The following is a 1,109,524-nucleotide window of genomic DNA, read 5'->3' as shown; positions in this document are numbered from 1 at the left end:
AGCACCGTACCTTCGTCTTTAGCCTCTCTTCTCGTCTACATCTTAGCAAAAAGCTTTTCCACTCTGTCTGGCAAGGAGAAACTGTGCCAGCACAGAAAACATCTCCCATCGTGTTCTAGAAGCTGCACGGAGATCTGCCGAGTGTTTTGCAAGAAGAGAAAGAAAGTTGTCCAAAACAGCTTGCAATCGAATGTTCATGTGAATAGAAAAGGCAGGAGAGTGGTCAGGTACTGTTTTCTCTCAGTTGGCAAGCTGCGCACACAATCGCAGTGTTGTACAGCTTGTTTCATCACCTTTGCGAAGCTGCCGCTCTCTCCGGCTCCCGGAGACGAAGAAGCTGCTTCTTCGCGCAAAGACGATTCTGCCGCTCACAGTGCTCTGCGGTGTGCGCCTTCTGCCGAAAGAGGTCCGGGAGCGGTGCTTAGCTCTGCAGAGCACCGTACCTTCGTCTTTAGCCTCTCTTCTCGTCTACATCTTAGCAAAAAGCTTTTCCACTCTGTCTGGCAAGGAGAAACTGTGCCAGCACAGAAAACATCTCCCATCGTGTTCTAGAGGCTGCACGGAGGTCTGCCGAGTGTTTTGCAAGAAGAGAAAGAAAGTTGTCCAAAACAGCTTGCAATCGACTGTTCATGTGAATAGAAAAGGCAGGAGTGTGGACAGGTACTGTTTTCTCTCAGTTGGCAAACTGCGCACACAATCGCAGTGTTGTACAGCTTGTTTCATCACCTTTGCGAATTTGCCGCTCTCTCCGGCTCCCGGAGACGAAGAAGCTGCTTCTTCGCGCAAAGACGATTCTGCCGCACACAGTGCTCTGCGGTGTGCGCCTTCTGCCGAAAGAGGTCCGGGAGCGGTGCTTAGCTCTGCAGAGCACGGTACCTTCGTCTTTAGCCTCTCTTCTCGTCTACATCTTAGCAAAAAGTTTTTCCACTCTGTCTGGCAAGGAGAAACTGTGCCAGCACAGAAAACATCTCCCATCGTGTTCTAGAGGCTGCACGGAGGTCTGCCCAGTGTTTTGCAAGAAGAGAAAGAAAGTTGCCCAAAACAGCTTGCAATCGAATGTTCATGTGAATAGAAAAGTCAGGAGAGTGGTCAGGTACTGTTTTCTCTCAGTTGGCAAGCTGCGCACACAATCGCAGTGTTGTACAGCTTGTTTCATCACCTTTGCGAAGCTGCCGCTCTCTCCGGCTCCCGGAGACGAAGAAGCTGCTTCTTCGCGCAAAGACGATTCTGCCGCTCACAGTGCTCTGCGGTGTGCGCCTTCTGCCGAAAGAGGCCCGGGAGCGGTGCTTAGCTCTGCAGAGCACCGTACCTTCGTCTTTAGCCTCTCTTCTCGTCTACATCTTAGCAAAAAGCTTTTCCACTCTGTCTGGCAAGGAGAAACTGTGCCAGCACAGAAAACATCTCCCATCGTGTTCTAGAGGCTGCACGGAGGTCTGCCCAGTGTTTTGCAAGAAGAGAAAGAAAGTTGTCCAAAACAGCTTGCAATCGAATGTTCATGTGAATAGAAAAGTCAGGAGAGTGGTCAGGTACTGTTTTCTCTCACTTGGCAAACTGCGCACACAATCGCAGTGTTGTACAGCTTGTTTCATCACCTTTGCGAAGCTGCCGCTCTCTCCGGCTCCCGGAGACGAAGAAGCTGCTTCTTCGCGCAAAGACGATTCTGCCGCTCACAGTGCTCTGCGGTGTGCGCCTTCTGCCGAAAGAGGCCCGGGAGCGGTGCTTAGCTCTGCAGAGCACCGTACCTTCGTCTTTAGCCTCCCTTCTCGTCTACATCTTAGCAAAAAGCTTTTCCACTCTGTCTGGCAAGGAGAAACTGTGCCAGCACAGAAAACATCTCCCATCGTGTTCTAGAAGCTGCACGGAGGTCTGCCGAGTGTTTTGCAAGAAGAGAAAGAAAGTTGTCCAAAACAGCTTGCAATCGAATGTTCATGTGAATAGAAAAGGCAGGAGAGTGGTCAGGTACTGTTTTCTCTCAGTTGGCAAGCTGCGCACACAATCGCAGTGTTGTACAGCTTGTTTCATCACCTTTGCGAAGCTGCCGCTCTCTCCGGCTCCCGGAGACGAAGAAGCTGCTTCTTCGCGCAAAGACGATTCTGCCGCTCACAGTGCTCTGCGGTGTGCGCCTTCTGCCGAAAGACGCCCGGGAGCGGTGCTTAGCTCTGCAGAGCACCGTACCTTCGTCTTTAGCCTCTCTTCTCGTCTACATCTTAGCAAAAAGCTTTTCCACTCTGTCTGGCAAGGAGAAACTGTGCCAGCACAGAAAACATCTCCCATCGTGTTCTAGAGGCTGCACGGAGGTCTGCCGAGTGTTTTGCAAGAAGAGAAAGAAAGTTGTCCAAAACAGCTTGCAATCGAATGTTCATGTGAATAGAAAAGGCAGGAGAGTGGTCAGGTACTGTTTTCTCTCAGTTGGCAAACTGCGCACACAATCGCAGTGTTGTACAGCTTGTTTCATCACCTTTGCGAATTTGCCGCTCTCTCCGGCTCCCGGAGACGAAGAAGCTGCTTATTCGCGCAAAGACGATTCTGCCGCACACAGTGCTCTGCGGTGTGCGCCTTCTGCCGAAAGAGGTCCGGGAGCGGTGCTTAGCTCTGCAGAGCACGGTACCTTCGTCTTTAGCCTCTCTTCTCGTCTACATCTTAGCAAAAAGTTTTTCCACTCTGTCTGGCAAGGACAAACTGTGCCAGCACAGAAAACATCTCCCATCGTGTTCTAGAGGCTGCACGGAGGTCTGCCGAGTGTTTTGCAAGAAGAGAAAGAAAGTTGCCCAAAACAGCTTGCAATCGAATGTTCATGTGAATAGAAAAGTCAGGAGAGTGGTCAGGTACTGTTTTCTCTCAGTTGGCAAACTGCGCACACAATCGCAGTGTTGTACAGCTTGTTTCATCACCTTTGCGAAGCTGCCGCTCTCTCCGGCTCCCGGAGACGAAGAAGCTGCTTCTTCGCGCAAAGACGATTCTGCCGCTCACAGTGCTCTGCGGTGTGCGCCTTCTGCCGAAAGAGGCCCGGGAGCGGTGCTTAGCTCTGCAGAGCACCGTACCTTCGTCTTTAGCCTCCCTTCTCGTCTACATCTTAGCAAAAAGCTTTTCCACTCTGTCTGGCAAGGAGAAACTGTGCCAGCACAGAAAACATCTCCCATCGTGTTCTAGAAGCTGCACGGAGGTCTGCCGAGTGTTTTGCAAGAAGAGAAAGAAAGTTGTCCAAAACAGCTTGCAATCGAATGTTCATGTGAATAGAAAAGGCAGGAGAGTGGTCAGGTACTGTTTTCTCTCAGTTGGCAAGCTGCGCACACAATCGCAGTGTTGTACAGCTTGTTTCATCACCTTTGCGAAGCTGCCGCTCTCTCCGGCTCCCGGAGACGAAGAAGCTGCTTCTTCGCGCAAAGACGATTCTGCCGCTCACAGTGCTCTGCGGTGTGCGCCTTCTGCCGAAAGACGCCCGGGAGCGGTGCTTAGCTCTGCAGAGCACCGTACCTTCGTCTTTAGCCTCTCTTCTCGTCTACATCTTAGCAAAAAGCTTTTCCACTCTGTCTGGCAAGGAGAAACTGTGCCAGCACAGAAAACATCTCCCATCGTGTTCTAGAGGCTGCACGGAGGTCTGCCGAGTGTTTTGCAAGAAGAGAAAGAAAGTTGTCCAAAACAGCTTGCAATCGAATGTTCATGTGAATAGAAAAGGCAGGAGAGTGGTCAGGTACTGTTTTCTCTCAGTTGGCAAACTGCGCACACAATCGCAGTGTTGTACAGCTTGTTTCATCACCTTTGCGAATTTGCCGCTCTCTCCGGCTCCCGGAGACGAAGAAGCTGCTTATTCGCGCAAAGACGATTCTGCCGCACACAGTGCTCTGCGGTGTGCGCCTTCTGCCGAAAGAGGTCCGGGAGCGGTGCTTAGCTCTGCAGAGCACGGTACCTTCGTCTTTAGCCTCTCTTCTCGTCTACATCTTAGCAAAAAGTTTTTCCACTCTGTCTGGCAAGGACAAACTGTGCCAGCACAGAAAACATCTCCCATCGTGTTCTAGAGGCTGCACGGAGGTCTGCCGAGTGTTTTGCAAGAAGAGAAAGAAAGTTGCCCAAAACAGCTTGCAATCGAATGTTCATGTGAATAGAAAAGTCAGGAGAGTGGTCAGGTACTGTTTTCTCTCAGTTGGCAAACTGCGCACACAATCGCAGTGTTGTACAGCTTGTTTCATCACCTTTGCGAAGCTGCCGCTCTCTCCGGCTCCCGGAGACGAAGAAGCTGCTTCTTCGTGCAAAGACGATTCTGCCGCTCACAGTGCTCTGCGGTGTGCGCCTTCTGCCGAAAGAGGCCCGGGAGCGGTGCTTAGCTCTGCAGAGCACCGTACCTTCGTCTTTAGCCTCTCTTCTCGTCTACATCTTAGCAAAAAGCTTTTCCACTCTGTCTGGCAAGGAGAAACTGTGCCAGCACAGAAAACATCTCCCATCGTGTTCTAGAGGCTGCACGGAGGTCTGCCCAGTGTTTTGCAAGAAGAGAAAGAAAGTTGTCCAAAACAGCTTGCAATCGAATGTTCATGTGAATAGAAAAGTCAGGAGAGTGGTCAGGTACTGTTTTCTCTCACTTGGCAAACTGCGCACACAATCGCAGTGTTGTACAGCTTGTTTCATCACCTTTGCGAAGTTGCCGCTCTCTCCGGCTCCCGGAGACGAAGAAGCTGCTTCTTCGTGCAAAGACGATTCTGCCGCTCACAGTGCTCTGCGGTGTGCGCCTTCTGCCGAAAGAGGCCCGGGAGCGGTGCTTAGCTCTGCAGAGCACCGTACCTTCGTCTTTAGCCTCTCTTCTCGTCTACATCTTAGCAAAAAGCTTTTCCACTCTGTCTGGCAAGGAGAAACTGTGCCAGCACAGAAAACATCTCCCATCGTGTTCTAGAGGCTGCACGGAGGTCTGCCGAGTGTTTTGCAAGAAGAGAAAGAAAGTTGTCCAAAACAGCTTGCAATCGAATGTTCATGTGAATAGAAAAGGCAGGAGAGTGGTCAGGTACTGTTTTCTCTCAGTTGGCAAGCTGCGCACACAATCGCAGTGTTGTACAGCTTGTTTCATCACCTTTGCGAAGCTGCCGGTCTCTCCGGCTCCCGGAGACGAAGAAGCTGCTTCTTCGCGCAAAGACGATTCTGCCGCTCACAGTGCTCTGCGGTGTGCGCCTTCTGCCGAAAGACGCCCGGGAGCGGTGCTTAGCTCTGCAGAGCACCGTACCTTCGTCTTTAGCCTCTCTTCTCGTCTACATCTTAGCAAAAAGCTTTTCCACTCTGTCTGGCAAGGAGAAACTGTGCCAGCACAAAAAACATCTCCCATCGTGTTCTAGAGGCTGCACGGAGGTCTGCCGAGTGTTTTGCAAGAAGAGAAAGAAAGTTGTCCAAAACAGCTTCCAATCGAATGTTCATGTGAATAGAAAAGGCAGGAGAGTGGTCAGGTACTGTTTTTTCTCAGTTGGCAAGCTGCGCACACAATCGCAGTGTTGTAAAGCTTGTTTCATCACCTTTCCGAAGTTGCCGCTCGCTCCGGCTCCCGGAGACGAAGAAGCTGCTTCTTCGCGCAAAGACGATTCTGCCGCTCACAGTGCTCTGCGGTGTGTGTCTTCTGCCGAAAGAGGCCCGGGAGCTGTGCTTAGCTCTGCAGAGCACCGTACCTTCGTCTTTAGCCTCTCTTCTCGTCTACATCTTAGCAAAAAGCTTTTCCACTCTGTCTGGCAAGGACAAACTGTGCCAGCACAGAAAACATCTCCCATCGTGTTCTAGAGGCTGCACGGAGGTCTGCCGAGTGTTTTGCAAGAAGAGAAAGAAAGTTGTTCAAAACAGCTTGCAATCGAATGTTCATGTGAATAGAAAAGGCAGGAGAGTGGTCAGGTACTGTTTTCTCTCAGTTGGCAAGCTGCGCACACAGTCGCAGTGTTGTACAGCTTGTTTCATCACCTTTGCGAAGCTGCCGCTCTCTCCGGCTCCCGGAGACGAAGAAGCTGCTTCTTCGTGCAAAGACGATTCTGCCGCTCACAGTGCTCTGCGGTGTGCGCCTTCTGTTGAAAGAGGTCCGGGAGCGGTGCTTAGCTCTGCAGAGCACCGTACCTTCGTCTATAGCCTCTCTTCTCATCTACATCTTAGCAAAAAGCTTTTCCACTCTGTCTGGCAAGGAGAAACTGTGCCAGCACAGAAAACATCTCCCATCGTGTTCTAGAGGCTGCACAGAGGTCTGCCGAGTGTTTTGAAAGAAGAGAAAGAAAGTTGTCCAAAAGAGCTTGCAATCGAATGTTCATGTGAATAGAAAAGGCAGGAGAGTGGTCAGGTACTGTTTTCTCTCAGTTGGCAAACTGCGCACACAATCGCAGTGTTGTACAGCTTGTTTCATCACCTTTGCGAAGCTGCCGCTCTCTCCGGCTCCCGGAGACGAAGAAGCTGCTTCTTCGCTCAAAGACGATTCTGCCGCTCACAGTGCTCTGCGGTGTGCGCCTTCTGCCGAAAGAGGCCCGGGAGCGGTGCTTAGCTCTGCAGAGCACCGTACCTTCGTCTTTAGCCTCTCTTCTCGTCTACATCTTAGCAAAAAGCTTTTCCACTCTGTCTGGCAAGGAGAAACTGTGCCAGCACAGAAAACATCTCCCATCGTGTTCTAGAGGCTGCACGGAGGTCTGCCGAGTGTTTTGCAAGAAGAGAAAAAAGTTGTCCAAAACAGCTTGCAATCGAATGTTCATGTGAATAGAAAAGGCAGGAGAGTGGTCAGGTACTGTTTTCTCTCAGTTGGCAAGCTGCGCACACAATGGCAGTGTTGTACAGCTTGTTTCATCACCTTTGCCAAGCTGCCGCTCTCTCCGGCTCCCGGAGACGAAGAAGCTGCTTCTTCGCGCAAAGACGATTCTGCCGCTCACAGTGCTCTGCGGTGTGCGCCTTCTGCCGAAAGAGGCCCGGGAGCGGTGCTTAGCTCTGCAGAGGACCGTACCTTCGTCTTTAGCCTCTCTTCTCGTCTACATCTTAGCAAAAAGCTTTTCCACTCTGTCTGGCAAGGAGAAACTGTGCCAGCACAGAAAACATCTCCCATCGTGTTCTAGAAGCTGCACGGAGATCTGCCGAGAGTTTTGCAAGAAGAGAAAGAAAGTTGTCCAAAACAGCTTGCAATCGAATGTTCATGTGAATAGAAAAGGCAGGAGAGTGGTCAGGTACTGTTTTCTCTCAGTTGGCAAGCTGCGCACACAATCGCAGTGTTGTACAGCTTGTTTCATCACCTTTGCGAAGCTGCCGCTCTCTCCGGCTCCCGGAGACGAAGAAGCTGCTTCTTCGCGCAAAGACGATTCTGCCGCTCACAGTGCTCTGCGGTGTGCGCCTTCTGCCGAAAGAGGTCCGGGAGCGGTGCTTAGCTCTGCAGAGCACCGTACCTTCGTCTTTAGCCTCTCTTCTCGTCTACATCTTAGCAAAAAGCTTTTCCACTCTGTCTGGCAAGGAGAAACTGTGCCAGCACAGAAAACATCTCCCATCGTCTTCTAGAGGCTGCACGGAGGTCTGCCGAGTGTTTTGCAAGAAGAGAAAGAAAGTTGTCCAAAACAGCTTGCAATCGACTGTTCATGTGAATAGAAAAGGCAGGAGTGTGGGCAGGTACTGTTTTCTCTCAGTTGGCAAACTGCGCACACAATCGCAGTGTTGTACAGCTTGTTTCATCACCTTTGCGAATTTGCTGCTCTCTCCGGCTCCCGGAGACGAAGAAGCTGCTTATTCGCGCAAAGACGATTCTGCCGCACACAGTGCTCTGCGGTGTGCGCCTTTTGCCGAAAGAGGCCCGGGAGCGGTGCTTAGCTCTGCAGAGCACGGTACCTTCGTCTTTAGCCTCTCTTCTCGTCTACATCTTAGGAAAAAGCTTTTCCACTCTGTCTGGAAAGGAGAAACTGTGCCAGCACAGAAAACATCTCCCATCGTGTTCTAGAGGCTGCACGGAGTTCTGCCCAGTGTTTTGCAAGAAGAGAAAGAAAGTTGTCCAAAACAGCTTGCAATCGAATGTTCATGTGAATAGAAAAGTCAGGAGAGTGGTCAGGTACTGTTTTCTCTCAGTTGGCAAGCTGCGCACACAATCGCAGTGTTGTACAGGTTGTTTCATCACCTTTGCGAAGCTGCCGCTCTCTCCGGCTCCCGGAGACGAAGAAGCTGCTTCTTCGTGCAAAGACGATTCTGCCGCTCACAGTGCTCTGCGGTGTGCGCCTTCTGCCGAAAGAGGCCCGGGAGCGGTGCTTAGCTCTGCAGAGCACCGTACCTTCGTCTTTAGCCTCTCTTCTCGTCTACATCTTAGCAAAAAGCTTTTCCACTCTGTCTGGCAAGGAGAAACTGTGCCAGCACAGAAAACATCTCCCATCGTGTTCTAGAGGCTGCACGGAGGTCTGCCCAGTGTTTTGCAAGAAGAGAAAGAAAGTTGTCCAAAACAGCTTGCAATCGAATGTTCATGTGAATAGAAAAGGCAGGAGAGTGGTCAGGTACTGTTTTCTCTCAGTTGGCAAACTGCGCACACAATCGCAGTGTTGTACAGCTTGTTTCATCACCTTTGCGAAGTTGCCGCTCTCTCCGCCTCCCGGAGACGAAGAAGCTGCTTCTTCGCGCAAAGACGATTCTGCCGCTCACAGTGCTCTGCGGTGTGCGCCTTCTGCCGAAAGAGGCCCGGGAGCGGTGCTTAGCTCTGCAGAGCACCGTACCTTCGTCTTTAGCCTCTCTTCTCGTCTACATCTTAGCAAAAAGCTTTTCCACTCTGTCTGGCAAGGAGAAACTGTGCCAGCACAGAAAACATCTCCCATCGTGTTCTAGAGGCTGCACGGAGCTCTGCCGAGTGTTTTGCAAGAAGAGAAAGAAAGTTGTCCAAAACAGCTTCCAATCGAATGTTCATATGAATAGAAAAGGCAGGAGAGTGGTCAGGTACTGTTTTCTCTCAGTTGGCAAGCTGCGCACACAATCGCAGTGTTGTACAGCTTGTTTCATCACCTTTGCGAAGTTGCCGCTCTCTCCGGCTCCCGGAGACGAAGAAGCTGCTTCTTCGCGCAAAGACGATTCTGCCGCTCACAGTGCTCTGCGGTGTGCGCCTTCTGCCGAAAGACGCCCGGGAGCGGTGCTTAGCTCTGCAGAGCACCGTACCTTCGTCTTTAGCCTCTCTTCTCGTCTACATCTTAGCAAAAAGCTTTTCCACTCTGTCTGGCAAGGAGAAACTGTGCCAGCACAAAAAACATCTCCCATCGTGTTCTAGAGGCTGCACGGATGTCTGCCGAGTGTTTTGCAAGAAGAGAAAGAAAGTTGTCCAAAACAGCTTCCAATCGAATGTTCATGTGAATAGAAAAGGCAGGAGAGTGGTCAGGTACTGTTTTTTCTCAGTTGGCAAGCTGCGCACACAATCGCAGTGTTGTAAAGCTTGTTTCATCACCTTTCCGAAGTTGCCGCTCGCTCCGGCTCCCGGAGACGAAGAAGCTGCTTCTTCGCGCAAAGACGATTCTGCCGCTCACAGTGCTCTGCGGTGTGTGTCTGCTGCCGAAAGAGGCCCGGGAGCTGTGCTTAGCTCTGCAGAGCACCGTACCTTCGTCTTTAGCCTCTCTTCTCGTCTACATCTTAGGAAAAAGCTTTTCCACTCTGTTTGGCAAGGAGAAACTGTGCCAGCACAGAAAACATCTCCCATCGTGTTCTAGAGGCTGCACGGAAGTCTGCCGAGTGTTTTGCAAGAAGAGAAAGAAAGTTGTCCAAAACAGCTTGCAATCGAATGTTCATGTGAATAGAAAAGGCAGGAGAGTGGTCAGGTACTGTTTTCTCTCAGTTGGCAAGCTGCGCACACAGTCGCAGTGTTGTACAGCTTGTTTCATCACCTTTGCGAAGCTGCCGCTCTCTCCGGCTCCCGGAGACGAAGAAGCTGCTTCTTCGTGCAAAGACGATTCTGCCGCTCACAGTGCTCTGCGGTGTGCGCCTTCTGCCGAAAGAGGTCCGGGAGCGGTGCTTAGCTCTGCAGAGCACCGTACCTTCGTCTTTAGCCTCTCTTCTCGTCTACATCTTAGCAAAAAGCTTTTCCACTCTGTCTGGCAAGGAGAAACTGTGCCAGCACAGAAAACATCTCCCATCGTGTTCTAGAGGCTGCACGGAGGTCTGCCGAGTGTTTTGCAAGAAGAGAAAGAAAGTTGTCCAAAACAGCTTGCAATCGAATGTTCATGTGAATAGAAAAGGCAGGAGAGTGGTCAGGTACTGTTTTCTCTCAGTTGGCAAGCTGCGCACACAATCGCAGTGTTGTACAGCTTGTTTCATCACCTTTGCGAAGCTGCCGCTCTCTCCGGCTCCCGGAGACGAAGAAGCTGCTTCTTCGCGCAAAGACGATTCTGCCGCTCACAGTGCTCTGCAGTGTGCGTCTTCTGCCGAAAGAGGCCCGGGAGCGGTGCTTATCTCTGCAGAGCACCGTACCTTCGTCTTTAGCCTCTCTTCTCGTCTACATCTTAGCAAAAAGCTTTTCCACTCTGTCTGGCAAGGAGAAACTGTGCCAGCACAAAAAACATCTCCCATCGTGTTCTAGAGGCTGCACGGAGGTCTGCCGAGTGTTTTGCAAGAAGAGAAAGAAAGTTGTCCAAAACAGCTTGCAATCGAATGTTCATGTGAATAGAAAAGGCAGGAGAGTGGTCAGGTACTGTTTTCTCTCAGTTGGCAAGCTGCGCACACAATCGCAGTGTTGTACAGCTTGTTTCATCACCTTTGCGAAGTTGCCGCTCTCTCCGGCTCCCGGAGACGAAGAAGCTGCTTCTTCGCGCAAAGACGATTCTGCCGCTCACAGTGCTCTGCGGTGTGCGCCTTCTGCCGAAAGAGGCCGGGGAGCGGTGCTTAGCTCTGCAGAGCACCGTACCTTCGTCTTTAGCCTCTCTTCTCGTCTACATCTTAGCAAAAAGCTTTTCCACTCTGTCTGGCAAGGAGAAACTGTGCCAGCACAAAAACCATCTCCCATCGTGTTCTAGAGGCTGCACGGAGGTCTGCCGAGTGTTTTGCAAGAAGAGAAAGAAAGTTGTCCAAAACAGCTTGAATCGAATGTTCATGTGAATAGAAAAGGCAGGAGAGTGGTCAGGTACTGTTTTCTCACAGTTGTCATGCTGCGCACACAATCGCAGTGTTGTACAGCTTGTTTCATCACCTTTGCGAAGTTGCCGCTCTCTCCGGCTCCCGGAGACGAAGAAGCTGCTTCTTCGCGCATAGACGATTCTGCCGCTCACAGTGCTCTGCGGTGTGCGCCTTCTGCCGAAAGAGGCCCGGGAGCGGTGCTTAGCTCTGCAGAGCATCGTACCTTCGTCTTTAGCCTCTCTTCTCGTCTACATCTTAGCAAAAAGCTTTTCCACTCTGTCTGGCAAGGAGAAAGTGTGCCAGCACAGAAAACATCTCCCATCGTGTTCTAGAGGCTGCACGCAGGTCTGCCGAGTGTTTTGCAAGAAGAGAAAGAAAGTTGTCCAAAACAGCTTGCAATCGAATGTTCATGTGAATAGAAAAGGCAGGAGAGTGGTCCGGTACTGTTTTCTCTCACTTGGCAAGCTGCGCACACAATCGCAGTGTTGTACAGCTTGTTTCATCACCTTTGCGAAGCTGCCGCTCTCTCCGACTCCCGGAGACGAAGAAGCTGCTTCTTCGCGCAAAGACGATTCTGCCGCTCACAGTGCTCTGCGGTGTGCGCCTTCTGCCGAAAGAGGTCCGGGAGCGGTGCTTAGCTCTGCAGAGCACCGTACCTTCGTCTTTAGCCTCTCTTCTCGTCTACATCTTAGCAAAAAGCTTTTCCACTCTGTCTGGCAAGGAGAAACTGTGCCAGCACAAAAAACATCTCCCATCGTGTTCTAGAGGCTGCACGGAGGTCTGCCGAGTGTTTTGCAAGAAGAGAAAGAAAGTTGTCCAAAACAGCTTGCAATCGAATGTTCATGTGAATAGAAAAGGCAGGAGAGTGGTCAGGTACTGTTTTCTCTCAGTTGGCAAGCTGCGCACACAATCGCAGTGTTGTACAGCTTGTTTCATCACCTTTGCGAAGTTGCCGCTCTCTCCGGCTCCCGGAGACGAAGACGTGGCGTTTTCGCGCAAAGACGATTCTGCCGCTCACAGTGCTCTGCGGTGTGCGCCTTCTGCCGAAAGAGGCCCGGGAGCGGTGCTTAGCTCTGCAGAGCACCGTACCTTCGTCTTTAGCCTCTCTTCTCGTCTACATCTTATCAAAAAGCTTTTCTACTCTGTCTGGCAAGGAGAAACTGTGCCAGCACAAAAAACCTCTGCCATCGTGTTCTAGAGGCTGCACGGAGGTCTGCCCAGTGTTTTGCAAGAAGAGAAAGAAAGTTGTCCAAAACAGCTTGCAATCGAATGTTCATGTGAATAGAAAAGGCAGGAGAGTGGTCAGGTACTGTTTTCTCTCAGTTGGCAAGCTGCGCACACAATGGCAGTGTTGTACAGCTTGTTTCATCACCTTTGCGAAGCTGCCGCTCTCTCCGGCTCCCGGAGACGAAGAAGCTGCTTCTTCGTGCAAAGACGATTCTGCCGCTCACAGTGCTCTGCGGTGTGCGCCTTCTGCCGAAAGAGGTCCGGGAGCGGTGCTTAGCTCTGCAGAGCACCGTACCTTCGTCTTTAGCCTCTCTTCTCGTCTACATCTTAGCAAAAAGCTTTTCCACTCTGTCTGGCAAGGAGAAACTGTGCCAGCACAGAAAACATCTCCCATCGTGTTCTAGAGGCTGCACGGAGGTCTGCCGAGTGTTTTGCAAGAAGAGAAAGAAAGTTGTCCAAAACAGCTTGCAATCGAATGTTCATGTGAATAGAAAAGGCAGGAGAGTGGTCAGGTACTGTTTTCTCTCAGTTGGCAAACTGCGCACACAATCGCAGTGTTGTACAGCTTGTTTCATCACCTTTGCGAAGCTGCCGCTCTCTCCGGCTCCCGGAGACGAAGAAGCTGCTTCTTCGCGCAAAGACGATTCTGCCGCTCACAGTGCTCTGCGGTGTGCGCCTTCTGCCGAAAGAGGCCCGGGAGCGGTGCTTAGCTCTGCAGAGCACCGTACCTTCGTCTTTAGCCTCTCTTCTCGTCTACATCTTAGCAAAAAGCTTTTCCACTCTGTCTGGCAAGGAGAAACTGTGCCAGCACAGAAAACATCTCCCATCGTGTTCTAGAGGCTGCACGGAGGTCTGCCGAGTGTTTTGCAAGAAGAGAAAGAAAGTTGTTCAAAACAGCTTGCAATCGAATGTTCATGTGAATAGAAAAGGCAGGAGAGTGGTCAGGTACTGTTTTCTCTCAGTTGGCAAGCTGCGCACACAGTCGCAGTGTTGTACAGCTTGTTTCATCACCTTTGCGAAGCTGCCGCTCTCTCCGGCTCCCGGAGACGAAGAAGCTGCTTCTTCGTGCAAAGACGATTCTGCCGCTCACAGTGCTCTGCGGTGTGCGCCTTCTGTTGAAAGAGGTCCGGGAGCGGTGCTTAGCTCTGCAGAGCACCGTACCTTCGTCTATAGCCTCTCTTCTCATCTACATCTTAGCAAAAAGCTTTTCCACTCTGTCTGGCAAGGAGAAACTGTGCCAGCACAGAAAACATCTCCCATCGTGTTCTAGAGGCTGCACGGAGGTCTGCCGAGTGTTTTGCAAGAAGAGAAAGAAAGTTGTCCAAAACAGCTTGCAATCGAATGTTCATGTGAATAGAAAAGTCAGGAGAGTGGTCAGGTACTGTTTTCTCTCAGTTGGCAAACTGCGCACACAATCGCAGTGTTGTACAGCTTGTTTCATCACCTTTGCGAAGCTGCCGCTCTCTCCGGCTCCCGGAGACGAAGAAGCTGCTTCTTCGCGCAAAGACGATTCTGCCGCTCACAGTGCTCTGCGGTGTGCGCCTTCTGCTGAAAGAGGCCCGGGAGCGGTGCTTAGCTCTGCAGAGCACCGTACCTTCGTCTTTAGCCTCTCTTCTCGTCTACATCTTAGCAAAAAGCTTTTCCACTCTGTCTGGCAAGGAGAAACTGTGCCAGCACAGAAAACATCTCCCATCGTGTTCTAGAGGCTGCACGGAGGTCTGCCGAGTGTTTTGCAAGAAGAGAAAAAAGTTGTCCAAAACAGCTTGCAATCGAATGTTCATGTGAATAGAAAAGGCAGGAGAGTGGTCAGGTACTGTTTTCTCTCAGTTGGCAAGCTGCGCACACAATGGCAGTGTTGTACAGCTTGTTTCATCACCTTTGCCAAGCTGCCGCTCTCTCCGGCTCCCGGAGACGAAGAAGCTGCTTCTTCGCGCAAAGACGATTCTGCCGCTCACAGTGCTCTGCGGTGTGCGCCTTCTGCCGAAAGAGGCCCGGGAGCGGTGCTTAGCTCTGCAGAGGACCGTACCTTCGTCTTTAGCCTCTCTTCTCGTCTACATCTTAGCAAAAAGCTTTTCCACTCTGTCTGGCAAGGAGAAACTGTGCCAGCACAGAAAACATCTCCCATCGTGTTCTAGAAGCTGCACGGAGATCTGCCGAGTGTTTTGCAAGAAGAGAAAGAAAGTTGTCCAAAACAGCTTGCAATCGAATGTTCATGTGAATAGAAAAGGCAGGAGAGTGGTCAGGTACTGTTTTCTCTCAGTTGGCAAGCTGCGCACACAATCGCAGTGTTGTACAGCTTGTTTCATCACCTTTGCGAAGCTGCCGCTCTCTCCGGCTCCCGGAGACGAAGAAGCTGCTTCTTCGCGCAAAGACGATTCTGCCGCTCACAGTGCTCTGCGGTGTGCGCCTTCTGCCGAAAGAGGTCCGGGAGCGGTGCTTAGCTCTGCAGAGCACCGTACCTTCGTCTTTAGCCTCTCTTCTCGTCTACATCTTAGCAAAAAGCTTTTCCACTCTGTCTGGCAAGGAGAAACTGTGCCAGCACAGAAAACATCTCCCATCGTCTTCTAGAGGCTGCACGGAGGTCTGCCGAGTGTTTTGCAAGAAGAGAAAGAAAGTTGTCCAAAACAGCTTGCAATCGACTGTTCATGTGAATAGAAAAGGCAGGAGTGTGGGCAGGTACTGTTTTCTCTCAGTTGGCAAACTGCGCACACAATCGCAGTGTTGTACAGCTTGTTTCATCACCTTTGCGAATTTGCTGCTCTCTCCGGCTCCCGGAGACGAAGAAGCTGCTTATTCGCGCAAAGACGATTCTGCCGCACACAGTGCTCTGCGGTGTGCGCCTTTTGCCGAAAGAGGCCCGGGAGCGGTGCTTAGCTCTGCAGAGCACGGTACCTTCGTCTTTAGCCTCTCTTCTCGTCTACATCTTAGGAAAAAGCTTTTCCACTCTGTCTGGAAAGGAGAAACTGTGCCAGCACAGAAAACATCTCCCATCGTGTTCTAGAGGCTGAACGGAGTTCTGCCCAGTGTTTTGCAAGAAGAGAAAGAAAGTTGTCCAAAACAGCTTGCAATCGAATGTTCATGTGAATAGAAAAGTCAGGAGAGTGGTCAGGTACTGTTTTCTCTCAGTTGGCAAGCTGCGCACACAATCGCAGTGTTGTACAGGTTGTTTCATCACCTTTGCGAAGCTGCCGCTCTCTCCGGCTCCCGGAGACGAAGAAGCTGCTTCTTCGTGCAAAGACGATTCTGCCGCTCACAGTGCTCTGCGGTGTGCGCCTTCTGCCGAAAGAGGCCCGGGAGCGGTGCTTAGCTCTGCAGAGCACCGTACCTTCGTCTTTAGCCTCTCTTCTCGTCTACATCTTAGCAAAAAGCTTTTCCACTCTGTCTGGCAAGGAGAAACTGTGCCAGCACAGAAAACATCTCCCATCGTGTTCTAGAGGCTGCACGGAGGTCTGCCCAGTGTTTTGCAAGAAGAGAAAGAAAGTTGTCCAAAACAGCTTGCAATCGAATGTTCATGTGAATAGAAAAGGCAGGAGAGTGGTCAGGTACTGTTTTCTCTCAGTTGGCAAACTGCGCACACAATCGCAGTGTTGTACAGCTTGTTTCATCACCTTTGCGAAGTTGCCGCTCTCTCCGCCTCCCGGAGACGAAGAAGCTGCTTCTTCGCGCAAAGACGATTCTGCCGCTCACAGTGCTCTGCGGTGTGCGCCTTCTGCCGAAAGAGGCCCGGGAGCGGTGCTTAGCTCTGCAGAGCACCGTACCTTCGTCTTTAGCCTCTCTTCTCGTCTACATCTTAGCAAAAAGCTTTTCCACTCTGTCTGGCAAGGAGAAACTGTGCCAGCACAGAAAACATCTCCCATCGTGTTCTAGAGGCTGCACGGAGCTCTGCCGAGTGTTTTGCAAGAAGAGAAAGAAAGTTGTCAAAAACAGCTTCCAATCAAATGTTCATATGAATAGAAAAGGCAGGAGAGTGGTCAGGTACTGTTTTCTCTCAGTTGGCAAGCTGCGCACACAATCGCAGTGTTGTACAGCTTGTTTCATCACCTTTGCGAAGTTGCCGCTCTCTCCGGCTCCCGGAGACGAAGAAGCTGCTTCTTCGCGCAAAGACGATTCTGCCGCTCACAGTGCTCTGCGGTGTGCGCCTTCTGCCGAAAGACGCCCGGGAGCGGTGCTTAGCTCTGCAGAGCACCGTACCTTCGTCTTTAGCCTCTCTTCTCGTCTACATCTTAGCAAAAAGCTTTTCCACTCTGTCTGGCAAGGAGAAACTGTGCCAGCACAAAAAACATCTCCCATCGTGTTCTAGAGGCTGCACGGAGGTCTGCCGAGTGTTTTGCAAGAAGAGAAAGAAAGTTGTCCAAAACAGCTTCCAATCGAATGTTCATGTGAATAGAAAAGGCAGGAGAGTGGTCAGGTACTGTTTTTTCTCAGTTGGCAAGCTGCGCACACAATCGCAGTGTTGTAAAGCTTGTTTCATCACCTTTCCGAAGTTGCCGCTCGCTCCGGCTCCCGGAGACGAAGAAGCTGCTTCTTCGCGCAAAGACGATTCTGCCGCTCACAGTGCTCTGCGGTGTGTGTCTGCTGCCGAAAGAGGCCCGGGAGCGGTGCTTAGCTCTGCAGAGCACCGTACCTTCGTCTTTAGCCTCTCTTCTCGTCTACATCTTAGGAAAAAGCTTTTCCACTCTGTCTGGCAAGGAGAAACTGTGCCAGCACAGAAAACATCTCCCATCGTGTTCTAGAGGCTGCACGGAAGTCTGCCGAGTGTTTTGCAAGAAGAGAAAGAAAGTTGTCCAAAACAGCTTGCAATCGAATGTTCATGTGAATAGAAAAGGCAGGAGAGTGGTCAGGTACTGTTTTCTCTCAGTTGGCAAGCTGCGCACACAGTCGCAGTGTTGTACAGCTTGTTTCATCACCTTTGCGAAGCTGCCGCTCTCTCCGGCTCCCGGAGACGAAGAAGCTGCTTCTTCGTGCAAAGACGATTCTGCCGCTCACAGTGCTCTGCGGTGTGCGCCTTCTGCCGAAAGAGGTCCGGGAGCGGTGCTTAGCTCTGCAGAGCACCGTACCTTCGTCTTTAGCCTCTCTTCTCGTCTACATCTTAGCAAAAAGCTTTTCCACTCTGTCTGGCAAGGAGAAACTGTGCCAGCACAGAAAACATCTCCCATCGTGTTCTAGAGGCTGCACGGAGGTCTGCCGAGTGTTTTGCAAGAAGAGAAAGAAAGTTGTCCAAAACAGCTTGCAATCGAATGTTCATGTGAATAGAAAAGGCAGGAGAGTGGTCAGGTACTGTTTTCTCTCAGTTGGCAAGCTGCGCACACAATCGCAGTGTTGTACAGCTTGTTTCATCACCTTTGCGAAGCTGCCGCTCTCTCCGGCTCCCGGAGACGAAGAAGCTGCTTCTTCGCGCAAAGACGATTCTGCCGCTCACAGTGCTCTGCAGTGTGCGTCTTCTGCCGAAAGAGGCCCGGGAGCGGTGCTTATCTCTGCAGAGCACCGTACCTTCGTCTTTAGCCTCTCTTCTCGTCTACATCTTAGCAAAAAGCTTTTCCACTCTGTCTGGCAAGGAGAAACTGTGCCAGCACAAAAAACATCTCCCATCGTGTTCTAGAGGCTGCACGGAGGTCTGCCGAGTGTTTTGCAAGAAGAGAAAGAAAGTTGTCCAAAACAGCTTGCTATCGAATGTTCATGTGAATAGAAAAGGCAGGAGAGTGGTCAGGTACTGTTTTCTCTCAGTTGGCAAGCTGCGCACACAATCGCAGTGTTGTACAGCTTGTTTCATCACCTTTGCGAAGTTGCCGCTCTCTCCGGCTCCCGGAGACGAAGAAGCTGCTTCTTCGCGCAAAGACGATTCTGCCGCTCACAGTGCTCTGCGGTGTGCGCCTTCTGCCGAAAGAGGCCGGGGAGCGGTGCTTAGCTCTGCAGAGCACCGTACCTTCGTCTTTAGCCTCTCTTCTCGTCTACATCTTAGCAAAAAGCTTTTCCACTCTGTCTGGCAAGGAGAAACTGTGCCAGCACAAAAACCATCTCCCATCGTGTTCTAGAGGCTGCACGGAGGTCTGCCGAGTGTTTTGCAAGAAGAGAAAGAAAGTTGTCCAAAACAGCTTGAATCGAATGTTCATGTGAATAGAAAAGGCAGGAGAGTGGTCAGGTACTGTTTTCTCACAGTTGTCATGCTGCGCACACAATCGCAGTGTTGTACAGCTTGTTTCATCACCTTTGCGAAGTTGCCGCTCTCTCCGGCTCCCGGAGACGAAGAAGCTGCTTCTTCGCGCATAGACGATTCTGCCGCTCACAGTGCTCTGCGGTGTGCGCCTTCTGCCGAAAGAGGCCCGGGAGCGGTGCTTAGCTCTGCAGAGCATCGTACCTTCGTCTTTAGCCTCTCTTCTCGTCTACATCTTAGCAAAAAGCTTTTCCACTCTGTCTGGCAAGGAGAAAGTGTGCCAGCACAGAAAACATCTCCCATCGTGTTCTAGAGGCTGCACGCAGGTCTGCCGAGTGTTTTGCAAGAAGAGAAAGAAAGTTGTCCAAAACAGCTTGCAATCGAATGTTCATGTGAATAGAAAAGGCAGGAGAGTGGTCCGGTACTGTTTTCTCTCACTTGGCAAGCTGCGCACACAATCGCAGTGTTGTACAGCTTGTTTCATCACCTTTGCGAAGCTGCCGCTCTCTCCGACTCCCGGAGACGAAGAAGCTGCTTCTTCGCGCAAAGACGATTCTGCCGCTCACAGTGCTCTGCGGTGTGCGCCTTCTGCCGAAAGAGGTCCGGGAGCGGTGCTTAGCTCTGCAGAGCACCGTACCTTCGTCTTTAGCCTCTCTTCTCGTCTACATCTTAGCAAAAAGCTTTTCCACTCTGTCTGGCAAGGAGAAACTGTGCCAGCACAGAAAACATCTCCCATCGTGTTCTAGAGGCTGCACGGAGGTGTGCCGAGTGTTTTGCAAGAAGAGAAAGAAAGTTGTCCAAAACAGCTTGCAATCGAATGTTCATGTGAATAGAAAAGGCAGGAGAGTGGTCAGGTACTGTTTTCTCTCAGTTGGCAAGCTGCGCACACAATCGCAGTGTTGTACAGCTTGTTTCATCACCTTTGCGAAGTTGCCGCTCTCTCCGGCTCCCGGAGACGAAGACGTGGCGTTTTCGCGCAAAGACGATTCTGCCGCTCACAGTGGTCTGCGGTGTGCGCCTTCTGCCGAAAGAGGCCCGGGAGCGGTGCTTAGCTCTGCAGAGCACCGTACCTTCGTCTTTAGCCTCTCTTCTCGTCTACATCTTATCAAAAAGCTTTTCTACTCTGTCTGGCAAGGAGAAACTGTGCCAGCACAAAAAACCTCTGCCATCGTGTTCTAGAGGCTGCACGGAGGTCTGCCCAGTGTTTTGCAAGAAGAGAAAGAAAGTTGTCCAAAACAGCTTGCAATCGAATGTTCATGTGAATAGAAAAGGCAGGAGAGTGGTCAGGTACTGTTTTCTCTCAGTTGGCAAGCTGCGCACACAATCGCAGTGTTGTACAGCTTGTTTCATCACCTTTGCGAAGCTGCCGCTCTCTCCGGCTCCCGGAGACGAAGAAGCTGCTTCTTCGTGCAAAGACGATTCTGCCGCTCACAGTGCTCTGCGGTGTGCGCCTTCTGCCGAAAGAGGTCCGGGAGCGGTGCTTAGCTCTGCAGAGCACCGTACCTTCGTCTTTAGCCTCTCTTCTCGTCTACATCTTAGCAAAAAGCTTTTCCACTCTGTCTGGCAAGGAGAAACTGTGCCAGCACAGAAAACATCTCCCATCGTGTTCTAGAGGCTGCACGGAGGTCTGCCGAGTGTTTTGCAAGAAGAGAAAGAAAGTTGTCCAAAACAGCTTGCAATCGAATGTTCATGTGAATAGAAAAGGCAGGAGAGTGGTCAGGTACTGTTTTCTCTCAGTTGGCAAACTGCGCACACAATCGCAGTGTTGTACAGCTTGTTTCATCACCTTTGCGAAGCTGCCGCTCTCTCCGGCTCCCGGAGACGAAGAAGCTGCTTCTTCGCGCAAAGACGATTCTGCCGCTCACAGTGCTCTGCGGTGTGCGCCTTCTGCCGAAAGAGGCCCGGGAGCGGTGCTTAGCTCTGCAGAGCACCGTACCTTCGTCTTTAGCCTCTCTTCTCGTCTACATCTTAGCAAAAAGCTTTTCCACTCTGTCTGGCAAGGAGAAACTGTGCCAGCACAGAAAACATCTCCCATCGTGTTCTAGAGGCTGCACGGAGGTCTGCCGAGTGTTTTGCAAGAAGAGAAAGAAAGTTGTCCAAAACAGCTTGCAATCGAATGTTCATGTGAATAGAAAAGGCAGGAGAGTGGTCAGGTACTGTTTTCTCTCAGTTGGCAAGCTGCGCACACAATGGCAGTGTTGTACAGCTTGTTTCATCACCTTTGCGAAGCTGCCGCTCTCTCCGGCTCCCGGAGACGAAGAAGCTGCTTCTTCGCGCAAAGACGATTCTGCCGCTCACAGTGCTCTGCGGTGTGCGCCTTCTGCCGAAAGAGGTCCGGGAGCGGTGCTTAGCTCTGCAGAGCACCGTACCTTCGTCTTTAGCCTCTCTTCTCGTCTACATCTTAGCAAAAAGCTTTTCCACTCTGTCTGGCAAGGAGAAACTGTGCCAGCACAAAAAACATCTCCCATCGTGTTCTAGAGGCTGCACGGAGGTCTGCCGAGTGTTTTGCAAGAAGAGAAAGAAAGTTGTCCAAAACAGCTTCCAATCGAATGTTCATGTGAATAGAAAAGGCAGGAGAGTGGTCAGGTACTGTTTTCTCTCAGTTGGCAAGCTGCGCACACAATCGCAGTGTTGTACAGCTTGTTTCATCACCTTTGCGAAGCTACCGCTCTCTCCGGCTCCGGGAGACGAAGAAGCTGCTTCTTCGCGCAAAGACGATTCTGCCGCTCACAGTGCTCTGCAGTGTGCGTCTTCTGCCGAAAGAGGCCCGGGAGCGGTGCTTATCTCTGCAGAGCACCGTACCTTCGTCTTTAGCCTCTCTTCTCGTCTACATCTTAGCAAAAAGCTTTTCCACTCTGTCTGGCAAGGAGAAACTGTGCCAGCACAAAAAACATCTCCCATCGTGTTCTAGAGGCTGCACGGAGGTCTGCCGAGTGTTTTGCAAGAAGAGAAAGAAAGTTGTCCAAAACAGCTTGCAATCGAATGTTCATGTGAATAGAAAAGGCAGGAGAGTGGTCAGGTACTGTTTTCTCTCACTTGGCAAGCTGCGCACACAATCGCAGTGTTGTACAGCTTGTTTCATCACCTTTGCGAAGTTGCCGCTCTCTCCGGCTCCCGGAGACGAAGAAGCTGCTTCTTCGCGCAAAGACGATTCTGCCGCTCACAGTGCTCTGCGGTGTGCGCCTTCTGCCGAAAGAGGCCGGGGAGCGGTGCTTAGCTCTGCAGAGCACCGTACCTTCGTCTTTAGCCTCTCTTCTCGTCTACATCTTAGCAAAAAGCTTTTCCACTCTGTCTGGCAAGGAGAAACTGTGCCAACACAAAAACCATCTCCCATCGTGTTCTAGAGGCTGCACGGAGGTCTGCCGAGTGTTTTGCAAGAAGAGAAAGAAAGTTGTCCAAAACAGCTTGCAATCGAATGTTCATGTGAATAGAAAAGGCAGGAGAGTGGTCAGGTACTGTTTTCTCACAGTTGTCATGCTGCGCACACAATCGCAGTGTTGTACAGCTTGTTTCATCACCTTTGCCAAGTTGCCGCTCTCTCCGGCTCCCGGAGACGAAGAAGCTGCTTCTTCGCGCATAGACGATTCTGCCGCTCACAGTGCTCTGCGGTGTGCGCCTTCTGCCGAAAGAGGCCCGGGAGCGGTGCTTAGCTCTGCAGAGCATCGTACCTTCGTCTTTAGCCTCTCTTCTCGTCTACATCTTAGCAAAAAGCTTTTCCACTCTGTCTGGCAAGGAGAAAGTGTGCCAGCACAGAAAACATCTCCCATCGTGTTCTAGAGGCTGCACGCAGGTCTGCCGAGTGTTTTGCAAGAAGAGAAAGAACGTTGTCCAAAACAGCTTGCAATCGAATGTTCATGTGAATAGAAAAGGCAGGAGAGTGGTCCGGTACTGTTTTCTCTCACTTGGCAAGCTGCGCACACAATCGCAGTGTTGTACAGCTTGTTTCATCACCTTTGCGAAGCTGCCGCTCTCTCCGACTCCCGGAGACGAAGAAGCTGCTTCTTCGCGCAAAGACGATTCTGCCGCTCACAGTGCCATGCGGTGTGCGCCTTCTGCCAAAAGAGGCCCGGGAGCGGTGCTTAGCTCTGCAGAGCACCGTACCTTCGTCTTTAGCCTCTCTTCTCGTCTACATCTTAGCAAAAAGCTTTTCCACTCTGTCTGGCAAGGAGAAACTGTGCCAGCACAAAAAACATCTCCCATCGTGTTCTAGAGGCTGCACGGAGGTCTGCCGAGTGTTTTGCAAGAAGAGAAAGAAAGTTGTCCAAAACAGCTTCCAATCGAATGTTCATGTGAATAGAAAAGGCAGGAGAGTGGTCAGGTACTGTTTTCTCTCAGTTGGCAAGCTGCGCACACAATCGCAGTGTTGTACAGCTTGTTTCATCACCTTTGCGAAGTTGCCGCTCTCTCCGGCTCCCGGAGACGAAGACGTGGCGTTTTCGCGCAAAGACGATTCTGCCGCTCACAGTGCTCTGCGGTGTGCGCCTTCTGCCGAAAGAGGCCCGGGAGCGGTGCTTAGCTCTGCAGAGCACCGTACCTTCGTCTTTAGCCTCTCTTCTCGTCTACATCTTATCAAAAATCTTTTCTACTCTGTCTGGCAAGGAGAAACTGCGCCAGCACAAAAAACCATTCCCATCGTGTTCTAGAGGCTGCACGGAGGTCTGCCCAGTGTTTTGCAAGAAGAGAAAGAAAGTTGTCCAAAACAGCTTGCAATCGAATGTTCATGTGAATAGAAAAGGCAGGAGAGTGGTCAGGTACTGTTTTCTCTCAGTTGGCAAGCTGCGCACACAATCGCAGTGTTGTACAGCTTGTTTCATCACCTTTGCGAAGCTGCCGCTCTCTCCGGCTCCCGGAGACGAAGAAGCTGCTTCTTCGCGCAAAGACGATTCTGCCGCTCACAGTGCTCTGCGGTGTGCGTCTTCTGCCGAAAGAGGCCCGGGAGCGGTGCTTAGCTCTGCAGAGCACCGTACCTTCGTCTTTAGCCTCTCTTCTCGTCTACATCTTAGCAAAAAGCTTTTCCACTCTGTCTGGCAAGGAGAAACTGTGCCAGCACAAAAAACATCTCCCATCGTGTTCTAGAGGCTGCACGGAGGTCTGCCGAGTATTTTGCAAGAAGAGAAAGAAAGTTGTCCAAAACAGCTTGCAATCGAATGTTCATGAGAATAGAAAAGGCAGGAGAGTGGTCAGGTACTGTTTTCTCTCAGTTGGCAAGCTGCGCACACAATGGCAGTGTTGTACAGCTTGTTTCATCACCTTTGCGAAGTTGCCGCTCTCTCCGGCTCCCGGAGACGAAGAAGCTGCTTCTTCGCGCAAAGACGATTCTGCCGCTCACAGTGCTCTGCGGTGTGCGCCTTCTGCCGAAAGAGGCCCGGGAGCGGTGCTTATCTCTGCAGAGGACCGTACCTTCGTCTTTAGCCTCTCTTCTCGTCTACATCTTAGCAAAAAGCTTTTCCACTCTGTCTGGCAAGGAGAAACTGTGCCAGCACAGAAAACATCTCCCATCGTGTTCTAGAGGCTGCACGGAGGTCTGCCGAGTGTTTTGCAAGAAGAGAAAGAAAGTTGTCCAAAACAGCTTGCAATCGAATGTTCATGTGAATAGAAAAGGCAGGAGAGTGGTCAGGTACTGTTTTCTCTCAGTTGGCAAGCTGCGCACACAATCGCAGTGTTGTACAGCTTGTTTCATCACCTTTGCGAAGCTGCCGCTCTCTCCGGCTCCCGGAGACGAAGAAGCTGCTTCTTCGCGCAAAGACGATTCTGCCGCTCACAGTGCTCTGCAGTGTGCGCCTTCTGCCGAAAGAGGCCCGGAGCTGTGCTTAGCTCTGCAGAGCACCGTACCTTCGTCTTTAGCCTCTCTTCTCGTCTACATCTTAGCAAAAAGCTTTTCCACTCTGTCTGGCAAGGAGAAACTGTGCCAGCACAGAAAACATCTCCCATCGTGTTCTAGAAGCTGCACGGAGGTCTGCCGAGTGTTTTGCAAGAAGAGAAAGAAAGTTGTCCAAAACAGCTTGCAATCGAATGTTCATGTGAATAGAAAAGGCAGGAGAGTGGTCAGGTACTGTTTTCTCTCAGTTGGCAAGCTGCGCACACAATCGCAGTGTTGTACAGCTTGTTTCATCACCTTTGCGAAGCTGCCGCTCTCTCCGGCTCCCGGAGACGAAGAAGCTGCTTCTTCGCGCAAAGACGATTCTGCCGCTCACAGTGCTCTGCGGTGTGCGTCTTCTGCCGAAAGAGGTCCGGGAGCGGTGCTTAGCTCTGCAGAGCACCGTACCTTCGTCTTTAGCCTCTCTTCTCGTCTACATCTTAGCAAAAAGCTTTTCCACTCTGTCTGGCAAGGAGAAACTGTGCCAGCACAGAAAACATCTCCCATCGTCTTCTAGAGGCTGCACGGAGGTCTGCCGAGTGTTTTGCAAGAAGAGAAAGAAAGTTGTCCAAAACAGCTTGCAATCGACTGTTCATGTGAATAGAAAAGGCAGGAGTGTGGGCAGGTACTGTTTTCTCTCAGTTGGCAAACTGCGCACACAATCGCAGTGTTGTACAGCTTGTTTCATCACCTTTGCGAATTTGCTGCTCTCTCCGGCTCCCGGAGACGAAGAAGCTGCTTATTCGCGCAAAGACGATTCTGCCGCACACAGTGCTCTGCGGTGTGCGCCTTTTGCCGAAAGAGGCCCGGGAGCGGTGCTTAGCTCTGCAGAGCACGGTACCTTCGTCTTTAGCCTCTCTTCTCGTCTACATCTTAGGAAAAAGCTTTTCCACTCTGTCTGGCAAGGAGAAACTGTGCCAGCACAGAAAACATCTCCCATCGTGTTCTAGAGGCTGCACGGAGTTCTGCCGAGTGTTTTGCAAGAAGAGAAAGAAAGTTGTCCAAAACAGCTTGCAATCGAATGTTCATGTGAATAGAAAAGTCAGGAGAGTGGTCAGGTACTGTTTTCTCTCAGTTGGCAAGCTGCGCACACAATCGCAGTGTTGTACAGCTTGTTTCATCACCTTTGCGAAGCTGCCGCTCTCTCCGGCTCCCGGAGACGAAGAAGCTGCTTCTTCGTGCAAAGACGATTCTGCCGCTCACAGTGCTCTGCGGTGTGCGCCTTCTGCCGAAAGAGGCCCGGGAGCGGTGCTTAGCTCTGCAGAGCACCGTACCTTCGTCTTTAGCCTCTCTTCTCGTCTACATCTTAGCAAAAAGCTTTTCCACTCTGTCTGGCAAGGAGAAACTGTGCCAGCACAGAAAACATCTCCCATCGTGTTCTAGAGGCTGCACGGAGGTCTGCCCAGTGTTTTGCAAGAAGAGAAAGAAAGTTGTCCAAAACAGCTTGCAATCGAATGTTCATGTGAATAGAAAAGGCAGGAGAGTGGTCAGGTACTGTTTTCTCTCAGTTGGCAAACTGCGCACACAATCGCAGTGTTGTACAGCTTGTTTCATCACCTTTGCGAAGTTGCCGCTCTCTCCGCCTCCCGGAGACGAAGAAGCTGCTTCTTCGCGCAAAGACGATTCTGCCGCTCACAGTGCTCTGCGGTGTGCGCCTTCTGCCGAAAGAGGCCCGGGAGCGGTGCTTAGCTCTGCAGAGCACCGTACCTTCGTCTTTAGCCTCTCTTCTCGTCTACATCTTAGCAAAAAGCTTTTCCACTCTGTCTGGCAAGGAGAAACTGTGCCAGCACAGAAAACATCTCCCATCGTGTTCTAGAGGCTGCACGGAGGTCTGCCGAGTGTTTTGCAAGAAGAGAAAGAAAGTTGTCCAAAACAGCTTCCAATCGAATGTTCATATGAATAGAAAAGGCAGGAGAGTGGTCAGGTACTGTTTTCTCTCAGTTGGCAAGCTGCGCACACAATCGCAGTGTTGTACAGCTTGTTTCATCACCTTTGCGAAGTTGCCGCTCTCTCCGGCTCCCGGAGACGAAGAAGCTGCTTCTTCGCGCAAAGACGATTCTGCCGCTCACAGTGCTCTGCGGTGTGCGCCTTCTGCCGAAAGACGCCCGGGAGCGGTGCTTAGCTCTGCAGAGCACCGTACCTTCGTCTTTAGCCTCTCTTCTCGTCTACATCTTAGCAAAAAGCTTTTCCACTCTGTCTGGCAAGGAGAAACTGTGCCAGCACAAAAAACATCTCCCATCGTGTTGTAGAGGCTGCACGGAGGTCTGCCGAGTGTTTTGCAAGAAGAGAAAGAAAGTTGTCCAAAACAGCTTCCAATCGAATGTTCATGTGAATAGAAAAGGCAGGAGAGTGGTCAGGTACTGTTTTTTCTCAGTTGGCAAGCTGCGCACACAATCGCAGTGTTGTAAAGCTTGTTTCATCACCTTTCCGAAGTTGCCGCTCGCTCCGGCTCCCGGAGACGAAGAAGCTGCTTCTTCGCGCAAAGACGATTCTGCCGCTCACAGTGCTCTGCGGTGTGTGTCTGCTGCCGAAAGAGGCCCGGGAGCTGTGCTTAGCTCTGCAGAGCACCGTACCTTCGTCTTTAGCCTCTCTTCTCGTCTACATCTTAGGAAAAAGCTTTTCCACTCTGTCTGGCAAGGAGAAACTGTGCCAGCACAGAAAACATCTCCCATCGTGTTCTAGAGGCTGCACGGAAGTCTGCCGAGTGTTTTGCAAGAAGAGAAAGAAAGTTGTCCAAAACAGCTTGCAATCGAATGTTCATGTGAATAGAAAAGGCAGGAGAGTGGTCAGGTACTGTTTTCTCTCAGTTGGCAAGCTGCGCACACAGTCGCAGTGTTGTACAGCTTGTTTCATCACCTTTGCGAAGCTGCCGCTCTCTCCGGCTCCCGGAGACGAAGAAGCTGCTTCTTCGTGCAAAGACGATTCTGCCGCTCACAGTGCTCTGCGGTGTGCGCCTTCTGCCGAAAGAGGTCCGGGAGCGGTGCTTAGCTCTGCAGAGCACCGTACCTTCGTCTTTAGCCTCTCTTCTGGTCTACATCTTAGCAAAAAGCTTTTCCACTCTGTCTGGCAAGGAGAAACTGTGCCAGCACAGAAAACATCTCCCATCGTGTTCTAGAGGCTGCACGGAGGTCTGCCGAGTGTTTTGCAAGAAGAGAAAGAAAGTTGTCCAAAACAGCTTCCAATCGAATGTTCATGTGAATAGAAAAGGCAGGAGAGTGGGCAGGTACTGTTTTCTCTCAGTTGGCAAACTGCGCACACAATCGCAGTGTTGTACAGCTTGTTTCATCACCTTTGCGAAGCTGCCGCTCTCTCCGGCTCCCGGAGACGAAGAAGCTGCTTCTTCGCGCAAAGACGATTCTGCCGCTCACAGTGCTCTGCGGTGTGCGCCTTCTGCCGAAAGAGGCCCGGGAGCGGTGCTTAGCTCTGCAGAGCACCGTACCTTCGTCTTTAGCCTCTCTTCTCGTCTACATCTTAGCAAAAAGCTTTTCCACTCTGTCTGGCAAGGAGAAACTGTGCCAGCACAGAAAACATCTCCCATCGTGTTCTAGAGGCTGCACGGAGGTCTGCCGAGTGTTTTGCAAGAAGAGAAAGAAAGTTGTCCAAAACAGCTTGCAATCGAATGTTCATGTGAATAGAAAAGGCAGGAGAGTGGTCAGGTACTGTTTTCTCTCAGTTGGCAAGCTGCGCACACAATCGCAGTGTTGTACAGCTTGTTTCATCACCTTTGCGAAGCTGCCGCTCTCTCCGGCTCCCGGAGACGAAGAAGCTGCTTCTTCGCGCAAAGACGATTCTGCCGCTCACAGTGCTCTGCAGTGTGCGTCTTCTGCCGAAAGAGGCCCGGGAGCGGTGCTTATCTCTGCAGAGCACCGTACCTTCGTCTTTAGCCTCTCTTCTCGTCTACATCTTAGCAAAAAGCTTTTCCACTCTGTCTGGCAAGGAGAAACTGTGCCAGCACAAAAAACCTCTGCCATCGTGTTCTAGAGGCTGCACGGAGGTCTGCCCAGTGTTTTGCAAGAAGAGAAAGAAAGTTGTCCAAAACAGCTTGCAATCGAATGTTCATGTGAATAGAAAAGGCAGGAGAGTGGTCAGGTACTGTTTTCTCTCAGTTGGCAAGCTGCGCACACAATCGCAGTGTTGTACAGCTTGTTTCATCACCTTTGCGAAGCTGCCGCTCTCTCCGGCTCCCGGAGACGAAGAAGCTGCTTCTTCGTGCAAAGACGATTCTGCCGCTCACAGTGCTCTGCGGTGTGCGCCTTCTGCCGAAAGAGGTCCGGGAGCGGTGCTTAGCTCTGCAGAGCACCGTACCTTCGTCTTTAGCCTCTCTTCTCGTCTACATCTTAGCAAAAAGCTTTTCCACTCTGTCTGGCAAGGAGAAACTGTGCCAGCACAGAAAACATCTCCCATCGTGTTCTAGAGGCTGCACGGAGGTCTGCCGAGTGTTTTGCAAGAAGAGAAAGAAAGTTGTCCAAAACAGCTTGCAATCGAATGTTCATGTGAATAGAAAAGGCAGGAGAGTGGTCAGGTACTGTTTTCTCTCAGTTGGCAAACTGCGCACACAATCGCAGTGTTGTACAGCTTGTTTCATCACCTTTGCGAAGCTGCCGCTCTCTCCGGCTCCCGGAGACGAAGAAGCTGCTTCTTCGCGCAAAGACGATTCTGCCGCTCACAGTGCTCTGCGGTGTGCGCCTTCTGCCGAAAGAGGCCCGGGAGTGGTGCTTAGCTCTGCAGAGCACCGTACCTTCGTCTTTAGCCTCTCTTCTCGTCTACATCTTAGCAAAAAGCTTTTCCACTCTGTCTGGCAAGGAGAAACTGTGCCAGCACAGAAAACATCTCCCATCGTGTTCTAGAGGCTGCACGGAGGTCTGCCGAGTGTTTTGCAAGAAGAGAAAGAAAGTTGTCCAAAACAGCTTGCAATCGAATGTTCATGTGAATAGAAAAGGCAGGAGAGTGGTCAGGTACTGTTTTCTCTCAGTTGGCAAGCTGCGCACACAATGGCAGTGTTGTACAGCTTGTTTCATCACCTTTGCGAAGCTGCCGCTCTCTCCGGCTCCCGGAGACGAAGAAGCTGCTTCTTCGCGCAAAGACGATTCTGCCGCTCACAGTGCTCTGCGGTGTGCGCCTTCTGCCGAAAGAGGTCCGGGAGCGGTGCTTAGCTCTGCAGAGCACCGTACCTTCGTCTTTAGCCTCTCTTCTCGTCTACATCTTAGCAAAAAGCTTTTCCACTCTGTCTGGCAAGGAGAAACTGTGCCAGCACAAAAAACATCTCCCATCGTGTTCTAGAGGCTGCACGCAGGTCTGCCGAGTGTTTTGCAAGAAGAGAAAGAAAGTTGTCCAAAACAGCTTCCAATCGAATGTTCATGTGAATAGAAAAGGCAGGAGAGTGGTCAGGTACTGTTTTCTCTCAGTTGGCAAGCTGCGCACACAATCGCAGTGTTGTACAGCTTGTTTCATCACCTTTGCGAAGCTACCGCTCTCTCCGGCTCCGGGAGACGAAGAAGCTGCTTCTTCGCGCAAAGACGATTCTGCCGCTCACAGTGCTCTGCAGTGTGCGTCTTCTGCCGAAAGAGGCCCGGGAGCGGTGCTTATCTCTGCAGAGCACCGTACCTTCGTCTTTAGCCTCTCTTCTCGTCTACATCTTAGCAAAAAGCTTTTCCACTCTGTCTGGCAAGGAGAAACTGTGCCAGCACAAAAAACATCTCCCATCGTGTTCTAGAGGCTGCACGGAGGTCTGCCGAGTGTTTTGCAAGAAGAGAAAGAAAGTTGTCCAAAACAGCTTGCAATCGAATGTTCATGTGAATAGAAAAGGCAGGAGAGTGGTCAGGTACTGTTTTCTCTCAGTTGGCAAGCTGCGCACACAATCGCAGTGTTGTACAGCTTGTTTCATCACCTTTGCGAAGTTGCCGCTCTCTCCGGCTCCCGGAGACGAAGAAGCTGCTTCTTCGCGCAAAGACGATTCTGCCGCTCACAGTGCTCTGCGGTGTGCGCCTTCTGCCGAAAGAGGCCGGGGAGCGGTGCTTAGCTCTGCAGAGCACCGTACCTTCGTCTTTAGCCTCTCTTCTCGTCTACATCTTAGCAAAAAGCTTTTCCACTCTGTCTGGCAAGGAGAAACTGTGCCAACACAAAAACCATCTCCCATCGTGTTCTAGAGGCTGCACGGAGGTCTGCCGAGTGTTTTGCAAGAAGAGAAAGAAAGTTGTCCAAAACAGCTTGCAATCGAATGTTCATGTGAATAGAAAAGGCAGGAGAGTGGTCAGGTACTGTTTTCTCACAGTTGTCATGCTGCGCACACAATCGCAGTGTTGTACAGCTTGTTTCATCACCTTTGCCAAGTTGCCGCTCTCTCCGGCTCCCGGAGACGAAGAAGCTGCTTCTTCGCGCAAAGACGATTCTGCCGCTCACAGTGCTCTGCGGTGTGCGCCTTCTGCCGAAAGAGGCCGGGGAGCGGTGCTTAGCTCTGCAGAGCACCGTACCTTCGTCTTTAGCCTCTCTTCTCGTCTACATCTTAGCAAAAAGCTTTTCCACTCTGTCTGGCAAGGAGAAACTGTGCCAACACAAAAACCATCTCCCATCGTGTTCTAGAGGCTGCACGGAGGTCTGCCGAGTGTTTTGCAAGAAGAGAAAGAAAGTTGTCCAAAACAGCTTGCAATCGAATGTTCATGTGAATAGAAAAGGCAGGAGAGTGGTCAGGTACTGTTTTCTCACAGTTGTCATGCTGCGCACACAATCGCAGTGTTGTACAGCTTGTTTCATCACCTTTGCCAAGTTGCCGCTCTCTCCGGCTCCCGGAGACGAAGAAGCTGCTTCTTCGCGCATAGACGATTCTGCCGCTCACAGTGCTCTGCGGTGTGCGCCTTCTGCCGAAAGAGGCCCGGGAGCGGTGCTTAGCTCTGCAGAGCATCGTACCTTCGTCTTTAGCCTCTCTTCTCGTCTACATCTTAGCAAAAAGCTTTTCCACTCTGTCTGGCAAGGAGAAAGTGTGCCAGCACAGAAAACATCTCCCATCGTGTTCTAGAGGCTGCACGCAGGTCTGCCGAGTGTTTTGCAAGAAGAGAAAGAACGTTGTCCAAAACAGCTTGCAATCGAATGTTCATGTGAATAGAAAAGGCAGGAGAGTGGTCCGGTACTGTTTTCTCTCACTTGGCAAGCTGCGCACACAATCGCAGTGTTGTACAGCTTGTTTCATCACCTTTGCGAAGCTGCCGCTCTCTCCGACTCCCGGAGACGAAGAAGCTGCTTCTTCGCGCAAAGACGATTCTGCCGCTCACAGTGCTCTGCGGTGTGCGCCTTCTGCCGAAAGAGGCCCGGGAGCGGTGCTTAGCTCTGCAGAGCACCGTACCTTCGTCTTTAGCCTCTCTTCTCGTCTACATCTTAGCAAAAAGCTTTTCCACTCTGTCTGGCAAGGAGAAACTGTGCCAGCACAAAAAACATCTCCCATCGTGTTCTAGAGGCTGCACGGAGGTCTGCCGAGTGTTTTGCAAGAAGAGAAAGAAAGTTGTCCAAAACAGCTTGCAATCGAATGTTCATGTGAATAGAAAAGGCAGGAGAGTGGTCAGGTACTGTTTTCTCTCAGTTGGCAAGCTGCGCACACAATCGCAGTGTTGTACAGCTTGTTTCATCACCTTTGCGAAGTTGCCGCTCTCTCCGGCTCCCGGAGACGAAGACGTGGCGTTTTCGCGCAAAGACGATTCTGCTGCTCACAGTGCTCTGCGGTGTGCGCCTTCTGCCGAAAGAGGCCCGGGAGCGGTGCTTAGCTCTGCAGAGCACCGTACCTTCGTCTTTAGCCTCTCTTCTCGTCTACATCTTATCAAAAAGCTTTTCTACTCTGTCTGGCAAGGAGAAACTGCGCCAGCACAAAAAACCATTCCCATCGTGTTCTAGAGGCTGCACGGAGGTCTGCCCAGTGTTTTGCAAGAAGAGAAAGAAAGTTGTCCAAAACAGCTTCCAATCGAATGTTCATGTGAATAGAAAAGGCAGGAGAGTGGTCAGGTACTGTTTTCTCTCAGTTGGCAAGCTGCGCACACAATCGCAGTGTTGTACAGCTTGTTTCATCACCTTTGCGAAGCTGCCGCTCTCTCCGGCTCCCGGAGACGAAGAAGCTGCTTCTTCGCGCAAAGACGATTCTGCCGCTCATAGTGCTCTGCGGTGTGCGCCTTCTGCCGAAAGAGGTCCGGGAGCGGTGCTTAGCTCTGCAGAGCACCGTACCTTCGTCTTTAGCCTCTCTTCTCGTCTACATCTTAGCAAAAAGCTTTTCCACTCTGTCTGGCAAGGAGAAACTGTGCCAGCACAGAAAACATCTCCCATCGTGTCCTAGAAGCTGCACGGAGATCTGCCGAGTGTTTTGCAAGAAGAGAAAGAAAGTTGTCCAAAACAGCTTGCAATCGAATGTTCATGTGAATAGAAAAGGCAGGAGAGTGGTCAGGTACTGTTTTCTCTCAGTTGGCAAGCTGCGCACACAATCGCAGTGTTGTACAGCTTGTTTCATCACCTTTGCGAAGCTGCCGCTCTCTCCGGCTCCAGGAGACGAAGAAGCTGCTTCTTCGCGCAAAGACGATTCTGCCGCTCACAGTGCTCTGCGGTGTGCGCCTTCTGCCGAAAGAGGTCCGGGAGCGGTGCTTAGCTCTGCAGAGCACCGTACCTTCGTCTTTAGCCTCTCTTCTCGTCTACATCTTAGCAAAAAGCTTTTCCACTCTGTCTGGCAAGGAGAAACTGTGCCAGCACAGAAAACATCTCCCATCGTGTTCTAGAGGCTGCACGGAGGTCTGCCGAGTGTTTTGCAAGAAGAGAAAGAAAGTTGTCCAAAACAGCTTGCAATCGAATTTCCATGTGAATAGAAAAGGCAGGAGAGTGGTCAGGTACTGTTTTCTCTCAGTTGGCAAGCTGCGCACACAATCGCAGTGTTGTACAGCTTGTTTCATCACCTTTGCGAAGCTGCCGCTCTCTCCGGCTCCCGGAGACGAAGAAGCTGCTTCTTCGCGCAAAGACGATTCTGCCGCTCACAGTGCTCTGCGGTGTGCGCCTTCTGCCGAAAGAGGCCTGGGAACGGTGCTTAGCTCTGCAGAGCACCGTACCTTCGTCTTTAGCCTCTGTTCTCGTCTACATCTTAGCAAAAAGCTTTTCCACTCTGTCTGGCAAGGAGAAACTGTGCCAGCACAAAAAACATCTCCCATCGTGTTCTAGAAGCTGCACGGAGGTCTGCCGAGTGTTTTGCAAGAAGAGAAAGAAAGTTGTCCAAAACAGCTTGCAATCGAATGTTCATGTGAATAGAAAAGGCAGGAGAGTGGTCAGGTACTGTTTTCTCTCACTTGGCAAGCTGCGCACACAATCGCAGTGTTGTACAGCTTGTTTCATCACCTTTGCGAAGCTGCCGCTCTCTCCGGCTCCCGGAGACGAAGAAGCTGCTTCTTCGCGCAAAGACGATTCTGCCGCTCACAGTGCTCTGCGGTGTGCGCCTTCTGCCGAAAGAGGCCCGGGAGCGGTGCTTAGCTCTGCAGAGCACCGTACCTTCGTCTTTAGCCTCTCTTCTCGTCTACATCTTAGCAAAAAGCTTTTCCACTCTGTCTGGCAAGGAGAAACTGTGCCAGCACAAAAAACATATCCCATCGTGTTCTAGAGGCTGCACGGAGGTCTGCCGAGTGTTTTGCAAGAAGAGAAAGAAAGTTGTCCAAAACAGCTTGCAATTGAATGTTCATGTGAACAGAAAAGGCAGGAGAGTGGTCAGGTACTGTTTTCTCTCAGTTGGCAAGCTGCGCACACAATCGCAGTGTTGTACAGCTTGTTTCATCACCTTTGCGAAGCTGCCGCTCTCTCCGTCTCCGGGAGACGAAGAAGCTGCTTCTTTGCGCAAAGACGATTCTGCTGCTCACAGTGCTCTGCGGTGTGCGCCTTCTGCCGAAAGAGGTCCGGGAGCTGTGCTTAGCTCTGCAGAGCACCGTACCTTCGTCTTTAGCCTCTCTTCTCGTCTACATCTTAGCAAAAAGCTTTTCCACTCTGTCTGGCAAGGAGAAACTGTGACAGCACAGAAAACATCTCCCATCGTGTTCTAGAGGCTGCACAGAGGTCTGCCGAGTGTTTTGCAAGAAGAGAAAGAAAGTTGTCCAAATCAGCTTGCAATCGAATGTTCATGTGAATAGAAAACGGAGGAGAGTGGTCAGGTACTGTTTTCTCTCAGTTGGCAAGCTGCGCACACAATCGCAGTGTTGTACAGCTTGTTTCATCACCTTTGCGAAGCTGCCGCTCTCTCCGGCTCCCGGAGACGAAGAAGCTGCTTCTTCGCGCAAAGACGATTCTGCCGCTCACAGTGCTCTGCGGTGTGCGCCTTCTGCCGAAAGAGGTCCGGGAGCGGTGCTTAGCTCTGCAGAGCACCGTACCTTCGTCTTTAGCCTCTCTTCTCGTCTACATCTTAGCAAAAAGCTTTTCCACTCTGTCTGGCAAGGAGAAAGTGTGCCAGCACAGAAAACATCTCCCATCGTGTTCTAGAGGCTGCACGGAGGTCTGCCGAGTGTTTTGCAAGAAGAGAAAGAAAGTTGTCCAAAACAGCTTGCAATCGAATGTTCATGTGAATAGAAAAGGCAGGAGAGTGGTCAGGTACTGTTTTCTCTCAGTTGGCAAGCTGCGCACACAATCGCAGTGTTGTACAGCTTGTTTCATCACCTTTGCGAAGGTGCCGCTCTCTCCGGCTCCCGGAGACAAAGAAGCTGCTTCTTCGCGCAAAGACGATTCTGCCGCTCACAGTGCTCTGCGGTGTGCGCCTTCTGCCGAAAGAGGCCCGGGAGCGGTGCTTAGCTCTGCAGAGCACCGTAGCTTCGTCTTTAGCCTCTCTTCTCGTCTACATCTTAGCAAAAAGCTTTTCCACTCTGTCTGGCAAGGAGAAACTGTGCCAGCAGAGAAAACATCTCCCATCGTGTTCTAGAGGCTGCACGGAGGTCTGCCGAGTGTTTTGCAAGAAGAGAAAGAAAGTTGTCCAAAACAGCTTGCAATCGAATGTTCATGTGAATAGAAAAGGCAGGAGAGTGGTCAGGTACTGTTTTCTCACAGTTGTCATGCTGCGCACACAATCGCAGTGTTGTACAGCTTGTTTCATCACCTTTGCGAAGCTGCCGCTCTCTCCGGCTCCCGGAGACGAAGAAGCTGCTTCTTCGCGCAAAGACGATTCTGCCGCTCACAGTGCTCTGCGGTGTGCGCCTTCTGCCGAAAGAGGCCCGGGAGCGGTGCTTAGCTCTGCAGAGCACCGTACCTTCGTCTTTAGCCTCTCTTCTGGTCTACATCTTAGCAAAAAGCTTTTCCACTCTGTCTGGCAAGGAGAAACTGTGCCAGCACAAAAAACATCTCCCATCGTGTTCTAGAGGCTGCACGGAGGTCTGCCGAGTGTTTTGCAAGAAGAGAAAGAAAGTTGTCCAAAACAGCTTGCAATCGAATGTTCATGTGAATAGAAAAGGCAGGAGAGTGGTCAGGTACTGTTTTCTCTCAGTTGGCAAGCTGCGCACACAATCGCAGTGTTGTACAGCTTGTTTCATCACCTTTCCGAAGTTTCCGCTCTCTCCGGCTCCCGGAGACGAAGAAGCTGCTTCTTCACGCAAAGACGATTCTGCCGCTCACAGTGCTCTGCATTGTGCGTCTTCTGCCGAAGAGGTCCGGGAGCGGTGCTTAGCTCTGCAGAGCACCGTACCTTCGTCTTTAGCCTCTCTTCTCGTCTACATCTTAGCAAAAAGCTTTTCCACTCTGTCTGGCAAGGAGAAACTGTGCCAGCACAGAAAACATCTCCCATCGTGTTCTAGAAGCTGCACAGGGGTCTGATGAGTGTTTTGCATGGAGAGGAAGAAAGTTGTCCAAAACAGCTTCCAATCGAATGTTCATGTGAATAGAAAAGGCAGGAGAGTGGTCAGGTACTGTTTTCTCTCAGTTGGCAAGCTGCGCACACAATCGCAGTGTTGTACAACTTGTTTCATCACCTTTGCGAAGTTGCCGCTCTCTCCGGCTCCCGGAGACGAAGAAGCTGCGTCTTCGCGCAAAGACGATTATGCCGCTCACAGTGCCCTGCGGTGTGCGCCTTCTGCCGAAAGACGCCCGGGAGCGGTGCTTAGCTCTGCAGAGCACGGTACCTTCGTCTTTAGCCTCTCTTCTCGTCTACATCTTAGCAAAAAGCTTTTCCACTCTGTCTGGCAAGGAGAAACTGTGCCAGCACAGAAAACATCTCCCATCGTGTTCTAGAGGCTGCACGGAGGTCTGCCGAGTGTTTTGCAAGAAGAGAAAGAAAGTTGTCCAAAAAAGCTTGCAATCGAATGTTCATGTGAATAGAAAAGGCAGGAGAGTGGTCAGGTACTGTTTTCTCTCACTTGGCAAGCTGCGCACACAATCGCAGTGTTGTACAGCTTGTTTCATCACCTTTGCGAAGTTGCCGCTCTCTCCGGCTCCCGGAGACGAAGAAGCTGCTTCTTCGCGCAAAGACGATTCTGCCGCTCACAGTGCTCTGCGGTGTGCGCCTTCTGCAGAAAGACGCCCGGGAGCGGTGCTTAGCTCTGCAGAGCACCGTACCTTCGTCTTTAGCCTCTCTTCTCGTCTACATCTTAGCAAAAAGCTTTTCCACTCTGTCTGGCAAGGAGAAACTGTGCCAGCACAGAAAACATCTCCCATCGTGTTCTAGAGGCTGCACGGAGGTCTGCCGAGTGTTTTGCAAGAAGAGAAAGAAAGTTGTCCAAAACAGCTTGCAATCGAATGTTCATGTGAATAGAAAAGGCAGGAGAGTGGTCAGGTACTGTTTTCTCTCAGTTGGCAAGCTGCGCACACAATCGCAGTGTTGTACAGCTTGTTTCATCACCTTTGCGAAGGTGCCGCTCTTTCCGGCTCCCGGAGACGAAGAAGCTGCTTCTTCGCGCAAAGACGATTCTGCCGCTCACAGTGCCATGCGGTGTGCGCCTTCTGCCAAAAGAGGCCCGGGAGCGGTGCTTAGCTCTGCAGAGCACCGTACCTTCGTCTTTAGCCTCTCTTCTCGTCTACATCTTAGCAAAAAGCTTTTCCACTCTGTCTGGCAAGGAGAAACTGTGCCAGCACAGAAAACATCTCCCATCGTGTTCTAGAGGCTGCACGGAGGTCTGCCGAGTGTTTTGCAAGAAGAGAAAGAAAGTTGTCCAAAACAGCTTGCAATCGAATGTTCATGTGAATAGAAAAGGCAGGAGAGTGGTCAGGTACTGTTTTCTCTCACTTGGCAAGCTGCGCACACAATGGCAGTGTTGTACAGCTTGTTTCATCACCTTTGCGAAGTTGCCGCTCTCTCCGGCTCCCGGAGACGAAGAAGCTGCTTCTTCGCGCAAAGACGATTCTGCCGCTCACAGTGCTCTGCAATGTGCGTCTTCTGCCAAAAGAGGCCCGGGAGCTGTGCTTAGCTCTGCAGAGCACCGTACCTTCGTCTTTAGCCTCTCTTCTCGTCTACATCTTATCAAAAAGCTTTTCCACTCTGTCTGGCAAGGAGAAACTGTGCCAGCACAGAAAACATCTCCCATCGTGTTCTAGAGGCTGCACGGAGATCTGCCGAGTGTTTTGCAAGAAGAGAAAGAAAGTTGTCCAAAACAGCCTGCAATCGAATGTTCATGTGAATAGAAAAGGCAGGAGAGTGGTCAGGTAGTGTTTTCTCTCAGTTGGCAAGCTGCGCACACAATCGCAGTGTTGTACAGCTTGTTTCATCACCTTTGCGAAGCTGCCGCTCTCTCCGGCTCCCGGAGACGAAGAAGCTGCTTCTTCGCGCAAAGACGATTCTGCCGCTCACAGTGCTCTGCGGTGTGCGCCTTCTGCCGAAAGAGGTCCGGGAGCGGTGCTTAGCTCTGCAGAGCACCGTACCTTCGTCTTTAGCCTCTCTTCTCGTCTACATCTTAGCAAAAAGCTTTTCCACTCTGTCTGGCAAGGAGAAACTGTGCCAGCGCAAAAAACATCTCCCATCGTGTTCTAGAGGCTGCACGGAGGTCTGCCGAGTGTTTTGCAAGAAGAGAAAGAAAGTTGTCCAAAACAGCTTGCAATCGAATGTTCATGTGATTAGAAAAGGCAGGAGAGTGGTCAGGTACTGTTTTCTCTCAGTTGGCAAGCTGCGCACACAATCGCAGTGTTGTACAGCTTGTTTCATCACCTTTGCGAAGTTGCCGCTCTCTCCGGCTCCCGGAGACGAAGAAGCTGCTTCTTCGCGCAAAGACGATTCTGCCGCTCACAGTGCTCTGCGGTGTGCGCCTTCTGCCGAAAGAGGCCCGGGAGCGGTGCTTAGCTCTGCAGAGCACCGTATCTTCGTCTTTAGCCTCTCTTCTCGTCTACATCTTAGCAAAAAGCTTTTCCACTCGGTCTGGCAAGGAGAAACTGTGCCAGCACAGAAAACATCTCCCATCGTGTTCTAGAGGCTGCACGGAGGTCTGCCAAGTGTTTTGCAAGAAGAGAAATAAAGTTGTCCAAAACAGCTTGCAATCGAATGTTCATGTGAATAGAAAAGGCAGGAGAGTGGTCAGGTACTGTTTTCTCTCAGTTGGCAAGCTGCGCACACAATCGCAGTGTTGTACAGCTTGTTTCATCACCTTTGCGAAGCTGCCGCTCTCTCCGGCTCCCGGAGACGAAGAAGCTGCTTCTTCGCGCAAAGACGATTCTGCCGCTCACAGTGCTCTGCGGTGTGCGCCTTCTGCCGAAAGAGGTCCGGGAGCGGTGCTTAGCTCTGCAGAGCACCGTACCTTCGTCTTTAGCCTCTCTTCTCGTCTACATCTTAGCAAAAAGCTTTTCCACTCTGTCTGGCAAGGAGAAACTGTGCCAGCACAAAAAACATCTCCCATCGTGTTCTAGAGGCTGCACGGAGGTCTGCCGAGTGTTTTGCAAGAAGAGAAAGAAAGTTGTCCAAAACAGCTTGCAATCGAATGTTCATGTGATTAGAAAAGGCAGGAGAGTGGTCAGGTACTGTTTTCTCTCAGTTGGCAAGCTGCGCACACAATCGCAGTGTTGTACAGCTTGTTTCATCACCTTTGCGAAGCTGCCGCTCTCTCCGGCTCCCGGAGACGAAGAAGCTGCTTCTTCGCGCAAAGACGATTCTGCCGCTCACAGTGCTCTGCGGTGTGCGCCTTCTGCCGAAAGAGGTCCGGGAGCGGTGCTTAGCTCTGCAGAGCACCGTACCTTCGTCTTTAGCCTCTCTTCTCGTCTACATCTTAGCAAAAAGCTTTTCCACTCTGTCTGGCAAGGAGAAACTGTGCCAGCACAAAAAACATCTCCCATCGTGTTCTAGAGGCTGCACGGAGGTCTGCCGAGTGTTTTGCAAGAAGAGAAAGAAAGTTGTCCAAAACAGCTTGCAATCGAATGTTCATGTGATTAGAAAAGGCAGGAGAGTGGTCAGGTACTGTTTTCTCTCAGTTGGCAAGCTGCGCACACAATCGCAGTGTTGTACAGCTTGTTTCATCACCTTTGCGAAGTTGCCGCTCTCTCCGGCTCCCGGAGACGAAGAAGCTGCTTCTTCGCGCAAAGACGATTCTGCCGCTCACAGTGCTCTGCGGTGTGCGCCTTCTGCCGAAAGAGGCCCGGGAGCGGTGCTTAGCTCTGCAGAGCACCGTACCTTCGTCTTTAGCCTCTCTTCTCGTCTACATCTTAGCAAAAAGCTTTTCCACTCTGTCTGGCAAGGAGAAACTGTGCCAGCACAGAAAACATCTCCCATCGTGTTCTAGAGGCTGCACGGAGGTCTGCCAAGTGTTTTGCAAGAAGAGAAAGAAAGTTGTCCAAAACAGCTTGCAATCGAATGTTCATGTGAATAGAAAAGGCAGGAGAGTGGTCAGGTACTGTTTTCTCTCAGTTGGCAAGCTGCGCACACAATCGCAGTGTTGTACAGCTTGTTTCATCACCTTTGCGAAGCTGCCGCTCTCTCCGGCTCCCGGAGACGAAGAAGCTGCTTCTTCGCGCAAAGACGATTCTGCCGCTCACAGTGCTCTGCGGTGTGCGCCTTCTGCCGAAAGAGGCCCGGGAGCGGTGCTTAGCTCTGCAGAGCACCGTACCTTCGTCTTTAGCCTCTCTTCTCTTCTATGAAGCCCTAAAGCAGATTGCCTTCCAGAAGTAATGGGTTAAAACATAGAATAAGGAGCATGTAAAGAAGGGCCTGGCACTAGAACACACGGAGAAAGCACAGCACCAGCAAAACAGAGCAATTAATTAGATAAAAGGTAGAGCATCATGACAGGGGAAGAGATAAGTATAGGAGAAACTAATAAGCTGAGCAGGTTTAGAGCCAGCATTGTCAAAACGACCCTATGGGTTTTGCCAAGCCACGGGATCCAAGCCAAATACACCGGGAATTGACCAAATTAGGAAAAGAGTTCAAAAGTTTAAAGAGGAAGACTCATCAGAAAGACCCCGTCTATGATGAAGGCAACAGGAACGACCACCTGAAAATTCCCCAAAAGAGATGTCTCCACCTACGCTCCGCCCACGCTCCGCCTACACCACGCCCCATATGAATATGCATGATTATGTACCTGATCTGATGTAATCCTATACCCAAAATTGTATATAAGACTTGCTTTGCTATGAGAACTTAGAAATCCATTTTGTGATTTCTCCGACGCGTCGCTAATAAAAATACCTCCTGCTTAATTGACTTAAGCTGAGTCTGATTAGGCAGTCACCCTGCCTGTTTGGGGCAATATTTGGCATCATTTTCTGGCGACCACGAAGGGACGTATGGCACCAGACAGGAGATCCAAGCCTTAAGGGTCCTCCCCCGGGCCTGGGTCTGGGGTCGGGGTCTTCTGGGCGCCTCTGACGGCTTTTCGTCGGGAGAAGCTCCTTCCCTGGACCGGTGCTCTCGGATGGACGCTGGCTGCATCTCCTGCTCAATTAAGAGGTATTTGAATTGCCTATTGGCTTTAAGAGGTATTTGAATTGTTTGTTGGTTTTGGGATAAAGCGCTTTGTTTGGAAAACGAGGGTCAGACGTGACCGCTCGCAGGGTAAGCCGGAGGGACGCCTCGGTAAAAATCCCTGATTTTACGGGTTAAAGTCCCGTAAATACGGGTTAAAGTCCCGTAAATAGAGTACAAAAGGAAACGACTAGGTTATGGTAGAGAAGAGTTGAACTTGGTATCCTTGGTTTGTTTTGCTGTATGGGAGATTGCCTATTGTTCTTTGAGAGCGGGAGAAAGATGTGTTAATTGGTGGTTTTATGTGTTTGTCTTATGTGTCCGCTGTAAAATTTTATAGGGGATGCTTTTATTACTTTCTATGTAAACAGATTGGAAATGTATGTGCATGAACTTGGCAAACTGGTATCTCACGGTCTGCAGGCGACCTCTCGTGGCCCTACCTGGTAAACGGTCCGTTCTGATATAGACCATAAGGCAGGAACTGTTTCATAAAGATGTGTGGGTGAGAGTGAATGAGACGCAGCATCGCTGCGAAGCGAGAGGGAGTCCCGCTCCGCATTTCCTGTTCTTCGCGAGAAGCCAGGTCGGAAACGGACAAAGCGATTGGAAATTGTGTGTATGAAGAGTTAAAATCAATTGACATACAGTATTTGCGAAAAGAGACTGTTCCGGTTAAACAGAAAACGCAGACACAGGGAATAGCCATGGGAAGCCAACAGAGTAAAGATATAAATATGAAAACCCCTTTAGGATGTATCTTAAAACACTGGAAGGACCTGGGAGGGATTCCAGGGGGAAACATAAGTAAAAAAACACTTCTTAAGTATTGCACACAATGGTGGCCTCTGTACCGTCTTGATGACGGAGAAAAGTGGCCACCAGAGGGGACAACTAACTATAATACCATTTTACAACTTATGCTCTTCCTCCGACGGCTCAATAAATGGGATGAGGTAATATACGCAGACATGTTTTTCACCCTAAGGAATAAACCTGAGTGGCAAAAGGGATGTGGAATTAATGTAGCCCCTCAGGACCCCCTAGTATTGGCTTTGGAAAGAGATAAGAAAGGTCCGAAGTCAAAGGACCGTTGCTGTGATGCATGCAGTATTGGACAGCAGTGTCTCAAGTTAACAAGGAGGGATAGTGGAAAGGAGAGCGAAATAAGCTTGTGGGAATACCATCCATTCGCTCCAGGGCGGGAAGGACCCCTTCCCGGACCAAAAGAGGAACAAGGGGATCCTAGCCCATTAAAGGAATTGGAGCAGTGGTGGAAATCTAAGTCTGGATGCAGTCCTCAGAAACCAGACAACGGCTGGGAGGAGGGTAGCCCATCAAAATCGGGGATTAGCGAGGGAAAGGGCAGCCCTCAGGAACTAGGTAGCCCACAGGGGTCGGGGAGCTATGTTGACAGCCCACCCAGACTGGAGCTCGAAAGGGAAGAAGGCAGTCCATTGGGAGAAGAGAGCCGGGGGGAGACACGCAGCCCGCCCAAGCTTAGTCCATACGGGGATAGTAACACATCCAGAAATGGGGGTGACTGTAGAATGGAAACTAACACACCAAGGACTGGTGTTTGCAGAATGGAAACCAGCACACCAAAGGCTGGGGACAAGAGCGACTCATGGGGGGGCGACGTCCCTGAATTAAAATATAAGGGGAGTGGTAATGTGACATGCGAAAAGGAGACAGAGAACAACTCGCAGAGATTGAGTATAATAATACAGATAAAGGATAAAAGAGATGGGAAAGCAGCAGAGGATGAGAGGGGTAGTACCCCGGGGCAGGATAAGGGTCGACAGATATTAGGGGGACGACAGACCCAGGACGGGAGTCGGACGGACTGTGTAATAGAGATAGGAGGTGAAAATGAGGAACTGGACATAGAGGCACAGGAAGAGAACCCCGGGGCAAGGATCAGTCACTCGCATTATACCAGATCTGTGGCACGGGGGGAAACAAAGCAAAGAGAGGAGGGGAACCATACGATAGCTCCTCTCCGACAAATTATGCCAATGGTAGGGGAAAAGACTAGAGTAAAGGTGCCGTTCTCGACAAGTGATTTGAACAATTGGAGGGATGAAGCAAAAAATTTTAGGAGAAATCCGGAGGGAGTAGCAAAGAGATTTGAATTAATGGCGAAGAATTTAGATATTGATTGGGAGGATATAGAAGTGATGCTGTCGGAGCTGACAGATACAGAAAGGGGGCTTGTGTTGGAAACAGGGAGACAACATGCTCAAGTGTTACCGGGGAGAATAGAAGATAATTTTCCCAGCAGTAAACCAGAATGGGACCCAGGTAACGCGGATCATTATCAACGGTTGGTGCAGTATAGGAAACTGATAGCGATGGGCTTGCGTAATGCAATCCCTAAGGCTATCAACTGGTCAGTGCTATATAACATCAGGCAGGGAAAGGATGAGACCCCATCGGAGTTCTTGGACAGACTCAGGGCGGCAATGAGACAATACACACCCCTAGACCCGGCAACAGAAGAAGGGAAACAGCACCTGCTAGGGTTAATGATGGGACAGAGTAACCCAGACATCAGGAAGAAGTTACAAAAGCTTGAGCACCCAGCAAACAAAAACCTAGAGACACTGCTAAATGAGGCATGGAAGGTATATAATAATAGAGAAGCAGAAGAGAAGAAAAAGGAAGACAGGAGGATAGCCCGAGTGGTGGCTGTAGCAGTGGCAGCTCAAAAGACAGGTTACCCGGAACCTGGAACTCGAGGAAGGGGTAGAGGCAACCCAATGGGAAGGGGAGGGAGACTCCAGCCCCACCCCACTAGGGTAGGGCCAAATCAATGTGCGCACTGCCTACAGATGGGGCACTGGAGGCGAGAATGTCCCCAACTGAGGGAAAGATTTATGGCCACTACCACCACCACACATCAGGATAGTGAATGACGGGGACCGGTGGGCCGTACCCTAGCAGACCCACTGGTTAAAATGGAGCTAGGGGAAGGTAAAAAGGAATTGCGATTTTTAATTGATACGGGAGCAACTTTTTCGGTTTTAAATCAGGAATTGGTACCTAAAAGTGATGAATTTGTACAAGTTGTGGGAGCAACAGGCCAACCAGAAAAGGCTTACTTTTTGAAACCCATTAAATACAAAATTGGGAAACAAATGGGAATACATCAGTTCCTGTATTTACCAAATTCGCCAAAGCCCTTATTGGGAAGAGACCTATTGGAAAACCTGGGAGCCATAATAAAGTTCAACAAGGACAAATTGGAATTTCAAGTAAACGATGAACAACTGATTACAGCCCTAAGCCTAACAATCAGTTGTGTGGAACCCAAACCTGAGAACCACAATTTCGAGCAAATCCTGAGCAAGACTTATCCATTGGTATGGGCTACAGATATACCTGGAAAATCAAAACGAGCGACACCGATTGTTGTCGAACTTAAGGTCGGGGCAAGACCGGTGGTAAGAAAACAATACCCTCTGAGGATAGAAGACAGAAAGGGAATTGAGCCCATAATCAAAAGGTTTTTAGAACTAGGGTTATTGGTAGAATGTGAATCGGACTTTAATACACCGATCTTGCCAGTAAAGAAACCTAATGGAACGTATAGGCTCGTTCAGGATCTGAGGGCAGTAAACGAAATAACCAAGACATTACACCCGGTGGTTGCTAATCCATATACGCTTTTAACTAGGCTAAAGGATAGCCTGACCTGGTTCACCGTATTAGATTTGAAAGACGCATTCTTCTGCCTTCCCTTAGCCCCCGAGAGTCAAAGGATTTTTGCCTTTGAGTGGGAATCAGTAGATAGGGGGAGAAAGACCCAACTTACCTGGACACGGTTGCCCCAAGGCTGGTCTAACTCGCCCACGATCTTTGGGAATCAGTTAGCCAAAGAATTAGAACAATGGGAAGGGCCGCCGGGAGATGGCGCTCTCCTGCAGTACGTAGACGACCTCCTAATAGCGACAGTGACGGAGGAAGAATGCATTGAATGGACTATTTCCTTGTTGAATTTCCTGGGTTTAAGTGGATATCGAGTCTCTCAACAGAAAGCACAACTGGTGCAAAAGGAAGTGGTGTACTTGGGATACGAAATCTCCAGAGGACAGCGATCCCTGGGAGCAGCCAGGAAAGAGGCCATCTGCCAGATGCCCAAACCAGAGACGGTGAGAGACCTGCGCGCCTTTCTGGGGATGACAGGTTGGTGTCGGCTATGGATCTACCAGTATGGGATACTCGCTAAACCATTGTATGATTTGCTAAAAGAAACCAAGAATGTCCTAGTTTGGACTCCCGAGGCGGAAGGAGCCTTTAAGAGGCTGAAGCAGGAGCTGATGAGAGCACCAGCCTTAGGTCTCCCAGATGTGTCAAAACCATTCTGGCTATTTTCCCATGAGCGGCAAGGGATGGCCCTAGGAGTACTGGCACAGCAGTTGGGACCACACAAGAGAGCTGTGGCCTACTTCTCCAAGCGATTGGATGAAGTAAGTAAAGGATGGCCAGGCTGTCTGAGGGCAGTGGCCGCAGTAATAATTAACATAGAAGAGGCCAGGAAGTTTACGCTGGGCCAAAAGGTGACTGTGTTAGTATCCCACACTGTGTCAGCTGTGCTGGAACAGAAAGGCAACCATTGGTTGTCGCCTTCCAGATTTTTAAAGTACCAGGCCATCCTGGCTGAATCAGATGATGTAACCATTCAGGTAACTAATATTGTGAACCCAGCTTCATTCTTAGAAGGAAGAGCTCCAGCAGAACCCATCGAACATGACTGCCTGGAAACAATTGAAGCCGTCTAACTCCAGTCGCCCAGATCTCAAGGAAGAGCCGTTCGAAGGCGCGGACAACTGGTTTTCGGATGGCAGCAGCTTCGTGAGGCAAGGAGTAAGAATGGCTGGCTATGCAGTCACCACTACAGAGAGGGTAATTGAGTCAAACCCCCTGCCTGCAGGGACTTCATCTCAAAAAGCAGAGCTGATAGCCCTGACCCGAGCCCTGGAATTAGCAGAGAACATGCAAATTAATATATGGACAGACTCTAAATATGCCTTTTCTGTCGTACATGCTCATGGAGCCATCTGGAAAGAAAGAGGACTGTTGACTACACAAGGAAAAACAGTCAAACATGCAGGAGAGGTTCTGCGACTGCTGGAGGCGGTCCAACTCCCAACACAAGTGGCCATAATGCATTGCAAGGGGCATTTGAAAGGCAATACTATTCCAGAAATAGGGAACAGGAAGGCAGATACAGAAGCTAAATTGGTGGCCATAAGAAATAAGGAAGCGGAAATAGCGGCCCTAATACCAGGGGAGCTGGATATCAATATCCAGCCAGATTACCAAGAATCAGATCATAAGTGGATTCAAAGGAATAAGGGCAAAATACTAGAAAATGGTTGGGGTCGATTAGAAACAGGACAGTTAGTGATACCAGGAAACGTGATGTGGCAGTTTGTGAAGGCAGAACATGAGAAGGCCCATTGGGGCCTAGATTCGCTTTACCAATATTTGCAGACCAGAATAGCAGGACCAAAATTATTTACTACTATAAAACACGTTACGTCCCAGTGTGAACGGTGTCTGAAGAACAACCCAAACACAGGAACCAAAGTACACCTAGGAGCTATAAACCGAGGTAAATTCCCAGGTGAGATATGGCAAATTGATTTTTCTGAACTCCCAAGAAAAGGGGGGTTTCGGTACCTGTTGGTATTAACTGACACATTTTCTGGGTGGCCTGAAGCATTCCCCTGTAGGACAAATAAGGAAAGAGAGGTAACTAGAGTACTATTGAATGAAATTATTCCACGGTTTGGGGTACCGAAGAGCATTTCTTCAGATAGAGGTACACATTTCTGTGCAAAAGTAGTGAAAGCAATAAGCAAAGCATTACAAATCAATTGGCAATTGCACACGCCCTACCGTCCACAGGCCAGTGGGCAAGTGGAAAAGATGAATCATCTTATCAAACAGCAAATTGCTAAAATATGCCAAGAGACTAATTTGCAGTGGTATCAAGCTTTGCCTATTGCTCTGCTGAGATTGAGAGTCAAGCCAAGATCGAAGGAAAAGTTAAGTCCTTTTGAAATTCTATATGGTAGACCTTATGCTATGCAAGCTGTAAATGGGGATGTCATAGACCAGATTGGTAATCAATACATTTACGATTATGTAATTGCGGTGGGGAAACAGTTTGATAAGAATGCTGCTGTGATGATAGAGCACCAACCTAAGCAACCGGATTACAAATTGCATCCGTTTAACCCCGGGGATTGGGTGTATGTTAAGAATCTTTCAGGAAAACCCCTACAAGAAAAGTGGGAGGGACCTTTCCAAGTGCTGCTGACTACCTTCACCGCGGTTCGGATCAAGGAACGACCTACGTGGATCCACTATTCACGGGTCAAGAGAGCTCCGGAAAACCAACAAGAGGAGATTAAACCTGCCCTAGATGTACAGACTTCTGAGTCAGCTGTCTCCGCAGGATCACGTGAGAATCCAACATAAACTAACATTGACTTTGCCAAAACCTTTATCTCTCATAGCAGAATTTAATGCCGAAGCTAGAGCTGCATTGCGTAGCACGCCAATACAGTGGATAGGGTGGGTCGAAACGTACAGTCAACAAGGACCTGACCCACAGGGCCCTATTCACGATCGGCCGTGTTTTGGATGTGGGGAAAGAAATTGTGTGGGACTAATTGGATTTCTTTGTGGAGGTTGCGATAGAAAATTTTGGAACGTACAAAGTTGTTTACTGGACCTCCAATGTTATGAGTGTAGCTGCAAAGAAGCAAGGGAAAATGACGACTATTTGGCCTTAGAAAAATTCGCCAACAGACCCATTTTAGAGGCTAAGGAATTGTTTGAAGCTCCCGAACAAATTGTATTAGGGTGGTGCCATTGGAAAGTACACCGCTGGTTACAATATTGTTTGAAACTTAGTCGTTCTAAGGTTTTATCGACCCGTTGCTATTCTTCTGTCCCACGACATCCACTAACAAGTGACCAAATTGGACCCTTTAAAAAACAAAGGGATTTAGACACTGAACTAGAAAAGGCTATTTTACGAGTAGAACAAATTCACATCAAGCAACGAGAACGCCAAAAGAAACAAAATTGACAGCCAGACATTATGACCCCGACTCCACCCCAAACCTTTACAACTCTGATCATTGGACTCTCGATAAGTATAGCTCTTCCCCAAGACTCTTCCCCAATAGACCCATGGTCTCATGCACATCAGTGTATCCACCCGGAATTAGGAATAAGCGGACCCTACTTCGAGGTTTATGCCTTACGTAACAACCAGCCATATGCAAGTAAAGTATGGCATCAGCCCTCCATGATAGCATACAAGGGAGACCAAATCCAAATTGGGTGTCGAGAGCTTGACCCAACAGGAGAAAGAGGAGGAAAAACAAGGCGGCTGGTATTAACAATTCAACCCTCGATGCCAGCCTCTAAACAAAACCTAATTACCTTTAGTCTAGTGAAAATGGGCAAACCCATTGCCTGGACTCAACAAAAGGGCCCAATTTCATGTCAGTGGAGCGACTTCAGGGAAGATCCACCTGGATCACAACCCCGAAACTCGGTGATTTATAGAGCATCTAGTGGTCCTGAGGGAGGAGAAGCACTGTGTGAGATGGTATTTAGATTGGATCAGTCAATGACGTTCACATGTGAAAGGGAGTTAAAAACACTGGGACAGGGTTTTAGCTCCCTCGGGCGTGTTTTCGGGCGTGCTGCCGAATATAGGATACAATTACCAGAAGATGTGATCCCATTGTATCCAGATCTAGACTTGCCTCAAGAAACCACCCTACCAGTGGAGTGTAAAGCAGTACACAACCTAACCTTTATAGGGCCTCAGGTGATAAGAAAATCTAACGAACTAAAATTATTGTTGGACCCCACTTATTCCCTGAAAAACGTGCAAATGAACATTCACACCGATATTACTTATTTGCAAAAGGATTGTCGACCATTTATACAGCAAAGCCTTAAGGGATGGAATGCATGGCTAGCGACAAGGTCTCATCACAGAAAAACAAAAAGAGATCTAAGTGGGTGGATTGGCACCGGATTTGGCATAGTAAACACAATAGATCAAGAGGTATTAGTAAACAAATTAAGTACCGTCACATCGAGCTTAGGAAAGCTTAAGGTGCCTCTCAGTACATCCATGCTTACATTAGCTGAAACACAATCGCTAGTGGTGAAATTACTAGCCATGGTAGCAAACCATACTGCAGAAGATTTTGTAAAGCTCACTGACTACACAGGGGAACTCAGCAGAGACGTTGCACTCGCTATCCAATGCTCTCAGACGCAACAATGGGTACAATCAGTAGCGGCAGGAATAATGAGAGAAGGAACGTCAGGTATATTACCTCAAGAAATAAGGGAAACAATATTAAAGGACAATCACACTACACAATTTGAGAGGGACCATCAGGCTTGGTGGCAACTAGTGAACTTCACCTATGAGCCTCAACAAGAACACATTGAAGCCTATGTCCTCACCATTAGTGCGGCAGAGGAAAGAGCTATCTTTCCCATCCTCACTCTAGGGACAATACACCAAAAAGTCGTTGTTAGGCCAATAAACCATAACGTCTGGGCCAGTTATGATTACACCAAAAATAGGTGGCAATCGGTTAGCACGGAAGCATGTATCCCTAGAGGACAATTAGGCTATGTTTGCGAAAATGCTGTGGTAGAAGCCGAAGATTTATGCTTAGATGCTGAAAATAGTGTATGTACCTTAGAAATGCTTCCGCATGATAAAACACAATCACAAGTTTACTATATAGGAAATGGGTGTGCTTGCGTAAGGACAGTTTGTGACAACATCACTATAGATAATTGCCTAGAAGAGACTAACAATACTAACTTTTGTGTATGCAACTTTACCAAGATCATAGGTTGTGATTTTCATTACACTGTCCCAATAACTACCCAACAGCTAATTAACACAAATTTCGACCTATATCAAGAGATACCGAAATTACAAATAGGGATGGACGTCAAAATCCTCAAAGCAATGTTTGCACACCCTGAAGTAAAGAAATTGGTGCAAAAAGTGAATCAAACAACTAAACGAATGGTATGGCAGATAGAACACAATTCAGAAAAGATAAAGAATGTCCTGACCGAAGTAGAACAAGTAGGCCAGCATCACTGGTGGGACATCCTTACAGGATACTCCCCAACAGCTACACAGGTCTTCCATTACCTGGTGCACCCAATGCTAGTAGTAATTGTAGCTTTGTTATTACTAACTCTTACAAACATCTGCTGGTGGTGGAAATTAAGGGGCATAATGAAGAGGACCCAAATGATTTGGGCAATGGTACGAGCCTATCAGCGTCCTGTGGGACCAGAACTTGACGAAAGAATTCGTAAGTTACTAAAAAAAGGGGGGAAATGAAGCCCTAAAGCAGATAGCCTTCCAGAAGTAATGGGTTAAAACATAGAATAAGAAGCATGTAAAGAAGGGCCTGGCACTAGAACACACGGAGAAAGCACAGCACCAGGAAAACAGAGCAATAAATTAGATAAAAGGTAGAGCATCATGACAGGGGAAGAGATAAGTATAGGAGAAACTAATAAGCTGAGCAGGTTTAGAGCCAGCAATGTCAAAACGACCCTATGGGTTTTGCCAAGCCACGGGATCCAAGCCAAATACACCGGGAATTGACCAAATTAGGAAAAGAGTTCAAAAGTTTAAAGAGGAAGACTCATCAGAAAGACCCCGTCTATGATGAAGGCAACAGGAACGACCACCTGAAAATTCCCCAAAAGAGATGTCTCCACCTACGCTCCGCCCACGCTCCGCCTACACCACGCCCCATATGAATATGCATGATTATGTACCTGATCTGATGTAATCCTATACCCAAAATTGTATATAAGACTTGCTTTGCTATGAGAACTTAGAAATCCATTTTGTGATTTCTCCGACGCGTCGCTAATAAAAATACCTCCTGCTTAATTGACTTAAGCTGAGTCTGATTAGGCAGTCACCCTGCCTGTTTGGGGCAAAATTTGGCATCATCTACATCTTAGCAAAAAGCTTTTCCACTCTGTCTGGCAAGGAGAAACTGTGCCAGCACATAAAACATCTCCCATCGTGTTCTAGAGGCTGCACGGAGGTCTGCCGAGTGTTTTGCAAGAAGAGAAAGAAAGTTGTCCAAAACAGCTTGCAATCGAATGTTCATGTAAATAGAAAAGGCAGGAGAGTGGTCAGGTACTGTTTTCTCTCAGATGGCAAACTGCGCACACAATCGCAGTGTTGTAGAGATTGTTTCATCACCTTTGCGAAGTTGCCGCTCTCTCCGGCTCCCGGAGACGAAGAAGCTGCTTCTTCGCGCAAAGACGATTCTGCCGCTCACAGTGCTCTGCGGTGTGCGCCTTCTGCCGAAAGAGGTCCGGGAGCGGTGCTTAGCTCTGCAGAGCACCGTACCTTCGTCTTTAGCCTCTCTTCTCGTCTACATCTTAGCAAAAAGCTTTTCCACTCTGTCTGGCAAGGAGAAACTGTGCCAGCACAAAAAACATCTCCCATCGTGTTCTAGAGGCTGCACGCAGGTCTGCCGAGTGTTTTGCAAGAAGAGAAAGAAAGTTGTCCAAAACAGCTTGCAATCGAATGTTCATGTGAATAGAAAAGGCAGGAGAGTGGTCAGGTACTGTTTTCTCTCAGTTGGCAACCTGCGCACACAATCGCAGTGTTGTACAGCTTGTTTCATCACCTTTGCGAAGTTGCCGCTCTCTCCGGCTCCCGGAGACGAAGAAGCTGCTTCTTCGCGCAAAGACGATTCTGCCGCTCACAGTGCTCTGCAGTGTGTGTCTTCTGCCGAAAGAGGCCCGGGAGCTGTGCTTAGCTCTGCAGAGCACCGTACCTTCGTCTTTAGCCTCTCTTCTCGTCTACATCTTAGCAAAAAGCTTTTCCACTCTGTCTGGCAAGGAGAAACTGTGCCAGCACAAAAAACATCTCCCATCGTGTTCTAGAGGCTGCACGGAGGTCTGCCGAGTGTTTTGCAAGAAGAGAAAGAAAGTTGTCCAAAACAGCTTGCAATCGAATGTTCATGTGAATAGAAAAGGCAGGAGAGTGTTCAGGTACTGTTTTCTCTCAGTTGGCAAGCTGCGCACACAATCACAGTGTTGTACAGCTTGTTTCATCACCTTTGCGAAGCTGCCGCTCTCTCCGGCTCCCGGAGACGAAGAAGCTGCTTCTTCGCGCAAAGACGATTCTGCCGCTCACAGTGCTCTGCGGTGTGCGCCTTCTGCCGAAAGAGGCCCGGGAGCGGTGCTTAGCTCTGCAGAGCACCGTACCTTCGTCTTTAGCCTGTCTTCTCGTCTACATCTTAGCAAAAAGCTTTTCCACTCTGTCTGGCAAGGAGAAACTGTGGCAGCACATAAAACATCTCCCATCGTGTTCTAGAGGCTGCACGCAGGTCTGCCGAGTGTTTTGCAAGAAGAGAAAGAAAGTTGTCCAAAACAGCTTGCAATCGAATGTTCATGTGATTAGAAAAGGCAGGAGAGTGGTCAGGTACTGTTTTCTCTCAGTTGGCAAACTGCGCACACAATCGCAGTGTTGTAGAGATTGTTTCATCACCTTTGCAAAGTTGCCGCTCTCTCCGGCTCCCGGAGACGAAGAAGCTGCTTCTTCGCGCAAAGACGATTCTGCCGCTCACAGTGCTCTGCGGTGTGCGCCTTCTGCCGAAAGAGGTCCGGGAGCGGTGCTTAGCTCTGCAGAGCACCGTACCTTCGTCTTTAGCCTCTCTTCTCGTCTACATCTTAGCAAAAAGCTTTTCCACTCTGTCTGGCAAGGAGAAACTGTGCCAGCACAAAAAACATCTCCCATCGGGTTCTAGAAGCTGCACGGAGATCTGCCGAGTGTTTTGCAAGAAGAGAAAGAAAGTTGTCCAAAACAGCTTGCAATCGAATGTTCATGTGAATAGAAAAGGCAGGAGAGTGGTCAGGTACTGTTTTCCCTCAGGTGTTATGCTGCGCACACAATTGCAGTGTTGTACAGCTTGTTTCATCACCTTTGCGAAGTTGCCGCTCTCTCCGGCTCCCGGAGACGAACAAGCTGCTTCTTCGCGCAAAGACGATTCTGCCGCTCACAGTGCTCTGCGGTGTGCGTCTTCTGCCGAAAGAGGCCCGGGAGCGGTGCTTAGCTCTGCAGAGCACCGTACCTTCGTCTTTAGCCTCTCTTCTCGTCTACATTTTAGCAAAAATCTTTTCCACTCTGTCTGGCAAGGAGAAACTGTGCCAGCACAAAAAACATCTCCCATCGTGTTCTAGAGGCTGCACGGAGGTCTGCCGAGTGTTTTGCAAGAAGAGAAAGAAAGTTGTCCAAAACAGCTTGCAATCGAATGTTCATGTGAATAGAAAAGGCAGGAGAGTGGTCAGGTACTGTTTTCTCTCAGTTGGCAAGCTGCGCACACAATCGCAATGTTGTACAGCTTGTTTCATCACCTTTGCGAAGCTGCCGCTCTCTCCGTCTCCGGGAGACGAAGAAGCTGCTTCTTCGCGCATAGACGATTCTGCCGCTCACAGTGCTCTGCGGTGTGCGCCTTCTGCCGAACGAGGCCCGGGAGCGGTGCTTAGCTCTGCAGAGCACCGTACCTTCGTCTTTAGCCTCTCTTCTCGTCTACATCTTAGCAAAAAGCTTTTCCACTCTGTCTGGCAAGGAGAAACTGTGCCAGCACAAAAAACATCTCCCATCGTGTTCTAGAGGCTGCACGGAGGTCTGCCGAGTGTTTTGCAAGAAGAGAAAGAAAGTTGTCCAAAACAGCTTGCAATCGAATGTTCATGTGAATAGAAAAGGCAGGAGAGTGTTCAGGTACTGTTTTCTCTCAGTTCGCAAGCTGCGCACACAATCGCAGTGTTGTACAGCTTGTTTCATCACCTTTGCGAAGCTGCCGCTCTCTCCGGCTCCCGGAGACGAAGAAGCTGCTTCTTCGCGCAAAGACGATTCTGCCGCTCACAGTGCTCTGCGGTGTGCGCCTTCTGCCGAAAGAGGCCCGGGAGCGGTGCTTAGCTCTGCAGAGCACCGTACCTTCGTCTTTAGCCTCTCTTCTCGTCTACATGTTAGCAAAAAGCTTTTCCACTCTGTCTGGCAAGGAGAAACTGTGCCAGCACAAAAAACATCTCCCATCGTGTTCTAGAGGCTGCACGGAGGTCTGCCGAGTGTTTTGCAAGAAGAGAAAGAAAGTTGTCCAAAACAGCTTGCAATCGAATGTTCATGTGAATAGAAAAGGCAGGAGAGTGGTCAGGTACTGTTTTCTCTCACTTGGCAAGCTGCGCACACAATCGCAGTGTTGTACAGCTTGTTTCATCACCTTTGCGAAGCTGCCGCTCTCTCCGGCTCCCGGAGACGAAGAAGCTGCTTCTTCGCGCAAAGACGATTCTGCCGCTCACTCTGCTCTTCGGTGTGCGCCTTCTGCCGAAAGAGGCCCGGGAGCGGTGCTTAGCTCTGCAGAGCACCGTACCTTCGTCTTTAGCCTCTCTTCTCGTCTACATCTTAGCAAAAAGCTTTTCCACTCTGTCTGGCAAGGAGAAACTGTGCCAGCACAGAAAACATCTCCCATCGTGTTCTAGAGGCTGCACGGAGGTCTGCCGAGTGTTTTGCAAGAAGAGAAAGAAAGTTGTCCAAAACACCTTGCAATCGAATGTTCATGTGAATAGAAAAGGCAGGAGAGTGGTCAGGTACTGTTTTCTCTCAGTTGGCAACCTGCGCACACAATCGCAGTGTTGTACAGCTTGTTTCATCACCTTTGCGAAGTTGCCGCTCTCTCCGGCTCCCGGAGACGAAGAAGCTGCTTCTTCGCGCAAAGACGATTCTGCCGCTCACAGTGCTCTGCGGTGTGCGCCTTCTGCCGAAAGAGGCCCGGGAGCGGTGCTTAGCTCTGCAGAGCACCGTACCTTCGTCTTTAGCCTCTCTTCTCGTCTACATCTTAGCAAAAAGCTTTTCCACTCTGTCTGGCAAGGAGAAACTGTGCCAGCACAGAAAACATCTCCCATCGTGTTCTAGAGGCTGCACGGAGGTCTGCCGAGTGTTTTGCAAGAAGAGAAAGAAAGTTGTCCAAAACAGCTTGCAATCGAATGTTCATGTGAATAGAAAAGGCAGGAGAGTGGTCAGGTACTGTTTTCTCTCACTTGGCAAGCTGCGCACACAATCGCAGTGTTGTACAGCTTGTTTCATCACCTTTGCGAAGCTGCCGCTCTCTCCGGCTCCCGGAGACGAAGAAGCTGCTTCTTCGCGCAAAGACGATTCTGCCGCTCACAGTGCTCTGCGGTGTGCGCCTTCTGCCGAAAGAGGCCCGGGAGCGGTGCTTAGCTCTGCAGAGCACCGTACCTTCGTCTTTAGCCTCTCTTCTCGTCTACATCTTAGCAAAAAGCTTTTCCACTCTGTCTGGCAAGGAGAAACTGTGCCAGCACAGAAAACATCTCCCATCGTGTTCTAGAGGCTGCACGGAGGTCTGCCCAGTGTTTTGCAAGAAGAGAAAGAAAGTTGTCCAAAACAGCTTGCAATCGAATGTTCATGTGAATAGAAAAGGCAGGAGAGTGGTCAGGTACTGTTTTCTCTCAGTTGTCAAGCTGTGCACACAATCGCAATGTTGTACAGCTTGTTTCATCACCTTTGCGAAGCTGCCGCTCTCTCCGGCTCCCGGAGACGAAGAAGCTGCTTCTTCGCGCAAAGACGATTCTGCCGCTCACAGTGCTCTGCGGTGTGCGCCTTCTGCCGAAAGAGGCCCGGGAGCGGTGCTTAGCTCTGCAGAGCACCGTACCTTCGTCTTTAGCCTCTCTTCTGGTCTACATCTTAGCAAAAAGCTTTTCCACTCTGTCTGGCAAGGAGAAACTGTGCCAGCACAAAAAACATCTCCCATCGTGTTCTAGAAGCTGCACGGAGGTCTGCCGAGTGTTTTGCAAGAAGAGAAAGAAAGTTGTCCAAAACAGCTTGCAATCGAATGTTCATGTGATTAGAAAATGCAGGAGAGTGGTCAGGTACTGTTTTCTCTCAGTTGTCATGCTGCGCACACAATGGCAGTGTTGTACAGCTTGTTTCATCACCTTTGCGAAGCTGCCGCTCTCTCCGGCTCCCGGAGACGAAGAAGCTGCTTCTTCGCGCAAAGACGATTCTGCCGCTCACAGTGCTCTGCGGTGTGCGCCTTCTGCCGAAAGAGGCCCGGGAGCGGTGCTTAGCTCTGCAGAGCACCGTACCTTCGTCTTTAGCCTCTCTTCTGGTCTACATCTTAGCAAAAAGCTTTTCCACTCTGTCTGGCAAGGAGAAACTGTGCCAGCACAAAAAACATCTCCCATCGTGTTCTAGAAGCTGCACGGAGGTCTGCCGAGTGTTTTGCAAGAAGAGAAAGAAAGTTGTCCAAAACAGCTTGCAATCGAATGTTCATGTGATTAGAAAATGCAGGAGAGTGGTCAGGTACTGTTTTCTCTCAGTTGTCATGCTGCGCACACAATGGCAGTGTTGTACAGCTTGTTTCATCACCTTTGCGAAGCTGCCGCTCTCTCCGGCTCCCGGAGACGAAGAAGCTGCTTCTTCGCGCAAAGACGATTCTGCCGCTCACAGTGCTCTGCGGTGTGCGCCTTCTGCCGAAAGAGGCCCGGGAGCGGTGCTTAGCTCTGCAGAGCACCGTACCTTCGTCTTTAGCCTCTCTTCTCGTCTACATCTCTAGCAAAAAGCTTTTCCACTCTGTCTGGCAAGGAGAAACTGTGCCAGCACAAAAAACATCTCCCATCGTGTTCTAGAAGCTGCAAGGAGGTTTGTAAAGTGTTTTGCAAGAAGAGAAAGAAAGTGGTCCAAAACAGCTTGCAATCGAATGTTCATGTAATTAGAAAATGCAGGAGAGTGGTCAGGTACTGTTTTCTCAGAGTTGTCATGCTGCGCACCCAATCGCAGTGTTGTACAGCTTGTTTCATCACCTTTGCCAAGTTGCCGCTCTCTCCGGCTCCCGGAGACGAAGAAGCTGCTTCTTCGCGCAAAGACGATTCTGCCGCTCACAGTGCTCTGCGGTGTGCGCCTTCTGCCGAAAGAGGCCCGGGAGCGGTGCTTAGCTCTGCAGAGCACCGTACCTTCGTCTTTAGCCTCTCTTCTCGTCTACATCTTAGCAAAAAGCTTTTCCACTCTGTCTGGCAATGAGAAACTGTGCCAGCACAGAAAACATCTCCCATCTTGTTCTAGAGGCTACACGGAGGTCTGCCGAGTGTTTTGCAAGAAGAGAAAGAAAGTTGTCCAAAACAGCTTGCAATCGAATGTTCATGTGAATAGAAAAGGCAGGAGAGTGGTCAGGTACTGTTTTCTCTCAGTTGGCAAGCTGCGCACACAATCGCAGTGTTGTACAGCTTGTTTCATCACCTTTGCGAAGCTGCCGCTCTCTCCGGCTCCCGGAGACGAAGAAGCTGCTTCTTCGCGCAAAGACGATTCTGCCGCTCACAGTGCTCTGCAGTGTGCGTCTTCTGCCGAAAGAGGCCCGGGAGCTGTACTTAGCTCTGCAGAGCACCGTACCTTCGTCTTTAGCCTCTCTTCTCGTCTACATGTTAGCAAAAAGCTTTTCCAATCTGTCTGGCAAGGAGAAACTGTGCCAGCACAGAAAACATCTGCCATCGTGTTCTAGAGGCTGCACAGAGGTCTGGCGAGTGTTTTGCAAGAAGAGAAAGAAAGTTGTCCAAAACAGCTTGCAATCGAATGTTCATGTGAATAGAAAAGGCAGGAGAGTGGTCAGGTTCTGTTTTCTCTCAGTTGGCAAGCTGCGCACACAATCGCAGTGTTGTACAGCTTGTTTCATCACCTTTGCGAAGTTGCCGCTCTTTCCGGCTCCCGGAGACGAAGAAGCTGCTTCTTCGCGCAAAGACGATTCTGCCGCTCACAGTGCCCTGCGGTGTGCGCCTTCTTCCAAAAGAGGTCCGGGAGCGGTGCTTAGCTCTGCAGAGCACCGTACCTTCGTCTTTAGCCTCTCTTCTCGTCTACATCTTAGCAAAAAGCTTTTCCACTCTGTCTGGCAAGGAGAAACTGTGCCAGCACAGGAAACATCTCCCATGGTGTTCTAGAAGCTGCACGGAGGTCTGCCGAGTGTTTTGCAAGAAGAGAAAGAAAGTTGTCCAAAACAGCTTGCAATCGAATGTTCATGTGAATAGAAAAGGCAGGAGAGTGGTCAGGTACTGTTTTCTCTCAGTTGGCAAGCTGCGCACACAATCGCAGTGTTGTACAGCTTGTTTCATCACCTTTGCGAAGTTGCCGCTCTCTCCGGCTCCCGGAGACGAAGAAGCTGCTTCTTCGCGCAAAGACGATTCTGCCGCTCACAGTGCTCTGCGGTGTGCGCCTTCTGCCGAAAGACGCCCGGGAGCGGTGCTTAGCTCTGCAGAGCACCGTACCTTCGTCTTTAGCCTCTCTTCTCATCTGCATCTTTGTAAAAAGCTTTTCCACTCTGTCTGGCAAGGAGAAACTTTGCCAGCACAGAAAACATCTCCCATCGTGTTCTAGAGGCTGCACGGAAGTCTGCCGAGTGTTTTGCAAGAAGAGAAAGAAAGTTGTCCAAAACAGCTTGCAATCGAATGTTCATGTGAATAGAAAAGGCAGGAGAGTGGTCAGGTACTGTTTTCTCTCAGTTGGCAAGCTGCGCACACAATCGCAGTGTTGTACAGCTTGTTTCATCACCTTTGCGAAGTTGTCGCTCTCTCCGGCTCCCGGAGACGAAGAAGCTGCTTCTTCGCGCAAAGACGATTCTGCCGTTCACAGTGCTCTGCAGTGTGTGTCTTCTGCCGAAAGAGGCCCGGGAGCTGTGTTTAGCTCTGCAGAGCACCGTACCTTCGTCTTTAGCCTCTCTTCTCGTCTACATCTTAGCAAAAAGCTTTTCCACTCTGTCTGGCAAGGAGAAACTGTGCCAGCACAGAAAATATCTCCCATCGTGTTCTAGAGGCTGCACGGAGGTCTGCCGAGTGTTTTGCAAGAAGAGAAAGAAAGTTGTCCAAAACAGCTTGCAATCGAATGTTCATGTGAATAGAAAAGGCAGGAGAGTGTTCAGGTACTGTTTTCTCTCAGTTGGCAAGCTGGGCACACAATCGCAGTGTTGTACAGCTTGTTTCATCACCTTTGCGTAGTTGCCGCTCTCTCCGGCTCCCGGAGACGAAGAAGCTGCTTCTTCGCGGAAAGAGGATTCTGCCGCTCACAGTGCTCTGCGGTGTGCGCCTTCTGCCGAAAGAGGTCCGGGAGCGGTTCTTAGCTCTGCGGAGCACCGTACCTTCGTCTTTAGCCTCTCTTCTCGTCTACATCTTAGCAAAAAGCTTTTCCACTCTGTCTGGCAAGGAGAAACTGTGCCAGCACAGAAAACATCTCCCGTCGTGTTCTAGAAGTTGCACGGAGGTCTGCCGAGTGTTTTGCAAGAAGAGAAAGAAAGTTTTCCAAAACAGCTTGCAATCGAATGTTCATGTGAGTAGAAAATGCAGGAGAGTGGTCAGGTACTGTTTTCTCTCAGTTGGCAAGCTGCGCACACAATCGCAGTGTTGTACAGCTTGTTTCATCACCTTTGCGAAGTTGCCGCTCTCTCCGGCTCCCGGAGACGAAGAAGCTGCTTCTTCGCGCAAAGACGATTCTGCCGCTCACAGTGCTCTGCAGTGTGCGCCTTCAGCCGAAAGAGGCCCGGGAGGTGTGCTTAGCTCTGCAGAGCACCGTACCTTCGTCTTTAGCCTCTCTTCTCATCTACATATTTGCAAAAAGCTTTTCCACTCTGTCTGGCAAGGAGAAACTGTGCCAGCACAGAAAACATCTCCCATCGTGTTCTAGAGGCTGCACGGAGGTCTGCCGAGTGTTTTGCAAGAAGAGAAAGAAAGTTGTCCAAAACAGCTTGCAATCGAATGTTCATGTGAATAGAAAAGGCAGGAGAGTGGTCAGGTACTGTTTTCTCTCAGTTGGTAAGCTGCGCACACAATCGCAGTGTTGTACAGCTTGTTTCATCACCTTTGCGAAGTTGCCGCTCTCTCCGGCTCCCGGAGACGAAGAAGCTGCTTCTTCGCGCAAAGACGATTCTGCCGCTCACAGTGCTCTGCGGTGTGTGCCTTCTGCCGAAAGAGGTCCGGGAGCGGTGCTTAGCTCTGCAGAGCACCGTACCTTCGTCTTTAGCCTCTCTTCTCGTCTACATCTCTAGCAAAAAGCTTTTCCACTCTGTCTGGCAAGGAGAAACTGTGCCAGCACAAAAAACATCTCCCATCGTGTTCTAGAAGCTGCAAGGAGGTTTGTCAAGTGTTTTGCAAGAAGAGAAAGAAAGTGGTCCAAAAGAGCTTGCAATCGAATGTTCATGTAATTAGAAAATGCAGGAGAGTGGTCAGGTACTGTTTTCTCAGAGTTGTCATGCTGCGCACACAATCGCAGTGTTGTACAGCTTGTTTCATCACCTTTGCCAAGTTGCCGCTCTCTCCGGCTCCCGGAGACGAAGAAGCTGCTTCTTCGCGCAAAGACGATTCTGCCGCTCACTCTGCTCTGCGGTGTGCGCCTTCTGCCGAAAGAGGCCCGGGAGCGGTGCTTAGCTCTGCAGAGCACCGTACCTTCGTCTTTAGCCTCTCTTCTCGTCTACATCTTAGCAAAAAGCTTTTCCACTCTGTCTGGCAATGAGAAACTGTGCCAGCACAGAAAACATCTCCCATCTTGTTCTAGAGGCTGCACGGAGGTCTGCCGAGTGTTTTGCAAGAAGAGAAAGAAAGTTGTCCAAAACAGCTTGCAATCGAATGTTCATGTGAATAGAAAAGGCAGGAGAGTGGTCAGGTACTGTTTTCTCTCAGTTGGCAAGCTGCGCACACAATCGCAGTGTTGTACAGCTTGTTTCATCACCTTTGCGAAGCTGCCGCTCTCTCCGGCTCCCGGAGACGAAGAAGCTGCTTCTTCGCGCAAAGACGATTCTGCCGCTCACAGTGCTCTGCAGTGTGCGTCTTCTGCCGAAAGAGGCCCGGGAGCTGTGCTTAGCTCTGCAGAGCACCGTACCTTCGTCTTTAGCCTCTCTTCTCGTCTACATGTTAGCAAAAAGCTTTTCCACTCTGTCTGGCAAGGAGAAACTGTGCCAGCACAGAAAACATCTGCCATCGTGTTCTAGAGGCTGCACGGAGGTCTGGCGAGTGTTTTGCAAGAAGAGAAAGAAAGTTGTCCAAAACACCTTGCAATCGAATGTTCATGTGAATAGAAAAGGCAGGAGAGTGGTCAGGTTCTGTTTTCTCTCAGTTGGCAAGCTGCGCACACAATCGCAGTGTTGTACAGCTTGTTTCATCACCTTTGCGAAGTTGCCGCTCTTTCCGGCTCCCGGAGACGAAGAAGCTGCTTCTTCGCGCAAAGACGATTCTGCCGCTCACAGTGCCCTGCGGTGTGCGCCTTCTGCCAAAAGAGGTCCGGGAGCGGTGCTTAGCTCTGCAGAGCACCGTACCTTCGTCTTTAGCCTCTCTTCTCGTCTACATGTTAGCAAAAAGCTTTTCCACTCTGTCTGGCAAGGAGAAACTGTGCCAGCACAGAAAACATCTCCCATCGTGTTCTAGAGGCTGCACGGAGGTCTGCCGAGTGTTTTGCAAGAAGAGAAAGAAAGTTGTCCAAAACAGCTTGCAATCGAATGTTCATGTGAATAGAAAAGGCAGGAGAGTGGTCAGGTACTGTTTTCTCTCAGTTGGCAAGCTGCGCACACAATCGCAGTGTTGTACAGCTTGTTTCATCACCTTTGCGAAGTTGCCGCTCTTTCCGGCTCCCGGAGATGAAGAAGCTGCTTCTTCGCGCAAAGACGATTCTGCCGCTCACAGTGCCCTGCAAGGTGCGCCTTCTGCCAAAAGAGGTCTGGGAGCGGTGCTTAGCTCTGCAGAGCACCGTACCTTCGTCTTTAGCCTCTCTTCTCGTCTACATCTTAGCAAAAAGCTTTTCCACTCTGTCTGGCAAGGAGAAACTGTGCCAGCACAAAAAACATCTCCCATCGTGTTCTAGAGGCTGCACGGAGGTCTGCCGAGTGTTTTGCAAGAAGAGAAAGAAAGTTGTCCAAAACAGCTTGCAATCGAATGTTCATGTGAATAGAAAAGGCAGGAGAGTGTTCAGGTACTGTTTTCTCTCAGTTCGCAAGCTGCGCACACAATCGCAGTGTTGTACAGCTTGTTTCATCACCTTTGCGAAGCTGCCGCTCTCTCCGGCTCCCGGAGACGAAGAAGCTGCTTCTTCGCGCAAAGACGATTCTGCCGCTCACAGTGCTCTGCGGTGTGCGCCTTCTGCCGAAAGAGGCCCGGGAGCGGTGCTTAGCTCTGCAGAGCACCGTACCTTCGTCTTTAGCCTCTCTTCTCGTCTACATCTTAGCAAAAAGCTTTTCCACTCTGTCTGGCAAGGAGAAACTGTGCCAGCACAAAAAACATCTCCCATCGTGTTCTAGAGGCTGCACGGAGGTCTGCCGAGTGTTTTGCAAGAAGAGAAAGAAAGTTGTCCAAAACAGCTTGCAATCGAATGTTCATGTGAATAGAAAAGGCAGGAGAGTGGTCAGGTACTGTTTTCTCTCACTTGGCAAGCTGCGCACACAATCGCAGTGTTGTACAGCTTGTTTCATCACCTTTGCGAAGCTGCCGCTCTCTCCGGCTCCCGGAGACGAAGAAGCTGCTTCTTCGCGCAAAGACGATTCTGCCGCTCACAGTGCTCTGCGGTGTGCGCCTTCTGCCGAAAGAGGTCCGGGAGCGGTGCTTAGCTCTGCAGAGCACCGTACCTTCGTCTTTAGCCTCTCTTCTCGTCTACATCTTAGCAAAAAGCTTTTCCACTCTGTCTGGCAAGGAGAAACTGTGCCAGCACAGAAAACATCTCCCATCGTGTTCTAGAGGCTGCACGGAGGTCTGCCGAGTGTTTTGCAAGAAGAGAAAGAAAGTTGTCCAAAACACCTTGCAATCGAATGTTCATGTGAATAGAAAAGGCAGGAGAGTGGTCAGGTACTGTTTTCTCTCAGTTGGCAACCTGCGCACACAATCGCAGTGTTGTACAGCTTGTTCCATCACCTTTGCGAAGTTGCCGCTCTCTCCGGCTCCCGGAGACGAAGAAGCTGCTTCTTCGCGCAAAGACGATTCTGCCGCTCACAGTGCTCTGCGGTGTGCGCCTTCTGCCGAAAGAGGCCCGGGAGCGGTGCTTAGCTCTGCAGAGCACCGTACCTTCGTCTTTAGCCTCTCTTCTCGTCTACATCTTAGCAAAAAGCTTTTCCACTCTGTCTGGCAAGGAGAAACTGTGCCAGCACAGAAAACATCTCCCATCGTGTTCTAGAGGCTGCACGGAGGTCTGCCGAGTGTTTTGCAAGAAGAGAAAGAAAGTTGTCCAAAACAGCTTGCAATCGAATGTTCATGTGAATAGAAAAGGCAGGAGAGTGGTCAGGTACTGTTTTCTCTCACTTGGCAAGCTGCGCACACAATCGCAGTGTTGTACAGCTTGTTTCATCACCTTTGCGAAGCTGCCGCTCTCTCCGGCTCCCGGAGACGAAGAAGCTGCTTCTTCGCGCAAAGACGATTCTGCCGCTCACAGTGCTCTGCGGTGTGCGCCTTCTGCCGAAAGAGGCCCGGGAGCGGTGCTTAGCTCTGCAGAGCACCGTACCTTCGTCTTTAGCCTCTCTTCTCGTCTACATCTTAGCAAAAAGCTTTTCCACTCTGTCTGGCAAGGAGAAACTGTGCCAGCACAGAAAACATCTCCCATCGTGTTCTAGAGGCTGCACGGAGGTCTGCCGAGTGTTTTGCAAGAAGAGAAAGAAAGTTGTCCAAAACAGCTTGCAATCGAATGTTCATGTGAATAGAAAAGGCAGGAGAGTGGTCAGGTACTGTTTTCTCTCAGTTGTCAAGCTGTGCACACAATGGCAATGTTGTACAGCTTGTTTCATCACCTTTGCGAAGCTGCCGCTCTCTCCGGCTCCCGGAGACGAAGAAGCTGCTTCTTCGCGCAAAGACGATTCTGCCGCTCACAGTGCTCTGCGGTGTGCGCCTTCTGCCGAAAGAGGCCCGGGAGCGGTGCTTAGCTCTGCAGAGCACCGTACCTTCGTCTTTAGCCTCTCTTCTGGTCTACATCTTAGCAAAAAGCTTTTCCAATCTGTCTGGCAAGGAGAAACTGTGCCAGCACAAAAAACATCTCCCATCGTGTTCTAGAAGCTGCACGGAGGTCTGCCGAGTGTTTTGCAAGAAGAGAAAGAAAGTTGTCCAAAACAGCTTGCAATCGAATGTTCATGTGATTAGAAAATGCAGGAGAGTGGTCAGGTACTGTTTTCTCTCAGTTGTCATGCTGCGCACACAATCGCAGTGTTGTACAGCTTGTTTCATCACCTTTGCGAAGCTGCCGCTCTCTCCGGCTCCCGGAGACGAAGAAGCTGCTTCTTCGCGCAAAGACGATTCTGCCGCTCACAGTGCTCTGCGGTGTGCGCCTTCTGCCGAAAGAGGCCCGGGAGCGGTGCTTAGCTCTGCAGAGCACCGTACCTTCGTCTTTAGCCTCTCTTCTCGTCTACATCTCTAGCAAAAAGCTTTTCCACTCTGTCTGGCAAGGAGAAACTGTGCCAGCACAAAAAACATCTCCCATCGTGTTCTAGAAGCTGCAAGGAGGTTTGTCAAGTGTTTTGCAAGAAGAGAAAGAAAGTGGTCCAAAACAGCTTGCAATCGAATGTTCATGTAATTAGAAAATGCAGGAGAGTGGTCAGGTACTGTTTTCTCAGAGTTGTCATGCTGCGCAAACAATCGCAGTGTTGTACAGCTTGTTTCATCACCTTTGCCAAGTTGCCGCTCTCTCCGGCTCCCGGAGACGAAGAAGCTGCTTCTTCGCGCAAAGACGATTCTGCCGCTCACAGTGCTCTGCGGTGTGCGCCTTCTGCCGAAAGAGGCCCGGGAGCGGTGCTTAGCTCTGCAGAGCACCGTACCTTCGTCTTTAGCCTCTCTTCTCGTCTACATCTTAGCAAAAAGCTTTTCCACTCTGTCTGGCAATGAGAAACTGTGCCAGCACAGAAAACATCTCCCATCTTGTTCTAGAGGCTACACGGAGGTCTGCCGAGTGTTTTGCAAGAAGAGAAAGAAAGTTGTCCAAAACAGCTTGCAATCGAATGTTCATGTGAATAGAAAAGGCAGGAGAGTGGTCAGGTACTGTTTTCTCTCAGTTGGCAAGCTGCGCACACAATCGCAGTGTTGTACAGCTTGTTTCATCACCTTTGCGAAGCTGCCGCTCTCTCCGGCTCCCGGAGACGAAGAAGCTGCTTCTTCGCGCAAAGACGATTCTGCCGCTCACAGTGCTCTGCAGTGTGCGTCTTCTGCCGAAAGAGGCCCGGGAGCTGTACTTAGCTCTGCAGAGCACCGTACCTTCGTCTTTAGCCTCTCTTCTCGTCTACATGTTAGCAAAAAGCTTTTCCACTCTGTCTGGCAAGGAGAAACTGTGCCAGCACAGAAAACATCTGCCATCGTGTTCTAGAGGCTGCACAGAGGTCTGGCGAGTGTTTTGCAAGAAGAGAAAGAAAGTTGTCCAAAACAGCTTGCAATCGAATGTTCATGTGAATAGAAAAGGCAGGAGAGTGGTCAGGTTCTGTTTTCTCTCAGTTGGCAAGCTGCGCACACAATCGCAGTGTTGTACAGCTTGTTTCATCACCTTTGCGAAGTTGCCGCTCTTTCCGGCTCCCGGAGACGAAGAAGCTGCTTCTTCGCGCAAAGACGATTCTGCCGCTCACAGTGCCCTGCGGTGTGCGCCTTCTGCCAAAAGAGGTCCGGGAGCGGTGCTTAGCTCTGCAGAGCACCGTACCTTCGTCTTTAGCCTCTCTTCTCGTCTACATGTTAGAAAAAAGCTTTTCCACTCTGTCTGGCAAGGAGAAACTGTGCCAGCACAGAAAACATCTCCCATCGTGTTCTAGAGGCTGCACGGAGGTCTGCCGAGTGTTTTGCAAGAAGAGAAAGAAAGTTGTCCAAAACACCTTGCAATCGAATGTTCATGTGAATAGAAAAGGCAGGAGAGTGGTCAGGTACTGTTTTCTCTCAGTTGGCAAGCTGCGCACACAATCGCAGTGTTGTACAGCTTGTTTCATCACCTTTGCGAAGTTGCCGCTCTTTCCGGCTCCCGGAGATGAAGAAGCTGCTTCTTCGCGCAAAGACGATTCTGCCGCTCACAGTGCTCTGCGGTGTGCGCCTTCTGCCAAAAGAGGTCTGGGAGCGGTGCTAAGCTCTGCAGAGCACCGTACCTTCGTCTTTAGCCTCTCTTCTCGTCTACATCTTAGCAAAAAGCTTTTCCACTCTGTCTGGCAAGGAGAAACTGTGCCAGCACAGGAAACATCTCCCATGGTGTTCTAGAAGCTGCACGGAGGTCTGCCGAGTGTTTTGCAAGAAGAGAAAGAAAGTTGTCCAAAACAGCTTGCAATCGAATGTTCATGTGAATAGAAAAGGCAGGAGAGTGGTCAGGTACTGTTTTCTCTCAGTTGGCAAGCTGCGCACACAATCGCAGTGTTGTACAGCTTGTTTCATCACCTTTGCGAAGTTGCCGCTCTCTCCGGCTCCCGGAGACGAAGAAGCTGCTTCTTCGCGCAAAGACGATTCTGCCGCTCACAGTGCTCTGCGGTGTGCGCCTTCTGCCGAAAGACGCCCGGGAGCGGTGCTTAGCTCTGCAGAGCACCGTACCTTCGTGTTTAGCCTCTCTTCTCATCTACATCTTTGTAAAAAGCTTTTCCACTCTGTCTGGCAAGGAGAAACTTTGCCAGCACAGAAAACATCTCCCATCGTGTTCTAGAGGCTGCACGGAAGTCTGCCGAGTGTTTTGCAAGAAGAGAAAGAAAGTTGTCCAAAACAGCTTGCAATCGAATGTTCATGTGAATAGAAAAGGCAGGAGAGTGGTCAGGTACTGTTTTCTCTCAGTTGGCAAGCTGCGCACACAATCGCAGTGTTGTACAGCTTGTTTCATCACCTTTGCGAAGTTGTCGCTCTCTCCGGCTCCCGGAGACGAAGAAGCTGCTTCTTCGCGCAAAGACGATTCTGCCGTTCACAGTGCTCTGCAGTGTGTGTCTTCTGCCGAAAGAGGCCCGGGAGCTGTGTTTAGCTCTGCAGAGCACCGTACCTTCGTCTTTAGCCTCTCTTCTCGTCTACATCTTAGCAAAAAGCTTTTCCACTCTGTCTGGCAAGGAGAAACTGTGCCAGCACAAAAAATATCTCCCATCGTGTTCTAGAGGCTGCACGGAGGTCTGCCGAGTGTTTTGCAAGAAGAGAAAGAAAGTTGTCCAAAACAGCTTGCAATCGAATGTTCATGTGAATAGAAAAGGCAGGAGAGTGTTCAGGTACTGTTTTCTCTCAGTTGGCAAGCTGGGCACACAATCGCAGTGTTGTACAGCTTGTTTCATCACCTTTGCGTAGTTGCCGCTCTCTCCGGCTCCCGGAGACGAAGAAGCTGCTTCTTCGCGCAAAGAGGATTCTGCCGCTCACAGTGCTCTGCGGTGTGCGCCTTCTGCCGAATGAGGTCCGGGAGCGGTTCTTAGCTCTGCGGAGCACCGTACCTTCGTCTTTAGCCTCTCTTCTCGTCTACATCTTAGCAAAAAGCTTTTCCACTCTGTCTGGCAAGGAGAAACTGTGCCAGCACAGAAAACATCTCCCGTCGTGTTCTAGAAGTTGCACGGAGGTCTGCCGAGTGTTTTGCAAGAAGAGAAAGAAAGTTTTCCAAAACAGCTTGCAATCGAATGTTCATGTGAGTAGAAAATGCAGGAGAGTGGTCAGGTACTGTTTTCTCTCAGTTGGCAAGCTGCGCACACAATCGCAGTGTTGTACAGCTTGTTTCATCACCTTTGCGAAGTTGCCGCTCTCTCCGGCTCCCGGAGACGAAGAAGCTGCTTCTTCGCGCAAAGACGATTCTGCCGCTCACAGTGCTCTGCAGTGTGCGCCTTCAGCCGAAAGAGGCCCGGGAGGTGTGCTTAGCTCTGCAGAGCACCGTACCTTCGTCTTTAGCCTCTCTTCTCATCTACATATTTGCAAAAAGCTTTTCCACTCTGTCTGGCAAGGAGAAACTGTGCCAGCACAGAAAACATCTCCCATCGTGTTCTAGAGGCTGCACGGAGGTCTGCCGAGTGTTTTGCAAGAAGAGAAAGAAAGTTGTCCAAAACAGCTTGCAATCGAATGTTCATGTGAATAGAAAAGGCAGGAGAGTGGTCAGGTACTGTTTTCTCTCAGTTGGTAAGCTGCGCACACAATCGCAGTGTTGTACAGCTTGTTTCATCACCTTTGCGAAGTTGCCGCTCTCTCCGGCTCCCGGAGACGAAGAAGCTGCTTCTTCGCGCAAAGACGATTCTGCCGCTCACAGTGCTCTGCGGTGTGTGCCTTCTGCCGAAAGAGGTCCGGGAGCGGTGCTTAGCTCTGCAGAGCACCGTACCTTCGTCTTTAGCCTCTCTTCTCGTCTACATCTCTAGCAAAAAGCTTTTCCACTCTGTCTGGCAAGGAGAAATTGTGCCAGCACAAAAAACATCTCCCATCGTGTTCTAGAAGCTGCAAGGAGGTTTGTCAAGTGTTTTGCAAGAAGAGAAAGAAAGTGGTCCAAAAGAGCTTGCAATCGAATGTTCATGTAATTAGAAAATGCAGGAGAGTGGTCAGGTACTGTTTTCTCAGAGTTGTCATGCTGCGCACACAATCGCAGTGTTGTACAGCTTGTTTCATCACCTTTGCCAAGTTGCCGCTCTCTCCGGCTCCCGGAGACGAAGAAGCTGCTTCTTCGCGCAAAGACGATTCTGCCGCTCACTCTGCTCTTCGGTGTGCGCCTTCTGCCGAAAGAGGCCCGGGAGCGGTGCTTAGCTCTGCAGAGCACCGTACCTTCGTCTTTAGCCTCTCTTCTCGTCTACATCTTAGCAAAAAGCTTTTCCACTCTGTCTGGCAATGAGAAACTGTGCCAGCACAGAAAACATCTCCCATCTTTTTCTAGAGGCTGCACGGAGGTCTGCCGAGTGTTTTGCAAGAAGAGAAAGAAAGTTGTCCAAAACAGCTTGCAATCGAATGTTCATGTGAATAGAAAAGGCAGGAGAGTGGTCAGGTACAGTTTTCTCTCAGTTGGCAAGCTGCGCACACAATCGCAGTGTTGTACAGCTTGTTTCATCACCTTTGCGAAGTTGCCGCTCTCTCCGGCTCCCGGAGACGAAGAAGCTGCTTCTTCGCGCAAAGACGATTCTGCCGCTCACAGTGCTCTGCAGTGTGCGTCTTCTGCCGAAAAAGGCCCGGGAGCTGTGCTTAGCTCTGCAGAGCACCGTACCTTCGTCTTTAGCCTCTCTTCTCGTCTACATGTTAGCAAAAAGCTTTTCCACTCTGTCTGGCAAGGAGAAACTGTGCCAGCACAGAAAACATCTCCCGTCGTGTTCTAGAAGTTGCACGGAGGTCTGCCGCGTGTTTTGCAAGAAGAGAAAGAAAGTTGTCCAAAACAGCTTGCAATCGAATGTTCATGTGAATAGAAAAGGCAGGAGAGTGGTCAGGTTCTGTTTTCTCTCAGTTGGCAAGCTGCGCACACAATCGCAGTGTTGTACAGCTTGTTTCATCACCTTTGCGAAGTTGCCGCTCTTTCCGGCTCCCGGAGACGAAGAAGCTGCTTCTTCGCGCAAAGACGATTCTGCCGCTCACAGTGCCCTGCGGTGTGCGCCTTCTGCCAAAAGAGGTCCGGGAGCGGTGCTTAGCTCTGCAGAGCACCGTACCTTCGTCTTTAGCCTCTCTTCTCGTCTACATGTTAGCAAAAAGCTTTTCCACTCTGTCTGGCAAGGAGAAACTGTGCCAGCACAGAAAACATCTCCCATCGTGTTCTAGAGGCTGCACGGAGGTCTGCCGAGTGTTTTGCAAGAAGAGAAAGAAAGTTGTCCAAAACAGCTTGCAATCGAATGTTCATGTGAATAGAAAAGGCAGGAGAGTGGTCAGGTACTGTTTTCTCTCAGTTGGCAAGCTGCGCACACAATCGCAGTGTTGTACAGCTTGTTTCATCACCTTTGCGAAGTTGCCGCTCTTTCCGGCTCCCGGAGATGAAGAAGCTGCTTCTTCGCGCAAAGACGATTCTGCCGCTCACAGTGCCCTGCAAGGTGCGCCTTCTGCCAAAAGAGGTCTGGGAGCGGTGCTTAGCTCTGCAGAGCACCGTACCTTCGTCTTTAGCCTCTCTTCTCGTCTACATCTTAGCAAAAAGCTTTTCCACTCTGTCTGGCAAGGAGAAACTGTGCCAGCACAGGAAACATCTCCCATGGTGTTCTAGAAGCTGCACGGAGGTCTGCCGAGTGTTTTGCAAGAACAGAAAGAAAGTTGTCCAAAACAGCTTGCAATCGAATGTTCATGTGAATAGAAAAGGCAGGAGAGTGGTCAGGTACTGTTTTCTCTCAGTTGGCAACCTGTACACACAATCGCAGTGTTGTACAGCTTGTTTCATCACCTTTGCGAAGTTGCCGCTCTCTCCGGCTCCCGGAGACGAAGAAGCTGCTTCTTCGCGCAAAGACGATTCTGCCGCTCACAGTGCTCTGCGGTGTGCGTCTTCTGCCGAAAGAGGCCCGGGAGCTGTGCTTAGCTCTGCAGAGCACCGTACCTTCGTCTTTAGCCTCTCTTCTCGTCTACATCTTAGCAAAAAGCTTTTCCACTCTGTCTTGCAAGGAGAAACTGTGCCAGCACAAAAAACATCTCCCATCGTGTTCTAGAGGCTGCACGGAGGTCTGCCGAGTGTTTTGCAAGAAGAGAAAGAAAGTTGTCCAAAACAGCTTGCAATCGAATGTTCATGTGAATAGAAAATGCAGGAGAGTGGTCAGGTACTGTTTTCTCTCAGTTGGCAAGCTGCGCACACAATCGCAGTGTTGTACAGCTTGTTTCATCACCTTTGCGAAGTTGCCGCTCTCTCCGGCTCCCGGAGACGAAGAAGCTGCTTCTTCGCGCAAAGACGATTCTGCCGCTCACAGTGCTCTGCGGTGTGCGCCTTCTGCCGAAAGAGGTCCGGGAGCGGTTCTTAGCTCTGCAGAGCACCGTACCTTCGTCTTTAGCCTCTCTTCTCGTCTACATCTTAGCAAAAAGCTTTTCCACTCTGTCGTGCAAGGAGAAACTGTGCCAGCACAGAAAACATCTCCCGTCGTGTTCTAGAAGTTGCACGGAGGTCTGCCGCGTGTTTTGCAAGAAGAGAAAGAAAGTTGTCCAAAACAGCTTGCAATCGAATGTTCATGTGAATAGAAAAGGCAGGAGAGTGGTCAGGTACTGTTTTCTCTCACTTGGCAAGCTGCGCACACAATCGCAGTGTTGTACAGCTTGTTTCATCACCTTTGCCAAGTTGCCGCTCTCTCCGGCTCCCGGAGACGAAGAAGCTGCTTCTTCGCGCAAAGACGATTCTGCCGCTCACAGTGCTCTGCGGTGTGCGCCTTCTGCCGAAAGAGGTCCGGGGGCGGTGCTTAGCTCTGCAGAGAACCGTACCTTCATCTTTAGCCTCTCTTCTCGTCTACATCTTAGCAAAAAGCTTTTCCACTCTGTCTGGCAAGGAGAAACTGTGCCACCACAAAAAACATCTCCCATCGTGTTCTAGAGGCTGCACGGAGGTCTGCCGAGTGTTTTGCAAGAAGAGAAAGAAAGTTGTCCAAAACAGCTTGCAATCGAATGTTCATGTGAATAGAAAAGGCAGGAGAGTGGTCAGGTACTGTTTTCTCTCAGTTGGCAAGCTGCGCACACAATCGCAGTGTTGTACAGCTTGTTTCATCACCTTTGCGAAGCTGCCGCTCTCTCCGGCTCCCGGAGACGAAGAAGCTGCTTCTTCGCGCAAAGACGATTCTGCCGCTCACAGTGCTCTGCAGTGTGTGCCTTCTGCCGAAAGAGGTCCGGGAGCGGTGCTTAGCTCTGCAGAGCACCGTACCTTCGTCTTTAGCCTCTCTTCTCGTCTACATCTTCGCCAAAAGCTTTTCCACTCTGTCTGGCAAGGAGAAACTGTGCCAGCACAAAAAACATCTCCCATCGTCTTCCAGAAGCTGCACGGAGGTCTGCCGAGTGTTTTGCAAGAAGAGAAAGAAAGTTGTCCAAAACAGCTTGCAATCGAATGTTCATGTGAATAGAAAAGGCAGGAGAGTGGTCAGGTACTGTTTTCTCTCAGTTGGCAAGCTGCGCACACAATCGCAGTGTTGTACAGCTTGTTTCATCACCTTTGCCAAGTTGCCGCTCTCTCCGGCTCCCGGAGACGAAGAAGCTGCTTCTTCGCGCAAAGACGATTCTGCCGCTCACAGTGCTCTGCGGTGTGCGCCTTCTCCCGAAAGAGGCCCGGGAGCGGTGCTAAGCTCGGCAGAGCACCGTACCTTCGTCTTTAGCCTCTCTTCTCGTCTACATCTTAGCAAAAAGCTTTTCCACTCTGTCTGGCAAGGAGAAACTGTGCCAGCACAAAAAACATCTCCCATCGTGTTCTAGAAGCTGCACGGAGGTCTGCCGAGTGTTTTGCAAGAAGAGAAAGAAAGTTGTCCAAAACAGCTTGCAATTGAATGTTTATGTGATTAGAAAATGCAGGAGAGTGGTCAGGTACTGTTTTCTCTCAGTTGTCATGCTGCGCACACAATCGCAGTGTTGTACAGCTTGTTTCATCACCTTTGCGAAGTTTCCGCTCTCTCCGGCTCCCGGAGACGAAGAAGCTGCTTCTTCGCGCAAAGACGATTCTGCCGCTCACAGTGCTCTGCGGTGGGCGCCTTCTGCCGAAAGAGGCCCGGGAGCGGTGCTTAGCTCTGCAGAGCACCGTACCTTCGTCTTTAGCCTCTCTTCTCGTCTACATCTTAGCAAAAAGCTTTTCCACTCTGTCTGGCAAGGAGAAACTGTGCCAGCACAGAAAACATCTCCCATCGTGTTCTAGAAGCTGCACGGATGTCTGCCGAGTGTTTTGCAAGAAGAGAAAGAAAGTTGTCCATAACAGCTTGCAATCGAATGTTCATGTGAATAGAAAAGGCAGGAGAGTGGTCAGGTACTGTTTTCTCTCAGTTGGCAAGCTGCGCACAGAATCGCAGTGTTGTACATCTTGTTTCATCACCTTTGCGAAGCTGCCGCTCTCTCCGGCTCCCGGAGACGAAGAAGCTGCTTCTTCGCGCAAAGACGATTCTGCCGCTCACAGTGCTCTGCGGTGTGCGCCTTCTGCCGAAAGAGGCGCGGGATCGATGCTTAGCTCTGCAGAGCACCGTACCTTCGTCTTTAGCCTCTCTTCTCGTCTACATCTTAGCAAAAAGCTTTTCCACTCTGTCTGGCAAGGAGAAACTGTGCCAGCACAGAAAACATCTCCCATCGTGTTCTAGAGGCTGCACGGAGGTCTGCCGAGTGTTTTGCAAGAAGAGAAAGAAAGTTGTCCAAAACAGCTTGCAATCGAATGTTCATGTGAATAGAAAAGGCAGGAGAGTGGTCAGGTACTGTTTTCTCTCAGTTGGCAAGCTGCGCACACAATCGCAGTGTTGTACAGCTTGTTTCATCACCTTTGCGAAGCTGCCGCTCTCTCCGGCTCCCGGAGACGAAGAAGCTGCTTCTTCGCGCAAAGACGATTCTGCCGCTCACAGTGCTCTGCGGTGTGGCCCTTCTGCCGAAAGAGGCCCGGGAGCGGTGCTTAGCTCTGCAGAGCACCGTACCTTCGTCTTTACCCTCTCTTCTCGTCTACATCTTAGCAAAAAGCTTTTCCACTCTGTCTGGCAAGGAGAAACTGTGCCAGCACAAAAAACATCTCCCATTGTGTTCTAGAGGCTGCAAGGAGGTCTGCCGAGTGTTTTGCAAGAAGAGAAAGAAAGTTGTCCAAAACAGCTTGCAATCGAATGTTCATGTGAATAGAAAAGGCAGGAGAGTGGTCAGGTACTGTTTTTTCTCAGTTGGCAAGCTGCGCACACAATCGCAGTGTTGTACAGCTTGTTTCATCACCTTTGCGAAGTTGCCGCTCTCCGACCCCCGGAGACGAAGAAGCTGCTTCTTCGGGCAAAGACGATTCTGCCGCTCACAGTGCTCTGCAGTGTGCGTCTTCTGCCGAAAGAGGCCCGGGAGCGGTGCTTAGCTCTGCAGAGCACCGTACCTTCGTCTTTAGCCTCTCTTCTCATCTACATCTTAGCAAAAAGCTTTTCCACTCTGTCTGGCAAGGAGAAACTGTGCCAGCACAAAAAACATCTCCCATCGTGTTCTAGAGGCTGCACGCAGGTCTGCCGAGTGTTTTGCAAGAAGAGAAAGAAAGTTGTCCAAAACAGCTTGCAATTGAATGTTCATGTGATTAGAAAACGCAGGAGAGTGGTCAGGTACTGTTTTCTGTCAGTTGTCATGCTGCGCACACAATCGCAGTGTTGTACAGCTTGTTTCATCACCTTTGCGAAGTTGCCGCTCTCTCCGGCTCCCGGAGACGAAGAAGCTGCTTCTTCGCGCAAAGACGATTCTGCTGCCCACAGTGCTCTGCGGTGTGCGCCTTCTGCCGAAAGAGGCCCGGGAGCGGTGCTTAGCTCTGCAGAGCACCGCACCTTCGTCTCCAGCCTCTCTTCTCGTCTACATCTTAGCAAAAAGCTTTTCCACTCTGTCTGGCAAGGAGAAACTCTGCCAGCACAGAAAACATCTCCCATCGTCTTCTAGAGGCTGCACGGAGGTCTGCCGAGTGTTTTGCAAGAAGAGAAAGAAAGTTGTCCAAAACAGCTTGCAATCGAATGTTCATGTGATTACAAAAGGCAGGAGAGTGGTCAGGTACTGTTTTCTCTCAGTTGGCAAGCTGCGCACACAATCGCAGTGTTGTACAGCTTGTTTCATCACCTTTGCGAAGTTGCCGCTCTCTCCGGCTCCCGGAGAAGAAGAAGCTGCTTCTTCGCGCAAAGACGATTCTGCCGCTCACAGTGCTCTGCAGTGTGCGTCTTCTGCCGAAAGAGGCCCGGGAGCTGTGCTTAGCTCTGCAGAGCACCGTACCTTCGTCTTTAGCCTCTCTTCTCGTCTACATCTTAGCAAAAAGCTTTTCCACTCTGTCTGGCAAGGAGAAACTGTGCCAGAACAAAAAACACCTCCCATCGTGTTCTAGAAGCTGCACGGAGGTCTGCCGAGTGTTTTGCAAGAAGAGAAAGAAAGTTGTCCAATACAGCTTGCAATTGAATGTTCATGTGATTACAAAAGGCAGGAGAGTGGTCAGGTACTGTTTTCTCTCAGTTGTCATGCTGTGCACACAATCGCAGTGTTGTACAGCTTGTTTCATCACCTTTGCGAAGTTGCCGCTCTCTCCGGCTCCCGGAGACGAAGAAGCTGCTTCTTCGCGCAAAGACGATTCTGCCGCTCACAGTGCTCTGCAGTGTGTGTCTTCTGCCGAAAGAGGCCCGGGAGCTGTGCTTAGCTCTGCAGAGCACCGTACCTTCGTCTTTAGCCTCTCTTCTCGTCTACATCTTAGCAAAAATCTTTTCCACTCTGTCTGGCAAGGAGAAACTGTGCCAGCACAGAAAACATCTCCCATCGTGTTCTAGAGGCTGCACGGAGGTCTGCCGAGTGTTTTGCAAGAAGAGAAAGAAAGTTGTCCAAAACAGCTTGCAATCGAATGTTCATGTGATTAGAAAAGGCAGGAGAGTGGTCAGGTACTGTTTTCTCTCAGTTGGCAAGCTGCGCACACAATCGCAGTGTTGTACAGCTTGTTTCATCACCTTTGCGAAGTTGCCGCTCTCTCCGGCTCCCGGAGACGAAGAAGCTGCTTCTTCGCGCAAAGGCGATTCTGCGGCTCACAGTGCTCTGCGGTGTGCGCCTTCTGCCGAAAGAGGTCCGGGAGCGGTGCTTAGCTCTGCAGAGCACGGTACCTTCGTCTTTAGCCTCTCTTCTCGTCTACATCTTAGCAAAAAGCTTTTCCACTCTGTCTGGCAAGGAGAAACTGTGCCAGCACAGAAAACATCTCCCATCGTGTTCTAGAAGCTGCACGGAGGTCTGCCGAGTGTTTTGCAAGAAGAGAAAGAAAGTTGTCCAAAACAGCTTGCAATCGAATATTCATGTGAATAGAAAAGGCAGGAGAGTGGTCAGGTACTGTTTTCTCTCAGTTGGCAAGCTGCGCACACAATCGCAGTGTTGTACAGCTTGTTTCATCACCTTTGCGAAGTTGCCGCTCTCTCCGGCTCCCGGAGACGAAGAAGCTGCTTCTTCGCGCAAAGACGATTCTGCCGCTCACAGTGCTCTGCGGTGTGCGCATGCTGCCGAAGGACGCCCGGGAGCGGTGCTTAGCTCTGCAGAGCACCGTACCTTCGTCTTTAGCCTCTCTTCTCGTCTACATCTTAGCAAAAAGCTTTTCCACTCTGTCTGGCAAGGAGAAACTGTGCCAGCACAAAAAACATCTCCCATCGTGTTCTAGAGGCTGCACGCAGGTCTGCCGAGTGTTTTGCAAGAATAGAAAGAAAGTGGTCCAAAACAGCTTGCAATCAAATGTTCAAGTGAATAGAAAAGGCAGGAGAGTGGTCAGGTACTGTTTTCTCTCAGTTGGCAAGCTGCGCACACAATCGCAGTGTCGTACAGCTTGTTTCATACCCTTTGCGAAGCTGCCGCTGTCTGCGGCTCCCGGAGACGAAGAAGCTGCTTCTTCGCGCAAAGACGATTCTGCCGCTCACAGTGCTCTGCGGTGTGCGCCTTCTGCCGAAGGACGCCCGGGAGCGGTGCTTAGCTCTGCAGAGCACCGTACCTTCGTCTTTAGCCTCTCTTCTGGTCTACATCTTAGCAAAAAGCTTTTCCACTCTGTCGTGCAAGGAGAAACTGTGCCAGCACAAAAAACATCTCCCATCGTGTTCTAGCGGCTGCACGGAGGTCTGCCTAGTGTTTTGCAAGAAGAGAAATAAAGTTGTCCAAAACAGCTTGCAATCGAATGTTCAAGTGATTAGAAAAGGCAGGAGAGTGGTCAGGTACTGTTTTCTCTCAGTTGGCAAGCTGCGCACACAATCGCAGTGTTGTACAGCTTGTTTCATCACCTTTGCGAAGTTGCCGCTCTCTCCGGCTCCCGGAGACGAAGAAGCTGCTTCTTCGCGCAAAGGTGATTCTGCCGCTCACAGTGCTCTGCGGCGTGCGCCTTCTGCCGAAAGAGGTCCGGGAGCGGTGCTTAGCTCTGCAGAGCACCGTACCTTCGTCTTTAGCCTCTCTTCTGGTCTACATCTTAATAAAAAGCTTTTCCACTCTGTCTGGCAAGGAGAAACTGTGCCAGCACAGAAAACATCTCCCATAGTGTTCTAGAAGCTGCACGGAGGTCTGCAGAGTGTTTTGCAAGAAGAGAAAGAAAGTTGTCCAAAACAGCTTGCAATCGAATATTCATGTGTATAGAAAAGGCAGGAGAGTGGTCAGGTACTGTTTTCTCTCAGTTGTCATGCTGCGCACACAATCGCAGTGTTGTACAGCTTGTTTCATCACCTTTGCGAAGTTGCCGCTCTCTCCGGCTCCCGGAGACGAAGAAGCTGCTTCTTCGCGCAAAGACGATTCTACCGCTCACAGTGCTCTGCGGTGTGCGCCTTCTGCCGAAAGAGGTCCGGGAGCGGTGCTTTGCTCTGCAGAGCACCGTACCTTCGTCTTTAGCCTCTCTTCTCGTCTACATCTTAGCAAAAAGCTTTTCCACTCTGTCTGGCAAGGAGAAACTGTGCCAGCACAGAAAACATCTCCCATCGTGTTCTAGAGGCTGCACGGAGGTCTGCCGAGTGTTTTGCAAGAAGAGAAAGAAAGTTGTCCAAAACAGCTTGCAATCGAATGTTCATGTGAATAGAAAAGGCAGGAGAGTGGTCAGGTACTGTTTTCTCTCAGTTGGCAAGCTGCGCACACAATCGCAGTGTTGTACAGCTTGTTTCATCACCTTTGCGAAGTTGCCGCTCTCTCCGGCTCCCGGAGACGAAGAAGCTGCTTCTTCGCGCAAAGACGATTCTGCCGCTCACAGTGCTCTGCGGTGTGCGCCTCCTGCCGAGAGACGCCCGGGAGCGGTGCTTAGCTCTGCAGAGCACCGTACCTTCGTCTTTAGCCTCTCTTCTCGTCTACATCTTAGCAAAAAGCTTTTCCACTCTGTCTGGCAAGGCGCAACTTTGCCAGCACAGAAAACATCTCCCATCGTGTTCTAGAAGCTGCACGGAGGTCTGCCGAGTGTTTTGCAAGAAGAGAAAGAAAGTTGTCCAAAACAGCTTGCAATCGAATGTTCATGTGAATAGAAAATGCAGGAGAGTGGTCAGGTACTGTTTTCTCTCAGTTGGCAAGCTGCGCACACAATCGCAGTGTCGTACAGCTTGTTTCATCACCTTTGCGAAGCTGCCGCTCTCTCCGGCTCCCGGAGACGAAGAAGCTGCTTCTTCGCGCAAAGACGATTCTGCCGCTCACAGTCCTCTGCAGTGTGCGCCTTCTGCCGAAAGAGGTCCGGGAGCTGTGCTTAGCTCTGCAGAGAACTCTACCTGCTTCTTTAGCCTCTCTTCTCGTCTACATCTTAGCAAAAATCTTTTCCACTCTGTCTGGCAAGGAGAAACTGTGCCAGCACAGAAAACATCTCCCATCGTGTTCTAGAGGCTGCACGCAGGTCTGCCGAGTGTTTTGCAAGAAGAGAAAGAAAGTTGTCCAAAACAGCTTCCAATCGAATGTTCATGTGATTAGAAAAGGCAGGAGAGTGGTCAGGTACTGTTTTCTCTCAGTTGGCAAGCTGCGCACACAATCGCAGTGTTGTACAGCTTGTTTCATCACCTTTGCGAAGTTGCCGCTCTCTCCGGCTCCCGGAGACGAAGAAGCTGCTTCTTCGCGCAAAGGCGATTCTGCGGCTCACAGTGCTCTGCGGTGTGCGCCTTCTGCCGAAAGAGGTCCGGGAGCGGTGCTTAGCTCTGCAGAGCACCGTACCTTCGTCTTTAGCCTCTCTTCTCGTCTACATCTTAGCAAAAAGCTTTTCCACTCTGTCTGGCAAGGAGAAACTGTGCCAGCACAGAAAACATCTCCCATCGTGTTCTAGAAGCTGCACGGAGGTCTGCCGAGTGTTTTGCAAGAAGAGAAAGAAAGTTGTCCAAAAAAGCTTGCAATCGAATGTTCATGTGAATAGAAAAGGCAGGAGAGTGGTCAGGTACTGTTTTCTCTCAGTTGGCAAGCTGCGCACACAATCGCAGTGTTGTACAGCTTGTTTCATCACCTTTGCGAAGCTGCCGCTCTCTCCGGCTCCCGGAGACGAAGAAGCTGCTTCTTCGCGCAAAGACGATTCTGCCGCTCACAGTGCTCTGCGGTTTGCGCCTGCTGCCGAAGGACGCCGGGAGCGGTGCTTAGCTCTGCAGAGCACCGTACCTTCGTCTTTAGCCTCTCTTCTGGTCTACATCTTAGCAAAAAGCTTTTCCACTCTTTCTGGCAAGGAGAAACTGTGCCAGCACAAAAAACATCTCCCATCGTGTTCTAGAGGCTGCACGCAGGTATGCCGAGTGTTTTGCAAGAATAGAAAGAAAGTGGTCCAAAACAGCTTGCAATCAAATGTTCAAGTGAATAGAAAAGGCAGGAGAGTGGTCAGGTACTGTTTTCTCTCAGTTGGCAAGCTGCGCACACAATCGCAGTGTTGTACAGCTTGTTTCATCACCTTTGCGAAGCTGCCGCTGTCTGCGGCTCCCGGAGACGAAGAAGCTGCTTCTTCGCGCAAAGACGATTCTGCCGCTCACAGTGCTCTGCGGTGTGCGCCTTCTGCCGAAGGACGCCCGGGAGCGGTGCTTAGCTCTGCAGAGCACCGTACCTTCGTCTTTAGCCTCTCTTCTGGTCTACATCTTAGCAAAAAGCTTTTCCACTCTGTCGTGCAAGGAGAAACTGTGCCAGCACAAAAAACATCTCCCATCGTGTTCTAGAGGCTGCACGGAGGTCTGCCGAGTGTTTTGCAAGAAGAGAAATAATGTTGTCCAAAACAGCTTGCAATCGAATGTTCATGTGATTACAAAAGGCAGGAGAGTGGTCAGGTACTGTTTTCTCTCAGTTGGCAAGCTGCGCACACAATCGCAGTGTTGTACAGCTTGTTTCATCACCTTTGCGAAGTTGCCGCTCTCTCCGGCTCCCGGAGACGAAGAAGCTGCTTCTTCGCGCAAAGACGATTCTGCCGCTCACAGTGCTCTGCAGTGTGTGTCTTCTGCCGAAAGAGGCCCGGGAGCTGTGCTTAGCTCTGCAGAGCACCGTACCTTCGTCTTTAGCCTCTCTTCTCGTCTACATCTTAGCAAAAAGCTTTTCCACTCTGTCTGGCAAGGAGAAACTGTGCCAGCACAAAAAACATCTCCCATCGTGTTCTAGAGGCTGCACGGAGCTCTGCCGAGTGTTTTGCAAGAAGAGAAAGAAAGTTGTCCAAAACAGCTTGCAATCAAATGTTCAAGTGAATAGAAAAGGCAGGAGAGTGGTCAGGTACTGTTTTCTCTCAGTTGGCAAGCTGCGCACACAATCGCAGTGTCGTACAGCTTGTTTCATCACCTTTGCGAAGCTGCCGCTCTCTCCGACTCCCGGAGACGAAGAAGCTGCTTCTTCGCGCAAAGACGATTCTGCCGCTCACTGTGCCCTGTAGTGTGTGCCTTCTGCCGAAAGAGGTCCGGGAGCAGTGCTTAGCTCTGCAGAGCACCGTACCTTCGTCTTTAGCCTCTCTTCTCGTCTACATCTTAGCAAAAAGCTTTTCCACTCTGTCTGGCAAGGAGAAACTGTGCCAGCACAAAAAACATCTCCCATCGTGTCCTAGAGGCTGCATGGAGGTCTGCCGAGTATTTTGCAAGAAGAGAAAGAAAGTTGTCCAAAACAGCTTCCAATCGAATGTTCATGTGAATAGAAAAGGCAGGAGAGTGGTCAGGTACTGTTTTCTCTCAGTTGGCATGCTGCGCACACAATCGCAGTGTTGTACAGCTTGTTTCATCACCTTTGCGAAGTTGCCGCTCTCTCCGGCTCCCGGAGACGAAGAAGCTGCTTCTTCGCGCAAAGACGATTCTGCCGCTCACAGTGCTCTGCGGTGTGCGCCTCCTGCCGAGAGACGCCCGGGAGCGGTGCTTAGCTCTGCAGAGCACCGTACCTTCGTCTTTAGCCTCTCTTCTCGTCTACATCTTAGCAAAAAGCTTTTCCACTCTGTCTGGCAAGGCGAAACTTTGCCAGCACAGAAAACATCTCCCATCGTGTTCTAGAAGCTGCACGGAGGTCTGCCGAGTGTTTTGCAAGAAGAGAAAGAAAGTTGTCCAAAACAGCTTGCAATCGAATGTTCATGTGAATAGAAAAGGCAGGAGAGTGGTCAGGTACTGTTTTCTCTCAGTTGGCAAGCTGCGCACACAATCGCAGTGTTGTACAGCTTGTTTCATCACCTTTGCGAAGTTGCCGCTCTCTCCGGCTCCCGGAGACGAAGAAGCTGCTTCTTCGCGCAAAGACGATTCTGCCGCTCACAGTGCTCTGCGGTGTGCGCCTTCTGCCGAAAGAGGCCCGGTAGCGGTGCTTAGCTCTGCAGAGCACCATACCTGCTTCTTTAGCCTCTCTTCTCGCCTACATCTTAGCAAAAAGCTTTTCCACTCTGTCTCGCAAGGAGAAACTGTGCCAGCACAGAAAACATCTCCCATCGTGTTCTAGAGGCTGCACGGAGGTCTGCCGAGTGTTTTGCAAGAAGAGAAAGAAAGTTGTCCAAAACAGCTTGCAATCAAATGTTCAAGTGAATAGAAAAGGCAGGAGAGTGGTCAGGTACTGTTTTCTCTCAGTTGGCAAGCTGCGCAAACAATCGCAGTGTCGTACAGCTTGTTTCATCAGCTTTGCGAAGCTGCCGCTCTCTCCGGCTCCCGGAGACGAAGAAGCTGCTTCTTCGCGCAAAGACGATTCTGCCGCTCACAGTCCTCTGCAGTGTGCGCCTTCTGCCGAAAGAGGTCCGGGAGCTGTGCTTAGCTCTGCAGAGAACTCTACCTGCTTCTTTAGCCTCTCTTCTCGTCTACATCTTAGCAAAAATCTTTTCCACTCTGTCTGGCAAGGAGAAACTGTGCCAGCACAGAAAACATCTCCCATCGTGTTCTAGAGGCTGCACGGAGGTCTGCCGAGTGTTTTGCAAGAAGAGAAAGAAAGTTGTCCAAAACAGCTTCCAATCGAATGTTCATGTGATTAGAAAAGGCAGGAGAGTGGTCAGGTACTGTTTTCTCTCAGTTGGCAAGCTGCGCACACAATCGCAGTGTTGTACAGCTTGTTTCATCACCTTTGCGAAGTTGCCGCTCTCTCCGGCTCCCGGAGACGAAGAAGCTGCTTCTTCGCGCAAAGGCGATTCTGCGGCTCACAGTGCTCTGCGGTGTGCGCCTTCTGCCGAAAGAGGCCCGGGAGCGGTGCTTAGCTCTGCAGAGCACCGTACCTTCGTCTTTAGCCTCTCTTCTCGTCTACATCTTAGCAAAAAGCTTTTCCACTCTGTCTGGCAAGGAGAAACTGTGCCAGCACAGAAAACATCTCCCATCGTGTTCTAGAAGCTGCACGGATGTCTGCCGAGTGTTTTGCAAGAAGAGAAAGAAAGTTGTCCAAAACAGCTTGCAATCGAATATTCATGTGAATAGAAAAGGCAGGAGAGTGGTCAGGTACTGTTTTCTCTCAGTTGGCAAGCTGCGCACACAATCGCAGTGTTGTACAGCTTGTTTCATCACCTTTGCGAAGTTGCCGCTCTCTCCGGCTCCCGGAGACGAAGAAGCTGCTTCTTCGCGCAAAGACGATTCTGCCGCTCACAGTGCTCTGCGGTGTGCGCCTGCTGCCGAAGGACGCCCGGGAGCGGTGCTTAGCTCTGCAGAGCACCGTACCTTCGTCTTTAGCCTCTCTTCTGGTCTACATCTTAGCAAAAAGCTTTTCCACTCTGTCTGGCAAGGAGAAACTGTGCCAGCACAAAAAACATCTCCCATCGTGTTCTAGAGGCTGCACGGAGGTCTGCCGAGTGTTTTGCAAGAATAGAAAGAAAGTGGTCCAAAACAGCTTGCAATCAAATGTTCAAGTGAATAGAAAAGGCAGGAGAGTGGTCAGGTACTGTTTTCTCTCAGTTGGCAAGCTGCGCACACAATCGCAGTGTCGTACAGCTTGTTTCATCACCTTTGCGAAGCTGCCGCTGTCTGCGGCTCCCGGAGACGAAGAAGCTGCTTCTTCGCGCAAAGACGATTCTGCCGCTCACAGTGCTCTGCGGTGTGCGCCTTCTGCCGAAGGACGCCCGGGAGCGGTGCTTAGCTCTGCAGAGCACCGTACCTTCGTCTTTAGCCTCTCTTCTCGTCTACATCTTAGCAAAAAGCTTTTCCACTCTGTCGTGCAAGGAGAAACTGTGCCAGCACAAAAAACATCTCCCATCGTGTTCTAGAGGCTGCACGGAGGTCTGCCGAGTGTTTTGCAAGAAGAGAAAGAAAGTTGTCCAAAACAGCTTGCAATCAAATGTTCAAGTGAATAGAAAAGGCAGGAGAGTGGTCAGGTACTGTTTTCTCTCACTTGGCAAGCTGCGCAAACAATCGCAGTGTCGTACAGCTTGTTTCATCAGCTTTGCGAAGCTGCCGCTCTCTCCGGCTCCCGGAGACGAAGAAGCTGCTTCTTCGCGCAAAGACGATTCTGCCGCTCACAGTCCTCTGCAGTGTGCGCCTTCTGCCGAAAGAGGTCCGGGAGCTGTGCTTAGCTCTGCAGAGAACTCTACCTGCTTCTTTAGCCTCTCTTCTCGTCTACATCTTAGCAAAAATCTTTTCCACTCTGTCTGGCAAGGAGAAACTGTGCCAGCACAGAAAACATCTCCCATCGTGTTCTAGAGGCTGCACGGAGGTCTGCCGAGTGTTTTGCAAGAAGACAAAGAAAGTTGTCCAAAACAGCTTCCAATCGAATGTTCATGTGATTAGAAAAGGCAGGAGAGTGGTCAGGTACTGTTTTCTCTCAGTTGGCAAGCTGCGCACACAATCGCAGTGTTGTACAGCTTGTTTCATCACCTTTGCGAAGTTGCCGCTCTCTCCGGCTCCCGGAGACGAAGAAGCTGCTTCTTCGCGCAAAGGCGATTCTGCGGCTCACAGTGCTCTGCGGTGTGCGCCTTCTGCCGAAAGAGGCCCGGGAGCGGTGCTTAGCTCTGCAGAGCACCGTACCTTCGTCTTTAGCCTCTCTTCTCGTCTACATCTTAGCAAAAAGCTTTTCCACTCTGTCTGGCAAGGAGAAACTGTGCCAGCACAGAAAACATCTCCCATCGTGTTCTAGAAGCTGCACGGAGGTCTGCCGAGTGTTTTGCAAGAAGAGAAAGAAAGTTGTCCAAAACAGCTTGCAATCGAATATTCATGTGAATAGAAAAGGCAGGAGAGTGGTCAGGTACTGTTTTCTCTCAGTTGGCAAGCTGCGCACACAATCGCAGTGTCGTACAGCTTGTTTCATCACCTTTGCGAAGCTGCCGCTGTCTGCGGCTCCCGGAGACGAAGAAGCTGCTTCTTCGCGCAAAGACGATTCTGCCGCTCACAGTGCTCTGCGGTGTGCGCCTTCTGCCGAAGGACGCCCGGGAGCGGTGCTTAGCTCTGCAGAGCACCGTACCTTCGTCTTTAGCCTCTCTTCTGGTCTACATCTTAGCAAAAAGCTTTTCCACTCTGTCGTGCAAGGAGAAACTGTGCCAGCACAAAAAACATCTCCCATCGTGTTCTAGAGGCTGCACGGAGGTCTGCCGAGTGTTTTGCAAGAAGAGAAATAAAGTTGTCCAAAACAGCTTGCAATCGAATTTTCAAGTGATTAGAAAAGGCAGGAGAGTGGTCAGGTACTGTTTTCTCTCAGTTGGAAAGCTGTGCAAACAATCGCAGTGTCGTACAGCTTGTTTCATCAGCTTTGCGAAGCTGCCGCTCTCTCCGGCTCCCGGAGACGAAGAAGCTGCTTCTTCGCGCAAAGACGATTCTGCCGCTCACAGTCCTCTGCAGTGTGCGCCTTCTGCCGAAAGAGGTCCGGGAGCTGTGCTTAGCTCTGCAGAGAACTCTACCTGCTTCTTTAGCCTCTCTTCTCGTCTACATCTTAGCAAAAATCTTTTCCACTCTGTCTGGCAAGGAGAAACTGTGCCAGCACAGAAAACATCTCCCATCGTGTTCTAGAGGCTGCACGGAGGTCTGCCGAGTGTTTTGCAAGAAGACAAAGAAAGTTGTCCAAAACAGCTTCCAATCGAATGTTCATGTGATTAGAAAAGGCAGGAGAGTGGTCAGGTACTGTTTTCTCTCAGTTGGCAAGCTGCGCACACAATCGCAGTGTTGTACAGCTTGTTTCATCACCTTTGCGAAGTTGCCGCTCTCTCCGGCTCCCGGAGACGAAGAAGCTGCTTCTTCGCGCAAAGGCGATTCTGCGGCTCACAGTGCTCTGCGGTGTGCGCCTTCTGCCGAAAGAGGCCCGGGAGCGGTGCTTAGCTCTGCAGAGCACCGTACCTTCGTCTTTAGCCTCTCTTCTCGTCTACATCTTAGCAAAAAGCTTTTCCACTCTGTCTGGCAAGGAGAAACTGTGCCAGCACAGAAAACATCTCCCATCGTGTTCTAGAAGCTGCACGGAGGTCTGCCGAGTGTTTTGCAAGAAGAGAAAGAAAGTTGTCCAAAACAGCTTGCAATCGAATATTCATGTGAATAGAAAAGGCAGGAGAGTGGTCAGGTACTGTTTTCTCTCAGTTGGCAAGCTGCGCACACAATCGCAGTGTTGTACAGCTTGTTTCATCACCTTTGCGAAGTTGCCGCTCTCTCCGGCTCCCGGAGACGAAGAAGCTGCTTCTTCGCGCAAAGACGATTCTGCCGCTCACAGTGCTCTGCGGTGTGCGCCTGCTGCCGAAGGACGCCCGGGAGCGGTGCTTAGCTCTGCAGAGCACCGTACCTTCGTCTTTAGCCTCTCTTCTCGTCTACATCTTAGCAAAAAGCTTTTCCACTCTGTCTGGCAAGGAGAAACTGTGCCAGCACAAAAAACATCTCCCATCGTGTTCTAGAGGCTGCACGCAGGTCTGCCGAGTGTTTTGCAAGAATAGAAAGAAAGTGGTCCAAAACAGCTTGCAATCAAATGTTCAAGTGAATAGAAAAGGCAGGAGAGTGGTCAGGTACTGTTTTCTCTCAGTTGGCAAGCTGCGCACACAATCGCAGTGTCGTACAGCTTGTTTCATCACCTTTGCGAAGCTGCCGCTCTCTGCGGCTCCCGGAGACGAAGAAGCTGCTTCTTCGCGCAAAGACGATTCTGCCGCTCACAGTGCTCTGCGGTGTGCGCCTTCTGCCGAAGGACGCCCGGGAGCGGTGCTTAGCTCTGCAGAGCACCGTACCTTCGTCTTTAGCCTCTCTTCTGGTCTACATCTTAGCAAAAAGCTTTTCCACTCTGTCGTGCAAGGAGAAACTGTGCCAGCACAAAAAACATCTCCCATCGTGTTCTAGAGGCTGCACGGAGGTCTGCCGAGTGTTTTGCAAGAAGAGAAAGAAAGTTGTCCAAAACAGCTTGCAATCGAATTTTCAAGTGATTAGAAAAGGCAGGAGAGTGGTCAGGTACTGTTTTCTCTCAGTTGGCAAGCTGCGCACACAATCGCAGTGTTGTACAGCTTGTTTCATCACCTTTGCGAAGTTGCCGCTCTCTCCGGCTCCCGGAGACGAAGAAGCTGCTTCTTCGCGCAAAGGTGATTCTGCCGCTCACAGTGCTCTGCGGCGTGCGCCTTCTGCCGAAAGAGGTCCGGGAGCTGTGCTTAGCTCTGCAGAGCACCGTACCTTCGTCTTTAGCCTCTCTTCTGGTCTACATCTTAATAAAAAGCTTTTCCACTCTGTCTGGCAAGGAGAAACTGTGCCAGCACAGAAAACATCTCCCATCGTGTTCTAGAAGCTGCACGGAGGTCTGCAGAGTGTTTTGCAAGAAGAGAAAGAAAGTTGTCCAAAACAGCTTGCAATCGAATGTTCATGTGAATAGAAAAGGCAGGAGAGTGGTCAGGTACTGTTTTCTCTCAGTTGTCATGCTGCGCACACAATCGCAGTGTTGTACAGCTTGTTTCATCACCTTTGCGAAGTTGCCGCTCTCTCCGGCTCCCGGAGACGAAGAAGCTGCTTCTTCGCGCAAAGACGATTCTACCGCTCACAGTGCTCTGCGGTGTGCGCCTTCTGCCGAAAGAGGTCCGGGAGCGGTGCTTTGCTCTGCAGAGCACCGTACCTTCGTCTTTAGCCTCTCTTCTCGTCTACATCTTAGCAAAAAGCTTTTCCACTCTGTCTGGCAAGGAGAAACTGTGCCAGCACAGAAAACATCTCCCATCGTGTTCTAGAGGCTGCACGGAGGTCTGCCGAGTGTTTTGCAAGAAGAGAAAGAAAGTTGTCCAAAACAGCTTGCAATCGAATGTTCATGTGAATAGAAAAGGCAGGAGAGTGGTCAGGTACTGTTTTCTCTCAGTTGGCAAGCTGCGCACACAATCGCAGTGTCGTACAGCTTGTTTCATCACCTTTGCGAAGCTGCCGCTCTCTCCGACTCCCGGAGACGAAGAAGCTGCTTCTTCGCGCAAAGACGATTCTGCCGCTCACTGTGCCCTGTAGTGTGTGCCTTCTGCCGAAAGAGGTCCGGGAGCAGTGCTTAGCTCTGCAGAGCACCGTACCTTCGTCTTTAGCCTCTCTTCTCGTCTACATCTTAGCAAAAAGCTTTTCCACTCTGTCTGGCAAGGAGAAACTGTGCCAGCACAAAAAACATCTCCCATCGTGTCCTAGAGGCTGCATGGAGGTCTGCCGAGTATTTTGCAAGAAGAGAAAGAAAGTTGTCCAAAACAGCTTCCAATCGAATGTTCATGTGAATAGAAAAGGCAGGAGAGTGGTCAGGTACTGTTTTCTCTCAGTTGGCAAGCTGCGCACACAATCGCAGTGTTGTACAGCTTGTTTCATCACCTTTGCGAAGTTGCCGCTCTCTCCGGCTCCCGGAGACGAAGAAGCTGCTTCTTCGCGCAAAGACGATTCTGCCGCTCACAGTGCTCTGCGGTGTGCGCCTCCTGCCGAAAGAGGTCCGGGAGCGGTGCTTAGCTCTGCAGAGCACCGTACCTTCGTCTTTAGCCTCTCTTCTCGTCTACATCTTAGCAAAAAGCTTTTCCACTCTGTCTGGCAAGGAGAAACTTTGCCAGCACAGAAAACATCTCCCATCGTGTTCTAGAAGCTGCACGGAGGTCTGCCGAGTGTTTTGCAAGAAGAGAAAGAAAGTTGTCCAAAACAGCTTGCAATCGAATGTTCATGTGAATAGAAAAGGCAGGAGAGTGGTCAGGTACTGTTTTCTCTCAGTTGGCAAGCTGCGCACACAATCGCAGTGTTGTACAGCTTGTTTCATCACCTTTGCGAAGTTGCCGCTCTCTCCGGCTCCCGGAGACGAAGAAGCTGCTTCTTCGCGCAAAGACGATTCTGCCGCTCACAGTGCTCTGCGGTGTGCGCCTTCTGCCGAAAGAGGCCCGGTAGCGGTGCTTAGCTCTGCAGAGCACCATACCTGCTTCTTTAGCCACTCTTCTCGCCTACATCTTAGCAAAAAGCTTTTCCACTCTGTCTCGCAAGGAGAAACTGTGCCAGCACAGAAAACATCTCCCATCGTGTTCTAGAGGCTGCACGGAGGTCTGCCGAGTGTTTTGCAAGAAGAGAAAGAAAGTTGTCCAAAACAGCTTGCAATCAAATGTTCAAGTGAATAGAAAAGGCAGGAGAGTGGTCAGGTACTGGTTTCTCTCACTTGGCAAGCTGCGCAAGCAATCGCAGTGTCGTACAGCTTGTTTCATCAGCTTTGCGAAGCTGCCGCTCTCTCCGGCTCCCGGAGACGAAGAAGCTGCTTCTTCGCGCAAAGACGATTCTGCCGCTCACAGTCCTCTGCAGTGTGCGCCTTCTGCCGAAAGAGGTCCGGGAGCTGTGCTTAGCTCTGCAGAGAACTCTACCTGCTTCTTTAGCCTCTCTTCTCGTCTACATCTTAGCAAAAATCTTTTCCACTCTGTCTGGCAAGGAGAAACTGTGCCAGCACAGAAAACATCTCCCATCGTGTTCTAGAGGCTGCACGGAGGTCTGCCGAGTGTTTTGCAAGAAGAGAAAGAAAGTTGTCCAAAACAGCTTCCAATCGAATGTTCATGTGATTAGAAAAGGCAGGAGAGTGGTCAGGTACTGTTTTCTCTCAGTTGGCAAGCTGCGCACACAATCGCAGTGTTGTACAGCTTGTTTCATCACCTTTGCGAAGTTGCCGCTCTCTCCGGCTCCCGGAGACGAAGAAGCTGCTTCTTCGCGCAAAGGCGATTCTGCGGCTCACAGTGCTCTGCGGTGTGCGCCTTCTGCCGAAAGAGGTCCGGGAGCGGTGCTTAGCTCTGCAGAGCACCGTACCTTCGTCTTTAGCCTCTCTTCTCGTCTACATCTTAGCAAAAAGCTTTTCCACTCTGTCTGGCAAGGAGAAACTGTGCCAGCACAGAAAACATCTCCCATCGTGTTCTAGAAGCTGCACGGAGGTCTGCCGAGTGTTTTGCAAGAAGAGAAAGAAAGTTGTCCAAAACAGCTTGCAATCGAATATTCATGTGAATAGAAAAGGCAGGAGAGTGGTCAGGTACTGTTTTCTCTCAGTTGGCAAGCTGCGCACACAATCGCAGTGTTGTACAGCTTGTTTCATCACCTTTGCGAAGTTGCCGCTCTCTCCGGCTCCCGGAGACGAAGAAGCTGCTTCTTCGCGCAAAGACGATTCTGCCGCTCACAGTGCTCTGCGGTGTGCGCCTGCTGCCGAAGGACGCCCGGGAGAGGTGCTTAGCTCTGCAGAGCACCGTACCTTCGTCTTTAGCCTCTCTTCTGGTCTACATCTTAGCAAAAAGCTTTTCCACTCTGTCTGGCAAGGAGAAACTGTGCCAGCACAAAATACATCTCCCATCGTGTTCTAGAGGCTGCACGCAGGTCTGCCGAGTGTTTTGCAACAATAGAAAGAAAGTGGTCCAAAACAGCTTGCAATCAAATGTTCAAGTGAATAGAAAAGGCAGGAGAGTGGTCAGGTACTGTTTTCTCTCAGTTGGCAAGCTGCGCACACAATCGCAGTGTCGTACAGCTTGTTTCATCACCTTTGCGAAGCTGCCGCTGTCTGCGGCTCCCGGAGACGAAGAAGCTGCTTCTTCGCGCAAAGACGATTCTGCCGCTCACAGTGCTCTGCGGTGTGCGCCTTCTGCCGAAGGACGCCCGGGAGCGGTGCTTAGCTCTGCAGAGCACCGTACCTTCGTCTTTAGCCTCTCTTCTGGTCTACATCTTAGCAAAAAGCTTTTCCACTCTGTCGTGCAAGGAGAAACTGTGCCAGCACAAAAAACATCTCCCATCGTGTTCTAGAGGCTGCACGGAGGTCTGCCGAGTGTTTTGCAAGAAGAGAAAGAAAGTTGTCCAAAACAGCTTCCAATCGAATTTTCAAGTGATTAGAAAAGGCAGGAGAGTGGTCAGGTACTGTTTTCTCTCAGTTGGCAAGCTGCGCACACAATCGCAGTGTTGTACAGCTTGTTTCATCACCTTTGCGAAGTTGCCGCTCTCTCCGGCTCCCGGAGACGAAGAAGCTGCTTCTTCGCGCAAAGGTGATTCTGCCGCTCACAGTGCTCTGCGGCGTGCGCCTTCTGCCGAAAGAGGTCCGGGAGCTGTGCTTAGCTCTGCAGAGCACCGTACCTTCGTCTTTAGCCTCTCTTCTCGTCTACATCTTAATAAAAAGCTTTTCCACTCTGTCTGGCAAGGAGAAACTGTGCCAGCACAGAAAACATCTCCCATCGTGTTCTAGAAGCTGCACGGAGGTCTGCAGAGTGTTTTGCAAGAAGAGAAAGAAAGTTGTCCAAAACAGCTTGCAATCGAATGTTCATGTGAATAGAAAAGGCAGGAGAGTGGTCAGGTACTGTTTTCTCTCAGTTGTCATGCTGCGCACACAATCGCAGTGTTGTACAGCTTGTTTCATCACCTTTGCGAAGTTGCCGCTCTCTCCGGCTCCCGGAGACGAAGAAGCTGCTTCTTCGCGCAAAGACGATTCTACCGCTCACAGTGCTCTGCGGTGTGCGCCTTCTGCCGAAAGAGGTCCGGGAGCGTTGCTTTGCTCTGCAGAGCACCGTACCTTCGTCTTTAGCCTCTCTTCTCGTCTACATCTTAGCAAAAAGCTTTTCCACTCTGTCTGGCAAGGAGAAACTGTGCCAGCACAGAAAACATCTCCCATCGTGTTCTAGAGGCTGCACGGAGGTCTGCCGAGTGTTTTGCAAGAAGAGAAAGAAAGTTGTCCAAAACAGCTTGCAATCGAATGTTCATGTGAATAGAAAAGGCAGGAGAGTGGTCAGGTACTGTTTTCTCTCAGTTGGCAAGCTGCGCACACAATCGCAGTGTTGTACAGCTTGTTTCATCACCTTTGCGAAGTTGCCGCTCTCTCCGGCTCCCGGAGACGAAGAAGCTGCTTCTTCGCGCAAAGACGATTCTGCCGCTCACAGTGCTCTGCGGTGTGCGCCTCCTGCCGAGAGAAGCCCGGGAGCGGTGCTTAGCTCTGCAGAGCACCGTACCTTCGTCTTTAGCCTCTCTTCTCGTCTACATCTTAGCAAAAAGCTTTTCCACTCTGTCTGGCAAGGCGAAACTTTGCCAGCACAGAAAACATCTCCCATCGTGTTCTAGAAGCTGCACGGAGGTCTGCCGAGTGTTTTGCAAGACGAGAAAGAAAGTTGTCCAAAACAGCTTGCAATCGAATGTTCATGTGAATAGAAAATGCAGGAGAGTGGTCAGGTACTGTTTTCTCTCAGTTGGCAAGCTGCGCACACAATCGCAGTGTTGTACAGCTTGTTTCATCACCTTTGCGAAGTTGCCGCTCTCTCCGGCTCCCGGAGACGAAGAAGCTGCTTCTTCGCGCAAAGACGATTCTGCCGCTCACAGTGCTCTGCGGTGTGCGCCTTCTGCCGAAAGAGGCCCGGGAGCGGTGCTTAGCTCTGCAGAGCACCATACCTGCTTCTTTAGCCTCTCTTCTCGCCTACATCTTAGCAAAAATCTTTTCCACTCTGTCTGGCAAGGAGAAACTGTGCCAGCACAAAAAACATCTCCCATCGTGTTCTAGAGGCTGCATGGAGGTCTGCCGAGTGTTTTGCAAGAAGAGAAAGAAAGTTGTCCAAAACAGCTTGCAATCAAATGTTCAAGTGAATAGAAAAGGCAGGAGAGTGGTCAGGTACTGTTTTCTCTCACTTGGCAAGCTGCGCAAACAATCGCAGTGTCGTACAGCTTGTTTCATCACCTTTGCGAAGCTGCCGCTCTCTCCGGCTCCCGGAGACGAAGAAGCTGCTTCTTCGCGCAAAGACGATTCTGCCGCTCACAGTCCTCTGCAGTGTGCGCCTTCTGCCGAAAGAGGTCCGGGAGCTGTGCTTAGCTCTGCAGAGAACTCTACCTGCTTCTTTAGCCTCTCTTCTCGTCTACATCTTAGCAAAAATCTTTTCCACTCTGTCTGGCAAGGAGAAACTGTGCCAGCACAGAAAACATCTCCCATCGTGTTCTAGAGGCTGCACGGAGGTCTGCCGAGTGTTTTGCAAGAAGAGAAAGAAAGTTGTCCAAAACAGCTTCCAATCGAATGTTCATGTGATTAGAAAAGGCAGGAGAGTGGTCAGGTACTGTTTTCTCTCAGTTGGCAAGCTGCGCACACAATCGCAGTGTTGTACAGCTTGTTTCATCACCTTTGCGAAGTTGCCGCTCTCTCCGGCTCCCGGAGACGAAGAAGCTGCTTCTTCGCGCAAAGGCGATTCTGCGGCTCACAGTGCTCTGCGGTGTGCGCCTTCTGCCGAAAGAGGTCCGGGAGCGGTGCTTAGCTCTGCAGAGCACCGTACCTTCGTCTTTAGCCTCTCTTCTCGTCTACATCTTAGCAAAAAGCTTTTCCACTCTGTCTGGCAAGGAGAAACTGTGCCAGCACAGAAAACATCTCCCATCGTGTTCTAGAAGCTGCACGGAGGTCTGCCGAGTGTTTTGCAAGAAGAGAAAGAAAGTTGTCCAAAACAGCTTGCAATCGAATATTCATGTGAATAGAAAAGGCAGGAGAGTGGTCAGGTACTGTTTTCTCTCACTTGGCAAGCTGCGCACACAATCGCAGTGTTGTACAGCTTGTTTCATCACCTTTGCGAAGTTGCCGCTCTCTCCGGCTCCCGGAGACGAAGAAGCTGCTTCTTCGCGCAAAGACGATTCTGCCGCTCACAGTGCTCTGCGGTGTGCGCCTGCTGCCGAAGGACGCCCGGGAGCGGTGCTTAGCTCTGCAGAGCACCGTACCTTCGTCTTTAGCCTCTCTTCTGGTCTACATCTTAGCAAAAAGCTTTTCCACTCTTTCTGGCAAGGAGAAACTGTGCCAGCACAAAAAACATCTCCCATCGTGTTCTAGAGGCTGCACGCAGGTCTGCCGAGTGTTTTGCAAGAATAGAAAGAAAGTTGTCCAAAACAGCTTGCAATCAAATGTTCAAGTGAATAGAAAAGGCAGGAGAGTGGTCAGGTACTGTTTTCTCTCAGTTGGCAAGCTGCGCACACAATCGCAGTGTCGTACAGCTTGTTTCATCACCTTTGCGAAGCTGCCGCTGTCTGCGGCTCCCGGAGACGAAGAAGCTGCTTCTTCGCGCAAAGACGATTCTGCCGCTCACAGTGCTCTGCGGTGTGCGCCTTCTGCCGAAGGACGCCCGGGAGCGGTGCTTAGCTCTGCAGAGCACCGTACCTTCGTCTTTAGCCTCTCTTCTGGTCTACATCTTAGCAAAAAGCTTTTCCACTCTGTCGTGCAAGGAGAAACTGTGCCAGCACAAAAAACATCTCCCATCGTGTTCTAGAGGCTGCACGGAGGTCTGCCGAGTGTTTTGCAAGAAGAGAAATAAAGTTGTCCAAAACAGCTTGCAATCGAATGTTCAAGTGATTAGAAAAGACAGGAGAGTGGTCAGGTACTGTTTTCTCTCAGTTGGCAAGCTGCGCACACAATCACAGTGTTGTAGAGCTTGTTTCATCACCTTTGCGAAGTTGCCGCTCTCTCCGGCTCCCGGAGACGAAGAAGCTGCTTCTTCGCGCAAAGGTGATTCTGCCGCTCACAGTGCTCTGCGGCGTGCGCCTTCTGCCGAAAGAGGTCCGGGAGCTGTGCTTAGCTCTGCAGAGCACCGTACCTTCATCTTTAGCCTCTCTTCTGGTCTACATCTTAATAAAAAGCTTTTCCACTCTGTCTGGCAAGGAGAAACTGTGCCAGCACAGAAAACATCTCCCATCGTGTTCTAGAAGCTGCACGGAGGTCTGCAGAGTGTTTTGCAAGAAGAGAAAGAAAGTTGTCCAAAACAGCTTGCAATCGAATGTTCATGTGAATAGAAAAGGCAGGAGAGTGGTCAGGTACTGTTTTCTCTCAGTTGTCATGCTGCGCACACAATCGCAGTGTTGTACAGCTTGTTTCATCACCTTTGCGAAGCTGCCGCTCTCTCCGGCTCCCGGAGACGAAGAAGCTGCTTCTTCGCGCAAAGACGATTCTACCGCTCACAGTGCTCTGCGGTGTGCGCCTTCTGCCGAAAGAGGTCCGGGAGCGGTGCTTTGCTCTGCAGAGCACCGTACCTTCGTCTTTAGCCTCTCTTCTCGTCTACATCTTAGCAAAAAGCTTTTCCACTCTGTCTGGCAAGGAGAAACTGTGCCAGCACAGAAAACATCTCCCATCGTGTTCTAGAGGCTGCACGGAGGTCTGCCGAGTGTTTTGCAAGAAGAGAAAGAAAGTTGTCCAAAACAGCTTGCAATCGAATGTTCATGTGAATAGAAAAGGCAGGAGAGTGGTCAGGTACTGTTTTCTCTCAGTTGGCAAGCTGCGCACACAATCGCAGTGTCGTACAGCTTGTTTCATCACCTTTGCGAAGTTGCCGCTCTCTCCGGCTCCCGGAGACGAAGAAGCTGCTTCTTCGCGCAAAGGCGATTCTGCGGCTCACAGTGCTCTGCGGTGTGCGCCTTCTGCCGAAAGAGGTCCGGGAGCGGTGCTTAGCTCTGCAGAGCACCGTACCTTCGTCTTTAGCCTCTCTTCTCGTCTACATCTTAGCAAAAAGCTTTTCCACTCTGTCTGGCAAGGAGAAACTGTGCCAGCACAGAAAACATCTCCCATCGTGTTCTAGAGGCTGCACGGAGGTCTGCCGAGTGTTTTGCAAGAAGAGAAAGAAAGTTGTCCAAAACAGCTTGCAATCGAATGTTCATGTGAATAGAAAAGGCAGGAGAGTGGTCAGGTACTGTTTTCTCTCAGTTGGGAAGCTGCGCACACAATCGCAGTGTTGTACAGCTTGTTTCATCACCTTTGCCAAGTTGCCGCTCTCTCCGGCTCCCGGAGACGAAGAAGCTGCTTCTTCGCGCAAAGACGATTCTGCCGCTCACAGTGCTCTGCGGTGTGCGCCTTCTGCCGAAAGAGGCCCAGGAGCGGTGCTTAGCTCTGCAGAGCACCATACCTGCTTCTTTAGCCTCTCTTCTCGCCTACATCTTAGCAAAAAGCTTTTCCACTCTGTCTGGCAAGGAGAAACTGTGCCAGCACAAAAAACATCTCCCATCGTGTTCTAGAAGCTGCACGGAGGTCTGCCGAGTGTTTTGCAAGAAGAGAAAGAAAGTTGTCCAAAACAGCTTGCAATCAAATTTTCAAGTGAATAGAAAAGGCAGGAGAGTGGTCAGGTACTGTTTTCTCTCACTTGGCAAGCTGCGCACACAATCGCAGTGTCGTACAGCTTGTTTCATCACCTTTGCGAAGCTGCCGCTCTCTGCGGCTCCCGGAGACGAAGAAGCTGCTTCTTCGCGCAAAGACGATTCTGCCGCTCACAGTCCTCTGCAGTGTGCGCCTTCTGCCGAAAGAGGTCCGGGAGCGGTGCTTAGCTCTGCAGAGCACCGTAGCTTCGTCTTTAGCCTCTCTTCTCGTCTACATCTTAATAAAAAGCTTTTCCACTCTGTCTGGCAAGGAGAAATTTTACTAGCACAGAAAAAATCTCCCATCGTGTTCTAGAGGCTGCACGGAGGTCTGCCGAGTGTTTTGCAAGAAGAGAAAGAAAGTTGTCCAAAACAGCTTGCAATCGAATGTTCATGTGAATAGAAAAGGCAGGAGAGTGGTCAGGTACTGTTTTCTCTCAGTTGGCAAGCTGCGCACACAATCGCAGTGTTGTACAGCTTGTTTCATCACCTTTGCGAAGTTGCCGCTCTCTCCGGCTCCCGGAGACGAAGAAGCTGCTTCTTCGCGCAAAGACGATTCTGCCGCTCACAGTGCTCCGCGGTGTGCGCCTCTTGCCGAAAGAGGCCCGGGAGCTGTGCTTTGCTCTGCAGAGCACCCTACCGGCTTCTTTAGCCTCTCTTCTGGTCTACATCTTAGCAAAAAGCTTTTCCACTCTGTCTGGCAAGGAGAAACTGTGCCAGCACAAAAAACATCTCCCATCGTGTTCTAGAGGCTGCACGGAGGTCTGCCGAGTGTTTTGCAAGAAGAGAAAGAAAGTTGTACAAAACAGCTTGCAATCGAATGTTCATGTGATTACAAAAGGCAGGAGAGTGGTCAGGTACTGTTTTCTCTCAGTTGGCAAGCTGCGCACACAATCGCAGTGTTGTACAGCTTGTTTCATCACCTTTGCGAAGCTGCCGCTCTCTGCGGCTCCCGGAGACGAAGAAGCTGCTTCTTCGCGCAAAGACGATTCTGCCGCTCACAGTGCTCTGCGGTGTGCGCCTCTTGCCGAAAGAGGCCCGGGAGCTGTGCTTAGCTCCGCAGAGCACCTTACCGGCTTCTTTAGACTCTCCTCTCGTCTACATCTTAGCAAAAAGCTTTTCCACTCTGTCTGGCAAGGAGAAACTGTGCCAGCACAAAAAACATCTCCCATCGTGTTCTAGAGGCTGCACGGAGGTCTGCCGAGTGTTTTGCAAGAAGAGAAAGAAAGTTGTCCAAAACAGCTTGCAATCGAATGTTCATGTGATTAGAAAAGGCAGGAGAGTGGTCAGGTACTGTTTTCTCTCACTTGGCAAGCTGCGCACAAAATCGCAGTGTTGTACAGCTTGTTTCATCACCTTTGCGAAGCTGCCGCTCTCTCCGGCTCCCGGAGACGAAGAAGCTGCTTCTTCGCGCAAAGACGATTCTGCCGCTCACAGTGCTCTGCGGTGTGCGCCTTCTGCCGAAAGAGGTCCGGGAGCGGTGCTTAGCTCTGCAGAGCACCATACCTGCTTCTTTAGCCTCTCTTCTCGTCTACATCTTAGCAAAAAGCTTTTCCACTCTGTCTGGCAAGGAGAAACTGTGCCAGCACAGAAAACAACTCCCATCGTGTTCTAGAGGCTGCACGGAGGTCTGCCGAGTGTTTTGCAAGAAGAGAAAGAAAGTTGTCCAAAACAGCTTGCAATCGAATGTTCATGTGAATAGAAAAGGCAGGAGAGTGGTCAGGTACTGTTTTCTCTCAGTTGTCATGCTGCGCACACAATCGCAGTGTGGTACAGCTTGTTTCATCACCTTTGCGAAGCTGCCGCTCTCTCCGGCTCCCGGAGACGAAGAAGCTGCTTCTTCGCGCAAAGACGATTCTGCCGCTCACAGTGCTCTGCGGTGTGCGCCTTCTGCCGAAAGACGCCCGGGAGGTGTGCTTACCTCTGCAGAGCACCGTACCTTCGTCTTTAGCCTCTCTTCTCGTCTACATCTTAGCAAAAACTTTTCAACTCTGTCTGGAAAGGAGAAACAGTGCCAGCACAAAAAACATCTCCCACTGTGTTCTAGAGGCTGCACGGAGGTCTGCCGAGTGTTTTGCAAGAAGAGAAAGAAAGTTGTCCAAAACAGTTTGCAATCGAATGTTCATGTGAATAGAAAAGGCAGGAGAGTGGTCAGGTACTGTTTTCTCTCAGTTGTCATGCTGCGCACACAATCGCAGTGTTGTACAGCTTGTTTCATCACCTTTGCGAAGTTGCCGCTCTCTCCGGCTCCCGGAGACGAAGAAGCTGCTTCTTCGCGCAAAGACGATTCTGCCGCTCACAGTGCTCTGCGGTGTGCGCTTTCTGCCGAAAGAGGTCCGGGAGCGGTGCTTAGCTCTGCAGAGCACCGTACCTTCGTCTTTAGCCTCTCTTCTGGTCTACATCTTAGCAAAAAGCTTTTCCACTCTGTCTGGCAAGGAGAAACTGTGCCAGCACAGAAAACATCTCCCATCGTGTTCTAGAAGCTGCACAGAGGTCTGCCGAGTGTTTTGCAAGAAGAGAAAGAAAGTTGTCCAAAACAGCTTGTAATCGAATATTCATGTGCATAGAAAAGGCAGGAGAGTGGTCAGGTACTGTTTTCTCTCAGTTGGCAAGCTGCGCACACAATCGCAGTGTTGTACAGCTTGTTTCATCACCTTTGCGAAGTTGCCGCTCTCTCCGGCTCCCGGAGACGAAGAAGCTGCTTCTTCGCGCAAAGACGATTCTGCCGCTCACAGTACTCTGCGGTGTGCGCCTGCTGCCGAAGGACGCCTGGGAGCGGTGCTTAGCTCTGCAGAGCACCGTACCTTCGTCTTTAGCCTCTCTTCTGGTCTACATCTTAGCAAAAAGCTTTTCCACTCTGTCTGGCAAGGAGAAACTGTGCCAGCACAAAAAACATCTCCCATCGTGTTCTAGAGGCTGCACGGAGGTCTGCCGAGTGTTTTGCAAGAAGAGAAAGAAAGTTTTCCAAAACAGCTTGCAATCGAATGTTCATGTGATTAGAAAAGGCAGGAGAGTGGTCAGGTACTGTTTTCTCTCAGTTGGCAAGCTGCGCACACAATCGCAGTGTTGTACAGCTTGTTTCATCACCTTTGCGAAGTTGCCGCTCTCTCCGGCTCCCGGAGACGAAGAAGCTGCTTCTTCGCGCAAAGACGATTCTGCCGCTCACAGTGCTCTGCGGTGTGCGCCTTCTGCCGAAAGAGGCCCGGGAGCGGTGCTTAGCTCTGCAGAGCACCATACCTGCTTCTTTAGCCTCTCTTCTCGCCTACATCTTAGCAAAAAGCTTTTCCACTCTGTCTGGCAAGGAGAAACTGTGCCAGCAAAAAAAACATCTCCCATCGTGTTCTAGAGGCTGCACGCAGGTCTGCCGAGTGTTTTGCAAGAATAGAAAGAAAGTGGTCCAAAACAGCTTGCAATCAAATGTTCAAGTGAATAGAAAAGGCAGGAGAGTGGTCAGGTACTGTTTTCTCTCAGTTGGCAAGCTGCGCACACAATCGCAGTGTCGTACAGCTTGTTTCATCACCTTTGCGAAGCTGCCGCTGTCTGCGGCTCCCGGAGACGAAGAAGCTGCTTCTTCGCGCAAAGACGATTCTGCCGCTCACAGTGCTCTGCGGTGTGCGCCTTCTGCCGAAGGACGCCCGGGAGCGGTGCTTAGCTCTGCAGAGCACCGTACCTTCGTCTTTAGCCTCTCTTCTGGTCTACATCTTAGCAAAAAGCTTTTCCACTCTGTCGTGCAAGGAGAAACTGTGCCAGCACAAAAAACATCTCCCATCGTGTTCTAGAGGCTGCACGGAGGTCTGCCGAGTGTTTTGCAAGAAGAGAAATAAAGTTGTCCAAAACAGCTTGCAATCGAATGTTCAAGTGATTAGAAAAGGCAGGAGAGTGGTCAGGTACTGTTTTCTCTCAGTTGGCAAGCTGCGCACACAATCACAGTGTTGTACAGCTTGTTTCATCACCTTTGCGAAGTTGCCGCTCTCTCCGGCTCCCGGAGACGAAGAAGCTGCTTCTTCGCGCAAAGGTGATTCTGCCGCTCACAGTGCTCTGCGGTGTGCGCCTTCTGCCGAAAGAGGTCCGGGAGCTGTGCTTAGCTCTGCAGAGCACCGTACCTTCATCTTTAGCCTCTCTTCTGGTCTACATCTTAATAAAAAGCTTTTCCACTCTGTCTGGCAAGGAGAAACTGTGCCAGCACAGAAAACATCTCCCATCGTGTTCTAGAAGCTGCACGGAGGTCTGCAGAGTGTTTTGCAAGAAGAGAAAGAAAGTTGTCCAAAACAGCTTGCAATCGAATGTTCATGTGAATAGAAAAGGCAGGAGAGTGGTCAGGTACTGTTTTCTCTCAGTTGTCATGCTGCGCACACAATCGCAGTGTTGTACAGCTTGTTTCATCACCTTTGCGAAGCTGCCGCTCTCTCCGGCTCCCGGAGACGAAGAAGCTGCTTCTTCGCGCAAAGACGATTCTACCGCTCACAGTGCTCTGCGGTGTGCGCCTTCTGCCGAAAGAGGTCCGGGAGCGGTGCTTTGCTCTGCAGAGCACCGTACCTTCGTCTTTAGCCTCTCTTCTCGTCTACATCTTAGCAAAAAGCTTTTCCACTCTGTCTGGCAAGGAGAAACTGTGCCAGCACAGAAAACATCTCCCATCGTGTTCTAGAGGCTGCACGGAGGTCTGCCGAGTGTTTTGCAAGAAGAGAAAGAAAGTTGTCCAAAACAGCTTGCAATCGAATGTTCATGTGAATAGAAAAGGCAGGAGAGTGGTCAGGTACTGTTTTCTCTCAGTTGGCAAGCTGCGCACACAATCGCAGTGTTGTACAGCTTGTTTCATCACCTTTGCGAAGTTGCCGCTCTCTCCGGCTCCCGGAGACGAAGAAGCTGCTTCTTCGCGCAAAGGCGATTCTGCGGCTCACAGTGCTCTGCGGTGTGCGCCTTCTGCCGAAAGAGGTCCGGGAGCGGTGCTTAGCTCTGCAGAGCACCGTACCTTCGTCTTTAGCCTCTCTTCTCGTCTACATCTTAGCAAAAAGCTTTTCCACTCTGTCTGGCAAGGAGAAACTGTGCCAGCACAGAAAACATCTCCCATCGTGTTCTAGAGGCTGCACGGAGGTCTGCCGAGTGTTTTGCAAGAAGAGAAAGAAAGTTGTCCAAAACAGCTTGCAATCGAATGTTCATGTGAATAGAAAAGGCAGGAGAGTGGTCAGGTACTGTTTTCTCTCAGTTGGCAAGCTGCGCACACAATCGCAGTGTTGTACAGCTTGTTTCATCACCTTTGCCAAGTTGCCGCTCTCTCCGGCTCCCGGAGACGAAGAAGCTGCTTCTTCGCGCAAAGACGATTCTGCCGCTCACAGTGCTCTGCGGTGTGCGCCTTCTGCCGAAAGAGGCCCAGGAGCGGTGCTTAGCTCTGCAGAGCACCATACCTGCTTCTTTAGCCTCTCTTCTCGCCTACATCTTAGCAAAAAGCTTTTCCACTCTGTCTGGCAAGGAGAAACTGTGCCAGCACAAAAAACATCTCCCATCGTGTTCTAGAGGCTGCACGGAGGTCTGCCGAGTGTTTTGCAAGAAGAGAAAGAAAGTTGTCCAAAACAGCTTGCAATCGAATGTTCATGTGAATAGAAAAGGCAGGAGAGTGGTCAGGTACTGTTTTCTCTCAGTTGGCAAGCTGCGCACACAATCGCAGTGTTGTACAGCTTGTTTCATCACCTTTGCGAAGTTGCCGCTCTCTCCGGCTCCCGGAGACGAAGAAGCTGCTTCTTCGCGCAAAGACGATTCTGCCGCTCACAGTGCTCCGCGGTGTGCGCCTCTTGCCGAAAGAGGCCCGGGAGCTGTGCTTTGCTCTGCAGAGCACCCTACCGGCTTCTTTAGCCTCTCCTCTCGTCTACATCTTAGCAAAAAGCTTTTCCACTCTGTCTGGCAAGGAGAAACTGTGCCAGCACAAAAAACATCTCCCATCGTGTTCTAGAGGCTGCACGGAGGTCTGCCGAATGTTTTGCAAGAAGAGAAAGAAAGTTGTACAAAACAGCTTGCAATCGAATGTTCATGTGATTACAAAAGGCAGGAGAGTGGTCAGGTACTGTTTTCTCTCAGTTGGCAAGCTGCGCACACAATCGCAGTGTTGTACAGCTTGTTTCATCACCTTTGCGAAGCTGCCGCTCTCTGCGGCTCCCGGAGACGAAGAAGCTGCTTCTTCGCGCAAAGACGATTCTGCCGCTCACAGTGCTGTGCGGTGTGCGCCTCTTGCCGAAAGAGGCCCGGGAGCTGTGCTTAGCTCTGCAGAGCACCTTACCGGCTTCTTTAGCCTCTCCTCTCGTCTACATCTTAGCAAAAAGCTTTTCCACTCTGCCTGGAAAGGAGAAACTGTGCCAGCACAAAAAACATCTCCCATCGTGTTCTAGAGGCTGCACGGAGGTCTGCCGAGTGTTTTGCAAGAAGAGAAAGAAAGTTGTCCAAAACAGCTTGCAATCGAATGTTCATGTGATTAGAAAAGGCAGGAGAGTGGTCAGGTACTGTTTTCTCTCAGTTGGCAAGCTGCGCACACAATCGCAGTGTTGTACAGCTTGTTTCATCACCTTTGCGAAGCTGCCGCTCTCTCCGGCTCCCGGAGACGAAGAAGCTGCTTCTTCGCGCAAAGACGATTCTGCCGCTCACAGTGCTCTGCGGTGTGCGCCTTCTGCCGAAAGAGGTCCGGGAGCGGTGCTTAGCTCTGCAGAGCACCATACCTGCTTCTTTAGCCTCTCTTCTCGTCTACATCTTAGCAAAAAGCTTTTCCACTCTGTCTGGCAAGGAGAAACTGTGCCAGCACAGAAAACATCTCCCATCGTGTTCTAGAGGCTGCACGGAGGTCTGCCGAGTGTTTTGCAAGAAGAGAAAGAAAGTTGTCCAAAACAGCTTGCAATCGAATGTTCATGTGAATAGAAAAGGCAGGAGAGTGGTCAGGTACTGTTTTCTCTCAGTTGTCATGCTGCGCACACAATCGCAGTGTTGTACAGCTTGTTTCATCACCTTTGCGAAGCTGCCGCTCTCTCCGGCTCCCGGAGACGAAGAAGCTGCTTCTTCGCGCAAAGACGATTCTGCCGCTCACAGTGCTCTGCGGTGTGCGCCTTCTGCCGAAAGACGCCCGGGAGCGGTGCTTACCTCTGCAGAGCACCGTACCTTCGTCTTTAGCCTCTCTTCTCGTCTACATCTTAGCAAAAAGCTTTTCCACTCTGTCTGGCAAGGAGAAACTGTGCCAGCACAAAAAACATCTCCCATCGTGTTCTAGAGGCTGCACGGAGGTCTGCCGAGTGTTTTGCAAGAAGAGAAAGAAAGTTTTCCAAAACAGCTTGCAATCGAATATTCATGTGATTAGAAAAGGCAGGAGAGTGGTCAGGTACTGTTTTCTCTCAGTTGGCAAGCTGCGCACACAATCGCAGTGTTGTACAGCTTGTTTCATCACCTTTGCTAAATTGCCGCTCTCTCCGGCTCCCGGAGACGAAGAAGCTGCTTCTTCGCGCAAAGACGATTCTGCCGCTCACAGTGCTCTGCGGTGTGCGCCTTCTGCCGAAAGAGGCCCGGGAGCGGTGCTTAGCTCTGCAGAGCACCATACCTGCTTCTTTAGCCTCTCTTCTCGCCTACATCTTAGCAAAAAGCTTTTCCACTCTGTCTGGCAAGGAGAAACTGTGCCAGCAAAAAAAACATCTCCCATCGTGTTCTAGAGGCTGCACGCAGGTCTGCCGAGTGTTTTGCAAGAATAGAAAGAAAGTGGTCCAAAACAGCTTGCAATCAAATGTTCAAGTGAATAGAAAAGGCAGGAGAGTGGTCAGGTACTGTTTTCTCTCAGTTGGCAAGCTGCGCACACAATCGCAGTGTCGTACAGCTTGTTTCATCACCTTTGCGAAGCTGCCGCTCTCTGCGGCTCCCGGAGACGAAGAAGCTGCTTCTTCGCGCAAAGACGATTCTGCCGCTCACAGTCCTCTGCAGTGTGCGCCTTCTGCCGAAAGAGGTCCGGGAGGTGTGCTTAGCTCTGCAGAGCACTCTACCTGCTTCTTTAGCCTCTCTTCTCGTCTACATCTTAACAAAAAGCTTTTCCACTCTGTCTGGAAAGGAGAAACTGTGCCAGCACAAAAAACATCTCCCATCGTGTTCTAGAGGCTGCACGGAGGTCTGCCGAGTGTTTTGCAAGAAGAGAAAGAAAGTTGTCCAAAACAGCTTCCAATCGAATGTTCATGTGAATAGAAAAGGCAGGAGAGTGGTCAGGTACTGTTTTCTCTCAGTTGTCATGCTGCGCACACAATCGCAGTGTCGTACAGCTTGTTTCATCACCTTTGCGAAGCTGCCGCTCTCTCCGGCTCCCGGAGACGAAGAAGCTGCTTCTTCGCGCAAAGACGATTCTGCCGCTCACAGTGCTCTGCGGTGTGCGCCTTCTGCCGAAAGAGGTCCGGGAGCGGTGCTTAGCTCTGCAGAGCACCGTACCTTCGTCTTTAGCCTCTCTTCTCGTCTACATCTTAGCAAAAAGCTTTTCCACTCTGTCTGGCAAGGAGAAATTTTACTAGCACAGAAAACATCTCCCACTGTGTTCTAGAGGCTGCACGGTGGTCTGCCGAGTGTTTTCCAAGAAGAGAAACAAAGTTGTCCAAAACAGTTTGCAATCGAATGTTCATGTGAATAGAAAAGGCAGGAGAGTGGTCAGGTACTGTTTTCTCTCACTTGGCAAGCTGCGCACACAATCGCAGTGTTGTACAGCTTGTTTCATCACCTTTGCGAAGTTGCCGCTCTCTCCGGCTCCCGGAGACGAAGAAGCTGCTTCTTCGCGCAAAGGCGATTCTGCCGCTCACAGTGCTCTGCGGTGTGCGCCTTCTGCCGAAAGAGGCCCGGGAGCGGTGCTTAGCTCTGCAGAGCACCGTAGCTTCGTCTTTAGCCTCTCTTCTCGTCTACATCTTAATAAAAAGCTTTTCCACTCTCTCTGGCAAGGAGAAACTGTGCCAGCACAGAAAACATCTCCCATCGTGTTCTAGAGGCTGCACGGAGGTCTGCCGAGTGTTTTGCAAGAAGAGAAAGAAAGTTGTCCAAAACAGCTTGCAATCGAATGTTCATGTGAATAGAAAAGGCAGGAGAGTGGTCAGGTACTGTTTTCTCTCAGTTGTCATGCTGCGCACACAATCGCAGTGTTGTACAGCTTGTTTCATCACCTTTGCGAAGTTGCCGCTCTCTCCGGCTCCCGGAGACGAAGAAGCTGCTTCTTCGCGCAAAGGCGATTCTGCCGCTCACAGTGCTCTGCGGTGTGCGCCTTCTGCCGAAAGAGGTCCGGGAGCGGTGCTTAGCTCTGCAGAGCACCGTACCTTCGTCTTTAGCCTCTCTTCTCGTCTACATCTTAGCAAAAAGCTTTTCCACTCTGTCTGGCAAGGAGAAACTGTGCCAGCACAGAAAACATCTCCCATCGTGTTCTAGAGGCTGCACGGAGGTCTGCCGAGTGTTTTGCAAGAAGAGAAAGAAAGTTGTCCAAAACAGCTTGCAATCGAATGTTCATGTGAATAGAAAAGGCAGGAGAGTGGTCAGGTACTGTTTTCTCTCAGTTGGCAAGCTGCGCACACAATCGCAGTGTTGTACAGCTTGTTTCATCACCTTTGCCAAGTTGCCGCTCTCTCCGGCTCCCGGAGACGAAGAAGCTGCTTCTTCGCGCAAAGACGATTCTGCCGCTCACAGTGCTCTGCGGTGTGCGCCTTCTGCCGAAAGAGGCCCAGGAGCGGTGCTTAGCTCTGCAGAGCACCATACCTGCTTCTTTAGCCTCTCTTCTCGCCTACATCTTAGCAAAAAGCTTTTCCACTCTGTCTGGCAAGGAGAAACTGTGCCAGCACAAAAAACATCTCCCATCGTGTTCTAGAGGCTGCACGGAGGTCTGCCGAGTGTTTTGCTAGAAGAGAAAGAAAGTTGTCCAAAACAGCTTGCAATCAAATTTTCAAGTGAATAGAAAAGGCAGGAGAGTGGTCAGGTACTGTTTTCTCTCACTTGGCAAGCTGCGCAAACAATCGCAGTGTCGTACAGCTTGTTTCATCACCTTTGCGAAGCTGCCGCTCTCTCCGGCTCCCGGAGACGAAGAAGCTGCTTCTTCGCGCAAAGACGATTCTGCCGCTCACAGTCCTCTGCAGTGTGCGCCTTCTGCCGAAAGAGGTCCGGGAGTGGTGCTTAGCTCTGCAGAGCACCGTACCTTCGTCTTTAGCCTCTCTTCTCGTCTACATCTTAGCAAAAAGCTTTTCCACTCTGTCTGGCAAGGAGAAACTGTGCCAGCAAAAAAAACATCTCCCATCATGTTCTAGAGGCTGCACGCAGGTCTGCCGAGTGTTTTGCAAGAATAGAAAGAAAGTGGTCCAAAACAGCTTGCAATCAAATGTTCAAGTGAATAGAAAAGGCAGGAGAGTGGTCAGGTACTGTTTTCTCTCAGTTGGCAAGCTGCGCACACAATCGCAGTGTCGTACAGCTTGTTTCATCACCTTTGCGAAGCTGCCGCTCTCTGCGGCTCCCGGAGACGAAGAAGCTGCTTCTTCGCGCAAAGACGATTCTGCCGCTCACAGTCCTCTGCAGTGTGCGCCTTCTGCCGAAAGAGGTCCGGGAGCTGTGCTAAGCTCTGCAGAGCAGTCTACCTGCTTCTTTAGCCTCTCTTCTCGTCTACATCTTAGCAAAAAGCTTTTCCACTCTGCCTGGAAAGGAGAAACTGTGCCAGCACAAAAAACATCTCCCATCGTGTTCTAGAGGCTGCACGGAGGTCTGCCGAGTGTTTTGCAAGAAGAGAAAGAAAGTTGTCCAAAACAGCTTGCAATCGAATGTTCATGTGAATAGAAAAGGCAGGAGAGTGGTCAGGTACTGTTTTCTCTCAGTTGTCATGCTGCGCACACAATCGCAGTGTTGTACAGCTTGTTTCATCACCTTTGCGAAGCTGCCGCTCTCTCCGGCTCCCGGAGACGAAGAAGCTGCTTCTTCGCGCAAAGACGATTCTGCCGCTCACAGTGCTCTGCGGTGTGCGCCTTCTGCCGAAAGACGCCCGGGAGCGGTGCTTACCTCTGCAGATCACCGTACCTTCGTCTTTAGCCTCTCTTCTCGTCTACATCTTAGCAAAAAGCTTTTCAACTCTGTCTGGCAAGGAGAAACTGTGCCAGCACAAAAAACATCTCCCACTGTGTTCTAGAGGCTGCACGGAGGTCTGCCGAGTGTTTTGCAAGAAGAGAAAGAAAGATGTCCAAAACAGTTTGCAATCGAATGTTCATGTGAATAGAAAAGGCAGGAGAGTGGTCAGGTACTGTTTTCTCTCACTTGGCAAGCTGCGCACACAATCGCAGTGTTGTACAGCTTGTTTCATCACCTTTGCGAAGTTGCCGCTCTCTCCGGCTCCCGGAGACGAAGAAGCTGCTTCTTCGCGCAAAGGCGATTCTGCCGCTCACAGTGCTCTGAGGTGTGCGCCTTCTGCCGAAAGAGGCCCGGGAGCGGTGCTTAACTCTGCAGAGCACCGTAGCTTCGTCTTTAGCCTCTCTTCTCATCTACATCTTAGCAAAAAGCTTTTCCACTCTGTCTGGCAAGGAGAAACTGTGCCAGCACAAAAAACATCTCCCATCGTGTTCTAGAGGCTGCACGGAGGTCTGCCGAGTGTTTTGCAAGAAGAGAAAGAAAGTTGTCCAAAACAGCTTGCAATCGAATGTTCATGTGAATAGAAAATGCAGGAGAGTGGTCAGGTACTGTTTTCTCTCAGTTGGCAAGCTGCGCACACAATCGCAGTGTTGTACAGCTTGTTTCATCACCTTTGCGAAGTTGCCGCTCTCTCCGGCTCCCGGAGACGAAGAACCTGCTTCTTCGCGCAAAGACGATTCTGCCGCTCACAGTGCTCTGCGGTGTGCGCCTTCTGCCGAAAGAGGCCCGGGAGCGGTGCTTAGCTCTGCAGAGCACCGAACCTTCGTCTTTAGCCTCTCTTCTGGTCTACATCTTAGCAAAAAGTTTTCAAATCTGTCTGGAAAGGAGAAACTGTGCCAGCACAAAAAACATCTCCCATCGTGTTCTAGAGGCTGCACGGAGGTCTGCCGAGTGTTTTGCAAGAAGAGAAAGAAAGTTGTCCAAAACAGCTTGCAATCGAATGTTCATGTGAATAGAAAAGGCAGGAGAGTGGTCAGGTACTGTTTTCTCTCAGTTGGCAAGCTGCGCACACAATCGCAGTGTTGTACAGCTTGTTTCATCACCTTTGCGAAGTTGCCGCTCTCTCCGGCTCCCGGAGACGAAGAAGCTGCTTCTTCGCGCAAAGACGATTCTGCCGCTCACAGTGCTCTGCAGTGTGCGCCTTCTGCCGAAAGACGCCCGGGAGCGGTGCTTAGCTCTGCAGAGCACCGTACCTTCGTCTTTAGCCTCTCTTCTCGTCTACATCTTAGCAAAAAGCTTTTCCACTCTGTCTGGCAAGGAGAAACTTTACCAGCACAGAAAACATCTCCCATCGTGTTCTAGAGGCTGCACGGAGGTCTGCCGAGTGTTTTGCAAGAAGAGAAAGAAAGTTGTCCAAAACAGCTTGCAATCGAATGTTCATGTGAATAGAAAAGGCAGGAGAGTGGTCAGGTACTGTTTTCTCTCAGTTGTCATGCTGCGCACACAATCGCAGTGTTGTACAGCTTGTTTCATCACCTTTGCGAAGCTGCCGCTCTCTCCGGCTCCCGGAGACGAAGAAGCTGCTTCTTCGCGCAAAGACGATTCTGCCGCTCACAGTGCTCTGCGGTGTGCGCCTTCTGCCGAAAGAGGCCCGGGAGCGGTGCTTAGCTCTGCAGAGCACCGTACCTTCGTCTTTAGCCTCTCTTCTCGTCTACATCTTAGCAAAAAGCTTTTCCACTCTGTCTGGCAAGGAGAAACTGTGCCAGCACAGAAAACATCTCCCATCGTGTTCTAGAAGCTGCACGGAGGTCTGCCGAGTGTTTTGCAAGAAGAGAAAAAAGTTGTCCAAAACAGCTTGCAATCGAATGTTCATGTGAATAGAAAAGGCAGGAGAGTGGTCAGGTACTGTTTTCTCTCAGTTGGCAAGCTGCGCACACAATCGCAGTGTCGTACAGCTTGTTTCATCACCTTTGCGAAGCTGCCGCTCTCTCCGGCTCCCGGAGACGAAGAAGCTGCTTCTTCGCGCAAAGACGATTCTGCCGCTCACAGTGCTCTGCGGTGTGCGCCTTCTGCCGAAAGAGGCCCGGGAGCTGTGCTTAGCTCTGCAGAGCACCATACTTGCTTCTTTAGCCTCTCTTCTCGTCTACATCTTAGCAAAAAGCTTTTCCACTCTGTCTGGCAAGGAGAAACTGTGCCAGCACAAAAAACATCTCCCATCGTGTTCTAGAGGCTGCACGGAGGTCTGCCGAGTGTTTTGCAAGAAGAGAAAGAAAGTTGTCCAAAACAGCTTGCAATCGAATGTTCATGTGATTACAAAAGGCAGGAGAGTGGTCAGGTACTGTTTTCTCTCAGTTGTCATGCTGCGCACACAATCGCAGTGTTGTACAGCTTGTTCCATCACCTTTGCGAAGCTGCCGCTCTCTCCGGCTCCCGGAGACGAAGAAGCTGCTTCTTCGCGCAAAGACGATTCTGCCGCTCACAGTGCTCTGCGGTGTGCGCCTTCTGCCGAAAGAGGCCCGGGAGCGGTGCTTACCTCTGCAGACCACCGTACCTTCGTCTTTAGCCTCTCTTCTCGTCTACATCTTAGCAAAAAGCTTTTCAACTCTGTCTGGCAAGGAGAAACTGTGCCAGCACAGAAAACATCTCCCATCGTGTTCTAGAGGAAGCACGGAGGTCTGCCGAGTGTTTTGCAAGAAGAGAAAGAAAGTTGTCCAAAACAGCTTGCAATCGAATGTTCATGTGAATAGAAAAGGCAGGAGAGTGGTCAGGTACTGTTTTCTCTCAGTTGTCATGCTGCGCACACAATCGCAGTGTTGTACAGCTTGTTTCATCACCTTTGCGAAGCTGCCGCTCTCTCCGGCTCCCGGAGACGAAGAAGCTGCTTCTTCGCGCAAAGACGATTCTGCCGCTCACAGTGCTCTGCGGTGTGCGCCTTCTGCCGAAAGACGCCCGGGAGCGGTGCTTACCTCTGCAGAGCACCGTACCTTCGTCTTTAGCCTCTCTTCTCGTCTACATCTTAGCAAAAAGCTTTTCAACTCTGTCTGGCAAGGAGAAACACTGCCAGCACAAAAAACATCTCCCACTGTGTTCTAGAGGCTACACGGAGGTCTGCCGAGTGTTTTGCAAGAAGAGAAAGAAAGTTGTCCAAAACAGTTTGCAATCGAATGTTCATGTGAATAGAAAAGGCAGGAGAGTGGTCAGGTACTGTTTTCTCTCAGTTGTCATGCTGCGCACACAATCGCAGTGTTGTACAGCTTGTTTCATCACCTTTGCGAAGTTGCCGCTCTCTCCGGCTCCCGGAGACGAAGAAGCTGCTTCTTCGCGCAAAGGCGATTCTGCCGCTCACAGTGCTCTGCGGTGTGCGCCTTCTGCCGAAAGAGGCCCGGGAGCGGTGCTTAGCTCTGCAGAGCACCGTAGCTTCGTCTTTAGCCTCTCTTCTCGTCTACATCTTAATAAAAATCTTTTCCACTCTCTCTGGCAAGGAGAAACTGTGCCAGCACAGAAAACATCTCCCATCGTGTTCTAGAGGCTGCACGGAGGTCTGCCGAGTGTTTTGCAAGAAGAGAAAGAAAGTTGTCCAAAACAGCTTGCAATCGAATGTTCATGTGAATAGAAAATGCAGGAGAGTGGTCAGGTACTGTTTTCTCTCAGTTGGCAAGCTGCACACACAATTGCAGTGTTGTACAGCTTGTTTCATCACCTTTGCGAAGTTGCCGCTCTCTCCGGCTCCCGGAGACGAAGAAGCTGCTTCTTCGCGCAAAGACGATTCTGCCGCTCACAGTGCTCTGCGGTGTGCGCCTTCTGCCGAAAGAGGCCCGGGAGCGGTGCTTAGCTCTGCAGAGCACCGTACCTTCGTCTTTAGCCTCTCTTCTCGTCTACATCTTAGCAAAAAGCTTTTCCACTCTGTCTGGCAAGGAGAAACTGTGCCAGCACAAAAAACTTCTCCCATCGTGTTCTAGAGGCTGCACGGAGGTCTGCCGAGTGTTTAGCAAGAAGAGAAAGAAAATTGTCCCAAACAGCTTGCAATCGAATGTTCATGTGATTACAAAAGGCAGGAGAGTGGTCAGGTACTGTTTTCTCTCAGTTGGCAAGCTGCGCACACAATCGCAGTGTTGTACAGCTTGTTTCATCACCTTTGCGAAGTTGCCGCTCTCTCCGGCTCCCGGAGACGAAGAAGCTGCTTCTTCGCGCAAAGACGATTCTGCCGCTCACAGTGCTCTGCGGTGTGCGCCTTCTGCCGAAAGAGGTCCGGGAGCGGTGCTGAGCGCTGCAGAGCACCATACCTGCTTCTTTAGCCTCTCTTCTCGCCTACATCTTAGCAAAAAGCTTTTCCACTCTGTCTGGCAAGGAGAAACTGTGCCAGCAAAAAAAACATCTCCCATCATGTTCTAGAGGCTGCACGGAGGTGTGCCGAGTGTTTTGCAAGAATAGAAAGAAAGTGGTCCAAAACAGCTTGCAATCAAATTTTCAAGTGAATAGAAAAGGCAGGAGAGTGGTCAGGTACTGTTTTCTCTCAGTTGGCAAGCTGCGCACACAATCGCAGTGTCGTACAGCTTGTTTCATCACCTTTGCGAAGCTGCCGCTCTCTGCGGCTCCCGGAGACGAAGAAGCTGCTTCTTCGCGCAAAGACGATTCTGCCGCTCACAGTCGTCTGCAGTGTGCGCCTTCTGCCGAAAGAGGTCCGGGAGCTGTGCTTAGCTCTGCAGAGCACTCTACCTGCTTCTTTAGCCTCTCTTCTCGTCTACATCTTAGCAAAAAGCTTTTCCACTCTGCCTGGAAAGGAGAAACTGTGCCAGCACAAAAAACATCTCCCATCGTGTTCTAGAGGCTGCACGGAGGTCTGCCGAGTGTTTTGCAAGAAGAGAAAGAAAGTTGTCCAAAACAGCTTCCAATCGAATGTTCATGTGAATAGAAAAGGCAGGAGAGTGGTCAGGTACTGTTTTCTCTCAGTTGGCAAGCTGCGCACACAATCGCAGTGTTGTACAGCTTGTTTCATCACCTTTGCGAAGTTGCCGCTCTCTCCGGCTCCCGGAGACGAAGAAGCTGCTTCTTCGCGCAAAGACGATTCTGCCGCTCACAGTGGTCCGCGGTGTGCGCCTCTTGCCGAAAGAGGCCCGGGAGCTGTGCTTTGCTCTGCAGAGCACCCTACCGGCTTCTTTAGCCTCTCCTCTCGTCTACATCTTAGCAAAAAGCTTTTCCACTCTGTCTGGCAAGGAGAAACTGTGCCAGCACAAAAAACATCTCCCATCGTGTTCTAGAGGCTGCACGGAGGTCTGCCGAGTGTTTTGCAAGAAGAGAAAGAAAATTGTACAAAACAGCTTGCAATCGAATGTTCATGTGATTACAAAAGGCAGGAGAGTGGTCAGGTACTGTTTTCTCTCAGTTGGCAAGCTGCGCACACAATCGCAGTGTTGTACAGCTTGTTTCATCACCTTTGCGAAGCTGCCGCTCTCTGCGGCTCCCGGAGACGAAGAAGCTGCTTCTTCGCGCAAAGACGATTCTGCCGCTCACAGTGCTCTGCGGTGTGCGCCTCTTGCCAAAAGAGGCCCGGGAGCTGTGCTTAGCTCTGCAGAGCACCTTACCGGCTTCTTTAGCCTCTCCTCTCGTCTACATCTTAGCAAAAAGCTTTTCCACTCTGTCTGGCAAGGAGAAACTGTGCCAGCACAAAAAACATCTCCCATCGTGTTCTAGAGGCTGCACGGAGGTCTGCCGAGTGTTTTGCAAGAAGAGAAAGAAAGTTGTCCAAAACAGCTTGCAATCGAATGTTCATGTGATTAGAAAAGGCAGGAGAGTGGTCAGGTACTGTTTTCTCTCAGTTGGCAAGCTGCGCACACAATCGCAGTGTTGTACAGCTTGTTTCATCACCTTTGCGAAGCTGCCGCTCTCTCCGGCTCCCGGAGACGAAGAAGCTGCTTCTTCGCGCAAAGACGATTCTGCCGCTCACAGTGCTCTGCGGTGTGCGCCTTCTGCCGAAAGAGGTCCGGGAGCGGTGCTTAGCTCTGCAGAGCACCATACCTGCTTCTTTAGCCTCTCTTCTCGTCTACATCTTAGCAAAAAGCTTTTCCACTCTGTCTGGCAAGGAGAAACTGTGCCAGCACAGAAAACAACTCCCATCGTGTTCTAGAGGCTGCACGGAGGTCTGCCGAGTGTTTTGCAAGAAGAGAAAGAAAGTTGTCCAAAACAGCTTGCAATCGAATGTTCATGTGAATCGAAAAGGCAGGAGAGTGGTCAGGTACTGTTTTCTCTCAGTTGTCATGCTGCGCACACAATCGCAGTGTTGTACAGCTTGTTTCATCACCTTTGCGAAGCTGCCGCTCTCTCCGGCTCCCGGAGACGAAGAAGCTGCTTCTTCGCGCAAAGACGATTCTGCCGCTCACAGTGCTCCGCGGTGTGCGCCTCTTGCCGAAAGAGGCCCGGGAGCTGTGCTTTGCTCTGCAGAGCACCCTACCGGCTTCTTTAGCCTCTCCTCTCGTCTACATCTTAGCAAAAAGCTTTTCCACTCTGTCTGGCAAGGAGAAACTGTGCCAGCACAGAAAACATCTCCCATCGTGTTCTAGAGGCTGCACGGAGGTCTGCCGAGTGTTTTGCAAGAAGAGAAAGAAAGTTGTACAAAACAGCTTGCAATCGAATGTTCATGTGATTACAAAAGGCAGGAGAGTGGTCAGGTACTGTTTTCTCTCAGTTGTCATGCTGCGCACACAATCGCAGTGTTGTACAGCTTGTTTCATCACCTTTGCGAAGCTGCCGCTCTCTGCGGCTCCCGGAGACGAAGAAGCTGCTTCTTCGCGCAAAGACGATTCTGCCGCTCACAGTGCTCTGCGGTGTGCGCCTCTTGCCGAAAGAGGCCCGGGAGCTGTGCTTAGCTCTGCAGAGCACCTTACCGGCTTCTTTAGCCTCTCCTCTCGTCTACATCTTAGCAAAAAGCTTTTCCACTCTGTCTGGCAAGGAGAAACTGTGCCAGCACAAAAAACATCTCCCATCGTGTTCTAGAGGCTGCACGGAGGTCTGCCGAGTGTTTTGCAAGAAGAGAAAGAAAGTTGTCCAAAACAGCTTGCAATCGAATGTTCATGTGATTAGAAAAGGCAGGAGAGTGGTCAGGTACTGTTTTCTCTCAGTTGGCAAGCTGCGCACACAATCGCAGTGTTGTACAGCTTGTTTCATCACCTTTGCGAAGCTGCCGCTCTCTCCGGCTCCCGGAGACGAAGAAGCTGCTTCTTCGCGCAAAGACGATTCTGCCGCTCACAGTGCTCTGCGGTGTGCGCCTTCTGCCGAAAGAGGTCCGGGAGCGGTGCTTAGCTCTGCAGAGCACCATACCTGCTTCTTTAGCCTCTCTTCTCGTCTACATCTTAGCAAAAAGCTTTTCCACTCTGTCTGGCAAGGAGAAACTGTGCCAGCACAGAAAACAACTCCCATCGTGTTCTAGAGGCTGCACGGAGGTCTGCCGAGTGTTTTGCAAGAAGAGAAAGAAAGTTGTCCAAAACAGCTTGCAATCGAATGTTCATGTGAATAGAAAAGGCAGGAGAGTGGTCAGGTACTGTTTTCTCTCAGTTGTCATGCTGCGCACACAATCGCAGTGTTGTACAGCTTGTTTCATCACCTTTGCGAAGCTGCCGCTCTCTCCGGCTCCCGGAGACGAAGAAGCTGATTCTTCGCGCAAAGACGATTCTGCCGCTCACAGTGCTCTGCGGTGTGCGCCTTCTGCCGAAAGACGCCCGGGAGCGGTGCTTACCTCTGCAGAGCACCGTACCTTCGTCTTTAGCCTCTCTTCTCGTCTACATCTTAGCAAAAAGCTTTTCAACTCTGTCTGGCAAGGAGAAACTGTGCCAGCACAAAAAACATCTCCCACTGTGTTCTAGAGGCTGCACGGAGGTCTGCCGAGTGTTTTGCAAGAAGAGAAAGAAAGTTGTCCAAAACAGTTTGCAATCGAATGTTCATGTGAATAGAAAAGGCAGGAGAGTGGTCAGGTACTGTTTTCTCTCAGTTGTCATGCTGCGCACACAATCGCAGTGTTGTACAGCTTGTTTCATCACCTTTGCGAAGTTGCCGCTCTCTCCGGCTCCCGGAGACGAAGAAGCTGCTTCTTCGCGCAAAGACGATTCTGCCGCTCACAGTGCTCTGCGGTGTGCGCTTTCTGCCGAAAGAGGTCCGGGAGCGGTGCTTAGCTCTGCAGAGCACCGTACCTTCGTCTTTGGCCTCTCTTCTGGTCTACATCTTAGCAAAAAGCTTTTCCACTCTGTCTGGCAAGGAGAAACTGTGCCAGCACAGAAAACATCTCCCATCGTGTTCTAGAAGCTGCACAGAGGTCTGCCGAGTGTTTTGCAAGAAGAGAAAGAAAGTTGTCCAAAACAGCTTGCAATCGAATATTCATGTGCATAGAAAAGGCAGGAGAGTGGTCAGGTACTGTTTTCTCTCAGTTGGCAAGCTGCGCACACAATCGCAGTGTTGTACAGCTTGTTTCATCACCTTTGCGAAGTTGCCGCTCTCTCCGGCTCCCGGAGACGAAGAAGCTGCTTCTTCGCGCAAAGACGATTCTGCCGCTCACAGTACTCTGCGGTGTGCGCCTTCTGCCGAAGGACGCCTGGGAGCGGTGCTTAGCTCTGCAGAGCACCGTACCTTCGTCTTTAGCCTCTCTTCTGGTCTACATCTTAGCAAAAAGCTTTTCCACTCTGTCTGGCAAGGAGAAACTGTGCCAGCACAAAAAACATCTCCCATCGTGTTCTAGAGGCTGCACGCAGGTCTGCCGAGTGTTTTGCAAGAATAGAAAGAAAGTGGTCCAAAACAGCTTGCAATCAAATGTTCAAGTGAATAGAAAATGCAGGAGAGTGGTCAGGTACTGTTTTCTCTCAGTTGGCAAGCTGCGCACACAATCGCAGTGTCGTACAGCTTGTTTCATCACCTTTGCGAAGCTGCCGCTCTCTGCGGCTCCCGGAGACGAAGAAGCTGCTTCTTCGCGCAAAGACGATTCTGCCGCTCACAGTCCTCTGCAGTGTGCGCCTTCTGCCGAAAGAGGTCCGGGAGGTGTGCTTAGCTCTGCAGAGCACTCTATCTGCTTCTTTAGCCTCTCTTCTCGTCTACATCTTAACAAAAAGCTTTTCCACTCTGTCTGGCAAGGAGAAATTTTACTAGCACAGAAAACATCTCCCACTGTGTTCTAGAGGCTGCACGGTGGTCTGCCGAGTGTTTTCCAAGAAGAGAAAGAAAGTTGTCCAAAACAGTTTGCAATCGAATATTCATGTGAATAGAAAAGGCAGGAGAGTGGTCAGGTACTGTTTTCTCTCACTTGGCAAGCTGCGCACACAATCGCAGTGTTGTACAGCTTGTTTCATCACCTTTGCGAAGTTGCCGCTCTCTCCGGCTCCCGGAGACGAAGAAGCTGCTTCTTCGCGCAAAGGCGATTCTGCCGCTCACAGTGCTCTGCGGTGTGCGCCTTCTGCCGAAAGAGGCCCGGGAGCGGTGCTTAGCTCTGCAGAGCACCGTAGCTTCGTCTTTAGCCTCTCTTCTCGTCTACATCTTAATAAAAAGCTTTTCCACTCTGTCTGGCAAGGAGAAACTGTGCCAGCACAGAAAACATCTCCCATCGTGTTCTAGAAGCTGCACGGAGGTCTGCCGAGTGTTTTGCAAGAAGAGAAAGAAAGTTGTCCAAAACAGCTTGCAATCGAATGTTCATGTGAATAGAAAATGCAGGAGAGTGGTCAGGTACTGTTTTCTCTCAGTTGGCAATCTGCGCACACAATTGCAGTGTTGTACAGCTTGTTTCATCACCTTTGCGAAGTTGCCGCTCTCTCCGGCTCCCGGAGACGAAGAAGCTGCTTCTTCGCGCAAAGACGATTCTGCCGCTCACAGTGCTCTGCAGTGTGCGCCTTCTGCCGAAAGAGGCCCGGGAGCGGTGCTTAGCTCTGCAGAGCACCGTACCTTCGTCTTTAGCCTCTCTTCTCGTCTACATCTTAGCAAAAAGCTTTTCCACTCTGTCTGGCAAGGAGAAACTGTGCCAGCACAAAAAACTTCTCCCATCGTGTTCTAGAAGCTGCACAGAGGTCTGCCGAGTGTTTTGCAAGAAGAGAAAGAAAGTTGTCCAAAACAGCTTGCAATCGAATGTTCATGTGAATAGAAAAGGCAGGAGAGTGGTCAGGTACTGTTTTCTCTCAGTTGGCAAGCTGCGCACACAATCGCAGTGTCGTACAGCTTGTTTCATCACCTTTGCGAAGTTGCCGCTCTCTCCGGCTCCCGGAGACGAAGAAGCTGCTTCTTCGCGCAAAGACGATTCTGCCGCTCACAGTGCTCTGCGGTGTGCGCTTTCTGCCGAAAGAGGTCCGGGAGGTGTGCTTAGCTATGCAGAGCACTCTACCTGCTTCTTTAGCCTCTCTTCTCGTCTACATCTTAGCAAAAAGCTTTTCCACTCTGTCTGGAAAGGAGAAACTGTGCCAGCACAAAAAACATCTCCCATCGTGTTCTAGAGGCTGCACGGAGGTCTGCCGAGTGTTTTGCAAGAAGAGAAAGAAAGTTGTCCAAAACAGCTTGCAATCGAATATTCATGTGAATAGAAAAGGCAGGAGAGTGGTCAGGTACTGTTTTCTCTCAGTTGTCTTGCTGCGCACACAATTGCAGTGTTGTACAGCTTGTTTCATCACCTTTGCGAAGCTGCCGCTCTCTCCGGCTCCCGGAGACGAAGAAGCTGCTTCTTCGCGCAAAGACGATTCTGCCGCTCACAGTGCTCTGCGGTGTGCGCCTTCTGCCGAAAGACGCCCGGGAGCGGTGCTTAGCTCTGCAGAGCACCGTACCTTCGTCTTTAGCCTCTCTTCTCGTCTACATCTTAGCAAAAAGCTTTTCAACTCTGTCTGGCAAGGAGAAACTGTGCCAGCACAGAAAACATCTCCCACTGTGTTCTAGAGGCTGCACGGAGGTCTGCCGAGTGTTTTCCAAGAAGAGAAAGAAAGTTGTCCAAAACAGTTTGCAATCGAATGTTCATGTGAATAGAAAAGGCAGGAGAGTGGTCAGGTACTGTTTTCTCTCACTTGGCAAGCTGCGCACACAATCGCAGTGTTGTACAGCTTGTTTCATCACCTTTGCGAAGTTGCCGCTCTCTCCGGCTCCCGGAGACGAATAAGCTGCTTCTTCGCGCAAAGGCGATTCTGCCGCTCACAGTGCTCTGCGGTGTGCGCCTTCTGCCGAAAGAGGCCCGGGAGCGGTGCTTAGCTCTGCAGAGCACCGTAGCTTCGTCTTTAGCCTCTCTTCTCGTCTACATCTTAATAAAAAGCTTTTCCACTCTCTCTGGCAAGGAGAAACTGTGCCAGCACAGAAAACATCTCCCATCGTGTTCTAGAGGCTGCACGGAGGTCTGCCGAGTGTTTTGCAAGAAGAGAAAGAAAGTTGTCCAAAACAGCTTGCAATCGAATGTTCATGTGAATAGAAAAGGCAGGAGAGTGGTCAGGTACTGTTTTCTCTCAGTTGGCAAGCTGCGCACACAATTGCAGTGTTGTACAGCTTGTTTCATCACCTTTGCGAAGTTGCCGCTCTCTCCGGCTCCCGGAGACGAAGAAGCTGCTTCTTCGCGCAAAGACGATTCTGCCGCTCACAGTGCTCTGCGGTGTGCGCCTTCTGCCGAAAGAGGCCCGGGAGCGGTGCTTAGCTCTGCAGAGCACCGTACCTTCGTCTTTAGCCTCTCTTCTCGTCTACATCTTAGCAAAAAGCTTTTCCACTCTGTCTGGCAAGGAGAAACTGTGCCAGCACAAAAAACTTCTCCCATCGTGTTCTAGAGGCTGCACGGAGGTCTGCCGAGTGTTTTGCAAGAAGAGAAAGAAAGTTGTCCCAAACAGCTTGCAATCGAATGTTCATGTGATTACAAAAGGCAGGAGAGTGGTCAGGTACTGTTTTCTCTCAGTTGGCAAGCTGCGCACACAATCGCAGTGTCGTACAGCTTGTTTCATCACCTTTGCGAAGTTGCCGCTCTCTCCGGCTCCCGGAGACGAAGAAGCTGCTTCTTCGCGCAAAGACGATTCTGCCGCTCACAGTGCTCTGCGGTGTGCGCCTTCTGCCGAAAGAGGCCCGGGAGCGGTGCTTAGCGCTGCAGAGCACCATACCTGCTTCTTTAGCCTCTCTTTTCGCCTACATCTTAGCAAAAAGCTTTTCCACTCTGTCTGGCAAGGAGAAACTGTGCCAGCACAGAAAACTTCTCCCATCGTGTTCTAGAGGCTGCACGGAGGTCTGCCGAGTGTTTTGCAAGAAGAGAAAGAACGTTGTCCCAAACAGCTTGCAATCGAATGTTCATGTGATTACAAAAGGCAGGAGAGTGGTCAGGTACTGTTTTCTCTCAGTTGGCAAGCTGCGCACACAATCGCAGTGTTGTACAGCTTGTTTCATCACCTTTGCGAAGTTGCCGCTCTCTCCGGCTCCCGGAGACGAAGAAGCTGCTTCTTCGCGCAAAGACGATTCTGCCGCTCACAGTGCTCTGCGGTGTGCGCCTTCTGCCGAAAGACGCCCGGGAGCGGTGCTGAGCGCTGCAGAGCACCATACCTGCTTCTTTAGCCTCTCTTCTCGCCTACATCTTAGCAAAAAGCTTTTCCACTCTGTCTGGCAAGGAGAAACTCTGCCAGCAAAAAAAGCATCTCCCATCATGTTCTAGAGGCTGCACGCAGGTCTGCCGAGTGTTTTGCAAGAATAGAAAGAAAGTGGTCCAAAACAGCTTGCAATCAAATGTTCAAGTGAATATAAAAGGCAGGAGAGTGGTCAGGTACTGTTTTCTCTCAGTTGGCAAGCTGCGCACACAATCGCAGTGTCGTACAGCTTGTTTCATCACCTTTGCGAAGCTGCCGCTCTCTCCGGCTCCCGGAGACGAAGAAGCTGCTTCTTCGCGCAAAGACGATTCTGCCGCTCACAGTCCTCTGCAGTGTGCGCCTTCTGCCGAAAGAGGTCCGGGAGCTGTGCTTAGCTCTGCAGAGCAGTCTACCTGCTTCTTTAGCCTCTCTTCTCGTCTACATCTTAGCAAAAAGCTTTTCCACTCTGCCTGGAAAGGAGAAACTGTGCCAGCACAAAAAACATCTCCCATCGTGTTCTAGAGGCTGCACGGAGGTCTGCCGAGTGTTTTGCAAGAAGAGAAAGAAAGTTGTCCAAAACAGCTTGCAATCGAATGTTCATGTGAATAGAAAAGGCAGGAGAGTGGTCAGGTACTGTTTTCTCTCAGTTGTCATGCTGCGCACACAATCGCAGTGTTGTACAGCTTGTTTCATCACCTTTGCGAAGCTGCCGCTCTCTGCGGCTCCCGGAGACGAAGAAGCTGCTTCTTCGCGCAAAGACGATTCTGCCGCTCACAGTGCTCTGCGGTGTGCGCCTTCTGCCGAAAGACGCCCGGGAGCGGTGCTTACCTCTGCAGATCACCGTACCTTCGTCTTTAGCCTCTCTTCTCGTCTACATCTTAGCAAAAAGCTTTTCAACTCTGTCTGGCAAGGAGAAACTGTGCCAGCACAAAAAACATCTCCCACCGTGTTCTAGAGGCTGCACGGAGGTCTGCCGAGTGTTTTCCAAGAAGAGAAAGAAAGTTGTCCATAACAGTTTGCAATCGAATATTCATGTGAATAGAAAAGGCAGGAGAGTGGTCAGGTACTGTTTTCTCTCACTTGGCAAGCTGCGCACACAATCGCAGTGTTGTACAGCTTGTTTCATCACCTTTGCGAAGTTGCCGCTCTCTCCGGCTCCCGGAGACGAAGAAGCTGCTTCTTCGCGCAAAGGCGATTCTGCCGCTCACAGTGCTCTGAGGTGTGCGCCTTCTGCCGAAAGAGGCCCGGGAGCGGTGCTTAACTCTGCAGAGCACCGTAGCTTCGTCTTTAGCCTCTCTTCTCGTCTACATCTTAGCAAAAAGCTTTTCCACTCTGTCTGGCAAGGAGAAACTGTGCCAGCACAGAAAACATCTCCCATCGTGTTCTAGAGGCTGCACGGAGGTCTGCCGAGTGTTTTGCAAGAAGAGAAAGAAAGTTGTCCAAAACAGCTTGCAATCGAATGTTCATGTGAATAGAAAATGCAGGAGAGTGGTCAGGTACTGTTTTCTCTCAGTTGGCAAGCTGCGCACACAATCGCAGTGTTGTACAGCTTGTTTCATCACCTTGGCGAAGTTGCCGCTCTCTCCGGCTCCCGGAGACGAAGAAGCTGCTTCTTCGCGCAAAGACGATTCTGCCGCTCACAGTGCTCTGCGGTGTGCGCCTTCTGCCGAAAGAGGCCCGGGAGCGGTGCTTAGCTCTGCAGAGCACCGTACCTTCGTCTTTAGCCTCTCTTCTCGTCTACATCTTAGCAAAAAGCTTTTCCACACTGTCTGGCAAGGAGAAACTGTGCCAGCAAAAAAAACTTCTCCCATCGTGTTCTAGAGGCTGCACGGAGGTCTGCCGAGTGTTTTGCAAGAAGAGAAAGAAAGTTGTCCAAAACAGCTTGCAATCGAATATTCATGTGAATAGAAAAGGCAGGAGAGTGCTCAGGTACTGTTTTCTCTCAGTTGGCAAGCTGCGCACACAATTGCAGTGTTGTACAGCTTGTTTCATCACCTTTGCGAAGTTGCCGCTCTCTCCGGCTCCCAGAGACGAAGAAGCTGCTTCTTCGCGCAAAGACGATTCTGCCGCTCACAGTCCTCTGCAGTGTGCGCCTTCTGCCGAAAGAGGTCCGGGAGCTGTGCTTAGCTCTGCAGAGCACCGTACCTTCGTCTTTAGCCTCTCTTCTCGTCTACATCTTAGCAAAAAGCTTTTCCACTCTGTCTGGAAAGGAGAAACTGTGCCAGCACAGAAAACATCTCCCATCGTGTTCTAGAGGCTGCACGGAGGTCTGCCGAGTGTTTTGCAAGAAGAGAAAGAAAGTTGTCCAAAACAGCTTCCAATCGAATGTTCATGTGAATAGAAAAGGCAGGAGAGTGGTCAGGTACTGTTTTCTCTCAGTTGGCAAGCTGCGCACACAATCGCAGTGTTGTACAGCTTGTTTCATCACCTTTGCGAAGTTGCCGCTCTCTCCGGCTCCCGGAGACGAAGAAGCTGCTTCTTCGCGCAAAGACGATTCTGCCGCTCACAGTGCTCTGCGGTGTGCGCCTTCTGCCGAAAGACGCCCGGGAGCGGTGCTTACCTCTGCAGATCACCGTACCTTCGTCTTTAGCCTCTCTTCTCGTCTACATCTTAGCAAAAAGCTTTTCCACTCTGTCTGGCAAGGAGAAACTGTGCCAGCACAGAAAACATCTCCCATCGTGTTCTAGAAGCTGCACGGAGGTCTGCCGAGTGTTTTGCAAGAAGAGAAAGAAAGTTGTCCAAAACAGCTTGCAATCGAATGTTCATGTGATTACAAAAGGCAGGAGAGTGGTCAGGTACTGTTTTCTCTCAGTTGTCATGCTGCGCACACAATCGCAGTGTTGTACAGCTTGTTTCATCACCTTTGCGAAGCTGCCGCTCTCTCCGGCTCCCGGAGACGAAGAAGCTGCTTCTTCGCGCAAAGACGATTCTGCCGCGCACAGTGCTCTGCGGTGTGCGCCTTCTGCCGAAAGACGCCCGGGAGCGGTGCTTACCTCTGCAGATCACCGTACCTTCGTCTTTAGCCTCTCTTCTCGTCTACATCTTAGCATAAAGCTTTTCCACTCTGTCTGGCAAGGAGAAACTGTGCCAGCACAGAAAACATCTCCCATCGTGTTCTAGAGGCTGCACGGAGGTCTGCCGAGTGTTTTGCAAGAAGAGAAAGAAAGTTGTCCAAAACAGCTTGCAATCGAATGTTCATGTGAATAGAAAAGGCAGGAGAGTGCTCAGGTACTGTTTTCTCTCAGTTGTCATGCTGCGCACACAATCGCAGTGTTGTACAGCTTGTTTCATCACCTTTGCGAAGCTGCCGCTCTCTCCGGCTCCCGGAGACGAAGAAGCTGCTTCTTCGCGCAAAGACGATTCTGCCGCTCACAGTGCTCTGCGGTGTGCGCCTTCTGCTGAAAGACGCCCGGGAGCGGTGCTTACCTCTGCAGATCACCGTACCTTCGTCTTTAGCCTCTCTTCTCGTCTACATCTTAGCAAAAAGCTTTTCAACTCTGTCTGGCAAGGAGAAACAGTGCCAGCACAAAAAACATCTCCCACTGTGTTCTAGAGGCTGCACGGAGGTCTGCCGAGTGTTTTGCAAGAAGAGAAAGAAAGTTGTCCAAAACAGCTTGCAATCGAATGTTCATGTGAATAGAAAAGGCAGGAGAGTGCTCAGGTACTGTTTTCTCTCAGTTGTCATGCTGCGCACACAATCGCAGTGTTGTACAGCTTGTTTCATCACCTTTGCGAAGTTGCCGCTCTCTCCGGCTCCCGGAGACGAAGAAGCTGCTTCTTCGCGCAAAGACGATTCTGCCGCTCACAGTGCTCTGCGGTGTGCGCTTTCTGCCGAAAGAGGTCCGGGAGCGGTGCTTAGCTCTGCAGAGCACCGTACCTTCGTCTTTAGCCTCTCTTCTCGTCTACATCTTAATAAAAAGCTTTTCCACTCTGTCTGGCAAGGAGAAACTGTGCCAGCACAGAAAACATCTCCCATCGTGTTCTGGAAGCTGCACGGAGGTCTGCCGAGTGTTTTGCAAGAAGAGAAAAAAGTTGTCCAAAACACCTTGCAATCGAATGTTCATGTGAATAGAAAATGCAGGAGAGTGGTCAGGTACTGTTTTCTCTCAGTTGGCAAGCTGCGCACACAATCGCAGTGTTGTACAGCTTGTTTCATCACATTTGCGAAGTTGCCGCTCTCTCCGGCTCCCGGAGACGAAGAACCTGCTTCTTCGCGCAAAGACGATTCTGCCGCTCACAGTGCTCTGCGGTGTGCGCCTTCTGCCGAAAGAGGCCCGGGAGCGGTGCTTAGCTCTGCAGAGCACCGTACCTTCGTCTTTAGCCTCTCTTCTCGTCTACATCTTAGCAAAAAGCTTTTCCACTCTGTCTGGCAAGGAGAAACTGTGCCAGCACAAAAAACTTCTCCCATCGTGTTCTAGAGGCTGCACGGAGGTCTGCCGAGTGTTTTGCAAGAAGAGAAAGAAAGTTGTCCAAAACAGGTTCCAATCGAATGTTCATGTGAATAGAAAAGGCAGGAGAGTGGTCAGGTACTGTTTTCTCTCAGTTGGCAAGCTGCGCACACAATCGCAGTGTTGTACAGCTTGTTTCATCACCTTTGCGAAGCTGCCGCTCTCTGCGGCTCCCGGAGACGAAGAAGCTGCTTCTTCGCGCAAAGACGATTCTGCCGCTCACAGTGCTCTGCGGTGTGCGCCTGCTGCCGAAAGAGGTCCGGGAGCTGTGCTTAGCTCTGCAGAGCAGTCTACCTGCTTCTTTAGCCTCTCTTCTCGTCTACATCTTAGCAAAAAGCTTTTCCACTCTGCCTGGAAAGGAGAAACTGTGCCAGCACAAAAAACATCTCCCATCGTGTTCTAGAGGCTGCACGGAGGTCTGCCGAGTGTTTTCCAAGAAGAGAAAGAAAGTTGTCCATAACAGTTTGCAATCGAATATTCATGTGAATAGAAAAGGCAGGAGAGTGGTCAGGTACTGTTTTCTCTCACTTGGCAAGCTGCGCACACAATCGCAGTGTTGTACAGCTTGTTTCATCACCTTTGCGAAGTTGCCGCTCTCTCCGGCTCCCGGAGACGAAGAAGCTGCTTCTTCGCGCAAAGGCGATTCTGCCGCTCACAGTGCTCTGAGGTGTGCGCCTTCTGCCGAAAGAGGCCCGGGAGCGGTGCTTAACTCTGCAGAGCACCGTAGCTTCGTCTTTAGCCTCTCTTCTCGTCTACATCTTAGCAAAAAGCTTTTCCACTCTGTCTGGCAAGGAGAAACTGTGCCAGCACAGAAAACATCTCCCATCGTGTTCTAGAGGCTGCACGGAGGTCTGCCGAGTGTTTTGCAAGAAGAGAAAGAAAGTTGTCCAAAACAGCTTGCAATCGAATGTTCATGTGAATAGAAAATGCAGGAGAGTGGTCAGGTACTGTTTTCTCTCAGTTGGCAAGCTGCGCACACAATCGCAGTGTTGTACAGCTTGTTTCATCACCTTGGCGAAGTTGCCGCTCTCTCCGGCTCCCGGAGACGAAGAAGCTGCTTCTTCGCGCAAAGACGATTCTGCCGCTCACAGTGCTCTGCGGTGTGCGCCTTCTGCCGAAAGAGGCCCGGGAGCGGTGCTTAGCTCTGCAGAGCACCGTACCTTCGTCTTTAGCCTCTCTTCTCGTCTACATCTTAGCAAAAAGCTTTTCCACACTGTCTGGCAAGGAGAAACTGTGCCAGCAAAAAAAACTTCTCCCATCGTGTTCTAGAGGCTGCACGGAGGTCTGCCGAGTGTTTTGCAAGAAGAGAAAGAAAGTTGTCCAAAACAGCTTGCAATCGAATATTCATGTGAATAGAAAAGGCAGGAGAGTGCTCAGGTACTGTTTTCTCTCAGTTGGCAAGCTGCGCACACAATTGCAGTGTTGTACAGCTTGTTTCATCACCTTTGCGAAGTTGCCGCTCTCTCCGGCTCCCGGAGACGAAGAAGCTGCTTCTTCGCGCAAAGACGATTCTGCCGCTCACAGTCCTCTGCAGTGTGCGCCTTCTGCCGAAAGAGGTCCGGGAGCTGTGCTTAGCTCTGCAGAGCACCGTACCTTCGTCTTTAGCCTCTCTTCTCGTCTACATCTTAGCAAAAAGCTTTTCCACTCTGTCTGGAAAGGAGAAACTGTGCCAGCACAAAAAACATCTCCCATCGTGTTCTAGAGGCTGCACGGAGGTCTGCCGAGTGTTTTGCAAGAAGAGAAAGAAAGTTGTCCAAAACAGCTTCCAATCGAATGTTCATGTGAATAGAAAAGGCAGGAGAGTGGTCAGGTACTGTTTTCTCTCAGTTGGCAAGCTGCGCACACAATCGCAGTGTTGTACAGCTTGTTTCATCACCTTTGCGAAGCTGCCGCTCTCTCCGGCTCCCGGAGACGAAGAAGCTGCTTCTTCGCGCAAAGACGATTCTGCCGCTCACAGTGCTCTGCGGTGTGCGCCTTCTGCCGAAAGACGCCCGGGAGCGGTGCTTACCTCTGCAGATCACCGTACCTTCGTCTTTAGCCTCTCTTCTCATCTACATCTTAGCAAAAAGCTTTTCCACTCTGTCTGGCAAGGAGAAACTGTGCCAGCACAGAAAACATCTCCCATCGTGTTCTAGAAGCTGCACGGAGGTCTGCCGAGTGTTTTGCAAGAAGAGAAAGAAAGTTGTCCAAAACAGCTTGCAATCGAATGTTCATGTGATTACAAAAGGCAGGAGAGTGGTCAGGTACTGTTTTCTCTCAGTTGTCATGCTGCGCACACAATCGCAGTGTTGTACAGCTTGTTTCATCACCTTTGCGAAGCTGCCGCTCTCTCCGGCTCCCGGAGACGAAGAAGCTGCTTCTTCGCGCAAAGACGATTCTGCCGCGCACAGTGCTCTGCGGTGTGCGCCTTCTGCCGAAAGACGCCCGGGAGCGGTGCTTACCTCTGCAGATCACCGTACCTTCGTCTTTAGCCTCTCTTCTCGTCTACATCTTAGCATAAAGCTTTTCCACTCTGTCTGGCAAGGAGAAACTGTGCCAGCACAGAAAACATCTCCCATCGTGTTCTAGAGGCTGCACGGAGGTCTGCCGAGTGTTTTGCAAGAAGAGAAAGAAAGTTGTCCAAAACAGCTTGCAATCGAATGTTCATGTGAATAGAAAAGGCAGGAGAGTGCTCAGGTACTGTTTTCTCTCAGTTGTCATGCTGCGCACACAATCGCAGTGTTGTACAGCTTGTTTCATCACCTTTGCGAAGCTGCCGCTCTCTCCGGCTCCCGGAGACGAAGAAGCTGCTTCTTCGCGCAAAGACGATTCTGCCGCTCACAGTGCTCTGCGGTGTGCGCCTTCTGCTGAAAGACGCCCGGGAGCGGTGCTTACCTCTGCAGATCACCGTACCTTCGTCTTTAGCCTCTCTTCTCGTCTACATCTTAGCAAAAAGCTTTTCAACTCTGTCTGGCAAGGAGAAACAGTGCCAGCACAAAAAACATCTCCCACTGTGTTCTAGAGGCTGCACGGAGGTCTGCCGAGTGTTTTGCAAGAAGAGAAAGAAAGTTGTCCAAAACAGTTTGCAATCGAATGTTCATGTGAATAGAAAAGGCAGGAGAGTGCTCAGGTACTGTTTTCTCTCAGTTGTCATGCTGCGCACACAATCGCAGTGTTGTACAGCTTGTTTCATCACCTTTGCGAAGTTGCCGCTCTCTCCGGCTCCCGGAGACGAAGAAGCTGCTTCTTCGCGCAAAGACGATTCTGCCGCTCACAGTGCTCTGCGGTGTGCGCTTTCTGCCGAAAGAGGTCCGGGAGCGGTGCTTAGCTCTGCAGAGCACCGTACCTTCGTCTTTAGCCTCTCTTCTCGTCTACATCTTAATAAAAAGCTTTTCCACTCTGTCTGGCAAGGAGAAACTGTGCCAGCACAGAAAACATCTCCCATCGTGTTCTGGAAGCTGCACGGAGGTCTGCCGAGTGTTTTGCAAGAAGAGAAAAAAGTTGTCCAAAACACCTTGCAATCGAATGTTCATGTGAATAGAAAATGCAGGAGAGTGGTCAGGTACTGTTTTCTCTCAGTTGGCAAGCTGCGCACACAATCGCAGTGTTGTACAGCTTGTTTCATCACATTTGCGAAGTTGCCGCTCTCTCCGGCTCCCGGAGACGAAGAACCTGCTTCTTCGCGCAAAGACGATTCTGCCGCTCACAGTGCTCTGCGGTGTGCGCCTTCTGCCGAAAGAGGCCCGGGAGCGGTGCTTAGCTCTGCAGAGCACCGTACCTTCGTCTTTAGCCTCTCTTCTCGTCTACATCTTAGCAAAAAGCTTTTCCACTCTGTCTGGCAAGGAGAAACTGTGCCAGCACAAAAAACTTCTCCCATCGTGTTCTAGAGGCTGCACGGAGGTCTGCCGAGTGTTTTGCAAGAAGAGAAAGAAAGTTGTCCAAAACAGGTTCCAATCGAATGTTCATGTGAATAGAAAAGGCAGGAGAGTGGTCAGGTACTGTTTTCTCTCAGTTGGCAAGCTGCGCACACAATCGCAGTGTTGTACAGCTTGTTTCATCACCTTTGCGAAGCTGCCGCTCTCTGCGGCTCCCGGAGACGAAGAAGCTGCTTCTTCGCGCAAAGACGATTATGCCGCTCACAGTGCTCTGCGGTGTGCGCCTGCTGCCGAAAGACGCCCGGGAGCGGTGCTTAGCTCTGCAGAGCACCGTAGCTTCGTCTTTAGCCTCTCTTCTCGTCTACATCTTAATAAAAAGCTTTTCCACTCTGTCTGGCAAGGAGAAACTGTGCCAGCACAGAAAACATCTCCCATCGTGTTCTAGAAGCTGCACGGAGGTCTGCCGAGTGTTTTGCAAGAAGAGAAAAAAGTTGTCCAATACAGTTTGCAATCGAATGTTCAAGTGTTTAGAAAAGGCAGGAGAGTGGTCAGGTACTGTTTTCTCTCAGTTGGCAAGCTGCGCACACAATCGCAGTGTTGTACAGCTTGTTTCATCACCTTTGCGAAGTTGCCGCTCTCTCCGGCTCCCGGAGACGAAGAAGCTGCTTCTTCGCGCAAAGACGATTCTGCCGCTCACAGTGCTCTGCAGTGTGCGCCTTCTGCCGAAAGACGTCCGGGAGCGGTGCTTAGCTCTGCAGAGCACCGTAGCTTCGTCTTTAGCCTCTCTTCTCGTCTACATCTTAGCAAAAAGCTTTTCCACTCTGTCTGGCAAGGAGAAACTGTGCCAGCACAAAAAACATCTCCCATCGTGTTCTAGAGGCTGCACGGAGGTCTGCCGAGTGTTTTGCAAGAAGAGAAAGAAAGTTGTCCAAAACAGCTTGCAATCGAATGTTCAAGTGAATAGAAAAGGCAGGAGAGTGGTCAGGTACTGTTTTCTCTCAGTTGGCAAGCTGCGCACACAATTGCAGTGTTGTACAGCTTGTTTCATCACCTTTGCGAAGTTGCCGCTCTCTCCGGCTCCCGGAGACGAAGAAGCTGCTTCTTCGCGCAAAGATGATTCTGCCGCTCACAGTGCTCTGCGGTGTGCGCCTTCTGCCGAAAGAAGTCCGGGAGCGGTGCTTAGCTCTGCAGAGCACTCTACCTGCTTCTTTAGGCTCTCTTCTCGTCTACATCTTAGCAAAAAGCTTTTCCACTCTGTCTGGCAAGGAGAAACTGTGCCAGCACAAAAAACATCTCCCATCGTGTTCTAGAGGCTGCACGGAGGTCTGCCGAGTGTTTTGCAGGAAGAGAAAGAAAGTTGTCCAAAACAGCTTCCAATCGAATGTTCATGTGATTAGAAAAGGCAGGAGAGTGGTCAGGTACTGTTTTCTCTCAGTTGGCAAGCTGCGCACACAATCGCAGTGTTGTACAGCTTGTTTCATCACCTTTGCGAAGTTGCCGCTCTCTCCGGCTCCCGGAGACGAAGAAGCTGCTTCTTCGCGCAAAGACGATTCTGCCGCTCACAGTGCTCTGCGGTGTGCGCCTGCTGCCGAAAGAGGCCCGGGAGCAGTGCTTAGCTCTGCAGAGCACCGTACCTTCGTCTTTAGCCTCTCTTCTCGTCTACATCTTAGCAAAAAGCTTTTCCACTCTGTCTGGCAAGGAGAAACTGTGCCAGCACAGAAAACATCTCCCATCGTGTTCTAGAAGCTGCACGGAGGTCTGCCGAGTGTTTTGCAAGAAGAGAAAGAAAGTTGTCCAAAACAGCTTGCAATCGAATGTTCATGTGAATAGAAAAGGCAGGAGAGTGGTCAGGTACTGTTTTCTCTCAGTTGGCAAGCTGCGCACACAATCGCAGTGTTGTACAGCTTGTTTCATCACCTTTGCGAAGTTGCCGCTCTCTCCGGCTCCCGGAGACGAAGAAGCTGCTTCTTCGCGCAAAGACGATTCTGCCGTTCACTCTGCTCTGCGGTGTGCGCCTTCTGCCGAAAGAGGTCCGGGAGCGGTGCTTAGCTCTGCAGAGCACCGTACCTTCGTCTTTAGCCTCTCTTCTTGTCTACATCTTAGCAAAAAGCTTTTCCACTCTGTCTGGAAAGGAGAAACTGTGCCAGCACAAAAAACATCTCCCATCGTGTTCTAGAGGCTGCACGGAGGTCTGCCGAGTGTTTTGCAAGAAGAGAAAGAAAGTTGTCCAAAACAGCTTGCAATCGAATGTTCATGTGAATAGAAAAGGCAGGAGAGTGGTCAGGTACTGTTTTCTCTCAGTTGGCAAGCTGCGCACACAATCGCAGTGTTGTACAGCTTGTTTCATCACCTTTGTGAAGCTGCCGCTCTCTCCGGCTCCCGGAGACGAAGAAGCTGCTTCTTCGCGCAAAGACGATTCTGCCGCTCACAGTGCTCTGCGGTGTGCGCCTTCTGCCGAAAGAGGCCCGGGAGCTGTGCTTAGCTCTGCAGAGCACCATACTTGCTTCTTTAGCCTCTCTTCTCGTCTACATCTTAGCAAAAAGCTTTTCCACTCTGTCTGGCAAGGAGAAACTGTGCCAGCACAAAAAACATCTCCCATCGTGTTCTAGAGGCTGCACGGAGGTCTGCCGAGTGTTTTGCAAGAAGAGAAAGAAAGTTGTCCAAAACAGCTTGCAATCGAATGTTCATGTGATTACAAAAGTCAGGAGAGTGGTCAGGTACTGTTTTCTCTCAGTTGGCAAGCTGCGCACACAATTGCAGTGTTGTACAGCTTGTTTCATCACCTTTGCGAAGCTGCCGCTCTCTCCGGCTCCCGGAGACGAAGAAGCTGCTTCTTCGCGCAAAGACGATTCTGCCGCTCACAGTGCTCTGCGGTGTGCGCCTTCTGCCGAAAGACGCCCGGGAGCGGTGCTTACCTCTGCAGATCACCGTACCTTCGTCTTTAGCCTCTCTTCTCGTCTACATCTTAGCAAAAAGCTTTTCCTCTCTGTCTGGCAAGGAGAAACTGTGCCAGCACAGAAAACATCTCCCATCGTGTTCTAGAGGCTGCACGGAGGTCTGCCGAGTGTTTTGCAAGAAGAGAAAGAAAGTTGTCCAAAACAGCTTGCAATCGAATGTTCATGTGAATAGAAAAGGCAGGAGAGTGCTCAGGTACTGTTTTCTCTCAGTTGTCATGCTGCGCACACAATCGCAGTGTTGTACAGCTTGTTTCATCACCTTTGCGAAGCTGCCGCTCTCTCCGGCTCCCGGAGACGAAGAAGCTGCTTCTTCGCGCAAAGACGATTCTGCCGCTCACAGTGCTCTGCGGTGTGCGCCTTCTGCCGAAAGACGCCCGGCAGCGGTGCTTACCTCTGCAGAGCACCGTACCTTCGTCTTTAGCCTCTCTTCTCGTCTACATCTTAGCAAAAAGCTTTTCAACTCTGTCTGGCAAGGAGAAACAGTGCCAGCACAAAAAACATCTCCCACTGTGTTCTAGAGGCTGCACGGAGGTCTGCCGAGTGTTTTGCAAGAAGAGAAAGAAAGTTGTCCAAAACAGTTTGCAATCGAATGTTCATGTGAATAGAAAAGGCAGGAGAGTTGTCAGGTACTGTTTTCTCTCAGTTGTCATGCTGCGCACACAATCGCAGTGTTGTACAGCTTGTTTCATCACCTTTGCGAAGTTGCCGCTCTCTCCGGCTCCCGGAGACGAAGAAGCTGCTTCTTCGCGCAAAGACGATTCTGCCGCTCACTGTGCTCTGCGGTGTGCGCTTTCTGCCGAACGAGGTCCGGGAGCGGTGCTTAGCTCTGCAGAGCACCGTACCTTCGTCTTTAGCCTCTCTCCTCGTCTACATCTTAGCAAAAAGCTTTTCCACTCTGTCTGGCAAGGAGAAACTGTGCCAGCACAGAAAACATCTCCCATCGTGTTCTAGAAGCTGCACGGAGGTCTGCCGAGTGTTTTGCAAGAAGAGAAAGAAAGTTGTCCAAAACAGCTTGCAATCGAATATTCATGTGAATAGAAAAGGCAGGAGAGTGGTCAGGTACTGTTTTCTCTCAGTTGGCAAGCTGCGCACACAATCGCAGTGTTGTACAGCTTGTTTCATCACCTTTGCGAAGTTGCCGCTCTCTCCGGCTCCCGGAGACGAAGAAGCTGCTTCTTCGCGCAAAGACGATTCTGCCGCTCACAGTGCTCTGCGGTGTGCGCCTGCTGCCGAAGGACGCCTGGGAGCGGTGCTTAGCTCTGCAGAGCACCGTACCTTCGTCTTTAGCCTCTCTTCTGGTCTACATCTTAGCAAAAACTTTTCCACTCTGTCTGGCAAGGAGAAACTGTGCCAGCACAAAAAACATCTCCCATCGTGTTCTAGAGGCTGCACGGAGGTCTGCCGAGTGTTTTGCAAGAAGAGAAAGAAAGTTGTCCAAAACAGCTTGCAATCGAATGTTCATGTGATTAGAAAAGGCAGGAGAGTGGTCAGGTACTGTTTTCTCTCAGTTGGCAAGCTGCGCACAAAATCGCAGTGTTGTACAGCTTGTTTCATCACCTTTGCGAAGTTGCCGCTCTCTCCGGCTCCCGGAGACGAAGAAGCTGCTTCTTCGCGCAAAGACGATTCTGCCGCTCACAGTGCTCTGCGGTGTGCGCCTTCTGCCGAAAGACGCCCGGGAGCGGTGCTTAGCGCTGGAGAGCACCATACCTGCTTCTTTAGCCTCTCTTCTCGCCTACATCTTAGCAAAAAGCTTTTCCACTCTGTCTGGCAAGGAGAAACTGTGCCAGCAAAAAAAACATCTCCCATCGTGTTCTAGAGGCTGCACGCAGGTCTGCCGAGTGTTTTGCAAGAATAGAAAGAAAGTTGTCCAAAACAGCTTGCAATCAAATTTTCAAGTGAATAGAAAAGGCAGGAGAGTGGTCAGGTACTGTTTTCTCTCAGTTGGCAAGCTGCGCACACAATCGCAGTGTTGTACAGCTTGTTTCATCACCTTTGCGAAGCTGCCGCTCTCTGCGGCTCCTGGAGACGAAGAAGCTGCTTCTTCGCGCAAAGAAGATTCTGCCGCTCACAGTCCTCTGCAGTGTGCGCCTTCTGCCGAAAGAGGTCCGGGAGGTGTGCTTAGCTCTGCAGACCACTCTACCTGCTTCTTTAGCCTCTCTTCTCGCCTACATCTTAGCAAAAAGCTTTTCCACTCTGTCTGGCAAGGAGAAACTGTGCCAGCAAAAAAAACATCTCCCATCGTGTTCTAGAGGCTGCACGCAGGTCTGCCGAGTGTTTTGCAAGAATAGAAAGAAAGTGGTCCAAAACAGCTTGCAATCAAATTTTCAAGTGAATAGAAAAGGCAAGAGAGTGGTCAGGTACTGTTTTCTCTCAGTTGTCATGCTGCGCACACAATCGCAGTGTTGTACAGCTTGTTTCATCACCTTTGCGAAGCTGCCGCTCTCTCCGGCTCCCGGAGACGAAGAAGCTGCTTCTTCGCGCAAAGACGATTCTGCCGCTCACAGTGCTCTGCGGTGTGCGCCTTCTGCCGAAAGACTCCCGGGAGCGGTGCTTACCTCTGCAGATCACCGTACCTTCGTCTTTTGCCTCTCTTCTCGTCTACATCTTAGCAAAAAGCTTTTCAACTCTGTCTGGCAAGGAGAAACTGTGCCAGCACAAAAAACATCTCCCACTGTGTTCTAGAGGCTGCACGGAGGTCTGCCGAGTGTTTTCCAAGAAGAGAAAGAAAGTTGTCCAAAACAGTTTGCAATCGAATGTTCATGTGAATAGAAAAGGCAGGAGAGTGGTCAGGTACTGTTTTCTCTCAGTTGGCAAGCTGCGCACACAATCGCAGTGTTGTACAGCTTGTTTCATCACCTTTGCGAAGTTGCCGCTCTCTCCGGCTCCCGGAGACGAAGAAGCTGCTTCTTCGCGCAAAGGCGATTCTGCCGCTCACAGTGCTCTGAGGTGTGCGCCTTCTGCCGAAAGAGGCCCGGGTGCGGTGCTTAGATCTGCAGAGCACCGTAGCTTCGTCTTTAGCCTCTCTTCTCGTCTACATCTTAATAAAAAGCTTTTCCACTCTGTCTGGCAAGGAGAAACTGTGCCAGCACAGAAAACATCTCCCATCGTGTTCTAGAGGCTGCACGGAGGTCTGCCGAGTGTTTTGCAAGAAGAGAAAGAAAGTTGTCCAAAACAGCTTGCAATCGAATGTTCATGTGAATAGAAAATGCAGGAGAGTGGTCAGGTACTGTTTTCTCAGAGTTGTCATGCTGCGCACACAATCGCAGTGTTGTACAGCTTGTTTCATCACCTTTGCGAAGTTGCCGCTCTCTCCGGCTCCCGGAGACGAAGAACCTGCTTCTTCACGCAAAGACGATTCTGCCGCTCACAGTGCTCTGCGGTGTGCGCCTTCTGCCGAAAGAGGCCCGGGAGCGGTGCTTAGCTCTGCAGAGCACCGTACCTTCGTCTTTAGCCTCTCTTCTCGTCTACATCTTAGCAAAAAGCTTTTCCACTCTGTCTGGCAAGGAGAAACTGTGCCAGCACAAAAAACTTCTCCCATCGTGTTCTAGAGGCTGCACGGAGGTCTGCCGAGTGTTTTGCAAGAAGAGAAAGAAAGTTGTCCAAAACAGCTTGCAATCGAATATTCATGTGAATAGAAAAGGCAGGAGAGTGGTCAGGTACTGTTTTCTCTCAGTTGGCAAGCTGCGCACACAATTGCAGTGTTGTACAGCTTGTTTCATCACCTTTGCGAAGTTGCCGCTCTCTCCGGCTCCCGGAGACGAACAAGCTGCTTCTTCGCGCAAAGACGATTCTGCCGCTCACAGTGCTCTGCGGTGTGCGCCTGCTGCCGAAAGACGCCCGGGAGCGGTGCTTAGCTCTGCAGAGCACCGTAGCTTCGTCTTTAGCCTCTCTTCTCGTCTACATCTTAGCAAAAAGCTTTTCCACTCTGTCTGGCAAGGAGAAACTTTGCCAGCACAGGAAACATCTCCCATCGTGTTCTAGAAGCTGCACGGAGGTCTGCCGAGTGTTTTGCAAGAAGAGAAAGAAAGTTGTCCAAAACAGTTTGCAATCGAATATTCAAGTGTTTAGAAAAGGCAGGAGAGTGGTCAGGTACTGTTTTCTCTCAGTTGGCAAGCTGCGCACACAATCGCAGTGTTGTACAGCTTGTTTCATCACCTTTGCGAAGTTGCCGCTCTCTCCGGCTCCCGGAGACGAAGAAGCTGCTTCTTCGCGCAAAGACGATTCTGCCGCTCACAGTGCTCTGCGGTGTGCGCCTTCTGCCGAAAGAGGTCCGGGAGCGGTGCTTAGCTCTGCAGAGAACTCTACCTGCTTCTTTAGCCTCTCTTCTCGTCTACATCTTAGCAAAAAGCTTTTCCACTCTGTCTGGCAAGGAGAAACTGTGCCAGCACAGAAAACATCTCCCATCGTGTTCTAGAGGCTGCACGGAGGTCTGCCGAGTGTTTTGCAAGAAGAGAAAGAAAGTTGTCCAAAACAGCTTGCAATCGAATTTTCATGTGATTACAAAAGGTAGGAGAGTGGTCAGGTACTGTTTTCTCTCAGTTGGCAAGCTGCGCACACAATCGCAGTGTTGTACAGCTTGTTTCATCACCTTTGCGAAGTTGCCGCTCTCTCCGGCTCCCGGAGACGAAGAAGCTGCTTCTTCGCGCAAAGACGATTCTGCCGCTCACAGTGCTCTGCGGTGTGCGCCTGCTGCCGAAAGAGGCCCGGGAGCGGTGCTTAGCTCTGCAGAGCACCGTACCTTCGTCTTTAGCCTCTCTTCTGGTCTACATCTTAGCAAAAAGCTTTTCCACTCTGTCTGGCAAGGAGAAACTGTGCCAGCACAGAAAACATCTCACATCGTGTTCTAGAAGCTGCACGGAGGTCTGCCGAGTGTTTTGCAAGAAGAGAAAGAAAGTTGTCCAAAACAGCTTGCAATCGAATGTTCATGTGAATAGAAAAGGCAGGAGAGTGGTCAGGTACTGTTTTCTCTCAGTTGGCAAGCTGCGCACACAATCGCAGTGTGGTACAGCTTGTTTCATCACCTTTGCGAAGCTGCCGCTCTCTCCGGCTCCCGGAGACGAAGAAGCTGCTTCTTCGCGCAAAGACGATTCTGCCGCTCACAGTGCTCTGCGGTGTGCGCCTTCTGCCGAAAGAGGCCCGGGAGCTGTGCTTAGCTCTGCAGAGCACCATACTTGCTTCTTTAGCCTCTCTTCTCGTCTACATCTTAGCAAAAAGCTTTTCCACTCTGTCTGGCAAGGAGAAACTGTGCCAGCACAAAAAACATCTCCCATCGTGTTCTAGAGGCTGCACGGAGGTCTGCCGAGTGTTTTGCAAGAAGAGAAAGAAAGTTGTCCAAAACAGCTTGCAATCGAATGTTCATGTGATTACAAAAGGTAGGAGAGTGGTCAGGTACTGTTTTCTCTCAGTTGTCATGCTGCGCACACAATCGCAGTGTTGTACAGCTTGTTTCATCACCTTTGCGAAGCTGCCGCTCTCTCAGGCTCCCGGAGACGAAGAAGCTGCTTCTTCGCGCAAAGACGATTCTGCCGCTCACAGTGCTCTGCGGTGTGCGCCTTCTGCCGAAAGACGCCCGGGAGCGGTGCTTAGCTCTGCAGAGCACCGTACCTTCGTCTTTAGCCTCTCTTCTCGTCTACATCTTAGCAAAAAGCTTTTCCACTCTGTCTGGCAAGGAGAAACTGTGCCAGCACAGAAAACATCTCCCATCGTGTTCTAGAGGCTGCAGGGAGGTCTGCCGAGTGTTTTGCAAGAAGAGAAAGAAAGTTGTCCAAAACAGCTTGCAATCGAATGTTCATGTGAATAGAAAAGGCAGGAGAGTGGTCAGGTACTGTTTTCTCTCAGTTGGCAAGCTGCGCACACAATCGCAGTGTTGTACAGCTTGTTTCATCACCTTTGCGAAGCTGCCGCTCTCTCCGGCTCCCGGAGACGAAGAAACTGCTTCTTCGCGCAAAGACGATTCTGCCGCTCACAGTGCTCTGCGGTGTGCGCCTTCTGCCGAAAGACGCCCGGGAGCGGTGCTTACCTCTGCAGAGCACCGTACCTTCCTCTTTAGCCTCTCTTCTCGTCTACATCTTAGCAAAAAGCTTTTCAACTCTGTCTGTCAAGGAGAAACTGTGCCAGCACAAAAAACATCTCCCACTGTGTTCTAGAGGCTGCACGGAGGTCTGCCGAGTGTTTTGCAAGAAGAGAAAGAAAGTTGTCCAAAACAGTTTGCAATCGAATGTTCATGTGAATAGAAAAGTCAGGAGAGTGGTCAGGTACTGTTTTCTCTCAGTTGGCAAGCTGCGCACACAATCGCAGTGTTGTACAGCTTGTTTCATCACCTTTGCGAAGTTGCCGCTCTCTCCGGCTCCCGGAGACGAAGAAGCTGCTTCTTCGCGCAAAGACGATTCTGCCGCTCACAGTGCTCTGCGGTGTGCGCTTTCTGCCGAAAGAGGTCCGGGAGCGGTGCTTAGCTCTGCAGAGCACCGTACCTTCGTCTTTAGCCTCTCTCCTCGTCTACATCTTAGCAAAAAGCTTTTCCACTCTGTCTGGCAAGGAGAAACTGTGCCAGCACAGAAAACATCTCCCATCGTGTTCTAGAAGCTGCACAGAGGTCTGCCGAGTGTTTTGCAAGAAGAGAAAGAAAGTTGTCCAAAACAGCTTGCAATCGAATATTCATGTGAATAGAAAAGGCAGGAGAGTGGTCAGGTACTGTTTTCTCTCAGTTGTCATGCTGCGCACACAATCGCAGTGTTGTACAGCTTGTTTCATCACCTTTGCGAAGTTGCCGCTCTCTCCGGCTCCCGGAGACGAAGAAGCTGCTTCTTCGCGCAAAGACGATTCTGCCGCTCACAGTGCTCTGCGGTGTGCGCCTGCTGCCGAAGGACGCCTGGGAGCGGTGCTTAGCTCTGCAGAGCACCGTACCTTCGTCTTTAGCCTCTCTTCTCGTCTACATCTTAGCAAAAAGCTTTTCCACTCTGTCTGGCAAGGAGAAACTGTGCCAGCACAAAAAACATCTCCCATCGTGTTCTAGAGGCTGCACGGAGGTCTGCCGAGTGTTTTGCAAGAAGAGAAAGAAAGTTGTCCAAAACAGCTTGCAATCGAATGTTCATGTGATTAGAAAAGGCAGGAGAGTGGTCAGGTACTGTTTTCTCTCAGTTGGCAAGCTGCGCACACAATCGCAGTGTTGTACATCTTGTTTCATCACCTTTGCGAAGTTGCCGCTCTCTCCGGCTCCCGGAGACGAAGAAGCTGCTTCTTCGCGCAAAGACGATTCTGCCGCTCACAGTGCTCTGCGGTGTGCGCTTTCTGCCGAAAGAGGCCCGGGAGCGGTGCTTAGCTCTGCAGAGCACCGTACCTTTGTCTTTAGCCTCTCTTCTCGTCTACATCTTAGCAAAAAGCTTTTCCACTCTGTCTGGCAAGGAGAAACTGTGCCAGCACAAAAAACATCTCCCATCGTGTTCTAGAGGCTGCACGGAGGTCTGCCGAGTGTTTTGCAAGAAGAGAAAGAAAGTTGTCCAAAACATCTTGCAATCGAATGTTCATGTGATTACAAAAGGCAGGAGAGTGGTCAGGTACTGTTTTCTCTCAGTTGGCAAGCTGCGCACACAATCGCAGTGTCGTACAGCTTGTTTCATCACCTTTGCGAAGTTGCCGCTCTCTCCGGCTCCCGGAGACGAAGAAGCTGCTTCTTCGCGCAAAGACGATTCTGCCGCTCCCAGTGCTCTGCGGTGTGCGCCTTCTGCCGAAAGAGGCCCGGGAGCGGTGCTTAGCGCTGCAGAGCACCATTCCTGCTTCTTTAGCCTCTCTTCTCGCCTACATATTAGCAAAAAGCTTTTCCACTCTGTCTGGCAAGGAGAAACTGTGCCAGCAAGAAAAACATCTCCCATCGTGTTCTAGAGGCTGCACGCAGGTCTGCCGAGTGTTTTGCAAGAATAGAAAGAAAGTGGTCCAAAACAGCTTGCAATCAAATGTTCAAGTGAATAGAAAAGGCAGGAGAGTGGTCAGGTACTGTTTTCTCTCAGTTGGCAAGCTGCGCACACAATCGCAGTGTTGTACAGCTTGTTTCATCACCTTTGCGAAGCTGCCGCTCTCTCCGACTCCCGGAGACGAAGAAGCTGCTTCTTCGCGCAAAGACGATTCGGCCGCTCACAGTGCTCTGCGGTGTGCGCCTTCTGCCGAAAGACGCCCGGGAGCGGTGCTTACCTCTGCAGATCACCGTACCTTCGTCTTTAGCCTCTCTTCTCGTCTACATCTTAGCAAAATATTTTCAACAATGTCTGGCAAGGAGAAACTGTGCCAGCACAAAAAACATCTCCCACTGTATTCTAGAGGCTGCACGGAGGTCTGCCGAGTGTTTTCCAAGAAGAGAAAGAAAGTTGTCCAAAACAGCTTGCAATCGAATGTTCATGTGAATAGAAAAGGCAGGAGAGTGGTCAGGTACTGTTTTCTCTCAGTTGGCAAGCTGCGCACACAATCGCAGTGTTGTACAGCTTGTTTCATCACCTTTGCGAAGCTGCCGCTCTCTCCGGCTCCCGGAGACGAAGAAGCTGCTTCTTCGCGCAAAGACGATTCTGCCGCTCACAGTGCTCTGCGGTGTGCGCCTTCTGCCGAAAGAGGCCCGGGAGCGGTGCTTAGCTCTGCAGAGCACCGTACCTTCGTCTTTAGCCTGTCTTCTCGTCTACATCTTAGCAAAAAGCTTTTCCACTCTGTCTGGCAAGGAGAAACTGTGCCAGCACAAAAAACTTCTCCCATCGTGTTCTAGAGGCTGCACGGAGGTCTGCCGAGTGTTTTGCAAGAAGAGAAAGAAAGTTGTCCAAAACAGCTTGCAATCGAATATTCATGTGAATAGAAAAGGCAGGAGAGTGGTCAGGTACTGTTTTCTCTCAGTTGGCAAGCTGCGCACACAATTGCAGTGTTGTACAGCTTGTTTCATCACCTTTGCGAAGTTGCCGCTCTCTCCGACTCCCGGAGACGAAGAAGCTGCTTCTTCGCGCAAAGACGATTCTGCCGCTCACAGTGCTCTGCGGTGTGCGCCTTCTGCCGAAAGACGCCCGGGAGCGGTGCTTAGCTCTGCAGAGCACCGTACCTTCGTCTTTAGCCTCTCTTCTCGTCTACATCTTAGCAAAAAGCTTTTCCACTCTGTCTGGCAAAGAGAAACTTTGCCAGCACAGGAAACATCTCCCATCGTGTTCTAGAAGCTGCACGGAGGTCTGCCGAGTGTTTTGCAAGAAGAGAAAGAAAGTTGTCCAAAACAGTTTGCAATCGAATGTTCAAGTGTTTAGAAAAGGCAGGAGAGTGGTCAGGTACTGTTTTCTCTCAGTTGGCAAGCTGCGCACACAATTGCAGTGTTGTACAGCTTGTTTCATCACCTTTGCGAAGTTGCCGCTCTCTCCGGCTCCCGGAGACGAAGAAGCTGCTTCTTCGCGCAAAGACGATTCTGCCGCTCACAGTGCTCTGCGGTGTGCGCCTTCTGCCGAAAGAGGCCCGGGAGCGGTGCTTAGCTCTGCAGAGCACCGTACCTTCGTCTTTAGCCTCTCTTCTCGTCTACATCTTAGCAAAAAGCTTTTCCACTCTGTCTGGCAAGGAGAAACTGTGCCAGCACAAAAAACATCTCCCATCGTGTTCTAGAGGCTGCACGGAGGTCTGCCGAGTGTTTTGCAAGAAGAGAAAGAAAGTTGTCCAAAACAGCTTGCAATCGAATGTTCAAGTGAATAGAAAAGGCAGGAGAGTGGTCAGGTACTGTTTTCTCTCAGTTGGCAAGCTGCGCACACAATCGCAGTGTTGTACAGCTTGTTTCATCACCTTTGCGAAGTTGCCGCTCTCTCCGGCTCCCGGAGACGAAGAAGCTGCTTCTTCGCGCCAAGATGATTCTGCCGCTCACAGTGCTCTGCGGTGTGCGCCTTCTGCCGAAAGAGGTCCGGGAGCGGTGCTTAGCTCTGCAGAGCACTCTACCTGCTTCTTTAGCCTCTCTTCTCGTCTACATCTCAGCAAAAAGCTTTTCCACTCTGTCTGGCAAGGAGAAACTGTGCCAGCACAAAAAACATCTCCCATCGTGTTCTAGAGGCTGCACGGAGGTCTGCCGAGTGTTTTGCAAGAAGAGAAAGAGTGTTGTCCAAAACAGCTTCCAATCGAATGTTCATGTGATTAGAAAAGGCAGGAGAGTGGTCAGGTACTGTTTTCTCTCAGTTGGCAAGCTGCACACACAATCGCAGTGTTGTAAAGCTTGTTTCATCACCTTTGCGAAGTTGCCGCTCTCTCCGGCTCCCGGAGACGAAGAAGCTGCTTCTTCGCGCAAAGACGATTCTGCCGCTCAGAGTGCTCTGCGGTGTGCGCCTGCTGCCGAAAGAGGCCCGGGAGCGGTGCTTAGCTCTGCAGAGCACCGTACCTTCGTCTTTAGCCTCTCTTCTCGTCTACATCTTAGCAAAAAGCTTTTCCACTCTGTCTGGCAAGGAGAAACTGTGCCAGCACAGAAAACATCTCCCATCGTGTTCTAGAAGCTGCACGGAGGTCTGCCGAGTGTTTTGCAAGAAGAGAAAGAAAGTTGTCCAAAACAGCTTGCAATCGAATGTTCATGTGAATAGAAAATGCAGGAGAGTGGTCAGGTACTGTTTTCTCTCAGTTGTCATGCTGCGCACACAATCGCAGTGTTGTACAGCTTGTTTCATCACCTTTGCGAAGTTGCCGCTCTCTCCGGCTCCCGGAGACGAAGAAGCTGCTTCTTCGCGCAAAGACGATTCTGCCGCTCACTCTGCTCTGCGGTGTGCGCCTTCTGCCGAAAGACGCCCAGGAGCGGTGCTTAGCTCTGCAGAGCACCGTACCTTCGTCTTTAGCCTCTCTTCTGGTCTACATCTTAGCAAAAAGCTTTTCCACTCTGTCTGGAAAGGAGAAACTGTGCCAGCACAAAAAACATCTCCCATCGTGTTCTAGAGGCTGCACGGAGGTCTGCCGAGTGTTTTGCAAGAAGAGAAAGAAAGTTGTCCAAAACAGCTTGCAATCGAATGTTCATGTGATTACAAAAGGCAGGAGAGTGGTCAGGTACTGTTTTCTCTCAGTTGTCATGCTGCGCACACAATCGCAGTGTTGTACAGCTTGTTTCATCACCTTTGCGAAGCTGCCGCTCTCTGCGGCTCCCGGAGACGAAGAAGCTGCTTCTTCGCGCAAAGACGATTCTGCCGCTCACAGTGCTCTGCGGTGTGCGCCTTCTGCCGAAAGACGCCCGGGAGCGGTGCTTAGCTCTGCAGATCACCGTACCTTCGTCTTTAGCCTCTCTTCTCGTCTACATCTTAGCAAAAAGCTTTTCCACTCTGTCTGGCAAGGAGAAACTGTGCCAGCACAGAAAACATCTCCCATCGTGTTCTAGAGGCTGCAGGGAGGTCTGCCGAGTGTTTTGCAAGAAGAGAAAGAAAGTTGTCCAAAACAGCTTGCAATCGAATGTTCATGTGAATAGAAAAGGCAGGAGAGTGCTCAGGTACTGTTTTCTCTCAGTTGTCATGCTGCGCACACAATCGCAGTGTTGTACAGCTTGTTTCATCACCTTTCCCAAGTTGCCGCTCTCTCCGGCTCCCGGAGACGAAGAAGCTGCTTCTTCGCGCAAAGACGATTCTGCCGCTCACAGTGCTCTGCGGTGTGCGCTTTCTGCCGAAAGAGGTCCGGGAGCGGTGCTTAGCTCTGCAGAGCACCGTACCTTCGTCTTTAGCCTCTCTCCTCGTCTACATCTTAGCAAAAAGCTTTTCCACTCTGTCTGGCAAGGAGAAACTGTGCCAGCACAGAAAACATCTCCCATCGTGTTCTAGAAGCTGCACAGAGGTCTGCCGAGTGTTTTGCAAGAAGAGAAAGAAAGTTGTCCAAAACAGCTTGCAATCGAATATTCATGTGAATAGAAAAGGCAGGAGAGTGGTCAGGTACTGTTTTCTCTCAGTTGGCAAGCTGCGCACACAATCGCAGTGTTGTACAGCTTGTTTCATCACCTTTGCGAAGTTGCCGCTCTCTCCGGCTCCCGGAGACGAAGAAGCTGCTTCTTCGCGCAAAGACGATTCTGCCGCTCACAGTGCTCTGCGGTGTGCGCCTTCTGCCGAAGGACGCCTGGGAGCGGTGCTTAGCTCTGCAGAGCACCGTACCTTCGTCTTTAGCCTCTCTTCTGGTCTACATCTTAGCAAAAAGCTTTTCCACTCTGTCTGGCAAGGAGAAACTGTGCCAGCACAAAAAACATCTCCCATCGTGTTCTAGAGGCTGCACGGAGGTCTGCCGAGTGTTTTGCAAGAAGAGAAAGAAAGTTGTCCAAAACAGCTTGCAATCGAATGTTCATGTGATTAGAAAAGGCAGGAGAGTGGTCAGGTACTGTTTTCTCTCAGTTGGCAAGCTGCGCACAAAATCGCAGTGTTGTACAGCTTGTTTCATCACCTTTGCGAAGTTGCCGCTCTCTCCGGCTCCCGGAGACGAAGAAGCTGCTTCTTCGCGCAAAGACGATTCTGCCGCTCACAGTGCTCTGCGGTGTGCGCCTTCTGCCGAAAGAGGCCCGGGAGCGGTGCTTAGCGCTGCAGAGCACCATACCTGCTTCTTTAGCCTCTCTTCTCGCCTACATCTTAGCAAAAAGCTTTTCCACTCTGTCTGGCAAGGAGAAACTGTGCCAGCACAAAAAACATCTCCCATCGTGTTCTAGAGGCTGCACGGAGGTCTGCCGAGTGTTTTGCAAGAATAGAAAGAAAGTGGTCCAAAACAGCTTGCAATCAAATTTTCAAGTGAATAGAAAAGGCAGGAGAGTGGTCAGGTACTGTTTTCTCTCAGTTGGCAAGCTGCGCACACAATCGCAGTGTCGTACAGCTTGTTTCATCACCTTTGCGAAGCTGCCGCTCTCTCCGGCTCCCGGAGACGAAGAAGCTGCTTCTTCGCGCAAAGACGATTCTGCCGCTCACAGTCCTCTGCAGTGTGCGCCTTCTGCCGAAAGAGGTCCGGGAGGTGTGCTTAGCTCTGCAGAGCACTCTACCTGCTTCTTTAGCCTCTCTTCTCGTCTACATCTTAGCAAAAAGCTTTTCCACTCTGTCTGGCAAGGAGAAACTGTGCCAGCAAAAAAAACATCTCCCATCGTGTTCTAGAGGCTGCACGGAGGTCTGCCGAGTGTTTTGCAAGAAGAGAAAGAAAGTTGTCCAAAACAGCTTCCAATCGAATGTTCATGTGATTAGAAAAGGCAGGAGAGTGGTCAGGTACTGTTTTCTCTCAGTTGGCAAGCTGCGCACAAAATCGCAGTGTTGTACAGCTTGTTTCATCACCTTTGCGAAGTTGCCGCTCTCTCCGGCTCCCGGAGACGAAGAAGCTGCTTCTTCGCGCAAAGACGATTCTGCCGCTCACAGTGCTCTGCGGTGTGCGCCTGCTGCCGAAGGACGCCTGGGAGCGGTGCTTAGCTCTGCAGAGCACCGTACCTTCATCTTTAGCCTCTCTTCTGGTCTACATCTTAGCAAAAAGCTTTTCCACTCTGTCTGGCAAGGAGAAACTGTGCCAGCACAAAAAACATCTCCCATCGTGCTCTAGAGGCTGCACGGAGGTCTGCCGAGTGTTTTGCAAGAAGAGAAAGAAAGTTGTCCAAAACAGCTTGCAATCGAATGTTCATGTGATTACAAAAGGCAGGAGAGTGGTCAGGTACTGTTTTCTCTCAGTTGGCAAGCTGCGCACACAATCGCAGTGTCGTACAACTTGTTTCATCACCTTTGCGAAGTTGCCGCTCTCTCCGGCTCCCGGAGACGAAGAAGCTGCTTCTTCGCGCAAAGACGATTCTGCCGCTCACAGTGCTCTGCGGTGTGCGCCTTCTGCCGAAAGAGGCCCGGGTGCTGTGCTTTGCTCTGCAGAGCACTCTACCTGCTTCTTTAGCCTCTCTTCTCGTCTACATCTTAGCAAAAAGCTTTTCCACTCTGTCTGGAAAGGAGAAACTGTGCCAGCAGAAAAAACATCTCCCATCGTGTTCTAGAGGCTGCACGGAGGTCTGCCGAGTGTTTTGCAAGAAGAGAAAGAAAGTTGTCCAAAACAGCTTGCAATCGAATGTTCATGTGAATAGAAAAGGCAGGAGAGTGGTCAGGTACTGTTTTCTCTCAGTTGTCATGCTGCGCACACAATTACAGTGTTGTACAGCTTGTTTCATCACCTTTGCGAAGCTGCCGCTCTCTCCGGCTCCCGGAGACGAAGAAGCTGCTTCTTCGCGCAAAGACGATTCTGCCGCTCACAGTGCTCTGCGGTGTGCGCCTTCTGCCGAAAGACGCCCGGGAGCGGTGCTTACCTCTGCAGATCACCGTACCTTCGTCTTTAGCCTCTCTTCTCGTCTACATCTTAGCAAAAGCTTTTCCACTCTGTCTGGCAAGGAGAAACTGTGCCAGCAAAAAAAACATCTCCCATCGTGTTCTAGAGGCTGCACGCAGGTCTGCCGAGTGTTTTGCAAGAAGAGAAAGAAAGTTGTCCAAAACAGCTTCCAATCGAATGTTCATGTGAATAGAAAAGGCAGGAGAGTGGTCAGGTACTGTTTTCTCTCAGTTGTCATGCTGCGCACACAATTACAGTGTTGTACAGCTTGTTTCATCACCTTTGCGAAGCTGCCGCTCTCTCCGGCTCCCGGAGACGAAGAAGCTGCTTCTTCGCGCAAAGACGATTCTGCCGCTCACAGTGCTCTGCGGTGTGCGCCTTCTGCCGAAAGACGCCCGGGAGCGGTGCTTAGCTCTGCAGAGCACCGTAGCTTCGTCTTTAGCCTCTCTTCTCGTCTACATCTTAATAAAAAGCTTTTCCACTCTGTCTGGCAAGGAGAAACTGTGCCAGCACAGAAAACATCTCCCATCGTGTTCTAGAGGCTGCACGGAGGTCTGCCGAGTGTTTTGCAAGAAGAGAAAGAAAGTTGTCCAAAACAGCTTGCAATCGAATGTTCATGTGAATAGAAAATGCAGGAGAGTGGTCAGGTACTGTTTTCTCTCAGTTGGCAAGCTGCGCACACAATTGCAGTGTTGTACAGCTTGTTTCATCTCCTTTGCGAAGTTGCCGCTCTCTCCGGCTCCCGGAGACGAAGAAGCTGCTTCTTCGCGCAAAGGCGATTCTGCCGCTCACAGTGCTCTGCGGTGTGCGCCTTCTGCCGAAAGAGGCCCGGGAGCGGTGCTTAGCTCTGCAGAGCACCGTACCTTCGTCTTTAGCCTCTCTTCTCGTCTACATCTTAGCAAAAAGCTTTTCCACTCTGTCTGGCAAGGAGAAACTGTGCCAGCACAAAAATCTTCTCCCATCGTGTTCTAGAGGCTGCACGGAGGTCTGCCGAGTGTTTTGCAAGAAGAGAAAGAAAGTTGTCCAAAACAGCTTGCAATCAAATGTTCAAGTGAATAGAAAAGGCAGGAGAGTGGGCAGGTACTGTTTTCTCTCAGTTGGCAAGCTGCGCACACAATCGCAGTGTCGTACAGCTTGTTTCATCACCTTTGCGAAGCTGCCGCTCTCTGCGGCTCCCGGAGACGAAGAAGCTGCTTCTTCGCGCAAAGACGATTCTGCCGCTCACAGTCCTCTGCAGTGTGCGCCTTCTGCCGAAAGAGGCCCGGGAGCTGTGCTTAGCTATGCAGAGCACTCTACCTGCTTCTTTAGCCTCTCTTCTCGTCTACATCTTAGCAAAAAGCTTTTCCACTCTGTCTGGCAAGGAGAAACTGTGCCAGCACAAAAAACATCTCCCATCGTGTTCTAGAGGCTGCACGGAGGTCTGCCGAGTGTTTTGCAAGAAGAGAAAGAAAGTTGTCCAAAACAGCTTGCAATCGAATGTTCATGTGATTACAAAAGGCAGGAGAGTGGTCAGGTACTGTTTTCTCTCAGTTGTCATGCTGCGCACACAATCGCAGTGTTGTACAGCTTGTTTCATCACCTTTGCGAAGCTGCCGCTCTCTGCGGCTCCCGGAGACGAAGAAGCTGCTTCTTCGCGCAAAGACGATTCTGCCGCTCACAGTGCTCTGCGGTGTGCGCCTTTTGCCGAAAGACGCCCAGGAGCGGTGCTTACCTCTGCAGATCACCGTACCTTCGTCTTTAGCCTCTCTTCTCGTCTATATCTTAGCAAAAAGCTTTTCCACTCAGTCTGGCAAGGAGAAACTGTGCCAGCACAGAAAACATCTCCCATCGTGTTCTAGAGGCTGCAGGGAGGTCTGCCGAGTGTTTTGCAAGAAGAGAAAGAAAGTTGTCCAAAACAGCTTGCAATCGAATGTTCATGTGATTACAAAAGGCAGGAGAGTGGTCAGGTACTGTTTTCTCTCAGTTGTCATGCTGCGCACACAATCGCAGTGTTGTACAGCTTGTTTCATCACCTTTGCGAAGCTGCCGCTCTCTCAGGCTCCCGGAGACGAAGAAGCTGCTTCTTCGCGCAAAGACGATTCTGCCGCTCACAGTGCTCTGCGGTGTGCGCCTTTTGCCGAAAGACGCCCAGGAGCGGTGCTTACCTCTGCAGATCACCGTACCTTCGTCTTTAGCCTCTCTTCTCGTCTATATCTTAGCAAAAAGCTTTTCCACTCAGTCTGGCAAGGAGAAACTGTGCCAGCACAGAAAACATCTCCCATCGTGTTCTAGAGGCTGCAGGGAGGTCTGCCGAGTGTTTTGCAAGAAGAGAAAGAAAGTTGTCCAAAACAGCTTGCAATCGAATGTTCATGTGAATAGAAAAGGCAGGAGAGTGCTCAGGTACTGTTTTCTCTCAGTTGTCATGCTGCGCACACAATCGCAGTGTTGTACAGCTTGTTTCATCACCTTTGCGAAGTTGCCGCTCTCTCCGGCTCCCGGAGACGAAGAAGCTGCTTCTTCGCGCAAAGACGATTCTGCCGCTCACAGTTCTCTGCGGTGTGCGCCTTCTGCCGAAAGACGCCCGGGAGCGGTGCTTACCTCTGCAGAGCACCGTACCTTCGTCTTTAGCCTCTCTCCTCGTCTACATCTTAGCAAAAAGCTTTTCAACTCTGTCTGGCAAGGAGAAACAGTGCCAGCACAAAAATCATCTCCCACTGTGTTCTAGAGGCTGCACGGAGGTCTGCCGAGTGTTTTGCAAGAAGAGAAAGAAAGTTGTCCAAAACAGTTTGCAATCGAATGTTCATGTGAATAGAAAAGGCAGGAGAGTGGTCAGGTACTGTTTTCTCTCAGTTGTCATGCTGCGCACACAATCGCAGTGTTGTACAGCTTGTTTCATCACCTTTGCGAAGTTGCCGCTCTCTCCGGCTCCCGGAGACGAAGAAGCTGCTTCTTCGCGCAAAGACGATTCTGCCGCTCACAGTGCTCTGCGGTGTGCGCTTTCTGCCGAAAGAGGTCCGGGAGTGGTGCTTAGCTCTGCAGAGCACCGTACCTTCGTCTTTAGCCTCTCTCCTCGTCTACATCTTAGCAAAAAGCTTTTCCACTCTGTCTGGCAAGGAGAAACTGTGCCAGCACAGAAAACATCTCCCATCGTGTTCTAGAAGCTGCACAGAGGTCTGCCGAGTGTTTTGCAAGAAGAGAAAGAAAGTTGTCCAAAACAGCTTGCAATCGAATGTTCATGTGAATAGAAAAGGCAGGAGAGTGGTCAGGTACTGTTTTCTCTCAGTTGGCAAGCTGCGCACACAATCGCAGTGTTGTACAGCTTGTTTCATCACCTTTGCGAAGTTGCCGCTCTCTCCGGCTCCCGGAGACGAAGAAGCTGCTTCTTCGCACAAAGACGATTCTGCCGCTCACAGTGCTCTGCGGTGTGCGCCTGCTGCCGAAGGACGCCTGGGAGCGGTGCTTAGCTCTGCAGAGCACCGTACCTTCGTCTTTAGCCTCTCTTCTGGTCTACATCTTAGCAAAAAGCTTTTCCACTCTGTCTGGCAAGGAGAAACTGTGCCAGCACAAAAAACATCTCCCATCGTGTTCTAGAGGCTGCACGGAGGTCTGCCGAGTGTTTTGCAAGAAGAGAAAGAAAGTTGTCCAAAACAGCTTGCAATCGAATGTTCATGTGAATAGAAAAGGCAGGAGAGTGGTCAGGTACTGTTTTCTCTCAGTTGGCAAGCTGCGCACACAATCGCAGTGTTGTACAGCTTGTTTCATCACCTTTGCGAAGTTGCCGCTCTCTCCGGCTCCCGGAGACGAAGAAGCTGCTTCTTCGCGCAAAGACGATTCTGCCGCTCACAGTGCTCTGCGGTGTGCGCCTTCTGCCGAAAGAGGCCCGGGAGCGGTGCTTAGCGCTGCAGAGCACCATACCTGCTTCTTTAGCCTCTCTTCTCGCCTACATCTTAGCAAAAAGCTTTTCCACTCTTTCTGGCAAGGAGAAACTGTGCCAGCAAAAAAAACATCTCCCATCGTGTTCTAGAGGCTGCACGCAGGTCTGCCGAGTGTTTTGCAAGAATAGAAAGAAAGTTGTCCAAAACAGCTTGCAATCAAATTTTCAAGTGAATAGAAAAGGCAGGAGAGTGGTCAGGTACTGTTTTCTCTCAGTTGGCAAGCTGCGCACACAATTGCAGTGTCGTACAGCTTGTTTCATCACCTTTGCGAAGCTGCCGCTCTCTGCGGCTCCCGGAGACGAAGAAGCTGCTTCTTCGCGCAAAGACGATTCTGCCGCTCACAGTCCTCTGCAGTGTGCGCCTTCTGCCGAAAGAGGTCCGGGAGGTGTGCTTAGCTCTGCAGAGCACTCTACCTGCTTCTTTAGCCTCTCTTCTGGTCTACATCTTAGCAAAAAGCTTTTCCACTCTGTCTGGAAAGGAGAAACTGTGCCAGCACAAAAAACATCTCCCATCGTGTTCTAGAGGCTGCAGGGAGGTCTGCCGAGTGTTTTGCAAGAAGAGAAAGAAAGTTGTCCAAAACAGCTTGCAATCGAATGTTCATGTGAATAGAAAAGGCAGGAGAGTGCTCAGGTACTGTTTTCTCTCAGTTGTCATGCTGCGCACACAATCGCAGTGTTGTACAGCTTGTTTCATAACCTTTGCGAAGCTGCCGCTCTCTCCGGCTCCCGGAGACGAAGAAGCTGCTTCTTCGCGCAAAGACGATTCTGCCGCTCACAGTGCTCTGCGGTGTGCGCCTTCTGCCGAAAGACGCCCGGGAGCGGTGCTTACCTCTGCAGAGCACCGTACCTTCGTCTTTAGCCTCTCTTCTCGTCTACATCTTAGCAAAAAGCTTTTCAACTCTGTCTGGCAAGGAGAAACAGTGCCAGCACAAAAATCATCTCCCACTGTGTTCTAGAGGCTGCACGGAGGTCTGCCGAGTGTTTTGCAAGAAGAGAAAGAAAGTTGTCCAAAACAGTTTGCAATCGAATGTTCATGTGAATAGAAAAGGCAGGAGAGTGGTCAGGTACTGTTTTATCTCAGTTGGCATGCTGCGCACACAATCGCAGTGTTGTACAGCTTGTTTCATCACCTTTGCGAAGTTGCCGCTCTCTCCGGCTCCCGGAGACGAAGAAGCTGCTTCTTCGCGCAAAGACGATTCTGCCGCTCACAGTGCTCTGCGGTGAGCGCTTTCTGCCGAAAGAGGTCCGGGAGCGGTGCTTAGCTCTGCAGAGCACCGTACCTTCGTCTTTAGCCTCTCTCCTCGTCTACATCTTAGCAAAAAGCTTTTCCACTCTGTCTGGCAAGGAGAAACTGTGCCAGCACAGAAAACATCTCCCATCGTGTTCTAGAAGCTGCACAGAGGTCTGCCGAGTGTTTTGCAAGAAGAGAAAGAAAGTTGTCCAAAACAGCTTGCAATCGAATATTCATGTGAATAGAAAAGGCAGGAGAGTGGTCAGGTACTGTTTTCTCTCAGTTGGCAAGCTGCGCACACAATCGCAGTGTTGTACAGCTTGTTTCATCACCTTTGCGAAGTTGCCGCTCTCTCCGGCTCCCGGAGACGAAGAAGCTGCTTCTTCGCGCAAAGACGATTCTGCCGCTCACAGTGCTCTGCGGTGTGCGCCTGCTGCCGAAGGACGCCTGGGAGCGGTGCTTAGCTCTGCAGAGCACCGTACCTTCGTCTTTAGCCTCTCTTCTCGTCTACATCTTAGCAAAAAGCTTTTCCACTCTGTCTGGCAAGGAGAAACTGTGCCAGCACAAAAAACATCTCCCATCGTGTTCTAGAGGCTGCACGGAGGTCTGCCGAGTGTTTTGCAAGAAGAGAAAGAAAGTTGTCCAAAACAGCTTGCAATCGAATGTTCATGTGATTAGAAAAGGCAGGAGAGTGGTCAGGTACTGTTTTCTCTCAGTTGGCAAGCTGCGCACACAATCGCAGTGTTGTACAGCTTGTTTCATCACCTTTGCGAAGTTGCCGCTCTCTCCGGCTCCCGGAGACGAAGAAGCTGCTTCTTCGCGCAAAGACGATTCTGCCGCTCACAGTGCTCTGCGGTGTGCGCCTTCTGCCGAAAGAGGCCCGGGAGCGGTGCTTAGCGCTGCAGAGCACCATACCTGCTTCTTTAGCCTCTCTTCTCGCCTATATCTTAGCAAAAAGCTTTTCCACTCTGTCTGGCAAGGAGAAACTGTGCCAGCAAAAAAAACATCTCCCATCGTGTTCTAGAGGCTGCACGCAGGTCTGCCGAGTGTTTTGCAAGAATAGAAAGACAGTTGTCCAAAACAGCTTGCAATCAAATTTTCAAGTGAATAGAAAAGGCAGGAGAGTGGTCAGGTACTGTTTTCTCTCAGTTGGCAAGCTGCGCACACAATCGCAGTGTCGTACAGCTTGTTTCATCACCTTTGCGAAGCTGCCGCTCTCTGCGGCTCCCGGAGACGAAGAAGCTGCTTCTTCGCGCAAAGACGATTCTGCCGCTCACAGTGCTCTGCGGTGTGCGCCTTCTGCCGAAAGAGGTCCGGGAGCGGTGCTTAGCTCTGCAGAGCACTCTACCTGCTTCTTTAGCCTCTCTTCTCGTCTACATCTTAGCAAAAAGCTTTTCCACTCTGTCTGGCAAGGAGAAACTGTGCCAGCACAAAAAACATCTCCCATCGTGTTCTAGAGGCTGCACGGAGGTCTGCCGAGTGTTTTGCAAGAAGAGAAAGAAAGTTGTCCAAAACAGCTTGCAATCGAATGTTCATGTGATTAGAAAAGGCAGGAGAGTGGTCAGGTACTGTTTTCTCTCAGTTGGCAAGCTGCGCACACAATCGCAGTCTTGTACATCTTGTTTCATCACCTTTGCGAAGTTGCCGCTCTCTCCGGCTCCCGGAGACGAAGAAGCTGCTTCTTCGCGCAAAGACGATTCTGCCGCTCACAGTGCTCTGCGGTGTGCGCCTGCTGCCGAAAGAGGCCCGGGAGCGGTGCTTAGCTCTGCAGAGCACCGTAGCTTCGTCTTTAGCCTCTCTTCTCGTCTACATCTTAATAAAAAGCTTTTCCACTCTGTCTGGCAAGGAGAAACTGTGCCAGCACAGAAAACATCTCCCATCGTGTTCTAGAAGCTGCACGGAGGTCTGCCGAGTGTTTTGCAAGAAGAGAAAGAAAGTTGTCCAAATCAGCTTGCAATCGAATGTTCATGTGAATAGAAAAGGCAGGAGAGTGCTCAGGTACTGTTTTTTCTCAGTTGGCAAGCTGCGCACACAATCGCAGTGTTGTACAGCTTGTTTCATCACCTTTGCGAAGCTGCCGCTCTCTCCGGCTCCCGGAGACGAAGAAGCTGCTTCTTCGCGCAAAGACGATTCTGCCGCTCACAGTGCTCTGCGGTGTGCGCCTTCTGCCGAAAGACGCCCGGGAGCGGTGCTTAGCTCTGCAGAGCACCGTACCTTCGTCTTTAGCCTCTCTTCTCGTCTACATCTTAGCAAAAATCTTTTCAACTCTGTCTGGCAAGGAGAAACTGTGCCAGCACAAAAAACTTCTCCCACTGTGTTCTAGAGGCTGCACGGAGGTCTGCCGAGTGTTTTGCAAGAAGAGAAACAAAGTTGTCCAAAACAGTTTGCAATCGAATGTTCATGTGAATAGAAAAGGCAGGAGAGTGGTCAGGTACTGTTTTATCTCAGTTGGCATGCTGCGCACACAATCGCAGTGTTGTACAGCTTGTTTCATCACCTTTGCGAAGTTGCCGCTCTCTCCGGCTCCCGGAGACGAAGAAGCTGCTTCTTCGCGCAAAGACGATTCTGCCGCTCACAGTGCTCTGCGGTGAGCGCTTTCTGCCGAAAGAGGTCCGGGAGCGGTGCTTAGCTCTGCAGAGCACCGTACCTTCGTCTTTAGCCTCTCTCCTCGTCTACATCTTAGCAAAAAGCTTTTCCACTCTGTCTGGCAAGGAGAAACTGTGCCAGCACAGAAAACATCTCCCATCGTGTTCTAGAAGCTGCACAGAGGTCTGCCGAGTGTTTTGCAAGAAGAGAAAGAAAGTTGTCCAAAACAGCTTGCAATCGAATATTCATGTGAATAGAAAAGGCAGGAGAGTGGTCAGGTACTGTTTTCTCTCAGTTGGCAAGCTGCGCACACAATCGCAGTGTTGTACAGCTTGTTTCATCACCTTTGCGAAGTTGCCGCTCTCTCCGGCTCCCGGAGACGAAGAAGCTGCTTCTTCGCGCAAAGACGATTCTGCCGCTCACAGTGCTCTGCGGTGTGCGCCTGCTGCCGAAGGACGCCTGGGAGCGGTGCTTAGCTCTGCAGAGCACCGTACCTTCGTCTTTAGCCTCTCTTCTGGTCTACATCTTAGCAAAAAGCTTTTCCACTCTGTCTGGCAAGGAGAAACTGTGCCAGCACAAAAAACATCTCCCATCGTGTTCTAGAGGCTGCACGGAGGTCTGCCGAGTGTTTTGCAAGAAGAGAAAGAAAGTTGTCCAAAACAGCTTGCAATCGAATGTTCATGTGATTAGAAAAGGCAGGAGAGTGGTCAGGTACTGTTTTCTCTCAGTTGGCAAGCTGCGCACACAATCGCAGTGTTGTACAGCTTGTTTCATCACCTTTGCGAAGTTGCCGCTCTCTCCGGCTCCCGGAGACGAAGAAGCTGCTTCTTCGCGCAAAGACGATTCTGCCGCTCACAGTGCTCTGCGGTGTGCGCCTTCTGCCGAAAGAGGCCCGGGAGCGGTGCTTAGCGCTGCAGAGCACCATACCTGCTTCTTTAGCCTCTCTTCTCGCCTACATCTTAGCAAAAAGCTTTTCCACTCTGTCTGGCAAGGAGAAACTGTGCCAGCAAAAAAAACATCTCCCATCGTGTTCTAGAGGCTGCACGCAGGTCTGCCGAGCGTTTTGCAAGAATAGAAAGACAGTTGTCCAAAACAGCTTGCAATCAAATTTTCAAGTGAATAGAAAAGGCAGGAGAGTGGTCAGGTACTGTTTTCTCTCAGTTGGCAAGCTGCGCACACAATCGCAGTGTCGTACAGCTTGTTTCATCACCTTTGCGAAGCTGCCGCTCTCTGCGGCTCCCGGAGACGAAGAAGCTGCTTCTTCGCGCAAAGACGATTCTGCCGCTCACAGTGCTCTGCGGTGTGCGCCTTCTGCCGAAAGAGGTCCGGGAGCGGTGCTTAGCTCTGCAGAGCACTCTACCTGCTTCTTTAGCCTCTCTTCTCGTCTACATCTTAGCAAAAAGCTTTTCCACTCTGTCTGGCAAGGAGAAACTGTGCCAGCACAAAAAACATCTCCCATCGTGTTCTAGAGGCTGCACGGGGGTCTGCCGAGTGTTTTGCAAGAAGAGAAAGAAAGTTGTCCAAAACAGCTTGCAATCGAATGTTCATGTGATTAGAAAAGGCAGGAGAGTGGTCAGGTACTGTTTTCTCTCAGTTGGCAAGCTGCGCACACAATCGCAGTGTTGTACATCTTGTTTCATCACCTTTGCGAAGTTGCCGCTCTCTCCGGCTCCCGGAGACGAAGAAGCTGCTTCTTCGCGCAAAGACGATTCTGCCGCTCACAGTGCTCTGCGGTGTGCGCCTGCTGCCGAAAGAGGCCCGGGAGCGGTGCTTAGCTCTGCAGAGCACCGTAGCTTCGTCTTTAGCCTCTCTTCTCGTCTACATCTTAATAAAAAGCTTTTCCACTCTGTCTGGCAAGGAGAAACTGTGCCAGCACAGAAAACATCTCCCATCGTGTTCTAGAAGCTGCACGGAGGTCTGCCGAGTGTTTTGCAAGAAGAGAAAGAAAGTTGTCCAAATCAGCTTGCAATCGAATGTTCATGTGAATAGAAAAGGCAGGAGAGTGCTCAGGTACTGTTTTTTCTCAGTTGGCAAGCTGCGCACACAATCGCAGTGTTGTACAGCTTGTTTCATCACCTTTGCGAAGCTGCCGCTCTCTCCGGCTCCCGGAGACGAAGAAGCTGCTTCTTCGCGCAAAGACGATTCTGCCGCTCACAGTGCTCTGCGGTGTGCGCCTTCTGCCGAAAGACGCCCGGGAGCGGTGCTTAGCTCTGCAGAGCACCGTACCTTCGTCTTTAGCCTCTCTTCTCGTCTACATCTTAGCAAAAATCTTTTCAACTCTGTCTGGCAAGGAGAAACTGTGCCAGCACAAAAAACATCTCCCACTGTGTTCTAGAGGCTGCACGGAGGTCTGCCGAGTGTTTTGCAAGAAGAGAAAGAAAGTTGTCCAAAACAGTTTGCAATCGAATGTTCATGTGAATAGAAAAGGCAGGAGAGTGGTCAGGTACTGTTTTCTCTCAGTTGGCAAGCTGCGCACACAATCGCAGTGTTGTACAGCTTGTTTCATCACCTTTGCGAAGTTGCCGCTCTCTCCGGCTCCCGGAGACGAAGAACCTGCTTCTTCGCGCAAAGGCGATTCTGCCGCTCACAGTGCTCTGCGGTGTGCGCCTTCTGCCGAAAGAGGCCCGGGAGCGGTGCTTAGCTCTGCAGAGCACCGTAGCTTCGTCTTTAGCCTCTCTTCTCGTCTACATCTTAATAAAAAGCTTTTCCACTCTCTCTGGCAAGGAGAAACTGTGCCAGCACAGAAAACATCTCCCATCGTGTTCTAGAGGCTGCACGGAGGTCTGCCGAGTGTTTTGCAAGAAGAGAAAGAAAGTTGTCCAAAACAGCTTGCAATCGAATGTTCATGTGAATAGAAAATGCAGGAGAGTGGTCAGGTACTGTTTTCTCTCACTTGGCAAGCTGCGCACACAATTGCAGTGTTGTACAGCTTGTTTCATCACCTTTGCGAAGTTGCCGCTCTCTCCGGCTCCCGGAGACGAAGAAGCTGCTTCTTCGCGCAAAGACGATTCTGCCGCTCACAGTGCTCTGCGGTGTGCGCCTTCTGCCGAAAGAGGCCCGGGAGCGGTGCTTAGCTCTGCAGAGCACCGTACCTTCGTCTTTGGCCTCTCTTCTCGTCTACATCTTAGCAAAAAGCTTTTCCACTCTGTCTGGCAAGGAGAAACTGTGCCAGCACTAAAAACTTCTCCCATCGTGTTCTAGAGGCTGCACGGAGGTCTGCCGAGTGTTTTGCAAGAAGAGAAAGAAAGTTGTCCAAAACAGCTTCCAATCGAATGTTCATGTGATTACAAAAGGCAGGAGAGTGGTCAGGTACTGTTTTCTCTCAGTTGGCAAGCTGCGCACAGAATCGCAGTGTCGTACAGCTTGTTTCATCACCTTTGCGAAGTTTCCGCTCTCTCCGGCTCCCGGAGACGAAGAAGCTGCTTCTTCGCGCAAAGACGATTCTGCCGCTCACAGTGCTCTGCGGTGTGCGCCTTCTGCCGAAAGAGGCCCGGGAGTGGTGCGTAGCGCTGCAGAGTACCATACCTGCTTCTTTAGCCTCTCTTCTCGCCTACATCTTAGCAAAAAGCTTTTCCACTCTGTCTGGCAAGGAGAAACTGTGCCAGCAAAAAAAACATCTCCCATCGTGTTCTAGAGGCTGCACGCAGGTCTGTCGAGTGTTTTGCAAGAATAGAAAGAAAGTGGTCCAAAACAGCTTGCAATCAAATGTTCAAGTGAATAGAAAAGGCAGGAGAGTGGTCAGGTACTGTTTTCTCTCAGTTGGCAAGCTGCGCACACAATCGCAGTGTCGTACAGCTTGTTTCATCACCTTTGCGAAGCTGCCGATCTCTGCGGCTCCCGGAGACGAAGAAGCTGCTTCTTCGCGCAAAGACGATTCTGCCACTCACAGTCCTCTGCAGTGTGCGCCTTCTGCCGAAAGAGGTCCGGGAGGTGTGCTTAGCTCTGCAGAGAACTCTACCTGCTTCTTTAGCCTCTCTTCTCGTCTACATCTTAGCAAAAAGCTTTTCCACTCTGTCTGGAAAGGAGAAACTGTGCCAGCACAAAAAACATCTCCCATCGTGTTCTAGAGGCTGCACGGAGGTCTGCCGAGTGTTTTGAAAGAAGAGAAAGAAAGTTGTCCAAAACAGCTTGCAATCGAATGTTCATGTGAATAGAAATGGCAGGAGAGTGGTCAGGTACTGTTTTCTCTCAGTTGTCATGCTGCGCACACAATCGCAGTGTTGTACAGCTTGTTTCATCACCTTTGCGAAGCTGCCGCTCTCTCCGGCTCCCGGAGACGAAGAAGCTGCTTCTTCGCGCAAAGACGATTCTGCCGCTCACAGTGCTCTGCGGTGTGCGCCTTCTGCCGAAAGACGCCCGGGAGCGGTGCTTACCTCTGCAGATCACCGTACCTTCGTCTTTAGCCTCTCTTCTCGTCTACATCTTAGCAAAAAGCTTTTCAACTCTGTCTGGCAAGGAGAAACTGTGCCAGCACAAAAAACATCTCCCACTGTATTCTTGAGGCTGCACGGAGGTCTGCCGAGTGTTTTCCAAGAAGAGAAAGAAAGTTGTCCAAAACAGTTTGCAATCGAATGTTCATGTGAATAGAAAAGGCAGGAGAGTGGTCAGGTACTGTTTTCTCTCAGTTGGCAAGCTGCGCACACAATCGCAGTGTTGTACAGCTTGTTTCATCACCTTTGCGAAGTTGCCGCTCTCTCCGGCTCCCGGAGACGAAGAAGCTGCTTCTTCGCGCAAAGGCGATTCTGCCGCTCACAGTGCTCTGAGGTGTGCGCCTTCTGCCGAAAGAGGCCCGGGAGCGGTGCTTAGCTCTGCAGAGCACCGTAGCTTCGTCTTTAGCCTCTCTTCTCGTCTACATCTTAATAAAAAGCTTTTCCACTCTGTCTGGCAAGGAGAAACTGTGCCAGCACAGAAAACATCTCCCATCGTGTTCTAGAGGCTGCACGGAGGTCTGCCGAGTGTTTTGCAAGAAGAGAAAGAAAGTTGTCCAAAACAGCTTGCAATCGAATGTTCATGTGAATAGAAAAGGCAGGAGAGTGGTCAGGTACTGTTTTCTCTCAGTTGGCAAGCTGCGCACACAATCGCAGTGTTGTACAGCTTGTTTCATCACCTTTGCGAAGTTACCGCTCTCTCCGGCTCCCGGAGACGAAGAAGCTGCTTCTTCGCGCAAAGACGATTCTGCCGCTCACAGTGCTCTGCGGTGTGCGCCTTCTGCCGAAAGACGCCCGGGAGCTGTGCTTAGCTCTGCAGAGCACCGTACCTTCGTCTTTAGCCTCTCTTCTCGTCTACATCTTAGCAAAAAGCTTTTCCACTCTGTCTGGCAAGGAGAAACTGTGCCAGCACAAAAAACATCTCCCATCGTGTTCTAGATGCTGCACGCAGGTCTGCCGAGTGTTTTGCAAGAAGAGAAAGAAAGTTGTCCAAAACAGCTTGCAATCGAATGTTCAAGTGAATAGAAAAGGCAGGAGAGTGGTCAGGTACTGTTTTCTCTCAGTTGGCATGCTGCGCACACAATTGCAGTGTTGTACAGCTTGTTTCATCACCTTTGCGAAGTTGCCACTCTCTCCGGCTCCCGGAGACGAAGAAGCTGCTTCTTCGCGCAAAGACGATTCTGCCGCTCACAGTGCTCTGCGGTGTGCGCCTTCTGCCGAAAGAGTTCCGGGAGCGGTGCTTAGCTCTGCAGAGCACTCTACCTGCTTCTTTAGCCTCTCTTCTCGTCTATATCTTAGCAAAAAGCTTTTCCACTCTGTCTGGCAAGGAGAAACTGTGCCAGCACAAAAAACATCTCCCATCGTGTTCTAGAGGCTGCACGGAGGTCTGCCGAGTGTTTTGCAAGAAGAGAAAGAAAGTTGTCCAAAACAGCTTGCAATCGAATGTTCATGTGATTAGAAAAGGCAGGAGAGTGGTCAGGTACTGTTTTCTCTCAGTTGGCAAGCTGCGCACACAATCGCAGTGTTGTACAGCTTGTTTCATCACCTTTGCGAAGTTGCCGCTCTCTCCGGCTCCCGGAGACGAAGAAGCTGCTTCTTCGCGCAAAGACGATTCTGCCGCTCACAGTGCTCTGCGGTGTGCGCCTGCTGCCGAAAGAGGCCCGGGAGCGGTGCTTAGCTCTGCAGAGCACCGTAGCTTCGTCTTTAGCCTCTCTTCTCGTCTACATCTTAATAAAAAGCTTTTCCACTCTGTCTGGCAAGGAGAAACTGTGCCAGCACAGAAAACATCTCCCATCGTGTTCTAGAAGCTGCACGGAGGTCTGCCGAGTGTTTTGCAAGAAGAGAAAGAAAGTTGTCCAAAACAGCTTGCAATCGAATGTTCATGTGAATAGAAAAGGCAGGAGAGTGGTCAGGTACTGTTTTTTCTCAGTTGGCAAGCTGCGCACACAATCGCAGTGTTGTACAGCTTGTTTCATCACCTTTGCGAAGTTGCCGCTCTCTCTGCGGCTCCCGGAGACGGAGAAGCTGCTTCTTCGCGCAAAGACGATTCTGCCGCTCACAGTGCTCTGCAGTGTGCGCCTTCTGCCGAAAGAGGCCCGGGAGCGGTGCTTTGCTCAGCAGAGCACCGTACCTTCGTCTTTAGCCTCTCTTCTGGTCTACATCTTAGCAAAAAGCTTTTCCACTCTGTCTGGAAAGGAGAAACTGTGCCAGCACAAAAAACATCTCCCATCGTGTTCTAGAGGCTGCACGGAGGTCTGCCGAGTGTTTTGCAAGAAGAGAAAGAAAGTTGTCCAAAACAGCTTGCAATCGAATGTTCATGTGAATAGAAAAGGCAGGAGAGTGGTCAGGTACTGTTTTCTCTCAGTTGGCAAGCTGGGCACACAATCGCAGTGTTGTACAGCTTGTTTCATCACCTTTGCGAAGCTGCCGCTCTCTCCGGCTCCCGGAGACGAAGAAGCTGCTTCTTCGCGCAAAGACGATTCTGCCGCTCACAGTGCTCTGCGGTGTGCGCCTTCTGCCGAAAGAAGTCCGGGAGGTGTGCTTAGCTCTGCAGAGCACTCTACCTGCTTCTTTAGCCTCTCTTCTCGTCTACATCTTAGCAAAAAGCTTTTCCACTCTGTCTGGAAAGGAGAAACTGTGCCAGCACAAAAAACATCTCCCATCGTGTTCTAGAGGCTGCACGGAGGTCTGCCGAGTGTTTTGCAAGAAGAGAAAGAAAGTTGTCCAAAACAGCTTCCAATCGAATGTTCATGTGAATAGAAAAGGCAGGAGAGTGGTCAGGTACTGTTTTCTCTCAGTTGTCATGCTGCGCACACAATTGCAGTGTTGTACAGCTTGTTTCATCACCTTTGCGAAGCTGCCGCTCTCTCCGGCTCCCGGAGACGAAGAAGCTGCTTCTTCGCGCAAAGACGATTCTGCCGCTCACAGTGCTCTGCGGTGTGCGCCTTCTGCCGAAAGACGCCCGGGAGCGGTGCTTAGCTCTGCAGAGCACCGTACCTTCGTCTTTAGCCTCTCTTCTCGTCTACATCTTAGCAAAAAGCTTTTCCACACTGTCTGGCAAGGAGAAACTGTGCCAGCACAAAAAACATCTCCCACTGTGTTCTAGAGGCTGCACGGAGGTCTGCCGAGTGTTTTCCAAGAAGAGAAAGAAAGTTGTCCAAAACAGTTTGCAATCGAATGTTCATGTGAATAGAAAAGGCAGGAGAGTGGTCAGGTACTGTTTTCTCTCACTTGGCAAGCTGCGCACACAATCGCAGTGTTGTACAGCTTGTTTCATCACCTTTGCGAAGTTGCCGCTCTCTCCGGCTCCCGGAGACGAAGAAGCTGCTTCTTCGCGCAAAGACGATTCTGCCGCTCACAGTGCTCTGCGGTGTGCGCCTTCTGCCGAAAGAGGCCCGGGAGCGGTGCTTAGCTCTGCAGAGCACCGTAGCTTCGTCTTTAGCCTCTCTTCTCGTCTACATCTTAGCAAAAAGCTTTTCCACTCTGTCTGGCAAGGAGAAACTGTGCCAGCACAAAAAACATCTCCCACTGTGTTCTAGAGGCTGCACGGAGGTCTGCCGAGTGTTTTCCAAGAAGAGAAAGAAAGTTGTCCAAAACAGTTTGCAATCGAATGTTCATGTGAATAGAAAAGGCAGGAGAGTGGTCAGGTACTGTTTTCTCTCACTTGGCAAGCTGCGCACACAATCGCAGTGTTGTACAGCTTGTTTCATCACCTTTGCGAAGTTGCCGCTCTCTCCGGCTCCCGGAGACGAAGAAGCTGCTTCTTCGCGCAAAGACGATTCTGCCGCTCACAGTGCTCTGCGGTGTGCGCCTTCTGCCGAAAGACGTCCGGGAGCGGTGCTTAGCTCTGCAGAGCACCGTAGCTTCGTCTTTAGCCTCTCTTCTCGTCTACATCTTAGCAAAAAGCTTTTCCACTCTGTCTGGCAAGGAGAAACTGTGCCAGCACAAAAAACATCTCCCACTGTGTTCTAGAGGCTGCACGGAGGTCTGCCGAGTGTTTTCCAAGAAGAGAAAGAAAGTTGTCCAAAACAGTTTGCAATCGAATGTTCATGTGAATAGAAAAGGCAGGAGAGTGGTCAGGTACTGTTTTCTCTCACTTGGCAAGCTGCGCACACAATCGCAGTGTTGTACAGCTTGTTTCATCACCTTTGCGAAGTTGCCGCTCTCTCCGGCTCCCGGAGACGAAGAAGCTGCTTCTTCGCGCAAAGACGATTCTGCCGCTCACAGTGCTCTGCGGTGTGCGCCTTCTGCCGAAAGAGGCCCGGGAGCGGTGCTTAGCTCTGCAGAGCACCGTAGCTTCGTCTTTAGCCTCTCTTCTCGTCTACATCTTAGCAAAAAGCTTTTCCACTCTGTCTGGCAAGGAGAAACTGTGCCAGCACAAAAAACATCTCCCACTGTGTTCTAGAGGCTGCACGGAGGTCTGCCGAGTGTTTTCCAAGAAGAGAAAGAAAGTTGTCCAAAACAGTTTGCAATCGAATGTTCATGTGAATAGAAAAGGCAGGAGAGTGGTCAGGTACTGTTTTCTCTCACTTGGCAAGCTGCGCACACAATCGCAGTGTTGTACAGCTTGTTTCATCACCTTTGCGAAGTTGCCGCTCTCTCCGGCTCCCGGAGACGAAGAAGCTGCTTCTTCGCGCAAAGACGATTCTGCCGCTCACAGTGCTCTGCGGTGTGCGCCTTCTGCCGAAAGAGGCCCGGGAGCGGTGCTTAGCTCTGCAGAGCACCGTAGCTTCGTCTTTAGCCTCTCTTCTCGTCTACATCTTAATAAAAAGCTTTTCCACTCTCTCTGGCAAGGAGAAACTGTGCCAGCACAGAAAACATCTCCCATCGTGTTCTAGAAGCTGCACGGAGGTCTGCCGAGTGTTTTGCAAGAAGAGAAAGAAAGTTGTCCAAAACAGCTTGCAATCGAATGTTCATGTGAATAGAAAAGGCAGGAGAGTGGTCAGGTACTGTTTTCTCTCAGTTGGCAAGCTGCGCACACAATCGCAGTGTTGTACAGCTTGTTTCATCACCTTTGCGAAGTTGCCGCTCTCTCCGGCTCCCGGAGACGAAGAAGCTGCTTCTTCGCGCAAAGACGATTCTGCCGCTCACAGTGCTCTGCGGTGTGCGCCTTCTGCCGAAAGAGGCCCGGGAGCGGTGCTTAGCTCTGCAGAGCACCGTACCTTCGTCTTTGGCCTCTCTTCTCGTCTACATCTTAGCAAAATCTTTTCCACTCTGTCTGGCAAGGAGAAACTGTGCCAGCACAAAAAACTTCTCCCATCGTGTTCTAGAGGCTGCACGGAGGTCTGCCGAGTGTTTTGCAAGAAGAGAAAGAAAGTTGTCCAAAACAGCTTGCAATCGAATGTTCATGTGATTACAAAAGGCAGGAGAGTGGTCAGGTACTGTTTTCTCTCAGTTGGCAAGCTGCGCACACAATCGCAGTGTCGTACAGCTTGTTTCATCACCTTTGCGAAGTTGCCGCTCTCTCCGGCTCCCGGAGACGAAGAAGCTGCTTCTTCGCGCAAAGACGATTCTGCCGCTCACAGTGCTCTGCGGTGTGCGCCTTCTGCCGAAAGAGGCCCGGGAGCGGTGCTTAGCGCTGCAGAGTACCATACCTGCTTCTTTAGCCTCTCTTCTCGCCTACATCTTAGCAAAAAGCTTTTCCACTCTGTCTGGCAAGGAGAAACTGTGCCAGCACAAAAAACATCTCCCATCGTGTTCTAGAGGCTGCACGCAGGTCTGCCGAGTGTTTTGCAAGAATAGAAAGAAATTGGTCCAAAACAGCTTGCAATCGAATGTTCAAGTGAATAGAAAAGGCAGGAGAGTGGTCAGGTACTGTTTTCTCTCAGTTGGCAAGCTGCGCACACAATCGCAGTGTCGTACAGCTTGTTTCATCACCTTTGCGAAGCTGCCGCTCTCTGCGGCTCCCGGAGACGAAGAAGCTGCTTCTTCGCGCAAAGACGATTCTGCCGCTCACAGTGCTCTGCGGTGTGTGCCTTCTGCCGAAAGACGCCCGGGAGCGGTGCTTACCTCTGCAGATCACCGTACCTTCGTCTTTAGCCTCTCTTCTCGTCTACATCTTAGCAAAAAGCTTTTCAACTCTGTCTGGCAAGGAGAAACTGTGCCAGCACAAAAAACATCTCCCACTGTATTCTTGAGGCTGCACGGAGGTCTGCCGAGTGTTTTCCAAGAAGAGAAAGAAAGTTGTCCAAAACTGTTAGCAATCGAATATTCATGTGAATAGAAAAGGCAGGAGAGTGGTCAGGTACTGTTTTCTCTCACTTGGCAAGCTGCGCACACAATCGCAGTGTTGTACAGCTTGTTTCATCACCTTTGCGAAGTTGCCGCTCTCTCCGGCTCCCGGAGACGAAGAAGCTGCTTCTTCGCGCAAAGGCGATTCTGCCGCTCACAGTGCTCTGAGGTGTGCGCCTTCTGCCGAAAGAGGCCCGGGAGCGGTGCTTAGCTCTGCAGAGCACCGTAGCTTCGTCTTTAGCCTCTCTTCTCGTCTACATCTTAATAAAAAGCTTTTCCACTCTGTCTGGCAAGGGGAAACTGTGCCAGCACAGAAAACATCTCCCATCGTGTTCTAGAGGCTGCACGGAGGTCTGCCGAGTGTTTTGCAAGAAGAGAAAGAAAGTTGTCCAAAACAGCTTGCAATCGAATGTTCATGTGAATAGAAAAGGCAGGAGAGTGGTCAGGTACTGTTTTCTCTCAGTTGGCAAGCTGCGCACACAATCGCAGTGTTGTACAGCTTGTTTCATCACCTTTGCGAAGTTGCCGCTCTCTCCGGCTCCCGGAGACGAAGAAGCTGCTTCTTCGCGCAAAGACGATTCTGCCGCTCACAGTGCTCTGCGGTGTGCGCCTTCTGCCGAAAGACGCCCGGGAGCTGTGCTTAGCTCTGCAGAGCACCGTACCTTTGTCTTTAGCCTCTCTTCTCGTCTACATCTTAGCAAAAAGCTTTTCCACTCTGTCTGGCAAGGAGAAACTGTGCCAGCACAGAAAACATCTCCCATCGTGTTCTAGAGGCTGCACGGAGGTCTGCCGAGTGTTTTGCAAGAAGAGAAAGAAAGTTGTCCAAAACAGCTTGCAATCGAATGTTCATGTGAATAGAAAAGGCAGGAGAGTGGTCAGGTACTGTTTTCTCTCAGTTGGCAAGCTGCGCACACAATCGCAGTGTTGTACAGCTTGTTTCATCACCTTTGCGAAGCTGCCGCTCTCTCCGGCTCCCGGAGACGAAGAAGCTGCTTCTTCGCGCAAAGACGATTCTGCCGCTCACAGTGCTCTGCGGTGTGCGCCTTCTGCCGAAAGAGGCCCGGGAGCGGTGCTTAGCTCTGCAGAGCACCGTACCTTCGTCTTTAGCCTCTCTTCTGGTCTACATCTTAGCAAAAAGCTTTTCCACTCTGTCTGGCAAGGAGAAACTGTGGCAGCACAGAAAACATCTCCCATCGTGTTCTAGAGTCTGCACGGAGGTCTGCCGAGTGTTTTGCAAGAAGAGAAAGAAAGTTGTCCAAAACAGCTTGCAATCGAATGTTCATGTGAATAGAAAAGGCAGGAGAGTGGTCAGGTACTGTTTTCTCTCAGTTGGCAAGCTGCGCACACAATCGCAGTGTTGTACAGCTTGTTTCATCACCTTTGCGAAGCTGCCGCTCTCTCCGGCTCCCGGAGACGAAGAAGCTGCTTCTTCACGCAAAGACGATTCTGCCGCTCACAGTGCTCTGCGGTGTGCGCCTTCTGCCGAAAGAGGCCCGGGAGCTTTGCTTAGCTCTGCAGAGCACCATACTTGCTTCTTTAGCCTCTCTTCTCGTCTACATCTTAGCAAAAAGCTTTTCCACTCTGTCTGGCAAGGAGAAACTGTGCCAGCACAAAAAACATCTCCCATCGTGTTCTAGAGGCTGCACGGAGGTCTGCCGAGTGTTTTGCAAGAAGAGAAAGAAAGTTGTCCAAAACAGCTTGCAATCGAATGTTCATGTGAATAGAAAAGGCAGGAGAGTGGTCAGGTACTGTTTTCTCTCAGTTGGCAAGCTGCGCACACAATCGCAGTGTTGTACAGCTTGTTTCATTACCTTTGCGAAGTTGCCGCTCTCTCCGGCTCCCGGAGACGAAGAAGCTGCTTCTTCGCGCAAAGACGATTCTGCCGCTCACAGTGCTCTGCGGTGTGCGCCTTCTGCCGAAAGAGGCCCGGTAGCTGTGCTTAGCTCTGCAGAGCACCGTACCTTCGTCTTTAGCCTCTCTTCTCGTCTACATCTTAGCAAAAAGCTTTTCCACTCTGTCTGGCAAGGAGAAACTGTGCCAGCACAGAAAACATCTCCCATCGTGTTCTAGAGGCTGCACGGAGGTCTGCCGAGTGTTTTGCAAGAAGAGAATGAAAGTTGTCCAAAACAGCTTGCAATCGAATGTTCATGTGAATAGAAAAGGCAGGAGAGTGGTCAGGTACTGTTTTCTCTCAGTTGGCAAGCTGCGCACACAATCGCAGTGTTGTACAGCTTGTTTCATCACCTTTGCGAAGTTGTCGCTCTCTCCGGCTCCCGGAGACGAAGAAGCTGCTTCTTCGCGCAAAGACGATTCTGCCGCTCACAGTGCTCTGCGGTGTGCGCCTTCTGCCGAAAGACGCCCGGGAGCGGTGCTTAGCTCTGCAGAGCACCGTACCTTCGTCTTTAGCCTCTCTTCTCGTCTACATCTTAGCAAAAAGCTTTTCCACTCTGTCTGGCAAGGAGAAACTGTGCCAGCACAAAAAACATCTCCCATCGTGTTCTAGAGGCTGCACGGAGGTCTGCCGAGTGTTTTGCAAGAAGAGAAAGAAAGTTGTCCAAAACAGCTTGCAATCGAATATTCAAGTGAATAGAAAAGGCAGGAGAGTGGTCAGGTACTGTTTTCTCTCAGTTGTCATGCTGCGCACACAATCGCAGTGTTGTACAGCTTGCTTCATCACCTTTGCGAAGCTGCCGCTCTCTCCGGCTCCCGGAGACGAAGAAGCTGCTTCTTCGCGCAAAGACGATTCTGCCGCTCACAGTGCTCTGCGGTGTGCGCCTTCTGCCGAAAGACGCCCGGGAGCGGTGCTTAGCTCTGCAGAGCACCGTACCTTCGTCTTTGGCCTCTCTTCTCGTCTACATCTTAGCAAAAAGCTTTTCCACTCTGTCTGGCAAGGAGAAACTGTGCCAGCACAGAAAACATCTCCCATCGTGTTCTAGAGGCTGCACGCAGGTCTGCCGAGTATTTTGCAAGAAGAGAAAGAAAGTTGTCCAAAACAGCTTGCAATCGAATGTTCATGTGAATAGAAAAGCAGGAGAGTGGTCAGGTACTGTTTTCTCTGACTTGGCAAGCTGCGCACACAATCGCAGTGTTGTACAGCTTGTTTCATCACCTTTCCCAAGTTGCCGCTCTCTCCGGCTCCCGGAGACGAAGAAGCTGCTTCTTCGCGCAAAGACGATTCTGCCGCTCACAGTGCTCTGCGGTGTGCGCCTTCTGCCGAAAGAGGTCCGGGAGGTGTGCTTAGCTCTGCAGAGCACTCTACCTGCTTCTTTAGCCTCTCTTCTCGTCTACATCTTAGCAAAAAGCTTTTCCACTCTGTCTGGCAAGGAGAAACTGTGACAGCACAAAAAACATCTCCCATCGTGTTCTAGAGGCTGCACGGAGGTCTGCCGAGTGTTTTGCAAGAAGAGAAAGAAAGTTGTCCAAAACAGCTTCCAATCGAATGTTCATGTGAATAGAAAAGGCAGGAGAGTGGTCAGGTACTGTTTTCTCTCAGTTGTCATGCTGCGCACACAATTGCAGTGTTGTACAGCTTGTTTCATCACCTTTGCGAAGCTGCCGCTCTCTCCGGCTCCCGGAGACGAAGAAGCTGCTTCTTCGCGCAAAGACGATTCTGCCGCTCACAGTGCTCTGCGGTGTGCGCCTTCTGCCGAAAGACGCCCGGGAGCGGTGCTTAGCTCTGCAGAGCACCGTACCTTCGTCTTTAGCCTCTCTTCTCGTCTACATCTTAGCAAAAAGCTTTTCCACTCTGTCTGGCAAGGAGAAACTGTGCCAGCACAAAAAACATCTCCCACTGTGTTCTAGAGGCTGCACGGAGGTCTGCCGAGTGTTTTCCAAGAAGAGAAAGAAAGTTGTCCAAAACAGTTTGCAATCGAATGTTCATGTGAATAGAAAAGGCAGGAGAGTGGTCAGGTACTGTTTTCTCTCACTTGGCAAGCTGCGCACACAATCGCAGTGTTGTACAGCTTGTTTCATCACCTTTGCGAAGTTGCCGCTCTCTCCGGCTCCCGGAGACGAAGAAGCTGCTTCTTCGCGCAAAGACGATTCTGCCGCTCACAGTGCTCTGCGGTGTGCGCCTTCTGCCGAAAGAGGCCCGGTAGCGGTGCTTAGCGCTGCAGAGCACCATACCTGCTTCTTTAGCCTCTCTTCTCGCCTACATCTTAGCAAAAAGCTTTTCCACTCTGTCTGGCAAGGAGAAACTGTGCCAGCAAAAAAAACATCTCCCATCGTGTTCTAGAGGCTGCACGCAGGTCTGCCGAGTGTTTTGCAAGAATAGAAAGACAGTTGTCCAAAACAGCTTGCAATCAAATTTTCAAGTGAATAGAAAAGGCAGGAGAGTGGTCAGGTACTGTTTTCTCTCAGTTGGCAAGCTGCGCACACAATCGCAGTGTCGTACAGCTTGTTTCATCACCTTTGCGAAGCTGCCGCTCTCTGCGGCTCCCGGAGACGAAGAAGCTGCTTCTTCGCGCAAAGACGATTCTGCCGCTCACAGTCCTCTGCAGTGTGCGCCTTCTGCCGAAAGAGGTCCGGGAGGTGTGCTTAGCTCTGCAGAGCACTCTACCTGCTTCTTTAGCCTCTCTTCTCGTCTACATCTTAGCAAAAAGCTTTTCCACTCTGTCTGGCAAGGAGAAACTGTGCCAGCACAAAAAACATCTCCCACTGTGTTCTAGAGGCTGCACGGAGGTCTGCCGAGTGTTTTCCAAGAAGAGAAAGAAAGTTGTCCAAAACAGTTTGCAATCGAATGTTCATGTGAATAGAAAAGGCAGGAGAGTGGTCAGGTACTGTTTTCTCTCAGTTGGCAAGCTGCGCACACAATCGCAGTGTTGTACAGCTTGTTTCATCACCTTTGCGAAGTTGCCGCTCTCTCCGGCTCCCGGAGACGAAGAAGCTGCTTCTTCGCGCAAAGACGATTCTGCCGCTCACAGTGCTCTGCGGTGTGCGCCTTCTGCCGAAAGAGGCCCGGGAGCGGTGCTTAGCTCTGCAGAGCACCGTAGCTTCGTCTTTAGCCTCTCTTCTCGTCTACATCTTAGCAAAAAGCTTTTCCACTCTGTCTGGCAAGGAGAAACTGTGCCAGCACAAAAAACATCTCCCACTGTGTTCTAGAGGCTGCACGGAGGTCTGCCGAGTGTTTTCCAAGAAGAGAAAGAAAGTTGTCCAAAACAGTTTGCAATCGAATGTTCATGTGAATAGAAAAGGCAGGAGAGTGGTCAGGTACTGTTTTCTCTCACTTGGCAAGCTGCGCACACAATCGCAGTGTTGTACAGCTTGTTTCATCACCTTTGCGAAGCTGCCGCTCTCTCCGGCTCCCGGAGACGAAGAAGCTGCTTCTTCGCGCAAAGACGATTCTGCCGCTCACAGTCCTCTGCAGTGTGCGCCTTCTGCCGAAAGAGGTCCGGGAGGTGTGCTTAGCTCTGCAGAGCACTCTACCTGCTTCTTTAGCCTCTCTTCTCGTCTACATCTTAGCAAAAAGCTTTTCCACTCTGTCTGGAAAGGAGAAACTGTGCCAGCACAAAAAACATCTCCCATCGTGTTCTAGAGGCTGCACGGAGGTCTGCCGAGTGTTTTGCAAGAAGAGAAAGAAAGTTGTCCAAAACAGCTTCCAATCGAATGTTCATGTGAATAGAAAAGGCAGGAGAGTGGTCAGGTACTGTTTTCTCTCAGTTGTCATGCTGCGCACACAATTGCAGTGTTGTACAGCTTGTTTCATCACCTTTGCGAAGCTGCCGCTCTCTCCGGCTCCCGGAGACGAAGAAGCTGCTTCTTCGCGCAAAGACGATTCTGCCGCTCACAGTGCTCTGCGGTGTGCGCCTTCTGCCGAAAGACGCCCGGGAGCGGTGCTTAGCTCTGCAGAGCACCGTACCTTCGTCTTTAGCCTCTCTTCTCGTCTACATCTTAGCAAAAAGCTTTTCCACACTGTCTGGCAAGGAGAAACTGTGCCAGCACAAAAAACATCTCCCACTGTGTTCTAGAGGCTGCACGGAGGTCTGCCGAGTGTTTTCCAAGAAGAGAAAGAAAGTTGTCCAAAACAGTTTGCAATCGAATGTTCATGTGAATAGAAAAGGCAGGAGAGTGGTCAGGTACTGTTTTCTCTCACTTGGCAAGCTGCGCACACAATCGCAGTGTTGTACAGCTTGTTTCATCACCTTTGCGAAGTTGCCGCTCTCTCCGGCTCCCGGAGACGAAGAAGCTGCTTCTTCGCGCAAAGACGATTCTGCCGCTCACAGTGCTCTGCGGTGTGCGCCTTCTGCCGAAAGAGGCCCGGGAGCGGTGCTTAGCTCTGCAGAGCACCGTAGCTTCGTCTTTAGCCTCTCTTCTCGTCTACATCTTAGCAAAAAGCTTTTCCACTCTGTCTGGCAAGGAGAAACTGTGCCAGCACAAAAAACATCTCCCACTGTGTTCTAGAGGCTGCACGGAGGTCTGCCGAGTGTTTTCCAAGAAGAGAAAGAAAGTTGTCCAAAACAGTTTGCAATCGAATGTTCATGTGAATAGAAAAGGCAGGAGAGTGGTCAGGTACTGTTTTCTCTCACTTGGCAAGCTGCGCACACAATCGCAGTGTTGTACAGCTTGTTTCATCACCTTTGCGAAGTTGCCGCTCTCTCCGGCTCCCGGAGACGAAGAAGCTGCTTCTTCGCGCAAAGACGATTCTGCCGCTCACAGTGCTCTGCGGTGTGCGCCTTCTGCCGAAAGACGTCCGGGAGCGGTGCTTAGCTCTGCAGAGCACCGTACCTTCGTCTTTAGCCTCTCTTCTCGTCTACATCTTAGCAAAAAGCTTTTCCACTCTGTCGTGCAAGGAGAAACTGTGCCAGCACAAAAAACATCTCCCACTGTGTTCTAGAGGCTGCACGGAGGTCTGCCGAGTGTTTTCCAAGAAGAGAAAGAAAGTTGTCCTAAACAGTTTGCAATCGAATGTTCATGTGAATAGAAAAGGCAGGAGAGTGGTCAGGTACTGTTTTCTCTCACTTGGCAAGCTGCGCACACAATCGCAGTGTTGTACAGCTTGTTTCATCACCTTTGCGAAGTTGCCGCTCTCTCCGGCTCCCGGAGACGAAGAAGCTGCTTCTTCGCGCAAAGACGATTCTGCCGCTCACAGTGCTCTGCGGTGTGCGCCTTCTGCCGAAAGAGGCCCGGGAGCGGTGCTTAGCTCTGCAGAGCACCGTAGCTTCGTCTTTAGCCTCTCTTCTCGTCTACATCTTAGCAAAAAGCTTTTCCACTCTGTCTGGCAAGGAGAAACTGTGCCAGCACAAAAAACATCTCCCACTGTGTTCTAGAGGCTGCACGGAGGTCTGCCGAGTGTTTTCCAAGAAGAGAAAGAAAGTTGTCCAAAACAGTTTGCAATCGAATGTTCATGTGAATAGAAAAGGCAGGAGAGTGGTCAGGTACTGTTTTCTCTCACTTGGCAAGCTGCGCACACAATCGCAGTGTTGTACAGCTTGTTTCATCACCTTTGCCAAGTTGCCGCTCTCTCCGGCTCCCGGAGACGAAGAAGCTGCTTCTTCGCGCAAAGACGATTCTGCCGCTCACAGTGCTCTGCGGTGTGCGCCTTCTGCCGAAAGAGGCCCGGGAGCGGTGCTTAGCTCTGCAGAGCACCGTAGCTTCGTCTTTAGCCTCTCTTCTCGTCTACATCTTAATAAAAAGCTTTTCCACTCTCTCTGGCAAGGAGAAACTGTGCCAGCACAGAAAACATCTCCCATCGTGTTCTAGAAGCTGCACGGAGGTCTGCCGAGTGTTTTGCAAGAAGAGAAAGAAAGTTGTCCAAAACAGCTTGCAATCGAATGTTCATGTGAATAGAAAAGGCAGGAGAGTGGTCAGGTACTGTTTTCTCTCACTTGGCAAGCTGCGCACACAATCGCAGTGTTGTACAGCTTGTTTCATCACCTTTGCGAAGTTGCCGCTCTCTCCGGCTCCCGGAGACGAAGAAGCTGCTTCTTCGCGCAAAGACGATTCTGCCGCTCACAGTGCTCTGCGGTGTGCGCCTTCTGCCGAAAGAGGCCCGGGAGCGGTGCTTAGCTCTGCAGAGCACCGTACCTTCGTCTTTGGCCTCTCTTCTCGTCTACATCTTAGCAAAAAGCTTTTCCACTCTGTCTGGCAAGGAGAAACTGTGCCAGCACAAAAAACTTCTCCCATCGTGTTCTAGAGGCTGCACGGAGGTCTGCCGAGTGTTTTGCAAGAAGAGAAAGAAAGTTGTCCAAAACAGCTTGCAATCGAATGTTCATGTGATTACAAAAGGCAGGAGAGTGGTCAGGTACTGTTTTCTCTCAGTTGGCAAGCTGCGCACACAATCGCAGTGTCGTACAGCTTGTTTCATCACCTTTGCGAAGTTGCCGCTCTCTCCGGCTCCCGGAGACGAAGAAGCTGCTTCTTCGCGCAAAGACGATTCTGCCGCTCACAGTGCTCTGCGGTGTGCGCCTTCTGCCGAAAGAGGCCCGGGAGCGGTGCTTAGCGCTGCAGAGTACCATACCTGCTTCTTTAGCCTCTCTTCTCGCCTACATCTTAGCAAAAAGCTTTTCCACTCTGTCTGGCAAGGAGAAACTGTGCCAGCACAAAAAACATCTCCCATCGTGTTCTAGAGGCTGCACGCAGGTCTGCCGATTGTTTTGCAAGAATAGAAAGAAAGTGGTCCAAAACAGCTTGCAATCGAATGTTCAAGTGAATAGAAAAGGCAGGAGAGTGGTCAGGTACTGTTTTCTCTCAGTTGGCAAGCTGCGCACACAATCGCAGTGTCGTACAGCTTGTTTCATCACCTTTGCGAAGCTGCCGCTCTCTGCGGCTCCCGGAGACGAAGAAGCTGCTTCTTCGCGCAAAGACGATTCTGCGGCTCTCAGTCCTCTGCAGTGTGCGCCTTCTGCCGAAAGAGGTCCGGGAGGTGTGCTTAGCTCTGCAGAGCACTCTACCTGCTTCTTTAGCCTCTCTTCTCGTCTACATCTTAGCAAAAAGCTTTTCCACTCTGTCTGGAAAGGAGAAACTGTGCCAGCACAAAAAACATCTCCCATCGTGTTCTAGAGGCTGCACGGAGGTCTGCCGAGTGTTTTGCAAGAAGAGAAAGAAAGTTGTCCAAAACAGCTTGCAATCGAATGTTCATGTGAATAGAAAAGGCAGGAGAGTGGTCAGGTACTGTTTTCTCTCAGTTGTCATGCTGCGCACACAATCGCAGTGTTGTACAGCTTGTTTCATCACCTTTGCGAAGCTGCCGCTCTCTCCGGCTCCCGGAGACGAACAAGCTGCTTCTTCGCGCAAAGACGATTCTGCCGCTCACAGTGCTCTGCGGTGTGCGCCTTCTGCCGAAAGACGCCCGGGAGCGGTGCTTACCTCTGCAGATCACCGTACCTTCGTCTTTAGCCTCTCTTCTCGTCTACATCTTAGCAAAAAGCTTTTCAACTCTGTCTGGCAAGGAGAAACTGTGCCAGCACAAAAAACATCTCCCACTGTATTCTTGAGGCTGCACGGAGGTCTGCCGAGTGTTTTCCAAGAAGAGAAAGAAAGTTGTCCAAAACAGTTTGCAATCGAATATTCATGTGAATAGAAAAGGCAGGAGAGTGGTCAGGTACTGTTTTCTCTCACTTGGCAAGCTGCGCACACAATCGCAGTGTTGTACAGCTTGTTTCATCACCTTTGCGAAGTTGCCGCTCTCTCCGGCTCCCGGAGACGAAGAAGCTGCTTCTTTGCGCAAAGGCGATTCTGCCGCTCACAGTGCTCTGAGGTGTGCGCCTTCTGCCGAAAGAGGCCCGGGAGCGGTGCTTAGCTCTGCAGAGCACCGTAGCTTCGTCTTTAGCCTCTCTTCTCGTCTACATCTTAATAAAAAGCTTTTCCACTCTGTCTGGCAAGGAGAAACTGTGCCAGCACAGAAAACATCTCCCATCGTGTTCTAGAGGCTGCACGGAGGTCTGCCGAGTGTTTTGCAAGAAGAGAAAGAAAGTTGTCCAAAACAGCTTGCAATCGAATGTTCATGTGAATAGAAAAGGCAGGAGAGTGGTCAGGTACTGTTTTCTCTCAGTTGGCAAGCTGCGCACACAATCGCAGTGTTGTACAGCTTGTTTCATCACCTTTGCGAAGTTGCCGCTCTCTCCGGCTCCCGGAGACGAAGAAGCTGCTTCTTCGCGCAAAGACGATTCTGCCGCTCACAGTGCTCTGCGGTGTGCGCCTTCTGCCGAAAGACGCCCGGGAGCGGTGCTTAGCTCTGCAGAGCACCGTACCTTTGTCTTTAGCCTCTCTTCTCGTCTACATCTTAGGAAAAATCTTTTCCACTCTGTCTGGCAAGGAGAAACTGTGCCAGCACAGAAAACATCTCCCATCGTGTTCTAGAGGCTGCACGGAGGTCTGCCGAGTGTTTTGCAAGAAGAGAAAGAAAGTTGTCCAAAACAGCTTGCAATCGAATGTTCATGTGAATAGAAAAGGCAGGAGAGTGGTCAGGTACTGTTTTCTCTCAGTTGGCAAGCTGCGCACACAATCGCAGTGTTGTACAGCTTGTTTCATCACCTTTGCGAAGCTGCCGCTCTCTCCGGCTCCCGGAGACGAAGAAGCTGCTTCTTCGCGCAAAGACGATTCTGCCGCTCACAGTGCTCTGCGGTGTGCGCCTTCTGCCGAAAGAGGCCCGGGAGCGGTGCTTAGCTCTGCAGAGCACCGTACCTTCGTCTTTAGCCTCTCTTCTCGTCTACATCTTAGCAAAAAGCTTTTCCACTCTGTCTGGCAAGGAGAAACTGTGGCAGCACAGAAAACATCTCCCATCGTGTTCTAGAGTCTGCACGGAGGTCTGCCGAGTGTTTTGCAAGAAGAGAAAGAAAGTTGTCCAAAACAGCTTGCAATCGAATGTTCATGTGAATAGAAAAGGCAGGAGAGTGGTCAGGTACTGTTTTCTCTCAGTTGGCAAGCTGCGCACACAATCGCAGTGTTGTACAGCTTGTTTCATCACCTTTGCGAAGCTGCCGCTCTCTCCGGCTCCCGGAGACGAAGAAGCTGCTTCTTCACGCAAAGACGATTCTGCCGCTCACAGTGCTCTGCGGTGTGCGCCTTCTGCCGAAAGAGGCCCGGGAGCTTTGCTTAGCTCTGCAGAGCACCATACTTGCTTCTTTAGCCTCTCTTCTCGTCTACATCTTAGCAAAAAGCTTTTCCACTCTGTCTGGCAAGGAGAAACTGTGCCAGCACAAAAAACATCTCCCATCGTGTTCTAGAGGCTGCACGGAGGTCTGCCGAGTGTTTTGCAAGAAGAGAAAGAAAGTTGTCCAAAACAGCTTGCAATCGAATGTTCATGTGATTACAAAAGGCAGGAGAGTGGTCAGGTACTGTTTTCTCTCAGTTGGCAAGCTGCGCACACAATCGCAGTGTTGTACAGCTTGTTTCATCACCTTTGCGAAGTTGCCGCTCTCTCCGGCTCCCGGAGACGAAGAAGCTGCTTCTTCGCGCAAAGACGATTCTGCCGCTCACAGTGCTCTGCGGTGTGCGCCTTCTGCCGAAAGACGCCCGGGAGCGGTGCTTACCTCTGCAGAGCACCGTACCTTCGTCTTTGGCCTCTCTTCTCGTCTACATCTTAGCAAAAAGCTTTTCCACTCTGTCTGGCAAGGAGAAACTGTGCCAGCACAAAAAACATCTCCCATCGTGTTCTAGAGGCTGCACGCAGGTCTGCCGAGTATTTTGCAAGAAGAGAAAGAAAGTTGTCCAAAACAGCTTGCAATCGAATGTTCATGTGAATAGAAAAGCAGGAGAGTGGTCAGGTACTGTTTTCTCTGACTTGGCAAGCTGCGCACACAATCGCAGTGTTGTACAGCTTGTTTCATCACCTTTCCCAAGTTGCCGCTCTCTCCGGCTCCCGGAGACGAAGAAGCTGCTTCTTCGCGCAAAGACGATTCTGCCGCTCACAGTGCCCTGCGGTGTGCGCCTTCTGCCGAAGGAGGTCCGGGAGCGGTGCTTAGCTCTGCAGAGCACCGTACCTTCGTCTTTAGCCTCTCTTCTCGTCTACATCTTAGCAAAAAGCTTTTCCACTCTGTCTGGCAAGGAGAAACTGTGCCAGCACAAAAAACATCTCCCATCGTGTTCTAGAGGCTGCACGGAGGTCTGCCGAGTGTTTTGCAAGAAGAGAAAGAAAGTTGTCCAAAACAGCTTGCAATCGAATGTTCATGTGAATAGAAAAGGCAGGAGAGTGGTCAGGTACTGTTTTCTCTCACTTGGCAAGCTGCGCACACAATCGCAGTGTTGTACAGCTTGTTTCATCACCTTTGCGAAGTTGCCGCTCTCTCCGGCTCCCGGAGACGAAGAAGCTGCTTTTTCGCCCAAAGACGATTCTGCCGCTCACTGTGCTCTGCAGTGTGTGTCTTCTGCCGAAAGAGGCCCGGGAGCTGTGCTTAGCTCTGCAGAGCACCATACCTGCTTCTTTAGCCTCTCTTCTCGTCTACATCTTAGCAAAAAGCTTTTCCACTCTGTCTGGCAAGGAGAAACTGTGCCAGCACAGAAAACATCTCCCATCTTGTTCTAGAGGCTGCACGGAGGTCTGCCGAGTGTTTTGCAAGAAGAGAAAGAAAGTTGTCCAAAACAGCTTGCAATCGAATGTTCATGTGAATAGAAAAGGCAGGAGAGTGGTCAGGTACTGTTTTCTCTCAGTTGGCAAGCTGCGCACACAATCGCAGTGTTGTACAGCTTGTTTCATCACCTTTGCCAAGTTGCCGCTCTCTCCGGCTCCCGGCGACGAAGAAGCTGCTTCTTCGCGCAAAGACGATTCTGCCGCTCACAGTGCTCTGCGGTGTGCGCCTTCTGCCGAAAGAGGCCCGGGAGCGGTGCTTAGCTCTGCAGAGCACCGTACCTTCGTCTTTAGCCTCTCTTCTCGTCTACATCTTAGCAAAAAGCTTTTCCACTCTGTCTGGCAAGGAGAAACTGTGCCAGCACAGAAAACATCTCCCATCGTGTTCTAGAGGCTGCACGGAGGTCTGCCGAGTGTTTTGCAAGAAGAGAAAGAAAGTTGTCCAAAACAGCTTGCAATCGAATGTTCATGTGAATAGAAAAGGCAGGAGAGTGGTCAGGTACTGTTTTCTCTCAGTTGGCAAGCTGCGCACACAATCGCAGTGTTGTACAGCTTGTTTCATCACCTTTGCGAAGTTGCCGCTCTCTCCGGCTCCCGGAGACGAAGAAGCTGCTTTTTCGCCCAAAGACGATTCTGCCGCTCACTGTGCTCTGCAGTGTGTGTCTTCTGCCGAAAGAGGCCCGGGAGCTGTGCTTAGCTCTGCAGAGCACCATACCTGCTTCTTTAGCCTCTCTTCTCGTCTACATCTTAGCAAAAAGCTTTTCCACTCTGTCTGGCAAGGAGAAACTTTACCAGCACAGAAAACATCTCCCATCTTGTTCTAGAGGCTGCACGGAGGTCTGCCGAGTGTTTTGCAAGAAGAGAAAGAAAGTTGTCCAAAACAGCTTGCAATCAAATGTTCAAGTGAATAGAAAAGGCAGGAGAGTGGTCAGGTACTGTTTTCTCTCAGTTGGCAAGCTGCGCACACAATCGCAGTGTTGTACAGCTTGTTTCATCACCTTTGCGAAGCTGCCGCTCTCTCCAGATCCCGGAGACGAAGAAGCTGCTTCTTCGCGCAAAGACGATTCTGCCGCTCACAGTGCTCTGCGGTGTGCGCCTTCTGCCGAAAGACGCCCGGGAGCGGTGCTTAGCTCTGCAGAGCACCGTACCTTCGTCTTTAGCCTCTCTTCTCGTCTACATCTTAGCAAAAAGCTTTTCCACTCTGTCTGGCAAGGAGAAACTGTGGCAGCACAGAAAACATCTCCCATCGTGTTCTAGAGGCTGCACGGAGGTCTGCCGAGTGTTTTGCAAGAAGAGAAAGAAAGTTGTCCAAAACAGCTTGCAATCGAATGTTCATGTGAATAGAAAAGGCAGGAGAGTGGTCAGGTACTGTTTTCTCTCAGTTGGCAAGCTGCGCACACAATCGCAGTGTTGTACAGCTTGTTTCATCACCTTTGCGAAGCTGCCGCTCTCTCCGGCTCCCGGAGACGAAGAAGCTGCTTCTTCGCGCAAAGACGATTCTGCCGCTCACAGTGCTCTGCGGTGTGCGCCTGCTGCCGAAAGACGCCCGGGAGCGGTGCTTAGCTCTGCAGAGCACCGTACCTTCGTCTTTAGCCTCTCTTCTCGTCTACATCTTAGCAAAAAGCTTTTCCACTCTGTCTGGCAAGGAGAAACTGTGCCAGCACAGAAAACATCTCCCATCGTGTCCTAGAGGCTGCACGGAGGTCTGCCGAGTGTTTTGCAAGAAGAGAAAGAAAGTTGTCCAAAACAGCTTGCAATCGAATGTTCATGTGAATAGAAAAGGCAGGAGAGTGGTCAGGTACTGTTTTCTCTCAGTTGGCAAGCTGCGCACACAATCGCAGTGTTGTACAGCTTGTTTCATCACCTTTGCGAAGTTGTCGATCTCTCCGGCTCCCGGAGACGAAGAAGCTGCTTCTTCGCGCAAAGACGATTCTGCCGCTCACAGTGCTCTGCGGTGTGCGCCTTCTGCCGAAAGAGGTCCGGGAGCGGTGCTTAGCTCTGCAGAGCACCGTACCTTCGTCTTTAGCCTCTCTTCTCGTCTACATCTTAGCAAAAAGCTTTTCCACTCTGTCTGGCAAGGAGAAACTGTGCCAGCACAGAAAACATCTCCCATCGTGTTCTAGAGGCTGCACGGAGGTCTGCCGAGTGTTTTGCAAGAAGAGAAAGAAAGTTGTCCAAAACAGCTTGCAATCGAATGTTCATGTGAATAGAAAAGCAGGAGAGTGGTCAGGTACTGTTTTCTCTCACTTGGCAAGCTGCGCACACAATCGCAGTGTTGTACAGCTTGTTTCATCACCTTTGCGAAGTTGCCGCTCTCTCCGGCTCCCGGAGACGAAGAAGCTGCTTCTTCGCGCAAAGACGATTCTGCCGCTCACAGTGCTCTGCGGTGTGCGCCTTCTGCCGAAAGAGGTCCGGGAGCGGTGCTTAGCTCTGCAGAGCACTGTACCTTCGTCTTTAGCCTCTCTTCTCGTCTACATCTTAGCAAAAAGCTTTTCCACTCTGTCTGGCAAGGAGAAACTGTGCCAGCACAAAAAACATCTCCCAGCGTGTTCTAGAGGCTGCACTGAGGTCTGCCGAGTGTTTTGCCAAAAGAGAAAGAAAGTTGTCCAAAACAGCTTGCAATCGAATGTTCATGTGAATAGAAAAGGCAGGAGAGTGGTCAGGTACTGTTTTCTCTCACTTGGCAAGCTGCGCACACAATCGCAGTGTTGTACAGCTTGTTTCATCACCTTTGCGAAGTTGCCGCTCTCTCCGGCTCCCGGAGACGAAGAAGCTGCTTTTTCGCCCAAAGACGATTCTGCCGCTCACAGTGCTCTGCAGTGTGTGTCTTCTGCCGAAAGAGGCCCGGGAGCTGTGCTTAGCTCTGCAGAGCACCATACCTGCTTCTTTAGCCTCTCTTCTCGTCTACATCTTAGCAAAAAGCTTTTCCACTCTGTCTGGCAAGGAGAAACTGTGCCAGCACAGAAAACATCTCCCATCTTGTTCTAGAGGCTGCACGGAGGTCTGCCGAGTGTTTTGCAAGAAGAGAAAGAAAGTTGTCCAAAACAGCTTGCAATCGAATGTTCATGTGAATAGAAAAGGCAGGAGAGTGGTCAGGTACTGTTTTCTCTCAGTTGGCAAGCTGCGCACACAATCGCAGTGTTGTACAGCTTGTTTCATCACCTTTGCCAAGTTGCCGCTCTCTCCGGCTCCCGGCGACGAAGAAGCTGCTTCTTCGCGCAAAGACGATTCTGCCGCTCACAGTGCTCTGCGGTGTGCGCCTTCTGCCGAAAGAGGCCCGGGAGCGGTGCTTAGCTCTGCAGAGCACCGTACCTTCGTCTTTAGCCTCTCTTCTCGTCTACATCTTAGCAAAAAGCTTTTCCACTCTGTCTGGCAAGGAGAAACTGTGCCAGCACAGAAAACATCTCCCATCGTGTTCTAGAGGCTGCACGGAGGTCTGCCGAGTGTTTTGCAAGAAGAGAAAGAAAGTTGTCCAAAACAGCTTGCAATCGAATGTTCATGTGAATAGAAAAGGCAGGAGAGTGGTCAGGTACTGTTTTCTCTCAGTTGGCAAGCTGCGCACACAATCGCAGTGTTGTACAGCTTGTTTCATCACCTTTGCGAAGTTGCCGCTCTCTCCGGCTCCCGGAGACGAAGAAGCTGCTTTTTCGCCCAAAGACGATTCTGCCGCTCACTGTGCTCTGCAGTGTGTGTCTTCTGCCGAAAGAGGCCCGGGAGCTGTGCTTAGCTCTGCAGAGCACCATACCTGCTTCTTTAGCCTCTCTTCTCGTCTACATCTTAGCAAAAAGCTTTTCCACTCTGTCTGGCAAGGAGAAACTTTACCAGCACAGAAAACATCTCCCATCTTGTTCTAGAGGCTGCACGGAGGTCTGCCGAGTGTTTTGCAAGAAGAGAAAGAAAGTTGTCCAAAACAGCTTGCAATCAAATGTTCAAGTGAATAGAAAAGGCAGGAGAGTGGTCAGGTACTGTTTTCTCTCAGTTGGCAAGCTGCGCACACAATCGCAGTGTTGTACAGCTTGTTTCATCACCTTTGCGAAGCTGCCGCTCTCTCCAGATCCCGGAGACGAAGAAGCTGCTTCTTCGCGCAAAGACGATTCTGCCGCTCACAGTGCTCTGCGGTGTGCGCCTTCTGCCGAAAGACGCCCGGGAGCGGTGCTTAGCTCTGCAGAGCACCGTACCTTCGTCTTTAGCCTCTCTTCTCGTCTACATCTTAGCAAAAAGCTTTTCCACTCTGTCTGGCAAGGAGAAACTGTGGCAGCACAGAAAACATCTCCCATCGTGTTCTAGAGGCTGCACGGAGGTCTGCCGAGTGTTTTGCAAGAAGAGAAAGAAAGTTGTCCAAAACAGCTTGCAATCGAATGTTCATGTGAATAGAAAAGGCAGGAGAGTGGTCAGGTACTGTTTTCTCTCAGTTGGCAAGCTGCGCACACAATCGCAGTGTTGTACAGCTTGTTTCATCACCTTTGCGAAGCTGCCGCTCTCTCCGGCTCCCGGAGACGAAGAAGCTGCTTCTTCGCGCAAAGACGATTCTGCCGCTCACAGTGCTCTGCGGTGTGCGCCTGCTGCCGAAAGACGCCCGGGAGCGGTGCTTAGCTCTGCAGAGCACCGTACCTTCGTCTTTAGCCTCTCTTCTCGTCTACATCTTAGCAAAAAGCTTTTCCACTCTGTCTGGCAAGGAGAAACTGTGCCAGCACAGAAAACATCTCCCATCGTGTCCTAGAGGCTGCACGGAGGTCTGCCGAGTGTTTTGCAAGAAGAGAAAGAAAGTTGTCCAAAACAGCTTGCAATCGAATGTTCATGTGAATAGAAAAGGCAGGAGAGTGGTCAGGTACTGTTTTCTCTCAGTTGGCAAGCTGCGCACACAATCGCAGTGTTGTACAGCTTGTTTCATCACCTTTGCGAAGTTGTCGATCTCTCCGGCTCCCGGAGACGAAGAAGCTGCTTCTTCGCGCAAAGACGATTCTGCCGCTCACAGTGCTCTGCGGTGTGCGCCTTCTGCCGAAAGAGGTCCGGGAGCGGTGCTTAGCTCTGCAGAGCACCGTACCTTCGTCTTTAGCCTCTCTTCTCGTCTACATCTTAGCAAAAAGCTTTTCCACTCTGTCTGGCAAGGAGAAACTGTGCCAGCACAGAAAACATCTCCCATCGTGTTCTAGAGGCTGCACGGAGGTCTGCCGAGTGTTTTGCAAGAAGAGAAAGAAAGTTGTCCAAAACAGCTTGCAATCGAATGTTCATGTGAATAGAAAAGCAGGAGAGTGGTCAGGTACTGTTTTCTCTCACTTGGCAAGCTGCGCACACAATCGCAGTGTTGTACAGCTTGTTTCATCACCTTTGCGAAGTTGCCGCTCTCTCCGGCTCCCGGAGACGAAGAAGCTGCTTCTTCGCGCAAAGACGATTCTGCCGCTCACAGTGCTCTGCGGTGTGCGCCTTCTGCCGAAAGAGGTCCGGGAGCGGTGCTTAGCTCTGCAGAGCACCGTACCTTCGTCTTTAGCCTCTCTTCTCGTCTACATCTTAGCAAAAAGCTTTTCCACTCTGTCTGGCAAGGAGAAACTGTGCCAGCACAAAAAACATCTCCCAGCGTGTTCTAGAGGCTGCACTGAGGTCTGCCGAGTGTTTTGCCAAAAGAGAAAGAAAGTTGTCCAAAACAGCTTGCAATCGAATGTTCATGTGAATAGAAAAGGCAGGAGAGTGGTCAGGTACTGTTTTCTCTCACTTGGCAAGCTGCGCACACAATCGCAGTGTTGTACAGCTTGTTTCATCACCTTTGCGAAGTTGCCGCTCTCTCCGGCTCCCGGAGACGAAGAAGCTGCTTTTTCGCCCAAAGACGATTCTGCCGCTCACAGTGCTCTGCAGTGTGTGTCTTCTGCCGAAAGAGGCCCGGGAGCTGTGCTTAGCTCTGCAGAGCACCATACCTGCTTCTTTAGCCTCTCTTCTCGTCTACATCTTAGCAAAAAGCTTTTCCACTCTGTCTGGCAAGGAGAAACTGTGCCAGCACAGAAAACATCTCCCATCGTCTTCTAGAGGCTGCACGGAGGTCTGCCGAGTGTTTTGCAAGAAGAGAAAGAAAGTTGTCCAAAACAGCTTGCAATCGAATGTTCATGTGAATAGAAAAGGCAGGAGAGTGGTCAGGTACTGTTTTCTCTCACTTGGCAAGCTGCGCACACAATCGCAGTGTTGTACAGCTTGTTTCATCACCTTTGCTAAGTTGCCGCTCTCTCCGGCTCCCGGCGACGAAGAAGCTGCTTCTTCGCGCAAAGACGATTCTGCCGCTCACAGTGCTCTGCGGTGTGCGCCTTCTGCCGAAAGAGGCCCGGGAGCGGTGCTTAGCTCTGCAGAGCACCGTACCTTCGTCTTTAGCCTCTCTTCTCGTCTACATCTTAGCAAAAAGCTTTTCCACTCTGTTTGCCAAGGAGAAACTGTGCCAGCACAGAAAACATCTCCCATCGTGTTCTAGAGGCTGCACGGAGGTCTGCCGAGTGTTTTGCAAGAAGAGAAAGAAAGTTGTCCAAAACAGCTTGCAATCGAATGTTCATGTGAATAGAAAAGGCAGGAGAGTGGTCAGGTACTGTTTTCTCTCACTTGGCAAGCTGCGCACACAATCGCAGTGTTGTACAGCTTGTTTCATCACCTTTGCGAAGTTGCCGCTCTCTCCGGCTCCCGGAGACGAAGAAGCTGCTTTTTCGCCCAAAGACGATTCTGCCGCTCACTGTGCTCTGCAGTGTGTGTCTTCTGCCGAAAGAGGCCCGGGAGCTGTGCTTAGCCCTGCAGAGCACCATACCTGCTTCTTTAGCCTCTCTTCTCGTCTACATCTTAGCAAAAAGCTTTTCCACTCTGTCTGGCAAGGAGAAACTGTGCCAGCACAAAAAACATCTCCCAGCGTGTTCTAGAGGCTGCACGGAGGTCTGCCGAGTATTTTGCAAGAAGAGAAATAAAGTTGTCCAAAACAGCTTGCAATCGAATGTTCATGTGAATAGAAAAGGCAGGAGAGTGGTCAGGTACTGTTTTCTCTCAGTTGGCAAGCTGCGCACACAATCGCAGTGTTGTACGGCTTGTTTCATCACCTTTGCCAAGTTTCCGCTCTCTCCGGCTCCCGGAGACGAAGAAGCTGCTTCTTCGCGCAAAGACGGTTCTGCCGCTCATAGTGCTCTGCAGTGTATGTCTTCTGCCGAAAGAGGCCCGGGAGCTGTGCTTAGCTCTGCAGAGCACCGTACCTTCGTCTTTAGCCTCTCTTCTCGTCTACATCTTAGCAAAAAGCTTTTCCACTCTGTCTGCCAAGGAGAAACTGTGCCAGCACAGAAAACATCTCCCATCGTGTTCTAGAAGCTGCACGGAGGTCTGCCGAGTGTTTTGCAAGAAGAGAAGAAAGTTGTCCAAAACAGCTTGCAATCGAATGTTCATGTGAATAGAAAAGGCAGGAGAGTGGTCAGGTACTGTTTTCTCTCAGTTGGCAAGCTGCGCACACAATCGCAGTGTTGTACAGCTTGTTTCATCACCTTTGCGAAGTTGCCGGTCTCTCCGGCTCCCGGAGACGAAGAAGCTGCTTCTTCGCGCAAAGACGATTCTGCCGCTCACAGTGCTCTGCGGTGTGCGCCTTCTGCCGAAAGAGGTCCGGGAGCGGTGCTTAGCTCTGCAGAGCACCGTACCTTCGTCTTTAGCCTCTCTTCTCGTCTACATCTTAGCAAAAAGCTTTTCCACTCTGTCTGGCAAGGAGAAACTGTGCCAGCACAGAAAACATCTCCCATCGTCTTCTAGAGGCTGCACGGAGGTCTGCCGAGTGTTTTGCAAGAAGAGAAAGAAAGTTGTCCAAAACAGCTTGCAATCGAATGTTCATGTGAATAGAAAAGGCAGGAGAGTGGTCAGGTACCGTTTTCTCTCAGTTGGCAAGCTAAGCACACAATCGCAGTGTTGTACAGCTTGTTTCATCACCTTTGCGAAGTTGTCGCTCTCTCCGGCTCCCGGAGACGAAGATGCTGCTTCTTCGCGCAAAGACGATTCTGCCGCTCACAGTGCTCTGCGGTGTGCGCCTTCTGCCGAATGAGGCCCGGGAGCTGTGCTTAGCTCTGCAGAGCACCGTACCTTCGTCTTTAGCCTCTCTTCTCGTCTACATCTTAGCAAAAAGCTTTTCCACTCTGTCTGGCAAGGAGAAACTGTGCCAGCACAGAAAACATCTCCCATCTTGTTCTAGAGGCTGCACGGAGGTCTGCCGAGTGTTTTGCAAGAAGAGAAAGAAAGTTGTCCAAAACAGCTTGCAATCGAATGTTCATGTGAATAGAAAAGGCAGGAGAGTGGTCAGGTACTGTTTTCTCTCAGTTGGCAAGCTGCGCACACAATCGCAGTGTTGTACAGCTTGTTTCATCACCTTTGCGAAGCTGCCGCTCTCTCCGGCTCCCGGAGACGAAGAAGCTGCTTCTTCGCGCAAAGACGATTCTGCCGCTCACAGTGCTCTGCGGTGTGCGCCTTCTGCCGAAAGAGGCCCGGGAGCTGCGCTTAGCTCTGCAGAGCACCGTACCTTCGTCTTTAGCCTCTCTTCTCGTCTACATCTTAGCAAAAAGCTTTTCCACTCTGTCTGGCAAGGAGAAACTCTGCCAGCACAGAAAACATCTCCCATCGTGTTCTAGAGGCTGCACGGAGGTCTGTCGAGTGTTTTGCAAGAAGAGAAAGAAAGTTGTCCAAAACAGCTTGCAATCGAATGTTCATGTGAATAGAAAAGGCAGGAGAGTGGTCAGGTACTGTTTTCTCTCACTTGGCCAGCTGCGCACACAATCGCAGTGTTGTACAGCTTGTTTCATCACCTTTGCGAAGCTGCTGCTCTCTCCGGCTCCCGGAGACGAAGAAGCTGCTTCTTCTCGCAAAGACGATTCTGCCGCTCACTCTGCTCTGCGGTGTGCGCCTTCTGCCGAAAGACGCCCGGGAGCGGTGCTTAGCTCTGCAGAGCACCGTACCTTCGTCTTTAGCCTCTCTTCTCGTCTACATCTTAGCAAAAAGCTTTTCCACTCTGTCTGGCAAGGAGAAACTGTGCCAGCACAGAAAACATCTCCTATCGAGTTCGATAAGCTGCACGGAGGTCTGCAGAGTGTTTTGCAAGAAGAGAAAGAAAGTTGTCCAAAACAGCTTGCAATCGAATGTTCATGTGAATAGAAAAGGCAGGAGAGTGGTCAGGTACTGTTTTCTCTCACTTGGCAAGCTGCGCACACAATCGCAGTGTTGTACAGCTAGTTTCATCACCTTTGCGAAGCTGCCGCTCTCTCCGGCTCCCGGAGACGAAGAAGCTGCTTCTTCGCGGAAAGACGATTCTGCCGCTCATAGTGCTGAGCAGAGTATGTCTTCTGCCGAAAGAGGCCCGGGAGCGGTGCTTAACTCTGCAGAGCACCGTACCTTCGTATTTAGCCTCTCTTCTCGTCTACATCTTAGCAAAAAGCTTTTCCACTCTGTCTGGCAAGGAGAAACTGTGCCAGCACAGAAAACATCTCCCAGCGTGTTCTAGAGGCTGCACGGAGGTCTGCCGAGTGTTTTGCAAGAAGAGAAAGAAAGTTGTCCAAAACAGCTTGCAATCGAATGTTCATGTGAATAGAAAAGGCAGGAGAGTGGTCAGGTACTGTTTTCTCTCACTTGGCAAACTGCGCACACAATCGCAGTGTTGTACAGCTTGTTTCATCACCTTTGCGAAGTTGCCGCTCTCTCCGGCTCCCGGAGACGAAGAAGCTGCTTTTTCGCCCAAAGACGATTCTGCCGCTCACTGTGCTCTGCAGTGTGTGTCTTCTGCCGAAAGAGGCCCGGGAGCTGTGCTTAGCTCTGCAGAGCACCATACCTGCTTCTTTAGCCTCTCTTCTCGTCTACATCTTAGCAAAAAGCTTTTCCACTCTGTCTGGCAAGGAGAAACTGTGCCAGCACAGAAAACATCTCCCATCTTGTTCTAGAGGCTGCACGGAGGTCTGCCGAGTGTTTTGCAAAAAGAGAAAGGAAGCTGTCCAAAACAGCTTGCAATCGAATGTTCATGTGAATAGAAAAGGCAGGAGACTGGTCAGGTACTGTTTTCTCTCACTTGGCAAACTGCGCACACAATTGCATTGTTGTACAGCTTGTTTCATCACCTTTGCGAAGTTGCCGCTCTCTCCGGCTCCCGGAGACGAAGAAGCTGCTTCTTCGCGCAAAGACGATTCTGCCGCTCACAGTGCTCTGCGGTGTGCGCCTTCTGCCGAAAGAGGTCCGGGAGCGGTGCTTAGCTCTGCAGAGCACCGTACCTTCGTCTTTAGCCTCTCTTCTCGTCTACATCTTAGCAAAAAGCTTTTCCACTCTGTCTGGCAAGGAGAAACTGTGCCAGCACAGAAAACATCTCCCATCGTGTTCTAGAAGCTGCACGGAGGTCTGCCGAGTGTTTTGCAAGAAGAGAAGAAAGTTGTCCAAAACAGCTTGCAGTCGAATGTTCATGTGAATAGAAAAGGCAGGAGAGTGGTCAGGTACTGTTTTCTCTCACTTGGCAAACTGCGCACACAATCGCAGTGTTGTACAGCTTGTTTCATCACCTTTGCGAAGTTGCCGCTCTCTCCGGCTCCCGGAGACGAAGAAGCTGCTTCTTCGCGCAAAGACGATTCTGCCGCTCACAGTGCTCTGCGGTGTGCGCCTTCTGCCGAAAGAGGTCCGGGAGCGGTGCTTAGCTCTGCAGAGCACCGTACCTTCGTCTTTAGCCTCTCTTCTCGTCTACATCTTAGCAAAAAGCTTTTCCACTCTGTCTGGCAAGGAGAAACTGTGCCAGCACAGAAAACATCTCCCATCGACTTCTAGAGGCTGCACGGAGGTCTGCCGAGTGTTTTGCAAGAAGAGAAAGAAAGTTGTCCAAAACAGCTTGCAATCGAATGTTCATGTGAATAGAAAAGGCAGGAGAGTGGTCAGGTACCGTTTTCTCTCAGTTGGCACGCTAAGCACACAATCGCAGTGTTGTACAGCTTGTTTCATCACCTTTGCGAAGTTGTCGCTCTCTCCGGCTCCCGGAGACGAAGAAGCTGCTTCTTCGCGCAAAGACGATTCTGCCGCTCACTGTGCTCTGCAGTGTGTGTCTTCTGCCGAAAGAGGCCGGGGAGCTGTGCTTAGCTCTGCAGAGCACCATACCTGCTTCTTTAGCCTCTCCTCGTCTACATCTTAGCAAAAAGCTTTTCCACTCTGTCTGGCAAGGAGAAACTGTGCCAGCACAGAAAACATCTCCCATCTTGTTCTAGAGGCTGCACGGAGGTCTGCCGAGTGTTTTGCAAAAAGAGAAAGGAAGCTGTCCAAAACAGCTTGCAATCGAATGTTCATGTGAATAGAAAAGGCAGGAGACTGGTCAGGTACTGTTTTCTCTCACTTGGCAAACTGCGCACACAATTGCATTGTTGTACAGCTTGTTTCATCACCTTTGCGAAGTTGCCGCTCTCTCCGGCTCCCGGAGACGAAGAAGCTGCTTCTTCGCGCAAAGACGATTCTGCCGCTCACAGTGCTCTGCGGTGTGCGCCTTCTGCCGAAAGAGGTCCGGGAGCGGTGCTTAGCTCTGCAGAGCACCGTACCTTCGTCTTTAGCCTCTCTTCTCGTCTACATCTTAGCAAAAAGCTTTTCCACTCTGTCTGGCAAGGAGAAACTGTGCCAGCACAGAAAACATCTCCCATCGTGTTCTAGAAGCTGCACGGAGGTCTGCCGAGTGTTTTGCAAGAAGAGAAGAAAGTTGTCCAAAACAGCTTGCAGTCGAATGTTCATGTGAATAGAAAAGGCAGGAGAGTGGTCAGGTACTGTTTTCTCTCACTTGGCAAACTGCGCACACAATCGCAGTGTTGTACAGCTTGTTTCATCACCTTTGCGAAGTTGCCGCTCTCTCCGGCTCCCGGAGACGAAGAAGCTGCTTCTTCGCGCAAAGACGATTCTGCCGCTCACAGTGCTCTGCGGTGTGCGCCTTCTGCCGAAAGAGGTCCGGGAGCGGTGCTTAGCTCTGCAGAGCACCGTACCTTCGTCTTTAGCCTCTCTTCTCGTCTACATCTTAGCAAAAAGCTTTTCCACTCTGTCTGGCAAGGAGAAACTGTGCCAGCACAGAAAACATCTCCCATCGACTTCTAGAGGCTGCACGGAGGTCTGCCGAGTGTTTTGCAAGAAGAGAAAGAAAGTTGTCCAAAACAGCTTGCAATCGAATGTTCATGTGAATAGAAAAGGCAGGAGAGTGGTCAGGTACCGTTTTCTCTCAGTTGGCACGCTAAGCACACAATCGCAGTGTTGTACAGCTTGTTTCATCACCTTTGCGAAGTTGTCGCTCTCTCCGGCTCCCGGAGACGAAGAAGCTGCTTCTTCGCGCAAAGACGATTCTGCCGCTCACTGTGCTCTGCAGTGTGTGTCTTCTGCCGAAAGAGGCCGGGGAGCTGTGCTTAGCTCTGCAGAGCACCATACCTGCTTCTTTAGCCTCTCCTCGTCTACATCTTAGCAAAAAGCTTTTCCACTCTGTCTGGCAAGGAGAAACTGTGCCAGCACAGAAAACATCTCCCATCTTGTTCTAGAGGCTGCACGGAGGTCTGCCGAGTGTTTTGCAAAAAGAGAAAGAAAGCTGTCCAAAACAGCTTGCAATCGAATGTTCATGTGAATAGAAAAGGCAGGAGAGTGGTCAGGTACTGTTTTCTCTCAGTTGGCAAACTGCGCACACAATCGCAGTGTTGTACAGCTTGTTTCATCACCTTTGCGAAGTTGCCGCTCTCTCCGGCTCCCGGAGACGAAGAAGCTGCTTCTTCGCGCAAAGACGATTCTGCCGCTCACAGTGCTCTGCGGTGTGCGCCTTCTGCCGAAAGACGCCCGGGAGCGGTGCTTAGCTCTGCAGAGCACCGTACCTTCGTCTTTAGCCTCTCTTCTCGTCTACATCTTAGCAAAAAGCTTTTCCACTCTGTCTGGCAAGGAGAAACTTTACCAGCAAAGAAAACATCTCGTATCGAGTTCGAGAAGCTGCACGGAGGTCTGCAGAGTGTTTTGCAAGAAGAGAAAGAAAGTTGTCCAAAACAGCTTGCAATCGAATGTTCATGTGAATAGAAAAGGCAGGAGAGTGGTCAGGTACTGTTTTCTCTCAGTTGGCAAGCTGCGCACACAATCGCAGTGTCGTACAGCTTGTTTCATCACCTTTGCGAAGTTGCCGCTCTTTCCGGCTCCTGGAGACGAAGAAGCGGCTTCTTCGCGCAAAGACGATTCTGCCGCTCACAGTGCTCTGCGGTGTGCGCCTTCTGCCGAAAGAGGTCCGGGAGCGGTGCTTAGCTCTGCAGAGCACCGTACCTTCGTCTTTAGCCTCTCTTCTCGTCTACATCTTAGCAAAAAGCTTTTCCACTCTGTCTGGCAAGGAGAAACTGTTCCAGCACAGAAAACATCTCCCATCGTGTTCTAGAGGCTGCACGGAGGTCTGCCGAGTGTTTTGCAAGAAGAGAAAGAAAGTTGTCCAAAACAGCTTCCAATCGAATGTTCATGTGATTACAAAAAGCAGGAGAGTGGTCAGGTACTGTTTTCTCTCAGTTGGCATGTTGCGTACACAATCGCAGTGTTGTACAGCTTGTTTCATCACCTTTGCGAAGTTGTCCCTCTCTCCGGCTCCCGGAGATGAAGAAGCTGCTTCTTCGCGCAAAGACGATTCGGACGCTCACAGTGCTCTGCGGTGTGCGGCTTCTGCCGAAAGACGCCCGGGAGCTGTGCTTAGCTCTGCAGAGCACCGTACCTTCGTCTTTAGCCTCTCTTCTCGTCTACATCTTAGCAAAAAGCTTTTCCACTCTGTCTGGCAAGGAGAAACTGTGCCAGCACAGAAAACATCTCCCATCGTTTTCTAGAGGCTGCACGGAGGTCTGCCGAGTGTTTTGCAAGAAGAGAAAGAAAGTTGTCCAAAACAGCTTGCAATCGAATGTTCATGTGAATAGAAAAGGCAGGAGAGTGGTCAGGTACTGTTTTCTCTCACTTGGCAAGCTGCGTACACAATCGCAGTGTTGTACAGCTTGTTTCATCACCTTTGCGAAGTTGTCGCTCTCTCCGGCTCCCGGAGACGAAGAAGCTGCTTCTTCGCGCAAAGACGATTCTGCCGCTCACAGTGCTCTGCGGTGTGCGCCTTCTGCCGAAAGAGGCCCGGGAGCTGTGCTTAGCTCTGCAGAGCACCGTACCTTCGTCTTTAGCCTCTCTTCTCGTCTACATCTTAGCAAAAAGCTTTTCCACTCTGTCTGGCAAGGAGAAACTGTGCCAACACAGAAAACATCTCCCATCGTGTTCTAGAGGCTGCACGGAGGTCTGCCGAGTGTTTTGCAGGAAGAGAAAGAACGTTGTCCAAAAAAGCTTCCAATCGAATGTTCATGTGAAAAGAAAAGGCAGGAGAGTGGTCAGGTACTGTTTTCTCTCAGTTGGCAAGCTGCGCACACAATCGCAGTGTTGTACAGCTTGTTTCATCACCTTTGCGAAGTTGCCGCTCTCTCCGGCTCCCGGAGACGAAGAAGCTGCTTCTTCGCCCAAAGACGATTCTGCCGCTCACAGTGCTCTGCGGTGTGCGCCTTGTGCCGAAAGAGGTCCGGGAGCGGTGCTCAGCTCTGCAGAGGACCGTACCTTCGTCTTTAGCCTCTCTTCTCGTCTACATCTTAGCAAAAAGCTTTTCCACTCTGTCTGGCAAGGAGAAACTGTGCCAGCACAGAAAACATCTCCCATCGTCTTCTAGAGGCTGCACGGAGGTCTGCCGAGTGTTTTGCAAGAAGAGAAAGAAAGTTGTCCAAAACAGCTTGCAATCGAATGTTCATGTGAATAGAAAAGGCAGGAGAGTGGTCAGGTACTGTTTTGTCTCAGTTGGCAAGCTGCGCACACAATCGCAGTGTTGTACAGCTTGTTTCATCACCTTTGCGAAGCTGCCGCTCTCTCCGGCTCCCGGAGACGAAGAAGCTGCTTCTTCGCGCAAAGACGATTCTGCCGCTCACAGTGCTCTGCGGTGTGCGCCTTCTGCCGAAAGAGGCCCGGGAGCGGTGCTTAGCTCTGCAGAGCACCGTACCTTCGTCTTTAGCCTCTCTTCTCGTCTACATCTTAGCAAAAATCTTTTCCACTCTGTCTGGCAAGGAGAAACTGTGCCAGCACAGAAAACATCTCCCATCGTCTTCTAGAGGCTGCACGGAGGTCTGCCGAGTGTTTTGCAAGAAGAGAAAGAAAGTTGTCCAAAACAGATTGCAATCGAATGTTCATGTGAATAGAAAAGGCAGGAGAGTGGTCAGGTACTGTTTTCTCTCAGTTGGCAAGCTGCGCACACAATCGCAGTGTTGTACAGCTTGTTTCATCACCTTTGCGAAGTTGCCGCTCTCTCTGGCTCCCGGAGACGAAGAAGCTGCTTCTTCGCACAAAGACGATTCTGCCGCTCACTGTGCTCTGCGGTGTGCGCCTTCTGCCGAAAGACGTCCGGGAGCGGTGCTTAGCTCTGCAGAGCACCGTACCTTCGTCTTTAGCCTCTCTTCTCGTCTACATCTTAGCAAAAAGCTTTTCCACTCTGTCTGGCAAGGAGAAACTGTGCCAGCACAGAAAACATCTCCCATCGTCTTCTAGAGGCTGCACGGAGGTCTGCCGAGTGTTTTGCAAAAAGAGAAAGAAAGCTGTCCAAAACAGCTTGCAATCGAATGTTCATGTGAATAGAAAAGGCAGGAGAGTGGTCAGGTAGTGTTTTCTCTCAGTTGGCAAGCTGCGCACACAATCGCAGTGTTGTACAGCTTGTTTCATCACCTTTGCGAAGCTGCCGCTCTCTCCGGCTCCCGGAGACGAAGAAGCTGCTTCTTCGCGCAAAGACGATTCTGCCGCTCACAGTGCTCTGCGGTGTGCGCCTTCTGCCGAAAGAGGCCCGGGAGCGGTGCTTAGCTCTGCAGAGCACCGTACCTTCGTCTTTAGCCTCTCTTCTCGTCTACATCTTAGCAAAAAGCTTTTCCACTCTGTCTGGCAAGGAGAAACTGTGCCAGCACAGAAAACATCTCCCATTGTGTTCTAGAGGCTGCACGGAGGTCTGCCGAGTGTTTTGCAAGAAGAGGAAGAAAGTTGTCCAAAACAGCTTGAAATCGAATGTTCATGTGATTACAAAAGGCAGGAGAGTGGTCAGGTACTGTTTTCTCTCAGGTGGCAAGCTGCGCACACAATCGCAGTGTTGTACAGCTTGTTTCATCACCTTTGCGAAGTTGCCGCTCTCTCCGGCTCCCGGAGACGAAGAAGCTGCTTCTTCGCGCAAAGACGATTCTGCCGCTCACAGTGCTCTGCGGGGTGCCCCTTCTGCCGAATGAGGTCCGGGAGCGGTGCTTAGCTCTGCAGAGCACCGTACCTTCGTCTTTAGCCTCTCTTCTCGTCTACATCTTAGCAAAAAGCTTTTCCACTCTGTCTGGCAAGGAGAAACTGTGCCAGCACAGAAAACATCTCCCATCGTCTTCTAGAGGCTGCACAGAGGTCTGCCGAGTGTTTTGCAAGAAGAGAAAGAAAGTTGTCCAAAACAGCTTGCAATCGAATGTTCATGTGATTACAAAAGGCAGGAGAGTGGTCAGGTAGTGTTTTCCATCAGTTGGCAAGCTGCGCACACAATCGCAGTGTTGTACAACTTGTTTCATCACCTTTGCCAAGTTGCCGCTCTCTCCGGCTCCCGGAGACGAAGAAGCTGCTTCTTCGCGCAAAGACGATTCTGCCGCTCACAGTGCTCTGCGGTGTGCGCCTTCTGCCGAAAGAGGCCCGGGAGCTGTGCTTAGCTTTGCAGAGCACCATACCCGCTTCTTTAGCCTCTCTTCTCGTCTACATCTTAGCAAAAAGCTTTTCCACTCTGTCTGGCAAGGAGAAACTGTGCCAGCACAAAAAACATCTCCCATCGTGTTCTAGAGGCTGCACGGAGGTCTGCCGAGTGTTTTGCAAGAAGAGAAAGAAAGTTGTCCAAAACAGCTTGCAATCGAATATTCATGTGATTACAAAAGACAGGAGAGTGGTCAGGTACTGTTTTCTCTCAGGTGGCAAGCTGCGCACACAATCGCAGTGTTGTACAGCTTGTTTCATCACCTTTGCGAAGTTGCCGCTCTCTCCGGCTCCCGGAGACGAAGAAGCTGCTTCTTCGCGCAAAGACGATTCTGCCGCTCACAGTGCTCTGCAGTGTGCGCCTCCTGCCGAAAGACGCCCGGGAGCTGTGCTTAGCTCTGCAGAGCACCGTACCTTCGTCTTTAGCCTCTCTTCTCGTCTACATCTTAGCAAAAAGCTTTTCCACTCTGTCTGGCAAGGAGAAACTGTGCCAGCACAGCAAACATCTCCCATCGTGTTCTAGAGGCTGCACGGAGGTCTGCCGAGTGTTTTGCAAGAAGAGAAAGAAAGTTGTCCAAAACAGCTTGCAATCGAATGTTCATGTGAATAGAAAAGGCAGGAGAGTGGTCAGGTACTGTTTTCTCTCAGTTGGCAAGCTGCGCACACAATCGCAGTGTTGTACAGCTTGTTTCATCACCTTTGCGAAGCTGCCGCTCTCTCCGGCTCCCGGAGACGAAGAAGCTGCTTCTTCGCGCAAAGACGATTCTGCCGCTCACTGTGCTCTGCAGTGTGCGTCTTCTGCCGAAAGAGGTCCGGGAGCGGTGCTTAGCTCTGCAGAGCACCGTACCTTCGTCTTTAGCCTCTCTTCTCGTCTACATCTTAGCAAAAAGCTTTTCCACTCTGTCTGGCAAGGAGAAACTTTGCCAGCACAGAAAACATCTCCTTTCGTATTTTTGAAGCTGCACTGAAGTCTGCCGGGTGTTTTGCAAGAAGAGAAAGAAAGTTGTCCAAAACAGCTTGCAATCGAATGTTCATGTGAATAGAAAAGGCAGGAGAGTGGTCAGGTACTGTTTTCTCTCAGGTGGCAAGCTGCGCACACAATCGCAGTGTTGTACAGCTTGTTTCATCACCTTTGCGAAGTTGCCGCTCTGTCCGGCTCCCGGAGACGAAGAAGCTGCTTCTTCGCGCAAAGACGATTCTGCCGCTCACAGTGCTCTGCGGTGTGCGCCTTCTGCCGAAAGAGGTCCGGGAGCGGAGCTTTGCTCTGCAGAGCACCGTACCTTCGTCTTTAGCCTCTCTTCTCGTCTACATCTTAGCAAAAAGCTTTTCCACTCTGTCTGGCAAGGAGAAACTGTGCCAGCACAGAAAACATCTCCCATCGTGTTCTAGAGGCTGCACGGAGGTCTGCCGAGTGTTTTGCAAGAAGAGAAAGAAAGTTGTCCAAAACAGCTTGCAATCGAATGTTCATGTGAATAGAAAAGGCAGGAGAGTGGTCAGGTACTGTTTTCTCTCACTTGGCAAGCTGCGCACACAATCGCAGTGTTGTACAGCTTGTTTCATCACCTTTGCCAAGTTGCCGCTCTCTCCGGCTCCCGGAGACGAAGAAGCTGCTTCTCGCGCAAAGACGATTCTGCCGCTCACAGTGCTCTGCGGTGTGCGCCTTCTCTCGGAAGACGCACGGGAGCGGTGCTTAGCTCTGCAGAGCACCGTACCTTCGTCTTTAGCCTCTCTTCTCGTCTACATCTTAGCAAAAAGCTTTTCCACTCTGTCTGGCAAGGAGAAACTGTGCCAGCAAAAAAAACATCTCCCATCGTGTTCTCGAGGCTGCACGGAGGTCTGCCGAGTGTTTTGCAAGAAGAGAAAGAAAGTTGTCCAAAACAGCTTGCAATCGAATGTTCATGTGAATAGAAAAGGCAGGAGAGTGGTCAGGTACTGTTTTCTCTCAGTTGGCAAGCTGCGCACACAATCGCAGTGTTGTACAGCTTGTTTCATCACCTTTGCGAAGTTGCCGCTCTCTCCGGCTCCCGGAGACGAAGAAGCTGCTTCTTCGCGCAAAGACGATTCTGCCGCTCACAGTGCTCTGCGGTGTGCGCCTTCTGCCGAAAGAGGCCCGGGAGCTGTGCTCAGCTCTGCAGAGCACCATACCTTCGTCTTTAGCCTCTCTTCTCGTCTACATCTTAGCAAAAAGCTTTTCCACTCTGTCTGGCAAGGAGAAACTGTGCCAGCACAGAAAACATCTCCCATCGTCTTCTAGAGGCTGCACGGAGGTCTGCCGAGTGTTTTGCAAGAAGAGAAAGAAAGTTGTCCAAAATAGCTTGCAATCGAATGTTCATGTGAATAGAAAAGGCAGGATAGTGGTCAGGTACTGTTTTCTCTCAGTTGGCAAGCTGCGCACACAATCGCAGTGTTGTACAGCTTGTTTCATCACCTTTGCCAAGTTGCCGCTCTCTCCGGCTCCCGGAGACGAAGAAGCTGCTTCTTCGCGCAAAGACGATTCTGCCGCTCACTCTGCTCTGCAGTGTGTGTCTTCTGCCGAAAGAGGCCCGGGAGCTGTGCTTAGCTCTGCAGAGCACCGTACCTTCGTCTTTAGCCTCTCTTCTCGTCTACATCTTAGCAAAAAGCTTTTCCACTCTGTCTGGCAAGGAGAAACTTTGCCAGCACAAAAAACATCTCCCATCGTGTTCTAGAGGCTGCACGGAGGTCTGCCGAGTGTTTTGCAAGAAGAGAAAGAAAGTTGTCCAAAACAGCTTGCAATCGAATGTTCATGTGAATAGAAAAGGCAGGAGAGTGGTCAGGTACTGTTTTCTCTCACTTGGCAAGCTGCGCACACAATCGCAGTGTTGTACAGCTTGTTTCATCACCTTTGCGTAGTTGCCGCTCTCTCCGGCTCCCGGAGACGAAGAAGCTGCTTCTTCGCGCAAAGACGATTCTGCCGCTCACAGTGCTCTGCGGTGTGCGCCTTCTGCCGAAAGAGGTCCGGGAGTGGTGCTTAGCTCTGCAGAGCACCGTACCTTCGTCTTTAGCCTCTCTCCTCGTCTACATCTTAGCAAAAAGCTTTTCCACTCTGTCTGGCAAGGAGAAACTGTGCCAGCACAGAAAACATCTCCCATCGTGTTCTAGAGGCTGCACGGAGGTCTGCCGAGTGTTTTGCAAGAAGAGAAAGATAGTTGTCCAAAACAGCTTGCAATCGAATGTTCATGTGAATAGAAAAGGCAGGAGAGTGGTCAGGTACTGTTTTCTCTCACTTGGCAAGCTGCGCACACAATCGCAGTGTTGTACAGCTTGTTTCATCACCTTTGCGAAGCTGCTGCTCTCTCCGGCTCCCGGAGACGAAGAAGCTGCTTCTCGCGCGAAGACGATTCTGCCGCTCACAGTGCTCTGCATGGTGCGCCTTCTCTCGAAAGACGCCCAGGAGCGGTGCTTAGCTCTGCAGAGCACCGTACCTTCGTCTTTAGCCTCTCTTCTCGTCTACATCTTAGCAAAAAGCTTTTCCACTCTGTCTGGCAAGGAGAAACTGTGCCAGCACAGAAAACATCTCCCATCGTCTTCTAGAGGCTGCACGGAGGTCTGCCGAGTGTTTTGCAAAAGAGAAAGTTGTCCAAAACAGCTTGCAATCGAATGTTCATGTGAATAGAAAAGGCAGGAGAGTGGTCAGGTACTGTTTTCTCTCAGTTGGCAAGCTGCGCACACAATCGCAGTGTTGTACAGCTTGTTTCATCACCTTTGCGAAGTTGCCGCTCTCTCCGGCTCCCGGAGACGAAGAAGCTGCTTCTTCGCGCAAAGACGATTCTGCCGCTCACAGTGCTCTGCGGTGTGCGCCTTCTGCCGAAAGAGGCCCGGGAGCTGTGGTTAGCTCTGCAGAGCACCATACCTTCGTCTTTAGCCTCTCTTCTCGTCTACATCTTAGCAAAAAGCTTTTCCACTCTGTCTGGCAAGGAGAAACCTTGCCAGCACAGAAAACATCTCCCATTGTCTTCTAGAGGCTGCACGGAGGTCTGCCGAGTGTTTTGCAAGAAGAGAAAGAAAGTTGTCCAAAACAGCTTGCAATCGAATGTTCATGTGAATAGAAAAGGCAGGATAGTGGTCAGGTACTGTTTTCTCTCAGTTGGCAAGCTGCGCACACAATCGCAGTGTTGTACAGCTTGTTTCATCACCTTTGCCAAGTTGCCGCTCTCTCCGGCTCCCGGAGACGAAGAAGCGGCTTCTTCGCCCAAAGACGATTCTGCCGCTCACTCTGCTCTGCACTGTGTGTCTTCTGCCGAAAGAGGCCCGGGAGCTGTGCTTAGCTCTGCAGAGCACCGTACCTTCGTCTTTAGCCTCTCTTCTCGTCTACATCTTAGCAAAAAGCTTTTCCACTCTGTCTGGCAAGGAGAAACTTTGCCAGCACAAAAAACATCTCCCATCGTGTTCTAGAGGCTGCACGGAGGTCTGCCGAGTGTTTTGCAAGAAGAGAAAGAAAGTTGTCCAAAACAGCTTGCAATCGAATGTTCATGTGAATAGAAAAGGCAGGAGAGTGGTCAGGTACTGTTTTCTCTCACTTGGCAAGCTGCGCACACAATCGCAGTGTTGTACAGCTTGTTTCATCACCTTTGCGTAGTTGCCGCTCTCTCCGGCTCCCGGAGACGAAGAAGCTGCTTCTTCGCGCAAAGACGATTCTGCCGCTCACAGTGCTCTGCGGTGTGCGCCTTCTGCCGAAAGAGGTCCGGGAGTGGTGCTTAGCTCTGCAGAGCACCGTACCTTCGTCTTTAGCCTCTCTCCTCGTCTACATCTTAGCAAAAAGCTTTTCCACTCTGTCTGGCAAGGAGAAACTGTGCCAGCACAGAAAACATCTCCCATCGTGTTCTAGAGGCTGCACGGAGGTCTGCCGAGTGTTTTGCAAGAAGAGAAAGATAGTTGTCCAAAACAGCTTGCAATCGAATGTTCATGTGAATAGAAAAGGCAGGAGAGTGGTCAGGTACTGTTTTGTCTCACTTGGCAAGCTGCGCACACAATCGCAGTGTTGTACAGCTTGTTTCATCACCTTTGCGAAGCTGCTGCTCTCTCCGGCTCCCGGAGACGAAGAAGCTGCTTCTCGCGCGAAGACGATTCTGCCGCTCACAGTGCTCTGCAGTGTGCGCCTTCTCTCGAAAGACGCCCGGGAGCGGTGCTTAGCTCTGCAGAGCACCGTACCTTCGTCTTTAGCCTCTCTTCTCGTCTACATCTTAGCAAAAAGCTTTTCCACTCTGTCTGGCAAGGAGAAACTGTGCCAGCACAGAAAACATCTCCCATCGTCTTCTAGAGGCTGCACGGAGGTCTGCCGAGTGTTTTGCAAAAGAGAAAGTTGTCCAAAACAGCTTGCAATCGAATGTTCATGTGAATAGAAAAGGCAGGAGAGTGGTCAGGTACTGTTTTCTCTCAGTTGGCAAGCTGCGCACACAATCGCAGTGTTGTACAGCTTGTTTCATAACCTTTGTGAAGCTGCTGCTCTCTCCGGCTCCCGGAGACGAAGAAGCTGCTTCTCGCGCAAAGACGATTCTGCCGCTCACAGTGCTCTGCGGTGTGCGCCTTCTGCCGAAAGACGTCCGGGAGCGGTGCTTAGCTCTGCAGAGCACCGTACCTTCGTCTTTAGCCTCTCTTCTCGTCTACATCTTAGCAAAAAGCTTTTCCACTCTGTCTGGCAAGGAGAAACGGTGCCAGCACAGAAAACATCTCCCATCGTGTTCTAGAGGCTGCACGGAGGTCTGCCGAGTGTTTTGCAAGAAGAGAAAGAAAGTTGTCCAAAACAGCTTGCAATCGAATGTTCATGTGAATAGAAAAGGCAGGAGAGTGGTCAGGTACTGTTTTCTCTCAGTTGGCAAGCTGCGCACACAATCGCAGTGTTGTACAGCTTGTTTCATCACCTTTGCCAAGTTGCCGCTCTCTCCGGCTCCCGGAGACGAAGAAGCTGCTTCTTCGCCCAAAGACGATTCTGCCGCTCACTCTGCTCTGCAGTGTGTGTCTTCTGCCGAAAGAGGCCCGGGAGCTGTGCTTAGCTCTGCAGAGCACCATACCTGCTTCTTTAGCCTCTCTTCTCGTCTACATCTTAGCAAAAAGCTTTTCCACTCTGTCTGGCAAGGAGAAACTGTGCCAGCACAGAAAACATCTCCCATCGTGTTCTAGAGGCTTCACGGATGTCTGCCGAGTGTTTTGCAAGAAGAGAAAGAAAGTTGTCCAAAACAGCTTCCAATCGAATGTTCATGTGAATAGAAAAGGCAGGAGAGTGGTCAGGTACTGTTTTGTCTCGGTTGGCAAGCTGCGCACACAATCGCAGAGTTGTACAGCTTGTTTCATCACCTTTGCGAAGCTGCCGCTCTCTCCGGCTCCCGGAGACGAAGAAGCTGCTTCTTCGCGCAAAGACGATTCTGCCGCTCACAGTGCTCTGCGGTGTGCGCCTTCTGCCGAAAGAGGCCCGGGAGCGGTGCTTAGCTCTGCAGAGCACCATACCTTCGTCTTTAGCCTCTCTTCTCGTCTACATCTTAGCAAAAAGCTTTTCCACTCTGTCTGGCAAGGAGAAACTGTGCCAGCACAAAAAACATCTCCCATCGTGTTCTAGAGGCTGCACGGAGGTCTGCCGAGTGTTTTGCAAGAAGAGAAAGAAAGTTGTCCAAAACAGCTTGCAATCGAATGTTCATGTGAATAGAAAAGGCAGGAGAGTGGTCAGGTACTGTTTTCTCTCAGTTGGCAAGCTGCGCACACAATCGCAGTGTTGTACAGCTTGTTTAATCACCTTTGCGAAGTTGCCGCTCTGTCCGGCTCCCGGAGACGAAGAAGCTGCTTCTTCGCGCAAAGACGATTCTGCCGCTCACAGTGCTCTGCGGTGTGCGCCTTCTGCCGAAAGAGGTCCGGGAGCGGTGCTTTGCTCTGCAGAGCACCGTACCTTCGTCTTTAGCCTCTCTTCTCGTCTACATCTTAGCAAAAAGCTTTTCCACTCTGTCTGGCAAGGAGAAACTGTGCCAGCACAAAAAACATCTCCCATCGTGTTCTAGAGGCTGCACGCAGGTCTGCCGAGTGTTTTGCAAGAAGAGAAAGAAAGTTGTCCAAAACAGCTTGCAATCGAATGTTCATGTGAATAGAAAAGGCAGGAGAGTGGTCAGGTACTGTTTTCTCTCACTTGGCAAGCTGCGCACACAATCGCAGTGTTGTACAGCTTGTTTCATCACCTTTGCGAAGTTGCCGCTCTCTCCGGCTCCCAGAGACGAAGAAGCTGCTTCTTCGCGCAAAGACGATTCTGCCGCTCACAGTGCTCTGCGGTGTGCGCCTTCTGCCGAAAGAGGTCCGGGAGCGGTGCTTAGCTCTGCAGAGCACCGTACCTTCGTCTTTAGCCTCTCTCCTCGTCTACATCTTAGCAAAAAGCTTTTCCACTCTGTCTGGCAAGGAGAAACTGTGCCAGCACAGAAAACATCTCCCATCGTGTTCTAGAGGCTGCACGGAGGTCTGCCGAGTGTTTTGCAAGAAGAGAAAGATAGTTGTCCAAAACAGCTTGCAATCGAATGTTCATGTGAATAGAAAAGGCAGGAGAGTGGTCAGGTACTGTTTTCTCTCACTTGGCAAGCTGCGCACACAATTGCAGTGTTGTACAGCTTGTTTCATCACCTTTGCGAAGCTGCTGCTCTCTCCGGCTCCCGGAGACGAAGAAGCTGCTTCTCGCGCGAAGACGATTCTGCCGCTCACAGTGCTCTGCAGTGTGCGCCTTCTCTCGAAAGACGCCCGGGAGCGGTGCTTAGCTCTGCAGAGCACCGTACCTTCGTCTTTAGCCTCTCTTCTCGTCTACATCTTAGCAAAAAGCTTTTCCACTCTGTCTGGCAAGGAGAAACTGTGCCAGCACAGAAAACATCTCCCATCGTCTTCTAGAGGCTGCACGGAGGTCTGCCGAGTGTTTTGCAAAAGAGAAAGTTGTCCAAAACAGCTTGCAATCGAATGTTCATGTGAATAGAAAAGGCAGGAGAGTGGTCAGGTACTGTTTTCTCTCAGTTGGCAAGCTGCGCACACAATCGCAGTGTTGTACAGCTTGTTTCATCACCTTTGCGAAGTTGCCGCTCTCTCCGGCTCCCGGAGACGAAGAAGCTGCTTCTTCGCGCAAAGACGATTCTGCCGCTCACAGTGCTCTGCGGTGTGCGCCTTCTGCCGAAAGACGCCCGGGAGCGGTGCTTAGCTCTGCAGAGCACCGTACCTTCGTCTTTAGCCTCTCTTCTCGTCTACATCTTAGCAAAAAGCTTTTCCACTCTGTCTGGCAAGGAGAAACTGTGCCAGCACAGAAAACATCTCCCATCGTGTTCTAGAGGCTGCACGGAGGTCTGCCGAGTGTTTTGCAAGAAGAGAAAGAAAGTTGTCCAAAACAGCTTGCAATTCTATGTTCATGTGAATAGAAAAGGCAGGAGAGTGGTCAGGTACTGTTTTCTCTCAGTTGGCAAGCTGCGCACACAATCGCAGTGTTGTACAGCTTGTTTCATCACCTTTGCCAAGTTGCCGCTCTCTCCGGCTCCCGGAGACGAAGAAGCTGCTTCTTCGCGCAAAGACGATTCTGCCGCTCACTGTGCTCTGCGGTGTGCGCCTTCTGCCGAAAGAGGTCCGGGAGCGGTGCTTAGCTCTGCAGAGCACCGTACCTTCGTCTTTAGCCTCTCTTCTCGTCTACATCTTAGCAAAAAGCTTTTCCATTCTGTCTGGCAAGGAGAAACTTTGCCAGCACAGAAAACATCTCCCTTCGTGTTTTAGAAGCTGCACTGAGGTCTGCCGGGTGTTTTGCAAGAAGAGAAAGAAAGTTGTGCAAAACAGCTTGCAATCGAATGTTCATGTGAATTGAAAAGGCAGGAGAGTGGTCAGGTACTGTTTTCTCTCACTTGGCAAGCTGCGCACACAATCGCAGTGTTGTACAGCTTGTTTCATCACCTTTGCGAAGTTGCCGCTCTGTCCGGCTCCCGGAGACGAAGAAGCTGCTTCTTCGCGCAAAGACGATTCTGCCGCTCACAGTGCTCTGCGGTGTGCGCCTTCTGCCGAAAGAGGTCCGGGAGCGGAGCTTTGCTCTGCAGAGCACCGTACCTTCGTCTTTAGCCTCTCTTCTCGTCTACATCTTAGCAAAATGCTTTTCCACTCTGTCTGGCAAGGAGAAACTGTGCCAGCACAGAAAACATCTCCCATCGTCTTCTAGAGGCTGCACGGAGGTCTGCCGAGTGTTTTGCAAAAGAGAAAGTTGTCCAAAACAGCTTGCAATCGAATGTTCATGTGAATAGAAAAGGCAGGAGAGTGGTCAGGTAGTGTTTTCTCTCAGTTGGCAAGCTGCGCACACAATCGCAGTGTTGTACAGCTTGTTTCATAACCTTTGCGAAGCTGCTGCTCTCTCCGGCTCCCGGAGACGAAGAAGCTGCTTCTCGCGCAAAGACGATTCTGCCGCTCACAGTGCTCTGCGGTGTGCGCCTTCTCTCGAAAGACGCCCGGGAGCGGTGCTTAGCTCTGCAGAGCACCGTACCTTCGTCTTTAGCCTCTCTTCTCGTCTACATCTTAGCAAAAAGCTTTTCCACTCTGTCTGGCAAGGAGAAACTGTGCCAGCACAGAAAACATCTCCCATCGTCTTCTAGAGGCTGCACGGAGGTCTGCCGAGTGTTTTGCAAGAAGAGAAAGAAAGTTGTCCAAAACAGCTTGCAATCGAATGTTCATGTGAATAGAAAAGGCAGGAGAGTGGTCAGGTACTGTTTTCTCTCAGTTGGCAAGCTGCGCACACAATCGCAGTGTTGTACAGCTTGTTTCATCACCTTTGCGAAGTTGCCGCTCTCTCCGGCTCCCGGAGACGAAGAAGCGGCTTCTTCGCCCAAAGACGATTCTGCCGCTCACTCTGCTCTGCAGTGTGTGTCTTCTGCCGAAAGAGGCCCGGGAGCTGTGCTTAGCTCTGCAGAGCACCATACCTGCTTCTTTAGCCTCTCTTCTCGTCTACATCTTAGCAAAAAGCTTTTCCACTCTGTCTGGCAAGGAGAAACTGTGCCAGCACAAAAAACATCTCCCATCGTGTTCTAGAGGCTGCACGGAGGTCTGCCGAGTGTTTTGCAAGAAGAGAATGAAAGTTGTCCAAAACAGCTTCCAATCGAATGTTCATGTGAATAGAAAAGGCAGGAGAGTGGTCAGGTAGTGTTTTCTCTCAGTTGGCAAGCTGCGCACACAATCGCAGTGTTGTACAGCTTGTTTCATCACCTTTGCGAAGCTGCCGCTCTCTCCGGCTCCCGGAGACGAAGAAGCTGCTTCTTCGCGCAAAGACGATTCTGCCGCTCACAGTGCTCTGCGGTGTGCGCCTTCTGCCGAAAGAGGCCCGGGAGCGGTGCTTAGCTCTGCAGAGCACCATACCTTCCTCTTTAGCCTCTCTTCTCATCTACATCTTAGCAAAAAGCTTTTCCACTCTGTCTGGCAAGGAGAAACTGTGCCAGCACAAAAAACATCTCCCATCGTGTTCTAGAGGCTGCACGGAGGTCTGCCGAGTGTTTTGCAAGAAGAGAAAGAAAGTTGTCCAAAACAGCTTGCAATCGAATGTTCATGTGAATAGAAAAGGCAGGAGAGTGGTCAGGTACTGTTTTCTCTCAGTTGGCAAGCTGCGCACACAATCGCAGTGTTGTACAGCTTGTTTAATCACCTTTGCGAAGTTGCCGCTCTCTCCGGCTCCCGGAGACGAAGAAGCTGCTTCTTCGCGCAAAGACGATTCTGCCGCTCACAGTGCTCTGCGGTGTGCGCCTTCTGCCGAAAGAGGTCCGGGAGCGGTGCTTTGCTCTGCAGAGCACCGTACCTTCGTTTTTAGCCTCTCTTCTCGTCTACATCTTAGCAAAAAGCTTTTCCACTCTGTCTGGCAAGGAGAAACTGTGCCAGCACAAAAAACATCTCCCATCGTGTTCTAGAGGCTGCACGCAGGTCTGCCGAGTGTTTTGCAAGAAGAGAAAGAAAGTTGTCCAAAACAGCTTGCAATCGAATGTTCATGTGAATAGAAAAGGCAGGAGAGTGGTCAGGTACTGTTTTCTCTCACTTGGCAAGCTGCGCACACAATCGCAGTGTTGTACAGCTTGTTTCATCACCTTTGCGAAGTTGCCGCTCTCTCCGGCTCCCGGAGACGAAGAAGCTGCTTCTTCGCGCAAAGACGATTCTGCCGCTCACAGTGCTCTGCGGTGTGCGCCTTCTGCCGAAAGAGGTCCGGGAGTGGTGCTTAGCTCTGCAGAGCACCGTACCTTCGTCTTTAGCCTCTCTCCTCGTCTACATCTTAGCAAAAAGCTTTTCCACTCTGTCTGGCAAGGAGAAACTGTGCCAGCACAGAAAACATCTCCCATCGTGTTCTAGAGGCTGCACGGAGGTCTGCCGAGTGTTTTGCAAGAAGAGAAAGATAGTTGTCCAAAACAGCTTGCAATCGAATGTTCATGTGAATAGAAAAGGCAGGAGAGTGGTCAGGTACTGTTTTCTCTCAGTTGGCAAGCTGCGCACACAATCGCAGTGTTGTACAGCTTGTTTCATCACCTTTGCGAAGCTGCTGCTCTCTCCGGCTCCCGGAGACGAAGAAGCTGCTTCTCGCGCGAAGACGGTTCTGCCGCTCACAGTGCTCTGCAGTGTGCGCCTTCTCTCGAAAGACGCCCGGGAGCGGTGCTTAGCTCTGCAGAGCACCGTACCTTCGTCTTTAGCCTCTCTTCTCGTCTACATCTTAGCAAAAAGCTTTTCCACTCTGTCTGGCAAGGAGAAACTGTGCCAGCACAGAAAACATCTCCCATCGTCTTCTAGAGGCTGCACGGAGGTCTGCCGAGTGTTTTGCAAAAGAGAAAGTTGTCCAAAACAGCTTGCAATCGAATGTTCATGTGAATAGAAAAGGCAGGAGAGTGGTCAGGTACTGTTTTCTCTCACTTGGCAAGCTGCGCACACAATCGCAGTGTTGTACAGCTTGTTTCATAACCTTTGCGAAGCTGCTGCTCTCTCCGGCTCCCGGAGACGAAGAAGCTGCTTCTCGCGCAAAGACGATTCTGCCGCTCACAGTGCTCTGCGGTGTGCGCCTTCTGCCGAAAGACGTCCGGGAGCGGTGCTTAGCTCTGCAGAGCACCGTACCTTCGTCTTTAGCCTCTCTTCTCGTCTACATCTTAGCAAAAAGCTTTTCCACTCTGTCTGGCAAGGAGAAACTGTGCCAGCACAGAAAACATCTCCCATCGTGTTCTAGAGGCTGCACGGAGGTCTGCCGAGTGTTTTGCAAGAAGAGAAAGAAAGTTGTCCAAAACAGCTTGCAATCGAATGTTCATGTGAATAGAAAAGGCAGGAGAGTGGTCAGGTACTGTTTTCTCTCACTTGGCAAGCTGCGCACACAATCGCAGTGTTGTACAGCTTGTTTCATCACCTTTGCCAAGTTGCCGCTCTCTCAGGCTCCAGGAGACGAAGAAGCGGCTTCTTCGCCCAAAGACGATTCTGCCGCTCACTCTGCTCTGCAGTGTGTGTCTTCTGCCGAAAGAGGCCCGGGAGCTGTGCTTAGCTCTGCAGAGCACCATACCTGCTTCTTTAGCCTCTCTTCTCGTCTACATCTTAGCAAAAAGCTTTTCCACTCTGTCTGGCAAGGAGAAACTGTGCCAGCACAGAAAACATCTCCCATCGTATTCTAGAGGCTGCACGGAGGTCTGCCGAGTGTTTTGCAAGAAGAGAAAGAAAGTTGTCCAAAACAGCTTCCAATCGAATGTTCATGTGAATAGAAAAGGCAGGAGAGTGGTCAGGTACTGTTTTGTCTCAGTTGGCAAGCTGCGCACACAATCGCAGTGTTGTACAGCTTGTTTCATCACCTTTGCGAAGCTGCCGCTCTCTCCGGCTCCCGGAGACGAAGAAGCTGCTTCTTCGCGCAAAGACGATTCTGCCGCTCACAGTGCTCTGCGGTGTGCGCCTTCTGCCGAAAGAGGCCCGGGAGCGGTGCTTAGCTCTGCAGAGCACCATACCTTCGTCTTTAGCCTCTCTTCTCGTCTACATCTTAGCAAAAAGCTTTTCCACTCTGTCTGGCAAGGAGAAACTGTGCCAGCACAAAAAACATCTCCCATCGTGTTCTAGAGGCTGCACGGAGGTCTGCCGAGTGTTTTGCAAGAAGAGAAAGAAAGTTGTCCAAAACAGCTTGCAATCGAATGTTCATGTGAATAGAAAAGGCAGGAGAGTGGTCAGGTACTGTTTTCTCTCAGTTGGCAAGCTGCGCACACAATCGCAGTGTTGTACAGCTTGTTTAATCACCTTTGCGAAGTTGCCGCTCTCTCCGGCTCCCGGAGACGAAGAAGCTGCTTCTTCGCGCAAAGACGATTCTGCCGCTCACAGTGCTCTGCGGTGTGCGCCTTCTGCCGAAAGAGGTCCGGGAGCGGTGCTTAGCTCTGCAGAGCACCGTACCTTCGTCTTTAGCCTCTCTCCTCGTCTACATCTTAGCAAAAAGCTTTTCCACTCTGTCTGGCAAGGAGAAACTGTGCCAGCACAGAAAACATCTCCCATCGTGTTCTAGAGGCTGCACGGAGGTCTGCCGAGTGTTTTGCAAGAAGAGAAAGAAAGTTGTCCAAAACAGCTTGCAATCGAATGTTCATGTGAATAGAAAAGGCAGGAGAGTGGTCAGGTACTGTTTTCTCTCACTTGGCAAGCTGCGCACACAATCGCAGTGTTGTACAGCTTGTTTCATCACCTTTGCGAAGCTGCTGCTCTCTCCGGCTCCCGGAGACGAAGAAGCTGCTTCTCGCGCGAAGACGATTCTGCCGCTCACAGTGCTCTGCAGTGTGCGCCTTCTCTCGAAAGACGCCCGGGAGCGGTGCTTAGCTCTGCAGAGCACCGTACCTTCGTCTTTAGCCTCTCTTCTCGTCTACATCTTAGCAAAAAGCTTTTCCACTCTGTCTGGCAAGGAGAAACTGTGCCAGCAGAGAAAACATCTCCCATCGTCTTCTAGAGGCTGCACGGAGGTCTGCCGAGTGTTTTGCAAAAGAGAAAGTTGTCCAAAACAGCTTGCAATCGAATGTTCATGTGAATAGAAAAGTCAGGAGAGTGGTCAGGTACTGTTTTCTCTCAGTTGGCAAGCTGCGCACACAATCGCAGTGTTGTACAGCTTGTTTCATAACCTTTGCGAAGCTGCTGCTCTCTCCGGCTCCCGGAGACGAAGAAGCTGCTTCTCGCGCAAAGACGATTCTGCCGCTCACAGTGCTCTGCGGTGTGCGCCTTCTGCCGAAAGAGGTCCGGGAGCGGTGCTTAGCTCTGCAGAGCACCGTACCTTCGTCTTTAGCCTCTCTTCTCGTCTACATCTTAGCAAAAAGCTTTTCCACTCTGTCTGGCAAGGAGAAACTGTGCCAGCACAGAAAACATCTCCCATCGTGTTCTAGAGGCTGCACGGAGGTCTGCCGAGTGTTTTGCAAGAAGAGAAAGAAAGTTGTCCAAAACAGCTTGCAATCGAATGTTCATGTGAATAGAAAAGGCAGGAGAGTGCTCAGGTACTGTTTTCTCTCACTTGGCAAGCTGCGCACACAATCGCAGTGTTGTACAGCTTGTTTCATCACCTTTGCGAAGTTGCCGCTCTCTCCGGCTCCCGGAGACGAAGAAGCTGCTTCTTCGCGCAAAGACGATTCTGCCGCTCACAGTGCTCTGCGGTGTGCGCCTTCTGCCGAAAGAGGTCCGGGAGCGGTGCTTAGCTCTGCAGAGCACCGTACCTTCGTCTTTAGCCTCTCTTCTCGTCTACATCTTAGCAAAAAGCTTTTCCACTCTGTCTGGCAAGGAGAAACTGTGCCAGCACAGAAAACATCTCCCATCGTCTTCTAGAGGCTGCACGGAGGTCTGCCGAGTGTTTTGCAAGAAGAGAAAGAAAGTTGTCCAAAACAGCTTGCAATTCTATGTTCATGTGAATATAAAAGGCAGGAGAGTGGTCAGGTACTGTTTTCTCTCACTTGGCAAGCTGCGCACACAATCGCAGTGTTGTACAGCTTGTTTCATCACCTTTGCGAAGTTGCCGCTCTCTCCGGCTCCCGGAGACGAAGAAGCTGCTTCTTCGCGCAAAGACGATTCTGCCGCTCACTGTGCTCTGAAGTGTGCGTCTTCTGCCGAAAGAGGTCCGGGAGCGGTGCTTAGCTCTGCAGAGCACCGTACCTTCGTCTTTAGCCTCTCTTCTCGTCTACAATTAGCAAAAAGCTTTTCCATTCTGTCTGGCAAGGAGAAACTTTGCCAGCACAGAAAACATCTCCCTTCGTGTTTTAGAAGCTGCACTGAGGTCTGCCGGGTGTTTTGCAAGAAGAGAAAGAAAGTTGTCCAAAACAGCTTGCAATCGAATGTTCATGTGAATTGAAAAGGCAGGAGAGTGGTCAGGTACTGTTTTCTCTCACTTGGCAAGCTGCGCACACAATCGCAGTGTTGTACAGCTTGTTTCATCACCTTTGCGAAGTTGCCGCTCTGTCCGGCTCCCGGAGACGAAGAAGCTGCTTCTTCGCGCAAAGACGATTCTGCCGCTCACAGTGCTCTGCGGTGTGCGCCTTCTGCCGAAAGAGGTCCGGGAGCGGAGCTTTGCTCTGCAGAGCACCGTACCTTCGTCTTTAGCCTCTCTTCTCGTCTACATCTTAGCAAAAAGCTTTTCCACTCTGTCTGGCAAGGAGAAACTGTGCCAGCACAGAAAACATCTCCCATCGTCTTCTAGAGGCTGCACGGAGGTCTGCCGAGTGTTTTGCAAAAGAGAAAGTTGTCCAAAACAGCTTGCAATCGAATGTTCATGTGAATAGAAAAGGCAGGAGAGTGGTCAGGTAGTGTTTTCTCTCAGTTGGCAAGCTGCGCACACAATCGCAGTGTTGTACAGCTTGTTTCATAACCTTTGCGAAGCTGCCGCTCTCTCCGGCTCCCGGAGACGAAGAAGCGGCTTCTTCGCCCAAAGACGATTCTGCCGCTCACTCTGCTCTGCAGTGTATGTCTTCTGCCGAAAGAGGCCCGGGAGCTGTGCTTAGCTCTGCAGAGCACCATACCTGCTTCTTTAGCCTCTCTTCTCGTCTACATCTTAGCAAAAAGCTTTTCCACTCTGTCTGGCAAGGAGAAACTGTGCCAGCACAAAAAACATCTCCCATCGTGTTCTAGAGGCTGCACGGAGGTCTGCCGAGTGTTTTGCAAGAAGAGAAAGAAAGTTGTCCAAAACAGCTTCCAATCGAATGTTCATGTGAATAGAAAAGGCAGGAGAGTGGTCAGGTAGTGTTTTCTCTCAGTTGGCAAGCTGCGCACACAATCGCAGTGTTGTACAGCTTGTTTCATCACCTTTGCGAAGCTGCCGCTCTCTCCGGCTCCCGGAGACGAAGAAGCTGCTTCTTCGCGCAAAGACGATTCTGCCGCTCACAGTGCTCTGCGGTGTGCGCCTTCTGCCGAAAGAGGCCCGGGAGCGGTGCTTAGCTCTGCAGAGCACCATACCTTCCTCTTTAGCCTCTCTTCTCGTCTACATCTTAGCAAAAAGCTTTTCCACTCTGTCTGGCAAGGAGAAACTGTGCCAGCACAAAAAACATCTCCCATCGTGTTCTAGAGGCTGCACGGAGGTCTGCCGAGTGTTTTGCAAGAAGAGAAAGAAAGTTGTCCAAAACAGCTTGCAATCGAATGTTCATGTGAATAGAAAAGGCAGGAGAGTGGTCAGGTACTGTTTTCTCTCAGTTGGCAAGCTGCGCACACAATCGCAGTGTTGTACAGCTTGTTTAATCACCTTTGCGAAGTTGCCGCTCTCTCCGGCTCCCGGAGACGAAGAAGCTGCTTCTTCGCGCAAAGACGATTCTGCCGCTCACAGTGCTCTGCGGTGTGCGCCTTCTGCCGAAAGAGGTCCGGGAGCGGTGCTTTGCTCTGCAGAGCACCGTACCTTCGTCTTTAGCCTCTCTTCTCGTCTACATCTTAGCAAAAAGCTTTTCCACTCTGTCTGGCAAGGAGAAACTGTGCCAGCACAAAAAACATCTCCCATCGTGTTCTAGAGGCTGCACGCAGGTCTGCCGAGTGTTTTGCAAGAAGAGAAAGAAAGTTGTCCAAAACAGCTTGCAATCGAATGTTCATGTGAATAGAAAAGGCAGGAGAGTGGTCAGGTACTGTTTTCTCTCACTTGGCAAGCTGCGCACACAATCGCAGTGTTGTACAGCTTGTTTCATCACCTTTGCGAAGTTGCCGCTCTCTCCGGCTCCCGGAGACGAAGAAGCTGCTTCTTCGCGCAAAGACGATTCTGCCGCTCACAGTGCTCTGCGGTGTGCGCCTTCTGCCGAAAGAGGTCCGGGAGCGGTGCTTAGCTCTGCAGAGCACCGTACCTTCGTCTTTAGCCTCTCTCCTCGTCTACATCTTAGCAAAAAGCTTTTCCACTCTGTCTGGCAAGGAGAAACTGTGCCAGCACAGAAAACATCTCCCATCGTGTTCTAGAGGCTGCACGGAGGTCTGCCGAGTGTTTTGCAAGAAGAGAAAGATAGTTGTCCAAAACAGCTTGCAATCGAATGTTCATGTGAATAGAAAAGGCAGGAGAGTGGTCAGGTACTGTTTTCTCTCAGTTGTCATGCTGCGCACACAATCGCAGTGTTGTACAGCTTGTTTCATCACCTTTGCGAAGCTGCTGCTCTCTCCGGCTCCCGGAGACGAAGAAGCTGCTTCTCGCGCGAAGACGATTCTGCCGCTCACAGTGCTCTGCAGTGTGCGCCTTCTCTCGAAAGACGCCCGGGAGCGGTGCTTAGCTCTGCAGAGCACCGTACCTTCGTCTTTAGCCTCTCTTCTCGTCTACATCTTAGCAAAAAGCTTTTCCACTCTGTCTGGCAAGGAGAAACTGTGCCAGCACAGAAAACATCTCCCATCGTCTTCTAGAGGCTGCACGGAGGTCTGCCGAGTGTTTTGCAAAAGAGAAAGTTGTCCAAAACAGCTTGCAATCGAATGTTCATGTGAATAGAAAAGGCAGGAGAGTGGTCAGGTACTGTTTTCTCTCACTTGGCAAGCTGCGCACACAATCGCAGTGTTGTACAGCTTGTTTCATCACCTTTGCGAAGCTGCTGCTCTCTCCGGCTCCCGGAGACGAAGAAGCTGCTTCTCGCGCAAAGACGATTCTGCCGCTCAAAGTGCTCTGCGGTGTGCGCCTTCTGCCGAAAGACGTCCGGGAGCGGTGCTTAGCTCTGCAGAGCACCGTACCTTCGTCTTTAGCCTCTCTTCTCGTCTACATCTTAGCAAAAAGCTTTTCCACTCTGTCTGGCAAGGAGAAACTGTGCCAGCACAGAAAACATCTCCCATCGTCTTCTAGAGGCTGCACGGAGGTCTGCCGAGTGTTTTGCAAGAAGAGAAAGAAAGTTGTCCAAAACAGCTTGCAATCGAATGTTCATGTGAATAGAAAAGGCAGGAGAGTGGTCAGGTACTGTTTTCTCTCAGTTGGCAAGCTGCGCACACAATCGCAGTGTTGTACAGCTTGTTTCATCACCTTTGCGAAGTTGCCGCTCTCTCCGGCTCCCGGAGACGAAGAAGCTGCTTCTTCGCGCAAAGACGATTCTGCCGCTCACAGTGCGCTGCAGTGTGCGTCTTCTGCCGAAAGAGGTCCGGGAGCGGTGCTTAGCTCTGCAGAGCACCGTACCTTCGTTTTTAGCCTCTCTTCTCGTCTACATCTTAGCAAAAAGCTTTTCCACTCTGTCTGGCAAGGAGAAACTGTTCCAGCACAGAAAACATCTCCCATCGTTTTCTAGAGGCTGCACGGAGGTCTGCCGAGTGTTTTGCAAGAAGAGAAAGAAAGTTTTCCAAAACAGCTTCCAATCGAATGTTCATGTGAATAGAAAAGGCAGGAGAGTGGTCAGGTACTGTTTTCTCTCAGTTGGCATGTTGCGTACACAATCGCAGTGTTGTACAGCTTGTTTCATCACCTTTGCGAAGTTGCCGCTCTCTCCGGCTCCCGGAGACGAAGAAGCTGCTTCTTCGCGCAAAGACGATTCGGACGCTCACAGTGCTCTGCGGTGTGCGGCTTCTGCCGAAAGACGCCCAGGAGCTGTGCTTAGCTCTGCAGAGCACCGTACCTTCGTCTTTAGCCTCTCTTCTCGTCTACATCTTAGCAAAAAGCTTTTCCACTCTGTCTGGCAAGGAGAAACTGTGCCAGCACAGAAAACATCTCCCATCGTTTTCTAGAGGCTGCACGGAGGTCTGCCGAGTGTTTTGCAAGAAGAGAAAGAAAGTTGTCCAAAACAGCTTGCAATCGAATGTTCATGTGAATAGAAAAGTCAGGAGAGTGGTCAGGTACTGTTTTCTCTCACTTGGCAAGCTGCGCACACAATCGCAGTGTTGTACAGCTTGTTTCATCACCTTTGCGAAGTTGTCGCTCTCTCCGGCTCCCGGAGACGAAGAAGCTGCTTCTTCGCGCAAAGACGATTCTGCCGCTCACAGTGCTCTGCGGTGTGCGCCTTCTGCCGAAAGAGGCCCGGGAGCTGTGCTTAGCTCTGCAGAGCACCGTACCTTCGTCTTTAGCCTCTCTTCTCGTCTACATCTTAGCAAAAAGCTTTTCCACTCTGTCTGGCAAGGAGAAACTGTGCCAGCACAGAAAACATCTCCCATCGTGTTCTAGAGGCTGCACGGAGGTCTGCCGAGTGTTTTGCAAGAAGAGAAAGAAAGTTGTCCAAAACAGCTTGCAATCGAATGTTCATGTGAATAGAAAAGGCAGGAGAGTGGTCAGGTACTGTTTTCTCTCACTTGGCAAGCTGCGCACACAATCGCAGTGTTGTACAGCTTGTTTCATCACCTTTGCGAAGCTGCCGTTCTCTCCGGCTCCCGGAGACGAAGAAGCTGCTTCTTCGCGCAAAGACGATTCTGCCGCTCACTCTGCTTTGCGGTGTGCGCCTTCTGCCGAAAGAGGCCCGGGAGCAGTGCTTAGATCTGCAGAGCACCGTACCTTCGTCTTTAGCCTCTCTTCTCGTCTACATCTTAGCAAAAAGCTTTTCCACTCTGTCTGGCAAGGAGAAACTGTTCCAGCACAGAAAACATCTCCCATCGTGTTCTAGAAGCCGCACGGAGGTCTGCCGAGTGTTTTGCAAGAAGAGAAAGAAAGTTGTCCAAAACAGCTTGCAATCGAATGTTCATGTGAATAGAAAAGGCAGGAGAGTGGTCAGGTACTGTTTTCTCTCAGTTGGCAAGCTGCGCACACAATCGCAGTGTTGTACAGCTTGTTTCATCACCTTTGCGAAGCTGCTGCTCTCTCCGGCTCCCGGAGACGAAGAAGCTGCTTCTCGCGCAAAGACGATTCTGCCGCTCACAGTGCTCTGCGGTGTGCGCCTTCTGCCGAAAGACGTCCGGGAGCGGTGCTTAGCTCTGCAGAGCACCTTACCTTCGTCTTTAGCCTCTCTTCTCGTCTACATCTTAGCAAAAAGCTTTTCCACTCTGTCTGGCAAGGAGAAACTGTGCCAGCACAAAAAACATCTCCCATCGTCTTCTAGAGGCTGCACGGAGGTCTGCCGAGTGTTTTGCAAGAAGAGAAAGAAAGTTGTCCAAAACAGCTTGCAATCGAATGTTCATGTGAATAGAAAAGGCAGGAGAGTGGTCAGGTACTGTTTTCTCTCAGTTGGCAAGCTGCGCACACAATCGCAGTGTTGTACAGCTTGTTTCATCACCTTTGCCAAGTTGCCGCTCTCTCCGGCTCCCAGAGACGAAGAAGCTGCTTCTTCGCGCAAAGACGATTCTGCCGCTCACAGTGCTCTGCAGTGGGCGTCTTCTGCCGAAAGAGGTCCGGGAGCGGTGCTTAGCTCTGCAGAGCACCGTACCTTCGTCTTTAGCCTCTCTTCTCGTCTACATCTTAGCAAAAAGCTTTTCCACTCTGTCTGGCTAGGAGAAACTGTTCCAGCACAGAAAACATCTCCCATCGTGTTCTAGAGGCTGCACGGAGGTCTGCCGAGTGTTTTGCAAGAAGAGAAAGAAAGTTGTCCAAAACAGCTTCCAATCGAATGTTCATGTGATTACAAAAGGCAGGAGAGTGGTCAGGTACTGTTTTCTCTCAGTTGGCAAGCTGCGCACACAATCGCAGTGTTGTACAGCTTGTTTCATCACCTTTGCGAAGTTGCCGCTCTCTCCGGCTCCCGGAGACGAAGAAGCTGCTTCTTCGCGCAAAGACGATTCGGACGCTCACAGTGCTCTGCGGTGTGCGGCTTCTGCCGAAAGACGCCCGGGAGCTGTGCTTAGCTCTGCAGAGCACCGTACCTTCGTCTTTAGCCTCTCTTCTCGTCTACATCTTAGCAAAAAGCTTTTCCACTCTGTCTGGCAAGGAGAAACTGTGCCAGCACAGAAAACATCTCCCATCGTCTTCTAGAGGCTGCACGGAGGTCTGCCGAGTGTTTTGCAAAAGAGAAAGTTGTCCAAAACAGCTTGCAATCGAATGTTCATGTGAATAGATAAAGCAGGAGAGTGGTCAGGTAGTGTTTTCTCTCAGTTGGCAAGCTGCGCACACAATCGCAGTGTTGTACAGCTTGTTTCATCACCTTTGCGAAGTTGCCGGTCTCTCCGGCTCCCGGAGACGAAGAAGCTGCTTCTTCGCGCAAAGACGATTCTGCCGCTCACAGTGCTCTGCGGTGTGCGCCTTCTGCCGAAAGAGGCCCGGGAGCTGTGCTTAGCTCTGCAGAGCACCGTACCTTCGTCTTTAGCCTCTCTTCTCGTCTACATCTTAGCAAAAAGCTTTTCCACTCTGTCTGGCAAGGAGAAACTGTGCCAACACAGAAAACATCTCCCATCGTGTTCTAGAGGCTGCACGGAGGTCTGCCGAGTGTTTTGCAGGAAGAGAAAGAACGTTGTCCAAAAAAGCTTCCAATCGAATGTTCATGTGAATAGAAAAGGCAGGAGAGTGGTCAGGTACTGTTTTCTCTCACTTGGCAAGCTGCGCACACAATCGCAGTGTTGTACAGCTTGTTTCATCACCTTTGCGAAGTTGCCGCTCTCTCCGGCTCCCGGAGACGAAGAAGCGGCTTCTTCGCCCAAAGACGATTCTGCCGCTCACAGTGCTCTGCGGTGTGCGCCTTGTCCTGAAAGAGGTCCGGGAGCGGTGCTCAGCTCTGCAGAGCACCGTACCTTCGTCTTTAGCCTCTCTTCTCGTCTACATCTTAGCAAAAAGCTTTTCCACTCTGTCTGGCAAGGAGAAACTGTGCCAGCACAGAAAACATCTCCCATCGTCTTCTAGAGGCTGCACGGAGGTCTGCCGAGTGTTTTGCAAGAAGAGAAAGAAAGTTGTCCAAAACAGCTTGCAATCGAATGTTCATGTGAATAGAAAATGCAGGAGAGTGGTCAGGTACTGTTTTCTCTCAGTTGGCAAGCTGCGCACACAATCGCAGTGTTGTACAGCTTGTTTCATCACCTTTGCGAAGTTGCCGCTCTCTCCGGCTCCCGGAGACGAAGAAGCTGCTTCTTCGCGCAAAGACGATTCTGCCGCTCACAGTGCTCTGCGGTGTGCGCCTTCTGCCGAAAGACGCCCGGGAGCGGTGCTTAGCTCTGCAGAGCACCGTACCTTCGTCTTTAGCCTCTCTTCTCGTCTACATCTTAATAAAAAGCTTTTCCACTCTGTCTGGCAAGGAGAAACTGTGCCAGCACAGAAAACATCTCCCATCGTCTTCTAGAGGCTGCACGGAGGTCTGCCGAGTGTTTTGCAAGAAGAGAAAGAAAGTTGTCCAAAACAGCTTGCAATCGAATGTTCATGTGAATAGAAAAGGCAGGAGAGTGGTCAGGTACTGTTTTCTCTCACTTGGCAAGCTGCGCACACAATCGCAGTGTTGTACAGCTTGTTTCATCACCTTTGCGAAGTTGCCGCTCTCTCTGGCTCCCGGAGACGAAGAAGCTGCTTCTTCGCCCAATGACGATTCTGCCGCTCACTGTGCTCTGCGGTGTGCGCCTTCTGCCGAAAGACGTCCGGGAGCGTTGCTTTGCTCTGCAGAGCACCGTACCTTCGTCTTTAGCCTCTCTTCTGGTCTACATCTTAGCAAAAAGCTTTTCCACTCTGTCGTGCAAGGAGAAACTGTGCCAGCACAGAAAACATCTCCCATTGTATTCTAGAGGCTGCACGGAGGTCTGCCGAGGGTTTTGCAAGAAGAGGAAGAAAGTTGTCCAAAACAGCTTGAAATCGAATGTTCATGTGATTACAAAAGGCAGGAGAGTGGTCAGGTACTGTTTTTCCTCAGTTGGCAATCTGCGCACACAATCGCAGTGTTGTACAGCTTGTTTCATCACCTTTGCGAAGTTGCCGCTCTCTCCGGCTCCCGGAGACGAAGAAGCTGCTTCTTCGCGCAAAGACGATTCTGCCGCTCACAGTGCTCTGCGGTGTGCGCCTTCTGCCGAAAGAGGCCCGGGAGCTGTGCTTAGCTCTGCAGAGCACCATACCCGCTTCTTTAGCCTCTCTTCTCGTCTACATCTTAGCAAAAAGCTTTTCCACTCTGTCTGGCAAGGAGAAACTGTGCCAGCACAGAAAACATCTCCCATCGTTTTCTAGAGGCTGCACGGAGGTCTGCCGAGTGTTTTGCAAGAAGAGAAAGAAAGTTGTCCAAAACAGCTTGCAATCGAATGTTCATGTGAATAGAAAAGGCAGGAGAGTGGTCAGGTACTGTTTTCTCTCACTTGGAAAGCTGCGTACACAATCGCAGTGTTGTACAGCTTGTTTCATCACCTTTGCGAAGTTGTCGCTCTCTCCGGCTCCCGGAGACGAAGAAGCTGCTTCTTCGCGCAAAGACGATTCTGCCGCTCACAGTGCTCTGCGGTGTGCGCCTTCTGCCGAAAGAGGCCCGGGAGCTGTGCTTAGCTGTGCAGAGCACCGTACCTTCGTCTTTAGCCTCTCTTCTCGTCTACATCTTAGCAAAAAGCTTTTCCACTCTGTCTGGCAAGGAGAAACTGTGCCAGCACAGAAAACATCTCCCATCGTCTTCTAGAGGCTGCACGGAGGTCTGCCGAGTGTTTTGCAAGAAGAGAAAGAAAGTTGTCCAAAACAGCTTGCAATCGAATGTTCATGTGAATAGAAAAGGCAGGAGAGTGGTCAGGTACTGTTTTCTCTCACTTGGCAAGCTGCGCACACAATCGCAGTGTTGTACAGCTTGTTTCATCACCTTTGCGAAGCTGCCGCTCTCTCCGGCTCCCGGAGACGAAGAAGCTGCTTCTTCGCGCAAAGACGATTCTGCCGCTCACAGTGCTCTGCGGTGTGCGCCTTCTGCCGAAAGAGGCCCGGGAGCTGTGCTTAGCTCTGCAGAGCACCGTACCTTCGTATTTAGCCTCTCTTCTCGTCTACATCTTAGCAAAAAGCTTTTCCACTCTGTCTGGCAAGGAGAAACTGTGCCAACACAGAAAACATCTCCCATCGTGTTCTAGAGGCTGCACGGAGGTCTGCCGAGTGTTTTGCAGGAAGAGAAAGAACGTTGTCCAAAAAAGCTTCCAATCGAATGTTCAAGTGAAAAGAAAAGGCAGGAGAGTGGTCAGGTACTGTTTTCTCTCACTTGGCAAGCTGCGCACACAATCGCAGTGTTGTACAGCTTGTTTCATCACCTTTGCGAAGTTGCCACTCTCTCCGGCTCCCGGAGACGAAGAAGCGGCTTCTTCGCCCAAAGACGATTCTGCCGCTCACAGTGCTCTGCGGTGTGCGCCTTGTGCCGAAAGAGGTCCGGGAGCGGTGCTCAGCTCTGCAGAGCACCGTACCTTCGTCTTTAGCCTCTCTTCTCGTCTACATCTTAGCAAAAAGCTTTTCCACTCTGTCTGGCAAGGAGAAACTGTGCCAGCACAGAAAACATCTCCCATCGTCTTCTAGAGGCTGCACGGAGGTCTGCCGAGTGTTTTGCAAGAAGAGAAAGAAAGTTGTCCAAAACAGCTTGCAATCGAATGTTCATGTGAATAGAAAAGGCAGGAGAGTGGTCAGGTACTGTTTTCTCTCACTTGGCAAGCTGCGCACACAATCGCAGTGTTGTACAGCTTGTTTCATAACCTTTGCGAAGTTGCCGCTCTCTCTGGCTCCCGGAGACGAAGAAGCTGCTTCTTCGCCCAATGACGATTCTGCCGCTCACTGTGCTCTGCGGTGTGCGCCTTCTGCCGAAAGACGTCCGGGAGCGGTGCTTTGCTCTGCAGAGCACCGTACCTTCGTCTTTAGCCTCTCTTCTGGTCTACATCTTAGCAAAAAGCTTTTCCACTCTGTCTGGCAAGGAGAAACTGTGCCAGCACAGAAAACATCTCCCATCGTCTTCTAGAGGCTGCACGGAGGTCTGCCGAGTGTTTTGCAAGAAGAGAAAGAAAGTTGTCCAAAACAGCTTGCAATCGAATGTTCATGTGATTACAAAAGGCAGGAGAGTGGTCAGGTATTGTTTTACCTCAGTTGGCAATCTGCGCACACAATCGCAGTGTTGTACAGCTTGTTTCATCACCTTTGCGAAGTTGCCGCTCTCTCCGGCTCCCGGAGACGAAGAAGCTGCTTCTTCGCGCAAAGACGATTCTGCTGCTCACAGTGCTCTGCGGTGTGCGCCTTCTGCCGAAAGAGGCCCGGGAGCTGTGCTTAGCTCTGCAGAGCACCATACCCGCTTCTTTAGCCTCTCTTCTCGTCTACATCTTAGCAAAAAGCTTTTCCACTCTGTCTGGCAAGGAGAAACTGTGCCAGCACAGAAAACATCTCACATTGTGTTCTAGAGGCTGCACGGAGGTCTGCCGAGTGTTTTGCAAGAAGAGGAAGAAAGTTGTCCAAAACAGCTTGAAATCGAATGTTCATGTGATTACAAAAGGCAGGAGAGTGGTCAGGTACTGTTTTCTCTCAGGTGGCAAGCTGCGCACACAATCGCAGTGTTGTACAGCTTGTTTCATCACCTTTGCGAAGTTGCCGCTCTCTCCGGCTCCCGGAGACGAAGAAGCTGCTTCTTCGCGCAAAGACGATTCTGCCGCTCACAGTGCTCTGCGGTGTGCGCCTTCTGCCGAAAGAGGTCCGGGAGCGGTGCTTAGCTCTGCAGAGCACCGTACCTTCGTCTTTAGCCTCTCTTCTCGTCTACATCTTAGCAAAAAGCTTTTCCACTCTGTCTGGCAAGGAGAAACTGTGCCAGCAGAGAAAACATCTCCCATCGTCTTCTAGAGGCTGCACGGAGGTCTGCCGAGTGTTTTGCAAGAAGAGAAAGAAAGTTGTCCAAAACAGCTTGCAATCGAATGTTCATGTGATTACAAAAGGCAGGAGAGTGGTCGGGTAGTGTTTTCCCTCAGTTGGCAAGCTGCGCACACAATCGCAGTGTTGTACAGCTTGTTTCATCACCTTTGCGAAGTTGCCGCTCTCTCCGGCTCCCGGAGACGAAGAAGCTGCTTCTTCGCGCAAAGACGATTCTGCCGCTCACAGTGCTCTGCGGTGTGCGCCTTCTGCCGAAAGAGGCCCGGGAGCTGTGCTTAGCTCTGCAGAGCACCATACCCGCTTCTTTAGCCTCTCTTCTCGTCTACATCTTAGCAAAAAGCTTTTCCACTCTGTCTGGCAAGGAGAAACTGTGCCAGCACAGAAAACATCTCCCATCGTGTTCTAGAGGCTGCACGGAGGTCTGCCGAGTGTTTTGCAAGAAGAGAAAGAAAGTTGTCCAAAACAGCTTGCAATCGAATGTTCATGTGAATAGAAAAGGCAGGAGAGTGGTCAGGTACTGTTTTCTCTCACTTGGCAAGCTGCGCACACAATCGCAGTGTTGTACAGCTTGTTTCATCACCTTTGCCAAGTTGCCGCTCTCTCCGGCTCCCGGAGACGAAGAAGCGGCTTCTTCGCGCAAAGACGATTCTGCCGCTCACAGTGCTCTGCAGTGTGTGTCTTCTGCCGAAAGATGCCCGGGAGCGGTGCTTAGCTCTGCAGAGCACCATACCTGCTTCTTTAGCCTCTCTTCTCGTCTACATCTTAGCAAAAAGCTTTTCCACTCTGTCTGGCAAGGAGAAACTGTGCCAGCAGAAAAAACATCTCCCATCGTGTTCTAGAGGCTGCACGGAGGTCTGCCGAGTGTTTTGCAAGAAGAGAAAGAAAGTTGTCCAAAACAGCTTGCAATCGAATGTTCATGTGAATAGAAAAGGCAGGAGAGTGGTCAGGTAGTGTTTTCTCTCAGTTGGCAAGCTGCGCACACAATCGCAGTGTTGTACAGCTTGTTTCATCACCTTTGCGAAGCTGCCGCTCTCTCCGGCTCCCGGAGACGAAGAAGCTGCTTCTTCGCGCAAAGACGATTCTGCCGCTCACAGTGCTCTGCGGTGTGCGCCTTCTGCCGAAAGAGGCCCGGGAGCGGTGCTTAGCTCTGCAGAGCACCGTACCTTCGTCTTTAGCCTCTCTTCTCGTCTACATCTTAGCAAAAAGCTTTTCCATTCTGTCTGGCAAGGAGAAATTGTGCCAGCACAGAAAACATCTCCCATCGTGTTCTAGAGGCTGCACGGAGGTCTGCCGAGTGTTTTGCAAGAAGAGAAAGAAAGTTGTCCAAAACAGCTTGCAATTCTATGTTCATGTGAATAGAAAAGGCAGGAGAGTGGTCAGGTACTGTTTTCTCTCACTTGGCAAGCTGCGCACACAATCGCAGTGTTGTACAGCTTGTTTCATCACCTTTGCGAAGTTGCCGCTCTCTCCGGCTCCCGGAGACGAAGAAGCTGCTTCTTCGCGCAAAGACGATTCTGCCGCTCTCTGTGCTCTGCAGTGTGCGTCTTTTGCCGAAAGAGGTCCGGGAGCGGTGCTTAGCTCTGCAGAGCACCGTACCTTCGTCTTTAGCCTCTCTTCTCGTCTACATCTTAGCAAAAACCTTTTCCACTCTGTCTGGCAAGGAGAAACTTTGCCAGCACAGAAAACATCTCCCTTCGTATTTTAGAAGCTGCACTGAAGTCTGCCGGGTGTTTTGCAAGAAGAGAAAAAAGTTGTCCAAAACAGCTTGCAATCGAATGTTCATGTGAATAGAAAAGGCAGGAGAGTGGTCAGGTACTGTTTTCTCTCAGGTGGCAAGCTGCGCACACAATCGCAGTGTTGTACAGCTTGTTTCATCACCTTTGCGAAGTTGCCGCTCTGTCCGGCTCCCGGAGACGAAGAAGCTGCTTCTTCGCGCAAAGACGATTCTGCCGCTCACAGTGCTCTGCGGTGTGCGCCTTCTGCCGAAAGAGGTCCGGGAGCGGAGCTTTGCTCTGCAGAGCACCGTACCTTCGTCTTTAGCCTCTCTTCTCGTCTACATCTTAGCAAAAAGCTTTTCCACTCTGTCTGGCAAGGAGAAACTGTGCCAGCACAGAAAACATCTCCCATCGTCTTCTAGAGGCTGCACGGAGGTCTGCCGAGTGTTTTGCAAGAAGAGAAAGAAAGTTGTCCAAAACAGCTTGCAATCGAATGTTCATGTGAATAGAAAAGGCAGGAGAGTGGTCAGGTACTGTTTTCTCTCAGTTGGCAAGCTGCGCACAGAATCGCAGTGTCGTACAGCTTGTTTCATCACCTTTGCCAAGTTGCCGCTCTCTCCGGCTCCCGGAGACGAAGAAGCTGCTTCTCGCGCAAAGACGATTCTGCCGCTCACAGTGCTCTGCGGTGTGCGCCTTCTCTCGGAAGACGCACGGGAGCGGTGCTTAGCTCTGCAGAGCACCGTAACTTCGTCTTTAGCCTCTCTTCTCGTCTACATCTTAGCAAAAAGCTTTTCCACTCTGTCTGGCAAGGAGAAACTGTGCCAGCACAGAAAACATCTCCCATCGTGTTCTCGAGGCTGCACGGAGGTCTGCCGAGTGTTTTGCAAGAAGAGAAAAAAAGTTGTCCAAAACAGCTTGCAATCGAATGTTCATGTGAATAGAAAAGGCAGGAGAGTGGTCAGGTACTGTTTTCTCTCAGTTGGCAAGCTGCGCACACAATCGCAGTGTTGTACAGCTTGTTTCATCACCTTTGCCAAGTTGCCGCTCTCTCCGGCTCCCGGAGACGAAGAAGCTGCTTCTTCGTGCAAAGACGATTCTGCCGCTCACAGTGCTCTGCGGTGTGCGCCTTCTGCCGAAAGAGGCCCGGGAGCTGTGCTTAGCTCTGCAGAGCACCATACCTTCGTCTTTAGCCTCTCTTCTCGTCTACATCTTAGCAAAAAGCTTTTCCACTCTGTCTGGCAAGGAGAAACTGTGCCAGCACAGAAAACATCTCCCATCGTCTTCTAGAGGCTGCACGGAGGTCTGCCGAGTGTTTTGCAAGAAGAGAAAGAAAGTTGTCCAAAACAGCTTGCAATCGAATGTTCATGTGATTACAAAAGGCAGGAGAGTGGTCAGGTACTGTTTTCTCTCACTTGGCAAGCTGCGCACACAATCGCAGTGTTGTACAGCTTGTTTCATCACCTTTGCGAAGTTGCCGCTCTCTCCGGCTCCCGGAGACGAAGAAGCTGCTTCTTCGCGCAAAGACGATTCTGCCGCTCACAGTGCTCTGCATTGTGCGCCTTCTGCCGAAAGAGGTCCGGGAGCGGTGCTTTGCTCTGCAGAGCACCGTACCTTCGTCTTTAGCCTCTCTTCTCGTCTACATCTTAGCAAAAAGCTTTTCCACTCTGTCTGGCAAGGAGAAACTGTGCCAGCACAAAAAACATCTCCCATCGTGTTCTAGAGGCTGCACGCAGGTCTGCCGAGTGTTTTGCAAGAAGAGAAAGAAAGTTGTCCAAAACAGCTTGCAATCGAATGTTCATGTGAATAGAAAAGGCAGGAGAGTGGTCAGGTACTGTTTTCTCTCAGTTGGCAAGCTGCGCACACAATCGCAGTGTTGTACAGCTTGTTTCATCACCTTTGCCAAGTTGCCGCTCTCTCCGGCTCCCGGAGACGAAGAAGCTGCTTCTTCGCGCAAAGACGATTCTGCCGCTCACAGTGCTCTGCGGTGTGCGCCTTCTGCCGAAAGAGGTCCGGGAGCAGTGCTTAGCTCTGCAGAGCACCGTACCTTCGTCTTTACCATCTCTCCTCGTATACATCTTAGCAAAAAGCTTTTCCACTCTGTCTGGCAAGGAGAAACTGTGCCAGCACAGAAAACATCTCCCATCGTGTTCTAGAGGCTGCACGGAGGTCTGCCGATTGTTTTGCAAAAAGAGAAAGAAAGTTGTCCAAAACAGCTTGCAATCGAATGTTCATGTGAATAGAAAAGGCAGGAGAGTGGTCAGGTACTGTTTTCTCTCACTTGGCAAGCTGCGCACACAATCGCAGTGTTGTACAGCTTGTTTCATCACCCTTGCGAAGCTGCTGCTCTCTCCAGCTCCCGGAGACGAAGAAGCTGCTTCTCGCGCGAAGACGATTCAGCCGCTCACAGTGCTCTGCAGTGTGCGCCTTCTCTCGAAAGACGCCCGGGAGCGGTGCTTAGCTCTGCAGAGCACCGTACCTTCGTCTTTAGCCTCTCTTCTCGTCTACATCTTAGCAAAAAGCTTTTCCACTCTGTCTGGCAAGGAGAAACTGTGCCAGCACAGAAAACATCTCCCATCGTCTTCTAGAGGCTGCACGGAGGTCTGCCGAGTGTTTTGCAAAAGAGAAAGTTGTCCAAAACAGCTTGCAATCGAATGTTCATGTGAATAGAAAAGGCAGGAGAGTGGTCATGTACTGTTTTCTCTCAGTTGGCAAGCTGCGCACACAATCGCAGTGTTGTACAGCTTGTTTCATAACCTTTGCGAAGCTGCTGCTCTCTCCGGCTCCCGGAGACGAAGAAGCTGCTTCTTCTCGCAAAGACGATTCTGCCGCTCACAGTGCTCTGCGGTGTGCGCCTTCTGCCGAAAGACGTCCGGGAGCGGTGCTTAGCTCTGCAGAGCACCGTACCTTCGTCTTTAGCCTCTCTTCTCGTCTACATCTTAGCAAAAATCTTTTCCACTCTGTCTGGCAAGGAGAAACTGTGCCAGCACAGAAAACATCTCCCATCGTGTTCTAGAGGCTGCACGGAGGTCTGCCGAGTGTTTTGCAAGAAGAGAAAGAAAGTTGTCCAAAACAGCTTGCAATCGAATGTTCATGTGAATAGAAAAGGCAGGAGAGTGGTCAGGTACTGTTTTCTCTCACTTGGCAAGCTGCGCACACAATCGCAGTGTTGTACAGCTTGTTTCATCACCTTTGCCAAGTTGCCGCTCTCTCCGGCTCCCGGAGACGAAGAAGCTGCTTCTTCGCGCAAAGACGATTCTGCTGCTCACAGTGCTCTGCGGTGTGCGCCTTCTGCCGAAAGAGGCCCGGGAGCTGTGCTTAGCTCTGCAGAGCACCATACCCGCTTCTTTAGCCTCTCTTCTCGTCTACATCTTAGGAAAAAGCTTTTCCACTCTGTCTGGCAAGGAGAAACTGTGCCAGCACAGAAAACATCTCACATTGTGTTCTAGAGGCTGCACGGAGGTCTGCCGAGTGTTTTGCAAGAAGAGGAAGAAAGTTGTCCAAAACAGCTTGAAATCGAATGTTCATGTGATTACAAAAGGCAGGAGAGTGGTCAGGTACTGTTTTCTCTCAGTTGTCATGCTGCGCACACAATCGCAGTGTTGTACAGCTTGTTTCATCACCTTTGCGAAGTTGCCGCTCTCTCCGGCTCCCGGAGACGAAGAAGCTGCTTCTTCGCGCAAAGACGATTCTGCCGCTCACAGTGCTCTGCGGTGTGCGCCTTCTGCCGAAAGAGGTCCGGGAGCGGTGCTTAGCTCTGCAGAGCACCGTACCTTCGTCTTTAGCCTCTCTTCTCGTCTACATCTTAGCAAAAAGCTTTTCCACTCTCTCTGGCAAGGAGAAACTGTGCCAGCACAGAAAACATCTCCCATCGTCTTCTAGAGGCTGCACGGAGGTCTGCCGAGTGTTTTGCAAGAAGAGAAAGAAAGTTGTCCAAAACAGCTTGCAATCGAATATTCATGTGATTACAAAAGGCAGGAGAGTGGTCGGGTAGTGTTTTCCCTCAGTTGGCAAGCTGCGCACACAATCGCAGTGTTGTACAGCTTGTTTCATCACCTTTGCGAAGTTGCCGCTCTCTCCGGCTCCCGGAGACGAAGAAGCTGCTTCTTCGCGCAAAGACGATTCTGCCGCTCACAGTGCTCTGCGGTGTGCGCCTTCTGCCGAAAGAGGCCCGGGAGCTGTGCTTAGCTCTGCAGAGCACCATACCTGCTTCTTTAGCCTCTCTTCTCGTCTACATCTTAGCAAAAAGCTTTTCCACTCTGTCTGGCAAGGAGAAACTGTGCCAGCAGAAAAAACATCTCCCATCGTGTTCTAGAGGCTGCACGGAGGTCTGCCGAGTGTTTTGCAAGAAGAGAAAGAAAGTTGTCCAAAACAGCTTGCAATCGAATGTTCATGTGAATAGAAAAGGCAGGAGAGTGGTCAGGTACTGTTTTCTCTCAGTTGGCAAGCTGCGCACACAATCGCAGTGTTGTACAGCTTGTTTCATCACCTTTGCGAAGCTGCCGCTCTCTCCGGCTCCCGGAGACGAAGAAGCTGCTTCTTCGCGCAAAGACGATTCTGCCGCTCACAGTGCTCTGCGGTGTGCGCCTTCTGCCGAAAGAGGCCCGGGAGCGGTGCTTAGCTCTGCAGAGCACCGTACCTTCGTCTTTAGCCTCTCTTCTCGTCTACATCTTAGCAAAAAGCTTTTCCACTCTGTCTGGCAAGGAGAAACTGTTCCAGCACAGAAAACATCTCCCATCGTGTTCTAGAGGCTGCACGCAGGTCTGCCGAGTGTTTTGCAAGAAGAGAAAGAAAGTTGTCCAAAACAGCTTGCAATCGAATGTTCATGTGAATAGAAAAGGCAGGAGAGTGGTCAGGTACTGTTTTCTCTCAGTTGGCAAGCTGCGCACACAATCGCAGTGTTGTACAGCTTGTTTCATCACCTTTGCGAAGTTGCCGCTCTCTCCGGCTCCCGGAGACGAAGAAGCTGCTTCTTCGCGCAAAGACGATTCTGCCGCTCACAGTGCTCTGCGGTGTGCGCCTTCTGCCGAAAGAGGCCCGGGAGCGGTGCTTAGCTCTGCAGAGCACCGTACCTTCGTCTTTAGCCTCTCTTCTCGTCTACATCTTAGCAAAAAGCTTTTCCATTCTGTCTGGCAAGGAGAAATTGTGCCAGCACAGAAAACATCTCCCATCGTGTTCTAGAGGCTGCACGGAGGTCTGCCGAGTGTTTTGCAAGAAGAGAAAGAAAGTTGTCCAAAACAGCTTGCAATTCTATGTTCATGTGAATAGAAAAGGCAGGAGAGTGGTCAGGTACTGTTTGCTCTCAGTTGGCAAGCTGCGCACACAATCGCAGTGTTGTACAGCTTGTTTCATCACCTTTGCGAAGTTGCCGCTCTCTCCGGCTCCCGGAGACGAAGAAGCTGCTTCTTCGCGCAAAGACGATTCTGCCGCTCACTGTGCTCTGCAGTGTGCGTTTTTTGCCGAAAGAGGTCCGGGAGCGGTGCTTAGCTCTGCAGAGCACCGTACCTTCGTCTTTAGCCTCTCTTCTCGTCTACATCTTAGCAAAAAGCTTTTCCACTCTGTCTGGCAAGGAGAAACTTTGCCAGCACAGAAAACATCTCCCTTCGTATTTTAGAAGCTGCACGGAGGTCTGCCGGGTGTTTTGCAAGAAGAGAAAGAAAGTTGTCCAAAACAGCTTGCAATCGAATGTTCATGTGAATAGAAAAGGCAGGAGAGTGGTCAGGTACTGTGTTCTCTCAGGTGGCAAGCTGCGCACACAATCGCAGTGTTGTACAGCTTGTTTCATCACCTTTGCGAAGTTGCCGCTCTGTCCGGCTCCCGGAGACGAAGAAGCTGCTTCTTCGCGCAAAGACGATTCTGCCGCTCACAGTGCTCTGCGGTGTGCGCCTTCTGCCGAAAGAGGTCCGGGAGCGGTGCTTTGCTCTGCAGAGCACCGTACCTTCGTATTTAGCCTCTCTTCTCGTCTACATCTTAGCAAAAAGCTTTTCCACTCTGTCTGGCAAGGAGAAACTGTGCCAGCACAGAAAACATCTCCCATCGTCTTCTAGAGGCTGCACGGAGGTCTGCCGAGTGTTTTGCAAGAAGAGAAAGATAGTTGTCCAAAACAGCTTGCAATCGAATGTTCATGTGAATAGAAAAGGCAGGAGAGTGGTCAGGTACTGTTTTCTCTCACTTGGCAAGCTGCGCACACAATCGCAGTGTTGTACAGCTTGTTTCATCACCTTTGCCAAGTTGCCGCTCTCTCCGGCTCCCGGAGACGAAGAAGCTGCTTCTTCGCGCAAAGACGATTCTGCCGCTCACAGTGCTCTGCGGTGTGCGCCTTCTCTCGGAAGACGCACGGGAGCGGTGCTTAGCTCTGCAGAGCACCGTACCTTCGTCTTTAGCCTCTCTTCTCGTATACATCTTAGCAAAAAGCTTTTCCACTCTGTCTGGCAAGGAGAAACTGTGCCAGCAAAAAAAACATCTCCCATCGTGTTCTCGAGGCTGCACGGAGGTCTGCCGAGTGTTTTGCAAGAAGAGAAAGAAAGTTGTCCAAAACAGCTTGCAATCGAATGTTCATGTGAATAGAAAAGGCAGGAGAGTGGTCAGGTACTGTTTTCTCTCACTTGGCAAGCTGCGCACCCAATCGCAGTGTTGTACAGCTTGTTTCATCACCTTTGCCAAGTTGCCGCTCTCTCCGGCTCCCGGAGACGAAGAAGCTGCTTCTTCGCGCAAAGACGATTCTGCCGCTCACAGTGCTCTGCGGTGTGCGCCTTCTGCCGAAAGAGGCCCGGGAGCTGTGCTTAGCTCTGCAGAGCACCATACCTTCGTCTTTAGCCTCTCTTCTCGTCTACATCTTAGCAAAAAGCTTTTCCACTCTGTCTGGCAAGGAGAAACTGTGCCAGCACAGAAAACATCTCCCATCGTCTTCTAGAGGCTGCACGGAGGTCTGCCGAGTGTTTTGCAAGAAGAGAAAGAAAGTTGTCCAAAACAGCTTGCAATCGAATGTTCATGTGATTACAAAAGGCAGGAGAGTGGTCAGGTACTGTTTTCTCTCACTTGGCAAGCTGCGCACACAATCGCAGTGTTGTACAGCTTGTTTCATCACCTTTGCGAAGTTGCCGCTCTCTCCGGCTCCCGGAGACGAAGAAGCTGCTTCTTCGCGCAAAGACGATTCTGCCGCTCACAGTGCTCTGCATTGTGCGCCTTCTGCCGAAAGAGGTCCGGGAGCGGTGCTTTGCTCTGCAGAGCACCGTACCTTCGTCTTTAGCCTCTCTTCTCGTCTACATCTTAGCAAAAAGCTTTTCCACTCTGTCTGGCAAGGAGAAACTGTGCCAGCACAAAAAACATCTCCCATCGTGTTCTAGAGGCTGCACGGAGGTCTGCCGAGTGTTTTGCAAGAAGAGAAAGAAAGTTGTCCAAAACAGCTTGCAATCGAATGTTCATGTGAATAGAAAAGGCAGGAGAGTGGTCAGGTACTGTTTTCTCTCAGTTGGCAAGCTGCGCACACAATCGCAGTGTTGTACAGCTTGTTTCATCACCTTTGCGAAGTTGCCGCTCTCTCCGGCTCCCGGAGACGAAGAAGCTGCTTCTTCGCGCAAAGACGATTCTGCCGCTCACAGTGCTCTGCGGTGTGCGCCTTCTGCCGAAAGAGGTCCGGGAGCAGTGCTTAGCTCTGCAGAGCACCGTACCTTCGTCTTTACCATCTCTCCTCGTCTACATCTTAGCAAAAAGCTTTTCCACTCTGTCTGGCAAGGAGAAACTGTGCCAGCACAGAAAACATCTCCCATCGTGTTCTAGAGGCTGCACGGAGGTCTGCCGATTGTTTTGCAAGAAGAGAAAGAAAGTTGTCCAAAACAGCTTGCAATCGAATGTTCATGTGAATAGAAAAGGCAGGAGAGTGGTCAGGTACTGTTTTCTCTCACTTGGCAAGCTGCGCACACAATCGCAGTGTTGTACAGCTTGTTTCATCACCCTTGCGAAGCTGCTGCTCTCTCCGGCTCCCGGAGACGAAGAAGCTGCTTCTCGCGCGAAGACGATTCTGCCGCTCACAGTGCTCTGCAGTGTGCGCCTTCTCTCGAAAGACGCCCGGGAGCGGTGCTTAGCTCTGCAGAGCACCGTACCTTCGTCTTTAGCCTCTCTTCTCGTCTACATCTTAGCAAAAAGCTTTTCCACTCTGTCTGGCAAGGAGAAACTGTGCCAGCACAGAAAACATCTCCCATCGTGTTCTAGAGGCTGCACGGAGGTCTGCCGAGTGTTTTGCAAAAGGGAAAGTTGTCCAAAACAGCTTGCAATCGAATGTTCATGTGAATAGAAAAGGCAGGAGAGTGGTCATGTACTGTTTTCTCTCAGTTGGCAAGCTGCGCACACAATCGCAGTGTTGTACAGCTTGTTTCATAACCTTTGCGAAGCTGCTGCTCTCTCCGGCTCCCGGAGACGAAGAAGCTGCTTCTTCGCGCAAAGACGATTCTGCCGCTCACAGTGCTCTGCGGTGTGCGCCTTCTGCCGAAAGAGGTCCGGGAGCGGTGCTTAGCTCTGCAGAGCACCGTACCTTCGTCTTTAGCCTCTCTTCTCGTCTACATCTTAGCAAAAAGCTTTTCCACTCTGTCTGGCAAGGAGAAACTGTGCCAGCACAGAAAACATCTCCCATCGTGTTCTAGAGGCTGCACGCAGGTCTGCCGAGTGTTTTGCAAGAAGAGAAAGAAAGTTGTCCAAAACAGCTTGCAATCGAATGTTCATGTGAATAGAAAAGGCAGGAGAGTGGTCAGGTACTGTTTTCTCTCACTTGGCAAGCTGCGCACACAATCGCAGTGTTGTACAGCTTGTTTCATCACCTTTGCCAAGTTGCCGCTCTCTCCGGCTCCCGGAGACGAAGAAGCTGCTTCTTCGCGCAAAGACGATTCTGCTGCTCACAGTGCTCTGCGGTGTGCGCCTTCTGCCGAAAGAGGCCCGGGAGCTGTGCTTAGCTCTGCAGAGCACCACACCCGCTTCTTTAGCCTCTCTTCTCGTCTACATCTTAGGAAAAAGCTTTTCCACTCTGTCTGGCAAGGAGAAACTGTGCCAGCACAGAAAACATCTCACATTGTGTTCTAGAGGCTGCACGGAGGTCTGCCGAGTGTTTTGCAAGAAGAGGAAGAAAGTTGTCCAAAACAGCTTGCAATCGAATGTTCATGTGAATAGAAAAGGCAGGAGAGTGGTCAGGTACTGTTTTCTCTCAGGTGGCAAGCTGCGCACACAATCGCAGTGTTGTACAGCTTGTTTCATCACCTTTGCGAAGTTGCCGCTCTGTCCGGCTCCCGGAGACGAAGAAGCTGCTTCTTCGCGCAAAGACGATTCTGCCGCTCACAGTGCTCTGCGGTGTGCGCCTTCTGCCGAAAGAGGTCCGGGAGCGGTGCTTTGCTCTGCAGAGCACCGTACCTTCGTATTTAGCCTCTCTTCTCGTCTACATCTTAGCAAAAAGCTTTTCCACTCTGTCTGGCAAGGAGAAACTGTGCCAGCACAGAAAACATCTCCCATCGTCTTCTAGAGGCTGCACGGAGGTCTGCCGAGTGTTTTGCAAGAAGAGAAAGATAGTTGTCCAAAACAGCTTGCAATCGAATGTTCATGTGAATAGAAAAGGCAGGAGAGTGGTCAGGTACTGTTTTCTCTCAGTTGGCAAGCTGCGCACACAATCGCAGTGTTGTACAGCTTGTTTCATCACCTTTGCCAAGTTGCCGCTCTCTCCGGCTCCCGGAGACGAAGAAGCTGCTTCTTCGCGCAAAGACGATTCTGCCGCTCACAGTGCTCTGCGGTGTGCGCCTTCTCTCGGAAGACGCACGGGAGCGGTGCTTAGCTCTGCAGAGCACCGTACCTTCGTCTTTAGCCTCTCTTCTCGTATACATCTTAGCAAAAAGCTTTTCCACTCTGTCTGGCAAGGAGAAACTGTGCCAGCAAAAAAAACATCTCCCATCGTGTTCTCGAGGCTGCACGGAGGTCTGCCGAGTGTTTTGCAAGAAGAGAAAGAAAGTTGTCCAAAACAGCTTGCAATCGAATGTTCATGTGAATAGAAAAGGCAGGAGAGTGGTCAGGTACTGTTTTCTCTCAGTTGTCATGCTGCGCACACAATCGCAGTGTTGTACAGCTTGTTTCATCACCTTTGCCAAGTTGCCGCTCTCTCCGGCTCCCGGAGACGAAGAAGCTGCTTCTTCGCGCAAAGACGATTCTGCCGCTCACAGTGCTCTGCGGTGTGCGCCTTCTGCCGAAAGAGGCCCGGGAGCTGTGCTTAGCTCTGCAGAGCACCATACCTTCGTCTTTAGCCTCTCTTCTCGTCTACATCTTAGCAAAAAGCTTTTCCACTCTGTCTGGCAAGGAGAAACTGTGCCAGCACAGAAAACATCTCCCATCGTCTTCTAGAGGCTGCACGGAGGTCTGCCGAGTGTTTTGCAAGAAGAGAAAGAAAGTTGTCCAAAACAGCTTGCAATCGAATGTTCATGTGATTACAAAAGGCAGGAGAGTGGTCAGGTACTGTTTTCTCTCACTTGGCAAGCTGCGCACACAATCGCAGTGTTGTACAGCTTGTTTAATCACCTTTGCGAAGTTGCCGCTCTCTCCGGCTCCCGGAGACGAAGAAGCTGCTTCTTCGCGCAAAGACGATTCTGCCGCTCACAGTGCTCTGCATTGTGCGCCTTCTGCCGAAAGAGGTCCGGGAGCGGTGCTTTGCTCTGCAGAGCACCGTACCTTCGTCTTTAGCCTCTCTTCTCGTCTATATCTTAGCAAAAAGCTTTTCCACTCTGTCTGGCAAGGAGAAACTGTGCCAGCACAAAAAACATCTCCCATCGTGTTCTAGAGGCTGCACGGAGGTCTGCCGAGTGTTTTGCAAGAAGAGAAAGAAAGTTGTCCAAAACAGCTTGCAATCGAATGTTCATGTGAATAGAAAAGGCAGGAGAGTGGTCAGGTACTGTTTTCTCTCACTTGGCAAGCTGCGCACACAATCGCAGTGTTGTACAGCTTGTTTCATCACCTTTGCCAAGTTGCCGCTCTCTCCGGCTCCCGGAGACGAGGAAGCTGCTTCTTCGCGCAAAGACGATTCTGCCGCTCACAGTGCTCTGCGGTGTGCGCCTTCTGCCGAAAGACGCCCGGGAGCGGTGCTTAGCTCTGCAGAGCACCGTACCTTCGTCTTTACCCTCTCTTCTCGTCTACATCTTAGCAAAAAGCTTTTCCACTCTGTCTGGCAAGGAGAAACTGTGCCAGCACAGAAAACATCTCCCATCGTGTTCTAGAGGCTGCACGGAGGTCTGCCGAGTGTTTTGCAAGAAGAGAAAGAAAGTTGTCCAAAACAGCTTCCAATCGAAAGTTCATGTGAATAGAAAAGGCAGGAGAGTGGTCAGGTACTGTTTTCTCTCAGTTGGCAAGCTGCGCACAAAATCGCAGTGTTGTACAGCTTGTTTCAGCACCTTTGCGAAGCTGCCGCTCTCTCCGGCTCCCGGAGACGAAGAAGCTGCTTCTTCGCGCAAAGACGATTCTGCCGCTCACAGTGCTCTGCGGTGTGCGCCTTCTGCCGAAAGACGCCCGGGAGCTGTACTTAGCTCTGCAGAGCACCGTACCTTCGTCTTTAGCCTCTCTTCTCGTCTACATCTTAGCAAAAAGCTTTTCCACTCTGTCTGGCAAGGAGAAACTGTGCCAGCACAGAAAACATCTCCCATCGTGTTCTAGAGGCTGCACGGAGGTCTGACGAGTGTTTTGCAAGAAGAGAAAGAAAGTTGTCCAAAACAGCTTGCAATCGAATGTTCATGTTAATAGAAAAGGCAGGAGAGTGGTCAGGTACTGTTTTCTCTCAGTTGGCAAACTGCGCACACAATCGCAGTGTTGTACAGCTTGTTTCATCACCTTTGCGAAGTTGCCGCTCTCTCCGGCTCCCGGAGACGAAGAAGCTGCTTCTTCGCGCAAAGACCATTCTGCCGCTCACAGTGCTCTGCGGTGTGCGCCTTCTGCCGAAAGAGGTCCGGGAGCGGTGCTTAGCTCTGCAGAGCACCGTACCTTCGTCTTTAGCCTCTCTTCTCGTCTACATCTTAGCAAAAAGCTTTTCCACTCTGTCTGGCAAGGAGAAACTGTGCCAGCACAGAAAACATCTCCCATCGTGTTCTAGAGGCTGCACGGAGGTCTGCCGAGTGTTTTGCAAGAAGAGAAAAAAAGTTGTCCAAAACAGCTTGCAATCGAATGTTCATGTGAATAGAAAAGGCAGGAGAGTGGTCAGGTACTGTTTTCTCTCAGTTGGCAAGCTGCGCACACAATCGCAGTGTTGTACAGCTTGTTTCATCACGTTTGCGAAGCTGCCGCTCTCTCCGGCTCCCGGAGACGAAGAAGCTGCTTCTTCGCGCAAAGACGATTCTGCCGCTCACAGTGCTCTGCGGTGTGTGCCTCCTGCCGAAAGAGGCCCGGGAGCGGTGCTTAGCTCTGCAGAGCACCGTACCTTCGTCTTTAGCCTCTCTTCTCATCTACATCTTAGCAAAAAGCTTTTCCACTCTGTCTGGCAAGGAGAAACTGTGCCAGCACAGAAAACATCTCCCATCGTGTTCTAGAGGCTGCACGGAGGTCTGCCGAGTGTTTTGCAAGAAGAGAAAGAAAGTTGTCCAAAACAGCTTGCAATCGAATGTTCATGTGAATAGAAAAGGCAGGAGAGTGGTCAGGTACTGTTTTCTCTCACTTGGCAAGCTGCGCACACAATCGCAGTGTTGTACAGCTTGTTTCATCACCTTTGCCAAGTTGCCGCTCTCTCCGGCTCCCGGAGACGAAGAAGCTGCTTCTTCGCGCAAAGACGATTCTGCCGCTCACAGTGCTCTGCGGTGTGCGCCTTCTGCCGAAAGAGGTCCGGGAGCGGTGCTTAGCTCTGCAGAGCACCGTACCTTCGTCTTTAGCCTCTCTTCTCGTCTACATCTTAGCAAAAAGCTTTTCCACTCTGTCTGGCAAGGAGAAACTGTGCCAGCACAGAAAACATCTCCCATCGTGTTCTAGAGGCTGCACGGAGGTCTGCCGAGTGTTTTGCAAGAAGAGAAAGCAAGTTGTCCAAAACAGCTTGCAATCGAATGTTCATGTGATTACAAAAGGCAGGAGAGTGGTCAGGTACTGTTTTCTCTCACTTGGCAAGCTGCGCACACAATCGCAGTGTTGTACAGCTTGTTTCATCACCTTTGCGTAGTTGCCGCTCTCTCCGGCTCCCGGAGACGAAGAAGCTGCTTCTTCGCGCAAAGACGATTCTGCCGCTCACAGTGCTCTGCAGTGTGTGTCTTCTGCCGAAAGAAGCCCGGGAGCTGTGCTTAGCTCTGAAGAGCACCATACCTGCTTCTTTAGCCTCTCTTCTCGTCTACATCTTAGCAAAAAGCTTTTCCACTCTGTCTGGCAAGGAGAAACTGTGCCAGCACAAAAAACATCTCCCATCGTGTTCTAGAAGCTGCACGGAGGTCTGCCGAGTGTTTTGCAAGAAGAGAAAGAAAGTTGTCCAAAACAGCTTGCAATCGAATGTTCATGTGAATAGAAAAGGCAGGAGAGTGGTCAGGTACTGTTTTCTCTCAGTTGGCAAGCTGCGCACACAATCGCAGCGTTGTACAGCTTGTTTCATCACGTTTGCGAAGCTGCCGCTCTCTCCGGCTCCCGGAGACGAAGAAGCTGCTTCTTCGCGCAAAGACGATTCTGCCGCTCACTGTGCTCTGCAGTGTGCGCCTTCTGCCGAAAGAGGCCCGGGAGCGGTGCTTAGCTCTGCAGAGCACCGGACCTTCGTCTTTTGCCTCTCTTCTCGTCTACATCTTAGCAAAAAGCTTTTCCACTCTGTCTGGCAAGGAGAAACTGTGCCAGCACTGAAAACATCTCCCATCGTGTTCTAGAGGCTGCACGGAGGTCTGCCGAGTGTTTTGCAAGAAGAGAAAGAAAGTTGTCCAAAACAGCTTGCAATCGAATATTCATGTGAATAGAAAAGGCAGGAGAGTGGTCAGGTACTGTTTTCTCACAGTTGTCATGCTGCGCACACAATCGCAGTGTTGTACAGCTTGTTTCATCACCTTTGCGAAGTTGCCGCTCGCTCCGGCTCCTGGAGACGAAGAAGCTGCTTCTTCGCGCAAAGACGATTCTGCCGCTCATAGTGCTCTGCGGTGTGCGCCTTCTGCCGAAAGACGCCCGGGAGCGGTGCTTAGCTCTGCAGAGCACCGTACCTTCGTCTTTACCCTCTCTTCTCGTCTACATCTTAGCAAAAAGCTTTTCCACTCTGTCTGGCAAGGAGAAACTGTGCCAGCACAGAAAACATCTCCCATCGTGTTCTAGAGGCTGCACGGAGGTCTGCCGAGTGTTTTGCAAGAAGAGAAAGAAAGTTGTCCAAAACAGCTTGCAATCGAATGTTCATGTGAATAGAAAAGGCAGGAGAGTGGTCAGGTACTGTTTTCTCTCAGTTGGCAAGCTGCGCACACAATCGCAGTGTTGTACAGCTTGTTTCAGCACCTTTGCGAAGCTGCCGCTCTCTCCGGCTCCCGGAGACGAAGAAGCTGCTTCTTCGCGCAAAGACGATTCTGCCGCTCACAGTGCTCTGCGGTGTGCGCCTTCTGCCGAAAGACGCCCGGGAGCTGTACTTAGCTCTGCAGAGCACCGTACCTTCGTCTTTACCCTCTCTTCTCGTCTACATCTTAGCAAAAAGCTTTTCCACTCTGTCTGGCAAGGAGAAACTGTGCCAGCACAGAAAACATCTCCCATCGTGTTCTAGAGGCTGCACGGAGGTCTGCCGAGTGATTTGCAAGAAGAGAAAGAAAGTTGTCCAAAACAGCTTGCAATCGAATGTTCATGTGAATAGAAAAGGCAGGAGAGTGGTCAGGTACTGTTTTCTCTCAGTTGGCAAGCTGCGCACACAATCGCAGTGTTGTACAGCTTGTTTCATCACCTTTGCCAAGTTGCCGCTCTCTCCGGCTCCCGGAGACGAAGAAGCTGCTTCTTCGCGCAAAGACGATTCTGCCGCTCACAGTGCTCTGCGGTGTGTGCCTTCTGCCGAAAGACGCCCGGGAGCGGTGCTTAGCTCTGCAGAGCACCGTACCTTCGTCTTTAGCCTCTCTTCTCGTCTACATCTTAGCAAAAAGCTTTTCCACTCTGTCTGGCAAGGAGAAACTGTGCCAGCACAAAAAACATCTCCCATCGTGTTCTAGAGGCTGCACGGAGGTCTGCCGAGTGTTTTGCAAGAAGAGAAAAAAAGTTGTCCAAAACAGCTTGCAATCGAATGTTCATGTGAATAGAAAAGGCAGGAGAGTGGTCAGGTACTGCTTTCTCTCACTTGGCAAGCTGCGCACACAATCGCAGTGTTGTACAGCTTGTTTCAGCACCTTTGCGAAGCTGCCGCTCTCTCCGGCTCCCGGAGACGAAGAAGCTGCTTCTTCGCGCAAAGACGATTCTGCCGCTCACAGTGCTCTGCGGTGTGTGCCTCCTGCCGAAAGAGGCCCGGGAGCGGTGCTTAGCTCTGCAGAGCACCGTACCTTCGTCTTTAGCCTCTCTTCTCATCTACATCTTAGCAAAAAGCTTTTCCACTCTGTCTGGCAAGGAGAAACTGTGCCAGCACAGAAAACATCTCCCATCGTGTTCTAGAGGCTGCACGGAGGTCTGCCGAGTGTTTTGCAAGAAGAGAAAGAAAGTTGTCCAAAACAGCTTGCAATCGAATGTTCATGTGAATAGAAAAGGCAGGAGAGTGGTCAGGTACTGTTTTCTCTCAGTTGGCAAGCTGCGCACACAATCGCAGTGTTGTACAGCTTGTTTCATCACCTTTGCCAAGTTGCCGCTCTCTCCGGCTCCCGGAGACGAAGAAGCTGCTTCTTCGCGCAAAGACGATTCTGCCGCTCACAGTGCTCTGCGGTGTGCGCCTTCTGCCGAAAGAGGTCCGGGAGCGGTGCTTAGCTCTGCAGAGCACCGGACCTTCGTCTTTAGCCTCTCTTCTCGTCTACATCTTAGCAAAAAGCTTTTCCACTCTGTCTGGCAAGGAGAAACTGTGCCAGCACAGAAAACATCTCCCATCGTGTTCTAGAGGCTGCACACAGGTCTGCCGAGTGTTTTGCAAGAAGAGAAAGAAAGTTGTCCAAAACAGCTTGCAATCGAATGTTCATCTGAATAGAAAAGGCAGGAGAGTGGTCAGGTACTGTTTTCTCTCAGTTGGCAAGCTGCGCACACAATCGCAGCGTTGTACAGCTTGTTTCATCACGTTTGCGAAGCTGCCGCTCTCTCCGGCTCCCGGAGACGAAGAAGCTGCTTCTTCGCGCAAAGACGATTCTGCCGCTCACTGTGCTCTGCGGTGTGCGCCTTCTGCCGAAAGAGGCCCGGGAGCGGTGCTTAGCTCTGCAGAGCACCGTACCTTCGTCTTTAGCCTCTCTTCTCGTCTACATCTTAGCAAAAAGCTTTTCCACTCTGTCTGGCAAGGAGAAACTGTGCCAGCACAGAAAACATCTCCCATCGTGTTCTAGAGGCTGCACGGATGTCTGCCGAGTGTTTTGCAAGAAGAGAAAGAAAGTTGTCCAAAACAGCTTGCAATCGAAAGTTCATGTGAATAGAAAAGGCAGGAGAGTGGTCAGGTACTGTTTTCTCTCAGTTGGCAAGCTGCGCACACAATCGCAGTGTTGTACAGCTTGTTTCAGCACCTTTGCGAAGCTGCCGCTCTCTCCGGCTCCCGGAGACGAAGAAGCTGCTTCTTCGCGCAAAGACGATTCTGCCGCTCACAGTGCTCTGCGGTGTGCGCATTCTGCCGAAAGACGCCCGGGAGCTGTACTTAGCTCTGCAGAGCACCGTACCTTCGTCTTTACCCTCTCTTCTCGTCTACATCTTAGCAAAAAGCTTTTCCACTCTGTCTGGCAAGGAGAAACTGTGCCAGCACAGAAAACATCTCCCATCGTGTTCTAGAGGCTGCACGGAGGTCTGCCGAGTGATTTGCAAGAAGAGAAAGAAAGTTGTCCAAAACAGCTTGCAATCGAATGTTCATGTGAATAGAAAAGGCAGGAGAGTGGTCAGGTACTGCTTTCTCTCACTTGGCAAGCTGCGCACACAATCGCAGTGTTGTACAGCTTGTTTCATCACCTTTGCGAAGTTGCCGCTCTCTCCGGCTCCCGGAGACGAAGAAGCTGCTTCTTCGCGCAAAGACGATTCTGCCGCTCACAGTGCTCTGCGGTGTGTGCCTTCTGCCGAAAGAGGTCCGGGAGCGGTGCTTAGCTCTGCAGAGCACCGTACCTTCGTCTTTAGCCTCTCTTCTCGTCTACATCTTAGCAAAAAGCTTTTCCACTCTGTCTGGCAAGGAGAAACTGTGCCAGCACAGAAAACATCTCCCATCGTGTTCTAGAGGCTGCACGGAGGTCTGACGAGTGTTTTGCAAGAAGAGAAAGAAAGTTGTCCAAAACAGCTTGCAATCGAATGTTCATGTTAATAGAAAAGGCAGGAGAGTGGTCAGGTACTGTTTTCTCTCAGTTGGCAAACTGCGCACACAATCGCAGTGTAGTACAGCTTGTTTCATCACCTTTGCCAAGTTGCCGCTCTCTCCGGCTCCCGGAGACGAAGAAGCTGCTTCTTCGCGCAAAGACCATTCTGCCGCTCACAGTGCTCTGCGGTGTGCGCCTTCTGCCGAAAGAGGTCCGGGAGCGGTGCTTAGCTCTGCAGAGCACCGTACCTTCGTCTTTAGCCTCTCTTCTCGTCTACATCTTAGCAAAAAGCTTTTCCACTCTGTCTGGCAAGGAGAAACTGTGCCAGCACAAAAAACATCTCCCATCGTGTTCTAGAGGCTGCACGGAGGTCTGCCGAGTGTTTTGCAAGAAGAGAAAAAAAGTTGTCCAAAACAGCTTGCAATCGAATGTTCATGTGAATAGAAAAGGCAGGAGAGTGGTCAGGTACTGTTTTCTCTCACTTGGCAAGCTGCGCACACAATCGCAGTGTTGTACAGCTTGTTTCAGCACCTTTGCGAAGCTGCCGCTCTCTCCGGCTCCCGGAGACGAAGAAGCTGCTTCTTCGCGCAAAGACGATTCTGCCGCTCACAGTGCTCTGCGGTGTGCGCCTTCTGCCGAAAGAGGCCCGGGAGCGGTGCTTAGCTCTGCAGAGCACCGTACCTTCGTCTTTAGCCTCTCTTCTCATCTACATCTTAGCAAAAAGCTTTTCCACTCTGTCTGGCAAGGAGAAACTGTGCCAGCACAGAAAACATCTCCCATCGTGTTCTAGAGGCTGCACGGAGGTCTGCCGAGTGTTTTGCAAGAAGAGAAAGAAAGTTGTCCAAAACAGCTTGCAATCGAATGTTCATGTGAATAGAAAAGGCAGGAGAGTGGTCAGGTACTGTTTTCTCTCAGTTGGCAAGCTGCGCACACAATCGCAGCGTTGTACAGCTTGTTTCATCACGTTTGCGAAGCTGCCGCTCTCTCCGGCTCCCGGAGACGAAGAAGCTGCTTCTTCGCGCAAAGACGATTCTGCCGCTCACTGTGCTCTGCAGTGTGCGCCTTCTGCCGAAAGAGGCCCGGGAGCGGTGCTTAGCTCTGCAGAGCACCGGACCTTCGTCTTTAGCCTCTCTTCTCGTCTACATCTTAGCAAAAAGCTTTTCCACTCTGTCTGGCAAGGAGAAACTGTGCCAGCACAGAAAACATCTCCCATCGTGTTCTAGAGGCTGCACGGATGTCTGCCGAGTGTTTTGCAAGAAGAGAAAGAAAGTTGTCCAAAACAGCTTGCAATCGAAAGTTCATGTGAATAGAAAAGGCAGGAGAGTGGTCAGGTACTGTTTTCTCTCAGTTGGCAAGCTGCGCACACAATCGCAGTGTTGTACAGCTTGTTTCAGCACCTTTGCGAAGCTGCCGCTCTCTCCGGCTCCCGGAGACGAAGAAGCTGCTTCTTCGCGCAAAGACGATTCTGCCGCTCACAGTGCTCTGCGGTGTGCGCATTCTGCCGAAAGACGCCCGGGAGCTGTACTTAGCTCTGCAGAGCACCGTACCTTCGTCTTTACCCTCTCTTCTCGTCTACATCTTAGCAAAAAGCTTTTCCACTCTGTCTGGCAAGGAGAAACTGTGCCAGCACAGAAAACATCTCCCATCGTGTTCTAGAGGCTGCACGGAGGTCTGCCGAGTGATTTGCAAGAAGAGAAAGAAAGTTGTCCAAAACAGCTTGCAATCGAATGTTCATGTGAATAGAAAAGGCAGGAGAGTGGTCAGGTACTGTTTTCTCTCAGTTGGCAAGCTGCGCACACAATCGCAGTGTTGTACAGCTTGTTTCATCACCTTTGCCAAGTTGCCGCTCTCTCCGGCTCCCGGAGACGAAGAAGCTGCTTCTTCGCGCAAAGACGATTCTGCCGCTCACAGTGCTCTGCGGTGTGTGCCTTCTGCCGAAAGACGCCCGGGAGCGGTGCTTAGCTCTGCAGAGCACCGTACCTTCGTCTTTAGCCTCTCTTCTCGTCTACATCTTAGCAAAAAGCTTTTCCACTCTGTCTGGCAAGGAGAAACTGTGCCAGCACAAAAAACATCTCCCATCGTGTTCTAGAGGCTGCACGGAGGTCTGCCGAGTGTTTTGCAAGAAGAGAAAAAAAGTTGTCCAAAACAGCTTGCAATCGAATGTTCATGTGAATAGAAAAGGCAGGAGAGTGGTCAGGTACTGCTTTCTCTCACTTGGCAAGCTGCGCACACAATCGCAGTGTTGTACAGCTTGTTTCATCACCTTTGCGAAGTTGCCGCTCTCTCCGGCTCCCGGAGACGAAGAAGCTGCTTCTTCGCGCAAAGACGATTCTGCCGCTCACAGTGCTCTGCGGTGTGTGCCTTCTGCCGAAAGAGGTCCGGGAGCGGTGCTTAGCTCTGCAGAGCACCGTACCTTCGTCTTTAGCCTCTCTTCTCGTCTACATCTTAGCAAAAAGCTTTTCCACTCTGTCTGGCAAGGAGAAACTGTGCCAGCACAAAAAACATCTCCCATCGTGTTCTAGAAGCTGCACGGAGGTCTGCCGAGTGTTTTGCAAGAAGAGAAAGAAAGTTGTCCAAAACAGCTTGCAATCGAATGTTCATGTGAATAGAAAAGGCAGGAGAGTGGTCAGGTACTGTTTTCTCTCACTTGGCAAGCTGCGCACACAATCGCAGTGTTGTACAGCTTGTTTCATCACCTTTGCCAAGTTGCCGCTCTCTCCGGCTCCCGGAGACGAAGAAGCTGCTTCTTCGCGCAAAGACGATTCTGCCGCTCACAGTGCTCTGCGGTGTGTGCCTTCTGCCGAAAGAGCTCCGGGAGCGGTGCTGAGCTCTGCAGAGCACCGTACCTTCGTCTTTACCCTCTCTTCTCGTCTACATCTTAGCAAAAAGCTTTTCCACTCTGTCTGGCAAGGAGAAACTGTGCCAGCACAAAAAACATCTCCCATCGTGTTCTAGAGGCTGTACGGAGGTCTGCCGAGTGTTTTGCAAGAAGAGAAAGAAAGTTGTCCAAAACAGCTTGCAATCGAATGTTCATGTGAATAGAAAAGGCAGGAGAGTGGTCAGGTACTGTTTTCTCTCACTTGGCAAGCTGCGCACACAATTGCAGTGTTGTACAGCTTGTTTCATCACGTTTGCGAAGCTGCCGCTCTCTCCGGCTCCCGGAGACGAAGAAGCTGCTTCTTCGCGCAAAGACGATTCTGCCGCTCACAGTGCTCTGCGGTGTGTGCCTCCTGCCGAAAGAGGTCCGGGAGCGGTGCTTAGCTCTGCAGAGCACCGTACCTTCGTCTTTAGCCTCTCTTCTCGTCTACATCTTAGCAAAAACCTTTTCCACTCTGTCTGGCAAGGAGAAACTGTGCCAGCACAGAAAACATCTCCCATCGTGTTCTAGAAGCTGCACGGATGTCTGCCGAGTGTTTTGCAAGAAGAGAAAGAAAGTTGTCCAAAACAGCTTGCAATCGAATGTTCATGTGAATAGAAAAGGCAGGAGAGTGGTCAGGTACTGTTTTCTCTCAGTTGGCAAGCTGCGCACACAATCGCAGTGTTGTACAGCTTGTTTCATCACCTTTGCCAAGTTGCCGCTCTCTCCGGCTCCCGGAGACGAGGAAGCTGCTTCTTCGCGCAAAGACGATTCTGCCGCTCACAGTGCTCTGCGGTGTGCGCCTTCTGCCGAAAGACGCCCGGGAGCGGTGCTTAGCTCTGCAGAGCACCGTACCTTCGTCTTTACCCTCTCTTCTCGTCTACATCTTAGCAAAAAGCTTTTCCACTCTGTCTGGCAAGGAGAAACTGTGCCAGCACAGAAAACATCTCCCATCGTGTTCTAGAGGCTGCACGGAGGTCTGCCGAGTGTTTTGCAAGAAGAGAAAGAAAGTTGTCCAAAACAGCTTCCAATCGAAAGTTCATGTGAATAGAAAAGGCAGGAGAGTGGTCAGGTACTGTTTTCTCTCAGTTGGCAAGCTGCGCACACAATCGCAGTGTTGTACAGCTTGTTTCAGCACCTTTGCGAAGCTGCCGCTCTCTCCGGCTCCCGGAGACGAAGAAGCTGCTTCTTCGCGCAAAGACGATTCTGCCGCTCACAGTGCTCTGCGGTGTGCGCCTTCTGCCGAAAGACGCCCGGGAGCTGTACTTAGCTCTGCAGAGCACCGTACTTTCGTCTTTAGCCTCTCTTCTCGTCTACATCTTAGCAAAAAGCTTTTCCACTCTGTCTGGCAAGGAGAAACTGTGCCAGCACAGAAAACATCTCCCATCGTGTTCTAGAGGCTGCACGGAGGTCTGCCGAGTGTTTTGCAAGAAGAGAAATAAAGTTGTCCAAAACAGCTTGCAATCGAATGTTCATGTTAATAGAAAAGGCAGGAGAGTGGTCAGGTACTGTTTTCTCTCACTTGGCAAGCTGCGCACACAATCGCAGTGTTGTACAGCTTGTTTCATCACCTTTGCGAAGTTGCCGCTCTCTCCGGCTCCCGGAGACGAAGAAGCTGCTTCTTCGCGCAAAGACCATTCTGCCGCTCACAGTGCTCTGCGGTGTGCGCCTTCTGCCGAAAGACGCCCGGGAGCGGTGCATAGCTCTGCAGAGCACCGGACCTTCGTCTTTAGCCTCTCTTCTCGTCTACATCTTAGCAAAAAGCTTTTCCACTCTGTCTGGCAAGGAGAAACTGTGCCAGCACAAAAAACATCTCCCATCGTGTTCTAGAGGCTGCACGGAGGTCTGCCGAGTGTTTTGCAAGAAGAGAAAGAAAGTTGTCCAAAACAGCTTGCAATCGAATGTTCATGTGAATAGAAAAGGCAGGAGAGTGGTCAGGTACTGTTTTCTCTCACTTGGCAAGCTGCGCACACAATCGCAGTGTTGTACAGCTTGTTTCAGCACCTTTGCGAAGCTGCCGCTCTCTCCGGCTCCCGGAGACGAAGAAGCTGCTTCTTCGCGCAAAGACGATTCTGCCGCTCACAGTGCTCTGCGGTGTGTGCCTCCTGCCGAAAGAGGCCCGGGAGCGGTGCTTAGCTCTGCAGAGCACCGTACCTTCGTCTTTAGCCTCTCTTCTCGTCTACATCTTAGCAAAAAGCTTTTCCACTCTGTCTGGCAAGGAGAAACTGTGCCAGCACAGAAAACATCTCCCATCGTGTTCTAGAGCCTGCACGGAGGTCTGCCGAGTGTTTTGCAAGAAGAGAAAGAAAGTTGTCCAAAACAGCTTGCAATCGAATGTTCATGTGATTACAAAAGGCAGGAGAGTGGTCAGGTACTGTTTTCTCTCACTTGGCAAGCTGCGCACACAATCGCAGTGTTGTACAGCTTGTTTCAGCACCTTTGCGAAGTTGCCGCTCTCTCCGGCTCCCGGAGACGAAGAAGCTGCTTCTTCGCGCAAAGACGATTCTGCCGCTCACAGTGCTCTGCAGTGTGTGTCTTCTGCCGAAAGAAGCCCGGGAGCTGTGCTTAGCTCTGCAGAGCACCATACCTGCTTCTTTAGCCTCTCTTCTCGTCTACATCTTAGCAAAAAGCTTTTCCACTCTGTCTGGCAAGGAGAAACTGTGCCAGCACAGAAAACATCTCCCATCGTGTTCTAGAAGCTGCACGGATGTCTGCCGAGTGTTTTGCAAGAAGAGAAAGAAAGTTGTCCAAAACAGCTTGCAATCGAATGTTCATGTGAATAGAAAAGGCAGGAGAGTGGTCAGGTACTGTTTTCTCTCAGTTGGCAAGCTGCGCACACAATCGCAGTGTTGTACAGCTTGTTTCATCACGTTTGCGAAGCTGCCGCTCTCTCCGGCTCCCGGAGACGAAGAAGCTGCTTCTTCGCGCAAAGACGATTCTGCCGCTCACTGTGCTCTGCAGTGTGCGCCTTCTGCCGAAAGAGCCCCGGGAGCGGTGCTTAGCTCTGCAGAGCACCGTACCTTCGTCTTTAGCCTCTCTTCTCGTCTACATCTTAGCAAAAAGCTTTTCCACTCTGTCTGGCAAGGAGAAACTGTGCCAGCACTGAAAACATCTCCCATCGTGTTCTAGAGGCTGCACGGAGGTCTGCCGAGTGTTTTGCAAGAAGAGAAAGAAAGTTGTCCAAAACAGCTTGCAATCGAATGTTCATGTGAATAGAAAAGGCAGGAGAGTGGTCAGGTACTGTTTTCTCTCACTTGGCAAGCTGCGCACACAATCGCAGTGTTGTACAGCTTGTTTCATCACCTTTGCGAAGTTGCCGCTCTCTCCGGCTCCCGGAGACGAAGAAGCTGCTTCTTCGCGCAAAGACGATTCTGCCGCTCACAGTGCTCTGCAGTGTGTGTCTTCTGCCGAAAGAAGCCGGGGAGCTGTGCTTAGCTCTGCAGAGCACCATACCTGCTTCTTTAGCCTCTCTTCTCGTCTACATCTTAGCAAAAAGCTTTTCCACTCTGTCTGGCAAGGAGAAACTGTGCCAGCACAGAAAACATCTCCCATCGTGTTCTAGAAGCTGCACGGATGTCTGCCGAGTGTTTTGCAAGAAGAGAAAGAAAGTTGTCCAAAACAGCTTGCAATCGAATGTTCATGTGAATAGAAAAGGCAGGAGAGTGGTCAGGTACTGTTTTCTCTCAGTTGGCAAGCTGCGCACACAATCGCAGTGTTGTACAGCTTGTTTCAGCACTTTCCGAAGCTGCCGCTCTCTCCGGCTCCCGGAGACGAAGAAGCAGCTTCTTTGCGCAAAGACGATTCTGCCGCTCACAGTGCTCTGCGGTGTGCGCCTTCTGCCGAAAGAGGACCGGGAGCGGTGCTTAGCTCTGCAGAGCACCGTACCTTCGTCTTTAGCCTCTCTTCTCGTCTACATCTTAGCAAAAAGCTTTTCCACTCTGTCTGGCAAGGAGAAACTGTGCCAGCACAGAAAACATCTCCCATCGTGTTCTAGAGGCTGCACGGAGGTCTGCCGAGTGTTTTGCAAGAAGAGAAAGAAAGTTGTCCAAAACAGCTTGCAATCGAATGTTCATGTGAATAGAAAAGGCAGGAGAGTGGTCAGGTACTGTTTTCTCTCAGTTGGCAAACTGCGCACACAATCGCAGTGTTGTACAGCTTGTTTCATCACCTTTGCGAAGTTGCCGCTCTCTCCGGCTCCCGGAGACGAAGAAGCTGCTTCTTCGCGCAAAGACGATTCTGCCGCTCACAGTGCTCTGCGGAGTGCGCCTTCTGCCGAAAGAGGTCCGGGAGCGGTGCTTAGCTCTGCAGAGCACCGTACCTTCGTCTTTAGCCTCTCTTCTCGTCTACATCTTAGCAAAAAGCTTTTCCACTCTGTCTGGCAAGGAGAAACTGTGCCAGCACAGAAAACATCTCCCATCGTGTTCTAGAGGCTGCACGGAGGTCTGCCGAGTGATTTGCAAGAAGAGAAAGAAAGTTGTCCAAAACAGCTTGCAATCGAATGTTCATGTGAATAGAAAAGGCAGGAGAGTGGTCAGGTACTGTTTTCTCTCAGTTGGCAAGCTGCGCACACAATCGCAGTGTTGTACAGCTTGTTTCATCACCTTTGCGAAGTTGCCGCTCTCTCCGGCTCCCGGAGACGAAGAAGCTGCTTCTTCGCGCAAAGACGATTCTGCCGCTCACAGTGCTCTGCGGTGTGTGCCTCCTGCCGAAAGAGGACCGGGAGCGGTGCTTAGCTCTGCAGAGCACCGTACCTTCGTCTTTAGCCTCTCTTCTCGTCTACATCTTAGCAAAAAGCTTTTCCACTCTGTCTGGCAAGGAGAAACTGTGCCAGCACAGAAAACATCTCCCATCGTGTTCTAGAGGCTGCACGCAGGTCTGCCGAGTGTTTTGCAAGAAGAGAAAGAAAGTTGTCCAAAACAGCTTGCAATCGAATGTTCATGTGAATAGAAAAGGCAGGAGAGTGGTCAGGTACTGTTTTCTCTCACTTGGCAAGCTGCGCACACAATCGCAGTGTTGTACACCTTGTTTCATCACCTTTGCGAAGTTGCCGCTCTCTCCGGCTCCCGGAGACGAAGAAGCTGCTTCTTCGCGCAAAGACGATTCTGCCGCTCACAGTGCTCTGCAGTGTGTGTCTTCTGCCGAAAGAAGCCGGGGAGCTGTGCTTAGCTCTGCAGAGCACCATACCTGCTTCTTTAGCCTCTCTTCTCGTCTACATCTTAGCAAAAAGCTTTTCCACTCTGTCTGGCAAGGAGAAACTGTGCCAGCACAGAAAACATCTCCCATCGTGTTCTAGAAGCTGCACGGATGTCTGCCGAGTGTTTTGCAAGAAGAGAAAGAAAGTTGTCCAAAACAGCTTGCAATCGAATGTTCATGTGAATAGAAAAGGCAGGAGAGTGGTCAGGTACTGTTTTCTCTCAGTTGGCAAGCTGCGCACACAATCGCAGTGTTGTACAGCTTGTTTCATCACGTTTGCGAAGCTGCCGCTCTCTCCGGCTCCCGGAGACGAAGAAGCTGCTTCTTCGCGCAAAGACGATTCTGCCGCTCACTGTGCTCTGCAGTGTGCGCCTTCTGCCGAAAGAGCCCCGGGAGCGGTGCTTAGCTCTGCAGAGCACCGGACCTTCGTCTTTAGCCTCTCTTCTCGTCTACATCTTAGCAAAAAGGTTTTCCACTCTGTCTGGCAAGGAGAAACTGTGCCAGCACAGAAAACATCTCCCATCGTGTTTTAGACGCTGCACGGAGGTCTGCCGAGTGTTTTGCAAGAAGAGAAAGAAAGTTGTCCAAAACAGCTTGCAATCGAATATTCATGTGATTAGAAAATGCAGGAGAGTGGTCAGGTACTGTTTTCTCTCAGTTGGCAAGCTGCGCACACAATCGCAGTGTTGTACAGCTTGTTTCATCACCTTTGCGAAGTTGCCGCTCTCTCCGGCTCCCGGAGACGAAGAAGCTGCTTCTTCGCGCAAAGACCATTCTGCCGCTCACAGTGCTCTGCGGAGTGCGCCTTCTGCCGAAAGACGCCCGGGAGCGGTGCTTAGCTCTGCAGAGCACCGTACCTTCGTCTTTACCCTCTCTTCTCGTCTACATCTTAGCAAAAAGCTTTTCCATTCTGTCTGGCAAGGAGAAACTGTGCCAGCACAGAAAACATCTCCCATCGTGTTCTAGAGGCTGCACGGAGGTCTGCCGAGTGTTTTGCAAGAAGAGAAAGAAAGTTGTCCAAAACAGCTTGCAATCGAAAGTTCATGTGAATAGAAAAGGCAGGAGAGTGGTCAGGTACTGTTTTCTCTCAGTTGGCAAGCTGCGCACACAATCGCAGTGTTGTACAGCTTGTTTCATCACCTTTGCGAAGCTGCCGCTCTCTCCGGCTCCCGGAGACGAAGAAGCTGCTTCTTCGCGCAAAGACGATTCTGCCGCTCACAGTGCTCTGCGGTGTGCGCCTTCTGCCGAAAGACGCCCGGGAGCTGTACTTAGCTCTGCAGAGCACCGTACCTTCGTCTTTAGCCTCTCTTCTCGTCTACATCTTAGCAAAAAGCTTTTCCACTCTGTCTGGCAAGGAGAAACTGTGCCAGCACAGAAAACATCTCCCATCGTGTTCTAGAGGCTGCACGGAGGTCTGCCGAGTGTTTTGCAAGAAGAGAAAGAAAGTTGTCCAAAACAGCTTGCAATCGAATATTCATGTGAATAGAAAAGGCAGGAGAGTGGTCAGGTACTGTTTTCTCACAGTTGTCATGCTGCGCACACAATCGCAGTGTTGTACAGCTTGTTTCATCACCTTTTCGAAGTTGCCGCTCTCTCCGGCTCCCGGAGACGAAGAAGCTGCTTCTTCGCGCAAAGACGATTCTGCCGCTCACAGTGCTCTGCGGTGTGCGGCTTCTGCCGAAAGAGGTCCGAGAGCGGGGCTTAGCTCTGCAGAGCACCATACCTTCGTCTTTAGCCTCTCTTCTCGTCTACATCTAAGCAAAAAACTTTTCCACTCTGTCTGGCAAGGAGAAACTGTGCCAGCACAAAACATATCTCCCATCGTGTTCTAGAAGCTGCACGGAGGTAAGCCGAGTGTTTTGCAAGAAGAGAAAGAAAGTTGTCCAAAACAGCTTGCAATCGAATGTTCATGTGAATAGAAAAGGCAGGAGAGTGGTCAGGTACTGTTTTCTCTCACTTGGCAAGCTGAGCTCACAATCGCAGTGTTGTACAGCTTGTTTCATCACCTTTGCGAAGCTGCCGCTCTCTCCGGCTCCCGGAGACGAAGAAGCTGCTTCTTCGCGCAAAGACGATTCTGCCGCTCACAGTGCTCTGCGGTGTGTGCCTTCTGCCGAAAGAGCTCCGGGAGCGGTGCTGAGCTCTGCAGAGCACCGTACCTTCGTCTTTACCCTCTCTTCTGGTCTACATCTTAGCAAAAAGCTTTTCCACTCTGTCTGGCAAGGAGAAACTGTGCCAGCACAAAAAACATCTCCCATCGTGTTCTAGAGGCTGTACGGAGGTCTGCCGAGTGTTTTGCAAGAAGAGAAAGAAAGTTGTCCAAAACAGCTTGCAATCGAATGTTCATGTGAATAGAAAAGGCAGGAGAGTGGTCAGGTACTGTTTTCTCTCACTTGGCAAGCTGCGCACACAATTGCAGTGTTGTACAGCTTGTTTCATCACGTTTGCGAAGCTGCCGCTCTCTCCGGCTCCCGGAGACGAAGAAGCTGCTTCTTCGCGCAAAGACGATTCTGCCGCTCACAGTGCTCTGCGGTGTGTGCCTCCTGCCGAAAGAGGTCCGGGAGCGGTGCTTAGCTCTGCAGAGCACCGTACCTTCGTCTTTAGCCTCTCTTCTCGTCTACATCTTAGCAAAAACCTTTTCCACTCTGTCTGGCAAGGAGAAACTGTGCCAGCACAGAAAACATCTCCCATCGTGTTCTAGAAGCTGCACGGATGTCTGCCGAGTGTTTTGCAAGAAGAGAAAGAAAGTTGTCCAAAACAGCTTGCAATCGAATGTTCATGTGAATAGAAAAGGCAGGAGAGTGGTCAGGTACTGTTTTCTCTCAGTTGGCAAGCTGCGCACACAATCGCAGTGTTGTACAGCTTGTTTCATCACCTTTGCGAAGTTGCCGCTCTCTCCGGCTCCCGGAGACGAGGAAGCTGCTTCTTCGCGCAAAGACGATTCTGCCGCTCACTGTGCTCTGCGGTGTGCGCCTTCAGCCGAAAGACGCCCGGGAGCGGTGCTTAGCTCTGCAGAGCACCGTACCTTCGTCTTTAGCCTCTCTTCTCGTCTACATCTTAGCAAAAAGCTTTTCCACTCTGTCTGGCAAGGAGAAACTGTGCCAGCACAGAAAACATCTCCCATCGTGTTCTAGAGGCTGCACGGAGGTCTGCCGAGTGTTTTGCAAGAAGAGAAAGAAAGTTGTCCAAAACAGCTTGCAATCGAAAGTTCATGTGAATAGAAAAGGCAGGAGAGTGGTCAGGTACTGTTTTCTCTCAGTTGGCAAGCTGCGCACACAATCGCAGTGTTGTACAGCTTGTTTCAGCACCTTTGCGAAGCTGCCGCTCTCTCCGGCTCCCGGAGACGAAGAAGCTGCTTCTTCGCGCAAAGACGATTCTGCCGCTCACAGTGCTCTGCGGTGTGCGCCTTCTGCCGAAAGACGCCCGGGAGCTGTACTTAGCACTGCAGAGCACCGTACTTTCGTCTTTAGCCTCTCTTCTCGTCTACATCTTAGCAAAAAGCTTTTCCACTCTGTCTGGCAAGGAGAAACTGTGCCAGCACAGAAAACATCTCCCATCGTGTTCTAGAGGCTGCACGGAGGTCTGCCGAGTGTTTTGCAAGAAGAGAAAGAAAGTTGTCCAAAACAGCTTGCAATCGAATGTTCATGTTAATAGAAAAGGCAGGAGAGTGGTCAGGTACTGTTTTCTCTCAGTTGGCAAACTGCGCACACAATCGCAGTGTTGTACAGCTTGTTTCATCACCTTTGCCAAGTTGCCGCTCTCTCCGGCTCCCGGAGACGAAGAAGCTGCTTCTTCGCGCAAAGACCATTCTGCCGCTCACAGTGCTCTGCGGTGTGCGCCTTCTGCCGAAAGAGGTCCGGGAGCGGTGCATAGCTCTGCAGAGCACCGGACCTTCGTCTTTAGCCTCTCTTCTCGTCTACATCTTAGCAAAAAGCTTTTCCACTCTGTCTGGCAAGGAGAAACTGTGCCAGCACAAAAAACATCTCCCATCGTGTTCTAGAGGCTGCACGGAGGTCTGCCGAGTGTTTTGCAAGAAGAGAAAAAAAGTTGTCCAAAACAGCTTGCAATCGAATGTTCATGTGAATAGAAAAGGCAGGAGAGTGGTCAGGTACTGTTTTCTCTCACTTGGCAAGCTGCGCACACAATCGCAGTGTTGTACAGCTTGTTTCAGCACCTTTGCGAAGTTGCCGCTCTCTCCGGCTCCCGGAGACGAAGAAGCTGCTTCTTCGCGCAAAGACGATTCTGCCGCTCACAGTGCTCTGCGGTGTGTGCCTCCTGCCGAAAGAGGACCGGGAGCGGTGCTTAGCTCTGCAGAGCACCGTACCTTCGTCTTTAGCCTCTCTTCTCGTCTACATCTTAGCAAAAAGCTTTTCCACTCTGTCTGGCAAGGAGAAACTGTGCCAGCACAGAAAACATCTCCCATCGTGTTCTAGAGGCTGCACGGAGGTCTGCCGAGTGATTTGCAAGAAGAGAAAGAAAGTTGTCCAAAACAGCTTGCAATCGAATGTTCATGTGAATAGAAAAGGCAGGAGAGTGGTCAGGTACTGTTTTCTCTCAGTTGGCAAGCTGCGCACACAATCGCAGTGTTGTACAGCTTGTTTCATCACCTTTGCGAAGTTGCCGCTCTCTCCGGCTCCCGGAGACGAAGAAGCTGCTTCTTCGCGCAAAGACCATTCTGCCGCTCACAGTGCTCTGCGGTGTGCGCCTTCTGTCGAAAGACGCCCGGGAGCGGTGCTTAGCTCTGCAGAGCACCGTACCTTCGTCTTTAGCCTCTCTTCTCGTCTACATCTTAGCAAAAAGCTTTTCCATTCTGTCTGGCAAGGAGAAACTGTGCCAGCACAGAAAACATCTCCCATCGTGTTCTAGAGGCTGCACGGAGGTCTGCCGAGTGTTTTGCAAGAAGAGAAAGAAAGTTGTCCAAAACAGCTTGCAATCGAAAGTTCATGTGAATAGAAAAGGCAGGAGAGTGGTCAGGTACTGTTTTCTCTCAGTTGGCAAGCTGCGCACACAATCGCAGTGTTGTACAGCTTGTTTCATCACCTTTGCGAAGCTGCCGCTCTCTCCGGCTCCCGGAGACGAAGAAGCTGCTTCTTCGCGCAAAGACGATTCTGCCGCTCACAGTGCTCTGCGGTGTGCGCCTTCTGCCGAAAGACGCCCGGGAGCTGTACTTAGCTCTGCAGAGCACCGTACCTTCGTCTTTAGCCTCTCTTCTCGTCTACATCTTAGCAAAAAGCTTTTCCACTCTGTCTGGCAAGGAGAAACTCTGCCAGCACAGAAAACATCTCCCATCGTGTTCTAGAGGCTGCACGGAGGTCTGCCGAGTGTTTTGCAAGAAGAGAAAGAAAGTTGTCCAAAACAGCTTGCAATCGAATATTCATGTGAATAGAAAAGGCAGGAGAGTGGTCAGGTACTGTTTTCTCACAGTTGTCATGCTGCGCACACAATCGCAGTGTTGTACAGCTTGTTTCATCACCTTTTCGAAGTTGCCGCTCTCTCCGGCTCCCGGAGACGAAGAAGCTGCTTCTTCGCGCAAAGACGATTCTGCCGCTCACAGTGCTCTGCGGTGTGCGGCTTCTGCCGAAAGAGGTCCGAGAGCGGGGCTTAGCTCTGCAGAGCACCGTACCTTCGTCTTTAGCCTCTCTTCTCGTCTACATCTAAGCAAAAAACTTTTCCACTCTGTCTGGCAAGGAGAAACTGTGCCAGCACAAAAAATATCTCCCATCGTGTTCTAGAAGCTGCACGGAGGTCAGCCGAGTGTTTTGCAAGAAGAGAAAGAAAGTTGTCCAAAACAGCTTGCAATCGAATGTTCATGTGAATAGAAAAGGCAGGAGAGTGGTCAGGTACTGTTTTCTCTCACTTGGCAAGCTGAGCTCACAATCGCAGTGTTGTACAGCTTGTTTCATCACCTTTGCGAAGCTGCCGCTCTCTCCGGCTCCCGGAGACGAAGAAGCTGCTTCTTCGCGCAAAGACGATTCTGCCGCTCACAGTGCTCTGTGGTGTGCGCCTTCTGCCGAAAGAGGTCCGGGAGCGGTGCTTAGCTCTGCAGAGCACCGTACCTTCGTCTATAGCGTCTGCTCTCGTCTACATCTTAGCAAAAAGCTTTTCCACTCTGTCTGGCAAGGAGAAACTGTGCCAGCACAGAAAACATCTCCCATCGTGTTCTAGAAGCTTCACGGAGGTCAGCCGAGTGTTTTACAAGAAGAGAAAGAAAGTTGTCCAAAACAGCTTGCAATCGAATGTTCAAGTGAATAGAAAAGGCAGGAGAGTGGTCAGGTACTGTTTTCTCTCAGTTGGCAAGCTGCGCACACAATCGCAGTGTTGTACAGCTTGTTTCATCACCTTTGCGAAGTTGCCGCTCTCTCCGGCTCCCGGAGACGAAGAAGCTGCTTCTTCGCGCAAAGACGATTCTGCCGCTCACAGTGCTCTGCGGTGTGTGCCTTCTGCCGAAAGAGCTCCGGGAGCGGTGCTGAGCTCTGCAGAGCACCGTACCTTCGTCTTTACCCTCTCTTCTCGTCTACATCTTAGCAAAAAGCTTTTCCACTCTGTCTGGCAAGGAGAAACTGTGCCAGCACAAAAAACATCTCCCATCGTGTTCTAGAGGCTGTACGGAGGTCTGCCGAGTGTTTTGCAAGAAGAGAAAGAAAGTTGTCCAAAACAGCTTGCAATCGAATGTTCATGTGAATAGAAAAGGCAGGAGAGTGGTCAGGTACTGTTTTCTCTCACTTGGCAAGCTGCGCACACAATTGCAGTGTTGTACAGCTTGTTTCAGCACCTTTGCGAAGCTGCCGCTCTCTCCGGCTCCCGGAGACGAAGAAGCTGCTTCTTCGCGCAAAGACGATTCTGCCGCTCACAGTGCTCTGCGGTGTGTGCCTCCTGCCGAAATAGGTCCGGGAGCGGTGCTTAGCTCTGCAGAGCACCGTACCTTCGTCTTTAGCCTCTCTTCTCGTCTACATCTTAGCAAAAACCTTTTCCACTCTGTCTGGCAAGGAGAAACTGTGCCAGCACAGAAAACATCTCCCATCGTGTTCTAGAGGCTGCACGGAGGTCTGCCGAGTGTTTTGCAAGAAGAGAAAGAAAGTTGTCCAAAACAGCTTCCAATCGAAAGTTCATGTGAATAGAAAAGGCAGGAGAGTGGTCAGGTACTGTTTTCTCTCAGTTGGCAAGCTGCGCACACAATCGCAGTGTTGTACAGCTTGTTTCAGCACCTTTGCGAAGCTGCCGCTCTCTCCGGCTCCCGGAGACGAAGAAGCTGCTTCTTCGCGCAAAGACGATTCTGCCGCTCACAGTGCTCTGCGGTGTGCGCCTTCTGCCGAAAGACGCCCGGGAGCTGTACTTAGCTCTGCAGAGCACCGTACTTTCGTCTTTAGCCTCTCTTCTCGTCTACATCTTAGCAAAAAGCTTTTCCACTCTGTCTGGCAAGGAGAAACTGTGCCAGCACAGAAAACATCTCCCATCGTGTTCTAGAGGCTGCACGGAGGTCTGCCGAGTGTTTTGCAAGAAGAGAAAGAAAGTTGTCCAAAACAGCTTGCAATCGAATGTTCATGTTAATAGAAAAGGCAGGAGAGTGGTCAGGTACTGTTTTCTCTCAGTTGGCAAACTGCGCACACAATCGCAGTGTTGTACAGCTTGTTTCAGCACCTTTGCCAAGTTGCCGCTCTCTCCGGCTCCCGGAGACGAAGAAGCTGCTTCTTCGCGCAAAGACCATTCTGCCGCTCACAGTGCTCTGCGGTGTGCGCCTTCTGCCGAAAGAGGTCCGGGAGCGGTGCATAGCTCTGCAGAGCACCGTACCTTCGTCTTTAGCCTCTCTTCTCGTCTACATCTTAGCAAAAAGCTTTTCCACTCTGTCTGGCAAGGAGAAACTGTGCCAGCACAAAAAACATCTCCCATCGTGTTCTAGAGGCTGCACGGAGGTCTGCCGAGTGTTTTGCAAGAAGAGAAAGAAAGTTGTCCAAAACAGCTTGCAATCGAATGTTCATGTTAATAGAAAAGGCAGGAGAGTGGTCAGGTACTGTTTTCTCTCACTTGGCAAGCTGCGCACACAATCGCAATGTTGTACAGCTTGTTTCAGCACCTTTGCGAAGCTGCCGCTCTCTCCGGCTCCCGGAGACGAAGAAGCTGCTTCTTCGCGCAAAGACGATTCTGCCGCTCACAGTGCTCTGCGGTGTGCGCCTTCTGCCGAAAGAGGCCCGGGAGCGGTGCTTAGCTCTGCAGAGCACCGTACCTTCGTCTTTAGCCTCTCTTCTCGTCTACATCTTAGCAAAAAGCTTTTCCACTCTGTCTGGCAAGGAGAAACTGTGCCAGCACAGAAAACATCTCCCATCGTGTTCTAGAGGCTGCACGGAGGTCTGCCGAGTGTTTTGCAAGAAGAGAAAGAAAGTTGTCCAAAACAGCTTGCAATCGAATGTTCATGTGAATAGAAAAGGCAGGAGAGTGGTCAGGTACTGTTTTCTCTCAGTTGGCAAGCTGCGCACACAATCGCAGTGTTGTACAGCTTGTTTCATCACCTTTGCCAAGTTGCCGCTCTCTCCGGCTCCCGGAGACGAGGAAGCTGCTTCTTCGCGCAAAGACGATTCTGCCGCTCACAGTGCTCTGCGGTGTGCGCCTTCTGCCGAAAGACGCCCGGGAGCGGTGCTTAGCTCTGCAGAGCACCGTACCTTCGTCTTTACCCTCTCTTCTCGTCTACATCTTAGCAAAAAGCTTTTCCACTCTGTCTGGCAAGGAGAAACTGTGCCAGCACAGAAAACATCTCCCATCGTGTTCTAGAGGCTGCACGGAGGTCTGCCGAGTGTTTTGCAAGAAGAGAAAGAAAGTTGTCCAAAACAGCTTCCAATCGAAAGTTCATGTGAATAGAAAAGGCAGGAGAGTGGTCAGGTACTGTTTTCTCTCAGTTGGCAAGCTGCGCACAAAATCGCAGTGTTGTACAGCTTGTTTCAGCACCTTTGCGAAGCTGCCGCTCTCTCCGGCTCCCGGAGACGAAGAAGCTGCTTCTTCGCGCAAAGACGATTCTGCCGCTCACAGTGCTCTGCGGTGTGCGCCTTCTGCCGAAAGAGGTCCGGGAGCGGTGCTTAGCTCTGCAGAGCACCGTACCTTCGTCTTTAGCCTCTCTTCTCGTCTACATCTTAGCAAAAAGCTTTTCCACTCTGTCTGGCAAGGAGAAACTGTGCCAGCACAGAAAACATCTCCCATCGTGTTCTAGAGGCTGCACGGAGGTCTGCCGAGTGTTTTGCAAGAAGAGAAAAAAAGTTGTCCAAAACAGCTTGCAATCGAATGTTCATGTGAATAGAAAAGGCAGGAGAGTGGTCAGGTACTGTTTTCTCTCACTTGGCAAGCTGCGCACACAATCGCAGTGTTGTACAGCTTGTTTCATCACCTTTGCCAAGTTGCCGCTCTCTCCGGCTCCCGGAGACGAAGAAGCTGCTTCTTCGCGCAAAGACGATTCTGCCGCTCACAGTGCTCTGCGGTGTGCGCCTTCTGCCGAAAGAGGTCCGGGAGCGGTGCTTAGCTCTGCAGAGCACCGTACCTTCGTCTTTAGCCTCTCTTCTCGTCTACATCTTAGCAAAAAGCTTTTCCACTCTGTCTGGCAAGGAGAAACTGTGCCAGCACAGAAAACATCTCCCATCGTGTTCTAGAGGCTGCACGGAGGTCTGCCGAGTGTTTTGCAAGAAGAGAAAGCAAGTTGTCCAAAACAGCTTGCAATCGAATGTTCATGTGATTACAAAAGGCAGGAGAGTGGTCAGGTACTGTTTTCTCTCACTTGGCAAGCTGCGCACACAATCGCAGTGTTGTACAGCTTGTTTCATCACCTTTGCGTAGTTGCCGCTCTCTCCGGCTCCCGGAGACGAAGAAGCTGCTTCTTCGCGCAAAGACGATTCTGCCGCTCACAGTGCTCTGCAGTGTGTGTCTTCTGCCGAAAGAAGCCCGGGAGCTGTGCTTAGCTCTGAAGAGCACCATACCTGCTTCTTTAGCCTCTCTTCTCGTCTACATCTTAGCAAAAAGCTTTTCCACTCTGTCTGGCAAGGAGAAACTGTGCCAGCACAAAAAACATCTCCCATCGTGTTCTAGAAGCTGCACGGAGGTCTGCCGAGTGTTTTGCAAGAAGAGAAAGAAAGTTGTCCAAAACAGCTTGCAATCGAATGTTCATGTGAATAGAAAAGGCAGGAGAGTGGTCAGGTACTGTTTTCTCTCAGTTGGCAAGCTGCGCACACAATCGCAGCGTTGTACAGCTTGTTTCCTCACGTTTGCGAAGCTGCCGCTCTCTCCGGCTCCCGGAGACGAAGAAGCTGCTTCTTCGCGCAAAGACGATTCTGCCGCTCACTGTGCTCTGCAGTGTGCGCCTTCTGCCGAAAGAGGCCCGGGAGCGGTGCTTAGCTCTGCAGAGCACCGGACCTTCGTCTTTAGCCTCTCTTCTCGTCTACATCTTAGCAAAAAGCTTTTCCACTCTGTCTGGCAAGGAGAAACTGTGCCAGCACAGAAAACATCTCCCATCGTGTTCTAGAGGCTGCACGGAGGTCTGCCGAGTGTTTTGCAAGAAGAGAAAGAAAGTTGTCCAAAACAGCTTGCAATCGAATATTCATGTGATTAGAAAATGCAGGAGAGTGGTCAGGTACTGTTTTCTCACAGTTGTCATGCTGCGCACACAATCGCAGTGTTGTACAGCTTGTTTCATCACCTTTGCGAAGTTGCCGCTCGCTCCGGCTCCTGGAGACGAAGAAGCTGCTTCTTCGCGCAAAGACGATTCTGCCGCTCATAGTGCTCTGCGGTGTGCGCCTTCTGCCGAAAGAGGTCCGGGAGCGGTGCTTAGCTCTGCAGAGCACCGTACCTTCGTCTTTAGCCTCTCTTCTCGTCTACATCTTAGCAAAAAGCTTTTCCACTCTGTCTGGCAAGGAGAAACTGTGCCAGCACAGAAAACATCTCCCATCGTGTTCTAGAGGCTGCACGGAGGTCTGACGAGTGTTTTGCAAGAAGAGAAAGAAAGTTGTCCAAAACAGCTTGCAATCGAATGTTCATGTGAATAGAAAAGGCAGGAGAGTGGTCAGGTACTGTTTTCTCTCAGTTGGCAAGCTGCGCACACAATCGCAGTGTTGTACAGCTTGTTTCATCACCTTTGCGAAGTTGCCGCTCTCTCCGGCTCCCGGAGACGAAGAAGCTGCTTCTTCGCGCAAAGACGATTCTGCCGCTCACAGTGCTCTGCGGTGTGCGCCTTCTGCCGAAAGAGGCCCGGGAGCGGTGCTTAGCTCTGCAGAGCACCGTACCTTCGTCTTTAGCCTCTCTTCTCGTCTACATCTTAGCAAAAAGCTTTTCCATTCTGTCTGGCAAGGAGAAATTGTGCCAGCACAGAAAACATCTCCCATCGTGTTCTAGAGGCTGCACGGAGGTCTGCCGAGTGTTTTGCAAGAAGAGAAAGAAAGTTGTCCAAAACAGCTTGCAATTCTATGTTCATGTGAATAGAAAAGGCAGGAGAGTGGTCAGGTACTGTTTGCTCTCAGTTGGCAAGCTGCGCACACAATCGCAGTGTTGTACAGCTTGTTTCATCACCTTTGCGAAGTTGCCGCTCTCTCCGGCTCCCGGAGACGAAGAAGCTGCTTCTTCGCGCAAAGACGATTCTGCCGCTCACTGTGCTCTGCAGTGTGCGTTTTTTGCCGAAAGAGGTCCGGGAGCGGTGCTTAGCTCTGCAGAGCACCGTACCTTCGTCTTTAGCCTCTCTTCTCGTCTACATCTTAGCAAAAAGCTTTTCCACTCTGTCTGGCAAGGAGAAACTTTGCCAGCACAGAAAACATCTCCCTTCGTATTTTAGAAGCTGCACGGAGGTCTGCCGGGTGTTTTGCAAGAAGAGAAAGAAAGTTGTCCAAAACAGCTTGCAATCGAATGTTCATGTGAATAGAAAAGGCAGGAGAGTGGTCAGGTACTGTGTTCTCTCAGGTGGCAAGCTGCGCACACAATCGCAGTGTTGTACAGCTTGTTTCATCACCTTTGCGAAGTTGCCGCTCTGTCCGGCTCCCGGAGACGAAGAAGCTGCTTCTTCGCGCAAAGACGATTCTGCCGCTCACAGTGCTCTGCGGTGTGCGCCTTCTGCCGAAAGAGGTCCGGGAGCGGTGCTTTGCTCTGCAGAGCACCGTACCTTCGTATTTAGCCTCTCTTCTCGTCTACATCTTAGCAAAAAGCTTTTCCACTCTGTCTGGCAAGGAGAAACTGTGCCAGCACAGAAAACATCTCCCATCGTCTTCTAGAGGCTGCACGGAGGTCTGCCGAGTGTTTTGCAAGAAGAGAAAGATAGTTGTCCAAAACAGCTTGCAATCGAATGTTCATGTGAATAGAAAAGGCAGGAGAGTGGTCAGGTACTGTTTTCTCTCACTTGGCAAGCTGCGCACACAATCGCAGTGTTGTACAGCTTGTTTCATCACCTTTGCCAAGTTGCCGCTCTCTCCGGCTCCCGGAGACGAAGAAGCTGCTTCTTCGCGCAAAGACGATTCTGCCGCTCACAGTGCTCTGCGGTGTGCGCCTTCTCTCGGAAGACGCACGGGAGCGGTGCTTAGCTCTGCAGAGCACCGTACCTTCGTCTTTAGCCTCTCTTCTCGTATACATCTTAGCAAAAAGCTTTTCCACTCTGTCTGGCAAGGAGAAACTGTGCCAGCAAAAAAAACATCTCCCATCGTGTTCTCGAGGCTGCACGGAGGTCTGCCGAGTGTTTTGCAAGAAGAGAAAGAAAGTTGTCCAAAACAGCTTGCAATCGAATGTTCATGTGAATAGAAAAGGCAGGAGAGTGGTCAGGTACTGTTTTCTCTCACTTGGCAAGCTGCGCACCCAATCGCAGTGTTGTACAGCTTGTTTCATCACCTTTGCCAAGTTGCCGCTCTCTCCGGCTCCCGGAGACGAAGAAGCTGCTTCTTCGCGCAAAGACGATTCTGCCGCTCACAGTGCTCTGCGGTGTGCGCCTTCTGCCGAAAGAGGCCCGGGAGCTGTGCTTAGCTCTGCAGAGCACCATACCTTCGTCTTTAGCCTCTCTTCTCGTCTACATCTTAGCAAAAAGCTTTTCCACTCTGTCTGGCAAGGAGAAACTGTGCCAGCACAGAAAACATCTCCCATCGTCTTCTAGAGGCTGCACGGAGGTCTGCCGAGTGTTTTGCAAGAAGAGAAAGAAAGTTGTCCAAAACAGCTTGCAATCGAATGTTCATGTGATTACAAAAGGCAGGAGAGTGGTCAGGTACTGTTTTCTCTCACTTGGCAAGCTGCGCACACAATCGCAGTGTTGTACAGCTTGTTTCATCACCTTTGCGAAGTTGCCGCTCTCTCCGGCTCCCGGAGACGAAGAAGCTGCTTCTTCGCGCAAAGACGATTCTGCCGCTCACAGTGCTCTGCATTGTGCGCCTTCTGCCGAAAGAGGTCCGGGAGCGGTGCTTTGCTCTGCAGAGCACCGTACCTTCGTCTTTAGCCTCTCTTCTCGTCTACATCTTAGCAAAAAGCTTTTCCACTCTGTCTGGCAAGGAGAAACTGTGCCAGCACAAAAAACATCTCCCATCGTGTTCTAGAGGCTGCACGGAGGTCTGCCGAGTGTTTTGCAAGAAGAGAAAGAAAGTTGTCCAAAACAGCTTGCAATCGAATGTTCATGTGAATAGAAAAGGCAGGAGAGTGGTCAGGTACTGTTTTCTCTCAGTTGGCAAGCTGCGCACACAATCGCAGTGTTGTACAGCTTGTTTCATCACCTTTGCGAAGTTGCCGCTCTCTCCGGCTCCCGGAGACGAAGAAGCTGCTTCTTCGCGCAAAGACGATTCTGCCGCTCACAGTGCTCTGCGGTGTGCGCCTTCTGCCGAAAGAGGTCCGGGAGCAGTGCTTAGCTCTGCAGAGCACCGTACCTTCGTCTTTACCATCTCTCCTCGTCTACATCTTAGCAAAAAGCTTTTCCACTCTGTCTGGCAAGGAGAAACTGTGCCAGCACAGAAAACATCTCCCATCGTGTTCTAGAGGCTGCACGGAGGTCTGCCGATTGTTTTGCAAGAAGAGAAAGAAAGTTGTCCAAAACAGCTTGCAATCGAATGTTCATGTGAATAGAAAAGGCAGGAGAGTGGTCAGGTACTGTTTTCTCTCACTTGGCAAGCTGCGCACACAATCGCAGTGTTGTACAGCTTGTTTCATCACCCTTGCGAAGCTGCTGCTCTCTCCGGCTCCCGGAGACGAAGAAGCTGCTTCTCGCGCGAAGACGATTCTGCCGCTCACAGTGCTCTGCAGTGTGCGCCTTCTCTCGAAAGACGCCCGGGAGCGGTGCTTAGCTCTGCAGAGCACCGTACCTTCGTCTTTAGCCTCTCTTCTCGTCTACATCTTAGCAAAAAGCTTTTCCACTCTGTCTGGCAAGGAGAAACTGTGCCAGCACAGAAAACATCTCCCATCGTGTTCTAGAGGCTGCACGGAGGTCTGCCGAGTGTTTTGCAAAAGGGAAAGTTGTCCAAAACAGCTTGCAATCGAATGTTCATGTGAATAGAAAAGGCAGGAGAGTGGTCATGTACTGTTTTCTCTCAGTTGGCAAGCTGCGCACACAATCGCAGTGTTGTACAGCTTGTTTCATAACCTTTGCGAAGCTGCTGCTCTCTCCGGCTCCCGGAGACGAAGAAGCTGCTTCTTCGCGCAAAGACGATTCTGCCGCTCACAGTGCTCTGCGGTGTGCGCCTTCTGCCGAAAGAGGTCCGGGAGCGGTGCTTAGCTCTGCAGAGCACCGTACCTTCGTCTTTAGCCTCTCTTCTCGTCTACATCTTAGCAAAAAGCTTTTCCACTCTGTCTGGCAAGGAGAAACTGTGCCAGCACAGAAAACATCTCCCATCGTGTTCTAGAGGCTGCACGCAGGTCTGCCGAGTGTTTTGCAAGAAGAGAAAGAAAGTTGTCCAAAACAGCTTGCAATCGAATGTTCATGTGAATAGAAAAGGCAGGAGAGTGGTCAGGTACTGTTTTCTCTCACTTGGCAAGCTGCGCACACAATCGCAGTGTTGTACAGCTTGTTTCATCACCTTTGCCAAGTTGCCGCTCTCTCCGGCTCCCGGAGACGAAGAAGCTGCTTCTTCGCGCAAAGACGATTCTGCTGCTCACAGTGCTCTGCGGTGTGCGCCTTCTGCCGAAAGAGGCCCGGGAGCTGTGCTTAGCTCTGCAGAGCACCACACCCGCTTCTTTAGCCTCTCTTCTCGTCTACATCTTAGGAAAAAGCTTTTCCACTCTGTCTGGCAAGGAGAAACTGTGCCAGCACAGAAAACATCTCACATTGTGTTCTAGAGGCTGCACGGAGGTCTGCCGAGTGTTTTGCAAGAAGAGGAAGAAAGTTGTCCAAAACAGCTTGCAATCGAATGTTCATGTGAATAGAAAAGGCAGGAGAGTGGTCAGGTACTGTTTTCTCTCAGGTGGCAAGCTGCGCACACAATCGCAGTGTTGTACAGCTTGTTTCATCACCTTTGCGAAGTTGCCGCTCTGTCCGGCTCCCGGAGACGAAGAAGCTGCTTCTTCGCGCAAAGACGATTCTGCCGCTCACAGTGCTCTGCGGTGTGCGCCTTCTGCCGAAAGAGGTCCGGGAGCGGTGCTTTGCTCTGCAGAGCACCGTACCTTCGTATTTAGCCTCTCTTCTCGTCTACATCTTAGCAAAAAGCTTTTCCACTCTGTCTGGCAAGGAGAAACTGTGCCAGCACAGAAAACATCTCCCATCGTCTTCTAGAGGCTGCACGGAGGTCTGCCGAGTGTTTTGCAAGAAGAGAAAGATAGTTGTCCAAAACAGCTTGCAATCGAATGTTCATGTGAATAGAAAAGGCAGGAGAGTGGTCAGGTACTGTTTTCTCTCAGTTGGCAAGCTGCGCACACAATCGCAGTGTTGTACAGCTTGTTTCATCACCTTTGCCAAGTTGCCGCTCTCTCCGGCTCCCGGAGACGAAGAAGCTGCTTCTTCGCGCAAAGACGATTCTGCCGCTCACAGTGCTCTGCGGTGTGCGCCTTCTCTCGGAAGACGCACGGGAGCGGTGCTTAGCTCTGCAGAGCACCGTACCTTCGTCTTTAGCCTCTCTTCTCGTATACATCTTAGCAAAAAGCTTTTCCACTCTGTCTGGCAAGGAGAAACTGTGCCAGCAAAAAAAACATCTCCCATCGTGTTCTCGAGGCTGCACGGAGGTCTGCCGAGTGTTTTGCAAGAAGAGAAAGAAAGTTGTCCAAAACAGCTTGCAATCGAATGTTCATGTGAATAGAAAAGGCAGGAGAGTGGTCAGGTACTGTTTTCTCTCAGTTGTCATGCTGCGCACACAATCGCAGTGTTGTACAGCTTGTTTCATCACCTTTGCGAAGTTGCCGCTCTCTCCGGCTCCCGGAGACGAAGAAGCTGCTTCTTCGCGCAAAGACGATTCTGCCGCTCACAGTGCTCTGCGGTGTGCGCCTTCTGCCGAAAGAGGCCCGGGAGCTGTGCTTAGCTCTGCAGAGCACCATACCTTCGTCTTTAGCCTCTCTTCTCGTCTACATCTTAGCAAAAAGCTTTTCCACTCTGTCTGGCAAGGAGAAACTGTGCCAGCACAGAAAACATCTCCCATCGTCTTCTAGAGGCTGCACGGAGGTCTGCCGAGTGTTTTGCAAGAAGAGAAAGAAAGTTGTCCAAAACAGCTTGCAATCGAATGTTCATGTGATTACAAAAGGCAGGAGAGTGGTCAGGTACTGTTTTCTCTCACTTGGCAAGCTGCGCACACAATCGCAGTGTTGTACAGCTTGTTTAATCACCTTTGCGAAGTTGCCGCTCTCTCCGGCTCCCGGAGACGAAGAAGCTGCTTCTTCGCGCAAAGACGATTCTGCCGCTCACAGTGCTCTGCATTGTGCGCCTTCTGCCGAAAGAGGTCCGGGAGCGGTGCTTTGCTCTGCAGAGCACCGTACCTTCGTCTTTAGCCTCTCTTCTCGTCTATATCTTAGCAAAAAGCTTTTCCACTCTGTCTGGCAAGGAGAAACTGTGCCAGCACAAAAAACATCTCCCATCGTGTTCTAGAGGCTGCACGGAGGTCTGCCGAGTGTTTTGCAAGAAGAGAAAGAAAGTTGTCCAAAACAGCTTGCAATCGAATGTTCATGTGAATAGAAAAGGCAGGAGAGTGGTCAGGTACTGTTTTCTCTCAGTTGGCAAGCTGCGCACACAATCGCAGTGTTGTACAGCTTGTTTCATCACCTTTGCGAAGTTGCCGCTCTCTCCGGCTCCCGGAGACGAAGAAGCTGCTTCTTCGCGCAAAGACGATTCTGCCGCTCACAGTGCTCTGCGGTGTGCGCCTTCTGCCGAAAGAGGTCCGGGAGCAGTGCTTAGCTCTGCAGAGCACCGTACCTTCGTCTTTACCATCTCTCCTCGTCTACATCTTAGCAAAAAGCTTTTCCACTCTGTCTGGCAAGGAGAAACTGTGCCAGCACAGAAAACATCTCCCATCGTGTTCTAGAGGCTGCACGGAGGTCTGCCGAGTGTTTTGCAAAAGGGAAAGTTGTCCAAAACAGCTTGCAATCGAATGTTCATGTGAATAGAAAAGGCAGGAGAGTGGTCATGTACTGTTTTCTCTCAGTTGGCAAGCTGCACACACAATCGCAGTGTTGTACAGCTTGTTTCATAACCTTTGCGAAGCTGCTGCTCTCTCCGGCTCCCGGAGACGAAGAAGCTGCTTCTTCGCGCAAAGACGATTCTGCCGCTCACAGTGCTCTGCGGTGTGCGCCTTCTGCCGAAAGAGGTCCAGGAGCGGTGCTTAGCTCTGCAGAGCACCGTACCTTCGTCTTTAGCCTCTCTTCTCGTCTACATCTTAGCAAAAAGCTTTTCCACTCTGTCTGGCAAGGAGAAACTGTGCCAGCACAGAAAACATCTCCCATCGTGTTCTAGAGGCTGCACGCAGGTCTGCCGAGTGTTTTGCAAGAAGAGAAAGAAAGTTGTCCAAAACAGCTTGCAATCGAATGTTCATGTGAATAGAAAAGGCAGGAGAGTGGTCAGGTAGTGTTTTCTCTCAGTTGGCAAGCTGCGCACACAATCGCAGTGTTGTACAGCTTGTTTCATCACCTTTGCGAAGTTGCCGCTCTCTCCGGCTCCCGGAGACGAAGAAGCGGCTTCTTCGCCCAAAGACGATTCTGCCGCTCACTCTTCTCTGCAGTGTGTGTCTTCTGCCGAAAGAGGCCCGGGAGCTGTGCTTAGCTCTGCAGAGCACCATACCTGCTTCTTTAGCCTCTCTTCTCGTCTACATCTTAGCAAAAAGCTTTTCCACTCTGTCTGGCAAGGAGAAACTGTGCCAGCAGAAAAAACATCTCCCATCGTGTTCTAGAGGCTGCACGGAGGTCTGCCGAGTGTTTTGCAAGAAGAGAAAGAAAGTTGTCCAAAACAGCTTGCAATCGAATGTTCATGTGAATAGAAAAGGCAGGAGAGTGGTCAGGTAGTGTTTTCTCTCAGTTGGCAAGCTGCGCACACAATCGCAGTGTTGTACAGCTTGTTTCATCACCTTTGCGAAGCTGCCGCTCTCTCCGGCTCCCGGAGACGAAGAAGCTGCTTCTTCGCGCAAAGACGATTCTGCCGCTCACAGTGCTCTGCGGTGTGCGCCTTCTGCCGAAAGAGGCCCGGGAGCGGTGCTTAGCTCTGCAGAGCACCGTACCTTCGTCTTTAGCCTCTCTTCTCGTCTACATCTTAGCAAAAAGCTTTTCCACTCTGTCTGGCAAGGAGAAACTGTGCCAGCACAAAAAACATCTCCCATCGTGTTCTAGAGGCTGCACGGAGGTCTGCCGAGTGTTTTGCAAGAAGAGAAAGAAAGTTGTCCAAAACAGCTTGCAATCGAATGTTCATGTGAATAGAAAAGGCAGGAGAGTGGTCAGGTACTGTTTTCTCTCAGTTGGCAAGCTGCGCACACAATCGCAGTGTTGTACAACTTGTTTCATCACCTTTGCGAAGTTGCCGATCTCTCCGGCTCCCGGAGACGAAGAAGCTGCTTCTTCGCGCAAAGACGATTCTGCCGCTCACAGTGCTCTGCGGTGTGCGCCTTCTGCCGAAAGAGGCCCGGGAGCGGTGCTTAGCTCTGCAGAGCACCGTACCTTCGTCTTTAGCCTCTCTTCTGGTCTACATCTTAGCAAAAAGCTTTTCCACTCTGTCTGGCAAGGAGAAACTGTGCCAGCACAGAAAACATCTCCCATCGTGTTCTAGAGGCTGCACGGAGGTCTGCCGAGTGTTTTGCAAGAAGAGAAAGAAAGTTGTCCAAAACAGCTTGCAATCGAATGTTCATGTGAATAGAAAAGGCAGGAGAGTGGTCAGGTACTGTTTTCTCTCACTTGGCAAGCTGCGCACACAATCGCAGTGTTGTACAGCTTGTTTCATCACCTTTGCGAAGCTGCCGCTCTCTCCGGCTCCCGGAGACGAAGAAGCTGCTTCTTCGCGCAAAGACGATTCTGCCGCTCACTCTGCTTTTCGGTGTGCGCCTTCTGCCGAAAGAGGTCCGGGAGCGGTGCTTAGCTCTGCAGAGCACCGTACCTTCGTCTTTAGCCTCTCTTCTCGTCTACAACTTAGCAAAAAGCTTTTCCACTCTGTCTGGAAAGGAGAAACTTTGCCAGCACAGAAAACATCTCCCTTCGTGTTTTAGAAGCTGCACGGAGGTCTGCCGGGTGTTTTGCAAGAAGAGAAAGAAAGTTGTCCAAAACAGCTTGCAATCGAATGTTCATGTGAATAGAAAAGGCAGGAGAGTGGTCAGGTACTGTTTTCTCTCAGTTGGCAAGCTGCGCACACAATCGCAGTGTTGTACAGCTTGTTTCATCACCTTTGCGAAGTTGCCGCTCTGTCCGGCTCCCGGAGACGAAGAAGCTGCTTCTTCGCGCAAAGACGATTCTGCCGCTCACAGTGCTCTGCGGTGTGCGCCTTCTGCCGAAAGAGGTCCGGGAGCGGAGCTTTGCTCTGCAGAGCACCGTACCTTCGTCTTTAGCCTCTCTTCTCGTCTACATTTTAGCAAAAAGCTTTTCCACTCTGTCTGGCAAGGAGAAACTGTGCCAGCACAGAAAACATCTCCCATCGTGTTCTAGAAGCTGCACGGAGGTCTGCCGAGTGTTTTGCAAGAAGAGAAAGAAAGTTGTCCAAAACAGCTTGCAATCGAATGTTCATGTGAATAGAAAAGGCAGGAGAGTGGTCAGGTACTGTTTTCTCTCAGTTGGCAAGCTGCGCACACAATCGCAGTGTTGTACAGCTTGTTTCATCACCTTTGCCAAGTTGCCGCTCTCTCCGGCTCCCGGAGACGAAGAAGCTGCTTCTCGCGCAAAGACGATTCTGCCGCTCACAGTGCTCTGCGGTGTGCGCCTTCTCTCGGAAGACGCCCGGGAGCGGTGCTTAGCTCTGCAAAGCACCGTACCTTCGTCTTTAGCCTCTCTTCTCGTCTACATCTTAGCAAAAAGCTTTTCCACTCTGTCTGGCAAGGAGAAACTGTGCCAGCAAAAAAAACATCTCCCATCGTGTTCTCGAGGCTGCACGGAGGTCTGCCGAGTGTTTTGCAAGAAGAGAAAGAAAGTTGTCCAAAACAGCTTGCAATCGAATGTTCATGTGAATAGAAAAGGCAGGAGAGTGGTCAGGTAGTGTTTTCTCTCAGTTGGCAAGCTGCGCACACAATCGCAGTGTTGTACAGCTTGTTTCATCACCTTTGCGAAGTTGCCGCTCTCTCCGGCTCCCGGAGACGAAGAAGCTGCTTCTTCGCGCAAAGACGATTCTGCCGCTCACAGTGCTCTGCGGTGTGCGCCTTCTGCCGAAAGAGGCCCGGGAGCTGTGCTTAGCTCTGCAGAGCACCATACCTTCGTCTTTAGCCTCTCTTCTCGTCTACATCTTAGCAAAAAGCTTTTCCACTCTGTCTGGCAAGGAGAAACTGTGCCAGCACAGAAAACATCTCCCATCGTCTTCTAGAGGCTGCACGGAGGTCTGCCGAGTGTTTTGCAAGAAGAGAAAGAAAGTTGTCCAAAACAGCTTGCAATCGAATGTTCATGTGAATAGAAAAGGCAGGAGAGTGGTCAGGTACTGTTTTCTCTCAGTTGGCAAGCTGCGCACACAATCGCAGTGTTGTACAGCTTGTTTCATCACCTTTGCCAAGAGACCGCTCTCTCCGGCTCCCGGAGACGAAGAAGCGGCTTCTTCGCCCAAAGACGATTCTGCCGCTCACTCTGCTCTGCAGTGTGTGTCTTCTGCCGAAAGAGGCCCGGGAGCTGTGCTTAGCTCTGCAGAGCACCGTACCTTCGTCTTTAGCCTCTCTTCTCGTCTACATCTTAGCAAAAAGCTTTTCCACTCTGTCTGGCAAGGAGAAACTTTGCCAGCACAGAAAACATCTCCCATCGTGTTCTAGAAGCTGCACGGAGGTCTGCCGAGTGTTTTGCAAGAAGAGAAAGAAAGTTGTCCAAAACAGCTTGCAATCGAATGTTCATGTGATTACAAAAGGCAGGAGAGTGGTCAGGTACTGTTTTCTCTCAGTTGGCAAGCTGCGCACACAATCGCAGTGTTGTACAGCTTGTTTCATCACCTTTGCGAAGTTGCCGCTCTCGCTGGCTCCCGGAGACGAAGAAGCTGCTTCTTCGCGCAAAGACGATTCTGCCGCTCACAGTGCTCTGCAGTGTGCGCCTTCTGCCGAAAGAGGCCCGGGAGCGGTGCTTAGCTCTGCAGAGCACCGTACCTTCGTCTTTAGCCTCTCTTCTCGTCTACATCTTAGCAAAAAGCTTTTCCACTCTGTCTGGCAAGGAGAAACTGTGCCAGCACAGAAAACATCTCCCATCGTGTTCTAGAGGCTGCACGGAGGTCTGCCGAGTGTTCTGCAAGAAGAGAAAGAAAGTTGTCCAAAACAGCTTGCAATCGAATGTTCATGTGATTACAAAAGGCAGGAGAGTGGTCAGGTACTGTTTTCTCTCAGTTGGCAAGCTGCGCACACAATCGCAGTGTTGTACAGCTTGTTTCATCACCTTTGCGAAGTTGCCGCTCTCTCCGGCTCCCGGAGACGAAGAAGCTGCTTCTTCGCGCAAAGACGATTCTGCCGCTCACAGTGCTCTGCGGTGTGCGCCTTCTGCCGAAAGAGGCCCGGGAGCTGTGCTTAGCTCTGCAGAGCACCATACCTTCGTCTTTAGCCTCTCTTCTCGTCTACATATACGCAAAAAGCTTTTCCACTCTGTCTGGCAAGGAGAAACTGTGCCAGCACAAAAAACATCTCCCATCGTGTTCTAGAGGCTGCACGGAGGTCTGCCGAGTGTTTTGCAAGAAGAGAAAGAAAGTTGTCCAAAACAGCTTGCAATCGAATGTTCATGTGAATAGAAAAGGCAGGAGAGTGGTCAGGTAGTGTTTTCTGTCAGTTGGCAAGCTGCGCACACAATCGCAGTGTTGTACAGCTTGTTTCATCACCTTTGCGAAGCTGCCGCTCTCTCCGGCTCCCGGAGACGAAGAAGCTGCTTCTTCGCGCAAAGACGATTCTGCCGCTCACAGTGCTCTGCGGTGTGCGCCTTCTGCCGAAAGAGGCCCGGGAGCGGTGCTTAGCTCTGCAGAGCACCGTACTTTCGTCTTTAGCCTCTCTTCTCGTCTACATCTTAGCAAAAAGCTTTTCCACTCTGTCTGGCAAGGAGAAACTGTGCCAGCACAGAAAACATCTCCCATCGTGTTCTAGAGGCTGCACGGAGGTCTGCCGAGTGTTTTGCAAGAAGAGAAAGAAAGTTGTCCAAAACAGCTTGCAATCGAATGTTCATGTGATTACAAAAGGCAGGAGAGTGGTCAGGTACTGTTTTCTCTCAGTTGGCAAGCTGCGCACACAATCGCAGTGTTGTACAGCTTGTTTCATCACCTTTGCGAAGTTGCCGCTCTCTCCGGCTCCCGGAGACGAAGAAGCTGCTTCTTCGCGCAAAGACGATTCTGCCGCTCACAGTGCTCTGCGGTGTGCGCCTTCTGCCGAAAGAGGCCCGGGAGCGGTGCTTAGCTCTGCAGAGCACCGTACCTTCGTCTTTAGCCTCTCTTCTCGTCTACATCTTAGCAAAAAGCTTTTCCACTCTGTCTAGCAAGGAGAAACTGTGCCAGCACAGAAAACATCTCCCATCGTGTTCTAGAGGCTGCACGGAGGCCTGCCGAGTGTTTTGCAAGAAGAGAAAGAAAGTTGTCCAAAACAGCTTCCAATCGAATGTTCATGTGAATAGAAAAGGCAGGAGAGTGGTCAGGTACTGTTTTCTCTCAGTTGGCAAGCTGCGCACACAATCGCAGTGTTGTACAGCTTGTTTCATCACCTTTGCGAAGTTGTCGCTCTCTCCGGCTCCCGGAGACGAAGAAGCTGCTTCTTCGCGCAAAGACGATTCTGCCGCTCACAGTGCTCTGCAGTGTGCGCCTCCTGCCGAAAGAGGTCCGGGAGCGGTGCTTTGCTCTGCAGAGCACCGTACCTTCGTCTTTAGCCTCTCTTCTCGTCTACATCTTAGCAAAAAGCTTTTCCACTCTGTCTGGCAAGGAGAAACTGTGCCAGCACAGAAAACATCTCCCATCGTCTTCTAGAGGCTGCACGGAGGTCTGCCGAGTGTTTTGCAAGAAGAGAAAGAAAGTTGTCCAAAACAGCTTGCAATCGAATGTTCATGTGAATAGAAAAGGCAGGAGATTGGTCAGGTACTGTTTTCCCTCAGTTGGCAAGCTGCGCACACAATCGCAGTGTTGTACAGCTTGTTTCATCACCTTTGCAAAGTTGCCGCTCTCTCCGGCTCCCGGAGACGAAGAAGCTGCTTCTTCGCGCAAAGACGATTCTGCCGCTCACAGTGCTCTGCGGTGTGCGCCTTCTGCCGAAAGACGCCCGGGAGCTGTGCTTAGCTCTGCAGAGCACCATACCCGCTTCTTTAGCCTCTCCTCTCGTCTACATCTTAGCAAAAAGCTTTTCCACTCTGTCTGGCAAGGAGAAACTGTGCCAGCACAGAAAACATCTCCCATCGTGTTCTAGAGGCTGCACGGAGGTCTGCCGAGTGTTTTGCAAGAAGAGAAAGAAAGTTGTCCAAAACAGCTTGCAATCGAATGTTCATGTGATTACAAAAGGCAGGAGAGTGGTCAGGTACTGTTTTCTCTCACTTGGCAAGCTGCGCACACAATCGCAGTGTTGTACAGCTTGTTTCATCACCTTTGCGAAGTTGCCGCTCTCTCCGGCTCCCGGAGACGAAGAAGCTGCTTCTTCGCGCAAAGACGATTCTGCCGCTCACAGTGCTCTGCGGTGTGCGCCTTCTGCCGAAAGAGGCCCGGGAGCGGTGCTTAGCTCTGCAGAGCACCGTACCTTCGTCTTTAGCCTCTCTTCTCGTCTACATCTTAGCAAAAAGCTTTTCCACTCTGTCTGGCAAGGAGAAACTGTGCCAGCACAAAAAACATCTCCCATCGTGTTCTAGAGGCTGCACGCAGGTCTGCCGAGTGTTTTGCAAGAAGAGAAAGAAAGTTGTCCAAAACAGCTTGCAATCGAATGTTCATGTGAATAGAAAAGGCAGGAGAGTGGTCAGGTACTGTTTTCTCTCAGTTGGCAAGCTGCGCACACAATCGCAGTGTTGTACAGCTTGTTTCATCACCTTTGCGAAGTTGCCGCTCTCTCCGGCTCCCGGAGACGAAGAAGCTGCTTCTTCGCGCAAAGACGATTCTGCCGCTCACAGTGCTCTGCGGTGTGCGCCTTCTGCCGAAAGACGCCCGGGAGCGGTGCTTAGCTCTGCAGAGCACCGTACCTTCGTCTTTAGCCTCTCTTCTCGTCTACATCTTAGCAAAAAGCTTTTCCACTCTGTCTGGCAAGGAGAAACTGTGCCAGCACAGAAAACATCTCCCATCGTGTTCTAGAGGCTGCACGGAGGTCTGCCGAGTGTTTTGCAAGAAGAGAAAGAAAGTTGTCCAAAACAGCTTGCAATTCTATGTTCATGTGAATAGAAAAGGCAGGAGAGTGGTCAGGTACTGTTTTCTCTCAGTTGGCAAGCTGCGCACACAATCGCAGTGTTGTACAGCTTGTTTCATCACCTTTGCCAAGTTGCCGCTCTCTCCGGCTCCCGGAGACGAAGAAGCTGCTTCTTCGCGCAAAGACGATTCTGCCGCTCACAGTGCTCTGCGGTGTGCGCCTTCTGCCGAAAGAGGTCCGGGAGCGGAGCTTTGCTCTGCAGAGCACCGTACCTTCGTCTTTAGCCTCTCTTCTCGTCTACATCTTAGCAAAAAGCTTTTCCACTCTGTCTGGCAAGGAGAAACTGTGCCAGCACAGAAAACATCTCCCATCGTGTTCTAGAAGCTGCACGGAGGTCTGCCGAGTGTTTTGCAAGAAGAGAAAGAAAGTTGTCCAAAACAGCTTGCAATCGAATGTTCATGTGAATAGAAAAGGCAGGAGAGTGGTCAGGTACTGTTTTCTCTCACTTGGCAAGCTGCGCACACAATCGCAGTGTTGTACAGCTTGTTTCATCACCTTTGCCAAGTTGCCGCTCTCTCCGGCTCCCGGAGACCAAGAAGCTGCTTCTCGCGCAAAGACGATTCTGCCGCTCACAGTGCTCTGCGGTGTGCGCCTTCTCTCGGAAGACGCCCGGGAGCGGTGCTTAGCTCTGCAGAGCACCGTACCTTCGTCTTTAGCCTCTCTTCTCGTCTACATCTTAGCAAAAAGCTTTTCCACACTGTCTGGCAAGGAGAAACTGTGCCAGCAAAAAAAACATCTCCCATCGTGTTCTAGAGGCTGCACGGAGGTCTGCCGAGTGTTTTGCAAGAAGAGAAAGAAAGTTGTCCAAAACAGCTTGCAATCGAATGTTCATGTGAATAGAAAAGGCAGGAGAGTGGTCAGGTACTGTTTTCTCTCAGTTGGCAAGCTGCGCACACAATCGCAGTGTTGTACAGCTTGTTTCATCACCTTTGCGAAGTTGCCGCTCTCTCCGGCTCCCGGAGACGAAGAAGCTGCTTCTTCGCGCAAAGACGATTCTGCCGCTCACAGTGCTCTGCGGTGTGCGCCTTCTGCCGAAAGAGGCCCGGGAGCTGTGCTTAGCTCTGCAGAGCACCATACCTTCGTCTTTAGCCTCTCTTCTGGTCTACATCTTAGCAAAAAGCTTTTCCACCCTGTCTGGCAAGGAGAAACTGTGCCAGCACAGAAAACATCTCCCATCGTCTTCTAGAGGCTGCACGGAGGTCTGCCGAGTGTTTTGCAAGAAGAGAAAGAAAGTTGTCCAAAACAGCTTGCAATCGAATGTTCATGTGAATAGAAAAGGCAGGAGAGTGGTCAGGTACTGTTTTCTCTCAGTTGGCAAGCTGCGCACACAATCGCAGTGCTGTACAGCTTGTTTCATCACCTTTGCGAAGTTGCCGCTCTCTCCGGCTCCCGGAGACGAAGAAGCTGCTTCTTCGCGCAAAGACGATTCTGCCGCTCACAGTGCTCTGCGGTGTGCGCCTTCTGCCGAAAGAGTTCCGGGAGCGGTGCTTTGCTCAGCAGAGCACCATACGTCCCTCTTTAGCCTCTCTTCTCGTCTACATCTTAGCTAAAAGCTTTTCCACTCTGTCTGGCAAGGAGAAACTGTGCCAGCACAAAAAACATCTCCCATCTTGTTCTAGAGGCTGCACGGAGGTCTGCCGAGTGTTTTGCAAGAAGAGAAAGAAAGTTGTCGAAAACAGCTTTCAATCGAATGTTCAAGTGAATGGAAAAGGCAGGAGAGTGGTCAGGTACTGTTTTCTCTCAGTTGGCAAGCTGCGCACACAATCGCAGTGTTGTACAGCTTGTTTCATCACCTTTGCGAAGCTGCCGCTCTCTCCGGCTCCCGGAGACGAAGAAGCTGCTTCTTCGCGCAAAGACGATTCTGCCGCTCACAGTGCTCTGCAGTGTGCGCCTCCTGCCGAAAATGGTCCGGGAGCGGTGCTTTGCTCTGCAGAGCACCGTACCTTCGTCTTTAGCCTCTCTTCTCGTCTACATCTTAGCAAAAAGCTTTTCCACTCTGTCTGGCAAGGAGAAACTGTGCCAGCACAGAAAACATCTCCCATCGTCTTCTAGAGGCTGCACGGAGGTCTGCCGAGTGTTTTGCAAGAAGAGAAAAAAAGTTGTCCAAAACAGCTTGCAATCGAATGTTCATGTGAATAGAAAAGGCAGGAGAGTGGTCAGGTACTGTTTTCCCTCAGTTGGCAAGCTGCGCACACAATCGCAGTGTTGTACAGCTTGTTTCATCACCTTTGCAAAGTTGCCGCTCTCTCCGGCTCCCGGAGACGAAGAAGCTGCTTCTTCGCGCAAAGACGATTCTGCCGCTCACAGTGCTCTGCGGTGTGCGCCTTCTGCCGAAAGAGGCCCGGGAGCTGTGCTTAGCTCTGCAGAGCACCATACCCGCTTCTTTAGCCTCTCCTCTCGTCTACATCTTAGCAAAAAGCTTTTCCACTCTGTCTGGCAAGGAGAATCTGTGCCAGCACAGAAAACATCTCCCATCGTGTTCTAGAGGCTGCACGGAGGTCTGCCGAGTGTTTTGCAAGAAGAGAAAGAAAGTTGTCCAAAACAGCTTGCAATCGAATGTTCATGTGATTACAAAAGGCAGGAGAGTGGTCAGGTACTGTTTTCTCTCAGTTGGCAAGCTGCGCACACAATCGCAGTGTTGTACAGCTTGTTTCATCACCTTTGCGAAGTTGCCGCTCTCTCCGGCTCCCGGAGACGAAGAAGCTGCTTCTTCGCGCAAAGACGATTCTGCCGCTCACAGTGCTCTGCGGTGTGCGCCTTCTGCCGAAAGACGCCCGGGAGCTGTGCTTAGCTCTGCAGAGCACCGTACCTTCGTCTTTAGCCTCTCTTCTCGTCTACATCTTAGCAAAAAGCTTTTCCACTCTGTCTGGCAAGGAGAAACTGTGCCAGCACAGAAAACATCTCTCATCGTCTTCTAGAGGCTGCACGGAGGTCTGCCGAGTGTTTTGCAAGAAGAGAAAGAAAGTTGTCCAAAACAGCTTGCAATCGAATGTTCATGTGATTACAAAAGGCAGGAGAGTGGTCAGGTACTGTTTTCTCTCAGTTGGCAAGCTGCGCACACAATCGCAGTGTTGTACAGCTTGTTTCATCACCTTTGCCAAGTTGCCGCTCTCTCCGGCTCCCGGAGACGAAGAAGCTGCTTCTTCGCGCAAAGACGATTCTGCCGCTCACAGTGCTCTGCGGTGTGCGCCTTCTGCCGAAAGACGCCCGGGAGCGGTGCTTAGCTCTGCAGAGCACCATACCTTCGTCTTTAGCCTCTCTTCTCGTCTACATCTTAGCAAAAAGCTTTTCCACTCTGTCTGGCAAGGAGAAACTGTGCCAGCACAGAAAACATCTCCCATCGTCTTCTAGAGGCTGCACGGAGGTCTGCCGAGTGTTTTGCAAGAAGAGAAAGAAAGTTGTCCAAAACAGCTTGCAATCGAATGTTCATGTGATTAGAAAAGGCAGGAGAGTGGTCAGGTACTGTTTTCTCTCAGTTGGCAAGCTGCGCACACAATCGCAGTGTTGTACAGCTTGTTTCATCACCTTTGCGAAGTTGCCGCTCTCTCCGGCTCCCGGAGACGAAGAAGCTGCTTCTTCGCGCAAAGACGATTCTGCCGCTCACAGTGCTCTGCGGTGTGCGCCTTCTGCCGAAAGACGCCCGGGAGCTGTGCTTAGCTCTGCAGAGCACCGTACCTTCGTCTTTAGCCTCTCTTCTCGTCTACATCTTAGCAAAAAACTTTTCCACTCTGTCTGGCAAGGAGAATCTGTGCCAGCACAGAAAACATCTCCCATCGTGTTCTAGAGGCTGCACGGAGGTCTGCCGAGTGTTTTGCAAGAAGAGAAAGAAAGTTGTCCAAAACAGCTTGCAATCGAATATTCATGTAAATAGAAAAGGCAGGAGAGTGGTCAGGTACTCTTTTCTCTCAGTTGGCAAGCTGCGCACACAATCGCAGTGTTGTACAGCTTGTTTCATCACCTTTGCGAAGTTGCCGCTCTCTCGGCTCCCGGAGACGAAGAAGCTGCTTCTTCGCCCAAAGACGATTCTGCCGCTCACTCTGCTCTGCAGTGTGTGTCTTCTGCCGAAAGAGGTCCGGGAGCGGTGCTTAGCTCTGCAGAGCACCATACCTGCTTCTTTAGCCTCTCTTCTCGTCTACATCTTAGCAAAAAGCTTTTCCACTCTGTCTGGCAAGGAGAAACTGTGCCAGCACAGAAAACATTTCCCATCGTGTTCTAGAGGCTGCACAGAGGTCTGCCGAGTGTTTTGCAAGAAGAGAAAGAAAGTTGTCCAAAACAGCTTCCAATCGAATGTTCATGTGAATTGAAAAGGCAGGAGAGTGGTCAGGTACTGTTTTCTCTCAGGTGGCAAGCTGCGCACACAATCGCAGTGTTGTACAGCTTGTTTCATCACCTTTGCGAAGTTGCCGCTCTCTCCGGCTCCCGGAGACGAAGAAGCTGCTTCTTCGCGCAAAGACGATTCTGCCGCTCACAGTGCTCTGCGGTGTGCGCCTTCTGCCGAAAGACGTCCGGGAGCGGTGCTTAGCTCTGCAGAGCACCGTACCTTCGTCTTTAGCCTCTCTTCTCGTCTACATATAGGCAAAAAGCTTTTCCACTCTGTCTGGCAAGGAGAAACTGTGCCATCACAAAAAACATCTCCCATCGTGTTCTAGAGGCTGCACGGAGGTCTGCCGAGTGTTTTGCAAGAAGAGAAAGAAAGTTGTCCAAAACAGCTTGCAATCGAATGTTCATGTGAATAGAAAAGGCAGGAGAGTGGTCAGGTAGTGTTTTCTGTCAGTTGGCAAGCTGCGCACACAATCGCAGTGTTGTACAGCTTGTTTCATCACCTTTGCGAAGCTGCCGCTCTCTCCGGCTCCCGGAGACGAAGAAGCTGCTTCTTCGCGCAAAGACGATTCTGCCGCTCACAGTGCTCTGCGGTGTGCGCCTTCTGCCGAAAGAGGCCCGGGAGCGGTGCTTAGCTCTGCAGAGCACCGTACTTTCGTCTTTAGCCTCTCTTCTCGTCTACATCTTAGCAAAAAGCTTTTCCACTCTGTCTGGCAAGGAGAAACTGTGCCAGCACAGAAAACATCTCCCATCGTCTTCTAGAGGCTGCACGGAGGTCTGCCGAGTGTTTTGCAAGAAGAGAAAGAAAGTTGTCCAAAACAGCTTGCAATCGAATGTTCATGTGAATAGAAAAGGCAGGAGAGTGGTCAGGTACTGTTTTCTCTCAGTTGGCAAGCTGCGCACACAATCGCAGTGTTGTACAGCTTGTTTCATCACCTTTGCGAAGTTGCCGCTCTCTCCGGCTCCCGGAGACGAAGAAGCTGCTTCTTCGCGCAAAGACGATTCTGCCGCTCACAGTGCTCTGCGGTGTGCGCCTTCTGCCGAAAGAGGCCGGGAGCGGTGCTTAGCTCTGCAGAGCACCGTACCTTCGTCTTTAGCCTCTCTTCTCGTCTACATCTTAGCAAAAAGCTTTTCCACTCTGTCTAGCAAGGAGAAACTGTGCCAGCACAGAAAACATCTCCCATCGTGTTCTAGAGGCTGCACGGAGGCCTGCCGAGTGTTTTGCAAGAAGAGAAAGAAAGTTGTCCAAAACAGCTTCCAATAGAATGTTCATGTGAATAGAAAAGGCAGGAGAGTGGTCAGGTACTGTTTTCTCTCAGTTGGCAAGCTGCGCACAACAATCGCAGTGTTGTACAGCTTGTTTCATCACCTTTGCGAAGTTGTCGCTCTCTCCGGCTCCCGGAGACGAAGAAGCTGCTTCTTCGCGCAAAGACGATTCTGCCGCTCACAGTGCTCTGCAGTGTGCGCCTCCTGCCGAAAGAGGTCCGGGAGCGGTGCTTTGCTCTGCAGAGCACCGTACCTTCGTCTTTAGCCTCTCTTCTCGTCTACATCTTAGCAAAAAGCTTTTCCACTCTGTCTGGCAAGGAGAAACTGTGCCAGCACAGAAAACATCTCCCATCGTCTTCTAGAGGCTGCACGGAGGTCTGCCGAGTGTTTTGCAAGAAGAGAAAGAAAGTTGTCCAAAACAGCTTGCAATCGAATGTTCATGTGAATAGAAAAGGCAGGAGATTGGTCAGGTACTGTTTTCCCTCAGTTGGCAAGCTGCGCACACAATCGCAGTGTTGTACAGCTTGTTTCATCACCTTTGCAAAGTTGCCGCTCTCTCCGGCTCCCGGAGACGAAGAAGCTGCTTCTTCGCGCAAAGACGATTCTGCCGCTCACAGTGCTCTGCGGTGTGCGCCTTCTGCCGAAAGACGCCCGGGAGCTGTGCTTAGCTCTGCAGAGCACCATACCCGCTTCTTTAGCCTCTCCTCTCGTCTACATCTTAGCAAAAAGCTTTTCCACTCTGTCTGGCAAGGAGAAACTGTGCCAGCACAGAAAACATCTCCCATCGTGTTCTAGAGGCTGCACGGAGGTCTGCCGAGTGTTTTGCAAGAAGAGAAAGAAAGTTGTCCAAAACAGCTTGCAATCGAATGTTCATGTGATTACAAAAGGCAGGAGAGTGGTCAGGTACTGTTTTCTCTCAGTTGGCAAGCTGCGCACACAATCGCAGTGTTGTACAGCTTGTTTCATCACCTTTGCGAAGTTGCCGCTCTCTCCGGCTCCCGGAGACGAAGAAGCTGCTTCTTCGCGCAAAGACGATTCTGCCGCTCACAGTGCTCTGCGGTGTGCGCCTTCTGCCGAAAGAGGCCCGGGAGCGGTGCTTAGCTCTGCAGAGCACCGTACCTTCGTCTTTAGCCTCTCTTCTCGTCTACATCTTAGCAAAAAGCTTTTCCACTCTGTCTGGCAAGGAGAAACTGTGCCAGCACAAAAAACATCTCCCATCGTGTTCTAGAGGCTGCACGCAGGTCTGCCGAGTGTTTTGCAAGAAGAGAAAGAAAGTTGTCCAAAACAGCTTGCAATCGAATGTTCATGTGAATAGAAAAGGCAGGAGAGTGGTCAGGTACTGTTTTCTCTCAGTTGGCAAGCTGCGCACACAATCGCAGTGTTGTACAGCTTGTTTCATCACCTTTGCCAAGTTGCCGCTCTCTCCGGCTCCCGGAGACGAAGAAGCTGCTTCTTCGCGCAAAGACGATTCTGCCGCTCACAGTGCTCTGCGGTGTGCGCCTTCTGCCGAAAGACGCCCGGGAGCGGTGCTTAGCTCTGCAGAGCACCGTACCTTCGTCTTTAGCCTCTCTTCTCGTCTACATCTTAGCAAAAAGCTTTTCCACTCTGTCTGGCAAGGAGAAACTGTGCCAGCACAGAAAACATCTCCCATCGTGTTCTAGAGGCTGCACGGAGGTCTGCCGAGTGTTTTGCAAGAAGAGAAAGAAAGTTGTCCAAAACAGCTTGCAATTCTATGTTCATGTGAATAGAAAAGGCAGGAGAGTGGTCAGGTACTGTTTTCTCTCAGTTGGCAAGCTGCGCACACAATCGCAGTGTTGTACAGCTTGTTTCATCACCTTTGCCAAGTTGCCGCTCTCTCCGGCTCCCGGAGACGAAGAAGCTGCTTCTTCGCGCAAAGACGATTCTGCCGCTCACAGTGCTCTGCGGTGTGCGCCTTCTGCCGAAAGAGGTCCGGGAGCGGAGCTTTGCTCTGCAGAGCACCGTACCTTCGTCTTTAGCCTCTCTTCTCGTCTACATCTTAGCAAAAAGCTTTTCCACTCTGTCTGGCAAGGAGAAACTGTGCCAGCACAGAAAACATCTCCCATCGTGTTCTAGAAGCTGCACGGAGGTCTGCCGAGTGTTTTGCAAGAAGAGAAAGAAAGTTGTCCAAAACAGCTTGCAATCGAATGTTCATGTGAATAGAAAAGGCAGGAGAGTGGTCAGGTACTGTTTTCTCTCACTTGGCAAGCTGCGCACACAATCGCAGTGTTGTACAGCTTGTTTCATCACCTTTGCCAAGTTGCCGCTCTCTCCGGCTCCCGGAGACCAAGAAGCTGCTTCTTCGCGCAAAGACGATTCTGCCGCTCACAGTGCTCTGCAGTGTGCGCCTCCTGCCGAAAATGGTCCGGGAGCGGTGCTTTGCTCTGCAGAGCACCGTACCTTCGTCTTTAGCCTCTCTTCTCGTCTACATCTTAGCAAAAAGCTTTTCCACTCTGTCTGGCAAGGAGAAACTGTGCCAGCACAGAAAACATCTCCCATCGTCTTCTAGAGGCTGCACGGAGGTCTGCCGAGTGTTTTGCAAGAAGAGAAAAAAAGTTGTCCAAAACAGCTTGCAATCGAATGTTCATGTGAATAGAAAAGGCAGGAGAGTGGTCAGGTACTGTTTTCCCTCAGTTGGCAAGCTGCGCACACAATCGCAGTGTTGTACAGCTTGTTTCATCACCTTTGCAAAGTTGCCGCTCTCTCCGGCTCCCGGAGACGAAGAAGCTGCTTCTTCGCGCAAAGACGATTCTGCCGCTCACAGTGCTCTGCGGTGTGCGCCTTCTGCCGAAAGAGGCCCGGGAGCTGTGCTTAGCTCTGCAGAGCACCATACCCGCTTCTTTAGCCTCTCCTCTCGTCTACATCTTAGCAAAAAGCTTTTCCACTCTGTCTGGCAAGGAGAATCTGTGCCAGCACAGAAAACATCTCCCATCGTGTTCTAGAGGCTGCACGGAGGTCTGCCGAGTGTTTTGCAAGAAGAGAAAGAAAGTTGTCCAAAACAGCTTGCAATCGAATGTTCATGTGATTACAAAAGGCAGGAGAGTGGTCAGGTACTGTTTTCTCTCAGTTGGCAAGCTGCGCACACAATCGCAGTGTTGTACAGCTTGTTTCATCACCTTTGCGAAGTTGCCGCTCTCTCCGGCTCCCGGAGACGAAGAAGCTGCTTCTTCGCGCAAAGACGATTCTGCCGCTCACAGTGCTCTGCGGTGTGCGCCTTCTGCCGAAAGACGCCCGGGAGCTGTGCTTAGCTCTGCAGAGCACCGTACCTTCGTCTTTAGCCTCTCTTCTCGTCTACATCTTAGCAAAAAGCTTTTCCACTCTGTCTGGCAAGGAGAAACTGTGCCAGCACAGAAAACATCTCTCATCGTCTTCTAGAGGCTGCACGGAAGTCTGCCGAGTGTTTTGCAAGAAGAGAAAGAAAGTTGTCCAAAACAGCTTGCAATCGAATGTTCATGTGATTACAAAAGGCAGGAGAGTGGTCAGGTACTGTTTTCTCTCAGTTGGCAAGCTGCGCACACAATCGCAGTGTTGTACAGCTTGTTTCATCACCTTTGCCAAGTTGCCGCTCTCTCCGGCTCCCGGAGACGAAGAAGCTGCTTCTTCGCGCAAAGACGATTCTGCCGCTCACAGTGCTCTGCGGTGTGCGCCTTCTGCCGAAAGACGCCCGGGAGCGGTGCTTAGCTCTGCAGAGCACCATACCTTCGTCTTTAGCCTCTCTTCTCGTCTACATCTTAGCAAAAAGCTTTTCCACTCTGTCTGGCAAGGAGAAACTGTGCCAGCACAGAAAACATCTCCCATCGTCTTCTAGAGGCTGCACGGAGGTCTGCCGAGTGTTTTGCAAGAAGAGAAAGAAAGTTGTCCAAAACAGCTTGCAATCGAATGTTCATGTGATTAGAAAAGGCAGGAGAGTGGTCAGGTACTGTTTTCTCTCAGTTGGCAAGCTGCGCACACAATCGCAGTGTTGTACAGCTTGTTTCATCACCTTTGCGAAGTTGCCGCTCTCTCCGGCTCCCGGAGACGAAGAAGCTGCTTCTTCGCGCAAAGACGATTCTGCCGCTCACAGTGCTCTGCGGTGTGCGCCTTCTGCCGAAAGACGCCCGGGAGCTGTGCTTAGCTCTGCAGAGCACCGTACCTTCGTCTTTAGCCTCTCTTCTCGTCTACATCTTAGCAAAAAACTTTTCCACTCTGTCTGGCAAGGAGAATCTGTGCCAGCACAGAAAACATCTCCCATCGTGTTCTAGAGGCTGCACGGAGGTCTGCCGAGTGTTTTGCAAGAAGAGAAAGAAAGTTGTCCAAAACAGCTTGCAATCGAATATTCATGTAAATAGAAAAGGCAGGAGAGTGGTCAGGTACTCTTTTCTCTCAGTTGGCAAGCTGCGCACACAATCGCAGTGTTGTACAGCTTGTTTCATCACCTTTGCGAAGTTGCCGCTCTCTCCGGCTCCCGGAGACGAAGAAGCTGCTTCTTCGCGCAAAGACGATTCTGCCGCTCACAGTGCTCTGCGGTGTGCGCCTTCTGCCGAAAGACGTCCGGGAGCGGTGCTTAGCTCTGCAGAGCACCGTACCTTCGTCTTTAGCCTCTCTTCTCGTCTACATCTTAGCAAAAAGCTTTTCCACTCTGTCTGGCAAGGAGAAACTGTGCCAGCACAAAAAACATCTCCCATCTTGTTCTAGAGGCTGCACGGAGGTCTGCCGAGTGTTTTGCAAGAAGAGAAAGAAAGTTGTCGAAAACAGCTTTCAATCGAATGTTCAAGTGAATGGAAAAGGCAGGAGAGTGGTCAGGTACTGTTTTCTCTCAGTTGGCAAGCTGCGCACACAATCGCAGTGTTGTACAGCTTGTTTCATCACCTTTGCGAAGCTGCCGCTCTCTCCGGCTCCCGGAGACGAAGAAGCTGCTTCTTCGCACAAAGACGATTCTGCCGCTCACAGTGCTCTGCAGTGTGCGCCTCCTGCCGAAAATGGTCCGGGAGCGGTGCTTTGCTCTGCAGAGCACCGTACCTTCGTCTTTAGCCTCTCTTCTCGTCTACATCTTAGCAAAAAGCTTTTCCACTCTGTCTGGCAAGGAGAAACTGTGCCAGCACAGAAAACATCTCCCATCGTCTTCTAGAGGCTGCACGGAGGTCTGCCGAGTGTTTTGCAAGAAGAGAAAAAAAGTTGTCCAAAACAGCTTGCAATCGAATGTTCATGTGAATAGAAAAGTCAGGAGAGTGGTCAGGTACTGTTTTCCCTCAGTTGGCAAGCTGCGCACACAATCGCAGTGTTGTACAGCTTGTTTCATCACCTTTGCAAAGTTGCCGCTCTCTCCGGCTCCCGGAGACGAAGAAGCTGCTTCTTCGCGCAAAGACGATTCTGCCGCTCACAGTGCTCTGCGGTGTGCGCCTTCTGCCGAAAGAGGCCCGGGAGCTGTGCTTAGCTCTGCAGAGCACCATACCCGCTTCTTTAGCCTCTCCTCTCGTCTACATCTTAGCAAAAAGCTTTTCCACTCTGTCTGGCAAGGAGAATCTGTGCCAGCACAGAAAACATCTCCCATCGTGTTCTAGAGGCTGCACGGAGGTCTGCCGAGTGTTTTGCAAGAAGAGAAAGAAAGTTGTCCAAAACAGCTTGCAATCGAATGTTCATGTGATTACAAAAGGCAGGAGAGTGGTCAGGTACTGTTTTCTCTCAGGTGGCAAGCTGCGCACACAATCGCAGTGTTGTACAGCTTGTTTCATCACCTTTGCGAAGCTGCCGCTCTCTCCGGCTCCCGGAGACGAAGAAGCTGCTTCTTCGCGCAAAGACGATTCTGCCGCTCACAGTGCTCTGCGGTGTGCGCCTTCTGCCGAAAGAGGCCCGGGAGCGGTGCTTAGCTCTGCAGAGCACCGTACTTTCGTCTTTAGCCTCTCTTCTCGTCTACATCTTAGCAAAAAGCTTTTCCACTCTGTCTGGCAAGGAGAAACTGTTCCAGCACAGAAAACATCTCCCATCGTCTTCTAGAGGCTGCACGGAGGTCTGCCGAGTGTTTTGCAAGAAGAGAAAGAAAGTTGTCCAAAACAGCTTGCAATCGAATGTTCATGTGATTACAAAAGGCAGGAGAGTGGTCAGGTACTGTTTTCTCTCAGTTGGCAAGCTGCGCACACAATCGCAGTGTTGTACAGCTTGTTTCATCACCTTTGCGAAGTTGCCGCTCTCTCCGGCTCCCGGAGACGAAGAAGCTGCTTCTTCGCGCAAAGACGATTCTGCCGCTCACAGTGCTCTGCGGTGTGCGCCTTCTGCCGAAAGAGGTCCGGGAGCGGTGCTTAGCTCTGCAGAGCACCGTACCTTCGTCTTTAGCCTCTCTTCTCGTCTACATCTTAGCAAAAAGCTTTTCCACTCTGTCTAGCAAGGAGAAACTGTGCCAGCACAGAAAACATCTCCCATCGTGTTCTAGAGGCTGCACGGAGGCCTGCCGAGTGTTTTGCAAGAAGAGAAAGAAAGTTGTCCAAAACAGCTTCCAATAGAATGTTCATGTGAATAGAAAAGGCAGGAGAGTGGTCAGGTACTGTTTTCTCTCAGTTGGCAAGCTGCGCACACAATCGCAGTGTTGTACAGCTTGTTTCATCACCTTTGCGAAGTTGTCGCTCTCTCCGGCTCCCGGAGACGAAGAAGCTGCTTCTTCGCGCAAAGACGATTCTGCCGCTCACAGTGCTCTGCAGTGTGCGCCTCCTGCCGAAAGAGGTCCGGGAGCGGTGCTTTGCTCTGCAGAGCACCGTACCTTCGTCTTTAGCCTCTCTTCTCGTCTACATCTTAGCAAAAAGCTTTTCCACTCTGTCTGGCAAGGAGAAACTGTGCCAGCACAGAAAACATCTCCCATCGTCTTCTAGAGGCTGCACGGAGGTCTGCCGAGTGTTTTGCAAGAAGAGAAAGAAAGTTGTCCAAAACAGCTTGCAATCGAATGTTCATGTGAATAGAAAAGGCAGGAGAGTGGTCAGGTACTGTTTTCTCTCACTTGGCAAGCTGCGCACACAATCGCAGTGTTGTACAGCTTGTTTCATCACCTTTGCCAAGTTGCCGCTCTCTCCGGCTCCCGGAGACCAAGAAGCTGCTTCTCGCGCAAAGACGATTCTGCCGCTCACAGTGCTCTGCGGTGTGCGCCTTCTCTCGGAAGACGCCCGGGAGCGGTGCTTAGCTCTGCAGAGCACCGTACCTTCGTCTTTAGCCTCTCTTCTCGTCTACATCTTAGCAAAAAGCTTTTCCACACTGTCTGGCAAGGAGAAACTGTGCCAGCAAAAAAAACATCTCCCATCGTGTTCTAGAGGCTGCACGGAGGTCTGCCGAGTGTTTTGCAAGAAGAGAAAGAAAGTTGTCCAAAACAGCTTGCAATCGAATGTTCATGTGAATAGAAAAGGCAGGAGAGTGGTCAGGTACTGTTTTCTCTCAGTTGGCAAGCTGCGCACACAATCGCAGTGTTGTACAGCTTGTTTCATCACCTTTGCGAAGTTGCCGCTCTCTCCGGCTCCCGGAGACGAAGAAACTGCTTCTTCGCGCAAAGACGATTCTGCCGCTCACAGTGCTCTGCGGTGTGCGCCTTCTGCCGAAAGAGGCCCGGGAGCTGTGCTTAGCTCTGCAGAGCACCATAACTTCGTCTTTAGCCTCTCTTCTGGTCTACATCTTAGCAAAAAGCTTTTCCACCCTGTCTGGCAAGGAGAAACTGTGCCAGCACAGAAAACATCTCCCATCGTCTTCTAGAGGCTGCACGGATGTCTGCCGAGTGTTTTGCAAGAAGAGAAAGAAAGTTGTCCAAAACAGCTTGCAATCGAATGTTCATGTGAATAGAAAAGGCAGGAGAGTGGTCAGGTACTGTTTTCTCTCAGTTGGCAAGCTGCGCACACAATCGCAGTGCTGTACAGCTTGTTTCATCACCTTTGCGAAGTTGCCGCTCTCTCCGGCTCCCGGAGACGAAGAAGCTGCTTCTTCGCGCAAAGACGATTCTGCCGCTCACAGTGCTCTGCGGTGTGCGCCTTCTGCCGAAAGAGTTCCGGGAGCGGTGCTTTGCTCAGCAGAGCACCATACGTCCCTCTTTAGCCTCTCTTCTCGTCTACATCTTAGCTAAAAGCTTTTCCACTCTGTCTGGCAAGGAGAAACTGTGCCAGCACAAAAAACATCTCCCATCTTGTTCTAGAGGCTGCACGGAGGTCTGCCGAGTGTTTTGCAAGAAGAGAAAGAAAGTTGTCGAAAACAGCTTTCAATCGAATGTTCAAGTGAATGGAAAAGGCAGGAGAGTGGTCAGGTACTGTTTTCTCTCAGTTGGCAAGCTGCGCACACAATCGCAGTGTTGTACAGCTTGTTTCATCACCTTTGCGAAGCTGCCGCTCTCTCCGGCTCCCGGAGACGAAGAAGCTGCTTCTTCGCGCAAAGACGATTCTGCCGCTCACAGTGCTCTGCAGTGTGCGCCTCCTGCCGAAAATGGTCCGGGAGCGGTGCTTTGCTCTGCAGAGCACCGTACCTTCGTCTTTAGCCTCTCTTCTCGTCTACATCTTAGCAAAAAGCTTTTCCACTCTGTCTGGCAAGGAGAAACTGTGCCAGCACAGAAAACATCTCCCATCGTCTTCTAGAGGCTGCACGGAGGTCTGCCGAGTGTTTTGCAAGAAGAGAAAAAAAGTTGTCCAAAACAGCTTGCAATCGAATGTTCATGTGAATAGAAAAGGCAGGAGAGTGGTCAGGTACTGTTTTCCCTCAGTTGGCAAGCTGCGCACACAATCGCAGTGTTGTACAGCTTGTTTCATCACCTTTGCAAAGTTGCCGCTCTCTCCGGCTCCCGGAGACGAAGAAGCTGCTTCTTCGCGCAAAGACGATTCTGCCGCTCACAGTGCTCTGCGGTGTGCGCCTTCTGCCGAAAGAGGCCCGGGAGCTGTGCTTAGCTCTGCAGAGCACCATACCCGCTTCTTTAGCCTCTCCTCTCGTCTACATCTTAGCAAAAAGCTTTTCCACTCTGTCTGGCAAGGAGAATCTGTGCCAGCACAGAAAACATCTCCCATCGTGTTCTAGAGGCTGCACGGAGGTCTGCCGAGTGTTTTGCAAGAAGAGAAAGAAAGTTGTCCAAAACAGCTTGCAATCGAATGTTCATGTGATTACAAAAGGCAGGAGAGTGGTCAGGTACTGTTTTCTCTCAGTTGGCAAGCTGCGCACACAATCGCAGTGTTGTACAGCTTGTTTCATCACCTTTGCGAAGTTGCCGCTCTCTCCGGCTCCCGGAGACGAAGAAGCTGCTTCTTCGCGCAAAGACGATTCTGCCGCTCACAGTGCTCTGCGGTGTGCGCCTTCTGCCGAAAGACGCCCGGGAGCTGTGCTTAGCTCTGCAGAGCACCGTACCTTCGTCTTTAGCCTCTCTTCTCGTCTACATCTTAGCAAAAAGCTTTTCCACTCTGTCTGGCAAGGAGAAACTGTGCCAGCACAGAAAACATCTCTCATCGTCTTCTAGAGGCTGCACGGAGGTCTGCCGAGTGTTTTGCAAGAAGAGAAAGAAAGTTGTCCAAAACAGCTTGCAATCGAATGTTCATGTGATTACAAAAGGCAGGAGAGTGGTCAGGTACTGTTTTCTCTCAGTTGGCAAGCTGCGCACACAATCGCAGTGTTGTACAGCTTGTTTCATCACCTTTGCCAAGTTGCCGCTCTCTCCGGCTCCCGGAGACGAAGAAGCTGCTTCTTCGCGCAAAGACGATTCTGCCGCTCACAGTGCTCTGCGGTGTGCGCCTTCTGCCGAAAGACGCCCGGGATCGGTGCTTAGCTCTGCAGAGCACCGTACCTTCGTCTTTAGCCTCTCTTCTCGTCTACATCTTAGCAAAAAGCTTTTCCACTCTGTCTGGCAAGGAGAAACTGTGCCAGCACAGAAAACATCTCCCATCGTCTTCTAGAGGCTGCACGGAGGTCTGCCGAGTGTTTTGCAAGAAGAGAAAGAAAGTTGTCCAAAACAGCTTGCAATCGAATGTTCATGTGATTAGAAAAGGCAGGAGAGTGGTCAGGTACTGTTTTCTCTCAGTTGGCAAGCTGCGCACACAATCGCAGTGTTGTACAGCTTGTTTCATCACCTTTGCGAAGTTGCCGCTCTCTCCGGCTCCCGGAGACGAAGAAGCTGCTTCTTCGCGCAAAGACGATTCTGCCGCTCACAGTGCTCTGCGGTGTGCGCCTTCTGCCGAAAGACGCCCGGGAGCTGTGCTTAGCTCTGCAGAGCACCGTACCTTCGTCTTTAGCCTCTCTTCTCGTCTACATCTTAGCAAAAAACTTTTCCACTCTGTCTGGCAAGGAGAATCTGTGCCAGCACAGAAAACATCTCCCATCGTGTTCTAGAGGCTGCACGGAGGTCTGCCGAGTGTTTTGCAAGAAGAGAAAGAAAGTTGTCCAAAACAGCTTGCAATCGAATATTCATGTAAATAGAAAAGGCAGGAGAGTGGTCAGGTACTCTTTTCTCTCAGTTGGCAAGCTGCGCACACAATCGCAGTGTTGTACAGCTTGTTTCATCACCTTTGCGAAGTTGCCGCTCTCTCGGCTCCCGGAGACGAAGAAGCTGCTTCTTCGCCCAAAGACGATTCTGCCGCTCACTCTGCTCTGCAGTGTGTGTCTTCTGCCGAAAGAGGTCCGGGAGCGGTGCTTAGCTCTGCAGAGCACCATACCTGCTTCTTTAGCCTCTCTTCTCGTCTACATCTTAGCAAAAAGCTTTTCCACTCTGTCTGGCAAGGAGAAACTGTGCCAGCACAGAAAACATTTCCCATCGTGTTCTAGAGGCTGCACAGAGGTCTGCCGAGTGTTTTGCAAGAAGAGAAAGAAAGTTGTCCAAAACAGCTTCCAATCGAATGTTCATGTGAATAGAAAAGGCAGGAGAGTGGTCAGGTACTGTTTTCTCTCAGGTGGCAAGCTGCGAACACAATCGCAGTGTTGTACAGCTTGTTTCATCACCTTTGCGAAGTTGCCGCTCTCTCCGGCTCCCGGAGACGAAGAAGCTGCTTCTTCGCGCAAAGACGATTCTGCCGCTCACAGTGCTCTGCGGTGTGCGCCTTCTGCCGAAAGACGTCCGGGAGCGGTGCTTAGCTCTGCAGAGCACCGTACCTTCGTCTTTAGCCTCTCTTCTCGTCTACATCTTAGCAAAAAGCTTTTCCACTCTGTCTGGCAAGGAGAAACTGTGCCAGCACAAAAAACATCTCCCATCTTGTTCTAGAGGCTGCACGGAGGTCTGCCGAGTGTTTTGCAAGAAGAGAAAGAAAGTTGTCGAAAACAGCTTTCAATCGAATGTTCAAGTGAATGGAAAAGGCAGGAGAGTGGTCAGGTACTGTTTTCTCTCAGTTGGCAAGCTGCGCACACAATCGCAGTGTTGTACAGCTTGTTTCATCACCTTTGCGAAGCTGCCGCTCTCTCCGGCTCCCGGAGACGAAGAAGCTGCTTCTTCGCACAAAGACGATTCTGCCGCTCACAGTGCTCTGCAGTGTGCGCCTCCTGCCGAAAATGGTCCGGGAGCGGTGCTTTGCTCTGCAGAGCACCGTACCTTCGTCTTTAGCCTCTCTTCTCGTCTACATCTTAGCAAAAAGCTTTTCCACTCTGTCTGGCAAGGAGAAACTGTGCCAGCACAGAAAACATCTCCCATCGTCTTCTAGAGGCTGCACGGAGGTCTGCCGAGTGTTTTGCAAGAAGAGAAAAAAAGTTGTCCAAAACAGCTTGCAATCGAATGTTCATGTGAATAGAAAAGGCAGGAGAGTGGTCAGGTACTGTTTTCCCTCAGTTGGCAAGCTGCGCACACAATCGCAGTGTTGTACAGCTTGTTTCATCACCTTTGCAAAGTTGCCGCTCTCTCCGGCTCCCGGAGACGAAGAAGCTGCTTCTTCGCGCAAAGACGATTCTGCCGCTCACAGTGCTCTGCGGTGTGCGCCTTCTGCCGAAAGAGGCCCGGGAGCTGTGCTTAGCTCTGCAGAGCACCATACCCGCTTCTTTAGCCTCTCCTCTCGTCTACATCTTAGCAAAAAGCTTTTCCACTCTGTCTGGCAAGGAGAATCTGTGCCAGCACAGAAAACATCTCCCATCGTGTTCTAGAGGCTGCACGGAGGTCTGCCGAGTGTTTTGCAAGAAGAGAAAGAAAGTTGTCCAAAACAGCTTGCAATCGAATGTTCATGTGATTACAAAAGGCAGGAGAGTGGTCAGGTACTGTTTTCTCTCAGGTGGCAAGCTGCGCACACAATCGCAGTGTTGTACAGCTTGTTTCATCACCTTTGCGAAGCTGCCGCTCTCTCCGGCTCCCGGAGACGAAGAAGCTGCTTCTTCGCGCAAAGACGATTCTGCCGCTCACAGTGCTCTGCGGTGTGCGCCTTCTGCCGAAAGAGGTCCGGGAGCGGTGCTTAGCTCTGCAGAGCACCGTACCTTCGTCTTTAGCCTCTCTTCTCGTCTACATCTTAGCAAAAAGCTTTTCCACTCTGTCTAGCAAGGAGAAACTGTGCCAGCACAGAAAACATCTCCCATCGTGTTCTAGAGGCTGCACGGAGGCCTGCCGAGTGTTTTGCAAGAAGAGAAAGAAAGTTGTCCAAAACAGCTTCCAATAGAATGTTCATGTGAATAGAAAAGGCAGGAGAGTGGTCAGGTACTGTTTTCTCTCAGTTGGCAAGCTGCGCACACAATCGCAGTGTTGTACAGCTTGTTTCATCACCTTTGCGAAGTTGTCGCTCTCTCCGGCTCCCGGAGACGAAGAAGCTGCTTCTTCGCGCAAAGACGATTCTGCCGCTCACAGTGCTCTGCAGTGTGCGCCTCCTGCCGAAAGAGGTCCGGGAGCGGTGCTTTGCTCTGCAGAGCACCGTACCTTCGTCTTTAGCCTCTCTTCTCGTCTACATCTTAGCAAAAAGCTTTTCCACTCTGTCTGGCAAGGAGAAACTGTGCCAGCACAGAAAACATCTCCCATCGTCTTCTAGAGGCTGCACGGAGGTCTGCCGAGTGTTTTGCAAGAAGAGAAAGAAAGTTGTCGAAAACAGCTTTCAATCGAATGTTCATGTGAATAGAAAAGGCAGGAGATTGGTCAGGTACTGTTTTCCCTCAGTTGGCAAGCTGCGCACACAATCGCAGTGTTGTACAGCTTGTTTCATCACCTTTGCAAAGTTGCCGCTCTCTCCGGCTCCCGGAGACGAAGAAGCTGCTTCTTCGCGCAAAGACGATTCTGCCGCTCACAGTGCTCTGCGGTGTGCGCCTTCTGCCGAAAGAGGCCCGGGAGCTGTGCTTAGCTCTGCAGAGCACCATACCCGCTTCTTTAGCCTCTCCTCTCGTCTACATCTTAGCAAAAAGCTTTTCCACTCTGTCTGGCAAGGAGAAACTGTGCCAGCACAGAAAACATCTCCCATCGTGTTCTAGAGGCTGCACGGAGGTCTGCCGAGTGTTTTGCAAGAAGAGAAAGAAAGTTGTCCAAAACAGCTTGCAATCGAATGTTCATGTGATTACAAAAGGCAGGAGAGTGGTCAGGTACTGTTTTCTCTCACTTGGCAAGCTGCGCACACAATCGCAGTGTTGTACAGCTTGTTTCATCACCTTTGCGAAGTTGCCGCTCTCTCCGGCTCCCGGAGACGAAGAAGCTGCTTCTTCGCGCAAAGACGATTCTGCCGCTCACAGTGCTCTGCGGTGTGCGCCTTCTGCCGAAAGAGGCCCGGGAGCGGTGCTTAGCTCTGCAGAGCACCGTACCTTCGTCTTTAGCCTCTCTTCTCGTCTACATCTTAGCAAAAAGCTTTTCCACTCTGTCTGGCAAGGAGAAACTGTGCCAGCACAAAAAACATCTCCCATCGTGTTCTAGAGGCTGCACGCAGGTCTGCCGAGTGTTTTGCAAGAAGAGAAAGAAAGTTGTCCAAAACAGCTTGCAATCGAATGTTCATGTGAATAGAAAAGGCAGGAGAGTGGTCAGGTACTGTTTTCTCTCAGTTGGCAAGCTGCGCACACAATCGCAGTGTTGTACAGCTTGTTTCATCACCTTTGCGAAGTTGCCGCTCTCTCCGGCTCCCGGAGACGAAGAAGCTGCTTCTTCGCGCAAAGACGATTCTGCCGCTCACAGTGCTCTGCGGTGTGCGCCTTCTGCCGAAAGACGCCCGGGAGTGGTGCTTAGCTCTGCAGAGCACCGTACCTTCGTCTTTAGCCTCTCTTCTCGTCTACATCTTAGCAAAAAGCTTTTCCACTCTGTCTGGCAAGGAGAAACTGTGCCAGCACAGAAAACATCTCCCATCGTCTTCTAGAGGCTGCACGGAGGTCTGCCGAGTGTTTTGCAAGAAGAGAAAGAAAGTTGTCCAAAACAGCTTGCAATTCTATGTTCATGTGAATAGAAAAGGCAGGAGAGTGGTCAGGTACTGTTTTCTCTCAGTTGGCAAGCTGCGCACACAATCGCAGTGTTGTACAGCTTGTTTCATCACCTTTGCCAAGTTGCCGCTCTCTCCGGCTCCCGGAGACGAAGAAGCTGCTTCTTCGCGCAAAGACGATTCTGCCGCTCACAGTGCTCTGCGGTGTGCGCCTTCTGCCGAAAGAGGTCCGGGAGCGGAGCTTTGCTCTGCAGAGCACCGTACCTTCGTCTTTAGCCTCTCTTCTCGTCTACATCTTAGCAAAAAGCTTTTCCACTCTGTCTGGCAAGGAGAAACTGTGCCAGCACAGAAAACATCTCCCATCGTGTTCAAGAAGCTGCACGGAGGTCTGCCGAGTGTTTTGCAAGAAGAGAAAGAAAGTTGTCCAAAACAGCTTGCAATCGAATGTTCATGTGAATAGAAAAGGCAGGAGAGTGGTCAGGTACTGTTTTCTCTCACTTGGCAAGCTGCGCACACAATCGCAGTGTTGTACAGCTTGTTTCATCACCTTTGCCAAGTTGCCGCTCTCTCCGGCTCCCGGAGACCAAGAAGCTGCTTCTCGCGCAAAGACGATTCTGCCCTCACAGTGCTCTGCGGTGTGCGCCTTCTCTCGGAAGACGCCCGGGAGCGGTGCTTAGCTCTGCAGAGCACCGTACCTTCGTCTTTAGCCTCTCTTCTCGTCTACATCTTAGCAAAAAGCTTTTCCACTCTGTCTGGCAAGGAGAAACTGTGCCAGCACAGAAAACATCTCTCATCGTCTTCTAGAGGCTGCACGGAGGTCTGCCGAGTGTTTTGCAAGAAGAGAAAGAAAGTTGTCCAAAACAGCTTGCAATCGAATGTTCATGTGATTACAAAAGGCAGGAGAGTGGTCAGGTACTGTTTTATCTCAGTTGGCAAGCTGCGCACACAATCGCAGTGTTGTACAGCTTGTTTCATCACCTTTGCCAAGTTGCCGCTCTCTCCGGCTCCCGGAGACGAAGAAGCTGCTTCTTCGCGCAAAGACGATTCTGCCGCTCACAGTGCTCTGCGGTGTGCGCCTTCTGCCGAAAGACGCCCGGGAGCGGTGCTTAGCTCTGCAGAGCACCGTACCTTCGTCTTTAGCCTCTCTTCTCGTCTACATCTTAGCAAAAAGCTTTTCCACTCTGTCTGGCAAGGAGAAACTGTGCCAGCACAGAAAACATCTCCCATCGTGTTCTAGAGGCTGCACGGAGGTCTGCCGAGTGTTTTGCAAGAAGAGAAAGAAAGTTGTCCAAAACAGCTTGCAATCGAATGTTCATGTGATTAGAAAAGGCAGGAGAGTGGTCAGGTACTGTTTTCTCTCAGTTGGCAAGCTGCGCACACAATCGCAGTGTTGTACAGCTTGTTTCATCACCTTTGCGAAGTTGCCGCTCTCTCCGGCTCCCGGAGACGAAGAAGCTGCTTCTTCGCGCAAAGACGATTCTGCCGCTCACAGTGCTCTGCGGTGTGCGCCTTCTGCCGAAAGACGCCCGGGAGCTGTGCTTAGCTCTGCAGAGCACCGTACCTTCGTCTTTAGCCTCTCTTCTCGTCTACATCTTAGCAAAAAACTTTTCCACTCTGTCTGGCAAGGAGAATCTGTGCCAGCACAGAAAACATCTCCCATCGTGTTCTAGAGGCTGCACGGAGGTCTGCCGAGTGTTTTGCAAGAAGAGAAAGAAAGTTGTCCAAAACAGCTTGCAATCGAATGTTCATGTAAATAGAAAAGGCAGGAGAGTGGTCAGGTACTCTTTTCTCTCAGTTGGCAAGCTGCGCACACAATCGCAGTGTTGTACAGCTTGTTTCATCACCTTTGCGAAGTTGCCGCTCTCTCGGCTCCCGGAGACGAAGAAGCTGCTTCTTCGCCCAAAGACGATTCTGCTGCTCACTGTGCTCTGCAGTGTGCGCCTTCTCTCGGAAGACGCCCGGGAGCGGTGCTTAGCTCTGCAGAGCACCATACCTGCTTCTTTAGCCTCTCTTCTCGTCTACATCTTAGCAAAAAGCTTTTCCACTCTGTCTGGCAAGGAGAAACTGTGCCAGCACAGAAAACATTTCCCATCGTGTTCTAGAGGCTGCACAGAGGTCTGCCGAGTGTTTTGCAAGAAGAGAAAGAAAGTTGTCCAAAACAGCTTCCAATCGAATGTTCATGTGAATAGAAAAGGCAGGAGAGTGGTCAGGTACTGTTTTCTCTCAGTTGGCAAGCTGCGCACACAATCGCAGTGTTGTACAGCTTGTTTCATCACCTTTGCCAAGTTGCCGCTCTCTCCGGCTCCCGGAGACGAAGAAGCTGCTTCTTCGCGCAAAGACGATTCTGCCGCTCACAGTGCTCTGCAGTGTGCGCCTCCTGCCGAAAGAGGTCCGGGAGCGGTGCTTTGCTCTGCAGAGCACCGTACCTTCGTCTTTAGCCTCTCTTCTCGTCTACATCTTAGCAAAAAGCTTTTCCACTCTGTCTGGCAAGGAGAAACTGTGCCAGCACAGAAAACATCTCCCATCGTGTTCTAGAGGCTGCACGGAGGTCTGCCGAGTGTTTTGCAAGAAGAGAAAGAAAGTTGTCCAAAACAGCTTGCAATCGAATGTTCATGTGAATAGAAAAGGCAGGAGAGTGGTCAGGTACTGTTTTCTCTCACTTGGCAAGCTGCGCACACAATCGCAGTGTTGTACAGCTTGTTTCATCACCTTTGCCAAGTTGCCGCTCTCTCCGGCTCCCGGAGACGAAGAAGCTGCTTCTTCGCGCAAAGACGATTCTGCGCTCACAGTGCTCTGCGGTGGGCGCCTTCTGCCGAAAGACGCCCGGGAGCTGTGCTTAGCTCTGCAGAGCACCGTACCTTCGTCTTTAGCCTCTCTTCTCGTCTACATCTTAGCAAAAAGCTTTTCCACTCTGTCTGGCAAGGAGAAACTGTGCCAGCACAGAAAACATCTTCTCATCGTCTTCTAGAGGCTGCACGGAGGTCTGCCGAGTGTTTTGCAAGAAGAGAAAGAAAGTTGTCCAAAACAGCTTGCAATCGAATGTTCATGTGATTACAAAAGGCAGGAGAGTGGTCAGGTACTGTTTTCTCTCAGTTGGCAAGCTGCGCACACAATCGCAGTGTTGTACAGCTTGTTTCATCACCTTTGCCAAGTTGCCGCTCTCTCCGGCTCCCGGAGACGAAGAAGCTGCTTCTTCGCGCAAAGACGATTCTGCCGCTCACAGTGCTCTGCGGTGTGCGCCTTCTGCCGAAAGACGCCCGGAGCGGTGCTTAGCTCTGCAGAGCACCGTACCTTCGTCTTTAGCCTCTCTTCTCGTCTACATCTTAGCAAAAAGCTTTTCCACTCTGTCTGGCAAGGAGAAACTGTGCCAGCACAGAAAACATCTCCCATCGTCTTCTAGAGGCTGCACGGAGGTCTGCCGAGTGTTTTGCAAGAATAGAAAGAAAGTTGTCCAAAACAGCTTGCAATCGAATGTTCATGTGATTAGAAAAGGCAGGAGAGTGGTCAGGTACTGTTTTCTCTCAGTTGGCAAGCTGCGCACACAATCGCAGTGTTGTACAGCTTGTTTCATCACCTTTGCCAAGTTGCCGCTCTCTCCGGCTCCCGGAGACGAAGAAGCTGCTTCTTCGCGCAAAGACGATTCTGCCGCTCACAGTGCTCTGCGGTGTGCGCCTTCTGCCGAAAGAGGCCCGGGAGCTGTGCTTAGCTCTGCAGAGCACCGTACCTTCGTCTTTAGCCTCTCTTCTCGTCTACATCTTAGCAAAAAACTTTTCCACTCTGTCTGGCAAGGAGAATCTGTGCCAGCACAGAAAACATCTCCCATCGTGTTCTAGAGGCTGCACGGAGGTCTGCCGAGTGTTTTGCAAGAAGAGAAAGAAAGTTGTCCAAAACAGCTTGCAATCGAATGTTCATGTAAATAGAAAAGGCAGGAGAGTGGTCAGGTACTCTTTTCTCTCAGTTGGCAAGCTGCGCACACAATCGCAGTGTTGTACAGCTTGTTTCATCACCTTTGCGAAGTTGCCGCTCTCTCGGCTCCCGGAGACGAAGAAGCTGCTTCTTCGCCCAAAGACGATTCTGCCGCTCACTGTGCTCTGCAGTGTGTGTCTTCTGCCGAAAGAGGTCCGGGAGCGGTGCTTAGCTCTGCAGAGCACCATACCTGCTTCTTTAGCCTCTCTTCTCGTCTACATCTTAGCAAAAAGCTTTTCCACTCTGTCTGGCAAGGAGAAACTGTGCCAGCACAGAAAACATTTCCCATCGTGTTCTAGAGGCTGCACAGAGGTCTGCCGAGTGTTTTGCAAGAAGAGAAAGAAAGTTGTCCAAAACAGCTTCCAATCGAATGTTCATGTGAATAGAAAAGGCAGGAGAGTGGTCAGGTACTGTTTTCTCTCAGGTGGCAAGCTGCGCACACAATCGCAGTGTTGTACAGCTTGTTTCATCACCTTTGCGAAGTTGCCGCTCTCTCCGGCTCCCGGAGACGAAGAAGCTGCTTCTTCGCGCAAAGACGATTCTGCCGCTCACAGTGCTCTGCGGTGTGCGCCTTCTGCCGAAAGACGTCCGGGAGCGGTGCTTAGCTCTGCAGAGCACCGTACCTTCGTCTTTAGCCTCTCTTCTCGTCTACATCTTAGCAAAAAGCTTTTCCACTCTGTCTGGCAAGGAGAAACTGTGCCAGCACAGAAAACATCTCCCATCGTGTTCTCGAGGCTGCACGGAGTTCTGCCGAGTGTTTTGCAAGAAGAGAAAGAAAGATGTCCAAAACAGCTTGCAATCGAATGTTCATGTGAATAGAAAGGCAGGAGAGTGGTCAGGTACTCTTTTCTCTCAGTTGGCAAGCTGCGCACACAATCGCAGTGTTGTACAGCTTGTTTCATCACCTTTGCGAAGTTGCCGCTCTCTCCGGCTCCCGGAGACGAAGAGGCGGCTTCTTCGCCCAAAGACGATTCTGCCGCTCACTCTGCTCTCCGGTGTGCGCCTTCTGCCGAAAGAGGCCCGGGTGCTGTGCTTAGCTCTGCAGAGCACCATACCTGCTTCTTTAGCCTCTCTTCTCGTCTACATCTTAGCAAAAAGCTTTTCCACTCTGTCTGGCAAGGAGAAACTGTGCCAGCACAGAAAACATCTCCCATCGTGTTCTAGAGGCTGCACGGAGGTCTGCCGAGTGTTTTGCAAGAAGAGAAACAAAGTTGTCCAAAACAGCTTGCAATCGAATGTTCATGTGATTACAAAAGGCAGGAGAGTGGTCAGGTACTGTTTTCTCTCAGTTGGCAAGCTGCGCACACAATCGCAGTGTTGTACAGCTTGTTTCATCACCTTTGCCAAAATGCCGCTCTCTCCGGCTCCCGGAGACGAAGAAGCTGCTTCTTCGCGCAAAGACGATTCTGCCGCTCACAGTGCTCTGCGGTGTGCGCCTTCTGCCGAAAGAGGTCCGGGAGCGGTGCTTTGCTCAGCAGAGCACCGTACCTTCGTCTTTAGCCTCTCTTCTCGTCTACATCTTAGCAAAAAGCTTTTCCACTCTTGTCTGGAAAGGAGAATCTGTGCCAGCACAGAAAACGTCTCCCATCGTCTTCTAGAGGCTGCACGGAGGTCTGCCGAGTGTTTTGCAAGAAGAGAAAGAAAGTTGTCCAAAACAGCTTGCAATCGAATGTTCATGTGAATAGAAAAGGCAGGAGAGTGGTCAGGTACTGTTTTCTCTCACTTGGCAAGCTGCGCACACAATCGCAGTGTTGTACAGCTTGTTTCATCACCTTTGCGAAGTTGCCGCTCTCTCCGGCTCCCGGAGACGAAGAAGCTGCTTCTTCGCGCAAAGACGATTCTGCCGCTCACAGTGCTCTGCGGTGTGCGCCTTCTGCCGAAAGAGGCCCGGGTGCGGTGCTTAGCTCTGCAGAGCACCATACCTCCTTCTTTAGCCTCTCTTCTCGTCTACATCTTAGCTAAAAGCTTTTCCACTCTGTCTGGCAAGGAGAAACTGTGCCAGGACAAAAAACATCTCCCATCGTGTTCTAGAGGCTGCACAGAGGTCTGCCGAGTGTTTTGCAAGAAGAGAAAGAAAGTTGTCCAAAACAGCTTGCAATCGAATGTTCAAGTGAATGGAAAAGGCAGGAGAGTGGTCAGGTACTGTTTTCTCTCAGTTGGCAAGCTGCGCACACAATCGCAGTGTTGTACAGCTTGTTTCATCACTTTTGGGAAGCTGCCGCTCTCTCTGGCTCCCGGAGATGAAGAAGCTGCTTCTTCGCGCAAAGACGATTCTGCCGCTCACAGTGCTCTGCGGTGTGCGCCTTCTGCCGAAAGACGCCCGGGAGCGGTGCTTAGCTCTGCAGAGCACCGTACTTTCGTCTTTAGCCTCTCTTCTCGTCTACATCTTAGCAAAAAGCTTTTCCACTCTGTCTGGCAAGGAGAGACTGTGCCAGCACAGAAAACATCTCCCATCGTGTTCTAGAGGCTGAACGGAGGTCTGCCGAGTGTTTTGCAAGAAGAGAAAGAAAGTTGTCCAAAACAGCTTGCAATCGAATGTTCATGTGAAAAGAAAAGGCAGGAGAGTGGTCAGGTACTGTTTTCTCTCAGTTGGCAAGCTGCGCACACAATCGCAGTGTTGTACAGCTTGTTTCATCACCTTTGCCAAGTTGCCGCTCTCTCCGGCTCCCGGAGACGAAGAAGCTGCTTCTTCGCGCAAAGACGATTCTGCCGCTCACAGTGCTCTGCGGTGTGCGCCTTCTGCCGAAAGAGGCCCGGGAGCTGTGCTTAGCTCTGCAGAGCACCATACCTTCGTCTTTAGCCTCTCTTCTCATCTACATCTTAGCAAAAAGCTTTTCCACTCTGTCTGGCAAGGAGAAACTGTGCCAGCACAAAAAACATCTCCCATCGTGTTCTAGACGCTGCACGGAGGTCTGCCGAGTGTTTTGCAAGAATAGAAAGAAAGTTGTCCAAAACAGCTTGCAATCGAATGTTCATGTGAATAGAAAAGGCAGGAGAGTGGTCAGGTACTGTTTTCTCTCAGTTGGCAAGCTGCGCACACAATCGCAGTGTTGTACAGCTTGTTTCATCACCTTTGCGAAGCTGCCGCTCTCTCCGGCTCCCGGAGACGAAGAAGCTGCTTCTTCGCGCAAAGACGATTCTGCCGCTCACAGTGCTCTGCGGTGTGCGCCTTCTGCCGAAAGAGGCCCGGGATCGGTGCTTTGCTCTGCAGAGCACCGTACCTTCGTCTTTAGCCTCTCTTCTCGTCTACATCTTAGCAAAAAGCTTTTCCACTCTGTCTGGCAAGGAGAAACTGTGCCAGCACAGAAAACATCTCCCATCGTCTTCTAGGGGCTGCACGGAGGTCTGCCGATTGTTTTGCAAGAAGAGAAAGAAAGTTGTCCAAAACAGCTTGCAATCGAATGTTCATGTGAATAGAAAAGGCAGGAGAGTGGTCAGGTACTGTTTTCTCTCAGTTGGCAAGCTGCGCACACAATCGCAGTGTTGTACAGCTTGTTTCATCACCTTTGCCAAGTTGCCGCTCTCTCCGGCTCCCGGAGACGAAGAAGCTGCTTCTTCGCGCAAAGACGATTCTGCCGCTCACAGTGCTCTGCGGTGTGCGCCTTCTGCCGAAAGAGGTCCGGGAGCGGTGCTTAGCTCTGCAGAGCACCGTACCTTCGTCTTTAGCCTCTCTTCTCGTCTACATCTTAGCAAAAAGCTTTTCCACTCTCTCTGGCAAGGAGAAACTGTGCCAGCACAGAAAACATCTCCCATCGTGTTCTAGAGGCTGCACGGAGGCCTGCCGAGTGTTTTGCAAGAAGAGAAAGAAAGTTGTCCAAAACAGCTTCCAATCGAATGTTCATGTGAATAGAAAAGGCAGGAGAGTGGTCAGGTACTGTTTTCTCTCAGTTGGCAAGCTGCGCACACAATCGCAGTGTTGTACAGCTTGTTTCATCACCTTTGCGAAGTTGCCGCTCTCTCGGGCTCCCGGATACGAAGAGGCGGCTTCTTCGCCCAAAGACGATTCTGCCGCTCACTCTGCTCTCCGGTGTGCGCCTTCTGCCGAAAGAGGCCCGGGAGCTGTGCTTAGCTCTGCAGAGCACCATACCTGCTTCTTTAGCCTCTCTTCTCGTCTACATCTTAGCAAAAAGCTTTTCCACTCTGTCTGGCAAGGAGAAACTGTGCCAGCACAGAAAACATCTCCCATCGTGTTCTAGAGGCTGCACGCAGGTCTGCCGAGTGTTTTGCAAGAAGAGAAAGAAAGTTGTCCAAAACAGCTTGCAATCGAATGTTCATGTGATTACAAAAGGCAGGAGAGTGGTCAGGTACTGTTTTCTCTCAGTTGGCAAGCTGCGCACACAATCGCAGTGTTGTACAGCTTGTTTCATCACCTTTGCCAAGTTGCCGCTCTCTCCGGCTCCCGGAGACGAAGAAGCTGCTTCTTCGCGCAAAGACGATTCTGCCGCTCACAGTGCTCTGCGGTGTGCGCCTTCTGCCGAAAGAGGTCCGGGAGCGGTGCTTTGCTCAGCAGAGCACCGTACCTTCGTCTTTAGCCTCTCTTCTCGTCTACATCTTAGCAAAAAGCTTTTCCACTCTGTCTGGAAAGGAGAAACTGTGCCAGCACAGAAAACGTCTCCCATCGTCTTCTAGAGGCTGCACGGAGGTCTGCCGAGTGTTTTGCAAGAAGAGAAAGAAAGTTGTCCAAAACAGCTTGCAATCGAATGTTCATGTGAATAGAAAAGGCAGGAGAGTGGTCAGGTACTGTTTTCTCTCACTTGGCAAGCTGCGCACACAATCGCAGTGTTGTACAGCTTGTTTCATCACCTTTGCGAAGTTGCCGCTCTCTCCGGCTCCCGGAGACGAAGAAGCTGCTTCTTCGCGCAAAGACGATTCTGCCGCTCACAGTGCTCTGCGGTGTGCGCCTTCTGCCGAAAGAGGCCCGGGTGCGGTGCTTAGCTCTGCAGAGCACCATACCTCCTTCTTTAGCCTCTCTTCTCGTCTACATCTTAGCAAAAAGCTTTTCCACTCTGTCTGGCAAGGAGAAACTGTGCCAGCACAAAAAACATCTCCCATCGTGTTCTAGAGGCTGCACGGAGGTCTGCCGAGTGTTTTGCAAGAAGAGAAAGAAAGTTGTCCAAAACAGCTTGCAATCGAATGTTCAAGTGAATGGAAAAGGCAGGAGAGTGGTCAGGTACTGTTTTCTCTCAGTTGGCAAGCTGCGCACACAATCGCAGTGTTGTACAGCTTGTTTCATCACCTTTGGGAAGCTGCCGCTCTCTCTGGCTCCCGGAGATGAAGAAGCTGCTTCTTCGCGCAAAGACGATTCTGCCGCTCACAGTGCTCTGCGGTGTGCGCCTTCTGCCGAAAGACGCCCGGGAGCGGTGCTTAGCTCTGCAGAGCACCGTACCTTCGTCTTTAGCCTCTCTTCTCGTCTACATCTTAGGAAAAAGCTTTTCCACTCTGTCTGGCAAGGAGAGACTGTGCCAGCACAGAAAACATCTCCCATCGTGTTCTAGAGGCTGCACGGAGGTCTGCCGAGTGTTTTGCAAGAAGAGAAAGAAAGTTGTCCAAAACAGCTTGCAATCGAATGTTCATGTGAAAAGAAAAGGCAGGAGAGTGGTCAGGTACTGTTTTCTCTCAGTTGGCAAGCTGCGCACACAATCGCAGTGTTGTACAGCTTGTTTCATCACCTTTGCCAAGTTGCCGCTCTCTCCGGCTCCCGGAGACGAAGAAGCTGCTTCTTCGCGCAAAGACGATTCTGCCGCTCACAGTGCTCTGCGGTGTGCGCCTTCTGCCGAAAGAGGCCCGGGAGCTGTGCTTAGCTCTGCAGAGCACCATACCTTCGTCTTTAGCCTCTCTTCTCATCTACATCTTAGCAAAAAGCTTTTCCACTCTGTCTGGCAAGGAGAAACTGTGCCAGCACAAAAAACATCTCCCATCGTGTTCTAGAGGCTGCACGGAGGTCTGCCGAGTGTTTTGCAAGAATAGAAAGAAAGTTGTCCAAAACAGCTTGCAATTCTATGTTCATGTGAATAGAAAAGGCAGGAGAGTGGTCAGGTACTGTTTTCTCTCAGTTGGCAAGCTGCGCACACAATCGCAGTGTTGTACAGCTTGTTTCATCACCTTTGCGAAGCTGCCGCTCTCTCCGGCTCCCGGAGACGAAGAAGCTGCTTCTTCGCGCAAAGACGATTCTGCCGCTCACAGTGCTCTGCGGTGTGCGCCTTCTGCCGAAAGAGTTCCGGGATCGGTGCTTAGCTCTGCAGAGCACCGTACTTTCGTCTTTAGCCTCTCTTCTCGTCTACATCTTAGCAAAAAGCTTTTCCACTCTGTCTGGCAAGGAGAAACTGTGCCAGCACAGAAAACATCTCCCATCGTCTTCTAGAGGCTGCACGGAGGTCTGCCGATTGTTTTGCAAGAAGAGAAAGAAAGTTGTCCAAAACAGCTTGCAATCGAATGTTCATGTGAATAGAAAAGGCAGGAGAGTGGTCAGGTACTGTTTTCTCTCAGTTGGCAAGCTGCGCACACAATCGCAGTGTTGTACAGCTTGTTTCATCACCTTTGCGAAGTTGCCGCTCTCTCCGGCTCCCGGAGACGAAGAAGCTGCTTCTTCGCGCAAAGACGATTCTGCCGCTCACAGTGCTCTGCGGTGTGCGCCTTCTGCCGAAAGAGGTCCGGGAGCGGTGCTTAGCTCTGCAGAGCACCGTACCTTCGTCTTTAGCCTCTCTTCTCGTCTACATCTTAGCAAAAAGCTTTTCCACTCTCTCTGGCAAGGAGAAACTGTGCCAGCACAGAAAACATCTCCCATCGTCTTCTAGAGGCTGCACGGAGGCCTGCCGAGTGTTTTGCAAGAAGAGAAAGAAAGTTGTCCAAAACAGCTTGCAATCGAATGTTCATGTGAATAGAAAAGGCAGGAGAGTGGTCAGGTACTGTTTTCTCTCAGTTGGCAAGCTGCGCACACAATCGCAGTGTTGTACAGCTTGTTTCATCACCTTTGCGAAGCTGCCGCTCTCTCCGGCTCCCGGAGACGAAGAAGCTGCTTCTTCGCGCAAAGACGATTCTGCCGCTCACAGTGCTCTGCAGTGTGCGCCTCCTGCCGAAAGAGGTCCGGGAGCGGTGCTTTGCTCTGCAGAGCACCGTACCTTCGTCTTTAGCCTCTCTTCTCGTCTACATCTTAGCAAAAAGCTTTTCCACTCTGTCTGGCAAGGAGAAACTGTGCCAGCACAGAAAACATCTCCCATCGTCTTCTAGAGGCTGCACGGAGGTCTGCCGAGTGTTTTGCAAGAAGAGAAAGAAAGTTGTCCAAAACAGCTTGCAATCGAATGTTCATGTGATTACAAAAGGCAGGAGAGTGGTCAGGTACTGTTTTCTCTCAGTTGGCAAGCTGCGCACACAATCGCAGTGTTGTACAGCTTGTTTCATCACCTTTGCCAAGTTGCCGCTCTCTCCGGCTCCCGGAGACGAAGAAGCTGCTTCTTCGCGCAAAGACGATTCTGCCGCTCACAGTGCTCTGCGGTGTGCGCCTTCTGCCGAAAGACGCCCGGGAGCGGTGCTTAGCTCTGCAGAGCACCGTACCTTCGTCTTTAGCCTCTCTTCTCGTCTACATCTTAGCAAAAAGCTTTTCCACTCTGTCTGGCAAGGAGAAACTGTGCCAGCACAGAAAACATCTCCCATCGTCTTCTAGAGGCTGCACGGAGGTCTGCCGAGTGTTTTGCAAGAAGAGAAAGAAAGTTGTCCAAAACAGCTTCCAATCGAATGTTCATGTGATTACAAAAGGCAGGAGAGTGGTCAGGTACTGTTTTCTCTCAGTTGGCAAGCTGCGCACACAATCGCAGTGTTGTACAGCTTGTTTCATCACCTTTGCGAAGTTGCCGCTCTCTCCGGCTCCCGGAGACGAAGAAGCTGCTTCTTCGCGCAAAGACGATTCTGCCGCTCACAGTGCTCTGCGGTGTGCGCCTTCTGCCGAAAGAGGCCCGGGAGCGGTGCTTAGCTCTGCAGAGCACCGTACCTTCGTCTTTAGCCTCTCTTCTCGTCTACATCTTAGCAAAAAGCTTTTCCACTCTGTCTGGCAAGGAGAATCTGTGCCAGCACAGAAAACATCTCCCATCGTGTTCTAGAGGCTGCACGGAGGTCTGCCGAGTGTTTTGCAAGAAGAGAAAGAAAGTTGTCCAAAACAGCTTGCAATCGAATGTTCATGTAAATAGAAAAGTCAGGAGAGTGGTCAGGTACTGTTTTCTCTCAGGTGGCAAGCTGCGCACACAATCGCAGTGTTGTACAGCTTGTTTCATCACCTTTGCCAAGTTGCCGCTCTCTCCGGCTCCCGGAGACGAAGAAGCTGCTTCTTCGCGCAAAGACGATTCTGCCGCTCACAGTGCTCTGCAGTGTGCGCCTCCTGCCGAAAGAGGTCCGGGAGCGGTGCTTTGCTCTGCAGAGCACCGTACCTTCGTCTTTAGCCTCTCTTCTCGTCTACATCTTAGCAAAAAGCTTTTCCACTCTGTCTGGCAAGGAGAAACTGTGCCAGCACAGAAAACATCTCCCATCGTGTTCTAGAGGCTGCACGGAGGTCTGCCGAGTGTTTTGCAAGAAGAGAAAGAAAGTTGTCCAAAACAGCTTGCAATCGAATGTTCATGTGATTACAAAAGGCAGGAGAGTGGTCAGGTACTGTTTTCCCTCAGTTGGCAAGCTGCGCACACAATCGCAGTGTTTTACGGCTTGTTTCATCACCTTTGCCAAGTTGCCGCTCTCTCCGGCTCCCGGAGACGAAGAAGCTGCTTCTTCGCGCAAAGACGATTCTGCCGCTCACAGTGCTCTGCGGTGTGCGCCTTCTGCCGAAAGAGGCCCGGGAGCTGTGCTTAGCTCTGCAGAGCACCATACCTGCTTCTTTAGCCTCTCCTCTCGCCTACATCTTAGCAAAAAGCTTTTCCACTCTGTCTGGCAAGGAGAAACTGTGCCAGCACAGAAAACATCTCCCATCGTGTTCTAGAGGCTGCACGGAGGTCTGCCGAGTGTTTTGCAAGAAGAGAAAGAAAGTTGTCCAAAACAGCTTGCAATCGAATGTTCATGTGATTACAAAAGGCAGGAGAGTGGTCAGGTACTGTTTTCTCTCACTTGGCAAGCTGCGCACACAATCGCAGTGTTGTACAGCTTGTTTCATCACCTTTGCGAAGTTGCCGCTCTCTCCGGCTCCCGGAGACGAAGGAGCTGCTTCTTCGCGCAAATACGATTCTGCCGCTCACAGTGCTCTGCGGTGTGCGCCTTCTGCCGAAAGACGCCCGGGAGCTGTGCTTAGCTCTGCAGAGCACCGTACCTTCGTCTTTAGCCTCTCTTCTCGTCTACATCTTAGCAAAAAGCTTTTCCACTCTGTCTGGCAAGGAGAAACTGTGCCAGCACAGAAAACATCTCCCATCGTCTTCTAGAGGCTGCACGGAGGTCTGCCGAGTGTTTTGCAAGAAGAGAAAGAAAGTTGTCCAAAACAGCTTCCAATCGAATGTTCATGTGATTACAAAAGGCAGGAGAGTGGTCAGGTACTGTTTTCTCTCACTTGGCAAGCTGCGCACACAATCGCAGTGTTGTACAGCTTGTTTCATCACCTTTGCCAAGTTGCCGCTCTCTCCGGCTCCCGGAGACGAAGAAGCTGCTTCTTCGCGCAAAGACGATTCTGCCGCTCACAGTGCTCTGCGGTGTGCGCCTTCTGCCGAAAGACGCCCGGGAGCGGTGCTTAGCTCTGCAGAGCACCGTACCTTCGTCTTTAGCCTCTCTTCTCGTCTACATCTTAGCAAAAAGCTTTTCCACTCTGTCTGGCAAGGAGAAACTGTGCCAGCACAGAAAACATCTCCCATCGTGTTCTAGAGGCTGCACGGAGGTCTGCCGAGTGTTTTGCAAGAAGAGAAAGAAAGTTGTCCAAAACAGCTTCCAATCGAATGTTCATGTGAATAGAAAAGGCAGGAGAGTGGTCAGGTACTGTTTTCTCTCAGTTGGCAAGCTGCGCACACAATCGCAGTGTTGTACAGCTTGTTTCATCACCTTTGCGAAGTTGCCGCTCTCTCCGGCTCCCGGAGACGAAGAAGCTGCTTCTTCGCGCAAAGACGATTCTGCCGCTCACAGTGCTCTGCGGTGTGCGCCTTCTGCCGAAAGACGCCCGGGAGCGGTGCTTAGCTCTGCAGAGCACCGTACCTTCGTCTTTAGCCTCTCTTCTCGTCTACATCTTAGCAAAAAGCTTTTCCACTCTGTCTGGCAAGGAGAATCTGTGCCAGCACAGAAAACATCTCCCATCGTGTTCTAGAGGCTGCACGGAGGTCTGCCGAGTGTTTTGCAAGAAGAGAAAGAAAGTTGTCCAAAACAGCTTGCAATCGAATGTTCATGTAAATAGAAAAGGCAGGAGAGTGGTCAGGTACTCTTTTCTCTCAGTTGGCAAGCTGCGCACACAATCGCAGTGTTGTACAGCTTGTTTCATCACCTTTGCGAAGTTGCCGCTCTCTCGGCTCCCGGAGACGAAGAAGCTGCTTCTTCGCCCAAAGACGATTCTGCCGCTCACTGTGCTCTGCAGTGTGTGTCTTCTGCCGAAAGAGGTCCGGGAGCGGTGCTTAGCTCTGCAGAGCACCATACCTCCTTCTTTAGCCTCTCTTCTCGTCTACATCTTAGCAAAAAGCTTTTCCACTCTGTCTGGCAAGGAGAAACTGTGCCAGCACAAAAAACATCTCCCATCGTGTTCTAGAGGCTGCACGGAGGTCTGCCGAGTGTTTTGCAAGAAGAGAAAGAAAGTTGTCCTAAACAGCTTGCAATCGAATGTTCATGTGAATAGAAAAGGCAGGAGAGTGGTCAGGTACTGTTTTCTCTCAGTTGGCAAGCTGCGCACACAATCGCAGTGTTGTACAGCTTGTTTCATCACCTTTGCGAAGTTGCCGCTTCTCTCCGGCTCCCGGAGACGAAGAAGATGCTTCTTCGCGCAAAGACGATTCTGCCGCTCACTGTGCTCTGCGGTGTGCGCCTTCTGCCGAAAGAAGCCCGGGAGCGGTGCTTAGCTCTGCAGAGCACCATACCTTCGTCTTTAGCCTCTCTTCTCGTCTACATCTTAGCAAAAAGTTTTTCCACTCTGTCTGGCAAGGAGAAACTGTGCCAGCAGAGAAAACATCTCCCATCGTCTTCTAGAGGCTGCACGGAGGTCTGCTGAGTGTTTTGCAAGAAGAGAAAGAAAGTTGTCCAAAACAGCTTTCAATCGAATGTTCATGTGAATAGAAAAGACAGGAGAGTGGTCAGGTACTGTTTTCTCTCACTTGGCAAGCTGCGCACACAATCGCAGTGTTGTACAGCTTGTTTCATCACCTTTGCGAAGTTGCCGCTCTCTCCGGCTCCCGGAGACGAAGAAGCTGCTTCTTCGCGCAAAGACGATTCTGCCGCTCACAGTGCTCTGCGGTGTGCGCCTTCTGCCGAAAGAGGCCCGGGAGCTGTGCTTAGCTCTGCGGAGCACCATACCTCCTTCTTTAGCCTCTCTTCTCGTCTACATCTTAGCAAAAAGCTTTTCCACTCTGTCTGGCAAGGAGAAACTGTGCCAGCACAGAAAACATCTCCCATCGTGTTCTAGAGGCTGCACGGAGGTCTGCCGAGTGTTTTGCAAGAAGAGAAAGAAAGTTGTCCAAAACAGCTTGCAATCGAATGTTCATGTGAATAGAAAAGGCAGGAGAGTGGTCAGGTACTGTTTTCTCTCACTTGGCAAGCTGCGCACACAATCGCAGTGTTGTACAGCTTGTTTCATCACCTTTGCCAAGTTGCCGCTCTCTCCGGCTCCCGGAGACGAAGAAGCTGCTTCTTCGCGCAAAGACGATTCGGACGCTCACAGTGCTCTGCGGTGTGCGACTTCTGCGGAAAGACGCCCGGGAGCGGTGCTTAGCTCTTCAGAGCACCATACCTTCGTCTTTAGCCTCTCTTCTCGTCTACATCTTAGCAAAAAGCTTTTCCACTCTGTCTGGCAAGGAGAAACTGTGCCAGCACAGAAAACATCTCCCATCGTGTTCTAGAGGCTGCACGGAGGTCTGCCGAGTGTTTTGCAAGAAGAGAAAGAAAGTTGTCCAAAACAGCTTGCAATCGAATGTTCATGTGAATAGAAAAGGCAGGAGAGTGGTCAGGTACTGTTTTCTCTCAGTTGGCAAGCTGCGCACACAATCGCAGTGTTGTACAGCTTGTTTCATCACATTTGCCAAGTTGCCGCTTTCTCCGGATCCCGGAGACGAAGAAGCTGCTTCTTCGCGCAAAGACGATTCTGCCGCTCACAGTGCTCTGCGGTGTGCGCCTTCTGCCGAAAGAGGTCCGGGAGCGGTGCTTAGCTCTGCAGAGCACCGTACCTTCGTCTTTAGCCTCTCTTCTCGTCTACATCTTAGCAAAAAGCTTTTCCACTCTGTCTGGCAAGGAGAAACTGTGCCAGCACAGAAAACATCTCCCATCGTCTTCTAGAGGCTGCACGGAGGTCTGCCGAGTGTTTTGCAAGAAGAGAAAGAAAGTTGTCCAAAACAGCTTGCAATCGAATGTTCATGTGAATAGAAAGGCAGGAGAGCGGTCAGGTATTGTTTTCTCTCACTTGGCAAGCTGCGCACACAATCGCAGTGTTGTACAGCTTGTTTCATCACCTTTGCCAAGTTGCCGCTCTCTCCGGCTCCCGGAGACGAAGAAGCTGCTTCTTCGCGCAAAGACGATTCTGCCGCTCACAGTGCTCTGCGGTGTGCGCCTTCTGCCGAAAGACGCCCGGGAGCGGTGCTCAGCTCTGCAGAGCACCGTACCTTCGTCTTTAGCCTCTCTTCTCGTCTACATCTTAGCAAAAAGCTTTTCCACTCTGTCTGGCAAGGAGAAACTGTGCCAGCACAGAAAACATCTCCCATCGTGTTCTAGAGGCTGCACGGAGGTCTGCCGAGTGTTTTGCAAGAAGAGAAAGAAAGTTGTCCAAAACAGCTTGCAATCGAATGTTCATGTGAATAGAAAAGGCAGGAGAGTGGTCAGGTAGTGTTTTCTCTCAGTTGGCAAGCTGCGCACACAATCGCAGTGTTGTACAGCTTGTTTCATCACCTTTGCCAAGTTGCCGCTCTCTCCGGCTCCCGGAGACGAAGAAGCTGCTTCTTCGCGCAAAGACGATTCTGCCGCTCACAGTGCTCTGCGGTGTGCGCCTTCTGCCGAAAGACGCCCGGGAGCGGTGCTTAGCTCTGCAGAGCACCGTACCTTCGTCTTTAGCCTCTCTTCTCATCTACACCTTAGCAAAAAGCTTTTCCACTCTGTCTGGCAAGGAGAAACTGTGCCAGCACAGAAAACATCTCCCATCGTGTTCTAGAGGCTGCACGCAGGTCTGCCGAGTGTTTTGCAAGAAGAGAAAGAAAGTTGTCCAAAACAGCTTGCAATCGAATGTTCATGTGATTACAAAAGGCAGGAGAGTGGTCAGGTACTGTTTTCTCTCAGTTGGCAAGCTGCGCACACAATCGCAGTGTTGTACAGCTTGTTTCATCACCTTTGCGAAGTTGCCGCTCTCTCCGGCTCCCGGAGACGAAGAAGCTGCTTCTTCGCGCAAAGACGATTCTGCTGCTCACAGTGCTCTGCGGTGTGCGCCTTCTGCCGAAAGACGTCCGGGAGCGGTGCTTAGCTCTGCAGAGCACCGTACCTTCGTCTTTAGCCTCTCTTCTCGTCTACATCTTAGCAAAAAGCTTTTCCACTCTGTCTGGCAAGGAGAAACTGTGCCAGCACAGAAAACATCTCCCATCGTCTTCTAGAGGCTGCACGGAGGTCTGCCGAGTGTTTTGCAAGAAGAGAAAGAAAGTTGTCCAAAACAGCTTGCAATCGAATGTTCATGCGAATAGAAAAGGCAGGAGAGTGGTCAGGTACTCTTTTCTCTCAGTCGGCAAGCTGCGCACACAATCGCAGTGTTGTACAGCTTGTGTCATCACCTTTGCGAAGTTGCCGCTTCTCTCCGGCTCCCGGAGACGAAGAAGCTGCTTCTTCGCGCAAAGACGATTCTGCCGCTCACAGTGCTCTGCGGTGTGCGCCTTCTGCCGAAAGAGGCCCGGGAGCGGTGCTTAGCACTGCAGAGCACCGTACCTTCGTCTTTAGCCTCTCTTCTCGTCTACATCTTAGCAAAAAGCTTTTCCACTCTCTCTGGCAAGGAGAAACTGTGCCAGCACAGAAAACATCTCCCATCGTGTTCTAGAGGCTGCACGGAGGTCTGCCGAGTGTTTTGCAAGAAGAGAAAGAAAGTTGTCCAAAACAGCTTGCAATCGAATGTTCATGTGAATAGAAAAGGCAGGAGAGTGGTCAGGTACTGTTTTCTCTCACTTGGCAAGCTGCGCACACAATCGCAGTGTTGTACAGCTTGTTTCATCACCTTTGCGAAGTTGCCGCTCTCTCCGGCTCCCGGAGACGAAGAAGCTGCTTCTTCGCGCAAAGACGATTCTGCCGCTCACAGTGCTCTGCGGTGTGCGCCTTCTGCCGAAAGAGGCCCGGGAGCTGTGCTTAGCTCTGCAGAGCACCATACCTTCCTCTTTAGCCTCTCTTCTCGTCTACATCTTAGCAAAAAGCTTTTCCACTCTGTCTGGCAAGGAGAAACTGTGCCAGCACAAAAAACATCTCCCATCGTGTTCTCGAGGCTGCACGGAGGTCTGCCGAGTGTTTTGCAAGAAGAGAAAGAACGTTGTCCAAAACAGCTTGCAATCGAATGTTCATGTGAATAGAAAAGGCAGGAGAGTGGTCAGGTACTGTTTTCTCTCACTTGGCAAGCTGCGCAAACAATCGCAGTGTTGTACAGCTTGTTTCATCACCTTTGCCAAGTTGCCGCTCTCTCCGGCTCCGGGAGACGAAGAAGCTGCTTCTTCGCGCAAAGACGATTCTGCCGCTCACAGTGCTCTGCGGTGTGCGCCTTCTGCCGAAAGAGGTCCGGGAGCGGTGCTTAGCTCTGCAGAGCACCGTACCTTCGTCTTTAGCCTCTCTTCTCGTCTACATCTTAGCAAAAAGCTTTTCCACTCTGTCTGGCAAGGAGAAACTGTGCCAGCACAGAAAACATCTCCCATCGTGTTCTAGAGGCTGCACGGAGGTGTGCCGAGTGTTTTGCAAGAAGAGAAAGAAAGTTGTCCAAAACAGCTTGCAATCGAATGTTCATGTGAATAGAAAAGGCAGGAGAGTGGTCAGGTACTGTTTTCTCTCAGTTGGCAAGCTGCGCACACAATCGCAGTGTTGTACAGCTTGTTTCATCACCTTTGCGAAGCTGCCGCTCTCTCCGGCTCCCGGAGACGAAGAAGCTGCTTCTTCGCGCAAAGACGATTCTGCCGCTCACAGTGCTCTGCGGTGTGCGCCTTCTGCCGAAAGACGCCCGGGAGCGGTGCTTAGCTCTGCAGAGCACCGTACCTTCGTCTTTAGCCTCTCTTCTCGTCTACATCTTAGCAAAAAGCTTTTCCACTCTGTCTGGCAAGGAGAAACTTTGCCAGCACAGAAAACATCTCCCATCGTGTTCTAGAAGCTGCACGGAAGTCTGCCGAGTGTTTTGCAAGAAGAGAAAGAAAGTTGTCCAAAACAGCTTGCAATCGAATTTTCATGTGAATAGAAAAGGCAGGAGAGTGGTCAGGTACTGTTTTCTCTCACTTGGCAAACTGCGCACACAATCGCAGTGTTGTACAGCTTGTTTCATCACCTTTGCGAAGTTGCCGCTCTCTCCGGCTCCCGGAGACGAAGAAGCTGCTTCTTCGCGCAAATACGATTCTGCCGCTCACAGTGCTCTGCGGTGTGCGCCTTCTGCCGAAAGACGTCCGGGAGCGGTGCTTTGCTCTGCAGAGCACCGTACCTTCGTCTTTAGCCTCTCTTCTCGTCTACATCTTAGCAAAAAGCTTTTCCACTCTGTCTGGCAAGGAGAAACTTTACCAGCACAGAAAACATCTCCCATCGTGTTCTAGAGGCTGCACGGAGGTCTGCCGAGTGTTTTGCAAGAAGAGAAAGAAAGTTGTCCAAAACAGCTTGCAATCGAATGTTCATGTGAATAGAAAAGGCAGGAGAGTGGTCAGGTACTGTTTTCTCTCACTTGGCAAGCTGCGCACACAATCGCAGTGTTGTACAGCTTGTTTCATCACCTTTGCGAAGCTCCTGCTCTCTCCGGCTCCCGGAGACGAAGAAGCTGCTTCTCGCGCAAAGACGATTCTGCCGCTCACAGTGCTCTGCGGTGTGCGCCTTCTCTCGAAAGAGGTCCGGGAGCGGTGCTTAGCTCTGCAGAGCACCGTACCTTCGTCTTTAGCCTCTCTTCTCGTCTACATCTTAGCAAAAAGCTTTTCCACTCTGCCTGGCAAGGAGAAACTTTGCCAGCACAGAAAACATCTCCCTTCGTGTTTTAGAATCTGCACTGAGAACTGCCGGGTGTTTTGCAAGAAGAGAAAGAAAGTTGTCCAAAACAGCTTGCAATCGAATGTTCATGTGAATAGAAAAGGCAGGAGAGTGGTCAGGTACTGTTTTCTCTCAGTTGGCAAGCTGCGCACACAATCGCAGTGTTGTACAGCTTGTTTCATCACCTTTGCCAAGTTGCCGCTCTCTCCGGCTCCCGGAGACGAAGAAGCTGCTTCTTCGCGCAAAGACGATTCTGCCGCTCACAGTGCTCTGCGGTGTGCGCCTTCTGCCGAAAGACGTCCGGGAGCGGTGCTTTGCTCTGCAGAGCACCGTACCTTCGTCTTTAGCCTCTCTTCTCGTCTACATCTTAGCAAAAAGCTTTTCCACTCTGTCTGGCAAGGAGAAACTGTGCCAGCACAGAAAACATCTCCCATCGTCTTCTAGAGGCTGCACGGAGGTCTGCCGAGTGTTTTGCAAGAAGAGAAAGAAAGTTGTCCAAAACAGCTTGCAATCGAATGTTCATGTGAATAGAAAAGGCAGGAGAGTGGTCAGGTACTGTTTTCTCTCAGGTGGCAAGCTGCGCACACAATCGCAGTGTTGTACAGCTTGTTTCATCACCTTTGCGAAGTTGCCGCTCTCTCCGGCTCCCGGAGACGAAGAAGCTGCTTCTTCGCGCAAAGACGATTCTGCCGCTCACAGTGCTCTGCGGTGTGCGCCTTCTCTCGAAAGAGGCCCGGGAGCGGTGCTTAGCTCTGCAGAGCACCGTACCTTCGTCTTTAGCCTCTCTTCTCGTCTACATCTTAGCAAAAAGCTTTTCCACTCTGTCTGGCAAGGAGAAACTGTGCCAGCACAGAAAACATCTCCCATCGTGTTCTAGAGGCTGCACGGAGGTCTGCCGAGTGTTTTGCAAGAAGAGAAAGAAAGTTGTCCAAAACAGCTTGCAATTCTATGTTCATGTGAATAGAAAAGGCAGGAGAGTGGTCAGGTACTGTTTTCTCTCAGTTGGCAAGCTGCGCACACAATCGCAGTGTTGTACAGCTTGTTTCATCACCTTTGCCAAGTTGCCGCTCTCTCCGGCTCCCGGAGACGAAGAAGCTGCTTCTTCGCGCAAAGACGATTCTGCCGCTCACAGTGCTCTGCGGTGTGCGCCTTCTGCCGAAAGACGTCCGGGAGCGGTGCTTAGCTCTGCAGAGCACCGTACCTTCGTCTTTAGCCTCTCTTCTCGTCTACATCTTAGCAAAAAGCTTTTCCACTCTGTCCGGCAAGGAGAAACTTTACCAGCACAGAAAACATCTCCCATCGTGTTCTAGAGGCTGCACGGAGGTCTGCCGAGTGTTTTGCAAGAAGAGAAAGAAAGTTGTCCAAAACAGCTTGCAATCGAATGTTCATGTGAATAGAAAAGGCAGGAGAGTGGTCAGGTACTGTTTTCTCTCAGTTGGCAAGCTGCGCACACAATCGCAGTGTTGTACAGCTTGTTTCATCACCTTTGCGAAGTGTCCGCTCTCTCCGGCTCCCGGAGACGAAGAAGCTGCTTCTTCGCGCAAAGACGATTCTGCCGCTCACAGTGCTCTGCGGTGTGCGCCTTCTGCCGAAAGAGGCCCGGGAGCTGTGCTTAGCTCTGCAGAGCACCATACCTTCGTCTTTAGCCTCTCTTCTCGTCTACATCTTAGCAAAAAGCTTTTCCACTCTGTCTGGCAAGGAGAAACTGTGCCAGCACAAAAAACATCTCCCATCGTGTTCTCGAGGCTGCACGGAGGTCTGCCGAGTGTTTTGCAAGAAGAGAAAGAAAGTTGTCCAAAACAGCTTCCAATCGAATGTTCATGTGAATAGAAAAGGCAGGAGAGTGGTCAGGTACTGTTTTCTCTCACTTGGCAAACTGCGCACACAATCGCAGTGTTGTACAGCTTGTTTCATCACCTTTGCGAAGTTGCCGCTCTCTCCGGCTCCCGGAGACGAAGAAGCTGCTTCTTCGCGCAAAGACGATTCTGCCGCTCACAGTGCTCTGCGGTGTGCGCCTTCTGCCGAAAGACGTCCGGGAGCGGTGCTTTGGTCTGCAGAGCACCGTACCTTCGTCTTTAGCCTCTCTTCTCGTCTACATCTTAGCAAAAAGCTTTTCCACTGTGTCTGGCCAGGAGAAACTTTGCCAGCACAGAAAACATCTCCCATCGTGTTCTAGAAGATGCACGGAGGTCTGCCGAGTGTTTTGCAAGAAGAGAAAGAAAGTTGTCCAAAAAAGCTTGCAATCGAATGTTCATGTGATTACAAAAGGCAGGAGAGTGGTCAGGTACTGTTTTCTCTCACTTGGCAAACTGCGCACACAATCGCAGTGTTGTACAGCTTGTTTCATCACCTTTGCGAAGTTGCCGCTCTCTCCGGCTCCCGGAGACGAAGAAGCTGCTTCTTCGCGCAAAGACGATTCTGCCGCTCACAGTGCTCTGCGGTGTGCGCCTTCTGCCGAAAGAGGTCCGGGAGCGGTGCTTTGCTCTGCAGAGCACCGTACCTTCGTCTTTAGCCTCTCTTCTCGTCTACATCTTAGCAAAAAGCTTTTCCACTCTGTCTGGCAAGGAGAAACTCTGCCAGCACAAAAAACATCTCCCATCGTCTTCTAGAGGCTGCACGGAGGTCTGCCGAGTGTTTTGCAAGAAGAGAAAGAAAGTTGTCCAAAACAGCTTGCAATCGAATGTTCATGTGAATAGAAAAGGCAGGAGAGTGGTCAGGTACTGTTTTCTCTCAGTTGGCAAGCTGCGCACACAATCGCAGTGTTGTACAGCTTGTTTCATCACCTTTGCGAAGTTGCCGCTCTCTCCGGCTCCCGGAGACGAAGAAGCTGCTTCTTCGCGCAAAGACGATTCTGCCGCTCACAGTGCTCTGCGGTGTGCGCCTTCTGCCGAAAGACGTCCGGGAGCGGTGCTTAGCTCTGCAGAGCACCGTACCTTCGTCTTTAGCCTCTCTTCTCGTCTACATCTTAGCAAAAAGCTTTTCCACTCTGTCTGGCAAGGAGAAACTTTGCCAGCACAGAAAACATCTCCCATCGTGTTCTAGAAGCTGCACGGAAGTCTGCCGAGTGTTTTGCAAGAAGAGAAAGAAAGTTGTCCAAAACAGCTTGCAATCGAATTTTCATGTGAATAGAAAAGGCAGGAGAGTGGTCAGGTACTGTTTTCTCTCACTTGGCAAACTGCGCACACAATCGCAGTGTTGTACAGCTTGTTTCATCACCTTTGCGAAGTTGCCGCTCTCTCCGGCTCCCGGAGACGAAGAAGCTGCTTCTTCGCGCAAATACGATTCTGCCGCTCACAGTGCTCTGCGGTGTGCGCCTTCTGCCGAAAGAGGTCCGGGAGCGGTGCTTTGCTCTGCAGAGCACCGTACCTTCGTCTTTAGCCTCTCTTCTCGTCTACATCTTAGCAAAAAGCTTTTCCACTCTGTCTGGCAAGGAGAAACTGTTCCAGCACAGAAAACATCTCCCATCGTGTTCTAGAGGCTGCACGCAGGTCTGCCGAGTGTTTTGCAAGAAGAGAAAGAAAGTTGTCCAAAACAGCTTGCAATCGAATGTTCATGTGAATAGAAAAGGCAGGAGAGTGGTCAGGTACTGTTTTCTCTCACTTGGCAAGCTGCGCACACAATCGCAGTGTTGTACAGCTTGTTTCATCACCTTTGCGAATCTCCTGCTCTCTCCGGCTCCCGGAGACGAAGAAGCTGCTTCTCGCGCAAAGACGATTCTGCCGCTCACAGTGCTCTGCGGTGTGCGCCTTCTCTCGAAAGAGGTCCGGGAGCGGTGCTTAGCTCTGCAGAGCACCGTACCTTCGTCTTTAGCCTCTCTTCTCGTCTACATCTTAGCAAAAAGCTTTTCCACTCTGCCTGGCAAGGAGAAACTTTGCCAGTACAGAAAACATCTCCCTTCGTGTTTTAGAATCTGCACTGAGAACTGCCGGGTGTTTTGCAAGAAGAGAAAGAAAGTTGTCCAAAACAGCTTGCAATCGAATGTTCATGTGAATAGAAAAGGCAGGAGAGTGGTCAGGTACTGTTTTCTCTCAGTTGGCAAGCTGCGCACACAATCGCAGTGTTGTACAGCTTGTTTCATCACCTTTGCGAAGTTGCCGCTCTCTCCGGCTCCCGGAGACGAAGAAGCTGCTTCTTCGCGCAAAGACGATTCTGCCGCTCACAGTGCTCTGCGGTGTGCGCCTTCTGCCGAAAGACGTCCGGGAGCGGTGCTTTGCTCTGCAGAGCACCGTACCTTCGTCTTTAGCCTCTCTTCTCGTCTACATCTTAGCAAAAAGCTTTTCCACTCTCTCTGGCAAGGAGAAACTGTGCCAGCACAGAAAACATCTCCCATCGTCTTCTAGAGGCTGCACGGAGGTCTGCCGAGTGTTTTGCAAGAAGAGAAAGAAAGTTGTCCAAAACAGCTTGCAATCGAATGTTCATGTGAATAGAAAAGGCAGGAGAGTGGTCAGGTACTGTTTTCTCTCAGGTGGCAAGCTGCGCACACAATCGCAGTGTTGTACAGCTTGTTTCATCACCTTTGCGAAGTTGCCGCTCTCTCCGGCTCCCGGAGACGAAGAAGCTGCTTCTTCGCGCAAAGACGATTCTGCCGCTCACAGTGCTCTGCGGTGTGCGCCTTCTGCCGAAAGAGGCCCGGGAGCGGTGCTTAGCTCTGCAGAGCACCGTACCTTCGTCTTTAGCCTCTCTTCTCGTCTACATCTTAGCAAAAAGCTTTTCCACTCTGTCCGGCAAGGAGAAACTTTACCAGCACAGAAAACATCTCCCATCGTGTTCTAGAGGCTGCACGGAGGTCTGCCGAGTGTTTTGCAAGAAGAGAAAGAAAGTTGTCCAAAACAGCTTGCAATCGAATGTTCATGTGAATAGAAAAGGCAGGAGAGTGGTCAGGTACTGTTTTCTCTCAGTTGGCAAGCTGCGCACACAATCGCAGTGTTGTACAGCTTGTTTCATCACCTTTGCGAAGTTGCCGCTCTCTCCGGCTCCCGGAGACGAAGAAGCTGCTTCTTCGCGCAAAGACGATTCTGCCGCTCACAGTGCTCTGCGGTGTGCGCCTTCTGCCGAAAGAGGCCCGGGAGCTGTGCTTAGCTCTGCAGAGCACCATACCTTCGTCTTTAGCCTCTCTTCTCGTCTACATCTTAGCAAAAAGCTTTTCCACTCTGTCTGGCAAGGAGAAACTGTGCCAGCACAAAAAACATCTCCCATCGTGTTCTCGAGGCTGCACGGAGGTCTGCCGAGTGTTTTGCAAGAAGAGAAAGAAAGTTGTCCAAAGCAGCTTCCAATCGAATGTTCATGTGAATAGAAAAGGCAGGAGAGTGGTCAGGTACTGTTTTCTCTCACTTGGCAAACTGCGCACACAATCGCAGTGTTGTACAGCTTGTTTCATCACCTTTGCCAAGTTGCCGCTCTCTCCGGCTCCCGGAGACGAAGAAGCTGCTTCTTCGCGCAAAGACGATTCTGCCGCTCACAGTGCTCTGCGGTGTGCGCCTTCTGCCGAAAAACGTCCGGGAGCGGTGCTTTGGTCTGCAGAGCACCGTACCTTCGTCTTTAGCCTCTCTTCTCGTCTACATCTTAGCAAAAAGCTTTTCCACTCTGTCTGGCAAAGAGAAACTGTGCCAGCACAGAAAACATCTCCCATCGTGTTCTAGAGGCTGCACGCAGGTCTGCCGAGTGTTTTGCAGGAAGAGAAAGAACGTTGTCCAAAAAAGCTTCCAATCGAATGTTCATGTGAAAAGAAAAGGCAGGAGAGTGGTCAGGTACTGTTTTCTCTCAGTTGGCAAGCTGCGCACACAATCGCAGTGTTGTACAGCTTGTTTCATCACCTTTGCGAAGCTGCCGCTCTCTCCGGCTCCCGGAGACGAAGAAGCTGCTTCTTCGCGCAAAGACGATTCTGCCGCTCACAGTGCTCTGCGGTGTGCGCCTTCTGCCGAAAGAGGTCCGGGAGCGGTGCTCAGCTCTGCAGAGCACCGTACCTTCGTCTTTAGCCTCTCTTCTCGTCTACATCTTAGCAAAAAGCTTTTCCACTCTGTCTGGCAAGGAGAAACTGTGCCAGCACAGAAAACATCTCCCATCATCTTCTAGAGGCTGCACGGAGGTCTGCCGAGTGTTTTGCAAGAAGAGAAAGAAAGTTGTCCAAAACAGCTTGCAATCGAATGTTCATGTGAATAGAAAAGGCAGGAGAGTGGTCAGGTACTGTTTTCTCTCAGTTGGCAAGCTGCGCACACAATCGCAGTGTTGTACAGCTTGTTTCATCACCTTTGCGAAGTTGCCGCTCTCTCCGGCTCCCGGAGACGAAGAAGCTGCTTCTTCGCGCAAAGACGATTCTGCCGCTCACTGTGCTCTGCGGTGTGCGTCTTCTGCCGAAAGAGGTCCGGGAGCGGTGCTTAGCTCTGCAGAGCACCGTACCTTCGTCTTTAGCCTCTCTTCTCGTCTACATCTTAGCAAAAATCTTTTCCACTCTGTCTGGCAAGGAGAAACTGTGCCAGCACAGAAAACATCTCCCATCGTGTTCTAGAGGCTGCACGGAGGTCTGCCGAGTGTTTTGCAAGAAGAGAAAGAAAGTTGTCCAAAACAGCTTGCAATCGAATATTCATGTGAATAGAAAAGGCAGGAGAGTGGTCAGGTACTGTTTTCTCTCAGTTGGCAAGCTGCGCACACAATCGCAGTGTTGTACAGCTTGTTTCATCACCTTTGCGAAGTTGCCGCTCTCTCCGGCTCCCGGAGACGAAGAAGCTGCTTCTTCGCGCAAAGACGATTCTGCCGCTCACTGTGCTCTGCGGTGTGCGCCTTGTGCCGAAAGAGGTCCGGGAGCGGTGCTTAGCTCTGCAGAGCACCGTACCTTCGTCTTTAGCCTCTCTTCTCGTCTACATCTTAGCAAAAAGCTTTTCCACTCTGTCTGGCATGGAGAAACTCTGCCAGCACAGAAAACATCTCCCATCGTGCTCTAGAGGCTGCACGGAGGTCTGCCGAGTGTTTTGCAAGAAGAGAAAGAAAGTTGTCCAAAACAGCTTGCAATCGAATGTTCATGTGATTACAAAAGGCAGGAGAGTGGTCAGGTACTGTTTTCCCTCAGTTGGCAAGCTGCGCACACAATCGCAGTGTTGTACAGCTTGTTTCATCACCTTTGCGAAGCTGCCGCTCTCTCCGGCTCCCGGAGACGAAGAAGCTGCTTCTTCGCGCAAAGACGATTCTGCCGCTCACAGTGCTCTGCGGTGTGCGCCTTCTGCCGAAAGAGGCCCGGGAGCTGTGCTTAGCTCTGCAGAGCACCGTACCCGCTTCTTTAGCCTCTCTTCTCGTCTACATCTTAGCAAAAAGCTTTTCCACTCTGTCTGGCAAGGAGAAACTGTGCCAGCACAAAAAACATCTCCCATCGTGTTCTAGAGGCTGCACGGAGGTCTGCCGAGTGTTTTGCAAGAAGAGAAAGAAAGTTGTCCAAAACAGCTTGCAATCGAATATTCATGTGATTACAAAAGACAGGAGAGTGGTCAGGTACTGTTTTCTCTCACTTGGCAAGCTGCGCACACAATCGCAGTGTTGTACAGCTTGTTTCATCACCTTTGCGAAGTTGCCGCTCTCTCCGGCTCCCGGAGACGAAGAAGCTGCTTCTTCGCGCAAAGACGATTCTGCCGCTCACAGTGCTCTGCGGTGTGCGCCTTCTGCCGAAAGAGGCCCGGGAGCTGTGCTTAGCTCTGCAGAGCACCGTACCTTCGTCTTTAGCGTCTCTTTTCGTCTACATCTTAGCAAAAAGCTTTTCCACTCTGTCTGGCAAGGAGAAACTGTGCCAGCACAGAAAACATCTCCCATCGTGTTCTAGAGGCTTCACGGAGGTCTGCCGAGTGTTTTGCAAGAAGAGAAAGAAAGTTGTCCAAAACAGCTTGCAATCGAATGTTCATGTGAATAGAAAAGGCAGGAGAGTGGTCAGGTACTGTTTTCTCTCAGTTGGCAAGCTGCGCACACAATCGCAGTGTTGTACAGCTTGTTTCATCACCTTTGCCAAGTTGCCGCTCTCTCCGGCTCCCGGAGACGAAGAAGCGGCTTCTTCGCCCAAAGACGATTCTGCCGCTCACTCTGCTCTGCAGTGTGTGTCTTCTGCCGAAAGAGGCCCGGGAGCTGTGCTTAGCTCTGCAGAGCACCATACCTGCTTCTTTAGCCTCTCTTCTCGTCTACATCTTAGCAAAAAGCTTTTCCACTCTGTCTGGAAAGGAGAAACTGTGCCAGCACAAAAAACATCTCCCATCGTGTTCTAGAGGCTGCACGGAGGTCTGCCGAGTGTTTTGCAAGAAGAGAAAGAAAGTTGTCCAAAACAGCTTGCAATCGAATGTTCATGTGAATAGAAAAGGCAGGAGAGTGGTCAGGTACTGTTTTCTCTCAGTTGGCAAGCTGCGCACACAATCGCAGTGTTTTACAGCTTGTTTCATCACCTTTGCGAAGCTGCCGCTCTCTCCGGCTCCCGGAGACGAAGAAGCTGCTTCTTCGCGCAAAGACGATTCTGCCGCTCACAGTGCTCTGCGGTGTGCGCCTTCTGCCGAAAGAGGTCCGGGAGCGGTGCTTAGGTCTGCAGAGCACCGTACCTTCGTCTTTAGCCTCTCTTCTCGTCTACATCTTAGCAAAAAGCTTTTCCACTCTGTCTGGCAAGGAGAAACTGTGCCAGCACAAAAAACATCTCCCATCGTGTTCTAGAGGCTGCACGCAGGTCTGCCGAGTGTTTTGCAAGAAGAGAAAGAAAGTTGTCCAAAACAGCTTGCAATCGAATGTTCATGTGAATAGAAAAGGCAGGAGAGTGGTCAGGTACTGTTTTCTCTCAGTTGGCAAGCTGCGCACACAATCGCAGTGTTGTACAGCTTGTTTCATCACCTTTGCGAAGCTGCCGCTCTCTCCGGCTCCCGGAGACGAAGAAGCTGCTTCTTCGCGCAAAGACGATTCTGCCGCTCACAGTGCTCTGCGGTGTGCGCCTTCTGCCGAAAGAGGTCCGGGAGCGGTGCTTAGCTCTGCAGAGCACCGTACCTTCGTCTTTAGCCTCTCTTCTCGTCTACATCTTAGCAAAAAGCTTTTCCACTCTGTCTGGCAAGGAGAAACTGTGCCAGCACAGAAAACATCTCCCATCGTGTTCTAGAGGCTGCACGGAGGTCTGCCGAGTGTTTTGCAAGAAGAGAAAGAAAGTTGTCCAAAACAGCTTGCAATTCTATGTTCATGTGAATAGAAAAGGCAGGAGAGTGGTCAGGTACTGTTTTCTCTCAGTTGGCAAGCTGCGCACACAATCGCAGTGTTGTACAGCTTGTTTCATCACCTTTGTGAAGTTGCCGCTCTCTCCGGCTCCCGGAGACGAAGAACCTGCTTCTTCGCGCAAAGACGATTCTGCCGCTCACTGTGCTCTGCAGTGTGCGTCTTCTGCCGAAAGAGGTCCGGGAGCGGTGCCTAGCTCTGCAGAGCACCGTACCTTCGTCTTTAGCCTCTCTTCTCGTCTACATCTTAGCAAAAAGCTTTTCCACTCTGTCTGGCAAGGAGAAACTTTGCCAGCACAGAAAACATCTCCCTTCATATTTTAGAAGCTGCACTGAGGTCTGCCGGGTGTTTTGCAAGAAGAGAAAGAAAGTTGTCCAAAACAGCTTGCAATCGAATGTTCATGTGAATAGAAAAGGCAGGAGAGTGGTCAGGTACTGTTTTCTCTCAGTTGGCAAGCTGCGCACACAATCGCAGTGTTGTACAGCTTGTTTCATCACCTTTGCGAAGTTGCCGCTCTCTCCGGCTCCCGGAGACGAAGAAGCTGCTTCTTCGCGCAAAGACGATTCTGCCGCTCACAGTGCTCTGCGGTGTGCGCCTTCTGCCGAAAGACGTCCGGGAGCGGTGCTTAGCTCTGCAGAGCACCGTACCTTCGTCTTTAGCCTCTCTTCTCGTCTACATCTTAGCAAAAAGCTTTTCCACTCTGTCTGGCAAGGAGAAACTTTGCCAGCACAGAAAACATCTCCCATCGTGTTCTAGAAGCTGCACGGAAGTCTGCCGAGTGTTTTGCAAGAAGAGAAAGAAAGTTGTCCAAAACAGCTTGCAATCGAATTTTCATGTGAATAGAAAAGGCAGGAGAGTGGTCAGGTACTGTTTTCTCTCACTTGGCAAACTGCGCACACAATCGCAGTGTTGTACAGCTTGTTTCATCACCTTTGCGAAGTTGCCGCTCTCTCCGGCTCCCGGAGACGAAGAAGCTGCTTCTTCGCGCAAATACGATTCTGCCGCTCACAGTGCTCTGCGGTGTGCGCCTTCTGCCGAAAGAGGTCCGGGAGCGGTGCTTTGCTCTGCAGAGCACCGTACCTTCGTCTTTAGCCTCTCTTCTCGTCTACATCTTAGCAAAAAGCTTTTCCACTCTGTCTGGCAAGGAGAAACTTTACCAGCACAGAAAACATCTCCCATCGTGTTCTAGAGGCTGCACGGAGGTCTGCCGAGTGTTTTGCAAGAAGAGAAAGAAAGTTGTCCAAAACAGCTTGCAATCGAATGTTCATGTGAATAGAAAAGGCAGGAGAGTGGTCAGGTACTGTTTTCTCTCACTTGGCAAGCTGCGCACACAATCGCAGTGTTGTACAGCTTGTTTCATCACCTTTGCGAAGCTCCTGCTCTCTCCGGCTCCCGGAGACGAAGAAGCTGCTTCTCGCGCAAAGACGATTCTGCCGCTCACAGTGCTCTGCGGTGTGCGCCTTCTCTCGAAAGAGGTCCGGGAGCGGTGCTTAGCTCTGCAGAGCACCGTACCTTCGTCTTTAGCCTCTCTTCTCGTCTACATCTTAGCAAAAAGCTTTTCCACTCTGCCTGGCAAGGAGAAACTTTGCCAGCACAGAAAACATCTCCCTTCGTGTTTTAGAATCTGCACTGAGAACTGCCGGGTGTTTTGCAAGAAGAGAAAGAAAGTTGTCCAAAACAGCTTGCAATCGAATGTTCATGTGAATAGAAAAGGCAGGAGAGTGGTCAGGTACTGTTTTCTCTCAGTTGGCAAGCTGCGCACACAATCGCAGTGTTGTACAGCTTGTTTCATCACCTTTGCCAAGTTGCCGCTCTCTCCGGCTCCCGGAGACGAAGAAGCTGCTTCTTCGCGCAAAGACGATTCTGCCGCTCACAGTGCTCTGCGGTGTGCGCCTTCTGCCGAAAGACGTCCGGGAGCGGTGCTTTGCTCTGCAGAGCACCGTACCTTCGTCTTTAGCCTCTCTTCTCGTCTACATCTTAGCAAAAAGCTTTTCCACTCTGTCTGGCAAGGAGAAACTGTGCCAGCACAGAAAACATCTCCCATCGTCTTCTAGAGGCTGCACGGAGGTCTGCCGAGTGTTTTGCAAGAAGAGAAAGAAAGTTGTCCAAAACAGCTTGCAATCGAATGTTCATGTGAATAGAAAAGGCAGGAGAGTGGTCAGGTACTGTTTTCTCTCAGGTGGCAAGCTGCGCACACAATCGCAGTGTTGTACAGCTTGTTTCATCACCTTTGCGAAGTTGCCGCTCTCTCCGGCTCCCGGAGACGAAGAAGCTGCTTCTTCGCGCAAAGACGATTCTGCCGCTCACAGTGCTCTGCGGTGTGCGCCTTCTCTCGAAAGAGGCCCGGGAGCGGTGCTTAGCTCTGCAGAGCACCGTACCTTCGTCTTTAGCCTCTCTTCTCGTCTACATCTTAGCAAAAAGCTTTTCCACTCTGTCTGGCAAGGAGAAACTGTGCCAGCACAGAAAACATCTCCCATCGTGTTCTAGAGGCTGCACGGAGGTCTGCCGAGTGTTTTGCAAGAAGAGAAAGAAAGTTGTCCAAAACAGCTTGCAATTCTATGTTCATGTGAATAGAAAAGGCAGGAGAGTGGTCAGGTACTGTTTTCTCTCAGTTGGCAAGCTGCGCACACAATCGCAGTGTTGTACAGCTTGTTTCATCACCTTTGCCAAGTTGCCGCTCTCTCCGGCTCCCGGAGACGAAGAAGCTGCTTCTTCGCGCAAAGACGATTCTGCCGCTCACAGTGCTCTGCGGTGTGCGCCTTCTGCCGAAAGACGTCCGGGAGCGGTGCTTAGCTCTGCAGAGCACCGTACCTTCGTCTTTAGCCTCTCTTCTCGTCTACATCTTAGCAAAAAGCTTTTCCACTCTGTCCGGCAAGGAGAAACTTTACCAGCACAGAAAACATCTCCCATCGTGTTCTAGAGGCTGCACGGAGGTCTGCCGAGTGTTTTGCAAGAAGAGAAAGAAAGTTGTCCAAAACAGCTTGCAATCGAATGTTCATGTGAATAGAAAAGGCAGGAGAGTGGTCAGGTACTGTTTTCTCTCAGTTGGCAAGCTGCGCACACAATCGCAGTGTTGTACAGCTTGTTTCATCACCTTTGCGAAGTTGCCGCTCTCTCCGGCTCCCGGAGACGAAGAAGCTGCTTCTTCGCGCAAAGACGATTCTGCCGCTCACAGTGCTCTGCGGTGTGCGCCTTCTGCCGAAAGAGGCCCGGGAGCTGTGCTTAGCTCTGCAGAGCACCATACCTTCGTCTTTAGCCTCTCTTCTCGTCTACATCTTAGCAAAAAGCTTTTCCACTCTGTCTGGCAAGGAGAAACTGTGCCAGCACAAAAAACATCTCCCATCGTGTTCTCGAGGCTGCACGGAGGTCTGCCGAGTGTTTTGCAAGAAGAGAAAGAAAGTTGTCCAAAACAGCTTCCAATCGAATGTTCATGTGAATAGAAAAGGCAGGAGAGTGGTCAGGTACTGTTTTCTCTCACTTGGCAAACTGCGCACACAATCGCAGTGTTGTACAGCTTGTTTCATCACCTTTGCCAAGTTGCCGCTCTCTCCGGCTCCCGGAGACGAAGAAGCTGCTTCTTCGCGCAAAGACGATTCTGCCGCTCACAGTGCTCTGCGGTGTGCGCCTTCTGCCGAAAGACGTCCGGGAGCGGTGCTTTGGTCTGCAGAGCACCGTACCTTCGTCTTTAGCCTCTCTTCTCGTCTACATCTTAGCAAAAAGCTTTTCCACTGTGTCTGGCCAGGAGAAACTTTGCCAGCACAGAAAACATCTCCCATCGTGTTCTAGAAGATGCACGGAGGTCTGCCGAGTGTTTTGCAAGAAGAGAAAGAAAGTTGTCCAAAAAAGCTTGCAATCGAATGTTCATGTGATTACAAAAGGCAGGAGAGTGGTCAGGTACTGTTTTCTCTCACTTGGCAAACTGCGCACACAATCGCAGTGTTGTACAGCTTGTTTCATCACCTTTGCGAAGTTGCCGCTCTCTCCGGCTCCCGGAGACGAAGAAGCTGCTTCTTCGCGCAAAGACGATTCTGCCGCTCACAGTGCTCTGCGGTGTGCGCCTTCTGCCGAAAGAGGTCCGGGAGCGGTGCTTTGCTCTGCAGAGCACCGTACCTTCGTCTTTAGCCTCTCTTCTCGTCTACATCTTAGCAAAAAGCTTTTCCACTCTGTCTGGCAAGGAGAAACTCTGCCAGCACAAAAAACATCTCCCATCGTCTTCTAGAGGCTGCACGGAGGTCTGCCGAGTGTTTTGCAAGAAGAGAAAGAAAGTTGTCCAAAACAGCTTGCAATCGAATGTTCATGTGAATAGAAAAGGCAGGAGAGTGGTCAGGTACTGTTTTCTCTCAGTTGGCAAGCTGCGCACACAATCGCAGTGTTGTACAGCTTGTTTCATCACCTTTGCGAAGTTGCCGCTCTCTCCGGCTCCCGGAGACGAAGAAGCTGCTTCTTCGCGCAAAGACGATTCTGCCGCTCACAGTGCTCTGCGGTGTGCGCCTTCTGCCGAAAGACGTCCGGGAGCGGTGCTTAGCTCTGCAGAGCACCGTACCTTCGTCTTTAGCCTCTCTTCTCGTCTACATCTTAGCAAAAAGCTTTTCCACTCTGTCTGGCAAGGAGAAACTTTGCCAGCACAGAAAACATCTCCCATCGTGTTCTAGAAGCTGCACGGAAGTCTGCCGAGTGTTTTGCAAGAAGAGAAAGAAAGTTGTCCAAAACAGCTTGCAATCGAATTTTCATGTGAATAGAAAAGGCAGGAGAGTGGTCAGGTACTGTTTTCTCTCACTTGGCAAACTGCGCACACAATCGCAGTGTTGTACAGCTTGTTTCATCACCTTTGCGAAGTTGCCGCTCTCTCCGGCTCCCGGAGACGAAGAAGCTGCTTCTTCGCGCAAATACGATTCTGCCGCTCACAGTGCTCTGCGGTGTGCGCCTTGTGCCGAAAGAGGTCCGGGAGCGGTGCTTTGCTCTGCAGAGCACCGTACCTTCGTCTTTAGCCTCTCTTCTCGTCTACATCTTAGCAAAAAGCTTTTCCACTCTGTCTGGCAAGGAGAAACTTTACCAGCACAGAAAACATCTCCCATCGTGTTCTAGAGGCTGCACGCAGGTCTGCCGAGTGTTTTGCAAGAAGAGAAAGAAAGTTGTCCAAAACAGCTTGCAATCGAATGTTCATGTGAATAGAAAAGGCAGGAGAGTGGTCAGGTACTGTTTTCTCTCACTTGGCAAGCTGCGCACACAATCGCAGTGTTGTACAGCTTGTTTCATCACCTTTGCGAATCTCCTGCTCTCTCCGGCTCCCGGAGACGAAGAAGCTGCTTCTCGCGCAAAGACGATTCTGCCGCTCACAGTGCTCTGCGGTGTGCGCCTTCTCTCGAAAGAGGTCCGGGAGCGGTGCTTAGCTCTGCAGAGCACCGTACCTTCGTCTTTAGCCTCTCTTCTCGTCTACATCTTAGCAAAAAGCTTTTCCACTCTGCCTGGCAAGGAGAAACTTTGCCAGCACAGAAAACATCTCCCTTCGTGTTTTAGAATCTGCACTGAGAACTGCCGGGTGTTTTGCAAGAAGAGAAAGAAAGTTGTCCAAAACAGCTTGCAATCGAATGTTCATGTGAATAGAAAAGGCAGGAGAGTGGTCAGGTACTGTTTTCTCTCAGTTGGCAAGCTGCGCACACAATCGCAGTGTTGTACAGCTTGTTTCATCACCTTTGCGAAGTTGCCGCTCTCTCCGGCTCCCGGAGACGAAGAAGCTGCTTCTTCGCGCAAAGACGATTCTGCCGCTCACAGTGCTCTGCGGTGTGCGCCTTCTGCCGAAAGACGTCCGGGAGCGGTGCTTTGCTCTGCAGAGCACCGTACCTTCGTCTTTAGCCTCTCTTCTCGTCTACATCTTAGCAAAAAGCTTTTCCACTCTGTCTGGCAAGGAGAAACTGTGCCAGCACAGAAAACATCTCCCATCGTCTTCTAGAGGCTGCACGGAGGTCTGCCGAGTGTTTTGCAAGAAGAGAAAGAAAGTTGTCCAAAACAGCTTGCAATCGAATGTTCATGTGAATAGAAAAGGCAGGAGAGTGGTCAGGTACTGTTTTCTCTCAGGTGGCAAGCTGCGCACACAATCGCAGTGTTGTACAGCTTGTTTCATCACCTTTGCGAAGTTGCCGCTCTCTCCGGCTCCCGGAGACGAAGAAGCTGCTTCTTCGCGCAAAGACGATTCTGCCGCTCACAGTGCTCTGCGGTGTGCGCCTTCTCTCGAAAGAGGCCCGGGAGCGGTGCTTAGCTCTGCAGAGCACCGTACCTTCGTCTTTAGCCTCTCTTCTCGTCTACATCTTAGCAAAAAGCTTTTCCACTCTGTCTGGCAAGGAGAAACTGTGCCAGCACAGAAAACATCTCCCATCGTGTTCTAGAGGCTGCACGGAGGTCTGCCGAGTGTTTTGCAAGAAGAGAAAGAAAGTTGTCCAAAACAGCTTGCAATTCTATGTTCATGTGAATAGAAAAGGCAGGAGAGTGGTCAGGTACTGTTTTCTCTCAGTTGGCAAGCTGCGCACACAATCGCAGTGTTGTACAGCTTGTTTCATCACCTTTGCCAAGTTGCCGCTCTCTCCGGCTCCCGGAGACGAAGAAGCTGCTTCTTCGCGCAAAGACGATTCTGCCGCTCACAGTGCTCTGCGGTGTGCGCCTTCTGCCGAAAGACGTCCGGGAGCGGTGCTTAGCTCTGCAGAGCACCGTACCTTCGTCTTTAGCCTCTCTTCTCGTCTACATCTTAGCAAAAAGCTTTTCCACTCTGTCCGGCAAGGAGAAACTTTACCAGCACAGAAAACATCTCCCATCGTGTTCTAGAGGCTGCACGGAGGTCTGCCGAGTGTTTTGCAAGAAGAGAAAGAAAGTTGTCCAAAACAGCTTGCAATCGAATGTTCATGTGAATAGAAAAGGCAGGAGAGTGGTCAGGTACTGTTTTCTCTCAGTTGGCAAGCTGCGCACACAATCGCAGTGTTGTACAGCTTGTTTCATCACCTTTGCGAAGTTGCCGCTCTCTCCGGCTCCCGGAGACGAAGAAGCTGCTTCTTCGCGCAAAGACGATTCTGCCGCTCACAGTGCTCTGCGGTGTGCGCCTTCTGCCGAAAGAGGCCCGGGAGCTGTGCTTAGCTCTGCAGAGCACCATACCTTCGTCTTTAGCCTCTCTTCTCGTCTACATCTTAGCAAAAAGCTTTTCCACTCTGTCTGGCAAGGAGAAACTGTGCCAGCACAAAAAACATCTCCCATCGTGTTCTCGAGGCTGCACGGAGGTCTGCCGAGTGTTTTGCAAGAAGAGAAAGAAAGTTGTCCAAAGCAGCTTCCAATCGAATGTTCATGTGAATAGAAAAGGCAGGAGAGTGGTCAGGTACTGTTTTCTCTCACTTGGCAAACTGCGCACACAATCGCAGTGTTGTACAGCTTGTTTCATCACCTTTGCCAAGTTGCCGCTCTCTCCGGCTCCCGGAGACGAAGAAGCTGCTTCTTCGCGCAAAGACGATTCTGCCGCTCACAGTGCTCTGCGGTGTGCGCCTTCTGCCGAAAGACGTCCGGGAGCGGTGCTTTGGTCTGCAGAGCACCGTACCTTCGTCTTTAGCCTCTCTTCTCGTCTACATCTTAGCAAAAAGCTTTTCCACTCTGTCTGGCAAAGAGAAACTGTGCCAGCACAGAAAACATCTCCCATCGTGTTCTAGAGGCTGCACGCAGGTCTGCCGAGTGTTTTGCAGGAAGAGAAAGAACGTTGTCCAAAAAAGCTTCCAATCGAATGTTCATGTGAAAAGAAAAGGCAGGAGAGTGGTCAGGTACTGTTTTCTCTCAGTTGGCAAGCTGCGCACACAATCGCAGTGTTGTACAGCTTGTTTCATCACCTTTGCGAAGCTGCCGCTCTCTCCGGCTCCCGGAGACGAAGAAGCTGCTTCTTCGCGCAAAGACGATTCTGCCGCTCACAGTGCTCTGCGGTGTGCGCCTTCTGCCGAAAGAGGTCCGGGAGCGGTGCTCAGCTCTGCAGAGCACCGTACCTTCGTCTTTAGCCTCTCTTCTCGTCTACATCTTAGCAAAAAGCTTTTCCACTCTGTCTGGCAAGGAGAAACTGTGCCAGCACAGAAAACATCTCCCATCATCTTCTAGAGGCTGCACGGAGGTCTGCCGAGTGTTTTGCAAGAAGAGAAAGAAAGTTGTCCAAAACAGCTTGCAATCGAATGTTCATGTGAATAGAAAAGGCAGGAGAGTGGTCAGGTACTGTTTTCTCTCAGTTGGCAAGCTGCGCACACAATCGCAGTGTTGTACAGCTTGTTTCATCACCTTTGCGAAGTTGCCGCTCTCTCCGGCTCCCGGAGACGAAGAAGCTGCTTCTTCGCGCAAAGACGATTCTGCCGCTCACTGTGCTCTGCGGTGTGCGTCTTCTGCCGAAAGAGGTCCGGGAGCGGTGCTTAGCTCTGCAGAGCACCGTACCTTCGTCTTTAGCCTCTCTTCTCGTCTACATCTTAGCAAAAATCTTTTCCACTCTGTCTGGCAAGGAGAAACTGTGCCAGCACAGAAAACATCTCCCATCGTGTTCTAGAGGCTGCACGGAGGTCTGCCGAGTGTTTTGCAAGAAGAGAAAGAAAGTTGTCCAAAACAGCTTGCAATCGAATATTCATGTGAATAGAAAAGGCAGGAGAGTGGTCAGGTACTGTTTTCTCTCAGTTGGCAAGCTGCGCACACAATCGCAGTGTTGTACAGCTTGTTTCATCACCTTTGCGAAGTTGCCGCTCTCTCCGGCTCCCGGAGACGAAGAAGCTGCTTCTTCGCGCAAAGACGATTCTGCCGCTCACTGTGCTCTGCGGTGTGCGCCTTGTGCCGAAAGAGGTCCGGGAGCGGTGCTTAGCTCTGCAGAGCACCGTACCTTCGTCTTTAGCCTCTCTTCTCGTCTACATCTTAGCAAAAAGCTTTTCCACTCTGTCTGGCATGGAGAAACTCTGCCAGCACAGAAAACATCTCCCATCGTGCTCTAGAGGCTGCACGGAGGTCTGCCGCGTGTTTTGCAAGAAGAGAAAGAAAGTTGTCCAAAACAGCTTGCAATCGAATGTTCATGTGATTACAAAAGGCAGGAGAGTGGTCAGGTACTGTTTTCCCTCAGTTGGCAAGCTGCGCACACAATCGCAGTGTTGTACAGCTTGTTTCATCACCTTTGCGAAGCTGCCGCTCTCTCCGGCTCCCGGAGACGAAGAAGCTGCTTCTTCGCGCAAAGACGATTCTGCCGCTCACAGTGCTCTGCGGTGTGCGCCTTCTGCCGAAAGAGGCCCGGGAGCTGTGCTTAGCTCTGCAGAGCACCGTACCCGCTTCTTTAGCCTCTCTTCTCGTCTACATCTTAGCAAAAAGCTTTTCCACTCTGTCTGGCAATGAGAAACTGTGCCAGCACAAAAAACATCTCCCATCGTGTTCTAGAGGCTGCACGGAGGTCTGCCGAGTGTTTTGCAAGAAGAGAAAGAAAGTTGTCCAAAACAGCTTGCAATCGAATATTCATGTGATTACAAAAGACAGGAGAGTGGTCAGGTACTGTTTTCTCTCACTTGGCAAGCTGCGCACACAATCGCAGTGTTGTACAGCTTGTTTCATCACCTTTGCGAAGTTGCCGCTCTCTCCGGCTCCCGGAGACGAAGAAGCTGCTTCTTCGCGCAAAGACGATTCTGCCGCTCACAGTGCTCTGCGGTGTGCGCCTTCTGCCGAAAGAGGCCCGGGAGCTGTGCTTAGCTCTGCAGAGCACCGTACCTTCGTCTTTAGCGTCTCTTTTCGTCTACATCTTAGCAAAAAGCTTTTCCACTCTGTCTGGCAAGGAGAAACTGTGCCAGCACAGAAAACATCTCCCATCGTGTTCTAGAGGCTTCACGGAGGTCTGCCGAGTGTTTTGCAAGAAGAGAAAGAAAGTTGTCCAAAACAGCTTGCAATCGAATGTTCATGTGAATAGAAAAGGCAGGAGAGTGGTCAGGTACTGTTTTCTCTCAGTTGGCAAGCTGCGCACACAATCGCAGTGTTGTACAGCTTGTTTCATCACCTTTGCCAAGTTGCCGCTCTCTCCGGCTCCCGGAGACGAAGAAGCGGCTTCTTCGCCCAAAGACGATTCTGCCGCTCACTCTGCTCTGCAGTGTGTGTCTTCTGCCGAAAGAGGCCCGGGAGCTGTGCTTAGCTCTGCAGAGCACCATACCTGCTTCTTTAGCCTCTCTTCTCGTCTACATCTTAGCAAAAAGCTTTTCCACTCTGTCTGGAAAGGAGAAACTGTGCCAGCACAAAAAACATCTCCCATCGTGTTCTAGAGGCTGCACGGAGGTCTGCCGAGTGTTTTGCAAGAAGAGAAAGAAAGTTGTCCAAAACAGCTTGCAATCGAATGTTCATGTGAATAGAAAAGGCAGGAGAGTGGTCAGGTACTGTTTTCTCTCAGTTGGCAAGCTGCGCACACAATCGCAGTGTTTTACAGCTTGTTTCATCACCTTTGCGAAGCTGCCGCTCTCTCCGGCTCCCGGAGACGAAGAAGCTGCTTCTTCGCGCAAAGACGATTCTGCCGCTCACAGTGCTCTGCGGTGTGCGCCTTCTGCCGAAAGAGGTCCGGGAGCGGTGCTTAGGTCTGCAGAGCACCGTACCTTCGTCTTTAGCCTCTCTTCTCGTCTACATCTTAGCAAAAAGCTTTTCCACTCTGTCTGGCAAGGAGAAACTGTGCCAGCACAAAAAACATCTCCCATCGTGTTCTAGAGGCTGCACGCAGGTCTGCCGAGTGTTTTGCAAGAAGAGAAAGAAAGTTGTCCAAAACAGCTTGCAATCGAATGTTCATGTGAATAGAAAAGGCAGGAGAGTGGTCAGGTACTGTTTTCTCTCAGTTGGCAAGCTGCGCACACAATCGCAGTGTTGTACAGCTTGTTTCATCACCTTTGCGAAGCTGCCGCTCTCTCCGGCTCCCGGAGACGAAGAAGCTGCTTCTTCGCGCAAAGACGATTCTGCCGCTCACAGTGCTCTGCGGTGTGCGCCTTCTGCCGAAAGAGGTCCGGGAGCGGTGCTTAGCTCTGCAGAGCACCGTACCTTCGTCTTTAGCCTCTCTTCTCGTCTACATCTTAGCAAAAAGCTTTTCCACTCTGTCTGGCAAGGAGAAACTGTGCCAGCACAGAAAACATCTCCCATCGTGTTCTAGAGGCTGCACGGAGGTCTGCCGAGTGTTTTGCAAGAAGAGAAAGAAAGTTGTCCAAAACAGCTTGCAATTCTATGTTCATGTGAATAGAAAAGGCAGGAGAGTGGTCAGGTACTGTTTTCTCTCAGTTGGCAAGCTGCGCACACAATCGCAGTGTTGTACAGCTTGTTTCATCACCTTTGCGAAGTTGCCGCTCTCTCCGGCTCCCAGAGACGAAGAACCTGCTTCTTCGCGCAAAGACGATTCTGCCGCTCACTGTGCTCTGCAGTGTGCGTCTTCTGCCGAAAGAGGTCCGGGAGCGGTGCCTAGCTCTGCAGAGCACCGTACCTTCGTCTTTAGCCTCTCTTCTCGTCTACATCTTAGCAAAAAGCTTTTCCACTCTGTCTGGCAAGGAGAAACTTTGCCAGCACAGAAAACATCTCCCTTCATGTTTTAGAAGCTGCACTGAGGTCTGCCGGGTGTTTTGCAAGAAGAGAAAGAAAGTTGTCCAAAACAGCTTGCAATCGAATGTTCATGTGAATAGAAAAGGCAGGAGAGTGGTCAGGTACTGTTTTCTCTCACTTGGCAAGCTGCGCACACAATCGCAGTGTTGTACAGCTTGTTTCATCACCTTTGCGAAGTTGCCGCTCTCTCCGGCTCCCGGAGACGAAGAAGCTGCTTCTTCGCGCAAAGACGATTCTGCCGCTCACAGTGCTCTGCGGTGTGCGCCTTCTGCCGAAAGAGGTCCGGGAGCGGTGCTTTGCTCTGCAGAGCACCGTACCTTCGTATTTAGCCTCTCTTCTCGTCTACATCTTAGCAAAAAGCTTTTCCACTCTGTCTGGCAAGGAGAAATTTTGCCAGCACAGAAAACATCTCCCATCGTGTTCTAGAGGCTGCACGGAGGTCTGCCGAGTGTTTTGCAAGAAGAGAAAGAAAGTTGTCCAAAACAGCTTGCAATCGAATGTTCATGTGAATAGAAAAGGCAGGAGAGTGGTCAGGTACTGTTTTCTCTCAGTTGGCAAGCTGCGCACACAATAGCAGTGTTGTACAGCTTGTTTCATCACCTTTGCCATGTTGCCGCTCTCTCCGGCTCCTGGAGACGAAGAAGCTGCTTCTCGCGCAAAGACGATTCTGCCGCTCACAGTGCTCTGCGGTGTGCGCCTTCTCTCGAAAGACGCCCGGGAGCGGTGCTTAGCTCTGCAGAGCACCGTACCTTCGTCTTTAGCCTCTCTTCTCGTCTACATCTTAGCAAAAAGCTTTTCCACTCTGTCTGGCAAGGAGAAACTGTGCCAGCACAGAAAACATCTCCCATCGTGTTCTAGAGGCTGCACGGAAGTCTGCCGAGTGTTTTGCAAGAAGAGAAAGAAAGTTGTCCAAAACAGCTTGCAATCGAATGTTCATGTGAATAGAAAAGGCAGGAGAGTGGTCAGGTACTGTTTTCTCTCAGTTGGCAAGCTGCGCACACAATCGCAGTGTTGTACAGCTTGTTTCATCACCTTTGCCAAGTTGCCGCTCTCTCCGGCTCCCGGAGATGAAGAAGCTGCTTCTTCGCGCAAAGACGATTCTGCCGCTCACAGTGCTCTGCGGTGTGCGCCTTCTGCCGAAAGACGTCCGGGAGCGGTGCTTAGCTCTGCAGAGCACCGTACCTTCGTCTTTAGCCTCTCTTCTCGTCTACATCTTAGCAAAAAGCTTTTCCACTCTGTCCGGCAAGGAGAAACTTTACCAGCACAGAAAACATCTCCCATCGTGTTCTAGAGGCTGCACGGAGGTCTGCCGAGTGTTTTGCAAGAAGAGAAAGAAAGTTGTCCAAAACAGCTTGCAATCGAATGTTCATGTGAAAAGAAAAGGCAGGAGAGTGGTCAGGTACTGTTTTCTCTCAGTTGGCAAGCTGCGCACACAATCGCAGTGTTGTACAGCTTGTTTCATCACCTTTGCCAAGTTGCCGCTCTCTCCGGCTCCCGGAGACGAAGAAGCTGCTTCTTCGCGCAAAGACGATTCTGCCGCTCACAGTGCTCTGCGGTGTGCGCCTTCTGCCGAAAGAGGCCCGGGAGCTGTGCTTAGCTCTGCAGAGCACCATACTTTCGTCTTTAGCCTCTCTTCTCGTCTACATCTTAGCAAAAAGCTTTTCCACCCTGTCTGGCAAGGAGAAACTGTGCCAGCACAAAAAACATCTCCCATCGTGTTCTCGAGTCTGCACGGAGGTCTGCCGAGTGTTTTGCAGGAAGAGAAAGGACGTTGTCCAAAAAAGCTTCCAATCGAATATTCATGTGAAAAGAAAAGGCAGGAGAGTGGTCAGGTACTGTTTTCTCTCAGTTGGCAAGCTGCGCACACAATCGCAGTGTTGTACAGCTTGTTTCATCACCTTTGCCAAGTTGCCGCTCTCTCCGGCTCCCGGAGATGAAGAAGCTGCTTCTTCGCGCAAAGACGATTCTGCCGCTCACAGTGCTCTGCGGTGTGCGCCTTCTGCCGAAAGACGTCCGGGAGCGGTGCTTAGCTCTGCAGAGCACCGTACCTTCGTCTTTAGCCTCTCTTCTCGTCTACATCTTAGCAAAAAGCTTTTCCACCCTGTCTGGCAAGGAGAAACTGTGCCAGCACAAAAAACATCTCCCATCGTGTTCTCGAGTCTGCACGGAGGTCTGCCGAGTGTTTTGCAGGAAGAGAAAGGACGTTGTCCAAAAAAGCTTCCAATCGAATGTTCATGTGAAAAGAAAAGGCAGGAGAGTGGTCAGGTACTGTTTTCTCTCAGTTGGCAAGCTGCGCACACAATCGCAGTGTTGTACAGCTTGTTTCATCACCTTTGCGAAACTGCCGCTCTCTCCGGCTCCCGGAGACGAAGAAGCTGCTTCTTCGCGCAAAGACGATTCTGCCGCTCACAGTGCTCTGCGGTGTGCGCCTTCTGCCGAAAGAGGCCCGGGAGCGGTGCTTAGCTCTGCAGAGCACCATACCTTCGTCTTTAGCCTCTCTTCTCGTCTACATCTTAGCAAAAAGCTTTTCCACTCTGTCTGGCAAGGAGAAACTGTGCCAGCACAGAAAACATCTCCCATCGTCTTCTAGAGGCTGCACGGAGGTCTGCCGAGTGTTTTGCAAGAAGAGAAAGAAAGTTGTCCAAAACAGCTTGCAATCGAATGTTCATGTGAATAGAAAAGGCAGGAGAGTGGTCAGGTACTGTTTTCTCTCACTTGGCAAGCTGCGCACACAATCGCAGTGTTGTACAGCTTGTTTCATCACCTTTGCGAAGTTGCCGCTCTCTCCGGCTCCCGGAGACGAAGAAGCTGCTTCTTCGCGCAAAGACGATTCTGCCGCTCACAGTGCTCTGCGGTGTGCGCCTTCTGCCGAAAGACGTCCGGGAGCGGTGCTTAGCTCTGCAGAGCACCGTACCTTCGTCTTTAGCCTCTCTTCTCGTCTACATCTTAGGAAAAAGCTTTTCCACTCTGTCTGGCAAGGAGAAACTGTGCCAGCACAGAAAACATCTCCCATCGTGTTCTAGAGGCTGCACGGAGGTCTGCCGAGTGTTTTGCAAGAAGAGAAACAAAGTTGACCAAAACAGCTTGCAATCGAATGTTCATGTGAATAGAAAAGGCAGGAGAGTGGTCAGGTACTGTTTTCTCTCAGTTGGCAAGCTGCGCACACAATCGCAGTGTTGTACAGCTTGTTTCATCACCTTTGCGAAGTTGCCGCTCTCTCCGGCTCCCGGAGACGAAGAAGCTGCTTCTTCGCGCAAAGACGATTCTGCCGCTCACAGTGCTCTGCGGTGTGCGCCTTCTGCCGAAAGAGGCCCGGGAGCGGTGCTTAGCTCTGCAGAGCACCGTACCCGCTTCTTTAGCCTCTCTTCTCGTCTACATCTTAGCAAAAAGCTTTTCCACTCTGTCTGGCAATGAGAAACTGTGCCAGCACAAAAAACATCTCCCATCGTGTTCTAGAGGCTGCACGCAGGTCTGCCGAGTGTTTTGCAAGAAGAGAAAGAAAGTTGTCCAAAACAGCTTGCAATCGAATGTTCATGTGATTACAAAAGGCAGGAGAGTGGTCAGGTACTGTTTTCTCTCAGTTGGCAAGCTGCGCACACAATCGCAGTGTTGTACAGCTTGTTTCATCACCTTTGCGAAGTTGCCGCTCTCTCCGGCTCCCGGAGACGAAGAAGCGGCTTCTTCGCCCAAAGACGATTCTGCCGCTCACTCTGCTCTGCAGTGTGTGTCTTCTGCCGAAAGAGGCCCGGGAGCTGTGCTTAGCTCTGCAGGACACCATACCTGCTTCTTTAGACTCTCTTCTCGTCTACATCTTAGCAAAAAGCTTTTCCACTCTGTCTGGCAAGGAGAAACTGTGCCAGCACAAAAAACATATCCCATCGTGTTCTAGACGCTGCACGGAGGTCTGCCGAGTGTTTTGCAAGAAGAGAAAGAAAGTTGTCCAAAACAGCTTGCAATCGAATGTTCATGTGATTACAAAAGGCAGGAGAGTGGTCAGGTACTGTTTTCTCTCAGTTGGCAAGCTGCGTACACAATCGCAGTGTTGTACAGCTTGTTTCATCACCTTTGCGAAGTTGCCGCTCTCTCCGGCTCCCGGAGACGAAGAAGCTGCTTCTTCGCGCAAAGACGATTCTGCCGCTCACAGTGCTCTGCGGTGTGCGCCTTCTGCCGAAAGACGTCCGGGAGCGGTGCTTAGCTCTGCAGAGCACCGTACCTTCGTCTTTAGCCTCTCTTCTCGTCTACATCTTAGCAAAAAGCTTTTCCACTGTGTCTGGCCAGGAGAAACTTTGCCAGCACAGAAAACATCTCCCATCGTGTTCTAGAAGCTGCACGGAGGTCTGCCGAGTGTTTTGCAAGAAGAGAAAGAAAGTTGTCCAAAACAGCTTGCAATCGAATGTTCATGTGATTACAAAAGGCAGGAGAGTGGTCAGGTACTGTTTTCTCTCACTTGGCAAACTGCGCACACAATCGCAGTGTTGTACAGCTTGTTTCATCACCTTTGCGAAGTTGCCGCTCTCTCCGGCTCCCGGAGACGAAGAAGCTGCTTCTTCGCGCAAAGACGATTCTGCCGCTCACAGTGCTCTGCGGTGTGCGCCTTCTGCCGAAAGAGGTCCGGGAGCGGTGCTTTGCTCTGCAGAGCACCGTACCTTCGTCTTTAGCCTCTCTTCTCGTCTACATCTTAGCAAAAAGCTTTTCCACTCTGTCTGGCAAGGAGAAACTGTGCCAGCACAAAAAACATCTTCCATCGTGTTCTAGAGGCTGCACGGAGGTCTGCCGAGTGTTTTGCAAGAAGAGAAAGAAAGTTGTCCAAAACAGCTTGCAATCGAATGTTCATGTGAATAGAAAAGGCAGGAGAGTGGTCAGGTAGTGTTTTCTCTCAGTTGGCAAGCTGCGCACACAATCGCAGTGTTGTACAGCTTGTTTCATCACCTTTGCGAAGTTGCCGCTCTCTCCGGCTCCCGGAGACGAAGAAGCTGCTTCTTCGCGCAAAGACGATTCTGCCGCTCACAGTGCTCTGCGGTGTGCGCCTTCTGCCGAAAGACGTCCGGGAGCGGTGCTTAGCTCTGCAGAGCACCGTACCTTCGTCTTTAGCCTCTCTTCTCGTCTACATCTTAGCAAAAAGCTTTTCCACTCTGTCTGGCAAGGAGAAACTTTGCCAGCACAGAAAACATCTCCCATCGTGTTCTAGAAGCTGCACGGAAGTCTGCCGAGTGTTTTGCAAGAAGAGAAAGAAAGTTGTCCAAAACAGCTTGCAATCGAATTTTCATGTGAATAGAAAAGGCAGGAGAGTGGTCAGGTACTGTTTTCTCTCACTTGGCAAACTGCGCACACAATCGCAGTGTTGTACAGCTTGTTTCATCACCTTTGCGAAGTTGCCGCTCTCTCCGGCTCCCGGAGACGAAGAAGCTGCTTCTTCGCGCAAAGACGATTCTGCCGCTCACAGTGCTCTGCGGTGTGCGCCTTCTGCCGAAAGAGGTCCGGGAGCGGTGCTTTGCTCTGCAGAGCACCGTACCTTCGTCTTTAGCCTCTCTTCTCGTCTACATCTTAGCAAAAAGCTTTTCCACTCTGTCTGGCAAGGAGAAACTTTACCAGCACAGAAAACATCTCCCATCGTGTTCTAGAGGCTGCACGGAGGTCTGCCGAGTGTTTTGCAAGAAGAGAAAGAAAGTTGTCCAAAACAGCTTGCAATCGAATGTTCATGTGAATAGAAAAGGCAGGAGAGTGTTCAGGTACTGTTTTCCCTCACTTGGCAAGCTGCGCACACAATCGCAGTGTTGTACAGCTTGTTTCATCACCTTTGCGAAGCTGCTGCTCTCTCCGGCTCCCGGAGACGAAGAAGCTGCTTCTCGCGCAAAGACGATTCTGCCGCTCACAGTGCTCTGCAGTGTGCGCCTTCTCTCGAAAGAGGTCCGGGAGCGGTGCTTAGCTCTGCAGAGCACCGTACCTTCGTCTTTAGCCTCTCTTCTGGTCTACATCTTAGCAAAAAGCTTTTCCACTCTGCCTGGCAAGGAGAAACTTTGCCAGCACAGAAAACATCTCCCTTCGTGTTTTAGAATCTGCACTGAGAACTGCCGGGTGTTTTGCAAGAAGAGAAAGAAAGTTGTCCAAAACAGCTTGCAATCGAATGTTCATGTGAATAGAAAAGGCAGGAGAGTGGTCAGGTACTGTTTTCTCTCAGTTGGCAAGCTGCGCACACAATCGCAGTGTTGTACAGCTTGTTTCATCACCTTGCCAAGTTGCCGCACTCTCCGGCTCCCGGAGACGAAGAAGCTGCTTCTTCGCGCAAAGACGATTCTGCCGCTCACAGTGCTCTGCGGTGTGCGCCTTCTGCCGAAAGACGTCCGGGAGCGGTGCTTTGCTCTGCAGAGCACCGTACCTTCGTCTTTAGCCTCTCTTCTCGTCTACATCTTAGCAAAAAGCTTTTCCACTCTGTCTGGCAAGGAGAAACTGTGCCAGCACAGAAAACATCTCCCATCGTCTTCTAGAGGCTGCACGGAGGTCTGCCGAGTGTTTTGCAAGAAGAGAAAGAAAGTTGTCCAAAACAGCTTGCAATCGAATGTTCATGTGAATAGAAAAGGCAGGAGAGTGGTCAGGTACTGTTTTCTCTCAGGTGGCAAGCTGCGCACACAATCGCAGTGTTGTACAGCTTGTTTCATCACCTTTGCGAAGTTGCCGCTCTCTCCGGCTCCCGGAGACGAAGAAGCTGCTTCTTCGCGCAAAGACGATTCTGCCGCTCACAGTGCTCTGCGGTGTGCGCCTTCTCTCGAAAGAGGCCCGGGAGCGGTGCTTAGCTCTGCAGAGCACCGTACCTTCGTATTTAGCCTCTCTTCTCGTCTACATCTTAGCAAAAAGCTTTTCCACTCTGTCTGGCAAGGAGAAACTGTGCCAGCACAGAAAACATCTCCCATCGTGTTCTAGAGGCTGCACGGAGGTCTGCCGAGTGTTTTGCAAGAAGAGAAAGAAAGTTGTCCAAAACAGCTTGCAATTCTATGTTCATGTGAATAGAAAAGGCAGGAGAGTGGTCAGGTACTGTTTTCTCTCACTTGGCAAGCTGCGCACACAATCGCAGTGTTGTACAGCTTGTTTCATCACCTTTGCCAAGTTGCCGCTCTCTCCGGCTCCCGGAGACGAAGAAGCTGCTTCTTCGCGCAAAGACGATTCTGCCGCTCACAGTGCTCTGCGGTGTGCGCCTTCTGCCGAAAGACGTCCGGGAGCGGTGCTTAGCTCTGCAGAGCACCGTACCTTCGTCTTTAGCCTCTCTTCTCGTCTACATCTTAGCAAAAAGCTTTTCCACTCTGTCCGGCAAGGAGAAACTTTACCAGCACAGAAAACATCTCCCATCGTGTTCTAGAGGCTGCACGGAGGTCTGCCGAGTGTTTTGCAAGAAGAGAAAGAAAGTTGTCCAAAACAGCTTGCAATCGAATGTTCATGTGAATAGAAAAGGCAGGAGAGTGGTCAGGTACTGTTTTCTCTCAGTTGGCAAGCTGCGCACACAATCGCAGTGTTGTACAGCTTGTTTCATCACCTTTGCGAAGTTGCCGCTCTCTCCGGCTCCCGGAGACGAAGAAGGTGCTTCTTCGCGCAAAGACGATTCTGCCGCTCACAGTGCTCTGCGGTGTGCGCCTTCTCTCGAAAGAGGCCCGGGAGCTGTGCTTAGCTCTGCAGAGCACCGTACCTTCGTCTTTAGCCTCTCTTCTCGTCTACATCTTAGCAAAAAGCTTTTCCACTCTGTCTGGCAAGGAGAAACTGTGCCAGCACAAAAAACATCTCCCATCGTGTTCTCGAGGCTGCACGGAGGTCTGCCGAGTGTTTTGCAAGAAGAGAAAGAAAGTTGTCCATAACAGCTTCCAATCGAATGTTCATGTGATTACAAAAGGCAGGAGTGTGGTCAGGTACTGTTTTCTCTCAGTTGGCAAGCTGCGCACACAATCGCAGTGTTGTACAGCTTGTTTCATCACCTTTGCCAAGTTGCCGCTCTCTCCGGCTCCCGGAGACGAAGAAGCTGCTTCTTCGAGCAAAGACGATTCTGCCGCTCACAGTGCTCTGCGGTGTGCGCCTTCTGCCGAAAGAGGTCCGGGAGCGGTGCTTAGCTCTGCAGAGCACCGTACCTTCGTCTTTAGCCTCTCTTCTCGTCTACATCTTAGCAAAAAGCTTTTCCACTCTGTCTGGCAAGGAGAAACTGTGCCAGCACATAAAACATCTCCCATCGTGTTCTAGAGGCTGCACGGAGGTCTGCCGAGTGTTTTGCAAGAAGAGAAAGAAAGTTGTCCAAAACAGCTTGCAATCGAATGTTCATGTGATTACAAAAGGCAGGAGAGTGGTCAGGTACTGTTTTCTCTCAGTTGGCAAGCTGCGCACACAATCGCAGTGTTGTACAGCTTGTTTCATCACCTTTGCGAAGTTGCCGCTCTCTCCGGCTCCCGGAGACGAAGAACCTGCTTCTTCGCGCAAAGACGATTCTGCCGCTCACTGTGCTCTGCAGTGTGCGTCTTCTGCCGAAAGAGGTCCGGGAGCGGTGCCTAGCTCTGCAGAGCACCGTACCTTCGTCTTTAGCCTCTCTTCTCGTCTACATCTTAGCAAAAAGCTTTTCCACTCTGTCTGGCAAGGAGAAACTTTGCCAGCACAGAAAACATCTCCCTTCATGTTTTAGAAGCTGCACTAAGGTCTGCCGGGTGTTTTGCAAGAAGAGAAAGAAAGTTGTCCAAAATAGCTTGCAATCGAATGTTCATGTGAATAGAAAAGGCAGGAGAGTGGTCAGGTACTGTTTTCTCTCACTTGGCAAGCTGCGCACACAATCGCAGTGTTGTACAGCTTGTTTCATCACCTTTGCGAAGTTGCCGCTCTGTCCGGGTCCCGGAGACGAAGAAGCTGCTTCTTCGCGCAAAGACGATTCTGCCGCTCACAGTGCTCTGCGGTGTGCGCCTTCTGCCGAAAGAGGTCCGGGAGCGGTGCTTAGCTCTGCAGAGCACCGTACCTTCGTCTTTAGCCTCTCTTCTCGTCTACATCTTAGCAAAAAGCTTTTCCACTCTGTCTGGCAAGGAGAAACTGTGCCAGCACAGAAAACATCTCCCATCGTGTTCTAGAGGCTGCACGGAGGTCTGCCGAGTGTTTTGCAAGAAGAGAAAGAAAGTTGTCCAAAACAGCTTGCAATTCTATGTTCATGTGAATAGAAAAGGCAGGAGAGTGGTCAGGTACTGTTTTCTCTCAGTTGGCAAGCTGCGCACACAATCGCAGTGTTGTACAGCTTGTTTCATCACCTTTGCGAAGTTGCCGCTCTCTCCGGCTCCCGGAGACGAAGAAGCTGCTTCTTCGCGCAAAGGCGATTCTGCCGCTCACAGTGCTCTGCGGTGTGCGCCTTCTGCCGAAAGACGTCCGGGAGCGGTGCTTAGCTCTGCAGAGCACCGTACCTTCGTCTTTAGCCTCTCTTCTCGTCTACATCTTAGCAAAAAGCTTTTCCACTCTGTCCGGCAAGGAGAAACTTTACCAGCACAGAAAACATCTCCCATCGTGTTCTAGAGGCTGCACGGAGGTCTGCCGAGTGTTTTGCAAGAAGAGAAAGAAAGTTGTCCAAAACAGCTTGCAATCGAATGTTCATGTGATTACAAAAGGCAGGAGAGTGGTCAGGTACTGTTTTCTCTCAGTTGGCAAGCTGCGCACACAATCGCAGTGTTGTACAGCTTGTTTCATCACCTTTGCGAAGTTGCCGCTCTCTCCGGCTCCCGGAGACGAAGAAGGTGCTTCTTCGCGCAAAGACGATTCTGCCGCTCACAGTGCTCTGCGGTGTGCGCCTTCTCTCGTAAGAGGCCCGGGAGCTGTGCTTAGCTCTGCAGAGCACCATACCTTCGTCTTTAGCCTCTCTTCTCGTCTACATCTTAGCAAAAAGCTTTTCCACTCTGTCTGGCAAGGAGAAACTGTGCCAGCACAAAAAACATCTCCCATCGTGTTCTCGAGGCTGCACGGAGGTCTGCCGAGTGTTTTGCAAGAAGAGAAAGAAAGTTGTCCAAAACAGCTTCCAATCGAATGTTCATGTGATTACAAAAGGCAGGAGAGTGGTCAGGTACTGTTTTCTCTCAGTTGGCAAGCTGCGCACACAATCGCAGTGTTGTACAGCTTGTTTCATCACCTTTGCGAAGTTGCCGCTCTCTCCGGCTCCCGGAGACGAAGAAGCTGCTTCTTCGCGCAAAGACGATTCTGCCGCTCACTGTGCTCTGCAGTGTGCGTCTTCTGCCGAAAGAGGTCCGGGAGCGGTGCCTAGCTCTGCAGAGCACCGTACCTTCGTCTTTAGCCTCTCTTCTCGTCTACATCTTAGCAAAAAGCTTTTCCACTCTGTCTGGCAAGGAGAAACTTTGCCAGCACAGAAAACATCTCCCTTCATGTTTTAGAAGCTGCACTGAGGTCTGCCGGGTGTTTTGCAAGAAGAGAAAGAAAGTTGTCCAAAACAGATTGCAATCGAATGTTCATGTGATTACAAAAGGCAGGAGAGTGGTCAGGTACTGTTTTCTCTCACTTGGCAAGCTGCGCACACAATCGCAGTGTTGTACAGCTTGTTTCATCACCTTTGCGAAGTTGCCGCTCTCTCCGGCTCCCGGAGACGAAGAAGCTGCTTCTTCGCGCAAAGGCGATTCTGCCGCTCACAGTGCTCTGCGGTGTGCGCCTTCTGCCGAAAGACGTCCGGGAGCGGTGCTTAGCTCTGCAGAGCACCGTACCTTCGTCTTTAGCCTCTCTTCTCGTCTACATCTTAGCAAAAAGCTTTTCCACTCTGTCCGGCAAGGAGAAACTTTACCAGCACAGAAAACATCTCCCATCGTGTTCTAGAGGCTGCACGGAGGTCTGCCGAGTGTTTTGCAAGAAGAGAAAGAAAGTTGTCCAAAACAGCTTGCAATCGAATGTTCATGTGAATAGAAAAGGCAGGAGAGTGGTCAGGTACTGTTTTCTCTCAGTTGGCAAGCTGCGCACACAATCGCAGTGTTGTACAGCTTGTTTCATCACCTTTGCGAAGTTGCCGCTCTCTCCGGCTCCCGGAGACGAAGAAGGTGCTTCTTCGCGCAAAGACGATTCTGCCGCTCACAGTGCTCTGCGGTGTGCGCCTTCTCTCGTAAGAGGCCCGGGAGCTGTGCTTAGCTCTGCAGAGCACCATACCTTCGTCTTTAGCCTCTCTTCTCGTCTACATCTTAGCAAAAAGCTTTTCCACTCTGTCTGGCAAGGAGAAACTGTGCCAGCACAAAAAACATCTCCCATCGTGTTCTCGAGGCTGCACGGAGGTCTGCCGAGTGTTTTGCAAGAAGAGAAAGAAAGTTGTCCAAAACAGCTTCCAATCGAATGTTCATGTGATTACAAAAGGCAGGAGTGTGGTCAGGTACTGTTTTCTCTCAGTTGGCAAGCTGCGCACACAATCGCAGTGTTGTACAGCTTGTTTCATCACCTTTGCCAAGTTGCCGCTCTCTCCGGCTCCCGGAGACGAAGAAGCTGCTTCTTCGAGCAAAGACGATTCTGCCGCTCACAGTGCTCTGCGGTGTGCGCCTTCTGCCGAAAGAGGTCCGGGAGCGGTGCTTAGCTCTGCAGAGCACCGTACCTTCGTCTTTAGCCTCTCTCCTCGTCTACATCTTAGCAAAAAGCTTTTCCACTCTGTCTGGCAAGGAGAAACTGTGCCAGCACATAAAACATCTCCCATCGTGTTCTAGAGGCTGCACGGAGGTCTGCCGAGTGTTTTGCAAGAAGAGAAAGAAAGTTGTCCAAAACAGCTTGCAATCGAATGTTCATGTGATTACAAAAGGCAGGAGAGTGGTCAGGTACTGTTTTCTCTCAGTTGGCAAGCTGCGCACACAATCGCAGTGTTGTACAGCTTGTTTCATCACCTTTGCGAAGTTGCCGCTCTCTCCGGCTCCCGGAGACGAAGAACCTGCTTCTTCGCGCAAAGACGATTCTGCCGCTCACTGTGCTCTGCAGTGTGCGTCTTCTGCCGAAAGAGGTCCGGGAGCGGTGCCTAGCTCTGCAGAGCACCGTACCTTCGTCTTTAGCCTCTCTTCTCGTCTACATCTTAGCAAAAAGCTTTTCCACTCTGTCTGGCAAGGAGAAACTTTGCCAGCACAGAAAACATCTCCCTTCATGTTTTAGAAGCTGCACTGAGGTCTGCCGGGTGTTTTGCAAGAAGAGAAAGAAAGTTGTCCAAAACAGATTGCAATCGAATGTTCATGTGATTACAAAAGGCAGGAGAGTGGTCAGGTACTGTTTTCTCTCACTTGGCAAGCTGCGCACACAATCGCAGTGTTGTACAGCTTGTTTCATCACCTTTGCGAAGTTGCCGCTCTGTCCGGGTCCCGGAGACGAAGAAGCTGCTTCTTCGCGCAAAGACGATTCTGCCGCTCACAGTGCTCTGCGGTGTGCGCCTTCTGCCGAAAGAGGTCCGGGAGCGGTGCTTTGCTCTGCAGAGCACCGTACCTTCGTATTTAGCCTCTCTTCTCGTCTACATCTTAGCAAAAAGCTTTTCCACTCTGTCTGGCAAGGAGAAATTTTGCCAGCCCAGAAAACATCTCCCATCGTCTTCTAGAGGCTGCACGGAGGTCTGCCGAGTGTTTTGCAAGAAGAGAAAGAAAGTTGTCCAAAACAGCTTGCAATCGAATGTTCATGTGAATAGAAAAGGCAGGAGAGTGGTCAGGTACTGTTTTCTCTCAGTTGGCAAGCTGCGCACACAATAGCAGTGTTGTACAGCTTGTTTCATCACCTTTGCCAAGTTGCCGCTCTCTCCGGCTCCTGGAGACCAAGAAGCTGCTTCTCGCGCAAAGACGATTCTGCCGCTCACAGTGCTCTGCGGTGTGCGCCTTCTCTCGAAAGACGCCCGGGAGCGGTGCTTAGCTCTGCAGAGCACCGTACCTTCGTCTTTAGCCTCTCTTCTCGTCTACATCTTAGCAAAAAGCTTTTCCACTCTGTCTGGCAAGGAGAAACTGTGCCAGCACAGAAAACATCTCCCATCGTGTTCTAGAGGCTGCACGGAAGTCTGCCGAGTGTTTTGCAAGAAGAGAAAGAAAGTTGTCCAAAACAGCTTGCAATCGAATGTTCATGTGAATAGAAAAGGCAGGAGAGTGGTCAGGTACTGTTTTCTCTCAGTTGGCAAGCTGCGCACACAATCGCAGTGTTGTACAGCTTGTTTCATCACCTTTGCCAAGTTGCCGCTCTCTCCGGCTCCCGGAGATGAAGAAGATGCTCCTTCGCGCAAAGACGATTCTGCCGCTCACAGTGCTCTGCGGTGTGCGCCTTCTGCCGAAAGACGTCCGGGAGCGGTGCTTAGCTCTGCAGAGCACCGTACCTTCGTCTTTAGCCTCTCTTCTCGTCTACATCTTAGCAAAAAGCTTTTCCACTCTGTCCGGCAAGGAGAAACTTTACCAGCACAGAAAACATCTCCCATCGTGTTCTAGAGGCTGCACGGAGGTCTGCCGAGTGTTTTGCAAGAAGAGAAAGAAAGTTGTCCAAAACAGCTTGCAATCGAATGTTCATGTGAAAAGAAAAGGCAGGAGAGTGGTCAGGTACTGTTTTCTCTCAGTTGGCAAGCTGCGCACACAATCGCAGTGTTGTACAGCTTGTTTCATCACCTTTGCCAAGTTGCCGCTCTCTCCGGCTCCCGGAGACGAAGAAGGTGCTTCTTCGCGCAAAGACGATTCTGCCGCTCACAGTGCTCTGCGGTGTGCGCCTTCTGCCGAAAGAGGCCCGGGAGCTGTGCTTAGCTCTGCAGAGCACCATACTTTCGTCTTTAGCCTCTCTTCTCGTCTACATCTTAGCAAAAAGCTTTTCCACCCTGTCTGGCAAGGAGAAACTGTGCCAGCACAAAAAACATCTCCCATCGTGTTCTCGAGTCTGCACGGAGGTCTGCCGAGTGTTTTGCAGGAAGAGAAAGGACGTTGTCCAAAAAAGCTTCCAATCGAATGTTCATGTGAAAAGAAAAGGCAGGAGAGTGGTCAGGTACTGTTTTCTCTCAGTTGGCAAGCTGCGCACACAATCGCAGTGTTGTACAGCTTGTTTCATCACCTTTGCGAAACTGCCGCTCTCTCCGGCTCCCGGAGACGAAGAAGCTGCTTCTTCGCGCAAAGACGATTCTGCCGCTCACAGTGCTCTGCGGTGTGCGCCTTCTGCCGAAAGAGGTCCGGGAGCGGTGCTTAGCTCTGCAGAGAACCATACCTTCGTCTTTAGCCTCTCTTCTCGTCTACATCTTAGCAAAAAGCTTTTCCACTCTGTCTGGCAAGGAGAAACTGTGCCAGCACAGAAAACATCTCCCATCGTCTTCTAGAGGCTGCACGGAGGTCTGCCGAGTGTTTTGCAAGAAGAGAAAGAAAGTTGTCCAAAACAGCTTGCAATCGAATGTTCATGTGATTACAAAAGGCAGGAGAGTGGTCAGGTACTGTTTTCTCTCAGTTGGCAAGCTGCGCACACAATCGCAGTGTTGTACAGCTTGTTTCATCACCTTTGCGAAGCTGCAGCTCTCTCCGGCTCCCGGAGACGAAGAAGCTGCTTCTTCGCGCAAAGACGATTCTGCCGCTCACAGTGCTCTGCGGTGTGCGCCTTCTGCCGAAAGAGGTCCGGGATCGGTGCTCAGCTCTGCAGAGCACCGTACCTTCGTCTTTAGCCTCTCTTCTCGTCTACATCTTAGCAAAAAGCTTTTCCACTCTGTCTGGCAAGGAGAAACTGTGCCAGCACAGAAAACATCTCCCATCGTCTTCTAGAGGCTGCACGGAGGTCTGCCGAGTGTTTTGCAAGAAGAGAAAGAAAGTTGTCCAAAACAGCTTGCAATCGAATGTTCATGTGAATAGAAAAGGCAGGAGAGTGGTCAGGTACTGTTTTCTCTCACTTGGCAAGCTGCGCACACAATCGCAGTGTTGTACAGCTTGTTTCATCACCTTTGCGAAGTTGCCGCTCTCTCCGGCTCCCGGAGACGAAGAAGCTGCTTCTTCGCGCAAAGACGATTCTGCCGCTCACAGTGCTCTGCGGTGTGCGCCTTCTGCCGAAAGACGTCCGGGAGCGGTGCTTAGCTCTGCAGAGCACCGTACCTTCGTCTTTAGCCTCTCTTCTCGTCTACATCTTAGCAAAAAGCTTTTCCACTCTGTCTGGCAAGGAGAAACTGTGCCAGCACAGAAAACATCTCCCATCGTGTTCTAGAGGCTGCACGGAGGTCTGCCGAGTGTTTTGCAAGAAGAGAAACAAAGTTGTCCAAAACACCTTGCAATCGAATGTTCATGTGAATAGAAAAGGCAGGAGAGTGGTCAGGTACTGTTTTCTCTCACTTGGCAAGCTGCGCACACAATCGCAGTGTTGTACAGCTTGTTTCATCACCTTTGCCAAGTTGCCGCTCTCTCCGGCTCCCGGAGACGAAGAAGCTGCTTCTTCGCGCAAAGACGATTCTGCCGCTCACAGTGCTCTGCGGTGTGCGCCTTCTGCCGAAAGAGGCCCGGGAGCGGTGCTTAGCTCTGCAGAGCACCGTACCCGCTTCTTTAGCCTCTCTTCTCGTCTACATCTTAGCAAAAAGCTTTTCCACTCTGTCTGGCAATGAGAAACTGTGCCAGCACAAAAAACATCTCCCATCGTGTTCTAGAGGCTGCACGCAGGTCTGCCGAGTGTTTTGCAAGAAGAGAAAGAAAGTTGTCCAAAACAGCTTGCAATCGAATGTTCATGTGATTACAAAAGGCAGGAGAGTGGTCAGGTACTGTTTTCTCTCAGTTGGCAAGCTGCGCACACAATCGCAGTGTTGTACAGCTTGTTTCATCACCTTTGCGAAGTTGCCGCTCTCTCCGGCTCCCGGAGACGAAGAAGCGGCTTCTTCGCCCAAAGACGATTCTGCCGCTCACTCTGCTCTGCAGTGTGTGTCTTCTGCCGAAAGAGGCCCGGGAGCTGTGCTTAGCTCTGCAGGACACCATACCTGCTTCTTTAGACTCTCTTCTCGTCTACATCTTAGCAAAAAGCTTTTCCACTCTGTCTGGCAAGGAGAAACTGTGCCAGCACAAAAAACATCTCCCATCGTGTTCTAGACGCTGCACGGAGGTCTGCCGAGTGTTTTGCAAGAAGAGAAAGAAAGTTGTCCAAAACAGCTTGCAATCGAATGTTCATGTGATTACAAAAGGCAGGAGTGTGGTCAGGTACTGTTTTCTCTCAGTTGGCAAGCTGCGTACACAATCGCAGTGTTGTACAGCTTGTTTCATCACCTTTGCGAAGTTGCCGCTCTCTCCGGCTCCCGGAGACGAAGAAGCTGCTTCTTCGCGCAAAGACGATTCTGCCGCTCACAGTGCTCTGCGGTGTGCGCCTTCTGCCGAAAGACGTCCGGGAGCGGTGCTTAGCTCTGCAGAGCACCGTACCTTCGTCTTTAGCCTCTCTTCTCGTCTACATCTTAGCAAAAAGCTTTTCCAATCTGTCTGGCCAGGAGAAACTTTGCCAGCACAGAAAACATCTCCCATCGTGTTCTAGAAGCTGCACGGAGGTCTGCCGAGTGTTTTGCAAGAAGAGAAAGAAAGTTGTCCAAAACAGCTTGCAATCGAATGTTCATGTGATTACAAAAGGCAGGAGAGTGGTCAGGTACTGTTTTCTCTCACTTGGCAAACTGCGCACACAATCGCAGTGTTGTACAGCTTGTTTCATCACCTTTGCGAAGTTGCCGCTCTCTCCGGCTCCCGGAGACGAAGAAGCTGCTTCTTCGCGCAAAGACGATTCTGCCGCTCACAGTGCTCTGCGGTGTGCGCCTTCTGCCGAAAGAGGTCCGGGAGCGGTGCTTTGCTCTGCAGAGCACCGTACCTTTGTCTTTAGCCTCTCTTCTCGTCTACATCTTAGCAAAAAGCTTTTCCACTCTGTCTGGCAAGGAGAAACTGTGCCAGCACAAAAAACATCTTCCATCGTGTTCTAGAGGCTGCACGGAGGTCTGCCGAGTGTTTTGCAAGAAGAGAAAGAAAGTTGTCCAAAACAGCTTGCAATCGAATGTTCATGTGAATAGAAAAGGCAGGAGAGTGGTCAGGTAGTGTTTTCTCTCAGTTGGCAAGCTGCGCACACAATCGCAGTGTTGTACAGCTTGTTTCATCACCTTTGCGAAGTTGCCGCTCTCTCCGGCTCCCGGAGACGAAGAAGCTGCTTCTTCGCGCAAAGACGATTCTGCCGCTCACAGTGCTCTGCGGTGTGCGCCTTCTGCCGAAAGACGTCCGGGAGCGGTGCTTAGCTCTGCAGAGCACCGTACCTTCGTCTTTAGCCTCTCTTCTCGTCTACATCTTAGCAAAAAGCTTTTCCACTCTGTCTGGCAAGGAGAAACTTTGCCAGCACAGAAAACATCTCCCATCGTGTTCTAGAAGCTGCACGGAAGTCTGCCGAGTGTTTTGCAAGAAGAGAAAGAAAGTTGTCCAAAACAGCTTGCAATCGAATTTTCATGTGAATAGAAAAGGCAGGAGAATGGTCAGGTACTGTTTTCTCTCACTTGGCAAACTGCGCACACAATCGCAGTGTTGTACAGCTTGTTTCATCACCTTTGCGAAGTTGCCGCTCTCTCCGGCTCCCGGAGACGAAGAAGCTGCTTCTTCGCGCAAAGACGATTCTGCCGCTCACAGTGCTCTGCGGTGTGCGCCTTCTGCCGAAAGAGGTCCGGGAGCGGTGCTTTGCTCTGCAGAGCACCGTACCTTCGTCTTTAGCCTCTCTTCTCGTCTACATCTTAGCAAAAAGCTTTTCCACTCTGTCTGGCAAGGAGAAACTTTACCAGAACAGAAAACATCTCCCATCGTGTTCTAGAGGCTGCACGGAGGTCTGCCGAGTGTTTTGCAAGAAGAGAAAGAAAGTTGTCCAAAACAGCTTGCAATCGAATGTTCATGTGAATAGAAAAGGCAGGAGAGTGGTCAGGTACTGTTTTCTCTCACTTGGCAAGCTGCGCACACAATCGCAGTGTTGTACAGCTTGTTTCATCACCTTTGCGAAGCTGCTGCTCTCTCCGGCTCCCGGAGACGAAGAAGCTGCTTCTCGCGCAAAGACGATTCTGCCGCTCACAGTGCTCTGCAGTGTGCGCCTTCTCTCGAAAGAGGTCCGGGAGCGGTGCTTAGCTCTGCAGAGCACCGTACCTTCGTCTTTAGCCTCTCTTCTCGTCTACATCTTAGCAAAAAGCTTTTCCACTCTGCCTGGCAAGGAGAAACTTTGCCAGCACAGAAAACATCTCCATTCGTGTTTTAGAATCTGCACTGAGAACTGCCGGGTGTTTTGCAAGAAGAGAAAGAAAGTTGTCCAAAACAGCTTGCAATCGAATGTTCATGTGAATAGAAAAGGCAGGAGAGTGGTCAGGTACTGTTTTCTCTCAGTTGGCAAGCTGCGCACACAATCGCAGTGTTGTACAGCTTGTTTCATCACCTTTGCCAAGTTGCCGCACTCTCCGGCTCCCGGAGACGAAGAAGCTGCTTCTTCGCGCAAAGACGATTCTGCCGCTCACAGTGCTCTGCGGTGTGCGCCTTCTGCCGAAAGACGTCCGGGAGCGGTGCTTTGCTCTGCAGAGCACCGTACCTTCGTCTTTAGCCTCTCTTCTCGTCTACATCTTAGCAAAAAGCTTTTCCACTCTGTCTGGCAAGGAGAAACTGTGCCAGCACAGAAAACATCTCCCATCGTCTTCTAGAGGCTGCACGGAGGTCTGCCGGGTGTTTTGCAAGAAGAGAAAGAAAGTTGTCCAAAACAGCTTGCAATCGAATGTTCATGTGAATAGAAAAGGCAGGAGAGTGGTCAGGTACTGTTTTCTCTCAGTTGGCAAGCTGCGCACACAATCGCAGTGTTGTACAGCTTGTTTCATCACCTTTGCCAAGTTGCCGCACTCTCCGGCTCCCGGAGACGAAGAAGCTGCTTCTTCGCGCAAAGACGATTCTGCCGCTCACAGTGCTCTGCGGTGTGCGCCTTCTGCCGAAAGACGTCCGGGAGCGGTGCTTTGCTCTGCAGAGCACCGTACCTTCGTCTTTAGCCTCTCTTCTCGTCTACATCTTAGCAAAAAGCTTTTCCACTCTGTCTGGCAAGGAGAAACTGTGCCAGCACAGAAAACATCTCCCATCGTCTTCTAGAGGCTGCACGGAGGTCTGCCGAGTGTTTTGCAAGAAGAGAAAGAAAGTTGTCCAAAACAGCTTGCAATCGAATGTTCATGTGAATAGAAAAGGCAGGAGAGTGGTCAGGTACTGTTTTCTCTCAGGTGGCAAGCTGCGCACACAATCGCAGTGTTGTACAGCTTGTTTCATCACCTTTGCGAAGTTGCCGCTCTCTCCGGCTCCCGGAGACGAAGAAGCTGCTTCTTCGCGCAAAGACGATTCTGCCGCTCACAGTGCTCTGCGGTGTGCGCCTTCTCTCGAAAGAGGCCCGGGAGCGGTGCTTAGCTCTGCAGAGCACCGTACCTTCGTCTTTAGCCTCTCTTCTCGTCTACATCTTAGCAAAAAGCTTTTCCACTCTGTCTGGCAAGGAGAAACTGTGCCAGCACAGAAAACATCTCCCATCGTGTTCTAGAGGCTGCACGGAGGTCTGCCGAGTGTTTTGCAAGAAGAGAAAGAAAGTTGTCCAAAACAGCTTGCAATTCTATGTTCATGTGAATAGAAAAGGCAGGAGAGTGGTCAGGTACTGTTTTCTCTCAGTTGGCAAGCTGCGCACACAATCGCAGTGTTGTACAGCTTGTTTCATCACCTTTGCCAAGTTGCCGCTCTCTCCGGCTCCCGGAGACGAAGAAGCTGCTTCTTCGCGCAAAGACGATTCTGCCGCTCACAGTGCTCTGCGGTGTGCGCCTTCTGCCGAAAGACGTCCGGGAGCGGTGCTTAGCTCTGCAGAGCACCGTACCTTCGTCTTTAGCCTCTCTTCTCGTCTACATCTTAGCAAAAAGCTTTTCCACTCTGTCCGGCAAGGAGAAACTTTACCAGCACAGAAAACATCTCCCATCGTGTTCTAGAGGCTGCACGGAGGTCTGCCGAGTGTTTTGCAAGAAGAGAAAGAAAGTTGTCCAAAACAGCTTGCAATCGAATGTTCATGTGAATAGAAAAGGCAGGAGAGTGGTCAGGTACTGTTTTCTCTCAGTTGGCAAGCTGCGCACACAATCGCAGTGTTGTACAGCTTGTTTCATCACCTTTGCGAAGTTGCCGCTCTCTCCGGCTCCCGGAGACGAAGAAGCTGCTTCTTCGCGCAAAGACGATTCTGCCGCTCACAGTGCTCTGCGGTGTGCGCCTTCTCTCGAAAGAGGCCCGGGAGCTGTGCTTAGCTCTGCAGAGCACCATACCTTCGTCTTTAGCCTCTCTTCTCGTCTACATCTTAGCAAAAAGCTTTTCCACTCTGTCTGGCAAGGAGAAACTGTGCCAGCACAAAAAACATCTCCCATCGTGTTCTCGAGGCTGCACGGAGGTCTGCCGAGTGTTTTGCAAGAAGAGAAAGAAAGTTGTCCAAAACAGCTTCCAATCGAATGTTCATGTGATTACAAAAGGCAGGAGTGTGGTCAGGTAGTGTTTTCTCTCAGTTGGCAAGCTGCGCACACAATCGCAGTGTTGTACAGCTTGTTTCATCACCTTTGCCAAGTTGCCGCTCTCTCCGGCTCCCGGAGACGAAGAAGCTGCTTCTTCGAGCAAAGACGATTCTGCCGCTCACAGTGCTCTGCGGTGTGCGCCTTCTGCCGAAAGAGGTCCGGGAGCGGTGCTTAGCTCTGCAGAGCACCGTACCTTCGTCTTTAGCCTCTCTCCTCGTCTACATCTTAGCAAAAAGCTTTTCCAATCTGTCTGGCAAGGAGAAACTGTGCCAGCACATAAAACATCTCCCATCGTGTTCTAGAGGCTGCACGGAGGTCTGCCGAGTGTTTTGCAAGAAGAGAAAGAAAGTTGTCCAAAACAGCTTGCAATCGAATGTTCATGTGATTACAAAAGGCAGGAGAGTGGTCAGGTACTGTTTTCCCTCAGTTGGCAAGCTGCGCACACAATCGCAGTGTTGTACAGCTTGTTTCATCACCTTTGCCAAGTTGCCGCTCTCTCCGGCTCCCGGAGACGAAGAAGCTGCTTCTTCGCGCAAAGACGATTCTGCCGCTCACAGTGCTCTGCGGTGTGCGCCTTCTGCCGAAAGAGGTCCGGGAGCGGTGCTTTGCTCTGCAGAGCACCGTACCTTCGTCTTTAGCCTCTCTTCTCGTCTACATCTTAGCAAAAAGCTTTTCCACTCTGTCTGGCAAGGAGAAACTGTGCCAGCACAAAAAACATCTTCCATCGTCTTCTAGAGGCTGCACGGAGGTCTGCCGAGTGTTTTGCAAGAAGAGAAAGAAAGTTGTCCAAAACAGCTTGCAATCGAATGTTCATGTGAATAGAAAAGGCAGGAGAGTGGTCAGGTAGTGTTTTCTCTCAGTTGGCAAGCTGCGCACACAATCGCAGTGTTGTACAGCTTGTTTCATCACCTTTGCGAAGTTGCCGCTCTCTCCGGCTCCCGGAGACGAAGAAGCTGCTTCTTCGCGCAAAGACGATTCTGCCGCTCACAGTGCTCTGCGGTGTGCGCCTTCTGCCGAAAGACGTCCGGGAGCGGTGCTTAGCTCTGCAGAGCACCGTACCTTCGTCTTTAGCCTCTCTTCTCGTCTACATCTTAGCAAAAAGCTTTTCCACTCTGTCTGGCAAGGAGAAACTTTGCCAGCACAGAAAACATCTCCCATCGTGTTCTAGAAGCTGCACGGAAGTCTGCCGAGTGTTTTGCAAGAAGAGAAAGAAAGTTGTCCAAAACAGCTTGCAATCGAATTTTCATGTGAATAGAAAAGGCAGGAGAGTGGTCAGGTACTGTTTTCTCTCACTTGGCAAACTGCGCACACAATCGCAGTGTTGTACAGCTTGTTTCATCACCTTTGCGAAGTTGCCGCTCTCTCCGGCTCCCGGAGACGAAGAAGCTGCTTCTTCGCGCAAAGACGATTCTGCCGCTCACAGTGCTCTGCGGTGTGCGCCTTCTGCCGAAAGAGGTCCGGGAGCGGTGCTTTGCTCTGCAGAGCACCGTACCTTCGTCTTTAGCCTCTCTTCTCGTCTACATCTTAGCAAAAAGCTTTTCCACTCTGTCTGGCAAGGAGAAACTTTACCAGCACAGAAAACATCTCCCATCGTGTTCTAGAGGCTGCACGGAGGTCTGCCGAGTGTTTTGCAAGAAGAGAAAGAAAGTTGTCCAAAACAGCTTGCAATCGAATGTTCATGTGATTACAAAAGGCAGGAGAGTGGTCAGGTACTGTTTTCTCTCAGTTGGCAAGCTGCGCACACAATCGCAGTGTTGTACAGCTTGTTTCATCACCTTTGCCAAGTTGCCGCTCTCTCCAGCTCCCGGAGACGAAGAAGCTGCTTCTTCGCGCAAAGACGATTCTGCCGCTCACAGTGCTCTGCGGTGTGCGCCTTCTGCCGAAAGACGTCCGGGAGCGGTGCTTTGCTCTGCAGAGCACCGTACCTTCGTCTTTAGCCTCTCTTCTCGTCTACATCTTAGCAAAAAGCTTTTCCACTCTGTCTGGCAAGGAGAAACTGTGCCAGCACAGAAAACATCTCCCATCGTCTTCTAGAGGCTGCACGGAGGTCTGCCGAGTGTTTTGCAAGAAGAGAAAGAAAGTTGTCCAAAACAGCTTGCAATCGAATGTTCATGTGAATAGAAAAGGCAGGAGAGTGGTCAGGAACTGTTTTCTCTCAGGTGGCAAGCTGCGCACACAATCGCAGTGTTGTACAGCTTGTTTCATCACCTTTGCGAAGTTGCCGCTCTCTCCGGCTCCCGGAGACGAAGAAGCTGCTTCTTCGCGCAAAGACGATTCTGCCGCTCACAGTGCTCTGCGGTGTGCGCCTTCTCTCGAAAGAGGTCCGGGAGCGGTGCTTAGCTCTGCAGAGCACCGTACCTTCGTCTTTAGCCTCTCTTCTCGTCTACATCTTAGCAAAAAGCTTTTCCACTCTGTCTGGCAAGGAGAAACTGTGCCAGCACAGAAAACATCTCCCATCGTCTTCTAGAGGCTGCACGGAGGTCTGCTGAGTGTTTTGCAAGAAGAGAAAGAAAGTTGTCCAAAACAGCTTGCAATTCTATGTTCATGTGAATAGAAAAAGCAGGAGAGTGGTCAGGTACTGTTTTCTCTCACTTGGCAAGCTGCGCACACAATCGCAGTGTTGTACAGCTTGTTTCATCACCTTTGCCAAGTTGCCGCTCTCTCCGGCTCCCGGAGACGAAGAAGCTGCTTCTTCGCGCAAAGACGATTCTGCCGCTCACAGTGCTCTGCATTGTGCGCCTTCTGCCGAAAGATGTCCGGGAGCGGTGCTTAGCTCTGCAGAGCACCGTACCTTCGTCTTTAGCCTCTCTTCTCGTCTACATCTTAGCAAAAAGCTTTTCCACTCTGTCCGGCAAGGAGAAACTTTACCAGCACAGAAAACATCTCCCATCGTCTTCTAGAGGCTGCACGGAGGTCTGCCGAGTGTTTTGCAAGAAGAGAAAGAAAGTTGTCCAAAACAGCTTGCAATCGAATGTTCATGTGAATAGAAAAGGCAGGAGAGTGGTCAGGTACTGTTTTCTCTCAGTTGGCAAGCTGCGCACACAATCGCAGTGTTGTACAGCTTGTTTCATCACCTTTGCGAAGTTGCCGCTCTCTCCGGCTCCCGGAGACGAAGAAGGTGCTTCTTCGCGCAAAGACGATTCTGCCGCTCACAGTGCTCTGCGGTGTGCGCCTTCTGCCGAAAGAGGCCCGGGAGCTGTGCTTAGCTCTGCAGAGCACCGTACCTTCGTCTTTAGCCTCTCTTCTCGTCTACATCTTAGCAAAAAGCTTTTCCACTCTGTCTGGCAAGGAGAAACTGTGCCAGCACATAAAACATCTCCCATCGTGTTCTAGAGGCTGCACGGAGGTCTGCCGAGTGTTTTGCAAGAAGAGAAAGAAAGTTGTCCAAAACAGCTTGCAATCGAATGTTCATGTGATTACAAAAGGCAGGAGAGTGGTCAGGTACTGTTTTCCCTCAGTTGGCAAGCTGCGCACACAATCGGAGTGTTGTACAGCTTGTTTCATCACCTTTGCCAAGTTGCCGCTCTCTCCGGCTCCCGGAGACGAAGAAGCTGCTTCTTCGCGCAAAGACGATTCTGCCGCTCACAGTGCTCTGCGGTGTGCGCCTTCTGCCGAAAGAGGCCCGGGAGCTGTGCTTAGCTCTGCAGAGCACCGTACCTTCGTCTTTAGCCTCTCTTCTCGTCTACATCTTAGCAAAAAGCTTTTCCACTCTGTCTGGCAAGGAGAAACTGTGCCAGCACAGAAAACATCTCCCATCGTGTTCTAGAGGCTGCACGGAGGTCTTCCGAGTGTTTTGCAAGAAGAGAAAGAAAGTTGTCCAAAACAGCTTGCAATCGAATGTTCATGTGAATAGAAAAGGCAGGAGAGTGGTCAGGTACTGTTTTCTCTCAGTTGGCAAGCTGCGCACACAATCGCAGTGTTGTACAGCTTGTTTCATCACCTTTGCGAAGTTGCCGCTCTCTCCGGCTCCCGGAGACGAAGAAGCGGCTTCTTCGCCCAAAGACGATTCTGCCGCTCACTCTGCTCTGCAGTGTGTGTCTTCTGCCGAAAGAGGCCCGGGAGCTGTGCTTAGCTCTGCAGAGCACCATACCTGCTTCTTTAGCCTCTCTTCTCGTCTACATCTTAGCAAAAAGCTTTTCCACTCTGTCTGGCAAGGAGAAACTTTGCCAGCACAGAAAACATCTCCCATCGTGTTCTAGAGGCTGCACGGAGGTCTGCCGAGTGTTTTGCAAGAAGAGAAAGAAAGTTGTCCAAAACAGCTTGCAATCGAATGTTCATGTGATTACAAAAGGCAGGAGAGTGGTCAGGTACTGTTTTCTCTCAGTTGGCAAGCTGCGCACACAATCGCAGTGTTGTACAGCTTGTTTCATCACCTTTGCGAAGTTGCCGCTCTCTCCGGCTCCCGGAGACGAAGAAGCTGCTTCTTCGAGCAAAGACGATTCTGCCGCTCACAGTGCTCTGCGGTGTGCGCCTTCTGCCGAAAGAGGTCCGGGAGCGGTGCTTAGCTCTGCAGAGCACCGTACCTTCGTCTTTAGCCTCTCTCCTCGTCTACATCTTAGCAAAAAGCTTTTCCACTCTGTCTGGCAAGGAGAAACTGTGCCAGCACATAAAACATCTCCCATCGTGTTCTAGAGGCTGCACGCAGGTCTGCCGAGTGTTTTGCAAGAAGAGAAAGAAAGTTGTCCAAAACAGCTTGCAATCGAATGTTCATGTGATTACAAAAGGCAGGAGAGTGGTCAGGTACTGTTTTCCCTCAGTTGGCAAGCTGCGCACACAATCGCAGTGTTGTACAGCTTGTTTCATCACCTTTGCCAAGTTGCCGCTCTCTCCGGCTCCCGGAGACGAAGAAGCTGCTTCTTCGCGCAAAGACGATTCTGCCGCTCACAGTGCTCTGCGGTGTGCGCCTTATGCCGAAAGAGGCCCGGGAGCTGTGCTTAGCTCTGCAGAGCACCATACCCGCTTCTTTAGCCTCTCTTCTCGTCTACATCTTAGCAAAAAGCTTTTCCACTCTGTCTGGCAAGGAGAAACTGTGCCAGCACAAAAAACATCTCCCATCGTGTTCTAGAGGCTGCACGGAGGTCTGCCGAGTGTTTTGCAAGAAGAGAAAGAAAGTTGTCCAAAACAGCTTGCAATCGAATGTTCATGTGAATAGAAAAGGCAGGAGAGTGGTCAGGTACTGTTTTCTCTCAGTTGGCAAGCTGCGCACACAATCGCAGTGTTGTACAGCTTGTTTCATCACCTTTGCGAAGTTGCCGCTCTCTCCGGCTCCCGGAGACGAAGAAGCTGCTTCTTCGCCCAAAGACGATTCTGCCGCTCACAGTGCTCTGCGGTGTGCGCCTTCTGCCGAAAGAGGCCCGGGAGCGGTGCTTAGCTCTGCAGAGCACCGTAGCTTCGTCTTTAGCCTCTCTTCTCGTCTACATCTTAGCAAAAAGCTTTTCCACTCTGTCTGGCAAGGAGAAACTGTGCCAGCACAAAAAACATCTCCCATCGTGTTCTAGAGGCTGCACGCAGGTCTGCCGAGTGTTTTGCAAGAAGAGAAAGAAAGTTGTCCAAAACAGCTTGCAATCGAATGTTCATGTGAATAGAAAAGGCAGGAGAGTGGTCAGGTACTGTTTTCTCTCAGTTGGCAAGCTGCGCACACAATCGCAGTGTTGTACAACTTGTTTCATCACCTTTGCGAAGTTGCCGCTCTCTCCGGCTCCCGGAGACGAAGAAGCTGCTTCTTCGCGCAAAGACGATTCTGCCGCTCACAGTGCTCTGCGGTGTGCGCCTTCTGCCGAAAGACGCCCAGGAGCGGTGCTTAGCTCTGCAGAGCACCGTACCTTCGTCTTTAGCCTCTCTTCTCGTCTACATCTTAGCAAAAAGCTTTTCCACTCTGTCTGGCAAGGAGAAACTGTGCCAGCACAGAAAACATCTCCCATCGTCTTCTAGAGGCTGCACGGAGGTCTGCCGAGTGTTTTGCAAGAAGAGAAAGAAAGTTGTCCAAAACAGCTTGCAATCGAATGTTCATGTGAATAGAAAAGGCAGGAGAGTGGTCAGGTACTGTTTTCTCTCAGGTGGCAAGCTGCGCACACAATCGCAGTGTTGTACAGCTTGTTTCATCACCTTTGCGAAGTTGCCGCTCTCTCCGGCTCCCGGAGACGAAGAAGCGGCTTCTTCGCCCAAAGACGATTCTGCCGCTCACTCTGCTCTGCAGTGTGTGTCTTCTGCCGAAAGAGGCCCGGGAGCTGTGCTTAGCTCTGCAGAGCACCATACCTGCTTCTTTAGCCTCTCTTCTCGTCTACATCTTAGCAAAAAGCTTTTCCACTCTGTCTGGCAAGGAGAAACTGTGCCAGCACAGAAAACATCTCCCATCGTCTTCTAGAGGCTGCACGGAGGTCTGCCGAGTGTTTTGCAAGAAGAGAAAGAAAGTTGTCCAAAACAGCTTGCAATCGAATGTTCATGTGATTACAAAAGGCAGGAGAGTGGTCAGGTACTGTTTTCCCTCAGTTGGCAAGCTGCGCACACAATCGCAGTGTTGTACAGCTTGTTTCATCACCTTTGCGAAGTTGCCGCTCTCTCCGGCTCCCGGAGACGAAGAAGCTGCTTCTTCGCGCAAAGACGATTCTGCCGCTCACAGTGCTCTGCGGTGTGCGCCTTCTGCCGAAAGAGGCCCGGGAGCTGTGCTTAGCTCTGCAGAGCACCATACCTGCTTCTTTAGCCTCTCTTCTCGTCTACATCTTAGCAAAAAGCTTTTCCACTCTGTCTGGCAAGGAGAAACTGTGCCAGCACAAAAAACATCTCCCATCGTGTTCTAGTGGCTGAACGGAAGTCTGCCGAGTGTTTTGCAAGAAGAGAAAGAAAGTTGTCCAAAACAGCTTGCAATCGAATGTTCATGTGATTACAAAAGGCAGGAGAGTGGTCAGGTACTGTTTTCTCTCAGTTGGCAAGCTGCGCACACAATCGCAGTGTTGTACAGCTTGTTTCATCACCTTTGCCAAGTTGCCGCTCTCTCCGGCTACCGGAGACGAAGAAGCTGCTTCTTCGAGCAAAGACGATTCTGCCGCTCACAGTGCTCTGCGGTGTGCGCCTTCTGCCGAAAGAGGTCCGGGAGCGGTGCTTAGCTCTGCAGAGCACCGTACCTTCGTCTTTAGCCTCTCTCCTCGTCTACATCTTAGCAAAAAGCTTTTCCACTCTGTCTGGCAAGGAGAAACTGTGCCAGCACAGAAAACTTTTCCCATCGTCTTCTAGAGGTTGCACGGAGGTCTGCCGAGTGTTTTGCAAGAAGAGAAAGAAAGTTGTCCAAAACAGCTTGCAATCGAATGTTCATGTGAATAGAAAAGGCAGGAGAGTGGTCAGGTACTGTTTTCTCTCACTTGGCAAGCTGCGCACACAATCGCAGTGCTGTACAGCTTGTTTCATCACTTTTGCGAAGTTGCCGCTCTCTCCGGCTCCCGGAGACGAAGAAGCTGCTTCTTCGCGCAAAGACGATTCTGCCGCTCACAGTGCTCTGTGGTGTGCGCCTTCTGCCGAAAGACGCCCGGGAGCGGTGCTTAGCTCTGCAGAGCGCCATACCTGCTTCTTTAGCCTCTCTTCTCGTCTACATCTTAGCAAAAAGCTTTTCCACTCTGTCTGGCAAGGAGAAATTTGCCAGCACAGAAAACATCTCCCTTCGTGTTTTAGAAGCTGCACTGAGGTCTGCCGGGTGTTTTGCAAGAAGAGAAAGAAAGTTGTCCAAAACAGCTTGCAATCGAATGTTCATGTGAAAAGAAAAGGCAGGAGAGTGGTCAGGTACTGTTTTCTCTCAGTTGGCAAGCTGCGCACACAATCGCAGTGTTGTACAGCTTGTTTCATCACCTTTGCGAAGTTGCCGCTCTCTCCGGCTCCCGGAGACGAAGAAGCTGCTTCTTCGCGCAAAGACGATTCTGCCGCTCACAGTGCTCTGCGGTGTGCGCCTTCTGCCGAAAGAGGCCCGGGAGCTGTGCTTAGCTCTGCAGAGCACCATACCTTCGTCTTTAGCCTCTCTTCTCGTCTACATCTTAGCAAAAAGCTTTTCCACTCTGTCTGGCAAGGAGAAACTGTGCCAGCACAAAAAACATCTCCCATCGTGTTCTAGAGGCTGCACGGAGGTCTGCCGAGTGTTTTGCAAGAAGAGAAAGAAAGTTGTCCAAAACACCTTGCAATCGAATGTTCATGTGATTACAAAAGGCAGGAGAGTGCTCAGGTACTGTTTTCTCTCAGTTGGCAAGCTGCGCACACAATCGCAGTGTTGTACAGCTTGTTTCATCACCTTTGCCAAGTTGCCGCTCTCTCCGGCTCCCGGAGACGAAGAAGCTGCTTCTTCGCGCAAAGACGATTCTGCCGCTCACAGTGCTCTGCGGTGTGCGCCTTCTGCCGAAAGACGTCCGGGACCGGTGCTTAGCTCTGAAGAGCACCGTACCTTCGTCTTTAGCCTCTCTTCTCGTCTACATCTTAGCAAAAAGCTTTTCCACTCTGTCTGGCAAAGAGAAACTGTGCCAGCACAGAAAACATCTCCCATCGTGTTCTCGAGGCTGCACGGATGTCTGCCGAGTGTTTTGCAAGAAGAGAAAGAAAGTTGTCCAAAACAGCTTGCAATCGAATGTTCATGTGAATAGAAAAGGCAGGAGAGTGGTCAGGTAGTGTTTTCTATCAGTTGGCAAGCTGCGCACACAATCGCAGTGTTGTACAGCTTGTTTCATCACCTTTGCGAAGTTGCCGCTCTCTCCGGCTCCCGGAGACGAAGAGGCGGCTTCTTCGCCCAAAGACGATTCTGCCGCTCACTCTGCTCTGCAGTGTGTGTCTTCTGCCGAAAGAGGCCCGGGAGCTGTGCTTAGCTCTGAAGAGTACCATACCTGCTTCTTTAGCCTCTCTTCTCGTCTACATCTTAGCAAAAAGCTTTTCCACTCTGTCTGGCAAGGAGAAACTGTGCCAGCACAAAAAACATCTCCCATCGTGTTCTAGAGGCTGCACGGAGGTCTGCCGAGTGTTTTGCAAGAAGAGAAAGAAAGTTGTCCAAAACAGCTTGCAATCGAATGTTCATGTGAATAGAAAAGTCAGGAGAGTGGTCAGGTACTGTTTTCTCTCAGTTGGCAAACTGAGCACACAATCGCAGTGTTGTACAGCTTGTTTCATCACCTTTGCGAAGTTGCCGCTCTCTCCGGCTCCCGGAGACGAAGAAGCTGCTTCTTCGCGCAAAGACGATTCTGCCGCTCACAGTGCTCTGCGGTGTGCGCCTTCTGCCGAAACAGGTCCGGGAGCGGTGCTTAGCTCTGCAGAGCACCGTACCTTCGTCTTTAGCCTCTCTCCTCGTCTACATCTTAGCAAAAAGCTTTTCCACTCTGTCTGGCAAGGAGAGACTGTGCCAGCACAGAAAACTTCTCCCATCGTGTTCTAGAGGCTGCACGCAGGTCTGCCGAGTGTTTTGCAAGAAGAGAAAGAAAGTTGTCCAAAACAGCTTGCAATCGAATGTTCATGTGAATAGAAAAGGCAGGAGAGTGGTCAGGTACTGTTTTCTCTCAGTTGGCAAGCTGCGCACACAATCGCAGTGTTGTACAGCTTGTTTCATCACCTTTGCGAAGCTGCCGCTCTCTCCGGCTCCCGGAGACGAAGAAGCTGCTTCTTCGCGCAAAGACGATTCTGCCGCTCACAGTGCTCTGCGGTGTGCGCCTTCTGCCGAATGACGTCCGGGAGCGGTGCTTTGCTCTGCAGAGCACCGTAGCTTCGTCTTTAGCCTCTCTTCTCGTCTACATCTTAGCAAAAAGCTTTTCCACTCTGTCTGGCAAGGAGAGACTGTGCCAGCACAAAAAACATCTCCCATTGTGTTCTAGAGGCTGCACGGAGGTCTGCCGAGTGTTTTGCAAGAAGAGAAAGAAAGTTGTCCAAAACAGCTTGCAATCGAATGTTCATGTGAATAGAAAAGGCAGGAGAGTGGTCAGGTACTGTTTTCTCTCAGTTGGCAAGCTGCGCACACAATCGCAGTGTTGTACAGCTTGTTTCATCACCTTTGCCAAGTTGCCGCTCTCTCCGGCTCCCGGAGACGAAGAAGCTGCTTCTTCGCGCAAAGACGATTCTGCCGCTCACAGTGCTCTGCGGTGTGCGCCTTCTGCCGAAAGAGGTCCGGGAGCTGTGCTTAGCTCTGCAGAGCACCATACCTGCTTCTTTAGCCTCTCTTCTCGTCTAAATCTTAGCAAAAAGCTTTTCCACTCTGTCTGGCAAGGAGAAACTGTGCCAGCACAAAAAACATCTCCCATCGTGTTCTAGAGGCTGCACGGAGGTCTGCCGAGTGTTTTGCAAGAAGAGAAAGAAAGTTGTCCAAAACAGCTTGCAATCGAATGTTCATGTGAATAGAAAAGGCAGGAGAGTGGTCAGGTACTGTTTTCTCTCAGTTGGCAAGCTGCGCACACAATCGCAGTGTTGTACAGCTTGTTTCATCACCTTTGCGAAGTTGCCGCTTCTCTCTGGGTCCCGGAGACGAAGAAGCTGCTTCTTCGCGCAAAGACGATTCTGCCGCTCACAGTGCTCTGCGGTGTGCGCCTTCTGCCGAAAGACGCCCGGGAGCGGTGCTTAGCTCTGCAGAGTACCATACCATCGTCTTTAGCCTCTCTTCTCGTCTACATCTTAGCAAAAAGCTTTTCCACTCTGTCTGGCAAGGAGAAACTGTTCCAGAACAGAAAACATCTCCCATCGTGTTCTAGAGGCTGCACGGAGGTCTGCCGAGTGTTTTGCAAGAAGAGAAAGAAAGTTGTCCAAAACAGCTTGCAATCGAATGTTCATGTGATTACAAAAGGCAGGAGAGTGGTCAGGTACTGTTTTCTCTCACTTGGCAAGCTGCGCACACAATCGCAGTGTTGTACAGCTTGTTTCATCACCTTTGCCAAGTTGCCGCTCTCTCCGGCTCCCGGAGACGAAGAAGCTGCTTCTTCGCGCAAAGACGATTCTGCCGCTCACAGTGCTCTGCGGTGTGCGCCTTCTGCCGAAAGAGTTCCGGGAGCGGTGCTTTGCTCTGCAGAGCACCGTACCTTCGTCTTTAGCCTCTCTTCTGGTCTGCATCTTAGCAAAAAGCTTTTCCACTCTGTCTGGCAAGGAGAAACTGTGCCAGCACAGAAAACATCTCCCATCGTCTTCTAGAGGCTGCACGGAAGTCTGCCGAGTGTTTTGCAAGAAGAGAAAGAAAGTTGTCCAAAACAGCTTGCAATCGAATGTTCATGTGAATAGAAAAGGCAGGAGAGTGGTCAGGTACTGTTTTCTCTCAGTTGGCAAGCTGCGCACACAATCGCAGTGTTGTACAGCTTGTTTCATCACCTTTGCCAAGTTGCCGCTCTCTCCGGCTCCCGGAGACGAAGAAGCTGCTTCTTCGCGCAAAGACGATTCTGCCGCTCACAGTGCTCTGCGGTGTGCGCCTTCTGCCGAAAGACGTCCGGGAGCGGTGCTTTGCTCTGCAGAGCACCGTACCTTCGTCTTTAGCCTCTCTTCTCGTCTACATCTTAGCAAAAAGCTTTTCAACTCTGTCTGGCAAGGAGAAACTTTACCAGCACAGAAAACATCTCCCATCGTGTTCTAGAGGCTGCACGGTGGTCTGCCGAGTGTTTTGCAAGAAGAGAAAGAAAGTTGTCCAAAACAGCTTGCAATCGAATGTTCATGTGAATAGAAAAGCCAGGAGAGTGGTCAGGTACTGTTTTCTCTCAGTTGGCAAGCTGCGCACACAATCGCAGTGCTGTACAGCTTGTTTCATCACCTTTGCGAAGTTGCCGCTCTCTCCGGATCCCGGAGACGAAGAAGCTGCTTCTTCGCGCAAAGACGATTCTGCCGCTCACAGTGCTCTGCGGTGTGCGCCTTCTGCCGAAAGAGGCCCGGGAGCTGTGCTTAGCTCTGCAGAGCACCATACCTGCTTCTTTAGCCTCTCTTCTCGTCTACATCTTAGCAAAAAGCTTTTCCACTCTGTCTGGCAAGGAGAAACTGTGCCAGCACAAAAAACATCTCCCATCGTGTTCTAGACGCTGCACGGAGGTCTGCCGAGTGTTTTGCAAGAAGAGAAAGAAAGTTGTCCAAAACAGCTTGCAATCGAATTTTCATGTGAATAGAAAAGGCAGGAGAGTGGTCAGGTACTGTTTTCTCTCAGTTGGCAAGCTGCGCACACAATCGCAGTGTTGTACAGCTTGTTTCATCACCTTTGCGAAGCTGCCGCTCTCTCCGGCTCCCGGAGACGAAGAAGCTGCTTCTTCGCGCAAAGACGATTCTGCCGCTCACAGTGCTCTGCGGTGTGCGCCTTCTGCCGAAAGAGGCCCGGGAGCGGTGCTTAGCTCTGCAGAGCACCGTACCTTCGTCTTTAGCCTCTCTTCTCGTCTGCATCTTAGCAAAAAGCTTTTCCACTCTGTCTGGCAAGGGGAAACTTTGCCAGCACAGAAAACATCTCCCATCGTGTTCTAGAAGCTGCACGGAGGTCTGCCGAGTGTTTTGCAAGAAGAGAATGAAAGTTGTCCAAAACAGCTTGAAATCGAATTTTCATGTGAATAGAAAAGGCAGGAGAGTGGTCAGGTACTGTTTTCTCTCAGTTGGCAAACTGCGCACACAATCGCAGTGTTGTACAGCTTGTTTCATCACCTTTGCGAAGTTGCCGCTCTCTCCGGCTCCCGGAGACGAAGAAGCTGCTTTTTGGCCAAAGACGATTCTGCCGCTCACTGTGCTCTGCAGTGTGTGTCTTCTGCCGAAACAGGTCCGGGAGCGGTGCTTAGCTCTGCAGAGCACCATACCTGCTTCTTTAGCCTCTCTTCTCGTCTACATCTTAGCAAAAAGCTTTTCCACTCTGTCTGGCAAGGAGAAACTTTGCCAGCACAGAAAACATCTCCCATCGTGTTCTAGAAGCTGCACGGAGGTCTGCCGAGTGTTTTGCAAGAAGAGAAAGAAAGTTGTCCAAAACAGCTTGCAATCGAATGTTCATGTGAATAGAAAAGGCAGGAGAGTGGTCAGGTACTGTTTTCTCTCAGTTGGCAAGCTGCGCACACAATCGCAGTGTTGTACAGCTTGTTTCATCACCTTTGCCAAGTTGCCGCTCTCTCCGGCTCCCGGAGACGAAGAAGCTGCTTCTTCGCGCAAAGACGATTCTGCCGCTCACAGTGCTCTGCGGTGTGCGCCTTCTGCCGAAAGACGTCCGGGAGCGGTGCTTTGCTCTGCAGAGCACCGTACCTTCGTCTTTAGCCTCTCTTCTCGTCTACATCTTAGCAAAAAGCTTTTCAACTCTGTCTGGCAAGGAGAAACTTTACCAGCACAGAAAACATCTCCCATCGTGTTCTAGAGGCTGCACGGTGGTCTGCCGAGTGTTTTGCATGAAGAGAAAGAAAGTTGTCCAAAACAGCTTGCAATCGAATGTTCATGTGAATAGAAAAGGCAGGAGAGTGGTCAGGTACTGTTTTCTCTCACTTGGCAAGCTGCGCACACAATCGCAGTGCTGTACAGCTTGTTTCATCACCTTTGCGAAGTTGCCGCTCTCTCCGGATCCCGGAGACGAAGAAGCTGCTTCTTCGCGCAAAGACGATTCTGCCGCTCACAGTGCTCTGCGGTGTGCGCCTTCTGCCGAAAGACGCCGGGGAGCGGTGCTTAGCTCTGCAGAGCACCATACCTGCTTCTTTAGCCTCTCTTCTCGTCTACATCTTAGCAAAAAGCTTTTCCACTCTGTCTGGCAAGGAGAAACTGTGCCAGCACAAAAAACATCTCCCATCGTGTTCTAGACGCTGCACGGAGGTCTGCCGAGTGTTTTGCAAGAAGAGAAAGAAAGTTGTCTAAAACAGCTTGCAATCGAATTTTCATGTGAATAGAAAAGGCAGGAGAGTGGTCAGGTACTGTTTTCTCTCAGTTGGCAAGCTGCGCACACAATCGCAGTGTTGTACAGCTTGTTTCATCACCTTTGCGAAGCTGCCGCTCTCTCCGGCTCCCGGAGACGAAGAAGCTGCTTCTTCGCGCAAAGACGATACTGCCGCTCACAGTGGTCTGCGGTGTGCGCCATCTGCCGAAAGAGGCCCGGGAGCGGTGCTTAGCTCTGCAGAGCACCGTACCTTCGTCTTTAGCCTCTCTTCTCGTCTACATCTTAGCAAAAAGCTTTTCCACTCTGTCTGGCAAGGAGAAACTTTACCAGCACAGAAAACATCTCCCATCGTGTTCTAGAGGCAGCACGGAGGTCTGCCGAGTGTTTTGAAAGAAGAGAAAGAAAGTTGTCCAAAACAGCTTGCAATCGAATGTTCATGTGATTACAAAAGGCAGGAGAGTGGTCAGGTACTGTTTTCTCTCAGTTGGCAAGCTGCGCACACAATCGCAGTGTTGTACAGCTTGTTTCATCACCTTTGCGAAGTTGCCGCTCTCTCCGACTCCCGGAGACGAAGAAGGTGCTTCTTCGCGCAAAGACGATTCTGCCGCTCACAGTGCTCTGCGGTGTGCGCCTTCTGCCTAAAGACGCCCGGGAGCGGTGCTTAGCTCTGCAGAGCACCATACCTTCGTCTTTAGCCTCTCTTCTCGTCTACATCTTAGGAAAAAGCTTTTCCACTCTGTCTGGCGAGGAGAAACTGTGCCAGCACAAAAAACATCTCCCATCGTGTTCTAGATGCTGCACGGAGGTCTGCCGAGTGTTTTGCAAGAAGAGAAAGAAAGTTGTCCAAAACAGCTTGCAATCGAATGTTCATGTGAATAGAAAAGGCAGGAGAGTGGTCAGGTACTGTTTTCTCTCAGTTGGCAAGCTGCGCACACAATCGCAGTGTTGTACAGCTTGTTTCATCACCTTTGCCAAGTAGCCGCTCTCTCCGGCTCCCGGAGACGAAGAAGCTGCTTCTTCGCGCAAAGACGATTCTGCCGCTCACAGCGCTCTGCGGTGTGCGCCTTCTCTCGAAAGACGCCCGGGAGCGGTGCTTAGCTCTGCAGAGCACCGTACCTTCGTCTTTAGCCTCTCTTCTCGTCTACATCTTAGCAAAAAGCTTTTCCACTCTGTCTGGCAAGGAGAGACTGTGCCAGCACAGAAAACATCTCCCATGGTGTTCTAGAGGCTGCACGGAGGTCTGCCGAGTGTTTTGCAAGAAGAGAAAGAAAGTTGTCCAAAACAGCTTGCAATCGAATGTTCATGTGAATAGAAAAGGCAGGAGAGTGGTCAGGTACTGTTTTCTCTCAGTTGGCAAGCTGCGCACACAATCGCAGTGTTGTACAGCTTGTTTCATCACCTTTGCGAAGTTGCCGCTCTCTCCGGCTCCCGGAGACGAAGAAGCTGCTTCTTCGCGCAAAGACGATTCTGCCGCTCACAGTGCTCTGCGGTGTGTGTCTTCTGCCGAAAGAGGTCCGGGAGCGGTGCTTAGCTCTGCAGAGCACCATACCTTCGTCTTTAGCCTCTCTTCTCGTCTACATCTTAGCAAAAAGCTTTTCCACTCTGTCTGGCAAGGAGAAACTGTGCCAGCACAGAAAACATCTCCCATCGTGTTCTAGAGGCTGCACGGAGGTCTGCCGAGTGTTTTGCAAGAAGAGAAAGAAAGTTGTCCAAAACAGCTTGCAATCGAATATTCATGTGATTACAAAAGGCAGGAGAGTGGTCAGGTACTGTTTTCTCTCAGTTGGCAAGCTGCGCACACAATCGCAGTGTTGTACAGCTTGTTTCATCACCTTTGCGAAGTTGCCGCTCTCTCCGGCTCCCGGAGACGAAGAAGCTGCTTCTTCGCGCAAAGACGATTCTGCCGCTCACAGTGCTCTGCGGTGTGCGCCTTCTGCCGAAAGAGGTCTGGGAGCGGTGCTTTGCTCTGCAGAGCACCGTACCTTCGTCTTTAGCCTCTCTTCTCGTCTGCATCTTAGCAAAAAGCTTTTCCACTCTGTCTGGCAAGGAGAAACTGTGCCAGCACAGAAAACATCTCCCATCGTGTTCTAGAGGCTGCACGGAGGTCTGCCGAGTGTTTTGCAAGAAGAGAAAGAAAGTTGTCCAAAACAGCTTGCAATCGAATGTTCATGTGAATAGAAAAGGCAGGAGAGTGGTCAGGTACTGTTTTCTCTCAGTTGGCAAGCTGCGCACACAATCGCAGTGTTGTACAGCTTGTTTCATCACCTTTGCGAAGTTGCCGCTCTTTCCGGCTCCCGGAGACGAAGAAGCTGCTTCTTCGCGCAAAGACGATTCTGCCGCTCACAGTGCTCTGCGGTGTGCGCCTTCTGCCGAAAGAGTTCCGGGAGCGGTGCTTTGCTCTGCAGAGCACCGTACCTTCGTCTTTAGCCTCTCTTCTCGTCTGCATCTTAGCAAAAAGCTTTTCCACTCTGTCTGGCAAGGAGAAACTGTGCCAGCACAGAAAACATCTCCCATCGTGTTCTAGAGGCTGCACGCAGGTCTGCCGAGTGTTTTGCAAGAAGAGAAAGAAAGTTGTCCAAAACAGCTTCCAATCGAATGTTCAAGTGAATAGAAAAGGCAGGAGAGTGGTCACGTACTGTTTTCTCTCAGTTGGCAAGCTGCGCACACAATCGCAGTGTCGTACAGCTTGTTTCATCACCTTTGCGAAGTTGCCGCTCTCTCCGGCTCCCGCAGACAAAGAAGCTGCTTCTTCGCGCAAAGACGATTCTGCCGCTCACAGTGCTCTGCGGTGTGCGCCTTCTGCCGAAAGAGGTCCGGGAGCGGTGCTCAGCTCTGCAGAGCACCGTACCTTCGTCTTTAGCCTCTCTTCTCGTCTACATCTTAGCAAAAAGCTTTTCAAATCTGTCTGGCAAGGAGAAACTGTGCCAGCACAGAAAACATCTCCCATCGTGTTCTAGAGGCTGCACGGAGGTCTGCCGAGTGTTTTGCAAGAAGAGAAAGAAAGTTGTCCAAAACAGCTTGCAATCGAATGTTCATGTGAATAGAAAAGGCAGGAGAGTGGTCAGGTACTCTTTTCTCTCAGTTGGCAAGCTGCGCACACAATCGCAGTGTTGTACAGCTTGTTTCATCACCTTTGCGAAGTTGCCGCTCTCTCCGGATCCCGGAGACGAAGAAGCTGCTTCTTCGCGCAAAGACGATTCTGCCGCTCACAGTGCTCTGCGGTGTGCGCCTTCTCTCGAAAGACGCCCGGGAGCGGTGCTTAGCTCTGCAGAGCACCGTACCTTCGTCTTTAGCCTCTCTTCTCGTCTACATCTTAGCAAAAAGCTTTTCCACTCTGTCTGGCAAGGAGAGACTGTGCCAGCACAGAAAACATCTCCCATCGTGTTCTAGAGGCTGCACGGAGGTCTGCCGAGTGTTTTGCAAGAAGAGAAAGAAAGTTGTCCAAAACAGCTTGCAATCGAATGTTCATGTGAATAGAAAAGGCAGGAGAGTGGTCAGGTACTGTTTTCTCTCAGTTGGCAAGCTGCGCACACAATCGCAGTGTTGTACAGCTTGTTTCATCACCTTTGCGAAGTTGCCGCACTCTCCGGCTCCCGGAGACGAAGAAGCTGCTTCTTCGCGCAAAGACGATTCTGCCGCTCACTCTGCTCTGCAGTGTGCGTCTTCTGCCGAAAGAGGTCCGGGAACGGTGCTTAGCTCTGCAGAGCACCATACCTTCGTCTTTAGCCTCTCTTCTCGTCTACATCTTAGCAAAAAGCTTTTCCACTCTGTCTGGCAAGGAGAAACTTTGCCAGCACAGAAAACATCTACCTTCGTGTTTTAGAAGCTGCACTGTGGTCTGCCGGGTGTTTTGCAAGAAGAGAAAGAAAGTTGTCCAAAGCAGCTTGCAATCGAATGTTCATGTGAATCGAAAAGGCAGGAGAGTGGTCAGGTACTGTTTTCTCTCAGTTGGCAAGCTGCGCACACAATCGCAGTGTTGTACAGCTTGTTTCATCACCTTCGCGAAGTTGCCGCTCTCTCCGGCTCCCGGAGACGAAGAAGCTGCTTCTTCGCGCAAAGACGATTCTGCCGCTCACAGTGCTCTGCGGTGTGCGCCTTCTGCCGAAAGACGTCCGGGAGCGGTGCTTTGCTCTGCAGAGCACCGTAGCTTCGTCTTTAGCCTCTCTTCTCGTCTACATCTTAGCAAAAAGCTTTTCCACTCTGTCTGGCAAGGAGAAACTTTACCAGCACAGAAAACATCTCCCATCGTCTTCTAGAGGCTGCACGGAGGTCTGCCGAGTGTTTTGCAAGAAGAGAAAGAAAGTTGTCCAAAACAGCTTCCAATCGAATGTTCATGTGAATAGAAAAGGCAGGAGAGTGGTCAGGTACTGTTTTCTCTCACTTGGCAAGCTGCGCACACAATCGCAGTGTTGTACAGCTTGTTTCAACACCTTTGCCAAGTTGCCGCTCTCTCCGGCTCCCGGAGACGAAGAAGCTGCTTCTCGCGCAAAGACGATTCTGCCGCTCACAGTGCTCTGCGGTGTGCGCCTTCTCTCGAAAGACGCCCGGGAGCGGTGCTTAGCTCTGCAGAGCACCGTACCTTCGTCTTTAGCCTCTCTTCTCGTCTACATCTTAGCAAAAAGCTTTTCCACTCTGTCTGGCAAGGAGAAACTGTGCCAGCACAGAAAACATCTCCCATCGTCTTCTAGAGGCTGCACGGAGGTCTGCCGAGTGTTTTGCAAAAGAGAAAGAAAGTTGTCCAAAACAGCTTGCAATCGAATGTTCATGTGAATAGAAAAGGCAGGAGAGTGGTCAGGTACTGTTTTCTCTCAGTTGGCAAGCTGCGCACACAATCGCAGTGTTGTACAGCTTGTTTCATCACCTTTGCAAAGTTGCCGCTCTCTCCGGCTCCCGGAGACGAAGAAGCTGCTTCTTCGCGCAAAGACGATTCTGCCGCTCACTGTGCTCTGAGGTGTGCGCCTTCTGCCGAAAGACGTCCGGGAGCGGTGCTTTGCTCTGCAGAGCACCGTACCTTCGTCTTTAGCCTCTCTTCTCGTCTACATCTTAGCAAAAAGCTTTTCCACTCTGTCTGGCAAGGAGAAACTTTACCAGCACAGAAAACATCTCCCATCGTGTTTTAGAGGCTGCACGGAAGTCTGCCGAGTGTTTTGCAAGAAGAGAAAGAAAGTTGTCCAAAACAGCTTGCAATCGAATGTTCATGTGATTACAAAAGGCAGGAGAGTGGTCAGGTACTGTTTTCCCTCAGTTGGCAAGCTGCGCACACAATCGCAGTGTTGTACAGCTTGTTTCATCACCTTTGCCAAGTTGCCGCTCTCTCCGGCTCCCGGAGACGAAGAAGCTGCTTCTTCGCGCAAAGACGATTCTGCCGCTCACAGTGCTCTGCGGTGTGCGCCTTCTGCCGAAAGAGGCCCGGGAGCGTTGCTTAGCTCTGCAGAGCACCATACCCGCTTCTTTAGCCTCTCTTCTCGTCTACATCTTAGCAAAAAGCTTTTCCACTCTGTCTGGCAAGGAGAAACTGTGCCAGCACAAAAAACATCTCCCATCGTCTTCTAGAGGCTGCACGGATGTCTGCCGAGTGTTTTCCAAGAAGAGAAAGAAAGTTGTCCAAAACAGCTTGCAATCGAATGTTCACGTGAATAGAAAAGGCAGGAGAGTGGTCAGGTACTGTTTTCTCTCAGTTAGCAAGCTGCGCACACAATCGCAGTGTTGTACAGCTTGTTTCATCACCTTTGCGAAGTTGCCGCTCTCTCCGGCTCCCGGAGACGAAGAAGCTGCTTCTTCGCGCAAAGACGATTCTGCCGCTCACAGTGCTCTGCGGTGTGCGCCTTCTGCCGACAGACGTCCGGGAGCGGTGCTTTGCTCTGCAGAGCACCGTACCTTCGTCTTTAGCCTCTCTTCTCGTCTACATCTTAGCAAAAAGCTTTTCCACTCTGTCTGGCAAGGAGAGACTGTGCCAGCACAGAAAACATCTCCCATCGTGTTCTAGAGGCTGCACGGAGGTCTGCCGAGTGTTTTGCAAGAAGAGAAAGAAAGTTGTCCAAAACAGCTTGCAATCGAATGTTCATGTGAATAGAAAAGGCAGGAGAGTGGTCAGGTACTGTTTTCTCTCAGTTGGCAAGCTGCGCACACAATCGCAGTGTTGTACAGCTTGTTTCATCACCTTTGCGAAGTTGCCGCACTCTCCGGCTCCCGGAGACGAAGAAGCTGCTTCTTCGCGCAAAGACGATTCTGCCGCTCACTCTGCTCTGCAGTGTGCGTCTTCTGCCGAAAGAGGCCCGGGAGCGGTGCTTAGCTCTGCAGAGCACCATACCTTCGTCTTTAGCCTCTCTTCTCGTCTACATCTTAGCAAAAAGCTTTTCCACTCTGTCTGGCAAGGAGAAACTTTGCCAGCACAGAAAACATCTCCCTTCGTGTTTTAGAAGCTGCACTGAGGTCTGCCGGGTGTTTTGCAAGAAGAGAAAGAAAGTTGTCCAAAGCAGCTTGCAATCGAATGTTCATGTGAATAGAAAAGGCAGGAGATTGGTCAGGTACTGTTTTCTCTCAGTTGGCAAGCTGCGCACACAATCGCAGTGTTGTACAGCTTGTTTCATCACCTTTGCGAAGTTGCCGCTCTCTCCGGCTCCCGGAGACGAAGAAGCTGCTTCTTCGCGCAAAGACGATTCTGCCGCTCACAGTGCTCTGCGGTGTGCGCCTTCTGCCGAAAGACGTCCGGGAGCGGTGCTTTGCTCTGCAGAGCACCGTAGCTTCGTCTTTAGCCTCTCTTCTCGTCTACATCTTAGCAAAAAGCTTTTCCACTCTGTCTGGCAAGGAGAAACTTTGCCAGCACAGAAAACATCTCCCATCGTCTTCTAGAGGCTGCACGGAGGTCTGCCGAGTGTTTTGCAAGAAGAGAAAGAAAGTTGTCCAAAACAGCTTGCAATCGAATGTTCATGTGAATAGAAAAGGCAGGAGAGTGGTCAGGTACTGTTTTCTCTCACTTGGCAAGCTGCGCACACAATCGCAGTGTTGTACAGCTTGTTTAAACACCTTTGCCAAGTTGCCGCTCTCTCCGGCTCCCGGAGACGAAGAAGCTGCTTCTCGCGCAAAGACGATTCTGCCGCTCACAGTGCTCTGCGGTGTGCGCCTTCTCTCGAAAGACGCCCGGGAGCGGTGCTTAGCTCTGCAGAGCACCGTACCTTCGTCTTTAGCCTCTCTTCTCGTCTACATCTTAGCAAAAAGCTTTTCCACTCTCTCTGGCAAGGAGAAACTGTGCCAGCACAGAAAACATCTCCCATCGTGTTCTAGAGGCTGCACGGAGGTCTGCCGAGTGTTTTGCAAGAAGAGAAAGAAAGTTGTCCAAAACAGCTTGCAATCGAATGTTCATGTGAATAGAAAAGGCAGGAGAGTGGTCAGGTACTGTTTTCTCTCAGTTGGCAAGCTGCGCACACAATCGCAGTGTTGTACAGCTTGTTTCATCACCTTTGCGAAGTTGCCGCTTCTCTCTGGCTCCCGGAGACGAAGAAGCTGCTTCTTCGCGCAAAGACGATTCTGCCGCTCACAGTGCTCTGCGGTGTGCGCCTTCTGCCGAAAGACGCCCGGGAGCGGTGCTTAGCTCTGCAGAGCACCATACCTTCGTCTTTAGCCTCTCTTCTCGTCTGCATCTTAGCAAAAAGCTTTTCCACTCTGTCTGGCAAGGAGAAACTGTGCCAGCACAGAAAACATCTCCCATCGTCTTCTAGAGGCTGCACGGAGGTCTGCCGAGTGTTTTGCAAGAAGAGAAAGAAAGTTGTCCAAAACAGCTTGCAATCGAATGTTCATGTGATTACAAAAGGCAGGAGAGTGGTCAGGTAGTGTTTTCTCTCAGTTGGCAAGCTGCGCACACAATCGCAGTGTTGTACAGCTTGTTTCATCACCTTTGCGAAGTTGCCGCTCTCTCCGGCTCCCGGAGACGAAGAAGCTGCTTCTTCGCGCAAAGACGATTCTGCCGCTCACAGTGCTCTGCGGTGTGCGCCTTCTGCCGAAAGACGCCCGGGAGCTGTGCTTAGCTCTGCAGAGCACCATACCCGCTTCTTTAGCCTCTCTTCTCGTCTACATCTTAGCAAAAAGCTTTTCCACTCTGTCTGGCAAGGAGAAACTGTGCCAGCACAAAAAACATCTCCCATCGTGTTCTAGAGGCTGCACGGAGGTCTGCCGAGTGTTTTGCAAGAAGAGAAAGAAAGTTGTCCAAAACAGCTTGCAATCGAATGTTCATGTGAATAGAAAAGGCAGGAGAGTGGTCAGGTACTGTTTTCTCTCAGTTGGCAAGCTGCGCACACAATCGCAGTGTTGTACAGCTTGTTTCATCACCTTTGCAAAGTTGCCGTTCTCTCCGGCTCCCGGAGACGAAGAAGCTGCTTCTTCGCGCAAAGACGATTCTGCCGCTCACAGTGCTATGCGGTGTGCGCCTTCTGCCGAAAGAGTTCCGGGAGCGGTGCTTAGCTCTGCAGAGCACCGTACCTTCGTCTTTAGCCTCTCTTCTCGTCTGCATCTTAGCAAAAAGCTTTTCCACTCTGTCTGGCAAGGAGAAACTGTGCCAGCACAGAAAACATCTCCCATCGTCTTCTAGAGGCTGCACGGAGGTCTGCCGAGTGTTTTGCAAGAAGAGAAAGAAAGTTGTCCAAAACAGCTTGCAATCGAATGTTCATGTGAATAGAAAAGGCAGGAGAGTGGTCAGGTACTGTTTTCTCTCACTTGGCAAGCTGCGCACACAATCGCAGTGCTGTACAGCTTGTTTCATCACCTTTGCGAAGTTGCCGCTCTCTCCGGCTCCCGGAGACGAAGAAGCTGCTTCTTCGCGCAAAGACGATTCTGCCGCTCACAGTGCTCTGCGGTGTGCGCCTTCTGCCGAAAGAGGCCCGGGAGCTGTGTTTAGCTCTGCAGAGCACCGTACCTTCGTCTTTAGCCTCTCTTCTCGTCTACATCTTAGCAAAAAGCTTTTCCACTCTGTCTGGCAAGGAGAAACTGTGCCAGCACAAAAAACATCTCCCATCGTGTTCTAGAGGCTGCACGGAGGTCTGCCGAGTGTTTTGCAAGAAGAGAAAGAAAGTTGTCCAAAACAGCTTGCAATCGAATGTTCATGTGAATAGAAAAGGCAGGAGAGTGGTCAGGTACTGTTTTCTCTCAGTTGGCAAGCTGCGCACACAATCGCAGTGTTGTACAACTTGTTTCATCACCTTTGCGAAGTTGCCGCTCTCTCCGGCTCCCGGAGACGAAGAAGCTGCTTCTTCGCGCAAAGACGATTCTGCCGCTCACAGTGCTCTGCGGTGTGCGCGTTCTGCCGAAAGACGCCCGGGAGCGGTGCTTAGCTCTGCAGAGCACCATACCTGCTTCTTTAGCCTCTCTTCTCGTCTACATCTTAGCAAAAATATTTTCCACTCTGTCTGGCAAGGAGAAACAGTGCCAGCACAGAAAACATCTCACATCGTGTTCTAGACGCTGCACGGAGGTCTGCCGAGTGTTTTGCAAGAAGAGAAAGAAAGTTGTCCAAAACAGCTTGCAATCGAATGTTCATGTGAATTGAAAAGGCAGGAGAGTGGTCAGGTACTGTTTTCTCTCAGTTGGCAAGCTGCGTACACAATCGCAGTGTTGTACAGCTTGTTTCATCACCTTTGCGAAGTTGCCGCTCTCTCCGGCTCCCGGAGACGAAGAAGCTGCTTCTTCGCGCAAAGACGATTCTGCCGCTCACTGTACTCTGCGGTGTGCGCCTTCTGCCGAAAGACGTCCGGGAGCGGTGCTTTGCTCTGCAGAGCACCGTACCTTCGTCTTTAGACTCTCTTCTCGTCTACATCTTAGCAAAAAGCTTTTCCACTCTGTCTGGCAAGGAGAAACTGTGCCAGCACAGAAAACATCTCCCATCGTCTTCTAGAGGCTGCACGGAGGTCTGCCGAGTGTTTTGCAAGAAGAGAAAGAAAGTTGTCCAAAACAGCTTGCAATCGAATGTTCATGTGATTACAAAAGCAGGAGAGTGATCAGGTACTGTTTTCTCTCAGTTGGCAAGCTGCGCACACAATCGCAGTGTTGTACAGCTTGTTTCATCAACTTTGCCAAGTTGCCGCACTCTCCGGCTCCCGGAGACGAAGAAGCGGCTTCTTCGCCCAAAGACGATTCTGCCGCTCACAGTGCTCTGCAGTGTGCGCCTTCTGCCGAAAGAGGTCCGGGAGCGGTGCTTTGCTCTGCAGAGCACCGTACCTTCGTCTTTAGCCTCTCTTCTCGTCTACATCTTAGCAAAAAGCTTTTCCACTCTGTCTGGCAAGGAGAAACTGTGCCAGCACAAAAAAAATCTCCCATCGTGTTCTAGAGGCTGCACGGAGGTCTGCCGAGTGTTTTGCAAGAAGAGAAAGAAAGTTGTCCAAAACAGCTTGCAATCGAATGTTCATGTGAATAGAAAAGGCAGGAGAGTGGTCAGGTACTGTTTTCTCTCAGTTGGCAAGCTGCGCACACAATCGCAGTGTTGTACAGCTTGTTTCATCACCTTTGCGAAGTTGCCGCTCTCTCCGGCTCCCGGAGACGAAGAAGCTGCTTCTTCGCGCAAAGACGATTCTGCCGCTCACAGTGCTCTGCGGTGTGCGCCTTCTGCTGAAAGAGGTCCGGGAGCGGTGCTCAGCTCTGCAGAGCACCGTACCTTCGTCTTTAGCCTCTCTTCTCGTCTACATCTTAGCAAAAAGCTTTTCCACTCTGTCTGGCAAGGAGAAACTGTGCCAGCACAGAAAACATCTCCCATCGTCTTCTAGAGGCTGCACGGAGGTCTGCCGAGTGTTTTGCAAGAAGAGAAAGAAAGTTGTCCAAAACAGCTTGCAATCGAATGTTCATGTGAATAGAAAAGGCAGGAGAGTGGTCAGGTACTGTTTTCTCTCAGTTGGCAAGCTGCGCACACAATCGCAGTGTTGTACAGCTTGTTTCATCACCTTTGCGAAGTTGCCGCTCTCTCTGGCTCCCGGAGACGAAGAAGCTGCTTCTTCGCGCAAAGACGATTCTGCCGCTCACAGTGCTCTGCGGTGTGCGCCTTCTGCCGAAAGACGCCCGGGAGCGGTGCTTAGCTCTGCAGAGCACCGTACCTTCGTCTTTAGCCTCTCTTCTCGTCTACATCTTAGCAAAAAGCTTTTCCACTCTGTCTGGCAAGGAGAAACTGTGCCAGCACAGAAAACATCTCCCATCGTGTTCTAGAGGCTGCACGGAGGTCTGCCGAGTGTTTTGGAAGAAGAGAAAGAAAGTTGTCCAAAACAGCTTGCAATCGAATGTTCATGTGAATGGAAAAGGCAGGAGAGTGGTCAGGTACTGTTTTTCTCTCAGGTGGCAAGCTGCGCAAACAATCACAGAGTTGTACAGCTTGTTTCATCACCTTTGCGAAGTTGCCGCTCTCTCCGGCTCCCGGAGACGAAGAAGCTGCTTCTTCGCGCAAAGACGATTCTGCCGCTCACTGTTGTCTGCGGTGTGCGCCTTCTGCCGAAAGACGTCCGGGAGCGGTGCTTTGCTCTGCAGAGCACCGTACCTTCGTCTTTAGCCTCTCTTCTCGTCTACATCTTAGCAAAAAGCTTTTCCACTCTGTCTGGCAAGGAGAAACTGTGCCAGCACAGAAAACATCTCCCATCGTCTTCTAGAGGCTGCACGGAGGTCTGCCGAGTGTTTTGCAAGAAGAGAAAGAAAGTTGTCCAAAACAGCTTGCAATCGAATGTTCATGTGATTACAAAAGGCAGGAGAGTGATCAGGTACTGTTTTCTCTCAGTTGGCAAGCTGCGCACACAATCGCAGTATTGTACAGCTTGTTTCATCACCTTTGCCAAGTTGCCGCTCTCTCCGGCTCCCGTAGACGAAGAAGCGGCTTCTTTGCCCAAAGACGATTCTGCCGCTCACTCTGCTCTGCAGTGTGTGTCTTCTGCCGAAAGACGTCCGGGAGCGGTGCTTTGCTCTGCAGAGCACCGTACCTTCGTCTTTAGCCTCTCTTCTCGTCTACATCTTAGCAAAAAGCTTTTCCACTCTGTCTGGCAAGGGGAAACTGTGCCAGCACAGAAAACATCTCCCATCGTCTTCTAGAGGCTGCACGGAGGTCTGCCGAGTGTTTTGCAAGAAGAGAAAGAAAGTTGTCCAAAACAGCTTGCAATCGAATGTTCATGTGATTACAAAAGGCCGGAGAGTGATCAGGTACTGTTTTCTCTCAGTTGGCAAGCTGCGCACACAATCGCAGTGTTGTACAGCTTGTTTCATCACCTTTGCCAAGTTGCCGCTCTCTCCGGCTCCCGGAGACGAAGAAGCGGCTTCTTCGCCCAAAGACGATTCTGCCGCTCACTCTGCTCTGCAGTGTGTGTCTTCTGCCGAAAGAGGCCCGGGAGCTGTGCTTAGCTCTGCAGAGCACCATACCTGCTTCTTTAGCCTCTCTTCTCGTCTACATCTTAGCAAAAAGCTTTTCCACTCTGTCTGGCAAGGAGAAACAGTGCCAGCACAAAAAACATCTCCCATCGTGTTCGAGACGCTGCACGGAGGTCTGCCGAGTGTTTTGCAAGAAGAGAAAGAAAGTTGTCCAAAACAGCTTGCAATCAAATGTTCATGTGAATAGAAAAGGCAGGAGAGTGGTCAGGTACTGTTTTCTCTCAGTTGGCAAGCTGCGTACACAATCGCAGTGTTGTACAGCTTGTTTCATCACCTTTGCGAAGTTGCCGCTCTCTCCGGCTCCCGGAGACGAAGAAGCTGCTTCTTCGCGCAAAGACGATTCTGCCGCTCACTGTACTCTGCGGTGTGCGCCTTCTGCCGAAAGACGTCCGGGAGCGGTGCTTTGCTCTGCAGAGCACCGTACCTTCGTCTTTAGCCTCTCTTCTCGTCTACATCTTAGCAAAAAGCTTTTCCACTCTGTCTGGCAAGGAGAAACTGTGCCATCACAAAAAACATCTCCCATCGTCTTCTAGAGGCTGCACGGAGGTCTGCCGAGTGTTTTGCAAGAAGAGAAAGAAAGTTGTCCAAAACAGCTTGCAATCGAATGTTCATGTGAATCGAAAAGGCAGGAGAGTGGTCAGGTACTGTTTTCTCTCAGTTGGCAAGCTGCGCACACAATCGCAGTGTTGTACAGCTTGTTTCATCACCTTTGCGAAGTTGCCGCTCTCTCCGGCTCCCGGAGACGAAGAAGCTGCTTCTTCGCGCAAAGACGATTCTGCCGGTCACAGTGCTCTGCGGTGTGTGCCTTCTGCCGAAAGAGGCCCGGGAGCTGTGCTTAGCTCTGCAGAGCACCACACCTGCTTCTTTAGCCTCTCTTCTCGTCTACATCTTAGCAAAAAGCTTTTCCACTCTGTCTGGCAAGGAGAAACTGTGCCAGCACAAAAAACATCTCCCATCGTGTTCTAGAGGCTGTACGGAGGTCTGCCGAGTGTTTTGCAAGAAGAGAAAGAAAGTTGTCCAAAACAGCTTGCAATCGAATGTTCATGTGAATAGAAAAGGCAGGAGAGTGGTCAGGTACTGTTTTCTCTCAGTTGGCAAGCTGCGCACACAATCGCAGTGTTGTACAGCTTGTTTCATCACCTTTGCGAAGTTGCCGCTCTCTCCGGCTCCCGGAGACGAAGAAGCTGCTTCTTCGCGCAAAGACGATTCTGCCGCTCACAGTGCTCTGCGGTGTGCGCCTTCTGCCGAAAGAGGTCCGGGAGCGGTGCTTAGCTCTGCAGAGCACCGTACCTTCGTCTTTAGCCTCTCTCCTCGTCTACAACTTAGCAAAAAACTTTTCCACTCTGTCTGGCAAGGAGAAACTGTGCCAGCACAGAAAACTTCTCCCATCGTCTTCTAGAGGCTGCACGGAGGTCTGCCGAGTGTTTTGCAAGAAGAGAAAGAAAGTTGTCCAAAACAGCTTGCAATCGAATGTTCCTGTGATTACAAAAGGCAGGAGAGTGGTCAGGTACTGTTTTCTCTCACTTGGCAAGCTGCGCACACAATCGCAGTGCTGTACAGCTTGTTTCATCACCTTTGCGAAGTTGCCGCTCTCTCCGGCTCCCGGAGACGAAGAAGCTGCTTCTTCACGCAAAGACGATTCTGCCGCTCACAGTGCTCTGCGGTGTGCGCCTTCTGCCGAAAGACGCCCGGGAGCGGTGCTTAGCTCTGCAGAGCACCATACCTGATTCTTTAGCCTCTCTTCTCGTCTACATCTTAGCAAAAAGCTTTTCCACTCTGTCTGGCAAGGAGAAACTGTGCCAGCACAAAAAACATCTCCCATCGTGTTCTAGACGCTGCACGGAGGTCTGCCGAGTGTTTTGCAAGAAGAGAAAGAAAGTTGTCCAAAACAGCTTGCAATCGAATGTTCATGTGAATAGAAAAGGCAGGAGAGTGGTCAGGTACTGTTTTCTCTCAGTTGGCAAGCTGCGCACACAATCGCAGTGTTGTACAGCTTGTTTCATCACCTTTGCGAAGCTGCCGCTCTCTCCGGCTCCCGGAGACGAAGAAGCTGCTTCTTCGCGCAAAGACGATTCTGCCGCTCACAGTGCTCTGCGGTGTGCGCCTTCTGCCGAAAGACGTCCGGGAGCGGTGCTTTGCTCTGCAGAGCACCGTACCTTCGTCTTTAGCCTCTCTTCTCGTCTACATCTTAGCAAAAAGCTTTTCCACTCTGTCTGGCAAGGAGAAACTTTGCCAGCACAGAAAACATCTCCCATCGTGTTCTAGAAGGTGCACGGAGGTCTGCCGAGCGTTTTGCAAGAAGAGAATGAAAGTTGTCCAAAACAGCTTGCAATCGAATGTTCATGTGAATAGAAAAGGCAGGAGAGTGGTCAGGTACTGTTTTCTCTCACTTGGAAAGCTGCGCACACAATCGCAGTGTTGTACAGCTTGTTTCATCACCTTTGCGAAGCTGCTGCTCTCTCCGGCTCCCGGAGACGAAGAAGCTGCTTCTCGCGCAAAGACGATTCTGCCGCTCACAGTGCACTGCAGTGTGCGCCTTCTCTCGAAACACGCCCGGGAGCGGTGCTTAGCTCTGCAGAGCACCGTACCTTCGTCTTTAGCCTCTCTTCTCGTCTACATCTTAGCAAAAAGCTTTTCCACTCTGTCTGGCAAGGAGAAACTGTGCCAGCACAGAAAACATCTCCCATCGTGTTCTAGAGGCTGCACGGAGGTCTGCCGAGTGTTTTGCAAAATAGAAAGTTGTCCAAAACAGCTTGCAATCGAATGTTCATGTGAATAGAAAAGGCAGGAGAGTGGTCAGGTACTGTTTTCTCTCAGTTGGCAAGCTGCGCACACAATCGCAGTGTTGTACAGCTTGTTTCATCACCTTTGCGAAGCTGCTGCTCTCTCCGGCTCCCGGAGACGAAGAAGCTGCTTCTCGCGCAAAGACGATTCTGCCGCTCACAGTGCTCTGCGGTGTGCGCCTTCTGCCGAAAGAGGTCCGGGAGCGGTGCTTAGCTCTGCAGAGCACCGTACCTTCGTCTTTAGCCTCTCTTCTCGTCTACATCTTAGCAAAAAGCTTTTCCACTCTGTCTGGCAAGGAGAAACTGTGCCAGCACAGAAAACATCTCCCATCGTGTTCTAGAGGCTGCACGGAGGTCTGCCCAGTGTTTTGCAAAAGAGAAAGAAAGTTGTCCAAACCAGCTTGCAATCGAATGTTCATGTGAAAAGAAAAGGCAGGAGAGTGGTCAGGTACTGTTTTCTCTCAGTTGGCAAGCTGCGCACACAATCGCAGTGTTGTACAGCTTGTTTCATCACCTTTGCCAAGTTGCCGCTCTCTCCGGCTCCCGGAGACGAAGAAGCTGCTTCTTCGCGCAAAGACGATTCTGCCGCTCACAGTGCTCTGCGGTGTGCGCCTTCTGCCGAAAGACGTCCGGGAGCGGTGCTTTGCTCTGCAGAGAACCGTACCTTCGTCTTTAGCCTCTCTTCTCGTCTACATCTTAGCAAAAAGCTTTTCCACTCTGTCCGGCAAGGAGAAACTTTACCAGCACAGAAAACATCTCCCATCGTGTTCTAGAGGCTGCACGGAGGTCTGCCGAGTGTTTTGCAAGAAGAGAAAGAAAGTTGTCCAAAACAGCTTGCAATCGAATGTTCATGTGATTACAAAAGGCAGGAGAGTGATCAGGTACTGTTTTCTCTCAGTTGGCTAGCTGCGCACACAATCGCAGTATTGTACAGCTTGTTTCATCACCTTTGCGAAGTTGCCGCTCTCTCCGGCTCCCGGAGACGAAGAAGCTGCTTCTTCGCGCAAAGACGATTCTGCCGCTCACTGTGCTCTGCAGTGTGCGTCTTCTGCCGAAAGAGGTCCGGGAGCGGTGCTTAGCTCTGCAGAGCACAGTACCTTCGTCTTTAGCCTCTCTTCTCGTCTACATCTTAGCAAAAAGCTTTTCCACTCTGTCTGGCAAGGAGAAACTTTACCAGCACAGAAAACATCTCCCATCGTGTTCTAGAGGCTGCACGGAGGTCTGCCGAGTGTTTTGCAAAAGAGAAAGAAAGTTGTCCAAAACAGCTTGCAATCGAATGTTCATGTGAATAGAAAAGGCAGGAGAGTGGTCAGGTACTGTTTTCTCTCAGTTGGCAAGCTGCGCACACAATCGCAGTGTTGTACAGCTTGTTTCATCACCTTTGCCAAGTTGCCGCTCTCTCCGGCTCCCGGAGACGAAGAAGCTGCTTCTTCGCGCAAAGACGATTCTGCCGCTCACAGTGCTCTGCCGTGTGCGCCTTCTGCTGAAAGAGGTCCGGGAGCGGTGCTCAGCTCTGCAGAGCACCGTACCTTCGTCTTTAGCCTCTCTTCTCGTCTACATCTTAGCAAAAAGCTTTTCCACTCTGTCTGGCAAGGAGAAACTGTGCCAGCACAGAAAACATCTCCCATCGTGTTCTAGAGGCTGCACGGAGGTCTGCCGAGTGTTTTGCAAGAAGAGAAAGAAAGTTGTCCAAAACAGCTTGCAATCGAATGTTCATGTGAATAGAAAAGGCAGGAGAGTGGTCAGGTACTGTTTTCTCTCACTTGGCAAGCTGCGCACACAATCGCAGTGTTGTACAGCTTGTTTCATCACCTTTGGGAAGTTGCCGCTCTCTCTGGCTCCCGGAGACGAAGAAGCTGCTTCTTCGCGCAAAGACGATTCTGCCGCTCACAGTGCTCTGCGGTGTGCGCCTTCTGCCGAAAGACGTCCGGGAGCGGTGCTTTGCTCTGCAGAGAACCGTACCTTCGTCTTTAGCCTCTCTTCTCGTCTACATCTTAGCAAAAAGCTTTTCCACTCTGTCCGGCAAGGAGAAAATTTACCAGCACAGAAAACATCTCCCATCGTGTTCTAGAGGCTGCACGGAGGTCTGCCGAGTGTTTTGCAAGAAGAGAAAGAAAGTTGTCCAAAACAGCTTGCAATCGAATGTTCATGTGATTACAAAAGGCAGGAGAGTGATCAGGTACTGTTTTCTCTCAGTTGGCTAGCTGCGCACACAATCGCAGTATTGTACAGCTTGTTTCATCACCTTTGCGAAGTTGCCGCTCTCTCCGGCTCCCGGAGACGAAGAAGCTGCTTCTTCGCGCAAAGACGATTCTGCCGCTCACTGTGCTCTGCAGTGTGCGTCTTCTGCCGAAAGAGGTCCGGGAGCGGTGCTTAGCTCTGCAGAGCACAGTACCTTCGTCTTTAGCCTCTCTTCTCGTCTACATCTTAGCAAAAAGCTTTTCCACTCTGTCTGGCAAGGAGAAACTTTACCAGCACAGAAAACATCTCCCATCGTGTTCTAGAGGCTGCACGGAGGTCTGCCGAGTGTTTTGCAAAAGAGAAAGAAAGTTGTCCAAAACAGCTTGCAATCGAATGTTCATGTGAATAGAAAAGGCAGGAGAGTGGTCAGGTACTGTTTTCTCTCAGTTGGCAAGCTGCGCACACAATCGCAGTGTTGTACAGCTTGTTTCATCACCTTTGCCAAGTTGCCGCTCTCTCCGGCTCCCGGAGACGAAGAAGCTGCTTCTTCGCGCAAAGACGATTCTGCCGCTCACAGTGCTCTGCGGTGTGCGCCTTCTGCTGAAAGAGGTCCGGGAGCGGTGCTCAGCTCTGCAGAGCACCGTACCTTCGTCTTTAGCCTCTCTTCTCGTCTACATCTTAGCAAAAAGCTTTTCCACTCTGTCTGGCAAGGAGAAACTGTGCCAGCACAGAAAACATCTCCCATCGTCTTCTAGAGGCTGCACGGAGGTCTGCCGAGTGTTTTGCAAGAAGAGAAAGAAAGTTGTCCAAAACAGCTTGCAATCGAATGTTCATGTGAATAGAAAAGGCAGGAGAGTGGTCAGGTACTGTTTTCTCTCACTTGGCAAGCTGCGCACACAATCGCAGTGTTGTACAGCTTGTTTCATCACCTTTGGGAAGTTGCCGCTCTCTCTGGCTCCCGGAGACGAAGAAGCTGCTTCTTCGCGCAAAGACGATTCTGCCGCTCACAGTGCTCTGCGGTGTGCGCCTTCTGCCGAAAGACGCCCGGGAGCGGTGCTTAGCTCTGCAGAGCACCGTACCTTCGTCTTTAGCCTCTCTTCTCGTCTACATCTTAGCAAAAAGCTTTTCCACTCTGTCTGGCAAGGAGAAACTGTGCCAGCACAGAAAACATCTCCCATCGTCTTCTCGAGGCTGCACGGAGGTCTGCCGAGTGTTTTGCAAGAAGAGAAAGAAAGTTGTCCAAAACAGCTTGCAATCGAATGTTCACGTGAATAGAAAAGGCAGGAGAGTGGTCAGGTACTGTTTTTCTCTCAGGTGGCAAGCTGCGCACACAATCACAGTGTTGTACAGCTTGTTTCATCACCTTTGCCAAGTTGCCGCTCTCTCCGGCTCCCGGAGACGAAGAAGCTGCTTCTTCGCGCAAAGACGATTCTGCCGCTCACTGTACTCTGCGGTGTGCGCCTTCTGCCGAAAGACGTCCGGGAGCGGTGCTTTGCTCTGCAGAGCACCGTACCTTCGTCTTTAGCCTCTCTTCTCGTCTACATCTTAGCAAAAAGCTTTTCCACTCTGTCTGGCAAGGAGAAACTGTGCCAGCACAGAAAACATCTCCCATCGTCTTCTAGAGGCTGCACGGAGGTCTGCCGAGTGTTTTGCAAGAAGAGAAAGAAAGTTGTCCAAAACAGCTTGCAATCGAATGTTCATGTGATTACAAAAGGCAGGAGAGTGATCAGGTACTGTTTTCTCTCAGTTGGCAAGCTGCGCACACAATCGCAGTGTTGTACAGCTTGTTTCATCACCTTTGCCAAGTTGCCGCTCTCTCCGGCTCCCGGAGACGAAGAAGCGGCTTCTTCGCCCAAAGACGATTCTGCCGCTCACTCTGCTCTGCAGTGTGTGTCTTCTGCCGAAAGACGTCCGGGAGCGGTGCTTTGCTCTGCAGAGCACCGTACCTTCTTCTTTAGCCTCTCTTCTCGTCTACATCTTAGCAAAAAGCTTTTCCACTCTGTCTGGCAAGGAGAAACTGTGCCAGCACAGAAAACATCTCCCATCGTCTTCTAGAGGCTGCACGGAGGTCTGCCGAGTGTTTTGCAAGAAGAGAAAGAAAGTTGTCCAAAACAGCTTGCAATCGAAAGTTCATGTGATTACAATAGTCCGGAGAGTGATCAGGTCCTGTTTTCTCTCAGTTGGCAAGCTGCGCACACAATCGCAGTGTTGTACAGCTTGTTTCATCACCTTTGCCAAGTTGCCGCTCTCTCCGGCTCCCGGAGACGAAGAAGCGGCTTCTTCGCCCAAAGACGATTCTGCCGCTCACAGTGCTCTGCAGTGTGTGTCTTCTGCCGAAAGAGGCCCGGGAGCTGTGCTTAGCTCAGCAGAGCACCATACCTGCTTCTTTAGCCTCTCTTCTCGTCTACATCTTAGCAAAAAGCTTTTCCACTCTGTCTGGCAAGGAGAAACTGTGCCAGCAGAAAAAACATCTCCCATCGTGTTCTAGAGGCTGCACGCAGGTCTGCCGAGTGTTTTGCAAGAAGAGAAAGAAAGTTGTCCAAAACAGCTTGCAATCGAATGTTCATGTGAATAGAAAAGGCAGGAGAGTGGTCAGGTACTGTTTTCTCTCACTTGGCAAGCTGCGCACACAATCGCAGTGTTGTACAGCTTGTTTCATCACCTTTCCGAAGCTGCCGCTCTCTCCGGCTCCCGGAGACGAAGAAGATGCTTCTTCGCGCAAAGACGATTCTGCCGCTCACAGTGCTCTGCGGTGTGCGCCTTCTGCCGAAAGAGGCCCGGGAGCGGTGCTTAGCTCTGCAGAGCACCGTACCTTCGTCTTTAGCCTCTCTTCTCGTCTACATCTTAGCAAAAAGCTTTTCCACTCTGTCTGGCAATGAGAAACTGTGCCAGCACAAAAAACATCTCCCATCGTGTTCTAGGGGCTGCACGCAGGTCTGCCGAGTGTTTTGCAAGAAGAGAAAGAAAGTTGTCCAAAACAGCTTGCAATCGAATGTTCATGTGAATAGAAAAGGCAGGAGAGTGGTCAGGTACTGTTTTCTCTCAGTTGGCAAGCTGCGCACACAATCGCAGTGTTGTACAACTTGTTTCATCACCTTTGCGAAGTTGCCGCTCTCTCCGGCTCCCGGAGACGAAGAAGCTGCTTCTTCGCCCAAAGACGATTCTGCCGCTCACAGTGCTCTGCGGTGTGCGCCTTCTGCCGAAAGACGCCCGGGAGCGGTGCTTAGCTCTGCAGAGCACCGTACCTTCGTCTTTAGCCTCTCTTCTCGTCTACATTTTAGCAAAAAGCTTTTCCACTCTGTCTGGCAAGGAGAAACTGTGCCAGCACAGAAAACATCTCCCATCGTGTTCTAGAGGCTGCACGGAGGTCTGCCGAGTGTTTTGCAAGAAGAGAAAGAAAGTTGTCCAAAACAGCTTGCAATCGAATGTTCATGTGATTACAAAAGGCAGGAGAGTGATCAGGTACTGTTTTCTCTCAGTTGGCAAGCTGCGCACACAATCGCAGTGTTGTACAGCTTGTTTCATCACCTTTGCCAAGTTGCCGCTCTCTCCGGCTCCCGGAGACGAAGAAGCTGCTTCTTCGCGCAAAGACGATTCTGCCGCTCACAGTGCTCTGCGGTGTGCGCCTTCTGCTGAAAGAGGTCCGGGAGCGGTGCTCAGCTCTGCAGAGCACCGTACCTTCGTCTTTAGCCTCTCTTCTCGTCTACATCTTAGCAAAAAGCTTTTCCACTCTGTCTGGCAAGGAGAAACTGTGCCAGCACAGAAAACATCTCCCATCGTCTTCTAGAGGCTGCACGGAGGTCTGCCGAGTGTTTTGCAAGAAGAGAAAGAAAGTTGTCCAAAACAGCTTGCAATCGAATGTTCATGTGAATAGAAAAGGCAGGAGAGTGGTCAGGTACTGTTTTCTCTCACTTGGCAAGCTGCGCACACAATCGCAGTGTTGTACAGCTTGTTTCATCACCTTTGGGAAGTTGCCGCTCTCTCTGGCTCCCGGAGACGAAGAAGCTGCTTCTTCGCGCAAAGACGATTCTGCCGCTCACAGTGCTCTGCGGTGTGCGCCTTCTGCCGAAAGACGCCCGGGAGCGGTGCTTAGCTCTGCAGAGCACCGTACCTTCGTCTTTAGCCTCTCTTCTCGTCTACATCTTAGCAAAAAGCTTTTCCACTCTGTCTGGCAAGGAGAAACTGTGCCAGCACAGAAAACATCTCCCATCGTCTTCTCGAGGCTGCACGGAGGTCTGCCGAGTGTTTTGCAAGAAGAGAAAGAAAGTTGTCCAAAACAGCTTGCAATCGAATGTTCACGTGAATAGAAAAGGCAGGAGAGTGGTCAGGTACTGTTTTTCTCTCAGGTGGCAAGCTGCGCACACAATCACAGTGTTGTACAGCTTGTTTCATCACCTTTGCCAAGTTGCCGCTCTCTCCGGCTCCCGGAGACGAAGAAGCTGCTTCTTCGCGCAAAGACGATTCTGCCGCTCACTGTACTCTGCGGTGTGCGCCTTCTGCCGAAAGACGTCCGGGAGCGGTGCTTTGCTCTGCAGAGCACCGTACCTTCGTCTTTAGCCTCTCTTCTCGTCTACATCTTAGCAAAAAGCTTTTCCACTCTGTCTGGCAAGGAGAAACTGTGCCAGCACAGAAAACATCTCCCATCGTCTTCTAGAGGCTGCACGGAGGTCTGCCGAGTGTTTTGCAAGAAGAGAAAGAAAGTTGTCCAAAACAGCTTGCAATCGAATGTTCATGTGATTACAAAAGGCAGGAGAGTGATCAGGTACTGTTTTCTCTCAGTTGGCAAGCTGCGCACACAATCGCAGTGTTGTACAGCTTGTTTCATCACCTTTGCCAAGTTGCCGCTCTCTCCGGCTCCCGGAGACGAAGAAGCGGCTTCTTCGCCCAAAGACGATTCTGCCGCTCACTCTGCTCTGCAGTGTGTGTCTTCTGCCGAAAGACGTCCGGGAGCGGTGCTTTGCTCTGCAGAGCACCGTACCTTCTTCTTTAGCCTCTCTTCTCGTCTACATCTTAGCAAAAAGCTTTTCCACTCTGTCTGGCAAGGAGAAACTGTGCCAGCACAGAAAACATCTCCCATCGTCTTCTAGAGGCTGCACGGAGGTCTGCCGAGTGTTTTGCAAGAAGAGAAAGAAAGTTGTCCAAAACAGCTTGCAATCGAAAGTTCATGTGATTACAATAGTCCGGAGAGTGATCAGGTCCTGTTTTCTCTCAGTTGGCAAGCTGCGCACACAATCGCAGTGTTGTACAGCTTGTTTCATCACCTTTGCCAAGTTGCCGCTCTCTCCGGCTCCCGGAGACGAAGAAGCGGCTTCTTCGCCCAAAGACGATTCTGCCGCTCACAGTGCTCTGCAGTGTGTGTCTTCTGCCGAAAGAGGCCCGGGAGCTGTGCTTAGCTCAGCAGAGCACCATACCTGCTTCTTTAGCCTCTCTTCTCGTCTACATCTTAGCAAAAAGCTTTTCCACTCTGTCTGGCAAGGAGAAACTGTGCCAGCAGAAAAAACATCTCCCATCGTGTTCTAGAGGCTGCACGCAGGTCTGCCGAGTGTTTTGCAAGAAGAGAAAGAAAGTTGTCCAAAACAGCTTGCAATCGAATGTTCATGTGAATAGAAAAGGCAGGAGAGTGGTCAGGTACTGTTTTCTCTCACTTGGCAAGCTGCGCACACAATCGCAGTGTTGTACAGCTTGTTTCATCACCTTTCCGAAGCTGCCGCTCTCTCCGGCTCCCGGAGACGAAGAAGATGCTTCTTCGCGCAAAGACGATTCTGCCGCTCACAGTGCTCTGCGGTGTGCGCCTTCTGCCGAAAGAGGCCCGGGAGCGGTGCTTAGCTCTGCAGAGCACCGTACCTTCGTCTTTAGCCTCTCTTCTCGTCTACATCTTAGCAAAAAGCTTTTCCACTCTGTCTGGCAATGAGAAACTGTGCCAGCACAAAAAACATCTCCCATCGTGTTCTAGGGGCTGCACGCAGGTCTGCCGAGTGTTTTGCAAGAAGAGAAAGAAAGTTGTCCAAAACAGCTTGCAATCGAATGTTCATGTGAATAGAAAAGGCAGGAGAGTGGTCAGGTACTGTTTTCTCTCAGTTGGCAAGCTGCGCACACAATCGCAGTGTTGTACAACTTGTTTCATCACCTTTGCGAAGTTGCCGCTCTCTCCGGCTCCCGGAGACGAAGAAGCTGCTTCTTCGCCCAAAGACGATTCTGCCGCTCACAGTGCTCTGCGGTGTGCGCCTTCTGCCGAAAGACGCCCGGGAGCGGTGCTTAGCTCTGCAGAGCACCGTACCTTCGTCTTTAGCCTCTCTTCTCGTCTACATTTTAGCAAAAAGCTTTTCCACTCTGTCTGGCAAGGAGAAACTGTGCCAGCACAGAAAACATCTCCCATCGTGTTCTAGAGGCTGCACGGAGGTCTGCCGAGTGTTTTGCAAGAAGAGAAAGAAAGTTGTCCAAAACAGCTTGCAATCGAATGTTCATGTGATTACAAAAGGCAGGAGAGTGATCAGGTACTGTTTTCTCTCAGTTGGCTAGCTGCGCACACAATCGCAGTATTGTACAGCTTGTTTCATCACCTTTGCGAAGTTGCCGCTCTCTCCGGCTCCCGGAGACGAAGAAGCTGCTTCTTCGCGCAAAGACGATTCTGCCGCTCACTGTGCTCTGCAGTGTGCGTCTTCTGCCGAAAGAGGTCCGGGAGCGGTGCTTAGCTCTGCAGAGCACAGTACCTTCGTCTTTAGCCTCTCTTCTCGTCTACATCTTAGCAAAAAGCTTTTCCACTCTGTCTGGCAAGGAGAAACTTTACCAGCACAGAAAACATCTCCCATCGTGTTCTAGAGGCTGCACGGAGGTCTGCCGAGTGTTTTGCAAAAGAGAAAGAAAGTTGTCCAAAACAGCTTGCAATCGAATGTTCATGTGAATAGAAAAGGCAGGAGAGTGGTCAGGTACTGTTTTCTCTCAGTTGGCAAGCTGCGCACACAATCGCAGTGTTGTACAGCTTGTTTCATCACCTTTGCCAAGTTGCCGCTCTCTCCGGCTCCCGGAGACGAAGAAGCTGCTTCTTCGCGCAAAGACGATTCTGCCGCTCACAGTGCTCTGCCGTGTGCGCCTTCTGCTGAAAGAGGTCCGGGAGCGGTGCTCAGCTCTGCAGAGCACCGTACCTTCGTCTTTAGCCTCTCTTCTCGTCTACATCTTAGCAAAAAGCTTTTCCACTCTGTCTGGCAAGGAGAAACTGTGCCAGCACAGAAAACATCTCCCATCGTGTTCTAGAGGCTGCACGGAGGTCTGCCGAGTGTTTTGCAAGAAGAGAAAGAAAGTTGTCCAAAACAGCTTGCAATCGAATGTTCATGTGAATAGAAAAGGCAGGAGAGTGGTCAGGTACTGTTTTCTCTCACTTGGCAAGCTGCGCACACAATCGCAGTGTTGTACAGCTTGTTTCATCACCTTTGGGAAGTTGCCGCTCTCTCTGGCTCCCGGAGACGAAGAAGCTGCTTCTTCGCGCAAAGACGATTCTGCCGCTCACAGTGCTCTGCGGTGTGCGCCTTCTGCCGAAAGACGTCCGGGAGCGGTGCTTTGCTCTGCAGAGAACCGTACCTTCGTCTTTAGCCTCTCTTCTCGTCTACATCTTAGCAAAAAGCTTTTCCACTCTGTCCGGCAAGGAGAAAATTTACCAGCACAGAAAACATCTCCCATCGTGTTCTAGAGGCTGCACGGAGGTCTGCCGAGTGTTTTGCAAGAAGAGAAAGAAAGTTGTCCAAAACAGCTTGCAATCGAATGTTCATGTGATTACAAAAGGCAGGAGAGTGATCAGGTACTGTTTTCTCTCAGTTGGCTAGCTGCGCACACAATCGCAGTATTGTACAGCTTGTTTCATCACCTTTGCGAAGTTGCCGCTCTCTCCGGCTCCCGGAGACGAAGAAGCTGCTTCTTCGCGCAAAGACGATTCTGCCGCTCACTGTGCTCTGCAGTGTGCGTCTTCTGCCGAAAGAGGTCCGGGAGCGGTGCTTAGCTCTGCAGAGCACAGTACCTTCGTCTTTAGCCTCTCTTCTCGTCTACATCTTAGCAAAAAGCTTTTCCACTCTGTCTGGCAAGGAGAAACTTTACCAGCACAGAAAACATCTCCCATCGTGTTCTAGAGGCTGCACGGAGGTCTGCCGAGTGTTTTGCAAAAGAGAAAGAAAGTTGTCCAAAACAGCTTGCAATCGAATGTTCATGTGAATAGAAAAGGCAGGAGAGTGGTCAGGTACTGTTTTCTCTCAGTTGGCAAGCTGCGCACACAATCGCAGTGTTGTACAGCTTGTTTCATCACCTTTGCCAAGTTGCCGCTCTCTCCGGCTCCCGGAGACGAAGAAGCTGCTTCTTCGCGCAAAGACGATTCTGCCGCTCACAGTGCTCTGCGGTGTGCGCCTTCTGCTGAAAGAGGTCCGGGAGCGGTGCTCAGCTCTGCAGAGCACCGTACCTTCGTCTTTAGCCTCTCTTCTCGTCTACATCTTAGCAAAAAGCTTTTCCACTCTGTCTGGCAAGGAGAAACTGTGCCAGCACAGAAAACATCTCCCATCGTCTTCTAGAGGCTGCACGGAGGTCTGCCGAGTGTTTTGCAAGAAGAGAAAGAAAGTTGTCCAAAACAGCTTGCAATCGAATGTTCATGTGAATAGAAAAGGCAGGAGAGTGGTCAGGTACTGTTTTCTCTCACTTGGCAAGCTGCGCACACAATCGCAGTGTTGTACAGCTTGTTTCATCACCTTTGGGAAGTTGCCGCTCTCTCTGGCTCCCGGAGACGAAGAAGCTGCTTCTTCGCGCAAAGACGATTCTGCCGCTCACAGTGCTCTGCGGTGTGCGCCTTCTGCCGAAAGACGCCCGGGAGCGGTGCTTAGCTCTGCAGAGCACCGTACCTTCGTCTTTAGCCTCTCTTCTCGTCTACATCTTAGCAAAAAGCTTTTCCACTCTGTCTGGCAAGGAGAAACTGTGCCAGCACAGAAAACATCTCCCATCGTCTTCTCGAGGCTGCACGGAGGTCTGCCGAGTGTTTTGCAAGAAGAGAAAGAAAGTTGTCCAAAACAGCTTGCAATCGAATGTTCACGTGAATAGAAAAGGCAGGAGAGTGGTCAGGTACTGTTTTTCTCTCAGGTGGCAAGCTGCGCACACAATCACAGTGTTGTACAGCTTGTTTCATCACCTTTGCCAAGTTGCCGCTCTCTCCGGCTCCCGGAGACGAAGAAGCTGCTTCTTCGCGCAAAGACGATTCTGCCGCTCACTGTACTCTGCGGTGTGCGCCTTCTGCCGAAAGACGTCCGGGAGCGGTGCTTTGCTCTGCAGAGCACCGTACCTTCGTCTTTAGCCTCTCTTCTCGTCTACATCTTAGCAAAAAGCTTTTCCACTCTGTCTGGCAAGGAGAAACTGTGCCAGCACAGAAAACATCTCCCATCGTCTTCTAGAGGCTGCACGGAGGTCTGCCGAGTGTTTTGCAAGAAGAGAAAGAAAGTTGTCCAAAACAGCTTGCAATCGAATGTTCATGTGATTACAAAAGGCAGGAGAGTGATCAGGTACTGTTTTCTCTCAGTTGGCAAGCTGCGCACACAATCGCAGTGTTGTACAGCTTGTTTCATCACCTTTGCCAAGTTGCCGCTCTCTCCGGCTCCCGGAGACGAAGAAGCGGCTTCTTCGCCCAAAGACGATTCTGCCGCTCACTCTGCTCTGCAGTGTGTGTCTTCTGCCGAAAGACGTCCGGGAGCGGTGCTTTGCTCTGCAGAGCACCGTACCTTCTTCTTTAGCCTCTCTTCTCGTCTACATCTTAGCAAAAAGCTTTTCCACTCTGTCTGGCAAGGAGAAACTGTGCCAGCACAGAAAACATCTCCCATCGTCTTCTAGAGGCTGCACGGAGGTCTGCCGAGTGTTTTGCAAGAAGAGAAAGAAAGTTGTCCAAAACAGCTTGCAATCGAATGTTCATGTGAATAGAAAAGGCAGGAGAGTGGTCAGGTACTGTTTTCTCTCAGTTGGCAAGCTGCGCACACAATCGCAGTGTTGTACAGCTTGTTTTATCACCTTTGCCAAGTTGCCGCTCTCTCCGGCTCCCGGAGACGAAGAAGCTGCTTCTTCGCGCAAAGACGATTCTGCCGCTCACAGTGCTCTGCGGTGTGCGCCTTCTGCCGAAAGAGGCCCGGGAGCTGTGCTTAGCTCTGCAGAGCACCATACCTGCTTCTTTAGCCTCTCTTCTCGTCTACATCTTAGCAAAAAGCTTTTCCACTCTGTCCGGCAAGGAGAAACTGTGCCAGCACAAAAAACATCTCCCATCGTGTTCTAGAGGCTGTACGGAGGTCTGCCGAGTGTTTTGCAAGAAGAGAAAGAAAGTTGTCCAAAACAGCTTGCAATCGAATGTTCATGTGAATAGAAAAGGCAGGAGAGTGGTCAGGTACTGTTTTCTCTCAGTTGGCAAGCTGCGCACACAATCGCAGTGTTGTACAGCTTGTTTCATCACCTTTGCGAAGTTGCCGCTCTCTCCGGCTCCCGGAGACGAAGAAGCTGCTTCTTCGCGCAAAGACGATTCTGCCGCTCACAGTGCTCTGCGGTGTGCGCCTTCTGCCGAAAGAGGTCCGGGAGCGGTGCTTAGCTCTGCAGAGCACCGTACCTTCGTCTTTAGACTCTCTTCTCGTCTACATCTTAGCAAAAAGCTTTTCCACTCTGTCTGGCAAGGAGAAACTGTGCCAGCACAAAAAACATCTCCCATCGTCTTCTAGAGGCTGCACGGAGGTCTGCCGAGTGTTTTGCAAGAAGAGAAAGAAAGTTGTCCAAAACAGCTTGCAATCGAATGTTCATGTGATTACAAAAGGCAGGAGAGTGATCAGGTACTGTTTTCTCTCAGTTGGCAAGCTGCGCACACAATCGCAATGTTGTACAGCTTGTTTCATCAACTTTGCCAAGTTGCCGCTCTCTCCGGCTCCCGGAGACGAAGAAGCGGCTTCTTCGCCCAAAGACGATTCTGCCGCTCACAGTGCTCTGCAGTGTGCGCCTTCTGCCGAAAGAGGTCCGGGAGCGGTGCTTTGCTCTGCAGAGCACCGTACCTGCTTCTTTAGCCTCTCTTCTCGTCTACATCTTAGCAAAAAGCTTTTCCACTCTGTCCGGCAAGGAGAAACTGTGCCAGCACAAAAAACATCTCCCATCGTGTTCTAGAGGCTGTACGGAGGTCTGCCGAGTGTTTTGCAAGAAGAGAAAGAAAGTTGTCCAAAACAGCTTGCAATCAAATGTTCATGTGAATAGAAAAGGCAGGAGAGTGGTCAGGTACTGTTTTCTCTCAGTTGGCAAGCTGCGCACACAATCGCAGTGTTGTACAGCTTGTTTCATCACCTTTGCGAAGTTGCCGCTCTCTCCGGCTCCCGGAGACGAAGAAGCTGCTTCTTCGCGCAAAGACGATTCTGCCGCTCACAGTGCTCTGCGGTGTGCGTCTTCTGCCGAAAGAGGTCCGGGAGCGGTGCTTAGCTCTGCAGAGCACCGTACCTTCGTCTTTAGCCTCTCTCCTCGTCTACATCTTAGCAAAAAAGTTTTCCACTCTGTCTGGCAAGGAGAAACTGTGCCAGCACAGAAAACTTCTCCCATCGTCTTCTAGAGGCTGCACGGAGGTCTGCCGAGTGTTTTGCAAGAAGAGAAAGAAAGTTGTCCAAAACAGCTTGCAATCGAATGTTCATGTGAATAGAAAAGGCAGGAGAGTGGTCAGGTACTGTTTTCTCTCACTTGGCAAGCTGCGCACACAATCGCAGTGCTGTACAGCTTGTTTCATCACCTTTGCGAAGTTGCCGCTCTCTCCGGCTCCCGGAGACGAAGAAGCTGCTTCTTCACGCAAAGATGATTCTGCCGCTCACAGTGCTCTGCGGTGTGCGCCTTCTGCCGAAAGACGCCCGGGAGCGGTGCTTAGCTCTGCAGAGCACCATACCTGCTTCTTTAGCCTCTCTTCTCGTCTACATCTTAGCAAAAAGCTTTTCCACTCTGTCTGGCAAGGAGAAACTGTGCCAGCACAAAAAACATCTCCCATCGTGTTCTAGAGGCTGCACGGAGGTCTGCCGAGTGTTTTGCAAGAAGAGAAAGAAAGTTGTCCAAAACAGCTTGCAATCGAATGTTCATGTGAATAGAAAAGGCAGGAGAGTGGTCAGGTACTGTTTTCTCTCAGTTGGCAAGCTGCGCACACAATCGCAGTGTTGTACAGCTTGTTTCATCACCTTTGCGAAGCTGCCGCTCTCTCCGGCTCCCGGAGACGAAGAAGCTGCTTCTTCGCGCAAAGACGATTCTGCCGCTCACAGTGCTCTGCGGTGTGCGCCTTCTGCCGAAAGACGTCCGGGAGCCGTGCGTTGCTCTGCAGAGCACCGTAACTTAGTCTTTAGCCTCTCTTCTCGTCTACATCTTAGCAAAAAGCTTTTCCACTCTGTCTGGCAAGGAGAAACTTTGCCAGCACTGAAAACATCTCCCATCGTGTTCTAGAAGCTGCACGGAGGTCTGCCGAGCGTTTTGCAAGAAGAGAATGAAAGTTGTCCAAAACAGCTTCCAATCGAATGTTCATGTGAATAGAAAAGGCAGGAGAGTGGTCAGGTACTGTTTTCTCTCACTTGGCAAGCTGCGCACACAATCGCAGTGTTGTACAGCTTGTTTCATCACCTTTGCGAAGCTGCTGCTCTCTCCGGCTCCCGGAGACGAAGAAGCTGCTTCTCGCGCAAAGACGATTCTGCCGCTCACAGTGCTCTGCGGTGTGCGCCTTCTGCCGAAAGACGCCCGGGAGCGGTGCTTAGCTCTGCAGAGCACCGTACCTTCGTCTTTAGCCTCTCTTCTCGTCTACATCTTAGCAAAAAGCTTTTCCACTCTGTCTGGCAAGGAGAAACTGTGCCAGCACAAAAAACATCTCCCATCGTGTTCTAGACGCTGCACGGAGGTCTGCCGAGTGTTTTGCAAGAAGAGAAAGAAAGTTGTCCAAAACAGCTTGCAATCGAATGTTCATGTGAATAGAAAAGGCAGGAGAGTGGTCAGGTACTGTTTTCTCTCCGTTGGCAAGCTGCGCACACAATCGCAGTGTTGTACAGCTTGTTTCATCACCTTTGCGAAGCTGCCGCTCTCTCTGGCTCCCGGAGACGAAGAAGCTGCTTCTTCGCGCAAAGACGATTCTGCCGCTCACAGTGCTCTGCGGTGTGCGCCTTCTGCCGAAAGAGGTCCGGGAGCGGTGCTTAGCTCTGCAGAGCACCGTACCTTCGTCTTTAGCCTCTCTTCTCGTCTACATCTTAGCAAAAAGCTTTTCCACTCTGTCTTGCAAGGAGAAACTGTGCCAGCACAGAAAACATCTCCCATCGTGTTCTAGAGGCTGCACGGAGGTCTGCCGAGTGTTTTGCAAAAGAGAAAGAAAGTTGTCCAAAACAGCTTCCAATCGAATGTTCATGTGAAAAGAAAAGGCAGGAGAGTGGTCAGGTACTGTTTTCTCTCAGTTGGCAAGCTGCGCACACAATCGCAGTGTTGTACAGCTTGTTTCATCACCTTTGCGAAGTTGCCGCTCTCTCCGGCTCCCGGAGACGAAGAAGCTGCTTCTTCGCGCAAAGACGATTCTGCCGCTCACAGTGCTCTGCGGTGTGCGCCTTCTGCCGAAAGACGTCCGGGAGCGGTGCTTTGCTCTGCAGAGAACCGTACCTTCGTCTTTAGCCTCTCTTCTCGTCTACATCTTAGCAATAAGCTTTTCCACTCTGTCCGGCAAGGAGAAACTTTACCAGCACAGAAAACATCTCCCATCGTGTTCTAGAGGCTGCACGGAGGTCTGCCGAGTGTTTTGCAAGAAGAGAAAGAAAGTTGTCCAAAACAGCTTGCAATCGAATGTTCATATGAAAAGAAAAGGGAGGAGAGTGGTCAGGTACTGTTTTCTCTCAGTTGGCAAGCTGCGCACACAATCGCAGTGTTGTACAGCTTGTTTCATCACCTTTGCCAAGTTGCCGCTCTCTCCGGCTCCCGGAGACGAAGAAGCGGCTTCTTCGCGCAAAGACGATTCTGCCGCTCACAGTGCTCTGCGGTGTGCGCCTTCTGCCGAAAGAGGCCCGGGAGCGGTGCTTAGCTCTGCAGAGCACCATACCTTCGTCTTTAGCCTCTCTTCTCGTCTACATCTTAGCAAAAAGCTTTTCCACTCTGTCTGGCAAGGAGAAACTGTGCCAGCACAAAAAACATCTCCCATCGTGTTCTCGAGGCTGCACGGAGGTCTGCCGAGTGTTTTGCAAGAAGAGAAAGAAAGTTGTCCAAAACAGCTTCCAATCGAATGTTCATGTGAAAAGAAAAGGCAGGAGAGTGGTCAGGTACTGTTTTCTCTCAGTTGGCAAGCTGCGCACACAATCGCAGTGTTGTACAGCTTGTTTCATCACCTTTGCGAAGTTGCCGCTCTCTCCGGCTCCCGGAGACGAAGAAGCGGCTTCTTCGCCCAAAGACGATTCTGCCGCTCACTCTGCTCTGCAGTGTGTGTCTTCTGCCGAAAGAGGCCCGGGAGCTGTGCTTAGCTCTGCAGAGCACCATACCTGCTTCTTTAGCCTCTCTTCTCGTCTACATCTTAGCAAAAAGCTTTTCCACTCTGTCTGGCAAGGAGAAACTGTGCCAGCACAAAAAATATCTCCCATCGTGTTCTAGACGCTGCACGGAGGTCTGCCGAGTGTTTTGCAAGAAGAGAAAGAAAGTTGTCCAAAACAGCTTGCAATCAAATGTTCATGTGAATAGAAAAGGCAGGAGAGTGGTCAGGTACTGTTTTCTCTCACTTGGCAAGCTGCGCACACAATCGCAGTGTTGTACAGCTTGTTTCATCACCTTTGCGAAGTTGCCGCTCTCTCCGGCTCCCGGAGACGAAGAAGCTGCTTCTTCGCGCAAAGACGATTCTGCCGCTCACTGTATTCTGCGGTGTGCGCCTTCTGCCGAAAGACGTCCGGGAGCGGTGCTTTGCTCTGCAGAGCACCGTACCTTCGTCTTTAGACTCTCTTCTCGTCTACATCTTAGCAAAAAGCTTTTCCACTCTGTCTGGCAAGGAGAAACTGTGCCAGCACAGAAAACATCTCCCATCGTCTTCTAGAGGCTGCACGGAGTTCTGCCGAGTGTTTTGCAAGAAGAGAAAGAAAGTTGTCCAAAACAGCTTGCAATCGAATGTTCATGTGATTACAAAAGGCAGGAGAGCGCTCAGGTACTGTTTTCTCTCAGTTGGCAAGCTGCGCACACAATCACAATGTTGTACAGCTTGTTTCATCACCTTTGCCAAGTTGCCGCTCTCTCCGGCTCCCGGAGACGAAGAAGCGGCTTCTTCGCCCAAAGACGATTCTGCCGCTCACAGTGCTCTGCAGTGTGCGCCTTCTGCCGAAAGAGGTCCGGGAGCGGTGCTTAGCTCTGCAGAGCACCGTACCTTCGTCTTTAGCCTCTCTTCTCGTCTACATCTTAGCAAAAAGCTTTTCCACTCTGTCTGGCAAGGAGAAACTGTGCCATCACAAAAAACATCTCCCATCGTCTTCTAGAGGCTGCACGGAGGTCTGCCGAGTGTTTTGCAAGAAGAGAAAGAAAGTTGTCCAAAACAGCTTGCAATCGAATGTTCATGTGAATAGAAAAGGCAGGAGAGTGGTCAGGTACTGTTTTCTCTCAGTTGGCAAGCTGCGCACACAATCGCAGTGTTGTACAGCTTGTTTTATCACCTTTGCCAAGTTGCCGCTCTCTCCGGCTCCCGGAGACGAAGAAGCTGCTTCTTCGCGCAAAGACGATTCTGCCGCTCACAGTGCTCTGCGGTGTGCGCCTTCTGCCGAAAGAGGCCCGGGAGCTGTGCTTAGCTCTGCAGAGCACCATACCTGTTTCTTTAGCCTCTCTTCTCGTCTACATCTTAGCAAAATCTTTTCCACTCTGTCCGGCAAGGAGAAACTGTGCCAGCACAAAAAACATCTCCCATCGTGTTCTAGAGGCTGTACGGAGGTCTGCCGAGTGTTTTGCAAGAAGAGAAAGAAAGTTGTCCAAAACAGCTTGCAATCGAATGTTCATGTGAATAGAAAAGGCAGGAGAGTGGTCAGGTACTGTTTTCTCTCAGTTGGCAAGCTGCGCACACAATCGCAGTGTTGTACAGCTTGTTTCATCACCTTTGCGAAGTTGCCGCTCTCTCCGGCTCCCGGAGACGAAGAAGCTGCTTCTTCGCGCAAAGACGATTCTGCCGCTCACAGTGCTCTGCGGTGTGCGCCTTCTGCCGAAAGAGGTCCGGGAGCGGTGCTTAGCTCTGCAGAGCACCGTACCTTCGTCTTTAGCCTCTCTTCTCGTCTACATCTTAGCAAAAAGCTTTTCCACTCTGTCTGGCAAGGAGAAACTGTGCCAGCACAGAAAACATCTCCCATCGTCTTCTAGAGGCTGCACGGAGGTCTGCCGAGTGTTTTGCAAGAAGAGAAAGAAAGTTGTCCAAAACAGCTTCCAATCGAATGTTCATGTGATTACAAAAGGCAGGAGAGTGATCAGGTACTGTTTTCTCTCAGTTGGCAAGCTGCGCACACAATCGCAATGTTGTACAGCTTGTTTCATCACCTTTGCCAAGTTGCCGCTCTCTCCGGCTCCCGGAGACGAAGAAGCGGCTTCTTCGCCCAAAGACGATTCTGCCGCTCACAGTGCTCTGCAGTGTGCGCCTTCTGCCGAAAGAGGTCCGGGAGCGGTGCTTTGCTCTGCAGAGCACCGTACCTGCTTTTTAGCCTCTCTTCTCGTCTACATCTTAGCAAAAAGCTTTTCCACTCTGTCCGGCAAGGAGAAACTGTGCCAGCACAAAAAACATCTCCCATCGTGTTCTAGAGGCTGTACGGAGGTCTGCCGAGTGTTTTGCAAGAAGAGAAAGAAAGTTGTCCAAAACAGCTTGCAATCGAATGTTCATGTGAATAGAAAAGGCAGGAGAGTGGTCAGGTACTGTTTTCTCTCAGTTGGCAAGCTGCGCACACAATCGCAGTGTTGTACAGCTTGTTTCATCACCTTTGCGAAGTTGCCGCTCTCTCCGGCTCCCGGAGACGAAGAAGCTGCTTCTTCGCGCAAAGACGATTCTGCCGCTCACAGTGCTCTGCGGTGTGCGTCTTCTGCCGAAAGAGGTCCGGGAGCGGTGCTTAGCTCTGCAGAGCACCATACCTGCTTCTTTAGCCTCTCTTCTCGTCTACATCTTAGCAAAAAGCTTTTCCACTCTGTCTGGCAAGGAGAAACTGTGCCAGCACAAAAAATATCTCCCATCGTGTTCTAGAGGCTGCACGGAGGTCTGCCGAGTGTTTTGCAAGAAGAGAAAAAAGTTGTCCAAAACAGCTTGCAATCGAATGTTCATGTGAATAGAAAAGGCAGGAGAGTGGTCAGGTACTGTTTTCTCTCAGTTGGCAAGCTGCGCACACAATCGCAGTGTTGTACAGCTTGTTTCATCACCTTTGCGAAGCTGCCGCTCTCTCCGGCTCCCGGAGACGAAGAAGCTGCTTCTTCGCGCAAAGACGATTCTGCCGCTCACAGTGCTCTGCGGTGTGCGCCTTCTGCCGAAAGACGTCCGGGAGCGGTGCGTTGCTCTGCAGAGCACCGTAATTTAGTCTTTAGCCTCTCTTCTCGTCTACATCTTAGCAAAAAGCTTTTCCACTCTGTCTGGCAAGGAGAAACTTTGCCAGCACAGAAAACATCTCCCATCGTGTTCTAGAAGCTGCACGGAGGTCTGCCGAGCGTTTTGCAAGAAGAGAATGAAAGTTGTCCAAAACAGCTTCCAATCGAATGTTCATGTGAATAGAAAAGGCAGGAGAGTGGTCAGGTACTGTTTTCTCTCACTTGGCAAGCTGCGCACACAATCGCAGTGTTGTACAGCTTGTTTCATCACCTTTGCGAAGCTGCTGCTCTCTCCGGCTCCCGGAGACGAAGAAGCTGCTTCTCGCGCAAAGACGATTCTGCCGCTCACAGTGCTCTGCGGTGTGCGCCTTCTGCCGAAAGACGCCCGGGAGCGGTGCTTAGCTCTGCAGAGCACCGTACCTTCGTCTTTAGCCTCTCTTCTCGTCTACATCTTAGCAAAAAGCTTTTCCACTCTGTCTGGCAAGGAGAAACTGTGCCAGCACAAAAAACATCTCCCATCGTGTTCTAGACGCTGCACGGAGGTCTTCCGAGTGTTTTGCAAGAAGAGAAAGAAAGTTGTCCAAAACAGCTTGCAATCGAATGTTCATGTGAATAGAAAAGGCAGGAGAGTGGTCAGGTACTGTTTTCTCTCCGTTGGCAAGCTGCGCACACAATCGCAGTGTTGTACAGCTTGTTTCATCACCTTTGCGAAGCTGCCGCTCTCTCTGGCTCCCGGAGACGAAGAAGCTGCTTCTTCGCGCAAAGACGATTCTGCCGCTCACAGTGCTCTGCGGTGTGCGCCTTCTGCCGAAAGAGGTCCGGGAGCGGTGCTTAGCTCTGCAGAGCACCGTACCTTCGTCTTTAGCCTCTCTTCTCGTCTACATCTTAGCAAAAAGCTTTTCCACTCTGTCTGGCAAGGAGAAACTTTGCCAGCACAGAAAACATCTCCCATCGTCTTCTAGAGGCTGCACGGAGGTCTGCCGAGTGTTTTGCAAGAAGAGAAAGAAAGTTGTCCAAAACAGCTTCCAATCGAATGTTCATGTGAAAAGAAAAGGCAGGAGAGTGGTCAGGTACTGTTTTCTCTCAGTTGGCAAGCTGCGCACACAATCGCAGTGTTGTACAGCTTGTTTCATCACCTTTGCGAAGTTGCCGCTCTCTCCGGCTCCCGGAGACGAAGAAGCTGCTTCTTCGCGCAAAGACGATTCTGCCGCTCACAGTGCTCTGCGGTGTGCGCCTTCTGCCGAAAGACGTCCGGGAGCGGTGCTTTGCTCTGCAGAGAACCGTACCTTCGTCTTTAGCCTCTCTTCTCGTCTACATCTTAGCAATAAGCTTTTCCACTCTGTCCGGCAAGGAGAAACTTTACCAGCACAGAAAACATCTCCCATCGTGTTCTAGAGGCTGCACGGAGGTCTGCCGAGTGTTTTGCAAGAAGAGAAAGAAAGTTGTCCAAAACAGCTTGCAATCGAATGTTCATGTGAAAAGAAAAGGGAGGAGAGTGGTCAGGTACTGTTTTCTCTCAGTTGGCAAGCTGCGCACACAATCGCAGTGTTGTACAGCTTGTTTCATCACCTTTGCCAAGTTGCCGCTCTCTCCGGCTCCCGGAGACGAAGAAGCGGCTTCTTCGCGCAAAGACGATTCTGCCGCTCACAGTGCTCTGCGGTGTGCGCCTTCTGCCGAAAGAGGCCCGGGAGCGGTGCTTAGCTCTGCAGAGCACCATACCTTCGTCTTTAGCCTCTCTTCTCGTCTACATCTTAGCAAAAAGCTTTTCCACTCTGTCTGGCAAGGAGAAACTGTGCCAGCACAAAAAACATCTCCCATCGTGTTCTCGAGGCTGCACGGAGGTCTGCCGAGTGTTTTGCAAGAAGAGAAAGAAAGTTGTCCAAAACAGCTTGCAATCGAATGTTCATGTGAATAGAAAAGGCAGGAGAGTGGTCAGGTAGTGTTTTCTCTCAGTTGGCTAGCTGCGCACACAATCGCAGTGTTGTACAGCTTGTTTCATCACCTTTGTGAAGTTGCCGCTCTCTCCGGCTCCCGGAGACGAAGAAGCTGCTTCTTCGCGCAAAGACGATTCTGCCGCTCACTGTGCTCTGCAGTGTGCGTCTTCTGCCGAAAGAGGTCCGGGAGCGGTGCTTAGCTCTGCAGAGCACCGTACCTTCGTCTTTAGCCTCTCTTCTCGTCTACATCTTAGCAAAAAGCTTTTCCACTCTGTCTGGCAAGGAGAAACTGTGCCAGCACAGAAAACATCTCCCATCGTGTTCTAGAGGCTGCACGGAGGTCTGCCCAGTGTTTTGCAAAAGAGAAAGAAAGTTGTCCAAAACAGCTTGCAATCGAATGTTCATGTGAATAGTAAAGGCAGGAGAGTGGTCAGGTACTGTTTTCTCTCAGTTGGCAAGCTGCGCACACAATCGCAGTGTTGTACAGCTTGTTTCATCACCTTTGCGAAGTTGCCGCTCTCTCCGGCTCCCGGAGACGAAGAAGCTGCTTCTTCGCGCAAAGACGATTCTGCCGCTCACAGTGCTCTGCGGTGTGCGCCTTCTGCCGAAAGAGGTCCGGGAGCGGTTCTTTGCTCTGCAGAGCACCGTACCTTCGTCTTTAGCCTCTCTTCTCGTCTACATCTTAGCAAAAAACTTTTCCACTCTGTCCGGCAAGGAGAAACTTTACCAGCACAGAAAACATCTCCCATCGTGTTCTAGAGGCTGCACGGAGGTCTGCCGAGTGTTTTGCAAGAAGAGAAAGAAAGTTGTGCAAAACAGCTTCCAATCGAATGTTCATGTGAAAAGAAAAGGCAGGAGAGTGGTCAGGTACTGTTTTCTCTCAGTTGGCAAGCTGCGCACACAATCGCAGTGTTGTACAGCTTGTTTCATCACCTTTGCGAAGTTGCCGCTCTCTCCGGCTCCCGGAGACGAAGAAGGTGCTTCTTCGCGCAAAGACGATTCTGCCGCTCACAGTGCTCTGCGGTGTGCGCCTTCTGCCGAAAGAGGCCCGGGAGCGGTGCTTAGCTCTGCAGAGCACCATACCTTCGTCTTTAGCCTCTCTTCTCGTCTACATCTTAGCAAAAAGCTTTTCCACTCTGTCTGGCAAGGAGAAACTGTGCCAGCACAAAAAACATCTCCCATCGTGTTCTCGAGGCTGCACGGAGGTCTGCCGAGTATTTTGCAAGAAGAGAAAGAAAGTTGTCCAAAACAGCTTGCAATCGAATGTTCATGTGAATAGAAAAGGCAGGAGAGTGGTCAGGTACTGTTTTCTCTCACTTGGGAAACTGCGCACACAATCGCAGTGTTGTACAGCTTGTTTCAACACCTTTGCCAAGTTGCCGCTCTCTCCGGCTCCCGGAGACGAAGAAGCTGCTTCTTCGCGCAAAGACGATTCTGCCGCTCACAGTGCTCTGCGGTGTGCGCCTTCTGCCGAAAGACGTCCGGGAGCGGTGCTTAGCTCTGCAGAGCACCGTACCTTCGTCTTTAGCCTCTCTTCTCGTCTACATCGTAGCAAAAAGCATTTCCACTCTGTCTGGCAAAGAGAAACTGTGCCAGCACAGAAAACATCTCCCATCGTGTTCTAGAGGCTGCACGGAGGTCTGCCGAGTGTTTTGCAGGAAGAGAAAGAACGTTGTCCAAAAAAGCTTCCAATCGAATGTTCATGTGAAAAGAAAAGGCAGGAGAGTGGTCAGGTACTGTTTTCTCTCAGTTGGCAAGCTGCGCACACAATCGCAGTGTTGTACAGCTTGTTTCATCACCTTTGCGAAGTTGCCGCTCTCTCCGGCTCCCGGAGACGAAGAAGCTGCTTCTTCGCGCAAAGACGATTCTGCCGCTCACAGTGCTCTGCGGTGTGCGCCTTGCGCCGAAAGAGGTCCGGGAGCGGTGCTCAGCTCTGCAGAGCACCGTACCTTAGTCTTTAGCCTCTCTTCTCGTCTACATCTTAGCAAAAAGCTTTTCCACTCTGTCTGGCAAGGAGAAACTGTGCCAGCACAAAAAACATCTCCCATCGTCTTCTAGAGGCTGCACGGAGGTCTGCCGAGTGTTTTGCAAGAAGAGAAAGAAAGTTGTCCCAAACAGCTTGCAATCGAATGTTCATGTGAATAGAAAAGGCAGGAGAGTGGTCAGGTACTGTTTTCTCTCAGTTGGCAAGCTGCGCACACAATCGCAGTGTTGTACAGCTTGTTTCATCACCTTTGCGAAGTTGCCGCTCTCTCCGGCTCCCGGAGACGAAGAAGCTGCTTCTTCGTGCAAAGACGATTCTGCCGCTCACAGTGCTCTGCGGTGTGCGCCTTCTGCCGAAAGAGGTCCGGGAGCGGTGCTTAGCTCTGCAGAGCACCGTACCTTCGTCTTTAGCCTCTCTTCTCGTCTACATCTTAGCAAAAAGCTTTTCCACTCTGTCTGGCAAGGAGAAACTGTGCCAGCACAGAAAACATCTCCCATCGTGTTCTAGAGGCTGCACGGAGGTCTGCCGAGTGTTTTGCAAGAAGAGAAAGAAAGTTGTCGAAAGCAGCTTGCAATCGAATGTTCATGAGAATAGAAAAGTCAGGAGAGTGGTCAGGTACTGTTTTCTCTCACTTGGCAAGCTGCGCACACAATCGCAGTGTCGTAGAACTTGTTTCATCACCTTTGCGAAGTTGCTGCTCTCTCCGGCTCCCGGAGACGAAGAAGCTGCTTCTTCGCCCAAAGACGATTCTGCCGCTCACTCTGCTCTGCAGTGTGCGTCTTCTGCCGAAAGAGGTCCGGGCGCGGTGCTTAGCTCTTCAGAGCACCATACCTTCGTCTTTAGCCTCTCTTCTCGTCTACATCTTAGCAAAAAGCTTTTCCACTCTGTCTGGCAAGGAGAAACTGTGCCAGCACAAAAAACATCTCCCATCGTGTTCTAGAGGCTGCACGGAGGTCTGCCGAGTGTTTTGCAAGAAGAGAAAGAAAGTTGTCCAAAACAGCTTCCAATCGAATGTTCATGTGAAAAGAAAAGGCAGGAGAGTGGTCAGGTAGTGTTTTCTCTCAGTTGGCAAGCTGCGCACACAATCGCAGTGTTGTACAGCTTGTTTCATCACCTTTGCGAAGTTGCCGCTCTCTCCGGCTCCCGGAGACGAAGAAGCTGCTTCTTCGCGCAAAGACGATTCTGCCGCTCACAGTGCTCTGCGGTGTGCGCCTTCTGCCGAAAGAGTTCCGGGAGCGGTGCTTTGCTCTGCAGAGCACCGTACCTTCGTCTTTAGCCTCTCTTCTCGTCTACATCTTAGCAAAAAGCTTTTCCACTCTGTCTGGCAAGGAGAAACTGTGCCAGCAGAGAAAACATCTCCCATCGTGTTCTAGAGGCTGCACGGAGGTCTGCCGAGTGTTTTGCAAGAAGAGAAAAAAGTTGTCCAAAACAGCTTGCAATCGAATGTTCATGTGATTACAAAAGGCAGGAGAGTGGTCAGGTACTGTTTTCTCTCACTTGGCAAGCTGCGCACACAATCGCAGTGTTGTACAGCTTGTTTCATCACCTTTGCGAAGTTGCCGCTCTCTCCGGCTCCCGGAGACGAAGAAGCTGCTTCTTCGCGCAAAGACGATTCTGCCGCTCACAGTGCTCTGCGGTGTGCGCCTTCTGCCGAAAGAGTTCCGGGAGCGGTGCTTTGCTCTGCAGAGCACCGTACCTTCGTCTTTAGCCTCTCTTCTCGTCTGCATCTTAGCAAAAAGCTTTTCCACTCTGTCTGGCAAGGAGAAACTGTGCCAGCACAGAAAACATCTCCCATCGTCTTCTAGAGGCTGCACGGAGGTCTGCCGAGTGTTTTGCAAGAAGAGAAAGAAAGTTGTCCAAAACAGCTTCCAATCGAATGTTCAAGTGAATAGAAAAGGCAGGAGAGTGGTCAGGTACTGTTTTCTCTCAGTTGGCAAGCTGCGCACACAATCGCAGTGTTGTACAGCTTGTTTCATCACCTTTGCGAAGTTGCCGCTCTCTCCGGCTCCCGGAGACGAAGAAGCTGCTTCTTCGCCCAAAGACGATTCTGCCGCTCACAGTGCTCTGCGGTGTGCGCCTTCTGCCGAAAGAGGCCCGGGAGCGGTGCTTAGCTCTGCAGAGCACCGTACCTTCGTCTTTAGCCTCTCTTCTCGTCTACATCTTAGCAAAAAGCTTTTCCACTCTGTCTGGCAAGGAGAAACTGTGCCGGCACAGAAAACATCTCCCATCGTGTTCTAGAGGCTGCACGGAGGTCTGCCGAGTGTTTTGCAAGAAGAGAAAGAAAGTTGTCCAAAACAGCTTGCAATCGAATGTTCATGTGATTACAAAAGGCAGGAGAGTGGTCAGGTACTGTTTTCTCTCAGTTGGCAAGCTGCGCACACTATCGCAGTGTTGTACAGCTTGTTTCATCACCTTTGCGAAGTTGCCGCTCTCTCCGGCTCCCGGAGACGAAGAAGCTGCTTCTTCGCGCAAAGACGATTCTGCCGCTCACAGTGCTCTGCGGTGTGCGCCTTCTGCCGAAAGACGTCCGGGAGCGGTGCTTTGCTCTGCAGAGCACCGTACCTTCGTCTTTAGCCTCTCTTCTCGTCTGCATCTTAGCAAAAAACTTTTCCACTCTGTCTGGCAAGGAGAAACTGTGCCAGCACAGAAAACATCTCCCATCGTGTTCTAGAGGCTGCACGGAGGTCTTCCGAGTGTTTTGCAAGAAGAGAAAGAAAGTTGTCCAAAACAGCTTGCAATCGAATGTTCATGTGAATACAAAAGGCAGGAGAGTGGTCAGGTACTGTTTTCTCTCAGTTGGCAAGCTGCGCACACAATCGCAGTGTTGTACAGCTTGTTTCATCACCTTTGCGAAGTTGCCGCTCTCTCCGGCTCCCGGAGACGAAGAAGCTGCTTCTTCGCGCAAAGACGATTCTGGCGCTCACTCTGCTCTGCAGTGTGCGTCTTCTGCCGTAAGAGGTCCGGGAGCGGTGCTTAGCTCTGCAGAGCACCATACCTTCGTCTTTAGCCTCTCTTCTCGTCTACATCTTAGCAAAAAGCTTTTCCACTCTGTCTGGCAAGGAGAAACTGTGCCAGCACAGAAAACATCTCCCATCGTGTTCTAGAGGCTGCACGGAGGTCTGCCGAGTGTTTTGCAAGAAGAGAAAGAAAGTTGTCCAAAACAGCTTCCAATCGAATGTTCATGTGAATAGAAAAGGCAGGAGAGTGGTCAGGTACTGTTTTCTCTCAGTTGGCAAGCTGCGCACACAATCGCAGTGTTGTACAGCTTGTTTCATCACCTTTGCGAAGCTGCTGCTCTCTCCGGCTCCCGGAGACGAAGAAGCTGCTTCTTCGCGCAAGGACGATTCTGCCGCTCACAGTGCTCTGCGGTGTGCGCCTTCTGCCGAAAGACGCCCGGGAGCGGTGCTTAGCTCTGCAGAGCACCGTACCTTCGTCTTTAGCCTCTCTTCTCGTCTACATCTTAGCAAAAAGCTTTTCCACTCTGTCTGGCAAGGAGAAACTGTGCCAGCACAGAAAACATCTCCCATCGTGTTCTAGAGGCTGCACGGAGGTCTGCCGAGTGTTTTGCAAGAAGAGAAAGTTGTCCAAAACAGCTTGCAATCGAATGTTCATGTGAATAGAAAAGGCAGGAGAGTGGTCAGGTACTGTTTTCTCTCAGTTGGCAAGCTGCGCACACAATCGCAGTGTTGTACAGCGTCTTTCATCACCTTTGCGAAGCTGCTGCTCTCTCCGGCTCGCGGAGACGAAGAATCTGCTTCTCGCGCAAAGACGATTCTGCCACTCACAGTGCTCTGCGGTGTGCGCCTTCTGCCGAAAGAGGTCCGGGAGCGGTGCTTTGCTCTGCAGAGCACCGTACCTTCGTCTTTAGCCTCTCTTCTCGTCTACATCTTAGCAAAAAACTTTTCCACTCTGTCCGGCAAGGAGAAACTTTACCAGCACAGAAAACATCTCCCATCGTGTTCTAGAGGCTGCACGGAGGTCTGCCGAGTGTTTTGCAAGAAGAGAAAGAAAGTTGTCCAAAACAGCTTCCAATCGAATGTTCATGTGAAAAGAAAAGGCAGGAGAGTGGTCAGGTACTGTTTTCTCTCAGTTGGCAAGCTGCGCACACAATCGCAGTGTTGTACAGCTTGTTTCATCACCTTTGCGAAGTTGCCGCTCTCTCCGGCTCCCGGAGACGAAGAAGCTGCTTCTTCGCGCAAAGACGATTCTGCCGCTCACAGTGCTCTGCGGTGTGCGCCTTCTGCCGAAAGAGGCCCGGGAGCTGTGCTTAGCTCTGCAGAGCACCATACCTTCGTCTTTAGCCTCTCTTCTCGTCTACATCTTAGCAAAAAGCTTTTCCACTCTGTCTGGCAAGGAGAAACTGTGCCAGCACAAAAAACATCTCCCATCGTGTTCTCGAGGCTGCACGGAGGTCTGCCGAGTATTTTGCAAGAAGAGAAAGAAAGTTGTCCAAAACAGCTTGCAATCGAATGTTCATGTGAATAGAAAAGGCAGGAGAGTGGTCAGGTACTGTTTTCTCTCACTTGGCAAACTGCGCACACAATCGCAGTGTTGTACAGCTTGTTTCATCACCTTTGCCAAGTTGCCGCTCTCTCCGGCTCCCGGAGACGAAGAAGCTGCTTCTTCGCGCAAAGACGATTCTGCCGCTCACAGTGCTCTGCGGTGTGCCCCTTCTGCCGAAAGACGTCCGGGAGCGGTGCTTTGCTCTGCAGAGCACCGTACCTTCGTCTTTAGCCTCTCTTCTCGTCTACATCTTAGCAAAAAGCTTTTCCACTCTGTCTGGCAAAGAGAAACTGTGCCAGCACAGAAAACATCTCCCATCGTGTTCTAGAGGCTGCACGGAAGTCTGCCGAGTGTTTTGCAGGAAGAGAAAGAACGTTGTCCAAAACAGTTTGCAATCGAATGTTCATGTGAAAAGAAAAGGCAGGAGAGTGGTCAGGTACTGTTTTCTCTCAGTTGGCAAGCTGCGCACACAATCGCAGTGTTGTACAGCTTGTTTCATCACCTTTGCCAAGTTGCCGCTCTCTCCGGCTCCCGGAGACGAAGAAGCTGCTTCTTCGCGCAAAGACGATTCTGCCGCTCACAGTGCTCTGCGGTGTGCGCCTTCTGCCGAAAGAGGTCCGGGAGCGGTGCTTAGCTCTGCAGAGCACCGTACCTTCGTCTTTAGCCTCTCTTCTCGTCTACATCTTAGCAAAAAGCTTTTCCACTCTGTCTGGCAAGGAGAAACTTTGCCAGCACAGAAAACATCTCCCATCGTGTTCTAGAGGCTGCACGGAGGTCTGCCGAGTGTTTTGCAAGAAGAGAAAGAAAGTTGTCCAAAACAGCTTGCAATCGAATGTTCATGTGAATAGAAAAGGCAGGAGAGTGGTCAGGTACTGTTTTCTCTCACTTGGCAAGCTGCGCACACAATCGCAGTGTCGTACAGCTTGTTTCATCACCTTTGCGAAGTTGCCGCTCTCTCCGGCTCCCGGAGACTAAGAAGCTGCTTCTTCGCGCAAAGACGATTCTGCCGCTCACTCTGCTCTGCAGTGTGCGTCTTCTGCCGAAAGAGGCCCGGGAGCGGTGCTTAGCTCTTCAGAGCACCATACCTTCGTCTTTAGCCTCTCTTCTCGTCTACATCTTAGCAAAAAGCTTTTCCACTCTGTCTGGCAAGGAGAAACTGTGCCAGCACAGAAAACATCTCCCATCGTGTTCTAGAGGCTGCACGGAGGTCTGCCGAGTGTTTTGCAAGAAGAGAAAGAAAGTTGTCTAAAACAGCTTGCAATCGAATGTTCATGTGATTACAAAAGGCAGGAGAGTGGTCAGGTACTGTTTTCTCTCAGTTGGCAAGCTGCGCACACAATCGCAGTGTTGTACAGCTTGTTTCATCACCTTTGCGAAGTTGCCGCTCTCTCCGGCTCCCGGAGACGAAGAAGCTGCTTCTTCGCGCAAAGACGATTCTGCCGCTCACAGTGCTCTGCGGTGTGCGCCTTCTGCCGAAAGAGTTCCGGGAGCGGTGCTTTGCTCTGCAGAGCACCGTACCTTCGTCTTTAGCCTCTCTTCTCGTCTGCATCTTAGCAAAAAGATTTTCCACTCTGTCTGGCAAGGAGAAACTGTGCCAGCACAGAAAACATCTCCCATCGTGTTCTAGAGGCTGCACGGAGGTCTGCCGAGTGTTTTGCAAGAAGAGAAAAAAGTTGTCCAAAACAGCTTGCAATCGAATGTTCATGTGAATAGAAAAGGCAGGAGAGTGGTCAGGTAGTGTTTTCTCTCAGTTGGCAAGCTGCGCACACAATCGCAGTGTTGTACAGCTTGTTTCATCACCTTTGCGAAGTTGCCGCTCTCTCCGGCTCCCGGAGACGAAGAAGCTGCTTCTTCGCGCAAAGACGATTCTGCCACTCACTCTGCTCTGCGGTGTGCGCCTTCTGCCGAAAGAGTTCCGGGAGCGGTGCTTTGCTCTGCAGAGCACCGTACCTTCGTCTTTAGCCTCTCTTCTCGTCTGCATCTTAGCAAAAAGCTTTTCCACTCTGTCTGGCAAGGAGAAACTGTGCCAGCACAGAAAACATCTCCCATCGCCATCTAGAGGCTGCACGGAGGTCTGCCGAGTGTTTTGCAAGAAGAGAAAGAAAGTTGTCCAAAACAGCTTCCAATCGAATGTTCAAGTGAATAGAAAAGGCAGGAGAGTGGTCAGGTACTGTTTTCTCTCAGTTGGCAAGCTGCGCACACAATCGCAGTGTTGTACAGCTTGTTTCATCACCTTTGCCAAGTTGCCGCTCTCTCCGGCTCCCGGAGACGAAGAAGCTGCTTCTTCGCCCAAAGACGATTCTGCCGCTCACAGTGCTCTGTGGTGTGCGCCTTCTGCCGAAAGACGTCCGGGAGCGGTGCTCAGCTCTGAAGAGCACCGTACCTTCGTATTTAGCCTCTCTTCTCGTCTACATCTTAGCAAAAATCTTTTCCACTCTGTCTGGCAAGGAGAGACTGTGCCAGCACAGAAAACATCTCCCATCGTGTTCTAGAGGCTGCACGGAGGTCTGCCGAGTGTTTTGCAAGAAGAGAAAGAAAGTTGTCCAAAACAGCTTGCAATCGAATGTTCATGTGATTACAAAAGGCAGGAGAGTGGTCAGGTACTGTTTTCTCTCAGTTGGCAAGCTGCGCACACAATCGCAGTGTTGTACTGCTTGTTTCATCACCTTTGCGAAGTTGCCGCTCTCTCCGGCTCCCGGAGACGAAGAAGCTGCTTCTTCGCGCAAAGACGATTCTGCCGCTCACAGTGCTCTGCGGTGTGCGCCTTCTGCCGAAAGAGTTCCGGGAGCGGTGCTTTGCTCTGCAGAGCACCGTACCTTCGTCTTTAGCCTCTCTTCTCGTCTGCATCTTAGCAAAAAGCTTTTCCACTCTGTCTGGCAAGGAGAAACTGTGCCAGCACAGAAAACATCTCCCATCGTGTTCTAGAGGCTGCACGGAGGTCTGCCGAGTGTTTTGCAAGAAGAGAAAGAAAGTTGTCCAAAACAGCTTGCAATCGAATGTTCATGTGAATAGAAAAGGCAGGAGAGTGGTCAGGTACTGTTTTCTCTCAGTTGGCAAGCTGCGCACACAATCGCAGTGTTGTACAGCTTGTTTCATCACCTTTGCGAAGTTGCCGCTCTCTCCGGCTCCCGGAGACGAAGAAGCGGCTTCTTCGCGCAAAGACGATTCTGCCGCTCACTCTGCTCTGTAGTGTGCGTCTTCTGCCGAAAGAGGTCCGGGAGCGGTGCTTAGCTCTGCAGAGCACCATACCTTCGTCTTTAGCCTCTCTTCTCGTCTACATCTTAGCAAAAAGCTTTTCCACTCTGTCTGGCAAGGAGAAACTGTGCCAGCACAAAAAACATCTCCCATCGTGTTCTAGAGGCTGCACGGAGGTCTGCCGAGTGTTTTGCAAGAAGAGAAAGAAAGTTGTCCAAAACAGCTTGCAATCGAATGTTCATGTGATTACAAATGTGAGGAGAGTGGTCAGGTACTGTTTTCTCTCAGTTGGCAAGCTGCGCACACAATCGCAGTGTTGTACAGCTTGTTTCATCACCTTTGCGAAGTTGCCGCTCTCTCCGGCTCCCGGAGACGAAGAAGCTGCTTCTTCGCGCAAAGACGATTCTGCCGCTCACAGTGCTCTGCGGTGTGCGCCTTCTGCCGAAAGAGTTCCGGGTGCGATGCTTTGCTCTGCAGAGCACCGTACTTTCGTCTTTAGCCTCTCTTCTCGTCTGCATCTTAGCAAAAAGCTTTTCCACTCTGTCTGGCAAGGAGAAACTGTGCCAGCACAGAAAACATCTCCCATCGTGTTCTCGAGGCTGCACGGAGGTCTGCCGAGTGTTTTGCAAGAAGAGAAAGAAAGTTGTCCAAAACAGCTTGCAATCGAATGTTCATGTGAATAGAAAAGGCAGGAGAGTGGTCAGGTACTGTTTTCTCTCAGTTGGCAAGCTGCGCACACAATCGCAGTGTTGTACAGCTTGTTTCATCACCTTTGCCAAGTTGCCGCTCTCTCCGGCTCCCGGAGACGAAGAAGCTGCTTCTTCGCGCAAAGACGATTCTGCCGCTCACTCTGCTCTGTAGTGTGCGTCTTCTGCCGAAAGAGGTCCGGGAGCGGTGCTTAGCTCTGCAGAGCACCATACCTTCGTCTTTAGCCTCTCTTCTCGTCTACATCTTAGCAAAAAGCTTTTCCACTCTGTCTGGCAAGGAGAAACTGTGCCAGCACAGAAAACATCTCCCATCGTGTTCTAGAGGCTGCACGGAGGTCTGCCGAGTGTTTTGCAAGAAGAGAAAGAAAGTTGTCCAAAACAGCTTGCAATCGAATGTTCATGTGATTACAAATGTGAGGAGAGTGGTCAGGTACTGTTTTCTCTCAGTTGGCAAGCTGCGCACACAATCGCAGTGTTGTACAGCTTGTTTCATCACCTTTGCGAAGTTGCCGCTCTCTCCGGCTCCCGGAGACGAAGAAGCTGCTTCTTCGCGCAAAGACGATTCTGCCGCTCACAGTGCTCTGCGGTGTGCGCCTTCTGCCGAAAGAGTTCCGGGTGCGATGCTTTGCTCTGCAGAGCACCGTACCTTCGTCTTTAGCCTCTCTTCTCGTCTGCATCTTAGCAAAAAGCTTTTCCACTCTGTCTGGCAAGGAGAAACTGTGCCAGCACAGAAAACATCTCCCATCGTGTTCTAGAGGCTGCACGGAGGTCTGCCGAGTGTTTTGCAAGAAGAGAAAGAAAGTTGTCCAAAACAGCTTGCAATCGAATGTTCATGTGATTACAAAAGGAAGGAGAGTGGTCAGGTACTGTTTTCTCTCAGTTGGCAAGCTGCGCACACAATCGCAGTGTTGTACAGCTTGTTTCATCACCTTTGCGAAGTTGCCGCTCTCTCCGGCTCCCGGAGACGAAGAAGCTGCTTCTTCGCGCAAAGACGATTCTGCCGCTCACAGTGCTCTGCGGTGTGCGCCTTCTGCCGAAAGAGTTCCGGGAGTGGTGCTTTGCTCTTCAGAGCACCGTACCTTCGTCTTTAGCCTCTCTTCTCGTCTGCATCTTAGCAAAAAGCTTTTCCACTCTGTCTGGCAAGGAGAAACTGTGCCAGCACAGAAAACATCTCCCATCGTGTTCTAGAGGCTGCACGGAGGTCTGCCGAGTGTTTTGCAAGAAGAGAAAGAAAGTTGTCCAAAACAGCTTCCAATCGAATGTTGAAGTGAATAGAAAAGGCAGGAGAGTGGTCAGGTACTGTTTTCTCTCACTTGGCAAGCTGCGCACACAATCGCAGTGTCGTAGAACTTGTTTCATCACCTTTGCGAAGTTGCCGCTCTCTCCGGCTCCCGGAGACGAAGAAGCTGCTTCTTCGCCCAAAGACGATTCTGCCGCTCACTCTGCTCTGCAGTGTGCGTCTTCTGCCGAAAGAGGTCCGGGAGCGGTGCTTAGCTCTGCAGAGCACCATACCTTCGTATTTAGCCTCTCTTCTCGTCTACATCTTAGCAAAAAGCTTTTCCACTCTGTCTGGCAAGGAGAAACTGTGCCAGCACAGAAAACATCTCCCATCGTGTTGTAGAGGCTGCACGGAGGTCTGCCGAGTGTTTTGCAAGAAGAGAAAGAAAGTTGTCCAAAACAGCTTGCAATCGAATGTTCATGTGATTACAAATGGCAGGAGAGTGGTCAGGTACTGTTTTCTCTCAGTTGGCAAGCTGCGCACACAATCGCAGTGTCGTACAGCTTGTTTCATCACCTTTGCGAAGTTGCCGCTCTCTCCGGCTCCCGGAGACGAAGAAGCTGCTTCTTCGCGCAAAGACGATTCTGCCGCTCACAGTGCTCTGCGGTGTGCGCCTTCTGCCGAAAGACGTCCGGGAGCGGTGCTTAGCTCTGCAGAGCACCGTACCTTCGTATTTAGCCTCTCTTCTCGTCTACATCTTAGCAAAAAGCTTTTCCACTCTGTCTGGCAAGGAGAAACTGTGCCAGCACAGAAAACATCTCCCATCGTGTTCTAGAGGCTGCACGCAGGTCTGCCGAGTGTTTTGCAAGAAGAGAAACAAAGTTGTCCTAAACAGCTTGCAATCGAATGTTCATGTGAATAGAAAAGGCAGGAGAGTGGTCAGGTACTGTTTTCTCTCAGTTGGCAAGCTGCGCACACAATCGCAGTGTTGTACAGCTTGTTTCATCACCTTTGCGAAGTTGCCGCTCTCTCCGGCTCCCGGAGACGAAGAAGCTGCTTCTTCGCGCAAAGACGATTCTGCCGCTCACAGTGCTCTGCGGTGTGCGCCTTCTCTCGAAAGACGCCCGGGAGCGGTGCTTAGCTCTGCAGAGCACCGTACCTTCGTCTTTAGCCTCTCTTCTCGTCTACATCTTAGCAAAAAGCTTTTCCACTCTGTCTGGCAAGGAGAGACTGTGCCAGCACAGAAAACATCTCCCATCGTGTTCTAGAGGCTGCACGGAGGTCTGCCGAGTGTTTTGCAAGAAGAGAAAGAAAGTTGTCCAAAACAGCTTGCAATCGAATGTTCATGTGAATAGAAAATGCAGGAGAGTGGTCAGGTACTGTTTTCTCTCAGTTGGCAAGCTGCGCACACAATCGCAGTGTTGTACAGCTTGTTTCATCACCTTTGCGAAGTTGCCGCTCTCTCCGGCTCCCGGAGACGAAGAAGCTGCTTCTTCGCGCAAAGACGATTCTGCCGCTCACAGTGCTCTGCGGTGTGCGCATTCTCTCGAAAGACGCCCGGGAGCGGTGCTTAGCTCTGCAGAGCACCGTACCTTCGTCTTTAGCCTCTCTTCTCGTCTACATCTTAGCAAAAAGCTTTTCCACTCTGTTTGGCAAGGAGAAACTTTACCAGCACAGAAAACATCTCCCATCGTGTTCTAGAGGCTGCACGGAGGTCTGCCGAGTGTTTTGCAAGAAGAGAAAGAAAGTTGTCCAAAACAGCTTGCAATCGAATGTTCATGTGAATAGAAAAGGCAGGAGAGTGGTCAGGTACTGTTTTCTCTCAGTTGACAAGCTGCGCACACAATCGCAGTGTTGTACAGCTTGTTTCATCACCTTTGCGAAGTTGCCGCTCTCTCTGGCTCCCGGAGACGAAGAAGCTGCTTCTTCGCGCAAAGACGATTCTGCCGCTCACAGTGCTCTGCGGTGTGCGCCTTCTGCCGAAAGAGGTCCGGGAGCGGTGCTTAGCTCTGCAGAGCACCATACCTTCGTCTTTAGCCTCTCTTCTCGTCTACATCTTAGCAAAAAGCTTTTCCACTCTGTCTGGCAAGGAGAAACTGTGCCAGCACAGAAAACATCTCCCATCGTCTTCTAGAGGCTGCACGGAGGTCTGCCGAGTGTTTTGCAAAAAGAGAAAGAAAGTTGTCCAAAACAGCTTGCAATCGAATGTTCATGTGAATAGAAAAGGCAGGAGAGTGGTCAGGTACTGTTTTCCCTCAGTTGGCAAGCTGCGCACACAATCGCAGTGTTGTACAGCTTTTTTCATCACCTTTGCCAAGTTGCCGCTCTCTCCGGCTCCCGGAGACGAAGAAGCTGCTTCTTCGCGCAAAGACGATTCTGCCGCTCACAGTGCTCTGCGGTGTGCGCCTTCTGCCGAAAGAGGTCCGGGAGCGGTGCTTAGCTCTGCAGAGCACCGTACCTTCGTCTTTAGCCTCTCTTCTCGTCTACATCTTAGCAAAAAGCTTTTCCACTCTGTCTGGCAAGGAGAAACTTTGCCAGCACAGAAAACATCTCCCATCGTGTTCTAGAGGCTGCACGGAGGTCTGCCGAGTGTTTTGCAAGAAGAGAAAGAAAGTTGTCCAAAACAGCTTGCAATCGAATGTTCATGTGAATAGAAAAGGCAGGAGAGTGGTCAGGTACTGTTTTCTCTCAGTTGGCAAGCTGCGCACACAATCGCAGTGTTGTACAGCTTGTTTCATCACCTTTGCGAAGCTGCCGCTCTCTCCGGCTCCCGGAGACGAAGAAGCTGCTTCTTCGCGCAAAGACGATTCTGCCGCTCACAGTGCTCTGCGGTGTGCGCCTTCTGCGGAAAGACGCCCGGGAGCGGTGCTTAGCTCTGCAGAGCACCGTACCTTCGTCTTTAGCCTCTCTTCTCGTCTACATCTTAGCAAAAAGCTTTTCCACTCTGTCTGGCAAGGAGAAACTGTGCCAGCACAGAAAAACTCCCATCGTGTTCTAGAAGCTGCACGGAGGTCTGCCGAGTGTTTTGCAAGAAGAGAAAGAAAGTTGTCCAAAGCAGCTTGCAATCGAATGTTCATGTGAAAAGAAAAGGCAGGAGAGTGGTCAGGTACTGTTTTCTCTCACTTGGCAAGCTGCGCACACAATCGCAGTGTTGTACAGCTTGTTTCATCACCTTTGCGAAGCTGCCGCTCTCTCCGGATCCCGGAGACGAAGAAGCTGCTTCTTCGTGCAAAGACGATTCTGCCGCTCACAGTGCTCTGCGGTGTGCGCCTTCTGCCGAAAGAGTTCCGGGAGCGGTGCTTTGCTCTGCAGAGCACCGTACCTTCGTCTTTAGCCTCTCTTCTCGTCTCCATCTTAGCAAAAAGCTTTTCCACTCTGTCTGGCAAGGAGAAACTGTGCCAGCACAGAAAACATCTCCCATCGTGTTCTAGAGGCTGCACGGAGGTCTGCCGAGTGTTTTGCAAAAGAGAAAGAAAGTTGTCCAAAACAGCTTGCAATCGAATGTTCATGTGAATAGGAAAGGCAGGAGAGTGGTCAGGTACTGTTTTGTCTCAGTTGGCAAGCTGCGCACACAATCGCAGTGTTGTACAGCTTGTTTCATCACCTTTGCGAAGTTGCCGCTCTCTCCGGCTCCCGGAGACGAAGAAGCTGCTTCTTCGCGCAAAGACGATTCTGCCGCTCACTGTGCTCTGCGGTGTTCGCCTTCTGCCGAAAGACGCCTGGGAGCGGTGCTTTGCTCTGCAGAGCACCGTACCTTCGTCTTTAGCCTCTCTTCTCGTCTACATCTTAGCAAAAAGCTTTTCCACTCTGTCTGGCAAGGAGAAACTGTGCCAGCACAGAAAACATCTCCCATCGTGTTCTAGAGGCTGCACGGAGGTCTGCCGAGTGTTTTGCAAGAAGAGAAAGAAAGTTGTCCAAAACAGCTTGCAATCGAATGTGCATGTGAATAGAAAAGGCAGGAGAGTGGTCAGGTACTGTTTTCTCTCAGTTGGCAAGCTGCGCACACAATCGCAGTGTTGTACAGCTTGTTTCATCACCTTTGCGAAGTTGCCGCTCTCTCCGGCTCCCGGAGACGAAGAAGCTGCTTCTTCGCGCAAAGACGATTCTGCCGCTCACAGTGCTCTGCGGTGTGCGCCTTCTGCCGAAAGACGTCCGGGAATGGTGCTTAGCTCTGCAGAGCACCGTACCTTCGTCTTTAGCCTCTCTTCTCGTCTACATCTTAGCAAAAAGGTTTTCCACTCTGTCTGGCAAGGAGAAACTTTACCAGCACAGAAAACATCTCCCATCGTGTTCTAGAGGCTGCACGGAGGTCTGCCGAGTGTTTTGCAAGAAGAGAAAGAAAGTTGTCCAAAACAGCTTGCAATCGAATGTTCATGTGATTACAAAAGGCAGGAGAGTGGTCAGGTACTGTTTTCTCTCAGTTGGCAAGCTGCGCACACAATCGCAGTGTTGTACAGCTTGTTTCATCACATTTGCGAAGTTGCCGCTCTCTCCGGATCCCGGAGACGAAGAAGCTGCTTCTTCGCGCAAAGACGATTCTGCCGCTCACAGTGCTCTGCGGTGTGCGCCTTCTGCCGAAAGAGTTCCGGGAGCGGTGCTTTGCTCTGCAGAGCACCGTACCTTCGTCTTTAGCCTCTCTTCTGGTCTACATCTTAGGAAAAAGCTTTTCCACTCTGTCTGGCAAGGAGAAACTGTGCCAGCACAGAAAACATCTCCCATCGTTTTCTAGAGGCTGCACGGAGGTCTGCCGAGTGTTTTGCAAGAAGAGAAAGAAAGTTGTCCAAAACAGCTTGCAATCGAATGTTCATGTGAATAGGAAAGGCAGGAGAGTGGTCAGGTACTGTTTTCTCTCAGTTGGCAAGCTGCGCACACAATCGCAGTGTTGTACAGCTTGTTTCATCACCTTTGCGAAGTTGCCGCTCTCTCCGGCTCCCGGAGACGAAGAAGCTGCTTCTTCGCGCAAAGACGATTCTGCCGCTCACTGTGCTCTGCGGTGTTCGCCTTCTGCCGAAACACGCCCGGGAGCGATGCTTTGTTCTGCAGAGCACCGTACCTTCGTCTTTAGCCTCTCTTCTCGTCTACATCTTAGCAAAAAGCTTTTCCACTCTGTCTGGCAAGGAGAAACTGTGCCAGCACAGAAAACATCTCCCATCGTGTTCTAGAGGCTGCACGGAGGTCTGCCGAGTGTTTTGCAAGAAGAGAAAGAAAGTTGTCCAAAACAGCTTGCAATCGAATGTTCATGTGAATAGAAAAGGCAGGAGAGTGGTCAGGTACTGTTTTCTCTCACTTGGCAAGCTGCGCACACAATCGCAGTGTTGTACAGCTTGTTTCATCACCTTTGCGAAGTTGCCGCTCTCTCCGGCTCCCGGAGACGAAGAAGCTGCTTCTTCGCACAAAGACGATTCTGCCGCTCACTGTGCTCTGCAGTGTGCGTCTTCTGCCGAAAGAGGTCCGGGAGCGGTGCTTAGCTCTGCAGAGCACCGTACCTTCATCTTTAGCCTCTCTTCTCGTCTACATCTTAGCAAAAAGCTTTTCCACTCTGTCTGGCAAGGAGAAACTTTGCCAGCACTGAAAACATCTCCCTTCGTGTTTTAGAAGCTGCACTGAGGTCTGCCGGGTGTTTTGCAAGAAGAGAAAGAAAGTTGTCCAAAACAGCTTGCAATCGAATGTTCATGTGAATAGAAAAGGCAGGAGAGTGGTCAGGTACTGTTTTCTCTCAGTTGGCAAGCTGCACACACAATCGCAGTGTTGTACAGCTTGTTTCATCACCTTTGCGAAGTTGCCGCTCTCTCCGGCTCCCGGAGACGAAGAAGCTGCTTCTTCGCGCAAAGACGATTCTGCCGCTCACAGTGCTCTGCGGTGTGTGCCTTCTGCCGAAAGACGTCCGGGAGCGGTGCTTTGCTCTGCAGAGCACCGTACCTTCGTATTTAGCCTCTCTTCTCGTCTACATCTTAGCAAAAAGCTTTTCCACTCTGTCTGGCAAGGAGAAACTGTGCCAGCACAGAAAACATCTCCCATCGTCTTCTAGAGGCTGCACGGAGGTCTGCCGAGTGTTTTGCAAGAAGAGAAAGAAAGTTGTCCAAAACAGCTTCCAATCGAATGTTCATGTGAATAGAATAGGCAGGAGAGTGGTCAGGTACTGTTTTCTCTCACTTGGCAAGCTGCGCACACAATCGCAGTGTTGTACAGCTTGTTTCATCACCTTTGCCATGTTGCCGCTCTCTCCGGCTCCCGGAGACGAAGAAGCTGCTTCTTCGCGCAAAGACGATTCTGCCGCTCACAGTGCTCTGCGGTGTGCGCCTTCTGCCGAAAGATGTCCGGGAGCGGTGCTTAGCTCTGCAGAGCACCGTACCTTCGTCTTCAGCCTCTCTTCTCGTCTACATCTTAGCAAAAAGCTTTTCCACTCTGTCTGGCAAGGAGAAACTGTGCCAGCACAGAAAACATCTCCCATCGTGTTCTAGAGGCTGCACGGAGGTCTGCCGAGTGTTTTGCAAGCAGAGAAAGAAAGTTGTCCAAAACAGCTTGCAATCGAATGTTCATGTGAATAGAAAATGCAGGAGAGTGGTCAGGTACTGTTTTCTCTCAGTTGGCAAACTGCGCACACAATCGCAGTGTTGTACAGCTTGTTTCATCACCTTTGCGAAGTTGCCGCTCTCTCCGGCTCCCGGAGACGAAGAAGCTGCTTCTTCGCGCAAAGACGATTCTGCCGCTCATAGTGCTCTGCAGTGTGTGTCTTCTGCCGAAAGAGGCCCGGGAGCTGTGCTTAGCTCTGCAGAGCACCGTACCTTCGTCTTTAGCCTCTATTCTCGTCTACATTTTAGCAAAAAGCTTTTCCACTCTGTCTGGCAAGGAGAAACTGTGCCAGCACAGAAAACATCTCCCATCGTGTTCTAGAAGCTGCACGGAGGTCTGCCGAGTGTTTTGCAAGAAGAGAAAGAAAGTTGTCCAAAACAGCTTGCAATCCAATGTTCATGTGAATAGAAAAGGCAGGAGAGTGGTCAGGTACTGTTTTCTCTCAGTTGGCAAGCTGCGCACACAATTGCAGTGTTGTACAGCTTGTTTCATCACCTTTGCGAAGCTGCCGCTCTCTCCGGCTCCCGGAGACGAAGAAGCTGCTTCTTCGCGCAAAGACGATTCTGCCGCTCACAGTGTTCTGCGGTGTGCGCCTTCTGCCGAAAGACGCCCGGGAGCGGTGCTTAGCTCTGCAGAGCACCGTACCTTCGTCTTTAGCCTCTCTTCTCGTCTACATCTTAGCAAAAAGCTTTTCCACTCTGTCTGGCAAGGAGAAACTGTGCCAGCACAAAAAACATCTCCCATCGTGTTCTAGAGGCTTCACGGAGGTCTGCCGAGTGTTTTGCAAGAAGAGAAAGAAAGTTGTCCAAAACAGCTTGCAATCGAATGTTCATGTGATTACAAAAGGCAAGAGAGTGGTCAGGTACTGTTTTCTCTCAGTTGGCAAGCTGCGCACACAATCGCAGTGTTGTACAGCTTGTTTCATCACCTATGCCAAGCTGCCGCTTCTCTCCGGCTCCCGGAGACGAAGAAGCTGCTTCTTCGCGCAAAGACGATTCTGCCGCTCACAGTGCTCTGCGGTGTGCGCCTTCTGCCGAAAGAGGCCCGGGAGCGGTGCTTAGCTCTGCAGAGCACCGTACCTTCGTCTTTAGCCTCTCTTCTCGTCTACATCTTAGCAAAAAGCTTTTCCACTCTGTCTGGCAAGGAGAAACTTTGCCAGCACAGAAAACATCTCCCTTCGTGTTTTAGAAGCTGCACTGAGGTCTGCCGGGTGTTTTGCAAGAAGAGAAAGAAAGTTGTCCAAAACAGCTTCCAATCGAATGTTCATGTGAATAGAAAAGGCAGGAGAGTGGTCAGGTACTGTTTTCTCTCAGTTGGCAAGCTGCGCACACAATCGCAGTGTTGTACAGCTTGTTTCATCACCTTTGCGAAGTTGCCGCTCTCTCCGGCTCCCGGAGACGAAGAAGCTGCTTCTTCGCGCAAAGACGATTCTGCCGCTCACAGTGCTCTGCGGTGTGTGCCTTCTGCCGAAAGATGTCCGGGAGCGGTGCTTTGCTCAGCAGAGCACCGTACCTTCGTCTTTAGCCTCTCTTCTGGTCTACATCTTAGGAAAAAGCTTTTCCACTCTGTCTGGCAAGGAGAAACTTTACCAGCACAGAAAACATCTCCCATCGTCTTCTAGAGGCTGCACGGAGGTCTGCCGAGTGTTTTGCAAGAAGAGAAAGAAAGTTGTCCAAAACAGCTTGCAATCGAATGTTCATGTGAATAGAAAAGGCAGGAGAGTGGTCAGGTACTGTTTTCTCTCAGTTGGCAACCTGCGCACACAATCGCAGTGTTGTACAGCTTGTTTCATCACCTTTGCGAAGTTGCCGCTCTCTCCGGCTCCCGGAGACGAAGAAGCTGCTTCTTCGCGCAAAGACGATTCTGCCGCTCACAGTGCTCTGCGGTGTGCGCCTTCTGCCGACAGATGTCCGGGAGCGGTGCCTAGCTCTGCAGAGCACCGTACCTTCGTCTTTAGCCTCTCTTCTCGTCTACATCTTAGCAAAAAGCTTTTCCACTCTGTCTGGCAAGGAGAAACTGTGCCAGCACAGAAAACATCTCCCATCGTGTTCTAGAGGCTGCACGGAGGTCTGCCGAGAGTTTTGCAAGAAGAGAAAGAAAGTTGTCCAAAACAGCTTGCAATCGAATGTTCATGTGAATAGAAAAGGCAGGAGAGTGGTCAGGTACTGTTTTCTCTCAGGTGGCAAACTGCGCACACAATCGCAGTGTTGTACAGCTTGTTTCATCACCTTTGCGAAGTTGCCGCTCTCTCCGGCTCCCGGAGACGAAGAAGCTGCTTCTTCGCGCAAAGACGATTCTGCCGCTCATAGTGTTCTGCAGTGTGCGTCTTCTGCCGAAAGAGGCCCGGGAGCTGTGCTTAGCTCTGCAGAGCACCGTACCTTCGTCTTTAGCCTCTCTTCTCGTCTACATTTTAGCAAAAAGCTTTTCCACTCTGTCTGGCAAGGAGAAACTGTGCCAGCACAGAAAACATCTCCCATCGTGTTCTAGAAGCTGCACGGAGGTCTGCCGAGTGTTTTGCAAGAAGAGAAAGAAAGTTGTCCAAAACAGCTTGCAATCGAATGTTCATGTGAATAGAAAAAGCAGGAGAGTGGTCAGGTACTGTTTTCTCTCAGTTGGCAAGCTGCGCACACAATCGCAGTGTTGTACAGCTTGTTTCATCACCTTTGCGAAGTTGCCGCTCTCTCCGGCTCCCGGAGACGAAGAAGCTGCTTCTTCGCGCAAAGACGATTCTGCTGCTCATAGTGCTCTGTGGTGTGTGTCTTCTGCCGAAAGAGGCCCGGGAGCGGTGCTTAGCTCTGCAGAGCACCGTACCTTCGTCTTTAGCCTCTCTTCTCGTCTACATTTTAGCAAAAAGCTTTTCCACTCTGTCTGGCAAGGAGAAACTTTGCCAGCACAGAAAACATCTCCCATCGTGTTCTAGAAGCTGCACGGAGGTCTGCCGAGTGTTTTGCAAGAAGAGAAAGAAAGTTGTCCAAAACAGCTTGCAATCGAATGTTCATGTGAATAGAAAAGGCAGGAGAGTGGTCAGGTACTGTTTTCTCTCAGGTGGCAAGCTGCGCACACAATCGCAGTGTCGTACAGCTTGTTTCATCACCTTTGCGAAGTTGCCGCTCTCTCTGGCTCCCGGAGACGAAGAAGCTGCTTCTTCGCCCAAAGACGATTCTGCCGCTCACAGTGCTCTGCGGTGTGCGCCTTCTGCCGAAAGACGTCCGGGAGCGGTGCTTAGCTCTGCAGAGCACCGTACCTTCGTCTTTAGCCTCTCTTCTCGTCTACATCTTAGCAAAAAGCTTTTCCACTCTGTCTGGCAAGGAGAAACTGTGCCAGCACAGAAAACATGTCCCATCATGTTCTAGAGGCTGCACGGAGGTCTGCCGAGTGTTTTGCAAGAAGAGAAAGAAAGTTGTCCAAAACAGCTTGCAATCGAATGTTCATGTGATTACAAAAGGCCGGAGAGTGGTCAGGTACTGTTTTCCCTCACTTGGCAAGCTGCGCACACAATCGCAGTGTTGTACAGCTTGTTTCATCACCTTTGCCAAGTTGCCGCTCTCTCCGGCTCCCGGAGACGAAGAAGCTGCTTCTTCGCGCAAAGACGATTCTGCCGCTCACAGTGCTCTGCGGTGTGCGCCTTCTGCCGAAAGAGGCCCGGGAGCTGTGCTTAGCTCTCCAGAGCGCCATACCCGCTTCTTTAGCCTCTCTTCTCGTCTACATCTTAGCAAGAAGCTTTTCCACTCTGTCTGGCAAGGAGAAACTGTGCCAGCACAGAAAACATCTCCCATCGTGTTCTAGAGGCTGCACGGAGGTCTGCCGAGTGTTTTGCAAAAGAGAAAGAAAGTTGTCCAAAACAGATTGCAATCGAATTTTCATGTGAAAAGAAAAGGCAGGAGAGTGGTCAGGTACTGTTTTCTCTCACTTGGCAAGCTGCGCACACAATCGCAGTGTTGTACAGCTTGTTTCATCACCTTTGCGAAGTTGCCGCTCTCTCCGGCTCCCGGAGACGAAGAAGCTGCTTCTTCGCGCAAAGACGATTCTGCCGCTCACAGTGCTCTGCGGTGTGCGCCTTCTGCCGAAAGACGCCCGGGAGCGGTGCTTAGCTCTGCAGAGCACCGTACCTTCGTCTTTAGCCTCTCTTCTCGTCTACATCTTAGCAAAAAGCTTTTCCACTCTGTCTGGCAAGGAGAAACTGTGCCAGCACAGAAAACATCTCCCATCGTCTTCTAGAGGCTGCACGGAGGTCTGCCGAGTGTTTTGCAAGAAGAGAAAGAAAGTTGTCCAAAACAGCTTCCAATCGAATGTTCATGTGAAAAGAAAAGGCAGGAGAGTGGTCAGGTACTGTTTTCTCTCAGTTGGCAAGCTGCGCACACAATCGCAGTGTTGTACAGCTTGTTTCATCACCTTTGCGAAGTTGCCGCTCTCTCCGGCTCCCGGAGACGAAGAAGCTGCTTCTTCGCGCAAAGACGATTCTGCCGCTCACAGTGCTCTGCGGTGTGCGCCTTCTGCCGAAAGACGCCCGGGAGCGGTGCTTAGCTCTGCAGAGCACCGTACCTTCGTCTTTAGCCTCTCTTCTCGTCTACATCTTAGCAAAAAGCTTTTCCACTCTGTCTGGCAAGGAGAAACTGTGCCAGCACAGAAAACATCTCCCATCGTCTTCTAGAGGCTGCACGGAGGTCTGCCGAGTGTTTTGCAAGAAGAGAAAGAAAGTTGTCCAAAACAGCTTGCAATCGAATGTTCATGTGATTACAAAAGGCCGGAGAGTGGTCAGGTACTGTTTTCCCTCAGTTGGCAAGCTGCGCACACAATCGCAGTGTTGTACAGCTTGTTTCATCACCTTTGCCAAGTTGCCGCTCTCTCCGGCTCCCGGAGACGAAGAAGCTGCTTCTTCGCGCAAAGACGATTCTGCCGCTCACAGTGCTCTGCGGTGTGCGCCTTCTGCCGAAAGAGGCCCGGGAGCTGTGCTTAGCTCTCCAGAGCGCCATACCCGCTTCTTTAGCCTCTCTTCTCGTCTACATCTTAGCAAAAAGCTTTTCCACTCTGTCTGGCAAGGAGAAACTGTGCCAGCACAGAAAACATCTCCCATCGTGTTCTAGAGGCTGCACGGAGGTCTGCCGAGTGTTTTGCAAAAGAGAAAGAAAGTTGTCCAAAACAGATTGCAATCGAATTTTCATGTGAAAAGAAAAGGCAGGAGAGTGGTCAGGTAGTGTTTTCTCTCAGTTGGCAAGCTGCGCACACAATCGCAGTGTTGTACAGCTTGTTTCATCACCTTTGCGAAGTTGCCGCTCTCTCCGGCTCCCGGAGACGAAGAAGCTGCTTCTTCGCGCAAAGACGATTCTGCCGCTCACAGTGCTCTGCGGTGTGCGCCTTCTGCCGAAAGAGGTCCGGGAGCGGTGCTTAGCTCTGCAGAGCACCGTACCTTCGTCTTTAGCCTCTCTTCTCGTCTACATCTTAGCAAAAAGCTTTCCCACTCTGTCCGGCAAGGAGAAACTTTACCAGCACAGAAAACATCTCCCATCGTGTTCTAGAGGCTGCACGGAGGTCTGCCGAGTGTTTTGCAAGAAGAGAAAGAAAGTTGTCCAAAACAGCTTCCAATCGAATGCTCATGTGAAAAGAAAAGGCAGGAGAGTGGTCAGGTACTGTTTTCTCTCAGTTGGCAAGCTGCGCACACAATCGCAGTGTTGTACAGCTTGTTTCATCACCTTTGCGAAGTTGCCGCTCTCTCCGGCTCTCGGAGACGAAGAAGCTGCTTCTTCGCGCAAAGACGATTCTGCCGCTCACAGTGCTCTGCGGTGTGCGCCTTCTGCCGAAAGAGGCCCGGGAGCTGTGCTTAGCTCTGCAGAGCACCATACCTTCGTCTTTAGCCTCTCTTCTCGTCTACATCTTAGCAAAAAGCTTTTCCACTCTGTCTGGCAAGGAGAAACTGTGCCAGCACAAAAAACATCTCCCATCGTGTTCTCGAGGCTGCACGGAGGTCTGCCGAGTGTTTTGCAAGAAGAGAAAGAAAGTTGTCCAAAACAGCTTGCAATCGAATGTTCATGTGAATAGAAAAGGCAGGAGAGTGGTCAGGTACTGTTTTCTCTCAGTTGGCAAACTGCGCACACAATCGCAGTGTTGTACAGCTTGTTTCATCACCTTTGCCAAGTTGCCGCTCTCTCCGGCTCCCGGAGACGAAGAAGCTGCTTCTTCGCGCAAAGACGATTCTGCCGCTCACAGTGCTCTGCGGTGTGCGCCTTCTGCCTAAAGAGGTCCGGGAGCGGTGCTTAGCTCTGCAGAGCACCGTACCTTCGTCTTTAGCCTCTCTTCTCGTCTACATCTTAGCAAAAAGCTTTTCCACTCTGTCTGGCAAAGAGAAACTGTGCCAGCACAGAAAACATCTCCCATCGTGTTCTAGAGGCTGCACGGAGGTCTGCCGAGTGTTTTGCAGGAAGAGAAAGAACGTTGTCCAAAAAAGCTTCCAATCGAATTTTCATGTGAAAAGAAAAGGCAGGAGAGTGGTCAGGTACTGTTTTCTCTCAGTTGGCAAGCTGCGCACACAATCGCAGTGTTGTACAGCTTGTTTCATCACCTTTGCCAAGTTGCCGCTCTCTCCGGCTCCCGGAGACGAAGAAGCTGCTTCTTCGCGCAAAGACGATTCTGCCGCTCACAGTGCTCTGCGGTGTGCGCCTTCTGCCGAAAGAGGCCCGGGAGCGGTGCTTAGCTCTGCAGAGCACCGTACCTTCGTCTTTAGCCTCTCTTCTCGTCTACATCTTAGCAAAAAGCTTTTCCACTCTGTCTGGCAAGGAGAAACTGTGCCAGCACAGAAAACATCTCCCATCGTGTTCTAGAGGCTGCACGGAGGTCTGCCGAGTGTTTTGCAAGAAGAGAAAGAAAGTTGTCCAAAACAGCTTGCAATCGAATGTTCATTTGATTACAAAAGGCAGGAGAGTGGTCAGGTACTGTTTTCTCTCAGTTGGCAAGCTGCGCACACAATCGCAGTGTTGTACAGCTTGTTTCATCACCTTTGCGAAGCTGCCGCTCTCTCCGGCTCCCGGAGACGAAGAAGCTGCTTCTTCGCGCAAAGACGATTCTGCCGCTCACAGTGCTCTGCGGTGTGCGCCTTGTGCCGAAAGAGGTCCGGGAGCGGTGCTCAGCTCTGCAGAGCACCGTACCTTCGTCTTTAGCCTCTCTTCTCGTCTACATCTTAGCAAAAAGCTTTTCCACTCTGTCTGGCAAGGAGAAACTGTGCCAGCACAGAAAACATCTCCCATCGTCTTCTAGAGGCTGCACGGAGGTCTGCCGAGTGTTTTGCAAGAAGAGAAAGAAAGTTTTCCAAAACAGCTTGCAATCGAATGTTCATGTGATTACAAAAGGCCGGAGAGTGGTCAGGTACTGTTTTCCCTCACTTGGCAAGCTGCGCACACAATCGCAGTGTTGTACAGCTTGTTTCATCACCTTTGCCAAGTTGCCGCTCTCTCCGGCTCCCGGAGACGAAGAAGCTGCTTCTTCGCGCAAAGACGATTCTGCCGCTCACAGTGCTCTGCGGTGTGCGCCTTCTGCCGAAAGAGGCCCGGGAGCTGTGCTTAGCTCTCCAGAGCGCCATACCCGCTTCTTTAGCCTCTCTTCTCGTCTACATCTTAGCAAGAAGCTTTTCCACTCTGTCTGGCAAGGAGAAACTGTGCCAGCACAGAAAACATCTCCCATCGTGTTCTAGAGGCTGCACGGAGGTCTGCCGAGTGTTTTGCAAAAGAGAAAGAAAGTTGTCCAAAACAGATTGCAATCGAATTTTCATGTGAAAAGAAAAGGCAGGAGAGTGGTCAGGTACTGTTTTCTCTCACTTGGCAAGCTGCGCACACAATCGCAGTGTTGTACAGCTTGTTTCATCACCTTTGCGAAGTTGCCGCTCTCTCCGGCTCCCGGAGACGAAGAAGCTGCTTCTTCGCGCAAAGACGATTCTGCCGCTCACAGTGCTCTGCGGTGTGCGCCTTCTGCCGAAAGACGCCCGGGAGCGGTGCTTAGCTCTGCAGAGCACCGTACCTTCGTCTTTAGCCTCTCTTCTCGTCTACATCTTAGCAAAAAGCTTTCCCACTCTGTCCGGCAAGGAGAAACTTTGCCAGCACAGAAAACATCTCCCATCGTGTTCTAGAGGCTGCACGGAGGTCTGCCGAGTGTTTTGCAAGAAGAGAAAGAAAGTTGTCCAAAACAGCTTCCAATCGAATGTTCATGTGAAAAGAAAAGGCAGGAGAGTGGTCAGGTACTGTTTTCTCTCACTTGGCAAGCTGCGCACACAATCGCAGTGTTGTACAGCTTGTTTCATCACCTTTGCGAAGTTGCCGCTCTCTCCGGCTCCCGGAGACGAAGAAGCTGCTTCTTCGCGCAAAGACGATTCTGCCGCTCACAGTGCTCTGCGGTGTGCGCCTTCTGCCGAAAGAGGCCCGGGAGCGGTGCTTAGCTCTGCAGAGCACCGTACCTTCGTCTTTAGCCTCTCTTCTCGTCTACATCATAGCAAAAAGCTTTTCCACTCTGTCTGGCAAGGAGAAACTGTGCCAGCACAGAAAATATCTCCCATCGTGTTCTAGAGGCTGCACGGAGGTCTGCCGAGTGTTTTGCAAGAAGAGAAAGAAAGTTGTCCAAAACAGCTTCCAATCGAATGTTCATGTGATTACAAAAGGCAGGAGAGTGGTCAGGTACTGTTTTCTCTCAGTTGGCAAGCTGCGCACACAATCGCAGTGTTGTACAGCTTGTTTCATCACCTTTGCGAAGTTGCCGCTCTCTCCGGCTCCCGGAGACGAAGAAGCTGCTTCTTCGCGCAAAGACGATTCTGCCGCTCACAGTGCTCTGCGGTGTGCGCCTTCTGCCGAAAGAGGTCCGGGAGCGGTGCTCAGCTCTGCAGAGCACCGTACCTTCATCTTTAGCCTCTCTTCTCGTCTACATCTTAGCAAAAATCTTTTCCACTCTGTCTGGCAAGGAGAAACTGTGCCAGCACAGAAAACATCTCCCATCGTCTTCTAGAGGCTGCACGGAGGTCTGCCGAGTGTTTTGCAAGAAGAGAAAGAAAGTTGTCCAAAACAGCTTGCAATCGAATGTTCATGTGATTACAAAAGGCCGGAGAGTGGTCAGGTACTGTTTTCCCTCAGTTGGCAAGCTGCGCACACAATCGCAGTGTTGTACAGCTTGTTTCATCACCTTTGCCAAGTTGCCGCTCTCTCCGGCTCCCGGAGACGAAGAAGCTGCTTCTTCGCGCAAAGACGATTCTGCCGCTCACAGTGCTCTGCGGTGTGCGCCTTCTGCCGAAAGAGGCCCGGGAGCTGTGCTTAGCTCTCCAGAGCGCCATACCCGCTTCTTTAGCCTCTCTTCTCGTCTACATCTTAGCAAAAAGCTTTTCCACTCTGTCTGGCAAGGAGAAACTGTGCCAGCACAGAAAACATCTCCCATCGTGTTCTAGAGGCTGCACGGAGGTCTGCCGAGTGTTTTGCAAAAGAGAAAGAAAGTTGTCCAAAACAGATTGCAATCGAATTTTCATGTGAAAAGAAAAGGCAGGAGAGTGGTCAGGTACTGTTTTCTCTCAGTTGGCAAGCTGCGCACACAATCGCAGTGTTGTACAGCTTGTTTCATCACCTTTGCGAAGTTGCCGCTCTCTCCGGCTCCCGGAGACGAAGAAGCTGCTTCTTCGCGCAAAGACGATTCTGCCGCTCACAGTGCTCTGCGGTGTGCGCCTTCTGCCGAAAGAGGTCCGGGAGCGGTGCTTAGCTCTGCAGAGCACCGTACCTTCGTCTTTAGCCTCTCTTCTCGTCTACATCTTAGCAAAAAGCTTTCCCACTCTGTCCGGCAAGGAGAAACTTTACCAGCACAGAAAACATCTCCCATCGTGTTCTAGAGGCTGCACGGAGGTCTGCCGAGTGTTTTGCAAGAAGAGAAAGAAAGTTGTCCAAAACAGCTTCCAATCGAATGTTCATGTGAAAAGGAAAGGCAGGAGAGTGGTCAGGTACTGTTTTCTCTCAGTTGGCAAGCTGCGCACACAATCGCAGTGTTGTACAGCTTGTTTCATCACCTTTGCCAAGTTGCCGCTCTCTCCGGCTCCCGGAGACGAAGAAGCTGCTTCTTCGCGCAAAGACGATTCTGCCGCTCACAGTGCTCTGCGGTGTGCGCCTTCTGCCGAAAGAGGTCCGGGAGCGGTGCTTAGCTCTGCAGAGCACCGTACCTTCGTCTTTAGCCTCTCTTCTCGTCTACATCTTAGCAAAAAGCTTTTCCACTCTGTCTGGCAAAGAGAAACTGTGCCAGCACAGAAAACATCTCCCATCGTGTTCTAGAGGCTGCACGGAGGTCTGCCGAGTGTTTTGCAGGAAGAGAAAGAACGTTGTCCAAAAAAGCTTCCAATCGAATTTTCATGTGAAAAGAAAAGGCAGGAGAGTGGTCAGGTACTGTTTTCTCTCAGTTGGCAAGCTGCGCACACAATCGCAGCGTTGTACAGCTTGTTTCATCACCTTTGCCAAGTTGCCGCTCTCTCCGGCTCCCGGAGACGAAGAAGCTGCTTCTTCGCGCAAAGACGATTCTGCCGCTCACAGTGCTCTGCGGTGTGCGCCTTCTGCCGAAAGAGGCCCGGGAGCGGTGCTTAGCTCTGCAGAGCACCGTACCTTCGTCTTTAGCCTCTCTTCTCGTCTACATCTTAGCAAAAAGCTTTTCCACTCTGTCTGGCAAGGAGAAACTGTGCCAGCACAGAAAACATCTCCCATCGTGTTCTAGAGGCTGCACGGAGGTCTGCCGAGTGTTTTGCAAGAAGAGAAAGAAAGTTGTCCAAAACAGCTTGCAATCGAATGTTCATGTGAAAAGAAAAGGAAGGAGAGTGGTCAGGTACTGTTTTCTCTCACTTGGCAAGCTGCGCACACAATCGCAGTGTTGTACAGCTTGTTTCATCACCTTTGCGAAGTTGCCGCTCTCTCCGGCTCCCGGAGACGAAGAAGCTGCTTCTTCGCGCAAAGACGATTCTGCCGCTCACAGTGCTCTGCGGTGTGCGCCTTCTGCCGAAAGAGGCCCGGGAGCGGTTCTTAGCTCTGCAGAGCACCGTACCTTCGTCTTTAGCCTCTCTTCTCGTCTACATCTTAGCAAAAAGCTTTTCCACTCTGTCTGGCAAGGAGAAACTGTGCCAGCACAAAAAACATCTCCCATCGTGTTCTCGAGGTTGCACGGAGGTCTGCCGAGTGTTTTGCAAGAAGAGAAAGAAAGTTGTCCAAAACAGCTTGCAATCGAATGTTCATGTGAATAGAAAAGGCAGGAGAGTGGTCAGGTACTGTTTTCTCTCAGTTGGCAAGCTGCGCACACAATCGCAGTGTTGTACAGCTTGTTTCATCACCTTTGCCAAGTTGCCGCTCTCTCCGGCTCCCGGAGACGAAGAAGCTGCTTCTTCGCGCAAAGACGATTCTGCCGCTCACAGTGCTCTGCGGTGTGCGCCTTCTGCCGAAAGAGGTCCGGGAGCGGTGCTTAGCTGTGCAGAGCACCGTACCTTCGTCTTTAGCCTCTCTTCTCGTCTACATCTTAGCAAAAAGCTTTTCCACTCTGTCTGGCAAGGAGAAACTGTGCCAGCACAGAAAACATCTCCCTTCGTGTTCTAGAGGCTGCACGGAGGTCTGCCGAGTGTTTTGCAAGAAGAGAAAGAAAGTTGTCCAAAACAGCTTGCAATCGAATGTTCATGTGATTACAAAAGGCAGGAGAGTGGTCAGGTACTGTTTTCTCTCAGTTGGCAAGCTGCGCACACAATCGCAGTGTTGTACAGCTTGTTTCATCACCTTTGCGAAGTTGCCGCTCTCTCCGGCTCCCGGAGACGAAGAAGCTGCTTCTTCGCGCAAAGACGATTCTGCCGCTCACAGGGCTCTGCGGTGTGCGCCTTGTGCCGAAAGAGGCCCGGGAGCTGTGCTTAGCTCTGCAGAGCACCATACCTTCGTCTTTAGCCTCTCTTCTCGTCTACATCTTAGCAAAAAGCTTTTCCACTCTGTCTGGCAAGGAGAAACTGTGCCAGCACAGAAAACATCTCCCATCGTCTTCAGGAGGCTGCACGGAGGTCTGCCGAGTGTTTTGCAAAAGAGAAAAAAGTTGTCCAAAACAGCTTGCAATCGAATGTTCATGTGAAAAGAAAAGGCAGGAGAGTGGTCAGGTACTGTTTTCTCTCAGTTGGCAAGCTGCGCACACAATCGCAGTGTTGTACAGCTTGTTTCATCACCTTTGCGAAGTTGCCGCTCTCTCCGGCTCCCGGAGACGAAGAAGCTGCTTCTTCGCCCAAAGACGATTCTGCCGCTCACAGTGCTCTGCGGTGTGCGCCTTCTGCCGAAAGACGCCCGGGAGCGGTGCTTAGCTCTGCAGAGCACCGTACCTTCGTCTTTAGCCTCTCTTCTCGTCTACATCTTAGCAAAAAGCTTTTCCACTCTGTGCGGCAAGGAGAAACTTTACCAGCACAGAAAACATCTCCCATCGTCTTCTAGAGGCTGCACGGAGGTCTGCCGAGTGTTTTGCAAGAAGAGAAAGAAAGTTGTCCAAAACAGCTTCCAATCGAATGTTCATGTGAAAAGAAAAGGCAGGAGAGTGGTCAGGTACTGTTTTCTCTCACTTGGCAAGCTGCGCACACAATCGCAGTGTTGTACAGCTTGTTTCATCACATTTGCCAAGTTGCCGCTCTCTCCGGCTCCCGGAGACGAAGAAGCTGCTTCTCGCGCAAAGACGATTCTGCCGCTCACAGTGCTCTGCGGTGTGCGCCTTCTGCCGAAAGAGGCCCGGGAGCGGTGCTTAGCTCTGCAGAGCACCGTACCTTCGTCTTTAGCCTCTCTTCTCGTCTACATCTTAGCAAAAAGCTTTCCCACTCTGTCTGGCAAGGAGAAACTGTGCCAGCACAGAAAACATCTCCCATCGTGTTCTAGAGGCTGCACGGAGGTCTGCCGAGTGTTTTGCAAGAAGAGAAAGAAAGTTGTCCAAAACAGCTTGCAATCGAATGTTCATGTGAAAAGAAAAGGCAGGAGAGTGGTCAGGTACTGTTTTCTCTCAGTTGGCAAGCTGCGCACACAATCGCAGTGTTGTACAGCTTGTTTCATCACCTTTGCGAAGTTGCCGCTCTCTCCGGCTCCCGGAGACGAAGAAGCTGCTTCTTCGCGCAAAGACGATTCTGCCGCTCACAGTGTTCTGCGGTGTGCGCCTTCTGCCGAAAGAGGTCCGGGAGCGGTGCTTAGCTCTGCAGAGCACCGTACCTTCGTCTTTAGCCTCTCTTCTCGTCTACATCTTAGCAAAAAGCTTTTCCACTCTGTCTGGCAAGGAGAAACTTTGCCAGCACAGAAAACATCTCCCTTCGTGTTTTAGAAGCTGCACTGAGTTCTGCCGGGTGTTTTGCAAGAAGAGAAAGAAAGTTGTCCTAAACAGCTTGCAATCGAATGTTCATGTGAATAGGAAAGGCAGGAGAGTGGTCAGGTACTGTTTTCTCTCAGTTGGCAAGCTGCGCACACAATCGCAGTGTTGTACAGCTTGTTTCATCACCTTTGCGAAGTTGCCGCTCTCTCCGGCTCCCGGAGACGAAGAAGCTGCTTCTTCGCGCAAAGACCATTCTGCCGCTCACTGTGCTCTGCAGTGTGCGCCTTCTGCCGAAAGAGGTCCGGGAGCGGTGCTTTGCTCTGCAGAGCACCGTACCTTCGTCTTTAGCCTCTCTTCTCGTCTACATCTTAGCAAAAAGCTTTTCCACTCTGTCTGGCAAGGAGAAACTGTGCCAGCAGAAAAAACATCTCCCATCGTCTTCTAGAGGCTGCACGGAGGTCTGCCGAGTGTTTTGCAAGAAGAGAAAGAAAGTTGTCCAAAACAGCTTGCAATTGAATGTTCATGTGATTAGAAAAGGCAGGAGAGTGGTCAGGTACTGTTTTCTCTCACTTGGCAAGCTGCGCACAGAATCGCAGTGTTGTACAGCTTGTTTCATCACCTTTGCCAAGTTGCCGCTCTCTCCGGCTCCCGGAGACGAAGAAGCTGCTTCTCGCGCAAAGACGATTCTGCCGCTCACAGTGCTCTGCGGTGTGCGCCTTCTGCCGAAAGAGGCCCGGGAGCTGTGCTTAGCTCTGCAGAGCACCATACCTTCGTCTTTAGCCTCTCTTCTCGTCTACATCTTAGCAAAAAGCTTTTCCACTCTGTCTGGCAAGGAGAAACTTTGCCAGCACAGAAAACATCTCCCATCGTGTTCTAGAAGCTGCACGGAGGTCTGCCGAGTGTTTTGCAAGAAGAGAAAGAAAGTTGTCCAAAACAGCTTGCAATCGAATGTTCATGTGATTACAAAAGGCAGGAGAGTGGTCAGGTACTGTTTTCTCTCAGTTGGCAAGCTGCGCACACAATCGCAGTGTCGTACAGCTTGTTTCATCACCTTTGCGAAGTTGCCGCTCTCTCCGGCTCCCGGAGACGAAGAAGCTGCTTCTTCGCGCAAAGACGATTCTGCCGCTCACAGTGCTCTGCAGTGTGCGCCTTCTGCCGAAAGAGGTCCGGGAGCGGTGCTTTGCTCTGCAGAGTACCGTACCTTCGTCTTTAGCCTCTCTTCTCGTCTACATCTTAGCAAAAAGCTTTTCCACTCTGTCTGGCAAGGAGAAACTGTGCCAGCACAAAAATCATCTCCCATCGTCTTCTAGAGGCTGCACGGAGGTCTGCCGAGTGTTTTGCAAGAAGAGAAAGAAAGTTGTCCAAAACAGCTTGCAATTGAATGTTCATGTGATTAGAAAAGGCAGGAGAGTGGTCAGGTACTCTTTTCTCTCAGTTGGCAAGCTGCGCACACAATCGCAGTGTTGTACAGCTTGTTTCATCACCTTTGCGAAGTTGCCGCTCTCTCCTGCTCCCGGAGACGAAGAAGCTGCTTCTTCGCGCAAAGACGATTCTGCCGCTCACAGTGCTCTGCGGTGTGCGCCTTCTGCCGAAAGAGGCCCGGGAGCTGTGCTTAGCTCTGCAGAGCACCATACCTGCTTCTTTAGCTTCTCTTCTCGTCTACATCTTAGCAAAAAGCTTTTCCACTCTGTCTGGCAAGGAGAAACTGTGCCAGCACAAAAAACATCTCCCATCGTGTTCTAGAGGCTGCACGGAGGTCTGCCGAGTGTTTTGCAAGAAGAGAAAGAAAGTTGTCCAAAACAGCTTGCAATCGAATGTTCATGTGAATAGAAAAGGCAGGAGAGTGGTCAGGTACTGTTTTCTCTCAGTTGGCAAGCTGCGCACACAATCGCAGTGTTGTACAGCTTGTTTCATCACCTTTGCGAAGCTGCCCCTCTCTCCGGCTCCCGGAGACGAAGAAGCTGCTTCTTCGCGCAAAGACGATTCTGCCGCTCACAGTGCTCTGCGGTGTGCGCCTTCTGCCGAAAGAGGCCCGGGAGCTGTGCTTAGCTCTCCAGAACGCCATACCCGCTTCTTTAGCCTCTCTTCTCGTCTACATCTTAGCAAAAAGCTTTTCCACTCTGTCTGGCAAGGAGAAACTGTGCCAGCACAGAAAACATCTCCCATCGTGTTCTAGAGGCTGCACGGAGGTCTGCCGAGTGTTTTGCAAAAGAGAAAGAAAGTTGTCCAAAACAGCTTGCAATCGAATGTTCATGTGAAAAGAAAAGGCAGGAGAGTGGTCAGGTACTGTTTTCTCTCAGTTGGCAAGCTGCGCACACAATCGCAGTGTTGTACAGCTTGTTTCATCACCTTTGCCAAGTTGCCGCTCTCTCCGGCTCCCGGAGACGAAGAAGCTGCTTCTTCGCGCAAAGACGATTCTGCCGCTCACAGTGCTCTGCAGTGTGCGCCTTCTGCCGAAAGACGCCCGGGAGCGGTGCTTAGCTCTGCAGAGCACCGTACCTTCGTCTTTAGCCTCTCTTCTTGTCTACATCTTAGCAAAAAGCTTTTCCACTCTGTGCGGCAAGGAGAAACTTTACCAGCACAGAAAACATCTCCCATCGTGTTCTAGAGGCTGCACGGAGGTCTGCCGAGTGTTTTGCAAGAAGAGAAAGAAAGTTGTCCAAAACAGCTTCCAATCGAATGTTCATGTGAAAAGAAAAGGCAGGAGAGTGGTCAGGTACTGTTTTCTCTCAGTTGGCAAGCTGCGCACACAATCGCAGTGTTGTACAGCTTGTTTCATCACCTTTGCAAAGCTGCCACTCTCTCCGGCTCCCGGAGACGAAGAAGCTGCTTCTTCGCGCAAAGACGATTCTGCCGCTCACAGTGCTCTGCGGTGTGCGCCTTCTGCCGAAAGAGGCCCGGGAGCTGTGCTTAGCTCTCCAGAACGCCATACCCGCTTCTTTAGCCTCTCTTCTCGTCTACATCTTAGCAAAAAGCTTTTCCACTCTGTCTGGCAAGGAGAAACTGTGCCAGCACAGAAAACATCTCCCATCGTGTTCTAGAGGCTGCACGGAGGTCTGCCGAGTGTTTTGCAAAAGAGAAAGAAAGTTGTCCAAAACAGCTTGCAATCGAATGTTCATGTGAAAAGAAAAGGCAGGAGAGTGGTCAGGTACTGTTTTCTCTCAGTTGGCAAGCTGCGCACACAATCGCAGTGTTGTACAGCTTGTTTCATCACCTTTGCCAAGTTGCCGCTCTCTCCGGCTCCCGGAGACGAAGAAGCTGCTTCTTCGCGCAAAGACGATTCTGCCGCTCACAGTGCTCTGCGGTGTGCGCCTTCTGCCGAAAGACGCCCGGGAGCGGTGCTTAGCTCTGCAGAGCACCGTACCTTCGTCTTTAGCCTCTCTTCTCGTCTACATCTTAGCAAAAAGCTTTTCCACTCTGTGCGGCAAGGAGAAACTTTACCAGCACAGAAAACATCTCCCATCGTCTTCTAGAGGCTGCACGGAGGTCTGCCGAGTGTTTTGCAAGAAGAGAAAGAAAGTTGTCCAAAACAGCTTCCAATCGAATCTTCATGTGAAAAGAAAATGCAGGAGAGTGGTCAGGTACTGTTTTCTCTCAGTTGGCAAGCTGCGCACACAATCGCAGTGTTGTACAGCTTGTTTCATCACCTTTGCCAAGTTGCCGCTCTCTCCGGCTCCCGGAGACGAAGAAGCTGCTTCTTCGCGCAAAGACGATTCTGCCGCTCACAGTGCTCTGCGGTGTGCGCCTTCTGCCGAAAGAGGCCCGGGAGCTGTGCTTAGCTCTGCAGAGCACCATAACTTCGTCTTTAGCCTCTCTTCTCGTCTACATCTTAGCAAACAGCTTATCCACTCTGTCTGGCAAGGAGAAACTGTGCCAGCACAAAAAACATCTCCCATCGTGTTCTCGAGGCTGCACGGAGGTCTGCCGAGTGTTTTGCAAGAAGAGAAAGAAAGTTGTCCAAAACAGCTTGCAATCGAATGTTCATGTGAATAGAAAAGGCAGGAGAGTGGTCAGGTACTGTTTTCTCTCACTTGGCAAACTGCGCACACTATCGCAGTGTTGTACAGCTTGTTTCATCACCTTTGCCAAGTTGCCGCTCTCTCCGGCTCCCGGAGACGAAGAAGCTGCTTCTTCGCGCAAAGACGATTCTGCCGCTCACAGTGCTCTGCGGTGTGCGACTTCTGCGGAAAGACGCCCGGGAGCGGTGCTTAGCTCTGCAGAGCACCATACCTTCGTCTTTAGCCTCTCTTCTCGTCTACATCTTAGGAAAAAACTTTTCCACTCTGTCTGGCAAGGAGAAACTGTGCCAGCACAGAAAACATCTCCCATCGTGTTCTAGAGGCTGCACGGAGGTCTGCCGAGTGTTTTGCAAGAAGAGAAAGAAAGTTGTCCAAAACAGCTTCCAATCGAATGTTCATGTGAATAGAAAGGGCAGGAGAGTGGTCAGGTACTGTTTTCTCTCACTTGGCAAGCTGCGCACACAATCGCAGTGTTGTACAGCTTGTTTCATCACCTTTGCGAAGTTGCCGCTCTCTCCGGCTCCCGGAGACGAAGAAGCTGCTTCTTCGCGCAAAGACGATTCTGCCGCTCACAGTGCTCTGCGGTGTGCGCCTTCTGCCGAAAGAGTTCCGGGAGCGGTGCTTTGCTCTGCAGAGCACCGTACCTTCGTCTTTAGCCTCTCTTCTCGTCTACATCTTAGCAAACAGCTTTTCCACTCTGTCTGGCAAGGAGAAACTGTGCCAGCACAAAAAACATCTCCCATCGTGTTCTAGAGGCTGCACGCAGGTCTGCCGAGTGTTTTGCAAGAAGAGAAAGAAAGTTGTCCAAAACAGCTTGCAATCGAATGTTCATGTGAATAGAAAAGGCAGGAGAGTGGTCAGGTACTGTTTTCTCTCACTTGGCAAACTGCGCACACAATCGCAGTGTTGTACAGCTTGTTTCATCACCTTTGCGAAGTTGCCGCTCTCTCCGGCTCCCGGAGACGAAGAAGCTGCTTCTTCGCGCAAAGACGATTCTGCCGCTCACAGTGCTCTGCGGTGTGCGACTTCTGCGGAAAGACGCCCGGGAGCGGTGCTTAGCTCTGCAGAGCACCATACCTTCGTCTTTAGCCTCTCTTCTCGTCTACATCTTAGGAAAAATCTTTTCCACTCTGTCTGGCAAGGAGAAACTGTGCCAGCACAGAAAACATCTCCCATCGTGTTCTAGAGGCTGCACGGAGGTCTGCCGAGTGTTTTGCAAGAAGAGAAAGAAAGTTGTCCAAAACAGCTTGCAATCGAATGTTCATGTGAATAGAAAGGGCAGGAGAGTGGTCAGGTACTGTTTTCTCTCAGTTGGCAAGCTGCGCACACAATCGCAGTGTTGCACAGCTTGTTTCATCACCTTTGCGAAGTTGCCGCTCTCTCCGGCTCCCGGAGACGAAGAAGCTGCTTCTTCGCGCAAAGACGATTCTGCCGCTCACTGTGCTCTGCGGTGTGCGCCTTCTGCCGAAAGAGGTCCGGGAGCGGTGCTTTGCTCTGCAGAGCACCGTACCTTCGTCTTTAGCCTCTCTTCTCGTCTACATCTTAGCAAAAAGCTTTTCCACTCTGTCTGGCAAGGAGAAACTGTGCCAGCACAGAAAACATCTCCCATCGTCTTCTAGAGGCTGCACGGAGGTGTGCCGAGTGTTTTGCAAGAAGAGAAAGAAAGTTGTCCAAAACAGCTTGCAATCGAATGTTCATGTGAATAGAAAAGGCAGGAGAGTGGTCAGGTACTGTTTTCTCTCAGTTGGCAAGCTGCGCACACAATCGCAGTGTTGTACAGCTTGTTTCATCACCTTTGCCAAGTTGCCGCTCTCTCCGGCTCCCGGAGACGAAGAAGCTGCTTCTTCGCGCAAAGACGATTCTGCCGCTCACAGTGCTCTGCGGTGTGCGCCTTCTGCCCAAAGATGTCCGGGAGCGGTGCTTTGCTCTGCAGAGCACCGTACCTTCGTCTTTAGCCTCTCTTCTCGTCTACATCTTAGCAAAAAGCTTTTCCACTCTGTCTGGCAAGGAGAAACTGTGCCAGCACAAAAAACATCTCCCATCGTCTTCTAGAGGCTGCACGGAGGTCTGCCGAGTGTTTTGCAAGAAGAGAAAGAAAGTTGTCCAAAACAGCTTCCAATCGAATGTTCATGTGATTACAAAAGGCAGGAGAGTGGTCAGGTACTGTTTTCTCTCAGTTGGCAAGCTGCGCACACAATCGCAGTGTTGTACAGCTTGTTTCATCACCTTTGCGAAGTTGCCGCTCTCTCCGGCTCCCGGAGACGAAGAAGCTGCTTCTTCGCCCAAAGACAATTCTGCCGCTCACAGTGCTCTGCGGTGTGCGCCTTCTGCCGAAAGACGTCCGGGAGCGGTGCTTAGCTCTGCAGAGCACCGTACCTTCGTCTTTAGCCTCTCTTCTCCTCTACATCTTAGCAAAAAGCTTTTCCACTCTGTCTGGCAAGGAGAAACTGTGCCAGCACAGAAAACATCTCCCATCGACTTGTAGAGGCTGCACGGAGGTCTGCCGAGTGTTTTGCAAGAAGAGAAAGAAAGTTGTTCAAAACAGCTTGCAATCGAATGTTCATGTGAATAGAAAAGGCAGGAGAGTGGTCAGGTACTGTTTTCTCTCACTTGGCAAGCTGCGCACACAATCGCAGTGTTGTACAGCTTGTTTAATCACCTTTGCGAAGTTGCCGCTCTCTCCGGCTCCCGGAGACGAAGAAGCTGCTTCTTCGCGCAAAGACGATTCTGCCGCTCACAGTGCTCTGCGGTGTGCGCCTTCTGCCGAAAGAGGCCCGGGAGCTGTGCTTAGCTCTCCAGAACGCCATACCCGCTTCTTTAGCCTCTCTTCTCGTCTACATCTTAGCAAAAAGCTTTTCCACTCTGTCTGGCAAGGAGAAACTGTGCCAGCACAGAAAACATCTCCCATCGTCTTCTAGAGGCTGCACGGAGGTCTGCCGAGTGTTTTGCAAGAAGAGAAAGAAAGTTGTCCAAAACAGCTTCCAATCGAATCTTCATGTGAAAAGAAAATGCAGGAGAGTGGTCAGGTACTGTTTTCTCTCAGTTGGCAAGCTGCGCACACAATCGCAGTGTTGTACAGCTTGTTTCATCACCTTTGCCAAGTTGCCGCTCTCTCCGGCTCCCGGAGACGAAGAAGCTGCTTCTTCGCGCAAAGACGATTCTGCCGCTCACAGTGCTCTGCGGTGTGCGCCTTCTGCCGAAAGAGGCCCGGGAGCTGTGCTTAGCTCTGCAGAGCACCATACCTTCGTCTTTAGCCTCTCTTCTCGTCTACATCTTAGCAAACAGCTTTTCCACTCTGTCTGGCAAGGAGAAACTGTGCCAGCACAAAAAACATCTCCCATCGTGTTCTCGAGGCTGCACGGAGGTCTGCCGAGTGTTTTGCAAGAAGAGAAAGAAAGTTGTCCAAAACAGCTTGCAATCGAATGTTCATGTGAATAGAAAAGGCAGGAGAGTGGTCAGGTACTGTTTTCTCTCACTTGGCAAACTGCGCACACAATCGCAGTGTTGTACAGCTTGTTTCATCACCTTTGCCAAGTTGCCGCTCTCTCCGGCTCCCGGAGACGAAGAAGCTGCTTCTTCGCGCAAAGACGATTCTGCCGCTCACAGTGCTCTGCGGTGTGCGACTTCTGCGGAAAGACGCCCGGGAGCGGTGCTTAGCTCTGCAGAGCACCATACCTTCGTCTTTAGCCTCTCTTCTCGTCTACATCTTAGGAAAAAGCTTTTCCACTCTGTCTGGCAAGGAGAAACTGTGCCAGCACAGAAAACATCTCCCATCGTGTTCTAGAGGCTGCACGGTGGTCTGCCGAGTGTTTTGCAAGAAGAGAAAGAAAGTTGTCCAAAACAGCTTCCAATCGAATGTTCATGTGAATAGAAAGGGCAGGAGAGTGGTCAGGTACTGTTTTCTCTCACTTGGCAAGCTGCGCACACAATCGCAGTGTTGTACAGCTTGTTTCATCACCTTTGCGAAGTTGCCACTCTCTCCGGCTCCCGGAGACGAAGAAGCTGCTTCTTCGCGCAAAGACGATTCTGCCGCTCACAGTGCTCTGCGGTGTGCGCCTTCTGCCGAAAGAGTTCCGGGAGCGGTGCTTTGCTCTGCAGAGCACCGTACCTTCGTCTTTAGCCTCTCTTCTCGTCTACATCTTAGCAAAAAGCTTTTCCACTCTGTCTGGCAAGGAGAAACTGTGCCAGCACATAAAACATCTCCCATCGTCTTCTAGAGGCTGCACGGAGGTCTGCCGAGTGTTTTGCAAGAAGAGAAAGAAAGTTGTCCAAAACAGCTTGCAATCGAATGTTCATGTGAATAGAAAAGGCAGGAGAGTGGTCAGGTACTGTTTTCTCTCACTTGGCAAGCTGCGCACACAATCGCAGTGTTGTACAGCTTGTTTCATCACCTTTGCCAAGTTGCCGCTCTCTCCGGCTCCCGGAGACGAAGAAGCTGCTTCTTCGCGCAAAGACGATTCTGCCGCTCACAGTGCTCTGCGGTGTGCGCCTTCTGCCGAAAGATGTCCGGGAGCGGTGCTTTGCTCTGCAGAGCACCGTACCTTCGTCTTTAGCCTCTCTTCTCGTCTACATCTTAGCAAAAAGCTTTTCCACTCTGTCTGGCAAGGAGAAACTGTGCCAGCACCGAAAACATCTCCCATCGTCTTCTAGAGGCTGCACGGAGGTCTGCCGAGTGTTTTGCAAGAAGAGAAAGAAAGTTGTCCAAAACAGCTTCCAATCGAATGTTCATGTGATTACAAAAGGCAGGAGAGTGGTCAGGTACTGTTTTCTCTCAGTTGGCAAGCTGCGCACAAAATCGCAGTGTCGTACAGCTTGTTTCATCACCTTTGCGAAGTTGCCGCTCTCTCCGGCTCCCGGAGACGAAGAAGCTGCTTCTTCGCCCAAAGACGATTCTGCCGCTCACAGTGCTCTGCGGTGTGCGCCTTCTGCCGAAAGACGTCCGGGAGCGGTGCTTAGCTCTGCAGAGCACCGTAGCTTCGTCTTTAGCCTCTCTTCTCGTCTACATCTTAGCAAAAAGCTTTTCCACTCTGTCTGGCAAGGAGAAACTGTGCCAGCACAGAAAACATCTCCCATCGTCTTCTAGAGGCTGCACGGAGGTCTGCCGAGTGTTTTGCAAGAAGAGAAAGAAAGTTGTTCAAAACAGCTTGCAATCGAATGTTCATGTGAATAGAAAAGGCAGGAGAGTGGTCAGGTACTGTTTTCCCTCACTTGGCAAGCTGCGCACACAATCGCAGTGTTGTACAGCTTGTTTAATCACCGTTGCGAAGTTGCCGCTCTCTCCGGCTCCCGGAGACGAAGAAGCTGCTTCTTCGCGCAAAGACGATTCTGCCGCTCACAGTGCTCTGCGGTGTGCGCCTTCTGCCGAAAGAGGTCCGGGAGCGGTGCTTAGCTCTGCAGAGCACCGTACCTGCTTCTTTAGCCTCTCTTCTCGTCTACATCTTAGCAAAAAGCTTTTCCACTCTGTCCGGCAAGGAGAAACTGTGCCAGCACAGAAAACATCTCCCATCGTGTTCTAGAGGCTGCACGGAGGTCTGCCAAGTGTTTTGCAAGAAGAGAAAGAAAGTTGTCCAAAACAGCTTGCAATCGAATGTTCATGTGAATAGAAAAGGCAGGAGAGTGGTCAGGTACTGTTTTCTCTCAGTTGGCAAGCTGCGCACACAATCGCAGTGTCGTACAGCTTGTTTCATCACCTTTGCGAAGTTGCCGCTCTCTCCGGCTCCCGGAGACGAAGAAGCTGCTTCTTCGCGCAAAGACGATTCTGCCGCTCACTGTGCTCTGCGGTGTGCGCCTTCTGCCGAAAGACGTCCGGGAGCGGTGCTTTGCTCTGCAGAGCACCGTACCTTCGTCTTTAGCCTCTCTTCTCGTCTACATCTTAGCAAAAAGCTTTTCCACTCTGTCTGGCAAGGAGAAACTGTGCCAGCACAGGAAACGTCTCCCATCGTGTTCTAGAGGCTGCACGGAGGTCTGCCGAGTGTTTTGCAAGAAGAGAATGAAAGTTGTCCAAAACAGCTTGCAATCGAATGTTCATGTGAATAGAAAAGGCAGGAGAGTGGTCAGGTACTGTTTTCCCTCACTTGGCAAGCTGCGCACACAATCGCAGTGTTGTACAGCTTGTTTCATCACCTTTGCCAAGTTGCCGCTCTCTCCGGCTCCCGGAGACGAAGAAGCTGCTTCTTCGCGCAAAGACGATTCTGCCGCTCACAGTGCTCTGCGGTGTGCGCCTTCTGCCGAAAGAGGCCCGGGAGCTGTGCTTAGCTCTCCAGAGCGCCATACCCCCTTCTTTAGCCTCTCTTCTCGTCTACATCTTAGCAAAAAGCTTTTCCACTCTGTCTGGCAAGGAGAAACTGTGCCAGTACAGAAAACATCTCCCATCGTGTTCTAGAGGCTGCACGGATGTCTGCCGAGTGTTTTGCAAGAAGAGAAAGAAAGTTGTCCAAAACAGCTTGCAATCGAATGTTCATGTGAATAGAAAAGGCAGGAGAGTGGTCAGGTACTGTTTTCTCTCACTTGGCAAGCTGCGCACACAATCGCAGTGTTGTACAGCTTGTTTAATCACCTTTGCGAAGTTGCCGCTCTCTCCGGCTCCCGGAGACGAAGAAGCTGCTTCATCGCCCAAAGACGATTCTGCCGCTCACAGTGCTCTGCGGTGTGCGCCTTCTGCCGAAAGACGTCCGGGAGCGGTGCTTAGCTCTGCAGAGCACCGTACCTTCGTCTTTAGCCTCTCTTCTCGTCTACATCTTAGCAAAAAGCTTTTCCACTCTGTCTGGCAAGGAGAAACTGTGCCAGCACAGAAAACATCTCCCATTGTGTTCTAGAGGCTGCACGGAGGTCTGCCGAGTGTTTTGCAAGAAGAGAAAGAAAGTTGTCCAAAACAGATTGCAATCGAATGTTCATGTGAATAGAAAAGGCAGGAGAGTGGTCAGGTACTGTTTTCCCTCACTTGGCAAGCTGCGCACACAATCGCAGTGTCGTACAGCTTGTTTCATCACCTTTGCGAAGTTGCCGCTCTCTCCGGCTCCCGGAGACGAAGAAGCTGCTTCTTCGCGCAAAGACGATTCTGCCGCTCACAGTGCTCTGCGGTGTGCGCCTTCTGCCGAAAGACGCCCGGGAGCGGTGCTTAGCTCTGCAGAGCACCGTACCTTCGTCTTTAGCCTCTCTTCTCGTCTACATCTTAGCAAAAAGCTTTTCCACTCTGTCTGGCAAGGAGAAACTGTGCCAGCACAGAAAACATCTCCCATCGTCTTCTAGAGGCTGCACGGAGGTCTGCCGAGTGTTTTGCAAGAAGAGAAAGAAAGTTGTCCAAAACAGCTTCCAATCGAATGTTCATGTGAAAAGAAAAGGCAGGAGAGTGGTCAGGTACTGTCTTCTCTCACTTGGCAAGCTGCGCACACAATCGCAGTGTTGTACAGCTTGTTTCATCACCTTTGCCAAGTTGCCGCTCTCTCCGGCTCCCGGAGACGAAGAAGCTGCTTCTTCGCGCAAAGACGATTCTGCCGCTCACATTGCTCTGCGGTGTGCGCCTTCTGCCGAAAGACGTCCGGGAGCGGTGCTTAGCTCTGCAGAGCACCGTACCTTCGTCTTTAGCCTCTCTTCTCGTCTACATCTTAGCAAAAATCTTTTCCACTCTGTCCGGCAAGGAGAAACTGTGCCAGCACAGAAAACATCTCCCATCGTCTTCTAGAGGCTGCACGGAGGTCTGCCGAGTGTTTTGCAAGAAGAGAAAGAAAGTTGTCCAAAACAGCTTGCAATCGAATGTTCATGTGAATAGAAAAGGCAGGAGAGTGGTCAGGTACTGTTTTCCCTCACTTGGCAAGCTGCGCACACAATCGCAGTGTTGTACAGCTTGTTTAATCACCTTTGCGAAGTTGCCGCTCTCTCCGGCTCCCGGAGACGAAGAAGCTGCTTCTTCGCGCAAAGACGATTCTGCCGCTCACAGTGCTCTGCGGTGTGCGCCTTCTGCCGAAAGAGGTCCGGGAGCGGTGCTTAGCTCTGCAGAGCACCGTACCTTCGTCTTTAGCCTCTCTTCTCGTCTACATCTTAGCAAAAAGCTTTTCCACTCTGTCTGGCAAGGAGAAACTGTGCCAGCACAGAAAACATCTCCCATCGTGTTCTAGAGGCTGCACGGAGGTCTGCCGAGTGTTTTGCAAGAAGAGAAAGAAAGTTGTCCAAAACAGCTTGCAATCGAATGTTCATGTGATTACAAAAGGCAGGAGAGTGGTCAGGTACTGTTTTCTCTCACTTGGCAAGCTGCGCACACAATCGCAGTGTTGTACAGCTTGTTTCATCACCTTTGCGAAGTTGCCGCTCTCTCCGGCTCCCGGAGACGAAGAAGCTGCTTCTTCGCGCAAAGACGATTCTGCCGCTCACAGTGCTCTGCGGTGTGCGCCTTCTGCCGAAAGAGGCCCGGGAGCTGTGCTTAGCTCTCCAGAGCGCCATACCCGCTTCTTAAGCCTCTCTTCTCGTCTACATCTTAGCAAAAAGCTTTTCCACTCTGTCTGGCAAGGAGAAACTGTGCCAGTACAGAAAACATCTCCCATCGTGTTCTAGAGGCTGCACGGAGGTCTGCCGAGTGTTTTGCAAAAGAGAAAGAAAGTTGTCCAAAACAGCTTGCAATCGAATGTTCATGTGAAAAGAAAAGGCAGGAGAGTGGTCAGGTACTGTTTTCTCTCAGTTGGCAAGCTGCGCACACAATCGCAGTGTTGTACAGCTTGTTTCATCACCTTTGCCAAGTTGCCGCTCTCTCCGGCTCCCGGAGACGAAGAAGCTGCTTCTTCGCGCAAAGACGATTCTGCCGCTCACAGTGCTCTGCGGTGTGCGCCTTCTGCCGAAAGACGTCCGGGAGCGGTGCTTAGCTCTGCAGAGCACCGTACCTTCGTCTTTAGCCTCTCTTCTCGTCTACATCTTAGCAAAAAGCTTTTCCACTCTGTCCGGCAAGGAGAAACTTTACCAGCACAGAAATCATCTCCCATCGTGTTCTAGAGGCTGCACGGAGGTCTGCCGAGTGTTTTGCAAGAAGAGAAAGAAAGTTGTCCAAAACAGCTTCCAATCGAATGTTCATGTGAAAAGAAAAGGCAGGAGAGTGGTCAGGTACTGTTTTCTCTCACTTGGCAAGCTGCGCACACAATCGCAGTGTTGTACAGCTTGTTTCATCACCTTTGCCAAGTTGCCGCTCTCTCCGGCTCCCGGAGACGAAGAAGCTGCTTCTTCGCGCAAAGACGATTCTGCCGCTCACAGTGCTCTGCGGTGTGCGCCTTCTGCCGAAAGAGGTCCGGGATCGGTGCTTTGCTCTGCAGAGCACCGTACCTTCGTCTTTAGCCTCTCTTCTCGTCTACATCTTAGCAAAAAGCTTTTCCACTCTGTCTGGCAAGGAGAAACTTTGCCAGCACAGAAAACATCTCCCTTCGTGTTTTAGAAACTGCACTGAGGTCTGCCGGGTGTTTTGCAAGAAGAGAAAGAAAGTTGTCCTAAACAGCTTGCAATCGAATGTTCATGTGAATAGAAAAGGCAGGAGAGTGGTCAGGTACTGTTTTCTCTCAGTTGGCAAGCTGCGCACACAATCGCAGTGTTGTACAGCTTGTTTCATCACCTTTGCGAAGTTGCCGCTCTCTCCGGCTCCCGGAGACGAAGAAGCTGCTTCTTTGCGCAAAGACGATTCTGCAGCTCACAGTGCTCTGCGGTGTGCGCCTTCTGCCGAAAGACGTCCGGGAGCGGTGCTTTGCTCTGCAGAGCACCGTACCTTCGTATTTAGCCTCTCTTCTCGTCTACATCTTAGCAAAAAGCTTTTCCACTCTGTCTGGCAAGGAGAAACTGTGCCAGCACAGAAAACATCTCCCCTCGTGTTCTAGAGGCTGCACGGAGGTCTGCCGAGTGTTTTGCAAGAAGAGAAAGAAAGTTGTCCTGAACAGCTTGCAATCGAATGTTCATGTGAAAAGAAAAGGCAGGAGAGTGGTCAGGTACTGTTTTCTCTCAGTTGGCAAGCTGCGCACACAATCGCAGTGTTGTACAGCTTGTTTCATCAGCTTTGCGAAGTTGCCGCTCTCTCCGGCTCCCGGAGATGAAGAAGCTGCTTCTTCGCGCAAAGACGATTCTGCCGCTCACAGTGCTCTGCGGTGTGCGCCTTCTGCCGAAAGACGCCCGGGAACGGTGCTTAGCTCTGCAGAGCACCGTACCTTCGTCTTTAGCCTCTCTTCTCGTCTACATCTTAGCAAAAAGCTTTTCCACTCTGTCTGGCAAGGAGAAACTTTGCCAGCACAGAAAACATCTCCCATCGTGTTTTCGAAGCTGCACGGAAGTCTGCCGAGTGTTTTGCAAGAAGAGAAAGAAAGTTGTCCAAAACAGCTTGCAATCGAATGTTCATGTGATTACAAAAGGCAGGAGAGTGGTCAGGTACTGTTTTCTCTCAGTTGGCAAGCTGCGCACACAATCGCAGTGTTGTACAGCTTGTTTCATCACCTTTGCGAAGTTGCCGCTCTCTCCGGCTCCCGGAGACGAAGAAGCTGCTTCTTCGCGCAAAGACGATTCTGCCGCTCACAGTGGTCTGCAGTGTGCGCCTTCTGCCGAAAGAGGTCCGGGAGCGGTGCTTTGCTCTGCAGAGCACCATACCTTCGTCTTTAGCCTCTCTTCTCGTCTGCATCTTAGCAAAAAGCTTTTCCACTCTGTCTGGCAAGGAGAAACTGTGCCAGCACAAAAAACATCTCCCATCGTCTTCTAGAGGCTGCACGGAGGTCTGCCGAGTGTTTTGCAAGAAGAGAAAGAAAGTTGTCCAAAACAGCTTGCAATTGAATTTTCATGTGATTAGAAAAGGCAGGAGAGTGGTCAGGTACTGTTTTCTCTCAGTTGGCAAGCTGCGCACACAATCGCAGTGTTGTACAGCTTGTTTCATCACCTTTGCGAAGTTGCCGCTCTCTCCGGCTCCCGGAGACGAAGAAGCTGCTTCTTCGCGCAAAGACGATTCTGCCGCTCACAGTGCTCTGCGGTGTGCGCCTTCTGCCGAAAGAGGCCCGGGAGCTGTGCTTAGCTCTGCAGAGCACCATACCTGCTTCTTTAGCCTCTCTTCTCGTCTACATCTTAGCAAAAAGCTTTTCCACTCTGTCTGGCAAGGAGAAACTGTGCCAGCACATAAAACATCTCCCATCGTGTTCTAGAGGCTGCACGGAGGTCTGCCGAGTGTTTTGCAAGAAGAGAAAGAAAGTTGTCCAAAACAGCTTGCAATCGAATGTTCATGTGAATAGAAAAGGCAGGAGAGTGGTCAGGTACTGTTTTCTCTCAGTTGGCAAGCTGCGCACACAATCGCAGTGTTGTACAGCTTGTTTCATCACCTTTGCGAAGCTGCCGCTCTCTCCGGCTCCCGGAGACGAAGAAGCTGCTTCTTCGCGCAAAGACGATTCTGCCGCACACAGTGCTCTGCGGTGTGCGCCTTCTGCCGAAAGAGGCCCGGGAGCTGTGCTTAGCTCTCCAGAACGCTATACCCGCTTCTTTAGCCTCTCTTCTCGTCTACATCTTAGCAAAAAGCTTTTCCACTCTGTCTGGCAAGGAGAAACTGTGCCAGCACAGAAAACATCTCCCATCGTGTTCTAGAGGCTGCACGGAGGTCTGCCGAGTGTTTTGCAAAAGAGAAAGAAAGTTGTCCAAAACAGCTTGCAATCGAATGTTCATGTGAAAAGAAAAGGCAGGAGAGTGGTCAGGTACTGTTTTCTCTCACTTGGCAAGCTGCGCACACAATCGCAGTGTTGTACAGCTTGTTTCATCACCTTTGCCAAGTTGCCGCTCTCTCCGGCTCCCGGAGACGAAGAAGCTGCTTCTTCGCGCAAAGACGATTCTGACGCTCACAGTGCTCTGCGGTGTGCGCCTTCTGCCGAAAGAGGTCCGGGAGCTGTGCTTAGCTCTGCAGAGCACCGTACCTGCTTCTTTAGCCTCTCTTCTCGTCTACATCTTAGCAAAAAGCTTTTCCATTCTGTCTGGCAAGGAGAAACTTTGCCAGCACAGAAAACATCTCCCATCGTCTTCTAGAGGCTGCACGGAGGTCTGCCGAGTGTTTTGCAAGAAGAGAAAGAAAGTTGTCCAAAACAGCTTGCAATCGAATGTTCATGTGAATAGAAAAGTCAGGAGAGTGGTCAGGTACTGTTTTCCCTCACATGGCCAGCTGCACACACAATCGCAGTGTTGTACAGCTTGTTTCATCACCTTTGCGAAGTTGCCGCTCTCTCCGGCTCCCGGAGACGAAGAAGCTGCTTCTTCGCGCAAAGACGATTCTGCCGCTCACAGTGCTCTGCGGTGTGCGCCTTCTGCCGAAAGACGCCCGGGAGCGGTGCTTAGCTCTGCAGAGCACCGTACCTTCGTCTTTAGCCTCTCTTCTCGTCTACATCTTAGCAAAAAGCTTTTCCACTCTGTCTGGCAAGGAGAAACTGTGCCAGCACAGAAAACATCTCCCATCGTGTTCTAGAGTCTGCACGGAGGTCTGCCGAGTGTTTTGCAAGAAGAGAAAGAAAGTTGTCCAAAACAGCTTGCAATCGAATGTTCATGTGAATAGAAAAGGCAGGAGAGTGGTCAGGTACTGTTTTCTCTCAGTTGGCAAGCTGCGCACACAATCGCAGTGTTGTACAGCTTGTTTCATCACCTTTGCGAAGTTGCCGCTCTCTCCGGCTCCCGGAGACGAAGAAGCTGCTTCTTCGCGCAAAGACGATTCTGCCGCTCACTGTGCTCTGCAGTGTGCGTCTTCTGCCGAAGGAGGTCCGGGAGCGGTGCTTAGCTCTGCAGAGCACCGTACCTTCGTCTTTAGCCTCTCTTCTCGTCTACATCTTAGCAAAAAGCTTTTCCACTCTGTCTGGAAAGGAGAAACTGTGCCAGCACAGAAAACATCTCCCTTCGTGTTTTAGAAGCTACACTGAGGTCTGCCGGGTGTTTTGCAAGAAGAGAAAGAAAGTTGTCCTAAACAGCTTGCAATCGAATGTTCATGTGAATTGAAAAGGCAGGAGAGTGGTCAGGTAGTGTTTTCTCTCAGTTGGCAAGCTGCGCACACAATCGCAGTGTTGTACAGCTTGTTTCATCACCTTTGCGAAGTTGCCGCTCTCTCCGGCTCCCGGAGACGAAGAAGCTGCTTCTTCGCGCAAAGACGATTCTGCCGCTCACTGTGCTCTGCGGTGTGCGCCTTCTGCCGAAAGACGTCCGGGAGCGGTGCTTTGCTCTGCAGAGCACCGTACCTTCGTATTTAGCCTCTCTTCTCGTCTACATCTTAGCAAAAAGCTTTTCCACTCTGTCTGGCAAGGAGAAACTGTGCCAGCACAGAAAATATCTCCCATCGTGTTCTAGAAGCTGCACGGAGGTCTGCCGAGTGTTTTGCAAGAAGAGAAAGAAAGTTGTCCAAAACAGCTTGCACTCGAATGTTCATGTGATTACAAAAGGCAGTAGAGTGGTCAGGTACTGTTTTCTCTCACTTGGCAAGCTGCGCACACAATCGCAGTGTTGTACAGCTTGTTTCATCACCTTTGCCAAGTTGCCGCTCTCTCCGGCTCCCGGAGACGAAGAAGCTGCTTCTTCGCGCAAAGACGGTTCTGCCGCTCACAGTGCTCTGCAGTGTGCGCCTTCTGCCGAAAGAGGCCCGGGAGCTGTGCTTAGCTCTGCAGAGCACCATACCTGCTTCTTTAGCCTCTCTTCTCGTCTACATCTTAGCAAAAAGCTTTTCCACTCTGTCTGGCAAGGAGAAACTGTGCCAGTACAGAAAACATCTCCCATCGTCTTCTAGAGGCTGCACGGAGGTCTGCCGAGTGTTTTGCAAGAAGAGAAAGAAAGTTGTCCAAAACAGCTTGCAATCGAATGTTCATGTGAATAGAAAAGTCAGGAGAGTTGTCAGGTACTGTTTTCCCTCACTTGGCCAGCTGCGCACACAATCGCAGTGTTGTACAGCTTGTTTCATCACCTTTGCGAAGTTGCCGCTCTCTCCGGCTCCCGGAGACGAAGAAGCTGCTTCTTCGCGCAAAGACGATTCTGCCGCTCACAGTGCTCTGCGGTGTGCGCCTTCTGCCGAAAGACGCCCGGGAGCGGTGCTTAGCTCTGCAGAGCACCGTACCTTCGTCTTTAGCCTCTCTTCTCGTCTACATCTTAGCAAAATGCTTTTCCACTCTGTCTGGCAAGGAGAAACTGTGCCAGCACAGAAAACATCTCCCATCGTCTTCTAGAGGCTGCACGGAGGTCTGCCGAGTGTTTTGCAAGAAGAGAAAGAAAGTTGTCCAAAACAGCTTGCAATCGAATGTTCATGTGAATAGAAAAGGCAGGAGAGTGGTCAGGTACTGTTTTCTCTCAGTTGGCAAGCTGCGCACACAATCGCAGTGTTGTACAGCTTGTTTCATCACCTTTGCGAAGTTGCCGCTCTCTCCGGCTCCCGGAGACGAAGAAGCTGCTTCTTAGCGCAAAGACGATTCTGCCGCTCACTGTCCTCTGCGGTGTGCGCCTTCTGCCGAAAGACGTCCGGGAGCGGTGCTTTGCTCTGCAGAGCACCGTACCTTCGTATTTAGCCTCTCTTCTCGTCTACATCTTAGCAAAAAGCTTTTCCACTCTGTCTGGCAAGGAGAAACTTTGCCAGCACAGAAAACATCTCCCATCGTGTTCTAGAAGCTGCACGGAGGTCTGCCGAGTGTTTTGCAAGAAGAGAAAGAAAGTTGTCCAAAACAGCTTGCACTCGAATGTTCATGTGATTACAAAAGGCAGGAGAGTGGTCAGGTACTGTTTTCTCTCAGTTGGCAAGCTGCGCACACAATCGCAGTGTTGTACAGCTTGTTTCATCACCTTTGCGAAGCTGCCGCTCTCTCCGGCTCCCGGAGACGAAGAAGCTGCTTCTTCGCGCAAAGACGATTCTGCCGCTCACAGTGCTCTGCGGTGTGCGCCTTCTGCCGAAAGAGGCCCGGGAGCTGTGCTTAGCTCTCCAGAACGCTATACCCGCTTCTTTAGCCTCTCTTCTCGTCTACATCTTAGCAAAAAGCTTTTCCACTCTGTCTGGCAAGGAGAAACTGTGCCAGCACAGAAAACATCTCCCATCGTCTTCTAGAGGCTGCACGGAGGTCTGCCGAGTGTTTTGCAAAAGAGAAAGAAAGTTGTGCAAAACAGCTTGCAATCGAATGTTCATGTGAAAAGAAAAGGCAGGAGAGTGGTCAGGTACTGTTTTCTCTCACTTGGCAAGCTGCGCACACAATCGCAGTGTTGTACAACTTGTTTCATCACCTTTGCCAAGTTGCCGCTCTCTCCGGCTCCCGGAGACGAAGAAGCTGCTTCTTCGCGCAAAGACGATTCTGCCGCTCACTGTGCTCTGCGGTGTGCGCCTTCTGCCGAAAGAGGCCCGGGAGCTGTGCTTAGCTCTGCAGAGCACCATACCTGCTTCTTTAGCCTCTCTTCTCGTCTACATCTTAGCAAAAAGCTTTTCCATTCTGTCTGGCAAGGAGAAACTGTGCCAGCACAGAAAACATCTCCCATCGTGTTCTAGAGGCTGCACGGAGGTCTGCCGAGTGTTTTGCAAGAAGAGAAAGAAAGTTGTCCAAAACAGCTTGCAATCGAATGTTCATGTGAATAGAAAAGTCAGGAGAGTGGTCAGGTACTGTTTTCCCTCACATGGCCAGCTGCGCACACAATCGCAGTGTTGTACAGCTTGTTTCATCACCTTTGCGAAGTTGCCGCTCTCTCCGGCTCCCGGAGACGAAGAAGCTGCTTCTTCGCGCAAAGACGATTCTGCCGCTCACAGTGCTCTGCGGTGTGCGCCTTCTGCCGAAAGACGCCCGGGAGCGGTGCTTAGCTCTGCAGAGCACCGTACCTTCGTCTTTAGCCTCTCTTCTCGTCTACATCTTAGCAAAATGCTTTTCCACTCTGTCTGGCAAGGAGAAACTGTGCCAGCACAGAAAACATCTCCCATCGTGTTCTAGAGGCTGCACGGAGGTCTGCCGAGTGTTTTGCAAGAAGAGAAAGAAAGTTGTCCAAAACAGCTTGCAATCGAATGTTCATGTGAATAGAAAAGGCAGGAGAGTGGTCAGGTACTGTTTTCTCTCAGTTGGCAAGCTGCGCACACAATCGCAGTGTTGTACAGCTTGTTTCATCACCTTTGCGAAGTTGCCGCTCTCTCCGGCTCCCGGAGACGAAGAAGCTGCTTCTTCGCGCAAAGACGATTCTGCCGCTCACTGTGCTCTGCAGTGTGCGTCTTCTGCTGAAAGAGGTCCGGGAGCGGTGCTTAGCTCTGCAGAGCACCGTACCTTCGTCTTTAGCCTCTCTTCTCGTCTACATCTTAGCAAAAAGCTTTTCCACTCTGTCTGGCAAGGAGAAACTGTGCCAGCACAGAAAACATCTCCCTTCGTGTTTTAGAAGCTACACTGAGGTCTGCCGGGTGTTTTGCAAGAAGAGAAAGAAAGTTGTCCTAAACAGCTTGCAATCGAATGTTCATGTGAATAGAAAAGGCAGGAGAGTGGTCAGGTACTGTTTTCTCTCAGTTGGCAAGCTGCGCACACAATCGCAGTGTTGTACAGCTTGTTTCATCACCTTTGCGAAGCTGCCGCTCTCTCCGGCTCCCGGAGACGAAGAAGCTGCTTCTTCGCGCAAAGACGATTCTGCCGCTCACAGTGCTCTGCGGTGTGCGCCTTCTGCCGAAAGAGGCCCGGGAGCTGTGCTTAGCTCTCCAGAACGCCATACCCGCTTCTTTAGCCTCTCTTCTCGTCTACATCTTAGCAAAATGCTTTTCCACTCTGTCTGGCAAGGAGAAACTGTGCCAGTACAGAAAACATCTCCCATCGTCTTCTAGAGGCTGCACGGAGGTCTGCCGAGTGTTTTGCAAAAGAGAAAGAAAGTTGTCCAAAACAGCTTGCAATCGAATGTTCATGTGAATAGAAAAGGCAGGAGAGTGGTCAGGTACTCTTTTCTCTCAGTTGGCAAGCTGCGCACACAATCGCAGTGTTGTACAGCTTGTTTCATCACCTTTGCGAAGTTGCCGCTCTCTCCGGCTCCCGGAGACGAAGAAGCTGCTTCTTCGCGCAAAGACGATTCTGACGCTCACAGTGCTCTGCGGTGTGCGCCTTCTGCCGAAAGACGTCCGGGAGCGGTGCTTAGCTCCGCAGAGCACCGTACCTTCGTCTTTAGCCTCTCTTCTCGTCTACATCTTAGCAAAAAGCTTTTCCACTCTGTCCGGCAAGGAGAAACTTTACCAGCACAGAAAACATCTCCCATCGAGTTCTAGAGGCTGCACGGAGGTCTGCCGAGTGTTTTGCAAGAAGAGAAAGAAAGTTGTCCAAAACAGCTTGCAATCGAATGTTCATGTGAATAGAAAAGTCAGGAGAGTGGTCAGGTACTGTTTTCCCTCACTTGGCCAGCTGCGCACACAATCGCAGTGTTGTACAGCTTGTTTCATCACCTTTGCGAAGTTGCCGCTCTCTCCGGCTCCCGGAGACGAAGAAGCTGCTTCTTCGCGCAAAGACGATTCTGCCGCTCACAGTGCTCTGCGGTGTGCGCCTTCTGCCGAAAGACGCCCGGGAGCGGTGCTTAGCTCTGCAGAGCACCGTACCTTCGTCTTTAGCCTCTCTTCTCGTCTACATCTTAGCAAAATGCTTTTCCACTCTGTCTGGCAAGGAGAAACTGTGCCAGCACAGAAAACATCTCCCATCGTGTTCTAGAGGCTGCACGGAGGTCTGCCGAGTGTTTTGCAAGAAGAGAAAGAAAGTTGTCCAAAACAGCTTGCAATCGAATGTTCATGTGAATAGAAAAGGCAGGAGAGTGGTCAGGTACTGTTTTCTCTCAGTTGGCAAGCTGCGCACACAATCGCAGTGTTGTACAGCTTGTTTCATCACCTTTGCGAAGTTGCCGCTCTCTCCGGCTCCCGGAGACGAAGAAGCTGCTTCTTCGCGCAAAGACGATTCTGCCGCTCACTGTGCTCTGCAGTGTGCGTCTTCTGCCGAAAGACGCCCGGGAGCGGTGCTTAGCTCTGCAGAGCACCGTACCTTCGTCTTTAGCCACTCTTCTCGTCTACATCTTAGCAAAAAGCTTTTCCACTCTGTCTGGCAAGGAGAAACTGTGCCAGCACAGAAAACATCTCCCTTCGTGTTTTAGAAGCTGCACTGAGGTCTGCCGGGTGTTTTGCAAGAAGAGAAAGAAAGTTGTCCTAAACAGCTTGCAATCGAATGTTCATGTGAATAGAAAAGGCAGGAGAGTGGTCAGGTACTGTTTTCTCTCACTTGGCAAGCTGCGCACACAATCGCAGTGTTGTACAGCTTGTTTCATCACCTTTGCGAAGTTGCCGCTCTCTCCGGCTCCCGGAGACGAAGAAGCTGCTTCTTAGCGCAAAGACTATTCTGCCGCTCACTGTGCTCTGCGGTGTGCGCCTTCTGCCGAAAGACGTCCGGGAGCGGTGCTTTGCTCTGCAGAGCACCGTACCTTCGTATTTAGCCTCTCTTCTCGTCTACATCTTAGCAAAAAGCTTTTCCACTCTGTCTGGCAAGGAGAAACTTTGCCAGCACAGAAAACATCTCCCATCGTGTTCTAGAAGCTGCACGGAGGTCTGCCGAGTGTTTTGCAAGAAGAGAAAGAAAGTTGTCCAAAACAGCTTGCACTCGAATGTTCATGTGATTACAAAAGGCAGGAGAGTGGTCAGGTACTGTTTTCTCTCAGTTGGCAAGCTGCGCACACAATCGCAGTGTTGTACAGCTTGTTTCATCACCTTTGCGAAGTTGCCGCTCTCTCCGTCTCCCGGAGACGAAGAAGCTGCTTCTTCGCGCAAAGACGGTTCTGCCGCTCACAGTGCTCTGCAGTGTGCGCCTTCTGCCGAAAGAGGTCCGGGAGCTGTGCTTAGCTCTGCAGAGCACCGTACCTTCGTCTTTAGCCTCTCTTCTCGTCTACATCTTAGCAAAAAGCTTTTCCACTCTGTCTGGCAAGGAGAAACTGTGCCAGCACAAAAAACATCTCCCATCGTCTTCTAGAGGCTGCACGGAGGTCTGCCGAGTGTTTTGCAAGAAGAGAAAGAAAGTTGTCCAAAACAGCTTGCAATTGAATATTCATGTGATTAGAAAAGGCAGGAGAGTGGTCAGGTACTGTTTTCTCTCAGTTGGCAAGCTGCGCACACAATCGCAGTGTTGTACAGCTTGTTTCATCACCTTTGCGAAGTTGCCGCTCTCTCCGGCTCCCGGAGACGAAGAAGCTGCTTCTTCGCGCAAAGACGATTCTGCCGCTCACAGTGCTCTGCGGTGTGCGCCTTCTGCCGAAAGAGGCCCGGGAGCTGTGCTTAGCTCTGCAGAGCACCATACCTGCTTCTTTAGCCTCTCTTCTCGTCTACATCTTAGCAAAAAGCTTTTCCACTCTGTGCGGCAAGGAGAAAATTTACCAGCACAGAAAACATCTCCCATCGTGTTCTAGAGTCTGCACCGAGGTCTGCCGAGTGTTTTGCAAGAAGAGAAAGAAAGTTGTCCAAAACAGCTTGCAATTGAATGTTCATGTGATTAGAAAAGGCAGGAGAGTGGTCAGGTACTGTTTTCTCTCAGTTGGCAAGCTGCGCACACAATCGCAGTGTTGTACAGCTTGTTTCATCACCTTTGCCAAGTTGCCGCTCTCTCCGGCTCCCGGAGACGAAGAAGCTGCTTCTTCGCGCAAAGACGATTCTGCCGCTCACAGTGCTCTGCGGTGTGCGCCTTCTGCCGAAAGAGGCCCGGGAGCTGTGCTTAGCTCTGCAGAGCACCATACCTGCTTATTTAGCCTCTCTTCTCGTCTACATCTTAGCAAAAAGCTTTTCCACTCTGTCTGGCAAGGAGAAACTGTGCCAGCAGAGAAAACATCTCCCATCGTGTTCTAGAGGCTGCACGGAGGTCTGCCGAGTGTTTTGCAAGAAGAGAAAGAAAGTTGTCCAAAACAGCTTGCAATCGAATGTTCATGTGATTACAAAAGGCAGGAGAGTGGTCAGGTACTGTTTTCCCTCAGTTGGCAATCTGCGCACACAATCGCAGTGTTGTACAGCTTGTTTCATCACCTTTGCCAAGTTGCCGCTCTCTCCAGCTCCCGGAGACGAAGAAGCTGCTTCTTCGCGCAAAGACAATTCTGCCGCTCACAGTGCTCTGCGGTGTGCGCCTTCTGCCGAAAGAGGCCCGGGATCTGTGCTTAGCTCTCCAGAGCGCCGTACCCGCTTCTTTAGCCTCTCTTCTCGTCCACATCTTAGCAAAAAGCTTTTCCACTCTGTCTGGCAAGGAGAAACTGTGCCAGCACAGAAAACATCTCCCATCGTGTTCTAGAGGCTGCACGGAGGTCTGCCGAGTGTTTTGCAAAAGAGAAAGAAAGTTGTCCAAAACAGCTTGCAATCGAATGTTCATGTGATTACAAAAGGCAGGAGAGTGGTCAGGTACTGTTTTCTCTCAGTTGGCAAGCTGCGCACACAATCGCAGTGTTGTACAGCTTGTTTCATCACCTTTGCGAAGTTGCCGCTCTCTCCGGCTCCCAGAGACGAAGAAGCTGCTTCTTCGCGCAAAGACGATTCTGCCGCTCACAGTGCTCTGCGGTGTGCGCCTTCTGCCGAAAGAGGTCCGGGAGCGGTGCTTAGCTCTGCAGAGCACCGTACCTTCGTCTTTAGCCTCTCTTCTCGTCTACATCTTAGCAAAAAGCTTTTCCACTCTGTCCGGCAAGGAGAAACTTTACCAGCACAGAAAACATCTCCCATCGTGTTCTAGAGGCTGCACGGAGGTCTGCCGAGTGTTTTGCAAGAAGAGAAAGAAAGTTGTCCAAAACAGCTTGCAATCGAATGTTCATGTGAAAAGAAAAGGCAGGAGAGTGGTCAGGTACTGTTTTCCCTCCCTTGGCAAACTGCGAACACAATCGCAGTGTTGTACAGCTTGTTTCATCACCTTTGCGAAGCTGCCGCTCTCTCCGGCTCCCGGAGACGAAGAAGCTGCTTCTTCGCGCAAAGACGATTCTGCCGCTCACAGTGCTCTGCGGTGTGCGCCTTCTGCCGAAAGAGGTCCGGGAGCTGTGCTTTGCTCTGCAGAGCACCGTACCTTCGTCTTTAGCCTCTCTTCTCGTCTACATCTTAGCAAAAAGTTTTTCCACTCTGTCTGGCAAGGAGAAACTGTGCCAGTACAAAAAACATCTCCCATCGTTTTCTCGAGGCTGCACGGAGGTCTGCCGAGTGTTTTGCAAGAAGAGAAAGAAAGTTGTCCAAAACAGCTTGCAATCGAATGTTCATGTGAATAGAAAAGGCAGGAGAGTGGTCAGGTACTGTTTTCTCTCAGTTGGCAAACTGCGCACACAATCGCAGTGTTGTACAGCTTGTTTCATCACCTTTGCCAAGTTGCCGCTCTCTCCGGCTCCCGGAGACGAAGAAGCTGCTTCTTCGCGCAAAGACGATTCTGCCGCTCACAGTGCTCTGCGGTGTGCGCCTTCTGCCGAAAGAGGCCCGGGAGCTGTGCTTAGCTCTGCAGAGCACCATACCTGCTTCTTTAGCCTCTCTTCTCGTCTACATCTTAGCAAAAAGCTTTTCCACTCTGTCTGGCAAGGAGAAACTGTGCCAGCACAAAAAACATCTCCCATCGTGTTCTAGAGGCTGCACGGAGGTCTGCCGAGTGTTTTGCAAGAAGAGAAAGAAAGTTGTCCAAAACAGCTTGCAATCGAATGTTCATGTGATTACAAAAGACAGGAGAGTGGTCAGGTACTGTTTTCTCTCAGGTGGCAAGCTGCGCACACAATCGCAGTGTTGTACAACTTGTTTCATCACGTTTGCTAAGTTGCCGCTCTCTCCGTCTCCCAGAGACGAAGAAGCGGCTTCTTCGCGCAAAGACGATTCTGCCGCTCACAGTGCTCTGCGGTGTGCGCCTTCTGCCGAAAGAGGCCCGGGAGCTGTGCTTAGCTCTGCAGAGCACCGTACCTTCGTCTTTAGCCTCTCTTCTCGTCTACATCTTAGCAAAAAGCTTTTCCACTCTGTCTGGCAAGGAGAAACTTTGCCAGCACAGAATACATCTCCCATCGTCTTCTAGAGGCTGCACGGAGGTCTGCCGATTGTTTTGCAAGAAGAGAAAGAAAGTTGTCCAAAACAGCTTGCAATCGAATGTTCATGTGAATAGAAAAGGCAGGAGAGTGGTCAGGTACTGTTTTCTCTCACTTGGCAAGCTGCACACACAATCGCAGTGTTGTACAGCTTGTTTCATCACCTTTGCGAAGTTGCCGCTCTCTCCGGCTCCCGGAGACGAAGAAGCTGCTTCTTCGCGCAAAGACGATTCTGCCGCTCACAGTGCTCTGCGGTGTGCGCCTTCTGCCGAAAGACGCCCGGGAGCGGTGCTTAGCTCTGCAGAGCACCGTACCTTCGTCTTTAGCCTCTCTTATCGTCTACATGTTAGCAAAAAGCTTTTCCACTCTGTCTGGCAAGGAGAAACTGTGCCAGCACAAAAAACATCTCCCATCGTGTTCTAGAGGCTACACGGAGGTCTGCCGAGTGTTTTGCAAGAAGAGAAAGAAAGTTGTCCAAAACAGCTTGCAATCGAATGTTCATGTGAATAGAAAAGGCAGGAGAGTGGTCAGGTACTGTTTTCTCTCACTTGGCAAACTGCGCACACAATCGCAGTGTTGTACAGCTTGTTTCATCACCTTTGCCAAGTTGCCGCTCTCTCCGGCTCCCGGAGACGAAGAAGCTGCTTCTTCGCGCAAAGACGATTCTGCCGCTCACAGTGCTCTGCGGTGTGCGCCTTCTGCCGAAAGAGGTCCGGGAGCGGTGCTTAGCTCTGCAGAGCACCGTACCTTCGTCTTTAGCCTCTCTTCTCGTCTACATCTTAGCAAAAAGCTTTTCCACTCTGTCTGGCAAAGAGAAACTGTGCCAGCACAGAAAACATCTCCCATCGTGTTCTAGAGGCTGCACGGAGGTCTGCCGAGTGTTTTGCAGGAAGAGAAAGAACGTTGTCCAAAAAAGCTTCCAATCGAATGTTCATGTGAAAAGAAACGGCAGGAGAGTGGTCAGGTACTGTTTTCTCTCTGTTGGCAAGCTGCGCACAAAATCGCAGTGTTGTACAGCTTGTTTCATCACCTTTGCGAAGCTGCCGCTCTCTCCGGCTCCCGGAGACGAAGAAGCTGCTTCTTCGCGCAAAGACGATTCTGCCGCTCACAGTGCTCTGCGGTGTGCGCCTTCTGCCGAAAGAGGCCCGGGAGCGGTGCTTAGCTCTGCAGAGCACCGTACCTTCGTCTTTAGCCTCTCTTCTCGTCTACATCTTAGCAAAAAGCTTTTCCACTCTGTCTGGCAAGGAGAAACTGTGCCAGCACAGAAAACATCTCCCATCGTCTTCTAGAGGCTGCACGGAGGTCTGCCGAGTGTTTTGCAAGAAGAGAAAGAAAGTTGTCCAAAACAGCTTGCAATCGAATATTCATGTGATTACAAAAGGCAGGAGAGTGGTCAGGTACTGTTTTCTCTCAGTTGGCAAGCTGCGCACACAATCGCAGTGTTGTACAGCTTGTTTCATCACCTTTGCGAAGTTGCCGCTCTCTCCGGCTCCTGGAGACGAAGAAGCTGCTTCTTCACGCAAAGACGATTCTGCCGCTCACAGTGCTCTGCGGTGTGCACCTTCTGCCGAAAGAGGTCCGGGAGCGGTGCTCAGCTCTGCAGAGCACCGTACCTTCGTCTTTAGCCTCTCTTCTCGTCTACATCTTAGCAAAAAGCTTTTCCACTCTGTCTGGCAAGGAGAAACTGTGCCAGCACAGAAAACATCTCCCATCGTCTTCTAGAGGCTGCACGGAGGTCTGCCGAGTGTTTTGCAAGAAGAGAAAGAAAGTTGTCCAAAACAGCTTGCAATGGAATATTCATGTGAATAGAAAAGGCAGGAGAGTGGTCAGGTACTGTTTTCTCTCACTTGGCAAGCTGCGCACACAATCGCAGTGTCGTACAGCTTGTTTCATCACCTTTGCCAAGTTGCCGCTCTCTCCGGCTCCCGGAGACGAAGAAGCTGCTTTTTCGCGCAAAGACGATTCTGCCGCTCACTGTGCTCTGCGGTGTGCGCCTTCTGCCGAAAGAGGTCCGGAAGCTGTGCTCATCTCTGCAGAGCACCGTACCTTCGTCTTTAGCCTCTCTTCTCGTCTACATCTTAGCAAAAAGCTTTTCCACTCTGTCTGGCAAGGAGAAACTGTGCCAGCACAGAAAACATCTCCCATCGTGTTCTAGAGGCTGCACGGGGGTCTGCCGAGTGTTTTGCAAGAAGAGAAAGAAAGTTGTCCAAAACAGCTTGCAATCGAATGTTCATGTGATTACAAAAGGCAGGAGAGTGGTCAGGTACTGTTTTCCCTCAGTTGGCAAGCTGCGCACACAATCGCAGTGTTGTACAGCTTGTTTCATCACCTTTGCGAAGTTGCCGCTCTCTCCGGCTCCCGGAGACGAAGAAGCTGCTTCTTCGCGCAAAGACAATTCTGCCGCTCACAGTGCTCTGCGGTGTGCGCCTTCTGCCGAAAGAGGCCCGGGAGCTGTGCTTAGCTCTCCAGAGCGCCGTACCCGCTTCTTTAGCCTCTCTTCTCGTCTACATCTTAGCAAAAAGCTTTTCCACTCTGTCTGGCAAGGAGAAACTGTGCCAGCACAGAAAACATCTCCCACCGTGTTCTAGAGGCTGCACGGAGGTCTGCCGAGTGTTTTGCAAAAGAGAAAGAAAGTTGTCCAAAACAGCTTGCAATCGAATGTTCATGTGAAAAGAAAAGGCAGGAGAGTGGTCAGGTACTGTTTTCTCTCACTTGGCAAGCTGCGCACACAATCGCAGTGTTGTACAGCTTGTTTCATCACCTTTGCGAAGTTGCCGCTCTCTCCGGCTCCCGGAGACGAAGAAGCTGCTTCTTCGCGCAAAGACGATTCTGCCGCTCACTCTGCTCTGCGGTGTGCGCCTTCTGCCGAAAGAGGTCCGGGAGCGGTGCTTAGCTCTGCAGGGCACCGTACCTTCGTCTTTAGCCTCTCTTCTCGTCTACATCTTAGCAAAAAGCTTTTCCACTCTGTCTGGCAAGGAGAAACTGCGCCAGCACAGAAAACATCTCCCATCGTGTTCTAGAGGCTGCACGGAGGTCTGCCGAGTGTTTTGCAAGAAGAGAAAGAAAGTTGTCCAAAACAGCTTGCAATCGAATGTTCATGTGAATAGAAAAGGCAGGAGAGTGGTCAGGTACTGTTTTCTCTCAGTTGGCAAGCTGCGCACACAATCGCAGTGTCGTACAACTTGTTTCATCACCTTTGCGAAGTTGCCGCTCTCTCCGGCTCCCGGAGACGAAGAAGCTGCTTCTTCGCGCAAAGACGATTCTGCCGCTCACAGTGCTCTGCGGTGTGCGCCTTCTGCCGAAAGAGGTCCGGGAGCGGTGCTTTGCTCTGCAGAGCACCGTACCTTCGTCTTTAGCCTCTCTTCTCGTCTACATCTTAGCAAAAAGCTTTTCCACTCTGTCTGGCAAGGAGAAACTGTGCCAGCACAGAAAACATCTCCCATCGTCTTCTAGAGGCTGCACGGAGGTCTGCCGAGTGTTTTGCAAGAAGAGAAAGAAAGTTGTCGAAAACAGCTTGCAATCGAATGTTCATGTGATTACAAAAGGCAGGAGAGTGGTCAGGTACTGTTTTCCCTCAGTTGGCAAGCTGCGCACACAATCGCAGTGTTGTACAGCTTGTTTCATCACCTTTGCGAAGTTGCCGCGCTCTCCGGCTCCCGGAGACGAAGAAGCTGCTTCTTCGCGGAAAGACAATTCTGCCGCTCACAGTGCTCTGCGGTGTGCGCCTTCTCGCGAAAGAGGCCCGGGAGCTGTGCTTAGCTCTCCAGAGCGCCGTACCCGCTTCTTTAGCCTCTCTTCTCGTCTACATCTTAGCAAAAAGCTTTTCCACTCTGTCTGGCAAGGAGAAACTGTGCCAGCACAGAAAAAATCTCCCATCGTGTTCTAGAGGCTGCACGGAGGTCTGCCGAGTGTTTTGCAAAAGAGAAAAAAAGTTGTCCAAAACAGCTTGCAATCGAATGTTCATGTGAAAAGAAAAGGCAGGAGAGTGGTCAGGTACTGTTTTCTCTCAGTTGGCAAGCTGCGCACACAATCGCAGTGTTGTACAGCTTGTTTCATCACCTTTGCGAAGCTGCCGCTCTCTCCGGCTCCCGGAGACGAAGAAGCTGCTTCTTCGCGCAAAGACGATTCTGCCGCTCACAGTGCTCTGCGGTGTGCGCCTTCTGCCGAAAGAGGTCCGGGAGCGGTGCTTAGCTCTGCAGAGCACCGTACCTTCGTCTTTAGCCTCTCTTCTCGTCTACATCTTAGCAAAAAGCTTATCCACTCTGTCTGGCAAGGAGAAACTTTACCAGCACAGAAAACATCTCCCATCGTGTTCTAGAGGCTGCACGGAGGTCTGCCGAGTGTTTTGCAAGAAGAGAAAGAAAGTTGTCCAAAACAGCTTGCAATCGAATGTTCATGTGAATAGAAAAGGCAGGAGAGTGGTCAGGTACTGTTTTCTCTCACTTGGCAAACTGCGCACACAATCGCAGTGTTGTACAGCTTGTTTCATCACCTTTGCGAAGTTGCCGCACTCTCCGGCTCCCGGAGACGAAGAAGCTGCTTCTTCGCGCAAAGACAATTCTGCCGCTCACTGTGCTCTGCGGTGTGCGCCTTCTGCCGAAAGACGTCCGGGAGCGGTGCTTTGCTCTGCAGAGCACCGTACCTTCGTCTTTAGCGTCTCTTCTCGTCTACATCTTAGCAAAAAGCTTTTCCACTCTGTCTGGCAAGGAGAAACTGTGCCAGCACAGAATACATCTCCCATCGTCTTCTAGAGGCTGCACGGAGGTCTGCCGAGTGTTTTGCAAGAAGAGAAAGAAAGTTGTCCAAAACAGCTTGCAATCGAATGTTCATGGGATTACAAAAGGCAGGAGAGTGGTCAAGTACTGTTTTCCCTCAGTTGGCAAGCTGCGCACACAATCGCAGTGTTGTACAGCTTGTTTCATCACCTTTGTCAAGTTGCCGCTCTCTCCGGCACCCGGAGGCGAAGAAGCTGCTTCTTCGCGCAAAGACGATTCTGCCGCTCACAGTGCTCTGCGGTGTGCGCCTTCTGCCGAAAGAGGCCCGTGAGCTGTGCTTAGCTCTGCAGAGTACCATACCCGCTTCTTTAGCCTCTCTTCTCGTCTACATCTTAGCAAAAAGCTTTTCCACTCTGTCTGGCAAGGAGAAACTGTGCCAGCACAAAAAACATCTCCCATCGTGTTCTAGAGGCTGCACGGAGGTCTGCCGAGTGTTTTGCAAGAAGAGAAAGAAAGTTGTCCAAAACAGCTTGCAATCGAATGTTCATGTGATTACAAAAGACAGGAGAGTGGTCAGGTACTGTTTTCTCTCAGGTGGCAAGCTGCGCGCACAATCGCAGTGTTGTACACCTTGTTTCATCACCTTTGCGAAGTTGCCGCTCTCTCCGGCTCCCGGAGACGAAGAAGCGGCTTCTTCGCGCAAAGACGATTCTGACGCTCACAGTGTTCTGCGGTGTGCGCCTTCTGCCGAAAGAGGCCCGGGAGCTGTGCTTAGCTCTGCAGAGCACCGTACCTTCGTCTTTAGCCTCTCTTCTCGTCTACATCTTAGCAAAAAGCTTTTCCACTCTGTCTGGCAAGGAGAAACTGTGCCAGCACAGAAAACATCTCCCATCGTGTTCTAGAGGCTGCACGGAGGTCTGCCGAGTGTTTTGCAAGAAGAGAAAGAAAGTTGTCCAAAACAGCTTGCAATCGAATGTTCATGTGAATAGAAAAGGCAGGAGAGTGGTCAGGTACTGTTTTCTCTCACTTGGCAAGCTGCGCACACAATCGCAGTGTTGTACAGCTTGTTTCATCACCTTTGCGAAGTTGCCGCTCTCTCCGGCTCCCGGAGACGAAGAAGCTGCTTCTTCGCGCAAAGACGATTCTGCCGCTCACAGTGCTCTGCGGTGTGCGCCTTCTGCCGAAAGAGGCCCGGGAGCGGTGCTTAGCTCTGCAGAGCACCGTACCTTCGTCTTTAGCCTCTCTTCTCGTCTACATCTTAGCAAAAAGCTTTTCCACTCTGTCTGGCAAGGAGAAACTGTGCCAGCACAGAAAACATCTCCCATCGTGTTCTAGAGGCTGCACGGAGGTCTGCCCAGTGTTTTGCAAGAAGAGAAAGAAAGTTGTCTAAAACAGCTTGCAATCGAATGTTCATGTGATTACAAAAGGCAGGAGAGTGGTCAGGTACTGTTTTCTCTCAGTTGGCAAGCTGCGCACACAATCGCAGTGTTGTACAGCTTGTTTCATCACCTTTGCGAAGCTGCAGCTCTCTCCGGCTCCCGGAGACGAAGTAGCTGCTTCTTCGCGCAAAGAAGATTCTGCCGCTCACAGTGCTCTGCGGTGTGCGCCTTCTGCCGAAAGAGGTCCGGGAGCTGTGCTCAGCTCTGCAGAGCACCGTACCTTCGTCTTTAGCCTCTCTTCTCGTCTACATCTTAGCAAAAAGCTTTTCCACTCTGTCTGGCAAGGAGAAACTGTGCCAGCACAGAAAACATCTCCCATCGTGTTCTAGAGGCTGCACGGAGGTCTGCCGAGTGTTTTGCAAGAAGAGAAAGAAAGTTGTCCAAAACAGCTTGCAATCGAATGTTCATGTGAATAGAAAAGGCAGGAGAGTGGTCAGGTACTGTTTTCTCTCAGTTGGCAAGCTGCGCACACAATCGCAGTGTCGTACAGCTTGTTTCATCAGCTTTGCGAAGTTGCCGCTCTCTCCGGCTCCCGGAGACGAAGAAGCTGCTTCTTCGCGCAAAGACAATTCTGCCGCTCACTGTGCTCTGCGGTGTGCGCCTTCTGCCGAAAGAGGCCCGGGAGCTGTGCTTAGCTCTGCAGAGCACCATACCCGCTTCTTTAGCCTCTCTTCTCGTCTACATGATAGCAAAAAGCTTTTCCACTCTGTCTGGCAAGGAGAAACTGTGCCAGCACAGAAAACATCTCCCATCGTCTTCTAGAGGCTGCACGGAGGTCTGCCGAGTGTTTTGCAAGAAGAGAAAGAAAGTTGTCCAAAACAGCTTGCAATCGAATGTTCATGTGATTACAAAAGGCAGGAGAGTGGTCAGGTACTGATTTCTCTCAGTTGGCAAGCTGCGCAAACAATCGCAGTGTTGTACAGCTTGTTTCATCACCTTTGCCAAGTTGCCGCTCTCTCCGGCTCCCGGAGACGAAGAAGCTGCTTCTTCGCGCAAAGACGATTCTGCCGCTCACAGTGCTCTGCGGTGTGCGCCTTCTGCCGAAAGAGGCCCGGGAGCGGTGCTTAGCTCTGCAGAGCACCATACCCGCTTCTTTAGCCTCTCTTCTCGTCTACATCTTAGCAAAAAGCTTTTCCACTCTGTCTGGCAAGGAGAAACTGTGCCAGCACAAAAAAAATCTCCCATCGTGTTCTAGAGGCTGCACGGAGGTCTGCCGAGTGTTTTGCAAGAAGAGAAAGAAAGTTGTCCAAAACAGCTTTCAATCGAATGTTCATGTTATTACAAAAGACAGGAGAGTGGTCAGGTACTGTTTTCTCTCAGGTGGCAAGCTGCGCACACAATCGCAGTGTTGTACAACTTGTTTCATCACCTTTGCGAAGTTGCCGCTCTCTCCGGCTCCCGGAGACGAAGAAGCGGCTTCTTCGCGCAAAGACGATTCTGCCGCTCACAGTGCTCTGCGGTGTGCGCCTTCTGCCGAAAGAGGCCCGGGAGCTGTGCTTAGCTCTGCAGAGCACAGTACCTTCGTCTTTAGCCTCTCTTCTCGTCTACATCTTAGCAAAAAGCTTTTCCACTCTGTCTGGCAAGGAGAAACTGTGCCAGCACAGAAAACATCTCCCATCGTCTTCTAGAGGCTGCACGGAGGTCTGCCGAGTGTTTTGCAAGAAGAGAAAGAAAGTTGTCCAAAACAGCTTGCAATCGAATGTTCATGTGAATAGAAAAGGCAGGAGAGTGGTCAGGTACTGTTTTCTCTCAGTTGGAAAGCTGCGCACACAATCGCAGTGTTGTACAGCTTGTTTCATCACCTTTGCCAAGTTGCCGCTCTCTCCGGCTCCCGGAGACGAAGAAGCGGCTTCTTCGCCCAAAGACGATTCTGCCGCTCACTCTGCTCTGCAGTGTGTGTCTTCTGCCGAAAGAGGCCCGGGAGCTGTGCTTAGCTCTGCAGAGCACCATACCTGCTTCTTTAGCCTCTCTTCTCGTCTACATCTTAGCAAAAAGCTTTTCCACTCTGTCTGGCAAGGAGAAACTGTGCCAGCAGAAAAAACATCTCCCATCGTGTTCTAGAGGCTGCACGGAGGTCTGCCGAGTGTTTTGCAAGAAGAGAAAGAAAGTTGTCCAAAACAGCTTGCAATCGAATGTTCATGTGAATAGAAAAGGCAGGAGAGTGGTCAGGTACTGTTTTCTCTCAGTTGGCAAGCTGCGCACACAATCGCAGTGTTGTACAGCTTGTTTCATCACCTTTGCGAAGCTGCCGCTCTCTCCGGCTCCCGGAGACGAAGAAGCTGCTTCTTCGCGCAAAGACGATTCTGCCGCTCACAGTGCTCTGCGGTGTGCGCCTTCTGCCGAAAGACGTCCGGGAGCGGTGCTTAGCTCTGCAGAGCACCGTACCTTCGTCTTTAGCCTCTCTTCTCGTCTACATATTAGCAAAAAGCTTTTCCACTCTGTATGGCAAGGAGAAACTTTACCAGCACAGAAAACATCTCCCATCGTGTTCTAGAAGCTGCACGGAGGTCTGCCGAGTGTTTTTCAAGAAGAGAAAGAAAGTTGTCCAAAACAGCTTGCAATCGAATGTTCATGTGATTACAAAAGGCAGGAGAGTGGTCAGGTACTGTTTTCTCTCAGTTGGCAAGCTGCGCACACAATCGCAGTGTTGTACAGCTTGTTTCATCACCTTTGCGAAGTTGCCGCTCTCTCCGGCTCCCGGAGACGAAGAAGCTGCTTCTTCGCACAAAGACGATTCTGCCGCTCACAGTGCTCTGCGGTGTGCGCCTTCTGCCGAAAGAGGTCCGGGAGCGGTGCTTTGCTCTGCAGAGCACCGTACCTTCGTCTTTAGCCTCTCTTCTCGTCTACATCTTAGCAAAAAGCTTTTCCACTCTGTCTGGCAAGGAGAAACTGTGCCAGCACAGAAAACATCTCCCATCGTGTTCTAGAGGCTGCACGGAGGTCTGCCGAGTGTTTTGCAAGAAGAGAAAGAAAGTTGTCCAAAACAGCTTGCAATCGAATGTTCATGTGAATAGAAAAGGCAGGAGAGTGGTCAGGTACTGTTTTCTCTCACTTGGCAAGCTGCGCACACAATCGCAGTGTTGTACAGCTTGTTTCATCACCTTTGCCAAGTTGCCGCTCTCTCCGGCTCCCGGAGACGAAGAAGCTTCTTCTTCGCCCAAAGACGATTCTGCCGCTCACTCTGCTCTGCAGTGTTTGTCTTCTGCCAAAAGAGGCCCGGGAGCGGTGCTTAGCTCTGCAGAGCACCGTACCTTCGTCTTTAGCCTCTCTTCTCGTCTACATCTTAGCAAAAAGCTTTTCCACTCTGTCTGGCAAGGAGAAACTGTGCCAGCACAGAAAACATCTCCCATCGTGTTCTAGAGGCTGCACGGAGGTCTGCCGAGTGTTTTGCAAGAAGAGAAAGAAAGTTGTCCAAAACAGCTTGCAATCGAATGTTCATGTGATTACAAAAGGCAGGAGAGTGGTCAGGTACTGTTTTCTCTCAGTTGGCAAGCTGCGCACACAATCGCAGTGTTGTACAGCTTGTTTCATCACCTTTGCGAAGTTGCCGCTCTCTCCGGCTCCCGGAGACGAAGAAGCTGCTTCTTCGCGCAAAGACGATTCTGCCGCTCACAGTGCTCTGTGGTGTGCGCCTTCTGCCGAAAGAGGTCCGGGAGCTGTGCTCAGCTCTGCAGAGCACCGTACCTTCGTCTTTAGCCTCTCTTCTCGTCTACATCTTAGCAAAAAGCTTTTCCACTCTGTCTGGCAAGGAGAAACTGTGCCAGCACAGAAAACATCTCCCATCGTGTTCTAGAGGCTGAACGGAGGTCTGCCGAGTGTTTTGCAAGAAGAGAAAGAAAGTTGTCCAAAACAGCTTGCAATCGAATGTTCATGTGAATAGAAAAGGCAGGAGAGTGGTCAGGTACTGTTTTCTCTCACTTCGCAAGCTGCGCACACAATCGCAGTGTCGTACAGCTTGTTTCATCACCTTTGCGAAGTTGCTGCTCTCTCCGGCTCCCGGAGACGAAGAAGCTGCTTCTTCGCGCAAAGACGATTCTGCCGCTCACTGTGCTCTGCGGTGTGCGCCTTCTGCCGAAAGACGGCCGGGAGCGGTGCTCAGCTCTGCAGAGCACCGTACCTTCGTCTTTAGCCTCTCTTCTCGTCTACATCTTAGCAAAAAGCTTTTCCACTCTGTCTGGCAAGGAGAAACTGTGCCAGCACAGAAAACATCTCCCATCGTCTTCTAGAGGCTGCACGGAGGTCTGCCGAGTGTTTTGCAAGAAGAGAAAGAAAGTTGTCCAAAACAGCTTGCAATCGAATGTTCATGTGATTACAAAATGCAGGAGAGTGGTCAGGTACTGATTTCCCTCAGTTGGCAAGCTGCGCAAACAATCGCAGTGTTGTACAGCTTGTTTCATCACCTTTGCCAAGTTGCCGCTCTCTCCGGCTCCCGGAGACGAAGAAGCTGCTTCTTCGCGCAAAGACGATTCTGCCGCTCACAGTGCTCTGCGGTGTGCGCCTTCTGCCGAAAGAGGCCCGGGAGCGGTGCTTAGCTCTGCAGAGCACCATACCCGCTTCTTTAGCCTCTCTTCTCGTCTACATCTTAGCAAAAAGCTTTTCCACTCTGTCTGGCAAGGAGAAACTGTGCCAGCACAAAAAAAATCTCCCATCGTGTTCTAGAGGCTGCACGGAGGTCTGCCGAGTGTTTTGCAAGAAGAGAAAGAAAGTTGTCCAAAACAGCTTTCAATCGAATGTTCATGTGATTACAAAAGACAGGAGAGTGGTCAGGCACTGTTTTCTCTCAGGTGGCAAGCTGCGCACACAATCGCAGTGTTGTACAACTTGTTTCATCACCTTTGCGAAGTTGCCGCTCTCTCCGGCTCCCGGAGACGAAGAAGCGGCTTCTTCGCGCAAAGACGATTCTGCCGCTCACAGTGCTCTGCGGTGTGCGCCTTCTGCCGAAAGAGGCCCGGGAGCTGTGCTTAGCTCTGCAGAGCACAGTACCTTCGTCTTTAGCCTCTCTTCTCGTCTACATCTTAGCAAAAAGCTTTTCCACTCTGTCTGGCAAGGAGAAACTGTGCCAGCACAGAAAACATCTCCCATCGTCTTCTAGAGGCTGCACGGAGGTCTGCCGAGTGTTTTGCAAGAAGAGAAAGAAAGTTGTCCAAAACAGCTTGCAATCGAATGTTCATGTGAATAGAAGAGGCAGGAGAGTGGTCAGGTACTGTTTTCTCTCAGTTGGAAAGCTGCGCACACAATCGCAGTGTTGTACAGCTTGTTTCATCACCTTTGCCAAGTTGCCGCTCTCTCCGGCTCCCGGAGACGAAGAAGCGGCTTCTTCGCCCAAAGACGATTCTGCCGCTCACTCTGCTCTGCAGTGTGTGTCTTCTGCCGAAAGAGGCCCGGGAGCTGTGCTTAGCTCTGCAGAGCACCATACCTGCTTCTTTAGCCTCTCTTCTCGTCTACATCTTAGCAAAAAGCTTTTCCACTCTGTCTGGCAAGGAGAAACTGTGCCAGCAGAAAAAACATCTCCCATCGTGTTCTAGAGGCTGCACGGAGGTCTGCCGAGTGTTTTGCAAGAAGAGAAAGAAAGTTGTCCAAAACAGCTTGCAATCGAATGTTCATGTGAATAGAAAAGGCAGGAGAGTGGTCAGGTACTGTTTTCTCTCAGTTGGCAAGCTGCGCACACAATCGCAGTGTTGTACAGCTTGTTTCATCACCTTTGCGAAGCTGCCGCTCTCTCCGGCTCCCGGAGACGAAGAAGCTGCTTCTTCGCGCAAAGACGATTCTGCCGCTCACAGTGCTCTGCGGTGTGCGCCTTCTGCCGAAAGACGTCCGGGAGCGGTGCTTAGCTCTGCAGAGCACCGTACCTTCGTCTTTAGCCTCTCTTCTCGTCTACATATTAGCAAAAAGCTTTTCCACTCTGTATGGCAAGGAGAAACTTTACCAGCACAGAAAACATCTCCCATCGTGTTCTAGAAGCTGCACGGAGGTCTGCCGAGTGTTTTTCAAGAAGAGAAAGAAAGTTGTCCAAAACAGCTTGCAATCGAATGTTCATGTGATTACAAAAGGCAGGAGAGTGGTCAGGTACTGTTTTCTCTCAGTTGGCAAGCTGCGCACACAATCGCAGTGTTGTACAGCTTGTTTCATCACCTTTGCGAAGTTGCCGCTCTCTCCGGCTCCCGGAGACGAAGAAGCTGCTTCTTCGCGCAAAGACGATTCTGCCGCTCACAGTGCTCTGCGGTGTGCGCCTTCTGCCGAAAGAGGTCCGGGAGCGGTGCTTTGCTCTGCAGAGCACCGTACCTTCGTCTTTAGCCTCTCTTCTCGTCTACATCTTAGCAAAAAGCTTTTCCACTCTGTCTGGCAAGGAGAAACTGTGCCAGCACAGAAAACATCTCCCATCGTGTTCTAGAGGCTGCACGGAGGTCTGCCGAGTGTTTTGCAAGAAGAGAAAGAAAGTTGTCCAAAACAGCTTGCAATCGAATGTTCATGTGAATAGAAAAGGCAGGAGAGTGGTCAGGTACTGTTTTCTCTCACTTGGCAAGCTGCGCACACAATCGCAGTGTTGTACAGCTTGTTTCATCACCTTTGCCAAGTTGCCGCTCTCTCCGGCTCCCGGAGACGAAGAAGCGGCTTCTTCGCCCAAAGACGATTCTGCCGCTCACTCTGCTCTGCAGTGTGTGTCTTCTGCCGAAAGAGGCCCGGGAGCTGTGCTTAGCTCTGCAGAGCACCATACCTGCTTCTTTAGCCTCTCTTCTCGTCTACATCTTAGCAAAAGGCTTTTCCACTCTGTCTGGCAAGGAGAAACTGTGCCAGCACAAAAAACATCTCCCATCGTGTTCTAGAGGCTGCACGGAGGTCTGCCCAGTGTTTTGCAAGAAGAGAAAGAAAGTTGTCCAAAACAGCTTGCAATCGAATGTTCATGTGATTACAAAAGGCAGGAGAGTGGTCAGGTACTGTTTTCTCTCAGTTGGCAAGCTGCGCACACAATCGCAGTGTTGTACAGCTTGTTTCATCACCTTTGCGAAGCTGCAGCTCTCTCCGGCTCCCGGAGACGAAGAAGCTGCTTCTTCGCGCAAAGACGATTCTGCCGCTCACAGTGCTCTGCGGTGTGCGCCTTCTGCCGAAAGAGGTCCGGGAGCTGTGCTCAGCTCTGCAGAGCACCGTACCTTCGTCTTTAGCCTCTCTTCTCGTCTACATCTTAGCAAAAAGCTTTTCCACTCTGTCTGGCAAGGAGAAACTGTGCCAGCACAGAAAACATCTCCCATCGTCTTCTAGAGGCTGCACGGAGGTCTGCCGAGTGTTTTGCAAGAAGAGAAAGAAAGTTGTCCAAAACAGCTTGCAATCGAATGTTCATGTGATTACAAAAGGCAGGAGAGTGGTCAGGTACTGATTTCCCTCAGTTGGCAAGCTGCGCAAACAATCGCAGTGTTGTACAGCTTGTTTCATCACCTTTGCCAAGTTGCCGCTCTCTCCGGCTCCCGGAGACGAAGAAGCTGCTTCTTCGCGCAAAGACGATTCTGCCGCTCACAGTGCTCTGCGGTGTGCGCCTTCTGCCGAAAGAGGCCCGGGAGCGGTGCTTAGCTCTGCAGAGCACCATACCCGCTTCTTTAGCCTCTCTTCTCGTCTACATCTTAGCAAAAAGCTTTTCCACTCTGTCTGGCAAGGAGAAACTGTGCCAGCACAAAAAAAATCTCCCATCGTGTTCTAGAGGCTGCACGGAGGTCTGCCGAGTGTTTTGCAAGAAGAGAAAGAAAGTTGTCCAAAACAGCTTTCAATCGAATGTTCATGTGATTACAAAAGACAGGAGAGTGGTCAGGCACTGTTTTCTCTCAGGTGGCAAGCTGCGCACACAATCGCAGTGTTGTACAACTTGTTTCATCACCTTTGCGAAGTTGCCGCTCTCTCCGGCTCCCGGAGACGAAGAAGCGGCTTCTTCGCGCAAAGACGATTCTGCCGCTCACAGTGCTCTGCGGTGTGCGCCTTCTGCCGAAAGAGGCCCGGGAGCTGTGCTTAGCTCTGCAGAGCACAGTACCTTCGTCTTTAGCCTCTCTTCTCGTCTACATCTTAGCAAAAAGCTTTTCCACTCTGTCTGGCAAGGAGAAACTGTGCCAGCACAGAAAACATCTCCCATCGTCTTCTAGAGGCTGCACGGAGGTCTGCCGAGTGTTTTGCAAGAAGAGAAAGAAAGTTGTCCAAAACAGCTTGCAATCGAATGTTCATGTGAATAGAAGAGGCAGGAGAGTGGTCAGGTACTGTTTTCTCTCAGTTGGAAAGCTGCGCACACAATCGCAGTGTTGTACAGCTTGTTTCATCACCTTTGCCAAGTTGCCGCTCTCTCCGGCTCCCGGAGACGAAGAAGCGGCTTCTTCGCCCAAAGACGATTCTGCCGCTCACTCTGCTCTGCAGTGTGTGTCTTCTGCCGAAAGAGGCCCGGGAGCTGTGCTTAGCTCTGCAGAGCACCATACCTGCTTCTTTAGCCTCTCTTCTCGTCTACATCTTAGCAAAAAGCTTTTCCACTCTGTCTGGCAAGGAGAAACTGTGCCAGCAGAAAAAACATCTCCCATCGTGTTCTAGAGGCTGCACGGAGGTCTGCCGAGTGTTTTGCAAGAAGAGAAAGAAAGTTGTCCAAAACAGCTTGCAATCGAATGTTCATGTGAATAGAAAAGGCAGGAGAGTGGTCAGGTACTGTTTTCTCTCAGTTGGCAAGCTGCGCACACAATCGCAGTGTTGTACAGCTTGTTTCATCACCTTTGCGAAGCTGCCGCTCTCTCCGGCTCCCGGAGACGAAGAAGCTGCTTCTTCGCGCAAAGACGATTCTGCCGCTCACAGTGCTCTGCGGTGTGCGCCTTCTGCCGAAAGACGTCCGGGAGCGGTGCTTAGCTCTGCAGAGCACCGTACCTTCGTATTTAGCCTCTCTTCTCGTCTACATCTTAGCAAAAAGCTTTTCCACTCTGTCTGGCAAGGAGAAACTGTGCCAGCACAGAAAACATCTCCCATCGTCTTCTAGAGGCTGCACGGAGGTCTGCCGAGTGTTTTGCAAGAAGAGAAAGAAAGTTGTCCAAAACAGCTTGCAATCGAATGTTCATGTGAATAGAAAAGGCAGGAGAGTGGTCAGGTACTGTTTTCTCTCACTTGGCAAGCTGCGCACACAATCGCAGTGTTGTACAGCTTGTTTCATCACCTTTGCCAAGTTGCCGCTCTCTCCGGCTCCCGGAGACGAAGAAGCGGCTTCTTCGCCCAAAGACGATTCTGCCGCTCACTCTGCTCTGCAGTGTGTGCCTTCTGCCGAAAGAGGCCCGGGAGCTGTGCTTAGCTCTGCAGAGCACCATACCTGCTTCTTTAGCCTCTCTTCTCGTCTACATCTTAGCAAAAGGCTTTTGCACTCTGTCTGGCAAGGAGAAACTGTGCCAGCACAAAAAACATCTCCCATCGTGTTCTAGAGGCTGCACGGTGGTCTGCCGAGTGTTTTGCAAGAAGAGAAAGAAAGTTGTCCAAAACAGCTTGCAATCGAATGTTCATGTGATTACAAAAGACAGGAGAGTGGTCAGGTACTGTTTTCTCTCAGGTTGCAAGCTGCGCACACAATCGCAGTGTTGTACAACTTGTTTCATCACCTTTGCGAAGTTGCCGCTCTCTCCGGCTCCCGGAGACGAAGAAGCGGCTTCTTCGCGCAAAGACGATTCTGCCGCTCACAGTGCTCTGCGGTGTGCGCCTTCTGCCGAAAGAGGCCCGGGAGCTGTGCTTAGCTCTGCAGAGCACCGTACCTTCGTCTTTAGCCTCTCTTCTCGTCTACATCTTAGCAAAAAGCTTTTCCACTCTGTCTGGCAAGGAGAAACTGTGCCAGCACAGAAAACATCTCCCATCGTCTTCTAGAGGCTGCACGGAGGTCTGCCGAGTGTTTTGCAAGAAGAGAAAGAAAGTTGTCCAAAACAGCTTGCAATCGAATGTTCATGTGAATAGAAAAGGCAGGAGAGTGGTCAGGTACTGTTTTCTCTCAGTTGGCAAGCTGCGCACACAATCGCAGTGTTGTACAGCTTGTTTCATCACCTTTGCCAAGTTGCCGCTCTCTCCGGCTCCCGGAGACGAAGAAGCGGCTTCTTCGCCCAAAGACGATTCTGCCGCTCACTCTGTTCTGCAGTGTGTGTCTTCTGCCGAAAGAGGCCCGGGAGCTGTGCTTAGCTCTGCAGAGCACCATACCTGCTTCTTTAGCCTCTCTTCTCGTCTACATCTTAGCAAAAAGCTTTTCCACTCTGTCTGGCAAGGAGAAACTGTGCCAGCACAGAAAACATCTCCCATCGTGTTCTAGAGGCTGCACGGAGGTCTGCCGAGTGTTTTTAAAGAAGAGAAAGAAAGTTGTCCAAAACAGCTTGCAATCGAATGTTCATGTGAATAGAAAAGGCAGGAGAGTGGTCAGGTACTGTTTTCTCTCACTTGGCAAGCTGCGCACACAATCGCAGTGTTGTACAGCTTGTTTCATCACCTTTGCGAAGCTGCCGCTCTCTCCGGCTCCCGGAGACGAAGAAGCTGCTTCTTCGCGCAAAGACGATTCTGCCGCTCACAGTGCTCTGCGGTGTGCGCCTTCTGCCGAAAGACGTCCGGGAGCGGTGCTTAGCTCTGCAGAGCACCGTACCTTCGTCTTTAGCCTCTCTTCTCGTCTACATCTTAGCAAAAAGCTTTTCCACTCTGTCTGGCAAGGAGAAACTTTACCAGCACAGAAAACATCTCCCATCGTGTTCTAGAAGCTGCACGGAGGTCTGCCGAGTGTTTTTCAAGAAGAGAAAGAAAGTTGTCCAAAACAGCTTGCAATCGAATGTTCATGAGATTACAAAAGGCAGGAGAGTGGTCAGGTACTGTTTTCTCTCAGTTGGCAAGCTGCGCACACAATCGCAGTGTTGTACAGCTTGTTTCATCACCTTTGCGAAGCTGCCGCTCTCTCCGGCTCCCGGAGACGAAGAAGCTGCTTCTTCGCGCAAAGACGATTCTGCCGCTCACAGTGCTCTGCGGTGTGCGCCTTCTGCCGAAAGAGGTCCGGGAGCGGTGCTTAGCTCTGCAGAGCACCGTACCTTCGTCTTTAGCCTCTCTTCTCGTCTACATCTTAGCAAAAAGCTTTTCCACTCTGTCTGGCAAGGAGAAACTGTGCCAGCACAGAAAACATCTCCCATCGTGTTCTAGAGGCTGCACGGAGGTCTGCCGAGTGTTTTGCAAGAAGAGAAAGAAAGTTGTCCAAAACAGCTTGCAATCGAATGTTCATGTGAATAGAAAAGGCAGGAGAGTGGTCAGGTACTGTTTTCTCTCACTTGGCAAGCTGCGCACACAATCGCAGTGTTGTACAGCTTGTTTCATCACCTTTGCCAAGTTGCCGCTCTCTCCGGCTCCCGGAGACGAAGAAGCGGCTTCTTCGCCCAAAGACGATTCTGCCGCTCACTCTGCTCTGCAGTGTGTGTCTTCTGCCGAAAGAGGCCCGGGAGCTGTGCCTAACTCTGCAGAGCACCATACCTGCTTCTTTAGCCTCTCTTCTCGTCTACATCTTAGCAAAAAGCTTTTCCACTCTGTCTGGCAAGGAGAAACTGTGCCAGCACAAAAAACATCTCCCATCGTGTTCTAGAGGCTGCACGGAGGTCTGCCGAGTGTTTTGCAAGAAGAGAAAGAAAGTTGTCCAAAACAGCTTGCAATCGAATGTTCATGTGAATAGAAAAGGCAGGAGAGTGGTCAGGTACTGTTTTCTCTCAGTTGGCAAGCTGCGCACACAATCGCAGTGTTGTACAGCTTGTTTCATCACCTTTGCGAAGCTGCCGCTCTCTCCGGCTCCCGGAGACGAAGAAGCTGCTTCTCGCGCAAAGACGATTCTGCCGCTCACAGTGCTCTGCGGTGTGCGCCTTCTGCCGAAAGACGTCCGGGAGAGGTGCTTAGCTCTGCAGAGCACCGTACCTTCGTCTTTAGCCTCTCTTCTCGTCTACATCTTAGCAAAAAGCTTTTCCACTCTGTCTGGCAAGGAGAAACTGTGCCAGCACAGAAAACATCTCCCATCGTGTTCTAGAAGCTGCACGGAGGTCTGCCGAGTGTTTTTCAAGAAGAGAAAGAAAGTTGTCCAAAACAGCTTGCAATCGAATGTTCATGTGATTACAAAAGGCAGGAGAGTGGTCAGGTACTGTTTTCTCTCACTTGGCAAACTGCGCACACAATCGCAGTGTTGTACAGCTTGTTTCATCACCTTTGCCAAGTTGCCGCTCTCTCCGGCTCCCGGAGACGAAGAAGCTGCTTCTTCGCGCAAAGACGATTCTGCCGCTCACTGTGCTCTGCGGTGTGCGCCTTCTGCCGAAAGAGGTCCGGGAGCGGAGCTCAGCTCTGCAGAGCACCGTACCTTCGTCTTTAGCCTCTCTTCTCGTCTACATCTTAGCAAAAAGCTTTTCCACTCTGTCTGGCAAGGAGAAACTGTGCCAGCACAGAAAACATCTCCCATCGTTTTCTAGAGGCTGCACGGAGGTCTGCCGAGTGTTTTGCAAGAAGAGAAAGAAAGTTGTCCAAAACAGCTTGCAATCGAATGTTCATGTGAATAGAAAAGGCAGGAGAGTGGTCAGGTACTGTTTTCTCTCAGTTGGCAAGCTGCGCACACAATCGCAGTGTTGTACAGCTTGTTTCATCACCTTTGCGAAGCTGCAGCTCTCTCCGGCTCCCGGAGACGAAGAAGCTGCTTCTTCGTGCAAAGACGATTCTGCCGCTCACAGTGCTCTGCGGTGTGCGCCTTCTGCCGAAAGAGGTCCAGGAGCGGTGCTCAGCTCTGCAGAGCACCGTACCTTCGTCTTTAGCCTCTCTTCTCGTCTACATCTTAGCAAAAAGCTTTTCCACTCTGTCTGGCAAGGAGAAACTGTGCCAGCACAGAAAACATCTCCCATCGTGTTCTAGAGGCTGCACGGAGGTCTGCCGAGTGTTTTGCAAGAAGAGAAAGAAAGTTGTCCAAAACAGCTTGCAATCGAATGTTCATGTGAATAGAAAAGGCAGGAGAGTGGTCAGGTACTGTTTTCTCTCAGTTGGCAAGCTGCGCACACAATCGCAGTGTCGTACAGCTTGTTTCATCACCTTTGCGAAGTTGCCGCTCTCTCCGGCTCCCGGAGACGAAGAAGCTGCTTCTTCGCGCAAAGACAATTCTGCCGCTCACTGTGCTCTGCGGTGTGCGCCTTCTGCCGAAAGACGTCCGGGAGCGGTGCTTAGCTCTGCAGAGCACCGTACCTTCGTCTTTAGCCTCTCTTCTCGTCTACATCTTAGCAAAAAGCTTTTCCACTCTGTCTGGCAAGGAGAAACTGTGCCAGCACAGAAAACATCTCCCATCGTCTTCTAGAGGCTGCACGGAGGTCTGCCGAGTGTTTTGCAAGAAGAGAAAGAAAGTTGTCCAAAACATCTTGCAATCGAATGTTCATGGGATTACAAAAGGCAGGAGAGTGGTCAAGTACTGTTTTCCCTCAGTTGGCAAGCTGCGCACACAATCGCAGTGTTGTACAGCTTGTTTCATCACCTTTGCCAAGTTGCCGCTCTCTCCGGCTCCCGGAGACGAAGAAGCTGCTTCTTCGCGCAAAGACGATTCTGCCGCTCACAGTGCTCTGCGGTGTGCGCCTTCTGCCGAAAGAGGCCCGGGAGCTGTGCTTAGCTCTGCAGAGCACCATACCCGCTTCTTTAGCCTCTCTTCTCGTCTACATCTTAGCAAAAAGCTTTTCCACTCTGTCTGGCAATGAGAAACTGTGCCAGCACAAAAAACATCTCCCATCGTGTTCTAGAGGCTGCACGGAGGTCTGCCGAGTGTTTTGCAAGAAGAGAAAGAAAGTTGTCCAAAACAGCTTGCAATCGAATGTTCATGTGATTACAAAAGACAGGAGAGTGGTCAGGTACTGTTTTCTCTCAGTTGGCAAGCTGCGCACACAATCGCAGTGTTGTACAACTTGTTTCATCACCTTTGCGAAGTTGCCGCTCTCTCCGGCTCCCAGAGACGAAGAAGCGGCTTCTTCGCGCAAAGACGATTCTGCCGCTCACAGTGCTCTGCGGTGTGCGCCTTCTGCCGAAAGAGGCCCGGGAGCTGTGCTTAGCTCTGCAGAGCACCGTACCTTCGTCTTTAGCCTCTCTTCTCGTCTACATCTTAGCAAAAAGCTTTTCCACTCTGTCTGGCAAGGAGAAACTGTGCCAGCACAGAAAACATCTCCCATCGTGTTCTAGAGGCTGCACGGAGGTCTGCCGAGTGTTTTGCAAGAAGAGAAAGAAAGTTGTCCAAAACAGCTTCCAATCGAATGTTCATGTGAATAGAAAAGGCAGGAGAGTGGTCAGGTACTGTTTTCTCTCACTTGGCAAGCTGCGCACACAATCGCAGTGTTGTACAGCTTGTTTCATCACCTTTGCCAAGTTGCCGCTCTCTCCGGCTCCCGGAGACGAAGAAGCTGCTTCTTCGCGCAAAGACGATTCTGCCGCTCACAGTGCTCTGCGGTGTGCGCCTTCTGCCGAAAGAGGCCCGGGAACGGTGCTTAGCTCTGCAGAGCACCGTACCTTCGTCTTTAGCCTCTCTTCTCGTCTACATCTTAGCAAAAAGCTTTTTCACTCTGTCTGGCAAGGAGAAACTGTGCCAGCACAGAAAACATCTCCCATCGTGTTCTAGAGGCTGCACGGAGGTCTGCCGAGTGTTTTGCAAGAAGAGAAAGAAAGTTGTCCAAAACAGCTTGCAATCGAATGTTCATGTGATTACAAAAGGCAGGAGAGTGGTCAGGTACTGTTTTCTCTCAGTTGGCAAGCTGCGCACACAATCGCAGTGTTGTACAGCTTGTTTCATCACCTTTGCGAAGCTGCAGCTCTCTCCGGCTCCCGGAGACGAAAAAGCTGCTTCTTCGCGCAAAGACGATTCTGCCGCTCACAGTGCTCTGCGGTGTGCGCCTTCTGCCGAAAGAGGTCCGGGAGCTGTGCTCAGCTCTGCAGAGCACCGTACCTTCGTCTTTAGCCTCTCTTCTCGTCTACATCTTAGCAAAAAGCTTTTCCACTCTGTCTGGCAAGGAGAAACTGTGCCAGCACAGAAAACATCTCCCATCGTGTTCTAGAGGCTGCACGGAGGTCTGCCGAGTGTTTTGCAAGAAGAGAAAGAAAGTTGTCCAAAACAGCTTGCAATCGAATGTTCATGTGAATAGAAAAGGCAGGAGAGTGGTCAGGTACTGTTTTCTCTCAGTTGGCAAGCTGCGCACACAATCGCAGTGTCGTACAGCTTGTTTCATCACCTTTGCGAAGTTGCCGCTCTCTCCGGCTCCCGGAGACGAAGAAGCTGCTTCTTCGCGCAAAGACGATTCTGCCGCTCACTGTGCTCTGCGGTGTGCGCCTTCTGCCGAAAGACGTCCGGGAGCGGTGCTTTGCTCTGCAGAGCACCGTACCTTCGTCTTTAGCCTCTCTTCTCGTCTACATCTTAGCAAAAAGCTTTTCCACTCTGTCTGGCAAGGAGAAACTGTGCCAGCACAGAAAACATCTCCCATCGTCTTCTAGAGGCTGCACGGAGATCTGCCGAGTGTTTTGCAAAAGAGAAAGTTGTCCAAAACAGCTTGCAATCGAATGTTCATGTGAATAGAAAAGGCAGGAGAGTGGTCATGTACTGTTTTCTCTCAGTTGGCAAGCTGCGCACACAATCGCAGTGTTGTACAGCTTGTTTCATCACGTTTGCCAAGTTGCCGCTCTCTCCGGCTCCCGGAGACGAAGAAGCGGCTTCTTCGCCCAAAGACGATTCTGCCGCTCACTCTGCTCTGCAGTGTGTGTCTTCTGCCGAAAGAGGCCCGGGAGCTGTGCTTAGCTCTGCAGAGCACCATACCTGCTTCTTTAGCCTCTCTTCTCGTCTACATCTTAGCAAAAAGCTTTTCCACTCTGTCTGGCAAGGAGAAACTGTGCCAGCAGAAAAAACATCTCCCATCGTGTTCTAGAGGCTGCACGGAGGTCTGCCGAGTGTTTTGCAAGAAGAGAAAGAAAGTTGTCCAAAACAGCTTGCAATCGAATGTTCATGTGATTACAAAAGGCAGGAGAGTGGTCAGGTACTGTTTTCTCTCACTTGGCAAGCTGCGCACACAATCGCAGTGTTGTACAACTTGTTTCATCACCTTTGCGAAGTTGCCGCTCTCTCCGGCTCCCGGAGACGAAGAAGCTGCTTCTTCGCGCAAAGACGATTCTGCCGCTCACAGTGCTCTGCGGTGTGCGCCTTCTGCCGAAAGAGGTCCGGGAGCGGTGCTTTGCTCTGCAGAGCACCGTACCTTCGTCTTTAGCCTCTCTTCTCGTCTACATCTTAGCAAAAAGCTTTTCCACTCTGTCTGGCAAGGAGAAACTGTGCCAGCACAGAAAACATCTCCCATCGTCTTCTAGAGGCTGCACGGAGGTCTGCCGAGTGTTTTGCAAGAAGAGAAAGAAAGTTGTCCAAAACAGCTTGCAATCGAATGTTCATGTGAATAGAAAAGGCAGGAGAGTGGTCAGGTACTGTTTTCTCTCACTTGGCAAGCTGCGCACACAATCGCAGTGTTGTACAGCTTGTTTCATCACCTTTGCCAAGTTGCCGCTCTCTCCGGCTCCCGGAGACGAAGAAGCGGCTTCTTCGCCCAAAGACGATTCTGCCGCTCACTCTGCTCTGCAGTGTGTGTCTTCTGCCGAAAGAGGCCCGGGAGCTGTGCTTAGCTCTGCAGAGCACCATACCTGCTTCTTTAGCCTCTCTTCTCGTCTACATCTTAGCAAAAAGCTTTTCCACTCTGTCTGGCAAGGAGAAACTGTGCCAGCACAAAAAACATCTCCCATCGTCTTCTAGAGGCTGCACGGAGGTCTGCCGAGTGTTTTGCAAGAAGAGAAAGAAAGTTGTCCAAAACAGCTTGCAATCGAATGTTCATGTGAATAGAAAAGGCAGGAGAGTGGTCAGGTACTGTTTTCTCTCACTTGGCAAGCTGCGCACACAATCGCAGTGTTGTACAGCTTGTTTCATCACCTTTGCGAAGCTGCCGCTCTCTCCGGCTCCCGGAGACGAAGAAGCTGCTTCTTCGCGCAAAGACGATTCTGCCGCTCACAGTGCTCTGCGGTGTGCGCCTTCTGCCGAAAGATGTCCGGGAGCGGTGCTTAGCTCTGCAGAGCACCGTACCTTCGTCTTTAGCCTCTCTTCTCGTCTACATCTTAGCAAAAAGCTTTTCCACTCTGTCTGGCAAGGAGAAACTTTGCCAGCACAGAAAACATCTCCCATCGTGTTCTAGAAGCTGCACGGAGGTCTGCCGAGTGTTTTTAAAGAAGAGAAAGAAAGTTGTCCAAAACAGCTTGCAATCGAATGTTCATGTGATTACAAAAGGCAGGAGAGTGGTCAGGTACTGTTTTCTCTCAGTTGGCAAGCTGCGCACACAATCGCAGTGTTGTACAGCTTGTTTCATCACCTTTGCGAAGTTGCCGCTCTCTCCGGCTCCCGGAGACGAAGAAGCTGCTTCTTCGCGCAAAGACGATTCTGCCGCTCACAGTGATCTGCAGTGTGCGCCTTCTGCCGAAAGAGGTCCGGGAGCGGTGCTTTGCTCTGCAGAGCACCGTACCTTCGTCTTTAGCCTCTCTTCTCGTCTACATCTTAGCAAAAAGCTTTTCCACTCTGTCTGGCAAGGAGAAACTGTGCCAGCACAGAAAACATCTCCCATCGTCTTCTAGAGGCTGCACGGAGGTCTGCCGAGTGTTTTGCAAGAAGAGAAAGAAAGTTGTCCAAAACAGCTTGCAATCGAATGTTCATGTGATTACAAAAGGCAGGAGAGTGATCAGGTACTGTTTTCCCTCAGTTGGCAAGCTGCGCACACAATCGCAGTGTTGTACAGCTTGTTTCATCACCTTTGCGAAGTTGCCGCTCTCTCCGGCTCCCGGAGACGAAGAAGCTGCTTCTTCGCGCAAAGACGATTCTGCCGCTCACAGTGCTCTGCGGTGTGCGCCTTCTGCCGAAAGACGCCCGGGAGCTGTGCTTAGCTCTGCAGAGCACCATACCCGCTTCTTTAGCCTCTCCTCTCGTCTACATCTTAGCAAAAAGCTTTTCCACTCTGTCTGGCAAGGAGAAACTGTGCCAGCACAAAAAACATCTCCCATCGTGTTCTAGAGGATGCACGGAGGTCTGCAGAGTGTTTTGCAAGAAGAGAAAGAAAGTTGTCCAAAACAGCTTCTAATCGAATGTTCATGTGAAAAGAAAAGACAGGAGAGTGGTCAGGTACTGTTTTCTCTCAGGTGGCAAGCTGCGCACACAATCGCAGTGTTGTACAACTTGTTTCATCACCTTTGCGAAGTTGCCGCTCTCTCCGGCTCCCGGAGACGAAGAAGCGGCTTCGTCGCGCAAAGACGATTCTGCCGCTCACAGTGCTCTGCGGTGTGCGCCTTCTGCCGAAAGAGGCCCGGGAGCTGTGCTTAGCTCTGCAGAGTACCGTACCTTCGTCTTTAGCCTCTCTTCTCGTCTACATCTTAGCAAAAAGCTTTTCCACTCTGTCTGGCAAGGAGAAACTGTGCCAGCACAGAAAACATCTCCCATCGTGTTCTAGAGGCTGCACGGAGGTCTGCCGAGTGTTTTGCAAGAAGAGAAAGAAAGTTGTCCACAACAGCTTGCAATCGAATGTTCATGTGAATAGAAAAGGCAGGAGAGTGGTCAGGTACTGTTTTCTCTCACTTGGCAAGCTGCGCACACAATCGCAGTGTTGTACAGCTTGTTTCATTACGTTTGCCAAGTTGCCGCTCTCTCCGGCTCCCGGAGACGAAGAAGCGGCTTCTTCGCCCAAAGACGATTCTGCCGCTCACTCTGCTCTGCAGTGTGTGTCTTCTGCCGAAAGAGGCCCGGGAGCTGTGCTTAGCTCTGCAGAGCACCATACCTGCTTCTTTAGCCTCTCTTCTCGTCTACATCTTAGCAAAAAGCTTTTCCACTCTGTCTGGCAAGGAGAAACTGTGCCAGCACAAAAAACATCTCCCATCGTGTTCTAGAGGCTGCACGGAGGTCTGCCGAGTGTTTTGCAAGAAGAGAAAGAAAGTTGTCCAAAACAGCTTGCAATCGAATGTTCATGTGATTACAAAAGGCAGGAGAGTGGTCAGGTACTGTTTTCTCTCAGTTGGCAAGCTGCGCACACAATCGCAGTGTTGTACAACTTGTTTCATCACCTTTGCGAAGTTGCCGCTCTCTCCGGCTCCCGGAGACGAAGAAGCTGCTTCTTCGCGCAAAGACGATTCTGCCGCTCACAGTGCTCTGCGGTGTGCGCCTTCTGCCGAAAGAGGTCCGGGAGCGGTGCTTTGCTCTGCAGAGCACCGTACCTTCGTCTTTAGCCTCTCTTCTAGTCTACATCTTAGCAAAAAGCTTTTCCACTCTGTCTGGCAAGGAGAAACTGTGCCAGCACAGAAAACATCTCCCATCGTCTTCTAGAGGCTGCACGGAGGTCTGCCGAGTGTTTTGCAAGAAGAGAAAGAAAGTTGTCCAAAACAGCTTGCAATCGAATGTTCATGTGAATAGAAAAGGCAGGAGAGTGGTCAGGTACTGTTTTCTCTCAGTTGGCAAGCTGCGCACACAATCGCAGTGTTGTACAGCTTGTTTCATCACCTTTGCCAAGTTGCCGCTCTCTCCGGCTCCCGGAGACGAAGAAGCGGCTTCTTCGCCCAAAGACGATTCTGCCGCTCACTCTGCTCTGCAGTGTGTGTCTTCTGCCGAAAGAGGCCCGGGAGCTGTGCTTAGCTCTGCAGAGCACCATACCTGCTTCTTTAGCCTCTCTTCTCGTCTACATCTTAGGAAAAAGCTTTTCCACTCTGTCTGGCAAGGAGAAACTGTGCCAGCACAAAAAACATCTCCCATCGTGTTCTAGAGGCTGCACGGAGGTCTGCCGAGTGTTTTGCAAGAAGAGAAAGAAAGTTGTCCAAAACAGCTTGGAATCGAATGTTCATGTGAATAGAAAAGGCAGGAGAGTGATCAGGTACTGTTTTCCCTCAGTTGGCAAGCTGCGCACACAATCGCAGTGTTGTACAGCTTGTTTCATCACCTTTGCCAAGTTGCCGCTCTCTCCGGCTCCCGGAGACGAAGAAGCTGCTTCTTCGCGCAAAGACGATTCTGCCGCTCACAGTGCTCTGCGGTGTGCGCCTTCTGCCGAAAGAGGCCCGGGAGCTGTGCTTAGCTCTGCAGAGCACCGTACCTTCGTCTTTAGCCTCTCTTCTCGTCTACATCTTAGCAAAAAGCTTTTCCACTCTGTCTGGCAAGGAGAAACTGTGCCAGCACAGAAAACATCTCCCATCGTGTTCTAGAGGCTGCACGGAGGTCTGCCGAGTGTTTTGCAAGAAGAGAAAGAAAGTTGTCCACAACAGCTTGCAATCGAATATTCATGTGAATAGAAAAGGCAGGAGAGTGGTCAGGTACTGTTTTCTCTCACTTGGCAAGCTGCGCACACAATCGCAGTGTTGTACAGCTTGTTTCATCACGTTTGCCAAGTTGCCGCTCTCTCCGGCTCCCGGAGACGAAGAAGCGGCTTCTTCGCCCAAAGACGATTCTGCCGCTCACTCTGCTCTGCAGTGTGTTTCTTCTGCCGAAAGAGGCCCGGGAGCTGTGCTTAGCTCTGCAGAGCACCATACCTGCTTCTTTAGCCTCTCTTCTCGTCTACATCTTAGCAAAAAGCTTTTCCACTCTGTCTGGCAAGGAGAAACTGTGCCAGCAGAAAAAACATCTCCCATCGTGTTCTAGAGGCTGCACGGAGGTCTGCCGAGTGTTTTGCAAGAAGAGAAAGAAAGTTGTCCAAAACAGCTTGCAATCGAATGTTCATGTGATTACAAAAGGCAGGAGAGTGGTCAGGTACTGTTTTCTCTCAGTTGGCAAGCTGCGCACACAATCGCAGTGTTGTACAACTTGTTTCATCACCTTTGCGAAGTTGCCGCTCTCTCCGGCTCCCGGAGACGAAGAAGCTGCTTCTTCGCGCAAAGACGATTCTGCCGCTCACAGTGCTCTGCGGTGTGCGCCTTCTGCCGAAAGAGGTCCGGGAGCGGTGCTTTGCTCTGCAGAGCACCGTACCTTCGTCTTTAGCCTCTCTTCTCGTCTACATCTTAGCAAAAAGCTTTTCCACTCTGTCGGGCAAGGAGAAACTGTGCCAGCACAGAAAACATCTCCCATCGTCTTCTAGAGGCTGCACGGAGGTCTGCCGAGTGTTTTGCAAGAAGAGAAAGAAAGTTGTCCAAAACAGCTTGCAATCGAATGTTCATGTGAATAGAAAAGGCAGGAGAGTGGTCAGGTACTGTTTTCTCTCACTTGGCAAGCTGCGCACACAATCGCAGTGTTGTACAGCTTGTTTCATCACCTTTGCCAAGTTGCCGCTCTCTCCGGCTCCCGGAGACGAAGAAGCGGCTTCTTCGCCCAAAGACGATTCTGCCGCTCACTCTGCTCTGCAGTGTGTGTCTTCTGCCGAAAGAGGCCCGGGAGCTGTGCTTAGCTCTGCAGAGCACCATACCTGCTTCTTTAGCCTCTCTTCTCGTCTACATCTTAGCAAAAAGCTTTTCCACTCTGTCTGGCAAGGAGAAACTGTGCCAGCACAAAAAACATCTACCATCGTCTTCTAGAGGCTGCACGGAGGTCTGCCGAGTGTTTTGCAAGAAGAGAAAGAAAGTTGTCCAAAACAGCTGCAATCGAATGTTCATGTGAATAGAAAAGGCAGGAGAGTGGTCAGGTACTGTTTTCTCTCACTTGGCAAGCTGCGCACACAATCGCAGTGTTGTACAGCTTGTTTCATCACCTTTGCGAAGCTGCCGCTCTCTCCGGCTCCCGGAGACGAAGAAGCTGCTTCTTCGCGCAAAGACGATTCTGCCGCTCACAGTGCTCTGCGGTGTGCGCCTTCTGCCGAAAGATGTCCGGGAGCGGTGCTTAGCTCTGCAGAGCACCGTACCTTCGTCTTTAGCCTCTCTTCTCGTCTACATCTTAGCAAAAAGCTTTTCCACTCTGTCTGGCAAGGAGAAACTTTGCCAGCACAGAAAACATCTCCCATCGTGTTCTAGAAGCTGCACGGAGGTCTGCCGAGTGTTTTTAAAGAAGAGAAAGAAAGTTGTCCAAAACAGCTTGCAATCGAATGTTCATGTGATTACAAAAGGCAGGAGAGTGGTCAGGTACTGTTTTCTCTCAGTTGGCAAGCTGCGCACACAATCGCAGTGTTGTACAGCTTGTTTCATCACCTTTGCGAAGTTGCCGCTCTCTCCGGCTCCCGGAGACGAAGAAGCTGCTTCTTCGCGCAAAGACGATTCTGCCGCTCACAGTGATCTGCAGTGTGCGCCTTCTGCCGAAAGAGTTCCGGGAGCGGTGCTTTGCTCTGCAGAGCACCGTACCTTCGTCTTTAGCCTCTCTTCTCGTCTACATCTTAGCAAAAAGCTTTTCCACTCTGTCTGGCAAGGAGAAACTGTGCCAGCACAGAAAACATCTCCCATCGTCTTCTAGAGGCTGCACGGAGGTCTGCCGAGTGTTTTGCAAGAAGAGAAAGAAAGTTGTCCAAAACAGCTTGCAATGGAATGTTCATGTGATTACAAAAGGCAGGAGAGTGATCAGGTACTGTTTTCCCTCAGTTGGCAAGCTGCGCACACAATCGCAGTGTTGTACAGCTTGTTTCATCACCTTTGCCAAGTTGCCGCTCTCTCCGGCTCCCGGAGACGAAGAAGCTGCTTCTTCGCGCAAAGACGATTCTGCCGCTCACAGTGCTCTGCGGTGTGCGCCTTCTGCCGAAAGAGGCCCGGGAGCTGTGCTTAGCTCTGCAGAGCACCATACCCGCTTCTTTAGCCTCTCCTCTTGTCTACATCTTAGCAAAAAGCTTTTCCACTCTGTCTGGCAAGGAGAAACTGTGCCAGCACAAAAAACATCTCCCATCGTGTTCTAGAGGATGCACGGAGGTCTGCAGAGTGTTTTGCAAGAAGAGAAAGAAAGTTGTCCAAAACAGCTTCTAATCGAATGTTCATGTGAAAAGAAAAGACAGGAGAGTGGTCAGGTACTGTTTTCTCTCAGGTGGCAAGCTGCGCACACAATCGCAGTGTTGTACAACTTGTTTCATCACCTTTGCGAAGTTGCCGCTCTCTCCGGCTCCCGGAGACGAAGAAGCGGCTTCGTCGCGCAAAGACGATTCTGCCGCTCACAGTGCTCTGCGGTGTGCGCCTTCTGCCGAAAGAGGCCCGGGAGCTGTGCTTAGCTCTGCAGAGCACCGTACCTTCGTCTTTAGCCTCTCTTCTCGTCTACATCTTAGCAAAAAGCTTTTCCACTCTGTCTGGCAAGGAGAAACTGTGCCAGCACAGAAAACATCTCCCATCGTGTTCTAGAGGCTGCACGGAGGTCTGCCGAGTGTTTTGCAAGAAGAGAAAGAAAGTTGTCCACAACAGCTTGCAATCGAATGTTCATGTGAATAGAAAAGGCAGGAGAGTGGTCAGGTACTGTTTTCTCTCACTTGGCAAGCTGCGCACACAATCGCAGTGTTGTACAGCTTGTTTCATTACGTTTGCCAAGTTGCCGCTCTCTCCGGCTCCCGGAGACGAAGAAGCGGCTTCTTCGCCCAAAGACGATTCTGCTGCTCACTCTGCTCTGCAGTGTGTGTCTTCTGCCGAAAGAGGCCCGGGAGCTGTGCTTAGCTCTGCAGAGCACCATACCTGCTTCTTTAGCCTCTCTTCTCGTCTACATCTTAGCAAAAAGCTTTTCCACTCTGTCTGGCAAGGAGAAACTGTGCCAGCAGAAAAAACATCTCCCATCGTGTTCTAGAGGCTGCACGGAGGTCTGCCGAGTGTTTTGCAAGAAGAGAAAGAAAGTTGTCCAAAACAGCTTGCAATCGAATGTTCATGTGATTACAAAAGGCAGGAGAGTGGTCAGGTACTGTTTTCTCTCAGTTGGCAAGCTGCGCACACAATCGCAGTGTTGTACAACTTGTTTCATCACCTTTGCGAAGTTGCCGCTCTCTCCGGCTCCCGGAGACGAAGAAGCTGCTTCTTCGCGCAAAGACGATTCTGCCGCTCACAGTGCTCTGCGGTGTGCGCCTTCTGCCGAAAGAGGTCCGGGAGCGGTGCTTTGCTCTGCAGAGCACCGTACCTTCGTCTTTAGCCTCTCTTCTAGTCTACATCTTAGCAAAAAGCTTTTCCACTCTGTCTGGCAAGGAGAAACTGTGCCAGCACAGAAAACATCTCCCATCGTCTTCTAGAGGCTGCACGGAGGTCTGCCGAGTGTTTTGCAAGAAGAGAAAGAAAGTTGTCCAAAACAGCTTGCAATCGAATGTTCATGTGAATAGAAAAGGCAGGAGAGTGGTCAGGTACTGTTTTCTCTCACTTGGCAAGCTGCGCACACAATCGCAGTGTTGTACAGCTTGTTTCATCACCTTTGCCAAGTTGCCGCTCTCTCCGGCTCCCGGAGACGAAGAAGCGGCTTCTTCGCCCAAAGACGATTCTGCCGCTCACTCTGCTCTGCAGTGTGTGTCTTCTGCCGAAAGAGGCCCGGGAGCTGTGCTTAGCTCTGCAGAGCACCATACCTGCTTCTTTAGCCTCTCTTCTCGTCTACATCTTAGCAAAAAGCTTTTCCACTCTGTCTGGCAAGGAGAAACTGTGCCAGCACAAAAAACATCTCCCATCGTGTTCTAGAGGCTGCACGGAGGTCTGCCGAGTGTTTTGCAAGAAGAGAAAGAAAGTTGTCCAAAACAGCTTGCAATCGAATGTTCATGTGAATAGAAAAGGCAGGAGAGTGGTCAGGTACTGTTTTCTCTCAGTTGGCAAGCTGCGCACACAATCGCAGTGTTGTACAGCTTGTTTCATCACCTTTGCGAAGCTGCCGCTCTCTCCGGCTCCCGGAGACGAAGAAGCTGCTTCTTCGCGCAAAGACGATTCTGCCGCTCACAGTGCTCTGCGGTGTGCGCCTTCTGCCGAAAGATGTCCGGGAGCGGTGCTTAGCTCTGCAGAGCACCGTACCTTCGTCTTTAGCCTCTCTTCTCGTCTACATCTTAGCAAAAAGCTTTTCCACTCTGTCTGGCAAGGAGAAATTTTGCCAGCACAGAAAACATCTCCCATCGTGTTCTAGAGGCTGCACGGAGGTCTGCCGAGTGTTTTTAAAGAAGAGAAAGAAAGTTGTCCAAAACAGCTTGCAATCGAATGTTCATGTGATTACAAAAGGCAGGAGAGTGGTCAGGTACTGTTTTCTCTCAGTTGGCAAGCTGCGCACACAATCGCAGTGTTGTACAGCTTGTTTCATCACCTTTGCGAAGTTGCCGCTCTCTCCGGCTCCCGGAGACGAAGAAGCTGCTTCTTCGCGCAAAGACGATTCTGCCGCTCACAGTGATCTGCAGTGTGCGCCTTCTGCCGAAAGAGGTCCGGGAGCGGTGCTTTGCTCTGCAGAGCACCGTACCTTCGTCTTTAGCCTCTCTTCTCGTCTACATCTTAGCAAAAAGCTTTTCCACTCTGTCTGGCAAGGAGAAACTCTGCCAGCACAAAAAACATCTCCCATCGTCTTCTAGAGGCTGCACGGATGTCTGCCGAGTGTTTTGCAAGAAGAGAAAGAAAGTTGTCCACAACAGCTTGCAATCGAATGTTCATGTGAATAGAAAAGGCAGGAGAGTGGTCAGGTACTGTTTTCTCTCAGTTGGCAAGCTGCGCACACAATCGCAGTGTTGTACAGCTTGTTTCATCACCTTTGCCAAGTTGCCGCTCTCTCCGGCTCCCGGAGACGAAGAAGCGGCTTCTTCGCCCAAAGACGATTCGGCCGCTCACTCAGCTCTGCAGTGTGTGTCTTCTGCCGAAAGAGGCCCGGGAGCTGTGCTTAGCTCTGCAGAGCACCGTACCTTCTTCTTTAGCCTCTCTTCTCGTCTACATCTTAGCAAAAAGCTTTTCCACTCTGTCTGGCAAGGAGAAACTGTGCCAGCAGAAAAAACATCTCCCATCGTGTTCTAGAGGCTGCACGGAGGTCTGCCGAGTGTTTTGCAAGAAGAGAAAGAAAGTTGTCCAAAACAGCTTGCAATCGAATGTTCATGTGATTACAAAATGCAGGAGAGTGGTCAGGTACTGTTTTCTCTCAGTTGGCAAGCTGCGCACACAATCGCAGTGTTGTACAACTTGTTTCATCACCTTTGCGAAGTTGCCGCTCTCTCCGGCTCCCGGAGACGAAAAAGCTGCTTCTTCGCGCAAAGACGATTCTGCCGCTCACAGTGCTCTGCGGTGTGCGCCTTCTGCCGAAAGAGGTCCGGGAGCGGTGCTTTGCTCTGCAGAGCACCGTACCTTCGTCTTTAGCCTCTCTTCTCGTCTACATCTTAGCTAAAAGCTTTTCCACTCTGTCTGGCAAGGAGAAACTGTGCCAGCACAGAAAACATCTCCCATCGTCTTCTAGAGGCTGCACGGAGGTCTGCCGAGTGTTTTGCAAGAAGAGAAAGAAAGTTGTCCAAAACAGCTTGCAATCGAATGTTCATGTGAATAGAAAAGGCAGGAGAGTGGTCAGGTACTGTTTTCTCTCACTTGGCAAGCTGCGCACACAATCGCAGTGTTGTACAGCTTGTTTCATCACCTTTGCCAAGTTGCCGCTCTCTCCGGCTCCCGGAGACGAAGAAGCGGCTTCTTCGCCCAAAGACGATTCTGCCGCTCACTCTGCTCTGCAGTGTGTGTCTTCTGCCGAAAGAGGCCCGGGAGCTGTGCTTAGCTCTGCAGAGCACCATACCTGCTTCTTTAGCCTCTCTTCTCGTCTACATCTTAGCAAAAAGCTTTTCCACTCTGTCTGGCAAGGAGAAACTGTGCCAGCACAAAAAACATCTCCCATCGTGTTCTAGAGGCTGCACGGAGGTCTGCCGAGTGTTTTGCAAGAAGAGAAAGAAAGTTGTCCAAAACAGCTTGCAATCGAATGTTCATGTGAATAGAAAAGGCAGGAGAGTGGTCAGGTACTGTTTTCTCTCAGTTGGCAAGCTGCGCACACAATCGCAGTGTTGTACAGCTTGTTTCATCACCTTTGCGAAGCTGCCGCTCTCTCCGGCTCCCGGAGACGAAGAAGCTGCTTCTTCGCGCAAAGACGATTCTGCCGCTCACAGTGCTCTGCGGTGTGCGCCTTCTGCCGAAAGATGTCCGGGAGCGGTGCTTAGCTCTGCAGAGCACCGTACCTTCGTCTTTAGCCTCTCTTCTCGTCTACATCTTAGCAAAAAGCTTTTCCACTCTGTCTGGCAAGGAGAAACTTTGCCAGCACAGAAAACATCTCCCATCGTGTTCTAGAAGCTACACGGAGGTCTGCCGAGTGTTTTTAAAGAAGAGAAAGAAAGTTGTCCAAAACAGCTTGCAATCGAATGTTCATGTGATTACAAAAGGCAGGAGAGTGGTCAGGTACTGTTTTCTCTCAGTTGGCAAGCTGCGCACACAATCGCAGTGTTGTACAGCTTGTTTCATCACCTTTGCGAAGTTGCCGCTCTCTCCGGCTCCCGGAGACGAAGAAGGTGCTTCTTCGCGCAAAGACGATTCTGCCGCTCACAGTGATCTGCAGTGTGCGCCTTCTGCCGAAAGAGGTCCAGGAGCGGTGCTTTGCTCTGCAGAGCACCGTACCTTCGTCTTTAGCCTCTCTTCTCGTCTACATCTTAGCAAAAAGCTTTTCCACTCTGTCTGGCAAGGAGAAACTGTGCCAGCACAAAAAACATCTCCCATCGTGTTCTAGAGGCTGCACGGAGGTCTGCCGAGTGTTTTGCAAGAAGAGAAAGAAAGTTGTCCAAAACAGCTTGCAATCGAATGTTCATGTGAATAGAAAAGGCAGGAGAGTGGTCAGGTACTGTTTTCTCTCAGTTGGCAAGCTGCGCACACAATCGCAGTGTTGTACAGCTTGTTTCATCACCTTTGCGAAGCTGCCGCTCTCTCCGGCTCCCGGAGACGAAGAAGCTGCTTCTTCGCGCAAAGACGATTCTGCCGCTCACAGTGCTCTGCGGTGTGCGCCTTCTGCCGAAAGATGTCCGGGAGCGGTGCTTAGCTCTGCAGAGCACCGTACCTTCGTCTTTAGCCTCTCTTCTCGTCTACATCTTAGCAAAAAGCTTTTCACTCTGTCTGGCAAGGAGAAACTTTGCCAGCACAGAAAACATCTCCCATCGTGTTCTAGAAGCTGCACGGAGGTCTGCCGAGTGTTTTTAAAGAAGAGAAAGAAAGTTGTCCAAAACAGCTTGCAATCGAATGTTCATGTGATTACAAAAGGCAGGAGAGTGGTCAGGTAGTGTTTTCTCTCAGTTGGCAAGCTGCGCACACAATCGCAGTGTTGTACAGCTTGTTTCATCACCTTTGCGAAGTTGCCGCTCTCTCCGGCTCCCGGAGACGAAGAAGCTGCTTCTTCGCGCAAAGACGATTCTGCCGCTCACAGTGCTCTGCAGTGTGCACCTTCTGCCGAAAGAGGTCCGGGAGCGGTGCTTTGCTCTGCAGAGCACCGTACCTTCGTCTTTAGCCTCTCTTCTCGTCTACATCTTAGCAAAAAGCTTTTCCACTCTGTCTGGCAAGGAGAAACTGTGCCAGCACAAAAAATATCTCCCATCGTCTTCTAGAGGCTGCACGGATGTCTGCCGAGTGTTTTGCAAGAAGAGAAAGAAAGTTGGCCACAACAGCTTGCAATCGAATGTTCATGTGAATAGAAAAGGCAGGAGAGTGGTCAGGTACTGTTTTCTCTCAGTTGGCAAGCTGCGCACACAATCGCAGTGTTGTACAGCTTGTTTCATCACGTTTTCCAAGTTGCCGCTCTCTCCGGCTCCCGGAGACGAAGAAGCGGCTTCTTCGCCCAAAGACGATTCTGCCGCTCACAGTGCTCTGCGGTGTGTGTCTTCTGCCGAAAGAGGCCCGGGAGCTGTGCTTAGCTCTGCAGAGCACCATACCTTCTTCTTTAGCCTCTCTTCTCGTCTACATCTTAGCAAAAAGCTTTTCCACTCTGTCTGGCAAGGAGAAACTCTGCCAGCAGAAAAAACATCTCCCATCGTGTTCTAGAGGCTGCACGGAGGTCTGCCGAGTGTTTTGCAAGAAGAGAAAGAAAGTTGTCCAAAACAGCTTGCAATTGAATGTTCATGTGATTACAAAAGGCAGGAGAGTGGTCAGGTACTGTTTTCTCTCAGTTGGCAAGCTGCGCACACAATCGCAGTGTTGTACAACTTGTTTCATCACCTTTGCGAAGTTGCCGCTCTCTCCGGCTCCCGGAGACGAAGAAGCTGCTTCTTCGCGCAAAGACGATTCTGCCGCTCACAGTGCTCTGCGGTGTGCGCCTTCTGCCGAAAGAGGTCCGGGAGCGGTGCTTTGCTCTGCAGAGCACCGTACCTTCGTCTTTAGCCTCTCTTCTCGTCTACATCTTAGCTAAAAGCTTTTCCACTCTGTCTGGCAAGGAGAAACTGTGCCAGCACAGAAAACATCTCCCATCGTCTTCTAGAGGCTGCACGGAGGTCTGCCGAGTGTTTTGCAAGAAGAGAAAGAAAGTTGTCCAAAACAGCTTGCAATCGAATGTTCATGTGAAAAGAAAAGGCAGGAGAGTGGTCAGGTACTGTTTTCTCTCAGTTGGCAAGCTGCGCACACAATCGCAGTGTTGTACAGCTTGTTTCATCACCTTTGCCAAGTTGCCGCTCTCTCCGGCTCCCGGAGACGAAGAAGCTGCTTCTTCGCCCAAAGACGATTCTGCCGCTCACAGTGCTCTACAGTGTGTGTCTTCTGCCGAAAGAGGCCCGGGAGCTGTGCTTAGCTCTGCAGAGCACCATACCTGCTTCTTTAGCCTCTCTTCTCGTCTACATCTTAGCAAAAAGCTTTTCCACTCTGTCTGGCAAGGAGAAACTGTGCCAGCAAAAAAAACATCTCCCATCGTGTTCTAGAGGCTGCACGGAGGTCTGCCGAGTGTTTTGCAAGAAGAGAAAGAAAGTTGTCCAAAACAGCTTGCAATCGAATGTTCATGTGAATAGAAAAGGCAGGAGAGTGGTCAGGTACTGTTTTCTCTCAGTTGGCAAGCTGCGCACACAATCGCAGTGTTGTACAGCTTGTTTCATCACCTTTGCGAAGCTGCCGCTCTCTCCGGCTCCCGGAGACGAAGAAGCTGCTTCTTCGCGCAAAGACGATTCTGCCGCTCACAGTGCTCTGCGGTGTGCGCCTTCTGCCGAAAGATGTCCGGGAGCGGTGCTTTGCTCTGCAGAGCACCGTACCTTCGTCTTTAGCCTCTCTTCTCGTCTACATCTTAGCAAAAAGCTTTTCCACTCTGTCTGGCAAGGAGAAACTTTGCCAGCACAGAAAACATCTCCCATCGTGTTCTAGAAGCTGCACGGAGGTCTGCCGAGTGTTTTTAAAGAAGAGAAAGAAAGTTGTCCAAAACAGCTTTCAATCGAATGTTCATGTGATTACAAAAGGCAGGAGAGTGGTCAGGTACTGTTTTCTCTCACTTGGCAAGCTGCGCACACAATCGCAGTGTTGTACAGCTTGTTTCATCACCTTTGCGAAGTTGCCGCTCTCTCCGGCTCCCGGAGACGAAGAAGGTGCTTCTTCGCGCAAAGACGATTCTGCCGCTCACAGTGATCTGCAGTGTGCGCCTTCTGCCGAAAGAGGTCCGGGAGCGGTGCTTTGCTCTGCAGAGCACCGTACCTTCGTCTTTAGCCTCTCTTCTCGTCTACATCTTAGCAAAAAGCTTTTCCACTCTGTCTGGCAAGGAGAAACTGTGCCAGCACAAAAAACATCTCCCATCGTGTTCTAGAGGCTGCACGGAGGTCTGCCGAGTGTTTTGCAAGAAGAGAAAGAAAGTTGTCCAAAACAGCTTGCAATCGAATGTTCATGTGAATAGAAAAGGCAGGAGAGTGGTCAGGTACTGTTTTCTCTCAGTTGGCAAGCTGCGCACACAATCGCAGTGTTGTACAGCTTGTTTCATCACCTTTGCGAAGCTGCCGCTCTCTCCGGCTCCCGGAGACGAAGAAGCTGCTTCTTCGCGCAAAGACGATTCTGCCGCTCACAGTGCTCTGCGGTGTGCGCCTTCTGCCGAAAGACGTCCGGGAGCGGTGCTTAGCTCTGCAGAGCACCGTACCTTCGTCTTTAGCCTCTCTTCTCGTCTACATCTTAGCAAAAAGCTTTTCCACACTGTCTGGCAAGGAGAAACTTTGCCAGCACAGAAAACTTCTCCCATCGTGTTCTAGAAGCTGCACGGAGGTCTGCCGATTGTTTTTAAAAAAGAGAAAGAAAGTTGTCCAAAACAGCTTGCAATCGAATGTTCATGTGATTACAAAAGGCAGGAGAGTGGTCAGGTACTGTTTTCTCTCAGTTGGCAAGCTGCGCACACAATCGCAGTGTTGTACAGCTTGTTTCATCACCTTTGCGAAGTTGCCGCTCTCTCCGGCTCCCGGAGACGAAGAAGCTGCTTCTTCGCGCAAAGACGATTCTGCCGCTCACAGTGATCTGCAGTGTGCGCCTTCTGCCGAAAGAGGTCCGGGAGCGGTGCTTTGCTCTGCAGAGCACCGTACCTTCGTCTTTAGCCTCTCTTCTCGTCTACATCTTAGCAAAAAGCTTTTCCACTCTGTCTGGCAAGGAGAAACTGTGCCAGCACAAAAAACATCTCCCATCGTCTTCTAGAGGCTGCACGGATGTCTGCCGAGTGTTTTGCAAGAAGAGAAAGAAAGTTGTCCAAAACAGCTTGCAATTGAATGTTCATGTGATTAGAAAAGGCAGGAGAGTGGCCAGGTACTGTTTTCTCTCAGTTGGCAAGCTGCGCACACAATCGCAGTGTTGTACAGCTTGTTTCATCACCTTTGGAAGTTGCCGCTCTCTCCGGCTCCCGGAGACGAAGAAGCTGCTTCTTCGCCCAAAGACGATTCTGCCGCTCACAGTGCTCTGCGGTGTGCGCCTTCTGCCGAAAGAGACCCGGGAGCTGTGCTTAGCTTTGCAGAGCACCATACCGGCTTCTTTAGCCTCTCTTCTCGTCTACATCTTAGCAAAAAGCTTTTCCACTCTGTCTGGCAAGGAGAAACTGTGCCAGCACATAAAATATCTCCCATCGTGTTCTAGAGGCTGCACGGAGGTCTGCCGAGTGTTTTGCAAGAAGAGAAAGAAAGTTGTCCAAAACAGCTTGCAATCGAATGTTCATGTGAATAGAAAAGGCAGGAGAGTGGTCAGGTACTGTTTTCTCTCAGTTGGCAAGCTGCGCACACAATCGCAGTGCTGTACAGCTTGTTTCATCACCTTTGCGAAGTTGCCGCTCTCTCCGGCTCCCGGAGACGAAGAAGCTGCTTCTTCGCGCAAAGACGATTCTGCCGCTCACTGTGCTCTGCAGTGTGCGCCTTCTGCCGAAAGAGGTCCGGGAGCGGTGCTTTGCTCTGCAGAGCACCGTACCTTCGTCTTTAGCCTCTCTTCTCGTCTACATCTTAGCAAAAAGCTTTTCCACTCTGTCTGGCAAGGAGAAACTGTGCCAGCACAGAAAACATCTCCCATCGTGTTCTAGAGGCTGCACGGAGGTCTGCCGAGTGTTTTGCAAAAGAGAAAGAAAGTTGTCCAAAACAGCTTGCAATCGAATGTTCATGTGAATAGAAAAGGCAGGAGAGTGGTCAGGTACTGTTTTCTCTCAGTTGGCAACTGTGCACACAATCGCAGTGTTGTACGGCTTGTTTCATCACCTTTGCGAAGTTGCCGCTCTCTCCGGCTCCCGGAGACGAAGAAGCTGCTTTTTGGCCAAAGAGGATTCTGCCGCTCACTGTGCTCTGCAGTGTGTGTCTTCTGCCGAAAGAGGTCCGGGAGCGGTGCTTACCTCTGCAGAGCACCATACCTGCTTCTTTAACCTCTCTTCTCGTCTACATCTTAGCAAAAAGCTTTTCCACTCTGTCTGGCAAGGAGAAACTTTACCAGCACAGAAAACATCTCCCATCGTCTTCTAGAGGCTGCACGGAGGTCTGCCGAGTGTTTTGCAAGAAGAGAAAGAAAGTTGTCCAAAACAGCTTCCAATCGAATGTTCATGTGAATAGAAAAGGCAGGAGAGTGGTCAGGTACTGTTTTCTCTCAGTTGGCAAGCTGCGCACACAATCGCAGTGTTGTACAGCTTGTTTCATCACCTTTGCGAAGTTGCCGCTCTCTCCGGCTCCCGGAGACGAAGAAGCTGCTTCTTCGCGCAAAGACGATTCTGCCGCTCACAGTGCTCTGCGGTGTGCGCCTTCTGCCGAAAGACGCCCGGGAGCGGTGCTTAGCTCTGCAGAGCACCGTACCTTCGTCTTTAGCCTCTCTTCTCGTCTACATCTTAGCAAAAAGCTTTTCCACTCTGTCTGGCAAGGAGAAACTGTGCCAGCACAGAAAACATCTCCCATCGTCTTCTAGAGGCTGCACGGAGGTCTGCCGAGTGTTTTGCAAGAAGAGAAAGAAAGTTGTCCAAAACAGCTTGCAATCGAATGTTCATGTGAATAGAAAAGGCAGGAGAGTGGTCAGGTACTGTTTTCTCTCAGTTGGCAAGCTGCGCACACAATCGCAGTGTTGTACAGCTTGTTTCATCACCTTTGCGAAGCTGCCGCTCTCTCCGGCTCCCGGAGACGAAGAAGCTGCTTCTTCGCGCAAAGACGATTCTGCCGCTCACAGTGCTCTGCGGTGTGCGCCTTCTGCAGAAAGACGTCCGGGAGCGGTGCTTAGCTCTGCAGAGCACCGTACCTTCGTCTTTAGCCTCTCTTCTCGTCTACATCTTAGCAAAAAGCTTTTCCACTCTGTCTGGCAAGGAGAAACTGTGCCAGCACAGAAAACATCTCCCATCGTCTTCTAGAGGCTGCACGGAGGTCTGCCGAGTGTTTTGCAAGAAGAGAAAGAAAGTTGTCCAAAACAGCTTGCAATCGAATGTTCATGTGAATAGAAAAGGCAGGAGAGTGGTCAGGTACTGTTTTCTCTCAGTTGGCAAGCTGCGCACACAATCGCAGTGTTGTACAGCTTGTTTCATCACCTTTGCGAAGCTGCCGCTCTCTCCGGCTCCCGGAGACGAAGAAGCTGCTTCTTCGCGCAAAGACGATTCTGCCGCTCACAGTGCTCTGCGGTGTGCGCCTTCTGCCGAAAGATGTCCGGGAGCGGTGCTTTGCTCTGCAGAGCACCGTACCTTCGTCTTTAGCCTCTCTTCTCGTCTACATCTTAGCAAAAAGCTTTTCCACTCTGTCTGGCAAGGAGAAACTTTGCCAGCACAGAAAACATCTCCCATCGTGTTCTAGAAGCTGCACGGAGGTCTGCCGAGTGTTTTTAAAGAAGAGAAAGAAAGTTGTCCAAAACAGCTTTCAATCGAATGTTCATGTGATTACAAAAGGCAGGAGAGTGGTCAGGTACTGTTTTCTCTCACTTGGCAAGCTGCGCACACAATCGCAGTGTTGTACAGCTTGTTTCATCACCTTTGCGAAGTTGCCGCTCTCTCCGGCTCCCGGAGACGAAGAAGGTGCTTCTTCGCGCAAAGACGATTCTGCCGCTCACAGTGATCTGCAGTGTGCGCCTTCTGCCGAAAGAGGTCCGGGAGCGGTGCTTTGCTCTGCAGAGCACCGTACCTTCGTCTTTAGCCTCTCTTCTCGTCTACATCTTAGCAAAAAGCTTTTCCACTCTGTCTGGCAAGGAGAAACTGTGCCAGCACAAAAAACATCTCCCATCGTGTTCTAGAGGCTGCACGGAGGTCTGCCGAGTGTTTTGCAAGAAGAGAAAGAAAGTTGTCCAAAACAGCTTGCAATCGAATGTTCATGTGAATAGAAAAGGCAGGAGAGTGGTCAGGTACTGTTTTCTCTCAGTTGGCAAGCTGCGCACACAATCGCAGTGTTGTACAGCTTGTTTCATCACCTTTGCGAAGCTGCCGCTCTCTCCGGCTCCCGGAGACGAAGAAGCTGCTTCTTCGCGCAAAGACGATTCTGCCGCTCACAGTGCTCTGCGGTGTGCGCCTTCTGCCGAAAGACGTCCGGGAGCGGTGCTTAGCTCTGCAGAGCACCGTACCTTCGTCTTTAGCCTCTCTTCTCGTCTACATCTTAGCAAAAAGCTTTTCCACACTGTCTGGCAAGGAGAAACTTTGCCAGCACAGAAAACTTCTCCCATCGTGTTCTAGAAGCTGCACGGAGGTCTGCCGATTGTTTTTAAAAAAGAGAAAGAAAGTTGTCCAAAACAGCTTGCAATCGAATGTTCATGTGATTACAAAAGGCAGGAGAGTGGTCAGGTACTGTTTTCTCTCAGTTGGCAAGCTGCGCACACAATCGCAGTGTTGTACAGCTTGTTTCATCACCTTTGCGAAGTTGCCGCTCTCTCCGGCTCCCGGAGACGAAGAAGCTGCTTCTTCGCGCAAAGACGATTCTGCCGCTCACAGTGATCTGCAGTGTGCGCCTTCTGCCGAAAGAGGTCCGGGAGCGGTGCTTTGCTCTGCAGAGCACCGTACCTTCGTCTTTAGCCTCTCTTCTCGTCTACATCTTAGCAAAAAGCTTTTCCACTCTGTCTGGCAAGGAGAAACTGTGCCAGCACAAAAAACATCTCCCATCGTCTTCTAGAGGCTGCACGGATGTCTGCCGAGTGTTTTGCAAGAAGAGAAAGAAAGTTGTCCAAAACAGATTGCAATTGAATGTTCATGTGATTAGAAAAGGCAGGAGAGTGGCCAGGTACTGTTTTCTCTCAGTTGGCAAGCTGCGCACACAATCGCAGTGTTGTACAGCTTGTTTCATCACCTTTGGAAGTTGCCGCTCTCTCCGGCTCCCGGAGACGAAGAAGCTGCTTCTTCGCCCAAAGACGATTCTGCCGCTCACAGTGCTCTGCGGTGTGCGCCTTCTGCCGAAAGAGACCCGGGAGCTGTGCTTAGCTTTGCAGAGCACCATACCGGCTTCTTTAGCCTCTCTTCTCGTCTACATCTTAGCAAAAAGCTTTTCCACTCTGTCTGGCAAGGAGAAACTGTGCCAGCACAAAAAATATCTCCCATCGTGTTCTAGAGGATGCACGGAGGTCTGCCGAGTGTTTTGCAAGAAGAGAAAGAAAGTTGTCCAAAACAGCTTGCAATCGAATGTTCATGTGAATAGAAAAGGCAGGAGAGTGGTCAGGTACTGTTTTCTCTCAGTTGGCAAGCTGCGCACACAATCGCAGTGCTGTACAGCTTGTTTCATCACCTTTGCGAAGTTGCCGCTCTCTCCGGCTCCCGGAGACGAAGAAGCTGCTTCTTCGCGCAAAGACGATTCTGCCGCTCACTGTGCTCTGCAGTGTGCGCCTTCTGCCGAAAGAGGTCCGGGAGCGGTGCTTTGCTCTGCAGAGCACCGTACCTTCGTCTTTAGCCTCTCTTCTCGTCTACATCTTAGCAAAAAGCTTTTCCACTCTGTCTGGCAAGGAGAAACTGTGCCAGCACAGAAAACATCTCCCATCGTGTTCTAGAGGCTGCACGGAGGTCTGCCGAGTGTTTTGCAAAAGAGAAAGAAAGTTGTCCAAAACAGCTTGCAATCGAATGTTCATGTGAATAGAAAAGGCAGGAGAGTGGTCAGGTACTGTTTTCTCTCAGTTGGCAACTGTGCACACAATCGCAGTGTTGTACGGCTTGTTTCATCACCTTTGCGAAGTTGCCGCTCTCTCCGGCTCCCGGAGACGAAGAAGCTGCTTTTTGGCCAAAGAGGATTCTGCCGCTCACTGTGCTCTGCAGTGTGTGTCTTCTGCCGAAAGAGGTCCGGGAGCGGTGCTTACCTCTGCAGAGCACCATACCTGCTTCTTTAACCTCTCTTCTCGTCTACATCTTAGCAAAAAGCTTTTCCACTCTGTCTGGCAAGGAGAAACTTTACCAGCACAGAAAACATCTCCCATCGTCTTCTAGAGGCTGCACGGAGGTCTGCCGAGTGTTTTGCAAGAAGAGAAAGAAAGTTGTCCAAAACAGCTTCCAATCGAATGTTCATGTGAATAGAAAAGGCAGGAGAGTGGTCAGGTACTGTTTTCTCTCAGTTGGCAAGCTGCGCACACAATCGCAGTGTTGTACAGCTTGTTTCATCACCTTTGCGAAGTTGCCGCTCTCTCCGGATCCCGGAGACGAAGAAGCTGCTTCTTCGCGCAAAGACGATTCTGCCGCTCACAGTGCTCTGCGGTGTGCGCCTTCTGCCAAAAGACGCCCGGGAGCGGTGCTTAGCTCTGCAGAGCACCGTACCTTCGTCTTTAGCCTCTCTTCTCGTCTACATCTTAGCAAAAAGCTTTTCCACTCTGTCTGGCAAGGAGAAACTGTGCCAGCACAGAAAACATCTCCCATCGTCTTCTAGAGGCTGCACGGAGGTCTGCCGAGTGTTTTGCAAGAAGAGAAAGAAAGTTGTCCAAAACAGCTTGCAATCGAATGTTCATGTGATTACAAAAGGCAGGAGAGTGGTCAGGTACTGTTTTCCCTCAGTTGGCAAGCTGCGCACACAATCGCAGTGTTGTACAGCTTGTTTCATCACCTTTGCGAAGTTGCCGCTCTCTCCGGCTCCCGGAGACGAAGAAGCTGCTTCTTCGCGCAAAGACGATTCTGCCGCTCACAGTGCTCTGCGGTGTGCGCCTTCTGCCGAAAGACGTCCGGGAGCGGTGCTCAGCTCTGCAGAGCACCATACCCGCTTCTTTAGCCTCTCCTCTCGTCTACATCTTAGCTAAAAGCTTTTCCACTCTGTCTGGCAAGGAGAAACTGTGCCAGCACAGAAAACATCTCCCATCGTGTTCTAGAGGCTGCACGGAGGTCTGCCGAGTGTTTTGCAAGAAGAGAAAGAAAGTTGTCCAAAACAGCTTGCAATCGAATGTTCATGTGATTACAAAAGGCAGGAGAGTGGTCAGGTACTGTTTTCTCTCGGTTGGCAAGCTGCGCACACAATCGCAGTGTTGTACAGCTTGTTTCATCACCTTTGCCAAGTTGCCGCTCTCTCCGGCTCCCGGAGACGAAGAAGCTGCTTCTTCGCGCAAAGACGATTCTGCCGCTCACAGTGCTCTGCGGTGTGCGCCTTCTGCCGAAAGACGTCCGGGAGCGGTGCTTAGCTCTGCAGAGCACCGTACCTTCGTCTTTAGCCTCTCTTCTCGTCTACATCTTAGCAAGAAACTTTTCCACTCTGTCTGGCAAGGAGAAACTGTGCCAGCACAGAAAACATCTCCCATCGTGTTCTAGAGGCTGCACGGGGGTCTGCCGAGTGTTTTGCAAGAAGAGAAAGAAAGTTGTCCAAAACAGCTTGCAATCGAATGTTCCTGTGAATAGAAAAGGCAGGACATTGATCAGGAACTGTTTTCTCTCAGTTGGCAAGCTGCGCACACACTCGCAGTGTTGTACAGCTTGTTTCATCACCTTTGCGAAGTTGCCGCTCTCTCCGGCTCCCGGAGACGAAGAAGCTGCTTCTTCGCGCAAAGACGATTCTGCCGCTCACAGTGCTCTGCGGTGTGCGCCTTCTGCCGAAAGAGGCCCGGGAGCGGTGCTTAGCTCTGCAGAGCACCATACCTGCTTCTTTAGCCTCTCTTCTCGTCTACATCTTAGCAAAAAGCTTTTCCACTCTGTCTGGCAAGGAGAAACTGTGCCAGCACAAAAAACATCTCCCATCGTGTTCTAGAGGCTGCACGCAGGTCTGCCGAGTGTTTTGCAAGAAGAGAAAGAAAGTTGTCCAAAACAGCTTGCAATCGAATGTTCATGTGAATAGAAAAGGCAGGAGAGTGGTCAGGTACTGTTTTCTCTCACTTGGCAAGCTGCGCACACAATCGCAGTGTTGTACAGCTTGTTTCATCACCTTTGCGAAGTTGCCGCTCTCTCCGGCTCCCGGAGACGAAGAAGCTGCTTCTTCGCGCAAAGACGATTCTGCCGCTCACAGTGCTCTGCGGTGTGCGCCTTCTGCCGAAAGACGCCCGGGAGCGGTGCTTAGCTCTGCAGAGCACCGTACCTTCGTCTTTAGCCTCTCTTCTCGTCTACATCTTAGCAAAAAGCTTTTCCACTCTGTCTGGCAAGGAGAAACTGTGCCAGCACAGAAAACATCTCCCATCGTCTTCTAGAGGCTGCACGCAGGTCTGCCGAGTGTTTTGCAAGAAGAGAAAGAAAGTTGTCCAAAACAGCTTGCAATCGAATGTTCATGTGAATAGAAAAGGCAGGAGAGTGGTCAGGTACTGTTTTCTCTCACTTGGCAAGCTGCGCACACAATCGCAGTGTTGTACAGCTTGTTTCATCACCTTTGCGAAGTTGCCGCTCTCTCCGGCTCCCGGAGACGAAGAAGCTGCTTCTTCGCGCAAAGACGATTCTGCCGCTCACAGTGCTCTGCGGTGTGCGCCTTCTGCCGAAAGAGGTCCGGGAGCGGTGCTTAGCTCTGCAGAGCACCGTACCTTCGTCTTTAGCCTCTCTTCTCGTCTACATCTTAGCAAAAAGCTTTTCCACTCTGTCTGGCAAGGAGAAACTGTGCCAGCACAGAAAACTTCTCCCATCGTCTTCTAGAGGCTGCACGGAGGTCTGCCGAGTGTTTTGCAAGAAGAGAAAGAAAGTTGTCCAAAACAGCTTGCAATCGAATGTTCATGTGAATAGAAAAGGCAGGAGAGTGGTCAGGTACTGTTTTCTCTCAGTTGGCAAGCTGCGCACACAATCGCAGTGCTGTACAGCTTGTTTCATCACCTTTGCGAAGCTGCCGCTCTCTCCGGCTCCCGGAGACGAAGAAGCTGCTTCTTCGCGCAAAGACGATTCTGCCGCTCACAGTGCTCTGCGGTGTGCGCCTTCTGCCGAAAGACGTCCGGGAGCGGTGCTTAGCTCTGCAGAGCACCGTACCTTCGTCTTTAGCCTCTCTTCTCGTCTACATCTTAGCAAAAAGCTTTTCCACTCTGTCTGGCAAGGAGAAACTGTGCCAGCACAAAAAACATCTCCCATTGTGTTCTCGAGGCTGCACGGAGGTCTGCCGAGTGTTTTGCAAGAAGAGAAAGAAAGTTGTCCAAAACAGCTTGCAATCGAATGTTCATGTGAATAGAAAAGGCAGGAGAGTGGTCAGGTACTGTTTTCTCTCACTTGGCAAACTGCGCATACAATCGCAGTGTTGTACAGCTTGTTTCATCACCTTTGCCAAGTTGCCGCTCTCTCCGGCTCCCGGAGACGAAGAAGCTGCTTCTTCGCCCAAAGACGATTCTGCCGCTCACAGTGCTCTGCGGTGTGCGCCTTCTGCCGAAAGAGGCCCGGGAGCGGTGCTTAGCTCTGCAGAGCACCGTACCTTCGTCTTTAGCCTCTCTTCTCGTCTACATCTTAGCAAAAAGTTTTTCCACTCTGTCTGGCAAGGAGAAACTGTGCCAGCACAGAAAACATCTCCCATCGTCTTCTAGAGGCTGCACGGAGGTCTGCCGAGTGTTTTGCAAGAAGAAAATAAAGTTGTCCAAAACAGCATGCAATCGAAAGTTCATGTGATGACAAAAGGCAGGAGAGTGGTCAGGTACTGTATTCTCTCAGTTGGCAAGCTGCGCACACAATCGCAGTGTTGTACAGCTTGTTTCATCACCTTTGCGAAGTTGCCGCTCTCTCCGGCTCCCGGAGACGAAGAAGCTGCTTCTTCGCGCAAAGACGATTCTGCCGCTCACAGTGCTCTGCGGTGTGCGCCTTCTGCCGAAAGACGCCCGGGAGCGGTGCTCAGCTCTGCAGAGCACCGTACCTTCGTCTTTAGCCTCTCTTCTCGTCTACATCTTAGCAAAAAGCTTTTCCACTCTGTCTGGCAAGGAGAAACTGTGCCAGCACAGAAAACATCTCCCATCGTCTTCTAGAGGCTGCACGGAGGTCTGCCGAGTGTTTTGCAAGAAGAGAAAGAAAGTTGTCCAAAACAGCTTGCAATCGAATGTTCATGTGATTACAAAAGGCAGGAGAGTGGTCAGGTACTGTTTTCCCTCAGTTGGCCAGCTGCGCACACAATCGCAGTGTTGTACAGCTTGTTTCATCACCTTTGCGAAGTTGCCGCTCTCTCCGGCTCCCGGAGACGAAGAAGCTGCTTCTTCGCGCAAAGACGATTCTGCCGCTCACTCTGCTCTGCGGTGTGCGCCTTCTGCCGAAAGAGGCCCGGGAGCGGTGCTTAGCTCTGCAGAGCACCGTACCTTCGTCTTTAGCCTCTCTTCTCGTCTACATCTTAGCAAACAGCTTTTCCACTCTGTCTGGCAAGGAGAAACTGTGCCAGCACAGAAAACATCTCCCATCGTGTTCTAGAGGCTGCACGGAGGTCTGCCGAGTGTTTTGCAAGAAGAGAAAGAAAGTTGTCCGAAATAGCTTGCAATCGAATGTTCATGTGATTACAAAAGGCAGGAGAGTGGTCAGGTACTGTTTTCTCTCAGTTGGCAAGCTGCGCACACAATCGCAGTGTTGTACAGCTTGTTTCATCACCTTTGCGAAGTTGCCGCTCTCTCCGGCTCCCGGAGACGAAGAAGCTGCTTCTTCGCGCAAAGACGATTCTGCCGCTCACAGTGCTCTGCGGTGTGCGCCTTCTGCCGAAAGAGGCCCGGGAGCGGTGCTTAGCTCTGCAGAGCACCGTACCTTCGTCTTTAGCCTCTCTTCTCGTCTACATCTTAGCAAAAAGCTTTTCCACTCTGTCTGGCAAGGAGAAACTGTGCCAGCACAAAAAACATCTCCCATCGTGTTCTAGAGGCTGCACGCAGGTCTGCCGAGTGTTTTGCAAGAAGAGAAAGAAAGTTGTCCAAAACAGCTTGCAATCGAATGTTCATGTGATTACAAAAGGCAGGAGAGTGGTCAGGTACTGTTTTCTCTCAGTTGGCAAGCTGCGCACACAATCGCAGTGTTGTACAGCTTGTTTCATCACCTTTGCGAAGTTGCCGCTTCTCTCCGGCTCCCGGAGACGAAGAAGCTGCTTCTTCGCGCAAAGACGATTCTGCCGCTCACAGTGCTCTGCGGTGTGCGCCTTCTGCCGAAAGAGACCCGGGAGCTGTGCTTAGCTCTGCAGAGCACCATACCCGCTTGTTTTGCCTCTCCTCTCGTCTACATCTTAGCAAAAAGCTTTTCCACTCTGTCTGGCAAGGAGAAACTGTGCCAGCACAAAAAACATCTCCCATCGTCTTCTAGAGGCTGCACGGAGGTCTGCCGAGTGTTTTGCAAGAAGAGAAAGAAAGTTGTCCAAAACAGCTTGCAATCGAATGTTCATGTTAATAGAAAAGGCAGGAGAGTGGTCGGGTACTGTTTTCTCTCAGTTGGCAAGCTGCGCACACAATCGCAGTGTTGTACAGCTTGTTTCATCAGCTTTGCGAAGTTGCCGCTTCTCTCCGGCTCCCGGAGACGAAGAAGCTGCTTCTTCGCGCAAAGATGATTCTGCCGCTCACAGTGTTCTGCGGTGTGCGCCTTCTGCCGAAAGACGCCCGGGAGCGGTGCTTAGCTCTGCAGAGCACCATACCTTCGTCTTTAGCCTCTCTTCTCGTCTACATCTTATCAAAAATCTTTTCCACTCTGTCTGGCAAGGAGAAACTGTGCCAGCACAGAAAACATCTCCCATCGTGTTCTAGAGGCTGCACGGAGGTCTGCCGAGTGTTTTGCAAGAAGAGAAAGAAAGTTGTCCAAAACAGCTTGCAATCGAATGCTCAAGAGTATACAAAAGGCAGGAGAGTGGTCAGGTACTGTTTTCTCTCACTTGGCAAGCTGCGCACACAATCGCAGTGTTGTACAGCTTGTTTCATCACCTTTGCGAAGTTGCCGCTCTCTCCGGCTCCCGGAGACGAAGAAGCTGCTTCTTCGCGCAAAGACGATTCTGCCGCTCACAGTGCTCTGCGGTGTGCGCCTTCTGCCGAAAGAGGTCCGGGAGCGGTGCTCAGCTCTGCAGAGCACCATACCCGCTTCTTTAGCCTCTCTTCTCGTCTACATCTTAGCAAAAAGCTTTTCCACTCTGTCTGGCAAGGAGAAACTGTGCCAGCACAAAAAATATCTCCCATTGTGTTCTCGAGGCTGCACGGAGGTCTGCCGAGTGTTTTGCAAGAAGAGAAAGAAAGTTGTCCAAAACAGCTTGCAATCGAATGTTCATGTGAATAGAAAAGGCAGGAGAGTGGTCAGGTACTGTTTTCTCTCACTTGGCAAACTGCGCACACAATCGCAGTGTTGTACAGCTTGTTTCATCACCTTTGCCAAGTTGCCGCTCTCTCCGGCTCCCGGAGACGAACAAGCTGCTTCTTCGCGCAAAGACGATTCTGCCGCTCACTCAGCTCTGCGGTGTGCGCCTTCTGCCGAAAGACGCCCGGGAGCGGTGCTTAGCTCTGCAGAGCACCGTACCTTCGTCTTTAGCCTCTCTTCTCGTCTACATCTTAGCAAAAAGCTTTTCCACTCTGTCTGGCAAGGAGAAACTGTGCCAGCACAGAAAACATCTCCCATCGTGTTCTAGAGGCTGCACGGAGGTCTGCCGAGTGTTTTGCAAGAAGAGAAAGAAAGTTGTCCGAAATAGCTTGCAATCGAATGTTCATGTGATTACAAAAGGCAGGAGAGTGGTCAGGTACTGTTTTCTCTCAGTTGGCAAGCTGCGCACACAATCGCAGTGTTGTACAGCTTGTTTCATCACCTTTGCGAAGTTGCCGCTCTCTCCGGCTCCCGGAGACGAAGAAGCTGCTTCTTCGCGCAAAGACGATTCTGCCGCTCACAGTGCTCTGCGGTGTGCGCCTTCTGCCGAAAGAGGCCCGGGAGCGGTGCTTAGCTCTGCAGAGCACCGTACCTTCGTCTTTAGCCTCTCTTCTCGTCTACATCTTAGCAAAAAGCTTTTCCACTCTGTCTGGCAAGGAGAAACTGTGCCAGCACAAAAAACATCTCCCATCGTGTTCTAGAGGCTGCACGGAGGTCTGCCGAGTGTTTTGCAAGAAGAGAAAGAAAGTTGTCCAAAACAGCTTGCAATCGAATGTTCATGTGATTACAAAAGGCAGGAGAGTGGTCAGGTACTGTTTTCTCTCAGTTGGCAAGCTGCGCACACAATCGCAGTGTGGTACAGCTTGTTTCATCACCTTTGCGAAGTTGCCGCTTCTCTCCGGCTCCCGGAGACGAAGAAGCTGCTTCTTCGCGCAAAGACGATTCTGCCGCTCACAGTGCTCTGCGGTGTGCGCCTTCCGCCGAAAGAGGCCCGGGAGCTGTGCTTAGCTCTGCAGAGCACCATACCCGCTTGTTTTGCCTCTCCTCTCGTCTACATCTAGGCAAAAAGCTTTTCCACTCTGTCTGGCAAGGAGAAAATGTGCCAGCACAAAAAACATCTCCCATCGTGTTCTAGAGGCTGCACGGAGGTCTGCCGAGTGTTTTGCAAGAAGAGAAAGAAAGTTGTCCAAAACAGCTTGCAATCGAATGTTCATGTTAATAGAAAAGGCAGGAGAGTGGTCGGGTACTGTTTTCTCTCAGTTGGCAAGCTGCGCACACAATCGCAGTGTTGTACAGCTTGTTTCATCAGCTTTGCGAAGTTGCCGCTTCTCTCCGGCTCCCGGAGACGAAGAAGCTGCTTCTTCGCGCAAAGATGATTCTGCCGCTCACAGTGTTCTGCGGTGTGCGCCTTCTGCCGAAAGACGCCCGGGAGCGGTGCTTAGCTCTGCAGAGCACCATACCTTCGTCTTTAGCCTCTCTTCTCGTCTACATCTTATCAAAAATCTTTTCCACTCTGTCTGGCAAGGAGAAACTGTGCCAGCACAGAAAACATCTCCCATCGTCTTCTAGAGGCTGCACGGAGGTCTGCCGAGTGTTTTGCAAGAAGAGAAAGAAAGTTGTCCAAAACAGCTTGCAATCGAATGCTCAAGAGTATACAAAATGTAGGAGAGTGGTCAGGTACTGTTTTCTCTCACTTGGCAAGCTGCGCACACAATCGCAGTGTTGTACAGCTTGTTTCATCACCTTTGCGAAGTTGTCGCTCTCTCCGGCTCCCAGAGACGAAGAAGCTGCTTCTTCGCGCAAAGACGATTCTGCCGCTCACAGTGCTCTGCGGTGTGCGCCTTCTGCCGAAAGAGGTCCGGGAGCGGTGCTCAGCTCTGCAGAGCGCCATACCCGCTTCTTTAGCCTCTCCTCTCGTTACATCTTAGCAAAAAGCTTTTCCACTCTGTCTGGCAAGGAGAAACTGTGCCAGCACAGAAAACATCTCCCATCGTGTTCTAGAGGCTGCACGGAGGTCTGCCGAGTGTTTTGCAAGAAGAGAAAGAAAGTTGTCCAAAACAGCTTGCAATCGAATGTTCATGTGATTACAAAAGGCAGGAGAGTGGTCAGGTACTGTTTTCTCTCGGTTGGCAAGCTGCGCACACAATCGCAGTGTTGTACAGCTTGTTTCATCACCTTTGCGAAGTTGCCGCTCTCTCCGGCTCCCGGAGACGAAGAAGCTGCTTCTTCGCGCAAAGACGATTCTGCCGCTCACAGTGCTCTGCGGTGTGCGCCTTCTGCCGAAAGACGTCCGGGAGCGGTGCTTAGCTCTGCAGAGCACCGTACCTTCGTCTTTAGCCTCTCTTCTCGTCTACATCTTAGCAAAAAGCTTTTCCACTCTGTCTGGCAAGGAGAAACTGTGCCAGCACAGAAAACATCTCCCATCGTGTTCTAGAGGCTGCACGGAGGTCTGCCGAGTGTTTTGCAAGAAGAGAAAGAAAGTTGTCCAAAACAGCTTCCAATCGAATGTTCATGTGAATAGAAAAGGCAGGAGAGTGGTCAGGTACTGTTTTCTCTCAGTTGGCAAGCTGCGCACACAATCGCAGTGTTGTACAGCTTGTTTCATCACCTTTGCGAAGTTGCCGCTCTCTCCGGCTCCCGGAGACGAAGAAGCTGCTTCTTCGCGCAAAGACGATTCTGCCGCTCACAGTGCTCTGCTGTGTGCGCCTTCTGCCGAAAGAGGTCCGGGAGCGGTGCTTTGCTCTGCAGAGCACCGTACCTTCGTCTTTAGCCTCTCTTCTCGTCTACATCTTAGCAAAAAGCTTTTCCACTCTGTCTGGCAAGGAGAAACTGTGCCAGCACAGAAAACATCTCCCATCGTCTTCTAGAGGCTGCACGGAGGTCTGCCGAGTGTTTTGCAAGAAGAGGAAGAAAGTTGTCCAAAACAGCTTGCAATCGAATGCTCAAGTGTATAGAAAACGCAGGAGAGTGGTCAGGTACTGTTTTCTCTCAGTTGGCAAGCTGCGCACACAATCGCAGTGTTGTACAGCTTGTTTCATCACCTTTGCGAAGTTGCCGCTCTCTCCGGCTCCCGGAGACGAAGAAGCTGCTTCTTCGCGCAAAGAGGATTCTGCCGCTCACAGTGCTCTGCGGTGAGCGCCTTCTGCCGAAAGAGGCCCGGGAGCGGTGCTTAGCTCTGCAGAGCACCATACCTCCTTCTTTAGCCTCTCTTCTCGTCTACATCTTAGCTAAAAGCTTTTCCACTCTGTCTGGCAAGGAGAAACTGTGCCAGCAGAAAAAACATTTCCCATCGTGTTCTAGAGGCTGCACGGAGGTCTGCCGAGTGTTTTGCAAGAAGAGAAAGAAAGTTGTCCAAAACAGCTTCCAATCGAATGTTCAAGTGAATGGAAAAGTCAGGAGAGTGGTCAGGTACTGTTTTCTCTCACTTGGCAAGCTGCGCACACAATCGCAGTGTGGAACAGCTTGTTTCATCACCTTTGCGAAGCTGCCGCTCTCTCCGGCTCCCGGAGACGAAGAAGCTGCTTCTTCGCGCAAAGACGATTCTGCCGCTCACAGTGCTCTGCGGTGTGCGCCTTCTGCCGAAAGAGGTCCGGGAGCGGTGCTTAGCTCTGCAGAGCACCGTACCTTCGTCTTTAGCCTCTCTTCTCGTCTACATCTTAGCAAAAAGCTTTTCCACTCTGTCTGGCAAGGAGAAACTGTGCCAGCACAAAAAACATCTCCCATTGTGTTCTCGAGGCTGCACGGAGGTCTGCCGAGTGTTTTGCAAGAAGAGAAAGAAAGTTGTCCAAAACAGCTTGCAATCGAATGTTCATGTGAATAGAAAAGGCAGGAGAGTGGTCAGGTACTGTTTTCTCTCAGTTGGCAAACTGCGCACACAATCGCAGTGTTGTACAGCTTGTTTCATCACCTTTGCGAAGTTGCCGCTCTCTCCGGCTCCCGGAGACGAAGAAGCTGCTTCTTCGCGCAAAGACGATTCTGCCGCTCACTCTGCTCTGTGGTGTGCGCCTTCTGCCGAAAGACGCCCGGGAGCGGTGCTTAGCTCTGCAGAGCACCGTACCTTCGTCTTTAGCCTCTCTTCTCGTCTACATCTTAGCAAAATCTTTTCCACTCTGTCTGGCAAGGAGAAACTGTGCCAGCACAGAAAACATCTCCCATTGTGTTCTAGAGGCTGCACGGAGGTCTGCCGAGTGTTTTGCAAGAAGAAAAAGAAAGTTGTCCAAAACAGCTTGCAATCGAATGTTCATGTGAAAAGAAAAGGCAGGAGAGTGGTCAGGTACTGTATTCTCTCAGTTGGCAAGCTGCGCACACAATCGCAGTGTTGTACAGCTTGTTTCATCACCTTTGCGAAGTTGCCGCTCTCTCCGGCTCCCGGAGACGAAGAAGCTGCTTCTTCGCGCAAAGACGATTCTGCCGCTCACAGTGCTCTGCGGTGTGCGCCTTCTGCCGAAAGACGCCCGGGAGCGGTGCTCAGCTCTGCAGAGCACCGTACCTTCGTCTTTAGCCTCTCTTCTCGTCTACATCTTAGCAAAAAGCTTTTCCACTCTGTCTGGCAAGGAGAAATTGTGCCAGCACAGAAAACATCTCCCATCGTCTTCTAGAGGCTGCACGGAGGTCTGCCGAGTGTTTTGCAAGAAGAGAAAGAAAGTTGTCCGAAACAGCTTGCAATCGAATGTTCATGTGATTACAAAAGGCAGGAGAGTGGTCAGGTACTGTTTTCCCTCAGTTGGCAAGCTGCGCACACAATCGCAGTGTTGTACAGCTTGTTTCATCACCTTTGCGAAGTTGCCGCTCTCTCCGGCTCCCGGAGACGAAGAAGCTGCTTCTTCGCGCAAAGACGATTCTGCCGCTCACAGTGCTCTGCGGTGTGCGCCTTCTGCCGAAAGACGCCCGGGAGCGGTGCTTAGCTCTGCAGAGCACCGTACCTTCGTCTTTAGCCTCTCTTCTCGTCTACATCTTAGCAAAAAGCTTTTCCACTCTGTCTGGAAAGGAGAAACTGTGCCAGCACAGAAAACATCTCCCATCGTGTTCTAGAGGCTGCACGGAGGTCTGCCGAGTGTTTTGCAAGAAGAGAAAGAAAGTTGTCCGAAATAGCTTGCAATCGAGTGTTCATGTGATTACAAAAGGCAGGAGAGTGGTCAGGTACTGTTTTCTCTCAGTTGGCAAGCTGCGCACACAATCGCAGTGTTGTACAGCTTGTTTCATCACCTTTGCGAAGTTGCCGCTCTCTCCGGCTCCCGGAGACGAAGAAGGTGCTTCTTCGCGCAAAGACGATTCTGCCGCTCACAGTGCTCTGCGGTGTGCGCCTTCTGCCGAAAGAGGCCCGGGAGCGGTGCTTAGCTCTGCAGAGCACCGTACCTTCGTCTTTAGCCTCTCTTCTCGTCTACATCTTAGCAAAAAGCTTTTCCACTCTGTCTGGCAAGGAGAAACTGTGCCAGCACAAAAAACATCTCCCATCGTGTTCTAGAGGCTGCACGCAGGTCTGCCGAGTGTTTTGCAAGAAGAGAAAGAAAGTTGTCCAAAACAGCTTGCAATCGAATGTTCATGTGATTACAAAAGGCAGGAGAGTGGTCAGGTACTGTTTTCTCTCAGTTGGCAAGCTGCGCACACAATCGCAGTGTTGTACAGCTTGTTTCATCACCTTTGCGAAGTTGCCGCTTCTCTCCGGCTCCCGGAGACGAAGAAGCTGCTTCTTCGCGCAAAGACGATTCTGCCGCTCACAGTGCTCTGCGGTGTGCGCCTTCTGCCGAAAGAGGCCCGGGAGCTGTGCTTAGCTCTGCAGAGCACCATACCCGCTTGTTTTGCCTCTCCTCTCGTCTACATCTTAGCAAAAAGCTTTTCCACTCTGTCTGGCAAGGAGAAACTGTGCCAGCACAGAAAACATCTCCCATCGTGTTCTAGAGGCTGCACGGAGGTCTGCCGAGTGTTTTGCAAGAAGAGAAAGAAAGTTGTCCAAAACAGCTTGCAATCGAATGTTCATGTGAATAGAAAAGGCAGGAGAGTGGTCGGGTACTGTTTTCTCTCAGTTGGCAAGCTGCGCACACAATCGCAGTGTTGTACAGCTTGTTTCATCAGCTTTGCGAAGTTGCCGCTTCTCTCCGGCTCCCGGAGACGAAGAAGCTGCTTCTTCGCGCAAAGATGATTCTGCCGCTCACAGTGTTCTGCGGTGTGCGCCTTCTGCCGAAAGGCGCCCGGGAGCGGTGCTTAGCTCTGCAGAGCACCTTACCTTCGTCTTTAGCCTCTCTTCTCGTCTACATCTTATCAAAAAGCTTTTCCACTCTGTCTGGCAAGGAGAAACTGTGCCAGCACAGAAAACATCTCCCATCGTGTTCTAGAGGCTGCACGGAGGTCTGCCGAGTGTTTTGCAAGAAGAGAAAGAAAGTTGTCCAAAACAGCTTGCAATCGAATGCTCAAGAGTATACAAAAGGCAGGAGAGTGGTCAGGTACTGTTTTCTCTCACTTGGCAAGCTGCGCACACAATCGCAGTGTTGTACAGCTTGTTTCATCACCTTTGCGAAGTTGCCGCTCTCTCCGGCTCCCGGAGACGAAGAAGCTGCTTCTTCGCGCAAAGACGATTCTGCCGCTCACAGTGCTCTGCGGTGAGCGCCTTCTGCCGAAAGAAACCCGGGAGCGGTGCTTAGCTCTGCAGAGCACCATACCTCCTTCTTTAGCCTCTCTTCTCGTCTACTTCTTAGCTAAAAGCTTTTCCACTCTGTCTGGCAAGGAGAAACTGTGCCAGCACAAAAAACATCTCCCATCGTGTTCTAGAGGCTGCACGGAGGTCTGCCGAGTGTTTTGCAAGAAGAGAAAGAAAGTTGTCCAAAACAGCTTCCAATCGAATGTTCAAGAGAATGGAAAAGGCAGGAGAGTGGTCAGGTACTGTTTTCTCTCAGTTGGCAAGCTGCGCACACAATCGCAGTGTTGTACAGCTTGTTTCATCACCTTTGCGAAGCTGCCGCTCTCTCCGGCTCCCGGAGACGAAGAAGCTGCTTCTTCGCGCAAAGACGATTCTGCCGATCACAGTGCTCTGCGGTGTGCGCCTTCTGCCGAAAGACGCCCGGGAGCGGTGCTTAGCTCTGCAGAGCACCATACCTCCTTCTTTAGCCTCTCTTCTCGTCTACATCTTAGCTAAAAGCTTTTCCACTCTGTCTGGCAAGGAGAAACTGTGCCAGCACAAAAAACATCTCCCATCGTGTTCTAGAGGCTGCACGGAGGTCTGCCGAGTGTTTTGCAAGAAGAGAAAGAAAGTTGTCCAAAACAGCTTCCAATCGAATGTTCAAGTGAATGGAAAAGGCAGGAGAGTGGTCAGGTACTGTTTTCTCTCAGTTGGCAAGCTGCGCACACAATCGCAGTGTTGTACAGCTTGTTTCATCACCTTTGCGAAGCTGCCGCTCTCTCCGACTCCCGGAGACGAAGAAGCTGCTTCTTCGCGCAAAGACGATTCTGCCGATCACAGTGCTCTGCGGTGTGCGCCTTCTGCCGAAAGAGGTCCGGGAGCGGTTCTTAGCTCTGCAGAGCACCATACCTTCGTCTTTAGCCTCTCTTCTCGTCTACATCTTAGGAAAAAGCTTTTCCACTCTGTCTGGCAAGGAGAAACTGTGCCAGCACAGAAAACATCTCCCATCGTGTTCTAGAGGCTGCAGGGAGGTCTGCCGAGTGTTTTGCAAGAAGAGAAAGAAAGTTGTCCAAAACAGCTTGCAATCGAATGTTCATGTGAATAGAAAAGGCAGGAGAGTGGTCAGGTACTGTTTTCTCTCAGTTGGCAAGCTGCGCACACAATCGCAGTGTTGTACAGCTTGTTTCATCACCTTTGCGAAGTTGCCGCTCTCTCCGGCTCTTGGAGACGAAGAAGCTGCTTCTTCGCGCAAAGACGATTCTGCCGCTCACAGTGCTCTGCTGTGTGCGCCTTCTGCCGAAAGAGGTCCGGGAGCGGTGCTTTGCTCTGCAGAGCACCGTACCTTCGTCTTTAGCCTCTCTTCTCGTCTACATCTTAGCAAAAAGCTTTTCCACTCTGTCTGGCAAGGAGAAACTGTGCCAGCACAGAAAACATCTCCCATCGTCTTCTAGAGGCTGCACGGAGGTCTGCCGAGTGTTTTGCAAGAAGAGGAAGAAAGTTGTCCAAAACAGCTTGCAATCGAATGCTCAAGTGTATAGAAAAGGCAGGAGAGTGGTCAGGTACTGTTTTCTCTCAGTTGGCAAGCTGCGCACACAATCGCAGTGTTGTACAGCTTGTTTCATCACCTTTGCGAAGTTGCCGCTCTCTCCGGCTCCCGGAGACGAAGAAGCTGCTTCTTCGCGCAAAGACGATTCTGCCGCTCACAGTGCTCTGCGGTGAGCGCCTTCTGCCGAAAGAGGCCCGGGAGCGGTGCTTAGCTCTGCAGAGCACCATACCTCCTTCTTTAGCCTCTCTTCTCGTCTACATCTTAGCTAAAAGCTTTTCCACTCTGTCTGGCAAGGAGAAACTGTGCCAGCACTAAAAGCATCTCCCATCGTGTTCTAGAGGCTGCACGGAGGTCTGCCGAGTGTTTTGCAAGAAGAGAAAGAAAGTTGTCCATAACAGCTTCCAATCGAATGTTCAAGTGAATGGAAAAGGCAGGAGAGTGGTCAGGTACTGTTTTCTCTCACTTGGCAAGCTGCGCACACAATCGCAGTGTGGTACAGCTTGTTTCATCACCTTTGCGAAGTTGCCGCTCTCTCCGGCTCCCGGAGACGAAGAAGCTGCTTCTTCGCGCAAAGACGATTCTGCCTCTCACAGTGCTCTGCGGTGTGCGCCTTCTGCCGAAAGACGTCCGGGAGCGGTGCTTAGCTCTGCAGAGCACCGTACCTTCGTCTTTAGCCTCTCTTCTCGTCTACATCTTAGGAAAAAGCTTTTCCACTCTGTCTGGCAAGGAGAAACTGTGCCAGCACAGAAAACATCTCCCATCGTGTTCTAGAGGCTGCAGGGAGGTCTGCCGAGTGTTTTGCAAGAAGAGAAAGAAAGTTGTCCAAAACAGCTTGCAATCGAATGTTCATGTGAATAGAAAAGGCAGGAGAGTGGTCAGGTACTGTTTTCTCTCAGTTGGCAAGCTGCGCACACAATCGCAGTGTTGTACAGCTTGTTTCATCACCTTTGCGAAGTTGCCGCTCTCTCCGGCTCCCGGAGACGAAGAAGCTGCTTCTTCGCGCAAAGACGATTCTGCCGCTCACAGTGCTCTGCTGTGTGCGCCTTCTGCCGAAAGAGGTCCGGGAGCGGTGCTTTGCTCTGCAGAGCACCGTACCTTCGTCTTTAGCCTCTCTTCTCGTCTACATCTTAGCAAAAAGCTTTTCCACTCTGTCTGGCAAGGAGAAACTGTGCCAGCACAGAAAACATCTCCCATCGTCTTCTAGAGGCTGCACGGAGGTCTGCCGAGTGTTTTGCAAGAAGAGGAAGAAAGTTGTCCAAAACAGCTTGCAATCGAATGCTCAAGTGTATAGAAAAGGCAGGAGAGTGGTCAGGTACTGTTTTCTCTCAGTTGGCAAGCTGCGCACACAATCGCAGTGTTGTACAGCTTGTTTCATCACCTTTGCGAAGTTGCCGCTCTCTCCGGCTCCCGGAGACGAAGAAGCTGCTTCTTCGCGCAAAGACGATTCTGCCGCTCACAGTGCTCTGCGGTGAGCGCCTTCTGCCGAAAGAGGCCCGGGAGCGGTGCTTAGCTCTGCAGAGCACCATACCTCCTTCTTAAGCCTCTCTTCTCGTCTACATCTTAGCTAAAAGCTTTTCCACTCTGTCTGGCAAGGAGAAACTGTGCCAGCACAAAAAGCATCTCCCATCGTGTTCTAGAGGCTGCACGGAGGTCTGCCGAGTGTTTTGCAAGAAGAGAAAGAAAGTTGTCCATAACAGCTTCCAATCGAATGTTCAAGTGAATGGAAAAGGCAGGAGAGTGGTCAGGTACTGTTTTCTCTCACTTGGCAAGCTGCGCACACAATCGCAGTGTGGTACAGCTTGTTTCATCAGCTTTGCGAAGTTGCCGCTCTCTCCGTCTCCCGGAGACGAAGAAGCTGCTTCTTCGCGCAAAGACGATTCTGCCGCTCACAGTGCTCTGCGGTGTGCGCCTTCTGCCGAAAGACGTCCGGGAGCGGTGCTTAGCTCTGCAGAGCACCGTACCTTCGTCTTTAGCCTCTCTTCTCGTCTACATCTTAGCAAAAAGCTTTTCCACTCTGTCTGGCAAGGAGAAACTGTGCCAGCACAAAAAACATCTGCCATTGTATTCTCGAGGCTGCACGGAGGTCTGCCGAGTGTTTTGCAAGAAGAGAAAGAAAGTTGTCCAAAACAGCTTGCAATCGAATGTTCATGTGAATAGAAAAGGCAGGAGAGTGGTCAGGTACTGTTTTCTCTCAGTTGGCAAACTGCGCACACAATCGCAGTGTTGTACAGCTTCTTTCATCACCTTTGCGAAGTTGCCGCTCTCTCCGGCTCCCGGAGACGAAGAAGCTGCTTCTTCGCGCAAAGATGATTCTGCCGCTCACAGTGCTCTGCGGTGTGCGCCTTCTGCCGAAAGAGGCCCGGGAGCGGTGCTTAGCTCTGCAGAGCACCGTACCTTCGTCTTTAGCCTCTCTTCTCGTCTACATCTTAGCAAAAAGCTTTTCCACTCTGTCTGGCAAGGAGAAACTGTGCCAGCACAGAAAATATCTCCCATCGTGTTCTAGAAGCTGCACGGAGGTCTGCCGAGTGTTTTGCAAGAAGAAAAAGAAAGTTGTCCAAAACAGCTTGCAATCGAATGTTCATGTGATTACAAAAGGCAGGAGAGTGGTCAGGTACTGTATTCTCTCAGTTGGCAAGCTGCGCACATAATCGCAGTGTTGTACAGCTTGTTTCATCACCTTTGCGAAGTTGCCGCTCTCTCCGGCTCCTGGAGACGAAGAAGCTGCTTCTTCGCGCAAAGACGATTCTGCCGCTCACAGTGCTCTGCGGTGTGCGCCTTCTGCCGAAAGACGCGCGGGAGCGGTGCTCAGCTCTGCAGAGCACCGTACCTTCGTCTTTAGCCTCTCTTCTCGTCTACATCTTAGCAAAAAGCTTTTCCACTCTGTCTGGCAAGGAGAAACTGTGCCAGCACAGAAAACATCTCCCATCGTCTTCTAGAGGCTGCACGGAGGTCTGCCGAGTGTTTTGCAAGAAGAGAAAGAAAGTTGTCCGAAATAGCTTGCAATCGAGTGTTCATATGATTACAAAAGGCAGGAGAGTGGTCAGGTACTGTTTTCTCTCAGTTGGCAAGCTGCGCACATAATCGCAGTGTTGTACAGCTTGTTTCATCACCTTTGCGAAGTTGCCGCTCTCTCCGGCTCCTGGAGACGAAGAAGCTGCTTCTTCGCGCAAAGACGATTCTGCCGCTCACAGTGCTCTGCGGTGTGCGCCTTGTGCCGAAAGACGCCCGGGAGCGGTGCTCAGCTCTGCAGAGCACCGTACATTCGTCTTTAGCCTCTCTTCTCGTCTACATATTAGCAAAAAGCTTTTCCACTCTGTCTGGCAAGGAGAAACTGTGCCAGCACAGAAAACATCTCCCATCGTCTTCTAGAGGCTGCACGGAGGTCTGCCGAGTGTTTTGCAAGAAGAGAAAGAAAGTTGTCCGAAACAGCTTGCAATCGAATGTTCATATGATTACAAAAGGCAGGAGAGTGGTCAGGTACTGTTTTCCCTCAGTTGGCAAGCTGCGCACACAATCGCAGTGTTGTACAGCTTGTTTCATCACCTTTGCGAAGTTGCCGCTCTCTCCGGCTCCCGGAGACGAAGAAGCTGCTTCTTCGCGCAAAGACGATTCTGCCGCTCACTCTGCTCTGCGGTGTGCGCCTTCTGCCGAAAGACGCCCGGGAGCGGTGCTTAGCTCTGCAGAGCACCGTACCTTCGTCTTTAGCCTCTCTTCTCGTCTACATCTTAGCAAAAAGCTTTTCCACTCTGTCTGGCAAGGAGAAACTGTGCCAGCACAGAAAACATCTCCCATCGTGTTCTCGAGGCTGCACGGAGGTCTGCCGAGTGTTTTGCAAGAAGAGAAAGAAAGTTGTCCGAAATAGCTTGCAATCGAGTGTTCATGTGAATAGAAAAGGCAGGAGAGTGGTCAGGTACTGTTTTCTCTCACTTGGCAAGCTGCGCACACAATCGCAGTGTTGTACAGCTTGTTTCATCACCTTTGCGAAGTTGCCGCTCTCTCCGGCTCCCGGAGACGAAGAAGCTGCTTCTTCGCGCAAAGACTATTCTGCCGCTCACAGTGCTCTGCGGTGTGCGCCTTCTGCCGAAAGAGGCCCGGGAGCGGTGCTTAGCTCTGCAGAGCACCGTACCTTCGTCTTTAGCCTCTCTTCTCGTCTACATCTTAGCAAAAAGCTTTTCCACTCTGTCTGGCAAGGAGAAACTGTGCCAGCACAAAAAACATCTCCCATCGTGTTCTAGAGGCTGCACGCAGGTCTGCCGAGTGTTTTGCAAGAAGAGAAAGAAAGTTGTCCAAAACAGCTTGCAATCGAATGTTCATGTGAATAGAAAAGGCAGGAGAGTGGTCAGGTACTGTTTTCTCTCAGTTGGCAAGCTGCGCACACAATCGCAGTGTTGTACAGCTTGTTTCATCACCTTTACGAAGTTGCTGCTTCTCTCCGGCTCCCGGAGACGAAGAAGCTGCTTCTTCGCGCAAAGACGATTCTGCCGCTCACAGTGCTCTGCGGTGTGCGCCTTCTGCCGAAAGAGGCCCGGGAGCTGTGCTTAGCTCTGCAGAGCACCATACCCGCTTGTTTTGCCTCTCCTCTCGTCTACATCTTATCAAAAAGCTTTTCCACTCTGTCTGGCAAGGAGAAACTGTGCCAGCAGAAAAAACATCTCCCATCGTGTTCTAGAGGCTGCACGGAGGTCTGCCGAGTGTTTTGCAAGAAGAGAAAGAAAGTTGTCCAAAACAGCTTGCAATCGAATGTTCATGTGAATAGAAAAGGCAGGAGAGTGGTCGGGTACTTTTTTCTCTCAGTTGGCAAGCTGCGCACACAATCGCAGTGTTGTACAGCTTGTTTCATCACCTTTGCGAAGTTGCCGCTTCTCACCGGCTCCCGGAGACGAAGAAGCTGCTTCTTCGCGCAAAGACGATTCTGCCGCTCACAGTGTTCTGCGGTGTGCGCCTTCTGCCGAAAGACGCCCGGGAGCGGTGCTTAGCTCTTCAGAGCACCATACCTTCGTTTTTAGCCTCTCTTCTCGTCTACATCTTAGGAAAAAGCTTTTCCACTCTGTCTGGCAAGGAGAAACTGTGCCAGCACAGAAAACATCTCCCATCGTGTTCTAGAGGCGGCACGGAGGTCTGCCGAGTGTTTTGCAAGAAGAGAAAGAAAGTTGTCCAAAACAGCTTGCAATCGAATGCTCAAGAGTATACAAAAGGCAGGAGAGCGGTCAGGTACTGTTTTCTCTCAGTTGGCAAGCTGCGCACACAATCGCAGTGTTGTACAGCTTGTTTCATCACCTTTGCGAAGTTGCCGCTCTCTCCGGCTCCCGGAGACGAAGAAGCTGCTTCTTCGCGCAAAGACGATTCTGCCGCTCACAGTGCTCTGCGGTGAGCGCCTTCTGCCGAAAGAGGCCCGGGAGAGGTGCTTAGCTCTGCAGAGCACCATACCTCCTTCTTTAGCCTCTCTTCTCGTCTACATCTTAGCTAAAAGCTTTTCCACTCTGTCTGGCAAGGAGAAACTGTGCCAGCACAAAAAACATCTCCCATCGTGTTCTAGAGGCTGCACGGAGGTCTGCCAAGTGTTTTGCAAGAAGAGAAATAAAGTTGTCCAAAACAGCTTCCAATCGAATGTTCAAGTGAATGGAAAAGGCAGGAGAGTGGTCAGGTAGTGTTTTCTCTCAGTTGGCAAGCTGCGCACACAATCGCAGTGTTGTACAGCTTGTTTCATCACCTTTGCGAAGCTGCCGCTCTCTCCGGCTCCCGGAGACGAAGAAGCTGCTTCTTCGCACAAAGACGATTCTGCCGATCACAGTGCACTGCGGTGTGCGCCTTCTGCCGAAAGAGGCCCGGGAGCGGTGCTTAGCTCTGCAGAGCACCATACCTCCTTCTTTAGCCTCTCTTCTCGTCTACATCTTAGCTAAAAGCTTTTCCACTCTGTCTGGCAAGGAGAAACTGTGCCAGCACAAAAAACATCTCCCATCGTGTTCTAGAGGCTGCACGGAGGTCTGCCGAGTGTTTTGCAAGAAGAGAAAGAAAGTTGTCCAAAACAGCTTGCAATCGAATGTTCATGTGAATAGAAAAGGCAGGAGAGTGGTCAGGTACTGTTTTCTCTCACTTGGCAAGCTGCGCACACAATCGCAGTGTTGTACAGCTTGTTTCATCACCTTTGCGAATTTTCCGCTCTCTCCGGCTCCCGGAGACGAAGAAGCTGCTTCTTCGCGCAAAGACGATTCTGCCGCTCACAGTGCTCTGCGGTGTGCGCCTTCTGCCGAAAGACGTCCGGGAGCGGTGCTTTGCTCTGCAGAGCACCGTACCTTCGTCTTTAGCCTCTCTTCTCGTCTACATCTTAGCAAAAAGCTTTTCCACTCTGTCTGGCAAGGAGAAACTGTGCCAGCACAGAAAACATCTCCCATCGTGTTCTAGAGGCTGCACGGAGGTCTGCCGAGTGTTTTGCAAGAAGAGAAAGAAAGTTGTCCAAAACAGCTTCCAATCGAATGTTCATGTGATTACAAAAGGCAGGAGAGTGGTCAGGTACTGTTTTCTCTCAGTTGGCAAGCTGCGCACACAATCGCAGTGTTGTACCGCTTGTTTCATCACCTTTGCGAAGTTGCCGCTCTCTCCGGCTCCCGAAGACGAAGAAGCTGCTTCTTCGCGCAAAGACGATTCTGCCGCTCACAGTGCTCTGCGGGGTGCGCCTTCTGCCGAAAGAGGTCCGGGAGCGGTGCTTTGCTCTGCAGAGCACCGTACCTTCGTCTTTAGCCTCTCTTCTCGTCTACATCTTAGCAAAAAGCTTTTCCACTCTGTCTGGCAAGGAGAAACTGTGCCAGCACAGAAAACATTTCCCATCGTCTTCTAGAGGCTGCACGGAGGTCTGCCGAGTGTTTTGCAAGAAGAGAAAGAAAGTTGTCCAAAACAGCTTGCAATCGAATGTTCATGTGAATAGAAAAGGCAGGAGAGTGGTCAGGTACTGTTTTCTCTCAGTTGGCAAGCTGCGCACACAATCGCAGTGTTGTACAGCTTGTTTCATCACCTTTGCGAAGTTGCCGCTCTCTCCGGCTCCCGGAGACGAAGAAGCTGCTTCTTCGCGCAAAGACGATTCTGCCGCTCACAGTGCTCTGCGGTGAGCGCCTTCTGCCGAAAGAGGCCCGGGAGCGGTGCTTAGCTCTGCAGAGCACCATACCTCCTTCTTTAGCCTCTCTTCTCGTCTACATCTTAGCTAAAAGCTTTTCCACTCTGTCTGGCAAGGAGAAACTGTGCCAGCACAAAAAACATCTCCCATCGTGTTCTAGAGGCTGCACGGAGGTCTGCCGAGTGTTTTGCAAGAAGAGAAAGAAAGTTGTCCAAAACAGCTTGCAATCGAATGTTCATGTGAATAGAAAAGGCAGGAGAGTGGTCAGGTACTGTTTTCTCTCAGTTGGCAAGCTGCGCACACAATCGCAGTGTTGTACAGCTTGTTTCATCACCTTTGCCAAGTTGCCGCTCTCTCCGGCTCCCGGAGACGAAGAAGCTGCTTCTTCGCGCAAAGACGATTCTGCCGCTCACAGTGCTCTGCGGTGAGCGCCTTCTGCCGAAAGAGGCCCGGGAGCGGTGCTTAGCTCTGCAGAGCACCGTACCTTCGTCTTTAGCCTCTCTTCTCGTCTACATCTTAGCAAAAAGCTTTTCCACTCTGTCTGGCAAGGAGAAACTGTGCCAGCACAGAAAACATCTCCCATCGTGTTCTAGAGGCTGCACGGAGGTCTGCCGAGTGTTTTGCAAGAAGAGAAAGAAAGTTGTCCAAAACAGCTTGCAATCGAATGTTCATGTGATTACAAAAGGCAGGAGAGTGGTCAGGTACTGTTTTCTCTCAGTTGGCAAGCTGCGCACACAATCGCAGTGTTGTACCGCTTGTTTCATCACCTTTGCGAAGTTGCCGCTCTCTCCGGCTCCCGAAGACGAAGAAGCTGCTTCTTCGCGCAAAGACGATTCTGCCGCTCACAGTGCTCTGCGGTGTGCGCCTTCTGCCGAAAGAGGTCCGGGAGCGGTGCTTTGCTCTGCAGAGCACCGTACCTTCGTCTTTAGCCTCTCTTCTCGTCTACATCTTAGCAAAAAGCTTTTCCACTCTGTCTGGCAAGGAGAAACTGTGCCAGCACAGAAAACATCTCCCATCGTCTTCTAGAGGCTGCACGGAGGTCTGCCGAGTGTTTTGCAAGAAGAGAAAGAAAGTTGTCCAAAACAGCTTGCAATCGAATGTTCATGTGAATAGAAAAGGCAGGAGAGATGTCAGGTACTTTTTTCTCTCAGTTGGCAAGCTGCGCACACAATCGCAGTGTTGTACAGCTTGTTTCATCACCTTTGCGAAGTTGCCGCTCTCTCCGGCTCCCGGAGACGAAGAAGCTGCTTCTTCGCGCAAAGACGATTCTGCCGCTCACAGTGCTCTGCGGTGAGCGCCTTCTGCCGAAAGAGGCCCGGGAGCGGTGCTTAGCTCTGCAGAGCACCATACCTCCTTCTTTAGCCTCTCTTCTCGTCTACATCTTAGCTAAAAGCTTTTCCACTCTGTCTGGCAAGGAGAAACTGTGCCAGCACAAAAAACATCTCCCATCGTGTTCTAGAGGCTGCACGGAGGTCTGCCGAGTGTTTTGCAAGAAGAGAAAGAAAGTTGTCCAAAACAGCTTGCAATCGAATGTTCATGTGAATAGAAAAGGCAGGAGAGTGGTCAGGTACTGTTTTCTCTCAGTTGGCAAGCTGCGCACACAATCGCAGTGTTGTACAGCTTGTTTCATCACCTTTGCCAAGTTGCCGCTCTCTCCGGCTCCCGGAGACGAAGAAGCTGCTTCTTCGCGCAAAGACGATTCTGCCGCTCACAGTGCTCTGCGGTGAGCGCCTTCTGCCGAAAGAGGCCCGGGAGCGGTGCTTAGCTCTGCAGAGCACCATACCTCCTTCTTTAGCCTCTCTTCTCGTCTACATCTTAGCAAAAAGCTTTTCCACTCTGTCTGGCAAGGAGAAACTGTGCCAGCACAAAAAACATCTCCCATCGTGTTCTAGAGGCTGCACGGAGGTCTGCCGAGTGTTTTGCAAGAAGAGAAAGAAAGTTGTCCAAAACAGCTTCCAATCGAATGTTCAAGTGAATAGAAAAGGCAGGAGAGTGGTCAGGTACTGTTTTCTCTCACTTGGCAAGCTGCGCACACAATCGCAGTGTTGTACAGCTTGTTTCATCACCTTTGCGAAGCTGCCGCTCTCTCCGGCTCCCGGAGACGAAGAAGCTGCTTCTTCGCCCAAAGACGATTCTGCCGCTCACAGTGCTCTGCGGTGTGCGCCTTCTGCCGAAAGAGGTCCGGGAGCGGTGCTTTGCTCTGCAGAGCACCGTACCTTCGTCTTTAGCCTCTCTTCTCGTCTACATCTTAGCAAAAAGCTTTTCCACTCTGTCTGGCAAGGAGAAACTGTGCCAGCACAGAAAACATCTCCCATCGTCTTCTAGAGGCTGCACGGAGGTCTGCCGAGTGTTTTGCAAGAAGAGAAAGAAAGTTGTCCAAAACATCTTGCAATCGAATGCTCAAGTGTATAGAAAAGGCAGGAGAGTGGTCAGGTACTGTTTTCTCTCAGTTGGCAAGCTGCGCACACAATCGCAGTGTTGTACAGCTTGTTTCATCACCTTTGCGAAGTTGCCGCTCTCTCCGGCTCCCGGAGACGAAGAAGCTGCTTCTTCGCGCAAAGACGATTCTGCCGCTCACAGTGCTCTGCGGTGAGCGCCTTCTGCCGAAAGAGGCCCGGGAGCGGTGCTTAGCTCTGCAGAGCACCACACCTCCTTCTTTAGCCTCTCTTCTCGTCTACATCTTAGCTAAAAGCTTTTCCACTCTGTCTGGCAAGGAGAAACTGTGCCAGCACAAAAAACATCTCCCATCGTGTTCTAGAGGCTGCACGGAGGTCTGCCGAGTGTTTTGCAAGAAGAGAAAGAAAGTTGTCCAAAACAGCTTGCAATCGAATGTTCATGTGAATAGAAAAGGCAGGAGAGTGGTCAGGTACTGTTTTCTCTCAGTTGGCAAGCTGCGCACACAATCGCAGTGTTGTACAGCTTGTTTCATCACCTTTGCGAAGTTGCCGCTCTCTCCGGCTCCCGGAGACGAAGAAGCTGCTTCTTCGCGCAAAGACGATTCTGCCGCTCACAGTGCTCTGCGGTGAGCGCCTTCTGCCGAAAGAGGCCCGGGAGCGGTGCTTAGCTCTGCAGAGCACCATACCTCCTTCTTTAGCCTCTCTTCTCGTCTACATCTTAGCAAAAAGCTTTTCCACTCTGTCTGGCAAGGAGAAACTGTGCCAGCACAAAAAACATCTCCCATCGTGTTCTAGAGGCTGCACGGAGGTCTGCCGAGTGTTTTGCAAGAAGAGAAAGAAAGTTGTCCAAAACAGCTTCCAATCGAATGTTCAAGTGAATGGAAAAGGCAGGAGAGTGGTCAGGTACTGTTTTCTCTCACTTGGCAAGCTGCGCACACAATCGCAGTGTTGTACAGCTTGTTTCATCACCTTTGCGAAGCTGCCGCTCTCTCTGGCTCCCGGAGACGAAGAAGCTGCTTCTTCGCGCAAAGACGATTCTGCCGCTCACAGTGCTCTGCAGTGTGCGCCTTCTGCCGAAAGACGTCCGGGAGTGGTGCTTAGCTCTGCAGAGCACCGTAGCTTCGTCTTTAGCCTCTCTTCTCGTCTACATCTTAGCAAAAAGCTTTTCCACTCTGTCTGGCAAGGAGAAACTGTGCCAGCACAGAAAACATCTCCCATCGTGTTCTAGAGGCTGCACGGAGGTCTGCCGAGTGTTTTGCAAGAAGAGAAAGAAAGTTGTCCAAAACAGCTTGCAATCGAATGTTCATGTGAATAGAAAAGGCAGGAGAGTGGTCGGGTACTGTTTTCTCTCAGTTGGCAAGCTGCGCACACAATCGCAGTGTTGTACAGCTTGTTTCATCAGCTTTGCGAAGTTGCCGCTTCTCTCCGGCTCCCGGAGACGAAGAAGCTGCTTCTTCGCGCAAAGACGATTCTGCCGCTCACAGTGTTCTGCGGTGTGCGCCTTCTGCCGAAAGACGCCCGGGAGCGGTGCTCAGCTCTGCAGAGCACCATACCTTCGTCTTTAGCCTCTCTTCTCGTCTACATCTTATCAAAAAGCTTTTCCACTCTGTCTGGCAAGGAGAAACTGTGCCAGCACAGAAAACATCTCCCATCGTGTTCTAGAGGCTGCACGGAGGTCTGCCGAGTGTTTTGCAAGAAGAGAAAGAAAGTTGTCCAAAACAGCTTGCAATCGACTGCTCAAGAGTATACAAAGGCAGGAGAAGGTCAGGTACTGTTTTCTCTCAGTTGGCAAGCTGCGCACACAATCGCAGTGTTGTACAGCTTGTTTCATCACCTTTGCGAAGTTGCCGCTCTCTCGGCTCCCGGAGACGAAGAAGCTGCTTCTTCGCGCAAAGACGATTCTGCCGCTCAGAGTGCTCTGCGGTGAGCGCCTTCTGCCGAAAGAGGCCCGGGAGCGGTGCTTAGCTCTGCAGAGTACCATACCTCCTTCTTTAGCCTCTCTTCTCGTCTACATCTTAGCAAAAAGTTTTTCCACTCTGTCTGGCAAGGAGAAACTGTGCCAGCACAAAAAACATCTCGCATCGTGTTCTAGAGGCTGCACGGAGGTCTGCCGAGTGTTTTGCAAGAAGAGAAAGAAAGTTGTCCAAAACAGCTTGCAATCGAATGTTCATGTGAATAGAAAAGGCAGGAGAGTGGTCAGGTACTGTTTTCTCTCACTTGGCAAGCTGCGCACACAATCGCAGTGTTGTACAGCTTGTTTCATCACCTTTGCGAAGCTGCCGCTCTCTCCGGCTCCCGGAGACGAAGAAGCTGCTTCTTCGCGCAAAGAGGATTCTGCCGATCACAGTGCTCTGCGGTGTGCGCCTTCTGCCGAAAGACGCCCGGGAGCGGTGCTTAGCTCTGCAGAGCACCATACCTTCGTCTTTAGCCTCTCTTCTCGTCTACATCTTAGGAAAAAGCTTTTCCACTCTGTCTGGCAAGGAGAAACTGTGCCAGCACAAAAAACATCTCCCATCGTGTTCTAGAGGCTGCACGGAGGTCTGCCGAGTGTTTTGCAAGAAGAGAAAGAAAGTTGTCCAAAACAGCTTGCAATCGAATGTTCATGTGAATAGAAAAGGCAGGAGAGTGGTCAGGTACTGTTTTCTCTCAGTTGGCAAGCTGCGCACACAATCGCAGTGTTGTACAGCTTGTTTCATCACCTTTGCCAAGTTGCCGCTCTCTCCGGCTCCCGGAGACGAAGAAGCTGCTTCTTCGCGCAAAGACGATTCTGCCGCTCACAGTGCTCTTCGGTGTGCGCCTTGTGCCGAAAGAGGTCCGGGAGCGGTGCTTTGCTCTGCAGAGCACCGTACCTTCGTCTTTAGCCTCTCTTCTCGTCTACATCTTAGCAAAAAGCTTTTCCACTCTGTCTGGCAAGGAGAAACTGTGCCAGCACAGAAAACATCTCCCATCGTGTTCTAGAGGCTGCACGGAGGTCTGCCGAGTGTTTTGCAAGAAGAGAAAGAAAGTTGTCCAAAACAGCTTGCAATCGAATGCTCAAGAGTATACAAAAGGCAGGAGAGTGGTCAGGTACTGTTTTCTCTCAGTTGGCAAGCTGCGCACACAATCGCAGTGTTGTACAGCTTGTTTCATCACCTTTGCGAAGTTGCCGCTCTCTCCGGCTCCCGGAGACGAAGAAGCTGCTTCTTCGCGCAAAGACGATTCTGCCGCTCACAGTGATCTGCGGTGAGCGCCTTCTGCCGAAAGAGGCCCGGGAGCGGTGCTTAGCTCTGCAGAGCACCATACCTCCTTCTTTAGCCTCTCTTCTTGTCTACATCTTAGCTAAAAGCTTTTCCACTCTGCCTGGCAAGGAGAAACTGTGCCAGCACAAAAAACATCTCCCATCGTGTTCTAGAGGCTGCACGGAGGTCTGCCAAGTGTTTTGCAAGAAGAGAAAGAAAGTTGTCCAAAACAGCTTCCAATCGAATGTTCAAGTGAATGGAAAAGGCAGGAGAGTGGTCAGGTACTGTTTTCTCTCAGTTGGCAAGCTGCGCACACAATCGCAGTGTTGTACAGCTTGTTTCATCACCTTTGCGAAGCTGCCGCTCTCTCCGGCTCCCGGAGACGAAGAAGCTGCTTCTTCGCGCAAAGACGATTCTGCCGATCACAGTGCTCTGCGGTGTGCGCCTTCACTCGAAAGACGCCCGGTAGCGGTGCTTAGCTCTGCAGAGCACCATACCTCCTTCTTTAGCCTCTCTTCTCGTCTACATCTTAGCAAAAAGCTTTTCCACTCTGTCTGGCAAGGAGAAACTGTGCCAGCACAAAAAACATCTCCCATCGTGTTCTAGAGGCTGCACGGAGGTCTGCCGAGTGTTTTGCAAGAAGAGAAAGAAAGTTGTCCAAAACAGCTTCCAATCGAATGTTCAAGTGAATGGAAAAGGCAGGAGAGTGGTCAGGTACTGTTTTCTCTCAGTTGGCAAGCTGCGCACACAATCGCAGTGTTGTATAGCTTGTTTCATCACCTTTGCGAAGCTGCCGCTCTCTCCGGCTCCCGGAGACGAAGAAGCTGCTTCTTCGCGCAAAGACGATTCTGCCGCTCACAGTGCTCTGCGGTGTGCGCCTTCTGCCGAAAGACGCCCGGGAGCGGTGCTTTGCTCTGCAGAGCACCATACCTTCGTCTTTAGCCTCTCTTCTCGTCTACATCTTAGGAAAAAGCTTTTCCACTCTGTCTGGCAAGGAGAAACTGTGCCAGCACAAAAAACATCTCCCATCGTGTTCTAGAGGCTGCACGGAGGTCTGCCGAGTGTTTTGCAAGAAGAGAAAGAAAGTTGTCCAAAACAGCTTGCAATCGAATGTTCATGTGATTACAAAAGGCAGGAGAGTTGTCAGGTACTGTTTTCTCTCAGTTGGCAAGCTGTGCACACAATCGCAGTGTTGTACAGCTTGTTTCATCACCTTTGCGAAGTTGCCGCTCTCTCCGGCTCCCGGAGACGAAGAAGCTGCTTCTTCGCGCAAAGACGATTCTGCCGCTCACAGTGCTCTGCAGTGTGCGCCTTCTGCCGTAAGAGTTCCGGGAGCGGTGCTTTGCTCTGCAGAGCACCGTACCTTCGTCTTTAGCCTCTCTTCTCGTCTACATCTTAGCAAAAAGCTTTTCCACTCTGTCTGGCAAGGAGAAACTGTGCCAGCACAGAAAACATCTCCCATCGTGTTCTAGAGGCTGCACGGAGGTCTGCCGAGTGTTTTGCAAGAAGAGAAAGAAAGTTGTCCAAAACAGCTTGCAATCGAATGTTCATGTGAATAGAAAAGGCAGGAGAGTGGTCAGGTACTGTTTTCTCTCAGTTGGCAAGCTGCGCACACAATCGCAGTGTTGTACAGCTTGTTTCATCACCTTTGCGAAGTTGCCGCTCTCTCCGGCTCCCGGAGACGAAGAAGCTGCTTCTTCGCGCAAAGACGATTCTGCCGCTCACAGTGCTCTGCGGTGTGCGCCTTCTGCCGAAAGACGCCCGGGAGCGGTGCTTACCTCTGCAGAGCACCGTACCTTCGTCTTTAGCCTCTCTTCTCGTCTACATCTTAGCAAAAAGCTTTTCCACTCTGTCTGGCAAGGAGAAACTGTGCCAGCACAGAAAACATCTCCCATCGTCTTCTAGAGGCTGCACGGAGGTCTGCCGAGTGTTTTGCAAGAAGAGAAAGAAAGTTGTCCAAAACAGCTTGCAATCGAATGCTCAAGTGTATATAAAAGGCAGGAGAGTGGTCAGGTACTGTTTTCTCTCAGTTGGCAAGCTGCGCACACAATCGCAGTGTTGTACAGCTTGTTTCATCACCTTTGCGAAGTTGCCGCTCTCTCCGGCTCCCGGAGACGAAGAAGCTGCTTCTTCGCGCAAAGACGATTCTGCCGCTCACAGTGCTCTGCGGTGAGCGCCTTCTGCCGAAAGAGGCCCGGGAGCGGTGCTTAGCTCTGCAGAGCACCATACCTCCTTCTTTAGCCTCTCTTCTCGTCTACATCTTTGCTAAAAGCTTTTCCACTCTGTCTGGCAAGGAGAAACTGTGCCAGCACAAAAAACATCTCCCATCGTGTTCTAGAGGCTGCACGGAGGTCTGCCGAGTGTTTTGCAAGAAGAGAAAGAAAGTTGTCCAAAACAGCTTGCAATCGAATGTTCATGTGAATAGAAAAGGCAGGAGAGTGGTCAGGTACTGTTTTCTCTCAGTTGGCAAGCTGCGCACACAATCGCAGTGTTGTACAGCTTGTTTCATCACCTTTGCGAAGCTGCCGCTCTCTCCGGCTCCCGGAGACGAAGAAGCTGCTTCTTCGCGCAAAGAGGATTCTGCCGCTCACAGTGCTCTGCGGTGTGCACCTTCTGCCGAAAGAGGCCCGGGAGCTGTGCTTAGCTCTGCAGAGCACCGTACCTTCGTCTTTAGCCTCTCTTCTCGTCTACATCTTAGGAAAAATCTTTTCCACTCTGTCTGGCAAGGAGAAACTGTGCCAGCACAAAAAACATCTCCCATCGTGTTCTAGAGGCTGCACGGAGGTCTGCCGAGTGTTTTGCAAGAAGAGAAAGAAAGTTGTCCAAAACAGCTTGCAATCGAATGTTCATGTGATTACAAAAGGCAGGAGAATGGTCAGGTACTGTTTTCTCTCAGTTGGCAAGCTGCGCACACAATCGCAGTGTTGTACAGCTTGTTTCATCACCTTTGCCAAGTTGCCGCTCTCTCCGGCTCCCGGAGACGAAGAAGCTGCTTCTTCGCGCAAAGACGATTCTGCCGCTCACAGTGCTCTGCGGTGTGCGCCTTCTGCCGAAAGACGCCCGGGAGCGGTGCTTAGCTCTGCAGAGCACCATACCTTCGTCTTTAGCCTCTCTTCTCGTCTACATCTTAGCAAAAAGCTTTTCCACTCTGTCTGGCAAGGAGAAACTGTGCCAGCACAGAAAACATCTCCCATCGTGTTCTAGAGGCTGCACGGAGGTCTGCCGAGTGTTTTGCAAGAAGAGAAAAAAAGTTGTCCAAAACAGCTTGCAATCGAATGCTCAAGAGTATACAAAAGGCAGGAGAAGGTCAGGTACTGTTTTCTCTCACTTGGCAAGCTGCGCACACAATCGCAGTGTTGTACAGCTTGTTTCATCACCTTTGCGAAGTTGCCGCTCTCTCCGGCACCCGGAGACGAAGAAGCTGCTTCTTCGCGCAAAGACGATTCTGCCGCTCACAGTGCTCTGCGGTGAGCGCCTTCTGCCGAAAGAGGCCCGGGAGCGGTGCTTAGCTCTGCAGAGTACCATACCTCCTTCTTTAGCCTCTCTTCTCGTCTACATCTTAGCTAAAAGCTTTTCCACTCTGTCTGGCAAGGAGAAACTGTGCCAGCACAAAAAACATCTCGCATCGTGTTCTAGAGGCTGCACGGAGGTCTGCCGAGTGTTTTGCAAGAAGAGAAAGAAAGTTGTCCAAAACAGCTTGCAATCGAATGTTCATGTGAATAGAAAAGGCAGGAGAGTGGTCAGGTACTGTTTTCTCTCAGTTGGCAAGCTGCGCACACAATCGCAGTGTTGTACAGCTTGTTTCATCACCTTTGCGAAGCTGCCGCTCTCTCCGGCTCCCGGAGACGAAGAAGCTGCTTCTTCGCGCAAAGACGATTCTGCCGATCACAGTGCTCTGCGGTGTGCGCCTTCACTCGAAAGACGCCCGGGAGCGGTGCTTAGCTCTGCAGAGCACCATACCTCCTTCTTTAGCCTCTCTTCTCGTCTACATCTTAGCTAAAAGCTTTTCCACTCTGTCTGGCAAGGAGAAACTGTGCCAGCACAAAAAACATCCCCCATCGTGTTCTAGAGGCTGCACGGAGGTCTGCCGAGTGTTTTGCAAGAAGAGAAAGAAAGTTGTCCAAAACAGCTTCCAATCGAATGTTCAAGTGAATGGAAAAGGCAGGAGAGTGGTCAGGTACTGTTTTCTCTCAGTTGGCAAGCTGCGCACACAATCGCAGTGTTGTATAGCTTGTTTCATCACCTTGGCGAAGCTGCCGCTCTCTCCGGCTCCCGGAGACGAAGAAGCTGCTTCTTCGCGCAAAGACGATTCTGCCGCTCACAGTGCTCTGCGGTGTGCGCCTTCTGCCGAAAGACGCCCGGGAGCGGTGCTTTCCTCTGCAGAGCACCATACCTTCGTCTTTAGCCTCTCTTCTCGTCTACATCTTAGCAAAAAGCTTTTCCACTCTGTCTGGCAAGGAGAAACTGTGCCAGCACAAAAAACATCTCCCATCGTGTTCTAGAGGCTGCACGGAGGTCTGCCGAGTGTTTTGCAAGAAGAGAAAGAAAGTTGTCCAAAACAGCTTGCAATCGAATGTTCATGTGATTACAAAAGGCAGGAGAGTGGTCAGGTACTGTTTTCTCTCAGTTGGCAAGCTGTGCACACAATCGCAGTGTTGTACAGCTTGTTTCATCACCTTTGCGAAGTTGCCGCTCTCTCCGGCTCCCGGAGACGAAGGAGCTGCTTCTTCGCGCAAAGACGATTCTGCCGCTCACAGTGCTCTGCGGTGTGCGCCTTCTGCCGAAAGAGTTCCGGGAGCGGTGCTTTGCTCTGCAGAGCACCGTACCTTCGTCTTTAGCCTCTCTTCTCGTCTACATCTTAGGAAAAAGCTTTTCGACTCTGTCTGGCAAGGAGAAACTGTGCCAGCACAGAAAACATCTCCCATCGTGTTCTAGAGGCTGCACGGAGGTCTGCCGAGTGTTTTGCAAGAAGAGAAAGAAAGTTGTCCAAAACAGCTTGCAATCGAATGTTCATGTGATTACAAAAGGCAGGAGAGTGGTCAGGTACTGTTTTCTCTCAGTTGGCAAGCTGCGCACACAATCGCAGTGTTGTACAGCTTGTTTCATCACCTTTGCGAAGTTGCCGCTCTCTCCGGCTCCCGGAGACGAAGAAGCTGCTTCTTCGCGCAAAGACGATTCTGCCGCTCACAGTGCTCTGCGGTGTGCGCCTTCTGCCGAAAGACGCCCGGGAGCGGTGCTTAGCTCTGCAGAGCACCGTACCTTCGTCTTTAGCCTCTCTTCTCGTCTACATCTTAGCAAAAAGCTTTTCCACTCTGTCTGGCAAGGAGAAACTGTGCCAGCACAGAAAACATCTCCCATCGTGTTCTAGAGGCTGCACGGAGGTCTGCCGAGTGTTTTGCAAGAAGAGAAAGAAAGTTGTCCAAAACAGCTTGCAATCGAATGCTCAAGTGTATATAAAAGGCAGGAGAGTGGTCAGGTACTGTTTTCTCTCAGTTGGCAAGCTGCGCACACAATCGCAGTGTTGTACAGCTTGTTTCATCACCTTTGCGAAGTTGCCGCTCTCTCCGGCTCCCGGAGACGAAGAAGCTGCTTCTTCGCGCAAAGACGATTCTGCCGCTCACAGTGCTCTGCGGTGAGCGCCTTCTGCCGAAAGAGGCCCGGGAGCGGTGCTTAGCTCTGCAGAGCACCATACCTCCTTCTTTAGCCTCTCTTCTCGTCTACATCTTAGCTAAAAGCTTTTCCACTCTGTCTGGCAAGGAGAAACTGTGCCAGCACAAAAAACATCTCCCATCGTGTTCTAGAGGCTGCACGGAGGTCTGCCGAGTGTTTTGCAAGAAGAGAAAGAAAGTTGTCCAAAACAGCTTCCAATCGAATGTTCATGTGAATAGAAAAGGCAGGAGAGTGGTCAGGTACTGTTTTCTCTCAGTTGGCAAGCTGCGCACACAATCGCAGTGTTGTACAGCTTGTTTCATCACCTTTGCGAAGCTGCCGCTCTCTCCGACTCCCGGAGACGAAGAAGCTGCTTCTTCGCGCAAAGAGGATTCTGCCGATCACAGTGCTCTGCGGTGTGCACCTTCTGCCGAAAGACGCCCGGGAGCGGTGCTTAGCTCTGCAGAGCACCATACCTTCGTCTTTAGCCTCTCTTCTCGTCTACATCTTAGGAAAAATCTTTTCCACTCTGTCTGGCAAGGAGAAACTGTGCCAGCACAAAAAACATCTCCCATCGTGTTCTAGAGGCTGCACGGAGGTCTGCCGAGTGTTTTGCAAGAAGAGAAAGAAAGTTGTCCAAAACAGCTTGCAATCGAATGTTCATGTGATTACAAAAGGCAGGAGAATGGTCAGGTACTGTTTTCTCTCAGTTGGCAAGCTGCGCACACAATCGCAGTGTTGTACAGCTTGTTTCATCACCTTTGCCAAGTTGCCGCTCTCTCCGGCTCCCGGAGACGAAGAATCTGCTTCTTCGCGCAAAGACGATTCTGCCGCTCACAGTGCTCTGCGGTGTGCGCCTTCTGCCGAAAGACGCCCGGGAGCGGTGCTTAGCTCTGCAGAGCACCATACCTTCGTCTTTAGCCTCTCTTCTCGTCTACATCTTAGCAAAAAGCTTTTCCACTCTGTCTGGCAAGGAGAAACTGTGCCAGCACAGAAAACATCTCCCATCGTCTTCTAGAGGCTGCACGGAGGTCTGCCGAGTGTTTTGCAAGAAGAGAAAGAAAGTTGTCCAAAACAGCTTGCAATCGAATGCTCAAGAGTATACAAAAGGCAGGAGAAGGTCAGGTACTGTTTTCTCTCACTTGGCAAGCTGCGCACACAATCGCAGTGTTGTACAGCTTGTTTCATCACCTTTGCGAAGTTGCCGCTCTCTCCGGCACCCGGAGACGAAGAAGCTGCTTCTTCGCGCAAAGACGATTCTGCCGCTCACAGTGCTCTGCGGTGAGCGCCTTCTGCCGAAAGAGGCCCGGGAGCGGTGCTTAGCTCTGCAGAGTACCATACCTCCTTCTTTAGCGTCTCTTCTCGTCTACATGTTAGCTAAAATTTTTCCACTCTGTCTGGCAAGGAGAAACTGTGCCAGCACAAAAAACATCTCCCATCGTGTTCTAGAGGCTGCACGGAGGTCTGCCGAGTGTTTTGCAAGAAGAGAAAGAAAGTTGTCCAAAACAGCTTGCAATCGAATGCTCAAGAGTATACAAAAGGCAGGAGAGCGGTCAGGTACTGTTTTCTCTCAGTTGGCAAGCTGCGCACACAATCGCAGTGTTGTACAGCTTGTTTCATCACCTTTGCGAAGTTGCCGCTCTCTCCGGCTCCCGGAGACGAAGAAGCTGCTTCTTCGCGCAAAGACGATTCTGCCGCTCACAGTGCTCTGCGGTGAGCGCCTTCTGCCGAAAGAGGCCCGGGAGAGGTGCTTAGCTCTGCAGAGCACCATACCTCCTTCTTTAGCCTCTCTTCTCGTCTACATCTTAGCTAAAAGCTTTTCCACTCTGTCTGGCAAGGAGAAACTGTGCCAGCACAAAAAACATCTCCCATCGTGTTCTAGAGGCTGCACGGAGGTCTGCCAAGTGTTTTGCAAGAAGAGAAATAAAGTTGTCCAAAACAGCTTCCAATCGAATGTTCAAGTGAATGGAAAAGGCAGGAGAGTGGTCAGGTACTGTTTTCTCTCAGTTGGCAAGCTGCGCACACAATCGCAGTGTTGTACAGCTTGTTTCATCACCTTTGCGAAGCTGCCGCTCTCTCCGGCTCCCGGAGACGAAGAAGCTGCTTCTTCGCACAAAGACGATTCTGCCGATCACAGTGCACTGCGGTGTGCGCCTTCTGCCGAAAGAGGCCCGGGAGCGGTGCTTAGCTCTGCAGAGCACCATACCTCCTTCTTTAGCCTCTCTTCTCGTCTACATCTTAGCTAAAAGCTTTTCCACTCTGTCTGGCAAGGAGAAACTGTGCCAGCACAAAAAACATCTCCCATCGTGTTCTAGAGGCTGCACGGAGGTCTGCCGAGTGTTTTGCAAGAAGAGAAAGAAAGTTGTCCAAAACAGCTTGCAATCGAATGTTCATGTGAATAGAAAAGGCAGGAGAGTGGTCAGGTACTGTTTTCTCTCACTTGGCAAGCTGCGCACACAATCGCAGTGTTGTACAGCTTGTTTCATCACCTTTGCGAATTTTCCGCTCTCTCCGGCTCCCGGAGACGAAGAAGCTGCTTCTTCGCGCAAAGACGATTCTGCCGCTCACAGTGCTCTGCGGTGTGCGCCTTCTGCCGAAAGAGTTCCGGGAGCGGTGCTTTGCTCTGCAGAGCACCGTACCTTCGTCTTTAGCCTCTCTTCTCGTCTACATCTTAGCAAAAAGCTTTTCCACTCTGTCTGGCAAGGAGAAACTGTGCCAGCACAGAAAACATCTCCCATCGTGTTCTAGAGGCTGCACGGAGGTCTGCCGAGTGTTTTGCAAGAAGAGAAAGAAAGTTGTCCAAAACAGCTTCCAATCGAATGTTCATGTGATTACAAAAGGCAGGAGAGTGGTCAGGTACTGTTTTCTCTCAGTTGGCAAGCTGCGCACACAATCGCAGTGTTGTACCGCTTGTTTCATCACCTTTGCGAAGTTGCCGCTCTCTCCGGCTCCCGAAGACGAAGAAGCTGCTTCTTCGCGCAAAGACGATTCTGCCGCTCACAGTGCTCTGCGGGGTGCGCCTTCTGCCGAAAGAGGTCCGGGAGCGGTGCTTTGCTCTGCAGAGCACCGTACCTTCGTCTTTAGCCTCTCTTCTCGTCTACATCTTAGCAAAAAGCTTTTCCACTCTGTCTGGCAAGGAGAAACTGTGCCAGCACAGAAAACATTTCCCATCGTCTTCTCGAGGCTGCACGGAGGTCTGCCGAGTGTTTTGCAAGAAGAGAAAGAAAGTTGTCCAAAACAGCTTGCAATCGAATGTTCATGTGAATAGAAAAGGCAGGAGAGTGGTCAGGTACTGTTTTCTCTCAGTTGGCAAGCTGCGCACACAATCGCAGTGTTGTACAGCTTGTTTCATCACCTTTGCGAAGTTGCCGCTCTCTCCGGCTCCCGGAGACGAAGAAGCTGCTTCTTCGCGCAAAGACGATTCTGCCGCTCACAGTGCTCTGCGGTGAGCGCCTTCTGCCGAAAGAGGCCCGGGAGCGGTGCTTAGCTCTGCAGAGCACCATACCTCCTTCTTTAGCCTCTCTTCTCGTCTACATCTTAGCTAAAAGCTTTTCCACTCTGTCTGGCAAGGAGAAACTGTGCCAGCACAAAAAACATCTCCCATCGTGTTCTAGAGGCTGCACGGAGGTCTGCCGAGTGTTTTGCAAGAAGAGAAAGAAAGTTGTCCAAAACAGCTTGCAATCGAATGTTCATGTGAATAGAAAAGGCAGGAGAGTGGTCAGGTACTGTTTTCTCTCAGTTGGCAAGCTGCGCACACAATCGCAGTGTTGTACAGCTTGTTTCATCACCTTTGCCAAGTTGCCGCTCTCTCCGGCTCCCGGAGACGAAGAAGCTGCTTCTTCGCGCAAAGACGATTCTGCCGCTCACAGTGCTCTGCGGTGAGCGCCTTCTGCCGAAAGAGGCCCGGGAGCGGTGCTTAGCTCTGCAGAGCACCGTACCTTCGTCTTTAGCCTCTCTTCTCGTCTACATCTTAGCAAAAAGCTTTTCCACTCTGTCTGGCAAGGAGAAACTGTGCCAGCACAGAAAACATCTCCCATCGTGTTCTAGAGGCTGCACGGAGGTCTGCCGAGTGTTTTGCAAGAAGAGAAAGAAAGTTGTCCAAAACAGCTTGCAATCGAATGTTCATGTGATTACAAAAGGCAGGAGAGTGGTCAGGTACTGTTTTCTCTCAGTTGGCAAGCTGCGCACACAATCGCAGTGTTGTACCGCTTGTTTCATCACCTTTGCGAAGTTGCCGCTCTCTCCGGCTCCCGAAGACGAAGAAGCTGCTTCTTCGCGCAAAGACGATTCTGCCGCTCACAGTGCTCTGCGGTGTGCGCCTTCTGCCGAAAGAGGTCCGGGAGCGGTGCTTTGCTCTGCAGAGCACCGTACCTTCGTCTTTAGCCTCTCTTCTCGTCTACATCTTAGCAAAAAGCTTTTCCACTCTGTCTGGCAAGGAGAAACTGTGCCAGCACAGAAAACATCTCCCATCGTCTTCTAGAGGCTGCACGGAGGTCTGCCGAGTGTTTTGCAAGAAGAGAAAGAAAGTTGTCCAAAACAGCTTGCAATCGAATGTTCATGTGAATAGAAAAGGCAGGAGAGATGTCAGGTACTTTTTTCTCTCAGTTGGCAAGCTGCGCACACAATCGCAGTGTTGTACAGCTTGTTTCATCACCTTTGCGAAGTTGCCGCTCTCTCCGGCTCCCGGAGACGAAGAAGCTGCTTCTTCGCGCAAAGACGATTCTGCCGCTCACAGTGCTCTGCGGTGAGCGCCTTCTGCCGAAAGAGGCCCGGGAGCGGTGCTTAGCTCTGCAGAGCACCATACCTCCTTCTTTAGCCTCTCTTCTCGTCTACATCTTAGCTAAAAGCTTTTCCACTCTGTCTGGCAAGGAGAAACTGTGCCAGCACAAAAAACATCTCCCATCGTGTTCTAGAGGCTGCACGGAGGTCTGCCGAGTGTTTTGCAAGAAGAGAAAGAAAGTTGTCCAAAACAGCTTGCAATCGAATGTTCATGTGAATAGAAAAGGCAGGAGAGTGGTCAGGTACTGTTTTCTCTCAGTTGGCAAGCTGCGCACACAATCGCAGTGTTGTACAGCTTGTTTCATCACCTTTGCCAAGTTGCCGCTCTCTCCGGCTCCCGGAGACGAAGAAGCTGCTTCTTCGCGCAAAGACGATTCTGCCGCTCACAGTGCTCTGCGGTGAGCGCCTTCTGCCGAAAGAGGCCCGGGAGCGGTGCTTAGCTCTGCAGAGCACCATACCTCCTTCTTTAGCCTCTCTTCTCGTCTACATCTTAGCAAAAAGCTTTTCCTCTCTGTCTGGCAAGGAGAAACTGTGCCAGCACAAAAAACATCTCCCATCGTGTTCTAGAGGCTGCACGGAGGTCTGCCGAGTGTTTTGCAAGAAGAGAAAGAAAGTTGTCCAAAACAGCTTCCAATCGAATGTTCAAGTGAATAGAAAAGGCAGGAGAGTGGTCAGGTACTGTTTTCTCTCACTTGGCAAGCTGCGCACACAATCGCAGTGTTGTACAGCTTGTTTCATCACCTTTGCGAAGCTGCCGCTCTCTCCGGCTCCCGGAGACGAAGAAGCTGCTTCTTCGCGCAAAGACGATTCTGCCGCTCACAGTGCTCTGCGGTGTGCGCCTTCTGCCGAAAGAGGTCCGGGAGCGGTGCTTTGCTCTGCAGAGCACCGTACCTTCGTCTTTAGCCTCTCTTCTCGTCTACATCTTAGCAAAAAGCTTTTCCACTCTGTCTGGCAAGGAGAAACTGTGCCAGCACAGAAAACATCTCCCATCGTCTTCTAGAGGCTGCACGGAGGTCTGCCGAGTGTTTTGCAAGAAGAGAAAGAAAGTTGTCCAAAACATCTTGCAATCGAATGCTCAAGTGTATAGAAAAGGCAGGAGAGTGGTCAGGTACTGTTTTCTCTCAGTTGGCAAGCTGCGCACACAATCGCAGTGTTGTACAGCTTGTTTCATCACCTTTGCGAAGTTGCCGCTCTCTCCGGCTCCCGGAGACGAAGAAGCTGCTTCTTCGCGCAAAGACGATTCTGCCGCTCACAGTGCTCTGCGGTGAGCGCCTTCTGCCGAAAGAGGCCCGGGAGCGGTGCTTAGCTCTGCAGAGCACCACACCTCCTTCTTTAGCCTCTCTTCTCGTCTACATCTTAGCTAAAAGCTTTTCCACTCTGTCTGGCAAGGAGAAACTGTGCCAGCACAAAAAACATCTCCCATCGTGTTCTAGAGGCTGCACGGAGGTCTGCCGAGTGTTTTGCAAGAAGAGAAAGAAAGTTGTCCAAAACAGCTTCCAATCGAATGTTCATGTGAATAGAAAAGGCAGGAGAGTGGTCAGGTACTGTTTTCTCTCAGTTGGCAAGCTGCGCACACAATCGCAGTGTTGTACAGCTTGTTTCATCACCTTTGCGAAGTTGCCGCTCTCTCCGGCTCCCGGAGACGAAGAAGCTGCTTCTTCGCGCAAAGACGATTCTGCCGCTCACAGTGCTCTGCGGTGAGCGCCTTCTGCCGAAAGAGGCCCGGGAGCGGTGCTTAGCTCTGCAGAGCACCATACCTCCTTCTTTAGCCTCTCTTCTCGTCTACATCTTAGCAAAAAGCTTTTCCACTCTGTCTGGCAAGGAGAAACTGTGCCAGCACAAAAAACATCTCCCATCGTGTTCTAGAGGCTGCACGGAGGTCTGCCGAGTGTTTTGCAAGAAGAGAAAGAAAGTTGTCCAAAACAGCTTCCAATCGAATGTTCAAGTGAATGGAAAAGGCAGGAGAGTGGTCAGGTACTGTTTTCTCTCACTTGGCAAGCTGCGCACACAATCGCAGTGTTGTACAGCTTGTTTCATCACCTTTGCGAAGCTGCCGCTCTCTCTGGCTCCCGGAGACGAAGAAGCTGCTTCTTCGCGCAAAGACGATTCTGCCGCTCACAGTGCTCTGCAGTGTGCGCCTTCTGCCGAAAGACGTCCGGGAGTGGTGCTTAGCTCTGCAGAGCACCGTAGCTTCGTCTTTAGCCTCTCTTCTCGTCTACATCTTAGCAAAAAGCTTTTCCACTCTGTCTGGCAAGGAGAAACTGTGCCAGCACAGAAAACATCTCCCATCGTGTTCTAGAGGCTGCACGGAGGTCTGCCGAGTGTTTTGCAAGAAGAGAAAGAAAGTTGTCCAAAACAGCTTGCAATCGAATGTTCATGTGAATAGAAAAGGCAGGAGAGTGGTCGGGTACTGTTTTCTCTCAGTTGGCAAGCTGCGCACACAATCGCAGTGTTGTACAGCTTGTTTCATCAGCTTTGCGAAGTTGCCGCTTCTCTCCGGCTCCCGGAGACGAAGAAGCTGCTTCTTCGCGCAAAGACGATTCTGCCGCTCACAGTGTTCTGCGGTGTGCGCCTTCTGCCGAAAGACGCCCGGGAGCGGTGCTCAGCTCTGCAGAGCACCATACCTTCGTCTTTAGCCTCTCTTCTCGTCTACATCTTATCAAAAAGCTTTTCCACTCTGTCTGGCAAGGAGAAACTGTGCCAGCACAGAAAACATCTCCCATCGTGTTCTAGAGGCTGCACGGAGGTCTGCCGAGTGTTTTGCAAGAAGAGAAAGAAAGTTGTCCAAAACAGCTTGCAATCGACTGCTCAAGAGTATACAAAGGCAGGAGAAGGTCAGGTACTGTTTTCTCTCAGTTGGCAAGCTGCGCACACAATCGCAGTGTTGTACAGCTTGTTTCATCACCTTTGCGAAGTTGCCGCTCTCTCGGCTCCCGGAGACGAAGAAGCTGCTTCTTCGCGCAAAGACGATTCTGCCGCTCAGAGTGCTCTGCGGTGAGCGCCTTCTGCCGAAAGAGGCCCGGGAGCGGTGCTTAGCTCTGCAGAGCACCATACCTCCTTCTTTAGCCTCTCTTCTCGTCTACATCTTAGCAAAAAGTTTTTCCACTCTGTCTGGCAAGGAGAAACTGTGCCAGCACAAAAAACATCTCGCATCGTGTTCTAGAGGCTGCACGGAGGTCTGCCGAGTGTTTTGCAAGAAGAGAAAGAAAGTTGTCCAAAACAGCTTGCAATCGAATGTTCATGTGAATAGAAAAGGCAGGAGAGTGGTCAGGTACTGTTTTCTCTCACTTGGCAAGCTGCGCACACAATCGCAGTGTTGTACAGCTTGTTTCATCACCTTTGCGAAGCTGCCGCTCTCTCCGGCTCCCGGAGACGAAGAAGCTGCTTCTTCGCGCAAAGAGGATTCTGCCGATCACAGTGCTCTGCGGTGTGCGCCTTCTGCCGAAAGACGCCCGGGAGCGGTGCTTAGCTCTGCAGAGCACCATACCTTCGTCTTTAGCCTCTCTTCTCGTCTACATCTTAGGAAAAAGCTTTTCCACTCTGTCTGGCAAGGAGAAACTGTGCCAGCACAAAAAACATCTCCCATCGTGTTCTAGAGGCTGCACGGAGGTCTGCCGAGTGTTTTGCAAGAAGAGAAAGAAAGTTGTCCAAAACAGCTTGCAATCGAATGTTCATGTGAATAGAAAAGGCAGGAGAGTGGTCAGGTACTGTTTTCTCTCAGTTGGCAAGCTGCGCACACAATCGCAGTGTTGTACAGCTTGTTTCATCACCTTTGCCAAGTTGCCGCTCTCTCCGGCTCCCGGAGACGAAGAAGCTGCTTCTTCGCGCAAAGACGATTCTGCCGCTCACAGTGCTCTTCGGTGTGCGCCTTGTGCCGAAAGAGGTCCGGGAGCGGTGCTTTGCTCTGCAGAGCACCGTACCTTCGTCTTTAGCCTCTCTTCTCGTCTACATCTTAGCAAAAAGCTTTTCCACTCTGTCTGGCAAGGAGAAACTGTGCCAGCACAGAAAACATCTCCCATCGTGTTCTAGAGGCTGCACGGAGGTCTGCCGAGTGTTTTGCAAGAAGAGAAAGAAAGTTGTCCAAAACAGCTTGCAATCGAATGCTCAAGAGTATACAAAAGGCAGGAGAGTGGTCAGGTACTGTTTTCTCTCAGTTGGCAAGCTGCGCACACAATCGCAGTGTTGTACAGCTTGTTTCATCACCTTTGCGAAGTTGCCGCTCTCTCCGGCTCCCGGAGACGAAGAAGCTGCTTCTTCGCGCAAAGACGATTCTGCCGCTCACAGTGATCTGCGGTGAGCGCCTTCTGCCGAAAGAGGCCCGGGAGCGGTGCTTAGCTCTGCAGAGCACCATACCTCCTTCTTTAGCCTCTCTTCTTGTCTACATCTTAGCTAAAAGCTTTTCCACTCTGCCTGGCAAGGAGAAACTGTGCCAGCACAAAAAACATCTCCCATCGTGTTCTAGAGGCTGCACGGAGGTCTGCCAAGTGTTTTGCAAGAAGAGAAAGAAAGTTGTCCAAAACAGCTTCCAATCGAATGTTCAAGTGAATGGAAAAGGCAGGAGAGTGGTCAGGTACTGTTTTCTCTCAGTTGGCAAGCTGCGCACACAATCGCAGTGTTGTACAGCTTGTTTCATCACCTTTGCGAAGCTGCCGCTCTCTCCGGCTCCCGGAGACGAAGAAGCTGCTTCTTCGCGCAAAGACGATTCTGCCGATCACAGTGCTCTGCGGTGTGCGCCTTCACTCGAAAGACGCCCGGTAGCGGTGCTTAGCTCTGCAGAGCACCATACCTCCTTCTTTAGCCTCTCTTCTCGTCTACATCTTAGCAAAAAGCTTTTCCACTCTGTCTGGCAAGGAGAAACTGTGCCAGCACAAAAAACATCTCCCATCGTGTTCTAGAGGCTGCACGGAGGTCTGCCGAGTGTTTTGCAAGAAGAGAAAGAAAGTTGTCCAAAACAGCTTCCAATCGAATGTTCAAGTGAATGGAAAAGGCAGGAGAGTGGTCAGGTACTGTTTTCTCTCAGTTGGCAAGCTGCGCACACAATCGCAGTGTTGTATAGCTTGTTTCATCACCTTTGCGAAGCTGCCGCTCTCTCCGGCTCCCGGAGACGAAGAAGCTGCTTCTTCGCGCAAAGACGATTCTGCCGCTCACAGTGCTCTGCGGTGTGCGCCTTCTGCCGAAAGACGCCCGGGAGCGGTGCTTTGCTCTGCAGAGCACCATACCTTCGTCTTTAGCCTCTCTTCTCGTCTACATCTTAGGAAAAAGCTTTTCCACTCTGTCTGGCAAGGAGAAACTGTGCCAGCACAAAAAACATCTCCCATCGTGTTCTAGAGGCTGCACGGAGGTCTGCCGAGTGTTTTGCAAGAAGAGAAAGAAAGTTGTCCAAAACAGCTTGCAATCGAATGTTCATGTGATTACAAAAGGCAGGAGAGTGGTCAGGTACTGTTTTCTCTCAGTTGGCAAGCTGTGCACACAATCGCAGTGTTGTACAGCTTGTTTCATCACCTTTGCGAAGTTGCCGCTCTCTCCGGCTCCCGGAGACGAAGAAGCTGCTTCTTCGCGCAAAGACGATTCTGCCGCTCACAGTGCTCTGCAGTGTGCGCCTTCTGCCGTAAGAGTTCCGGGAGCGGTGCTTTGCTCTGCAGAGCACCGTACCTTCGTCTTTAGCCTCTCTTCTCGTCTACATCTTAGCAAAAAGCTTTTCCACTCTGTCTGGCAAGGAGAAACTGTGCCAGCACAGAAAACATCTCCCATCGTGTTCTAGAGGCTGCACGGAGGTCTGCCGAGTGTTTTGCAAGAAGAGAAAGAAAGTTGTCCAAAACAGCTTGCAATCGAATGTTCATGTGAATAGAAAAGGCAGGAGAGTGGTCAGGTACTGTTTTCTCTCAGTTGGCAAGCTGCGCACACAATCGCAGTGTTGTACAGCTTGTTTCATCACCTTTGCGAAGTTGCCGCTCTCTCCGGCTCCCGGAGACGAAGAAGCTGCTTCTTCGCGCAAAGACGATTCTGCCGCTCACAGTGCTCTGCGGTGTGCGCCTTCTGCCGAAAGACGCCCGGGAGCGGTGCTTAGCTCTGCAGAGCACCGTACCTTCGTCTTTAGCCTCTCTTCTCGTCTACATCTTAGCAAAAAGCTTTTCCACTCTGTCTGGCAAGGAGAAACTGTGCCAGCACAGAAAACATCTCCCATCGTCTTCTAGAGGCTGCACGGAGGTCTGCCGAGTGTTTTGCAAGAAGAGAAAGAAAGTTGTCCAAAACAGCTTGCAATCGAATGCTCAAGTGTATATAAAAGGCAGGAGAGTGGTCAGGTACTGTTTTCTCTCAGTTGGCAAGCTGCGCACACAATCGCAGTGTTGTACAGCTTGTTTCATCACCTTTGCGAAGTTGCCGCTCTCTCCGGCTCCCGGAGACGAAGAAGCTGCTTCTTCGCGCAAAGACGATTCTGCCGCTCACAGTGCTCTGCGGTGAGCGCCTTCTGCCGAAAGAGGCCCGGGAGCGGTGCTTAGCTCTGCAGAGCACCATACCTCCTTCTTTAGCCTCTCTTCTCGTCTACATCTTTGCTAAAAGCTTTTCCACTCTGTCTGGCAAGGAGAAACTGTGCCAGCACAAAAAACATCTCCCATCGTGTTCTAGAGGCTGCACGGAGGTCTGCCGAGTGTTTTGCAAGAAGAGAAAGAAAGTTGTCCAAAACAGCTTGCAATCGAATGTTCATGTGAATAGAAAAGGCAGGAGAGTGGTCAGGTACTGTTTTCTCTCAGTTGGCAAGCTGCGCACACAATCGCAGTGTTGTACAGCTTGTTTCATCACCTTTGCGAAGCTGCCGCTCTCTCCGGCTCCCGGAGACGAAGAAGCTGCTTCTTCGCGCAAAGAGGATTCTGCCGCTCACAGTGCTCTGCGGTGTGCACCTTCTGCCGAAAGAGGCCCGGGAGCTGTGCTTAGCTCTGCAGAGCACCGTACCTTCGTCTTTAGCCTCTCTTCTCGTCTACATCTTAGGAAAAATCTTTTCCACTCTGTCTGGCAAGGAGAAACTGTGCCAGCACAAAAAACATCTCCCATCGTGTTCTAGAGGCTGCACGGAGGTCTGCCGAGTGTTTTGCAAGAAGAGAAAGAAAGTTGTCCAAAACAGCTTGCAATCGAATGTTCATGTGATTACAAAAGGCAGGAGAATGGTCAGGTACTGTTTTCTCTCAGTTGGCAAGCTGCGCACACAATCGCAGTGTTGTACAGCTTGTTTCATCACCTTTGCCAAGTTGCCGCTCTCTCCGGCTCCCGGAGACGAAGAAGCTGCTTCTTCGCGCAAAGACGATTCTGCCGCTCACAGTGCTCTGCGGTGTGCGCCTTCTGCCGAAAGACGCCCGGGAGCGGTGCTTAGCTCTGCAGAGCACCATACCTTCGTCTTTAGCCTCTCTTCTCGTCTACATCTTAGCAAAAAGCTTTTCCACTCTGTCTGGCAAGGAGAAACTGTGCCAGCACAGAAAACATCTCCCATCGTGTTCTAGAGGCTGCACGGAGGTCTGCCGAGTGTTTTGCAAGAAGAGAAAAAAAGTTGTCCAAAACAGCTTGCAATCGAATGCTCAAGAGTATACAAAAGGCAGGAGAAGGTCAGGTACTGTTTTCTCTCACTTGGCAAGCTGCGCACACAATCGCAGTGTTGTACAGCTTGTTTCATCACCTTTGCGAAGTTGCCGCTCTCTCCGGCACCCGGAGACGAAGAAGGTGCTTCTTCGCGCAAAGACGATTCTGCCGCTCACAGTGCTCTGCGGTGAGCGCCTTCTGCCGAAAGAGGCCCGGGAGCGGTGCTTAGCTCTGCAGAGTACCATACCTCCTTCTTTAGCCTCTCTTCTCGTCTACATCTTAGCTAAAAGCTTTTCCACTCTGTCTGGCAAGGAGAAACTGTGCCAGCACAAAAAACATCTCGCATCGTGTTCTAGAGGCTGCACGGAGGTCTGCCGAGTGTTTTGCAAGAAGAGAAAGAAAGTTGTCCAAAACAGCTTGCAATCGAATGTTCATGTGAATAGAAAAGGCAGGAGAGTGGTCAGGTACTGTTTTCTCTCAGTTGGCAAGCTGCGCACACAATCGCAGTGTTGTACAGCTTGTTTCATCACCTTTGCGAAGCTGCCGCTCTCTCCGGCTCCCGGAGACGAAGAAGCTGCTTCTTCGCGCAAAGACGATTCTGCCGATCACAGTGCTCTGCGGTGTGCGCCTTCACTCGAAAGACGCCCGGGAGCGGTGCTTAGCTCTGCAGAGCACCATACCTCCTTCTTTAGCCTCTCTTCTCGTCTACATCTTAGCTAAAAGCTTTTCCACTCTGTCTGGCAAGGAGAAACTGTGCCAGCACAAAAAACATCCCCCATCGTGTTCTAGAGGCTGCACGGAGGTCTGCCGAGTGTTTTGCAAGAAGAGAAAGAAAGTTGTCCAAAACAGCTTCCAATCGAATGTTCAAGTGAATGGAAAAGGCAGGAGAGTGGTCAGGTACTGTTTTCTCTCAGTTGGCAAGCTGCGCACACAATCGCAGTGTTGTATAGATTGTTTCATCACCTTGGCGAAGCTGCCGCTCTCTCCGGCTCCCGGAGACGAAGAAGCTGCTTCTTCGCGCAAAGACGATTCTGCCGCTCACAGTGCTCTGCGGTGTGCGCCTTCTGCCGAAAGACGCCCGGGAGCGGTGCTTTGCTCTGCAGAGCACCATACCTTCGTCTTTAGCCTCTCTTCTCGTCTACATCTTAGCAAAAAGCTTTTCCACTCTGTCTGGCAAGGAGAAACTGTGCCAGCACAAAAAACATCTCCCATCGTGTTCTAGAGGCTGCACGGAGGTCTGCCGAGTGTTTTGCAAGAAGAGAAAGAAAGTTGTCCAAAACAGCTTGCAATCGAATGTTCATGTGATTACAAAAGGCAGGAGAGTGGTCAGGTACTGTTTTCTCTCAGTTGGCAAGCTGTGCACACAATCGCAGTGTTGTACAGCTTGTTTCATCACCTTTGCGAAGTTGCCGCTCTCTCCGGCTCCCGGAGACGAAGGAGCTGCTTCTTCGCGCAAAGACGATTCTGCCGCTCACAGTGCTCTGCGGTGTGCGCCTTCTGCCGAAAGAGTTCCGGGAGCGGTGCTTTGCTCTGCAGAGCACCGTACCTTCGTCTTTAGCCTCTCTTCTCGTCTACATCTTAGGAAAAAGCTTTTCCACTCTGTCTGGCAAGGAGAAACTGTGCCAGCACAGAAAACATCTCCCATCGTGTTCTAGAGGCTGCACGGAGGTCTGCCGAGTGTTTTGCAAGAAGAGAAAGAAAGTTGTCCAAAACAGCTTGCAATCGAATGTTCATGTGATTACAAAAGGCAGGAGAGTGGTCAGGTACTGTTTTCTCTCAGTTGGCAAGCTGCGCACACAATCGCAGTGTTGTACAGCTTGTTTCATCACCTTTGCGAAGTTGCCGCTCTCTCCGGCTCCCGGAGACGAAGAAGCTGCTTCTTCGCGCAAAGACGATTCTGCCGCTCACAGTGCTCTGCGGTGTGCGCCTTCTGCCGAAAGACGCCCGGGAGCGGTGCTTAGCTCTGCAGAGCACCGTACCTTCGTCTTTAGCCTCTCTTCTCGTCTACATCTTAGCAAAAAGCTTTTCCACTCTGTCTGGCAAGGAGAAACTGTGCCAGCACAGAAAACATCTCCCATCGTGTTCTAGAGGCTGCACGGAGGTCTGCCGAGTGTTTTGCAAGAAGAGAAAGAAAGTTGTCCAAAACAGCTTGCAATCGAATGCTCAAGTGTATATAAAAGGCAGGAGAGTGGTCAGGTACTGTTTTCTCTCAGTTGGCAAGCTGCGCACACAATCGCAGTGTTGTACAGCTTGTTTCATCACCTTTGCGAAGTTGCCGCTCTCTCCGGCTCCCGGTGACGAAGAAGCTGCTTCTTCGCGCCAAGACGATTCTGCCGCTCACAGTGCTCTGCGGTGAGCGCCTTCTGCCGAAAGAGGCCCGGGAGCGGTGCTTAGCTCTGCAGAGCACCATACCTCCTTCTTTAGCCTCTCTTCTCGTCTACATCTTAGCTAAAAGCTTTTCCACTCTGTCTGGCAAGGAGAAACTGTGCCAGCACAAAAAACATCTCCCATCGTGTTCTAGAGGCTGCACGGAGGTCTGCCGAGTGTTTTGCAAGAAGAGAAAGAAAGTTGTCCAAAACAGCTTCCAATCGAATGTTCATGTGAATAGAAAAGGCAGGAGAGTGGTCAGGTACTGTTTTCTCTCAGTTGGCAAGCTGCGCACACAATCGCAGTGTTGTACAGCTTGTTTCATCACCTTTGCGAAGCTGCCGCTCTCTCCGGCTCCCGGAGACGAAGAAGCTGCTTCTTCGCGCAAAGAGGATTCTGCCGATCACAGTGCTCTGCGGTGTGCACCTTCTGCCGAAAGACGCCCGGGAGCGGTGCTTAGCTCTGCAGAGCACCATACCTTCGTCTTTAGCCTCTCTTCTCGTCTACATCTTAGGAAAAATCTTTTCCACTCTGTCTGGCAAGGAGAAACTGTGCCAGCACAAAAAACATCTCCCATCGTGTTCTAGAGGCTGCACGGAGGTCTGCCGAGTGTTTTGCAAGAAGAGAAAGAAAGTTGTCCAAAACAGCTTGCAATCGAATGTTCATGTGATTACAAAAGGCAGGAGAATGGTCAGGTACTGTTTTCTCTCAGTTGGCAAGCTGCGCACACAATCGCAGTGTTGTACAGCTTGTTTCATCACCTTTGCCAAGTTGCCGCTCTCTCCGGCTCCCGGAGACGAAGAATCTGCTTCTTCGCGCAAAGACGATTCTGCCGCTCACAGTGCTCTGCGGTGTGCGCCTTCTGCCGAAAGACGCCCGGGAGCGGTGCTTAGCTCTGCAGAGCACCATACCTTCGTCTTTAGCCTCTCTTCTCGTCTACATCTTAGCAAAAAGCTTTTCCACTCTGTCTGGCAAGGAGAAACTGTGCCAGCACAGAAAACATCTCCCATCGTGTTCTAGAGGCTGCACGGAGGTCTGCCGAGTGTTTTGCAAGAAGAGAAAGAAAGTTGTCCAAAACAGCTTGCAATCGAATGCTCAGGAGTATACAAAAGGCAGGAGAAGGTCAGGTACTGTTTTCTCTCACTTGGCAAGCTGCGCACACAATCGCAGTGTTGTACAGCTTGTTTCATCACCTTTGCGAAGTTGCCGCTCTCTCCGGCACCCGGAGACGAAGAAGCTGCTTCTTCGCGCAAAGACGATTCTGCCGCTCACAGTGCTCTGCGGTGAGCGCCTTCTGCCGAAAGAGGCCCGGGAGCGGTGCTTAGCTCTGCAGAGTGCCATACCTCCTTCTTTAGCGTCTCTTCTCGTCTACATGTTAGCTAAAATTTTTCCACTCTGTCTGGCAAGGAGAAACTGTGCCAGCACAAAAAACATCTCCCATCGTGTTCTAGAGGCTGCACGGAGGTCTGCCGAGTGTTTTGCAAGAAGAGAAAGAAAGTTGTCCAAAACAGCTTGCAATCGAATGTTCATGTGAATAGAAAAGGCAGGAGAGTGGTCAGGTACTGTTTTCTCTCAGTTGGCAAGCTGCGCACACAATCGCAGTGTTGTACAGCTTGTTTCAACACCTATGCGAAGTTGCCGCTCTCTCCGGCTCCCGGAGACGAAGAAGCTGCTTCTTCGCGCAAAGATGATTCTGCCGCTCACAGTGCACTGCGGTGAGCGCCTTCTGCCGAAAGAGGCCCGGGAGCTGTGCTTAGCTCTGCAGAGCACCATACCTCCTTCTTTAGCCTCTCTTCTCGTCTACATCTTAGCTAAAAGCTTTTCCACTCTGTCTGGCAAGGAGAAACTGTGCCAGCACAAAAATTATCTCCCATCGTGTTCTAGAGGCTGCACGGAGGTCTGCCGAGTGTTTTGCAAGAAGAGAAAGAAAGTTGTCCAAAACAGCTTCCAATCGAATGTTGAAGTGAATGGAAAAGGCAGGAGAGTGGTCAGGTACTGTTTTCTCTCAGTTGGCAAGCTGCGCACACAATCGCAGTGTTGTACAGCTTTTTTCATCACCTTTGCGAAGCTGCCGCTCTCTCCGGCTCCCGGAGACGAAGAAGCTGCTTCTTCGCGCAAAGAGGATTCTGCCGATCACAGTGCTCTGCGGTGTGCGCCTTCTGCCGAAAGACGCCCGGGAGCGGTGCTTAGCTCTGCAGAGCACCATACCTTCGTCTTTAGCCTCTCTTCTCTTCTACATCTTAGGAAAAAGCTTTTCCACTCTGTCTGGCAAAGAGGAAACTGTGCCAGCACAAAAAACATCTCCCATCGTGTTCTAGAGGCTGCACGGAGGTCTGCCGAGTGTTTTGCAAGAAGAGAAAGAAAGTTGTCCAAAACAGCTTGCAATCGAATGTTCATGTGATTACAAAAGGCAGGAGAATGGTCAGGTACTGTTTTCTCTCAGTTGGCAAGCTGCGCACACAATCGCAGTGTTGTACAGCTTGTTTCATCACCTTTGCCAAGTTGCCGCTCTCTCCGGCTCCCGGAGACGAAGAAGCTGCTTCTTCGCGCAAAGACGATTCTGCCGCTCACAGTGCTCTGCGGTGTGCGCCTTCTGCCGAAAGAGTTCCGGGAGCGGTGCTTTGCTCTGCAGAGCACCGTACCTTCGTCTTTAGCCTCTCTTCTCGTCTACATCTTAGCAAAAAGCTTTTCCACTCTGTCTGGCAAGGAGAAACTGTGCCAGCACAGGAAACATCTCCCATCGTCTTATAGAGGCTGCACGGAGGTCTGCCGAGTGTTTTGCAAGAAGAGAAAGAAAGTTGTCCAAAACAGCTTGCAATCGAATGTTCATGTGATTACAAAAGGCAGGAGAGTGGTCAGGTACTGTTTTCTCTCAGTTGGCAAGCTGCGCACACAATCGCAGTGTTGTACAGCTTGTTTCATCACCTTTGCGAAGTTGCAGCTCTCTCCGGCTCCCGGAGACGAAGAAGCTGCTTCTTCGCGCAAAGACGATTCTGCCGCTCACAGTGCTCTGCGGTGTGCGCCTTCTGCCGAAAGACGTCCGGGAGCGGTGCTTTGCTCTGCAGAGCACCGTACCTTCGTCTTTAGCCTCTCTTCTCGTCTACATCTTAGCAAAAAGCTTTTCCACTCTGTCTGGCAAGGAGAAACTGTGCCAGCACAGAAAACATCTCCCATCGTCTTCTAGAGGCTGCACGGAGGTCTGCCGAGTGTTTTGCAAGAAGAAAAAGAAAGTTGTCCTAAACAGCTTGCAATCGAATATTCATGTGAATAGAAAAGGCAGGAGAGTGGTCGGGTACTGTTTTCTCTCAGTTGGCAAGCTGCGCACACAATCGCAGTGTTGTACAGCTTGTTTCATCAGCTTTGCGAAGTTGCCGCTTCTCTCCGTCTCCCGGAGACGAAGAAGCTGCTTCTTCGCGCAAAGACGATTCTGTCGCTCACAGTGTTCTGCGGTGTGCGCCTTCTGCCGAAAGACGCCCGGGAGCGGTGCTTAGCTCTGCAGAGCACCATACCTTCGTCTTTAGCCTCTCTTCTCGTCTACATCTTATCAAAAAGCTTTTCCACTCTGTCTGGCAAGGAGAAACTGTGCCAGCACAGAAAACATCTCCCATCGTGTTCTAGAGGCTGCACGGAGGTCTGCCGAGTGTTTTGCAAGAAGAGAAAAAAGTTGTCCAAAACAGCTTGCAATCGAATGTTGAAGTGAATGGAAAAGGCAGGAGAGTGGTCAGGTACTGTTTTCTCTCAGTTGGCAAGCTGCGCACACAATCGCAGTGTTGTACAGCTTGTTTCATCACCTTTGCGAAGTTGCCGCTCTCTCCGGCTCCCGGAGACGAAGAAGCTGCTTCTTCGCGCAAAGACGATTCTGCCACTCACAGTGCTCTGCGGTGTGCGCCTTCTGCCGAAAGAGGTCCGGGAGCGGTGCTTTGCTCTGCAGAGCACCGTACTTTCGTCTTTAGCCTCTCTTCTCGTCTACATCTTAGCAAAAAGCTTTTCCACTCTGTCTGGCAAGGAGAAACTGTGCCAGCACAGAAAACATCTCCCATCACCTTCTAGAGGCTGCACGGAGGTCTGCCGAGTGTTTTGCAAGAAGAAAAAGAAAGTTGTCCAAAACAGCTTGCAATCGAATATTCATGTGAATAGAAAAGGCAGGAGAGTGGTCGGGTACTGTTTTCTCTCAGTTGGCAAGCTGCGCACACAATCGCAGTGTTGTACAGCTTGTTTCATCAGCTTTGCGAAGTTGCCGCTTCTCTCCGTCTCCCGGAGACGAAGAAGCTGCTTCTTCGCGCAAAGACGATTCTGTCGCTCACAGTGTTCTGCGGTGTGCGCCTTCTGCCGAAAGACGCCCGGGAGCGGTTCTTAGCTCTGCAGAGAACCATACCTTCGTCTTTAGCCTCTCTTCTCGTCTACATCTTAGGAAAAAGCTTTTCCACTCTGTCTGGCAAGGAGAAACTGTGCCAGCACAGAAAACATCTCCCATCGTGTTCTAGAGGCTGCACGGAGGTCTGCCGAGTGTTTTGCAAGAAGAGAAAGAAAGTTGTCCAAAACAGCTTGCAATCGAATGTTGAAGAGAATGGAAAAGGCAGGAGAGTGGTCAGGTACTGTTTTCTCTCAATTGGCAAGCTGCGCACACAATCGCAGTGTTGTACAGCTTGTTTCATCACCTTTGCGAAGCTGCCGCTCTCTCCGGCTCCCGGAGACGAAGAAGCTGCTTCTTCGCGCAAAGAGGATTCTGCCGATCACAGTGCTCTGCGGTGTGCGCCTTCTGCCGAAAGACGCCCGGGAGCGGTGCTTAGCTCTGCAGAGCACCATACCTTCGTCTTTAGCCTCTCTTCTCGTCTACATCTTAGCAAAAAGCTTTTCCACTCTGTCTGGCAAGGAGAAACTTTACCAGCACAGAAAACATCTCCCATCGTCTTATAGAGGCTGCACGGAGGTCTGCCGAGTGTTTTGCAAGAAGAGAAAGAAAGTTGTCCAAAACAGCTTGCAATCGAATGTTCATGTGATTACAAAAGGCAGGAGAGTGGTCAGGTACTGTTTTCTCTCAGTTGGCAAGCTGCGCACACAATCGCAGTGTTGTACAGCTTGTTTCATCACCTTTGCGAAGTTGCCGCTCTCTCCGGCTCCCGGAGACGAAGAAGCTGCTTCTTCGCGCAAAGACGATTCTGCCGCTCACAGTGCTCTGCGGTGTGCGCCTTCTGCCGAAAGAGGTCCGGGAGCGGTGCTTTGCTCTGCAGAGCACCGTACCTTCGTCTTTAGCCTCTCTTCTCGTCTACATCTTAGCAAAAAGCTTTTCCACTCTGTCTGGCAAGGAGAAACTGTGCCAGCACAGAAAACATCTCCCATCACCTTCTAGAGGCTGCACGGAGGTCTGCCGAGTGTTTTGCAAGAAGAAAAAGAAAGTTGTCCAAAACAGCTTGCAATCGAATATTCATGTGAATAGAAAAGGCAGGAGAGTGGTCAGGTACTGTTTTCTCTCAGTTGGCAAGCTGCGCACACAATCGCAGTGTTGTACAGCTTGTTTCATCAGCTTTGCGAAGTTGCCGCTTCTCTCCGTCTCCCGGAGACGAAGAAGCTGCTTCTTCGCGCAAAGACGATTCTGTCGCTCACAGTGTTCTGCGGTGTGCGCCTTCTGCCGAAAGACGCCCGGGAGCGGTGCTTAGCTCTGCAGAGCACCATACCTTCGTCTTTAGCCTCTCTTCTCGTCTACATCTTATCAAAAAGCTTTTCCACTCTGTCTGGCAAGGAGAAACTGTGCCAGCACAGAAAACATCTCCCATCGTGTTCTAGAGGCTGCACGGAGGTCTGCCGAGTGTTTTGCAAGAAGAGAAAGAAAGTTGTCCAAAACAGCTTGCAATCGAATGTTGAAGTGAATGGAAAAGGCAGGAGAGTGGTCAGGTACTGTTTTCTCTCAGTTGGCAAGCTGCGCACACAATCGCAGTGTTGTACAGCTTGTTTCATCACCTTTGCGAAGCTGCCGCTCTCTCCGGCTCCCGGAGACGAAGAAGCTGCTTCTTCGCGCAAAGACGATTCTGCCGATCACAGTGCTCTGCGGTGTGCGCCTTCTGCCGAAAGACGCCCGGGAGCGGTGCTTAGCTCTGCAGAGCACCATACCTTCGTCTTTAGCCTCTCTTCTCGTCTACATCTTAGCAAAAAGCTTTTCCACTCTGTCTGGCAAGGAGAAACTGTGCCATCACAAAAAACATCTCCCATCGTGTTCTAGAGGCTGCACGGAGGTCTGCCGAGTGTTTTGCAAGAAGAGAAAGAAAGTTGTCCAAAACAGCTTGCAATCGAATGTTCATGTGATTAAAAAAGGCAGGAGAATGGTCAGGTACTGTTTTCTCTCAGTTGGCAAGCTGCGCACACAATCGCAGTGTTGTACAGCTTGTTTCATCACCTTTGCCAAGTTGCCGCTCTCTCCGGCTCCCGGAGACGAAGAAGCTGCTTCTTCGCGCAAAGACGATTCTGCCGCTCACAGTGCTCTGCGGTGTGCGCCTTCTGCCGAAAGAGTTCCGGGAGCGGTGCTTTGCTCTGCAGAGCACCGTACCTTCGTCTTTAGCCTCTCTTCTCGTCTACATCTTAGCAAAAAGCTTTTCCACTCTGTCTGGCAAGGAGAAACTGTGCCAGCACAGAAAACATCTCCCATCGTCTTCTAGAGGCTGCACGGAGGTCTGCCGAGTGTTTTGCAAGAAGAGAAAGAAAGTTGTCCAAAACAGCTTGCAATCGAATGTTCATGTGATTACAAAAGGCAGGAGAGTGGTCAGGTACTGTTTTCTCTCAGTTGGCAAGCTGCGCACACAATCGCAGTGTTGTACAGCTTGTTTCATCACCTTTGCGAAGTTGCCGCTCTCTCCGGCTCCCGGAGACGAAGAAGCTGCTTCTTCGCGCAAAGACGATTCTGCCGCTCACAGTGCTCTGCGGTGTGCGCCTTCTGCCGAAAGAGGTCCGGGAGCGGTGCTTTGCTCTGCAGAGCACCGTACCTTCGTCTTTAGCCTCTCTTCTCGTCTACATCTTAGCAAAAAGCTTTTCCACTCTGTCTGGTAAGGAGAAACTGTGCCAGCACAGAAAACATCTCCCATCACCTTCTAGAGCCTGCACGGAGGTCTGCCGAGTGTTTTGCAAGAAGAAAAAGAAAGTTGTCCAAAACAGCTTGCAATCGAATATTCATGTGAATAGAAAAGGCAGGAGAGTGGTCGGGTACTGTTTTCTCTCAGTTGGCAAGCTGCGCACACAATCGCAGTGTTGTACAGCTTGTTTCATCAGCTTTGCGAAGTTGCCGCTTCTCTCCGTCTCCCGGAGACGAAGAAGCTGCTTCTTCGCGCAAAGACGATTCTGTCGCTCACAGTGTTCTGCGGTGTGCGCCTTCTGCCGAAAGACGCCCGGGAGCGGTGCTTAGCTCTGCAGAGCACCATACCTTCGTCTTTAGCCTCTCTTCTCGTCTACATCTTAGCAAAAAGCTTTTCCACTCTGTCTGGCAAGGAGAAACTGTGCCAGCACAGAAAACATCTCCCATCGTGTTCTAGAGGCTGCACGGAGGTCTGCCGAGTGTTTTGCAAGAAGAGAAAGAAAGTTGTCCAAAACAGCTTGCAATCGAATGTTGAAGTGAATGGAAAAGGCAGGAGAGTGGTCAGGTACTGTTTTCTCTCAGGTGGCAAGCTGCGCACACAATCGCAGTGTTGTACAGCTTGTTTCATCACCTTTGCGAAGCTGCCGCTCTCTCAGGCTCCCGGAGACGAAGAAGCTGCTTCTTCGCGCAAAGACGATTCTGCCGCTCACAGTGCTCTGCGGTGAGCGCCTTCTGCCGAAAGAGGCCCGGGAGCGGTGCTTAGCTCTGCCGAGTACCATACCTCCTTCTTTAGCCTCTCTTCTCGTCTACATCTTAGCTAAAAGCTTTTCCACTCTGTCTGGCAAGGAGAAACTGTGCCAGCACAAGAAACATCTCCCATCGTGTTCTAGAGGCTGCACGGAGGTCTGCCGAGTGTTTTGCAAGAAGAGAAAGAAAGTTGTCGAAAACAGCTTCGAATCAAATGTTCATGTGAATAGAAAAGGCAGGAGAGTGGTCAGGTACTGTTTTCTCTCAGTTGGCAAGCTGCGCACACAATCGCAGTGTTGTACAGCTTGTTTCATAACCTTTGCGAAGTTGCCGCTCTCTCCGGCACCCGGAGACGAAGAAGCTGCTTCTTCGCGCAAAGACGATTCTGCCGCTCACAGTGCTCTGCGGTGAGCGCCTTCTGCCGAAAGACGCCCGGGAGCGGTGCTTAGCTCTGCAGAGTACCATACCTCCTTCTTTAGCCTCTCTTCTCGTCTACATCTTAGCTAAAAGCTTTTCCACTCTGTCTGGCAAGGAGAAACTGTGCCAGCACAAAAAACATCTCCCATCGTGTTCTAGAGGCTGCACGGAGGTCTGCCGAGTGTTTTGCAAGAAGAGAAAGAATGTTGTCGAAAACAGCTTCCAATCGAATGTTCAAGTGAATGGAAAAGGCAGGAGAGTGGTCAGGTACTGTTTTCTCTCAGTTGGCAAGCTGCGCACACAATCGCTGTGTCGTACAGCTTGTTTCATCACCTTTGCGAAGCTGCCGCTCGCTCAGGCTCCCGTAGACGAAGAAGCTGCTTCTTCGCGCAAAGACGATTCTGCCGATCACAGTGCTCTGCGGTGTGCGCCTTCTGCCGAAAGAGGCCCGGGAGTGGTGCTTAGCTCTGCAGAGCACCATACCTTCGTCTTTAGCCTCTCTTCTCGTCTACATCTTAGGAAAAAGCTTTTCCACTCTGTCTGGCAAGGAGAAACTGTGCCAGCACAAAAAACATCTCCCATCGTGTTCTAGAGGCTGCACGGAGGTCTGCCGAGTGTTTTGCAAGAAGAGAAAGAAAGTTGTCCAAAACAGCTTGCAATCGAATGTTCATGTGAATAGAAAAGGCAGGAGAGTGGTCAGGTACTGTTTTCTCTCAGTTGGCAAGCTGCGCACACAATCGCAGTGTTGTACAGCTTGTTTCATCACCTTTGCCAAGTTGCCGCTCTCTCCGGCTCCCGGAGACGAAGAAGCTGCTTCTTCGCGCAAAGACGGTTCTGCCGCTCACTGTGCTCTGCAGTGTGCGTCTTCTGCCGAAAGTGGTCCGGGAGCGGTGCTTAGCTCTGCAGAGCACCATACCTTCGTCTTTAGCCTCTCTTCTCGTCTACATCTTAGCAAAAAGCTTTTCCACTCTGTCTGGCAAGGAGAAACTTTGCCAGCACAGAAAACATCTCCCTTCGTCTTTTAGAAGCTGCACTGAGGTCTGCCGGGTGTTTTGCAAGAAGAGAAAGAAAGTTGTCCAAAACAGCTTGCAATCGAATGTTCATGTGAATAGAAAAGGCAGGAGAGTGGTCAGGTAATGTTTTCTCTCAGTTGGCAAGCTGCGCACACAATCGCAGTGTTGTACAGCTTGTTTCATCACCTTTGCCAAGTTGCCGCTCTCTCCGGCTCCCGGAGACGAAGAAGCTGCTTCTTCGCGCAAAGACGATTCTGCCGCTCACAGTGCTCTGCGGTGTGCGCCTTCTGCCGAAAGAGGTCCGGGAGCGGTGCTTTGCTCTGCAGAGCACCGTACATTCGTCTTTAGCCTCTCTTCTCGTCTACATCTTAGCAAAAAGCTTTTCCACTCTGTCTGGCAAGGAGAAACTTTACCAGCGCAGAACACATCTCCCATCGTGTTCTAGAGGCTGCACGGAGGTCTGCCGAGTGTTTTGCAAGAAGAGAAAGAAAGTTGTCCAATACAGCTTCCAATCGTATGTTCATGTGAATAGAAAAGGCAGGAGAGTGGTCAGGTACTGTTTTCTCTCACTTGGCAAGCTGCGCACACAATCGCAGTGTTGTATAGCTTGCTTCATCACCTTTGCGAAGCTGCTGCTCTCTCCGGCTCCCGGAGACGAAGAAGCTGCTTCTTCGCGCAAAGACGATTCTGCCGCTCACAGTGCTCTGCAGTGTGCGCCTTCTCTCGAAAGACGCCCGGGAGCGGTGCTTAGCTCTGCAGAGCACCGTACCTTCGTCTTTAGCCTCTCTTCTCGTCTACATCTTAGCAAAAAGCTTTTCCACTCTGTCTGGCAAGGAGAAACTTTGCCAACACAGAAAACATCTCCCTTCGTGTATTAGAAGCTGCACTGAGGTCTGCCGGGTGTTTTGCAAGAAGAGAAACAAAGTTGTCCTAAACAGCTTGCAATCGAATGTTCATGTGAATAGAAAAGGCAGGAGAGTGGTCAGGTACTGTTTTCTCTCAGTTGGCAAGCTGCGCACACAATCGCAGTGTTGTACAGCTTGTTTCATCACCTTTGCGAAGTTGCCGCTCTCTCCGGCTCCCGGAGACGAAGAAGCTGCTTCTTCGCGCAAAGACCATTCTGCCGCTCACAGTGCTCTGCGGTGTGCGCCTTCTGCCGAAAGACATCCGGGAGCGGTGCTTTGCTCTGCAGAGCACTGTACCTTCGTATTTAGCCTCTCTTCTCGTCTACATCTTAGCAAAAAGCTTTTCCACTCTGTCTGGCAAGGAGAAACTTTCCCAGCACAGAAAACATCTCCCATCGTGTTCTAGAGGCTGCACGGAGGTCTGCCGAGTGTTTTGCAAGAAGAGAAAGAAAGTTGTCCAAAACAGCTTGCAATCGAATGTTCATGTGACAAGAAATGGCAGGAGAGTGGTCAGGTACTGTTTTCTCTCAGTTGGCAAGCTGCGCACCACAATCGCAGTGTTGTACAGCTTGTTTCATCACCTTTGCGAAGCTGCCGCTCTCTCCGGCTCCCGGAGACGAAGAAGCTGCTTCTTCGCGCAAAGACGATTCTGCCGCTCACAGTGCTCTGCGGTGAGCGCCTTCTGCCGAAAGAGGCCCGGGAGCGGTGCTTAGCTCTGCAGAGTACCATACCTCCTTCTTTAGCCTCTCTTCTCGTCTACATCTTAGCTAAAAGCTTTTCCACTCTGTCTGGCAAGGAGAAACTGTGCCAGCACAAAAAACATCTCCCATCGTGTTCTAGAGGCTGCACGGAGGTCTGCCGAGTGTTTTGCAAGAAGAGAAACAAAGTTGTCCAAAACAGCTTCCAATCGAATGTTCAAGTGAATGGAAAAGGGAGGAGAGTGGTCAGGTACTGTTTTCTCTCAGTTGGCAAGCTGCGCACACAATCGCAGTGTTGTACAGCTTGTTTCATCACCTTTGCGAAGCTGCCGCTCTCTCCGGCTCCCGGAGACGAAGAAGCTGCTTCTTCGCGCAAAGACGATTCTGCCGCTCACAGTGCTCTGCGGTGTGCGCCTTCTGCCGAAAGAGGCCCGGGAGTGGTGCTTAGCTCTGCAGAGCACCATACCTTCGTCTTTAGCCTCTCTTCTCGTCTACATCTTAGGAAAAAGCTTTTCCACTCTGTCTGGCAAGGAGAAACTGTGCCAGCACAAAAAACATCTCCCATCGTGTTCTAGAGGCTGCACGGAGGTCTGCCGAGTGTTTTGCAAGAAGAGAAAGAAAGTTGTCCAAAACAGCTTGCAATCGAATGTTCATGTGAATAGAAAAGGCAGGAGAGTGGTCAGGTACTGTTTTCTCTCAGTTGGCAAGCTGCGCACACAATCGCAGTGTTGTACAGCTTGTTTCATCACCTTTGCCAAGTTGCCGCTCTCTCCGGCTCCCGGAGACGAAGAAGCTGCTTCTTCGCGCAAAGACGATTCTGCCGCTCACAGTGCACTGCGGTGAGCGCCTTCTGCCGAAAGACGCCCGGGAGCGGTGCTTAGCTCTGCAGAGCACCATACCTCCTCCTTTAGCCTCTCTTCTCGTCTACATCTTAGCTAAAAGCTTTTCCACTCTGTCTGGCAAGGAGAAACTGTGCCAGCACAAAAAACATCTCCCATCGTGTTCTAGTGGCTGCACGGAGGTCTGCCGAGTGTTTTGCAAGAAGAGAAAGAAAGTTGTCCAAAACAGCTTCCAATCGAATGTTGAAGTGAATGGAAAAGGCAGGAGAGTGGTCAGGTACTGTTTTCTCTCAGTTGGCAAGCTGCGCACACAATCGCAGTGTTGTACAGCTTGTTTCATCACCTTTGCGAAGCTGCCGCTCTCTCCGGCTCCCGGAGACGAAGAAGCTGCTTCTTCGCGCAAAGAGGATTCTGCCGATCACAGTGCTCTGCGGTGTGCGCCTTCTGCCGAAAGACGCCCGGGAGCGGTGCTTAGCTCTGCAGAGCACCATACCTTCGTCTTTAGCCTCTCTTCTCGTCTACATCTTAGCTAAAAGCTTTTCCACACTGTCTGGCAAGGAGAAACTGTGCCAGCACAGAAAACATCTCCCATCACCTTCTAGAGGCTGCACGGAGGTCTGCCGAGTGTTTTGCAAGAAGAAAAAGAAAGTTGTCCAAAACAGCTTGCAATCGAATGTTCATGTGAATAGAAAAGGCAGGAGAGTTGTCGGGTACTGTTTTCTCTCAGTTGGCAAGCTGCGCACACAATCGCAGTGTTGTACAGCTTGTTTCATCACCTTTGCGAAGCTGCCGCTCTCTCCGGCTCCCGGAGACGAAGAAGCTGCTTCTTGGCGCAAAGACGATTCTGCCGCTCACAGTGCTCTGCGGTGAGCGCCTTCTGCCGAAAGAGGCCCGGGAGCGGTGCTTAGCTCTGCAGAGTACCATACCTCCTTCTTTAGCCTCTCTTCTCGTCTACATCTTAGCTAAAAGCTTTTCTACTCTGTCTGGCAAGGAGAAACTGTGCCAGCACAAAAAACATCTCCCATCGTCTTCTAGAGGCTGCACGGAGGTCTGCTGAGTGTTTTGCAAGAAGAGAAAGAAAGTTGTCCAAAACAGCTTCCAATCGAATGTTCAAGTGAATGGAAAAGGCAGGAGAGTGGTCAGGTACTGTTTTCTCTCAGTTGGCAAGCTGCGCACACAATCGCAGTGTTGTACAGCTTGTTTCATCACCTTTGCGAAGCTGCCGCTCTCTCCGGCTCCCGGAGACGAAGAAGCTGCTTCTTCGCGCAAAGACGATTCTGCCGATCACAGTGCTCTGCGGTGTGCGCCTTCTGCCGAAAGACGCCCGGGAGCGGTGCTTAGCTCTGCAGAGCACCATACCTTCGTCTTTAGCCTCTCTTCTCGTCTACATCTCAGGAAAAATCTTTTCCACTCTGTCTGGCAAGGAGAAACTGTGCCAGCACAAAAAACATCTCCCATCGTGTTCTAGAGGCTGCACGGAGGTCTGCCGAGTGTTTTGCAAGAAGAGAAAGAAAGTTGTCCAAAACAGCTTGCAATCGAATGTTCATGTGATTACAAAATACAGGAGAGTGGTCAGGTACTGTTTTCTCTCAGTTGGCAAGCTGCGCACACAATCGCAGTGTTGTACAGCTTGTTTCATCACCTTTGCCAAGTTGCCGCTCTCTCCGGCTCCCGGAGACGAAGAAGCTGCTTCTTCGCGCAAAGACGATTCTGCCGCTCACAGTGCTCTGCGGTGTGCGCCTTCTGCCGAAAGAGTTCCGGGAGCGGTGCTTTGCTCTGCAGAGCACCGTACCTTCGTCTTTAGCCTCTCTTCTCGTCTACATCTTAGCAAAAAGCTTTTCCACTCTGTCTGGCAAGGAGAAACTGTGCCAGCACAGAAAACATCTCCCATCGTGTTCTAGAGGCTGCACGGAGGTCTGCCGAGTGTTTTGCAAGAAGAGAAAGAAAGTTGTCCAAAACAGCTTGCAATCGAATGTTCATTTGATTACAAAAGGCAGGAGAGTGGTCAGGTACTGTTTTCTCTCAGTTGGCAAGCTGCGCACACAATCGCAGTGTTGTACAGCTTGTTTCATCACCTTTGCGAAGTTGCCGCTCTCTCCGGCTCCCGGAGACGAAGAAGCTGCTTCTTCGCGCAAAGACGATTCTGCCGCTCACAGTGCTCTGCGGTGTGCGCCTTCTGCCGAAAGAGGTCCGGGAGCGGTGCTTTGATCTGCAGAGCACCGTACCTTCGTCTTTAGCCTCTCTTCTCGTCTACATCTTAGCAAAAAGCTTTTCCACTCTGTCTGGCAAGGAGAAACTGTGCCAGCACAGAAAACATCTCCCATCGTCATCTAGAGGCTGCACGGAGGTCTGCCGAGTGTTTTGCAAGAAGAAAAAGAAAGTTGTCCAAAACAGCTTGCAATCGAATGTTCATGTGAATAGAAAAGGCAGGAGAGTGCTCAGGTACTGTTTTCTCTCAGTTGGCAAGCTGCGCACACAATCGCAGTGTTGTACAGCTTGTTTCATCACCTTTGCCAAGTTGCCGCTCTCTCCGGCTCCCGGAGACGAAGAAGCTGCTTCTTCGCGCAAAGACGGTTCTGCCGCTCACTGTGCTCAGCAGTGTGCGCCTTCTGCCGAAAGAGGCCCGGGAGCGGTGCTTAGCTCTGCAGAGCACCGTACCTTCGTCTTTAGCCTCTCTTCTCGTCTACATCTTAAGAAAAACGTCTTCCAATCTGTCTGGCAAGGAGAAACTGTGCCAGCACAAAAAACATCTCCATCGTGTTCTAGAGGCTGCACGGTGGTCTGACGAGTGTTTTGCAAGAAGAGAAAGAAAGTTGTCCAAAACAGCTTCCAATCGAATGTTCATGTGACAAGAAAAGGCAGGAGAGTGGTCAGGTACTGTTTTCTCTCAGTTGGCAAGCTGCGCACACAATCGCAGTGTTGTACAGCTTGTTTCATCACCTTTGCGAAGCTGCCGCTCTCTCCGGCTCCCGGAGACGAAGAAGCTGCTTCTTCGCGCAAAGACGATTCTGCCGCTCACAGTGCTCTGCGGTGTGCGCCTTCTGCCGAAAGAGGCCCGGGAGCGGTGCTTAGCTCTGCAGAGCACCATACCTTCGTCTTTAGCCTCTCTTCTCGTCTACATCTTAGCAAAAAGCTTTTCCACTCTGTCTGGCAAGGAGAAACTGTGCCAGCACAAAAAACATCTCCCATCGTGTTCTAGAGGCTGCACGGAGGTCTGCCGAGTGTTTTGCAAGAAGAGAAAGAAAGTTGTCCAAAACAGCTTGCAATCGAATGTTCATATGAATAGAAAAGGCAGGAGAGTGGTCAGGTACTGTTTTCTCTCAGTTGGCAAGCTGCGCACACAATCGCAGTCTTGTACAGCTTGTTTCATCACCTTTGCGAAGTTGCCGCTCTCTCCGGCTCCCGGAGACGAAGAAGCTGCTTCTTCGCGCAAAGATGATTCTGCCGCTCACAGTGCACTGCGGTGAGCGCCTTCTGCCGAAAGAGGCCCGGGAGCGGTGCTTAGCTCTGCAGAGCACCATACCTCCTTCTTTAGCCTCTCTTCTCGTCTACATCTTTGCTAAAAGCTTTTCCACTCTGTCTGGCAAGGAGAAACTGTGCCAGCACAAAAAACATCTCCCATCGTGTTCTAGAGGCTGCACGGAGGTCTGCCGAGTGTTTTGCAAGAAGAGAAAGAAAGTTGTCCAAAACAGCTTCCAATCGATTGTTGAAGTGAATGGAAAAGGCAGGAGAGTGGTCAGGTACTGTTTTCTCTCAGTTGGCAAGCTGCGCACACAATCGCAGTGTTGTACAGCTTGTTTCATCACCTTTGCGAAGCTGCCGCTCTCTCCGGCTCCCGGAGACGAAGAAGCTGCTTCTTCGCGCAAAGAGGATTCTGCCGATCACAGTGCTCTGCGGTGTGCGCCTTCTGCCGAAAGACGCCCGGGAGCGGTGCTTAGCTCTGCAGAGCACCATACCTTCGTCTTTAGCCTCTCTTCTCGTCTACATCTTAGGAAAAAGCTTTTCCACTCTGTCTGGCAAGGAGAAACTGTGCCAGCACAAAAAACATCTCCCATCGTGTTCTAGAGGCTGCACGGAGGTCTGCCGAGTGTTTTGCAAGAAGAGAAAGAAAGTTGTCCAAAACAGCTTGCAATCGAATGTTCATGTGATTACAAAAGGCAGGAGAGTGGTCAGGTACTGTTTTCTCTCAGTTGGCAAGCTGCGCACACAATCGCAGTGTTGTACAGCTTGTTTCATCACCTTTGCCAAGTTTCCGCTCTCTCCGGCTCCCGGAGACGAAGAAGCTGCTTCTTCGCGCAAAGACGATTCTGCCGCTCACAGTGCTCTGCGGTGTGCGCCTTCTGCCGAAAGAGTTCCGGGAGCGGTGCTTTGCTCTGCAGAGCACCGTACCTTCGTCTTTAGCCTCTCTTCTTGTCTACATCTTAGCAAAAAGCTTTTCCACTCTGTCTGGCAAGGAGAAACTGTGCCAGCACAGAAAACATCTCCCATCGTGTTCTAGAGGCTGCACGGAGGTCTGCCGAGTGTTTTGCAAGAAGAGAAAGAAAGTTGTCCAAAACAGCTTGCAATCGAATGTTCATGTGATTACAAAAGGCAGGAGAGTGGTCAGGTACAGTTTTCTCTCACTTGGCAAGCTGCGCACACAATCGCAGTGTTGTACAGCTTGTTTCATCACCTTTGCCAAGTTGCCGCTCTCTCCGGCTCCCGGAGACGAAGAAGCTGCTTCTTGGCGCAAAGACGATTCTGCCGCTCACAGTGCTCTGCGGTGAGCGCCTTCTGCCGAAAGAGGCCCGGGAGCGGTGCTTAGCTCTGCAGAGTACCATACCTCCTTCTTTAGCCTCTCTTCTCGTCTACATCTTAGCTAAAAGCTTTTCCACTCTGTCTGGCAAGGAGAAACTGTGCCAGCACAAAAAACATCTCCCATCGTGTTCTAGAGGCTGCACGGAGGTCTGCCCAGTGTTTTGTAAGAAGAGGAAGAAAGTTGTCCAAAACAGCTTCCAATCGAATATTCAAGTGAATGGAAAAGGCAGGAGAGTGGTCAGGTACCGTTTTCACTCAGTTGGCAAGCTGCGCACACAATCGCAGTGTTGTACAGCTTGTTTCATCACCTTTGCGAAGCTGCCGCTCTCTCCGGCTCCCGGAGACGAAGAAGCTGCTTCTTCGCGCAAAGACGATTCTGCCGATCACAGTGCTCTGCGGTGTGCGCCTTCTGCCGAAAGAGTTCCGGGAGCGGTGCTTGGCTCTGCAGAGCACCGTACCTTCGTCTTTAGCCTCTCTTCTCGTCTACATCTTAGCAAAAAGCTTTTCCACTCTGTCTGGCAAGGAGAAACTGTGCCAGCACAGAAAACATCTCCCATCGTGTTCTAGAGGCTGCACGGAGGTCTGCCGAGTGTTTTGCAAGAAGAGAAAGAAAGTTGTCCAAAACAGCTTGCAATCGAATGTTCATGTGAATAGAAAAGGCAGGAGAGTGGTCAGGTACTGTTTTCTCTCAGTTGGCAAGCTGCGCACACAATCGCAGTGTTGTACAGCTTGTTTCATCACCTTTGCGAAGTTGCCGCTCTCTCCGGCTCCCGGAGACGAAGAAGCTGCTTCTTCGCGCAAAGACGATTCTGCCGCTCACAGTGCTCTGCGGTGTGCGCCTTCTGCCGAAAGAGGTCCGGGGGCGGTGCTTTGAACTGCAGAGCACCGTATCTTCGTCTTTAGCCTCTCTTCTCGTCTACATCTTAGCAAAAAGCTTTTCCACTCTGTCTGGCAAGGAGAAACTGTGCCAGCACCGAAAACATCTCCCATCGTCTTCTAGAGGCTGCACGGAGGTCTGCCGAGTGTTTTGCAAGAAGAGAAAGAAAGTTGTCCAAAACAGCTTGCAATCGAATGTTCATGTGAATAGAAAAGGCAGGAGAGTGGTCAGGTACTGTTTTCTCTCACTTGGCAAGCTGCGCACACAATCGCAGTGTCGTACAGCTTGTTTCATCACCTTTGCGAAGTTGCCGCTCTCTCCGGCTCCCGGAGACGAAGAAGCTGCTTCTTCGCGCAAAGACGATTCTGCCGCTCACAGTGCTCTGCGGTGTGCGCCTTCTGCCGAAAGAGGCCCGGGAGCGGTGCTTAGCTCTGCAGAGCACCGTACCTTCGTCTTTAGCCTCTCTTCTCGTCTACATCTTAGCAAAAAGCTTTTCCACTCTGTCTGGCAAGGAGAAACTGTGCCAGCACAGAAAACATCTCCCATCGTCTTCTAGAGGCTGCACGGAGGTCTGCCGAGTGTTTTGCAAGAAGAGAAAGAAAGTTGTCCAAAACAGCTTGCAATCGAATGTTCATGTGAATAGAAAAGGCAGGAGAGTGGTCAGGTACTGTTTTCTCTCAGTTGGCAAGCTGCGCACACAATCGCAGTGTTGTACAGCTTGTTTCATCACCTTTGCGAAGTTGCCGCTCTCTCCGGCTCCCGGAGACGAAGAAGCTGCTTCTTCGCGCAAAGACGATTCTGCCGCTCACTGTGCTCTGCAGTGTGCGTCTTCTGCCGAAAGTGGTCCGGGAGCGGTGCTTAGCTCTGCAGAGCACCATACCTTCGTCTTTAGCCTCTCTTCTCGTCTACATCTTAGCAAAAAGCTTTTCCACTCTGTCTGGCAAGGAGAAACTTTGCCAGCACAGAAAACATCTCCCTTCGTCTTTTAGAAGCTGCACTGAGGTCTGCCGGGTGTTTTGCAAGAAGAGAAAGAAAGTTGTCCAAAACAGCTTGCAATCGAATGTTCATGTGAATAGAAAAGGCAGGAGAGTGGTCAGGTAATGTTTTCTCTCAGTTGGCAAGCTGCGCACACAATCGCAGTGTTGTACAGCTTGTTTCATCACCTTTGCGAAGTTGCCGCTCTCTCCGGCTCCCGGAGACGAAGAAGCTGCTTCTTCGCGCAAAGACGATTCTGCCGCTCACAGTGCTCTGCGGTGTGCGCCTTCTGCCGAAAGACGTCCGGGAGCGGTGCTTTGCTCTGCAGAGCACCTTACATTCGTCTTTAGCCTCTCTTCTCGTCTACATCTTAGCAAAAAGCTTTTCCACTCTGTCTGGCAAGGAGAAACTTTACCAGCGCCGAACACATCTCCCATCGTGTTCTAGAGGCTGCACGGAGGTCTGCCGAGTGTTTTGCAAGAAGAGAAAGAAAGTTGTCCAAAACAGCTTCCAATCGAATGTTCATGTGAATAGAAAAGGCAGGAGAGTGGTCAGGTACTGTTTTCTCTCACTTGGCAAGCTGCGCACACAATCGCAGTGTTGTACAGCTTGTTTCATCACCTTTGCGAAGCTGCTGCTCTCTCCGGCTCCCGGAGACGAAGAAGCTGCTTCTTCGCGCAAAGACGATTCTGCCGCTCACAGTGCTCTGCAGTGTGCGCCTTCTCTCGAAAGACGCCCGGGAGCGGTGCTTAGCTCTGCAGAGCACCGTACCTTCGTCTTTAGCCTCTCTTCTCGTCTACATCTTAGCAAAAAGCTTTTCCACTCTGTCAGGCAAGGAGAAACTTTGCCAGCACAGAAAACATCTCCCTTCGTGTTTTAGAAGCTGCACTGAGGTCTGACGGGTGTTTTGCAAGAAGAGAAAGAAAGTTGTCCTAAACAGCTTGCAATCGAATGTTCATGTGATTACAAAAGGCAGGAGAGTGGTCAGGTACTGTTTTCTCTCACTTGGAAAGCTGCGCACACAATCGCAGTGTTGTACAGCTTGTTTCATCACCTTTGCCAAGTTGCCGCTCTCTCCGGCTCCCGGAGACGAAGAAGCTGCTTCTTCGCGCAAAGACGATTCTGCCGCTCACAGTGCTCTGCGGTGTGCGCCTTCTGCCGAAAGACATCCGGGAGCGGTGCTTTGCTCTGCAGAGCACTGTACCTTCGTATTTAGCCTCTCTTCTCGTCTACATCTTAGCAAAAAGCTTTTCCACTCTGTCTGGCAAGGAGAAACTGTGCCAGCACAGAAAACATCTCCCATCGTGTTCTAGAGGCTGCACGGAGGTCTGCCGAGTGTTTTGCAAGAAGAGAAAGAAAGTTGTCCAAAACAGCTTGCAATTGAATGTTCATGTGACAAGAAATGGCAGGAGAGTGGTCAGGTACTGTTTTCTCTCAGTTGGCAAGCTGCGCACACAATCGCAGCGTCGTACAGCTTGTTTCATCACCTTTGCCAAGTTGCCGCTCTCTCCGGCTCCCGGAGACGAAGAAGCTGCTTCTTTGCGCAAAGACGATTCTGCCGCTCACAGTGCTCTGCGGTGTGCGCCTTCTGCCGAAAGACGCCCGGGAGCGGTGCTTAGCTCTGCAGAGCACCGTACCTTCGTCTTTAGCCTCTCTTCTCGTCTACATCTTAGCAAAAAGCTTTTCCACTCTGTCTGGCAAGGAGAAACTGTGCCAGCACAAAAAACATCTCCCATCGTGTTCTAGAGGCTGCACGGAGGTCTGCCGAGTGTTTTGCAAGAAGAGAAAGAAAGTTGTCCAAAACAGCTTGCAATCGAATTTTCATGTGAATAGAAAAGGCAGGAGAGTGGTCAGGTACTGTTTTCTCTCAGTTGGCAATCTGCGCACACAATGGCAGTGTCGTACAGCTTGTTTCATCACCTTTGCGAAGTTGCCGCTCTCTCCGGCTCCCGGAGACGAAGAAGCTGCTTCTTCGCGCAAAGACGATTCTGCCGCTCACAGTGCTCTGCGGTGAGCGCCTTCTGCCGAAAGAGGCCCGGGAGCGGTGCTTAGCTCTGCAGAGCACCATACCTGCTTCTTTAGCCTCTCTTCTCGTCTACATCTTAGGAAAAAGCTTTTCCACTCTGTGTGGCAAGGAGAAACTGTGCCAGCACAAAAAACATCTCCCATCGTGTTCTAGAGGCTGCACGGAGGTCTGCCGAGTGTTTTGCAAGAAGAGAAAGAAAGTTGTCCAAAACAGCTTGCAATCGAATGTTCATGTGAATAGAAAAGGCAGGAGAGTGCTCAGGTACTGTTTTCTCTCAGTTGGCAAGCTGCGCACACAATCGCAGTGTCGTACAGTTGTTTCATCACCTTTGCGAAGTTGCCGCTCTCTCCGGCTCCCGGAGACGAAGAAGCTGCTTCTTCGCGCAAAGACGATTCTGCCGCTCACAGTGCTCTGCGGTGTGCGCCTTCTGCCGAAAGACGCCCGGGAGCGGTGCTTAGCTCTGCAGAGCACCGTACCTTCGTCTTTAGCCTCTCTTCTCGTCTACATCTTAGCAAAAAGCTTTTCCACTCTGTCTGGCAAGGAGAAACTGTGCCAGCACAGAAAACATCTCCCATCGTGTTCTAGAGGCTGCACGGAGGTCTGCCGAGTGTTTTGCAAGAAGAGAAAGAAAGTTGTCCAAAACAGCTTGCAATCGAATGTTCATGTGAATAGAAAAGGCAGGAGAGTGGTCAGGTACTGTTTTCTCTCAGTTGGCAAGCTGCGCACACAATCGCAGTGTTGTACAGCTTGTTTCATCACCTTTGCGAAGCTGCCGCTCTCTCCGGCTCCCGGAGACGAAGAAGCTGCTTCTTCGCGCAAAGACGATTCTGCCGCTCACAGTGCTCTGCGGTGTGCGCCTTCTGCCGAAAGAGGCCCGGGAGCGGTGCTTAGCTCTGCAGAGCACCATACCTTCGTCTTTAGCCTCTCTTCTCGTCTACATCTTAGCAAAAAGCTTTTCCACTCTGTCTGGCAAGGAGAAACTGTGCCAGCACAAAAAACATCTCCCATCGTGTTCTAGAGGCTGCACGGAGGTCTGCCGAGTGTTTTGCAAGAAGAGAAAGAAAGTTGTCCAAAACAGCTTGCAATCGAATGTTCATATGAATAGAAAAGGCAGGAGAGTGGTCAGGTACTGTTTTCTCTCAGTTGGCAAGCTGCGCACACAATCGCAGTCTTGTACAGCTTGTTTCATCACCTTTGCGAAGTTGCCGCTCTCTCCGGCTCCCGGAGACGAAGAAGCTGCTTCTTCGCGCAAAGATGATTCTGCCGCTCACAGTGCACTGCGGTGAGCGCCTTCTGCCGAAAGAGGCCCGGGAGCGGTGCTTAGCTCTGCAGAGCACCATACCTCCTTCTTTAGCCTCTCTTCTCGTCTACATCTTTGCTAAAAGCTTTTCCACTCTGTCTGGCAAGGAGAAACTGTGCCAGCACAAAAAACATCTCCCATCGTGTTCTAGAGGCTGCACGGAGGTCTGCCGAGTGTTTTGCAAGAAGAGAAAGAAAGTTGTCCAAAACAGCTTCCAATCGATTGTTGAAGTGAATGGAAAAGGCAGGAGAGTGGTCAGGTACTGTTTTCTCTCAGTTGGCAAGCTGCGCACACAATCGCAGTGTTGTACAGCTTGTTTCATCACCTTTGCGAAGCTGCCGCTCTCTCCGGCTCCCGGAGACGAAGAAGCTGCTTCTTCGCGCAAAGAGGATTCTGCCGATCACAGTGCTCTGCGGTGTGCGCCTTCTGCCGAAAGACGCCCGGGAGCGGTGCTTAGCTCTGCAGAGCACCATACCTTCGTCTTTAGCCTCTCTTCTCGTCTACATCTTAGGAAAAAGCTTTTCCACTCTGTCTGGCAAGGAGAAACTGTGCCAGCACAAAAAACATCTCCCATCGTGTTCTAGAGGCTGCACGGAGGTCTGCCGAGTGTTTTGCAAGAAGAGAAAGAAAGTTGTCCAAAACAGCTTGCAATCGAATGTTCATGTGATTACAAAAGGCAGGAGAGTGGTCAGGTACTGTTTTCTCTCAGTTGGCAAGCTGCGCACACAATCGCAGTGTTGTACAGCTTGTTTCATCACCTTTGCCAAGTTTCCGCTCTCTCCGGCTCCCGGAGACGAAGAAGCTGCTTCTTCGCGCAAAGACGATTCTGCCGCTCACAGTGCTCTGCGGTGTGCGCCTTCTGCCGAAAGAGTTCCGGGAGCGGTGCTTTGCTCTGCAGAGCACCGTACCTTCGTCTTTAGCCTCTCTTCTTGTCTACATCTTAGCAAAAAGCTTTTCCACTCTGTCTGGCAAGGAGAAACTGTGCCAGCACAGAAAACATCTCCCATCGTGTTCTAGAGGCTGCACGGAGGTCTGCCGAGTGTTTTGCAAGAAGAGAAAGAAAGTTGTCCAAAACAGCTTGCAATCGAATGTTCATGTGATTACAAAAGGCAGGAGAGTGGTCAGGTACAGTTTTCTCTCACTTGGCAAGCTGCGCACACAATCGCAGTGTTGTACAGCTTGTTTCATCACCTTTGCCAAGTTGCCGCTCTCTCCGGCTCCCGGAGACGAAGAAGCTGCTTCTTGGCGCAAAGACGATTCTGCCGCTCACAGTGCTCTGCGGTGAGCGCCTTCTGCCGAAAGAGGCCCGGGAGCGGTGCTTAGCTCTGCAGAGTACCATACCTCCTTCTTTAGCCTCTCTTCTCGTCTACATCTTAGCTAAAAGCTTTTCCACTCTGTCTGGCAAGGAGAAACTGTGCCAGCACAAAAAACATCTCCCATCGTGTTCTAGAGGCTGCACGGAGGTCTGCCCAGTGTTTTGTAAGAAGAGGAAGAAAGTTGTCCAAAACAGCTTCCAATCGAATATTCAAGTGAATGGAAAAGGCAGGAGAGTGGTCAGGTACCGTTTTCACTCAGTTGGCAAGCTGCGCACACAATCGCAGTGTTGTACAGCTTGTTTCATCACCTTTGCGAAGCTGCCGCTCTCTCCGGCTCCCGGAGACGAAGAAGCTGCTTCTTCGCGCAAAGACGATTCTGCCGATCACAGTGCTCTGCGGTGTGCGCCTTCTGCCGAAAGAGTTCCGGGAGCGGTGCTTGGCTCTGCAGAGCACCGTACCTTCGTCTTTAGCCTCTCTTCTCGTCTACATCTTAGCAAAAAGCTTTTCCACTCTGTCTGGCAAGGAGAAACTGTGCCAGCACAGAAAACATCTCCCATCGTGTTCTAGAGGCTGCACGGAGGTCTGCCGAGTGTTTTGCAAGAAGAGAAAGAAAGTTGTCCAAAACAGCTTGCAATCGAATGTTCATGTGAATAGAAAAGGCAGGAGAGTGGTCAGGTACTGTTTTCTCTCAGTTGGCAAGCTGCGCACACAATCGCAGTGTTGTACAGCTTGTTTCATCACCTTTGCGAAGTTGCCGCTCTCTCCGGCTCCCGGAGACGAAGAAGCTGCTTCTTCGCGCAAAGACGATTCTGCCGCTCACAGTGCTCTGCGGTGTGCGCCTTCTGCCGAAAGAGGTCCGGGGGCGGTGCTTTGAACTGCAGAGCACCGTATCTTCGTCTTTAGCCTCTCTTCTCGTCTACATCTTAGCAAAAAGCTTTTCCACTCTGTCTGGCAAGGAGAAACTGTGCCAGCACCGAAAACATCTCCCATCGTCTTCTAGAGGCTGCACGGAGGTCTGCCGAGTGTTTTGCAAGAAGAGAAAGAAAGTTGTCCAAAACAGCTTGCAATCGAATGTTCATGTGAATAGAAAAGGCAGGAGAGTGGTCAGGTACTGTTTTCTCTCACTTGGCAAGCTGCGCACACAATCGCAGTGTCGTACAGCTTGTTTCATCACCTTTGCGAAGTTGCCGCTCTCTCCGGCTCCCGGAGACGAAGAAGCTGCTTCTTCGCGCAAAGACGATTCTGCCGCTCACAGTGCTCTGCGGTGTGCGCCTTCTGCCGAAAGAGGCCCGGGAGCGGTGCTTAGCTCTGCAGAGCACCGTACCTTCGTCTTTAGCCTCTCTTCTCGTCTACATCTTAGCAAAAAGCTTTTCCACTCTGTCTGGCAAGGAGAAACTGTGCCAGCACAGAAAACATCTCCCATCGTCTTCTAGAGGCTGCACGGAGGTCTGCCGAGTGTTTTGCAAGAAGAGAAAGAAAGTTGTCCAAAACAGCTTGCAATCGAATGTTCATGTGAATAGAAAAGGCAGGAGAGTGGTCAGGTACTGTTTTCTCTCAGTTGGCAAGCTGCGCACACAATCGCAGTGTTGTACAGCTTGTTTCATCACCTTTGCGAAGTTGCCGCTCTCTCCGGCTCCCGGAGACGAAGAAGCTGCTTCTTCGCGCAAAGACGATTCTGCCGCTCACTGTGCTCTGCAGTGTGCGTCTTCTGCCGAAAGTGGTCCGGGAGCGGTGCTTAGCTCTGCAGAGCACCATACCTTCGTCTTTAGCCTCTCTTCTCGTCTACATCTTAGCAAAAAGCTTTTCCACTCTGTCTGGCAAGGAGAAACTTTGCCAGCACAGAAAACATCTCCCTTCGTCTTTTAGAAGCTGCACTGAGGTCTGCCGGGTGTTTTGCAAGAAGAGAAAGAAAGTTGTCCAAAACAGCTTGCAATCGAATGTTCATGTGAATAGAAAAGGCAGGAGAGTGGTCAGGTAATGTTTTCTCTCAGTTGGCAAGCTGCGCACACAATCGCAGTGTTGTACAGCTTGTTTCATCACCTTTGCGAAGTTGCCGCTCTCTCCGGCTCCCGGAGACGAAGAAGCTGCTTCTTCGCGCAAAGACGATTCTGCCGCTCACAGTGCTCTGCGGTGTGCGCCTTCTGCCGAAAGACGTCCGGGAGCGGTGCTTTGCTCTGCAGAGCACCTTACATTCGTCTTTAGCCTCTCTTCTCGTCTACATCTTAGCAAAAAGCTTTTCCACTCTGTCTGGCAAGGAGAAACTTTACCAGCGCCGAACACATCTCCCATCGTGTTCTAGAGGCTGCACGGAGGTCTGCCGAGTGTTTTGCAAGAAGAGAAAGAAAGTTGTCCAAAACAGCTTCCAATCGAATGTTCATGTGAATAGAAAAGGCAGGAGAGTGGTCAGGTACTGTTTTCTCTCACTTGGCAAGCTGCGCACACAATCGCAGTGTTGTACAGCTTGTTTCATCACCTTTGCGAAGCTGCTGCTCTCTCCGGCTCCCGGAGACGAAGAAGCTGCTTCTTCGCGCAAAGACGATTCTGCCGCTCACAGTGCTCTGCAGTGTGCGCCTTCTCTCGAAAGACGCCCGGGAGCGGTGCTTAGCTCTGCAGAGCACCGTACCTTCGTCTTTAGCCTCTCTTCTCGTCTACATCTTAGCAAAAAGCTTTTCCACTCTGTCAGGCAAGGAGAAACTTTGCCAGCACAGAAAACATCTCCCTTCGTGTTTTAGAAGCTGCACTGAGGTCTGACGGGTGTTTTGCAAGAAGAGAAAGAAAGTTGTCCTAAACAGCTTGCAATCGAATGTTCATGTGATTACAAAAGGCAGGAGAGTGGTCAGGTACTGTTTTCTCTCACTTGGAAAGCTGCGCACACAATCGCAGTGTTGTACAGCTTGTTTCATCACCTTTGCCAAGTTGCCGCTCTCTCCGGCTCCCGGAGACGAAGAAGCTGCTTCTTCGCGCAAAGACGATTCTGCCGCTCACAGTGCTCTGCGGTGTGCGCCTTCTGCCGAAAGACATCCGGGAGCGGTGCTTTGCTCTGCAGAGCACTGTACCTTCGTATTTAGCCTCTCTTCTCGTCTACATCTTAGCAAAAAGCTTTTCCACTCTGTCTGGCAAGGAGAAACTGTGCCAGCACAGAAAACATCTCCCATCGTGTTCTAGAGGCTGCACGGAGGTCTGCCGAGTGTTTTGCAAGAAGAGAAAGAAAGTTGTCCAAAACAGCTTGCAATTGAATGTTCATGTGACAAGAAATGGCAGGAGAGTGGTCAGGTACTGTTTTCTCTCAGTTGGCAAGCTGCGCACACAATCGCAGCGTCGTACAGCTTGTTTCATCACCTTTGCCAAGTTGCCGCTCTCTCCGGCTCCCGGAGACGAAGAAGCTGCTTCTTTGCGCAAAGACGATTCTGCCGCTCACAGTGCTCTGCGGTGTGCGCCTTCTGCCGAAAGACGCCCGGGAGCGGTGCTTAGCTCTGCAGAGCACCGTACCTTCGTCTTTAGCCTCTCTTCTCGTCTACATCTTAGCAAAAAGCTTTTCCACTCTGTCTGGCAAGGAGAAACTGTGCCAGCACAAAAAACATCTCCCATCGTGTTCTAGAGGCTGCACGGAGGTCTGCCGAGTGTTTTGCAAGAAGAGAAAGAAAGTTGTCCAAAACAGCTTGCAATCGAATTTTCATGTGAATAGAAAAGGCAGGAGAGTGGTCAGGTACTGTTTTCTCTCAGTTGGCAATCTGCGCACACAATGGCAGTGTCGTACAGCTTGTTTCATCACCTTTGCGAAGTTGCCGCTCTCTCCGGCTCCCGGAGACGAAGAAGCTGCTTCTTCGCGCAAAGACGATTCTGCCGCTCACAGTGCTCTGCGGTGAGCGCCTTCTGCCGAAAGAGGCCCGGGAGCGGTGCTTAGCTCTGCAGAGCACCATACCTGCTTCTTTAGCCTCTCTTCTCGTCTACATCTTAGGAAAAAGCTTTTCCACTCTGTGTGGCAAGGAGAAACTGTGCCAGCACAAAAAACATCTCCCATCGTGTTCTAGAGGCTGCACGGAGGTCTGCCGAGTGTTTTGCAAGAAGAGAAAGAAAGTTGTCCAAAACAGCTTGCAATCGAATGTTCATGTGAATAGAAAAGGCAGGAGAGTGCTCAGGTACTGTTTTCTCTCAGTTGGCAAGCTGCGCACACAATCGCAGTGTCGTACAGTTGTTTCATCACCTTTGCGAAGTTGCCGCTCTCTCCGGCTCCCGGAGACGAAGAAGCTGCTTCTTCGCGCAAAGACGATTCTGCCGCTCACAGTGCTCTGCGGTGTGCGCCTTCTGCCGAAAGACGCCCGGGAGCGGTGCTTAGCTCTGCAGAGCACCGTACCTTCGTCTTTAGCCTCTCTTCTCGTCTACATCTTAGCAAAAAGCTTTTCCACTCTGTCTGGCAAGGAGAAACTGTGCCAGCACAGAAAACATCTCCCATCGTGTTCTAGAGGCTGCACGGAGGTCTGCCGAGTGTTTTGCAAGAAGAGAAAGAAAGTTGTCCAAAACAGCTTGCAATCGAATGTTCATGTGAATAGAAAAGGCAGGAGAGTGGTCAGGTACTGTTTTCTCTCAGTTGGCAAGCTGCGCACACAATCGCAGTGTTGTACAGCTTGTTTCATCACCTTTGCGAAGTTGCCGCTCTCTCCGGCTCCCGGAGACGAAGAAGCTGCTTCTTCGCGCAAAGACGGTTCTGCCGCTCACTGTGTTCTGCAGTGTGCGCCTTCTGCCGAAAGAGGCCCGGGAGCGGTGCTTAGCTCTGCAGAGCACCGTACCTTCGTCTTTAGCCTCTCTTCTCGTCTACATCTTAAGAAAAACGTCTTCCACTCTGTCTGGCAAGGAGAAACTGTGCCAGCACAAAAAACATCTCCATCGTGTTCTAGAGGCTGCACGGAGGTCTGACGAGTGTTTTGCAAGAAGAGAAAGAAAGTTGTCCAAAACAGCTTCCAATCGAATGTTCATGTGACAAGAAAAGGCAGGAGAGTGGTCAGGTACTGTTTTCTCTCAGTTGGCAAGCTGCGCACACAATCGCAGTGTTGTACAGCTTGTTTCATCACCTTTGCGAAGCTGCCGCTCTCTCCGGCTCCCGGAGACGAAGAAGCTGCTTCTTCGCGCAAAGACGATTCTGCCGCTCACAGTGCTCTGCGGTGTGCGCCTTCTGCCGAAAGAGGCCCGGGAGTGGTGCTTAGCTCTGCAGAGCACCATAACTTCGTCTTTAGCCTCTCTTCTCGTCTACATCTTAGCAAAAAGCTTTTCCACTCTGTCTGGCAAGGAGAAACTGTGCCAGCAGAAAAAACATCTCCCATCGTGTTCTAGAGGCTGCACGGAGGTCTGCCGAGTGTTTTGCAAGAAGAGAAAGAAAGTTGTCCAAAACAGCTTGCAATCGAATGTTCATATGAATAGAAAAGGCAGGAGAGTGGTCAGGTACTGTTTTCTCTCAGTTGGCAAGCTGCGCACACAATCGCAGTGTTGTACAGCTTGTTTCATCACCTTTGCGAAGTTGCCGCTCTCTCCGGCTCCCGGAGACGAAGAAGCTGCTTCTTCGCGCAAAGATGATTCTGCCGCTCACAGTGCACTGCGGTGAGCGCCTTCTGCCGAAAGAGGCCCGGGAGCGGTGCTTAGCTCTGCAGAGCACCATACCTCCTTCTTTAGCCTCTCTTCTCGTCTACATCTTTGCTAAAAGCTTTTCCACTCTGTCTGGCAAGGAGAAACTGTGCCAGCACAAAAAACATCTCCCATCGTGTTCTAGAGGCTGCACGGAGGTCTGCCGAGTGTTTTGCAAGAAGAGAAAGAAAGTTGTCCAAAACAGCTTCCAATCGATTGTTGAAGTGAATGGAAAAGGCAGGAGAGTGGTCAGGTACTGTTTTCTCTCAGTTGGCAAGCTGCGCACACAATCGCAGTGTTGTACAGCTTGTTTCATCACCTTTGCGAAGCTGCCGCTCTCTCCGGCTCCCGGAGACGAAGAAGCTGCTTCTTCGCGCAAAGAGGATTCTGCCGATCACAGTGCTCTGCGGTGTGCGCCTTCTGCCGAAAGACGCCCGGGAGCGGTGCTTAGCTCTGCAGAGCACCATACCTTCGTCTTTAGCCTCTCTTCTCGTCTACATCTTAGGAAAAAGCTTTTCCACTCTGTCTGGCAAGGAGAAACTGTGCCAGCACAAAAAACATCTCCCATCGTGTTCTAGAGGCTGCACGGAGGTCTGCCGAGTGTTTTGCAAGAAGAGAAAGAAAGTTGTCCAAAACAGCTTGCAATCGAATGTTCATGTGATTACAAAAGGCAGGAGAGTGGTCAGGTACTGTTTTCTCTCAGTTGGCAAGCTGCGCACACAATCGCAGTGTTGTACAGCTTGTTTCATCACCTTTGCCAAGTTTCCGCTCTCTCCGGCTCCCGGAGACGAAGAAGCTGCTTCTTCGCGCAAAGACGATTCTGCCGCTCACAGTGCTCTGCGGTGTGCGCCTTCTGCCGAAAGAGTTCCGGGAGCGGTGCTTTGCTCTGCAGAGCACCGTACCTTCGTCTTTAGCCTCTCTTCTTGTCTACATCTTAGCAAAAAGCTTTTCCACTCTGTCTGGCAAGGAGAAACTGTGCCAGCACAGAAAACATCTCCCATCGTCTTCTAGAGGCTGCACGGAGGTCTGCCGAGTGTTTTGCAAGAAGAGAAAGAAAGTTGTCCAAAACAGCTTGCAATCGAATGCTCAAGAGTATACAAAAGGCAGGAGAGTGGTCAGGTACAGTTTTCTCTCACTTGGCAAGCTGCGCACACAATCGCAGTGTTGTACAGCTTGTTTCATCACCTTTGCGAAGTTGCCGCTCTCTCCGGCTCCCGGAGACGAAGAAGCTGCTTCTTCGCGCAAAGACGATTCTGCCGCTCACAGTGCTCTGCGGTGTGCGCCTTCTGCCGAAAGACGTCCGGGAGCGGTGCTTTGCTCTGCAGAGCACCGTACCTTTGTCTTTAGCCTCTCTTCTCGTCTACATCTTAGCAAAAAGCTTTTCCACTCTGTCTGGCAAGGAGAAACTGTGCCAGCACAGAAAACATCTCCCATCGTCTTCTAGAGGCTGCACGGAGGTCTGCCGAGTGTTTTGCAAGAAGAGAAAGAAAGTTGTCCAAAACAGCTTGCAATCGAATGCTCAAGAGTATACAAAAGGCAGGAGAGTGGTCAGGTACAGTTTTCTCTCACTTGGCAAGCTGCGCACACAATCGCAGTGTTGTACAGCTTGTTTCATCACCTTTGCGAAGTTGCCGCTCTCTCCGGCTCCCGGAGACGAAGAAGCTGCTTCTTGGCGCAAAGACGATTCTGCCGCTCACAGTGCTCTGCGGTGAGCGCCTTCTGCTGAAAGAGGCCCGGGAGCGGTGCTTAGCTCTGCAGAGTACCATACCTCCTTCTTTAGCCTCTCTTCTCGTCTACATCTTAGCTAAAAGCTTTTCCACTCTGTCTGGCAAGGAGAAACTGTGCCAGCACAAAAAACATCTCCCATCGTGTTCTAGAGGCTGCACGGAGGTCTGCCAAGTATTTTGCAAGAAGAGAAAGAAAGTTGTCCAAAACAGCTTCCAATCGAATGTTCAAGTGAATGGAAAAGGCAGGAGAGTGGTCAGGTACTGTTTTCTCTCAGTTGGCAAGCTGCGCACACAATCGCAGTGTTGTACAGCTTGTTTCATCACCTTTGCGAAGCTGCCGCTCGCTCCGGCTCCCAGAGACGAAGAAGCTGCTTCTTCGCGCAAAGACGATTCTGCCGATCACAGTGCTCTGCGGTGTGCGCCTTCTGCCGAAAGAGGCCCGGGAGTGGTGCTTAGCTCTGCAGAGCACCATACCTTCGTCTTTAGCCTCTCTTCTCGTCTACATCTTAGCAAAAAGCTTTTCCACTCTGTCTGGCAAGGAGAAACTGTGCCAGCACAAAAAACATCTCCCATCGTGTTCTAGAGGCTGCACGGAGGTCTGCCGAGTGTTTTGCAAGAAGAGAAAGAAAGTTGTCCAAAACAGCTTGCAATCGAATGTTCATGTGAATAGAAAAGGCAGGAGAGTGGTCAGGTACTGTTTTCTCTCAGTTGGCAAGCTGCGCACACAATCGCAGTGTTGTACAGCTTGTTTCATCACCTTTGCGAAGTTGCCGCTCTCTCCGGCTCCCGGAGACGAAGAAGCTGCTTCTTCGCGCAAAGATGATTCTGCCGCTCACAGTGCTCTGCGGTGAGCGCCTTCTGCCGAAAGACGCCCGGGAGCGGTGCTTAGCTCTGCAGAGCACCATACCTCCTTCTTTAGCCTCTCTTCTCGTCTACATATTAGCTAAAAGCTTTTCCACTCTGTCTGGCAAGGAGAAACTGTGCCAGCACAAAAAACATCTCCCATCGTGTTCTAGAGGCTGCACGGAGGTCTGCCCAGTGTTTTGCAAGAAGAGGAAGAAAGTTGTCCAAAACAGCTTCCAATCGAATGTTCAAGTGAATGGAAAAGGCAGGAGAGTGGTCAGGTACTGTTTTCACTCAGTTGGCAAGCTGCGCACACAATCGCAGTGTTGTACAGCTTGTTTCATCACCTTTGCGAAGCTGCCGCTCTCTCCGGCTCCCGGAGACGAAGAAGCTGCTTCTTCGCGCAAAGACGATTCTGCCGATCACAGTGCTCTGCGGTGTGCGCCTTCTGCCGAAAGACGCCCGGGAGCGGTGCTTAGCTCTGCAGAGCACCATACCTTCGTCTTTAGCCTCTCTTCTCGTCTACATCTCAGGAAAAAGCTTTTCCACTCTGTCTGGCAAGGAGAAACTGTGCCAGCACAAAAAACATCTCCCATCGTGTTCTAGAGGCTGCACGGATGTCTGCCGAGTGTTTTGCAAGAAGAGAAAGAAAGTTGTCCAAAACAGCTTGCAATCGAATGTTCATGTGTTTACAAAAGGCAGGAGAGTGGTCAGGTACTGTTTTCTCTCAGTTGGCAAGCTGCGCACACAATCGCAGTGTTGTACAGCTTGTTTCATCACCTTTGCCAAGTTGCCGCTCTCTCCGGCTCCCGGAGACGAAGAAGCTGCTTCTTCGCGCAAAGACGATTCTGCCGCTCACAGTGCTCTGCGGTGTGCGCCTTCTGCCGAAAGAGTTCCGGGAGCGGTGCTTTGCTCTGCAGAGCACCGTACCTTCGTCTTTAGCCTCTCTTCTCGTCTACATCTTAGCAAAAAGCTTTTCCACTCTGTCTGGCAAGGAGAAACGGTGACAGCACAAACAACATCTCCCATCGTGTTCTAGAGGCTGCACGGAGGTCTGCCGAGTGTTTTGCAAGAAGAGAAAGAAAGTTGTCCAAAACAGCTTGCAATCGAATGTTCATGTGAATAGAAAAGGCAGGAGAGTGGTCAGGTACTGTTTTCTCTCAGTTGGCAAGCTGCGCACACAATCGCAGTGTTGTACAGCTTGTTTCATCACCTTTGCGAAGTTGCCGCTCTCTCCGGCTCCCGGAGACGAAGAAGCTGCTTCTTCGCGCAAAGACGATTCTGCCGCTCACAGTGCTCTGCGGTGTGCGCCTTCTGCCGAAAGAGGTCCGGGGGCGGTGCTTTGATCTGCAGAGCACCGTACCTTCGTCTTTAGCCTCTCTTCTCGTCTACATCTTAGCAAAAAGCTTTTCCACTCTGTCTGGCAAGGAGAAACTGTGCCAGCACCGAAAACATCTCCCATCGTCTTCTAGAGGCTGCACGGAGGTCTGCCGAGTGTTTTGCAAGAAGAAAAAGAAAGTTGTCCAAAACAGCTTGCAATCGAATGTTCATGTGAATAGAAAAGGCAGGAGAGTGGTCAGGTACTGTTTTCTCCCACTTGGCAAGCTGCGCACACAATCGCAGTGTCGTACAGCTTGTTTCATCACCTTTGCGAAGTTGCCGCTCTCTCCGGCTCCCGGAGACGAAGAAGCTGCTTCTTCGCGCAAAGACGATTCTGCCGCTCACAGTGCTCTGCGGTGTGCGCCTTCTGCCGAAAGAGGCCCGGGAGCGGTGCTTAGCTCTGCAGAGCACCGTACCTTCGTCTTTAGCCTCTCTTCTCGTCTACATCTTAGCAAAAAGCTTTTCCACTCTGTCTGGCAAGGAGAAACTGTGCCAGCACAGAAAACATCTCCCATCGTGTTCTAGAGGCTGCACGGAGGTCTGCCGAGTGTTTTGCAAGAAGAGAAAGAAAGTTGTCCAAAACAGCTTGCAATCGAATGTTCATGTGAATAGAAAAGGCAGGAGAGTGGTCAGGTACTGTTTTCTCTCAGTTGGCAAGCTGCGCACACAATCTCAGTGTTGTACAGCTTGTTTCATCACCTTTGCGAAGTTGCCGCTCTCTCCGGCTCCCGGAGACGAAGAAGCTGCTTCTTCGCGCAAAGACGATTCTGCCGCTCACTGTGCTCTGCAGTGTGCGTCTTCTGCCGAAAGTGGTCCGGGAGCGGTGCTTAGCTCTGCAGAGCACCATACCTTCGTCTTTAGCCTCTCTTCTCGTCTACATCTTAGCAAAAAGCTTTTCCACTCTGTCTGGCAAGGAGAAACTGTGCCAGCACAGAAATCATCTCCCTTCGTCTTTTAGAAGCTGCACTGAGGTCTGCCGGGTGTTTTGCAAGAAGAGAAAGAAAGTTGTCCAAAACAGCTTGCAATCGAATGTTCATGTGAATAGAAAAGGCAGGAGAGTGGTCAGGTAATGTTTTCTCTCAGTTGGCAAGCTGCGCACACAATCGCAGTGTTGTACAGCTTGTTTCATCACCTTTGCGAAGTTGCCGCTCTCTCCGGCTCCCGGAGACGAAGAAGCTGCTTCTTCGCGCAAAGACGATTCTGCCGCTCACAGTGCTCTGCGGTGTGCGCCTTCTGCCGAAAGACGTCCGGGAGCGGTGCTTTGCTCTGCAGAGCACCGTACATTCGTCTTTAGCCTCTCTTCTCGTCTACATCTTAGCAAAAAGCTTTTCCACTCTGTCTGGCAAGGAGAAACTTTACCAGCGCCGAACACATCTCCCATCGTGTTCTAGAGGCTGCACGGAGGTCTGCCGAGTGTTTTGCAAGAAGAGAAAGAAAGTTGTCCAAAACAGCTTCCAATCGAATGTTCATGTGAATAGAAAAGGCAGGAGAGTGGTCAGGTACTGTTTTCTCTCACTTGGCAAGCTGCGCACACAATCGCAGTGTTGTACAGCTTGTTTCATCACCTTTGCGAAGCTGCTGCTCTCTCCAGCTCCCGGAGACGAAGAAGCTGCTTCTTCGCGCAAAGACGATTCTGCCGCTCACAGTGCTCTGCAGTGTGCGCCTTCTCTCGAAAGACGCCCGGGAGCGGTGCTTAGCTCTGCAGAGCACCGTACCTTCGTCTTTAGCCTCTCTTCTCGTCTACATTTTAGCAAAAAGCTTTTCCACTCTGTCTGGCAAGGAGAAACTTTGCCAGCACAGAAAACATCTCCCTTCTTGTTTTAGAAGCTGCACTGAGGTCTGCCGGGTGTTTTGCAAGAAGAGAAAGAAAGTTGTCCTAAACAGCTTGCAATCGAATGTTCATGTGATTACAAAACGCAGGAGAGTGGTCAGGTACTGTTTTCTCTCAGTTGGCAAGCTGCGCACACAATCGCAGTGTTGTACAGCTTGTTTCATCACCTTTGCCAAGTTGCCGCTCTCTCCGGCTCCCGGAGACGAAGAAGCTGCTTCTTCGCGCAAAGACGATTCTGCCGCTCACAGTGCTCTGCGGTGTGCGCCTTCTGCCGAAAGACATCCGGGAGCGGTGCTTTGCTCTGCAGAGCACTGTACCTTCGTATTTAGCCTCTCTTCTCGTCTACATCTTAGCAAAAAGCTTTTCCACTCTGTCTGGCAAGGAGAAACTTTCCCAGCACAGAAAACATCTCCCATCGTGTTCTAGAGGCTGCACGGAGGTCTGCCGAGTGTTTTGCAAGAAGAGAAAGAAAGTTGTCCAAAACAGCTTGCAATTGAATGTTCATGTGACAAGAAATGGCAGGAGAGTGGTCAGGTACTGTTTTCTCTAGGTTGGCAAGCTGCGCACACAATCGCAGCGTCGTACAGCTTGTTTCATCACCTTTGCCAAGTTGCCGCTCTCTCCGGCTCCCGGAGACGAAGAAGCTGCTTCTTTGCGCAAAGACGATTCTGCCGCTCACAGTGCTCTGCGGTGTGCGCCTTCTGCCGAAAGACGCCCAGGAGCGGTGCTTAGCTCTGCAGAGCACCATACCTGCTTCTTTAGCCTCTCTTCTCGTCTACATCTTAGGAAAAAGCTTTTCCACTCTGTGTGGCAAGGAGAAACTGTGCCAGCACAAAAAACATCTCCCATCGTGTTCTAGAGGCTGCACGGAGGTCTGCCGAGTGTTTTGCAAGAAGAGAAAGAAAGTTGTCCAAAACAGCTTGCAATCGAATGTTCATGTGAATAGAAAAGGCAGGAGAGTGGTCAGGTACTGTTTTCTCTCAGTTGGCAAGCTGCGCACACAATCGCAGTGTTGTACAGCTTGTTTCATCACCTTTGCGAAGTTGCCGCTCTCTCCGGCTCCCGGAGACGAAGAAGCTGCTTCTTCGCGCAAAGACGATTCTGCCGCTCACAGTGCTCTGCGGTGAGCGCCTTCTGCCGAATGAGGCCCGGGAGCGGTGCTTAGCTCTGCAGAGCACCATACCTCCTTCTTTAGCCTCTCTTCTCGTCTACATCTTAGCTAAAAGCTTTTCCACTCTGTCTGGCAAGGAGAAACTGTGCCAGCACAGAAAACATCTCCCATCGTGTTCTAGAGGCTGCACGGAGGTCTGCCGAGTGTTTTGCAAGAAGAGAAAGAAAGTTGTCCAAAACAGCTTGCAATCGAATGCTCAAGAGTATAGAAAAGGCAGGAGAGTGGTCAGGTACTGTTTTCTCTCAGTTGGCAAGCTGCGCACACAATCGCAGTGTTGTACAGCTTGTTTCATCACCTTTGCGAAGCTGCCGCTCTCTCTGGCTCCCGGAGACGAAGAAGCTGCTTCTTCGCGCAAAGACGATTCTGCCGATCACAGTGCTCTGCGGTGTGCGCCTTATGCCGAAAGACGTCCGGGAGCGGTGCTTAGCTCTGCAGAGCACCGTACCTTCGTCTTTAGCCTCTCTTCTCGTCTACATCTTAGGAAAAAGCTTTTCCACTCTGTCTGGCAAGGAGAAACTGTGCCAGCACAAAAAACATCTCCCATCGTGTTCTAGAGGCTGCACGGAGGTCTCCCGAGTGTTTTGCAAGAAGAGAAAGAAAGTTGTCCAAAACAGCTTGCAATCGAATGTTCATGTGAATAGAAAAGGCAGGAGAGTGGTCAGGTACTGTTTTCTCTCACTTGGCAAGCTGCGCTCACAATCGCAGTGTTGTACAGCTTGTTTCATCACCTTTGCGAAGTTGCCGCTCTCTCCGGCTCCCGGAGACGAAGAAGCTGCTTCTTCGCGCAGAGACGATTCTGCCGCTCACAGTGCTCTGCGGTGTGCGCCTTCTGCCGAAAGAGGTCCGGGAGCGGTGCTTTGCTCTGCAGAGCACCGTACCTTCGTCTTTAGCCTCTCTTCTCGTCTACATCTTAGCAAAAAGCTTTTCCACTCTGTCTGGCAAGGAGAAACTGTGCCAGCACAGAAAACATCTCCCATCGTCTTCTAGAGGCTGCACGGAGGTCTGCCGAGTGTTTTGCAAGAAGAGAAAGAAAGTTGTCCAAAACAGCTTGCAATCGAATGTTCATGTGAATAGAAAAGGCAGGAGAGTCGTCAGGTACTGTTTTCTCTCAGTTGGCAAGCTGCGCACACAATCGCAGTGTTGTACAGCTTGTTTCATCACCTTTGCGAAGTTGCCGCTCTCTCCGGCTCCCGGAGACGAAGAAGCTGCTTCTCGCGCAAAGACGATTCTGCCGCTCACAGTGCTCTGCGGTGTGCGCCTTCTCTCGAAAGACGCCCGGGAGCGGTGCTTAGCTCTGCAGAGCACCGTACCTTCGTCTTTAGCCTCTCTTCTTGTCTACATCTTAGCAAAAAGCTTTTCCACTCTGTCTGGCAAGGAGAAACTGTGCCAGCACAGAAAACATCTCCCATCGTCTTCTAGAGGCTGCACGGAGGTCTGCCGAGTGTTTTGCAAAAGAGAAAGAAAGTTGTCCAAAACAGCTTGCAATCGAATGTTCATGTGATTACAAAAGGCAGGAGAGTGGTCAGGTACTGTTTTCTCTCAGTTGGCAAGCTGCGCACACAATCGCAGTGTTGTACAGCTTGTTTCATCACCTTTGTGAAGTTGCCGCTCTCTCCGGCTCCCGGAGACGAAGAAGCTGCTTCTTCGCCCAAAGACGATTCTGCCGCACACAGTGCTCTGCGGTGTGCGCCTTCTGCCGAAAGAGGTCCGGGAGCGGTGCTTAGCTCTGCAGAGCACCGTACCTTCGTCTTTAGCCTCTCTTCTCGTCTACATCTTAGCAAAAAGCTTTTCCACTCTGTCTGGCAAGGAGAAACTCTGCCAGCACAGAAAACATCTCCCATCATCTTCTAGAGGCTGCACGGAGGTCTGCCGAGTGTTTTGCAAGAAGAGAAAGAAAGTTGTCCAAAACAGCTTGCAATCGAATGTTCATGTGAATAGAAAAGGCAGGAGAGTGGTCAGGTACTGTTTTCTCTCAGTTGGCAAGCTGCGCACACAATCGCAGTGCTGTACAGCTTGTTTCATCACCTTTGCGAAGTTGCCGCTCTCTCCGGCTCCCGGAGACGAAGAAGCTGCTTCTTCGCGCAAAGACGATTCTGCCGCTCACAGTGCTCTGCGGTGTGCGCCTTCTGCCGAAAGACGCCCGGGAGCGGTGCTTAGCTCTGCAGAGCACCGTACCTTCGTCTTTAGCCTCTCTTCTCGTCTACATCTTAGCAAAAAGCTTTTCCACTCTGTCTGGCAAGGAGAAACTGTGCCAGCACAGAAAACATCTCCCATCGTCTTCTAGAGGCTGCACGGAGGTCTGCCGAGTGTTTTTCAAGAAGAGAAAGAAAGTTGTCCAAAACAGCTTGCAATCGAATGTTCATGTGAATAGAAAAGGCAGGAGAGTGGTCAGGTACTGTTTTCTCTCAGTTGGCAAGCTGCGCACACAATCGCAGTGTTGTACAGCTTGTTTCATCACCTTTGCGAAGTTGCCGCTCTCTCCGGCTCCCGGAGACGAAGAAGCTGCTTCTCGCGCAAAGACGATTCTGCCGCTCACAGTGCTCTGCGGTGTGCGCCTTCTCCCGAAAGACGCCCGGGAGCGGTGCTTAGCTCTGCAGAGCACCGTACCTTCGTCTTTAGCCTCTCTTCTTGTCTACATCTTAGCAAAAAGCTTTTCCACTCTGTCTGGCAAGGAGAAACTGTGCCAGCACAGAAAACATCTCCCATCGTGTTCTAGAGGCTGCACGGAGGTCTGCCGAGTGTTTTGCAAAAGAGAAAGAAAGTTGTCCAAAACAGCTTGCAATCGAATGTTCATGTGATTACAAAAGGCAGGAGAGTGGTCAGGTACTGTTTTCTCTCAGTTGGCAAGCTGCGCACACAATCGCAGTGTTGTACAGCTTGTTTCATCACCTTTGCGAAGCTGCCGCTCTCTCCGGCTCCCGGAGACGAAGAAGCTGCTTCTTCGCGCAAAGACGATTCTGCCGCTCACAGTGCTCTGCGGTGTGCGCCTTCTGCCGAAAGAGGTCCGGGAGCGGTGCTTAGCTCTGCAGAGCACCGTACCTTCGTATTTAGGCTCTCTTCTCGTCTACATCTTTAGCAAAAAGCTTTTCCACTCTGTCTGGCAAGGAGAAACTGTGCCAGCACAGAAAACATCTCCCATCGTCTTCTAGAGGCTGCACGGAGGTCTGCCGAGTGTTTTGCAAGAAGAGAAAGTAAGTTGTCCAAAACAGCTTGCAATCGAATGTTCATGTGAATAGAAAAGTCAGGAGAGTGGTCAGGTACTGTTTTCTCTCAGTTGGCAAGCTGCGCACACAATCGCAGTGCTGTACAGCTTGTTTCATCACCTTTGCCAAGTTGCCGCTCTCTCCGGCTCCCGGAGACGTAGAAGCTGCTTCTTCGCGCAAAGACGATTCTGCCGCTCACAGTGCTCTGCGGTGTGCGCCTTCTGCCGAAAGACGCCCGGGAGCGGTGCTTAGCTCTGCAGAGCACTGTACCTTCGTCTTTAGCCTCTCTTCTCGTCTACATCTTAGCAAAAAGCTTTTCCACTCTGTCTGGCAAGGAGAAACTGTGCCAGCACAGAAAACATCTCCCATCGTGTTCTAGAGGCTGCACGGAAGTCTGCCGAGTGTTTTGCAAGAAGAGAAAGAAAGTTGTCCAAAACAGCTTGCAATCGAATGTTCATGTGAATAGAAAAGGCAAGAGAGAGGTCAGGTACTGTTTTCTCTCACTTGGCAAGCTGCGCAGACAATCGCAGTGTTGTACAGCTTGTTTCATCACCTTTGCGAAGTTGCCGCTCTCTCCGGCTCCCGGAGACGAAGAAGCTGCTTCTTCGCGCAAAGACGATTCTGCCGCTCACAGTGCTCTGCGGTGTGCGCCTTCTGCCGAAAGAGGCCCGGCAGCGGTGCTTCGCTCTGCAGAGCACCGTACCTTCGTCTTTAGCCTCTCTTCTCGTCTACATCTTAGCAAAAAGCTTTTCCACTCTGTCTGGCAAGGAGAAACTGTGCCAGCACAGAAAACATCTCCCATCGTCTTCTAGAGGCTGCACGGAGGTCTGCCGAGTGTTTTGCAAGAAGAGAAAGAAAGTTGTCCAAAACAGCTTGCAATCGAATGTTCATGTGAATAGAAAAGGCAGGAGAGTGGTCAGGTACTGTTTTCTCTCACTTGGCAAGCTGCGCACACAATCGCAGTGTTGTACAGCTTGTTTCATCACCTTTGCGAAGTTGCCGCTCTCTCCGGCTCCCGGAGACGAAGAAGCTGCTTCTTCGCGCAAAGACGATTCTGCCGCTCACAGTGCTCTGCGGTGTGCGCCTTCTGCCGAAAGAGGCCCGGGAGCTGTGCTTAGCTCTGCAGAGCACCATACCTCCTTCTTTAGTCTCTCTTCTCGTCTACATCTTAGCAAAAAGCTTTTCCACTCTGTCTGGCAAGGAGAAACTGTGCCAGCAGAAAAAACATCTCCCATCGTCTTCTAGAGGCTGCACGGAGGTCTGCCGAGTGTTTTGCAAGAAGAGAAAGAAAGTTGTCCAAAACAGCTTGCAATCGAATGTTCATGTGAATAGAAAAGGCAGGAGAGTGGTCAGGTACTGTTTTCTCTCACTTGGCAAGCTGCGCACACAATCGCAGTGTTGTACAGCTTGTTTCATCACCTTTGCCAAGTTGCCGCTCTCTCCGGCTCCCGGAGACGAAGAAGCTGCTTCTTCGCGCAAAGACGATTCTGCCGCTCACAGTGCTCTGCGGTGTGCGCCTTCTGCCGAAAGACGCCCGGGAGCGGTGCTTAGCTCTGCAGAGCACCATTCCTTCGTCTTTATCCTCTCTTCTCGTCTACATCTTAGCAAAAAGCTTTTCCACTCTGTCTGGCAAGGAGAAACGGTGACAGCACAAACAACATCTCCCATCGTGTTCTAGAGGCTGCACGGAGGTCTGCCGAGTGTTTTGCAAGAAGAGAAAGAAAGTTGTCCAAAACAGCTTGCAATCGAATGTTCATGTGATTACAAAAGGCAGGAGAGTGGTCAGGTACTGTTTTCTCTCACTTGGCAAGCTGCGCACACAATCGCAGTGTTGTACAACTTGTTTCATCACCTTTGCGAAGTTGCCGCTCTCTCCGGCTCCCGGAGACGAAGAAGCTGCTTCTTCGCGCAAAGACGATTCTGCCGCTCACAGTGCTCTGCGGTGTGCGCCTTCTGCCGAAAGAGGTCCGGGAGCGGTGCTTAGCTCTGCAGAGCACCGTACCTTCGTCTTTAGCCTCTCTTCTCGTCTACATCTTAGCAAAAAGCTTTTCCACTCTGTCTGGCAAGGAGAAACTGTGCCAGCACAGAAAACATCTCCCATCGTGTTCTCGAGGCTGCACGGAGGTCTGCCGAGTGTTTTGCAAGAAGAGAAAGAAAGTTGTCCAAAACAGCTTGCAATCGAATGTTCATGTGAATAGAAAAGGCAGGAGAGTGGTCAGGTACTGTTTTCTCTCAGTTGGCAAGCTGCGCACACAATCGCAGTGTTGTACAGCTTGTTTCATCACCTTTGCGAAGTTGCCGCTCTCTCCGGCTCCCGGAGACGAAGAAGCGGCTTCTTCGCCCAAAGACGATTCTGCCGCTCATTCTGCTCTGCAGTGTGTGTCTTCTGCCGAAAGAGGCCCGGGAGCTGTGCTTAGCTCTGCAGAGCACCATACCTCCTTCTTTAGCCTCTCTTCTCGTCTACATCTTAGCAAAAAGCTTTTCCACTCTGTCTGGCAAGGAGAAACTGTGCCAGCACAGAAAACATCTCCCATCGTGTTCTAGAGGCTGCACGGAGGTCTGCCGAGTGTTTTGCAAGAAGAGAAAGAAAGTTGTCCAAAACAGCTTGCAATCGAATGTTCATGTGAATAGAAAAGGCAGGAGAGTGGTCAGGTACTGTTTTCTCTCAGTTGGCAAGCTGCGCACACAATCGCAGTGTTGTACAGCTTGTTTCATCACCTTTGCGAAGCTGCCGCTCTCTCCGGCTCCCGGAGACGAAGAAGCTGCTTCTTCGCGCAAAGACGATTCTGCCGCTCACTGTGCTCTGCGGTGTGCGCCTTCTGCCGAAAGACGTCCGGGAGTGGTGCTTAGCTCTGCAGAGCACCGTAGCTTCGTCTTTAGCCTCTCTTCTCGTCTACATCTTAGCAAAAAGCTTTTCCACTCTGTCTGGCAAGGAGAAACTGTGCCAGCACAGAAAACATCTCCCATCGTGTTCTAGAGGCTGCACGGAGGTCTGCCGAGTGTTTTGCAAGAAGAGAAAGAAAGTTGTCCAAAACAGCTTGCAATCGAATGTTCATGTGAATAGAAAAGGCAGGAGAGTGGTCGGGTACTGTTTTCTCTCACTAGGCAAGCTGCGCACACAATCGCAGTGTTGTACAGCTTGTTTCATCACCTTTGCGAAGCTGCCGCTCTCTCCGGCTCCCGGAGACGAAGAAGCTGCTTCTTCGCGCAAAGACGATTCTGCCGCTCACAGTGCTCTGCGGTGTGCGCCTTCTGCCGAAAGACGTCCGGGAGCGGTGCTTTGCTCTGCAGAGCACCGTACCTTCGTCTTTAGCCTCTCTTCTCGTCTACATCTTAGCAAAAAGCTTTTCCACTCTGTCTGGCAAGGAGAAACTGTGCCAGCACAGAAAACATCTCCCATCGTGTTCTAGAGGCTGCACGGAGGTCTGCCGAGTGTTTTGCAAGAAGAGAAAGAAAGTTGTCCAAAACAGCTTGCAATCGAATGTTGATGTGAATAGAAAAGGCAGGAGAGTGGTCAGGTACTGTTTTCTCTCACTTGGCAAGCTGCGCACACAATCGCAGTGTTGTACAGCTTGTTTCATCACCTTTGCGAAGCTGCTGCTCTCTCCGGCTCCCGGAGACGAAGAAGCTGCTTCTTCGCGCAAAGACGATTCTGCCGCTCACAGTGCTCTGCGGTGTGCGCCTTCTGCCGAAAGAGGCCCGGCAGCGGTGCTTAGCTCTGCAGAGCACCGTTCCTTCGTCTTTAGCCTCTCTTCTCGTCTACATCTTAGCAAAAAGCTTTTCCACTCTGTCTGGCAAGGAGAAACTGTGCCAGCACAGAAAACATCTCCCATCGTGTTCTAGAGGCTGCACGGAGGTCTGCCGAGTGTTTTGCAAAAGAGAAAGTTGTCCAAAACAGCTTGCAATCGAATGTTCATGTGAATAGAAAAGGCAGGAGAGTGGTCAGGTACTGTTTTCTCTCAGTTGGCAAGCTGCGCACACAATCGCAGTGTTGTACAGCTTGTTTCATCACCTTTGCGAAGTTGCCGCTCTCTCCGGCTCCCGGAGACGAAGAAGCTGCTTCTTCGCGCAAAGACGATTCTGCCTCTCACAGTGCTCTGCGGTGTGCGCCTTCTGCCGAAAGATGTCCGGGAGCGGTGCTTTGCTCTGCAGAGCACCGTACCTTCGTATTTAGCCTCTCTTCTCGTCTACATCTTAGCAAAAAGCTTTTCCACTCTGTCTGGCAAGGAGAAACTTTACCAGCACAGAAAACATCTCCCATCGTGTTCTAGAGGCTGCACGGAGGTCTGCCGAGTGTTTTGCAAGAAGAGAAAGAAAGTTGTCCAAAACAGCTTGCAATCGAATGTTCATGTGAATAGAAAAGGCAGGAGAGTGGTCAGGTACTGTTTTCTCTCACTTGGCAAGCTGCGCACACAATCGCAGTGTTGTACAGCTTGTTTCATCACCTTTGCGAAGCTGCTGCTCTCTCCGGCTCCCGGAGACGAAGAAGCTGCTTCTTCGCGCAAAGACGATTCTGCCACTCACAGTGCTCTGCGGTGTGCGCCTTCTGCCGAAAGAGGCCCGGGAGCTGTGCTAAGCTCTGCAGAGCACCATACCTCCTTCTTTAGTCTCTCTTCTCGTCTACATCTTAGCAAAAATCTTTTCCACTCTGTCTGGCAAGGAGAAACTGTGCCAGCAGAGAAAACATCTCCCATCGTCTTCTAGAGGCTGCACGGAGGTCTGCCGAGTGTTTTGCAAGAAGAGAAAGAAAGTTGTCCAAAACAGCTTGCAATCGAATGTTCATGTGAATAGAAAAGGCAGGAGAGTGGTCAGGTACTGTTTTCTCTCAGTTGGCAAGCTGCGCACACAATCGCAGTGTTGTACAGCTTGTTTCATCACCTTTGCGAAGTTGCCGCTCTCTCCGGCTCCCGGAGACGAAGAAGCTGCTTCTTCGCGCAAAGACGATTCTGCCGCTCACAGTGCTCTGCGGTGTGCGCCTTCTGCCGAAAGAGGCCCGGGAGCGGTGCTTAGCTCTGCAGAGCACCGTACCTTCGTCTTTAGCCTCTCTTCTCGTCTACATCTTAGCAAAAAGCTTTTCCACTCTGTCTGGCAAGGAGAAACTGTGCCAGCACAAAAAACATCTCCCATCGTCTTCTAGAGGCTGCACGGAGGTCTGCCGAGTGTTTTGCAAGAAGAGAAAGAAAGTTGTCCAAAACAGCTTGCAATCGAATGTTCATGTGAATAGAAAAGGCAGGAGAGTGCTCAGGTACTGTTTTCTCTCAGTTGGCAAGCTGCGCACATAATCGCAGTGTTGTACAGCTTGTTTCATCACCTTTGCGAAGCTGCCGCTCTCTCCGGCTCCCGGAGACGAAGAAGCTGCTTCTTCGCGCAAAGACGATTCTGCCGCTCACAGTGCTCTGCGGTGTGCGCCTTCTGCCGAAAGACGTCCGGGAGCGGTGCTTAGCTCTGCAGAGCACCGTACCTTCGTCTTTAGCCTCTCTTCTCGTCTACATCTTAGGAAAAAGCTTTTCCACTCTGTCTGGCAAGGAGAAACTGTGCCAGCACAAAAAACATCTCCCATCGTGTTCTAGAGGCTGCACGGAGGTCTGCCGAGTGTTTTGCAAGAAGAGAAAGAAAGTTGTCCAAAACAGCTTGCAATCGAATGTTCATGTGAATAGAAAAGGCAGGAGAGTGGTCAGGTACTGTTTTCTCTCACTTGGCAAGCTGCGCACACAATCGCAGTGTTGTACAGCTTGTTTCATCACCTTTGCGAAGTTGCCGCTCTCTCCGGCTCCCGGAGACGAAGAAGCTGCTTCTTCGCGCAAAGACGATTCTGCCGCTCACAGTGCTCAGCGGTGTGCGCCTTCTGCCGAAAGAGGCCCGGGAGCTGTGCTTAGCTCTGCAGAGCACCGTACCTTCGTCTTTAGCCTCTCTTCTCGTCTACATCTTAGCAAAAAGCTTTTCCACTCTGTCTGGCAAGGAGAAACTGTGCCAGCACAGAAAACATCTCCCATCGTGTTCTAGAGGCTGCACGGAGGTCTGCCGAGTGTTTTGCAAGAAGAGAAAGAAAGTTGTCCAAAACAGCTTGCAATCGAATGTTCATGTGAATAGATAAGGCAGGAGAGTGGTCAGGTACTGTTTTCTCTCAGTTGGCAAACTGCGCACACAATCGCAGTGTTGTACAGCTTGTTTAATCACATTTGCGAAGCTGCCGCTCTCTCCGGCTCCCGGAGACGAAGAAGCTGCTTCTTCGCGCAAAGACGATTCTGCCGCTCACTGTGCTCTGCGGTGTGCGCCTTCTGCCGAAAGAGGCCCGGGAGCGGTGCTTTGCTCTGCAGAGCACCGTACCTTCGTCTTTAGCCTCTCTTCTCGTCTACATCTTAGCAAAAAGCTTTTCCACTCTGTCTGGCAAGGAGAAACTGTGCCAGCACAGAAAACATCTCCCATCGTGTTCTAGAGGCTGCACGGAGGTCTGCCGAGTGTTTTGCAAGAAGAGAAAGAAAGTTGTCCAAAACAGCTTCCAATCGAATGTTCAAGTGAATAGAAAATGCAGGAGAGTGGTCAGGTACTGTTTTCTCTCAGTTGGCAAGCTGCGCACACAATCGCAGTGTTGTACAGCTTGTTTCATCACCTTTGCGAAGCTGCCGCTCTCTCCGGCTCCCAGAGACGAAGAAGCTGCTTCTTCGCGCAAAGACGATTCTGCCGCTCACAGTGCTCTGCGGTGTGCGCCTTCTGCCGAAAGACGTCCGGGAGCGGTGCTTAGCTCTGCAGAGCACCATACCTTCGTCTTTAGCCTCTCTTCTCGTCTACATCTTAGCAAAAAGCTTTTCCACTCTGTCTGGCAAGGAGAAACTGTGCCAGCACAGAAAACATCTCCCATCGTCTTCTAGAGGCTGCACGGAGGTCTGCCGAGTGTTTTGCAAGAAGAGAAAGAAAGTTGTCCAAAACAGCTTGCAATCGAATGTTCATGTGAATAGAAAAGGCAGGAGAGTGGTCGGGTACTGTTTTCTCTCACTTGGCAAGCTGCGCACACAATCGCAGTGTTGTACAGCTTGTTTCATCACCTTTGCGAAGTTGCCGCTTCTCTCCGGCTCCCGGAGACGAAGAAGCTGCTTCTTCGCCCAAAGACGATTCTGCCGCTCACAGTGCTCTGCGGTGTGCGCCTTCTGCCGAAAGACGCCCGGGAGCGGTGCTTAGCTCTGCAGAGCACCATACCTTCGTCTTTAGCCTCTCTTCTCGTCTACATCTTAGCAAAAAGCTTTTCCACTCTGTCTGGCAAGGAGAAACTGTGCCAGCACAGAAAACATCTCCCATCGTCTTCTAGAGGCTGCACGGAGGTCTGCCGAGTGTTTTGCAAGAAGAGAAAGAAAGTTGTCCAAAACAGCTTGCAATGGAATGCTCAAGTGTATAGAAAAGGCAGGAGAGTGGTCAGGTACTGTTTTCTCTCAGTTGGCAAGCTGCGCACACAATCGCAGTGTTGTACAGCTTGTTTCATCACCTTTGCCAAGTTGCCGCTCTCTCCGGCTCCCGGAGACGAAGAAGCTGCTTCTTCGCGCAAAGACGATTCTGCCGCTCACAGTGCTCTGCGGTGAGCGCCTTCTGCCGAAAGAGGCCCGGGAGCGGTGCTTAGCTCTGCAGAGCACCATACCTCCTTCTTTAGCCTCTCTTCTCGTCTACATCTTAGCAAAAAGCTTTTCCACTCTGTCTGGCAAGGAGAAACTGTGCCAGCACAAAAAACATCTCCCATCGTGTTCTAGAGGCTGCACGGAGGTCTGCCGAGTGTTTTGCAAGAAGAGAAAGAAAGTTGTCCAAAACAGCTTGCAATCGAATGTTCATGTGAATAGAAAAGGCAGGAGAGTGGTCAGGTACTGTTTTCTCTCACTTGGCAAGCTGCGCACACAATCGCAGTGTTGTACAGCTTGTTTCATCACCTTTGCGAAGTTGCCGCTCTCTCCGGCTCCCGGAGACGAAGAAGCTGCTTCTTCGCGCAAAGACGATTCTGCCGCTCACAGTGCTCTGCGGTGAGCGCCTTCTGCCGAAAGAGGCCCGGGAGCGGTGCTTAGCTCTGCAGAGCACCATACCTCCTTCTTTAGCCTCTCTTCTCGTCTACATCTTAGCAAAAAGCTTTTCCACTCTGTCTGGCAAGGAGAAACTGTGCCAGCACAAAAAACATCTCCCATCGTGTTCTAGAGGCTGCACGGAGGTCTGCCGAGTGTTTTGCAAGAAGAGAAAGAAAGTTGTCCAAAACAGCTTCCAATCGAATATTCAAGTGAATGGAAAAGGCAGGCGAGTGGTCAGGTACTGTTTTCTCTCAGTTGGCAAGCTGCGCACACAATCGCAGTGTTGTACAGCTTGTTTCATCACCTTTGCGAAGTTGCCGCTCTCTCCGGCTCCCGGAGACGAAGAAGCTGCTTCTTCGCCCAAAGACGATTCTTCCGCTCACTGTGCTCTGCAGTGTGTGTCTTCTGCCGAAAGAGGCCCGGGAGCGGTGCTTAGCTCTGCAGAGCACCATACCTCCTTCTTTAGACTCTCTTCTCGTCTACATCTTAGCAAAAAGCTTTTCCACTCTGTCTGGCAAGGAGAAACTGTGCCAGCACAGAAAACATCTCCCATCGTGTTCTAGAGGCTGCACGGAGGTCTGCCGAGTGTTTTGCAAGAAGAGAAAGAAAGTTGTCCAAAACAGCTTCCAATCGAATGTTCATGTGAATAGAAAAGGCAGGAGAGTGGTCAGGTACTGTTTTCTCTCAGTTGGCAAGCTGCGCACACAATCGCAGTGTTGTACAGCTTGTTTCATCACCTTTGCGAAGCTGCCGCTCTCTCCGGCTCCCGGAGACGAAGAAGCTGCTTCTTCGCGCAAAGACGATTCTGCCGCTCACAGTGCTCTGCGGTGTGCGCCTTCTGCCGAAAGACGTCCGGGAGTGGTGCTTAGCTCTGCAGAGCACCGTAGCTTCGTCTTTAGCCTCTCTTCTCGTCTACATCTAAGCAAAAAGCTTTTCCACTCTGTCTGGATAGGAGAAACTTTACCAGCACAGAAAACATCTCCCATCGTGTTCTAGAGGCTGCACGGAGGTCTGCCGAGTGTTTTGCAAGAAGAGAAAGAAAGTTGTCCAAAACAGCTTGCAATCGAATGTTCATGTGAATAGAAAAGGCAGGAGAATTGTCGGGTACTGTTTTCTCTCAGTTGGCAAGCTGCGCACACAATCGCAGTGTTGTACAGCTTGTTTCATCAGCTTTGCGAAGTTGCCGCTTCTCTCCGGCTCCCGGAGACGAAGAAGCTGCTTCTTCGCGCAAAGACGATTCTGCCGCTCACAGTGCTCTGCGGTGTGCGCCTTCTGCCGAAAGACGCCCGGGAGCGGTGCTTAGCTCTGCAGAGCACCATACCTTCGTCTTTAGCCTCTCTTCTCGTCTACATCTTATCAAAAAGCTTTTCCACTCTGTCTGGCAAGGAGAAACTGTGCCAGCACAGAAAACATCTCCCATCGTGTTCTAGAGGCTGCACGGAGGTCTGCCGAGTGTTTTGCAAGAAGAGAAAGAAAGTTGTCCAAAACAGCTTGCAATCGAATGTTCATGTGAATAGAAAAGGCAGGAGAGTGGTCAGGTACTGTTTTCTCTCACTTGGCAAGCTGCGCACACAATCGCAGTGTTGTACAGCTTGTTTCATCACCTTTGCGAAGTTGCCGCTCTCTCCGGCTCCCGGAGACGAAGAAGCTGCTTCTTCACGCAAAGACGATTCTGCCGCTCACAGTGCTCTGCGGTGTGCGCCTTCTGCCGAAAGAGGTCCGGGAGCGGTGCTTTGCTCTGCAGAGCACCGTACCTTCGTCTTTAGCCTCTCTTCTCGTCTACATCTTAGCAAAAAGCTTTTCCACTCTGTCTGGCAAGGAGAAACTGTGCCAGCACAAAAAACATCTCCCATCGTCTTCTAGAGGCTGCACGGAGGTCTGCCGAGTGTTTTGCAAGAAGAAAAAGAAAGTTGTCCAAAACAGCTTCCAATCGAATGTTCATGTGAATAGAAAAGGCAGGAGAGTGGTCAGGTACTGTTTTCTCTCAGTTGGCAAGCTGCGCACACAATCGCAGTGTTGTACAGCTTGTTTCATCACCTTTGCGAAGTTGCCGCTCTCTCCGGCTCCCGGAGACGAAGAAGCTGCTTCTTCGCGCAAAGACGATTCTGCCGCTCACAGTGCTCTGCGGTGTGCGCCTTCTGCCGAAAGAGGTCTGGGAGCGGTGCTTAGCTCTGCAGAGCACCGTACCTTCGTCTTTAGCCTCTCTTCTCGTCTACATCTTAGCAAAAAGCTTTTCCACTCTGTCTGGCAAGGAGAAACTGTGCCAGCACAGAAAACATCTCCCATCGTCTTCTAGAGGCTGCACGGAGGTCTGCCGAGTGTTTTGCAAGAAGAGAAAGTTGTCCAAAACAGCTTGCAATCGAATGTTCATGTGAATAGAAAAGGCAGGAGAGTGGTCAGGTACTGTTTTCTCTCAGTTGGCAAGCTGCGCACACAATCGCAGTGTTGTACAGCTTGTTTCATCACCTTTGCGAAGTTGCCGCTCTCTCCGGCTCCCGGAGACGAAGAAGCTGCTTCTTCGCGCAAAAACGATTCTGCCCCTCACAGTGCTCTGCGGTGTGCGCCTTCTGCCGAAAGACGTCCGGGAGCGGTGCTTTGCTCTGCAGAGCACCGTACCTTCGTATTTAGCCTCTCTTCTCGTCTACATCTTAGCAAAAAGCTTTTCCACTCTGTCTGGCAAGGAGAAACTTTACCAGCACAGAAAACATCTCCCATCGTGTTCTAGAGGCTGCACGGAGGTCTGCCGAGTGTTTTGCAAGAAGAGAAAGAAAGTTTTCCAAAACAGCTTGCAATCGAATGTTCATGTGAATAGAAAAGGCAGGAGAGTGGTCAGGTACTGTTTTCTCTCACTTGGCAAGCTGCGCACACAATCGCAGTGTTGTACAGCTTGTTTCATCACCTTTGCGAAGCTGCTGCTCTCTCCGGCTCCCGGAGACGAAGAAGCTGCTTCTTCGCGCAAAGACGATTCTGCCGCTCACAGTGCTCTGCGGTGTGCGCCTTCTGCCGAAAGACATCCGGGAGCGGTGCTTTGCTCTGCAGAGCACTGTACCTTCGTATTTAGCCTCTCTTCTCGTCTACATCTTATCAAAAAGCTTTTCCACTCTGTCTGGCAAGGAGAAACTTTACCAGCACAGAAAACATCTCCCATCGTGTTCTAGAGGCTGCACGGAGGTCTGCCGAGTGTTTTGCAAGAAGAGAAAGAAAGTTGTCCAAAACAGCTTGCAATCGAATGTTCATGTGAATAGAAAAGGCAGGAGAGTGGTCAGGTACTGTTTTCTCTCAGTTGGCAAGCTGCGCACACAATCGCAGTGTTGTACAGCTTGTTTCATCACCTTTGCGAAGTTGCCGCTCTCTCCGGCTCCCGGAGACGAAGAAGCTGCTTCTTCGCCCAAAGACGATTCTTCCGCTCACTGTGCTCTGCAGTGTGTGTCTTCTGCCGAAAGAGGCCCGGGAGCTGTGCTTAGCTCTGCAGAGCACCATACCTCCTTCTTTAGCCTCTCTTCTCGTCTACATCTTAGCAAAAAGCTTTTCCACTCTGTCTGGCAAGGAGAAACTGTGCCAGCACAGAAAACATCTCCCATCGTCTTCTAGAGGCTGCACGGAGGTCTGCCGAGTGTTTTGCAAGAAGAGAAAGAAAGTTGTCCAAAACAGCTTGCAATCGAATGTTCATGTGAATAGAAAAGGCAGGAGAGTGGTCAGGTACTGTTTTCTCTCAGTTGGCAAGCTGCGCACACAATCGCAGTGTTGTACAGCTTGTTTCATCACCTTTGCGAAGCTGCCGCTCTCTCCGGCTCCCGGAGACGAAGAAGCTGCTTCTTCGCGCAAAGACGATTCTGCCGCTCACAGTGCTCTGCGGTGTGCGCCTTCTGCGGAAAGACGTCCGGGAGTGGTGCTTAGCTCTGCAGAGCACCGTAGCTTCGTCTTTAGCCTCTCTTCTCGTCTACATCTTAGCAAAAAGCTTTTCCACTCTGTCTGGCAAGGAGAAACTTTACCAGCACAGAAAACATCTCCCATCGTGTTCTAGAGGCTGCACGGAGGTCTGCCGAGTGTTTTGCAAGAAGAGAAAGAAAGTTGTCCAAAACAGCTTCCAATCGAATGTTCAAGTGAATGGAAACGGCAGGAGAGTGGTCAGGTACTGTTTTCTCTCAGTTGGCAAGCTGCGCACACAATCGCAGTGTTGTACAGCTTGTTTCATCACCTTTGCGAAGCTGCCGCTCTCTCCGGCTCCCGGAGACGAAGAAGCTGCTTCTTCGCGCAAAGACGATTCTACCGATCACAGTGCTCTGCGGTGTGCGCCTTCTGCCGAAAGACGCCCGGGAGCGGTGCTTAGCTCTGCAGAGCACCATAACTTCGTCTTTAGCCTCTCTTCTCGTCTACATCTTAGGAAAAAGCTTTTCCACTCTGTCTGGCAAGGAGAAACTGTGCCAGCACAGAAAACATCTCCCATCGTCTTCTAGAGGCTGCACGGAGGTCTGCCGAGTGTTTTGCAAGAAGAGAAAGAAAGTTGTCCAAAACAGCTTGCACTCGAATGTTCATGTGAATAGAAAAGGCAGGAGAGTGGTCAGGTACTGTTTTCTCTCAGTTGGCAAGCTGCGCACACAATCGCAGTGTCGTACAGCTTGTTTCATCACCTTTGCGAAGTTGCCGCTCTCTCCGGCTCCCGGAGACGAAGAAGCTGCTTCTTCGCGCAAAGACGATTCTGCCGCTCACAGTGCTCTGCGGTGTGCGCCTTCTGCCGAAAGAGGTCCGGGAGCTGTGCTTAGCTCTGCAGAGCACCATACCTTCGTCTTTAGCCTCTCTTCTCGTCTACATCTTAGCAAAAAGCTTTTCCACTCTGTCTGGCAAGGAGAAACTGTGCCAGCACAGAAAACATCTCCCATCGTGTTCTAGAGGCTGCACGGAGGTCTGCCGAGTGTTTTGCAAGAAGAGAAAGAAAGTTGTCCAAAACAGCTTGCAATCGAATGTTCATGTGAATAGAAAAGGCAGGAGAGTGGTCAGGTACTGTTTTCTCTCAGTTGGCAAGCTGCGCACACAATCGCAGTGTTGTACAGCTTGTTTCATCACCTTTGCGAAGTTGCCGCTCTCTCCGGCTCCCGGAGACGAAGAAGCTGCTTCTTCGCGCAAAGACGATTCTGCCGCTCACAGAGCTCTGCAGGGTGCGCCTTCTGCCAAAAGACGCCCGGGAGCGGTGCTTAGCTCTGCAGAGCACCGTACCTTCGTCTTTAGCCTCTCTTCTCGTCTACATCTTAGCAAAAAGCTTTTCCACTCTGTCTGGCAAGGAGAAACTTTACCAGCACAGAAAACATCTCCCATCGTGTTCTAGAGGCTGCACGGAGGTCTGCCGAGTGTTTTGCAAGAAGAGAAAGAAAGTTGTCCAAAACAGCTTGCAATCGAATGTTCATGTGAATAGAAAAGGCAGGAGAGTGGTCAGGTACTGTTTTCTCTCAGTTGGCAAGCTGCGCACACAATCGCAGTGTTGTACAGCTTGTTTCATCACCTTTGCGAAGTTGCCGCTCTCTCCGGCTCCCGGAGACGAAGAAGCTGCTTCTTCGCCCAAAGACGATTCTTCCGCTCACTGTGCTCTGCAGTGTGTGTCTTCTGCCGAAAGAGGCCCGGGAGCTGTGCTTAGCTCTGCAGAGCACCATACCTCCTTCTTTAGCCTCTCTTCTCGTCTACATCTTAGCAAAAAGCTTTTCCACTCTGTCTGGCAAGGAGAAACTGTGCCAGCACAGAAAACATCTCCCATCGTCTTCTAGAGGCTGCACGGAGGTCTGCCGAGTGTTTTGCAAGAAGAGAAAGAAAGTTGTCCAAAACAGCTTGCAATCGAATGTTCATGTGAATAGAAAAGGCAGGAGAGTGGTCAGGTACTGTTTTCTCTCAGTTGGCAAGCTGCGCACACAATCGCAGTGTTGTACAGCTTGTTTCATCACCTTTGCGAAGCTGCCGCTCTCTCCGGCTCCCGGAGACGAAGAAGCTGCTTCTTCGCGCAAAGACGATTCTGCCGCTCACAGTGCTCTGCGGTGTGCGCCTTCTGCGGAAAGACGTCCGGGAGTGGTGCTTAGCTCTGCAGAGCGCCGTAGCTTCGTCTTTAGCCTCTCTTCTCGTCTACATCTTAGCAAAAAGCTTTTCCACTCTGTCTGGCAAGGAGAAACTTTACCAGCACAGAAAACATCTCCCATCGTGTTCTAGAGGCTGCACGGAGGTCTGCCGAGTGTTTTGCAAGAAGAGAAAGAAAGTTGTCCAAAACAGCTTCCAATCGAATGTTCAAGTGAATGGAAACGGCAGGAGAGTGGTCAGGTACTGTTTTCTCTCAGTTGGCAAGCTGCGCACACAATCGCAGTGTTGTACAGCTTGTTTCATCACCTTTGCGAAGCTGCCGCTCTCTCCGGCTCCCGGAGACGAAGAAGCTGCTTCTTCGCGCAAAGACGATTCTGCCGCTCACAGTGCTCTGCGCTGTGCGTCTTCTGCCGAAATACGTCCGGGAGCGGTGCTTAGCTCTGCAGAGCACCATACCTTCGTCTTTAGCCTCTCTTCTCGTCTACATCTTAGCAAAAAGCTTTTCCACTCTGTCTGGCAAGGAGAAACTGTGCCAGCACAGAAAACATCACCCTTCGTGTTTTAGAAGCTGAACTGAGGTCTGCCGGGTTTTTTGCAAGAAGAGAAAGAAAGTTGTCCAAAACAGCTTGCAATCGAATGTTCATGTGAATAGAAAAGGCAGGAGAGTGGTCAGGTAGTGTTTTCTCTCAGTTGGCAAGCTGCGCACACAATCGCAGTGTTGTACAGCTTGTTTCATCACCTTTGCGAAGTTGCCGCTCTCTCCGGCTCCCGGAGACGAAGAAGCTGCTTCTTCGCGCAAAGACGATTCTGCCGCTCACAGTGCTCTGCGGTGTGCGCCTTCTGCCGAAAGAGGTCCGGGAGCGGTGCTTAGCTCTGCAGAGCACCGTACCTTCATCTTTAGCCTCTCTTCTCGTCTACATCTTAGCAAAAAGCTTTTCCACTCTGTCTGGCAAGGAGAAACTTTACCAGCACAGAAAACATCTCCCATCGTGTTCTAGAGGCTGCACGGAGGTCTGCCGAGTGTTTTGCAAGAAGAGAAAGAAAGTTGTCCAAAACAGCTTGCAATCGAATGTCCATGTGAATAGAAAAGGCAGGAGAGTGGTCAGGTACTGTTTTCTCTCAGTTGGCAAGCTGCGCACACAATCGCAGTGTTGTACATCTTGTTTCATCACCTTTGAGAAGTTGCCGCTCTCTCCGGCTCCCGGAGACGAAGAAGCTGCTTCTTCGCGCAAAGACGATTCTGCCGCTCACTGTGCTCTGCAGTGTGCGTCTTCTGCCGAAAGAGGTCCGGGAGCGGTGCTTAGCTCTGCAGAGCACCGTACCTTCGTCTTTAGCCTCTCTTCTCGTCTACATCTTAGCAAAAAGCTTTTCCACTCTGTCTGGCAAGGAGAAACTGTGCCAGCACTGAAAACATCTCCCATCGTGTTCTAGAGGTTGCACGGAGGTCTGCCGAGTGTTTTGCAAGAAGAGAAAGAAAGTTGTCGAAAACAGCTTACAATCGAAAGTTCATGTGAATAGAAAAGGCAGGAGAGTGGTCAGGTACTGTTTTCTCTCACTTGGCAAGCTGCGCACACAATCGCAGTGTTGTACAGCTTGTTTCATCAGCTTTGCGAAGTTGCCGCTTCTCTCCGGCTCCCGGAGACGAAGAAGCTGCTTCTTCGCGCAAAGACGATTCTGCCGCTCACAGTGCTCTACGGTGTGCGCCTTGTGCCGAAAGAGGTCCGGGAGCGGTGCTCAGCTCTGCAGATCACCGTACCTTCGTTTTTAGCCTCTCTTCTCGTCTAAATCTTAGCAAAAAGCTTTTCCACTCTGTCTGGCAAGGAGAAACTGTGCCAGCAAAGAAAACATCTCCCATCGTCTTCTAGAGGCTGCACGGAGGTCTGCCGAGTGTTTTGCAAGAAGAGAAAGAAAGTTGTCCAAAACAGCTTGCAATCGAATGTTCATGTGAATAGAAAAGGCAGGAGAGTGGTCAGGTACTGTTTTCTCTCACTTGGCAAGCTGCGCACACAATCGCAGTGTTGTACAGCTTGTTTCATCACCTTTGCGAAGTTGCCGCTCTCTCCGGCTCCCGGAGACAAAGAAGCTGCTTCTTCGCGCAAAGACGATTCTGCCGCTCACAGTGCTCTGCGGTGTGCGCCTTCTGCCGAAAGAGGCCCGGGAGCGGTGCTTAGCTCTGCAGAGCACCGTACCTTCGTCTTTAGCCTCTCTTCTCGTCTACATCTTAGCAAAAAGCTTTTCCACTCTGTCTGGCAAGGAGAAACTGTGCCAGCACAAAAAACATCTCCCATCGTGTTCTAGAGGCTGCACGGAGGTCTGCCGAGTGTTTTGCAAGAAGAGAAAGAAAGTTGTCCAAAACAGCTTCCAATCGAATGTTCAAGTGAATAGAAAAGGCAGGAGAGTGGTCAGGTACTGTTTTCTCTCAGTTGGCAAGCTGCGCACACAATCGCAGTGTTGTACAGCTTGTTTCATCACCTTTGCGAAGCTGCCGCTCTCTCCGGCTCCCGGAGACGAAGAAGCTGCTTCTTCGCGCAAAGACGATTCTGCCGCTCACAGTGCTCTGCGCTGTGCGCCTTCTGCCGAAAGACGTCCGGGAGCGGTGCTTAGCTCTGCAGAGCACCATACCTTCGTTTTTAGACTCTCTTCTCGTCTACATCTTAGCAAAAAGCTTTTCCACTCTGTCTGGCAAGGAGAAACTGTGCCAGCACAGAAAACATCTCCCATCGTCTTCTAGAGGCTGCACGGGGGTCTGCCGAGTGTTTTGCAAGAAGAGAAAGAAAGTTGTCCAAAACAGCTTGCAATCGAATGTTCATGTGAATAGAAAAGGCAGGAGAGTGGTCGGGTACTGTTTTCTCTCAGTTGGCAAGCTGCGCACACAATCGCAGTGTTGTACAGCTTGTTTCATCACCTTTGCCAAGTTGCCGCTCTCTCCGGCTCCCGGAGACGAAGAAGCTGCTTCTTCGCGCAAAGACGATTCTGCCGCTCACAGTGCTCTGCGGTGAGCGCCTTCTGCCTAAAGAGGCCCGGGAGCGGTGCTTAGCTCTGCAGAGCACCATACCTCCTTCTTTAGCCTCTCTTCTCATCTACATCTTAGCAAAAAGCTTTTCCACTCTGTCTGGCAAGGAGAAACTGTGCCAGCACAAAAAACATCTCCCATCGTGTTCTAGAGGCTGCACGGAGGTCTGCCGAGTGTTTTGCAACAAGAGAATGAAAGTTGTCCAAAACAGCTTCCAATCGAAATTTCAAGTGAATGGAAAAGGCAGGCGAGTGGTCAGGTACTGTTTTCTCTCAGTTGGCAAGCTGCGCACACAATCGCAGTGTTGTACAGCTTGTTTCATCACCTTTGCGAAGTTGCCGCTCTCTCCGGCTCCCGGAGACGAAGAAGCTGCTTCTTCGCCCAAAGACGATTCTACCGCTGACTGTGCTCTGCAGTGTGTGTCTTCTGCCGAAAGAGGCCCGGGAGCTGTGCTTAGCTCTGCAGAGCACCATACCTCCTTCTTTAGCCTCTCTTCTCGTCTACATCTTAGCAAAAAGCTTTTCCACTCTGTCTGGCAAGGAGAAACTGTGCCAGCACAGAAAACATCTCCCATCGTCTTCTAGAGGCTGCACGGGGGTCTGCCGAGTGTTTTGCAAGAAGAGAAAGAAAGTTGTCCAAAACAGCTTGCAATCGAATGTTCATGTGAATAGAAAAGGCAGGAGAGTGGTCGGGTACTGTTTTCTCTCACTTGGCAAGCTGCGCACACAATCGCAGTGTTGTACAGCTTGTTTCATCACCTTTGCCAAGTTGCCGCTTCTCTCCGGCTCCCGGAGACGAAGAAGCTGCTTCTTCGCGCAAAGACGATTCTGCCGCTCACAGTGCTCTGCGGTGTGCGCCTTCTGCCGAAAGACGCCCGGGAGCGGTGCTTAGCTCTGCAGAGCACCATACCTTCGTCTTTAGCCTCTCTTCTCGTCTACATCTTAGCAAAAATCTTTTCCACTCTGTCTGGCAAGGAGAAACTGTGCCAGCACAGAAAACATCTCCCATCGTCTTCTAGAGGCTGCACGGAGGTCTGCCGAGTGTTTTGCAAGAAGAGAAAGAAAGTTGTCCAAAACAGCTTGCAATCGAATGCTCAAGTGTATAGAAAAGGCAGGAGAGTGGTCAGGTACTGTTTTCTCTCAGTTGGCAAGCTGCGCACACAATCGCAGTGTTGTACAGCTTGTTTCATCACCTTTGCCAAGTTGCCGCTCTCTCCGGCTCCCGGAGACGAAGAAGCTGCTTCGTCGCGCAAAGACGATTCTGCCGCTCACAGTGCTCTGCGGTGAGCGCCTTCTGCCGAAAGAGGCCCGGGAGCGGTGCTTAGCTCTGCAGAGCACCATACCTCCTTCTTTAGCCTCTCTTCTCGTCTACATCTTAGCAAAAAGCTTTTCCACTCTGTCTGGCAAGGAGAAACTGTGCCAGCACAAAAAACATCTCCCATCGTGTTCTAGAGGCTGCACGGAGGTCTGCCGAGTGTTTTGCAAGAAGAGAAAGAAAGTTGTCCAAAACAGCTTGCAATCGAATGTTCATGTGAATAGAAAAGGCAGGAGAGTGGTCAGGTACTGTTTTCTCTCAGTTGGCAAGCTGCGAACACAATCGCAGTGTTGTACAGCTTGTTTCATCACCTTTGCGAAGTTGCCGCTCTCTCCGGCTCCCGGAGACGAAGAAGCTGCTTCTTCGCGCAAAGACGATTCTGCCGCTCACAGTGCTCTGCGGTGAGCGCCTTCTGCCGAAAGACGCCCGGGAGCGGTGCTTAGCTCTGCAGAGCACCATACCTCCTTCTTTAGCCTCTCTTCTCGTCTACATCTTAGCAAAAAGCTTTTCCACTCTGTCTGGCAAGGAGAAACTGTGCCAGCACAAAAAACATCTCCCATCGTGTTCTAGAGGCTGCACGGAGGTCTGCCGAGTGTTTTGCAAGAAGAGAAAGAAAGTTGTCCAAAACAGCTTCCAATCGAATATTCAAGTGAATGGAAAAGGCAGGCGAGTGGTCAGGTACTGTTTTCTCTCAGTTGGCAAGCTGCGCACACAATCGCAGTGTTGTACAGCTTGTTTCATCACCTTTGCGAAGTTGCCGCTCTCTCCGGCTCCCGGAGACGAAGAAGCTGCTTCTTCGCCCAAAGACGATTCTACCGCTCACTGTGCTCTGCAGTGTGTGTCTTCTGCCGAAAGAGGCCCGGGAGCTGTGCTTAGCTCTGCAGAGCACCATACCTCCTTCTTTAGCCTCTCTTCTCGTCTACATCTTAGCAAAAAGCTTTTCCACTCTGTCTGGCAAGGAGAAACTGTGCCAGCACAGAAAACATCTCCCATCGTCTTCTAGAGGCTGCACGGGGGTCTGCCGAGTGTTTTGCAAGAAGAGAAAGAAAGTTGTCCAAAACAGCTTGCAATCGAATGTTCATGTGAATAGAAAAGGCAGGAGAGTGGTCGGGTACTGTTTTCTCTCACTTGGCAAGCTGCGCACACAATCGCAGTGTTGTACAGCTTGTTTCATCACCTTTGCCAAGTTGCCGCTTCTCTCCGGCTCCCGGAGACGAAGAAGCTGCTTCTTCGCGCAAAGACGATTCTGCCGCTCACAGTGCTCTGCGGTGTGCGCCTTCTGCCGAAAGACGCCCGGGAGCGGTGCTTAGCTCTGCAGAGCACCATACCTTCGTCTTTAGCCTCTCTTCTCGTCTACATCTTAGCAAAAATCTTTTCCACTCTGTCTGGCAAGGAGAAACTGTGCCAGCACAGAAAACATCTCCCATCGTCTTCTAGAGGCTGCACGGAGGTCTGCCGAGTGTTTTGCAAGAAGAGAAAGAAAGTTGTCCAAAACAGCTTGCAATCGAATGCTCAAGTGTATAGAAAAGGCAGGAGAGTGGTCAGGTACTGTTTTCTCTCAGTTGGCAAGCTGCGCACACAATCGCAGTGTTGTACAGCTTGTTTCATCACCTTTGCCAAGTTGCCGCTCTCTCCGGCTCCCGGAGACGAAGAAGCTGCTTCTTCGCGCAAAGACGATTCTGCCGCTCACAGTGCTCTGCGGTGAGCGCCTTCTGCCGAAAGAGGCCCGGGAGCGGTGCTTAGCTCTGCAGAGCACCATACCTCCTTCTTTAGCCTCTCTTCTCGTCTACATCTTAGCAAAAAGCTTTTCCACTCTGTCTGGCAAGGAGAAACTGTGCCAGCACAAAAAACATCTCCCATCGTGTTCTAGAGGCTGCACGGAGGTCTGCCGAGTGTTTTGCAAGAAGAGAAAGAAAGTTGTCCAAAACAGCTTGCAATCGAATGTTCATGTGAATAGAAAAGGCAGGAGAGTGGTCAGGTACTGTTTTCTCTCAGTTGGCAAGCTGCGAACACAATCGCAGTGTTGTACAGCTTGTTTCATCACCTTTGCCAAGTTGCCGCTCTCTCCGGCTCCCGGAGACGAAGAAGCTGCTTCTTCGCGCAAAGACGATTCTGCCGCTCACAGTGCTCTGCGGTGAGCGCCTTCTGCCGAAAGACGCCCGGGAGCGGTGCTTAGCTCTGCAGAGCACCATACCTCCTTCTTTAGCCTCTCTTCTCGTCTACATCTTAGCAAAAAGCTTTTCCACTTTGTCTGGCAAGGAGAAACTGTGCCAGCACAAAAAACATCTCCCATCGTGTTCTAGAGGCTGCACGGAGGTCTGCCGAGTGTTTTGCAAGAAGAGAAAGAAAGTTGTCCAAAACAGCTTCCAATCGAATGTTCAAGTGAATGGAAAAAGCAGGCGAGTGGTCAGGTACTGTTTTCTCTCAGTTGGCAAGCTGCGCACACAATCGCAGTGTTGTACAGCTTGTTTCATCACCTTTGCGAAGTTGCCGCTCTCTCCGGCTCCCGGAGACGAAGAAGCTGCTTCTTCGCCCAAAGACGATTCTTCCGCTCACTGTGCTCTGCAGTGTGTGTCTTCTGCCGAAAGAGGCCCGGGAGCTGTGCTTAGCTCTGCAGAGCACCATACCTCCTTCTTTAGCCTCTCTTCTCGTCTACATCTTAGCAAAAAGCTTTTCCACTCTGTCTGGCAAGGAGAAACTGTGCCAGCACAGAAAACATCTCCCATCGTGTTCTAGAGGCTGCACGGAGGTCTGCCGAGTGTTTTGCAAGAAGAGAAAGAAAGTTGTCCAAAACAGCTTGCAATCGAATGCTCAAGAGTATAGAAAAGGCAGGAGAGTGGTCAGGTACTGTTTTCTCTCACTTCGCAAGCTGCGCACACAATCGCAGTGTTGTACAGCTTGTTTCATCACCTTTGCGAAGCTGCTGCTCTCTCCGGCTCCCGGAGACGAAGAAGCTGCTTCTTCGCGCAAAGACGATTCTGCCGCTCACAGTGCTCTGCGGTGTGCGCCTTCTGCCGAAAGACATCCGGGAGCGGTGCTTTGCTCTGCAGAGCACTGTACCTTCGTATTTAGCCTCTCTTCTCGTCTACATCTTATCAAAAAGCTTTTCCACTCTGTCTGGCAAGGAGAAACTTTACCAGCACAGAAAACATCTCCCATCGTGTTCTAGAGGCTGCACGGAGGTCTGCCGAGTGTTTTGCAAGAAGAGAAAGAAAGTTGTCCAAAACAGCTTGCAATCGAATGTTCATGTGAATAGAAAAGGCAGGAGAGTGGTCAGGTACTGTTTTCTCTCAGTTGGCAAGCTGCGCACACAATCGCAGTGTTGTACAGCTTGTTTCATCACCTTTGCCAAGTTGCCGCTCTCTCCGGCTCCCGGAGACGAAGAAGCTGCTTCTCGCGCAAAGACGATTCTGCCGCTCACAGTGCTCTGCGGTGTGCGCCTTCTCTCGAAAGACGCCCGGGAGCGGTGCTTAGCTCTGCAGAGCACCCTACCTTCGTCTTTAGCCTCCCTTCTCGTCTACATCTTAGCAAAAAGCTTTTCCACTCTGTCTGGCAAGGAGAAACTGTGCCAGCACAGAAAACATCTCCCATCGTCTTCTAGAGGCTGCACGGAGGTCTGCCGAGTGTTTTGCAAGAAGAGAAAGAAAGTTGTCCAAAACAGCTTGCAATCGAATGTTCATGTGAATAGAAAAGGCAGGAGAGTGGTCAGGTACTGTTTTCTCTCACTTGGCAAGCTGCGCACACAATCGCAGTGTTGTACAACTTGTTTCATCACCTTTGCCAAGTTGCCGCTCTCTCCGGCTCCCGGAGACGAAGAAGCTGCTTCTTCGCGCAAAGACGATTCTGCCGCTCACAGTGCTCTGCGGTGTGCGCCTTCTGCGGAAAGACGTCCGGGAGTGGTGCTTAGCTCTGCAGAGCACCGTAGCTTCGTCTTTAGCCTCTCTTCTCATCTACATCTTAGCAAAAAGCTTTTCCACTCTGTCTGGCAAGGAGAAACTTTACCAGCACAGAAAACATCTCCCATCGTGTTCTAGAGGCTGCACGGAGGTCTGCCGAGTGTTTTGCAAGAAGAGAAAGAAAGTTGTCCAAAACAGCTTGCAATCGAATGCTCAAGTGTATAGAAAAGGCAGGAGAGTGGTCAGGTACTGTTTTCTCTCAGTTGGCAAGCTGCGCACACAATCGCAGTGTTGTACAGCTTGTTTCATCACCTTTGCGAAGTTGCCGCTCTCTCCGGCTCCCGGAGACGAAGAAGCTGCTTCTTCGCCCAAAGACGATTCTACCGCTCACTGTGCTCTGCAGTGTGTGTCTTCTGCCGAAAGAGGCCCGGGAGTTGTGCTTAGCTCTGCAGAGCACCATACCTCCTTCTTTAGCCTCTCTTCTCGTCTACATCTTAGCAAAAAGCTTTTCCACTCTGTCTGGCAAGGAGAAACTGTGCCAGCACAGAAAACATTTCCCATCGTCTTCTAGAGGCTGCACGGGGGTCTGCCGAGTGTTTTGCAAGAAGAGAAAGAAAGTTGTCCAAAACAGCTTGCAATCGAATGTTCATGTGAATAGAAAAGGCAGGAGAGTGGTCGGGTACTGTTTTCTCTCACTTGGCAAGCTGCGCACACAATCGCAGTGTTGTACAGCTTGTTTCATCACCTTTGCGAAGTTGCCGCTTCTCTCCGGCTCCCGGAGACGAAGAAGCTGCTTCTTCGCGCAAAGACGATTCTGCCGCTCACACTGCTCTGCGGTGTGCGCCTTCTGCCGAAAGACGCCCGGGAGCGGTGCTTAGCTCTGCAGAGCACCATACCTTCGTCTTTAGCCTCTCTTCTCGTCTACATCTTAGCAAAAATCTTTTCCACTCTGTCTGGCAAGGAGAAACTGTGCCAGCACAGAAAACATCTCCCATCGTCTTCTAGAGGCTGCACGGAGGTCTGCCGAGTGTTTTGCAAGAAGAGAAAGAAAGTTGTCCAAAACAGCTTGCAATCGAATGCTCAAGTGTATAGAAAAGGCAGGAGAGTGGTCAGGTACTGTTTTCTCTCAGTTGGCAAGCTGCGCACACAATCGCAGTGTTGTACAGCTTGTTTCATCACCTTTGCCAAGTTGCCGCTTTCTCCGGCTCCCGGAGACGAAGAAGCTGCTTCTTCGCGCAAAGACGATTCTGCCGCTCACAGTGCTCTGCGGTGAGCGCCTTCTGCCGAAAGAGGCCCGGGAGCGGTGCTTAGCTCTGCAGAGCACCATACCTCCTTCTTTAGCCTCTCTTCTCGTCTACATCTTAGCAAAAAGCTTTTCCACTCTGTCTGGCAAGGAGAAACTGTGCCAGCACAAAAAACATCTCCCATCGTGTTCTAGAGGCTGCACGGAGGTCTGCCGATTGTTTTGCAAGAAGAGAAAGAAAGTTGTCCAAAACAGCTTGCAATCGAATGTTCATGTGAATAGAAAAGGCAGGAGAGTGGTCAGGTACTGTTTTCTCTCAGTTGGCAAGCTGCGAACACAATCGCAGTGTTGTACAGCTTGTTTCATCACCTTTGCGAAGTTGCCGCTCTCTCCGGCTCCCGGAGACGAAGAAGCTGCTTCTTCGCGCAAAGACGATTCTGCCGCTCACAGTGCTCTGCGGTGAGCGCCTTCTGCCGAAAGACGCCCGGGAGCGGTGCTTAGCTCTGCAGAGCACCATACCTCCTTCTTTAGCCTCTCTTCTCGTCTACATCTTAGCAAAAAGCTTTTCCACTCTGTCTGGCAAGGAGAAACTGTGCCAGCACAAAAAACATCTCCCATCGTGTTCTAGAGGCTGCACGGAGGTCTGCCGAGTGTTTTGCAAGAAGAGAAAGAAAGTTGTCCAAAACAGCTTCCAATCGAATGTTCAAGTGAATGGAAAAGGCAGGCGAGTGGTCAGGTACTGTTTTCTCTCAGTTGGCAAGCTGCGCACACAATCGCAGTGTTGTACAGCTTGTTTCATCACCTTTGCGAAGTTGCCGCTCTCTCCGGCTCCCGGAGACGAAGAAGCTGCTTCTTCGCCCAAAGACGATTCTTCCGCTCACTGTGCTCTGCAGTGTGTGTCTTCTGCCGAAAGAGGCCCGGGAGCTGTGCTTAGCTCTGCAGAGCACCATACCTCCTTCTTTAGCCTCTCTTCTCGTCTACATCTTAGCAAAAAGCTTTTCCACTCTGTCTGGCAAGGAGAAACTGTGCCAGCACAGAAAACATCTCCCATCGTGTTCTAGAGGCTGCACGGAGGTCTGCCGAGTGTTTTGCAAGAAGAGAAAGAAAGTTGTCCAAAACAGCTTGCAATCGAATGTTCATGTGAATAGAAAAGGCAGGAGAGTGGTCAGGTACTGTTTTCTCTCAGTTGGCAAGCTGCGAACACAATCGCAGTGTTGTACAGCTTGTTTCATCACCTTTGCGAAGCTGCCGCTCTCTCCGGCTCCCGGAGACGAAGAAGCTGCTTCTTCGCGCAAAGACGATTCTGCCGCTCACAGTGCTCTGCGGTGTGCGCCTTCTGCGGAAAGACGTCCGGGAGTGGTGCTTAGCTCTGCAGAGCACCGTAGCTTCGTCTTTAGCCTCTCTTCTCGTCTACATCTTAGCAAAAAGCTTTTCCACTCTGTCTGGCAAGGAGAAACTTTACCAGCACAGAAAACATCTCCCATCGTGTTCTAGAGGCTGCACGGAGGTCTGCCGAGTGTTTTGCAAGAAGAGAAAGAAAGTTGTCCAAAACAGCTTGCAATCGAATGTTCATGTGAATAGAAAAGGCAGGAGAATTGTCGGGTACTGTTTTCTCTCAGTTGGCAAGCTGCGCACACAATCGCAGTGTTGTACAGCTTGTTTCATCAGCTTTGCGAAGTTGCCGCTTCTCTCCGGCTCCCGGAGACGAAGAAGCTGCTTCTTCGCGCAAAGACGATTCTGCCGCTCACAGTGCTCTACGGTGTGCGCCTTGTGCCGAAAGAGGTCCGGGAGCAGTGCTCAGCTCTGCAGATCACCGTACCTTCGTTTTTAGCCTCTCTTCTCGTCTAAATCTTAGCAAAAAGCTTTTCCACTCTGTCTGGCAAGGAGAAACTGTGCCAGCAAAGAAAACATCTCCCATCGTGTTCTAGAGGCTGCACGGAGGTCTGCCGAGTGTTTTGCAAGAAGAGAAAGAAAGTTGTCCAAAACAGCTTGCAATCGAATGTTCATGTGAATAGAAAAGGCAGGAGAGTGGTCAGGTTCTGTTTTCTCTCACTTGGCAAGCTGCGCACACAATCGCAGTGTTGTACAGCTTGTTTCATCACCTTTGCGAAGTTGCCGCTCTCTCCGGCTCCCAGAGACAAAGAAGCTGCTTCTTCGCGCAAAGACGATTCTGCCGCTCACAGTGCTCTGCGGTGTGCGCCTTCTGCCGAAAGAGGCCCGGGAGCGGTGCTTAGCTCTGCAGAGCACCGTACCTTCGTCTTTAGCCTCTCTTCTCGTCTACATCTTAGCAAAAAGCTTTTCCACTCTGTCTGGCAAGGAGAAACTGTGCCAGCACAAAAAACATCTCCCATCGTGTTCTAGAGGCTGCACGGAGGTCTGCCGGAGTGTTTTGCAAGAACAGAAAGAAAGTTGTCCAAAACAGCTTCCAATCGAATGTTCAAGTGAATAGAAAAGGCAGGAGAGTGGTCAGGTACTGTTTTCTCTCAGTTGGCAAGCTGCGCACACAATCGCAGTGTTGTACAGCTTGTTTCATCACCTTTGCGAAGCTGCCGCTCTCTCCGGCTCCCGGAGACGAAGAAGCTGCTTCTTCGCGCAAAGACGATTCTGCCGCTCACAGTGCTCTGCGCTGTGCGCCTTCTGCCGAAAGACGTCCGGGAGCGGTGCTTAGCTCTGCAGAGCACCATACCTTCGTCTTTAGACTCTCTTCTCGTCTACATCTTAGCAAAAAGCTTTTCCACTCTGTCTGGCAAGGAGAAACTGTGCCAGCACAGAAAACATCTCCCATCGTCTTCTAGAGGCTGCACGGAGGTCTGCCGAGTGTTTTGCAAGAAGAGAAAGAAAGTTGTCCAAAACAGCTTGCAATCGAATGTTCATGTGAATAGAAAAGGCAGGAGAATTGTCGGGTACTGTTTTCTCTCACTTGGCAAGCTGCGCACACAATCGCAGTGTTGTACAGCTTGTTTCATCACCTTTGCCAAGTTGCCGCTTCTCTCCGGCTCCCGGAGACGAAGAAGCTGCTTCTTCGCGCAAAGACGATTCTGCCGCTCACAGTGCTCTGCGGTGTGCGCCTTCTGCCGAAAGACGCCCGGGAGCGGTGCTTAGCTCTGCAGAGCACCATACCTTCGTCTTTAGCCTCTCTTCTCGTCTACATCTTATCAAAAAGCTTTTCCAATCTGTCTGGCAAGGAGAAACTGTGCCAGCACAGAAAACATCTCCCATCGTCTTCTAGAGGCTGCACGGAGGTCTGCCGAGTGTTTTGCAAGAAGAGAAAGAAAGTTGTCCAAAACAGCTTGCAATCGAATGCTCAAGAGTATAGAAAAGGCAGGAGAGTGGTCAGGTACTGTTTTCTCTCACTTGGCAAGCTGCGCACACAATCGCAGTGTTGTACAGCTTGTTTCATCACCTTTGCGAAGCTGCTGCTCTCTCCGGCTCCCGGAGACGAAGAAGCTGCTTCTTCGCGCAAAGACGATTCTGCCGCTCACAGTGCTCTGCGGTGTGCGCCTTCTGCCGAAAGACATCCGGGAGCGGTGCTTTGCTCTGCAGAGCACTGTACCTTCGTCTTTAGCCTCTCTTCTCGTCTACATCTTAGCAAAAAGCTTTTCCACTCTGTCTGGCAAGGAGAAACTTTACCAGCACAGAAAACATCTCCCATCGTGTTCTAGAGGCTGCACGGAGGTCTGCCGAGTGTTTTGCAAGAAGAGAAAGAAAGTTGTCCAAAACAGCTTGCAATCGAATGTTCATGTGAATAGAAAAGGCAGGAGAGTGGTCAGGTACTGTTTTCTCTCACTTGGCAAGCTGCGCACACAATCGCAGTGTTGTACAGCTTGTTTCATCACCTTTGCCAAGTTGCCGCTCTCTCCGGCTCCCGGAGACGAAGAAGCTGCTTCTCGCGCAAAGACGATTCTGCCGCTCACAGTGCTCTGCGGTGTGCGCCTTCTCTCGAAAGACGCCGGGAGCGGTGCTTAGCTCTGCAGAGCACCCTACCTTCGTCTTTAGCCTCCCTTCTCGTCTACATCTTAGCAAAAAGCTTTTCCACTCTGTCTGGCAAGGAGAAACTGTGCCAGCACAGAAAACATCTCCCATCGTCTTCTAGAGGCTGCACGGAGGTCTGCCGAGTGTTTTGCAAGAAGAGAAAGAAAGTTGTCCAAAACAGCTTGCAATCGAATGTTCATGTGAATAGAAAAGGCAGGAGAGTGGTCAGGTACTGTTTTCTCTCACTTGGCAAGCTGCGCACACAATCGCAGTGTTGTACAACTTGTTTCATCACCTTTGCCAAGTTGCCGCTCTCTCCGGCTCCCGGAGACGAAGAAGCTGCTTCTTCGCGCAAAGACGATTCTGCCGCTCACAGTGCTCTGCGGTGTGCGCCTTCTGCGGAAAGACGTCCGGGAGTGGTGCTTAGCTCTGCAGAGCACCGTAGCTTCGTCTTTAGCCTCTCTTCTCATCTACATCTTAGCAAAAAGCTTTTCCACTCTGTCTGGCAAGGAGAAATTTACCAGCACAGAAAACATCTCCCATCGTGTTCTAGAGGCTGCACGGAGGTCTGCCGAGTGTTTTGCAAGAAGAGAAAGAAAGTTGTCCAAAACAGCTTGCAATCGAATGCTCAAGTGTATAGAAAAGGCAGGAGAGTGGTCAGGTACTGTTTTCTCTCAGTTGGCAAGCTGCGCACACAATCGCAGTGTTGTACAGCTTGTTTCATCACCTTTGCGAAGTTGCCGCTCTCTCCGGCTCCCGGAGACGAAGAAGCTGCTTCTTCGCGCAAAGACGATTCTGCCGCTCACAGTGCTCTGCGGTGTGCGCCTTCTGCCGAAAGACGCCCGGGAGCGGTGCTTAGCTCTGCAGAGCACCATACCTCCTTCTTTAGCCTCTCTTCTCGTCTACATTTAGCAAAAAGCTTTTCCACTCTGTCTGGCAAGGAGAAACTGTGCCAGCACAGAAAACATCTCCCATCGTCTTCTAGAGGCTGCACGGAGGTCTGCCGAGTGTTTTGCAAGAAGAGAAAGAAAGTTGTCCAAAACAGCTTGCAATCGAATGCTCAAGTGTATAGAAAAGGCAGGAGAGTGGTCAGGTACTGTTTTCTCTCACTTGGCAAGCTGCGCACACAATCGCAGTGTTGTACAGCTTGTTTCATCACCTTTGCGAAGTTGCCGCTCTCTCCGGCTCCCGGAGACGAAGAAGCTGCTTCTTCGCGCAAAGACGATTCTGCCGCTCACAGTGCTCTGCGGTGTGCGCCTTCTGCCGAAAGAGGCCCGGGAGCGGTGCTTAGCTCTGCAGAGCACCATACCTCCTTCTTTAGCCTCTCTTCTCGTCTACATCTTAGCTAAAAGCTTTTCCACTCTGTCTGGCAAGGAGAAACTGTGCCACCACAAAAAACATCTCCCATCGTGTTCTAGAGGCTGCACGGAGGTCTGCCGAGTGTTTTGCAAGAAGAGAAAGAAAGTTGTCCAAAACAGCTTGCAATCGAATGTTCAAGTGAATGGAAAAGGCAGGAGAGTGGTCAGGTACTGTTTTCTCTCAGTTGGCAAGCTGCGCACACAATCGCAGTGTTGTACAGCTTGTTTCATCACCTTTGCGAAGTTGCCGCTCTCTCCGGCTCCCGGAGACGAAGAAGCTGCTTCTTCGCGCAAAGACGATTCTTCCGCTCACTGTGCTCTGCAGTGTGTGTCTTCTGCCGAAAGAGGCCCGGGAGCTGTGCTTAGCTCTGCAGAGCACCATACCTCCTTCTTTAGCCTCTCTTCTCGTCTACATCTTAGCAAAAAGCTTTTCCACTCTGTCTGGCAAGGAGAAACTGTGCCAGCACAGAAAACATCTCCCATCGTCTTCTAGAGGCTGCACGGAGGTCTGCCGAGTGTTTTGCAAGAAGAGAAAGAAAGTTGTCCAAAACAGCTTGCAATCGAATGCTCAAGAGTATAGAAAAGGCAGGAGAGTGGTCAGGTACTGTTTTCCCTCACTTGGCAAGCTGCGCACACAATCGCAGTGTTGTACAGCTTGTTTCATCACCTTTGCGAAGCTGCCGCTCTCTCCGGCTCCCGGAGACGAAGAAGCTGCTTCTTCGCGCAAAGACGATTCTGCCGCTCACAGTGCTCTGCGGTGTGCGCCTTCTGCGGAAAGACGTCCGGGAGTGGTGCTTAGCTCTGCAGAGCACCGTAGCTTCGTCTTTAGCCTCTCTTCTCGTCTACATCTTAGCAAAAAGCTTTTCCACTCTGTCTGGCAAGGAGAAACTTTACCAGCACAGAAAACATCTCCCATCGTGTTCTAGAGGCTGCACGGAGGTCTGCCGAGTGTTTTGCAAGAAGAGAAAGAAAGTTGTCCAAAACAGCTTGCAATCGAATGTTCATGTGAATAGAAAAGGCAGGAGAATTGTCGGGTACTGTTTTCTCTCAGTTGGCAAGCTGCGCACACAATCGCAGTGTTGTACAGCTTGTTTCATCAGCTTTGCGAAGTTGCCGCTTCTCTCCGGCTCCCGGAGACGAAGAAGCTGCTTCTTCGCGCAAAGACGATTCTGCCGCTCACAGTGCTCTACGGTGTGCGCCTTGTGCCGAAAGAGGTCCGGGAGCGGTGCTCAGCTCTGCAGATCACCGTACCTTCGTTTTTAGCCTCTCTTCTCGTCTAAATCTTAGCAAAAAGCTTTTCCACTCTGTCTGGCAAGGAGAAACTGTGCCAGCAAAGAAAACATCTCCCATCGTCTTCTAGAGGCTGCACGGAGGTCTGCCGAGTGTTTTGCAAGAAGAGAAAGAAAGTTGTCCAAAACAGCTTGCAATCGAATGTTCATGTGAATAGAAAAGGCAGGAGAGTGGTCAGGTACTGTTTTCTCTCACTTGGCAAGCTGCGCACACAATCGCAGTGTTGTACAGCTTGTTTCATCACCTTTGCGAAGTTGCCGCTCTCTCCGGCTCCCGGAGACAAAGAAGCTGCTTCTTCGCGCAAAGACGATTCTGCCGCTCACAGTGCTCTGCGGTGTGCGCCTTCTGCCGAAAGAGGCCCGGGAGCGGTCCTTAGCTCTGCAGAGCACCGTACCTTCGTCTTTAGCCTCTCTTCTCGTCTACATCTTAGCAAAAAGCTTTTCCACTCTGTCTGGCAAGGAGAAACTGTGCCAGCACAAAAAACATCTCCCATCGTGTTCTAGAGGCTGCACGGAGGTCTGCCGAGTGTTTTGCAAGAAGAGAAAGAAAGTTGTCCAAAACAGCTTCCAATCGAATGTTCAAGTGAATAGAAAAGGCAGGAGAGTGGTCAGGTACTGTTTTCTCTCAGTTGGCAAGCTGCGCACACAATCGCAGTCTTGTACAGCTTGTTTCATCACCTTTGCGAAGCTGCCGCTCTCTCCGGCTCCCGGAGACGAAGAAGCTGCTTCTTCGCGCAAAGACGATTCTGCCGCTCACAGTGCTCTGCGCTGTGCGCCTTCTGCCGAAAGACGTCCGGGAGCGGTGCTTAGCTCTGCAGAGCACCATACCTTCGTCTTTAGACTCTCTTCTCGTCTACATCTTAGCAAAAAGCTTTTCCACTCTGTCTGGCAAGGAGAAACTGTGCCAGCACAGAAAACATCTCCCATCGTCTTCTAGAGGCTGCACGGGGGTCTGCCGAGTGTTTTGCAAGAAGAGAAAGAAAGTTGTCCAAAACAGCTTGCAATCGAATGTTCATGTGAGTAGAAAAGGCAGGAGAGTGGTCGGGTACTGTTTTCTCTCACTTGGCAAGCTGCGCACACAATCGCAGTGTTGTACAGCTTGTTTCATCACCTTTGCCAAGTTGCCGCTTCTCTCCGGCTCCCGGAGACGAAGAAGCTGCTTCTTCGCGCAAAGACGATTCTGCCGCTCACAGTGCTCTGCGGTGTGCGCCTTCTGCCGAAAGACGCCCGGGAGCGGTGCTTAGCTCTGCAGAGCACCATACCTTCGTCTTTAGCCTCTCTTCTCGTCTACATCTTAGCAAAAATCTTTTCCACTCTGTCTGGCAAGGAGAAACTGTGCCAGCACAGAAAACATCTCCCATCGTCTTCTAGAGGCTGCACGGAGGTCTGCCGAGTGTTTTGCAAGAAGAGAAAGAAAGTTGTCCAAAACAGCTTGCAATCGAATGCTCAAGTGTATAGAAAAGGCAGGAGAGTGGTCAGGTACTGTTTTCTCTCACTTGGCAAGCTGCGCACACAATCGCAGTGTTGTACAGCTTGTTTCATCACCTTTGCCAAGTTGCCGCTCTCTCCGGCTCCCGGAGACGAAGAAGCTGCTTCTTCGCGCAAAGACGATTCTGCCGCTCACAGTGCTCTGCGGTGAGCGCCTTCTGCCGAAAGAGGCCCGGGAGCGGTGCTTAGCTCTGCAGAGCACCATACCTCCTTCTTTAGCCTCTCTTCTCGTCTACATCTTAGCAAAAAGCTTTTCCACTCTGTCTGGCAAGGAGAAACTGTGCCAGCACAAAAAACATCTCCCATCGTATTCTAGAGGCTGCACGGAGGTCTGCCGAGTGTTTTGCAAGAAGAGAAAGAAAGTTGTCCAAAACAGCTTGCAATCGAATGTTCATGTGAATAGAAAAGTCAGGAGAGTGGTCAGGTACTGTTTTCTCTCAGTTGGCAAGCTGCGCACACAATCGCAGTGTTGTACAGCTTGTTTCATCACCTTTGCGAAGTTGCCGCTCTCTCCGGCTCCCGGAGACGAAGAAGCTGCTTCTTCGCGCAAAGACGATTCTGCCGCTCACAGTGCTCTGCGGTGAGCGCCTTCTGCCGAAAGACGCCCCGGAGCGGTGCTTAGCTCTGCAGAGCACCATACCTCCTTCTTTAGCCTCTCTTCTCGTCTACATCTTAGCAAAAAGCTTTTCCACTCTGTCTGGCAAGGAGAAACTGTGCCAGCACAAAAAACATCTCCCATCGTGTTCTCGAGGCTGCACGGAGGTCTGCCGAGTGTTTTGCAAGAAGAGAAAGAAAGTTGTCCAAAACATCTTCCAATCGAATGTTCAAGTGAATGGAAAAGGCAGGCGAGTGGTCAGGTACTGTTTTCTCTCAGTTGGCAAGCTGCGCACACAATCGCAGTGTTGTACAGCTTGTTTCATCACCTTTGCGAAGTTGCCGCTCTCTCCGGCTCCCGGAGACGAAGAAGCTGCTTCTTCGCCCAAAGACGATTCTTCCGCTCACTGTGCTCTGCAGTGTGTGTCTTCTGCCGAAAGAGGCCCGGGAGCTGTGCTTAGCTCTGCAGAGCACCATACCTCCTTCTTTAGCCTCTCTTCTCGTCTACATCTTATCAAAAAGCTTTTCCACTCTGTCTGGCAAGGAGAAACTTTACCAGCACAGAAAACATCTCCCATCGTGTTCTAGAGGCTGCACGGAGGTCTGCCGAGTGTTTTGCAAGAAGAGAAAGAAAGTTGTCCAAAACAGCTTGCAATCGAATGTTCATGTGAATAGAAAAGGCAGGAGAGTGGTCAGGTACTGTTTTCTCTCACTTGGCAAGCTGCGCACACAATCGCAGTGTTGTACAGCTTGTTTCATCACCTTTGCCAAGTTGCCGCTCTCTCCGGCTCCCGGAGACGAAGAAGCTGCTTCTCGCGCAAAGACGATTCTGCCGCTCACAGTGCTCTGCGGTGTGCGCCTTCTCTCGAAAGACGCCCGGGAGCGGTGCTTAGCTCTGCAGAGCACCCTACCTTCGTCTTTAGCCTCCCTTCTCGTCTACATCTTAGCAAAAAGCTTTTCCACTCTGTCTGGCAAGGAGAAACTGTGCCAGCACAGAAAACATCTCCCATCGTCTTCTAGAGGCTGCACGGAGGTCTGCCGAGTGTTTTGCAAGAAGAGAAAGAAAGTTGTCCAAAACAGCTTGCAATCGAATGTTCATGTGAATAGAAAAGGCAGGAGAGTGGTCAGGTACTGTTTTCTCTCACTTGGCAAGCTGCGCACACAATCGCAGTGTTGTACAACTTGTTTCATCACCTTTGCCAAGTTGCCGCTCTCTCCGGCTCCCGGAGACGAAGAAGCTGCTTCTTCGCGCAAAGACGATTCTGCCGCTCACAGTGCTCTGCGGTGTGCGCCTTCTGCGGAAAGACGTCCGGGAGTGGTGCTTAGCTCTGCAGAGCACCGTAGCTTCGTCTTTAGCCTCTCTTCTCATCTACATCTTAGCAAAAAGCTTTTCCACTCTGTCTGGCAAGGAGAAACTTTACCAGCACAGAAAACATCTCCCATCGTGTTCTAGAGGCTGCACGGAGGTCTGCCGAGTGTTTTGCAAGAAGAGAAAGAAAGTTGTCCAAAACAGCTTGCAATCGAATGCTCAAGTGTATAGAAAAGGCAGGAGAGTGGTCAGGTACTGTTTTCTCTCAGTTGGCAAGCTGCGCACACAATCGCAGTGTTGTACAGCTTGTTTCATCACCTTTGCGAAGTTGCCGCTCTCTCCGGCTCCCGGAGACGAAGAAGCTGCTTCTTCGCGCAAAGACGATTCTGCCGCTCACAGTGCTCTGCGGTGTGCGCCTTCTGCCGAAAGACGCCCGGGAGCGGTGCTTAGCTCTGCAGAGCACCATACCTCCTTCTTTAGCCTCTCTTCTCGTCTACATTTAGCAAAAAGCTTTTCCACTCTGTCTGGCAAGGAGAAACTGTGCCAGCACAGAAAACATCTCCCATCGTCTTCTAGAGGCTGCACGGAGGTCTGCCGAGTGTTTTGCAAGAAGAGAAAGAAAGTTGTCCAAAACAGCTTGCAATCGAATGTTCATGTGAATAGAAAAGGCAGGAGAATTGTCGGGTACTGTTTTCTCTCAGTTGGCAAGCTGCGCACACAATCGCAGTGTTGTACAGCTTGTTTCATCAGCTTTGCGAAGTTGCCGCTTCTCTCCGGCTCCCGGAGACGAAGAAGCTGCTTCTTCGCGCAAAGACGATTCTGCCGCTCACAGTGCTCTACGGTGTGCGCCTTGTGCCGAAAGAGGTCCGGGAGCGGTGCTCAGCTCTGCAGATCACCGTACCTTCGTTTTTAGCCTCTCTTCTCGTCTAAATCTTAGCAAAAAGCTTTTCCACTCTGTCTGGCAAGGAGAAACTGTGCCAGCAAAGAAAACATCTCCCATCGTCTTCTAGAGGCTGCACGGAGGTCTGCCGAGTGTTTTGCAAGAAGAGAAAGAAAGTTGTCCAAAACAGCTTGCAATCGAATGTTCATGTGAATAGAAAAGGCAGGAGAGTGGTCAGGTACTGTTTTCTCTCACTTGGCAAGCTGCGCACACAATCGCAGTGTTGTACAGCTTGTTTCATCACCTTTGCGAAGTTGCCGCTCTCTCCGGCTCCCGGAGACAAAGAAGCTGCTTCTTCGCGCAAAGACGATTCTGCCGCTCACAGTGCTCTGCGGTGTGCGCCTTCTGCCGAAAGAGGCCCGGGAGCGGTGCTTAGCTCTGCAGAGCACCGTACCTTCGTCTTTAGCCTCTCTTCTCGTCTACATCTTAGCAAAAAGCTTTTCCACTCTGTCTGGCAAGGAGAAACTGTGCCAGCACAAAAAACATCTCCCATCGTGTTCTAGAGGCTGCACGGAGGTCTGCCGAGTGTTTTGCAAGAAGAGAAAGAAAGTTGTCCAAAACAGCTTCCAATCGAATGTTCAAGTGAATAGAAAAGGCAGGAGAGTGGTCAGGTACTGTTTTCTCTCAGTTGGCAAGCTGCGCACACAATCGCAGTCTTGTACAGCTTGTTTCATCACCTTTGCGAAGCTGCCGCTCTCTCCGGCTCCCGGAGACGAAGAAGCTGCTTCTTCGCGCAAAGACGATTCTGCCGCTCACAGTGCTCTGCGCTGTGCGCCTTCTGCCGAAAGACGTCCGGGAGCGGTGCTTAGCTCTGCAGAGCACCATACCTTCGTCTTTAGACTCTCTTCTCGTCTACATCTTAGCAAAAAGCTTTTCCACTCTGTCTGGCAAGGAGAAACTGTGCCAGCACAGAAAACATCTCCCATCGTCTTCTAGAGGCTGCACGGAGGTCTGCCGAGTGTTTTGCAAGAAGAGAAAGAAAGTTGTCCAAAACAGCTTGCAATCGAATGTTCATGTGAATAGAAAAGTCAGGAGAGTGGTCAGGTACTGTTTTCTCTCAGTTGGCAAGCTGCGCACACAATCGCAGTGTTGTACAGCTTGTTTCATCACCTTTGCGAAGTTGCCGCTCTCTCCGGCTCCCGGAGACGAAGAAGCTGCTTCTTCGCGCAAAGACGATTCTGCCGCTCACAGTGCTCTGCGGTGAGCGCCTTCTGCCGAAAGACGCCCGGGAGCGGTGCTTAGCTCTGCAGAGCACCATACCTCCTTCTTTAGCCTCTCTTCTCGTCTACATCTTAGCAAAAAGCTTTTCCACTCTGTCTGGCAAGGAGAAACTGTGCCAGCACAAAAAACATCTCCCATCGTGTTCTCGAGGCTGCACGGAGGTCTGCCGAGTGTTTTGCAAGAAGAGAAAGAAAGTTGTCCAAAACATCTTCCAATCGAATGTTCAAGTGAATGGAAAAGGCAGGCGAGTGGTCAGGTACTGTTTTCTCTCAGTTGGCAAGCTGCGCACACAATCGCAGTGTTGTACAGCTTGTTTCATCACCTTTGCGAAGTTGCCGCTCTCTCCGGCTCCCGGAGACGAAGAAGCTGCTTCTTCGCCCAAAGACGATTCTTCCGCTCACTGTGCTCTGCAGTGTGTGTCTTCTGCCGAAAGAGGCCCGGGAGCTGTGCTTAGCTCTGCAGAGCACCATACCTCCTTCTTTAGCCTCTCTTCTCGTCTACATCTTAGCAAAAAGCTTTTCCACTCTGTCTGGCAAGGAGAAACTGTGCCAGCACAGAAAACATCTCCCATCGTCTTCTAGAGGCTGCACGGAGGTCTGCCGAGTGTTTTGCAAGAAGAGAAAGAAAGTTGTCCAAAACAGCTTCCAATCGAATGTTCATGTGATTACAAAAGGCAGGAGAGTGGTCAGGTACTGTTTTCTCTCAGTTGGCAAGCTGCGCACACAATCGCAGTGTTGTACAGCTTGTTTCATCACCTTTGCGAAGTTGCCGCTCTCTCCGGCTCCCGGAGACGAAGAAGCTGCTTCTTCGCGCAAAGACGATTCTGCCGCTCACAGTGCTCTGCGGTGTGCGCCTTCTGCGGAAAGACGTCCGGGAGTGGTGCTTAGCTCTGCAGAGCACCGTAGCTTCGTCTTTAGCCTCTCTTCTCGTCTACATCTTAGCAAAAAGCTTTTCCACTCTGTCTGGATAGGAGAAACTTTACCAGCACAGAAAACATCTCCCATCGTGTTCTAGAGGCTGCACGGAGGTCTGCCGAGTGTTTTGCAAGAAGAGAAAGAAAGTTGTCCAAAACAGCTTGCAATCGAATGTTCATGTGAATAGAAAAGGCAGGAGAATTGTCGGGTACTGTTTTCTCTCAGTTGGCAAGCTGCGCACACAATCGCAGTGTTGTACAGCTTGTTTCATCAGCTTTGCGAAGTTGCCGCTTCTCTCCGGCTCCCGGAGACGAAGAAGCTGCTTCTTCGCGCAAAGACGATTCTGCCGCTCACAGTGCTCTGCGGTGTGCGCCTTCTGCCGAAAGACGCCCGGGAGCGGTGCTTAGCTCTGCAGAGCACCATACCTTCGTCTTTAGCCTCTCTTCTCGTCTACATCTTATCAAAAAGCTTTTCCACTCTGTCTGGCAAGGAGAAACTGTGCCAGCACAGAAAACATCTCCCATCGTCTTCTAGAGGCTGCACGGAGGTCTGCCGAGTGTTTTGCAAGAAGAGAAAGAAAGTTGTCCAAAACAGCTTGCAATCGAATGCTCAAGAGTATAGAAAAGGCAGGAGAGTGCTCAGGTACTGTTTTCTCTCACTTGGCAAGCTGCGCACACAATCGCAGTGTTGTACAGCTTGTTTCATCACCTTTGCGAAGCTGCTGCTCTCTCCGGCTCCCGGAGACGAAGAAGCTGCTTCTTCGCGCAAAGACGATTCTGCCGCTCACAGTGCTCTGCGGTGTGCGCCTTCTGCCGAAAGACATCCGGGAGCGGTGCTTTGCTCTGCAGAGCACTGTACCTTCGTATTTAGCCTCTCTTCTCGTCTACATCTTATCAAAAAGCTTTTCCACTCTGTCTGGCAAGGAGAAACTTTACCAGCACAGAAAACATCTCCCATCGTGTTCTAGAGGCTGCACGGAGGTCTGCCGAGTGTTTTGCAAGAAGAGAAAGAAAGTTGTCCAAAACAGCTTGCAATCGAATGTTCATGTGAATAGAAAAGGCAGGAGAGTGGTCAGGTACTGTTTTCTCTCACTTGGCAAGCTGCGCACACAATCGCAGTGTTGTACAGCTTGTTTCATCACCTTTGCCAAGTTGCCGCTCTCTCCGGCTCCCGGAGACGAAGAAGCTGCTTCTCGCCCAAAGACGATTCTGCCGCTCACAGTGCTCTGCGGTGTGCGCCTTCTCTCGAAAGACGCCCGGGAGCGGTGCTTAGCTCTGCAGAGCACCCTACCTTCGTCTTTAGCCTCCCTTCTCGTCTACATCTTAGCAAAAAGCTTTTCCACTCTGTCTGGCAAGGAGAAACTGTGCCAGCACAGAAAACATCTCCCATCGTCTTCTAGAGGCTGCACGGAGGTCTGCCGAGTGTTTTGCAAGAAGAGAAAGAAAGTTGTCCAAAACAGCTTGCAATCGAATGTTCATGTGAATAGAAAAGGCAGGAGAGTGGTCAGGTACTGTTTTCTCTCACTTGGCAAGCTGCGCACACAATCGCAGTGTTGTACAACTTGTTTCATCACCTTTGCCAAGTTGCCGCTCTCTCCGGCTCCCGGAGACGAAGAAGCTGCTTCTTCGCGCAAAGACGATTCTGCCGCTCACAGTGCTCTGCGGTGTGCGCCTTCTGCGGAAAGACGTCCGGGAGTGGTGCTTAGCTCTGCAGAGCACCGTAGCTTCGTCTTTAGCCTCTCTTCTCATCTACATCTTAGCAAAAAGCTTTTCCACTCTGTCTGGCAAGGAGAAACTTTACCAGCACAGAAAACATCTCCCATCGTGTTCTAGAGGCTGCACGGAGGTCTGCCGAGTGTTTTGCAAGAAGAGAAAGAAAGTTGTCCAAAACAGCTTGCAATCGAATGCTCAAGTGTATAGAAAAGGCAGGAGAGTGGTCAGGTACTGTTTTCTCTCAGTTGGCAAGCTGCGCACACAATCGCAGTGTTGTACAGCTTGTTTCATCACCTTTGCGAAGTTGCCGCTCTCTCCGGCTCCCGGAGACGAAGAAGCTGCTTCTTCGCGCAAAGACGATTCTGCCGCTCACAGTGCTCTGCAGTGTGCGCCTTCTGCCGAAAGACGCCCGGGAGCGGTGCTTAGCTCTGCAGAGCACCATACCTCCTTCTTTAGCCTCTCTTCTCGTCTACATTTAGCAAAAAGCTTTTCCACTCTGTCTGGCAAGGAGAAACTGTGCCAGCACAGAAAACATCTCCCATCGTCTTCTAGAGGCTGCACGGAGGTCTGCCGAGTGTTTTGCAAGAAGAGAAAGAAAGTTGTCCAAAACAGCTTGCAATCGAATGCTCAAGTGTATAGAAAAGGCAGGAGAGTGGTCAGGTACTGTTTTCTCTCACTTGGCAAGCTGCGCACACAATCGCAGTGTTGTACAGCTTGTTTCATCACCTTTGCGAAGTTGCCGCTCTCTCCGGCTCCCGGAGACGAAGAAGCTGCTTCTTCGCGCAAAGACGATTCTGCCGCTCACAGTGCTCTGCGGTGTGCGCCTTCTGCCGAAAGAGGCCCGGGAGCGGTGCTTAGCTCTGCAGAGCACCATACCTCCTTCTTTAGCCTCTCTTCTCGTCTACATCTTAGCTAAAAGCTTTTCCACTCTGTCTGGCAAGGAGAAACTGTGCCAGCACAGAAAACATCTCCCATCGTGTTCTAGAGGCTGCACGGAGGTCTGCCGAGTGTTTTGCAAGAAGAGAAAGAAAGTTGTCCAAAACAGCTTGCAATCGAATGTTCAAGTGAATGGAAAAGGCAGGAGAGTGGTCAGGTACTGTTTTCTCTCAGTTGGCAAGCTGCGCACACAATCGCAGTGTTGTACAGCTTGTTTCATCACCTTTGCGAAGTTGCCGCTCTCTCCGGCTCCCGGAGACGAAGAAGCTGCTTCTTCGCGCAAAGACGATTCTTCCGCTCACTGTGCTCTGCAGTGTGTGTCTTCTGCCGAAAGAGGCCCGGGAGCTGTGCTTAGCTCTGCAGAGCACCATACCTCCTTCTTTAGCCTCTCTTCTCGTCTACATCTTAGCAAAAAGCTTTTCCACTCTGTCTGGCAAGGAGAAACTGTGCCAGCACAGAAAACATCTCCCATCGTGTTCTAGAGGCTGCACGGAGGTCTGCCGAGTGTTTTGCAAGAAGAGAAAGAAAGTTGTCCAAAACAGCTTCCAATCGAATGTTCATGTGAATAGAAAAGGCAGGAGAGTGGTCAGGTACTGTTTTCTCTCAGTTGGCAAGCTGCGCACACAATCGCAGTGTTGTACAGCTTGTTTCATCACCTTTGCGAAGCTGCCGCTCTCTCCGGCTCCCGGAGACGAAGAAGCTGCTTCTTCGCGCAAAGACGATTCTGCCGCTCACAGTACTCTGCGGTGTGCGCCTTCTGCGGAAAGACGTCCGGGAGTGGTGCTTAGCTCTGCAGAGCACCGTAGCTTCGTCTTTAGCCTCTCTTCTCGTCAACGTCTTAGCTAAAAGCTTTTCCACTCTGTCTGGCAAGGAGAAACTTTACCAGCACAGAAAACATCTCCCATCGTGTTCTAGAGGCTGCACGGAGGTCTGCCGAGTGTTTTGCAAGAAGAGAAAGAAAGTTGTCCAAAACAGCTTGCAATTGAATGTTCATGTGAATAGAAAACGCAGGAGAGTGGTCGGGTACTGTTTTCTCTCAGTTGGCAAGCTGCGCACACAATCGCAGTGTTGTACAGCTTGTTTCATCACCTTTGCGAAGTTGCCGCTCTCTCCGGCTCCCGGAGACGAAGAAGCTGCTTCTTCGCGCAAAGACGATTCTGCCGCTCACAGTGCTCTGCGGTGAGCGCCTTCTGCCGAAAGACGCCCGGGAGCGGTGCTTAGCTCTGCAGAGCACCATACCTCCTTCTTTAGCCTCTCTTCTCGTCTACATCTTAGCAAAAAGCTTTTCCACTCTGTCTGGCAAGGAGAAACTGTGCCAGCACAAAAAACATCTCCCATCGTGTTCTCGAGGCTGCACGGAGGTCTGCCGAGTGTTTTGCAAGAAGAGAAAGAAAGTTGTCCAAAACATCTTCCAATCGAATGTTCAAGTGAATGGAAAAGGCAGGCGAGTGGTCAGGTACTGTTTTCTCTCAGTTGGCAAGCTGCGCACACAATCGCAGTGTTGTACAGCTTGTTTCATCACCTTTGCGAAGTTGCCGCTCTCTCCGGCTCCCGGAGACGAAGAAGCTGCTTCTTCGCCCAAAGACGATTCTTCCGCTCACTGTGCTCTGCAGTGTGTGTCTTCTGCCGAAAGAGGCCCGGGAGCTGTGCTTAGCTCTGCAGAGCACCATACCTCCTTCTTTAGCCTCTCTTCTCGTCTACATCTTAGCAAAAAGCTTTTCCACTCTGTCTGGCAAGGAGAAACTGTGCCAGCACAGAAAACATCTCCCATCGTCTTCTAGAGGCTGCACGGAGGTCTGCCGAGTGTTTTGCAAGAAGAGAAAGAAAGTTGTCCAAAACAGCTTCCAATCGAATGTTCATGTGATTACAAAAGGCAGGAGAGTGGTCAGGTACTGTTTTCTCTCAGTTGGCAAGCTGCGCACACAATCGCAGTGTTGTACAGCTTGTTTCATCACCTTTGCGAAGTTGCCGCTCTCTCCGGCTCCCGGAGACGAAGAAGCTGCTTCTTCGCGCAAAGACGATTCTGCCGCTCACAGTGCTCTGCGGTGTGCGCCTTCTGCGGAAAGACGTCCGGGAGTGGTGCTTAGCTCTGCAGAGCACCGTAGCTTCGTCTTTAGCCTCTCTTCTCGTCTACATCTTAGCAAAAAGCTTTTCCACTCTGTCTGGATAGGAGAAACTTTACCAGCACAGAAAACATCTCCCATCGTGTTCTAGAGGCTGCACGGAGGTCTGCCGAGTGTTTTGCAAGAAGAGAAAGAAAGTTGTCCAAAACAGCTTGCAATCGAATGTTCATGTGAATAGAAAAGGCAGGAGAATTGTCGGGTACTGTTTTCTCTCAGTTGGCAAGCTGCGCACACAATCGCAGTGTTGTACAGCTTGTTTCATCAGCTTTGCGAAGTTGCCGCTTCTCTCCGGCTCCCGGAGACGAAGAAGCTGCTTCTTCGCGCAAAGACGATTCTGCCGCTCACAGTGCTCTGCGGTGTGCGCCTTCTGCCGAAAGACGCCCGGGAGCGGTGCTTAGCTCTGCAGAGCACCATACCTTCGTCTTTAGCCTCTCTTCTCGTCTACATCTTATCAAAAAGCTTTTCCACTCTGTCTGGCAAGGAGAAACTGTGCCAGCACAGAAAACATCTCCCATCGTCTTCTAGAGGCTGCACGGAGGTCTGCCGAGTGTTTTGCAAGAAGAGAAAGAAAGTTGTCCAAAACAGCTTGCAATCGAATGCTCAAGAGTATAGAAAAGGCAGGAGAGTGCTCAGGTACTGTTTTCTCTCACTTGGCAAGCTGCGCACACAATCGCAGTGTTGTACAGCTTGTTTCATCACCTTTGCGAAGCTGCTGCTCTCTCCGGCTCCCGGAGACGAAGAAGCTGCTTCTTCGCGCAAAGACGATTCTGCCGCTCACAGTGCTCTGCGGTGTGCGCCTTCTGCCGAAAGACATCCGGGAGCGGTGCTTTGCTCTGCAGAGCACTGTACCTTCGTATTTAGCCTCTCTTCTCGTCTACATCTTATCAAAAAGCTTTTCCACTCTGTCTGGCAAGGAGAAACTTTACCAGCACAGAAAACATCTCCCATCGTGTTCTAGAGGCTGCACGGAGGTCTGCCGAGTGTTTTGCAAGAAGAGAAAGAAAGTTGTCCAAAACAGCTTGCAATCGAATGTTCATGTGAATAGAAAAGGCAGGAGAGTGGTCAGGTACTGTTTTCTCTCACTTGGCAAGCTGCGCACACAATCGCAGTGTTGTACAGCTTGTTTCATCACCTTTGCCAAGTTGCCGCTCTCTCCGGCTCCCGGAGACGAAGAAGCTGCTTCTCGCCCAAAGACGATTCTGCCGCTCACAGTGCTCTGCGGTGTGCGCCTTCTCTCGAAAGACGCCCGGGAGCGGTGCTTAGCTCTGCAGAGCACCCTACCTTCGTCTTTAGCCTCCCTTCTCGTCTACATCTTAGCAAAAAGCTTTTCCACTCTGTCTGGCAAGGAGAAACTGTGCCAGCACAGAAAACATCTCCCATCGTCTTCTAGAGGCTGCACGGAGGTCTGCCGAGTGTTTTGCAAGAAGAGAAAGAAAGTTGTCCAAAACAGCTTGCAATCGAATGTTCATGTGAATAGAAAAGGCAGGAGAGTGGTCAGGTACTGTTTTCTCTCACTTGGCAAGCTGCGCACACAATCGCAGTGTTGTACAACTTGTTTCATCACCTTTGCCAAGTTGCCGCTCTCTCCGGCTCCCGGAGACGAAGAAGCTGCTTCTTCGCGCAAAGACGATTCTGCCGCTCACAGTGCTCTGCGGTGTGCGCCTTCTGCGGAAAGACGTCCGGGAGTGGTGCTTAGCTCTGCAGAGCACCGTAGCTTCGTCTTTAGCCTCTCTTCTCATCTACATCTTAGCAAAAAGCTTTTCCACTCTGTCTGGCAAGGAGAAACTTTACCAGCACAGAAAACATCTCCCATCGTGTTCTAGAGGCTGCACGGAGGTCTGCCGAGTGTTTTGCAAGAAGAGAAAGAAAGTTGTCCAAAACAGCTTGCAATCGAATGCTCAAGTGTATAGAAAAGGCAGGAGAGTGGTCAGGTACTGTTTTCTCTCAGTTGGCAAGCTGCGCACACAATCGCAGTGTTGTACAGCTTGTTTCATCACCTTTGCGAAGTTGCCGCTCTCTCCGGCTCCCGGAGACGAAGAAGCTGCTTCTTCGCGCAAAGACGATTCTGCCGCTCACAGTGCTCTGCAGTGTGCGCCTTCTGCCGAAAGACGCCCGGGAGCGGTGCTTAGCTCTGCAGAGCACCATACCTCCTTCTTTAGCCTCTCTTCTCGTCTACATTTAGCAAAAAGCTTTTCCACTCTGTCTGGCAAGGAGAAACTGTGCCAGCACAGAAAACATCTCCCATCGTCTTCTAGAGGCTGCACGGAGGTCTGCCGAGTGTTTTGCAAGAAGAGAAAGAAAGTTGTCCAAAACAGCTTGCAATCGAATGCTCAAGTGTATAGAAAAGGCAGGAGAGTGGTCAGGTACTGTTTTCTCTCACTTGGCAAGCTGCGCACACAATCGCAGTGTTGTACAGCTTGTTTCATCACCTTTGCGAAGTTGCCGCTCTCTCCGGCTCCCGGAGACGAAGAAGCTGCTTCTTCGCGCAAAGACGATTCTGCCGCTCACAGTGCTCTGCGGTGTGCGCCTTCTGCCGAAAGAGGCCCGGGAGCGGTGCTTAGCTCTGCAGAGCACCATACCTCCTTCTTTAGCCTCTCTTCTCGTCTACATCTTAGCTAAAAGCTTTTCCACTCTGTCTGGCAAGGAGAAACTGTGCCAGCACAGAAAACATCTCCCATCGTGTTCTAGAGGCTGCACGGAGGTCTGCCGAGTGTTTTGCAAGAAGAGAAAGAAAGTTGTCCAAAACAGCTTGCAATCGAATGTTCAAGTGAATGGAAAAGGCAGGAGAGTGGTCAGGTACTGTTTTCTCTCAGTTGGCAAGCTGCGCACACAATCGCAGTGTTGTACAGCTTGTTTCATCACCTTTGCGAAGTTGCCGCTCTCTCCGGCTCCCGGAGACGAAGAAGCTGCTTCTTCGCGCAAAGACGATTCTTCCGCTCACTGTGCTCTGCAGTGTGTGTCTTCTGCCGAAAGAGGCCCGGGAGCTGTGCTTAGCTCTGCAGAGCACCATACCTCCTTCTTTAGCCTCTCTTCTCGTCTACATCTTAGCAAAAAGCTTTTCCACTCTGTCTGGCAAGGAGAAACTGTGCCAGCACAGAAAACATCTCCCATCGTCTTCTAGAGGCTGCACGGAGGTCTGCCGAGTGTTTTGCAAGAAGAGAAAGAAAGTTGTCCAAAACAGCTTCCAATCGAATGTTCATGTGAATAGAAAAGGCAGGAGAGTGGTCAGGTACTGTTTTCTCTCAGTTGGCAAGCTGCGCACACAATCGCAGTGTTGTACAGCTTGTTTCATCACCTTTGCGAAGCTGCCGCTCTCTCCGGCTCCCGGAGACGAAGAAGCTGCTTCTTCGCGCAAAGACGATTCTGCCGCTCACAGTACTCTGCGGTGTGCGCCTTCTGCGGAAAGACGTCCGGGAGTGGTGCTTAGCTCTGCAGAGCACCGTAGCTTCGTCTTTAGCCTCTCTTCTCGTCAACGTCTTAGCTAAAAGCTTTTCCACTCTGTCTGGCAAGGAGAAACTTTACCAGCACAGAAAACATCTCCCATCGTGTTCTAGAGGCTGCACAGAGGTCTGCCGAGTGTTTTGCAAGAAGAGAAAGAAAGTTGTCCAAAACAGCTTGCAATTGAATGTTCATGTGAATAGAAAACGCAGGAGAGTGGTCGGGTACTGTTTTCTCTCAGTTGGCAAGCTGCGCACACAATCGCAGTGTTGTACAGCTTGTTTCATCAGCTTTGCGAAGTTGCCGCTTCTCTCCGGCTCCCGGAGACGAAGAAGCTGCTTCTTCGCGCAAAGACGATTCTGCCGCTCACAGTGCTCTGCGGTGTGCGCCTTCTGCCGAAAGACGCCCGGGAGCGGTGCTTAGCTCTGCAGAGCACCATACCTTCGTCTTTAGCCTCTCTTCTCGTCTACATCTTAGCAAAAAGCTTTTCCACTCTGTCTGGCAAGGAGAAACTGTGCCAGCACAGAAAACATCTCCCATCGTCTTCTAGAGGCTGCACGGAGGTCTGCCGAGTGTTTTGCAAGAAGAGAAAGAAAGTTGTCCAAAACAGCTTGCAATCGAATGCTCAAGAGTATAGAAAAGGCAGGAGAGTGGTCAGGTACTGTTTTCCCTCACTTGGCAAGCTGCGCACACAATCGCAGTGTTGTACAGCTTGTTTCATCACCTTTGCCAAGTTGCCGCTCTCCTCCGGCTCCCGGAGACGAAGAAGCTGCTTCTTCGCGCAAAGATGATTCTGCCGCTCACAGTGCCCTGCGGTGAGCGCCTTCTGCCGAAAGAGGCCCGGGAGCGGTGCTTAGCTCTGCAGAGCACCATACCTCCTTCTTTAGCCTCTCTTCTCGTCTACATCTTAGCTAAAATCTTTTCCACTCTGTCTGGCAAGGAGAAACTGTGCCAGCACAAAAAACATCTCCCATCGAGATCTAGAGGCTGCACGGAGGTCTGCCGAGTGTTTTGCAAGAAGAGAAAGAAAGTTGTCCAAAACAGCTTCCAATCGAATGTTCAAGTGAATGGAAAAGGCAGGAGAGTGGTCAGGTACTGTTTTCTCTCAGTTGGCAAGCTGCGCACACAATCGCAGTGTTGTACAGCTTGTTTCATCACCTTTGCGAAGCTGCCGCTCTCTCCGGCTCCCGGAGACGAAGAAGGTGCTTCTTCGCGCAAAGACGATTCTGCCGATCACAGTGCTCTGCGGTGTGCGCCTTCTGCCGAAAGACGCCCGGGAGCGGTGCTTAGCTCTGCAGAGCACCATACCTTCGTCTTTAGCCTCTCTTCTCGTCTACATCTTAGGAAAAAGCTTTTCCACTCTGTCTGGCTAGGAGAAACTGTGCCAGCACAGAAAACATCTCCCATCGTCTTCTAGAGGCTGCACGGAGGTCTGCCGAGTGTTTTGCAAGAAGAGAAAGAAAGTTGTCCAAAACAGCTTGCAATCGAATGTTCATGTGAATAGAAAAGGCAGGAGAGTGGTCAGGTACTGTTTTCTCTCAGTTGGCAAGCTGCGCACACAATCGCATTGTCGTACAGCTTGTTTCATCACCTTTGCGAAGTTGCCGCTCTCTCCGGCTCCCGGAGACGAAGAAGCTGCTTCTTCGCGCAAAGACGATTCTGCCGCTCACAGTGCTCTGCGGTGTGCGCCTTCTGCCGAAAGAGGTCCGGGAGCTGTGCTTAGCTCTGCAGAGCACCGTACCTTCGTCTTTAGCCTCTCTTCTCGTCTACATCTTAGCAAAAAGCTTTTCCACTCTGTCTGGCAAGGAGAAACTGTGCCAGCACAGAAAACATCTCCCATCGTCTTCTAGAGGCTGCACGGAGGTCTGCCGAGTGTTTTGCAAGAAGAGAAAGAAAGTTGTCCAAAACAGCTTGCAATCGAATGTTCATGTGAATAGAAAAGGCAGGAGAGTGGTCAGGTACTGTTTTCTCTCACTTGGCAAGCTGCGCACACAATCGCAGTGTTGTACAGCTTGTTTCATCACCTTTGCGAAGTTGCCGCTCTCTCCGGCTCCCGGAGACGAAGAAGCTGCTTCTTCGCGCAAAGACGATTCTGCCGCTCACAGTGCTCTGCAGTGTGCGTCTTCTGCCGAAAGAGGTCCGGGAGCGGTGCTTAGCTCTGCAGAGCACCATACCTTCGTCTTTAGCCTCTCTTCTCGTCTACATCTTAGCAAAAAGCTTTTCCACTCTGTCTGGCAAGGAGAAACTTTGCCAGCACAGAAAACATCTCCCTTCGTGTTTTAGAAGCTGAACTGAGGTCTGCCGGGTGTTTTGCAAGAAGAGAAAGAAAGTTGTCCAAAACAGCTTGCAATCGAATGTTCATGTGAATAGAAAAGGCAGGAGAGTGGTCAGGTAGTGTTTTCTCTCAGTTGGCAAGCTGCGCACACAATCGCAGTGTTGTACAGCTTGTTTCATCACCTTTGCGAAGTTGCCGCTCTCTCCGGCTCCCGGAGACGAAGAAGCTGCTTCTTCGCGCAAAGACGATTCTGCCGCTCACAGTGCTCTGCGGTGTGCGCCTTCTGCCGAAAGACGTCCGGGAGCGGTGCTTAGCTCTGCAGAGCACCGTACCTTCGTCTTTAGCCTCTCTTCTCGTCTACATCTTAGCAAAAAGCTTTTCCACTCTGTCTGGCAAGGAGAAACTTTACCAGCACAGAAAACATCTCCCATCGTGTTCTAGAGGCTGCACGGAGGTCTGCCGAGTGTTTTGCAAGAAGAGAAAGAAAGTTGTCCAAAACAGCTTGCAATCGAATGTTCATGTGAATAGAAAAGGCAGGAGAGTGCTCAGGTACTGTTTTCTCTCAGTTGGCAAGCTGCGCACACAATCTCAGTGTCGTACAGCTTGTTTCATCACCTTTGCCAAGTTGCCGCTCTCTCCGGCTCCCGGAGACGAAGAAGCTGCTTCTTCGCGCAAAGACGATTCTGCCGATCACAGTGCTCTGCGGTGTGCGCCTTCTGCCGAAAGACGCCCGGGAGCGGTGCTTAGCTCTGCAGAGCACCATACCTTCGTCTTTAGCCTCTCTTCTCGTCTACATCTTAGCAAAAAGCTTTTCCACTCTGTCTGGCAAGGAGAAACTGTGCCAGCACAGAAAACATCTCCCATCGTCTTCTAGAGGCTGCACGGAGGTCTGTCGAGTGTTTTGCAAGAAGAGAAAGAAAGTTGTCCAAAACAGCTTGCAATCGAATGTTCATGTGAATAGAAAAGGCAGGAGAGTGGTCAGGTACTGTTTTCTCTCAGTTGGCAAGCTGCGCACACAATCTCAGTGTCGTACAGCTTGTTTCATCACCTTTGCGAAGTTGCCGCTCTCTCCGGCTCCCGGAGACGAAGAAGCTGCTTCTTCGCGCAAAGACGATTCTGCCGCTCACAGTGCTCTGCGGTGTGCGCCTTCTGCCGAAAGAGGTCCGGGAGCTGTGCTTAGCTCTGCAGAGCACCGTACCTTCGTCTTTAGCCTCTCTTCTCGTCTACATCTTAGCAAAAAGCTTTTCCACTCTGTCTGGCAAGGAGAAACTGTGCCAGCACAGAAAACATCTCCCATCGTCTTCTAGAGGCTGCACGGAGGTCTGCCGAGTGTTTTGCAAGAAGAGAAAGAAAGTTGTCGAAAACAGCTTGCAATCGAATGTTCATGTGAATAGAAAAGGCAGGAGAGTGGTCAGGTACTGTTTTCTCTCAGTTGGCAAGCTGCGCACACAATCGCAGTGTTGTACAGCTTGTTTCATCACCTTTGCGAAGTTGCCGCTCTCTCCGGCTCCCGGAGACGAAGAAGCTGCTTCTTCGCGCAAAGACGATTCTGCCGCTCACAGTGCTCTGCGGTGTGCGCCTTCTGCCGAAAGACGCCCGGGAGCGGTGCTTAGCTCTGCAGAGCACCGTACCTTCGTCTTTAGCCTCTCTTCTCGTCTACATCTTAGCAAAAAGCTTTTCCACTCTGTCTGGCAAGGAGAAACTTTGCCAGCACAGAAAACATCTCCCTTCATGTTTTAGAAGCTGAACTGAGGTCTGCCGGGTGTTTTGCAAGAAGAGAAAGAAAGTTGTCCAAAACAGCTTGCAATCGAATGTTCATGTGAATAGAAAAGGCAGGAGAGTGGTCAGGTACTGTTTTCTCTCAGTTGGCAAGCTGCGCACACAATCGCAGTGTTGTACAGCTTGTTTCATCACCTTTGCGAAGTTGCCGCTCTCTCCGGCTCCCGGAGACGAAGAAGCTGCTTCTTCGCGCAAAGACGATTCTGCCGCTCACAGTGCTCTGCGGTGTGCGCCTTCTGCCGAAAGACGTCCGGGAGCGGTGCTTAGCTCTGCAGAGCACCGTACCTTCGTCTTTAGCCTCTCTTCTCGTCTACATCTTAGCAAAAAGCTTTTCCACTCTGTCTGGCAAGGAGAAACTTTACCAGCACAGAAAACATCTCCCATCGTCTTCTAGAGGCTGCACGGAGGTCTGCCGAGTGTTTTGCAAGAAGAGAAAGAAAGTTGTCCAAAACAGCTTGCAATTGAATGTTCATGTGAATAGAAAAGGCAGGAGAGTGGTCAGGTACTGTTTTCTCTCACTTGGCAAGCTGCGCACACAATCGCAGTGTTGTACAGCTTGTTTCATCACCTTTGCGAAGCTGCTGCTCTCTCCGGCTCCCGGAGACGAAGAAGCTGCTTCTTCGCCCAAAGACGATTCTGCCGCTCACAGTGCTCTGCAGTGTGCGCCTTCTCTCGAAAGACGCCCGGGAGCGGCGCTTAGCTCTGCAGAGCACCGTACCTTCGTCTTTAGCCTCTCTTCTCGTCTACATCTTAGCAAAAAGCTTTTCCACTCTGTCTGGCAAGGAGAAACTGTGCCAGCACAGAAAACATCTCCCATCGTGTTCTAGAGGCTGCACGGAGGTCTGCCGAGTGTTTTGCAAAAGAGAAAGTTGTCCAAAACAGCTTGCAATCGAATGTTCATGTGAATAGAAAAGGCAGGAGAGTGGTCAGGTACTGTTTTCTCTCAGTTGGCAAGCTGCGCACACAATCGCAGTGTTGTACAGCTTGTTTCATCACCTTTGCGAAGTTGCCGCTCTCTCCGGCTCCCGGAGACGAAGAAGCTGCTTCTTCGCGCAAAGACGATTCTGCCGCTCACAGTGCTCTGCGGTGTGCGCCTTCTGCCGAAAGACGTCCGGGAGCGGTGCTTTGCTCTGCAGAGCACCGTACCTTCGTATTTAGCCTCTCTTCTCGTCTACATCTTAGCAAAAAGCTTTTCCACTCTGTCTGGCAAGGAGAAACTTTACCAGCAGAGAAAACATCTCCCATCGTGTTCTAGAGGCTGCACGGTGGTCTGCCGAGTGTTTTGCAAGAAGAGAAAGAAAGTTGTCCACAACAGCTTGCAATCGAATGTTCATGTGAATAGAAAAGGCAGGAGAGTGGTCAGGTACTGTTTTCTCTCAGTTGGCAAGCTGCGCACACAATCGCAGTGTCGTACAGCTTGTTTCATCACCTTTGCGAAGTTGCCGCTCTCTCCGGCTCCCGGAGACGAAGAAGCTGCTTCTTCGCGCAAAGACGATTCTGCCGCTCACAGTGCTCTCCGGTGTGCGCCTTCTGCCGAAAGACGTCCGGGAGCGGTGCTTAGCTCTGCAGAGCACCGTACCTTCGTCTTTAGCCTCTCTTCTCGTCTACATCTTAGCAAAAAGCTTTTCCACTCTGTCTGGCAAGGAGAAACTGTGCCAGCACAGAAAACATCTCCCATCGTGTTCTAGAGGTTGCACGGAGGTCTGCCGAGTGTTTTGCAAGAAGAGAAAGAAAGTTGTCGAAAACAGCTTGCAATCGAAAGTTCATGTGAATAGAAAAGGCAGGAGAGTGGTCAGGTACTGTTTTCTCTCACTTGGCAAGCTGCGCACACAATCGCAGTGTTGTACAGCTTGTTTCATCACCTTTGCGAAGTTGCCGCTCTCTCCGGCTCCCGGAGACGAAGAAGCTGCTTCTTCGCGCAAAGACGATTCTGCCGCTCACAGTGCTCTGCAGTGTGCGTCTTCTGCCGAAAGAGGCCCGGGAGCGGTGCTTAGCTCTGCAGAGCACCGTACCTTCGTCTTTAGCCTCTCTTCTCGTCTACATCTTAGCAAAAAGCTTTTCCACTCTGTCTGGCAAGGAGAAACTGTGCCAGCACAGAAAACATCTCCCATCGTGTTCTAGAGGCTGCACGGAGGTCTGCCGAGTGTTTTGCAAGAAGAGAAAGAAAGTTGTCCAAAACAGCTTCCAATCGAATGTTCATGTGAATAGAAAAGGCAGGAGAGTGGTCAGGTACTGTTTTCTCTCAGTTGGCAAGCTGCGCACACAATCGCAGTGTTGTACAGCTTGTTTCATCACCTTTGCGAAGCTGCCGCTCTCTCCGGCTCCCGGAGACGAAGAAGCTGCTTCTTCGCGCAAAGACGATTCTGCCGCTCACAGTGCTCTACGGTGTGCGCCTTGTGCCGAAAGAGGTCCGGGAGCGGTGCTCAGCTCTGCAGATCACCGTACCTTCGTTTTTAGCCTCTCTTCTCGTCTAAATATTAGCAAAAAGCTTTTCCACTCTGTCTGGCAAGGAGAAACTGTGCCAGCACAGAAAACATCTCCCATCGTGTTCTAGAGGCTGCACGGAGGTCTGCCGAGTGTTTTGCAAGAAGAGAAAGAAAGTTGTCCAAAACAGCTTGCAATTGAATGTTCATGTGAATAGAAAAGGCAGGAGAGTGGTCAGGTACTGTTTTCTCTCACTTGGCAAGCTGCGCACACAATCGCAGTGTTGTACAGCTTGTTTCATCACCTTTGCCAAGTTGCCGCTCTCTCCGGCTCCCGGAGACAAAGAAGCTGCTTCTTCGCGCAAAGACGATTCTGCCGCTCACAGTGCTCTGCGGTGTGCGCCTTCTGCCGAAAGAGGCCCGGCAGCGGTGCTTCGCTCTGCAGAGCACCGTACCTTCGTCTTTAGCCTCTCTTCTCGTCTACATCTTAGCAAAAAGCTTTTCCACTCTGTCTGGCAAGGAGAAACTGTGCCAGCAGAAAAAACATCTCCCATCGTCTTCTAGAGGCTGCACGGAGGTCTGCCGAGTGTTTTGCAAGAAGAGAAAGAAAGTTGTCCAAAACAGCTTGCAATCGAATGTTCATGTGAATAGAAAAGGCAGGAGAGTGCTCAGGTACTGTTTTCTCTCAGTTGGCAAGCTGCGCACACAATCGCAGTGTTGTACAGCTTGTTTCATCACCTTTGCGAAGTTGCCGCTCTCTCCGGCTCCCGGAGACGAAGAAGCTGCTTCTTCGCGCAAAGACGATTCTGCCGCTCACAGTGCTCTGTGGTGTGCGCCTTCTGCCGAAAGACGTCCGGGAGCGGTGCTTAGCTCTGCAGAGCACCGTACCTTCGTCTTTAGCCTCTCTTCTCGTCTACATCTTAGCAAAAAGCTTTTCCACTCTGTCTGGCAAGGAGAAACTGTGCCAGCACAGAAAACATCTCCCATCGTCTTCTAGAGGCTGCACGGAGGTCTGCCGAGTGTTTTGCAAGAAGAGAAAGAAAGTTGTCCAAAACAGCTTGCAATCGAATGTTCATGTGAATAGAAAAGTCAGGAGAGTGGTCAGGTACTGTTTTCTCTCACTTGGCAAGCTGCGCACACAATCGCAGTGTTGTACAGCTTGTTTCATCACCTTTGCGAAGCTGCCGCTCTCTCCGGCTCCCGGAGACGAAGAAGCTGCTTCTTCGCGCAAAGACGATTCTGCCGCTCACAGTGCTCTGCGGTGTGCGCCTTCTGCCGAAAGACGTCCGGGAGCGGTGCTTAGCTCTGCAGAGCACCATACCTTCGTCTTTAGCCTCTCTTCTCGTCTACATCTTAGCAAAAAGCTTTTCCACTCTGTCTGGCAAGGAGAAACTGTGCCAGCACAGAAAACATCTCCCATCGTGTTCTAGAAGCTGCACGGAGGTCTGCCGAGTGTTTTGCAAGAAGAGAAAGAAAGTTGTCCAAAACAGCTTGCAATCGAATGTTCATGTGAATAGAAAAGGCAGGAGAGTGGTCAGGTACTGTTTTCTCTCAGTTGGCAAACTGCGCACACAATCGCAGTGTTGTACAGCTTGTTTCATCACCTTTGCGAAGCTGCTGCTCTCTCCGGCTCCCGGAGACGAAGAAGCTGCTTCTTCGCGCAAAGACGATTCTGCCGCTCACAGTGCTCTGCGGTGTGCGCCATCTGCCGAAAGAGGCCCGGGAGCTGTGCTTAGCTCTGCAGAGCACCGTACCTGCTTCTTTAGCCTCTCTTCTCGTCTACATCTTAGCAAAAAGCTTTTCCACTCTGTCTGGCAAGGAGAAACTGTGCCAGCAGAAAAAACATCTCCCATCGTCTTCTAGAGGCTGCACGGAGGTCTGCCGAGTGTTTTGCAAGAAGAGAAAGAAAGTTGTCCAAAACAGCTTCCAATCGAATGTTCATGTGAATAGAAAAGGCAGGAGAGTGGTCAGGTACTGTTTTCTCTCAGTTGGCAAGCTGCGCACACAATCGCAGTGTTGTACAGCTTGTTTCATCACCTTTGCGAAGTTGCCGCTCTCTCCGGCTCCCGGAGACGAAGAAGCTGCTTCTTCGCGCAAAGACGATTCTGCCGCTCACAGTGCTCTGCGGTGTGCGCCTTCTGCCGAAAGACGCCCGGGAGCGGTGCTTAGCTCTGCAGAGCACCGTACCTTCGTCTTTAGCCTCTCTTCTCGTCTACATCTTAGCAAAAAGCTTTTCCACTCTGTCTGGCACGGAGAAACTGTGCCAGCACAGAAAACATCTCCCATCGTGTTCTAGAGGCTGCACGGAGGTCTGCCGAGTGTTTTGCAAGAAGAGAAAGAAAGTTGTCCAAAACAGCTTGCAATCGAATGTTCATGTGAATAGAAAAGGCAGGAGAGTGCTCAGGTACTGTTTTCTCTCAGTTGGCAAGCTGCGCACACAATCGCAGTGTTGTACAGCTTGTTTCATCACCTTTGCGAAGTTGCCGCTCTCTCCGGCTCCCGGAGACGAAGAAGCTGCTTCTTCGCGCAAAGACGATTCTGCCGCTCACAGTGCTCTGCGGTGAGCGCCTTCTGCCGAAAGACGTCCGGGAGCGGTGCTTAGCTCTGCAGAGCACCGTACCTTCGTCTTTAGCCTCTCTTCTCGTCTACATCTTAGCAAAAAGCTTTTCCACTCTGTCTGGCAAGGAGAAACTGTGCCAGCACAGAAAACATCTCCCATCGTGTTCTAGAGGCTGCACGGAGGTCTGCCGAGTGTTTTGCAAGAAGAGAAAGAAAGTTGTCCAAAACAGCTTGCAATCGAATGTTCATGTGAATAGAAAAGGCAGGAGAGTGCTCAGGTACTGTTTTCTCTCAGTTGGCAAGCTGCGCACACAATCGCAGTGTCGTACAGCTTGTTTCATCAGCTTTGCGAAGCTGCCGCTCTCTCCGGCTCCCGGAGACGAAGAAGCTGCTTCTTCGCCCAAAGACGATTCTGCCGCTCACAGTGCTCTGCGGTGTGCGCCTTGTGCCGAAATAGGTCCGGGAGCGGTGCTCAGCTCTGCAGATCACCGTACCTTCGTTTTTAGCCTCTCTTCTCGTCTAAATCTTAGCAAAAAGCTTTTCCACTCTGTCTGGCAAGGAGAAACTGTGCCAGCACAGAAAACATCTCCCATCGTGTTCTAGAGGCTGCACGGAGGTCTGCCGAGTGTTTTGCAAGAAGAGAAAGAAAGTTGTCCAAAACAGCTTGCAATCGAATGTTCATGTGAATAGAAAAGGCAGGAGAGTGGTCAGGTACTGTTTTCTCTCAGTTGGCAAGCTGCGCACACAATCGCAGTGTTGTACAGCTTGTTTCATCACCTTTGCGAAGTTGCCGCTCTCTCCGGCTCCCGGAGACGAAGAAGCGGCTTCTTCGCGCAAAGACGATTCTGCCGCTCACAGTGCTCTGCGGTGTGCGCCTTCTGCCGAAAGACGCCCGGGAGCGGTGCTTAGCTCTGCAGAGCACCGTACCTTCGTCTTTAGCCTCTCTTCTCGTCTACATCTTAGCAAAAAGCTTTTCCACTCTGTCTGGCAAGGAGAAACTGTGCCAGCACAGAAAACATCTCCCATCGTGTTCTAGAGGCTGCACGGAGGTCTGCCGAGTGTTTTGCAAGAAGAGAAAGAAAGTTGTCCAAAACAGCTTGCAATCGAATGTTCATGTGAATAGAAAAGGCAGGAGAGTGGTCAGGTACTGTTTTCTCTCAGTTGGCAAGCTGCGCACACAATCGCAGTGTTGTACAGCTTGTTTCATCACCTTTGCGAAGCTGCCGCTCTCTCCGGCTCCCGGAGACGAAGAAGCTGCTTCTTCGCCCAAAGACGATTCTGCCGCTCACAGTGCTCTGCGGTGTGCGCCTTGTGCCGAAATAGGTCCGGGAGCGGTGCTCAGCTCTGCAGATCACCGTACCTTCGTTTTTAGCCTCTCTTCTCGTCTAAATCTTAGCAAAAAGCTTTTCCACTCTGTCTGGCAAGGAGAAACTGTGCCAGCACAGAAAACATCTCCCATCGTGTTCTAGAGGCTGCACGGAGGTCTGCCGAGTGTTTTGCAAGAAGAGAAAGAAAGTTGTCCAAAACAGCTTGCAATCGAATGTTCATGTGAATAGAAAAGGCAGGAGAGTGGTCAGGTACTGTTTTCTCTCACTTGGCAAGCTGCGCACACAATCGCAGTGTTGTACAGCTTGTTTCATCACCTTTGCCAAGCTGCCGCTCTCTCCGGCTCCCGGAGACAAAGAAGCTGCTATTTCGCGCAAAGACGATTCTGCCGCTCACAGTGCTCTGCGGTGTGCGCCTTCTGCGGAAAGAGGCCCGGCAGCGGTGCTTCGCTCTGCAGAGCACCGTACCTTCGTCTTCAGCCTCTCTTCTCGTCTACATCTTAGCAAAAAGCTTTTCCACTCTGTCTGGCAAGGAGAAACTGTGCCAGCACAGAAAACATCTCCCATCGTGTTCTAGACGCTGCACGGAGGTCTGCCGAGTGTTTTGCAAGAAGAGAAAGAAAGTTGTCCAAAACAGCTTGCAATCGAATGTTCATGTGAATAGAAAAGGCAGGAGAGTGGTCAGGTACTGTTTTCTCTCACTTGGCAAGCTGCGCACACAATCGCAGTGTTGTACAGCTTGTTTCATCACCTTTGCGAATCTGCTGCTCTCTCCAGCTCCCGGAGACGAAGAAGCTGCTTCTTCGCGCAAAGACGATTCTGCCGCTCACAGTGCTCTGCGGTGTGCGCCTTCTGCGGAAAGAGGCCCGGCAGCGGTGCTTTGCTCTGCAGAGCACCGTATCTTCGTCTTTAGCCTCTCTTCTCGTCTACATCTTAGCAAAAAGCTTTTCCACTCTGTCTGGCAAGGAGAAACTGTGCCAGCACAGAAAACATCTCCCATCGTGTTCTAGAGGCTGCACGGAGGTCTGCCGAGTGTTTTGCAAGAAGAGAAAGAAAGTTGTCCAAAACAGCTTGCAATCGAATGTTCATGTGAATAGAAAAGGCAGGAGAGTGCTCAGGTACTGTTTTCTCTCACTTGGCAAGCTGCGCACACAATCGCAGTGTTGTACAGCTTGTTTCATCACCTTTGCGAAGCTGCTGCTCTCTCCAGCTCCCGGAGACGAAGAAGCTGCTTCTTTGCGCAAAGACGATTCTGCCGCTCACAGTGCTCTGCGGTGTGCGCCATCTGCCGAAAGAGGCCCGGCAGCGGTGCTTAGCTCTGCAGAGCACCGTACCTTCGTCTTTAGCCTCTCTTCTCGTCTACATCTTAGCAAAAAGCTTTTCCACTCTGTCTGGCACGGAGAAACTGTGCCAGCAGAAAAAACATCTCCCATCGTCTTCTAGAGGCTGCACGGAGGTCTGCCGAGTGTTTTGCAAGAAGAGAAAGAAAGTTGTCCAAAACAGCTTGCAATCGAATGTTCATGTGAATAGAAAAGGCAGGAGAGTGCTCAGGTACTGTTTTCTCTCAGTTGGCAAGCTGCGCACACAATCGCAGTGTTGTACAGCTTGTTTCATCACCTTTGCGAAGTTGCCGCTCTCTCCGGCTCCCGGAGACGAAGAAGCGGCTTCTTCGCCCAAAGACGATTCTGTCGCTCACTCTGCTCTGCAGTGTGTGTCTTCTGCCGAAAGAGGCCCGGGAGCTGTGCTTAGCTCTGCAGAGCACCATACCTGCTTCTTTAGCCTCTCTTCTCGTCTACATCTTAGCAAAAAGCTTTTCCACTCTGTCTGGCAAGGAGAAACTCTGCCAGCACAGAAAACATCTCCCATCGTCTTCTAGAGGCTGCACGGAGGTCTGCCGAGTGTTTTGCAAGAAGAGAAAGAAAGTTGTCCAAAACAGCTTGCAATCGAATGTTCATGTGAATAGAAAAGGCAGGAGAGTGGTCAGGTACTGTTTTCTCTCAGTTGGCAAGCTGCGCACACAATCGCAGTGTTGTACAGCTTGTTTCATCACCTTTGCGAAGCTGCCGCTCTCTCCGGCTCCCGGAGACGAAGAAGCTGCTTCTTCGCGCAAAGACGATTCTGCCGCTCACAGTGCTCTGCGGTGTGCGCCTTCTGCCGAAAGACGTCCGGGAGCGGTGCTTAGCTCTGCAGAGCACCATACCTTCGTCTTTAGCCTCTCTTCTCGTCTACATCTTAGCAAAAAGCTTTTCCACTCTGTCTGGCAAGGAGAAACTGTGCCAGCACAGAAAACATCTCCCATCGTCTTCTAGAAGCTGCACGGAGGTCTGCCGAGTGTTTTGCAAGAAGAGAAAGAAAGTTGTCCAAAACAGCTTGCAATCGAATGTTCATGTGAATAGAAAAGGCAGGAGAGTGGTCAGGTACTGTTTTCTCTCAGTTGGCAAACTGCGCACACAATCGCAGTGTTGTACAGCTTGTTTCATCACCTTTGCGAAGTTGCCGCTCTCTCCGGCTCCCGGAGACGAAGAAGCTGCTTCTTCGCGCAAAGACGATTCTGCCGCTCACAGTGCTCTGCGGTGTGCGCCTTCTGCCGAAAGACGCCCGGGAGCGGTGCTTAGCTCTGCAGAGCACCGTACCTTCGTCTTTAGCCTCTCTTCTCGTCTACATTTTAGCAAAAAGCTTTTCCACTCTGTCTGGCAAGGAGAAACTGTGCCAGCAGAGAAAACATCTCCCATCGTGTTCTAGAGGCTGCACGGAGGTCTGCCGAGTGTTTTGCAAGAAGAGAAAGAAAGTTGTCCAAAACAGCTTGCAATCGAATGTTCATGTGAATAGAAAAGGCAGGAGAGTGGTCAGGTACTGTTTTCTCTCAGTTGGCAAGCTGCGCACACAATCGCAGTGTTGTACAGCTTGTTTCATCACCTTTGCGAAGTTGCCGCTCTCTCCGGCTCCCGGAGACGAAGAAGCGGCTTCTTCGCGCAAAGACGATTCTGCCGCTCACAGTGCTCTGCGGTGTGCGCCTTCTGCCGAAAGACGCCCGGGAGCGGTGCTTAGCTCTGCAGAGCACCGTACCTTCGTCTTTAGCCTCTCTTCTCGTCTACATCTTAGCAAAAAGCTTTTCCACTCTGTCTGGCAAGGAGAAACTGTGCCAGCACAGAAAACATCTCCCATCGTGTTCTAGAGGCTGCACGGAGGTCTGCCGAGTGTTTTGCAAGAAGAGAAAGAAAGTTGTCCAAAACAGCTTGCAATCGAATGTTCATGTGAATAGAAAAGGCAGGAGAGTGGTCAGGTACTGTTTTCTCTCAGTTGGCAAGCTGCGCACACAATCGCAGTGTTGTACAGCTTGTTTCATCACCTTTGCGAAGCTGCCGCTCTCTCCGGCTCCCGGAGACGAAGAAGCTGCTTCTTCGCGCAAAGACGATTCTGCCGCTCACAGTGCTCTACGGTGTGCGCCTTGTGCCGAAAGAGGTCCGGGAGCGGTGCTCAGCTCTGCAGATCACCGTACCTTCGTTTTTAGCCTCTCTTCTCGTCTAAATCTTAGCAAAAAGCTTTTCCACTCTGTCTGGCAAGGAGAAACTGTGCCAGCACAGAAAACATCTCCCATCGTCTTCTAGAGGCTGCACGGAGGTCTGCCGAGTGTTTTGCAAGAAGAGAAAGAAAGTTGTCCAAAACAGCTTGCAATCGAATGTTCATGTGAATAGAAAAGGCAGGAGAGTGGTCAGGTACTGTTTTCTCTCACTTGGCAAGCTGCGCACACAATCGCAGTGTTGTACAGCTTGTTTCATCACCTTTGCGAAGTTGCCGCTCTCTCCGGCTCCCGGAGACGAAGAAGCTGCTTCTTCGCGCAAAGACGATTCTGCCGCTCACAGTGCTCTGCGGTGTGCGCCTTCTGCGGAAAGAGGCCCGGCAGCGGTGCTTAGCTCTGCAGAGCACCGTACCTTCGTCTTTAGCCTCTCTTCTCGTCTACATCTTAGCAAAAAGCTTTTCCACTCTGTCTGGCAAGGAGAAACTGTGCCAGCAGAAAAAACATCTCCCATCGTGTTCTAGAGGCTGCACGGAGGTCTGCCGAGTGTTTTGCAAGAAGAGAAAGAAAGTTGTCCAAAACAGCTTGCAATCGAATGTTCATGTGAATAGAAAAGGCAGGAGAGTGCTCAGGTACTGTTTTCTCTCAGTTGGCAAGCTGCGCACACAATCGCAGTGTTGTACAGCTTGTTTCATCACCTTTGCCAAGTTGCCGCTCTCTCCGGCTCCCGGAGACGAAGAAGCTGCTTCTTCGCGCAAAGACGATTCTGCCGCTCACAGTGCTCTGCGGTGTGCGCCTTCTGCCGAAAGACGTCCGGGAGCGGTGCTTAGCTCTGCAGAGCACCGTACCTTCGTCTTTAGCCTCTCTTCTCGTCTACATCTTAGCAAAAAGCTTTTCCACTCTGTCTGGCAAGGAGAAACTGTGCCAGCACAGAAAACATCTCCCATCGTGTTCTCGAGGCTGCACGGAGGTCTGCCGATTGTTTTGCAAGAAGAGAAAGAAAGTTGTCCAAAACAGCTTGCAATCGAATGTTCATGTGAATAGAAAAGGCAGGAGAGTGGTCAGGTACTGTTTTCTCTCAGTTGGCAAGCTGCGCACACAATCGCAGTGTTGTACAGCTTGTTTCATCACCTTTGCGAAGTTGCCGCTCTCTCCGGCTCCCGGAGACGAAGAAGCGGCTTCTTCGCCCAAAGACGATTCTGTCGCTCACTCTGCTCTGCAGTGTGTGTCTTCTGCCGAAAGAGGCCCGGGAGCTGTGCTTAGCTCTGCAGAGCACCATACCTGCTTCTTTAGCCTCTCTTCTCGTCTACATCTTAGCAAAAAGCTTTTCCACTCTGTCTGGCAAGGAGAAACTGTGCCAGCACAGAAAACATTTCCCATCGTGTTCTAGAGGCTGCACGGAGGTCTGCCGAGTGTTTTGCAAGAAGAGAAAGAAAGTTGTCCAAAACAGCTTGCAATCGAATGTTCATGTGAATAGAAAAGGCAGGAGAGTGGTCAGGTACTGTATTCTCTCAGTTGGCAAGCTGCGCACACAATCGCAGTGTTGTACAGCTTGTTTCATCACCTTTGCGAAGCTGCCGCTCTCTCCGGCTCCCGGAGACGAAGAAGCTGCTTCTTCGCGCAAAGACGATTCTGCCGCTCACAGTGCTCTGCGGTGTGCGCCTTCTGCCGAAAGACGTCCGGGAGCGGTGCTTACCTCTGCAGAGCACCATACCTTCGTCTTTAGCCTCTCTTCTCGTCTACATCTTAGCAAAAAGCTTTTCCACTCTGTCTGGCAAGGAGAAACTGTGCCAGCACAGAAAACATCTCCCATCGTGTTCTAGAAGCTGCACGGAGGTCTGCCGAGTGTTTTGCAAGAAGAGAAAGAAAGTTGTCCAAAACAGCTTGCAATCGAATGTTCATGTGAATAGAAAAGGCAGGAGAGTGGTCAGGTACTGTTTTCTCTCAGTTGGCAAACTGCGCACACAATCGCAGTGTTGTACAGCTTGTTTCATCACCTTTGCGAAGTTGCCGCTCTCTCCGTCTCCCGGAGACGAAGAAGCTGCTTCTTCGCGCAAAGACGATTCTGCCGCTCACAGTGCTCTGCGGTGTGCGCCTTCTGCCGAAAGACGCCCGGGAGCGGTGCTTAGCTCTGCAGAGCACCGTACCTTCGTCTTTAGCCTCTCTTCTCGTCTACATTTTAGCAAAAAGCTTTTCCACTCTGTCTGGCAAGGAGAAACTGTGCTAGCAGAGAAAACATCTCCCATCGTGTTCTAGAGGCTGCACGGAGGTCTGCCGAGTGTTTTGCAAGAAGAGAAAGAAAGTTGTCCAAAACAGCTTCCAATCGAATGTTCATGTGAATAGAAAAGGCAGGAGAGTGGTCAGGTACTGTTTTCTCTCAGTTGGCAAGCTGCGCACACAATCGCAGTGTTGTACAGCTTGTTTCATCACCTTTGCGAAGTTGCCGCTCTCTCCGGCTCCCGGAGATGAAGAAGCTGCTTCTTCGCGCAAAGACGATTCTGCCGCTCACTGTGCTCTGCGGTGTGCGCCTTCTGCCGAAAGAGGTCCGGGAGCAGTGCTTACCTCTGCAGAGCACCGTACCTTCGTCTTTAGCCTCTCTTCTCGTCTACATCTTAGCAAAAAGCTTTTCCACTCTGTCTGGCAAGGAGAAACTGTGCCAGCACAGAAAACATCTCCCATCGTCTTCTAGAGGCTGCACGGAGGTCTGCCGAGTGTTTTGCAAGAAGAGAAAGAAAGTTGTCCAAAACAGCTTGCAATCGAATGTTCATGTGAATAGAAAAGGCAGGAGAGTGGTCAGGTACTGTTTTCTCTCAGTTGGCAAGCTGCGCACACAATCGCAGTGTTGTACAGCTTGTTTCATCACCTTTGCGAAGTTGCCGCTCTCTCCGGCTCCCGGAGACGAAGAAGCTGCTTCTTCGCGCAAAGACGATTCTGCCGCTCACAGTGCTCTGCGGTGTGCGCCTTCTGCCGAAAGACGCCCGGGAGCGGTGCTTAGCTCTGCAGAGCACCGTACCTTCGTCTTTAGCCTCTCTTCTCGTCTACATCTTAGCAAAAAGCTTTTCCACTCTGTCTGGCAAGGAGAAACTGTGCCAGCACAGAAAACATCTCCCATCGTGTTCTAGAGGCTGCACGGAGGTCTGCCGAGTGTTTTGCAAGAAGAGAAAGAAAGTTGTCCAAAACAGCTTCCAATCGAATGTTCATGTGAATAGAAAAGGCAGGAGAGTGGTCAGGTACTGTTTTCTCTCAGTTGGCAAGCTGCGCACACAATCTCAGTGTTGTACAGCTTGTTTCATCACCTTTGCGAAGTTGCCGCTCTCTCCGGCTCCCGGAGACGAAGAAGCTGCTTCTTCGCGCAAAGACGATTCTGCCACTCACTGTGCTCTGCAGTGTGCGTCTTCTGCCGAAAGAGGTCCGGGAGCGGTGCTTAGCTCTGCAGAGCACCATACCTTCGTCTTTAGCCTCTCTTCTCGTCTACATCTTAGCAAAAAGCTTTTCCACTCTGTCTGGCAAGGAGAAACTTTGCCAGCACAGAAAACATCTCCCTTCGTGTTTTAGAAGCTGAACTGAGGTCTGCCGGGTGTTTTGCAAGAAGAGAAAGAAAGTTGTCCAAAACAGCTTCCAATCGAATGTTCATGTGAATAGAAAAGGCAGGAGAGTGGTCAGGTAGTGTTTTCTCTCAGTTGGCAAGCTGCGCACACAATCGCAGTGTTGTACAGCTTGTTTCATCACCTTTGCGAAGTTGCCGCTCTCTCCGGCTCCCGGAGACGACGAAGCTGCTTCTTCGCGCAAAGACGATTCTGCCGCTCACAGTGCTCTGCGGTGTGCGCCTTCTGCCGAAAGACGTCCGGGAGCGGTGCTTAGCTCTGCAGAGCACCGTACCTTCGTCTTTAGCCTCTCTTCTCGTCTACATCTTAGCAAAAAGCTTTTCCACTCTGTCTGGCAAGGAGAAACTTTACCAGCACAGAAAACATCTCCCATCGTGTTCTAGAGGCTGCACGGAGGTCTGCCGAGTGTTTTGCAAGAAGAGAAAGAAAGTTGTCCAAAACAGCTTCCAATCGAATGTTCATGTGAATAGAAAAGGCAGGAGAGTGGTCAGGTACTGTTTTCTCTCAGTTGGCAAGCTGCGCACACAATCGCAGTGTCGTACAGCTTGTTTCATCACCTTTGCGAAGTTGCCGCTCTCTCCGGCTCCCGGAGACGAAGAAGCTGCTTCTTCGCGCAAAGACGATTCTGCCGCTCACAGTGCTCTGCGGTGTGCGCCTTCTGCCGAAAGAGGTCCGGGTGCTGTGCTTAGCTCTGCAGAGCACCGTACCTTCGTCTTTAGCCTCTCTTCTCGTCTACATCTTAGCAAAAAGCTTTTCCACTCTGTCTGGCAAGGAGAAACTGTGCCAGCACAGAAAACATCTCCCATCGTCTTCTAGAGGCTGCACGGAGGTCTGCCGAGTGTTTTGCAAGAAGAGAAAGAAAGTTGTCCAAAACAGCTTCCAATCGAATGTTCATGTGAATAGAAAAGGCAGGAGAGTGGTCAGGTACTGTTTTCTCTCAGTTGGCCAACTGCGCACACAATCGCAGTGTCGTACAGCTTGTTTCATCACCTTTGCGAAGTTGCCGCTCTCTCCGGCTCCCGGAGACGAAGAAGCTGCTTCTTCGCGCAAAGACGATTCTGCCGCTCACAGTGCTCTGCGGTGTGCGCCTTCTGCCGAAAGACGCCCGGGAGCGGTGCTTACCTCTGCAGAGCACCATACCTTCGTCTGTAGCCTCTCTTCTCGTCTACATCTTAGCAAAAAGCTTTTCCACTCTGTCTGGCAAGGAGAAACTTTGCCAGCACAGAAAACATCTCCCATCGTGTTCTAGAGGCTGCACGGAGGTCTGCCGAGTGTTTTGCAAGAAGAGAAAGAAAGTTGTCCAAAACAGCTTGCAATCGAATGTTCATGTGAATAGAAAAGGCAGGAGAGTGGTCAGGTACTGTTTTCTCTCAGTTGGAAAGCTGCGCACACAATCGCAGTGTTGTACAGCTTGTTTCATCACCTTTGCGAAGCTGCTGCTCTCTCCGGCTCCCGGAGACGAAGAAGCTGCTTCTTCGCCCAAAGAAGATTCTGCCGCTCACAGTGCTCTGCAGTGTGCGCCTTCTCTCGAAAGACGCCCGGGAGCGGCGCTTAGCTCTGCAGAGCACCGTACCTTCGTCTTTAGCCTCTCTTCTCGTCTACATCTTAGCAAAAAGCTTTTCCACTCTGTCTGGCAAGGAGAAACTGTGCCAGCACAGAAAACATCTCCCATCGTGTTCTAGAGGCTGCACGGAGGTCTGCCGAGTGTTTTGCAAAAGAGAAAGTTGTCCAAAACAGCTTGCAATCGAATGTTCATGTGAATAGAAAAGGCAGGAGAGTGGTCAGGTACTGTTTTCTCTCAGTTGGCAAGCTGCGCACACAATCGCAGTGTTGTACAGCTTGTTTCATCACCTTTGCGAAGTTGCCGCTCTCTCCGGCTCCCGGAGACGAAGAAGCTGCTTCTTCGCGCAAAGACGATTCTGCCGCTCACAGTGCTCTGCGGTGTGCGCCTTCTGCCGAAAGACGCCCGGGAGCGGTGCTTTGCTCTGCAGAGCACCGTACCTTCGTATTTAGCCTCTCTTCTCGTCTACATATTAGCAAAAAGCTTTTCCACTCTGTCTGGCAAGGAGAAACTTTACCAGCACAGAAAACATCTCCCATCGTGTTCTAGAGGCTGCACGGAGGTCTGCCGAGTGTTTTGCAAGAAGAGAAAGAAAGTTGTCCAAAACAGCTTGCAATCGAATGTTCATGTGAATAGAAAAGGCAGGAGAGTGGTCAGGTACTGTTTTCTCTCAGTTGGCAAGCTGCGCACACAATCGCAGTGTCGTACAGCTTGTTTCATCACCTTTGCGAAGTTGCCGCTCTCTCCGGCTCCCGGAGACGAAGAAGCTGCTTCTTCGCGCAAAGACGATTCTGCCGCTCACAGTGCTCTGCGGTGTGCGCCTTCTGCCGAAAGACGTCCGGGAGCGGTGCTTAGCTCTGCAGAGCACCGTAGCTTCGTCTTTAGCCTCTCTTCTCGTCTACATCTTAGCAAAAAGCTTTTCCACTCTGTCTGGCAAGGAGAAACTGTGCCAGCAGAGAAAACATCTCCCATTGTGTTCTAGAGGCTGCACGGAGGTCTGCCGAGTGTTTTGCAAGAAGAGAAAGAAAGTTGTCCAAAACAGCTTGCAATCGAAAGTTCATGTGAATAGAAAAGGCAGGAGAGTGGTCAGGTAGTGTTTTCTCTCAGTTGGCAAGCTGCGCACACAATCGCAGTGTTGTACAGCTTGTTTCATCACCTTTGCGAAGTTGCCGCTCTCTCCGGCTCCCGGAGACGAAGAAGCTGCTTCTTCGTGCAAAGACGATTCTGCCGCTCACAGTGCTCTGCAGTGTGCGTCTTCTGCCGAAAGAGGCCCGGGAGCGGTGCTTAGCTCTGCAGAGCACCGTACCTTCGTCTTTAGCCTCTCTTCTCGTCTACATCTTAGCAAAAAGCTTTTCCACTCTGTCTGGCAAGGAGAAACTGTGCCAGCACAGAAAACATCTCCCATCGTGTTCTAGAGGCTGCACGGAGGTCTGCCGAGTGTTTTGCAAGAAGAGAAAGAAAGTTGTCCAAAACAGCTTCCAATCGAATGTTCATGTGAATAGAAAAGTCAGGAGAGTGGTCAGGTACTGTTTTCTCTCAGTTGGCAAGCTGCGCACACAATCGCAGTGTCGTACAGCTTGTTTCATCACCTTTGCCAAGTTGCCGCTCTCTCCGGCTCCCGGAGACGAAGAAGCTGCTTCTTCGCGCAAAGACGATTCTGCCGCTCACAGTGCTCTGCGGTGTGCGCCTTCTGCCGAAAGACGTCCGGGAGCGGTGCTTAGCTCTGCAGAGCACCGTACCTTCGTCTTTAGCCTCTCTTCTCGTCTACATCTTAGCAAAAAGCTTTTCCACTCTGTCTGGCAAGGAGAAACTGTGCCAGCACAGAAAACATCTCCCATCGTGTTCTAGAGGCTGCACGGAGGTCTGCCGAGTGTTTTGCAAGAAGAGAAAGAAAGTTGTCCAAAACAGCTTGCAATCGAATGTTCATGTGAATAGAAAAGGCAGGAGAGTGGTCAGGTACTGTTTTCTCTCACTTGGCAAGCTGCGCACACAATCGCAGTGTTGTACAGCTTGTTTCATCACCTTTGCGAAGTTGCCGCTCTCTCCGGCTCCCGGAGACGAAGAAGCTGCTTCTTCGTGCAAAGACGATTCTGCCGCTCACAGTGCTCTGCAGTGTGCGTCTTCTGCCGAAAGAGGCCCGGGAGCGGTGCTTAGCTCTGCAGAGCACCGTACCTTCGTCTTTAGCCTCTCTTCTCGTCTACATCTTAGCAAAAAGCTTTTCCACTCTGTCTGGCAAGGAGAAACTGTGCCAGCACAGAAAACATCTCCCATCGTGTTCTAGAGGCTGCACGGAGGTCTGCCGAGTGTTTTGCAAGAAGAGAAAGAAAGTTGTCCAAAACAGCTTCCAATCGAATGTTCATGTGAATAGAAAAGGCAGGAGAGTGGTCAGGTACTGTTTTCTCTCACTTGGCAAGCTGCGCACACAATCGCAGTGTTGTACAGCTTGTTTCATCACCTTTGCGAAGCTGCCGCTCTCTCCGGCTCCCGGAGACGAAGAAGCTGCTTCTTCGCGCAAAGACGATTCTGCCGCTCACAGTGATCTACGGTGTGCGCCTTCTGCCGAAAGAGGTCCGGGAGCGGTGCTCAGCTCTGCAGAGCACCGTACCTTCGTTTTTAGCCTCTCTTCTCGTCTAAATCTTAGCAAAAAGCTTTTCCACTCTGTCTGGCAAGGAGAAACTGTGCCAGCACAGAAAACATCTCCCATCGTGTTCTAGAGGCTGCACGGAGGTCTGCCGAGTGTTTTGCAAGAAGAGAAAGAAAGTTGTCCAAAACAGCTTGCAATCGAATGTTCATGTGAATAGAAAAGGCAGGAGAGTGGTCAGGTACTGTTTTCTCTCAGTTGGCAAGCTGCGCACACAATCGCAGTGTTGTACAGCTTGTTTCATCACCTTTGCGAAGCTGCCGCTCTCTCCGGCTCCCGGAGACGAAGAAGCTGCTTCTTCGCGCAAAGACGATTCTGCCGCTCACAGTGCTCTGCGGTGTGCGCCTTCTGCCGAAAGAGGTCCGGGAGCGGTGCTTTGCTCTGCAGAGCACCATACCTTCGTCTTTAGCCTCTCTTCTCGTCTACATCTTAGCAAAAAGCTTTTCCACTCTGTCTGGCAAGGAGAAACTGTGCCAGCACAGAAAACATCTCCCATCGTGTTCTAGAAGCTGCACGGAGGTCTGCCGAGTGTTTTGCAAGAAGAGAAAGAAAGTTGTCCAAAACAGCTTGCAATCGAATGTTCATGTGAATAGAAAAGGCAGGAGAGTGGTCAGGTACTGTTTTCTCTCAGTTGGCAAACTGCGCACACAATCGCAGTGTTGTACAGCTTGTTTCATCACCTTTGCGAAGTTGCCGCTCTCTCCGGCTCCCGGAGACGAAGAAGCTGCTTCTTCGCGCAAAGACGATTCTGCCGCTCACAGTGCTCTGCGGTGTGCGCCTTCTGCCGAAAGACGCCCGGGAGCGGTGCTTAGCTCTGCAGAGCACCGTACCTTCGTCTTTAGCCTCTCTTCTCGTCTACATTTTAGAAAAAAGCTTTTCCACTCTGTCTTGCAAGGAGAAACTGTGCCAGCAGAGAAAACATCTCCCATCGTGTTCTAGAGGCTGCACGGAGGTCTGCCGAGTGTTTTGCAAGAAGAGAAAGAAAGTTGTCCAAAACAGCTTGCAATCGAATGTTCATGTGACTACAAAAGGCAGGAGAGTGGTCAGGTACTGTTTTCTCTCAGTTGGCAAGCTGCGCACACAATCGCAGTGTTGTACAGCTTGTTTCATCACCTTTGCCAAGTTGCCGCTCTCTCCGGCTCCCGGAGACGAAGAAGCTGCTTCTTCGCGCAAAGACGATTCTGCCGCTCACAGTGCTCTGCGGTGTGCGCCTTCTGCCGAAAGAGTTCCGGGAGCGGTGCTTTGCTCTGCAGAGCACCATACCTTCGTCTTTAGCCTCTCTTCTCGTCTGCATCTTAGCAAAAAGCTTTTCCACTCTGTCTGGCAAGGAGAAACTGTGCCAGCACAAAAAACATCTCCCATCGTGTTCTAGAGGCTGCACGGAGGTCTGCCGAGTGTTTTGCAAGAAGAGAAAGAAAGTTGTCCAAAACAGCTTGCAATCGAATGTTCATGTGATTACAAAAGGCAGGAGAGTGGTCAGGTACTGTTTTCTCTCACTTGGCAAGCTGCGCACACAATCGCAGTGTTGTACAGCTTGTTTCATCACCTTTGCCAAGTTGCCGCTCTCTCCGGCTCCCGGAGACAAAGAAGCTCCTTCTCGCGCAAAGACGATTCTGCCGCTCACAGTGCTCTGCGGTGTGCGCCTTCTGCCGAAAGAGGCCCGGGAGCGGTGCTTAGCTCTGCAGAGCACCGTAACTTCGTCTTTAGCCTCTCTTCTCGTCTACATCTTAGCAAAAAGCTTTTCCACTCTGTCTGGCAAGGAGAAACTGTGCCAGCACAGAAAACATCTCCCATCGTGTTCTCGAGGCTGCACGGAGGTCTGCCGAGTGTTTTGCAAAAGAGAAAGAAAGTTGTCCAAAACAGCTTGCAATGGAATGTTCATGTGATTACAAAAGGCAGGAGAGTGGTCAGGTACTGTTTTCTCTCAGTTGGCAAGCTGCGCACACAATCGCAGTGTTGTACAGCTTGTTTCATCACCTTTGCGAAGTTGCCGCTCTCTCCGGCTCCCGGAGACGAAGAAGCTGCTTCTTCGCGCAAAGACGATTCTGCCGCTCACAGTGCTCTGCGGTGTGCGCCTTCTGCCGAAAGAGGTCCGGGAGCGGTGCTTAGCTCTGCAGAGCACCGTACCTTCGTCTTTAGCCTCTCTTCTCGTCTACATCTTAGCAAAAAACTTTTCCACTCTGTCCGGCAAGGAGAAACTTTACCAGCACAGAAAACATCTCCCATCGTGTTCTAGAGGCTGCACGGAGGTCTGCCGAGTGTTTTGCAAGAAGAGAAAGAAAGTTGTCCAAAACAGCTTGCAATCGAATGTTCATGTGAAAAGAAAAGGCAGGAGAGTGGTCAGGTACTGTTTTCTCTCAGTTGGCAAGCTGCGCACACAATCGCAGTGTTGTACAGCTTGTTTCATCACCTTTGCGAAGCTGACGCTCTCTCCGGCTCCCGGAGACGAAGAAGCTGCTTCTTCGCCCAAAGACGATTCTGCCGCTCACAGTGCTCTGCGGTGTGCGCCTTGTGCCGAAAGAGGTCCGGGAGCGGTGCTCAGCTCTGCAGAGCACCGTACCTTCGTCTTTATCCTCTCTTCTCGTCTACATCTTAGCAAAAAGCTTTTCCACTCTGTCTCGCAAGGAGAAACTGTGCCAGCACAGAAAACATCTCCCATCGTGTTCTAGAGGCTGCACGGAGGTCTGCCGAGTGTTTTGCAAGAAGAGAAAGAAAGTTGTCCAAAACAGCTTGCAATCGAATGTTCATGTGAATAGAAAAGGCAGGAGAGTGGTCAGGTACTGTTTTCTCTCAGTTGGCAAGCTGCGCACACAATCGCAGTGTTGTACAGCTTGTTTCATCACCTTTGCGAAGTTGCCGCTCTCTCCGGCTCCCGGAGACGAAGAAGCTGCTTCTTTGCGCAAAGACTATTCTGCCGCTCACAGTGCTCTGCGGTGTGCGCCTTCTGCCAAAAGACGTCCGGGAGCGGTGCTTTGCTCTGCAGAGCACCGTACCTTCGTCTTTAGCCTCTCTTCTCGTCTACATCTTAGCAAAAAGCTTTTCCACTCTGTCTGGCAAGGAGAAACTGTGCCAGCACAGAAAACATCTCCCATCGTGTTCTAGAGGCTGCACGGAGGTCTGCCGAGTCTTTTGCAAGAAGAGAAAGAAAGTTGTCCAAAACAGCTTGCAATCGAATGTTCATGTGAAAAGAAAAGGCAGGAGAGTGGTCAGGTACTGTTTTCTCTCAGTTGGCAAGCTGCGCACACAATCGCAGTGTTGTACAGCTTGTTTCATCACCTTTGCGAAGTTGCCGCTCTCTCCGGCTCCCGGAGACGAAGAAGCTGCTTCTTCGCGCAAAGACGATTCTGCCGCTCACAGTGCTCTGCGGTGTGCGCCTTCTGCCGAAAGACGCCCGGGAGCGGTGCTTAGCTCTGCAGAGCACCATACCTTCGTCTTTAGCCTCTCTTCTCGTCTACATCTTAGCAAAAAGCTTTTCCACTCTGTCTGGCAAGGAGAAACGGTGCCAGCACAAAAAACATCTCCCATCGTGTTCTCGAGGCTGCACGGAGGTCTGCCGAGTGTTTTGCAAGAAGAGAAAGAAAGTTGTCCAAAACAGCTTGCAATCGAATGTTCATGTGAATAGAAAAGGCAGGAGAGTGGTCAAGTACTGTTTTCTCTCACTTGGCAAACTGCGCACACAATCGCAGTGTTGTACAGCTTGTTTCATCACCTTTGCGAAGTTGCCGCTCTCTCCGGCTCCCGGAGACGAAGAAGCTGCTTCTTCGCGCAAAGACGATTCTGCCGCTCACAGTGCTCTGCGGTGTGCGCCTTCTGCCGAAAGACGTCCGGGAGCGGTGCTTAGCTCTGCAGAGCACCGTACCTTCGTCTTTAGCCTCTCTTCTCGTCTACATCTTAGCAAAAAGCTTTTCCACGCTGTCTGGCAAAGAGAAACTGTGCCAGCACAGAAAACATCTCCCATCGTGTTCTAGAGGCTGCACGGAGGTCTGCCGAGTGTTTTGCAGGAAGAGAAAGAACGTTGTCCAAAAAAGCTTCCAATCGAATTTTCATGTGAAAAGAAAAGGCAGGAGAGTGGTCAGGTACTGTTTTCTCTCAGTTGGCAAGCTGCGCACACAATCGCAGTGTTGTACAGCTTGTTTCATCACCTTTGCGAAGCTGCCGCTCTCTCCGGCTCCCGGAGACGAAGAAGCTGCTTCTTCGCCCAAAGACGATTCTGCCGCTCACAGTGCTCTGCGGTGTGCCCCTTGTGCCGAAAGAGGTCCGGGAGCGGTGCTCAGCTCTGCAGAGCACCGTACCTTCGTCTTTAGCCTCTCTTCTCGTCTACATCTTAGCAAAAAGCTTTTCCACTCTGTCTGGCAAGGAGAAACTGTGCCAGCACAGAAAACATCTCCCATCGTCTTCTAGAGGCTGCACGGAGGTCTGCCGAGTGTTTTGCAAGAAGAGAAAGAAAGTTGTCCAAAACAGCTTGCAATCGAATGTTCATGTGAATAGAAAAGGCAGGAGAGTGGTCAGGTACTGTTTTCTCTCAGTTGGCAAGCTGCGCACACAATTGCAGTGTTGTACAGCTTGTTTCATCACCTTTGCGAAGTTGCCGCTCTCTCCGGCTCCCGGAGACGAAGAAGCTGCTTCTTCGCGCAAAGACGATTCTGCCGCTCACAGTGCTCTGCGGTGTGCGCCTTCTGCCGAAAGAGGCCCGGGAGCGGTGCTTAGCTCTGCAGAGCACCGTAACTTCGTCTTTAGCCTCTCTTCTCGTCTACATCTTAGCAAAAAGCTTTTCCACTCTGTCTGGCAAGGAGAAACTGTGCCAGCACAGAAAACATCTCCCATCGTGTTCTCGAGGCTGCACGGAGGTCTGCCGAGTGTTTTGCAAAAGAGAAAGAAAGTTGTCCAAAACAGCTTGCAATGGAATGTTCATGTGATTACAAAAGGCAGGAGAGTGGTCAGGTACTGTTTTCTCTCAGTTGGCAAGCTGCGCACACAATCGCAGTGTTGTACAGCTTGTTTCATCACCTTTGCGAAGTTGCCGCTCTCTCCGGCTCCCGGAGACGAAGAAGCTGCTTCTTCGCGCCAAGACGATTCTGCCGCTCACAGTGCTCTGCGGTGTGCGCCTTCTGCCGAAAGAGGTCCGGGAGCGGTGCTTAGCTCTGCAGAGCACCGTACCTTCGTCTTTAGCCTCTCTTCTCGTCTACATCTTAGCAAAAAACTTTTCCACTCTGTCCGGCAAGGAGAAACTTTACCAGCACAGAAAACATCTCCCATCGTGTTCTAGAGGCTGCACGGAGGTCTGCCGAGTGTTTTGCAAGAAGAGAAAGAAAGTTGTCCAAAACAGCTTGCAATCGAATGTTCATGTGAAAAGAAAAGGCAGGAGAGTGGTCAGGTACTGTTTTCTCTCACTTGGCAAGCTGCGCACACAATCGCAGTGTTGTACAGCTTGTTTCATCACCTTTGCGAAGCTGACGCTCTCTCCGGCTCCCGGAGACGAAGAAGCTGCTTCTTCGCCCAAAGACGATTCTGCCGCTCACAGTGCTCTGCGGTGTGCGCCTTGTGCCGAAAGAGGTCCGGGAGCGGTGCTCAGCTCTGCAGAGCACCGTACCTTCGTCTTTATCCTCTCTTCTCGTCTACATCTTAGCAAAAAGCTTTTCCACTCTGTCTCGCAAGGAGAAACTGTGCCAGCACAGAAAACATCTCCCATCGTGTTCTAGAGGCTGCACGGAGGTCTGCCGAGTGTTTTGCAAGAAGAGAAAGAAAGTTGTCCAAAACAGCTTGCAATCGAATGTTCATGTGAATAGAAAAGGCAGGAGAGTGGTCAGGTACTGTTTTCTCTCAGTTGGCAAGCTGCGCACACAATCGCAGTGTTGTACAGCTTGTTTCATCACCTTTGCGAAGTTGCCGCTCTCTCCGGCTCCCGGAGACGAAGAAGCTGCTTCTTTGCGCAAAGACTATTCTGCCGCTCACAGTGCTCTGCGGTGTGCGCCTTCTGCCAAAAGACGTCCGGGAGCGGTGCTTTGCTCTGCAGAGCACCGTACCTTCGTCTTTAGCCTCTCTTCTCGTCTACATCTTAGCAAAAAGCTTTTCCACTCTGTCTGGCAAGGAGAAACTGTGCCAGCACAGAAAACATCTCCCATCGTGTTCTAGAGGCTGCACGGAGGTCTGCCGAGTCTTTTGCAAGAAGAGAAAGAAAGTTGTCCAAAACAGCTTGCAATCGAATGTTCATGTGAAAAGAAAAGGCAGGAGAGTGGTCAGGTACTGTTTTCTCTCAGTTGGCAAGCTGCGCACACAATCGCAGTGTTGTACAACTTGTTTCATCACCTTTGCCAAGTTGCCGCTCTCTCCGGCTCCCGGAGACGAAGAAGCTGCTTCTTCGCGCAAAGACGATTCTGCCGCTCACAGTGCTCTGCGGTGTGCGCCTTCTGCCGAAAGAGGCCCGGGAGCGGTGCTTAGCTCTGCAGAGCACCATACCTTCGTCTTTAGCCTCTCTTCTCGTCTACATCTTAGCAAAAAGCTTTTCCACTCTGTCTGGCAAGGAGAAACGGTGCCAGCACAAAAAACATCTCCCATCGTGTTCTCGAGGCTGCACGGAGGTCTGCCGAGTGTTTTGCAAGAAGAGAAAGAAAGTTGTCCAAAACAGCTTGCAATCGAATGTTCATGTGAATAGAAAAGGCAGGAGAGTGGTCAAGTACTGTTTTCTCTCACTTGGCAAACTGCGCACACAATCGCAGTGTTGTACAGCTTGTTTCATCACCTTTGCGAAGTTGCCGCTCTCTCCGGCTCCCGGAGACGAAGAAGCTGCTTCTTCGCGCAAAGACGATTCTGCCGCTCACAGTGCTCTGCGGTGTGCGCCTTCTGCCGAAAGACGTCCGGGAGCGGTGCTTAGCTCTGCAGAGCACCGTACCTTCGTCTTTAGCCTCTCTTCTCGTCTACATCTTAGCAAAAAGCTTTTCCACGCTGTCTGGCAAAGAGAAACTGTGCCAGCACAGAAAACATCTCCCATCGTGTTCTAGAGGCTGCACGGAGGTCTGCCGAGTGTTTTGCAGGAAGAGAAAGAACGTTGTCCAAAAAAGCTTCCAATCGAATTTTCATGTGAAAAGAAAAGGCAGGAGAGTGGTCAGGTACTGTTTTCTCTCAGTTGGCAAGCTGCGCACACAATCGCAGTGTTGTACAGCTTGTTTCATCACCTTTGCGAAGCTGCCGCTCTCTCCGGCTCCCGGAGACGAAGAAGCTGCTTCTTCGCCCAAAGACGATTCTGCCGCTCACAGTGCTCTGCGGTGTGCCCCTTGTGCCGAAAGAGGTCCGGGAGCGGTGCTCAGCTCTGCAGAGCACCGTACCTTCGTCTTTAGCCTCTCTTCTCGTCTACATCTTAGCAAAAAGCTTTTCCACTCTGTCTGGCAAGGAGAAACTGTGCCAGCACAGAAAACATCTCCCATCGTCTTCTAGAGGCTGCACGGAGGTCTGCCGAGTGTTTTGCAAGAAGAGAAAGAAAGTTGTCCAAAACAGCTTGCAATCGAATGTTCATGTGAATAGAAAAGGCAGGAGAGTGGTCAGGTACTGTTTTCTCTCAGTTGGCAAGCTGCGCACACAATTGCAGTGTTGTACAGCTTGTTTCATCACCTTTGCGAAGTTGCCGCTCTCTCCGGCTCCCGGAGACGAAGAAGCTGCTTCTTCGCGCAAAGAAGATTCTGCCGCTCACAGTGCTCTGCGGTGTGCGCCTTCTGCCGAAAGACGTCCGGGAGCGGTGCTTTGCTCTGCAGAGCACCGTACCTTCGTCTTTAGCCTCTCTTCTCGTCTACATCTTAGCAAAAAGCTTTTCCACTCTGTCTGGCAAGGAGAAACTGTGCCAGCACAGAAAACATCTCCCATCGTGTTCTAGAGGCTGCACGGAGGTCTGCCGAGTGTTTTGCAAGAAGAGAAAGAAAGTTGTCCAAAACAGCTTGCAATCGAATGTTCATGTGATTACAAAAGGCAGGAGAGTGGTCAGGTACTGTTTTCCCTCAGTTGGCAAGCTGCGAACACAATCGCAGTGTTGTACAGCTTGTTTCATCACCTTTGCCAAGTTGCCGCTCTCTCCGGCTCCCGGAGACGAAGAAGCTGCTTCTTCGCGCAAAGACGATTCTGCCGCTCACAGTGCTCTGCGGTGTGCGCCTTCTGCCGAAAGAGGCCCGGGAGCTGTGCTTAGCTCTGCAGAGCGCCATACCCGCTTCTTTAGCCTCTCTTCTCGTCTACATCTTAGCAAAAAGCTTTTCCACTCTGTCTGGCAAGGAGAAACTGTGCCAGCACAGAAAACATCTCCCATCGTCTTCTAGAGGCTGCACGGAGGTCTGCCGAGTGTTTTGCAAGAAGAGAAAGAAAGTTGTCCAAAACAGCTTGCAATCGAATGTTCATGTGAATAGAAAAGGCAGGAGAGTGGGCAGGTACTGTTTTCTCTCACTTGGCAAGCTGCGCACACAATCGCAGTGTTGTACAGCTTGTTTCATCACCTTTGCGAAGCTGCCGCTCTCTCCGGCTCCCGGAGACGAAGAAGCTGCTTCTTCGCGCAAAGACGATTTTGCCGCTCACTGTGCTCTGCGGTGTGCGCCTTCTGCCGAAAGACGTCCGGGAGCGGTGCTTTGCTCTGCAGAGCACCGTACCTTCGTCTTTAGCCTCTCTTCTCGTCTACATCTTAGCAAAAAGCTTTTCCACTCTGTCTGGCAAGGAGAAACTTTATCAGCACAGAAAACATCTCCCATCGTCTTCTAGAGGCTGCACGGAGGTCTGCCGAGTGTTTTGCAAGAAGAGAAAGAAAGTTGTCCAAAACAGCTTGCAATCGAATATTCATGTGAATAGAAAAAACAGGAGAGTGGTAAGGTACTGTTTTCTCTCACTTGGCAAGCTGCGCACACAATCGCAGTGTTGTACACCTTGTTTCATCACCTTTGCGAAGTTGCCACTCTCTCCGGCTCCCGGAGACGGAGAAGCTGCTTTTTCGCGCAAAGACGATTCTGCCGCTCACAGTGCTCTGCAGCGTGCGAGTTCTGCCGAAAGAGGTCCGGGAGCGGTGCTTTGCTCTGCAGAGCACCGTACCTTCGTCTTTAGCCTCTCTTCTCGTCTACATCTTAGCAAAAAGCTTTTCCACTCTGTCTGGCAAGGAGAAACTGTGCCAGAACAGAAAACATCTCCCATCGTGTTCTAGAGGCTGCACGGAGGTCTGCCGAGTGTTTTGCAAGAAGAGAAAGAAAGTTGTCCAAAACAGCTTGCAATCGAATGTTCATGTGAATAGAAAAGGCAGGAGAGTAGTCAGGTACTGTTTTCCCTCAGTTGGCAAGCTGCGCACACAATCACAGTGTTGTACAGCTTGTTTCATCACCTTTGCCAAGTTGCCGCTCTCTCCGGCTCCCGGAGACGAAGAAGCTGCTTCTTCGCGCAAAGACGATTCTGCCGCTCACACTGCTCTGCTGTGTGCGCCTTCTGCCGAAAGAGGCCCGGGAGCTGTGCTTAGCTCTGCAGAGCGCCATACCCGCTTCTTTAGCCTCTCTTCTCGTCTACATCTTAGCAAAAAGCTTTTCCACTCAGTCTGGCAAGGAGAAACTGTGCCAGCACAAAAAACATCTCCCATCGTGTTCTAGAGGCTGCACGGAGGTCTGCCGAGTGTTTTGCAAGAAGAGAAAGAAAGTTGTCCAAAACAGCTTGCAATCGAATGTTCATGTGAATAGAAAAGGCAGGAGAGTGGTCAGGTACTGTTTTCTCTCACTTGGCAAGCTGCGCACACAATCGCAGTGTTGTACAGCTTGTTTCATCACCTTTGCGAAGTTGCCGCTCTCTCCGGCTCCCGGAGACGAAGAAGCTGCTTCTTCGCGCAAAGACGATTCTGCCGCTCACAGTGCTCTGCGGTGTGCGCCTTCTGCCGAAAGACGTCCGGGAGCGGTGCTTTGCTCTGCAGAGCACCGTACCTTCGTCTTTAGCCTCTCTTCTCGTCTACATCTTAGCAAAATGCTTTTCCACTCTGTCTGGCAAGGAGAAACTTTGCCAGCACAGAAAACATCTCCCATCGTGTTCTAGAAGCTGCACGGAGGTCTGCCGAGTGTTTTGCAAGAAGAGAAAGAAAGTTGTCCAAAACAGCTTGCAATCGAATGTTCATGTGAATAGAAAAGGCAGGAGAGTGGTCAGGTACTGTTTTCTCTCAGTTGGCAAGCTGCGCACACAATCGCAGTGTTGTACAGCTTGTTTCATCACCTTTGCCAAGTTGCCGCTCTCTCCGGCTCCCGGAGACGAAGAAGCTGCTTCTTCGCGCAAAGACGATTCTGCCGCTCACAGTGCTCTGCGGTGTGCGCCTTCTGCCGAAAGACGTCCGGGAGCGGTGCTTTGCTCTGCAGAGCACCGTACCTTCGTCTTTAGCCTCTCTTCTCGTCTACATCTTAGCAAAAAGCTTTTCCACTCTGTCTGGCAAGGAGAAATTTTACCAGCACAGAAAACATCTCCCATCGTGTTCTAGAGGCTGCACGGAGGTCTGCCGAGTGTTTTGCAAGAAGAGAAAGAAAGTTGTCCAAAACAGCTTGCAATCGAATTTTCATGTGATTACAAAAGGCAGGAGAGTGGTCAGGTACTGTTTTCTCTCAGTTGGCAAGCTGCGCACACAATCGCAGTGTTGTACAACTTGTTTCATCACCTTTGCGAAGTTGCCGCTTCTCTCTGGCTCCCGGAGACGAAGAAGCTGCTTCTTCGCGCAAAGACGATTCTGCCGCTCACAGTGCTCTGCGGTGTGCGCCTTCTGCCGAAAGAGGCCCGGGAGCGGTGCTTAGCTCTGCAGAGCACCATACCTTCGTCTTTAGCCTCTCTTCTCGTCTACATCTTAGCAAAAAGCTTTTCCACTCTGTCTGGCAAGGAGAAACTGTGCCAGCACAGAAAACATCTCCCATCGTCTTCTAGAGGCTGCACGGAGGTCTGCCGAGTGTTTTGCAAGAAGAGAAAGAAAGTTGTCCAAAACAGCTTGCAATCGAATGTTCATGTGATTACAAAAGGCAGGAGAGTGGTCAGGTACTGTTTTCTCTCAGTTGGCAAGCTGCGCACACAATCGCAGTGTTGTACAGATTGTTTCATCACCTTTGCCAAGTTGCCGCTCTCTCCGGCTCCCGGAGACGAAGAAGCTGCTTCTTCGCGCAAAGACGATTCTGCCGCTCACAGTGCTCTGCGGTGTGCGCCTTCTGCCGAAAGAGGTCCGGGAGCGGTGCTTTGCTCTTCAGAGCACCGTACCTTCGTCTTTAGCCTCTCTTCTCGTCTGCATCTTAGCAAAAAGCTTTTCCACTCTGTCTGGCAAGGAGAAACTGTGCCAACACAGAAAACATCTCCCATCGTCTTCTAGAGGCTGCACGGAGGTCTGCCGAGTGTTTTGCAAGAAGAGAAAGAAAGTTGTCCAAAACAGCTTGCAATCGAATGTTCATGTGAATAGAAAAGGCAGGAGAGTGGTCAGGTACTGTTTTCTCTCAGTTGGCAAGCTGCGCACACAATCGCAGTGTCGTAGAACTTGTTTCATCACCTTTGCGAAGTTGCCGCTCTCTCCGGCTCCCGGAGACGAAGAAGCTGCTTCTTCGCGCAAAGACGATTCTGCCGCTCACAGTGCTCTGCGGTGTGCGCCTTCTGCCGAAAGACGTCCGGGAGCGGTGCTTTGCTCTGCAGAGCACCGTACCTTCGTCTTTAGCCTCTCTTCTCGTCTACATCTTAGCTAAAAGCTTTTCCACTCTGTCTGGCAAGGAGAAACTGTGCCAGCACAGAAAACATCTCCCATCGTGTTCTAGAGGCTGCACGGAGGTCTGCCGAGTGTTTTGCAAGAAGAGAAAGAAAGTTGTCCAAAACAGCTTGCAATCGAATGTTCATGTGAATAGAAAAGGCAGGAGAGTGGTCAGGTACTGTTTTCTCTCAGTTGGCAAGCTGCGCACACAATCGCAGTGTTGTACAGCTTGTTTCATCACCTTTGCCAAGTTGCCGCTCTCTCCGGCTCCCGGAGACGAAGAAGCTGCTTCTTCGCGCAAAGACGATTCTGCCGCTCACAGTGCTCTGCGGTGCGCGCCTTCTGCCGAAAGAGGTCCGGGAGCGGTGCTTAGCTCTGCAGAGCACCATACCTGCTTCTTTAGCCTCTCTTCTCGTCTACATCTTAGCAAAAAGCTTTTCCACTCTGTCTGGCAAGGAGAAACTGTGCCAGCACAAAAAACATCTCCCATCGTGTTCTAGAGGCTGCACGGAGGTCTGCCGAGTGTTTTGCAAGAAGAGAAAGAAAGTTGTCCAAAACAGCTTGCAATCGAATGTTCATGTGAATAGAAAAGGCAGGAGAGTGCTCAGGTACTGTTTTCTCTCAGTTGGCAAACTGCGCACACAATCGCAGTGTTGTACAGCTTGTTTCATCACCTTTGCGAAGTTGCCGCTCTCTCCGGGTCCCGGAGACGAAGAAGCTGCTTCTTCGCGCAAAGACGATTCTGCCGTTCACAGTGCTCTGCGGTGTGCGCCTTCTGCCGAAAGAGGTCCGGGAGCGGTGCTTAGCTCTGCAGAGCACCGTACCTTCGTCTTTAGCCTCTCTCCTCGTCTACATCTTAGCAAAAAGCTTTTCCACTCTGTCTGGCAAGGAGAAACTGTGCCAGCACAGAAAACATCTCCCATCGTGTTCTAGAGGCTGCACGGAGGTCTGCCGAGTGTTTTGCAAGAAGAGAAAGAAAGTTGTCCAAAACAGCTTGCAATCGAATGTTCATGTGAATAGAAAAGGCAGGAGAGTGGTCAGGTACTGTTTTCTCTCACTTGGCAAGCTGCGCACACAATCGCAGTGTTGTACAGCTTGTTTCATCACCTTTGCGAAGTTGCCGCTCTCTCCGGCTCCCGGAGACGGAGAAGCTGCTTCTTCGCGCAAGGACGATTCTGCCGCTCACAGTGCTCTGCAGCGTGCGCCTTCTGCCGAAAGAGGTCCGGGAGCGGTGCTTTGCTCTGCAGAGCACCGTACCTTCGTCTTTAGCCTCTCTTCTCGTCTACATCTTAGCAAAAAGCTTTTCCACTCTGTCTGGCAAGGAGAAACTGTGCCAGCACAAAACACATCTCCCATCGTCTTCTAGAGGCTGCACGGAGGTCTGCCGAGTGTTTTGTAAGAAGAGAAAGAAAGTTGTCCAAAACAGCTTGCAATCGAATGTTCATGTGTATAGAAAAGGCAGGAGAGTGGTCAGGTACTGTTTTCTCTCAGTTGGCAAGCTGCGCACACAATCGCAGTGTTGTACAGCTTGTTTCATCACCTTTGCGAAGTTGCCGCTCTCTCCGGCTCCCGGAGACGAAGAAGCTGCTTCTTCGCGCAAAGACGATTCTGCCACTCACAGTGCTCTGCGGTGTGCGCCTTCTGCCGAAAGACGTCCGGGAGCTGTGCTTAGCTCTGCAGAGCACCGTACCTTCGTCTTTAGCCTCTCTCCTCGTCTACATCTTAGCAAAAATCTTTTCCACTCTGTCTGGCAAGGAGAAACTGTGCCAGCACAGAATACTTCTGCCATCGTCTTCTAAAGGCTGCACGGAGGTCTGCCGAGTGTTTTGCAAGAAGAGAAAGAAAGTTGTCCAAAACAGCTTGCAATCTAATGTTCATGTGAATAGAAAAGGCAGGAGAGTGGTCAGGTACTGTTTTCTCTCACTTGGCAAGCTGCGCACACAATCGCAGTGCTGTACAGCTTGTTTCATCACCTTTGCGAAGTTGCCGCTCTCTCCGGCTCCCGGAGACGAAGAAGCGGCTTCTTCGCGCAAAGACGATTCTGCCGCTCACAGTGCTCTGCGGTGTGTGTCTTCTGCCGAAAGAGGCCCGGGAGCTGTGCTTAGCTCTGCAGAGCACCATACCTGCTTCTTTAGCCTCTCTTCTCGTCTACATCTTAGCAAAAAGCTTTTCCACTCTGTCTGGCAAGGAGAAACTGTGCCAGCAGAAAAAACATCTCCCACGTGTTCTAGAGGCTGCACGGAGGTCTGCCGAGTGTTTTGCAAGAAGAGAAAGAAAGTTGTCCAAAACAGCTTGCAATCGAATGTTCATGTGAATAGAAAAGGCAGGAGAGTGGTCAGGTAGTGTTTTCACTCAGTTGGCAAGCTGCGCACACAATCGCAGTGTTGTACAGCTTGTTTCATCACCTTTGCGAAGCTGCCGCTCTCTCCGGCTCCCGGAGACGAAGAAGCTGCTTCTTCGCGCAAAGAGGATTCTGCCGCTCACAGTGCTCTGCGGTGTGCGCCTTCTGCCGAAAGACGTCCGGGAGCGGTGCTTAGCTCTGCAGAGCACCGTACCTTCGTCTTTAGCCTCTCTTCTCGTCTACATCTTAGCAAAAAGCTTTTCCACTCTGTCTGGCAAGGAGAAACTTTGCCAGTACAGAAAACATCTCCCATCGTGTTCTAGAAGCTGCACGGAGGTCTGCCGAGTGTTTTGCAAGAAGAGAAAGAAAGTTGTCCAAAACAGCTTGCAATCGAATGTTCATGTGATTACAAAAGGCAGGAGAGTGGTCAGGTACTGTTTTCTCTCACTTGGCAAGCTGCGCACACAATCGCAGTGTTGTACAGCTTGTTTCATCACCTTTGCGAAGTTGCCGCTCTCTCCGGCTCCCGGAGACGGAGAAGCTGCTTCTTCGCGCAAAGACGATTCTGCCGCTCACAGTGCTCTGCGGTGTGCGCCTTCTGCCGAAAGAGGTCCGGGAGCGGTGCTTTGCTCTGCAGAGCACCGTACCTTCGTCTTTAGCCTCTCTTCTCGTCTACATCTTAGCAAAAAGCTTTTCCACTCTGTCTGGCAAGGAGAAACTGTGCCAGCACAGAAAACATCTCCCATCGTCTTCTAGAGGCTGCACGGAGGTCTGCCGAGTGTTTTGCAAGAAGAGAAAGAAAGTTGTCCAAAACAGCTTGCAATCGAATGTTCATGTGAATAGAAAAGGCAGGAGAGTGGTCAGGTACTGTTTTCTCTCAGTTGGCAAGCTGCGCACACAATCGCAGTGTTGTACAGCTTGTTTCATCACCTTTGCGAAGCTGCCGCTCTCTCCGGCTCCCGGAGACGAAGAAGCTGCTTCTTCGCGCAAAGACGATTCTGCCGCTCACAGTGCTCTGCGGTGTGCGCCTTCTGCCGAAAGACGTCCGGGAGCGGTGCTTTGCTCTGCAGAGCACCGTACCTTCGTCTTTAGCCTCTCTTCTCGTCTACATCTTAGCAAAATGCTTTTCCAATCTGTCTGGCAAGGAGAAACTTTGCCAGCACAGAAAACATCTCCCATCGTGTTCTAGAAGCTGCACGGAGGTCTGCTGAGTGTTTTGCAAGAAGAGAAAGAAAGTTGTCCAAAACAGCTTGCAATCGAATGTTCATGTGAATAGAAAAGGCAGGAGAGTGGTCAGGTACTGTTTTCTCTCAGTTGGCAAGCTGCGCACACAATCGCAGTGTTGTACAGCTTGTTTCATCACCTTTGCCAAGTTGCCGCTCTCTCCGGCTCCCGGACACGAAGAAGCTGCTTCTTCGCGCAAAGACGATTCTGCCGCTCACAGTGCTCTGCGGTGGGCGCCTTCTGGCGAAAGACGTCCGTGAGCGGTGCTTTGCTCTGCAGAGAACCGTACCTTCGTCTTTAGCCTCTCTTCTCGTCTACATCTTAGCAAAAAGCTTTTCCACTCTGTCTGGCAAGGAGAAACTGTGCCAGCACAGAAAACATCTCCCATCGTGTTCTAGAGGCTGCACGGAGGTCTGCCGAGTGTTTTGCAAGAAGAGAAAGAAAGTTGTCCAAAACAGCTTGCAATCGAATGTTCCTGTGATTACAAAAGGCAGGAGAGTGGTCAGGTACTGTTTTCTCTCACTTGGCAAGCTGCGCACACAATCGCAGTGTTGTACAACTTTTTTCATCACCTTTGCGAAGTTGCCGCTTCTCTCTGGCTCCCGGAGACGAAGAAGCTGCTTCTTCGCGCAAAGACGATTCTGCCGCTCACAGTGCTCTGCGGTGTGCGCCTTCTGCCGAAAGAGGCCCGGGAGCGGTGCTTAGCTCTGCAGAGCACCATACCTTCGTCTTTAGCCTCTCTTCTCCTCTACATCTTAGCAAAAAGCTTTTCCACTCTGTCTGGCAAGGAGAAACTGTGCCAGCACAGAAAACATCTCCCATCGTCTTCTAGAGGCTGCACGGAGGTCTGCCGAGTGTTTTGCAAGAAGAGAAAGAAAGTTGTCCAAAACAGCTTCCAATCGAATGTTCAAGTGAATAGAAAAGGCAGGAGAGTGGTCAGGTACTGTTTTCTCTCACTTGGCAAGCTGCGCACACAATCGCAGTGCTGTACAGCTTGTTTCATCACCTTTGCGAAGCTGCCGCTCTCTCCGGCTCCCGGAGACGAAGAAGCTGCTTCTTCGCGCAAAGACGATTCTGCCGCTCACAGTGCTCTGCGGTGTGTGTCTTCTGCCGAAAGAGGCCCGGGAGCTGTGCTTAGCTCTGCAGAGCACCATACCTGCTTCTTTAGCCTCTCTTCTCGTCTACATCTTAGCAAAAAGCTTTTCCACTCTGTCTGGCAAGGAGAAACTGTGCCAGCAGAAAAAACATCTCCCATCGTGTTCTAGAGGCTGCACGGAGGTCTGCCGAGTGTTTTGCAAGAAGAGAAAGAAAGTTGTCCAAAACAGCTTGCAATCGAATGTTCATGTGAATAGAAAAGGCAGGAGAGTGGTCAGGTACTGTTTTCTCTCAGTTGGCAAGCTGCGCACACAATCGCAGTGTTGTACAGCTTGTTTCATCACCTTTGCGAAGTTGCCGCTCTCTCCGGCTCCCGGAGACGAAGAAGCTGCTTCTTCGCGCAAAGACGATTCTGCCGCTCACAGTGCTCTGCGGTGTGCGCCTTCTGCCGAAAGACGTCCGGGAGCGGTGCTTTGCTCTGCAGAGCACCGTACCTTCGTCTTTAGCCTCTCTTCTCGTCTACATCTTAGCAAAATGCTTTTCCACTCTGTCTGGCAAGGAGAAACTTTGCCAGCACAGAAAACATCTCCCATCGTGTTCTAGAAGCTGCACGGAGGTCTGCCGAGTGTTTTGCAAGAAGAGAAAGAAAGTTGTCCAAAACAGCTTGCAATCGAATGTTCATGTGAATAGAAAAGGCAGGAGAGTGGTCAGGTACTGTTTTCTCTCAGTTGGCAAGCTGCGCACACAATCGCAGTGTTGTACAGCTTGTTTCATCACCTTTGCCAAGTTGCCGCTCTCTCCGGCTCCCGGAGACGAAGAAGCTGCTTCTTCGCGCAAAGACGATTCTGCCGCTCACAGTGCTCTGCGGTGTGCGCCTTCTGCCGAAAGACGTCCGGGAGCGGTGCTTTGCTCTGCAGAGCACCGTACCTTCGTCTTTAGCCTCTCTTCTCGTCTACATCTTAGCAAAAAGCTTTTCCACTCTGTCTGGCAAGGAGAAATTTTACCAGCACAGAAAACATCTCCCATCGTGTTCTAGAGGCTGCACGGAGGTCTGCCGAGTGTTTTGCAAGAAGAGAAAGAAAGTTGTCCAAAACAGCTTGCAATCGAATGTTCATGTGATTACAAAAGGCAGGAGAGTGGTCAGGTACTGTTTTCTCTCAGTTGGCAAGCTGCGCACACAATCGCAGTGTTGTACAGCTTGTTTCATCACCTTTGCGAAGTTGCCGCTCTCTCCGGCTCCCGGAGACGGAGAAGCTGCTTCTTCGCGCAAAGACGATTCTGCCGCTCACAGTGCACTGCAGCGTGCGCCTTCTGCCGAAAGACGTCCGGGAGCGGTGCTTTGCTCTGCAGAGCACCGTACCTTCGTCTTTAGCCTCTCTTCTCGTCTACATCTTAGCAAAAAGCTTTTCCACTCTGTCTGGCAAGGAGAAACTGTGCCAGCACAAAACACATCTCCCATCGTCTTCTAGAGGCTGCACGGAGGTCTGCCGAGTGTTTTGTAAGAAGAGAAAGAAAGTTGTCCAAAACAGCTTGCAATCGAATGTTCATGTGTATAGAAAAGGCAGGAGAGTGGTCAGGTACTGTTTTCTCTCAGTTGGCAAGCTGCGCACACAATCGCAGTGTTGTACAGCTTGTTTCATCACCTTTGCGAAGTTGCCGCTCTCTCCGGCTCCCGGAGACGAAGAAGCTGCTTCTTCGCGCAAAGACGATTCTGCCACTCACAGTGCTCTGCGGTGTGCGCCTTCTGCCGAAAGAGGCCCGGGAGCGGTGCTTAGCTCTGCAGAGCACCATACCTGCTTCTTTAGCCTCTCTTCTCGTCTACATCTTAGCAAAAAGCTTTTCCACTCTGTCTGGCAAGGAGAAACTGTGCCAGCAGAAAAAACATCTCCCATCGTGTTCTAGAGGCTGCACGGAGGTCTGCCGAGTGTTTTGTAAGAAGAGAAAGAAAGTTGTCCAAAACAGCTTGCAATCGAATGTTCATGTGTATAGAAAAGGCAGGAGAGTGGTCAGGTACTGTTTTCTCTCAGTTGGCAAGCTGCGCACACAATCGCAGTGTTGTACAGCTTGTTTCATCACCGTTGCGAAGTTGCCGCTCTCTCCGGCTCCCGGAGACGAAGAAGCTGCTTCTTCGCGCAAAGACGATTCTGCCGCTCACAGTGCTCTGCGGTGTGCGCCTTCTGCCGAAAGACGTCCGGGAGCTGTGCTTAGCTCTGCAGAGCACCGTACCTTCGTCTTTAGCCTCTCTCCTCGTCTACATCTTAGCAAAAAGCTTTTCCACTCTGTCTGGCAAGGAGAAACTGTGCCAGCACAGAATACTTCTGCCATCGTCTTCTAAAGGCTGCACGGAGGTCTGCCGAGTGTTTTGCAAGAAGAGAAAGAAAGTTGTCCAAAACAGCTTGCAATCGAATGTTCATGTGAATAGAAAAGGCAGGAGAGTGGTCAGGTACTGTTTTCTCTCACTTGGCAAGCTGCGCACACAATCGCAGTGCTGTACAGCTTGTTTCATCACCTTTGCGAAGCTGCCGCTCTCTCCGGCTCCCGGAGACGAAGAAGCTGCTTCTTCGCGCAAAGACGATTCTGCCGCTCACAGTGCTCTGCGGTGTGTGTCTTCTGCCGAAAGAGGCCCGGGAGCTGTGCTTAGCTCTGCAGAGCACCATTCCTGCTTCTTTAGCCTCTCTTCTCGTCTACATATTAGCAAAAAGCTTTTCCACTCTGTCTGGCAAGGAGAAACTGTGCCAGCAGAAAAAACATCTCCCATCGTGTTCTAGAGGCTGCACGGAGGTCTGCCGAGTGTTTTGCAAGAAGAGAAAGAAAGTTGTCCAAAACAGCTTGCAATCGAATGTTCATGTGAATAGAAAAGGCAGGAGAGTGGTCAGGTAGTGTTTTCACTCAGTTGGCAAGCTGCGCACACAATCGCAGTGTTGTACAGCTTGTTTCATCACCTTTGCGAAGCTGCCGCTCTCTCCGGCTCCCGGAGACGAAGAAGCTGCTTCTTCGCACAAAGACGATTCTGCCGCTCACAGTGCTCTGCGGTGTGCGCCTTCTGCCGAAAGACGTCCGGGAGCGGTGCTTAGCTCTGCAGAGCACCGTACCTTCGTCTTTAGCCTCTCTTCTCGTCTACATCTTAGCAAAAAGCTTTTCCACTCTGTCTGGCAAGGAGAAACTTTGCCAGCACAGAAAACATCTCCCATCGTGTTCTAGAAGCTGCACGGAGGTCTGCCGAGTGTTTTGCAAGAAGAGAAAGAAAGTTGTCCAAAACAGCTTGCAATCGAATGTTCATGTGATTACAAAAGGCAGGAGAGTGGTCAGGTACTGTTTTCTCTCACTTGGCAAGCTGCGCACACAATCGCAGTGTTGTACAGCTTGTTTCATCACCTTTGCGAAGTTGCCGCTCTCTCCGGCTCCCGGAGACGGAGAAGCTGCTTCTTCGCGCAAAGACGATTCTGCCGCTCACAGTGCTCTGCAGCGTGCGCCTTCTGCCGAAAGAGGTCCGGGAGCGGTGCTTTGCTCTGCAGAGCACCGTACCTTCGTCTTTAGCCTCTCTTCTCGTCTACATCTTAGCAAAAAGCTTTTCCACTCTGTCTGGCAAGGAGAAACTGTGCCAGCACAGAAAACATCTCCCATCGTCTTCTAGAGGCTGCACGGAGGTCTGCCGAGTGTTTTGCAAGAAGAGAAAGAAAGTTGTCCAAAACAACTTGCAATCGAATGTTCATGTGAATAGAAAAGGCAGGAGAGTGGTCAGGTACTGTTTTCTCTCAGTTGGCAAGCTGCGCACACAATCGCAGTGTTGTACAGCTTGTTTCATCACCTTTGCGAAGCTGCCGCTCTCTCCGGCTCCCGGAGACGAAGAAGCTGCTTCTTCGCGCAAAGACGATTCTGCCGCTCACAGTGCTCTGCGGTGTGCGCCTTCTGCCGAAAGACGTCCGGGAGAGGTGCTTTGCTCTGCAGAGCACCGTACCTTCGTCTTTAGCCTCTCTTCTCGTCTACATCTTAGCAAAATGCTTTTCCACTCTGTCTGGCAAGGAGAAACTTTGCCAGCACAGAAAACATCTCCCATCGTGTTCTAGAAGCTGCACGGAGGTCTGCTGAGTGTTTTGCAAGAAGAGAAAGAAAGTTGTCCAAAACAGCTTGCAATCGAATGTTCATGTGAATAGAAAAGGCAGGAGAGTGGTCAGGTACTGTTTTCTCTCAGTTGGCAAACTGCGCACACAATCGCAGTGTTGTACAGCTTGTTTCATCACCTTTGCGAAGGTGCCGCTCTCTCCGGCTCCCGGAGACGAAGAAGCTGCTTCTTCGCGCAAAGACGATTCTGCCGCTCACAGTGCTCTGCGGTGTGCGCCTTCTGCCGAAAGAGGTCCGGGAGCGGTGCTTAGCTCTGCAGAGCACCGTACCTTCGTCTTTAGACTCTCTTCTCGTCTACTTCTTAGCTAAAAGCTTTTCCACTCTGTCTGGCAAGGAGAAACTGTGCCAGCACAGAAAACATCTCCCATCGTGTTCTAGAGGCTGCACGGAGGTCTGCCGAGTGTTTTGCAAGAAGAGAAAGAAAGTTGTCCAAAACAGCTTGCAATCGAATGTTCATGTGAATAGAAAAGGCAGGAGAGTGGTCAGGTACTGTTTTCTCTCACTTGGCAAGCTGCGCACACAATCACAGTGCTGTACAGCTTGTTTCATCACCTTTGCGAAGTTGCCGCTCTCTCCGGCTCCCGGAGACGAAGAAGCTGCTTCTTCGCGCAAAGACGATTCTGCCGCTCACAGTGCTCTGCTGTGTGCGCCTTCTGCCGAAAGACGCCCGGGAGCGGTGCTTAGCTCTGCAGAGAACCATACCTGCTTCTTTAGCCTCTCTTCTCGTCTACATTTTAGCAAAAAGCTTTTCCACTCTGTCTGGCAAGGAGAAACTGTGCCAGCACAAAAAACATCTCCCATCGTTTTCTAGAGGCTGCACGGAGGTCTGCCGAATGTTTTGCAAGAAGAGAAAGAAAGTTGTCCAAAACAGCTTGCAATTGAATGTTCATGTGAATAGAAAAGGCAGGAGAGTGGTCAGGTACTGTTTTCTCTCAGTTGGCAAGCTGCGCACACAATCGCAGTGTTGTACAGCTTGTTTCATCACCTTTGCCAAGTTGCCGCTCTCTCCGGCTCCCGGAGACGAAGAAGCTGCTTCTTCGCGCAAAGACGATTCTGCCGCTCACAGTGCTCTGCGGTGTGCGCCTTCTGCCGAAAGACGCCCGGGAGCGGTGCTTAGCTCTGCAGAGCACCATACCTGCTTCTTTAGCCTCTCTTCTCGTCTACATCTTAGCAAAAAGCTTTTCCACTCTGTCTGGCAAGGAGAAACTGTGCCAGCACAAAAAACATCTCCCATCGTGTTCTAGAGGCTGCACGGAGGTCTGCCGAGTGTTTTGCAAGAAGAGAAAGAAAGTTGTCCAAAACAGGTTGCAATCGAATCTTCATGTGAATAGAAAAGGCAGGAGAGTGCTCAGGTACTGTTTTCTCTCAGTTGGCAAACTGCGCACACAATCGCAGTGTTGTACAGCTTGTTTCATCACCTTTGCGAAGTTGCCGCTCTCTCCGGCTCCCGGAGACGAAGAAGCTGCTTCTTCGCGCAAAGACGATTCTGCCGTTCACAGTGCTCTGCGGTGTGCGCCTTCTGCCGAAAGAGGTCCGGGAGCGGTGCTTAGCTCTGCAGAGCACCGTACCTTCGTCTTTAGCCTCTCTCCTCGTCTACATCTTAGCAAAAAGCTTTTCCACTCTGTCTGGCAAGGAGAAACTGTGCCAGCACAGAAAACATCTCCCATCGTCTTCTAGAGGCTGCACGGAGGTCTGCCGAGTGTTTTGCAAGAAGAGAAAGAAAGTTGTCCAAAACAGCTTGCAATCGAATGTTCAAGTGAATAGAAAAGGCAGGAGAGTGGTCAGGTACTGTTTTCTCTCAGTTGGCAAGCTGCGCACACAATCGCAGTGTCGTAGAACTTGTTTCATCACCTTTGCGAAGTTGCCGCTCTCTCCGGCTCCCGGAGACGAAGAAGCTGCTTCTTCGCCCAAAGACGATTCTGCCGCTCACAGTGCTCTGCGGTGTGCGCCTTCTGCCGAAAGACGTCCAGGAGCGGTGCTTTGCTCTGCAGAGCACCGTACCTTCGTCTTTAGCCTCTCTTCTCGTCTACATCTTAGCAAAAAGCTTTTCCACTCTGTCTGGCAAGGAGAAACTGTGCCAGCACAAAAAACATCTCCCATCGTCTTCTAGAGGCTGCACGGAGGTCTGCCGAATGTTTTGCAAGAAGAGAAAGAAAGTTGTCCAAAACAGCTTGCAATCGAATGTTCATGTGAATAGAAAAGGCAGGAGAGTGGTCAGGTACTGTTTTCTCTCAGTTGGCAAACTGCGCACACAATCGCAGTGTTGTACAGCTTGTTTCATCACCTTTGCGAAGTTGCCGCTCTCTCCGGCTCCCGGAGACGAAGAAGCTGCTTCTTCGCGCAAAGACGATTCTGCCGCTCACAGTGCTCTGCGGTGTGCGCCTTCTGCCGAAAGAGGTCCGGGAGCGGTGCTTAGCTCTGCAGAGCACCGTACCTTCGTCTTTAGCCTCTCTTCTCGTCTACATCTTAGCAAAAAGCTTTTCCACTCTGTCTGGCAAGGAGAAATTTTACCAGAACAGAAAACATCTCACATCGTGTTCTAGAGGCTGCACGGAGGTCTGCCGAGTGTTTTGCAAGAAGAGAAAGAAAGTTGTCCAAAACAGCTTGCAATCGAAGGTTGCTGTGATTACAAAAGGCAGGAGAGTGGTCAGGTACTGTTTTCTCTCAGTTGGCAAGCTGCGCACACAATCGCAGTGTTGTACAGATTGTTTCATCACCTTTGCGAAGTTGCCGCTCTCTCCGGCTCCCGGAGACGAAGGAGCTGCTTCTTCGCGCAAAGACGATTCTGCCGCTCACAGTGCTCTGCGGTGTGCGCCTTCTGCCGAAAGACGTCCGGGAGCGGTGCTTTGCTCTGCAGAGCACCGTACCTTCGTCTTTAGCCTCTCTTCTCGTCTACATCTTAGCTAAAAGCTTTTCCACTCTGTCTGGCAAGGAGAAACTGTGCCAGCACAGAAAACATCTCCCATCGTCTTCTAGAGGCTGCACGGAGGTCTGCCGAGTGTTTTGCAAGAAGAGAAAGAAAGTTGTCCAAAACAGCTTGCAATCGAATGTTCATGTGAATAGAAAAGGCAGGAGAGTGGTCAGGTACTGTTTTCTCTCACTTGGCAAGCTGCGCACACAATCGCAGTGCTGTACAGCTTGTTTCATCACCTTTGCGAAGTTGCCGCTCTCTCCGGCTCCCGGAGACGAAGAAGCTGCTTCTTCGCGCAAAGACGATTCTGCCGCTCACAGTGCTCTGCTGTGTGCGCCTTCTGCCGAAAGACGCCCGGGAGCGGTGCTTAGCTCTGCAGAGCACCATACCTGCTTCTTTAGCCTCTCTTCTCGTCTACATCTTAGCAAAAAGCTTTTCCACTCTGTCTGGCAAGGAGAAACTGTGCCAGCACAAAAAACATCTCCCATCGTCTTCTAGAGGCTGCACGGAGGTCTGCCGAATGTTTTGCAAGAAGAGAAAGAAAGTTGTCCAAAACAGCTTGCAATTGAATGTTCATGTGAATAGAAAAGGCAGGAGAGTGGTCAGGTACTGTTTTCTCTCAGTTGGCAAGCTGCGCACACAATCGCAGTGTTGTACAGCTTGTTTCATCACCTTTGCCAAGTTGCCGCTCTCTCCGGCTCCCGGAGACGAAGAAGCTGCTTCTTCGCGCAAAGACGATTCTGCCGCTCACAGTGCTCTGCGGTGTGCGCCTTCTGCCGAAAGACGCCGGGGAGTGGTGCTTTGCTCTGCAGAGCACCATACCTGCTTCTTTAGCCTCTCTTCTCGTCTACATCTTATCAAAAAGCTTTTCCACTCTGTCTGGCAAGGAGAAACTGTGCCAGCACAAAAACATCTCCCATCGTCTTCTAGAGGCTGCACGGAGGTCTGCCGAATGTTTTGCAAGAAGAGAAAGAAAGTTGTCCAAAACAGCTTGCAATTGAATGTTCATGTGAATAGAAAAGGCAGGAGAGTGGTCAGGTACTGTTTTCTCTCAGTTGGCAAGCTGCGCACACAATCGCAGTGTTGTACAGCTTGTTTCATCACCTTTGCCAAGTTGCCGCTCTCTCCGGCTCCCGGAGACGAAGAAGCTGCTTCTTCGCGCAAAGACGATTCTGCCGCTCACAGTGCTCTGCGGTGTGCGCCTTCTGCCGAAAGAGGCCCGGGAGCGGTGCTTAGCTCTGCAGAGCACCATACCTGCTTCTTTAGCCTCTCTTCTCGTCTACATTTAGCAAAAAGCTTTTCCACTCTGTCTGGCAAGGAGAAACTGTGCCAGCACAAAAAACATCTCCCATCGTGTTCTAGAGGCTGCACGGAAGTCTGCCGAGTGTTTTGCAAGAAGAGAAAGAAAGTTGTCCAAAACAGCTTGCAATCGAATGTTCATGTGAATAGAAAAGGCAGGAGAGTGGTCAGGTACTGTTTTCTCTCAGTTGGCAAGCTGCGCACACAATCGCAGTGTTGTACAGCTTGTTTCATCACCTTTGCGAAGTTGCCGCTCTCTCCGGCTCCCGGAGACGAAGAAGCTGCTTCTTCGCGCAAAGACGATTCTGCCGCTCACAGTGCTCTGCGGTGTGCGCCTTCTGCCGAAAGAGGTCCGGGAGCGCTGCTTAGATCTGCAGAGCACCGTACCTTCGTCTTTAGCCTCTCTCCTCGTCTACATCTAAGCAAAAAGCTTTTCCACTCTGTCTGGCAAGGAGAAACTGTGCCAGCACAGAAAACATCTCCCATCGTCTTCTAGAGGCTGCACGGAGGTCTGCCGAGTGTTTTGCAAGAAGAGAAAGAAAGTTGTCCAAAACAGCTTGCAATCGAATGTTCATGTGAATAGAAAAGGCAGGAGAGTGGTCAGGTACTGTTTTCTCTCACTTGGCCAGCTGCGCACACAATCGCAGTGCTGTACAGCTTGTTTCATCACCTTAGCCAAGTTGCCGCTCTCTCCGGCTCCCGGAGACGAAGAAGCTGCTTCTTCGCGCAAAGACGATTCTGCCGCTCACAGTGCTCTGCGGTGTGCGCCTTCTGCCGAAAGACGCCGGGGAGCGGTGCTTAGCTCTGCAGAGCACCATACCTGCTTCTTTAGCCTCTCTTCTCGTCTACATCTTAGCAAAAAGCTTTTCCACTCTGTCTGGCAAGGAGAAACTGTGCCAGCACAAAAAACATCTCCCATCATGTTCTAGAGGCTGCACGGAGGTCTGCCGAGTGTTTTGCAAGAAGAGAAAGAAAGTTGTCCAAAACAGCTTGCAATCGAATGTTCATGTGAATAGAAAAGGCAGGAGAGTGGTCAGGTACTGTTTTCTCTCAGTTGGCAAGCTGCGCACACAATCGCAGTGTTGTACAGCTTGTTTCATCACCTTTGCGAAGCTGCCGCTCTCTCCGGCTCCCGGAGACGAAGAAGCTGCTTCTTCGCGCAAAGACGATTCTGCCGCTCACAGTGCTCTGCGGTGTGCGCCTTCTGCCGAAAGACGTCCGGGAGCGGTGCTTAGCTCTGCAGAGCACCGTACCTTCGTCTTTAGCCTCTCTTCTCGTCTACATCTTAGCAAAAAGCTTTTCCACTCTGTCTGGCAAGGAGAAACTTTGCCAGCACAGAAAACATCTCCCATCGTGTTCTAGAAGCTGCACGGAGGTCTGCCGAGTGTTTTGCAAGAAGAGAATGAAAGTTGTCCAAAACAGCTTGAAATCGAATTTTCATGTGAATAGAAAAGGCAGGAGAGTGGTCAGGTACTGTTTTCTCTCAGTTGGCAAGCTGCGCACACAATCGCAGTGTTGTACAGCTTGTTTCATCACCTTTGCGAAGTTGCCGCTCTCTCCGGCTCCCGGAGACGAAGAAGCTGCTTCTTCGCGCAAAGACGATTCTGCCGCTCACAGTGCTCTGCGGTGTGCGCCTTCTGCCGAAAGAGGCCCGGGAGCTGTGCTTAGCTCTGCAGAGCACCATACCTTCGTCTTTAGCCTCTCTTCTCGTCTACATCTTAGCAAAACCTTTTCCACTCTGTCCGGCAAGGAGAAACTTTACCAGCACAGAAAACATCTCCCATCGTGTTCTAGAGGATGCACGGAGGTCTGCCGAGTGTTTTGCAAGAAGAGAAAGAAAGTTGTCCAAAACAGCTTGCAATCGAATGTTCATGTGAAAAGAAAAGGCAGGAGAGTGGTAAGGTACTGTTTTCTCTCAGTTGGCAATCTGCGCACACAATCGCAGTGTTGTACAGCTTGTTTCATCACCTTTGCCAAGTTGCCGCTCTCTCCGGCTCCCGGAGACGAAGAAGCTGCTTCTTCGCGCAAAGACGATTCTGCCGCTCACAGTGCTCTGCGGTGTGCGCCTTCTGCCAAAAGAGGCCCGGGAGCTGTGCTTAGCTCTGCAGAGCACCGTACCTTCGTCTTTAGCCTCTCTTCTCGTCTACATCTTAGCAAAAAGCTTTTCCACTCTGTCTGGCAAGGAGAAACTGTGCCAGCACAAAAAACCTCTCCCATCGTGTTCTAGAGGCTGCACGCAGGTCTGCCGAGTGTTTTGCAAGAAGAGAAAGAAAGTTGTCCAAAACAGCTTGCAATCGAATGTTCATGTGAATAGAAAAGGCAGGAGAGTGGTCAGGTACTGTTTTCTCTCAGTTGGCAAGCTGCGCACACAATCGCAGTGTTGTACAGCTTGTTTCATCACCTTTGTCAAGTTGCCGCTCTCTACGGCTCCCGGAGACGAAGAAGCTGCTTCTTCGCGCAAAGACGATTCTGCCGCTCACAGTGCTCTGCGGTGTGCGCCTTCTGCCGAAAGACGTCCGGGAGCGGTGCTTTGCTCTGCAGAGCACCGTACCTTCGTATTTAGCCTCTCTTCTTGTCTACATCTTAGCAAAAAGCTTTTCCACTCTGTCTGGCAAGGAGAAACTGTGCCAGCACAGAAAACATCTCCCATCGTGTTCTAGAGGCTGCACGGAGGTCTGCCGAGTGTTTTGCAAGAAGAGAAAGAAAGTTGTCCAAAACAGCTTGCAATCGAATGTTCATGTGAAAAGAAAAGGCAGGCGAGTGGTCAGGTACTGTTTTCTCTCAGTTGGCAAGCTGCGCACACAATCGCAGTGTTGTACAGCTTGTTTCATCACCTTTGCGAAGTTGCCGCTCTCTCCGGCTCCCGGAGACGAAGAAGCTGCTTCTTCGCGCAAAGACGATTCTGCCGCTCACAGTGCTCTGCGGTGTGCGCCTTCTGCCGAAAGAGGCCCGGGAGCTGTGCTTAGCTCTGCAGAGCACCATACCTTCGTCTTTAGCCTCTCTTCTCGTCTACATCTTAGCAAAAAGCTTTTCCACTCTGTCTGGCAAGGAGAAACTGTGCCAGCACAGAAAACATCTCCCATCGTGTTCTAGAGGCTGCACGGAGGTCTTCGGAGTGTTTTGCAAGAAGAGAAAGAAAGTTGTCCAAAACAGCTTGCAATCGAATGTTCATGTGAATAGAAAAGGCAGGAGAGTGGTCAGGTACTGTTTTCTCTCACTTGGCAAGCTGCGCACACAATCGCAGTGTCGTACAGCTTGTTTCATCACCTTTGCGAAGTTGCCGCTCTCTCCGGCTCCCGGAGACGAAGAAGCTGCTTCTTCGCGCAAAGACGATTCTGCCGCTCACAGTGCTCTGCGGTGTGCGCCTTCTGCCGAAAGAGGTCCGGGAGCGGTGCTTAGCTCTGCAGAGCACCGTACCTTCGTCTTTAGCCTCTCTTCTCGTCTACATCTTAGCAAAAAGCTTTTCCACTCTGTCTGGCAAGGAGAAACTGTGCCAGCACAGAAAACATCTCCCATCGTGTTCTAGAGGCTGCACGGAGGTCTGCCGAGTGTTTTGCAAGAAGAGAAAGAAAGTTGTCCAAAACAGCTTGCAATCGAATGTTCATGTGAAAAGAAAAGGCAGGAGAGTGGTCAGGTACTGTTTTCTCTCAGTTGGCAAGCTGCGCACACAATCGCAGTGTTGTACAGCTTGTTTCATCACCTTTGCGAAGTTGCCGCTCTCTCCGGCTCCCGGAGACGAAGAAGCTGCTTCTTCGCGCAAAGACGATTCTGCCGCTCACTGTGCTCTGCGGTGTGCGCCTTCTGCCGAAAGACGTCCGGGAGCGGTGCTTAGCTCTGCAGAGCACCGTACCTTCGTCTTTAGCCTCTCTTCTCGTCTACATCTTAGCAAAAAGCTTTTCCACTCTGTCCGGCAAGGAGAAACTTTACCAGCACAGAAAACATCTCCCATCGTGTTCTAGAGGCTGCACGGAGGTCTGCCGAGTGTTTTGCAAGAAGAGAAAGAAAGTTGTCCAAAACAGCTTGCAATCGAATGTTCATGTGAAAAGAAAAGGCAGGAGAGTGGTCAGGTACTGTTTTCTCTCACTTGGAAAGCTGCGCACACAATCGCAGTGTTGTACAGCTTGTTTCATCACCTTTGCCAAGTTGCCGCTCTCTCCGGCTCCCGGAGACGAAGAAGCTGCTTCTTCGCGCAAAGACGATTCTGCCGCTCACAGTGCTCTGCGGTGTGCGCCTTCTGCCGAAAGAGGCCCGGGAGCTGTGCTTAGCTCTGCAGAGAACCATACCTTCGTCTTTAGCCTCTCTTCTCGTCTACATCTTAGCAAAGAGCTTTTCCACTCTGTCTGGCAAGGAGAAACTGTGCCAGCACAAAAAACCTCTCCCATCGTGTTCTCGAGGCTGCACGGAGGTCTGCCGAGTGTTTTGCAAGAAGAGAAAGAAAGTTGTCCAAAACAGCTTGCAATCGAATGTTCATGTGAATAGAAAAGGCAGGAGAGTGGTCAGGTACTGTTTTCTCTCACTTGGCAAACTGCGCACACAATCGCAGTGTTGTACAGCTTGTTTCATCACCTTTGCCAAGTTGCCGCTCTCTCCGGCTCCCGGAGACGAAGAAGCTGCTTCTTCGCGCAAAGACGATTCTGCCGCTCACAGTGCTCTGCGGTGTGCGCCTTCTGCCGAAAGAGGTCCGGGAGCGGTGCTTAGCTCTGCAGAGCACCGTACCTTCGTCTTTAGCCTCTCTTCTCGTCTACATCTTAGCAAAAAGCTTTTCCACTCTGTCTGGCAAGGAGAAACTGTGCCAGCACAGAAAACATCTCCCATCGTGTTCTAGAGGCTGCACGGAGGTCTGCCGAGTGTTTTGCAAGAAGAGAAAGAAAGTTGTCCAAAACAGCTTGCAATCGAATGTTCATGTGAATAGAAAAGGCAGGAGAGTGGTCAGGTACTGTTTTCTCTCACTTGGCAAGCTGCGCACACAATCGCAGTGCTGTACAGCTTGTTTCATCACCTTTGCGAAGTTGCCGCTCTCTCCGGCTCCCGGAGACGAAGAAGCTGCTTCTTCGCGCAAAGACGATTCTGCCGCTCACAGTGCTCTGCGGTGTGCGCCTTCTGCCGAAAGAGGCCCGGGAGCTGTGCTTAGCTCTCCAGAGCGCCATACCCGCTTCTTTAGCCTCTCTTCTCGTCTACATCTTAGCAAAAAGCTTTTCCACTCTGTCTGGCAAGGAGAAACTGTGCCAGCACAGAAAACATCTCCCATCGTCTTCTAGAGGCTGCACGGAGGTCTGCCGAGTGTTTTGCAAAAGAGAAAGAAAGTTGTCCAAAACAGCTTGCAATCGAATGTTCATGTGAAAAGAAAATGCAGGAGAGTGGTCAGGTACTGTTTTCTCTCAGTTGGCAAGCTGCGCACACAATCGCAGTGTTGTACAGCTTGTTTCATCACCTTTGCGAAGTTGCCGCTCTCTCCGGCTCCCGGAGACGAAGAAGCTGCTTCTTCGCGCAAAGACGATTCTGCCGCTCACAGTGCTCTGCGGTGTGCGCCTTCTGCCGAAAGAGGTCCGGGAGCGGTGCTTAGCTCTGCAGAGCACCGTACCTTCGTCTTTAGCCTCTCTTCTCGTCTACATCTTAGCAAAAAGCTTTTCCACTCTGTCCGGCAAGGAGAAACTTTGCCAGCACAGAAAACATCTCCCATCGTGTTCTAGAGGCTGCACGGAGGTCTGCCGAGTCTTTTCAAGAAGAGAAAGAAAGTTGTCCAAAAATCCTTGCAATCGAATGTTCATGTGAATAGAAAAGGCAGGAGAGTGGTCAGGTACTGTTTTCTCTCAGTTGGCCAGCTGCGCACACAATCGCAGTGTTGTACAGCTTGTTTCATCACCTTTGCGAAGTTGCCGCTCTCTCCGGCTCCCGGAGACGAAGAAGCTGCTTCTTCGCGCAAAGACGATTCTGCCGCTCACAGTGCTCTGCGGTGTGCGCCTTCTGCCGAAGGACGTCCGGGAGCGGTGCTTAGCTCTGCAGAGCACCGTACCTTCGTCTTTAGCCTCTCTTCTCGTCTACATCTTAGCAAAAAGCTTTTCCACTCTGTCTGGCAAGGGGAAACTGTGCCAGCACAAAAAACATCTCCCATCGTGTTCTAGAGGCTGCACGGAGGTCTGCCGAGTGTTTTGCAAGAAGAGAAAGAAAGTTGTCCAAAACAGCTTGCAATCGAATGTTCATGTGAATAGAAAAGGCAGGAGAGTGGTCAGGTACTGTTTTCTCTCACTTGGCAAGCTGCGCACACAATCGCAGTGCTGTACATCTTGTTTCATCACCTTTGCGAAGATGCCGCTCTCTCCGGCTCCCGGAGACGAAGAAGCTGCTTCTTCGCGCAAAGACGATTCTGCCGCTCACAGTGCTCTGCGGTGTGCGCCTTCTGCCGAAAGACGCCCGGGAGCGGTGCTTAGCTCTGCAGAGCACCGTACCTTCGTCTTTAGCCTCTCTTCTCGTCTACATCTTAGCAAAAAGCTTTTCCACTCTGTCTGGCAAGGAGAAACTGTGCCAGCACAGAAAACATCTCCCATCGTGTTCTCGAGGCTGCACGGAGGTCTGCCGAGTGTTTTGCAAGAAGAGAAAGAAAGTTGTCCAAAACAGCTTGCAATCGAATGTTCATGTGAATAGAAAAGGCAGGAGAGTGGTCAGGTACTGTTTTCTCTCAGTTGGCAAGCTGCGCACACAATCGCAGTGTTGTACAGCTTGTTTCATCACCTTTGCGAAGTTGCCGCTCTCTCCGGCTCCCGGAGACGAAGAAGCGGCTTCTTCGCCCAAAGACGATTCTGCCGCTCACTCTGCTCTGCAGTGTGTGTCTTCTGCCGAAAGACGTCCGGGAGCGGTGCTTAGCTCTGCAGAGCACCATACCTGCTTCTTTAGCCTCTCTTCTCGTCTACATCTTAGCAAAAAGCTTTTCCACTCTGTCTGGCAAGGAGAAACTGTGACAGCACAAAAAACATCTCCCATCGTGTTCTAGAGGCTGCAAGGAGGTCTGCCGAGTGTTTTGCAAGAAGAGAAAGAAAGTTGTCCAAAACAGCTTGCAATCGAATCTTCATGTGAATAGAAAAGGCAGGAGAGTGGTCAGGTACTGTTTTCTCTCAGTTGGCAAGCTGCGCACACAATCGCAGTGCTGTACAGCTTGTTTCATCACCTTTGCGAAGCTGCCGCTCTCTCCGGCTCCCGGAGACGAAGAAGCTGCTTCTTCGCGCAAAGACGATTCTGCCGCTCACAGTGCTCTGCGGTGTGCGCCTTCTGCCGAAAGACGTCCGGGAGCGGTGCTTAGCTCTTCAGAGCACCGTACCTTCGTCTTTAGCCTCTCTTCTCGTCTACATCTTAGCAAAAAGCTTTTCCACTCTGTCTGGCAAGGAGAAACTTTGCCAGCACAGAAAACATCTCCCATCGTGTTCTAGAAGCTGCACGGATGTCTGCCGAATGTTTTGCAAGAAGAGAATGAAAGTTGTCCAAAACAGCTTGCAATCGAATGTTCATGTGAATAGAAAAGGCAGGGGAGTGGTCAGGTACTGTTTTCTCTCAGTTGGCAAGCTGCGCACACAATCGCAGTGTTGTACAGCTTGTTTCATCACCTTTGCCAAGTTGCCGCTCTCTCCGGCTCCCGGAGACGAAGAAGGTGCTTCTTCGCGCAAAGACGATTCTGCCGCTCACAGTGCTCTGCAGTGTGCGCCTTCTGCCGAAAGAGGTCCGGGAGCGGTGCTTAGCTCTGCAGAGCACCGTACCTTCGTCTTTAGCCTCTCTTCTCGTCTACATCTTAGCAAAAAGCTTTTCCACTCTGTCTGGCAAGGAGAAACTGTGCCAGCACAGAAAACATCTCCCATCGTGTTCTAGAGGCTGCACGGAGGTCTGCCGAGTGTTTTGCAAGAAGAGAAAGAAAGTTGTCCAAAACAGCTTGCAATCGAATATTCATGTGATTACAAAAGGCAGGAGAGTGGTCAGGTACTGTTTTCTCTCACTTGGCAAGCTGCGCACACAATCGCAGTGTTGTACGGCTTGTTTCATCACCTTTGCGAAGTTGCCGCTCTCTCCGGCTCCCGGAGACGAAGAAGCTGCTTCTTCGCGCAAAGACGATTCTGCCGCTCACTGTGCTCTGCAGTGTGCGTCTTCTGCCGAAAGAGGTCCGGGAGCGGTGCTTAGCTCTGCAGAGCACCATACCTTCGTCTTTAGACTCTCTTCTCGTCTACATCTTAGCAAAAAGCTTTTCCACTCTGTCTGGCAAGGAGAAACTTTGCCAGCACAGAAAACATCTCCCTTCGTGTTTTAGAAGCTGCACTGAGGTCTGCCGGGTGTTTTGCAAGAAGAGAAAGAAAGTTGTCCAAAACAGCTTGCAATCGAATGTTCATGTGAATAGAAAAGGCAGGAGAGTGGTCAGGTACTGTTTTCTCTCAGTTGGCAAGCTGCGCACACAATCGCAGTGTTGTACAGCTTGTTTCATCACCTTTGCGAAGCTGCCGCTCTCTCCGGCTCCCGGAGACGAAGAAGCTGCTTCTTCGCGCAAAGACGATTCTGCCGCTCACAGTGCTCTGCGGTGTGCGCCTTCTGCCGAAAGAGGCCCGGGAGCTGTGCTTAGCTCTCCAGAGCGCCATACCCGCTTCTTTAGCCTCTCTTCTCGTCTACATCTTAGCAAAAAGCTTTTCCACTCTGTCTGGCAAGGAGAAACTGTGCCAGCACAGAAAACATCTCCCATCGTCTTCTAGAGGCTGCACGGAGGTCTGCCGAGTGTTTTGCAAAAGAGAAAGAAAGTTGTCCAAAACAGCTTGCAATCGAATGTTCATGTGAAAAGAAAATGCAGGAGAGTGGTCAGGTACTGTTTTCTCTCAGTTGGCAAGCTGCGCACACAATCGCAGTGTTGTACAGCTTGTTTCATCACCTTTGCGAAGTTGCCGCTCTCTCCGGCTCCCGGAGACGAAGAAGCTGCTTCTTCGCGCAAAGACGATTCTGCCGCTCACTGTGCTCTGCAGTGTGCGTCTTCTGCCGAAAGAGGTCCGGGAGCGGTGCTTAGCTCTGCAGAGCACCATACCTTCGTCTTTAGACTCTCTTCTCGTCTACATCTTAGCAAAAAGCTTTTCCACTCTGTCTGGCAAGGAGAAACTTTGCCAGCACAGAAAACATCTCCCTTCGTGTTTTAGAAGCTGCACTGAGGTCTGCCGGGTGTTTTGCAAGAAGAGAAAGAAAGTTGTCCAAAACAGCTTGCAATCGAATGTTCATGTGAATAGAAAAGGCAGGAGAGTGGTCAGGTACTGTTTTCTCTCAGTTGGCAAGCTGCGCACACAATCGCAGTGTTGTACAGCTTGTTTCATCACCTTTGCGAAGTTGCCGCTCTCTCCGGCTCCCGGAGACGAAGAAGCTGCTTCTTCGCGCAAAGACGATTCTGCCGCTCACAGTGCTCTGCGGTGTGCGCCTTCTGCCGAAAGAGGCCCGGGAGCTGTGCTTAGCTCTCCAGAGCGCCATACCCGCTTCTTTAGCCTCTCTTCTCGTCTACATCTTAGCAAAAAGCTTTTCCACTCTGTCTGGCAAGGAGAAACTCTGCCAGCACAGAAAACATCTCCCATCGTCTTCTAGAGGCTGCACGGAGGTCTGCCGAGTGTTTTGCAAAAGAGAAAGAAAGTTGTCCAAAACAGCTTGCAATCGAATGTTCATGTGAAAAGAAAATGCAGGAGAGTGGTCAGGTACTGTTTTCTCTCAGTTGGCAAGCTGCGCACACAATCGCAGTGTTGTACAGCTTGTTTCATCACCTTTGCGAAGTTGCCGCTCTCTCCGGCTCCCGGAGACGCAGAAGCTGCTTCTTCGCGCAAAGACGATTCTGCCGCTCACAGTGCTCTGCGGTGTGCGCCTTCTGCCGAAAGAGGTCCGGGAGCGGTGCTTAGCTCTGCAGAGCACCGTACCTTCGTCTTTAGCCTCTCTTCTCGTCTACATCTTAGCAAAAAGCTTTTCCACTCTGTCCGGCAAGGAGAAACTTTGCCAGCACAGAAAACATCTCCCATCGTGTTCTAGAGGCTGCACGGAGGTCTGCCGAGTCTTTTCAAGAAGAGAAAGAAAGTTGTCCAAAACAGCTTGCAATCGAATGTTCATGTGAATAGAAAAGGCAGGAGAGTGGTCAGGTACTGTTTTCTCTCAGTTGGCCAGCTGCGCACACAATCGCAGTGTTGTACAGCTTGTTTCATCACCTTTGCGAAGCTGCCGCTCTCTCCGGCTCCCGGAGACGAAGAAGCTGCTTCTTCGTGCAAAGACGATTCTGCCGCTCACAGTGCTCTGCGGTGTGCGCCTTCTGCCGAAGGACGTCCGGGAGCGGTGCTTAGCTCTGCAGAGCACCGTACCTTCGTCTTTAGCCTCTCTTCTTGTCTACATCTTAGCAAAAGGCTTTTCCACTCTGTCTGGCAAGGGGAAACTGTGCCAGCACAAAAAACATCTCCCATCGTGTTCTAGAGGCTGCACGGAGGTCTGCCGAGTGTTTTGCAAGAAGAGAAAGAAAGTTGTCCAAAACAGCTTGCAATCGAATATTCATGTGAATAGAAAAGGCAGGAGAGTGGTCAGGTACTGTTTTCTCTCACTTGGCAAGCTGCGCACACAATCGCAGTGCTGTACATCTTGTTTCATCACCTTTGCGAAGATGCCGCTCTCTCCGGCTCCCGGAGACGAAGAAGCTGCTTCTTCGCGCAAAGACGATTCTGCCGCTCACAGTGCTCTGCGGTGTGCGCCTTCTGCCGAAAGAGGCCCGGGAGCGGTGCTTAGCTCTGCAGAGCACCGTACCTTCGTCTTTAGCCTCTCTTCTCGTCTACATCTTAGCAAAAAGCTTTTCCACTCTGTCTGGCAAGGAGAAACTGTGCCAGCACAGAAAACATCTCCCATCGTGTTCTCGAGGCTGCACGGAGGTCTGCCGAGTGTTTTGCAAGAAGAGAAAGAAAGTTGTCCAAAACAGCTTGCAATCGAATGTTCATGTGAATAGAAAAGGCAGGAGAGTGGTCAGGTACTGTTTTCTCTCAGTTGGCAAGCTGCGCACACAATCGCAGTGTTGTACAGCTTGTTTCATCACCTTTGCGAAGTTGCCGCTCTCTCCGGCTCCCGGAGACGAAGAAGCGGCTTCTTCGCCCAAAGACGATTCTGCCGCTCACTCTGCTCTGCAGTGTGTGTCTTCTGCCGAAAGACGTCCGGGAGCGGTGCTTAGCTCTGCAGAGCACCATACCTGCTTCTTTAGCCTCTCTTCTCGTCTACATCTTAGCAAAAAGCTTTTCCTCTCTGTCTGGCAAGGAGAAACTGTGACAGCACAAAAAACATCTCCCATCGTGTTCTAGAGGCTGCAAGGAGGTCTGCCGAGTGTTTTGCAAGAAGAGAAAGAAAGTTGTCCAAAACAGCTTGCAATCGAATCTTCATGTGAATAGAAAAGGCAGGAGAGTGGTCAGGTACTGTTTTCTCTCAGTTGGCAAGCTGCGCACACAATCGCAGTGCTGTACAGCTTGTTTCATCACCTTTGCGAAGCTGCCGCTCTCTCCGGCTCCCGGAGACGAAGAAGCTGCTTCTTCGCGCAAAGACGATTCTGCCGCTCACAGTGCTCTGCGGTGTGCGCCTTCTGCCGAAAGACGTCCGGGAGCGGTGCTTAGCTCTTCAGAGCACCGTACCTTCGTCTTTAGCCTCTCTTCTCGTCTACATCTTAGCAAAAAGCTTTTCCACTCTGTCTGGCAAGGAGAAACTTTGCCAGCACAGAAAACATCTCCCATCGTGTTCTAGAAGCTGCACGGATGTCTGCCGAATGTTTTGCAAGAAGAGAATGAAAGTTGTCCAAAACAGCTTGCAATCGAATGTTCATGTGAATAGAAAAGGCAGGGGAGTGGTCAGGTACTGTTTTCCCTCAGTTGGCAAGCTGCGCACACAATCGCAGTGTTGTACAGCTTGTTTCATCACCTTTGCCAAGTTTCCGCTCTCTCCGGCTCCCGGAGACGAAGAAGGTGCTTCTTCGCGCAAAGACGATTCTGCCGCTCACAGTGCTCTGCAGTGTGCGCCTTCTGCCGAAAGAGGTCCGGGAGCGGTGCTTAGCTCTGCAGAGCACCGTACCTTCGTCTTTAGCCTCTCTTCTCGTCTACATCTTAGCAAAAAGCTTTTCCACTCTGTCTGGCAAGGAGAAACTGTGCCAGCACAGAAAACATCTCCCATCGTGTTCTAGAGGCTGCACGGAGGTCTGCCGAGTGTTTTGCAAGAAGAGAAAGAAAGTTGTCCAAAACAGCTTGCAATCGAATATTCATGTGATTGCAAAAGGCAGGAGAGTGGTCAGGTACTGTTTTCTCTCACTTGGCAAGCTGCGCACACAATCGCAGTGTTGTACGGCTTGTTTCATCACCTTTGCGAAGTTGCCGCTCTCTCCGGCTCCCGGAGACGAAGAAGCTGCTTTTTGGCCAAAGACGATTCTGCCGCTCACTGTGCTCTGCGGTGTGCGCCTTCTGCCGAAAGAGGTCCGGGAGCGGTGCTTAGCTCTGCAGAGCACCGTACCTTCGTCTTTAGCCTCTCTTCTCGTCTACATCTTAGCAAAAAGCTTTTCCACTCTGTCTGGCAAGGAGAAACTGTGCCAGCACAGAAAACATCTCCCATCGTGTTCTAGAGGCTGCACGGAGGTCTGCCGAGTGTTTTGCAAGAAGAGAAAGAAAGTTGTCCAAAACAGCTTGCAATCGAATGTTCATGTGATTACAAAAGGCAGGAGAGTGGTCAGGTACTGTTTTCTCTCAGTTGGCAAGCTGCGCACACAATCGCAGTGTTGTACAGCTTGTTTCATCACCTTTGCGAAGTTGCCGCTCTCTCCGGCTCCCGGAGACGAAGAAGCTGCTTCTTCGCGCAAAGACGATTCTGCCGCTCACTGTGCTCTGCAGTGTGCGTCTTCTGCCGAAAGAGGTCCGGGAGCGGTGCTTAGCTCTGCAGAGCACCATACCTTCGTCTTTAGACTCTCTTCTCGTCTACATCTTAGCAAAAAGCTTTTCCACTCTGTCTGGCAAGGAGAAACTTTGCCAGCACAGAAAACATCTCCCTTCGTGTTTTAGAAGCTGCACTGAGGTCTGCCGGGTGTTTTGCAAGAAGAGAAAGAAAGTTGTCCAAAACAGCTTGCAATCGAATGTTCATGTGAATAGAAAAGGCAGGAGAGTGGTCAGGTACTGTTTTCTCTCAGTTGGCAAGCTGCGCACACAATCGCAGTGTTGTACAGCTTGTTTCATCACCTTTGCGAAGTTGCCGCTTCTCTCTGGGTCCCGGAGACGAAGAAGCTGCTTCTTCGCGCAAAGACGATTCTGCCGCTCACAGTGCTCTGCGCTGTGCGCCTTCTGCCGAAAGACGCCCGGGAGCGGTGCTTAGCTCTGCAGAGCACCATACCTTCGTCTTTACCCTCTCTTCTCGTCTACATCTTAGCAAAAAGCTTTTCCACTCTGTCTGGCAAGGAGAAACTGTGCCAGCACAGAAAACATCTCCCATCGTGTTCTAGAGGCTGCACGGAGGTCTGCCGAGTGTTTTGCAAGAAGAGAAAGAAAGTTGTCCAAAACAGCTTGCAATCGAATGCTCAAGTGTATAGAAAAGGCAGGAGACTGGTCAGGTACTGTTTTCTCTCAGTTGGCAAGCTGCGCACACAATCGCAGTGTTGTACAGCTTGTTTCATCACCTTTGCGAAGTTGCCGCTCTCTCCGGCTCCCGGAGACGAAGAAGCTGCTTCTTCGCGCAAAGACGATTCTGCCGCTCACAGTGCTCTGCAGTGTGCGCCTTCTGCCGAAAGAGGTCCGGGAGCGGTGCTTAGCTCTGCAGAGCACCGTACCTTCGTCTTTAGCCTCTCTTCTCGTCTACATCTTAGCAAAAAGCTTTTCCACTCTGTCTGGCAAGGAGAAACTGTGCCAGCACAAAAAACATCTCCCATCGTGTTCTAGAGGCTGCACGGAGGTCTGCCGAGTGTTTTGCAAGAAGAGAAAGAAAGTTGTCCAAAACAGCTTGCAATCGAATGTTCATGTGATTACAAAAGGCAGGAGAGTGGTCAGGTACTGTTTTCTCTCAGTTGGCAAGCTGCGCACACAATCGCAGTGTTGTACGGCTTGTTTCATCACCTTTGCGAAGTTGCCGCTCTCTCCGGCTCCCGGAGACGAAGAAGCTGCTTTTTGGCCAAAGACGATTCTGCCGCTCACTGTGCTCTGCGGTGTGCGCCTTCTGCCGAAAGAGGTCCGGGAGCGGTGCTTAGCTCTGCAGAGCACCGTACCTTCGTCTTTAGCCTCTCTTCTCGTCTACATCTTAGCAAAAAGCTTTTCCACTCTGTCTGACAAGGAGAAACTGTGCCAGCACAGAAAACATCTCCCATCGTGTTCTAGAGGCTGCACGGAGGTCTGCCGAGTGTTTTGCAAGAAGAGAAAGAAAGTTGTCCAAAACAGCTTGCAATCGAATGTTCATGTGATTACAAAAGGCAGGAGAGTGGTCAGGTACTGTTTTCTCTCAGTTGGCAAGCTGCGCACACAATCGCAGTGTTGTACAGCTTGTTTCATCACCTTTGCGAAGTTGCCGCTCTCTCCGGCTCCCGGAGACGAAGAAGCTGCTTCTTCGCGCAAAGACGATTCTGCCGCTCACTGTGCTCTGCAGTGTGCGTCTTCTGCCGAAAGAGGTCCGGGAGCGGTGCTTAGCTCTGCAGAGCACCATACCTTCGTCTTTAGACTCTCTTCTCGTCTACATCTTAGCAAAAAGCTTTTCCACTCTGTCTGGCAAGGAGAAACTTTGCCAGCACAGAAAACATCTCCCTTCGTGTTTTAGAAGCTGCACTGAGGTCTGCCGGGTGTTTTGCAAGAAGAGAAAGAAAGTTTTCCAAAACAGCTTGCAATCGAATGTTCATGTGAATAGAAAAGGCAGGAGAGTGGTCAGGTACTGTTTTCTCTCAGTTGGCAAGCTGCGCACACAATCGCAGTGTTGTACAGCTTGTTTCATCACCTTTGCGAAGTTGCCGCTTCTCTCTGGGTCCCGGAGACGAAGAAGCTGCTTCTTCGCGCAAAGACGATTCTGCCGCTCACAGTGCTCTGCGCTGTGCGCCTTCTGCCGAAAGACGCCCGGGAGCGGTGCTTAGCTCTGCAGAGCACCATACCTTCGTCTTTACCCTCTCTTCTCGTCTACATCTTAGCAAAAAGCTTTTCCACTCTGTCTGGCAAGGAGAAACTGTGCCAGCACAGAAAACATCTCCCATCGTCTTCTAGAGGCTGCACGGAGGTCTGCCGAGTGTTTTGCAAGAAGAGAAAGAAAGTTGTCCAAAACAGCTTGCAATCGAATGCTCAAGTGTATAGAAAAGGCAGGAGAGTGGTCAGGTACTGTTTTCTCTCAGTTGGCAAGCTGCGCACACAATCGCAGTGTCGTACAGCTTGTTTCATCACCTTTGCGAAGTTGCCGCTCTCTCCGGCTCCCGGAGACGAAGAAGCTGCTTCTTCGCGCAAAGACGATTCTGCCGCTCACAGTGCTCTGCGGTGTGCGCCTTCTGCCGAAAGAGGCCCGGGAGCGGTGCTTAGCTCTGCAGAGCACCGTACCTTCGTCTTTAGCCTCTCTTCTCGTCTACATCTTAGCAAAAAGCTTTTCCACTCTGTCTGGCAAGGAGAAACTGTGCCAGCACAGAAAACATCTCCCATCGTGTTCTAGAGGCTGCACGGAGGTCTGCCGAGTGTTTTGCAAGAAGAGAAAGAAAGTTGTCCAAAACAGGTTGCAATCGAATGTTCATGTGATTACAAAAGGCAGGAGAGTGGTCAGGTACTGTTTTCTCTCAGTTGGCAAACTGCGCACACAATCGCAGTGTTGTACAGCTTGTTTCATCACCTTTGCGAAGTTGCCGCTCTCTCCGGCTCCCGGAGACGAAGAAGCTGCTTCTTCGCGCAAAGACGATTCTGCCGCTCACTGTGCTCTGCAGTGTGCGTCTTCTGCCGAAAGAGGTCCGGGAGCGGTGCTTAGCTCTGCAGAGCACCATACCTTCGTCTTTAGCCTCTCTTCTCGTCTACATCTTAGCAAAAAGCTTTTCCACTCTGTCTGGCAAGGAGAAACTTTGCCAGCACAGAAAACATCTCCCTTCGTGTTTTAGAAGCTGCACTGAGGTCTGCCGAGTGTTTTGCAAGAAGAGAAAGAAAGTTGTCCAAAACAGCTTGCAATCGAATGTTCATGTGAATAGAAAAGGCAGGAGAGTGGTCAGGTACTGTTTTCTCTCAGTTGGCAAGCTGCGCACACAATCGCAGTGTTGTACAGCTTGTTTCATCACCTTTGCGAAGTTGCCGCTTCTCTCTGGGTCCCGGAGACGAAGAAGCTGCTTCTTCGCGCAAAGACGATTCTGCCGCTCACAGTGCTCTGCGCTGTGCGCCTTCTGCCGAAAGACGCCCGGGAGCGGTGCTTAGCTCTGCAGAGCACCATACCTTCGTCTTTACCCTCTCTTCTCGTCTACATCTTAGCAAAAAGCTTTTCCACTCTGTCTGGCAAGGAGAAACTTTGCCAGCACAGAAAACATCTCCCTTCGTGTTTTAGAAGCTGCACTGAGGTCTGCCGAGTGTTTTGCAAGAAGAGAAAGAAAGTTGTCCAAAACAGCTTGCAATCGAATGTTCATGTGAATAGAAAAGGCAGGAGAGTGGTCAGGTACTGTTTTCTCTCAGTTGGAGGGCTGCGCACACAATCGCAGTGTTGTACAGCTTGTTTCATCACCTTTGCGATGTTGCCGCTTCTCTCTGTGTCCCGGAGACGAAGAAGCTGCTTCTTCGCGCAAAGACGATTCTGCCGCTCACAGTGCTCTGCGCTGTGCGCCTTCTGCCGGAAGACGCCCGGGAGCGGTGCTTAGCTCTGCAGAGCACCATACCTTTGTCTTTACCCTCTCTTCTCGTCTACATCTTAGCAAAAAGCTTTTCCACTCTGTCTGGCAAGGAGAAACTGTGCCAGCACAGAAAACATCTCCCATCGTCTTCTAGAGGCTGCACGGAGGTCTGCCGAGTGTTTTGCAAGAAGAGAAAGAAAGTTGTCCAAAACAGCTTGCAATCGAATGCTCAAGTGTATAGAAAAGGCAGGAGAGTGGTCAGGTACTGTTTTCTCTCAGTTGGCAAGCTGCGCACACAATCGCAGTGTCGTACAGCTTGTTTCATCACCTTTTCGAAGTTGCCGCTCTCTCTGGGTCCCGGAGACGAAGAAGCTGCTTCTTCGCGCAAAGACGATTCTGCCGCTCACAGTGCTCTGCGGTGTGCGCCTTCTGCCGAAAGACGCCCGGGAGCGGTGCTTAGCTCTGCAGAGCACCATACCTCCTTCTTTAGCCTCTCTTCTCGTCTACATCTTAGCTAAAAGCTTTTCCACTCTGTCTGGCAAGGAGAAACTGTGCCAGCACAAAAACATCTCCCATCGTGTTCTAGAGGCTGCACGGAGGTCTGCCGTGTGTTTTGCAAGAAGAGAAAGAAAGTTGTCCAAAACAGCTTGCAATCGAATGTTCAAGTGAATGGAAAAGGAAGGAGAGTGGTCAGGTACTGTTTTCTCTCAGTTGGCAAGCTGCGCACACAATCGCAGTGTTGTACAGCTTGTTTCATCACCTTTGCGAAGTTGCCGCTCTCTCCGGCTCCCGGAGACGAAGAAGCTGCTTCTTCGCGCAAAGACGATTCTGCCGCTCACAGTGCTCTGCAGTGTGCGCCTTCTGCCGAAAGAGGTCCGGGAGCGGTGCTTAGCTCTGCAGAGCACCGTACCTTCGTCTTTAGCCTCTCTTCTCGTCTACATCTTAGCAAAAAGCTTTTCCACTCTGTCTGGCAAGGAGAAACTGTGCCAGCACAGAAAACATCTCCCATCGTGTTCTAGAGGCTGCACGGAGGTCTGCCGAGTGTTTTGCAAGAAGAGAAAGAAAGTTGTCCAAAACAGCTTGCAATCGAATGTTCATGTGATTACAAAAGGCAGGAGAGTGGTCAGGTACTGTTTTCTCTCAGTTGGCAAGCTGCGCACACAATCGCAGTGTTGTACGGCTTGTTTCATCACCTTTGCGAAGTTGCCGCTCTCTCCGGCTCCCGGAGACGAAGAAGCTGCTTTTTGGCCAAAGACGATTCTGCCGCTCACTGTGCTCTGCGGTGTGCGCCTTCTGCCGAAAGAGGTCCGGGAGCGGTGCTTAGCTCTGCAGAGCACCGTACCTTCGTCTTTAGCCTCTCTTCTCGTCTACATCTTAGCAAAAAGCTTTTCCACTCTGTCTGGCAAGGAGAAACTGTGCCAGCACAGAAAACATCTCCCATCGTGTTCTAGAGGCTGCACGGAGGTCTGCCGAGTGTTTTGCAAGAAGAGAAAGAAAGTTGTCCAAAACAGCTTGCAATCGAATGTTCATGTGATTACAAAAGGCAGGAGAGTGGTCAGGTACTGTTTTCTCTCAGTTGGCAAGCTGCGCACACAATCGCAGTGTTGTACAGCTTGTTTCATCACCTTTGCCAAGTTGCCGCTCTCTCCGGCTCCCGGAGACGAAGAAGCTGCTTCTTCGCGCAAAGACGATTCTGCCGCTCACTGTGCTCTGCAGTGTGCGTCTTCTGCCGAAAGAGGTCCGGGAGCGGTGCTTAGCTCTGCAGAGCACCATACCTTCGTCTTTAGACTCTCTTCTCGTCTACATCTTAGCAAAAAGCTTTTCCACTCTGTCTGGCAAGGAGAAACTGTGCCAGCACAGAAAACATCTCCCTTCGTGTTTTAGAAGCTGCACTGAGGTCTGCCGGGTGTTTTGCAAGAAGAGAAAGAAAGTTGTCCAAAACAGCTTGCAATCGAATGTTCATGTGAATAGAAAAGGCAGGAGAGTGGTCAGGTACTGTTTTCTCTCAGTTGGCAAGCTGCGCACACAATCGCAGTGTTGTACAGCTTGTTTCATCACCTTTGCGAAGTTGCCGCTTCTCTCTGGGTCCCGGAGACGAAGAAGCTGCTTCTTCGCGCAAAGACGATTCTGCCGCTCACAGTGCTCTGCGCTGTGCGCCTTCTGCCGAAAGACGCCCGGGAGCGGTGCTTAGCTCTGCAGAGCACCATACCTTCGTCTTTACCCTCTCTTCTCGTCTACATCTTAGCAAAAAGCTTTTCCACTCTGTCTGGCAAGGAGAAACTGTGCCAGCACAGAAAACATCTCCCATCGTCTTCTAGAGGCTGCACGGAGGTCTGCCGAGTGTTTTGCAAGAAGAGAAAGAAAGTTGTCCAAAACAGCTTGCAATCGAATGCTCAAGTGTATAGAAAAGGCAGGAGAGTGGTCAGGTACTGTTTTCTCTCAGTTGGCAAGCTGCGCACACAATCGCAGTGTCGTACAGCTTGTTTCATCACCTTTGCGAAGTTGCCGCTCTCTCCGGCTCCCGGAGACGAAGAAGCTGCTTCTTCGCGCAAAGACGATTCTGCCGCTCACAGTGCTCTGCGGTGTGCGCCTTCTGCCGAAAGAGGCCCGGGAGCGGTGCTTAGCTCTGCAGAGCACCGTACCTTCGTCTTTAGCCTCTCTTCTCGTCTACATCTTAGCAAAAAGCTTTTCCACTCTGTCTGGCAAGGAGAAACTGTGCCAGCACAGAAAACATCTCCCATCGTGTTCTAGAGGCTGCACGGAGGTCTGCCGAGTGTTTTGCAAGAAGAGAAAGAAAGTTGTCCAAAACAGCTTGCAATCGAATGTTCATGTGATTACAAAAGGCAGGAGAGTGGTCAGGTACTGTTTTCTCTCAGTTGGCAAGCTGCGCACACAATCGCAGTGTTGTACAGCTTGTTTCATCACCTTTGCGAAGTTGCCGCTCTCTCCGGCTCCCGGAGACGAAGAAGCTGCTTCTTCGCGCAAAGACGATTCTGCCGCTCACTGTGCTCTGCAGTGTGCGTCTTCTGCCGAAAGAGGTCCGGGAGCGGTGCTTAGCTCTGCAGAGCACCATACCTTCGTCTTTAGCCTCTCTTCTCGTCTACATCTTAGCAAAAAGCTTTTCCACTCTGTCTGGCAAGGAGAAACTTTGCCAGCACAGAAAACATCTCCCTTCGTGTTTTAGAAGCTGCACTGAGGTCTGCCGAGTGTTTTGCAAGAAGAGAAAGAAAGTTGTCCAAAACAGCTTGCAATCGAATGTTCATGTGAATAGAAAAGGCAGGAGAGTGGTCAGGTACTGTTTTCTCTCAGTTGGCAAGCTGCGCACACAATCGCAGTGTTGTACAGCTTGTTTCATCACCTTTGCGAAGTTGCCGCTTCTCTCTGGGTCCCGGAGACGAAGAAGCTGCTTCTTCGCGCAAAGACGATTCTGCCGCTCACAGTGCTCTGCGCTGTGCGCCTTCTGCCGAAAGACGCCCGGGAGCGGTGCTTAGCTCTGCAGAGCACCATACCTTCGTCTTTACCCTCTCTTCTCGTCTACATCTTAGCAAAAAGCTTTTCCACTCTGTCTGGCAAGGAGAAACTGTGCCAGCACAGAAAACATCTCCCATCGTCTTCTAGAGGCTGCACGGAGGTCTGCCGAGTGTTTTGCAAGAAGAGAAAGAAAGTTGTCCAAAACAGCTTGCAATCGAATGCTCAAGTGTATAGAAAAGGCAGGAGAGTGGTCAGGTACTGTTTTCTCTCAGTTGGCAAGCTGCGCACACAATCGCAGTGTTGTACAGCTTGTTTCATCACCTTTGCGAAGTTGCCGCTCTCTCCGGCTCCCGGAGACGAAGAAGCTGCTTCTTCGCGCAAAGACGATTCTGCCGCTCACAGTGCTCTGCGGTGTGCGCCTTCTGCCAAAGAGGCCCGGGAGCGGTGCTTAGCTCTGCAGAGCACCATACCTCCTTCTTTAGCCTCTCTTCTCGTCTACATCTTAGCTAAAAGCTTTTCCACTCTGTCTGGCAAGGAGAAACTTGGCCAGCACAAAAAACATCTCCCATCGTGTTCTAGAGGCTGCACGGAGGTCTGCCGAGTGTTTTGCAAGAAGAGAAATAAAGTTGTCCAAAACAGCTTGCAATCGAATGTTCAAGTGAATGGAAAAGTAAGGAGAGTGGTCAGGTACTGTTTTCTCTCAGTTGGCAAGCTGCGCACACAATCGCAGTGTTGTACAGCTTGTTTCATCACCTTTGCCAAGTTGCCGCTCTCTCCGGCTCCCGGAGACGAAGAAGGTGCTTCTTCGCGCAAAGACGATTCTGCCGCTCACAGTGCTCTGCAGTGTGCGCCTTCTGCCGAAAGAGGTCCGGGAGCGGTGCTTAGCTCTGCAGAGCACCGTACCTTCGTCTTTAGCCTCTCTTCTCGTCTACATCTTAGCAAAAAGCTTTTCCACTCTGTCTGGCAAGGAGAAACTGTGCCAGCACAGAAAACATCTCCCATCGTGTTCTAGAGGCTGCACGGAGGTCTGCCGAGTGTTTTGCAAGAAGAGAAAGAAAGTTGTCCAAAACAGCTTGCAATCGAATGTTCATGTGATTACAAAAGGCAGGAGAGTGGTCAGGTACTGTTTTCTCTCAGTTGGCAAGCTGCGCACACAATCGCAGTGTTGTACGGCTTGTTTCATCACCTTTGCGAAGTTGCCGCTCTCTCCGGCTCCCGGAGACGAAGAAGCTGCTTTTTGGCCAAAGACGATTCTGCCGCTCACTGTGCTCTGCGGTGTGTGTCTTCTGCCGAAAGAGGTCCGGGAGCGGTGCTTAGCTCTGCAGAGCACCATGACTCCTTCTTTAGCCTCTCTTCTCGTCTACATCTTAGCAAAAAGCTTTTCCACTCTGTCTGGCAAGGAGAAACTGTGCCAGCACAGAAAACATCTCCCATCGTGTTCTAGAGGCTGCACGGAGGTCTGCCGAGTGTTTTGCAAGAAGAGAAAGAAAGTTGTCCAAAACAGCTTGCAATCGAATCTTCATGTGAATAGAAAAGGCAGGAGAGTGGTCAGGTACTGTTTTCTCTCAGTTGGCAAGCTGCGCACACAATCGCAGTGTTGTACAGCTTGTTTCATCACCTTTGCCAAGTTGCCGCTCTCTCCGGCTCCCGGAGACGAAGAAGCTGCTTCTTCGCGCAAAGACGATTCTGCCGCTCACAGTGCTCTGCGGTGTGCGCCTTCTCTCGAAAGACGCCCGGGAGCGGTGCTTAGCTCTGCAGAGCACCGTACCTTCGTCTTTAGCCTCTCTTCTCGTCTACATCTTAGCAAAAAGCTTTTCCACTCTGTCTGGCAAGGAGAAACTGTGCCAGCACAGAAAACATCTCCCATCGTGTTCTAGAGGCTGCACGGAGGTCTGCCGAGTGTTTTGCAAGAAGAGAAAGAAAGTTGTCAAAAACAGCTTCCAATCGAATGTTCATGTGAATAGAAAAGGCAGGAGAGTGGTCAGGTACTGTTTTCTCTCAGTTGGCAAGCTGCGCACACAATCGCAGTGTTGTACAGCTTGTTTCATCACCTTTGCCAAGTTGCCGCTCTCTCCGGCTCCCGGAGACGAAGAAGCTGCTTCTTCGCGCAAAGACGATTCTGCCGCTCACTGTGCTCTGCAGTGTGCGTCTTCTGCCGAAAGAGGTCCGGGAGCGGTGCTTAGCTCTGCAGAGCACCATACCTTCGTCTTTAGCCTCTCTTCTCGTCTACATCTTAGCAAAAAGCTTTTCCACTCTGTCTGGCAAGGAGAAACTGTGCCAGCACAGAAAACATCTCCCTTCGTGTTTTAGAAGCTGCACTGAGGTCTGCCGGGTGTTTTGCAAGAAGAGAAAGAAAGTTGTCCAAAACAGATTGCAATCGAATGTTCATGTGAATAGAAAAGGCAGGAGAGTGGTCAGGTACTGTTTTCTCTCAGTTGGCAAGCTGCGCACACAATCGCAGTGTTGTACAGCTTGTTTCATCACCTTTGCCAAGTTGCCGCTCTCTCCGGCTCCCGGAGACGAAGAAGCTGCTTCTTTGCGCAAAGACGATTCTGCCGCTCACAGTGCTCTGCGGTGTGCGCCTTCTGCCGAAAGACGTCCGGGAGCGGTGCTTTGCTCTGCAGAGCACCATACCTTCCTCTTTAGCCTCTCTTCTCGTCTACATCTTATCAAAAAGCTTTTCCACTCTGTCTGGCAAGGAGAAACTGTGCCAGCACAGAAAACATCTCCCATCGTGTTCTAGAGGCTGCACGGAGGTCTGCCGAGTGTTTTGCAAGAAGAGAAAGAAAGTTGTCCAAAACAGCTTGCAATCGAATGCTCAAGAGTATAGAAAAGGCAGGAGAGTGGTCAGGTACTGTTTTCTCTCAGTTGGCAAGCTGCGCACACAATCGCAGTGTTGTACAGCTTGTTTCATCACCTTTGCGAAGTTGCCGCTCTCTCCGGCTCCCGGAGACGAAGAAGCTGCTTCTTGGCGCAAAGACGATTCTGCCGCTCACAGTGCTCTGCGGTGAGCGCCTTCTGCCGAAAGAGGCCCGGGAGCGGTGCTTAGCTCTGCAGAGTACCATACCTCCTTCTTTAGCCTCTCTTCTCGTCTACATCTTAGCTAAAAGCTTTTCCACTCTGTCTGGCAAGGAGAAACTGTGCCAGCACAAAAAACATCTCCCATCGTGTTCTAGAGGCTGCACGGAGGTGTGCCGAGTGTTTTGCAAGAAGAGAAAGAAAGTTGTCCAAAACAGCTTGCAATCGAATGTTCATGTGAATAGAAAAGGCAGGAGAGTGGCCAGGTACTGTTTTCTCTCAGTTGGCAAGCTGCGCACACAATCGCAGTGTTGTACAGCTTGTTTCATCACCTTTGCCAAGTTGCCGCTCTCTCCGGCTCCCGGAGACGAAGAAGCTGCTTCTTCGCGCAAAGACGATTCTGCCGCTCACAGTGCTCTGCGGTGAGCGCCTTCTGCCGAAAGACGCCCGGGAGCGGTGCTTAGCTCTGCAGAGCACCATACCTCCTTCTTTAGCCTCTCTTCTCGTCTACATCTTAGCAAAAAGCTTTTCCACTCTGTCTGGCAAGGAGAAACTGTGCCAGCACAAAAAACATCTCCCATCGTGTTCTAGAGGCTGCACGGAGGTCTGCCGAGTGTTTTGCAAGAAGAGAAAGAAAGTTGTCCAAAACAGCTTGCAATCGAATGTTCAAGTGAATGGAAAAGGCAGGAGAGTGGTCAGGTACTGTTTTCTCTCAGTTGGCAAGCTGCGCACACAATCGCAGTGTTGTACAGCTTGTTTCATCACCTTTGCGAAGCTGCCGCTCTCTCCGGCTCCCGGAGACGAAGAAGCTGCTTCTTCGCGCAAAGACGATTCTGCCGCTCACAGTGCTCTGCGGTGTGCGCCTTCTGCCGAAAGACGCCCGGGAGCGGTGCTTAGCTCTGCAGAGCACCATACCTTCGTCTTTAGCCTCTCTTCTCGTCTACATCTCAGGAAAAAGCTTTTCCACTCTGTCTGGCAAGGAGAAACTGTGCCAGCACAAAAAAAATCTCCCATCGTGTTCTAGAGGCTGCACGGACGTCTGCCGAGTGTTTTGCAAGAAGAGAAAGAAAGTTGTCCAAAACAGCTTGCAATCGAATGTTCATGTGATTACAAAAGGCAGGAGAGTGGTCAGGTACTGTTTTCTCTCAGTTGGCAAGCTGCGCACACAATCGCAGTGTTGTACAGCTTGTTTCATCACCTTTGCCAAGTTGCCGCTCTCTCCGGCTCCCGGAGACGAAGAAGCTGCTTCTTCGCGCAAAGACGATTCTGCCGCTCACAGTGCTCTGCGGTGTGCGCCTTCTGCCGAAAGACGCCCGGGAGCGGTGCTTTGATCTGCAGAGCACCGTACCTTCGTCTTTAGCCTCTCTTCTCGTCTACATCTTAGCAAAAAGCTTTTCCACTCTGTCTGGCAAGGAGAAACTGTGCCAGCACAGAAAACATCTCCCATCGTCTTCTAGAGGCTGCACGGAGGTCTGCCGAGTGTTTTGCAAGAAGAGAAAGAAAGTTGTCCAAAACAGCTTGCAATCGAATGTTCATGTGAATAGAAAAGGCAGGAGAGTGGTCAGGTACTGTTTTCTCTCAGTTGGCAAGCTGCGCACACAATCGCAGCGTCGTACAGCTTGTTTCATCACCTTTGCCAAGTTGCCGCTCTCTCCGGCTCCCGGAGACGAAGAAGCTGCTTCTTCGCGCAAAGACGATTCTGCCGCTCACAGTGCTCTGCGGTGTGCGCCTTCTGCCGAAAGACGCCCGGGAGCGGTGCTTAGCTCTGCAGAGCACCGTACCTTCGTCTTTAGCCTCTCTTCTCGTCTACATCTTATCAAAAAGCTTTTCCACTCTGTCTGGCAAGGAGAAACTGTGCCAGCACAAAAAACATCTCCCATCGTGTTCTAGAGGCTGCACGGAGGTCTGCCGAGTGTTTTGCAAGAAGAGAAAGAAAGTTGTCCAAAACAGCTTGCAATCGAATGTTCATGTGATTACAAAAGGCAGGAGAGTGGTCAGGTACTGTTTTCTCTCAGTTGGCAATCTGCGCACACAATCGCAGTGTCGTACAGCTTGTTTCATCACCTTTGCGAAGTTGCCGCTCTGTCCGGCTCCCGGAGACGAAGAAGCTGCTTCTTCGCGCAAAGACGATTCTGCCGCTCACAGTGCTCTGCGGTGAGCGCCTTCTGCCGAAAGAGGCCCGGGAGCGGTGCTTAGCTCTGCAGAGCACCATACCTCCTTCTTTAGCCTCTCTTCTCGTCTACATCTTAGGAAAAAGCTTTTCCACTCTCTGTGGCAAGGAGAAACTGTGCCAGCACAAAAAACATCTCCCATCGTGTTCTAGAGGCTGCACGGAGGTCTGCCGAGTGTTTTGCAAGAAGAGAAAGAAAGTTGTCCAAAACAGCTTGCAATCGAATGTTCAAGTGAATGGAAAAGGCAGGAGAGTGGTCAGGTACTGTTTTCTCTCAGTTGGCAAGCTGCGCACACAATCGCAGTGTTGTACAGCTTGTTTCATCACCTTTGCGAAGCTGCCGCTCTCTCCGGCTCCCAGAGACGAAGAAGCTGCTTCTTCGCGCAAAGACGATTCTGCCGCTCACAGTGCTCTGCGGTGTGCGCCTTCTGCCGAAAGACGCCCGGGAGCGGTGCTTAGCTCTGCAGAGCACCATACCTTCGTCTTTAGCCTCTCTTCTCGTCTACATCTCAGGAAAAAGCTTTTCCACTCTGTCTGGCAAGGAGAAACTGTGCCAGCACAAAAAACATCTCCCATCGTGTTCTAGAGGCTGCACGGAGGTCTGCCGAGTGTTTTGCAAGAAGAGAAAGAAAGTTGTCCAAAACAGCTTGCAATCGAATGTTCATGTGATTACAAAAGGCAGGAGAGTGGTCAGGTACTGTTTTCTCTCAGTTGGCAAGCTGCGCACACAATCGCAGTGTTGTACAGCTTGTTTCATCACCTTTGCCAAGTTGCCGCTCTCTCCGGCTCCCGGAGACGAAGAAGCTGCTTCTTCGCGCAAAGACGATTCTGCCGCTCACAGTGCTCTGCGGTGTGCGCCTTCTGCCGAAAGACGCCCGGGAGCGGTGCTTTGATCTGCAGAGCACCGTACCTTCGTCTTTAGCCTCTCTTCTCGTCTACATCTTAGCAAAAAGCTTTTCCACTCTGTCTGGCAAGGAGAAACTGTGCCAGCACAGAAAACATCTCCCATCGTCTTCTAGAGGCTGCACGGAGGTCTGCCGAGTGTTTTGCAAGAAGAGAAAGAAAGTTGTCCAAAACAGCTTGCAATCGAATGTTCATGTGAATAGAAAAGGCAGGAGAGTGGTCAGGTACTGTTTTCTCTCAGTTGGCAAGCTGCGCACACAATCGCAGCGTCGTACAGCTTGTTTCATCACCTTTGCCAAGTTGCCGCTCTCTCCGGCTCCCGGAGACGAAGAAGCTGCTTCTTCGCGCAAAGACGATTCTGCCGCTCACAGTGCTCTGCGGTGTGCGCCTTCTGCCGAAAGACGCCCGGGAGCGGTGCTTAGCTCTGCAGAGCACCGTACCTTCGTCTTTAGCCTCTCTTCTCGTCTACATCTTATCAAAAAGCTTTTCCACTCTGTCTGGCAAGGAGAAACTGTGCCAGCACAAAAAACATCTCCCATCGTGTTCTAGAGGCTGCACGGAGGTCTGCCGAGTGTTTTGCAAGAAGAGAAAGAAAGTTGTCCAAAACAGCTTGCAATCGAATGTTCATGTGATTACAAAAGGCAGGAGAGTGGTCAGGTACTGTTTTCTCTCAGTTGGCAATCTGCGCACACAATCGCAGTGTCGTACAGCTTGTTTCATCACCTTTGCGAAGTTGCCGCTCTGTCCGGCTCCCGGAGACGAAGAAGCTGCTTCTTCGCGCAAAGACGATTCTGCCGCTCACAGTGCTCTGCGGTGAGCGCCTTCTGCCGAAAGAGGCCCGGGAGCGGTGCTTAGCTCTGCAGAGCACCATACCTCCTTCTTTAGCCTCTCTTCTCGTCTACATCTTAGGAAAAAGCTTTTCCACTCTCTGTGGCAAGGAGAAACTGTGCCAGCACAAAAAACATCTCCCATCGTGTTCTAGAGGCTGCACGGAGGTCTGCCGAGTGTTTTGCAAGAAGAGAATGAAAGTTGTCCAAAACAGCTTGCAATCGAATGTTCATGTGAATAGAAAAGGCAGGAGAGTGGTCAGGTACTGTTTTCTCTCACTTGGCAAGCTGCGCACACAATCGCAGTGTTGTACAGCTTGTTTCATCACCTTTGCGAAGTTGCCGCTCTCTCCGGCTCCCGGAGACGAAGAAGCTGCTTCTTCGCGCAAAGACGATTCTGCCGCTCACAGTGCTCTGCGGTGAGCGCCTTCTGCCGAATGAGGCCCGGGAGCGGTGCTTAGCTCTGCAGAGCACCATACCTCCTTCTTTAGCCTCTCTTCTCGTCTACATCTTAGCTAAAAGCTTTTCCACTCTGTCTGGCAAGGAGAAACTGTGCCAGCACAGAAAACATCTCCCATCGTCTTCTAGAGGCTGCACGGAGGTCTGCCGAGTGTTTTGCAAGAAGAGAAAGAAAGTTGTCCAAAACAGCTTGCAATCGAATGTTCATGTGAATAGAAAAGGCAGGAGAGTGGTCAGGTACTGTTTTCTCTCAGTTGGCAAGCTGCGCACACAATCGCAGTGTTGTACAGCTTGTTTCATCACCTTTGCGAAGTTGCCGCTCTCTCCGGCTCCCGGAGACGAAGAAGCTGCTTCTTCGCGCAAAGACGATTCTGCCGCTCACAGTGCTCTGCGGTGTGCGCCTTCTGCCGAAAGAGGTCCGGGAGCGGTGCTTTGCTCTGCAGAGCACCGTACCTTCGTCTTTAGCCTCTCTTCTCGTCTACATCTTAGCAAAAAGCTTTTCCACTCTGTCTGGCAAGGAGAAACTGTGCCAGCACAGAAAACATCTCCCATCGTCTTCTAGAGGCTGCACGGAGGTCTGCCGAGTGTTTTGCAAGAAGAGAAAGAAAGTTGTCCAAAACAGCTTGCAATCGAATGTTCATGTGAATAGAAAAGGCAGGAGAGTGGTCAGGTACTGTTTTCTCTCAGTTGGCAAGCTGCGCACACAATCGCAGTGTCGTACAGCTTGTTTCATCACCTTTGCGAAGTTGCCGCTCTCTCCGGCTCCCGGAGATGAAGAAGCTGCTTCTTCGCGCAAAGACGATTCTGCCGCTCACAGTGCTCTGCGGTGTGCGCCTTCTGCCGAAAGAGGTCCGGGAGCTGTGCTTAGCTCTGCAGAGCACCGTACCTTCGTCTTTAGCCTCTCTTCTCGTCTACATCTTAGCAAAAAGCTTTTCCACTCTGTCTGGCAAGGAGAAACTGTGCCAGCACAGAAAACATCTCCCATCGTCTTCTAGAGGCTGCACGGAGGTCTGCCGAGTGTTTTGCAAGAAGAGAAAGAAAGTTGTCCAAAACAGCTTGCAATCGAATGTTCATGTGAATAGAAAAGGCAGGAGAGTGGTCAGGTACTGTTTTCTCTCACTTGGCAAGCTGCGCACACAATCGCAGTGTTGTACAGCTTGTTTCATCACCTTTGCGAAGTTGCCGCTCTCTCCGGCTCCCGGAGACGAAGAAGCTGCTTCTTCGCGCAAAGACGATTCTGCCGCTCACAGTGCTCTGCGGTGTGCGCCTTCTGCCGAAAGACGCCCGGGAGCGGTGCTTAGCTCTGCAGAGCACCGTACCTTCGTCTTTAGCCTCTCTTCTCGTCTACATCTTAGCAAAAAGCTTTTCCACTCTGTCTGGCAAGGAGAAACTGTGCCAGCACAGAAAAAATCTCCCATCATGTTCTAGAGGCTGCACGGAGGTCTGCCGAGTGTTTTGCAAGAAGAGAAAGAAAGTTGTCCAAAACAGCTTGCAATCGAAAGTTCATGTGAATAGAAAAGGCAGGAGAGTGGTCAGGTACTGTTTTCTCTCAGTTGGCAAGCTGCGCACACAATCGCAGTGTTGTACAGCTTGTTTCATCACCTTTGCGAAGTTGCCGCTCTCTCCGGCTCCCGGAGACGAAGAAGCTGCTTCTTCGCGCAAAGACGATTCTGCCGCTCACTGTGCTCTGCAGTGTGCGTCTTCTGCCGAAAGAGGTCCGGGAGCGGTGCTTAGCTCTGCAGAGCACCATACCTTCGTCTTTAGCCTCTCTTCTCGTCTACATCTTAGCAAAAAGCTTTTCCACTCTGTCTGGCAAGGAGAAACTGTGCCAGCACAGAAAACATCTCCCATCGTGTTCTAGAGGCTGCACGGAGGTCTGCCGAGTGTTTTGCAAAAGAGAAAGTTGTCCAAAACAGCTTGCAATCGAATGTTCATGTGAATAGAAAAGGCAGGAGAGTGGTCAGGTACTGTTTTCTCTCAGTTGGCAAGCTGCACACACAATCGCAGTGTTGTACAGCTTGTTTCATCACCTTTGCGAAGTTGCCGCTCTCTCCGGCTCCCGGAGACGAAGAAGCTGCTTCTTCGCGCAAAGACGATTCTGCCGCTCACAGTGCTCTGCAGTGTGCGCCTTCTCTCGAAAGACGCCCGGGAGCGGTGCTTAGCTCTGCAGAGCACCGTACCTTCGTCTTTAGCCTCTCTTCTCGTCTACATCTTAGCAAAAAGCTTTTCCACTCTGTCTGGCAAGGAGAAACTTTGCCAGCACAGAAAACATCTCCCTTCGTGTTTTAGAAGCTGCACTGAGGTCTGCCGGGTTTTTTGCAAGAAGAGAAATAAAGTTGTCCTAAAAAGCTTGCAATCGAATGTTCATGTGAATAGAAAAGGCAGGAGAGTGGTCAGGTACTGTTTTCTCTCAGTTGGCAAGCTGCGCACACAATCGCAGTGTTGTACAGCTTGTTTCATCACCTTTGCGAAGTTGCCGCTCTCTCCGGCTCCCGGAGACGAAGAAGCTGCTTCTTCGCGCAAAGACGATTCTGCCGCTCACAGTGCTCTGCGGTGTGCGCCTTCTGCCGAAAGACATCCGGGAGCGGTGCTTTGATCTGCAGAGCACTGTACCTTCGTATTTAGCCTCTCTTATCGTCTACATCTTAGCAAAAAGCTTTTCCACTCTGTCTGGCAAGGAGAAACTTTACCAGCACAGAAAACATCTCCCATCGTGTTCTAGAGGCTTCACGGAGGTCTGCCGAGTGTTTTGCAAGAAGAGAAAGAAAGTTGTCCAAAACAGCTTGCAATCGAATGTTCATGTGAATAGAAAAGGCAGGAGAATTGTCGGGTACTGTTTTCTCTCAGTTGGCAAGCTGCGCACACAATCGCAGTGTTGTACAGCTTGTTTCATCAGCTTTGCGAAGTTGCCGCTTCTCTCCGGCTCCCGGAGACGAAGAAGCTGCTTCTTCGCGCAAAGACGATTCTGCCGCTCACAGTGCTCTGCGGTGTGCGCCTTCTGCCGAAAGACGCCCGGGAGCGGTGCTTAGCTCTGCAGAGCACCATACCTTCGTCTTTAGCCTCTCTTCTCGTCTACATCTTATCAAAAAGCTTTTCCACTCTGTCTGGCAAGGAGAAACTGTGCCAGCACAGAAAACATCTCCCATCGTGTTCTAGAGGCTGCACGGAGGTCTGCCGAGTGTTTTGCAAGAAGAGAAAGAAAGTTGTCCAAAACAGCTTGCAATCGAATGCTCAAGAGTATAGAAAAGGCAGGAGAGTGGTCAGGTACTGTTTTCTCTCAGTTGGCAAGCTGCGCACACAATCGCAGTGTTGTACAGCTTGTTTCATCACCTTTGCGAAGCTGCCGCTCTCTCCGGCTCCCGGAGACGAAGAAGCTGCTTCTTCGCGCAAAGACGATTCTGCCGATCACAGTGCTCTGCGGTGTGCGCCTTCTGCCGAAAGACGTCCGGGAGCAGTGCTTAGCTCTGCAGAGCACCGTACCTTCGTCTTTAGCCTCTCTTCTCGTCTACATCTTAGCAAAAAGCTTTTCCACTCTGTCTGGCAAGGAGAAATTGTGCCAGCACAAAAAACATCTCCCATCGTGTTCTAGAGGCTGCACGGAGGTCTGCCGAGTGTTTTGCAAGAAGAGAAAGAAAGTTGTCCAAAACAGCTTGCAATCGAATGTTCATGTGAATAGAAAAGGCAGGAGAGTGGTCAGGTACTGTTTTCTCTCACTTGGCAAGCTGCGCACACAATCGCAGTGTTGTACAGCTTGTTTCATCACCTTTGCCAAGTTGCCGCTCTCTCCGGCTCCCGGAGACGAAGAAGCTGCTTCTTCGCGCAAAGACGATTCTGCCGCTCACAGTGCTCTGCGGTGTGCGCCTTCTGCCGAAAGAGGTCCGGGAGCGGTGCTTTGCTCTGCAGAGCACCGTACCTTCGTCTTTAGCCTCTCTTCTCGTCTACATCTTAGCAAAAAGCTTTTCCACTCTGTCTGGCAAGGAGAAACTGTGCCAGCACAGAAAACATCTCCCATCGTGTTCTAGAGGCTGCACGGAGGTCTGCCGAGTGTTTTGCAAGAAGAAAAAGAAAGTTGTCCAAAACAGCTTCCAATCGAATGTTCATGTGAATAGAAAAGGCAGGAGAGTGGTCAGGTACTGTTTTCTCTCAGTTGGCAAGCTGCGCACACAATCGCAGTGTCGTACAGCTTGTTTCATCACCTTTGCGAAGTTGCCGCTCTCTCCGGCTCCCGGAGACGAAGAAGCTGCTTCTTCGCGCAAAGACGATTCTGCCGCTCACAGTGCTCTGCGGTGTGCGCCTTCTGCCGAAAGACGCCCGGGAGCGGTGCTTAGCTCTGCAGAGCACCGTACCTTCGTCTTTAGCCTCTCTTCTCGTCTACATCTTAGCAAAAAGCTTTTCCACTCTGTCTGGCAAGGAGAAACTGTGCCAGCACAGAAAAAATCTCCCATCGTGTTCTAGAGGCTGCACGGAGGTCTGCCGAGTGTTTTGCAAGAAGAGAAAGAAAGTTGTCCAAAACAGCTTGCAATCGAATGTTCATGTGAATAGAAATGGCAGGAGAGTGGTCAGGTACTGTTTTCTCTCAGTTGGCAATCTGCGCACACAATCGCAGTGTCGTACAGCTTGTTTCATCACCTTTGCGAAGTTGCCGCTCTCTCCGGCTCCCGGAGACGAAGAAGCTGCTTCTTCGCGCAAAGACGATTCTGCCGCTCACTGTGCTCTGCAGTGTGCGTCTTCTGCCGAAAGACGCCCGGTAGCGGTGCTTAGCTCTGCAGAGCACCATACCTTCGTCTTTAGCCTCTCTTCTCGTCTACATCTTAGCAAAAAGCTTTTCCACTCTGTCTGGCAAGGAGAAACTGTGCCAGCACAGAAAACATCTCCCATCGTGTTCTAGAGGCTGCACGGAGGTCTGCCGAGTGTTTTGCAAAAGAGAAAGTTGTCCAAAACAGCTTGCAATCGAATGTTCATGTGAATAGAAAAGGCAGGAGAGTGGTCAGGTACTGTTTTCTCTCAGTTGGCAAGCTGCGCACACAATCGCAGTGTTGTACAGCTTGTTTCATCACCTTTGCGAAGTTGCCGCTCTCTCCGGCTCCCGGAGACGAAGAAGCTGCTTCTTCGCGCAAAGACGATTCTGCCGCTCACAGTGCTCTGCAGTGTGCGCCTTCTCTCGAAAGACGCCCGGGAGCGGTGCTTAGCTCTGCAGAGCACCGTACCTTCGTCTTTAGCCTCTCTTCTCGTCTACATCTTAGCAAAAAGCTTTTCCACTCTGTCTGGCAAGGAGAAACTTTGCCAGCACAGAAAACATCTCCCTTCGTGTTTTAGAAGCTGCACTGAGGTCTGCCGGGTGTTTTGCAAGAAGAGAAAGAAAGTTGTCCTAAACAGCTTGCAATGGAATGTTCATGTGAATAGAAAAGGCAGGAGAGTGGTCAGGTACTGTTTTCTCTCAGTTGGCAAGCTGCGCACACAATCGCAGTGTTGTACAGCTTGTTTCATCACCTTTGCCAAGTTGCCGCTCTCTCCGGCTCCCGGAGACGAAGAAGCTGCTTCTTCGCGCAAAGACGATTCTGCCGCTCACAGTGCTCTGCGGTGTGCGCCTTCTGCGGAAAGACGTCCGGGAGTGGTGCTTAGCTCTGCAGAGCACCGTAGCTTCGTCTTTAGCCTCTCTTCTCATCTACATCTTAGCAAAAAGCTTTTCCACTCTGTCTGGCAAGGAGAAACTTTACCAGCACAGAAAACATCTCCCATCGTGTTCTAGAGGCTGCACGCAGGTCTGCCGAGTGTTTTGCAAGAAGAGAAAGAAAGTTGTCCAAAACAGCTTGCAATCGAATGCTCAAGTGTATAGAAAAGGCAGGAGAGTGGTCAGGTACTGTTTTCTCTCAGTTGGCAAGCTGCGCACACAATCGCAGTGTTGTACAGCTTGTTTCATCACCTTTGCGAAGTTGCCGCTCTCTCCGGCTCCCGGAGACGAAGAAGCTGCTTCTTCGCGCAAAGACGATTCTGCCGCTCACAGTGCTCTGCGGTGTGCGCCTTCTGCCGAAAGAGGCCCGGGAGCGGTGCTTAGCTCTGCAGAGCACCATACCTCCTTCTTTAGCCTCTCTTCTCGTCTACATCTTAGCAAAAAGCTTTTCCACTCTGTCTGGCAAGGAGAAACTGTGCCAGCACAGAAAACATCTCCCATCGTGTTCTAGAGGCTGCACGGAGGTCTGCCGAGTGTTTTGCAAGAAGAGAAAGAAAGTTGTCCAAAACAGCTTGCAATCGAATGCTCAAGTGTATAGAAAAGGCAGGAGAGTGGTCAGGTACTGTTTTCTCTCACTTGGCAAGCTGCGCACACAATCGCAGTGCTGTACAGCTTGTTTCATCACCTTTGCGAAGTTGCCGCTCTCTCCGGCTCCCGGAGACGAAGAAGCTGCTTCTTCGCGCAGAGACGATTCTGCCGCTCACAGTGCTCTGCGGTGTGCGCCTTCTGCCGAAAGACGCCCGGGAGCGGTGCTTAGCTCTGCAGAGCACCGTACCTCCTTCTTTAGCCTCTCTTCTCGTCTACATCTTAGCTAAAAGCTTTTCCACTCTGTCTGGCAAGGAGAAACTGTGCCAGCACAAAAAACATCTCCCATCCTGTTCTAGAGGCTGCACGGAGGTCTGCCGAGTGTTTTGCAAGAAGAGAAAGAAAGTTGTCCAAAACAGCTTGCAATCGAAGGTTCAAGTGAATTGAAAAGGCAGGAGAGTGGTCAGGTACTGTTTTCTCTCAGTTGGCAAGCTGCGCACACAATCGCAGTGTTGTACAGCTTGTTTCATCACCTTTGCGAAGTTGCCGCTCTCTCCGGCTCCCGGAGACGAAGAAGCTGCTTCTTCGCGCAAAGACGATTCTGCCGCTCACTGTGCTCTGCAGTGTGCGTCTTCTGCCGAAAGAGGTCCGGGAGCGGTGCTTAGCTCTGCAGAGCACCATACCTTCGTCTTTAGCCTCTCTTCTCGTCTACATCTTAGCAAAAAGCTTTTCCACTCTGTCTGGCAAGGAGAAACTGTGCCAGCACAGAAAACATCTCCCATCGTGTTCTAGAGGCTGCACGGAGGTCTGCCGAGTGTTTTGCAAAAGAGAAAGTTGTCCAAAACAGCTTGCAATCGAATGTTCATGTGAATAGAAAAGGCAGGAGAGTGGTCAGGTACTGTTTTCTCTCAGTTGGCAAGCTGCACACACAATCGCAGTGTTGTACAGCTTGTTTCATCACCTTTGCGAAGTTGCCGCTCTCTCCGGCTCCCGGAGACGAAGAAGCTGCTTCTTCGCGCAAAGACGATTCTGCCGCTCACAGTGCTCTGCAGTGTGCGCCTTCTCTCGAAAGACGCCCGGGAGCGGTGCTTAGCTCTGCAGAGCACCGTACCTTCGTCTTTAGCCTCTCTTCTCGTCTACATCTTAGCAAAAAGCTTTTCCACTCTGTCTGGCAAGGAGAAACTTTGCCAGCACAGAAAACATCTCCCTTCGTGTTTTAGAAGCTGCACTGAGGTCTGCCGGGTGTTTTGCAAGAAGAGAAATAAAGTTGTCCTAAAAAGCTTGCAATCGAATGTTCATGTGAATAGAAAAGGCAGGAGAGTGGTCAGGTACTGTTTTCTCTCAGTTGGCAAGCTGCGCACACAATCGCAGTGTTGTACAGCTTGTTTCATCACCTTTGCGAAGTTGCCGCTCTCTCCGGCTCCCGGAGACGAAGAAGCTGCTTCTTCGCGCAAAGACGATTCTGCCGCTCACAGTGCTCTGCGGTGTGCGCCTTCTGCCGAAAGACATCCGGGAGCGGTGCTTTGCTCTGCAGAGCACTGTACCTTCGTATTTAGCCTCTCTTATCGTCTACATCTTAGCAAAAAGCTTTTCCACTCTGTCTGGCAAGGAGAAACTTTACCAGCACAGAAAACATCTCCCATCGTGTTCTAGAGGCTTCACGGAGGTCTGCCGAGTGTTTTGCAAGAAGAGAAAGAAAGTTGTCCAAAACAGCTTGCAATCGAATGTTCATGTGAATAGAAAAGGCAGGAGAATTGTCGGGTACTGTTTTCTCTCAGTTGGCAAGCTGCGCACACAATCGCAGTGTTGTACAGCTTGTTTCATCAGCTTTGCGAAGTTGCCGCTTCTCTCCGGCTCCCGGAGACGAAGAAGCTGCTTCTTCGCGCAAAGACGATTCTGCCGCACACAGTGCTCTGCGGTGTGCGCCTTCTGCCGAAAGACGCCCGGGAGCGGTGCTTAGCTCTGCAGAGCACCATACCTTCGTCTTTAGCCTCTCTTCTCGTCTACATCTTAGCAAAAAGCTTTTCCACTCTGTCTGGCAAGGAGAAACTGTGCCAGCACAGAAAACATCTCCCATCGTGTTCTAGAGGCTGCACGGAGGTCTGCCGAGTGTTTTGCAAGAAGAGAAAGAAAGTTGTCCAAAACAGCTTGCAATCGAATGCTCAAGAGTATAGAAAAGGCAGGAGAGTGGTCAGGTACTGTTTTCTCTCAGTTGGCAAGCTGCGCACACAATCGCAGTGTTGTACAGCTTGTTTCATCACCTTTGCGAAGCTGCCGCTCTCTCCGGCTCCCGGAGACGAAGAAGCTGCTTCTTCGCGCAAAGACGATTCTGCCGATCACAGTGCTCTGCGGTGTGCGCCTTCTGCCGAAAGACGTCCGGGAGCAGTGCTTAGCTCTGCAGAGCACCGTACCTTCGTCTTTAGCCTCTCTTCTCGTCTACATCTTAGCAAAAAGCTTTTCCAATCTGTCTGGCAAGGAGAAATTGTGCCAGCACAAAAAACATCTCCCATCGTGTTCTAGAGGCTGCACGGAGGTCTGCCGAGTGTTTTGCAAGAAGAGAAAGAAAGTTGTCCAAAACAGCTTGCAATCGAATGTTCATGTGAATAGAAAAGGCAGGAGAGTGGTCAGGTACTGTTTTCTCTCACTTGGCAAGCTGCGCACACAATCGCAGTGTTGTACAGCTTGTTTCATCACCTTTGCCAAGTTGCCGCTCTCTCCGGCTCCCGGAGACGAAGAAGCTGCTTCTTCGCGCAAAGACGATTCTGCCGCTCACAGTGCTCTGCGGTGTGCGCCTTCTGCCGAAAGAGGTCCGGGAGCGGTGCTTTGCTCTGCAGAGCACCGTACCTTCGTCTTTAGCCTCTCTTCTCGTCTACATCTTAGCAAAAAGCTTTTCCACTCTGTCTGGCAAGGAGAAACTGTGCCAGCACAGAAAACATCTCCCATCGTGTTCTAGAGGCTGCACGGAGGTCTGCCGAGTGTTTTGCAAGAAGAAAAAGAAAGTTGTCCAAAACAGCTTCCAATCGAATGTTCATGTGAATAGAAAAGGCAGGAGAGTGGTCAGGTACTGTTTTCTCTCAGTTGGCAAGCTGCGCACACAATCGCAGTGTCGTACAGCTTGTTTCATCACCTTTGCGAAGTTGCCGCTCTCTCCGGCTCCCGGAGACGAAGAAGCTGCTTCTTCGCGCAAAGACGATTCTGCCGCTCACAGTGCTCTGCGGTGTGCGCCTTCTGCCGAAAGAGGCCCGGGAGCTGTGCTTAGCTCTGCAGAGCACCGTACCTTCGTCTTTAGCCTCTCTTCTCGTCTACATCTTAGCAAAAAGCTTTTCCACTCTGTCTGGCAAGGAGAAACTGTGCCAGCACAGAAAATATCTCCCATCGTCTTCTAGAGGCTGCACGGAGGTCTGCCGAGTGTTTTGCAAGAAGAGAAAGAAAGTTGTCCAAAACAGCTTGCAATCGAATGTTCATGTGAATAGAAAAGGCAGGAGAGTGGTCAGGTACTGTTTTCTCTCACTTGGCAAGCTGCGCACACAATCGCAGTGTTGTACAGCTTGTTTCATCACCTTTGCGAAGTTGCCGCTCTCTCCGGCTCCCGGAGACGAAGAAGCTGCTTCTTCGCGCAAAGACGATTCTGCCGCTCACAGTGCTCTGCGGTGTGCGCCTTCTGCCGAAAGACGCCCGGGAGCGGTGCTTAGCTCTGCAGAGCACCGTACCTTCGTCTTTAGCCTCTCTTCTCGTCTACATCTTAGCAAAAAGCTTTTCCACTCTGTCTGGCAAGGAGAAACTGTGCCAGCACAGAAAAAATCTCCCATCGTGTTCTAGAGGCTGCACGGAGGTCTGCCGAGTGTTTTGCAAGAAGAGAAAGAAAGTTGTCCAAAACAGCTTGCAATCGAATGTTCATGTGAATAGAAATGGCAGGAGAGTGGTCAGGTACTGTTTTCTCTCAGTTGGCAAGCTGCGCACACAATCGCAGTGTTGTACAGCTTGTTTCATCACCTTTGCGAAGTTGCCGCTCTCTCCGGCTCCCGGAGACGAAGAAGCTGCTTCTTCGCGCAAAGACGATTCTGCCGCTCACTGTGCTCTGCAGTGTGCGTCTTTTGCCGAAAGACGCCCGGGAGCGGCGCTTAGCTCTGCAGAGCACCATACTTTCGTCTTTAGCCTCTCTTCTCGTCTACATCTTAGCAAAAAGCTTTTCCACTCTGTCTGGCAAGGAGAAACTGTGCCAGCACAGAAAACATCTCCCATCGTGTTCTAGAGGCTGCACGGAGGTCTGCCGAGTGTTTTGCAAAAGAGAAAGTTGTCCAAAACAGCTTGCAATCGAATGTTCATGTGAATAGAAAAGGCAGGAGAGTGGTCAGGTACTGTTTTCTCTCAGTTGGCAAGCTGCGCACACAATCGCAGTGTTGTACAGCTTGTTTCATCACCTTTGCGAAGTTGCCGCTCTCTCCGGCTCCCGGAGACGAAGAAGCTGCTTCTTCGCGCAAAGACGATTCTGCCGCTCACAGTGCTCTGCAGTGTGCGCCTTCTCTCGAAAGACGCCCGGGAGCGGTGCTTAGCTCTGCAGAGCACCGTACCTTCGTCTTTAGCCTCTCTTCTCGTCTACATCTTAGCAAAAAGCTTTTCCACTCTGTCTGGCAAGGAGAAACTTTGCCAGCACAGAAAACATCTCCCTTCGTGTTTTAGAAGCTGCACTGAGGTCTGCCGGGTGTTTTGCAAGAAGAGAAAGAAAGTTGTCCTAAACAGCTTGCAATGGAATGTTCATGTGAATAGAAAAGGCAGGAGAGTGGTCAGGTACTGTTTTCTCTCAGTTGGCAAGCTGCGCACACAATCGCAGTGTTGTACAGCTTGTTTCATCACCTTTGCGAAGTTGCCGCTCTCTCCGGCTCCCGGAGACGAAGAAGCTGCTTCTTCGCGCAAAGACGATTCTGCCGCTCACAGTGCTCTGCGGTGTGCGCCTTCTGCGGAAAGACGTCCGGGAGTGGTGCTTAGCTCTGCAGAGCACCGTAGCTTCGTCTTTAGCCTCTCTTCTCATCTACATCTTAGCAAAAAGCTTTTCCACTCTGTCTGGCAAGGAGAAACTTTACCAGCACAGAAAACATCTCCCATCGTGTTCTAGAGGCTGCACGGAGGTCTGCCGAGTGTTTTGCAAGAAGAGAAAGAAAGTTGTCCAAAACAGCTTGCAATCGAATGCTCAAGTGTATAGAAAAGGCAGGAGAGTGGTCAGGTACTGTTTTCTCTCAGTTGGCAAGCTGCGCACACAATCGCAGTGTTGTACAGCTTGTTTCATCACCTTTGCGAAGTTGCCGCTCTCTCCGGCTCCCGGAGACGAAGAAGCTGCTTCTTCGCGCAAAGACGATTCTGCCACTCACAGTGCTCTGCGGTGTGCGCCTTCTGCCGAAAGAGGCCCGGGAGCGGTGCTTAGCTCTGCAGAGCACCATACCTCCTTCTTTAGCCTCTCTTCTCGTCTACATCTTAGCAAAAAGCTTTTCCACTCTGTCTGGCAAGGAGAAACTCTGCCAGCACAGAAAACATCTCCCATCGTCTTCTAGAGGCTGCACGGAGGTCTGCCGAGTGTTTTGCAAGAAGAGAAAGAAAGTTGTCCAAAACAGCTTGCAATCGAATGCTCAAGTGTATAGAAAAGGCAGGAGAGTGGTCAGGTACTGTTTTCTCTCACTTGGCAAGCTGCGCACACAATCGCAGTGCTGTACAGCTTGTTTCATCACCTTTGCGAAGTTGCCGCTCTCTCCGGCTCCCGGAGACGAAGAAGCTGCTTCTTCGCGCAGAGACGATTCTGCCGCTCACAGTGCTCTGCGGTGTGCGCCTTCTGCCGAAAGACGCCCGGGAGCGGTGCTTAGCTCTGCAGAGCACCGTACCTCCTTCTTTAGCCTCTCTTCTCGTCTACATCTTAGCTAAAAGCTTTTCCACTCTGTCTGGCAAGGAGAAACTGTGCCAGCACAAAAAACATCTCCCATCCTGTTCTAGAGGCTGCACGGAGGTCTGCCGAGTGTTTTGCAAGAAGAGAAAGAAAGTTGTCCAAAACAGCTTGCAATCGAAGGTTCAAGTGAATTGAAAAGGCAGGAGAGTGGTCAGGTACTGTTTTCTCTCAGTTGGCAAGCTGCGCACACAACCGCAGTGTTGTACAGCTTGTTTCATCACCTTTGCGAAGTTGCCGCTCTCTCCGGCTCCCGGAGACGAAGAAGCTGCTTCTTCGCGCAAAGACGATTCTTCCGCTCACTGTGCTCTGCAGTGTGTGTCTTCTGCCGAAGGAGGCCCGGGAGCTGTGCTTAGCTCTGCAGAGCACCATACCTCCTTCTTTAGCCTCTCTTCTCGTCTACATCTTAGCAAAAAGCTTTTCCACTCTGTCTGGCAAAAAGAAACTGTGCCAGCACAGAAAACATCTCCCATCGTCTTCTAGAGGCTGCACGGAGGTCTGCCGAGTGTTTTGCAAGAAGAGAAAGAAAGTTGTCCAAAACAGCTTGCAATCGAATGTTCATGTGAATAGAAAAGGCAGGAGAGTGGTCAGGTACTGTTTTCTCTCAGTTGGCAAGCTGCGCACACAATCGCAGTGTTGTACAGCTTGTTTCATCACCTTTGCGAAGTTGCCGCTCTCTCCGGCTCCCGGAGACGAAGAAGCTGCTTCTTCGCGCAAAGACGATTCTGCCGCTCACAGTGCTCTGCGGTGTGCGCCTTCTGCGGAAAGAGGTCCGGGAGTGGTGCTTAGCTCTGCAGAGCACCGTAGCTTCGTCTTTAGCCTCTCTTCTCATCTACATCTTAGCAAAAAGCTTTTCCACTCTGTCTGGCAAGGAGAAACTTTTCCAGCACAGAAAACATCTCCCATCGTGTTCTAGAGGCTGCACGGAGGTCTGCCGAGTGTTTTGCAAGAAGAGAAAGAAAGTTGTCCAAAACAGCTTGCAATCGAATGCTCAAGTGTATAGAAAAGGCAGGAGAGTGGTCAGGTACTGTTTTCTCTCAGTTGGCAAGCTGCGCACACAATCGCAGTGTTGTACAGCTTGTTTCATCACCTTTGCGAAGTTGCCGCTCTCTCCGGCTCCCGGAGACGAAGAAGCTGCTTCTTCGCGCAAAGACGATTCTGCCGCTCACAGTGCTCTGCGGTGTGCGCCTTCTGCCGAAAGACGCCCGGGAGCGGTGCTTAGCTCTGCAGAGCACCGTACCTTCGTCTTTAGCCTCTCTTCTCGTCTACATCTTAGCAAAAAGCTTTTCCACTCTGTCTGGCAAGGAGAAACTGTGCCAGCACAGAAAAAATCTCCCATCGTGTTCTAGAGGCTGCACGGAGGTCTGCCGAGTGTTTTGCAAGAAGAGAAAGAAAGTTGTCCAAAACAGCTTGCAATCGAATGTTCATGTGAATAGAAATGGCAGGAGAGTGGTCAGGTACTGTTTTCTCTCAGTTGGCAAGCTGCGCACACAATCGCAGTGTTGTACAGCTTGTTTCATCACCTTTGCGAAGTTGCCGCTCTCTCCGGCTCCCGGAGACGAAGAAGCTGCTTCTTCGCGCAAAGACGATTCTGCCGCTCACTGTGCTCTGCAGTGTGCGTCTTCTGCCGAAAGACGCCCGGGAGCGGTGCTTAGCTCTGCAGAGCACCATACCTTCGTCTTTAGCCTCTCTTCTCGTCTACATCTTAGCAAAAAGCTTTTCCACTCTGTCTGGCAAGGAGAAACTGTGCCAGCACAGAAAACATCTCCCATCGTCTTCTAGAGGCTGCACGGAGGTCTGCCGAGTGTTTTGCAAAAGAGAAAGTTGTCCAAAACAGCTTGCAATCGAATGTTCATGTGAATAGAAAAGGCAGGAGAGTGGTCAGGTACTGTTTTCTCTCAGTTGGCAAGCTGCGCACACAATCTCAGTGTTGTACAGCTTGTTTCATCACCTTTGCGAAGTTGCCGCTCTCTCCGGCTCCCGGAGACGAAGAAGCTGCTTCTTCGCGCAAAGACGATTCTGCCGCTCACAGTGCTCTGCAGTGTGCGCCTTCTCTCGAAAGACGCCCGGGAGCGGTGCTTAGCTCTGCAGAGCACCGTACCTTCGTCTTTAGCCTCTCTTCTCGTCTACATCTTAGCAAAAAGCTTTTCCACTCTGTCTGGCAAGGAGAAACTTTGCCAGCACAGAAAACATCTCCCTTCGTGTTTTAGAAGCTGCACTGAGGTCTGCCGGGTGTTTTGCAAGAAGAGAAAGAAAGTTGTCCTAAACAGCTTGCAATGGAATGTTCATGTGAATAGAAAAGGCAGGAGAGTGGTCAGGTACTGTTTTCTCTCAGTTGGCAAGCTGCGCACACAATCGCAGTGTTGTACAGCTTGTTTCATCACCTTTGCCAAGTTGCCGCTCTCTCCGGCTCCCGGAGACGAAGAAGCTGCTTCTTCGCGCAAAGACGATTCTGCCGCTCACAGTGCTCTGCGGTGTGCGCCTTCTGCGGAAAGACGTCCGGGAGTGGTGCTTAGCTCTGCAGAGCACCGTAGCTTCGTCTTTAGCCTCTCTTCTCATCTACATCTTAGCAAAAAGCTTTTCCACTCTGTCTGGCAAGGAGAAACTTTACCAGCACAGAAAACATCTCCCATCGTGTTCTAGAGGCTGCACGGAGGTCTGCCGAGTGTTTTGCAAGAAGAGAAAGAAAGTTGTCCAAAACAGCTTGCAATCGAATGCTCAAGTGTATAGAAAAGGCAGGAGAGTTGTCAGGTACTGTTTTCTCTCAGTTGGCAAGCTGCGCACACAATCGCAGTGTTGTACAGCTTGTTTCATCACCTTTGCCAAGTTGCCGCTCTCTCCGGCTCCCGGAGACGAAGAAGCTGCTTCTTCGCGCAAAGACGATTCTGCCGCTCACAGTGCTCTGCGGTGTGCGCCTTCTGCCGAAAGAGGCCCGGGAGCGGTGCTTAGCTCTGCAGAGCACCATACCTCCTTCTTTAGCCTCTCTTCTCGTCTACATCTTAGCAAAAAGCTTTTCCACTCTGTCTGGCAAGGAGAAACTGTGCCAGCACAGAAAACATCTCCCATCGTCTTCTAGAGGCTGCACGGAGGTCTGCCGAGTGTTTTGCAAGAAGAGAAAGAAAGTTGTCCAAAACAGCTTGCAATCGAATGCTCAAGTGTATAGAAAAGGCAGGAGAGTGGTCAGGTACTGTTTTCTCTCACTTGGCAAGCTGCGCACACAATCGCAGTGCTGTACAGCTTGTTTCATCACCTTTGCGAAGTTGCCGCTCTCTCCGGCTCCCGGAGACGAAGAAGCTGCTTCTTCGCGCAGAGACGATTCTGCCGTTCACAGTGCTCTGCGGTGTGCGCCTTCTGCCGAAAGACGCCCGGGAGCGGTGCTTAGCTCTGCAGAGCACCGTACCTCCTTCTTTAGCCTCTCTTCTCGTCTACATCTTAGCAAAAAGCTTTTCCACTCTGTCTGGCAAGGAGAAACTGTGCCAGCACAAAAAACATCTCCCATCCTGTTCTAGAGGCTGCACGGAGGTCTGCCGAGTGTTTTGCAAGAAGAGAAAGAAAGTTGTCCAAAACAGCTTGCAATCGAATGTTCAAGTGAATGGAAAAGGCAGGAGAGTGGTCAGGTACTGTTTTCTCTCAGTTGGCAAGCTGCGCACACAATCGCAGTGTTGTACAGCTTGTTTCATCACCTTTGCGAAGTTGCCGCTCTCTCCGGCTCCCGGAGACGAAGAAGCTGCTTCTTCGCGCAAAGACGATTCTGCCGCTCACTGTGCTCTGCAGTGTGTGTCTTCTGCCGAAAGAGGCCCGGGAGCTGTGCTTAGCTCTGCAGAGCACCATACCTCCTTCTTTAGCCTCTCTTCTCGTCTACATCTTAGCAAAAAGCTTTTCCACTCTGTCTGGCAAAAAGAAACTGTGCCAGCACAGAAAACATCTCCCATCGTCTTCTAGAGGCTGCACGGAGGTCTGCCGAGTGTTTTGCAAGAAGAGAAAGAAAGTTGTCCAAAACAGCTTGCAATCGAATGTTCATGTGAATAGAAAAGGCAGGAGAGTGGTCAGGTACTGTTTTCTCTCAGTTGGCAAGCTGCGCACACAATCGCAGTGTTGTACAGCTTGTTTCATCACCTTTGCGAAGTTGCCGCTCTCTCCGGCTCCCGGAGACGAAGAAGCTGCTTCTTCGCGCAAAGACGATTCTGCCGCTCACAGTGCTCTGCAGTGTGCGCCTTCTGCCGAAAGACGCCCGGGAGCGGTGCTTAGCTCTGCAGAGCACCGTACCTTCGTCTTTAGCCTCTCTTCTCGTCTACATCTTAGCAAAAAGCTTTTCCACTCTGTCTGGCAAGGAGAAACTTTGCCAGCACAGAAAACATCTCCCTTCGTGTTTTAGAAGCTGCACTGAGGTCTGCCGGGTGTTTTGCAAGAAGAGAAAGAAAGTTGTCCTAAACAGCTTGTAATCGAATGTTCATGTGAATAGAAAAGGCAGGAGAGTGGTCAGGTACTGTTTTCTCTCAGTTGGCAAGCTGCGCACACAATCGCAGTGTTGTACAGCTTGTTTCATCACCTTTGCGAAGTTGCCGCTCTCTCCGGCTCCCGGAGACGAAGAAGCTGCTTCTTCGCGCAAAGACGATTCTGCCGCTCACAGTGCTCTGCGGTGTGCGCCTTCTGCGGAAAGAGGTCCGGGAGTGGTGCTTAGCTCTGCAGAGCACCGTAGCTTCGTCTTTAGCCTCTCTTCTCATCTACATCTTAGCAAAAAGCTTTTCCACTCTGTCTGGCAAGGAGAAACTTTTCCAGCACAGAAAACATCTCCCATCGTGTTCTAGAGGCTGCACGGAGGTCTGCCGAGTGTTTTGCAAGAAGAGAAAGAAAGTTGTCCAAAACAGCTTGCAATCGAATGCTCAAGTGTATAGAAAAGGCAGGAGAGTGGTCAGGTACTGTTTTCTCTCACTTGGCAAGCTGCGCACACAATCGCAGTGTTGTACAGCTTGTTTCATCACCTTTGCGAAGCTGCCGCTCTCTCCGGCTCCCGGAGACGAAGAAGCTGCTTCTTCGCGCAAAGACGATTCTGCCGCTCACAGTGCTCTGCGGTGTGCGCCTTCTGCCGAAAGAGGCCCGGGAGCGGTGCTTAGCTCTGCAGAGCACCATACCTCCTTCTTTAGCCTCTCTTCTCGTCTACATCTTAGCAAAAAGCTTTTCCACTCTGTCTGGCAAGGAGAAACTCTGCCAGCACAGAAAACATCTCCCATCGTCTTCTAGAGGCTGCACGGAGGTCTGCCGAGTGTTTTGCAAGAAGAGAAAGAAAGTTGTCCAAAACAGCTTGCAATCGAATGCTCAAGTGTAAAGAAAAGGCAGGAGAGTGGTCAGGTACTGTTTTCTCTCACTTGGCAAGCTGCGCACACAATCGCAGTGCTGTACAGCTTGTTTCATCACCTTTGCGAAGTTGCCGCTCTCTCCGGCTCCCGGAGACGAAGAAGCTGCTTCTTCGCGCAGAGACGATTCTGCCGCTCACAGTGCTCTGCGGTGTGCGCCTTCTGCCGAAAGACGCCCGGGAGCGGTGCTTAGCTCTGCAGAGCACCGTACCTCCTTCTTTAGCCTGTCTTCTCGTCTACATCTTAGCTAAAAGCTTTTCCACTCTGTCTGGCAAGGAGAAACTGTGCCAGCACAAAAAACATCTCCCATCGTGTTCTAGAGGCTGCACGGAGGTCTGCCGAGTGTTTTGCAAGAAGAGAAAGAAAGTTGTCCAAAACAGCTTGCAATCGAATGTTCAAGTGAATTGAAAAGGCAGGAGAGTGGTCAGGTACTGTTTTCTCTCAGTTGGCAAGCTGCGCACACAATCGCAGTGTTGTACAGCTTGTTTCATCACCTTTGCGAAGTTGCCGCTCTCTCCGGCTCCCGGAGACGAAGAAGCTGCTTCTTCGCGCAAAGACGATTCTTCCGCTCACTGTGCTCTGCAGTGTGTGTCTTCTGCCGAAAGAGGCCCGGGAGCGGTGCTTAGCTCTGCAGAGCACCATACCTCCTTCTTTAGCCTCTCTTCTCGTCTACATCTTAGCAAAAAGCTTTTCCACTCTGTCTGGCAAAAAGAAACTGTGCCAGCACAGAAAACATCTCCCATCGTCTTCTAGAGGCTGCACGGAGGTCTGCCGAGTGTTTTGCAAGAAGAGAAAGAAAGTTGTCCAAAACAGCTTGCAATCGAATGTTCATGTGAATAGAAAAGGCAGGAGAGTGGTCAGGTACTGTTTTCTCTCAGTTGGCAAGCTGCGCACACAATCGCAGTGTTGTACAGCTTGTTTCATCACCTTTGCGAAGCTGCCGCTCTCTCCGGCTCCCGGAGACGAAGAAGCTGCTTCTTCGCGCAAAGACGATTCTGCCGCTCACAGTGCTCTGCGGTGTGCGCCTTCTGCGGAAAGACGTCCGGGAGTGGTGCTTAGCTCTGCAGAGCACCGTAGCTTCGTCTTTAGCCTCTCTTCTCGTCTACATCTTAGCAAAAAGCTTTTCCACTCTGTCTGGCAAGGAGAAACTGTGCCAGCACAGAAAACATCTCCCATCGTCTTCTAGAGGCTGCATGGAGGTCTGCCGAGTGTTTTGCAAGAAGAGAAAGAAAGTTGTCCAAAACAGCTTTCAATCGAATGCTCAAGAGTATAGAAAAGGCAGGAGAGTGGTCAGGTACTGTTTTCCCTCACTTGGCAAGCTGCGCACACAATCGCAGTGTTGTACAGCTTGTTTCATCACCTTTGCCAAGTTGCCGCTCTCTCCGGCTCCCGGAGACGAAGAAGCTGCTTCTTCACGCAAAGATGATTCTGCCGCTCACAGTGCTCTGCGGTGAGCGCCTTCTGCCGAAAGAGGCCCGGGAGCGGTGCTTAGCTCTGCAGAGCACCATACCTCCTTCTTTAGACTCTTTTCTCGTATACATCTTAGCAAAAAGCTTTTCCACTCTGTCTGGCAAGGAGAAAATGTGCCAGCACAAAAAACATCTCCCATCATGTTCTAGAGGCTGCACGGAGGTCTGCCGAGTGTTTTGCAAGAAGAGAAAGAAAGTTGTCCAAAACAGCTTCCAATCGAATGTTCAAGTGAATGGAAAAGGCAGGAGAGTTGTCAGGTACTGTTTTCTCTCAGTTGGCAAGCTGCGCACACAATCGCAGTGTTGTACAGCTTGTTTCATCACATTTGCGAAGCTGCCGCTCTCTCCGGCTCCCGGAGACGAAGAAGCTGCTTCTTCGCGCAAAGACGATTCTGCCGCTCACAGTGCTCTGCGGTGTGCGCCTTCTCTCGAAAGACGCCCGGGAGCGGTGCTTAGCTCTGCAGAGCACCGTACCTTCGTCTTTAGCCTCTCTTCTCGTCTACATCTTAGCAAAAAGCTTTTCCACTCTGTCTGGCAAGGAGAAACTGTGCCAGCACAGAAAACATCTCCCATCGTCTTCTAGAGGCTGCACGGAGGTCTGCCGAGTGTTTTGCAAGAAGAGAAAGAAAGTTGTCCAAAACAGCTTCCAATCGAATGTTCATGTGAATAGAAAAGGCAGGAGAGTGGTCAGGTACTGTTTTCTCTCAGTTGGCAAGCTGCGCACACAATCGCAGTGTTGTACAGCTTGTTTCATCACCTTTGCGAAGTTGCCGCTCTCTCCGGCTCCCGGAGACGAAGAAGCTGCTTCTTCGCGCAAAGACGATTCTGCCGCTCACAGTGCTCTGCGGTGTGCGCCTTCTGCCGAAAGACGCCCGGGAGCGGTGCTTAGCTCTGCAGAGCACCGTACCTTCGTTTTTAGCCTCTCTTCTCGTCTAAATCTTAGCAAAAAGCTTTTCCACTCTGTCTGGCAAGGAGAAACTGTGCCAGCACAGAAAACATCTCCCATCGTCTTCTAGAGGCTGCACGGAGGTCTGCCGAGTGTTTTGCAAGAAGAGAAAGAAAGTTGTCCAACACAGCTTGCAATCGAATGTTCATGTGAATAGAAAAGGCAGGAGAGTGGTCAGGTACTGTTTTCTCTCAGTTGGCAAGCTGCGCACACAATCGCAGTGTTGTACAGCTTGTTTCATCACCTTTGCGAAGTTGCCGCTCTCTCCGGCTCCCGGAGACGAAGAAGCTGCTTCTTCGCGCAAAGACGATACTGCCGCTCACAGTGCTCTGCGGTGTGCGCCTTCTGCGGAAAGCGGCCCGGCAGCGGTGCTTCGCTCTGCAGAGCACCGTACCTTCGTCTTTAGCCTCTCTTCTCGTCTACATCTTAGGAAAAAGATTTCCAATCTGTCTGGCAAGGAGAAACTGTGCCAGCACAGAAAACATCTCCCATCGTCTTCTCGAGGCTGCACGGAGGTCTGCCGAGTGTTTTGCAAGAAGAGAAAGAAAGTTGTCCAAAACAGCTTGCAATCGAATGTTCATGTGAACAGAAAAGGCAGGAGAGTGGTCAGGTACTGTTTTCTCTCAGTTGGCAAGCTGCGCACACAATCGCAGTGTTGTACAGCTTGTTTCATCACCTTTGCGAAGTTGCCGCTCTCTCCGGCTCCCGGAGACGAAGAAGCTGCTTCTTCGCCCAAAGACGATTCTGTCGCTCACTCTGCTCTGCAGTGTGTGTCTTCTGCCGAAAGAGGCCCGGGAGCTGTGCTTAGCTCTGCAGAGCACCATACCTGCTTCTTTAGCCTCTCTTCTCGTCTACATCTTAGCAAAAAGCTTTTCCACTCTGTCTGGCAAGGAGAAACTGTGCCAGCACAGAAAACATCTCCCATCGTCTTCTAGAGGCTGCACGGAGGACTGCCGAGTGTTTTGCAAGAAGAGAAAGAAAGTTGTCCAAAACAGCTTGCAATCGAATGTTCATGTGAATAGAAAAGGCAGGAGAGTGGTCAGGTACTGTTTTCTCTCAGTTGGCAAGCTGCGCACACAATCGCAGTGTTGTACAGCTTGTTTCATCACCTTTGCGAAGTTGCCGCTCTCTCCGGCTCCCGGAGACGAAGAAGCTGCTTCTTCGCGCAAAGACGATTCTGCCGCTCACTGTGCTCTGCAGTGTGCGCCTTCTGCCGAAAGAGGTCCGGGAGCGGTGCTTAGCTCTGCAGAGCACCATACCTTCGTCTTTAGCCTCTCTTCTCGTCTACATCTTAGCAAAAAGCTTTTCCACTCTGTCTGGCAAGGAGAAACTTTGCCAGCACAGAAAACATCTCCCTTCGTGTTTTAGAAGCTGAACTGAGGTCTGCCGGGTGTTTTGCAAGAAGAGAAAGAAAGTTGTCCAAAACAGCTTGCCATCGAATGTTCATGTGAATAGAAAAGGCAGGAGAGTGGTCAGGTACTGTTTTCTCTCAGTTGGCAAGCTGCGCACACAATCGCAGTGTTGTACAGCTTGTTTCATCACCTTTGCGAAGTTGCCGCTCTCTCCGGCTCCCGGAGACGAAGAAGCTGCTTCTTCGCGCAAAGACGATTCTGCCGCTCACAGTGCTCTGCGGTGTGCGCCTTCTGCCGAAAGACGCCCGGGAGCGGTGCTTAGCTCTGCAGAGCACCATACCTTCGTCTTTAGCCTCTCTTCTCGTCTACATCTTAGCAAAAAGCTTTTCCACTCTGTCTGGCAAGGAGAAACTGTGCCAGCACAGAAAACATCTCCCATCGTGTTCTAGAGGCTGCACGGAGGTCTGCCGAGTGTTTTGCAAGAAGAGAAAGAAAGTTGTCCAAAACAGCTTGCAATCGAATGTTCATGTGAATAGAAAAGGCAGGAGAGTGGTCAGGTACTGTTTTCTCTCAGTTGGCAAGCTGCGCACACAATCTCAGTGTTGTACAGCTTGTTTCATCACCTTTGCGAAGTTGCCGCTCTCTCCGGCTCCCGGAGACGAAGAAGCTGCTTCTTCGCCCAAAGACTATTCTGCCGCTCACTGTGCTCTGCAGTGTGCGTCTTCTGCCGAAAGAGGTCCGGGAGCGGTGCTTAGCTCTGCAGAGCACCATACCTTCGTCTTTAGCCTCTCTTCTCGTCTACATCTTAGCAAAAAGCTTTTCCACTCTGTCTGGCAAGGAGAAACTTTGCCAGCACAGAAAACATCTCCCTTCGTGTTTTAGAAACTGAACTGAAGTCTGCCGGGTGTTTTGCAAGAAGAGAAAGAAAGCTGTCCAAAACAGCTTGCAATCGAATGTTCATGTGATTACAAAAGGCAGGAGAGTGGTCAGGTACTGTTTTCTCTCAGTTGGCAAACTGCGCACACAATCGCAGTGTTGTACAGCTTGTTTCATCACCTTTGCGAAGCTGCCGCTCTCTCCGGCTCCCGGAGACGAAGAAGCTGCTTCTTCGCGCAAAGACGATTCTGCCGCTCACAGTGCTCTACGGTGTGCGCCTTGTGCCGAAAGAGGTCCGGGAGCGGTGCTCAGCTCTGCAGAGCACCGTACCTTCGTTTTTAGCCTCTCTTCTCGTCTAAATCTTAGCAAAAAGCTTTTCCACTCTGTCTGGCAAGGAGAAACTGTGCCAGCACAGAAAACATCTCCCATCGTCTTCTAGAGGCTGCACGGAGGTCTGCCGAGTGTTTTGCAAGAAGAGAAAGAAAGTTGTCCAACACAGCTTGCAATCGAATGTTCATGTGAATAGAAAAGGCAGGAGAGTGGTCAGGTACTGTTTTCTCTCAGTTGGCAAGCTGCGCACACAATCGCAGTGTTGTACAGCTTGTTTCATCACCTTTGCGAAGTTGCCGCTCTCTCCGGCTCCCGGAGACGAAGAAGCTGCTTCTTCGCGCAAAGACGATTCTGCCGCTCACAGTGCTCTGCGGTGTGCGCCTTCTGCGGAAAGCGGCCCGGCAGCGGTGCTTCGCTCTGCAGAGCACCGTACCTTCGTCTTTAGCCTCTCTTCTCGTCTACATCTTAGGAAAAAGATTTCCAATCTGTCTGGCAAGGAGAAACTGTGCCAGCACAGAAAACATCTCCCATCGTCTTCTCGAGGCTGCACGGAGGTCTGCCGAGTGTTTTGCAAGAAGAGAAAGAAAGTTGTCCAAAACAGCTTGCAATCGAATGTTCATGTGAACAGAAAAGGCAGGAGAGTGGTCAGGTACTGTTTTCTCTCAGTTGGCAAGCTGCGCACACAATCGCAGTGTTGTACAGCTTGTTTCATCACCTTTGCGAAGTTGCCGCTCTCTCCGGCTCCCGGAGACGAAGAAGCTGCTTCTTCGCCCAAAGACGATTCTGTCGCTCACTCTGCTCTGCAGTGTGTGTCTTCTGCCGAAAGAGGCCCGGGAGCTGTGCTTAGCTCTGCAGAGCACCATACCTGCTTCTTTAGCCTCTCTTCTCGTCTACATCTTAGCAAAAAGCTTTTCCACTCTGTCTGGCAAGGAGAAACTGTGCCAGCACAGAAAACATCTCCCATCGTCTTCTAGAGGCTGCACGGAGGACTGCCGAGTGTTTTGCAAGAAGAGAAAGAAAGTTGTCCAAAACAGCTTGCAATCGAATGTTCATGTGAATAGAAAAGGCAGGAGAGTGGTCAGGTACTGTTTTCTCTCAGTTGGCAAGCTGCGCACACAATCGCAGTGTTGTACAGCTTGTTTCATCACCTTTGCGAAGCTGCCGCTCTCTCCGGCTCCCGGAGACGAAGAAGCTGCTTCTTCGCGCAAAGACGATTCTGCCGCTCACAGTGCTCTGCGGTGTGCGCCTTCTGCCGAAAGACGTCCGGGAGCGGTGCTTAGCTCTGCAGAGCACCATACCTTCGTCTTTAGCCTCTCTTCTCGTCTACATCTTAGCAAAAAGCTTTTCCACTCTGTCTGGCAAGAAGAAACTGTGCCAGCACAGAAAACATCTCCCATCGTGTTCTAGAAGCTGCACGGAGGTCTGCCGAGTGTTTTGCAATAAGAGAAAGAAAGTTGTCCAAAACAGCTTGCAATCGAATGTTCATGTGAATAGAAAAGGCAGGAGAGTGGTCAGGAACTGTTTTCTCTCAGTTGGCAAGCTGCGCACACAATCGCAGTGTTGTACAGCTTGTTTCATCACCTTTGCGAAGTTGCCGCTCTCTCCGGCTCCCGGAGACGAAGAAGCAGCTTCTTCGCGCAAAGACGATTCTGCCGCTCACAGTGCTCTGCGGTGTGCGCCTTCTGCCGAAAGAGTTCCGGGAGCGGTGCTTTGCTCTGCAGAGCACCGTACCTTCGTCTTTAGCCTCTCTTCTCGTCTGCATCTTAGCAAAAAGCTTTTCCACTCTGTCTGGCAAGGAGAAACTGTGCCAGCACAGAAAACATCTCCCATCGTGTTCTAGAGGCTGCACGGAGGTCTGCCGAGTGTTTTGCAAGAAGAGAAAGAAAGTTGTCCAAAACAGCTTGCAATCGAATGTTCATGTGATTACAAAAGGCAGGAGAGTGGTCAGGTACTGTTTTCTCTCACTTGGCAAGCTGCGCACACAATCGCAGTGTTGTACACCTTGTTTCATCACCTTTGCGAAGTTGCCGCTCTCTCCGGCTCCCGGAGACGAAGAAGCTGCTTCTTCGCGCAAAGACGATTCTGCCGCTCACTCTGCTCTGCAGTGTGCGTTTTATGCCGAAAGAGGTCCGGGAGCGGTGCTTAGCTCTGCAGAGCACCGTACCTTCGTCTTTAGCCTCTCTTCTCGTCTACATCTTAGCAAAAAGCTTTTCCACTCTGTCTGGCAAGGAGAAACTGTGCCAGCACAGAAAACATCTCCCTTCGTGTTTTAGAAGCTGCACTGAGGTCTGCCGGGTGTTTTGCAAGAAGGGAAAGAAAGTTGTCCAAAGCAGCTTGCAATCGAATGTTCATGTGAATAGAAAAGGCAGGAGAGTGGTCAGGTACTGTATTCTCTCAGTTGGCAAGCTGCGCACACAATCGCAGTGTTGTACAGCTTGTTTCATCACCTTTGCCAAGTTGCCGCTCTCTCCGGCTCCCGGAGACGAAGAAGCTGCTTCTTCGCGCAAAGACGATTCTGCCGCTCACAGTGCTCTGCGGTGTGCGCCTTCTGCCGAAAGACGTCCGGAAGCGGTGCTTTGCTCTGCAGAGCACCGTAGCTTCGTCTTTAGCCTCTCTTCTCGTCTACATCTTAGCAAAAACCTTTTCCACTCTGTCTGGCAAGGAGAAACTTTACCAGCTCAGAAAACATCTCCCATCGTGTTCTAGAGGCTGCACGGAGGTCTGCCGAGTGTTTTGCAAGAAGAGAAAGAAAGTTATGCAAAACAGCTTCCAATCGAATGTTCATGTGAATAGAAAAGGCAGGAGAGTGGTCAGGTACTGTTTTCTCTCAGTTGGCAAGCTGCGCACACAATCGCAGTGTTGTACAGCTTGTTTCATCACCTTTGCGAAGTTGCCGCTCTCTCCGGCTCCCGGAGACGAAGAAGCTGCTTCTTCGCGCAAAGACGATTCTGCCGCTCACAGTGCTCTGCGGTGTGCGCCTTCTGCCGAAAGACGTCCGGGAGCGGTGCTTTGCTCTGCAGAGCACCGTACCTTCGTCTTTAGCCTCTCTTCTCGTCTACATCTTAGCAAAAAACTTAACCACTCTGTCCGGCAAGGAGAAACTTTACCAGCACAGAAAACATCTCCCATCGTGTTCTAGAGGCTGCACGGAGGTCTGCCGAGTGTTTTGCAAGAAGAGAAAGAAAGTTGTCCAAAACAGCTTGCCATCGAATGTTCATGTGAAAAGAAAAGGCAGGAGAGTGGTCAGGTACTGTTTTCTCTCAGTTGGCAAGCTGCGCACACAATCGCAGTGTTGTACAGCTTGTTTCATCACCTTTGCGAAGTTGCCGCTCTCTCCGGCTCCCGGAGACGAAGAAGCTGCTTCTTCGCGCAAAGACGATTCTGCCGCTCACAGTGCTCTGCGGTGTGCGCCTTCTGCCGAAAGACGCCCGGGAGCTGTGCTTAGCTCTGCAGAGCACCATACCTTCGTCTTTAGCCTCTCTTCTCGTCTACATCTTAGCAAAAAGCTTTTCCACTCTGTCTGGCAAGGAGAAACTGTGCCAAAAGAAAAAACATCTCCCATCGTGTTCTAGAGGCTGCACGGAGGTCTGCCGAGTGTTTTGCAAGAAGAGAAAGAAAGTTGTCCAAAACAGCTTGCAATCGAATGTTCATGTGAATAGAAAAGGCAGGAGAGTGGTCAGGTACTGTTTTCTCTCACTTGGCAAACTGCGCACACAATCGCAGTGTTGTACAGCTTGTTTCATCACCTTTGCGAAGTTGCCGCTCTCTCCGGCTCCCGGAGACGAAGAAGCTGCTTCTTCGCGCAAAGACGATTCTGCCACTCACAGTGCTCTGCGGTGTGCGCCTTCTGCCGAAAGAGGCCCGGGAGCTGTGCTCAGCTCTGCAGAGCACCGTACCTTCGTCTTTAGCCTCTCTTCTCGTCTACATCTTAGCAAAAAGCTTTTCCACTCTGTCTGGCAAGGAGAAACTGTGCCAGCACAGAAAACATCTCCCATCGTGTTCTCGAGGCTGCACGGAGGTCTGCCGAGTGTTTTGCAAGAAGAGAAAGAAAGTTGTCCAAAACAGCTTGCAATCGAATGTTCATGTGAATAGAAAAGGCAGGAGAGTGGTCAGGTACTGTTTTCTCTCAGTTGGCAAGCTGCGCACACAATCGCAGTGTTGTACAGCTTGTTTCATCACCTTTGCGAAGTTGCCGCTCTCTCCGGCTCCCGGAGACGAAGAAGCTGCTTCTTCGCGCAAAGACGATTCTGCCGCTCACAGTGCTCTGCGGTGTGCGCCTTCTGCCGAAAGACGCCCGGGAGCGGTGCTTAGCTCTGCAGAGCACCGTACCTTCGTCTTTAGCCTCTCTTCTCGTCTACATCTTAGCAAAAAGCTTTTCCACTCTGTCTGGCAAGGAGAAACTGTGCCAGCACAGAAAACATCTCCCATCGTGTTCTAGAGGCTGCACGGAGGTCTGCCGAGTGTTTTGCAAGAAGAGAAAGAAAGTTGTCCAAAACAGCTTGCAATCGAATGTTCATGTGAATAGAAAAGGCAGGAGAGTGGTCAGGTACTGTTTTCTCTCAGTTGGCAAGCTGCGCACACAATCGCAGTGTTGTACAGCTTGTTTCATCACCTTTGCGAAGTTGCCGCTCTCTCCGGCTCCCGGAGACGAAGAAGCTGCTTCTTCGCGCAAAGACGATTCTGCCGCTCACAGTGCTCTGCGGTGTGCGCCTTCTGCCGAAAGACGCCCGGGAGCGGTGCTTAGCTCTGCAGAGCACCGTACCTTCGTCTTTAGCCTCTCTTCTCGTCTACATCTTAGCAAAAAGCTTTTCCACTCTGTCTGGCAAGGAGAAACTGTGCCAGCACAGAAAACATCTCCCATCGTGTTCTAGAGGCTGCACGGAGGTCTGCCGAGTGTTTTGCAAGAAGAGAAAGAAAGTTGTCCAAAACAGCTTGCAATCGAATATTCATGTGATTACAAAAGGCAGGAGAGTGGTCAGGTACTGTTTTCCCTCAGTTGGCAAGCTGCGCACACAATCGCAGTGTTGTACAGCTTGTTTCATCACCTTTGCCAAGTTGCCGCTCTCTCTGGCTCCCGGAGACGAAGAGGCGGCTTCTTCGCCCAAAGACGATTCTGCCGCTCACAGTGCTCTGCGGTGTGCGCCTTCTGCCGAAAGAGGCCCGGGAGCTGTGCTTAGCTCTGCAGAGCGCCATACCCGCTTCTTTAGCCTCTCTTCTCGTCTACATCTTAGCAAAAAACTTTTCCACTCTGTCCGGCAAGGAGAAACTTTACCAGCACAGAAAACATCTCCCATCGTGTTCTAGAGGCTGCACGGAAGTCTGCCGAGTGTTTTGCAAGAAGAGAAAGAAAGTTGTCCAAAACAGCTTGCAATCGAATGTTCATGTGAAAAGAAAAGGCAGGAGAGTGGTCAGGTACTGTTTTCTCTCAGTTGGCAAGCTGCGCACACAATCGCAGTGTTGTACAGCTTGTTTCATCACCTTTGCGAAGTTGCCGCTCTCTACGGCTCCCGGAGACGAAGAAGCTGCTTCTTCGCGCAAAGACGATTCTGCCGCTCACAGGGCTCTGCGGTGTGCGCCTTGTGCCGAAAGAGGCCCGGGAGCTGTGCTTAGCTCTGCAGAGCACCATACCTTCGTCTTTAGCCTCTCTTCTCGTCTACATCTTAGCAAAAAGCTTTTCCACTCTGTCTGGCAAGGAGAAACTGTGCCAGCACAAAAAACATCTCCCATCGTGTTCTAGAGGCTGCACGGAGGTCTGCCGAGTGTTTTGCAAGAAGAGAAAGAAAGTTGTCCAAAACAGCTTGCAATCGAATGTTCATGTGAATAGAAAAGGCAGGAGAGTGGTCAGGTACTGTTTTCTCTCACTTGGCAAACTGCGCACACAATCGCAGTGTTGTACAGCTTGTTTCATCACCTTTGCGAAGTTGCCGCTCTCTCCGGCTCCCGGAGACGAAGAAGCTGCTTCTTCGCGCAAAGACGATTCTGCCGCTCACAGTGCTCTGCGGTGTGCGCCTTCTGCCGAAAGACGTCCGGGAGCGGTGCTTAGCTCTGCAGAGCACCGTACCTTCGTCTTTAGCCTCTCTTCTCGTCTACATCTTAGCAAAAAGCTTTTCCACTCTGTCTGGCAAAGAGAAACTGTGCCAGCACAGAAAACATCTCCCATCGTGTTCTAGAGGCTGCACGGAGGTCTGCCGAGTGTTTTGCAGGAAGAGAAAGAACGTTGTCCAAAAAAGCTTCCAATCGAATGTTCATGTGAATAGAAAAGGCAGGAGAGTGGTCAGGTACTGTTTTCTCTCAGTTGGCAAGCTGCGCAGACAATCGCAGTGTTGTACATCTTGTTTCATCACCTTTGCGAAGCTGCCGCTCTCTCCGGCTCCCGGAGACGAAGAAGCTGCTTCTTCGCCCAAAGACGATTCTGCCGCTCACAGTGCTCTGCGGTGTGCGCCTTGTGCCGAAAGAGGTCCGGGAGCGGTGCTCAGCTCTGCAGAGCACCGTACCTTCGTCTTTAGCCTCTCTTCTCGTCTACATCTTAGCAAAAAGCTTTTCCACTCTGTCTGGCAAGGAGAAACTGTGCCAGCACAGAAAACATCTCCCATCGTCTTCTAGAGGCTGCACTGAGGTCTGCCGAGTGTTTTGCAAGAAGAGAAAGAAAGTTGTCCAAAACAGCTTGCAATCGAATGTTCATGTGAATAGAAAAGGCAGGAGAGTGGTCAGGTACTGTTTTCTCTCAGTTGGCAAGCTGCGCACACAATCGCAGTGTTGTACAGCTTGTTTCATCACCTTTGCGAAGTTGCCGCTCTCTCCGGCTCCCGGAGACGAAGAAGCTGCTTCTTCGCGCAAAGACGATTCTGCCGCTCACAGTGCTCTGCGGTGTGCTCCTTCTGCCGAAAGACGCCCGGGAGCGGTGCTTAGCTCTGCAGAGCACCGTACCTTCGTCTTTAGCCTCTCTTCTCGTCTACATCTTAGCAAAAAGCTTTTCCACTCTGTCTGGCAAGGAGAAACTGTGCCAGCACAGAAAACATCTCCCATCGTGTTCTAGAGGCTGCACGGAGGTCTGCCGAGTGTTTTGCAAGAAGAGAAAGAAAGTTGTCCAAAACAGCTTGCAATCGAATGTTCATGTGAATAGAAAAGGCAGGAGAGTGGTCAGGTACTGTTTTCTCTCAGTTGGCAAGCTGCGCACACAATCGCAGTGTTGTACAGCTTGTTTCATCACCTTTGCCAAGTTGCCGCTCTCTCCGGCTCCCGGAGACGAAGAAGCTGCTTCTTCGCGCAAAGACGATTCTGCCGCTCACAGTGATCTGCGGTGTGCGCCTCCTGCCGAAAGAGGTCCGGGAGCGGTGCTTCGCTCTGCAGAGCACCGTACCTTCGTCTTTAGCCTCTCTTCTCGTCTACATCTTAGCAAAAAGCTTTTCCACTCTGTCTGGCAAGGAGAAACTGTGCCAGCACAGAAAACATCTCCCATCATGTTCTAGAGGCTGCACGGAGGTCTGCCGAGTGTTTTGCAGGAAGAGAAAGAACGTTGTCCAAAAAAGCTTCCAATCGAATGTTCATGTGAAAAGAAAAGGCAGGAGAGTGGTCAGGTACTGTTTTCTCTCAGTTGGCAAGCTGCGCACACAATCGCAGTGTTGTACAGCTTGTTTCATCACCTTTGCCAAGTTGCCGCTCTCTCCGGCTCCCGGAGACGAAGAAGCTGCTTCTTCGCGCAAAGACGATTCTGCCGCTCACTGTGCTCTGCGGTGTGCGCCTTCTGCCGAAAGAGGCCCGGGAGCTGTGCTTAGCTCTGCAGAGCACCGTACCTTCGTCTTTAGCCTCTCTTCTCGTCTACATCTTAGCAAAAAGCTTTTCCACTCTGTCTGGCAAGGAGAAACTGTGCCAGCACAGAAAACATCTCCCATCGTGTTCTAGAGGCTGCACGCAGGTCTGCCGAGTGTTTTGCAAGAAGAGAAAGAAAGTTGTCCAAAACAGCTTGCAATCGAATGTTCATGTGATTACAAAAGGCAGGAGAGTGGTCAGGTACTGTTTTCCCTCAGTTGGCAAGCTGCGCACACAATCGCAGTGTCGTACAGCTTGTTTCATCACCTTTGCCAAGTTGCAGCTCTCTCCGGCTCCCGGAGACGAAGAAGCTGCTTCTTCGCGCAAAGACGATTCTGCCGCTCACAGTGCTCTGCGGTGTGCGCCTTCTTCCGAAAGACGCCCGGGAGCTGTGCTTAGCTCTGCAGAGCGCCATACCCGCTTCTTTAGCCTCTCTTCTCGTCTACATCTTAGCAAAAAGCTTTTCCACTCTGTCTGGCAAGGAGAAACTCTGCCAGCACAAAAACATCTCCCATCGTCTTCTAGAGGCTGCACGGAGGTCTGCCGAGTGTTTTGCAAGAAGAGAAAGAAAGTTGTCCAAAACAGCTTGCAATCGAATGTTCATGTGAATAGAAAAGGCAGGAGAGTGGTCAGGTAGTGTTTTCTCTCAGTTGGCAAGCTGCGCACACAATCGCAGTGTTGTACAGCTTGTTTCATCACCTTTGCGAAGTTGCCGCTCTCTCCGGCTCCCGGAGACGAAGAAGCTGCTTCTTCGCGCAAAGACGATTCTGCCGCTCACAGTGCTCTGCGGTGTGCGCCTTCTGCCGAAAGAGGTCCGGGAGCGGTGCTTAGCTCTGCAGAGCACCGTACCTTCGTCTTTAGCCTCTCTTCTCGTCTACATCTTAGCAAAAAGCTTTTCCACTCTGTCTGGCAAGGAGAAACTGTGCCAGCACAGAAAACATCTCCCATCGTGTTCTAGAGGCTGCACGGAGGTCTGCCGAGTGTTTTGCAAGAAGAGAAAGAAAGTTGTCCAAAACAGCTTGCAATCGAATGTTCATGTGAATAGAAAAGGCAGGAGAGTGGTCAGGTACTGTTTTCTCTCAGTTGGCAAGCTGCGCACACAATCGCAGTGTTGTACAGCTTGTTTCATCACCTTTGCCAAGTTGCCGCTCTCTCCGGCTCCCGGAGACGGAGAAGCTGCTTCTTCGCGCAAAGACGATTCTGCCGCTCACTGTGCTCTGCGGCGTGCGCCTTCTGCCGAAAGACGTCCGGGAGCGGTGCTTTGCTCTGCAGAGCACCGTACCTTCGTCTTTAGCCTCTCTTCTCGTCTACATCTTAGCAAAAAGCTTTTCCACTCTGTCTGGCAAGGAGAAACTGTGCCAGAACAGAAAACATCTCCCATCGTGTTCTAGAGGCTGCACGGAGGTCTGCCGAGTGTTTTGCAAGAAGAGAAAGAAAGTTGTCCAAAACAGCTTGCAATCGAATGTTCATGTGATTACAAAAGGCAGGAGAGTGGTCAGGTACTGTTTTCTCTCAGTTGGCAAGCTGCGCACACAATCGCAGTGTTGTACAGCTTGTTTCATCACCTTTGCCAAGTTGCCGCTCTCTCCGGCTCCCGGAGACGAAGAAAATGCTTCTTCGCGCAAAGACGATTCTGCCGCTCACAGTGCTCTGCGGTGTGCGCCTTCTGCCGAAAGAGGCCCGGGAGCTGTGCTTAGCTCTGCAGAGCGCCATACCCGCTTCTTTAGCCTCTCTTCTCGTCTACATCTTAGCAAAAAGCTTTTCCACTCTGTCTGGCAAGGAGAAACTGTGCCAGCACAAAAAACATCTCCCATCGTCTTCTAGAGGCTGCACGGAGGTCTGCCGAGTGTTTTGCAAGAAGAGAAAGAAAGTTGTCCAAAACAGCTTGCAATCGAATGTTCATGTGAATAGAAAAGGCAGGAGAGTGGTCAGGTAGTGTTTTCTCTCAGTTGGCAAGCTGCGCACACAATCGCAGTGTTGTACAGCTTGTTTCATCACCTTTGCGAAGCTGCCGCTCTCTCCGGCTCCCGGAGACGAAGAAGCTGCTTCTTCGCGCAAAGACGATTCTGCCGCTCACAGTGCTCTGCGGTGTGCGCCTTCTGCCGAAAGACGCCCGGGAGCGGTGCTTAGCTCTGCAGAGCACCGTACCTTCGTCTTTAGCCTCTCTTCTCGTCTACATCTTAGCAAAAAGCTTTTCCACTCTGTCTGGCAAGGAGAAACTGTGCCAGCACAGAAAACATCTCCCATCGTGTTCTAGAGGCTGCACGGAGGTCTGCCGAGTGTTTTGCAAGAAGAGAAAGAAAGTTGTCCAAAACAGCTTGCAATCGAATGTTCATGTGAATAGAAAAGGCAGGAGAGTGGTCAGGTACTGTTTTCTCTCAGTTGGCAAGCTGCGCACACAATCGCAGTGTTGTACAGCTTGTTTCATCACCTTTGCCAAGTTGCCGCTCTCTCCGGCTCCCGGAGACGAAGAAGCTGCTTCTTCGCGCAAAGACGATTCTGCCGCTCACAGTGCTCTGCGGTGTGCGCCTTCTGCCGAAAGACGCCGGGGAGCGGTGCTTAGCTCTGCAGAGCACCATACCTGCTTCTTTAGCCTCTCTTCTCATCTACATCTTAGCAAAAAGCTTTTCCACTCTGTCTGGCAAGGAGAAACTGTGCCAGCACAAAAAACATCTCCCATCGTGTTCTAGACGCTGCACGGAGGTCTGCCGAGTGTTTTGCAAGAAGAGAAAGAAAGTTGTCCAAAACAGCTTGCAATCGAATGTTCATGTGAATAGAAAAGGCAGGAGAGTGGTCAGGTACTGTTTTCCCTCTGTTGGCAAGCTGCGCACACAATCGCAGTGTTGTACAGCTTGTTTCATCACCTTTGCGAAGTTGCCGCTCTCTCCGGCTCCCGGAGACGAAGAAGCGGCTTCTTCGCCAAAGACGATTCTGCCGCTCACTCTGCTCTGCAGTTTGTGTCTTCTGCCGAAAGAGGCCCGGCAGCTGTGCTTAGCTCTGCAGAGCACCATACCTGCTTCTTTAGCCTCTCTTCTCGTCTACATCTTAGCAAAAAGCTTTTCCACTCTGTCTGGCAAGGAGAAACTGTGCCAGCACAAAAAACATCTCCCATCGTGTTCTAGAGGCTGCACGGAGGTCTGCCGAGTGTTTTGCAAGAAGAGAAAGAAAGTTGTCCAAAACAGCTTGCAATCGAATGTTCATGTGAATAGAAAAGGCAGGAGAGTGGTCAGGTACTGTTTTCTCTCAGTTGGCAAGCTGCGCACACAATCGCAGTGTTGTACAGCTTGTTTCATCACCTTTGCGAAGCTGCCGCACTCTCCGGCTCCCGGAGACGAAGAAGCTGCTTCTTCGCGCAAAGACGATTCTGCCGCTCACAGTGCTCTGCGGTGTGCGCCTTCTGCCGAAAGAGGCCCGGGAGCTGTGCTTAGCTCTGCAGAGCACCGTACCTTCGTCTTTAGCCTCTCTTCTCGTCTACATCTTAGCAAAAAGCTTTTCCACTCTGTCTGGCAAGGAGAAACTGTGCCAGCACAGAAAACATCTCCCATCGTCTTCTAGAGGCTGCACGGTGGTCTGCCGAGTGTTTTGCAAGAAGAGAAAGAAAGTTGTCCAAAACAGCTTGCAATCGAATGTTCATGTGATTACAAAAGGCAGGAGAGTGGTCAGGTACTGTTTTCTCTCACTTGGCAAGCTGCGCACACAATCGCAGTGTTGTACAACTTGTTTCATCACCTTTGCGAAGTTGCCGCTCTCTCCGGCTCCCGGAGACGAAGAAGCTGCTTCTTCGCGCAAAGACGATTCTGCCGCTCACAGTGCTCTGCGGTGTGCGCCTTCTGCCGAAAGACGCCCGGGAGCTGTGCTTAGCTCTGCAGAGCACCGTACCTTCGTCTTTAGCCTCTCTTCTCGTCTACATCTTAGCAAAAAGCTTTTCCACTCTGTCTGGCAAGGAGAAACTGTGCCAGCACAGAAAACATCTCCCATCGTGTTCTCGAGGCTGCACGGAGGTCTGCCGAGTGTTTTGCAAGAAGAGAAAGAAAGTTGTCCAAAACAGCTTGCAATCGAATGTTCATGTGAATAGAAAAGGCAGGAGAGTGGTCAGGTACTGTTTTCTCTCAGTTGGCAAGCTGCGCACACAATCGCAGTGTTGTACAGCTTGTTTCATCACCTTTGCGAAGTTGCCGCTCTCTCCGGCTCCCGGAGACGAAGAGGCGGCTTCTTCGCCCAAAGACGATTCTGCCGCTCACTCTGCTCTGCGGTGTGTGTCTTCTGCCGAAAGAGGCCCGGGAGCTGTGCTTTGCTCTGCAGAGCACCATACCTCCTTCTTTAGCCTCTCTTCTCGTCTACATCTTAGCAAAAAGCTTTTCCACTCTGTCTGGCAAGGAGAAACTGTGCCAGCAGAAAAAACATCTCCCATCGTGTTCTAGAGGCTGCACGGAGGTCTGCCGAGTGTTTTGCAAGAAGAGAATGAAAGTTGTCCAAAACAGCTTGCAATTGAATGTTCATGTGAATAGAAAAGGCAGGAGAGTGGTCAGGTAGTGTTTTCTCTCAGTTGGCAAGCTGCGCACACAATCGCAGTGTTGTACAGCTTGTTTCATCACCTTTGCGAAGCTGCCGCTCTCTCCGGCTCCCGGAGACGAAGAAGCTGCTTCTTCGCGCAAAGACGATTCTGCCGCTCACAGTGCTCTGCAGCGTGCGCCTTCTGCCGAAAGAGGTCCGGGAGCGGTGCTTTGCTCTGCAGAGCACCGTACCTTCGTCTTTAGCCTCTCTTCTCGTCTACATCTTAGCAAAAAGCTTTTCCACTCTGTCTGGCAAGGAGAAACTGTGCCAGCACAAAAAACATCTCCCATCGTCTTCTAGAGGCTGCACGGAGGTCTGCCGAGTGTTTTGCAAGAAGAGAAAGAAAGTTGTCCAAAACAGCTTGCAATCGAATGTTCATGTGAATAGAAAAGGCAGGAGAGTGGTCAGGTACTGTTTTCTCTCACTTGGCAAGCTGCGCACACAATCGCAGTGTTGTACAGCTTGTTTCATCACCTTTGCGAAGCTGCCGCTCTCTCCGGCTCCCGGAGACGAAGAAGCTGCTTCTTCGCGCAAAGACGATTCTGCCGCTCACAGTGCTCTGCGGTGTGCGCCTTCTGCCGAAAGAGGTCCGGGAGCGGTGCTTAGCTCTGCAGAGCACCGTACCTTCGTCTTTAGCCTCTCTTCTCGTCTACATCTTAGCAAAATGCTTTTCCACTCTGTCTGGCAAGGAGAAACTTTGCCAGCACAGAAAACATCTCCCATCGTGTTCTAGAGGCTGCACGGAGGTCTGCCGAGTGTTTTGCAAGAAGAGAAAGAAAGTTGTCCAAAACAGCTTGCAATCGAATGTTCCTGTGAATACATAAGGCAGGAGAGTGGTCAGGTACTGTTTTCTCTCACTTGGCAAGCTGCGCACACAATCGCAGTGTTGTACAACTTGTTTCATCACCTTTGCGAAGTTGCCGCTTCTCTCTGGCTCCCGGAGACGAAGAAGCTGCTTCTTCGCGCAAAGACGATTCTGCCGCTCACAGTGCTCTGCGGTGTGCGCCTTCTGCCGAAAGACGCCCGGGAGAGGTGCTTAGCTCTGCAGAGCACCATACCTTCGTCTTTAGCCTCTCTTCTCGTCTACATCTTAGCAAAAAGCTTTTCCACTCTGTCTGGTAAGGAGAAACTGTGCCAGCACAGAAAACATCTCCCATCGTCTTCTAGAGGCTGCACGGAGGTCTGCCGAGTGTTTTGCAAGAAGAGAAAGAAAGTTGTCCAAAACAGGTTGCAATCGAATGTTCATGTGATTACAAAAGGCAGGAGAGTGGTCAGGTACTGTTTTCTCTCTGTTGGCAAGCTGCGCACACAATCGCAGTGTTGTACAGCTTGTTTCATCACCTTTGCGAAGTTGCCGCTCTCTCCGGCTCCCGGAGACGAAGAAGCTGCTTCTTCGCGCAAAGACGATTCTGCCGCTCACAGTGCTCTGCGGTGTGCGCCTTCTGCCGAAAGAATTCCGGGAGCGGTGCTTTGCTCTTCAGAGCACCGTACCTTCGTCTTTAGCCTCTCTTCTCGTCTGCATCTTAGCAAAAAGCTTTTCCACTCTGTCTGGCAAGGAGAAACTGTGCCAGCACAGAAAACATCTCCCATCGTCTTCTAGAGGCTGCACGGAGGTCTGCCGAGTGTTTTGCAAGAAGAGAAAGAAAGTTGTCCAAAACAACTTCCAATCGAATGTTCAAGTGAATAGAAAAGGCAGGAGAGTGGTCAGGTACTGTTTTCTCTCAGTTGGCAAGCTGCGCACACAATCGCAGTGTCGTAAAACTTGTTTCATCACCTTTGCCAAGTTGCCGCTCTCTCCGGCTCCCGGAGACGAAGAAGCTGCTTCTTCGCGCAAAGACGATTCTGCCGCTCACAGTGCTCTGCGGTGTGCGCCTTCTGCCGAAAGAGGCCCGGGAGCTGTGCTTAGCTCTGCAGAGCACCATACCTGCTTCTTTAGCCTCTCTTCTCGTCTACATCTTAGGAAAAAGCTTTTCCACTCTGTCTGGCAAGGAGAAACTGTGCCAGCACAAAAAACATCTCCCATCGTGTTCTAGAGGCTGCACGGAGGTCTGCCGAGTGTTTTGCAAGAAGAGAAAGAAAGTTGTCCAAAACAGCTTGCAATCGAATGTTCATGTGAATAGAAAAGGCAGGAGAGTGGTCAGGTACTGTTTTCTCTCAGTTGGCAAACTGCGCACACAATCGCAGTGTTGTACAGCTTGTTTCATCACCTTTGCGAAGTTGCCGCTCTCTCCGGCTCCCGGAGACGAAGAAGCTGCTTCTTCGCGCAAAGACGATTCTGCCGCTCACAGTGCTCTGCGGTGTGCGCCTTCTGCCGAAAGAGGTCCGGGAGCGGTGCTTAGCTCTGCAGAGCACCGTACCTTCGTCTTTAGCCTCTCTCCTCGTCTACATCTTAGCAAAAAGCTTTTCCACTCTGTCTGGCAAGGAGAAACTGTGCCAGCACAGAAAACATCTCCCATCGTATTCTAGAGGCTGCACGGAGGTCTGCCGAGTGTTTTGCAAGAAGAGAAAGAAAGTTGTCCAAAACAGCTTGCAATCGAATGTTCATGTGAATAGAAAAGGCAGGAGAGTGGTCAGGTACTGTTTTCTCTCACTTGGCAAGCTGCGCACACAATCGCAGTGCTGTACAGCTTGTTTCATCACCTTTGCCAAGTTGCCGCTCTCTCCGGCTCCCGGAGACGAAGAAGCTGCTTCTTCGCGCAAAGACGATTCTGCCGCTCACAGTGCTCTGCGGTGTGCGCCTTCTGCCGAAAGACGCCGGGGAGCGGTGCTTAGCTCTGCAGAGCACCATACCTGCTTCTTCAGCCTCTCTTCTCGTCTACATCTTATCAAAAAGCTTTTCCACTCTGTCTGGCAAGGAGAAAATGTGCCAGCACAAAAAACATCTCCCATCGTGTTCTGGAGGCTGCACGGAGGTCTGCCGAGTGTTTTGCAAGAAGAGAAAGAAAGTTGTCCAAAACAGCTTGCAATCGAATGTTCATGTGAATAGAAAAGGCAGGAGAGTGGTCAGGTACTGTTTTCTCTCAGTTGGCAAGCTGCGCACACAATCGCAGTGTTGTACAGCTTGTTTCATCACCTTTGCGAAGCTGCCGCTCTCTCCGGCTCCCGGAGACGAAGAAGCTGCTTCTTCGCGCAAAGACGATTCTGCCGCTCACAGTGCTCTGCGGTGTGCGCCTTCTGCCGAAAGACGTCCGGGAGCGGTGCTTTGCTCTGCAGAGCACCGTACCTTCGTCTTTAGCCTCTCTTCTCGTCTACATCTTAGCAAAATGCTTTTCCACTCTGTCTGGCAAGGAGAAACTTTGCCAGCACAGAAAACATCTCCCATCGTATTCTAGAGGCTGCACGGAGGTCTGCCGAGTGTTTTGCAAGAAGAGAAAGAAAGTTGTCCAAAACAGCTTCCAATCGAATGTTCAAGTGAATAGAAAAGGCAGGAGAGTGGTCAGGTACTGTTTTCTCTCAGTTGGCAAGCTGCGCACACAATCGCAGTGTTGTACGGCTTGTTTCATCACCTTTGCGAAGTTGCCGCTCTCTCCGGCTCCCGGAGACGAAGAAGCTGCTTCTTCGCGCAAAGACGATTCTGCCGCTCACAGTGCTCTGCGGTGTGCGCCTTCTGCCGAAAGACGTCCGGGAGCGGTGCTTTGCTCTGCAGAGGACCGTACCTTCGTCTTTAGCCTCTCTTCTCGTCTACATCTTAGCAAAAAGCTTTTCCACTCTGTCTGGCAAGGAGAAACTGTGCCAGCACAAAAAACATCTCCCATCGTCTTCTAGAGGCTGCACGGAGGTCTGCCGAATGTTTTGCAAGAAGAGAAAGAAAGTTGTCCAAAACAGCTTCCAATTGAATGTTCATGTGAATAGAAAAGGCAGGAGAGTGGTCAGGTACTGTTTTCTCTCACTTGGCAAGCTGCGCACACAATCGCAGTGTTGTACAGCTTGTTTCATCACCTTTGCCAAGTTGCCGCTCTCTCCGGCTCCCGGAGACGAAGAAGCTGCTTCTTCGCGCAAAGACGATTCTGCCGCTCACAGTGCTCTGCGGTGTGCGCCTTCTGCCGAAAGAGGCCCGGGAGCTGTGCTTAGCTCTGCAGAGCACCATACCTGCTTCTTTAGCCTCTCTTCTCGTCTACATCTTAGGAAAAAGCTTTTCCACTCTGTCTGGCAAGGAGAAACTGTGCCAGCACAAAAAACATCTCCCATCGTGTTCTAGAGGCTGCACGGAGGTCTGCCGAGTGTTTTGCAAGAAGAGAAAGAAAGTTGTCCAAAACAGCTTGCAATCGAATGTTCATGTGAATAGAAAAGGCAGGAGAGTGGTCAGGTACTGTTTTCTCTCAGTTGGCAAACTGCGCACACAATCGCAGTGTTGTACAGCTTGTTTCATCACCTTTGCGAAGTTGCCGCTCTCTCCGGCTCCCGGAGACGAAGAAGCTGCTTCTTCGCGCAAAGACGATTCTGCCGCTCACAGTGCTCTGCGGTGTGCGCCTTCTGCCGAAAGAGGTCCGGGAGCGGTGCTTAGCTCTGCAGAGCACCGTACCTTCGTCTTTAGCCTCTCTCCTCGTCTACATCTTAGCAAAAAGCTTTTCCACTCTGTCTGGCAAGGAGAAACTGTGCCAGCACAGAAAACATCTCCCATCGTGTTCTAGAGGCTGCACGGAGGTCTGCCGAGTGTTTTGCAAGAAGAGAAAGAAAGTTGTCCAAAACAGCTTGCAATCGAATGTTCATGTGAATAGAAAAAGCAGGAGAGTGGTCAGGTACTGTTTTCTCTCACTTGGCAAGCTGCGCACACAATCGCAGTGCTGTACAGCTTGTTTCATCACCTTTGCGAAGTTGCCGCTCTCTCCGGCTCCCGGAGACGAAGAAGCTGCTTCTTCGCGCAAAGACGATTCTGCCGCTCACAGTGCTCTGCGGTGTGCGCCTTCTGCCGAAAGACGCCGGGGAGCGGTGCTTAGCTCTGCAGAGCACCATACCTGCTTCTTCAGCCTCTCTTCTCGTCTACATCTTATCAAAAAGCTTTTCCACTCTGTCTGGCAAGGAGAAAATGTGCCAGCAGAAAAAACATCTCCCATCGTGTTCTGGAGGCTGCACGGAGGTCTGCCGAGTGTTTTGCAAGAAGAGAAAGAAAGTTGTCCAAAACAGCTTGCAATCGAATGTTCATGTGAATAGAAAAGGCAGGAGAGTGGTCAGGTACTGTTTTCTCTCAGTTGGCAAGCTGCGCACACAATCGCAGTGTTGTACAGCTTGTTTCATCACCTTTGCGAAGCTGCCGCTCTCTCCGGCTCCCGGAGACGAAGAAGCTGCTTCTTCGCGCAAAGACGATTCTGCCGCTCACAGTGCTCTGCGGTGTGCGCCTTCTGCCGAAAGACGTCCGGGAGCGGTGCTTTGCTCTGCAGAGCACCGTACCTTCGTCTTTAGCCTCTCTTCTCGTCTACATCTTAGCAAAATGCTTTTCCACTCTGTCTGGCAAGGAGAAACTTTGCCAGCACAGAAAACATCTCCCATCGTGTTCTAGAGGCTGCACGGAGGTCTGCCGAGTGTTTTGCAAGAAGAGAAAGAAAGTTGTCCAAAACAGCTTGCAATCGAATGTTCCTGTGATTACAAAAGGCAGGAGAGTGGTCAGGTACTGTTTTCTCTCAGTTGGCAAGCTGCGCACACAATCGCAGTGTTGTACAGATTGTTTCATCATCTTTGCGAAGTTGCCGCTCTCTCCGGCTCCCGGAGACGAAGAAGCTGCTTCTTCGCGCAAAGACGATTCTGCCGCTCACAGTGCTCTGCGGTGTGCGCCTTCTGCCGAAAGAGTTCCGGGAGCGGTGCTTTGCTCTTCAGAGCACCGTACCTTCGTCTTTAGCCTCTCTTCTCGTCTGCATCTTAGCAAAAAGCTTTTCCATTCTGTCTGCCAAGGAGAAAATTTGCCAACACAGAAAACATCTCCCATCGTCTTCTAGAGGCTGCACGGAGGTCTGCCGAGTGTTTTGCAAGAAGAGAAAGAAAGTTGTCCAAAACAGCTTCCAATCGAATGTTCAAGTGAATAGAAAAGGCAGGAGAGTGGTCAGGTACTGTTTTCTCTCAGTTGGCAATCTGCGCACACAATCGCAGTGTCGTAGAACTTGTTTCATCACCTTTGCGAAGTTGCCGCTCTCTCCGGCTCCCGGAGACGAAGAAGCTGCTTCTTCGCGCAAAGACGATTCTGCCGCTCACAGTGCTCTGCGGTGTGCGCCTTCTGCCGAAAGAGGTCCGGGAGCGGTGCTTAGCTCTGCAGAGCACCGTACCTTCGTCTTTAGCCTCTCTTCTCGTCTACATCTTAGCAAAAAGCTTTTCCACTCTGTCTGGCAAAGAGAAACTTTGCCAGCACAGAAAACATCTCTCATCGTGTTCTAGAAGCTGCACGGAGGTCTGCCGAGTGTTTTGCAAGAAGAGAAAGAAAGTTGTCCAAAACAGCTTGCAATCGAATGTTCATGTGATTACAAAAGGCAGGAGAGTGGTCAGGTACTGTTTTCTCTCAGTTGGCAAGCTGCGCACACAATCGCAGTGTTGTACAGCTTGTTTCATCACCTTTGCGAAGTTGCCGCTCTCTCCGGCTCCCGGAGACGGAGAAGCTGCTTCTTCGCGCAATGACGATTCTGCCGCTCACAGTGCTCTGCAGCGTGCGCCTTCTGCCGAAAGAGGTCCGGGAGCGGTGCTTTGCTCTGCAGAGCACCGTACCTTCGTCTTTAGCCTCTCTTCTCGTCTACATCTTAGCAAAAAGCTTTTCCACTCTGTCTGGCAAGGAGAAACTGTGCCAGCACAAAAAACATCTCCCATCGTGTTCTAGAGGCTGCACGGAGGTCTGCCGAGTGTTTTGCAAGAAGAGAAAGAAAGTTGTCCAAAACAGCTTGCAATCGAATGTTCATGTGAATAGAAAAGGCAGGAGAGTGGTCAGGTACTGTTTTCTCTCAGTTGGCAAGCTGCGCACACAATCGCAGTGTTGTACAGCTTGTTTCATCACCTTTGCGAAGCTGCCGCTCTCTCCGGCTCCCGGAGACGAAGAAGCTGCTTCTTCGCGCAAAGACGATTCTGCCGCTCACAGTGCTCTGCGGTGTGCGCCTTCTGCCGAAAGAGGTCCGGGAGCGGTGCTTAGCTCTGCAGAGCACCGTACCTTCGTCTTTAGCCTCTCTTCTCGTCTACATCTTAGCAAAATGCTTTTCCACTCTGTCTGGCAAGGAGAAACTTTGCCAGCACAGAAAACATCTCCCATCGTCTTCTAGAGGCTGCACGGAGGTCTGCCGAGTGTTTTGCAAGAAGAGAAAGAAAGTTGTCCAAAACAGCTTGCAATCGAATGTTCCTGTGATTACAAAAGGCAGGAGAGTGGTCAGGTACTGTTTTCTCTCAGTTGGCAAGCTGCGCACACAATCGCAGTGCTGTACAGCTTGTTTCATCACCTTTGCCAAGTTGCCGCTCTCTCCGGCTCCCGGAGACGAAGAAGCTGCTTCTTCGCGCAAAGACGATTCTGCCGCTCACAGTGCTCTGCGGTGTGCGCCTTCTGCCGAAAGACGCCGGGGAGCGGTGCTTAGCTCTGCAGAGCACCATACCTGCTTCTTCAGCCTCTCTTCTCGTCTACATCTTATCAAAAAGCTTTTCCACTCTGTCTGGCAAGGAGAAAATGTGCCAGCACAAAAAACATCTCCCATCGTGTTCTGGAGGCTGCACGGAGGTCTGCCGAGTGTTTTGCAAGAAGAGAAAGAAAGTTGTCCAAAACAGCTTGCAATCGAATGTTCATGTGAATAGAAAAGGCAGGAGAGTGGTCAGGTACTGTTTTCTCTCAGTTGGCAAGCTGCGCACACAATCGCAGTGTTGTACAGCTTGTTTCATCACCTTTGCGAAGCTGCCGCTCTCTCCGGCTCCCGGAGACGAAGAAGCTGCTTCTTCGCGCAAAGACGATTCTGCCGCTCACAGTGCTCTGCGGTGTGCGCCTTCTGCCGAAAGACGTCCGGGAGCGGTGCTTTGCTCTGCAGAGCACCGTACCTTCGTCTTTAGCCTCTCTTCTCGTCTACATCTTAGCAAAATGCTTTTCCACTCTGTCTGGCAAGGAGAAACTTTGCCAGCACAGAAAACATCTCCCATCGTATTCTAGAGGCTGCACGGAGGTCTGCCGAGTGTTTTGCAAGAAGAGAAAGAAAGTTGTCCAAAACAGCTTGCAATCGAATGTTCATGTGAATAGAAAAGGCAGGAGAGTGGTCAGGTACTGTTTTCTCTCAGTTGGCAAGCTGCGCACACAATCGCAGTGTTGTACAGCTTGTTTCATCACCTTTGCCAAGTTGCCGCTCTCTCCGGCTCCCGGAGACGAAGAAGCTGCTTCTTCGCGCAAAGACGATTCTGCCGCTCACAGTGCTCTGCGGTGTGCGCCTTCTGCCGAAAGAGGTCCGGGAGCGGTGCTTTGCTCTGCAGAGCACCGTACCTTCGTCTTTAGCCTCTCTTCTCGTCTACATCTTAGCAAAAAGCTTTTCCACTCTGTCTGGCAAGGAGAAATTTTACCAGCACAGAAAACATCTCCCATCGTGTTCTAGAGGCTGCACGGAGGTCTGCCGAGTGTTTTGCAAGAAGAGAAAGAAAGTTGTCCAAAACAGCTTCCAATCGAATGTTCAAGTGAATAGAAAAGGCAGGAGAGTGGTCAGGTACTGTTTTCTCTCAGTTGGCAAGCTGCGCACACAATCGCAGTGTTGTAAAACTTGTTTCATCACCTTTGCGAAGTTGCCGCTCTCTCCGGCTCCCGGAGACGAAGAAGCTGCTTCTTCGCGCAAAGACGATTCTGCCGCTCACAGTGCTCTGCGGTGTGCGCCTTCTGCCGAAAGACGTCCGGGAGCGGTGCTTTGCTCTGCAGAGGACTGTACCTTCGTCTTTAGCCTCTCTTCTCGTCTACATCTTAGCAAAAAGCTTTTCCACTCTGTCTGGCAAGGAGAAACTGTGCCAGCACAAAAAACATCTCCCATCGTGTTCTAGAGGCTGCACGGAGGTCTGCCGAATGTTTTGCAAGAAGAGAAAGAAAGTTGTCCAAAACAGCTTGCAATTGAATGTTCATGTGAATAGAAAAGGCAGGAGAGTGGTCAGGTACTGTTTTCTCTCACTTGGCAAGCTGCGCACACAATCGCAGTGTTGTACAGCTTGTTTCATCACCTTTGCCAAGTTGCCGCTCTCTCCGGCTCCCGGAGACGAAGAAGCTGCTTCTTCGCGCAAAGACGATTCTGCCGCTCACAGTGCTCTGCGGTGTGCGCCTTCTGCCGAAAGAGGCCCGGGAGCTGTGCTTAGCTCTGCAGAGCACCATACCTGCTTCTTTAGCCTCTCTTCTCGTCTACATCTTAGGAAAAAGCTTTTCCACTCTGTCTGGCAAGGAGAAACTGTGCCAGCACAAAAAACATCTCCCATCGTGTTCTAGAGGCTGCACGGAGGTCTGCCGAGTGTTTTGCAAGAAGAGAAAGAAAGTTGTCCAAAACAGCTTGCAATCGAATGTTCATGTGAATAGAAAAGGCAGGAGAGTGGTCAGGTACTGTTTTCTCTCAGTTGGCAAACTGCGCACACAATCGCAGTGTTGTACAGCTTGTTTCATCACCTTTGCGAAGTTGCCGCTCTCTCCGGCTCCCGGAGACGAAGAAGCTGCTTCTTCGCGCAAAGACGATTCTGCCGCTCACAGTGCTCTGCGGTGTGCGCCTTCTGCCGAAAGAGGTCCGGGAGCGGTGCTTAGCTCTGCAGAGCACCGTACCTTCGTCTTTAGCCTCTCTCCTCGTCTACATCTTAGCAAAAAGCTTTTCCACTCTGTCTGGCAAGGAGAAACTGTGCCAGCACAGAAAACATCTCCCATCGTGTTCTAGAGGCTGCACGGAGGTCTGCCGAGTGTTTTGCAAGAAGAGAAAGAAAGTTGTCCAAAACAGCTTGCAATCGAATGTTCATGTGAATAGAAAAGGCAGGAGAGTGGTCAGGTACTGTTTTCTCTCACTTGGCAAGCTGCGCACACAATCGCAGTGCTGTACAGCTTGTTTCATCACCTTTGCGAAGTTGCCGCTCTCTCCGGCTCCCGGAGACGAAGAAGCTGCTTCTTCGCGCAAAGACGATTCTGCCGCTCACAGTGCTCTGCGGTGTGCGCCTTCTGCCGAAAGAGGTCCGGGAGCGGTGCTTAGCTCTGCAGAGCACCGTACCTTCGTCTTTAGCCTCTCTTCTCGTCTACATCTTAGCAAAAAGCTTTTCCACTCTGTCTGGCAAGGAGAAACTGTGCCAGCACAGAAAACATCTCCCATCGTGTTCTGGAGGCTGCACGGAGGTCTGCCGAGTGTTTTGCAAGAAGAGAAAGAAAGTTGTCCAAAACAGCTTGCAATCGAATGTTCATGTGAATAGAAAAGGCAGGAGAGTGGTCAGGTACTGTTTTCTCTCAGTTGGCAAGCTGCGCACACAATCGCAGTGTTGTACAGCTTGTTTCATCACCTTTGCGAAGCTGCCGCTCTCTCCGGCTCCCGGAGACGAAGAAGCTGCTTCTTCGCGCAAAGACGATTCTGCCGCTCACAGTGCTCTGCGGTGTGCGCCTTCTGCCGAAAGACGTCCGGGAGCGGTGCTTTGCTCTGCAGAGCACCGTACCTTCGTCTTTAGCCTCTCTTCTCGTCTACATCTTAGCAAAATGCTTTTCCACTCTGTCTGGCAAGGAGAAACTTTGCCAGCACAGAAAACATCTCCCATCGTCTTCTAGAGGCTGCACGGAGGTCTGCCGAGTGTTTTGCAAGAAGAGAAAGAAAGTTGTCCAAAACAGCTTGCAATCGAATGTTCCTGTGATTACAAAAGGCAGGAGAGTGGTCAGGTACTGTTTTCTCTCAGTTGGCAAGCTGCGCACACAATCGCAGTGTTGTACAGCTTGTTTCATCATCTTTGCGAAGTTGCCGCTCTCTCCGGCTCCCGGAGACGAAGAAGCTGCTTCTTCGCGCAAAGACGATTCTGCCGCTCACAGTGCTCTGCGGTGTGCGCCTTCTGCCGAAAGAGTTCCGGGAGCGGTGCTTTGCTCTTCAGAGCACCGTACCTTCGTCTTTAGCCTCTCTTCTCGTCTGCATCTTAGCAAAAAGCTTTTCCACTCTGTCTGCCAAGGAGAAAATTTGCCAACACAGAAAACATCTCCCATCGTCTTCTAGAGGCTGCACGGAGGTCTGCCGAGTGTTTTGCAAGAAGAGAAAGAAAGTTGTCCAAAACAGCTTCCAATCGAATGTTCAAGTGAATAGAAAAGGCAGGAGAGTGGTCAGGTACTGTTTTCTCTCAGTTGGCAATCTGCGCACACAATCGCAGTGTCGTAGAACTTGTTTCATCACCTTTGCGAAGTTGCCGCTCTCTCCGGCTCCCGGAGACGAAGAAGCTGCTTCTTCGCGCAAAGACGATTCTGCCGCTCACAGTGCTCTGCGGTGTGCACCTTCTGCCGAAAGAGGTCCGGGAGCGGTGCTTAGCTCTGCAGAGCACCGTACCTTCGTCTTTAGCCTCTCTTCTCGTCTACATCTTAGCAAAAAGCTTTTCCACTCTGTCTGGCAAAGAGAAACTTTGCCAGCACAGAAAACATCTCTCATCGTGTTCTAGAAGCTGCACGGAGGTCTGCCGAGTGTTTTGCAAGAAGAGAAAGAAAGTTGTCCAAAACAGCTTGCAATCGAATGTTCATGTGATTACAAAAGGCAGGAGAGTGGTCAGGTACTGTTTTCTCTCAGTTGGCAAGCTGCGCACACAATCGCAGTGTTGTACAGCTTGTTTCATCACCTTTGCGAAGTTGCCGCTCTCTCCGGCTCCCGGAGACGGAGAAGCTGCTTCTTCGCGCAATGACGATTCTGCCGCTCACAGTGCTCTGCAGCGTGCGCCTTCTGCCGAAAGAGGTCCGGGAGCGGTGCTTTGCTCTGCAGAGCACCGTACCTTCGTCTTTAGCCTCTCTTCTCGTCTACATCTTAGCAAAAAGCTTTTCCACTCTGTCTGGCAAGGAGAAACTGTGCCAGCACAAAAAACATCTCCCATCGTCTTCTAGAGGCTGCACGGAGGTCTGCCGAGTGTTTTGCAAGAAGAGAAAGAAAGTTGTCCAAAACAGCTTGCAATCGAATGTTCATGTGAATAGAAAAGGCAGGAGAGTGGTCAGGTACTGTTTTCTCTCAGTTGGCAAGCTGCGCACACAATCGCAGTGTTGTACAGCTTGTTTCATCACCTTTGCGAAGCTGCCGCTCTCTCCGGCTCCCGGAGACGAAGAAGCTGCTTCTTCGCGCAAAGACGATTCTGCCGCTCACAGTGCTCTGCGGTGTGCGCCTTCTGCCGAAAGAGGTCCGGGAGCGGTGCTTAGCTCTGCAGAGCACCGTACCTTCGTCTTTAGCCTCTCTTCTCGTCTACATCTTAGCAAAATGCTTTTCCACTCTGTCTGGCAAGGAGAAACTTTGCCAGCACAGAAAACATCTCCCATCGTGTTCTAGAGGCTGCACGGAGGTCTGCCGAGTGTTTTGCAAGAAGAGAAAGAAAGTTGTCCAAAACAGCTTGCAATCGAATGTTCCTGTGATTACAAAAGGCAGGAGAGTGGTCAGGTACTGTTTTCTCTCACTTGGCAAGCTGCGCACACAATCGCAGTGCTGTACAGCTTGTTTCATCACCTTTGCCAAGTTGCCGCTCTCTCCGGCTCCCGGAGACGAAGAAGCTGCTTCTTCGCGCAAAGACGATTCTGCCGCTCACTCTGCTCTGCGGTGTGCGCCTTCTGCCGAAAGACGCCGGGGAGCGGTGCTTAGCTCTGCAGAGCACCATACCTGCTTCTTCAGCCTCTCTTCTCGTCTACATCTTAGCAAAAAGCTTTTCCACTCTGTCTGGCAAGGAGAAATTTTACCAGCACAGAAAACATCTCCCATCGTGTTCTAGAGGCTGCACGGAGGTCTGCCGAGTGTTTTGCAAGAAGAGAAAGAAAGTTGTCCAAAACAGCTTCCAATCGAATGTTCAAGTGAATAGAAAAGGCAGGAGAGTGGTCAGGTACTGTTTTCTCTCAGTTGGCAAGCTGCGCACACAATCGCAGTGTCGTAAAACTTGTTTCATCACCTTTGCGAAGTTGCCGCTCTCTCCGGCTCCCGGAGACGAAGAAGCTGCTTCTTCGCGCAAAGACGATTCTGCCGCTCACAGTGCTCTGCGGTGTGCGCCTTCTGCCGAAAGACGTCCGGGAGCGGTGCTTTGCTCTGCAGAGGACCGTACCTTCGTCTTTAGCCTCTCTTCTCGTCTACATCTTAGCAAAAAGCTTTTCCACTCTGTCTGGCAAGGAGAAACTGTGCCAGCACAAAAAACATCTCCCATCGTCTTCTAGAGGCTGCACGGAGGTCTGCCGAATGTTTTGCAAGAAGAGAAAGAAAGTTGTCCAAAACAGCTTCCAATTGAATGTTCATGTGAATAGAAAAGGCAGGAGAGTGGTCAGGTACTGTTTTCTCTCACTTGGCAAGCTGCGCACACAATCGCAGTGTTGTACAGCTTGTTTCATCACCTTTGCCAAGTTGCCGCTCTCTCCGGCTCCCGGAGACGAAGAAGCTGCTTCTTCGCGCAAAGACGATTCTGCCGCTCACAGTGCTCTGCGGTGTGCGCCTTCTGCCGAAAGAGGCCCGGGAGCTGTGCTTAGCTCTGCAGAGCACCATACCTGCTTCTTTAGCCTCTCTTCTCGTCTACATCTTAGGAAAAAGCTTTTCCACTCTGTCTGGCAAGGAGAAACTGTGCCAGCACAAAAAACATCTCCCATCGTGTTCTAGAGGCTGCACGGAGGTCTGCCGAGTGTTTTGCAAGAAGAGAAAGAAAGTTGTCCAAAACAGCTTGCAATCGAATGTTCATGTGATTACAAAAGGCAGGAGAGTGCTCAGGTACTGTTTTCTCTCAGTTGGCAAACTGCGCACACAATCGCAGTGTTGTACAGCTTGTTTCATCACCTTTGCGAAGTTGCCGCTCTCTCCGGCTCCCGGAGACGAAGAAGCTGCTTCTTCGCGCAAAGACGATTCTGCCGCTCACAGTGCTCTGCGGTGTGCGCCTTCTGCCGAAAGAGGTCCGGGAGCGGTGCTTAGCTCTGCAGAGCACCGTACCTTCGTCTTTAGCCTCTCTCCTCGTCTACATCTTAGCAAAAAGCTTTTCCACTCTGTCTGGCAAGGAGAAACTGTGCCAGCACAGAAAACATCTCCCATCGTGTTCTAGAGGCTGCACGGAGGTCTGCCGAGTGTTTTGCAAGAAGAGAAAGAAAGTTGTCCAAAACAGCTTGCAATCGAATGTTCATGTGAATAGAAAAAGCAGGAGAGTGGTCAGGTACTGTTTTCTCTCACTTGGCAAGCTGCGCACACAATCGCAGTGCTGTACAGCTTGTTTCATCACCTTTGCGAAGTTGCCGCTCTGTCCGGCTCCCGGAGACGAAGAAGCTGCTTCTTCGCGCAAAGACGATTCTGCCGCTCACAGTGCTCTGCGGTGTGCGCCTTCTGCCGAAAGACGCCGGGGAGCGGTGCTTAGCTCTGCAGAGCACCATACCTGCTTCTTCAGCCTCTCTTCTCGTCTACATCTTATCAAAAAGCTTTTCCACTCTGTCTGGCAAGGAGAAAATGTGCCAGCAGAAAAAACATCTCCCATCGTGTTCTGGAGGCTGCACGGAGGTCTGCCGAGTGTTTTGCAAGAAGAGAAAGAAAGTTGTCCAAAACAGCTTGCAATCGAATGTTCATGTGAATAGAAAAGGCAGGAGAGTGGTCAGGTACTGTTTTCTCTCAGTTGGCAAGCTGCGCACACAATCGCAGTGTTGTACAGCTTGTTTCATCACCTTTGCGAAGCTGCCGCTCTCTCCGGCTCCCGGAGACGAAGAAGCTGCTTCTTCGCGCAAAGACGATTCTGCCGCTCACAGTGCTCTGCGGTGTGCGCCTTCTGCCGAAAGACGTCCGGGAGCGGTGCTTTGCTCTGCAGAGCACCCTACCTTCGTCTTTAGCCTCTCTTCTCGTCTACATCTTAGCAAAATGCTTTTCCACTCTGTCTGGCAAGGAGAAACTTTGCCAGCACAGAAAACATCTCCCATCGTGTTCTAGAGGCTGCACGGAGGTCTGCCGAGTGTTTTGCAAGAAGAGAAAGAAAGTTGTCCAAAACAGCTTGCAATCGAATGTTCCTGTGATTACAAAAGGCAGGAGAGTGGTCAGGTACTGTTTTCTCTCAGTTGGCAAGCTGCGCACACAATCGCAGTGTTGTACAGATTGTTTCATCATCTTTGCGAAGTTGCCGCTCTCTCCGGCTCCTGGAGACGAAGAAGCTGCTTCTTCGCACAAAGACGATTCTGCCGCTCACAGTGCTCTGCGGTGTGCGCCTTCTGCCGAAAGAGTTCCGGGAGCGGTGCTTTGCTCTTCAGAGCACCGTACCTTCGTCTTTAGCCTCTCTTCTCGTCTGCATCTTAGCAAAAAGCTTTTCCACTCTGTCTGGCAAGGAGAAACTTTGCCAACACAGAAAACATCTCCCATCGTCTTCTAGAGGCTGCACGGAGGTCTGCCGAGTGTTTTGCAAGAAGAGAAAGAAAGTTGTCCAAAACAGCTTCCAATCGAATGTTCAAGTGAATAGAAAAGGCAGGAGAGTGGTCAGGTACTGTTTTCTCTCAGTTGGCAATCTGCGCACACAATCGCAGTGTCGTAGAACTTGTTTCATCACCTTTGCGAAGTTGCCGCTCTCTCCGGCTCCCGGAGACGAAGAAGCTGCTTCTTCGCGCAAAGACGATTCTGCCGCTCACAGTGCTCTGCGGTGTGCGCCTTCTGCCGAAAGAGGTCCGGGAGCGGTGCTTAGCTCTGCAGAGCACCGTACCTTCGTCTTTAGCCTCTCTTCTCGTCTACATCTTAGCAAAAAGCTTTTCCACTCTGTCTGGCAAAGAGAAACTTTGCCAGCACAGAAAACATCTCTCATCGTGTTCTAGAAGCTGCACGGAGGTCTGCCGAGTGTTTTGCAAGAAGAGAAAGAAAGTTGTCCAAAACAGCTTGCAATCGAATGTTCATGTGATTACAAAAGGCAGGAGAGTGGTCAGGTACTGTTTTCTCTCAGTTGGCAAGCTGCGCACACAATCGCAGTGTTGTACAGCTTGTTTCATCACCTTTGCGAAGTTGCCGCTCTCTCCGGCTCCCGGAGACGGAGAAACTGCTTCTTCGCGCAATGACGATTCTGCCGCTCACAGTGCTCTGCAGCGTGCGCCTTCTGCCGAAAGAGGTCCGGGAGCGGTGCTTTGCTCTGCAGAGCACCGTACCTTCGTCTTTAGCCTCTCTTCTCGTCTACATCTTAGCAAAAAGCTTTTCCACTCTGTCTGGCAAGGAGAAACTGTGCCAGCACAAAAAACATCTCCCATCGTCTTCTAGAGGCTGCACGGAGGTCTGCCGAGTGTTTTGCAAGAAGAGAAAGAAAGTTGTCCAAAACAGCTTGCAATCGAATGTTCATGTGAATAGAAAAGGCAGGAGAGTGGTCAGGTACTGTTTTCTCTCAGTTGGCAAGCTGCGCACACAATCGCAGTGTTGTACAGCTTGTTTCATCACCTTTGCGAAGCTGCCGCTCTCTCCGGCTCCCGGAGACGAAGAAGCTGCTTCTTCGCGCAAAGACGATTCTGCCGCTCACAGTGCTCTGCGGTGTGCGCCTTCTGCCGAAAGAGGTCCGGGAGCGGTGCTTAGCTCTGCAGAGCACCGTACCTTCGTCTTTAGCCTCTCTTCTCGTCTACATCTTAGCAAAATGCTTTTCCACTCTGTCTGGCAAGGAGAAACTTTGCCAGCACAGAAAACATCTCCCATCGTGTTCTAGAGGCTGCACGGAGGTCTGCCGAGTGTTTTGCAAGAAGAGAAAGAAAGTTGTCCAAAACAGCTTGCAATCGAATGTTCCTGTGATTACAAAAGGCAGGAGAGTGGTCAGGTACTGTTTTCTCTCACTTGGCAAGCTGCGCACACAATCGCAGTGCTGTACAGCTTGTTTCATCACCTTTGCCAAGTTGCCGCTCTCTCCGGCTCCCGGAGACGAAGAAGCTGCTTCTTCGCGCAAAGACGATTCTGCCGCTCACTGTGCTCTGCGGTGTGCGCCTTCTGCCGAAAGACGCCGGGGAGCGGTGCTTAGCTCTGCAGAGCACCATACCTGCTTCTTCAGCCTCTCTTCTCGTCTACATCTTATCAAAAAGCTTTTCCACTCTGTCTGGCAAGGAGAAAATGTGCCAGCACAAAAAACATCTCCCATCGTGTTCTGGAGGCTGCACGGAGGTCTGCCGAGTGTTTTGCAAGAAGAGAAAGAAAGTTGTCCAAAACAGCTTGCAATCGAATGTTCATGTGAATAGAAAAGGCAGGAGAGTGGTCAGGTACTGTTTTCTCTCAGTTGGCAAGCTGCGCACACAATCGCAGTGTTGTACAGCTTGTTTCATCACCTTTGCGAAGCTGCCGCTCTCTCCGGCTCCCGGAGACGAAGAAGCTGCTTCTTCGCGCAAAGACGATTCTGCCGCTCACAGTGCTCTGCGGTGTGCGCCTTCTGCCGAAAGACGTCCGGGAGCGGTGCTTTGCTCTGCAGAGCACCGTACCTTCGTCTTTAGCCTCTCTTCTCGTCTACATCTTAGCAAAAAGCTTTTCCACTCTGTCTGTCAAGGAGAAATTTTACCAGCACAGAAAACATCTCCCATCGTGTTCTAGAGGCTGCACGGAGGTCTGCCGAGTGTTTTGCAAGAAGAGAAAGAAAGTTGTCCAAAACAGCTTGCAATCGAATGTTCATGTGAATAGAAAAGGCAGGAGAGTGGTCAGGTACTGTTTTCTCTCACTTGGCAAGCTGCGCACACAATCGCAGTGCTGTACAGCTTGTTTCATCACCTTTGCGAAGCTGCCGCTCTCTCCGGCTCCCGGAGACGAAGAAGCTGCTTCTTCGCGCAAAGACGATTCTGCCGCTCACAGTGCTCTGCGGTGTGCGCCTTCTGCCGAAAGAGGCCCGGGAGCGGTGCTTAGCTCTGCAGAGCACCATACCTGCTTCTTTAGCCTCTCTTCTCGTCTACATCTTAGCAAAAAGCTTTTCCACTCTGTCTGGCAAGGAGAAACTGTGCCAGCACAAAATACATCTCCCATCGTGTTCTAGAGGCTGCACGGAGGTCTGCCGAGTGTTTTGCAAGAAGAGAAAGAAAGTTGTCCAAAACAGCTTGCAATCGAATGTTCATGTGAATAGAAAAGGCAGGAGAGTGGTCAGGTACTGTTTTCTCTCAGTTGGCAAGCTGCGCACACAATCGCAGTGTTGTACAGCTTGTTTCATCACCTTTGCGAAGTTGCTGCTCTCTCCGGCTCCCGGAGACGAAGAAGCTGCTTCTTCGCGCAAAGACGATTCTGCCGCTCACAGTGCTCTGCGGTGTGCGCCTTCTGCCGAAAGAGGTCCGGGAGCGGTGCTTAGCTCTGCAGAGCACCGTACCTTCGTCTTTAGCCTCTCTCCTCGTCTACATCTAAGCAAAAAGCTTTTCCACTCTGTCTGGCAAGGAGAAACTGTGAGCACAGAAAACATCTCCCATCGTCTTCTAGAGGCTGCACGGAGGTCTGCCGAGTGTTTTGCAAGAAGAGAAAGAAAGTTGTCCAAAACAGCTTGCAATCGAATGTTCATGTGAATAGAAAAGGCAGGAGAGTGGTCAGGTACTGTTTTCTCTCACTTGGCCAGCTGCGCACACAATCGCAGTGCTGTACAGCTTGTTTCATCACCTTTGCGAAGTTGCCGCTCTGTCCGGCTCCCGGAGACGAAGAAGCTGCTTCTTCGCGCAAAGACGATTCTGCCGCTCACAGTGCTCTGCGGTGTGCGCCTTCTGCCGAAATAGGTCCGGGAGCGGTGCTTAGCTCTGCAGAGCACCGTACCTTCGTCTTTAGCCTCTCTTCTTGTCTACATCTTAGCAAAAAGCTTTTCCACTCTGTCTGGCAAGGAGAAACTGTGCCAGCACAGAAAACATCTCCCATCGTGTTCTAGAGGCTGCACGGAGGTCTGCCGAGTGTTTTGCAAGAAGAGAAAGAAAGTTGTCCAAAACAGCTTGCAATCGAATGTTCATGTGAATAGAAAAGGCAGGAGAGTGGTCAGGTACTGTTTTCTCTCAGTTGGCAAGCTGCGCACACAACCGCAGGGTTGTACAGCTTGTTTCATCACCTTTGCGAAGTTGCCGCTCTCTCCGGCTCCCGGAGACGAAGAAGCTGCTTCTTCGCGCAAAGACGATTCTGCCGCTCACTCTGCTCTGCAGTGTGCGTCTTCTGCCGAAAGAGGTCCGGGAGCGGTGCTTAGCTCTGCAGAGCACCATACCTTCTTCTTTAGCCTCTCTTCTCGTCTACATCTTAGCAAAAAGCTTTTCCACTCTGTCTGGCAAGGAGAAACTGTGCCAGCACAGAAAACATCTCCCTTCGTGTTTTAGAAACTGCACTGAGGTCTGCCGGGTGTTTTGCAAGAAGAGAAAGAAAGTTGTCCAAAGCAGCTTGCAATCGAATGTTCATGTGTATAGAAAAGGCAGGAGAGTGGTCAGGTACTGTTTTCTCTCAGTTGGCAAGCTGCGCACACAATCGCAGTGTTGTACAGCTTGTTTCATCACCTTTGCGAAGTTGCCGCTCTCTCCGGCTCCAGGAAACGAAGAAGCTGCTTCTTCGCGCAAAGACGATTCTGCCGCTCACAGTGCTCTGCGGTGTGCGCCTTCTGCCGAAAGACGCCCGGGAGCGGTGCTTAGCTCTGCAGAGCACCGTACCTTCGTCTTTAGCCTCTCTTCTCGTCTACATCTTAGCAAAAAGCTTTTCCACTCTGTCTGGCAAGGAGAAACTGTGCCAGCACAGAAAACATCTCCCATCGTGTTCTAGAGGCTGCACGGAGGTCTGCCGAGTGTTTTGCAAGAAGAGAAAGAAAGTTGTCCAAAACAGCTTGCAATCGAATATTCATGTGATTACAAAAGGCAGGAGAGTGGTCAGGTACTGTTTTCCCTCAGTTGGCAAGCTGCGCACACAATCGCAGTGTTGTACAGCTTGTTTCATCACCTTTGCCAAGTTGCCGCTCTCTCTGGCTCCCGGAGACGAAGAGGCGGCTTCTTCGCCCAAAGACGATTCTGCCGCTCACAGTGCTCTGCGGTGTGCGCCTTCTGCCGAAAGAGGCCCGGGAGCTGTGCTTAGCTCTGCAGAGCGCCATACCCGCTTCTTTAGCCTCTCTTCTCGTCTACATCTTAGCAAAAAACTTTTCCACTCTGTCCGGCAAGGAGAAACTTTACCAGCACAGAAAACATCTCCCATCGTGTTCTAGAGGCTGCACGGAAGTCTGCCGAGTGTTTTGCAAGAAGAGAAAGAAAGTTGTCCAAAACAGCTTGCAATCGAATGTTCATGTGAAAAGAAAAGGCAGGAGAGTGGTCAGGTACTGTTTTCTCTCAGTTGGCAAGCTGCGCACACAATCGCAGTGTTGTACAGCTTGTTTCATCACCTTTGCGAAGTTGCCGCTCTCTACGGCTCCCGGAGACGAAGAAGCTGCTTCTTCGCGCAAAGACGATTCTGCCGCTCACAGGGCTCTGCGGTGTGCGCCTTGTGCCGAAAGAGGCCCGGGAGCTGTGCTTAGCTCTGCAGAGCACCATACCTTCGTCTTTAGCCTCTCTTCTCGTCTACATCTTAGCAAAAAGCTTTTCCACTCTGTCTGGCAAGGAGAAACTGTGCCAGCACAAAAAACATCTCCCATCGTGTTCTAGAGGCTGCACGGAGGTCTGCCGAGTGTTTTGCAAGAAGAGAAAGAAAGTTGTCCAAAACAGCTTGCAATCGAATGTTCATGTGAATAGAAAAGGCAGGAGAGTGGTCAGGTACTGTTTTCTCTCACTTGGCAAACTGCGCACACAATCGCAGTGTTGTACAGCTTGTTTCATCACCTCTGCGAAGTTGCCGCTCTCTCCGGCTCCCGGAGACGAAGAAGCTGCTTCTTCGCGCAAAGACGATTCTGCCGCTCACAGTGCTCTGCGGTGTGCGCCTTCTGCCGAAAGACGTCCGGGAGCGGTGCTTAGCTCTGCAGAGCACCGTACCTTCGTCTTTAGCCTCTCTTCTCGTCTACATCTTAGCAAAAAGCTTTTCCACTCTGTCTGGCAAAGAGAAACTGTGCCAGCACAGAAAACATCTCCCATCGTGTTCTAGAGGCTGCACGGAGGTCTGCCGAGTGTTTTGCAGGAAGAGAAAGAACGTTGTCCAAAAAAGCTTCCAATCGAATGTTCATGTGAATAGAAAAGGCAGGAGAGTGGTCAGGTACTGTTTTCTCTCAGTTGGCAAGCTGCGCAGACAATCGCAGTGTTGTACATCTTGTTTCATCACCTTTGCGAAGCTGCCGCTCTCTCCGGCTCCCGGAGACGAAGAAGCTGCTTCTTCGCCCAAAGACGATTCTGCCGCTCACAGTGCTCTGCGGTGTGCGCCTTGTGCCGAAAGAGGTCCGGGAGCGGTGCTCAGCTCTGCAGAGCACCGTACCTTCGTCTTTAGCCTCTCTTCTCGTCTACATCTTAGCAAAAAGCTTTTCCACTCTGTCTGGCAAGGAGAAACTGTGCCAGCACAGAAAACATCTCCCATCGTCTTCTAGAGGCTGCACTGAGGTCTGCCGAGTGTTTTGCAAGAAGAGAAAGAAAGTTGTCCAAAACAGCTTGCAATCGAATGTTCATGTGAATAGAAAAGGCAGGAGAGTGGTCAGGTACTGTTTTCTCTCAGTTGGCAAGCTGCGCACACAATCGCAGTGTTGTACAGCTTGTTTCATCACCTTTGCGAAGTTGCCGCTCTCTCCGGCTCCCGGAGACGAAGAAGCTGCTTCTTCGCGCAAAGACGATTCTGCCGCTCACAGTGCTCTGCGGTGTGCTCCTTCTGCCGAAAGACGCCCGGGAGCGGTGCTTAGCTCTGCAGAGCACCGTACCTTCGTCTTTAGCCTCTCTTCTCGTCTACATCTTAGCAAAAAGCTTTTCCACTCTGTCTGGCAAGGAGAAACTGTGCCAGCACAGAAAACATCTCCCATCGTGTTCTAGAGGCTGCACGGAGGTCTGCCGAGTGTTTTGCAAGAAGAGAAAGAAAGTTGTCCAAAACAGCTTGCAATCGAATGTTCATGTGAATAGAAAAGGCAGGAGAGTGGTCAGGTACTGTTTTCTCTCAGTTGGCAAGCTGCGCACACAATCGCAGTGTTGTACAGCTTGTTTCATCACCTTTGCCAAGTTGCCGCTCTCTCCGGCTCCCGGAGACGAAGAAGCTGCTTCTTCGCGCAAAGACGATTCTGCCGCTCACAGTGATCTGCGGTGTGCGCCTTCTGCCGAAAGAGGTCCGGGAGCGGTGCTTCGCTCTGCAGAGCACCGTACCTTCGTCTTTAGCCTCTCTTCTCGTCTACATCTTAGCAAAAAGCTTTTCCACTCTGTCTGGCAAGGAGAAACTGTGCCAGCACAGAAAACATCTCCCATCATGTTCTAGAGGCTGCACGGAGGTCTGCCGAGTGTTTTGCAGGAAGAGAAAGAACGTTGTCCAAAAAAGCTTCCAATCGAATGTTCATGTGAAAAGAAAAGGCAGGAGAGTGGTCAGGTACTGTTTTCTCTCAGTTGGCAAGCTGCGCACACAATCGCAGTGTTGTACAGCTTGTTTCATCACCTTTGCCAAGTTGCCGCTCTCTCCGGCTCCCGGAGACGAAGAAGCTGCTTCTTCGCGCAAAGACGATTCTGCCGCTCACTGTGCTCTGCGGTGTGCGCCTTCTGCCGAAAGAGGCCCGGGAGCTGTGCTTAGCTCTGCAGAGCACCGTACCTTCGTCTTTAGCCTCTCTTCTCGTCTACATCTTAGCAAAAAGCTTTTCCACTCTGTCTGGCAAGGAGAAACTGTGCCAGCACAGAAAACATCTCCCATCGTGTTCTAGAGGCTGCACGCAGGTCTGCCGAGTGTTTTGCAAGAAGAGAAAGAAAGTTGTCCAAAACAGCTTGCAATCGAATGTTCATGTGATTACAAAAGGCAGGAGAGTGGTCAGGTACTGTTTTCCCTCAGTTGGCAAGCTGCGCACACAATCGCAGTGTTGTACAGCTTGTTTCATCACCTTTGCCAAGTTGCAGCTCTCTCCGGCTCCCGGAGACGAAGAAGCTGTTTCTTCGCGCAAAGACGATTCTGCCGCTCACAGTGCTCTGCGGTGTGCGCCTTCTTCCGAAAGACGCCCGGGAGCTGTGCTTAGCTCTGCAGAGCGCCATACCCGCTTCTTTAGCCTCTCTTCTCGTCTACATCTTAGCAAAAAGCTTTTCCACTCTGTCTGGCAAGGAGAAACTCTGCCAGCACAAAAACATCTCCCATCGTCTTCTAGAGGCTGCACGGAGGTCTGCCGAGTGTTTTGCAAGAAGAGAAAGAAAGTTGTCCAAAACAGCTTGCAATCGAAAGTTCATGTGAATAGAAAAGGCAGGAGAGTGGTCAGGTAGTGTTTTCTCTCAGTTGGCAAGCTGCGCACACAATCGCAGTGTTGTACAGCTTGTTTCATCACCTTTGCGAAGTTGCCGCTCTCTCCGGCTCCCGGAGACGAAGAAGCTGCTTCTTCGCGCAAAGACGATTCTGCCGCTCACAGTGCTCTGCGGTGTGCGCCTTCTGCCGAAAGAGGTCCGGGAGCGGTGCTTAGCTCTGCAGAGCACCGTACCTTCGTCTTTAGCCTCTCTTCTCGTCTACATCTTAGCAAAAAGCTTTTCCACTCTGTCTGGCAAGGAGAAACTGTGCCAGCACAGAAAACATCTCCCATCGTGTTCTAGAGGCTGCACGGAGGTCTGCCGAGTGTTTTGCAAGAAGAGAAAGAAAGTTGTCCAAAACAGCTTGCAATCGAATGTTCATGTGAATAGAAAAGGCAGGAGAGTGTTCAGGTACTGTTTTCTCTCAGTTGGCAAGCTGCGCACACAATCGCAGTGTTGTACAGCTTGTTTCATCACCTTTGCCAAGTTGCCGCTCTCTCCGGCGCCCGGAGACGGAGAAGCTGCTTCTTCGTGCAAAGACGATTCTGCCGCTCACTGTGCTCTGCGGCGTGCGCCTTCTGCCGAAAGACGTCCGGGAGCGGTGCTTTGCTCTGCAGAGCACCGTACCTTCGTCTTTAGCCTCTCTTCTCGTCTACATCTTAGCAAAAAGCTTTTCCACTCTGTCTGGCAAGGAGAAACTGTGCCAGCACAGAAAACATCTCCCATCGTGTTCTAGAGGCTGCACGGAGGTCTGCCGAGTGTTTTGCAAGAAGAGAAAGAAAGTTGTCCAAAACAGCTTGCAATCGAATGTTCATGTGATTACAAAAGGCAGGAGAGTGGTCAGGTACTGTTTTCTCTCAGTTGGCAAGCTGCGCACACAATCGCAGTGTTGTACAGCTTGTTTCATCACCTTTGCCAAGTTGCCGCTCTCTCCGGCTCCCGGAGACGAAGAAAATGCTTCTTCGCGCAAAGACGATTCTGCCGCTCACAGTGCTCTGCGGTGTGCGCCTTCTGCCGAAAGAGGCCCGGGAGCTGTGCTTAGCTCTGCAGAGCGCCATACCCGCTTCTTTAGCCTCTCTTCTCGTCTACATCTTAGCAAAAAGCTTTTCCACTCTGTCTGGCAAGGAGAAACTGTGCCAGCACAAAAAACATCTCCCATCGTCTTCTAGAGGCTGCACGGAGGTCTGCCGAGTGTTTTGCAAGAAGAGAAAGAAAGTTGTCCAAAACAGCTTGCAATCGAATGTTCATGTGAATAGAAAAGGCAGGAGAGTGGTCAGGTAGTGTTTTCTCTCAGTTGGCAAGCTGCGCACACAATCGCAGTGTTGTACAGCTTGTTTCATCACCTTTGCGAAGTTGCCGCTCTCTCCGGCTCCCGGAGACGAAGAAGCTGCTTCTTCGCGCAAAGACGATTCTGCCGCTCACAGTGCTCTGCGGTGTGCGCCTTCTGCCGAAAGACGCCCAGGAGCGGTGCTTAGCTCTGCAGAGCACCGTACCTTCGTCTTTAGCCTCTCTTCTCGTCTACATCTTAGCAAAAAGCTTTTCCACTCTGTCTGGCAAGGAGAAACTGTGCCAGCACAGAAAACATCTCCCATCGTGTTCTAGAGGCTGCACGGAGGTCTGCCAGTGTTTTGCAAGAAGAGAAAGAAAGTTGTCCAAAACAGCTTGCAATCGAATGTTCATGTGAATAGAAAAGGCAGGAGAGTGGTCAGGTACTGTTTTCTCTCACTTGGCAAGCTGCGCACACAATCGCAGTGTTGTACAGCTTGTTTCATCACCTTTGCCAAGTTGCCGCTCTCTCCGGCTCCCGGAGACGAAGAAGCTGCTTCTTCGCGCAAAGACGATTCTGCCGCTCACAGTGCTCTGCGGTGTGCGCCTTCTGCCGAAAGACGCCGGGGAGCGGTGCTTAGCTCTGCAGAGCACCATACCTGCTTCTTTAGCCTCTCTTCTCATCTACATCTTAGCAAAAAGCTTTTCCACTCTGTCTGGCAAGGAGAAACTGTGCCAGCACAAAAAACATCTCCCATCGTGTTCTAGAGGATGCACGGAGGTCTGCCGAGTGTTTTGCAAGAAGAGAAAGAAAGTTGTCCAATACAGCTTGCAATCGAATGTTCATGTGAATAGAAAAGGCAGGAGAGTGGTCAGGTACTGTTTTCCCTCTGTTGGCAAGCTGCGCACACAATCGCAGTGTTGTACAGCTTGTTTCATCACCTTTGCGAAGTTGCCGCTCTCTCCGGCTCCCGGAGACGAAGAAGCGGCTTCTTCGCCAAAGACGATTCTGCCGCTCACTCTGCTCTGCAGTTTGTGTCTTCTGCCGAAAGAGGCCCGGCAGCTGTGCTTAGCTCTGCAGAGCACCATACCTGCTTCTTTAGCCTCTCTTCTCGTCTACATCTTAGCAAAAAGCTTTTCCACTCTGTCTGGCAAGGAGAAACTGTGCCAGCACAAAAAACATCTCCCATCGTGTTCTAGAGGCTGCACGGAGGTCTGCCGAGTGTTTTGCAAGAAGAGAAAGAAAGTTGTCCAAAACAGCTTGCAATCGAATGTTCATGTGAATAGAAAAGGCAGGAGAGTGGTCAGGTAGTGTTTTCTCTCAGTTGGCAAGCTGCGCACACAATCGCAGTGTTGTACAGCTTGTTTCATCACCTTTGCGAAGCTGCCGCACTCTCCGGCTCCCGGAGACGAAGAAGCTGCTTCTTCGCGCAAAGACGATTCTGCCGCTCACAGTGCTCTGCGGTGTGCGCCTTCTGCCGAAAGAGGCCCGGGAGCTGTGCTTAGCTCTGCAGAGCACCGTACCTTCGTCTTTAGCCTCTCTTCTCGTCTACATCTTAGCAAAAAGCTTTTCCACTCTGTCTGGCAAGGAGAAACTGTGCCAGCACAGAAAACATCTCCCATCGTCTTCTAGAGGCTGCACGGAGGTCTGCCGAGTGTTTTGCAAGAAGAGAAAGAAAGTTGTCCAAAACAGCTTGCAATCGAATGTTCATGTGATTACAAAAGGCAGGAGAGTGGTCAGGTACTGTTTTCTCTCACTTGGCAAGCTGCGCACACAATCGCAGTGTTGTACAACTTGTTTCATCACCTTTGCGAAGTTGCCGCTCTCTCCGGCTCCCGGAGACGAAGAAGCTGCTTCTTCGCGCAAAGACGATTCTGCCGCTCACAGTGCTCTGCGGTGTGCGCCTTCTGCCGAAAGACGCCCGGGAGCTGTGCTTAGCTCTGCAGAGCACCGTACCTTCGTCTTTAGCCTCTCTTCTCGTCTACATCTTAGCAAAAAGCTTTTCCACTCTGTCTGGCAAGGAGAAACTGTGCCAGCACAGAAAACATCTCCCATCGTGTTCTCGAGGCTGCACGGAGGTCTGCCGAGTGTTTTGCAAGAAGAGAAAGAAAGTTGTCCAAAACAGCTTGCAATCGAATGTTCATGTGAATAGAAAAGGCAGGAGAGTGGTCAGGTACTGTTTTCTCTCAGTTGGCAAGCTGCGCACACAATCGCAGTGTTGTACAGCTTGTTTCATCACCTTTGCGAAGTTGCCGCTCTCTCCGGCTCCCGGAGACGAAGAGGCGGCTTCTTCGCCCAAAGACGATTCTGCCGCTCACTCTGCTCTGCGGTGTGTGTCTTCTGCCGAAAGAGGCCCGGGAGCTGTGCTTTTCTCTGCAGAGCACCATACCTGCTTCTTTAGCCTCTCTTCTCGTCTACATCTTAGCAAAAAGCTTTTCCACTCTGTCTGGCAAGGAGAAACTGTGCCAGCAGAAAAAACATCTCCCATCGTGTTCTAGAGGCTGCACGGAGGTCTGCCGAGTGTTTTGCAAGAAGAGAATGAAAGTTGTCCAAAACAGCTTGCAATTGAATGTTCCTGTGTATAGAAAAGGCAGGAGAGTGGTCAGGTAGTGTTTTCTCTCAGTTGGCAAGCTGCGCACACAATCGCAGTGTTGTACAGCTTGTTTCATCACCTTTGCGAAGCTGCCGCTCTCTCCGGCTCCCGGAGACGAAGAAGCTGCTTCTTCGCGCAAAGACGATTCTGCCGCTCACAGTGCTCTGCAGCGTGCGCCTTCTGCCGAAAGAGGTCCGGGAGCGGTGCTTTGCTCTGCAGAGCACCGTACCTTCGTCTTTAGCCTCTCTTCTCGTCTACATCTTAGCAAAAAGCTTTTCCACTCTGTCTGGCAAGGAGAAACTGTGCCAGCACAAAAAACATCTCCCATCGTCTTCTAGAGGCTGCACGGAGGTCTGCCGAGTGTTTTGCAAGAAGAGAAAGAAAGTTGTCCAAAACAGCTTGCAATCGAATGTTCATGTGAATAGAAAAGGCAGGAGATTGGTCAGGTACTGTTTTCTCTCACTTGGCAAGCTGCGCACACAATCGCAGTGTTGTACAGCTTGTTTCATCACCTTTGCGAAGCTGCCGCTCTCTCCGGCTCCCGGAGACGAAGAAGCTGCTTCTTCGCGCAAAGACGATTCTGCCGCTCACAGTGCTCTGCGGTGTGCGCCTTCTGCCGAAAGAGGTCCGGGAGCGGTGCTTAGCTCTGCAGAGCACCGTACCTTCGTCTTTAGCCTCTCTTCTCGTCTACATCTTAGCAAAATGCTTTTCCACTCTGTCTGGCAAGGAGAAACTTTGCCAGCACAGAAAACATCTCCCATCGTGTTCTAGAGGCTGCACGGAGGTCTGCCGAGTGTTTTGCAAGAAGAGAAAGAAAGTTGTCCAAAACAGCTTGCAATCGAATGTTCCTGTGAATACATAAGGCTGGAGAGTGGTCAGGTACTGTTTTCTCTCACTTGGCAAGCTGCGCACACAATCGCAGTGTTGTACAACTTGTTTCATCACCTTTGCGAAGTTGCCGCTTCTCTCTGGCTCCCGGAGACGAAGAAGCTGCTTCTTCGCGCAAAGACGATTCTGCCGCTCACAGTGCTCTGCGGTGTGCGCCTTCTGCCGAAAGACGCCCGGGAGAGGTGCTTAGCTCTGCAGAGCACCATACCTTCGTCTTTAGCCTCTCTTCTCGTCTACATCTTAGCAAAAAGCTTTTCCACTCTGTCTGGTAAGGAGAAACTGTGCCAGCACAGAAAACATCTCCCATCGTCTTCTAGAGGCTGCACGGAGGTCTGCCGAGTGTTTTGCAAGAAGAGAAAGAAAGTTGTCCAAAACAGGTTGCAATCGAATGTTCATGTGATTACAAAAGGCAGGAGAGTGGTCAGGTACTGTTTTCTCTCTGTTGGCAAGCTGCGCACACAATCGCAGTGTTGTACAGCTTGTTTCATCACCTTTGCGAAGTTGCCGCTCTCTCCGGCTCCCGGAGACGAAGAAGCTGCTTCTTCGCGCAAAGACGATTCTGCCGCTCACAGTGCTCTGCGGTGTGCGCCTTCTGCCGAAAGAATTCCGGGAGCGGTGCTTTGCTCTTCAGAGCACCGTACCTTCGTCTTTAGCCTCTCTTCTCGTCTGCATCTTAGCAAAAAGCTTTTCCACTCTGTCTGGCAAGGAGAAACTGTGCCAGCACAGAAAACATCTCCCATCGTCTTCTAGAGGCTGCACGGAGGTCTGCCGAGTGTTTTGCAAGAAGAGAAAGAAAGTTGTCCAAAACAACTTCCAATCGAATGTTCAAGTGAATAGAAAAGGCAGGAGAGTGGTCAGGTACTGTTTTCTCTCAGTTGGCAAGCTGCGCACACAATCGCAGTGTCGTAAAACTTGTTTCATCACCTTTGCGAAGTTGCCGCTCTCTCCGGCTCCCGGAGACGAAGAAGCTGCTTCTTCGCCCAAAGACGATTCTGCCGCTCACAGTGCTCTGCGGTGTGCGCCTTCTGCCGAAAGACGTCCGGGAGCGGTGCTTTGCTCTGCAGAGGACCGTACCTTCGTCTTTAGCCTCTCTTCTTGTCTACATCTTAGCAAAAAGCTTTTCCACTCTGTCTGGCAAGGAGAAACTGTGCCAGCACAAAAAACATCTCCCATCGTCTTCTAGAGGCTGCACGGAGGTCTGCCGAATGTTTTGCAAGAAGAGAAAGAAAGTTGTCCAAAACAGCTTGCAATTGAATGTTCATGTGAATAGAAAAGGCAGGAGAGTGGTCAGGTACTGTTTTCTCTCACTTGGCAAGCTGCGCACACAATCGCAGTGTTGTACAGCTTGTTTCATCACCTTTGCCAAGTTGCCGCTCTCTCCGGCTCCCGGAGACGAAGAAGCTGCTTCTTCGCGCAAAGACGATTCTGCCGCTCACAGTGCTCTGCGGTGTGCGCCTTCTGCCGAAAGAGGCCCGGGAGCTGTGCTTAGCTCTGCAGAGCACCATACCTGCTTCTTTAGCCTCTCTTCTCGTCTACATCTTAGGAAAAAGCTTTTCCACTCTGTCTGGCAAGGAGAAACTGTGCCAGCACAAAAAACATCTCCCATCGTGTTCTAGAGGCTGCACGGAGTTCTGCCGAGTGTTTTGCAAGAAGAGAAAGAAAGTTGTCCAAAACAGCTTGCAATCGAATGTTCATGTGAATAGAAAAGGCAGGAGAGTGGTCAGGTACTGTTTTCTCTCAGTTGGCAAACTGCGCACACAATCGCAGTGTTGTACAGCTTGTTTCATCACCTTTGCGAAGTTGCCGCTCTCTCCGGCTCCCGGAGACGAAGAAGCTGCTTCTTCGCGCAAAGACGATTCTGCCGCTCACAGTGCTCTGCGGTGTGCGCCTTCTGCCGAAAGAGGTCCGGGAGCGGTGCTTAGCTCTGCAGAGCACCGTACCTTCGTCTTTAGCCTCTCTCCTCGTCTACATCTTAGCAAAAAGCTTTTCCACTCTGTCTGGCAAGGAGAAACTGTGCCAGCACAGAAAACATCTCCCATCGTATTCTAGAGGCTGCACGGAGGTCTGCCGAGTGTTTTGCAAGAAGAGAAAGAAAGTTGTCCAAAACAGCTTGCAATCGAATGTTCATGTGAATAGAAAAGGCAGAAGAGTGGTCAGGTACTGTTTTCTCTCACTTGGCAAGCTGCGCACACAATCGCAGTGCTGTACAGCTTGTTTCATCACCTTTGCCAAGTTGCCGCTCTCTCCGGCTCCCGGAGACGAAGAAGCTGCTTCTTCGCGCAAAGACGATTCTGCCGCTCACAGTGCTCTGCGGTGTGCGCCTTCTGCCGAAAGACGCCGGGGAGCGGTGCTTAGCTCTGCAGAGCACCATACCTGCTTCTTCAGCCTCTCTTCTCGTCTACATCTTATCAAAAAGCTTTTCCACTCTGTCTGGCAAGGAGAAAATGTGCCAGCACAAAAAACATCTCCCATCGTGTTCTGGAGGCTGCACGGAGGTCTGCCGAGTGTTTTGCAAGAAGAGAAAGAAAGTTGTCCAAAACAGCTTGCAATCGAATGTTCATGTGAATAGAAAAGGCAGGAGAGTGGTCAGGTACTGTTTTCTCTCAGTTGGCAAGCTGCGCACACAATCGCAGTGTTGTACAGCTTGTTTCATCACCTTTGCGAAGCTGCCGCTCTCTCCGGCTCCCGGAGACGAAGAAGCTGCTTCTTCGCGCAAAGACGATTCTGCCGCTCACAGTGCTCTGCGGTGTGCGCCTTCTGCCGAAAGACGTCCGGGAGCGGTGCTTTGCTCTGCAGAGCACCGTACCTTCGTCTTTAGCCTCTCTTCTCGTCTACATCTTAGCAAAATGCTTTTCCACTCTCTCTGGCAAGGAGAAACTTTGCCAGCACAGAAAACATCTCCCATCGTATTCTAGAGGCTGCACGGAGGTCTGCCGAGTGTTTTGCAAGAAGAGAAAGAAAGTTGTCCAAAACAGCTTGCAATCGAATGTTCATGTGAATAGAAAAGGCAGGAGAGTGGTCAGGTACTGTTTTCTCTCAGTTGGCAAGCTGCGCACACAATCGCAGTGTTGTACAGCTTGTTTCATCACCTTTGCCAAGTTGCCGCTCTCTCCGGCTCCCGGAGACGAAGAAGCTGCTTCTTCGCGCAAAGACGATTCTGCCGCTCACAGTGCTCTGCGGTGTGCGCCTTCTGCCGAAAGAGGTCCGGGAGCGGTGCTTTGCTCTGCAGAGCACCGTACCTTCGTCTTTAGCCTCTCTTCTCGTCTACATCTTAGCAAAAAGCTTTTCCACTCTGTCTGGCAAGGAGAAATTTTACCAGCACAGAAAACATCTCCCATCGTGTTCTAGAGGCTGCACGGAGGTCTGCCGAGTGTTTTGCAAGAAGAGAAAGAAAGTTGTCCAAAACAGCTTCCAATCGAATGTTCAAGTGAATAGAAAAGGCAGGAGAGTGGTCAGGTACTGTTTTCTCTCAGTTGGCAAGCTGCGCACACAATCGCAGTGTTGTAAAACTTGTTTCATCACCTTTGCGAAGTTGCCGCTCTCTCCGGCTCCCGGAGACGAAGAAGCTGCTTCTTCGCGCAAAGACGATTCTGCCGCTCACAGTGCTCTGCGGTGTGCGCCTTCTGCCGAAAGACGTCCGGGAGCGGTGCTTTGCTCTGCAGAGGACCGTACCTTCGTCTTTAGCCTCTCTTCTCGTCTACATCTTAGCAAAAAGCTTTTCCACTCTGTCTGGCAAGGAGAAACTGTGCCAGCACAAAAAACATCTCCCATCGTGTTCTAGAGGCTGCACGGAGGTCTGCCGAATGTTTTGCAAGAAGAGAAAGAAAGTTGTCCAAAACAGCTTCCAATTGAATGTTCATGTGAATAGAAAAGGCAGGAGAGTGGTCAGGTACTGTTTTCTCTCACTTGGCAAGCTGCGCACACAATCGCAGTGTTGTACAGCTTGTTTCATCACCTTTGCGAAGTTGCCGCTCTCTCCGGCTCCCGGAGACGAAGAAGCTGCTTCTTCGCGCAAAGACGATTCTGCCGCTCACAGTGCTCTGCGGTGTGCGCCTTCTGCCGAAAGAGGCCCGGGAGCTGTGCTTAGCTCTGCAGGGCACCATACCTGCTTCTTTAGCCTCTCTTCTCGTCTACATCTTAGGAAAAAGCTTTTCCACTCTGTCTGGCAAGGAGAAACTGTGCCAGCACAAAAAACATCTCCCATCGTCTTCTAGAGGCTGCACGGAGGTCTGCCGAGTGTTTTGGAAGAAGAGAAAGAAAGTTGTCCAAAACAGCTTGCAATCGAATGTTCATGTGAATAGAAAAGGCAGGAGAGTGGTCAGGTACTGTTTTCTCTCAGTTGGCAAACTGCGCACACAATCGCAGTGTTGTACAGCTTGTTTCATCACCTTTGCGAAGTTGCCGCTCTCTCCGGCTCCCGGAGACGAAGAAGCTGCTTCTTCGCGCAAAGACGATTCTGCCGCTCACAGTGCTCTGCGGTGTGCGCCTTCTGCCGAAAGAGGTCCGGGAGCGGTGCTTAGCTCTGCAGAGCACCGTACCTTCGTCTTTAGCCTCTCTCCTCGTCTACATCTTAGCAAAAAGCTTTTCCACTCTGTCTGGCAAGGAGAAACTGTGCCAGCACAGAAAACATCTCCCATCGTGTTCTAGAGGCTGCACGGAGGTCTGCCGAGTGTTTTGCAAGAAGAGAAAGAAAGTTGTCCAAAACAGCTTGCAATCGAATGTTCATGTGAATAGAAAAAGCAGGAGAGTGGTCAGGTACTGTTTTCTCTCACTTGGCAAGCTGCGCACACAATCGCAGTGTTGTACAGCTTGTTTCATCACCTTTGCGAAGTTGCCGCTCTCTCCGGCTCCCGGAGACGAAGAAGCTGCTTCTTCGCGCAAAGACGATTCTGCCGCTCACAGTGCTCTGCGGTGTGCGCCTTCTGCCGAAAGACGCCGGGGAGCGGTGCTTAGCTCTGCAGAGCACCATACCTGCTTCTTCAGCCTCTCTTCTCGTCTACATCTTATCAAAAAGCTTTTCCACTCTGTCTGGCAAGGAGAAAATGTGCCAGCAGAAAAAACATCTCCCATCGTGTTCTGGAGGCTGCACGGAGGTCTGCCGAGTGTTTTGCAAGAAGAGAAAGAAAGTTGTCCAAAACAGCTTGCAATCGAATGTTCATGTGAATAGAAAAGGCAGGAGAGTGGTCAGGTACTGTTTTCTCTCAGTTGGCAAGCTGCGCACACAATCGCAGTGTTGTACAGCTTGTTTCATCACCTTTGCGAAGCTGCCGCTCTCTCCGGCTCCCGGAGACGAAGAAGCTGCTTCTTCGCGCAAAGACGATTCTGCCGCTCACAGTGCTCTGCGGTGTGCGCCTTCTGCCGAAAGACGTCCGGGAGCGGTGCTTTGCTCTGCAGAGCACCGTACCTTCGTCTTTAGCCTCTCTTCTCGTCTACATCTTAGCAAAATGCTTTTCCACTCTGTCTGGCAAGGAGAAACTTTGCCAGCACAGAAAACATCTCCCATCGTGTTCTAGAGGCTGCACGGAGGTCTGCCGAGTGTTTTGCAAGAAGAGAAATAAAGTTGTCCAAAACAGCTTGCAATCGAATGTTCCTGTGATTACAAAAGGCAGGAGAGTGGTCAGGTACTGTTTTCTCTCAGTTGGCAAGCTGCGCACACAATCGCAGTGTTGTACAGATTGTTTCATCATCTTTGCGAAGTTGCCGCTCTCTCCGGCTCCCGGAGACGAAGAAGCTGCTTCTTCGCGCAAAGACGATTCTGCCGCTCACAGTGCTCTGCGGTGTGCGCCTTCTGCCGAAAGAGTTCCGGGAGCGGTGCTTTGCTCTTCAGAGCACCGTACCTTCGTCTTTAGCCTCTCTTCTCGTCTGCATCTTAGCAAAAAGCTTTTCCACTCTGTCTGCCAAGGAGAAAATTTGCCAACACAGAAAACATCTCCCATCGTCTTCTAGAGGCTGCACGGAGGTCTGCCGAGTGTTTTGCAAGAAGAGAAAGAAAGTTGTCCAAAACAGCTTCCAATCGAATGTTCAAGTGAATAGAAAAGGCAGGAGAGTGGTCAGGTACTGTTTTCTCTCAGTTGGCAATCTGCGCACACAATCGCAGTGTCGTAGAACTTGTTTCATCACCTTTGCGAAGTTGCCGCTCTCTCCGGCTCCCGGAGACGAAGAAGCTGCTTCTTCGCGCAAAGACGATTCTGCCGCTCACAGTGCTCTGCGGTGTGCGCCTTCTGCCGAAAGAGGTCCGGGAGCGGTGCTTAGCTCTGCAGAGCACCGTACCTTCGTCTTTAGCCTCTCTTCTCGTCTACATCTTAGCAAAAAGTTTTTCCACTCTGTCTGGCAAAGAGAAACTTTGCCAGCACAGAAAACATCTCTCATCGTGTTCTAGAAGCTGCACGGAGGTCTGCCGAGTGTTTTGCAAGAAGAGAAAGAAAGTTGTCCAAAACAGCTTGCAATCGAATGTTCATGTGAACAGAAAAGGCAGGAGAGTGGTCAGGTACTGTTTTCTCTCAGTTGGCAAGCTGCGCACACAATCGCAGTGTTGTACAGCTTGTTTCATCACCTTTGCGAAGTTGCCGCTCTCTCCGGCTCCCGGAGACGGAGAAGCTGCTTCTTCGCGCAATGACGATTCTGCCGCTCACAGTGCTCTGCAGCGTGCGCCTTCTGCCGAAAGAGGTCCGGGAGCGGTGCTTTGCTCTGCAGAGCACCGTACCTTCGTCTTTAGCCTCTCTTCTCGTCTACATCTTAGCAAAAAGCTTTTCCACTCTGTCTAGCAAGGAGAAACTGTGCCAGCACAAAAAACATCTCCCATCGTCTTCTAGAGGCTGCACGGAGGTCTGCCGAGTGTTTTGCAAGAAGAGAAAGAAAGTTGTCCAAAACAGCTTGCAATCGAATGTTCATGTGAATAGAAAAGGCAGGAGAGTGGTCAGGTACTGTTTTCTCTCAGTTGGCAAGCTGCGCACACAATCGCAGTGTTGTACAGCTTGTTTCATCACCTTTGCGAAGCTGCCGCTCTCTCCGGCTCCCGGAGACGAAGAAGCTGCTTCTTCGCGCAAAGACGATTCTGCCGCTCACAGTGCTCTGCGGTGTGCGCCTTCTGCCGAAAGAGGTCCGGGAGCTGTGCTTAGCTCTGCAGAGCACCGTACCTTCGTCTTTAGCCTCTCTTCTCGTCTACATCTTAGCAAAATGCTTTTCCACTCTGTCTGGCAAGGAGAAACTTTGCCAGCACAGAAAACATCTCCCATCGTCTTCTAGAGGCTGCACGGAGGTCTGCCGAGTGTTTTGCAAGAAGAGAAAGAAAGTTGTCCAAAACAGCTTGCAATCGAATGTTCCTGTGATTACAAAAGGCAGGAGAGTGGTCAGGTACTGTTTTCTCTCACTTGGCAAGCTGCGCACACAATCGCAGTGTTGTACAGCTTGTTTCATCACCTTTGCCAAGTTGCCGCTCTCTCCGGCTCCCGGAGACGAAGAAGCTGCTTCTTCGCGCAAAGACGATTCTGCCGCTCACAGTGCTCTGCGGTGTGCGCCTTCTGCCGAAAGACGCCGGGGAGCGGTGCTTAGCTCTGCAGAGCACCATACCTGCTTCTTCAGCCTCTCTTCTCGTCTACATCTTATCAAAAAGCTTTTCCACTCTGTCTGGCAAGGAGAAAATGTGCCAGCACAAAAAACATCTCCCATCGTGTTCTGGAGGCTGCACGGAGGTCTGCCGAGTGTTTTGCAAGAAGAGAAAGAAAGTTGTCCAAAACAGCTTGCAATCGAATGTTCATGTGAATAGAAAAGGCAGGAGAGTGGTCAGGTACTGTTTTCTCTCAGTTGGCAAGCTGCGCACACAATCGCAGTGTTGTACAGCTTGTTTCATCACCTTTGCGAAGCTGCCGCTCTCTCCGGCTCCCGGAGACGAAGAAGCTGCTTCTTCGCGCAAAGACGATTCTGCCGCTCACAGTGCTCTGCGGTGTGCGCCTTCTGCCGAAAGACGTCCGGGAGCGGTGCTTTGCTCTGCAGAGCACCGTACCTTCGTCTTTAGCCTCTCTTCTCGTCTACATCTTAGCAAAATGCTTTTCCACTCTGTCTGGCAAGGAGAAACTTTGCCAGCACAGAAAACATCTCCCATCGTATTCTAGAGGCTGCACGGAGGTCTGCCGAGTGTTTTGCAAGAAGAGAAAGAAAGTTGTCCAAAACAGCTTGCAATCGAATGTTCATGTGAATAGAAAAGGCAGGAGAGTGGTCAGGTACTGTTTTCTCTCAGTTGGCAAGCTGCGCACACAATCGCAGTGTTGTACAGCTTGTTTCATCACCTTTGCCAAGTTGCCGCTCTCTCCGGCTCCCGGAGACGAAGAAGCTGCTTCTTCGCGCAAAGACGATTCTGCCGCTCACAGTGCTCTGCGGTGTGCGCCTTCTGCCGAAAGAGGTCCGGGAGCGGTGCTTTGCTCTGCAGAGCACCGTACCTTCGTCTTTAGCCTCTCTTCTCGTCTACATCTTAGCAAAAAGCTTTTCCACTCTGTCTGGCAAGGAGAAATTTTACCAGCACAGAAAACATCTCCCATCGTGTTCTAGAGGCTGCACGGAGGTCTGCCGAGTGTTTTGCAAGAAGAGAAAGAAAGTTGTCCAAAACAGCTTCCAATCGAATGTTCAAGTGAATAGAAAAGGCAGGAGAGTGGTCAGGTACTGTTTTCTCTCAGCTGGCAAGCTGCGCACACAATCGCAGTGTTGTAAAACTTGTTTCATCACCTTTGCGAAGTTGCCGCTCTCTCCGGCTCCCGGAGACGAAGAAGCTGCTTCTTCGCGCAAAGACGATTCTGCCGCTCACAGTGCTCTGCGGTGTGCGCCTTCTGCCGAAAGAGGTCCGGGAGCGGTGCTTAGCTCTGCAGAGCACCGTACCTTCGTCTTTAGCCTCTCTTCTCGTCTACATCTTAGCAAAATGCTTTTCCACTCTGTCTGGCAAGGAGAAACTTTGCCAGCACAGAAAACATCTCCCATCGTGTTCTAGAGGCTGCACGGAGGTCTGCCGAGTGTTTTGCAAGAAGAGAAAGAAAGTTGTCCAAAACAGCTTGCAATCGAATGTTCCTGTGATTACAAAAGGCAGGAGAGTTGTCAGGTACTGTTTTCTCTCACTTGGCAAGCTGCGCACACAATCGCAGTGCTGTACAGCTTGTTTCATCACCTTTGCCAAGTTGCCGCTCTCTCCGGCTCCCGGAGACGAAGAAGCTGCTTCTTCGCGCAAAGACGATTCTGCCGCTCACTCTGCTCTGCGGTGTGCGCCTTCTGCCGAAAGACGCCGGGGAGCGGTGCTTAGCTCTGCAGAGCACCATACCTGCTTCTTCAGCCTCTCTTCTCGTCTACATCTTAGCAAAAAGCTTTTCCACTCTGTCTGGCAAGGAGAAATTTTACCAGCACAGAAAACATCTCCCATCGTGTTCTAGAGGCTGCACGGAGGTCTGCCGAGTGTTTTGCAAGAAGAGAAAGAAAGTTGTCCAAAACAGCTTCCAATCGAATGTTCAAGTGAATAGAAAAGGCAGGAGAGTGGTCAGGTACTGTTTTCTCTCAGTTGGCAAGCTGCGCACACAATCGCAGTGTCGTAAAACTTGTTTCATCACCTTTGCGAAGTTGCCGCTCTCTCCGGCTCCCGGAGACGAAGAAGCTGCTTCTTCGCGCAAAGACGATTCTGCCGCTCACAGTGCTCTGCGGTGTGCGCCTTCTGCCGAAAGACGTCCGGGAGCGGTGCTTTGCTCTGCAGAGGACCGTACCTTCGTCTTTAGCCTCTCTTCTCGTCTACATCTTAGCAAAAAGCTTTTCCACTCTGTCTGGCAAGGAGAAACTGTGCCAGCACAAAAAACATCTCCCATCGTCTTCTAGAGGCTGCACGGAGGTCTGCCGAATGTTTTGCAAGAAGAGAAAGAAAGTTGTCCAAAACAGCTTCCAATTGAATGTTCATGTGAATAGAAAAGGCAGGAGAGTGGTCAGGTACTGTTTTCTCTCACTTGGCAAGCTGCGCACACAATCGCAGTGTTGTACAGCTTGTTTCATCACCTTTGCCAAGTTGCCGCTCTCTCCGGCTCCCGGAGACGAAGAAGCTGCTTCTTCGCGCAAAGACGATTCTGCCGCTCACAGTGCTCTGCGGTGTGCGCCTTCTGCCGAAAGAGGCCCGGGAGCTGTGCTTAGCTCTGCAGAGCACCATACCTGCTTCTTTAGCCTCTCTTCTCGTCTACATCTTAGGAAAAAGCTTTTCCACTCTGTCTGGCAAGGAGAAACTGTGCCAGCACAAAAAACATCTCCCATCGTGTTCTAGAGGCTGCACGGAGGTCTGCCGAGTGTTTTGCAAGAAGAGAAAGAAAGTTGTCCAAAACAGCTTGCAATCGAATGTTCATGTGAATAGAAAAGGCAGGAGAGTGCTCAGGTACTGTTTTCTCTCAGTTGGCAAACTGCGCACACAATCGCAGTGTTGTACAGCTTGTTTCATCACCTTTGCGAAGTTGCCGCTCTCTCCGGCTCCCGGAGACGAAGAAGCTGCTTCTTCGCGCAAAGACGATTCTGCCGCTCACAGTGCTCTGCGGTGTGCGCCTTCTGCCGAAAGAGGTCCGGGAGCGGTGCTTAGCTCTGCAGAGCACCGTACCTTCGTCTTTAGCCTCTCTCCTCGTCTACATCTTAGCAAAAAGCTTTTCCACTCTGTCTGGCAAGGAGAAACTGTGCCAGCACAGAAAACATCTCCCATCGTGTTCTAGAGGCTGCACGGAGGTCTGCCGAGTGTTTTGCAAGAAGAGAAAGAAAGTTGTCCAAAACAGCTTGCAATCGAATGTTCATGTGAATAGAAAAACAGGAGAGTGGTCAGGTACTGTTTTCTCTCACTTGGCAAGCTGCGCACACAATCGCAGTGCTGTACAGCTTGTTTCATCACCTTTGCGAAGTTGCCGCTCTCTCCGGCTCCCGGAGACGAAGAAGCTGCTTCTTCGCGCAAAGACGATTCTGCCGCTCACAGTGCTCTGCGGTGTGCGCCTTCTGCCGAAAGACGCCGGGGAGCGGTGCTTAGCTCTGCAGAGCACCATACCTGCTTCTTCAGCCTCTCTTCTCGTCTACATCTTATCAAAAAGCTTTTCCACTCTGTCTGGCAAGGAGAAAATGTGCCAGCAGAAAAAACATCTCCCATCGTGTTCTGGAGGCTGCACGGAGGTCTGCCGAGTGTTTTGCAAGAAGAGAAAGAAAGTTGTCCAAAACAGCTTGCAATCGAATGTTCATGTGAATAGAAAAGGCAGGAGAGTGGTCAGGTACTGTTTTCTCTCAGTTGGCAAGCTGCGCACACAATCGCAGTGTTGTACAGCTTGTTTCATCACCTTTGCGAAGCTGCCGCTCTCTCCGGCTCCCGGAGACGAAGAAGCTGCTTCTTCGCGCAAAGACGATTCTGCCGCTCACAGTGCTCTGCGGTGTGCGCCTTCTGCCGAAAGACGTCCGGGAGCGGTGCTTTGCTCTGCAGAGCACCGTACCTTCGTCTTTAGCCTCTCTTCTCGTCTACATCTTAGCAAAATGCTTTTCCACTCTGTCTGGCAAGGAGAAACTTTGCCAGCACAGAAAACATCTCCCATCGTGTTCTAGAGGCTGCACGGAGGTCTGCCGAGTGTTTTGCAAGAAGAGAAAGAAAGTTGTCCAAAACAGCTTGCAATCGAATGTTCCTGTGATTACAAAAGGCAGGAGAGTGGTCAGGTACTGTTTTCTCTCAGTTGGCAAGCTGCGCACACAATCGCAGTGTTGTACAGATTGTTTCATCATCTTTGCGAAGTTGCCGCTCTCTCCGGCTCCCGGAGACGAAGAAGCTGCTTCTTCGCGCAAAGACGATTCTGCCGCTCACAGTGCTCTGCGGTGTGCGCCTTCTGCCGAAAGAGTTCCGGGAGCGGTGCTTTGCTCTTCAGAGCACCGTACCTTCGTCTTTAGCCTCTCTTCTCGTCTGCATCTTAGCAAAAAGCTTTTCCACTCTGTCTGGCAAGGAGAAACTTTGCCAACACAGAAAACATCTCCCATCGTCTTCTAGAGGCTGCACGGAGGTCTGCCGAGTGTTTTGCAAGAAGAGAAAGAAAGTTGTCCAAAACAGCTTCCAATCGAATGTTCAAGTGAATAGAAAAGGCAGGAGAGTGGTCAGGTACTGTTTTCTCTCAGTTGGCAATCTGCGCACACAATCGCAGTGTCGTAGAACTTGTTTCATCACCTTTGCGAAGTTGCCGCTCTCTCCGGCTCCCGGAGACGAAGAAGCTGCTTCTTCGCGCAAAGACGATTCTGCCGCTCACAGTGCTCTGCGGTGTGCGCCTTCTGCCGAAAGAGGTCCGGGAGCGGTGCTTAGCTCTGCAGAGCACCGTACCTTCGTCTTTAGCCTCTCTTCTCGTCTACATCTTAGCAAAAAGCTTTTCCACTCTGTCTGGCAAGGAGAAACTGTGCCAGCACAGAAAACATCTCCCATCGTGTTCTCAAGGCTGCACGGAGGTCTGCCGAGTGTTTTGCAAGAAGAGAAAGAAAGTTGTCCAAAACAGCTTGCAATCGAATGTTCATGTGAATAGAAAAGGCAGGAGAGTGGTCAGGTACTGTTTTCTCTCAGTTGGCAAGCTGCGCACACAATCGCAGTGTTGTACAGCTTGTTTCATCACCTTTGCGAAGCTGCCGCTCTCTCCGGCTCCCGGAGACGAAGAAGCTGCTTCTTCGCGCAAAGACGATTCTGCCGCTCACAGTGCTCTGCGGTGTGCGCCTTCTGCCGAAAGACGTCCGGGAGCGGTGCTTTGCTCTGCAGAGCACCGTACCTTCGTCTTTAGCCTCTCTTCTCGTCTACATCTTAGCAAAAAGCTTTTCCACTCTGTCTGTCAAGGAGAAATTTTACCAGCACAGAAAACATCTCCCATCGTGTTCTAGAGGCTGCACGGAGGTCTGCCGAGTGTTTTGCAAGAAGAGAAAGAAAGTTGTCCAAAACAGCTTGCAATCGAATGTTCATGTGAATAGAAAAGGCAGGAGAGTGGTCAGGTACTGTTTTCTCTCACTTGGCAAGCTGCGCACACAATCGCAGTGCTGTACAGCTTGTTTCATCACCTTTGCGAAGTTGCCGCTCTCTCCGGCTCCCGGAGACGAAGAAGCTGCTTCTTCGCGCAAAGACGATTCTGCCGCTCACAGTGCTCTGCGGTGTGCGCCTTCTGCCGAAAGAGGCCCGGGAGCGGTGCTTAGCTCTGCAGAGCACCATACCTGCTTCTTTAGCCTCTCTTCTCGTCTACATCTTAGCAAAAAGCTTTTCCACTCTGTCTGGCAAGGAGAAACTGTGCCAGCACAAAATACATCTCCCATCGTGTTCTAGAGGCTGCACGGAGGTCTGCCGAGTGTTTTGCAAGAAGAGAAAGAAAGTTGTCCAAAACAGCTTGCAATCGAATGTTCATGTGAATAGAAAAGGCAGGAGAGATGTCAGGTACTGTTTTCTCTCAGTTGGCAAGCTGCGCACACAATCGCAGTGTTGTACAGCTTGTTTCATCACCTTTGCGAAGTTGCTGCTCTCTCCGGCTCCCGGAGACGAAGAAGCTGCTTCTTCGCGCAAAGACGATTCTGCCGCTCACAGTGCTCTGCGGTGTGCGCCTTCTGCCGAAAGAGGTCCGGGAGCGGTGCTTAGCTCTGCAGAGCACCGTACCTTCGTCTTTAGCCTCTCTCCTCGTCTACATCTAAGCAAAAAGCTTTTCCACTCTGTCTGGCAAGGAGAAACTGTGAGCACAGAAAACATCTCCCATCGTCTTCTAGAGGCTGCACGGAGGTCTGCCGAGTGTTTTGCAAGAAGAGAAAGAAAGTTGTCCAAAACAGCTTGCAATCGAATGTTCATGTGAATAGAAAAGGCAGGAGAGTGGTCAGGTACTGTTTCCTCTCACTTGGCCAGCTGCGCACACAATCGCAGTGCTGTACAGCTTGTTTCATCACCTTTGCGAAGTTGCCGCTCTCTCCGGCTCCCGGAGACGAAGAAGCTGCTTCTTCGCGCAAAGACGATTCTGCCGCTCACAGTGCTCTGCGGTGTGCGCCTTCTGCCGAAAGACGCCGGGGAGCGGTGCTTAGCTCTGCAGAGCACCGTACCTTCGTCTTTAGCCTCTCTTCTTGTCTACATCTTAGCAAAAAGCTTTTCCACTCTGTCTGGCAAGGAGAAACTGTGCCAGCACAGAAAACATCTCCCATCGTGTTCTAGAGGCTGCACGGAGGTCTGCCGAGTGTTTTGCAAGAAGAGAAAGAAAGTTGTCCAAAACAGCTTGCAATCGAATGTTCATGTGAATAGAAAAGGCAGGAGAGTGGTCAGGTACTGTTTTCTCTCAGTTGGCAAGCTGCGCACACAACCGCAGGGTTGTACAGCTTGTTTCATCACCTTTGCGAAGTTGCCGCTCTCTCCGGCTCCCGGAGACGAAGAAGCTGCTTCTTCGCGCAAAGACGATTCGGCCGCTCACTCTGCTCTGCAGTGTGCGTCTTCTGCCGAAAGAGGTCCGGGAGCGGTGCTTAGCTCTGCAGAGCACCATACCTTCTTCTTTAGCCTCTCTTCTCGTCTACATCTTAGCAAAAAGCTTTTCCACTCTGTCTGGCAAGGAGAAACTGTGCCAGCACAGAAAACATCTCCCTTCGTGTTTTAGAAGCTGCACTGAGGTCTGCCGGGTGTTTTGCAAGAAGAGAAAGAAAGTTGTCCAAAGCAGCTTGCAATCGAATGTTCATGTGTATAGAAAAGGCAGGAGAGTGGTCAGGTACTGTTTTCTCTCAGTTGGCAAGCTGCGCACACAATCGCAGTGTTGTACAGCTTGTTTCATCACCTTTGCGAAGTTGCCGCTCTCTCCGGCTCCCGGAGACGAAGAAGCTGCTTCTTCGCGCAAAGATGATTCTGCCGCTCACAGTGCTCTGCGGTGTGCGCCTTCTGCCGAAAGATGTCCGGGAGCGTTGCTTAGCTCTGCAGAGCACCGTACCTTCGTCTTTAGCCTCTCTTCTCGTCTACATCTTAGCAAAAAGCTTTTCCACTCTGTCTGGCAAGGAGAAACTGTGCCAGCACAGAAAACATCTCCCATCGTTTTCTCGAGGCTGCACGGAGGTCTGCCGAGTGTTTTGCAAGAAGAGAAAAAAGTTGTCCAAAACAGCTTGCAATCGAATGTTCAAGTGTATAGAAAAGGCAGGAGAGTGGTCAGGTACTGTTTTCTCTCACTTGGAAAGCTGCGCACACAATCGCAGTGTTGTACAGCTTGTTTCATCACCTTTGCCAAGTTGCCGCTCTCTCCGGCACCCGGAGACGAAGAAGCTGCTTCTTCGCGCAAAGACGATTCTGCCGCTCACAGTGCTCTGCGGTGTGCGCCTTCTGCCGAAAGACGCCCGGGAGCTGTGCTTAGCTCTGCAGAGCACCATACCTTCGTCTTTAGCCTCTCTTCTCGTCTACATCTTAGGAAAAAGCTTTTCCACTGTGTCTGGCAAGGAGAAACTCTGCCAGCACAAAAAACATCTCCCATCGTGTTCTAGAGGCTGCACGGAGGTCTGCCGAGTGTTTTGCAAGAAGAGAAAGAAAGTTGTCCAAAACAGATTGCAATCGAATGTTCATGTTATTACAAAAGGCAGGAGAGTGGTCAGGTACTGTTTTCTCTCAGTTGGCAAGCTGCGCACACAATCGCAGTGTTGTACAGCTTGTTTCATCACCTTTGCGAAGTTGCCGCTCTCTCCGGCTCCCGGAGACGAAGAAGCTGCTTCTTCGCGCAAAGACGATTCTGCCGCTCACAGTGCTCTGCGGTGTGCGCCTTCTGCCGAAAGAGTTCCGGGAGCGGTGCTTTGCTCTGCAGAGCACCGTACCTTCGTCTTTAGCCTCTCTTCTCGTCTGCATCTTAGCAAAAAGCTTTTCCACTCTGTCTGGCAAGGAGAAACTGTGCCAGCACAGAAAACATCTCCCATCGTCTTCTAGAGGCTGCACGGAGGTCTGCCGAGTGTTTTGCAAGAAGAGAAAGAAAGTTGTCCAAAACAGCTTGCAATCGAATGTTCATGTGAATAGAAAAGGCAGGAGAGTGGTCAGGTACTGTTTTCTCTCAGTTGGCAAGCTGCGCACACAATCGCAGTGTTGTACAGCTTGTTTCATCACCTTTGCGAAGTTGCCGCTCTCTCCGGCTCCCGGAGACGGAGAAGCTGCTTCTTCGCGCAAAGACGATTCTGCCGCTCACAGTGCTCTGCAGCGTGCGCCTTCTGCCGAAAGAGGCCCGGGAGCGGTGCTTAGCTCTGCAGAGCACCGTACCTTCGTCTTTAGCCTCTCTTCTCGTCTACATCTTAGCAAAAAGCTTTTCCACTCTGTCTGGCAAGGAGAAACTGTGCCAGCACAAAAAACATCTCCCATCGTCTTCTAGAGGCTGCACGGAGGTCTGCCGAGTGTTTTGTAAGAAGAGAAAGAAAGTTGTCCAAAACAGCTTGCAATCGAATGTTCATGTGTATAGAAAAGGCAGGAGAGTGGTCAGGTACTGTTTTCTCTCAGTTGGCAAGCTGCGCACACAATCGCAGTGTTGTACAGCTTGTTTCATCACCTTTGCGAAGTTGCCGCTCTCTCCGGCTCCCGGAGACGAAGAAGCTGCTTCTTCGCGCAAAGACGATTCTGCCGCTCACAGTGCTCTGCGGTGTGCGCCTTCTGCCGAAAGAGGCCCGGGAGCTGTGCTTAGCTCTGCAGAGCACCGTACCTTCGTCTTTAGCCTCTCTCCTCGTCTACATCTTAGCAAAAAGCTTTTCCACTCTGTCTGGCAAGGAGAAACTATGCCAGCACAAAATACTTCTGCCATCGTCTTCTAGAGGCTGCACGGAGGTCTGCCGAGTGTTTTGCAAGAAGAGAAAGAAAGTTGTCCAAAACAGCTTGCAATCGAATGTTCATGTGAATAGAAAAGGCAGGAGAGTGGTCAGGTACTGTTTTCTCTCACTTGGCAAGCTGCGCACACAATCGCAGTGCTGTACAGCTTGTTTCATCACCTTTGCGAAGCTGCCGCTCTCTCCGGCTCCCGGAGGCGAAGAAGCTGCTTCTTCGCGCAAAGACGATTCTGCCGCTCACAGTGCTCTGCGGTGTGCGCCTTCTGCCGAAAGACGCCCGGGAGCGGTGCTTAGCTCTGCAGAGCACCATACCCGCTTCTTTAGCCTCTCTTCTCGTCTACATCTTATCAAAAAGCTTTTCCACTCTGTCTGGCAAGGAGAAACTGTGCCAGCACAAAAAACATCTCCCATCGTGTTCTAGACGCTGCACGGAGGTCTGCCGAGTGTTTTGCAAGAAGAGAAAGAAAGTTGTCCAAAACAGCTTGCAATCGAATGTTCATGTGAATAGAAAAGGCAGCAGAGTGGTCAGGTACTGTTTTCTCTCACTTGGCAAGCTGCGCACACAATCGCAGTGTTGTACAGCTTGTTTCATCACCTTTGCGAAGCTGCCGCTCTCTCCGGCTCCCGGAGACGAAGAAGCTGCTTCTTCGCGCAAAGACGATTCTGCCGCTCACAGTGCTCTGCGGTGTGCGCCTTCTGCCGAAAGAGGCCCGGGAGCGGTGCTTAGCTCTGCAGAGCACCGTACCTTCGTCTTTAGCCTCTCTTCTCGTCTACATCTTAGCAAAAAGCTTTTCCACTCTGTCTGGCAAGGAGAAACTGTGCCAGCACAGAAAACATCTCCCATCGTGTTCTCGAGGCTGCACGGAGGTCTGCCGAGTGTTTTGCAAGAAGAGAAAGAAAGTTGTCCAAAACAGCTTGCAATCGAATGTTCATGTGATTACAAAAGGCAGGAGAGTGGTCAGGTACTGTTTTCACTCACTTGGCAAGCTGCGCACACAATCGCAGTGTTGTACAGCTTGTTTCATCACCTTTGCGAAGTTGCCGCTCTCTCCGGCTCCCGGAGACGAAGAAGCTGCTTCTTCGCGCAAAGACGATTCTGCCGCTCACTGTGCTCTGCAGTGTGCGTCTTCTGCCGAAAGAGGTCCTGGAGCGGTGCTTAGCTCTGCAGAGCACCGTACCTTCGTCTTTAGCCTCTCTTCTCGTCTACATCTTAGCAAAAAGCTTTTCCACTCTGTCTGGCAAAGAGAAACTGTGCCAGCACAGAAAACATCTCCCATCGTGTTCTAGAGGCTGCACGGAGGTCTGCCGAGTGTTTTGCAGGAAGAGAAAGAACGTTGTCCAAAAAAGCTTCCAATAGAATATTCATGTGAAAAGAAAAGGCAGGAGAGTGGTCAGGTACTGTTTTCTCTCAGTTGGCAAGCTGCGCACACAATCGCAGTGTTGTACAGCTTGTTTCATCACCTTTGCGAAGCTGCCGCTCTCTCCGGCTCCCGGAGACGAAGAAGCTGCTTCTTCGCGCAAAGACGATTCTGCCGCTCACAGTGCTCTGCGGTGTGCGCCTTCTTCCGAAAGAGGCCCGGGAGCGGTGCTTAGCTCTGCAGAGCACCGTACCTTCGTCTTTAGCCTCTCTTCTCGTCTACATCTTAGCAAAAAGCTTTTCCACTCTGTCTGGCAAGGAGAAACTTTGCCAGCACATAAAACATCTCCCTTCGTGTTTTAGAAGCTGCACTGAGGTCTGCCGAGTGTTTTGCAAGAAGAGAAAGAAAGTTGTCCAAAACAGCTTGCAATCGAATGTTCATGTGAATAGAAAAGGCAGGAGAGTGGTCAGGTACTGTTTTCTCTCAGTTGGCAAGCTGCGCACACAATCGCAGTGTTGTACAGCTTGTTTCATCACCTTTGCCAAGTTGCCGCTCTCTCCGGCTCCCGGAGACGAAGAAGCTGCTTCTTCGCGCAAAGACGATTCTGCCGCTCACAGTGCTCTGCGGTGTGCGCCTTCTGCCGAAAGACGTCCGGGAGCGGTGCTTAGCTCTGCAGAGCACCGTACCTTCGTCTTTAGCCTCTCTCCTCGTCTACATCTAAGCAAAAAGCTTTTCCACTCTGTCTGGCAAGGAGAAACTGTGCCAGCACAGAAAACATCTCCCATCGTGTTCTAGAGGCTGCACGGAGGTCTGCCGAGTGTTTTGCAAGAAGAGAAAGAAAGTTGTCCAAAACAGCTTGCAATCGAATGTTCATGTGAATAGAAAAGGCAGGAGAGTGGTCAGGTACTGTTTTCTCTCACTTGGCCAGCTGCGCACACAATCGCAGTGTTGTACAGCTTGTTTCATCACCTTTGCGAAGTTGCCGCTTCTCTCCGGCTCCCGGAGACGAAGAAGCTGCTTCTTCGCGCAAAGACGATTCTGCCGCTCACAGTGCTCTGCGGTGTGCGCCTTCTGCCGAAAGACGTCCGGGAGCTGTGCTTAGCTCTGCAGAGCACCGTACCTTCGTCTTTAGCCTCTCTCCTCGTCTACATCTTAGCAAAAAGCTTTTCCACTCTGTCTGGCAAGGAGAAACTGTGCCAGCACAGAATACTTCTGCCATCGTCTTCTAGAGGCTGCACGGAGGTCTGCCGAGTGTTTTGCAAGAAGAGAAAGAAAGTTGTCCAAAACAGCTTGCAATCGAATGTTCATGTGAATAGAAAAGGCAGGAGAGTGGTCAGGTACTGTTTTCTCTCACTTGGCAAGCTGCGCACACAATCGCAGTGTTGTACAGCTTGTTTCATCACCTTTGCGAAGCTGCCGCTCTCTCCGGCTCCCGGAGACGAAGAAGCTGCTTCTTCGCGCAAAGACGATTCTGCCGCTCACAGTGCTCTGCGGTGTGCGCCTTCTGCCGAAAGACGCCCGGGAGCGGTGCTTAGCTCTGCAGAGCACCATACCTGCTTCTTTAGCCTCTCTTCTCGTCTACATCTTATCAAAAAACTTTTCCACTCTGTCTGGCAAGGAGAAACTGTGCCAGCACAAAAAACATCTCCCATCGTGTTCTAGACGCTGCACGGAGGTCTGCCGAGTGTTTTGCAAGAAGAGAAAGAAAGTTGTCCAAAACAGCTTGCAATCGAATGTTCATGTGAATAGAAAAGGCAGGAGAGTGGTCAGGTACTGTTTTCTCTCAGTTGGCAAGCTGCGCACACAATCGCAGTGTTGTACAGCTTGTTTCATCACCTTTGCCAAGCTGCCGCTCTCTCCGGCTCCCGGAGACGAAGAAGCTGCTTCTTCGCGCAAAGACTATTCTGCCGCTCACTGTGCTCTGCGGTGTGCGCCTTCTGCCGAAAGAGGCCCGGGAGCGGTGCTTAGCTCTGCAGAGCACCGTACCTTCGTCTTTAGCCTCTCTTCTCGTCTACATCTTAGCAAAAAGCTTTTCCACTCTGTCTGGCAAGGAGAAACTGTGCCAGCACAGAAAACTTCTCCCATCGTGTTCTAGAGGCTGCACGGAGGTCTGCCGAGTGTTTTGCAAGAAGAGAAAGAAAGTTGTCCAAAACAGCTTGCAATCGAATGTTCATGTGATTACAAAAGGCAGGAGAGTGGTCAGGTACTGTTTTTACTCACTTGGCAAGCTGCGCACACAATCGCAGTGTTGTACAGCTTGTTTCATCACCTTTGCGAAGTTGCCGCTCTCTCCGGCTCCCGGAGACGAAGAAGCTGCTTCTTCGCGCAAAGACGATTCTGCCGCTCACTGTGCTCTGCAGTGTGCGTCTTCTGCCGAAAGAGGTCCGGGAGCGGTGCTTAGCTCTGCAGAGCACCGTACCTTCGTCTTTAGCCTCTCTTCTCGTCTACATCTTAGCAAAAAGCTTTTCCACTCTGTCTGGCAAGGAGAAACTTTGCCAGCACATAAAACATCTCCCTTCGTGTTTTAGAAGCTGCACGGAGGTCTGCCGAGTGTTTTGCAAGAAGAGAAAGAAAGTTGTCCAAAACAGCTTGCAATCGAATGTTCATGTGAATAGAAAAGGCAGGAGAGTGGTCAGGTACTGTTTTCTCTCAGTTGGCAAGCTGCGCACACAATCGCAATGTTGTACAGCTTGTTTCATCACCTTTGCCAAGTTGCCGCTCTCTCCGGCTCCCGGAGACGAAGAAGCTGCTTCTTCGCGCAAAGACGATTCTGCCGCTCACAGTGCTCCGCGGTGTGCGCCTTCTGCCGAAAGAGGTCCGGGAGCGGTGCTTAGCTCTGCAGAGCACCGTACCTTCGTCTTTAGCCTCTCTCCTCGTCTACATCTAAGCAAAAAGCTTTTCCACTCTGTCTGGCAAGGAGAAACTGTGCCAGCACAGAAAACATATCCCATCGTGTTCTAGAGGCTGCACGGAGGTCTGCCGAGTGTTTTGCAAGAAGAGAAAGAAAGTTGTCCAAAACAGCTTGCAATCGAATGTTCATGTGAATAGAAAAGGCAGGAGAGTGGTCAGGTACTGTTTTCTCTCACTTGGCCAGCTGCGCACACAATCGCAGTGCTGTACAGCTTGTTTCATCACCTTTGCGAAGTTGCCGCTCTCTCCGGCTCCCGGAGACGAAGAAGCTGCTTCTTCGCGCAAAGACGATTCTGCCGCTCACAGTGCTCTGCGGTGTGCGCCTTCTGCCGAAAGACGCCGGGGAGCGGTGCTTAGCACTGCAGAGCACCATACCTGCTTCTTTAGCCTCTCTTCTCTTCTACATCTTAGCAAAAAGCTTTTCCACTCTGTCTGACAAGGAGAAACTGTGCCAGCACAGAAAACATCTCCCATCGTGTTCTAGAGGCTGCACGGAGGTCTGCCGAGTGTTTTGCAAGAAGAGAAAGAAAGTTGTCCAAAACAGCTTGCAATCGAATGTTCATGTGAATAGAAAAGGCAGGAGAGTGGTCAGGTACTGTTTTCTCTCAGTTGGCAAGCTGCGCACACAATCGCAGTGTTGTACAGCTTGTTTCATCACCTTTGCCAAGTTGCCGCTCTCTCCGGCTCCCGGAGACGAAGAAGCTGCTTCTTCGCGCAAAGACGATTCTGCCGCTCACAGTGCTCTGCGGTGTGCGCCTTCTGCCGAAAGACGTCCGGGAGCGGTGCTTAGCTCTGCAGAGCACCGTACCTTCGTCTTTAGCCTCTCTTCTCGTCTACATCTTAGCAAAAAGCTTTTCCACTCTGTCTGGCAAGGAGAAACTGTGCCAGCACAGAAAACATCTCCCATCGTTTTCTCGAGGCTGCACGGAGGTCTGCCGAGTGTTTTGCAAGAAGAGAAAGAAAGTTGTCCAAAACAGCTTGCAATCGAATGTTCAAGTGTATAGAAATGCAGGAGAGTGGTCAGGTACTGTTTTCTCTCAGTTGGCAAGCTGCGCACACAATCGCAGTGTTGTACAGCTTGTTTCATCACCTTTGCGAAGTTCCCGCTCTCTCCGGCACCCGGAGACGAAGAAGCTGCTTCTTCGCGCAAAGACGATTCTGCCGCTCACAGTGCTCTGCGGTGTGCGCCTTCTGCCGAAAGACGCCCGGGAGCTGTGCTTAGCTCTGCAGAGCACCATACCTTCGTCTTTAGCCTCTCTTCTCGTCTACATCTTAGGAAAAAGCTTTTCCACTGTGTCTGGCAAGGAGAAACTGTGCCAGCACAAAAAACATCTCCCATCGTGTTCTAGAGGCTGCACGGAGGTCTGCCGAGTGTTTTGCAAGAAGAGAAAGAAAGTTGTCCAAAACAGCTTGCAATCGAATGTTCAAGTGTATAGAAAAGGCAGGAGAGTGGTCAGGTACTGTTTTCTCTCAGTTGGCAAGCTGCGCACACAATCGCAGTGTTGTACAGCTTGTTTCATCACCTTTGCGAAGTTGCCGCTCTCTCCGGCTCCCGGAGACGAAGAAGCTGCTTCTTCGCGCAAAGACGATTCTGCCGCTCACAGTGCTCTGCGTTGTGCGCCTTCTGCCGAAAGAGTTCCGGGAGCGGTGCTTTGCTCTGCAGAGCACCGTACCTTCGTCTTTAGCCTCTCTTCTCGTCTGCATCTTAGCAAAAAGCTTTTCCACTCTGTCTGGCAAGGAGAAACTGTGCCAGCACAGAAAACATCTCCCATCGTCTTCTAGAGGCTGCACGGAGGTCTGCCGAGTGTTTTGCAAGAAGAGAAAGAAAGTTGTCCAAAACAGCTTGCAATCGAATGTTCATGTGAATAGAAAAGGCAGGAGAGTGGTCAGGTACTGTTTTCTCTCACTTGGAAAGCTGCGCACACAATCGCAGTGTTGTACAGCTTGTTTCATCACCTCTGCGAAGTTGCCTCTCTCTCCGGCTCCCGGAGACGGAGAAGCTGCTTCTTCGCGCAAAGACGATTCTGCCGCTCACAGTGCTCTGCAGCGTGCGCCTTCTGCCGAAAGAGGTCCGGGAGCGGTGCTTTGCTCTGCAGAGCACCGTACCTTCGTCTTTAGCCTCTCTTCTCGTCTACATCTTAGCAAAAAGCTTTTCCACTCTGTCTGGCAAGGAGAAACTGTGCCAGCACAAAAAACATCTCCCATCGTCTTCTAGAGGCTGCACGGAGGTCTGCCGAGTGTTTTGTAAGAAGAGAAAGAAAGTTGTCCAAAACAGCTTGCAATCGAATGTTCATGTGTATAGAAAAGGCAGGAGAGTGGTCAGGTACTGTTTTCTCTCAGTTGGCAAGCTGCGCACACAATCGCAGTGTTGTACAGCTTGTTTCATCACCTTTGCGAAGTTGCAGCTCTCTCCGGCTCCCGGAGACGAAGAAGTTGCTTCTTCGCGCAAAGACGATTCTGCCGCTCACAGTGCTCTGCGGTGTGCGCCTTCTGCCGAAAGACGTCCGGGAGCTGTGCTTAGCTCTGCAGAGCACCGTACCTTCGTCTTTAGCCTCTCTCCTCGTCTACATCTTAGCAAAAAGCTTTTCCACTCTGTCTGGCAAGGAGAAACTGTGCCAGCACAGAATACTTCTGCCATCGTCTTCTAGAGGCTGCACGGAGGTCTGCCGAGTGTTTTGCAAGAAGAGAAAGAAAGTTGTCCAAAACAGCTTGCAATCGAATGTTCATGTGAATAGAAAAGGCAGGAGAGTGGTCAGGTACTGTTTTCTCTCACTTGGCAAGCTGCGCACACAATCGCAGTGTTGTACAGCTTGTTTCATCACCTTTGCGAAGCTGCCGCTCTCTCCGGCTCCCGGAGACGAAGAAGCTGCTTCTTCGCGCAAAGACGATTCTGCCGCTCACAGTGCTCTGCGGTGTGCGCCTTCTGCCGAAAGACGCCCGGGAGCGGTGCTTAGCTCTGCAGAGCACCATACCTGCTTCTTTAGCCTCTCTTCTCGTCTACATCTTATCAAAATCCTTTTCCACTCTGTCTGGCAAGGAGAAACTGTGCCAGCACAAAAAACATCTCCCATCGTGTTCTAGACGCTGCACGGAGGTCTGCCGAGTGTTTTGCAAGAAGAGAAAGAAAGTTGTCCAAAACAGCTTGCAATCGAATGTTCATGTGAATAGAAAAGGCAGGAGAGTGGTCAGGTACTGTTTTCTCTCAGTTGGCAAGCTGCGCACACAATCGCAGTGTTGTACAGCTTGTTTCATCACCTTTGCGAAGCTGCCGCTCTCTCCGGCTCCCGGAGACGAAGAAGCTGCTTCTTCGCGCAAAGACGATTCTGCCGCTCACAGTGCTCTGCGGTGTGCGCCTTCTGCCGAAAGACGTCCGGGAGCGGTGCTTTGCTCTGCAGAGCACCGTACCTTCGTCTTTAGCCTCTCTTCTCGTCTACATCTTAGCAAAATGCTTTTCCACTCTGTCTGGCAAGGAGAAACTTTGCCAGCACAGAAAACATCTCCCATCGTGTTCTAGAAGCTGCACGGAGGTCTGCCGAGTGTTTTGCAAGAAGAGAAAGAAAGTTGTCCAAAACAGCTTGCAATCGAATGTTCATGTGAATAGAAAAGGCAGGAGAGTGGTCAGGTAGTGTTTTCTCTCAGTTGGCAAGCTGCGCACACAATCGCAGTGTTGTACAGCTTGTTTCATCACCTTTGCGAAGCTGCCGCTCTCTCCGGCTCCCGGAGACGAACAAGCTGCTTCTTCGCGCAAAGACGATTCTGCCGCTCACAGTGCTCTGCGGTGTGCGCCTTCTGCTGAAAGAGGCCCGGGAGCTGTGCTTAGCTCTGCAGAGCACCGTACCTTCGTCTTTAGCCTCTCTTCTCGTCTACATCTTAGCAAAAAGCTTTTCCACTCTGTCTGGCAAGGAGAAACTGTGCCAGCACAGAAAACATCTCCCATCGTGTTCTAGAGGCTGCACGGATGTCTGCCGAGTGTTTTGCAAGAAGAGAAAGAAAGTTGTCCAAAACAGCTTGCAATTGAATGTTCATGTGATTACAAAAGGCAGGAGAGTGGCCAGGTACTGTTTTCTCTCAGTTGGCAAGCTGCGCACACAATCGCAGTGTTGTACAACTTGTTTCATCACCTTTGCGAAGTTGCCGCTCTCTCCGGCTCCCGGAGACGAAGAAGCTGCTTCTTCGCGCAAAGACGATTCTGCCGCTCACAGTGCTCTGCGGTGTGCGCCTTCTGCCGAAAGAGGTCCGGGAGCGGTGCTTAGCTCTGCAGAGCACCGTACCTTCGTCTTTAGCCTCTCTTCTCGTCTACATCTTAGCAAAAAGCTTTTCCACTCTGTCTGGCAAGGAGAAACTGTGCCAGCACAGAAAACATCTCCCATCGTGTTCTCGAGGCTGCACGGAGGTCTGCCGAGTGTTTTGCAAGAAGAGAAAGAAAGTTGTCCAAAACAGCTTGCAATCGAATGTTCATGTGAATAGAAAAGGCAGGAGAGTGGTCAGGTACTGTTTTCTCTCAGTTGGCAAGCTGCGCACACAATCGCAGTGTTGTACAGCTTGTTTCATCACCTTTGCGAAGTTGCCGCTCCCTCCGGCTCCCGGAGACGAAGAGTCGGCTTCTTCGCCCAAAGACGATTCTGCCGCTCACTCTGCTCTGCGGTGTGTGTCTTCTGCCGAAAGAGGCCCGGGAGCTGTGCTTTGCTCTGCAGAGCACCATACCTGCTTCTTTAGCCTCTCTTCTCGTCTACATCTTAGCAAAATGCTTTTCCACTCTGTCTGGCAAGGAGAAACTTTGCCAGCACAAAAAACATCTCCCATCGTGTTCTAGAAGCTGCACGGAGGTCTGCCGAGTGTTTTGCAAGAAGAGAAAGAAAGTTGTCCAAAACAGCTTGCAATCGAATGTTCATGTGAATAGAAAAGGCAGGAGAGTGGTCAGGTACTGTTTTCTCTCAGTTGGCAAGCTGCGCACACAATCGCAGTGTTGTACAGCTTGTTTCATCACCTTTGCCAAGTTGCCGCTCTCTCCGGCTCCCGGAGACGAAGAAGCTGCTTCTTCGTGCAAAGAATATTCTGCCGCTCACAGTGCTCTGCGGTGGGCGCCTTCTGGCGAAAGACGTCCGTGAGCGGTGCTTTGCTCTGCAGAGAACCGTACCTTCGTCTTTAGCCTCTCTTCTCGTCTACATCTTAGCAAAAAGCTTTTCCACTCTGTCTGGCAAGGAGAAACTGTGCCAGCACAGAAAACATCTCCCATCGTGTTCTAGAGGCTGCACGGAGGTCTGCCGAGTGTTTTGCAAGAAGAGAAAGAAAGTTGTCCAAAACAGCTTGCAATCGAATGTTCCTGTGATTACAAAAGGCAGGAGAGTGGTCAGGTACTGTTTTCTCTCACTTGGCAAGCTGCGCACACAATCGCAGTGTTGTACAACTTGTTTCATCACCTTTGCGAAGTTGCCGCTTCTCTCTGGCTCCCGGAGACGAAGAAGCTGCTTCTTCGCGCAAAGACGATTCTGCCGCTCACAGTGCTCTGCGGTGTGCGCCTTCTGCCGAAAGAGGTCCGGGAGCGGTGCTTTGCTCTGCAGAGCACCGTACCTTCGTCTTTAGCCTCTCTTCTCGTCTACATCTTAGCAAAAAGCTTTTCCACTCTGTCTGGCAAAGAGAAAGTTTACCAGCACAGAAAACATCTCCCATCGTGTTCTAGAGGCTGCACGGAGGTCTGCCGAGTGTTTTGCAAAAAGAGAAAGAAAGTTGTCCAAAACAGCTTGCAATCGAATGTTCATGTGATTACAAAAGGCAGGAGAGTGGTCAGGTACTGTTTTCTCTCAGTTGGCAAGCTGCGCACACAATCGCAGTGTTGTACAGCTTGTTTCATCACCTTTGCGAAGCTGCCGCTCTCTCCGGCTCCCGGAGACGAAGAAGCTGCTTCTTCGCGCAAAGACGATTCTGCCGCTCACAGTGCTCTGCGGTGTGCGCCTTCTGCCGAAAGACGTCCGGGAGCGGTGCTTTGCTCTGCAGAGCACCGTACCTTCGTCTTTAGCCTCTCTTCTCGTCTACATCTTAGCAAAAAGCTTTTCCACTCTGTCTGGCAAGGAGAAACTTTGCCAGCACAGAAAACATCTCCCATCGTGTTCTAGAAGCTGCACGGAAGTCTGCCGAGTGTTTTGCAAGAAGAGAAAGAAAGTTGTCCAAAACAGCTTGCAATCGAATGTTCATGTGAATAGAAAAGGCAGGAGAGTGGTCAGGTACTGTTTTCTCTCAGTTGGCAAGCTGCGCACACAATCGCAGTGTTGTACAGCTTGTTTCATCACCTTTGCGAAGTTGCCGCTCTCTCCGGCTCCCGGAGACGAAGAAGCTGCTTCTTCGCGCAAAGACGATTCTGCCGCTCACAGTGCTCTGCGGTGTGCGCCTTCTGCCGAAAGAGGTCCGGGAGCGGTGCTTTGCTCTGCAGAGCACCGTACCTTCGTCTTTAGCCTCTCTTCTCGTCTACATCTTAGCAAAAAGCTTTTCCACTCTGTCTGGCAAAGAGAAATTTTACCAGCACAGAAAACATCTCCCATCGTGTTCTAGAGGCTGCACGGAGGTCTGCCGAGTGTTTTGCAAAAAGAGAAAGAAAGTTGTCCAAAACAGCTTGCAATCGAATGTTCATGTGATTACAAAAGGCAGGAGAGTGGTCAGGTACTGTTTTCTCTCAGTTGGCAAGCTGCGCACACAATCGCAGTGTTGTACAGCTTGTTTCATCACCTTTGCGAAGCTGCCGCTCTCTCCGGCTCCCGGAGACGAAGAAGCTGCTTCTTCGCGCAAAGACGATTCTGCCGCTCACAGTGCTCTGCGGTGTGCGCCTTCTGCCGAAAGACGTCCGGGAGCGGTGCTTTGCTCTGCAGAGCACCGTACCTTCGTCTTTAGCCTCTCTTCTCGTCTACATCTTAGCAAAAAGCTTTTCCACTCTGTCTGGCAAGGAGAAACTTTGCCAGCACAGAAAACATCTCCCATCGTGTTCTAGAAGCTGCACGGAGGTCTGCCGAGTGTTTTGCAAGAAGAGAAAGAAAGTTGTCCAAAACAGCTTGCAATCGAATGTTCATGTGAATAGAAAAGGCAGGAGAGTGGTCAGGTACTGTTTTCTCTCAGTTGGCAATCTGCGCACACAATCGCAGTGTTGTACAGCTTGTTTCATCACCTTTGCGAAGTTGCCGCTCTCTCCGGCTCCCGGAGACGAAGAAGCTGCTTCTTCGCGCAAAGACGATTCTGCCGCTCACAGTCCTCTGCGGTGTGCGCCTTCTGCCGAAAGAGTTCCGGGAGCGGTGCTTTGCTCTTCAGAGCACCGTACCTTCGTCTTTAGCCTCTCTTCTCGTCTGCATCTTAGCAAAAAGCTTTTCCACTCTGTCTGGCAAGGAGAAACTGTGCCAGCACAGAAAACATCTCCCATCGTGTTCTAGAGGCTGCACGGAGGTCTGCCGAGTGTTTTGCAAGAAGAGAAAGAAAGTTGTCCAAAACAGCTTCCAATCGAATGTTCAAGTGAATAGAAAAGGCAGGAGAGTGGTCAGGTACTGTTTTCTCTCAGTTGGCAAGCTGCGCACACAATGGCAGTGTCGTAGAACTTGTTTCATCACCTTTGCGAAGTTGCCGCTCTCTCCGGCTCCCGGAGACGAAGAAGCTGCTTCTTCGCCCAAAGACGATTCTGCCGCTCACAGTGCTCTGCGGTGTGCGCCTTCTGCCGAAAGACGTCCGGGAGCGGTGCTTTGCTCTGCAGAGCACCGTACCTTCGTCTTTAGCCTCTCTTCTCGTCTACATCTTAGCAAAAAGCTTTTCCACTCTGTCTGGCAAGGTGAAACTGTGCCAGCACAAAAAACATCTCCCATCGTCTTCTAGAGGCTGCACGGAGGTCTGCCGAATGTTTTGCAAGAAGAGAAAGAAAGTTGTCCAAAACAGCTTGCAATTGAATGTTCATGTGAATAGAAAAGGCAGGAGAGTGGTCAGGTACTGTTTTCTCTCAGTTGGCAAGCTGCGCACACAATCGCAGTGTCGTACAGCTTGTTTCATCACCTTTGCCAAGTTGCCGCTCTCTCCGGCTCCCGGAGACGAAGAAGCTGCTTCTTCGCGCAAAGACGATTCTGCCGCTCACAGTGCTCTGCGGTGTGCGCCTTCTGCCGAAAGAGGCCCGGGAGCGGTGCTTAGCTCTGCAGAGCACCATACCTGCTTCTTTAGCCTCTCTTCTCGTCTACATCTTAGCAAAAAGCTTTTCCACTCTGTCTGGCAAGGAGAAACTGTGCCAGCACAAAAAACATCTCCCATCGTGTTCTAGAGGCTGCACGGAGGTCTGCCGAGTGTTTTGCAAGAAGAGAAAGAAAGTTGTCCAAAACAGCTTGCAATCGAATGTTCATGTGAATAGAAAAGGCAGGAGAGTTGTCAGGTACTGTTTTCTCTCAGTTGGCAAGCTGCGCACACAATCGCAGTGTTGTACAGCTTGTTTCATCACCTTTGCGAAGCTGCCGCTCGCTCCGGCTCCCGGAGACGAAAAAGCTGCTTCTTCGCGCAAAGACGATTCTGCCGCTCACAGTGCTCTGCGGTGTGCGCCTTCTGCCGAAAGACGTCCGGGAGCGGTGCTTTGCTCTGCAGAGCACCGTACCTTCGTCTTTAGCCTCTCTTCTCGTCTACATCTTAGCAAAATGCTTTTCCACTCTGTCTGGCAAGGAGAAACTTTGCCAGCACAGAAAACATCTCCCATCGTGTTCTAGAAGCTGCACGGAGGTCTGCCGAGTGTTTTGCAAGAAGAGAAAGAAAGTTGTCCAAAACAGCTTCCAATCGAATGTTCATGTGAATAGAAAAGGCAGGAGAGTGGTCAGGTACTGTTTTCTCTCAGTTGGCAAGCTGCGCACACAATCGCAGTGTTGTACAGCTTGTTTCATCACCTTTGCCAAGTTGCCGCTCTCTCCGGCTCCCGGAGACGAAGAAGCTGCTTCTTCGCGCAAAGACGATTCTGCCGCTCACAGTGCTCTGCGGTGGGCGCCTTCTGGCGAAAGTCGTCCGTGAGCGGTGCTTTGCTCTGCAGAGAACCGTACCTTCGTCTTTAGCCTCTCTTCTCGTCTGCATCTTAGCAAAAAGCTTTTCCACTCTGTCTGGCAAGGAGAAACTGTGCCAGCACAGAAAACATCTCCCATCGTGTTCTAGAGGCTGCACGGAGGTCTGCCGAGTGTTTTGCAAGAAGAGAAAGAAAGTTGTCCAAAACAGCTTGCAATCGAATATTCCTGTGATTACAAAAGGCAGGAGAGTGGTCAGGTACTGTTTTCTCTCACTTGGCAAGCTGCGCACACAATCGCAGTGTTGTACAACTTGTTTCATCACCTTTGCGAAGTTGCCGCTTCTCTCTGGCTCCCGGAGACGAAGAAGCTGCTTCTTCGCGCAAAGACGATTCTGCCGCTCACAGTGCTCTGCGGTGTGCGCCTTCTGCCGAAAGACGCCCGGGAGCTGTGCTTAGCTCTGCAGAGCACCATACCTTCGTCTTTAGCCTCTCTTCTCGTCTACATCTTAGCAAAAAGCTTTTCCACTCTGTCTGGCAAGGAGAAACTGTGCCAGCACAGAAAACATCTCCCATCGTCTTCTAGAGGCTGCACGGAGGTCTGCCGAGTGTTTTGCAAGAAGAGAAAGAAAGTTGTCCAAAACAGGTTGCAATCGAATGTTCATGTGATTACAAAAGGCAGGAGAGTGGTCAGGTACTGTTTTCTCTCTGTTGGCAAGCTGCGCACACAATCGCAGTGTTGTACAGCTTGTTTCATCACCTTTGCGAAGTTGCCGCTCTCTCCGGCTCCCGGAGACGAAGAAGCTGCTTCTTCGCGCAAAGACGATTCTGCCGCTCACAGTCCTCTGCGGTGTGCGCCTTCTGCCGAAAGAGTTCCGGGAGCGGTGCTTTGCTCTTCAGAGCACCGTACCTTCGTCTTTAGCCTCTCTTCTCGTCTGCATCTTAGCAAAAAGATTTTCCACTCTGTCTGGCAAGGAGAAACTGTGCCAGCACAGAAAACATCTCCCATCGTCTTCTAGAGGCTGCACGGAGGTCTGCCGAGTGTTTTGCAAGAAGAGAAATAAAGTTGTCCAAAACAGCTTCCAATCGAATGTTCAAGTGAATAGAAAAGGCAGGAGAGTGGTCAGGTACTGTTTTCTCTCAGTTGGCAAGCTGCGCACACAATCGCAGTGTCGTAGAACTTGTTTCATCACCTTTGCGAAGTTGCCGCTCTCTCCGGCTCCCGGAGACGAAGAAGCTGCTTCTTCGCCCAAAGACGATTCTGCCGCTCACAGTGCTCTGCGGTGTGCGCCTTCTGCCGAAAGACGTCCGGGAGCGGTGCTTTGCTCTGCAGAGCACCGTACCTTCGTCTTTAGCCTCTCTTCTCGTCTACATCTTAGCAAAAAGCTTTTCCACTCTGTCTGGCAAGGAGAAACTGTGCCAGCACAAAAAACATCTCCCATCGTCTTCTAGAGGCTGCACGGAGGTCTGCCGAATGTTTTGCAAGAAGAGAAAGAAAGTTGTCCAAAACAGCTTGCAATTGAATGTTCATGTGAATAGAAAAGGCAGGAGAGTGGTCAGGTACTGTTTTCTCTCAGTTGGCAAGCTGCGCACACAATCGCAGTGTCGTACAGCTTGTTTCATCACCTTTGCCAAGTTGCCGCTCTCTCCGGCTCCCGGAGACGAAGAAGCTGCTTCTTCGCGCAAAGACGATTCTGCCGCTCACAGTGCTCTGCGGTGTGCGCCTTCTGCCGAAAGACGCCCGGGAGCGGTGCTCAGCTCTGCAGAGCACCATACCTGCTTCTTTAGCCTCTCTTCTCGTCTACATCTTAGCAAAAAGCTTTTCCACTCTGTCTGGCAAGGAGAAACTGTGCCAGCACAAAAAACATCTCCCATCGTGTTCTAGAGGCTGCACGGAGGTCTGCCGAGTGTTTTGCAAGAAGAGAAAGAAAGTTGTCCAAAACAGCTTGCAATCGAATGTTCATGTGAATAGAAAAGGCAGGAGAGTGGTCAGGTACTGTTTTCTCTCAGTTGGCAAGCTGCGCACACAATCGCAGTGTTGTACAGCTTGTTTCATCACCTTTGCGAAGCTGCCGCTCTCTCCGGCTCCCGGAGACGAAGAAGCTGCTTCTTCGCGCAAAGACGATTCTGCCGCTCACAGTGCTCTGCGGTGTGCGCCTTCTGCCGAAAGACGTCCGGGAGCGGTGCTTTGCTCTGCAGAGCACCGTACCTTCGTCTTTAGCCTCTCTTCTCGTCTACATCTTAGCAAAATGCTTTTCCACTCTGTCTGGCAAGGAGAAACTTTGCCAGCACAGAAAACATCTCCCATCGTGTTCTAGAAGCTGCACGGAGGTCTGCCGAGTGTTTTGCAAGAAGAGAAAGAAAGTTGTCCAAAACAGCTTGCAATCGAATGTTCATGTGAATAGAAAAGGCAGGAGAGTGGTCAGGTACTGTTTTCTCTCAGTTGGCAAGCTGCGCACACAATCGCAGTGTTGTACAGCTTGTTTCATCACCTTTGCCAAGTTGCCGCTCTCTCCGGCTCCCGGAGACGAAGAAGCTGCTTCTTCGCGCAAAGACGATTCTGCCGCTCACAGTGCTCTGCGGTGTGCGCCTTCTGCCGAAAGACGCCCGGGAGCGGTGCTTAGCTCTGCAGAGCACCATACCTGCTTCTTTAGCCTCTCTTCTCGTCTACATCTTAGCAAAAAGCTTTTCCACTCTGTCTGGCAAGGAGAAACTGTGCCAGCACAAAAAACATCTCCCATCGTCTTCTAGAGGCTGCACGGAGGTCTGCCGAATGTTTTGCAAGAAGAGAAAGAAAGTTGTCCAAAACAGCTTGCAATTGAATGTTCATGTGAATAGAAAAGGCAGGAGAGTGGTCAGGTACTGTTTTCTCTCAGTTGGCAAGCTGCGCACACAATCGCAGTGTTGTACAGCTTGTTTCATCACCTTTGCGAAGTTGCCGCTCTCTCCGGCTCCCGGAGACGAAGAAGCTGCTTCTTCGCGCAAAGACGATTCTGCCGCTCACAGTGCTCTGCGGTGTGCGCCTTCTGCCGAAAGAGGTCCGGGAGCGGTGCTTAGCTCTGCAGAGCACCGTACCTTCGTCTTTAGCCTCTCTCCTCGTCTACATCTAAGCAAAAAGCTTTTCCACTCTGTCTGGCAAGGAGAAACTGTGCCAGCACAGAAAACATCTCCCATCGTGTTCTAGAGGCTGCACGGAGGTCTGCCGAGTGTTTTGCAAGAAGAGAAAGAAAGTTGTCCAAAACAGCTTGCAATCGAATGTTCATGTGAATAGAAAAGGCAGGAGAGTGGTCAGGTACTGTTTTCTCTCAGTTGGCAAGCTGCGCACACAATCGCAGTGTTGTACAGCTTGTTTCATCACCTTTGCGAAGCTGCCGCTCTCTCCGGCTCCCGGAGACGAAGAAGCTGCTTCTTCGCGCAAAGACGATTCTGCCGCTCACAGTGCTCTGCGGTGTGCGCCTTCTGCCGAAAGACGTCCGGGAGCGGTGCTTAGCTCTGCAGAGCACCGTAACTTCGTCTTTAGCCTCTCTTCTCGTCTACATCTTAGCAAAAAGCTTTTCCACTCTGTCTGGCAAGGAGAAACTTTGCCAGCACAGAAAACATCTCCCATCGTGTTCTAGAAGCTGCACGGAGGTCTGCCGAGTGTTTTGCAAGAAGAGAATGAAAGTTGTCCAAAACAGCTTGAAATCGAATTTTCATGTGAATAGAAAAGGCAGGAGAGTGGTCAGGTACTGTTTTCTCTCAGTTGGCAAACTGCGCACACAATCGCAGTGTTGTACAGCTTGTTTCATCACCTTTGCGAAGTTGCCGCTCTCTCCGGCTCCCGGAGACGAAGAAGGTGCTTCTTCGCGCAAAGACGATTCTGCCGCTCACAGTGCTCTGCAGTGCGCGCCTTCTGCCGAAAAACGTCCGGGAGCGGTGCTTTGCTCTGCAGAGCACCGTACCTTCGTCTTTAGCCTCTCTTCTCGTCTACATCTTAGCAAAAAGCTTTTCCACTCTGTCTGGCAAGGAGAAACTGTGCCAGCACAGAAAACATCTCCCATCGTCTTCTGGAGGCTGCACGGAGGTCTGCCGAGTGTTTTGCAAGAAGAGAAAGAAAGTTGTCCAAAACAGCTGGCAATCGAATGTTCATGTGAATAGAAAAGGCAGGAGAGTGGTCAGGTACTGTTTTCTCTCAGTTGGCAAGCTGCGCACACAATCGCAGTGTTGTACGGCTTGTTTCATCACCTTTGCGAAGTTGCCGCTCTCTCCGGCTCCCGGAGACGAAGAAGCTGCTTTTTGGCCAAGGACGATTCTGCCACTCACTGTGCTCTGCAGTGTGTTTCTTCTGCCGAAAGAGGTCCGGGAGCGGTGCTTAGCTCTGCAGAGCACCGTACCTTCGTCTTTAGCCTCTCTTCTCGTCTACATCTTAGCAAAAAGCTTTTCCACTCTGTCTGGCAAGGAGAAACTGTGCCAGCACAAAAAACATCTCCCATCGTGTTCTAGAGGCTGCACTGAGGTCTGCCGAGTGTTTTGCAAGAAGAGAAAGAAAGTTGTCCAAAACAGCTTGCAATCGAATGTTCATGTGATTACAAAAGGCAGGAGAGTGGTCAGGTACTGTTTTCTCTCAGTTGGCAAGCTGCGCACACAATCGCAGTGTCGTACAGCTTGTTTCATCACCTTTGCGAAGTTGCCGCTCTCTCCGGCTCCCGGAGACGAAGAAGCTGCTTCTTCGCGCAAAGACGATTCTGCCGCTCACAGTGCTCTGCGGTGTGCGCCTTCTGCCGAAAGACGTCCGGGAGCGGTGCTTAGCTCTGCAGAGCACCGTACCTTCGTCTTTAGCCTCTCTTCTCGTCTACATCTTAGCAAAAAGCTTTTCCACTCTGTCTGGCAAGGAGAAACTGTGCCAGCACAGAAAACATCTCCCATCGTGTTCTAGAGGCTGCAGGGAGGTCTGCCGAGTGTTTTGCAAGAAGAGAAAGAAAGTTGTCCAAAACAGCTTGCAATCGAATGTTCATGTGAATAGAAAAGGCAGGAGAGTGGTCAGGTACTGTTTTCTCTCACTTGGAAAGCTGCGCACACAATCGCAGTGTTGTACAGCTTGTTTCATCACCTCTGCGAAGTTGCCTCTCTCTCCGGCTCCCGGAGACGGAGAAGCTGCTTCTTCGCGCAAAGACGATTCTGCCGCTCACAGTGCTCTGCAGCGTGCGCCTTCTGCCGAAAGAGGTCCGGGAGCGGTGCTTTGCTCTGCAGAGCACCGTACCTTCGTCTTTAGCCTCTCTTCTCGTCTACATCTTAGCAAAAAGCTTTTCCACTCTGTCTGGCAAGGAGAAACTGTGCCAGCACAAAAAACATCTCCCATCGTCTTCTAGAGGCTGCACGGAGGTCTGCCGAGTGTTTTGTAAGAAGAGAAAGAAAGTTGTCCAAAACAGCTTGCAATCGAATGTTCATGTGTATAGAAAAGGCAGGAGAGTGGTCAGGTACTGTTTTCTCTCAGTTGGCAAGCTGCGCACACAATCGCAGTGTTGTACAGCTTGTTTCATCACCTTTGCGAAGTTGCAGCTCTCTCCGGCTCCCGGAGACGAAGAAGTTGCTTCTTCGCGCAAAGACGATTCTGCCGCTCACAGTGCTCTGCGGTGTGCGCCTTCTGCCGAAAGACGTCCGGGAGCTGTGCTTAGCTCTGCAGAGCACCGTACCTTCGTCTTTAGCCTCTCTCCTCGTCTACATCTTAGCAAAAAGCTTTTCCACTCTGTCTGGCAAGGAGAAACTGTGCCAGCACAGAATACTTCTGCCATCGTCTTCTAGAGGCTGCACGGAGGTCTGCCGAGTGTTTTGCAAGAAGAGAAAGAAAGTTGTCCAAAACAGCTTGCAATCGAATGTTCATGTGAATAGAAAAGGCAGGAGAGTGGTCAGGTACTGTTTTCTCTCACTTGGCAAGCTGCGCACACAATCGCAGTGTTGTACAGCTTGTTTCATCACCTTTGCGAAGCTGCCGCTCTCTCCGGCTCCCGGAGACGAAGAAGCTGCTTCTTCGCGCAAAGACGATTCTGCCGCTCACAGTGCTCTGCGGTGTGCGCCTTCTGCCGAAAGACGCCCGGGAGCGGTGCTTAGCTCTGCAGAGCACCATACCTGCTTCTTTAGCCTCTCTTCTCGTCTACATCTTATCAAAATCCTTTTCCACTCTGTCTGGCAAGGAGAAACTGTGCCAGCACAAAAAACATCTCCCATCGTGTTCTAGACGCTGCACGGAGGTCTGCCGAGTGTTTTGCAAGAAGAGAAAGAAAGTTGTCCAAAACAGCTTGCAATCGAATGTTCATGTGAATAGAAAAGGCAGGAGAGTGGTCAGGTACTGTTTTCTCTCAGTTGGCAAGCTGCGCACACAATCGCAGTGTTGTACAGCTTGTTTCATCACCTTTGCGAAGCTGCCGCTCTCTCCGGCTCCCGGAGACGAAGAAGCTGCTTCTTCGCGCAAAGACGATTCTGCCGCTCACAGTGCTCTGCGGTGTGCGCCTTCTGCCGAAAGACGTCCGGGAGCGGTGCTTTGCTCTGCAGAGCACCGTACCTTCGTCTTTAGCCTCTCTTCTCGTCTACATCTTAGCAAAATGCTTTTCCACTCTGTCTGGCAAGGAGAAACTTTGCCAGCACAGAAAACATCTCCCATCGTGTTCTAGAAGCTGCACGGAGGTCTGCCGAGTGTTTTGCAAGAAGAGAAAGAAAGTTGTCCAAAACAGCTTGCAATCGAATGTTCATGTGAATAGAAAAGGCAGGAGAGTGGTCAGGTAGTGTTTTCTCTCAGTTGGCAAGCTGCGCACACAATCGCAGTGTTGTACAGCTTGTTTCATCACCTTTGCGAAGCTGCCGCTCTCTCCGGCTCCCGGAGACGAACAAGCTGCTTCTTCGCGCAAAGACGATTCTGCCGCTCACAGTGCTCTGCGGTGTGCGCCTTCTGCTGAAAGAGGCCCGGGAGCTGTGCTTAGCTCTGCAGAGCACCGTACCTTCGTCTTTAGCCTCTCTTCTCGTCTACATCTTAGCAAAAAGCTTTTCCACTCTGTCTGGCAAGGAGAAACTGTGCCAGCACAGAAAACATCTCCCATCGTGTTCTAGAGGCTGCACGGATGTCTGCCGAGTGTTTTGCAAGAAGAGAAAGAAAGTTGTCCAAAACAGCTTGCAATTGAATGTTCATGTGATTACAAAAGGCAGGAGAGTGGCCAGGTACTGTTTTCTCTCAGTTGGCAAGCTGCGCACACAATCGCAGTGTTGTACAACTTGTTTCATCACCTTTGCGAAGTTGCCGCTCTCTCCGGCTCCCGGAGACGAAGAAGCTGCTTCTTCGCGCAAAGACGATTCTGCCGCTCACAGTGCTCTGCGGTGTGCGCCTTCTGCCGAAAGAGGTCCGGGAGCGGTGCTTAGCTCTGCAGAGCACCGTACCTTCGTCTTTAGCCTCTCTTCTCGTCTACATCTTAGCAAAAAGCTTTTCCACTCTGTCTGGCAAGGAGAAACTGTGCCAGCACAGAAAACATCTCCCATCGTGTTCTCGAGGCTGCACGGAGGTCTGCCGAGTGTTTTGCAAGAAGAGAAAGAAAGTTGTCCAAAACAGCTTGCAATCGAATGTTCATGTGAATAGAAAAGGCAGGAGAGTGGTCAGGTACTGTTTTCTCTCAGTTGGCAAGCTGCGCACACAATCGCAGTGTTGTACAGCTTGTTTCATCACCTTTGCGAAGTTGCCGCTCCCTCCGGCTCCCGGAGACGAAGAGTCGGCTTCTTCGCCCAAAGACGATTCTGCCGCTCACTCTGCTCTGCGGTGTGTGTCTTCTGCCGAAAGAGGCCCGGGAGCTGTGCTTTGCTCTGCAGAGCACCATACCTGCTTCTTTAGCCTCTCTTCTCGTCTACATCTTAGCAAAATGCTTTTACACTCTGTCTGGCAAGGAGAAACTTTGCCAGCACAAAAAACATCTCCCATCGTGTTCTAGAAGCTGCACGGAGGTCTGCCGAGTGTTTTGCAAGAAGAGAAAGAAAGTTGTCCAAAACAGCTTGCAATCGAATGTTCATGTGAATAGAAAAGGCAGGAGAGTGGTCAGGTACTGTTTTCTCTCAGTTGGCAAGCTGCGCACACAATCGCAGTGTTGTACAGCTTGTTTCATCACCTTTGCCAAGTTGCCGCTCTCTCCGGCTCCCGGAGACGAAGAAGCTGCTTCTTCGTGCAAAGAATATTCTGCCGCTCACAGTGCTCTGCGGTGGGCGCCTTCTGGCGAAAGACGTCCGTGAGCGGTGCTTTGCTCTGCAGAGAACCGTACCTTCGTCTTTAGCCTCTCTTCTCGTCTACATCTTAGCAAAAAGCTTTTCCACTCTGTCTGGCAAGGAGAAACTGTGCCAGCACAGAAAACATCTCCCATCGTGTTCTAGAGGCTGCACGGAGGTCTGCCGAGTGTTTTGCAAGAAGAGAAAGAAAGTTGTCCAAAACAGCTTGCAATCGAATGTTCCTGTGATTACAAAAGGCAGGAGAGTGGTCAGGTACTGTTTTCTCTCACTTGGCAAGCTGCGCACACAATCGCAGTGTTGTACAACTTGTTTCATCACCTTTGCGAAGTTGCCGCTTCTCTCTGGCTCCCGGAGACGAAGAAGCTGCTTCTTCGCGCAAAGACGATTCTGCCGCTCACAGTGCTCTGCGGTGTGCGCCTTCTGCCGAAAGAGGTCCGGGAGCGGTGCTTTGCTCTGCAGAGCACCGTACCTTCGTCTTTAGCCTCTCTTCTCGTCTACATCTTAGCAAAAAGCTTTTCCACTCTGTCTGGCAAAGAGAAAGTTTACCAGCACAGAAAACATCTCCCATCGTGTTCTAGAGGCTGCACGGAGGTCTGCCGAGTGTTTTGCAAAAAGAGAAAGAAAGTTGTCCAAAACAGCTTGCAATCGAATGTTCATGTGATTACAAAAGGCAGGAGAGTGGTCAGGTACTGTTTTCTCTCAGTTGGCAAGCTGCGCACACAATCGCAGTGTTGTACAGCTTGTTTCATCACCTTTGCGAAGCTGCCGCTCTCTCCGGCTCCCGGAGACGAAGAAGCTGCTTCTTCGCGCAAAGACGATTCTGCCGCTCACAGTGCTCTGCGGTGTGCGCCTTCTGCCGAAAGACGTCCGGGAGCGGTGCTTTGCTCTGCAGAGCACCGTACCTTCGTCTTTAGCCTCTCTTCTCGTCTACATCTTAGCAAAAAGCTTTTCCACTCTGTCTGGCAAGGAGAAACTTTGCCAGCACAGAAAACATCTCCCATCGTGTTCTAGAAGCTGCACGGAAGTCTGCCGAGTGTTTTGCAAGAAGAGAAAGAAAGTTGTCCAAAACAGCTTGCAATCGAATGTTCATGTGAATAGAAAAGGCAGGAGAGTGGTCAGGTACTGTTTTCTCTCAGTTGGCAAGCTGCGCACACAATCGCAGTGTTGTACAGCTTGTTTCATCACCTTTGCGAAGTTGCCGCTCTCTCCGGCTCCCGGAGACGAAGAAGCTGCTTCTTCGCGCAAAGACGATTCTGCCGCTCACAGTGCTCTGCGGTGTGCGCCTTCTGCCGAAAGAGGTCCGGGAGCGGTGCTTTGCTCTGCAGAGCACCGTACCTTCGTCTTTAGCCTCTCTTCTCGTCTACATCTTAGCAAAAAGCTTTTCCACTCTGTCTGGCAAAGAGAAATTTTACCAGCACAGAAAACATCTCCCATCGTGTTCTAGAGGCTGCACGGAGGTCTGCCGAGTGTTTTGCAAAAAGAGAAAGAAAGTTGTCCAAAACAGCTTGCAATCGAATGTTCATGTGATTACAAAAGGCAGGAGAGTGGTCAGGTACTGTTTTCTCTCAGTTGGCAAGCTGCGCACACAATCGCAGTGTTGTACAGCTTGTTTCATCACCTTTGCGAAGCTGCCGCTCTCTCCGGCTCCCGGAGACGAAGAAGCTGCTTCTTCGCGCAAAGACGATTCTGCCGCTCACAGTGCTCTGCGGTGTGCGCCTTCTGCCGAAAGACGTCCGGGAGCGGTGCTTTGCTCTGCAGAGCACCGTACCTTCGTCTTTAGCCTCTCTTCTCGTCTACATCTTAGCAAAAAGCTTTTCCACTCTGTCTGGCAAGGAGAAACTTTGCCAGCACAGAAAACATCTCCCATCGTGTTCTAGAAGCTGCACGGAGGTCTGCCGAGTGTTTTGCAAGAAGAGAAAGAAAGTTGTCCAAAACAGCTTGCAATCGAATGTTCATGTGAATAGAAAAGGCAGGAGAGTGGTCAGGTACTGTTTTCTCTCAGTTGGCAATCTGCGCACACAATCGCAGTGTTGTACAGCTTGTTTCATCACCTTTGCGAAGTTGCCGCTCTCTCCGGCTCCCGGAGACGAAGAAGCTGCTTCTTCGCGCAAAGACGATTCTGCCGCTCACAGTCCTCTGCGGTGTGCGCCTTCTGCCGAAAGAGTTCCGGGAGCGGTGCTTTGCTCTTCAGAGCACCGTACCTTCGTCTTTAGCCTCTCTTCTCGTCTGCATCTTAGCAAAAAGCTTTTCCACTCTGTCTGGCAAGGAGAAACTGTGCCAGCACAGAAAACATCTCCCATCGTGTTCTAGAGGCTGCACGGAGGTCTGCCGAGTGTTTTGCAAGAAGAGAAAGAAAGTTGTCCAAAACAGCTTCCAATCGAATGTTCAAGTGAATAGAAAAGGCAGGAGAGTGGTCAGGTACTGTTTTCTCTCAGTTGGCAAGCTGCGCACACAATGGCAGTGTCGTAGAACTTGTTTCATCACCTTTGCGAAGTTGCCGCTCTCTCCGGCTCCCGGAGACGAAGAAGCTGCTTCTTCGCCCAAAGACGATTCTGCCGCTCACAGTGCTCTGCGGTGTGCGCCTTCTGCCGAAAGACGTCCGGGAGCGGTGCTTTGCTCTGCAGAGCACCGTACCTTCGTCTTTAGCCTCTCTTCTCGTCTACATCTTAGCAAAAAGCTTTTCCACTCTGTCTGGCAAGGTGAAACTGTGCCAGCACAAAAAACATCTCCCATCGTCTTCTAGAGGCTGCACGGAGGTCTGCCGAATGTTTTGCAAGAAGAGAAAGAAAGTTGTCCAAAACAGCTTGCAATTGAATGTTCATGTGAATAGAAAAGGCAGGAGAGTGGTCAGGTACTGTTTTCTCTCAGTTGGCAAGCTGCGCACACAATCGCAGTGTCGTACAGCTTGTTTCATCACCTTTGCCAAGTTGCCGCTCTCTCCGGCTCCCGGAGACGAAGAAGCTGCTTCTTCGCGCAAAGACGATTCTGCCGCTCACAGTGCTCTGCGGTGTGCGCCTTCTGCCGAAAGAGGCCCGGGAGCGGTGCTTAGCTCTGCAGAGCACCATACCTGCTTCTTTAGCCTCTCTTCTCGTCTATATCTTAGCAAAAAGCTTTTCCACTCTGTCTGGCAAGGAGAAACTGTGCCAGCACAAAAAACATCTCCCATCGTGTTCTAGAGGCTGCACGGAGGTCTGCCGAGTGTTTTGCAAGAAGAGAAAGAAAGTTGTCCAAAACAGCTTGCAATCGAATGTTCATGTGAATAGAAAAGGCAGGAGAGTTGTCAGGTACTGTTTTCTCTCAGTTGGCAAGCTGCGCACACAATCGCAGTGTTGTACAGCTTGTTTCATCACCTTTGCGAAGCTGCCGCTCGCTCCGGCTCCCGGAGACGAAAAAGCTGCTTCTTCGCGCAAAGACGATTCTGCCGCTCACAGTGCTCTGCGGTGTGCGCCTTCTGCCGAAAGACGTCCGGGAGCGGTGCTTTGCTCTGCAGAGCACCGTACCTTCGTCTTTAGCCTCTCTTCTCGTCTACATCTTAGCAAAATGCTTTTCCACTCTGTCTGGCAAGGAGAAACTTTGCCAGCACAGAAAACATCTCCCATCGTGTTCTAGAAGCTGCACGGAGGTCTGCCGAGTGTTTTGCAAGAAGAGAAAGAAAGTTGTCCAAAACAGCTTGCAATCGAATGTTCATGTGAATAGAAAAGGCAGGAGAGTGGTCAGGTACTGTTTTCTCTCAGTTGGCAAGCTGCGCACACAATCGCAGTGTTGTACAGCTTGTTTCATCACCTTTGCCAAGTTGCCGCTCTCTCCGGCTCCCGGAGACGAAGAAGCTGCTTCTTCGCGCAAAGACGATTCTGCCGCTCACAGTGCTCTGCGGTGGGCGCCTTCTGGCGAAAGTCGTCCGTGAGCGGTGCTTTGCTCTGCAGAGAACCGTACCTTCGTCTTTAGCCTCTCTTCTCGTCTGCATCTTAGCAAAAAGCTTTTCCACTCTGTCTGGCAAGGAGAAACTGTGCCAGCACAGAAAACATCTCCCATCGTGTTCTAGAGGCTGCACGGAGGTCTGCCGAGTGTTTTGCAAGAAGAGAAAGAAAGTTGTCCAAAACAGCTTGCAATCGAATATTCCTGTGATTACAAAAGGCAGGAGAGTGGTCAGGTACTGTTTTCTCTCACTTGGCAAGCTGCGCACACAATCGCAGTGTTGTACAACTTGTTTCATCACCTTTGCGAAGTTGCCGCTTCTCTCTGGCTCCCGGAGACGAAGAAGCTGCTTCTTCGCGCAAAGACGATTCTGCCGCTCACAGTGCTCTGCGGTGTGCGCCTTCTGCCGAAAGACGCCCGGGAGCTGTGCTTAGCTCTGCAGAGCACCATACCTTCGTCTTTAGCCTCTCTTCTCGTCTACATCTTAGCAAAAAGCTTTTCCACTCTGTCTGGCAAGGAGAAACTGTGCCAGCACAGAAAACATCTCCCATCGTCTTCTAGAGGCTGCACGGAGGTCTGCCGAGTGTTTTGCAAGAAGAGAAAGAAAGTTGTCCAAAACAGGTTGCAATCGAATGTTCATGTGATTACAAAAGGCAGGAGAGTGGTCAGGTACTGTTTTCTCTCTGTTGGCAAGCTGCGCACACAATCGCAGTGTTGTACAGCTTGTTTCATCACCTTTGCGAAGTTGCCGCTCTCTCCGGCTCCCGGAGACGAAGAAGCTGCTTCTTCGCGCAAAGACGATTCTGCCGCTCACAGTCCTCTGCGGTGTGCGCCTTCTGCCGAAAGAGTTCCGGGAGCGGTGCTTTGCTCTTCAGAGCACCGTACCTTCGTCTTTAGCCTCTCTTCTCGTCTGCATCTTAGCAAAAAGATTTTCCACTCTGTCTGGCAAGGAGAAACTGTGCCAGCACAGAAAACATCTCCCATCGTCTTCTAGAGGCTGCACGGAGGTCTGCCGAGTGTTTTGCAAGAAGAGAAATAAAGTTGTCCAAAACAGCTTCCAATCGAATGTTCAAGTGAATAGAAAAGGCAGGAGAGTGGTCAGGTACTGTTTTCTCTCAGTTGGCAAGCTGCGCACACAATCGCAGTGTCGTAGAACTTGTTTCATCACCTTTGCGAAGTTGCCGCTCTCTCCGGCTCCCGGAGACGAAGAAGCTGCTTCTTCGCCCAAAGACGATTCTGCCGCTCACAGTGCTCTGCGGTGTGCGCCTTCTGCCGAAAGACGTCCGGGAGCGGTGCTTTGCTCTGCAGAGCACCGTACCTTCGTCTTTAGCCTCTCTTCTCGTCTACATCTTAGCAAAAAGCTTTTCCACTCTGTCTGGCAAGGAGAAACTGTGCCAGCACAAAAAACATCTCCCATCGTCTTCTAGAGGCTGCACGGAGGTCTGCCGAATGTTTTGCAAGAAGAGAAAGAAAGTTGTCCAAAACAGCTTGCAATTGAATGTTCATGTGAATAGAAAAGGCAGGAGAGTGGTCAGGTACTGTTTTCTCTCAGTTGGCAAGCTGCGCACACAATCGCAGTGTCGTACAGCTTGTTTCATCACCTTTGCCAAGTTGCCGCTCTCTCCGGCTCCCGGAGACGAAGAAGCTGCTTCTTCGCGCAAAGACGATTCTGCCGCTCACAGTGCTCTGCGGTGTGCGCCTTCTGCCGAAAGACGCCCGGGAGCGGTGCTCAGCTCTGCAGAGCACCATACCTGCTTCTTTAGCCTCTCTTCTCGTCTACATCTTAGCAAAAAGCTTTTCCACTCTGTCTGGCAAGGAGAAACTGTGCCAGCACAAAAAACATCTCCCATCGTGTTCTAGAGGCTGCACGGAGGTCTGCCGAGTGTTTTGCAAGAAGAGAAAGAAAGTTGTCCAAAACAGCTTGCAATCGAATGTTCATGTGAATAGAAAAGGCAGGAGAGTGGTCAGGTACTGTTTTCTCTCAGTTGGCAAGCTGCGCACACAATCGCAGTGTTGTACAGCTTGTTTCATCACCTTTGCGAAGCTGCCGCTCTCTCCGGCTCCCGGAGACGAAGAAGCTGCTTCTTCGCGCAAAGACGATTCTGCCGCTCACAGTGCTCTGCGGTGTGCGCCTTCTGCCGAAAGACGTCCGGGAGCGGTGCTTTGCTCTGCAGAGCACCGTACCTTCGTCTTTAGCCTCTCTTCTCGTCTACATCTTAGCAAAATGCTTTTCCACTCTGTCTGGCAAGGAGAAACTTTGCCAGCACAGAAAACATCTCCCATCGTGTTCTAGAAGCTGCACGGAGGTCTGCCGAGTGTTTTGCAAGAAGAGAAAGAAAGTTGTCCAAAACAGCTTGCAATCGAATGTTCATGTGAATAGAAAAGGCAGGAGAGTGGTCAGGTACTGTTTTCTCTCAGTTGGCAAGCTGCGCACACAATCGCAGTGTTGTACAGCTTGTTTCATCACCTTTGCCAAGTTGCCGCTCTCTCCGGCTCCCGGAGACGAAGAAGCTGCTTCTTCGCGCAAAGACGATTCTGCCGCTCACAGTGCTCTGCGGTGTGCGCCTTCTGCCGAAAGACGCCCGGGAGCGGTGCTTAGCTCTGCAGAGCACCATACCTGCTTCTTTAGCCTCTCTTCTCGTCTACATCTTAGCAAAAAGCTTTTCCACTCTGTCTGGCAAGGAGAAACTGTGCCAGCACAAAAAACATCTCCCATCGTCTTCTAGAGGCTGCACGGAGGTCTGCCGAATGTTTTGCAAGAAGAGAAAGAAAGTTGTCCAAAACAGCTTGCAATTGAATGTTCATGTGAATAGAAAAGGCAGGAGAGTGGTCAGGTACTGTTTTCTCTCAGTTGGCAAGCTGCGCACACAATCGCAGTGTTGTACAGCTTGTTTCATCACCTTTGCGAAGTTGCCGCTCTCTCCGGCTCCCGGAGACGAAGAAGCTGCTTCTTCGCGCAAAGACGATTCTGCCGCTCACAGTGCTCTGCGGTGTGCGCCTTCTGCCGAAAGAGGTCCGGGAGCGGTGCTTAGCTCTGCAGAGCACCGTACCTTCGTCTTTAGCCTCTCTCCTCGTCTACATCTAAGCAAAAAGCTTTTCCACTCTGTCTGGCAAGGAGAAACTGTGCCAGCACAGAAAACATCTCCCATCGTGTTCTAGAGGCTGCACGGAGGTCTGCCGAGTGTTTTGCAAGAAGAGAAAGAAAGTTGTCCAAAACAGCTTGCAATCGAATGTTCATGTGAATAGAAAAGGCAGGAGAGTGGTCAGGTACTGTTTTCTCTCAGTTGGCAAGCTGCGCACACAATCGCAGTGTTGTACAGCTTGTTTCATCACCTTTGCGAAGCTGCCGCTCTCTCCGGCTCCCGGAGACGAAGAAGCTGCTTCTTCGCGCAAAGACGATTCTGCCGCTCACAGTGCTCTGCGGTGTGCGCCTTCTGCCGAAAGACGTCCGGGAGCGGTGCTTAGCTCTGCAGAGCACCGTAACTTCGTCTTTAGCCTCTCTTCTCGTCTACATCTTAGCAAAAAGCTTTTCCACTCTGTCTGGCAAGGAGAAACTTTGCCAGCACAGAAAACATCTCCCATCGTGTTCTAGAAGCTGCACGGAGGTCTGCCGAGTGTTTTGCAAGAAGAGAATGAAAGTTGTCCAAAACAGCTTGAAATCGAATTTTCATGTGAATAGAAAAGGCAGGAGAGTGGTCAGGTACTGTTTTCTCTCAGTTGGCAAACTGCGCACACAATCGCAGTGTTGTACAGCTTGTTTCATCACCTTTGCGAAGTTGCCGCTCTCTCCGGCTCCCGGAGACGAAGAAGGTGCTTCTTCGCGCAAAGACGATTCTGCCGCTCACAGTGCTCTGCAGTGCGCGCCTTCTGCCGAAAAACGTCCGGGAGCGGTGCTTTGCTCTGCAGAGCACCGTACCTTCGTCTTTAGCCTCTCTTCTCGTCTACATCTTAGCAAAAAGCTTTTCCACTCTGTCTGGCAAGGAGAAACTGTGCCAGCACAGAAAACATCTCCCATCGTCTTCTGGAGGCTGCACGGAGGTCTGCCGAGTGTTTTGCAAGAAGAGAAAGAAAGTTGTCCAAAACAGCTGGCAATCGAATGTTCATGTGAATAGAAAAGGCAGGAGAGTGGTCAGGTACTGTTTTCTCTCAGTTGGCAAGCTGCGCACACAATCGCAGTGTTGTACGGCTTGTTTCATCACCTTTGCGAAGTTGCCGCTCTCTCCGGCTCCCGGAGACGAAGAAGCTGCTTTTTGGCCAAGGACGATTCTGCCACTCACTGTGCTCTGCAGTGTGTTTCTTCTGCCGAAAGAGGTCCGGGAGCGGTGCTTAGCTCTGCAGAGCACCGTACCTTCGTCTTTAGCCTCTCTTCTCGTCTACATCTTAGCAAAAAGCTTTTCCACTCTGTCTGGCAAGGAGAAACTGTGCCAGCACAAAAAACATCTCCCATCGTGTTCTAGAGGCTGCACTGAGGTCTGCCGAGTGTTTTGCAAGAAGAGAAAGAAAGTTGTCCAAAACAGCTTGCAATCGAATGTTCATGTGATTACAAAAGGCAGGAGAGTGGTCAGGTACTGTTTTCTCTCAGTTGGCAAGCTGCGCACACAATCGCAGTGTCGTACAGCTTGTTTCATCACCTTTGCGAAGTTGCCGCTCTCTCCGGCTCCCGGAGACGAAGAAGCTGCTTCTTCGCGCAAAGACGATTCTGCCGCTCACAGTGCTCTGCGGTGTGCGCCTTCTGCCGAAAGACGTCCGGGAGCGGTGCTTAGCTCTGCAGAGCACCGTACCTTCGTCTTTAGCCTCTCTTCTCGTCTACATCTTAGCAAAAAGCTTTTCCACTCTGTCTGGCAAGGAGAAACTGTGCCAGCACAGAAAACATCTCCCATCGTGTTCTAGAGGCTGCAGGGAGGTCTGCCGAGTGTTTTGCAAGAAGAGAAAGAAAGTTGTCCAAAACAGCTTGCAATCGAATGTTCATGTGAATAGAAAAGGCAGGAGAGTGGTCAGGTACTGTTTTCTCTCACTTGGAAAGCTGCGCACACAATCGCAGGGTTGTACAGCTTGTTTCATCACCTTTGCGAAGTTGCCGCTCTCTCCGGCTCCCGGAGACGAAGAAGCTGCTTCTTCGCGCAAAGACGATTCTGCCGCTCACAGTGCTCTGCGGTGTGCGCCTTCTGCCGAAAGAGGTCCGGGAGCGGTGCTTAGCTCTGCAGAGCACCGTACCTTCGTCTTTAGCCTCTCTCCTCGTCTACATCTTAGCAAAAAGCTTTTCCACTCTGTCTGGCAAGGAGAAACTGTGCCAGCACAGAAAACATCTCCCATCGTGTTCTAGAGGCCGCACGCAGGTCTGCCGAGTGTTTTGCAAGAAGAGAAAGAAAGTTGTCCAAAACAGCTTGCAATCGAATGTTCATGTGAATAGAAAAGGCAGGAGAGTGGTCAGGTACTGTTTTCTCTCACTTGGCAAGCTGCGCACACAATCGCAGTGCTGTACAGCTTGTTTCATCACCTTTGCGAAGTTGCCGCTCTCTCCGGCTCCCGGAGACGAAGAAGCTGCTTCTTCGCCCAAAGACGATTCTGCCGCTCACAGTGCTCTGCGCTGTGCGCCTTCTGCCGAAAGACGCCGGGGAGCGGTGCTTTGCTCTGCAGAGCACCATACCTGCTTCTTTAGCCTCTCTTCTCGTCTACATCTTAGCAAAAAGCTTTTCCACTCTGTCTGGCAAGGAGAAACTGTGCCAGCACAAAAAACATCTCCCATCGTGTTCTAGAGGCTGCACGGAGGTCTGCCGAGTGTTTTGCAAGAAGAGAAAGAAAGTTGTCCAAAACAGCTTGCAATCGAATGTTCATGTGAATAGAAAAGGCAGGAGAGTGGTCAGGTACTGTTTTCTCTCAGTTGGCAAACTGCGCACACAATCGCAGTGTTGTACAGCTTGTTTCATCACCTTTGCGAAGTTGCCGCTCTCTCCGGCTCCCGGAGACGAAGAAGCTGCTTCTTCGCGCAAAGACGATTCTGCCGCTCACAGTGCTCTGCGGTGTGCGCCTTCTGCCGAAAGAGGTCCGGGAGAGGTGCTTAGCTCTGCAGAGCACCGTACCTTCGTCTTTAGCCTCTCTCCTCGTCTACATCTAAGCAAAAAGCTTTTCCACTCTGTCTGGCAAGGAGAAACTGTGCCAGCACAGAAAACATCTCCCATCGTGTTCTAGAGGCTGCACGGAGGTCTGCCGAGTGTTTTGCAAGAAGAGAAAGAAAGTTGTCCAAAACAGCTTGCAATCGAATGTTCATGTGAATAGAAAAGGCAGGAGAGTGGTCAGGTACTGCTTTCTCTCACTTGGCCAGCTGCGCACACAATCGCAGTGCTGTACAGCTTGTTTCATCACCTTTGCGAAGTTGCCGCTCTCTCCGGCTCCCGGAGACGAAGAAGCTGCTTCTTCGCGCAAAGACGATTCTGCCGCTCACAGTGCTCTGCGGTGTGCGCCTTCTGCCGAAAGACGCCGGGGAGCGGTGCTTAGCTCTGCAGAGCACCATACCTGCTTCTTTAGCCTCTCTTCTCGTCTACATCTTAGCAAAAAGTTTTTCCACTCTGTCTGGAAAGGAGAAACTGTGCCAGCACAAAAAACATCTCCCATCGTGTTCTAGAGGCTGCACGGAGGTCTGCCGAGTGTTTTGCAAGAAGAGAAAGAAAGTTGTCCAAAACAGCTTGCAATCGAATGTTCATGTGAATAGAAAAGGCAGGAGAGTGGTCAGGTACTGTTTTCTCTCACTTGGCAAGCTGCGCACACAATCGCAGTGTTGTACAGCTTGTTTCATCACCTTTGCGAAGCTGCCGCTCTCTCCGGCTCCCGGAGACGAAGAAGCTGCTTCTTCGCGCAAAGACGATTCTGCCGCTCACAGTGCTCTGCGGTGTGCGCCTTCTGCCGAAAGACGTCCGGGAGCGGTGCTTAGCTCTGCAGAGCACCGTACCTTCGTCTTTAGCCTCTCTTCTCGTCTACATCTTAGCAAAAAGCTTTTCCACTCTGTCTGGCAAGGAGAAACTTTGCCAGCACAGAAAACATCTCCCATCGTGTTCTAGAGGCTGCACGGAGGTCTGCCGAGTGTTTTGCAAGAAGAGAATGAAAGTTGTCCAAAACAGCTTGAAATCGAATTTTCATGTGAATAGAAAAGGCAGGAGAGTGGTCAGGTACTGTTTTCTCTCAGTTGGCAAACTGCGCACACAATCGCAGTGTTGTACAGCTTGTTTCATCACCTTTGCGAAGTTGCCGCTCTCTCCGGCTCCCGGAGACGAAGAAGGTGCTTCTTCGCGCAAAGACGATTCTGCCGCTCAAAGTGCTCTGCAGTGCGCGCCTTCTGCCGAAAAACGTCCGGGAGCGGTGCTTTGCTCTGCAGAGCACCGTACCTTCGTCTTTAGCCTCTCTTCTCGTCTACATCTTAGCAAAAAGCTTTTCCACTCTGTCTGGCAAGGAGAAACTGTGCCAGCACAGAAAACATCTCCCATCGTCTTCTAGAGGCTGCACGGAGGTCTGCCGAGTGTTTTGCAAGAAGAGAAAGAAAGTTGTCCAAAACAGCTTGCAATCGAATGTTCATGTGAATAGAAAAGGCAGGAGAGTGGTCAGGTACTGTTTTCTCTCAGTTGGCAAGCTGCGCACACAATCGCAGTGTTGTACGGCTTGTTTCATCACCTTTGCGAAGTTGCCGCTCTCTCCGGCTCCCGGAGACGAAGAAGCTGCTTTTTGGCCAAGGACGATTCTGCCACTCACTGTGCTCTGCAGTGTGTGTCTTCTGCCGAAAGAGGTCCGGGAGCGGTGCTTAGTTCTGCAGAGCACCATACCTGCTTCTTTAGCCACTCTTCTCTTCTACATCTTAGCCAAAAGCTTTTCCACTCTGTCTGACAAGGAGAAACTTTGCCAGCACAGAAAACATCTCCCATCGTGTTCTAGAGGCTGCACGGAGGTCTGCCGAGTGTTTTGCAAGAAGAGAAAGAAAGTTGTCCAAAACAGCTTGCAATCGAATGTTCATGTGATTACAAAAGGCAGGAGAGTGGTCAGGTACTGTTTTCTCTCAGTTGGCAAGCTGCGCACACAATCGCAGTGTTGTACAGCTTGTTTCATCACCTTTGCGAAGTTGCCGCTCTCTCCGGCTCCCGGAGACGAAGAAGCTGCTTCTTCGCGCAAAGACGATTCTGCCGCTCACAGTGCTCTGCGGTGTGCGTCTTCTGCCGAAAGAGGTCCGGGAGCGGTGCTTAGCTCTGCAGAGCACCATACCTTCGTCTTTAGCCTCTCTTCTCGTATACATCTTAGCAAAAAGCTTTTCCACTCTGTCTGGCAAGGAGAAACTGTGCCAGCACAGAAAACATCTCCCTTCGTGTTTTAGAAGCTGCACTGAGGTCTGCCGGGTGTTTTGCAAGAAGAGAAAGAAAGTTGTCCAAAGCAGCTTGCAATCGAATGTTCATGTGAATAGAAAAGGCAGGAGAGTGGTCAGGTACTGTTTTCTCTCAGTTGGCAAGCTGCGCACACAATCGCAGTGTTGTACAGCTTGTTTCATCACCTTTGCGAAGTTGCCGCTCTCTCCGGCTCCCGGAGACGAAGAAGCTGCTTCTTCGCGCAAAGACGATTCTGCCGCTCACAGTGCTCTGCGGTGTGCGCCTTCTGCCGAAAGACGCCGGGGAGCGGTGCTTTGCTCTGCAGAGCACCGTACCTTCGTCTTTAGCCTCTCTTCTCGTCTACATCTTAGCAAAAAGCTTTTCCACTCTGTCTGGCAAGGAGAAACTTTACCAGCACAGAAAACATCTCCCATCGTGTTCTAGAGGCTGCACGGAGGTCTGCCGAGTGTTTTGCAAGAAGAGAAAGAAAGTTGTCCAAAACAGCTTCCAATCGAATGTTCATGTGAATAGAAAAGGCAGGAGAGTGGTCAGGTACTGTTTTCTCTCAGTTGGCAAGCTGCGCACACAATCGCAGTGTTGTACAGCTTGTTTCATCACCTTTGCCAAGTTGCCGCTCTCTCCGGCTCCCGGAGACGAAGAAGCTGCTTCTCGCGCAAAGACGATTCTGCCGCTCACAGTGCTCTGCGCTGTGCGCCTTCTCTCGAAAGACGCCCGGGAGCGGTGCTTAGCTCTGCAGAGCACCGTACCTTCGTCTTTAGCCTCTCTTCTCGTCTACATCTTAGCAAAAAGCTTTTCCACTCTGTCTGGCAAGGAGAAACTGTGCCAGCACAGAAAACATCTCCCATCGTGTTCTAGAGGCTGCACGGAGGTCTGCCGAATGTTTTGCAAAAGGAAAGAAAGTTGTCCAAAACAGCTTGCAATCGAATGTTCATGTGATTACAAAAGGCAGGAGAGTGGTCAGGTACTGTTTTCTCTCACTTGGCAAGCTGCGCACACAATCGCAGTGTTGTACAGCTTGTTTCATCACCTTTGCGAAGCTGCCGCTCTCTCTGGCTCCCGGAGACGAAGAAGCTGCTTCTTCGCGCAAAGACGATTCTGCCGCTCACAGTGCTCTGCGGTGTGCGCCTTCTGCCGAAAGAGGCCCGGCAGCGGTCCTTAGCTCTGCAGAGCACCGTACCTTCGTCTTTAGCCTATCCTCTCGTCTACATCTTAGCAAAAAGCTTTTCCAATCTGTCTGGAAAGGAGAAACTGTGCCAGCACAAAAAACATCTCCCATCGTGTTCTAGAGGCTGCACGGAGGTCTGCCGAGTGTTTTGCAAGAAGAGAAATAAAGTTGTCCAAAACAGCTTGCAATCGAATGTTCATGTGATTACAAAAGGCAGGAGAGTGGTCAGGTACTGTTTTCTCTCAGGTGGCAAGCTGCGCACACAATCGCAGTTTTGTACAGCTTGTTTCATCACCTTTGCGAAGTTGCCGCTCTCTCCGGCTCCCGGAGACGAAGAAGCTGCTTCTTCGTGCAAAGACGATTCTGTCGCTCACTCTGCTCTGCGGTGTGCGCCTTCTGCCAAAAGACGTCCGGGAGCGGTGCTTAGCTCTGCAGAGCACCGTACCTTCGTCTTTAGCCTCTCTTCTCGTCTACATCTTAGCAAAAAGCTTTTCCACTCTGTCTGGCAAGGAGAAACTGTGCCAGCACAGAAAACATCTCCCATCGTGTTCTAGAGGCTGCACGGAGGTCTGCCGAGTGTTTTGCAAGAAGAGAAAGAAAGTTGTCCAAAACAGCTTGCAATCGAATGTTCATGTGATTTCAAAAGGCAGGAGAGTGGTCAGGTAGTGTTTTCTCTCAGTTGGCAAGCTGCGCACACAATCGCAGTGTCGTACAGCTTGTTTCATCACCTTTGCGAAGTTGCCGCTCTCTCCGGCTCCCGGAGACGAAGAAGCTGCTTCTTCGCGCAAAGACGATTCTGCCGCTCACAGTGCTCTGCGGTGTGCGCCTTCTGCCGAAAGAGGCCCGGGAGCTGTGCTTAGCTCTGCAGAGCACCGTACCTTCGTCTTTAGCCTCTCTTGTCGTCTACATCTTAGCAAAAAGCTTTTCCACTCTGTCTGGCAAGGAGAAACTGTGCCAGCACAGAAAACATCTCCCATCGTGTTCTAGAGGCTGCACGGAGGTCTGCCGAGTGTTTTGCAAGAAGAGAAAGTAAGTTGACCAAAACAGCTTGAAATCGAATGTTCATGTGAATAGAAAAGGCAGGAGAGTGGTCAGGTACTGTTTTCTCTCAGTTGGCAAACTGCGCACACAATCGCAGTGTCGTACAGCTTGTTTCATCACCTTTGCGAAGCTGCCGCTCTCTCCGGCTCCCGGAGACGAAGAAGCTGCTTCTTCGCGCAAAGACGATTCTGCCGCTCATAGTGCTCTGCAGTGTGTGTCTTCTGCCGAAAGAGGACCGGGAGCTGTGCTTAGCTCTGCAGAGCACCGTACCTTCGTCTTTAGCCTCTCTTCTGGTCTACATCTTAGCAAAAAGCTTATCCACTCTGTCTGGCAACGAGAAACTGTGCCAGCACAGAAAACATCTCCCATCGTGTTCTAGAAGCTGCACGGAGGTCTGCCGAGTGTTTTGCAAGAAGAGAAAGAAAGTTGTCCAAAACAGCTTGCAATCGAATGTTCATGTGAATAGAAAAGGCAGGAGAGTGGTCAGGTACTGTTTTCTCTCAGTTGGCAAGCTGCGCACACAATCGCAGTGTTGTACAGCTTGTTTCATCACCTTTGCGAAGTTGCCGCTCTCTCCGGCTCCCGGAGACGAAGAAGCTGCTTCTTCGCGCAAAGACGATTCTGCCGCTCACTGTGCTCTGCGGTGTGCGCCTTCTGCCGAAAGAGGCCCGGGATCGGTGCTTAGCTCTGCAGAGCACCGTACCTTCGTCTTTAGCCTCTCTTCTCGTCTACATCTTAGCAAAAAGCTTTTCCACTCTGTCTGGCAAGGAGAAACTGTGCCAGCACAGAAAACATCTCCCATCGTGTTCTAGAGGCTGCACGCAGGTCTGCCGAGTCTTTTGCAAGAAGAGAAAGAAAGTTGTCCAAAACAGCTTCCAATCAAATATTCATGTGATTACAAAAGGCAGGAGAGTGGTCAGGTACTGTTTTCTCTCAGTTGGCAAGCTGCGCACAAAATCGCAGTGTTGTACAGCTTGTTTCATCAGCTTTGCGAAGTTGCCGCTTCTCTCCGGCTCCCGGAGACGAAGAAGCTGCTTCTTCGCGCAAAGACGATTCTGCCGCTCACAGTGCTCTGCGGTGTGCGCCTTCTGCCGAAAGACGCCCGGGAGCGGTGCTTAGCTCTGCAGAGCACCGTACCTTCGTCTTTAGCCTCTCTTCTCGTCTACATCTTAGCAAAAAGCTTTTCCACTCTGTCTGGCAAGGAGAAACTGTGCCAGCACAGAAAACATCTCCCATCGTGTTCTAGAGGCTGCACGCAGGTCTGCCGAGTGTTTTGCAAGAAGAGAAAGAAAGTTGTCCAAAACAGCTTGCAATCGAATGTTCATGTGAATAGAAAAGGCAGGAGAGTGGTCAGGTACTGTTTTCTCTCAGTTGGCAAGCTGCGCACACAATCGCAGTGTTGTACAGCTTGTTTCATCACCTTTGCGAAGCTGCCGCTCTCTCCGGCTCCCGGAGACGAAGAAGCTGCTTCTTCGCGCAAAGACGATTCTGCCGCTCACAGTGCTCTGCGGTGTGCGCCTTCTGCCGAAAGAGGCCCGGGAGCGGTGCTTAGCTCTGCAGAGCACCGTACCTTCGTCTTTAGCCTCTCTTCTCGTCTACATCTTAGCAAAAAGCTTTTCCACTCTGTCTGGCAAGGAGAAACTGTGCCAGCACAGAAAACATCTCCCATCGTTTTCTAGAGTCTGCACGGAGGTCTGCCGACTGTTTTGCAAGAAGAGAAAGAAAGTTGTCCAAAACAGCTTGCAATCGAATGTTCATGTGATTACAAAAGGCAGGAGAGTGGTCAGGTACTGTTTTCTCTCAGTTGGCAAGCTGCGCACACAATCGCAGTGTTGTACAGCTTGTTTCATCACCTTTGCGAAGTTGCCGCTCTCTCCGGCTCCCGGAGACGAAGAAGCTGCTTCTTCGCGCAAAGACAATTCTGCCGCTCACAGTGCTCTGCGGTGTGCGCCTTCTGCCGAAAGAGGTCCGGGAGCGGTGCTTAGCTCTGCAGAGCACCGTACCTTCGTCTTTAGCCTCTCTTCTCGTCTACATCTTAGCAAAAAGCTTTTCCACTCTGTCTGGCAAGGAGAAACTGTGCCAGCACAGAAAACATCTCTCGTCGTGTTCTAGAGGCAGCACGGAGTCCTGCCGAGTGTTTTGCAAGAAGAGAAAGAAAGTTGTCCAAAACAGCTTGCAATCGAATGTTCATGTGAATAGAAAAGGCAGGAGAGTGGTCAGGTACTGTTTTCCCTCTGTTGGCAAGCTGCGCACACAATCGCAGTGTTGTACAGCTTGTTTCATCACCTTTGCGAAGTTGCCGCTCTCTCCGGCTCCCGGAGACGAAGAAGCTGCTTCTTCGCGCAAAGACGATTCTGCCGCTCACAGTGCTCTGCGGTGTGCGCCTTCTGCCGAAAGACGTCCGGGAGCGGTGCTTAACTCTGCAGAGCACCGTATCTTCGTCTTTAGCCTCTCTTCTCGTCTACATCTTAGCAAAAAGCTTTTCCACTCTGTCTGGCAAGGAGAAACTGTGCCAGCACAAAAAACATCTCCCATCGTGTTCTCGAGGCTGCACGGAGGTCTGCCGAGTGTTTTGCAAGAAGAGAAAGAAAGTTGTCCAAAACAGCTTGCAATCGAATGTTCATTTGATTACAAAAGGCAGGAGAGTGGTCAGGTACTGTTTTCTCTCAGTTGGCAAGCTGCGCACACAATCGCAGTGTTGTACAACTTGTTTCATCACCTTTGCGAAGTTGCCGCTCTCTCCGGCTCCCGGAGACGAAGAAGCTGCTTCTTCGCGCAAAGACGATTCTTCCGCTCACAGTGCTCTGCGGTGTGCGCCTTCTGCCGAAAGAGTTCCGGGAGCGGTGCTTTGCTCTGCAGAGCACCGTACCTTCGTCTTTAGCCTCTCTTCTCGTCTACATCTTAGCAAAAAGCTTTTCCACTCTGTCTGGCAAGGAGAAACTGTGCCAGCACAGAAAACATCTCCCATCGTGTTCTAGAGGCTGCACGGAGGTCTGCCGAGTGTTTTGCAAGAAGAGAAAGAAAGTTGTCCAAAACAGCTTGCAATCGAATGTTCATGTGAATAGAAAAGGCAGGAGAGTGGTCAGGTACTGTTTTCTCTCACTTGGCAAGCTGCGCACACAATCGCAGTGTTGTACAGCTTGTTTCATCACCTTTGCGAAGTTGCCGCTCTCTCCGGCTCCCGGAGACGAAGAAGCTGCTTCTTCGCGCAAAGACGATTCTGCCGCTCACTGTGCTCTGCAGTGTGCGTCTTCTGCCGAAAGAGGTCCCGGAGCGGTGCTTAGCTCTGCAGAGCACCGTACCTTCGTCTTTAGCCTCTCTTCTCGTCTACATCTTAGCAAAAAGCTTTTCCACTCTGTCTGGCAAGGAGAAACTTTGCCAGCACATAAAACATCTCCCTTCGTGTTTTAGAAACTGCACGGAGGTCTGCCGAGTGTTTTGCAAGAAGAGAAAGAAAGTTGTCCAAAACAGCTTCCAATCGAATGTTCATGTGAATAGAAAAGGCAGGAGAGTGGTCAGGTACTGTTTTCTCTCAGTTGGCAAGCTGCGCACACAATCGCAGTGTTGTACAGCTTGTTTCATCACCTTTGCCAAGTTGCCGCTCTCTCCGGCTCCCGGAGACGAAGAAGCTGCTTCTTCGCGCAAAGACGATTCTGCCGCTCACAGTGCTCTGCGGTGTGCGCCTTCTGCCAAAAGACGTCCGGGAGCGGTGCTTTGCTCTGCAGAGCACCGTACCTTCGTCTTTAGCCTCTCTTCTCGTCTATATCTTAGCAAAAAGCTTTTCCACTCTGTCTGGCAAGGAGAAACTGTGCCAGCACAGAAAACATCTCCCATCGTGTTCTAGAGGCTGCACGGAGGTCTGCCGAGTGTTTTGCAAGAAGAGAAAGAAAGTTGTCCAAAACAGCTTGCAATCGAATGTTCATGTGAAAAGAAAAGGCAGGAGAGTGGTCAGGTACTGTTTTCTCTCACTTGGCAAGCTGCGCACACAATCGCAGTGTTGTACAGCTTGTTTCATCACCTTTGCCAAGTTGCCGCTCTCTCCGGCTCCCGGAGACGAAGAAGCTGCTTCTTCGCGCAAAGACGATTCTGCCGCTCACAGTGCTCTGCGGTGTGCGCCTTCTGCCGAAAGAGGCCCGGGAGCTGTGCCTAGCTCTGCAGAGCACCATACCTTCGTCTTTAGCCTCTCTTCTCGTCTACATCTTAGCAAAAAGCTTTTCCACTCTGTCTGGCAAGGAGAAACTGTGCCAGCACAGAAAACATCTCCCATCGTGTTCTAGAGGCTGCACGGAGGTCTTCCGAGTGTTTTGCAAGAAGAGAAAGAAAGTTGTCCAAAACAGCTTGCAATCGAATGTTCATGTGAATAGAAAAGGCAGGAGAGTGGTCAGGTACTGTTTTCTCTCAGTTGGCAAGCTGCGCACACAATCGCAGTGTTGTACAGCTTGTTTCATCACCTTTGCGAAGTTGCCGCTCTCTCCGGCTCCCGGAGACGAAGAAGCTGCTTCTTCGCGCAAAGACGATTCTGCCGCTCACAGTGCTCTGCGCTGTGCGCCTTCTGCCGAAAGACGCCCGGGAGTGGTGCTTTGCTCTGCAGAGCACCGTACCTTCGTATTTAGCCTCTCTTCTCGTCTACATCTTAGCAAAAAGCTTTTCCACTCTGTCTGGCAAGGAGAAACTTTACCAGCACAGAAAACATCTCCCATCGTGTTCTAGAGGCTGCACGGAGGTCTGCCGAGTGTTTTGCAAGAAGAGAAAGAAAGTTGTCCAAAACAGCTTGCAATCGAATGTTCATGTGAATAGAAAAGGCAGGAGAGTGGTCAGGTACTGTTTTCTCTCAGTTGGCAAGCTGCGCACACAATCGCAGTGTTGTACAGCTTGTTTCATCACCTTTGCCAAGTTGCCGCTCTCTCCGGCTCCCGGAGACGAAGAAGCTGCTTCTCGCGCAAAGACGATTCTGCCGCTCACAGTGCTCTGCGGTGTGCCCCTTCTCTCGAAAGACGCCCGGGAGCGGTGCTTAGCACTGCAGAGCACCGTACCTTCGTCTTTAGCCTCTCTTCTCGTCTACATCTTAGCAAAAAGCTTTTCCACTCTGTCTGGCAAGGAGAAACTGTGCCAGCACAGAAAACATCTCCCATCGTGTTCTCGAGGCTGCACGGAGGTCTGCCGAGTGTTTTGCAAGAAGAGAAAGAAAGTTGTCCAAAACAGCTTGCAATCGAATGTTCATGTGAAAAGAAAAGGCAGGAGAGTGGTCAGGTACTGTTTTCTCTCACTTGGCAAGCTGCGCACACAATCGCAGTGTTGTACAGCTTGTTTCATCACCTTTGCCAAGTTGCCGCTCTCTCCGGCTCCCGGAGACGAAGAAGCTGCTTCTTCGCGCAAAGACGATTCTGCCGCTCACAGTGCTCTGCGGTGTGCGCCTTCTGCCGAAAGAGGCCCGGGAGCTGTGCTTAGCTCTGCAGAGCACCGTACCTTCGTCTTTAGCCTCTCTTCTCGTCTACATCTTAGCAAAAAGCTTTTCCACTCTGTCTGGCAAGGAGAAACTGTGCCAGCACAGAAAACATCTCCCATCGTGTTCTAGAGGCTGCACGGAGGTCTTCCGAGTGTTTTGCAAGAAGAGAAAGAAAGTTGTCCAAAACAGCTTGCAATCGAATGTTCATGTGAATAGAAAAGGCAGGAGAGTGGTCAGGTACTGTTTTCTCTCAGTTGGCAAGCTGCGCACACAATCGCAGTGTTGTACAGCTTGTTTCATCACCTTTGCGAAGTTGCCGCTCTCTCCGGCTCCCGGAGACGAAGAAGCTGCTTCTTCGCGCAAAGACGATTCTGCCGCTCACAGTGCTCTGCGGTGTGCGCCTTCTGCCGAAAGACGTCCGGGAGCGGTGCTTTGCTCTGCAGAGCACCGTACCTTCGTCTTTAGCCTCTCTTCTCGTCTACATCTTAGCAAAAAGCTTTTCCACTCTGTCTGGCAAGGAGAAACTGTGCCAGCACAAAAAACATCGCCCATCGTGTTCTAGAGGCTGCACGGAGGTCTGCCGAGTGTTTTGCAAGAAGAGAAAGAAAGTTGTCCAAAACAGCTTGCAATCGAATGTTCATGTGAAAAGAAAAGCCAGGAGAGTGGTCAGGTACTGTTTTCTCTCACTTGGCAAGCTGCGCACACAATCGCAGTGTTGTACAGCTTGTTTCATCACCTTTGCCAAGTTGCCGCTCTCTCCGGCTCCCGGAGACGAAGAAGCTGCTTCTTCGCGCAAAGACGATTCTGCCGCTCACAGTGCTCTGCGGTGTGCGCCTTCTGCCGAAAGAGGCCCGGGAGATGTGCTTAGCTCTGCAGAGCACCGTACCTTCGTCTTTAGCCTCTCTTCTCGTCTACATCTTAGCAAAAAGCTTTTCCACTCTGTCTGGCAAGGAGAAACTGTGCCAGCACAGAAAACATCTCCCATCGTGTTCTAGAGGCTGCACGGAGGTCTTCCGAGTGTTTTGCAAGAAGAGAAAGAAAGTTGTCCAAAACAGCTTCCAATCGAATGTTCATGTGAATAGAAAAGGCAGGAGAGTGGTCAGGTACTGTTTTCTCTCACTTGGCAAACTGCGCACACAATCGCAGTGTTGTACAGCTTGTTTCATCACCTTTGCCAAGTTGCCGCTCTCTCCGGCTCCCGGAGACGAAGAAGCTGCTTCTTCGCGCAAAGACGATTCTGCCGCTCACAGTGCTCTACGGTGTGCGCCTTCTGCCGAAAGATGTCCGGGAGCGGTGCTTAGCTCTGCAGAGCACCGTACCTTCGTCTTTAGCCTCTCTTCTCGTCTACATCTTAGCAAAAAGCTTTTCCACTCTGTCTGGCAAGGAGAAACTGTGCCAGCACAGAAAACATCTCCCATCGTGTTCTAGAGGCTGCACGGAGGTCTGCCGAGTGTTTTGCAAGAAGAGAAAGAAAGTTGTCCAAAACAGCTTGCAATCGAATGTTCATGTGAATAGAAAAGGCAGGAGAGTGATCAGGTACTGTTTTCTCTCACTTGGCAAGCTGCGCACACAATCGCAGTGTCGTACAGCTTGTTTCATCACCTTTGCCAAGTTGCCACTCTGTCCGGCTCCCGGAGACGAAGAAGCTGCTTCTCGCGCAAAGACGATTCTGCCGCTCACAGTGCTCTGCGGTGTGCGCCTTCTCTCGAAAGACGCCCGGGAGCGGTGCTTAGCTCTGCAGAGCACCGTACCTTCGTCTTTAGCCTCTCTTCTCGTCTACATCTTAGCAAAAAGCTTTTCCACTCTGTCTGGCAAGGAGAAACTGTGCCAGCACAGAAAACATCTCCCATCGTGTTCTCGAGGCTGCACGGAGGTCTGCCGAGTGTTTTGCAAAAGAGAAAGAAAGTTGTCCAAAACAGCTTGCAATCGAATGTTCATGTGAATAGAAAAGGCAGGAGAGTGGTCAGGTACTGTTTTCTCTCAGTTGGCAAGCTGCGCACACAATCGCAGTGTTGTACAGCTTGTTTCATCACCTTTGCGAAGTTGCCGCTCTCTCCGGCTCCCGGGGACGAAGAAGCTGCTTCTTCGCGCAAAGACGATTCTGCCGCTCACAGTGCTCTGCGGTGTGCGCCTTCTGCCGAAAGACGTCCGGGAGCTGTGCTTAGCTCTGCAGAGCACCATACCTTCGTCTTTAGCCTCTCTTCTCGTCTACATCTTAGCAAAAAGCTTTTCCACTCTGTCTGGCAAGGAGAAACTGTGCCAGCACAAAAAACCTCTCCCATCGTGTTCTAGAGGCTGCACGGAGGTCTGCCGAGTGTTTTGCAAGAAGAGAAAGAAAGTTGTCCAAAACAGCTTGCAATCGAATGTTCATGTGAAAAGAAAAGGCAGGAGAGTGGTCAGGTACTGTTTTCTCTCAGTTGGCAAGCTGCGCACACAATCGCAGTGTTGTACAGCTTGTTTCATCACCTTTGCCAAGTTGCCGCTCTCTCCGGCTCCCGGAGACGAAGAAGCTGCTTCTTCGCGCAAAGACGATTCTGCCGCTCACAGTGCTCTGCGGTGTGCGCCTTCTGCCGAAAGACGTCCGGGAGCGGTGCTTTGCTCTGCAGAGCACCGTACCTTCGTATTTAGCCTCTCTTCTCGTCTACATCTTAGCAAAAAGCTTTTCCACTCTGTCTGGCAAGGAGAAACTTTACCAGCACAGAAAACATCTCCCATCGTGTTCTAGAGGCTGCACGGAGGTCTGCCGAGTGTTTTGCAAGAAGAGAAAGAAAGTTGTCCAAAGCAGCTTCCAATCGAATATTGATGTGAATAGAAAGGCAGGAGAGTGGTCAGGTACTGTTTTCTCTCACTTGGCAAGCTGCGCACACAATCGCAGTGTTGTACAGCTTGTTTCATCACCTTTGCCAAGTTGCCGCTCTCTCCGGCTCCCGGAGACGAAGAAGCTGCTTCTCGCGCAAAGACGATTCTGCCGCTCACAGTGCTCTGCGGTGTGCGCCTTCTCTCGAAAGACGCCCGGGAGCGGTGCTTAGCTCTGCAGAGCACCGTACCTTCGTCTTTAGCCTCTCTTCTCGTCTACATCTTAGCAAAAAGCTTTTCCACTCTGTCTGGCAAGGAGAAACTGTGCCAGCACAGAAAACATCTCCCATCGTGTTCTAGAGGCTGCACGGAGGTCTGCCGAGTGTTTTGCAAAAGAGAAAGAAAGTTGTCCAAAACAGCTTGCAATCGAATGTTCATGTGAATAGAAAAGGCAGGAGAGTGGTCAGGTACTGTTTTCTCTCAGTTGGCAAGCTGCGCACACAATCGCAGTGTTGTACAGCTTGTTTCATCACCTTTGCCAAGTTGCCGCTCTCTCCGGCTCCCGGAGACGAAGAAGCTGCTTCTTCGCGGAAAGACGATTCTGCCGCTCACAGTGCTCTGCGGTGTGCGCCTTCTGCCGAAAGACGTCCGGGAGCGGTGCTTAGCTCTGCAGAGCACCGTACCTTCGTCTTTAGCCTCTCTTCTCGTCTACATCTTAGCAAAAAGCTTTTCCAGTCTGTCCGGCAAGGAGAAACTTTACCAGCACAGAAAACATCTCCCATCGTGTTCTAGAGGCTGCACGGAGGTCTGCCGAGTGTTTTGCAAGAAGAGAAAGAAAGTTGTCCAAAACAGCTTGCAATCGAATGTTCATGTGGAAAGAAAAGGCAGGAGAGTGGTCAGGTACTGTTTTCTCTCACTTGGAAAGCTGCGCACACAATCGCAGTGTTGTACAGCTTGTTTCATCACCTTTGCGAAGTTGCCGCTCTCTCCGGCTCCCGGAGACGAAGAAGCTGCTTCTTCGCGCAAAGACGATTCTGCCGCTCACAGTGCTCTGCGGTGTGCGCCTTCTGCCGAAAGAGGCCCGGGAGCTGTGCTTAGCTCTGCAGAGCACCATACCTTCGTCTTTAGCCTCTCTTCTCGTCTACATCTTAGCAAAAAGCTTTTCCACTCTGTCTGGCAAGGAGAAACTGTGCCAGCACAAAAAACCTCTCCCATCGTGTTCTCGAGGCTGCACGGAGGTCTGCCGAGTGTTTTGCAAGAAGAGAAACAAAGTTTTCCAAAACAGCCTGCAATCGAATGTTCATGTGAATAGAAAAGGCAGGAGAGTGGTCAGGTACTGTTTTCTCTCACTTGGCAAACTGCGCACACAATCGCAGTGTTGTACAGCTTGTTTCATCACCTTTGCCAAGTTGCCGCTCTCTCCGGCTCCCGGAGACGAAGAAGCTGCTTCTTCGCGCAAAGACGATTCTGCCGCTCACAGTGCTCTGCCGTGTGCGCCTTCTGCCGAAAGAGGTCCGGGAGCGGTGCTTAGCTCTGCAGAGCACCGTACCTTCGTCTTTAGCCTCTCTTCTCGTCTACATCTTAGCAAAAAGCTTTTCCACTCTGTCTGGCAAGGAGAAACTGTGCCAGCACAGAAAACATCTCCCATCGTGTTCTAGAGGCTGCACGGAGGTCTGCCGAGTGTTTTGCAAGAAGAGAAAGAAAATTGTCCAAAACAGCTTGCAATCGAATGTTCATGTGATTACAAAAGGCAGGAGAGTGGTCAGGTACTGTTTTCTCTCAGTTGGCAAGCTGCGCACACAATCGCAGTGTCGTACAGCTTGTTTCATCACCTTTGCGAAGTTGCCGCTCTCTCCGGCTCCCGGAGACGAAGAAGCTGCTTCTTCGCGCAAAGACGATTCTGCCGCTCACAGTTCTCTGCGGTGTGCGCCTTCTGCCGAAAGAGGTCCGGGAGCGGTGCTTAGCTCTGCAGAGCACCGTACCTTCGTCTTTAGCCTCTCTTCTCGTCTACATCTTAGCAAAAAGCTTTTCCACTCTGTCTGGCAAGGAGAAACTGTGCCAGCACAGAAAACATCTCCCATCGTGTTCTAGAGGTTGCACGGAGGTCTGCCGAGTGTTTTGCAAGAAGAGAAAGAAAGTTGTCCAAAACAGCTTGCAATCGAATGTTCATGTGAATAGAAAAGGCAGGAGAGTGGTCAGGTACTGTTTTCTCTCACTTGGCAAGCTGCGCACACAATCGCAGTGTTGTACAGCTTGTTTCATCAGCTTTGCCCAGTTGCCGCTCTCTCCGGCTCCCGGAGACGAAGAAGCTGCTTCTTCGCGCAAAGACGATTCTGCCGCTCACAGTGCTCTGCGGTGTGCGCCTTCTGCCGAAAGAGGCCCGGGAGCTGTGCTTAGCTCTCCAGAGCGCCATACCCGCTTCTTTAGCCTCTCTTCTCGTCTACATCTTAGCAAAAAGCTTTTCCACTCTGTCTGGAAAGGAGAAACTGTGCCAGCACAGAAAACATCTCCCATTGTGTTCTAGAGGCTGCACGGAGGTCTGCCGAGTGTTTTGCAAAAGAGAAAGAAAGTTGTCCAAAACAGCTTGCAATGGAATGTTCATGTGAAAAGAAAAGGCAGGAGAGTGGTCAGGTACTGTTTTCTCTCAGTTGGCAAGCTGCGCACACAATCGCAGTGTTGTACAGCTTGTTTCATCACCTTTGCCAAGTTGCCGCTCTCTCCGGCTCCCGGAGACGAAGAAGCTGCTTCTTCGCGCAAAGACGATTCTGCCGCTCACAGTGCTCTGCGGTGTGCGCCTTCTGCCGAAAGACGTCCGGGAGCGGTGCTTAGCTCTGCAGAGCACCGTACCTTCGTCTTTAGCCTCTCTTCTCGTCTACATCTTAGCAAAAAGCTTTTCCACTCTGTCCGGCAAGGAGAAACTTTACCAGGACAGAAAACATCTCCCATCGTGTTCTAGAGGCTGCACGGAGGTCTGCCGAGTGTTTTCAAGAAGAGAAAGAAAGTTGTCCAAAAATACTTGCAATCGAATGTTCATGTGAATAGAAAAGGCAGGAGAGTGGTCAGGTACTGTTTTCTCTCAGTTGGCAAGCTGCGCACACAATCGCAGTGTTGTACAGCTTGTTTCATCACCTTTGCCAAGTTGCCGCTCTCTCCGGCTCCCGGAGACGAAGAAGCTGCTTCTTCGCGCAAAGACGATTCTGCCGCTCACAGTGCTCTGCGGTGTGCGCCTTCTGCCGAAAGAGGTCCGGGAGCTGTGCTTAGCTCTGCAGAGCACCGTACCTTCGTCTTTAGCCTCTCTTCTCGTCTACATCTTAGCAAAAAGCTTTTCCACTCTGTCTGGCAAGGAGAAACTGTGCCAGCACAGAAAACATCTCCCATCGTGTTCTAGAGGCTGCACGGAGGTCTGCCGAGTGTTTTGCAAGAAGAGAAAGAAAGTTGTCCAAAACAGCTTGCAATCGAATGTTCATGTGAATAGAAAAGGCAGGAGAGTGGTCAGGTACTGTTTTCTCTCAGTTGGCAAGCTGCGCACACAATCGCAGTGTTGTACAGCTTGTTTCATCACCTTTGCGAAGCTGCCGCTCTCTCCGGCTCCCGGAGACGAAGAAGCTGCTTCTTCGCGCAAAGACGATTCTGCCGCTCACAGTGCTCTGCGGTGTGCGCCTTCTGCCGAAAGACGTCCGGGAGCGGTGCTTAGCTCTGCAGAGCACCGTACCTTCGTCTTTAGCCTCTCTTCTCGTCTGCATCTTAGCAAAAAGCTTTTCCACTCTGTCTGGCAAGGAGAAACTGTGCCAGCACAGAAAACATCTCCCATCGTGTTCTAGAGGCTGCACGGAGGTCTGCCGAGTGTTTTGCAAGAAGAGAAAGAAAGTTGTCGAAAACAGCTTGCAATCGAATGTTCATGTGATTACAAAAGGCAGGAGAGTGGTCAGGTACTGTTTTCTCTCAGTTGGCAAGCTGCGCACACAATCGCAGTGTTGTACAGCTTGTTTCATCACCTTTGCGAAGTTGCCGCTCTCTCCGGCTCCCGGAGACGAAGAAGCTGCTTCTTCGCGCAAAGACGATTCTGCCACTCACAGTGCTCTGCGGTGTGCGCCTTCACTCGAAAGACGCCCGGGAGCGGTGCTTAGCTCTGCAGAGCACCGTACCTTCGTCTTTAGCCTCTCTTCTCGTCTACATCTTAGCAAAATCTTTTCCACTCTGTCTGGCAAGGAGAAACTGTGCCAGCACAGAAAACATCTCCCATCGTGTTCTAGAGGCTGCACGGAGGTCTGCCGAGTGTTTTGCAAGAAGAGAAAGAAAGTTGTCCAAAACAGCTTGCAATCGAATGTTCATGTGATTACAAAAGGCAGGAGAGTGGTCAGGTACTGTTTTCCCTCAGTTGGCAAGCTGCGCACACAATCGCAGTGTTGTACAGCTTGTTTCATCACCTTTGCCAAGTTGCCGCTCTCTCCGGCTCCCGGAGACGAAGAAGCTGCTTCTTCGCGCAAAGACGATTCTGCCGCTCACAGTGCTCTGCGGTGTGCGCCTTCTGCCGAAAGAGGCCCGGGAGCTGTGCTTAGCTCTCCAGAGCGCCATAACCGCTTCTTTAGCCTCTCTTCTCGTCTACATCTTAGCAAAAAGCTTTTCCACTCTGTCTGGCAAGGAGAAACTGTGCCAGCACAGAAAACATCTCCCATCGTGTTCTAGAGGCTGCACGGAGGTCTGCCGAGTGTTTTGCAAGAAGAGAAAGAAAGTTGTCCAAAACAGCTTGCAATCGAATGTTCATGTGAAAAGAAAAGGCAGGAGAGTGGTCAGGTACTGTTTTCTCTCAGTTGGCAAGCTGCGCACACAATCGCAGTGTTGTACAGCTTGTTTCATCACCTTTGCCAAGTTGCCGCTCTCTCCGGCTCCCGGAGACGAAGAAGCTGCTTCTTCGCCCAAAGACGATTCTGCCGCTCACAGTGCTCTGCGGTGTGCGCCTTCTGCCGAAAGAGGTCCGGGAGCGGTGCTTAGCTCTGCAGAGCACCGTACCTTCGTCTTTAGCCTCTCTTCTCGTCTACATCTTAGCAAAAAGCGTTTCCACTCTGTCCGGCAAGGAGAAATTTTACCAGCACAGAAAACATCTCCCATCGTGTTCTAGAGGCTGCACGGAGGTCTGCCGAGTGTTTTCAAGAAGAGAAAGAAAGTTGTCCAAAAATCCTTGCAATCGAATGTTCATGTGAAAAGAAAAGGCAGGAGAGTGGTCAGGTACTGTTTTCTCTCAGTTGGCAAGCTGCGCACACAATCGCAGTGTTGTACAGCTTGTTTCATCACCTTTGCGAAGTTGCCGCTCTCTCCGGCTCCCGGAGACGAAGAAGCTGCTTCTTCGCGCAAAGACGATTCTGCCGCTCACAGTGCTCTGCGGTGTGCGCCTTCTGCCGAAAGAGGTCCGGGAGCGGTGCTTAGCTCTGCAGAGCACCGTACCTTCGTCTTTAGCCTCTCTTCTCGTCTACATCTTAGCAAAAAGCTTTTCCAGTCTGTCCGGCAAGGAGAAACTGTGCCAGCACAGAAAACATCTCCCATCGTCTTCTAGAGGCTGCACGGAGGTCTGCCGAGTGTTTTGCAAGAAGAGAAAGAAAGTTGTCCAAAACAGCTTGCAATCGAATGTTCATGTGAATAGAAAAGGCAGGAGAGTGGTCAGGTACTGTTTTCTCTCAGTTGGCAAGCTGCGCACACAATCGCAGTGTTGTACAGCTTGTTTCATCACCTTTGCCAAGTTGCCGCTCTCTCCGGCTCCCGGAGACGAAGAAGCTGCTTCTTCGCGCAAAGACGATTCTGCCGCTCACAGTGCTCTGCGGTGTGCGCCTTCTGCCGAAAGACGCCCGGGAGCGGTGCTTAGCTCTGCAGAGCACCGTACCTTCGTCTTTAGCCTCTCTTCTCGTCTACATCTTAGCAAAAAGCTTTTCCACTCTGTCTGGCAAGGAGAAACTGTGCCAGCACAGAAAACATCTCCCATCGTGTTCTAGAGGCTGCACGGAGGTCTGCCGAGTGTTTTGCAAGAAGAGAAAGAAAGTTGTCGAAAACAGCTTGCAATCGAATATTGATGTGATTACAAAAGGCAGGAGAGTGGTCAGGTACTGTTTTCTCTCACTTGGCAAGCTGCGCACACAATCGCAGTGTTGTACAGCTTGTTTCATCACCTTTGCCCAGTTGCCGCTCTCTCCGGCTCCCGGAGACGAAGAAGCTGCTTATTCGCGCAAAGACGATTCTGCCGCTCACAGTGCTCTGCAGTGTGCGCCTTCACTCGAAAGACGCCCGGGAGCGGTGCTTAGCTCTGCAGAGCACCGTACCTTCGTCTTTAGCCTCTCTTCTCGTCTACATCTTAGCAAAAAGCTTTTCCACTCTGTCTGGCAAGGAGAAACTGTGCCAGCACAGAAAACATCTCCCATCGTGTTCTAGAGGCTGCACGGAGGTCTGCCGAGTGTTTTGCAAGAAGAGAAAGAAAGTTGTCCAAAACAGCTTCCAATCGAATGTTCATGTGAATAGAAAAGGCAGGAGAGTGGTCAGGTACTGTTTTCTCTCAGTTGGCAAGCTGCGCACACAATCGCAGTGTTGTACAGCTTGTTTCATCACCTTTGCGAAGTTGCCGCTCTCTCCGGCTCCCGGAGACGAAGAAGCTGCTTCTTCGCGCAAAGACGATTCTGCCCCTCACTGTGTTCTGCAGTGTGCGTCTTCTGCCGAAAGACGTCCGGGAGCGGTGCTTAGCTCTGCAGAGCACCGTACCTTCGTCTTTAGCCTCTCTTCTCGTCTACATCTTAGCAAAAAGCTTTTCCACTCTGTCTGGCAAGGAGAAACTTTGCCAGAACAGAAAAAATCTCCCTTCGTGTTTTAGAAGCTGCACTGAGGTCTGCCGGGTGTTTTGCAAGAAGAGAAAGAAAGTTGTCCTAAACAGCTTGCAATCGAATGTTCATGTGAATAGAAAAGGCAGGAGAGTGGTCAGGTACTGTTTTCTCTCAGTTGGCAAGCTGCGCACACAATCGCAGTGTTGTACAGCTTGTTTCATCACCTTTGCGAAGTTGCAGCTTCTCTCTGGCTCCCGGAGACGAAGAAGCTGCTTCTTCGCGCAAAGACGATTCTGCCGCTCACAGTGCTCTGCGGTGTGCGCCTTCTGCCGAAAGACGCCCGGGAGCGGTGCTTAGCTCTGCAGAGCACCGTACCTTCGTCTTTAGCCTCTCTTCTCGTCTACATCTTAGCAAAAAGCTTTTCCACTCTGTCTGGCAAGGAGATACTGTGCCAGCACAGAAAACATCTCCCATCGTTTTCTCGAGGCTGCACGGAGGTCTGCCGAGTGTTTTGCAAGAAGAGAAAGAAAGTTGTCCAAAACAGCTTGCAATCGAATGTTCAAGTGTATAGAAAAGGCAGGAGAGTGGTCAGGTACTGTTTTCTCTCAGTTGGCAAGCTGCGCACACAATCGCAGTGTTGTACAGCTTGTTTCATCACCTTTGCGAAGTTGCCGCTCTCTACGGCTCCCGGAGACGAAGAAGCTGCTTCTTCGCGCAAAGACGATTCTGCCGCTCACAGTGCTCTGCGGTGTGCGCCTTCTGCCGAAAGACGCCCGGGAGCTGTGCTTAGCTCTGCAGAGCACCATACCTTCGTCTTTAGCCTCTCTTCTCGTCTACATCTTAGGAAAAAGCTTTTCCACTGTGTCTGGCAAGGAGAAACTGTGCCAGCACAAAAAACATCTCCCATCGTGTTCTAGAGGCTGCACGGAGGTCTGCCGAGTGTTTTGCAAGAAGAGAAAGAAAGTTGTCCAAAACAGCTTGCAATCGAATATTCATGTGATTACAAAAGGCAGGAGAGTGGTCAGTTACTGTTTTCTCTCAGTTGGCAAGCTGCGCACACAATCGCAGTGTTGTACAGCTTGTTTCATCACCTTTGCGAAGTTGCCGCTCTCTCCGGCTCCCGGAGACGAAGAAGCTGCTTCTTCGCGCAAAGACGATTCTGCCGCTCACAGTGCTCTGCGGTGTGCGCCTTCTGCCGAAAGAGGCCCGGGAGCTGTGCTTAGCTCTGCAGAGCACCGTACCTTCGTCTTTAGCCTCTCTTCTCGTCTACATCTTAGCAAAAAGCTTTTCCACTCTGTCTGGCAAGGAGAAACTTTGCCAGCACAAAAAACATCTCCCATCGTGTTCTAGAGGCTGCACGGAGGTCTGCCGAGTGTTTTGCAAGAAGAGAAAGAAAGTTGTCCAAAACAGCTTGCAATCGAATGTTCATGTGAATAGAAAAGGCAGGAGAGTGGTCAGGTACTGTTTTCTCTCAGTTGGCAAGCTGCGCACACAATCGCAGTGTTGTACAGCTTGTTTCATCACCTTTGCCAAGTTGCCGCTCTCTCCGGCTCCCGGAGACGAAGAAGCTGCTTCTTCGCGCAAAGACGATTCTGCCGCTCACAGTGCTCTGCAGTGTGCGTCTTCTGCCGAAAGAGGTCCGGGAGCGGTGCTTAGCTCTGCAGAGCACCGTACCTTCGTCTTTAGCCTCTCTTCTCGTCTACATCTTAGCAAAAAGCTTTTCCACTCTGTCTGGCAAGGAGAAACTCTGCCAGCACAGAAAACATCTCCCATCGTGTTCTAGAGGCTGCACGGAGGTCTGCCGAGTGTTTTGCAAGAAGAGAAAGAAAGTTGTCCAAAACAGCTTGCAATCGAATGTTCATGTGAATAGAAAAGGCAGGAGAGTGGTCAGGTACTGTTTTCTCTCAGTTGGCAAGCTGCGCACACAATCGCAGTGTTGTACAGCTTATTTCATCACCTTTGCCAAGTTGCCGCTCTCTCCGGCTCCCGGAGACGAAGAAGCTGCTTCTTCGCGCAAAGACGATTCTGCCGCTCACTGTGCTCTGCAGTGTGCGTCTTCTGCCGAAAGAGGTCCGGGAGCGGTGCTTAGCTCTGCAGAGCACCGTACCTTCGTCTTTAGCCTCTCTTCTCGTCTACATCTTAGCAAAAAGCTTTTCCACTCTGTCTGGCAAGGAGAAACTGTGCCAGCACAGAAAACATCTCCCATCGTGTTCTAGAGGCTGCACGGAGGTCTGCCGAGTGTTTTGCAAAAGAGAAAGAAAGTTGTCCAAAACAGCTTGCAATCGAATGTTCATGTGAAAAGAAAAGGCAGGAGAGTGGTCAGGTACTGTTTTCTCTCAGTTGGCAAGCTGCGCACACAATCGCAGTGTTGTACAGCTTGTTTCATCACCTTTGCCAAGTTGCCGCTCTCTCCGGCTCCCGGAGACGAAGAAGCTGCTTCTTCGCGCAAAGACGATTCTGCCGCTCACAGTGCTCTGCGGTGTGCGCCTTCTGCCGAAAGAGGTCCGGGAGCGGTGCTTAGCTCTGCAGAGCACCGTACCTTCGTCTTTAGCCTCTCTTCTCGTCTACATCTTAGCAAAAAGCTTTTCCAGTCTGTCCGGCAAGGAGAAACTGTGCCAGCACAGAAAACATCTCCCATCGTCTTCTAGAGGCTGCACGGAGGTCTGCCGAGTGTTTTGCAAGAAGAGAAAGAAAGTTGTCCAAAACAGCTTGCAATCGAATGTTCATGTGAATAGAAAAGGCAGGAGAGTGGTCAGGTACTGTTTTCTCTCAGTTGGCAAGCTGCGCACACAATCGCAGTGTTGTACAGCTTGTTTCATCACCTTTGCCAAGTTGCCGCTCTCTCCGGCTCCCGGAGACGAAGAAGCTGCTTCTTCGCGCAAAGACGATTCTGCCGCTCACAGTGCTCTGCGGTGTGCGCCTTCTGCCGAAAGACGCCCGGGAGCGGTGCTTAGCTCTGCAGAGCACCGTACCTTCGTCTTTAGCCTCTCTTCTCGTCTACATCTTAGCAAAAAGCTTTTCCACTCTGTCTGGCAAGGAGAAACTGTGCCAGCACAGAAAACATCTCCCATCGTGTTCTAGAGGCTGCACGGAGGTCTGCCGAGTGTTTTGCAAGAAGAGAAAGAAAGTTGTCGAAAACAGCTTGCAATCGAATATTGATGTGATTACAAAAGGCAGGAGAGTGGTCAGGTACTGTTTTCTCTCACTTGGCAAGCTGCGCACACAATCGCAGTGTTGTACAGCTTGTTTCATCACCTTTGCCCAGTTGCCGCTCTCTCCGGCTCCCGGAGACGAAGAAGCTGCTTATTCGCGCAAAGACGATTCTGCCGCTCACAGTGCTCTGCAGTGTGCGCCTTCACTCGAAAGACGCCCGGGAGCGGTGCTTAGCTCTGCAGAGCACCGTACCTTCGTCTTTAGCCTCTCTTCTCGTCTACATCTTAGCAAAAAGCTTTTCCACTCTGTCTGGCAAGGAGAAACTGTGCCAGCACAGAAAACATCTCCCATCGTGTTCTAGAGGCTGCACGGAGGTCTGCCGAGTGTTTTGCAAGAAGAGAAAGAAAGTTGTCCAAAACAGCTTGCAATCGAATGTTCATGTGAATAGAAAAGGCAGGAGAGTGGTCAGGTACTGTTTTCTCTCAGTTGGCAAGCTGCGCACACAATCGCAGTGTTGTACAGCTTGTTTCATCACCTTTGCGAAGTTGCCGCTCTCTCCGGCTCCCGGAGACGAAGAAGCTGCTTCTTCGCGCAAAGACGATTCTGCCCCTCACTGTGTTCTGCAGTGTGCGTCTTCTGCCGAAAGACGTCCGGGAGCGGTGCTTAGCTCTGCAGAGCACCGTACCTTCGTCTTTAGCCTCTCTTCTCGTCTACATCTTAGCAAAAAGCTTTTCCACTCTGTCTGGCAAGGAGAAACTTTGCCAGAACAGAAAAAATCTCCCTTCGTGTTTTAGAAGCTGCACTGAGGTCTGCCGGGTGTTTTGCAAGAAGAGAAAGAAAGTTGTCCTAAACAGCTTGCAATCGAATGTTCATGTGAATAGAAAAGGCAGGAGAGTGGTCAGGTACTGTTTTCTCTCAGTTGGCAAGCTGCGCACACAATCGCAGTGTTGTACAGCTTGTTTCATCACCTTTGCCAAGTTGCAGCTTCTCTCTGGCTCCCGGAGACGAAGAAGCTGCTTCTTCGCGCAAAGACGATTCTGCCGCTCACAGTGCTCTGCGGTGTGCGCCTTCTGCCGAAAGACGCCCGGGAGCGGTGCTTAGCTCGGAAGAGCACCATACCTTCGTCTTTAGCCTCTCTTCTCGTCTACATCTTAGCAAAAAGCTTTTCCACTCTGTCTGGCAAGGAGATACTGTGCCAGCACAGAAAACATCTCCCATCGTTTTCTCGAGGCTGCACGGAGGTCTGCCGAGTGTTTTGCAAGAAGAGAAAGAAAGTTGTCCAAAACAGCTTGCAATCGAATGTTCAAGTGTATAGAAAAGGCAGGAGAGTGGTCAGGTACTGTTTTCTCTCAGTTGGCAAGCTGCGCACACAATCGCAGTGTTGTACAGCTTGTTTCATCACCTTTGCGAAGTTGCCGCTCTCTCCGGCTCCCGGAGACGAAGAAGCTGCTTCTTCGCGCAAAGACGATTCTGCCGCTCACAGTGCTCTGCGGTGTGCGCCTTCTGCCGAAAGACGCCCGGGAGCTGTGCTTAGCTCTGCAGAGCACCATACCTTCGTCTTTAGCCTCTCTTCTCGTCTACATCTTAGGAAAAAGCTTTTCCACTGTGTCTGGCAAGGAGAAACTGTGCCAGCACAAAAAACATCTCCCATCGTGTTCTAGAGGCTGCACGGAGGTCTGCCGAGTGTTTTGCAAGAAGAGAAAGAAAGTTGTCCAAAACAGCTTGCAATCGAATGTTCATGTGATTACAAAAGGCAGGAGAGTGGTCAGTTACTGTTTTCTCTCAGTTGGCAAGCTGCGCACACAATCGCAGTGTCGTACAGCTTGTTTCATCACCTTTGCGAAGCTGCCGCTCTCTCCGGCTCCCGGAGACGAAGAAGCTGCTTCTTCGCGCAAAGACGATTCTGCCGCTCACAGTGCTCTACGGTGTGCGCCTTCTGCCGAAAGATGTCCGGGAGCGGTGCTTAGCTCTGCAGAGCACCGTACCTTCGTCTTTAGCCTCTCTTCTCGTCTACATCTTAGCAAAAAGCTTTTCCACTCTGTCTGGCAAGGAGAAACTGTGCCAGCACAGAAAACATCTCCCATCGTGTTCTAGAGGCTGCACGGAGGTCTGCCGAGTGTTTTGCAAGAAGAGAAAGAAAGTTGTCCAAAACAGCTTGCAATCGAATGTTCATGTGAATAGAAAATGCAGGAGAGTGATCAGGTACTGTTTTCTCTCAGTTGGCAAGCTGCGCACACAATCGCAGTGTTGTACAGCTTGTTTCATCACCTTTGCCAAGTTGCCGCTCTCTCGGCTCCCGGAGACGAAGAAGCTGCTTCTTCGCGCAAAGACGATTCTGCCGCTCACTGTGCTCTGCAGTGTGTGTCTTCTGCCGAAAGAGGCCCGGGAGCGGTGCTTAGCTCTTCAGAGCACCATACCTCCTTCTTTAGCCTCTCTTCTCGTCTACATCTTAGCAAAAAGCTTTTCCACTCTGTCTGGCAAGGAGAAACTGTGCCAGCACAGAAAACATCTCCCATCGTGTTCTAGAAGCTGCACGGAGGTCTGCCGAGTGTTTTTCAAGAAGAGAAAGAAAGTTGTCCAAAACAGCTTGCAATCGAATGTTCATGTGAATAGAAAAGGCAGGAGATTGGTCAGGTACTGTTTTCCCTCAGTTGGCAAGCTGCGCACACAATCGCAGTGTTGTACAGCTTGTTTCATCACCTTTGCGAAGCTGCCGCTCTCTCCGGCTCCCGGAGACGAAGAAGCTGCTTCTTCGCGCAAAGACGATTCTGCCGCTCACAGTGCTCTGCGGTGTGCGCCTTCTGCCGAAAGAGGCCCGGGAGCGGTGCTTAGCTCTGCAGAGCACCGTACCTTCGTCTTTAGCCTCTCTTCTCGTCTACATCTTAGCAAAAAGCTTTTCCACTCTGTCTGGCAAGGAGAAACTGTGCCAGCACAGAAAACATCTCCCATCGTTTTCTAGAGGCTGCACGGAGGTCTGCCGACTGTTTTGCAAGAAGAGAAAGAAAGTTGTCCAAAACAGCTTGCAATCGAATGTTCATGTGATTACAAAAGGCAGGAGAGTGGTCAGGTACTGTTTTCTCTCAGTTGGCAAGCTGCGCACACAATCGCAGTGTTGTACAGCTTGTTTCATCACCTTTGCGAAGTTGCCGCTCTCTCCGGCTCCCGGAGACGAAGAAGCTGCTTCTTCGCGCAAAGACGATTCTGCCGCTCACAGTGCTCTGCGGTGTGCGCCTTCTGCCGAAAGAGGTCCGGGAGCGGTGCTTAGCTCTGCAGAGCACCGTACCTTCGTCTTTAGCCTCTCTTCTCGTCTACATCTTAGCAAAAAGCTTTTCCACTCTGTCTGGCAAGGAGAAACTGTGCCAGCACAGAAAACATCTCCCATCGTGTTCTAGAGGCTGCACGGAGGCCTGCCGAGTGTTTTGCAAGAAGAGAAAGAAAGTTGTCCAAAACAGCTTGCAATCGAATGTTCATGTGATTACAAAAGGCAGGAGAGTGGTCAGGTACTGTTTTCCCTCAGTTGGCAAGCTGCGCACACAATAGCAGTGTCGTACAGCTTGTTTCATCACCTTTGCCAAGTTGCCACTCTCTCGGGCTCCCGGAGACCAAGAAGCTGCTTCTTCGCGCAAAGACGATTCTGCCGCTCACAGTGCTCTGCGGTGTGCGCCTTCTGCCGAAAGAGGCCCGGGAGCTGTGCTTTGCTCTGCAGAGCACCATACCTTCGTCTTTAGCCTCTCCTCTCGTCTACATCTTAGCAAAAAGCTTTTCCACTCTGTCTGGCAAGTAGAAACTGTGCCAGCACAAAAAACATCTCCCATCGTCTTCTAGAGGCTGCACGGAGGTCTGCCGAGTGTTTTGCAAGAAGAGAAAGAAAGTTGTCCAAAACAGCTTGCAATCGAATGTTCATGTGAAAAGAAAAGGCAGGAGAGTGGTCAGGTACTGTTTTCTCTCCGTTGGCAAGCTGCGCACACAATCGCAGTGTTGTACAGCTTGTTTCATCACCTTTGCGAAGCTGCCGCTCTCTCCGGCTCCCGGAGACGAAGAAGCTGCTTCTTCGCGCAAAGACGATTCTGCCGCTCACAGTGCTCTGCGGTGTGCGACTTCTGCGGAAAGACGCCCGGGAGCGGTGCTTAGCTCTGCAGAGCACCATACCTTCGTCTTTAGCCTCTCTTCTCGTCTACATCTTAGCAAAAAGCTTTTCCACTCTGTCTGGCAAGGAGAAACTGTGCCAGCACAGAAAACATTTCCCATCGTGTTCTAGAGGCTGCACGGAGGACTGCCGAGTGTTTTGCAAGAAGAGAAAGAAAGTTGTCCAAAACAGCTTGCAATCGAATGTTCATGTGAAAAGAAAAGGCAGGAGAGTGGTCAGGTACTATTTTCTCTCACTTGGCAAGCTGCGCACACAATCGCAGTGTTGTACAGCTTGTTTCATCACCTTTGCGAAGTTGCCGCTCTCTCCGGCTCCCGGAGACGAAGAAGCTGCTTCTTCGCGCAAAGACGATTCTGCCCCTCACTGTGCTCTGCAGTGTGCGTCTTCTGCCGAAAGAGGTCCGGGAGCGGTGCTTAGCTCTGCAGAGCACCGTACCTTCGTCTTCAGCCTCTCTTCTCGTCTACATCTTAGCAAAAAGCTTTTCCACTCTGTCTGGCAAGGATAAACTTTGCCAGCACAGAAAACATCTCCCTTCGTGTTTTAGAAGCTGCACTGAGGTCTGCCGGGTGTTTTGCAAGAAGAGAAAGAAAGTTGTCCAAAACAGCTTGCAATCGAATGTTCATGTGAATAGAAAAGGCAGGAGAGTGGTCAGGTACTGTTTTCTCTCAGTTGGCAAGCTGCGCACACAATCACAGTGTTGTACAGCTTGTTTCATCACCTTTGCGAAGTTGCCGCTGTCTCCGGCTCCCGGAGACGAAGAAGCTGCTTCTTCGCGCAAAGACGATTCTGCCGCTCACAGTGCTCTGCGGTGTGCGCCTTCTGCCGAAAGACGTCCGGGAGCGGTGCTTTGCTCTGCACAGCACCATACCTTCGTCTTTAGCCTCTCTTCTCGTCTACATCTTAGCAAAAAGCTTTTCCACTCTGTCTGCCAGGGAGAAACTTTACCAGCACAGAAAACATCTCCCATTGTGTTCTAGAGGCTGCACGGAGGTCTGCCGAGTGTTTTGCAAGAAGAGAAAGAAAGTTGTCCAAAACAGCTTGCAATCGAATTTTCATGTGAATAGAAAAGGCAGGAGAGTGGTCAGGTACTGTTTTCTCTCAGTTGGCAAGCTGCGCACACAATCGCAGTGTCGTACAGCTTGTTTCATCACCTTTGCCAAGTTGCCGCTCTCTCCGGCTCCCGGAGACGAAGAAGCTGCTTCTCGCGCAAAGACGATTCTGCCGCTCACAGTGCTCTGCGGTGTGCGCCTTCTCTCGAAAGACGCCCGGGAGCGGTGCTTAGCTCTGCAGAGCACCGTACCTTCGTCTTTAGCCTCTCTTCTCGTCTACATCTTAGCAAAAAGCTTTTCCACTCTGTCTGGCAAGGAGAAACTGTGCCAGCACAGAAAACATCTCCCATCGTGTTCTAGAGGCTGCACGGAGGCCTGCCGAGTGTTTTGCAAGAAGAGAAAGAAAGTTGTCCAAAACAGCTTGCAATCGAATGTTCATGAGATTACAAAAGGCAGGAGAGTGGTCAGGTACTGTTTTCCCTCAGTTGGCAAGCTGCGCACACAATCGCAGTGTCGTACAGCTTGTTTCATCACCTTTGCCAAGTTGCCACTCTCTCGGGCTCCCGGAGACCAAGAAGCTGTTTCTTCGCGCAAAGACGATTCTGCCGCTCACAGTGCTCTGCGGTGTGCGCCTTCTGCCGAAAGAGGCCCGGGAGCTGTGCTTTGCTCTGCAGAGCACCATACCCGCTTCTTTAGCCTCTCCTCTCGTCTACATCTTAGCAAAAAGCTTTTCCACTCTGTCTGGCAAGGAGAAACTGTGCCAGCACAGAAAACATCTCCCATCGTGTTCTAGAGGCTGCACGGAGGTCTGCCGAGTGTTTTGCAAGAAGAGAAAGAAAGTTGTCCAAAACAGCTTGCAATCGAATGCTCAAGTGTATAGAAAAGGCAGGAGAGTGGTCAGGTACTGTTTTCTCTCAGTTGGCAAGCTGCGCACACAATCGCAGTGTTGTACAGCTTGTTTCATCACCTTTGCGAAGTTGCCGCTCTCTCCGGCTCCCGGAGACGAAGAAGCTGCTTCTTCGCGCAAAGACGATTCTGCTGCTCACAGTGCTCTGCGGTGTGCGCCTTCTGCCGAAAGAGGCCCGGGAGCGGTGCGTAGCACTGCAGAGCACCATACCTGCTTCTTTAGCCTCTCTTCTCGTCTACATCTTAGCAAAAAGCTTTTCCACTCTGTCTGGCAAGTAGAAACTGTGCCAGCACAAAAAACATCTCCCATCGTGTTCTAGAGGCTGCACGGAGGTCTGCCGAGTGTTTTGCAAGAAGAGAAAGAAAGTTGTCCAAAACAGCTTGCAATCGAATGTTCATGTGAAAAGAAAAGGCAGGAGAGTGGTCAGGTACTGTTTTCTCTCACTTGGCAAGCTGCGCACACAATCGCAGTGTTGTACAGATTGTTTCATCACCTTTGCGAAGCTGCCGCTCTCTCCGGCTCCCGGAGACGAAGAAGCTGCTTCTTCGCGCAAAGACGATTCTGCCGCTCACAGTGCTCTGAGGTGTGCGACTTCTGCGGAAAGACGCCCGGGAGCGGTGCTTAGCTCTGCAGAGCACCATACCTTCGTCTTTAGCCTCTCTTCTCGTCTACATCTTAGCAAAAAGCTTTTCCACTCTGTCTGGCAAGGAGAAACTGTGCCAGCACAGAAAACATTTCCCATCGTGTTCTAGAGGCTGCACGGAGGACTGCCGAGTGTTTTGCAAGAAGAGAAAGAAAGTTGTCCAAAACAGCTTGCAATCGAATGTTCATGTGAAAAGAAAAGGCAGGAGAGTGGTCAGGTACTATTTTCTCTCACTTGGCAATCTGCGCAAACAATCGCAGTGTTGTACAGCTTGTTTCATCACCTTTGCGAAGTTGCCGCTCTCTCCGGCTCCCGGAGACGAAGAAGCTGCTTCTTCGCGCAAAGACGATTCTGCCCCTCACTGTGCTCTGCAGTGTGCGTCTTCTGCCGAAAGAGGTCCGGGAGCGGTGCTTAGCTCTGCAGAGCACCGTACCTTCGTCTTCAGCCTCTCTTCTCGTCTACATCTTAGCAAAAAGCTTTTCCACTCTGTCTGGCAAGGAGAAACTGTGCCAGCACAAAAAACATCTCCCATCGTGTTCTCGAGGCTGCACTGAGGTCTGCCGGGTGTTTTGCAAGAAGAGAAAGAAAGTTGTCCAAAACAGCTTGCAATCGAATGTTCATGTGAATAGAAAAGGCAGGAGAGTGGTCAGGTACTGTTTTCTCTCAGTTGGCACGCTGCGCACACAATCACAGTGTTGTACAGCTTGTTTCATCACCTTTGCGAAGTTGCCGCTCTCTCCGGCTCCCGGAGACGAAGAAGCTGCTTCTTCGCGCAAAGACGATTCTGCCGCTCACAGTGCTCTGCGGTGTGCGCCTTCTGCCGAAAGACGTCCGGGAGCGGTGCTTTGCTCTGCAGAGCACCATACCTTCGTCTTTAGCCTCTCTTCTCGTCTACATCTTAGCAAAAAGCTTTTCCACTCTGTCTGCCAGGGAGAAACGTTACCAGCACAGAAAACATCTCCCATTGTGTTCTAGAGGCTGCACGGAGGTCTGCCGAGTGTTTTGCAATAAGAGAAAGAAAGTTGTCCAAAACAGCTTGCAATCGAATTTTCATGTGAATAGAAAAGGCAGGAGAGTGGTCAGGTACTGTTTTCTCTCAGTTGGCAAGCTGCGCACACAATCGCAGTGTCGTACAGCTTGTTTCATCACCTTTGCCAAGTTGCCGCTCTCTCCGGCTCCCGGAGACGAAGAAGCTGCTTCTCGCGCAAAGACGATTCTGCCGCTCACAGTGCTCTGCGGTGTGCGCCTTCTCTCGAAAGACGCCCGGGAGCGGTGCTTAGCTCTGCAGAGCACCGTACCTTCGTCTTTAGCCTCTCTTCTCGTCTACATCTTAGCAAAAAGCTTTTCCACTCTGTCTGGCAAGGAGAAACTGTGCCAGCACAGAAAACATCTCCCATCGTGTTCTAGAGGCTGCACGGAGGTCTGCCGAGTGTTTTGCAAGAAGAGAAAGAAAGTTGTCCAAAACAGCTTGCAATCGAATGTTCATGTGAATAGAAAAGGCAGGAGAGTGGTCAGGTACTGTTTTCTCTCACTTGGCAAGCTGCGCACACAATCGCAGTGTTGTACAGCTTGTTTCATCACCTTTGCGAAGTTGCCGCTCTCTCCGGCTCCCGGAGACGAAGAAGCTGCTTCTTCGCGCAAAGACGATTCTGCCGCTCACAGTGCTCTGCGGTGTGCGCCTTCTGCCGAAAGAGGCCCGGGAGCTGTGCTTTGCTCTGCAGAGCACCATACCCGCTTCTTTAGCCCCTCCTCTCGTCTACATCTTACCAAAAAGCTTTTCCACTCTGTCTGGCAAGGAGAAACTGTGCCAGCACAGAAAACATCTCCCATCGTGTTCTAGAGGCTGCACGGAGGTCTGCCGAGTGTTTTGCAAGAAGAGAAAGAAAGTTGTCCAAAACAGCTTGCAATCGAATGCTCAAGTGTATAGAAAAGGCAGGAGAGTGGTCAGGTACTGTTTTCTCTCAGTTGGCAAGCTGCGCACACAATCGCAGTGTTGTACAGCTTGTTTCATCACCTTTGCGAAGTTGCCGCTCTCTCCGGCTCCCGGAGACGAAGAAGCTGCTTCTTCGCGCAAAGACGATTCTGCTGCTCACAGTGCTCTGCGGTGTGCGCCTTCTGCCGAAAGAGGCCCGGGAGCGGTGCGTAGCACTGCAGAGCACCATACCTGCTTCTTTAGCCTCTCTTCTCGTCTACATCTTAGCAAAAAGCTTTTCCACTCTGTCTGGCAAGTAGAAACTGTGCCAGCACAAAAAACATCTCCCATCGTCTTCTAGAGGCTGCACGGAGGTCTGCCGAGTGTTTTGCAAGAAGAGAAAGAAAGTTGTCCAAAACAGCTTGCAATCGAATTTTCATGTGAAAAGAAAAGGCAGGAGAGTGGTCAGGTACTGTTTTCTCTCACTTGGCAAGCTGCGCACACAATCGCAGTGTTGTACAGCTTGTTTCATCACCTTTGCGAAGCTGCCGCTCTCTCCGGCTCCCGGAGACGAAGAAGCTGCTTCTTCGCGCAAAGACGATTCTGCCGCTCACAGTGCTCTGCGGTGTGCGACTTCTGCGGAAAGACGCCCGGGAGCGGTGCTTAGCTCTGCAGAGAACCATACCTTCGTCTTTAGCCTCTCTTCTCGTCTACATCTTAGCAAAAAGCTTTTCCACTCTGTCTGGCAAGGAGAAACTGTGCCAGCACAGAAAACATTTCCCATCGTGTTCTAGAGGCTGCACGGAGGTCTGCCGAGTGTTTTGCAAGAAGAGAAAGAAAGTTGTCCAAAACAGCTTGCAATCGAATGTTCATGTGAAAAGAAAAGGCAGGAGAGTGGTCAGGTACTATTTTCTCTCACTTGGCAAGCTGTGCACACAATCGCAGTGTTGTACAGCTTGTTTCATCACCTTTGTGAAGTTGCCGCTCTCTCCGGCTCCCGGAGACGAAGAAGCTGCTTCTTCGCGCAAAGACGATTCTGCCGCTCACAGTGCTCTGCGGTGTGCGCCTTCTGCCGAAAGACGTCCGGGAGCGGTGCTTTGCTCTGCAGAGCACCATACCTTCGTCTTTAGCCTCTCTTCTCGTCTACATCTTAGCAAAAAGCTTTTCCACTCTGTCTGCCAGGGAGAAACTTTACCAGCACAGAAAACATCTCCCATCGTGTTCTAGAGGCTGCACGGAGGTCTGCCGAGTGTTTTGCAAGAAGAGAAAGAAAGTTGTCCAAAACAGCTTGCAATCGAATTTTCATGTGAATAGAAAAGGCAGGAGAGTGGTCAGGTACTGTTTTCTCTCAGTTGGCAAGCTGCGCACACAATCGCAGTGTCGTACAGCTTGTTTCATCACCTTTGCCAAGTTGCCGCTCTCTCCGGCTCCCGGAGACGAAGAAGCTGCTTCTCGCGCAAAGACGATTCTGCCGCTCACAGTGCTCTGCGGTGTGCGCCTTCTCTCGAAAGACGCCCGGGAGCGGTGCTTAGCTCTGCAGAGCACCGTACCTTCGTCTTTAGCCTCTCTTCTCGTCTACATCTTAGCAAAAAGCTTTTCCACTCTGTCTGGCAAGAAGAAACTGTGCCAGCACAGAAAACATCTCCCATCGTGTTCTAGAGGCTGCACGGAGGTCTGCCGAGTGTTTTGCAAGAAGAGAAAGAAAGTTGTCCAAAACAGCTTGCAATCGAATGTTCATGTGAATAGAAAAGGCAGGAGAGTGGTCAGGTACTGTTTTCTCTCAGTTGGCAAGCTGCGCACACAATCGCAGTGTTGTACAGCTTGTTTCATCACCTTTGCGAAGTTGCCGCTCTCTCCGGCTCCCGGAGACGAAGAAGCTGCTTCTTCGCGCAAAGACGATTCTGCCGCTCACAGTGCTCTGCGGTGTGCGCCTTCTGCCGAAAGACGTCCGGGAGCGGTGCTTAGCTCTGCAGAGCACCGTACCTTCGTCTTTAGCCTCTCTTCTCGTCTACATCTTAGCAAAAAGCTTTTCCACTCTGTCTGGCAAGGAGAAACTGTGCCAGCACAAAAAACATCTCCCATGGTGTTCTCGAGGCTGCACGGAGGTCTGCCGAGTGTTTTGCAAGAAGAGAAAGAAAGTTGTCCAAAACAGCCTGCAATCGAATGTTCATGTGAATAGAAAAGGCAGGAGAGTGGTCAGGTACTGTTTTCTCTCAGTTGGCAAACTGCGCACACAATCGCAGTGTTGTACAGCTTGTTTCATCACCTTAGCCAAGTTGCCGCTCTCTCCGGCTCCCGGAGACGAAGAAGCTGCTTCTTCGCGCAAAGACGATTCTGCCGCTCACAGTGCTCTGCGGTGTGCGCCTTCTGCCGAAAGAGGTCCGGGAGCGGTGCTTAGCTCTGCAGAGCACCGTACATTCGTCTTTAGCCTCTCTTCTCATCTACATCTTAGCAAAAAGCTTTTCCACTCTGTCTGGCAAGGAGAAACTGTGCCAGCACAGAAAACATCTCCCATCGTGTTCTAGAGGCTGCACGGAGGTCTGCCGAGTGTTTTGCAGGAAGAGAAAGAACGTTGTCCAAAAAAGCTTCCAATAGAATATTCATGTGAAAAGAAAAGGCAGGAGAGTGGTCAGGTACTGTTTTCTCTCAGTTGGCAAGCTGCGCACACAATCGCAGTGTTGTACAGCTTGTTTCATCACCTTTGCGAAGCTGCCGCTCTCTCCGGCTCCCGGAGACGAAGAAGCTGCTTCTTCGCGCAAAGACGATTCTGCCGCTCACAGTGCTCTGCGGTGTGCGCCTTCTGCCGAAAGAGGCCCGGGAGCGGTGCTTAGCTCTGCAGAGCACCGTACCTTCGTCTTTAGCCTCTCTTCTCGTCTACATCTTAGCAAAAAGCTTTTCCACTCTGTCTGGCAAGGAGAAACTGTGCCAGCACAGAAAACATCTCCCATCGTCTTCTAGAGGCTGCACGGAGGTCTGCCGAGTGTTTTGCAAGAAGAGAAAGAAAGTTGTCCAAAACAGCTTGCAATCGAATGTTCATGTGATTACAAAAGGCAGGAGAGTGGTCAGGTACTGTTTTCTCTCAGTTGGCAAGCTGCGCACACAATCGCAGTGTTGTACAGCTTGTTTCATCACCTTTGCGAAGTTGCCGCTCTCTCCGGCTCCCGGAGATGAAGAAGCTGCTTCTTCGCGCAAAGACGATTCTTCCGCTCACAGTGCTCAGCGGTGTGCGCCTTCTGCCGAAAGAGTTCCGGGAGCGGTGCTTTGCTCTGCAGAGCACCGTACCTTCGTCTTTAGCCTCTCTACTCGTCTACATCTTAGCAAAAAGCTTTTCCACTCTGTCTGGCAAGGAGAAACTGTGCCAGCACAGAAAACATCTCCCATCTTCTTCTAGAGGCTGCACGGAGGTCTGCCGAGTGTTTTGCAAGAAGAGAAAGAAAGTTGTCCAAAACAGCTTGCAATCGAATGTTCATGTGAATAGAAAAGGCAGGAGAGTGGTCAGGTACTGTTTTCTCTCACTTGGCAAGCTGCGCACACAATCGCAGTGTTGTACAGCTTGTTTCATCACCTTTGCGAAGTTGCCGCTCTCTCCGGCTCCCGGAGACGAAGAAGCTGCTTCTTCGCGCAAAGACGATTCTGCGGCTCACTGTGCTCTGCAGTGTGCGTCTTCTGCCGAAAGAGGTCCCGGAGCGGTGCTTAGCTCTGCAGAGCACCGTACCTTCGTCTTTAGCCTCTCTTCTCGTCTACATCTTAGCAAAAAGCTTTTCCACTCTGTCTGGCAAGGAGAAACTTTACCAGCACATAAAACATCTCCCTTCGTGTTTTAGAAGCTGCACGGAGGTCTGCCGAGTGTTTTGCAAGAAGAGAAAGAAAGTTGTCCAAAAATCCTTGCAATCGAATGTTCATGTGAAAAGAAAAGGCAGGAGAGTGGTCAAGTATTGTTTTCTCTCAGTTGGCAAGCTGCGCACACAATCGCAGTGTCGTACAGCTTGTTTCATCACCTTTGCGAAGTTGCCGCTCTCTCCGGCTCCCGGAGACGAAGAAGCTGCTTCTTCGCGCAAAGACGATTCTGCCGCTCACAGTGCTCTGCGGTGTGCGCCTTCTGCCAATAGACGTCCGGGAGCGGTGCTTTGCTCTGCAGAGCACCGTACCTTCGTCTTTAGCCTCTCTTCTCGTCTACATCTTAGCAAAAAGCTTTTCCACTCTGTCCGGCAAGGAGAAAGTTTACCAGCACAGAAAACATCTCCCATCGTGTTCTAGAGGCTGCACGGAGGTCTGCCGAGTGTTTTGCAAGAAGAGAAAGAAAGTTGTCCAAAACAGCTTGCAATCGAATGTTCATGTGAAAAGAAAAGGCAGGCGAGTGGTCAGGTACTGTTTTCTCTCAGTTGGCAAGCTGCGCACACAATCGCAGTGTTGTACAGCTTGTTTCATCACCTTTGCGAAGTTGCCGCTCTCTCCGGCTCCCGGAGACGAAGAAGCTGCTTCTTCGCGCAAAGACGATTCTGCCGCTCACAGTGCTCTGCGGTGTGCGCCTTCTGCCGAAAGAGGCCCGGGAGCTGTGCTTAGCTCTGCAGAGCACCATACCTTCGTCTTTAGCCTCTCTTCTCGTCTACATCTTAGCAAAAAGCTTTTCCACTCTGTCTGGCAAGGAGAGACTGTGCCAGCACAGAAAACATCTCCCATCGTGTTCTAGAGGCTGCACGGAGGTCTTCCGAGTGTTTTGCAAGAAGAGAAAGAAAGTTGTCCAAAACAGCTTGCAATCGAATGTTCATGTGAATAGAAAAGGCAGGAGAGTGGTCAGGTACTGTTTTCTCTCAGTTGGCAAGCTGCGCACACAATCGCAGTGTTGTACAGCTTGTTTCATCACCTTTGCGAAGTTGCCGCTCTCTCCGGCTCCCGGAGACGAAGAAGCTGCTTCTTCGCGCAAAGACGATTCTGCCGCTCACAGTGCTCTGCGCTGTGCGCCTTCTGCCGAAAGACGCCCGGGAGCGGTGCTTAGCTCTGCAGAGCACCGTACCTTCGTCTTTAGCCTCTCTTCTCGTCTACATCTTAGCAAAAAGCTTTTCCATTCTGTCTGGCAAGGAGAAACTGTGCCAGCACAGAAAACATCTCCCATCGTGTTCTCGAGGCTGCACGGAGGTCTGCCGAGTGTTTTGCAAAAGAGAAAGAAAGTTGTCCAAAACAGCTTGCAATCGAATGTTCATGTGAATAGAAAAGGCAGGAGAGTGGTCAGGTACTGTTTTCTCTCACTTGGCAAGCTGCGCACACAATCGCAGTGTTGTACAGCTTGTTTCATCACCTTTGCGAAGTTGCCGCTCTCTCCGGCTCCCGGGGACGAAGAAGCTGCTTCTTCGCGCAAAGACGATTCTGCCGCTCACAGTGCTCTGCGGTGTGCGCCTTCTGCCGAAAGACGTCCGGGAGCGGTGCTTAGGTCTGCAGAGCACCGTACCTTCGTCTTTACCCTCTCTTCTCGTCTACATCTTAGCAAAAAGCTTTTCCACTCTGTCCGGCAAGGGGAAACTTTACCAGCACAGAAAACATCTCCCATCGTGTTCTAGAGGATGCACGGAGGTCTGCCGAGTGTTTTGCAAGAAGAGAAAGAAAGTTGTCCAAAACAGCTTGCAATCGAATGTTCATGTGAATAGAAAAGGCAGGAGAGTGGTCAGGTACTGTTTTCTCTCACTTGGCAAGCTGCGCACACAATCGCACTGTCGTACAGCTTGTTTCATCACCTTTGCCAAGTTGCCGCTCTCTCCGGCTCCCGGAGACGAAGAAGCTGCTTCTTCGCGCAAAGACGATTCTGCCGCTCACAGTGCTCTGCGGTGTGCGCCTTCTGCCGAAAGAGGTCCGGGAGCGGTGCTTAGCTCTGCAGAGCACCGTACCTTCGTCTTTAGCCTCTCTTCTCGTCTACATGTTAGCAAAAAGCTTTTCCACTCTGTCTGGCAAGGAGAAACTGTGCCAGCACAGAAAACATCTCCCATCGTGTTCTCGAGGCTGCACGGAGGTCTGCCGAGTGTTTTGCAAGAAGAGAAAGAAAGTTGTCCAAAACAGCTTGCAATCGAATGTTCATGTGAATAGAAAAGGCAGGAGAGTGGTCAGGTACTGTTTTCTCTCACTTGGCAAGCTGCGCACACAATCGCAGTGTTGTACAGCTTGTTTCATCACCTTTGCCAAGTTGCCGCTCTCTCCAGCTCCCGGAGACGAAGAAGCTGCTTCTTCGCGCAAAGACGATTCTGCCGCTCACAGTGCTCTGCAGTGTGTGTCTCCTGCCGAAAGAGGTCCGGGAGCGGTGCTTAGCTCTGCAGAGCACCGTACCTTCGTCTTCAGCCTCTCTTCTCGTCTACATCTTAGCAAAAATCTTTTCCACTCTGTCTGGCAAGGAGAAACTTTGCCAGCACAGAAAACATCTCCCTTCGTGTTTTAGAAGCTGCACTGAGGTCTGCCGGGTGTTTTGCAAGAAGAGAAAGAAAGTTGTCCAAAACAGCTTGCAATCGAATGTTCATGTGAATAGAAAAGGCAGGAGAGTGGTCAGGTACTGTTTTCTCTCACTTGGCAAGCTGCGCACACAATCGCAGTGTTGTACAGCTTGTTTCATCACCTTTGCGAAGCTGCCGCTCTCTCCGGCTCCCGGAGACGAAGAAGCTGCTTCTCGCGCAAAGACGATTCTGCCGCTCACAGTGCTCTGCGGTGTGCGCCTTCTCTCGAAAGACGCCCGGGAGCGGTGCTTAGCTCTGCAGAGCACCGTACCTTCGTCTTTAGCCTCTCTTCTCGTCTACATCTTAGCAAAAAGCTTTTCCACTCTGTCTGGCAAGGAGAAACTGTGCCAGCACAGAAAACATCTCCCATCGTTTTCTAGAGGCTGCACGGAGGTCTGCCGAGTGTTTTGCAAAAGAGAAAGAAAGTTGTCCAAAACAGCTTGCAATCGAATGTTCATGTGAATAGAAAAGGCAGGAGAGTGGTCAGGTACTGTTTTCTCTCAGTTGGCAAGCTGCGCACACAATCGCAGTGTTGTACAGCTTGTTTCATCACCTTTGCGAAGTTGCCGCTCTCTCCGGCTCCCGGAGACGAAGAAGCTGCTTCTTCGCGCAAAGAGGATTCTGCCGCTCACAGTGCTCTGCGGTGTGCGCCTTCTGTCGAAAGACGTCCGGGAGCGGTGCTTAGCTCTGCAGAGCACCGTACCTTCGTCTTTAGCCTCTCTTCTCGTCTACATCTTAGCAAAAACTTTTCCACTCTGTCCGGCAAGGAGAAAATTTACCAGCACAGAAAACATCTCCCATCGTGTTCTAGAGGCTGCACGGAGGTCTGCCGAGTGTTTTGCAAGAAGAGAAAGAAAGTTGTCCAAAACAGCTTGCAATCGAATGTTCATGTGAAAAGAAAAGGCAGGAGAGTGGTCAGGTACTGTTTTCTCTCAGTTGGCAAGCTGCGCACACAATCGCAGTGTTGTACAGCTTGTTTCATCACCTTTGCGAAGTTGCCGCTCTCTCCGGCTCCCGGAGACGAAGAAGCTGCTTCTTCGCGCAAAGACGATTCTGCCGCTCACAGTGCTCTGCGGTGTGCGCCTTCTGCCGAAAGAGGCCCGGGAGCTGTGCTTAGCTCTGCAGAGCACCATACCTTCGTCTTTAGCCTCTCTTCTCGTCTACATCTTAGCAAAAAGCTTTTCCACTCTGTCTGGCAAGGAGAAACTGTGCCAGCACAGAAAACATCTCCCATCGTCTTCTAGAGGCTGCACGGAGGTCTGCCGAGTGTTTTGCAAGAAGAGAAAGAAAGTTGTCCAAAACAGCTTGCAATCGAATGTTCATGTGAATGGAAAAGGCAGGAGAGTGGTCAGGTACTGTTTTCTCTCACTTGGCAAGATGCGCACACAATCGCAGTGTTGTACAGCTTGTTTCATCACCTTTGCGAAGTTGCCGCTCTCTCCGGCTCCCGGAGACGAAGAAGCTGCTTCTTCGCGCAAAGACGATTCTGCCGCTCACTGTGCTCTGCAGTGTGCGTCTTCTGCCGAAAGAGGTCCCGGAGCGGTGCTTAGCTCTGCAGAGCACCGTACCTTCGTATTTAGCCTCTCTTCTCGTCTACATCTTAGCAAAAAGCTTTTCCACTCTGTCTGGCAAGGAGAAACTTTGCCAGCACATAAAACATCTCCCTTCGTGTTTTAGAAGCTGCACGGAGGTCTGCCGAGTGTTTTGCAAGAAGAGAAAGAAAGTTGTCCAAAACAGCTTCCAATCGAATGTTCATGTGAATAGAAAAGGCAGGAGAGTGGTCAGGTACTGTTTTCTCTCAGTTGGCAAGCTGCGCACACAATCGCAGTGTTGTACAGCTTGTTTCATCACCTTTGCCAAGTTGCCGCTCTCTCCGGCTCCCGGAGACGAAGAAGCTGCTTCTTCGCGCAAAGACGATTCTGCCGCTCACAGTGCTCTGCGGTGTGCGCCTTCTGCCAAAAGACGTCCGGGAGCGGTGCTTTGCTCTGCAGAGCACCGTACCTTCGTCTTTAGCCTCTCTTCTCGTCTACATCTTAGCAAAAAGCTTTTCCACTCTGTCTGGCAAGGAGAAACTGTGCCAGCACAGAAAACATCTCCCATCGTCTTCTAGAGGCTGCACGGAGGTCTGCCGAGTGTTTTGCAAGAAGAGAAAGAAAGTTGTCCAAAACAGCTTGCAATCGAATGTTCATGTGAAAAGAAAAGGCAGGCGAGTGGTCAGGTACTGTTTTCTCTCAGTTGGCAAGCTGCGCACACAATCGCAGTGTTGTACAGCTTGTTTCATCACCTTTGCGAAGTTGCCGCTCTCTCCGGCTCCCGGAGACGAAGAAGCTGCTTCTTCGCGCAAAGACGATTCTGCCGCTCACAGTGCTCTGCGGTGTGCGCCTTCTGCCGAAAGAGGCCCGGGAGCTGTGCTTAGCTCTGCAGAGCACCATACCTTCGTCTTTAGCCTCTCTTCTCGTCTACATCTTAGCAAAAAGCTTTTCCACTCTGTCTGGCAAGGAGAGACTGTGCCAGCACAGAAAACATCTCCCATCGTGTTCTAGAGGCTGCACGGAGGTCTTCCGAGTGTTTTGCAAGAAGAGAAAGAAAGTTGTCCAAAACAGCTTGCAATCGAATGTTCATGTGAATAGAAAAGGCAGGAGAGTGGTCAGGTACTGTTTTCTCTCAGTTGGCAAGCTGCGCACACAATCGCAGTGTTGTACAGCTTGTTTCATCACCTTTGCCAAGTTGCCGCTCTCTCCGGCTCCCGGAGACGAAGAAGCTGCTTCTTCGCGCAAAGACGATTCTGCCGCTCACAGTGCTCTGCGCTGTGCGCCTTCTGCCGAAAGACGCCCGGGAGTGGTGCTTAGCTCTGCAGAGCACCGTACCTTCGTCTTTAGCCTCTCTTCTCATCTACATCTTAGCAAAAAGCTTTTCCACTCTGTCTGGCAAGGAGAAACTTTACCAGCACAGAAAACATCTCCCATCGTGTTCTAGAGGCTGCACGGAGGTCTGCCGAGTGTTTTGCAAGAAGAGAAAGAAAGTTGTCCAAAACAGCTTGCAATCGAATGTTCATGTGAATAGAAAAGGCAGGAGAGTGGTCAGGTACTGTTTTCTCTCAGTTGGCAAGCTGCGCACACAATCGCAGTGTTGTACAGCTTGTTTCATCACCTTTGCAAAGTTGCCGCTCTCTCCGGCTCCCGGAGACGAAGAAGCTGCTTCTCGCGCAAAGACGATTCTGCCGCTCACAGTGCTCTGCGGTGTGCGCCTTCTCTCGAAAGACGCCCGGGAGCGGTGCTTAGCTCTGCAGAGCACCGTACCTTCGTCTTTAGCCTCTCTTCTCGTCTACATCTTAGCAAAAAGCTTTTCCACTCTGTCTGGCAAGGAGAAACTGTGCCAGCACAGAAAACATCTCCCATCGTGTTCTCGAGGCTGCACGGAGGTCTGCCGAGTGTTTTGCAAAAGAGAAAGAAAGTTGTCCAAAACAGCTTGTAATCGAATGTTCATGTGAATAGAAAAGGCAGGAGAGTGGTCAGGTACTGTTTTCTCTCACTTGGCAAGCTGCGCACACAATCGCAGTGTTGTACAGCTTGTTTCATCACCTTTGCGAAGTTGCCGCTCTCTCCGGCTCCCGGGGACGAAGAAGCTGCTTCTTCGCGCAAAGACGATTCTGCCGCTCACAGTGCTCTGCGGTGTGCGCCTTCTGCCGAAAGACGTCCGGGAGCTGTGCTTAGGTCTGCAGAGCACCGTACCTTCGTCTTTACCCTCTCTTCTCGTCTACATCTTAGCAAAAAGCTTTTCCACTCTGTCCGGCAAGGGGAAATTTTACCAGCACAGAAAACATCTCCAATCGTGTTCTAGAGGATGCACGGAGGTCTGCCGAGTGTTTTGCAAGAAGAGAAAGAAAGTTGTCCAAAACAGCTTGCAATCGAATGTTCATGTGAATAGAAAAGGCAGGAGAGTGGTCAGGTACTGTTTTCTCTCAGTTGGCAAGCTGCGCACACAATCGCAGTGTTGTACAGCTTGTTTCATCACCTTTGCCAAGTTGCCGCTCTCTCCGGCTCCCGGAGACGAAGAAGCTGCTTCTTCGCGCAAAGACGATTCTGCCGCTCACAGTGCTCTGCGGTGTGCGCCTTCTGCCGAAAGACGTCCGGGAGCGGTGCTTTGCTCTGCAGAGCACCGTACCTTCGTCTTTAGCCTCTCTTCTCGTCTACATCTTAGCAAAAAGCTTTTCCACTCTGTCTGGCAAGGAGAAACTTTACCAGCACAGAAAACATCTCCAATCGTGTTCTAGAGGATGCACGGAGGTCTGCCGAGTGTTTTGCAAGAAGAGAAAGAAAGTTGTCCAAAACAGCTTGCAATCGAATGTTCATGTGAATAGAAAAGGCAGGAGAGTGGTCAGGTACTGTTTTCTCTCAGTTGGCAAGCTGCGCACACAATCGCAGTGTTGTACAGCTTGTTTCATCACCTTTGCGAAGTTGCCGCTCTCTCCGGCTCCCGGAGACGAAGAAGCTGCTTCTTCGCGCAAAGACGATTCTGCCGCTCACAGTGCTCTGCGGTGTGCACCTTCTGCCGAAAGAGGCCCGGGAGCTGTGCTTAGCTCTGCAGAGCACCATACCTTCGTCTTTAGCCTCTCTTCTCGTCTACATCTTAGCAAAAAGCTTTTCCACTCTGTCTGGCAAGGAGAAACTGTGCCAGCACAAAAAACCTCTCCCATCGTGTTCTAGAGGCTGCACGGAGGTCTGCCGAGTGTTTTGCAAGAAGAGAAAGGAAGTTGTCCAAAACAGCTTGCAATCGAATGTTCATGTGAATAGAAAAGGCAGGAGAGTGGTCAGGTACTGTTTTCTCTCAGTTGGCAAGCTGCGCACACAATCGCAGTGTTGTACAGCTTGTTTCATCACCTTTGCGAAGTTGCCGCTCTCTCCGGCTCCCGGAGACGAAGAAGCTGCTTCTTCGCGCAAAGACGATTCTGCCGCTCACAGTGCTCTGCGGTGTGCGCCTTCTGCCGAAAAACGTCCGTGAGCGGTGCTTTGCTCTGCAGAGCACCGTACCTTCGTATTTAGCCTCTCTTCTCGTCTACATCTTAGCAAAAAGCTTTTCCACTCTGTCTGGCAAGGAGAAACTTTACCAGCACAGAAAACATCTCCCATCGTGTTCTAGAGGCTGCACGGAGGTCTGCCGAGTGTTTTGCAAGAAGAGAAAGAAAGTTGTCCAAAACAGCTTCCAATCGAATATTCATGTGAATAGAAAAGGCAGGAGAGTGGTCAGATACTGTTTTCTCTCACTTGGCAAGCTGCGCACACAATCGCAGTGTTGTACAGCTTGTTTCATCACCTTTGCCAAGTTGCCGCTCTCTCCGGCTCCCGGAGACGAAGAAGCTGCTTCTCGCGCAAAGACGATTCTGCCGCTCACAGTGCTCTGCGGTGTGCGCCTTCTGCCGAAAGAGGCCCGGGAGCGGTGCTTAGCTCTGCAGAGCACCGTACCTTCGTCTTTAGCCTCTCTTCTCGTCTACATCTTAGCAAAAAGCTTTTCCACTCTCTCTGGCAAGGAGAAACTGTGCCAGCACAGAAAACATCTCCCATCGTGTTCTAGAGGCTTCACGGAGGTCTTCCGAGTGTTTTGCAAGAAGAGAAAGAAAGTTGTCCAAAACAGCTTGCAATCGAATGTTCATGTGAATAGAAAAGGCAGGAGAGTGGTCAGGTACTGTTTTCTCTCAGTTGGCAAGCTGCGCACACAATCGCAGTGTTGTACAGCTTGTTTCATCACCTTTGCGAAGTTGCCGCTCTCTCCGGCTCCCGGAGACGAAGAAGCTGCTTCTTCGCGCAAAGACGATTCTGCCGCTCACAGTGCTCTGCGGTGTGCGCCTTCTGCCGAAAGAGGTCCGGGAGCGGTGCTTAGCTCTGCAGAGCACCGTACCTTCGTCTTTAGCCTCTCTTCTCGTCTACATCTTAGCAAAAAGCTTTTCCACTCTGTCTGGCAAGGAGAAACTGTGCCAGCACAGAAAACATCTCCCATCGTGTTCTAGAGGCTGCACGGAGGTCTGCCGAGTGTTTTGCAAGAAGAGAAAGAAAGTTGTCCAAAACAGCTTGCAATCGAATGTTCATGTGAATAGAAAAGGCAGGAGAGTGGTCAGGTACTGTTTTCTCTCACTTGGCAAGCTGCGCACACAATCGCAGTGTTGTACAGCTTGTTTCATCACCTTTGCGAAGTTGCCGCTCTCTCCGGCTCCCGGAGACGAAGAAGCTGCTTCTTCGCGCAAAGACTATTCTGCCTCTCACAGTGCTCTGCAGTGTGTGTCTTCTGCCGAAAGAGGTCCGGGAGTGGTGCTTAGCTCTGCAGAGCACCGTACCTTCGTCTTCAGCCTCTCTTCTCGTCTACATCTTAGCAAAAACTTTTCCACTCTGTCTGGCAAGGAGAAACTGTGCCAGCACAGAAAACATCTCCCTTCGTGTTTTAGAAGCTGCACTGAGGTCTGCCGAGTGTTTTGCAAGAAGAGAAAGAAAGTTGTCCAAAACAGCTTGCAATCGAATGTTCATGTGAATAGAAAAGGCAGGAGAGTGGTCAGGTACTGTTTTCTCTCAGTTGGCAAGCTGCGCACACAATCGCAGTGTTGTACAGCTTGTTTCATCACCTTTGCGAAGTTGCCGCTCTCTCCGGCTCCCGGAGACGAAGAAGCTGCTTCTTCGCGCAAAGACGATTCTGCCGCTCACAGTGCTCTGCGGCGTGCGCCTTCTGCCGAAAGACGCCCGGGAATGGTGCTTTGCTCTGCAGAGCACCGTACCTTCGTATTTAGCCTCTCTTCTCGTCTACATCTTAGCAAAAAGCTTTTCCACTCTGTCTGGCAAGGAGAAACTTTACCAGCACAGAAAACATCTCCCATCGTGTTCTAGAGGCTGCACTGAGGTCTGCCGAGTGTTTTGCAAGAAGAGAAAGAAAGTTGTCCAAAACAGCTTGCAATCGAATGTTCATGTGAATAGAAAAGGCAGGAGAGTGGTCAGGTACTGTTTTCTCTCACTTGGCAAGCTGCGCACACAATCGCAGTGTTGTACAGCTTGTTTCATCACCTTTGCGAAGCTGCCGCTCTCTCCGGCTCCCGGAGAGGAAGAAGCTGCTTCTCGCGCAAAGACGATTCTGCCGCTCACAGTGCTCTGCGGTGTGCGCCTTCTCTCGAAAGACGCCCGGGAGCGGTGCTTAGCTCTGCAGATCACCGTACCTTCGTCTTTAGCCTCTCTTCTCGTCTACATCTTAGCAAAAAGCTTTTCCACTCTGTCTGGCAAGGAGAAACTGTGCCAGCACAGAAAACATCTCCCATCGTGTTCTAGAGGCTGCACGGAGGTCTGCCGAGTGTTTTGCAAGAAGAGAAAGAAAGTTGTCCAAAACAGCTTGCAATCGAATGTTCATGTGAATAGAAAAGGCAGGAGAGTGGTCAGGTACTGTTTTCTCTCACTTGGCAAGCTGCGCACACAATCGCAGTGTTGTACAGCTTGTTTCATCACCTTTGCCAAGTTGCCGCTCTCTCCGGCTCCCGGAGACGAAGAAGCTGCTTCTTCGCGGAAAGACGATTCTGCCGCTCACAGTGCTCTGCGGTGTGCGCCTTCTGCCGAAAGACGTCCGGGAGCGGTGCTTAGCTCTGCAGAGCACCGTACCTTCGTCTTTAGCCTCTCTTCTCGTCTACATCTTAGCAAAAAGCTTTTCCACTCTGTCCGGCACGGAGAAACTTCACCAGCACAGAAAACATCTCCCATCGTGTTCTAGAGGCTGCACGGAGGTCTGCCGAGTGTTTTGCAAGAAGAGAAAGAAAGTTGTCCAAAACAGCTTGCAATCGAATGTTCATGTGAAAAGAAAAGGCAGGAGAGTGGTCAGGTACTGTTTTCTCTCACTTGGAAAGCTGCGCACACAATCGCAGTGTTGTACAGCTTGTTTCATCACCTTTGCCAAGTTTCCGCTCTCTCCGGCTCCCGGAGACGAAGAAGCTGCTTCTTCGCGCAAAGACGATTCTGCCGCTCACAGTGCTCTGCGGTGTGCGCCTTCTGCCGAAAGAGGCCCGGGAGCTGTGCTTAGCTCTGCAGAGCACCATACATTCGTCTTTAGCCCCTCTTCTCGTCTACATCTTAGCAAAAAGCTTTTCCACTCTGTCTGGCAAGGAGAAACTGTGCCAGCACAAAAAACCTCTCCCATCGTGTTCTAGAGGCTGCACGGAGGTCTGCCGAGTGTTTTGCAAGAAGAGAAAGAAAGTTTTCCAAAACAGCCTGCAATCGAATGTTCATGTGAATAGAAAAGTCAGGAGAGTGGTCAGGTAGTGTTTTCTCTCACTTGGCACACTGCGCACACAATCGCAGTGTTGTACAGCTTGTTTCATCACCTTTGCCAAGTTGCCGCTCTCTCCGGCTCCCGGAGACGAAGAAGCTGCTTCTTCGCGCAAAGACGATTCTGCCGCTCACAGTGCTCTGCGGTGTGCGCCTTCTGCCGAAAGAGGTCCGGGAGCGGTGCTTAGCTCTGCAGAGCACCGTACCTTCGTCTTTAGCCTCTCTTCTCGTCTACATCTTAGCAAAAAGCTTTTCCACTCTGTCTGGCAAGGAGAAACTGTGCCAGCACAGAAAACATCTCCCATCGTGTTCTAGAGGCTGCACGGAGGTCTGCCGAGTGTTTTGCAAGAAGAGAAAGAAAGTTGTCCAAAACAGCTTGCAATCGAATGTTCATGTGATTACAAAAGGCAGGAGAGTGGTCAGGTACTGTTTTCTCTCACTTGGCAAGCTGCGCACACAATCGCAGTGTCGTACAGCTTGTTTCATCACCTTTGCGAAGTTGCCGCTCTCTCCGGGTCCCGGAGACGAAGAAGCTGCTTCTTCGCACAAAGACGATTCTGCCGCTCACAGTGCTCTGCGGTGTGCGCCTTCTGCCGAAAGAGGTCCGGGAGCGGTGCTTAGCTCTGCAGAGCACCGTACCTTCGTCTTTAGCCTCTCTTCTCGTCTACATCTTAGCAAAAAGCTTTTCCACTCTGTCTGGCAAGGAGAAACTGTGCCAGCACAGAAAACATCTCCCATCGTGTTCTAGAGGCTGCACGGAGGTCTGCCGAGTGTTTTGCAAGAAGAGAAAGAAAGTTGTCCAAAACAGCTTGCAATCGAATGTTCATGTGAATAGAAAATACAGGAGAGTGGTCAGGTACTGTTTTCTCTCACTTGGCAAGCTGCGCACACAATCGCAGTGTTGTACAGCTTGTTTCATCAGCTTTGCCCAGTTGCCGCTCTCTCCGGCTCCCGGAGACGAAGAAGCTGCTTCTTCGCGCAAAGACGATTCTGCCGCTCACAGTGCTCTGCGGTGTGCGCCTTCTGCTGAAAGACGTGCGGGAGCGGTGCTTTGCTCTGCAGAGCACCGTACCTTCGTCTTTAGCCTCTCTTCTCGTCTACATCTTAGCAAAAAGCTTTTCCACTCTGTCTGGCAAGGAGAAACTGTGCCAGCACAGAAAACATCTCCCATCGTGTTCTAGAGGCTGCACGGAGGTCTGCCGAGTGTTTTCAAGAAGAGAAAGAAAGTTGCCCAAAAATCCTTGCAATCGAATGTTCATGTGAATAGAAAAGGCAGGAGAGTGGTCAGGTACTGTTTTCTCTCAGTTGGCAAGCTGCGCACACAATCGCAGTGTTGTACAGCTTGTTTCATCACCTTTGCGAAGTTGCCGCTCTCTCCGGCTCCCGGAGACGAAGAAGCTGCTTCTTCGCGCAAAGACGATTCTGCCGCTCACTGTGCTCTGCAGTGTGCGCCTTCTGCCGAAAGAGGTCCGGGATCTGTGCTTAGCTCTGCAGAGCACCGTACCTTCGTCTTTAGCCTCTCTTCTCGTCTACATCTTAGCAAAAAGCTTTTCCACTCTGTCTGGCAAGGAGAAACTGTGCCAGCACAGAAAACATCTCCCATCGTGTTCTAGAGGCTGCACGGAGGTCTGCCGAGTGTTTTGCAAGAAGAGAAAGAAAGTTGTCCAAAACAGCTTGCAATCGAATGTTCATGTGAATAGAAAAGGCAGGAGAGTGGTCAGGTACTCTTTTCCCTCAGTTGGCAAGCTGCGCACACAATCGCAGTGTTGTAGAGCTTGTTTCATCACCTTTGCGAAGCTGCCGCTCTCTCCGGCTCCCGGAGACGAAGAAGCTGCTTCTTCGCGCAAAGACGATTCTGCCGCTCACAGTGCTCTGCGGTGTGCGCCTTCTGCCGAAAGACGTCCGGGAGCGGTGCTTAGCTCTGCAGAGCACCGTACCTTCGTCTTTAGCCTCTCTTCTCGTCTGCATCTTAGCAAAAAGCTTTTCCACTCTGTCTGGCAAGGAGAAACTGTGCCAGCACAGAAAACATCTCCCATCGTGTTCTAGAGGCTGCACGGAGGTCTGCCGAGTGTTTTGCAAGAAGAGAAAGAAAGTTGTCCAAAACAGCTTGCAATCGAATGTTCATGTGAATAGAAAAGGCAGGAGAGTGGTCAGGTACTGTTTTCTCTCACTTGGCAAGCTGCGCACACAATCGCAGTGTTGTACAGCTTGTTTCATCACCTTTGCCAAGTTGCCGCTCTCTCCGGCTCCCGGAGACGAAGAAGCTGCTTCTCGCGCAAAGACGATTCTGCCGCTCACAGTGCTCTGCGGTGTGCGCCTTCTCTCGAAAGACGCCCGGGAGCGGTGCTTAGCTCTGCAGAGCACCGTACCTTCGTCTTTAGCCTCTCTTCTCGTCTACATCTTAGCAAAAAGCTTTTCCACTCTGTCTGGCAAGGAGAAACTGTGCCAGCACAGAAAACATCTCCCATCGTGTTCTAGAGGCTGCACGGAGGTCTGCCGAGTGTTTTGCAAAAGAGAAAGAAAGTTGTCCAAAACAGCTTGCAATCGAATGTTCATGTGAATAGAAAAGGCAGGAGAGTGGTCAGGTACTGTTTTCTCTCAGTTGGCAAGCTGCGCACACAATCGCAGTGTTGTACAGCTTGTTTCATCACCTTTGCGAAGTTGCCGCTCTCTCCGGCTCCCGGAGACGAAGAAGCTGCTTCTTCGCGGAAAGAGGATTCTGCCGCTCACAGTGCTCTGCGGTGTGCGCCTTCTGTCGAAAGACGTCCGGGAGCGGTGCTTAGCTCTGCAGAGCACCGTACCTTCGTCTTTAGCCTCTCTTCTCGTCTACATCTTAGCAAAAACTTTTCCACTCTGTCCGTCAAGGAGAAAATTTACCAGCACAGAAAACATCTCCCATCGTGTTCTAGAGGCTGCACGGAGGTCTGCCGAGTGTTTTGCAAGAAGAGAAAGAAAGTTGTCCAAAACAGCTTGCAATCGAATGTTCATGTGAAAAGAAAAGGCAGGAGAGTGGTCAGGTACTGTTTTCTCTCACTTGGCAAGCTGCGCACACAATCGCAGTGTTGTACAGCTTGTTTCATCACCTTTGCGAAGTTGCCGCTCTCTCCGGCTCCCGGAGACGAAGAAGCTGCTTCTTCGCGCAAAGACTATTCTGCCGCTCACAGTGCTCTGCAGTGTGTGTCTTCTGCCGAAAGAGGTCCGGGAGCGGTGCTTAGCTCTGCAGAGCACCGTACCTTCGTCTTCAGCCTCTCTTCTCGTCTACATCTTAGCAAAAGGCTTTTCCACTCTGTCTGGCAAGGAGAAACTTTGCCAGCACAGAAAACATCTCCCTTCGTGTTTTAGAAGCTGCACTGAGGTCTGCCGAGTGTTTTGCAAGAAGAGAAAGAAAGTTGTCCAAAACAGCTTGGAATCGAATGTTCATGTGAATAGAAAAGGCAGGAGAGTGGTCAGGTACTGTTTTCTCTCAGTTGGCAAGCTGCGCACACAATCGCAGTGTTGTACAGCTTGTTTCATCACCTTTGCGAAGTTGCCGCTCTCTCCGGCTCCCGGAGACGAAGAAGCTGCTTCTTCGCCCAAAGACGATTCTGCCGCTCACAGTGCTCTGCGGCGTGCGCCTTCTGCCGAAAGACGCCCGGGAGTGGTGCTTTGCTCTGCAGAGCACCGTACCTTCGTATTTAGCCTCTCTTCTCGTCTACATCTTAGCAAAAAGCTTTTCCACTCTGTCTGGCAAGGAGAAACTTTACCAGCACAGAAAACATCTCCCATCGTGTTCTAGAGGCTGCACTGAGGTCTGCCGAGTGTTTTGCAAGAAGAGAAAGAAAGTTGTCCAAAACAGCTTGCAATCGAATGTTCATGTGAATAGAAAAGGCAGGAGAGTGGTCAGGTACTGTTTTCTCTCACTTGGCAAGCTGCGCACACAATCGCAGTGTTGTACAGCTTGTTTCATCACCTTTGCGAAGCTGCCGCTCTATCCGGCTCCCGGAGACGAAGAAGCTGCTTCTCGCGCAAAGACGATTCTGCCGCTCACAGTGCTCTGCGGTGTGCGCCTTCTCTCGAAAGACGCCCGGGAGCGGTGCTTAGCTCTGCAGAGCACCGTACCTTCGTCTTTAGCCTCTCTTCTCGTCTACATCTTAGCAAAAAGCTTTTCCACTCTGTCTGGCAAGGAGAAACTGTGCCAGCACAGAAAACATCTCCCATCGTGTTCTAGAGGCTGCACGGAGGTCTGCCGAGTGTTTTGCAAAAGAGAAAGAAAGTTGTCCAAAACAGCTTGCAATCGAATGTTCATGTGAATAGAAAAGGCAGGAGAGTGGTCAGGTACTGTTTTCTCTCAGTTGGCAAGCTGCGCACACAATCGCAGTGTTGTACAGCTTGTTTCATCACCTTTGCCAAGTTGCCGCTCTCTCCGGCTCCCGGAGACGAAGAAGCTGCTTCTTCGCGGAAAGAAGATTCTGCCGCTCACAGTGCTCTGCGGTGTGCGCCTTCTGCCGAAAGACGTCCGGGAGCGGTGCTTAGCTCTGCAGAGCACCGTACCTTCGTCTTTAGCCTCTCTTCTCGTCTACATCTTAGCAAAAAGCTTTTCCACTCTGTCTGGCAAGGAGAAACTGTGCCAGCACAGAAAACATCTCCCATCGTGTTCTAGAGGCTGCACGGAGGTCTGCCGAGTGTTTTCAAGAAGAGAAAGAAAGTTGTCCAAAAATCCTTGCAATCGAATGTTCATGTGAATAGAAAAGGCAGGAGAGTGGTCAGGTACTGTTTTCTCTCACTTGGCAAGCTGCGCACACAATCGCAGTGTTGTACAGCTTGTTTCATCACCTTTGCGAAGTTGCCGCTCTCTCCGGGTGCCGGAGACGAAGAAGCTGCTTCTTCGCGCAAAGACGATTCTGCCGCTCACTGTGCTCTGCAGTGTGCGCCTTCTGCCGAAAGAGGTCCGGGAGCTGTGCTTAGCTCTGCAGAGCACCGTACCTTCGTCTTTAGCCTCTCTTCTCGTCTACATCTTAGCAAAAAGCTTTTCCACTCTGTCTGGCAAGGAGAAACTGTGCCAGCACAGAAAACATCTCCCATCGTGTTCTAGAGGCTGCACGGAGGTCTGCCGAGTGTTTTGCAAGAAGAGAAAGAAAGTTGTCCAAAACAGCTTGCAATCGAATGTTCATGTGAATAGAAAAGGCAGGAGAGTGGTCAGGTACTCTTTTCCCTCAGTTGGCAAGCTGCGCACACAATCGCAGTGTTGTACAGCTTGTTTCATCACCTTTGCGAAGCTGCCGCTCTCTCCGGCTCCCGGAGACGAAGAAGCTGCTTCTTCGCCCAAAGACGATTCTGCCGCTCACAGTGCTCTGCGGTGTGCGCCTTCTGCCGAAAGACGTCCGGGAGCGGTGCTTAGCTCTGCAGAGCACCGTACCTTCGTCTTTAGCCTCTCTTCTCGTCTGCATCTTAGCAAAAAGCTTTTCCACTCTGTCTGGCAAGGAGAAACTGTGCCAGCACAGAAAACATCTCCCATCGTGTTCTAGAGGCTGCACGGAGGTCTGCCGAGTGTTTTGCAAGAAGAGAAAGAAAGTTGTCCAAAACAGCTTGCAATCGAATGTTCATGTGAATAGAAAAGGCAGGAGAGTGGTCAGGTACTGTTTTCTCTCAGTTGGCAAGCTGCGCACACAATCGCAGTGTTGTACAGCTTGTTTCATCACCTTTGCCAAGTTGCCGCTCTCTCCGGCTCCCGGAGACGAAGAAGCTGCTTCTCGCGCAAAGACGATTCTGCCGCTCACAGTGCTCTGCGGTGTGCGCCTTCTCTCGAAAGACGCCCGGGAGCGGTGCTTAGCTCTGCAGAGCACCGTACCTTCGTCTTTAGCCTCTCTTCTCGTCTACATCTTAGCAAAAAGCTTTTCCACTCTGTCTGGCAAGGAGAAACTGTGCCAGCACAGAAAACATCTCCCATCGTGTTCTAGAGGCTGCACGGAGGTCTGCCGAGTGTTTTGCAAAAGAGAAAGAAAGTTGTCCAAAACAGCTTGCAATCGAATGTTCATGTGAATAGAAAAGGCAGGAGAGTGGTCAGGTACTGTTTTCTCTCAGTTGGCAAGCTGCGCACACAATCGCAGTGTTGTACAGCTTGTTTCATCACCTTTGCGAAGTTGCCGCTCTCTCCGGCTCCCGGAGACGAAGAAGCTGCTTCTTCGCGGAAAGAGGATTCTGCCGCTCACAGTGCTCTGCGGTGTGCGCCTTCTGTCGAAAGACGTCCGGGAGCGGTGCTTAGCTCTGCAGAGCACCGTACCTTCGTCTTTAGCCTCTCTTCTCGTCTACATCTTAGCAAAAAGCTTTTCCACTCTGTCCGGCAAGGAGAAAATTTACCAGCACAGAAAACATCTCCCATCGTGTTCTAGAGGCTGCACGGAGGTCTGCCGAGTGTTTTGCAAGAAGAGAAAGAAAGTTGTCCAAAACAGCTTCCAATCGAATGTTCATGTGATTACAAAAGGCAGGAGAGTGGTCAGGTACTGTTTTCTCTCACTTGGAAAGCTGCGCACACAATCGCAGTGTTGTACAGCTTGTTTCATCACCTTTGCGAAGTTGCCGCTCTCTCCGGCTCCCGGAGACGAAGAAGCTGCTTCTTCGCGCAAAGACGATTCTGCCGCTCACAGTGCTCTGCGGTGTGCGCCTTCTGCCGAAAGAGGCCCGGGAGCTGTGCTTAGCTCTGCAGAGCACCATACCTTCGTCTTTAGCCTCTCTTCTCGTCTACATCTTAGCAAAAAGCTTTTCCACTCTGTCTGGCAAGGAGAAACTGTGCCAGCACAGAAAACATCTCCCATCGTCTTCTAGAGGCTGCACGGAGGTCTGCCGAGTGTTTTGCAAGAAGAGAAAGAAAGTTGTCCAAAACAGCTTGCAATCGAATATTCATGTGATTGCAAAAGGCAGGAGAGTGGTCAGGTACTGTTTTCTCTCAGTTGGCAAGCTGCGCACACAATCGCAGTGTTGTACAGCTTGTTTCATCACCTTTGCGAAGTTGCCGCTCTCTCCGGCTCCCGGAGACGAAGAAGCTGCTTCTTCGCGCAAAGACGATTCTGCCGCTCACTGTGCTCTGCAGTGTGCGCCTTCTGCCGAAAGAGGTCCCGGAGCGGTGCTTTGCTCTGCAGAGCACCGTACCTTCGTCTTTAGCCTCTCTTCTCGTCTACATTTTAGCAAAAAGCTTTTCCACTCTGTCTGGCAAGGAGAAACTTTGCCAGCAAATAAAACATCTCCCTTCGTGTTTTAGAAGCTGCACGGAGGTCTGCCGAGTGTTTTGCAAGAAGAGAAAGAAAGTTTTCCAAAACAGCCTGCAATCGAATGTTCATGTGAATAGAAAAGGCAGGAGAGTGGTCAGGTACTGTTTTCTCTCAGTTGGCAAGCTGCGCACACAATCGCAGTGTTGTACAGCTTGTTTCATCACCTTTGCCAAGTTGCCGCTCTCTCCGGCTCCCGGAGACGAAGAAGCTGCTTCTTCGCGCAAAGACGATTCTGCCGCTCACAGTGCTCTGCGGTGTGCGCCTTCTGCCAAAAGATGTCCGGGAGCGGTGCTTTGCTCTGCAGAGCACCGTACCTTCGTCTTTAGCCTCTCTTCTCGTCTACATCTTAGCAAAAAGCTTTTCCACTCTGTCTGGCAAGGAGAAACTGTGCCAGCACAGAAAACATCTCCCATCGTGTTCTAGAGGCTGCACGGAGGTCTGCCGAGTGTTTTGCAAGAAGAGAAAGAAAGTTGTCCAAAACAGCTTGCAATCGAATGTTCATGTGAAAAGAAAAGGCAGGCGAGTGGTCAGGTACTGTTTTCTCTCAGTTGGCAAGCTGCGCACACAATCGCAGTGTTGTACAGCTTGTTTCATCACCTTTGCGAAGTTGCCGCTCTCTCCGGCTCCCGGAGACGAAGAAGCTGCTTCTTCGCGCAAAGACGATTCTGCCGCTCACAGTGCTCTGCGGTGTGCGCCTTCTGCCGAAAGAGGCCCGGGAGCTGTGCTTAGCTCTGCAGAGCACCATACCTTCGTCTTTAGCCTCTCTTCTCGTCTACATCTTAGCAAAAAGCTTTTCCACTCTGTCTGGCAAGGAGAGACTGTGCCAGCACAGAAAACATCTCCCATCGTGTTCTAGAGGCTGCACGGAGGTCTGCCGAGTGTTTTGCAAGAAGAGAAAGAAAGTTGTCCAAAACAGCTTGCAATCGAATGTTCATGTGAATAGAAAAGGCAGGAGAGTGGTCAGGTACTGTTTTCTCTCAGTTGGCAAGCTGCGCACACAATCGCAGTGTTGTACAGCTTGTTTCATCACCTTTGCCAAGTTGCCGCTCTCTCCGGCTCCCGGAGACGAAGAAGCTGCTTCTTCGCGCAAAGACGATTCTGCCGCTCACAGTGCTCTGCGGTGTGCGCCTTCTGCCGAAAGACGTCCGGGAGCGGTGCTTTGCTCTGCAGAGCACCGTACCTTCGTCTTTAGCCTCTCTTCTCGTCTACATCTTAGCAAAAAGCTTTTCCACTCTGTCTGGCAAGGAGAAACTTTACCAGCACAGAAAACATCTCCCATCGTGTTCTCGAGGCTGCACGGAGGTCTGCCGAGTGTTTTGCAAGAAGAGAAAGAAAGTTGTCCAAAACAGCTTGCAATCGAATGTTCATGTGAATAGAAAAGGCAGGAGATTGGTCAGGTACTGTTTTCTCTCAGTTGGCAAGCTGCGCACACAATCGCAGTGTTGTACAGCTTGTTTCATCACCTTTGCGAAGTTGCCGCTCTCTCCGGCTCCCGGGGACGAAGAAGCTGCTTCTTCGCGCAAAGACGATTCTGCCGCTCACAGTGCTCTGCGGTGTGCGCCTTCTGCCGAAAGACGTCCGGGAGCTGTGCTTAGGTCTGCAGAGCGCCGTACCTTCGTCTTTACCCTCTCTTCTCGTCTACATCTTAGCAAAAAGCTTTTCCACTCTGTCCGGCAAGGGGAAACTGTGCCAGCACAAAAAACATCTCCAATCGTGTTCTAGAGGATGCACGGAGGTCTGCCGAGTGTTTTGCAAGAAGAGAAAGGAAGTTGTCCAAAACAGCTTCCAATCGAATGTTCATGTGAATAGAAAAGGCAGGAGAGTGGTCAGGTACTGTTTTCTCTCAGTTGGCAAGCTGCGCACACAATCGCAGTGTTGTACAGCTTGTTTCATCACCTTTGCCAAGTTGCCGCTCTCTCCGGCTCCCGGAGACGAAGAAGCTGCTTCTTCGCGCAAAGACGATTCTGCCGCTCACAGTGCTCTGCGGTGTGCGCCTTCTGCCAAAAGACGTCCGGGAGCGGTGCTTTGCTCTGCAGAGCACCGTACCTTCGTCTTTAGCCTCTCTTCTCGTCTACATCTTAGCAAAAAGCTTTTCCACTCTGTCTGGCAAGGAGAAACTGTGCCAGCACAGAAAACATCTCCCATCGTGTTCTAGAGGCTGCACGGAGGTCTGCCGAGTGTTTTGCAAGAAGAGAAAGAAAGTTGTCCAAAACAGCTTGCAATCGAATGTTCATGTGAAAAGAAAAGGCAGGCGAGTGGTCAGGTACTGTTTTCTCTCAGTTGGCAAGCTGCGCACACAATCGCAGTGTTGTACAGCTTGTTTCATCACCTTTGCGAAGTTGCCGCTCTCTCCGGCTCCCGGAGACGAAGAAGCTGCTTCTTCGCGCAAAGACGATTCTGCCGCTCACAGTGCTCTGCGCTGTGCGCCTTCTGCCGAAAGAGGCCCGGGAGCTGTGCTTAGCTCTGCAGAGCACCATACCTTCGTCTTTAGCCTCTCTTCTCGTCTACATCTTAGCAAAAAGCTTTTCCACTCTGTCTGGCAAGGAGAGACTGTGCCAGCACAGAAAACATCTCCCATCGTGTTCTAGAGGCTGCACGGAGGTCTTCCGAGTGTTTTGCAAGAAGAGAAAGAAAGTTGTCCAAAACAGCTTCCAATCGAATGTTCATGTGAATAGAAAAGGCAGGAGAGTGGTCAGGTACTGTTTTCTCTCAGTTGGCAAGCTGCGCACACAATCGCAGTGTTGTACAGCTTGTTTCATCACCTTTGCCAAGTTGCCGCTCTCTCCGGCTCCCGGAGACGAAGAAGCTGCTTCTTCGCGCAAAGACGATTCTGCCGCTCACAGTGCTCTGCGCTGTGCGCCTTCTGCCGAAAGACGCCCGGGAGTGGTGCTTTGCTCTGCAGAGCACCGTACCTTCGTATTTAGCCTCTCTTCTCGTCTACATCTTAGCAAAAAGCTTTTCCACTCTGTCTGGCAAGGAGAAACTTTACCAGCACAGAAAACATCTCCCATCGTGTTCTCGAGGCTGCACGGAGGTCTGCCGAGTGTTTTGCAAGAAGAGAAAGAAAGTTGTCCAAAACAGCTTGCAATCGAATGTTCATGTGAATAGAAAAGGCAGGAGATTGGTCAGGTACTGTTTTCTCTCAGTTGGCAAGCTGCGCACACAATCGCAGTGTTGTACAGCTTGTTTCATCACCTTTGCGAAGTTGCCGCTCTCTCCGGCTCCCGGGGACGAAGAAGCTGCTTCTTCGCGCAAAGACGATTCTGCCGCTCACAGTGCTCTGCGGTGTGCGCCTTCTGCCGAAAGACGTCCGGGAGCTGTGCTTAGGTCTGCAGAGCGCCGTACCTTCGTCTTTACCCTCTCTTCTCGTCTACATCTTAGCAAAAAGCTTTTCCACTCTGTCCGGCAAGGGGAAACTGTGCCAGCACAAAAAACATCTCCCATCGTGTTCTAGAGGCTGCACGGAGGTCTGCCGAGTGTTTTGCAAGAAGAGAAAGAAGTTGTCCAAAACAGCTTGCAATCGAATGTTCATGTGAATAGAAAAGGCAGGAGAGTGGTCAGGTACTGTTTTCTCTCAGTTGGCAAGCTGCGCACACAATCGCAGTGTTGTACAGCTTGTTTCATCACCTTTGCGAAGTTGCCGCTCTCTCCGGCTCCCGGAGACGAAGAAGCTGCTTCTTCGCGCAAAGACGATTCTGCCGCTCACAGTGCTCTGCGGTGTGCGCCTTCTGCCGAAAGACGTCCGGGAGCGGTGCTTTGCTCTGCAGAGCACCGTACCTTCGTATTTAGCCTCTCTTCTCGTCTACATCTTAGCAAAAAGCTTTTCCACTCTGTCTGGCAAGGAGAAACTTTACCAGCACAGAAAACATCTCCCATCGTGTTCTAGAGGCTGCACGGAGGTCTGCCGAGTGTTTTGCAAGAAGAGAAAGAAAGTTGTCCAAAACAGCTTCCAATCGAATATTCATGTGAATAGAAAAGGCAGGAGAGTGGTCAGGTACTGTTTTCTCTCACTTGGCAAGCTGCGCACACAATCGCAGTGTTGTACAGCTTGTTTCATCACCTTTGCCAAGTTGCCGCTCTCTCCGGCTCCCGGAGACGAAGAAGCTGCTTCTCGCGCAAAGACGATTCTGCCGCTCACAGTGCTCTGCGGTGTGCGCCTTCTGCCGAAAGAGGCCCGGGAGCGGTGCTTAGCTCTGCAGAGCACCGTACCTTCGTCTTTAGCCTCTCTTCTCGTCTACATCTTAGCAAAAAGCTTTTCCACTCTCTCTGGCAAGGAGAAACTGTGCCAGCACAGAAAACATCTCCCATCGTGTTCTAGAGGCTGCACGGAGGTCTTCCGAGTGTTTTGCAAGAAGAGAAAGAAAGTTGTCCAAAACAGCTTGCAATCGAATGTTCATGTGAAAAGAAAAGGCAGGAGAGTGGTCAGGTACTGTTTTCTCTCAGTTGGCAAGCTGCGCACACAATCGCAGTGTTGTACAGCTTGTTTCATCACCTTTGCGAAGTTGCCGCTCTCTCCGGCTCCCGGAGACGAAGAAGCTGCTTCTTCGCGCAAAGACGATTCTGCCGCTCACAGTGCTCTGCGGTGTGCGCCTTCTGCCGAAAGACGTCCGGGAGCGGTGCTTAGCTCTGCAGAGCACCGTACCTTCGTCTTTAGCCTCTCTTCTCGTCTACATCTTAGCAAAAAGCTTTTCCACTCTGTCTGGCAAGGAGAAACTGTGCCAGCACAGAAAACATCTCCCATCGTGTTCTAGAGGCTGCACGGAGGTCTGCCGAGTGTTTTGCAAGAAGAGAAAGAAAGTTGTCCAAAACAGCTTGCAATCGAATGTTCATGTGAATAGAAAAGGCAGGAGAGTGGTCAGGTACTGTTTTCTCTCACTTGGCAAGCTGCGCACACAATCGCAGTGTTGTAAAGCTTGTTTCATCACCTTTGCCAAGTTGCCGCTCTCTCCGGCTCCCGGAGACGAAGAAGCTGCTTCTTCGCGCAAAGACTATTCTGCCGCTCACAGTGCTCTGCAGTGTGTGTCTTCTGCCGAAAGAGGTCCGGGAGCTGTGCTTAGCTCTGCAGAGCACCGTACCTTCGTCTTCAGCCTCTCTTCTCGTCTACATCTTAGCAAAAAGCTTTTCCACTCTGTCTGGCAAGGAGAAACTTTGCCAGCACAGAAAACATCTCCCTTCGTGTTTTAGAAGCTGCACTGAGGTCTGCCGAGTGTTTTGCAAGAAGAGAAAGAAAGTTGTCCAAAACAGCTTGCAATCGAATGTTCATGTGAATAGAAAAGGCAGGAGAGTGGTCAGGTACTGTTTTCTCTCAGTTGGCAAGCTGCGCACACAATCGCAGTGTTGTACAGCTTGTTTCATCACCTTTGCGAAGTTGCCGCTCTCTCCGGCTCCCGGAGACGAAGAAGCTGCTTCTTCGCGCAAAGACGATTCTGCCGCTCACAGTGCTCTGCGGCGTGCGCCTTCTGCCGAAAGACGCCCGGGAGTGGTGCTTTGCTCTGCAGAGCACCGTACCTTCGTCTTTAGCCTCTCTTCTCGTCTACATCTTAGCAAAAAGCTTTTCCACTCTGTCTGGCAAGGAGAAACTTTACCAGCACAGAAAACATCTCCCATCGTGTTCTAGAGGCTGCACTGAGGTCTGCCGAGTGTTTTGCAAGAAGAGAAAGAAAGTTGTCCAAAACAGCTTGCAATCGAATGTTCATGTGAATAGAAAAGGCAGGAGAGTGGTCAGGTACTGTTTTCTCTCACTTGGCAAGCTGCGCACACAATCGCAGTGTTGTACAGCTTGTTTCATCACCTTTGCGAAGCTGCCGCTCTCTCCGGCTCCCGGAGACGAAGAAGCTGCTTCTCGCGCAAAGACGATTCTGCCGCTCACAGTGCTCTGCGGTGTGCGCCTTCTCTCGAAAGACGCCCCGGAGCGGTGCTTAGCTCTGCAGAGCACCGTACCTTCGTCTTTAGCCTCTCTTCTCGTCTACATCTTAGCAAAAAGCTTTTCCACTCTGTCTGGCAAGGAGAAACTGTGCCAGCACAGAAAACATCTCCCATCGTGTTCTAGAGGCTGCACGGAGGTCTGCCGAGTGTTTTGCAAAAGAGAAAGAAAGTTGTCCAAAACAGCTTGCAATCGAATGTTCATGTGAATAGAAAAGGCAGGAGAGTGGTCAGGTACTGTTTTCTCTCAGTTGGCAAGCTGCGCACACAATCGCAGTGTTGTACAGCTTGTTTCATCACCTTTGCCAAGTTGCCGCTCTCTCCGGCTCCCGGAGACGAAGAAGCTGCTTCTTCGCGGAAAGACGATTCTGCCGCTCACAGTGCTCTGCGGTGTGCGCCTTCTGCCGAAAGACGTCCGGGAGCGGTGCTTAGCTCTGCAGAGCACCGTACCTTCGTCTTTAGCCTCTCTTCTCGTCTACATCTTAGCAAAAACTTTTCCACTCTGTCCGGCAAGGAGAAACTTCACCAGCACAGAAAACATCTCCCATCGTGTTCTAGAGGCTGCACGGAGGTCTGCCGAGTGTTTTGCAAGAAGAGAAAGAAAGTTGTCCAAAACAGCTTGCAATCGAATGTTCATGTGAAAAGAAAAGGCAGGAGAGTGGTCAGGTACTGTTTTCTCTCACTTGGAAAGCTGCGCACACAATCGCAGTGTTGTACAGCTTGTTTCATCACCTTTGCCAAGTTGCCGCTCTCTCCGGCTCCCGGAGACGAAGAAGCTGCTTCTTCGCGCAAAGACGATTCTGCCGCTCACAGTGCTCTGCGGTGTGCGCCTTCTGCCGAAAGAGGCCCGGGAGCTGTGCTTAGCTCTGCAGAGCACCATACATTCGTCTTTAGCCCCTCTTCTCGTCTACATCTTAGCAAAAAGCTTTTCCACTCTGTCTGGCAAGGAGAAACTGTGCCAGCACAAAAAACCTCTCCCATCGTGTTCTAGAGGCTGCACGGAGGTCTGCCGAGTGTTTTGCAAGAAGAGAAAGAAAGTTTTCCAAAACAGCCTGCAATCGAATGTTCATGTGAATAGAAAAGTCAGGAGAGTGGTCAGGTAGTGTTTTCTCTCACTTGGCAAACTGCGCACACAATCGCAGTGTCGTACAGCTTGTTTCATCACCTTTGCCAAGTTGCCGCTCTCTCCGGCTCCCGGAGACGAAGAAGCTGCTTCTTCGCGCAAAGACGATTCTGCCGCTCACAGTGCTCTGCGGTGTGCGCCTTCTGCCGAAAGATGTCCGGGAGCGGTGCTTAGCTCTGCAGAGCACCGTACCTTCGTCTTTAGCCTCTCTTCTCGTCTACATCTTAGCAAAAAGCTTTTCCACTCTGTCTGGCAAGGAGAAACTGTGCCAGCACAGAAAACATCTCCCATCGTGTTCTAGAGGCTGCACGGAGGTCTGCCGAGTGTTTTGCAAGAAGAGAAAGAAAGTTGTCCAAAACAGCTTGCAATCGAATGTTCATGTGATTACAAAAGGCAGGAGAGTGGTCAGGTACTGTTTTCTCTCACTTGGCAAGCTGCGCACACAATCGCAGTGTCGTACAGCTTGTTTCATCACCTTTGCGAAGTTGCCGCTCTCTCCGGCTCCCGGAGACGAAGAAGCTGCTTCTTCGCGCAAAGACGATTCTGCCGCTCACAGTGCTCTGCGGTGTGCGCCTTCTGCCGAAAGAGGTCCGGGAGCGGTGCTTAGCTCTGCAGAGCACCGTACCTTCGTCTTTAACCTCTCTTCTCGTCTACATCTTAGCAAAAAGCTTTTCCACTCTGTCTGGCAAGGAGAAACTGTGCCAGCACAGAAAACATCTCCCATCGTGTTCTAGAGGCTGCACGGAGGTCTGCCGAGTGTTTTGCAAGAAGAGAAAGAAAGTTGTCCAAAACAGCTTGCAATCGAATGTTCATGTGAATAGAAAAGGCAGGAGAGTGGTCAGGTACTGTTTTCTCTCACTTGGCAAGCTGCGCACACAATCGCAGTGTTGTACAGCTTGTTTCATCAGCTTTGCCCAGTTGCCGCTCTCTCCGGCTCCCGGAGACGAAGAAGCTGCTTCTTCGCGCAAAGACGATTCTGCCGCTCACAGTGCTCTGCGGTGTGCGCCTTCTGCCGAAAGACGTGCGGGAGCGGTGCTTTGCTCTGCAGAGCACCGTACCTTCGTCTTTAGCCTCTCTTCTCGTCTACATCTTAGCAAAAAGCTTTTCCACTCTGTCTGGCAAGGAGAAACTGTGCCAGCACAGAAAACATCTCCCATCGTGTTCTAGAGGCTGCACGGAGGTCTGCCGAGTGTTTTCAAGAAGAGAAAGAAAGTTGTCCAAAAATCCTTGCAATCTAATGTTCATGTGAATAGAAAAGGCAGGAGAGTGGTCAGGTACTGTTTTCTCTCAGTTGGCAAGCTGCGCACACAATCGCAGTGTTGTAGAGCTTGTTTCATCACCTTTGCGAAGTTGCCGCTCTCTCCGGCTCCCGGAGACGAAGAAGCTGCTTCTTCGCGCAAAGACGATTCTGCCGCTCACAGTGCTCTGCGGTGTGCGCCTTCTGCCGAAAGAGGTCCGGGAGCTGTGCTTAGCTCTGCAGAGCACCGTACCTTCGTCTTTAGCCTCTCTTCTCGTCTACATCTTAGCAAAAAGCTTTTCCACTCTGTCTGGCAAGGAGAAACTGTGCCAGCACAGAAAACATCTCCCATCGTGTTCTAGAGGCTGCACGGAGGTCTGCCGAGTGTTTTGCAAGAAGAGAAAGAAAGTTGTCCAAAACAGCTTGCAATCGAATGTTCATGTGAATAGAAAAGGCAGGAGAGTGGTCAGGTACTCTTTTCCCTCAGTTGGCAAGCTGCGCACACAATCGCAGTGTTGTACAGCTTGTTTCATCACCTTTGCGAAGCTGCCGCTCTCTCCGGCTCCCGGAGACGAAGAAGCTGCTTCTTCGCCCAAAGACGATTCTGCCGCTCACAGTGCTCTACGGTGTGCGCCTTCTGCCGAAAGACGTCCGGGAGCGGTGCTTAGCTCTGCAGAGCACAGTACCTTCGTCTTTAGCCTCTCTTCTCGTCTGCATCTTAGCAAAATGCTTTTCCACTCTGTCTGGCAAGGAGAAACTTTGCCAGCACAGAAAACATCTCCCATCGTGTTCTAGGGGCTGCACGGAGGTCTGCCGAGTGTTTTGCAAGAAGAGAAAGAAAGTTGTCGAAAACAGCTTGCAATCGAATGTTCATGTGATTACAAAAGGCAGGAGAGTGGTCAGGTACTGTTTTCTCTCAGTTGGCAAGCTGCGCACACAATCGCAGTGTTGTACAGCTTGTTTCATCACCTTTGCGAAGTTGCCGCTCTCTCCGGCTCCCGGAGACGAAGAAGCTGCTTCTTCGCCCAAAGACGATTCTGCCGCTCACAGTGCTCTGCGGTGTGCGCCTTCTGCCGAAAGACGTCCGGGAGCTGTGCTTAGCTCTGCAGAGCACCGTACCTTCGTCTTTAGCCTCTCTTCTCGTCTACATCTTAGCAAAAAGCTTTTCCACTCTGTCCGGCAAGGAGAAATTTTACCAGCACAGAAAACATCTCCCATCGTGTTCTAGAGGCTGCACGGAGGTCTGCCGAGTGTTTTCAAGAAGAGAAAGAAAGTTGTCCAAAAATCCTTGCAATCGAATGTTCATGTGAAAAGAAAAGGCAGGAGAGTGGTCAAGTATTGTTTTCTCTCAGTTGGCAAGCTGCGCACACAATCGCAGTGTTGTACAGCTTGTTTCATCACCTTTGCGAAGTTGCCGCTCTCTCCGGCTCCCGGAGACGAAGAAGCTGCTTCTTCGCGCAAAGAGGATTCTGCCGCTCACAGTGCTCTGCGGTGTGCGCCTTCTGCCGAAAGAGGCCCGGGAGCTGTGCTTAGCTCTGCAGAGCACTGTACCTTCGTCTTTAGCCTCTCTTCTCGTCTACATCTTAGCAAAAAGCTTTTCCACTCTGTCTGGCAAGGAGAAACTTTGCCAGCACAGAAAACATCTCCCATCGTGTTCTAGAGGCTGCACGGAGGTCTGCCGAGTGTTTTGCAAGAAGAGAAAGAAAGTTGTCCAAAACAGCTTGCAATCGAATGTTCATGTGAATAGAAAAGGCAGGAGAGTGGTCAGGTACTGTTTTCTCTCAGTTGGCAAGCTGCGCACACAATCGCAGTGTTGTACAGCTTGTTTCATCACCTTTGCCAAGTTGCCGCTCTCTCCGGCTCCCGGAGACGGAGAAGCTGCTTCTTCGCGCAAAGACGATTCTGCCGCTCACAGTGCTCTGCGGTGTGCGCCTTCTGCCGAAAGACGCCCGGGAGCTGTACTTAGCTCTCCAGAGCGCCATACCCGCTTCTTTAGCCTCTCTTCTCGTCTACATCTTAGCAAAAAGCTTTTCCACTCTGTCTGGCAAGGAGAAACTGTGCCAGCACAGAAAACATCTCCCATCGTGTTCTCGAGGCTGCACGGAGGTCTTCCGAATGTTTTGCAAGAAGAGAAAGAAAGTTGTCCAAAACAGCTTGCAATCGAATGTTCATGTGAATAGAAAAGGCAGGAGAGTGGTCAGGTACTGTTTTCTCTCAGTTGGCAAGCTGCGCACACAATCGCAGTGTCGTACAGCTTGTTTCATCACCTTTGCGAAGTTGCCGCTCTCTCCGGCTCCCGGAGACGAAGAAGCTGCTTCTTCGCCCAAAGACGATTCTGCCGCTCACAGTGCTCTGCGGTGTGCGCCTTCTGCCGAAAGACGTCCGGGAGCGGTGCTTAGCTCTGCAGAGCACCGTACCTTCGTCTTTAGCCTCTCTTCTCGTCTACATCTTAGCAAAAAGCTTTTCCAATCTGTCTGGCAAGGAGAAACTGTGCCAGCACAGAAAACATCTCCCATCGTCTTCTAGAGGCTGCACGGAGGTCTGCCGAGTGTTTTGCAAGAAGAGAAAGAAAGTTTTCAAAAACAGATTGCAATCGAATGTTCATGTGAATAGAAAAGGCAGGAGAGTGGTCAGGTACTGTTTTCTCTCAGTTGGCAAGCTGCGCACACAATTGCAGTGTTGTACAGCTTGTTTCATCACCTTTGCCAAGTTGCCGCTCTCTCCGGCTCCCGGAGACGAAGAAGCTGCTTCTTCGCGCAAAGACGATTCTGCCGCTCACAGTGCTCTGCGGTGTGCGCCTTCTGCCGAAAGAGGCCCGGGAGCTGTGCTTAGCTCTGCAGAGCACCGTACCTTCGTCTTTAGCCTCTCTTCTCGTCTACATCTTAGCAAAAAGCTTTTCCACTCTGTCTGGCAAGGAGAAACTGTGCCAGCACAAAAAACATCTCCCATCGTCTTCTAGAGGCTGCACGGAGGTCTGCCGAGTGTTTTGCAAGAAGAGAAAGAAAGTTGTCCAAAACAGCTTGCAATCGAATGTTCATGTGAAAAGAAAAGGCAGGAGAGTGGTCAGGTACTGTTTTCTCTCAGTTGGCAAGCTGCGCACACAATCGCAGTGTTGTACAGCTTGTTTCATCACCTTTGCGAAGTTGCCGCTCTCTCCGGCTCCCGGAGACGAAGAAGCTGCTTCTTCGCGCAAAGACGATTCTGCCGCTCACAGTGCTCTGCGGTGTGCGCCTTCTGCCGAAAGAGGCCCGGGAGCGGTGCTTAGCTCTGCAGAGCACCGTACCTTCGTCTTTAGCCTCTCTTCTCGTCTACATCTTAGCAAAAAGCTTTTCCACTCTGTCTGGCAAGGAGAAACTTTGCCAGCACAGAAAACATCTCCCATCGTGTTCTAGAGGCTGCACGGAGGTCTGCCGAGTGTTTTGCAAGAAGAGAAAGAAAGTTGTCCAAAACAGCTTGCAATCGAATGTTCATGTGAATAGAAAAGGCAGGAGAGTGGTCAGGTACTGTTTTCTCTCAGTTGGCAAGCTGCGCACACAATCGCAGTGTTGTACAGCTTGTTTCATCACCTTTGCCAAGTTGCCGCTCTCTCCGGCTCCCGGAGACGAAGAAGCTGCTTCTTCGCGCAAAGACGATTCTGCCGCTCACAGTGCTCTGCGGTGTGCGCCTTCTGCCGAAAGAGGCCCGGGAGCTGTGCTTAGCTCTGCAGAGCACCATACCTTCGTCTTTAGCCTCTCTTCTCGTCTACATCTTAGCAAAAAGCTTTTCCACTCTGTCTGGCAAGGAGTAACTGTGCCAGCACAGAAAATATCTCCCATCGTGTTCTCGAGGCTGCACGGAGGTCTTCCGAGTGTTTTGCAAGAAGAGAAAGAAAGTTGTCCAAAACAGCTTGCAATCGAATGTTCATGTGAATAGAAAAGGCAGGAGAGTGGTCAGGTACTGTTTTCTCTCAGTTGGCAAGCTGCGCACACAATCGCAGTGTTGTACAGCTTGTTTCATCACCTTTGCGAAGTTGCCGCTCTCTCCGGCTCCCGGAGACGAAGAAGCTGCTTCTTCGCCCAAAGACGATTCTGCCGCTCACAGTGCTCTGCGGTGTGCGCCTTCTGCCGAAAGACGTCCGGGAGCGGTGCTTAGCTCTGCAGAGCACCGTACCTTCGTCTTTAGCCTCTCTTCTCGTCTACATCTTAGCAAAAAGCTTTTCCAATCTGTCTGGCAAGGAGAAACTGTGCCAGCACAGAAAACATCTCCCATCGTGTTCTAGAGGCTGCACGGAGGTCTGCCGAGTGTTTTGCAAGAAGAGAAAGAAAGTTTTCAAAAACAGCTTGCAATCGAATGTTCATGTGAATAGAAAAGGCAGGAGAGTGGTCAGGTACTGTTTTCTCTCAGTTGGCAAGCTGCGCACACAATCGCAGTGTTGTACAGCTTGTTTCATCACCTTTGCCAAGTTGCCGCTCTCTCCGGCTCCCGGAGACGAAGAAGCTGCTTCTTCGCGCAAAGACGATTCTGCCGCTCACAGTGCTCTGCGGTGTGCGCCTTCTGCCGAAAGAGGCCCGGGAGCTGTGCTTAGCTCTGCAGAGCACCGTACCTTCGTCTTTAGCCTCTCTTCTCGTCTACATCTTAGCAAAAAGCTTTTCCACTCTGTCTGGCAAGGAGAAACTGTGCCAGCACAGAAAACATCTCCCATCGTGTTCTAGAGGCTGCACGGAGGTCTGCCGAGTGTTTTGCAAGAAGAGAAAGAAAGTTGTCGAAAACAGCTTGCAATCGAATGTTCATGTGATTGCAAAAGGCAGGAGAGTGGTCAGGTACTGTTTTCTCTCACTTGGCAAGCTGCGCACAAATCGCAGTGTTGTACAGCTTGTTTCATCACCTTTGCGAAGTTGCCGCTCTCTCCGGCTCCCGGAGACGAAGAATCTGCTTTTTCGCGCAAAGACGATTCTGCCACTCACAGTGCTCTGCGGTGTGCGCCTTCACTCGAAAGACGCCCGGGAGCGGTGCTTAGCTCTGCAGAGCACCGTACCTTCGTCTTTAGCCTCTCTTCTCGTCTACATCTTAGCAAAAAGCTTTTCCACTCTGTCTGGCAAGGAGAAACTGTGCCAGCACAGAAAACATCTCCCATCGTGTTCTAGAGGCTGCACGGAGGTCTGCCGAGTGTTTTGCAAGAAGAGAAAGAAAGTTGTCCAAAACAGCTTGCAATCGAATGTTCATGTGAATAGAAAAGGCAGGAGAGTGGTCAGGTACTGTTTTCTCTCAGTTGGCAAGCTGCGCACACAATCGCAGTGTTGTACAGCTTGTTTCATCACCTTTGCCAAGTTGCCGCTCTCTCCGGCTCCCGGAGACGAAGAAGCTGCTTCTTCGCGCAAAGACGATTCTGCCGCTCACTGTGCTCTGCAGTGTGCGTCTTCTGCCGAAAGAGGTCCGGGAGCGGTGCTTAGCTCTGCAGAGCACCGTACCTTCGTCTTTAGCCTCTCTTCTCGTCTACATCTTAGCAAAAAGCTTTTCCACTCTGTCTGGCAAGGAGAAACTTTGCCAGCACAGAAAACATCTCCCTTCGTGTTTTAGAAGCTGCACTGAGGTCTGCCGGGTGTTGTGCAAGAAGAGAAAGAAAGTTGTCCAAAACAGCTTGCAATCGGATGTTCATGTGAATAGAAAAGGCAGGAGAGGGGTCAGGTACTGTTTTCTCTCAGTTGGCAAGCTGCGCACACAATCGCAGTGTTGTACAGCTTGTTTCATCACCTTTGCGAAGTTGCCGCTCTCTCCGGCTCCCGGAGACGAAGAAGCTGCTTCTTCGCGCAAAGACGATTCTGCCGCTCACAGTGCTCTGCGGTGTGCGCCTTCTGCCGAAAGACGTCCGGGAGCGGTGCTTAGCTCTGCAGAGCACCGTACCTTCGTCTTTAGCCTCTCTTCTCGTCTACATCTTAGCAAAAAGCTTTTCCACTCTGTCCGGCAAGGAGAAATTTTACCAGCACAGAAAACATCTCCCATCGTCTTCTAGAGGCTGCACGGAGGTCTGCCGAGTGTTTTCAAGAAGAGAAAGAAAGTTGTCCAAAAATCCTTGCAATCGAATGTTCATGTGAAAAGAAAAGGCAGGAGAGTGGTCAGGTACTGTTTTCTCTCAGTTAGCAAGCTGCGCACACAATCGCAGTGTTGTACAGCTTGTTTCATCACCTTTGCCAAGTTGCCGCTCTCTCCAGCTCCCGGAGACGAAGAAGCTGCTTCTTCGCGCAAAGACGATTCTGCCGCTCACAGTGCTCTGCGGTGTGCGCCTTCTGCCGAAAGAGGCCCGGGAGCTGTGCTTAGCTCTGCAGAGCACCGTACCTTCGTCTTTAGCCTCTCTTCTCGTCTACATCTTAGCAAAAAGCTTTTCCACTCTGTCTGGCAAGGAGAAACTTTGCCAGCACAGAAAACATCTCCCATCGTGTTCTAGAGGCTGCACGGAGGTCTGCCGAGTGTTTTGCAAGAAGAGAAAGAAAGTTGTCCAAAACAGCTTGCAATCGAATGTTCATGTGAATAGAAAAGGCAGGAGAGTGGTCAGGTACTGTTTTCTCTCAGTTGGCAAGCTGCGCACACAATCGCAGTGTTGTACAGCTTGTTTCATCACCTTTGCGAAGTTGCCGCTCTCTCCGGCTCCCGGAGACGAAGAAGCTGCTTCTTCGCGCAAAGACGATTCTGCCGCTCACAGTGCTCTGCGGTGTGCGCCTTCTGCCGAAAGAGGCCCGGGAGCTGTGCTTAGCTCTCCAGAGCGCCATACCCGCTTCTTTAGCCTCTCTTCTCGTCTACATCTTAGCAAAAAGCTTTTCCACTCTGTCTGGCAAGGAGAAACTGTGCCAGCACAGAAAACATCTCCCATCGTGTTCTAGAGGCTGCACGGAAGTCTGCCGAGTGTTTTGCAAGAAGAGAAAGAAAGTTGTCCAAAACAGCTTGCAATCGAATGTTCATGTGAAAAGAAAAGGCAGGAGAGTGGTCAGGTACTGTTTTCTCTCAGTTGGCAAGCTGCGCACACAATCGCAGTGTTGTACAGCTTGTTTCATCACCTTTGCGAAGTTGCCGCTCTCTCCGGCTCCCGGAGACGAAGAAGCTGCTTCTTCGCCCAAAGACGATTCTGCCGCTCACAGTGCTCTGCGGTGTGCGCCTTCTGCCGAAAGACGTCCGGGAGCGGTGCTTAGCTCTGCAGAGCACCGTACCTTCGTCTTTAGCCTCTCTTCTCGTCTACATCTTAGCAAAAAGCTTTTCCAATCTGTCTGGCAAGGAGAAACTGTGCCAGCACAGAAAACATCTCCCATAGTCTTCTAGAGGCTGCACGGAGGTCTGCCGAGTGTTTTGCAAGAAGAGAAAGAAAGTTTTCAAAAACAGCTTGCAATCGAATGTTCATGTGAATAGAAAAGGCAGGAGAGTGGTCAGGTACTGTTTTCTCTCAGTTGGCAAGCTGCGCACACAATCGCAGTGTTGTACAGCTTGTTTCATCACCTTTGCCAAGTTGCCGCTCTCTCCGGCTCCCGGAGACGAAGAAGCTGCTTCTTCGCGCAAAGACGATTCTGCCGCTCACAGTGCTCTGCGGTGTGCGCCTTCTGCCGAAAGAGGCCCGGGAGCTGTGCTTAGCTCTGCAGAGCACCGTACCTTCGTCTTTAGCCTCTCTTCTCGTCTACATCTTAGCAAAAAGCTTTTCCACTCTGTCTGGCAAGGAGAAACTGTGCCAGCACAGAAAACATCTCCCATCGTGTTCTAGAGGCTGCACGGAGGTCTGCCGAGTGTTTTGCAAGAAGAGAAAGAAAGTTGTCCAAAACAGCTTGCAATCGAATGTTCATGTGATTACAAAAGGCAGGAGAGTGGTCAGGTACTGTTTTCTCTCACTTGGCAAGCTGCGCACACAATCGCAGTGTTGTACAGCTTGTTTCATCACCTTTGCCAAGTTGCCGCTCTCTCCGGCTCCCGGAGACGAAGAAGCTGCTTCTTCGCGCAAAGACGATTCTGCCGCTCACAGTGCTCTGCGGTGTGCGCCTTCTGCCGAAAGAGGCCCGGGAGCTGTGCTTAGCTCTGCAGAGCACCGTACCTTCGTCTTTAGCCTCTCTTCTCGTCTACATCTTAGCAAAAAGCTTTTCCACTCTGTCTGGCAAGGAGAAACTGTGCCAGCACAGAAAACATCTCCCATCGTGTTCTAGAGGCTGCACGGAAGTCTGCCGAGTGTTTTGCAAGAAGAGAAAGAAAGTTGTCGAAAACAGCTTGCAATCGAATGTTCATGTGATTACAAAAGGCAGGAGAGTGGTCAGGTACTGTTTTCTCTCACTTGGCAAGCTGCGCACACAATCGCAGTGTTGTACAGCTTGTTTCATCAGCTTTGCCCAGTTGCCGCTCTCTCCGGCTCCCGGAGACGAAGAAGCTGCTTCTTCGCGCAAAGACGATTCTGCCGCTCACAGTGCTCTGCGGTGTGCGCCTTCTCTCGAAAGACGCCCGGGAGCGGTGCTTAGCTCTGCAGAGCACCGTACCTTCGTCTTTAGCCTCTCTTCTCGTCTACATGTTAGCAAAAAGCTTTTCCACTCTGTCTGGCAAGGAGAAACTGTGCCAGCACAGAAAACATCTGCCATCGTCTTCTAGAGGCTGCACGGAGGTCTGCCGAGTGTTTTGCAAGAAGAGAAAGAAAGTTGTCCAAAACAGCTTGCAATCGAATGTTCATGTGAATAGAAAAGGCAGGAGAGTGGTCAGGTACTGTTTTCTCTCAGTTGGCAAGCTGCGCACACAATCGCAGTGTTGTACAGCTTGTTTCATCACCTTTGCCAAGTTGCCGCTCTCTCCGGCTCCCGGAGACGAAGAAGCTGCTTCTTCGCGCAAAGACGATTCTGCCGCTCACAGTGCTCTGCGGTGTGCGCCTTCTGCCGAAAGAGGCCCGGGAGCTGTGCTTAGCTCTGCAGAGCACCATACCTTCGTCTTTAGACTCTCTTCTCGTCTACATCTTAGCAAAAAGCTTTTCCACTCTGTCTGGCAAGGAGTAACTGTGCCAGCACAGAAAACATCTCCCATCGTGTTCTCGAGGCTGCACGGAGGTCTTCCGAGTGTTTTGCAAGAAGAGAAAGAAAGTTGTCCAAAACAGCTTGCAATCGAATGTTCATGTGAATAGAAAAGGCAGGAGAGTGGTCAGGTACTGTTTTCTCTCAGTTGGCAAGCTGCGCACACAATCGCAGTGTCGTACAGCTTGTTTCATCACCTTTGCGAAGTTGCCGCTCTCTCCGGCTCCCGGAGACGAAGAAGCTGCTTCTTCGCCCAAAGACGATTCTGCCGCTCACAGTGCTCTGCGGTGTGCGCCTTCTGCCGAAAGACGTCCGGGAGCGGTGCTTAGCTCTGCAGAGCACCGTACCTTCGTCTTTAGCCTCTCTTCTCGTCTACATCTTAGCAAAAAGCTTTTCCAATCTGTCTGGCAAGGAGAAACTGTGCCAGCACAGAAAACATCTCCCATAGTCTTCTAGAGGCTGCACGGAGGTCTGCCGAGTGTTTTGCAAGAAGAGAAAGAAAGTTTTCAAAAACAGCTTGCAATCGAATGTTCATGTGAATAGAAAAGGCAGGAGAGTGGTCAGGTACTGTTTTCTCTCAGTTGGCAAGCTGCGCACACAATCGCAGTGTTGTACAGCTTGTTTCATCACCTTTGCCAAGTTGCCGCTCTCTCCGGCTCCCGGAGACGAAGAAGCTGCTTCTTCGCGCAAAGACGATTCTGCCGCTCACAGTGCTCTGCGGTGTGCGCCTTCTGCCGAAAGAGGCCCGGGAGCTGTGCTTAGCTCTGCAGAGCACCGTACCTTCGTCTTTAGCCTCTCTTCTCGTCTACATCTTAGCAAAAAGCTTTTCCACTCTGTCTGGCAAGGAGAAACTGTGCCAGCACAGAAAACATCTCCCATCGTGTTCTAGAGGCTGCACGGAGGTCTGCCGAGTGTTTTGCAAGAAGAGAAAGAAAGTTGTCCAAAACAGCTTGCAATCGAATGTTCATGTGATTACAAAAGGCAGGAGAGTGGTCAGGTACTGTTTTCTCTCACTTGGCAAGCTGCGCACACAATCGCAGTGTTGTACAGCTTGTTTCATCACCTTTGCCAAGTTGCCGCTCTCTCCGGCTCCCGGAGACGAAGAAGCTGCTTCTTCGCGCAAAGACGATTCTGCCGCTCACAGTGCTCTGCGGTGTGCGCCTTCTGCCGAAAGAGGCCCGAGAGCTGTGCTTAGCTCTGCAGCGCACCGTACCTTCGTCTTTAGCCTCTCTTCTCGTCTACATCTTAGCAAAAAGCTTTTCCACTCTGTCTGGCAAGGAGAAACTGTGCCAGCACAGAAAACATCTCCCATCGTGTTCTAGAGGCTGCACGGAGGTCTGCCGAGTGTTTTGCAAGAAGAGAAAGAAAGTTGTCGAAAACAGCTTGCAATCGAATGTTCATGTGATTACAAAAGGCAGGAGAGTGGTCAGGTACTGTTTTCTCTCACTTGGCAAGCTGCGCACACAATCGCAGTGTTGTACAGCTTGTTTCATCAGCTTTGCCCAGTTGCCGCTCTCTCCGGCTCCCGGAGACGAAGAAGCTGCTTCTTCGCGCAAAGACGATTCTGCCACTCACAGTGCTCTGCGGTGTGCGCCTTCACTCGAAAGACGCCCGGGAGCGGTGCTTAGCTCTGCAGAGCACCGTACCTTCGTCTTTAGCCTCTCTTCTCGTCTACATCTTAGCAAAAAGCTTTTCCACTCTGTCTGGCAAGGAGAAACTGTGCCAGCACAGAAAACATCTCCCATCGTCTTCTAGAGGCTGCACGGAGGTCTGCCGAGTGTTTTGCAAGAAGAGAAAGAAAGTTGTCCAAAACAGCTTGCAATCGAATGTTCATGTGAATAGAAAAGGCAGGAGAGTGGTCAGGTACTGTTTTCTCTCAGTTGGCAAGCTGCGCACACAATCGCAGTGTTGTACAGCTTGTTTCATCACCTTTGCCAAGTTGCCGCTCTCTCCGGCTCCCGGAGACGAAGAAGCTGCTTCTTCGCGCAAAGACGATTCTGCCGCTCACTGTGCTCTGCAGTGTGCGTCTTCTGCCGAAAGAGGTCCGGGAGCGGTGCTTAGCTCTGCAGAGCACCGTACCTTCGTCTTTAGCCTCTCTTCTCGTCTACATCTTAGCAAAAACTTTTCCACTCTGTCTGGCAAGGAGAAACTGTGCCAGCACAGAAAACATCTCCCTTCGTGTTTTAGAAGCTGCAGTGAGGTCTGCCGGGTGTTGTGCAAGAAGAGAAAGAAAGTTGTCCAAAACAGCTTGCAATCGGATGTTCATGTGAATAGAAAAGGCAGGAGAGGGGTCAGGTACTGTTTTCTCTCAGTTGGCAAGCTGCGCACACAATCGCAGTGTTGTACAGCTTGTTTCATCACCTTTGCGAAGTTGCCGCTCTCTCCGGCTCCCGGAGACGAAGAAGCTGCTTCTTCGCCCAAAGACGATTCTGCCGCTCACAGTGCTCTGCGGTGTGCGCCTTCTGCCGAAAGACGTCCGGGAGCGGTGCTTAGCTCTGCAGAGCACCGTACCTTCGTCTTTAGCCTCTCTTCTCGTCTACATCTTAGCAAAAAGCTTTTCCACTCTGTCCGGCAAGGAGAAATTTTACCAGCACAGAAAACATCCCCCATCGTGTTCTAGAGGCTGCACGGAGGTCTGCCGAGTGTTTTCAAGAAGAGAAAGAAAGTTGTCCAAAAATCCTTGCAATCGAATGTTCATGTGAAAAGAAAAGGCAGGAGAGTGGTCAGGTACTGTTTTCTCTCAGTTGGCAAGCTGCGCACACAATCGCAGTGTTGTACAGCTTGTTTCATCACCTTTGCGAAGTTGCCGCTCTCTCCGGCTCCCGGAGACGAAGAAGCTGCTTCTTCGCGCAAAGACGATTCTGCCGCTCACAGTGCTCTGCGGTGTGCGCCTTCTGCCGAAAGAGGCCCGGGAGCTGTGCTTAGCTCTGCAGAGCACCGTACCTTCGTCTTTAGCCTCTCTTCTCGTCTACATCTTAGCAAAAAGCTTTTCCACTCGGTCTGGCAAGGAGAAACTTTGCCAGCACAGAAAACATCTCCCATCGTGTTCTAGAGGCTGCACGGAGGTCTGCCGAGTGTTTTGCAAGAAGAGAAAGAAAGTTGTCCAAAACAGCTTGCAATCGAATGTTCATGTGAATAGAAAAGGCAGGAGAGTGGTCAGGTACTGTTTTCTCTCACTTGGCAAGCTGCGCACCACAATCGCAGTGTTGTACAGCTTGTTTCATCACCTTTGCCAAGTTGCCGCTCTTCTCCGGCTCCCAGAGACGAAGAAGCTGCTTCTTCGCGCAAAGACGATTCTGCCGCTCACAGTGCTCTGCGGTGTGTGCCTTCTGCTGAAAGAGGCCCGGGAGCTGTACTTAGCTCTCCAGAGCGCCATACCCGCTTCTTTAGCCTCTCTTCTCGTCTACATCTTAGCAAAAAGCTTTTCCACTCTGTCTGGCAAGGAGAAACTGTGCCAGCACAGAAAACATCTCCCATCGTGTTCTAGAGGCTGCACGGAGGTCTGCCGAGTGTTTTGCAAGAAGAGAAAGAAAGTTGTCCAAAACAGCTTGCAATCGAATGTTCATGTGAAAAGAAAAGGCAGGAGAGTGGTCAGGTACTGTTTTCTCTCAGTTGGCAAGCTGCGCACACAATCGCAGTGTTGTACAGCTTGTTTCATCACCTTTGCGAAGTTGCCGCTCTCCTCCGGCTCCCGGAGACGAAGAAGCTGCTTCTTCGCCCAAAGACGATTCTGCCGCTCACAGTGCTCTGCGGTGTACGCCTTCTGCCGAAAGACGTCCGGGAGCGGTGCTTAGCTCTGCAGAGCACCGTACCTTCGTCTTTAGCCTCTCTTCTCGTCTACATCTTAGCAAAAAGCTTTTCCACTCTGTCCGGCATGGAGAAATTTTACCAGAACAGAAAAAATCTCCCATCGTCTTCTAGAGGCTGCACGGAGGTCTGCCGAGTGTTTTCAAGAAGAGAAAGAAAGTTGTCCAAAAATCCTTGCAATCGAATGTTCATGTGAAAAGAAAAGGCAGGAGAGTGGTCAGGTACTGTTTTCTCTCAGTTGGCAAGCTGCGCACACAATCGCAGTGTTGTACAGCTTGTTCATCACCTTTGCGAAGTTGCCGCTCTCTCCGGCTCCCGGAGACGAAGAAGCTGCTTCTTCGCGCAAAGACGATTCTGCCGCTCACAGTGCTCTGCGGTGTGCGCCTTCTGCCGAAAGAGGCCCGGGAGCGGTGCTTAGCTCTGCAGAGCACCGTACCTTCGTCTTTAGCCTCTCTTCTCGTCTACATCTTAGCAAAAAGCTTTTCCACTCTGTCTGGCAAGGAGAAACTTTGCCAGCACAGAAAACATCTCCCATCGTGTTCTAGAGGCTGCACGGAGGTCTGCCGAGTGTTTTGCAAGAAGAGAAAGAAAGTTGTCCAAAACAGCTTGCAATCGAATGTTCATGTGAATAGAAAAGGCAGGAGAGTGGTCAGGTACTGTTTTCTCTCAGTTGGCAAGCTGCGCACACAATCGCAGTGTTGTACAGCTTGTTTCATCACCTTTGCCAAGTTGCCGCTCTCTCCGGCTCCCGGAGACGAAGAAGCTGCTTCTTCGCGCAAAGACGATTCTGCCGCTCACAGTGCTCTGCGGTGTGCGCCTTCTGCCGAAAGAGGCCCGGGAGCTGTGCTTAGCTCTGCAGAGCACCATACCTTCGTCTTTAGCCTCTCTTCTCGTCTACATCTTAGCAAAAAGCTTTTCCACTCTGTCTGGCAAGGAGTAACTGTGCCAGCACAGAAAACATCTCCCATCGTGTTCTCGAGGCTGCACGGAGGTCTTCCGAGTGTTTTGCAAGAAGAGAAAGAAAGTTGTCGAAAACAGCTTGCAATCGAATGTTCATGTGAATAGAAAAGGCAGGAGAGTGGTCAGGTACTGTTTTCTCTCAGTTGGCAAGCTGCGCACACAATCGCAGTGTCGTACAGCTTGTTTCATCACCTTTGCGAAGTTGCCGCTCTCTCCGGCTCCCGGAGACGAAGAAGCTGCTTCTTCGCCCAAAGACGATTCTGCCGCTCACAGTGCTCTGCGGTGTGCGCCTTCTGCCGAAAGACGTCCGGGAGCGGTGCTTAGCTCTGCAGAGCACCGTACCTTCGTCTTTAGCCTCTCTTCTCGTCTACATCTTAGCAAAAAGCTTTTCCAATCTGTCTGGCAAGGAGAAACTGTGCCAGCACAGAAAACATCTCCCATCGTCTTCTAGAGGCTGCACGGAGGTCTGCCGAGTGTTTTGCAAGAAGAGAAAGAAAGTTTTCAAAAACAGCTTGCAATCGAATGTTCATGTGAATAGAAAAGGCAGGAGAGTGGTCAGGTACTGTTTTCTCTCACTTGGCAAGCTGCGCACACAATCGCAGTGTTGTACAGCTTGTTTCATCACCTTTGCCAAGTTGCCGCTCTCTCCGGCTCCCGGAGACGAAGAAGCTGCTTCTTCGCGCAAAGACGATTCTGCCGCTCACAGTGCTCTGCGGTGTGCGCCTTCTGCCGAAAGAGGCCCGGGAGCGGTGCTTACCTCTGCTGAGCACCGTACCTTCGTCTTTAGCCTCTCTTCTCGTCTACATCTTAGCAAAAAGCTTTTCCACTCTGTCTGGCAAGGAGAAACTTTGCCAGCACAGAAAACATCTCCCATCGTGTTCTAGAGGCTGCACGGAGGTCTGCCGAGTGTTTTGCAAGAAGAGAAAGAAAGTTGTCCAAAACAGCTTGCAATCGAATGTTCATGTGAATAGAAAAGGCAGGAGAGTGGTCAGGTACTGTTTTCTCTCAGTTGGCACGCTGCGCACACAATCGCAGTGTCGTACAGCTTGTTTCATCACCTTTGCGAAGTTGCCGCTCTCTCCGGCTCCCGGAGACGAAGAAGCTGCTTCTTCGCCCAAAGACGATTCTGCCGCTCACAGTGCTCTGCGGTGTGCGCCTTCTGCCGAAAGACGTCCGGGAGCGGTGCTTAGCTCTGCAGAGCACCGTACCTTCGTCTTTAGCCTCTCTTCTCGTCTACATCTTAGCAAAAGCTTTTCCAATCTGTCTGGCAAGGAGAAACTGTGCCAGCACAGAAAACATCTCCATCGTCTTCTAGAGGCTGCACGGAGGTCTGCCGAGTGTTTTGCAAGAAGAGAAAGAAAGTTGTCCAAAACAGCTTCCAATCGAATGTTCATGTGAATAGAAAAGGCAGGAGAGTGGTCAGGTACTGTTTTCTCTCAGTTGGCAAGCTGCGCACACAATCGCAGTGTTGTACAGCTTGTTTCATCACCTTTGCCAAGTTGCCGCTCTCTCCGGCTCCCGGAGACGAAGAAGCTGCTTCTTCGCGCAAAGACGATTCTGCCGCTCACAGTGCTCTGCGGTGTGCGCCTTCTGCCGAAAGAGGCCCGGGAGCTGTGCTTAGCTCTGCAGAGCACCGTACCTTCGTCTTTAGCCTCTCTTCTCGTCTACATCTTAGCAAAAAGCTTTTCCACTCTGTCTGGCAAGGAGAAACTGTGCCAGCACAGAAAACATCTCCCATCGTGTTCTAGAGGCTGCACGGAGGTCTGCCGAGTGTTTTGCAAGAAGAGAAAGAAAGTTGTCCAAAACAGCTTGCAATCGAATGTTCATGTGATTACAAAAGGCAGGAGAGTGGTCAGGTACTGTTTTCTCTCAGTTGGCAAGCTGCGCACACAATCGCAGTGTTGTACAGCTTGTTTCATCACCTTTGCCAAGTTGCCGCTCTCTCCGGCTCCCGGAGACGAAGAAGCTGCTTCTTCGCGCAAAGACGATTCTGCCGCTCACAGTGCTCTGCGGTGTGCGCCTTCTGCCGAAAGAGGCCCGGGAGCTGTGCTTAGCTCTGCAGAGCACCGTACCTTCGTCTTTAGCCTCTCTTCTCGTCTACATCTTAGCAAAAAGCTTTTCCACTCTGTCTGGCAAGGAGAAACAGTACCAGCACAGAAAACATCTCCCATCGTGTTCTAGAGGCTGCACGGAGGTCTGCCGAGTGTTTTGCAAGAAGAGAAAGAAAGTTGTCGAAAACAGCTTGCAATCGAATGTTCATGTGATTACAAAAGGCAGGAGAGTGGTCAGGTACTGTTTTCTCTCACTTGGCAAGCTGCGCACACAATCGCAGTGTTGTACAGCTTGTTTCATCAGCTTTGCCCAGTTGCCGCTCTCTCCGGCTCCCGGAGACGAAGAAGCTGCTTCTTCGCGCAAAGAAGATTCTGCCACTCACAGTGCTCTGCGGTGTGCGCCTTCACTCGAAAGACGCCCGGGAGCGGTGCTTAGCTCTGCAGAGCACCGTACCTTCGTCTTTAGCCTCTCTTCTCGTCTACATCTTAGCAAAAAGCTTTTCCACTCTGTCTGGCAAGGAGAAACTGTGCCAGCACAGAAAACATCTCCCATCGTCTTCTAGAGGCTGCACGGAGGTCTGCCGAGTGTTTTGCAAGAAGAGAAAGAAAGTTGTCCAAAACAGCTTCCAATCGAATGTTCATGTGAATAGAAAAGGCAGGAGAGTGGTCAGGTACTGTTTTCTCTCAGTTGGCAAGCTGCGCACACAATCGCAGTGTTGTACAGCTTGTTTCATCACCTTTGCCAAGTTGCCGCTCTCTCCGGCTCCCGGAGACGAAGAAGCTGCTTCTTCGCGCAAAGACGATTCTGCCGCTCACTGTGATCTGCAGTGTGCGTCTTCTGCCGAAAGAGGTCCGGGAGCGGTGCTTAGCTCTGCAGAGCACCGTACCTTCGTCTTTAGCCTCTCTTCTCGTCTACATCTTAGCAAAAAGCTTTTCCACTCTGTCTGGCAAGGAGAAACTGTGCCAGCACAGAAAACATCTCCCATCGTGTTCTAGAGGCTGCACGGAGGTCTGCCGAGTGTTTTGCAAAAGAGAAAGAAAGTATTCCAAAACAGCTTGCAATCGAATGTTCATGTGAAAAGAAAAGGCAGGAGAGTGGTCAGGTACTGTTTTCTCTCAGTTGGCAAGCTGCGCACACAATCGCAGTGTTGTACAGCTTGTTTCATCACCTTTGCGAAGTTGCCGCTCTCTCCGGCTCCCGGAGACGAAGAAGCTGCTTCTTCGCGCAAAGACGATTCTGCCGCTCACTGTGCTCTGCAGTGTGCGTCTTCTGCCGAAAGAGGTCCGGGAGCGGTGCTTAGCTCTGCAGAGCACCGTACCTTCGTCTTTAGCCTCTCTTCTCGTCTACATCTTAGCAAAAAGCTTTTCCACTCTGTCTGGCAAGGAGAAACTGTGCCAGCACAGAAAACATCTCCCATCGTGTTCTAGAGGCTGCACGGAGGTCTGCCGAGTGTTTTGCAAAAGAGAAAGAAAGTATTCCAAAACAGCTTGCAATCGAATGTTCATGTGAAAAGAAAAGGCAGGAGAGTGGTCAGGTACTGTTTTCTCTCAGTTGGCAAGCTGCGCACACAATCGCAGTGTTGTACAGCTTGTTTCATCACCTTTGCCAAGTTGCCGCTCTCTCCGGCTCCCGGAGACGAAGAAGCTGCTTCTTCGCGCAAAGACGATTCTGCCGCTCACAGTGCTCTGCGGTGCGCGCCTTCTGCCGAAAGAGGTCCGGGAGCGGTGCTTAGCTCTGCAGAGCACCGTACCTTCGTCTTCAGCCTCTCTTCTCGTCTACATCTTAGCAAAAACTTTTCCACTCTGTCCGGCAAGGAGAAACTTTACCAGCACAGAAAACATCTCCCATCGTGTTCTAGAGGCTGCACGGAGGTCTGCCGAGTGTTTTCAAGAAGAGAAAGAAAGTTGTCCAAAACAGCTTGCAATCGAATGTTCATGTGAAAAGAAAAGGCAGGAGAGTGGTCAGGTACTGTTTTCTCTCAGTTGGCAAGCTGCGCACACAATCGCAGTGTTGTACAGCTTGTTTCATCACCTTTGCGAAGTTGCCGCTCTCTCCGGCTCCCGGAGACGAAGAAGCTGCTTCTTCGCGCAAAGACGATTCTGCCGCTCACAGTGCTCTGCGGTGTGCGCCTTCTGCTGAAAGAGGCCCGGGAGCTGTGCTTAGCTCTGCAGAGCACCGTACCTTCGTCTTTAGCCTCTCTTCTCGTCTACATCTTAGCAAAAAGCTTTTCCACTCTGTCTGGCAAGGAGAAACTGTGCCAGCACAAAAAACATCTCCCATGGTGTTCTAGAGGCTGCACGGAGGTCTGCCGAGTGTTTTGCAAGAAGAGAAAGAAAGTTGTCCAAAACAGCTTGCAATCGAATGTTCATGTGAATAGAAAAGGCAGGAGAGTGGTCAGGTACTGTTTTCTCTCAGTTGGCAAGCTGCGCACACAATCGCAGTGTTGTACAGCTTGTTTCATCACCTTTGCCAAGTTGCCGCTCTCTCCGGCTCCCGGAGACGAAGAAGCTGCTTCTTCGCGCAAAGACGATTCTGCCGCTCACAGTGCTCTGCGGTGTGCGCCTTCTGCCGAAAGAGGCCCGGGAGCGGTGCTTAGCTCTGCAGAGCACCATACCTTCGTCTTTAGCCTCTCTTCTCGTCTACATCTTAGCAAAAAGCTTTTCCACTCTGTCTGGCAAGGAGAAACTGTGCCGGCACAGAAAACATCTCCCATCGTGTTCTAGAGGCTGCACGGAGGTCTGCCGAGTGTTTTGCAAGAAGAGAAAGAAAGTTGTCCAAAACAGCTTGCAATCGAATGTTCATGTGAATAGAAAAGGCAGGAGAGTGGTCAGGTACTGTTTTCTCTCAGTTGGCAAGCTGCGCACACAATCGCAGTGTTGTACAGCTTGTTTCATCACCTTTGCCAAGTTGCCGCTCTCTCCGGCTCCCGGAGACGAAGAAGCTGCTTCTTCGCGCAAAGACGATTCTGCCGCTCACAGTGCTCTGCGGTGTGCGCCTTCTGCCGAAAGAGGCCCGGGAGCTGTGCTTAGCTCTGCAGAGCACCGTACCTTCGTCTTTAGCCTCTCTTCTCGTCTACATCTTAGCAAAAAGTTTTTCCACTCTGTCTGGCAAGGAGAAACTGTGCCAGCACAGAAAACATCTCCCATCGTGTTCTAGAGGCTGCACGGAGGTCTGCCGAGTGTTTTGCAAGAAGAGAAAGAAAGTTGTCCAAAACAGCTTGCAATCGAATGTTCATGTGATTACAAAAGGCAGGAGAGTGGTCAGGTACTGTTTTCTCTCAGTTGGCAAGCTGCGCACACAATCGCAGTGTTGTACAGCTTGTTTCATCACCTTTGCCAAGTTGCCGCTCTCCTCCGGCTCCCGGAGACGAAGAAGCTGCTTCTTCGCGCAAAGACGATTCTGCCGCTCACAGTGCTCTGCGGTGTGCGCCTTCTGCCGAAAGAGGCCGGGAGCTGTGCTTAGCTCTGCAGAGCACCGTACCTTCGTCTTTAGCCTCTCTTCTCGTCTACATCTTAGCAAAAAGCTTTTCCACACTGTCTGGCAAGGAGAAACAGTACCAGCACAGAAAACATCTCCCATCGTGTTCTAGAGGCTGCACGGAGGTCTGCCGAGTGTTTTGCAAGAAGAGAAAGAAAGTTGTCGAAAACAGCTTGCAATCGAATGTTCATGTGATTACAAAAGGCAGGAGAGTGGTCAGGTACTGTTTTCTCTCACTTGGCAAGCTGCGCACACAATCGCAGTGTTGTACAGCTTGTTTCATCAGCTTTGCCCAGTTGCCGCTCTCTCCGGCTCCCGGAGACGAAGAAGCTGCTTCTTCGCGCAAAGAAGATTCTGCCACTCACAGTGCTCTGCGGTGTGCGCCTTCACTCGAAAGACGCCCGGGAGCGGTGCTTAGCTCTGCAGAGCACCGTACCTTCGTCTTTAGCCTCTCTTCTCGTCTACATCTTAGCAAAAAGCTTTTCCACTCTGTCTGGCAAGGAGAAACTGTGCCAGCACAGAAAACATCTCCCATCGTCTTCTAGAGGCTGCACGGAGTCTGCCGAGTGTTTTGCAAGAGAGAAAGAAAGTTGTCCAAAACAGCTTCCAATCGAATGTTCATGTGAATAGAAAAGGCAGGAGAGTGGTCAGGTACTGTTTTCTCTCAGTTGGCAAGCTGCGCACACAATCGCAGTGTTGTACAGCTTGTTTCATCACCTTTGCGAAGTTGCCGCTCTCTCCGGCTCCCGGAGACGAAGAAGCTGCTTCTTCGCGCAAAGACGATTCTGCCGCTCACTGTGCTCTGCAGTGTGCGTCTTCTGCCGAAAGAGGTCCGGGAGCGGTGCTTAGCTCTGCAGAGCACCGTACCTTCGTCTTTAGCCTCTCTTCTCGTCTACATCTTAGCAAAAAGCTTTCCACTCTGTCTGGCAAGGAGAAACTGTGCAGCACAGAAAACATCTCCCATCGTGTTCTAGAGGCTGCACGGAGGTCTGCCGAGTGTTTTGCAAAAGAGAAAGAAAGTATTCCAAAACAGGTTGCAATCGAATGTTCATGTGAAAAGAAAAGGCAGGAGAGTGGTCAGGTACTGTTTTCTCTCAGTTGGCAAGCTGCGCACACAATCGCAGTGTTGTACAGCTTGTTTCATCACCTTTGCCAAGTTGCCGCTCTCTCCGGCTCCCGGAGACGAAGAAGCTGCTTCTTCGCGCAAAGACGATTCTGCCGCTCACAGTGCTCTGCGGTGCGCGCCTTCTGCCGAAAGAGGTCCGGGAGCGGTGCTTAGCTCTGCAGAGCACCGTACCTTCGTCTTTAGCCTCTCTTCTCGTCTACATCTTAGCAAAAACTTTTCCACTGTGTCCGGCAAGGAGAAACTTTACCAGCACAGAAAACATCTCCCATCGTGTTCTAGAGGCTGCACGGAGGTCTGCCGAGTGTTTTCAAGAAGAGAAAGAAAGTTGTCCAAAACAGCTTGCAATCGAATGTTCATGTGAAAAGAAAAGGCAGGAGAGTGGTCAGGTACTGTTTTCTCTCAGTTGGCAAGCTGCGCACACAATCGCAGTGTTGTACAGCTTGTTTCATCACCTTTGCGAAGTTGCCGCTCTCTCCGGCTCCCCGGAGACGAAGAAGCTGCTTCTTCGCGCAAAGACGATTCTGCCGCTCACAGTGCTCTGCGGTGTGCACCTTCTGCTGAAAGAGGCCCGGGAGCTGTGCTTAGCTCTGCAGAGCACCGTACCTTCGTCTTTAGCCTCTCTTCTCGTCTACATCTTAGCAAAAAGCTTTTCCACTCTGTCTGGCAAGGAGAAACTGTGCCAGCACAAAAAAACATCTCCCATCGTGTTCTAGAGGCTGCACGGAGGTCTGCCGAGTGTTTTGCAAGAAGAGAAAGAAAGTTGTCCAAAACAGCTTGCAATCGAATGTTCATGTGAATAGAAAAGGCAGGAGAGTGGTCAGGTACTGTTTTCCTCTCAGTTGGCAAGCTGCGCACCACAATCGCAGTGTTGTACAGCTTGTTTCATCACCTTTGCCAAGTTGCCGCTCTCTCCGGCTCCCGGAGACGAAGAAGCTGCTTCTTCGCGCAAAGACGATTCTGCCGCTCACAGTGCTCTGCGGTGTGCGCCTTCTGCCGAAAGAGGCCCGGAGCGGTGCTTAGCTCTGCAGAGCACCATACCTTCGTCTTTAGCCTCTCTTCTCGTCTACATCTTAGCAAAAAGCTTTTCCACTCTGTCTGGCAAGGAGAAACTGTGCCGGCACAGAAAACATCTCCCATCGTGTTCTAGAGGCTGCACGGAGGTCTGCCGAGTGTTTTGCAAGAAGAGAAAGAAAGTTGTCCAAAACAGCTTGCAATCGAATGTTCATGTGAATAGAAAAGGCAGGAGAGTGGTCAGGTACTGTTTTCTCTCAGTTGGCAAGCTGCGCACACAATCGCAGTGTTGTACAGCTTGTTTCATCACCTTTGCCAAGTTGCCGCTCTCTCCGGCTCCCGGAGACGAAGAAGCTGCTTCTTTGCGCAAAGACGATTCTGCCGCTCACAGTGCTCTGCGGTGTGCGCCTTCTGCCGAAAGACGCCCGGGAGCGGTGCTTAGCTCTGCAGAGCACCGTACCTTCGTCTTTAGCCTCTCTTCTCGTCTACATCTTAGCAAAAAGCTTTTCCACTCTGTCTGGCAAGGAGAAACTGTGCCAGCACAGAAAACATCTCCCATCGTGTTCTAGAGGCTGCACGGAGGTCTGCCGAGTGTTTTGCAAGAAGAGAAAGAAAGTTGTCGAAAACAGCTTGCAATCGAATGTTCATGTGATTACAAAAGGCAGGAGAGTGGTCAGGTACTGTTTTCTCTCAGTTGGCAAGCTGCGCACACAATCGCAGTGTTGTACAGCTTGTTTCATCACCTTTGCGAAGCTGCCGCTCTCTCCGGCTCCCGGAGACGAAGAAGCTGCTTCTTCGCGCAAAGACGATTCTGCCACTCACTGTGCTCTGCAGTGTGCGCCTTCACTCGAAAGACGCCCGGGAGCGGTGCTTAGCTCTGCAGAGCACCGTACCTTCGTCTTTAGCCTCTCTTCTCGTCTACATCTTAGCAAAAAGCTTTTCCACTCTGTCTGGCAAGGAGAAACTGTGCCAGCACAGAAAACATCTCCCATCGTGTTCTAGAGGCTGCACGGAGGTCTGCCGAGTGTTTTGCAAGAAGAGAAAGAAAGTTCTCCAAAACAGCTTCCAATCGAATGTTCATGTGAATAGAAAAGGCAGGAGAGTGGTCAGGTACTGTTTTCTCTCAGTTGGCAAGCTGCGCACACAATCGCAGTGTTGTACAGCTTGTTTCATCACCTTTGCCAAGTTGCCGCTCTCTCCGGCTCCCGGAGACGAAGAAGCTGCTTCTTCGCGCAAAGACGATTCTGCCGCTCACTGTGCTCTGCAGTGTGCGTCTTCTGCCGAAAGAGGTCCGGGAGCGGTGCTTAGCTCTGCAGAGCACCGTACCTTCGTCTTTAGCCTCTCTTCTCGTCTACATCTTAGCAAAAAGCTTTTCCACTCTGTCTGGCAAGGAGAAACTTTGCCAGCACAGAAAACATCTCCCTTCGTGTTTTAGAAGCTGCACTGAGGTCTGCCGGGTGTTTTGCAAGAAGAGAAAGAAAGTTGTCCTAAACAGCTTGCAATCGAATGTTCATGTGAATAGAAAAGGCAGGAGAGTGGTCAGGTACTGTTTTCTCTCAGTTGGCAAGCTGCGCACACAATCGCAGTGTTGTACAGCTTGTTTCATCACCTTTGCGAAGTTGCCGCTCTCTCCGGCTCCCGGAGACGAATAAGGTGCTTCTTCGTGCAAAGACGATTCTGCCGCTCACAGTGCTCTGCGGTGTGCGCCTTCTGCCGAAAGACGTCCGGGAGCGGTGCTTTGCTCTGCAGAGCACCGTACCTTCGTCTTTAGCCTCTCTTCTCGTCTACATCTTAGCAAAAAGCTTTTCCACTCTGTCTGGCCAGGGAGAAACTTTACCAGCACAGAAAACATCTCCCATCGTGTTCTAGAGGCTGCACGGAGGTCTGCCGAGTGTTTTGCAAGAAGAGAAGGAAAGTTGTCCAAAACAGCTTGCAATCGAATGTTCATGTGAATAGAAAAGGCAGGAGAGTGGTCAGGTACTGTTTTCTCTCAGTTGGCAAGCTGCGCACACAATCGCAGTGTTGTACAGCTTGTTTCATCACCTTTGCCAAGTTGCCGCTCTCTCCGGCTCCCGGAGACGAAGAAGCTGCTTCTTCGCGCAAAGACGATTCTGCCGCTCACAGTGCTCTGCGCTGTGCGCCTTCTGCCGAAAGAGGTCCGGGAGCGGTGCTTAGCTCTGCAGAGCACCGTACCTTCGTCTTTAGCCTCTCTTCTCGTCTACATCTTAGCAAAAAGCTTTTCCACTCTGTCTGGCAAGGAGAAACTGTGCCAGCACAGAAAACATCTCCCATCGTCTTCTAGAGGCTGCACGGAGGTCTGCCGAGTGTTTTGCAAAAGAGAAAGAAAGTTGTCCAAAAATCCTTGCAATCGAATGTTCATGTGAAAAGAAAAGGCAGGAGAGTGGTCAGGTACTGTTTTCTCTCAGTTGGCAAGCTGCGCACACAATCGCAGTGTTGTACAGCTTGTTTCATCACCTTTGCGAAGTTGCCGCTCTCTCCGGCTCCCGGAGACGAAGAAGCTGCTTCTTCGCGCAAAGACGATTCTGCCGCTCACAGTGCTCTGCGGTGTGCGCCTTCTGCCGAAAGAGGCCCGGGAGCTGTGCTTAGCTCTGCAGAGCACCGTACCTTCGTCTTTAGCCTCTCTTCTCGTCTACATCTTAGCAAAAATCTTTTCCACTCTGTCTGGCAAGGAGAAACTTTGCCAGCAAAGAAAACATCTCCCATCGTGTTCTAGAGGCTGCACGGAGGTCTGCCGAGTGTTTTGCAAGAAGAGAAAGAAAGTTGTCGAAAACAGCTTGCAATCGAATGTTCATGTGAATAGAAAAGGCAGGAGAGTGGTCAGGTACTGTTTTCTCTCAGTTGGCAAGCTGCGCACACAATCGCAGTGTTGTACAGCTTGTTTCATCACCTTTGCCAAGTTGCCGCTCTCTCCGGCTCCCGGAGACGAAGAAGCTGCTTCTTCGCGCAAAGACGATTCTGCCGCTCACAGTGCTCTGCGGTGTGCGCCTTCTGCCGAAAGAGGCCCGGGAGCTGTACTTAGCTCTCCAGAGCGCCATACCCGCTTCTTTAGCCTCTCTTCTCGTCTAAATCTTAGCAAAAAGCTTTTCCACTCTGTCTGGCAAGGAGAAACTGTGCCAGCACAGAAAACATCTCCCATCGTGTTCTAGAGGCTGCACGGAGGTCTGCCGAGTGTTTTGCAAGAAGAGAAAGAAAGTTGTCCAAAACAGCTTGCAATCGAATGTTCATGTGAAAAGAAAAGGCAGGAGAGTGGTCAGGTACTGTTTTCTCTCAGTTGGCAAGCTGCGCACACAATCGCAGTGTTGTACAGCTTGTTTCATCACCTTTGCGAAGTTGCCGCTCTCTCCGGCTCCCGGAGACGAAGAAGCTGCTTCTTCGCGCAAAGACGATTCTGCCGCTCACAGTGCTCTGCGGTGTGCGCCTTCTGCCGAAAGAGGTCCGGGAGCGGTGCTTAGCTCTGCAGAGCACCGTACCTTCGTCTTTAGCCTCTCTTCTCGTCTACATCTTAGCAAAAAGCTTTTCCACTCTGTCCGGCAAGGAGAAATTTTACCAGCACAGAAAACATCTCCCATCGTCTTATAGAGGCTGCACGGAGATCTGCCGAGTGTTTTCAAGAAGAGAAAGAAAGTTGTCCAAAAATCCTTGCAATCGAATGTTCATGTCAAAAGAAAAGGCAGGAGAGTGGTCAGGTACTGTTTTCTCTCAGTTGGCAAGCTGCGCACACAATCGCAGTGTTGTACAGCTTGTTTCATCACCTTTGCCAAGTTGCCGCTCTCTCCGGCTCCCGGAGACGAAGAAGCTGCTTCTTCGCGCAAAGACGATTCTGCCGCTCACAGTGCTCTGCGGTGTGCGCCTTCTGCCGAAAGAGGCCCGGGAGCGGTGCTTAGCTCTGCAGAGCACCATACCTTCGTCTTTAGCCTCTCTTCTCGTCTACATCTTAGCAAAAAGCTTTTCCACTCTGTCTGGCAAGGAGAAACTTTGCCAGCACAGAAAACATCTCCCATCGTGTTCTAGAGGCTGCACGGAGGTCTGCCGAGTGTTTTGCAAGAAGAGAAAGAAAGTTGTCCAAAACAGCTTGCAATCGAATGTTCATGTGAATAGAAAAGGCAGGAGAGTGGTCAGGTACTGTTTTCTCTCAGTTGGCAAGCTGCGCACACAATCGCAGTGTTGTACAGCTTGTTTCGTCACCTTTGCCAAGTTGCCGCTCTCTCCGGCTCCCGGAGACGAAGAAGCTGCTTCTTCGCGCAAAGACGATTCTGCCGCTCACAGTGCTCTGCGGTGTGCGCCTTCTGCCGAAAGAGGCCCTGGAGCTGTGCTTAGCTCTGCAGAGCACCATACCTTCGTCTTTAGCCTCTCTTCTCGTCTACATCTTAGCAAAAAGCTTTTCCACACTGTCTGGCAAGGAGTAACTGTGCCAGCACAGAAAACATCTCCCATCGTGTTCTAGAGGCTGCACGGAGGTCTGCAGAGTGTTTTGCAAGAAGAGAAAGAAAGTTGTCCAAAACAGCTTGCAATCGAATGTTCATGTGAATAGAAAAGGCAGGAGAGTGGTCAGGTACTGTTTTCTCTCAGTTGGCAAGCTGCGCACACAATCGCAGTGTCGTACAGCTTGTTTCATCACCTTTGCGAAGTTGCCGCTCTCTCCGGCTCCCGGAGACGAAGAAGCTGCTTCTTCGCCCAAAGACGATTCTGCCGCTCACAGTGCTCTGCGGTGTGCGCCTTCTGCCGAAAGACGTCCGGGAGCGGTGCTTAGCTCTGCAGAGCACCGTACCTTCGTCTTTAGCCTCTCTTCTCGTCTACATCTTAGCAAAAAGCTTTTCCAATCTGTCTGGCAAGGAGAAACTGTGCCAGCACAGAAAACATCTCCCATCGTCTTCTAGAGGCTGCACGGAGGTCTGCCGAGTGTTTTGCAAGAAGAGAAAGAAAGTTTTCAAAAACAGCTTGCAATCGAATGTTCATGTGAATAGAAAAGGCAGGAGAGTGGTCAGGTACTGTTTTCTCTCAGTTGGCAAGCTGCGCACACAATCGCAGTGTTGTACAGCTTGTTTCATCACCTTTGCCAAGTTGCCGCTCTCTCCGGCTCCCGGAGACGAAGAAGCTGCTTCTTCGCGCAAAGACGATTCTGCCGCTCACAGTGCTCTGCGGTGTGCGCCTTCTGCCGAAAGAGGCCCGGGAGCTGTGCTTAGCTCTGCAGAGCACCGTACCTTCGTCTTTAGCCTCTCTTCTCGTCTACATCTTAGCAAAAAGCTTTTCCACTCTGTCTGGCAAGGAGAAACTGTGCCAGCACAGAAAACATCTCCCATCGTCTTCTAGAGGCTGCACGGAGGTCTGCCGAGTGTTTTGCAAGAAGAGAAAGAAAGTTGTCCAAAACAGCTTGCAATCGAATGTTCATGTGATTACAAAAGGCAGGAGAGTGGTCAGGTACTGTTTTCTCTCACTTGGCAAGCTGCGCACACAATCGCAGTGTTGTACAGCTTGTTTCATCACCTTTGCCAAGTTGCCGCTCTCTCCGGCTCCCGGAGACGAAGAAGCTGCTTCTTCGCGCAAAGACGATTCTGCCGCTCACTGTGCTCTGCGGTGTGCGCCTTCTGCCGAAAGACGCCCGGGAGGGGTGCTTAGCTCTGCAGAGCACCGTACCTTCGTCTTTAGCCTCTCTTCTCGTCTACATCTTAGCAAAAAGCTTTTCCACTCTGTCTGGCAAGGAGAAACTGTGCCAGCACAGAAAACATCTCCCATCGTGTTCTAGAGGCTGCACGGAGGTCTGCCGAGTGTTTTGCAAGAAGAGAAAGAAAGTTGTCGAAAACAGCTTGCAATCGAATATTCATGTGATTACAAAAGGCAGGAGAGTGGTCAGGTACTGTTTTCTCTCACTTGGCAAGCTGCGCACACAATCGCAGTGTTGTACAGCTTGTTTCATCACCTTTGCCCAGTTGCCGCTCTCTCCGGCTCCCGGAGACGAAGAAGCTGCTTCTTCGCGCAAAGACGATTCTGCCACTCACTGTGCTCTGCAGTGTGCGTCTTCTGCCGAAAGAGGTCCGGGAGCGGTGCTTAGCTCTGCAGAGCACCGTACCTTCGTCTTTAGCCTCTCTTCTCGTCTACATCTTAGCAAAAAGCTTTTCCACTCTGTCTGGCAAGGAGAAACTTTGACAGCACAGAAAACATCTCCCTTCGTGTTTTAGAAGCTGCACTGAGGTCTGCCGGGTGTTTTCAAGAAGAGAAAGAAAGTTGTCCAAAACAGCTTCCAATCGAATGTTCATGTGAATAGAAAAGGCAGGAGAGTGGTCAGGTACTGTTTTCTCTCAGTTGGCAAGCTGCGCACACAATCGCAGTGTTGTACAGCTTGTTTCATCACCTTTGCGAAGTTGCCGCTCTCTCCGTCTCCCGGAGACGAATAAGGTGCTTCTTCGTGCAAAGACGATTCTGCCGCTCACAGTGCTCTGCGGTGTGCGCCTTCTGCCGAAAGACGTCCGGGAGCGGTGCTTTGCTCTGCAGAGCACCGTACCTTCGTCTTTAGCCTCTCTTCTCGTCTACATCTTAGCAAAAAGCTTTTCCACTCTGTCTGCCAGGGAGAAATTTTACCAGCACAGAAAACATCTCCCATCGTGTTCTAGAGGCTGCACGGAGGTCTGCCGAGTGTTTTGCAAGAAGAGAAAGAAAGTTGTCCAAAACAGCTTGCAATCGAATGTTCATGTGAATAGAAAAGGCAGGAGAGTGGTCAGGTACTGTTTTCTCTCAGTTGGCAAGCTGCGCACACAATCGCAGTGTTGTACAGCTTGTTTCATCACCTTTGCCAAGTTGCCGCTCTCTCCGGCACCCGGAGACGAAGAAGCTGCTTCTTCGCGCAAAGACGATTCTGCCGCTCACAGTGCTCTGCGGTGTGCGCCTTCTGCCGAAAGAGGTCCGGGAGCGGTGCTTAGCTCTGCAGAGCACCGTACCTTCGTCTTTAGCCTCTCTTCTCGTCTACATCTTAGCAAAAAGCTTTTCCACTCTGTCTGGCAAGGAGAAACTGTGCCAGCACAGAAAACATCTCCCATCGTCTTCTAGAGGCTGCACGGAGGTCTGCCGAGTGTTTTGCAAAAGAGAAAGAAAGTTGTCCAAAACAGCTTGCAATCGAATGTTCATGTGAAAAGAAAAGGCAGGGGAGTGGTCAGGTACTTTTTTCTCTCAGTTGGCAAGCTGCGCACACAATCGCAGTGTTGTACAGCTTGTTTCATCACCTTTGCGAAGTTGCCGCTCTATCCGGCTCCCGGAGACGAAGAAGCTGCTTCTTCGCGCAAAGACGATTCTGCCGCTCACAGTGCTCTGCGGTGTGCGCCTTCTGCCGAAGGAGGCCCGGGAGCTGTGCTTAGCTCTGCAGAGCACCATACCTTCGTCTTTAGCCTCTCTTCTCGTCTACATCTTAGCAAAAAGCTTTTCCACTCTGTCTGGCAAGGAGAAACTGTGCCAGCACAAAAAATATCTCCCATCGTGTTCTCGAGGCTGCACGGAGGTCTGCCGAGTGTTTTGCAAGAAGAGAAAGAAAGTTGTCCAAAACAGCTTGCAATCGAATGTTCATGTGAATAGAAAAGGCAGGAGAGTGGTCAGGTACTGTTTTCTCTCAGTTGGCAAGCTGCGCACACAATCGCAGTGTTGTACAGCTTGTTTCATCACCTTTGCCAAGTTGCCGCTCTCTCCGGCTCCCGGAGACGAAGAAGCTGCTTCTCGCGCAAAGACGATTCTGCCGCTCACAGTGCTCTGCGGTGTGCGCCTTCTCTCGAAAGACGCCCGGGAGCGGTGCTTAGCTCTGCAGAGCACCGTACCTTCGTCTTTAGCCTCTCTTCTCGCCTACATCTTAGCAAAAAGCTTTTCCACTCTGTCTGGCAAGGAGAAACTGTGCCAGCACAGAAAACATCTCCCATCGTGTTCTAGAGGCTGCACGGAGGTCTGCCGAATGTTTTGCAAGAAGAGAAAGAAAGTTGTCCAAAACAGCTTGCAATCGAATGTTCATGTGAAAAGAAAAGGCAGGAGAGTGGTCAGGTACTGTTTTCTCTCAGGTGGCAAGCTGCGCACACAATCGCAGTGTTGTACAGCTTGTTTCATCACCTTTGCGAAGTTGCCGCTCTCTCCGGCTCCCGGAGACGAAGAAGCGGCTTCTTCGCGCAAAGACGATTCTGCCGCTCACAGTGCTCTGCGGTGTGCGCCTTCTGCTGAAAGAGGCCCGGGAGCTGTGCTTAGCTCTGCAGAGCACCGTACCTTCGTCTTTAGCCTCTCTTCTCGTCTACATCTTAGCAAAAAGCTTTTCCACTCTGTCTGGCAAGGAGAAACTGTGCCAGCACAGAAAACATCTCCCATCGTCTTCTAGAGGCTGCACGGAGGTCTGCCGAGTGTTTTGCAAGAAGAGAAAGAAAGTTGTCCAAAACAGCTTGCAATCGAATATTCATGTGAATAGAAAAGGCAGGAGAGTGGTCAGGTACTGTTTTCTCTCAGTTGGCAAGCTGCGCACACAATCGCAGTGTTGTACAGCTTGTTTCATCACCTTTGCCAAGTTGCCGCTCTCTCCGGCTCCCGGAGACGAAGAAGCGGCTTCTTCGCCCAAAGACGATTCTGACGCTCACTCTGCTCTGCAGTGTGTGTCTTCTGCCGAAAGAGGCCCGGGAGCTGTGCTTAGCTCTGCAGAGCACCATACCTGCTTCTTTAGCCTCTCTTCTCGTCTACATCTTAGCAAAAAGCTTTTCCACTCTGTCTGGCAAGGAGAAACTGTGCCAGCACAAAAAACATCTCCCATCGTCTTCTAGAGGCTGCACGGAGGTCTGCCGAGTGTTTTGCAAGAAGAGAAAGAAAGTTGTCCAAAACAGCTTGCAATCGAATGTTCATGTGAATAGAAAAGGCAGGAGAGTGGTCAGGTAGTGTTTTCTCTCAGTTGGCAAGCTGCGCACACAATCGCAGTGTTGTACAGCTTGTTTCATCACCTTTGCGAAGTTGCCGCTCTCTCCAGCTCCCGGAGACGAAGAAGCTGCTTCTTCGCGCAAAGACGATTCTGCCGCTCACAGTGCTCTGCGGTGTGCGCCTTCTGCCGAAAGACGTCCGGGAGCGGTGCTTAGCTCTGCAGAGCACCGTACCTTCGTCTTTAGCCTCTCTTCTCGTCTACATCTTAGCAAAAAGCTTTTCCACTCTGTCTGGCAAGGAGAAACTGTGCCAGCACAAAAAACATCTCCCATCGTGTTCTAGAGGCTGCACGCATGTCTGCCGAGTGTTTTGCAAGAAGAGAAAGAAAGTTGTCCAAAACAGCTTGCAATCGAATGTTCATGTGGTTACAAAAGGCAGGAGAGTGGTCAGGTACTGTTTTCTCTCACTTGGCAAGCTGCGCACACAATCGCAGTGTTGTACAACTTGTTTCATCACCTTTGCGAAGTTGCCGCTCTCTCCGGCTCCCGGAGACGAAGAAGCTGCTTCTTCGCGCAAAGACGATTCTGCCGCTCACAGTGCTCTGCGGTGTGCGCCTTCTGCCGAAGGAGGCCCGGGAGCTGTGCTTAGCTCTGCAGAACACCATACCTTCGTCTTTAGCCTCTCTTCTCGTCTACATCTTAGCAAAAAGCTTTTCCACTCTGTCTGGCAAGGAGAAACTGTGCCAGCACAAAAAACATCTCCCATCGTGTTCTAGAGGCTGCACGGAGGTCTGCCGAGTGTTTTGCAAGAAGAGAAAGAAAGTTGTCCAAAACAGCTTGCAATCGAAAGTTCATGTGAATAGAAAAGGCAGGAGAGTGGTCAGGTACTGTTTTCTCTCAGTTGGCAAGCTGCGCACACAATCGCAGTGTTGTACAGCTTGTTTCATCACCTTTGCGAAGCTGCAGCTCTCTCCGGCTCCCGGAGACGAAGAAGCTGCTTCTTCGCGCAAAGACGATTCTGCCGCTCACTGTGCTCTGCGGTGTGCGCCTTCTGCCGAAAGACGTCCGGGAGAGGTGCTTTGCTCTGCAGAGCACCGTACCTTCGTCTTTAGCCTCTCTTCTCGTCTACATCTTAGCAAAAAGCTTTTCCACTCTGTCTGGCAAGGAGAAACTGTGCCAGCACAGAAAACATCTCCCATCGTGTTCTAGAGGCTGCACGGAGGTCTGCCGAGTGTTTTGCAAGAAGAGAAAGAAAGTTGTCCAAAACAGCTTGCAATCGAATGTTCATGTGATTACAAAAGGCAGGAGAGTGGTCAGGTACTGTTTTCCCTCAGTTGGCAAGCTGCGCACACAATCGCAGTGTTGTACAGCTTGTTTCATCACCTTTGCCAAGTTGCCGCTCTCTCCGGCTCCCGGAGACGAAGAAGCTGCTTCTTCGCGCAAAGACGATTCTGCCGCTCACAGTGCTCTGCGGTGTGCGCCTTCTGCCGAAAGAGGCCCGGGAGCTGTGCTTAGCTCTGCAGAGCACCATACCTGCTTCTTTAGCCTCTCTTCTCGTCTACATCTTAGCAAAAAGCTTTTCCACTCTGTCTGGCAAGGAGAAACTGTGCCAGCACAAAAAACATCTCCCATCGTGTTCTAGAGGCTGCACGGAGGTCTGCCGAATGTTTTGCAAGAAGAGAAAGAAAGTTGTCCAAAAAAGCTTGCAATCAAATGTTCATGTGAAAAGAAAAGGCAGGAGAGCGGTCAGGTACTGTTTTCTCTCAGTTGGCAAGCTGCGCACACAATCGCAGTGTTGTACAGCTTGTTTCATCACCTTTGCGAAGTTGCCGCTCTCTCCGGCTCCCGGAGACGAAGAACCGGCTTCTTCGCGCAAAGACGATTCTGCCGCTCACTGTGCTCTGCGGTGTGCGCCTTCTGCTGAAAGAGGCCCGGGAGCTGTGCTTAGCTCTGCAGAGCACCGTACCTTCGTCTTTAGCCTCTCTTCTCGTCTACATCTTAGCAAAAAGCTTTTCCACTCTGTCTGGCAAGGAGAAACTGTGCCAGCACAGAAAACATCTCCCATCGTGTTCTAGAGGCTGCACGGAGGTCTGCCGAGTGTTTTGCAAGAAGAGAAAGAAAGTTGTCCAAAACAGCTTGCAATCGAATATTCATGTGAATAGAAAAGGCAGGAGAGTGGTCAGGTACTGTTTTCTCTCAGTTGGCAAGCTGCGCACACAATCGCAGTGTTGTACAGCTTGTTTCATCACCTTTGCCAAGTTGCCGCTCTCTCCGGCTCCCGGAGACGAAGAAGCGGCTTCTTCGCCCAAAGACGATTCTGACGCTCACTCTGCTCTGCAGTGTGTGTCTTCTGCCGAAAGAGGCCCGGGAGCTGTGCTTAGCTCTGCAGAGCACCATACCTGCTTCTTTAGCCTCTCTTCTCGTCTACATCTTAGCAAAAAGCTTTTCCACTCTGTCTGGCAAGGAGAAACTGTGCCAGCACAAAAAACATCTCCCATCGTGTTCTAGAGGCTGCACGGAGGTCTGCCGAGTGTTTTGCAAGAAGAGAAAGAAAGTTGTCCAAAACAGCTTGCAATCGAATGTTCATGTGGTTACAAAAGGCAGGAGAGTGGTCAGGTACTGTTTTCTCTCAGTTGGCAAGCTGCGCACACAATCGCAGTGTTGTACAACTTGTTTCATCACCTTTGCGAAGTTGCCGCTCTCTCCGGCTCCCGGAGACGAAGAAGCTGCTTCTTCGCGCAAAGACGATTCTGCCGCTCACAGTGCTCTGCGGTGTGCGCCTTCTGCCGAAAGAGGTCCGGGAGCGGTGCTTAGCTCTGCAGAGCACCGTACCTTCGTCTTTAGCCTCTCTTCTCGTCTACATCTTAGCAAAAAGCTTTTCCACTCTGTCTGGCAAGGAGAAACTGTGCCAGCACAGAAAACATCTGCCATCGTCTTCTAGAGGCTGCACGGAGGTCTGCCGAGTGTTTTGCAAGAAGAGAAAGAAAGTTGTCCAAAACAGCTTGCAATCGAATGTTCATGTGAATAGAAAAGGCAGGAGAGTGGTCAGGTACTGTTTTCTCTCAGTTGGGAAGCTGCGCACACAATCGCAGTGTTGTACAGCTTGTTTCATCACCTTTGCCAAGTTGCCGCACTCTCCGGCTCCCGGAGACGAAGAAGCTGCTTCTCACGCAAAGACGATTCTGCCGCTCACAGTGCTCTGCGGTGTGCGCCTTCTCTCGAAAGACGCCCGGGAGCGGTGCTTAGCTCTGCAGAGCACCGTACCTTCGTCTTTAGCCTCTCTTCTCGCCTACATCTTAGCAAAAAGCTTTTCCACTCTGTCTGGCAAGGAGAAACTGTGCCAGCACAGAAAACATCTCCCATCGTGTTCTAGAGGCTGCACGGAGGTCTGCAAAAGAGAAAGAAAGTTGTCCAAAACAGCTTGCAATCGAATGTTCATGTGAATAGAAAAGGCAGGAGAGTGGTCAGGTACTGTTTTCTCTCACTTGGCAAGCTGCGCACACAATCGCAGTGTTGTACAGCTTGTTTCATCACCTTTGCGAAGCTGCAGCTCTCTCCGGCTCCCGGAGACGAAGAAGCGCCTTCTTCGCCCAAAGACGATTCTGCCGCTCACAGTGCTCTGCGGTGTGCGCCTTCTGCCGAAAGAGGTCCGGGAGCTGTGCTCAGCTCTGCAGAGCACCGTACCTTCGTCTTTAGCCTCTCTTCTCGTCTACATCTTAGCAAAAAGCTTTTCCACTCTGTCTGGCAAGGAGAAACTGTGCCAGCACAGAAAACATCTCCCATCGTCTTCTAGAGGCTGCACGGAGGTCTGCCGAGTGTTTTGCAAGAAGAGAAAGAAAGTTGTCCAAAACAGCTTGCAATCGAATGTTCATGTGAATAGAAAAGGCAGGAGAGTGGTCAGGCACTGTTTTCTCTCAGTTGGCAAGCTGCGCACACAATCGCAGTGTCGTACAGCTTGTTTCATCACCTTTGCGAAGTTGCCGCTCTCTCCGGCTCCCGGAGACGAAGAAGCTGCTTCTTCGCGCAAAGACGATTCTGCCGCTCACTGTGCTCTGCGGTGTGCGCCTTCTGCCGAAAGACGTCCGGGAGAGGTGCTTTGCTCTGCAGAGCACCGTACCTTCGTCTTTAGCCTCTCTTCTCGTCTACATCTTAGCAAAAAGCTTTTCCACTCTGTCTGGCAAGGAGAAACTGTGCCAGCACAGAAAACATCTCCCATCGTCTTCTAGAGGCTGCACGGAGGTCTGCCGAGTGTTTTGCAAGAAGAGAAAGAAAGTTGTCCAAAACAGCTTGCAATCGAATGTTCATGTGAATAGAAAAGGCAGGAGAGTGGTCAGGTACTGTTTTCCCTCAGTTGGCAAGCTGCGCACACAATCGCAGTGTTGTACAGCTTGTTTCATCACCTTTGCCAAGTTGCCGCTCTCTCCGGCTCCCGGAGACGAAGAAGCTGCTTCTTCGCGCAAAGACGATTCTGCCGCTCACAGTGCTCTGCGGTGTGCGCCTTCTGCCGAAAGAGGCCCGGGAGCTGTGCTTAGCTCTGCAGAGCACCATACCTTCGTCTTTAGCCTCTCTTCTCGTCTACATCTTAGCAAAAAGCTTTTCCACTCTGTCTGGCAAGGAGAAACTGTGCCAGCACAGAAAACATCTCCCATCGTGTTCTAGAGGCTGCACGGAGGTCTGCAAAAGAGAAAGAAAGTTGTCCAAAACAGCTTGCAATCGAATGTTCATGTGAATAGAAAAGGCAGGAGAGTGGTCAGGTACTGTTTTCTCTCACTTGGCAAGCTGCGCACACAATCGCAGTGTTGTACAGCTTGTTTCATCACCTTTGCGAAGCTGCAGCTCTCTCCGGCTCCCGGAGACGAAGAAGCGCCTTCTTCGCCCAAAGACGATTCTGCCGCTCACAGTGCTCTGCGGTGTGCGCCTTCTGCCGAAAGAGGTCCGGGAGCTGTGCTCAGCTCTGCAGAGCACCGTACCTTCGTCTTTAGCCTCTCTTCTCGTCTACATCTTAGCAAAAAGCTTTTCCACTCTGTCTGGCAAGGAGAAACTGTGCCAGCACAGAAAACATCTCCCATCGTCTTCTAGAGGCTGCACGGAGGTCTGCCGAGTGTTTTGCAAGAAGAGAAAGAAAGTTGTCCAAAACAGCTTGCAATCGAATGTTCATGTGAATAGAAAAGGCAGGAGAGTGGTCAGGCACTGTTTTCTCTCAGTTGGCAAGCTGCGCACACAATCGCAGTGTCGTACAGCTTGTTTCATCACCTTTGCGAAGTTGCCGCTCTCTCCGGCTCCCGGAGACGAAGAAGCTGCTTCTTCGCGCAAAGACGATTCTGCCGCTCACTGTGCTCTGTGGTGTGCGCCTTCTGCCGAAAGACGTCCGGGAGAGGTGCTTTGCTCTGCAGAGCACCGTACCTTCGTCTTTAGCCTCTCTTCTCGTCTACATCTTAGCAAAAAGCTTTTCCACTCTGTCTGGCAAGGAGAAACTGTGCCAGCACAGAAAACATCTCCCATCGTGTTCTAGAGGCTGCACGGAGGTCTGCCGAGTGTTTTGCAAGAAGAGAAAGAAAGTTGTCCAAAACAGCTTGCAATCGAATGTTCATGTGAATAGAAAAGGCAGGAGAGTGGTCAGGTACTGTTTTCCCTCAGTTGGCAAGCTGCGCACACAATCGCAGTGTTGTACAGCTTGTTTCATCACCTTTGCCAAGTTGCCGCTCTCTCCGGCTCCCGGAGACGAAGAAGCTGCTTCTTCGCGCAAAGACGATTCTGCCGCTCACAGTGCTCTGCGGTGTGCGCCTTCTGCCGAAAGAGGCCCGGGAGCTGTGCTTAGCTCTGCAGAGCACCATACCTTCGTCTTTAGCCTCTCTTCTCGTCTACATCTTAGCAAAAAGCTTTTCCACTCTGTCTGGCAAGGAGAAACTGTGCCAGCACAAAAAACATCTCCCATCGTGTTCTAGAGGCTGCACGGAGGTCTGCCGAATGTTTTGCAAGAAGAGAAAGAAAGTTGTCCAAAACAGCTTGCAATCGAATGTTCATGTGAAAAGAAAAGGCAGGAGAGTGGTCAGGTACTGTTTTCTCTCAGGTGGCAAGCTGCGCACACAATCGCAGTGTTGTACAGCTTGTTTCATCACCTTTGCGAAGTTGCCGCTCTCTCCGGCTCCCGGAGACGAAGAAGCGGCTTCTTCGCGCAAAGACGATTCTGCCGCTCACAGTGCTCTGCGGTGTGCGCCTTCTGCTGAAAGAGGCCCGGGAGCTGTGCTTAGCTCTGCAGAGCACCGTACCTTCGTCTTTAGCCTCTCTTCTCGTCTACATCTTAGCAAAAAGCTTTTCCACTCTGTCTGGCAAGGAGAAACTTTGCCAGCACAGAAAACATCTCCCATCGTCTTCTAGAGGCTGCACGGAGGTCTGCCGAGTGTTTTGCAAGAAGAGAAAGAAAGTTGTCCAAAACAGCTTGCAATCGAATGTTCATGTGAATAGAAAAGGCAGGAGAGTGGTCAGGTACTGTTTTCTCTCAGTTGGCAAGCTGCGCACACAATCGCAGTGTTGTACGGCTTGTTTCATCACCTTTGCCAAGTTGCCGCTCTCTCCGGCTCCCGGAGACGAAGAAGCTGCTTCTTCGCCCAAAGACGATTCTGACGCTCACTCTGCTCTGCAGTGTGTGTCTTCTGCCGAAAGAGGCCCGGGAGCTGTGCTTAGCTCTGCAGAGCTCCATACCTGCTTCTTTAGCCTCTCTTCTCGTCTACATCTTAGCAAAAAGCTTTTCCACTCTGTCTGGCAAGGAGAAACTGTGCCAGCACAAAAAGCATCTCCCATCGTGTTCTAGAGGCTGCACGGAGGTCTGCCGAGTGTTTTGCAAGAAGAGAAAGAAAGTTGTCCAAAACAGCTTGCAATCGAATGTTCATGTGAATAGAAAAGGCAGGAGAGTGGTCAGGCACTGTTTTCTCTCAGTTGGCAAGCTGCGCACACAATCGCAGTGTCGTACAGCTTGTTTCATCACCTTTGCGAAGTTGCCGCTCTCTCCGGCTCCCGGAGACGAAGAAGCTGCTTCTTCGCGCAAAGACGATTCTGCCGCTCACTGTGCTCTGCGGTGTGCGCCTTCTGCCGAAAGACGTCCGGGAGAGGTGCTTTGCTCTGCAGAGCACCGTACCTTCGTCTTTAGCCTCTCTTCTCGTCTACATCTTAGCAAAAAGCTTTTCCACTCTGTCTGGCAAGGAGAAACTGTGCCAGCACAGAAAACATCTCCCATCGTCTTCTAGAGGCTGCACGGAGGTCTGCCGAGTGTTTTGCAAGAAGAGAAAGAAAGTTGTCCAAAACAGCTTGCAATCGAATGTTCATGTGAATAGAAAAGGCAGGAGAGTGGTCAGGTACTGTTTTCCCTCAGTTGGCAAGCTGCGCACACAATCGCAGTGTTGTACAGCTTGTTTCATCACCTTTGCCAAGTTGCCGCTCTCTCCGGCTCCCGGAGACGAAGAAGCTGCTTCTTCGCGCAAAGACGATTCTGCCGCTCACAGTGCTCTGCGGTGTGCGCCTTCTGCCGAAAGAGGCCCGGGAGCTGTGCTTAGCTCTGCAGAGCACCATACCTTCGTCTTTAGCCTCTCTTCTCGTCTACATCTTAGCAAAAAGCTTTTCCACTCTGTCTGGCAAGGAGAAACTGTGCCAGCACAGAAAACATCTCCCATCGTGTTCTAGAGGCTGCACGGAGGTCTGCAAAAGAGAAAGAAAGTTGTCCAAAACAGCTTGCAATCGAATGTTCATGTGAATAGAAAAGGCAGGAGAGTGGTCAGGTACTGTTTTCTCTCACTTGGCAAGCTGCGCACACAATCGCAGTGTTGTACAGCTTGTTTCATCACCTTTGCGAAGCTGCAGCTCTCTCCGGCTCCCGGAGACGAAGAAGCGCCTTCTTCGCCCAAAGACGATTCTGCCGCTCACAGTGCTCTGCGGTGTGCGCCTTCTGCCGAAAGAGGTCCGGGAGCTGTGCTCAGCTCTGCAGAGCACCGTACCTTCGTCTTTAGCCTCTCTTCTCGTCTACATCTTAGCAAAAAGCTTTTCCACTCTGTCTGGCAAGGAGAAACTGTGCCAGCACAGAAAACATCTCCCATCGTCTTCTAGAGGCTGCACGGAGGTCTGCCGAGTGTTTTGCAAGAAGAGAAAGAAAGTTGTCCAAAACAGCTTGCAATCGAATGTTCATGTGAATAGAAAAGGCAGGAGAGTGGTCAGGCACTGTTTTCTCTCAGTTGGCAAGCTGCGCACACAATCGCAGTGTCGTACAGCTTGTTTCATCACCTTTGCGAAGTTGCCGCTCTCTCCGGCTCCCGGAGACGAAGAAGCTGCTTCTTCGCGCAAAGACGATTCTGCCGCTCACTGTGCTCTGTGGTGTGCGCCTTCTGCCGAAAGACGTCCGGGAGAGGTGCTTTGCTCTGCAGAGCACCGTACCTTCGTCTTTAGCCTCTCTTCTCGTCTACATCTTAGCAAAAAGCTTTTCCACTCTGTCTGGCAAGGAGAAACTGTGCCAGCACAGAAAACATCTCCCATCGTGTTCTAGAGGCTGCACGGAGGTCTGCCGAGTGTTTTGCAAGAAGAGAAAGAAAGTTGTCCAAAACAGCTTGCAATCGAATGTTCATGTGAATAGAAAAGGCAGGAGAGTGGTCAGGTACTGTTTTCCCTCAGTTGGCAAGCTGCGCACACAATCGCAGTGTTGTACAGCTTGTTTCATCACCTTTGCCAAGTTGCCGCTCTCTCCGGCTCCCGGAGACGAAGAAGCTGCTTCTTCGCGCAAAGACGATTCTGCCGCTCACAGTGCTCTGCGGTGTGCGCCTTCTGCCGAAAGAGGCCCGGGAGCTGTGCTTAGCTCTGCAGAGCACCATACCTTCGTCTTTAGCCTCTCTTCTCGTCTACATCTTAGCAAAAAGCTTTTCCACTCTGTCTGGCAAGGAGAAACTGTGCCAGCACAAAAAACATCTCCCATCGTGTTCTAGAGGCTGCACGGAGGTCTGCCGAATGTTTTGCAAGAAGAGAAAGAAAGTTGTCCAAAACAGCTTGCAATCGAATGTTCATGTGAAAAGAAAAGGCAGGAGAGTGGTCAGGTACTGTTTTCTCTCAGGTGGCAAGCTGCGCACACAATCGCAGTGTTGTACAGCTTGTTTCATCACCTTTGCGAAGTTGCCGCTCTCTCCGGCTCCCGGAGACGAAGAAGCGGCTTCTTCGCGCAAAGACGATTCTGCCGCTCACAGTGCTCTGCGGTGTGCGCCTTCTGCTGAAAGAGGCCCGGGAGCTGTGCTTAGCTCTGCAGAGCACCGTACCTTCGTCTTTAGCCTCTCTTCTCGTCTACATCTTAGCAAAAAGCTTTTCCACTCTGTCTGGCAAGGAGAAACTTTGCCAGCACAGAAAACATCTCCCATCGTCTTCTAGAGGCTGCACGGAGGTCTGCCGAGTGTTTTGCAAGAAGAGAAAGAAAGTTGTCCAAAACAGCTTGCAATCGAATGTTCATGTGAATAGAAAAGGCAGGAGAGTGGTCAGGTACTGTTTTCTCTCAGTTGGCAAGCTGCGCACACAATCGCAGTGTTGTACGGCTTGTTTCATCACCTTTGCCAAGTTGCCGCTCTCTCCGGCTCCCGGAGACGAAGAAGCTGCTTCTTCGCCCAAAGACGATTCTGACGCTCACTCTGCTCTGCAGTGTGTGTCTTCTGCCGAAAGAGGCCCGGGAGCTGTGCTTAGCTCTGCAGAGCTCCATACCTGCTTCTTTAGCCTCTCTTCTCGTCTACATCTTAGCAAAAAGCTTTTCCACTCTGTCTGGCAAGGAGAAACTGTGCCAGCACAAAAAACATCTCCCATCGTGTTCTAGAGGCTGCACGGAGGTCTGCCGAGTGTTTTGCAAGAAGAGAAAGAAAGTTGTCCAAAACAGCTTGCAATCGAATGTTCATGTGAATAGAAAAGGCAGGAGAGTGGTCAGGTAGTGTTTTCTCTCAGTTGGCAAGCTGCGCACACAATCGCAGTGTTGTACAGCTTGTTTCATCACCTTTGCGAAGTTGCCGCTCTCTCCGGCTCCCGGAGACGAAGAAGCTGCTTCTTCGCGCAAAGACGATTCTGCCGCTCACAGTGCTCTGCGGTGTGCGCCTTCTGCCGAAAGAGGCCCGGGAGCGGTGCTTAGCTCTGCAGAGCACCGTACCTTCGTCTTTAGCCTCTCTTCTCGTCTAAATCTTAGCAAAAAGCTTTTCCACTCTGTCTGGCAAGGAGAAACTGTGCCAGCACAAAAAACATCTCCCATCGTGTTCTAGAGGCTGCACGCAGGTCTGCCGAGTGTTTTGCAAGAAGAGAAAGAAAGTTTTCCAAAACAGCTTGCAATCCAATGTTCATGTGGTTACAAAAGGCAGGAGAGTGGTCAGGTACTGTTTTCTCTCAGTTGGCAAGCTGCGCACACAATCGCAGTGCTGTACAACTTGTTTCATCACCTTTGCGAAGTTGCCGCTCTCTCCGGCTCCCGGAGACGAAGAAGCTGCTTCTTCGCGCAAAGACGATTCTGCCGCTCACAGTGCTCTGCGGTGTGCGCCTTCTGCCGAAAGAGGTCCGAGAGCGGTGCTTAGCTCTGCAGAGCACCGTACCTTCGTCTTTAGACTCTCTTCTCGTCTACATCTTAGCAAAAAGCTTTTCCACTCTGTCTGGCAAGGAGAAACTGTGCCAGCACAGAAAACATCTGCCATCGTCTTCTAGAGGCTGCACGGAGGTCTGCCGAGTGTTTTGCAAGAAGAGAAAGAAAGTTGTCCAAAACAGCTTGCAATCGAATGTTCATGTGAATAGAAAAGGCAGGAGAGTGGTCAGGTACTGTTTTCTCTCAGTTGGCAAGCTGCGCACACAATCGCAGTGTTGTACAGCTTGTTTCATCACCTTTGCCAAGTTGCCGCTCTCTCCGGCTCCCGGAGACGAAGAAGCTGCTTCTCGCGCAAAGACGATTCTGCCGCTCACAGTGTTCTGCGGTGTGCGCCTTCTCTCGAAAGACGCCCGGGAGCGGTGCTTAGCTCTGCAGAGCACCGTACCTTCGTCTTTAGCCTCTCTTCTCGCCTACATCTTAGCAAAAAGCTTTTCCACTCTGTCTGGCAAGGAGAAACTGTGCCAGCACAGAAAACATCTCCCATCGTGTTCTAGAGGCTGCACGGAGGTCTGCAAAAGAGAAAGAAAGTTGTCCAAAACAGCTTGCAATCGAATGTTCATGTGAATAGAAAAGGCAGGAGAGTGGTCAGGTACTGTTTTCTCTCAGTTGGCAAGCTGCGCACACAATCGCAGTGTTGTACAGCTTGTTTCATCACCTTTGCGAAGCTGCAGCTCTCTCCGGCTCCCGGAGACGAAGAAGCTGCTTCTTCGCCCAAAGACGATTCTGCCGCTCACAGTGCTCTGCGGTGTGCGCCTTCTGCCGAAAGAGGTCCGGGAGCTGTGCTCAGCTCTGCAGAGCACCGTACCTTCGTCTTTAGCCTCTCTTCTCGTCTACATCTTAGCAAAAAGCTTTTCCACTCTGTCTGGCAAGGAGAAACTGTGCCAGCACAGAAAACATCTCCCATCGTCTTCTAGAGGCTGCACGGAGGTCTGCCGAGTGTTTTGCAAGAAGAGAAAGAAAGTTGTCCAAAACAGCTTGCAATCGAATGTTCATGTGAATAGAAAAGGCAGGAGAGTGGTCAGGCACTGTTTTCTCTCTGTTGGCAAGCTGCGCACACAATCGCAGTGTCGTACAGCTTGTTTCATCACCTTTGCCAAGTTGCCGCTCTCTCCGGCTCCCGGAGACGAAGAAGCTGCTTCTTCGCGCAAAGACGATTCTGCCGCTCACTGTGCTCTGCGGTGTGCGCCTTCTGCCGAAAGACGTCCGGGAGAGGTGCTTTGCTCTGCAGAGCACCGTACCTTCGTCTTTAGCCTCTCTTCTCGTCTACATCTTAGCAAAAAGCTTTTCCACTCTGTCTGGCAAGGAGAAACTGTGCCAGCACAGAAAACATCTCCCATCGTGTTCTAGAGGCTGCACGGAGGTCTGCCGAGTGTTTTGCAAGAAGAGAAAGAAAGTTGTCCAAAACAGCTTGCAATCGAATATTCATGTGATTACAAAAGGCAGGAGAGTGGTCAGGTACTGTTTTCCCTCAGTTGGCAAGCTGCGCACACAATCGCAGTGTTGTACAGCTTGTTTCATCACCTTTGCCAAGTTGCCGCTCTCTCCGGCTCCCGGAGACGAAGAAGCTGCTTCTTCGCGCAAAGACGATTCTGCCGCTCACAGTGCTCTGCGGTGTGCGCCTTCTGCCGAAAGAGGCCCGGGAGCTGTGCTTAGCTCTGCAGAGCACCATACCTTCGTCTTTAGCCTCTCTTCTCGTCTACATCTTAGCAAAAAGCTTTTCCACTCTGTCTGGCAAGGAGAAACTGTGCCAGCACAAAAAACATCTCCCATCGTGTTCTAGAGGCTGCACGGAGGTCTGCCGAATGTTTTGCAAGAAGAGAAAGAAAGTTGTCCAAAACTGCTTGCAATCGAATGTTCATGTGAAAAGAAAAGGCAGGAGAGTGGTCAGGTACTGTTTTCTCTCAGGTGGCAAGCTGCGCACACAATCGCAGTGTTGTACAGCTTGTTTCATCACCTTTGCGAAGTTGCCGCTCTCTCCGGCTCCCGGAGACGAAGAAGCGGCTTCTTCGCGCAAAGACGATTCTGCCGCTCACTGTGCTCTGCGGTGTGCGCCTTCTGCTGAAAGAGGCCCGGGAGCTGTGCTTAGCTCTGCAGAGCACCGTACCTTCGTCTTTAGCCTCTCTTCTCGTCTACATCTTAGCAAAAAGCTTTTCCACTCTGTCTGGCAAGGAGAAACTTTGCCAGCACAGAAAACATCTCCCATCGTGTTCTAGAGGCTGCACGGAGGTCTGCCGAGTGTTTTGCAAGAAGAGAAAGAAAGTTGTCCAAAACAGCTTGCAATCGAATGTTCATGTGATTACAAAAGGCAGGAGAGTGGTCAGGTACTGTTTTCTCTCAGTTGGCAAGCTGCGCACACAATCGCAGTGTTGTACAGCTTGTTTCATCACCTTTGCCAAGTTGCCGCTCTCTCCGGCTCCCGGAGACGAAGAAGCGGCTTCTTCGCCCAAAGACGATTCTGACGCTCACTCTGCTCTGCAGTGTGTGTCTTCTGCCGAAAGAGGCCCGGGAGCTGTGCTTAGCTCTGCAGAGCACCATACCTGCTTCTTTAGCCTCTCTTCTCGTCTACATCTTAGCAAAAAGCTTTTCCACTCTGTCTGGCAAGGAGAAACTGTGCCAGCACAGGAAACATCTCCCATCGTGTTCTAGAGGCTGCACGGAGGTCTGCCGAGTGTTTTGCAAGAAGAGAAAGAAAGTTGTCCAAAACAGCTTGCAATCGAATGTTCATGTGAATAGTAAAGGCAGGAGAGTGGTCAGGTAGTGTTTTCTCTCAGTTGGCAAGCTGCGCACACAATCGCAGTGTTGTACAGCTTGTTTCATCACCTTTGCGAAGTTGCCGCTCTCTCCGGCTCCCGGAGACGAAGAAGCTGCTTCTTCGCGCAAAGACGATTCTGCCGCTCACAGTGCTCTGCGGTGTGCGCCTTCTGCCGAAAGAGGCCCGGGAGCGGTGCTTAGCTCTGCAGAGCACCGTACCTTCGTCTTTAGCCTCTCTTCTCGTCTACATCTTAGCAAAAAGCTTTTCCACTCTGTCTGGCAAGGAGAAACTGTGCCAGCACAAAAAACATCTCCCATCGTGTTCTAGAGGCTGCACGCAGGTCTGCCGAGTGTTTTGCAAGAAGAGAAAGAAAGTTGTCCAAAACAGCTTGCAATCGAATGTTCATGTGGTTACAAAAGGCAGGAGAGTGGTCAGGTACTGTTTTCTCTCAGTTGGCAAGCTGCGCACACAATCGCAGTGTTGTACAACTTGTTTCATCACCTTTGCGAAGTTGCCGCTCTCTCCGGCTCCCGGAGACGAAGAAGCTGCTTCTTCGCGCAAAGACGATTCTGCCGCTCACAGTGCTCTGCGGTGTGCGCCTTCTGCCGAAAGAGGTCCGGGAGCGGTGCTTAGCTCTGCAGAGCACCGTACCTTCGTCTTTAGCCTCTCTTCTCGTCTACATCTTAGCAAAAAGCTTTTCCACTCTGTCTGGCAAGGAGAAACTGTGCCAGCACAGAAAACATCTGCCATCGTCTTCTAGAGGCTGCACGGAGGTCTGCCGAGTGTTTTGCAAGAAGAGAAAGAAAGTTGTCCAAAACAGCTTGCAATCGAATGTTCATGTGAATAGAAAAGGCAGGAGAGTGGTCAGGTACTGTTTTCTCTCACTTGGCAAGCTGCGCACACAATCGCAGTGTTGTACAGCTTGTTTCATCACATTTGCCAAGTTGCCGCTCTCTCCGGCTCCCGGAGACGAAGAAGCGGCTTCTTCGCCCAAAGACGATTCTGCCGCTCACTCTGCTCTGCAGTGTGTGTCTTCTGCCGAAAGAGGCCCGGGAGCTGTGCTTAGCTCTGCAGAGCACCATACCTGCTTCTTTAGTCTCTCTTCTCGTCTACATCTTAGCAAAAAGCTTTTCCACTCTGTCTGGCAAGGAGAAACTGTGCCAGCACAGAAAACATCTCCCATCGTGTTCTAGAGGCTGCACGGAGGTCTGCCGAGTGTTTTGCAAGAAGAGAAAGAAAGTTGTCCAAAACAGCTTGCAATCGAATGTTCATGTGATTACAAAAGGCAGGAGAGTGGTCAGGTACTGTTTTCTCTCAGTTGGCAAGCTGCGCACACAATCGCAGTGTTGTACAGCTTGTTTCATCACCTTTGCGAAGTTGCCGCTCTCTCCGGCTCCCGGAGACGAAGAAGCTGCTTCTTCGCGCAAAGACGATTCTGCCGCTCACAGTGCTCTGCAGTGTGCGCCTTCTGCCGAAAGAGGTGCGGGAGCGGTGCTTTGCTCTGCAGAGCACCGTACCTTCGTCTTTAGCCTCTCTTCTCGTCTAAATCTTAGCAAAAATCTTTTCCACTCTGTCTGGCAAGGAGAAACTGTGCCAGCACAAAAAACATCTCCCATCGTCTTCTAGAGGCTGCACGGAGGTCTGCCGAGTGTTTTGCAAGAAGAGAAAGAAAGTTGTCCAAAACAGCTTGCAATTGAATGTTCATGTGATTAGAAAAGGCAGGAGAGTGGTCAGGTACTGTTTTCTCTCAGTTGGCAAGCTGCGCACACAATCGCAGTGTTGTACAGCTTGTTTCATCACCTTTGCCAAGTTGCCGCTCTCTCCGGCTCCCGGAGACGAAGAAGCTGCTTCTTCGCGCAAAGACGATTCTGCCGCTCACAGTGCTCTGCGGTGTGCGCCTTCTGCCGAAAGAGGCCCGGGAGCTGTGCTTAGCTCTGCAGAGCACCATACCTGCTTCTTTAGCCTCTCTTCTCGTCTACATCTTAGCAAAAAGCTTTTCCACTCTGTCTGGCAAGGAGAAACTGTGCCAGCACAAAAAACATCTCCCATCGTGTTCTAGAGGCTGCACGGAGGTCTGCCGAGTGTTTTGCAAGAAGAGAAAGAAAGTTGTCCAAAACAGCTTCCAATCGAATGTTCATGTGAATAGAAAAGGCAGGAGAGTGGTCAGGTACTGTTTTCTCTCACTTGGCAAGCTGCGCACACAATCGCAGTGCTGTACAGCTTGTTTCACCACCTTTGCGAAGCTGCCGCTCTCTCCGGCTCCCGGAGACGAAGAAGCTGCTTCTTCGCGCAAAGACGATTCTGCCGCTCACAGTGCTCTGCGGTGTGCGCCTTCTGCCGAAAGACGTCCGGGAGCGGTGCTTAGCTCTGCAGAGCACCGTACCTTCGTCTTTAGCCTCTCTTCTCGTCTACATCTTAGCAAAAAGCTTTTCCACTCTGTCTGGCAAGGAGAAACTGTGCCAGCACAGAAAACATCTCCCATCGTGTTCTAGAGGCTGCACGGAGGTCTGCCGAGTGTTTTGCAAGAAGAGAATGAAAGTTGTCCAAAACAGCTTGCAATCGAATGTTCATGTGAATAGAAAAGGCAGGAGAGTGGTCAGGTACTGTTTTCTCTCAGTTGGCAAGCTGCGCACACAATCGCAGTGTTGTACAGCTTGTTTCATCACCTTTGCGAAGTTGCCGCTCTCTCCGGCTCCCGGAGACGAAGAAGCTGCTTCTTCGCGCAAAGACGATTCTGCCGCTCACAGTGCTCTGCAGTGTGCGCCTTCTGCCGAAAGAGGTCCGGGAGCGGTGCTAAGCTCTGCAGAGCACCGTACCTTCGTCTTTAGCCTCTCTTCTCGTCTACATCTTAGCAAAAAGCTTTTCCACTCTGTCTGGCAAGGAGAAACTGCGCCAGCACAGAAAACATCTCCCATCGTGTTCTAGAGGCTGCACGGAGGTCTGCCGAGTGTTTTGCAAGAAGAGAAAGAAAGTTGTCCAAAACAGCTTGCAATCGAATGTTCATGTGAATAGAAAAGGCAGGAGAGTGGTCAGGTACTGTTTTCTCTCAGTTGGCAAGCTGCGCACACAATCGCAGTGTTGTACAGCTTGTTTCATCACCTTTGCGAAGTTGCCGCTCTCTCCGGCTCCCGGAGACGAAGAAGCTGCTTCTTCGCGCAAAGACGATTCTGCCGCTCACAGTGCTCTGCGGTGTGCGCCTTCTGCCGAAAGACGCCCGGGAGTGGTGCTTAGCTCTGCAGAGCACCGTACCTTCGTCTTTAGCCTCTCTTCTCGTCTACATCTTAGCAAAAAGCTTTTCCACTCTGTCTGGCAAAGAGAAACTGTGCCAGCACAGAAAACATCTCCCATCGTGTTCTAGAGGCTGCACGGAGGTCTGCCGAGTGTTTTGCGGGAAGAGAAAGAACGTTGTCCAAAAAAGCTTCCAATCGAATATTCATGTGAATAGAAAAGGCAGGAGAGTGGTCAGGTACTGTTTTCTCTCAGTTGGCAAGCTGCGCACACAATCGCAGTGTTGTACAGCTTGTTTCATCACCTTTGCGAAGTTGCCGCTCTCTCCGGCTCCCGGAGACGAAGAAGCTGCTTCTTCGCGCAAAGACGATTCTGCCGCTCAATGTGCTCTGCGGTGTGCGCCTTCTGCCGAAAGAGGCCCGGGAGCGGTGCTTAGCTCTGCAGAGCACCGTACCTTCGTCTTTAGCCTCTCTTCTCGTCTACATCTTAGCAAAAAGCTTTTCCACTCTGTCTGGCAAGGAGAAACTGTGCCAGCACAGAAAACATCTCCCATCGTGTTCTAGAGGCTGCACGGAGGTCTGCCGAGTGTTTTGCAAGAAGAGAAAAAAGTTGTCGAAAACAGCTTGCAATCGAATGTTCATGTGGTTACAAAAGGCAGGAGAGTGGTCAGGTACTGTTTTCTCTCAGTTGGCAAGCTGCGCACACAATCGCAGTGTTGTACAGCTTGTTTCATCACCTTTGCGAAGTTGCCGCTCTCTCCGGCTCCCGGAGACGAAGAAGCTGCTTCTTCGCGCAAAGACGATTCTGCCGCTCACAGTGCTCTGCGGTGTGCGCCTTCTGCCGAAAGAGGCCCGGGAGCTTTGCTTAGCTCTGCAGAGCACCATACCCGCTTCTTTAGCCTCTCCTCTCGTCTACATCTTAGCAAAAAGCTTTTCCACTCTGTCTGGCAAGGAGAAACTGTGCCAGCACAGAAAACATCTCCCATCGTGTTCTAGAGGCTGCACGGAGGTCTGCCGAGTGTTTTGCAAGAAGAGAAAGAAAGTTGTCCAAAACAGCTTGCAATCGAATGTTCATGTGATTACAAAAGGCAGGAGAGTGGTCAGGTACTGTTTTCTCTCAGTTGGCAAGCTGCGCACACAATCGCAGTGTTGTACAGCTTGTTTCATCACCTTTGCCAAGTTGCCGCTCTCTCCGGCTCCCGGAGACGAAGAAGCTGCTTCTTCGCGCAAAGACGATTCTGCCGCTCACAGTGCTCTGCGGTGTGCGCCTTCTGCCGAAAGAGGCCCGGGACCTTTGCTTAGCTCTGCAGAGCACCATACCCGCTTCTTTAGCCTCTCTTTTCGTCTACATCTTAGCAAAAAGCTTTTCCACTCTGTCTGGCAAGGAGAAACTGTGCCAGCACAGAAAACATCTCCCATCGTGTTCTAGAGGCTGCACGGAGGTCTGCCGAGTGTTTTGCAAGAAGAGAAAGAAAGTTGTCCAAAACAGCTTGCAATCGAATGTTCATGTGAATAGAAAAGGCAGGAGAGTGGTCAGGTACTGTTTTCTCTCAGTTGGCAAGCTGCGCACACAATCGCAGTGTTGTACAGCTTGTTTCATCACCTTTGCGAAGCTGCCGCTCTCTCCGGCTCCCGGAGACGAAGAAGCTGCTTCTTCGCGCAAAGACGATTCTGCCGCTCACAGTGCTCTGCGGTGTGCGCCTTCTGCCGAAGGACGTCCGGGAGCGGTGCTTAGCTCTGCAGAGCACCGTACCTTCGTCTTTAGCCTCTCTTCTCGTCTACATCTTAGCAAAAAGCTTTTCCACTCTGTCTGGCAAGGAGAAACTGTGCCAGCACAAAAAACATCTCCCATCGTGTTCTAGAGGCTGCACGGAGGTCTGCCGAGTGTTTTGCAAGAAGAGAAAGAAAGTTGTCCAAAACAGCTTGCAATCGAATGTTCATGTGAATAGAAAAGGCAGGAGAGTGGTCAGGTACTGTTTTCTCTCAGTTGGCAAGCTGCGCACACAATCGCAGTGCTGTACATCTTGTTTCATCACCTTTGCGAAGATGCCGCTCTCTCCGGCTCCCGGAGACGAAGAAGCGGCTTCTTCGCCCAAAGACGATTCTGCAGCTCACTATGCTCTGCAGTGTTTGTCTTCTGCCGAAAGAGGCCCGGGAGCTGTGCTTAGCTCTGCAGAGGACCATTCCTGCTTCTTTAGCCTCTCTTCTCGTCTACATCTTAGCAAAAAGCTTTTCCACTCTGTCTGGCAAGGAGAAACTGTGCCAGCACAGAAAACATCTCCCATCGTGTTCTAGAGGCTGCACGGAGGTCTGCCGAGTGTTTTGCAAGAAGAGAAAGAAAGTTGTCCAAAACAGCTTGCAATCGAATGTTCATGTGAATAGAAAAGGCAGGAGAGTGGTCAGGTACTGTTTTCTCTCAGTTGGCAAGCTGTGCACACAATCGCAGTGTTGTACAGCTTGTTTCATCACCTTTGCCAAGTTGCCGCTCTCTCCGGCTCCCGGAGACGAAGAAGCTGCTTTTTGGCCAAAGACGATTCTGCCGCTCACTGTGCTCTGCAGTGTGTGTCTTCTGCCGAAAGAGGCCCGGGAGCTTTGCTTAGCTCTGCAGAGCACCATACCTGCTTCTTTAGCCTCTCTTCTCGTCTACATCTTAGCAAAAAGCTTTTCCACTCTGTCTGGCAAGGAGAAACTGTGCCAGCACAAAAAACATCTCCCATCGTGTTCTAGAGGCTGCACGGAGGTCTGCCGAGTGTTTTGCAAGAAGAGAAAGAAAGTTGTCCAAAACAGCTTGCAATCGAATGTTCATGTGAATAGAAAAGGCAGGAGAGTGGTCAGGTAGTGTTTTCTCTCACTTGGCAAGCTGCGCACACAATCGCAGTGTTGTACAGCTTGTTTCATCACCTTTGCGAAGTTGCCGCTCTCTCCGGCTCCCGGAGACGAAGAAGCTGCTTCTTCGCGCAAAGACGATTCTGCCGCTCACAGTGCTCTGCGGTGTGCGCCTTCTGCCGAAAGACGCCAGGGAGCGGTGCTAAGCTCTGCAGAGCACCGTACCTTCGTCTTTAGCCTCTCTTCTCGTCTACATCTTAGCAAAAAGCTTTTCCACTCTGTCTGGCAAGGAGAAACTGTGCCAGCACAGAAAACATCTCCCATCGTGTTCTAGAGGCTGCACGGAGGTCTGCCGAGTGTTTTGCAAGAAGAGAAAGAAAGTTGTCCAAAACAGCTTGCAATCGAATGTTCATGTGAATAGAAAAGGCAGGAGAGTGGTCAGGTACTGTTTTCTCTCAGTTGGCAAGCTGCGCACACAATCGCAGTGTTGTACAGCTTGTTTCATCACCTTTGCCAAGTTGCCGCTCTCTCCGGCTCCCGGAGACGAAGAAGCTGCTTCTTCGCGCAAAGACGATTCTGCCGCTCACAGTGCTCTGCGGTGTGCGCCTTCTGCCGAAAGACGCCCGGGAGCGGTGCTTAGCTCTGCAGAGCACCGTACCTTCGTCTTTAGCCTCTCTTCTCGTCTACATCTTAGCAAAAAGCTTTTCCACTCTGTCTGGCAAAGAGAAACTGTGCCAGCACAGAAAACATCTCCCATCGTGTTCTAGAGGCTGCACGGAGGTCTGCCGAGTGTTTTGCGGGAAGAGAAAGAACGTTGTCCAAGACAGCTTCCAATCGAATGTTCATGTGAAAAGAAAAGGCAGGAGAGTGGTCAGGTACTGTTTTCTCTCAGTTGGCAAGCTGCGCACACAATCGCAGTGTTGTACAGCTTGTTTCATCACCTTTGCGAAGTTGCCGCTCTCTCCGGCTCCCGGAGACGAAGAAGCTGCTTCTTCGCGCAAAGACGATTCTGCCGCTCACAGTGCTCTGCGGTGTGCGCCTTCTGCCGAAAGACGCCCGGGAGCGGTGCTTAGCTCTGCAGAGCACCGTACCTTCGTCTTTAGCCTCTCTTCTCGTCTACATCTTAGCAAAAAGCTTTTCCACTCTGTCTGGCAAGGAGAAACTGTGCCAGCACTGAAAACATCTCCCATCGTGTTCTAGAGGCTGCACGGAGGTCTGCCGAGTGTTTTGCAAGAAGAGAAAGAAAGTTGTCCAAAACAGCTTGCAATCGAATGTTCATGTGAATAGAAAAGGCAGGAGAGTGGTCAGGTACTGTTTTCTCTCAGTTGGCAAGCTGCGCACACAATCGCAGTGTTGTACAGCTTGTTTCATCACCTTTGCGAAGTTGCCGCTCTCTCCGGCTCCCGGAGACGAAGAAGCTGCTTCTTCGCGCAAAGACGATTCTGCCGCTCACAGTGCTCTGCGGTGTGCGCCTTCTGCCGAAAGAGGCCCGGGAGCTTTGCTTAGCTCTGCAGAGCACCATACCCGCTTCTTTAGCCTCTCCTCTCGTCTACATCTTAGCAAAAAGCTTTTCCACTCTGTCTGGCAAGGAGAAACTGTGCCAGCACAGAAAACATCTCCCATCGTGTTCTAGAGGCTGCACGGAGGTCTGCCGAGTGTTTTGCAAGAAGAGAAAGAAAGTTGTCCAAAACAGCTTGCAATCGAATGTTCATGTGATTACAAAAGGCAGGAGAGTGGTCAGGTACTGTTTTCTCTCAGTTGGCAAGCTGCGCACACAATCGCAGTGTTGTACAGCTTGTTTCATCACCTTTGCCAAGTTGCCGCTCTCTCCGGCTCCCGGAGACGAAGAAGCTGCTTCTTCGCGCAAAGACGATTCTGCCGCTCACAGTGCTCTGCGGTGTGCGCCGTCTGCCGAAAGACGCCCGGGAGCGGTGCTTAGCTCTGCAGAGCACCGTACCTTCGTCTTTAACCTCTCTTCTCGTCTACATCTTAGCAAAAAGCTTTTCCACTCTGTCTGGCAAGGAGAAACTGTGCCAGCACAGAAAACATCTCCCATCGTGTTCTCGAGGCTGCACGGAGGTCTGCCGAGTGTTTTGCAAGAAGAGAAAGAAAGTTGTCCAAAACAGCTTGCAATCGAATGTTCATGTGAATAGAAAAGGCAGGAGAGTGGTCAGGTACTGTTTTCTCTCAGTTGGCAAGCTGCGCACACAATCGCAGTGTTGTACAGCTTGTTTCATCACCTTTGCGAAGCTGCCGCTCTCTCCGGCTCCCGGAGACGAAGAAGCTGCTTCTTCGCGCAAAGACGATTCTGCCGCTCACAGTGCTCTGCGGTGTGCGCCTTCTGCCGAAGGACGTCCGGGAGCGGTGCTTAGCTCTGCAGAGCACCGTACCTTCGTCTTTAGCCTCTCTTCTCGTCTACATCTTAGCAAAAAGCTTTTCCACTCTGTCTGGCAAGGAGAAACTGTGCCAGCACAAAAAACATCTCCCATCGTGTTCTAGAGGCTGCACGGAGGTCTGCCGAGTGTTTTGCAAGAAGAGAAAGAAAGTTGTCCAAAACAGCTTGCAATCGAATGTTCATGTGAATAGAAAAGGCAGGAGAGTGGTCAGGTACTGTTTTCTCTCAGTTGGCAAGCTGCGCACACAATCGCAGTGCTGTACATCTTGTTTCATCACCTTTGCGAAGATGCCGCTCTCTCCGGCTCCCGGAGACGAAGAAGCTGCTTCTTCGCGCAAAGACGATTCTGCCGCTCACAGTGCTCTGCGGTGTGCGCCTTCTGCCGAAAGAGGTCCGGGAGCGGTGCTTAGCTCTGCAGAGCACCGTACCTTCGTCTTTAGCCTCTCTTCTCGTCTACATCTTAGCAAAAAGCTTTTCCACTCTGTCTGGCAAGGAGAAACTGTGCCAGCACAGAAAACATCTCCCATCGTGTTCTCGAGGCTGCACGGATGTCTGCCGAGTGTTTTGCAAGAAGAGAAAGAAAGTTGTCCAAAACAGCTTGCAATCGAATGTTCATGTGAATAGAAAAGGCAGGAGAGTGGTCAGGTACTGTTTTCTCTCAGTTGGCAAGCTGCGCACACAATCGCAGTGTTGTACAGCTTGTTTCATCACCTTTGCCAAGTTGCCGCTCTCTCCGGCTCCCGGAGACGAAGAAGCGGCTTCTTCGCCCAAAGACGATTCTGCCGCTCACTATGCTCTGCAGTGTGTGTCTTCTGCCGAAAGAGGCCCGGGAGCTGTGCTTAGCTCTGCAGAGGACCATACCTGCTTCTTTAGCCTCTCTTCTCGTCTACATCTTAGCAAAAAGCTTTTCCACTCTATCTGGCAAGGAGAAACTGTGCCAGCACAGGAAACATCTCCCATCGTGTTCTAGAGGCTGCACGGAGGTCTGCCGAGTGTTTTGCAAGAAGAGAAAGAAAGTTGTCCAAAACAGCTTGCAATCGAATGTTCATGTGAATAGAAAAGGCAGGAGAGTAGTCAGGTACTGTTTTCTCTCACTTGGCAAGCTGTGCACACAATCGCAGTGTTGTACGGCTTGTTTCATCACCTTTGCCAAGTTGCCGCTCTCTCCGGCTCCCGGAGACGAAGAAGCTGCTTTTTGGCCAAAGACGATTCTGCCGCACACTGTGCTCTGCAGTGTGTGTCTTCTGCCGAAAGAGGCCCGGGAGCTTTGCTTAGCTCTGCAGAGCACCATACCTGCTTCTTTAGCCTCTCTTCTCGTCTACATCTTAGCAAAAAGCTTTTCCACTCTGTCTGGCAAGGAGAGACTGTGCCAGCACAGAAAACATCTCCCATCGTGTTCTAGAAGCTGCACGGAGGTCTGCCGAATGTTTTGCAAGAAGAGAATGAAAGTTGTCCAAAACAGCTTGCAATCGAATGTTCATGTGAATAGAAAAGGCAGGGGAGTGGTCAGGTACTGTTTTCTCTCAGTTGGCAAGCTGCGCACACAATCGCAGTGTTGTACAGCTTGTTTCATCACCTTTGCCAAGTTGCCGCTCTCTCCGGCTCCCGGAGACCAAGAAGGTGCTTCTTCGCGCAAAGACGATTCTGCCGCTCACAGTGCTCTGCGGTGTGCGCCTTCTGCCGAAAGACGTCTGGGAGCGGTGCTTAGCTCTGCAGAGCACCGTACCTTCGTCTTTAGCCTCTCTTCTCGTCTACATCTTAGCAAAAAGCTTTTCCACTCTGTCTGGCAAGGAGAAACTGTGCCAGCACAGAAAACATCTCCCATCGTCTTCTAGAGGCTGCACGGAGGTCTGCCGAGTGTTTTGCAAGAAGAGAAAGAAAGATGTCCAAAACAGCTTGCAATCGAATGTTCATGTGAATAGAAAAGGCAGGAGAGTGGTCAGGTACTGTTTTCTCTCAGTTGGCAAGCTGCGCACACAATCGCAGTGTTGTACAGCTTGTTTCATCACCTTTGCCAAGTTGCCGCTCTCTCCGGCTCCCGGAGACGAAGAAGCTGCTTCTTCGCGCAAAGACGATTCTGCCGCTCACAGTGCTCTGCGGTGTGCGCCTTCTCTCGAAAGACGCCCGGGAGCGGTGCTTAGCTCTGCAGAGCACCGTACCTTCGTCTTTAGCCTCTCTTCTCGTCTACATCTTAGCAAAAAGCTTTTCCACTCTGTCTGGCAAGGAGAGACTGTGCCAGCACAGGAAACATCTCCCATCGTGTTCTAGAGGCTGCACTGAGGTCTGCCGAGTGTTTTGCAAGAAGAGAAAGAAAGTTGTCCAAAACAGCTTGCAATCGAATGTTCATGTGAATAGAAAAGGCAGGAGAGTGGTCAGGTACTGTTTTCTCTCAGTTGGCAAGCTGCGCACACAATCGCAGTGTTGTACAGCTTGTTTCATCACCTTTGCGAAGTTGCCGCTCTCTCCGGCTCCCGGAGACGAAGAAGGTGCTTCTTCGCGCAAAGACGATTCTGCCGCTCACAGTGCTCTGCAGTGTGCGCCTTCTGCCGAAAGAGGTCCGGGAGCGGTGCTTAGCTCTGCAGAGCACCGTACCTTCGTCTTTAGCCTCTCTTCTCGTCTACATCTTAGCAAAAAGCTTTTCCACTCTGTCTGGCAAAGAGAAACTGTGCCAGCACAGAAAACATCTCCCATCGTGTTCTAGACGCTGCACGGAGATCTGCCGAGTGTTTTGCGGGAAGAGAAAGAACGTTGTCCAAAAAAGCTTCCAATCGAATGTTCATGTGAAAGGAAAAGGCAGGAGAGTGGTCAGGTACTGTTTTCTCTCAGTTGGCAAGCTGCGCACACAATCGCAGTGTTGTACAGCTTGTTTCATCACCTTTGCGAAGTTGCCGCTCTCTCCGGCTCCCGGAGACGAAGAAGCTGCTTCTTCGCGCAAAGACGATTCTGCCGCTCACAGTGCTCTGCGGTGTGCGCCTTCTGCCGAAAGAGGCCCGGGAGCGGTGCTTAGCTCTGCAGAGCACCGTACCTTCGTCTTTAGCCTCTCTTCTCGTCTACATCTTAGCAAAAAGCTTTTCCACTCTGTTTGGCAGGGAGAAACTGTGCCAGCACAGAAAACATCTCCCATCGTGTTCTAGAGGCTGCACGGAGTTCTGCCGAGTGTTTTGCAAGAAGAGAAAGAAAGTTGTCCAAAACAGCTTGCAATCAAATGTTCATGTGATTACAAAAGGCAGGAGAGTGGTCAGGTACTGTTTTCTCTCAGTTGGCAAGCTGCGCACACAATCGCAGTGTTGTACAGCTTGTTTCATCACCTTTGCCAAGTTGCCGCTCTCTCCGGCTCCCGGAGACGAAGAAGCTGCTTCTTCGCGCAAAGACGATTCTGCCGCTCACAGTGCTCTGCGGTGTGCGCCTTCTGCCGAAAGAGGCCCGGGAGCTTTGCTTAGCTCTGCAGAGCACCATACCCTCTTCTTTAGCCTCTCCTCTCGTCTACATCTTAGCAAAAAGCTTTTCCACTCTGTCTGGCAAGGAGAAACTGTGCCAGCACAGAAAACATCTCCCATCGTGTTCTAGAGGCTGCACGGAGGTCTGCCGAGTGTTTTGCAAGAAGAGAAAGAAAGTTGTCCAAAACAGCTTCCAATCGAATGTTCATGTGATTACAAAAGGCAGGAGAGTGGTCAGGTACTGTTTTCTCTCAGTTGGCAAGCTGCGCACACAATCGCAGTGTTGTACAGCTTGTTTCATCACCTTTGCGAAGTTGCCGCTCTCTCCGGCTCCCGGAGACGAAGAAGCTGCTTCTTCGCGCAAAGACGATTCTGCCGCTCACAGTGCTCTGCGGTGTGCGCCTTCTGCCGAAAGAGGCCCGGGAGCGGTGCTTAGCTCTGCAGAGCACCGTACCTTCGTCTTTAGCCTCTCTTCTCGTCTACATCTTAGCAAAAAGCTTTTCCACTCTGTCTGGCAAGGAGAAACTGTGCCAGCACAAAAAACATCTCCCATCGTGTTCTAGAGGCTGCACGGAGGTCTGCCGAGTGTTTTGCAAGAAGAGAAAGAAAGTTGTCCAAAACAGCTTGCAATCGAATGTTCATGTGAATAGAAAAGGCAGGAGAGTGGTCAGGTACTGTTTTCTCTCAGTTGGCAAGCTGTGCACACAATCGCAGTGTTGTACAGCTTGTTTCATCACATTTGCCAAGTTGCCGCTCTCTCCGGCTCCCGGAGACGAAGAAGCTGCTTCTTCGCGCAAAGACGATTCTGCCGCTCACAGTGCTCTGCGGTGTGCGCCTTCTGCCGAAAGAGGCCCGGGAGCGGTGCTTAGCTCTGCAGAGCACCATACCTGCTTCTTTAGCCTCTCTTCACGTCTACATCTTAGCAAAAAGCTTTTCCACTCTGTCTGGCAAGGAGAAACTGTGCCAGCACAAAAAACATCTCCCATCGTGTTCTAGAGGCTGCACGGAGGTCTGCCGAGTGTTTTGCAAGAAGAGAAAGAAAGTTGTCCAAAACAGCTTGCAATCGAATGTTCATGTGAATAGAAAAGGCAGGAGAGTGGTCAGGTACTGTTTTCTCTCACTTGGCAAGCTGCGCACACAATCGCAGTGCTGTACAGCTTGTTTCACCACCTTTGCGAAGCTGCCGCTCTCTCCGGCTCCCGGAGACGAAGAAGCTGCTTCTTCGCGCAAAGACGATTCTGCCGCTCACAGTGCTCTGCGGTGTGCGCCTTCTGCCGAAAGACGTCCGGGAGCGGTGCTTAGCTCTGCAGAGCACCGTACCTTCGTCTTTAGCCTCTCTTCTCGTCTACATCTTAGCAAAAAGCTTTTCCACTCTGTCTGGCAAGGAGAAACTTTACCAGCACAGAAAACATCTCCCATCGTGTTCTAGAAGCTGCACGGAGGTCTGCCGAGTGTTTTGCAAGAAGAGAAAGAAAGTTGTCCAAAACAGCTTGCAATCGAATGTTCATGTGAATAGAAAAGGCAGGAGAGTGGTCAGGTACTGTTTTCTCTCAGTTGGCAAGCTGCGCACACAATCGCAGTGTTATACAGCTTGTTTCATCACCTTTGCGAAGTTGCCGCTCTCTCCGGCTCCCGGAGACGAAGAAGGTGCTTCTTCGCGCAAAAACGATTCTGCCGCTCACAGTGCTCTGCGGTGTGCGCCTTCTGCCGAAAGACGCCCGGGAGCGGTGCTTAGCTCTGCTGAGCACCATACCTTCGTCTTTAGCCTCTCTTCTCGTCTACATCTTAGCAAAAAGCTTTTCCACTCTGTCTGGCAAGGAGAAACTGTGCCAGCACAGAAAACATCTCCCATCGTGTTCTAGAGGCTGCACGGAGCTCTGCCGAGTGTTTTGCAAGAAGAGAAAGAAAGTTGTCCAAAACAGCTTGCAATCGAATGCTCAAGTGTATAGAAAAGGCAGGAGAGTGGTCAGGTACTGTTTTCTCTCAGTTGGCAAGCTGCGCACACAATCGCAGTGTTGTACAGCTTGTTTCATCACCTTTGCGAAGTTGCCGCTCTCTCCGGCTCCCGGAGACGAAGAAGCTGCTTCTTCGCCCAAAGACGATTCTGCCGCTCACAGTGCTCTGCGGTGTGCGCCTTCTGCCGAAAGAGGCCCGGGAGCGGTGCTTAGCTCTGCAGAGCACCATACCTCCTTCTTCAGCCTCTCTTCTCGTCTACATCTTAGCTAAAAGCTTTTCCACTCTGTCTGGCAAGGAGAAACTGTGCCAGCACAAAAAACATCTCCCATCGTGTTCTAGAGGCTGCACGGAGGTCTGCTGAGTGTTTTGCAAGAAGAGAAAGAAAGTTGTCCAAAACAGCTTGCAATGGAATGTTCAAGTGAATGGAAAAGTCAGGAGAGTGGTCAGGTACTGTTTTCTCTCAGTTGGCAAGCTGCGCACACAATCGCAGTGTTGTACAGCTTGTTTCATCACCTTTGTCAAGTTGCCGCTCTCTCCGGCTCCCGGAGACGAAGAAGCTGCTTCTTCGCGCAAAGACGATTCTGCCGCTCACAGTGCTCTGCGGTGTGCGCCTTCTGCCGAAAGACGCCCGGGAGCGGTGCTTAGCTCTGCAGAGCACCATACCTTCGTCTTTAGCCTCTCGTCTAGTCTACATCTTAGCAAAAAGCTTTTCCACTCTGTCTGGCAAGGAGAAACTGTGCCAGCACAAAAAACATCTCCCATCGTGTTCTCGAGGCTGCACGGAGGTCTGCCGAGTGTTTTGCAAGAAGAGAAAGAAAGTTGTCCAAAACAGATTGCAATCGAATGTTCATGTGAATAGAAAAGGCAGGAGAGTGGTCAGGTACTGTTTTCTCTCAGTTGGCAAGCTGCGCACACAATCGCAGTGTCGTACAGCTTGTTTCATCACCTTTGCGAAGTTGCCGCTCTCTCCGGCTCCCGGAGACGAAGAAGCTGCTTCTTCGCCCAAAGACGATTCTGCCGCTCACAGTGCTCTGCGGTGTGCGCCTTCTGCCGAAAGACGTCCGGGAGCGGTGCTTAGCTCTGCAGAGCACCGTACCTTCGTCTTTAGCCTCTCTTCTCGTCTACATCTTAGCAAAAAGCTTTTCCACTCTGTCTGGCAAGGAGAAACTGTGCCAGCACAGAAAACATCTCCCATCGTGTTCTAGAGGCTGCACGGAGGTCTGCCGAGTGTTTTGCAAGAAGAGAAAGAAAGTTGTCCAAAACAGCTTGCAATCGAATGTTCATGTGAATAGAAAAGGCAGGAGAGTGGTCAGGTAGTGTTTTCTCTCAGATGGCAAGCTGCGCACACAATCGCAGTGTTGTACAGCTTGTTTCATCACCTTTGCCAAGTTGCCGCTCTCTCCGGCTCCCGGAGACGAAGAAGCTGCTTCTTCGCGCAAAGACGATTCTGCCGCTCACAGTGCTCTGCGGTGTGCGCCTTCTCTCGAAAGACGCCCGGGAGCGGTGCTTAGCTCTGCAGAGCACCGTACCTTCGTCTTTAGCCTCTCTTCTCGTCTACATCTTAGCAAAAAGCTTTTCCACTCTGTCTGGCAAGGAGAGACTGTGCCAGCACAGAAAACATCTCCCATCGTGTTCTAGAGGCTGCACTGAGGTCTGCCGAGTGTTTTGCAAGAAGAGAAAGAAAGTTGTCCAAAACAGCTTGCAATCGAATGTTCATGTGAATAGAAAAGGCAGGAGAGTGGTCAGGTACTGTTTTCTCTCAGTTGGCAAGCTGCGCACACAATCGCAGTGTTGTACAGCTTGTTTCATCACCTTTGCGAAGTTGCCGCTCTCTCCGGCTCCCGGAGACGAAGAAGGTGCTTCTTCGCGCAAAGACGATTCTGCCGCTCACAGTGCTCTGCAGTGTGCGCCTTCTGCCGAAAGAGGTCCGGGAGCGGTGCTTAGCTCTGCAGAGCACCGTACCTTCGTCTTTAGCCTCTCTTCTCGTCTACATCTTAGCAAAAAGCTTTTCCACTCTGTCTGGCAAGGAGAAACTGTGCCAGCACAGAAAACATCTCCCATCGTGTTCTAGAGGCTGCACGGAGGTCTGCCGAGTGTTTTGCAAGAAGAGAAAGAAAGTTGTCCAAAACAGCTTGCAATCGAATGTTCATGTGAATAGAAAAGGCAGGAGAGTGGTCAGGTACTGTTTTCTCTCAGTTGGCAAGCTGCGCACACAATCGCAGTGTTGTACAGCTTGTTTCATCACCTTTGCGAAGTTGCCGCTCTCTCCGGCTCCCGGAGACGAAGAAGCTGCTTCTTCGCGCAAAGACGATTCTGCCGCTCACAGTGCTCTGCGGTGTGCGCCTTCTGCCGAAAGACGCCCGGGAGCGGTGCTTAGCTCTGCAGAGCACCGTACCTTCATCTTTAGCCTCTCTTCTCGTCTACATCTTAGCAAAAAGCTTTTCCAATCTGTCTGGCAAAGAGAAACTGTGCCAGCACAGAAAACATCTCCCATCGTGTTCTAGAGGCTGCACGGAGGTCTGCCGAGTGTTTTGCGGGAAGAGAAAGAACGTTGTCCAAAAAAGCTTCCAATCGAATGTTCATGTGAAAAGAAAAGGCAGGAGAGTGGTCAGGTACTGTTTTCTCTCAGTTGGCAAGCTGCGCACACAATCGCAGTGTTGTACAGCTTGTTTCATCACCTTTGCGAAGTTGCCGCTCTCTCCGGCTCCTGGAGACGAAGAAGCTGCTTCTTCGCGCAAAGACGATTCTGCCGCTCACAGTGCTCTGCGGTGTGCGCCTTCTGCCGAAAGAGGCCCGGGAGCGGTGCTTAGCTCTGCAGAGCACCGTACCTTCGTCTTTAGCCTCTCTTCTCGTCTACATCTTAGCAAAAAGCTTTTCCACTCTGTCTGGCAAGGAGAAACTGTGCCAGCACAGAAAACATCTCCCATCGTGTTCTAGAGGCTGCACGGAGGTCTGCCGAGTGTTTTGCAAGAAGAGAAAGAAAGTTGTCCAAAACAGCTTGCAATCGAATGCTCAAGTGTATAGAAAAGGCAGGAGAGTGGTCAGGTACTGTTTTCTCTCAGTTGGCAAGCTGCGCACACAATCGCAGTGTTGTACAGCTTGTTTCATCACCTTTGCGAAGTTGCCGCTCTCTCCGGCTCCCGGAGACGAAGAAGCTGCTTCTTCGCCCAAAGACGATTCTGCCGCTCACAGTGCTCTGCGGTGTGCGCCTTCTGCCGAAAGAGGCCCGGGAGCGGTGCTTAGCTCTGCAGAGCACCATACCTCCTTCTTCAGCCTCTCTTCTCGTCTACATCTTAGCTAAAAGCTTTTCCACTCTGTCTGGCAAGGAGAAACTGTGCCAGCACAAAAAACATCTCCCATCGTGTTCTAGAGGCTGCACGGAGGTCTGCTGAGTGTTTTGCAAGAAGAGAAAGAAAGTTGTCCAAAACAGCTTGCAATGGAATGTTCAAGTGAATGGAAAAGTCAGGAGAGTGGTCAGGTACTGTTTTCTCTCAGTTGGCAAGCTGCGCACACAATCGCAGTGTTGTACAGCTTGTTTCATCACCTTTGTCAAGTTGCCGCTCTCTCCGGCTCCCGGAGACGAAGAAGCTGCTTCTTCGCGCAAAGACGATTCTGCCGCTCACAGTGCTCTGCGGTGTGCGCCTTCTGCCGAAAGACGCCCGGGAGCGGTGCTTAGCTCTGCAGAGCACCATACCTTCGTCTTTAGCCTCTCTTCTCGTCTACATCTTAGCAAAAAGCTTTTCCACTCTGTCTGGCAAGGAGAAACTGTGCCAGCACAAAAAACATCTCCCATCGTGTTCTCGAGGCTGCACGAAGGTCTGCCGAGTGTTTTGCAAGAAGAGAAAGAAAGTTGTCCAAAACAGATTGCAATCGAATGTTCATGTGAATAGAAAAGGCAGGAGAGTGGTCAGGTACTGTTTTCTCTCAGTTGGCAAGCTGCGCACACAATCGCAGTGTCGTACAGCTTGTTTCATCACCTTTGCGAAGTTGCCGCTCTCTCCGGCTCCCGGAGACGAAGAAGCTGCTTCTTCGCCCAAAGACGATTCTGCCGCTCACAGTGCTCTGCGGTGTGCGCCTTCTGCCGAAAGACGTCCGGGAGCGGTGCTTAGCTCTGCAGAGCACCGTACCTTCGTCTTTAGCCTCTCTTCTCGTCTACATCTTAGCAAAAAGCTTTTCCACTCTGTCTGGCAAGGAGAAACTGTGCCAGCACAGAAAACATCTCCCATCGTGTTCTAGAGGCTGCACGGAGGTCTGCCGAGTGTTTTGCAAGAAGAGAAAGAAAGTTGTCCAAAACAGCTTGCAATCGAATGTTCATGTGAATAGAAAAGGCAGGAGAGTGGTCAGGTACTGTTTTCTCTCAGTTGGCAAGCTGCGCACACAATCGCAGTGTTGTACAGCTTGTTTCATCACCTTTGCCAAGTTGCCGCTCTCTCCGGCTCCCGGAGACGAAGAAGCTGCTTCTTCGCGCAAAGACGATTCTGCCGCTCACAGTGCTCTGCGGTGTGCGCCTTCTCTCGAAAGACGCCCGGGAGCGGTGCTTAGCTCTGCAGAGCACCGTACCTTCGTCTTTAGCCTCTCTTCTCGTCTACATCTTAGCAAAAAGCTTTTCCACTCTGTCTGGCAAGGAGAGACTGTGCCAGCACAGAAAACATCTCCCATCGTGTTCTAGAGGCTGCACTGAGGTCTGCCGAGTGTTTTGCAAGAAGAGAAAGAAAGTTGTCCAAAACAGCTTGCAATCGAATGTTCATGTGAATACAAAAGGCAGGAGAGTGGTCAGGTAGTGTTTTCTCTCAGTTGGCAAGCTGCGCACACAATCGCAGTGTTGTACAGCTTGTTTCATCACCTTTGCGAAGTTGCCGCTCTCTCCGGCTCCCGGAGACGAAGAAGGTGCTTCTTCGCGCAAAGACGATTCTGCCGCTCACAGTGCTCTGCAGTGTGCGCCTTCTGCCGAAAGAGGTCCGGGAGCGGTGCTAACCTCTGCAGAGCACCGTACCTTCGTCTTTAGCCTCTCTTCTCGTCTACATCTTAGCAAAAAGCTTTTCCACTCTGTCTGGCAAGGAGAAACTGTGCCAGCACAGAAAACATCTCCCATCGTGTTCTAGAGGCTGCACGGAGGTCTGCCGAGTGTTTTGCAAGAAGAGAAAGAAAGTTGTCCAAAACAGCTTGCAATCGAATGTTCATGTGAATAGAAAAGGCAGGAGAGTGGTCAGGTACTGTTTTCTCTCAGTTGGCAAGCTGCGCACACAATCGCAGTGTTGTACAGCTTGTTTCATCACCTTTGCCAAGTTGCCGCTCTCTCCGGCTCCCGGAGACGAAGAAGCTGCTTCTTCGCGCAAAGACGATTCTGCCGCTCACAGTGCTCTGCGGTGTGCGCCTTCTGCCGAAAGACGCCCGGGAGCGGTGCTTAGCTCTGCAGAGCACCGTACCTTCATCTTTAGCCTCTCTTCTCGTCTACATCTTAGCAAAAAGCTTTTCCACTCTGTCTGGCAAAGAGAAACTGTGCCAGCACAGAAAACATCTCCCATCGTGTTCTAGAGGCTGCACGGAGGTCTGCCGAGTGTTTTGCGGGAAGAGAAAGAACGTTGTCCAAAAAAGCTTCCAATCGAATGTTCATGTGAAAAGAAAAGGCAGGAGAGTGGTCAGGTACTGTTTTCTCTCAGTTGGCAAGCTGCGCACACAATCGCAGTGTTGTACAGCTTGTTTCATCACCTTTGCGAAGTTGCCGCTCTCTCCGGCTCCCGGAGACGAAGAAGCTGCTTCTTCGCGCAAAGACGATTCTGCCGCTCACAGTGCTCTGCGGTGTGCGCCTTCTGCCGAAAGAGGCCCGGGAGCGGTGCTTAGCTCTGCAGAGCACCGTACCTTCGTCTTTAGCCTCTCTTCTCGTCTACATCTTAGCAAAAAGCTTTTCCACTCTGACTGGCAAGGAGAAACTGTGCCAGCACAGAAAACATCTCCCATCGTGTTCTAGAGGCTGCACGGAGGTCTGCCGAGTGTTTTGCAAGAAGAGAAAGAAAGTTGTCCAAAACAGCTTGCAATCGAATGTTCATGTGATTACAAAAGGCAGGAGAGTGGTCAGGTACTGTTTTCTCTCAGTTGGCAAGCTGCGCACACAATCGCAGTGTTGTACAGCTTGTTTCATCACCTTTGCGAAGTTGCCGCTCTCTCCGGCTCCCGGAGACGAAGAAGCTGCTTCTTCGCGCAAAGACGATTCTGCCGCTCACAGTGCTCTGCAGTGTGCGCCTTCTGCCGAAAGAGGCCCGGGAGCTTTGCTTAGCTCTGCAGAGCACCATACCCGCTTCTTTAGCCTCTCCTCTCGTCTACATCTTAGCAAAAAGCTTTTCCACTCTGTCTGGCAAGGAGAAACTGTGCCAGCACAGAAAACATCGCCCATCGTGTTCTAGAGGCTGCACGGAGGTCTGCCGAGTGTTTTGCAAGAAGAGAAAGAAAGTTGTCCAAAACAGCTTGCAATCGAATGTTCATGTGAATAGAAAAGGCAGGAGAGTGGTCAGGTACTGTTTTCTCTCAGTTGGCAAGCTGCGCACACAATCGCAGTGTTGTACAGCTTGTTTCATCACCTTTGCCAAGTTGCCGCTCTCTCCGGCTCCCGGAGACGAAGAAGCTGCTTCTTCGCGCAAAGACGATTCTGCCGCTCACAGTGCTCTGCGGTGTGCGCCTTCTGCCGATAGACGCCCGGGAGCGGTGCTTAGCTCTGCAGAGCACCGTACCTTCGTCTTTAACCTCTCTTCTCGTCTACATCTTAGCAAAAAGCTTTTCCACTCTGTCTGGCAAGGAGAAACTGTGCCAGCACAGAAAACATCTCCCATCGTGTTCTCGAGGCTGCACGGAGGTCTGCCGAGTGTTTTGCAAGAAGAGAAAGAAAGTTGTCCAAAACAGCTTGCAATCGAATGTTCATGTGAATAGAAAAGGCAGGAGAGTGGTCAGGTACTGTTTTCTCTCAGTTGGCAAGCTGCGCACACAATCGCAGTGTTGTACAGCTTGTTTCATCACCTTTGCGAAGCTGCCGCTCTCTCCGGCTCCCGGAGACGAAGAAGCTGCTTCTTCGCGCAAAGACGATTCTGCCGCTCACAGTGCTCTGCGGTGTGCGCCTTCTGCCGAAGGACGTCCGGGAGCGGTGCTTAGCTCTGCAGAGCACCGTACCTTCGTCTTTAGCCTCTCTTCTCGTCTACATCTTAGCAAAAAGCTTTTCCACTCTGTCTGGCAAGGAGAAACTGTGCCAGCACAAAAAACATCTCCCATCGTGTTCTAGAGGCTGCACGCATGTCTGCCGAGTGTTTTGCAAGAAGAGAAAGAAAGTTGTCCAAAACAGCTTGCAATCGAATGTTCATGTGAATAGAAAAGGCAGGAGAGTGGTCAGGTACTGTTTTCTCTCAGTTGGCAAGCTGCGCACACAATCGCAGTGCTGTACATCTTGTTTCATCACCTTTGCGAAGATGCCGCTCTCTCCGGCTCCCGGAGACGAAGAAGCGGCTTCTTCACCCAAAGACGATTCTGCCGCTCACTATGCTCTGCAGTGTGTGTCATCTGCCGAAAGAGGCCCGGGAGCTGTGCTTAGCTCTGCAGAGGACCATACCTGCTTCTTTAGCCTCTCTTCTCGTCTACATCTTAGCAAAAAGCTTTTCCACTCTGTCTGGCAAGGAGAAACTGTGCCAGCACAGGAAACATCTCCCATCGTGTTCTAGAGGCTGCACGGAGGTCTGCCGAGTGTTTTGCAAGAAGAGAAAGAAAGTTGTCCAAAACAGCTTGCAATCGAATGTTCATTTGAATAGAAAAGGCAGGAGAGTGGTCAGGTACTGTTTTCTCTCACTTGGCAAGCTGTGCACACAATCGCAGTGTTGTACGGCTTGTTTCATCACCTTTGCCAAGTTGCCGCTCTCTCCGGCTCCCGGAGACGAAGAAGCTGCTTCTTCGCGCAAAGACGATTCTGCCGCTCACTGTGCTCTGCAGTGTGTGTCTTCTGCCGAAAGAGGCCCGGGAACTTTGCTTAGCTCTGCAGAGCACCATACCTTCGTCTTTAGCCTCTCTTCTCGTCTACATCTTAGCAAAAAGCTTTTCCACTCTGTCTGGCAAGGAGAAACTGTGCCAGCACAAAAAACATCTCCCATCGTGTTCTAGAGGCTGCACGGAAGTCTGCCGAGTGTTTTGCAAGAAGAGAAAGAAAGTTGTCCAAAACAGCTTGCAATCGAATGTTCATGTGAATAGAAAAGGCAGGAGAGTGGTCAGGTAGTGTTTTCTCTCAGTTGGCAAGCTGCGCACACAATCGCAGTGTTGTACAGCTTGTTTCATCACCTTTGCGAAGTTGCCGCTCTCTCCGGCTCCCGGAGACGAAGAAGCTGCTTCTTCGCGCAAAGACGATTCTGCCGCTCACAGTGCTCTGCGGTGTGCGCCTTCTGCCGAAAGACGCCAGGGAGCGGTGCTTAGCTCTGCAGAGCACCGTACCTTCGTCTTTAGCCTCTCTTCTCGTCTACATCTTAGCAAAAAGCTTTTCCACTCTGTCTGGCAAGGAGAAACTGTGCCAGCACAAAAAACATCTCCCATCGTGTTCTAGAGGCTGCACGGAGGTCTGCCGAGTGTTTTGCAAGAAGAGGAAGAAAGTTGTCCAAAACAGCTTGCAATCGAATGTTCATGTGAAAAGAAAAGGCAGGAGAGAGGTCAGGTACTGTTTTCTCTCACTTGGCAAGCTGCGCACACAATCGCAGTGCTGTACAGCTTGTTTCATCACCTTTGCGAAGCTGCCGCTCTCTCCGGCTCCCGGAGACGAAGAAGCTGCTTCTTCGCCCAAAGACGATTCTGCCGCTCACAGTGCTCTGCGGTGTGCGCCTTCTGCCGAAAGACGTCCGGGAGCGGTGCTTAGCTCTGCAGAGCACCGTACCTTCGTCTTTAGCCTCTCTTCTCGTCTACATCTTAGCAAAAAGCTTTTCCACTCTGTCTGGCAAGGAGAAACTTTGCCAGCACAGAAAACATCTCCCATCGTTTTCTAGAAGCTGCACGGAGGTCTGCCGAGTGTTTTGCAAGAAGAGAAAGAAAGTTGTCCAAAACAGCTTGCAATCGAATGTTCATGTGATTAGAAAAGGCAGGAGAGTGGTCAGGTACTGTTTTCTCTCAGTTGACAAGCTGCGCACACAATCGCAGTGTTGTACAGCTTGTTTCATCACCTTTGCGAAGTTGCCGCTCTCTCCGGCTCCCGGAGAAGAAGAAGCTGCTTCTCGCGCAAAGACGATTCTGCCGCTCACAGTGCTCTGCGGTGTGCGCCTTCTGCCGAAAGACCCCCGGGAGCGGTGCTCAGCTCTGCAGAGCACCATACCTTCGTCTTTAGCCTCTCTTCTCGTCTACATCTTAGCAAAAAGCTTTTCCACTCTGTCTGGCAAGGAGAAACTGTGCCAGCACAGAAAACATCTCCCATCGTGTTCTAGAGGCTGCACGGAGGTCTGCCGAGTGTTTTGCAAGAAGAGAAAGAAAGTTGTCCAAAACAGCTTCCAATCGAATGTTCATGTGAATAGAAAAGGCAGGAGAGTGGTCAGGTACTGTTTTCTCTCAGTTGGCAAGCTGCGCACACAATCGCAGTGTCGTACAGCTTGTTTCATCACCTTTGCGAAGTTGCCGCTCTCTCCGGCTCCCGGAGACGAAGAAGCTGCTTCTTCGCGCAAAGACGATTCTGCCGCTCACAGTGCTCTGCGGTGTGCGCCTTCTGCCGAAAGAGGTCCGGGAGCGGTGCTTCGCTCTGCAGAGCACCGTACCTTCGTCTTTAGCCTCTCTTCTCGTCTACATCTTAGCAAAAAGCTTTTCCACTCTGTCTGGCAAGGAGAAACTGTGCCAGCACAGAAAACATCTCCCATCGTGTTCTAGAGGCTGCACGGCGGTCTGCCGAGTGTTTTGCAAGAAGAGAAAGAAAGATGTCCAAAACAGCTTGCAATCGAATGTTCATGTGAATAGAAAAGGCAGGAGAGTGGTCAGGTACTGTTTTCTCTCAGTTGGCAAGCTGCGCACACAATCGCAGTGTTGTACAGCTTGTTTCATCACCTTTGCCAAGTTGCCGCTGTCTCCGGCTCCCGGAGACGAAGAAGCTGCTTCTTCGCGCAAAGACGATTCTGCCGCTCACAGTGCTCTGCGGTGTGCGCCTTCTCTCGAAAGACGCCCGGGAGCGGTGCTTAGCTCTGCAGAGCACCATACCTTCGTCTTTAGCCTCTCTTCTCGTCTACATCTTAGCAAAAAGCTTTTCCACTCTGTCTGGCAAGGAGAAACTGTGCCAGCACAGAAAACATCTCCCATCGTGTTCTAGAGGCTGCACGGAGGTCTGCCGAGTGTTTTGCAAGAAGAGAAAGAAAGTTGTCCAAAACAGCTTGCAATCGAATGTTCATGTGATTACAAAAGGCAGGAGAGTGGTCAGGTACTGTTTTCTCTCAGTTGGCAAGCTGCGCACACAATCGCAGTGTTGTACAGCTTGTTTCATCACCTTTGCGAAGTTGCCGCTCTCCGGCTCCCGAAGACGAAGAAGGTGCTTCTTCGCGCAAAGACGATTCTGCCGCTCACTGTGCTCTGCGGTGTGCGTCTTCTGCCGAAAGAGGTCCGGGAGCGGTGCTTAGCTCTGCAGAGCACCATACCTTCGTCTTTAGCCTCTCTTTTCGTCTACATCTTAGCAAAAAGCTTTTCCACTCTGTCTGGCAAGGAGAAACTTTGCCAGCACAGAAAACATCTCCCTTCGTGTTTTAGAAGCTGCACTGAGGTCTGCCGGGTGTTTTGCAAGAAGAGAAAGAAAGTTGTCCAAAACAGCTTCCAATCGAATGTTCATGTGAACAGAAAAGGCAGGAGAGTGGTCAGGTACTGTTTTCTCTCAGTTGGCAAGCTGCGCACACAATCGCAGTGTTGTACATCTTGTTTCATCACCTTTGCGAAGTTGCCGCTTCTCTCTGGGTCCCGGAGACGAAGAAGCTGCTTCTTCGCGCAAAGACGATTCTGCCGCTCACAGTGCTCTGCGGTGTGCGCCTTCTGCCGAAAGAGGCCCGGGAGCGGTGCTTAGCTCTGCAGAGCACCATACCTCCTTCTTTAGCCTCTCTTCTCATCTACATCTTAGCTAAAAGCTTTTCCACTCTGTCTGGCAAGGAGAAACTGTGCCAGCACAAAAAACATCTCCCATCGTGTTCTAGAGGCTGCACGGAGGTCTGCCGAGTGTTTTGCAAGAAGAGAAAGAAAGTTGTCCAAAACAGCTTGCAATCGAATGTTCAAGTGAATGGAAAAGGCAGGAGAGTGGTCAGGTACTGTTTTCTCTCAGTTGGCAAGCTGCGCACACAATCGCAGTGTTGTACAGCTTGTTTCATCACCTTTGCGAAGTTGCCGCTCTCTCCGGCTCCCGGAGACGAAGAAGGTGCTTCTTCGCGCAAAGACGATTCTGCCGCTCACAGTGCTCTGCAGTGTGCGCCTTCTGCCGAAAGAGGTCCGGGAGCGGTGCTTAGCTCTGCAGAGCACCGTACCTTCGTCTTTAGCCTCTCTTCTCGTCTACATCTTAGCAAAAAGCTTTTCCACTCTGTCTGGCAAGGAGAAACTGTGCCAGCACAGAAAACATCTCCCATCGTCTTCTAGAGGCTGCACGGAGGTCTGCCGAGTGTTTTGCAAGAAGAGAAAGAAAGTTGTCCAAAACAGCTTGCAATCGAATGTTCATGTGATTACAAAAGGCAGGAGAGTGGTCAGGTACTGTTTTCTCTCAGTTGGCAAGCTGCGCACACAATCGCAGTGTTGTACGGCATGTTTCATCACCTTTGCCAAGTTGCCGCTCTGTCCGGCTCCCGGAGACGAAGAAGCTGCTTTTTGGCCAAAGACGATTCTGCCGCTCACTGTGCTCTGCGGTGTGTGTCTTCTGCCGAAAGAGGTCCGGGAGCGGTGCTTAGCTCTGCAGAGCACCATACCTGCTTCTTTAGCCTCTCTTCTCGTCTACATCTTAGCAAAAAGCTTTTCCACTCTGTCTGGCAAGGAGAAACTTTGCCAGCACAGAAAATATCTCCCATCGTGTTCTAGAGGCTGCACGGAGGTCTGCCGAGTGTTTTGCAAGAAGAGAAAGAAGGTTGTCCAAAAGAGCTTGCAATCGAATGTTCATGTGAATAGAAAAGGCAGGAGAGTGGTCAGGTACTGTTTTCTCTCAGTTGGCAAGCTGCGCACACAATCGCAGTGTTGTACAGCTTGTTTCATCACCTTTGCGAAGTTGCCGCTCTCTCCGGCTCCCGGAGACGAAGAAGCTGCTTCTTCGCGCAAAGACGATTCTGCCGCTCACAGTGCTCTGCGGTGTGCGCCTTCTCTCGAAAGACGCCCGGGAGCGGTGCTTAGCTCTGCAGAGCACCGTACCTTCGTCTTTAGCCTCTCTTCTCGTCTACATCTTAGCAAAAAGCTTTTCCACTCTGTCTGGCAAGGAGAAACTGTGCCAGCACAGAAAACATCTCCCATCGTGTTCTAGAGAGTGCACGGAGGTCTGCCGAGTGTTTTGCAAGAAGAGAAAGAAAGTTGTCCAAAACAGCTTGCAATCGAATGTTCATGTGAATAGAAAAGGCAGGAGAGTGGTCAGGTACTGTTTTCTCTCAGTTGGCAAGCTGCGCACACAATCGCAGTGTTGTACAGCTTTTTTAATCACCTTTGCGAAGTTGCCGCTCTCTCCGGCTCCCGGAGACGAAGAAGCTGCTTCTTCACGCAAAGACGATTCTGCCGCTCACTGTGCTCTGCAGTGTGCGTCTTCTGCCGAAAGAGGTCCGGGAGCGGTGCTTAGCTCTGCAGAGCACCAAACCTTCGTCTTTAGCCTCTCTTCTCGTCTACATCTTAGCAAAAAGCTTTTCCACTCTGTCTGGCAAGGAGAAACTTTGCCAGCACAGAAAACATCTCCCTTCGTGTTTTAGAAGCTGCACTGAGGTCTGCCGGCTGTTTTGCAAGAAGAGAAAGAAAGTTGTCCAAAACAGCTTGCAATCGAATGTTCATGTGATTACAAAAGGCAGGAGAGTGGTCAGGTACTGTTTTCTCTCAGTTGGCAAGCTGCGCACACAATCGCAGTGTTGTACAGCTTGTTTCATCACCTTTGCCAAGTTGCCGCTCTCTCCGGCTCCCGGAGACGAAGAAGCTGCTTCTTCGCGCAAAGACGATTCTGCCGCTCACAGTGCTCTGCGGTGTGCGCCTTCTGCCGAAAGAGGTCCGGGAGCGGTGCTTACCTCTGCAGAGCACCGTACCTTCGTCTTTAGCCTCTCTTCTCGTCTACATCTTAGCAAAAAGCTTTTCCACTCTGTCTGGCAAGGAGAAACTGTGCCAGCACAGAAAACATCTCCCATCGTGTTCTAGAGGCTGCACGGAGGTCTGCCGAGTGTTTTGCAAAAGAGAAAGAAAGTTGTCCAAAACAGCTTGCAATCGAATGTTCATATGAAAAGAAAAGGCAGGGGAGTGGTCAGGTACTTTTTTCTCTCAGTTGGCAAGCTGCGCACACAATCGCAGTGTTGTACAGCTTGTTTCATCACCTTTGCGAAGTTGCCGCTCTCTCCGGCTCCCGGAGACGAAGAAGCTGCTTCTTCGCGCAAAGACGATTCTGCCGCTCACTGTGCTCTGCGGTGTGCGCCTTCTGCCGAAAGACGTCCGGGAGCGGTGCTTAGCTCTGAAGAGCACCTTACCTTCGTCTTTAGCCTCTCTTCTCGTCTACATTTTAGCAGAAAGCTTTTCCACTCTGTCTGGCAAGGAGAAACTTTACCAGCACAGAAAACATCTCCCATCGTGTTCTAGAGGCTGCACGGAGGTCTGCCGAGTGTTTTGCAAGAAGAGAAAGAAAGTTGTCCAAAACAGCTTGCAATCGAATGTTCATGTGAAAAGAAAAGGCAGGAGAGTGGTCAGGTACTGTTTTCTCTCAGTTGGCAAGCTGCGCACACAATCGCAGTGTTGTACAGCTTGTTTCATCACCTTTGCGAAGTTGCCGCTCTCTCCGGCTCCCAGAGACGACGAAGCTGCTTCTTCGCGCAAAGACGATTCTGCCGCTCACAGTGCTCTGCGGTGTGCGCCTTCTGCCGAAGGAGGCCCGGGAGCTGTGCTTAGCTCTGCAGAGCACCATACCTGCTTCTTTAGCCTCTCTTCTCGTCTATATCTTAGCAAAAAGCTTTTCCACTCTGTCTGGCAAGGAGAAACTGTGCCAGCACAAAAAACATCTCCCATCGTGTTCTCGAGGCTGCACGGAGGTCTGCCGAGTGTTTTGCAAGAAGAGAAAGAAAGTTGTCCAAAACAGCTTGCAATCGAATGTTCATGTGAATAGAAAAGGCAGGAGAGTGGTCAGGTACTGTTTTCTCTCAGTTGGCAAGCTGCGCACACAATCGCAGTGTTGTACAGCTTGTTTCATCACCTTTGCCAAGTTGCCGCTCTCTCCGGCTCCCGGAGACGAAGAACCTGCTTCTCGCGCAAAGACGATTCTGCCGCTCACAGTGCTCTGCGGTGTGCGCCTTCTCTCGAAAGACGCCCGGGAGCGGTACTTAGCTCTGCAGAGCACCGTACCTTCGTCTTTAGCCTCTCTTCTCGCCTACATCTTTGCAAAAAGCTTTTCCACTCTGTCTGGCAAGGAGAAACTGTGCCAGCACAGAAAACATCTCCCATCGTGTTCTAGAGGCTGCACGGAGGTCTGCAAAAGAGAAAGAAAGTTGTCCAAAACAGCTTGCAATCGAATGTTCATGTGAATAGAAAAGGCAGGAGAGTGGTCAGGTACTGTTTTCTCTCAGTTGGCAAGCTGCACACACAATCGCAGTGTTGTACAGCTTGTTTCATCACCTTTGCGAAGCTGCAGCTCTCTCCGGCTCCCGGAGACGAAGAAGCTGCTTCTTCGCCCAAAGACGATTCTGCCGCTCACAGTGCTCTGCGGTGTGCGCCTTCTGCCGAAAGAGGTCCGGGAGCTGTGCTCAGCTCTGCAGAGCACCGTACCTTCGTCTTTAGCCTCTCTTCTCGTCTACATCTTAGCAAAAAGCTTTTCCACTCTGTCTGGCAAGGAGAAACTGTGCCAGCACAGAAAACATCTCCCATCGTCTTCTAGAGGCTGCACGGAGGTCTGCCGAGTGTTTTGCAAGAAGAGAAAGAAAGTTGTCCAAAACAGCTTGCAATCGAATGTTCATGTGAATAGAAAAGGCAGGAGAGTGGTCAGGCACTGTTTTCTCTCACTTGGCAAGCTGCGCACACAATCGCAGTGTCGTACAGCTTGTTTCATCACCTTTGCGAAGTTGCCGCTCTCTCCGGCTCCCGGAGACGAAGAAGCTGCTTCTTCGCGCAAAGACAATTCTGCCGCTCACTGTGCTCTGCAGTGTGCGCCTTCTGCCGAAAGAGGTCCGGGAGCGGTGCTTTGCTCTGCAGAGCACCGTACCTTCGTCTTTAGCCTCTCTTCTCGTCTACATCTTAGCAAAAAGCTTTTCCACTCTGTCTGGCAAGGAGAAACTGTGCCAGCACAGAAAACATCTCCCATCGTGTTCTAGAGGCTGCACGGAGGTCTGCCGAGTGTTTTGCAAAAGAGAAAGAAAGTTGTCCAAAACAGCTTGCAATCGAATGTTCATATGAAAAGAAAAGGCAGGGGAGTCGTCAGGTACTTTTTTCTCTCCGTTGGCAAGCTGCGCACACAATCGCAGTGTTGTACAGCTTGTTTCATCACCTTTGCGAAGTTGCCGCTCTCTCCGGCTCCCGGAGACGAAGAAGCTGCTTCTTCGCGCAAAGACGATTCTGCCGCTCACTGTGCTCTGCGGTGTGCGCCTTCTGCCGAAAGACGTCCGGGAGCGGTGCTTAGCTCTGAAGATCACCTTACCTTCGTCTTTAGCCTCTCTTCTCGTCTACATTTTAGCAGAAAGCTTTTCCACTCTGTCCGGCAAGGAGAAACTTTACCAGCACAGAAAACATCTCCCATCGTGTTCTAGAGGCTGCACGGAGGTCTGCCGAGTGTTTTGCAAGAAGAGAAAGAAAGTTGTCCAAAACAGCTTGCAATCGAATGTTCATGTGAAAAGAAAAGGCAGGAGAGTGGTCAGGTACTGTTTTCTCTCAGTTGGCAAGCTGCGCACACAATCGCAGTGTTGTACAGCTTGTTTCATCACCTTTGCGAAGTTGCCGCTCTCTCCGGCTCCCGGAGACGACGAAGCTGCTTCTTCGCGCAAAGACGATTCTGCCGCTCACAGTGCTCTGCGGTGTGCGCCTTCTGCCGAAGGAGGCCCGGGAGCTGTGCTTAGCTCTGCAGAGCACCATACCTTCGTCTTTAGCCTCTCTTCTCGTCTACATCTTAGCAAAAAGCTTTTCCACTCTGTCTGGCAAGGAGAAACTGTGCCAGCACAAAAAACATCTCCCATCGTGTTCTAGAGGCTGCACGGAGGTCTGCCGAGTGTTTTGCAAGAAGAGAAAGAAAGTTGTCCAAAACAGCTTGCAATCGAATGTTCATGTGATTACAAAAGGCAGGAGAGTGGTCAGGTACTGTTTTCCCTCAGTTGGCAAGCTGCGCACACAATCGCAGTGTTGTACAGCTTGTTTCATCACCTTTGCCAAGTTGCCGCTCTCTCCGGCTCCCGGAGACGAAGAAGCTGCTTCTTCGCGCAAAGACGATTCTGCCGCTCACAGTGCTCTGCGGTGTGCGCCTTCTGCCGAAAGAGGCCCGGGAGCTGTTCTTAGCTCTGCAGAGCACCATACCTTCGTCTTTAGCCTCTCTTCTCGTCTACATCTTAGCAAAAAGCTTTTCCACTCTGTCTGGCAAGGAGAAACTGTGCCAGCACAAAAAACATCTCCCATCGTGTTCTAGAGGCTGCACGGAGGTCTGCCGAATGTTTTGCAAGAAGAGAAAGAAAGTTGTCCAAAACAGCTTGCAATCGAATGTTCATGTGAAAAGAAAAGGCAGGAGAGTGGTCAGGTACTGTTTTCTCTCAGGTGGCAAGCTGCGCACACAATCGCAGTGTTGTACAGCTTGTTTCATCACCTTTGCGAAGTTGCCGCTCTCTCCGGCTCCCGGAGAAGAAGAAGCGGCTTCTTCGCGCAAAGACGATTCTGCCGCTCACAGTGCTCTGCGGTGTGCGCCTTCTGCTGAAAGAGGCCCGGGAGCTGTGCTTAGCTCTGCAGAGCACCCTAACTTCGTCTTTAGCCTCTCTTCTCGTCTACATCTTAGCAAAAAGCTTTTCCACTCTGTCTGGCAAGGAGAAACTTTGCCAGCACAGAAAACATCTCCCATCGTGTTCTAGAGGCTGCACGGAGGTCTGCCGAGTGTTTTGCAAGAAGAGAAAGAAAGTTGTCCAAAACAGCTTGCAATCGAATGTTCATGTGATTACAAAAGGCAGGAGAGTGGTCAGGTACTGTTTTCTCTCAGTTGGCAAGCTGCGCACACAATCGCAGTGTCGTACAGCTTGTTTCATCACCTTTGCGAAGTTGCCGCTCTCTCCGGATCCCGGAGACGAAGAAGCGGCTTCTTCGCCCAAAGACGATTCTGCCGCTCACTCTGCTCTGCAGTGTGTGTCTTCTGCCGAAAGAGGCCCGGGAGCTGTGCTTAGCTCTGCAGAGCACCATACCTGCTTCTTTAGCCTCTCTTCTCGTCTACATCTTAGCAAAAATCTTTTCCACTCTGTCTGGCAAGGAGAAACTGTGCCAGCACAAAAAACATCTCCCATCGTCTTCTAGAGGCTGCACGGAGGTCTGCCGAGTGTTTTGCAAGAAGAGAAAGAAAGTTGTCCAAAACAGCTTGCAATCGAATGTTCATGTGAATAGAAAAGGCAGGAGAGTGGTCAGGTACTGTTTTCTCTCAGTTGGCAAGCTGCGCACACAATCGCAGTGTTGTACAGCTTGTTTCATCACCTTTGCGAAGTTGCCGCTCTCTCCGGCTCCCGGAGACGAAGAAGCTGCTTCTTCGCGCAAAGACGATTCTGCCGCTCACAGTGCTCTGCGGTGTGCGCCTTCTGCCGAAAGAGGCCCGGGAGCGGTGCTTAGCTCTGCAGAGCACCGTACCTTCGTCTTTAGCCTCTCTTCTTGTCTACATCTTAGCAAAAAGCTTTTCCACTCTGTCTGGCAAGGAGAAACTGTGCCAGCACAAAAAACATCTCCCATCGTGTTCTAGAGGCTGCACGCAGGTCTGCCGAGTGTTTTGCAAGAAGAGAAAGAAAGTTGTCCAAAACAGCTTGCAATCGAATGTTCATGTGGTTACAAAAGGCAGGAGAGTGGTCACGTACTGTTTTCTCTCAGTTGGCAAGCTGCGCACACAATCGCAGTGTTGTACAGCTTGTTTCATCACCTTTGCGAAGTTGCCGCTCTCTCCGGCTCCCGGAGACGAAGAAGCTGCTTCTTCGCGCAAAGACGATTCTGCCGCTCACAGTGCTCTGCGGTGTGCGCCTTCTGCCGAAAGAGGTCCGGGAGCGGTGCTTAGCTCTGCAGAGCACCGTACCTTCGTCTTTAGCCTCTCTTCTCGTCTACATCTTAGCAAAAAGCTTTTCCACTCTGTCTGGCAAGGAGGAACTGTGCCAGCACAGAAAACATCTGCCATCGTCTTCTAGAGGCTGCACGGAGGTCTGCCGAGTGTTTTGCAAGAAGAGAAAGAAAGTTGTCCAAAACAGCTTGCAATCGAATGTTCATGTGAATAGAAAAGGCAGGAGAGTGGTCAGGTACTGTTTTCTCTCACTTGGCAAGCTGCGCACACAATCGCAGTGGTGTACAGCTTGTTTCATCACCTTTGCCAAGTTGCCGCTCTCTCCGGCTCCCGGAGACGAAGAAGCTGCTTCTTCGCGCAAAGACGATTCTGCCGCTCACAGTGCTCTGCGGTGTGCGCCTTCTGCCGAAAGAGGTCCGGGAGCTGTGCTTAGCTCTGCAGAGCACCGTACCTTCGTCTTTAGCCTCTCTTCTCGTCTACATCTTAGCAAAAAGCTTTTCCACTCTGTCTGGCAAGGAGAAACTGTGCCAGCACAGAAAACATCTCCCATCGTGTTCTAGAGGCTGCACGGAGGTCTGCCGAGTGTTTTGCAAAAGAGAAAGAAAGTTGTCCAAAACAGCTTGCAATCGAATGTTCATATGAAATGAAAAGGCAGGGGAGTGGTCAGGTACTTTTTTCTCTCAGTTGGCAAGCTGCGCACACAATCGCAGTGTTGTACAGCTTGTTTCATCACCTTTGCGAAGTTGCCGCTCTCTCCGGCTCCCGGAGACGAAGAAGCTGCTTCTTCGCGCAAAGACGATTCTGCCGCTCACTGTGCTCTGCGGTGTGCGCCTTCTGCCGAATGACGTCCGGGAGCGGTGCTTAGCTCTGAAGAGCACCTTACCTTCATCTTTAGCCTCTCTTCTCGTCTACATTTTAGCAGAAAGCTTTTCCACTCTGTCCGGCAAGGAGAAACTTTACCAGCACAGAAAACATCTCCCATCGTGTTCTAGAGGCTGCACGGAGTACTGCCGAGTGTTTTGCAAGAAGAGAAAGAAAGTTGTCCAAAACAGCTTGCAATCGAATGTTCATGTGAAAAGAAAAGGCAGGAGAGTGGTCAGGTACTGTTTTCTCTCAGTTGGCAAGCTGCGCACGCAATCGCAGTGTTGTACAGCTTGTTTCATCACCTTTGCGAAGTTGCCGCTCTCTCCGGCTCCCGGAGACGACGAAGCTGCTTCTTCGCGCAAAGACGATTCTGCCGCTCACAGTGCTCTGCGGTGTGCGCCTTCTGCCGAAGGAGGCCCGGGAGCTGTGCTTAGCTCTGCAGAGCACCATACCTTCGTCTTTAGCCTCTCTTCTCGCCTACATCTTAGCAAAAAGCTTTTCCACTCTGTCTGGCAAGGAGAAACTGTACCAGCACATAAAACATCTCCCATCGTGTTCTAGAGGCTGCACGGAGGTCTGCAAAAGAGAAAGAAAGTTGTCCAAAACAGCTTGCAATCGAATGTTCATGTGAATAGAAAAGGCAGGAGAGTGGTCAGGTACTGTTTTCTCTCAGTTGGCAAGCTGCGCACACAATTGCAGTGTTGTACAGCTTGTTTCATCACCTTTGCGAAGCTGCAGCTCTCTCCGGCTCCCGGAGACGAAGAAGCTGCTTCTTCGCCCAAAGACGATTCTGCCGCTCACAGTGCTCTGCGGTGTGCGCCTTCTGCCGAAAGAGGTCCGGGAGCTGTGCTCAGCTCTGCAGAGCACCGTACCTTCGTCTTTAGCCTCTCTTCTCGTCTACATCTTAGCAAAAAGCTTTTCCACTCTGTCTGGCAAGGAGAAACTGTGCCAGCACAGAAAACATCTCCCATCGTCTTCTAGAGGCTGCACGGAGGTCTGCCGAGTGTTTTGCAAGAAGAGAAAGAAAGTTGTCCAAAACAGCTTGCAATCGAATGTTCATGTGAATAGAAAAGGCAGGAGAGTGGTCAGGCACTGTTTTCTCTCAGTTGGCAAGCTGCGCACACAATCGCAGTGTCGTACAGCTTGTTTCATCACCTTTGCGAAGTTGCCGCTCTCTCCGGCTCCCGGAGACGAAGAAGCTGCTTCTTCGCGCAAAGACGATTCTGCCGCTCACTGTGCTCTGCGGTGTGCGCCTTCTGCCGAAAGACGTCCGGGAGAGGTGCTTTGCTCTGCAGAGCACCGTACCTTCGTCTTTAGCCTCTCTTCTCGTCTACATCTTAGCAAAAAGCTTTTCCACTCTGTCTGGCAAGGAGAAACTGTGCCAGCACAGAAAACATCTCCCATCGTGTTCTAGAGGCTGCACGGAGGTCTGCCGAGTGTTTTGCAAGAAGAGAAAGAAAGTTGTCCAAAACAGCTTGCAATCGAATGTTCATGTGATTACAAAAGGCAGGAGAGTGGTCAGGTACTGTTTTCCCTAAGTTGGCAAGCTGCGCACACAATCGCAGTGTTGTACAGCTTGTTTCATCACCTTTGCCAAGTTGCCGCTCTCTCCGGCTCCCGGAGACGAAGAAGCTGCTTCTTCGCGCAAAGACGATTCTGCCGCTCACAGTGCTCTGCGGTGTGCGCCTTCTGCCGAAAGAGGCCCGGGAGCTGTTCTTAGCTCTGCAGAGCACCATACCTTCGTCTTTAGCCTCTCTTCTCGTCTACATCTTAGCAAAAAGCTTTTCCACTCTGTCTGGCAAGGAGAAACTGTGCCAGCACAAAAAACATCTCCCATCGTGTTCTAGAGGCTGCACGGAGGTCTGCCGAATGTTTTGCAAGAAGGGAAAGAAAGTTGTCCAAAACAGCTTGCAATCGAATGTTCATGTGAAAAGAAAAGGCAGGAGAGTGGTCAGGTACTGTTTTCTCTCAGGTGGCAAGCTGCGCACACAATCGCAGTGTTGTACAGCTTGTTTCATCACCTTTGCGAAGTTGCCGCTCTCTCCGGATCCCGGAGACGAAGAAGCGGCTTCTTCGCCCAAAGACGATTCTGCCGCTCACTCTGCTCTACAGTGTGTGTCTTCTGCCGAAAGAGGCCCGGGAGCTGTGCTTAGCTCTGCAGAGCACCATACCTGCTTCTTTAGCCTCTCTTCTCGTCTACATCTTAGCAAAAAGCTTTTCCACTCTGTCTGGCAAGGAGAAACTGTGCCAGCACAAAAAACATCTCCCATCGTGTTCTAGAGGCTGCACGGAGGTCTGCCGAGTGTTTTGCAAGAAGAGAAAGAAAGTTGTCCAAAACAGCTTGCAATCGAATGTTCATGTGAATAGAAAAGGCAGGAGAGAGGTCAGGTACTGTTTTCTCTCAGTTGGCAAGCTGCGCACACAATCGCAGTGTTGTACAGCTTGTTTCATCACCTTTGCGAAGTTGCCGCTCTCTCCGGCTCCCGGAGACGAAGAAGCTGCTTCTTCGCGCAAAGACGATTCTGCCGCTCACAGTGCTCTGCGGTGTGCGCCTTCTGCCGAAAGAGGCCCGGGAGCGGTGCTTAGCTCTGCAGAGCACCGTACCTTCGTCTTTAGCCTCTCTTCTCGTCTACATCTTAGCAAAAAGCTTTTCCACTCTGTCTGGCAAGGAGAAACTGTGCCAGCACAAAAAACATCTCCCATCGTGTTCTAGAGGCTGCACGCAGGTCTGCCGAGTGTTTTGCAAGAAGAGAAAGAAAGTTGTCCAAAACAGCTTGCAATCGAATGTTCATGTGGTTACAAAAGGCAGGAGAGCGGTCAGGTACTGTTTTCTCTCAGTTGGCAAGCTGCGCACACAATCGCAGTGTTGTACAACTTGTTTCATCACCTTTGCGAAGTTGCCGCTCTCTCCGGCTCCCGGAGACGAAGAAGCTGCTTCTTCGCGCAAAGACGATTCTGCCGCTCACAGTGCTCTGCGGTGTGCGCCTTCTGCCGAAAGAGGTCCGGGAGCGGTGCTTAGCTCTGCAGAGCACCGTACCTTCGTCTTTAGCCTCTCTTCTCGTCTACATCTTAGCAAAAAGCTTTTCCACTCTGTCTGGCAAGGAGGAACTGTGCCAGCACAGAAAACATCTGCCATCGTCTTCTAGAGGCTGCACGGAGGTCTGCCGAGTGTTTTGCAAGAAGAGAAAGAAAGTTGTCCAAAACAGCTTGCAATCGAATGTTCATGTGAATAGAAAAGGCAGGAGAGTGGTCAGGTACTGTTTTCTCTCACTTGGCAAGCTGCGCACACAATCGCAGTGTTGTACAGCTTGTTTCATCACCTTTGCCAAGTTGCCGCTCTCTCCGGCTCCCGGAGACGAAGAAGCGGCTTCTTCGCCCAAAGACGATTCTGCCGCTCACTCTGCTCTGCAGTGTGTGTCTTCTGCCGAAAGAGGCCCGGGAGCTGTGTTTAGCTCTGCAGAGCACCATACCTGCTTCTTTAGCCTCTCTTCTCGTCTACATCTTAGCAAAAAGCTTTTCCACTCTGTCTGGCAAGGAGAAACTGTGCCAGCACATAAAACATCTCCCATCGTGTTCTAGAGGCTGCACGGAGGTCTGCCGAGTGTTTTGCAAGAAGAGAAAGAAAGTTGTCCAAAACAGCTTGCAATCGAATGTTCATGTGATTACAAAAGGCAGGAGAGTGGTCAGGTACTGTTTTCTCTCAGTTGGCAAGCTGCGCACACAATCGCAGTGTTTTACAGCTTGTTTCATCACCTTTGCCAAGTTGCCGCTCTCTCCGGCTCCCGGAGACGAAGAAGCTGCTTCTTCGCGCAAAGACGATTCTGCCGCTCACAGTGCTCTGCAGTGTGCGCCTTCTGCCGAAAGAGGTCCGGGAGCGGTGCTTTGCTCTGCAGAGCACCGTACATACGTCTTTAGCCTCTCTTCTCGTCTACATCTTAGCAAAAAGCTTTTCCACTCTGTCTGGCAAGGAGAAACTGTGCCAGCACAAAAAACATCTCCCATCGTCTTCTAGAGGCTGCACGGAGGTCTGCCGAGTGTTTTGCAAGAAGAGAAAGAAAGTTGTCCAAAACAGCTTGCAATTGAATGTTCATGTGATTAGAAAAGGCAGGAGAGTGGTCAGGTACTGTTTTCTCTCAGTTGGCAAGCTGCGCACACAATCGCAGTGTTGTACAGCTTGTTTCATCACCTTTGCGAAGTTGCCGCTCTCTCCGGCTCCCGGAGACGAAGAAGCTGCTTCTTCGCGCAAAGACGATTCTGCCGCTCACAGTGCTCTGCGGTGTGCGCCTTCTGCCGAAAGAGGCCCGGGAGCTGTGCTTAGCTCTGCAGAGCACCATACCTGCTTCTTTAGCCTCTCTTCTCGTCTACATCTTAGCAAAAAGCTTTCCCACTCTGTCTGGCAAGGAGAAACTGTGCCAGCACAAAAAACATCTCCCATCGTGTTCTAGAGGCTGCACGGAGGTCTGCCGAGTGTTTTGCAAGAAGAGAAAGAAAGTTGTCCAAAACAGCTTGCAATCGAATGTTCATGTGAATAGAAAAGGCAAGAGAGTGGTCAGGTACTGTTTTCTCTCACTTGGCAAGCTGCGCACACAATCGCAGTGCTGTACAGCTTGTTTCACCACCTTTGCGAAGCTGCCGCTCTCTCCGGCTCCCGGAGACGAAGAAGCTGCTTTTTCGCGCAAAGACGATTCTGCCGCTCACAGTGCTCTGCGGTGTGCGCCTTCTGCAGAAAGTCGTCCGGGAGCGGTGCTTAGCTCTGCAGAGCACCGTACCTTCGTCTTTAGCCTCTCTTCTCGTCTACATCTTAGCAAAAAGCTTTTCCACTCTGTCTGGCAAGGAGAAACTTTACCAGCACAGAAAACATCTCCCATCGTGTTCTAGAAGCTGCACGGAGGTCTGCCGAGTGTTTTGCAAGAAGAGAATGAAAGTTGTCCAAAACAGCTTGCAATCGAATGTTCATGTGAATAGAAAAGGCAGGAGAGTGGTCAGGTACTGTTTTCTCTCAGTTGGCAAGCTGCGCACGCAATCGCAGTGTTGTACAGCTTGTTTCATCACCTTTGCCAAGTTGCCGCTCTCTCCGGCTCCCGGAGACGAAGAAGCTGCTTCTTCGCGCAAAGACGATTCTGCCGCTCACAGTGCTCTGCAGTGTGCGCCTTCTGCCGAAAGAGGTCCGGGAGCGGTGCTTAGCTCTGCAGAGCACCGTACCTTCGTCTTTAGCCTCTCTTCTCGTCTACATCTTAGCAAAAAGCTTTTCCACTCTGTCTGGCAAGGAGAAACTGTGCCAGCACAGAAAACATCTCCCATCGTCTTCTAGAGGCTGCACGGAGGTCTGCCGAGTGTTTTGCAAGAAGAGAAAGAAAGTTGTCCAAAACAGCTTGCAATCGAATGTTCATGTGAATAGAAAAGGCAGGAGAGTGGTCAGGCACTGTTTTCTCTCAGTTGGCAAGCTGCGCACACAATCGCAGTGTCGTACAGCTTGTTTCATCACCTTTGCGAAGTTGCCGCTCTCTCCGGCTCCCGGAGACGAAGAAGCTGCTTCTTCGCGCAAAGACGATTCTGCCGCTCACTGTGCTCTGCGGTGTGCGCCTTCTGCCGAAAGAGGTCCGGGAGAGGTGCTTTGCTCTGCAGAGCACCGTACCTTCGTCTTTAGCCTCTCTTCTCGTCTACATCTTAGCAAAAAGCTTTTCCACTCTGTCTGGCAAGGAGAAACTGTGCCAGCACAGAAAACATCTCCCATCGTGTTCTAGAGGCTGCACGGAGGTCTGCCGAGTGTTTTGCAAGAAGAGAAAGAAAGTTGTCCAAAACAGCTTGCAATCGAATGTTCATGTGATTACAAAAGGCAGGAGAGTGGTCAGGTACTGTTTTCCCTCAGTTGGCAAGCTGCGCACACAATCGCACTGTTGTACAGCTTGTTTCATCACCTTTGCCAAGTTGCCGCTCTCTCCGGCTCCCGGAGACGAAGAAGCTGCTTCTTCGCGCAAAGACGATTCTGCCGCTCACAGTGCTCTGCGGTGTGCGCCTTCTGCCGAAAGAGGCCCGGGAGCTGTTCTTAGCTCTGCAGAGCACCATACCTTCGTCTTTAGCCTCTCTTCTCGTCTACATCTTAGCAAAAAGCTTTTCCCCTCTGTCTGGCAAGGAGAAACTTTGCCAGCACAGAAAACATCTCCCATCGTGTTCTAGAGGCTGCACGGAGGTCTGCCGAGTGTTTTGCAAGAAGAGAAAGAAAGTTGTCCAAAACAGCTTGCAATCGAATGTTCATGTGAATAGAAAAGGCAGGAGAGTGGTCAGGTACTGTTTTCTCTCAGTTGGCAAGCTGCGCACACAATCGCAGTGTTGTACAGCTTGTTTCTTCACCTTTGCCAAGTTGCCGCTCTCTCCGGATCCCGGAGACGAAGAAGCGGCTTCTTCGCCCAAAGACGATTCTGCCGCTCACTCTGCTCTACAGTGTGTGTCTTCTGCCGAAAGAGGCCCGGGAGCTGTGCTTAGCTCTGCAGAGCACCATACCTGCTTCTTTAGCCTCTCTTCTCGTCTACATCTTAGCAAAAAGCTTTTCCACTCTGTCTGGCAAGGAGAAACTGTGCCAGCACAAAAAACATCTCCCATCGTGTTCTAGAGGCTGCACGGAGGTCTGCCGAGTGTTTTGCAAGAAGAGAAAGAAAGTTGTCCAAAACAGCTTGCAATCGAATGTTCATGTGAATAGAAAAGGCAGGAGAGTGGTCAGGTACTGTTTTCTCTCAGTTGGCAAGCTGCGCACACAATGGCAGTGTTGTACAGCTTGTTTCATCACCTTTGCGAAGTTGCCGCTCTCTCCGGCTCCCGGAGACGAAGAAGCTGCTTCTTCGCGCAAAGACGATTCTGCCGCTCACAGTGCTCTGCGGTGTGCACCTTCTGCCGAAAGAGGCCCGGGAGCGGTGCTTAGCTCTGCAGAGCACCGTACCTTCGTCTTTAGCCTCTCTTCTCGTCTACATCTTAGCAAAAAGCTTTTCCACTCTGTCTGGCAAGGAGAAACTGTGCCAGCACAAAAAACATCTCCCATCGTGTTCTAGAGGCTGCACGCAGGTCTGCCGAGTGTTTTGCAAGAAGAGAAAGAAAGTTGTCCAAAACAGCTTGCAATCGAATGTTCATGTGGTTACAAAAGGCAGGAGAGTGGTCAGGTACTGTTTTCTCTCAGTTGGCAAGCTGCGCACACAATCGCAGTGTTGTACAACTTGTTTCATCACCTTTGCGAAGTTGCCGCTCTCTCCGGCTCCCGGAGACGAAGAAGCTGCTTCTTCGCCCAAAGACGATTCTGCCGCTCACAGTGCTCTGCGGTGTGCGCCTTCTGCCGAAAGAGGTCCGGGAGCGGTGCTTAGCTCTGCAGAGCACCGTACATTCGTCTTTAGCCTCTCTTCTCGTCTACATCTTAGCAAAAAGCTTTTCCACTCTGTCTGGCAAGGAGGAACTGTGCCAGCACAGAAAACATCTGCCATCGTCTTCTAGAGGCTGCACGGAGGTCTGCCGAGTGTTTTGCAAGAAGAGAAAGAAAGTTGTCCAAAACAGCTTGCAATCGAATGTTCATGTGAATAGAAAAGGCAGGAGAGTGGTCAGGTACTGTTTTCTCTCACTTGGCAAGCTGCGCACACAATCGCAGTGTTGTACAGCTTGTTTCATCACCTTTGCCAAGTTGCCGCTCTCTCCGGCTCCCGGAGACGAAGAAGCTGCTTCTTCGCCCAAAGACGATTCTGCCGCTCACTCTGCTCTGCAGTGTGTGTCTTCTGCCGAAAGAGGCCCGGGAGCTGTGTTTAGCTCTGCAGAGCACCATACCTGCTTCTTTAGCCTCTCTTCTCGTCTACATCTTAGCAAAAAGCTTTTCCACTCTGTCTGGCAAGGAGAAACTGTGCCAGCACATAAAACATCTCCCATCGTGTTCTAGAGGCTGCACGGAGGTCTGCCGAGTGTTTTGCAAGAAGAGAAAGAAAGTTGTCCAAAACAGCTTGCAATCGAATGTTCATGTGATTACAAAAGGCAGGAGAGTGGTCAGGTACTGTTTTCTCTCAGTTGGCAAGCTGCGCACACAATCGCAGTGTTGTACAGCTTGTTTCATCACCTTTGCCAAGTTGCCGCTCTCTCCGGCTCCCGGAGACGAAGAAGGTGCTTCTTCGCGCAAAGACGATTCTGCCGCTCACAGTGCTCTGCAGTGTGCGCCTTCTGCCGAAAGAGGTCCGGGAGCGGTGCTTTGCTCTGCAGAGCACCGTACATACGTCTTTAGCCTCTCTTCTCGTCTACATCTTAGCAAAAAGCTTTTCCACTCTGTCTGGCAAGGAGAAACTGTGCCAGCACAAAAAACATCTCCCATCGTCTTCTAGAGGCTGCACGGAGGTCTGCCGAGTGTTTTGCAAGAAGAGAAAGAAAGTTGTCCAAAACAGCTTGCAATTGAATGTTCATGTGATTAGAAAAGGCAGGAGAGTGGTCAGGTACTGTTTTCTCTCAGTTGGCAAGCTGCGCACACAATCGCAGTGTTGTACAGCTTGTTTCATCACCTTTGCGAAGTTGCCGCTCTCTCCGGCTCCCGGAGACGAAGAAGCTGCTTCTTCGCGCAAAGACGATTCTGCCGCTCACAGTGCTCTGCGGTGTGCGCCTTCTGCCGAAAGAGGCCCGGGAGCTGTGCTTAGCTCTGCAGAGCAGCATACCTGCTTCTTTAGCCTCTCTTCTCGTCTACATCTTTGCAAAAAGCTTTTCCACTCTGTCTGGCAAGGAGAAACTCTGCCAGCACAAAAAACATCTCCCATCGTGTTCTAGAGGCTGCACGGAGGTCTGCCGAGTGTTTTGCAAGAAGAGAAAGAAAGTTGTCCAAAACAGCTTGCAATCGAATGTTCATGTGAATAGAAAAGGCAGGAGAGTGGTCAGGTACTGTTTTCTCTCACTTGGCAAGCTGCGCACACAATCGCAGTGCTGTACAGCTTGTTTCACCACCTTTGCGAAGCTGCCGCTCTCTCCGGCTCCCGGAGACGAAGAAGCTGCTTCTTCGCGCAAAGACGATTCTGCCGCTCACAGTGCTCTGCGGTGTGCGCCTTCTGCAGAAAGACGTCCGGGAGCGGTGCTTAGCTCTGCAGAGCACCGTACCTTCGTCTTTAGCCTCTCTTCTCGTCTACATCTTAGCAAAAAGCTTTTCCACTCTGTCTGGCAAGGAGAAACTTTACCAGCACAGAAAACATCTCCCATCGTGTTCTAGAAGCTGCACGGAGGTCTGCCGAGTGTTTTGCAAGAAGAGAATGAAAGTTGTCCAAAACAGCTTGCAATCGAATGTTCATGTGAATAGAAAAGGCAGGAGAGTGGTCAGGTACTGTTTTCTCTCAGTTGGCAAGCTGCGCACGCAATCGCAGTGTTGTACAGCTTGTTTCATCACCTTTGCCAAGTTGCCGCTCTCTCCGGCTCCCGGAGACGAAGAAGCTGCTTCTTCGCGCAAAGACGATTCTGCCGCTCACAGTGCTCTGCAGTGTGCGCCTTCTGCCGAAAGAGGTCCGGGAGCGGTGCTTAGCTCTGCAGAGCACCGTACCTTCGTCTTTAGCCTCTCTTCTCGTCTACATCTTAGCAAAAAGCTTTTCCACTCTGTCTGGCAAGGAGAAACTGTGCCAGCACAGAAAACATCTCCCATCGTGTTCTAGAGGCTGCACGGAGGTCTGCAGAGTGTTTTGCAAGAAGAGAAAGAAAGTTGTCCAAAACAGCTTGCAATCGAATGTTCATGTGAATAGAAAAGGCAGGAGAGTGGTCAGGTACTGTTTTCTCTCAGTTGGCAAGCTGCGCACACAATCGCAGTGTTGTACAGCTTGTTTCATCACCTTTGCGAAGTTGCCGCTTCTCTCTGTGTCCCGGAGACGAAGAAGCTGCTTCTTCGCGCAAAGACGATTCTGCCGCTCACTGTGCTCTGCGGTGTGCGCCTTCTGCCGAAAGACGCCCGGGAGCGGTGCTTAGCTCTGCAGAGCACCATACCTCCTTCTTTAGCCTCTCTTCTCGTCTACATCTTAGCTAAAAGCTTTTCCACTCTGTCTGGCAAGGAGAAACTGTGCCAGCACAAAAAACATCTCCCATCGTGTTCTAGAGGCTGCACGGAGGTCTGCCGAGTGTTTTGCAAGAAGAGAAAGAAAGTTGTCCAAAACAGCTTGCAATCGAATGTTCATGTGAATAGAAAAGGCAAGAGAGTGGTCAGGTACTGTTTTCTCTCACTTGGCAAGCTGCGCACACAATCGCAGTGTTGTACAGCTTGTTTCATCACCTTTGCGAAGTTGCCGCTCTCTCCGGCTCCCGAAGACGAAGAAGCTGCTTCTTCGCGCAAAGACGATTCTGCCGCTCACAGTGCTCTGCGGTGTGCGCCTTCTGCCGAAAGAGGCCCGGGAGCTGTGCTTAGCTCTGCAGAGCACCATACCTGCTTCTTTAGCCTCTCTTCTCGTCTACATCTTAGCAAAAAGCTTTTCCACTCTGTCTGGCAAGGAGAAACTGTGCCAGCACAGAAAACATCTCCCATCGTGTTCTAGAGGCTGCACGGAGGTCTGCCGAGTGTTTTGCAAGAAGAGAAAGAAAGTTGTCCAAAACAGCTTGCAATCGAATGTTCATGTGAATAGAAAAGGCAGGAGAGTGGTCAGGTACTGTTTTCTCTCACTTGGCAAGCTGCGCACACAATCGCAGTGTTGTACGGCTTGTTTCATCACCTTTGAGAAGTTGCCGCTCTCTCCGGCTCCCGGAGACGAAGAAGCTGCTTCTTCGCGCAAAGACGATTCTGCCGCTCACAGTGCTCTGCGGTGTGCGCCTTCTGCCGAAAGAGGTCCGGGAGCTGTGCTTAGCTCTGCAGAGCACCATACCTGCTTCTTTAGCCTCTCTTCTCGTCTAAACCTTAGCAAAAAGCTTTTCCACTCTGTCTGGCAAGGAGAAACTGTGCCAGCACAAAAAACATCTCCCATCGTGTTCTAGAGGCTGCACGGAGGTCTGCCGAGTGTTTTGCAAGAAGAGAAAGAAAGTTGTCCAAAACAGCTTGCAATCGAATGTTCATGTGAATAGAAAAGGCAGGAGAGTGGTCAGGTACTGTTTTCTCTCACTTGGCAAGCTGCGCACACAATCGCAGTGTTGTACAGCTTGTTTCATCACCTTTGCGAAGTTGCCGCTCTCTCCGGCTCCCGAAGACGAAGAAGCTGCTTCTTCGCGCAAAGACGATTCTGCCGCTCACAGTGCTCTGCGGTGTGCGCCTTCTGCCGAAAGAGGCCCGGGATCTGTGCTTAGCTCTGCAGAGCACCATACCTGCTTCTTTAGCCTCTCTTCTCGTCTACATCTTAGCAAAAAGCTTTTCCACTCTGTCTGGCAAGGAGAAACTGTGCCAGTACAGAAAACATCTCCCATCGTGTTCTAGAGGCTGCACGGAGGTCTGCCGAGTGTTTTGCAAGAAGAGAAAGAAAGTTGTCCAAAACAGCTTGCAATCGAATGTTCATGTGAATAGAAAAGGCAGGAGAGTGGTCAGGTACTGTTTTCTCTCAGTTGGCAAGCTGCGCACACAATCGCAGTGTTGTACACCTTGTTTCATCACCTTTGCGAAGCTGCCGCTCTCTACGGCTCCCAGAGACGAAGAAGCTGCTTCTTTGCGCAAAGACGATTCTGCCGCACACAGTGCTCTGCGGTGTGCGCCTTCTGCCGAAAGACGCCCGGGAGCGGTGCTTAGCTCTGCAGAGCACCGTACCTTCGTCTTTAGCCTCTCTTCTCGTCTACATCTTAGCAAAAAGCTTTTCCACTCTGTCTGGCAAGGAGAAACTGTGCCAGCACAGAAAACATCTCCCATCGTGTTCTAGAGGCTGCACGGAGGTCTGCCGAGTGTTTTGCAAGAAGAGAAAGAAAGTTGTCCAAAACAGCTTGCAATCGAATGTTCATGTGATTACAAAAGGCAGGAGAGTGGTCAGGTACTGTTTTCTCTCTCTTGGCAAACTGCGCACACAATCGCAGTGTTGTACAGCTTGTTTCATCACCTTTGCGAAGTTGCCGCTCTCTCCGGCTCCCGGAGACGAAGAAGGTGCTTCTTCGCGCAAAGACGATTCTGCCGCTCACAGTGCTCTGCGGTGTGCGCCTTCTGCTGAAAGAGGTCCGGGAGCGGTGCTTAGCTCTGCAGAGCACCGTACCTTCGTCTTTAGCCTCTCTTCTCGTCTACATCTTAGCAAAAAGCTTTTCCACTCTGTCTGGCAAGGAGAAACTGTGCCAGCACAGAAAACATCTCCCATCGTCTTCTAGAGGCTGCACGGAGGTGTGCCGAGTGTTTTGCAAGAAGAGAAAGAAAGTTGTCCAAAACAGCTTGCAATCGAATGTTCATGTGAATAGAAAAGGCAGGAGAGTGGTCAGGTACTGTTTTCTCTCAGTTGGCAAGCTGCGCACACAATCGCAGTGCTGTACAGCTTGTTTCATCACCTTTGCGAAGTTGCCGCTCTCTCCGGCTCCCGGAGACGAAGAAGCTGCTTCTTCGCGCAAAGACGATTCTGCCGCTCACAGTGCTCTGCGGTGTGCGCCTTCTGCCGAAAGACGCCCGGCAGCGGTGCTTAGCTCTGCAGAGCACCATACCTGCTTCTTTAGCCTCTCTCCTCGTCTACATCTTAGCAAAAAGCTTTTCCACTCTGTCTGGCAAGGAGAAACTGTGCCAGCACAAAAAACATCTCCCATCGTGTTCTAGACGCTGCACGGAGGTCTGCCGAGTGTTTTGCAAGAAGAGAAAGAAAGTTGTCCAAAACAGCTTGCAATCGAATTTTCATGTGATTACAAAATACAGGAGAGTGGTCAGGTACTTTTTTCTCTCAGTTGGCAAGCTGCGCACACAATCGCAGTGTTGTACAGCTTGTTTCATCACCTTTGCGAAGCTGCCGCTCTCTCCGGCTCCCGGAGACGAAGAAGCTGCTTCTTCGCGCAAAGACGATTCTGCCGCTCACAGTGCTCTGCGGTGTGCGCCTTCTGCAGAAAGACGTCCGGGAGCGGTGCTTAGCTCTGCAGAGCACCGTACCTTCGTCTTTAGCCTCTCTTCTCGTCTACATCTTAGCAAAAAGCTTTTCCACTCTGTCTGGCAAGGAGAAACTTTGCCAGCACAGAAAACATCTCCCATCGTGTTCTAGAAGCTGCACGGAGGTCTGCCGAGTGTTTTGCAAGAAGAGAAAGAAAGTTGTCCAAAACAGCTTGCAATCGAATGTTCATGTGAATAGAAAAGGCAGGAGAGTGGTCAGGTACTGTTTTCTCTCACTTGGCAAAGTGCGCACACAATCGCAGTGTTGTACAGCTTGTTTCATCACCTTTGCGAAGTTGCCGCTCTCTCCGGCTCCCGGAGACGAAGAAGCTGCTTCTTCGCGCAAAGACAATTCTGCCGCTCACAGGGCTCTGCTGTGTGCGCCTTCTGCCGAAAGACGCCCGGGAGCGGTGCTTAGCTCTGCAGAGCACCGTACCTTCGTCTTTAGCCTCTCTTCTCGTCTACATCTTAGCAAAAAGCTTTTCCACTCTGTCTGGCAAGGAGAAACTGTGCCAGCACAGAAAACATCTCCCATCGTGTTCTAGAGGCTGCACGGAGGTCTGCCGAGTGTTTTGCAAGAAGAGAAAGAAAGTTGTCCAAAACAGCTTGCAATCGAATGTTCATGTGAATAGAAAAGGCAGGAGAGTGGTCAGGTACTGTTTTCTCTCAGTTGGCAAGCTGCGCACACAATCGCAGTGTTGTACAGCTTGTTTCATCACCTTTGCCAAGTTGCCGCTCTCTCCGGCTCCCGGAGACGAAGAAGCTGCTTCTTCGCGCAAAGACGATTCTGCCGCTCACAGTGCTCTGCGGTGTGCGCCTTCTGCCGAAAGAGGCCCGGGAGCTGTGCTTAGCTCTGCAGAGCACCGGACCTGCTTCTTTAGCCTCTCTTCTCGTCTACATCTTAGCAAAAAACTTTTCCACTCTGTCTGGCAAGGAGAAACTGTGCCAGCACAAAAAACATCTCCCATCGTGTTCTAGAGGCTGCACGGAGGTCTGCCGAGTGTTTTGCAAGAAGAGAAAGAAAGTTGTCCAAAACAGCTTGCAATCGAATATTCAGGTGAATAGAAAAGGCAAGAGAGTGGTCAGGTACTGTTTTCTCTCAGTTGGCAAGCTGCGCACACAATCGCAGTGTTGTACAGCTTGTTTCATCACCTTTGCGAAGTTGCCGCTCTCTCCGGCTCCCGAAGACGAAGAAGCTGCTTCTTCGCGCAAAGACGATTCTGCCGCTCACAGTGCTCTGCGGTGTGCGCCTTCTGCCGAAAGAGGCCCGGGAGCTGTGCTTAGCTCTGCAGAGCACCATACCTGCTTCTTTAGCCTCTCTTCTCGTCTACATCTTAGCAAAAAGCTTTTCCACTCTGTCTGGCAAGGAGAAACTGTGCCAGCACAGAAAACATCTCCCATCGTGTTCTAGAGGCTGCACGGAGGTCTGCCGAGTGTTTCGCAAGAAGAGAAAGAAAGTTGTCCAAAACAGCTTGCAATCGAATGTTCATGTGAATAGAAAAGGCAGGAGAGTGGTCAGGTACTGTTTTCTCTCACTTGGCAAGCTGCGCACACAATCGCAGTGTTGTACGGCTTGTTTCATCACCTTTGCGAAGTTGCCGCTCTCTCCGGCTCCCGGAGACGAAGAAGCTGCTTCTTCGCGCAAAGACGATTCTGCCGCTCACAGTGCTCTGCGGTGTGCGCCTTCTGCCGAAAGAGGTCCGGGAGCTGTGCTTAGCTCTGCAGAGCACCAACCTGCTTCTTTAGCCTCTCTTCTCGTCTAAATCTTAGCAAAAAGCTTTTCCACTCTGTCTGGCAAGGAGAAACTGTGCCAGCACAAAAAACATCTCAGATCGTGTTCTAGAGGCTGCACGGAGGTCTGCCGAGTGTTTTGCAAGAAGAGAAAGAAAGTTGTCCAAAACAGCTTGCAATCGAATGTTCATGTGAATAGAAAAGGCAGGAGAGTGGTCAGGTACTGTTTTCTCTCACTTGGCAAGCTGTGCAAACAATCGCAGTGTTGTACAGCTTGTTTCATCACCTTTGCGAAGTTGCCGCTCTCTCCGGCTCCCGAAGACGAAGAAGCTGCTTCTTCGCGCAAAGACGATTCTGCCGCTCACAGTGCTCTGCGGTGTGCGCCTTCTGCCGAAAGAGGCCCGGGAGCTGTGCTTAGCTCTGCAGAGCACCATACCTGCTTCTTTAGCCTCTCTTCTCGTCTACATCTTAGCAAAAAGCTTTTCAACTCTGTCTGGCAAGGAGAAACTGTGCCAGCACAGAAAACATCTCCCATCGTCTTCTAGAGGCTGCACGGAGGTCTGCCGAGTGTTTTGCAAGAAGAGAAAGAAAGTTGTCCAAAACAGCTTGCAATCGAATGTTCATGTGAATAGAAAAGGCAGGAGAGTGGTCAGGTACTGTTTTCTCTCAGTTGGCAAGCTGCGCACACAATCGCAGTGTTGTACACCTTGTTTCATCACCTTTGCGAAGCTGCCGCTCTCTACGGCTCCCGGAGACGAAGAAGCTGCTTCTTCGCGCAAAGACGATTCTGCCGCTCACAGTGCTCTGCGGTGTGCGCCTTCTGCCGAAAGACGCCCGGGAGCGGTGCTTAGCTCTGCAGAGCACCGTACCTTCGTCTTTAGCCTCTCTTCTCGTCTACATCTTAGCAAAAAGCTTTTCCACTCTGTCTGGCAAGGAGAAACTGTGCCAGCACAGAAAACATCTCCCATCGTGTTCTAGAGGCTGCACGGAGGTCTGCCGAGTGTTTTGCAAGAAGAGAAAGAAAGTTGTCCAAAACAGCTTGCAATCGAATGTTCATGTGATTACAAAAGGCAGGAGAGTGGTCAGGTACTGTTTTCTCTCTCTTGGCAAACTGCGCACACAATCGCAGTGTTGTACAGCTTGTTTCATCAACTTTGCGAAGTTGCCGCTGTCTCTGGCTCCCGGAGACGAAGAAGGTGCTTCTTCGCGCAAAGACGATTCTGTCGCTCACAGTGCTCTGCTGTGTGCGCCTTCTGCTGAAAGAGGTCCGGGAGCGGTGCTTAGCTCTGCAGAGCACCGTACCTTCGTCTTTAGCCTCTCTTCTCGTCTACATCTTAGCAAAAAGCTTTTCCACTCTGTCTGGCAAGGAGAAACTGTGCCAGCACAGAAAACATCTCCCATCGTCTTCTAGAGGCTGCACGGAGGTCTGCCGAGTGTTTTGCAAGAAGAGAAAGAAAGTTGTCCAAAACAGCTTGCAATCGAATGTTCATGTGAATAGAAAAGGCAGGAGAGTGGTCAGGTACTGTTTTCTCTCAGTTGGCAAGCTGCGCACACAATCGCAGTGCTGTACAGCTTGTTTCATCACCTTTGCGAAGTTGCCGCTCTCTCCGGCTCCCGGAGACGAAGAAGCTGCTTCTTCGCGCAAAGACGATTCTGCCGCTCACAGTGCTCTGCGGTGTGCGCCTTCTGCCGAAAGACGCCCGGCAGCGGTGCTTAGCTCTGCAGAGCACCATACCTGCTTCTTTAGCCTCTCTCCTCGTCTACATCTTAGCAAAAAGCTTTTCCACTCTGTCTGGCAAGGAGAAACTGTGCCAGCACAAAAAACATCTCCCATCGTCTTCTAGAGGCTGCACGGAGGTCTACCGAGTGTTTTGCAAGAAGAGAAAGAAAGTTGTCCAAAACAGCTTGCAATCGAATGTTCATGTGATTACAAAATACAGGAGAGTGGTCAGGTACTGTTTTCTCTCAGTTGGCAAGCTGCGCACACAATCGCAGTGTTGTACAGCTTGTTTCATCACCTTTGCGAAGCTGCCGCTCTCTCCGGCTCCCAGAGACGAAGAAGCTGCTTCTTCGCGCAAAGACGATTCTGCCGCTCACAGTGCTCTGCGGTGTGCGCCTTCTGCAGAAAGACGTCCGGGAGCGGTGCTTAGGTCTGCAGAGCACCGTACCTTCGTCTTTAGCCTCTCTTCTCGTCGACATCTTAGCAAAAAGCTTTTCCACTCTGTCTGGCAAGGAGAAACTTTGCCAGCACAGAAAACATCTCCCATCGTGTTCTAGAAGCTGCACGGAGGTCTTCCGAGTGTTTTGCAAGAAGAGAAAGAAAGTTGTCCAAAACAGCTTGCAATCGAATGTTCATGTGAATAGAAAAGGCAGGAGAGTGGTCAGGTACTGTTTTCTCTCACTTGGCAAACTGCGCACACAATCGCAGTGTTGTACAGCTTGTTTCATCACCTTTGCGAAGTTGCCGCTCTCTCCGGCTCCCGGAGACGAAGAAGCTGCTTCTTCGCGCAAAGACGATTCTGCCGCTCACAGGGCTCTGCTGTGTGCGCCTTCTGCCGAAAGACGCCCGGGAGCGGTGCTTAGCTCTGCAGAGCACCGTACCTTCGTCTTTAGCCTCTCTTCTCGTCTACATCTTAGCAAAAAGCTTTTCCACTCTGTCTGGCAAGGAGAAACTGTGCCAGCACAGAAAACATCTCCCATCGTGTTCTAGAGGCTGCACGGAGGTCTGCCGAGTGTTTTGCAAGAAGAGAAAGAAAGTTGTCCAAAACAGCTTGCAATCGAATGTTCATGTGAATAGAAAAGGCAGGAGAGTGGTCAGGTACTGTTTTCTCTCAGTTGGCAAGCTGCGCACACAATCGCAGTGTTGTACAGCTTGTTTCATCACCTTTGCGAAGTTGCCGCTCTCTCCGGCTCCCGAAGACGAAGAAGGTGCTTCTTCGCGCAAAGACGATTCTGCCGCTCACAGTGCTCTGCGGTGTGCGCCTTCTGCCGAAAGAGGCCCGGGAGCTGTGCTTAGCTCTGCAGAGCACCATACCTGCTTCTTTAGCCTCTCTTCTCGTCTACATCTTAGCAAAAAGCTTTTCCACTCTGTCTGGCAAGGAGAAACTGTGCCAGCACAGAAAGCATCTCCCATCGTGTTCTAGAGGCTGCACGGAGGTCTGCCGAGTGTTTTGCAAGAAGAGAAAGAAAGTTGTCCAAAACAGCTTGCAATCGAATGTTCATGTGAATAGAAAAGGCAGGAGAGTGGTCAGGTACTGTTTTCTCTCAGTTGGCAAGCTGCGCACACAATCGCAGTGTTGTACGGCTTGTTTCATCACCTTTGCGAAGTTGCCGCTCTCTCCGGCTCCCGGAGACGAAGAAGCTGCTTCTTCGCGCAAAGACGATTCTGCCGCTCACTATGCTCTGCGGTGTGCGCCTTCTGCCGAAAGAGGTCCGGGAGCTGTGCTTAGCTCTGCAGAGCACCAACCTGCTTCTTTAGCCTCTCTTCTCGTCTAAATCTTTGCAAAAAGCTTTTCCACTCTGTCTGGCAAGGAGAAACTGTGCCAGCACAAAAAACATCTCAGATCGTGTTCTAGAGGCTGCACGGAGGTCTGCCGAGTGTTTTGCAAGAAGAGAAAGAAAGTTGTCCAAAACAGCTTGCAATCGAATGTTCATGTGAATAGAAAAGGCAAGAGAGTGGTCAGGTACTGTTTTCTCTCAGTTGGCAAGCTGTGCACACAATCGCAGTGTTGTACAGCTTGTTTCATCACCTTTGCGAAGTTGCCGCTCTCTCCGGCTCCCGAAGACGAAGAAGCTGCTTCTTCGCGCAAAGACGATTCTGCCGCTCACAGTGCTCTGCGGTGTGCGCCTTCTGCCGAAAGAGGCCCGGGAGCTGTGCTTAGCTCTGCAGAGCACCATACCTGCTTCTTTAGCCTCTCTTCTCGTCTACATCTTAGCAAAAAGCTTTTCCACTCTGTCTGGCAAGGAGAAACTGTGCCAGCACAGAAAACATCTCCCATCGTCTTCTAGAGGCTGCACGGAGGTCTGCCGAGTGTTTTGCAAGAAGAGAAAGAAAGTTGTCCAAAACAGCTTGCAATCGAATGTTCATGTGAATAGAAAAGGCAGGAGAGTGGTCAGGTACTGTTATCTCTCACTTGGTAAACTGCGCACACAATCGCAGTGTTGTACAGCTTGTTTCACCACCATTGCCAAGTTGCCGCTCTCTCCGGCTCCCGGAGACGAAGAAGCTGCTTCTTCGCGCAAAGACGATTCTGCCGCTCACAGTGCTCTGCAATGTGCGCCTTCTGCCGAAAGAGATACGGGAGCGGTGCTTAGCTCTGCAGAGCACCGTACCTTCGTTTTTAGCCTCTCTTCTCGTCTACATCTTAGCAAAAAGCTTTTCCACTCTGTCTGGCAAGGAGAAACTGTGCCAGCACAGAAAACATCTCCCATCGTGTTCTAGAGGCTGCACGGAGGTCTGCCGAGTGTTTTGCAGGAAGAGAAAGAACGTTGTCTAAAAAAGGTTCCAATCGAATGTTCATGTGAAAAGAAAAGGCAGGAGAGTGGTCAGGTACTGTTTTCTCTCACTTGGCAAACTGCGCACACAATCGCAGTGTTGTACAGCTTGTTTCATCACCTTTGCGAAGCTGCCGCTCTCTCCGGCTCCCGGAGACGAAGAAGCTGCTTCTTCGCGCAAAGACGATTCTGCCGCTCACAGTGCTCTGCGGTGTGCGCCTTCTGCCGAAAGATGCCCGGGAGCGGTGCTTAGCTCTGCAGAGCACCGTACCTTCGTCTTTAGCCTCTCTTCTCGTCTACATCTTAGCAAAAAGCTTTTCCACTCTGTCTGGCAAGGAGAAACTGTGCCAGCACAAAATACATCTCCCATCGTCTTCTAGAGGCTGCACGGAGGTCTGCCGAGTGTTTTGCAAGAAGAGAAAGAAAGTTGTCCAAAACAGCTTGCAATCGAATGTTCATGTGATTACAAAAGGCAGGAGAGTGGTCAGGTACTGTTTTCTCTCACTTGGCAAACTGCGCACACAATCGCAGTGTTGTACAGCTTGTTTCATCACCTTTGCGAAGTTGCCGCTGTCTCCGGCTCCCGGAGACGAAGAAGGTGCTTCTTCGCGCAAAGACGATTCTGCCGCTCACAGTGCTCTGCTGTGTGCGCCTTCTGCCGAAAGAGGCCCGGGAGCTGTGCTTAGCTCTGCAGAGCACCATACCTGCTTCTTTAGCCTCTCTTCTCGTCTACATCTTAGCAAAAAGCTTTTCCACTCTGTCTGGCAAGGAGAAACTGTGCCAGCACAAAAAACATCTCCCATCGTGTTCTAGAGGCTGCACGGAGGTCTGCCGAGTGTTTTGCAAGAAGAGAAAGAAAGTTGTCCAAAACAGCTTGCAATCGAATGTTCATGTGAATAGAAAAGGCAGGAGAGTGGTCAGGTACTGTTTTCTCTCACTTGGCAAGCTGCGCACACAATCGCAGTGTTGTACAGCTTGTTTCATCACCTTTGCGAAGTTGCCGCTCTCTCCGGCTCCCGAAGACGAAGAAGCTGCTTCTTCGCGCAAAGACGATTCTGCCGCTCACAGTGCTCTGCGGTGTGCGCCTTCTGCCGAAAGAGGCCCGGGAGCTGTGCTTAGCTCTGCAGAGCACCATACCTGCTTCTTTAGCCTCTCTTCTCGTCTACATCTTAGCAAAAAGCTTTTCCACTCTGTCTGGCAAGGAGAAACTGTGCCAGCACAGAAAACATCTCCCATCGTGTTCTAGAGGCTGCACGGAGGTCTGTCGAGTGTTTTGCAAGAAGAGAAAGAAAGTTGTCCAAAACAGCTTGCAATCGAATGTTCATGTGAATAGAAAAGGCAGGAGAGTGGTCAGGTACTGTTTTCTCTCAGTTGGCAAGCTGCGCACACAATCGCAGTGTTGTACAGCTTGTTTCATCACCTTTGCGAAGTTGCCGCTCTCTCCGGCTCCCGGAGACGAAGAAGCTGCTTCTTCGCGCAAAGACGATTCTGCCGCTCACAGTGCTCTGCGGTGTGCGCCTTCTGCCGAAAGACGCCCGGGAGCGGTGCTTAGCTCTGCAGAGCACCGTACCTTCGTCTTTAGCCTCTCTTCTCGTCTACATCTTAGCAAAAAGCTTTTCCACTCTGTCTGGCAAAGAGAAACTGTGCCAGCACAGAAAACATCTCCCATCGTGTTCTAGAGGCTGCACGGAGGTCTGCCGAGTGTTTTGCGGGAAGAGAAAGAACGTTGTCCAAAAAAGCTTCCAATCGAATGTTCATGTGAAAAGAAAAGGCAGGAGAGTGGTCAGGTACTGTTTTCTCTCACTTGGCAAGCTGTGCACACAATCGCAGTGTTGTACAGCTTGTTTCATCACCTTTGCGAAGTTGCCGCTCTCTCCGGCTCCCGGAGACGAAGAAGCTGCTTCTTCGCGCAAAGACGATTCTGCCGCTCACAGTGCTCTGCGGTGTGCGCCTTCTGCCGAAAGAGGCCCGGGAGCGGTGCTTAGCTCTGCAGAGCACCGTACCTTCGTCTTTAGCCTCTCTTCTCGTCTACATCTTAGCAAAAAGCTTTTCCACTCTGTCTGGCAAGGAGAAACTGTGCCAGCACAGAAAACATCTCCCATCGTGTTCTAGAGGCTGCACGGAGGTCTGCCGAGTGTTTTGCAAGAAGAGAAAGAAAGTTGTCCAAAACAGCTTGCAATCGAATGTTCATGTGATTACAAAAGGCAGGAGAGTGGTCAGGTACTGTTTTCTCTCAGTTGGCAAGCTGCGCACACAATCGCAGTGTTGTACAGCTTGTTTCATCACCTTTGCGAAGTTGCCGCTCTCTCCGGCTCCCGGAGACGAAGAAGCTGCTTCTTCGCGCAAAGACGATTCTGCCGCTCACAGTGCTCTGCGGTGTGCGCCTTCTGCCGAAAGAGGCCCGGGAGCTTTGCTTAGCTCTGCAGAGCACCATACCCGCTTCTTTAGCCTCTCATTTCGTCTACATCTTAGCAAAAAGCTTTTCCACTCTGTCTGGCAAGGAGAAACTGTGCCAGCACAGAAAACATCTCCCATCGTGTTCTAGAGGCTGCACGGATGTCTGCCGAGTGTTTTGCAAGAAGAGAAAGAAAGTTGTCCAAAACAGCTTGCAATCGAATGTTCATGTGATTACAAAAGGCAGGAGAGTGGTCAGGTACTGTTTTCTCTCAGTTGGCAAGCTGCGCACACAATCGCAGTGTTGTACAGCTTGTTTCATCACCTTTGCGAAGCTGCCGCTCTCTCCGGCTCCCGGAGACGAAGAAGCTGCTTCTTCGCGCAAAGACGATTCTGCCGCTCACAGTGCTCTGCGGTGTGCGCCTTCTGCCGAAAGAGGTCCGGGAGCGGTGCTTTGCTCTGCAGAGCACCGTACCTTCGTCTTTAGCCTCTCTTGTCGTCTACATCTTAGCAAAAAGCTTTTCCACTCTGTCTGGCCAGGAGAAACTGTGCCAGCACAGAAAACATCTCCCATCGTGTTCTAGTAGCTGCACGGAGGTCTGCCGAGTGTTTTGCAAGAAGAGAATGAAAGTTGTCCAAAACAGCTTGCAATCGAATGTTCATGTGATTACAAAAGGCAGGAGAGTGGTCAGGTACTGTTTTCTCTCACTTGGCAAGCTGTGCACACAATCGCAGTGTTGTACGGCTTGTTTCATCACCTTTGCCAAGTTGCCGCTCTCTCCGGCTCCCGGAGACGAAGAAGCTGCTTTTTGGCCAAAGACGATTCTGCCGCTCACTGTGCTCTGCAGTGTGTGTCTTCTGCCGAAAGAGGCCCGGGAGCTTTGCTTAGCTCTGCAGAGCACCATACCTGCTTCTTTAGCCTCTCTTCTCGTCTACATCTTAGCAAAAAGCTTTTCCACTCTGTCTGGCAAGGAGAAACTGTGCCAGCACAAAAAACATCTCCCATCGTGTTCTAGAGGCTGCACGGAGGTCTGCCGAGTGTTTTGCAAGAAGAGAAAGAAAGTTGTCCAAAACAGCTTGCAATCGAATGTTCATGTGAATAGAAAAGGCAGGAGAGTGGTCAGGTAGTGTTTTCTCTCAGTTGGCAAGCTGCGCACACAATCGCAGTGTTGTACAGCTTTTTTCATCACCTTTGCCAAGTTGCCGCTCTCTCCGGCTCCCGGAGACGAAGAAGCTGCTTCTTCGCGCAAAGACGATTCTGCCGCTCACAGTGCTCTGCGATGTGCGCCTTCTGCCGAAAGAGGTCCGGGAGCGGTGCTTTGCTCTGCAGAGCACCGTACATACGTCTTTAGCCTCTCTTCTCGTCTACATCTTAGCAAAAAGCTTTTCCACTCTGTCTGGCAAGGAGAAACTGTGCCAGCACAAAAAACATCTCCCATCGTGTTCTAGAGGCTGCACGGAGGTCTGCCGAGTGTTTTGCAAGAAGAGAAAGAAAGTTGTCCAAAACAGCTTGCAATCGAATGTTCATGTGAATAGAAAAGGCAGGAGAGTGGTCAGGTACTGTTTTCTCTCACTTGGCAAGCTGCGCACACAATCGCAGTGTTGTACAGCTTGTTTCATCACCTTTGCGAAGTTGCCGCTCTCTCCGGCTCCCGGAGACGAAGAAGCTGCTTCTCGCGCAAAGACGATTCTGCCGCTCACAGTGCTCTGCGGTGTGCGCCTTCTCTCGAAAGACGCCCGGGAGCGGTGCTTAGCTCTGCAGAGCACCGTACCTTCGTCTTTAGCCTCTCTTCTCGTCTACATCTTAGCAAAAAGCTTTTCCACTCTGTCTGGCAAGGAGAAACTGTGCCAGCACAGAAAACATCTCCCATCGTCTTCTAGAGGCTGCACGGAGGTCTGCCGAGTGTTTTGCAAAAGAGAAAGAAAGTTGTCCAAAACAGCTTGCAATCGAATGTTCATGTGAATAGAAAAGGCAGGAGAGTGGTCAGGTACTGTTTTCTCTCAGTTGGCAAGCTGCGCACACAATCGCAGTGTTGTACAGCTTGTTTCATCACCTTTGCGAAGCTGCCGCTCTCTCCGGCTCCCGGAGACGAAGAAGCTGCTTCTTCGCGCAAAGACGATTCTGCCGCTCACAGTGCTCTGCGGTGTGCGCCTTCTGCCGAAGGACGTCCGGGAGCGGTGCTTAGCTCTGCAGAGCACCGTACCTTCGTCTTTAGCCTCTCTTCTCGTCTACATCTTAGCAAAAAGCTTTTCCACTCTGTCTGGCAAGGAGAAACTGTGCCAGCACAGAAAACATCTCCCATCGTGTTCTAGAGGCTGCACGGAGTTGTGCCGAGTGTTTTGCAAGAAGAGAAAGAAAGTTGTCCAAAACAGCTTGCAATCGAATGTTCATGTGAATAGAAAAGGCAGGAGAGTGGTCAGGTACTGTTTTCTCTCACTTGGCAAGATGCGCACACAATCGCAGTGCTGTACAGCTTGTTTCATCACCTTTGCGAAGCTGCCGCTCTCTCCGGCTCCCGGAGACGAAGAAGCTGCTTCTTCGCGCAAAGACGATTCTGCCACTCACAGTGCTCTGCGGTGTGCGCCTTCTGCCGAAAGACGTCCGGGAGCGGTGCTTTGCTCTGCAGAGCACCGTACCTTCGTCTTTAGCCTCTCTTCTCGTCTACATCTTAGCAAAAAGCTTTTCCACTCTGTCTGGCAAGGAGAAACTGTGCCAGCACAGAAAACATCTCCCTTCGTGTTGTAGAGGCTGCACGGAGGTCTGCCAAGTGTTTTGCAAGAAGAGAAAGAAAGTTGTCCAAAACAGCTTGCAATCGAATGTTCATGTGAATAGAAAAGGCAGGAGAGTGGTCAGGTACTGTTTTCTCTCAGTTGGCAAGCTGTGCACACAATCGCAGTGTTGTACGGCTTGTTTCATCACCTTTGCGAAGTTGCCGCTCTCTCCGGCTCCCGGAGACGAAGAAGCTGCTTTTTGGCCAAAGACGATTCTGCCGCTCACTGTGCTCTGCAGTGTGTGTCTTCTGCCGAAAGAGGTCCGGGAGCGGTGCTTAGCTCTGCAGAGCACCATACCCGCTTCTTTAGCCTCTCCTCTCGTCTACATCTTAGCAAAATCTTTTCCACTCTGTCTGGCAAGGAGAAACTTTGCCAGCACAGAAAACATCTCCCATCCTGTTCTAGAAGCTGCACGGAAGTCTGCCGAGTGTTTTGCAAGAAGAGAAAGAAAGTTGTCCAAAACAGCTTGCAATCGAATGTTCATGTGAATAGAAAAGGCAGGAGAGTGGTCAGGTACTGTTTTCTCTCAGTTGACAAGCTGCGCACACAATCGCAGTGTTGTACAGCTTGTTTCATCACCTTTGCGAAGTTGCCGCTGTCTCCGGCTCCCGGAGACGAAGAAGCTGCTTCTTCGCGCAAAGACGATTCTGCCGCTCACAGTGCTCTGCGGTGTGCGCCTTCTGCCGAAAGAGGTCCGGGAGCGGTGCTTAGCTCTGCAGAGCACCGTACCTTCGTCTTTAGCCTCTCTCCTCGTCTACATCTTAGCAAAAAGCTTTTCCACTCTGTCTGGCAAGGAGAAACTGTGCCAGCACAAAAAACATCTCCCATCGTGTTCTCGAGGCTGCACGGAGGTCTGCCGAGTGTTTTGCAAGAAGAGAAAGAAAGTTGTCCAAAACAGCTTGCAATCGAATGTTCATGTGAATAGAAAAGGCAGGAGAGTGGTCAGGTACTGTTTTCTCTCAGTTGGCAAGCTGCGCACACAATCGCAGTGTTGTACAGCTTGTTTCATCACCTTTGCCAAGTTGCCGCTCTCTCCGGCTCCCGGAGACGAAGAAGCGGCTTCTTCGCCCAAAGACGATTCTGCCGCTCACTCTGATCTGCAGTGTGTGTCTTCTGCCGAAAGAGGCCCGGGAGCTGTGCTTAGCTCTGCAGAGCACCATACCTGCTTCTTTAGCCTCTCTTCTCGTCTACATTTAGCAAAAAGCTTTTCCACTCTGTCTGGCAAGGAGAAACAGTGCCAGCACAAAAAACATCTCCCATCGTCTTCTAGAGGCTGCACGGAGGTCTGCCGAGTGTTTTGCAAGAAGAGAAAGAAAGTTGTCCAAAACAGCTTGCAAGTGAATGTTCATGTGATTAGAAAATGCAGGAGAGTGGTCAGGTACTGTTTTCTCTCAGTTGGCAAGCTGCGCACACAATCGCAGTGTTGTACAGCTTGTTTCATCACCTTTGCGAAGTTGCCGCTCTCTCCGGCTCCCGGAGACGAAGAAGCTGCTTCTTCGCGCAAAGACGATTCTGCCGCTCACAGTGCTCTGCGGTGTGCGCCTTGTGCCGAAAGAGGCCCGGGAGCTGTGCTTAGCTCTGCAGAGCACCATACCTGCTTCTTTAGCCTCTCTTCTCGTCTACATCTTAGCAAAAAGCTTTTCCACTCTGTCTGGCAAGGAGAAACTGTGCCAGCACAGAAAACATCTCCCATCGTGTTCTAGAGGCTGCACGGAGGTCTGCCGAGTGTTTTGCAAGAAGAGAAAGAAAGTTGTCCAAAACAGCTTGCAATCGAATCTTCATGTGAATAGAAAAGGCAGGAGAGTGGTCAGGTACTGTTTTCTCCCACTTGGCAAGCTGCGCACACAATCGCAGTGTTGTACAGCTTGTTTCATCACCTTTGCCAAGTTGCCGCTCTCTCCGGCTCCCGGAGACGAAGAAGCTGCTTCTCGCGCAAAGACGATTCTGCTGCTCACAGTGCTCTGCGGTGTGCGCCTTCTGCCGAAAGACGCCCGGGAGCGGTGCTTAGCTCTGCAGAGCACCATACCTTCGTCTTTAGCCTCTCTTCTCGTCTACATCTTAGCAAAAATCTTTTCCACTCTGTCTGGCAAGGAGAAACTGTGCCAGTACAGAAAAAATCTCCCATCGTCTTCTAGAGGCTGCACGGAGGTCTGCCGAGTGTTTTGCAAGAAGAGAAAGAAAGTTGTCAATAACAGCTTGCAATCGAATTCTCAAGTGTATAGAAATGGCAGGAGAGTGGTCAGGTACTGTTTTCTCTCAGTTGGCAAGCTGCGCACACAATCGCAGTGTTGTACAGCTTGTTTCATCACCTTTGCGAAGTTGCCGCTCTCTCCGGCTCCCGGAGACGAAGAAGCTGCTTCTTCGCGCAAAGACGATTCTGCCGCTCACAGTGCTCTGCGGTGTGCGCCTTCTACCGAAAGAGGTCCGGGAGCGGTGCTTAGCTCTGCAGAGCACCATACCTCCTTCTTTAGCCTCTCTTCTCGTCTACATCTTAGCTAAAAGCTTTTCAACTCTGTCTGGCAAGGAGAAATTGTGCCAGCACAGAAAACATCTCCCATCGTGTTCTAGAGGCTGCACGGAGGTCTGCCGAGTGTTTTGCAAGAAGAGAAAGAAAGTTGTCCAAAACAGCTTCCAATCGAATCTTCATGTGAATAGAAAAGGCAGGAGAGTGGTCAGGTACTGTTTTCTCTCAGTTGGCAAGCTGCGCACACAATCGCAGTGTCGTACAGCTTGTTTCATCACCTTTGCGAAGTTGCCGCTCTCTCCGGCTCCCGGAGACGAAGAAGCTGCTTCTTCGCGCAAAGACGATTCTGCCGCTCACAGTGCTCTGCGGTGTGCGCCTTCTGCCGAAAGACGCCCGGGAGCGGTGCTTAGCTCTGCAGAGCACCGTACCTTCGTCTTTAGCCTCTCTTCTCGTCTACATCTTAGCAAAAAGCTTTTCCACTCTGTCTGGCAAGGAGAAACAGTGCCAGCACAAAAAACATCTCCCATCGTCTTCTAGAGGCTGCACGGAGGTCTGCCGAGTGTTTTGCAAGAAGAGAAAGAAAGTTGTCCAAGACAGCTTGCAATTGAATGTTCATGTGATTAGAAAATGCAGGAGAGTGGTCAGGTACTGTTTTCTCTCAGTTGGCAAGCTGCGCACACAATCGCAGTGTTGTACAGCTTGTTTCATCACCTTTGCGAAGTTGCCGCTCTCTCCGGCTCCCGGAGACGAAGAAGCTGCTTCTTCGCGCAAAGACGATTCTGCCGCTCACAGTGCTCTGCGGTGTGCGCCTTGTGCCGAAAGAGGCCCGGGAGCTGTGCTTAGCTCTGCAGAGCACCATACCTGCTTCTTTAGCCTCTCTTCTCGTCTACATCTTAGCAAAAAGCTTTTCCACTCTGTCTGGCAAGGAGAAACTGTGCCAGCACAAAAAACATCTCCCATCGTGTTCTAGAGGCTGCACGGAGGTCTGCCGAGTGTTTTGCAAGAAGAGAAAGAAAGTTGTCCAAAACAGCTTGCAATCGAATCTTCATGTGAATAGAAAAGGCAGGAGAGTGGTCAGGTACTGTTTTCTCTCACTTGGCAAGCTGCGCACACAATCGCAGTGCTGTACAGCTTGTTTCATCACCTTTGCGAAGTTGCCGCTCTCTCCGGCTCCCGGAGACGAAGAAGCTGCTTCTTCGCGCAAAGACGATTCTGCCGCTCACAGTGCTCTGCGGTGTGCGCCTTCTGCCGAAAGACGCCCGGGAGCGGTGCTTAGCTCTGCAGAGCACCGTACCTTCGTCTTTAGCCTCTCTTCTCGTCTACATCTTAGCAAAAAGCTTTTCCACTGTGTCTGGCAAGGAGAAACTGTGCCAGCACAAAAAACATCTCCCATCGTCTTCTAGAGGCTGCACGGAGGTCTGCCGAGTGTTTTGCAAGAAGAGAAAGAAAGTTGTCCAAAACAGCTTGCAATTGAATGTTCATGTGATTAGAAAATGCAGGAGAGTGGTCAGGTACTGTTTTCTCTCAGTTGGCAAGCTGCGCACACAATCGCAGTGTTGTACAGCTTGTTTCATCACCTTTGCGAAGTTGCCGCTCTCTCCGGCTCCCGGAGACGAAGAAGCTGCTTCTTCGCGCAAAGACGATTCTGCCGCTCACAGTGCTCTGCGGTGTGCGCCTTGTGCCGAAAGAGGCCCGGGAGCTGTGCTTAGCTCTGCAGAGCACCATACCTGCTTCTTTAGCCTCTCTTCTCGTCTACATCTTAGCAAAAAGCTTTTCCACTCTGTCTGGCAAGGAGAAACTGTGCCAGCACAAAAAACATCTCCCATCGTGTTCTAGAGGCTGCACGGAGGTCTGCCGAGTGTTTTGCAAGAAGAGAAAGAAAGTTGTCCAAAACAGCTTGCAATCGAATCTTCATGTGAATAGAAAAGGCAGGAGAGTGGTCAGGTACTGTTTTCTCTCACTTGGCAAGCTGCGCACACAATCGCAGTGCTGTACAGCTTGTTTCATCACCGTTGCGAAGTTGCCTCTCTCTCCGGCTCCCGGAGACGAAGAAGCTGCTTCTCGCGCAAAGACGATTCTGCCGCTCACAGTGCTCTGCGGTGTGCGCCTTCTGCCGAAAGACGCCCGGGAGCGGTGCTTAGCTCTGCAGAGCACCATACCTTCGTCTTTAGCCTCTCTTCTCGTCTACATCTTAGCAAAAAGCTTTTCCACTCTGTCTGGCAAGGAGAAACTGTGCCAGCAAAGAAAACATCTCCCATCGTGTTCTAGAGGCTGCACGGAGGTCTGCCGAGTGTTTTGCAAGAAGAGAAAGAAAGTTGTCCAAAACAGCTTGCAATCGAATGTTCATGTGATTACAAAAGGCAGGAGAGTGGTCAGGTACTGTTTTCTCTCACTTGGCAAGCTGCGCACACAATCGCAGTGTTGTACAGCTTGTTTCATCACCTTGGCGAAGTTGCCGCTCTCTCCGGCTCCCGGAGACGAAGAAGCTGCTTCTTCGCGCAAAGACGATTCTGCCGCTCACAGTGCTCTGCGGTGTGCGCCTTCTGCCGAAAGAGGCCCGGGAGCGGTGCTTAGCTCTGCAGAGCACCATACCTCCTTCTTTAGCCTCTCTTCTCGTCTACATCTTAGCTAAAAGCTTTTCCACTCTGTCTGGCAAGGAGAAACTGTGCCAGCACAAAAAAAATCTCCCATCGTGTTCTAGAGGCTGCACGGAGGTCTGCCGAGTGTTTTGCAAGAAGAGAAAGAAAGTTGTCCAAAACAGCTTGCAATCGAATGTTCAAGTGAATGGAAAAGGCAGGAGAGTGGTCAGGTACTGTTTTCTCTCAGTTGGCAAGCTGCGCACACAATCGCAGTGTCGTACAGCTTGTTTCATCACCTTTGCGAAGTTGCCGCTCTCTCCGGCTCCCGGAGACGAAGAAGCTGCTTCTTCGCGCAAAGACGATTCTGCCGCTCACAGTGCTCTGCGGTGTGCGCCTTCTGCCGAAAGAGGCCCGGGAGCTGTGCTTAGCTCTGCAGAGCACCATACCTTCGTCTTTAGCCTCTCTTCTCGTCTACATCTTAGCAAAAAGCTTTTCCACTCTGTCTGGCAAGGAGAAACTGTGCCAGCACAAAAAACATCTCCCATCGTGTTCTAGAGGCTGCACGGAGGTCTGCCGAGTGTTTTGCAAGAAGAGAAAGAAAGTTGTCCAAAACAGCTTGCAATCGAATGTTCATGTGAATAGAAAAGGCAGGAGAGTGGTCAGGTACTGTTTTCTCTCACTTGGCAAGCTGCGCACACAATCGCAGTGTTGTACAGCTTGTTTCATCACCTTTGCCAAGTTGCCGCTCTCTCCGGCTCCCGGAGACGAAGAAGCTGCTTCTTCGCGCAAAGACGATTCTGCCGCTCACTGTGCTCTGCAGTGTGCGTCTTCTGCCGAAAGAGGTCCGGGAGCGGTGCTTAGCTCTGCAGAGCACCATACCTTCGTCTTTAGCCTCTCTTGTCGTCTACATCTTAGCAAAAAGCTTTTCCACTCTGTCTGGCAAGGAGAAACTGTGCCAGCACAGAAAACATCTCCCATCGTCTTCTAGAGGCTGCACGGAGGTCTGCCGAGTGTTTTGCAAGAAGAGAAAGAAAGTTGTCCAAAACAGCTTGCAATCGAATGCTCAAGTGTATAGAAAAGGCAGGAGAGTGGTCAGGTACTGTTTTCTCTCAGTTGGCAAGCTGCGCACACAATCGCAGTGTTGTACAGCTTGTTTCATCACCTTTGCGAAGTTGCCGCTCTCTCCGGCTCCCGGAGACGAAGAAGCTGCTTCTTCGCGCAAAGACGATTCTGCCGCTCACAGTGCTCTGCGGTGTGCGCCTTCTGCCGAAAGACGTCCGGGAGCGGTGCTTAGCTCTGCAGAGCACCATACCTCCTTCTTTATCCTCTCTTCTCGTCTACATCTTAGCTAAAAGCTTTTCCACTCTGTCTGGCAAGGAGAAACTGTGCCAGCACAAAAAACATCTCCCATCGCGTTCTAGAGGCTGCACGGAGGTCTGCCGAGTGTTTTGCAAGAAGAGAAAGAAAGTTGTCCAAAACAGCTTCCAATCGAATGTTCATGTGAATAGAAAAGGCAGGAGAGTGGTCAGGTACTGTTTTCTCTCAGTTGGCAAGCTGCGCACACAATCGCAGTGTTGTACAGCTTGTTTCATCACCTTTGCCAAGTTGCCGCTCTCTCCGGCTCCCGGAGACGAAGAAGCTGCTTCTTCGCGCAAAGACGATTCTGCCGCTCACAGTGCTCTGCGGTGTGCGCCTTCTCTCGAAAGACGCCCGGGAGCGGTGCTTAGCTCTGCAGAGCACCGTACCTTCGTCTTTAGCCTCTCTTCTCGTCTACATCTTAGCAAAAAGCTTTTCCACTCTGTCTGGCAAGGAGAGACTGTGCCAGCACAGAAAACATCTCCCATCATGTTCTAGAGGCTGCACGGAGGTCTGCCGAGTGTTTTGCAAGAAGAGAAAGAAAGTTGTCCAAAACAGCTTGCAATCGAATGTTCATGTGAATAGAAAAGGCAGGAGAGTGGTCAGGTACTGTTTTCTCTCAGTTGGCAAGCTGCGCACACAATCGCAGTGTTGTACAGCTTGTTTCATCACCTTTGCGAAGTTGCCGCTCTCTCCGGCTCCCGGAGACGAAGAAGCTGCTTCTTCGCGCAAAGACGATTCTGCCGCTCACAGTGCTCTGCGGTGTGCGCCTTCTCTCGAAAGACGCCCGGGAGCGGTGCTTAGCTCTGCAGAGCACCGTACCTTCGTCTTTAGCCTCTCTTCTCGTCTACATCTTAGCAAAAAGCTTTTCCACTCTGTCTGGAAAGGAGAAACTGTGCCAGCACAGAAAACATCTCCCATCGTGTTCTAGAGGCTGCACGGAGGTCTGCCGAGTGTTTTGCAAAAGAGAAAGAAAGTTGTACAAAACAGCTTGCAATCGAATGTTCATGTGAATAGAAAAGGCAGGAGAGTGGTCAGGTACTGTTTTCTCTCAGTTGGCAAGCTGCGCACACAATCGCAGTGTTGTACAGCTTGTTTCATCACCTTTGCCAAGTTGCCGCTCTCTCCTGCTCCCAGAGACGAAGAAGCTGCTTCTTCGCGCAAAGACGATTCTGCCGCTCACAGTGCTCTGCGGTGTGCGCCTTCTGCCGAAAGACGTCCGGGAGCGGTGCTTTGCTCTGCAGAGCACCGTACCTTCGTCTTTAGCCTCTCTTCTCGTCTACATCTTAGCAAAAAGCTTTTCCACTCTGTCCGGCAAGGAGAAACTTTACCAGCACAGAAAACATCTCCCATCGTGTTCTAGAGGCTGCACGGAGGTCTGCCGAGTGTTTTGCAAGAAGAGAAAGAAAGTTGTCCAAAACAGCTTGCAATCGAATGTTCATGTGAATAGAAAAGGCAGGAGAGTGGTCAGGTACTGTTTTCTCTCACTTGGCAAGCTGCGCACACAATCGCAGTGTCGTACAGCTTGTTTCATCACCTTTGCGAAGTTGCCGCTCTCTCCGGCTCCCGGAGACGAAGAAGCTGCTTCTTCGCGCAAAGACGATTCTGCCGCTCACAGTGCTCTGCGGTGTGCGCCTTCTGCCGAAAGACGTCCGGGAGCTGTGCTTAGCTCTGCAGAGCACCATACCTTCGTCTTTAGCCTCTCTTCTCGTCTACATCTTAGCAAAAAGCTTTTCCACTCTGTCTGGCAAGGAGAAACTGTGCCAGCACAAAAAACATCTCCCATCGTGTTCTCGAGGCTGCACGGAAGTCTGCCGAGTGTTTTGCAAGAAGAGAAAGAAAGTTGTCCAAAACAGCTTCCAATCGAATGTTCATGTGAATAGAAAAGGCAGGAGAGTGGTCAGGTACTGTTTTCTCTCACTTGGCAAACTGCGCACACAATCGCAGTGTTGTACAGCTTGTTTCATCACCTTTGCCAAGGTGCCGCTCTCTCCGGCTCCCGGAGACGAAGAAGCTGCTTCTTCGCGCAAAGACGATTCTGCCGCTCACAGTGCTCTGCGGTGTGCGCCTTCTGCCGAAAGATGTCCGGGAGCGGTGCTTAGCTCTGCAGAGCACCGTACCTTCGTCTTTAGCCTCTCTTCTCGTCTACATCTTAGCAAAAAGCTTTTCCACTCTGTCTGGCAAGGAGAAACTGTGCCAGCACAGAAAACATCTCCCATCGTCTTCTAGAGGCTGCACGGATGTCTGCCGAGTGTTTTGCAGGAAGAGAAAGAACGTTGTCCAAAAAAGCTTCCAATCGAATGTTCATGTGAAAAGAAAAGGCAGGAGAGTGGTCAGGTACTGTTTTCTCTCAGTTGGCAAGCTGCGCACACAATCGCAGTGTTGTACAGCTTGTTTCATCACCTTTGCGAAGTTGCCGCTCTCTCCGGCTCCCGGAGACGAAGAAGCTGCTTCTTCGCGCAAAGACGATTCTGCCGCTCACAGTGCTCTGCGGTGTGCGCCTTCTGCCGAAAGACGCCCGGGAGCGGTGCTTAGCTCTGCAGAGCACCGTACCTTCATCTTTAGCCTCTCTTCTCGTCTACATCTTAGCAAAAAGCTTTTCCACTCTGTCTGGCAAGGAGAAACTGTGCCAGCACAGAAAACATCTCCCATCGTGTTCTAGAGGCTGCACGGAGGTCTGCCGAGTGTTTTGCAAGAAGAGAAAGAAAGTTGTCCAAAACAGCTTGCAATCGAATGTTCATGTGATTACAAAATGCAGGAGAGTAGTCAGGTACTGTTTTCCCTCAGTTGGCAAGCTGCGCACACAATCGCAGTGTTGTACAGCTTGTTTCATCACCTTTGCCAAGTTGCCGCTCTCTCCGGCTCCCGGAGACGAAGAAGCTGCTTCTTCGCGCAAAGACGATTCTGCCGCTCACAGTGCTCTGCGGTGTGCGCCTTCTGCCGAAAGAGGCCCGGGAGCTTTGCTTAGCTCTGCAGAGCACCATACCTGCTTCTTTAGCCTCTCCTCTCGTCTACATCTTAGCAAAAAGCTTTTCCACTCTGTCTGGCAAGGAGAAACTGTGCCAGCACAGAAAACATCTCCCATCGTCTTCTAGAGGCTGCACGGAGGTCTGCCGAGTGTTTTGCAAGAAGAGAAAGAAAGTTGTCCAAAACAGCTTGCAATCGAATGTTCATGTGATTACAAAAGGCAGGAGAGTGGTCAGGTACTGTTTTCTCTCAGTTGGCAAGCTGCGCACACAATCGCAGTGTTGTACAGCTTGTTTCATCACCTTTGCGAAGCTGCCGCTCTCTCCGGCTCCCGGAGACGAAGAAGCTGCTTCTTCGCGCAAAGACGATTCTGCCGCTCACAGTGCTCTGCGGTGTGCGCCTTCTGCCGAAGGACGTCCGGGAGCGGTGCTTAGCTCTGCAGAGCACCGTACCTTCGTCTTTAGCCTCTCTTCTTGTCTACATCTTAGCAAAAAGCTTTTCCACTCTGTCTGGCAAGGAGAAACTGTGCCAGCACAGAAAACATCTCCCATCGTGTTCTAGAGGCTGCACGGAGGTGTGCCGACTGTTTTGCAAGAAGAGAAAGAAAGTTGTCCAAAACAGCTTGCAATCGAATGTTCATGTGAATAGAAAAGTCAGGAGAGTGATCAGGAACTCTTTTCTCTCAGTTGGCAAGCTGCGCACACAATCGCAATGTTGTACAGCTTGTTTCATCACCTTTGCGAAGTTGACGCTCTCTCCGGCTCCCGGAGACGAAGAAGCTGCTTCTTCGCGCAAAGACGATTCTGCCGCTCACAGTGCTCTGCGCTGTGCGCCTTCTGCCGAAAGAGGCCCGGGAGCTGTGCTTAGCTGTGCAGAGCACCATACCTGCTTCTTTAGCCTCTCTTCTCGTCTACATCTTAGCAAAAAGCTTTTCCACTCTGTCTGGCAAGGAGAAACTGTGCCAGCACAGAAAACATCTCCCATCGTCTTCTAGAGGCTGCACGGAGGTGTGCCGACTGTTTTGCAAGAAGAGAAAGAAAGTTGTCCAAAACAGCTTCCAATCGAATGCTCAAGTGTATAGAAAAGGCAGGAGAGTGGTCAGGTACTGTTTTCTCTCAGTTGGCAAGCTGCGCACACAATCGCAGTGTTGTACAGCTTGTTTCATCACCTTTGCGAAGCTGCCGCTCTCTCCGGCTCCCGGAGACGAAGAAGCTGCTTCTTCGCGCAAAGACGATTCTGCCGCTCACAGTGCTCTGCGGTGTGCGCCTTCTGCCGAAAGACGTCCGGGAGCGGTGCTTAGCTCTGCAGAGCACCGTACCTTCGTCTTTAGCCTCTCTTCTCGTCTACATCTTAGCAAAAAGCTTTTCCACTCTGTCTGGCAAGGAGAAACTTTGCCAGCACAGAAAACATTTCCCATCGTGTTCTAGAAGCTGCACGGAGGTGTGCCGAGTGTTTTGCAAGAAGAGAAAGAAAGTTGTCCAAAACAGCTTGCAATCGAATGTTCATGTGAATAGAAAAGGCAGGAGAGTGGTCAGGTACTGTTTTCTCTCAGTTGGCAAGCTGCGCACACAATCGCAGTGTCGTACAGCTTGTTTCATCACCTTTGCGAAGTTGCCGCTCTCTCCGGCTCCCGGAGACGAAGAAGCTGCTTCTTCGCGCAAAGACGATTCTGCCGCTCACAGTGCTCTGCAGTGTGCGCCTTCTGCCGAAAGAGGTCCGGGAGCGGTGCTTTGCTCTGAAGAGCACCGTACCTTCGTCTTTAGCCTCTCTTCTCGTCTACATCTTAGCAAAAAGCTTTTCCACTCTGTCTGGCAAGGAGAAACTGTGCCAGCACAGAAAACATCTCCCATCGTCTTCTAGAGGCTGCACGGAGGTGTGCCGACTGTTTTGCAAGAAGAGAAAGAAAGTTGTCCAAAACAGCTTGCAATTGAATGTTCATGTGAATAGAAAAGGCAGGAGAGTGGTCAGGTACTGTTTTCTCTCAGTTGGCAAGCTGCGCACACAATCGCAGTGTTGTACAGCTTGTTTCATCACCTTTGCCAAGTTGCCGCTCTCTCCGGCTCCCGGAGACGAAGAAGCTGCTTCTTCGCGCAAAGACGATTCTGCCGCTCACAGTGCTCTGCGGTGTGCGCCTTCTGCCGAAACAGGCCCGGGAGCTGTGCTTAGCTCTGCAGAGCACCATACCTGCTTCTTTAGCCTCTCTTCTCGTCTACATCTTAGCAAAAAGCTTTTCCACTCTGTCTGGCAAGGAGAAACTGTGCCAGCACAGAAAACATCTCCCATCGTGTTCTAGAGGCTGCACGGAGGTCTGCCGAGTGTTTTGCAAGAAGAGAAAGAAAGTTGTCCAAAACAGCTTGCAATCGAATGTTCATGTGAATAGAAAAGGCAGGAGAGTGGTCAGGTACTGTTTTCTCTCACTTGGCAAGCTGCGCACACAATCGCAGTGCTGTACAGCTTGTTTCATCACCGTTGCGAAGTTGCCGCTATCTCCGGCTCCCGGAGACGAAGAAGCTGCTTCTCGCGCAAAGACGATTCTGCCGCTCACAGTGCTCTGCGGTGTGCGCCTTCTGCCGAAAGAGGCCCGGGAGCGGTGCTTAGCTCTGCAGAGCACCATACCTTCGTCTTTAGCCTCTCTTCTCGTCTACATCTTAGCAAAAATCTTTTCCACTCTGTCTGGCAAGGAGAAACTGTGCCAGGACAGAAAACATCTCCCATCGTCTTCTAGAGGCTGCACGGAGGTCTGCCGAGTGTTTTGCAAGAAGAGAAAGAAAGTTGTCCAAAACAGCTTGCAATCGAATGCTCAAGTGTATAGAAATGGCAGGAGAGTGGTCAGGTACTGTTTTCTCTCAGTTGGCAAGCTGCGCACACAATCGCAGTGTTGTACAGCTTGTTTCATCACCTTTGCCAAGTTGCCGCTCTCTCCGGCTCCCGGAGACGAAGAAGCTGCTTCTTCGCGCAAAGACGATTCTGCCGCTCACAGTGCTCTGCGGTGTGCGCCTTCTGCCGAAAGAGGCCCGGGAGTGGTGCTTAGCTCTGCAGAGCACCATACCTCCTTCTTTAGCCTCTCTTCTCGTCTACATCTTAGCAAAAAGCTTTTCCACTCTGTCTGGCAAGGAGAAACTGTGCCAGCACAGAAAACATCTCCCATCGTGTTCTAGAGGCTGCACGGAGGTCTGCCGAGTGTTTTGCAAGAAGAGAAAGAAAGTTGTCCAAAACAGCTTGCAATCGAATGTTCATGTGAATAGAAAAGGCAGGAGAGTGGTCAGGTACTGTTTTCTCTCAGTTGGCAAGCTGCGCACACAATCGCAGTGTCGTACAGCTTGTTTCATCACCTTGGCGAAGTTGCCGCTATCTCCGGCTCCCGGAGACGAAGAAGCTGCTTCTTCGCGCAAAGACGATTCTGCCGCTCACAGTGCTCTGCGGTGTGCGCCTTCTGCCGAAAGAGGTCCGGGAGCGGTGCTTAGCTCTGCAGAGCACCGTACCTTCGTCTTTAGCCTCTCTTCTCGTCTACATCTTAGCAAAAAGCTTTTCCACTCTGTCTGGCAAGGAGAAACTGTGCCAGCACAGAAAACATCTCCCATCGTCTTCTAGAGGCTGCACGGAGGTCTGCCGAGTGTTTTGCAAGAAGAGAAAGAAAGTTGTCCAAAACAGCTTGCAATCGAATGTTCATGTGAATAGAAAAGGCAGGAGAGTGGTCAGGTACTGTTTTCTCTCAGTTGGCAAGCTGCGCACACAATCGCAGTGTTGTACAGCTTGTTTCATCACCTTTGCGAAGTTGCCGCTCTCTCCGGCTCCCGGAGACGAAGAAGCTGCTTCTTCGCGCAAAGACGATTCTGCCGCTCACAGTGCTCTGCGGTGTGCGCCTTCTGCCGAAAGAGGTCCGGGAGCCGTGCTTAGCTCTGCAGAGCACCGTACCTTCGTCTTTAGCCTCTCTTCTCGTCTACATCTTAGCAAAAACCTTTTCCACTCTGTCTGGCAAGGAGAAACTGTGCCAGCACAGAAAACATCTCCCATCGTCTTCTAGAGGCTGCACGGAGGTCTGCCGAGTGTTTTGCAAGAAGAGAAAGAAAGTTGTCCAAAACAGCTTGCAATCGAATGTTCATGTGAATAGAAAAGGCAGGAGAGTGGTCAGGTACTGTTTTCTCTCAGTTGGCAAGCTGCGCACACAATCGCAGTGTTGTACAGCTTGTTTCATCACCTTTGCCAAGTTGCCGCTCTCTCCGGCTCCCGGAGACGAAGAAGCTGCTTCATCGCGCAAAGACGATTATGCCGCTCACAGTGCTCTGCGGTGTGCGCCTTCTGCCGAAAGACGCCCGGGAGCGGTGCTTAGCTCTGCAGAACACCGTACCTTCGTCTTTAGCCTCTCTTCTCGTCTACATCATAGCAAAAAGCTTTTCCACTCTGTCTGGCAAGGAGACACTGTGCCAGCACAGAAAACATCTCCCATCGTCTTCTAGAGGCTGCACGGAGGTCTGTCGAGTGTTTTGCAAGAAGAGAAAAAAGTTGTCCAAAACAGCTTGCAATCGAATGCTCAAGTGTATAGAAAAGGCAGGAGAGTGGTCAGGTACTGTTTTCTCTCAGTTGGCAAGCTGCGCACACAATCGCAGTGTTGTACAGCTTGTTTCATCACCTTTGCCAAGGTGCCGCTCTCTCCGGCTCCCGGAGACGAAGAAGCTGCTTCTTCGCGCAAAGACGATTCTGCCGCTCACAGTGCTCTGCGGTGTGCGCCTTCTCTCGAAAGACGCCCGGGAGCGGTGCTTAGCTCTACAGAGCACCGTACCTTCGTCTTTAGCCTCTCTTCTCGTCTACATCTTAGCAAAAAGCTTTTCCACTCTGTCTGGCAAGGAGAGACAGTGCCAGCACAGAAAACATCTCCCATCGTGTTCTAGAGGCTGCACTGAGGTCTGCCGAGTGTTTTGCAAGAAGAGAAAGAAAGTTGTCCAAAACAGCTTGCAATCGAATGTTCATGTGAATAGAAAAGGCAGGAGAGTGGTCAGGTACTGTTTTCTCTCAGTTGGCAAGCTGCGCACACAATCGCAGTGTTGTACAGCTTGTTTCATCACCTTTGCCAAGTTGCCGCTCTCTCCGGCTCCCGGAGACGAAGAAGCTGCTTCTTCGCGCAAAGACAATTCTGCCGCTCACTGTGCTCTGCGGTGTGCGCCTTCTGCCGAAAGACGTCCGGGAGCGGTGCTTTGCTCTGCAGAGCACCGTACCTTCGTCTTTAGCCTCTCTTCTCGTCTACATCTTAGCAAAAAGCTTTTCCACTCTGTCCGGCAAGGAGAAAGTTTACCAGCACAGAAAACATCTCCCATCGTGTTCTAGAGGCTGCACGGAGGTCTGCCGAGTGTTTTGCAAGAAGAGAAAAAAGTTGTACAAAACAGCTTGCAATCGAATGTTCATGTGAATAGAAAAGGCAGGAGAGTGGTCAGGTACTGTTTTCTCTCAGTTGGCAAGCTGCGCACACAATCGCAGTGTTGTACAGCTTGTTTCATCACCTTTGCCAAGTTGCCGCTCTCTCCGGCTCCCGGAGACGAAGAAGCTGCTTCTTCGCGCAAAGACGATTCTGCCGCTCACAGTGCTCTGCGGTGTGCGCCTTCTGCCGAAAGACGTCCGGGAGCTGTGCTTTGCTCTGCAGAGCACCGTACCTTCGTCTTTAGACTCTCTTCTCGTCTACATCTTAGCAAAAAGCTTTTCCACTCTGTCCGGCAAGGAGAAAGTTTACCAGCACAGAAAACATCTCCCATCGTGTTCTAGAGGCTGCATGGAGGTCTGCCGAGTGTTTTGCAAGAAGAGAAAGAAAGTTGTCCAAAACAGCTTGCAATCCAATGTTCATGTGAAAAGAAAAGGCAGGAGAGTGGTCAGGTTCTGTTTTCTCTCACTTGGCAAGCTGCGCACACAATCGCAGTGTTGTACAGCTTGTTTCATCACCTTTGCGAAGTTGCCGCTCTCTCCGGCTCCCGGAGACGAAGAAGCTGCTTCTTCGCGCAAAGACGATTCTGCCGCTCACTGTGCTCTGCGGTGTGCGCCTTCTGCCGAAAGATGTCCGGGAGCGGTGCTTAGCTCTGCAGAGCACCGTACCTTCGTCTTTAGCCTCTCTTCTCGTCTACATCTTAGCAAAAAGCTTTTCCACTCTGTCTGGCAAAGAGAAACTGTGCCAGCACAGAAAACATCTCCCATCGTGTTCTAGAGGCTGCACGGAGGTCTGCCGAGTGTTTTGCAAGAAGAGAAAGAAAGTTGTCCAAAACAGCTTGCAATCGAATGTTCATGTGAAAAGAAAAGGCAGGAGAGTGGTCAGGTACTGTTTTCTCTCAGTTGGCAAGCTGCGCACACAATCGCAGTGTTGTACAGCTTGTTTCATCACCTTTGCGAAGTTGCCGCTCTCTCCGGCTCCCGGAGACGAAGAAGCTGCTTCTTCGCGCAAAGACGATTCTGCCGCTCACAGTGCTCTGCGGTGTGCGCCTTCTGCCGAAAGACGCCCGGGAGTGGTGCTTAGCTCTGCAGAGCTCTGTACCTTCATCTTTAGCCTCTCTTCTCGTCTACATCTTAGCAAAAAGCTTTTCCACTCTGTCTGGCAAGGAGAAACTGTGCCAGCACAGAAAACATCTCCCATCGTGTTCTAGAGGCTGCACGGAGGTCTGCCGAGTGTTTTGCAAGAAGAGAAAGAAAGTTGTCCAAAACAGCTTGCAATCGAATGTTCATGTGAATACAAAAGGCAGGAGAGTAGTCAGGTACTGTTTTCCCTCAGTTGGAAAGCTGCGCACACAATCGCAGTGTTGTACAGCTTGTTTCATCACCTTTGCCAAGTTGCCGCTCTCTCCGGCTCCCGGAGACGAAGAAGCTGCTTCTTCGCGCAAAGACGATTCTGCCGCTCACAGTGCTCTGCGGTGTGCGCCTTCTGCCGAAAGAGGCCCGGGAGCTTTGCTTAGCTCTGCAGAGCACCATACCCGCTTCTTTAGCCTCTCCTCTCGTCTACATCTTAGCAAAAAGCTTTTCCACTCTGTCTGGCAAGGAGAAACTGTGCCAGCACAGAAAACATCTCCCATCGTGTTCTAGAGGCTGCACGGAGGTCTGCCGAGTGTTTTGCAAGAAGAGAAAGAAAGTTGTCCAAAACAGCTTGCAATCGAATGTTCATGTGATTACAAAAGGCAGGAGAGTGGTCAGGTACTGTTTTCTCTCAGTTGGCAAGCTGCGCACACATTCGCAGTGTTGTACAACTTGTTTCATCACCTTTGCGAAGTTGCCGCTCTCTCCGGCTCCCGGAGACGAAGAAGCTGCTTCTTCGCGCAAAGACGATTCTGCCGCTCACAGTGCTCTGCGGTGTGCGCCTTCTGCCGAAAGAGGTCCGGGAGCGGTGCTTAGCTCTGCAGAGCACCGTACCTTCGTCTTTAACCTCTCTTCTCGTCTACATCTTATCAAAAAGCTTTTCCACTCTGTCTGGCAAGGAGAAACTGTGCCAGCACAGAAAACATCTCCCATCGTGTTCTCAAGGCTGCACGGAGGTCTGCCGAGTGTTTTGCAAGAAGAGAAAGAAAGTTGTCCAAAACAGCTTGCAATCGAATGTTCATGTGAATAGAAAAGGCAGGAGAGTGGTCAGGTACTGTTTTCTCTCAGTTGGCAAGCTGCGCACACAATCGCAGTGTTGTACAGATTGTTTCATCACCTTTGCGAAGTTGCCGCTCTCTCCGGCTCCCGGAGACGAAGAAGCTGCTTCTTCGCGCAAAGACGATTCTGCCGCTCACAGTGCTCTGCGGTGTGCGCCTTCTGCCGAAAGACGTCCGGGAGCGGTGCTTAGCTCTGCAGAGCACCGTACCTTCGTCTTTAGCCTCTCTTCTCGTCTACATCTTAGCAAAAAGCTTTTCCACTCTGTCCGGCAAGGAGAAACTTTACCAGCACAGAAAACATCTCCCATCGTGTTCTAGAGGCTGCACGGAGGTCTGCCGAGTGTTTTGCAAGAAGAGAAAGAAAGTTGTCCAAAACAGCTTGCAATCCAATGTTCATGTGAAAAGAAAAGGCAGGAGAGTGGTCAGGTTCTGTTTTCTCTCAGTTGGCAAGCTGCGCACACAATCGCAGTGTTGTACAGCTTGTTTCATCACCTTTGCCAAGTTGCCGCTCTCTCCGGCTCCCGGAGACGAAGAAGCTGCTTCTTCGCGCAAAGACGATTCTGCCGCTCACAGTGCTCTGCGGTGTGCGCCTTCTGCCGAAAGAGGCCCGGGAGCTTTGCTTAGCTCTGCAGAGCACCATACCCGCTTTTTAGCCGCTCCTCTCGTCTACATCTTAGCAAAAAGCTTTTCCACTCTGTCTGGCAAGGAGAAACTGTGCCAGCACAGAAAACATCTCCCATCGTGTTCTCGAGGCTGCACGGAGGTCTGCCGAGTGTTTTGCAAGAAGAGAAAGAAAGTTGTCCAAAACAGCTTGCAATCGAATGTTCATGTGATTACAAAAGGCAGGAGAGTGGTCAGGTACTGTTTTCTCTCACTTGGCAAGCTGCGCACACAATCGCAGTGTTGTACAGCTTGTTTCATCACCTTTGCGAAGTTGCCGCTCTCTCCGGCTCCCGGAGACGAAGAAGCTGCTTCTTCGCGCAAAGACGATTCTGCCGCTCACAGTGCTCTGCGGTGTGCGCCTTCTGCCAAAAGACGTCCGGGAGCGGTGATTAGCTCTGCAGAGCACCGTACCTTCGTCTTTAACCTCTCTTCTCGTCTACATCTTAGCAAAAAGCTTTTCCACTCTGTCTGGCAAGGAGAAACTCTGCCAGCACAGAAAACATCTCCCATCGTGTTCTCGAGGCTGCACGGAGGTCTGCCGAGTGTTTTGCAAGAAGAGAAAGAAAGTTGTCCAAAACAGCTTGCAATCGAATGTTCATGTGAATAGAAAAGGCAGGAGAGTGGTCAGGTACTGTTTTCTCTCAGTTGGCAAGCTGCGCACACAATCGCAGTGTTGTACAGCTTGTTTCATCACCTTTGCGAAGCTGCCGCTCTCTCCGGCTCCCGGAGACGAAGAAGCTGCTTCTTCGCGCAAAGACGATTCTGCCGCTCACAGTGCTCTGCGGTGTGCGCCTTCTGCCGAAAGACGCCCGGGAGTGGTGCTTAGCTCTGCAGAGTACCGTACCTTCATCTTTAGCCTCTCTTCTCGTCTACATCTTAGCAAAAACCTTTACCACTCTGTCTGGCAAGGAGAAACTGTGCCAGCACAGAAAACATCTCCCATCGTCTTCTAGAGGCTGCACGGAGGTCTGCCGAGTGTTTTGCAAGAAGAGAAAGAAAGTTGTCCAAAACAGCTTGCAATCGAATGTTCATGTGATTACAAAAGGCAGGAGAGTAGTCAGGTACTGTTTTCCCTCACTTGGCAAGCTGCGCACACAATCGCAGTGTTGTACAGCTTGTTTCATCACCTTTGCGAAGTTGCCGCTCTCTCCGGCTCCCGGAGACGAAGAAGCTGCTTCTTCGCGCAAAGACGATTCTGCCGCTCACAGTGCTCTGCGGTGTGCGCCTTCTGCCGAAAGAGGTCCGGGAGCGGTGCTTAGCTCTGCAGAGCACCGTACCTTCGTCTTTAACCTCTCTTCTCGTCTACATCTTAGCAAAAAGCTTTTCCACTCTGTCTGGCAAGGAGAAACTGTGCCAGCACAGAAAACATCTCCCATCGTGTTCTCGAGGCTGCACGGAGGTCTGCCGAGTGTTTTGCAAGAAGAGAAAGAAAGTTGTCCAAAACAGCTTGCAATCGAATGTTCATGTGAATAGAAAAGGCAGGAGAGTGGTCAGGTACTGTTTTCTCTCAGTTGGCAAGCTGCGCACACAATCGCAGTGTTGTACAGCTTGTTTCATCACCTTTGCGAAGCTGCCGCTCGCTCCGGCTCCCGGAGACGAAGAAGCTGCTTCTTCGCGCAAAGACGATTCTGCCGCTCACAGTGCTCTGCGGTGTGCGCCTTCTGCCGAAAGACGTCCGGGAGCGGTGCTTTGCTCTGCAGAGCACCGTACCTTCGTCTTTAGCCTCTCTTCTCGTCTACATCTTAGCAAAAAGCTTTTCCACACTGTCTGGCAAGGAGAAACTGTGCCAGCACAGAAAACATCTCCCATCGTGTTCTAGAGGCTGCACGGAGGTGTGCCGAGTGTTTTGCAAGAAGAGAAAGAAAGTTGTCCAAAACAGCTTGCAATCGAATGTTCATGTGAATAGAAAAGGCAGGAGAGTGATCAGGAACTGTTTTCTCTCAGTTGGCAAGCTGCGCACACAATCGCAATGTTGTACAGCTTGTTTCATCACCTTTGCGAAGTTGCCGCTCTCTCCGGCTCCCGGAGATGAAGAAGCTGCTTCTTCGCGCAAAGACGATTCTGCCGCTCACAGTGCTCTGCGGTGTGCGCCTTCTGTCGAAAGACGCCCGGGAGCTGTGCTTAGCTCTGCAGAGCACCATACCTGCTTCTTTAGCCTCTCTTCTCGTCTACATCTTAGCAAAAAGCTTTTCCACTCTGTCTGGCAAGGAGAAACTGTGCCAGCACAGAAAACATCTCCCATCGTCTTCTAGAGGCTGCACGGAGGTCTGCCGAGTGTTTTGCAAGAAGAGAAAGAAAGTTGTCCAAAACAGCTTGCAATCGAATGCTCAAGTGTATAAAAATGGCAGGAGAGTGGTCAGGTACTGTTTTCTCTCAGTTGGCAAGCTGCGCACACAATTGCAGTGTTGTACAGCTTGTTTCATCACCTTTGCGAAGCTGCCGCTCTCTCCGGCTCCCGGAGACGAAGAAGCTGCTTCTTCGCGCAAAGACGATTCTGCCGCTCACAGTGCTCTGCGGTGTGCGCCTTCTGCCGAAAGACGTCCGGGAGCGGTGCTTTGCTCTGCAGAGCACCGTACCTTCGTATTTAGCCTCTCTTCTCGTCTACATCTTAGCAAAAAGCTTTTCCACTCTGTCTGGCAAGGAGAAACTTTACCAGCACAGAAAACATCTCCCATCGTGTTCTAGAGGCTGCACGGAGGTCTGCCGAGTGTTTTGCAAGAAGAGAAAGAAAGTTGTCCAAAACAGCTTGCAATCGAATGTTCATGTGAATAGAAAAGGCAGGAGAGTGGTCAGGTACTGTTTTCTCTCAGTTGGCAAGCTGCGCACACAATCGCAGTGTTGTACAGCTTGTTTCATCACCTTTGCGAAGTTGCCGCTTCTCTCTGGGTCCCGGAGACGAAGAAGCTGCTTCTTCGCGCAAAGACGATTCTGCCGCTCACAGTGCTCTGCGGTGTGCGCCTTCTGCCGAAAGACGCCCGGGAGTGGTGCTTAGCTCTGCAGAGCACCATACCTTCGTCTTTAGCCTCTCTTCTCGTCTACATCTTAGCAAAAAGCTTTTCCACTCTGTCTGGCAAGGAGACACTGTGCCAGCACAGAAAACATCTCCCATCGTCTTCTAGAGGCTGCACGGAGGTCTGCCGAGTGTTTTGCAAGAAGAGAAAGAAAGTTGTCCAAAACAGCTTGCAATCGAATGCTCAAGTGTATAGAAAAGGCAGGAGAGTGGTCAGGTACTGTTTTCTCTCACTTGGCAAGCTGCGCACACAATCGCAGTGTTGTACAGCTTGTTTCATCACCTTTGCGAAGTTGCCGCTCTCTCCGGCTCCCGGAGACGAAGAAGCTGCTTCTTCGCGCAAAGACGATTCTGCCGCTCACAGTGCTCTGCGGTGTGCGCCTTCTGCCGAAAGAGGTCCGGGAGCGGTGCTTCGCTCTGCAGAGCACCATACCTCCTTCTTTAGCCTCTCTTCTCGTCTACATCTTAGCTAAAAGCTTTTCCACTCTGTCTGGCAAGGAGAAACTGTGCCAGCACAAAAAACATCTCCCATCGTCTTCTAGAGGCTGCACGGCGGTCTGCCGAGTGTTTTGCAAGAAGAGAAAGAAAGTTGTCCAAAACAGCTTGCAATCGAATGTTCAAGTGAATGGAAAATGCAGGAGAGTGGTCAGGTACTGTTTTCTCTCAGTTGGCAAGCTGCGCACACAATCGCAGTGTCGTACAGCTTGTTTCATCACCTTTGCGAAGTTGCCGCTCTCTCCGGCTCCCGGAGACGAAGAAGCTGCTTCTTCGCGCAAAGACGATTCTGCCGCTCACAGTGCTCTGCGGTGTGCACCTTCTGCCGAAAGAGGTCCGGGAGCGGTGCTTAGCTCTGCAGAGCACCATACCTTCGTCTTTAGCCTCTCTTCTCGTCTACATCTTAGCAAAAAGCTTTTCCACTCTGTCTGGCAAGGAGAAACTGTGCCAGCACAAAAAACATCTCCCATCGTCTTCTAGAGGCTGCACGGAGGTCTGCCGAGTGTTTTGCAAGAAGAGAAAGAAAGTTGTCCAAAACAGCTTGCAATCGAATGTTCATGTGAATAGAAAAGGCAGGAGAGTGGTCAGGTACTGTTTTCTCTCAGTTGGCAAGCTGCGCACACAATCAAAGTGTCGTACAGCTTGTTTCATCACCTTTGCGAAGCTGCCGCTCGCTCCGGCTCCCGGAGACGAAGAAGCTGCTTCTTCGCGCAAAGACGATTCTGCCGCTCACAGTGCTCTGCGGTGTGCGCCTTCTGCCGAAAGACGTCCGGGAGCGGTGCTTTGCTCTGCAGAGCACCGTACCTTCGTCTTTAGCCTCTCTTCTCGTCTACATCTTAGCAAAAAGCTTTTCCACTCTGTCTGGCAAGGAGAAACTGTGCCAGCACAGAAAACATCTCCCATCGTGTTCTAGAGGCTGCACGGAGGTCTGCCGAGTGTTTTGCAAGAAGAGAAAGAAAGTTGTCCAAAACAGCTTGCAATCGAATGCTCAAGTGTATAGAAATGGCAGGAGAGTGGTCAGGTACTGTTTTCTCTCAGTTGGCAAGCTGCGCACACAATTGCAGTGTTGTACAGCTTGTTTCATCACCTTTGCGAAGCTGCCGCTCTCTCCGGCTCCCGGAGACGAAGAAGCTGCTTCTTCGCGCAAAGACGATTCTGCCGCTCACAGTGCTCTGCGGTGTGCGCCTTCTGCCGAAAGAGGTCCGGGAGCGGTGCTTAGCTCTGCAGAGCACCGTACCTTCGTCTTTAGCCTCTCTTGTCGTCTACATCTTAGCAAAAAGCTTTTCCAGTCTGTCTGGCAAGGAGAAACTTTGCCAGCACGGAAAACATCTCCCTTCGTGTTTTAGAAGCTGCACTGAGGTCTGCCGGGTGTTTTGCAAGAAGAGAAAGAAAGTTGTCCAAAACAGCTTGCAATCGAATGTTCATGTGAATAGAAAAGGCAGGAGAGTGGTCAGGTACTGTTTTCTCTCACTTGGCAAGCTGCGCACACAATCGCAGTGTTGTACAGCTTTTTTCATCACCTTTGCCAAGTTGCCGCTCTCTCCGGCTCCCGGAGACGAAGAAGCTGCTTCTTCGCGCAAAGACGATTCTGCCGCTCACAGTGCTCTGCGGTGTGCGCCTTCTGCCGAAAGAGGTCCGGGAGCGGTGCTTTGCTCTGCAGAGCACCGTACCTTCGTATTTAGCCTCTCTTCTCGTCTACATCTTAGCAAAAAGCTTTTCCACTCTGTCTGGCAAGGAGAAACTGTGCCAGCACAGAAAACATCTCCCATCGTGTTCTAGAGGCTGCACGGAGGTCTGCCGAGTGTTTTGCAAGAAGAGAAACAAAGTTGTCCAAAACAGCTTGCAATCGAATGTTCATGTGAATAGAAAAGGCAGGAGAGTGGTCAGGTACTGTTTTCTTTCACTTGGCAAGCTGCGCACACAATCGCAGTGTTGTACAGCTTGTTTCATCACCTTTGCGAAGTTGCCGCTTCTCTCTGGGTCCCGGAGACGAAGAAGCTGCTTCTTCGCGCAAAGACGATTCTGCCGCTCACAGTGCTCTGCGGTGTGCGCCTTCTGCCGAAAGACGCCCGGGAGTGGTGCTTAGCTCTGCAGAGCACCATACCTTCGTCTTTAGCCTCTCTTCTCGTCTACATCTTAGCAAAAAGCTTTTCCACTCTGTCTGGCAAGGAGACACTGTGCCAGCACAGAAAACATCTCCCATCGTCTTCTAGAGGCTGCACGGAGGTCTGCCGAGTGTTTTGCAAGAAGAGAAAGAAAGTTGTCCAAAACAGCTTGCAATCGAATGCTCAAGTGTATAGAAAAGGCAGGAGAGTGGTCAGGTACTGTTTTCTCTCACTTGGCAAGCTGCGCACACAATCGCAGTGTTGTACAGCTTGTTTCATCACCTTTGCGAAGTTGCCGCTCTCTCCGGCTCCCGGAGACGAAGAAGCTGCTTCTTCGCGCAAAGACGATTCTGCCGCTCACAGTGCTCTGCGGTGTGCGCCTTCTGCCGAAAGAGGTCCGGGAGCGGTGCTTCGCTCTGCAGAGCACCATACCTCCTTCTTTAGCCTCTCTTCTCGTCTACATCTTAGCTAAAAGCTTTTCCACTCTGTCTGGCAAGGAGAAACTGTGCCAGCACAAAAAACATCTCCCATCGTCTTCTAGAGGCTGCACGGCGGTCTGCCGAGTGTTTTGCAAGAAGAGAAAGAAAGTTGTCCAAAACAGCTTCCAATCGAATGTTCAAGTGAATGGAAAATGCAGGAGAGTGGTCAGGTACTGTTTTGTCTCAGTTGGCAAGCTGCGCACACAATCGCAGTGTCGTACAGCTTGTTTCATCACCTTTGCGAAGTTGCCGCTCTCTCCGGCTCCCGGAGACGAAGAAGCTGCTTCTTCGCCCAAAGACGATTCTGCCGCTCACAGTGCTCTGCGGTGTGCACCTTCTGCCGAAAGACGCCCGGGAGCGGTGCTTAGCTCTGCAGAGCACCATACCTTCGTCTTTAGCCTCTCTTCTCGTCTACATCTTAGCAAAAAGCTTTTCCACTCTGTCTGGCAAGGAGAAACTGTGCCAGCACAGAAAACATCTCCCATCGTATTCTAGAGGCTGCACGGAGGTCTGCCGAGTGTTTTGCAAGAAGAGAAAGAAAGTTGTCCAAAACAACTTGCAATCGAATGTTCATGTGAATAGAAAAGGCAGGAGAGTGGTCAGGTACTGTTTTCTCTCACTTGGCAAGCTGCGCACACAATCGCAGTGTTGTACAGCTTGTTTCATCACCTTTGCCAAGGTGCCGCTCTCTCCGGCTCCCGGAGACGAAGAAGCTGCTTCTTCGCGCAAAGACGATTCTGCCGCTCACAGTGCTCTGCGGTGTGCGCCTTCTCTCGAAAGACGCCCAGGAGCGGTGCTTAGCTCTACAGAGCACCGTACCTTCGTCTTTAGCCTCTCTTCTCGTCTACATCTTAGCAAAAAGCTTTTCCACTCTGTCTGGCAAGGAGAGACTGTGCCAGCACAGAAAACATCTCCCATCGTGTTCTAGAGGCTGCACTGAGGTCTGCCGAGTGTTTTGCAAGAAGAGAAAGAAAGTTGTCCAAAACAGCTTGCAATCGAATGTTCATGTGAATAGAAAAGGCAGGAGAGTGGTCAGGTACTGTTTTCTCTCACTTGGCAAGCTGCGCACACAATCGCAGTGTTGTACAGCTTGTTTCATCACCTTTGCCAAGTTGCCGCTCTCTCCGGCTCCCGGAGACGAAGAAGCTGCTTCTCGCGCAAAGACGATTCTGCCGCTCACAGTGCTCTGCGGTGTGCGCCTTCTCTCGAAAGACGCCCGGGAGCGGTGCTTAGCTCTGCAGAGCACCGTACCTTCGTCTTTAGCCTCTCTTCTCGTCTACATCTTAGCAAAAAGCTTTTCCACTCTGTCTGGCAAGGAGAAACTGTGCCAGCACAGAAAACATCTCCCATCGTCTTCTAGAGGCTGCACGGAGGTCTGCCGAGTGTTTTGCAAAAGAGAAAGAAAGTTGTACAAAACAGCTTGCAATCGAATGTTCATGTGAATAGAAAAGGCAGGAGAGTGGTCAGGTACTGTTTTCTCTCAGTTGGCAAGCTGCGCACACAATCGCAGTGTTGTACAGCTTGTTTCATCACCTTTGCGAAGTTGCCGCTCTCTCCGGCTCCCGGAGACGAAGAAGCTGCTTCTTCGCGCAAAGACGATTCTGCCGCTCACAGTGCTCTGCGGTGTGCGCCTTCTGCCGAAAGAGGTCCGGGAGCGGTGCTTTGCTCTGCAGAGCACCGTACCTTCGTCTTTAGCCTCTCTTCTCGTCTACATCTTAGCAAAAAGCTTTTCCACTCTGTCTGGCAAGGAGAAAGTTTACCAGCACAGAAAACATCTCCCATCGTGTTCTAGAGGCTGCACGGAGGTCTGCCGAGTGTTTTGCAAGAAGAGAAAGAAACTTGTCCAAAACAGCTTGCAATCCAATGTTCATGTGAAAAGAAAAGGCAGGAGAGTGGTCAGGTTCTGTTTTCTCTCACTTGGCAAGCTGCGCACACAATCGCAGTGTTGTACAGCTTGTTTCATCACCTTTGCCAAGTTGCCGCTCTCTCCGGCTCCCGGAGACGAAGAAGCTGCTTCTTCGCGCAAAGACAATTCTGCCGCTCACTGTGCTCTGCGGTGTGCGCCTTCTGCCGAAAGATGTCCGGGAGCGGTGCTTAGCTCTGCAGAGCACCGTACCTTCGTCTTTAGCCTCTCTTCTCGTCTACATCTTAGCAAAAAGCTTTTCCACTCTGTCTGGCAAGGAGAAACTGTGCCAGCACAGAAAACATCTCCCATCGTGTTCTAGAGGCTGCACGGAGGTCTGCCGAGTGTTTTGCAAGAAGAGAAAGAAAGTTGTCCAAAAAAGCTTCCAATCGAATGTTCATGTGAAAAGAAAAGTCAGGAGAGTGGTCAGGTACTGTTTTCTCTCAGTTGGCAAGCTGCGCACACAATCGCAGTGTTGTACAGCTTGTTTCATCACCTTTGCGAAGTTGCCGCTCTCTCCGGCTTCCGGAGACGAAGAAGCTGCTTCTTCGCGCAAAGACGATTCTGCCGCTCACAGTGCTCTGCGGTGTGCGCCTTCTGCCGAAAGACGCCCGGGAGTGGTGCTTAGCTCTGCAGAGCACCGTACCTTCATCTTTAGCCTCTCTTCTCGTCTACATCTTAGCAAAAAGCTTTTCCACTCTGTCTGGCAAGTAGAAACTGTGCCAGCACAGAAAACATCTCCCATCGTCTTCTAGAGGCTGCACGGAGGTGTGCCGACTGTTTTGCAAGAAGAGAAAGAAAGTTGTCCAAAACAGCTTCCAATCGAATGCTCAAGTGTATAGAAAAGGCAGGAGAGTGGTCAGGTACTGTTTTCTCTCAGTTGGCAAGCTGCGCACACAATCGCAGTGTTGTACAGCTTGTTTCATCACCTTTGCGAAGCTGCCGCTCTCTCCGGCTCCCGGAGACGAAGAAGCTGCTTCTTCGCGCAAAGACGATTCTGCCGCTCACAGTGCTCTGCGGTGTGCGCCTTCTGCCGAAAGACGTCCGGGAGCGGTGCTTAGCTCTGCAGAGCACCGTACCTTCGTCTTTAGCCTCTCTTCTCGTCTACATCTTAGCAAAAAGCTTTTCCACTCTGTCTGGCAAGGAGAAACTTTGCCAGCACAGAAAACATTTCCCATCGTGTTCTAGAAGCTGCACGGAGGTGTGCCGAGTGTTTTGCAAGAAGAGAAAGAAAGTTGTCCAAAACAGCTTGCAATCGAATGTTCATGTGAATAGAAAAGGCAGGAGAGTGGTCAGGTACTGTTTTCTCTCAGTTGGCAAGCTGCGCACACAATCGCAGTGTCGTACAGCTTGTTTCATCACCTTTGCGAAGTTGCCGCTCTCTCCGGCTCCCGGAGACGAAGAAGCTGCTTCTTCGCGCAAAGACGATTCTGCCGCTCACAGTGCTCTGCAGTGTGCGCCTTCTGCCGAAAGAGGTCCGGGAGCGGTGCTTTGCTCTGAAGAGCACCGTACCTTCGTCTTTAGCCTCTCTTCTCGTCTACATCTTAGCAAAAAGCTTTTCCACTCTGTCTGGCAAGGAGAAACTGTGCCAGCACAGAAAACATCTCCCATCGTCTTCTAGAGGCTGCACGGAGGTGTGCCGACTGTTTTGCAAGAAGAGAAAGAAAGTTGTCCAAAACAGCTTGCAATTGAATGTTCATGTGAATAGAAAAGGCAGGAGAGTGGTCAGGTACTGTTTTCTCTCAGTTGGCAAGCTGCGCACACAATCGCAGTGTTGTACAGCTTGTTTCATCACCTTTGCCAAGTTGCCGCTCTCTCCGGCTCCCGGAGACGAAGAAGCTGCTTCTTCGCGCAAAGACGATTCTGCCGCTCACAGTGCTCTGCGGTGTGCGCCTTCTGCCGAAACAGGCCCGGGAGCTGTGCTTAGCTCTGCAGAGCACCATACCTGCTTCTTTAGCCTCTCTTCTCGTCTACATCTTAGCAAAAAGCTTTTCCACTCTGTCTGGCAAGGAGAAACTGTGCCAGCACAGAAAACATCTCCCATCGTGTTCTAGAGGCTGCACGGAGGTCTGCCGAGTGTTTTGCAAGAAGAGAAAGAAAGTTGTCCAAAACAGCTTGCAATCGAATGTTCATGTGAATAGAAAAGGCAGGAGAGTGGTCAGGTACTGTTTTCTCTCACTTGGCAAGCTGCGCACACAATCGCAGTGCTGTACAGCTTGTTTCATCACCGTTGCGAAGTTGCCGCTATCTCCGGCTCCCGGAGACGAAGAAGCTGCTTCTCGCGCAAAGACGATTCTGCCGCTCACAGTGCTCTGCGGTGTGCGCCTTCTGCCGAAAGAGGCCCGGGAGCGGTGCTTAGCTCTGCAGAGCACCATACCTTCGTCTTTAGCCTCTCTTCTCGTCTACATCTTAGCAAAAATCTTTTCCACTCTGTCTGGCAAGGAGAAACTGTGCCAGGACAGAAAACATCTCCCATCGTCTTCTAGAGGCTGCACGGAGGTCTGCCGAGTGTTTTGCAAGAAGAGAAAGAAAGTTGTCCAAAACAGCTTGCAATCGAATGCTCAAGTGTATAGAAATGGCAGGAGAGTGGTCAGGTACTGTTTTCTCTCAGTTGGCAAGCTGCGCACACAATCGCAGTGTTGTACAGCTTGTTTCATCACCTTTGCCAAGTTGCCGCTCTCTCCGGCTCCCGGAGACGAAGAAGCTGCTTCTTCGCGCAAAGACGATTCTGCCGCTCACAGTGCTCTGCGGTGTGCGCCTTCTGCCGAAAGAGGCCCGGGAGTGGTGCTTAGCTCTGCAGAGCACCATACCTCCTTCTTTAGCCTCTCTTCTCGTCTACATCTTAGCAAAAAGCTTTTCCACTCTGTCTGGCAAGGAGAAACTGTGCCAGCACAGAAAACATCTCCCATCGTGTTCTAGAGGCTGCACGGAGGTCTGCCGAGTGTTTTGCAAGAAGAGAAAGAAAGTTGTCCAAAACAGCTTGCAATCGAATGTTCATGTGAATAGAAAAGGCAGGAGAGTGGTCAGGTACTGTTTTCTCTCAGTTGGCAAGCTGCGCACACAATCGCAGTGTCGTACAGCTTGTTTCATCACCTTGGCGAAGTTGCCGCTATCTCCGGCTCCCGGAGACGAAGAAGCTGCTTCTTCGCGCAAAGACGATTCTGCCGCTCACAGTGCTCTGCGGTGTGCGCCTTCTGCCGAAAGAGGTCCGGGAGCGGTGCTTAGCTCTGCAGAGCACCGTACCTTCGTCTTTAGCCTCTCTTCTCGTCTACATCTTAGCAAAAAGCTTTTCCACTCTGTCTGGCAAGGAGAAACTGTGCCAGCACAGAAAACATCTCCCATCGTCTTCTAGAGGCTGCACGGAGGTCTGCCGAGTGTTTTGCAAGAAGAGAAAGAAAGTTGTCCAAAACAGCTTGCAATCGAATGTTCATGTGAATAGAAAAGGCAGGAGAGTGGTCAGGTACTGTTTTCTCTCAGTTGGCAAGCTGCGCACACAATCGCAGTGTTGTACAGCTTGTTTCATCACCTTTGCGAAGTTGCCGCTCTCTCCGGCTCCCGGAGACGAAGAAGCTGCTTCTTCGCGCAAAGACGATTCTGCCGCTCACAGTGCTCTGCGGTGTGCGCCTTCTGCCGAAAGAGGTCCGGGAGCCGTGCTTAGCTCTGCAGAGCACCGTACCTTCGTCTTTAGCCTCTCTTCTCGTCTACATCTTAGCAAAAACCTTTTCCACTCTGTCTGGCAAGGAGAAACTGTGCCAGCACAGAAAACATCTCCCATCGTCTTCTAGAGGCTGCACGGAGGTCTGCCGAGTGTTTTGCAAGAAGAGAAAGAAAGTTGTCCAAAACAGCTTGCAATCGAATGTTCATGTGAATAGAAAAGGCAGGAGAGTGGTCAGGTACTGTTTTCTCTCAGTTGGCAAGCTGCGCACACAATCGCAGTGTTGTACAGCTTGTTTCATCACCTTTGCCAAGTTGCCGCTCTCTCCGGCTCCCGGAGACGAAGAAGCTGCTTCATCGCGCAAAGACGATTATGCCGCTCACAGTGCTCTGCGGTGTGCGCCTTCTGCCGAAAGACGCCCGGGAGCGGTGCTTAGCTCTGCAGAACACCGTACCTTCGTCTTTAGCCTCTCTTCTCGTCTACATCATAGCAAAAAGCTTTTCCACTCTGTCTGGCAAGGAGACACTGTGCCAGCACAGAAAACATCTCCCATCGTGTTCTAGAGGCTGCACGGAGGTCTGTCGAGTGTTTTGCAAGAAGAGAAAAAAGTTGTCCAAAACAGCTTGCAATCGAATGCTCAAGTGTATAGAAAAGGCAGGAGAGTGGTCAGGTACTGTTTTCTCTCAGTTGGCAAGCTGCGCACACAATCGCAGTGTTGTACAGCTTGTTTCATCACCTTTGCCAAGGTGCCGCTCTCTCCGGCTCCCGGAGACGAAGAAGCTGCTTCTTCGCGCAAAGACGATTCTGCCGCTCACAGTGCTCTGCGGTGTGCGCCTTCTCTCGAAAGACGCCCGGGAGCGGTGCTTAGCTCTACAGAGCACCGTACCTTCGTCTTTAGCCTCTCTTCTCGTCTACATCTTAGCAAAAAGCTTTTCCACTCTGTCTGGCAAGGAGAGACAGTGCCAGCACAGAAAACATCTCCCATCGTGTTCTAGAGGCTGCACTGAGGTCTGCCGAGTGTTTTGCAAGAAGAGAAAGAAAGTTGTCCAAAACAGCTTGCAATCGAATGTTCATGTGAATAGAAAAGGCAGGAGAGTGGTCAGGTACTGTTTTCTCTCAGTTGGCAAGCTGCGCACACAATCGCAGTGTTGTACAGCTTGTTTCATCACCTTTGCCAAGTTGCCGCTCTCTCCGGCTCCCGGAGACGAAGAAGCTGCTTCTTCGCGCAAAGACAATTCTGCCGCTCACTGTGCTCTGCGGTGTGCGCCTTCTGCCGAAAGACGTCCGGGAGCGGTGCTTTGCTCTGCAGAGCACCGTACCTTCGTCTTTAGCCTCTCTTCTCGTCTACATCTTAGCAAAAAGCTTTTCCACTCTGTCCGGCAAGGAGAAAGTTTACCAGCACAGAAAACATCTCCCATCGTGTTCTAGAGGCTGCACGGAGGTCTGCCGAGTGTTTTGCAAGAAGAGAAAAAAGTTGTACAAAACAGCTTGCAATCGAATGTTCATGTGAATAGAAAAGGCAGGAGAGTGGTCAGGTACTGTTTTCTCTCAGTTGGCAAGCTGCGCACACAATCGCAGTGTTGTACAGCTTGTTTCATCACCTTTGCCAAGTTGCCGCTCTCTCCGGCTCCCGGAGACGAAGAAGCTGCTTCTTCGCGCAAAGACGATTCTGCCGCTCACAGTGCTCTGCGGTGTGCGCCTTCTGCCGAAAGACGTCCGGGAGCTGTGCTTTGCTCTGCAGAGCACCGTACCTTCGTCTTTAGACTCTCTTCTCGTCTACATCTTAGCAAAAAGCTTTTCCACTCTGTCCGGCAAGGAGAAAGTTTACCAGCACAGAAAACATCTCCCATCGTGTTCTAGAGGCTGCATGGAGGTCTGCCGAGTGTTTTGCAAGAAGAGAAAGAAAGTTGTCCAAAACAGCTTGCAATCCAATGTTCATGTGAAAAGAAAAGGCAGGAGAGTGGTCAGGTTCTGTTTTCTCTCACTTGGCAAGCTGCGCACACAATCGCAGTGTTGTACAGCTTGTTTCATCACCTTTGCGAAGTTGCCGCTCTCTCCGGCTCCCGGAGACGAAGAAGCTGCTTCTTCGCGCAAAGACGATTCTGCCGCTCACTGTGCTCTGCGGTGTGCGCCTTCTGCCGAAAGATGTCCGGGAGCGGTGCTTAGCTCTGCAGAGCACCGTACCTTCGTCTTTAGCCTCTCTTCTCGTCTACATCTTAGCAAAAAGCTTTTCCACTCTGTCTGGCAAAGAGAAACTGTGCCAGCACAGAAAACATCTCCCATCGTGTTCTAGAGGCTGCACGGAGGTCTGCCGAGTGTTTTGCAAGAAGAGAAAGAAAGTTGTCCAAAACAGCTTGCAATCGAATGTTCATGTGAAAAGAAAAGGCAGGAGAGTGGTCAGGTACTGTTTTCTCTCAGTTGGCAAGCTGCGCACACAATCGCAGTGTTGTACAGCTTGTTTCATCACCTTTGCGAAGTTGCCGCTCTCTCCGGCTCCCGGAGACGAAGAAGCTGCTTCTTCGCGCAAAGACGATTCTGCCGCTCACAGTGCTCTGCGGTGTGCGCCTTCTGCCGAAAGACGCCCGGGAGTGGTGCTTAGCTCTGCAGAGCTCTGTACCTTCATCTTTAGCCTCTCTTCTCGTCTACATCTTAGCAAAAAGCTTTTCCACTCTGTCTGGCAAGGAGAAACTGTGCCAGCACAGAAAACATCTCCCATCGTGTTCTAGAGGCTGCACGGAGGTCTGCCGAGTGTTTTGCAAGAAGAGAAAGAAAGTTGTCCAAAACAGCTTGCAATCGAATGTTCATGTGAATACAAAAGGCAGGAGAGTAGTCAGGTACTGTTTTCCCTCAGTTGGAAAGCTGCGCACACAATCGCAGTGTTGTACAGCTTGTTTCATCACCTTTGCCAAGTTGCCGCTCTCTCCGGCTCCCGGAGACGAAGAAGCTGCTTCTTCGCGCAAAGACGATTCTGCCGCTCACAGTGCTCTGCGGTGTGCGCCTTCTGCCGAAAGAGGCCCGGGAGCTTTGCTTAGCTCTGCAGAGCACCATACCCGCTTCTTTAGCCTCTCCTCTCGTCTACATCTTAGCAAAAAGCTTTTCCACTCTGTCTGGCAAGGAGAAACTGTGCCAGCACAGAAAACATCTCCCATCGTGTTCTAGAGGCTGCACGGAGGTCTGCCGAGTGTTTTGCAAGAAGAGAAAGAAAGTTGTCCAAAACAGCTTGCAATCGAATGTTCATGTGATTACAAAAGGCAGGAGAGTGGTCAGGTACTGTTTTCTCTCAGTTGGCAAGCTGCGCACACATTCGCAGTGTTGTACAACTTGTTTCATCACCTTTGCGAAGTTGCCGCTCTCTCCGGCTCCCGGAGACGAAGAAGCTGCTTCTTCGCGCAAAGACGATTCTGCCGCTCACAGTGCTCTGCGGTGTGCGCCTTCTGCCGAAAGAGGTCCGGGAGCGGTGCTTAGCTCTGCAGAGCACCGTACCTTCGTCTTTAACCTCTCTTCTCGTCTACATCTTATCAAAAAGCTTTTCCACTCTGTCTGGCAAGGAGAAACTGTGCCAGCACAGAAAACATCTCCCATCGTGTTCTCAAGGCTGCACGGAGGTCTGCCGAGTGTTTTGCAAGAAGAGAAAGAAAGTTGTCCAAAACAGCTTGCAATCGAATGTTCATGTGAATAGAAAAGGCAGGAGAGTGGTCAGGTACTGTTTTCTCTCAGTTGGCAAGCTGCGCACACAATCGCAGTGTTGTACAGATTGTTTCATCACCTTTGCGAAGTTGCCGCTCTCTCCGGCTCCCGGAGACGAAGAAGCTGCTTCTTCGCGCAAAGACGATTCTGCCGCTCACAGTGCTCTGCGGTGTGCGCCTTCTGCCGAAAGACGTCCGGGAGCGGTGCTTAGCTCTGCAGAGCACCGTACCTTCGTCTTTAGCCTCTCTTCTCGTCTACATCTTAGCAAAAAGCTTTTCCACTCTGTCCGGCAAGGAGAAACTTTACCAGCACAGAAAACATCTCCCATCGTGTTCTAGAGGCTGCACGGAGGTCTGCCGAGTGTTTTGCAAGAAGAGAAAGAAAGTTGTCCAAAACAGCTTGCAATCCAATGTTCATGTGAAAAGAAAAGGCAGGAGAGTGGTCAGGTTCTGTTTTCTCTCAGTTGGCAAGCTGCGCACACAATCGCAGTGTTGTACAGCTTGTTTCATCACCTTTGCCAAGTTGCCGCTCTCTCCGGCTCCCGGAGACGAAGAAGCTGCTTCTTCGCGCAAAGACGATTCTGCCGCTCACAGTGCTCTGCGGTGTGCGCCTTCTGCCGAAAGAGGCCCGGGAGCTTTGCTTAGCTCTGCAGAGCACCATACCCGCTTTTTAGCCGCTCCTCTCGTCTACATCTTAGCAAAAAGCTTTTCCACTCTGTCTGGCAAGGAGAAACTGTGCCAGCACAGAAAACATCTCCCATCGTGTTCTCGAGGCTGCACGGAGGTCTGCCGAGTGTTTTGCAAGAAGAGAAAGAAAGTTGTCCAAAACAGCTTGCAATCGAATGTTCATGTGATTACAAAAGGCAGGAGAGTGGTCAGGTACTGTTTTCTCTCACTTGGCAAGCTGCGCACACAATCGCAGTGTTGTACAGCTTGTTTCATCACCTTTGCGAAGTTGCCGCTCTCTCCGGCTCCCGGAGACGAAGAAGCTGCTTCTTCGCGCAAAGACGATTCTGCCGCTCACAGTGCTCTGCGGTGTGCGCCTTCTGCCAAAAGACGTCCGGGAGCGGTGATTAGCTCTGCAGAGCACCGTACCTTCGTCTTTAACCTCTCTTCTCGTCTACATCTTAGCAAAAAGCTTTTCCACTCTGTCTGGCAAGGAGAAACTCTGCCAGCACAGAAAACATCTCCCATCGTGTTCTCGAGGCTGCACGGAGGTCTGCCGAGTGTTTTGCAAGAAGAGAAAGAAAGTTGTCCAAAACAGCTTGCAATCGAATGTTCATGTGAATAGAAAAGGCAGGAGAGTGGTCAGGTACTGTTTTCTCTCAGTTGGCAAGCTGCGCACACAATCGCAGTGTTGTACAGCTTGTTTCATCACCTTTGCGAAGCTGCCGCTCTCTCCGGCTCCCGGAGACGAAGAAGCTGCTTCTTCGCGCAAAGACGATTCTGCCGCTCACAGTGCTCTGCGGTGTGCGCCTTCTGCCGAAAGACGCCCGGGAGTGGTGCTTAGCTCTGCAGAGTACCGTACCTTCATCTTTAGCCTCTCTTCTCGTCTACATCTTAGCAAAAACCTTTACCACTCTGTCTGGCAAGGAGAAACTGTGCCAGCACAGAAAACATCTCCCATCGTCTTCTAGAGGCTGCACGGAGGTCTGCCGAGTGTTTTGCAAGAAGAGAAAGAAAGTTGTCCAAAACAGCTTGCAATCGAATGTTCATGTGATTACAAAAGGCAGGAGAGTAGTCAGGTACTGTTTTCCCTCACTTGGCAAGCTGCGCACACAATCGCAGTGTTGTACAGCTTGTTTCATCACCTTTGCGAAGTTGCCGCTCTCTCCGGCTCCCGGAGACGAAGAAGCTGCTTCTTCGCGCAAAGACGATTCTGCCGCTCACAGTGCTCTGCGGTGTGCGCCTTCTGCCGAAAGAGGTCCGGGAGCGGTGCTTAGCTCTGCAGAGCACCGTACCTTCGTCTTTAACCTCTCTTCTCGTCTACATCTTAGCAAAAAGCTTTTCCACTCTGTCTGGCAAGGAGAAACTGTGCCAGCACAGAAAACATCTCCCATCGTGTTCTCGAGGCTGCACGGAGGTCTGCCGAGTGTTTTGCAAGAAGAGAAAGAAAGTTGTCCAAAACAGCTTGCAATCGAATGTTCATGTGAATAGAAAAGGCAGGAGAGTGGTCAGGTACTGTTTTCTCTCAGTTGGCAAGCTGCGCACACAATCGCAGTGTTGTACAGCTTGTTTCATCACCTTTGCGAAGCTGCCGCTCGCTCCGGCTCCCGGAGACGAAGAAGCTGCTTCTTCGCGCAAAGACGATTCTGCCGCTCACAGTGCTCTGCGGTGTGCGCCTTCTGCCGAAAGACGTCCGGGAGCGGTGCTTTGCTCTGCAGAGCACCGTACCTTCGTCTTTAGCCTCTCTTCTCGTCTACATCTTAGCAAAAAGCTTTTCCACACTGTCTGGCAAGGAGAAACTGTGCCAGCACAGAAAACATCTCCCATCGTGTTCTAGAGGCTGCACGGAGGTGTGCCGAGTGTTTTGCAAGAAGAGAAAGAAAGTTGTCCAAAACAGCTTGCAATCGAATGTTCATGTGAATAGAAAAGGCAGGAGAGTGATCAGGAACTGTTTTCTCTCAGTTGGCAAGCTGCGCACACAATCGCAATGTTGTACAGCTTGTTTCATCACCTTTGCGAAGTTGCCGCTCTCTCCGGCTCCCGGAGATGAAGAAGCTGCTTCTTCGCGCAAAGACGATTCTGCCGCTCACAGTGCTCTGCGGTGTGCGCCTTCTGTCGAAAGACGCCCGGGAGCTGTGCTTAGCTCTGCAGAGCACCATACCTGCTTCTTTAGCCTCTCTTCTCGTCTACATCTTAGCAAAAAGCTTTTCCACTCTGTCTGGCAAGGAGAAACTGTGCCAGCACAGAAAACATCTCCCATCGTCTTCTAGAGGCTGCACGGAGGTCTGCCGAGTGTTTTGCAAGAAGAGAAAGAAAGTTGTCCAAAACAGCTTGCAATCGAATGCTCAAGTGTATAAAAATGGCAGGAGAGTGGTCAGGTACTGTTTTCTCTCAGTTGGCAAGCTGCGCACACAATTGCAGTGTTGTACAGCTTGTTTCATCACCTTTGCGAAGCTGCCGCTCTCTCCGGCTCCCGGAGACGAAGAAGCTGCTTCTTCGCGCAAAGACGATTCTGCCGCTCACAGTGCTCTGCGGTGTGCGCCTTCTGCCGAAAGACGTCCGGGAGCGGTGCTTTGCTCTGCAGAGCACCGTACCTTCGTATTTAGCCTCTCTTCTCGTCTACATCTTAGCAAAAAGCTTTTCCACTCTGTCTGGCAAGGAGAAACTTTACCAGCACAGAAAACATCTCCCATCGTGTTCTAGAGGCTGCACGGAGGTCTGCCGAGTGTTTTGCAAGAAGAGAAAGAAAGTTGTCCAAAACAGCTTGCAATCGAATGTTCATGTGAATAGAAAAGGCAGGAGAGTGGTCAGGTACTGTTTTCTCTCAGTTGGCAAGCTGCGCACACAATCGCAGTGTTGTACAGCTTGTTTCATCACCTTTGCGAAGTTGCCGCTTCTCTCTGGGTCCCGGAGACGAAGAAGCTGCTTCTTCGCGCAAAGACGATTCTGCCGCTCACAGTGCTCTGCGGTGTGCGCCTTCTGCCGAAAGACGCCCGGGAGTGGTGCTTAGCTCTGCAGAGCACCATACCTTCGTCTTTAGCCTCTCTTCTCGTCTACATCTTAGCAAAAAGCTTTTCCACTCTGTCTGGCAAGGAGACACTGTGCCAGCACAGAAAACATCTCCCATCGTCTTCTAGAGGCTGCACGGAGGTCTGCCGAGTGTTTTGCAAGAAGAGAAAGAAAGTTGTCCAAAACAGCTTGCAATCGAATGCTCAAGTGTATAGAAAAGGCAGGAGAGTGGTCAGGTACTGTTTTCTCTCACTTGGCAAGCTGCGCACACAATCGCAGTGTTGTACAGCTTGTTTCATCACCTTTGCGAAGTTGCCGCTCTCTCCGGCTCCCGGAGACGAAGAAGCTGCTTCTTCGCGCAAAGACGATTCTGCCGCTCACAGTGCTCTGCGGTGTGCGCCTTCTGCCGAAAGAGGTCCGGGAGCGGTGCTTCGCTCTGCAGAGCACCATACCTCCTTCTTTAGCCTCTCTTCTCGTCTACATCTTAGCTAAAAGCTTTTCCACTCTGTCTGGCAAGGAGAAACTGTGCCAGCACAAAAAACATCTCCCATCGTCTTCTAGAGGCTGCACGGCGGTCTGCCGAGTGTTTTGCAAGAAGAGAAAGAAAGTTGTCCAAAACAGCTTGCAATCGAATGTTCAAGTGAATGGAAAATGCAGGAGAGTGGTCAGGTACTGTTTTCTCTCAGTTGGCAAGCTGCGCACACAATCGCAGTGTCGTACAGCTTGTTTCATCACCTTTGCGAAGTTGCCGCTCTCTCCGGCTCCCGGAGACGAAGAAGCTGCTTCTTCGCGCAAAGACGATTCTGCCGCTCACAGTGCTCTGCGGTGTGCACCTTCTGCCGAAAGAGGTCCGGGAGCGGTGCTTAGCTCTGCAGAGCACCATACCTTCGTCTTTAGCCTCTCTTCTCGTCTACATCTTAGCAAAAAGCTTTTCCACTCTGTCTGGCAAGGAGAAACTGTGCCAGCACAAAAAACATCTCCCATCGTCTTCTAGAGGCTGCACGGAGGTCTGCCGAGTGTTTTGCAAGAAGAGAAAGAAAGTTGTCCAAAACAGCTTGCAATCGAATGTTCATGTGAATAGAAAAGGCAGGAGAGTGGTCAGGTACTGTTTTCTCTCAGTTGGCAAGCTGCGCACACAATCAAAGTGTCGTACAGCTTGTTTCATCACCATTGCGAAGCTGCCGCTCGCTCCGGCTCCCGGAGACGAAGAAGCTGCTTCTTCGCGCAAAGACGATTCTGCCGCTCACAGTGCTCTGCGGTGTGCGCCTTCTGCCGAAAGACGTCCGGGAGCGGTGCTTTGCTCTGCAGAGCACCGTACCTTCGTCTTTAGCCTCTCTTCTCGTCTACATCTTAGCAAAAAGCTTTTCCACTCTGTCTGGCAAGGAGAAACTGTGCCAGCACAGAAAACATCTCCCATCGTGTTCTAGAGGCTGCACGGAGGTCTGCCGAGTGTTTTGCAAGAAGAGAAAGAAAGTTGTCCAAAACAGCTTGCAATCGAATGCTCAAGTGTATAGAAATGGCAGGAGAGTGGTCAGGTACTGTTTTCTCTCAGTTGGCAAGCTGCGCACACAATTGCAGTGTTGTACAGCTTGTTTCATCACCTTTGCGAAGCTGCCGCTCTCTCCGGCTCCCGGAGACGAAGAAGCTGCTTCTTCGCGCAAAGACGATTCTGCCGCTCACAGTGCTCTGCGGTGTGCGCCTTCTGCCGAAAGAGGTCCGGGAGCGGTGCTTAGCTCTGCAGAGCACCGTACCTTCGTCTTTAGCCTCTCTTGTCGTCTACATCTTAGCAAAAAGCTTTTCCAGTCTGTCTGGCAAGGAGAAACTTTGCCAGCACGGAAAACATCTCCCTTCGTGTTTTAGAAGCTGCACTGAGGTCTGCCGGGTGTTTTGCAAGAAGAGAAAGAAAGTTGTCCAAAACAGCTTGCAATCGAATGTTCATGTGAATAGAAAAGGCAGGAGAGTGGTCAGGTACTGTTTTCTCTCACTTGGCAAGCTGCGCACACAATCGCAGTGTTGTACAGCTTTTTTCATCACCTTTGCCAAGTTGCCGCTCTCTCCGGCTCCCGGAGACGAAGAAGCTGCTTCTTCGCGCAAAGACGATTCTGCCGCTCACAGTGCTCTGCGGTGTGCGCCTTCTGCCGAAAGAGGTCCGGGAGCGGTGCTTTGCTCTGCAGAGCACCGTACCTTCGTATTTAGCCTCTCTTCTCGTCTACATCTTAGCAAAAAGCTTTTCCACTCTGTCTGGCAAGGAGAAACTGTGCCAGCACAGAAAACATCTCCCATCGTGTTCTAGAGGCTGCACGGAGGTCTGCCGAGTGTTTTGCAAGAAGAGAAACAAAGTTGTCCAAAACAGCTTGCAATCGAATGTTCATGTGAATAGAAAAGGCAGGAGAGTGGTCAGGTACTGTTTTCTTTCACTTGGCAAGCTGCGCACACAATCGCAGTGTTGTACAGCTTGTTTCATCACCTTTGCGAAGTTGCCGCTTCTCTCTGGGTCCCGGAGACGAAGAAGCTGCTTCTTCGCGCAAAGACGATTCTGCCGCTCACAGTGCTCTGCGGTGTGCGCCTTCTGCCGAAAGACGCCCGGGAGTGGTGCTTAGCTCTGCAGAGCACCATACCTTCGTCTTTAGCCTCTCTTCTCGTCTACATCTTAGCAAAAAGCTTTTCCACTCTGTCTGGCAAGGAGACACTGTGCCAGCACAGAAAACATCTCCCATCGTCTTCTAGAGGCTGCACGGAGGTCTGCCGAGTGTTTTGCAAGAAGAGAAAGAAAGTTGTCCAAAACAGCTTGCAATCGAATGCTCAAGTGTATAGAAAAGGCAGGAGAGTGGTCAGGTACTGTTTTCTCTCACTTGGCAAGCTGCGCACACAATCGCAGTGTTGTACAGCTTGTTTCATCACCTTTGCGAAGTTGCCGCTCTCTCCGGCTCCCGGAGACGAAGAAGCTGCTTCTTCGCGCAAAGACGATTCTGCCGCTCACAGTGCTCTGCGGTGTGCGCCTTCTGCCGAAAGAGGTCCGGGAGCGGTGCTTCGCTCTGCAGAGCACCATACCTCCTTCTTTAGCCTCTCTTCTCGTCTACATCTTAGCTAAAAGCTTTTCCACTCTGTCTGGCAAGGAGAAACTGTGCCAGCACAAAAAACATCTCCCATCGTCTTCTAGAGGCTGCACGGCGGTCTGCCGAGTGTTTTGCAAGAAGAGAAAGAAAGTTGTCCAAAACAGCTTCCAATCGAATGTTCAAGTGAATGGAAAATGCAGGAGAGTGGTCAGGTACTGTTTTGTCTCAGTTGGCAAGCTGCGCACACAATCGCAGTGTCGTACAGCTTGTTTCATCACCTTTGCGAAGTTGCCGCTCTCTCCGGCTCCCGGAGACGAAGAAGCTGCTTCTTCGCCCAAAGACGATTCTGCCGCTCACAGTGCTCTGCGGTGTGCACCTTCTGCCGAAAGACGCCCGGGAGCGGTGCTTAGCTCTGCAGAGCACCATACCTTCGTCTTTAGCCTCTCTTCTCGTCTACATCTTAGCAAAAAGCTTTTCCACTCTGTCTGGCAAGGAGAAACTGTGCCAGCACAGAAAACATCTCCCATCGTATTCTAGAGGCTGCACGGAGGTCTGCCGAGTGTTTTGCAAGAAGAGAAAGAAAGTTGTCCAAAACAACTTGCAATCGAATGTTCATGTGAATAGAAAAGGCAGGAGAGTGGTCAGGTACTGTTTTCTCTCACTTGGCAAGCTGCGCACACAATCGCAGTGTTGTACAGCTTGTTTCATCACCTTTGCCAAGGTGCCGCTCTCTCCGGCTCCCGGAGACGAAGAAGCTGCTTCTTCGCGCAAAGACGATTCTGCCGCTCACAGTGCTCTGCGGTGTGCGCCTTCTCTCGAAAGACGCCCAGGAGCGGTGCTTAGCTCTACAGAGCACCGTACCTTCGTCTTTAGCCTCTCTTCTCGTCTACATCTTAGCAAAAAGCTTTTCCACTCTGTCTGGCAAGGAGAGACTGTGCCAGCACAGAAAACATCTCCCATCGTGTTCTAGAGGCTGCACTGAGGTCTGCCGAGTGTTTTGCAAGAAGAGAAAGAAAGTTGTCCAAAACAGCTTGCAATCGAATGTTCATGTGAATAGAAAAGGCAGGAGAGTGGTCAGGTACTGTTTTCTCTCACTTGGCAAGCTGCGCACACAATCGCAGTGTTGTACAGCTTGTTTCATCACCTTTGCCAAGTTGCCGCTCTCTCCGGCTCCCGGAGACGAAGAAGCTGATTCTCGCGCAAAGACGATTCTGCCGCTCACAGTGCTCTGCGGTGTGCGCCTTCTCTCGAAAGACGCCCGGGAGCGGTGCTTAGCTCTGCAGAGCACCGTACCTTCGTCTTTAGCCTCTCTTCTCGTCTACATCTTAGCAAAAAGCTTTTCCACTCTGTCTGGCAAGGAGAAACTGTGCCAGCACAGAAAACATCTCCCATCGTCTTCTAGAGGCTGCACGGAGGTCTGCCGAGTGTTTTGCAAAAGAGAAAGAAAGTTGTACAAAACAGCTTGCAATCGAATGTTCATGTGAATAGAAAAGGCAGGAGAGTGGTCAGGTACTGTTTTCTCTCAGTTGGCAAGCTGCGCACACAATCGCAGTGTTGTACAGCTTGTTTCATCACCTTTGCGAAGTTGCCGCTCTCTCCGGCTCCCGGAGACGAAGAAGCTGCTTCTTCGCGCAAAGACGATTCTGCCGCTCACAGTGCTCTGCGGTGTGCGCCTTCTGCCGAAAGAGGTCCGGGAGCGGTGCTTTGCTCTGCAGAGCACCGTACCTTCGTCTTTAGCCTCTCTTCTCGTCTACATCTTAGCAAAAAGCTTTTCCACTCTGTCTGGCAAGGAGAAAGTTTACCAGCACAGAAAACATCTCCCATCGTGTTCTAGAGGCTGCACGGAGGTCTGCCGAGTGTTTTGCAAGAAGAGAAAGAAACTTGTCCAAAACAGCTTGCAATCCAATGTTCATGTGAAAAGAAAAGGCAGGAGAGTGGTCAGGTTCTGTTTTCTCTCACTTGGCAAGCTGCGCACACAATCGCAGTGTTGTACAGCTTGTTTCATCACCTTTGCCAAGTTGCCGCTCTCTCCGGCTCCCGGAGGCGAAGAAGCTGCTTCTTCGCGCAAAGACAATTCTGCCGCTCACTGTGCTCTGCGGTGTGCGCCTTCTGCCGAAAGATGTCCGGGAGCGGTGCTTAGCTCTGCAGAGCACCGTACCTTCGTCTTTAGCCTCTCTTCTCGTCTACATCTTAGCAAAAAGCTTTTCCACTCTGTCTGGCAAGGAGAAACTGTGCCAGCACAGAAAACATCTCCCATCGTGTTCTAGAGGCTGCACGGAGGTCTGCCGAGTGTTTTGCAAGAAGAGAAAGAAAGTTGTCCAAAAAAGCTTCCAATCGAATGTTCATGTGAAAAGAAAAGTCAGGAGAGTGGTCAGGTACTGTTTTCTCTCAGTTGGCAAGCTGCGCACACAATCGCAGTGTTGTACAGCTTGTTTCATCACCTTTGCGAAGTTGCCGCTCTCTCCGGCTTCCGGAGACGAAGAAGCTGCTTCTTCGCGCAAAGACGATTCTGCCGCTCACAGTGCTCTGCGGTGTGCGCCTTCTGCCGAAAGACGCCCGGGAGTGGTGCTTAGCTCTGCAGAGCACCGTACCTTCATCTTTAGCCTCTCTTCTCGTCTACATCTTAGCAAAAAGCTTTTCCACTCTGTCTGGCAAGTAGAAACTGTGCCAGCACAGAAAACATCTCCCATCGTCTTCTAGAGGCTGCACGGAGGTCTGCCGAGTGTTTTGCAAGAAGAGAAAGAAAGTTGTCCAAAACAGCTTGCAATCGAATGTTCATGTGATTACAAAAGGCCGGAGAGTAGTCAGGTACTGTTTTCCCTCAGTTGGCAAGCTGCGCACACAATCGCAGTGTTGTACAGCTTGTTTCATCACCTTTGCCAAGTTGCCGCTCTCTCCGGCTCCCGGAGACGAAGAAGCTGCTTCTTCGCGCAAAGACTATTCTGCCGCTCACTGTGCTCTGCGGTGTGCGCCTTCTGCCGAAAGAGGCCCGGGAGCGGTGCTTAGCTCTGCAGAGCACCATACCCGCTTCTTTAGCCTCTCCTCTCATCTACATCTTAGCAAAAAGCTTTTCCACTCTGTCTGGCAAGGAGAAACTGTGCCAGCACAGAAAACATCTCCCATCGTGTTCTAGAGGCTGCACGGAGGTCTGCCGAGTGTTTTGCAAGAAGAGAAAGAAAGTTGTCCAAAACAGCTTGCAATCGAATGTTCATGTGATTACAAAAGGCAGGAGAGTGGTCAGGTACTGTTTTCTCTCAGTTGGCAAGCTGCGCACACAATCGCAGTGTTGTACAGATTGTTTCATCACTTTTGCGAAGTTGCCGCTCTCTCCGGCTCCCGGAGACGAAGAAGCTGCTTCTTCGCGCAAAGACGATTCTGCCGCTCACAGTGCTCTGCGGTGTGCGCCTTCTGCCGAAAGAGGTCCGGGAGCGGTGCTTTGCTCTGCAGAGCACCGTACCTTCGTCTTTAGCCTCTCTTCTCTTCTACATCTTAGCAAAAAGCTTTTCCACTCTGTCTGGCAAGGAGAAATTGTGCCAGCACAGAAAACATCTCCCATCGTGTTCTCGAGGCTGCACGGAGGTCTGCCGAGTGTTTTGCAAGAAGAGAAAGAAAGTTGTCCAAAACAGCTTGCAATCGAATGTTCATGTGAATAGAAAAGGCAGGAGAGTGGTCAGGTACTGTTTTCTCTCACTTGGCAAGCTGCGCACACAATCGCAGTGTTGTACAGCTTGTTTCATCACCTTTGCCAAGTTGCCGCTCTCTCCGGCTCCCGGAGACGAAGAAGCTGCTTCTTCGCGCAAAGACGATTCTGCCGCTCACAGTGCTCTGCGGTGTGCGCCTTCTGCCGAAAGACGTCCGGGAGCGGTGCTTTGCTCTGCAGAGCACCGTACCTTCGTCTTTAGCCTCTCTTCTCGTCTACATCTTAGCAAAAAGCTTTTCCACTCTGTCCGGCAAGGAGAAAGTTTACCAGCACAGAAAACATCTCCCATCGTGTTCTAGAGGCTGCACGGAGGTCTGCCGAGTGTTTTGCAAGAAGAGAAAGAAAGTTGTCCAAAACAGCTTGCAATCGAATGTTCATGTGAATAGAAAAGGCAGGAGAGTGGTCAGGTACTGTTTTCTCTCAGTTGGCAAGCTGCGCACACAATCGCAGTGTTGTACAGCTTGTTTCATCACCTTTGCGAAGCTGCCGCTCGCTCCGGCTCCCGGAGACGAAGAAGCTGCTTCTTCGCGCAAAGACGATTCTGCCGCTCACAGTGCTCTGCGGTGTGCGCCTTCTGCCGAAAGACGTCCGGGAGCGGTGCTTTGCTCTGCAGAGCACCGTACCTTCGTCTTTAGCCTCTCTTCTCGTCTACATCTTAGCAAAAAGCTTTTCCACTCTGTCTGGCAAGGAGAAACTGTGCCAGCACAGAAAACATCTCCCATCGTGTTCTAGAGGCTGCACGGAGGTGTGCCGAGTGTTTTGCAAGAAGAGAAAGAAAGTTGTCCAAAACAGCTTGCAATCGAATGTTCATGTGAATAGAAAAGGCAGGAGAGTGATCAGGAACTGTTTTCTCTCAGTTGGCAAGCTGCGCACACAATCGCAATGTTGTACAGCTTGTTTCATCACCTTTGCGAAGTTGCCGCTCTCTCCGGCTCCCGGAGACGAAGAAGCTGCTTCTTCGCGCAAAGACGATTCTGCCGCTCACAGTGCTCTGAGGTGTGCGCCTTCTGTCGAAAGACGCCCGGGAGCTGTGCTTAGCTCTGCAGAGCACCATACCTGCTTCTTTAGCCTCTCTTCTCGTCTACATCTTAGCAAAAAGCTTTTCCACTCTGTCTGGCAAGGAGAAACTGTGCCAGCACAGAAAACATCTCCCATCGTCTTCTAGAGGCTGCACGGAGGTCTGCCGAGTGTTTTGCAAGAAGAGAAAGAAAGTTGTCCAAAACAGCTTGCAATCGAATGCTCAAGTGTATAGAAATGGCAGGAGAGTGGTCAGGTACTGTTTTCTCTCAGTTGGCAAGCTGCGCACACAATCGCAGTGTTGTACAGCTTGTTTCATCACCTTTGCGAAGTTGCCGCTCTCTCCGGCTCCCGGAGACGAAGAAGCTGCTTCTTCGCGCAAAGACGATTCTGCCGCTCACAGTGCTCTGCGGTGTGCGCCTTCTGCCGAAAGAGGTCCGGGAGCGGTGCTTAGCTCTGCAGAGCACCATACCTTCGTCTTTAGCCTCTCTTGTCGTCTACATCTTAGCAAAAAGCTTTTCCACTCTGTCTGGCAAGGAGAAACTTTGCCAGCACGGAAAACATCTCCCTTCGTGTTTTAGAAGCTGCACTGAGGTCTGCCGGGTGTTTTGCAAGAAGAGAAAGAAAGTTGTCCAAAACAGCTTGCAATCGAATGTTCATGTGAATAGAAAAGGCAGGAGAGTGGTCAGGTACTGTTTTCTCTCACTTGGCAAGCTGCGCACACAATCGCAGTGGTGTACAGCTTGTTTCATCACCTTTGCCAAGTTGCCGCTCTCTCCAGCTCCCGGAGACGAAGAAGCTGCTTCTTCGCGCAAAGACGATTCTGCCGCTCACAGTGCTCTGCGGTGTGCGCCTTCTGCCGAAAGACGTCCGGGAGCGGTGCTTTGCTCTGCAGAGCACCGTACCTTCGTATTTAGCCTCTCTTCTCGTCTACATCTTAGCAAAAAGCTTTTCCACTCTGTCTGGCAAGGAGAAACTTTACCAGCACAGAAAACATCTCCCATCGTGTTCTAGAGGCTGCACGGAGGTCTGCCGAGTGTTTTGCAAGAAGAGAAAGAAAGTTGTCCAAAACAGCTTGCAATCGAATGTTCATGTGAATAGAAAAGGCAGGAGAGTGGTCAGGTACTGTTTTCTCTCACTTGGCAAGCTGCGCACACAATCGCAGTGTTGTACAGCTTGTTTCATCACCTTTGCGAAGTTGCCGCTTCTCTCTGGGTCCCGGAGACGAAGAAGCTGCTTCTTCGCGCAAAGACGATTCTGCCGCTCACAGTGCTCTGCGGTGTGCGCCTTCTGCCGAAAGACGCCCGGGAGTGGTGCTTAGCTCTGCAGAGCACCATACCTTCGTCTTTAGCCTCTCTTCTCGTCTACATCTTAGCAAAAAGCTTTTCCACTCTGTCTGGCAAGGAGACTCTGTGGCAGCACAGAAAACATCTCCCATCGTCTTCTAGAGGCTGCACGGAGGTCTGCCGAGTGTTTTGCAAGAAGAGAAAGAAAGTTGTCCAAAACAGCTTGCAATCGAATGCTCAAGTGTATAGAAAAGGCAGGAGAGTGGTCAGGTACTGTTTTCTCTCAGTTGGCAAGCTGCGCACACAATCGCAGTGTTGTACAGCTTGTTTCATCACCTTTGCCAAGTTGCCACTCTCTCCGGCTCCCGGAGACGAAGAAGCTGCTTCTTCGCGCAAAGACGATTCTGCCGCTCACAGTGCTCTGCGGTGTGCGCCTTCTGCCGAAAGAGGTCCGGGAGCGGTGCTTCGCTCTGCAGAGCACCATACCTCCTTCTTTAGCCTCTCTTCTCGTCTACATCTTGGCTAAAAGCTTTTCCACTCTGTCTGGCAAGGAGAAACTGTGCCAGCACAGAAAACATCTCCCATCGTCTTCTAGAGGCTGCACGGAGGTCTGCCGAGTGTTTTGCAAGAAGAGAAAGAAAGTTGTCCAAAACAGCTTGCAATCGAATGTTCAAGTGAATGGAAAATGCAGGAGAGTGGTCAGGTACTGTTTTCTCTCAGTTGGCAAGCTGCGCACACAATCGCAGTGTCGTACAGCTTGTTTCATCACCTTTGCGAAGTTGCCGCTCTCTCCGGCTCCCGGAGACGAAGAAGCTGCTTCTTCGCGCAAAGACGATTCTGCCGCTCACAGTGCTCTGCGGTGTGCACCTTCTGCCGAAAGACGCCCGGGAGCGGTGCTTAGCTCTGCAGAGCACCATACCTTCGTCTTTAGCCTCTCTTCTCGTCTACATCTTAGCAAAAAGCTTTTCCACTCTGTCTGGCAAGGAGAAACTGTGCCAGCACAAAAAACATCTCCCATCGTCTTCTAGAGGCTGCACGGAGGTCTGCCGAGTGTTTTGCAAGAAGAGAAAGAAAGTTGTCCAAAACAGCTTGCAATCGAATGTTCATGTGAATAGAAAAGGCAGGAGAGTGGTCAGGTACTGTTTTCTCTCACTTGGCAAGCTGCGCACACAATCAAAGTGTCGTACAGCTTGTTTCATCACCTTTGCGAAGTTGCCGCTCTCTCCGGCTCCCGGAGACGAAGAAGCTGCTTCTTCGCGCAAAGACGATTCTGCCGCTCACAGTGGTCTGCGGTGTGCGCCTTCTGCCGAAAGACGTCCGGGAGCGGTGCTTAGCTCTGCAGAGCACCGTACCTTCGTCTTTAGCCTCTCTTCTCGTCTACATCTTAGCAAAAAGCTTTTCCACACTGTCTGGCAAGGAGAAACTGTGCCAGCACAGAAAACATCTCCCATCGTATTCTAGAGGCTGCACGGAAGTCTGCCGAGTGTTTTGCAAGAAGAGAAAGAAAGTTGTCCAAAACAGCTTGCAATCGAATGTTCATGTGAATAGAAAAGGCAGGAGAGTGGTCAGGTACTGTTTTCTCTCACTTGGCAAGCTGCGCACACAATCGCAGTGTTGTACAGCTTGTTTCATCACCTTTGCCAAGGTGCCGCTCTCTCCGGCTCCCGGAGACGAAGAAGCTGCTTCTTCGCGCAAAGACGATTCTGCCGCTCACAGTGCTCTGCGGTGTGCGCCTTCTCTCGAAAGACGCCCGGGAGCGGTGCTTAGCTCTACAGAGCACCGTACCTTCGTCTTTAGCCTCTCTTCTCGTCTACATCTTAGCAAAAAGCTTTTCCACTCTGTCTGGCAAGGAGAGACTGTGCCAGCACAGAAAACATCTCCCATCGTGTTCTAGAGGCTGCACTGAGGTCTGCCGAGTGTTTTGCAAGAAGAGAAAGAAAGTTGTCCAAAACAGCTTGCAATCGAATGTTCATGTGAATAGAAAAGGCAGGAGAGTGGTCAGGTACTGTTTTCTCTCAGTTGGCAAGCTGCGCACACAATCGCAGTGTTGTACAGCTTGTTTCATCACCTTTGCCAAGTTGCCGCTCTCTCCGGCTCCCGGAGACGAAGAAGCTGCTTCTCGCGCAAAGACGATTCTGCCGCTCACAGTGCTCTGCGGTGTGCGCCTTCTCTCGAAAGACGCCCGGGAGCGGTGCTTAGCTCTGCAGAGCACCGTACCTTTGTCTTTAGCCTCTCTTCTCGTCTACATCTTAGCAAAAAGCTTTTCCACTCTGTCTGGCAAGGAGAAACTGTGCCAGCACAGAAAACATCTCCCATCGTCTTCTAGAGGCTGCACGGAGGTTTGCCGAGTGTTTTGCAAAAGAGAAAGAAAGTTGTACAAAACAGCTTGCAATCGAATGTTCATGTGAATAGAAAAGGCAGGAGAGTGGTCAGGTACTGTTTTCTCTCAGTTGGCAAGCTGCGCACACAATCGCAGTGTTGTACAGCTTGTTTCATCACCTTTGCCAAGTTGCCGCTCTCTCCGGCTCCCGGAGACGAAGAAGCTGCTTCTTCGCGCAAAGACGATTCTGCCGCTCACAGTGCTCTGCGGTGTGCGCCTTCTGCCGAAAGACGTCCGGGAGCGGTGCTTTGATCTGCAGAGCACCGTACCTTCGTCTTTAGCCTCTCTTCTCGTCTACATCTTAGCAAAAAGCTTTTCCACTCTGTCCGGCAAGGAGAAAGTTTACCAGCACAGAAAACATCTCCCATCGTGTTCTAGAGGCTGCACGGAGGTCTGCCGAGTGTTTTGCAAGAAGAGAAAGAAACTTGTCCAAAACAGCTTGCAATCCAATGTTCATGTGAAAAGAAAAGGCAGGAGAGTGGTCAGGTTCTGTTTTCTCTCACTTGGCAAGCTGCGCACACAATCGCAGTGTTGTACAGCTTGTTTCATCACCTTTGCGAAGTTGCCGCTCTCTCCGGCTCCCGGAGACGAAGAAGCTGCTTCTTCGCGCAAAGACAATTCTGCCGCTCACTGTGCTCTGCGGTGTGCGCCTTCTGCCGAAAGATGTCCGGGAGCGGTGCTTAGCTCTGCAGAGCACCGTACCTTCGTCTTTAGCCTCTCTTCTCGTCTACATCTTAGCAAAAACCTTTTCCACTCTGTCTGGCAAAGAGAAACTGTGCCAGCACAGAAAACATCTCCCATCGTGTTCTAGAGGCTGCACGGAGGTCTGCCGAGTGTTTTGCAAGAAGAGAAAGAAAGTTGTCCAAAAAAGATTCCAATCGAATGTTCATGTGAAAAGAAAAGTCAGGAGAGTGGTCAGGTACTGTTTTCTCTCAGTTGGCAAGCTGCGCACACAATCGCAGTGTTGTACAGCTTGTTTCATCACCTTTGCGAAGTTGCCGCTCTCTCCGGCTCCCGGAGACGAAGAAGCTGCTTCTTCGCGCAAAGACGATTCTGCCGCTCACAGTGCTCTGCGGTGTGCGCCTTCTGCCGAAAGACGCCCGGGAGTGGTGCTTAGCTCTGCAGAGCACCGTACCTTCATCTTTAGCCTCTCTTCTCGTCTACATCTTAGCAAAAAGCTTTTCCACTCTGTCTGGCAAGTAGAAACTGTGCCAGCACAGAAAACATCTCCCATCGTCTTCTAGAGGCTGCACGGAGGTCTGCCGAGTGTTTTGCAAGAAGAGAAAGAAAGTTGTCCAAAACAGCTTGCAATCGAATGTTCATGTGATTACAAAAGGCCGGAGAGTAGTCAGGTACTGTTTTCCCTCAGTTGGCAAGCTGCGCACACAATCGCAGTGTTGTACAGCTTGTTTCATCACCTTTGCCAAGTTGCCGCTCTCTCCGGCTCCCGGAGACGAAGAAGCTGCTTCTTCGCGCAAAGACTATTCTGCCGCTCACAGTGCTCTGCGGTGTGCGCCTTCTGCCGAAAGAGGCCCGGGAGCGGTGCTTAGCTCTACAGAGCACCATACCCGCTTCTTTAGCCTCTCCTCTCATCTACATCTTAGCAAAAAGCTTTTCCACTCTGTCTGGCAAGGAGAAACTGTGCCAGCACAGAAAACATCTCCCATCATCTTCTAGAGGCTGCACGGAGGTCTGCCGAGTGTTTTGCAAGAAGAGAAAGAAAGTTGTCCAAAACAGCTTGCAATCGAATGTTCATGTGATTACAAAAGGCAGGAGAGTGGTCAGGTACTGTTTTCTCTCAGTTGGCAAGCTGCGCACACAATCGCAGTGTTGTACAGATTGTTTCATCACCTTTGCGAAGTTGCCGCTCTCTCCGGCTCCCGGAGACGAAGAAGCTGCTTCTTCGCGCAAAGACGATTCTGCCGCTCACAGTGCTCTGCGGTGTGCGCCTTCTGCCGAAAGAGGTCCGGGAGCGGTGCTTTGCTCTGCAGAGCACCGTACCTTCGTCTTTAGCCTCTCTTCTCTTCTACATCTTAGCAAAAAGCTTTTCCACTCTGTCTGGCAAGGAGAGACTGTGCCAGCACAGAAAACATCTCCCATCGTGTTCTAGAGGCTGCACTGAGGTCTGCCGAGTGTTTTGCAAGAAGAGAAAGAAAGTTGTCCAAAACAGCTTGCAATCGAATGTTCATGTGAATAGAAAAGGCAGGAGAGTGGTCAGGTACTGTTTTCTCTCACTTGGCAAGCTGCGCACACAATCGCAGTGTTGTACAGCTTGTTTCATCACCTTTGCGAAGTTGCCGCTCTCTCCGGCTCCCGAAGACGAAGAAGCTGCTTCTTCGCGCAAAGACGATTCTGCCGCTCACAGTGCTCTGCGGTGTGCGCCTTCTGCCGAAAGACGTCCGGGAGCGGTGCTTTGCTCTGCAGAGCACCGTACCTTCGTCTTTAGCCTCTCTTCTCGTCTACATCTTAGCAAAAAGCTTTTCCACTCTGTCCGGCAAGGAGAAAGTTTACCAGCACAGAAAACATCTCCCATCGTGTTCTAGAGGCTGCACGGAGGTCTGCCGAGTGTTTTGCAAGAAGAGAAAGAAAGTTGTCCAAAACAGCTTGCAATCCAATGTTCATGTGAAAAGAAAAGGCAGGAGAGTGGTCAGGTACTGTTTTCTCTCAGTTGGCAAGCTGCGCACACAATCGCAGTGTTGTACAGCTTGTTTCATCACCTTTGCGAAGTTGCCGCTCTCTCCGGCTCCCGGAGACGAAGAAGCTGCTTCTTCGCGCAAAGACGATTCTGCCGCTCACTGTGCTCTGCGGTGTGCGCCTTCTGCCGAAAGATGTCCGGGAGCGGTGCTTAGCTCTGCAGAGCACCGTACCTTCGTCTTTAGCCTCTCTTCTCGTCTACATCTTAGCAAAAACTTTTCCACTCTGTCTGGCAAAGAGAAACTGTGCCAGCACAGAAAACATCTCCCATCGTGTTCTAGAGGCTGCACGGAGGTCTGCCGAGTGTTTTGCAAGAAGAGAAAGAAAGTTGTCCAAAACAGCTTGCAATCGAATGTTCATGTGAAAAGAAAAGTCAGGAGAGTGGTCAGGTACTGTTTTCTCTCAGTTGGCAAGCTGCGCACACAATCGCAGTGTTGTACAGCTTGTTTCATCACCTTTGCGAAGTTGCCGCTCTCTCCGGCTCCCGGAGACGAAGAAGCTGCTTCTTCGCGCAAAGACGATTCTGCCGCTCACAGTGCTCTGCGGTGTGCGCCTTCTGCCGAAAGACGCCCGGGAGTGGTGCTTAGCTCTGCAGAGCACCGTACCTTCATCTTTAGCCTCTCTTCTCGTCTACATCTTAGCAAAAAGCTTTTCCACTCTGTCTGGCAAGTAGAAACTGTGCCAGCACAGAAAACATCTCCCATCGTCTTCTAGAGGCTGCACGGAGGTCTGCCGAGTGTTTTGCAAGAAGAGAAAGAAAGTTGTCGAAAACAGCTTGCAATCGAATGTTCATGTGATTACAAAAGGCCGGAGAGTAGTCAGGTACTGTTTTCCCTCAGTTGGCAAGCTGCGCACACAATCGCAGTGTTGTACAGCTTGTTTCATCACCTTTGCCAAGTTGCCGCTCTCTCCGGCTCCCGGAGACGAAGAAGCTGCTTCTTCGCGCAAAGACTATTCTGCCGCTCACAGTACTCTGCGGTGTGCGCCTTCTGCCGAAAGAGGCCCGGGAGCGGTGCTTAGCTCTGCAGAGCACCATACCCGCTTCTTTAGCCTCTCCTCTCATCTACATCTTAGCAAAAAGCTTTTCCACTCTGTCTGGCAAGGAGAAACTGTGCCAGCACAGAAAACATCTCCCATCATCTTCTAGAGGCTGCACGGAGGTCTGCCGAGTGTTTTGCAAGAAGAGAAAGAAAGTTGTCCAAAACAGCTTGCAATCGAATGTTCATGTGATTACAAAAGGCAGGAGAGTGGTCAGGTACTGTTTTCTCTCAGTTGGCAAGCTGCGCACACAATCGCAGTGTTGTACAGATTGTTTCATCACCTTTGCGAAGTTGCCGCTCTCTCCGGCTCCCGGAGACGAAGAAGCTGCTTCTTCGCGCAAAGACGATTCTGCCGCTCACAGTGCTCTGCGGTGTGCGCCTTCTGCCGAAAGAGGTCCGGGAGCGGTGCTTTGCTCTGCAGAGCACCGTACCTTCGTCTTTAGCCTCTCTTCTCTTCTACATCTTAGCAAAAAGCTTTTCCACTCTGTCTGGCAAGGAGAAATTGTGCCAGCACAGAAAACATCTCCCATCGTGTTCTCGAGGCTGCACGGAGGTCTGCCGAGTGTTTTGCAAGAAGAGAAACAAAGTTGTCCAAAACAGCTTGCAATCGAATGTTCATGTGAATAGAAAAGGCAGGAGAGTGGTCAGGTACTGTTTTCTCTCACTTGGCAAGCTGCGCACACAATCGCAGTGTTGTACAGCTTGTTTCATCACCTTTGCCAAGTTGCCGCTCTCTCCGGCTCCCGGAGACGAAGAAGCTGCTTCTTCGCGCAAAGACGATTCTGCCGCTCACAGTGCTCTGCGGTGTGCGCCTTCTGCCGAAAGACGTCCGGGAGCGGTGCTTTGCTCTGCAGAGCACCGTACCTTCGTCTTTAGCCTCTCTTCTCGTCTACATCTTAGCAAAAAGCTTTTCCACTCTGTCCGGCAAGGAGAAAATTTACCAGCACAGAAAACATCTCCCATCGTGTTCTAGAGGCTGCACGGAGGTCTGCCGAGTGTTTTGCAAGAAGAGAAAGAACGTTGTCCAAAACAGCTTGCAATCCAATGTTCATGTGAAAAGAAAAGGCAGGAGAGTGGTCAGGTACTGTTTTCTCTCAGTTGGCAAGCTGCGCACACAATCGCAGTGTTGTACAGCTTGTTTCATCACCTTTGCGAAGTTGCCGCTCTCTCCGGCTCCCGGAGACGAAGAAGCTGCTTCTTCGCGCAAAGACGATTCTGCCGCTCACTGTGCTCTGCGGTGTGCGCCTTCTGCCGAAAGATGTCCGGGAGCGGTGCTTAGCTCTGCAGAGCACCGTACCTTCGTCTTTAGCCTCTCTTCTCGTCTACATCTTAGCAAAAAGCTTTTCCACTCTGTCTGGCAAAGAGAAACTGTGCCAGCACAGAAAACATCTCCCATCGTGTTCTAGAGGCTGCACGGAGGTCTGCCGAGTGTTTTGCAGGAAGAGAAAGAAAGTTGTCCAAAAAAGCTTCCAATCGAATGTTCATGTGAAAAGAAAAGGCAGGAGAGTGGTCAGGTACTGTTTTCTCTCAGTTGGCAAGCTGCGCACACAATCGCAGTGTTGTACAGCTTGTTTCATCACCTTTGCGAAGTTGCCGCTCTCTCCGGCTCCCGAAGACGAAGAAGCTGCTTCTTCGCGCAAAGACTATTCTGCCGCTCACAGTGCTCTGCGGTGTGCGCCTTCTGCCGAAAGAGGCCCGGGAGCGGTGCTTAGCTCTGCAGAGCACCATACCCGCTTCTTTAGCCTCTCCTCTCATCTACATCTTAGCAAAAAGCTTTTCCACTCTGTCTGGCAAGGAGAAACTGTGCCAGCACAGAAAACATCTCCCATCATCTTCTAGAGGCTGCACGGAGGTCTGCCGAGTGTTTTGCAAGAAGAGAAAGAAAGTTGTCCAAAACAGCTTGCAATCGAATGTTCATGTGATTACAAAAGGCAGGAGAGTGGTCAGGTACTGTTTTCTCTCAGTTGGCAAGCTGCGCACACAATCGCAGTGTTGTACAGATTGTTTCATCACCTTTGCGAAGTTGCCGCTCTCTCCGGCTCCCGGAGACGAAGAAGCTGCTTCTTCGCGCAAAGACGATTCTGCCGCTCACAGTGCTCTGCGGTGTGCGCCTTCTGCCGAAAGAGGTCCGGGAGCGGTGCTTTGCTCTGCAGAGCACCGTACCTTCGTCTTTAGCCTCTCTTCTCTTCTACATCTTAGCAAAAAGCTTTTCCACTCTGTCTGGCAAGGAGAAATTTTGCCAGCACAGAAAACTTCTCCCATCGTGTTCTCGAGGCTGCACGGAGGTCTGCCGAGTGTTTTGCAAGAAGAGAAACAAAGTTGTCCAAAACAGCTTGCAATCGAATGTTCATGTGAATAGAAAAGGCAGGAGAGTGGTCAGGTACTGTTTTCTCTCACTTGGCAAGCTGCGCACACAATCGCAGTGTTGTACAGCTTGTTTCATCACCTTTGCCAAGTTGCCGCTCTCTCCGGCTCCCGGAGACGAAGAAGCTGCTTCTTCGCGCAAAGACGATTCTGCCGCTCACAGTGCTCTGCGGTGTGCGCCTTCTGCCGAAAGACGTCCGGGAGCGGTGCTTTGCTCTGCAGAGCACCGTACCTTCGTCTTTAGCCTCTCTTCTCGTCTACATCTTAGCAAAAAGCTTTTCCACTCTGTCCGGCAAGGAGAAAATTTACCAGCACAGAAAACATCTCCCATCGTGTTCTAGAGGCTGCACGGAGGTCTGCCGAGTGTTTTGCAAGAAGAGAAAGAACGTTGTCCAAAACAGCTTGCAATCCAATGTTCATGTGAAAAGAAAAGGCAGGAGAGTGGTCAGGTACTGTTTTCTCTCAGTTGGCAAGCTGCGCACACAATCGCAGTGTTGTACAGCTTGTTTCATCACCTTTGCGAAGTTGCCGCTCTCTCCGTCTCCCGGAGACGAAGAAGCTGCTTCTTCGCGCAAAGACGATTCTGCCGCTCACAGTGCTCTGTGGTGTGCGCCTTCTGCCGAAAGATGTCCGGGAGCGGTGCTTAGCTCTGCAGAGCACCGTACCTTCGTCTTTAGCCTCTCTTCTCGTCTACATCTTAGCAAAAAGCTTTTCCACTCTGTCTGGCAAAGAGAAACTGTGCCAGCACAGAAAACATCTCCCATCGTGTTCTAGAGGCTGCACGGAGGTCTGCCGAGTGTTTTGCAGGAAGAGAAAGAAAGTTGTCCAAAAAAGCTTCCAATCGAATGTTCATGTGAAAAGAAAAGGCAGGAGAGTGGTCAGGTACTGTTTTCTCTCAGTTGGCAAGCTGCGCACACAATCGCAGTGTTGTACAGCTTGTTTCATCACCTTTGCGAAGTTGCCGCTCTCTCCGGCTCCCGGAGACGAAGAAGCTGCTTCTTCGCGCAAAGACGATTCTGCCGCTCACAATGCTCTGCGGTGTGCGCCTTCTGCCGAAAGACGCCCGGGAGTGGTGCTTAGCTCTGCAGAGCACCGTACCTTCATCTTTAGCCTCTCTTCTCGTCTACATCTTAGCAAAAAGCTTTTCCAATCTGTCTGGCAAGGAGAAACTGTGCCAGCACAGAAAACATCTCCCATCGTCTTCTAGAGGCTGCACGGAGGTCTGCCGAGTGTTTTGCAAGAAGAGAAAGAAAGTTGTCCAAAACAGCTTGCAATCGAATGTTCATGTGATTACAAAAGGCAGGAGAGTAGTCAGGTACTGTTTTCCCTCAGTTGGCAAGCTGCGCACACAATCGCAGTGTTGTACAGCTTGTTTCATCACCTTTGCCAAGTTGCCGCTCTCTCCGGCTCCCGGAGACGAAGAAGCTGCTTCTTCGCGCAAAGACGATTCTGCCGCTCACAGTGCTCTGCGGTGTGCGCCTTCTGCCGAAAGAGGCCCGGGAGCTTTGCTTAGCTCTGCAGAGCACCATACCCGCTTCTTTAGCCTCTCCTCTCGTCTACATCTTAGCAAAAAGCTTTTCCACTCTGTCTGGCAAGGAGAAACTGTGCCAGCACAGAAAACATCTCCCATCGTGTTCTAGAGGCTGCACGGAGGTCTGCCGAGTGTTTTGCAAGAAGAGAAAGAAAGTTGTCCAAAACAGCTTGCAATCGAATGTTCATGTGATTACAAAAGGCAGGAGAGTGGTCAGGTACTGTTTTCTCTCAGTTGGCAAGCTGCGCACACAATCGCAGTGTTGTACAGATTGTTTCATCACCTTTGCGAAGTTGCCGCTCTCTCCGGCTCCCGGAGACGAAGAAGCTGCTTCTTCGCGCAAAGACGATTCTGCCGCTCACAGTGCTCTGCGGTGTGCGCCTTCTGCCGAAAGAGGTCCGGGAGCGGTGCTTAGCTCTGCAGAGCACCGTACCTTCGTCTTTAACCTCTCTTCTCGTCTACATCTTAGCAAAAAGCTTTTCCACTCTGTCTGGCAAGGAGAAACTGTGCCAGCACAGAAAACATCTCCCATCGTGTTCTCGAGGCTGCACGGAGGTCTGCCGAGTGTTTTGCAAGAAGAGAAAGAAAGTTGTCCAAAACAGCTTCCAATCGAATGTTCATGTGAATAGAAAAGGCAGGAGAGTGGTCAGGTACTGTTTTCTCTCAGTTGGCAAGCTGCGCACACAATCGCAGTGTTGTACAGCTTGTTTCATCACCTTTGCGAAGCTGCCGCTCTCTCCGGCTCCCGGAGACGAAGAAGCTGCTTCTTCGCGCAAAGACGATTCTGCCGCTCACAGTGCTCTGCGGTGTGCGCCTTCTGCCGAAAGACGTCCGGGAGCGGTGCTTAGCTCTGCAGAGCACCGTACCTTCGTCTTTAGCCTCTCTTCTCGTCTACATCTTAGCAAAAAGCTTTTCCACTCTGTCTGGCAAGGAGAAACTGTGCCAGCACAGAAAACATCTCCCATCGTGTTCTAGAGGCTGCACGGAGGTGTGCCGAGTGTTTTGCAAGAAGAGAAAGAAAGTTGTCCAAAACAGCTTGCAATCGAATGTTCATGTGAATAGAAAAGGCAGGAGAGTGGTCAGGTTCTGTTTTCTCTCACTTGGCAAGCTGCGCACACAATCGCAGTGTTGTACAGCTTGTTTCATCACCTTTGCGAAGTTGCCGCTCTCTCCGGCTCCCGGAGACGAAGAAGCTGCTTCTTCGCGCAAAGACGATTCTGCCGCTCACTGTGCTCTGCGGTGTGCGCCTTCTGCCGAAAGATGTCCGGGAGCGGTGCTTAGCTCTGCAGAGCACCGTACCTTCGTCTTTAGCCTCTCTTCTCGTCTACATCTTAGCAAAAAGCTTTTCCACTCTGTCTGGCAAAGAGAAAATGTGCCAGCACAGAAAACATCTCCCATCGTGTTCTAGAGGCTGCACGGAGGTCTGCCGAGTGTTTTGCAGGAAGAGAAAGAAAGTTGTCCAAAAAAGCTTCCAATCGAATATTCATGTGAATAGAAAAGGCAGGAGAGTGGTCAGGTACTGTTTTCTCTCAGTTGGCAAGCTGCGCACACAATCGCAGTGTTGTACACCTTGTTTCATCACCTTTGCCAAGTTGCCGCTCTCTCCGGCTCCCGGAGACGAAGAAGCTGCTTCTTCGCGCAAAGACGATTCTGCCGCTCACAGTGCTCTGCGGTGTGCGCCTTCTGCCGAAAGACGCCCGGGAGTGGTGCTTAGCTCTGCAGAGCACCGTACCTTCATCTTTAGCCTCTCTTCTCGTCTACATCTTAGCAAAAACCTTTTCCACTCTGTCTGGCAAGGAGAAACTGTGCCAGCACAGAAAACATCTCCCATCGTCTTCTAGAGGCTGCACGGAGGTCTGCCGAGTGTTTTGCAAGAAGAGAAAGAAAGTTGTCCAAAACAGCTTGCAATCGAATGTTCATGTGATTACAAAAGGCAGGAGAGTAGTCAGGTACTGTTTTCCCTCAGTTGGCAAGCAGCGCACACAATCGCAGTGTTGTACAGCTTGTTTCATCACCTTTGCCAAGTTGCCGCTCTCTCCGGCTCCCGGAGACGAAGAAGCTGCTTCTTCGCGCAAAGACGATTCTGCCGCTCACAGTGCTCTGCGGTGTGCGCCTTCTGCCGAAAGAGGCCCGGGAGCTTTGCTTAGCTCTGCAGAGCACCATACCCGCTTCTTTAGCCTCTCCTCTCGTCTACATCTTAGCAAAAAGCTTTTCCACTCTGTCTGGCAAGGAGAAACTGTGCCAGCACAGAAAACATCTCCCATCGTGTTCTAGAGGCTGCACGGTGGTCTGCCGAGTGTTTTGCAAGAAGAGAAAGAAAGTTGTCCAAAACAGCTTGCAATCGAATGTTCATGTGATTACAAAAGGCAGGAGAGTGGTCAGGTACTGTTTTCTCTCAGTTGGCAAGCTGCGCACACAATCGCAGTGTTGTACAGCTTGTTTCATCACCTTTGCCAAGTTGCCGCTCTCTCCGGCTCCCGGAGACGAAGAAGCTGCTTCTTCGCGCAAAGACGATTCTGCCGCTCACTGTGCTCTGCGGTGTGCGCCTTCTGCCGAAAGACGTCCGGGAGCGGTGCTTAGCTCTGCAGAGCACCGTACCTTCGTCTTTAACCTCTCTTCTCGTCTACATCTTAGCAAAAAGCTTTTCCACTCTGTCTGGCAAGGAGAAACTGTGCCAGCACAGAAAACATCTCCCATCGTGTTCTCGAGGCTGCACGGAGGTCTGCCGCGTGTTTTGCAAGAAGAGAAAGAAAGTTGTCCAAAACAGCTTGCAATCGAATGTTCATGTGAATAGAAAAGGCAGGAGAGTGGTCAGGTACTGTTTTCTCTCAGTTGGCAAGCTGCGCACACAATCGCAGTGTTGTACAGCTTGTTTCATCACCTTTGCGAAGCTGCCGCTCTCTCCGGCTCCCGGAGACGAAGAAGCTGCTTCTTCGCGCAAAGACGATTCTGCCGCTCACAGTGCTCTGCGGTGTGCGCCTTCTGCCGAAAGACGTCCGGGAGCGGTGCTTAGCTCTGCAGAGCACCGTACCTTCGTCTTTAGCCTCTCTTCTCGTCTACATCTTAGCAAAAAGCTTTTCCACTCTGTCTGGCAAGGAGAAACTGTGCCAGCACAGAAAACATCTCCCATCGTGTTCTAGAGGCTGCACGGAGGTGTGCCGAGTGTTTTGCAAGAAGAGAAAGAAAGTTGTCCAAAACAGCTTGCAATCGAATGTTCATGTGAATAGAAAAGGCAGGAGAGTGATCAGGAACTGTTTTCTCTCAGTTGGCAAGCTGCGCACACAATCGCAATGTTGTACAGCTTGTTTCATCACCTTTGCGAAGTTGCCGCTCTCTCCGGCTCCCGGAGACGAAGAAGCTGCTTCTTCGCGCAAAGACGATTCTGCCGCTCACAGTGCTCTGCTGTGTGCGCCTTCTGCCGAAAGACGCCCGGGAGATGTGCTTAGCTCTGCAGAGCACCATACCTGCTTCTTTAGCCTCTCTTCTCGTCTACATCTTAGCAAAAAGCTTTTCCACTCTGTCTGGCAAGGAGAAACTGTGCCAGCACAAAAAACATCTCCCATCGTGTTCTAGAGGCTGCACGGAGGTCTGCCGAGTGTTTTGCAAGAAGAGAAAGAAAGTTGTCCAAAACAGCTTGCAATCGAATGTTCATGTGAATAGAAAAGGCAGGAGAGTGGTCAGGTACTGTTTTCTCTCAGTTGGCAAGCTGCGCACACAATCGCAGTGTTGTACAGCTTGTTTCATCACCTTTGCGAAGTTGCCGCTCTCTCCGGCTCCCGGAGACGAAGAAGCTGCTTCTTCGCGCATAGACGATTCTGCCGCTCACAGTGCTCTGCGGTGTGCGCCTTCTGCCGAAAGACGCCCGGGAGCGGTGCTTAGCTCTGCAGAGCACCGTACCTTCGTCTTTAGCCTCTCTTCTCGTCTACATCTTAGCAAAAAGCTTTTCCACTCTGTCTGGCAAGGAGAAACTGTGCCAGCACAAAAAACATCTCCCATCGTGTTCTAGAGGCTGCACGGAGGTCTGCCGAGTGTTTTGCAAGAAGAGAAAGAAAGTTGTCGAAAACAGCTTGCAATTGAATGTTCATGTGATTAGAAAAGGCAGGAGAGTGGTCAGGTACTGTTTTCTCTCAGTTGGCAAGCTGCGCACACAATCGCAGTGTTGTACAGCTTGTTTCATCAGCTTTGCCAAGTTGCCGCTCTCTCCGGCTCCCGGAGACGAAGAAGCTGCTTCTTCGCGCAAAGACGATTCTGCCGCTCACAGTGCTCTGCGGTGTGCGCCTTCTGCCGAAAGAGGCCCGGGAGCTTTGCTTAGCTCTGCAGAGCACCATACCCGCTTCTTTAGCCTCTCCTCTCGACTACATCTTAGCAAAAAGCTTTTCCACTCTGTCTGGCAAGGAGAAACTGTGCCAGCACAGAGAACATCTCCCATCGTGTTCTCGAGGCTGCACGGAGGTCTGCCGAGTGTTTTGCAAGAAGAGAAAGAAAGTTGTCCAAAACAGCTTGCAATCGAATGTTCATGTGATTACAAAAGGCAGGAGAGTGGTCAGGTACTGTTTTCTCTCACTTGGCAAGCTGCGCACACAATCGCAGTGTTGTACAGATTGTTTCATCACCTTTGCCAAGTTGCCGCTCTCTCCGGCTCCCGGAGACGAAGAAGCTGCTTCTTCGCGCAAAGACGATTCTGCCGCTCACAGTGCTCTGCGGTGTGCGCCTTCTGCCGAAAGAGGTCCGGGAGCGGTGCTTAGCTCTACAGAGCACCGTACCTTCGTCTTTAACCTCTCTTCTCGTCTACATCTTAGCAAAAAGCTTTTCCACTCTGTCTGGCAAGGAGAAACTGTGCCAGCACAGAAAACATCTCCCATCGTGTTCTAGAGGCTGCACGGAGGTCTGCCGAGTGTTTTGCAAGAAGAGAAAGAAAGTTGTCCAAAACAGCTTGCAATCCAATGTTCATGTGAAAAGAAAAGGCAGGAGAGTGGTCAGGTTCTTTTTTCTCTCACTTGGCAAGCTGCGCACACAATCGCAGTGTTGTACAGCTTGTTTCATCACCTTTGCGAAGTTGCCGCTATCTCCGGCTCCCGGAGACGAAGAAGCTGCTTCTTCGTGCAAAGACGATTCTGCCGCTCACAGTGCTCTGCGGTGTGCGCCTTCTGCCGAAAGATGTCCGGGAGCGGTGCTTAGCTCTGCAGAGCACCGTACGTTCGTCTTTAGCCTCTCTTCTCGTCTACATCTTAGCAAAAAGCTTTTCCACTCTGTCTGGCAAAGAGAAACTGTGCCAGCACAGAAAACATCTCCCATCGTGTTCTAGAGGCTGCACGGAGGTCTGCCGAGTGTTTTGCAGGAAGAGAAAGAAAGTTGTCCAAAAAAGCTTCCAATCGAATGTTCATGTGAAAAGAAAAGGCAGGAGAGTGGTCAGGTACTGTTTTCTCTCAGTTGGCAAGCTGCGCACACAATCGCAGTGTTGTACAGCTTGTTTCATCACCTTTGCGAAGTTGCCGCACTCTCCGGCTCCCGGAGACGAAGAAGCTGCTTCTTCGCGCAAAGACGATTCTGCCGCTCACAGTGCTCTGCGGTGTGCGCCTTCTGCCGAAAGACGCCCGGGAGTGGTGCTTAGCTCTGCAGAGCACCGTACCTTCATCTTTAGCCTCTCTTCTCGTCTACATCTTAGCAAAAAGCTTTTCCACTCTGTCTGGCAAGGAGAAACTGTGCCAGCACAGAAAACATCTCCCATCGTCTTCTAGAGGCTGCACGGAGGTCTGCCGAGTGTTTTGCAAGAAGAGAAAGAAAGTTGTCCAAAACAGCTTGCAATCGAATGTTCATGTGATTACAAAAGGCAGGAGAGTAGTCAGGTACTGTTTTCCCTCAGTTGGCAAGCTGCGCACACAATCGCAGTGTTGTACAGCTTGTTTCATCACCTTTGCCAAGTTGCCGTTCTCTCCGGCTCCCGGAGACGAAGAAGCTGCTTCTTCGCGCAAAGACGATTCTGCCGCTCACAGTGCTCTGCGGTGTGCGCCTTCTGCCGAAAGAGGCCCGGGAGCTTTGCTTAGCTCTGCAGAGCACCATACCCGCTTCTTTAGCCTCTCCTCTCGTCTACATCTTAGCAAAAACCTTTTCCACTCTGTCTGGCAAGGAGAAACTGTGCCAGCACGGAAAACATCTCCCATCGTGTTCTAGAGGCTGCACGGAGGTCTGCCGAGTGTTTTGCAAGAAGAGAAAGAAAGTTGTCCAAAACAGCTTGCAATCGAATGTTCATGTGAATAGAAAAGGCAGGAGAGTGGTCAGGTACTGTTTTCTCTCAGTTGGCAAGCTGCGCACACAATCGCAGTGTTGTACAGATTGTTTCATCACCTTTGCGAAGTTGCCGCTCTCTCCGGCTCCCGGAGACGAAGAAGCTGCTTCTTCGCGCAAAGACGATTCTGCCGCTCACAGTGCTCTGCGGTGTGCGCCTTCTGCCGAAAGACGCCCGGGAGCTGTGCTTAGCTCTGCAGAGCACCATACCTCCTTCTTTAGCCTCTCTTCTCGTCTACATCTTAGCAAAAAGCTTTTCCACTCTGTCTGGCAAGGAGAAACTGTGCCAGCACAAAAAACATCTCCCATCGTGTTCTAGAGGCTGCACGGAGGTCTGCCGAGTGTTTTGCAAGAAGAGAAAGAAAGTTGTCCAAAACAGCTTGCAATCGAATGTTCATGTGAATAGAAAAGGCAGGAGAGTGGTCAGGTACTGTTTTCTCTCAGTTGGCAAGCTGCGCACACAATCGCAGTGTTGTACAGCTTGTTTCATCACCTTTGCCAAGTTGCCGCTCTCTCCGGCTCCCGGAGACGAAGAAGCTGCTTCTTCGCGCAAAGACAATTCTGCCGCTCACAGTGCTCTGCGGTGTGCGCCTTCTGCCGAAAGACGCCCGGGAGCGGTGCTTAGCTCTGCAGAGCACCGTACCTTCGTCTTTAGCCTCTCTTCTCGTCTACATCTTAGCAAAAAGCTTTTCCACTCTGTCTGGCAAGGAGAAACTGTGCCAGCACAGAAAACATCTCCCATCGTGTTCTAGAGGCTGCACGGATGTCTGCCGAGTGTTTTGCAAGAAGAGAAAGAAAGTTGTCCAAAACAGCTTGCAATCGAATGCTCAAGTGTATAGAAAAGTCAGGAGAGTGGTCAGGTACTGTTTTCTCTCAGTTGGCAAGCTGCGCACACAATCGCAGTGTTGTACAGCTTGTTTCATCACCTTTGCGAAGTTGCCGCTCTCTCCGGCTCCCGGAGACGAAGAAGCTGATTCTTCGCGCAAAGACGATTCTGCCGCTCACAGTGCTCTGCGGTGTGCGCCTTCTGCCGAAAGAGGCCCGGGAGCTGTGCTTAGCTCTGCAGAGCACCATACCTGCTTCTTTAGCCTCTCTTCTCGTCTACATCTTAGCAAAAAGCTTTTCCACTCTGTCTGGCAAGGAGAAACTGTGCCAGCAGAAAAAACATCTCCCATCGTGTTCTAGAGGCTGCACGGAGGTCTGCCGAGTGTTTTGCAAGAAGAGAAAGAAAGTTGTCCAAAACAGCTTGCAATCGAATGTTCATGTGAATAGAAAAGGCAGGAGAGTGGTCAGGTACTGTTTTCTCTCACTTGGCAAGCTGCGCACACAATCGCAGTGCTGTACAGCTTGTTTCATCACCTTTGCGAAGCTGCCGCTCTCTCCGGCTCCCGGAAACGAAGAAGCTGCTTCTTCGCGCAAAGACGATTCTGCCGCTCACAGTGCTCTGCGGTGTGCGCCTTCTGCCGAAAGACGTCCGGGAGCGGTGCTTAGCTCTGCAGAGCACCGTACCTTCGTCTTTAGCCTCTCTTCTCGTCTACATCTTAGCAAAAAGCTTTTCCACTCTGTCTGGCAAGGAGAAACTGTGCCAGCACAGAAAACATCTCCCATCGTGTTCTAGAATCTGCACGGAGGTCTGCCGAGTGTTTTGCAAGAAGAGAAAGAAAGTTGTCCAAAAAAGCTTCCAATCGAATGTTCATGTGAAAAGAAAAGGCAGGAGAGTGGTCAGGTACTGTTTTCTCTCAGTTGGCAAGCTGCGCACACAATCGCAGTGTTGTACAGCTTGTTTCATCACCTTTGCGAAGTTGCCGCTCTCTCCGGCTCCCGGAGACGAAGAAGCTGCTTCTTCGCGCAAAGACGATTCTGCCGCTCACAGTGCTCTGCGGTGTGCGCCTTCTGCCGAAAGACGCCCGGGAGTGCTGCTTAGCTCTGCAGAGCACCGTACTTTCATCTTTAGCCTCTCTTCTCGTCTACATCTTAGCAAAAAGCTTTTCCACTCTGTCTGGCAAGGAGAAACTGTGCCAGCACAGAAAACATCTCCCATCGTCTTCTAGAGGCTGCACGGAGGTCTGCCGAGTGTTTTGCAAGAAGAGAAAGAAAGTTGTCCAAAACAGCTTGCAATCGAATGTTCATGTGATTACAAAAGGCAGGAGAGTAGTCAGGTACTGTTTTCCCTCAGTTGGCAAGCTGCGCACACAATCGCAGTGTTGTACAGCTTGTTTCATCACCTTTGCGAAGTTGCCGTTCTCTCCGGCTCCCGGAGACGAAGAAGCTGCTTCTTCGCGCAAAGACGATTCTGCCGCTCACAGTGCTCTGCGGTGTGCGCCTTCTGCCGAAAGAGGCCCGGGAGCTTTGCTTAGCTCTGCAGAGCACCATACCCGCTTCTTTAGCCTCTCCTCTCGTCTACATCTTAGCAAAAAGCTTTTCCACTCTGTCTGGCAAGGAGAAACTGTGCCAGCACAGAAAACATCTCCCATCGTGTTCTAGAGGCTGCACGGAGGTCTGCCGAGTGTTTTGCAAGAAGAGAAAGAAAGTTGTCCAAAACAGCTTGCAATCGAATGTTCATGTGATTACAAAACGCAGGAGAGTGGTCAGGTACTGTTTTCTCTCAGTTGGCAAGCTGCGCACACAATCGCAGTGTTGTACAGATTGTTTCATCACCTTTGCGAAGTTGCCGCTCTCTCCGGCTCCCGGAGACGAAGAAGCTGCTTCTTCGCGCAAAGACGATTCTGCCGCTCACAGTGCTCTGCGGTGTGCGCCTTCTGCCGAAAGAGGTCCGGGAGCGGTGCTTAGCTCTGCAGAGCACCGTACCTTCGTCTTTAACCTCTCTTCTCGTCTACATCTTAGCAAAAAGCTTTTCCACTCTGTCTGGCAAGGAGAAACTGTGCCAGCACAGAAAACATCTCCCATCGTGTTCTCGAGGCTGCACGGAGGTCTGCCGAGTGTTTTGCAAGAAGAGAAAGAAAGTTGTCCAAAACAGCTTGCAATCGAATGTTCATGTGAATAGAAAAGGCAGGAGAGTGGTCAGGTACTGTTTTCTCTCAGTTGGCAAGCTGCGCACACAATCGCAGTGTTGTACAGCTTGTTTCATCACCTTTGCGAAGCTGCCGCTCGCTCCGGCTCCCGGAGACGAAGAAGCTGCTTCTTCGCGCAAAGACGATTCTGCCGCTCACAGTGCTCTGCGGTGTGCGCCTTCTGCCGAAAGACGTCCGGGAGCGGTGCTTTGCTCTGCAGAGCACCGTACCTTCGTCTTTAGCCTCTCTTCTCGTCTACATCTTAGCAAAAAGCTTTTCCACTCTGTCTGGCAAGGAGAAACTGTGCCAGCACAGAAAACATCTCCCATCGTGTTCTAGAGGCTGCACGGAGGTCTGCCGAGTGTTTTGCAAGAAGAGAAAGAAAGTTGTCCAAAACAGCTTGCAATCGAATGTTCATGTGAATAGAAAAGGCAGGAGAGTGATCAGGAACTGTTTTCTCTCAGTTGGCAAGCTGCGCACACAATCGCAATGTTGTACAGCTTGTTTCATCACCTTTGCGAAGTTGCCGCTCTCTCCGGCTCCCGGAGACGAAGAATCTGCTTCTTCGCGCAAAGACGATTCTGCCGCTCACAGTGCTCTGCGGTGTGCGCCTTCTGCCGAAAGACGTCCGGGAGCTGTGCTTAGCTCTGCAGAGCACCGTACCTTCGTCTTTAGCCTCTCTTCTCGTCTACATCTTAGCAAAAAGCTTTTCCACTCTGTCTGGCAAGGAGAAACTGTGCCAGCACAAAAAACATCTCCCATCGTGTTCTAGAGGCTGCACGGAGGTCTGCCGAGTGTTTTGCAAGAAGAGAAAGAAAGTTGTCCAAAACAGCTTGCAATCGAATGTTCATGTGAATAGAAAAGGCAGGAGAGTGGTCAGGTACTGTTTTCTCTCAGTTGGCAAGCTGCGCACACAATCGCAGTGTTGTACAGCTTGTTTCATCACCTTTGCGAAGTTGCCGCTCTCTCCGGCTCCCGGAGACGAAGAAGCTGCTTCTTCGCGCATAGACGATTCTGCCGCTCACAGTGCTCTGCGGTGTGCGCCTTCTGCCGAAAGACGCCCGGGAGCGGTGCTTAGCTCTGCAGAGCACCGTACCTTCGTCTTTAGCCTCTCTTCTCGTCTACATCTTAGCAAAAAGCTTTTCCACTCTGTCTGGCAAGGAGAAACTGTGCCAGCACAGAAAACATCTCCCATCGTGTTCTAGAGGCTGCACGGAGGTCTGCCGAGTGTTTTGCAAGAAGAGAAAGAAAGTTGTCCAAAACAGCTTGCAATTGAATGTTCATGTGATTAGAAAAGGCAGGAGAGTGGTCAGGTACTGTTTTCTCTCAGTTGGCAAGCTGCGCACACAATCGCAGTGTTGTACAGCTTGTTTCATCACCTTTGCCAAGTTGCCGCTCTCTCCGGCTCCCGGAGACGAAGAAGCTGCTTCTTCGCGCAAAGACGATTCTGCCGCTCACAGTGCTCTGCGGTGTGCGCCTTCTGCCGAAAGAGGCCCGGGAGCTGTGCTTAGCTCTGCAGAGCACCATACCTGCTTCTTTAGCCTCTCTTCTCGTCTACATCTTAGCAAAAAGCTTTTCCACTCTGTCTGGCAAGGAGAAACTGTGCCAGCAGAAAAAACATCTCCCATCGTGTTCTAGAGGCTGCACGGAGGTCTGCCGAGTGTTTTGCAAGAAGAGAAAGAAAGTTGTCCAAAACAGCTTGCAATCGAATGTTCATGTGAATAGAAAAGGCAGGAGAGTGGTCAGGTACTGTTTTCTCTCACTTGGCAAGCTGCGCACACAATCGCAGTGCTGTACAGCTTGTTTCATCACCTTTGCGAAGCTGCCGCTCTCTCCGGCTCCCGGAGACGAAGAAGCTGCTTCTTCGCGCAAAGACGATTCTGCCGCTCACAGTGCTCTGCGGTGTGCGCCTTCTGCCGAAAGAGGCCCGGGAGCTGTGCTTAGCTCTGCAGAGCACCATACCTGCTTCTTTAGCCTCTCTTCTCGTCTACATCTTAGCAAAAAGCTTTTCCACTCTGTCTGGCAAGGAGAAACTGTGCCAGCACAAAAAACATCTCCCATCGTGTTCTAGAGGCTGCACGGAGGTCTGCCGAGTGTTTTGCAAGAAGAGAAAGAAAGTTGTCCAAAACAGCTTGCAATCGAATGTTCATGTGATTACAAAAGGCAGGAGAGTGGTCAGGTACTGTTTTCTCTCAGTTGGCAAGCTGCGCACACAATCGCAGTGTTGTACAGCTTGTTTCATCAGCTTTGCGAAGTTGCCGCTCTCTCCGGCTCCCGGAGACGAAGAAGCGGCTTCTTCGCCCAAAGACGATTCTGCCGCTCACAGTGCTCTGCAGTGTGTGTCTTCTGCCGAAAGAGGCCCGGGAGCTGTGCTTAGCTCTGCAGAGCACCATACCTGCTTCTTTAGACTCTCTTCTCGTCTACATCTTAGCAAAAAGCTTTTCCACTCTGTCTTGCAAGGAGAAACTTTGCCAGCACAGAAAACATCTCCCATCGTGTTCTAGAGGCTGCACGGAGGTCTGCCTAGTGTTTTGCAAGGAGAGAAAGAAAGTTGTCCAAAACAGCTTGCAATCGAATGTTCATGTGATTACAAAAGGCAGGAGAGTGGTCAGGTACTGTTTTCTCTCACTTGGCAAGCTGCGCACACAATCGCAGTGTTGTACAGCTTGTTTCATCACCTTTGCGAAGTTGCCGCTCTCTCCGGCTCCCGGAGACGAAGAAGCTGCTTCTTCGCGCAAAGACGATTCTGCCGCTCACAGTGCTCTGCGGTGTGCGCCTTCTGCCGAAAGAGGTCCGGGAGCGGTGCTTTGCTCTGCAGAGCACCGTACCTTCGTCTTTAGCCTCTCTTCTCGTCGACATCTTAGCAAAAAGCTTTTCCACTCTGTCTGGCAAGGAGAAACTGTGCCAGCACAGAAAACATCTCCCATCGTCTTCTAGAGGCTGCACGGAGGTCTGCCGAGTGTTTTGCAAGAAGAGAAAGAAAGTTGTCCAAAACAGCTTCCAATCGAATGTTCATGTGAATAGAAAAGGCAGGAGAGTGGTCAGGTTCTGTTTTCTCTCAGTTGGCAAGCTGCGCACACAATCGCATTGTTGTACAGCTTGTTTCATCACCTTTGCGAAGTTGCCGCTCTCTCCGGCTCCCGGAGACGAAGAAGCTGCTTCTTCGCGCAAAGACGATTCTGCCGCTCACTGTGCTCTGCGGTGTGCGCCTTCTGCCGAAAGATGTCCGGGAGCGGTGCTTAGCTCTGCAGAGCACCGTACCTTCGTCTTTAGCCTCTCTTCTCGTCTACATCTTAGCAAAAAGCTTTTCCACTCTGTCTGGCAAGGAGAAACTGTGCCAGCACAGAAAACATCTCCCATCGTGTTCTAGAGGCTGCACGGAGGTCTGCCGAGTGCTTTGCAGGAAGAGAAAGAAAGTTGTCCAAAAAAGCTTCCAATCGAATATTCATGTGAAAAGAAAAGGCAGGAGAGTGGTCAGGTACTGTTTTCTCTCAGTTGGCAAGCTGCACACACAATCGCAGTGTTGTACAGCTTGTTTCATCACCTTTGCGAAGTTGCCGCTCTCTCCGGCTCCCGGAGACGAAGAAGCTGCTTCTTCGCGCAAAGACGATTCTGCCGCTCACAGTGCTCTGCGGTGTGCGCCTTCTGCCGAAAGACGCCCGGGAGTGGTGCTTAGCTCTGCAGAGCACCGTACCTTCATCTTTAGCCTCTCTTCTCGTCTACATCTTAGCAAAAACCTTTTCCACTCTGTCTGGCAAGGAGAAACTGTGCCAGCACAGAAAACATCTCCCATCGTGTTCTAGAGGCTGCACGGAGGTCTGCCGAGTGTTTTGCAAGAAGAGAAAGAAAGTTGTCCAAAACAGCTTGCAATCGAATGTTCATGTGATTACAAAAGGCAGGAGAGTAGTCAGGTACTGTTTTCCCTCAGTTGGCAAGCAGCGCACACAATCGCAGTGTTGTACAGCTTGTTTCATCACCTTTGCCAAGTTGCCGCTCTCTCCGGCTCCCGGAGACGAAGAAGCTGCTTCTTCGCGCAAAGACGACTCTGCCGCTCACAGTGATCTGCGGTGTGCGCCTTCTGCCGAAAGAGGCCCGGGAGCTGTGCTTAGCTCTGCAGAGCACCATACCTGCTTCTTTAGCCTTTCTTCTCGTCTACATCTTAGCAAAAAGCTTTTCCACTCTGTCTGGCAAGGAGAAACTCTGCCAGCAGAAAAAACATCTCCCATCGTGTTCTAGAGGCTGCACGGAGGTCTGCCGAGTGTTTTGCAAGAAGAGAAAGAAAGTTGTCCAAAACAGCTTGCAATCGAATGTTCATGTGAATAGAAAAGGCAGGAGAGTGGTCAGGTACTGTTTTCTCTCAGTTGGCAAGCTGCGCACACAATGGCAGTGTTGTACAGCTTGTTTCATCACCTTTGCGAAGTTGCCGCTCTCTCCGGCTCCCGGAGACGAAGAAGCTGCTTCTTCGCGCAAAGACGATTCTGCCGCTCACAGTGCTCTGCGGTGTGCGCCTTCTGCCGAAAGAGGCCCGGGAGCTGTGCTTAGCTCTGCAGAGCACCATACCTGCTTCTTTAGCCTTTCTTCTCGTCTACATCTTAGCAAAAAGCTTTTCCACTCTGTCTGGCAAGGAGAAACTTTGCCAGCACAGAAAACATCTCCCATCGTGTTCTAGAATCTGCACGGAGGTCTGCCGAGTGTTTTGCAAGAAGAGAATGAAAGTTGTCCAAAACAGCTTGCAATCGAATGTTCATGTGAATAGAAAAGGCAGGAGAGTGGTCAGGTACTGTTTTCTATCAGTTGGCAAGCTGCGCACACAATCGCAGTGTTGTACAGCTTGTTTCATCACCTTTGCGAAGTTGCCGCTCTCTCCGGCTCCCGGAGACGAAGAAGCTGCTTCTTCGCGCAAAGACGATTCTGCCGCTCACAGTGCTCTGCGGTGTGCGCCTTCTGCCGAAAGAGGTCCGGGAGCGGTGCTTAGCTCTGCAGAGCACCGTACCTTCGTCTTTAGCCTCTCTTCTCGTCTACATCTTAGCAAAAAGCTTTTCCACTCTGTCTGGCAAGGAGAAACTGTGCCAGCACAGAAAACATCTCCCATCGTCTTCTAGAGGCTGCACGGAGGTCTGCCGAGTGTTTTGCAAGAAGAGAAAGAAAGTTGTCCAAAACAGCTTGCAATCGAATGTTCATGTGATTACAAAAGGCAGGAGAGTGGTCAGGTACTGTTTTCCCTCAGTTGGCAAGCTGCGCACACAATCGCAATGTTGTACAGCTTGTTTCATCACCTTTGCGAAGTTGCCGCTCTCTCCGGCTCCCGGAGACGAAGAAGCTGCTTCTTCGCGCAAAGACGATTCTGCCGCTCACAGTGCTCTGCGGTGTGCGCCTTCTGCCGAAAGAGGCCCGGGAGCTGTGCTTAGCTCTGCAGAGCACCATACCTGCTTCTTTAGCCTCTCTTCTCGTCTACATCTTAGCAAAAAGCTTTTCCACTCTGTCTGGCAAGGAGAAACTGTGCCAGCACAGAAAACATCTCCCATCGTCTTCTAGAGGCTGCACGGATGTCTGCCGAGTGTTTTGCAAGAAGAGAAAGAAAGTTGTCCAAAACAGCTTGCAATTGAATATTCATGCGATTAGAAAAGGCAGGAGAGTGGTCAGGTACTGTTTTCTCTCAGTTGGCAAGCTGCGCACACAATCGCAGTGTTGTACAGCTTGTTTCATCACCTTTGCCAAGTTGCCGCTCTCTCCGGCTCCCGGAGACGAAGAAGCTGCTTCTTCGCGCAAAGACGATTCTGCCACTCACAGTGCTCTGCGGTGTGCGCCTTCTGCCGAAACAGGCCCGGGATCTGTGCTTAGCTCTGCAGAGCACCATACCTGCTTCTTTAGCCTCTCTTCTCGTCTACATCTTAGCAAAAAGCTTTTCCACTCTGTCTGGCAAGGAGAAACTGTGCCAGCACAGAAAACATCTCCCATCGTCTTCTAGAGGCTGCACGGAGGTCTGCCGAGTGTTTTGCAAGAAGAGAAAGAAAGTTGTCCAAAACAGCTTGCAATCGAATGTTCATGTGAATAGAAAAGGCAGGAGAGTGGTCAGGTACTGTTTTCTCTCACTTGGCAAGCTGCGCACACAATCGCAGTGCTGTACAGCTTGTTTCATCACCTTTGCGAAGTTGCCGCTCTCTCCGGCTCCCGGAGACGAAGAAGCTGCTTCTTCGCGCAAAGACGATTCTGCCGCTCACAGTGCTCTGCGGTGTGCGCCTTCTGCCGAAAGACGCCCGGGAGTGGTGCTTAGCTCTGCAGAGCACCGTACCTTCGTCTTTAGCCTCTCTTCTCGTCTACATCTTAGCAAAAAGCTTTTCCACTCTGTCCGGCAAGGAGAAAGTTTACCAGCACAGAAAACATCTCCCATCGTGTTCTAGAGGCTGCACGGAGGTCTGCCGAGTGTTTTGCAAGAAGAGAAAGAAAGTTGTCCAAAACAGCTTGCAATCCAATGTTCATGTGATTACAAAAGGCAGGAGAGTGGTCAGGTTCTGTTTTCTCTCACTCGGCAAGCTGCGCACACAATCGCAGTGCTGTACAGCTTGTTTCATCACCTTTGCCAAGTTGCCGCTCTCTCCGGCTCCCGGAGACGAAGAAGCTGCTTCTTCGCGCAAAGACGATTCTGCCGCTCACAGTGCTCTGCGGTGTGCGCCTTCTGCCGAAAGAGGCCCGGGAGCTTTGCTTAGCTCTGCAGAGCACCATACCTGCTTCTTTAGCCTCTCCTCTCGTCTACATCTTAGCAAAAAGCTTTTCCACTCTGTCTGGCAAGGAGAAACTGTGCCAGCACAGAAAACATCTCCCATCGTGTTCTAGAGGCTGCACGGAGGTCTGCCGAGTGTTTTGCAAGAAGAGAAAGAAAGTTGTCCAAAACAGCTTGCAATCGAATGTTCATGTGATTACAAAAGGCAGGAGAGTGGTCAGGTACTGTTTTCTCTCACTTGGCAAGCTGCGCACACAATCGCAGTGTTGTACAGATTGTTTCATCACCTTTGCGAAGTTGCCGCTCTCTCCGGCTCCCGGAGACGAAGAAGCTGCTTCTTCGCGCAAAGACGATTCTGCCGCTCACAGTGCTCTGCGGTGTGCGCCTTCTGCCGAAAGAGGTCCGGGAGCGGTGCTTAGCTCTGCAGAGCACCGTACCTTCGTCTTTAACCTCTCTTCTCGTCTACATCTTAGCAAAAAGCTTTTCCACTCTGTCTGGCAAGGAGAAACTGTGCCAGCACAGAAAACATCTCCCATCGTGTTCTCGAGGCTGCACGGAGGTCTGCCGAGTGTTTTGCAAGAAGAGAAAGAAAGTTGTCCAAAACAGCTTGCAATCGAATGTTCATGTGAATAGAAATGGCAGGAGAGTGGTCAGGTACTGTTTTCTCTCAGTTGGCAAGCTGCGCACACAATCGCAGTGTTGTACAGCTTGTTTCATCACCTTTGCGAAGCTGCCGCTCTCTCCGGCTCCCGGAGACGAAGAAGCTGCTTCTTCGCGCAAAGACGATTCTGCCGCTCACAGTGCTCTGCGGTGTGCGCCTTCTGCCGAAAGACGTCCGGGAGCGGTGCTTAGCTCTGCAGAGCACCGTACCTTCGTCTTCAGCCTCTCTTCTCGTCTACATCTTAGCAAAAAGCTTTTCCACTCTGTCTGGCAAGGAGAAACTGTGCCAGCACAGAAAACATCTCCCATCGTCTTCTAGAGGCTGCACGGAGGTCTGCCGAGTGTTTTGCAAGAAGAGAAAGAAAGTTGTCCAAAACAGCTTGCAATCGAATGTTCATGTGAATAGAAAAGGCAGGAGAGTGGTCAGGTACTGTTTTCTCTCACTTGGCAAGCTGCGCACACAATCGCAGTGTTGTACAGCTTGTTTCATCACCTTTGCCAAGTAGCCGCTCTCTCCGGCTCCCGGAGACGAAGAAGCTGCTTCTTCGCGCAAAGACGATTCTGCCGCTCACAGTGCTCTGCGGTGTGCGCCTTCTGCCGAAAGACGTCCGGGAGCGGTGCTTAGCTCTGCAGAGCACCGTACCTTCGTCTTTAGCCTCTCTTCTCGTCTACATCTTAGCAAAAAGCTTTTCCACTCTGTCTGGCAAGGAGAAGCTGTGCCAGCAAAGAAAACATCTCCCATCGTCTTCTAGAGGCTGCACGGAGGTCTGCCGAGTGTTTTGCAAGAAGAGAAAGAAAGTTGTCCAAAACAGCTTGCAATCGAATGTTCATGTGAATAGAAAAGGCAGGAGAGTGTTCAGGTACTGTTTTCTCTCAGTTGGCAAGCTGCGCACACAATCGCAGTGTCGTACAGCTTGTTTCATCACCTTTGCGAAGCTGCCGCTTTCTCCGGCTCCCGGAGACGAAGAAGCTGCTTCTTCGCGCAAAGACGATTCTGCCGCTCACAGTGCTCTGCGGTGTGCGCCTTCTGCCGAAAGAGGTGCGGGAGCGGTGCTTAGCTCTGCAGAGCACCGTACCTTCGTCTTTAGCCTCTCTTCTCGTCTAAATCTTAGCAAAAAGCTTTTCCACTCTGTCTGGCAAGGAGAAACTGTGCCAGTACAGATAACATCTCCCATCGTGTTCTAGAAGCTGCACGGAGATCTGCCGAGTGTTTTGCAAGAAGAGAAAGAAAGTTGTCCAAAACAGCTTGCAATCGAATGTTCATGTGAATAGAAAAGGCAGGAGAGTGGTCAGGTACTGTTTTCTCTCAGTTGGCAAGCTGCGCACACAATCGCAGTGTTGTACAGCTTGTTTCATCACCTTTGCGAAGTTGCCGCTCTCTCCGGCTCCCGGAGACGAAGAAGCTGCTTCTTCGCGCAAAGACGATTCTGCCGATCACAGTGCTCTGCAGTGTGCGCCTTCTGCCGAAAGAGGCCCGGGAGCGGTGCTTAGCTCTGCAGAGCACCGTACCTTCGTCTTTAGCCTCTCTTCTCGTCTACATCTTAGCAAAAAGCTTTTCCACTCTGTCTGGCAAGGAGAAATTGTGCGAGCATAGAAAACATCTCCCATCGTGTTCTAGAGGCTGCACGGAGGTCTGCCGAATGTTTTGCAAGAAGAGAAAGAAAGTTGTCCAAAACAGCTTGCAATCAAATGTTCATGTGAATAGAAAAGGCAGGAGAGTGGTCAGGTACTGTTTTCTCTCAGTTGGCAAGCTGCGCACACAATCGCAGTGTTGTACAGCTTGTTTCATCACCTTTGCGAAGTTGCCGCTCTCTCCGGCTCCCGGAGACGAAGAAGGTGCTTCTTCGCGCAAAGACTTTTCTGCCGCTCACAGTGCTCTGCGGTGTGCGCCTTCTGCCGAAAGAGGTCCGGGAGCTGTGCTTAGCTCTGCAGAGCACCGTACCATCGTCTTTAGCCTCTCTTCTCGTCTACATCTTAGCAAAAAGTTTTTCCACTCTGTCTGGCAAGGAGAAACTGTGCCAGCACAGAAAACATCTCCCATCGTCTTCTCGAGGCTGCACGGAGGTCTGCTGAGTGTTTTGCAAGAAGAGAAAGAAAGTTGTCCAAAACAGCTTGCAATCGAATGTTCATGTGATTACAAAAGGCAGGAGAGTGGTCAGGTACTGTTTTCTCTCAGTTGGCAAGCTGCGCACACAATCGCAGTGTTGTACAACTTGTTTCATCACCTTTGCGAAGCTGCCGCTCTCTCCGGCTCCCGGACCCGAAGAAGCTGCTTCTTCGCGCAAAGACGATTCTGCCGCTCACAGTGCTCTGCGGTGTGCGCCTTCTGCCGAAAGAGGTCCGGGAGCGGTGCTTAGCTCTGCAGAGCACCGTACCTTCGTCTTTAGCCTCTCTTCTCGTCTAAATCTTATCAAAAAGCTTTTCCACTCTGTCTGGCAAGGAGAAACTGTGCCAGTACAGAAAATATCTCCCATCGTGTTCTAGAAGCTGCACGGAGGTCTGCCGAGTGTTTTGCAAGAAGAGAAAGAAAGTTGTCCAAAACAACTTGCAATCGAATGTTCATGTGAATAGAAAAGGCAGGAGAGTGGTCAGGTACTGTTTTCTCTCAGTTGGCAAGCTGCGCACACAATCGCAGTGTCGTACAGCTTGTTTCATCACCTTTGCGAAGTTGCCGCTCTCTCCGGCTCCTGGAGACGAAGAAGCTGCTTCTTCGCGCAAAGACGATTCTGCCGCTCACTGTGCTCTGCGGTGTGCGCCTTCTGCCGAAAGACGTCCGGGACCGGTGCTTAGCTCTGCAGAGCACCGTACCTTCGTCTTCAGCCTCTCTTCTCGTCTACATCTTAGCAAAAAGCTTTTCCACTCTGTCTGGCAAGGAGAAACTGTGCCAGCACAAAAAACATCTCCCATCGTGTTCTAGAGGCTGCACGGAGGTCTGCCGAGTGTTTTGCAAGAAGAGAAAGAGAGTTGTCCAAAACAGCTTGCAATCGAATGTTCAAGTGAATAGAAAAGGCAGGAGAGTGGTCAGGTACTGTTTTCTCTCAGTTGGCAAGCTGCGCACACAATTGCAGTGTTGTACAGCTTGTTTCATCACCTTTGCGAAGCTGCCGCTCTCTCCGGCTCCCGGAGACGAAGAAGCTGCTTCTTCGCCCAAAGACGATTCTGCCGCTCACAGTGCTCTGCGGTGTGCGCCTTCTGCCGAAAGAGGTCCGGGAGCGGTGCTTAGCTCTGCAGAGCACCGTACCTTCGTCTTTAGCCTCTCTTCTCGTCTACATCTTAGCAAAAAGCTTTTCCACTCTGTCTGGCAAGGAGAAACTGTTCCAGCACAGAAAACATCTCCCATCGTCTTCTAGAGGCTGCACGGAGGTCTGCCGAGTGTTTTGCAAGAAGAGAAAGAAAGTTGTCCAAAACAGCTTGCAATCGAATGTTCATGTGAATAGAAAAGGCAGGAGAGTGGTCAGGTACTGTTTTCTCTCAGTTGGCAAGCTGCGCACACAATCGCAGTGTTGTACAGCTTGTTTCATCACCTTTGCGAAGTTGCCGCTCTCTCCGGCTCCCGGAGACGAAGAAGCTGCTTCTTCGCGCAAAGACTATTCTGCCGTTCACTCTGCTCTGCGGTGTGCGCCTTCTGCCGAAAGACGCCCGGGAGCGGTGCTCAGCTCTGTAGAGCACCGTACCTTCGTCTTTAGCCTCTCTTTTCGTCTACATCTTAGCAAAAAGCTTTTCCACTCTGTCTGGCAAGGAGAAGCTGTGCCAGCAAAGAAAACATCTCCCATCGTCTTCTAGAGGCTGCACGGAGGTCTGCCGAGTGTTTTGCAAGAAGAGAAAGAAAGTTGTCCAAAACAGCTTGCAATCGAATGTTCATGTGAATAGAAAAGGCAGGAGAGTGGTCAGGTACTGTTTTCTCTCACTTGGCAAGCTGCGCACACAATCGCAGTGTTGTACAGCTTGTTTCATCACCTTTGCGAAGCTGCCGCTCTCTCCGGCTCCCGGACCCGATGGAGCTGCTTCTTCGTGCAAAGACGATTCTGCCGCTCACAGTGCTCTGCGGTGTGCGCCTTCTGCCGAAAGAGGTCCGGGAGCGGTGCTTAGCTCTGCAGAGCACCGTACCTTCGTCTTTAGCCTCTCTTCTCGTCTACATCTTAGCAAAAAGCTTTTCCACTCTGTCTGGCATGGAGAAACTGTGCCAGTACAGAAAACATCTCCCATCGTGTTCTAGAGGCTGCACGGAGGTCTGTCGAGTGTTTTGCAAGAAGAGAAAGAAAGTTGTCCAAAACAGCTTGCAATCGAATGTTCATGTGAATAGAAAAGGCAGGAGAGTGGTCAGGTACTGTTTTCTCTCAGTTGGCAAGCTGCGCACACAATCGCAGTGTTGTACACCTTGTTTCGTTACCTTTGCGAAGCTGCCGCTCTCTCCGGCTCCCGGAGACGAAAAAGCTGCTTCTTCGCGCAAAGACGATTCTGCCGCTCACAGTGCTCTGCGGTGTGCGCCTTCTGCGGAAAGACGTCCGGGAGTGGTGCTTAGCTCTGCAGAGCACCCTAGCTTCGTCTTTAGCCTCTCTTCTCGTCTACATCTTAGCAAAAAGCTTTTCCACTCTGTCTGGCAAGGAGAAACTGTGCCAGCACAGAAAACATCTCCCATCGTGTTCTCGAGGCTGCACGGAGGTCTGCCGAGTGTTTTGCAAGAAGAGAAAGAAAGTTGTCCAAAACAGCTTGCAATCGAATGCTCAAGAGTATAGAAAAGGCAGGAGAGTGGTCAGGTACTGTTTTCTCTCAGTTGGCAAGCTGCGCACACAATCGCAGTGTTGTACAGCTTGTTTCATCACCTTTGCGAAGTTGCCGCTCTCTCCGGCTCCCGGAGACGAAGAAGCTGCTTCTTCGCGCAAAGACGATTCTGCCGCTCACTGTGCTCTGCGGTGAGCGCCTTCTGCCGAAAGAGGCCCGGGAGCGGTGCTTAGCTCTGCAGAGCACCGTACCTTCGTCTTTAGCCTCTCTTCTCGTCTACATCTTAGCAAAAAGCTTTTCCACTCTGTCTGGCAAGGAGAAACTGTGCCAGCACAGAAAACATCTCCCATCGTGTTCTAGAGGCTGCACGGAGGTCTGCCGAGTGTTTTGCAAGAAGAGAAAGAAAGTTGTCCAAAACAGCTTCCAATCGAATGTTCAAGTGAATGGAAAAGGCAGGAGAGTGGTCAGGTACTGTTTTCTCTCACTTGGCAAGCTGCGCACACAATCGCAGTTTTGTACAGCTTGTTTCATCACCTTTGCCAAGTTGCCGCTCTCTCCGGCTCCCGGAGACGAAGAAGCTGCTTCTTCGCGCAAAGACGATTCTGCCGCTCACAGTGCTCTGCGGTGTGCGCCTTCTGCCGAAAGACGTCCGGGAGCGGTGCTTAGCTCTGCAGAGCACCGTACCTTCGTCTTTAGCCTCTCTTCTCGTCTACATCTTAGCAAAAAGCTTTTCCACTCTGTCTGGCAAGGAGAAACTGTGCCAGCACAGAAAACATCTCCCATCGTGTTCTAGAGGCTGCACGGAGGTCTGCCGAGTGTTTTGCAAGAAGAGAAAGAAAGTTGTCCAAAACAGCTTGCAATCGAATGTTCATGTGATTACAAAAGGCAGGAGAGTGGTCAGGTACTGTTTTCTCTCAGTTGGCAAGCTGCACACACAATCGCAGTGTTGTACAGCTTGTTTCATCACCCTTGCGAAGTTGCCGCTCTCTCCGGCTCCCGGAGACGAAGAAGCTGCTTCTTCGCGCAAAGACGATTCTGCCGCTCACAGTGCTCTGCAGTGTGTGTCTTCTGCCGAAAGAGGCCCGGGAGCTGTGCTTAGCTCTGCAGAGCACCATACCTCCTTCTTTAGCCTCTCTTCTCGTCTACATCTTAGCAAAAAGCTTTTCCACTCTGTCTGGCAAGGAGAAACTGTGCCAGCACAGAAAACATCTCCCATCGTCTTCTAGAGGCTGCACGGAGGTCTGCCGAGTGTTTTGCAAGAAGAGAAAGAAAGTTGTCCAAAACAGCTTCCAATCGAATGTTCATGTGAATAGAAAAGGCAGGCGAGTGGTCAGGTACTGTTTTCTCTCAGTTGGCAAGCTGCGCACACAATCGCAGTGTTGTACACCTTGTTTCATCACCTTTGCGAAGCTGCCGCTCTCTCCGGCTCCCGGAGACGAAGAAGCTGTTTCTTCGCGCAAAGACGATTCTGCCGCTCACAGTGCTCTGCGGTGTGCGCCTTCTGCCGAAAGACGTCCGGGAGCGGTGCTTAGCTCTGCAGAGCACCGTACCTTCGTCTTTAGCCTCTCTTCTCGTCTACATCTTAGCAAAAAGCTTTTCCACTCTGTCTGGCTGGGAGAAACTTTACCAGCACAGAAAACATCTCCCATCGTCTTCTAGAGGCTGCACGGAGGTCTGCCGAGTGTTTTGCAAGAAGAGAAAGAAAGTTGTCCAAAACAGCTTGCAATCGAATGTTCATGTGAATAGAAAAGGCAGGAGAGTGGTCGGGTACTGTTTTCTCTCAGTTGGCAAGCTGCGCACACAATCGCAGTGTTGTACAGCTTGTTTCATCAGCTTTGCGAAGCTGCCGCTTCTCTCCGGCTCCCGGAGACGAAGAAGCTGCTTCTTCGCGCAAAGACGATTCTGCCGCTCACAGTGCTCTGCGGTGTGCGCCTTCTGCCGAAAGACGCCCGGGAGCGGTGCTTAGCTCTGCAGAGCACCATACCTTCGTCTTTAGCCTCTCTTCTCGTCTACATCTTAGCAAAAAGCTTTTCCACTCTGTCTGGCAAGGAGAAACTGTGCCAGCACAGAAAACATCTCCCATCGTGTTCTAGACGCTGCACGGAGGTCTGCCGAGTGTTTTGCAAGAAGAGAAAGAAAGTTGTCCAAAACAGCTTGCAATCGAATGCTCAAGAGTATAGAAAAGGCAGGAGAGTGGTCAGGTACTGTTTTCTCTCAGTTGGCAAGCTGCGCACACAATCGCAGTGTTGTACAGCTTGTTTCATCACCTTTGCGAAGTTGCCGCTCTCTCCGGCTCCCGGAGATGAAGAAGCGGCTTCTTCGCCCAAAGACGATTCTGCCCCTCACTCTGCTCTGCAGTGTGCGCCTTCTGCCGAAAGAGGCCCGGGAGCTCTGCTTAGCTCTGCAGAGCACCGTACCTTCGTCTTTAGCCTCTCTTCTCGTCTACATCTTAGCAAAAACCTTTTCCACTCTGTCTGGCAAGGAGAAACTGTGCCAGCACAGAAAACATCTCCCATCGTCTTCTAGAGGCTGCACGGAGTCCTGCCGAGTGTTTTGCAAGAAGAGAAAGAAAGTTGTCCAAAACAGCTTGCAATCGAATGTTCATGTGAATAGAAAAGGCAGGAGAGTGGTCAGGTACTGTTTTCTCTCAGTTGGCAAGCTGCGCACACAATCGCAGTGTTGTACAGCTTGTTTCATCACCTTTGCGAAGTTGCCGCTCTCTCCGGCTCCTGGAGACGAAGAAGCTGCTTCTTCGCGCAAAGACGATTCTGCCGCTCACAGTGCTCTGCGGTGTGCGCCTTCTGCCGAAAGAGGCCCGGGAGCGGTGCTTAGCTCTGCAGAGCACCGTACCTTCGTCTTCAGCCTCTCTTCTCGTCTACATCTTAGCAAAAAGCTTTTCCACTCTGTCTGGCAAGGAGAAACTGTGCCAGCACAAAAAACATCTCCCATCGTGTTCTAGAGGCTGCACGGAGGTCTGCCGAGTGTTTTGCAAGAAGAGAAAGAAAGTTGTCCAAAACAGCTTGCAATCGAATGTTCAAGTGAATAGAAAAGGCAGGAGAGTGGTCAGGTACTGTTTTCTCTCAGTTGGCAAGCTGCGCACACAATTGCAGTGTTGTACAGCTTGTTTCATCACCTTTGCGAAGCTGCCGCTCTCTCCGGCTCCCGGAGACGAAGAAGCTGCTTCTTCGCGCAAAGACGATTCTGCCGCTCACAGTGCTCTGCGGTGTGCGCCTTCTGCCGAAAGAGGTCCGGGAGCGGTGCTTAGCTCTGCAGAGCACCGTACCTTCGTCTTTAGCCTCTCTTCTCGTCTACATCTTAGCAAAAAGCTTTTCCACTCTGTCTGGCAAGGAGAAATTGTGCCAGCACAGAAAACATCTCCCATCGTCTTCTAGAGGCTGCACGGAGGTCTGCCGAGTGTTTTGCAAGAAGAGAAAGAAAGTTGTCCAAAACAGCTTGCAATCGAATGTTCATGTGAATAGAAAAGGCAGGAGAGTGGTCGGGTACTGTTTTCTCTCACTTGGCAAGCTGCGCACACAATCGCAGTGTTGTACAGCTTGTTTCATCACCTTTGCGAAGTTGCCGCTCTCTCCGGCTCCCGGAGACGAAGAAGCTGCTTCTTCGCGCAAAGACTATTCTGCCGTTCACTCTGCTCTGCGGTGTGCGCCTTCTGCCGAAAGACGCCCGGGAGCGGTGCTCAGCTCTGTAGAGCACCGTACCTTCGTCTTTAGCCTCTCTTTTCGTCTACATCTTAGCAAAAAGCTTTTCCACTCTGTCTGGCAAGGAGAAGCTGTGCCAGCAAAGAAAACATCTCCCATCGTCTTCTAGAGGCTGCACGGAGGTCTGCCGAGTGTTTTGCAAGAAGAGAAAGAAAGTTGTCCAAAACAGCTTGCAATCGAATGTTCATGTGAATAGAAAAGGCAGGAGAGTGGTCAGGTACTGTTTTCTCTCACTTGGCAAGCTGCGCACACAATCGCAGTGTTGTACAGCTTGTTTCATCACCTTTGCGAAGCTGCCGCTCTCTCCGGCACCCGGACCCGAAGGAGCTGCTTCTTCGTGCAAAGACGATTCTGCCGCTCACAGTGCTCTGCGGTGTGCGCCTTCTGCCGAAAGAGGTCCGGGAGCGGTGCTTAGCTCTGCAGAGCACCGTACCTTCGTCTTTAGCCTCTCTTCTCGTCTACATCTTAGCAAAAAGCTTTTCCACTCTGTCTGGCATGGAGAAACTGTGCCAGTACAGAAAACATCTCCCATCGTGTTCTAGAGGCTGCACGGAGGTCTGCCGAGTGTTTTGCAAGAAGAGAAAGAAAGTTGTCCAAAACAGCTTGCAATCGAATGTTCATGTGAATAGAAAAGGCAGGAGAGTGGTCAGGTACTGTTTTCTCTCAGTTGGCAAGCTGCGCACACAATCGCAGTGTTGTACACCTTGTTTCGTTACCTTTGCGAAGCTGCCGCTCTCTCCGGCTCCCGGAGACGAAGAAGCTGCTTCTTCACGCAAAGACGATTCTGCCGCTCACAGTGCTCTGCGGTGTGCGCCTTCTGCGGAAAGACGTCCGGGAGTGGTGCTTAGCTCTGCAGAGCACCGTAGCTTCGTCTTTAGCCTCTCTTCTCGTCTACATCTTAGCAAAAAGCTTTTCCACTCTGTCTGGCAAGGAGAAACTGTGCCAGCACAGAAAACATCTCCCATCGTGTTCTCGAGGCTGCACGGAGGTCTGCCGAGTGTTTTGCAAGAAGAGAAAGAAAGTTGTCCAAAACAGCTTGCAATCGAATGCTCAAGAGTATAGAAAAGGCAGGAGAGTGGTCAGGTACTGTTTTCTCTCAGTTGGCAAGCTGCGCACACAATCGCAGTGTTGTACAGCTTGTTTCATCACCTTTGCGAAGTTGCCGCTCTCTCCGGCTCCCGGAGACGAAGAAGCTGCTTCTTCGCGCAAAGACGATTCTGCCGCTCACAGTGCTCTGCGGTGAGCGCCTTCTGCCGAAAGAGGCCCGGGAGCGGTGCTTAGCTCTGCAGAGCACCGTACCTTCGTCTTTAGCCTCTCTTCTCGTCTACATCTTAGCAAAAAGCTTTTCCACTCTGTCTGGCAAGGAGAAACTGTGCCAGCACAGAAAACATCTCCCATCGTCTTCTAGAGGCTGCACGGAGGTCTGCCGAGTGTTTTGCAAGAAGAGAAAGAAAGTTGTCCAAAACAGCTTCCAATCGAATGTTCAAGTGAATGGAAAAGGCAGGAGAGTGGTCAGGTACTGTTTTCTCTCACTTGGCAAGCTGCGCACACAATCGCAGTGTTGTACAGCTTGTTTCATCACCTTTGCGAAGCTGCCGCTCTCTCCGGCTCCCGGAGACGAAGAAGCTGCTTCTTCGCGCAAAGACGATTCTGCCGATCACAGTGCTCTGCGGTGTGCGCCTTCTGCCGAAAGACGCCCGGGAGCGGTGCTTAGCTCTGCAGAGCACCATACCTTCGTCTTTAGCCTCTCTCCTCGTCTACATCTTAGCAAAAAGCTTTTCCACTCTGTCTGGCAAGGAGAAACTGTGCCAGCACAGAAAACTTCTCCCATCGTGTTCTAGAGGCTGCACGGAGGTCTGCCGAGTGTTTTGCAAGAAGAGAAAGAAAGTTGTCCAAAACAGCTTGCAATCGAATGTTCATGTGAATAGAAAAGGCAGGAGAGTGGTCAGGTACTGTTTTCTCTCAGTTGGCAAGCTGCGCACACAATGGCAGTGTTGTACAGCTTGTTTCATCACCTTTGCGAAGCTGCCGCTCTCTCCGGCTCCCGGAGACGAAGAAGGTGCTTCTTCGCGCAAAGACGATTCTGCCGCTCACAGTGCTCTGCAGTGTGCGCCTTCTGCCGAAAGAGGTCCGGGAGCGGTGCTTTGCTCTGCAGAGCACCGTACCTTCGTCTTTAGCCTCTCTTCTCGTCTACATCTTAGCAAAAAGCTTTTCCACTCTGTCTGGCATGGAGAAACTGTGCCAGTACAGAAAACATCTCCCATCGTGTTCTAGAGGCTGCACGGATGTCTGCCGAGTGTTTTGCAAGAAGAGAAAGAAAGTTGTCCAAAACAGCTTGCAATCGAATGTTCATGTGAATAGAAAAGGCAGGAGAGTGGTCAGGTACTGTTTTCTCTCAGTTGGCAAGCTGCGCACACAATCGCAGTGTTGTACAGCTTGTTTCATCACCTTTGCCAAGTTGCCGCTCTCTCCGGCTCCCGGAGACGAAGAAGCTGCTTCTTCGCCCAAAGACGATTCTTCCGCTCACTGTGCTCTGCAGTGTGTGACTTCTGCCGAAAGAGGCCCGGGAGCTGTGCTTAGCTCTGCAGAGCACCATACCTCCTTCTTTAGCCTCTCTTCTCGTCTACATCTTAGCAAAAAGCTTTTCCACTCTGTCTGGCAAGGAGAAACTGTGCCAGCACACAAAACATCTCCCATCGTGTTCTAGAGGCTGCACGGAGGTCTGCCGAGTGTTTTGCAAGAAGAGAAAGAAAGTTGTCCAAAACAGCTTGCAATCGAATGTTCATGTGAATAGAAAAGGCAGGAGAGTGGTCAGGTACTGTTTTCTCTCAGTTGGCAAGCTGCGCACACAATCGCAGTGTTGTACAGCTTGTTTCATCACCTTTGCCAAGTTGCCGCTCTCTCCGGCTCCCGGAGACGAAGAAGGTGCTTCTTCGCGCAAAGACGATTCTGCCGCTCACACTGCTCTGCGGTGAGCGCCTTCTGCCGAAAGAGGCCCGGGAGCGGTGCTTAGCTCTGCAGAGCACCGTACCTTCGTCTTTAGCCTCTCTTCTCGTCTACATCTTAGCAAAAAGCTTTTCCACTCTGTCTGGCAAGGAGAAACTGTGCCAGCACAGAAAACATCTCCCATCGTGTTCTAGAGGCTGCACGGAGGTCTGCCGAGTGTTTTGCAAGAAGAGAAAGAAAGTTGTCCAAAACAGCTTGCAATCGAATGTTCATGTGATTACAAAAGGCAGGAGAGTGGTCAGGTACTGTTTTCTCTCAGTTGGCAAGCTGCACACACAATCGCAGTGTTGTACAGCTTGTTTCATCACCCTTGCGAAGTTGCCGCTCTCTCCGGCTCCCGGAGACGAAGAAGCTGCTTCTTCGCGCAAAGACGATTCTGCCGCTCACAGTGCTCTGCAGTGTGTGTCTTCTGCCGAAAGAGGCCCGGGAGCTGTGCTTAGCTCTGCAGAGCACCATACCTCCTTCTTTAGCCTCTCTTCTCGTCTACATCTTAGCAAAAAGCTTTTCCACTCTGTCTGGCAAGGAGAAACTGTGCCAGCACAGAAAACATCTCCCATCGTCTTCTAGAGGCTGCACGGAGGTCTGCCGAGTGTTTTGCAAGAAGAGAAAGAAAGTTGTCCAAAACAGCTTCCAATCGAATGTTCATGTGAATAGAAAAGGCAGGCGAGTGGTCAGGTACTGTTTTCTCTCAGTTGGCAAGCTGCGCACACAATCGCAGTGTTGTACAACTTGTTTCATCACCTTTGCGAAGCTGCCGCTCTCTCCGGCTCCCGGAGACGAAGAAGCTGCTTCTTCGCGCAAAGACGATTCTGCCGCTCACAGTGCTCTGCGGTGTGCGCCTTCTGCCGAAAGACGTCCGGGAGTGGTGCTTAGCTCTGCAGAGCACCGTAGCTTCGTCTTTAGCCTCTCTTCTCGTCTACATCTTAGCAAAAAGCTTTTCCACTCTGTCTGGCTGGGAGAAACTTTACCAGCACAGAAAACATCTCCCATCGTCTTCTAGAGGCTGCACGGAGGTCTGCCGAGTGTTTTGCAAGAAGAGAAAGAAAGTTGTCCAAAACAGCTTGCAATCGAATGTTCATGTGAATAGAAAAGGCAGGAGAGTGGTCGGGTACTGTTTTCTCTCAGTTGGCAAGCTGCGCACACAATCGCAGTGTTGTACAGCTTGTTTCATCAGCTTTGCGAAGCTGCCGCTTCTCTCCGGCTCCCGGAGACGAAGAAGCTGCTTCTTCGCGCAAAGACGATTCTGCCGCTCACAGTGCTCTGCGGTGTGCGCCTTCTGCCGAAAGACGCCCGGGAGCGGTGCTTAGCTCTGCAGAGCACCATACCTTCGTGTTTAGCCTCTCTTCTCGTCTACATCTTAGCAAAAAGCTTTTCCACTCTGTCTGGCAAGGAGAAACTGTGCCAGCACAGAAAACATCTCCCATCGTGTTCTAGACGCTGCACGGAGGTCTGCCGAGTGTTTTGCAAGAAGAGAAAGAAAGTTGTCCAAAACAGCTTGCAATCGAATGCTCAAGTGTATAGAAAAGGCAGGAGAGTGGTCAGGTACTGTTTTCTCTCAGTTGGCAAGCTGCGCACACAATCGCAGTGTTGTACAGCTTGTTTCATCACCTTTGCGAAGTTGCCGCTCTCTCCGGCTCCCGGAGATGAAGAAGCGGCTTCTTCGCCCAAAGACGATTCTGCCCCTCACTCTGCTCTGCAGTGTGCGCCTTCTGCCGAAAGAGGCCCGGGAGCTCTGCTTAGCTCTGCAGAGCACCGTACCTTCGTCTTTAGCCTCTCTTCTCGTCTACATCTTAGCAAAAACCTTTTCCACTCTGTCTGGCAAGGAGAAACTGTGCCAGCACAGAAAACATCTCCCATCGTCTTCTAGAGGCTGCACGGAGTCCTGCCGAGTGTTTTGCAAGAAGAGAAAGAAAGTTGTCCAAAACAGCTTGCAATCGAATGTTCATGTGAATAGAAAAGGCAGGAGAGTGGTCAGGTACTGTTTTCTCTCAGTTGGCAAGCTGCGCACACAATCGCAGTGTTGTACAGCTTGTTTCATCACCTTTGCGAAGTTGCCGCTCTCTCCGGCTCCTGGAGACGAAGAAGCTGCTTCTTCGCGCAAAGACGATTCTGCCGCTCACAGTGCTCTGCGGTGTGCGCCTTCTGCCGAAAGACGTCCGGGACCGGTGCTTAGCTCTGCAGAGCACCGTACCTTCGTCTTCAGCCTCTCTTCTCGTCTACATCTTAGCAAAAAGCTTTTCCACTCTGTCTGGCAAGGAGAAACTGTGCCAGCACAAAAAACATCTCCCATCGTGTTCTAGAGGCTGCACGGAGGTCTGCCGAGTGTTTTGCAAGAAGAGAAAGAAAGTTGTCCAAAACAGCTTGCAATCGAATGTTCAAGTGAATAGAAAAGGCAGGAGAGTGGTCAGGTACTGTTTTCTCTCAGTTGGCAAGCTGCGCACACAATTGCAGTGTTGTACAGCTTGTTTCATCACCTTTGCGAAGCTGCCGCTCTCTCCGGCTCCCGGAGACGAAGAAGCTGCTTCTTCGCGCAAAGACGATTCTGCCGCTCACAGTGCTCTGCGGTGTGCGCCTTCTGCCGAAAGAGGTCCGGGAGCGGTGCTTAGCTCTGCAGAGCACCGTACCTTCGTCTTTAGCCTCTCTTCTCGTCTACATCTTAGCAAAAAGCTTTTCCACTCTGTCTGGCAAGGAGAAACTGTGCCAGCACAGAAAACATCTCCCATCGTCTTCTAGAGGCTGCACGGAGGTCTGCCGAGTGTTTTGCAAGAAGAGAAAGAAAGTTGTCCAAAACAGCTTGCAATCGAATGTTCATGTGAATAGAAAAGGCAGGAGAGTGGTCGGGTACTGTTTTCTCTCACTTGGAAAGCTGCGCACACAATCGCAGTGTTGTACAGCTTGTTTCATCACCTTTGCGAAGTTGCCGCTCTCTCCGGCTCCCGGAGACGAAGAAGCTGCTTCTTCGCGCAAAGACTATTCTGCCGTTCACTCTGCTCTGCGGTGTGCGCCTTCTGCCGAAAGACGCCCGGGAGCGGTGCTCAGCTCTGTAGAGCACCGTACCTTCGTCTTTAGCCTCTCTTTTCGTCTACATCTTAGCAAAAAGCTTTTCCACTCTGTCTGGCAAGGAGAAGCTGTGCCAGCAAAGAAAACATCTCCCATCGTCTTCTAGAGGCTGCACGGAGGTCTGCCGAGTGTTTTGCAAGAAGAGAAAGAAAGTTGTCCAAAACAGCTTGCAATCGAATGTTCATGTGAATAGAAAAGGCAGGAGAGTGGTCAGGTACTGTTTTCTCTCACTTGGCAAGCTGCGCACACAATCGCAGTGTTGTACAGCTTGTTTCATCACCTTTGCGAAGCTGCCGCTCTCTCCGGCACCCGGACCCGAAGGAGCTGCTTCTTCGTGCAAAGACGATTCTGCCGCTCACAGTGCTCTGCGGTGTGCGCCTTCTGCCGAAAGAGGTCCGGGAGCGGTGCTTAGCTCTGCAGAGCACCGTACCTTCGTCTTTAGCCTCTCTTCTCGTCTACATCTTAGCAAAAAGCTTTTCCACTCTGTCTGGCATGGAGAAACTGTGCCAGTACAGAAAACATCTCCCATCGTGTTCTAGAGGCTGCACGGAGGTCTGCCGAGTGTTTTGCAAGAAGAGAAAGAAAGTTGTCCAAAACAGCTTGCATTCGAATGTTCATGTGAATAGAAAAGGCAGGAGAGTGGTCAGGTACTGTTTTCTCTTAGTTGGCAAGCTGCGCACACAATCGCAGTGTTGTACACCTTGTTTCGTTACCTTTGCGAAGCTGCCGCTCTCTCCGGCTCCCGGAGACGAAGAAGCTGCTTCTTCACGCAAAGACGATTCTGCCGCTCACAGTGCTCTGCGGTGTGCGCCTTCTGCGGAAAGACGTCCGGGAGTGGTGCTTAGCTCTGCAGAGCACCGTAGCTTCGTCTTTAGCCTCTCTTCTCATCTACATCTTAGCAAAAAGCTTTTCCACTCTGTCTGGCAAGGAGAAACTGTGCCAGCACAGAAAACATCTCCCATCGTGTTCTCGAGGCTGCACGGAGGTCTGCCGAGTGTTTTGCAAGAAGAGAAAGAAAGTTGTCCAAAACAGCTTGCAATCGAATGCTCAAGAGTATAGAAAAGGCAGGAGAGTGGTCAGGTACTGTTTTCTCTCAGTTGGCAAGCTGCGCACACAATCGCAGTGTTGTACAGCTTGTTTCATCACCTTTGCGAAGTTGCCGCTCTCTCTGGCTCCCGGAGACGAAGAAGCTGCTTCTTCGCGCAAAGACGATTCTGCCGCTCACAGTGCTCTGCGGTGAGCGCCTTCTGCCGAAAGAGGCCCGGGAGCGGTGCTTAGCTCTGCAGAGCACCGTACCTTCGTCTTTAGCCTCTCTTCTCGTCTACATCTTAGCAAAAAGCTTTTCCACTCTGTCTGGCAAGGAGAAACTGTGCCAGCACAGAAAACATCTCCCATCGTCTTCTAGAGGCTGCACGGAGGTCTGCCGAGTGTTTTGCAAGAAGAGAAAGAAAGTTGTCCAAAACAGCTTCCAATCGAATATTCAAGTGAATGGAAAAGGCAGGAGAGTGGTCAGGTACTGTTTTCTCTCACTTGGCAAGCTGCGCACACAATCGCAGTGTTGTACAGCTTGTTTCATCACCTTTGCGAAGCTGCCGCTCTCTCCGGCTCCCGGAGACGAAGAAGCTGCTTCTTCGCGCAAAGACGTTTCTGCCGATCACAGTGCTCTGCGGTGTGCGCCTTCTGCCGAAAGACGCCCGGGAGCGGTGCTTAGCTCTGCAGAGCACCATACCTTCGTCTTTAGCCTCTCTCCTCGTCTACATCTTAGCAAAAAGCTTTTCCACTCTGTCTGGCAAGGAGAAACTGTGCCAGCACAGAAAACTTCTCCCATCGTGTTCTAGAGGCTGCACGGAGGTCTGCCGAGTGTTTTGCAAGAAGAGAAAGAAAGTTGTCCAAAACAGCTTGCAATCGAATGTTCATGTGAATAGAAAAGGCAGGAGAGTGGTCAGGTACTGTTTTCTCTCAGTTGGCAAGCTGCGCACACAATGGCAGTGTTGTACAGCTTGTTTCATCACCTTTGCGAAGCTGCCGCTCTCTCCGGCTCCCGGAGACGAAGAAGGTGCTTCTTCGCGCAAAGACGATTCTGCCGCTCACAGTGCTCTGCAGTGTGCGCCTTCTGCCGAAAGAGGTCCGGGAGCGGTGCTTTGCTCTGCAGAGCACCGTACCTTCGTCTTTAGCCTCTCTTCTCGTCTACATCTTAGCAAAAAGCTTTTCCACTCTGTCTGGCATGGAGAAACTGTGCCAGTACAGAAAACATCTCCCATCGTGTTCTAGAGGCTGCACGGAGGTCTGCCGAGTGTTTTGCAAGAAGAGAAAGAAAGTTGTCCAAAACAGCTTGCAATCGAATGTTCATGTGAATAGAAAAGGCAGGAGAGTGGTCAGGTACTGTTTTCTCTCAGTTGGCAAGCTGCGCACACAATCGCAGTGTTGTACAGCTTGTTTCATCACCTTTGCCAAGTTGCCGCTCTCTCCGGCTCCCGGAGACGAAGAAGCTGCTTCTTCGCCCAAAGACGATTCTTCCGCTCACTGTGCTCTGCAGTGTGTGACTTCTGCCGAAAGAGGCCCGGGAGCTGTGCTTAGCTCTGCAGAGCACCATACCTCCTTCTTTAGCCTCTCTTCTCGTCTACATCTTAGCAAAAAGCTTTTCCACTCTGTCTGGCAAGGAGAAACTGTGCCAGCACACAAAACATCTCCCATCGTGTTCTAGAGGCTGCACGGAGGTCTGCCGAGTGTTTTGCAAGAAGAGAAAGAAAGTTGTCCAAAACAGCTTGCAATCGAATGTTCATGTGAATAGAAAAGGCAGGAGAGTGGTCAGGTACTGTTTTCTCTCAGTTGGCAAGCTGCGCACACAATCGCAGTGTTGTACAGCTTGTTTCATCACCTTTGCGAAGCTGCCGCTCTCTCCGGCTCCCGGAGACGAAGAAGCTGCTTCTTCGCGCAAAGACGATTCTGCCGCTCACAGTGCTCTGCGGTGTGCGCCTTCTGCGGAAAGACGTCCGGGAGTGGTGCTTAGCTCTGCAGAGCACCGTAGCTTCGTCTTTAGCCTCTCTTCTCGTCTACATCTTAGCAAAAAGCTTTTCCACTCTGTCTGGCAAGGAGAAACTGTGCCAGCACAGAAAACATCTCCCATCGTGTTCTAGAGGCTGCACGGAGGTCTGCCGAGTGTTTTGCAAGAAGAGAAAGAAAGTTGTCCAAAACAGCTTGCAATCGAATGCTCAAGAGTATAGAAAAGGCAGGAGAGTGGTCAGGTACTGTTTTCTCTCAGTTGGCAAGCTGCGCACACAATCGCAGTGTTGTACAGCTTGTTTCATCACCTTTGCCAAGTTGCCGCTCTCTCCGGCTCCCGGAGACGAAGAAGGTGCTTCTTCGCGCAAAGACGATTCTGCCGCTCACAGTGCTCTGCGGTGAGCGCCTTCTGCCGAAAGAGGCCCGGGAGCGGTGCTTAGCTCTGCAGAGCACCGTACCTTCGTCTTTAGCCTCTCTTCTCGTCTACATCTTAGCAAAAAGCTTTTCCACTCTGTCTGGCAAGGAGAAACTGTGCCAGCACAGAAAACATCTCCCATCGTGTTCTAGAGGCTGCACGGAGGTCTGCCGAGTGTTTTGCAAGAAGAGAAAGAAAGTTGTCCAAAACAGCTTCCAATCGAATGTTCAAGTGAATGGAAAAGGCAGGAGAGTGGTCAGGTACTGTTTTCTCTCACTTGGCAAGCTGCGCACACAATCGCAGTGTTGTACAGCTTGTTTCATCACCTTTGCCAAGTTGCCGCTCTCTCCGGCTCCCGGAGACGAAGAAGCTGCTTCTTCGCGCAAAGACGATTCTGCCGCTCACAGTGCTCTGCGGTGTGCGCCTTCTGCCGAAAGACGTCCGGGACCGGTGCTTAGCTCTGCAGAGCACCGTACCTTCGTCTTTAGCCTCTCTTCTCGTCTAAATCTTAGCAAAAAGCTTTTCCACTCTGTCTGGCAAGGAGAAACTGTGCCAGCACAGAAAACATCTCCCATCGTGTTCTAGAGGCTGCACGGAGGTCTGCCGAGTGTTTTGCAAGAAGAGAAAGAAAGTTGTCCAAAACAGCTTGCAATCGAATGTTCAAGTGAATGGAAAAGGCAGGAGAGTGGTCAGGTACTGTTTTCTCTCACTTGGCAAGCTGCGCACACAATCGCAGTGTTGTACAGCTTGTTTCATCACCTTTGCGAAGCTGCCGCTCTCTCCGGCTCCCGGAGACGAAGAAGCTGCTTCTTCGCGCAAAGACGATTCTGCCGATCACAGTGCTCTGCGGTGTGCGCCTTCTGCCGAAAGACGCCCGGGAGCGGTGCTTAGCTCTGCAGAGCACCATACCTTCGTCTTTAGCCTCTCTCCTCGTCTACATCTTAGCAAAAAGCTTTTCCACTCTGTCTGGCAAGGAGAAACTGTGCCAGCACAGAAAACTTCTCCCATCGTGTTCTAGAGGCTGCACGGAGGTCTGCCGAGTGTTTTGCAAGAAGAGAAAGAAAGTTGTCCAAAACAGCTTGCAATCGAATGTTCATGTGAATAGAAAAGGCAGGAGAGTGGTCAGGTACTGTTTTCTCTCAGTTGGCAAGCTGCGCACACAATGGCAGTGTTGTACAGCTTGTTTCATCACCTTTGCGAAGCTGCCGCTCTCTCCGGCTCCCGGAGACGAAGAAGGTGCTTCTTCGCGCAAAGACGATTCTGCCGCTCACAGTGCTCTGCAGTGTGCGCCTTCTGCCGAAAGAGGTCCGGGAGCGGTGCTTTGCTCTGCAGAGCACCGTACCTTCGTCTTTAGCCTCTCTTCTCGTCTACATCTTAGCAAAAAGCTTTTCCACTCTGTCTGGCATGGAGAAACTGTGCCAGTACAGAAAACATCTCCCATCGTGTTCTAGAGGCTGCACGGAGGTCTGCCGAGTGTTTTGCAAGAAGAGAAAGAAAGTTGTCCAAAACAGCTTGCAATCGAATGTTCATGTGAATAGAAAAGGCAGGAGAGTGGTCAGGTACTGTTTTCTCTCAGTTGGCAAGCTGCGCACACAATCGCAGTGTTGTACAGCTTGTTTCATCACCTTTGCCAAGTTGCCGCTCTCTCCGGCTCCCGGAGACGAAGAAGCTGCTTCTTCGCCCAAAGACGATTCTTCCGCTCACTGTGCTCTGCAGTGTGTGTCTTCTGCCGAAAGAGGCCCGGGAGCTGTGCTTAGCTCTGCAGAGCACCATACCTCCTTCTTTAGCCTCTCTTCTCGTCTACATCTTAGCAAAAATCTTTTCCACTCTGTCTGGCAAGGAGAAACTGTGCCAGCACAGAAAACATCTCCCATCGTGTTCTAGAGGCTGCACGGAGGTCTGCCGAGTGTTTTGCAAGAAGAGAAAGAAAGTTGTCCAAAACAGCTTGCAATCGAATGTTCATGTGAATAGAAAAGGCAGGAGAGTGGTCAGGTACTGTTTTCTCTCAGTTGGCAAGCTGCGCACACAATCGCAGTGTTGTACACCTTGTTTCATCACCTTTGCGAAGCTGCCGCTCTCTCCGGCTCCCGGAGACGAAGAAGCTGCTTCTTCGCGCAAAGACGATTCTGCCGCTCACAGCGCTCTGCGGTGTGCGCCTTCTGCGGAAAGACGTCCGGGAGTGGTGCTTAGCTCTGCAGAGCACCGTAGCTTCGTCTTTAGCCTCTCTTCTCGTCTACATCTTAGCAAAAATCTTTTCCACTCTGTCTGGCAAGGAGAAACTGTGCCAGCACAGAAAACATCTCCCATCGTGTTCTAGAGGCTGCACGGAGGTCTGCCGAGTGTTTTGCAAGAAGAGAAAGAAAGTTGTTCAAAACAGCTTCCAATCGAATGTTCAAGTGAATGGAAAAGGCAGGAGAGTGGTCAGGTACTGTTTTCTCTCACTTGGCAAGCTGCGCACACAATCGCAGTGTTGTACAGCTTGTTTCATCACCTTTGCCAAGTTGCCGCTCTCTCCGGCTCCCGGAGACGAAGAAGCTGCTTCTTCGCGCAAAGACGATTCTGCCGCTCACAGTGCTCTGCGGTGTGCGCCTTCTGCCGAAAGACGTCCGGGAGCGGTGCTTAGCTCTGCAGAGCACCGTACCTTCGTCTTTAGCCTCTCTTCTCGTCTACATTTTAGCAAAAAGCTTTTCCACTCTGTCTGGCAAGGAGAAACTGTGCCAGCACAGAAAACATCTCCCATCGTGTTCTAGAGGCTGCACGGAGGTCTGCCGAGTGTTTTGCAAGAAGAGAAAGAAAGTTGTCCAAAACAGCTTGCAATCGAATGTTCATGTGAATAGAAAAGGCAGGAGAGTGGTCAGGTACTGTTTTCTCTCAGTTGGCAAGCTGCGCACACAATCGCAGTGTTGTACAGCTTGTTTCATCACCTTTGCGAAGTTGCCGCTCTCTCCGGCTCCCGGAGACGAAGAAGCTGCTTCTTCGCGCAAAGACGATTCTGCCGCTCACAGTGCTCTGCGGTGTGCGCCTTCTGCCGAAAGAGGCCCGGGAGCTGTGCTTCGCTCTGCAGAGCACCATACCTGCTTCTTTAGCCTCTCTTCTCGTCTACATCTTAGCAAAAAGCTTTTCCACTCTGTCTGGCAAGGAGAAACTGTGCCAGCAGAAAAAACATCTCCCATCGTCTTCTAGAGGCTGCACGGAGGTCTGCCGAGTGTTTTGCAAGAAGAGAAAGAAAGTTGTCCAAAACAGCTTGCAATCGAATCTTCATGTGAATAGAAAAGGCAGGAGAGTGGTCAGGTACTGTTTTCTCTCAGTTGGCAAGCTGCGCACACAATCGCAGTGTTGTACAGCTTGTTTCATCACCTTTGCGAAGCTGCCGCTCTCTCCGGCTCCCGGAGACGAAGAAGCTGCTTCTTCGCGCAAAGACGATTCTGCCGCTCACAGTGCTCTGCAGTGTGCGCCTTCTGCCGAAAGACGCCGGGGAGCGGTGCTTAGCTCTGCAGAGCACCGTACCTTCGTCTTTAGCCTCTCTTCTCGTCTACATCTTAGCAAAAAGCTTTTCCACTCTGTCTGGCAAGGAGAAACTGTGCCAGCACAGAAAACATCTCCCATCGTGTTCTAGAGGCTGCACGGAGGTCTGCCGAGTGTTTTGCAAGAAGAGAAAGAAAGTTGTCCAAAACAGCTTGCAATCGAATGTTCATGTGATTACAAAAGGCAGGAGAGTGGTCAGGTACTGTTTTCTCTCAGTTGGCAAGCTGCGCACACAATCGCAGTGTTGTACAGCTTGTTTCATCACCTTTGCGAAGCTGCCGCTCTCTCCGGCTCCCGGAGACGAAGAAGCTGCTTCTTCGCGCAAAGACGATTCTGCCGCTCACAGTGCTCTGCAGTGTGCGCCTTCTGCCGAAAGAGGTCCGGGAGCGGTGCTTTGCTCTGCAGAGCACCGTACCTTCGTCTTTAGCCTCTCTTCTCGTCTACATCTTAGCAAAAAGCTTTTCCACTCTGTCTGGCATGGAGAAACTGTGCCAGTACAGAAAACATCTCCCATCGTGTTCTAGAGGCTGCACGGAGGTCTGCCGAGTGTTTTGCAAGAAGAGAAAGAAAGTTGTCCAAAACAGCTTGCAATCGAATGTTCATGTGAATAGAAAAGGCAGGAGAGTGGTCAGGTACTGTTTTCTCTCAGTTGGCAAGCTGCGCACACAATCGCAGTGTTGTACAGCTTGTTTCATCACCTTTGCCAAGTTGCCGCTCTCTCCGGCTCCCGGAGACGAAGAAGCTGCTTCTTCGCCCAAAGACGATTCTTCCGCTCACTGTGCTCTGCAGTGTGTGTCTTCTGCCGAAAGAGGCCCGGGAGCTGTGCTTAGCTCTGCAGAGCACCATACCTCCTTCTTTAGCCTCTCTTCTCGTCTACATCTTAGCAAAAAGCTTTTCCACTCTGTCTGGCAAGGAGAAACTGTGCCAGCACAGAAAACATCTCCCATCGTGTTCTAGAGGCTGCACGGAGGTCTGCCGAGTGTTTTGCAAGAAGAGAAAGAAAGTTGTCCAAAACAGCTTGCAATCGAATGTTCATGTGAATAGAAAAGGCAGGAGAGTGGTCAGGTACTGTTTTCTCTCAGTTGGCAAGCTGCGCACACAATCGCAGGGTTGTACAGCTTGTTTCATCACCTTTGCGAAGTTGCCGCTCTCTCCGGCTCCCGGAGACGAAGAAGCTGCTTCTTCGCGCAAAGACGATTCTGCCGCTCACAGTGCTCTGCGCTGTGCGCCTTCTGCGGAAAGACGTCCGGGAGTGGTGCTTAGCTCTGCAGAGCACCGTAGCTTCGTCTTTAGCCTCTCTTCTCGTCTACATCTTAGCAAAAAGCTTTTCCACTCTGTCTGGCAAGGAGAAACTGTGCCAGCACAGAAAACATCTCCCATCGTGTTCTAGAGGCTGCACGGAGGTCTGCCGAGTGTTTTGCAAGAAGAGAAAGAAAGTTGTCCAAAACAGCTTGCAATCGAATGCTCAAGAGTATAGAAAAGGCAGGAGAGTGGTCAGGTACTGTTTTCTCTCAGTTGGCAAGCTGCGCACACAATCGCAGTGTTGTACAGCTTGTTTCATCACCTTTGCGAAGTTGCCGCTCTCTCCGGCTCCCGGAGACGAAGAAGCTGCTTCTTCGCGCAAAGACGATTCTGCCGCTCACAGTGCTCTGCGGTGAGCGCCTTCTGCCGAAAGACGTCCGGGAGCGGTGCTTAGCTCTGCAGAGCACCGTACCTTCGTCTTTAGCCTCTCTTCTCGTCTACATCTTAGCAAAAAGCTTTTCCACTCTGTCTGGCAAGGAGAAACTGTGCCAGCACAGAAAACATCTCCCATCGTCTTCTAGAGGCTGCACGGAGGTCTGCCGAGTGTTTTGCAAGAAGAGAAAGAAAGTTGTCCAAAACAGCTTGCAATCGAATGTTCATGTGAATAGAAAAGGCAGGAGAGTGGTCAGGTACTGTTTTCTCTCACTTGGCAAGCTGCGCACACAATCGCAGTGTTGTACACCTTGTTTCATCACCTCTGCGAAGCTGCCGCTCTCTCCGGCTCCCGGAGACGAAGAAGCTGCTTCTTCGCGCAAAGACGATTCTGCCGCTCACAGTGCTCTGCGGTGTGCGCCTTCTGCCGAAAGAGGCCCGGCAGCGGTGCTTTGCTCTGCAGAGCACCGTACCTTCGTCTTTAGCCTCTCTTCTCGTCTACATCTTAGCAAAAAGCTTTTCCACTCTGTCTGGCAAGGAGAAACTGTGCCAACACAGAAAACATCTCCCATCGTGTTCTAGATGCTGCACGCAGGTCTGCCGAGTGTTTTGCAAGAAGAGAAAGAAAGTTGTCCAAAACAGCTTGCAATCGAATGTTCATGTGAATAGAAAAGGCAGGAGAGTGGTCAGGTACTGTTTTCTCTCAGTTGGCAAGCTGCGCACACAATCGCAATGTTGTACAGCTTGTTTCATCACCTTTGCCAAGTTGCCGCTCTCTCCGGCTCCCGGAGACGAAGAAGCTGCTTCTTCGCGCAAAGACGATTCTGCCGCTCACAGTGCTCTGCGGTGTGCGCCTTCTGCCGAAAGAGGCCCGGGAGCTGTGCTTAGCTCTGCAGAGCACCATACCTGCTTCTTTAGCCTCTCTTCTCGTCTACATCTTAGCAAAAAGCTTTTCCACTCTGTCTGGCAAGGAGAAACTGTGCCAGCAGAAAAAACATCTCCCATCGTCTTCTAGAGGCTGCACGGAGGTCTGCCGAGTGTTTTGCAAGAAGAGAAAGAAAGTTGTCCAAAACAGCTTGCAATCGAATCTTCATGTGAATAGAAAAGGCAGGAGAGTGGTCAGGTAGTGTTTTCTCTCAGTTGGCAAGCTGCGCACACAATCGCAGTGTTGTACAGCTTGTTTCATCACCTTTGCGAAGCTGCCGCTCTCTCCGGCTCCCGGAGACGAAGAAGCTGCTTCTTCGCGCAAAGACGATTCTGCCGCTCACAGTGCTCTGCAGTGTGCGCCTTCTGCCGAAAGAGGTCCGGGAGCGGTGCTTAGCTCTGCAGAGCACCGTACCTTCGTCTTTAGCCTCTCTTCTCGTCTACATCTTAGCAAAAAGCTTTTCCACTCTGTCTGGCAAGGAGAAACTGTGCCAGCACAGAAAACATCTCCCATCGTGTTCTCGAGGCTGCACGGAGGTCTGCCGAGTGTTTTGCAAGAAGAGAAAGAAAGTTGTCCAAAACAGCTTGCAATCGAATGTTCATGTGATTACAAAAGGCAGGAGAGTGGTCAGGTACTGTTTTCTCTCAGTTGGCAAGCTGCGCACACAATCGCAGTGTTGTACAGCTTGTTTCATCACCTTTGCGAAGCTGCCGCTCTCTCCGGCTCCCGGAGACGAAGAAGCTGCTTCTTCGCGCAAAGACGATTCTGCCGCTCACAGTGCTCTGCGGTGTGCGCCTTCTGCCGAAAGAGGTCCGGGAGCGGTGCTTAGCTCTGCAGAGCACCGTACCTTCGTCTTTAGCCTCTCTTCTCTTCTACATCTTAGCAAAAAGCTTTTCCACTCTGTCTGGCAAGGAGAAACTGTGCCAGCACAAAAAACATCTCCCATCGTGTTCTAGAGGCTGCACGGAGGTCTGCCGAGTGTTTTGCAAGAAGAGAAAGAAAGTTGTCCAAAACAGCTTCCAATCGAATGTTCATGTGAATAGAAAAGGCAGGAGAGTGGTCAGGTACTGTTTTCTCTCAGTTGGCAAGCTGCGCAAACAATCGCAGTGTTGTACAGCTTGTTTCATCACCTTTGCCAAGTAGCCGCTCTCTCCAGCTCCCGGAGACGAAGAAGCTGCTTCTTCGCGCAAAGACGATTCTGCCGCTCACAGTGCTCTGCGGTGTGCGCCTTCTGCCGAAAGACGTCCGGGAGCGGTGCTTAGATCTGCAGAGCACCGTAGCTTCGTCTTTAGCCTCTCTTCTCGTCTACATCTTAGCAAAAAGCTTTTCCACTCTGTCTGGCAAGGAGAAACTGTGCCAGCACAGAAAACATCTCCCATCGTGTTCTAGAGGCTGCACGGAGGTCTGCCGAGTGTTTTGCAAGAAGAGAAAGAAAGTTGTCCAAAACAGCTTGCAATCGAATGTTCATGTGAATAGAAAAGGCAGGAGAGTGGTCAGGTACTGTTTTCTCTCAGTTGGCAAGCTGCGCACACAATCGCAGTGTTGTACAGCTTGTTTCATCACCTTTGCCAAGTAGCCGCTCTCTCCGGCTCCCGGAGACGAAGAAGCTGCTTCTTCGCGCAAAGACGATTCTGCCGCTCACAGTGCTCTGCGGTGAGCGCCTTCTGCCGAAAGAGGCCCGGGAGCGGTGCTTAGCTCTGCAGAGCACCGTACCTTCGTCTTTAGCCTCTCTTCTCGTCTACATCTTAGCAAAAAGCTTTTCCACTCTGTCTGGCAAGGAGAAACTGTGCCAGCACAGAAAACATCTCCCATCGTGTTCTAGAGGCTGCACGGAGGTCTGCCGAGTGTTTTGCAAGAAGAGAAAGAAAGTTGTCCAAAACAGCTTGCAATCGAATGTTCAAGTGAATGGAAAAGGCAGGAGAGTGGTCAGGTACAGTTTTCTCTCACTTGGCAAGCTGCGCACACAATCGCAGTGTTGTACAGCTTGTTTCATCACCTTTGCGAAGCTGCCGCTCTCTCCGGCTCCCGGAGACGAAGAAGCTGCTTCTTCGCCCAAAGACAATTCTTCCGCTCACTGTGCTCTGCAGTGTGTGTCTTCTGCCGAAAGAGGCCCGGGAGCGGTGCTCAGCTCTGCAGAGCACCATACCTCCTTCTTTAGCCTCTCTTCTCGTCTACATCTTAGCAAAAAGCTTTTCCACTCTGTCTGGCAAGGAGAAACTGTGCCAGCACAGAAAACATCTCCCATCGTGTTCTAGAGGCTGCACGGAGGTCTGCCGAGTGTTTTGCAAGAAGAGAAAGAAAGTTGTCCAAAACAGCTTCCAATCGAATGTTCAAGTGAATGGAAAAGGCAGGAGAGTGGTCAGGTACTGTTTTCTCTCACTTGGCAAGCTGCGCACACAATCGCAGTGTTGTACAGCTTGTTTCATCACCTTTGCCAAGTTGCCGCTCTCTCCGGCTCCCGGAGACGAAGAAGCTGCTTCTTCGCGCAAAGACGATTCTGCCGCTCACAGTGCTCTGCGGTGTGCGCCTTCTGCCGAAAGACGTCCGGGAGCGGTGCTTAGCTCTGCAGAGCACCGTACCTTCGTCTTTAGCCTCTCTTCTCGTCTACATTTTAGCAAAAAGCTTTTCCACTCTGTCTGGCAAGGAGAAACTGTGCCAGCACAGAAAACATCTCCCATCGTCTTCTAGAGGCTGCACGGAGGTCTGCCGAGTGTTTTGCAAGAAGAGAAAGAAAGTTGTCCAAAACAGCTTGCAATCGAATTTTCATGTGAATAGAAAAGGCAGGAGAGTGGTCAGGTACTGTTTTCTCTCAGTTGGCAAGCTGCGCACACAATCGCAGTGTTGTACAGCTTGTTTCATCACCTTTGCGAAGTTGCCGCTCTCTCCGGCTCCCGGAGACGAAGAAGCTGCTTCTTCGCGCAAAGACGATTCTGCCGCTCACAGTGCTCTGCGGTGTGCGCCTTCTGCCGAAAGAGGCCCGGGAGCTGTGCTTCGCTCTGCATAGCACCATACCTGCTTCTTTAGCCTCTCTTCTCGTCTACATCTTAGCAAAAAGCTTTTCCACTCTGTCTGGCAAGGAGAAACTGTGCCAGCAGAAAAAACATCTCCCATCGTCTTCTAGAGGCTGCACGGAGGTCTGCCGAGTGTTTTGCAAGAAGAGAAAGAAAGTTGTCCAAAACAGCTTGCAATCGAATCTTCATGTGAATAGAAAAGGCAGGAGAGTGGTCAGGTACTGTTTTCTCTCAGTTGGCAAGCTGCGCACACAATCGCAGTGTTGTACAACTTGTTTCATCACCTTTGCGAAGTTGCCGCTCTCTCCGGCTCCCGGAGACGAAGAAGCTGCTTCTTCGCGCAAAGACGATTCTGCCGCTCACAGTGCTCTGCAGTGTGCGCCTTCTGCCGGAAGACGCCCGGGAGCAGTGCTTAGCTCTGCAGAGCACCGTACCTTCGTCTTTAGCCTCTCTTCTCGTCTACATCTTAGCAAAAAGCTTTTCCACTCTGTCTGGCAAGGAGAAACTGTGCCAGCACACAAAACATCTCCCATCGTGTTCTAGAGGCTGCACGGAGGTCTGCCGAGTGTTTTGCAAGAAGAGAAAGAAAGTTGTCCAAAACAGCTTGCAATCGAATGTTCATCTGATTACAAAAGGCAGGAGAGTGGTCAGGTACTGTTTTCTCTCAGTTGGCAAGCTGCGCACACAATCGCAGTGTTGTACAGCTTGTTTCATCACCTTTGCGAAGCTGCCGCTCTCTCCGGCTCCCGGAGACGAAGAAGCTGCTTCTTCGCGCAAAGACGATTCTGCCGCTCACAGTGCTCTGCAGTGTGCGCCTTCTGCCGAAAGAGGTCCGGGAGCGGTGCTTTGCTCTGCAGAGCACCGTACCTTCGTCTTTTGCCTCTCTTCTCGTCTACATCTTAGCAAAAAGCTTTTCCACTCTGTCTGGCAAGGAGAAACTGTGCCAGCAGAAAAAACATCTCCCATCGTCTTCTAGAGGCTGCACGGAGGTCTGCCGAGTGTTTTGCAAGAAGAGAAAGAAAGTTGTCCAAAACAGCTTGCAATCGAATCTTCATGTGAATAGAAAAGGCAGGAGAGTGGTCAGGTACTGTTTTCTCTCAGTTGGCAAGCTGCGCACACAATCGCAGTGTTGTACAACTTGTTTCATCACCTTTGCGAAGCTGCCGCTCTCTCCGGCTCCCGGAGACGAAGAAGCTGCTTCTTCGCGCAAAGACGATTCTGCCGCTCACAGTGCTCTGCAGTGTGCGCCTTCTGCCGGAAGACGCCCGGGAGCAGTGCTTAGCTCTGCAGAGCACCGTACCTTCGTCTTTAGCCTCTCTTCTCGTCTACATCTTAGCAAAAAGCTTTTCCACTCTGTCTGGCAAGGAGAAACTGTGCCAGCACAGAAAACATCTCCCATCGTGTTCTAGAGGCTGCACGGAGGTCTGCCGAGTGTTTTGCAAGAAGAGAAAGAAAGTTGTCCAAAACAGCTTGCAATCGAATGTTCATGTGATTACAAAAGGCAGGAGAGTGGTCAGGTACTGTTTTCTCTCAGTTGGCAAGCTGCGCACACAATCGCAGTGTTGTACAGCTTGTTTCATCACCTTTGCGAAGCTGCCGCTCTCTCCGGCTCCCGGAGACGAAGAAGCTGCTTCTTCGCGCAAAGACGATTCTGCCGCTCACAGTGCTCTGCAGTGTGCGCCTTCTGCCGAAAGAGGTCCGGGAGCGGTGCTTTGCTCTGCAGAGCACCGTACCTTCGTCTTTAGCCTCTCTTCTCGTCTACATCTTAGCAAAAAGCTTTTCCACTCTGTCTGGCATGGAGAAACTGTGCCAGTACAGAAAACATCTCCCATCGTGTTCTAGAGGCTGCACGGAGGTCTGCCGAGTGTTTTGCAAGAAGAGAAAGAAAGTTGTCCAAAACAGCTTGCAATCGAATGTTCATGTGAATAGAAAAGGCAGGAGAGTGGTCAGGTACTGTTTTCTCTCAGTTGGCAAGCTGCGCACACAATCGCAGTGTTGTACAGCTTGTTTCATCACCTTTGCCAAGTTGCCGCTCTCTCCGGCTCCCGGAGACGAAGAAGCTGCTTCTTCGCCCAAAGACGATTCTTCCGCTCACTGTGCTCTGCAGTGTGTGTCTTCTGCCGAAAGAGGCCCGGGAGCTGTGCTTAGCTCTGCAGAGCACCATACCTCCTTCTTTAGCCTCTCTTCTCGTCTACATCTTAGCAAAAAGCTTTTCCACTCTGTCTGGCAAGGAGAAACTGTGCCAGCACAGAAAACATCTCCCATCGTCTTCTAGAGGCTGCACGGAGGTCTGCCGAGTGTTTTGCAAGAAGAGAAAGAAAGTTGTCCAAAACAGCTTGCAATCGAATGTTCATGTGAATAGAAAAGGCAGGAGAGTGGTCAGGTACTGTTATCTCTCACTTGGCAAGCTGCGCACACAATCGCAGTGTTGTACACCTTGTTTCATCACCTCTGCGAAGCTGCCGCTCTCTCCGGCTCCCGGAGACGAAGAAGCTGCTTCTTCGCGCAAAGACGATTCTGCCGCTCACAGTGCTCTGCGGTGTGCGCCTTCTGCCGAAAGAGGCCCGGCAGCGGTGCTTCGCTCTGCAGAGCAGCGTACCTTCGTCTTTAGCCTCTCTTCTCGTCTACATCTTAGCAAAAAGCTTTTCCACTCTGTCTGGCAAGGAGAAACTGTGCCAACACAGAAAACATCTCCCATCGTGTTCTAGATGCTGCACGCAGGTCTGCCGAGTGTTTTGCAAGAAGAGAAAGAAAGTTGTCCAAAACAGCTTGCAATCGAATGTTCATGTGAATAGAAAAGGCAGGAGAGTGGTCAGGTACTGTTTTCTCTCACTTGGCAAGCTGCGCACACAATCGCAATGTTGTACAGCTTGTTTCATCACCTTTGCCAAGTTGCCGCTCTCTCCGGCTCCCGGAGACGAAGAAGCTGCTTCTTCGCGCAAAGACGATTCTGCCGCTCACAGTGCTCTGCGGTGTGCGCCTTCTGCCGAAAGAGGCCCGGGAGCTGTGCTTAGCTCTGCAGAGCACCATACCTGCTTCTTTAGCCTCTCTTCTCGTCTACATCTTAGCTAAAAGCTTTTCCACTCTGTCTGGCAAGGAGAAACTGTGCCAGCAGAAAAAACATCTCCCATCGTCTTCTAGAGGCTGCACGGAGGTCTGCCGAGTGTTTTGCAAGAAGAGAAAGAAAGTTGTCCAAAACAGCTTGCAATCGAATCTTCATGTGAATAGAAAAGGCAGGAGAGTGGTCAGGTAGTGTTTTCTCTCAGTTGGCAAGCTGCGCACACAATCGCAGTGTTGTACAGCTTGTTTCATCACCTTTGCGAAGCTGCCGCTCTCTCCGGCTCCCGGAGACGAAGAAGCTACTTCTTCGCGCAAAGACGATTCTGCCGCTCACAGTGCTCTGCAGTGTGCGCCTTCTGCCGAAAGAGGTCCGGGAGCGGTGCTTAGCTCTGCAGAGCACCGTACCTTCGTCTTTAGCCTCTCTTCTCGTCTACATCTTAGCAAAAAGCTTTTCCACTCTGTCTGGCAAGGAGAAACTGTGCCAGCACAGAAAACATCTCCCATCGTCTTCTAGAGGCTGCACGGAGGTCTGCCGAGTGTTTTGCAAGAAGAGAAAGAAAGTTGTCCAAAACAGCTTGCAATCGAATCTTCATGTGAATAGAAAAGGCAGGAGAGTGGTCAGGTACTGTTTTCTCTCAGTTGGCAAGCTGCGCACACAATCGCAGTGTTGTACAACTTGTTTCATCACCTTTGCGAAGTTGCCGCTCTCTCCGGCTCCCGGAGACGAAGAAGCTGCTTCTTCGCGCAAAGACGATTCTGCCGCTCACAGTGCTCTGCAGTGTGCGCCTTCTGCCGGAAGACGCCCGGGAGCAGTGCTTAGCTCTGCAGAGCACCGTACCTTCGTCTTTAGCCTCTCTTCTCGTCTACATCTTAGCAAAAAGCTTTTCCACTCTGTCTGGCAAGGAGAAACTGTGCCAGCACAGAAAACATCTCCCATCGTGTTCTAGAGGCTGCACGGAGGTCTGCCGAGTGTTTTGCAAGAAGAGAAAGAAAGTTGTCCAAAACAGCTTGCAATCGAATGTTCATGTGATTACAAAAGGCAGGAGAGTGGTCAGGTACTGTTTTCTCTCAGTTGGCAAGCTGCGCACACAATCGCAGTGTTGTACAGCTTGTTTCATCACCTTTGCGAAGCTGCCGCTCTCTCCGGCTCCCGGAGACGAAGAAGCTGCTTCTTCGCGCAAAGACGATTCTGCCGCTCACAGTGCTCTGCAGTGTGCGCCTTCTGCCGAAAGAGGTCCGGGAGCGGTGCTTTGCTCTGCAGAGCACCGTACCTTCGTCTTTTGCCTCTCTTCTCGTCTACATCTTAGCAAAAAGCTTTTCCACTCTGTCTGGCAAGGAGAAACTGTGCCAGCAGAAAAAACATCTCCCATCGTCTTCTAGAGGCTGCACGGAGGTCTGCCGAGTGTTTTGCAAGAAGAGAAAGAAAGTTGTCCAAAACAGCTTGCAATCGAATCTTCATGTGAATAGAAAAGGCAGGAGAGTGGTCAGGTACTGTTTTCTCTCAGTTGGCAAGCTGCGCACACAATCGCAGTGTTGTACAACTTGTTTCATCACCTTTGCGAAGCTGCCGCTCTCTCCGGCTCCCGGAGACGAAGAAGCTGCTTCTTCGCGCAAAGACGATTCTGCCGCTCACAGTGCTCTGCAGTGTGCGCCTTCTGCCGGAAGACGCCCGGGAGCAGTGCTTAGCTCTGCAGAGCACCGTACCTTCGTCTTTAGCCTCTCTTCTCGTCTACATCTTAGCAAAAAGCTTTTCCACTCTGTCTGGCAAGGAGAAACTGTGCCAGCACAGAAAACATCTCCCATCGTGTTCTAGAGGCTGCACGGAGGTCTGCCGAGTGTTTTGCAAGAAGAGAAAGAAAGTTGTCCAAAACAGCTTGCAATCGAATGTTCATGTGATTACAAAAGGCAGGAGAGTGGTCAGGTACTGTTTTCTCTCAGTTGGCAAGCTGCGCACACAATCGCAGTGTTGTACAGCTTGTTTCATCACCTTTGCGAAGCTGCCGCTCTCTCCGGCTCCCGGAGACGAAGAAGCTGCTTCTTCGCGCAAAGACGATTCTGCCGCTCACAGTGCTCTGCAGTGTGCGCCTTCTGCCGAAAGAGGTCCGGGAGCGGTGCTTTGCTCTGCAGAGCACCGTACCTTCGTCTTTAGCCTCTCTTCTCGTCTACATCTTAGCAAAAAGCTTTTCCACTCTGTCTGGCATGGAGAAACTGTGCCAGTACAGAAAACATCTCCCATCGTGTTCTAGAGGCTGCACGGAGGTCTGCCGAGTGTTTTGCAAGAAGAGAAAGAAAGTTGTCCAAAACAGCTTGCAATCGAATGTTCATGTGAATAGAAAAGGCAGGAGAGTGGTCAGGTACTGTTTTCTCTCAGTTGGCAAGCTGCGCACACAATCGCAGTGTTGTACAGCTTGTTTCATCACCTTTGCCAAGTTGCCGCTCTCTCCGGCTCCCGGAGACGAAGAAGCTGCTTCTTCGCCCAAAGACGATTCTTCCGCTCACTGTGCTCTGCAGTGTGTGTCTTCTGCCGAAAGAGGCCCGGGAGCTGTGCTTAGCTCTGCAGAGCACCATACCTCCTTCTTTAGCCTCTCTTCTCGTCTACATCTTAGCAAAAAGCTTTTCCACTCTGTCTGGCAAGGAGAAACTGTGCCAGCACAGAAAACATCTCCCATCGTCTTCTAGAGGCTGCACGGAGGTCTGCCGAGTGTTTTGCAAGAAGAGAAAGAAAGTTGTCCAAAACAGCTTGCAATCGAATGTTCATGTGAATAGAAAAGGCAGGAGAGTGGTCAGGTACTGTTATCCCTCACTTGGCAAGCTGCGCACACAATCGCAGTGTTGTACACCTTGTTTCATCACCTCTGCGAAGCTGCCGCTCTCTCCGGCTCCCGGAGACGAAGAAGCTGCTTCTTCGCGCAAAGACGATTCTGCCGCTCACAGTGCTCTGCGGTGTGCGCCTTCTGCCGAAAGAGGCCCGGCAGCGGTGCTTCGCTCTGCAGAGCAGCGTACCTTCGTCTTTAGCCTCTCTTCTCGTCTACATCTTAGCAAAAAGCTTTTCCACTCTGTCTGGCAAGGAGAAACTGTGCCAACACAGAAAACATCTCCCATCGTGTTCTAGATGCTGCACGCAGGTCTGCCGAGTGTTTTGCAAGAAGAGAAAGAAAGTTGTCCAAAACAGCTTGCAATCGAATGTTCATGTGAATAGAAAAGGCAGGAGAGTGGTCAGGTACTGTTTTCTCTCACTTGGCAAGCTGCGCACACAATCGCAATGTTGTACAGCTTGTTTCATCACCTTTGCCAAGTTGCCGCTCTCTCCGGCTCCCGGAGACGAAGAAGCTGCTTCTTCGCGCAAAGACGATTCTGCCGCTCACAGTGCTCTGCGGTGTGCGCCTTCTGCCGAAAGAGGCCCGGGAGCTGTGCTTAGCTCTGCAGAGCACCATACCTGCTTCTTTAGCCTCTCTTCTCGTCTACATCTTAGCTAAAAGCTTTTCCACTCTGTCTGGCAAGGAGAAACTGTGCCAGCAGAAAAAACATCTCCCATCGTCTTCTAGAGGCTGCACGGAGGTCTGCCGAGTGTTTTGCAAGAAGAGAAAGAAAGTTGTCCAAAACAGCTTGCAATCGAATCTTCATGTGAATAGAAAAGGCAGGAGAGTGGTCAGGTAGTGTTTTCTCTCAGTTGGCAAGCTGCGCACACAATCGCAGTGTTGTACAGCTTGTTTCATCACCTTTGCGAAGCTGCCGCTCTCTCCGGCTCCCGGAGACGAAGAAGCTACTTCTTCGCGCAAAGACGATTCTGCCGCTCACAGTGCTCTGCAGTGTGCGCCTTCTGCCGAAAGAGGTCCGGGAGCGGTGCTTAGCTCTGCAGAGCACCGTACCTTCGTCTTTAGCCTCTCTTCTCGTCTACATCTTAGCAAAAAGCTTTTCCACTCTGTCTGGCAAGGAGAAACTGTGCCAGCACAGAAAACATCTCCCATCGTCTTCTAGAGGCTGCACGGAGGTCTGCCGAGTGTTTTGCAAGAAGAGAAAGAAAGTTGTCCAAAACAGCTTGCAATCGAATGTTCATGTGATTACAAAAGGCAGGAGAGTGGTCAGGTACTGTTTTCTCTCAGTTGGCAAGCTGCGCACACAATCGCAGTGTTGTACAGCTTGTTTCATCACCTTTGCGAAGCTGCCGCTCTCTCCGGCTCCCGGAGACGAAGAAGCTGCTTCTTCGCGCAAAGACGATTCTGCCGCTCACAGTGCTCTGCGGTGTGCGCCTTCTGCCGAAAGAGGTCCGGGAGCGGTGCTTAGCTCTGCAGAGCACCGTACCTTCGTCTTTAGCCTCTCTTCTCTTCTACATCTTAGCAAAAAGCTTTTCCACTCTGTCTGGCAAGGAAAAACTGTGCCAGCACAAAAAACATCTCCCATCGTGTTCTAGAGGCTGCACGGAGGTCTGCCGAGTGTTTTGCAAGAAGAGAAAGAAAGTTGTCCAAAACAGCTTCCAATCGAATGTTCATGTGAATAGAAAAGGCAGGAGAGTGGTCAGGTACTGTTTTCTCTCACTTGGCAAGCTGCGCAAACAATCGCAGTGTTGTACAGCTTGTTTCATCACCTTTGCCAAGTAGCCGCTCTCTCCAGCTCCCGGAGACGAAGAAGCTGCTTCTTCGTGCAAAGACGATTCTGCCGCTCACAGTGCTCTGCGGTGTGCGCCTTCTGCCGAAAGACGTCCGGAAGCGGTGCTTAGCTCTGCAGAGCACCGTAGCTTCGTCTTTAGCCTCTCTTCTCGTCTACATCTTAGCAAAAAGCTTTTCCACTCTGTCTGGCAAGGAGAAACTGTGCCAGCACAGAAAACATCTCCCATCGTGTTCTAGAGGCTGCACGGAGGTCTGCCGAGTGTTTTGCAAGAAGAGAAAGAAAGTTGTCCAAAACAGCTTGCAATCGAATGTTCATGTGAATAGAAAAGGCAGGAGAGTGGTCAGGTACTGTTTTCTCTCAGTTGGCAAGCTGCGCACACAATCGCAGTGTTGTACAGCTTGTTTCATCACCTTTGCCAAGTAGCCGCTCTCTCCAGCTCCCGGAGACGAAGAAGCTGCTTCTTCGCGCAAAGACGATTCTGCCGCTCACAGTGCTCTGCGGTGTGCGCCTTCTGCCGAAAGAGGTCCGGGAGCGGTGCTCAGCTCTGCAGAGCACCGTACCTTGATTTTTAGCCTCTCTTCTCGTCTAAATCTTAGCAAAAAGCTTTTCCACTCTGTCTGGCAAGGAGAAACTTTACCAGCACACAAAACATCTCCCATCGTCTTCTAGAGGCTGCACGGAGGTCTGCCGAGTGTTTTTCAAGAAGAGAAATAAAGTTGTCCAAAACAGCTTGCAATCGAATGTTCATGTGACTAGAAAAGGCAGGAGAGTGGTCAGGTACTGTTTTCTCTCAGTTGGCAAGCTGCGCACACAATCGCAGTGTTGTACAGCTTGTTTCATCACCTTTGCGAAGTTGCCGCTCTCTCCGGCTCCCGGAGACGAAGAAGCGGCTTCTTCGCCCAAAGACGATTCTCCCCCTCACTCTGTTCTGCAGTGTGCGCCTTCTGCCGAAAGACGCCCGGGAGCGGTGCTTAGCTCTGCAGAGCACCGTACCTTCGTCTTTAGCCTCTCTTCTCGTCTACATCTTAGCAAAAAGCTTTTCCACTCTGTCTGGCAAGGAGAAACTGTGCCAGCACAGAAAACATCTCCCATCGTGTTCTAGAGGCTGCACGGAGGTCTGCCGAGTGTTTTGCAAGAAGAGAAAGAAAGTTGTCCAAAACAGCTTGCAATCGAATGTTCATGTGATTACAAAAGGCAGGAGAGTGGTCAGGTACTGTTTTCTCTCAGTTGGCAAGCTGCGCACACAATCGCAGTGTTGTACAGCTTGTTTCATCACCTTTGCGAAGCTGCCGCTCTCTCCGGCTCCCGGAGACGAAGAAGCTGCTTCTTCGCGCAAAGACGATTCTGCCGCTCACAGTGCTCTGCAGTGTGCGCCTTCTGCCGAAAGAGGTCCGGGAGCGGTGCTTTGCTCTGCAGAGCACCGTACCTTCGTCTTTAGCCTCTCTTCTCGTCTACATCTTAGCAAAAAGCTTTTCCACTCTGTCTGGCATGGAGAAACTGTGCCAGTACAGAAAACATCTCCCATCGTGTTCTAGAGGCTGCACGGAGGTCTGCCGAGTGTTTTGCAAGAAGAGAAAGAAAGTTGTCCAAAACAGCTTGCAATCGAATGTTCATGTGATTACAAAAGGCAGGAGAGTGGTCAGGTACTGTTTTCTCTCAGTTGGCAAGCTGCGCACACAATCGCAGTGTTGTACAGCTTGTTTCATCACCTTTGCCAAGTTGCCGCTCTCTCCGGCTCCCGGAGACGAAGAAGCTGCTTCTTCGCCCAAAGACGATTCTTCCGCTCACTGTGCTCTGCAGTGTGTGTCTTCTGCCGAAAGAGGCCCGGGAGCTGTGCTTAGCTCTGCAGAGCACCATACCTCCTTCTTTAGCCTCTCTTCTCGTCTACATCTTAGCAAAAAGCTTTTCCACTCTGTCTGGCAAGGAGAAACTGTGCCAGCACAGAAAACATCTCCCATCGTGTTCTAGAGGCTGCACGGAGGTCTGCCGAGTGTTTTGCAAGAAGAGAAAGAAAGTTGTCCAAAACAGCTTGCAATCGAAAGTTCATGTGAATAGAAAAGGCAGGAGAGTGGTCAGGTACTATTTTCTCTCAGTTGGCAAGCTGCGCACACAATCGCAGTGTTGTACACCTTGTTTCATCACCTTTGCGAAGCTGCCGCTCTCTCCGGCTCCCGGAGACGAAGAAGCTGCTTCTTCGCGCAAAGACGATTCTGCCGCTCACAGTGCTCTGCGGTGTGCGCCTTCTGCGGAAAGACGTCCGGGAGTGGTGCTTAGCTCTGCAGAGCACCGTAGCTTCGTCTTTAGCCTCTCTTCTCGTCTACATCTTAGCAAAAAGCTTTTCCACTCTGTCTGGCAAGGAGAAACTGTGCCAGCACAGAAAACATCTCCCATCGTGTTCTAGAGGCTGCACGGAGGTCTGCCGAGTGTTTTGCAAGAAGAGAAAGAAAGTTGTCCAAAACAGCTTGCAATCGAATGCTCAAGAGTATAGAAAAGGCAGGAGAGTGGTCAGGTACTGTTTTCTCTCAGTTGGCAAGCTGCGCACACAATCGCAGTGTTGTACAGCTTGTTTCATCACCTTTGCGAAGTTGCCGCTCTCTCCGGCTCCCGGAGACGAAGAAGCTGCTTCTTCGCGCAAAGACGATTCTGCCGCTCACAGTGCTCTGCGGTGTGCGCCTTCTGCCGAAAGAGGCCCGGGAGCGGTGCTTAGCTCTGCAGAGCACCGTACCTTCGTCTTTAGCCTCTCTTCTCGTCTACATCTTAGCAAAAAGCTTTTCCACTCTGTCTGGCAAGGAGAAACTGTGCCAGCACAGAAAACATCTCCCATCGTGTTCTAGAGGCTGCACGGAGGTCTGCCGAGTGTTTTGCAAGAAGAGAAAGAAAGTTGTCCAAAACAGCTTCCAATCGAATGTTCAAGTGAATGGAAAAGGCAGGAGAGTGGTCAGGTACTGTTTTCTCTCACTTGGCAAGCTGCGCACACAATCGCAGTGTTGTACAGCTTATTTCATCACCTTTGCCAAGTTGCCGCTCTCTCCGTCTCCCGGAGACGAAGAAGCTGCTTCTTCGCGCAAAGACGATTCTGCCGCTCACAGTGCTCTGCGGTGTGCGCCTTCTGCCGAAAGACGTCCGGGAGCGGTGCTTAGCTCTGCAGAGCACCGTACCTTCGTCTTTAGCCTCTCTTCTCGTCTACATCTTAGCAAAAAGCTTTTCCACTCTGTCTGGCAAGGAGAAACTGTGCCAGCACAGAAAACATCTCCCATCGTGTTCTAGAGGCTGCACGGAGGTCTGCCGAGTGTTTTGCAAGAAGAGAAAGAAAGTTGTCCAAAACAGCTTGCAATCGAATGTTCATGTGAATAGAAAAGGCAGGAGAGTGGTCAGGTACTGTTATCTCTAACTTGGCAAGCTGCGCACACAATCGCAGTGTTGTACACCTTGTTTCATCACCTCTGCGAAGCTGCCGCTCTCTCCGGCTCCCGGAGACGAAGAAGCTGCTTCTTCGCGCAAAGACGATTCTGCCGCTCACAGTGCTCTGCGGTGTGCGCCTTCTGCCGAAAGAGGCCCGGCAGCGGTGCTTCGCTCTGCAGAGCACCGTACCTTCGTCTTTAGCCTCTCTTCTCGTCTACATCTTAGCAAAAAGCTTTTCCACTCTGTCTGGCAAGGAGAAACTGTGCCAACACAGAAAACATCTCCCATCGTGTTCTAGATGCTGCACGCAGGTCTGCCGAGTGTTTTGCAAGAAGAGAAAGAAAGTTGTCCAAAACAGCTTGCAATCGAATGTTCATGTGAATAGAAAAGGCAGGAGAGTGGTCAGGTACTGTTTTCTCTCAGTTGGCAAGCTGCGCACACAATCGCAGTGTTGTACAGCTTGTTTCATCACCTTTGCCAAGTTGCCGCTCTCTCCGGCTCCCGGAGACGAAGAAGCTGCTTCTTCGCGCAAAGACGATTCTGCCGCTCACAGTGCTCTGCGGTGTGCGCCTTCTGCCGAAAGAGGTCCGGGAGCGGTGCTTAGCTCTGCAGAGCACCGTACCTTCGTCTTTAGCCTCTCTTCTCGTCTACATCTTAGCAAAAAGCTTTTCCACTCTGTCTGGCAAGGAGAAACTGTGCCAGCACAGAAAACATCTCCCATCGTGTTCTAGAGGCTGCACGGAGGTCTGCCGAGTGTTTTGCAAGAAGAGAAAGAAAGTTGTCCAAAACAGCTTGCAATCGAATGTTCATGTGATTACAAAAGGCAGGAGAGTGGTCAGGTACTGTTTTCTCTCAGTTGGCAAGCTGCGCACACAATCGCAGTGTTGTACAGCTTGTTTCATCACCTTTGCGAAGCTGCCGCTCTCTCCGGCTCCCGGAGACGAAGAAGCTGCTTCTTCGCGCAAAGACGATTCTGCCGCTCACAGTGCTCTGCGGTGTGCGCCTTCTGCCGAAAGAGGTCCGGGAGCGGTGCTTAGCTCTGCAGAGCACCGTACCTTCGTCTTTAGCCTCTCTTCTCTTCTACATCTTAGCAAAAAGCTTTTCCACTCTGTCTGGCAAGGAAAAACTGTGCCAGCACAAAAAACATCTCCCATCGTCTTCTAGAGGCTGCACGGAGGTCTGCCGAGTGTTTTGCAAGAAGAGAAAGAAAGTTGTCCAAAACAGCTTGCAATCGAATGCTCAAGAGTATAGAAAAGGCAGGAGAGTGGTCAGGTACTGTTTTCTCTCAGTTGGCAAGCTGCGCACACAATCGCAGTGTTGTACAGCTTGTTTCATCACCTTTGCGAAGTTGCCGCTCTCTCCGGCTCCCGGAGACGAAGAAGCTGCTTCTTCGCGCAAAGACGATTCTGCCGCTCACAGTGCTCTGCGGTGTGCGCCTTCTGCCGAAAGAGGCCCGGGAGCGGTGCTTAGCTCTGCAGAGCACCGTACCTTCGTCTTTAGCCTCTCTTCTCGTCTACATCTTAGCAAAAAGCTTTTCCACTCTGTCTGGCAAGGAGAAACTGTGCCAGCACAGAAAACATCTCCCATCGTGTTCTAGAGGCTGCACGGAGGTCTGCCGAGTGTTTTGCAAGAAGAGAAAGAAAGTTGTCCAAAACAGCTTCCAATCGAATGTTCAAGTGAATGGAAAAGGCAGGAGAGTGGTCAGGTACTGTTTTCTCTCACTTGGCAAGCTGCGCACACAATCGCAGTGTTGTACAGCTTGTTTCATCACCTTTGCGAAGCTGCCGCTCTCTCCGGCTCCCGGAGACGAAGAAGCTGCTTCTTCGCGCAAAGACGATTCTGCCGCTCACAGTGCTCTGCGGTGTGCGCCTTCTGCCGAAAGAGGTCCGGGAGCGGTGCTTAGCTCTGCAGAGCACCGTACCTTCGTCTTTAGCCTCTCTTCTCTTCTACATCTTAGCAAAAAGCTTTTCCACTCTGTCTGGCAAGGAAAAACTGTGCCAGCACAGAAAACATCTCCCATCGTGTTCTAGAGGCTGCACGGAGGTCTGCCGAGTGTTTTGCAAGAAGAGAAAGAAAGTTGTCCAAAACAGCTTGCAATCGAATGCTCAAGAGTATAGAAAAGGCAGGAGAGTGGTCAGGTACTGTTTTCTCTCAGTTGGCAAGCTGCGCACACAATCGCAGTGTTGTACAGCTTGTTTCATCACCTTTGCGAAGTTGCCGCTCTCTCCGGCTCCCGGAGACGAAGAAGCTGCTTCTTCGCGCAAAGACGATTCTGCCGCTCACAGTGCTCTGCGGTGTGCGCCTTCTGCCGAAAGAGGCCCGGGAGCGGTGCTTAGCTCTGCAGAGCACCGTACCTTCGTCTTTAGCCTCTCTTCTCGTCTACATCTTAGCAAAAAGCTTTTCCACTCTGTCTGGCAAGGAGAAACTGTGCCAGCACAGAAAACATCTCCCATCGTGTTCTAGAGGCTGCACGGAGGTCTGCCGAGTGTTTTGCAAGAAGAGAAAGAAAGTTGTCCAAAACAGCTTCCAATCGAATGTTCAAGTGAATGGAAAAGGCAGGAGAGTGGTCAGGTACTGTTTTCTCTCACTTGGCAAGCTGCGCACACAATCGCAGTGTTGTACAGCTTATTTCATCACCTTTGCCAAGTTGCCGCTCTCTCCGTCTCCCGGAGACGAAGAAGCTGCTTCTTCGCGCAAAGACGATTCTGCCGCTCACAGTGCTCTGCGGTGTGCGCCTTCTGCCGAAAGACGTCCGGGAGCGGTGCTTAGCTCTGCAGAGCACCGTACCTTCGTCTTTAGCCTCTCTTCTCGTCTACATCTTAGCAAAAAGCTTTTCCACTCTGTCTGGCAAGGAGAAACTGTGCCAGCACAGAAAACATCTCCCATCGTGTTCTAGAGGCTGCACGGAGGTCTGCCGAGTGTTTTGCAAGAAGAGAAAGAAAGTTGTCCAAAACAGCTTGCAATCGAATGTTCATGTGAATAGAAAAGGCAGGAGAGTGGTCAGGTACTGTTATCTCTAACTTGGCAAGCTGCGCACACAATCGCAGTGTTGTACACCTTGTTTCATCACCTCTGCGAAGCTGCCGCTCTCTCCGGCTCCCGGAGACGAAGAAGCTGCTTCTTCGCGCAAAGACGATTCTGCCGCTCACAGTGCTCTGCGGTGTGCGCCTTCTGCCGAAAGAGGCCCGGCAGCGGTGCTTCGCTCTGCAGAGCACCGTACCTTCGTCTTTAGCCTCTCTTCTCGTCTACATCTTAGCAAAAAGCTTTTCCACTCTGTCTGGCAAGGAGAAACTGTGCCAACACAGAAAACATCTCCCATCGTGTTCTAGATGCTGCACGCAGGTCTGCCGAGTGTTTTGCAAGAAGAGAAAGAAAGTTGTCCAAAACAGCTTGCAATCGAATGTTCATGTGAATAGAAAAGGCAGGAGAGTGGTCAGGTACTGTTTTCTCTCAGTTGGCAAGCTGCGCACACAATCGCAGTGTTGTACAGCTTGTTTCATCACCTTTGCCAAGTTGCCGCTCTCTCCGGCTCCCGGAGACGAAGAAGCTGCTTCTTCGCGCAAAGACGATTCTGCCGCTCACAGTGCTCTGCGGTGTGCGCCTTCTGCCGAAAGAGGTCCGGGAGCGGTGCTTAGCTCTGCAGAGCACCGTACCTTCGTCTTTAGCCTCTCTTCTCGTCTACATCTTAGCAAAAAGCTTTTCCACTCTGTCTGGCAAGGAGAAACTGTGCCAGCACAGAAAACATCTCCCATCGTGTTCTAGAGGCTGCACGGAGGTCTGCCGAGTGTTTTGCAAGAAGAGAAAGAAAGTTGTCCAAAACAGCTTGCAATCGAATGTTCATGTGATTACAAAAGGCAGGAGAGTGGTCAGGTACTGTTTTCTCTCAGTTGGCAAGCTGCGCACACAATCGCAGTGTTGTACAGCTTGTTTCATCACCTTTGCGAAGCTGCCGCTCTCTCCGGCTCCCGGAGACGAAGAAGCTGCTTCTTCGCGCAAAGACGATTCTGCCGCTCACAGTGCTCTGCGGTGTGCGCCTTCTGCCGAAAGAGGTCCGGGAGCGGTGCTTAGCTCTGCAGAGCACCGTACCTTCGTCTTTAGCCTCTCTTCTCTTCTACATCTTAGCAAAAAGCTTTTCCACTCTGTCTGGCAAGGAAAAACTGTGCCAGCACAAAAAACATCTCCCATCGTCTTCTAGAGGCTGCACGGAGGTCTGCCGAGTGTTTTGCAAGAAGAGAAAGAAAGTTGTCCAAAACAGCTTCCAATCGAATGTTCATGTGAATAGAAAAGGCAGGAGAGTGGTCAGGTACTGTTTTCTCTCACTTGGCAAGCTGCGCAAACAATCGCAGTGTTGTACAGCTTGTTTCATCACCTTTGCCAAGTAGCCGCTCTCTCCAGCTCCCGGAGACGAAGAAGCTGCTTCTTCGCGCAAAGACGATTCTGCCGCTCACAGTGCTCTGCGGTGTGCGCCTTCTGCCGAAAGACGTCCGGAAGCGGTGCTTAGCTCTGCAGAGCACCGTAGCTTCGTCTTTAGCCTCTCTTCTCGTCTACATCTTAGCAAAAAGCTTTTCCACTCTGTCTGGCAAGGAGAAACTGTGCCAGCACAGAAAACATCTCCCATCGTGTTCTAGAGGCTGCACGGAGGTCTGCCGAGTGTTTTGCAAGAAGAGAAAGAAAGTTGTCCAAAACAGCTTGCAATCGAATGTTCATGTGAATAGAAAAGGCAGGAGAGTGGTCAGGTACTGTTTTCTCTCAGTTGGCAAGCTGCGCACACAATCGCAGTGTTGTACAGCTTGTTTCATCACCTTTGCCAAGTAGCCGCTCTCTCCAGCTCCCGGAGACGAAGAAGCTGCTTCTTCGCGCAAAGACGATTCTGCCGCTCACAGTGCTCTGCGGTGTGTGCCTTCTGCCGAAAGAGGTCCGGGAGCGGTGCTCAGCTCTGCAGAGCACCGTACCTTGATTTTTAGCCTCTCTTCTCGTCTAAATCTTAGCAAAAAGCTTTTCCACTCTGTCTGGCAAGGAGAAACTTTACCAGCACACAAAACATCTCCCATCGTCTTCTAGAGGCTGCACGGAGGTCTGCCGAGTGTTTTTCAAGAAGAGAAATAAAGTTGTCCAAAACAGCTTGCAATCGAATGTTCATGTGACTAGAAAAGGCAGGAGAGTGGTCAGGTACTGTTTTCTCTCAGTTGGCAAGCTGCGCACACAATCGCAGTGTTGTACAGCTTGTTTCATCACCTTTGCGAAGTTGCCGCTCTCTCCGGCTCCCGGAGACGAAGAAGCTGCTTCTTCGCCCAAAGACGATTCTTCCGCTCACTGTGCTCTGCAGTGTGTGTCTTCTGCCGAAAGAGGCCCGGGAGCTGTGCTTAGCTCTGCAGAGCACCATACCTCCTTCTTTAGCCTCTCTTCTCGTCTACATCTTAGCAAAAAGCTTTTCCACTCTGTCTGGCAAGGAGAAACTGTGCCAGCACAGAAAACATCTCCCATCGTGTTCTAGAGGCTGCACGGAGGTCTGCCGAGTGTTTTGCAAGAAGAGAAAGAAAGTTGTCCAAAACAGCTTGCAATCGAATGTTCATGTGAATAGAAAAGGCAGGAGAGTGGTCAGGTACTGTTTTCTCTCAGTTGGCAAGCTGCGCACACAATCGCAGTGTTGTACATCTTGTTTCATCACCTTTGCGAAGCTGCCGCTCTCTCCGGCTCCCGGAGACGAAGAAGCTGCTTCTTCGCGCAAAGACGATTCTGCCGCTCACAGTGCTCTGCGGTGTGCGCCTTCTGCCGAAAGACGTCCGGGAGTGGTGCTTAGCTCTGCAGAGCACCGTACCTTCGTCTTTAGCCTCTCTTCTCGTCTACATCTTAGCAAAAAGCTTTTCCACTCTGTCTGGCAAGGAGAAACTGTGCCAGCACAGAAAACATCTCCCATCGTGTTCTCGAGGCTGCACGGAGGTCTGCCGAGTGTTTTGCAAGAAGAGAAAGAAAGTTGTCCAAAACAGCTTGCAATCGAATGCTCAAGAGTTAAGAAAAGGCAGGAGAGTGGTCAGGTACTGTTTTCTCTCACTTGGCAAGCTGCGCACACAATCGCAGTGTTGTACAGCTTGTTTCATCACCTTTGCCAAGTTGCCGCTCTCTCCGGCTCCCGGAGACGAAGAAGCTGCTTCTTCGCGCAAAGACTATTCTGCCGCTCACTCTGCTCTGCCGTGTGCGCCTTCTGCCGAAAGACGCCCGGGAGCGGTGCTCAGCTCTGTAGAGCACCGTACCTTCGTCTTTAGCCTCTCTTTTCGTCTACATCTTAGCAAAAAGCTTTTCCAATCTGTCTGGCAAGGAGAAGCTGTGCCAGCAAAGAAAACCTCTCCCACCGTCTTCTAGAGGCTGCACGGAGGTCTGCCGAGTGTTTTGCAAGAAGAGAAAGAAAGTTGTACAAAACAGCTTGCAATCGAATGTTCATGTGAATAGAAAAGGCAGGAGAGTGGTCAGGTACTGTTTTCTCTCAGTTGGCAAGCTGCGCACACAATCGCAGTGTCGTACAGCTTGTTTCATCACCTTTGCGAAGCTGCCGCTCTCTCCGGCTCCCGGAGACGAAGAAGCTGCTTTTTCGCCCAAAGACGATTCTGCCGCTCACAGTGCTCTGCGGTGTGCGCCTTCTGCCGAAAGAGGGTCCGGGAGCGGTGCTTATCTCTGCAGAGCACCGTACCTTCGTCTTTAGCCTCTCTTCTCGTCTAAATCTTAGCAAAAAGCTTTTCCACTCTGTCTGGCAAGGAGAAACTGTGCCAGTACAGAAAACATCTCCCATCGTGTTCTAGAAGCTGCACGGAGATCTGCCGAGTGTTTTGCAAGAAGAGAAAGAAAGTTGTCCAAAACAGCTTGCAATCAAATGTTCATGTGAATAGAAAAGGCAGGAGAGTGGTCAGGTACTGTTTTCTCTCAGTTGGCAAGCTGCGCACACAATCGCAGTGTTGTACACCTTCTTTCATCACCTTTGCGAAGCTGCCGCTCTCTCCGGCTCCTGGAGACGAAGAAGCTGCTTCTTCGCGCAAAGACGATTCTGCCGCTCACAGTGCTCTGCGGTGTGCGCCTTCTGCCGAAGGACGTCCGGGACCGGTGCTTAGCTCTGCAGAGCACCGTACCTTCGTCTTCAGCCTCTCTTCTCGTCTACATCTTAGCAAAAAGCTTTTCCACTCTGTCTGGCAAGGAGAAACTGTGCCAGCACAAAAAACATCTCCCATCGTGTTCTAGAGTCTGCACGGAGGTCTGCCGAGTGTTTTGCAAGAAGAGAAAGAAAGTTGTCCAAAACAGCTTGCAATCGAATGTTCAAGTGAATAGAAAAAGCAGGAGAGTGGTCAGGCACTGTTTTCTCTCAGTTGGCAAGCTGCGCACACAATCGCAGTGTTGTACAGCTTGTTTCATCACCTTTGCGAAGCTGCCGCTCTCTCCGGCTCCCGGAGACGAAGAAGCTGCTTCTTCGCGCAAAGACGATTCTGCCGCTCACAGTGCTCTGCGGTGTGCGCCTTCTGCCGAAAGAGGTCCGGGAGCGGTGCTTAGCTCTGCAGAGCACCGTACCTTCGTCTTTAGCCTCTCTTCTCTTCTACATCTTAGCAAAAAGCTTTTCCACTCTGTCTGGCAAGGAAAAACTGTGCCAGCACAGAAAACATCTCCCATCGTCTTCTAGAGGCTGCACGGAGGTCTGCCGAGTGTTTTGCAAGAAGAGAAAGAAAGTTGTCCAAAACAGCTTGCAATCGAATGTTCATGTGAATAGAAAAGGCAGGAGAGTGGTCAGGTACTGTTTTCTCTCAGTTGGCAAGCTGCGCAAACAATCGCAGTGTTGTACAGCTTGTTTCATCACCTTTGCCAAGTAGCCGCTCTCTCCAGCTCCCGGAGACGAAGAAGCTGCTTCTTCGCGCAAAGACGATTCTGCCGCTCACAGTGCTCTGCGGTGTGCGCCTTCTGCCGAAAGAGGTCCGGGAGCGGTGCTTAGCTCTGCAGAGCACCGTACCTTCGTCTTTAGCCTCTCTTCTCGTCTACATCTTAGCAAAAAGCTTTTCCACTCTGTCTGGCAAGGAGAAACTGTGCCAGCACAGAAAACATCTCCCATCGTGTTCTAGAGGCTGCACGGAGGTCTGCCGAGTGTTTTGCAAGAAGAGAAAGAAAGTTGTCCAAAACAGCTTGCAATCGAATGTTCATGTGAATAGAAAAGGCAGGAGAGTGGTCAGGTACTGTTTTCTCTCACTTGGCAAGCTGCGCACACAATCGCAGTGTTGTACAGCTTGTTTCATCACCTTTGCGAAGTTGCCGCTCTCTCCGGCTCCCGGAGACGAAGAAGCTGCTTCTTCGCGCAAAGACTATTCTGCCGCTCACTCTGCTCTGCGGTGTGCGCCTTCTGCCGAAAGACGCCCGGGAGCGGTGCTCAGCTCTGTAGAGCACCGTACCTTCGTCTTTAGCCTCTCTTTTCGTCTACATCTTAGCAAAAAGCTTTTCCACTCTGTCTGGCAAGGAGAAGCTGTGCCAGCAAAGAAAACATCTCCCATCGTCTTCTAGAGGCTGCACGGAGGTCTGCCGAGTGTTTTGCAAGAAGAGAAAGAAAGTTGTCCAAAACAGCTTGCAATCGAATGTTCATGTGAATAGAAAAGGCAGGAGAGTGGTCAGGTACTGTTTTCTCTCACTTGGCAAGCTGCGCACACAATCGCAGTGTCGTACAGCTTGTTTCATCACCTTTGCGAAGCTGCCGCTCTCTACGGCTCCCGGAGACGAAGAAGCTGCTTTTTCGCCCAAAGACGATTCTGCCGCTCACAGTGCTCTGCGGTGTGCGCCTTCTGCCGAAAGAGGCCCGGGAGCTGTGCTTAGCTCTGCAGAGCACCGTACCTTCGTCTTTAGCCTCTCTTCTCGTCTAAATCTTAGCAAAAAGCTTTTCCACTCTGTCTGGCAAGGAGAAACTGTGCCAGCACAGAAAACATCTCCCATCGTGTTCTAGAAGCTGCACATGAACATTTGGAGATCTGCCGAATGTTTTGCAAGAAGAGAAAGAAAGTTGTCCAAAACAGCTTGCAATCGAATGTTCATGTGAATAGAAAAGGCAGGAGAGTGGTCAGGTACTGTTTTCTCTCAGTTGGCAAGCTGCGCACACAATCGCAGTGTTGTACAGCTTGTTTCATCACCTTTGCGAAGTTGCCGCTCTCTCCGGCTCCCGGAGACGAAGAAGCTGCTTCTTCGCGCAAAGACGATTCTGCCGCTCACAGTGCTCTGCGGTGTGCGCCTTCTGCCGAAAGAGGTCCGGGAGCTGTGCTTAGCTCTGCAGAGCACCGTACCTTCGTCTTTAGCCTCTCTTCTCGTCTACATCTTAGCAAAAAGCTTTTCCACTCTGTCTGGCAAGGAGAAATTGTGCCAGCATAGAAAACATCTCCCATCGTCTTCTAGAAGCTGCACGGAGGTCTGCCGAGTGTTTTGCAAGAAGAGAAAGAAAGTTGTCCAAAACAGCTTGCAATCGAATGTTCATGTGAATAGAAAAGGCAGGAGAGTGATCAGGTACTGTTTTCTCTCAGTTGGCAAGCTGCGCACACAATGGCAGTGTTGTACAGCTTGTTTCATCACCTTTGCGAAGTTGCCGCTCTCTCCGGCTCCCGGAGACGAAGAAGCTGCTTCTTCGCGCAAAGACGATTCTGCCGCTCACAGTGCTCTGCGGTGTGCGCCTTCTGCCGAAAGAGGCCCGGGAGCTGTGCTTAGCTCTGCAGAGCACCGTACCTTCGTCTTTAGCCTCTCTTCTCGTCTACATCTTAGCAAAAAGCTTTTCCACTCTGTCTGGCAAGGAGAAACTGTGCCAGCACAGAAAACATCTCCCATCGTCTTCTAGAGGCTGCACGGAGGTCTGCCGAGTGTTTTGCAAGAAGAGAAAGAAAGTTGTCCAAAACAGCTTCCAATCGAATGTTCATGTGAATAGAAAAGGCAGGAGAGTGGTCAGGTACTGTTTTCTCTCAGTTGGCAAGCTGCGCACACAATCGCAGTGTCGTACAGCTTGTTTCATCACCTTTGCGAAGTTGCCGCTCTCTCCGGCTCCTGGAGACGAAGAAGCTGCTTCTTCGCGCAAAGACGATTCTGCCGCTCACTGTGCTCTGCGGTGTGCGCCTTCTGCCGAAAGACGTCCGGGACCGGTGCATAGCTCTGCAGAGCACCGTACCTTCGTCTTCAGCCTCTCTTCTCGTCTACATCTTAGCAAAAAGCTTTTCCACTCTGTCTGGCAAGGAGAAACTGTGCCAGCACAGAAAACATCTCCCATCGTGTTCTAGAGGCTGCACGGAGGTCTGCCGAGTGTTTTGCAAGAAGAGAAAGAAAGTTGTCCAAAACAGCTTGCAATCGAATGTTCAAGTGAATAGAAAAGGCAGGAGAGTGGTCAGGTACTGTTTTCTCTCAGTTGGCAAGCTGCGCACACAATCGCAGTGTTGTACAGATTGTTTCATCACCTTTGCGAAGCTGCCGCTCTCTCCGGCTCCCGGAGACGAAGAAGCTGCTTCTTCGCGCAAAGACGATTCTGCCGCTCACAGTGCTCTGCGGTGTGCGCCTTCTGCCGAAAGAGGTCCGGGAGCGGTGCTTAGCTCTGCAGAGCACCGTACCTTCGTCTTTAGCCTCTCTTCTCGTCTACATCTTAGCAAAAAGCTTTTCCACTCTGTCTGGCAAGGAGAAATTGTGCCAGCACAGAAAACATCTCCCATCGTGTTCTAGAGGCTGCACGGAGGTCTGCCGAGTGTTTTGCAAGAAGAGAAAGAAAGTTGTCCAAAACAGCTTGCAATCGAATGTTCATGTGAATAGAAAAGGCAGGAGAGTGATCAGGTACTGTTTTCTCTCAGTTGGCAAGCTGCGCACACAATCGCAGTGTTGTACAGCTTGTTTCATCACCTTTGCGAAGTTGCCGCTCTCTCCGGCTCCCGGAGACGAAGAAGCGGCTTCTTCGCGCAAAGACGATTCTGCCGCTCACAGTGCTCTGCGGTGTGCGCCTTCTGCCGAAAGACGCCCGGGAGCTGTGCTTAGCTCTGCAGAGCACCCTACCTTCGTCTTTAGCCTCTCTTCTCGTCTACATCTTAGCAAAAAGCTTTTCCACTCTGTCTGGCAAGGAGAAACTGTGCCAGCACAGAAAACATCTCCCATCGTGTTCTAGAGGCTGCACGGAGGTCTGCCGAGTGTTTTGCAAGAAGAGAAAGAAAGTTGTCCAAAACAGCTTGCAATCGAATGTTCATGTGAATAGAAAAGGCAGGAGAGTGGTCAGGTACTGTTTTCTCTCAGTTGGCAAGCTGCGCACACAATCGCAGTGTTGTACACCTTGTTTCATCACCTTTGCGAAACTGCCGCTCTCTCCGGCTCCTGGAGACGAAGAAGCTGCTTCTTCGCGCAAAGACGATTCTGCCGCTCACTGTGCTCTGCGGTGTGCGCCTTCTGCCGAAAGACGTCCGGGACCGGTGCTTAGCTCTGCAGAGCACCGTACCTTCGTCTTTAGCCTCTCTTCTCGTCTACATCTTTGCAAAAAGCTTTTCCACTCTGTCTGGCAAGGAGAAACTGTGCCAGCACAGAAAACATCTCCCATCGTCTTCTAGAGGCTGCACGGAGGTCTGCCGAGTGTTTTGCAAGAAGAGAAAGAAAGTTGTCCAAAACAGCTTGCAATCGAATGTTCATGTGATTACAAAAGGCAGGAGAGTGGTCAGGTACTGTTTTCTCTCAGTTGGCAAGCTGCGCACACAATCGCAGTGTTGTACAGCTTGTTTCATCACCTTTGCCAAGTTGCCGCTCTCTCCGGCTCCCGGAGACGAAGAAGCTGCTTCTTCACGCAAAGACGATTCTGCCGCTCACAGTGCTCTGCGGTGTGCGCCTTCTGCCGAAAGACGTCCGGGAGCGGTGCTTAGCTCTGCAGAGCACCGTACCTTCGTCTTTAGCCTCTCTTCTCGTCTACATCTTAGCAAAACGCTTTTCCACTCTGTCTGGCAAGGAGAAACTGTGCCAGCACAGAAAACATCTCCCATCGTGTTCTCGAGGCTGCACGGAGGTCTGCCGAGTGTTTTGCAAGAAGAGAAAGAAAGTTGTCCAAAACAGCTTGCAATCGAATGTTCATGTGAATAGAAAAGGCAGGAGAGTGGTCAGGTACTGTTTTCTCTCAGTTGGCAAGCTGCGCACACAATCGCAGTGTTGTACAGCTTGTTTCATCACCTTTGCGAAGTTGCCGCTCTCTCCGGCTCCCGGAGACGAAGAAGCGGCTTCTTCGCCCAAAGACGATTCTGCCGCTCACTCTGCTCTGCAGTGTGCGTCTTCTGCCGAAAGAGGCCCGGGAGCTGTGCTTAGCTCTGCAGAGCACCATACCTGCTTCTTTAGCCTCTCTTCTCGTCTACATCTTAGCAAAAAGCTTTTCCACTCTGTCTGGCAAGGAGAAACTGTGCCAGCACAAAAAACATCTCCCATCGTGTTCTAGAGGCTGCACGGAGGTCTGCCGAGTGTTTTGCAAGAAGAGAAAGAAAGTTGTCCAAAACAGCTTGCAATCGAATGTTCATGTGAATAGAAAAGGCAGGAGAGTGATCAGGTACTGTTTTCTCTCAGTTGGCAAGCTGCGCACACAATCGCTGTGTTGTACAGCTTGTTTCATCACCTTTGCGAAGTTGCCGCTCTCTCCGGCTCCCGGAGACGAAGAAGCGGCTTCTTCGCGCAAAGACGATTCTGCCGCTCACAGTGCTCTGCGGTGTGCGCCTTCTGCCGAAAGAGGTCCGGGAGCGGTGCTTAGCTCTGCAGAGCACCGTACCTTCGTCTTTAGCCTCTCTTCTCGTCTACATCTTAGCAAAAAGCTTTTCCACTCTGTCTGGCAAGGAGAAACTGTGCCAGTACAGAAAACATCTCCCATCGTGTTCTAGAAGCTGCACGGAGGTCTGCCGAGTGTTTTGCAAGAAGAGAAAGAAAGTTGTCCAAAACAGCTTGCAATCGAATGTTCATGTGAATAGAAAAGGCAGGAGATTGGTCAGGTACTGTTTTCTCTCAGTTGGCAAGCTGCGCACACAATCGCAGTGTTGTACAGCTTGTTTCATCACCTTTGCGAAGTTGCCGCTCTCTCCGGCTCCCGGAGACGAAGAAGCTGCTTCTTCGCGCAAAGACGATTCTGCCGCTCACAGTGCTCTGCAGTGTGCGCCTTCTGCCGAAAGACGTCCGGGAGCGGTGCTTAGCTCTGCAGAGCACCGTACCTTCGCCTTTAGCCTCTCTTCTCGTCTACATCTTAGCAAAAAGCTTTTCCACTCTGTCTGGCAAGGAGAAACTTTGCCAGCACAGAAAACATCTCCCATCGTGTTCTAGAAGCTGCACGGAGGTCTGCCGAGTGTTTTGCAAGAAGAGAAAGAAAGTTGTCCAAAACAGCTTGCAATTGAATGTTCATGTGATTAGAAAAGGCAGGAGAGTGGTCAGGTACTGTTTTCTCTCAGTTGGCAAGCTGCGCACACAATCGCAGTGTTGTACAGCTTGTTTCATCACCTTTGCGAAGTTGCCGCTCTCTCCGGCTCCCGGAGACGAAGAAGCTGCTTCTTCGCGCAAAGACGATTCTGCCGCTCACAGTGCTCTGCGGTGTGCGCCTTCTGCCGAAAGAGGCCCGGGAGCTGTGCTTAGCTCTGCAGAGCACCATACCTGCTTCTTTAGCCTTTCTTCTCGTTTACATCTTAGCAAAAAGCTTTTCCACTCTGTCTGGCAAGGAGAAACTGTGCCAGCACAAAAAACATCTCCCATCGTGTTCTAGAGGCTGCACGGAGGTCTGCCGAGTGTTTTGCAAGAAGAGAAAGAAAGTTGTCCAAAACAGCTTGCAATCGAATGTTCATGTGAATAGAAAAGGCAGGAGAGTGGTCAGGTACTGTTTTCTCTCAGTTGGCAAGCTGCGCACACAATCGCAGTGCTGTACAGCTTGTTTCATCACCTTTGCGAAGCTGCCGCTCTCTCCGGCTCCCGGAGACGAAGAAGCTGCTTCTTCGCGCAAAGACAATTCTGCCGCTCACAGTGCTCTGCGGTGTGCGCCTTCTGCCGAAAGACGTCCGGGAGCGGTGCTTTGCTCTGCAGAGCACCGTACCTTCGTCTTTAGCCTCTCTTCTCGTCTACATCTTAGCAAAAAGCTTTTCCACTCTGTCTGGCAAGGAGAAACTTTGCCAGCACAGAAAACATCTCCCATCGTGTTCTGGAATCTGCACGGAGGTCTGCCGAGTGTTTTGCAAGAAGAGAATGAAAGTTGTCAAAAACAGCTTGCAATCGAATGTTCATGTGAATAGAAAAGGCAGGAGAGTGGTCAGGTACTGTTTTCTCTCAGTTGGCACGCTGCGCACACAATCGCAGTGTTGTACAGCTTGTTTCATCACCTTTGCCAAGTTGCCGCTCTCTCCGGCTCCCGGAGACGAAGAAGCGGCTTCTTCGCCCAAAGACGATTCTGCCGCTCACTCTGCTCTGCAGTGTGTGTCTTCTGCCGAAAGAGACCCGGGAGCTGTGCTTAGCTCTGCAGAGCACCATACCTGCTTCTTTAGCCTCTCTTCTCGTCTACATCTTAGCAAAAAGCTTTTCCACTCTGTCTGGCAAGGAGAAACTTTGCCAGCACAGAAAACATCTCCCATCGTGTTCTAGAGGCTGCACGGAGGTCTGCCGAGTGTTTTGCAAGGAGAGAAAGAAAGTTGTCCAATACAGCTTGCAATCGAATGTTCATGTGATTACAAAAGGCAGGAGAGTGGTCAGGTACTGTTTTCTCTCAGTTGGCAAGCTGCGCACACAATCGCACTGTTGTACAGCTTGTTTCATCACCTTTGCGAAGTTGCCGCTGTCTCCGGCTCCCGGAGACGAAGAAGCTGCTTCTTCGCGCAAAGACGATTCTGCCGCTCACAGTGCTCTGCGGTGTGCGCCTTCTGCCTAAAGAGGTCCGGGAGCGGTGCTTAGCTCTGCAGAGCACCGTACCTTCGTCTTTAACCTCTCTTCTCGTCTACATCTTAGCAAAAAGCTTTTCCACTCTGTCTGGCAAGGAGAAACTTTGCCAGCACAGAAAACATCTCCCATCGTGTTCTAGAAGCTGCACGGAGGTCTGCCGAGTGTTTTGCAAGAAGAGAATGAAAGTTGTCCAAAACAGCTTGCAATCGAATGTTCATGTGAATAGAAAAGGCAGGAGAGTGGTCAGGTACTGTTTTCTCTCAGTTGACAAGCTGCGCACACAATCGCAGTGTTGTACAGCTTGTTTCATCACCTTTGCCAAGTTGCCGCTCTCTCCGGCTCCCGGAGACGAAGAAGCTGCTTCTTCGCGCAAAGACGATTCTGCCGCTCACAGTGCTCTGCGGTGTGCGCCTTCTGCCGAAAGAGGTCCGGGAGCGGTGCTTAGCTCGGCAGAGCACCATACCCGCTTCTTTAGCCTCTCCTCTCGTCTACATCTTAGCAAAAACCTTTTCCACTGTATCTGGCAAGGAGAAACTGTGCCAGCACAGAAAACATCTCCCATCGTGTTCTAGAGGCTGCACGGAGGTCTGCCGAGTGTTTTGCAAGAAGAGAAAGAAAGTTGTCCAAAACAGCTTGCAATCGAATGTTCATGTGATTACAAAAGGCAGGAGAGTGGTCAGGTACTGTTTTCTCTCAGTTGGCAAGCTGCGCACACAATCGCAGTGTTGTACAGCTTGTTTCATCACCTTTGCGAAGTTGCCGCTCTCTCCGGCACCCGGAGACGAAGAAGCGGCTTCTTCGCGCAAAGACGATTCTGCCGCTCACAGTGCTCTGCGGTGTGCGCCTTCTGCCGAAAGAGGCCCGGGAGCGGTGCTTAGCTCTGCAGAGCACCGTACCTTCGTCTTTAGCCTCTCTTCTCGTCTACATCTTAGCAAAAAGCTTTTCCACTCTGTCTGGCAAGGAGAAACTGTGCCAGCACAAAAAACATCTCCCATCGTGTTCTAGAGGCTGCACGGAGGTCTGCCGAGTGTTTTGCAAGAAGAGAAAGAAAGTTGTCCAAAACAGCTTGCAATCGAATGTTCATGTGAATAGAAAAGGCAGGAGAGTGGTCAGGTACTGTTTTCTCTCACTTGGCAAGCTGCGCACACAATCGCAGTGTTGTACAGCTTGTTTCATCACCTTTGCGAAGCTGCCGCTCTCTCCGGCTCCCGGAGACGAAGAAGCTGCTTCTTCGCGCAAAGACGATTCTGCGGCTCACAGTGCTCTGCGGTGTGCGCCTTCTGCCGAAAGAGGTCCGGGAACGGTGCTTAGCTCTGCAGAGCACCGTACCTTCGTCTTTAGCCTCTCTTCTCGTCTACATCTTAGCAAAAAGCTTTTCCACTCTGTCTGGCAAGGAGAAACTGTGCCAGCACAGAAAACATCTCCCATCGTGTTCTAGAGGCTGCACGGAGGTCTGCCGAGTGTTTTGCAAGAAGAGAAAGAAAGTTGTCCAAAACAGCTTGCAATCGAATGTTCATGTGAATAGAAAAGGCAGGAGAGTGATCAGGAACTGTTTTCTCTCAGTTGGCAAGCTGCGCACACAATCGCAGTGTTGTACAGCTTGTTTCATCACCTTTGCCAAGTTGCCGCTCTCTCCGGCTCCCGGAGACGAAGAAGCTGCTTCTTCGCGCAAAGACGATTCTGCCGCTCACAGTGCTCTGCGGTGAGCGCCTTCTGCCGAAAGAGGCCCGGGAGCTGTGCTTAGCTCTGCAGAGCACCATACCTGCTTCTTTAGCCTCTCTTCTCGTCTACATCTTAGCAAAAAGCTTTTCCACTCTGTCTGGCAAGGAGAAACTGTGCCAGCACAAAAAACATCTCCCATCGTGTTCTAGAGGCTGCACGGAGGTCTGCCGAGTGTTTTGCAAGAAGAGAAAGAAAGTTGTCCAAAACAGCTTGCAATCGAATGTTCATGTGAATAGAAAAGGCAGGAGAGTGGTCAGGTACTGTTTTCTCTCAGTTGGCAAGCTGCGCACACAATCGCAGTGTTGTACAGCTTGTTTCATCACCTTTGCGAAGTTGCCGCTCTCTCCTGCTCCCGGAGACGAAGAAGCTGCTTCTTCGCGCAAACACGATTCTGCCGCTCACAGTGCTCTGCGGTGTGCGCCTTCTGCCGAAAGATGTCCGGGAGCGGTGCTTAGCTCTGCAGAGCACCGTACCATCGTCTTTAGCCTCTCTTCTCGTCTACATCTTAGCAAAATCTTTTCCACTCTGTCTGGCAAGGAGAAACTGTGCCAGCACAG

Source organism: Melozone crissalis, unplaced genomic scaffold (assembly GCF_028551555.1).
Source record: "Melozone crissalis strain CALT ecotype California unplaced genomic scaffold, PUWL_Pcris_2 ptg000100l_1, whole genome shotgun sequence".
Lineage (NCBI taxonomy): Eukaryota > Metazoa > Chordata > Aves > Passeriformes > Passerellidae > Melozone > Melozone crissalis.
This window is presented reverse-complemented; position numbering follows the sequence as displayed.